Here is a 929897-nt window from a genome sequence, read left to right as displayed (position 1 = left end):
AGTGGAAAGGAGAGCAAAAAATAATAACAGATCTTCATATTAAGACCATCCAAATGGCTAGAAATATATAAATTGAGTTAGTATTGGGAAAATATGATAATGAAAGAAACAGTAAACCTGGTGAGAAGGTGATTTATGAGTATCATCTTTCATAGGTGGAACGTGCCGCATTTAAAAGTGTATGAAATTAAATACTGTGGTAAGGGATTTGTGGTTAGAACATCAATTGGAATATATAGTTTCTAAACAGAATTTGAGGCATAAATAATTATAAAACAGAATAAAAAGAAATAAAAATCGAAATAAAAATTGATATTAAAAAGTTATAAACAGAAACTTAGTTTAAAATAACTTTTCCATACATGTTATAAGAAATGGCATATTTCAAAGTCTGCATTGAGGCCGTTGGGTATGAGGGTGTTGAAATTAAAAATGAATTTCATCTCTTCTTTGCCTAATTTATTAATATAATTACCTCCCCTCCAATCCTTTTTAACTAATTTAATTGCACAAAAGAATAGCCCTGTAGGGTCCTGGTTATGTCGAGTCTTAAAGTGTTGGGAGACAGAGTGCGTTTCCAGACCTTTTTTTATGTTGCGGACATGTTCTGCAATCCGTACATTTAGGGGTCGTATGGTTCTTCCTATATATAGGAGATTGCATGGGCATTTAAGTACATAGATAATTCCCTTTGAATGGCATGTAAGGTGGTCTTTAATTTTATACGGGCGACCTATTATTGCACTTATGTCTATGAAGTGTCTTTTACTGTTTTTGGTGCCTCTACATGGTAGGCACTCTCCACACCCATAAAATCCTATCAGGTCGTTAATAAAGTGCTTAGGTACTGTGGTTTCTAAATTGCTTCTAACCAGCGTATTTCTTAAATTGCTGGTGCCTCTAAAAATCATTTTTGGTTTGGGGGGTAAAATATCCTTAAGTATGGGGTCGTCCTTCAGGATGTGCCAATGTTTATTGATGGCTTTCTGTACTTTTCTAGCATTTCCATTATATTTACTAATAAAAGGGACCCCTTCGTAATTGTGTGTCTTTATTTTGGGTTTGTATTTTAAAAGTTGGTTTCTTTCCAGGAGTCTAACTTCTTCCATGTCTTTCTTTAGGGTGTCCTCATTATACCCTTTCTCTATGAACTGTTGTTTTATGTACTCGGCCTGTTTGGTATACTCCGTTTCCTCTCTACAGTTCCTCCGGATTCTTTTGAACTGTCCTTTGGGGGGCATTTGGGGGAGTGGGATCCCTTCTAATTATCCCACAGGCGTCAGGACTGAGCCATTTCCAATTGGCTCCCTCCTTGTGAGTACTGAGCTATACACTGTATGTTGAAGTTGTATTTTACAGTACAATATTGCACTAGGTATCTGTACGTTTATATCTCCACAGTTACTTCATCGACCTCAATATCACTGTATCTAATCTTGAACCACAACATTCCACCCACTGTATGTATATGATTTGCTGTGATTTTTAGTGTGGATAGAGAGGTTACCACACGGGTGTTTTGAGCGTTGTTGGTTTATATTTGGGTACACGCTGTGTACTTTTATTTGTATATTTTGAGGAACCGTATCAAATGCCTTGGCAAAATCCAAATAGATCACATCCACTGCAACACCCTGATATATACTTCTACTTACTTCTTCGTAGAATGCAATTAGGTTAGTTTGACATGACCTATGTTTTCATAAAACCATGTTGATTATTGCTAATAACAAAGTTCTTCCCAATGAATTCCTGAATATTATCCCTTAATAGCCCTTCCATTATCCCTTTTCCCAGTCACAGAAGTTAAGCTCAAAGGTCTATAATTTCCAGGCAAGGATTTTGAACCCTTTTTAAATATAGGAATGACATCCACCTTCCTCCAGTACAATACCTGAAACAAAAGAATCTTGAAAAATTAAATACAGAGGTTCACTTATTTCCCCACTTAACTCCTTAAGTACTCGTGGGTGAATACTGTCAGGCTCTGGAGCTTTATTTACATTAATTTTCTTTAACTGCTGTAGCACCTTGTCTCCAATCACAAGTTATCTGCACAGTTTTTGCAGCAATAATTTGCATAGCTCTTGCCATAGGATCCTCATTAATATATACTGAAGAAAAATAGTTATTTAAAATGTCTGCCTTTTGCTGGTCTTCATTAGCTAACGGACCCATCTCTGTTTCCAGTTTACCAACATTTTAATTTTTTGTTTTTTTTTAGAATCGATGAACTTAAAAATTGTTTGGGGGGTTGGTTTTGCACTCTTTGGCTATCAGTTTCTAATTTTCTAGTTAAGCCACTTTAATTGCCTTTTTGCAAGCAGTATTGGCTTCCTTATATCCTATATAGGATGCCTCTGATTTGTCCAATTTAAATAATTTAAATTTCCTTTTATTATTTTTAATCTCTTGTTTTACTTCTCTACTAAGCCACATTGATTTCAATTTTTTTTAATATTTATTACCCAATGGTACATACTGAGAAATGTACCTTTCTAATATTGGTTTGTAATGTTTTCATTTATCGTCAGTGGTTTTTTTTCACTAAGTAGTTCATGCCAATCGACATGTTGTAGAGCTGTCCTAATCTTATTTAAATTGGCTTTTTTTAAAATTATACGTTTTAGTATACTCCACATAGTTTTGCTTTTTTGAGTTTATTTAAAAAATTACCATATTGTGATCACTATTTCCCATATGCTCCCCTACTTGAATGTTGGTCAAAAGATCAACATTGTTTGTTATAACGAGATCCAGACAAGCATCCTTTCTAGTTGGTTCTTGTACAAGTTGTGACATGAAGGTGTCATTTAACAAGTTCAAAAACCTGATTCCCCTTGCTGAAGTACTAGTCCCTCTATCCCAATTTATGTCCGGGTAATTAAAATCTCCAATAATTAACGTGTTACCCCGATTTGCAGCTTTCCCAATTTGTTCTAACAGCTGTTCTTCCTCATTAATATTTACATTAGGTGTTTCTTTTAACATATCCCAGCCAATAATTGATTTCCCTTCATTTGCCCCTAGCAGATATCTACCCATAAATCTTCCACATTTTTTGAACTCACTCTTTAGGACCTTCCATTTACCTCTGACTTTGTCATTGGTACCAATATGGACCGTGACATCTGGGTCATCCCCAGCCCCTCCCAGTAATTCCTCCACTCTGTCGGCAACATGCCAGACCCGAGCACCCAGGAGACAGCAAACTGTCTAGTTGAGACGATCAGAGCGGCAGATTACCCTATCTAATCTCTTAATAATAGAGTCCCCTACCACCACAACCTGTCTAGCCTTCTTTACCCTCTCAACCCCATCCGTAGTAGAGGGGTTGTTAGAAGGAACAGCTTCCTGCAGTACAGCTACTCCTGAGATGATGCTCCCAACATCTTCACTCAAACGGGCAAATCTGTTAGGCTGCACAAGATCAGGACTAGCTAAACCTTTCCTCTTCCCTCCCCCCCCTGCTTCCTCGCCCCACTGTTACCCAGCTATGTGCCTGCTCACCAATGGTCTCATGTCCTCCCACTCCACTACCTGCACTCTGCTCAATGAGCAGCAGACTCCTCTCAAGATTGTCAATCTGCCTCAGTGTTGCAATTTGCCTCTTTCAGATCTCCAATCTGACATTCCAGTCTGCTGCTGCCGACTCTGCCCCTGATCTGCCTGCTTGGCTGACATAATCAGAAGTGAATCTCTCAGCCATTCACAATGCTTTCACATAGTAAAGAATTGGATTGGCTGAGACTGTCAAGGATGCAGATCAGAGGCAGAGCCAGCAAAAGCCAAACACAGCCCTGGTCAATCAGCATCTCCTGACGTCAGTGGGAATTGTACCGCTGTTTGCTGTTATACTCAGAGCTGGTCTATAGCTCTATAAAATGTGAGTGTAAGTACATATATCCTTGGTGTGTGTCCTACACCTAATACTATACCATCTGCACGATTATTGATTATTTTCGGTTTTATTACATATTTCTATCACTAATGAAGCCTGGAAGATTTCCAGCCAGAAATTTCCCAAGAACCCTTTTTACGTATTGGACTTATTATACTCTGTATTTGCTGCAACCTTTTTTCTTTGTATTTTGTATTGTGCTGTTAGATCTGTCTGGTTAGTTGGCTTACAGTGTACAATCAGACCCCTAGCCACCTTGGTGGATTGGGACCAGGAATGTACAGACCAATCTCCCCCCTTTTATTGTATTTTTTTGTGTTATTTATTATTCCTTCTCTGGACAGATCATTATATAATCATTTTTTATGGGGATGGAGGGGTGGGGGGAAGGCGGGGGAGGATTGACGCTGCCATACCCTTGGCCCATGGGTGGCCCATGCTTGTGGACAGTGATCTGTCCACTCCTCATTATTTAATTATTGTAAATTTCCACACCTAATATGTTTAAATTATATGATTATATTATACAAATGTATTCAGGGGCAATACAAAACATTGTCTAGAAACCTATTCATAAATAGGGCTGTACATAAGACACAAGGTCACCCATTCAGACTGGCAGAAATGAGATTTTGTTTAAGACAAAGAACAAAGTTTACAGAAAGAACAATAAGGATGTGGAATTATCTGCCCAAAGAGGTGGTTTTATCAGAATCTGTTCAGATTTTGAACAGCAACTGGATGATTTCTTGCAAAAGCATAATATTCATGGATATAATATTTATTATGTGAGTTATCAGCTTCTTGATTCAAGAGGAGATCTGACTGCCATTCTGGGGTCAAGAAGGGATTTTGTTATAGTCCAGTTGCACAATTAGAAAGCACTTAAAAACGTGTTTTTGCCTTCTTTTGGATCAACCGCAGAAACAGATGTGAGTCTTTTTTCAGCTTATGTAACTGAATGCCTATGGGTATGGCTTTGTGTGTGTGTGTGTGTGTATATATATATATACCCCACATTGCTCTGACCACCCTCACCACTTTGGGGGCAACGTAGGTGGGCTGGTGCTCAGTTGCTAAGTTGCTAGTTTTTTTTTAACTAAACAGAGCAGCCAATGCCTGCTTGCTATTTAGCAGAAATGCCCCCACTCATGGCATGAAGGAGGTATAAATAGTTGTATTATTTCCCCTGTGCCCCAGCTAGCCAAGTGGGGACATGCTTGCCAGAATGACCAAATGAATTTCATCTGTGAGCCATTCTGTTAACGGTGGCTATGTATTCTTTTTCTGTTTAATTGACTCAATATCACATTTTCTGTCATTTTGTCATTCTTAAAGGGACATTATAGCAAGCAGAACAACTACAGCTTATTGTATTTGTTCTGGTGAGTATAGTCATTCCCTTCTGGAATTTTGCAGTAAGAACTGGCTTATCACAGAAAATGCAGTGTTTACATTACAGCCTAGGGATACCTCCACTAGCTGCTAGAGGTGCTTCCTGGGGCAGTGATGCTCAGTGTGTATCACTGACATTCAGTATCTCCATCCTCTGCATGGAGACACTGAACTTTCCTCATGCATTGATTTAATACATTTCTATGATGAGATGCTCGTTGGCCAGGGCTGTGTTTGGCTTGATCTGGCTCTGCCCCTTTTCTGCCTCATTGACAGTCTCAGAAATTCCAATACTGTGTAACACTATGTGAAAGCATTGTGATTGGCTTTGAAAAACACTTCTGATGATGTTAGCCAAGCAGGCAGATCAGGGACAGAGCCAGCGGCAGACTGGATCAAAAGTAAGATATTACTATATTTAGGGAGGGCAAGGGGGGCTAGATGGTTTGTTTTTCTGACTAAAGGGTCAGAAATACATGTTTGTGTTCCTGACCCAATAGTGTTCCTTTAAGAATACTAATGCATATGTCTACTGTACTCACAGTATGGCTTTCTGTCTGTTTGACATGTAGCATTATGTGTGTCATGCTTCTTCCTTGTAGCCATTCTTTGAATTTTCTCAACTTCTCTTTCTGAAGCTATGATCTTCAGTACCGAGTTACTCTAGATGAGACCATTCAAATAACATATACAATTACACTGGTTCCGCTGCACAAATGGTTTGGTTGTGCTTGTATTCACTTGTACAAGCAAAATCTGTTTGGGTGACAAAGTTCATAACACACCAGCAATATTAAGAAATAGTTTAATCAGTAAATTTGCTTTTTTTATGAATAATTAATCTTCCCCAATTAGAGATAGCCATGTGCTCTGAGGATATGACCAAATTAAACCCAATCCTATTTATTTTCTTGCCCACCACTGGATTTTTCAGCTTGTGCTGGTATTTTTCTTAAGAGATTAGTAATACACTACAATACCACCGGCCAGTAGGTGGCGCTGTATGTGGAGAAAGGCAGGGATAGGAAACTACATCTTATTCCTGCTTCTCTCTCCTGACTGAATCCGAGGGGGAGCAGCACATCAGCAGCCAGCAACTCCCAGACTGCAGAGGCAGCCTATAAATCAGGTAAGTGAGGATTGGGGGGAGGTGGGAGCCTACAGATCAGGTAAGTGAGGGATGGGGGTGCAGCCTACAGATCAGGTAAGGGAGGGATGAGTGGATGCAGCCTACAGATCAGGTAAGGGAGGGATGGGGTTGGCAGCCTACAGATCAGGTAAGGAAGGGATGGGAGGGGGGCAGCCTACAGACCAGGTAAGTGAGGCATGTTGGGGCAGCATACAGATCGGTTAAGTGAGGGATGGGGAGACAGCCTACAGATCAGGTAAGTGAGGGATGGGGGGCAGCATACAGATCAGGTAAGTGAGTGATGGGGGCAGCATACAGATCAGGTAAGTGAGGGATGGATGGGGGCAGCATACAGATCAGGTAAGTGAGGGATGGGGGCAGCATACAGATCAGGTAAGTGAGGCATGGGGGGCAGAATACAGATCAGGTAAGGGAGGCATGGGGGGGTGCAGCCTACAGATTAGGTAAGTGAGGCATGGGGGCGACAGCCTACAGATAAGGGATGTGAGGGATGGGGGGCAGCATATAGGAAAGGTCAGCAAGGAGCAGGAAGGTAAAGTAGGAGAAGGAGCAGAAAGGAGAAGGAACAGAAATGAGCAGGAAGGGGCAGCAAGAAACAGGAAGGGTCTGCAAGGAGCAGGAAGGGGCAGTAAGTATTTCTAAGAAGAAGTAAGGGCAGGAAGAGGCAAAAAGGAGCACAAATGTAAAGGAGCAGAAAGAATCAGAAGGAGCACAAAGGGCCAGCAAGGAGCTGGAAAGGGCAGCATGGAGTAGAAAGGGGTAGGAAGGAGCTGGAAGGGGCAGAACGAGCGCAAAGATAAAGTAGGAGAAGGAGCAGAAAGGAATAGAAATGAACAGGGAGGGGCAGCAAGGATCAAGAAGGGGCAGCAAGAAGCAGGAATGGTCTACAAGGAGCAGGAAGGGGCAGCAAGAAGCAAGAATGGGCGGTAAGGAGCAGGAAGGTTCAGCAAGCAGCAGGAAGGGTCTGCAATGAGAAGAAATGGTCAGGAAGGAACAGAAGGAGCACAAAGATAAAGGAGCAGAAAGAATCAGAAGGAGCAAAAAAGGTAATATAGAAGAAGGAGCAGAAAGGGCCAGCAAGGAGCTGGAAGGGGCAGATGGAGCGCAAAGGTAAAGTAGAAAAAGGAGCAGAAAGGAACAGAAATGAGCAGAAAGGGACAGAAGGAGCAGGGGAAGTAAAGGAGCAGAAAGAATCAGAAGGAGCACAAAGGTAAAGTAGGAGAAGGAGCAGAAAGGAACAGCAAGAAGCAGGAAGGTAAAGTAGGAGAAGGAGCAGAAAGGGACAGCAATCAGCTGGAAGGGGAAGAAGGAGCAGAAAGGTAAAGTAGGAGAAGGAGCAGAATGGGTCTGCAAGGAGCAGAAAGGGATCAGAAAGAAAAAGGAGCAGAAGGGCGCAAAATAAGCAGAAAGTAGCAGAAAGGTAAGGAGCAATAGAAGCCAAGGAAGAGAGAACACAGTGTCAGAAGAATAAGAAGACTGTGTCAAATATAGAAGAAAAGGAGATTTGAGCAAGAAGGACAAGTGAAATGATCCCTCCACTTTATTCTGGACACCACATCACAAGGCTTTGGAGCCTGGCAGGAAAACCTTGGACCTTCTCATCTTCCCAGGTAAAACAAAATATCAGTGTTAATGTGTCTTTTATTTACTGAGTGTCAGGAAGCACAGAGTGCCGTTGGGTAGGGGTGTCGCTGATTGGCTAGAGCGGTCAGCTGGCAATCTAAGCCAATCATTAGCTCCCCATTCACAAAAAGTTAAACATTTTTATGAACCGGGAACTAGCAATTGACTTAGAGCGTCAGCTGACTCTAGCCAATCAGTGGCACCCATGCCTGAAGTCAATCTGCACATCCTGACACTCTGTTTCAGAAGCTGAATACTACTGAGTAACCTTGAGATCTGGAACTGGAGGAAGTCTTTGGGGTTAAACCATTTGAAAGAGGTTTAACCCCTTAAAGGAAAGAGAGCACCCAGGGGCCTCCTGGCATCATATAATTTTCATTTAGATGAAGTTGATATGGTGACCAGAATGTTCCTTTAATTTGATTAAAGGAACACTATAGTGTCAGGAAGGGGGGACAGGGAAGGGGGTGAAGAACACTATGGGACAGGGAAGGGGGGTGAAGAACACTATGGGACAGGGAAGGGGGGTGAAGAACACTATGGGACAGGGAAGGGGGGTGAAGAACACTATGGGACAGGGAAGGGGGGTGAAGAACACTATGGGACAGGGAAGGGGGGTGAAGAACACTATGGGACAGGGAAGGGGGGGTTGAAGAACACTATGGGACAGGGAAGGGGGGGTTGAAGAACACTATGGGACAGGGAAGGGGGGGTTGAAGAACACTATGGGACAGGGAAGGGGGGGTTGAAGAACACTATGGGACAGGGAAGGGGGGTGAAGAACACTATGGGACAGGGAAGGGGGGTGAAGAACACTATGGGACAGGGAAGGGGGGGTTGAAGAACACTATGGGACAGGGAAGGGGGGGTGAAGAACACTATGGGACAGGGAAGGGGGGTGAAGAACACTATGGGACAGGGAAGGGGGGTGAAGAACACTATGGGACAGGGAAGGGGGGTGAAGAACACCATGGGACAGGGAAGGGGGGTGAAGAACACTATGGGACAGGGAAAGGGGGTGAAGAACACTATGGGACAGGGAAGGGGGGTGAAGAACACTATGGGACAGGGAAGGGGGGTGAAGAACACTATGGGACAGGGAAGGGGGAGGTGAAGAACACTATGCGACAGAGAAGGGGTGAAGAACACTATGGGACAGAGAAGGGGTGAAGAACACTATGGGACAGGAAAGGTGGGGTGAAGAATACTATGGGACAGAGAAAGGGGGTGAAGAACACTAGGCGGGTAGAGAGGAACATTAAGGGAGGACACTGAGGTGCAGGGGAGGGAAGGGAAAAGGAACACTGGGGTAGGTGGGGGGGACCACTAAAAGAGAAGGGAGAGGAACAGGGGAATTGGGGGGGAGGGGCACAGGTAAGGGGTGAGGAGGAGACACGTAAGGGGTGAGGAGGAGGAGAGCTCCTAACGCACATATTTACACACAAACACACTGCATTCACTACACAAACACACACTGAATCCACTACCCACACTGCATCCACTACGCAAACAAACACACACATACACACACACACACTGCATCCACTACCCACACTGCAGCCACTACACAAACACACACACACACACACACACTGCATCCACTACACAAACACACTGCATCCACTACACAAAAATACACACACACACACTACATTTATTAATCAAACACTCTCACTGCATCCACTACACACATATACATATTCTTGAAAACATAAAAAAAATCTGACTGGCATGTATATTTTGTGCATTTACCACTTAATAAAATAAAGATTTGCAAAAAAAAAATAAAAAAAATACGGTAAATGTACAGAATATCGGTAAGCTATCGGCCTGAAAGTTCACAGATTATCAGTATCGGCTCTAAAAAAATCAATATCGGTCGATCCCTAATTTGGTGTTTGAAGTGTTTATGGTGCTTAGATACGTCCTTGAGCTCGTTCGTTTTGACTTTTTACTTGTAGCTCTTGGCTTCCCCAGAAGCTGGAGCTTGTAGATTCACAGACTGCCCCTGTCTATGTGATGATTGGTGCTGGTGCACATAGGACTTGTCATTTCATATCAACAGTACCATATCAACTCATTGTTGGTAGGAGTCATTGCCTGGCCTCTGACAGGGCTTGTTGGTGGAGCTCTGAACTCCTCTATCACGTTCTACTTTGTCATTTTGATAAACCAATAAAAACAAAAAGATGTGATAACCTTAGGGGTGGTAACATTTACCATAACCCCTTCAATAAATTGGATTGGCTATGATGCCTCAATTGTTCCTTTAAATACAGCAGGAACTCTGGGATTGTTGTAATCTATGTGGCCACATTCTCCTGGCAGTAGGTCACAGAATTTAGCATATATCCAGATGCTGTGACAAAATACCAGGCTGACGTGGGCCAAATATACTAACTACGAGCTAATTGTTTTTGCTACTTTAAACCATTGATCTCCCAACCCATTCCTCATGGACCAACAGTACAGTATTTTTTATTTTTATTTTTTTATTTATATGGAGATACTGACAAAACCTGGAATGCTGTTGGTCCATGAGGACTGGGTTGGGGGGACCACTGGTTTAAACTATTGTGCTTATGATAATTGAACTAAACCTTATCAAAACTGATACCATTAGATCACTTGAGAAACTCAAAGCTACTGCAGAAAATACCAAGTGGTTCCTCATCCACAAAGCCAACATATCTCTTATATCCTGCAATGTAGACTATAATCTTTCATGTTATTTCCAAACGACACAATATCTTCCTGCTTTAGGGAATTGGTCCCCATGGCACATGCATATTAGTATTTTAGAATGTGTTGGCTTCAAATCAGGGAGCTTTTCTCCTAGTTACAATACACTAAGCTCAATGCATACAGAAGAAATATATAACAAGTATTAGAAGATCGAGAACTGGCAAAAAGCAGTGGAGGGGGGGGGGGAGATGAGAGGGGGGGAAGTAGGAGGTGGTGAAGGACATGCTTCATATAGCTGTCCATCAAGGCATGCTATTCAGGCTGTGATGGAATAGACACTAGAGATGATGGAGGTAAAGGGTGCAGCCAAACAATGCAATGAAGAGATAAGATGTGAAAGTTTTACAGCTCAGGGAGCTGTTACCTGCTGCAGCCTTTCCATCATTTTTAATTCCGTTTTTTATGGCCATCATCTCTCTGACAGTTTGATGCAGTCATGGCAGAGTTGTAATGCTCATAAAATGGTTGTAACCCTCTTAGGAGGAAGATTAAGCCTCTAGGGAAGTGCTCCAAATTTATCGGTGAGACTGAAGGTGTGCTCCACGTACCGGATCCCACATTGAATATACATCAGTATATGAACGCCTGCTCCATTGGTGCAGTGTATGCATTTATATGTGTGTTATTACAACGGCAGATTCTGTGTAATTATTGTGGTGACGTTATCTGCGTAATTATTCCATATAAACAAGTTATAATGCACGGATCATCTCCATATACCTGGGCTTCCAGGTTCCAGTCTGCTCGAGATTAGTGAGAGGTACACTCCTGAGCAGGAATAGCCAACATTTTAATGTCTGCAGTGAAATAGCGGACGCTTAGGACTGTGCCTCCCACTAATGCTGTCCTTATAGTAAAACCTCCTCTAACCCTAAACATAAACTTATACACTAAATATCATTCCATACGCTACATTTATATTATTATGGCTCTGTACTACACTATTAATATACATTAACCCCTGCACTATATATAATTATACACCAATAATCTTAAGGCCTTCAATAGTTAAATTGGTCAGTGCTGTAGTACCATAGTATTTATTATATCGCTCATGATATATCTTAAAATCCCCTAAGTGGGTAACATCATTTGTGTATTATTCACCACAGTACATAGTTTGCCTCCATTGGACGATGCAGGGTTCCATAATCTAAAGGTAGTTCTCCAGACACAAGCACCTTATTAAAACATTAAGATACAAGATACTAGGAGAGGTCTGAAAAGTAGCGAATGGTACATCTGCTCTTCCTGGTGCCCAACTCTGATATGTCAGTTGTCAGAAGCAAATGGCTAGCGTTGTTCAAGCTGACACAAAGTAGTCAAATAACCATCTATAATATGAAGAAGATGGTCTGCTGTAAATGAAAACCGGTTTCAACTTTTAGTTAAGAATAGGCAGAACATGGGGGGAAATCTTACATATCTAAACTAAATTTCTACTGACGAACAGAGTAATTAATTTGGAATTTGGTGTAAACTGCTTAAATGCATGGATCAATATTTCTGTAAATCTAAAGTTGACCCGTATCGTGGTGACTTCTTTTTTTTTTTTTTTTAGCACATTTGCACCAATAATACAAATCACACATGGTTTATATTCCACAGAGATCTTACCATATCATTAGTTTATGTCCTCAGTCTGCACATACCTTCAGCAAGGTTCAACAAGCTTGTTCACTGATGACAGGGATATTTTCAACACCTGGTTTATCCATGTCGTTAAGATTTCAGCCTGTTCTGGAGGTAAATAGGACTCTACTTGCTAATTGATGGGTATACCTAGTAAATATGTTTCTTTTTTCTGTAGAAGCTATATACACTTATTGTGTATAAAGTTCAAAAATCTATAAGTTATGGACTGGCAGCTAAAGCAGAAATATAACACAACAGAGAAACAAGCACTCTGTAGATGTTACAAAGATTTGCACAAAATACATACAATTAAAAGGTACACTATAGGCACCACAACCACTTTCTCTCTATGTTACTGTGCCTAGCCATTATTCATCATTAAACCGTTTTTGAATAGTTTAACACTGAATAAGGGTCCCTGACTGCCCACAGCCCAGTATCGCTCGGCTTCTTGGGCTGATGCTTACATATTAGCTTGAGCAGCAATGATTGGCTGAGAGCATAATTGGCAAGGAATTCCATAGTGGGTATGGTGCCAAGAGTGTCCTGGCGCCCCCTACAGTAAGTATTTAAACTGTTTTAGAATGTTTTTTTTTTACGTGGGATCAACTGGGCCCAGCTCCCGGTCTTCTCTACAGGATAGCTATAAGTCTAGTGATGTGGGGCCCAGACCATTGTCCGAGTGCAATCAGCTGATCATCTCAGCCAATGAGCTAACCCTACATGTTATTCTTTAGCTCTGGAGGCTCCTAAGCTAGCCCTGAATGTCATTTCTTCGCTCTGGAGTCTCATGTCATTGCTTAGCACAGAAGCTCTTAAGGGGCAACCAGCAGACTCCAATTAAGAAGAGAAATTGTTCTAAAACATTTTTACTACTTAAAATGGGGAAGAAGCCAGGGCAGACTTGGCACCATACTCAGTACAATATGATTTGGTGCGTATGGTCCTTGGAATGTTCCTTTAAAAATAAGACATCTAGTCCTCAAATACTGTGTGGTTCCCAAAGTTACATCTGAAAAGCATCGTGTGTCTTTCATCATATTTCTCATCCACAGTTTTTGCTTTGGAGCCAAAGGCAAGTGTCCATTATTAATTGCACAATGCAAAGACATTTAAAACTTGGGCTTGCGGGATAATTGCAGCAAGACCGTGGAGATTTTTGTAGCTGCGTCAAGGCTCAGTGGGGACCTTGTCTGACATATTGGTAAGTAGATCCATGTAGGAGTATAAATTGCATACAGACTGTCCATCCTATGAAAATGGGTAAACATTGTTTAAATACAATCTACTCTGTACTCATGATAAATCCAATGATGTATTACACAAAGTTCCATTCTGATATGGTACTTTTCTGTTTGAGAACAGTGTCATTCCCGTGTATCTTCAAGTAGATATGACCTGGTTAAGGGAAAACAATGTTTGAAGAGTAAAATCTACAACAGCATTCTGAATTTATATAAACATGATTATAAAAAGTTTAATGGCTTCTTTAATAACCCACTGTACATTTTGCTTCATATTTCATCGTCGTAGGTAATTATTGTAACTCTTCTGGTTGATGTCTTGCTGGAACGTTGGTAGGTCCAAGAGGCATCTTATAAGCACATAAGAATTAAGGTCTGAAGGGGTTTGAAGTAGGATCTCTCATAACACTTTAACAACAATTTCACGGCTTTCAATATCCTTATAGGTATCTTTTGTTAAAGTCATCCAAACAACCCAATACAATAGATCTCTGATTTATAATTTTTCTTTTTTTTTAATTTTGGAATAAAGTTTCCGGTTTTAATTCCCTTAAGGTGAAAATTGCCTACATCCCCCACGATTCCATTGCTAGTGTCCAATAAGGTTAAAGTGCCATTTTGTAGTTTTGTTTTGTTTTTCATTTCATGTTTCCCAAAGAATATTTAAGCTGACAGACCACAATCTTGGAAACAATTGGTAATTTTATTATTAAAATTAATATTAGAAACAATAGAATTATTGATTAATGGTCTTGGGTCTAGCTGGACCAAAGATTGACATTGAAGATAAGCTTATTTTTGCAAACAATGATGTTTGGGATATTCAAAAAGTGGTTCAGACAATAAAAAATACTGTGAAAAGATTACTTTTACTACATGTTTATTTATTTCTCCCTCTGCTCTCTAGACGTTACAGTGGATGGACTCTCGAAGAATAAGAAATGGAGAAATACCTTGGATCTTATAGATTAGAAGATGATTATCACATCTGAACAACTGGCAATTACTGGTGAGTACTCCCTGTTTGTACCTTCCCGAATGGGTGGCTGATAAAATCATTCACTCTCGGCAGAGCAGCTGACCGAATTTGTTATTTTCTAGCACATTTCATATTTACTTTTTTTTAGGCACTCACAAGTGTTTTAGAATTTGTGAATTGTGTTTGCTTTTACAATCTCCATCCATGCAAGGCTATCCTTAGTACATATTGCACTCGATGTAATACAGTATTTTCTCAATCTCTCAATCCAGATATAATATTATATTCTATTATTGTAGTGCCCCAAACATTAAATTCAGGCTGAACTGATCAGTGGAAACCCATTTACATAAAGTTGTACGCAGGGCATGTGTGTATTGTCAACAGCAACTGCAACAAAGACAAAGTTGCAGGTGCCCTCTAGGTAGATTGAACATATTTGCCGTTATTTTAGCGATATTATGAATAATATATAGAAGATGTAGGTAAACCCATTACTGCACTTTCATAAACACCTCGAAAGTGTAGCATGAGGACCATACTACTCTAGTTAGTAGACATTAAAAACTATAACTTATTCTTGGGGTTTTGACGCTTGGATAACCTGGCTTATGCCGAACTTGTTTCCCAAGCAGTTTGACAACACTGGAGGATTTCCAGGCACGCACAGTCCACACTTCCAGATTGCAATGCCATAATAAGAACATTTTACTTACTCATTATCTGAACAAGTATTTGTAGTGTGTGAACATGCATTACAATGAGGGACTGTAGTCACTGGAGTAAAAGACTAATTTTGAGGACTGGCTAAATGAGTGTTCTAGTGAATCTTCTGGGTTTTGCTAAACAAAAAAAGATAGTGTACCTTTAATGTCTGCACTAATGTATACTGTAGAAACAGTCTTTGGTGTAATGGCCTCATACAATTCTATATACCATGAATTATGATATAAACACGAATAATCTATGAAGATGCTCCACATGTGTTATGTATCTAGAATAATGTGTCAGTTGAGAAAGACAAGTGATTTAAAGCACGAATAAGATGTTAATTATAATTTCCAATTCTAATACTGAGCTCTGACAGACATTGACCATAGAGGTAGACAATCCTATTAACCTTATACGTTGTGTAATCATCCCTGACTCATAACCCATAACTTTATATCCTGACAGTGAGTTAGTTTGCTTTAAACAGGTTGCTCTGCGTAATACTATATAGTGTGTATCTCTGAGCAGAACATGCTAAACAAAGAATGGCTCTAATTTACAAGGTACTTTAGGATCTTTGGAATTCAAAATGTTTCTATTGGAAGTAAAATGACGTCCGCTAGGAATATTTATATATTGGTCATCAGCAACACTCATACGCTCATAAAAGTCAAAACCACTTATTTAAATACACGTTGGTGTTGTAGAAAACTGTACGTGCTTGAATATGTCAGTCAATACCCTGGTATTCTCACTTGTAGCTCTTGTAATCCTAAATAAATATAAATAATGTGAAGGGTATTCCAATTCTAAGCTTTTTCTAATCAAGGCAGATCCTTCAGCCACAAAAGACAAATGAAGATTGTGTGTGACAGTTGATTGCCAAGTCTTTGTGTATTTAGTTACTGCCATTGCTAAAGGAAACCCAATAGAAAATCCTTGCCCTGTTTTATTTCAGGCTGTAGTTTCACCTATGCTTGGGTCCAAATTGCAGATTTTATTTATACAAAGAATCAAAATTATCAAAAAAAAATAGAGATTGGCTTAAATTTGACTTTAGGTGAATATTTCATTCCAATTCGTGACTAATCCAGTCCGGTATTCGATATTCCCTTATATAGCCATTTTGAGATTTGTCTGAATTTTTGTCGAAACTGTTGTAAATCTATTGACTCTCTATGCAATAATCTTCCTATGTCATAGTTGATGTGGGGTTGTTATGAATATTACAATCTAACCAGCATAGTTCCTGCAAGGCACAATCTTGGCGTCCATTTTTACCTTACTGGTTGGCATCATGTCAGATGCATCATTGACATTAGATGAAGTGTCTTGGCCTTGGTTTTGCATTGCCCCATGCCCTTTTGTGTTTACAGAGCACTTAAGTGGGCTAACTACTTTATTGACACTCTTATTTTTTGTTCCAATTCCTGTGATTAGCCCTGGCAACTATTTGACCACAAATTATTTTATTCTTGAATAGTGTACAAGAAGACCTGGCCTGTTCCTGACTTTAAATTATCCCACTATACAACCCAGTTAGCTTTCTGCTATAGTTTTTACTAATATATTCAGACCAGGAGAAGAATCAAAATATCTTTCTTATTCTCATTAGTTAATTCTTAGCGTTAAGCTCAACCACTCTGAGGTCCAGTAATATTTGCCTTTCTATCACTCTACTCTATCTTTGGTGGAGTTCTTTCCTTATATCTTGCTGAGGGTCCTCACATATCGGAAGTGAAGCTTTGATGGCCTAGGCCGCCATGTACAAAGTTCAATCGAAGAAGTAATTGTGTGTTCCACTCCATATATAACCAGTTAAGTTTGCAGTTTAGGGATATCTCTTATAAGGAAGGTGGTTTAATATCCTAGGAGAGCATAGGACAAGTTGAGTTTAAGCTTAAAATAACAACTATATGATGGAGGCAGAGCTTTAGTTACATGCATGCAGATCAGATCGGTGGTCAGGCACTGCCCTATTTAAAATAAATATATATCATTTTTGTGATATATTGGAGTTAACCATTTCTCCCCAGTACTAATACAGTACCAATAACAGCTTTTTGTAATAATTGCCTCTATATCATTTGAAATACTGCTGACCCAAATTTGCATGCACACAGCTGCCAATTATGTTTTAGTTATCACTGTTTAAATGGGTATTTCCACTATTTGAATCTGGATTTTAAATGTTTGGTCACATCTGGACAGGCTGAAATCTGGTCTTTACTCAGTCTTATTTGGAGGGTGTACTGCAAAATCCAGACATCCAAGGATAAATCCCAGATGGATCGATTTGTTCAGGCATAGAGTAAAAGGAATTTTGTTTGTTCAACCCACCTGAAACACATTTATACACAAGTATAGTAGGCATTAGCCTGAGGGTGAATAAATAATGGTCATGGAATGTAGGGACACCATTGTCATCTTATGTCCTGGTCTTTAAAATGTAAAAGGTGGAAGCAATAGTGCTTAAAGAGACACCCTGGGCACCAATACTACTTTAATGATTTTGATAGATGTTGGCCTCATTAATATGCTGTATTTTTATTTTTTTTGCATGCTCAAATCTTTATAGTTTTTGCATAAAACAAATACATATTTTGCATAAGTCTGCCTTTTCAGCCACACCCCCTCACTCCAGAAAAAGACTTCCTTAGGAAAAATGAACGCACACTGCTCAGCCACTGACACTACTGATTGATCTGAACTATAAAACAACCTGCATTAGAATGAGAGAACACCCATGGAGACATATAGTAAGGATCGCAATGCCTGTTTATTGTTTCTCTGACTGTCTGAAGCCAAGTTGTGAATTAAAAGCAGCTCACTCAGTGTTGCTGGTGCTGATACTGCGTGCATACCTTTGATAAAGAAGTCTTTCTGAAATGCGGAGGCGTGAGTAAGGAGGCAGGCTTATGGTGCAGCATTCTGCAATAATTGCAAAATCTATAGATAACAAGACTAAAGCATACTAAAAATACAGCACAATAATGTGGTCAAATCCTATCAAATGCACGTTGTATTGGTGCCCGGAGTGTCCCTTTAAACCTCTATGTAGACAACATATATTTTACCTATCCAATAGGACTGTTCTTTAGATCTCATCACCATATTAAAGAAACATTCTAACTACACTGTCACTTTCAATTCAGAGAAACCACTGGGTGTGTGGACAGCAAAAGTTGTATGCATTTTTTTTTGTTTGTTAATCTTAATGACAAAGCTAGAGCTGTAGGTTTTCAGTTTGTGACTTTGTGCATCCTTAAGTCTGGTTTTATACATATAATATATTCCAAGTTCCCCTTTTTCAGTTTATATTTGATAAATATATATTTACTAATGTGTGCTACTTTGTTTTATCTAAAATGAATAGCACAGATTATGTATTACCTGTGAAAATTCCATTCTCAGACTTAATAATATTGTAGTTTTGGTTGTTAAAGGCAGACATATATACATCTTTCAGATCTATAGAAGGAGATCCGGGTACCTGAAAATGTTCCAGGGTCCCCTCAGAAGAATTGAGAAATGTACTGTATAATGTTTCCATAATTGTCCTAAAGATTACGCTGATGTGATAAGATGAATGCTTGTTGTTTGTTTTTTTTTTTTTTTTTGGTAGTCCTATATAAAACGGTGGTGAATGCTGAGAGACAGTAGGCAGGCCGTTTCTAGCAGTTAGCCATTGCCTAAAGGCATGCAAAGTATCATGGGAGTTGTAACGGGGCAAACCATTTTCTTACAATTCTTCTCTTACCTGGGACCTGTTGGGTGCCAAGCCTTCTTTTATGATGAAATGGTTGCATCCAGTTTCTGCAGAGAGTCATTCATTGACTGAGAGCGTCCGCTCAGCGATCTCAGCTAATGAATGAACGTCTGTGCAAAGAATAAACATAGAAGTGACATATAACTGTCATTCAAGGCTGGCTAATGATGCTTCTATGGGTGGATTACCTAAACACTGCACATACGGGATCATGCTTTCAGTGACCCTTTAAAGGGAAACTATAGTGCCAGCAAACAAAGTTGTTTCCTGGCACTATAGCTCCCTATAATGCCCCGCTCCCAACTCCCCCCCACCCCGTGGTGCAGAAGGGGTTAAAAGCCCCTTCTCTCACTTACCTGTATCCAGGACCGATGTTCCTTCTTTGCTGGCTTGGGGTCCACCATCGCTCTTCTCCCGCCGACAGCCAAAGAGGGATACCTAATGCGCATGAGCGGCAATGTCCATGCTCCCTTTAGAACAGCCCCATAAGAAAGCATTATACAATGCTTTCCAATGGGGGTTCTGGTAACGCTGGACATCCTCATGTATAGCGTGAGGACGTCCAGTGTTAGGCTACCAAAAGTCTCGTAATGACCCGGATGTTCCACCAACTGTCCCACCTACCAGGCAGCCACTAGAGGTGGAGTTAACCCATGAAGGTAATTATTGCAGTTAATGAATAAAAAAAATGCAATAATTACCTTTCCAGGATTAAGGGGCCAGGGACACTGCACCCAGACCACTTTAATGAGCTGAAGTTGTCTGGGTGCTTAGTGTCCCTTTAAGGACTGCACTTTCAAGTAGGGATAACCTCAGATGTATCCCAATGTTAACAATAGAGAGATCTTTTATACACCATACTAAACAAGCTAAGGCTACGGCTTACAGACCAACACATTTGAACAAATTGTTTTAAACAGCCCTTCAGCAGTGTTCCTAATCAATAACAGCCTCTCCTCTTCCTCCACTATCTCCCCCACAGCATGTTTCCTTTTCTACATATTTATGCCTGATATAAATTCACAGATCGCACGTTCTGCGCGTTCACCTCAACACTACACAGATTCATGTTTAATACCCAGTTACTTTACCACACTTTCAAATCATGACCTTGGAGTGTTGGAGTGTCTTGAGATCAATATATGTAGAAGGTTATGTTAATTAGAAGTCATAAAGATTTCATTCACCAAAGTTTGTCTTTTCCAAGTTTCTTTGTTCAGAGTTTTAGGATTACTTCAATGATGTGCAGTAAATAAAACAAACTGGTCCCAAATTGACTAATGCTATAAATATCATGAATAACTGTTGGGGTGAATAGACTGTGCTGATAGGATTTGGGTGATGGAATAGCCCTGCTTGGATGGTGTACAACCTGTTCTGAGCAATGCATCCCATCACATGAATCCGTTCTAGATTTTTGCATTATAAATTCTGGACAGAAGGTCCCCAACTAGTTATCGAAAGGCCACCTGACAGCTGTTAAAGTCAACATGAGCATCATAATGAAAAACACAAGGAAACGTCTCTGCAGTTAAACCCTCACATCATTAAACTCTTTTTGTAAGTTTGATAGGACAGAAGGGATATGGATTGTATTGCTGGCCATTCTGTGCGATATTCACCTATGTGTATACATTATAGCTGCTCTAGAGAGACCTTATTCATAAAGTTTGTTTGACGCTAAACACATAAGGCAAACAATGCAAAATAAAAGAAACAATTTCAATAAAGATTATCCAGATCTCTTACAATACTCTGTGGCAGAAGCATTAAACAGAATTCAAGACAATCATGTTCTCTATCCAACCATTCCACCACTAGTGAGGCCTGCAGTGCAGTGAATGTTTGAAGTCCTGGGGGAGAAAAGTCATTTTTTATAGCTATTAACAGTTTGACACAAAAGCAAATTCATTCATTTATAACTCTCCCATAACAATGGCTGTTTTTTTTTTTTCTGTTTTCATCCTTGTTTTTTGGGCAAAGACTTGACAAAAAATATATATTTATATATATTTTTCTTCTTTCTAATGAATAAAAATAATTTAAAACACTAGAGGCTATACATGACTATATAGATGTTGTTCATTTATAAATTAAATATTATACACATTCTCTTTGCAGTCTTTGCTTGCCAGTTGAAAATATAAAACAATGTCTTGGGACAGGCAGGCCTATTCAGTGACGACATCGTTCCAATCTCCATTGCGTTTGCAGTATATATATGCGTTTGGTTTTTGTCCTGTGTTGTTATCCTCATTACGCAACTCTGGGTTCTGTGAGTATGTGGTTTGTTTTTTTTCTTCTTGTTTTATATTTTCTTTCCATAAAAAAAAGTTTCTTTTTTTTTGTTTTTAAATCAACATTCATCTTCAACCTCTCGGATTGGCGGTATCAAGCTGCTCGTCGATTTGTACTGATTAATCTGATTAGCCATGTGTGTACTCATTGGCTTAATCTGAATGTTTCTAGGATATGGGTTATCCATTTCATCTGTATACCATCTCTTTTCTGCTGTGAGACAAAATTTAAGGATAGACGGGATGGGGGCAGTGCGTGGGTAATAGGGAGAAGCATGCAGACACGGACAGCCAGTAGGAATTGAGTATGTAGGTACAGTAAGAACAGAAGGAGAAAGCAAAGCGTGGGGAGATTTAGAAACAAATGTTTGGTGGTAAGAGTGAGGTCGGAGATGCACAGAGTATGTGGTTTGTTTTAAAAGAATATGTGTGATAACAGCAGAAATGGGTGCAATTTGAAGATGGCGGGATGTATTAGAAAATAAAGCAAAGTAAAAACATAAATAATAGAAATTATGGATAATTATTGATTGTGGGTTTTATGAGTGGATCAACAAGTTGATAAAGGAATTAGCAACCGCAGGGTAGTTAGGATACAACAAAGAATGAAGGGGTAGGAGTCAAGGTAAGACAAAATGGGAAAGAGGGAGATAGAGGCATAGTTAGTGCTGAAAGCCAAAGAATTTGATGCTCATCAACAAAATAAACCAAAACATGAGCAGAAATAAAAAAGAAAAAAAAAAAAACTGTGAGGAAGAGAAGGCAGCCGTGATGGAAACCAAAGAGGTGGGGGAATGGGAAAAAAAAAATCTAGGCAATGTAGTCAGATTGATAGAGATTATAGCTCTATCCATAGATATTTCCATTGGGGATGGATGAAATATTGCTGTTTGTGATAAAGGGCAGCCTTTATTGCTAACATTTCTTTTTTTACGACCGTCATAAGGTGAAGGCAATAATACTCAAAGCATCTACTTGGAAAATAAATAGTAAACAAATAAAATCAACTGGAATTGTACTTTTAGAGTCTTATGCTTGATTAGAAGGTCGGGAGTTAACTATTCAGCAGTGTATTAAGCTTCCGAATTGGGCTCGTTGTTTACAATGTTTTTATTTGCATTAACATTTTTCTGCGTCTAACTGGCCTCAATTGCATTAAGCATCAAATTAACTTTTTTGTTGTTGTTCTTAAGGAGTCTAGCGACCTAGCGCAGCGTTATCGACACATCAAATGTAGAACTTTTATTCCCGATGAAGAATTATGTATTCTGAACAAATAATTTATTGTGAAATAATTCTTCATAATAGGCTAATCATAGTCATTAATATGGGTAAAAATAAAAACACAGCTCACTGTTTTTATTTAACTCTGGAAATCCTTTTCAATCTAGCTTAGTACTGTAGAGGTTAACTGTCACAGCCATAAAAGTGGAATATTTCAGTTTAATCCTTTTCTTTTTAGAGCTCCCCAGATCTCTTAAAACACATCACAGTATCTGAATTATGAATGAGGTTTTAAAGAGACGGGTCTGGATGCTTCATTTTAACAGTGGGTTGTATTAAAACTCCAAGATGTGTACACATCAAAATAATTTCAGCTCCATTTAAAAAGCCATTTAGTCGGCATCTGACACATAGTGGGACATATTTCATTCGGGAACAGCCAATTGTGCCTCAAAGCAACCTCTCAATGATACAGTGTTAAAAGCCTAACTCTGATCAGATGAACACACTTCATATATAATGTTTAAGATTATTATTTTTTAATACAGTTTTTATCTACTTTTCCCCAACCCCCTCCTGTCTTATTTTATGCTGCTGCACCTGATTAGTGTCTACGGTTTTGTTTCCGTTTTAAAAATGGGTAAAAAAGTTTTTATTTTTTTTAAAATTTATTTGTGTTCCTGTCGAAGCTTAATACTGCTGAAGAGATAACATTCTGTATTACAAAATACCCCCTCCCACACATGGCTTTTAAAGGGAAGCATCGAAATCTGAAATACATTTATTGCCTCATCTCCATCTCATAAAAGCAAAGCACACTTCCTTCACTGGATTTAACACTTTTGCTACCAGAGGGGGCACTGGCAGTAAAAGGGACCACACTAATGAAATATGGTGTGCCCGTACAGACTGGCAGATTTTAGTCTCTCTAGCATAAAGTGACCTGAACCCTCCATTGACTTGAGCCATATCTAAAATAATACAGCAATGATAATTTTAACATTGCCCTTTTTTTTAATTTATTTTTTATTTACTTATTATTTTTTTTACTTTGATGAGAGGGGAAATCTTGTCACACCAATATAAGACCACTGAAATCCTAACACATAATACAAATACTATTCAGTGTTTATTATCATCGGAAATTCGATGTTCTGATCGATTTTTAAAATTGCATATTCTGTATGGTAACCATTTTTATTCACAGTGATCTTTGAGACCCTAATGAGCAGGGGATGTATCTAAGGTCTGAGCCATTGAGGAAATCTGTTACCCCAACTTCTGAAAACCAGATGCAATTTTAAATATCAAAAGCTACACTGCTGGAATATGGAAACTTTGCATACATATATTTATGCAATGTTCTATTAACTCTGGAAATATAGGAGATGCTGTGTGTTAGTCATTGTCCATTTAAACCATCTCTTTTTAAACAGGATTGGTAGATGCAATACTAGGGATTGAGTCACTAAGCACCAGGCTGGGATAAGTCTTAACCCAAGAATTTAAGTCTTTAGGTATTTACAAGCCCAACTCTCTTGAGTTGTCCAACAACAGGTACCAGCCTAGCAATCCTAGGCAAAATCCACTGGACTCCTGTATAATTAATTCAACTCCTGACAACCTTTTACCCAGTTAGAATACATTGGGCGCCTTGAGTTTCTCCCACATTTAGATGGTGAGTCAAGTTCTCATTGAAGTCAAGATTTACCTGACTTTCGCCTGGACATAGTCTTTACCTTAGTCCCTCTCTCTCAGAAGCTTTTATCATTCTCTAGCAAAAACCTTTTAGCTTACCAGAATCACCCTTTGATACTTGAGGTTCTACTGTACGCCATTATAGAACTAATGCATCAGACAAAGCAGTGGCTGGTTGTATGTAGTTGTTTCTGTATAAAATACATCCCAAGCATTGCAATGGCTTTTGATAGTTATAAGCTTTTAAACAGAAGAAGAGATATAGAGGGCTAGTAACATCAACATTGACAGCTGTTGTTTTGTGTTTAATATATACCAAATTAAACATTTAAAGCAGAGTGTTTTTGGCACCCACTTATTCATCAATTGTTTTTAAAAGATTTAGAGAGGAGGCCGCTGTAGGCAAACATTACAAAAAAAAGTGAACACCTACGATATAGTGTATCTAGAACCATATAATCGCCCACGGAGAGCGCTCTGCATACTACATTTCATCTGGTAAATACACAGACACATAGAACATGTACAACATGGCAATGATGAGGGGGAAAGAGAAGGTTTTGGAATGGGGGACAACAAACAAAACGCACAATCAGGCTACATGCGAGAAAGCGAGCAAGCTGGCAGTGAGGAGCCACATAGACGCAGGAGAGCAACAGTGCAGCCATTTCAGATAAGGACTCTAGAATCAAACCCAAACAACATTACACAGAACACAGTAAGAGAAACAGGAAAATACCAAACAATGGGAAACCTTTTTTGTAGCTGGAATGGCCTGCAATGTGCTGCGGTACTAACCATGACACATTCCTGTCATATACAGAGAGGGACACATTTATTGCATAGTCAAGCCGTGTAATATGCAGTAAAAATGCATAGCTTTCCAGCCGTAAAAGAGGCTTGGAGTTGTGACCTGTGCCATCTTAAATCTCCTCTATCTGCATGTCACTCATTGTTTCACAAAAGGTTTCACAAGGACAGAGTTGTAGAAGGAGGAGGAAACCCACAGAAGCCTCTAGTGCATGCAGAACTGGGAAGATCCATACCTTGGCCCATTCTATTCGTCCTTGTTGCAATTTAGAGAGAGAAGTAAGCTAGGTGAGTTATTCCAAAGCTTCCGTACAATTCACAACCCTACAAAACTCCTGGGTATGTGGTGGTGATAGTTATAGGTACCTGCCTCCAATTTTAATTGTGCACTCTCTGCGTATTACCTTCCTGTTATGTTATTGCAATTTATTATCTATCAAACTGACCCATTTTCTAGATAACTGCTATGAAATAAGGTGGATAAGTAAATTCTATTGTAGCTAGAGCATTGTGTGAGTATATTTCATCTATCTAGGTTCATATTGAAGGGAGTAATCATTTCAAGATTTTATCCCACATATTAGATTGTAGAACTTGAACATATGTGAGTCAGTTTGAAGAAGTATCTGCTTGTGTGTTACAGTGACCAATGTTCCCCTGCCAGAATGTTGGAAGAACATTTTGTATTCTACTCTGGAATTCCTGACATTCTGTTGTGGTCTACAATGGCATACTTTTCCTCCAGCAATGAAACAGGTACAATATATAGAAATGAAGCAAATCTTTAATTAGTTATACACATTCACTTAATAACAAGTTGAAATTGCGATGTTATTACAATGTCCACACTGCTCTCTGGCCACTGCTGAATGTGAACATTTAAAATCAAGTAGTACATTCAACATTCACACCAAATTATGGACTGGTCTTGACAGGCCTTCATATAAACATGTGGCTGTGTTTACAGATCACATGCATTGGTTAGGGGTATTACATATTTCATTGTGATGTCTCAAAACCATCTTAAGGGGAAGTTCTACATAAATCTATGTTTATTTAGATATACATACTATCTGTATAAAAAATACAGCTTTTTTTTTTTTTTTTTAAATATTAGAGCTCTAAACAAAATGTGATCCCTTGTATAACTGCATTTTTGGTTTGAGTCGGAGACATTTATTGATGAACCTTTATTAACAGTTCAGTAATGTTAAATACCACCATGTAATAAAACACAGCAGCAAATTCTAAACTCTGCAGCTATTAGCTGAGTTTACACTGCAGATTGCAAAACCAGAGTTTCTTTTTGTCATTTTTATAATGTCATCTAGAGCGGTTTGGTCAGTCTTCTGTTATCATTTATATATTTACATTATTATATGTTAATACTTTAATTTGCTTATTGCAAATACATTGCATTATGTCATTTAGTTTATTTATTTGGAACTTCCCCTTTAACTTAAGTGATGCGTATTTAGCTAAACATATTTTTGTCAACGAACAAACAGCATTGTCCAAACAAAATAAAAAAGTAGTTATACTACATGTCTACAACGTGAAGTGCTTTAAATCATACATTCGTAGCTTCCATGCAGCTACATCTCTGGTGCACACACCTGTTATGTGTTGCGTAACAGCTTTATAGGATGAGGGACATTTGTTTAGTTATAACAATTTACAGTGGACAAGACAAAGGGAAGTGACATTTTTAATGAATTACAACGTTTAATGTGACAGATAATCCTCTGTAATATCGTGCATACCAAACCAGCACTGTAAGCATAACTTCCAACATGTAACCCTTTTAGTTTGCTACTAGAAAGTCCTGTTGTATATTCCCTTCACTTCAAATGAGTGGTCAAACTAACAGCATTCCAGCCTTAGACATTACAATCTATATAAACATGGGCAGTCCCCTGAGTGGGCTGATACGGATCACTGTAAGTCAAAAATACATAATGCTACTATAGGAGTGAATGTGTTCTTTAATAAAAGCCTTTAAATGCTACCATGAAATATGGAGACGTTATGTCCTAGAGAGGCAAAGCCATAATGTGCTTTATTACAAAGCTTCCGGCTCCCCATTCTGGATTTACATTACTCTGCACAGGTAACAATTATAGTTCTTCTCGGGACTGTGTGGGGATGATCTCTGTATTCTTTTTTTCCCCTTTAGTAGACGTGCATCATGCAATAAACACTTCTGTGCTGAGTTTACAGAGAAACTAAGCAAAAGTTTATCTGAGATGTGGTAAAGACGGATCCACAAGGGAAAAAAAAGTGAAAACAAATTCAGGATTCTCGTTTCCAAGGTATTTGCGGAATAAGGCACTGTGTGGCTTGCTTTCAGGGAGAACCTCTGAAATTTGACTACTATGCTGCTTAGCTTTATTGCCTCCTGGCGTTTTGTTTTACAAATAATCTAAGTGTATTGCAAAGATGGATCTTGTTAGTGAGGTGGTGCACTTATTTTAGAGTATCAAAGTAAATAAATTATCTTCATGCAATTGTAAAACATGATAAAACTACATACCTTCCTTGGAAACAATAAAGCTATTAACAATTTGCCTCCATTCAGAACAGCACTCCCAATTCCCTGTACTGAAATTCAATTCATTTAGTCTTATCTCTAAGACTTGGAATTTCAGAATAGTGACTTGAGGAAATACTTGGGACATTGTTCCCCAGTTGGCTTACATACCCAAGTAATGGTACATGAGTGAGAGTTTAGAAAAGGTCTGTTTACTGTCCCCTGAGGTTTGTATTTGTTAAATGTAAGATTGAATATCTGGTTCAACCCATTTGGGCTTACAACTTTATGCTAGTGAACTGTGCACTGGGGGAACTAACGCCAGTGCGGCAGCACCGGGGACTCAGTTTATCCATGCAGTGCGCCCTGTCTGCCATTGGAAATGTTTCCTCACCAGCATTATCTAATTGAAGTCCAAAGTGAATTAAAAAGACCAAGGCTCGCCGGGCCGCAAATATGTTCATTGTGGGTCGCATGCAGCCCGTCGGCTGCGAGTTTGACATGCTTGGTCTAGACCAGGGGTAGGCAACCTTTTAGCAGCACTGTGCCGATATAGAATTGTGATGTCCCGTAGCATGCCGGTCCTATTTTTTAAAATTGAGGTGTGTATGCTGCCGTATTCTGCTTGTGTTATTTATACTGTAATTGCTTTGTATCGTTGTATTTGTGCGTATATGAGCTATTATATTGTATATGTTCATTAGTAGTTTATGGCATCGTGTATGATACATATGAATGTGGGCTGTGTATGAGGGCTGCTTGTGGACTTGTGTGTGGATGGATTTGTCACATTGTGTATTGGGTAGTGTGTGCATGTGTGAGGCTGTTTGGGGTATTGCATGGGAGAGGCTGCATGTGGGGTTGTGTGCATGTATGTGGATTGTTAGTGTTGTTGTGTTTGTGGGGATTGTGTGTTGTGTGTGTGTGTGTGGGCTGTTCATATTATTTGTATGAGGGGAGGGCTATTCTGCAGCTCCGTGTATATCTAGCAGTGTGGGTGGGTTCCCTGGGTTCCAGTGGGGACCAGGCTGGCCAGGTACAGGTCAAGGACAGGAGCTGCTATAGCTGTCGAGGGCTGCTCTACTACAGTGTGGATTCCCATTCACAAGTGCTGGGAGGAAGTGATCTCAGATGTGCTGCAATGCATAAATTGAGGATTGTCCTTCACCACCTCTTCGTATTAGCAGATATCTGAAGTTTTACTGGGACCCCTGATAGGCCAGAGTGCGTTTGGCTCTAGCAGCCTTGAGTGCCGTGCAAAGACACCTCGAGTGCCGTGCACGGCACTAGTGCCGTAGGTTGCCTACCCCTGGTCTAGACCATGGGTTCCCAACCTATTTCTCAAGTACCCCCTACCAGTCCAGGATTTAGGGATTACCCAGATGTGTCTAAGGTGTTTTTTTTTTTTTTAAACACTTTTGACACAACAGGGTAATACCTAAATCCTGGACTGGTAGGGAGTACTTGAGGACTGTATTGGGAACCCATGGTCTAGACCAAGCATGTCAAACTCGCGGCCCACGGGCTGCATGCGGCCCACAATGAACATATTTGCGGCCCGGCGAGCCGCGAGTTTGAGACATGCTTATTGTTAAAGCAGAGTAGGCACCTGCTCGCAGGTGCCTACTCTGCTAAAATGTACCCGTCCAGGACTCGGAGAGATCGTTAGAGAAGCTCAGTCTTTCTTCTACTCACTGCTCCCTTGACCGTGCTGTCTGTGTGATGCCGGGTGCCGGAATATGATGTCACCCGGCATCACTAAACTGCGCGCATGAGGAGCAGGAAGACTGAGATCTCCAGATAGAAGATCCCAACAGCTCCCAAAGGTAGGGAGCAATAAATAAAATTATGTGAGTGTGTGCAAGAATGTGGAAATGTGTGTGTGTCTGTCAGTGAGTGTGTCTGTCTGTGTGTAAGTGAGTGTGTGTCTGTCTGTCAGTGAGTATGCGTGTGTCTGTCAGTGTGTGTCTGTGTGTCAGTGAGTGTCTCTGTGTGTGTATGTGAGTCGGTCAGTGTTGCAATGGCCGCGGCTGGACGGTGGAGAACCTGGAGGTGCACAGAAGCACGCAACGCCACGTCACATTCCGACATGACGTCAACGTGCTCCACCTTCACAGGGTTTCAAGAAGTAGTGGCAGGATCCGCTTTGGCACAGGGTGCGGACGGCGCAATTTGGGGTATATCAGAGGCCGGACTCCGGAGTCGCATACTGGCAGCGGCAATATAAGTGGAATCTGCTTGTTGGCTAGAGGGGGTGCTGGGATTTAGTAGAGGTGGGGGACTGCAATTTAGTAAAGGGGGATGCTGGAGTTTTTTTTATCCTGTACTTTTCAAAATAAACCTAAGTTTCTATGAAAATTCAAGGTTTTTTTTTTTGCAGCCCACATAAACAATTAACCGTGTTTATTTAACCCGTGCTAGACTTTGAGTTTGACATGCTTGGTCTAGATAGACTATGATCACATTAATAAATCACATCACTAGCTTCTTCTAGAGGTCTATGTGATATATACATTTGTTATCTAAAAGCCTTATGTAAGGTAATACAGCTATTGTAAATGAATACAATGATGTCAGAAGAAACTTATTCCTAATCACCAAATCATTTAAAGGGAATCTCCAGTGCCAGGAAAACAATCTGTTTTCCCTGCACTGGAGGGTTTCTCTCCCTTCCACCCCCCAATCCCCAGTTACTGAAGGGGTGAAAACCCCTTCAATCACTTACCTGAGGCAGCGACGATGTCCCTCGTCGCTGTCTCCTCCTCCTTGCCGCTCCTACTCTGCATTGCGTCGGCCGGTGGGCGAGACTGATCCCGCCCACCGGCCGAGGAGACCTAATGCGCATGCGCGGCAATGCCGTGCATGCGCATTAGCGCTCACCATAGGAAAGCATTGAAAAATAATTTCAATGCTTTCCTATGGGGAAATGAGCGACGCTGGAGGTCCTCACACAGCGTGAGGACGTCCAGCGACGCTCTAGCACAGGTTTCCTGTGCTATGAAGGAGGAAGTGACCTCTAGTGGCTGTCTAGTAGAGGCGGAGTTAACCCTGCAAGGTAATTATTGCATTTTATAGAAAACTGCAATAATTACACTTGCAGGGTTAGGAGTAGTGGGAGTTGGCACCCAGACCACTCCAATGGGCAGAAGTGGTCTGGGTGCCTGGAGTGTCCCTTTAAGGGTCAATGCTTACACCCCTTGATAATTACTAGAATATCTTTGTCCACATTGTATCTAATCACAAACATATCTAATGGAATATCATATTGTCCTGTTAACATATCTTTGGTATAAAATACAACTACAAGACAAAAAATGTATATACATAGACGTGTTTTCTTGAACATGAAATTAAGAATATATCCAGGTTTAACGGAAGTAGAATTTTAGGATTCCAATACTCACTATAAAGTGTATTTTCACAGCTAATATGTGGTACTCTTGGTACACATTAGCATAAGTCAATGGCTTCAGTTATCAGTGCGTTTAGAGAACTGTTCAATACTCCATGAGTGGACTGATACAATGGCAGAATCAGACAGATATGTGTTTGTACATGTGTGTGTGCAATATATATTACACACAGACTTCAGTAGGAGCTTAAGGTTAAACAGAAAGCTACATTTGAGTAATTATTGCCATGTGATTCTCAGATTTATTTAGTTTATTCATAGTTACATAGCTGAATAATTCACTTGAATGTTTTTAGGTTTATGTATGTGCTATATACCTGCCAATACTGTCAACTCCACTTGTGATCATTAGCAGCTAACAAGGCCAGCCATTTGATTTGAATAGCCATATACATCTGACTACTTGTGATGCAGTTTAATTGATTCATTCAGCATTCGTAGAGTATTATATGACTATAGAATTGCAATCCATTGCCGTTTTATTTAATTGATTTCAGAATTGGGTTTACAGCAGTGTGTCATAATGAATAAGGACAGCAAATAATATGGCTTGCTGGACACATTTCAAAGACAGAGTGTTTTACTGATTATAGAGTGCATTAGCTTGATATATATCACATACACACAAAAATAACTGAAATGTACATGTACTTGTATACTTGTTATAACAGCTGACATTTTGTTAATGCAACCTGTCAGAGGATAATTCTTAATTTTATTTTTTTTTGTCATTTGCGGATAAGCTTTTCAAATGATTTAATATTTTTCAATAAACTACAAAAAATTCTGTAGATTTTAATGGTGACTTCTGCAGAGAACTCTGTTAAAAACCTTATCCACAAACATTTAATCCAGGCCAAAATTGGGTAAACTACTACTGCACCTCCTTTTTTTTTTTTGTTTAGCAGATATTACATAAAATGTATAAAGTCGACTAAAAACTGCTTACAAAAGGGAATGGCCTCTCAGTTAAGGTAACATGGTAACAGCAGAGTGTATGGATTAAACATATTGAAACATATGGGGTTCGGGGGCTCAGAAATCTAGCCAACTTGAATTTAGGAAGCATAAAAAAGCCCTTAATTTGATGAATTTTTCTGAATTATTCTAGCTAAACTCTATCCATACCAGGGACTTGGTTCAAATCCCATCTACTCTGTTGATAATAAATATACATATATACATCATTATATAGTTACACATGCAATTGCCGATGCACAGCAGTGTACAAATTGTTGTTTGAAAAGCATTAGAACAGATAATTTGGCACAAATCTTAGAAAATACTTATGGCACACAAATGCATATATGCATGCTGGTTTCTGGACGGATTGAGTGGAATCAATCATTAGAAATATTCTTACTTTAAGATTCTAAGTAGATCAGTGTGTATAATAATAGATTTTGCATAATATTTGTTTGTGATTGCCACCACTTGGAGACACCCACCGAAATGAACAACTACTCATTTATTTTTCTACATTCCTCCGTTAGTCTCTCTCCTGTGAAATAGCATTGAGCTTTCGACATTACAAATGTCTTATTGCAGAAATTGTTAGTTACAGATGGGTCATAAAATAACTCTTGGATGCATGTTGAGATAGTCCTGCCATAGTGTGTCAGAGAGATCTCTAGTAGGTAAAGGAGGGATGTAAAAAGCTACACACCTAATGTTCTTTTCCTCGCCCTACATACACGATAATAATCAAATACAATAACATTTAATAAAGCTGAGCTTTCTGCTCGTGGATGTGAAAACTGCAAGCTTTAAGAGAAGCTTTACCCTCCATGTTCTGCTGCTCTACTTATCCAAATCGGACAAACATATACTGAGTCCCCTTTGGCTGCATGATGACAATTTTGCCAACATAAATCCACAAGTGTGGGCTCACTAGCATGGATATCTATTATTTGTCTTTCAAAGCTAGATGGATTTTGCTGATTTTATTTCTCTCTCAGAATGAGATGCTGTAAAAACTGTATATTTGTTTTAATTTTTTTTTATACATGACACTATTCTATTATGTAAAAATATTTAACCTGTTTTTTTTCACGTTGGTGCTAACAGCAAATTAGTAGGGTCAACAGGCAGCCTTCTGCTAGGATTACTTGTAGGTTGGCTTCCGATGATATCACACACTGATGCTACTCATTATTTAATTGCAGCAGAATCCTGAACAACGAGCAAACAGTAGTTGGTGATGCTCTATGTAACTACTTAAAGAAAAATGTTTAGGATTTGTGTTCTATTGTTAATGGTCTCTAAAGTGAGTTTAAAGCTTAAGTGCTGGTAGTGTCCCTTTTAAAGCAAAAACAAAGTCTTGCTATTGTATGTAAAACTAGGATATGTAATTATATTAACATACTTTAACGATGTGTGTGTGTGTATATATATATTTAAACACTAACCATTATTGGATTGCAAAAATGTATCGATCATAAATGACAAAGCTTACTTAAATACAATTTCTTAACTAATGCAGCACTAGCCTCATAAGAAACTATCAATGAACATTCTTTGGAAGTAGTTTTAGGCAACAATTTAGTGTTGTTTTGACATTTTATTCTGTGTTTTATTGCGTTAGTGATTTTTTTTTGTTAGTGAGTAACTTAAAGGAACACTCTAATATAAATCAATACATGCTTGATTGTTGTAGAGTTTCTTGTGCCCTCTTTGTCCAGTCCCTTGTAAAAAAAAAAAGTTAACCAAATGCTGAGACAGTCCTTCTCTACAACTTCACTTTGCCCGCCAGAAAATCACCAGGACTGATGACATCTTGGCACCTTGTAGAGAAGTATTGGGAGGCAAGGTGCATGTGAAGCAGTCTCTCAACTTCATCTGCAATTGACATCCTCCTTGTGCTATGACATAAAGTAATTCAAAGAGAACCAGACCAGCTATTTTATATGCAGTCAGATGAAGTAACCATGTCACTTTCAATAGAAGCCATGTCACTTTTATAAAGAGACACCTTTATATAGTGTGAAAAAGAGGGCACTTTTAGCCTAGAAGCACTTACAACAAGCCGTAATGATTTAGGAGATTGGAGTGTTCCTTTAATGCAATCATTGGCACAGGGCCATACTTGCTTTAGTGGGTATTTTGGCAAGAGTGCCATGAGGGTTTTGGGTTAAGTAAAAAAGTGCTTTCAGAAGAACTGACCAAAAGCCATTTGGTGGCATATTTAAACTAAGACATATGTTTCCCATACTCCTTAGCATAAACAAGGTGCCATCTGCTACATCTCCTAGTAATGAGACCTCTTTGCTTGTTTGGTTTTTGGCAGGACGGGACTATGTACAACATCCTCTTCTTGGCTCCTTATAGTGTTGCTCTGACTAAAAGCATATATATCTACAATAAATCGTTCTCATAAGCAGAATTGGGAAGATTAATAAAACTCCATGATCTGAAATGTGCTAAAAAAAAACCAAAAAAAAAACCTGGAGTAATCTCTAGAGGAATGTACCTGCCTATCATCATTGCTTTGATACTTTCCATGGTGATTTCCCTCCCGTTTAGAGGAGATAAATCTATCCCAGTGTATCTATAAAATAGCATTCAAACCTACTGTAGTAAGGCACTGGATCAGATATTTGAAATGGTTTTGATGCAGAAAAATTATATTTTGGGCCTTGGTCGCCAAAATGCATTGACATTTATAAGTATAACTTGCTATACTGTCTGTGGCACCAAATATTATGGTTTCTTATTGGAGGTTATGTTCTATATAGAATTACGGTTTAAACGTTCTACATGCCAGACTACAAACTATGAACATAGTCCAAAATAAAACTATAGGTGCATATATATAGCCATATCATAGGGTTATTATTGTAATAGACTACAAAATATGTAACTTAGCATTTCACAAATCTCCTACAAATGTTGTCTGTTTCAATTAAAATGTGCTCTGATTAATTTCAATTCCAGGTTGTCTTTTACTTGGGGCAGGAAGAGCAGTTGTTTGGTAGAAAAATGGTAGAAACTCTGGGACAAAACATTTTCAAAGTGAATGCTTGGTGTTAGTGAACAGGAAGACTTTACAGGAAAAAAAAAAAACAACCCCAAAACAGAAGCTCTGTGTGTTACTATCATTATGTCCACTTATTACCAGTTGTTTTTCTAACTTAATACTAATTATTTAGTGAAGGATTCATTATATTTGTTTCAGCTTAACGACATCCTAACAATACCATACCTTGTTGCCCACAGCTTTCCCTCCGCATGATCCTGAAATTGTGTTTGTAGAACATTCAAAAGCAGAAGACTTGTTTGGAATTTACTCTGTTACAGTTTAACCTATTTGGAGACTATATATATATAACCTTTGTGATTATACTTTATATAGAATATGCTAAAAGAAATACCATAGGGAACCATTTTGTAGTCCTGAGGTCAACTAGATATTAATTTAATAAACATTGAGTTACATTATGTCTCAAAGTATCTGAGATGGGGGGAAAAAATCTGCAGTTTATTTATTTTAGCCTAGGTGTTGCTATTTAGTTGTCAACTCAGCACAATTCAACATGAAAAGACACTATCTGCACTCTAGGAAACTGTCTAGAGAGATACGTGCTAGAATGGAATATAACCTGTTCTTTTACGCAAGTCCTTGGTCAAATATCTCTCCGAAGAGTTTTGATGCTGGTGATAAACAGCTAATTTGTCACAATGCTGATGTAATCTTCGACACTACATTAGGTAAAACGTCAAAGTAAGTGTTGAGGGTTGTAATTTTTTTTCCACTTGTGAGCATCCTTGATTAAGCCATGAATATGGCCGGACTCTATATAGCTTTACCCACACAGTTGTCTCTGATTTGGCCAACGTGTTAGGAAGATGCTATGATTGTAGATTATACAATCAGGATTACCACCCTACCCCAGGTGCCAAGAGTTAGTGTGTAGAACTATATGTGTGTAGCTAAATATACTATTTAGACATATATAATCTTCATTAAGGGGCTGCAAGCTTGGTTTTATGACCATCATCTTTGGTTACAGATTCCTTTTAAGAACACTCATGCTTAGATGGAAGAAGTATACATAAATTCAATATATAGCATATGTTACCTGCTTATGGGAGATACAGTAAACTTCTGGCAAAGGAAAGCCTTCACAGAATAAGCAACCATGAACATCATCTCACGGAGTTGCAAAGACTGATGCTTACTCTGGACCTCTTTTTTTTTTTTTTTTTTACCTCAACTTCCAGCAGACTAACTCTAGATCCTAGTCCAACTGGATGTGAGGCCTGCTGGACTTGTCAAGGCAACTCACTTCATGCCATTGGTCTTTTAAAGGTTAGTAGACAACAAATGCCATGCACCCATGACCAAAGTAAAAGGAGGAAGGACAAAAGGAGTACATGAATCAGGGAATGAAAAAGACACCACTGTCAGGGTGGATAAAGGGTAATGGATGTATATATGGGAGACAAGGTCACACATTAAGGGCCTGTGTTTGACTGGTTTGCTTCCAGATAAACATGTCCTATCTGCAGACTATTTAAGTACCCTGTGAACAATGAACATTCTATTGCTCAACACTCTTTTAATAAGACCTTCATTGCTTTCACTGGAGAATTATGGCTCTACCCTTTTCTACACCTATGCCTTGTTGACAACAGCTCACTACCATACCCTCAGCAATGCTTTGGTTACCATTAAACCCCTTGCTACATATAAGGAGACAGCCTTTACTCATAATCAGTAACTTTATCAAACACTTGGGAAGTCGGTGACCTAGTTAGTTAAAGCCTCCAAAAACCTGAAGGGATTAGCAATGCACAGGGTCTGGCTGTAGTTATTGGAAGTAAATCAGTAACCCATTCGTTATCATAGTGATTTTGCAAAGTATTGCTTCACAAAAGGGTTAATGAGCTCCACTCTAAAGTTCCTTCTGTTTTTCGCATCCCTCTCCCACCCACAAGTAGTCCCTGGTCACAGTCTGTCTTCCAACACGTACTTCTGTTTGTCGCGGGCATCACGAGCCTTGGAACGGTTCTGACGGTTGGCCGAGGCTGGGATGGAGTGAACGGACGAGCTTTTTTTGCTAGAGGAGTGCGAGGAGTGTGAAGAGTGAGACAGGCTGGCACGAGACTGGCTAGCGTTGTGGTCGAACTGCATCAAGCAGAAGATGAGGTCCGTGGGCACCATCTCAAACTCATAGGGAGGGTTAGTGATAACGTACCTGAGAGGTAGGAGAACATACAGTTATTTACCGATTATATTGGTTTAAAAGAAAAAAAAAGGAACCATTAACGCTGCTCTTACTGTAAGTAGTTTCCTAAGAACCAATGTAAATTATACTGAAAATAAAATTTCACAACATTATCACTATGTGACAGACATAGTGTCCGCATTATGCCCACAAGGAGTACGTCACTATTTAATCAGAGCAGTTTTGTAATTTCTTGCTTTATTTGCCAGAATAGACACACATGCATAGCATATACAATAAACAGAAGAGATGATGTCATTATGGCAAGGTTGAAAATTTATTTAGTTGTAAAATTGCCAGAAAAGTACATACAGGTACATAGGAAATACTAGAAGTATACGTCCATTGAAATCTGCAGGTAAACATTCTTTAACCCCTTAAGGGCAGAGGTAACTGTCCAAGTTCTCAACCAAAACAAAACCCTGAATTTGAGCTATAGAGGTTTGTTTCACCATAATTTAAGGGTTGAAAGGACAGAAGGTGCTTTCATTTAACATCCTATATGTATACCTAACCCAACATTATATGTGAATAAAATGTTAAAAATGGGGGGGAAATTGAAAAGAAATATTTTTTTCACATTTTTGCTTATAATAATCTTTACACATCCAGTGCAAGTAATTAACAATAACTCAAAATGTATGCATATATCAGTCTGGATTGTTAAAGGTCTAATATGTCTATGATTTAAATACATTTTTAATAGTTAATGCTAACCCTATACCAACCCTCACACTAACACTGTACAAACCATATCCTTTACCCAATGCTTACATTAACTCTAACCGCATGCCTACCCTAATTTTTAAGCCTACACTATTCATATACCCTAAAACCACATTAACATGTACTTAACTCCTACACTATCCTTACCCCTACATCTAATACTAACCATAATCTTACCCTCGCCCTACAATTAGTGTAATTCTGTATGATCCTAAATCATTCTAACAGTAGAAATACAGGTTTTTATTTTACTGTTAGCTTGTTCATTTAAAGGAAAACTCCAGCATGCTATAATGGTTATGGTGCCAGAGGTACCTTGGCGCTCCCCTAGGCAATCCACTTGCTAATGGTTTGTCTTCTTACCCGAGGTTTGCCGTGCTCCTGTCTCTGCCTCTTTGCACCTAGAAGATATATGTCTGAGCTATACCCAATGCTGCATTTCTTAGCTCATTGGCCGAGAGTGCTCTGCTGATGCTTTCAGCCAATGAGCTGGACTTACACTGCAGTGCTTAGCTCAGGAGAGCTACCAGAACAATTAGATTATTGGTTATGAGCAAAGCTTTCTAGGGGCTTGGGGCAAGGTCAACTTCAAGAGCTACACCAAGTTCCTTGAATATGCGTTCTCAAAGTGTGAAGGTAGGAACCTTTAGCTCCATAACCTCAAAAACTAAAGAGAGAATGAAATGAATGTATCTGCTGTAACCTTGTAGGCCACAAATACCATTTGGACAAATGTTTATAGCAGGTTTCTCCCAGAGTGCATTCACAGTTCATTTTGGAACTGTCGTCAAAAATATTGGTCCAGTCTTCCTAAACTGTCTCCCATTTAAGACAGTTAGAAAGGTGGTCAGGGGTAGGGTGTCAAGGGGATGGGTGCAAATTAAAGATATGAGGCTAGAGGACCTGGCTGCAAAATGTTTCAGAAGATATCAGATTATCAATAGGCAAAAAGTGTATATGAGAGTGGACAAAATGTAAGAGTTGATTGGAATGGAAAATTTCTGGTTCAGACATCTCGTGTGTGTCCTTAAGAACTGAATAAGGAATAGGCTCATTTCATGAGTGTCCTTAACAAGACACTCCAATGCCACAATGATAAAATAACTGTTTAGTAGATATGCCCTGAATGAAAACATGCTTTTTTTTTCATTGGCGCTGTATATCTACAAACAGCTTGTAAAAGGTGCAGCTCTCTTGTCTGAAGTCTCTGCAAGCCCTCCTCTTCTAACTGACTGTCCAGCTTTGCAGGGCTGGAGCTCTGGCCAACTGCCTGCCTATTGAATGTAGCTCCACTGAGCTAAACAGCTAGGAAGTAACAGGGCTGGTTGACTGATTGACAGCAGGGAGAGTGCAACAAGGTATATTTTGAAATCTGAACTTTTTGCAAAATTAAAAATGAGGATACACTCTGCATACATAAAGCACTTGAGCACTGAAGTGCTTAAGGGGTTTGGAGTGTCCCTTTAAGAACCGAATAATGAATAGGCTACCATCCTAGGGCTTTTGATAACCACATATTTGTGTAATAAAACTACACTGTCTTACTTGACAGTATTTTTATTTTTGAGCTAAAAGTCAGTTTGTCCATTGTTTTACAGCGATGGTTTGTATATGATCTTTAAAGGAGCACTCTAATATTAGAAATACAAACATGTGTTCTGTTGCTTAATAAGATTACAGATCCCCCTGAAAAGGTTAAATAGAGTATTTTTACTCACCTTTCTTCCCACACCATGGCGGTCTCGCTGCAGCCACTGCTCCTCAGCTGAGATCATCAGTGACCATCTCAGCCAATCCATTGCTTCCTAATAAGGGCATGCACAACAATTGCTCTGCTGTACCAATCCACATCTCCTTTTAGAGATACATTAGCTCAATGCATCTTTATGGGGAACATGTTATGGTTTTGAGGACACTGACCATCGACCCTGCAAAGACTGCAGAACTGCAAAAGTAAGCACCTATTTGCACCAGAACCACTATATTATGATATAGTGGTGATGGCGCTTAAAGGACCACTCTAGGCACCCAGACCACTTCAGCTTAATGAAGTGGTCTGGGTGCCAGGTCCAGCTAGGGTTAACCCATTTTTTTTTTATAAACATAGCAGTTTCAGAGAAACTGCTATGTTTATAAATGGGTTAATCCAGCCCTCTAGTGGCTGTCTCACTGAGAGAGGAGGAGAGCTCCCTGCCCAGCGCTGGAAAAAGGTAAGTTTTACCCCCTTTCCCTTTTCCAGAGCTGGGCGGGAGGGGGACCCTGAGGGTGGGGGCACCCTCAGGGCACTAGAGTGGTCCTTTAAAGTGTTCCTTTAAAGTTTGTAGCTTTTGTCAAAATAGTAAAAGTTTCTGTACAAAATAGTATATGACATCCGAAGATTGCTTATCATTGCTTAGAAGTTATGTAGTATTCAAGGTTAAACAAAGATGTATAGAAATATCAGAATATGACAGATAAATTGGTATGTTTAACTCACCTTTTGGTACACTGGCTAGGTGTGCTAAGGTGGGCATCCCGTAGCCGATATATGCCAAAGCACAGCATGTTGTATGTCTTCAGTGCTTTGCAATACAAGTCCCCATAACATCCACCATCCTGTGATACAGAGAAAAATGCAGTATAGAATATTGAGTGACCTCATGGCCCCTTAGAGCAAAGTGACATGATAATGACAGAAATGAACAGCCTGTGTGCTGCAAATCTATCTCTATTCACTGTGACATTTCCAAATCTGCCATTTAGGCCTAATAAGAATGATCTGCCTGTAGGATGATGCTATGCAGCACACTCCCAGCTTTCTAAAAAGCTCCATCATATTGTGACATGAATTGCTAACTCTTAGAGAGAGAAAACTGGCCTAATGGTGGCTTCAAGTCATTAAAGACTAGGGAGGAGATGATGCATTAAGTTCAAAACATTTTGCAAACATGGTAAAATTGACATGTCAGGTGCATCCTCCTCCCCCCCCCAAAAAAAACAAACAAAAAAAAAACAGGGAGGGGTGTGGGGGAATTCATATAAAGTAAGCTTCATACATTTGTTAATGGGAGATTAAATACATAAAAACATCGAAATTTATGTTTGATAATTGCATATGTGTGTGCATATTTCTGCTCGCAATGTATTGTATATTGTGAATCTGTGAGTATATAGCGAGTGTTCCTGCATGCATGTACACAGCTGGATACAACGATAATGTTAGAAGTGTTTAGTGTAAGGGGTTAAAAGGACACTATAGTCTACAGCTTATTGTATTTGTTCTGGTGAGTAGAAGCATTCACTTCAAGCTTTTTGCAGTAAACACTGCTGGCTGCTAGATGGCTGCTAGAGAAGCTTCCTGGGGCAGTGCTGCACAGTGTGCAACACTGCCATTCAGTGTCTCCACCCTCTGCATGAAGACACTTAACTTTCCTCATAGAGATGCATTGATTCAATGTACCTCTGTGAGGGGATGCTGATTGGCCAGGGATGTTTATCTTGTGCTGGATCTGCCCCTGATCTGCCTCCTTGACAAGCTCAGCCAATCGGATGCGTTTCTTTGTGAAAACATTGTGATTGGATCAGAACACCACTGATGATTATGTCTGGCAGATGAGGGGCAGAGCCAGCAGCAGCAGACTGCAATAAAGATACGATTTGACTACCTTTAGGGAGGCAGCAAGATCCAGTAGGGCTAGATGGTGGCTTTAACACTATAGAGTCAGGAATACATGTTTGTGTTTCTGACCCTATATTGTTTCTTTAATGTCAGAGTTAGATTACATAGGGTGCTAAGAGGATTAAACGATTGAGAGGGGTCACAGTTGTGGCATAATGGGTGTTAGGATTAGGGTTAGAGTTGGGTTACATTTATTTACTACTAGGTTTTTTTATAATTTTTCTAATATAATTAATATAATTGTATCTCTCTCCTATCCTTTATTATGTTATTCCTTTGATTTAAACTAAATGTGTGCAACTGGTACTGTTTGTTTCACCTTGCTACCTGCACTGTCTACATTGCTCGATTCATAAATATAGAAATGAAAAAAAAATAGTAGTAGGGTTCAAGGGGTGTTTAAAATTAAGAATAAGAAAAAGATTTGTTTAGTTTTTTTTTAAATTATTTTGGGGGAGGAGATTACATTTAGGCATACTTTTTAAGTACTTACTTTCCTATGACTTTTGTCAGCTTACTATGATTTATTGTTGAGTTGCACTAGTTGTAATACTGTGTGAATCACTTTTGCTTCTATTCATGCAGCCTCAGCCACACACCTCCTAGTTGTGACTCTCACAGCTTGCATGAAAAAAAAAATGAAAAATGGTTTCATTTTTAATCACATGCAACTTACTTTAAAAGTAAATGTCCTGAGCTGTAACTTGAACTTTAATCACATACAAGATACTCCTACAGGGTCTAGCAAGCTATTAGCAGAGCAGGAGATAAGACATTCTAAGTTAAACATAATTTGTAATGAAGGAAGTGTAAACATTAGATAACTCTTTACAGGAAGTGTTTAGGGAGACTGTGCAAGTCACATGCAGGTGTGACTAGGGCTTCATAAACAACGTGATTTAACTCATAAATGGCAGATAATTAACCAGTGAGACTGCAGTGTCTGTTACTGGTCTGTATAGCAAACCTGCTGCATTAAGGTAAAGTTGTTTTGGTGATTATAGTGTCCCTTTAACAAACAAAAAGCATTATTAATGCTGCCTACACTAAGAGCTAGATTAGTTTCTTGTGTAATTACTGAATTACTGCAGTATCCTTTCTGACTTAAGCAGTGTTATATAAATTAAAACATGTACACAACCTCAATGTGCTTTTGCCAGCATAGGAAGACATGTCCAAGTGTCACTACTATTCCCGTTTATTATAGAGTAGGAAATCCAGATCTCTTAAAAATGCACCACATGCAAAATTGTCTTTATGTATGCATTTCTGTTTATATTTTTTTATATTAGTCCAGCTCTATATGTCAACAGTGGGGAAAAAAAAATTATTAAAAGTATTCACTGTGCATTGCAATGGATATTAAAGCAGTTTTATCGCCTTCTGGGACCTTTGCATAATTTGGAAAGACCCCCATGGTGACTTTGCTGCTTGTAGTGTGGAGGCCACGTGGTGCAGTGAAAGCTTAGTTTTACTTACATGAAATTCCCTCGTGTCTACCACCATCTTCTTCCGTGAGGTTCTCTTTAACTCCTTTTGTCTGCCAGGTGCTGTCAGTGCTGTACTCTTGTACGTGCGTGAGAGTACAATAGTGTTATTTATGGAGCCCTTTTCCCATAGAGATTTTTGATAAGCTTTGTCAAGCAGAGGGGAAATGCATCAGGCAATGTAGTCCTTTACTTTGTCTTGTTATATATTTTATTTCTGAGCATTTCATCATTTTGGGGAGTAGGAGTGAGACGTTTTAAGCAACCAATGTTTTTCTCTTTAAAACTCATCATAGCTCACACATATTGTATAAAATATGAATAATAAGGCAACTTTAGCATATATTCTACCCACAGAAATACCAGGTTGCATGCTGCTATCTGCTAAGTCAAGATAAGTACTTCTTACAACAATCTAAGGTTACGTTTTTAATTGCCACTCATATATCTTGTCTGTCCTGGGCATTTCTTGGTTTCCCTCCTCTCTCTTCTTTTTTGAGGGCAACAGACTGTCATTATATAAATCAGGGGTGGGGAACCTTTGGCCCTCCAGATGTTTTGAACTACATCTGCCATAATGCTCTTACAGCCATAATGCTGGCAAAGCATCAATGGAGATGTAGTCCAAACCATCTGGAGGGCCGAAGGTTCCCCACCCCTGATATAAATAGATGGGGAAGAGGCTACCAAATAAGTTGCAACCCCAGCAAGGCAGTGGAAATTGGGTGACGGTCTAATAGTTATTTAATGATGGTCATAGTGCAAATCATATTATAACTGTTAGCTACAGATTTATAATCTCTATGTCCAGGCAGCAATGCTTCTGAGAGTAAATGTACTGGATGTCTTGGTTGCTAATGCTAACTCTTATCATTCTTGGCCATGTTACAGCCCACAGCATACTGGATAATGGTACCTCCTTAATATTAAGTCTAATGTTTCCTCAAGCAGTACATTTAAAACTGGAGTCATTGTGAATGACTGTCTTCCTAGAATGCTGTGCTATTGTGTGCCTCTAAAACTATGCTGTAGCATTTTAAATGTGGCATTTATATAAAGACATTAAATGGATTGCAACCAGTACTGATTTTTCTAGATAATACATAACGCCAATCTACTTTTTTATGCCCGGAGTCAAATTTCATATAACAATGCAGCTTGCTTTATCTCCAACACTTATCCAAGTAGGCTGCTCCTTTCAATAAAGATGATAATAATATGGCGATAATAATAATGATCACTCTGACTTCATTTCTGGTGCGTTAGTATTGGAACGGAGTAACATCTGTACCCCAGTCATGTAATCAGAGTAACTACAGCACATACACTTTAGTTGGTGAGACTGAAAGCCAAACTCCCTGTTTGAGGGCTCTCCCTTCACGTTATTGTCTGCACAGACTTGCTGTGACGTGACTGTGAGAGTGTTTGACTCTCTAACTTCTCAAAAATCTGTCAAAGCCGTTTTCTTGGAACTATGGAATCCTACAGTGCCCCCCCACCTGGGTGCGGGGGTCAGGCTCCACCCATGCTCCTTCCCCGCCTGAGCTAATGGATGTGGCAGGCGCACTCTACTTAAGCGTGCCTGCTTCCCCCACAGACTTCAGATCAGACATTCATGCACCTGTGCCGACGCCTGAACTCACAGACTTAAAGGGACACTGTAGGCACCCAGACCACTTCAGCCCATTGAAGTGGTCTGGGTGCCAACTCCCATCATTCTTAACCCTGAGCATGTAATTATTGCAGTTTTTATAAACTGCAATAATTACCTTGCAGGGTTAAGTCCTCCTGTTGTTGCTGTTTACCAGACAGCCACTAGAGGTACTTCTGGGTTCTTAGACGACTTTTGGTCATCCAAACGACGCTGGGTGTCCTCATCCTCTGCATAAGGACCTCCAGCATCGCCAGAATTCCCATAGGAAAGCTGGCGTGGGTGGAGCTGAGCCAGCACCGAGGGACATCGGCGCTGGACCCAGGTAAGTGACTGAAGGGTTATTAACCCCTTCAGTGCCACGGGAGTGGGCCTTGACAGAAGGGGAAGCAACAGTGCCAAGAAAATGAGTTTGTTTTCCTGGCACTATAGTTTCCCTTTAAAGGTTTCTCAATTAGACTGTTAGTCTTTTTCATGAGGCTTGCAAAGGCTGCAGTTCATAATATGTACCCCGAATGAACACATGCATGAAAAACGTATGCATGGATTAATTTGGGGGTATATCTACTGATTTAAAAAAAATACAACACAAACCTGATCAGTGTGGGGTGATTCCTGAAGTCTTACTAATAACAATTTGTACAACTGAAATGTAATTTAGAACAAAAATAATGTTTAAATAGTTTTCTAAACACACATTACTTGTAATATTATTGCTGTAGAGCTCTGTTACATGGAGCTCCTAGAAAAAGGCAGCCATTAGGATAGAAATCAGGATCAGAGAGATATTGATCCAAAATGCAGACTGTTCATAATAAAAAAAAGGCATACTTGTGCAAATGCACACATTTTTGAAAAAGCCTCATCCACTAACAATAATAATATTTCCTGTAAAAAAACAAAACAAAGTTGCCACTTTTCCTCTCTCCTACTGGGATCATCAACTGATGCAGAGATGAATCTAGATGACACAATCACTTCACCTCTAGCTATCAGTACTATGATTTCAGGACACTTAGTGATTCCCAAATGCAATGATCAAAAACAATTCACCTTCTATCAGTCCTCTTCTCTCTATGTCTTCTTCCCCACTTTCTAACAACCATCTAACAACATATTCCAAAATGTCGTTCCTCCCTCACACTCATCATTTTCTGAAGTGAACCTGTCATGAAATAACTGCAAACTACTTATAGACAGTGATTACAAACTTTTTTGCATAGAATGAAATGTTATCTTTGATTGGTAATTCCGATAAAAGCTTATCTGGTATCCGGGGTCACCACCTTTGCCGATTCCGAAAGTGTTTGACAAATGTAACTCCCACCCTCTGTTTGAGACCACTTTCCCCATGACTCCAATAAGCCAGCTTCATTGCCAGCACATTGGCATCTGAGAGGTGACGTCATTCACACTGTCTTTATACAACTCTAGCAAGCACAAAACAAGGTAATTTAAATAAAATGATCTCAAAATAAATAAATCTGCTAGCACTATGTAAAACCGAATGTGTCTCTCTTTTTTATGCTCACACAATAGAGCGTAAGTCAGTGTACCTATGACAGGTGCACATTGATACTAAGTGCATAGGAGCTGACAGATCTCATTTTACTCCTTTATTTGTCACTAAGAGAGAAATTTAGCAAAAATGCTAAAAAATGCTAGATGTGGAGCAATCAACAGGAAACATTGCAGTTCTTTTGTTTGAACATTTTGTTTTCCCTGTGTTAATAATAGCGCAATAACAAAGCTTCAAAATTACTTTCATTCTGGTTTCACAAAGAACATCAACCTTCATCCCATGTTAAGTTAAACACAAATGCCATCCTCTTCCTTATACCTACTTTGCTGAACATATTTGGAGACAGTCTCTTGTGGACTTCTTTCATTACATTTCTCCTATTCTTAAACACTGGTCCCTCTTCGTGTAAGCCAATAGTCCAATATATTGCTTATTAGATATTTCTTCTAGATTAACACTTGACCAATAATACCGCAAAATAACTGGAGTACTATTCCAATTTAATATTACCATTTTCTATTGCTCTAACTATAAATATATAAAAATTCAGTGTATATTTATTTCTTATTTGTGCAGAATTATGTGATTTTAATAATTATATGTTGGGGGATCTGCATGACCACCCAGGCAGTCCACCTGCAGGCAATCTGTCAATCACGCCGATGCAAGTCATCACGATCACATGACCGGGATTTGTTGCTGGGGGATATTTTCTGATGTCAGGCAGTCCTCCCGATAGGATCCGGCAGGAGGGTAGTTGTACTGCAGGGAGGGCCCAATCGTTAAAGAATGGATTCCCTTTTCATTTGGAGGACGGCATAGTAAGCCCTAACATTGGGAAAGGGTTAATAAAATTTTAATAAGCCTTCTGTTCTTACCCCAAGGTCTGCGAATGGTCCGTCATAGAGGGCCAACTGGGCTACTCGACATCTGTCCCTGTTGGCAAGTGTCTGCGGGGTGCTATATCCTCCACGAAGTGCGTTCTCCTCTGCAATAAGGGACTCCAGTTCCGGCGTTGCTCCACCTGTCACCAGAGTCCTGATCAGAGTCAGGATGTTATCATTGAAGTAAGTCTGAGAAAAATAAATATCCAATTAAGGTCACAATACATATAAACATATCTATAGCAAGGCAATGATCACATAATTACTATTTTATGGTCATTTACATACAACTTCACTTTTATATGGAGTTACTAAATCCGGTGTCCATAGTTAAAAAGGAACTCACCGATAAACAACATATATTGTCATTGGGCTCAGCTCTAAAATTGCAATATATCATGGGACTCAAGGCTGGTCAAAGTAATGAGATTACCCTCCCTATCTTTCATCTGTTTATAGGAAGTATAAAGCAATACTGGGTACTCTTTAAAAAGGACAACTGTCACCTTAAAACTATTTTTAATATAAGGATTCTCTCACCATGCTTTAAAAGGAACTATACTTTAAAAAGAAAAATGAAGTATATGTAAAAAAACGAGAAAAATGCATCCATCGTATATAACTTCAGCCATATACATACACCTTAGGTCAGTCAGTGTTTGAATTCCAAAAGTTAGTCTTCATGATCTTCCCTACTTCACTCCCGGCAGAGAAGCTGGGAAGACTATACACCCTGTTCCAAATTATTATGCAAATTCTATTTAAGTGTCACAAAGATTAAATATTTTGTTTTTCAGTTTCTCTCATGGATGGCATTGTGTCTCAGGGCTCTTTTGATCACTGAAAACAATCTGACACCTGTGATAATTAGATTGCCAGGTGAGCCCAATTTAAGGAAAAACTAATAAAAGAAGGGTGTTCCACATTATTAAGCAGAGCACCATTTTCATGCAATACGGGGAAGAAAAAGGATCATTCGATATTTCACGAAAACTTAAGCGTGATCATCGCACTATTAAGAGATTTGTGGCTGATTCTGAGCACAGACGGGTTCGGGCAGATAAAGGCACATTGAGAAAGATTTCTGCCAGATCCATGCATCGGATTAAGAGAGCAGCTGCTAAAATACCATTACATAGCAGCAAACAGATATTTGAAGCTGCTGGTGCCTCTGGAGTCCCATGGACATCAAGGTGTAGAGTCCTCCAGAGTCTTGCAACTGTGCATAAACCTTCTATTCGGCCACCACAAATGCTCATAAGCAGAAACGGCTGCATTGGGCAGAAAAATACATGAAGACTAATTTTCCAACAGTCCTGTTCACTGATGAGTGCCGTGCAACCCTGGATGGTCCAGATGGATGGAGTAGTGGATGGTTGGTGGACGGCCACCCTGTTCCAACAAGGCTGCAACTTCAGCAAGGCGGTGGTGGAGTAATGTTTTGGGCCGGAATCATGGGAAGAGAGCTGGTCGGCCCCTTTTAGGGTCCGCCAAGGTGTAAAGATGACCTCTGCAAAGTATGTGGAGTTTCTGACTGACCACTTTCTTCCCTGGTACAGAAGGAAGAACTATGCTTTCCATAATAAAATCATCTTCATGCATGACAATGCACCATCTCATGCTGCAAAGAATACCTCTGCATCAATGGCTTCTATGGGAATAAAAGGAGAGAAAGTCATGGTGTGGCCTCCATCCTCCCCTGACCTCAATCCTATTGAGAACCTTTGGAGCATGCTCAAGCAAAAAATCTATGAGTGTGGGAGGCAGTTTACATCCAAACAGCAGCTCTAGGAGGCTATTCTGATATCTTGCAAACAGATTCAAGAAGAAACTGTCCAGAAACTCAGAAGTTCGGAGGGGGAGGAGGGGTGGCTAGCGGAGCAACAGGCAAGACGCGTTTGAGAGGAGCTCCGCAACAGAGACTAAAATTCAAAAGATAAACTTACCTAATCCAGCTTCCACAAGCACCGACAGACTCACCCCCCAACAGCTTACAATATGGGGCGGAAAAATAAAAAATAAAAAATACCGGAGGCCCGACATCAGCCTGATATCAGGTGTTCCTTCGACGGACCAATCAGGCGGGAAACCCCCTAGATGGGGCCTGCAGTGCAGAGTGAGGACGAGCCCTCAGAAATATCGCACGAGGCAGAGCGAGCTGCAGAGAATCACAAGCGGCACTGACAGCGAATACGAATCTGGGGATGACTCATCTCCAGCTACAAAAAGAGACATTAAAAGCCTCCTGATGGAAATGAGGAAGGTATGGAAGGCAGATCTGTGGGCGACAGAGGCGGAGATGAGCACCCTGGGAAAAAGACTCACAGCAGTGGAGTCCAGGAACGAAGAGAGAGACACACAGCTACTGACGACTCAGCAGGAAATGCAAAACCTTGCCCAATAGGTCCAAAAGCTTACTAAGACCGTAACAGTGCTGGAGTCCAGACACAGGAGGAAAAATATCCGTCTCAGAGGGATACCGTAACGGATAGTAGAGGATGACCTCCTGCCCTTCCTGCACCGCTTGCTGACTCACATGGGAGCCAAAACCGGAGTGACCTCGGAGATGGTGACGTCCGCCTTCAGGATTCGAAAAGCAGCCTCTGCCCCAGCGGAGGTGCCCAGAGACATTATTGCTGTCACTAAGAACATTGCAGCCAGATCCGCTATTATGTCCCGATCAAGAGAACTAAAAATAGTGCAATTTGAGGGCTGCAAGGTAGCCATTTATGGGGATCTTCCGTTCGCTGTGCTAGCGGCGAAATGGCAGCTAGGCCCAGTTGCGGGAAAGCTACGGGAAGTAGAGATCAGGTACAGGTGGGGAGCGGACGGGTCACTGGTGGTGCAGAGGGGGGAGGACACAATCACACTGACCCCAGAGAGCGACCAAGAGGAATTCCTCCAACACCTACAGGTGACAGACACCACACTGGAACCGAACCTGACCCATAAAGTCAGGGCCAAGGCCAACACTCACCGCTGACTCGCAACACTTCACACACAAATAGCAAAGACACACACTACCAAACTACCTACCTGGTGACTGACGCATAAGACAAGTACATTACATGAACCAGCACCACTAGACACACAAGAAGAGCTAAACACACAATTCTATGTTGAGGCGCCTCTAACTGATAACCCAGAGCCACCGGTAGACAAAAGGACAATGCCCCCTGACAGACCACACAGCATGCGGGGAGAATGACCAAGAGTCCCCATGCGCAACATATCCCTATAGGGTGCATAAAAGTGACAAAAAGAGTACCCCGCATGAAATATGTTGTTGTATAAAATATGTTGTTGTTGCCAATACAATATAGACAGACAATTGCTAATATCTTTAGTCTCAGTTTTGTTTTTGTGTTTTATACTAGTACAGCTCAGAATGAACTGGTATGTAAAGCTCAGCAAAGACAATACATCAAATACAAAATTACCGAAAATGTAGCAAAGCAATATTTCCAGTTGCCATACAATTGTAAAGGTGAACCCCTTGTTTAAAGGAACACTATAGTCACCTAAATTACTTTAGCTAAATAAAGCAGTTTTAGTGTATAGATCATTCCCCTGCAATTTCACTGCTCAATTTCACTGTGATTTAAGAGTTAAATCACAACAGAAAAGTTTCTGTTTATGCAGCCCTAGCCACACCTCCCCTGGCTATGATTGACAGAGCATGAAACAAAAACTGGTTTCACTTTCAAACATGTAATTTACCTTAAATAATTGTATCTCAATCTCTAAATTGAACTTTAATCACATACAGGAGGCTCTTGCAGGGTCTAGCAAGCTATTAACATAGCAGGGGATAAGACAATCTTAATTAAACAGAACTTGCAATAAAGAAAGCCTAAATAGGGCTCTCTTTACAGGAAGTGTTTATGGAAGGCTGTGCAAGTCACATGCAGGGAGGTGTGACTAGGGTTCATAAACAAGGGGATTTAACTCCTAAATGGCAGAGGATTGAGCAGTGAGGCTGCAGGGGCATGTTCTATACAGCAAAACTGCTTCATTAAGCTAAAGTTGTTCAGGTGACTATAGTGTCCCTTTAACCCCTTAAGGACCAAACTTCTGGAATAAAAGGGAATCATGACATGTCACACATGTCATGTGTCCTTAAGGGGTTAAACTCTCTGAGCTGGGAAATGTAGCAATTATATCAGTTCTATCTTAATCAAATTATATGTACAAAATACATGTTACCATATTCATAACCGTAAAGTCATTACCTGCACTTATAGTATATATATGTTATGGTGTGTAAATACTGCATTGATCATCTGGTATCAGAGGAGACTTAACAGCAAACGTTCCATACATTCTAGCCCTCAATCTCAGGAAATCACTCCTGGAGCTATGCCCACGGCCCATGCTGTACAGTGTGAGCACAATATGCACTGAAATCTGGCTCTCCCTCCATAAAGGGAGAGATAAAGGATGTTCTAATGCAGTAACTAATAAAGGGGCATTAGAACATGTAATTGGGTACATTGAAAGACTGATTGCCTTCTCAGGCGTGACACCGATCAGTTTTGGAGTCTGCCATTGTGTTGCAAATGTCACAGCTGATTATCCCTTTCTGGACTCAGGTCTTTGGTGCTTTTGAACTCTCTTTCAGCTGCTCTGACAGCAACACATATCAATTAAACATTCAGTTAAATTGTAGACAGGCTGATGTCCTTTTAAAAAAACTCTAGGGTATATGGTAAGCAGGGTCTATGCTTAAAATAACCTGTCCGCGCTGACATTCTGACAGCATTTACACAGCCGGGCCCACAATGGGCACTTTAAATATTAATGTCATAGCATGATGATGACTGCTTTATTAGATGTGTGGCTCGGTTTACAATAAAGGGACTAAGGTTTAATACTTAGCAGCCAAGGGAATCTTCCAGGGGGTGTAAGAGACATCCTAAAATGGGAACAATGAGTATGAGTGCAGATTGTGAGATAAACCCATTAACAACCACTGCATATCATTGTTAGACTGAAAAATAATAAACTTAAAAATATTTGTAAATGTGCTAAATAAAAAAAAAAAGGAGATACATAAATCCTGAAGAAAAAAAAATAATCTAAATGCACATAACTATTACTAGCTGCACTCTATACCGGTTCAAAATAATAAGCAAAAGTTCAATAAATGTCACTTGTAACTATAACTACACCAGAAGCGAAAAAATATGTGGTCCTTAAATCATATATGTAAATGTATGGGAGGTAAATGAATGGCAAGGTTTAGATTGTATCACACTATAGGAAAGAAATTGTACATTGTTTATTGGCCCCATCAAGCCGGTCACGATTACTAGAAGTTAGGTGGCCCTGCTTTTTTTTTTTTTTTTTAGGAGAGGAGAAATTATGTATTCAGCTTTTGTTTAATAAAGTCTCTTACCGCGCTCATGAGAGAGTCCAGCACACTGACAGCAAAGGCGGTGCCACAGGCAAAAGGTTGCGTCAGATACAGCTCGGTGTCTGGATCGTCATCATCATCCTGGTCCAAGAACTGAACGTTGGAGTCGTTCACTATAAATCACACAGATCAAATAAGCAGCAGTAACATGCCAGTGACATTATATTATTTCCCAATAAGCACAACAACCTCTTCTGCACTCCCCTTCTAACAAAATATATGACTTAATTTAAAAACAAAAAAAGCCCTTATACAGTGTACAAATGAAAGCCTACATCTCAGAATGGCTACCTATAAAATACCCTTCCTTACATAAACCTGTGTGTTGAGTTTAGATAAGCTATGTGGCATGAAGCTCATCAAAGTTTGTGAGGATTCATGTTACTTTATTAAAACATGCATCTTTACACAATACAGTTCTAACCCTGCAATGCTTTATTTGTTACTTGGGGCTTTATAAACACTGTCAATGCTGTTATATACAAGCTAGTTTAGCTTCTAGCTCACCAGGTCATTGGTGAGACTAAGAGTACTAACAAAAGCAAAATAAAACAGAAACTCCATATAAAGTTTTTAGGAGGTTTGTCATCCTAAAAAAATAAAATAAAATGACCGTTTCAAACAGATTTATTGCTTTCTGCTAAATTAAAGGGTCAGAGAAAAATCAACACCGCTAAGCTGACCTACACGTTAAGACACGAGAAAAGGCATATTTCATAATCTAAACTCTCAGAGCCTGCGGTATCTCCCAAGCCGTCACCACATTAACACTCTTAGCGCTGTGGCAAAGGGCACTAGGAGTAAACAAAACAAACAAAACCTAGTAAAAGTGTAACTGAGGTGGCTATGTGAGCCACATCTCCATAAAATAAAAGTAGCGAAATTCCAATTGAGAGGGGGGGTTAATTAAATTGATGTATCTTGTGTATTTACTATATTATTCTATCCAAATTTAAAAAAAAAAATGGTTTGGCACACCTCCATGCGGGTGTATCAGTATATGAGCCCAAAAAGAAAGGAACTGCACTCTTCCTAGAGTATAGCCACTAGTGCTCATCCAAACAGGAGCAAATCATAATAAATCTGAATATGTCTAGACACGCAATTTCTCAAAGATTGGCAGTAATTATTGAAACAACGTGAAGAACCAACTATTCACCCTCGCCATTAGGTCTTTGTCAAACACCACATGGTGAGGTTGGAACTTTGTTTCAATAAATACTGCCATTCTTTGAGCAACTGTGTGACCGGACAAAATTGGATTCATTATCAGTCTATTAGAAACTGATCACAGGTGAGCAATATTTTGATCTCATGCAAAACTCTTTATTTATTAGGCTTATTTAAGCATTTTGTATAAGGTTGAGATGTTACTCACCTGTGACGGGTTCCTAATAGGTTTTGAGCTATAAATACATCAAGGAGGAGTGTATTGACTGTTGTACTGGACTGTGGGAACTCTGTGCACCCTCAGGGAAAGGAGTGAAAAAATATTATGTATGCTGGGTGTTTCTAACTCCATTTATTACATTAGGTTCAAGCCAAAATAGGAAAAAGAAGCTCTGCCCACACCACAGCCACCTGCCAACTAATATGATTTTTTTAGTGCTACAGTCTTTCTGGTGTTTTAGTGCTGTGGTCTTTCTGGTAATGGAATCCTTGGGATATTCACACATACATTACATCCCCCTCTCGTCTGCTTCCCACCATTGCAGCTTTTAGGGTCTACACCAGTGTTCTCCAACCCAGTCCTCAACTACCCCCTACAAGTCCAGGATTTAGGGATTACCCAGCTCTGTACTTTTAAGTCTTAGATGAAGTAATAGGTTTTAGCACAAGTGGCCCATTCAGTGATTCCTAGCTTGGTTAGATTGTAAGCTGTTGTGGAAAGTAATCATGCAGTTATGATTGTATTGTTGTATGCATTTTAATTTAGTTAAAGCATTATTTTATGTACTTTCTCATTGGTTAACAAATGTGTGGCACCTAAAGTAGAGAGAAAGAAGATAGTTTACCCAATCTTGAATTACTTATTGAAGCTCCAGGCATATCACATCCTGTAGCTTACTCAATTCCTGAGTACTTTACATCTGAACTTTTTGCAAATCAAATACATTGTTTTGCTGAAGCTGTCTGCGGTAGGCCCCAAAGCATTCTGCGCATTAAAAAAAACAAAAATCTAATGGGGAGTGAGTCTTTAGAAGCTGTTTGGAGAACCAGCAGACTAGGTGGGACTCGCATGGTTATTTATCAGCTTTCAATATCAGTGGTTCTGTTTCTTTACAGCACAAATGTTTCTGAACCTCTCACTGCCCTCAAGAAAACCAGAATCTATCTGGTCTCCAGTAACCCATGAGCTTGATCACTCCAGAGAAGTAAAAAATGAGAAGCAAACACGAGGAAAAGGCTGGAAGGCATGTGGAGTCTTGGGTTTTGCTTTTTGAATCATGTCTCTCTTGTCTGAACAGCCCATCATACTGACAGACAAACTGGGGCTCAGGGCAGATAACTATCAGTTTTCTTATAAGAAAATATTCTGTATCAGAGGTCAGTATGATCAAAGTCATACTGATGTCGGTGTAAGAACCAAGAACAGAAAATCGTTATTGAAGCTGTAAACCAGTTTCACTTGAAAACCAGAGCGACATACACACACACAAACAGGAGTTACAGAACAGAGGCAACCGCAACAAAAACAACCAGAACCAAAGCACTGTGGGGAGATTCTGAGAGGCGGAGTGTCTCTCTGAGCCAAAAAAATAAAAATAATAATATACAAAAGCACTTTGAAAACTGTATGAAAAACAAAATATAGAAATATATAGAAATCAGTGGTGCAACCAGAGCAATATAAGTAGATGAATATATATCTTAGATTTTGGGACATATTTCCCAAAGCAAAAGGTGCACATTCTAAGATCTACCATCAAATGAACCTATTACCAACCTACCCAAATAGGCTACAATCAAAGTTGTCAGTCCCAATATGAAGCAATGATGTTAAAAACAACCAAAATATATTGATGTGCTAATGCGGCTTTCTAAAGAAACAGGTCATTAGAGCAACTGATCCACTTAAACGGTTTGTGATAACATTTATTAAAACAAAATGTTTACAAAACAAAAAACATTTTAACTTTTTTTTATTTTAACTGTAACTTTAAAGCAAGACGGACACATTTGAGTTTTCCATAGAGAATCTTTAGAAGAACTCAAAGACTGCATTGAAAATGTAATGCAGTGATAAGATGTAGGAATCTTTATCTCATGTAGGAGAGATTAAAAACCTATTTCTTTAACCAACTGTTCATACTTTTCCTCCCAAGTGCCTTCTTCCTTTCAGGTAGTTGCTACACTATTGATGTGGTCAGTTGCACATTGCTGTCATAGCGGTGTAAACTAGGCTGAAGCAAGATTACACTGAATTGTACTGCTAATCAGAGGCGGCTCTCTAATTAGGCGGTTTAGGCGGCCGCCTAAGGCCTCGCGCTGGCTGGGGCCTCGCGGCCGCCTAAACCGCCTGTGGGCAGAGTGTGTCAGGTCCTCGGTCAGTGACCGAGGACCTGACACCAGGAGGGGGCCCGGCGGCTTGCCCGGTATGCCGCCGGGTGCAAGGCCCCTCCTGGCTGCCAGGCCGGCCACCGCAGACACTGGTCTGCAGCTCTGCAGCTCCGCAGTGCGCAGAGCTGCAGACCACGTGACTCGCGAGAATTGGCCAATCAGAGCGTTGCCGCGGGTTACCACGGCAACGCCCTGAAATCTCGCGAGATTACACGGTCTGCAGCTCTGCGGAGCTGCAGACCGGAAGTAATGGCCACCGGACCACCAGGGAGCCCACTGGACCACCAGGGAAAGGTAGGCTCTCCCTCCCCATCACCCCCCACCACCATCACCACCCCCAGCCGTACCCCCCACAGCTTCACCACCCCATCACCCTCAGACTCACTCACCATCACCCCCCACCAGCCTCACCACCATCACCCCCCACCACCCTCAGCCTCACCCCCCCTACCCTCACCATCACCCCCCCACCCTCAGCCTCACCCCCCCACCCTCAGCCTCAGCCCCCACCCTCACCCCCACCACCCTCAGCCTCACTCACCATCACCCCCCACCACCCTCAGCCTCACCCCCCCATACCATCACCCCCACCACCCTCAGCCTCACCCACCACCCTCAGCCCCACCACCCTCAGCCTCACCCCCCCACCCTCACCATCACCCCCCACCACCCTCAGCCTCACCCCCCCTCACCATCACCACCCTCAGCCTCACTCACCATCACCCCCCACCAGCCTCACCATCACCCCCACCACCCTCAGCCTCACTCACCATCACCCTCAGCCTCACCCCCCACCACCCTCAGCCTCTCCTACCACACTCACCCTCACCCCCCACCACCATCACCCCCACCACCCTCAGCCTCACCCACCACCCTCAGCCTCACCCCCCACCACCCTCAGCCTCACCCCCACCACCCTCAGCCTCACCCCCCACCACCCTCAGCCTCACCCCCCCACCCTCACCATCACCACCCTCAGCCTCCACCACCCTCAGCCTCACCCCCCCCTCACCATCACCACCCTCAGCCTCACTCACCATCACCCCCCACCAGCCTCACCATCACCCCCACCACCCTCAGCCTCACTCACCATCACCCCCCCACCCTCAGCCTCACCCCCCCACCCTCAGCCTCACCCCCACCACCCTCAGCCTCACCCCCACCACCCTCAGCCTCACCCCCACCACCCTCACCCTCACCCCCCATTACCCTCACCATCACCCCCACCACCCTCAGCCTCACCCACCACCCTCAGCCTCACCCCCCACCACCCTCAGCCTCACCCCCCACCACCCTCAGCCTCACCCCCCCACCCTCACCATCACCCCCCACCACCCTCAGCCTCCACCACCCTCAGCCTCACCCCCCCTCACCATCACCACCCTCAGCCTCACTCACCATCACCCCCCACCAGCCTCACCATCACCCCCACCACCCTCAGCCTCACTCACCATCACCCCCCACCCTCAGCCTCACCCCCCACCACCCTCAGCCTCACTCACCAACCCCCACCACCCTCAGCCTCACCCCCACCACCCTCAGCCTCACCCCCACCACCCTCACCCCTCACCATCACCCCCACCACCCTCAGCCTGACCCACCACCCTCAGCCTCACCCCCCACCACCCTCAGCCTCACCCCCCACCACCCTCAGCCTCACCCCTCACCACCCTCAGCCTCACCCCCCACCACCCTCAGCCTCACCCCCCACCACCCTCAGCCTCACCCCCCCACCCTCACCATCACCCCCCACCACCCTCAGCCTCACCCCCCCTCACCATCACCACCCTCAGCCTCACTCACCATCACCATCACCCCCACCACCCTCAGCCTCACTCACCATCACCCACAACCCTCAGCCTCACCCCCCACCACCCTCAGCCTCACCCCCCACCACCCTCAGCCTCACCCCCCACCACCCACAGCCTCATCACCCCTCACCACCCTCAGCATCACCACCCCCACCACCCTCACCCCCCACCACCCTCAGCCTCATCCCTCCTACCCTCACCATCACCCCCCACCACCCTCAGCCTCACCCCTCCTACCCTCACCATCACCCCCCACCACCCTCAGCATCACTCCCCCCGCCACCCTCAGCATCACCCCCCCGCCACCCTCAGCATCACCCCCCCGCCACCCTCAGCATCACCCCCCCGCCACCCTCAGCATCACCCCCCCGCCACCCTCAGCATCACCCCCCCGCCACCCTCAGCATCACCCCCCCCGCCACCCTCAGCATCACCCCCCCGCCACCCTCAGCCTCACCCACCACCCTCAGCCTCACCCCCCACCACCCTCAGCCTCACCCCCCACCACCCTCAGCCTCACCCCCCCACCCTCACCATCACCCCCCACCACCCTCAGCCTCACTCACCATCACACCCACCACCCTCAGCCTCACTCACCATCACCCCCACCACCCTCAGCCTCACTCACCATCACCCACCACCCTCAGCCTCACCCCCCACCACCCTCAGCCTCAACCCCCACCACCCTCATCACCCCTCACCACCCTCAGCATCACCACCCCCACCACCCTCACCATCACCCCCCACCACCCTCAGCCTCACCCCTCCTACCCTCACCATCACCCCCCACCACCCTGAGCCTCACCACCCCCACCACCCTCAGCATCACTCCCCCCGCCACCCTCAGTATCACCCCCCCCGCCACCCTCAGCATCACCCCCCGCCACCCTCAGCATCACCCCCCGCCACCCTCAGCATCACCCCCCCGCCACCCTCAGCATCACCCCCCCGCCACCCTCAGCATCACCCCCCCGCCACCCTCAGCATCAGCCCCCCGCCACCCTCAGCATCACCCCCCCACCACCCTCAGCATCACCACCCTCAGCATCACCCCCCACCACCCTCAGCATAACCCTCCGTCACCACCCTCAGCCTCACCCCACTCACCATCACCCCCTCCTTCTCACATCACCCCCTCTCACATTACCACCTCTCACTCTCACATTACCCCCTCTCACATTACCCCCTCTCACTCTCACTTTACCCCCTCTCACTCTCACTTTACCCCCTCTCACTCTCACTTTACCCCCCTCACTCTCACTTTACCCCCCTCACTCTCACTTTACCCCCCTCACTCTCACATTACCCCCCTCACTCTCACATTACCCCCTCTCACATTACCATCACCCCCCTCCTCTCACATTACCATCACCCCCCGCTCCCTCTCACCATCGCACCCCCGCACCCCCGCTCCCTCTCACCCCCTCTCCCTCTCACCATCGCACCCCTTCTCCCTCTCACCATCACCCCCCCCCCCCCATACACACAACACACTTCAAGCAGCTACCCCATACACATAGGGTCTCAGACAAAAACGCAAACATGCTCACAGAGACATACATTCAGACACACAAGGATACTCTCTGTCAGACACACTCTCAGGCACATACACAGGTAGACAGCGCATCAATGTGTATATGTGACACTTTTTTGTTAGTTGGGCCTCATGTTTGCGTTTCGCCTAAGGCCTCATAAAGTCTAGAGCCGCCTCTGCTGCTAATGAAAGTTATTTTGGAACTTCTAGATATACTGATTACATCCTGCATCTGAATGCCCTGTTTCCTGGACCATCCATGGCAGCATCAACAAAGGGTTAGCTCCCCCCACTTGGCTGATAATGACAGGAAATAAAACCTTTAAATACACCCCCTAGACCAAATACCCTCTGTCTTTTCCCTGTCCATTGGCTGTTGGGACTCTGTTAAGAGAACAATTTATCGTTTTATATTAGGTTTACCTTAGCCAATTTTAATTTGGCTATCCTAAGAAAATTCAACCTCTCTCTCTTAGTAGCCACCAGTATGAAGCCCCAGCTCTTGGATTACTTTGTTGGTGTCTTCCTTAATCAGAAACCACAGGGACTATGTTTGATAGCAGTATTCAGGGCATGGCAGCTTAAACAAGACTTTTATGTATTATTTTAATTATCCTATGTTACTTCTGGTGTTCTTCCTGGTCTTTTTTTTTTCTCTCCAGTCTGGAGCATTTTCTCTCGTTGTTACTCCGGCATTCTCACGATATATAGCTGCCGAAGGCCTTCTTCTGGTTTAGGCCAGAGTCTTAAATGCTTTCACGAATGGCCACATTCGGACTGTCTGAATTTCAGCATTCACATCTCTTAGTTTTTGACTGCATGCGTCTTTCACTTCCAGGTTAGTCCAGAGCCTTATTCATTTGTGTGAAAGGCTGCTTTCTGTCTGGTCTAATTTCAGCATTCGTATCTATTGGGCACCAAGTTTAAATCGCCTGTCTTTCTTTCAGGTTTTTCTTTTTCCTCCGACAGCGTTTTGTGAATATCACAGATTTCTTCGCTTCAGGAAAATACCCGTTAGCCGCAGATTACTGCAGGTTTAATCTTTTTTTGTTGCTGTATTCTAAATAATGTTTTCCTCATTTCTAGATCTTTATTTCAAGCCGCTCTGAATTTCAATCCTTAAGTGAATTCATCAGGCTTTAGACCAGGCCATTGAAGAAAAATAGAAACTGTAAAATACCTAAAGCCTCAGTCTAGATCTTCAGAGGTTTTGGACATGTCTCCTTATCTGACTCTCCAGATCCTAGAGGAAGAATCTGAATTAATCTCCTCTGAAGATAAACAAGACACTTTAGAAGGAAAGATGGACTATCAAGTAGTTAGTAAACTTATCAGAGCCATTAAACATTCTTCATCTGGATGATACTGCCACTGAAGGTTCTTCTAACCTTTTTCTAGAACTTAAGAGAAAGAAACAGACTTTTCCTGTTTTTAAAGACCCTTACCATACAGAATGGAAAAAGCCAGAGAAGAAAAAGTCTCCATTCAAGGGAAACTACGTTATATCCCTTTGGGGAAGAGGACTCCTCTAATTGTGGTCTCCCTTTTCAGGGTAATCTTCTCTTCGAAAAAGGACTTGACAATGACATTTAAAAGGCTTCAGAGGGCAGAAAAGTGTTTTTGCCACAAGATAGAAGAGCTTGTAGACCTCCACAAGCCTGGAATGACAGGCATACTTTTCAGGAAATGGGTTTATGTTGGGACACTAGATTTTACAGGCTTGGGAAAGAATTAAACAGATCTACCTGTCAGAAAGTGGGCCAGTTCTCCAGGAGAAAAAGTCTCCTGGTCCCTTTAAGGGACAAGGTAAATCTTTCTAAAAGTTTCTTTCTCAAGACCCAGAAAGTAGGAGGCTGCCGTCTCAAGTTATGGAGAATCTGGGCAGATATATATATATATATATATATATATATACAGACAGACAAGTGGGCTATGTCTAATCTACAAGAAAATCCAGAAGTTACTTTGTAAGCTCAAAAACACAATAAAATCTTGTCAAAGAGAATAACTTTATGCAGATACAGCAAAACTCTTTTAGCCACAAAGATCATTGTAAGAGTACCTGTCTACAAAAAAATTCAAGGAATTTATTCACTTTTTTTTTAGTCCCTAAGCCGTCAGGAGACTGTCGACCAATACTGGACCTTCATGCTATAAATGGCGTCCTTCATGTCCAAAAGTTTTGTATGGGATCCATTTTTGCTGTTGTGCATCAAAGGGACTGTCTGGCTTCTATAGACCTTAAAAGATGCCTACTTTCACATTCCAATCTCTCCAGCTCATCAAAGATTCCTAAGGTTTGCGATTCCAGGAGACCATTTTCAATTCAGGGCAATTCCCTTTGGCCTAAGCACAGCTCCTCGTACATTAACAAACGTTCAGGTAACATTAGTGGCAGATCTTTGAAGGGAATAAATATATACCACTATTTGGACAACATTCTCCTGGTTGCCTCATGCTCTCTAGAACACCAGACTAAAGTAAGAATTACTCTTACGTCTCTGAAAGTTGCTAAGTCAATCAAAGGTTTGCAAGAGCTAAATCCTTCCAACTCAATGGATAATTTTTCTAGGAGCCTTTTTCAACACATAGGCAGGCATACAATTTCTATCAAAGGAAAGATAAGTCTGACTTTTACTGAAGATTCTAGAAGTCTCAAAGGTGATCATGATTTCACAAAAGAATTTGCTAGGTTCAATGTGTTCAACTATTGCTCTTGACAAATGGGCCTAATGGTACATGAGAATTCCTCAGATAGTCTTTCTTTCCCAATTTTCCCCAGGAATAGACTTTTGGGAGAAAAATAGTAGTGGATATGGACACTGGAGCTTCAATCTGGCATATATATTTCCTAAGGTTCCTCTGATATGGAGGGTGCTGAAGAAAGTCCTCATGGATAAGGTAGGGGTGATAGTGATCATTCCCTTTTGGTCCAGGTAGCCATAGTTTCCTCTACTTTACAGACTGTGAGTTGTCCCTCCTTGGAACTTGTCAGTCCTTCAAGATCCACTGATGCAAGGTCCAGTTCTGTTTCAGCTCCAGAAACTCTGCATTTGACTGGATGGAGATTGAGCAAGAAATGTTAGCAGCTTCAGCTGTCATCTCCACTCGTTTAACGTCCAGAAGACATTCTACTAATTTGACTTACCAGGATTTGCAAATTGCTGTTCCTCATATCAGGTGGTCATGTCTCCTTTTTCAGTCTATGAGGTTTTGGAGTTTTTGGTCTGTTTGTCCTCCATGGGACATTCCTTTGGTCCTCAGAGCCTTATCCAAGGCCCCTTTTGAACCTCTTTAAGATACTTCTCTCTGTTTTTGAAATGTGTTTTTGTGGTCGCTATCACATCTTGTAGATGGGCCTGCAAAATTTTGATTACCTTCTTTCTTGACAGAGTTGTCCTTTGTACTAGAACTGATTTCCATCCTAATGCAATTTATCAATTTCACCTCTATGAAAATATGAGCATTCCTACCTTTTTTCATTCACCCTCCTCTCCGAAGGAGCAAGATTGGCACATGATGGATGTCTTGAGATGTTTATTTGGGCAGATCGAAGGACTGGAGACTATCTTTCCTACCTTCTGAATTACGTAAGGGTCAAGCTGCTTCTATTGCAATGATTTGTCGTTGGATTTATTGCTTGAGTTTATGAGACACAGTATTCTCTACACTAGTTCTGAAAGAATTAATCACCATTCCACTAGATTAGTGTGGGCTTCTTGGGTAGCTGCACCAAAGACATCCTTGGAGAACATCTGTAAACAGGCTACTTGGACATCGGTCAATACTTTGATTAAGCATTATGCTTTATATGTCAGAACCTCAAGCATAACTTAAGTAATGTGCTTTCTTCCATCTCTTTGCAACACAATGAATCTGTATTTTTGAAGCATTTTCTGTCCCCCCTTTTCCACCGTTTGTTTTGTAGCATGGCTATTACTCTTCGGTAATGCTGCCATGGATTGTTCCGAAATAGTGAACATTTTTTCATACTTCCTTGTCTGGATTTATCCATGGCAGCATGGGTCTCCCAACCTTTTTTTATTTTGCCTTTGATTTTAAGGAGCTTGGAACTGGACTGAGGATATTTGGTATAAGACTTCTATTTCCAGTCCTTATCAGCCAAGTTGGTGGAGCTGACCCTTTGGTGATGCTGCCATGGATATATCCAGGAAATAAAAATTACTATAAGTAATTATCACTATTATTTTTTTAATCTATGTGAATGCAATAGAAGTGTGTTAATGGAGGGACTCCCCAAGCATACAGCCATCACTGCTTATTATTGTTGTGGTTATAGTGCCATCCATGTTATTGTTTTTATTTTAGATTAAATAATAATACAATATGGCAGACTGCTCAGTGGGAGAGGTGGTGAGTTTGTATATTGTGGAGTTCTGCTTTTGTGTTTTTTTGTTACTGTTTTTTGTGTGTTTTTGGTAATATAGTTTAGGATTTTCAAATTTGCATGTTCTGTGATAAGTAAATTGTGATATCTTTACACAAATGGTGCTGTGTTAGCAGTATTTTCTTACAGAGCATTTAAAACGAGCCTGTGTAGTACTGTAGCCAGTAGTAAAAAAAAGAAGTAGACTTTTGAACCAAATTAACAAAAGAAAGAAGAAAACAAAAAGTGTTTTTTTTTCCTCACTAAACATTAAATGTAGTCCAAAAACCAAACGTTAGTATTCCAGTGTAAATATTTAGCCTTACCAGTTGCTATCTGGATTTCAGTTCAAAACTAACGAAGCAGTCTAGACACCATAACGACTACATTCTCTTTGCTCAGCATATTGTAATGTTACTCATTGCCTTTGTGTGAACAAGCTAAATTCTAATGACACGATAACCACTAAATCAGCATGTGATGGTTATGGTGCCTAGACTGCCCCTTTGAAAGAATAAAAAGCAAATCATGTAATTTATATTAAGTTGTTTAATAAATTCCTACCCAGAACTACCCAGGTTCAGGAGATGGTAGACTCTAGAGTGTTTTATTTAGAGCTTTAGTAATTAGCAATATAAAATAGACCCGCTAGCTACACACATTTGTATAAACCATATGTGTATCTGATTTACTCACACAAGTGAGTGCAAGCGCTCTCAGCGTTCATTCATTTTACTTAATGTCTTCTCTTTCATATTGTATTTGTTAACGAATGAGCAGCATCTAGCAGGTGTGTGCATGCATTTAAAATACGAGATAAGCTCAGGTCTGGTGTGTACACGTTTTCACATCAGCTTCTCCAAAGGCTGCTAGAACCAAAATCATGCAAATGATGTAACAAATAGTTAAAATGTCTGCTCTTACTGTTAATTTGTCATAAAAATGATGTGAATTTCTAATACATACAAATTGCTTATTTTAACCTGTAAACATCATTGTACAGGTATAGTATGTATAATGAACTCTAAAAGCTCAGATTTAGGAATGTGACAGGTCCACTATAAAGAGGAAAGTGATTCAAAATGTATACTGCTAAGTAGTAATTTAACCAGTGCCTTCCCTTTCTATTAGCCAATTACAGAAGCCCTAGATAATTAAGGAAATGTTCTGCAGCCAATTGCGATGGTGTCCTTTTAATTTGGGCACACTTTGCGTTTCCTGGTTGCGCCTCTCTTTTGGGGGGCAGCCAAAAATTCACAGCAACAAAAGAAAATAAAAATAGGTAAAGAAAGAAGAGGAACTTCTTCTTACCCAGCTCGGTAATAATTGGTATGTGAGTTCCACTGTTTTTTTCCTGACTGAGTGAAATCAAAGGCAGCAGTTTGCCAGGTTTAGCTACGCGGGAAGTGTTAAAAAGGGAAAAAGAGGAGAGGATCGGAGAGAAAAGAGAGAGTGAGGCAATGTGGTAGCTCTAGCAGAGGGAGACATATGGAGAGGAAAGGGGACCCAGGTTGCTTATGGAACATAAACACACACAGATGAGTTAACCAAACTGCGATATGAACCCCATGTGATATGTAAACGCAGCATTCTGTGCGTGTTAGTTATGAGTTAATAAGGCATTGTCAAGACTGCTTCACACTGAATAATAAATGGATTTTGGAATACATAAAGACTGCTTAATAAACATATATAGATATTGCACAATTTCTTTGCACTTCATGTGAGGCCTCCAATAACCAAAATGAGAGGTGTAATTTTGAGAGTTGTAAAAATACCCTGTATAATCAGAGCAGACCATCACATGAGAAAACAATCAATTACATAAGAGCAAGCATCTTCCATGTTCACAAGGAGCTATTTAAACTGTCGATTCGGACAAAGCAGTTTGCTGCTAGACTGTTGAAGTCAATAAGCATCACAATTATGTCATTTTTAAACCTACTGCATCATTAATTTTCACAGTTATGGCAGCTACTATCTCCAAAGCCCTGGTCTTTAACAGTAGAGCCATGCTACATTTTGATATAATATTGTTTATTCCCACAAACCCTCCAAACAAACAAACGTTCCTTACCTAGTTCAGTAATGATGGGAATGTTGGCCCCTGTGGTTATTGATTGTTGCCTTGCCAGACCATGCACTGGGCTATTGTCAGGAGAAGACTTGTCCATCCCAGGAGGTGTGAACCCTAAAACGAAATACCAACACAGACATGTTTAAAAAAAACAACAAACAATGTTACACTCCCTTTCATGCTATTCTGACATTATATCAAGACTAGGGTAGTTCCTTCACTAACCTTAATATCACCCTTGGAATACAAGAAGGATGATATGTATGAAATTAGTAAAGTGACTGTTGGATCATGTGGATGTCCAAAATGTAACCCTATGGAACTAGCACAGCTTAGTGGAATAGGGGCTTGACAGAGCTAGGAGGCGGACATAGGGGAAGGCCCCAAGTGGGAGTGGAGTTAGAGTGTTAAAGGGGTTAGCCCAGTATAAATAGGTAGCCATTTTAGAAACAAGCACTTTTAATCTGGAGGGCGTCAGGAGGAAGGCCTTAGGAGTATGGCTGGTTCGGCACAGCGTGGACATCGCTTGACGGCATTGCAGCCTGGTGGCGCTGGGCTAGGGCAGCGCACGGGGGGGGGGGGGGGAAGGGTTGGTGCTAGTAACGGGGGGGTTTGGTGCTAGTAACGGGGGGGGGTTGGCGCTAGTAACAGGGGGCGCAGGAACAGGGCCACCCCTAGTATCGACTGGGCCCCCTCCAGGCATCTCAGTTAGCGCAGAGGCGCAGCCCTCCGGGGCCTTTGGCTACGGTCGAGACGGGTCCAGTCGGCAGGTGCGCACAGCAGGCCATGCTTCGGAGGTACAGGGTGACAACGAAGGGTTCCTGGCAAGGCAGGTAGGCCGGGCTGGAACAAGGGGGTACAGAGCAGGAGATATGAACAGCGTGGTGGATTCCAGTCTTAGAGGAAGGCGGGCTTGCCACGGGAAGTGAGGCCCCCCAGCAGATTCAGGAGAGAGAGGGAGAGCCCTGCGAGCTCTGAGCCCGGGGTCGGTTGGCAGCGATGCCCCATGTGATTCCCGCGAGGTCTGGACATCTTACACGTTTGGTAAGTTCAGGGTCGGAGTCCTGCAGGAGTTTCCATAGTGATCCAGTCCAAAGACGTAGCCCCAGGGGTGGAGTCGGCGGGGCCTCAGGTGTCCACAGCGGCCGGGGTGGCCAGGAGAGAGGGCAGGATGCCACGCGGCCCGGCAGGCAATCCCAAGGTTACGGCAGGGGGGTCTCTGGTGAACGGTACACCCTGCCCAGGAATGTCTCTTCTAATTGCAGGTCACAGAGCCGATCTTCTTTGCGGCGATCAAGGCATCGGGTGGATTCCCTGGTTGGCGGAGTGTATGCACGGGTGGTCAACCCTGGACCTGTTGGATCCCGTCACGCAGCCCAGGGCCAGCATCTGCTACGGGCTTGGTTGGTGAGTTGGACACTACACAGCACTCACGCGGTTTTATTGAATCACTACAATCTGTAATTGATTCCTGGGGCCAGTGTGGGTCTACTAAGGGGGATGCAGCTAAGGTGTGGGCTCCGGGTTCGGGTGCTGGGGCGACGGCGGCAGCAAAGGGTAGAGGCAGCGGCTGAGACGACTGTGTTAACCTTGGAATTGGGTACTGAGAGGGCGGAACTGTCCAGCGGGCATTCCTGATGCCGCGCGGCATCCTTTGCGGGCCCGTTGGGGGTGCATTTGAAGCTGGAGGTGAAGGAAAAAAATATGGAAGTGTGAGTTCTGCGAAATCTTCTCACTCTTGCCGCTGGAGGACTACTTGGACCTCAAGAAGAAGGACGCAAAGAAGGAGGAGGAGGAGAAACGTAAGCGGTATCGGAAGATACCTAAAACCTTTGGGAACTGGCTGCGTGCTTTCTGCATCTTAGCCAGTGTTATTGGGGAGAAGTCGGCGGGTCTGTGTTCCTCGTTATTCTGCAATCTGGATGGGGTGTGGGAGGTCTACCGTACGTAAGGCGGCCTGACGTGGTGGAAATACGACAAGCAATTACGGCAGTGACTTGCGGTGAACCCTGGGATGCTACGGGATCAGATGGACCTGCCGTTATGGGTGAAGCTTATGATGGCGCAGAAATTGACACCCTTTCAGTCGGTGGCTGGTGCTGGAAGTCAGTCCTCTTCATCGGCTGCATTCAAGCAAGGTATTTGCTGGCTCTTCAATGAAGGCCAGTGCAAGTGGGGCACTGGGTGCAGGTTTAAGCATGAGTGCTCGGGCAGTGGAGGAGCCCATGGCCTCAATAGATGCTTTAAGTAAGGTAAGTCCGGGGCGTCCTTCGGTGTGGGTTCCGGCGGGGCTGTTCCCGTTGCCATGGGGAACAACGCCGGTGAGGCTCGACGTGCTGCTACTGTGGCTAAGCCAATATGGTAGCAAGGCTGATGCAGCATTGTTGGGTTGTGGCGTTGGGTTTTATATACCTTTTCAAGAAGGGGGGGTCGGGTAGTGTGCATAACAAAGTCGGTTTTTGAATTCCCAGAGTTGGTGTGGGAGAAACTGGGTAAGGAAGTGGAGCTGGGCAGGATGGCGGGCCCGTTCACGGCCCTCCCCTTGCCCAATTTGTGGGTTTCCATGCTGGGGGTCATCCTTAAGAAGGAAGCAGGGAAGTTTTGTTTGATTCACAACCTCTCCTATATGAAGGGGAGTCGGTGAATGACGACATCGATGGGGACCTGTGCTCCGTCTCCTATGCATCATTCTACCAAGCGTTGAGCTGGTTCGGGAGGCGGGGCCCGGGGCCCTCATGGCAAAGGTGGATGTGGAGGCGGCGTTTTGGCGCACCCGGACTGTCATCACCTTTTGGGTTGTGCCTTCATTGGCTCGTATTTCATCGACTTGTGCTTCCCGATGGGTTGCTCGATTTCGTGCGCGTACTTTGCGAAGTTTAGCACGTTCTTAGTGTGGGTGTTGAAGACGAAGGTGGGGTGTCAGTCAGTGGTCCATTATTTGGACGATTTTTTGTGTGTTGGATCCACTGTTTCTACCTGCTGCGGACCATCGAGTGGGTGGCCAACAGGTTCGGGGTCCCCCTAGCGGAGTCCAAGACGGAAAGGTCCAACCAACTGCCTGAGTTTCCTGGGTATTGAGATAGACTTTCGGAAAGGGAAATGTTGTCTTCCCCTTTCCGAAAGTCTATCTCGGGCAGTGGTGGTAGAAGTGCAGCAGGCGTCTAAGGTAACGCTGTGGCAACTCCAATCGCTTATGGGCAAGTTGCTTGCAGGGTGGTGCTGATGGAGGGGGGAGGGTTCAGCAGAAGTCTGGCCAGGGCCATGGTCGGAATCCGTTCACCTCATCACTTTGTTAGGGTTACCTCCACTATGAAGGCTGACTTGGAGGTCTGGGATGTGTTCCTAACGGGACGGTGATTTTCCGGGAGGCGGGGGTTACGCCTGGACAAGATGTGGCAGCTCAGAACGGACTGTTTGGGGGACTTGTGAAGGCTTGTTTGCTACCTGGCACGTGGACGGCATACTGTAAGATTTGGGAGTTATGGGAGGCCTCATCGGCCAGGCTGGAGCTGGAGATGTCCGGGGAGGCGCACCTTGATACCCTATTGTGGTTCACGTTTGAGCTCATGGCTAGGGGCGCTTACCCGGCGGTAGTGGACAGGAACATGTTGGCGCTCACATTTTGGTTCAAGCTGCGCGGTTGGGGGACTTGACGAAGCATTTTGTGTTACGGCAAGCGTTAAAGGGTCTCCGGAGGGGGTTCAAAGTTCCTGAGGCGTGGCAATCGGTATCCATCAATGTTCTAGAGAGCCTGGTACTTGTGCTGCCTGAGAGTTGCTTCTCTGGCTTCAAGGTTGGCCTGTTTGGCACGGCATTTGTTTTGGCCTTTTTCAGGGCTTTTCGTATTTGGGAACATGTCAGTGCGAACAAGCAAGGTCAAGGCGGCATTCAGGCGTCGGATGTCACTACAGGGGTGGATTGAGTGGTGACCCACTTATCTAGGCCGAAGACAGATGTGTGGGGGAAAGGGACTGATGTGGTGTTGCACGCTCTCCCAGTATCATGGTTGTGCCCGGTTACCATTCTTGCATGGTATCGGGCGATGCGACCAGCGGGTTAGGGCACTTTTTCTTATATGAGGATGGCACTGTCACGCTTTCAGTCGCGCTTTCAGTTTGCTCTGTTTTTTTGCTTGGGGCTTCGGAGGTTGAGGCCAGAACAATTCGGGACGTACTCCTTCCGGATTGGTGCAGCTACGGAGGCAACGCGCCTGGGCTCGGCGACGAGCTGGTGAAGAAATTAGGGAGGTGGGAATCGGTGCAGTTTTGCTCCTACATGCGACTGGGAATACTGGTGTGATTCAAGTAAGGGGTTTGGGGATTCTCCGCTGGTGCCTCTCGGCTGATGGTTCTGTTTTGTTTCCGCAGGTCGAGTTGCGTGGATCATGGGACATTCGTTCGTGTTCTGGGCTAAGAGGAGGGCTGCAGCTCATATACAAGGACAGCAGCTGGTCTTTCCGGTCAACCAGATTGCAATTAAGTGGTTCGGTTACTGTGGAGCTAGTTGGGGCGATGTTATTGGGGCAGTGTTTAAGCTCATGGAGAAGGGGAAGGTCCCCTGATTTCCTGCTATTACATGCTGGGGGCAATGATTGGTATAGTGGATGAAACAGGATATTAACCGGCTACGGGACTTGGTCCCTGGGGTTTTGGTCGTCTGGTCCGAAATGGTCCCTCAACTTCAGTGATGTCATGCTAGAGATATAGCCGCTATTGAGCGCTGCCGGGGTAAAGTGAATAGCCTGGTGGGGGTGATTCGGCACAGACAGCTTGAGGACAGGTTGCCTGGGTATTTTAGGCAGGACGGGGTCCACCTCACGGACGTGGTGTGGGATCTCTTGAATCTGGGGTTCCAGGAAGGATTGAGCAGGGCCTTGTTTCTTAGGGGTGGCGGAGCTCAGACGGCTTAATTGATCAAGGTCTGAGCTTGTGGCAGGGCTAGAGAGAAAAAAGTTAGGGCAAAAACAGGCTCTGTGGTAGTGTAAATAGAATAGGGCTGTTAGGCTGCTGGTGAAGAGTTTGGTTAAGCGGTTTGTTATGAACCTTGGTAGGTTTCAAGCTCGGTGGTGGCTCAGAACCTGGTGTGTGGTAGCGGTATCCGGGTATGCCCCTACCGTGGTTATTTAACAAAGTTTGGCACTTATATTATGTTTTTAAAAGGGCCATTGCCTTTTGTGTTGGGGACATATGGTGTTATATAGAGGATAAGGGGGTTGGGCAATGACTTTAATTTATTGTTAATCAGCAGCTGCTTATACTTCCTGATTGCTTAGCTCAGTAGAAAAAAAATGCATAATTAAATGCATGCATGTTTTCATAAAGCTTGTATCTACTAAACTGTGTTTTTTGTTTTTATTGTATTTGGACAGTGAGGTGTCCCTTTAACAGGAAAAACATAGATAACTGCATAACCCCCAGTTACCACAACTCAAGGCAACAGAAACCCCCCCCCCCCCACAAAAACCAAAACTACCAAAAGGTTATGTCCCTCTATTTAGTGGCAGAACTACTGCTGGTGCAGCTGGTATGCCTACACAAGGGCCCTCACGGTCAGGGGTCACACCGGGTAGCCCATGCACTTAGGGCCACCCAAGGGGTGTAATTGCTGAACAGGGGCCGGTCAGGCATCGCAGCCCTTTCAGAGCGGCCTGGGATCCTGTAATACGGCCGATGCTGGGAGGAAGTGACAGACAATCACTTCCTCCCAGCTTCTTACACAAAGCACCGCACAGGAGGGAGGAGCTAGGGGAAGAGAGGCAGAAGTTAACTCCTGCTGCAAACTCTCACTCCTAGCAGCCTTATCGAGGAGCAGCAGGACCCCAAGCAAGCCACCCAAATATAAAAAATACATATATGCATCTATGTCAGAATTTGTGTTTGTATGTATATGTCAAGGTCTGTGTATGTATCAGTATGTGCATCTGCATGTCAAGGTGTGTATATGCCAGTGTGTGCATCCCTGTGTCAGGATGTGCAAGTGTGTGTGTATGTGTCAGTGTGAATATTTCTGTGTCAGTGTGTATATTAATTGTATGTATGTGTTAGTGTGTTTATATGTGTGTGTCTGTGTGTTAATGTGTATGTATATTTTGTAAGTATGTATGTGCTAGTGTATGTGAGTAGATCCAAGCATATATAGAAACACCAACACTACACACAACAGTGCAGCTGCATTTAAAAGCCAACACTACATACAGACACACCCGTGCATTTAAACACAAACTCTACACAAAAGTACACCATTGCTTTCCAGTGGCAACCGTACATACAAATGCATGCATACATTCAAACACACAGGCACTGCTCACAAATACAACCCTGCAAGGAGGGGCAAATAGTAGATCCCCAGCTGGCATAGCATCATTGGAATTATACGACAGATGGCGAACTACCTTTTGGCCACTTTAGCACTAGAGGGGGTGCCCAAAAAACTCTTGCACCAGGTTTCCACTCTACATTAGTTCTGCCACTGCCTCCATCCTTCCAGTTCTATACACAAATAAGAACAGGCCAGAGAAAAGCCTGTTTTCACAGCTCACCTAAAACCATGGTTGACAACTGTGCAAGAGCAGCATGGAGTGTGAGAACAACTGATTTCCTGAGACGTGACAAGCCTGATCCTTTCAGGAGTGATGGCACATGTATAATGCAGAGCCTTGCTCTGACACATCCATCAAGAAACGCTGACTGCTACAAAATACAGCTCTCTTACGGAGGACCAAGGAGGGGAAATTCAGGGCCATTCCACACTTAGCACGATGGCTCCTCTGGTGCATAGGGAAATTATTTAAAGATGCAGTTGGTCCTCAGCAATGCCATTTAGAGTTTAGGGAGCTGTAAATCACTGGGGAATGTATTTATTAAACAGTGAACTGTGGTGTATCAGAAACCAAAATTGCAATTTTTAGCAGACTGGGGAAAAAAATCTCAAATTCAGCTTTTTTAGGCAACTGTTTTGCAATGGAGTTTTCACTCCATCTTTATTATTTTTACTGAACAATAAATAGAGCCTTTATAGCTGGCCTTGATAGTTTGGCAGAGGGCAGTTATGAATGTTTATATATAATATGTTTAAAGTAATTAAGCTTCATAATCTTTATCCCACACACATAAAGCAACTTCTTGGTGAGATAAAGTACACATTGCTAGCTAACAAAAACTCATTTTGGACCAAGGAATACAATTCTTTGGCAGACCATATTTTAGCAATACACTTTAAGATTAGCAATTAACTTCACATCTGTAAAACAAGATTGACAATTCACTATTTTAGCAAAGTGGAGACTTCAATCACATCGCCCCTCTTTTGACTAATTTACTCCACAGGTTTTATAGTTCCTGGAATGTCCTAATTCTCCTAGAATTCTATTTTTGTGTTTTTACAAAGTTATATGGCTTATCCAAGGTTGAAATTCTCTGAGACTGGAGAATTCAACCCAAATGACAAGTATCTGCATTTTTAAAATGCAGACATTATTGTTATTATAAGAAAATTTGAATGTGAACTCTGACGGCTACAAGGCTTGCAAAGCTTTTGTGTCAAGGCAAATTGTTCTATATCTTATACCCTTTTAAAACCTGCGCTATTCACAAGTCTCTGAATAAATATGAAATGCTATTATAAAATAAGCAAACTGTAGTAAATTTAAAAAAAAAATTATTTTGTATTTTGAAGTAGCTAAGATAGGACTATAGCCATGTTGGAAAATTTGTTTTCCAAATCTGCTAGCTTTTGTGTAGATTTTAAAATTTGTATATTCATTTGATATTTTGTCAATAACCCTGTAACACACAAATGTCAACTCTTTTGTAACAAGACTTCCACCTAGTGATTGATTGAATTGTTGGAGCTCATGGGTTAAAATGTGATGCACGTTTCTACTGTGTAGTATGTATTTATGGTATATATTACAATACACTTATTAAAGGTGTATTCTGCAGTGGACAGATTTAATTAACATTTAGCGGTGTGAGTTCTACACTCGATGCTGAAAATCCCAACAGTAGTAGCAAGGACCTATGTTCCAAATTGCAAAAAACGTTAATCTAAACACATCTAATAGATACAAAATGTTCACATTTGCATATCTTTTGTGCCATTCTAGTTTTATACTTACTAAGCTATAATCTCCATCATCAATAGAAAATAATAAAATTACAATGAGGGATCACACTATATAGTGATTATATAACACAGAGGCTTCACTACATAGTGCAGAAAGCTTGTATGTACAAATGTACAACACAGGGGATTCACACTAAATAGTACAGGTAGCTGGTAATGTATAACACACAGGTTTCACACTACACGCTGATCAACGACAGCATTAAAACCACCTGCGTAATATTGTGTAGGGCCACCTCATACTGCTAAAACAGCTCTGATGTATCGAGGCATGGCCTTCACAAGATCTCTAAACGTTTACTGTGGTATCTGGCACCAACGCATTAGCAGCAGATTCTTTAAGTACTGCAGGTTGCAAAGTGGGGCCTCCATGGATTGGATTTGTTGTTCCAACACATCTCACAGATGATCAATTTGATTGAGATCTGGGGAATTTGGAGTCCAAGCCAACTCTTTGTCATAAAAACAGGAGAGAGAGTAAGCGCTTAATAACAAAATGAGAGGGCAACCTTAAAAGGGAATCCCTCAAAAAAACCTTTAAATACAACAAGGAAAAAACAGAAATAAAGGCTGCGTCAAATTAGACCAATACCATATATATAATAAAATAAGAGAATAGTCCAAATACTAAAGTCTTAGCTGAATAGATCTTCCTTAGATCAAATAGTCTGTAAAGTGCTTGGTCAGGAACAATGTCTTCGCTGTCCTTCCCCAGGGGGATCCAATAGGATGAAAAGATAAAACAAAATAGAAAACCAAATAGTGTGTTATGTTCAATAGGGTACAACAGATGATGAAAGAAGATAGTAACGCACTCACATGTATTAGAGCTATAGCTAGCTCTAGTGTGGAAAGCGTACAGCGGTATGATCCCCGCTCATGGGATATAATGCAGTCTTCTTCCTTCACAGGTATGTAGACCACTCAAAGAGAATAAAAGAGACGACCAATAGTGCTCTCTGAATAAAACGATAATGAAATAAAATATATAAAAAATGGTACTCACAAGAATGGAGCAAGCAGACTGCTCCTTGATGGTAGCGTTGGTGGTATGATCCCCACCGAGGATTACTTGGAGTCCAGAATAGTAAAAATGCCAGGTAAGTAACAAAGCATAAAGTGTATTAAAAGATGATTGGCACAATAAAAGGTGACCAAAAAATCTTTAATGAAAATCTTTTCCTACATACCTGTGATGGAAGAAGACTGCATTCAACTCTTTGTCATGTTCCTCAAACCATTCCTGAACAAGTGTTGCAGTGTGGCAGGGTGCATTATCATGCTGAAAGAGGCCACTGCCATCAGGGAACAACATTGCCATGAAGAGGTGTAAGTGGTCTGCACCAATCTCTAGGTAGCTGACACATGTCAAAGGAACATCCACATTAATGTCAGGACCCAAGTTTTCTCAACAGAGCATAACGCTGTCTCCACCGTCCTGCTGCCATCTCTTCCCATAGTGTACCTGCCCATTTATCTGATCTAAAAGAAAATGTGATTCATCCGACCAGGCAACCTTCTTCTATTGCTCCATGATCCACTTCCTATGTTTATGTCCCCATTGAAGGTGCTTTTTGGCAGGGGACGGGTCATCATGAGAACTATGACTGGTCTGTGGCAATGCAGCATATTGCGATGCACTGTGTGTTCTGTCACCTTTCCATCATAATTTGAGCTACAGTAGCTCTGCAGTGTGATCAGACAAGATGGACAAGCCTTCTCTCCCCCACACGCATCAATGAGCCTTGGGCGCCCATGATCCTGACACTCGTTCACGGTTGTCAATTCTTGCGCCAATTTTGGTAGGTTCTAAACCCTGCATACCGAGACATACCACACAAGGCTTGCCATTTTGGAGATGCTTTGACTAGTCGCCTAGCCATCACTATTTGGTTCTTGTCAAAGTCACTCATCATTTAGCTTGCACATTATTCCTACATCAAACACATGAAATTGAAGAACTGACTGTTCACTTGCTGCCTAATACATCCCACCCCATTTGATAATAAATATTATTCACTTCACTTGCCAGGGGTTTTAAGGTTGTGGCTGATCAGTGTATAGTGCATATACCTCATGTTGTATAACAGAGAGAATTCAAACTACATTCTACAGCGAATGCTGTATCACACAGAGTAGGCTTGCACTATACAGTTTATCTACTGTACTGTAGAAAGCATTGGAGGTCTACACTGTATAGCTCTATAATCTATGCGTAGTCTTTGCTATACAGTGAGAGTAAAGTACCCGACTGTATAATGTCCGTCTGGATTTCCACACTGCAGGACAATAAGTGAGGGAAATCCTGGTCAAATAAGTGTATCAAAAGCAAAACATTTCCACTCAGCATCCTGTAAACTGGCTATTATATACCAGCAAAAGAATGCAGACATTGGGCAGAAAAAGGGTTAATCACAAGTCTTTGTCACTAATGAGAAATATGAGTTCTTGCAATTCCCTGTCGATGCTTATTTGAAAATTATGCAGATTAGAACTTGATTAGGGTGATTTTGTGAGACTCAATTTGGACTTTTAATCTATTAAACTCCTATAAACGAGCTTCTGGAATCGCTCCCTTGGCGCTGCTGTAATAACTGCCACTGCAAGTTTTTACAAGGAGTGCTGTTTAACCGAGAATGATTGGATCACTTTAGCAGGGCCTGTGTGACGTACGTGGAGGAACGCAGAGCGTAAAAGAGGTCAGGCGCTGTGCAGATCGTACACCCTGCAAAAGTGCAATGCTACTTCAATCTGCTGGCTCAACACATGACTCCTAATTTTGGGGCAGCATGTCCCTCTTTGGTTATGTAAAAATGTAATAAAAATATGCAAACACTGATCCTAGTTTTCATTTCAGGGGCAATTATAGAGCAATAAAAAGATACATCAGTCAATTAAGATAGTGCTTACCAACATGCTAATGACTATACCTTAATGATAATATCCATAGCCTATCCTCTGTAGAGTCTAGAAGGATAGGGTCTCACTCTGTCATAGGGTAGCTCTGCTACGGTTTCTTTCGTATTAGCATCAGGGTTTGTATACAAGAAACCTTATTAGCACAATGGGTAAAACACTGCCGATGTTCTATGTACATTCGGTGTGTATAATTAGAACATTAAGATGGCATGACACTCCCGGGGGGAATACACTGGTATACACAAAGTTTAGCTGCGGTTACTTCATGTAGAAAGCAGGTCTGAACAGCATCAATTACAAGCAATATTAACACTGCATTTTGTGTCTTAATTCTGCCTACACAGATATTTTAAAAACAGTATTTTTTCAAGTGTGGTCTAGGTATAATCTGTATTATAGTGAGATTTCATGCATCTGTAGACAAAGGAAATACAATCATCTCTTCATATGCCTCGGTAAACTGGACTCTCCCAGAAAATCATGGAATAAAATATATTTAGATTTTTGGAATCCCTGACTAAAAATGTAAATATTTAAAACATTTTGAAATGTGAAACACAAACGATATGTCATTTGGAAGATGGTTAATCTGTGCCTGAAGCAGTAGTGGTGTATTCGTACAGTGTAAGTACAACCATCCAAACAGCTTGTGTCACCTTCACTGCAAATAATTTAAAACCCCCGAATATGCTGATATAATGGTTTCAGGGGTCCCAACAAATCAAGAATAGCCTGTATCACAATAACTTGTAGCCTGCATACATATAGCTCAGCATACATGAATAGCTACTTATATTTGAAATTGGCTGTCACTATAAAATATGAACCACAAGGTTGGAGTCTAGTAATAGTGGCTACTAGTATCTGTTCATCAATACCAATGTTGAATAAGTGAGAGGCAGCCAGAAAGTATGGTTCTAAGATCAAATTTAAAAATGGAGGTGTTTGGCCCAGTATTATCTAAATATAATAATGGTAACCATCATTTAGTTTACAAGAAGAAAGCAATTGTCATTGAGAGCTGTCCAGTTAAAATAGCACATACTGTAACAGGAAATGTCAGCCAAAGACTCTGCATGTACTGTTTTTTTCTGGGTGACCGATTCAGAGATGCTAAAATTCTAGAGATGCCAAAAAAAGTGAAGATGCAAGTTCTAAAACCATGAAGTAAAGCTTCTATAAAGATTTAAACTTTTACCGAAAGGAAGAGATAATAATAAGACAGATTCTGCAGGTAAGATGTAATAGTTGAGGCGGGGAGAGAAGGCAGTGATTCCTGAAGAAATATTCTTGGCCCTCCATCACAGTCTAAATGTCTGCTGTATTCAGTTAATAATGTTCATTATGCATAATTGGGCACCTCTGTGTCTATTGCTAAATTGTATCTGTAAGATCGCACGGGAGGGCATCTTGGCTGTGGCTTACCAAAAGGTTACAATTACATTGTCAATTTCTGTTCTATCTAGAATCCATCCCACTATCTGGTTTTCTATGGATTTACTGCCCAGAGAAATGTTGAAGAAACACACAACAAATCATTCTTGGACTGGTAAGTGATGCGTCGCACATGCAATTGTGGCATACGATAATTCATCAGAGTGAAAACAAAATGAAATACAAATACATTTACATGTCTAAGCTTTTTTTTGTGCCTATGAAGCACAGACATGCATCAGCTGACTTACAGCAGAAATAGTAAAGGGTCGGTTCCAGGAAGTACAGAGCTACAAATCAATAAGATGCTGTAACTTGTCAAAACTCCTGCCAAAGTTGACTTCAGCTGATGCAACAGAAAATGACACTTCTAAAATTATGAGCTGAAGAATTTTGGTTGTTCTTTGACATCTGGTAAAGCCTGATGGCTCAGCACGTAAAGGCTGAAAGAGCTGTGTTTAAATGTGCTGCTTTAACCCACAACTTCTTCACAGCACTGGCATAACAAGCCAAATTTCCAGGTGACATAATTTATATACCATGAAAGATCAGTTCCCAAAAACAGGAAGCCAATCTACTGAAAATAACACATTATTATGCCATTTATATAGCGCCAATAGATTCTGTAGCGTTTTGCAGGCAATATAACAAAAACGAGGGTTCCGTTGCCATCATATCTCAGTAAGCAAGTAAAGGCTAGTGTGAGCCTTCATAATCAGAGAATATAATACGTTGGAGTAATTCTGATTGCCACAAAAAAAGAAAAAAAAAAGAAAACAAATGTGGCCAAAAATCCCAATCACATTTTCCACGTATATTACCCTTTATAGAAATGGCAGCAAACAATTCAGGAATTTCAGCAGAAATGTATTTACAAACCCAACATTGAGCTAGAAAAATTACAAGCACATGCATGAAACAGGTGGGAGGGTTTAAATTACTCCCATCATTCCCACATATGTAAATGATGGTGCTTCTTCAGCAGTTATTTTGCATAGTTGGTTGCACATTACTTTAGTGTGAATGGAACTCTTAGCGCAGAGGTAGGCAACCTTTTGCATTCCAGGTGTTGTGGACTACATCCCTCCTGATGCTTTGCCAGTTTGATGGCTGTAAGAGCATTGTGGGAGATGTAGTCTGTAGTGCCAGAGGTTGCCTACCCCCTGTGTGTGAGTGGTATGTGGCCCTCCAAAACAAGGTTGGACAGCACTGAACTACACATTTGCTTGCAAGGGGACTATTAAAATCTACAGCCATTTAACCTGCATAAAATGTGTCATATGGCTTTAATGGGCACAGTGTTTTGGCACCTGGCTATTCCTGGCAACTAAAGACATGGCTATTAATGTCTCACAGTCATGCTAACACGCATGATTCATTCTTGGTTCAATATTATAAAATTAAAGGGACACTGTAGGCACCCAGACCACTTCAATAAGTTGAAGTGGTCTGGGTGCCAACTCCCATCACCCTTAACCCTAGAGTGGTAATTATTGCAGTTTAATAAACTGCTATAATTACATGCTATGGTTAACTCCTCCTCTAGTGGCTACCAGACAGCCACTAGAGGGACTTCCGGCTTCTTAGATGGCCTTTGGTCGTCTAAACGACGCTGAAATGTCCTCGCGCTATGCATGTGGACTTCCAGCGTCGCCGGAATCCCCATAGGATAGTACTGAAGAATGCTTTCCTATGGGAAGATACTAATGCGAGCAAGGCCATTGCCTCTCCCGTTGGCGGACATCAGCGGGAGAGGAGTGTGGGCGGAGCGGAGCCAGCGCCGAAGGACATCCGTGCTGGACCCAGGTAAGTGACTGAAGGGGTTATAAACCCCTTCAGTACCGTGGGAGGGGGCCTAGACGAGTTTGCTTTCCTGGCACTATAGTTTACCTTTAACATTAAGTAAAATTGGTCACAAAGAACTGCTATATTGTTCACCATACAGAAAAAACCCAAGACATTGTGAAAGGGTTAATTTTGTAACACAGTACAGAGGCAGCGAGTAAAAAAACAAACAAAAAAAAAAACCCACATATACTCAAGTGAAAAAAAGAAGAGAAAAAAAGAGAAAACAGAACACGCATAACTACCTGTCTAAAGCGGCCATAAATTCACTTTGCGGCCATCTTGACTCATGAAATGTACTACTGGAAATAAACTGGAAATAATTCTAGTTCTCTCGGTAACAGATAGAAGACACCAAGAGGCACTATACTGCTTTCTTCAAACAACCAATAGGGAAATAGCAGAGCTAAAGTTCACACAATAGCCTTACTTCCTTTGTATAATTGAAGCAGCATTTCATTAAAACAGCCTTCTACGACTAACCCAGCCTCCCACTCCTGCCACAATGACAACCAATGTCTTATCTTTAAATGGGACACCAATGCAGTTTCCAATAAAACTTGAAGCCAAAAATTATGTATTCATTAATGTGCCAGGATAACAGGGTGGAGAAGATGGTCCCATACAATATTTACAAGCAGGGCCTGTTTTGTGTGTGTGTTAATGTAAAATATGTTTTAATATCTGAAGGCACGTAAGCTGGGCTTAAATATTTATAAAATGGTTGAAAATGAAGCCTTGGGATTTTATACCTCTACAGCACGAGGAAAGACAATCAAGCTTAATATGGTTAAAGAGTGATCCATCATAGTGAGGATGCGTCTAAGCTCGCGGTCCCAAGCGTACAATATAAACACGTTATGTTGTCTACCTAAGTAAGCATAGAAAATTTTGCTTTTGTAACCCCTTCATCGACGGAACGAACAGACCCCTCGGAGATGAAAGAGAGTGCATTGACCAAAGAGGAGGGCGAACAGAGGAGAGATATGAAGACAGCAATAAATTTATGTGAAAAACTGTTGGAAACAGGGCTTTAAATATGGTTTATATTTCTCCAGGGCATCTGGTAGAATGAAAGATACTGATTTAATATTTCATAGCAGTAATGCAATGCTTGCTTTGCTGCTGTATAATTAACTCTCTTTAAAAACTTGCTCGCCTGTGTCATTTTTCTCCATTTAAATGGAGGAGAGCAGTCAGAGAAAGCTATTCACAAAGAAGCAGGTTGTGATAATTGTGCGCAGGAGACGATTAACATGGAGGTTTGTCATCTGGATTCTGGTGAAAAGGGGGAACCTTTAATCAAATCCTGTATTTATGAGGGGTCTTAATCACATTGTGTGGGCTTGGAGTACATACCTATTCAAGACAAATGCAGTGAATAATGGGGGGGGGGGAGAGTATATTTTATATATATATATATTTATACATATATATATATATATATATATAGTAATAATGTCTGGTACTCTTCCCTTTTTGATTGAAAACCTCAATACAATACCAGGGTCCTTTCCGGCGCATTAAATATATCCAAAAAGTAAAGAAGAGCACTCAATGGTTTTGAAAGTGAAAAATAACTTTCTTGATAAAGGCCGGTTTGTCGGCCAAAACGTTGATCTGTATATGTGATCGAGAATACACATTTATTTTTTTCACTTTCAAAACCATTGAGTGCTCTTGTTTACTTTTTGGATATATATATAATGCCAAAATACCAGAGTATTGCAGTATGCAATGATACCTTTTTTTTTTTACAAGACTAACATAATATTTCAAAGACAAGCTTTCGAGAGTTTCCTCTCTTCCTCAGGTCTGAAGCAACACTGATCAATCTGAAAGAGTTTAACACTTAAAACAACTGATGAGGTATCTGTTGCAAACTGCAATACTCTGGTATTTTGGCATCTTGTCTACTGGACTAATACGGCTAATCCAATTTACACTATATATATATAGTTAATACAATGTTAAAATTTTTTTTTAAAAATAAAATAAATATATATATTGCAATAGAAGTGGGATGGAGCAGAACAGATAAATCTGATGATTCAAAAAAGCCCAGAAACATGTGTGATTCGGAAGAACAAATCAATACCAAATGGTATTTACCCATGAGAGTATTTGATTCCTCCTGGCATAAATTAGCCAACATGCCTGATAATGAGTAAAAAATCCAATTAAATACCACAAATTCCCCTAAGAATAACTCTGCGAGACAAAATCATACAAGCTGCTAGAAACCTAGCGGCTTCACAAATATAAATGCCAAAAAGAGCAGTGAGGAAAGCCTTAACAAAAACAAGAGATTGTCATTAGTTTCTTTATTTCTACCAAAATCTTAAGTGCTATTAGTTGCCTTAATACAGGGGAAGCAATACAGGGGCCAGGTTTTGATTCACTTGTTTCCCCTGATATCCCAAGCTTTGGGATGGAGGGTAATAAAACATATAGGGACCGGTGATGTATAATTCCTGCCATCCCCACGTACACCCCAGAAAAGAATAATGCCTAAATAAACCTACAGAAGAAAATTGGTTGGTGGCATTTACTAGCAGCACAAAGGAGTAAACCCATGAAGATAAAGTTATGTACTTCTAGGATGCAGCAACTAGTATGGCAAACCTTGCTTAACTTTCCAGTGCAAATGTTTCCTACCAAAGCCATAACCAACATCATAAGAGTTCTGACACTCCCCTGCAATTAAGAGACCATAAACTAGTGCACCATGCATCTAGCCAAGATGGTGACTGTGTCGGAGCACATTCTACTTTATCGGATACCGAGATTCTAAGATTCTAACCTGGCTCTCTGAGATATAGCCAGCATCTGAGCAGAATATTAATCAAATGGTATAGGACTCTTTTACAGATCACATCTTGCATATATCATTAGACTCCTCAGAGTTTATGGTATTTTTGGTATTACAAAAACATTGTTGCAAAACTGCAGGTTCTACCTCTTCACCTACCTGCATCCTCCTTTATAAACTTGTAATCCACTTTGATTGGAGGCAGGGGTGTATTAGCCGCGAGGCAAACAAGGCCTGAGTCTTGTTCTGCCTAGGGCAGCACAAAACCAGGATACACCACTGATTGGAGGACTACTTTAATTTCTTACGTAAGAGTTAAAATCAGAGCCACTAAAGCCTCCATTATTAAAGAAAACCATATATTAGACCTATGGAAGAAATTAAAGATCTTGTGACTAGGACGCATTAATGAAGATTAATGTTTTACCACTAATCCCATATGTGTTTCAAGCACTGCCCATTACTCTACTTATACAACTGCTCTGCAAATTTCAGTTGTTAATCTACTCGTACATGTGGAAAAACTAGCCACCCAGACTATCCAACAAAGTGATGCATATACCTTCCGGTAAAGGAGGTCCCAACGTAAGCCTTTATTACTATGCACCATTCTTGGCTCAGACCCGTAGGTAAGTCAAGTTGGAGACTTCCCCATTATAGTTGTAACTATAACTCCTTTGGTCATCCCTCACGGCCTCCACTTCCTCAGCCACTATCTATAATATTGCATTCTCTAAACATGTGGAACATCTGGAGCCTGATAATTGATCATCTCAATGTTTCCCTACCACCTCCATGCTTATATTGAGGTCACCAGACCTCCTGTTCCCTAGAGTGGAACTCAGTGGGCCTGTTTAAGAGCCAACAATTCCCCTGTAATGCCTGTTTATAGAGCTCCAACAAATATTTCTGTTAAGTCATGCAGGTATTTTCTCATGCCTTAGAATCAAACATATTCTCCACAGAACGTTTCCTCACAACCACCTATATACTCCACTCAGTGGGAATCTGAACATCAACAAACATCACCACCTGCAGATTGATTTACTGTGGCAATTCATTTTTTGGGAGTTACTAAATGTCGCTTATATTGGCAGTGATCAGAAAACTACTCTTTCTTGGATATTTGGCTCCATATGGATGTTGACATGTCCTGTCATTATGCATATCCTGGTTGCTGCCAAGAACAATCTACAGTAGATAAGCATTAGAAATCTAGCGGGACTCCCCAGTACCTTTTCTCATAGAATCTTTACAAACTGTATGCAATTATGAAGAACTATCACACATGATTCTAGGTTAATTGCACACATTCCTGGATACCTGTAGTGCTGAAGTACCTTCTATTCTTGTTGTGAGACTCCTCAATGATCTGAAATGCAGTTACCCACTCCTACTAGAGATGCTTCTCCCAAACTACCTTATTGCATACATTCTTTTGGAAGGGAACACATTTGCACATGCATCTTTAAAAAACATGCATTTAAAAGGACACTTTAAAGACCACAATCACTAAAGCTTAACATAGTGGTAATGATACAAGTTCCCCATGCGTCTGAGAGTTTTGACAAGAAACGTGGGGGCCTTACACAACTCAAAGTCGCCATTTGAACAGATAATGTGGAAGTGAACTAACATACCATCCTGGCTGAGCAGCTGGCTGAGTGCTCGAAGAGCCATTTTATATGTCAAACTGCTCAAAGAAGCTTTGTAAAAATAGATTCCAAACCAAGTCCAACACATAGACTTCACTTTTAGGTCAAACGTTGCTGCTTCCTGGAGGACCTCAATCAAATCAGGAGTGTTTTTATACTACTATAGTATGCTGGACTGGTTGTTTTGCAATCTTTACTGAAATTAGACTGCATGCAACAGGCGCTATGCTTCACCCATGTGAAAGTGGTTACTGCAATACTGAGAGTGCTGGCTGCTTAGGAACTCAAAGACTCTTTGCCCCATAATCTAAATCATCTGTAATGGTTATGGTATTTTGAGTGTCCTTTAAGCTTACTGGACCAATAGGTTTTGCACCATCAATATAAAGGGACACTAAACACCATAATCACTAAAACACATAATAGTGGTTGCAGTGCCAGAGGTTCTATGGCTCTGTCTGACAGTGTACTGTCAAAACATTAAAATACCTGTCTCTGTCAGGCCTTTCAGTCTGAGCTTAAAGTGAAAGTACTGCATTATCATACTAACTCATACTAACTGAATTGGCTGAAAGTATCAGCTACTGGCTTGGTATCATAATGAAGAATAGTATATACTGCTTTACCATTTAGACCATGGGAAATGCAAGTGCCAGACATAGACCAGTAAGCCTCACTATCCTTTGGCGGTCTTTACTTTACCTATAACCCAAGACAGGCTGACAGTAAACGTGGCGGTGTAGGATTTCTGCTTTCACTCCACTGCTCTTTTAAACCTTTGCCAACCCACCCTTTCCTATCTTTCTCCACCTTTGAAATTCACTCAATTTGTCTATTCAAATCCATCTCTACTAACATCGCTATTTATCTATCGTCCCCCTGGTTCCCCTCGCCTGTTACTTGACCCTTTTTCTGCTTGGCTTCCCTACTTCCTTTCAAGTAATATCCCTTCCCTAATTCTCGGGGATTTCAACATTCCCATTAACCCACCCTTGACCTCAGTAGCTTCCAAACTCCTCTCTATTACATCCTCCCTTGGCCTATCATAGTAGGTTTAGACCCCACACATGTAGCTGGCAATACCCTGGATCTCTAAGATCCACAACACTAAATTTCCTACTAGATCACAACCTCTTATCATTTGTTCTTGAGAGACTACTCACCCAACAGCCTCACCCTGACCCCCCTCAACTCAGAAGGGATCTGGATTATCTTGACCTCCAGCAGTTCTCAGCTGATCTCCATTCCAAACTCTCACCCATCCCTACCTTCTACTGTCCGTCTCTGGCTATCTCCTCATATAATGCTACCCTCACCTCTGCCCTGGACGCGGCAGCCCCGCTCGAAACATGCACCTCAAGGAAGACGCACCTCCCACCTTGGCACACTAAGTCGACCTGCTACCTGCAGAGATGCTCCCGTTCAGCTGAACGCTGTTGGATGAAGTCCAACACCTTGTCAGACTTCCTCCATTATACATTCATATTGTGTTCATACAGCACAGCCCTCACCCTTGCTAAACACTCCTACTTTTCCTCTCTCGTTAGTTTGTGCTCACGCAATCCCAGGTGTCTCTTTAATACCTTCAACTCTCTCCTTCCAACAAGATTGAATAGCTAAGGAAAGAATTCTCCCCCTTTGCTCCTGCCTCTCGCAAACACACCTGGACCATACCTTCCCTACTCTACAGGCCTTCTCCCCAGATACAGAACAGATCCCACCACCTGCCAGCTTGATCCAGTACCATCCCATCTTATCAGATCTCGCTTCCCTTGTCTTTTACCATCCTTAACACACATCCTAAACTGCTCTCTCTCATCTGGTGGTGTCCTAGCTCCCCTTAAGCATGCTACTGTTGTACTCATCCTGTCACGTATTCATCCGCACATAAAAATGTGGTTAATGGCATTTACCGTCCTGACAGGAAAAGTTGTGCCGAGCAACATTACCGTGCTGACAGGAAAAGTTGTGCCGATCAACATTACCGTCCTGACAGGAAATGTTGTGCCGAGCAGCAATCATGCACATGGAAACCTGGTAATTTATTTTGGGGTCAAAGGCCGGTTATGGACAGTCAAATCCACAGGAGGGTTTGTGCTGAGCAGCAATCATGCACATGGAAACCTAGTAATTGCTTTTGGGGTCAAAGGCCGGTTACGGACAATCGGATCCACAGGAGGAGTATTTAAACCCAATTTTCCTTTTGCTCATTGCCCTGTCGTGGTTTCATCCTGATGGTAATCCGAGCGTGTGTTCCTGATCTTGATTTTCTGGTAATTGACTTTTGCTTCATTTTGACTTCCCTGAATCCTGGTATCCTTGACTTTTGGCTTTCCCTCATCGTTGTCTCTGATTCTGTGTTCCTGATCTCGGCAAGTATTTTGACTATTCTTGGAGATGTCCGGCCATTCTAAGGTCCAGTTATACGTTATCCTTAGTCCTAGGTGTGACACAGTTCTGCATGCTGGATCAACTTGTAATCCTGACACTTCCTAAAAAAGCCATCCCTAGACCCGTATTCCACTTCCAACTATCATCCCATATCCCTGCTTCATTTTTCCTCAAAGCTTCTAGAAAGACTTGTTTTCACTCGTATGACTCACTTCTTAAATTCCAACTCCCTCCTCGATACTCTTCAATTTGGATTTCGCCCCCTCCACTCTACTGAGATTGCTCTTATTAAAGTTACAAATTACCTAATAACAGCTCAATCCAAAGGCCACTACTGCATACTAATTCTTCTTGACTTCTCTGCAGCCTTTAAAACTGTTGATCATATCCTCCTTCTCCAAACTTTTCAATCCTTCAGTCTCTGTGACACTGTCCTCTTGTGGTTCTCCTCCCATCTCTCCCAACGTTCGTTCAGTGTCTCCTTTTGCAATGACACCTCCTCCTCTCACCCTGCTTTGGTTGGAGTCCCCCGATGATCTGTTCTTGGTCTCCTCCTGTTCTCTCTTTATATGGCAAACTCAATAACTCCTTTGGATTCTGCTACCATCGGTATGCTGACAACACCCAGATATTTCTCTCCTCCCCTGATCTCTCTCCCGCGGTCCTTCAACGTGTCAGTGCTTGTCTTTCTTCAATCTCTGATTGGATGTCCTCTCACTCATAATGCTAATCATGTTCCTTCGCTTTCCCTGCAAGTTGATGGTACTTGCATCAGTCCATCCTTGCAAGCTCGTATGCAGAATGTTGCTAAAACCTGTTGACTCAACCTTAAAAACATTGCCCTTTCTCAACGCAAGATGGTGCCAAGGAGCTTGTTCATGCTCTAGTAATCTCTCGCATGGATTATTGTAATTCTCTCCTAGTTGGTCTCCCCAGAAGCTGAACTGCCCAGCTACAATCAGTAATGAATGCTGCTGTCAGGCTGATCTTTCTCACCTGTCGCTCCTCCTATACCTCGCCCCTCTGTCAATCCTTACACTGGCTTCCTGTATCCTACAGGTGTCAATTCAAAATACTAACCTTTCCCTTTAAAGCTCTAACCAACTCTAGCCCTTTTTACATTTATTCTCTGATTCATAGATATGCCCCTTCTCAGTCTATCAGCTTTTACGGTGACCTTCTCCTGTCCGCTGAGGGGTGAGGTATGAAAGGACCGACTAGAGAGAAAAATCAGTCTGGCGGCAGCATTCATTACAGACTGTAGCGGGGGTGATACGGCTTTTGGGAAGACCAATTAGGAGAGGGTTACAATAATCCATGCGGGAAATTACTAGAGCATGGGCAAGCGCCTTGGTAGCATCTTGTGTAAGAAAGGGGCGGGTGCGGGCTGTGTTTTTAAGTTGGAATCTACAGGATTTGGCAACAAACTTGAACAGCCTGCCTACCCCCATCAGACTCTCCCCTAGTCAATTGTTTAAAAAGTCCCTTAAAATACATTTATTCAGAGATGCTTATGGACTATGGACTCCCAGAGTAACTGATCTATACCTATCCATATATGTCTCTTTCTCTCCTAAAGAGCGCACTCCACTCTCATCTCCAGCTATGCTACTTTTCCACCTTGTTTGGTGGCTATCACCTTTGCTGCTCTGTTGTGTATTCGTACCCCACCTCCTCTAGACTGTAAGCTCATTTTTAGCAGGGCCATTATCTACCTATTGTTCATGTGTCACTGTGTAATTGTCTGATTTATTGTAAATCCCCCTCCCTTTTTCATAATATTGTAAAACACTGCGGGATTAGTTGGCGCTATATAAATGCCAATAATAATAATAATAAGTGTCATACTGTTCCTAAACTGTGTGACAGTGTACTGTAGGTCTGCAGTGATTAGACAATCCATCTAACAACCTTAGGTGATATAAATTACTGCTATATTAATTACTGTATGTGCAAAATGGCTCAGGTGCGTGGAAGTTCTAGAGCCCCTGCTGCAACATGTGTAATGGAATATGTCATAGTAGTATAGCAGATGTAGCAAAGGTCGGCTGAATGATATTTAAGAAAAGCACCAAAGAAGACATATCAGTGCTGATACAATTCCATTAACCTCTGGAGAGCTGCCACACGTGCTGAACAATATGCTCTTAAATACCTATAACCTCTGGTCTACCATTCTGGGGTCAAGAAGGAATTTACTTCCTAGTTTGTTGCAAAATTGGAAGTGCTTCAAACTGGGGTTTTGTTTTTTGCCTTCTTTTGGATCTACAGCAGAAACCAGTTGTGAGGAAGGCTGAACTTGATGGACGCCAGTCTCGTTTCAGCTATGTAACTATGTAATGTACCACTTTAAATCCTACACTGCCAAGTGGAAGGGGAGCAAAATGATACTTACTAATGTTCCCTAACCATCCTGAAAAATCCTGAAAATCAGTATGAAGTCTATGAAAACATCTGCCCTGCTGCACCTTTAATCAAAATGAATCTAGTATCTGCATTTACAGTTAATCTATAATGTATGTAATACAACGTAAATCTCCCATGTTAAACACATTATACGCTCTCCAAGGCATACTACAAAATGTCATTATTATTGGTAAAACGGTTAACGACATACACTGATACAAATATATGAAATATAAACCTTTGCAGTTTCTTCTGCCCTCTTGCAAATGTTATATAAGTTCTTTTAAGAGAAACCGAGCTGAACTGGCAATCAACTCTTTGTAAGAATTAAAGTCTTGGATGCTCTGTCAACACACCGCTATCATTCAGTGCTCCACTGCAAATAAATGGTTAATGTGCCACTTGCTGTGCCCATTGTATCCTGTATTTAATTACCAAGAGACCCATCAAAGACATCAGTGTGTTAAGTGATGTCTCCAGCACAGGGCTGATCTGTGAGCAGCTGAATGAAGGATATCACTTGTGCCAGCTTTGTGCCTGTGGGGCTGTGCTGAGAAGTGAGAGAGGGCCTGGCTTACCTTGAGAGTTAGCTTGCAAGACCCCAATGCTGTCATCAAACTGCATGGATTTGATGTTGAGGGATGCCAAGATACATTCCTTGTCCTGCAGTGAAGTATCATCAATGTTATTCTGATTGGCTGACAAGATAACGCACATGTCACACAGGTTAATGTTGACAGCCCTTAGATCAGCTCGGCTTAATGGCGTACCCTAAAGGGAAGAAAGAGAGAGAGAGAGAGAGAGTAGGAAAAGAAGATAGAATAAAGAAAAACAGAAGCTGCATTAAGGAAACTGAATTAAAGAACTATTTGATTATAACAACAGAATGCAAACGTAGCAATTCAGTTTTTGATTTACTGCAACCACTTTATGACAGTCAATGGATAATGTATTTTACCTCAACCACCAACATAATCATATGATTCACCTCTTTTTCATGTTTTTTTTTCCTTAAAAATAGTAAATTGTCCCCATGGACCTTCAAATTCGAAAAATAGCTAATTGTTAAAAAGCACTTTTTTTTCTTAAAATAAAACTGCTACACACTGTGCACTCTACCAAATACACAAATGTGTTAAAAACAAACATCAACCAGTTTATTTCCTATTCATGTTCCTTCTCCTACATGCTCTATACCCTTGAAGTCTGAGGACAGAAGAAGTTAATTTGGTCACACAAGAATCCAATCCCAACTCCCCAATGTACAAATAAGGCCTGGCCACATAGACTCACGGGCAGGATTGATACTTTGGGGAAGTTATGCAACGTCTCCCACTCTCTTCTGAGATATTCAAGAGAGCCCACAAAGACAATAGGCTTAAGTTCATGGTAGTGGAAGTTGCTAGCCCTCAACGGCATCACCAAATTCCGCAGCCCAATGAGTGCTGACGTCACATCTCCAAAAATGCAGACAACGACATGGCCACTTAGAACGGTCATGGCAGCTTCACTACGAGTCTAGACAAGTAAAGAAAATGACACATATTGTATAAAGATAATTGTACATTCAAAGAAAACCAGTATGCTTTATAGAATGTTTTGATTGAAATTGGATTTGGCTTATAATTGTGCGTCTATAGCTACCGTGTAATAATGTGATTATTTTTGAATTGATGCTTCAGGGAATTAAATTAAGCTCTCACTTTTAATGTCATATGAACACAAAGTCTGGTGTTAACCCCTCAACTTACATTATTAACATTTTGCAACAAACTCCTTTTATCAAACACTGGAATTGATGATTGATGTTACCACAGTAAGAGTTGGTAAGACAAAAAAGAGATGGCTGCTCTCTGCTACATTACTTTTGAACAAGTCAAAATGATGGTTAATTGCAAAATGTTGGGAGAAAAGGACTACCTTTTGCAGGTAGACACCAAGACACATTAAATCATTTATATTTAAAAAGCAATTTAGGGCTAATCAAAAACAATGATGTTGACATATATGGGTAAAATGACAAACTACATAAATCGAATGTTTGAAATGCCACTTTCATTAAACCTATAATCTTGGGTGTGAATAATATTATGTCATTTGTGTTTGTTATGCATTCATTTCACCAATTACCAGAAGCACTCTCTCCATCTCCTTGGCTGGACACCAGTGGAACATCCCTGTAGAGTCATATCTTTTTACACTGCTTGAGTCCATATTGTCTATCTGATCATTCGCAGACATGAGCAAGGGATCGTGTCTGCAAAAAATAAAAAATAAAGTTACAGGCATTCCAGAGTTATTGGAAACTCAAGACAAATCACAAGGTAAGAATGATACAACAAGCTATAGCAATTTCATCAATTGTGGTAGCGTTAAATTGTCCCTGTTATTGAGAAAATGTCTATATAGGGATTTAGTGATGATTTTATTAATTTGCTTTAAAGTACTAGTTCCAAGGGTGCCCACTGGGGCAAGATGTGTGTTATCCATACTGAAACATGATTGAGCTCACCCAAATTGTTACAAATACAAGTTAGGGATGTGCATGGGCAAAATATTTGGTTCGGTTCGGCATTCCGAAATTCAGGACTTCGTAACTTCTGTTCAGTTCGGGACTTCGGCACTTTGACACTTCAGAACTTTGGATATGTTCTCTTGCAGCTGCTTGGTAGATAACTCCCTAATTCCCACGGTATTAGGGAGCTATCTACCAAAAGGCTGAAATAATTTTTACTTAGTATTAGTAAATTTGGCTGAAAGACCAATTTAGTTATTTCAGCCTTTTGGATAGCTCCCTAATACCATGGGAATTAAGGAGTTATCTACTTACTCATTCCCATCCAGTGACTGGCTAAGTGACTTACATTTTATATGAATGTGTTACTTGATTGTTGTAAGTGTTGCAAATGCTTACAGCTGAATACTGGCTACATTTGCATACTTTTTATTTAAACTGGTATACAGTGTAACATTCTTCATTCTTCCACTGGGTATATTAGTGCTTCGGCAATTCAGCTATTTGGCAAATCTGAAATTCGGCACTTCAGCTTTTCGGACATTCGGGAGTTCGGTTCGGAAATTCAGCACTTCAGAAATTCGACAATTCAGCTATTCGGACATTCGGAAGTATCCGAATTGCCCGAAATTCGTCCGAATTGACATTCGAAACAAAACGAATTAAATTATTACACAAAATCCCCCAATTTGTGGTATATGTAAACACGTTCCATCATGTTTCTATTTTATGTTTGTCTTTACTTTGTATTTACAGAGGTAGTAAGATTATTATCATAAGATAGACTAAGTTGGCTTGTAGGAACAAACTTACTTGTACTGCGGTGCCTAGACAGACTCCTCACAGCAGCCTGATCTGCTCTCATTAAAGTCATAAAGCATGATTTCAGAATCATTGCAGAGATATGGTGCATACATGGCTATTTCAGCGAACCACCAATACAAGGCTCCTTTATCTAGCTTCCAGGGTCAATATAATTTACATGCTGATGTAATATTGATTCATTTATTAAACCTATTTTAGTCCGAAGCTCCTAGAGGCTGTCATTTGGTGGGAATTGCAAATTTGAAAACAGAGTTTATCAGAATTGGCACTGTTTTCAAAGATGGGGATTCAGGTGTAGTACCTAGACCTTAGACTCCTTTATCAAGCTTCCAGGGTCAATACAATTTACTTGCTGATGTAATATTGATTCATTTATTAAACCTATTTTAGTCTGAAGCTCCTAGAGGCTGTCATTTGGTGAGAATTACAAATTTGAAAACAGTGTTTCTCAGAATTGCCACTGTTTTCAAAGATGGGGATTCAGGTGTAGCACCTAGATGTAACAGCCTGCAAATCTATTGAGTAAACTTCATGAAAAGTGCATTTCACAAATTGAAGATGCTAATGGATTGAATAGCTAAGCTCTGTTTTGAGTGGAAACCAACGCATACAGGTCTTTATAAAATTATCACCTCAGTCCATTCTAAAGTTGACTTTCCAAAAGATGGGAGCTTTCAAGGTCATGAAAGCTACTGCAAGAAATTGCTCCTGGACTATAAAACAGTCATTCTTCATATAAATGGAAGAGGAGAGTTCTAACCAAGTTCAGTGGGTACTCAACACGTGAACTGGGCAGAGCTGTGAGCAAGAGGATGTTAAGTGGATTCCCCAACACTTACACGTGTAGTGAGACATTTGCTCCAAAACTTGAGCTAAATCTCACAAGTTAAATATCAGGATTTAGTAACTATATTGTAAGTCACAACTGTATGGAAAAAAATGAAAATTCATATGACGTGATTACATTACGGACCAGCAATAGGACTGTAAGATCTCATGGGATGTAGCTGTATCAATGACCTGAAATTTAAGATACTTTACATTATCTTCTTTTTTTAACATGGTCCAGGATTGGTGGTACTAAGGAAGGAGTAGGATAGTGTACTTAGCACCCTGTAAATACACTAAAACATTGTGTTTAGCAAGTTCTCTATATAAGAAAAGAGGACACAAGAAAGAGATGTATGTGCTAATATAAGCACAAATTAGTTGCTTCTGAATCCCTAGAGAACAGATATGGCAATCCTCAGACCTCTCCCCCAAAGGTTTGCAATTGTGGAGGCAATTAAAAAAAAAACAAAAAGTACTTAAAACCCACCAACACTTGGTTACAGTGCTTTCATGGACAATAGTAATGGACAAGAAAACCAAAATAAACCAATACACACTCTGTATTACTTAATTTAGCAAATAGGAGAAGATGCTACCACCAGCATTTAGCATCACAATGGCCTACTTATTGCCTGATGTCTTTGAATGTTGAATATATAAAGTGATACGCAACAAAATAAAGGCAATTTAACACATTTAGATATTGATTTCTCGTCTGTTGCAATGTGGTTAGCAGCAGCTCTTCATTCAGGTACAATATACAGGCTTATTTCCTAAAGGAGGAATTTGGGGGAATTTAAAGTAAATTTCACATTTAAAGCTAATATTGCTAAACTGGAAGCATAGCTACTATGGAGATTGTATTTTTCCAGTTCGGGTAGTTTAAATGTAAATTTGAAATGATCACTTTAGTAAATAACCCTGATGGTGTTTGTAACATTTCAATCCTAATGTTAGGGGTGTGAGCGGAGTGTGGCCAGAGGCAGGGCTGTTCTGAGAAGTATTATGTGACTACTAATAAAAATGTATGCACCTAAAACATAATTTAGAACAAGAACACTCAGACACACCAACAATATGAAGCTCTCAGAAAAGAGGGACAGAGGGATTTGGGCCCAAAATAGGGACTGTCTATGCTAAATAGAGACACTTGGGAGGTATGCCCTTTGGAATCTCAAGGAAAAATGATGTGCATTAAATGAGATGGCCCTGTATCAATGTCTGCACAAGTAATCCCTCTTTACAACTATGTTAATCCACTTTCCAGTTATATGAAGTGCTGCATTTCTTACTGCTCTAGGATAATCAACAGGTAGTGCTTTAGCTAAGAACTACAAGTCTCATGATGTTGATCAATCATGTTAAATGATATAATGTGTGCCTTGAATTATAACTCCCATGATTCTTTGAATGGATTTGATTGCCAGAGAATCATGAAAGTTATAGCTCAGCAACATCTAGATGGCCAGAGTTTGGAGAACCCTGCCCTAAAGCAAAACTTTACAGTTTGCACAAGTGCTTTAGGAGTTAAAGGGACACTATATTAACCAGCAACATGTCTTCACCCACTGCATGAAGACACTAAACTTTTCAGAGCATCTCTATGAGGAGATGCTGATTGGCCAGGACTGTGTTTAGCTTGCGCTGGCTCTGCACCTGATCTACCTCCTTGAGAAGCTCAGCCAATCCAATGCTCTCCTATGGGAAAGCATTGTGATTGGTTCAGAACAATATTTCTGATGATGTCAGCCAAGCAGGCAGATCATGGGCAGAGCCAGAACTAGCAGACTGGAATAAACGTAAGATTTTACCATACTAAGAAGTAACACCTGCAGGCTGTGAAGCAGACAGCTGGGAGGGTTTCCTGCATCACTCACTTGGAACAGTAGTTCAAAGCAGAAGTGAGTATCTTTCATAGACAAGCATTTGTTTCATTGCTTCTCTACTGGGTGACTGCAGCATATGTGTAGTGTGTCCCAATGCTTCCTTGTGAGAACTGGATAAAAATCATCAGCACTTATGACTTCACAGGAAGCAGATTGGAACTGCATAGCACAGAATTTCTGGGCACTGAAAAAAAGATGAGTATAATTGATTTGAGCTATTGCAATGCCACAATTTAGTAGTTTGTCTAAACACAAACAGGAAAGCATGTGCCCACCTATTTTAATTTGAGTGTTCCTTTATGGCACCTCGAAATGCAACCAGTTAGATCATCATACAAAATAAATTGGTGAATAATGTCTCTCTGCTGTTATATTGTTAAACAATTCACACACAGACTTTCCTGAGGGTTATGTGTTCTGCAACAGAAATAATGTGGAACGTGTTTGACCACTTTGTTGGGCGTGCCTCTTACTGTACTTTAGATTTGCATTATATTCACTATTTTGGGTTTCTAGAAATGTGCTAGTTTAATGTGACATAAGAAACATAACTTTAAACATGTCGTATATTGAATACCACCTAGGATTTAACATATAACTTGTGGTTTTCAGCCCTGTATTCTCATGCAGTAAGGATGCAGTTTGTAAAGCTAGGGGTGCTAAGCTACCCCTTTAAGGATTTGCCTCGTCTGTCCCTCAGTATCAAAGAGCTGCTATTAGGATCTGCAGTGAAGTAGAAGATATGTGAATTCAGTCTCCGGTGCTGTGTTTGGCAAAGGGATAGAAAGTCAATTATTGCTTTTACAGCGGACACTTTCTGACGTGCTGCCCTGCACAGTAAAAGCTTTAACAGGCTGGGCTTTTAATATTTTAGCAAATTGCCCAATCGGGTTTGGTTTTTCGCAACTGACGGCCTTTAAAGATTCAACAAGGTGTCACTTCAGCATAGGATGTCTGGTCTCTCCCCCACCTCTGCCCATCACACAGAACACAAGACATTAATGCTAGACAACACTGAGCGGCTTCTGATGACAATCCCATTCGCGCAGATAAAAAATAAATAAATGAACACAGAAAAACACACGAGCTTGCCTTTCACGCCTATGAAAGAGATCAAATGACGTGCCCCTGTTAAATATGTAACCCTTTCTCAGCCAGACATTCCCCCTAGTGATAATATTTGCTGATCTAGAACTGCTTGTATGTATACTAAGCAGTCTTGTAAGTCATTAAATCGTACATTGAGACAATGTATCCTTATTAGAATCCCTATTAGGCAGACTTCTGTAATTCTGCTAAACCAAAGTCATTGGATACTCCTATCCAACAAGATCATTTGGGGTGTTGTAATTTAAAAGCAGAAATTTGGTCTATAGGGAATGCATAACTCTTACTTGGCCTGATGTTGGTCCCTTCTCCCTTTTGATGCATTCCATGCCAGCCCCTGCGGGATCTTGTGCTTTTAATTCTGCTGGATAGGTCTGTACATAGAATATGTCTTTATTTTCCTTACTTAACAGTATGTTCCTAGTTGAATTGTAGTCAAAAGCATGTGGATGTTTGTTAATGCTTAGGCAGCCCTTGGTCAGAGAATGCTCTCCATGTTGCATGTTAATTACTTACTTTATTTGAAGGATACCAAGTATCACAGAAAACCATTTTTGCTAGTTATTTCCACTGTTACTTTGATATTACAAGGGATGTGTGGGGGTCAAATGTTATGCTAAACTTTCTTTGTACCCCAATTTAAAGAAGGGTACAATTAACTGTTAAAAATTTAATATATAACTGGGCACGCTGAAACGACCATATTTCTATTAGGGTATTTTTTATCTTAACATTGTTCATGTGCTTAAGTAAACAGTGACAATGTTGATATAAATTGATACATGACTTTTGACTTGGGAAAAAATAATACAAGGCCTAAAGATTGCATCACAGAATAGAAAGTTGAGTTTAATTCAGCAATTACCGGTAACTGCTAAACTGGTATCCAAACAGCAAAGTTAGAAATATCTCAAATTGAGCCATGTTAGAGGCATTGTAAGTTTCCCCGAGTTTTCTCTCAAGTACTAAATTCCTACAGTGATATCCACTGCCATTTTAGAATTCATAAATGGAATATGGAAGATTCTTGGCAGCCTAGTTTCAGCTGAGCTTGTTGTTGAATCTGTAATAGAACTCTGTACACGCTTGTGGGTACAAAAAACTGGACTAACCATTGTGGCCAACACAATAATAAGAGGGAGTTGGTGCTATTTGGTCAACAGTCAACTACAGATGATGCCATGGACGAGTCCTGGCCAAACTGGAGATAAATGGAGCCAAGAAATGGATATCTAGCTTTGAAGCTATATACCCAGATAAGGCACTAAAGTGATGATGCAGAACAATGTAATATAATGGACAAAGTTCGGGCTTACTAGAAAATCTTCTTCAAGTGACACCATTTCTACTATTTTGTGGACCCAGGACATACTTGAAAAAAGAGAGAAATCTCAATGTATCTTTCCTGGTAAAATATTTTATAAATAAATAAAATAAACTTAATAAAGCAAAGGACACCCAGAGACAAACAACAAAAGAAGGCTTTCTACCTAATAATAAAAACACTTTTATACACCAACTTCTGAGTTATTGGTAATTCTAAGTGGATTTAGAAAAAAATAAATCACTTTGAGTACCTGACACATCACAATTATTTTTTGTAATTAAAGTTTGATACATTTTTAAAAGCTGTACAATAGGATTTCAGACACAGCAATGGTTACAAAGTGAACGGTATTATGATCCAATAAACTATGAGAAGTAATTCTGCTAAAAAAAAAAAAACTTTATATGGAGCTTCTTGGACTATATTTATTATTTCTATATCACTGGTGCAATAGTTTGAGGTACAAATGGGCTGGGCGCAGAGCTATACAAAATATATTTTAGAAATAATTTAGCTTAAGATCTGAATAGCTGTAATTTTTCACAGCTTGCAAATCTATTGAGTAAACTTCATGAAAAGTGCATTTTACAAGTTGAAGATGCTAATGGACTGAATAGCTAAGCTCTCTGGAGAGGATCAGATCCGGCATAGACCGCTTGAAACTAAGACCCCATAGTGTTAACTAAATTTAGATGAAACCTGTAATGTTGCTTTCAACTCAAAGAGCAAAGCAAAGGGATAGAAGTGCCAGAAGGCAACCCAAAAAGCTTGCCTAAAGGACAGAGAGCCTGCAGCGAAACCACAAACCTCACTTGGAAGAGAGAAGCACACAGGGACCTGCATAATAGACGAGCGATCTGTGTAATATCAAAACACATCCTGTCTCTGACATTGCAGCTCTGCACTTCACTTCTGTTCTGTACGGAGGATTTCAAACATTCATAACAAAGCATTGACTGCCAAACCTGATCCTCCTTGCTACACCGTTTCCCTGCTTTAGATTGATACCAGGCCCACTTGACAGTTAGAAGGAATCCATTGCATGCTTGTGTTGGGTATTCCAATCTAATCGGTAATATAATGGAAATCTGACATTCATTTTTTTGTTTCTTATTTGAGACACAAATAATGAAGGGTGAGAAGACGAAGAGTGGAAACGATAATGGGAATCCTCACAGCCTGGCTCCATGTTGAAGCATTCACTATCCAATATAGTCCTTTGTCTTGAGTGTCAGCCTTTCTCCAGCTCCCAATAATTTTACCACTCGGGGCTAAAGTGCTGGAGGGGATTGTGGCATAAAAAGACAGTTCCCATATAGTCAAAGAGATTGCCTGAAACAAAGTTACTACTGTATATATTACTGTTACATTTTAATCTAATCTGTCGGAATCCTTTCTGTACATTATGTGTTCTATTTTAATGTCCAAGTTGAGGGATGAGTTGGGATTGGCCAGGTGACACAGTGGGACAGCCTGTGTGAGCTCCTGTTAATTTAGGTTGCCACACACAAATTGGCTGAGTTTGCCTGTGGGAAGCTGCCAGCCCTAACGTTTTGTCTGATTCCCTCTACGTTTACTGGCTATTTTCAGATTGAACCTGAAATATGTACAAAAAATGAGAATTTAAACAAGTACTTTGTTCTTATAGCACTTTATTCTACAGAGACTTGTGCTTTGTGTTAAAGATTTCACATAAGCAGATACACAAAGCAAGTCATTCAAACTCTCAACCAGAGGACAAACTAAACCACAATTAACAAAATATAGAACATGGAAATTTGTGCTAATCTTACAAAAAATATGTTTAAAAACATTGCTCCTACCATAAACAGCAAAATCTTGCAGAACCGGTTTCTACAGAATGCACATTCTCACAAGGAACACGTGGCCCTATTTGGTGTACAAAAAACTGTGGAAGTAAGTGTGCTGCAAGTATGAAAAATGACTCATTGAGACTGTGCCATTTCAATCTTCCGTCACAGACCGGGATGGCTCTCTGAAGCAGAGGCGGGAGACAGTTCTCTTTCACAGCTGTCAGCCGAGATGGTTTGTCATTGGATACACTAATGATTTGTGATGGCAGTGACATGTTTGGCATCATCTGCTGGGACAAATTATCCCTTCAGGAACCATGCAAGAGCTTCGGTACCAGGGAGCTTAGGTGATCCAAGAGAAGATTCAATGTGTATGACCCATGGGACCTTGAGAATACAATACTACAAAATAAATAGTTTGAATATTTTTATTTTTTGTGTGAAATGTATGTGGAGAGAAACTTACAGAAAACCCCTACTGATTAAGTTTTTAGATCCATAACACTACAAGCGTTTGTCAATAGCACCATGGTAGTCAACTTTTACCGTATGCAAGAGACTAATATTGATCATGTGGGTGTATGAAGGTTACATGCTCCTTAATTGCCCTCTGAGTTCTGTGTTATGAAATCTCAATTCCCAGTTCTATCCCTGAAATCTCTAGAAATGGATGGAAGAATTTGATCTTAAAGACCATGCTTATGCAACTACCGCAATTATATTCAGTGCAACTTGAGAAACAGTAGTCCTAAATTAATTAAAGAGACACTATAGTCACCCAGACCACTTCAGCTCAATGAAGCGGTCTGGGTGCCAGGTCCCTCAGGTTTTAACCCTTTACATGTAAACATAGCAGTTTCAGAGAATCTGCTATGTTTACATAACAGGCTTAATCCAACCTCCAGTGGCTGTCTTCCTGACAGCCGCTAGAGAGGCTTCTGCGATGCTGGATGCGAAATTTGCATCCAGCGTGCAGAACGTCCATAGGAAAGCATTCAGAAATGCTTTCCTATGGACTGTTAGAATGCGCAGCGGCTCTTGCCGCGCATGCGCATTCTGCTCCACTCGGGAGCTGACGTCGGCGGGTGAGGAGAGGTCACAAGCGCCGAGGGAGCCCGGCGCTGGATTAAGGTAAGCTTCTGAAGGGATTTCAACCCCTTCAGTGCCACGGGAGGGGGACCCTGAGGGTAAGGGTCCCCCCAAGGATGACAGTGTCAGGAAAACGAGTTTGTTTTCCTGACACTGTAGTGATCCTTTAATGCAGCAATTTAGGTGAAATATAATACTAAAAAATAGATTGTAGTCGGAGAACATTTTAGTGCACCTTCTGATTTGTCAAATGTGACTATCCTTAACCCCTTAAGGACACATGACATGTGTGACATGTCATGATTCCCTTTTATTCCAGAAGTTTGGTCCTTAAGGGGTTAAACAGGGAGCAGAGGAAGCAGAGGAAGCAGGGAGCAGTGGTTAAGTGGTGTTCGTCTGGACGCGTCACTTCCGTGGTTGGCGGAAGTGACGTTGCGGACTATGCCATTCGTCACTTCTGCCCTCCACCTGCAGAAGGTATGCAATCCCCAGCCCAACTTATCCATCCCTTATTTCATTGGTGGTCAGGGGTGTCTCTAACTGACCGGGGAACATGTGTCAGGCTGAGCTGGGGGGTGGCCGTGATGAGGTTACAATTGTAACATGTTTTTACTCAATCCCTAAATGGAGCAATTTTCTCCCATCAGTGATATTATTTGAATTCCCAATAAACGTTTTTGGCCGGGGATTGCATACCTTCTGCAGGTGGAAGGCAGAAGTCACAAGCGGCATAGTCCGCAACGTCACTTCCGCCAACCACGGGCCCGAAGTGACGCGTCCAGACGGTCACCACTAAACCACCAATGAAAAAACTAAAATAAAAGCGGCAAATTCAATTATCCAATAGAGATTTACAACATAAAAGTGCACTAAATTGCCTAAAGTGACTTCACACAATTCAGACTTGGGATTGGCCAACATAATAACATGTGATCCCAAGGGAGAGGATGCAAAGGACCCACAGGACACTACAGCTGACTGAGAAAGCTCATGGATGAGTGAAATGTTTTTCAGCAATTTGGACTTTAATTCCATTTTTACTTTTATTTTTACAATATATACTACTTGTTTTTATTTATCATTAAATTTTAATGAAAAATGGCACTCTGCTAATTACCCTGAAAATGGTGAGGAGATTTATCTGAATTTGTACAATATCACACATTGGTCACTTCTCTTTTTTTTTTGTATTTCTTTTGGAAGAAACGTCATAGAGTGAGTGGTGTGTTGCTGCCCTAAAGGCAAAAGGTCCATTTCACGGAGCCAATATTATATAGGCTCCGTACCATGTGAGTGGTTCTAGTTATTTATTATTGCTTCCTATTCTCAAGACCATCTACACTATATATTTTTTTCTTTTACTTCACATATAAACCTTTAAGTTTGCTATTATAAAATATTTATGGGGTAAGTCAACCCCTGCACAAGTTGTGTTTTTTATTAACTTATTTATTTATTAGCGCTCCACTAATTGGTATCTAGTTTTATACCATATATTGTGTTTTTGCTTAAGATTGATTGTGGAGATAGAAGTATTCCACTTTATGTGTTGAGCGGCTCATTGTATAGGCCAGTGGTAGTCAACCTTTTTCTTCCTACCGCCCACTAATGCATCTTTCTTGATGCAAAAATGTCCTTACCGACCACCAATTTTCGCGCAAGTGCAGAATTTTTTTTAGAAAGGAGGGCGTTTAAAAAAAAAAAATGTACGTACATTTATCTTTTTATTTCTACTTAATGCATGTTTATAATGTTTTTAACTTTATAAAGTTTAATGAGAAAACAATAAAGTAAATTGAAATTACCTTTACTAGTGATTAACCCCTTAACGACCGAGGACGGTTCAGGACCTTCATCGGCATTTTTGCCTTGCCAACCAATGAAGGTCCTGAACCATCCCAACGGTAAGATGTACTTACCCGATCGCCGTCGTTCCCCCGGCGGCGATCGGCGTTGGTCCCGGTGTGGGGAGACTGCCTGCAGCCCAGACAGTTTCCCCATGGAGGATTAGGACCCCTGGGGCCATGTGATTGCTCAATAGAGCGATCACATGGCCACAATAGGTGTCCATGTGTCTGCCTGCAGGGGGACTGTCCCTGCTAGTGTAAAATATTTTTTTTTTTTTAAAGTTAATGTTAATTTAATTTTTTTTTATTATATATGTGTGTATATATATGACATATAGACATATATTATATATATATATAATATGTCTATATATCATATATATAATGTCATACTAAGTGTATTTTTATATTAATATATTCATATAAAAACACACTTATAATTAAATTACACACGTATATATATATAATATATATATAATAACTATATATACTGTGTATATATATATATATATATATATATATATTATAAAATACAAATAATAAGTAGATTAAATTAAATAAAAAAATTAAAAATAATAATAGAATGTTAAAAAAAATGATATATCTATATGAAATTTTATTCTAACTGTATTTTGATATTAAAATATATATATTTATATCAAAATACACTTAAAATGAAATTGTATATATATCTATGTATATATAAATAAATAAAAATAATACGAAATGTACATATGTCCATATACAAAATTACATAAATAATTATATAATATAATAATTATATAATATATAAATGCATATATATTTAAATTCTACATGCATATTTATGTAATATTTTTACATAATTAAGTAATTTTATTAATTGCAATTTGAGGGACCTGTCTGCCAACCCAGGCCGAAAGTCCAGAGAATTTAATTTGCTAGCACTGTATTTTACCCTGTAACTTTCTATGACACCCTAAAACCTGTACATGGGGGGTACCGTTTTACTAGGGAGACTTCGCTGAACACAAATATTAGTGATTCAAAACAGTAAAACATATCACAGCGATGATATTGTCAGTGAAAAAGACTTTTTTTCGTATTTTTCACACACAAACAGCACTTTTACTGATGATATAATTGTTGTGATACGTTTTCCTGTTTTGAAACACTAATATTTGTGTTCAGCAAAGTCTCCCGAGTATAACAGTACCCCCCATGTACAGATTTTATAGCGTTTTTGAAAGTTACAGGGTCAAATATATGGGTCAAATATTTTTACATTGAAAATGGCCAGGTTGGTTACGTTGCATTTGAGAGCGTATGGTAGCCCAGGAATGAGAATTACCCCCATGATGGCATACCATTTGCAAAAGAAGACAACCCAAGGTATTGCAAATGGGGTATGTCCAGTCTTTTTTAGTAGTCACTTAGTCACAAACACTGGCCAAAATTAGCACTCAATTTAGTTTTTTACTTTTTTCACACACAAACAAATATGAACGCTAACTTTGGCCAGTGTTTGCGACTAGGTGGCTACTAGAAAAAACTGGACATACCCCATATTGAATACCCTGGGGTGTCTACTTTAAAAAAAAATATGTACATGTGGGCTGTTATTCAGAGATTTATGACAGATAATAGTGTTACAATGTCACTATTGATAAATTTGAAAAAATGTATGTTTTGAAACCGCAATATCCTACTTGTACCTATAGCCCTATAACTTGCAAAAAAAAGCATGTAAACACTGGGTATTTTAAAACTGAGGACAAAATTTTGAATCTATTTAGCAGGTTTTTTTATTCGCTTTTGTAGGTGAGTAAAAGATTTTTCATGTAAAAGTCAAAAAACATTTTTAAATTTTTCAATTTTTCATCATATTTTTTTTTATTAAATTACATGAGATTATATAAATAATGGTATGTAAAGAAAGCCTTTTTGTCCTGAAAAAAACAATATATACATTTGTATAGGAACAGTAAATAAGAGCGCGGAAAATAGTCCAGTCCTTAAGGGGTTAATGAGATCCTTGAGGTTGATGCTGCGAGACTAAATATTTGATATCTGGTTCGATTTTCGTAAGGAACAAACGAAGGTCTCCTCTTTCGGTGATAATCAGACGACTTCTCTGTTTGCGCATAATATGATTTCTCATCTGTGTGTCAGCTCCACTCCTCTCCCTCCTCAATTCCCCTCCCCACCTTTTTTTTCCCTTTTTTCTATTTTTTAACCTTACTTATAGCAATGCCCAGTAGGAAGGCTGAGCTAGGTAGCCCACTATAACCGACAGGCACACATACATACAGACACACATACAGACACACACAAGACACACATACAAAGACACATACATACAAACAGACAGGCCCACACATACATACAGACACAGAGACAGGCACACATACACACACACGACACATACATACAAACATACAGGCACACATACAGACACACACACACACACATAAGACATACATACAAAGACAAGACACACACAACACATACATACAAAGACAAGACACACATACATACACACAAGACATACATACAAAGACACATACATAAGACACACATACATACAAAGACACATACACACACATACACACACTTCCTCCCAGCTCTGTGATGTAATCACAGGGGGCCCGGTCGCGCTGTTAAAGCACCCAGCGCTGACCGGGCCCCCTCACAATCCACATCCATCAGGTAGCCCTGACAGCATGGGCCACCTGATGGACCCCTTGGACGGCGGCCCCTGGCGGTTTGCTGCCCGGGCCTGAGCCTCAAATGGTGATGGCGGTACCCGGGCCCAGGGGTACTGCCGGCTCGCACCCGCCCACCCACCCAATTTCTCCAAATGAGGAAATCCCTACCGCCCACCTGGAATCCTGAAACGCTATCTAGTGGGCATAGGGACCAGGTTGACGACCCATGGTATAGGCACTATACTGTAACAAGCACTACCTCCAAGTAGAGGTAGATTTTGTTTGTTTGTTTGTTTTTAGATATACCCCAAACAAAAAAAAAATGCATAATTAAATGCATGGTTTCATTGGGGTATATCTACTAAACAGTGATTTTGAAAAATGTATTGGAGTATGCCTTGAAAGAGCACCCTGTAAACTTCACAGTTGTTAGTTTATTCAGAACAGCGGCATGTGTGCCAATAAATCTAAATTAAACCGGAATACCAAATAATGCATTTGCAATCAGTTTGGAAAACTATAATGTTGGTGGGGAGAGGGGTGACTGCCAACTGAGCAGGACAAAAGTTGCAAGAGCTCTTCAAGTAATTCTTCAGATGAAGCTAAAAATGCAATAGTCATAGCGATTTATCGGCACCCACTCAACAGTGATTTGAAGTGGTCATGATAGAAACATAGAAACATAGAATGTGACGGCAGATAAGAACCATTCGGCCCATTCAGTCTGCCAAATTTTCTAAATACTTTCATTAGTCCATGGCCTTGTCTTATAGTTAGGATAGCATTAGTCCTATCCCACGCATGCTAAACTCCTTTACTGTGTTAACCTCTACCACTTCAGATCACTTCATGATGGTAGCATTTCTGCTTGAAACGCACATACTGAGTAATTAACACTTGTGTGCCGTGGGCTAGTTACAACCCCGGCACATATTACTTAGCCCAGAACTCTGTCCCAGGCTGCCTAATTTTAATTCTGTGCATATTGTCCGTCTGTTGTCAGCGCCCAATGATAGGTTTTTTTGCATGCTTAAATCTTTATAGTTTTGAATGCTGCACCATAAGCCTACCTCTTTAGCCACACATCCTCACTCCACAAAAATACTTATTTTTATTAAAAAATGTATGCACACAGCTCAACCGCTGACAGTACTGAATGATCTGAACAATTAACCTACATTAGAAGGAGAAACACAGAGGGAGACATACAGACAATATATCGCTACCTGTTTAAATTTTCTGTCTGCAGCCAGGCTGTGAATTAAAAGCCGCTCACTCAGAGACAGTGTGCATACTTTTCATAAGGGAGTATTTCTTGATTGAGGGGCCTGGCTAACTAGGAAGGCTCATGGTGCAAAATTCAGCAAGATATTTTATTTGTACAAAATCTAAAAAAATGTAAGCAAACAGAAAAAGTGTGTGTATATATATTTATTTATTTAGTGGGCTCTAGAAACATTAAAGGGACACTGTAGGCATTGTATCTGCTTTATCTCATTGAAGTGGTTATAATGTCTAAATTCCTCTGGAACCATCTTTCCCTTCAGCATTAAACTATTTTTAATGTTTTAAAGCTAAACAAGAGTGCTCACTGGCCTATTCCCTCTGTGCTGTGTGAGCTAATGAGGAAGCAGTAAAGGGCAGATGTGATTGGCTGAGAGTGTCAGCTGACCACTTTCAGCTTATCACAGCGCCCACTGCTGGTATGAATTGATATAGCTAGAAAGAAGTGTGTAATCTCTGCCTTAGCCTTAGTCAGATACCTTCATTTAGTGTTACACTGCTCGGAAATGGCTTAACACTGAATAGGCACCATAACCAATTAAATAAGATGAAACTGGTAAACGCCCTTTAAAATATGGGCTAAAACCAAAAGATGTGAAATGAAGAGCCACGCATTCAATTAATAATAAGATAAAAAAAAATAACAAAAGAGCCATTGCTTACTTTCGCGAAACCTACCAATTTAAGATAAAATTATTTAGAATGGGTTTTAGCTGGCCACATGCTTCTTATTTTGCCTTACTAAGTGCCTTACTAAGTTCCTTTTGATTCTGCAAAAAAAAAAAAAAGGCTAAGCTGTAGTTGAATATAATTATGCTGACCATTTGGTGACAAGGAAATTTGTCCAGGGGCCAATGTCACAGAAATGCAGCATCTCACGGTGGAAAGAGACGACCCCAACAGCATGGTCCTTGGGCTCCAAAACTTTCTATGTCAAACAAGGAGACGCAGATCAGGAAATAGTCTCTATGTTCATACTGCATACATCAAAGTATGTTCACAAACGGGAACACATCACTAATGTAATCTAAGGTGGCCTTAACCTGAACAAAGCAAACTGAGCTCTTATCAAATTATTTCAAAGTTACTAAATATCCAGAAAATATGTGGCATATGTGTCAACAGTACATACCTATAGCAACAAACCCGTCACAGTAAAACATCCCTACTTTCTTTGCTGCCCTACCCCAGTCATACCATATCTCACTATATCTCTTCTCCTTTTCTTCTTTACCACCTTTTCCCAGCATTATCTCTTATTCACTTGACTAGAATGTCCACACCTTTTCCCTTACTCTCTCTCCCTTTTCAAAACTGTCGGCCTTCATTCCGTTCACTCTCTCTCCTTTGCCCGCAGTTCTCTCTATGACAAGCCCTGAAAAGCCGGCTACTACTTTGAACATCCCACCTCATCATACAAACTGACAAAGCCATGCTTTTCAAAAACCCGCAGCCAATCTGTTAATCATTACTTATTTACAAATGCCTCCGGGGCTGGAGGGGTCTGTAAGAAGCGTGCACGATACCCCAGCCAGCCGCCTCGCTTTCTCCCTGCTAGTGAAATAAGTAAATAAATAAATAAGTGTGGGGAATGAAATAAATAAATAAATAAATAAGAAAAATGGAGGGAAAAAAAATAGAAAGAAAGAAACACTCGCCCTAAGGCAACCTAAAACCATCACTTTCTATTGCACATAAAATGCACAGGATAACACTAAAGTATTTAATATATATATGGTATAATATACCTACAGGAATGGCCTTTTGTGCAGAGCTTGGCTGTCTGGTATCTGGTAATTTGATGTTTTGCTACAGGCAACAGCATAAGAAGAAAAAAATAAAAAAAGCACCTAGTGTACTGAACTGTCAGTCGAATTCTCCAGGGCCTGTAGGGTAAAGATGTACCCTAAAGCCTCAGTATCTTGACATGGCTTTGAAGCACATGAAAACTGTGTAAATAACTCCCTGGAATTTTTATCACTCAAGATCAAAGGAAGGAGAGAGATTTAACAGAGCTAGAAAAAGGGGGTGAGGCGTTTCTGCTCTGTAAGGCCAGCTAGTGTTTGCAGAGTTTTTTCTTCTCTCATTTTATTTTATTATATATATATATATATATATAATTAAAAAACATTTTTAAGTAATTTGAACACTACACATATAGATAGACAGAAGAATAGAAAACCCCAAGGTGCTGCATTATTTGTCATGCCAGGTATTAGAAGAAGATTATCTATAATTACCACGGTGAGTTAAATGCTGTAACTCTTTAACTGCCTGACTTTTTTTAGTTTTTTTTAATCACTTTCTTCACCAAATAATGAATAATTTTGTATATGCTCATTTAAAGGGAAAATATAGTGTTAGGAATAGAAATCTGTATTCCTAATACTGTAGTGTCTCCCTGCCCACCCTGGGGCCGGTAAAGGGATAAAAAAATATTTTCTCACTGACTAACCTATGTCACCGCCAAGGAGCAACCTAATCCACACACGTCCGCATTCATTGGGTCTTCACCATAGGAAAGCACTGAGTCCATGCTTTCCTATGAAGAATGTGAAGACACTGGGCATCCTCGTGCACAGGTAGAGGACGTCCAACGTCGTTTCACTGACTTAAACTCTGTGAAACAGCAGGAAGTGCCTTTAGCGGCTGTCTCGTAGACTGCCATCAAAGGTAGTTTTCTCTGAAACGGCTATGTTTTACATTTAAGGACTCACGGAGACTGGGACACTGCACAAGTTGAAGAGATAAAGTGGTCTGGGTGCCAATAGTGTCCCTTTAAGTGGATTCTGATTAGGGCGGGCCTGGCAGCCAAGATGGCGAGACGTGTTTCAGCCCTGCTCCTGCACAATTGGGCTGAAAAAAAGCTAACAAGCTACAAATAGCCTTGCCTGAGCACCAACCTACAGTGACACCGACCAGCAGCTCCAGCAATCGTCATACACGCTGCACAGCCGCGCCATAGCGCCGTCTGGTCAGGGAGTGATGGCCTGGCAGTCGGGAGTGTGAGGGAATATATCTTGATTCCAATGTTCAACGTAATTAAATTAAGGCCTACATCTGATGCTCTTTATATGTAATGAACTTGTTCTCTGTAAAGTGCTGTATACGTGTCAGCATAAGTTGCGTTCTCTGTGTATTCTAGCCCTCACCGGAGCACTTATTGGAAACTGTACATTGTGTGACTGTTTGCTAGCTAATTTTATCTGCGACCTTCCTATCCTATGAAATATGTAACCACATATTGTTTTGTAAACTAATTTTATATTTTATGAAATATGTAGCCACATTAACTAATTTTATTTTTTGACATTCCTATCTAACTACATTATTTTTAAACCTTCAAGTGAAGCTGCAACAATATTGTGTATAAATATACCCTACTTTGAATAAACGAACAGAAGTAATTCTGGACTCACAACCATCTGTGTTGTGTGTTAATTGCTTCTCCAGGTGCCTGATATAATTTGGGTTAACCTGAATATAAGTATTGGATCCTTTGTCCATGTATGGGGAGGCGGCTGATCTCCCGGTGCCGGGTGCGCAGCAGCAGCCCTGGTGCCCCGCAACCTCCTTCTCTCTGGACCGGTAAGGGATATCCCGGTCCCCACTGGGGAATCCCACCTCTCTGCATCCTCCGACTCTCCCACGTGGTGAGCCCAAAATGGCCACCGACCCGTAGATCCTACAGGCCCAGAAAGACTCAGCCTGAAATGGAGGGAAGGCTTTGAGTCCCGATTTGACCAACTCTGCCAGGAGTTAGGAGTTCTGGGGGTGCATCTCTAACAGATCTCTCACCCCCATCACAAAACCGCTGGAACATCAACCATGCCCTGAGCTGAGGGTCCAAGAGGTGACGCAGCAACCCAGCCACCCAAGCGCCTGTAAATCTCCCAAGCATCCTGAGCAACTCTGGACCTATGCCTCCACTAATCTGCGACGGAGAACCCCTGGGAAAGCGATGCGAAAAGGAGCTCAGGTAGAAAGAAAGAAGAGGCACAGTCTCTCCCCGGTAACCTGCAAGCATGAAGTCCAGCCCGGCATAGCGATCTGCCTGAGAGGGAAAGAGGACACTGAGTTTACAGGGAAGGGAGTCGGTCTAAGGTGACCTCTCTGTGGCATAGGCTGAAATGAGACTGTACAGCTATTCATGAGACCATAGTGCAGCTAAGCCTGTCCTTTCTCTGTGCCCTTAAACAAAGGCAGTACCCAGCGGCAACTAAGCTACTGAATAGATTAAGAATTAACATTTTACCCTATTATATTTACTCACACAGTGTCAGGCTACAAAGCATGTCTCCATTAACCATTATGCATACTCATTTACTGACACGTCTTGATTTAACCTGTTTAACTTAAAAAAAAAAAAAGAATGTGCAGTTCAATTACATGCCATAATATCATGTCTCTTGAAATGTTTATGGCATAGCATGCATGATTGTCAGTCTTTTGCACAACAAAAAATGAAAGAGTTTAAAATACTCTATCCATCCGAGATCCAGAAAATTTAGACTAAGTTGCTTATGGAGAGTCTACGTTGGGTGCATGTTGAGTCCCTGTTATTACTTTATCTTTGCAGATTTATCCCTGCTTCTGTCGAATATTAGTGTTTGGTAAATTTCTATATTAGAAAAACTTTTTTTCCCCCTTTCTCTCTCTAACGAGCCTTCATTCTATTCCCTTTAACAAACTCTGGCTAGGTTTTATGAGTTTAGAATTCCTATGGTCTGTCTCCTAGACAGCTAGTAAACTTTTAAATGTCCTAATTACTGCACTGTCACGTCACAGCCGCATTGTGTAACTTTGCCGAACAGCAAGATGAGCAGCCTGCCTGTTAATCGTCCCTTTTTCCCTTCTTTTTTTTCCCTTCACCGTCCAAATCAATTAATGAAGATTTGATTTCAATCGACAGCATAAAAGGGAAGGTAATTCTCAGGTTCAGCTCAGATTGTAGTAATACATTCAACATAGCCCCCGTGAACAGATAGCTGTACTCACAGGCACCGCTTCAAAGGGAGACTAGCCTGAGGCTAGCATATCACGGGAGCTGGCTGATTGGTTCGTGCTATCATTAGTGCCACTGCTCGTTTGCAGCTACACAAGCAGAGGACGAGGGGAGACTGCTCCCACTTTGCAGCCGACGTATTTTTCAAACGCCTTTTCAAATTGTTTTCTATGACAGAAATTGTTTTTTCAGTGCTGTCATTACCTGCTGATACGCTGACAGAATAAATACTCATTCTTTAAAAAGCCATCTAACAACCCTGCAGGTTTTTTTTTCTTTTCTCTCTACCCGTCCTCATATATATATTTTTTTTCTTCTTCTTTAGTTGCACCATTTATTTTGAAACAGTAAAATAGAGATGAGGGTTTAAACACATACTGACACATTGCCTGCTGTTCAGTAGAAAAGAGAAAAAAAACACACACATATAAACCACACAAAAAACTTTATCCAAGAGAAAAGTCAGACCTTTATTCCGATTCATCTCTGCATAAAGAGTTAAGGTCTCAATGCATCAAGCCTGAGCTTAATTCTGCAGCACCTTGGACAGCTGTCAGGGTCTATCTCACCAACTATATGCAGTACCTTGGACAGCTCATTCACTCTACTGTGGAAATAAGTGAAGGCTTTGCTGCACAGCACAGGCCTTGATATTAATGCTTCCTTTCATCCTAAGCCAATCACGCTACGATGGAATGGCTATTCCTGTGGTTAAGAGTGCACGTTCAATGTGAGCAGAGTATATTACTTCTCTAATGCTATAAATTTAGTGTTTTACCTAAAATGCATTTTCCACCTCATATTTTTGAAATACCATACCCATTTACGTCCTCTCGCAATAGTGTTTTATATAGCTCAGCTGAAAATAGTATCCTTACCCACAAAATATTGTGACAGCGATAGCTATGTGGGGTATCTATAGATTCAAGTAATGTGCCAACTCGGTTCTCCATGCCATCTTTTGTAGCATTGATGTAACGCCTGCTCCTTCTTCGGAACTTACGGTAAACAGAAAATCTAATTTCGCTAGCACCCATTGGAGACAACAAGCTACTGCTGCTCACTCACAATCTGGGACAACCTTGGCCCATGAATCTTCCCCCTTTAAATAAAAAGGGGCGGCACAAACGTGAGCGGGTTTTTGATCACTGTGTTATAGTACTATACTTTTTGTATAAACATATTATCATATGTCATTTTGCTGCATAAATAGATACATGTAAATCAACAAAGATGATCCAGGCACTGAACATTGAATAACTGGCAGATTTAATGAAGATCAAAGTATCACAGCAATGTTTCGACCTCCATAGGAGGTCTTTATCAAAAACGTGATAAAGATCTTATTTGGATGTCAAAACATTGCTGTGATACTTTGATATTCATTAAATCTGCCAGTTATTCAATGTTCAGTGCCTGGATCATCTTTGTTGATTTAATTGCATGTATTGTAAAGTACAGTAAATGGCTACATTATTTTGCACATGAATCTCAAGTGATGGCTGATGGAAAATTGCAAGATACGGCATAATCTGACCCCTACATAAGACAAAGTAGAGCTTTGTGACTACGATAGATTTCAATGACATTCCAGTGCAATATTTTACATGTTTTCCCCCAGATTTATAAAGAACTCACATGTAACAGTTCTGCATTAAATTACAAAATATTTAGCACAGAGATGACCATATACCCAACTTTGAGATTCATGACGATAAGAGCTTATAAGAGCTTTTCCCATTAACCCCTTAAGGACCAAACTTCTGGAATAAAAGGGAATTATGACATGTCAGACATGTCATGTGTCCTTAAGGGGTTAAACAAGTTCAGTATGCGCAGAGCCCTTTATGGCCCAACTTGGGTCAAAACTCACTGGGGGGTGGGTTTTAAATCAAGGTGTTCAACAGGAGGGTGGACAATAGAATGTACACCCCCCATGTATACTATTAGTCACACCTGCTACCAATGGGTGGGTGCTGGGAGGGACATTCAGTTCTTCTCTGGTTAATTTAATAGCCCAACTCACCTAGGGGGGACAAAGGTCCCCTTTGTGTTTATCATATTATAATTATAGGCCCCACTCTGCTGCTTATAGGTGGAGGCTGAGTGGCCACTAGGTGCCCCATTAATTTTATTTAATATTCCACCTACTGGCAGCAGTTGGAGGCATGGGGGGACACTATGTCCCAGAGCCTTGCTTTATTATTTATTTGTAGCATTTATTGTATTAGCAACTGGGCAGCAACTGACAGCTCGCTGTTTAGTAAACATGTCCCTACCCTCCATGCTCTTACATTAATATAGGTCAGATTTTATTTTATCTGTTAATTTAACCCTCTGGAGATTTTTCAGCCCTTACTCGTGGCAATGAGTGACTGGTTAAAGATGAATGTGGTTTCGTGATTCTGTTCGGATAGCTTTTTATTTTCTTACAATCTTTTTGGACAAACCACATTTTCCGTCCGTGCACAAGTCTGGCAAAAATGTTTATTTTCAGTAACACTGCAGATGAATACTGGAAACGAATATTGGTTATTTCAGAATTAATACTCAAAGATAGCTTAATTCTATTTTTGTTTTGATTTTGTTTTCACAACCCCAAGATGCCAACCCAGAACGCAAACATAAACATTAAGCACATACATACATTGTGCTATCATACAAAATCTATAACACAACGCATAACGGAATGTGGAATCAGCTTTTCTCAAAATGAAGGGAACAATGTGAGAGACAAAAAGCCATACAACTTCTTTGATAACGATTGTGATAGCTGCTCTCACTGACTTATGATGTTTAAATTACCTGACCAATATATACATACATGCCCCACTACACTTTACAACCAGGAACTTATTTATTTTAAGAATACATCTAAAGCAGTGAAGATATGGCATGTACTTTTTATGGTACATACCATTTCCCCCTATTTTTGAACATGACGCAAAGAGATGTAAATAGTTAGTGATTCATAGAGTGAGACACTCATTTTTACACTAAACCATTTTTTTCTTAACTATTTGTACTAGCAGCCAGCAGGCAAATAGTTAAAAAAGCAAAGAATAATTTTTCAATAGCTTTAAGCTCTTAAATCCGATAGGCCCACATAGGCTTAATGGGCCCACATTGAATTGAATCACCAAAGCCTATATTTTCAATGGAAAATATAGGCTTAAAATTCAATATGTGAGCTGATATTTTCCGGCTCTCCATAAGCCTTTAACTGCTGTAAAAACAAACTGTATTGTTATAAGGCTTATAGGGAGCCAAACAAAAACTGCCAATAAACGTGATTGGCTTCAATTACATTAAGACCATAGTTGGTAGATCAACTATATCTGAAATCAAAAGTCTCCTGTTGCAGGTAATGTACCCTGGTTTCGGCTGATTTTTTGGAGGCGTACACTAGTACCTCATCCATCCAAGCAGCAGTGAGAATAGTATGTAACAAAGTACATTCACCCCTCAGGTTTCATTAAAATTTTGAAAAAGTCAGTAAATGAGCTCATACTATATCTAATTGTTGGACCAAGAACATCCACACAAAGCTATTTTAGGAAGGAAAACCAAATAATTGAAATTGGATAAACATTAGTAGTAAACACTAGTAATACAATAACCATGTTAAGAATGTTTCAAATGTATCAAGTGAATAGGTTACTCCATCAGCAGGCAAGCATATATCATCATACATTGTAGCCAGTTGCCACCCTAGAGAACCAGGTCTGTACATTTCCCTCCTGCTCCCTTACCCTTTCTTACCTCATGTTGGGTGAAGAATTTGGAGAGTGCCTCATTCCTCCATTCCGTTGCTTTTTTTTAGGTGACAAGGCAGATGGATGCTCATCTTCAACTGCAAACACAGGCAAAGCGGTCAGGCAGGGGAGAGTGAGGAGGACTGCAGACAGAACACAACAAGAAACTAACAGAGGAGGAAGAACAACAGTAAAGGAGAACAGAAGACACAAAACAAGTCAGTTGCTCACAGCTCTCCCAACACTAGTCTACAACAAATAGGATGAAAGCTGTTAGGTGTGAGGACAAAGGGCACAAAGAGGAGCAGAAGCTGGTACAGATTTAGTCCAAGATGCATGGTTATTGTAAGTTGTCATAATTAACAATTCACAAGTCAACACAACTTCCCTCTCGAGCTAATGAATTTCTAGAAGCTTAAGGAACCATAATCTATGACCTTGTTAAGATGCCCATTATTACGGTTAGATGTAAGGAATCCAAGCATTGAGTGCAATGGACCTGTGAATTACGGGTTACTAACACATCAGATCCTTACTTTCTTACGAGGAATCCACAAAGTGGCTCAAACATTCCTCTCTACATCTGAGCTAAAGGATGCTAATAATGCATTATCATTAATATCACAAATTACTTTTCTGCAGGCTCTGTGGACATTTAGTGATTAGGCCTACCCCATGATGCATTTGTGGGACGCTATCCAGAACTGAAAAAGTGATATGATGCACGCGGAAGGTGAATATGGCATCATTAATTATTTAATGTGTATCTTATATTATCATCTTGACACTACAATTAATACATAAATGCTTTAACTGTTGGTAATTATTGGTATGGAGTGTATAAATCATAGAATACATGTTCCAGACTTCTAAATCTATATCTGTATATACATATAGAGAGAGAGATGTAATGATTTGTAGACACTGCCAGTAATCAGGAAGCAATATTTACTTATTATAATAGGGAGGCCTGGGTAATGTTTTTGTGTGTTATCATATTGCATAAGCAATACTTCATTTGAGGTAAAAAGAGGTCGTTACAAAACAAAAACCGCATGGAATATAGCAGAAAAACCACCAATGTGATCATGTAAGCCTGGTGAATGATAACAAGATATATCCTCATTGTTCTGCTGTTCCTTATCATCCATCACAGGAGAGAATACATGTTGCACGAGTAATAAATGGTGCATTTTATGTAATCAGCCTAATTACTTTTTGAGGTTAAGAGGATTAAGGCACCATTTAGCAAAACGAACACTGTATGTCCATATTGTAGATAAACTTAACCAACTCTACAAATCCCAGTGAGAAATATTTATCCTTCAAAGTTCTACTTATTTTTATTGGGCAAAACAATGTCATATCTTAGATACCCTTTTATATGTAGCACTCTTTCCACAGAAATTAGACATTGTTAGTGCTCAAACTCCCATGCACTACAACAAAAGGCAAGTATTAGGTTTATCAACAATTTCAAAATAAATATACCACAAAGGAGATGGAAATAGTTAAGCTCCTTCTCTGAGGTGAGAAGTAGCCCAAGTGCTCGGTGCAGGAGGTAATGCCGAGGAATTCACCATTGTACACAGAATACCAGGGTCCTGTTTTAATTCTATTTTTTGGCCGAGTACTGCTGGTAAGTTTAGAACTTCACAAGTGTTCTACAGCTCCAGTGATATGTGGGTTATCTGCCAAACAATGTGGTTAAAACTGCTAGTTTCAACATCTGAAAAATGGCACACGTGGTGAGTAACACAATTATCACACATACCGCAACCTCTTTACTCCTGTGGAAATGGCGCAAACTTTATTGTGACTATGGCAAAAAGAATCGGGGTTCCAATATATAGCTATATATATACAAATTGTGTAGCTGAAGGATTGGTACTAGCAAAACAAAATAATGAGAAACTATAAGCCAGAGAGGAAATGTGGGTCAAACTTCCTCAGTCTAAAGTAACTACCGATGGAATCACAAAATAAGTGATGTGTAAAACCCTCCCATACTAAATATAATTTTACAAAAATGCAATCCGCCACCAGACAATGTGACCAGGATTGCATTTTTTGGGTTTAGGATCAAGATTGTTTGATTTTATTTTATTTTTCAGACAGACCATTCCTGAATTAAATAGATAAATTATAGACAACAATAGCTGTTAATAGGATTAACAAAGTATTTTTCCTATTCAGGCATTCATGCTTAAGGACAATTTATTCAGTTTATTTTTATTTTTTATTTATTTATTCATATGGGAGGAAAATCGTACCAAGGATTCTACTACAGTTAATAGGTAACATAACATGCAGTTATTCAGTGGGAAGCAATCAAGTACTTTTAATATTACATATGTTCAAACCATTTACTTTCAGCTGCAAATAAAATCTGGTTCAGCACTTGCTAAAAGCAAGGGTGCCAATATCTGGTTTTGCCAAAACCAATAACTTGCGAAAGTAGAAAAACATTGCCCAACGCAACTAATACAGCATGCAGTTATTAGTGCTAAATTGACATGTCGATCTACATCTTGTCTTTTTCAAGTCCCTTTCTTTGCTTTCCGCTAAGAAAACCATTTATCTTTGTATAATCCCCCCACCCTCCCCCCACAGATGGTATCTGCATCATTTTATCTGTATAAGTGCATGATCAGTGGTCCAATGTGTGAGTGTATTCTAGAATTAAACCACAAATGTTTTTTAAATAAAGAACTGATTTATATAAAATCAATTTACTAACTAATTACTGTTAACTATTCAACAGTGAACAGAATTGCTGTATGTATGTTTTTATCATCTTAACATTTTTGTTTGTCATGGATAAAATATATTTTCAAAAATGTTATCATTCAGTGCAGAGATTGTTGTATTAATTTATGACCCGTATGAAGGATTAATATATTTTTAGAAACAAGATTGTATGTTTTAAAAGACTGAATTGTGATGTAAGCAATTCAATGCACAAATGGTGGGTGTATCGTGGAACATGAATTTTAATGGAATAGAATGAATGGTTATGTGTCTGATGTTAAGTGGTAAACAAAAAGCTCACATGAATATTTAGTCTGAACACACATACATACATTAATAATATGCACTGAATGTATCCCTTCCAACAAATAGTAAGTAACCACAGTAACCATATGGAGCAATATGGATAAATCCAACAAATATGCACGGTCCTGACCATCACAGTGTGTTCATTTATAGCAAATTTCACATTCTTTTTTTCTTTATAAAAATGTACACACTACCATTCTAACATTATCTAATTTATAGAGACTTAGTACTTTTTTTGCTAACTCAATTTCTGAGAACATCAACATGACTGTACTAGATTTGGGTTGGCAGAACCCCCGGTCTTGTGGCGCCTGTTGGTGATTTGCAGCAATGAAGTGCACTAAACCACTCAAAATACAATTTCCTTTACGGCCTGTGCAAGAATTATTCCACGCTCTCAAATGACCTTTTCTGAACAAGTTGGACTGTAGGTTGGGGTGGGTGCCTCACATTGTCTACCAACCTAACACCGACAGATAGCGCCTTCCAAATAAAATGTGTTCTACCACATGTTACTAAAGTAATTCTGCAGCATAGCTCAATTTGACAGTTTGACTATAAAATAATTTTAAGGAAAAGCCATCAAGTGTTTAAAAACAGGCATACAAAGACATATGACCCTTTAAGAAAAAGCAGGAAGCAACAAGTTAACTAGCCTTCTAGAGCCAAATAACTATTATATCAGTTTGGAAAAATGTAAATACACATCAAACAATGAATCTTGAAAAAAATGGTGTTACCTCTAGCAAAAGATGACACCCAAGGGAGACTATCAATCATTTCTCAAGGTTGAAGCCTATGGTATTGTTATTTCAAAGTAAAAGAAAAATATAAATAATGAGATACCAAAGCTCACTGCTTTTCTAATTCAACATTTTTTTTCTTTTCTCAAAAGAGCGAGTACAAAAAAAATTGTTCAAAAAAATTCTAAAATAAAGAAATCTAAGTTACAAGCCATCACATCCTTTATAGACCTCAAACAACATGGTAAACGGCTAAGTAAAAAAATTAGTAAGTCCTTAAGGCAAAATGTACTTTTTTCTCCACCTTTGTGGCCAATCATATCTCACATTCTGAGAAAGAAAGAAAAAAGCCTTCAACTCTGTTTAAACAGAAATGTCTTATACGTGACAGTGAAGAAAAGATCTATGTCTGAATGGTATTATTTTAATGAAAATATACTTAATTTCAAGGGATGGAAAGCCTTGTTAGATAAAAACTCACAGCAGGAATGACTAAATAACAGAATTTCACATATGTTTAGTAGCGTCATAGATAGACTTTTGCATATTGGTTTTAGTTACTGATAACTGGGGTGAGCCAAGGGTTACCCCTAGGTGCATGTCATTTCAGTACCACATATGATTGCAGTTAAATTGTTAACTTGTTCCCTGTCCTTTATACATCTGTTCCCTGTATGCACTCCATCACATTTACATTACTGGGCATTATAGGAAATGTGACTGTGTTAGTAAATATTTGTAATTTAGTGGTTAGGTGAATGTGATTGGCTGTATGTGACCATATGGAGTGTGTAGCTGGGTGTATGTAACTGGGTGACAATATATAACAGGTTGGAAGTATGTGACATGGCAGATGACAGGTTAATGGGGGTTGGTGAGCTAGACATGGTGAGTTCACAACACAGCCATGCACGCTGCTAAGTTAGTTAGGTAGGCGATTAAAGAGAAAGTTGGAGATAGATTCAATATCTTTCAAAAGTGAGGTGCTAGGTAGACATGTGCAATTCGTTTCATTCCGAATGTGAATTCAGACGAATTTCAGGCAATTCGGACATTTGGATACTTCTGAATGTCCGAATAGCTGAATTGTTGAATTGCCGAAGTACAGAATTGCTGAAGTTCCGAAGCACAGTATTGGCGAAGCTATCTACCAAAAGGCTGAAAGACCTAAATTGGTCTTTCAGCTAAAATTACTAATACTGAGTAAAGATTACTTAATGTAAATTATGCCCATACTCGCTATACCGCGAGTAGGGGCATGTCTAGTAAACAGTGAGCAGCCTGTGGCTGCTCACTGTAAAAAAAAAAAAGATAGATTAAATATCTTTCAAAAGTGAGGTGCTAGGTAGACATGTGCAATTCGTTTCATTCCGAATGTGAATTCAGACGAATTTCAGGCAATTCGGACATTTGGATACTTCTGAATGTCCGAATAGCTGAATTGTTGAATTGCCGAAGTACAGAATTGCTGAAGTTCCGAAGCACAGTATTGGCGAAGCTATCTACCAAAAGGCTGAAAGACCTAAATTGGTCTTTCAGCTAAAATTACTAATACTGAGTAAAGATTACTTAATGTAAATTATGCCCATACTCGCTATACCGCGAGTAGGGGCATGTCTAGTAAACAGTGAGCAGCCTGTGGCTGCTCACTGTAAAAAAAAAAAAAAAAAAAAGACCTTTTTTGGGGGGCTGAAAAAATAAGATTTTAGAAAAAAGTAGACATCAAATGGTAAGTGCTATAATTTTTTTTACAGGTACCTAGTTATTGGTCCCCCTCACTATTTTTAGGGTGAGGGGGGTAGGTAGGGGTTAATTAATTATGTTGGGAGGGGGGTGACTAGGGGACCCATAGTCACCGGGGGGGTGTTACATTTTTATTTAGAGCCCTCACCCACCGCTCAAGGGTAGGGACCATGGGGGAGGACAATAGGTCCCCAACCCCCTTGGTATTTAGGACCCCCACCCACTGCTCAGTGGTGGGGGCCAGGGGGGAGGACAATAGGTTTAATAGACATGCCCCTACTTGCAGTATAGCGAGTAGGGGCAGAATTTACTAATACTAAGTAATTTTTACTTAGTATTAGTAAATTTGGCTGAAAGACCAATTCAGATCTTTCAGCCTTTTGGTAGATAGCTCCCTAATACCGTGGGAATTAGGGAGTTATCTACTAAGCGGCGGCAAGAGAAGTCCCGAAATGCCGAAGTTCCGAGCCGGAATCCCTAGTGCTAGGTCCCTGACACCCCTTTTCGCATGCTTAGCTCACCCCAGACTGATTTAAGTTAGTAGTTTTAGAAAGAAATATTTTTTAAAAGTGATAAACATTGTCACTTTTTACTGGTTTGCTTGTGATAAAGATAGTTTACAAAAGCCATAAAATGTCCTAACCTAATAGCGAACCCAATAGAGCTAGCCATCTGAGCTACAATTAAAAAATACTAATTTAAGAAAGCTAAAAAAAACTATAAAGGTCACCATGCCAAAAAGTAAGAGTAAAAGTGGTTGTGAAAGCGAAACAGTACTATTTGTTCTGTGACTGCAAAATGCATTTGTTGCTTCAAACATCCAGTGTATATATTTTAAACTACATATATAGAGCTAAAAATAAAAATGCAAAAGTATACAGAAACTCCAAGAATATACTGTTAGGAGTATATCAGAAATGAATTAATTTAAAATATATACACTGGATGTTTGAAGCAACAAATGCATTTTGCAGTCACAGAACAAATAGTACTTAAATCTGTTGTAATGACTTATTTTTTCCACTACTGACTAGTGGAACATTGGACATTAAATATTTATAGCAAAGTTGTAAACTCCCAGCCACCATGCACATGCTTTTGTCACTACGTAAGGGCGCAATGATGATGTCATGACGCTCCGCCGAAGATGAATGGCGGGAACATCAGCTTTTATAACAGAACATTCTGTTTGTTACACCAGGGCTATTTGAAGGGATTAACTCCTGAGCGTGCAGCCCTGGATTTACCTGCCTCTATCCAGCTGACCCAGAGGGACCTTCCAAGGACGCTCATACCCCGGACTTACCGGTCTCTACCCTGCTGGTTCAAAGAAGATTTTCCAAGGATACATACACTGAGCAAATGAATTGGAATATTTGGGTCCTTTTTCATGTGCTTTAAGGAATCTACAATGCATCTACAACTCACCAGGAGGCCTTCCAGACTATATTTGGGTGTGATCAAACCATGACTTTATTCCAGAACTTTTTATTTATTATATAGATTTTTTTTTTTACTTTTTCCCTTTTTTTTTCTTTTTACATATTTTGCCTTTTTTATTTTTTATTTTGTTATTTTCTCATGGGATCTACACCTTTATACTCTGGATAAGGATATACCTATAGATTTCCAGAAAATATTTCAGGGATTTATTTCCCCATATAATTACCTATATACCTTCTATTGTCTCAGAGTATCTTATGCTTAATAGAGGATAATTGGCAGGCAGTATTATATATGTTGTATATATTTTGTTTTGTGTGGCACCTCAGACTGATTGTATAGGCATATCAAACACTGTACCCTTTCTCTTGTACTTTAGCGGTGTATAGGTAGACAGCACTTGTTGGTATCTTACATTCAGTGTTTTATACTTTGTCTCTACACTCTCATAGTGGTGGGCAAACCATCGGTGTCTTCACACAGGATATATGAGAACTATTCCAATTTTATTAAGTTGTGGAAATAAATTTATATTCATATATACTTTCTTTCTTGAGTGCGGTATCATTTGGTGGTTTTGTATTTTGTGATTTAGGGTCTTCAGAGGTGACCCAGATACCTGCACCTTTTGTGTTGACAGAGTGCAAGTACTATTCAGATCTTTTGATCTTATTGACAAACAACAGAAGAAGAAACTATAATTTATCTTTTGCCAGTTATGTATGTGTAAAGTTTAAGCACATTAAATAAGTCTGACCTAACCAAAAAGGCTGCTACACAGCTTACTGTGAAGAACCTTAGGCAGTGGTAGCATCAGGGCCGGATTAACAAATGGGCTGATGGAGCTGAAGCTCCAGGCACATGTCTATGGAAGAGGCCCATTGATTTTTTATTTTTTTACTACTCTTGACATGCTCTTGCTTTGTTAAGGGAATTAAGTATATAAATGTAGAAGGGATGTAGGGGAACAAAACTAAGAACTAAGTTAAGGTAAAGCTGACTTTGCAAACTGTGCTTTGGTTTCTCTAAAAATGTGGTATGACCTGTCTTTAAACCTCACTACATCCACCTTTTCTCTGTCAAAGACTGCATACCAGGTACATCTGCCTACTAGTAAGAAGGGAAGGAGAGGAGTGGACGTGAGAGTCCTGGGGACACCAGGGAACTAGAAAGATTAGAGACAGTGCATCATTACACACATTTGCGCTAAGCAAGGGTGCTGTCTGCATAATATGCCCTTAGTTGTCCAACCAGGCTAACTTTCCAATAAACTGGGCTTACCCACCCCCTTTCTAGGCATATCCGCTCCTTTGAGCGGTACCAATTAGCTGATCTGCTTAAGTGGCCCACCCTGTTACCCCACCCACTGATGTCCTGGTTCACCAGATGCTGCTGTTAGGGGGTATGGACTTTCTTGAGAGATGAAAGTGAGAAATTAGTATAGGGTATGTGTTCTCTTATAGATGAGTTTCCCTCCAGCACCACCTCCATCAGATACACGACACTTAGGAGGTATAACTGTTTTAGTGTTTCCTGTCGATAAGATTCTGTTATTAGGCCTATTGTACTTGTCAGCTTTTAATATGGCCCTTGGTAGCATGATCATGTTAATCAGCTCATTTCACAAAACTATAAATGTTTTACCTGCTCAGCAAGTTGAGAGCAGGTATGGTGGTGCTGCTATAATCTTCCATTAGTTCCATTAATGTTTTCTGATACTTGATGGTTTCCATGAGCTTTTTGGGGGTATGATCAGATCTCACTGAAAATAATGGGAGCATTTGGATTGGTTTGTCCACTTCCTGCTCTGGGCAAAGCTCACCACTGCATTAGGTGCAAATCTTGAGGATTTGCACAAACAATGGGCGAACTTCAAAAGTATCATTGACTGGTTTGCCTTCAATGTAGACCTGTTACCAAAAAATAAAATATAATAAAATAATAAAAAGAACATATGATTTAAAATAAAATATATGGTTTAAATTGTAATGTTTTTAAAATATATTTAGTAATAGATATGCACTAATTTGCCTTTTCTATTTGTTCTCCCTCTTAATTTATACACACTAGTAATGAGAGCAGTGCATAACAATTTATAAACATAAATACGGTAAGTAAACAATCAGAATAAAAAGGTTAGATGCATGCTCGGAAAGATAGTAAGTAGCCACCATGCCATGTATATATTGATTTATTCTTTGTTGAGCCTTGATTAATACAAATATTTTTTGGTTAATCTGATGTGGCCTTTGTGGTCCTCTCCTTTTAGTGGCTTGTTGTTTTGATATTTTAATAGTTTATAGTGTGTATATTATTTAATCTACTTCCACTGAAGTGTGAACTTTACTCACAGAGTGGGCACTTTTCACTGATTGGGTTTTATTAGACAAAGGCTATTTGGCAACACAATTGTTTTAGAAATTGTGCAGATAGAAAAAAAAAGATTAACATTCCAACAGGAGTAAAAAGTGCATGTAACACTCCATTAGGTATTCCGGGATCTACCTACATAGCTCGTGGTTGAACATGGGTTGCTTGGGCTGGTAGCAATATTTGACTGGCAAGCTCAATGCCCGTTGCAACCTAAGAGTTTCATTTTTCCCCAGGTCACTAGTGCTCAGTGATGAAAGGTGCAGAAGGGGTGGATCACAAGGCAAAAACAGGCTTCCTTTGCGGTTATTAACAAGAGGTACCGGCTCCTGCAGCTTGGTGCTGAGTTTGGAGCTGGGAAGAGAATTAGCTGTGGCATTCTGGGGATGAAGGGACAGCCTGCGGACACTTAATTTAGCTTCTTTCTTTGTGGCTGAAGAAGTGGAAAAACAAAAACAATGTGAACAACAAGAAGGACAAAAAAAAAGAGAAAGAAAAGAAAAATGGTGAAAAACTGAAAAAACAACTTTTCTTTATTAAATCCTGAATGGTAGATAACGCCAAGGTAACTGCAAAGTTTCTGCCAAAATAGCTTAAATTGGAAAAAAGATTGCAATTTCCTTGTTTGTTGTCCACAATTCCAAGCATAGCGAATAAAACGTGATGCCTTTGGCCCTGAACAGAATTGCAGAATTGCAATAATTAGCAATGTGTCAATACAAATTATTACAAGAAGTAGGGAAAATGTATAATAGTCTGTACTCTAAAAGTGCAACAAAATAATTAGATACAGAGTTTTTTTTGTTTTGTTTTGTTTTTAGCTACTTTAATCCTCAACATTATTACTAGAGTAGATGACATCAAGTGAGGTAAAATATATTAAGTAAAACATTAATTTCATTACTCTGGCCAGCAGGGAGTAACGAATCAAGGGAACAACTGTGAGAAAGGACAAGTTTCATCTCTGCTTCCCTAGAGGATTTTAGTAGGATACTGATTATTCTCACTTAATAAATATGGGTTTTTTTTTTCTACCTTCGTCAAACTGTAATTAAAGCAGCTGGAATTACAAAGTATTTCCCATTATTAAGCTGTTCTCAATTTGCACCAATTAATTTTTATATGATTCTGATCCACATTTTCTATATAGGTCATTTTCTATATAGGCAAACTGATTTTCATTAACAGACTAGAATTGGTAGAGCCAAAAAGAAATCTGCACAGGCAAACCAGTACTGAAGGAAACACCATAGCTAAAACCATTTGAGAACATCAGCTATCCCTTTCCATAGCTTAACCAAATGTACAAAACTGTATTCCTAACACTATAGTCTCTCTCTGCCCTAAAATTATTATTCATGCTCATGGATAAATGGTTAAAAAACTATTTTAACACTTATCTCTTACCAGTGCCGAGGTCCATTGGCACTAGCTCAATCTCTGCCTCCTCTGATGTCAGAAATGGGGGGAACCTAATTGAATCAATGCTTTTCTATGGGGGATTTGAAGATGCTTTATGCAAAAAAACTGAGTGAAACTGCGGCATTGCAGTTTCTCTGAAGCTGCAATGTTTTACAGTGAAGGGCTAAGGGGACATGTACACTGGACCAAGACCACGTCAATGAGATTAAGTGGTCCTGGTGCTTGTAGTGTCCCTTTAAACTGGGATCTTAAATAGGGATTTGTGATATCATGAATATGTCTATTTTAATTTTCTTTTAAATCCGTTATTTTGGATTTCAGTCACTCAAAGATCATACAGTTTGAAAATTTTGAACCATAATACAGTACTATGGGCATACACAATATCATTCAAACATGTTCATAATTGTATTGAATTGGTTAACTGCGTGGGATAAAAAAACAGTCCCAGTCAAAAGGTGGAGTGCTCAAGATCAAAATAACTCCCCCCCCTCCCCCCCCCCCGGATCTCTTGGTAACCTAAGGGGGGGATAGAGAATAATAGTGTGGTATATTACAATCAATAGTAATGGACAACAGCCGCGATTAATATGGAGAGCGGCAATCATCAATCAACCAACGGGGACTCCACACATCATTTAAAAGAAGACCGGGAACTTGAACACACACACCATTAAAATAAAGTATCCTCATACATTGTCATTCTTAGTGTAAAACAAATATGTAAAATATAAAGTGTTTTAAGCATATTGCTTGTCATCTTAAAATATGCTTAATTTTGTTAAAATTGTTATACCGGATTTCAAATCAAAATCCTTGGATAATGTAAATATAATAGCACTGTTTGGCTTAAGGTGAGCCTCCAGCTTGTTAAGAGGAAAGCTTCTAAAGTCTATAGAAAATGCATTTAGCAAAAATAAATGAAATACTAGATATATTTCAAAATGCATGCTTTCTTCTTTAGGGGGACTAGAAGACACACCTTGGCTCATGTCAATAAAACCACTTCTGGAAAACCGCCCATATTCATGTTATTCCATTAAAAGGCATCATTCTGTTGGACGTCTGCACAGATTAGCTAGCAGCCCAGACATTCAGGTATATGTGTATGAAGGCAACAATAGAGCAAGTCTAAAAAAATATAGTAAATGCACAACCACCACCAGGGATAATGGGATATTCTCTACCCGCTGTACTAAGAGGGGCTATGGCAGTGAAAAATAAAATCTTGTGGGGTATCCAATATTTAAAACTGATTATGCATTCAAATTGTGGATTGAAATTGTTTTTTTTTTCTCAATTTGTTTTACCTGTTACCAGGTGAAAAGCCAAATTATGCATCACAGTCAGCAGGATCAGAGATTGAATTATAATGCAGGAAAATGGATTGTAGATTGTTGGATAATCAAAGATCTACTGTAGCAGAGATAGTGAGAGAGATACATATGGATAGATTGTTTCTAATTGTCTTGGGAGGATAGAGGTAGAGGAGGATAGAGGTACTATACTAGGCTGTGATATTAACTTGCAGTTTAAGAGGGATGATCTTTACGTTACAACTGCCACACATTTTTATATGCTAGAAATTAGTCTGCAATTTATAAGTATATATTAGCTTTTTGCTTAGAAGGAGTTCATTCTCAACCAATGATAATGTGAAGGAATTGGTTCTCTGAACTAAGCAAATTCTGAAGCCAATAGAATGTTCAAGATAGCCTTCACATGTCATGGGAAGATATATGAGTGAAAATTGCCTGGAATATAAAATGAATTTCACATTTTTACATTTAAGTCACAATTTAAGCTGGAAAAAGACTCTAAGTCTGCTACGGTTCCAGTTTGGCTAATTTAGCCTTATATTTGAAGTTCACTTTGAATTCTCACTTTAGCAAATAACCCTGTAAGATAGTTTGGCCAATAGTGATAGAATACGTAACGTGGGTTATGAGTACTATAATTAGGAAACTAAAGAGCGACAGGTGGTGGAAATCGAGCACGTTCAATGTGTGTTAAATCGTGTGAAAGATTACTTTTATTTAAGGTAACAGCTTTTTTAAAAAAATATATATCCGTGAGTATTTGGTTAAAATCTCCACAAAAGTTTTTTTCTTGAATTATAAAAAATAATACAAAAAAAAAAGTTTAAGCAGGTAGGGAGCATAAGGTCCGTAAGAGATAGGTCAGGCTGGTCTTATTGTGTTATTAAACGATATATCACGGTCAATAGAATCCATCTTAATTAAAAGTTATAAACAAATGGTAGACTTCATTTGGCACCAAAAGGGTTAACGTTAAAAAAAATAAAAAAAATTTGCTGAGAAGATGCAGCTTCAACCTTTGTTCTGATTGCTCTGAGCCATCCACGGATGCTTATTGCAGCCGTCAGCTGCCGCATAGACTTAAACCCCGGCACGATAACTCCTAGTCTCATCTGCCCCTTGTCAAACCCAGGAAACTGGTTTGGGAGGAGACGCAGTGTGGCAGCTTCACTGTGGAACTGGAAGAGCCCAGACGGCCCCTGTCTCTCCGTTCTCAGGCAGAGCTAGTGATGGCTCCTTAATGCATTCCTTATCAAAGGTAATATTTCCCCTCCCTTCCTGTAGAATCCCTTATCAGGTCAAGTAAGCCCAGGAGAGAAAGCTATTAAAGCTACAGTCCTTCCGTATATATATTATGACAATGGGATATTCTAATTCCAATATAAAACTGCAGCAGTTCAGAGAACCTTAAAAACATATTATTAAATATTTGTTTATCACAGTGATCCGTATGATTGCCAAAACATGCATGCTATATATACAAGCTGGTACATACACCTACATTAACTAATTGCACATGTACCTATCATTCAATCTCAAACAATCAATTCCATAGAGTACTTCATGTTAAATTTAAATTACAGCATCCCTGTATACCTTAAGTCATATGTTTGGGTTTGGTTGCTAGGGTAAAGGGAAAATAGAAATGAGACCCATAACCAATTAAAGGGCTAGACTAGGTCTTGGTAGAATCATTTTCACTGTTATTCTTTGTCCATCAAAAATCTAACCCCCAAAAAATAAATAAATAAATAATTTAAGGGTTAAACAAAGTCGAAGTTTTGTCAGCAACATGACAGGAAAATAATTAAGAAATGCCTAAATCCTGTGGGTGTGCCTTGAGGAATGGATTGGTCTAGATAATTTAGTATTACTTCCTAATGAATTAAACATATATCTAATTTTAAATAAATGTAATTTTTAATACTCTACTAAAATGCTTAAAGGGACACTATAGTCACCAGAACCACTACAGTTGTTCTGGTGTCTATAGCATGTCCATGCAGACTTTTCAAAGAAAAGGCAGTGTTTACATTGCTGCCTAGTAACACCTCTAGTGGCAGTCACTAACATGGCCACTAGAGGTGCATCTGGTGTCAGTGTTGCACAGTGTGCAACACTGGCGTTCAGCATCTCCCCATTCTGCATGGAGATGCTTAACGTTCCCCATAGACATGCATTAATTCAATGCATCTCTTTGAGCAGATGCTGATTGGCCAGGCTGGTGTTTTGCAACGCAAGTGCAATAGCCTCCCAATGCTTTCCTGTAGGAAAGCATTGGATTGGCTGAGATCATCAAGTTTGATGATCTCAGCCACAGTGGTGGAAAAGGCAGTGAATGGGGAAAAAATGATCAGAATTGATGACCTAAACAGCCACACCAGCACTACAGCGTCAGGTATACGTATGTATTCCTGATACTATAATGTTCCTTTAAAGGACCACTATAGGCACCCAGACCACTTCAGCTCAATGCTCCTCTAGTTTTAACCCTGCAGCTGAAAACATAGCATTTTCAGAGAAACTGCTATGTTTCACTGAGGGCTAATCCTGCCTCTAGTGGCTGTCTCCCTGACAGCCACTAGAGGCGCTTCCGTGATTCTCACTGTGAGAAGACGCTGGACATCCATAGAAAAGCATTGAGTAATGCTTTCCTAAGGGCAGTTTGAATGTGCATTCGGATCTGATGTCGGCAGAGGGACGAGAGTTCCCCAGCACAGAGGGAGCCCGGCGCTGGAGAAAGGTAAATGGCTGAAGGGGTTTTAGGTAATGACCATCTAGTGCCAGGAAAAAAAGGTTTGTTTTCCTGGCACTATAGTGACTATAGTGCTCCTTTAAGTCCACCTTTAGTGCTTAAATTCCTAAAGTTACCTAAAAAAACTATAAGCAGCTTATTTATCAAATGAGATCTATATTAATATTTTTACATTTCATATATTTAATGTAATATGGCATGCTGCTAGGATTCCATATATTGCTAGTTCTGTCACCAATACATCTCAATGATCAGAGGAATGCTGGGGGCATCTAGACTATATAAAAAGTAAAGGGTAAGCAAAGGAGCTTCCAACTATAAACTTGTGAGGTATTTATGCAAAGCATCGGAAGGCTCATTTCCCATAGACTGAATAATTTCAGACTTAAGCGGCAACATCAGAATATAGGGGGATGAAGCATCATAAAATAATTTAACAAAGAATAAAATAAAACAAAGTAAAAATAAATAAATATGGACTGTGGGAACACATAATTTGTTCTTTGTAACACAGGTTTCTAAAAAAAAAAAAAACTAGAAGGGATACTGTGTTACTGCAGGAGATAATCTCCTCATTAAAATCTAGATAAAACCTAAAAGTGAAGGCCCTCTACCACTTACCAAAACCTTTTGCAATAGATGGTCTGCCATTCCAGCCGCTAAAGGGTTTTATTCCCAAGCAGGTTATATGTACACGCTACCTGTACTGCTACTGCCTAAGTGGCTTTGCTTTCTCAGCATATCCATCTATCTTTGTCTGTCAAAACTTTCCCATTTTACTCTATCTCATCTAATCCATACGTCTCAGCTCCTCCTGTCCGATAGATTAAGATCAACAACTGCTGCTGAGTTCTTCCTCTCTCTAATTAGCCTTGTGTATGTATCAGTGGGTAATTCTCTACCTATCACTAGTAATCTCTATCAACCTTTCAATATGCATCCATCTAGCACTGTGCATACGTCTCCCTCGATCCCTTACGTCCACCGTGCCTGATATTTGAGCTTGTTGTCTAACTAGGTGGCTGCTTTTGTTTCGAGACGGTGTACCTATCTCCTGTCTGTCAGACCAGTTTTCCCCATTTCCATTTAACTTCCAGGCACTGCACCTACCTATTAGTCTGCGTTGGACTAGCTATCAATCTCCAGCTTGCTTTTCTTTGTTTTTATCCTCATGAGATGTTTCCTACAGGGATTATAGGACCTGGAGCTGAGTTCTGTATACCCGTGTCCTGCCAGTCTCATTCAATCTCCCACCAAGAGCCATGCTAGATGCATAATGGTGTAGGGTTGGTACAGGACATCAGTTATTTTTATGCTCTGCAACCTAAATGTTCTGTGATATATACTTTGATATGCAGGGCCTCACGGAATTGTAAAAGGGAAAGTTCTAAAAAGAATTCAAATAATGTATTAAAAGGAAGATATGTTAGATTATTGACATTCTGATGTGTTTGCTAATATTTTTGGTCCAGTATTATTTGCACCTTTAAATCATCAATCATCCCCGTTTGTTGTGCCGGTGGCCTACGTAAGATCCGTTTAGCCAAAATGAGCACAAGAACATAACCAAAGGGTTAACCTGCTGCTCTGTAAATAAACACGAAAATATGAGATGAAAAAATGAGCAGAAAAAATATTTTTAAAGTGTAAGCTAAAAAAACAAACAAATGTTTTTCAGCAGCCATCTCTAAATTCTTTGCACAAGGTTTTTGCCGAAAACAACAGATACAATTATTAAAGAGGGAGCATTCTAACTGCCTCTAACCCACGGATGCTGTTGCACATCAGATCACAATACAATTCTGAATGCCTCACCGGCAGAAAATACACAACTTCTCGGAGACTGTTTTTAAGCAGAGGCTTTATCCTTGGATGTAAACACACAGTGAACCGCATTATTTTTTTTGTTCTAACCATCGCCTTTGGGGGACAGACTCTCTTGTCCTGCCTATCTACATTCCTTACAGCACACCAAAATAATTATGGAAATTCCTACTGAAATATACATGCAGCATATGCAGATGGAAGAGCCCGCAGAGCAGATGCTGTGCACCAACTTCCATAAATATAATCAGATCAAATCTAATGATGTGAAGGGCAAATTACCGGCCTAGGCCAGGAGAGGAAATTGGACTGTTGTCAAAAACAAGTACAATCCTATCTAGAACCTGCCAAGCGATGTTTGTTCGCATAGCAGGAAGTGAGCGGCTCAGAAATGGCCAATGCTGCATAGAAGATTGCAAAGTCTACACAACTGGCCTAGATCAGAGAAAGCTTAACCTTGGCAGCTCAGGGGTTTGTGAACTACACTTCCCAAGATGCTTGACCAGTCTTTAGTCATATATATATATATATATATATGTGTGTGTTTTGAAAAGAAGCCCTCATTCTTCTGCGACATGCTGTCTAGGGACCTATAAGGAAAGTTGCTGCACACACATATACTATATATATATACATATAAAATCTAAAAAAACTGAATGCCAAAAGACACAACAAGGCACAGGGAACATTGCTGTGAGTATTATTACTGTGGAGCTCTGGTATAAATTCAGATATACCAAGAACACCCAGCTCCTACAAAAGAGGGACATTAGGACAAAAAAGAGTGACAGAGAGACTAGGCCCAAAATAAGGTTGATTCCTCCTAAGTAGGGATACTTGGGAGGTATGTACATGTACGGACAATGTAAGTATTTGTGTACAAAATCTAAAGTCCAGATGATATAAACTATCACCTGGTTTAATTAATTTTTATAAAATTTGTTTTTACAAACTACTCACTGCGACACGTCTAAAACATGCGGTTTATTATAAATTGCTGCTTAGATCTAATGTTTTTAAACAGTATGATTGTGCTACCCCCAAAAAAATTACTAATATAAGATAAAGGGGACAAGCTATTTTTCTATGAATAGCTCTACACTTGTAAAGCCTTGTCTCAACAGTAAAACTGATGGAATTAATTGAATTATGGTCATACATGTGTACGTGTGTCTTAATTGCACTTGAACTACAAAATGATTAAAGGTATTGTTTAAACAAAAATACTTTTAATACAGTTTCTGGACTTACATTATTTTCAGCATTCACAGACTGTATTCTGTACACACAATGTGGTTTTACACACACACATTTTAAGAAAACTATAGGGGATTTTGTGCTATTTCAACACAATGTTATTCTAAAATCAATATAAAAATGGAATTCTTGCCCTGCAAAGTTTGAAAGTTTAATTCTATATCTAGAAACCAGCAAGTGCTAAGGTAGGTGATCTGTGCTCCGGCTCCTTTGGCTATTTAATTGTATAATACATTATATGGAATAGTCTTGCCCCCCATGCCTGGAGACACTAGGCTTACATTGTATTTTTAGTTTAACACAGTGCTTGCGCAATGACTGTACATGATGTGACCCAGGAACATCTATCTCAAGAGTTAAATGGAAACCATAGGTACCCAGATCACATCATCTCATTGAAGTGGTTTGGGTGCAGTGTCCCTGTCCCCCTAACCCTGCAAGTGAACATGATACAGTTTCAGAAAAACTGCAATGTTTATATTGCAGAGTTAAGACAATCCCTAGTGGCTTCCTACATGAGAACATCCATAGTCTTCAAAATCCACATAGAAAATCATTGATTCAATGATTTCCTACGGGGAAGCCCAAATGTGAATGCGCCGCTCAGCTTGGTGTTCCATCGGCGTGAGGTCATGGAAGGATGAGACCGAGAGAGCACCGAGGATTTAAGGTGAGAGAAAACATTTTTTTTTAACACAGTTTTGTATTACTAATGCTAAAGTAGTGTTCTTTTAAGTACACCTGACTCAACCCTGACATAAAGGATATAGAGTCTAATGCTTATCATTACATTCTGTAGTTCACATATACCAATGATAATGAGGCTAAGTACTGAACAGGTTAGAGATTAGTAATTTACATTACACTTAGCTCTCCACTGCCAAGGTACTGATTTAAAGAATAAATAAATAATCCAGAATACCACAATTCTTGTTTATTTGCATCACTAATCCAACATTATTCATGCTGCTGAGTTACCCTGGTGCCTTTTGCTTTGTTTACCAAGACCTGATTTAGTTCACAAATTTACAACGGAGTGCCAATAAACCCTGAATTAATCTAAAGCTTGCAATGAGCAAGGCACGTAGCACCTTCTGCAACACGTACAGTAAGCCACATGCTGCCCTTCCAAAATCAGTTTATTTAAACGTGCTAACAATGTTCCATTGTAAACTTATGGACAGGATTCTATAAATTGTTTGCTTCTGTATGCCTTAAAAAATATTGTTGCACTAATTGTTCAATGCTGCAGGATTTGTGGGTAATTAAATATATTTAATATTATTTGCAATTTAGATTGATGTACTTTGTGGGGTGGAAAAGCTTATCCATCCATTTTTGTCACAGTATATAGAACACATCTAGTTAAAAATGTGATCAGGCTACAATCTACCAGCACTTATTTAAGGAGAAATAGCTCCATCTAGTGGTTATGTTTATATTTGCAGAGTACTGCACAGTGCACACTATAGCTATATGTTTGCTACTGCCATACTGATTATTATGTTTATATCCTACAAAGCTCTTTGGCATTTTGGCTTTAGGGGAAACATGTGAACAAGGTGTGAGACCTTCAGGAAATCAAGCCCATTAGGACAATATTATTTTCTAAGATTTCCATGGCTCTTGAATGTTTTGCGAAGATTAATTGATCAGTAAGTAGCTCATGCCTGACCAAGTCTATAGGCAAACTAGTCTTCCAAGTCTTTATGACTAGAAATTGAAAGACAGTGCTTCTCCATACCATCCACACCTGAATGCAAGCATCTGGCATATTATCAGCATGGGGAAAATCACTGCCATTGTCCATGACACATGGTACTCGTTACTTTGGTCTTTTGGATACATCGTTCCTCTTCTGGCTGCTTCTTCGTTTGTTCTGATCACCTAACTACCTCTTTCTTTTCCTCAGACTTTTTGTCACTATTGATAACTACATTTAAGTGTTAATATTTATTTTTAGTAAATGTGATTTCAAATATACAGCTTTTAGTGTGCAGCTCTATTACCATTTGACTTGGTTATTAAAGGACCGCTATAGTGCCAGGAAAACACACACGTTTTCCTGGCACTATAGGGTCTCTAGGTCCCCCCCCACCCTCTGGGTCCCCCTCCCGCCGGGCTCTAGGGGTTGGAAGGGGTTAAATCTTACCTGTTTTTCCCCGCCGAGCTCCCTCGGCGCGGGGAACTCTCCTCCTTTATTTCGCCATCATCGTGCCGCATGCGCATTCAGTCAGTCCATAGGAAAGCATTCTCAATGCATTCTCGTCTTCTCACTGTGAAAATCTTAGTGAGAAGCGCGGAAGCGCCTCTAGCGGCTGTCAATGAGACAGCCACTAGAGGCTGGATTAACCCATAGGTAAACATAGCAGTTTCTCTGAAACTGCTATGTTAACAGCAAAAAGAGTTAAACCTAGATGGACCTGGCACACAGACCACTTCATTAAGCTGAAGTGGTCTTGGTGCCTATAGTGGTCCTTTAAGGCGGCAGTATAGGGTAAGGAACACAAATGTGTATTCCTATAATTATAGTTATAAATCCACCATTTAGGTAGTTGGCTCCCCTTACCTCAGGTTAGAAAGGTGATTTACTCAATTTTTCTAGAGCCGCTCAGGGTTCCTCGCGTCTGGCCCCGCTCTCGATTTAACTACTTGACTGACATTATCAGAATTGATGATCTCAGCCAATCACAATGCTTTCCCATAGGCGAGGCAAGGAGACGGGCTGAGGAGCAAAGCCAAATGCCGTCCTGACCAATCAGCATCTCCTCATAGAGATTCATTGAATCAATTTCTATGTGGAAAGTTCAGTGTCTCTATGCAGAGCTGAGTGACTGCATTACCATCTGATTGACTGCCACTGGAGGTGTTCCTAGGCTGCAATGTAAACACTGCCTTTTCTCAGAAAAGGCAGTGTTTACAGCAAACAGCCTGCAAGGACTGACTTTACTCACCATCAGAAATACAATAAGCATTGGTTTATTTTACTGATTTGCTTTAATTTTTTTCTGCTTATCTGTATATGTTTCTTGGTTGTTATCTTTACTCACAATAGGGTAAATTTGAGAATGCAGCTGAGTTTGAGAATTTTACCAGCTCAGGTAAAGTGTCCTAGATTTAGTAATGCCACTTTTCAATGCCGCAAAATGAACCAAATAGTCATAGGTTCATGGATGAATCATAATTTTAAATAATATTCAGCGGTGCCATTTGACTTTATACTAAAAGACAAGTCGCTGCGGTTATTAAAACATAAAGAGCAGGGGGCAGAGCCTAGCTGCAGAGGAGAGACGTTGCATGGCACTGAAGCTCCTGCGATTTAAACTAACTATCACCCTAATTGGGCTGACAAAAATTGTCCAAAATAGCTGCAAACACTGGGCAGAGGTTGGTGAGTCAGCATGGGTCAGAAGACCAAAAATGCAGAAGCCCGACTAGCCGAGACAGAGCCTCGATATCGGAGCCATGTGGATACAAGCTCACAGAGCTACTAGGCCCAAGATGGCTGACTACCCGGAGACATACTCCGAACTATCGGATGACTTCTCCCTGGGGGAGGACACACCCGGCTCACCCGGTTTAACGATGGCTGCAGCCAAACCTCTGGACCCTGATACTGCACCGGTCACTACGTCGGTGCTCAAAGCACTGTTGGCGGACCTCCAATCCACGATCCAGGCGGACATGACTAACCTCCGCACAGACATCCAAGGAATAATAGGTAGGCTGGGCGCCTTGGAGGACAGGGTCAGGGTTTGCAGAGCAAAAATGAAGAATTCGAATGGCGGCTCGCCTCCCTGGAGGACGCACGTCGGGCGTCCAACCTAAAAGTACGGGGAGTACCTGATAATATGCCAGTAGATGAACTACTACACTTCGTGCGAAGGCTCCTGACAGAGCTGCTATCGCCGCGGCAGGCCAAGGCCATATGCTTAGACGGCATCTTCAGAGTCCCAAGCGGTGGCCCCCCGTGATCTCATAATTCATTTCCAATAAAGGAAAGCAAAAGCTGCAACTTTGGCAGTGGTCAAAGACTGTGCCCAACACACATTTGAAGCAATGTCTCTTTTTGCGGACTTAGCTGGCGGCACTCTGACCTGAAAGAGGTCATTAAAACCGGTCACCACGGCTTCTTAGGCAACAGGGCACACCGTACAGTTGGCGCCTCAACCTCTGCCTACTCGTCCTGAAGGGTGAGGACCTGTAGGGTGCACAGGACTTGTTACTTACACTGGGACTGCCTCAGGATGCTATGCGCCACACGGCGCCTTCAGAAACCACCGGACCACAGCACAGAGGGGACCCGGAGAAGGTGAAAGCATTTGTGCTACGACAGCCCAGACACAGCTCCTCCACTACAGCCCCCCCACCCCCTCCCCGTCTGCTCTAAGTGTTTACGGGACGACACACAAAACGTAAAAGATGGACGGGTAACACTTCACACCTAACAACTAGGTACATGCCGTGCCAGCTAACTAGCTACACCAACTCTTAGTACAGCTCGTTAAACTTATAGTCAAGTCCACTCTATAGCTCTCGCTCTAGACGCGCGGACTAAGCCACTAAGCGTAACACACATCAGTTTCTATGCGCTTATTTTGAAGTCTACGTTTTACTCATTTCTATCTCTTTATACATAAAAATGTGCAATGTCTTTGATGCCATGTACACACATGTGACTACAATTATGTTCGCACCAGCTGTTGTGGCAGTGCAAACTCCATGTTTATTATCTTCACAAATAAAATGAAGAATTAAATAGAATAAATAAAGAGCAACTTCTACTGGACTTACAGTTAGCTCTTGTAATGTGCCATTACTATGAAAGTAAATGGGAAGGGGAATAAAGTATTTATTCATATAACTAATGATTACAAATTGTCATAGCAGTGTAAACATGCTTTAATATGACTATTCTTGTCATTAAATATTCTGAGTATCTAAATATGGATTCCAAAGATAGAATATCCTAAAGAAGGGCACTTGGAAAGTATGGGTGAGTGAATGAAGCTTGAAAAAAATAACAAAAGAAGAAAAATAAACATACTCTTTGAAGGTAAATCTAATGAGACAATAAAAGCTGTCAGCAGTTACTGATGCTGTTACATTTCTGACATTACACCTACATTTCTGACATTTTAATATCACACGATATTTTAGTTTGGAGAATAGATTTCATAACTGAGACTAGAAGTATTAGTAGATAATAACACTTCTTTGGGTATCTGGGGAACATCTATTGTCTGAAATTATTATTTAAGTCATGAAACATGTCAGCTACGTGTTTTCTTCCGACTACAGAAAACTAAACACGTGTTAATAGCACATGAATATATTTTTAAATATATACATTCTACAAGTAACTTTCTTCATCTGGAGATATATGCCAGCACACAGAATATTGCTGTACTATCTCCAAATAAGTGAGATATGCCAGATCTAGCCACTAATAACCTTCAGCAGTTGATTAAGGAATTCAGAGGAAGAATAACTATCTGTTCTGAATGTTTTCCTCCATATATCAGCATAGGTCAGAAAATAGGTCAGTGACACAAGCCCTAAAAATGACAATTTCCTTTTGGTGGCATGTGATGTCTAGAGAGCACTGAGAGAGGGGGTGCCTTGCATACCCTCCACTGGAGACTGGGGAGAGGACACAGAGCCTGCTGGGGACAAAGTGTCAGGCAGGGTAAAACCAGCCAAGCTCAGAAACAGACATAAAGCAAACAGAATCTACAAGTCGCCTCGGATAAGGACCTATCACTAGAATACAGCATTCATGCTCTTTTCCTGCAGGCACATATTCAATGTGGAGAGAGTCGGGGTATACGTTAGTGAAATCCCAGAAGACTTTGCAGGCTGTATGCTGCATGGTTAAAATGCCTGCACATAGATAGACTGTAAGCTCGTTTGAGCAGGGTCCTCATCAAGCTATCGTTCCTGTAAGTGTTCTTGTTATCCTATTTGTAGCTAAATCCCCCCCCCCCTCTCATAATTTTCTAAAGCGCTACAGAATCTGTTGGCGCTATATAAATGGCAATAATAATAATAATAATAGATATATTTTTATTTTTAAATGTGAGGTAATGGTTGGCATGAGGTTTGCCAACGCACAGACATTGTGTGTGAATATACATAGTTAAATATTATTGTTCCTGTATTTCACACAATACAATTAGAGATGGTTATTGAGACTAGGGCATTTAACATGGTGCTGTTTTGCTCATAGTTTAGATAAACAGAGACTGACTGGCAAACAGAAACAAACAGAAACCTAGACAGATACGTAAAATAATGGCCTAGATCAGGAGTTTAAACAAACAATAATTATTAAATTCTGTAAGCTTTGAAGTTGCTGTTTCGGGAATGAGTGAGTGTGCTGGAGTGTGCACAACATATATATTTATCATTATTCCCCCAGAACGCTTTAGCATGAGTTTTTATTCTAGATGAAGACAAATGAAATAAATATAACTATGAATTATGTAATTTAAAGCACTCATTGTATCCCCACCAGAAGGATTACAGAGAGTAAACTGTAACAGGAAGCAAATCTGAGGTATGAGAGGGCTGTGAAAGAAGCACATAAATTGATTATTCATAAAACTGTGGCTGTTCATTGCAATCACGTATCAGCCATATACTAATTTCTCGAATTAGTGCGTAACTGTCTGTGCTCTATTTATTTCACAATACATGTTTATGTTTGTTATGTATCAAAAACAAGGACCTCGAGATGTAAGCACACTAAGACACCTACTGGAAATCAGAATTGATTTATTCATAATAATATATTATTTTGTTTTACAAAAATAAATTAATTCAATAATTAATCCCGGTTGATCGCGTATATTTTACAAATGGTGATTTGAATGTATTTCTAATACCTGACCATCATAAAGATTAGACTTTAAATAATTAAATTATAAGCATCACAAGCTGATTCTCACTCATTCTATTTTTTTTATATGTTGCAAATGTGAAGAAATGTGAAGAAATGTAGAATGCAGTGTATTGATGCAAAGACTCTGCTCCTATACTGCCTTCTTGTGTCTGCAGGTGGAAGTGTCTGCGGGTGGAACTCAAGAATCATATTCTGGACAGCATTTTATTTCATTCTTACGAATCAGGTGGGTTGATTCAACTGCAGCTCATGTGTTACAAAACTCAATCTGACCTGAAACAGCTGTAAAATGTGGTATTTGCAATAAACTAGTGTTAAGGAGGGCTAGTTGGTTTAATTATCACTTATTATCTTAGCAGTCCGAATAAAAGATATACAGCTCTTTTCTAAACATGACTTTAGAGCAACTAATCTTGTATTATATGGCTTGCCATCATTAAGCTTTTTGTTTAGCTTGCATTAAGACTAATGGTTCCATGAAACATTCTATCTTGTCAACTGCGCTGCTAAAGGCATCATATACCTAGGAACATTAATAGCAAGTCCAGTTAATTGACACAGAGTTTAAACCTCAGAACAAGGGTGTTTGGTTTGTGAAATCATTATGTTTAGTTGAGATAGTGAAAGAGATGAGATTCTCGGCCACAGACTTTCAGGTCATTACAAGTGGTTGTTTGTGTGTGTGATTTTTATTAGTTTTCTTGCTTTAATTAATGATCTCTTTGGGATTTGAAACCAGGCAAGACCTTGTAATGATCTAATGGCCGTTAACGAGCATCATTGGCCTTAACATCAGGAGGCAATAAACACAGAAAGTCACTATGCTTTCTCCTGGATGCTAATTAACCAGGACTGGAGAGATGTCTAGAGGATGAAACAGGAAGAAACATGATCTGGGGGAAAACTCAACTGGTTCCTTGAGGACCCCAGATGCTGCCATATTTAATCAGAGACCAGCTCCACCTTTCATGTCTGGTCAGGTTTAATGAGAGGTTTACACGGCACCTTCAGTTTGTATTGAGTCAGACCTGTCAAGACAGGCTTTCTCTCCCCACCAAAAAAACACTTCTCGTTAATCCCACTGCTGGAATCTAACAATGCAAATGTATTAGATTGTTTGCTAATTGGTTAACAAGCTTCCAGACATTGCTGTGATTCCCAGAGAAAAACAGCATGTATTGGTTATTGACTACTGCACTCATGACATGTATTTATCTACGTAAAAAGGAATGCCTTTTAATTTAATTTAAGCACTGCAAAAATTGAGGAGGGGAGGGTGTGAGCTAAAAGTAGATTCCCAATTTTTGTCCCATGATGCTTTTCCAAGGGGAAGTATTTTATTGGACAGCTCTAGTATAGAGCAGTGATGTCATTCCATTAGAAGGTGCCAGGGATTATGCACTTATCTATGGACCAAAAGGTGACCAAGCTTCATCCAAATGGACAACAAAAGTTCAAGTGACCTGTGATTCACTGTGACCCCTTAGCTGAGCATCGCAATCTGCAACGAATCACTAAACATGAAACTAGAATTGTAGTAAAGATAGGTTGCTGTTGTTTTAATATCACTGGTTACAGACATATTGCAAACCACTAAATCAAATTTATCAGCATAAAAACAAACTGGACAACAGATCAAGAACCGCACACGCCTTATAACAATAGATCAAGAACCGCACACGCCTTATAACAATAGATCAAGAACCGCACACGCCTTATAGTCTGTTCTTTTAACCCACATTTTCAAAAACATTAACTCTCCTCTGGTCCTTTACTTTCCAAACCTTTCCAAGAAAACCTAAGTTTATCACACTGTTTCCTTGTGTTAACCTCTCTCCTGACCTACTCCAATTTGGTATATTGGTTATTGCCAAGAGACTCGGAACGCCATCCTGTGGTTCTATGTCAAGCCTATCTCCATTGATAATGTGGAATTAATACTTCCACATTACTACTGTCATGTCTGTCCAAACTGGATGGCTATAATTGGCTAAAAATGTCTAGATGCTGTTTATACCTTTTAGGTCTAGAATGATAGGAAGGAATTATCCAAAATCCATGGATTTTAATTTACAAGTGCATGCTATTATTCCATGTATGTTTTTACTTTAAATGATTATTAGACCCAAGTAAAATGTTTGCTGCCCTCTCAGAATTCTATGGGGAGAAAACCTTACAGTACTTTACTATTTTGATGAAAGCATTACAGGTACAATATGTTGATGTGTACATTTACTTCTTTTCTCCAGTTCTCTCTTAGAGAAGACAACATACAAAACCTTTTTCAGCCCGGATGTAATTCTGTTCATTTAGAGAAGCGAACAAAAGTTTCAAATAATTTCAAATTAAGAAAGACATCAACCCTTAACCAATATCACAGAAACACATATTACGACACAAGACATGGCCAATGTCACATTTACACACACTAGCACGCACACACAAACACGATACACGGAACGGCATGGTTCAGGAACTTACAGCCACGTAAACTGGTGGAGGAATCATTAACAGACACAGGAGAGTGGGTGAAGGCTTTTTCAAGGGTCCCCATGTTACTACGCATAGTGCCTGACATGCATGAGCAGTCTATTTCACAGCACCCCAAACAACATGCCTGTATCAGCCTCTTGCGGATGGACATCTTTGCTAAAAATCATGGTAATGATGAGAGGGAAAGTAAGAGTGGTAGATTAATGCAGGGTACATAGAAAGAGACAGACACTTATATATAATCATATATATAGTTAGACACAGATGCAGCTTAATGCAGTAATGAACAGCAGGACATTTTGTCTAAGCCCACTAGGGAAAGATGATATGCAAAGGGAAGAATTCTTTAGAGAGTCTTAAAGGGATGTAAAGTGCAGAAAATATTTTATTCTATATTCAATGAGGGGTTGTATGGAAAGGATTGGTAATAAGTCTTTGAAAGGCTTGCCACCAGATTTGAACAAAGATTTAATATAAAGTAAAAACAGACTTGTACACCTACGGCTTGGAACCCTAGTGCTTTAACACTTTAAAACCTTACAGATTCAGTAATAAGAAGATTAAATTGTTCTATTATTCTTAATTTGGTTTACTTACATTTTTTATGTCAACTTTTATTTTATTTTTTTGTGGCCCGGTGACCATTTGCCACACAAAATGGTTTAAAGGGACATAATATATATTTTAAAAGTGTGGTAACACACAAAGAAAGTCAATAGTACGGTTAATATTAGACTGTCAGGTGATTGTGTTTATCGTTAAATAAGTGTAGTCTCTGTGCATAGTTTTTATACCAGAAGGAATGTATGCAGGGCTGCCATCATGGAGTGTACAATCCCGACACATGTAAATGGCCGGGCCCCACCAAAAAGTTCTTACTATACAGTAAGAACTAGTTGGTCTCTGTCTGTCTTCTTGCAGGATTTCCATCAGGGGGTGACAGTCAGTACTCTGTTAAGGAGCCTGGTCGATAATTGGGGCCTGCATGGAGTGAGCTCCTTTCAGCTGCAAAACTGTAATAAAAAACATGGCTGAAACAGCTTAAAGGTGTATATGCATATGTATTTTGTGTGTTTTAGCAATGTATATGCATGTAGTTGGACGTGTTTAATAGTTTATGTGGGTATAGCTGTGTGTGCACTTGTTTTTGTGGGTAGTTGTGGCTGTAGTGTGTAGGTAGCATTATATGTGTATGTAGCTAAAGGCATGTTTAGGAAAGCATGTGTGTGTTTATCAGTGTGATTGCGTGCATATTTAACAGAGTGTGTGTTTTTGTGTGTGTATTGAAGTGTATGTGTGTATCTGTAGCTGTCCCGTGAGAGTGCCTGGAATCCATACGTGTGTGTGTGTGTGTGTGTGTGTGTGTGTGTCTATGAGTGTTTGCCAGAATATCTTGGTGGGTGTGTATCTATGTCTGGCAGCCTAAGTGTATGTCGGGAGCCTAACCTTTAGCTTTATAAGGGGCTCCACAATTCTGATGGTGCACCTGAATATATCAATGCAAAAAAATAGTTACTAGCATGACCACCATCTGGGGGGTACAGACAGTACCCTGCTAAGGGCCCTGTAGCACTTGTTGGTCCGGTTGAGGAGATGTGCTATCAGACACAGGACAGTGTGTGGAAGAGCGGGGACATGGTGCTTCATATCGCCGCTCTTAGAATCTCACACTACACTGCCATGCTCGAGATCGCTAGCTGTGATAAATGGCACCTGAGGTAAAACTGCCTGGGGAAGAGAAGGTCAAAGGGGGTACGTATGGCTGTGGAAGGAAGTGGTTGTGGATCTGTGTGCATCTTTGGCTGTATGCCAGTTTGAACGTTTGTTTGCCTATCTATACGTATGTAAATGTATATGTCTGACTCTCAAAATAGGAAGCAGTTCCTTATACTGCATTCCTATATTACATATGGTTTACATCTTTTTACTATAAAGTATATCATAGAGGTGTACACTTCACTCTGTCTGTATATAACAGATTAGAAGACGTACACACCTTATATGGTTGTATTTTTCACAAAATCAGGTGACTTAAATTCCATCACATTATAGAGAATAGTTCTACATACTATATCTCTATTTTATATGGTTTACAACTTCACCTATGAAGTATAACATTTGGTGTGTACTCCAATCATTCTGCCTGTAGCAGATTTAAAGGTGTACACACCACACATTACTGCTGTACTGTTTTTCCCTGAAATATTGAATTACGCCTTGGTCTATTTCTAACTATTAATTTCCTATTGGTGATACATCAAAAGCCATTTTAGGTGGATTAGCTCCTGGAATACATACACCAATTCAGGTTGTCAGTTTTACTACTGACTCTATGTGTGTTTGACAGGGTATAAGTGTATGAATCTGCCAAAGAATTTGTAGTGTAAAAGAGTGCATTTGACATCTGGGCATGTGTGTCTGACAGTGGGAGTCTGTTGTGTGGCTAACAGAATGTAGGTTTAACATTGTAGACATTGTGTATGTGTGAATGACTCTGTTGTGCATGACATTGTTGACATTGTGTACGTATGTCTGTCAATGTGTATGTGTGTATTCTGGAAGTGTGTGTGTATGACAGATTATGTGTGTGTATCTGTGTATAGCAAGAAGTGTGTACCTTGGTGGTAGTAGTGGGGGGTTTAGGAAGGGGAGCCCAGCCATTTTTAAATGGGTTATGATATATTTGATGGCAGCCCCTCAGTGTTAATCTGCATATGAAAGTTTAACCCTAAAGTGACTGAGTGCCCAATATCAGCACCAAAGAAAAGCCTCAATTTATGGTTTGTTTGGAGTATTTGTGTTAAGTAATTTGAAAACATAATGCAAAACAAATAGGATAGAGTCTGTGTACAGAAACCGTGTGGCTGGCATTTCCAAGAGGCCTGCAGAGAGCAAGGTCTGAGTGGGCATGGAATGGTGATGGCATTCATTTACATGCAGCAATTCAGTTTAAATATATATATTTTTTTTTCTCTAAAATGATAAGTAATCAGAAAGTCCGACGATGAAGAGAATAAAGTCAGTTAGTGAATGAACAATAACAAGTCCTATGTTATGGATTCCATGCAACAAGTAGGTTTTCATGCATCACATGCTTTACTAAATACAATCGCTGCTGCAAACTCTTTAGCAGTGGAAAGGAAGTACGCAGTCAGGATTCAGAGCTGTGCAAAGTGTCTCCAACCTCTTCACAATCATTAACCTAAGTTTCATTATTGTATCCAGAATAATTGAGCGACACCAAGCTAAGGTGGTGGTGTTTACTTATTAAATAATCAACGCCTATGCATTATCTGACTTGTCTGTGCTAAAGAGCACAGTGCGGGGATGTAGCCTGACCCAACATGGTACTGATGTACATTGGAGCAACAACAACAACAAAAAAACACTCACTCGTCACAGATTCTGATTCTAGAACTAAATGATGGCTTTAAAAATCTGTCTGTTGCTGTGGAAATCCTAAAAAAAAAAAAATCTTGTTCATATGCATTCAGTGCTTTTAAGACTTTAAAACAACGGGCCACCCACTGCCTTAAAACAACTTTAAGATATATATTATAAATATATATACTATTTATATACGGCATATATATATATATACACACACACACACACATACACTCATATACACACATGTATATTTCCACAGTAACCCTGCATACAGTACACAACTTTGTTATGCTTTCAAGCCGTTTCCTTGTCTATGTTATATTTGTTCTCCTCTCTTCTTTTGTTAGCATTACCCATATAATAGTAACTGTGGTGATGTTATGTGATTAGATGGTGTGTGATTATTGTACTGATTTCTACAAATCAACGTCATATCAAAGCCTATCATTTGTTAACCTCATACAAATGTATACAGAGCCAGTACAAACAGCTCTCTGCTAACCAGTAATTTAAAAGTACTGTATAATGTGAATATAAATGGTGCTAAAAGTTGTTACTATTATTTTCATTAAATTTCCTTTTAAATTCAGTGTAGGGAGAAAGCCTAGCCCAACTGGATCAGTAATGCACAGTACTACGAGCAGTGCTCAGCAGCAGCAAGCAACCGTGGGACTCGTTTTCCTGTAGGTTGCATAGAATGGACAGGGAGGGATGTCCTGTCTAAGGTTGCATGCCTGATGGGGAAACCTACTCTGTCTGTTAAAATGTGTACCTCCTGCCCAGTGTTTGTTGAAGGGAACAGAGTCTGTGGATCTCTGGGAATGTTGTATTCAAATCTTACAGTGCATGATCTTGCCACCTCAGACTGGGGCCAGAAGGGGCAACTCATAAATAATACACACACACACACAGCTGCATACATGCTAGCCACACTACTACACTTATTGCAACAGAACACTGTCCATGCACACACTATTATACACAATGCTTCCCACACACTTCACACAAACTACTAGCCACACTGTACACACACTGCTACACACACTGCTGCCAACACTACACAAATCCACTACCACACATACTGCTACCCACACTACTATAGAACACTGTCCATAAACACACTACTACACATACTGCTAGCCACACATACTGCAACCAACACTGTGCACACTCACTACCATTCATACTGCTACACACACACACTAGAAAACATGCTGCTGCCCACACCGTTACACACACTCTACACAAAACATACACTTACACACATATATACACCGACAGAACACACACCAGTACACACTGCTACACACGCACACACATATACATACAAACACTCTATAGGTGTGTGTGTGTGTGTATATATCTATATATATATATATATATATATAGTGTTCAAGTAGAGATTGTAGCCGTATTAGTCCAGCGATGTAGATGTAAAAAACAGATACAATTCGTATCTTGTAATACCTTTTTTATTGAACTAACAGCATTTTTTAATGACAAGCTTTCGAGAGAACCTCCCTTTCTCAAGTCTGAAGCATTTCTGAGCAAAACGACACATAGAATTCAAAGTTGAGTTGTGATACAGGGGTTAAAGCGACATGAGTGTAGATAAGACACAGGTTTGGTAGAAAATAGACACCATTCTTGCAGAGGGTCCTAAATATCTTTCTGAAGAGCAGAGTGAGGGGGGAGAGAAGGAAAAGAAAAACAAACAAGCAGACAGTGCAGAGGGTGGTACACTGGTGCATGTATAAAGTGTACCACCCTCTGCACTGTCTGCTTGTTTGTTTTTCTTTTCCTTCTCTCCCCCCTCACTCTGCTCTACAGAAAGATATTTATGACCCTCTGCAAGAATGGTGTCTATTTTCTACCAAACCTGTGTCTTATCTACACTCATGTCGCTTTAACCTCTGTATCACAACTCAACTTTGGATTCTATGTGTCGCCTTGCTCAGAAATGCTTCAGACTTGAGAAAGGGAGGTTATCCCGAAAGCTTGTCATTAAAAAATTCTGTTAGTCCAATAAAAAAAGGTATTACAAGATACGAATTGTATCTGTTTTTTACATACCGTACATATATATATTTAAAACAATTTTAGCATTTTCAAAGGGAGCATTTGGGGGTGTTTGAGAGTTTTGCTTGTGATGTAAAGCTGGCCTAGATCATGGAGCGTGTTAGATATGACTAGAACATTAAGCTACCACATGCAGTGGTCCTATACAAGTGATTATATTAAAAGTTCAATTTTGATGATCATTTTGAGTTTTCTCAAATGTCATACTTTACATACAAGTAAAAAAAAAAAAGTGAATTCATATTGAAAAGATCTTTGGTTATGTCAGTATATGGATATCTTACATTAGTAGTTATTAAAGTTACAAAAATATTAATCAAAAAGAGCAATGTTTATATTAAATCAATATAATTCAGCATTTACATAACTGGGCCATTCAAAAATGCATCGCAGTTTGTCATCAGCGCAGGTAAAGTGACAGACTGCAGTAAAATATAACAAAATGTTCCCTTCAGCCTAATAAAAACAGTAATATAATTTCAAATATATTAAGCTTTAGAAACTTCTATTTGTGGACGTTAATGGTAATTAGGCACAAAGCCATAGTAAGAATTGCATTTGGTGAAATGTTCCCCTCCTGCAAAATTAAAATTTCAACGCTCTGCAAATTGTGGAGTGTTTTGTGTTATCACATTGATTTTAATAGTGTTTGGTGCATTGGTACTTGTCGTTTCACTGTGTATGTAAAGCTTTGGTGTCATGAGCTGGAAACCTGTGCTTCTAAAATATACCACTAGTTTGTGTGACAAAAAAAAAAAAAATACAAAATCAAAATAATGGATGAAACAAAACCATTACTAATTGTCATTATACAGGTCTGGATTTCAAATTGTCTGATAAGCTTTCCAAACGATGTAATATTTTTTGAATAAACTTTTAAAATTATTTAATATTATGGCAGATATTTAACTTTTGTAATATTTTGATTATTTTCTTCATATATTGTTTTTTTTTTTTATAAAGATGTAATATATTATTGATATTTTAGTATGCTGGAAAAAATCATTTAAAAAACGTTTATCCACAAATATTAAATCATTTGGAAAGCTTATTCAACAATATTACATCTAGGCCACGATGTGCTGTGTTCACATGATATTGCTCAATGCAACAATCAATGATAACTTACTCCTTTATATTTATTTTCTCTTAACTGTTAATTGTCTAAGTATAAAATCTAATAAGCAGCAGGGATATGCGAGAGGATGGAGACACTTTCTTTTTGCTCTGCTTAAAAATGGTAACCAAATTTAACAAAGCCAGGCCATCTCTGGTAGCAAAAATGCGTTAAGAACATCAGCAATTTGCAACAAAAAAACTTTAATTACTTGTACTGTTGTAAATTGAGCCTTGGATGTTCTAGCTAGCCCGTATGATACCAGGGAATGACCACCCAACCCTTTTTAGGCGAGACACTCTATCAGAGAAATGTCTCAATATGTTGCACAATTCTATTATACAAATAGAATCCACTCAGTTCTGGGGAGATCGTTCTAAGAGAAAACAAGCACACGTTCATTGGGGTTCTTAGTTTGAGACTTGCATACCTCACTCCGCACATGGATCAAACAACAAATTATTACAAAAAAATACGTAACAAAACATATATCACACAAAAATAGCTTGTATGGTACCAGTCACAGATGTCTGTGTCGCTGCTGGCTTCAGAAATGCAGGGTTTTTTTTGTTTTGCTTTTTAAGTTTTGAGCTCTGTTATAATAATCAAAGCTTAATGCCCAGTGTAAAATGCATAGGCTATATTATTTCCCCCTATTAGAATATTCACTTTGGAATCACAAGCTTGTAAAATACTAGCAAAGGTGGTCAATGTACTAAAAAATTGACAGTAAATGTAAGATTACTTTGTTTGATAGCTCGACTAACATTTTTAGTGAAGTAACACTTCCATGTTATTAAAATAAAAGGTAGAGTGACGTTCAAAGTAGACTTGCCACCTTCCTAGAGATTCTTACTTTAGTGGATATCTCCTGCTTAGCCAGGTTTTCAATCCTACCAATTAAAGGGAATCTTCCACCAATAAATATATATATTTATATTTATGTTGCTTAACCCCTTAAGGACCAAACTTCCGGAATAAAAGGGGATCATGACATGTCACACATGTCATGTGTCCTTAAGGGGTTAAAGGAATGCACAGGGCACCAACACAACTTAAATGAACATGTGTTTTTCTCAACATTCAAATCTCCTTTGGTTTTAGAAAATAAAAAAAGACAAAAAATGAAAAACACTAAATAAAAGTGTTGATATTTTGATGTGTCCTCCTTTTCAGAAATGACTTCCTGACTGGAAGGTACACCGTGTAGCTCAGCCAATGAACGATCAGTATGAGCTGAGCTGTTGACTTGGCTCTGCCCTCAGCCACTCACTATTCTTTTATTATATGTATAGTAGTTTAACACTGTGCTAAGAGGAAATTTAATACGAGGACAGTGTTTGGTTTTAAGGAGAAGTATGTCAGAGCTGAGTATGAACCCTGAGTATTTGATCTGGAACATGTCTTGTAAATAGACAAGGTGTTACTTGGAGATGAGGTTATACAGAAGAAACCGTGAAGAAAAATTTTTTTTCAATCAAAATAAAAGAGAATTGAACGTGGGGATAAACACAGAATGAACATGAGGCCCAAACCCACCAAATGCATTTAGGCTGTGCTGGTATCCAGAGTATCCTTTAGTAACATTCAATAATGCAACAGTTGCAAACAGAAAATGATACTTTGTATTTAAAGATGAGAGAAAAGAGAAACAAAAAATTAGAGGGGGCTTTGCTTGCTATTTATCGGTCACGTTATCTGTCTTTTTATAAGCAGATTGACAATGCATGGAAAGTGCTATGTAAAATTCAAATGGCGGAATTAAATAAATACATTTTTTTGAGGGGAAAATCATACAGAAACAAATTTGTCTAATTTTGATGTTTGGAACGCTACAAACCGCGTGAAGTTTTGGTATGTGCACAAGATTGATGTTTGCCTATGGGCAGGTCTTTGTAATTTCACATATAATTTTGCTTTATGTAATTTTACAGCAGGCATTACCACCTAGAGGGCTGAGTTACAGCACACTTTGTCTAGACAGTGAGTTCTGAATTTAAGAAGGTCTAAATAGGGATTTGTCCTCTGTCTCTTACGGGTATGTAAGTGCACCCTCCTGCTATGGTGTACAAGGTAATATTAGGCATTCATATGTTTTCAAGAGCATGTAGATCGATTGGCTGTCCTCACCCCCCTGGTGTACTGATTTTACACGTATTCAGTCATATTAGATGATCTTGTTTTGTTACCATTTGCCCTTACAATAATTTTTTTGTGACCCAGCCTGGGAAATCTGACCAAATAGGAGCACAATAAGCTTTTTTTTGTTGTTGTTGTTTTATCAACATAGTTATTTATTACAGCAATGGTGTGCTCACCACTGCTGGCTGGCAAAGCATCTTGGGAAATGTAGTTTCCAAACACATGCCTAGTCAAAGTTAGCCATCAATGCTATGCGAATGTTGAGCATCTTGGGACGTGAGGATCAATCTGTACTACTTTGCCAATGTATGTGTGTATGTTTACATGAGTGAGCAAACATTTGTAGAAGGGGGCATTATAAATATATTGTGTTTATAAAAAAAAGAAGTGTGGTCATTGATAAGCCTAGTTGTTATATACAGAAATCCCCCTGCTTGCTTACCAATTCCCCACTATCTGTAAGAAAGATAGAATCAGACTAGATTTATGTGAACTTTTTTTCTGTCCACAACTTTTGCATTTATAAGTGAAAGAAAGGTAATGAACATAATAAACTTTCTTTTTTTGTGTGTGGAAGATTGCCTTTAAGTAATTTCACCATATTATATTATGTCCTGACTTTTTAAAAAGATGAGTAACTCTTGTTACTGTTTGTATAACTGTTTGTAATAAATTCTCTCTATTAAGCTTTCCTGCTATTTCTTTTTGACTAATAAAAAAATAAAGTTTATTTTCTTGTTACAAAAATGCATCATTTGCATGAAAACTTGCATTATATATCACAGAGTTATGGAGTGCGATCATATGTATATTGTGTATATGCTGAAGAATGCTTTATCTTTTGTATGTGCATTATCTTTTATATCGTTCAATAAAAAGATTTTACAACATAAAAAAAAAGTGAGACAGGGGAGTCTAGTTGACAACTAACAAGCATGTTGGAACAAGGGTTGGACAACCATTGACACTCAAGATGTTATGGGTACGTCTCCCTTGATACTTTGACAGCACAATGGCTGTAAAAGCATTTTGGGAGATATAGTCCACAGCATCTAGAATGCCCAAGGTTGCCTCCTCCTGATGTAGGAAAACTGGCACCAAATAAGGTTTCTAAAGGAAGACAAATCTACTTTTTGACCAGATTTCTTTTATGTCTAATTATACGACTAAACATGTGATTAAATGTAGATTTAAAAACCTCAAATTCAAGGTCTGGTTCCAACATGAATATAATAATATAATGCATAATCTTTGTAATGTTTTGTGTGTTTTTTAATCCTTGTTTTATGATTGTTTCCATTACACTTAAGTACTGGATAAGCGCTGAGCTGAATAGGACTGTTACCAATGTAGAACGCTATCTCTGAGATTTTTAAGAGGCAGATGAATCTAATTTGTAGTTTTATTTGTTAACACGTTATAGAGTAAATTTCCTCACGTCAGTTGTTGGAATGGTACAGAATATTGTGGTCTCTTTTTAGAGAGTGGACTGAGATTTCAGTAATCCATCCCTCAGTCAGTATTACACTGTACGGAGAGCTTGTGCTAGTGGTTTACAAGATATGTACTATAGCTACATGAAACCCCTTAAAATGTATGTTCCCATATAATGGGCATGTTCCCTTATAAACCACATATTTTAAACAGTTTTAACATTACAACAAGGTCAAGGGGATGTACAAAGGATCTTGTTCCCCTGGCTTTCTGGACAAAGCCAATTACTCTCCATCAAAGATCTCTCTCTTTGGGACATCAGCTAAGCTGTACCATCTGTTTTTACGAATGTATTGCGGTTTGCATTGGGAATAGTATAAGTAGTATATTTATTCATTTAAGAACATCAGATTATGTATTGATATTTTTGGGTGATATAGAAGTATATTACGATGAGCTATAAATACAAGAAGATATTTACATAAAAGACTTATTCCAATCACCATATACATATTTATTCCAGGGGATTTTGTAGAAAATATAGGAGAACGTTTGGAGTCACATTCACATGATTTTAATATATGGATGTATAAACTACATATCTTTGCTAGAGCCTTGCAGGGTTCAATAACAGTGCTTTATACAACATAGCCTGGGTGGTTAAATTCCAAATAGCTGAGATATATATCAGATTGTCAAATTCTCGTACAGTGAAAAAGGTAGGGTGGCTCATAATAACAAGACCCCCATGCCACACAGCACTTTAAAGCAGCACTTTAAAGCCAAATTAAATTCATATCATTAACATGTATTACCACTCCATCCTACAAATTATGAAGGAGGTTTGGGCAATTCTAAGTTAACACAAAACACGAACAGGAATACATACAGACCTACACACAAACACACACATTTAAACACAACATTTCATACAGTTTAAAGAAATATGATTATGCATCATGAATAACACATGTAAACACAACAGGACACATACGTACACACCCATCTATGGGTAGGGTTATATATATTTATATATACTATCAATATATTAATATATAAAAAACATATGAATGCAACAGCTAGATAATTCTCGCAAAATGACTTTTCTTGACTTAAATACAGCAGCATATTTTATAGGACGTATGCTAGTTAATAGATATGCATCAGGGTCATCAAATTTCAGCTCTGGTGAGCTACTTCCAAAATTTGGGAGCCGTGCATGATTCATTTGCTAACACATGTCATCCTTCGAGCAGAACTGCTATAGAAATATTTTGTTACTAGTTTTTGTTTAGAGCTGATCACCTGTCCTCTTTCCTCTTTATGAGATAGATAGATAGATAGATAGATAGATAGATAGATAATATGGCCAGGTAATATAGATAGACAGACAGACAGACAGATAGATAATATGGCTAGGTAAGATAGAGAGATAGAGAGATAGTATGGCCTGGTAAGATAGATAGATAGATAGATAGATAGAGAGGCCAGGTAAAATAGATAGATAGATAGCTAGATAGATAGATAGTATGGCCTGGTAAGATAGATAGATAGATAGATAGATAGCTAGATAGATAGATAGATAGATATATGCAATCTCTTATTGTGGTTATGGTGTTTGAAGTGTTCCTTTTATCAATACATTGGATGGTGTTTCCATACTAGTTACCTTGATGGAAGCTAGTATGGAAGCACAATGAAAATGATGGAAAGAAATCGCCCAAAGTAGAGACTGTTCCGCCAGATCCATTGTGTACGTTTAAGAAAGCAAGTATGGTTTCACTGCCACAATGCTTTATTAAACCTACCAACAGCAAATCTTCAGCAGCACAGGTTACTATGGGCAGTCATGTAAGAGCATGTGTAAAATGTAAAAGCACCCCTCATTAAAACAGCAGGTCGGAAGAGGCCAGCCAACAACAGTAAGGTGAAAGTGCATCACGGTAGGGATGGAAATCAATCAACTGCTCACCTACTGTTGAGAGGCTGGACTGCTAGAAATTGCTGCTGAACAAACATACTGTGTATTACAGTTGTATGTAAACTTCCTATATGGGGTGGGATGTGTTCTATTGTATTCCCTGGATTTGCTAAATGTATACAATCTTCAGCTCAGACTATAAATACCAATTCTATTTAAGAGAAAAAAAGCTCAGATTATAAATACCAAATCTATTAAAGAGGAAAAAAAAAAAAAGCTAAAAAAAAATATTAAAAAACTCGACTCAAAAAAACAAAAACAAAGCAAAACTATCTGCTTGATATCCTGCTGTAGTAAAGGAGTAAAAACTGCTGTATTTTCACCATAGTCACTTGGACACACTGGAACAGGTAAAATACAGAAAGATGGCGTGACATGCAGTGTGATTTTGGTGATACAACACAGACACTGTCTCCCATTGGAAGGGGCTGCTTCGGCCCCTCCGGCAGAACAGAGGGTGAACACATTGAGTGATGTGGTCATTGTCTCACTACAGTTAATGCTGTTTGTACTCACAATACATAACTATTAAGCCAGAGTTATCCAAACGCAGCAAATTGGAAATAGCGTAAAGAAAAAAAGGACATGCGAAAAAAAAAAAAAAGAAGAATTATTAATATGTGTATTTATATTTCTATGTTTATGTGGTTGTTCTTCTATAATCAAGCCTGTAGGTCTTATTACTCAAGATCCTTAGGCTAGGAGGGGGGCACTAGCTTAATCTGCATGGGACCAGTCCTCGAACTGTTAAGTTAAGATAGCATCAAATATAAGAACATCCATCAGATTTTTTGTCGTGGCCAAACATATGAAAATCTAATATTTAGAATCAACAATTCTGTAACGGAGATCTAAAAAAAAAAATCAAAACATTATTTTGCAGATGATCTGATACTACGGGTACCTCTTAACTTGCTTCAATCTAAATCATTTTCTTTTTTTTGAAGTTTGGGTCTGCACAGAATATGCCACATAAAAGTGGGTACAGTGCATGAAAAGATGATCAGTAAAGAAACAGATCAGCTCTAGACTAAGATATTACAGACACATCATGAACACCGAGTAGGTTTACTAAACAGTAATCTGGATTTTAGTATATTTTTGGATTCAACTGTGCACAAAAGTATAGGAAGTAACCTAAAGACCTAAAGAAGAATGCGAGTTACCCATAACGGAGGAATCTAATAATAGGGGTACAGAAATAGGTAAATGCAATTGTGTTATCATGAGGTTCCTGAAAAACATCTAAATCAGTTAGAGTAAATCTTATTTACTTAGTCGGAAGCTGCAAGAGGAGTAAACGATAACACCATTACCATTGGTAATGTACTCTATGTCCATAAGACCCACAGTTTTGAATTTCATCTAACTGGCATACATTTAGAATGCCCTTCTTTACATGTATTTCCTTAGCCTCTGGCTAGTCTTTTAAAAGGTTAGGTACATGAAAAGTTTGCAACAATTGTACTCACGTCGTTTGCAGGCACATTTCTTGATCCTTTTGGGGTCAGTGATATCATCGTGACATGCTTTGCAGTAAAAATATGCCCTAAGAAAGAGAGCAATATGATTAGATCAGATATGTAATTACAAAATTATTTCTACCTGCAGTGGTGATGTCTACCTGTAAGAATTATTAATATTACAAACAAAAATATCTAAACTAGAAAAACAGTGTCATGATTTCAGTTTTAATTTTTATGGGTTAAAATTTGAAATTCACTTTGAAATTCTGAGAATTAAAGGGACACTCCATACCACTAAAATGCTTTATGTGTGAAGAATGTGTCCTCTTTTTTTTTTTTTTTTTTACTGTACAAAAAGTGCAGATTTCAAAAGAGATTGGCAATTATATAAATTAACTTTGTTACACCCTCCTGCCTGTCAATCAGACAAAAGGTCCTGTTACTTCCTGGTTTTGTTAGGTCAGTGGAGCTAAACTGAAGAGGTAGCAATTGCCCAGAGCACCTGCCTAGCAAAGACTTCTCATTGAGCTGCATTGGGAAGTTTGTGATTGGACAAACAGCTTTTACAAGTGGTTTTTAGATATAGCTTCAATGAAGAAAGGTTTGTTCTGTTTATGTGTTCTTGTTCTCTATTGTACTCTATTTTTGTTTACGCATGATGTAGCTAGATAAAAAAAATATATTGTTATTTCTAACTTGCCCCATGTATTGGATTTAAACATACATACTAAAAATGGGTGGGCATATTAAAAAACACAAATATCTATAAATCCCATTTCATATTGTGGATTTTGCAGAAATTTGAATATGTCTGTGGTTTGGATTTCTAATAAACCAGGAGAAATGAAGATAACTGGATTTGTAATTCCCCACAAGAGAAATGTTTCTACAGTCTGATATATTTTTGCTATGTTTATTGAACCTACAAGAAACATTCTGCATTATGGGCACAAAACATGCATAAATTATTAATCCATTTCTACCAACTCTTCCTTATAAGTTTTTCATCAATGTGGGGAAACAACTTACTGTGGAGACAGTCTTGCAAACCTTGTGACAAATAGTTTAAAATACATACTAGGGGCTAAACTGTAAAAAAAAAAGATATTCTAATATCAACAAACTGTGTCAATATACCCTCTCAGACTTTTATATCCGATAGGGAACATAAATAGAACTTGTAGAAAACGCACTAAAATACCTCTTTAAAACACACATATATGTTTCCCATACAAATGAATGAGGCCTGTGTCCAGGACCGCCATCAATTAGGAATGATCATTACCACTGTAAGTGGTCTGGCACCAACAGGACCCACAGAATGACCCGTCCTCAGATCCCATAGCATGATGTTCCAGCCATATATAAATTAGCAAACTTCTGCACAGTCAGAATGGAAAAAAAACTATAACTTGCATTTAATGATTAAATGAGACGTATGTACCTTTTAACCTCTTTGGCGTCGCTTGCAATAAAAAATCCCAGGGTGCCTTCCTTTATTTTGACATGGTTGCTTGGATTGATTATAATCCTAGTGGGAAATATAGGAAGAACGATAAGGTTTGTGATACTGTAAGTGACAAAATAGCTTTCAGGTCCCACCGATAGAAAGCAGGGTGCACAACATTACCCCCTCCATCTCAGAACCTTTGCAACATATTCAAGAATTTCGGTTTAAGATTTATGGTTAATGTGAGATGACTGGCTGACAGCTTGAGACTTTGGCATGCTGAATATATATATATTAGGTATGGCTATGCAAATTTAAAAATATATTGGCGAAAGATTACAAATTACAATCGCTAAACATATTACATGAAAATAAATCAAAAGAAAAATAATGGTGGGGAAAAAAGCCAGATAGCGGTAACTGATTTTCCTTTGATTACATGGAAGCGGATATACGCAATTGTTATTCATTTTAGAAGTGTTGTTATTAATAAAGAAATGTCTTTGTCCTACCATCGGTCAGCTAACAATGACTAATCCTTCGCACACTATGAAAAGAGGCAGTGGTGATCTTTAAGCAAAACACACTTTTTGTATAGGTCAGAGTGGTAAGTTGAAACCCTCTGATACAAGGGGTACCATCATTGCCTGCTTTCAAGTGACAACATAAAAAAGGTGGCTCGTTTTACTGCAGACATCTCTCTACGGGGCCAGCTCTTAGGAAGGAGGGGTTAATGGAGAATGTAGAAAATTATAGAATTTATCAACAGATTAAAAACAAGACCAGCAGTGATGCCTGTATTCGGGGGTTTAATAACTTGCACCTCATTGATAGGTCTGGCATACCAAAAAGCACTACATACCCTGATCTTGAAATTGCTATCAACTACTGCTGCCTGTTTGCATTATGTTGAACCACTATATAGAGAAGTCATCTGTCTGGTGTTGTATGCAGTGTGAGATCCCATGCAAACATGATAGCATGGAAGAATGGACAACAGTTCAAACATATTGGTTCAGCACTGCCACCCAATGGATTGCTTTGGAATAATACTTTGTCATTGTCATTCTCTACATCCTACAAGGTTTCCAAATGAGTAATGTGTCTTGGTTCTCATTCTCAACACAACTGCAGTCCATTCTTGTGTTCATGATGTTATGGGAAAGGATAGGGTTCTGGAGTGTCATAGATTGATATATGCCGACTACTTGGCCTTTCACTGTTCTCTGACTGTGCTAAGTAAGGTATTTCCTGTGGTGTAACTCGTTAACAAGCCACTGCTGCCTTGTTTTCCACATCCATGACTGTATGAGCTTCTTCAATTAAAAAAAGTCTATTGCTCCACACGCCAGCACACACTTTGGTGAAGAAGTTCGATTGTAACATGTTTTAGTAGAAATAAAGTTTGTATATATTAATTTGATTGTCACCAGTGCTATAGACAGATATTCATAACCTTTTTGAGGTTGATTCTTCTATATAAAGCAATTCTAAAAAAAAAAAATGTACTTTTTTTTTATTATTTATTACCGAATGAGTTCAGAATGTGCTTTTATAAAAGAGCTGTTGGTTAATGTCTTGGCATAAGCAGGACTCGTGTCTGTTTCTGCTAGGGGAAGTGGTACAGGATAGCTAGTCTGCAGCCGCATTAAATTAAAGTATAATCAGCATAGATTTAATTAAGCTCCCATTGGGCAGTTGTCCAGAAGGGCAATGCATCAGAAGTCGTGAGATATAGCATTTCCTGGGTTTTTCTGGAACAGGTTACGGTTGTGGATAGTAATCAGCTGTATTGCTGTAATTCTCTGTGACAAAAACATATACATCACGCAGACTGATGTGATAAACTACAGTACGCATGATAGTCAGACAAAATATCACAGCAGCTCCTTCCGCTGTTAGCATTTTCCAGTGATATGTGTGGATGCTCCAGTCACTGTGCAAACAGTTCTCTATCATCCATTTTAAAAAGATTTCCACAAGGGAAAACAGATTCTGCATGATACATGTCCTCCAGGCCCTAGTTTTGAGTTACGCCGAACAAGGCGCTGTCTGTCTGCGTGTCACATCTATTTGACGAAGGGCTACGAGAGACCTCAGCCGATGATAAATGGCCCTTCTCATTTCTTGAAGTTTGATAGATCTCTCGAGTCTCTGCGGAGAGCCAGCTATTTAAATCACAGTTCATCACTGAGCTTAAAGATAAATGGGCCTGCCAATTTTTCACTGCGGCAAGGTAATCCTGCATTCTTCCCGGGGTACTCATTAAGATGGTACAGAGCAATTTACAAAGTGCCAGCGCTCTCGGAATAAATGCACAAGCTTTATTTACATTCTGTACACCTGACAAGGACAATTCCATTGAAAAATAAAAGTTAGTTTAATGGATTACGGTCATAATACACTTTCTTCTAAAGGGTCTGGCTATATTCTGCAGGGCATTTGTCTGATGACTGATATTAAAAGCCTGAAAACAATATAAATACAAAGAATTTTCGGCTGCAGTTCAGTACCCAATATTGGCAAATTCTTATATGTCTTAACACAAGTGTATTAATATAAATCTCTTGCACCCAATAAAGGAGAGAGAGGCAGTGCATTGCTATCCTTGTAAAGGGACGCACGCAAGACTGTATCTGTTGTACTCTAGCAAAACGATATTTATTTTCTACTTTCTACTATTTACTTTACATCTATTTAAGTGATTTATGTTTAAGAAGAGTATTCTGGTGTACCAATGGCTTGTCTATGTCACATTAATTGCCCCCCATGCATTAATAAAAATACAACTTTACGAAGTCCAAATTTCGTTTTATTATATGGCCATCTATAACCAATACATGCACAGGCATTTCTGAGCTCAGAGCTACTCAAGCATTACAAACTACTTCTCTGAAATCCAATGACGTAGGTGAAGGATGGGGGAGGGACGTGGAGAGATTGTGTTTGTATCATCATGCAAGCATAAGAGGTTGGCAAACATATTAAAATGCATATGCTGTGATTTAGATATTCTGTACCATTGCCCCATGCAGTTACAGCTAGTTCATTCTCTTACGCGCAACCAGCAGCAGGCCATTAGAGGTGATGTGATAGCAAACATTAAATGCACGGTGCAATGCTAAAATCTAATCAGATAACTGCCCCAGCCCAAAGTCCATGCTGGTCACCAAAGGAAGATGCTGAAAAAAAAAATCCAAAACAAAATCAATATACTCTTTTCAAAACAGCAGACAAACATCATGCACTTATATCATGCTTTGGAACAATGTTGCATTCTGAAAGCAGGACTGGGTAATGAGCTGTACAAGATTTGGAGATTTTCAATACGGCAAAGTATTGGTGCTTGGAGTTATTCTTGAGTTGTAGCTTTTAAGAGCAATGTGAGAAGCACGATAGACAATACCAAGTCCACCCATGCCCCAACTCCTGTCTCACTGGTATGTAAAACCAGCTAAGGATCTTGGCACACAATTTAAAGAATTTATATCTCAAACATACTATGTTTAAAATGTAGAAGATAGCATGTTTACAAGGTAAAAGATACACATTATATGAAGACAATATATATTTATAAAAAGCAGAAGATAATATGGTGCAAACATTCTATGCTCGCTGGATGAAGGCAGGACATTTATTTTAAGTTCAATGATTTGAACTTTAGGTTAGGTTCATTAATACTATTTCAGAAGTCAATGAGATCAGTATTATCCTGATTTAAACAAATAATGTCTCCAGTTTTATTAAAGTACAAATGAAACCTACTGGTGTAGCCATAATAGTTTCTAGCAGAATAAAGTTGGGTTCTAAAGCAAGGACTAAACAACAATTTGGTGAAAGCACTGCTTGCAAAATATAATATAAACATGTAGCTAAATCAAAACTATAAAAAACAAAGTTTAAACATTTCTTTAAAAAGATCTTTATATATATTATATTATATAATATACTAATTATATTCTATATTACTAAGTATATACTAGCTATACAAGTTCATGACAATGATAATAGAGTATCAAAGATGTAGCAAGCAAAAAGGAGATGACTTTTATAAATCTATAATACATTTTTGCCATGAAAATGGCATTATAGATCAGGTTAAAAGGTTATCATTTATTTATTTATTTATTGAATTAATTAAAGAACGTTTGTTTTTGACCCAAGCCCTTCTCACTTTCAGAGTGCAAACAATGGTCATTGTTGTATTCATTCTGAAATATAAAACATCAGCCAATGTCAAATACTTAATCAAACACAGAATGATGGCAGCAATGAAGGAGCCCATGCCCTGCTCCAATCAAGACACACTCAGTTAAATTCCACATGTAGCAATATTTTAAGACTGACTTCTGAGAGCAAACACCGGCCTGCCAAACCTTAAAAACCAGAGCATGCAATCAATAACAAGGAGCAAAAACTGCAGTACATCAAAACCACCCACAATGCAACTCCCTGTGTTGCAATAACTTCTCTGCAGTTACCAAACTTGCAGGAAGTTTCTGGTAAACACACACAAACACACATCAATGACCCAATAAACACCCAGGTGGAAAGGAAAAAAGAGGACAAGGGTAGGGCACGGATGCCAGGTGAATGGAGATCAGTAAAACACTTCACACAAGACAAGACAAAACCGAAGAGAGTGGTGGGAAAAGACGCTCATCTTCTCTTCAAGTCTCAAAGCCAAGAAGATGAAGGAACAGCTCAAAGCAAGAACAGCAAATATCGAAATCAATGAGGGGATGAAACACAGTGGATAGGAAAATCGAGTATGTGCATCTGATATTCAGGTCAAAAGGTTAGATTTCATACTCTTTAGAAAAAAAACATCAAGGGGAAAGGAAGATACCATCCAAGCTTCTACAAGAGGAAAATAGGATAAAAACATATACAGCCACTTGATAAATTATAGGGTTAGATGCACAGCTCTTTTAGCACCGTGATCTACCTCATATAATTTTATGGAATAAAAATCCCCTTTGTTGGTTGCTGCACTTGGACAGTCTTTTATATATATATATATATATATATATATATATATATATATATATATATATATATAAATTAACTGCATAAAATAGTAGTATTTATTTTGATACAGAATTCTATGAGATCTTAGCAACAATAGGAAGGGCCAAGATATATATATATATATATATATAAAAAAGATATGATTGAATTCTAACAATATGGTTCTGGTATGGTTCTGGCTCTGTCACTTCTGAGTATTTCATCAAGATCTAATCATTATGAAATACTAATGCTAACTAATGCTAATCCAAATATACTATAAGAGAAAGTATGGACTACTTTGTGTCATGGGCAAGCACCAGGTTGAAAAAAGTTGACAAAAGTTCCACTGTCAACTTTGTCCAATCCCAATAGTCATTACAAGTAACAGCTGTGGGATTAAGGCATCTCTCATTCATCGCGAGATATGACCTACGAAGGCTCCTGTAGCCTTGTGGGATGACCCATAGATATCGGTGTTGTATTCTTGGCATGATTGAGAGTACAGCACTGACATGCTTCCGGGCAGATGATGCTACAGGAGCTAAAAAAGGGCTGCAGAAATATGGTGATGGCACAAGAGACAGCTTCAGGTAAGCGTAGCTACCTTTCACTACACGTAGTGGCCACTGGAAGGTAACTAAAGATGTCCCCTTTGGAGGTCTTTGCAAAATACACCCTTAAGTGACAGATCTGTAGTGAGAATTGTGTAGTATTTTTCATTAGTTAAGTGGAAATACATAATTGAATGCATTTGAACCTTTCAATAGGGCGAGTAGTAAATTAATTGGAAGTAAGTATACAACCCATTTACGTCCATTGCACTTTTGTGTTGAGGGAGATGTCATCCTCCCAATGTAGGTTTGGTCGTGCTCATTCACACAAGCATCTCATGAGAAATGCTGCAGTTCACATTCTTCATCCACAATAGTATATAAGACAAAACAATATAGACTGACACCTATAAGAAATAGTGTGTAAGTCAGAAAATTACTTAATAAATATAGGGCAGCTTCCTCTCAGGATATTCCAGACTGTGTCCCATATAAGATATATCGCCAAACAAAAATGTAGAGGATATAGCTGCCCATCTACAGAAAAAAAATAAAAATAATACCATAGTGTAATACAGTTAATATAAAATAATTTGCGCCAAATACGACTGCACTCACAAGATTGAGAAGTAAAAGTCGCCTTAGGGGGCCTCCCCTTGGAAAATTGGGGAGTATAACCAGGATTCCTTCTCCCTTTATGATGTCATCACCACGGAATGGAAGACTGGACTCAGGTTATTTCAAGAGCTATATTTTGCTTTATTGTGCAAGTAAAATAGTGAAATAAAATGCAAATTGAGTTTAAAAAATTGAGGTTAAAAAAAAAAAAAAAAATAACGTCCCCCCTCCCAAGCCCCCATCCGTGCCACATGAGTGGGGCTTCTAATCTGAAGGGGGAACCTATTGCCCCCCCCCCCGGCCCCACCCCTGAACGGCGGGTGGGGGCCCTAAATCAGAATAAGGGGGGGACCTATTGCCCCCCCCCCCGGCCCCACCCCTGAACGGCGGGTGGGGGCCCTAAATCAGAATAAGGGGGGGACCTAATGTCCTCCCCCCTGGCCCCCACCCCTGAGCGGTGGGTGGGGGCCCTAAATTAGAATGAGGGGGGACCTAATGTCCTCCCCCCTAGCCCCCACCCATGAGCAGTGGGTGGGGGCCCTAAATACTAATTGGGGGCGACCTACTGTCTTTCACCCTGGCCCCCTCCCCTGAGCGGTGGGTGGGGGCCCTAAATTAGAATGGGGTGGACCTAATGTCCTCCCCCTGGCCCCCACCCCTGAGCGGTGGGTGGGGGCCCTAAATACTAATGGGGGGGACCTAATGTCTTCCCCCCCTGGCCCCCACCGCTGAGCGGCGGGTGAGGGCCCTAAATAAAAAAATAACCCCCCCTCCCCCAGGTGACTAGGGGTCTCCAAACCCCTAGTCACCCCCCTCCCCAAAACAATTAACCCCTACCTACCCCCCTCACGCTAAAAATAATGATTTTATCATTGAGTGTGTTTACAAGGATTCTATAGTGCCAGGAAAACAAAGCCCTTTTCCTGGCACTATAGGTTTATACAGTGGCGCTGAAAGGGTTAAAACCTTCACTCGCTTACCTGAATCCAGCGCCGATGGTACAAGCTCCGCCCAGGCTCGGCAGGGGATACCTAATGCGCATGCGCTGCAATGGCCGCGCTCGCATTAGTATTCCCCCATTGGAAAGCATTAATCAATGCTTTCCTATGGGGATACCATTGACGCTGAAAGTCCCCATTCATAGCATGAGGACGTCCAGCGTTGTTTAGACTACCAAAAGTTGTCTAAGCATCCGGAAGTACCTCTAGTGGCTGTCTGTCAGAGTTAATGCCTGTCAGAGTTAATCTTGCAAGGAAATTATTGCAGTTTCACAGAAACTGCAATACTTACCACTGTAGGGTTAAGGGACATAAGACATTGCACCCAGACCACTTCAATAAGCTGAAGTGGACTGGGTGCCTATAGTGTCCCTTTATGTCTTTCACATAATTACTTGGCATATATAATACCTATACACTGATCAGCCACATTGAAACCACTGACAAGTGAAGTGTATAACATTGATTACATCATTACAATGGCACCTGTCAATGAGTGGGTTATATTAAGCAGCAAGTGAACAGTCAGTTCTTCAATTTCATGTGTTGGATGCAGGAATGCAGGAGTGACTTCGACAAGTGCCAAATAGTGATGACGAGACGACTGGTTCAGAGTATCTACAATGGCAAGTCTTGTGGGGTGTTCCCGGTATGCAGTAGTTAGTACTTACCTAACGTGGTACAAGAAAGGACCACCGGTGTTAGGGTCATGGGCACCAAAGAATCATTGATGCACATGGAAGCGAAGGCTAGCCTATCTGGTCCAATCGCTAGTTCAAATTGCTGAAAAACTTGATGCTGGCCATGATTGAAAGGCGTCAGAACACACAGTACAGTTTGTTGCATATCGGCCGCAGACCAGTCAGAGTACCCATGATAACCTCTGTCCACCATCGAAAGCACCTTCCTTGGGGATGTGAGCATCAGAACTGGACCATGGAGCAATGAAAGAAGACAGCCTGGTTGGATGAATCACATTTTCTTTTAGATGAGGTGGATGACCGGGTGTTCGTGTGCAGAAGGATGCACAATGGGAAGAAGGCAGGCGCAGTGTTATGCTCTGGGCAATGTTCTGCAGAGAAACCTTGGGTTCTGGCATTCATGTGGATGCTACTTTAGAATTTACCACCTACCTAAAGATTGTTGCAGACCATGTGCACCCCTTCATGGCATTATTGTTTTCTGATGGCAATAGCCAGCAGGATAATGCACCCTGCCACACTGCAAAAAGTGTTCAGGAATGGCTTGAGGAACATGACAAAGAGTTTAGGGGGGTTGCCTTGGTCTAAAATTTCTTCAGATATTAATACGATTGCGCATCTGTGGGGTGTGCTGGAACAACAAATTCAATCTAGGGAGGCCCCCCCACCTTACAGCTTGTAGGACTTAAAGTACCTGCTGCTTATGTCTTGGTGCCAGATACCACAGGACATGTTAGATTTTGTGGAATCTATGCCTCGACCCATCAGAGCTGTTTTGGCAGCATTATGCATAAGGGGGATCTACACACTATTAGGCAAGTGGTTTTAATTTTGTCGCTGATCAGTGTATATTATAATATCTATCATTTTATTATCATCATATCACTTGTTGTTCGTGTTATCCACTTAATAACATATTATTTGATTCAATATTAGCATCTACAATTGCCAAAAAAAGGTTTCAATTCACATCAATTTTGCTTTAAAAGAGACTCTCCCAGAACCCCGCAAAATCTATGCTGCAAGGAGATGCCCAGTCCCTGTCTCCCAACACAGTTGCACAAATCGTTGCAGTTATACACTTGTCATTAACTCTGATGCAAAAAGTAAAATCTCTTCCTTTGCCATGTAAAAATACATATACCCCTAATGAAAAAAATGCATAATAAATGCATGGTTTAATTGGGAATATATATAATGCACTTTTTTTTCCATTTGGGCAGTGGGGTGCCTTTTTAAGGTATAGTATGCATATATGACATTTTCTTCTCTGTAAATGGACCGCAGGTACTTATTCCACTAAACAGCATAAAAATAACTTCAGATACAAATATGACTTTATGCGTACATTTGCCTGCAATTAGGGTAGTTCAAAGTAAACATGAAATGGTTTTCCTCCTTAAAATGAACCATTTTTCATGTACTTAATTTTAACAAGTGTGAAGTGTTTATATCTACTAAGGTTTGTACTGCATTAACTTTTATAACAAACTGTGTTAAGGTGTTAAGAGAGAACATTTAGCTACATTAGGTCTAGCAACCAGGGCTCGAGTCCTGCAGGAACGCGTGGGAACGGCGTTCCTGCACTTTTTCCACAGCAGGAACGCCTGGGGACTCGGATTTTTAAACTCACCTCTCCCCCTGCAGTCAGTGGAGTCGTCCAGCCTCTCCTGATGATGTCAGTAGGAGGGGGCGTGACTTCCTCTGCTCCCCAGCGGTCCTGATAGAAGAGCAGAGATTGTCACGCCCCCTCCTACTGACATCATCAGGAGAGGCCGGCTTACTCCACTGACTGCAGGCTGCAGGTTCCAGATCCTGTCCCACCCCTCCTGGCCCAAGGTAAGCCTCAGGGAGGGGGAAGGCACTTTAGTTTTTTGTTTGTTTGTTTTTTGTCCCTGTCCCCCTCCTCAGTCCCTGTCCCCCTATTTAAGGCCCTGTCCCCCCTCCTCAGTCCCTGTCCCCCTATTTAAGGCCCTGTCCCCCCTCCTCAGTCCCTGTCCCCCTATTTAAGGCCCTGTCCCCCCTCCTCAGTCCCTGTCCCCCTATTTAAGGCCCTGTCCCCCCTCCTCAGTCCCTGTCCCCCTATTTAAGGCCCTGTCCCCCCTCCTCAGTCCCTGTCCCCCTATTTAAGGCCCTGTCCCCCCTCCTCAGTCCCTGTCCCCCTATTTAAGGCCCTGTCCCCCCTCCTCAGGCCCTGTCCCCCCTCCTCAGGCCCTGTCCCCCTCCTCAGTCCCTGTCCCCCTATTTAAGGCCCTGTCTCCCCTCCTCAGTCCCTGCCCCCCTATTTAAGGCCCTGTCCCCCCTCCTCAGTCCCTGCCCCCCTATTTAAGGCCCTGTCCCCCTCCTCAGTCCCTGTCCCCCTATTTAAGGCCCTGTCTCCCCTCCTCAGTTCCTGCCCCCTCCTCAGTTCCTGCCCCCTCCTCAGTCCCTGTCTCCCTCCTTAGTCCCTGTCCCCCTATTTAAGGCCCTGTCCCCCCTCCTTATTTCCTGCCCCCCTCCTCAGTCCCTGTCTCCCTCCTTAGTCCCTTTCCCCAGTCCCTATCCCCCTCCTCAGTCCCTGTCCCCCTCCTCAGTCCCTGTCTCCCTCCTTAGTCCCTTTCCCCAGTCCCTGTCCCCCTATTTAAGGCCCTGTCCCCCCTCCTCAGTGCCTGCCCCCCTCCTCAGTGCCTGCCCCCCTCCTCAGTCCCTGCCCCCCTCCTCAGTCCCTGTCTCCCTATTTAAGGCCCTGTCCCCCCTCCTCAGTGCCTGCCCCCCTCCTCAGCCCCTGCCCCCTTCGTCAGCCCCTGTCCCCCTCCTCAGCCCCTCAGTTCCTGTCCCTTTCCTCAGTTCCTGTCCCTTTCCTCAGTTCCTGTCCCTTTCCTCAGTTCCTGTCCCTTTCCTCAGCCCCTCAGTTCCTGTCCCTTTCCTCAGTTCCTGTCCCCTTCCTCAGCCCTGGCATACAAGCGTATCATTTTTTTGGGGGACAGAGGGGGCGGGGAGTGGATCTTGGGTGAGTTCCTGCACTTTTTTACCCAGGACTTGACCCCTGCTAGCAACTAACTTGACAATGTATTTTTTTTTTTTTTTTTTTTTTTTTTTAAGGCTGGGGGAAATATGAAGGGAACGAAATGCTAATATCATTGGGTGATCGTTTGTGACATGGTGACAATGAATACATTAAGAATTAATAATGGAATCAACTTTTGGAGAGAGAAACATTAGGGAGAATTGGGGAGCAGTGAGAAAGACAAAATTGTGACAAAGACGCAGACAAAACATCACTAGACAGACAGTGATACCTGGGGAACAAACATCTCAATGTGACGATTTGACTTCTTTACAAAACAACATAAGCACAAGTTTGTCTCTTAGCCCCTTAACTGACAGCCAGGATTTGTAAAGTCTATCCTCTTGGCAGCAAAGGAGCTAAAAAAAAAAATCCCTGCAAGGAAGTTAGAGCGACAGTGGGAGACTATTAAGAAACCAATAGCAATGAAATATTTCAATAAATATAGAATATGTGGCTGTGTATAGGTATTAATGTATAAGTGCATATACACAATACGTATACACGGCATTTAAAGATCTATATAGGCACATCCAGATATAGGTGTATGAATAGCTTTTGCTTGTACATGTATATGTACGCTATTCATACACTTATACCGAAATATATATATACACACAATACATATGAGAGAGAGGGGTCAAACATTTCATCTTAGATTATTTTTAAACTGTAATTTTGTCATGCCCAAGTCAATAGAATTTAAAAACTATCCATAGGAAAATAAATGTATATCTAGAATCTGGTCAGATCTTTACATTTTAATATGGAAAGTTTGCAACTGTATAGACAAGAGATGGCTAGAACATCACAACGTCCTATGAACCTCTCATATATAGAGGTGTATATAAACATATCCACATATACGTATATATACATATGTACTTTCATATATAGGATGGGTATATTTGCACATATCTATATATACATATGCATGTATGTGTATGTATACGGATGAGGAGATAGAAGGACAGCCAGAGTTTTTTTTCTCTTCGGAGGGAGCTCTTGATAATGAGTCCAGAGGTGAGGAGGAGAGGTTAGGGTGAAGTTTGGTGAAGGAGGGTTAGGCACAGTTAATGTTGAAAGCCATACCGCTTTCTGCTTCTGCAAACAACAAGAAAAAAAATATAGATTTCCAATCAAATACTTTGATAAGAAATGCATGGACACCAAGACATCATCCCCCCTCCAAAAAAAAAAAAAAAGTAAAATAAAATAAATAAAAATCATAAATTAATAAATTTGAAAATCTTAACACAAATACCATGAATAAAATCTGAATGGAAAAAAAAAGTAAAAACTATTCATTGGCACAAACCTCTCCACCTGATATCCCTGTTTAGGTCATATAGATTATTTAAAATTCACTGTGCTCTTTAAATATTATACCACACATTGCTTTCAAAACAGCTCAAGGCAAAAATAAGGCACTAAGATAATGTAATGTATTGAAATATCGAAACTAGGAAACAAATTAAATAGGCTTGAAACCAATAATTATCAACTATTAAATTAAACAAGATAGAATGTGCCTAAATTATGCAAAAGATCAACAACAACAAATTAAAGGAAATTCTAGGAAATTTCAATAACCCTCTTCTGAACATTTTAAACTAGTAACATACAAGGCATGGACAAAACGTTATAAAACTTTAAAAATAAACAGTTAAATACATAATAAAATTAAGCTAATACTGAAAAAGAGACTTTTCTATGTCGGTAAAACATAAACATTAAAATCTCAGAAATCAAGCTTGCATATTAATGTAAAAATGCCAAATAAATTTGCCAGACCTCTCACCACTAACAAAATAGTAATTCCATGCAATAAAATAAGTAGTATGTGATGTGTCCGATAAGTCTTTCTCATCTAATCTGCTTATTGATATGTGAAACAATATAGGGTGTAATCTTAATTATTTACTAAGCAGAAGGTATTCACATACAAACTTGCTTTTCACAGCAATAATGAGAAATCCAGTTTGTCAAACATAACACCATTTTTTTTTTTATTACTAACATGTCAAACTCCAGAAAGGATCTACTTTTTAAACAGACCATTTTAAGTAGTCATTATGATAAAAAGCTCAATAGTTTATGATCTCTGACAATACTAGCGTGCTTCGCGTTCTCTCTTTAACAAAGTGAATTTCTGAACTTCAAAGCCATTTCAATTTTCAAGAACATACAAAAAGCTAGTTGTGGTATAACATCTTCAAGGGCAACCAGTGATAACTGAAAAAGGTACACCCACTGAATGCCCAAAACTCAGATTTGTGATGCAATAGAAAATGAACGTGGGTAAATCCTTAACAATCATCAATATCTTGTAAAGAAAGGCAAGGAAGCCTGTATGAGTGTTATAACATAATTCACTGAGGAACGGTTGAGAGGTATGTATAGGCACATAGTTTTTGAGAAAGCAGAAAAACAGCCCCATGTAGGGTTAAGACAACATAAAAGGAATAAAAAAGAGAGAAATTAACAAAGGAACAAAACATAAGGGTGGGGAGGAATTAGTTGCAAGAAAATGGCAAATAAATTATTGGGTGGATCGATATCAAGTTAGATATGGTCATCGGTAGATGTAAAGGGAAGAGGATTTGTGCTCAGGCTGTAGGGACTGAAGACACAATTGCGGCATTCATACATTTTAAGGTGCAAATATCATATAACTAAGCCACACATTAAATGTAGTCAATGCAATGCTTTGGCAAGTCCATCTTCACTTTTCAGCTCAAACTTGTTTCCTGGGTTGACAGTGTGCAGATAGTGCTATGTATTAAATGTTATTTGAAACAAACATGTTGAGTGACATAAGCCCCAACATTATAAGAGTAAGCATATTGAATAAATGAGGAGTTGACAGATCATTCACTTTATCTAAGGTTACAACGCTAAAGAACAATCTGCCCTAGAGTTTATTTGCAGAGTGTGAAGTGGAACATCCATCTATAGATGATCAGTTATTAAAAGATATATTTTAAAGTGCAACTTAGGCGTCTTTACTTTTTCACGACAAGAGATACAAATAATCGCGCAGCTTGGGAATCATTCAGGTTCAATTTAGATGGATATATATGATGGTATTATGTTGCATGTATGATTGAGACAAGTGCTTTGAGAAAGACTGATCTAAGAAGTGATAATCCACATTGTACCCTGGTATGTTACTTTGTCTAGCATGACACCAGCCCACAAATAAAAGTGATTTTCTAGGTTTTCTAGGGCACCTAGGTGTGAATTTGCTGTACCGCGGGTGATTCAACATAGACAAGCAGCTCTGTGTAAAAAGACAACTAGAGCGACCTTTCTGAAGACACTGGTGCTTAATGAGTAGTAATCTTGTGCTCACCCATGAACTCTGAAGAGACAGAGAATGTTTTTTGTCACTACATTTTTCATAGTATGCAGCAACCCAAGTCAACTTACCGGCTCTCTCCTTTCTCCGATTTGTATTCAATGGCTATCATCAACAACTTCAACTTCACGAAACATAACCTAAAATCACCAAGTAGAAAATAAAGGGCGGATGAAAAGGTGAGAATATAAAGATTGGAACAGAAGGTAGAGTAGGAACAATTAAAGGATGGATTTTCCAGCAGTGTCCCTTCAAAATGATAGGTCCATGTATTTTTTATGTCGTATTGCCCCATTAACACAACAAAATGTCAGTGTCAATCCATCCAGACAAACATTTCAAGTACGACAAATATTGCACAATTTTAATTGTTATTTTCATACTTACTCACACACCGCTGGGAAAGAAAGCCCCACAAATGCAGCGGACAGGTACTCTGTGTACATTTCATTTGCCACACCTTCCAAGTAATATTTCTGCCACGTGTCCTCTTCAATCTATCAGGAACAGAGCTCACAGGTAAAGGTTATGCATGAAATATCACCTGTTCATTTCACCTTCGTCTTGGAGATATCCAGACACACCAGATGTTAGATGTCCACCGTTCGGTAAGGATGATTTGAATGTCCTCTGCGTTTTACACTGGCTAATTACCAACACATTTTAATTCATCAATTCACATCCATCTGTTTCAAGACACGTATAAGTGTACTTGTCGTATGACACTGGTCGAATTCTTAGCATGGGCAGTCTACGAATATGTTTAGGAATGAGAAGTTTATAAGTTGCTCTTACCTTGATGAATGAGCGCATTGAGAATAGGTTTGCTAACATTGTGGACAAGCCTTGAGCTAGACAACTCTGCGCAATAAAACCCAGCTTCAGTTCTGCTAGACAGATTGCATCATCCCCCTCCTTCCAATTCCAGCTCGGTATATTGAGCAAGTGAGCCTGAGGAAAACAAAACCAACACTAGATGTGTATTTTAGGAGGGCGGCAGATTAGGTAATGTTCCTTAAAACGAACAATTTAACTACAGGGTTTATAGAACCAAGAGATTTGCATGAATGAGACAAATTGTTAGAAAAACACTAATATTAGTAGTGATAATGCATTTTGTACTCAGGTGTCATCCTTAATTTAGAAGGGCATGGGTCCACATAATAAAGGTCATGTTTTTTTGGGTGGCATATGGGTGTGCATAATGTAAAAGGACCTACAATTTAAATGGAACACTAAAGAGATCTATGGTCAAAAAAGAAGCAGCAGGGCCAAGTTATTCACAACTGAACTCAATTCAATCCCTACAGTGGCACCACTAGAATTTGTTATAGTAAAGTGTGCGGTGAACATGTTTAACACAATTTCACTCATTTCAATTAACTTCTTACCTTGTTGTGATACTGCAGCATTTGGGTTATGATCCGAATCTTCGGGTGATAATTTTTGATGGAAATAACTCTGAAGAGCAGAATGTTATAGATGTTAAACAGGATACTATATCAACTGGTCTTCTAAAGTAGAGTGACCATTTGAAGATTTATATTTAAACCAATTTGTATATAGGGGAAATATGTAGACTCTCAGCTTTCTCACCCAATTCAATCTATGTAGTCTCCTCCTCTCTTCTTATTGCATACTACCATAATCAAAACATACAGCCGTATGTTTGAGACATGCATTTCATTTTACAGGAACCTGTCTCTTTAAATAACCAGTAACATATAAACACCGAGACCCTATCAGTTTTCTGCAAATAGTGTATCTTTATGTATAGCTACTAGAAAGTGACTGGCAATCACCATGAACCTGCTTTTCTGTTAGCAATATTTAGGAACTATAAAAATAAGTGGCACGAGAGAGAGCAATTATCTCATGAAATTTAAGTAGAGAAACTATTGTGTCTTTTAAAGTCACCTGTTGAGTACCCTGCTGAGTACGTTTCTTGGTAAATTCTATAAGCCCTCTCTTTAAAACAAGGAATTATGGTATAGAATGCTTAGTTCCATCACACATTTTCAGGTGTAGGCAAAGTGAGAAACAAAGGAAAATGATGGTTCTCACCTACAAACTATATTAATAGGTGGACGTACACATAAAGTGTATTGAGAGCAAACAATGTTTAATAAATATAACTGTTGCTATAACTCAACAGGGGAAGCTATGAGCATTGTGTTACTGTCACATAGAAACATACTAAGTCTGGGTTTCTCAAGGCCAAACAAAGACAGATCAAACTGCAAAACTTTTTTTCTTTCTTTCTTTTAAATTCCATGTAGTGATTGACAGCTGCCTGGCTGGCAGAAATACAGAAACACAGACCATATCATTTGTTTTCAATTGCCTAGGGTGCTTCAGGAGCAAGAGAGTTCTTTCCATCTTTGTGGGTATTTTGTAGATTTTCTGTCATGTCTCCATGCCTAAATCTTCTACACAAAATATTATACAAAACAGTACAATCCAGGACTGTATGGGTGTATGGGCTACTATGCTAGTTAGGATTAAAATATTATTACGGGTACATTTTCTTTATATGGATGGAAATATATACATTTAAATTGCAGAAAGGAATAGCTGCTCGAATGAGAACATTTTAATTTTTGCTATGTAGAATGTGGTTGCTTGAGATTTTCTAAAACCCTAGGCATTAAAGTTCAGTTACATTTATGATTATGTAACTGTCCAATCAAATTTGGCTTTTACAGTTATATTATCTGAAAATTAATATATTGCATAGGAATAGTTTACCTCATAATATTAGATGCATCTTCAGCATCAGGGTCTGCGCAGTACTTGTTAGCGAGGATTAAACACGCATCTGCCGACTCGATCTAGAAGCAAAGTAAACAGTTGTTCTAGTACCTATTAGCCTATTTTTTTCTTCACTCAAGAATTTAGCTTTTTAAACATAAGTAAAAAAAATTCACCCAACAATATAAAAACATTCTCTACTTTTTTTTTACATGGGTATTCTTAAAGGGACACTATAGTCACCAGAATAACCTTAGGTTACTGAAGCGGTTTTGGTGTATAGATTATGCTCTTGCAGTTTCACTGCTCAATTCTCTGCCATTTAGGAGTCAAATTGTTTATATAGCTCTAGTCACACCTCCTTGCAAGTGACTTACACAGCCTTGCTAAACACTTCCTGTAAGGAGTCATCTAATGTTTACACTTCCTTTTTTTGTAAATTCTGTTAAATTTAGAATTTATAATCTCATGCAGCTTGCTAGACGCTGTAGTAGCCTCTAGTTCAATTTACAGAGAACGAGATAAACACTTTTTAAAGATATATCTGATTGAAACTAAAACAATATTTTTTTTCATGCAGGCTGTGTCAGTCACAGTCAGGTTAGGTGTGGCAAGGGCTGCATAAACAGAAACAAAAGTGATTTGACAGAAAATTAAGCAGTGAGACTGCAGGGGCATGATCTATACACAAAAACTGCTTCATTAAGCTAAAGTTGTTTTTGTGACTATAATGTCCTTTTAAACACAAAATTACAATACAAGACAATTTTCTGCTGCACTTTGCCACTGTCCCATTTCCTAGTCACACTTATCTTTAAGTCACAGGTCTACCAGTTCTGTGCAAAAGAGGATTTTGACAAGGTTTATTTTCAGGAAAAAAAAATCTACTTCCAGTCATCCTGAATGTGCTATGTACCTTAACTCTTGCAAGGTCGTGAGGATTCAGGACGGATCCTTGGTAAAATTCTACCTGAGTAAAGTGTCTCTTGAACAGAGCTTCAAGCTCCAGATTTGGAGAAATGCTGTAAAAATAAGTATCACAAATGAATAAATAAATGTAAACTCAGAACAAGACAAAATATAGCATTCCTACAATAAACCGAACTCACCCAACTACTGCTCTTCTATCTAATATTTATAATATGTCTATTTAGTTATGCCTTTTTTTTTTTTAGCTAAAGTGATTTGTCAACCTTTTTTTAATAAAATAAACCGCTTTACAGATTGAAAGGTTGATGATTACGGTATATGATTTCTTTCTTTGGTGACATATGCCCTTTTAGTTCCAGATCAAGATGGTATTGATATAGTTAACCTGGTATAATATAAATAGTTCTCCAAAATAAAGAGAAAATGAGTGTACAATTTAGTTTAGAAACACCGTACTAACGCTAAGGTGCTAGGCAATAAGGAACTGTCGTTGGCAGGTGGGCATTCCTTCCAATGGCCATTGGAGTAACTAAATGTCCTCCATTTGTTTTTTCCTTTTGTATTTGTATCCATTTTTTGTATCACACAGCCTGGTTACAGCCTGCCGCCCATCCCATGTGTTCCCTATTAAGGGTTAATAAGTATATAAAAAATACCCATTTCTGTCTCATTAGAGATATCTTGCCAGAAGCTCAAGGAAGCAAGGTGAAGGGTCAGAGTAGAACCCATCTAGAGGGGTCTGCCTTGACGTTGCCAGGCGGGCATTCCCTCCAGTGGCCATTGGAGTAACTAAATGACCTCCATTTGTTTACATATATATAGGGATTAAGAAGAGAGCGCGGGCAACTCTTTTTCTTTAGTTTTTACTATATGTATTGGAGCTGATGTGTACTGTGGTCGTTGCTGCCGCCCAGGAGTGATGGGAGTGAGCGCAGGACTTTTCTTTTTGTATTAATAAGGAACTGTCGCTTGTGTGGCTGGCGGGCGCGTTTACGCCCCCGCCAATCCCTCACTTACGGGTCTCCCCATTGGGGGTGGAGCCTAAGAAGGAGCTGGATAAATTTTGGCTGATTCACTATTTGTCCTACCCGTTTGGAGGTTCGGTGAATAGTGACATTGATGAGGAGTTGTGTAGGGTGTCGTACGTGTCCTGCCATCACCTGTTGGGTTGTTTCTTCCAGGGCAGTTACTATGTTGACCTGTGTTTGCCCAGGGGTTGTTTGATTTCCTGCTTCTATTTTGAATGTTTCAGTACATACCTGGAGTGGGTAATGCGGAAAGAGGCGGCGTGTAACTCGCTGCTGCATTTAGATGACTTTTGTGTGTGGTTTCTGTGGGTTCAAATGTGTGTTCACATCTTCTCCGAAGCCTGGTTCAGACTATCAGTTCTTTGGGGTCTTGCTCGCCCCTGACAAGACGGTGGGTCCTTGTACCTGCTTAAGCTTCTTGGGGATTGAGATTGATTAGGTGGTTGGAGAATGTTGTTTGCCTGAAGATTAAGTGCTGGAACTGCGCAGCCTGGTCTCTGCCGTCAGGTCACTTAAGAAAATTCAGTTGCGACTCCCGTAGTCGCTCTTGGGCAAGCTACAATTTGCGTGCCGGATTACACCTATGGGGAGGGTGTTTAATCAACGCTTGTCACATCTACTGTGGGGGTGACTTGCCCTAATCACTATGTGCATATCACTCGCCCATTGCGCGAGGATTTGGGGGTTTTGGTTGGTCTTCTTGGACAGGTTTAATGGTCGGTCGTATTGGCAGGTGCCTGAGGTGTCCAATGCAGAGCTCAATTTTTTCACTGATGCAGCAGACGCAGTGGTTTTGGGGCCATCTTTGGGGCCCACTGGAGTGCCAAGCCTTGGCCGGACTCTTGGCATTCGGCGGGGTTGACTAAGAACTTGGATTTATTCGAGCTCTTTCCTATTGTGGTGGATGTGGAGATCTGTCCGAAGCAGGCTCAGGGATCTTAGGGTGGTCTTCCACTGTGATAATACGGGGGTTATGCAGGCCATCAATGATTTGTCTGCATCATCCCCACCTGTGCTTTGTCTTCTGCGGGGCCTGGTGCTGCGCGGTCTGCTTTTGAATGTATATTGTAGGACTGCGCATGTGCCCAGGGTTGCTAATATCACAGTGAATGCTCTTTCTCTTTTTCAGTGGCGGGAATTCAGGGTGGCGGCACCTGAGGCGGATGAGATGGGTTTCCCATTTCCAGTGGACCTGTGGGTCCTTGGGTTGAGTCATTTTGTGGATCCGGGGTTCAGTCTCAGAGTCTACTTGGAAGCGTTATGGTAAGGCATAGAGCGAGTGGCTAGCATTCGAAAGGCAGCTTGGTGGTTTTCGGTCAGATAGTGAGCGAGTGCAGGGTTTATTACAACTGATTTGGCTCTGGGACGCCTCGGGCTGTTCTTCCTCGGCTGTGTCTGGGAAATTATCTGGGCTGAGCTTTTGGTTTAAACTCACCAGGGTGTCGGGCATTACTAAAGATGTCCTAGTTTAGTTAGTTATGAGGGGCTGGCGGAAAGGGCCTAAGCGATCTGAAACTCGGAGGCCGGTTTCCGCCGCTCTTATGGTGGGCATATTCTTGGTTCTGCTGCAGGTTTGTTCCTCCCCATTCGAAGTGGCATTGTTTCGGTTGGCATTCTCCTTCCCCTTTTTTGGGGCCATGCGGGTGGGCGAGCTGGGTCACTTTATGGAGCATCCCTGGCTCTATGGTTTGTCCTGTGGCATGTCTTCATGCATTTTGTGAGATTCGCCCAGCGGGCGATGGTCCTTTGTTGGTTCACGAGGATGCCAGTTTCCTGTCATGGTTTCAATTTATCAGGGTTTTCCGCATGGTTTTGGGGCTGCCTAATGCAGAGTTTGGGGGCCACTCCATTCACGTAAGGGCTGCTACTGAGGTATCACGCCTAGGGTTGGTTGAGGAGGTTATCCAAAGCATTGGGAGATGGGAATCTGGGAGGTTCCGATCATATGTTCATCCAGCTGGACTGATTCAGTTTCCCCTTTTGTCGTTATAGGTGTTGAAAAGCGAGTATGGGTCATCGGTTATTTATTCATCCATTGGACACAGCTGGGACTACAATTGGGCCAGTCGCCAGTGGTGTCGATACCCGGGGGATGCAGTGGGAGCAGCTGTTGCCCGAAGTGGTCCGTTTATCCGGCCTGCTCTGTGTTCCTGATGTCATTTTAATACATGCTGGGGGTAAAGATCTTGGCACTGTTTCGGTGTGGGATCTGGGGAAGAAGATCCAAAAGGATTTGGGGAAGCACTGGCTCCGATTTCCGAGGGTGTTTTTAATATGGTCCAAGGTGCTCTCTCTGAATTTCTGGTGTGGGGCTAGGGACCTCAGGGCTTTTGAACGGGGCAGAATTAAGCTCAATAAGAGGGTCTCACGTTTTGTGAAGGGAATGGGGGGGCTCACGGTGCATCATCACATCTTTGAGTGTAATGCTTCTATTTATTTTCTGAGTGATGGGGTCCACCTGACGGATGTTGGGCTGGATTTATTTAATTTGGTTTTGCAGGAGGCTTTGGAGGAGACCATGGCTGTGGTGTTGGGGCGGCCCTGCTGATTGGGACGGCCCCGGGGGTTGGACAAGCGGTAAGTGGATGGGTCCCTCCCCTAACCTCAGGTACAGTGATGAATAACGGACGTTCCCACTGAGCCAACTAACCGGCTAGTGGTTAGCATTACGCAATGGGAGGCCAAGAAAAGGCCTTGTGCAGGTTGGAACAAGGGGGTAGGGGTCAGCAGCCCTTAAGTTATGGTTGGTTGGCAAGGTGGTACTTAGTGACGTATCTATTTACTGAGTAATTATGTATATAGTGTTTTATGTTATAAAGTTGAAGTTTAAGATTTATATATTTAAATTTTAATAAAGATGTGGCCTATTTTAATTCAAAACAAGTCTGGGGTGTTTTCATTGGAAGCAAAGGTTGGGGTTTATCAAGGGTCAGGTTTATGCCCACAGTTACCCTCTACCTATTCACATGTCTGCAGACAGTCATAGAAAGTCTGGACTGGGTTAGAAGAGTAGGGTTTACAAAGGCTGCAAACATGAGATCTGCAGCTTTTGTAAGTTAAGGAGAAAGCGCAGGTAACATTTTCTTTTCTTTGGTTTTTACTATATATTGGGGCTGATGTGTATTGTAGTCGTTGCTGCTGGCCCAGTAGTAATGGGACTAAGCGCAGGACTTCTCTTTTTGTATTTGTATTTACTTTGTATCACACAGCCTGGTTACAATGCTGCTGCCCATCCCATGTGTTCCCTATTAAGGGTTAATAAGTATAGGGGTGTATATAAAAAATACCCCTTTCTGTCTCATTAGAGATATCTTTGCCAGAAGCTCAAGGAAGCAGGCTGAAGGGTCAGTGTTAGGACCAGCTTAGGGGGGTCTGCCTTGACGTTGGCAGGCGGGCATTCCCTCCAATGGCCATTGGAGCAACTAAATGACCTCCATTTGTCTAAATATACATAGGTATTAAGGAGAAAGCGCAGGTAACATTTTCTTTTCTTTGGTTTTTACTATATATTGGGGCTGATGTGTATTGTAGTCGTTGCTGCTGGCCCAGTAGTAATGGGACTAAGCGCAGGACTTCTCTTTTTGTATTTGTATTAGCTTTTGCAAGTTGTTTATAGATTTATCCAAATAGAAAAATGCATAATTAAATGTATGTATGTATGTATGTATGTTTTCATTGGGGTGTATCTACTAAATAGTGATTTATTTTTTATGTTTGCCGGTGGAGTTTCCCTTTAATTGATTTGAGATTTATTTATTTTTTTGCTTATATTTCGAGCATGCAAAGCATAGCTATGGAATGTTAGCTACTACTAGCAAGTCCTGAGTTTTAATTTTTGCAATAGTTATTCAAGGCAGGGTGCAAAAGCTAGTACCACTGCCAAGAAATAAATCAATGTCTAGCACAACCTCAGAGCAGGTGTTGCATTATTCAGGTGTCCAAACAAAGACAGTAAAGTTTAAGCTTTCATACGGGTCTTTATTAAACTTGACGTGATTTGTTACCAGTTACATAGACCTGTAACAAGCTCAGAACATTATCCGTCTTTCTGTACCTGAATACAAGGGAAACCTTGCTGGTAGCTTGTGATGGACATTTGGATTCATTCTCATTCACATTCTTGACCTATGTTATGTCTCCTGTAGGTAGGAGTGGGATATAAGCCAATGTTTCACTGACGTGTGTTTTAGTCTAAGTATTTCACATTTTTACATAAGGCATCTATGCTCAGAATATAATTTGTTATTACTAACACACATTCTGTGGCTGTGGGTACGTTCTGTACCTAGACAATATTTAGACCTTCAGCACATAACACAAAATGTCACTTTGTGCAAGAAGTGCATCCAAAAGACGACTTGGTACAAGATAGTCGAGACTGAATAAGCAGCAAAATGTTACAAATTAAAATTACGATTTGTTTTATACAGCCTTATTTCTCAGCTGGTGAACAACTCCTAGAACATTTTCTTACTAGTGGCTTTTCAAACGTATTGTGCTAACCAGGCACTATTACAGCATGTGTGCATTGTCAATATATACAATTCTAACACCAATACTATTAACATATACGTGAAACGTTTAATGTTTTAATATTCATAATAAAAGAATTATGAAGTATTTATTAAAACACCTAGTTTATCAACATGAACCTAGTTTATGGTTTGTGGCACTTAATGATGCCCATTGTAAATGATTAGAGTCCTACGGATAATAAACCTTGCACTGCCGTGTCAGCAGCTACCCACTTGTGCAGAAATACGATCTCCACATTTACATCATCCCGGTCTTTGTGCAGGAAGTCCTTCAGGAAGTTGGATACGCTTTCTAAAGTGATGTGACCACAGACCACAATGTGCCTGAAATACAAAGCAGTCATTTAGAGTGGGGTATATCGAAGGGACTGAGAAAGGGGGAAGTCCTGGACATATCGTTGAAATATTGAAGATCTGGAACTTGATCAAGTCTTGGCCCCTAAGGAAGGAAATCATTGGTCAAGAACTTTGAGAAACAAAGCTATGGTGACCTTGTAAACGGATAAATTAACATCTAAAGAAGTCAGATTAATATCAAACAATATAACTTTATAATTTTAAAAACCACAAAATGTAAATGCAAAAGTTAACAGCACCTTATATTTAGGCACCGCTAACATGCATTTAGGAGAAGACAGTAAAGAGCTTGTTACCAATACATTTTTAACACAAATCCTTTTTCATTCATTAAAATGGTAAAAGGCACAAATAAAAAAATAAATAAAAAACATTTTAGATTACATCAAATCTTGTAGACTTCTTACCTATTGGGAAAAAAAAGAAGCTTAGGTAAAATACCACATATTGTAGTAGATTATGTGCAAAGAACTGTAATCATATACAGAAGCATGCAGTGTGACAATATTACACAAAGACACAGAAGTGAATGAAGCACACGTGCCAATTTAAGCTTGTGAAGCTACCCAATAATTATTGAAAATGCATATAGTTTCATGCTTTTATTACCAGACTGGTCAGCAAAGATCTTCTGGCACAAGAAGATTTAGAGGATGTATTCACTGAAACTATGATCATATACCCTCATCTACTGGTGACACAATGTCACTGCAATTGTAAAGTTGTATACTCTACCAGAAACTAAAAAAAATATGCCATTTTATTTTACACAACAATCGATCTATGCATTGCAGTGGCAATACAAAAACACTAATTGTATTTGACCACAGTTTCACTTATAATATATCCTTTAAAAATAGTTTCTCCAGTTTAGCTATTTTACACAAACTCTGATCTAAGTCCCTTTATTTTCTGGTGACTGATGAATCATGGACCATAATTGGGTACAAATGAGAAAACAAAACAAACAGAATTTTGCTGGCGCTATATAAATAATAAAATAATAATAATAATAATAATAATAATAACAACAACAAGATATTCACAGGCAAGAGATATATAAAAAAAGAACATGTAGTTTGTCAATTTGTTTTTATCAATGAGGAGTCAGGTTTAAATTGAAATTCTAATTTCAGTTAAATATTGATAGGCAAAGGTGTGTTGATGGCAATTACATGGAAAAATACAATTTTGTTCCCCAGCAATTAATTACACAAAATGGCTAATTAATGCCATCCCTATGTTGTTGGACAACATCTCCCTCAATGCTCTTCTTGCTCCCACTGGAAAACACTTTTGCAAGTTACAGTTCACCAAAATGTGGCACTGTCAAACACTCCTACATTAAGTAGAAGAAGTGGACAACTTCTTGTCATTGTGGTATGTTGGCTGGGGCATTCATCTAACAGAAAATAAACATAGCAAGGAGAATTACACTAATGTGACTGCATTCACCAGACAGACATATTGTCACCGCATGAAAATGTTAAAATATTTAATAAAATATTCCATGTTGCAAACAGTTTGTATATCACACAAGTTCAACCCAAGGGTACAATAATCGCATTAACAGTTTATCGAAGGTCAAGTTATAACATAATCACATTTTTTAGCACAGTAGGATTTTTTTTTTTGTTATTTGAGGCTGGATGTTAGTTTTTTTTTTTTTTATGAGTTTTCCTCTTAAACCTAGATCAGTATGTCTAAACATGAGGTTATCTCAAAAAAACAGTGAGATCTAGTCACACTCCACCAGCCATTATTGTCGTTTAAAAGGGAATCTATCATGAAAATCTGTTTTTGTACATTTGTTTGTTATGATTACTCAATTATCTTATGTGTTGGCACTTTACAAATCATAAATCACGTCAATTTGTTTTTAAAAAAAAAGTTAAAATGATCTGGTATCCCTTATTTGATTTGCTGTAGCTTCATGATATCACTTGCTCATGTGTGTCTCTGGGGAATAATTTTCAGACATTAAATGAACTACAGATGTAACCATTCTCAACAGTACCAGACTCACACCTGTGGTTTTGCTACTTAGTGAAAATATGTTTACAGAGAAACTTAATGAATAGGTCCGACTCCGGCCAACCAACGATTGAGATACATGGAGCGCTAGATCCCAAAACTACAACAGTGAGCAACTTTGAATCCGGCTCAGCTGGCAAGATGCAAAAATAAGCAATGCAAAGGAGCATGTTTTAAATGTAAATATAATTATACAAATTTTTGATGATAGATTCCCTATGACTAAAGATCGGTGGCCACAAATCGGTGATTGACTTTCCCTTTGATAAATTTATTCCAAGATCACATGGGAGAATGTCCCGAGTTTACTGCTCTATTCCATCAATTGTTTGCTATCCCAAAAAGCTACTCTGGCATAAGAAAAAGTAATTTTGAAAATGGTTTGCCAATTCAAATGCAGCCCTACTCTTTCCTGGTGCTTTTAATGTACTGGCCTCTTCATTGCATTAATGAGTCTGCACAAACAATAGCAGTTTTTCTTTATCTGGATGGACCTTGAGTCTTCTTAGTAGGTCAATTTTTTGTAATATTGATGGGAAATCATGGGATTAGGGTAAGTGACAAAGCCAGTATTTGTGAATCTCAGGCACCGTTATGGCTGGAAAACATTGACTTTTAGGGGTACTCAATTTAGATGAAAGAAATGTTGAAATACAAAGGTACAAAGTCTATAAATAAAGCTAACTTTGGGCTACAGATGCAATCCCATGTAGCTTAACCAAAACCACTTGCTTGCAAAGACTTATTTATTCATTAATGTTATCTTTAAAATACCACTGCGTTAATCCTTATTGAATATGAAGGGAAAAAAGACCCCCTATATTAAATATGGCTATAATAAAAAACATTTCTGGTAAATTCTACATAGTGCTGACATGATTAAGAGGGCGCTAAGATTTTTGAAACTCAATGTATTTATTTAACCTTTGTCAAAGAACACACTGGACTACACTGGAATACGTAACAGATAACATTAGACAATCTATCATATTCATATTATGCAGAGGAGTAACACAAGTCACAAGGATCCCCTCCGATATATCATTGAACATGCACAACGGATGAAAATAAAACACTAGCAAAACTGTGTATAATTCATTTTGAGTCATGTTTATATGCGCTCTGCTTTACCTGTCTACTGCCCAGAGCCAACAAAATGCACCGAGCCACTGTTAATCTACAATTACACTTCCCCAAATTACATTCTATAATCATATACAAATCTTCAGCATTACAGCGGAATTATGATTGTGACAATCAAGACAAACATAGGCCAAAAAAAAAAGATATCTGTTATGAGGTGGGAGATATAAGTAATATAATGTAGTCCCATACAGTAATATATGGGACAACATTAAATTACATATGTTTGAAAATTTTAAATTGGCAAAATACTTTATTTATTTTTTTTACTATATTTTGTTATATATTACCTAGTAAAAATTAATCATATGAATAAAATATATAGAGAGAATTTGTATCTAGGAGTTCCCTGTATGTTAAATTCAGCAAGCATTTTTTTTTTTTTACGATTTCTGTTTTTGACATCAGAAAAATGTGTCATTTTAATAATGTATATATTTATCAAACACAGCATCTATTTCTTTGATGTATGTAACTAGTTATTATATTAACACTAGAGCTATTTTGAAAGTCGATAGCTATTTTATAGATTTCCTAGCCGAAAGCAAAGATGTGCATCCGATCCGAGTTACATTATTTAGCTTATATGTATAATATAAATTGTGGAGTGATATACAAGTTACATATACACATAATTAAAAGGTGTAGTGTACACACACGTACACACTCTCTCTCTCTTTCGAAAAATATCTCTGTGCATTATTGCATAATCACGTACAGACTGGTGAATCAACGTTTCCAGCCAAAGACTTTTATCAAGGCACTGTGTACATATAATATACCTTATATCCCTTAATAAATACCTACAACATTTTGACAAAAGCATTAAACAAGTCGTATAAAAAAAATTAACCAAACACAAGCTGTGGACTGTGCTAAGGTAGAAAAAAAAGAACAGGGCTATGTTTGTCCATACTTACAATAATGCCTCTAGGACAGTCCATAATATATTCTGTGAAAGCCAGTTGGCCATTTTTGGACTCTGACTGGACCCTACTTCTATTACATAGATGACTGTGATTTCTTTTTAAAGTGTTCCATTATCCTCACACAGAGAAGCAACTTTTAATACTGGATGTATATGAATATTGGGATGGATGTCTTCTATGATTTTAGTGTCGATATTTTAACAAGCCCTGAAAAGTCCTTGCTAGACCATTGTGGCATTGACTAGTTGAGGGTTGAAATAACAACCGAAAAAAAGAGAAACAAATAATAATAACCTGCACAACTGATTTTGTTATGTATTGTATCACTTGTCCATGTGGAATTATTCACTGACAACTAGTTACATGAAAGGATTCAAGCACTTTGCTTGTTAAACCATATTGTATATAGAGATGGTGCATGATTTTTTGCAAAATAAATGCTCATTGCCCTCTATGAGATGCATTGATAGTGACATACTTCCCCTTTAAATAGAGGGGGTGATAGGGCTAATTTGCTCGCACGGCGAACATATACTTTATATACATTGGTACCCAGCAGGCTAAATGAGGTAAATCATTTGCAATATTTTTTGAAGTTAAGGTAATTATATTGTTAGTTATGACTGGAAACATAGAATTGGAGTAGTAGAAATAATTGTAAAAAAAAAAAAAAAGCACTAGGAGTTAATAATAATATGATTGAAAAATTATAAAATAGAAACACAAACTGAAAAAAATCTACAATAAAGGGGAATGTGTAAATAGTTTCCTGATTTGGTTCTATTTTTTTTTTATCTTTTGGGTGGTGATGTATTTTACAGTGGCTTTGATTTCTTGGGGAATGTTATGGCAATTTTGTATTTATATAAGTAAGTAAGTAAAAGGTCAATGATAAAACATTATTGATGATGATACAATGTGTATACTGTAAGCATTGGTTACGGTTTATTTGAATTCATTGGTCCTCAGTCACAGTCTGTGATTTACCATGTGAAGTATAGCTTTAGGATTGAAATGTTAAAAAAACTATATTTTTTTTATGATGCCTCGCTTTATTCTTCTTAAAGAACTACTATAATGAAGTGGTCTGGGTGCCAGGTCCAGCTAGCATTAACCCTTTTTTCTATAAACATAGCAGTTTGAGAGAAAATCCTATGTTTATAAATGGGTTAATCCAGCCTCTAGTGGCTGTCTCATTGACAGCCGCTAGAAGCGCTTGCGTGCTTCTCACTGTGAAAATCACAGTGAGAATACGCCAGCGTCCATAGGAAAGCTCTTGCCGCGCATGCGCATCTCCTCCGAAGAGGAGGAGAGGAGGCGGAGAGCTCCCCGCCCGGCGCTGGAGAAAGAGGTAAGTTTAACCCCTTCCTCTCCATCCAGCCCGGTGGGAGGGGGACCCTGAGGGTGGGGGCACCCTCAGGGCACTATAGTGCCAGGAAAACGCGTATGTTTTCCTGGCACTATAGTGGTCCTTTAAGATGTTTTGACCTTAAGGGTAATTAAAAAAGGGATAACATGTACACAGTGTCTTGATAAAACTCTTCAGACTGAAACGTTGATTCACCTGCCTGTACGTGATCATACAATTATGGACAGAAGAGATTTTTTATTATTAACACCCGTGAGTGCTGCCATCCATTTGTTGTTTCTAGTTGTGACCTGGATAAGGACCTGGACAAAAGAGAAATATTAATGATGTCGAGCACAAGGTTTCTACCATACACACACAGTGCACTCAGAAAGTATTCAAACCCCTTTGTTTTTTTAAGTGCAGTTTTATGCTAAATTGTTTAAATTACACATAATGACAAAGCGAAAATCGTCTGTAGATGTTTCTACACTTTGGCTAGACTCAAATTCAATTCATTGGACATGATCTGAAAAGACACACACCTGTCTAGAAAGGGCTGCATTGAAGGTCCCCAAGAGCACCGCTTGGAACAAGCAGGCCACTTCCTACAGCTGTCTGCCTGAACAAACAAAGCAATTATAAGACAAGGGAGTTGGTAAGAGGATAAAAGAGGTGACAAAAAAGTCACTCTGCTTGAGCTGCAGAGATCATGTGCGAACATGGAAGAAACTTGTAAAAGGACAACATTCCACCGATTTGGCCTTTGTGGTGGACTAGGCAGACTCTCAGACTGTGAGAAACAACATTTCCTGGTCTTATTAAATAAAGATTGAACTGCCTGGCCTTAATTCAAAGCATCATGTCTGGAGGAAACTAGGCACCTCGCATCACCTGTGCAATATCCACCCAACGGTGAAGTATGGAGGTGGTAGCATCATGCTCTAGGGGCGTTTTTCACCCACAGGAACTCAGAGACTGGTCATGGTGAAAAGAAAGCTGGACAGAGCAAAATATAGATATATCCTTAATGAAAACTGGTTGAAAGCACTTTGAAACAGACAGGGCCGAAGTTTCACCTTACGATAGGACAATGACCTTAAGCATTCAACCAAAACAATGCAAGAGTGACTCTGTGAACGTCCTAGAGAGGTCCAGCCAGAGCCTGGACTTGAACCCAGTCAAACAAATCGGAGTGGTCTGAAAATGGCTGGCCAATAATGGTTCCCATCCAACCTCACAGAGCTTGAGAGGATCTGCAGCGATGAAAGGCAGTAACAACCCAAATCCAGGTGTGCAAAGCTTGTCATATCATACTCAAAATGAAAAAGGTTTGAGACCGTAATCGCTGCCACAGTTGCTTCAACTAGGTAATGAGTTAAGGATCTGAAAACTTATATCAATGTGATATTTCCTTTTTTTCTGTTTATTATATATGGTGTCACAAATATGCCTTTTGCTTTGTTAATATGCAGTGTTAAGTGTAGACTAATGTGAAAATAAAATAATTCAAACAATTAGAGAATTAAAAATGTGAAAGGGCTCTAAATACTTTCTGAACACACACACACACACACTAGAATTCAAAGTTAATTTCAAATCTAAGGTGCAAATAGCAGAATTGTAAACTGCTTCCAAGCCAGCTATGCTTTCTATTCAGCTACCGTTGCCTTAAATCTGAAATTCACTTTCAATACACTTTGTGTTTTGACACTTTATATGACGTGATTTAAAAAGGGAAACTATGGAAAATACCACTTTGTTAATATTAGGGCAATTGTAGATGGCGACTGGATGTCACGTGTCTGTGAATTTGACTAGTGATGTCTGGAATTACCCATAGACTTCAATGAGGAAGGGATATCATGGATATTAAATAAACAATATAATTCTCTAACAGTGGAGATTCCAGATGAGTAAACCAGTTGAAAAGATGAAACACTTTTTTTAAAGGTTGTCTGTGACTACCAGTAATAAAACACAAAAACATACTTTTCATGATAGTTTCACATCCAGTTTTACACAGTGAAAGTCAACCCAAATAACATGTCCTACAATCTGCACTGCCCATAGCTATATGAAGGCTTCCTTTGGAGTTCCACCTGGCTGTGACACGGTAAAGACATACAAACGATCTAGGACAATTTAGTATCACACAGTGCAGCACTGACCCAGGAAGTACCTCTAGTGGCCGTCTGAGGAGTGGTCACTAGAGGTGTTCCTAGGCTGCAATGTAAATACTGCCTTTTCTCTGAAAATGCAGTGTTTACGCCAAAAAGCCTACAGGGACAAGCTATAGACACCAGAATAACTACATTATGCTGTAGTTGTTCTGGTAACTATAGTGTCCCTTTAACGGCTGTAATTAATGTTTTACAGGTGTTGTATCATTTTAGAATGTCAGCCTTCATAGTGTTATACATTAAGTCTAATACAGAAGTTTCAATATCAGAACCACTTGAAAAGGTATTTGGCAAACTCAAAAAAAGAATCTGTAAAATTCTTGCCTTTCTTGGCAACATTTTAGATATCATAAACCCAAATCCCATGAGATTCCTTTAAAGGAAATGTATTTATTCAAAACGACTACTTTAACTAATGTACATTTAAAAACTGCTTAAAAAAAGTATTTTAAATTAGTGTAAAATCATATTTTTGCCAGCCTTCCTTAAAGGGACACTTTAGTCACCGGAACAACTACAGCTTCAAGGTGTTATTCTGGTGTCTATAGGCTGACCCTACAGGCTTTTTAATGTAAACACTGCTTTTTCAGCTTTTACGTTACTGCCAAGTAAAACTTCTAGTAGCAGTCACTTATGGCTACTTGAGGTCCTTCCTGTGTCAGTGCTTAACAGTGTTCAGCATTGATGTTCAGCGTCTCCACGCTCTGCGTGGAGATGCTGAACGTTCCCCATAGAGATGCATTGATTCAATGCATCTCTTTGAGGAGATGCTAATTGGCGCTGAGTGGTATTTTGCCATGCATTTATAATAGTTTTTTTTCTATGGGAAAGAATTAGATTGGCTGAGATCAGCAAGTTTGATTATCTCAGCCATGGAGTCAGAGCGAGGCAGGGCCAGCTGTGCCGAGACCAGCACAGTGCTGAATAAAGATGATTAAACTCACCTTTTTACGGCAAGGAGAGGGCGCCAGGGACATAAATAGTTATTATACTACTCTAGTGCCAGGAATATATGTTTATGTTCCTGACACTATAGTGTTCCTTTAAGCTTGTCATCAACTGATATATCTCGTTTTATCTTTTAAGAGAAGGAAAATACTTCTTGTTTAGCATTTGCTTAATCAACGGTTTCTTAATGTTATTTATCCGAAGTTCACATTTTCTGTCAGAGCAGAATTTCTGATACTTTTTATATCAGTTAAAACATTATAAGATCAATTCGGTCACTCAAAAACGAGATATCTCGAATTTCCTCTGGAAATTACACCATTTGATAAAATGTTGAAAAACAACTGCAAAGTTTGTTAAAAGGTTACTCCACACATCATGGCCACATTGGTGATCTGAATTGGAGTCTGCGTGTGCAGTGTTTTACTATGAAGTGCTGCATATGGCGATACGGTGTAACTTCACCTCCGCTGGCATATTTTATGTTGCCTGGAATGTGAGTTCCCAGCTGACTAATACAAATTCTGTGCAAAATTGGCATCTGGCACTGGAATAGGAATGGGAAAAGTCTCATACTGTTGGTGTACCTTGAGGTCTGGGTTAAAGATCATGGGGTTAGAGTAGTATCACTGATCCTTGTACGCAGTAATGTCATCAAAAGACACTGAACAAATTAAAACCAAATATCTTCTCAACTAAAGCATTACAGGCCTTACGATATTGTAGCACATATACAATTCTATAAAAATTCTATATTCCATTCTATAAAAAGTAAATTTTCAGTTTAAGGTTTTGTGAGAAACTTTAAAGCGGAACAGTCAATTCTCTGGGATTACACCACTAGATAAACCACCGAAAATCATGTATAACTTGTGTTAATCATTTTTCACAATGCAAATGTGGAGAAGAACATGAACATTTTGGTTTCTCCTCTATGGGAATGGCAGAAAAGGACAATGATTGATAAGGAGACAAGACAGAGGTGCATGGATAAATGTACTTACAGCAGTATGGAGAAGTACATTTCATTTTAAAACGTAAACTAGATTTTTTTTTAAAATATCTGTGAAATATAGGTGATACATAAACATAATATTAAAAATCCTATGAATTGACAGTTCCGCTTTAGGAATGTGCATCCGAGCTAAATAAATATAAATAATTTGATTTAATGTTGCCTATGTATAATGAAAAACCTTTATAACATCATGATTGTTTAGGCATATACATATCTGTACAGATACACACACTTAATTTATTTTATAAAACTAAAAAGCAGAAAATAGTTGTGCTCACAATTTCTACTTGAAGTACAGAACACATACCTTAATGATATTTAAAGCTTTGCAGTGGTTACTACATGGGACTGCACCTACAGACATTATTTTGTGTACCTCTCATGCAAAGTGCTCATTCTGAACAATGAGACCCATTGAGATTGCTTTTCTTCAGGGGGGAGGCATTAGCTCGGACTCCAGGGAGCACAGACACATGAAGAGGCCATGACATCCTAGCTCAGACTCAAGGAGAACATTTAAAGGTATTCCAGTCTGTCTAACTAGGTAACCTAGCTAAGGACTTACGGAAAAAGACAACTAGAGAATTTAATATAAACCTGCAACTACAATAATTAAGTAGGGCTGTAAATTAAAAGCAAAAAAAGTGCACACATCTGTACCCTCTTTGCAACACGGTTACAGATCACATCTTTGTTAAATCCTGAGTACAACCTTGCTAGTCTGTTAGCCGCTGTATTTGCTAACAGTCGTATTTGTAGACAGAGAGCGATAGCGTTCATGCTTTAATGTTTGCTCATTAGACAGGTATACATTCCTGCACAGTGTTATGGAATATTAGTCTGCAATATAAACTGAAAACTTTCAATCACATTTGTAGTCTGTGCGTGTGCTCTAAAGCTCTGGATGCTGAATGATTGTTATTGTTAAATCTTGCTGGACCTTTGTTACAGTAGTAGTTACTTTTAGTTTGTAGGCTTCTGACCAGGACTCCTAAAGTCTACTGCTCCAGTCTCAGACAGACTAGGTTTTTGGTATTATATCCCTTATTCAATTTAGGGGAGGTGTGGCTAAGGTTGCATAAATAGAAACAAAAGCGATTTAACTCTTAAACGGCAGCAAATTGAGCAGTGAGACTGCAGGGGCATCATCTGTACATTAAAACTGCTTCATTAAGTTAAAGTTGTTTTAATGTCTATAGTGTCCCTTTAAGTAAACATTTGAAAAGAAAAATGGCCTGGTTTAGGAAAAGTAACAAAGTATGTCCATTCATACTGACTCTAATAATGTGTTTTCAACCTGAGAACTCCATTCACTTTGATATACATAATTCATGGCACTGATTTACTAAATTCATAGACTGTTCTGTTTATGAATTAACTATACTTAAGTGGTATTTGACCATGCTGACTGTGGAGAACCAGAACTGGGTTCCGGCGAGTACGATTCTATCTTCCCTACAGATACTCATTGTGAAAGAGAAACATTTTTCTTTTTGCTACAACCTACTCGGGCCCGAGCACTCTCTTTAATGTTCAGAGTCTAAGTATTTATCTTAAACTGAAGTAGATTTATTACGTCTCATATAAATGGAATACCTTTAAAGTATCTCACTCTAGTCTTGTAAAAAAATATAATAGAAAAAAACAAAAAGTGTAAAAAAAACTTACTTTCTCCCTCGAGTTGCGTTAAATGTCCCGCCATATTTCTTCCGGTTAAGGATAAGAGCAGCAATTTCAGGGACGTAGCGGGCAAACATTGCCTGATTGCGTGGAACGAGAAACAGGGAAGAAAAACAAACAAACAAAGGACAAATAGCATGCAGAGAGGTTCGCCCTGCAGCATTGAGACCAAACCTTGGTCAATACTTACTTCCGTCCACTAACTGCACTATATGAACCACCATATTTCTTTCGGTTTCCTATTAACTCTATGATTTCGGGGACGTAGCTGGCAAACATGGCCTAGGAAGGAAGACAGGAGACAGAAGAGAAGACTAAAAAGAAAGAAAGGACGTCTTTTGTAAAGATGGACACAGCTGGCGTGGGGCGGTATTGGTGGGTGACAGCTCCAAACTGGAAGAGGGGCAGAAGCAGATCAGGTTTGGTGGACATGTCAATTCCACTGAATCAGAGTTTTGTCCCAATAAGCTCTCTTTTACACCAGGTTTAGAGGTGAACTACTCTTTTGAGAAAGATATTTTCTACACCTAAAAAAGGAACAATATAACAATTGTTGTCTCTCTAGGTGTAGGGTTTTTGGGTTTATTTTCCTAGTGGAAAGTCAAATATCAAAATTGTACTAATTTTTCTACCAGGCTTAGAACTTAAAACCTATGCATTCATATAACATAATGATACAATATATGCATTCCCCCATCACCTCCACCCTCCGACGTTTGTGGTGCTACTGGATTACAACTCCTAATGTTCTCCACAATGGTCACAGTCTACTACAGTATTAGGAGGGATGTCATTTGTTAACAGTTGAGGGATCCCTGAATCAGTGTGTGTATTACCCTAATCCAAGTTTTTCTACGTTTAACGGACCCATGAAAGAGGAGTCAATGAAAGTAAAGATTGTGATTGACTTAACTGTCTTCAAGCATTGTATGGTATATCATTAAGGTCTAGTGTGTAGTGAAGAAATAAGTTGAATTGCAGCAAAGCAGTGACAAAACCTATTGTAATCAAGAGCATCCCAACTGTCAACGTGTTACAATGCCCATCATTCATAGCTGGAGGGCTCCTCAAGCAGATAACGTAGCACTAGAGGGAAACGGAGTGGCTGCATTACAAAGAGCAATGCCAACACGGGATGTGTTCAGATCATGATACTTCTGAAAGAATGGTTTAAAAATCTAGTCTTGGCTGAAATGTAATGCCATTTAAAAGTTCATAAGTGTATTTGCAAATGATTACCAAAAAATGCTATTTTATATATGTACACACACACATACAGTGTCAATGTGATTAAATGTGCAAAAATTCAAAACTGTGCATATATACACTCAAAAAGTGTTGCCTAGTAGATTGGAATTTCTCCAAATTACAATAGAGTGCAAATACCAAACAAAAAGATGTCTCTGGTGCAATGTATATTAAACAATTTTTTATCACCTAAAACAGTGATAAAAACCAGGGTATAATGAACTTACCAGAACTGGCAAAAGTATGTATTGTGATATCTCGCCAAGGAAGCTCCCCATCCTGGTATATGTCACCTTTTAATGCCAGGAACAGCTGTGAGTCCTCAAAATATAGTTGGTGAATTCAATGAGGAAACAGACTTGTACAGATATAAAGTTCCATGGAACTTTATATCTGTACAAGCCTGACATGTTTCGTCTTTCTGACTTTCTCAATAGCTTCTCCACCTTCTTCTGAATATATCGTTACTCCGATATCCCCTGATCACTCTCACCTGGATCGTCACTGATAACAACATGTTGCAATGTTACTGAACTCTGCATCATATTGTCAAATTTAAAGATGATGCCACCACACTGAGATGTATCACTCCAAACACGATGACGGCAAACCAGGAGAGAGCGATTGGTGGATATTGGAGGACTCCATCTCGAGGACTTACAGCTCTTCCTGGTATTTAAGGGTGACATATACCAGGAGCGCAGTTACCTTGGAAAATATGGAGAGGTTTGCAGCCCTTGGAGCACCTGCATGTTTTGCACAATATTATTGCACTTTTCACTTGTGAGTGTATAAATTTAGATGTTTTTAAATTGATGTTAATTTAAATACTACACTATTTATTTCTCAGTTTTTTTGGCCTTGGTTGTATACCAGTTCCAGTAAGGTAATATACTTTTTTTTTTTTAATCACAGTTTTAGGTAATATTAAATAATTGTTTAATACATATTGCACCAGAGACATCCTTTTGTTTGGTGTCTTATTAGTTTATTTAATAGATTTGTACCTTGACTGTAAATTTTTTTTTTGTCAATTCTTTATTTTCAGTCGTTTTGCAGAGAGTTATGGGATACAGAATGAAAAAGTAGGGAGGGGCCATAGTTACATCAGATTCATGATGTACATTTCTATTGTGGGTTACAGTAAGGTAAAATTCGTCAGTACTGTGGTCTGAGTTTCTTTTAGTTTTGTCACGCTTGGTGGAGTGTAAATTGTTTTATATCAGCAGAATTCACATTATGTGCAATGTATGTTGAGTGTGTAACACATCATTACATTACATACCTTACATAAACTGAAAATGATTTACTTTTTGTAAAAGTATATTTTAGGAAAGCAGTAGGAAACTAGCATTTGGAATTGCAGCTCACTAAGATTTGCATTTTTAAAAGGGGCTTTCTAAGCATCGTAGCTTCTTCAGCACAGTGTAGTGGTTGTGGGGTTACACGGAAATGGATGCCATTGGACTTTTTTCTGTGAAATAATTTAATAGTGAATTGCCAAAAATCAGGATTCTTCCTGGCATTGATATGCTGGCTGCTGTAGCATAGTATTGTAATGGTGGTTATGGTGCTTTGAGTACCCCTTTATCTTTAGAGGAACACAACAAGCACAACAACCACTACAGCCTGTTGTAGCAGTTATGGTGCCAGAAGTGCCTTGATGGCGTCTTACGGTAAGCAGCCAAACTCTTTCAGTGTGATATGATGACTTCCCTGGGCCCCAGAAGCTGCAACCTCTTTTTTTTAGGAGAATTTGTTAAGAAGTGCCAAGAAGGTCCATGCAGGATCACTTCATTTGTTTGAAGCATCACCTGAGCATTCTCAGTCAGTGAGCGCGGTCCTGCTTTGGCCAATCTTTACATTGAGTGACATCCTATACCGGATGTGTTACAGGCACCAGGGGGACCCAGTGAAGGTTATGAAAGCATACTTATATTGTTTGACTTCTTCCCATGGGAGCTAGGGCATTTCTGGCAATGTAAACACTACTACAAGCTGTAGTGGTTTTGCTGCTTGGAGTTTTCCTTTAATGTATTCAGTAGGATGGTTGCAGATCATTGTGTTTTTTTTTTCCTTCTCAAATAATATTTCAACTTTTAAATAAGTAAAATATATTTGATACGCCTCATCTTCAATCCCATTGTTGGATTACAACAATGAGACACATGCTTATTTTTTTTTTGTTTTATTTTTGTTTCTTGCATGACTTTACATTGCATGTAATATTTATCATAAAATGTGCTTGGTAATTATTAACTCAAAATCCCCAACTCAAAGGTAGAGTTCTGAATATTGTAAATCCCACACATGAAAGATAGCTATCCGTCAATAGTCATTCATGTAAAGGTCATACATACTGCAATATCTTGGCAATGTCAGTTGCAAGAACAGGGAGAAGAAGGTTTATTATCAATAATACACTTTAAAACAAACATTTTTAGCATGGGAGGACTAATCCATGTGCAATACAATTGCTAAATACAGCCAATGAAAACCTGGCAAATAGGTTGTAGCTCTAAATCTGCTTGCAAAATAAAATCCCCCTTTAGAATTATTTTTCCCTATTATAAAGTGTATGCATTGTTTGTAAATCCTGGTGTTCATAAAGAACATGGCAAGCTCAGTATAAACTCTGTTAGGAATTCCACATGCCTTCCAATACTTAGACCTGGTTCTGACCCAATTCCACCAGGAGCTGATCACCCTGTGCCAAGCGTGTCTGAAAGACCAAAAATGTGGATTTACCAGAATTATACCCCAAAAAATAATAACAAAATAAAAAGGGATATGTCACAAAAAAAAAAAAGAAATCCACAAAAAAAGATGGATAGTTAAAAAAAATATATATTTTTTTTTTTTTATTGAGAACCAGAAGATGTATTTGGGAATTACAAATGAAAGGCCTGTAACATATTGCAAAGATGGTGTTTTGGGATAGTCTCTCTCTATACTTATGGATACACTTACACAAACGCATCCTTCCCATCACCACAACTATAGTTCTATTTATACCATACCTAGAATACTAAACAAATCTCAGGAATCACGTTTCCTAGATATCACCATCTAACAGATTTTCTTAGAGGTTCTAGCATATAAAGAACGCATATTTTTACTATTTTGCATTGTATGTTTACACTGGTTCAAGTATTCTGGAAAGGCACTTATCTTGACAGCTATTTAAATCGCCTAGTTCGTTCTTGCAATTCAGATGTTTGTGCAGTTTCGTAAATTTACAGGGAGAAAAGAAACTAATCCACCAAGTTTTAAAAATAAAATACCATGCCAAAGGAAGCTACATTTTAAAGGAATGCATTGTGTAGAAATGTTTTGCAAATCTGTAAATGTATGTTGTTGTGCCTTAGAGTTGGGCAGTAAAAAGGGGCCACCGTTATTCTTCGTTTTGCAGTCCCTGTATTTGCTGTATTATATTCTGCTGCCTTTCAAAATGCTTTATCAGTTATGTTGTGCTGACCATATATGGGATTTTTTTTTAATGGTCTCTAAAAGGTGATCTACATACTAATACTCAGGTTGGCTGAGTACATTTTGAATACTGATCATAAAGGAGTAAATTTAATTGATGGAGCTGCCGATTTAACTTGCTCAGATTTTTCAGCACCCCAAACTCTGCTAAGTTTGATGTTAGTTTAAAGGATACCATAAAGGTCAGTTACGAATGTATCAAGTTGAAAAGAGTGGACCAAAAATGTTGTCTACATTGATAGGGTGTTGGGGAAAAGACATGTATTGAGCCAACATTACCAGCTAATTAGAACATGTTGGTGTTTCTTTTATCTCCTATACTAAAGGGTGGTGAGGAGATGGGTAATCAAATTTAGTGGATAACGTATCCAGTATATATGATGATAGGTTAATTTTTAATGCTGAATGTCTTTAAAAACACAAACAGTGCATGCAAGAATGTTAATAAAATCCTTCAGATTCCCTCTCTTTATTTATAACCTTTTGGAGGATTCTGGAAGTTCGTATCAAAATAATTCTTGTTGATGCCTGGGGAAGCCATTTAAATCTCTGATACGGGTAAACAAAAGTTTTTTTCTGCTCACAAACTTTCATTAACTAAAACAAGTGTCAGTGTGTGTGCAGATCAATACAGGAACACAAACACAAAGAATGCTACTTGGTATTTAAAATACTGATGATATACTCAGGATAGCCATATCTTAAAACTATGGAGAACAAGACAATACAAGGAGTTCCCTGCACTGTTTATTATTAATATTATTATTATGCAATGGGTCTTATATGTTCTGTATAGAAACTGTATCACAGAGTTTACCATGATAGTCTTTGGGGTTAGGACATCTTTCTAAGGTAATCAGCAAAGTCTGGGAGTGTGGCCGAAGAGTCCCCTTTAGAGACATTTTAAGTTATTTAACAACAGTGAGATTTCCCTGTGTAAATTATCAGCCTGGGGTTTAACAGGGAATCCTTAAAGACTGACAGGGGAAAAAAACATATTTATTCCTTTGCAATATATTTCAGGCCCTCCTTTAATTAACATGATTGAATGCAGGTGTTTCTCTTCACTCCTAGGTCTATTTTTACAATGAGAAGCATATTGCATCTTATCACACATCTCTGGTTCTTCATTTTAAGGGAAAAATACATTTAAGGAGACCAAGTTCACTGTGTTGCCAATTAAATAAACGTATTTAAAAGGCAGAAAATTGATCCTTAGTGTCAATTGTTGATATGGATATATCATGTTTAAAGTTTTATAGCCAAAATTGGGCAAAAATAAAAGAAAAAATATAATTCTAAGGAGGAAATGTCACCTTTGACTGCAGGGCTGGAGACACCCCTTAAATGTTTCAATTTAGAGAATAGTGTGAGGGTGGCTGGAACATTTACAGTAAAACTAAAAAAACAAGTAGACAAAAAAGTTTGCGGAAAAAAAGGGTGATGCTGTCTGGAGGGTCACACAATAGGATGAGGAGGGCAGGGGAGGGTTTTTAATACTACTTCTAAAAAAAAAATATTGACATAAACACAGAGCCATGTTTTGTCCAACAAACACCTATGTTCTAAGCTGCTGTTTCCAAAGGCTGCTCTTGGAACATGTTACCACGGGCATAGGAGTGGCAGGGAGAAGTGACATTGCAGCATGCAGCAGTGTATAAACAGAATAGAATGGAACGGTGTTATAGATGACGTTGGAGATACGTGAAATGCAGAACAACATCTTGGGAGAGTTTGAAAGTTAAGTTGGTTTTGAAACTACAAAATGGACTGTAACCCAAGGGGAGAAGAGCGGTGTTTGGGAAAAGTGGTGTATATCTCTCTAAGGGGCAATATAATTTAGGGCAGGACGAATATGGAGATAACACAGCAATAGGCACGTGGCGTTAGAAGAATGTGGCTGTATAGCGACAAAATGTTACATTCGAGTTGCTGAATGAGAAAAAATGATCGGAGCTGTGTTATGATATTCAGTCTAGTAGAATAGGAGTGTGGGGAGTTGGATGGATGTAAGGGTTTATGATGGTTGGCAAACTTTACGCAGATCGCAAGAGACCAGGATTTGTCCATGGCAAAAATAAAAAGCATTGGTGTAAAAAGCAACAAAGCATTGATGTCCAGGTAAGTACTATAAATGTTAAGCGTTAAGCTGGGCGACATTTATGGAAGTTGTAATCAAACAACAACTATCAGAAAACACTTAGGACATTCGTAAGCTAAAGATATATTTTATAATACGATCAAAATCTCCCATAAAATGCATAAAGTCTGTTTTTGCTTGTACAAGAGTGTATTAGTAGTATGTATTATGTATTAGTGCTCAGAAAGGTAATGTTTTAAGATGAATGAAGCATTCTGTGACATGAGGGTTTAAATGAAAGTGGAGAGCCTCGTGCAGCACTTTGGAACAACACTAGTTCATATTGTTTGTTGGAATAATTAGGGACAAGGGGGTAACAAAAAGGGGAAAAAAGTAAAGAGGGGGGAGTTCGAAACCGCAATAAAACATCTTCCATACATTCATTCTAGAACAGTCAATCTGGAGTTGAATTCATTGTTTACTGGAGTTCTTTCCATACGTCTCCAGGAAAGAATGAGCTCAATATCAATACGTATCCCTCTCACGCCTCTTAAAGTAACCATAGCAGTCATTTAAATTTCACTTTACTGTTCTTAACCCCCTTCCATGATGCACACACAAAATTAATATAATTAGGATTTCCTCCCACAGTGAAGAAGTTAAACACATTTTCTCCAGTGACCCAATGTCAGTGTGCAGAAGTGTGGAGTACCATCACTAGGTCTCCTTTGTCAGTTCTCTGGGACAGAAAACTAGAGCGCATTATTTTGGAAAGCTGGTAGTGTCCCCACAAAGTGGACCAGCCAAGCGTGGAAACAGATAAAGGAGGCCTGTGCCCCGACATTTATTTACTAAGTAGTGAGTAGAGGAGTTTATACAGAGTTGCTACATTTGGAAAAAAAAAGTTTTACAACTCTACTATATGATCGTCAACTCATTGCTTGGTGAATAACATGCTTCTCTGCAAACTGCAAAATTGGTATTTTACAGTAAAGGCTTTCTTAACTGTTTCGGTGCTGGGCTGCTAGCCTGTTTGCAGTAACAATGCAATTAGAAGTAATCAATGATACTCAGCACTTCTGCAAACGTCAGCATACTCATTCAAGAAGGTGGGATCTATCACACCCACCTCCTTTATAATGTAATAAAAGGAACAAAATAAAATGAGCTGAGGCATTAACACTGTTTTGCTGCCAGCAGTATTGGCGAATACTCGCAGACGCTGTTGGCTTTAGATATTATTATTTTTTGGTTAAACACAAAGAAAACTCGCAGAGCAATTCTCGATCCCAAGCCATGGTTGAAGTTCTTCTACAAAGCAGGTGTTCTCTTGGGTCTCACAATTCTAATTAGGCATTAAGAACTAGAATGTACAAGGTGTTTAGATGGAGTCATTTATTATATGAGGACATGAATATTGTGCATATTTAAAAGATTCCCGTTCTTGTGTTATTCTAACGTTATTAGAAGGATGATGCGTATCTATCAGTAATGCATGTTTTAAAAGGCATATAATCCTTTTAAAGTACTGCAAGTGTCAACAAACAGGATAGGAAGTAGGTAGCAACATTTCTTCAGGCAAAGTAAAAGGGTAATTTGTTATGACTTGCCTACATAATCTGTTTCAATTATAAAGCAAATCTGCTTTCCATTTATATGTGTTTTAATGTCATGTGGATTGTAGTTTCTAATTTTATAGGGCGGGTGTGATTTAGTTAGCGGTCACTCTGAGACTAATATCCAGAAAGTGGAGTACTGAATGTCTATTCCACCTATACCATGTGATAGCCGCATAGATACAAATGTGACACCAAGATGGCAGTCAAACCAGTGTGCTCAATGCCTTACACAGTGTAATGGAAAGGCATGATTGGACAATTATCTAGTTCTTATAGCAACGTGGATACAAATTTGTATAAAAACATATAATAAATACCATTTAAAAAAAATGTTAAAAATATAGAAAATATTTGATTATTGAATTAGGTTTAACATTTTCTTTCCAAACAGGAATCTTTATATTTTGGCCTGATTTTATGAGCCCAAATGCGTATCAATAAAACGTGCTTTACATATACATCTATTAGCTGATATCACCATATTATTAGTGGACATCTTTCAAAGTAATAGATGTCAAAATGAGTTTGCAGGAAGGAGATCTTCACTTTGAAACAAAATAAGGATTTGTCCCACTCAGTACAGTGAAGATATAATATAATAATGAAAAATGACCCAGCCTGATTATATTTAAAATGTATATCGAACACTTTGTAAACAATTAGATTAACACCCAAAATTATATTATACAAAAATAATGACCTTTAGAGTAAAGTTTTCAGAACAGCCAAAGAGGCTGCCTAAATCCTCTTAACCATAAATAGAATTTTTAAAGATCTGTAAAGATAAAAATAAATAAATCAAAATAAAGTGAACAATGACAGATAAATAAATTATTAATAGATTGTAAATAAATATAATAAGATAAATGAGGGTTACAAACCTGTGCCTTCGAGGGCACCTGAGCTAAACTCCCCCTTCTCCCTATGATAACTAAACGCTAATACTGCTAACCAGCAAAATGAAAAATACAACAATAAATAATAGGGGAAAAAAACGGTAATCAAATACTATTTACGGGGTAAATGGGTGAATATTGAAAGAAAAATCTCTGTGTGGGATTGTAATATACCATTGTATTATCATCATTAAAAAATGGTGTACCAAACTTGAATCTCGGTAATAATAAAACCCCTTCCGAGGGTTTGAAAGGGGTTGCATACTTTTTAGGAAAATCTGCATTCTGTGAAAAAGAACAAAGGTTTATTCTGACATTATTGGAATTCATTTTGACTCAGAATTTTTCACCTATAATGGAAAATACTATCTACAAGTGATTGGTACTGCTATGGGTTTCGGCCTGTGCACCTAGTTATGCCAACTTATTTTCTGGGCTGGTGGGAGGAGACATTGGTGATGACATCCATCCACGCCATTACACATCTCAGGTTTTAAGTTGGCATTGATATATAAATGATATTCTAATCTTTTGGATCGTCCCCATAGACCTCTTTGAAGAGTTTGTGACAGTCTTGAACGATAACCCTATTGAATTGCGATTAACACATGTCATAGATGAGTTTGAACTTGAGTTTTTGGACCTTAAGATCAAAATTTTGGAAAATGGGGAAGTGATTACATCCCTGCTACATTGGGACAGTCATCATGCCCAAAATTACAAAAAAAAAAAAACGGTAATCAAATACTATTTACAGGGTGACTATTATTAAAAGAAATCTTAAGACCGATCACACACACAGAAACAGGCAAGTCCTGACGCGCGTTTAGCCGCAACCGGGCTCTTCAAGGGGAAATGATCAAATGCAGCAGAGATGTTTAAGCAGAGGGAACCGTTCACTCAATTGCGAGTTCCTACGGCTACCAATTAGGAGGTTCCACGTCATAGTCTGGGCGGAAATTAGCACGGTCAAAATTATGACGAAACTAACCCCTCCCATTAGTGGGTTTGTACAATTTCACTAGAAAGTAGTCTGTCGTTCGAGAGAAAAGGACAGATTCACTAAGCAGTGACTTGTACAAAGCCTGCTATTTTGATTGCCAGATTACATAAAACCTCTCCATGTTACTATGAAATATTAATATGAAATAGAGATTCTCTGAAATTATAATTTAGTCCTATAGGAGTCCAATATTTATGTAGCTACAAATCAAAACAATGTTTAAATATATCTCATTCTTGAGACTTGAGACTTCTAGCTATTAAGGTTTTACAGCTCAGTGCAAAAAGATACATTGTTGGATCCCTAGATGGAAAACAAAACTATATATAACATATTTATCCCCTTAAGCCATTTTTGCATTTTTTGCTATTTGTGTTCAAACACAATTTGCATCCCTGTCATTTATTGCACCAATACATATTATATATTGTTTTTTAGAGGGCAAACAGGGCTTTAATTTGATGTCACATAGACATAGATACATTCTCATTAATTATACAAATATGCCAAAAAATTAAAACAAAAAACAAAAAAAAAAACTTCACAGTTTTGGCAATAATAGCGTGTACATAATATGTCCAGCTTAGAAAAAGTTATTCAAAATAAATTAATTTATGTGTCTTGATTTATAAGGTACATCATATGTATAGGAGTTCAGCTTATTTTGAAAGTTACAGGTCACAAAATACAAGGACTAAAATAAAATTTCAATTTGCAACCATTTTAGAAGTTGGTATGTTTGTCTTGTAGGTTTAGTAGCCATCAAAAAAAAAAAAAAATAATGCCACACAAAAGTATATATTTATATAAAGTAGACATCACAGGCTATTTACCTAAGGTTAGTTTGACACTTTTTACATAGCCATTTCATCGCCAATCTCTGCTAAATATTAGAGTAAAATTGTGTTTTTTCTTTATTTTGGCATATACACATATAACAAGGTTTTTGTATTCGTAAAGCTGGTGTGTGATATTCCTGCACAGAACCCCATATTGTGTTCAGCTACATCTGCTGAGTATACTGATACCCCCATTGTATGCCTTTGGCACTTTTCTGTAAAGCTACAGTGCCATATAAGAGAAAAGGCTATTTCAGTTTCTATAGTTAGAATTTTCGTAGATGGATTTGACGGGTCTATGTCTCATTTTATGGTATTATAGCAGTGTGAATGTTCAAATAACCCCACAAAGGGCTTTCATTTGATAGAGCAGACACCCTAGGGTATCCTATATGGTGTATCTTGTGCCTTAACTTGTCACCATTTGTTTCACCAATTTATGTCAATGTTTGTGGTGAGGGGGGAAAAAAGTAGCATTTCTTACACTTGATATGTACCACTGTCATAAAAATCCCCAAATTATGCTCAGTTACATCTTCTGAGTAAAATAATATGCCCAATGTATGACCTAGACACTATTTTCTGAAGTTACAGTGCTGTAAAAGAGACGTGACAAGTTCAGGTTTTTAAGTGTGAATTTTCATGGAGGGCTTTGATGCGTCCGTGTCCACTTTGGAACACTTGAGCAGGCTACATATTACAACTACACCATAAAAGCATACCATTTCTTAAAAAAGACATCCCAGGGTATTTCAAAAGGCATATTTTGAACCTTAGCGTGGGATAATTTTTCCGCTAGCTTGTACCAAGTGAAGTAGTTATAAGCATTATTTATGCCTTTTTGACACACAAAGTGAGTTTGCACAGTATATTTTGCAAACCTGCTACGACTGTATAATACTTCATATGTTTCTCAGCTATGTCGGTTGAGTACAACAATACCCCTGTATGTACCTTTGCCAGGTATATGTGGACATTGGAGGGGCACATTTGAGACACAGTAATTCCAGTTTTTTTTTAAACTTTTAAGTTTGACGCTGTATTCATGTTCCATTTTGGATTCGTTTAGCTGGTTGGTTATGCAAACTTCCCCACAAACACAAACTATCTATTAAAGAATACACCCTGGGGTAATTCAAAAGGCATATTTTGAACCTTGGTGTGGGATCATGTTTTCTCTAGTTTGTTCCAGGTGTAGTGGTAATGAACATTTTTAAATGTATTATTTACTTTTTAAAACTTTTTTTTACTTTTTAAAGCTACTTTTGAAACTTTTTTTTGCTTATTAAATTTTTTAAACTTTCCTAAACTTTCTTAAAACTTTTTTTTTACAGATTTACATTTTTTTTATAAACTTTTTTCCTTTTACCGTTAACCCCTAACAAACAGTAAGCAGCACTAACAGTAAATTCCCCAATTTTCTATTTGAAACTCCCACCCACCCCAGCTAGCAAAATATATCATTTTAAAATATTTTAATTAATTAATTAATTAATTAAATAAATTAAAACCTCTGAGGGTTTAAAAAAAAAAAAAAGTTAACCCTAAAGGGTTAAAAAAAATTGGATCACAGTATAATACTGTGATCTGTATTTTGATCCCTGTGGGTAGTAATCAAATGGCAGGGAAGGGGTTCATTTTTATTAGGACTGGGTAAAGGGGGGTGGGATTTTTAAAACTTTTTTTTAAACATTATTAAAACTAATTTTAAACTAATTATTATTATTTATTTTTTTAACAGGGAGAAGATCATCACTGAGCCGTCTCCCTGCACTTCACACAGAACGCGGAAGAGCAGGGAGGCAGATCAGAAGTCCCTGTCAGAACGATCACTGCTGCAGGGACAGCGCGATCGGGTGCTCCCGGCTCCCGGTCTGCCTCAAATAGCGCATGACGGATCCGGTCCATCATCCAGCGGTAACTGCTTCCCCGGCATGACGGACCGGGTCTGCCATTCGTCACAAAGGGGTTATTCATAGCACTATTAGATTAGGGAATGATTACATCTGATATGCATTCCACAGACAGTGCATCTCTACTAAAAGCCTCAGCTGAGTGAATATAAAAATAAATGGTGAAAAATGTATTAACAGAACTTTAATAACAAAGTGAAAATTTAACTTTTAATAAGACTGAATATATGGTATATGTATATAACTTATAGACCGACTTTTTTTATTTATAATTTTCTACATAAGTACTTAGTTTGTGAAATGAGGGTATGGTTCTTCGTATAACATATGCCTCAATTTGGGCACAATTGGGATACCTTTAATGATCGTAATAGTGTTTATAGTGAAGTATAATTGTGAGACCAAAAACTTTCTTAATTTTAATGTATGTACGGAGTAAAATTAAACTCCTCATTTAGACCATTTGGAGCCGTGGTTTTAAAATGATGAATCCATCGTGACTCTGCCTTCAGTAATAACTGGTTTATATTTCCTTTACGTAAATTGAATTGTAGCTTATGTATGGCTTCAAACTTTAAAACCTCAGGATCCGCATTATGATCGAATTTTACATGTCTTGACACAGGTGTGGAGACATTTGGGTTGGAAATTGAATTTATATGTTGTAAAATTCTTCTTCTCCACTGTTGGAAAGTTTTCCCTATGTATTGTGCTCCACATTGGCAAGAAATCAGATAAACACTATTTGTGAAACTATAATTTACAAAACTGTTTGTTGTGTATATGTGTTTTGTTTTGGATGGATGAATATACTCACAGGCTTTACAATGCCCACACCTATACGTTCCCTGTGTGTTTGACAACCAAGTGGATGGTGACCTCGTAGGTTCCAGATGGAGGTGAACCAGAAGATCTTTAGGATTTTGGGATTTTTTTAAAGGTCATCGAAGGAAAGGGCAAGATGGCTTTATTGAGAGTATCATCACTCTGGAAAATTGGCCAGTTTCTTTTAAAAATGTATTTTACTGGATTCCAATCTCGATCAAAAGTGCCAATAAATCTGATGTTATAGTCTATAACTGTCAGTTATAGATGATTTAGAAGGTTAATGTAAACTTTCAGATCTATTTATCATTTGTACACAAAGATATGCCCTTTTGAGGACTCGGTTGGGATAACCTAATTCACTGAACTTTGATCTTAAAACTGTAGCCTCTTTTTCAAAGTCATCATCTGTAGCACAATTCCTTGTGGCTCTCAGGTATTTACCATACGGAATGTCTTTCTTAAAATTTTGGGGATGATAACTGTCCCAATGTAGCAGGCTATTGGATGCAGTGGGTTTTTTGAATTAGGATATAATCACTTAAGGTCCAAAAACTCAAGTTCAAACTCATCTATGACATGTGTTAAACGCATTTCAATACAGTTATCGTTCAAGACTGTCACAAACTCTTCAAAGAGGTCTATGGGGCCGGTCCAAAAGATTAGAATATAATATATATATCTATGCCAACTTAAAACTTGAGATGTGTAACGGCGTGGATGGATGTCATCACCAATGTCTCCTCCCACCATCCCAGAAATAAGTTGGCATAATTAGGTGCACAGGCCGACTCCATAGTACCCCTCACTTGTAGATAGTATTTTCCATTATAGGTGAAAAACTATGAGTCAAAATGAATTCCAATAATGTCAGAATAAACCTTTGTTCTTTCTCAGAGAATGCAGATTTTTCTAAAAAAAAGTATGCAACCCCTTTCAAACCTTTGGAAGGGGTTTTATTAGTACCGACATTCAAGTTTGATACACCATTTTTTTAATTATGATAATACAATGGTATATTACGGTCATACACAGACATTTTTCTTTTAATATTCACTCATTTACCCCGTAAATAGTATTTAATTATTGTTTTCGTTTCTATTATTACTTGTTGTATTTTTCATTTGGCTGGTTAGCCATATTAGAGTTTAGTTACCATAAGGAGGGGGGAGGGTTTGGGGGGGATTTAGCACAGGTTTGTAGCCCTCATTATCATTATATTTATTTACAATCTATTATTTATCTGTCATTGTTCACTTTATTTTGATTTATTTCTTTTTATTTGAATTTCATTTTTATTCTATTTTTTGTTTATCATTGAGGTACATTATGACTCCTTCCCCCTGCCTGTATCAGTATATTTCCTCATATACCTATCTCTATACAACTCTGCTATATTTGGAGATTAATGCAATCTTTACAAATTCTATTTATGGTTAAGAGGATTTAGGCAGCCTATTTGGCTGTTCTGAAAACTTGACTCTAAAGGTCATTATGTTTGTATAATATAATTTTGGATGTTAATCTAATTGTTTACAAGTTGTTCGATATACATTTTAACACTCAAAAGTTAAATTTTAGATATAATCAGGCTGGATCATTTTGCATTGTTATATTATTTATTCCATTATTGGGGGTTCATGCCCTTTTTCCAGCCTCCTCTACATATCGGTTCTCCCCTTCCAAATCACCCTTTTTCTTTTTTCCAGTGAAGATATAATGTTTACTAAAAAGGACAAACGGCGTTACTATATCTTGCATGTCTACTTAACCCCTTAAGGAGCAAACTTCTGGAATAAAAGGGAATCATGACATGTCACACATGTCATGTGTCCTTAAGGGGTTAAAAGAATGATGGGAGCTACATTTCAATGTTACAGTCATGAATTTTCTATAGTTTAGCATTGATTGATTTCTTAATTAGGAATTCCACCCTTATATTATGGAAAAGCAGATAGGCCCTACATTTTCTTTTGTTTGTTTAATGTGCCATCGTGCAAAACACAATTATCCTTAGTCACCATACTTCAACCACTGTGGAATGCTATACATTAGACTGGAGGCTGGTCTTGAAATGCTCTGCAGCTTTTAGTGTAAACCAAGATATTAAATATTATAAATGTTTTTACCAAACCGCCAAGGATGAAGAAGACCATGAAGAGACGCCCAAGAGTGGTTTTTGCATAAACATCTCCGTATCCCACAGTGGACATGGTCACCATGAGCAGGTATACACATTCCCAATATGTTAGAGCTTGGGAGTTTCGGAAATCATCCCAAGGGTCTCCTGAGTTCTCCACCTGAATGGAAGACAAAATGTTTAACCAAAACAGCCAAATTATCCGCTAATTTATAACGGTCTCGAAAAAAATGTTCCCTTGTTAGACAAGGACGACCCACAATATTTACTAGTTTTTGTACAAACTTGTTCAAGTTATTGACGATTATGATTGTACCAACAAGTCATGACATGCAAGCTTGAGTTGGACAGCAAAGTCATTAGGTGGGAGAGTTTAACATGAAATGTTCAATATGATCTGATTTAATTCATAATCTATTAATCTTACTCTTTTCATTTTTAACATCCAGCACATAAGGTGCTGCTTACTAGAAATGCACATATATAAAGCACAATGATGCATTTTGATTTATTCTTAAAATTATTCATTGTTTGCCACGAGCTCCTGGAGGAGCCTGCTAGCCAGCCTCCTGCCCAAGGACTATGGGCCATGTAAAAGACAATGCCAGGTTACTGCGGTGGAGCCAGGCCCTACAACCATAGAACTTTTCCATTCATTATAGACCCAGTAAGCAAAATGGGAATGCCGGCGGGTTATCACGACAGACAGATCTGGAAAAGTGATCTGTGAGTACTCCCCCCGAAATTCCCAAGTCAATCCGTTGGGATCAGACTGTGTTGCCCGGCTTGTGGTTAAGGGGGAGCTGTGTGGCAGAACTACTACTCATTCGTATGTTTTTTCCCCTTTTTCGCAAATCATGTTTGGGCTTCAGTGGAAGATTGTGCTTGTCCCATTCTGAATGTAATAGAAATGAGGATTGGTTATTAATCTGTGGGTAAGTGTTAGTGTCTCTTTTGGATAGGATACTGGAGCACAGGGGGTTTTCTTGAGGGCTGATGACTATTCATATCAAAGGACACTTTATCTAGGAGGAAATCAGGACATATGGCAAGTGAGAAAGTTGGTTTGTACTGAAGCCAGACGTCCAGGCCACTTTTGTGTGACTTCTCACACCTTGCAGAGTGGCTGAGTTAAGGTCTGAGTTTTCTGCTTGCATTCTTACAGAAGATGAAATGGTAATAGTCATACTAGATCAGCACTACAACTTGTGGTAAGTGATCACATAGACATAAAACTGTTCTCAAACAACTCACCAAATGAATGAAGCCAGCAGCTGTCAACCAGGTACTGATGAATATGGAGCAGAGATTCACAAGCTTTATGGAATTACTGCAAGAAGAGAATAGGACAAACTGTATTAGGTGGCTTGTAGAATGTATCTGTGCAATGTGGCTGACGTGTCATGGACAATTCGAACATTAATAGTTGCCTACAGGATGAAGCAAAAAAAGGTTATTTGTTTTATCCGTCTACAACCTTTTCACTGCAGTGAAATTTGTACCTTGAAATCTTTGCATACTTTGTAAGGACTTCCTATAAGTTGTGATTTTAAGGTTCTCTCTTTAATGCATGACTCAAATTAGGCACTCAAAGAGTTAATACATTTTCCAAAAATGGTAGATGATGTGTTTTTAAAACCTTAAGCAAACTCCAATTTTCCTATTGCTCTATAAAGTAGGTTTCACATATTAAAATGGTACAGTTTCCCTGTTAACAGAGCTCGAAATATTATCTCTTCAAAACAGAAAAAGCTCTGGTAATCTGTGGCTCTCAATAAACAGTGAAGGGACATGGTAAGACGCTATAAGCAAAAAAGCACAGCAGGTGGAGCCAAAGTGTACAGCTTCATGATATTTGACCAACAATGAGAACACAAAAGCAAAAACTGCTCCAAAAACATAAACACAGGTGATATTGAGAGCAGTTCCATTCTCTTGGCAACTGCAGGTCTAATGAAAGTAGCATGTATAATTCGATATAAATTATATATCGAAGTGGTTTGTCAGACATTATAGGCATAAACTGATAGTGTGTGTTCTGCAACTATTTATGATATTTTGAAGGTGTTATCTGCTTTATACTGAGGATTTTCAGTTTAATCAAGAACAAGCTGATTGTGAGTACTTCTAGGCTTCTTCTAAGCTTTTGAGCACTCACCAGCCTTGTGTTCTCGAAGTGTTCCAGCAGCCTAACTCTGAGGACTAGTTGGCTATCCTGATCCTGATTTACAGATGTGTCAACCAAGGACATGGTCTGCTGAAAGCAACCTGACCTGGGCACCACTAGCAGCCGTTTATGGATGGCAACTTTATCTCACTTTTCTCATCTGCCGGCCTACCAGAGGCATCCCACCCAACACTGCCCTCTACTCCAATAACCTGCTTTCAAGGCATGCCATTTGATCTGGTCGACATATTGTGCTGGTGTCTATTGGTTGTAAGGTGTGTGCACACCATGACTTTTAACTTCACAGAAATTTTCTCCTAGTGTGTGTGTGCGCTAAGGTGGCCTAGAGTATTTTCCCTAGCCATATGTTGGGTTTCAGGACACTTGTTTTATTTATTTGGCGACTATTTTGCGCTTGTATAGATCACTATATTCTACTTAGGATTCTATTCAGTACCTTCTTTACAGTCTCTCTTATGTGCATCAGTAGAGGCTTTTCACTTTTTTTTTTTTCTTGGTTTGTTTATGCCTTTTATCTCTTTATGCTCTAAAAATTAGGTACTGATATCTTGTGTGCCATTGAGAAATGTCTACTATTGCTCTAATGTTTCTCAACTTTATTTGCTCTCTGTGCTGTACATCTATTAAAAAAAGGATACATAATTAGATATACAAAAGACTATTCATATAGCATGTGAAATTGCAAACAAAAAAAACCAAAAAACAAAAAAAATGATTAAAATATACATTTATTTCAGTAGTGGAACAAGATATATTAAACAAAAAGTCTGGCTTGCAAGTTAAATATATGTTGAACAAACCACTATTTCAGGCAGCAGATTCTAAAGCAGTTAATTTTTAACAGGAATGTTTTTAAAACTGTCAACTGACACCAATATCGTGCTGACGTATAAATATACAGCTCCCAGGGTAAGGGCACCATAAAATTCAAATGTTTCATAAAAAGTATTGATTGGTTCTACGCACTGGTGGACATCACTCTAGTGAACAGAGTAGTGAAGACATTAATGAAGATGCTACTTTGTAACAGGCATATTACGAGACATTCTATGCCATACCATTCTACAGACACACTCAATTTTATTATAACCATTGCTCTAAGCCACCAGAAACCTTCAAGTTCCGATTGTTATTTATTTAATTTGCGTGTTCTATATTTAGACCAGATTAGTATAAAAAAAAATTTGCTCTGAGCTGCTGGCAACATCTGGGGAAAATCCGGATTCATGGTCTCACACTAAGCACGCACACTGCTGCAAACACCCTTTGAATGTCAGAGAGCAGCCGAGGAAACAGGAATATCCAGTGATAGCCTATTCTAGAGGACACAGAAGGTGGGGGTTTAAAGTTGATGGCATTCTACAGATAAATAAATAAATTGTTTTCTCTTATCAGTTGTGCTGAGGAAAATGGCATTTACCTCCAAGACGTGCTATTTTTTTTTATCATACCACAAATTGCTTCTTCTTACTACATACCACTAATGGCAATGTGTTTATTGTTTTTGTATATATTTTCATACATAATCTTTATAATGCATTTAAAAAAGGATGAGTCAACTCCAATCCTTTGAAAGCAGGGCTTGAAAAAACGGCAGGGTTATTTACTAAACACAGAAGTGTCAGGAATTGACATTGGATTTCAACATCTTACGCCAAAAGAACCAAAACTCTGTAACGTGGCTCTTTCGGTCTTAAATCGAAGATTCTCTCTTAAATTCCGCATAATAAGTGAATACGTTTGAGTGATTTGCATTTGAGCAAACATAATAGCATGCCATTGTTTTGGTTTAAAGGCACTAAATTTGCTGAATTTGTTGGACACAATGAAAAGCTTGATCACAAAAATGGATAGTTTTGACCATATTCTGTCATTCAGTTACTCTCAAAGAGAGTAATAAAACGCCAATAAATACATTGACCGTGTAGCTATACAATGATCAGCTGAGCTCCACATCTTGGAGTTAAGTTTAGACAATGCTGTAATTTACTAAACCTCCATCCTCCTAAAAAGGATTAACCAATTAACCTTTCATCACTTGCAGTAACTGTGAAATAAATTGCTGGGGTGACTGCAGACCCAACCCCCTCATCCAAAGGTCCCCACTTCTTAAAAAAAAGTTTTACTCCCCTTGTTAAACAGTTTTGTTGAGTGACCAATGGTGACTCCATGTCACCCCTCACTCACCCCATCTGTAGGAAAAGGGTGGCCTGGAGATAAATTTAGTCACTGTCCCCATTCTATCTACTAACCTTTAATCTCCAAAAGTTAAAAATAAAATATGTGACCCCTTTAAAAAGCAATGAAGGCATCCAAATCGAAGTGATGTTCACAGTGAGCCCTCCTAATGTTGCAAAGATTGTAAGAAAAAAAGCCTCATCCCTTTATCCTCTCTAAAAATCGTATGTGCTATATCAATTTCAAACTGTGGCCTTCTCCACCACTAAGCATCCAAAACCCGAGTGTTCGAACTAAAATGGTCATACATGGGGGCCCTAGAATTTCACATTAGTAAACGGTCAAAGGTTCTATTTCAGTAATCAGGAGACCAAGCCAAACACAGATTAGGGGTTTTTACTGCATTAAAATACAAAATGCCACAAATGTCAATATATAAATGGAATGCTTTGAGTGTATGTTACCAGAAATGTTATCTGACACTTCTGCTAAAATGAATATAGGAATGTGTTACGAGACTACAGGTAAATACCACTGGAAGTCATCTTTTTAGAAAGAATTACTTTTGTGTAGCAATTTTGGATTTTGTGGCAGCTATTAAACTAAAAGGTCAGGAAAACACATTTTAAAGCTTTTACCTTTGCAACAGTAAGTACAACTTGAGGAAATTGTATGTTATAGATATAATAGGTCTATAAAAATGAATCTCAGATATATGAAAACAGCCAAATACAAATAAATAATAAAATATGAAATAAAAAGCATAAATCAAAAGTCCATAAGGAGAAAATCCAACGCGTTTCGTCCAGTAAAATATGGGACTTCCTCAGGGATATCCCTGAGGAAGTCCCATATTTTACTGGACGAAACGCGTTGGATTACCCTGCGGAAGTCCCATATTTTACTGGACGAAACGCGTTGGATTTTCTCCTTATGGACTTTTGAGTTATGTTTTTTATTTCATATTTTATTATTTATTTGTATTTGGCTGCTTTCATATATCTGCTCCTGGATTTCCTTCTGGATTTCTGACCACGCTGTATAGGAGTTCCATGTTATATGGAGACACGCTCTTCTTAATACTCTTATGTGTAAGTGCGACCAATAAATGTGATTTTGTATTTTTATAACAAACTTCACTATATCTGATTTCCTTTTTTTACTTATATTCCATCGGATGATAATTCAAGCTCATATTCATCATACATCACATTACCCCTGAGAGGATCAAAAGCCTGATTTCACGTTTGTTTGTGAGTGTATTCATTACCACATCTATTACACACTCCATTTAATACTGTATTACGCTATGTCAGCTTTTTGAATCTTTTATACAGATCATATCCACGGATACTTTACCTGATTTCAGGTTGTTTAATTTGTTTTACATATATTTTAACGTAATCTGGGTGTTTTCCACTTTATGATTGGTTGTATATTTTTTAGGTGTTTATGAGGTACACCTGGGATCACTTCCAGTTATACGTTTTTTTACCCTATATATTTTTAGTGTGTGTACTTTTCTCTGTTTGTATCTTATACTCACCTGGCCATTTTTAAAAAGGCCTTATTTTAGTTGGCAGGAAAAAGCAAAAATCCATGGACTGACTGTGAACATGGGATCAGTGTTTTTTGATGAGGGGGATGTGCGCAGAGCCCTGGCTGTACTGCTCCTCATGTGGACTGAGCCACACAGGTCAACCACTAAGTGGGAACATATTGAGTAACAACAAGGGAGACACAGCCACCAGGTGATACTGATCTACGCCCTGGGTATACCCAAGCATAGACTCACAGAGCAGTCAATCAGCGAAGCGGGTGCTTTTTTAGTTCGTTTAACCCCTTAAGGACATAGACATGTGTGACATGTCATAATTCCATTGTTTTCCAGAAGTTTGGTCCTTAAGGGGTTAATTACTAGTTAAGGATAGAGATAGGAAACCTATATAGTTTCCTCACAAGGAGCAGTGCTGGGATGATGTGCCATAAAACCATATCCTCCACGTTACGTGGGTTGAAAACAACACACAATTTGCTATTTTAGCAAATGTAATACTGATTTCATTAACTAGAAACACAACAGAAATTCTGATTAAAACTTGTGTATGGAGAGAGTGGGTTGCTGGTTAAACTGGAAAAAGTACTGGGGCGTCAAAAATCCTTCCACTGGTCCTGCCAATGTTATATCAAGGAAAGAACACCATCCTCTGTTAACTATGATAATAATCATTATGTATAACACACACTGATGTTTCCCCCCAAGGCACTCTTGTAGATGCCAATGCTTAACATTTTTGCAAGTAATACACTTTTCAAACTCTTCCCCAATGTATCATGCTAATTGACAACACACACGTGAATGGGAAATGGTAAAACAAGTGAAAATCATTGATCCTGCATGCTCTGCTATCACCTTGTTTTCCTATCAGCTTGCTCCAGCTGAGTATTAATCTGTATTTTAGTAAGTTAGGATAAATGCTTAATACAGCTGAAGCCTTTCTAATCGGGCCGTGTCAGTGGAGGGGTTAAGCTTCTTGCTGTATTCTCTCTGTGTTATGAATGGCCAGACACCGATTTCATGAATGAGATTTCATTGTAATCCTAATGCCTCACAGCCCACCCACTGCCATCTGTTAGAACAATTCACATCATTTCGTAAAGGAGGTTCACACCATTTCACCCCCAGTGGTATTTAGCCAAATACATGTAATGGGGGTGGCATATGTCTATTTTACGTATGCTTATCTACTTGGCATGTACCAAACTGTGGGGTTCTCACACGGGAATTCAGCAGTTTAATTTAGAACACTATGAGCAGCCAATGGAATGAGAGCATTTAAAAAATTGCCTCTTCAGTTGGCTGCTCTCGTTAATAGTATAGCCAGCATTCTATTCACTTTGCATGTGCTTGAGCTCTAACGTTGTTTCTGTAAGACATTGTCATAATCAAGTATGAGTTCTTTTTCAAGTATTAATTAGAATAACTGGATAGACTGGCTAGATTGTTTCAGGCTTGCTCAGTGGATGCTATAGTTTCCGATATTGATGGTGCCCTAGACAAATACACCTGTGAAAAAAGAGAACATTGAGCATTGGACATGAATGCAGCTTAATTTCTTACCTTGTTTTTAAAATGTTTAAAAATTGCAGGATTTCTGAAAACTGGATAAGCCGCAAAGCTCGAAGAAACCTCAAGCCTGCAAAACAAGAGGGATCAAACATTGATCAGAATAAGACAGGACGCTTCTACACAAAAGATCCAATACAAGCAATGGTTTTAAAGCACAAGGATAACACAACAATATAGTTAGGCTTTAATTTATTGCAAGAAAGGTTAAAAGGAAGCTATATGTGGCATCATTAAATAAGTATCTAGCTTCACTTTTGATCACTCATTAAACCATTCTAGTAGTGTGAAATCACATGATTTTAATTATCTGTACTACAATCTGTCATTCAATTAAAATTTTTCATCACTCCTGCTTTCCTTAAAAAGCACAACAACCTGAATGTAATGTAAGATATTCAACTGTAGAGGTTACATTTCAGGATTTCAAAATTGCTAATAGAAACGAGCAACTGACACCATGGAAACAATTACAATGTTCCTAATGATATCATGTATTTCCTTGGTGATTGCCCCAACATAGATGGCTCTAACGGAGTTAAAACTTTAAATGTAAGATTTCCAAATCAGTAAAACATTAAAGGGACACTATAGTAATGAAGCTTAAAGGGACACTATAGTCACCTGAACAACTTTAGCTTAATGAAGCAGTTTTGGTGTATAGAACATGCCCCTGCAGCCTCACTGCTCAATCCTCTGCCATTTAGGAGTTAAATCCCTTTGTTTGTGAACCCTAGTCACACCTCCCTGCATGTGACTTGCACAGCCTTCCATAAACACTTCCTGTAAAGAGAGCCCTATTTAGGCTTTCTTTATTTCAAGTTCTGTTTAATTAAGATTTTTTTATCACCTGCTATGTTAATAGCTTGCTAGACCCTGCAAGAGCCTCCTGTATGTGATTAAAGTTCAATTTAGAGATTGAGATACAATTATTTAAGGTAAATTACATCTGTTTGAAAGTGAAACCAGTTTTTTTTCCATTCAGGCTCTGTCAATCATAGCCAGGGGAGGTGTGGCTAGGGCTGCATAAACAGAAACAAAGTGATTTAACTCCTAATTGACAGTGAATTGGGCAGTAAAATTGCAGGGGAATGATCTATACACTAAAACTGCTTTATTTAGCTAAAGTAATTTAGGTGACTATAGTGTTCCTTTAACAAAGCAGTTTTAGTGTAGATCATGCCCCTGCAGTTTTACTACTCGATTCTTTGCCATTTAGGAGTTAAATAACTTTTGTTTCTGTTTATGCAGTCCTAGCCATGGGCGTAGGAAGCAGGGGGGACGGATCGCCCCCAGGAAATAATGCGGGGGGGCACAGGTATGGTGAAATCCCCCCCAGGTTAGGACTAGGAGGAGTCCGAGGAGTGCACTAGGAGACGGAGTGCTGACACGCTGGTAACATTTCGGTGCATTTGAATTCGGCTTCCGAATGCACCAGTGTAGCTGTTAGTTACACGGACACGTGATCGGCACTCCGGGGTCTCCTTCCGGTTTCAGTGTGGCACGGGCGGAATGTGCTGCAAACTGCAGGAGGACGCACATGTCTGGACTCCAGTGGCAGCCTGTCAGGGAGGAACCTTCAAGCAAAGCTGCTGGCTGGTGTGTGCACTGCTGGGACCACAGAGACACAGCCTGGGTAAGTAATGTTTATAATGTTGCTGTGTTAATTAAATAATGTGTAAATATTAGCAATAATTGTGTTAATTAAATAATATGTAAATATTAGCAATAATTGTGTTAAATAATGTGTAAATATTAGCAATAATTGTGTTAATTAATAATGTGTAAATATTAGCAATAATTGTGTTAATTAAATAATGTGTAAATATTAGCAATAATTGTGTTAAATCATGTGTAAATATTAGCAATAATTGTGTTCATTAATAATGTGTAAATATTAGCAATAATTGTGTTAATTAAATAATGTGTAAATATTAGCAATAATTGTGTTAATTAATAATGTGTAAATATTAGCAATACTTGTGTTAATTAATAATGTGTAAATATTAGCAATAATTGTATTAAATAGTGTGTAAATATTAGCAATAATTGTGTTAATTAAATAATGTGTAAATATTAGCAATAATTGTGTTAAATAATTTGTAAATATTAGCAATAATTGTGCTCATTAATAATGTGTAAATATTAGCAATAATTGTGTTAATTAAATAATGTGTAAATATTAGCAATAATTGTGTTAATTAATAATGTGTAAATATTAGCAATAATATACTGTTTTATGTAGCATTAGCAATAATATACTGTTTTATGTAGCATGGTAATTCCTGTTGCTTCTCAAGACTAGTGGCCCCTATTCTAACACAGTGATGATCATGTCATTAAGTCACAAAATCCATAAATATTAATGACATGAAATATAAAAAAAAACATTATATAGCATTTTTCTCCCCTGTGACTGTAAAACACAATGCAGTTTAGCCCATACTTTGTTTTCTTAGTAATGCTATACCACTTTATTTTTACTGCTGCTATACCGGTTAATTTTTACTGATGCCATGTGGGTTTATTTTTACTGCTGCTATACCAGTTTTTTTTTTACTGCTGCTATACCGGTTTATTTTTACTAATGCCATGTGGGTTTATTTTTACTAATACTATATGTCGGTTTATTTTTACTGCTGCTATACTGATTAATTTTTACTACTGCTATACCAGTTTATTTTTACTGCTGCTATACCGGTTAATTTTTACTGATGCCATGTGGGTTTATTTTTACTAATGCTATATGTCGGTTTATTTTTACTAATGCTATATGTCGGTTTATTTTTACTGCTGCTATATCGGTTAATTTTTACTGATGCCATGTGGGTTAATTTTTACTGCTGCTATACCAGTTTATTTTTACTGCTGCTATACCGGTTTATTTTTACTGATGCCATGTGGGTTTATTTTTACTAATACTATATGTCGGTTTATTTTTACTAATGCTATATGTCGGTTTATTTTTACTAATGCTATATGTCGGTTTATTTTTACTGCTGCTATACCGGTTAATTTTTACTGCTGCCATGTGGGTTTATTTTTACTGCTGCTATACCAGTTTATTTTTACTGGTGCCATGTGGGTTTATTTTTACTAATGCTATATGTCGGTTTATTTTTACTGCTGCTATACCGGTTTATTTTTACTAATACTATATGTCGGTTTATTTTTACTGCTGCTAAACCGGTTAATTTTTATTGATGCTATATGTCGGTTTATTTTTATTAATGCTATATGTCGGTTTATTTTTACTAATGCTATACCGGTTAATTTTTATTGATGCCATGTGGATTTATTTTTACTAATGCTATATGTCGGTTAATTTTTACTAATGCTATATGTCGGTGCTGATATGCTATCAGAGCATCAGTAAAAATCAACAAACATTTCAGCATAGCATTGCTTGATTTGTTGATTTTTACTAATGCTATGTGGGTTGATGTTTACTGATGCTATGTGGGTTGATTTTTACTGCTGGATAGTGCTCTTCAGATTACCCTCTCTGGATTGCTTTAATAGTTTGATTTATTGGCTTGAGATACGGATTTGCATAAGTGAGGTGGGAAGGAGGGGAAAGCTAGGCTTTCCTATGCAGGCAGCACTGGGAGCGCTACCTGCAAGGGAGAATGTCATTACATCTGTCACCAGTGCGCTGTGTGCTAAGATGACAGATGTATTTTATGCCTAGAACAGTCCCAGACTGCCTAAGTCACGTATGCCGGCTGCCGGGGGGGGGGGGGGGGGCAACTAGCAGTAATTCTGGAACACGCACTAGGTTAAAGATGCTATGTCAGAAAATGGGCTAGATATAATAAACAAATTATTGTAGAGAAATTAAAAAGTTCCCGTTATTCTTAAATCTTTTGTTATCATTCAGTATTTTCATTCTTCTTTATATTTTCTCTTTTCTAGAACCTTAGCTTTATGCTTAAAAGTCAGTTTGAGTGAAGAAAGTCAGAATGGATATCCGCAAGTTTTTTACAAAGCCTAGTAAAGCAAATACATCCTCATCAAGCTCAGAAGCATGTCAACAAAAAGAGATCACTGAATCACCAGTCAGGCATCATTTTGTTGAGCCAGAAAAGGAATATGCTGAGACAGTGTCTTTAGAAGCAGTTGGCCTCATGAGTGACTCAAGTAGTGATGGTGAGGAAGACCATGTTTGTGGTCCTGCAATCAAAACTGTAGAAGATGTTCATAGTAAATCTAAAACCTACACGAAAGGAAAATGCATTTCTCTTCCAGCTGATGATGAGAAAACATTTACGAACGGCAGTGGTACCAAATCAACCAGACTACAAAACAATTCCAGCTCAGACCATTGTAACGCAAAAGGCAAAGAAGCGTGTTCTACATTTTCAAGAGTGCTGGTTCCAAAGCTTTCCATGGCTGCACTATAGTTTTACTCTTGAAGGAGTACTATGTTTCTACTGTGCTAAAGCAGCTGTCCTGAATCCGACTCAACTCGAAAAGAACACTGAGCCAGCATTTGTGTGTGTAGGCTTTAAAAAATTGGAAAAAAGCTATTGAAAAGTTTAAAAAACATCAGAGTTGTTCTGCTCATACATATTCTATGAAGCAACTATTGCATCATAAAGATTCGCAACCCATTAATGCTCAGCTTTCACTACAAATTCAACAGCAACAGAATGATGCATGGCTGTGTCTCATCAAGATAGTACAAACAATAGCCCTGTTGGCAAAACAAGGTCTCTCTCTTCGTGGCCATGAAGACAATGATGGCAATTCTAAACAGTTTCTGCTTGCATGAGCAGATGATGTGTCTTATCTAAATAAATTGGATATCACACAAAGCAGAATACATGAGTCCCGACATTAAAAAAAATTTGAAGTTATTGTCTCACACCGTATTACACCTTATTCGGAAACAGATTGGGAATAATGCCTTTGCAATTATTGTTGATGGCACACAAGATATATCTGGTCAAGAACAAGAAAGTTTCTGTATCCGCTATGTTGATGAAGACTTGTACCCACATGAGGATTTCATAGGCTTATATCAAGTTGATGAAACAAGTGGATCTGCAATCGCACAGATTGTCAAGGATGCTTTATGCCGTAATGGGCTTTGTATGTCAATGTTGCGAGGGCAAACATATGATGGAGCTTCAAATATGGCTGGTAAATATCATGGTGCCCAGGCATTAATCAAGCAGGAACAACCACTTGCCATTTATGTCCATTGCGGTGCACATTGCACAAATTTAGTTATGAAGGCCGCAGCACATCAATGTCCAATAATGGAAGATGCACTTATGTGTGTGCAAGATCTTGGCAAACTCTTTGGGCAATCTATGAAATGCAGAAACACATTTTCAGAAATTGTGCATCGTGAAGCTGAAGGGCCTATTAAAGTCTTGCATATTAAACCATTGTGCCCAACACGCTGGACTGTTAGAGTGAAGCCTGTGAAAAAAATTCTGGATAATTACCAGCTGATTTTGGAAACACTTGAAGAAATTGCAAATACCAGAAGTAGTGGAGATATAAATCCACGTGGTCTACTACAACAGTTTAGGCAAGGGAAAACTCTACTAGGTCTTCAAATCTCTCTTAGCATCATGGAGATCTTAGAATGCCTGAATGTAGCCTTGCAAGGCAGAGAACAAACCATATCAAGACTTTTAGCAAGTGTACAACTAACCCATGATGCTATACAAAAGTTACGATGTGACACGTCCTTTGAAAGAGTTCTTGCTACCACTATTAATTTAGTGGAAAAATACCAGCTAAAAGAGGTTACTGTACCAAGACAACCTAATATTCCTAAACGTCTTCAACATGGGCCAACTGAACAATTTCATGCAAAGACTGTGAAGGAATACTATTGTCCTCAGTATTTCCAAATAATGGATATTATATTGACACAGTTAATGCAGCGCTTTGACCAAGAGGGCTTACTTGTATATGAAAAACTGGAACATTATCTGTTAACAGGACAAGCTAGTGATGTTCTTCCCCAGTATCCAGAGATTTAATATCATCTTCTCTCTGCCCAGATAACCACCTTATCAAGTGTTTACAAGTACACTTCAGTCTCTGAGGTTGTAGATATTTTGCGAAAGATGCCTGCCAGAGAAAGATGCTTTTTCTCTCAAGTAGAAAAAATTGTCAGAATCCTAATAACTATTCCTGCTTCTTCCTGTGAAGCTGAGAGAAGTTTTAGTGCACTGCGTAGATTAAAAACCTGGTTGAGGTCCACAATGACCCAGAAACATTTGAACCATGCTGCTATATGCAACATCCATAGAGACATGATGGATAAACTAGACATTGAAGCCATAGCAAAGGAATTTGCAATGTGTTGTGATCGCCGCAAAAAAGTTTTTGGATTTTAAAAACTTGCGTTCTTTAGTGTGTGAGCTGGCAGTGGCAGGCACACATTTACAGGAACAGCTACCTTGCACATAGTTAGCTGAAGTATGCTGCAGCGGTTGTGGTGCTTGGAGGGTCTCACTCTGTCTGCAGTTAGAAAATTGTTTCTATTTATATAGTTATAGTATTTAATTGTATTTATACAAGATCTTTTGAGCATTTTGGTTCTATTTATATAGTTATAGTATTTAATTGTATTTATACAATATCTTTTGAGCATTTTGGTTCTATTTATATAGTTATAGTATTGTATTTATACAAGATCTTTTGAGCATATTGGTTCTATTTTTATAGTTATAGTATTTAATTGTATTTATACAAGATCTTTTGTTTTGTTAAAATCAGGCAATAGTGCATTACTTAAAGTATTATTACCACTAGTTTTAAGTGGAATAACTGAAATATATGCCAAACGTTTGGTTAATTTCTGTGTCCTGATAAATAAAGATCTGTTCCTTTTGCATATTTTTTTGTTGTGAGATTTTTCTCACACACACACACACTTAAAATTTAACGTTATAAACAACTCCCAGTTTACTGAATAAGAATATACCCGGCGAGCAAAAATGCTGTCCCCCCAGATTTTTGGGGGTTCCTACACCCATGGTCCTAGCCACACTTCCCTGGCTGCGACAGACACAGCCTGCATGGATACAACATGGTTTCATTTTCAATCAGATGTAACTTTAAAAGTTTGTATCTCATGCTCTGTAAATTGAGCTTTAATCACATAAAAGAGACCCTCTAGCAAGCTATTAGCAGAGCAGGATATAAAAAAGTCTAAATTAAGCAGAATTTGCAATAAAAGAAGTATAAACATTAGATGACTCTTTACAGGAAGTCTATGTAAGTCACATGCACGGAGTTGTGACTAGGACTGCATAAACAAAGTGATTTAACTCCTAAATCAAGAGAATTGAGCAGCGAGACTGCAAGAGGATAATATATACACCAGAAAGGATTTACTACGCTAAAGCTGTTTTTGTGACTATACTGTCTCTTTAATCAAAAATACACAAGACACTCAAATTCATCTAAGCAGACTAAACAAGCATAAAACGTTTAAAGATACAAAAACACATGAAAAGAATATTTCAAAGAAGTCTTGTAGTTTGCTGTCTGGCAAAGGAAACCTTGTACCTCTCCAGAAGAAGGAAATTACATTATGTTCTGCTTGTAAACCAGCAGATGCAACATGCTTTCTTTAGGCGATTCTATACACATGTCCATGTCAGACTAGACCCCACGTGGACATACACTGTTAATACAATGAGCATGCAGAGTATTTAATTTGATCGGACTAAGATGTGGACCTCAAAAAACAGCCAAGTGCATAGAAAAAGCTGAATCTGAATAAGTGGTAATATTTTCAATAATTTTTTTTTTTTTTTTGTTTACAATATTACTAGTTTCGTAACATCTTCAAGCCATTTATCTGAAATGGGACTGGTAAGATATGGAAGAGGTTTAACACATGTATCTGTCACCTTCCAAAATGCATATTTTACAAGAGTCATCCATTTTTAGCACATTTGCAAGATTATTCCTCCCCTTTCATGTATTTACCCCCTTCATATTATCAACAGAATATAGAGCATGAAGGTCAATATGACAACTGAGTGAACAAGTATTCATTGTTTGAAAAAAAAGACACAAATGATATAAAGCCTAGTACTTTCCAAAATTAGTTATTTACCTATAATTGTAATATTTCTCTTTTTTTTTTACAGTTAAAGTTATCAAAAAGCCACTAAACTTTTTATTTCAATAACCCTTATTTTTTTTATTCCGCAGAGTTTACAATATTTTTAAAGTAAGCTCGTAAGCTTCCCGTGATGCTGGAAGTAATCTACTGCCGCTCAGAGTGACTCTATTTCTACATTTAAAGTGTAAATGAGATATAACTAGGATCCCTACATTCAATTCATATGAGGACATGAGCCTATCACCTGTTTTCAAGACTAGCACAGTGCCTCAGGTACACTTAACTCCAGATCCTTGGTGGCCTTACTAAGCAGCAAATATCAGCAGGGAACGTCAGAAAACTATAGCCACAAGCCTATTTCCCAGGTTTGCAAAGCATTATACATGTGATGTGCCTAGTGAGGACATGGTGGCTTAGTTTGACCATGTTAATTATTATTCAGGATGGAGAAATTAATGGCAATAAACAAAACCACAGACCATATCTTGAAAATCTGATTGGAGGCATCTCCCTCCCAGGTTGAGGACTCATTATTTAGTGGTTATGATTTATTTTGGACTTTTTTTAAATAGGGAGGCCTGGTGCAGCCAGATCACAATCATTTGTCAAATCTGTTGAAAAGGGCCCTCTTTCTCTTTTTTCTTCCTTCTCTTTCTTTCTCTCTCTCTTCCCTGGCCCGTACTGATTTAAGAGACGAGGAACACAAACGTAGAAGAATAAATGACTGTACACAAAGGAATCTTGATTAAATTTAGTAAAAGCAAAATGTTTAAGAAAGCATTAACAGAAAACTAATGATATCATTACACTTGACTTGAACAATATTATCTTTCTTTCTTTTTTTTTTTTTTTTTTTTTTTACAATTCCTTACTTTAATGTTAAAATGCACCATAACAAACATGAGTGAACGCAATCAAACCAAGAACCTACAATATTTTGATATGGGAGAAGAGTGATCAGCAGTGACATATCACTGAAATTCTTAAATATTTTATCATTTCTACAGTCTTCTTGAAAACTTAAAAGCATATTAAGTGGTCTTGATAAAGCACAATGTAAAACAGTGTAATAACTACTGGCGACAAGTATAAAGTGCAATTGCATCATGCAATGTGATTATGTGCAGCTTTTTACCCCCAGTTTCACAATTAAAATGTAGACACGGTAGAAGAGTGAACAGCGCACTAAAAAAAGCTTTGTGACAGTGTATCACAAGGTGATTTGCAGTGATATAAAATAATGCATATATACCCTTTAGAGAATCCTGGGTAGTCACTGAAAGATAAAATACATAATCTCATAGGGCAATACAGCAAGTAATATGGATAAATAATAAGATGAAAAAGCACTGATAGGTATCACACTCACATTTATTAGAAATTCGCTCAGGTATATATAGAAAGTATTTGAAAGGTTCTCAAGTGGTAATATTCAGGAATTCATTGAGAAGAGCGTGGTTATCAGCAAAAAGCAGCATGGTTTTATGAAACACAGGTCATGTCAAACTAACTCATTCGCATTCTACGAAGACGTAAGTATAAGTATAGATCAGGGTGTTGCAGTGGATATGATCTACTTGGATTTTGCCAAGGCATTTGATACGGTTCCATACAATAGATTAGTGTTCAAAATAAAATAAATCGGTCTAGATTAAAATTATTGTTCTTGGGTAGACTATTGGCTTAAAAATAGAGCACAGAGAGTTGTCATTAAGGGTAAATTACCAAGCTGGACAGAAGTGGTAAGTGGTGTCCCTCAGGGTTCTGTTTTGGGACTGCTTCTATTCAACATATTTATAAATGATCTAGAAATAAGCATTGAAAGTCATGTTTCAGTGTTTGCAGATATCTGTAAAGTAATACAATGTGAGCAGGATATTAATTTGCTTCAGAAGGATTTAGACTGGGTGACTGGGGACTCAAATAGCAGATACAATTTAATGTAGAATAATGAAGTTATGCACTTTGGGGTAAATATTGCAGAAGCAACTTCTACCCAAAATGATAGTGAATTAGGGATAACAACACTCGAGAAGGATTTGGGAATTGTTATAGACAACAAACTATGCAACAATGTGCAATGTCATTCAGCAGTGGCTAAGGATAGTAAGGTTTTGTCATGTATAAAAAAGGGCATTCATTCTCGGGATAAGAATATAATTTTGCCTCTTTATAAATCACTGGTAAGACCACATCTGGAATATGCCGTACAATTTTGGGCACCTGTTCTAAAGAAGGACATTATGGCACTAGAAAAAGTGCAGAGGCGGGCTACAAAATTAATAAAAGGAATGGAACATTTTAGCTATGAAGAAAGGTTAACAAATTGAAACCTCTTTAGTTAAGAGAAATGTCACCTCAGAGTGGAAATGATAACATTATACAAATATATCCGGGGCCAATACAAACCATTGTCTGGAAATCTATTCACAAACAGAACTATACATAGGACACGAGGTCATGAGTTTAGACTGGAAGAAAGAAGATTTAGTCTAAGGCAAAGGAAAGTTTTTTTTACCGTAAGAACTATAAGGATGTGGAATTCTTGCCTGAAGAAGTGGTTTTATCAGAGTCTGTACAGAAGTTTAAACAGCAACTAGATGCATATTTGCAAAAACATAATATTCAATTACATAATTTTTCAACTGTAGAACAATAGCTTCTTGGTCCAAGGATAAATCTGACTGCTATTTTGGGGTCAAGAAATATTTTTTTTCCAAACAGTCTTTTTTGCCTTCTTTGGGATCAACAGCAAAACAAAACAGATGTGAAGAAGGCTGAAATTGATGGACACATATCTCTTTTCAGCCTATGTAACTATATACACTTGAGAGTGATATCCACCAAATGTAATATCATGTATCAAGATTTATTACACATCAAAAAACATAAAAACCGTAAATTTCAATTTGCTGGGTGCCATAAAATAAGTCCACAGTAATAGCACGTTTCAAATCAAGCTGCATCTTCCTCAGGTGATGGATACTTGATATTGTAAAATCCCCCCTTTTAAACTGTTGAAATGGGCGCCAAAACAACTGGTTCCGTTGCCACTGTTACTTCCAGTTCCCCTGGCCGATCGTATTAACTGAGTGGCCACATTGGTACACCTGAAGGTGTACTGCATCATTTATGGCTTCTGTCAGAAAAGCTAAATCAGCCATCTTGTGGCTGTTGAGCTTACCTCATCATGGCCAGACCTCCTTTTGGCTTTCTTAGCTAATAACCTCAATCCTAAATGGCCACATTGGTACTCGAAAAAGGTATGGAGTGGATAAGCCCTGGAGAGGGGGAGACCATTTGAAACTATTGTGTTAAAAAGAAATGAAGTGGATCTTCGAATTGGACACCTTCTCTCCAGAATACTTAAACATTGATTTTGAAATGTATAATTACATTTGAATATATAAATATGATTTATACTTTTTTCAGCACATTTTAGTTTTTTAGATAGTGGTTTTAGTAATTGTATAGGTTCATAATCTTTCATCATTTTTTTATCTACTAATATATGATATAATATATGCTTTTATATAAATATATATTGTCATATTTTCCATATATTTCTTTCCCTTAACTTTTCCCTGCCTCCTCTCTCTTCTTTTATATATGTTATGGACATATGAGGTATGATTTTCTGAGTTATTCCTGCATTTATAATATATGGACAAAGAAAGAGAAAAATCCTTTTGGAGTCCCAATATGGCCATTTAGAATTGAAGTAATTAACTAATGAAGCCAAAAGGAGGTCCAAGATGAGCACCACAACATTTGTGGTGGAAGCTACGGATGCCATGACGAGGTAAGTTCAACAGCTGCAAAATTGCTGATTTAGCTTCTCCAGCAGAAACCGGAAATGACATGGTACACCTTTGGGTGTACCAATATGGCCACTCAATTGATATGATTGGCATCAGAACTGGAGGTTTTGGCATCAATTTCGGCAGCTTAAAAAGGGGGATTTTACAATATCAAGTATCCAGGAAAATGCAGATTGTGTTGAAACGTGTTGTGCTATTACTGTTGACTTATTTTGTCGCACCCAGCAAATTGGAATGTAAGGTTTTTATGTTTTTTGATGTAAATCTTAATACATGATGTTACATTTGGTGCCTTTCTCTTTTGAAGGAGTAAAGCTGCTATCAATATACTCTGATGGAACATCCTGCATTTCACACTCAAGTGTATATACCTGAGTTAGTTTTATATAGAGTCTCTAAGAAATGTGAGTGTGATACCCTTCAGTGCTTTCCCTCTTATTAATTATCCATATTGCTGTATTGCCCTATGAGATTATGTATTTTATCATTCAGTGACCGCCCAGGAATCGCTAAAGGGTATATATGCATTTGAATGTAAATTAGGCTGTACTGGGTGGAAAGGGCCCTAAATGATCACAGTCCAGCTTCGGCAACTGGGTGTGCAGCACTCTAGGGTCCCTGACAGTGGCAAGAAAGCAGACTTGGCAGTACTCGGTTGAAGTATAGGAGGTCCGTCACTATATATATAAATAAAAAATAACCAACAGAAGATTGGACAAAGTTAATTTATGGACAAAACCAATTCAACATGCAAACAGCAAGGTCAGAATGTGGTGTAAATCCATAAATTTATCCTGCTTTATGCTAACAATACAAGCTGGTATTGTGGCAATGTGGCAAATATTTTTATGACCAATGACCATGCTCCAGTGGTTCTCTATGGCTGCAATCACAATGAACATGCATCCATCATAGGGTGCTGCTGGAGCCAATTTATACAACATACAAAATACAGAAGAATTTCCCAAGTAAGTGGATTGATCTCATAAGAGCAGGCATTAGCTAGCTGGGATAGGACCTGCCAAGTTGGCAGGGAAGGGGTTAGCAGCGGGATGGGCAGATAACAAGAACTGGCAGGGAAAGGGTTTACTGTGGGTAGTGCGATAGGCTGACAGGGGCTGGAGGAGAAGGGGTTAACAGTGAGTAAAGAGGTTGTCTGACAGGGGCTGGAGGGGTATTTATTACATGTATTACAGGGAAGGAGAGATAGCAGTACATATGGCATGGTTGGGAAAAGCAAGGAAAGGAGGGAGGGAATGAGAACTGAATACGCTATGAAATAAGAAAAACCTAAAGAAAACCGGGAAGTAAAGGCAAAAGAGTAATAAACTATATTACACATACTGTGCTTAGCTCTATCCTTGTCTTTGCAGTGATCATTCCTTTCACTAGATAAGACATACCTCTTTTTTATTGGCTGAAAAAGTTAAGTTTCTTTCCAAGACTGGAAATCAAGTTGAACATGCTGAAATTTGTGAGAGAGGCGGCTAAGGAGGCTGGGTTACACGGCTGAAATCAGCAAAACATTTTACAGCACTGCAGGAAAACTACATAGAATTAAAAGGAAAGAAACTAACCACAGATATTTGGGCTTATTAGCTTTCATTTAAACTTAACTTGTTTGGCTGCCTGGAGTGTCCTTTTAAGGTGACTTCATTTTACACCAAATCTGAATCCAAAGAGTACTTTTGGAATGAGAATGGACGTCATGTTTCCAGGAATGCAGGAACCGCATTTCATTACATAATAAGCAAGGGCCAGAATTCCTAAGGAATGCTTTGTAGGACCTTGTTAAAGCCAAGAAAATTCAAGCTATCCTTGCTATACTTGAGCATGACTTCAAGTTGTCCATACTATGCTCATGTTAATGTGTGTTGTCTGTCATCACTGTGCAAATTTTGTACAGGCTAGCTGCACATTAAATAAGCCCTGGCTGTCACAAGATGACAAGAGCTCAATCTGTTGGTGACAGCTGTTTTTAAAAGCCACATTTGTGTGTATCTCCACATTGATGTCTTCAAGTTCTTTGAAATATTCTGTGCCAACCAACCCAAATAATATATATATATTTATCTGGCACCAAGGACAGCGACAAGGACACAGAGTTCAGGTCAAAATAAAGCCTATTGTCTATCTATCACTCAGGGGTGAAGCTAAGGGATTATCTGGAGGTAAAGCTGATCAACAGAATGAAAAAGCAAAGATCAAATGTACTAGTCTCATTGAAATTTGCAAAGGAGAAAGCACTCTGTTAAATAGCATAGCCCGGTTGCACTGAGCATCTGCTTAATATTTGTAAGGAAAGTCTAAAGCAGTGATGACAAAGCTATGCAACCGATATATATTTATCAACTTTATTACCGATAATGCCTAACCTAAAAGTTAGCAATTCCTCATGTAGAGCATTCTGGAAAAAGTTAAATAGATTGTACAAGCGGATTATGTTCATTATGCGATGAAATTAAAAGATTGCCCTCAATTTAATATTTATGGATACACTTTTTAAATGGTTTACTATGTTTGTATGCATTTAAAAAAAAAAATATATATATATATATATATATATATATATATATATATACACACATATATATATTTCAAAATATAAAAATACATTATACAAACAAAATATAAAAATATTTTTTAAAGTATTAAACCATAAAAGCTTGTTTAAAATTGTAAATAATTTGAAAATTGAATCCAAAAATATTAAAATGAGGCCATTGTTAGCAATGTGATTTTGACACAGAAGTATAAAAAAAATTTGTTAATTTACTGTGCAGGAAATTTGCACCAAAACAATTTAAAACAGAAATAAAATATATTTACTGCTAATATCAACAGGTTGGGGAGAATTTTGGCAATTTCACTTAATAGGTGGCACTCTTAAAATATGTTATCTAATACAAAAAAAAAAAAAAACTAAAAAACTTTGCATCATACTATATTCTTGCCACAATTTTACATTTAAAAGGCATAAATAATAAACTTACTGTAAAAGTTTTGTTTCTGCCTTATTGAAGACAGCCATGTCTCACAGTTTACAGGCAAGCCATGTGGGACATTTTAAGTGTTAGCTTGAAGGACACAGCTAATATCCCTTAATTTTAGAGGTAGAATATTCACCTAAAAATATCTGAATGGAGAAAAAGAATGGAGGAAACAGGAATGAATAAAACCCGTGGGTGCCAAGCCTTTTGGGCTAATTTGCATTCCTCTAATCTGTGTCTTCAGTGTTTTTATGTTTTCTTTATAACGGAGCAAGGAGAATAAAGAATCTGAAAGCCCCAGAGAATTTGATGCAAATTGTTGAGCGTCAGAGTTGATTAATATACCACTCTGGGAAAATACCTAGCTTACAATATCAAAAGGGCATGAATGTCAGCAGAGGGACTCACATTTTCATTCACTCGTCCAACTGGAAGATAAAGCACATACGCATCTACACTTACTTCAGCTTCAAAGTAATGTAATAAATTCACTGCCAGACAGACAGGGAATCTGCACATATATTTGATAGCACGTGAATTAGTTGAGCTGTGCAACAATGACATGTCTAAACTTTTCTCTCTTCATCTCCATATCAGTGCTTGTCTTTGTCCTGTAAATGTCTTATTAATGTGACTGCTGCTTTTCATTGCTGATACCCTTTGTCCTACTGTCCCCGTGTACAGATTCCTCTACCCCTGCTATGATGACATTTTGCAGTGTCAAACTCTTGCTTTGACAAAGCTCTCCTCATTCAGCTGTGAAACAACAAATAAGTAATTCTCTTTCTTTATCTAGATCAAGCAGTGAAAAGGTGAAACTCATAAAAATAGTCATTACGACAGATTAGCCATCACAGCTCATATTCAATTTATGCCAAAGGACATGCGTCACATGATGAGTGAATAGGATAAAAAAAAATAAAGAATGAATAAAGAATGAATCATGTATGGGATGGCGATGATAACAGCCTAGTCTTACCCCAATAACATGCAACTCGGTAGCAAGACGCTATAGAGTGGCGCCATCCACTCTGTTCTCCCTTATCCCCTTTGCCAGCAATATTCCCAGCTTTCACTCTGTAGCCATTTTGATACAAGTCTCCCAAGGACTTCTTCCGTCTACGTGTGGTCCTATAGACCTCAGTTCTTGTAGCTCCTTCGGGAGCACGGCACACTAATATCTTGCTGGGGATCATGCTTCAAATTTGATGTAAGGAAGGAAATAAAAATGTAAAAGCACGTTCAATTCAGGTTGTAAGAATGAAAAAGAAAGTCCTCAGATCGAACAACACAGTTACATGGCAGCTTTGGATCAGCTAGACGAATAGTGAATCAATGGCATCCTAGACATTATCCGGAGAACACTTCACACAGAGTGCAAGAGAAAAATGTAACCCAGTTTACAGCTTGAGATAGTTCGTGAATGAAGAAGAAACCATATGGATATCCAGATAGAGTAACAGTAACAGTTAAGGAACGACAAGCTACACGCAGATGAGAGATGCTGGTCTGAACAGATCTGTCCTGAGCAGTGCTTTAAACCCCCCTATTTGCCATCAGGATATTAAAGCCTAAGCCTCTTTCGGACACTCTAGGGATGCGCATTCTGGCCATATCACCCCCTCCCACAGCTACACGTGCCAATGCACTGCACTGCTGCAGGCAGAAACATGGGTATAGAATGAGGGTGACGACAGAGGATTAAATCCAATGTTTTATTGAAAACAGAAGTCTCGAGATAGATAGATAAGCTCTGTTAAGATGACAAAAATGCTGGGTTTTGTTAAATAATGGGGAATCAGAAGACTAGTAAAGCGTCTTCATTGCACAATAAAATAAAGCAATAAAAGCAATAAAGGTACTGTGAACAAAACATCATCCATAACAGAGACCGAACAACCACAGAAACTCTAAGGTTAGAGGTTAACACAGTAAAGGAGTTTAAGCTTGCATGGGATAGGCATAAGGCTATCCTAACTATAAGATAAGGCCAGGGACTAATGAAAGTATTTAGAAAACTGGGCAGACTAGATGGGCCGAATGGTTCTTATCTGCCGTCACATTCTACGTTTCTATGTTTCTACTAACAGTTTTTTAGAAACTGGTTTCCAACGCTGGTACTACTTTTTAATGGCTGCCGCTAACCATCCACACTTAACACCATGTCTAGTACATAGAAGTTAACAACAGCTAACTCAGTATGCATCCTAAAGGAAAAATACATGTTTGCTGTATGGCATTACATAGAAACTCTAAAGGACATTTCAAAGCAGATTAAACCACATCAAAAAGCAGTAAAAGACATATAAAATAAACCTAAGGGTATTCTTTATACAAGTAAAGTGCACGTAATTTAAAGGAACAATTCTCACAGCAGTAATTCAGCACAAATATTACATAGATTTTAATAAAGCACAGCGCAACATCACAGTTTAACATACGGTGCACGCTGTTGCTATCTCCAGCCTCCAGCTAAGGCCAATGACAGGGTGAAGGTATGGTTGATGTGGTGACAATTTACCCAACATGTGTTTTTCTGTGCTTTACCACCAAGTGGGTAATCTGTGAGTGATCGGTATCATTGAGAGCAGATATTTTTGGCTCTCAACTAGTAAAAAAAAAAAAAAAGCAACAAGGTGGAAACTACGGTAGTTGGTAAGTAGTAGCTGCTGATAATATGGCACATATTTAGCGACAAGTTTGATAACACATGTTAGAGCAAAACTACTTAAATAATATTTAGCATATGTGCTAAATATTATTGTAATATGCATATGTAATATTCAGGATATGTGCTATTTAGGCCAAATACTCTGCATGATTTTTGTGTGTTATGCCGCATTGCTAAATAGAACAGACTGAAGAAGGTTTTCAAGGTCAGGTCATTAAATTCAATTTCAGCACCAAATTTAAAGTATGTTGTGTTTCGCAACATATTTGATTTTTCGATTCCAAACCCAATTTTATGGAGACTAATTTCAGCTTGAGTGGTAATGTAACAGTATAGCAATAAAAGGAAATAAAACGATAACATTACCATGAATTAGGTCTGAAAACAGTCTAAGCAAATCATATTTTCAGACTGGGAATTCTGGCATGACTGAATTAAATGGCTATAACAGGAAACGACGACCAGCACATGCATAAGGCTGAATTCACTCTCAATGCTAGGTCTACAATGTCTGGATTCAGTCCCAATTTTAAGCGTGTAAAGACTGGATTCACTCCCAATGCTAGCCCTATAAAGGGTGGATTCACTCTCCATGTTAACCCTATAAATGCTGGTTTCACTCTCCATATTTTCCCTTTAAATGCTGTATTCACTCCCAATGATAGACCTATACTGGCTGTATTCACTCTGAATGCTAGGTGTATAAAGACTGAATTCACTCCCTGTGCTAGCCATATAAAGGCTTTATTCACTCCTTATGCTAGGCCAATAATGGTTGGATTCACTCCAAATGTTAGCTTCATAAAAGGAGTATTTACTCCCAATGTAAGCTTTATAAATGAAGTATTCACTTCTAATGTTAGCATTATAAATGTAGTATTTACTCTCAATGCCAGCCCTATAAATGCTAGATTTACTCTAAATGCTAGGCCCATAATAGTTGATTCACCCCAATGCAAGCCTTAGAAAGACTTGATTTATTACAAACACTAAGCCTATAATAGTTGGGTTCACCCCCAATGCTAGGCCTATACTGGTTGGATTCACTCTCAGTGCTAGCCTTATAAAGGATGGATTTACTCCCGATGCTAGTCTTAAAAAGACTGGATTTACTACCAAGGCTAGGCCTATAACGGTTGGATTTACACACAATGATTGGTCTATAATGGTTAGATCCACCCCAAAGCTAGGCCTACAATGGTTGGATTTACCTCCAATGCTAGGCATTTAATGATTGAATCCACCCCCAATGCTAGCCTTATAATGATTGGATCCACCCCCAATGCTAGGCCTATAATAGTTGGATTCATCCACAATGCTAGGCCTACAATGGTTGGATTTACCTCCAATGCTAGGCATTTAATGATTGAATCCACCCCCAATGCTAGCCTTATAATGATTGGATCCACCCCCAATGCTAGGCCTATAATAGTTGGATTCATCCACAATGCTAGGCCTACAATGGATGGATTAATCCCAAATGCTAGGCCTATTATGGTTAGATTTACCCCAATGCTAGGGCTAGAATTGTCAGCCCTCTCTCACTTACCTTGTTGGTCTGCCGTTCTACAGATGCCAGGATCGTGCGGCCCACCGTTCCCAAGCTGAGAGAGGCTTCCCTTAGCCTCAGGTACGCCGGCTGGTATTCCCCGCCCCTTTTAATGACGCAGTGCATGCGTGCCGGCGTCATTAAGTTAGGAGAGCTCTATGCAGCAGAGTTCAGTGCACACGTACCTTTTGGGGGCATAGTTACGCTAACCACGCCCCCAATCATCTAAAAGTCCAGTCTGCCCTAAACACAGTGCCCTGTTGTGGTTCCTACTGTGCCTTGTGTCCCTTTAGTGCATGCTTTTTTAGTGCATCCTTTTTTTGTGCATCCTTTGTGATAGTTCTTTGGTTTTGACCCGGCTTGCTCTCAACTATTCTGATTTCTGCTTTCCCTGACTTGGCTTCGTTCCTCGTTATTGTGTATTTGTTTTTGACGTTTCTTGTAGTTTTCTCTTTTACCCGGCCACTCTAAGGACTGGCTTACTTTCTTTCTGTCTCTGTTTCTACTGGTTGGTTTTTACTTTGCGTGTTGGGATATAATGGTAGTCATCTAAATAAAGTACGATAATGATAGGAGTACTTCAGCGGAGTTGGAATCTTGGTTAAAGTGAAATACACCAACAGAAAGCAAATAAATAACAACCTGGTAAGGTAAGTTTATATGCCTGCAACAATGTATCAGATCAAAATGAAACTATCCAGATAGGGTAAAAATAAATAGATAAAAAGAGCTTTATTGAATTGTCTCACAGAATATAAGCTCTACTGGATCCCTATTAAAATAGAGTCTGTTACAGACAAGACAGCAGGTTGTCCCGTAGGGGGATATAGCCTATATGGTAAAATGTATAAGTCTCTGCCCTGTTAAATAAGTCCCAAGGTATAGACAATATAATTCAAACTTGTTATGGTTCTAAGGTATACACAGAGATTCAAATAAACGTATATACTTATATCCTTGAAATAAAGGAAATATATAGATATACCAGATCTCTTTAGAGTAGACCTAAGGGACAGGTGCTAGCAAGGTATAAAGTGTGGAGGAGGATAGTAGTAAGAAGTCTAATGCCAGGTAAAAATGAACTGGCAATGATTAATTAAGAAGCCCCTCTCTTTAAAGCTAGCTAAATAGGCATAGAAGCAATGAATACTGAGAGAAATGACTACATCAAAACGTGCTTGAAAGTAAAACGTGCCGTGCCGTGCCCAGTGCCCATAACCCACGGAGAAAAATGCCAGACGCGCGTTTCAGTGCAATGCTAAGTGCACCATATCCGGCTTTGAAATGGACCCCAAAAAAGTAGATGCCAACCGCAAATGGCCCTTACCGACATGGTTGACAGCCATCAAACGTTTCATAGTGTTTTCGAACTACTATAGAGGGTTTATTAAAGGGTTTTCCTCCATAATGTCGCCTATCTCAGACGTGACTAAAAAGGGCAAATCTAATCAGGTGTGAACTCTGGAAGCGCTAGATGCCTTTGACACCCTGAAGGCTGCATTTGCTTCAGCACCTATCTTAGTCCATCCGGATCCATCACTCCCTTTTCTTTTGGCGGTAGATGAATCCGATACAGGCGTAAGGGCTATTCTCTCCCAGCGTTTGTCTCCTGATCAACGTCTACATCCGTGTGGATTCTTTTCAAAGAAACTTTCTAAAACAGAGAAGAACTATGAGATAGGAGATAGGGAACTCTTAGCCATTGTACTGGCCCTTCGGGAATGGCGTCACTTGCTAAAGGGTACGTCCATCCCTGTTACGATCCTGGCGGAGCATAAAACCCTATCATGCATGAGTGAGGCCAAAAGACTAACAGCTAGACAAGCACGGTGGTCTTTGCTTTACTCACATTTTAACTTTGTGCTTACTTATTGACCAGGTACCAACAATACTAAAGCAGACGCATTATTCCGTCAATTCGAACCAACTTTTCCAACAGTTGATGAAGTAGCACATATTATCCCTGAAAACACAATAATAGCAGGTACACAACTCAACATTGGTTCTGACCTCATTAGGTCTTTAAATGAAGTACACATCAAAGCACCTAGTCAGACTCCACAGGATAGGTTATTTGTCCCTTTGGCATTCCGTAAAGAGGTCCTAGCTTTATGCCACGATAACAAGACTGCTGGCCATCCTGGAACTAAGAAGACTAGTGATCTCCTTGCTGCTCAATTTTGGTGGCCTTCTTTTAGGCAGGATGTGAAGGAGTACATACAAGCATATCACGTATGTGCTCAATCTAAAACTCCTCATGTTTTACCTTGTGGTCTGTTGCAACCTTTGGACATACCTAAAACACCCTGGTCCATTTTATAGTGAATTTACCGAAATCGGAGGGCCATAACGTTATCTTAACTGTTACTGATAGATTTTCTAAGATGGTCCATTTTGTGTCCTTATCCAAACTACCTTCATCTATAAAATTAGCGGATATATTTGCTAGAGAGGTTACATAGTTACACAGTTACATAGCTGAAAAGAGACTTGCGCCCATCAAGTTCAGCCTTCCTCACATTAGTTTTTTTGCTGTTGATCCAAAAGAAGGCAAAAAACCCAGTTTGAAGCACAATTTTGCAACAAGCTAGGAAAAAAAATCCTTCTTGACCCCAGAATGGCAGTCAGATTTATCCTTGGATCAAGCAGTTATTACCCTACATTGAAAGATTATATCCTTGAATATTCTGTTTTTGCAAGTATGCATCTAGTAGCTGTTTGAACATCTGTATGGACTCTGATAAAACCACTTCTTCAGGCAGAGAATTCCACATCCTGATTGTTCTTACAGTAAAAAAACCTTCACTTTGCCTTAGACGAAATCTTCTTTCTTCCAGTCTAAACGCATGGCCTCGTGTCCTATGTAAAGTCCGGTTTGTGAATAGATTTCCACTTACATGGCATACCTGAAGAGATAGTATCCAATAGGGGTCCTCAATTTGTCTCCCAATTCTGGAAGGCATTCACTTACCAACTAGGTATAACGTTATGGCATTCATCAGCCTATCATCCTCAATCTAATGGCACTGCTGAGAGAACTAACCAATCCTTGGAACAGTATCTACAGTGTTTTATCTTGGACAACCAGGATAACTGGGCGAAACTGCTTCCCTCGGCTGAGTTTGCTCACAATTGTACTCAACAAGAGTCCACGAGCCACAGTAATTTTTACCTCAGTTATGGCTTCCATCCGTCTATTCTTCCAGCTGTCTTTCCTCCATTGGAGATGCAAGCTGTAGAGGAGTATTTGGGTAACCTGAGGACTACATGGGAGCAGGTTCAGCACATCCTAATTCATAAAGCCGCCTTGCAGAAGAAATACACCGACAGACACAGACGAGCAGCTCCTACTTATCAAGTGGGTGATAGGGTTTGGCTCAGTACCAAGAATATCAACCTGAAAGTGCCTTCCAAAAAGTTGGCTCCTCGTTTCATAGGCCCCTATCGGATGCTAAGACGTGTGAACCCCATTTCATACAGGTTACAATTACCCTCTGCTTTGCGTATTCCTAATACCTTTCACGTTTTGTTATTAAAACCCCTTACTTGTAATAAAATCACAAGACCCTTTATTGCTCCTACACCTGTTGGGGTGGAAGTGCAGGATGAATACGAGGTCCAGTCTATTGTGGAATCCGTCTCTCTAGGGGAGCCCTTCAATACCTTATACATTGGAAAGGTTTCTGTCCTGAAGAGAGATCCTGGGTGGGAGTTGATGATGTCCATGCTCCTTGTCTACTCTGGGCTTTCCATTCTTGCTCTCCGATCGTCCTGGTGGTTCCTGCCCAGTGGGCAGGTCTAAGAGTGGGTGTAATGTCAGCCCTCTCTCACTTACCTTGTCGGTCCGCTGATCTGTCGGCGCCAGGATCAGGACCACCGCTCCCACGCTGAGAGAGGCTCCAATCAGCCTCAGGGATTCCGCCTGCTATGTGCCCACCACTTTTGATGACGCCGCACATGCGTGCCGGCGTCATGAAATCAGGAGAGCTCTATACAGCAGAGCTCAGTGCGCACATACCTTTTGGGGGCGTGGCTATGCAAACCATGCCCCCAATCATACAAAAGTCCAGTCGGCCCTAAACACAGTGCCCTGTTGTGGTTCCTAGTGTGCCTTGTGCCATTAGTGTCCCTTTAGTGCATCCTTTTTTAGTGCATCCTTTGTGATAGTTCTTTGGTTTTGACCCAGCTCGCTCTTGACTATTCTGATTTCTGTTTTCCCTGACTCTGCTTCATTCCTCGTTATTGTGTATTTCTGGCTACCATTGATCTTGGCTTGTTTTTTACCTTTTTTGTAGCTTTCTCTTTTATCCGGCCATAATGGTAGGCTTATTATGGTTAGTTTCACCCCCAATGTTAGGCCTATAATTATTGGATCAACCCCCAATGCTAGGCCTATAATAGTTGGATTCACCCACAATGCAAGGTCTAAAATAGTTGGATTCACCAACAATGATAGGCCAATAATGGTTGTATTAACCCACAATGCTAGGCCTGCAATGGATGGATCAATCTCAAATTGTAGGCTTATTATGGTTAGTTTCACCCCCAATGTTAGGCCTATAATGGTTGGATTTACCCCCAATGCAAGGCCTAAAATAGTTGGATTCACCCTCAATGCTTGGCATATAATGATTGGATCCACTCCTATTGCTAGGCCTATAATTATTGGATCCACCCGCAATGCTAGGCCTATAACGGTTGGATTCACCCACAATGCTAGGCCTAAAATAGTTGGATTCACCAACAATGCTAGGCCTATAATGGTTGGATTAACCCACAATGCTAGGCCTGTAATGGATGGATTAATCTAAAATGCTAGGCCTATTATCGTTAGTTTCACCCCCAATGCTAGGCCTATAATGTTTGGATTCACCCCCAATGCTAGGCCTATAATGGTTGGATTTACCCCTAATGCAAGGCCTATACTGGTTGGATTCACCCCCAATGCTAGGCCTATAATGGTTGGATTCACCCCCAATGCTAGGCCTATAATGTTTGGATTCACCCCCAATGCTAGGCATATAATGGTTGGATTTACCCCTAATGCAAGGCCTTTAATGGTTGGATTCACCCCCAATGCTAGGCCTATAATGGTTGGATTCACCCCCAATGCTAGGCCTATAATGGTTGGATTTACCCCTAATGCAAGGCCTATAATGGTTTAACTCATCCCCAATGCTAGGCCTTGAATTCACTCTCAATGCCAGCCTTATAAAGGCTTGATTTATTCCCAATTCTAGCCTTATAAAGGTTGGATTTGCTCCCAATGCAAGGTCTATCATCGTTGTATTCACTTCCTTATAGAGGGAGCATTCACTCAGCATTCAAACCCTATAAAAGATGAATTTCCTCCCTATGTTAGGCTGGATTCACTCCCAATGTCAACACTATACAGGCTGAATTCACACTCACTATACAGGCTGAATTCACACTCACTAGCCATAGAAAGGCTGAATTCACTCTCAATGTTACATCTATAATGGTTGTATATACTCTCAGTTAGCCCTCTAAAGGCTGAGATGATAGCTTTAAGAAGGCTGCATTCTCTCTCAATGTTGTCCTTATAAATGCTGGATTCATTCCAATATGGATTCATATAACATATTAAAAACTAGCCTACACTGAATAAATAAAAGGCCAGAGTCCAGTATTACACCGGATTTCTCTCAGAGCAATATAAGTATGAGCTTACTGTAGCCTAGTTATAACAATAAACATAAATATCATAATGCTTTCTCCATATTAAATTGGTTGCATTGGATGTTAGCAACTTTAATACCAATCCAAGTGAAAAACAACTCACTAATGCATACTAATAGTTTTCCCCTAGAGGGCAGTGTTTGCATATAAATGTTATAAAAACAATTGCACTGCGCAAAAAAAACCAAACATGGGCATTCCACAGAACCTATCGACAGTGATTCACTCACATAGAGAACCGCCGTGTTCCCCCACATGTCTACAAAGCTTGATTTATATAGGTCATGTCACCTAATGCTGACAGACAAGCACACTGTCCCTTGCTAATTTCCAAATCTATTGTAAGCAACGAGGTTGTATAGTCCTAGTTTGACTCGTTATGTCAAAATGTGGCCAGTGCATCACAGTGCTTTTTAGTAGAATAAACAGTAAAACAATCAAAACCACTGTGCCACAAAAAGGGTTAATTGGCTGCAGCTCTCTATCTTGCAAATGTAGATGTATGCAAGAGGCAGCACAGATAAGAATCCAATAAAGTCAAGAATTAAACATTCATAATTAAACATTTCTATTAGCAAACCAAGTTAAAACTGGTTTACCACTCCAGGCCACAAAACAACTTCATATCAGTGAAGCTATTATGGGGTCTGGGCGCTGTCTTACGTTATTGGGTTAAACTGTTTTTGAATGGTTTCACCCCAAACTTCTCTCAACGACACCTGTCCTTTTAGGCCCCTTGCCTCAGGGGTATGGTTGCGGTCACCAGAAGCTGCTGAACATAGAGCTGTAAGACAGCTGCAGACAGTTTAACAGTGACGAGCAGGTACACTGCAGTACCAGTGACGTGGTGAAATGGCTAGCGTGGCAGCAAAGAGGCCTCTGTGTGCCCATTGTGGTTTGCTGTTGCAGCCCTATAACCTTATAAGTCAGTTCCATCTGTCTTTAACAGATGCTCGCTGTGCCAACCCTATCTGCTCGTATAATCACATTCTATATTTCCTCCCAGGCCGATACTTATATCTTCTCCACCATTAGCTTAGAAAAATAATATTGCACAATACTTTCTTTCATCGCTTCCTTGTAGCTCCATGTGATATTCAGGGTCAATCATGAAGAGTATGGAAATACACTGTTCACTAAAATGCTTACCCAGCCAGCTCCTGTTTAAATATACGGACACAAACACTGGAGGCACTGTGAAGAAGTCAACCACGGAATTCACCTCTAGCCAAAACCACAGCTTGTCATTGGCAGCAATGAACTGTGGGGGGAAAAAGAGAGTCATGGTGAGTAAACCAGCATGGACACAAAATATGCTTTTGATATTTAAACACAATCCTATCAGCTGGACATCATTGATTACACCACTGACGTGATAGACAGCCTATTATTTTTCCATCAGTTGGGGAAACACAAAGGCAATACATCATAGGTCAACTTGCAAGGACTTTAATCATTAAAAACCAGAGGTATTGTAAAGGACATGTAATGCTTTACACTCTGTTTGCAATTCTTTGCAAGGAACACACCTACCATACAACATGGATTTCAATGCTTGCACCTAATAAACTGGTAAATATATTCATTGATAAATTTAAAAAAAAAATACTATTAAACTGAACAGATGACTGCAAAGCATGGAAGAAGAATGAACATGGTTCATAAATATGTTTTGGAGCATTGACTGCTGCATGTTTTAAATTAAATGTTAAATATTGTACAGGTCAGTAATCATATAGAACTTCAACACTGTAATTAACATTCCAAGGATTGGGGAGAGCAAAACGGCACACAGAAGGGCTGCAAGCACACAGAGACACACAGTAGGGCTAAGAGGCACAAAGAATGGTTGGGGACATGAAAAGGCACACAAAAAGGACTGGGGGGGTATAGAGACACACATAAGGGCTGGGTGGGGGGGGCAAAAAGATACACAGAGGGGCTGGTGGGACAAAGACGCTGAGAGGCCTGGGGTACAAAGAAACAGGTAGAGAGGCTGGGGTTTGACACAGAGACACAAATTACTGGGAGTGGACAAGGAGACACAGGGGACAAAGATACACAGAGAGAGCTTCAGGGCGTGGCAAAGAGACACACAGAGGAGCTTGGGGGACAAAGAGACACACCAAGGGCCTAGGTGAAAAAGAGGCACACAATAGGTCTGGGTGGAGAAAAAGACCCACAAATGTGAAAGGGGAAAGCGACACAGAGAAGCTGGGGAATAAGAAAAAAAAAAAGAGACACACATAGGGGCTGGGGGAGAAAGAGACACCCAAAGCGGCTGCAGGGGGGGGGGGGGGTGAAAGGGAGAAAGAGAAATTAAAAGGGGCTAGGGAAAAGAAAAACAGAAAGGGGCTAGGGGGAGAAAGACACACAAAGGGGCTGGGGGAAGTGACACACAGAAGAGCTTGGGGTTACTTGGGGTTATCAGTATCATACACTTACCCGCAGACCAAAGTATAGCAAGAAGAAGATGTTGAATGCCATGTCTATCTGAAGAGTGACATCTTTGTAGAAGTGTTGGCAGGTTTCAATATCACTGGGAATAAAGAAGAAGATGTGTATGATGCGTAAAAAAAAATGTGTAATTAGGAAACACCTAAATTATTGGGAAAACATAAGGCTATACCTGCAGTGACACAATTTAAAAAGATGATGTAACGTTCACATAAACCTTAGCACAGTTTAAGCAGGGTTCTCTAAACTCTGGCCCTCCAGATGTTGCTGAACTACAATGTCCATGATTCTGTGAATAAAATAGATAGCCAGAGACATATGGGAGTTATAATTCAGCAACAAGTGGAGGGCCATAGTTTGAAGAGCCCTGGTTTAGAGCAGTGGTTCCTAAACCAGTATTCAAGACATAAAACAGTGCAATATTTAGCCAAACCTGGGCTATTGCTTTGCCTTGAGAATGTGGGAACTGCAGAGTCCTGGCTTGAGTCCTTTGGTCCTTGAATGCTCTTTTAGTGTGCTCAAACCCACCTCTGTCTGTTTCCACTTCCACTCTCTTGGCTTTGTTCTTTAGAATCGCTGTGATTCTTCATTCATTATTCTAACAAATCTTATACCATTTAAATCAGTATTTATTCTATTAATTGTATTAAACTACAAATTAAAATATTAATCAGAGATCAGTCCACTAATATATTGTTCAATGTCTCTTTTTGAGGCAGAATTTTTATATCTTGTTGGAAAGCCTACATGAACGTAGATTCACCTTTATACAAGAAGATTTATTAAAGAAAAAAGTATCTTCCACTGATATTTAGTTCTACGTTTAAGCAGCCTATATATTTAACAAACACATGCTAAGAAATAGAATTAAAGCTGGAATTGAATGCTTCATCTCGCTCACTGTTAATCATGGTTATAAAACAAACACCATAAAGGAAATGGTGCAATGCATGAACTGGGCTTGTTAAAAATAAAGTGCTGATTTTAAAGAGCATATAGTAAAGTGCATTTCAAGGCACACTGTGGCGTTAAGAATACAAACCTGTATTCCGAACCCTATAGTTTCCCTATCCCTGACTCTACATAGTTCTCCTGTAGCCATAAAAAAAATATTTTTAAAATAAAGATTTACTAACCTTTTTCCAGCGCCGAGGCTCTTTCTGTGCTTTTCACCTCCCTGCCTCTTGAAACATCACAGAGGAAGCATTGATTCTTCCGTGATGGCCCAATCCAATGCTCCCCATATAGGAACATTCAGCACCTACCTAATGCACAAATATGACAAATGCCGCACACACTTTCAAACTTCTCCATAGTAAACTATTGAATCAGTTTTACTCAGTCAGTGCAGTGGATGCACCTCTAGTGGCAGGGACACTGCACCCACCCCACTTCAATGTGATGAAGTGGTCTAAATAAGTAGAGTGTCCCTTTAAGATATTCAAAGTATAGATTATCATAGAATATCTATGATAATTATAGATGCTCATAGATTATCAGTAAATTCGCTATTCACAGTTATTAGCAAGCAATGAGACCAAATATTAAAACGCAACAAAAGAAAAAAAAACAAATAGCCCAATGTACTTTTGAACTGCCGATGTGTGAACTACCTACTATCCAAATTTGAGAACCCTAATTAGTTTTACTCAATGTGCACTAACATTTCTCATCTGGCAGTTTAATATAATCCTCTTGAACTAAAAACTGATCTCAACCTTGCCCTATTTATTGTCACGGAATGGATTTACCAATTTATCTGTTTATATCTATTACAGCACACATTCCAATTTTCATCAGCATAAAATGCATTCATGCAAACAGTTGTTCATATCACAACTGTCTACCTGGTTATGAGAATATTCTAACAGCCACGTTTTGGGGGGGATTCTCAAAGCAGAACAGAAAGAAAGAATATTCAAACTATATCTGGGAGTGTGTAACGTGTTATCTTTACTCCCCCAGACCATTCCATCTCTATGTAGTAGTGTAAGTGCAGTTACCCTGTTGTTTTGGTGCTGTAATATTAAACATAATTGTTTTGTAGATATGGCAATGTTTACACCTTAGGACTAAACATACCTCTAGTGTCTTTCTAAATGACAACCACTAGAGGGTGCTTCCGCTCCTATAACGGAGTCAGACTTGGTTCTGTGATGTTCTACATTCTCATGCATTGAATGAGGATGTTGAATGTCATCTGATGATTATTATAGGAAAGCGCTGGATTTATGGGAAGCATATTAACCCTGAATAAGAAAATCATGGGGTGGGCAGTAGGATTAATGAGTGTGTAGGGGATGAGAAAAATACCAACTCTTTGTCTTAGAGATCAGAGAATCAAGGTGCATTGTCAGAATAGGACACAGTGGCGGATCCAGGGGGGAGTAATGGGGCAATGAATCCGCCATGCTGTGCCCCTCAAGGCCAGGGGATAGCCATCCAGTGCCTGCTAAGACAGCCAGCTGCCTGGTGCCCACTCAGGCCAGCCATACTGCACCTGCTGAGATCTGGACCTGGCACCCACCAAAACTGGAACAGCCCCCTGGACCTGGGACCAGCCGTCTGGCGCCCTCAAAAACCATGGGCCAGGCCTAGATCTCAGCAGGTGTAGTATCAGCACCTAAAGACAACAAAGATCAGTGGGAATGCCCCTTTACTTTTAAATATAATTAGAGGAACACTCCAAGCATCATAACCACTAATGTTCTGGTGCTAGGAGTGCCATGCTTTGCCAGTGTCATTTGTATTTGGGTCCTGCTGGATGCTTACAGCTCCAGATCCTGTTTTCAGATTCTCCTTGAGAATCCGGTTAGCTCCAGTAAGCTAAGCAGCGCTATGCAGGACTGTTTTTTTTTTTCAGCCAAAGGGCAAGGTCATGCAAAATGGTCTCACAGATTACTCCGGGACTGATAATCTGATGAATGAATGGTTCCCTACAGTGCCTCTCACCAATCCTCCACGTTAGAGGATGAGGAGGGCGATGCATCAGCGGCATAACTGCTGCCGGTGCGGTTGCACTGGGGCCCACATGCCAAGGGAGCCCATTAGGTGGCCCATTCAGTAAGAACTACCTGATGGCATAATATCTTCAGTGGCCCGTTCAGCGCCGCGGCCCTTAAATAACAGGCCCCTGTGATTATGTCAGTGCTGGGAGGAAGTATGTGTGCCTGTGTATTAATCTGGGTGTCTGTGTGTGTGTATCAGTGTGTCTGTATGTGTCATTCTGTGTCTCACCCTGTGTGTGTGTGCGTATTTGCATGGGCGTCAGGTACGATAAGGAGGGACGTAAATAATTCTTGCACCAGGGCCCTGTCTTCTTAAGTTCCACCACTGCAAAGCATTGAATATAATTGATAAAATTAAATTAGCCCCTCTCTCTAAATGAAAACAGTTGTATATTTATAATGTTGAGTGTAGTGTGGGTTTTTTTTCTTAAAAACTCCAAAGTGTTTTACAGTGTATACAATATGGCAATGGCTGCATGACATAAAAGGAAGTTTCAGTGCATGGTTACTATAAAAACGTTCAAGGTTGTAGTGCATTAAGCCAATTGCTTGGAAAAAGTGTTAAAAGTGCAGCATTTTACGGTTTCCATGACCGCTATAGTCACCCAAATAATGAGGTGTTCTGGGTGCAGTGGTCCTGTCACCTGAACCCTGCAATGTAAAATATTGCTTTTTATTTTTTGAACCTGCAATGTTTATATTGCTGGGTTGAATCTACATCTAGTGTCTGTCTTCCTAATAGCCACTAAATGCACTCCAGCTGCACTGACCGCTGACCACGTAATGTGGAAGCTTATAGGAAAGCATTGAAGAGGTGAACAGCACCGAGGGAGTGTTAGAGCTCTAAGGTAAGTAAAAAGTGTTATTTTATTGCATTTAGTGGAAAAGGGGAGGGGGGATGTATATATACCCAGGAACAGGGGCACTATGTTGTTAGGAATACAGGTTTGTATAGCCAAAGCTATAGTCTTCTTTTAAAATACATGGGCTGCTAAACTTGCTAGTTATGAATTTTATGTAAATCTTAATTTACAAAGACCATTTTTATGAGGTTTATTGTTCTCATCTGTTCTTTGAATTAAACCAAGGGTCTTTAATTGTAAGCTGGCTGTTCTTTAAGCAACACAACATCTTTTTGATTATCTCATGTTAACCAAACCTGGCAGAGTGCCCCTTCCGAGATTGGACTCTGGATCCGTTCCTGATAGAACTCACCTAAGATGTTTTGCTTTGACGTGGCAGGTAAGCTTTTAACGACCATTGAGTGATATTAAAAGACCTCCAGTAATTTAAATGTGCATAGGGATTTGGGATAGTGTGCAGGTAACTTTTTCTTTGGCTTTAATTGTATGTATTTGGGCTGATGTCTACTATAGTCATTGCTGCTGCCCAGGAGTCATGGGAGTTTTGAGTGCTTAAAGTAGCACTGTCATGGCCGAATCCCATTTTTTTTAAACCCCCCCTCCCAACTCCACTACATCTAATTGACCCCTTAGTCACCCCCAAATGTCCCTAATCCCCCCATATTACCTATTTTTAATCTTTATTTTTGGCCCCAATCTATATTCAGGGCGCCGCCATCTTTGTGTGGGTAGAGGAAGTCCCTGTGGGATACGTCATCTGCCCACACTAGATAGCGCTGTGAGATACCCGCACATGCCCAGTTTAACATTTGGGCATGCGAACGGGAATTTCATCTATTCATTCGTCAGAAAGATGAATGAATGAATAGCATTGTCAGACGAACAAACAAACACTGAATATCAGTATTTGTTCATTTGTTTAATTTATTACAAGGAGGGCGCTACCGGCACGCAGCTCCCTCCTTGTAATATGTAAAGATAGAAGCGTCAGGGAGCTGTGCTCCCCTCCACTTCCTAAGCCCCCCCATGTTCTCTAACTTAAATCTTTTTAACAAAGAATTCTTGTGACAAATGTATTTGATTATGATTTAAATATTTATCATTCTGCTTCGATTGTTCTTCTGCCAAGGTATCAGTAGTTCTGATATGCTATTCTTTATTATAGTGTCTATTATGCACATTGCTTATAGACATTTTTTTGTATATTCTTGTATATTTGCATATACCTATTTGTATATAGTCCACATTTTTTGACACTTTCTTCACGTTACACATTATATTTTATTTTCCTTTTATTCACTTATCATTCTCACTTCACTTTTACTCATTATTTTTTATTGCATCACACTTTTCTGTGATATTCTATTCCTATGTTTGCCCTTTACTTTTTTCTCTGTCTCTTGATCAATTATTTGGTCCTTGCCCTCTTTTCACTTCATTTTGCTTTTCACTTATTCTATTCTTTGCATGTCACTCACATTCTATTCACTCCTCCCTCACTCATTTATCTGTCTTTTTATAATATGGGCTACATGTTATTCTTTTAGTATATTTCTATAGGTGTATTTACTGTCAACTATATATGAATTCTATATACATCCTCCTAGTTGGTTTTACTTTATTATTCACGCACTGCACGATTCACGATCACTCATACTATTGAAATTTAGCGTCACCATAGTAACCAGACGCTTTTTCACGACCTTTTCCGGTCGCATTAATATGACGTCATTACGTCCTCACAAATTTCATACACTATCACCTGATCACTTCACTGCGTCCACACACGGATCTGGGGCTGCACACCTGCACTGGGTAAGTGATTACCTCTTAATTATTTTTGTGCTATATAAGCAATTGCTTCACTTATAATTATATCTTGACAAAGACCTCTTGGGTCGAAACGTTGATCCTCTTCATCACATATAAAATTTGATTGAAAATATCCTCTGGAGTGCTCTCTTCATCATTTTTCATATATATATAGTAAAAAGTGTAATGGCACTCACCCTTGCTGGTAATATAATGTTGAGTTTTATGCCCTGGTGCACTTCCACGCTGGTTATTTACAATGTAAATAGAAAAAAAGGTTGCACTCTTGGGTCTTTCAAATAGTAAACAAAGTGTTTAATCCATCAAAGGTCCACCTTGAGGAAGACCCGAACGGGTCGAAACGTCGGTCATTTTTTTGTATACCCTTTGATGGATTAAACACTTTGTTTACTATTTGAAAGACCCAAGAGTGCAACCTTTTTTTTCTATTTACATTATATATATATATACATATATATACATAAACAATACACAAGATCCAGCGCACTCTCCTATCTACTAAACAGCAACTTCAATGTTGACAGATTTTATTAGTTTGTAAAAGTTTTTTTAAAAACACCTAATCTAGGCAAAAACATAATGGGGATTTAGTTACATTATATGATCATACATTGCATAAGCCTGCCACAACGTCAATGTACCCCATCTTTGGCAGGTCCTACTCTCACAGTCTAATGTCTGCTCTTATGAGATTAACCACTTACTTGGGAACAAATTCCATCTGAGGCTCTCTGCAGTACAAGGCTAAATAGGGACCTGAGATGAGGCACCTGTAACAGGGAGGGGTGCAAAACCAAGGAGTTGGCTAGACTCCCAAATATATATAGGGAATATTGACATTGTGGCAGGCTTATGCAATGTATGATCATATAATGTAACTAAATCCCCATTATGTTTTTGCCTAGATTAGGTGTTTTTAAAAAAACTTTTACAAACTAATAAAATCTGTCAACATTGAAGTTGCTGTTTAGTAGATAGGAGAGTGCGCTGGATCTTGTGTATTGTTTATTGTATAATATGGCCCCCAGCAGCACCCCATTTAAGCATGTTTAGGTGAGTGCAACCATCCCCCCATGTTCCCTATACATATATATACATATATACACACACACACATAGACAAACACACTCACTCACAATACACAATAACACAGCATATGCTTGGCTGTCTAATTCAATATAAATTATTCACCAATCTGACATCACAAGCACAAAATATGGATGCATAACCTTCAAAAATCACTCGTGCAGCATTAAAAAAAATTAATTAACATGAAAATAAAACATAATGTAGAATAAAAATGGGCAGGTATTCCCTCCCCCACACAAATAAAACAAATGAGAAATAGCTCAACACATGGATAGGATGTCAAAATTAATAAATAGAATAATTATTATTATATAAACCGGAAGTAATATCACTTTGATTTGATTATAACATATATACATATATTGCTAATTCCTACAGGTGTAGCTCATGAATTTAATTTGCTGCAAGACAGGCCATAATCCATATTGAATGAAATAATCCAATAAAGGCATTTAAAACAATTGCTCAAAGGAAAACCATATGAAAGAGTATGGTGAAAGATACATAATGAACTAATTGATGCAATGCAGCAGGTTCTGGACTCTTTTATGGGGAAGAGCATTCCCTTGGTAGAGCATTGGAATCTTGAAAATCCATTGCTGCAGCTCAGGAAATTAGATATTACAAACTCTCATTATAAATGTCACAATATTCTGCAACATTTGTCTCATCTACCCACAACTGTCCAGAAATATTGGAAACACCAGCGCTCTCAAGACCTGTATTTACATATCTGGCGTGTCTGTCTTTTCTGAGACTTTACACCCTGTTCCAAATTATTATGCAAATTATATTTTTTCTCATTTACCTAAATAATTGATGTAAAGAACAGTCAGCATAATTCTCATTTATCAACTTTTAAGAGTACAATTCAAATTTTATTGAACAAACCTCCTAATGATAACAGTATTTTTTTTTAAACATAAAAAACTTACAATGCACTGTTCCAAATTATTACGCACATTAAGTTTCAAAACACTTTATAGGTTGTAAAAAACTGGAGACTGTCATTTGTTGTGTTTGCAGCATATTTACTGAAGTCAAAAGCTATTTCAATCAAACTTATAACAACATTTTAACTTTTTAAACATTTTAACAGGTCACGTTACATTTTAACATAGGACCCCTTATTTGATAGTAGCTTCACAAGTCTTGCATCCATTGAACTTGTGAGTTTTTGGACAGTTTCTGCTTGAATTTGTTTGCAAGATGTCAGAATAACCTCCCAAGCTGCTGTTTGGATGTAAACTGCCTCCCACCCTCATAGATCTTTTGCTTGAGGATGCTCCAAAGGTTCTCAATAGGATTGAGGTCAGGGGAGGATGGAGGCCACACCATGACTTTCTCTCCTTTTATCCCCATAGCAGCCATTGATGCAGAGGTATTCTTTGCAGCATGAGATGGTGCATTGTCATGCATGAAGATGATTTTATTACGGAAAGCATAGTTCTTCCTTCTGTACCAGGGAAGAAAGTGGTCAGTCAGAAACTCCACATACTTTGCAGAGCTCATCTTTACACCTTCGTGGATCCTAAAGGGGCCGACCAGCTCTCTTCCCATGATTCCGGCCCAAAACACGACTCCACCACCGCCTTGCTGACGTTGCAGCCTTGTTGGAACAGGGTGGCCGTCCACCAACCATCCACTACTCCATCCATCTGGACCATCCAGGGTTGCACGGCACTCTTCAGTGAACAGGACTGTTTGAAAATTAGTCTTCATGTATTTTTCTGCCCAATGCAGCCGTTTCTGCTTGTGAGCATTGGTTAGTGGTAGCCGAATAGAAGGTTTATGCACAGTTGCAAGACTCTGGAGGACTCTACACCTTGATGTCTGTGGGACTCCAGATGCACCATCAGCTTCAAATATCTGTTTGCTGCTGTGTAATGCTATTTTAGCAGCTGCTCTCTTGATCCGATGCATTGATCTGGCAGAAATCTTCCTCAATGTGCCTTTATCTGCACAAACCCATCTGTGAATCGTCACAAATCTCTTAGTGCGATGATCACGCTTAAGATTTAGTGAAATATCTAATGTTTTCATACCTCGTCCAAGGCATTGAATTATTTCACTCTTTTCGGCAGCAGAGAGATCCTTTTTCTTCCCCATATTGCATGAAAATGGTGCTCTGCTTAATAATGTGGAACACCCTCCTTTAGTAGTTTTTCCTTAAATTGGGCTCACCTGGCAATCTAATTATCACAGGTGTCCGAGATTGTTTTCAGTGATCAAAAGAGCCCTGAGACACAATGCCATCCATGAGTTAAACTGAAAAACAAAATATTTAATCTTTGTGACACTTAAATAGAATTTGCATAATAATTTGGAACGGGGTGTATATAGCAAGCTTCAAAATACATAAGACATAGGCCAAGTCTCAGTAAAAGCTTAGCCCCTTCCTTTAACAAAAACTTTTTTTTCTGGTCACCTAGGCACAATAAAATCTGATAGAATAATCTTGTCATATTGATTTTCATCTGCTGGGTGCCTGAGCAGACTTCAGTATTGTTCATTACCTGAAGCACCCATGTCAGCTGGAAATGAGTGGCCCCATATTGACCAACTAGCTGTGTGCAGCTGAGCCATAACACCACCAACTCGATTTTGTTGGTGCACATGAAGTCAGCATACGCAAGAAAATAATTTCAGATTGTACATATATTAAAAGATCTATGAGACTTACTAGTTTACCTCACCGTATCGGAAAGTAGTAGTGTAAGTGTACAGCTCCTTCAATATAGTGGCAATATGAATAAAATAATGGGAGCAGGTAATGGCTGGCTTTTAAGCAGTGGCAACTGTTAACAACCTGTCAATAATTGTGACAAGGACAGACGTGAACATGTAAAGGTTTGGCTGGTAAAAAGTTGGCAGAGGCGTTTGGAGACACCACACCACTCCTCTTCTGTTACTTCATTAAACACGGGCAATGTGGATTATATTACAGAGTATAAATTAATTACTATCATTTTATTGTGAGGTTTTGGGAGAGAGAGCCGATACAAATTAGGTTGTGCGATGAAACACTGTATTCTCTGATATGTGACACAAAAAGACGCCTTACTGTTAATGGAATCTCACAAAGCATTCATGATATATTGAATCCTTTCGAGATAATGCTATATTCATTACATAAACAAAAGAGTGAATTTAACACAGGGTTGCTGGCTTTCCCTTTTTTCATCCTTCTCCCTCACAATATGAGAACAGGGAAGGGACAGAGCTTTTTTCCAAGAAGCCATCAAGGAAATGGATTACCCTGTCCCTCCATGAATAGCTGCAGTATAATTAAATGTATCTCTAGTCCAGCACAAGTGCATCAAGCGCTCATCTCTCAAGACCCGATCTTCCCCCGAGACAGGAATGCTTTACAGTAAACACTGCCATAGATCTCGTGGATTAATTCAAAGAATGTATTAAATGTGTTCTCCTACCCAGGTGTATGAGCTGGGATAGCCAAAATTGTTTTTCTTAAAAGCAGATGGGGATACTCTAAACCTTATACATCATATGAGAGTGTGGACATAATGGTTAACAAACATCACAGAAAAAGCTTGCTGCTACTGACTGCAAAGGGAAGAGAGTGATACAAGGTGATAACTGTCATCTGAGATATTTGGAAACATTCGGAACACAACCGGTGAGGTTTAGACTTTCCTTGAATTGAAGATCCCGACAAAAAAAAAATACATATACTGCGTATATAAAAGGCAAGCTTGGAGTGGCCAATGAGGGCAAAAGCCTGGTGTTTTGCAGGTCAATTCCACCAAAAGATTATATTAAACACATGCATTGAACAATTAGATAAACATTATATATTACAGTTTCTACACAGGTGCAATTGCTGTATTGAAAAAGATATAAGGAATGACAGAAGCCCTCGGTCAGGGCAAGCATCCAAAATAACAGACTAGAAAGTTGCAAAGTAGGCCAACATTCACGGGGGGAAATCTTCAGCACGCGACACAAAGGTGGTAGTTTATTGTTAGCTGTCCTTTTTCTATCAGAGGCCCACAAAGAAAGACTTTTAAGACTTAAAAAAAATATGAATCACGGTGTGGGAATGAGGCCTTTGGGGAGTAAATGAGGTATCACACTTTGCAGGCTAGGAAATTAGATCACAACAATAACATATTGTGAAATAACAGTAACATGGCAACTATGTTTAAAACAATGCAGCTAAAACAAGGGTTCATAATACAAAGTCAAAAAGTAGCTAAATTAAGACACATGACTAAAGAAAGGTTAATAAATATATAGCAAGCACCAAAGGCATTTACAAAGATGCTTGCATATATCACTGATGCATAGAAGATCAAAACGATAAAGACTGAATATGCACATACCCATCAACCTACAGTTGTGCTCAAACGTTTGCATACCCTTGGAGAATTGGTAACATATGTACCATTTTTAAAGAAAACATGAGTGAGCAGGCAAAACACATGTATTTTATTTCTTATGAGATTCATATTCAACTGTAGGTTATTACAGAAGGGCACAATCATAAAACAAAACATGGCAACAAAGAAATACAAATGAAATGACCCCAGTTCAAAAATCTGCATACTCTTAGTTCTTAATACTGTGTATTGCCCCCTTTAGTATCAATGACCCATGTGCAGTAATTTTGTAATAGTTGTCTATAAGGGCCGCTAATTCTTGCAGGTGGTATAGCTGACCATTCATCTTGGCATCTTGCCTGCAGGTCATACAAAGTCTTTGGTTGTCTGGCATGAACCATACATTTGAGATCTTCCCAGAGTGGCTTGATATTGATAAGGTCAGGAGATTGTGATGGTTACTCCAGAACCTTCACATTTTTCTGCTGTAATCACTGGAGGGTCAACCTTAGGGTCATTGCCATTCTGAAATGTCCAGGAGCGTCCCATTCACAGCCTTCTTGCAGAAGAATGCAAATTGTCTGCCAGTATTTTCTGATAGCATGCTGCATTCATCTTGCCATCAACTTTCACAAGATTTCCCGTGCCTTTAGAGTTCACAGACCATTAAAACATCAGTGATTCACCACCATGCTTCATAGTGGGGATTGTATTTTTTTCACTATGAGTCTTGTTGACCCCTCTCCAAGAGACCTTTTAGTCTCGTCACTCCAAATTACAGTGTGCCAGAAGCGTGTCAAGGTTTTGTCGGGCATATTGAAACTGGGCTTTTTTATTTTTTTTTTGAGTCCGAATTTTTTTTTTTATTGCATTTAGTTCACAGTGCAATAACAAGACATGCATGACCTTAGAAGGAGCCATACATACATTCATAAAACAGCAATGGCTAGCCCCAGATGTAGGCGCACTGAGTTGCGCCGAAACGCGCGTCGGGCGTTTTGAACGCTTTTTCTTTATTTTATTTGGTGTAGTGTGGGGTGATTTTAGGTAGCACTGGTGTAGGTTTAGTTATCTTCAGTGAGAGGCATTTAGACGTTAGTGGCTACGGATTGAGGATCTTTAGTCTACATTAGGTTTTTCCAGTCACATGGGTACGAAGTCTCCGTTGCATCATTGTGTGTACGGTGCACCGACCAAACCAAGCAGCTTTCGTAACTAGCTGGGTTAAGGTGCCTTTACCTGATAAGTAACATAATGAGACATATGTGCTTTGTGCATGATTATTCTTTATAACTTTGATTATGCTTTAATTTATATCTCTAATATCTCTGCAATCGAAGCAGTCTTTGTAATCAGCTGGGTTTAAGTACCTTTACCTACTACGCAACATAAGGAGATATATGTGCTGTGTGCATGATTACTCTGCATACTGTTTGATTATGTTTTAATCTATATCTCTAAGAATTCTGCTATATTAATAAGAGATGTTACTATTATTTATAACATCTTTTGGTTTATAGTGGACTTAAGGTAGATTCATCTGATCCACTCTTGATATATAGATAAGTCTGCCCCAACTGTGAGATATTTAGGGGACACCTTATATATACCTAGCAATTATTAAAGGATTTTTCCCAGCGTTGGTTATAGGTGGAGGCTTGGCCCTTTAGTTTATTTATAATTTTTTGGGGTCTTTCTTTTTCCTTTTGCCTAATATTTTCTTTAAGCTCTGTGATTAAAAGACTATCCAACAGCTTGGGTTCCCTCTTCTGGGAACTTTTTTTTCTGTTATAAAACAGCAATAGTAGCATTTTTCCATTAGTAGATACATGTAAACCTTCTTTGGTTGGGTATCAACAGTTCAAATGCGTATAACATATAACATATACCGTTGCATTACAAACAATTTCTGAGTATGTGTAATAATTAGAAGTAGGATTAGGGATGTGCATGGGCAAAAAAAATTGGTTCGTTATGGCACTTAAGAAATTCAGGGCTTCGGCAACTACCGAACCCCTAACCACCACAACCACTTACACATCTAGGGTTAGGGTCAGGGTTAGGATTAGATTCCTGTCAATATTCACATAATGTTCCCTCCCTCTCTTGTTTTGCCACTTTTCAGAAATCTGAAGCACTTAGACACTTCCAAAATTCGGCACTTTGGCAATTCGGTTCGGGACTTCGGAAATTCGGAAGTGGAATCTATAGATGTGTTTTAGTCACCACCCATCAGTAGGATACCCTCCTAAAATGACTCAATAGTTCTGAGGCTGTTGCGGAGGGCCTAACCTTGCTTCCTGTTTGGTAAGTAGAGGTTGGCTACCTTAAATCAGTCTCCCTTCCTTGTCTGATTTATGGGATGTATAAGTGAAAGGTACCTGGGAGGATATTAATATGGCCATCCCTCGAGGTTTGGCTCCTGAGAAGTTTCTAAAGTAGCTTGACGTGTACTTGTGGTTGTGGAGAGTGGGTGCATTGTCACATCTGAAATGCATCGCCTGCACAAAGACTATATCTGCCTTTAATTTTTCAAATTCTCGAAGTGCTAGCGTGCGTTTTTCAGGAGTGTTGAGAACATTGAGAGAGACCACTCGAAGGGTAGCCATACTGTGGTTGATAGGGGAGTGTGGCAGACAGCAGTGCCTAAACAAAAAAAAAAAAGTCAACAACTATTTACAATGCAGTCACTAAAACAAATGTAAAACAAGATATAAACTGGGTACAATTTAATTAACTGTGGGTAAGACAGTGGTTTGATAGTAAATCCACCGGTGTATAACCCATGTTGGCAAAACCGTGGCAACTGTGAATTATTTAAGCACCGCAAATGTGGAGGAGGAGGGGCAACCCGTCATGGTGGTATATCAGTATTGCGAGCTCAAGGGGGTGCTGTAGAGGGGGTAAGAGAGCAGGGTGTATGCTTTTTTTTTTTTACTCCCTTCCTCCCCGTCCCCTATTTGTGTCAGCAATCCCATGGAGATGTATATACGTATGGTAGTAATCAGGATAAGTGATTCACATCTGAACAACAACATTATTGTGGAGTTAATAACCATTACTTGACCAGTAAACTCTGTGCATATCTAAATCGACATAGTTTGAATTGGTAGAGACATAAGCTGTAGGTAACCTTAGGTGACAGGTAAGAATGAAAGGAAAGGGAAACGAAGGGAGGGCGTAGCTGTAGACAGGTTAGCTGATATGAAGGTTCATATCAGTTTGGTATGGTCTTACTGCTCGATGAGGTGTCTGACTCTCACTTGACAAGGTGTCCCATCAGGAGAGAAAGAGTAACTTGGTAATATTCCAGTGGTGACAATGGGAATTGGAATCCTCGAAATCCCCGGTCTTTGATATCCATGTCTACCTGCGGTGAAGTAGAGAGGTCAGTGAGTATGCACAGTTCTTTTCATACTCTGCGAGAGATCAGCATCGTTCGTGGTGTACTGTCCATTCAGTATGCAGAGTGGCATGTTTTGTAATCTGCATGGTTAGTCACGTAGAATTCTCTGTCGTGTCTCATAGTCCGTAATAGAACACGTTTGGGATTCATGAGGGTGACAGCTCCAGTTTGCTCATTACTGTGTCTTGGTGGTGCTTGGTGATGGTCTTGGTCCCTTGGAGCTTGTTCGTTTCTCCTCCTTTTGGATGGTGTTTGCCAGCACTGGCGTTAAGGCATCTGCCCCATATGTAGTTGTGTTTGAGGGCCGTACCAGTCTGTAATCAGTACCCCCTGCAGGTCGAGTGCCTGTGTGAAAGTGGCAACATCCAGAGCTGAGGACAGGGTGTGAGTGGCGCCCCTGTACGAGACAATTAGCGTGAACGGAAATCCCCATCGATATTTTCTATTTCGTGCCCGCAGCTGGTCGGTGATAGGTCTCAGGGACTGTCTAACTTGTAAAGTGGACCAAGATAGGTCTGGGTAGAGTTATTCTGTGTAACCTAACTGTTAAAAGTGTTTTCTGGAGGTCTTCTCTATCCTGTTCAGGCATGCCTTTTATGCGCAGGTTGTTACGCCTCCCGCGGTTATCTAAGTCATCCATGGATCTATGTAGGGAGGACAGGAATGTATTGTGTGAGTTAATTGTGGCCTGTAGCTGCTGAATTTGGGTATGTAACAGGTCTCTATCATTTTCGAGAGTTACAACTCTGTCTCCTACCTGTCATATGTCTGCTCCAAGGGCCTCCATTTTGGATTGGAATGACATCTCCAGTTTGCCCAGCATAGTGGCCAGATCAGCTTTTGAGGGCAGATTCCGGATAGCTTCCCTGAGGTCCAGGTTGGGGGTGTAGAGAGAGTCCCTTGAATTTTCTAGGCTGGATGGTGCCGAGCCCTCTTGAGAGGATTTCGGCCCCATATTGGGGCCTAGCGTGCCGTTTTGCAAGTCCGCATTATCACGCAAAAACTTTGTTAAAGCACCGGATGTTATACCATTTTCTAGCAGTATAACACTAAATAAGAGTCCCTATCCCACCCCATAACCCAGCCCCTACTGAAGGCATGGCTAAGACAGACATTACACACTTACTTATAACTATACAAATTCATACTTGCTATTTGTGTGCTGATCAGTTAGCTACCACTCTCAATCAATCACAGCCACTAAATGCTTCCTCTTAAGTCCAAGTAGCACAGAATGGGTGGTAAGCAAGAGAAACAGTTTAATGCGGACTGCAAGGAGAGAACGGGGTACTCCAGAAACTATAACCACTTCAATGGGATCATACAGTCAATGTGCCTACAGTATCTGATTAATAAAATAAAAAGACTCCTGCGGTAATATAGTGACAGATAGGTAGAACAGGGGCATTAAAGGGCAGACAGCATTTCACTATTTCTCCACACACAGTTCAGAATAATCTTTTCCATCAATCTGGTGTGATATACAGGCCCACTGGAGCTGACCAGAGGTTGCTTTCCAATTATGGTTATAGGGCACAGAGAAATAAAAGAGAAAATGTATTAGTTAGGCACCAAAATGGTTGAAACAAATAATACACATAGACAACACACCCTCGCACAAGCACACAAATTTATGTTATTGATGTACAGCAGTGTACTCTGTACATGCATTCCCTGTACTCAGAATAAGGTGGCACAGTATTGTATCCTCTAGCCCAGGGGTGCCCAAAAGGTAGATCCCCATATGTTTTTAAACTACAGCTTCTATGATACTTTGTCATTCTTTGTCTACATCATGGGAGTTGTAGTTCAACAACATCTGGGGATCTACCTTTTGAGCACCCCTGCTCTTGCCTATTAGGGAAACAGAGAGGCTATAGACTCAGCCCACCACTCAAATAAGTTTTGTTAGGCAGTCGACAACATCTTTGATAAGGTACCCCCAACAAAACCACGTGCAAACACACAGTAAGGCCAAGAAACGCATGGACAGCTTCTAAAAAAATTGGATTTTAAACATGTAATTTATGAACATCGGCTGTGGAATGGCACTTTCAATGCATGTCACTTTTCTAAAAAGTAAATTTATTAAGTTTATGCACAGCTGGAGCAAAGCCAGTGTACTCAATATGCTGATAGTTTTAAGTAGAAACATCTAGAAGCACACAAGCAGGGCTGCCATCAAAATGTTTTCTAAAACAAATACAACAAAAACAGTTTGCATGGGCCCTCTGGCCGTGCACACAAAGACATATTTCCAGATGTAGAGAAGTTCTCTCAGACACACGCACAGCCAAATACAAACAGATATACACTGCTATCACAACCATTCCCACATATACACTGATACATATGCAGACAGATACACATTACAACAGACATTCAGATACACACCTCACTCCACACACACAGAAATTAATGAATTTTCGTATAACGCTAGCTTCCTCTTATTTCCATATCTTCAAGAAGGACCGCCATCATGGGGTGACAACCATCACCTGCTCAGCGGTTGTGGTCAGCCAGGACACCCGGGCCACCCATTCCCAATGTACACACATATACAGTATCTCACAAAAGTGAGTACACCCCTCACATTTTTGTAAATATTTTATTATATCTTTTCATGTGACAACACTGAAGAAATTACACTCTGCTACAATGTAAAATAGTAAGTGTACAACCTGTATAACAGTGTAAATTTGCTGTCCCTTCATAATAACACCCAGCCATTAATGTCTAAACCATTGGCAACAAACGTGAGTACACCTCTAAGTGGAAATGTCCAAATTGGGCCCAATTAGCCATTTCCCCTCCCCAGTGTCATGTGACTCAGTGTTACAAGGTCTCATGTGTGAATGGGGAGCAAGTGTTAAATTTGGTGTTATCGCTCTCACACTCTCTCATACTGGTCATTGGAAGTTCAACATGGCACCTCGTGGCAAAGAACTCTCTGGAGGATCTGAAAAAAAGAATTGTTCCTCTACATAAAGGTGGCCTAGGCTATCATAAGATTGCCAAGAGCCTGAGCTGCAGCACGGTGGGCAAGACCATACAGCGGTTTCACAAGACAGGTTCCACTCAGAACAGGTCTTGCCATGGTCGACCAAAGAAGTTGAGTGCATGTGCATGTTGTCTTTGGGAAATATACGTAGGAGTGCTGCCAGCATTGTTGCAGAGGTCAAAGGGGTGGGGGGTCAGCCTGTCAGTGCTCACACCATACGCCTCACACTGCATCAAATTGGTCTGCATGGCTGTCATTCCAGAAGGAATCCTCTTCTAAAGATGAGGCACAAGAAAGCCCGTTTGCTGAAGACAAGCAGACTAAGGACATGGATTACTGGAACCGATGAGACCAAGATAAACTAATTTGGTTCAGATGGTGTCAAGCGTGTGTGGCGGCAACCAGGTGAGGAGTACAACGACAAGTGTGTCTTGCCTACAGTCAAGCATGGTGGTGGAGTATCATGGTCTGGGCCTGCATGAGTGCTGCCGGCACTGGGGAGCTACAGTTCATTGAGGGAACCATGAATGCCAACATGTACTGTGACATACTGAAGAAAAGCATGATCCCCTCCCTTCGGAGACTGGACCAACATGATAACGACCCCAAACACACCTCCAAGACAACCACTGCCTTGTTAAAGAAGCTGAAGGTAAAGGTGACGAAGTGCCCTTCGCCACTTGTGCCTGGAGGGGACTACTGGCTAGCCTCCTGCCTTCCGACTATGGCCCCTGAGCTGATAGCTTTATTTTCCCCTGCAGAAAGGTTTATTTGTGTATTTCTGCATATTTCTGACTTTCAGTATGTGAGTAGTGCTACCCCAGATAGCTATGCCATGGAGCCTATTCGTGTAACGAAAGACTATGGAAAAGACTTTGGCTCCAATGGCGATTGAATTGTATGTATGTGATCTGAGCGCCATTCAATAATAATGTGCACTCAGATCTAAGCTATCTGGGGATATGTTGCATGTATATGTTTTATGTAGTAATTGTAACATTGTGTAATTTTATGTCTTTTTGTAACCATGTGGTTAATGGAGTCTTGCCTCTGTCCTGGGAGATAATTTGATTACTTCCCAATTATCTCCAGGATAGAGAGGAGGGATTGTGATGTCACTGTGGGAGTGTTTTGTTTGTATTGTCTGTGATTGGTTGTACTGTGTCCCACCCTGTGGGATGTCCCCTTGCATGGGGACTTGCATAAAAGCCAGTGTGTGGTCATTAAAATCAGATCATCTTGAACCTTTCTTGAAGCCCTGGCTCATGTTTGGGGGAAGGGATACCTACACTCTGGGGATTGCTATAATCACTTACTCCCCAGAGTAAGCTCTTGCAATAGCTTGATTTGTTCCTGCTACGCTCTCTGGATTTAGGAGAGTTTCACCCACTGGGAGCTGGATCCTGGTCGTGGATCCAGGGTGGGTGGAGACGGTAAGACCCCGGCGCAGCTGTATCACTGGAAGTGGGGTCTGCAGTGCTGATGGTGTCGGTTTGAGTGCTTGGAGTCCTCAGCGAGCACTAGGCGCATCGATTGGCGGAGGTACTCAGTCGGAGTGCCAGCGTTCCGTCACAGTAAACCCTATTGAGCATCTGTGGGGCATCCTCAAACGGAAGGTGGGGGAGCGCAAGGTCTCTAACATCCACCACCACCTCCTTGATGTCGTCATGGAAGAGATCTCCAGTGGCAACCTGTGAAACTCTGGTGAACTCCATGCCCATGAGGGTTAAGGCAGTGCTGAAAATAATGGTGGCCACATAAAATATTGACACTTTAAGCCCAATTTGGACATTTCCATATAGGGGTGTACTCACTTTTGTTGCCAACGATTTAGACAGTAATGGCTGTGTGTTGAGTTATTTTGAGAAGACAGCATATGTATACTGTTATACAGGCTGTACACTTAGTACTTTACATTGTAGCAGAGTGTAATTTCTTCAGTGTTGTCACATGAAAAGATATAATAAAATATTTACAAAAATGTGAGAGATGTACTCACTTTTGTGAGATTCTGTATATAGTGATTATCTTTCTATATATGTGTGCCCTGGCAGTGGTGGAAGGAATATGTTCTGTCAGTGGTCTGAGTTGATGCAAGTGGTAGATGCAGTCTGGTTTGTGGAGATATTTCAATGTACCAAAATAGACCACATAATATAAAAGATCCCAAGCGAGACCCAGTGCTCAACTGTACCACTGAAATTTTATTTCCTGATGATGGCCCTGCACACAGGCTCAAAGAATGAGACCACCAAGAGATGGTAAGCTCCTCACTTGCCTAACCTTAGTTACAACACTCGTTATTGAGTTCCAGACTGGCTTTAAAAATCAATATCAACACAAAAGCTGCATGTGGGTTTTCATTGTCAGGTAGCTGCCCACAAGTCAAAGACCAGGGTGAAAACGCCAAGGGTCATTTGGAGGATTGTAACGATCCCCAACTTGTGGACTCTGGAGTAGTGAAAACATCCTTATTCATGACTTTTGCCATCTAGCAGCCTGAAAAATGATGTAGGAATTGTTAGATGCAAAAAAAAAATTTATTAACTGACTGCATGATAAGGAATGGTATGTGGCTCTTTAATACTGACATAAACATTCTGGATAATTCTTTTTGTTCAACTTTGTGACAAATGTCTGGGCAACATCATTTTTTTCCCAGAGCACTACAATACCACTGTAGACCCAACCCATCATTTTTGTGTTATGTATAGTGTTTGAAAGCACATACTGATGTGTTATGATGGATAGCAAGAGCAGTGATGCCCATTGTTGTACGCTGGTATTTATTTAGTTAACATACAATCAGAAGACTGTAAGAATGTCGAAACAGGCTGCTTTATGTTTTCTTAGGTTAGTAAGCTCAATTTATATGCATTTTATTAATTCCCTTAATTCATCTGAAAATTTATAAACAGATACAGGTTTCTGAAGCATTAGACACGAAAGCACGTGTGCAGAATTTAAATAAAGGAAAATGTTTCTCAGAAGGTCACATCACCTCTGCTTACCAACCCAGAAATAACACCTTGTGTTTCTGTGTGTTTTTGTGTGTTCTTGGCATCTCTGGCAGAACATAGTCAAAGTCTGGATGGCCCTTTATTAAATGCGCAGGACAGCATATTATGAATTGCTGTTACTGTCTGCTTCCATGTATGTCCTGGAAAATCAGAGCTGTCCACATTTGTTTAAACAGCACACAGACAGTGAATAAATTCATATGAAAAAATAGCCTCATGATTTAGAAATGCTACGTTTGAATCTCACACAGCCCACACAAATGGAAGAAAAAGAAATCGGATAACCTCCAGGGACAGGCTCAGACAGTGCTGGGTGACGGTATGGATTAAAGTGAACCCCTTAAGTCTACATTATCAGGAGAACCTCCATGAATGCAGGATTTAGATCTAATGAAAGGTGAACTGCTGTCAACATATTAAAAGGACAAGCTCAGACAGTACTTGGTTTTGTTTTGGATGTAGGGTAATTTTCCGAATGCTGATTATTAGAGTAGGATAAAATAGAGATGACAGAAAAAGAAGTGGGATTTACCCAACAGTACAGAGTTTCTATATAAAGTAAGGTGACCCCCAGCTTCAAATTCTGAGAACAGGTTCAGGTGTTGGGTTTATATCTACTGTAAGGTCATTTGACTGTAGGTCACCAGGGCACATGAAATCAATGCTGGTTTTCAAACTCAACTAACTTGACCTACATGAACAGACAGAAATAGGATCACATTTAATACAAAGTGATCTACTGACTGTGGTTTATCAGTGCAGGCTCAGACATTTAGGGTTTATGTTAAAGGTTTAGTTTAAGCTCCAAAATCACAAGCTTAATGAGCAGGTTTTGGTGTAAAGATTGCTCATTGCTTGATTCTCTGCAATTCTCAGCCTCTTTATGGAGCCCTAGTCATACCTCCTCTAGCTGTGACTCCTATGTACTTCATACATGCAATCGTGTTATACTTTAGGAGTTCTTATGTCTTGTTTTGTCATCTGCTAGTGCAAAGATTAGATGAAGTTAGATAAAGAAAGAAGAAATTGAAACTTCACAGGAAGAAACAATAATTCTCCCCTGATCAATCGACTGCCTCCCAGGAATGTCTCTAACTGGATGTCTTCAATTTATCTAAAACATTATATTTCTAAAACTGAACTCATGTTTTTCACTGAAATAGTCTTCCTCCATCTATCTCCCTACACTTTAAATGGGTCACATGTTACCCCAGCTTACTGCCTTGGAGTTACTTTTGACTCAAGTCTTACCTTCCCCCCTAACATCCAGTAGGTCTCTAAATCCTATAAGTTTTACTTTTAAAATGTTTCACATTCAACCTTTTCTCACTCAGGATACAGCTTTGGTACTTGTTCATGTACTCGTCATTTCCCTTGCCTACTTCAACTCAATACTCAGTCTTCCAAGTACCCGCATTGTCCCTCTGTAATGAGTGCTACTGCCAGACTCATCTTCCTGACTGACTGCTACTCTGACATCTCACCCATTTGCTAATCATTAGGCATGTGCATGGGGAAAATTTTTGGTTCGGTACAACATTCCCAAAATCGGGACTTCCGCAATTTGGGACTTCAAAACTTCGGCACTCTGGAATTTCGGGACTTCGGGACTTCTCTTGCAGCCGCTTAGTAGATAACTCCCTAATTCCCACGGTATTAGGGAGTTATCTACCAAAAGGCTGAAAGACCTAAATTGGTCTTTCAGCCAAATTTACTAATACTAAGTAACAATTACTTAGTATTAGTCAATTTTGCCCTTACTCGCTATACCTAATGTCCTCCCCCCTGGCCCCCACCCCTGAGCGGTCGGTGGGGGCCCTAAATACCAATTAGGGGGGGAACCTAATGTCCTCCCCCCTGGCCCCCACCCCTGAGCGGTGGTTGGGGGCACTAAATTAGAATAAGGGGGGGACCTAATGTCCTCACCCCTGGCCCCCACCCCTGAGGGGCAGGTAGGGGCTCTAAAGGAAAGTAATGGGGGGGACCTATTGTCCTCCCCCCTTGCCCCCACCCCTCAGCGGTGCGTGGGGGCCCTAAATACTAATAAAGGGGGACCTAATGTCCTCCCCCCTGGCCCCAACCCCTGAGCAGTGGGTGGGGGTCCTAAATACCAATAGTACCCCATCAGAGTGCTCTGAGCCTAATTGCAGGGCAGGGCAAGGCTTTATAAGTTACTTTACAGTTACTTTATAAGCCTTGCCCCGCCCTGCAGAGCTCAGTCTGTGTGGTCCCTCCATGGGTGAAGAGGGATTTTTTTTATTTTTTTTTAAGTGAGTCGGTTATTATGGATTTTTATTTGGCCTTTTTTGGTAAGTTTTATTTTTTTTACAGGTACTTAGTTAATGGCCCCCCTCATTATTTTGAAAGTGAGGGGGGTAGGTAGGGGTTATTTTTTTGGGGAAGGGGGTGACAAGGGGTTTGGGGACCCCTAGTCACCTGGGGGGGTTACATTTTTATTTAGGGCCCCCACCCACCACTCAGGGGTGGAGGCCAGGGGGGAGGAAATTAGGTCCCCCCCTTATTAGTAGTTAGGGCCCCCACCCACTGTTCAGGGTTGGGGGCCAGAGGGGAGGACATTAGGTCCCCTCCTTATTCTAATTTAGGGCTCCCACCCGCCGCCCAGGGGTGGAGGCCAGGCGGAAGGACATTAGGTCCCCCCCTTATTCTAATTTAGGGCCCTCACCTGCCGCTCAGGGGTGGGGGCCAGCGGGGGGGGACATTAGGTCCCCCCACCTTATTCTAATTTAGGGCCCCCACCTGCCGCTCAGGGGTGGGGGCCAGGGGGAGGACATTAGGTCCCCCTATTGGTATTTAGGGCCCCCACCCGCCGCTCAGGGGTGGGGGCTAGGGGGGGGGACATTAGGTCCCCCCTTATTCTAATTTAGGGCCCCCACTTGCCGCTCTGGGGTGGGGGTCAAGGGGTAGGACATTAGGTCCCCCCCTCATTCTAAGTTAGGGCCCCCAACCGCCACTCAGGGGTGGGGGCCAGGGGGGAAGACATTAGGTCTCCCCTTATTCTAATTTAGGGCCTGTCAGGGTTTCTTTGCTGTTTTAAACAGCAACCCTTTTCTGTTTCAGTGATTGAGTTTCAGTTGCAATTACTATCAGCTCCTTCTGCTTGTTGCCACGGTTACTCACCTGTGAGTAGTAATCAACCCTGCTGCTAATCAGTTCTGCCTATTTAAGCAGCTAAGCCCAGAACCTCCTTGCCCTTGCGTGGTTTCCTGTTTCCCAGAAGTCTCTTTGTTCCTGTGTTTCCTGTTTGCTCCTGGTTCCTGACTCCGGCCTTGTTCCTGACTCCGCTGCTCTCCGTGCTCCTGATCCTGGCTTGTCTGACTACCCGCTCTGGTGACTGACCCCTGCTTGATTCCTGGACTTTGCTTTTGTTTATTATTTGTTATTTATTAATAAAGGTGTGTTTGCATCTACTTCTGTCTCTGTCTGGTTCCTGGTCTCTGACATTACGCAAGGGCCATGAATACAGATGGTACAGGCAAGACACCTATACCTAACCTGCTTACCCAGTGGGACCAGCAGAACCACCATTTGGACCAGTATGCCCATCTGGATCCAGTACCCGGCCAGCCTGCGATTGCGGCCGCCTTTGCCTCACTTCCTGTTGTAGCCTCCAAACCTGTAGCGGCTAGAGAAATGACTGGGTCTGTCCCGCTCCCTCAGTATTTTGGGGGCAACCCAGCTCAGTGCAGAGAATTTATAAATCAAGTTAAAGGATACCTTAAAATCCTGCCCCAGGCATTTCCTACAGACAGTGACAAAGTTCACTTCATGATTTCTTTGCTGTCGGGAAAGGCCCTAGCTTGGGCAAAACCTCTCTGGGAGGCAGAGAGGCCTATTATTTACAATTACCCTGAATTTGTTGCGTCCTTTAAAAGGGTTTTTGATATTCCAGCTCGCTCCACCCCTACTGCCGAACTACTCATGCCTAATGCTCAGGGCACAAAAACTATTGTCGAGTATGCCAGTGAATTCCGTACCATGGCAGCAGAGGGTGACTGGAACAACGAGACTCTCGTGGCTGCCTTTGCACAGGGTCTCTCCGATGTGTTTAAAAATGAGATTTCAGCCAGAGAGTTACCTAAAGATCTCGAGGAACTGATCTCATTTGTCACCCTCATTGACATCAGACTCCGAGAGAGATCCTCATCCAGGGAGCGCCTGCGGAGGCCTCCTGTATATTTGGCACCAAGCTTTTCTTGCCCACCCAAACCTCTCTCACCTCCTATGCCTCCTGGGCCTGAGTCCTCTGTCTGTGTGGAGCCAAGGCGGTTAGGCTTCTCACGCCTCTCGGTCGAGGAGAGAGCCTTTAGGAGGAGGGAGGGCCTGTGCCTATACTGCGGACACCACGGTCACATGTTAAAGTTTTGCCCGATCCGTCCGGCAAAGGGTCCGCACCCAAGATACTGTCAGGGGCAGATCTTGGGTGGTCTTTCTGCAGACCCAGAGATATGTGTGGGCAAACCCTTGGTGCCTATTATCCTCTCCTGGCCTGATTCATCCATTGAGACCCGGGCATTTCTTGATTCTGGGGCCGCAGGCTTGTTTATAGATTGCAAAACAAAACAACTACGTTGTTGAGTGTTAAATATCGATTACTTAACTTCAATTAGTCTGTAGCCTCCCAAGATCGTTATCCACCACAAAACGATCATATATATGTATAGAACCACAAACAGAAGTGGGATACGGCTGTACAGTCTATATAGGGAACATACAAGGAAAAAAACAATAGTGTGATACAGTATATACAGTGAAAATGTGCGCTTAAATGGATGCACTCACGAGATAGTAAAGGTAAAACAGCATTCAAGGTGCCTCCCCGGGAAATATGGGGGGATGCTGGTATCCTTCGGTAGTGTCTAGCAGCCAAATGGGACACAGGACTCCAGGTGGGTAATGGTAGAAAATATTTGTAGTTTTATTTTCTTTAAAAGGTGATACAACACCAAGCAGATAAAATATAAAAGTGCAGCAGTAGGTCCAACGCGTTTCGTTCAACACAGGAACTTCATCAGGGACGGCACAGTAAAAGAAATCAACAGCAATATTGCAGATTGTAAAAAAAAAATACACATCCTACTCACCCTAACAATAATCACTATAAATAGGGCTAATCCCAATGTCCCATTGGTCCTAAGTGTGGGGGGTGTCCTCCGGGCTGCTCTCCATTGGTCAAGGGATAGTATCATCCAGCTGATTCCATTTTCGGCATTTCAATGCCCAGAAAACGAGCGCGTTTTTTTCATACGCCGGAACCGGAAGTAGACGTTTTCTTTCACTTCCGCGTTCCACATGCGTTCCACGTGCGTTCCACATGCGTTCCAAGAGTAGTCCGCACATGCTCAGTGGGTATTACACAACTATCTTAATCGGAAACATCCTAATGCATTTAACAAAGCCCTTAAAAGCTCAAAACATAACTAAAGGTGCAATTAATCTCTAGAAAGAGAAAAAATAAATTAATATATGATATACAAACATAATTAGTTACTTTAGTGAACTTGAACTTGTCATGTGACAAAATTAAACATTAAACATTATACTTCTGGTGTCTGTAGTTCTATGGAAATAGCAAACACCTTCTCTACAAATCTATTTAAAGTGACAGACTCTTCATAAATTTCTATAAACCTCTTCTTTATTGAGGATATTGTCATAATAAACCCCTCTATAGGTTTATTTTAAAGTGACAAGCACCTTATCTCCAAAAACCTGTTTAAAGTTATAGATTCCTCCGTGAATCAGTAAAGGTGACAAGCACCTATTACAAAATTATCCAAGTGACTCATACCTGATAAGCTAAAAAAATAATAAAAAACTAAAAATCATAACCTATAAATTTTACAAATGTTCCCTGAATATTATTAGTTGTTTATAGATTGTGCATTTGCAGCAAAGCACTCTATACCCTTACAGTCTCGCAACTTCCCACTAGCCTTCGAAGCCATCGATGGCAGACCAATACAGCCAACCCACGTGACCCAAGAAACCGTGCCCATATCTCTGGCTGTAGGGGCTCTACATCATGAGACGATCCAATTCCAGGTCATTTCCTCTCCATATTACCAAGTTGTTTTGGGATACCCTTGGTTACAGAAGCATAACCCCACAACTGATTGGCGCAAAGCTGAGATATTATCATGGTCCCAGCAATGCACATTGTCCTGTCTCCAGAAACCGGTCAAAGTTTTGGGCGCATGTTCTTCCTCTTCCTTACCCGCTGAGTACCAAGAATTCCAAGATGTATTTGACAAGGGTCAAGCCAGCGTTCTGCCACCACACCGTCCGTATGACTGTGGTATCGAACTCCAACCGGGTACCAATCCTCCCCGGGGCCGGATTTACCCACTGTCTGTAGCAGAGAATCGAGCCATGGAGGAGTATGTTACCGATGCACTGTCTAAGGGTTTTATTCGGAAGTCATCTTCTCCTGCCGGGGCCGGCTTTTTCTTTGTAAAGAAAAAAGATGGCGAGTTGAGACCCTGTATCGACTATAGGGGTCTCAATCGCATTACTATTAAGAATGCCTTCCCCATTCCTGGCAAACTATGGGTTTCAACCGTCCATGTTGCCTGATACGTTCTTGCCACAGGAGATACCGGCATTGGAGGAACATCTCAGGGAACTCCGTTCCACTTGGGTGCAGGTTCAGAGTTCTTTGCAACGCGCAATGCAGAACTACAAACTCCAGGCCGACCGCAGACGCCTTCCTGCACCTACCTATCAGGTCGGAGAGAGGGTCTGGCTGTCTTCCCGCAACCTACGCCTCCGTGTTCCCTCACAAAAACTGGCACCCCGATACGTTGGACCATTTCGTATACTTCGAAGGGTTAACCCTGTAGCTTACGCACTTGACCTTCCTGCTAACATGCGCATCTCAAATGTTTTCCATGTTTCCCTCTTGAAACCGTTGGTTTGTAATCGCTACACCACCTCAGTGCCACGTCCACGTCCTGTTCTGATTGACAATCATGAGGAATATGAAATACGCAGCATCATTGACTCACGGGTCTTCAGAGGACAGATCCAATACTTGGTGCACTGGAAAGGATACGGTCCAGAGGAACGCTCCTGGGTTCCTGCCTCTGATGTCCATGCACCATCCCTCCTTCGTTCATATCACGCCCGCTTCCCCATGAAGCCCGGACCCACCAACAGAGATGGGGGGAGTCGTTGAGGGGGAGGTACTGTCAGGGTTTCTTTGCTGTTTTAAACAGCAACCCTTTTCTGTTTCAGTGATTGAGTTTCAGTTGCAATTACTATCAGCTCCTTCTGCTTGTTGCCACGGTTACTCACCTGTGAGTAGTAATCAACCCTGCTGCTAATCAGTTCTGCCTATTTAAGCAGCTAAGCCCAGAACCTCCTTGCCCTTGCGTGGTTTCCTGTTTCCCAGAAGTCTCTTTGTTCCTGTGTTTCCTGTTTGCTCCTGGTTCCTGACTCCGGCCTTGTTCCTGACTCCGCTGCTCTCCGTGCTCCTGATCCTGGCTTGTCTGACTACCCGCTCTGGTGACTGACCCCTGCTTGATTCCTGGACTTTGCTTTTGTTTATTATGTTATTTATTAATAAAGGTGTGTTTGCATCTACTTCTGTCTCTGTCTGGTTCCTGGTCTCTGACAGGGCCCCCACCTGCCGCTCAGGGGTGGGGGCTGGGGGGGAAGGACAATAGGTCCCCCCATTATTTTACTTTAGGGCCCCCACCCGCGGCTCAGGGCTCGGGAGGTGGGGACATTTTTTTTTTTTAAGTGTTTACTAAACATGCCCCTACACGCGGTATAGCGAGTAGGGGTATAATTTACTAATACTAAGTAATCTTAGTGCCAATTTAGGTCTTTCAGCCGTTTAGTAGATAGCTCCCTGATACCGTGGGAATTAGGGAGTTATCTACTTATTCATTCCTGTTATTCCATTGACTGGCTAAGTAACTTACATTTTATATGAATGGGTTACTTGATTGTGTTAAATGTTGCAAATGCTTACAGCTGAGTCCTGGCTATGTTTGTATACTTTTTATTTAAAATTGTATACAGTGTAACATTCTTCATTCTTCCACTGGGTAAGTATATTAGTTCTTAGGCAATACTGTGCTCCGGCACTTCGGAAATTCAGTAATTTCGTAACTTCGGGACTTCGGCAATTCGGCAATTCATCTATTCGGACATTCGGAAGTACCCGAATGTCTGTATTGCCCGAAATAAATCATTATATTGTCTTCTTCTACCTGACCTACCAAGCCCTCAATAACTCCACTCATACCTATATTTCCTCTTTACTTAACAAGTACACCCTTTCTCGTTCCCTTCACTCTGTGAGTGACATTCTTTTGACATCTGCTTGCTACCAATCCCAAAAAAAGAATCCATCTACAGGATTTTTCAAGGACTGCCCTGTTCTTATGGAATTCCATACCCTGTGTCATCAGAAGTTACACAGTTACTGTGTCATGAGCTACTAAAAACACACCATTTTCATGGGTGACGCTCCTCTCATTACAATTAGTAGGTATGTGCATGGGCAAAAAATTTGGTTTGTTTTGGAAATTTGGGTAAGTAAAATAATTTGTCTGCTTCACCAATTCGGACCAATGGCATTCGGTTCGGTTTAGCACTTTGGAACTTCGGTAATTCGGACCCTAACCCCAAACCCAAACCACTTGTTTTTCCACGTTTCAGAAATCTGAAGCACTTTGGAACTTTGGCAATTCGGTTTGGTTCGGCATTTCGGAAATTCGTCTGTTCAGCAATTCGAAAATTCCAACTTCGGACATTCGTAAGCATCTGAATGTCCGAATTGTATGAAATTTGTCCGAATGTACATTCGGAACGAAACGAACAGCACATGCCTAACAATTACCTGCTCAGTTGCTTCATCTCTGTACCCAAGCTAACTCTCCCCTCCTTCCACTGTTTTTCCACACACTACTTTAACTTGCTTATTTTGATTTAGGCATCTTCATAGATATAAGCTTGTTTGAGCAGGTCCTTCTTCACCTCTTGTCTCTGTGAAAATTTGTATGTTAACTACTTGTTGTCAATTATCCAAATTCTATGATTGTAACACTGCGGAATATGAAGCACATATTGTAATCTAGTCAATTAGTACTTTGTTTACAAATGAATTGATTTATTTCCTGATTTACAGAGTACATCAGAATACATGTCTAGAATTTCAGTTTATTTTTGGTAATTACAAGTCACAAAACGCTAGGAATAAAATAGTATTTCAGTGTGGGGCGATTTTGAATTTGGCATGTTTGTTTTGTAAGTATAAAACACAGAAATAAAAATTGCCACACAAAAGTATATATTTATATAAAGTAGAAATCACAGGCTATTTACCCAAGGTTATTCTGACAATTATTATGTAGTCATTTAACTGCCAATTTCTGCTAAATAGTGTAGTAAAAAATTATTTTGCAGATTTTTAAATATGTATTTCATAAACCTGATGTGTGCTACTACTGTACAAAACCCCATAATTTGTTCAGCTACATTTCCTGAGTACATCTATAGCCCAATGTATGCTTTTGCCAATATCCTGTGATGTTGCAGTGTCATATAAGTGACTTCACCATTTCAGTTTTTGCAGTTAGAATTTTTATAGATGTGTTTGATCAACCTATGACTCATTTTAGAACTATTGAAATTACTCCACAAAGGCCTACCATTTATGAAAGTAGACATTTCAGGGTATCTCATGTGTATGTATACTTTTCCAAAATAACAATCTTAATCTCAATCCCAAATCTGAATCCTTAAACCAAACCCTAATTCTAAACCAAATCCTAACACCAAATCTAGCCTAAATCCAACACTAAATCTCATAATAGACCCAAGCTTAAGCCTGACCCATACCCTAATTCTATGCCTAACCCTAATTTTAACCTTAAAGGAACACTATAGTCACCTAAATTACTTAAGCTAAATAAAGCAGTTTTAGTATAGATCATTCCCCTGCAATTTCACTGCTCAATTCACCGTCATTTAGGAGTTAAATCCCTTTGTTTCTGTTTATGTAGCCCTAGCCACACCTCCCCTGGTTATGATTGACAGAGCCTGCATGAAATAAAAACTGGTTTCCCTTTCAAACAGATGTAATTTACCTTAAATAATTGTATCTCAATCTCTAAATTGAACTTTAATCACATACAGGAGGTTCTTGCAAGGTCTAGCAAGCTATTAACATAGCAGGGGATAAGAAAATCTCAATTAAACAGAACTTGCAATAAAGAAAGCCTAAATAGGGCTCTCTTTACAGGAAGTGTTTATGGAAGGCTGTGCAAGTCACATGCAGGGAGGTGTGACTAGGGTTCATAAACAAAGGGATTTAACTCCTAAATGGCAGAGGATTGAGCAGTGAGGCTGCAGGGGCATGTTCTATACACCAAAACTGCTTCATTAAGCTAAAGTTGTTCAGGTGACTATAGTGTCCCTTTAATCCTAATCTCAATTCTAACTGTATGAATAGTGTTAGAATTATTCTGAAACTCTCAATCCTAAAGTTAATTATAAACCAATTTTAATTATAAACCTAATATATAAACCTAAACTGTAACAATGCAATGATTTGTGGACCCAGGACATACTTGAAAACGAGAGAAATCTCAATGTATCTTTCCTGGTAAAATATTTTATAAATAAATAAATAAATAATAATAATAAACCAAATGCTAAACCTAATATTTATGTTCCCTTAATCAATTAATCCCTAATCACAATCCCAAAGGTTTCCCTCTGCTAATATCAGTACTGATATTAGCGAATGGAATTTTAAGCAAATACAGAGTGGTAGTTGCTCCCATCTACTGGTTATTCTTAGTATGACAGCTTTATATCTTTTACATTGAATATAGCATGCCTAATGAATTGTGATAAATGCTGGGCAACTGACAAAGCCTAGCACTGATGAAAATGCACATGGTGCATGGAGGAATACCCTGGGGTCTACCAATCATCAGATCCAGTGAGAGATCACTGTTGCTGAGCTTGATCACTCAACTGTAGTTGGCTATATGCAGTGCTGAATTTCAGCACTGCATGCAGCTCATCAAAATGTCTGGGGACATTTTTTATATCCACAGACATTTTGATAAGCTGCAGACAGTGCTGACAAAGGGGAGCCCTGGGCTGCTATTGAAACCTGGGTTTTCTGAATTGAGGAATATTTAACCCTGCTCACACTACATAGTTACAATCTGACAGAGTGGCCCCAGGTATCTACTGATATCGGGGTTTCCTGGTGTAAGCAGGGATTAACCCTGCTCACATCGCATTGTAATAATTGGGATTTAAATCCCTGATTGTAGCACTCAGTTTGAGCTCTAAAGAGTATTATTCAGTCTGAGGCCACTAATTCTGTATCCAACTCACAGAGGGGACACGATCAATAGATACCTGGGGTTCTTGGTACCAGCAGTAATTTAACCGCTGCTGGTACATTTACTACTTGACAGTCTATGCTGTCAGTGGGTAGTAAAGCTCTACACTGCATGACGACATAGACTGTCATGTGGTCCTTAAGTGGTTAATGGTTTTTGGTGGTTTCCTTTTTTTTTCTTTTGTGTTTTTGCTTTGTTTCTCTCCCTGCCCCTCTCCCCCAACCACTCCCCCATTGGTGAAGAAATAAGGCTGGCATAGGAATTAGTTTAGGAAATAGGAATCATGCTGTCATTTTAAATTAAATCAATCTAGGATAGGAAATACTAAAGACATGGGTCTTGGGTAAAATTGGGGGAGATTTCAAAGTAAAAAATAAATAAAACAGATGACAGCAAGAGGACCCAACAATATGGTTTTATTGATTTGCACTTACAGAAGTTCAGGTGTAATGCAGCGTATCAATCACTAAAAGGGATTATGGTGTCGACATCCTTCCTCCCATAGCTGATAGAAAATCACCGAATTCAGAACACATATAGTAGTAAAAAGTAGTAAAAATAAAAATAAACTTAAAACATAAAATGAAAATAAAAATCAAATACAAATGCAAATAAAGTCCAAAGGTGCTTTTGTGGAACGCAAATACCGGAAGTATACACATCTAATGCTAACATGAAAGAGAGGCTTGAATGGCGAGAATGGAACGCAAATGACATTTCCTAATACGGCACGATGGGATTGGCTGTACAGATGGCGGGATTTTGAATCCAGGATTTAAAAGACGTAGGGCGCGTAGGGCGGAGGGACCACAACAGCACCTTTGGACTTTATTTGTATTTGATTTTTATTTTCATTTTATGTTTTAAGTTTATTTTTATTTTTACTACTTTTTACTACTATATGTGTTCTGAATTCGGCGATTTTCTATCAGCTATGGGAGGAAGGATGTCGACACCATAATCCCTTTTAGTGATTGATACGCTGCATTACACCTGAACTTCTGTAAGTGCAAATCAATAAAACCATATTGTTATATATTATATCGGTGCACTATGGTTTGTGTGTCTCTCCTTCTCCAATAAGGTCTTAAAGAAGATTACAGAGACTCCGTCAAGTTCTCAAAAGATTGTTATACGCCTACATTGCGCTTTTATTCTGTGAGTGCAATCTAATTAGCGCACTATATGGTGTTTAAAACAAACCACACTATGTTCTTTTATGTTTATTTTTATTTGTAGATTGTATTTTTTTGCATATATATCAAGAAGAGTAGAAGGTTCTTCTTACATTTCTACATTTTGGTAAATTAATTTTATATTTCTTACCACTGGGGAGCACGTGTGTTATATATATATATATATTTTTTTTTTCCTAGTTCTTTTTGTGGATTCTAGTTACCTTGATCCATGACTGTGTCCCAAGGTAAGAAACAAAAGCAAAATAAATTATGGTCTGCCTGTGCAGCCTATTTGACTGTCAATATGTTTGCAGCAAGTGTATCAATACTTCTTTGTCTGAGCACGTGTGCTGTGATCAGACATTTTCTGCACAAAACAGAACATGTGATGGTCAGTCTGTCAGCACAGTATGGTTTATGTCAAGGGCAGTAAATCTGTGTGGGAGGCCTAGACTGGTGTCTGCAAAGAAAGAACATCTGTAAAGGAGTGAGAGGTAATTATGCCTATTGTGTGTGGGTGAGTAGAGTGAATCTCCTCTGCCTGTGAGAGGAATGGGATTCCGTAATATGTATGGAAAGAAAATATGAGTCGTTAGTAAAGCTGTTGTGCCCGGATGAGGATTTCATTTGTGGTGTCTGGAAAGAGAGGCAAACTGTACATTTGGCCAGGGCCGGACTGGCCCACCGGGATACCGGGAAATTTCCCGGTGGGCCGTCGGCACCTGGGGCCGGGGAGACATGTGGATGTCCTGCGGCCGCATGGAGAGCTTGGATGGCGGCCGCAGGGGAAGCTCTCCTTGCGGCCGCAGGGGAAGCTCTTCTTGCGGCCGCAGGGGAAGCTCTTCTGGCGGCCGCTGGGGGAGCAGGCTGTTCTGTCTCTGCTCCCCCTCCCTCGCGTGCTAGAAAGAGACCGGCGCCGGAATATGACGTCATATTCCGGCCCCGGTCTCATTAAGCTGCGCGCGAGGGAGGGGGAGCAGAGACAGAACAGCCTGCTCCCCCAGCGGCCGCCAGAAGAGCTTCCCCTGCGGCCGCAAGAAGAGCTTCAGGAAGGCTGGCTGGGCTGGAAGGTGAGCACAGGAGGAAAGGGGAGGGGAGGGAGGGAGGGGCGGGGAGTAACAAAGGTCACAGGAAGGGGAGGGTGGGGGTAACAAAGGGCACAGGAGGGGAGGGGGGGTAACAAAGGGCACAGGAAGGGGAGGGTGGGGGTAACAAAGGGCACAGGAGGGGAGGGGGGGTAACAAAGGGCACAGGAAGGGGAGGGTGGGGGTAAAAAAGGGCACAGGAGGGGAGGGGGGGTAACAAAGGGCACAGGAAGGGGAGGGTGGGGGTAAAAAAGGGCACAGGAGGGGAGGGGGGTAACAAAGGGCACAGGAAGGGGAGGGTGGGGGTAACAAAGGACACAGGAAGGGGAGGGTGGGGGTAACAAAGGGCACAGGAGGGGAGGGGGGGTAACTAAGGGCACAGGAGGGGAGGGGGGGTAACAAAGGGCACAGGAGGGGAGGGGGGGTAACAAAGGGCACAGGAGGGGAGGGGGCTAAGAGGTCACAGGAAGGGGAGGGGGGTAACAAAGGGCACAGGAGGGGAGGGGGCTAAGAGGTCACAGGAAGGGGAGGGGGGTAACAAATGGCACAGGAGGGGAGGGGGCTAAGAGGTCACAGGAAGGGGAGGGGGGTAACAAAGGGCACAGGAGGGGGGGGGCTAAGAGGTCACAGGAAGGGGAGGGGGGGTAACAAAGGGCACAGGAGGGGAGGGGGGTAACAAAGGGCACAGGAGGGGAGGGGGCTAAGAGGTCACAGGAAGGGGAGAGGGGCCAAAAGATGAGCACAAAAGGGGCTGAAGAGGGTACAAGTCGGAAGGGGGGCTAAAGAGGGCACGGGATGGGGCTTAAGAGGGCAAGGGAAGGGAGGTGGCTAAAGAGGGCACGGGAGGGGGCTAAAGAGGGCACAGGAAGGGAGGGTGCTACATAAGGGCACATGAGGGGAAGGGGCTAAAAAGCACACAGGAGGACAGGGGGCAAAAGAGGGCACAGAAGGGGAGGGGCACCTATCAGTCTGCCCACCCACCCACACAGGTAGCAACAAGTATGTATGTCAGTGGGAGTGTGTCTGTCTGTGTCATGCTGTGTGTGTGTCTGTCTGTGTCACGCTGTGTGTGTTTCTGTGTCATGCTGTGTGTGTGTCTGTGTCATGCTGTGTGTGTGTGTGTGTCTGTCTGTGTCATGGTGTGTGTGTCTGTGTCGTGTGTGTGTGTGTGTGTGTCTCTGTGTCACTGTGTGTCTGTATCATGGTGTGTGTGTGTCTGTCATGGTGTGTGTGTGTCAGTCGTAGTGTCTGTGTGTGTTTGTAAAAATAGTGTTTTACTCACTTTTTTTTTCTTTTCCAACGTCATGCTGGCCTCTGCCTCTATGACTGAGATCATCAAGCTTGATGATCTCAGCCAAGCCGCACTGACACAGGAAGCGCCTCTAGTGACCGTCTGAGTGTCTGTCACTAGAGGTGTCACTAGGAAGCAATGTAAACACTGCCTTTTCTCTGAAAAGTCAGTGTTTACATTCAAAAGCCTGCAGGGACAGGCTATAGACACCAGAACCACTACATTAAGCTGTGTGTGTGTGTGTGTGTGTGTGTGTGCGCCTGCTAGTGAGTTTGCTTGCTTGCATGTGTGTGTGTGTCTGCTAGTGAGTGAGCTTGTGTTTTTATGTCAATGAGCTTATGTATATTAGTGAAATTGTTTGTCTATGAGGCTGTGTATCAATGAGCTTGTGTGTGTCAGTGAGATTGTCTGTGTCTGCATGTGAGTATGCTTACTGTATAATTAAATGTTTTACTCTGAAAGGACCAATATATTATATTAGAAAAAAGATATATATATATATATATATATATATATATATATATACATATACACACACATATATATGTATATATAATTACTCAATCATCTGGGGTGGCAAGACATAGCCTTACATATTACATGCGACAATATATGGCGCAATGACTTATGGGGCTGGCATAGATTTTTTTTCCCAGGGCTGCTTTGTATCCCCAGTCCGGCCCTGCATTTGGCGTAAGGAGAATAAACCAAAGCAGAGCTGAATTACCTGTTGGGCAACCATGGCGTGACCATTGGGCAACTGTCTTAGCTGGGAGCTTAGACTCTGAGCGCTTCCCCCTTTGAGCTGGTAAGGAGATCAGAAGATATCTGTGCATGGCCCTGTGATCCCTCACTTCACAGAGAGAGCTTTGTATTTTATACCAATACCAGGTACAGACCACTTTAAGGGCGCCCTTGCTGTTGACCAGCACTTGATGACTCAGAGCACTAGACCTGCAAAGGCACTCAAAGTGATCTACATCTGATACTAGCACAGATCAATGTGCTCCCTGTATGATTATTAATCTATAAGTATCTGGTAATTCTTGTGATATTTTCCAAGTAGGAGAAAAATTACATAGTTATGCATTTGATATGCTAGTCTTTTTAGCCCTGCACCATCCCCATGTTGGTCCAACAAGATCCAGCCCTTCACTCCACAGATAGTTGCAAGTTTTTATGTGGATTAGGAAGCGTCAGGGTAAAGTGCTGGTGTGTTTTTAACTGCTACTAGAATACACCAGAGAAACCAGTTCTTGTTTCTTAGTCTTGTTTAAAGGAACACTATAGTCACCCAGACCACTTCATCTCAATGAAGTGGTCCTGTCATTACCCTGTTAACCCTGCAATGTAAAATATATATTTTTTAATATAAACTACAATGTTTACATTGCAGGGTTAAGTCCACCTCTAGTGGCTGTATTACTCACAGCTACTAGAAGCGTTTACTCCTATAGACAGAGTTTTTCTCTGTCTATGAATCAAATGCTGCTGATAGAAGCTGCATAGTTCCAAACCATTGGTTTTCTATGAGATGGAATGAATTGGACAAGACTTGGATGCTGACGTCACCGAAGGAGGCACTGAAGGCTGTAGCAGAGATGTCCTGGTACTGGAAACAAAGTGTGAACTTTATTTTACTTAATTTTACACAGCAAAGCATGGAGGTGGACACAAGGGAACCCATAGTCCTGAACTAACAATTGCTATTTTCAGGACTATAGGTTCCCTTTAAGATAATTCTCTGAGCATCTGCTATCAATATAACCAAGGTCAAACAGTGTTGGGCTTGTGTAAGTTCACATTGTGGTCTGAGTGGTCTCTTTAAGGGAGAGGTTCTGTGGCAAACATTTCTTGTGATTCTGAGGTCTGCAAATAATGTTTAAAAGTGTGAATAGTTAACAAAACCGGCACCCACTGCCAGCCCAAGACTGCAACGCAGAACACTGGCTCAGCAATCCCTCAGCACTGCCTGCTCTATTCAATTAGCCTGAAAGCTTTTTCTGTTCATCATTTTAATCACATTTACCACTCGTTTCCAATCATACATTATGCACAGAAACAACTTCTGTCGTTACTTACGCTATATCACTTCACCTTCCACCACAGGTAGTCTGGTTCAAGCTCCAACTAGAGGTTTCTCTGTTCGGGGTTAATGGACAATCTTGTCCCAACCCACTATATCAAAGTTTAACAGAAAATATCAATAAAAAAACACACAAAAAAACAGCAATAATCATGATATGTGCCATGACAATAAGACCTTATCTAAAATGAAAGAAAATATGTTTTTTGTTTTGTTCTTATATAGCACATTCAATTAAAAGCAAACCTTTTCCCTTCTAAATCATTACAATGAAGATAACACCTACGGTAACTATTATTTACAATTTTGTGCGCCGTATACATTTTTCTTTTCATCAAGTAACACTGTTGGAAATTTAGGATTATGTCTGACGCCATCATTATATTTCGCAATGATGTCACTAATCACTGCCAGGATTTGAACCTGCACATTACAGAAAGATGGAGCCATGGCTAATATAATGATAACTAAACACCCTTCATAACTGTAAAATCCCTAAAGTGGTTTACTCCTCAAACTTAAACAGATTGTAGAAGACAATAGCACAGCTGGGCAGATTTTTTTTGGAGACTGGAGAAGTTTGTCATATTTTATTTTTTGGCCTAAACCTTGCAATTCCCTAACCATTTCTCCATCTTTCCCTGTTTGGTGAATACTTATTCACCACAATTTGAAAGGTTGAAAAGTGGCAAAATATTTCTATTTTCTTTGGAGCAAAACAATTGAATTTGAACTTTTAAATTCAGCAAATCTGGTATAAAATTGTAAATTCCTGTGTTAGTTTTTAATTAACTCCATCTCTAGCAATTTATCCCTAACCATTAACACCAACGTCAACCCCCATTCTCTATCCTTAACCCTAAACATTCACAAACCCATACTACCAATCGTATTCCCAAATATCTACTAGCTTCAACACTAATGCCCTTTATGTAACCTTAAAATCCCCTGACACTAAATTACTAGAACTCTAATCCTAAACACCTAATCTTAACTCTAAATCCCCTAACCCATACACAACCATACATTCTAAACCTATATTTTTTACCCAAATTCCTTTAATACCAAACACCCAATAACTTTACTGATCTAATCTTAATCCTAAATCCCTTTATCCTAAACCTCACAAACGCTTGTTCTCGCCCACTAAATACCACTCCAATCCTAAACTCCTAACTGTAATCCTAAATCTCTTTAACCCTAAACTTCCCAAAAAGTTTTACTTTACACTAAATACCTACAAACATTGAGCCAGACAGACAGGAAGCGCTGTGAGTGTCTGTGTGAGAATGACATGGGCTTTGCACCTCTTTTTGCAACATCAAACTTTATCATTTCAACTTGCTTATTTGTATTGCCGGTATTACTGCAATATTGTCACTGGCCAGGCAGCCTCAAATAAATACCGGCCAGGTGGCAACCCTAAGAGTAGTGTGTAAAATATATATATATATATATATATCCAACATGAGAAATAGAGTTGTACCTGGTGCTCTGGTGGCTCAATTGTAGAAAAAAGAAAGGACCGGCACTCAAGGAATTTTCAAAGTTTTACTACTCAAATATCAAGAAATCAACGTTTCAGCTCCTCTAGGGAGCTTTTATGAGGACAATCCTGATGAAAGCTACCTAGAGGAGCTGAAACGTCGATTTCTTGATATTGGAGTAGTAAAACTTTGAAAATTCCTTGAGTGCCGGTCCTTTCTTTTTTTTATATATATATATATATATATATATTTATTTTTTCAATCAATGGTCCTATTCCATGAGCATGGGCCTTTAGCTGCAGCTCCATCAGCCCCTATGTTAATCCGGCCCTGGAGGTGATGATGGAGGAGACTTGTTTCGCATCAGCTTTTTTTAGTCTAAAATGGAGGTTCCCTGGCTAATACTTTCCAGATCTGTGAAGAAACCCCTGTAGAGGGCATTTGCAGTCTACTAGCGATTTAAACCTTCTGGCTACATAAACATGTTTGTACATTTGCTAAATATATTTTTTTACTGTCAAAGCAATAATACATTCATTCCGTACATTACTCAAGCTACAATAAGGCGTTCCTAATTAAGATGGGACCATCATTAGCCACCAAATGGAAAGATCGTTAACAGACAATAACGTATGTCAGTATTAAAAGAAGATATATGTCCCTACTGTGTTCTTTTTAATAGTACAACTGAAAACTCTAAAACTGGAACTAAAGTCAACACTGTTTATAATTTTTTTTTTTTTTTAAAGTGTGTTGGCTCAGTTTAATATGTGCCTTTCTCTGTGATTAATCAGACTTTGATAATGCATTATCAATTTTAGTTGGGATCAGTTTGTTTTGCATCAAAGCTTCTTTAGCCTGTCCCCAGCTTCATCGGAGCTGTCAATCTCCTCGCAGCTGCTGTCTGCTCTGGTTACAGTAAAGTAACTTAATAGGAGACATGGTCACGAAGCTTTGTATTCCTGACATAAGACAACACAGCCACAGTCTCTGATTATTGCCAGAACAGCAGTGTCTCGGTTCCTGCAGGGATCACCATGTAGTGTTTGCAATGAAGACACCTGCACTTGTGATACTATATAGACTCTGTGTTTAATGGATCACAGTAATAGTGCATTGTTTGTATACAGATATTCAGGTTTCAGATATGAAGATGAAGTATCTATTATATTAACAGCCCCAGTTTCTGAGGAGGCAGCATTGTATCAGGTATCCACCAGACGAACAGCATGATATACACAATAGTTACCGATCTCTTAATCAATTCATTTTCCTGTTGCAGTGCAAATATTGGTGCCAGTAAATTAATGTTTATTGGATTCCAAATTCTGAACCGACTTTCTGCCAGTCCGATGCAGCACGTTTTGTGATTTAATATATACTACATGTATAAGAAAAACAAACAAAAAAAAAGCACATACATTTAGAAGGAGACCTTTGTTTCTGGATCACTGCATGGCATTTCTCAAACACCATCCTGGGAGACAGTTTACTGTTTGTGAGTTGTTACTTATTGTCTGTCCATGATCAAAGAACTCTGCTTATCATGCATTGGAGATGTTGTTTCCCAGCAGCTTTGAAGAATATAAAATACAGCCCTCGCCATCAATGCGGAAAATTTATGTGGAGCAGAAATGTTCTGCAAATGTTAATGTATATCACACCTGGTGTGAAATGGGCAAATAGCTGCAGGTCTTTAACCCCTTAAGGACTGACAGGGCCGCCATCAGGGCATGACAACCATAACGGTTGTCATGGGCCCGGACCGCTCAGGGAGTCCCGGGCCCCACATTCTATTTGTGCTCATATAGATAGCGATTATCGCTATCTATATGTTCACCTCGGGCCCCGGCTACCTGTAGAATGTAGACGGGGGACCAGCCAACACATCCTTACTCTCCAGCTGCTCCTGCCTGTAAGTCTCGCGAGCTCCGCGGCCGGCAGAGCGTTGTCACGGGTTACCATGGCAACGCTCCGCACGGCAAACAGGCACAGCTTGCGAGACTTACAGGCAGGAGCTGCTGGAGAGTAAGGATGTGCTGGCTGGTCCCCGTCTGCATTCTACAGCGGCTGGCTCCCTCCACTATACCACCGGACCACCAGGTATGCAATCTCCCCCCTCCCTGGCCAGTTAAGAAGCAGGGAGGGGGGAATAAAATGTCAAATTTCCCAAATGGCTCCCCTCCCAACCCCCCCCCCCCCCCTCCCTCTCCCCCCTCCCCATGCAGCCCCCTATTTTACATACACTAAAACCACAACACACTAAAACCACAACACACACACACTGCATACACACACTAAAACCACAACACACACACTAAAACCACAACACACACACTGCATACACACACTAAAACCACAACACACACTGCATACACACACTAAAACCACAACACACACACTGCATACACACACTAAACCACAACACACACACTGCATACACACACTAAACCACAACACACACACTGCATACACACACTAAAACCACAACACACACTGCATACACACACTAAAACCACAACACACACACTGCATACACACACTAACACCACAACACACACACTGCATACACACACTAAAACCACAACACACACACACTGCATACACACACTAAAACCACAACACACACACACTGCATACACACACTAAAACCACATCACACACACACTAACACCACAACACACACACACACTAACACCACAACACACACACACACTGCATACACACACTAAAACCACAACACACACACTGCATACACACACTAAAACCACAACACACACTAAAACCACAACACACACACTGCATACACACACTAAAACCACAACACACACACTGCATACACACACTAAAACCAAAACACAAACACACACTGCATACACCATACACACACTAAAACCACAACACAAACACACACTTAATTCACCATACACACACTAAAACTACAACACAAACACGCACTGCATTCACCATACACACACTAAAACTACAACACACACACTGTATTCACCATACACACACACACGCACTGCATTCACCATACGCACACTAAAACTACAATACAAACATACACTGCATTCACTATACACACACTAAAACCACAACACACACTCTGCATTCACCATACGCACACTAAAACCACAACACAAACACACTGCATTCACCTTACACACACTAAAGCCACAACAAAAACAAACACTGCATTCACCATACACACACTAAAACCACAACACAAACACACACTGCATTCACCATACACACACTAAAACTACAACACACACACTGCATTCACCATACAAACACTAAAAACACAACACAAACACTGCATTCACCACACAAACACTAAAACCACAACACAAACACACACTGCATTCACCATACACACACTAAAACTACAACACACACTGCATTCACCATACAAACACTAAAACCACAACACAAACACACACTGCATTCACCATACACACACTTAAACCACAACACAAACACACACAGCATTCACCATACACACACTAAAACCACAACACAAACACTCTGCATTCACTACACAAACACACACTTTATCTAAAACACACAAAACTACATTCATTATACAAATGTGCAATCTGTATCCATTTTACACACCACACAGGCCATCCTTGTGGGTGGACTCAGAATGGGCCCCCAGGGGCAGACTCGGGGGCGGGCCCAGGGGGCCCACACTTTGAACTGTGTCAGGGGCCCCAAGATTTTTGATGGCAGCCCTGAGGACTGAGCCAAATGTACATGTTGGGATCAAAACAAAACCTTGAATTTGCACTATATGTCTGTTCAGGCGTAATTCACCTCTATCATATTATGTGCACCCACACTTATTATATATCATTTTATTCAGGGGAAACCGGGCTTTCATTTAACATCAAATATTTGGGTAAGAAACATAATTTAAGATGAATAAAATATAAAAAACAAAATGGGCGAAAATAAGAATTGATTTATTTTTTTTAGTTCTTCGTGACTGTGACTGTCAGAATACTGTTTGCTTTTACTGCAATAAAATACACATATTTGTATTCAGCGATGTTCACAGTACAATTGTTCTTGTGCTCCAATGTCAATAATACAGATTTTGTAAAAGTGATTCCTGAGTTTTGTTCATGGCTTGTTGTTTTTTGGTTCCTAATCTCTGGCTTGTGATCTCTGCTAGGATCCTCTTCTAGGCCAATCCACATATTAGGTTTTCTTCTTGGCTACAAAAATATTCACTTGAGTTTCAATTTGGTGCAACGTTCATGATCAATCCCAGTGTTATTCTACACTGGCTCGTAAACCCTGCCGTCATTCACGCTCCATGGCAGTTTGCTTTTTTCTTTAATTGTTAACAACACCTACATGCTGAATCCGACTCTTAAACAAAATGTTGGAAACCTGTTGTCCTACTGAAATGGAGAAAACTCACCTCTGCTTCAGTAAGGATATTATTTGCATTGCTATACCACTGACATCGCTTCCAATTTCAATCTGCCACACTTCAGTAGGTTAATTTTTGGAGCATTTGATTTAACGTATGTAGAGAGGAATTGAAAAACCAAACAGTGGTGAAAAGCAACTGAAAAAATATAGCTGAACTGATGTCGACTGGAGAGCTACAACAACTACACATTCCTCAAAGACCATTAGCTGCTTCTCCTTGGCTTTACAAAGATGTTGACACATTGTGCTGTGCAACAAAACACTGGGAAAATAATAAAAAAAGAGTGAAGGAGAGAGAGAGAGTGATTTGGATGTCCACAGACAAGGCAAGTAGGCAAAGAATGAAGCTCTCTACAGGCGGCTGTCTACTAAGGATACCGGACTACAATTTTTTTAATTTATTTTTTTACTTTCTTTATATATTTTAATATAATTTTCACATTTGTAATTTTTTTTTGTAATTGCAGAGATAGGCAGTGCTGGATGTACTCTTTGTGTCTTCTGTGTGCAGGGCCTTATTAACATGTCAGGTGCATGTAGGCACATAATTCTAACACAAGTTAAATAAATGTATTAACCAACCTTAAAAAGTTTTTTTTTTAATTACAATAATGCCAAAAATATTAAGAGTGAAATTGTGCATTTGTAAGTGAGAAAGTGAGATAGGCAAGTTAATCAAGGAGGATCAGCATGAGTGAGAAATTTTAAATAATTATTTATCTTCAGTATATAGGAAAAAATAATCTATGGCTGCAGATTTGCAAATCCCTGCTACAAAAGCCTTGCAGCAAACTGGTGATTGTCTAACAAAGCCCTGGGGACAGATGGTATTCACCCACACATGCTTAGGGAGCTTAGTATGGAAAGATCCATACTACTGTTTTTAGTTTTTAACGATTATTTTCATTCAGATATTGTACCAGAGGATTGGAGAAAAGGAGAAGTGGTGTCTGTTTTTAAAAAGGGTTCAAAACCTCAACCCAGAAACTGCAGTCCTGTAAGCTTAACATCTATGGTTGGGAAATTATTTGAAGGGCTGTTAACGGATAATGTCATGCCAATAATAATAATGGTCATGCCAAACCAGGGGAGGGCTGGCAGTCTTAGGCCTGGGGGGCAAAACCAGTCAAGTGGCCCATTGCACCACAAAATCAGTTCACCGTCCATGCCCACCTTTTCACAGAAACATAGAATGTGACGGCAGATAAGAACCATTCGGCCCATCTAGTCTGCCCAATTTTCCTGGTTTTATAACGGATATTGATGTTATGCTAATCAGTAGCTCTTTGCCATACCCGCTCCTTCACGGCTCTGACTTCCAATGTTGTCAGAGCGCAGGCTGAGAATCTCTGAGCCTGTGCTCTGACTCACTAACTGAGCGCTGAAACCACGAGGGAGAGGATATGATCTGACTGCACCTACTGCTGGTGCGCACCAGTGGACCACCAGCGAATCGTTTAAATTGAATATGCTGCTGTCCCCAACTTGTGAGCTGTGTTGGCCGCCGCTGTTGTAATGGCACCCTGCGTGACCGCACAGCGTGCACACCCCAATGGCTGGCCCTGCTGACACACACTGATGTTACTACTTAGAAACACCAATAAACTGTGGAAACAGAGCTGAAGGTCCCCCCCTCCCCCCAAATTTATAAAGATTTGCTTAGTGGATTTGTTGTAAGATTAAATCATGCATCATCCGTTCTCTCTCCCATGCGCTGCTCTGTAGGCTGGGAGGAAGTGAAGAGTAATCACATTCTCCCAGCACAGCGCCACCTGTGGCTGCATGGGGAACAGCTATTTAATGTAATGCTTGCAGGACGGCCAGCTGCCGCAGAACCTCTTTGTTCCTGTCTCTGCAAAGGGCTCCAGGCACTGCTTGTTGTGAGTGTGAGCCACTGTAAATTAGGGGCAGAGGGCACTTGCACTGCGATAAAGACGGGTCTGGGCAGGAGGAGAGTGCAGTGCAATCAGTGACCCCCTTCTTACCCCTTCTTACCCCCTCTTCTTCTTACTCCCCACTCTTCTTCTTCTTACTCCCCCCTCTTTTTCTTACTCCCCCCTTCTTCTTACCCCCTCTTTTTCTTACTCCCCCTTCTTCTTACTCCCCCTTCTTCTTACTCCCCCTTCTTCTTACCCCCCCTTCTTCTTACCCCCCCTTCTTCTTCTTACCCCCCTCTTTTTCTTATCTCCCCTCCTTCTTACTCCCCCTATTCTTACTCCCTCCTCCCCCTCTTCTTATCCCCCCTCCCCCTCTTCTTACTCCCCCCTCTCCTTCTTCTTACACCCCCCCTCCTTCTTCTTACTCCCCCCTTCTTACCCCCCTCCTTCTTACTTCCCCCTCCTTCTTCTTACTCCCCCCCTCCCCTCCCCTGTAGCGTGGCCGAGATCCTCTCCGTTCCGCAGTACCCGGCCGGAGTGATAGGAAGGTGCACACTGAGTGTGCACCTTCCTATCACCCCGGCCGGGCACCGCGGACCAGAGAGGAGCTCGTCCACGCTACAGGGGAGGGGAGAAGCAGCGCTGCAGCCGCCTGAGGCTCTTAACAGAGCGCTCAGACGGCTGCAGCATTAGGACTGGCCCTGCAGGGGCCGGTCTTAAAAGAATTTGGGGCGGCCTGGGGGGCAATTGCCTCCCTGCCCCCCGGCCCAGCCCGCCCCTGTGCCAAACTAACTTAATTGCATTTTATGAAGACGTTCAAAGAAATATAGATCAAGGTGATCTAGTAGATGTGATCTACTTGGATTTGCCAACACTGTTAGCAGTTCCCCACAAAAGATTATTAGTAAAACTGAAGTCAGTTGATTTAGACAAAAAAAAATGTGTTTTTGGATAGAACACTGGCTTAAGATAGAGTGCAGAGAGTAGTTGTAAATGGAAAATGTTCAAATTGGACAAATGTGATAGGTGGAGTGCCTCAGGGTTCTGTCCTGGGTCCACTTCTCTTTAATCTATTTATAAATGAGTAGACATGTGCAATTCGTTTTAGGGCAATTCGGACATTCGGGTACTTCTGAATGTCTGAATAGATGAATTGCTGAATGGTTGAAGTCCCGAATTTCCGAAATTACCGAATTTCCGAAGTGTCGAAGTGCCGAAGTTCCGAAGTTGCCTAAGTTCCGAAGCACAGTATTAAATACTAATAAGGGGGGGACCTAATGTCCTCCCACCTGGCCCCCACCCCTGAGCGGTGGTTGGGGGCCCTACAGTAAAATAAGGGGGGACCTAATGTCCTCCCCCCTGGCCCCCACCCTTGAGCGGTGGGTGGGGGCCCTACATTAAAATAAGGGGGGGGACCTAATGTCCTCCCCCCTGGCCCCCACCCCTGAGCGGTGGGTGGGGCCCTAAATACTAATAAGGGGGGACCTAATGTCCTCCCCTTTGGACCCCACCCCTGAGTGGTGGGTGGGGGCCCTAAATACTAATAAGGGGGGGACCTAATGTCCTCCCCCACCCTCAGTATTTAGGGCCCCCATCCAACCTATTTTTTTTTTACAGTGACACTGTTTAATAGACATGCCCCTACTCGTGGTATAGTGAGTAGGGGCAACATTTACTAATACTAAGTAAATTTTATTTAGTATTAGTAAATTTGGCTGAAAGACCAATTTAGGCGGGTGGGGGCCCTAAATACTAATAAGGGGGGGGACCTAATGTCCTCCCCCTTGGACCCCACCCCTGAGTGGTGGGTGGGGGCCCTAAATACTTGTTTTTGTGTTTAAACAAGGGTTTTGATTCACAAAATCCAAACATAATTTTGCCTCTTTACAAATCAATGGTAAGACCCCACCTTAAAATTCTAGTGCCATTTTGGGCACCAGTTTTACAAAAGTATATTGCAGAACTAGAAGAAGTGCAGAGGCGAGCTACAAAACTAGTAAGGAGAATGGCTAGAAAAACTGGAATAGTTTTCTTTTGAAAGAAAGGCATCTCACAGGAGATATGATAAAACTATACAAATATACACAGTATATATACTCACAGAGTCAGTAAAAAAAAATGCTATGTGCTATCCTGTTCATTAGCTAAAATATATAACAGCCAAGAGGTCACCCATGAGACTGGACATAAGGTGGTTTAGCATACTGCAGAGGAAAGGGTTCTTTACAGTAAGAACAATAGAGATGTGGAATTATGCGCCTAAAGAGGTTGTGTAGTAAAATTTGAAAAAGGGCTCGGATGTTTTTTGTTTTTTTGCATAGACAGAATATTAATAAGGATGTAAAACAGTTTTTTTTCTAAAAATTTTAGTCTAAAATTGGGGGTCATCTTATGCACAGAATGTCACTGCATGGGTTAAAAAAAACACTTGTGTGCAGGGCCTAAGCCGAGTTCAGGCCCACGACCCACACACATACCTGACATCCATCCCACCAATCTACTTCTGAATGCTGTGGCAAGGCAGAACAGGTCCCTATATGCATAGTAGCTGCAGCATATGTCAGCACTTACCACCAACGGAGCTCCAGAGAAATGCCACACCATAAAAGGAGCAGCCATATTAAGGTGAGCTCCACCTCAGCTAGTTCTTGCTTTCTGATTTATATTTATAGGGGAGGAAATGGGGATCATGGAGCAGAGCGAATACTGCTGTGATGTCCCAGCATGCCCTCACACCATTTGCTGTATTGTGGGAGCTGTAGTCTCCCAGCATGCACTATAGCGCCATTAACTTCACAGAGTACCGTAGCACAGGGGAGGCATGAGAATCAGAAGTTTGTTGTTATCCTCAGAAGTCACCTCTAAAATTTCAAAGTTGTAATATTTGATGTTTAAAATATATATTTCTTAAAGAGCACTATAGGGTCAGGAACACAAACATGTATTCCTGACCCTATAGGGTTAAAACCACCATCTAGCCCCCCTGAGCCCCTCATGCCTGATCCAATCACAGTGCTTCCCGATAGGATTGGCTAAGACTGACAAGGAGGCAGATCAGGGGCAGAGCCAGCATGATTCAAACACAGCCCTGGCCAATCAGCATCTCCTCATAGAGATGAATTGAATCAATGAATCTCTATGAGGAAAGTTCAGTGTCTGCATGCAGAGGGAGGAGATACTGAATGTTTGGATGCATTTTTGGCAGCCATGACCTAGGAAGGAGCTCTAACAGCCATCTGAGGAGTGGCCAGTGAAGTTATCACTAGGCTGTAATGTAAACACTGCATTTTCTCTGAAAAGACAGTGTTTACAGCCAAAAGCCTGAAGGTAATGATTCTACTCGCCAGAACAAATTCAATAAGCTGTAGTTGTTCTGGTGACTGTAGTGTCCCTTTAATTTTGGGCTAAAAAAATAGAGGTTGTCTTATACAAGGGGGCATTTTAAACACAGAAAAATATGGTAATTGATATGTAATTAAACATGTTGCTGATCAAGAAGTCAAGAAGGATTATTTTCCCTTTCTATGGGATAATTGGAAATTGTTACAAATGTGTTATTAATTATAATTTTTTGGTCAATGTCTTTTTGGTCAACAGTATAAAAAATGGGCTTCATGACTGAACTTATCTTTTTTTCAACCTAGACAACTATACTATATGTAACATTGCATTATTAATTTACTCAACAACTACATCTCACACACACATATGTGTGTGTGTGTGTGTGTGTGTGTGTGTGTGTGTGTATATATATATATATATATATATATATATATATATATATATATATATATATATATATATATAGTAGAGAAGTAGAGCACTGCACTCACGGTCTTTAGATTCAAAATTGAAAAATAGGTTTTATTCCATGTGTCACAATCAACGTTTCGGTCCACACAGGGACCTACTTCTCTACTACTGTATACAACTTCTTAATCCCTATAGGGACAGGCACCCGGCAATTTAACCCACTGGATACCAGTAAGGGATTCTACAAGCGTGAGTACAAGGAAATTGTTTAATGTGTATATATATATATATATATATTTGAAAAAAAAATTCTGTTTGTAATGCATGGTGTTTGAATATGTGAGTATAGTAAGTGTATGCATGCAGGAATTAAAAATAATGTTAGAAGAAGTTAGTGTAAATTACGGTTAGAGAGGGATTAGTAATGTCAGAGTTAGATTACTTATGACAAGGGGAACACCATGGCAACAACCAATAATTGATAGCAGAGCTGCAGAAGCTATTATACAGTGTGTATCAGTCACTGCTGACCCTGCTCTTCTTGCAATTAATTTCCTGTATGACAGGCTTTTAGAGGGCAGATGTGAAATGATCCCTCCAACTCCTGTACAACCTCACACACAGACACTGGGGGACCTGGGACAACAATAAGATTTACATGCCCTATAACTGTTCCTGCAGCTCTGCTATCAAAATATCCTGGCCGATGCTCCTGGTACTTATCTCTGCCCACCAGCCCACTTAAGCGCATTAGAAGTTCTGAAAACACGTGCCCCCTGCAGGAGATGCCTATAAGGAAATCCAGCCCTGCTTGTGTGTCCTCCAAATCAAGTAACACAGAACTAGAGGAGGAAGGGACACATGAGTATGCTAAGCCACACACACAGACAGACATTTCACAACCTGCAATAATTAATTTTAAATACAATGACATGTGCAGCTAGCAAGTAACTTAATTTGCAATAGTAACAGGGAAAAAAATATAGAAAAAAAAGATTCTGACAGTGGGAACAATATCAGCAACCAATGCATATTTCTACATGCAATGCATGTACAGCAGCACATTTCTTTAGGCCGTATATAAGCCACAATGTAGTGTCATCACACCCATTTTAATCAACTTCTAGGGCTAGACGTGGCCAATTAACTAATGTTTGCAAGCAGCACAATATTTTACCAAAGACTGAAGTTTTTTTTTAATTGCTATGTGTCAAATTAAAACGGTAAGACAAAACATAATTGCATTGTGTATAACATAGTGAAACATCTTTCACTTTTGTCCAAAAATATTGAAAGTTCTTTCAAGTTGTCTGAAGCTTGTGCACAGGTCTGTTTGGTTCATCCAAAATTCAGTAAAAATATTAGCTTTTTTTTTGTGTGCAAATTTTAGACAACTGTTATGTTCCATAAAAGCAAAACAAAAAGTAAAAGGAAATGTTATATGTAATAGCTTTCATTTTCAGTAAACAAAAATAATACATTCATTAAAGGGACACTATAGTCACCAGAACAACTACAGCTTATTGAATTTGTTCTGGTGAGTATAATCATTCCCTTAAGGCATTTTGCTGTAAACACTGTCTTTTCAGAGAAAATGCAGTGTTTACATTACAGCCTAGTGATAACTTCACTGGCCACTCCTCAGATGGCTGCTGGAGGTGCTTCCTGGGGCAGTGCTGCCTAAAATGCATCCAAACATTCAGTATCTCCTCCCTCTGCATGCAGACACTGAACTTTCCTCAGAGATTAATTGATTCATCTCTATGAGGAGATGTTGATTGGCCAGGGCTGTGTTTGAATCATGCTGGCTCTGCCCCTGATCTGCCTCTTTGTCAGTCTCAGCCAATCCTATGGGGAAGCATTGTGATTGGCTCAGGCCACCACTTCTGATGATGTCAGCAGGCAGTGGGCAGGTCTAAAGGAAACATGGACAAACTATGCAGCCGCAAGCTTGAAATCAAGTAAGATTTTACTTTATTTTTAGAGGCATGAGGGAACCAGGGTGGCTAGATGGTGGTTTTAACCCTATAGGGTCAGGAATACATGTTTGTGTTTCTGACCCTACAATGCTCCTTTACATATAAGCCTATGGGGGACAATATGACCACCACAAAAGTACAAGAGGGGTTCTAACCTCCCCCATGCCCTCATTCACAAGACCACAATTGGGGTATGGGGGTTGGGGGGTGACGCTAAATCACCCTGTGTTATTAATTAAAGTCCCCACCCACCACCCAGGACTTTAAGTCTGCCATTATTTAATAGCCCCCACTCGCCACCCATGTCCACCTGTTATTAATACATTTGCCCCCATTTGTTGCCTTAGGAGGGGAGATATGTCTCCCAATTCTGATAATTAATTAGCACCCACCTGCCATTCATGGGTGAAGACTGGTGAGCATTAAAAGACCCAGTTTTATTAATTACATGTGGTCCCCACTTTATGACCTACCTGTATTACGACAGCTCGCACTCACAACCAGCTCTCTAGCTTGAAGATTCAAGGGATTCCCCACTTTAGAGAGCTGGTCTATGTTCGGGGAATTTTCCCCGAACACAGATTAGAGGGATTCCCTGCTGTGATGCACTTGTCTATGTTCATGGAAGTTTCCCCGAACATGGACCTGCACTGGTGCACATGCTCTGTAGCGCATCATCACTTACCGACCAATTCATTTTACGACCAGGTCGTAAGAACAGAACCAGGTCAGTAAGTGAGGAATGTCTGTATAACCCCCATCTGCTGACCACAATTGGAAGGTATGGGGGTCATTATGTTACCCTGCATTATTTATAGGAACCCACCATAGGGGCATGGGAGTTCAGCCCCTGTTCTTTCATTTGAAGCCCCCTCTTGGGTCAGGGCACTGGGAGGATCTGTTCCAGGTCCTCCCTGTATGTTACAAGCAACTGGGCACCATTAGCTGCCCTGTCACAAGTGTTTTACTACAGTGAGCAGCCACTAGCTGTTCACTGTTTATCAGACAGACAAGCCCCCACTGTGGGCATATGGGAACAGGGGGGAGTTTTAAAACTTGCTTTATGTAGCCCTAATACAAATAAATGAATGAGACTGAACTAAAATTTAGTGACCCATGAATTCTCATGTTTGTCGAAAAACAAATGCACAAGTCTAATTGATATACTTCAAAGAAAGACTGAAACTGGAAACGTACTGTGTTTTACTAGGACAGTTTATAACTGGACAAGCATATATTCTCATATACTCACTTGGACGAATCAATGAAATATATCACCAATGCTCCGATACTCAGGGCAAACACAGTCACCACCTGAAAGAGGGAACATGAGAGTCAGTTAGGAATAACACTGTGAGAACAGAGAAAAGGTAATCAAAATAAATAATATGTTGGTTCCACAAATACAAAAAATATTCTTTGGAATGGTGATTCATTAACGAGTTCTACACAAATTCGAGAAACCAGACAGCCACAAATCGTAATTCTACTGTTGGTCAGTACTTTATATACATGACCATGATGTATCTACATATCAGTATTCAATATGATGCTGGCACAATCTATGTGATTGCCACTTTCAAAACTTTAAATTGCTCCATTAACAATCAGAGATTATATGTTAGTGTGGGGGTTTAAAATATATAATTTTTTAAATGAAAGAAACAATGTAAAATATAAAATCTTCTTTCTTCCAGGCTAAACGCATGACCTCGTGTCCTATGTAAAGTCCGGTTTGTGACTCTTCCTAGTCTTAGATCCAATTACTTATCAGTCAGATTGGCAGGAAATCAAGCATGGCATGTTCTATTTACTAGGCACAGGTGGGTTTACCTAGAACTGTCCAAGGGTTTACTCCAACGAGGGGTAGCTACACAATTTATACTTTTGATTATCTATTTACCTTTTTATTTTGCACTTTGCCCCAGGCTGTTGTATACATGGCATGTTTATGTATTATGTTGCCAAATCCTGTAGATTCCATCTTAAAAACATAGACCGCATCCACCCCTTTCTTACGCAAGATGCTGCCTAGGAGCTTGTCCATACTCTAGAAATTTCCTGCATGGATTATTGTAACCCTCTCCTAATTGGTCTTCCCAAAAGCCGTATAGCCCTGCTACAGTCTGTAATGAATGCTGCCGCCAGACTGATTTTCCTCTCTAGTCAGTCCTCTCACACCTCACCCCTCTGTCAGTCCTTACATTGGCTTCCATTATCCTATAGGAGTCAATTCAAAGTGCTAACCCATACCTATAAAGCATTGGCCAATTATAGCCCCTCCTATATCTCTTCACAGATCCATAGGTATGCCCCTTCTCGGTCTCTTGGGAATTTGCACTCCACATACCCCATTTGTTATCACGTGTGTGTTGCCACCCATGTGTTTGACCAACGTGGAAGGCCGAATAACTATACAGGAGCCTTTTTTGGAGATTATTTAAAGCTTGACAAAGACCTTTGGGGTCGAAATGTTGCTGTTGTGTTTCCTAATAAAATGCCTGTCTTGAACCAAAGAGTGCCTGGGCCTCTATTACTTTATACATATTGGTAACCATCTGCTCCTTGGAACTTTACTGTGCCTTAGGGCTGTTTGAGTCATATCTATTGACGAGTGACGACTCTTCATACATGTGGGTGATTTGGTCTATACATGTGAGTGTCCGCTATTGATTCCATTGTATGGTCTTTTATGAGATGTTTTTTCCCCCCAATTGACAGATTATTATCTATTTATTAATTAAATAATTTGTCTATTTTATGCGCCCTCCACACTACTTTTATTTGTTGAAATCCACACCTCTTTATACTGCACCTGGGGACCTCCATCTTAGTTCTCTGACAATTATTATTACAAATTCAGCCCTTTGCACCTGGCAGTCAGCATCGAGAAAGCTTACGCACACGATGAAAGACCAAACAGTGTTTCCATTTCTCATCTGCAAGGTTTGCCTTATCTAAACTGGATTATGATATAATTTGCTAAATCATTAATTTATATGTAAAAGGAGAAAAAGCATCACATGAAAAGAGGTCAAGTTCCATAGGTATCACATACTTCATATTAGAAAAAATATGGTATGTTTCTAAATGGCTAAAGTCTGTTCATACTTTCACCTCTAGTGGGCAGAAATACACCAAATGTATCACTGAATAGATGAAACCTACAAATCCAATCCACAGATCCAGAAATGGCCAAAATGGTTTGAATGACCCCCCCCCTCCCCCCTCCCTCCCTCCCCCCCTCCCACCTCAAAATCTCATGTGAATCCTCATTAGTGGAAGGACCACGGATGTTTTTCTTCACCACTCGGAAATAATGGTGAATGTTCTAACTTGTGTTTATGCTTATGATACAGGAAGAGAACTGGATTCTGGAGTCAGAATTCTTGAGTTGCAATGAACACCTACAGGTGTTTAATCTAGAGAAATACATGAATCTTCTCATCAGAGGTACCATCAGATAGCACTTCAGAAAAATGACTACAGCTCATGTTTTAAATCAGTTTATTTATTTATTTTAAAGAAAAGAAACAGAATATAGCATGTGTAACTAACCTGGCTTTTAAGTGGGCATTATATTTCATCAAAAAGTTCTAACACTACATTCATGTCTTAGCTCTCTGACAATCATTCTTACACATTTTTCCCCTACACATTAAAATGCTGAGAGACAATTCACTTATCTATCAGAATCCTTTTTTTTATTTATTTATTTTTTTATTCAATTACTGTCTCTGAAGATTAAAATCTATAAATAAATAACATTGTAGAATGGTCTCAATCTATTTGTCCGATGTATGCTTAGGGCTTGGACCATCACAATTACAAGAGAAAGTCCTCTGCCAGGAAATCTTGATCCAGCAATGCATCCCTTTAATCAATTCAACACAAACATCCATCACATACAAAAATTTCTCAATAGGCAATCTCAGATGATGAATCATAACTGTGTCCTGAGAGATTAATATATAACAAAAGCCTATAGAAGACATTTGACATAAGAAAAATTACTGGAACCTGTTGACTATTTTAAATTCTACTTTCTGAACAAATATTGCTACTGCTGTTATCCACAAAGTATCTTCATAATCATATGGTTTGATATTTATCACCTTTTGTTGACATTCTTAATGCCATAACAACAAATCTATCTGGAATACGTAATGGTGCAAGGGGATCTCCTGTCCCTGTTTCTTGCTCACACAGATTCTTCTAACTGCAGCAATTTTCAAACATTTCTGCAGCAGTAAGCTTATCCCTTCTCTTAAAAACCCCACTTAAGGGGCGGGGCCTGACAGCCAAGATGGTCGGTCGCACACTCTAAGAGCTCCTGCAGTAAAGAGCACAAACATGCTACCACAGATCGAGCCCTTAACGCTAGCAATTAATGGTGACCAGAGATCTACTCACGACGACATGCGTAACAGAATGATACCGATCCGGCACTGAAGCGAGGCGGAATGACTCACTCCGACCATGCGGCCTACAATGGAGCAGAGCCTGAGGACTAGGGGAGACAGCCGATCCCCTGGCACGGGAGCTGCTCACAAGCGTGAACTCAACACAACCCCGCTGCCCCCCCCCCTATGGACCGGCGGGGGATATCCCGGTCCTCGCTGGGGACGATCACCCCCAAGCCACCGTCTGACCAAACAACAACACCCAAAGCAACATGGGCATGCACAGTCCCACACAGGATGGCGGCACTAACACAGCCTACCACAAAACGCACTTTAATCAAGCCTCCCAGGAACAAACAAGACTTCTACGACCAGATGTGCGCCAGCCTGTGGATGAGGCTCCAGGCCCAGAGACGGTCCTACAAGATGGCGATCACAGAGGTGGCGGTGTGGATCCGCCCGGCACTCCGGCGCCAATTAGGCGGGAACCCCCCTCGGATCTCCAGAGAGGCCCCCCGGCAGAGCAGGAGACCAACACAGAGGGAAACGAAGCCAGGTACCCGGAGGAGACATCGCCAACATGAAAGACCCACCCGTACATCAGCGGCCCTAACGGCCATTACCCAGCAGGGCGCAACTCCACGCTTGAACACTCACAGTTCCGGCCGCGCTGCAGATCAAGAGACAGGGAAGCTGGATACCAGAAAGAGCAACGGGCAGAACGTCCCACAGCGATCCACGAGGAGGAGAACCTCGACCCAAAAGTACACCGAGCAGAGCCTACCTGACCGCAACTCGCCAGGACCCTCTGAACAGCTGCATCGACCAACACGAGGGGCACACACTCAGTCACGAAGAGGCATCGGCTGACTTGACGGGGACTTGGACTTAATATCAGGCATATTAACCACTGGCACTCAGCCCTTTATGCCCCCAAACGAACTCCCATGATACTTAATCACTGCTAATGTGCCTAAACTGCTCTATAACGGTGTACTAGCTAAGACTGCACATAGCTAAGAATGTTGTACTCACACTCTGTCTAGCATGCACTATAACTTCTGAGGGCATACTTGCCTATTTAAAAGACACCCTCTTTACTGCAGCAGATGTACCCCAGCAATGATGGGCATAATAGTGCAACCATTAGTTCATACCCTGTTAGCCCCCCTCGCGCCCACACCGAACACAGGACCCAGTGGCTGCTTTGCTGAAATATTGATCACAGTTTAGCGTGTTGCTTATTTATTTTTATTTGTTTATTTTATTTTGTACCTCTATAATCCACTAAGTTAAGGTCAAAGCATACAGATTGTCTTAGCCAGCCCTAAGGTTTTTCTTGTTAAGCAACAATATATGCATTGGCGTGGATTAATACATTTTTCATATTATTTATTGTGGGGAACCCAAAGCAACGCAAGTTTAAGCCAGTTTAACTCTCAACTTACTCTCAAAATGTCTAAGCCTGTCCAAACATTAACTACCGGTAGTTGTCAAATCTGAGGGTCAACATTCTAACAATGTTATGTCATATGCTGACAATACCTAAACAACGTAAAACCATACTGTTTATAACCCAAAAATGTGCTTGTTCTACTATGTACCTCTATGTTTAACTGTTTTAATGCGCTGGAAGATTACATTTGGGGTACCTCACAAGCGAATGTTATAAACAAAAATAAAGAATTAAAAAAAAAAAACCCACTTAATTCTATCATTACTCCCATAGTTGGGAGGTATGTAAAGTAGATGAGGGAGTCTAAAGGGGGCAGAACAGTAATGCAACTTCCAAAGCTGCTCGAGAAAGGGTGGAATATCGGCTTGGTATGAATGCATGCCAGACTAACTTTTAAGCAAGTTGGCCAACCCCAAAAGGGCCAGACCATGGGCAGTGAGCAGTTAAAGTGCTCTGCTCATGATCGTAGTTACTTTATAGTAGAGTAACTATGTCTAATGATGCAGTAGCACTACGCTTTCAGGGGTAGTGCAGGGAACCATCTAAGATGGCGGGAGATAACTATCCCGGCGGATTTGGGATAGCTGGGAGGCCTGCACAGGAGATGCATGTATTGCATTTTATCGCTGCACTTGTGAAAATTATTTTGCGATCAGTGAGCTAATAAAAATATCTGCAGCTTCTGTTGGATGGGACAGGATCCCGAAAATGTGGCTAATGTGTCACATCACATACACAGCCTTTCTACATACTCCCTGTAAAGAGATATCTAATGTTTAAACTTCCTTTATTGCACAATGTGTTTACTTATGACTTTTGTATCACCTGTTCTATTAATAGTATGCTATAGCATGTAGGAGTCTCATGTACCTGCTTAACGTTTTATTATCATAGCAGTATATATATAAAAAAAAAAAATACAAAAACCTAAGGTAAACACGTTGTACTGTATGAAACAAAACCATTTTTTTCATGCAGGCTGTGCCACTCATAGTCAGAGGCAGTGTGGCGATGGCTGCATAAACAAAAAACAAATGTGATTTAACTTTTTAATGGCAAAGAACTGAGCAGTAACAGTGCAAGGGTGTGATCTATACACCAAAATTGATTCATTACCTATAGCTGTTTTGGTGTTTAGAGTGTCCCTTTAACACACAGAAACATTGTTTTTATTCATATGTCGACATGTTTCTTTTTAATATATATATATTTGCATGCAATGATACATTCACAGATACCGGGTTATTTGCAGAATGTCAGACAATAATAATAATTGATATACATGTCAGAAAAAATGCAATGTTTTTTAGATTGTGATAAACTCAGCTTTTCATAACATGGAAACTAGGCTAATGCTACAGATGTGACATACACAATTAATCTAGATGATAAAGCTATTCTGCAAGTGGCTTTGATGGAAATCCACCAGGAAGACCTAACATTGACATTAACAATTACTAGGCTTGCAAATCAGACTAATTTAAAGCAAACACAATGTAAAACAAACAAATAATAATTAAAACAGCATTTAAAAAGATTATGATGGGGGCGGGGCCTGACCGCCATGCTGGCAGGTCGCGAGTAACAACAGCTCCTGAAATATTTTAAACTATTCCGTTTAAAAACGGGACTCTTGGCCCAGCCAGAGGACCAAAAGCATGCACCAACCCAAGAGGAAGCACCAGAACCGAGGTGAGGCTTGCGACCAGGTTCGTTTTAGTCCCTCGGAGAGACAACCGTCGTCCTCAACGGATGTGGCCTACTCAGGCGGTGAGTGGGGCGGACGGCCGCTGCCCCACTATCCTGCCCGACGGTGTCCAGACGGACCTCCTCAGAAGACCGAACCGGGCCCCATCTCCCCCCCCCCCCCCGCGGGCCGGTGGGGGTGATCCCGGCCCACACCCTGCTGCACACATCCCAACAGAGGTCTCAAGGCCCCAACTCACTGCCACGACGCAGCCCAAGCCACATCTAAAATGGTGGCAACTACGAACCGGGCAGAGCGCACGGGGGAGACTGCTGCCTCCCGCTACCTGGGGAATGCAACTCACACGAACCCAAGTGATGACAGCCCGCAGGTACCAAGACCCCCGCACTCACACATGGCAAAGAGGTCGAAAAAGCGGCAAACAAGTATAAGCAGCATAGAACCAGCTCACCAGACCCAGCAGCCCACCCCTCGATCTGGTCCAGACAGATGGCATGCGCACACATCGCCCCATCTCACAGCACCCTCACAGCAACACCTACCAGTGGAACTACAGCGGCTGGAGGACACAGAATCACCACACATGCTTCAATCACTGCATGTTGATATATGCACACTGCACACGAGCATGCTAACACCGTTTCACCTAGGGACTGTGCCTGCCTGGATTACTCTGTCAGCTACTTGCCCAGCTGGACAATTGCCACACAGCCCACGCAGAAAGATACAGGGGTGAGGAGACCAACGCTTACGAGCAACGGATAGACACATAGCGATGACCCAGCGGACAATTAATCTTAAACATTCAGCGTAAATAATAGCGTCTCTCCAGCAAAATCTGTATGCCTTTACTTTCCATGACCTGCTGTCACTCTTCTCATATATCACCCTGTCTGTCACTGACATAGGTTCAGACTTACTGCAGCACCATTCTACACTTAACTGTTTAATGCTACATAGGACTCTCGAATGCTCTCTCTCACACACTGAACATGGGCTAATGAGATAAGCTACATATACAACCACATAGCGACTACAAAAAACGAATCCACTAGCATGTAACTCAGCATGTAAACACAATTATAAATACTAGACCACTGTTTTCTTTTTATGTGCAACGCTGGGGCCCAACGCAGATATAATCGTCTGTCAAATAGATTGCCTAGATTAACATGTTCAACAAAAACAAAATTTGTGCAAGTTTCTCATGCCACTGTTTAACTCATATGTAACTTTATGTAAATGAACGCTGTTGTGGCGTATGACAATGCCCTGTAATCACCCGCACAACAAAAATAAAGAATTGAAAAAAAAAAAAAGATTATGATGACTGAAAATCTTCACTCAGGCAGGAAATAGTGACATTTCAACCTATACCCAAGACAAGGGAAGGTGTATTAGTAGTAGCAAAAAAAAATGGCAGACATGACTAAGCCTAGTTAAGTTGAGCATTTTGCACCCCCAGCTCCCCAATCCCAAGCCCCTAGAATATCCAGGGGTTTAAACACCATGTCCAATTACCCCTCCACGTCACGTGCACAGGGCAAAAGTCCATAGACAGTCCCTTGTTCTGAGCTCCTCCAGGTTGTTGACCACTTTCCAGGGTATGTCCCCCTTTGACTCTACTACGAGTAGCCAGCTTGATACCAGATAAGGGGAGTGTAGGGCATCAAGCATCCTCCAAAAAATTAGCACAGATGATGTTGTACACCTTTAGAAAGGCCTCTTCCAGCCTCTCCTGTGTCTCCACTGCCAGTATCTGTAGAGAGGCATAAACAGCCGGCATCTGGGGAAATTTAGATTGTTGCCGATCTGCAGCCAGATGCTGTCCAGAGAGGTCAGGACAGTGGATGGCTGTGCTGGTGGGGACCGGGATATACTTCAGTGGTCCAAAAGGGGTGGGGGTAGCAGAGCTCTGCTAAACAATCTACTGGAGAGTGGGGAATTAGCTGCATCCCCTGCAAGAGCAGGCCTCATTCACAAAGTCTGTGGGACAGCCGTAGCAATCACATCGGCAATATAGAGAAGAAGGCCTCGGTAGATAGTAATTTGGGCATAATTTTTACGTAATCCATGAATTTCATAGAGGAACTCTTGTGATGTGTCCTACTCAGTCGTCAGTCAGGGCCCTGTCCTCTTATGTCAACATATTTTATCCAAATAATGTGTAAGATCAGAGTTAAAGGGACACTATAGTCACTACAGGTGCTTCCTGGGTCAGTGCTGCACCAATCAGCATCTCCTCATAGAGATGCACTGAATCAATACACCTCTATGAGGAACGTTCAGCTCTTACCTTTTGGCCATCCTTGAGATAGAGGGAGCCCAAAACAATTCTTGTACTATGGTTCTCTCTCCTCTAGTTCCACCACTGCCACAATGCCAACTATCACAATATCATACAATAATGATCATTTGAGGGAAAGGAAAGAAATGTATACAATTCCTACCTCTTTAAATGGAATATCTGATTAAAAACTAAATTGCTCGAATATTTTTTTTAAATGTTGTTGGGCATCCATTTAACAAGCTGTCATCCATCCACTATCATCCTCCTGCAATGTGTTCATCATGTATCAGTCAAGAAACAATGTACTCACATCGGCTGGATGTCACATGAAGTTAGGTGCCAACTGTGCACTGCTAATAATTCATCAGATGTCAAAGTCTTTGTGGTTCAGTAACCAGTGAGAAGGATTGTGTTTTGAAGTATGTTTGCCAACATCTAGCATGCTTAATTGGTTATGGAAGAAGCTCAACTGAAACTAATATTGGAATACTTTAAATACAGATATGAGCCCTGGGTAATCCAGCTGGATATTAATTAATTATACACCCACGTAAACAATAAGATTCTTGGTACAATTAAAATAAATATGATTATATATTTATAGAAGAAAATTTAATATCAACATTTGTGTGTGTATGGTTATATAATGGATGTAAGAAGGTGGCTGCACTCTCTGTCCTTAATAAAATCCAAACTTAATTTCAATGTCATTAAAAAGAAGATCGACGTTTCAATCCCTTTAAGGGACTTTCATCAGGTTCATAATTGCGGGACTTTCATCACAATTCACAAAAGATCACAAATCTTTTTAATGATATTGAAATAAAGTTTGGATTTTATTAATGACAGAGAGTGCAGCCACCTTCTTACAAACGTCGGATAAACTGGAGCCTTGGTAATTTTGCACCCGGCCATGGTGCAAAGATCTATAGCTATATATATATAGAATGGAGGGTAAGGCTTGTTATCAAGCTGTGGATTTGTTGAATTGCTATATGTGTGCTTCAAGATTAATAAAAGTATTTATGGCGTGGCTTTATGAGAAAAGTAAATTTGTGTAATCTTGCAGGAAGTGGGTTTGCCTTGGCAGAAATGCTTAAACAATCCAAAAAAGGATAGATCCTAAAAGGCTACAGTTTCAGTGAAGCTTGATTGAGCAAAACTAAGTATCTGTATTAAACAAAAATACTGACACTTCACTAAAGGTGATTTTAAGGTACCATGAATGTATGATTCGGAAAGACTTTGAAGATCAGCACTTTCCAACTCAGCAAAAAGAGATGGGAGCATGCAAGGGGGAAACGGCTTCCTAAAAACTGAGGATGGGTGGCCAACGATTTACCTTTGATCAAAACCCTGTCCCAAATGCAAAATAGAGGGTCAAAGTACAGTTACAAAGAAAAGGGCATTTGAATTCTGGATAGCTAGAGAAAAAAGGAGACAGGTCAAGTGAGCAAAAATGTCAGACACTAGATCAACCCACTTGTGCATACCAGTTGGATCATGCCAGACTTGAATCTGTGCCAACTTGACTGATAAGTAAAATGATTTAAGACTAAAAAAAACCTTGATGACCCAATATTTGTCTATGTACCACACCTCTGACAGTCACTGTTCTCCTTAGTTAGAGGCTTAGCCAAACAGCAAGCATCATGCCCGTTGGAGGCACTCTTTTTTAGATGGTTCCAGTTCAATGAACAAATCCTAGAGAAGGGGTCAGCAACCTATGGCACAGATGCCATGCATTGCACACAAGGCTGCCAAATATAAATTTCCAAGACAAGGAGATCAGAGAGCTGATAGATGTCCAGAGTGATTCAGGGCATTGCCATGGGCTACCATGCCAACACTCTGACTCACTGGTAATGAGCTAGTCTACAGTCAGAGGCAGAAGAGATCTGAATTCCCGAAAGTTGCAGACCACAAGATCTATCACAGGACCACCAGGAATTAATGAGGCTTCATGATCCCCCTCCCTGGCCAAAGCTAGCAAGAGGTAGGCATTTACAACAAGTTTAATTCTGTAACAACCCTGAAAGCACCCCCACACACGAAGTACACACAGCACTACAGACATTTCACACATACACAACCCCACAAACAGAATCACACACACAAACAGCACCACAGGAAGCCCACATATACAAACACAACAGATAGCCCCCTATCACAAACACACACAAAACATCAAAGACTGCCTTTACCACTTACTCACTCAATCCACATGAACACACTTAACATCACACCCTCAATCCACATGAACACACTTAACATCACAATACCTTAAATAGACCACAACACACAGCTAGTCCCCCAGCACACACACATATACTATAAGTATACACACCACACGCAAAACCTCAGACAGCCCACATGTATACATAACACAAAAGGAAGGGCACATACATACACACACAGCATGACAAACAGCCAACATTGACATGCAACACCACAGACAAATACTAAAATCAACTCACATAGACACACTTATCAGAGACAGCACGTACACAAAACACATTATTCTCACATCAGACTTCAGACGGCCAATACACACACACACACACACACAAACACAACTACTATGAACAGTCCATATGCATGCGCATAATACCGCAGACATACCACAAACAAGACACACACATACTTAGCACAACAGACAGCACCAAAACACAATACCACAAACAGCTCCTGCCACACACACTTGCAGACAAAAATCACAAACCCTTACAAGCCAACCCCTTCACACACAAACAGTATCACACGCAACAATATTTAACCTTACACACAGTCCATATAAATACTCACATATCACCACGTAAATCCCCAAACATACATACCTACCCTCGCCCTACTTAATAAATAACGGTTCAGGCACTTTGGGATAACAAAAATAGCAGCTTTATTGGGGCAAAAGCAGCATCATTTCGACACTACCGGGTCTTTATCAAGCGGTATCGAGTACGCCTCTACTAGTGTATTTAATGGCATGGATGACTGGAAAAAGAAACAACAGAATAGAAGGATGACTACGCTTAGCTTTACAAATACTTGGTCAGAGTAAGAGTGAAATTCTGTTATCACAACCCGCCATGCCTTTTTGCTATGTATTTTATGTCTGTATGCTGCATGCCCCAATTCTTTATTGTTACTACTTTACTATACAGTGGCTGTCCCAAAAAGAAAATAGAATCCTGTGATGCAATCAAGCTTCAGTAAATAATGCGCATGCTGTGGTCCCAAAAATAAAATGAAGCATGACATGGAAAAGGTGGTTATGGGAAATAAGGATATCATTTTGGACTCAATCTTTTTGCCTTAAGCATTTTGCACTTTTTACAAGCTCTTAGTCAGAAGAATTGCCTGCTTTTGACCTTTTTTTTTCTTGGATGATTTAATTTGGCAGACAAAACAGACATTATAAATAATTCTAGGTAGTGAAGAATGTGATGGATGCATATACGGTTGAATTGAGGATACAAAGCTAAAGAAAAAGTCTAAGAGAGTAGAATTAAAGGGATTATCCAGGTATCATAGCGTCACAGCTTATTAGAGGGTTTATGGTGCAAGGATTCCATGGGTGTAGTAAGAGCCACAACTAGAAACCACGGGGCCCCGGTGCGAAAATTGCCCTGGGGTCCCCCTATTCGTCTACCCCCGCCAACCCCCCACTGGAGTTGCCCCCCACACATGCAGACACACACACATTTACAGAGACACACACATATATAAACACACACATATGCATACATACACACACACACACATACATACAGACACACACACTGATACACACACATATACATACAGACAGACACACACATACATACATACATACAAACACACACACACATATACAAACATTTTAGTCACCCTCCTGTTTCCTACCTTTTAGATGCAGGAGGGGGACTTTCCTGGGGTTCAGTGGTGGCTCAGCCTGATGGGAGTCAGAGTTCCTGCTCTGACTCCCTCCTCTCCTTCCTCCCACGCGGCTCCTGGTGGTTGCTGGGAGGAAGTGACGGGGGCTGTCACTTCCTCCCAGCCTCTGACCTCACCACAGGGGGCCTAGTCGCGCTGTTAAAGCGCCACAGCGCTGACCGGGCCCCAGGAAATCTAAAGCCATCCGATAGGCCCTTTAACGTGTGGCCCCTGCGGTTATACCGATCCGCAGGGCGGTCGGGCCCCCTGTGGTGACGGGCCCAGTCCCAGCTGCGACCCCTGCGACTGCGGTAGTTCCGCCACTGGGTGTAGTAACTTTTGCATGCATCAAACCAGCATCAACATATTGTTTTGGAGGTGGAATACCGATAGTGATATGAGGTCACAATTGCTTATTATTCAAATCCTCTGTTCCACATGGAGGGTGCCCTTTCATAGTTCATCCTGGTCCTATATCATGGCCATCTATGGTATGGTTTTCCTTTTTTTGTTGAATTGAGTAGTGTATAAACAATCAAAAATTCTGTTCTCCTCTGTGACCATAGTTACCATCACTGGGGGCTGAAGACGGACATTTATGTAGGTCCCAAGATTGTTCTTATGTTTTAGTCACCCTGCACCCATTATAGGCACATGGTGTCTGGTTTCCTCCCCTCTTTCCCTGTTGTTTTCCCAGAAGGGCATTGTCCCATTGTTCCAGAGACACTTTGCGGCTAGTTTAAACTGGCTGTTCTGTCACGCCCTTAAATCTCCCATGTGATCCTCAGCCCTTGTTATTGTCCGTCCCCACCCTGCCTTGTAAACACAGTAATGCATTTACACTAATGTAGAACCGAATGGAAGTTAATTGAGTTATTGTGTGAATGTGAAACTGGTATTGTGCAACACTTCTTGGTGTCCAGTAGGTAATTAAATAATGGTTATAGAAAACGGTACATGCAGTGATAACACCACAAATAAATCAATAAATGAATAAAAAAGAAGAGTAGCAGCTACACACCCACTCTAGCGACTTAATGAGTTATATACTCAGAAATGGAAAATAGGGTGTGTGCGCTTAAGAATATAAAACTAGATAAATAGTATAAAAATTATCAAAAATAATTTATTAATTAAGTATAAAATAAATAAGCAAAGGACTAATTCCGATCACCACTGTTATACCTTAACCGGACAATTAAATACAAAAATATCATAAAACAAAGTAACAAAAAAAATTAAATGACACCAAATGTATCCACAAACTAACTGCACTGAATGGCCGAAAAGATGGAATAACTTCAATATAAAGAATATATGTATATAGAGGTCCGATCACTAAGTGAAGGTAGGGTGGATACAAAAAAGCAAAAAAATTATATACCAATAAACACAATAGTAATAATAAGTGGGAAAAAATATATATCTGTCCTCGGTGTGGGCCCCCACCTGAGGTAGATATAACCAGAAGATGAATAAATGAAATATATAAAAATAAAAGACAAAAGACAAGAAACAATAATACTAAGTGAAATTAAATAAAATGAAAAAACAGTAATTGTCCGGAAGTCCTCCCTGGGTAGGCAGAATAAAGGTGATGTCGGGCGGATCAAAGAGCAACCAGATAAACCCTCGTTATGGGAACTCCAACTCTCTCACACTGCGGTCGGGATCTTCAAAAAAGACCACAGTGGAGGTGAAGCCGTGAAGATGAACAAAGTAGGTGTGAGTGAGTTGGAGTTCCCATAACGAGGGATACAGCAACCGCCCAGACAGCAACCAGCAGATAGAAACCGCGGTCGGTATTTTCAAAAAAGACCGCGGTATTCAGCCAAAGATGAAGACAGAACATCAAACCCAGGGGAAATGGAAAGAAAGGAACAGCCAGCAGCCCACAGATCCAATTAAATAATGGTGACTTAATCTAATTATGTCTTGGACACCAAGACTTTAGGCAGGGACTTACATTGTTTTAACTGATGACGTCTTGTGTGGAAGGTGCCTATAAATACCTGTGTTGTGTTCAATAAAGTTAGTTCTACTTCACCTTTCACTAAGTCTCAGCTAGTGTTTGGGTGAGATTGCTATACAGCTATATCACAGTATACTGATCCAGGGTGGAAAAGCTCCCGAAACACACCAGTCAAGCTGCGGTGACTAGGGCAGAAGTGTTTTCCCCTGTGGCTGCTAGGAAGCAAGCTTTGCGGAGGTACCCAGCTAGGGTACAAGGAGCTCTGCTACATCTTCATTTACCATTGTTATATCATGGTTGTGTGCTTCTGGCATTACATTGTCTAGTTTACTTGCCTCTCTGGAGGTTGTTTTTATTAAGCTAGAGGATATTAAGGCTTTGTTATTTTCATCTTGCTTGTTAGGGATTTACTCTTACTTTGCATGTAGGATCAGACAGGGGTCAAGTCCTGGGGAAAAAGTGTGGGTACTCACCCAACGTGCCCCTCCCCTTCACTTCCCCCCCAAAAAACAACAACTATGCACTAGACTTGCTTTGTCATAACTCACATAACTCGGCCTGGTCTGTGAGTGACCGACTGTGAGCTGTGTCGGCCACCCGGCACTCCTGTTGCCATGGCGCTCTGTGCGGCTGCACAGCTCGCACACCCCAAAGGCTGGCACCAAAGGGCAGGTCCTGCAGGACTACTACTGGAAACAGTGTTCCTGCTGTGGAAAAAATGCAAAAGCAGGCAAAAAACCTAGTCTGAAGCGCTTTCGATTTTGCAACAAACTAGGAAATAAATCCTTCTTGACCCCAGAATAGGAGTCAGATGTATCCTTGGATCAAGCAGCTATTACCCCACTAATTAGAAATTATATCCCTGTATGTTATGTTTTTGCAAGTATTTATCCAATTGCTGTTTCAACATCTGTATGGAGTCTGACAAAAACACCTCTTCAGGCAAAGAATTCCATATCCTTATTGCTCTTACTGTAAAAAAAACCTTTTCTTTGCCTTAGATGAAATCTCGTTTCTTCCAGCCTCAATGTGTGACCTTGTGTCCTATGTATAGCCCTGTTTATGAATAGGTTTCCAGATAAAGGTTTGTACTGGCCCCGAATATATTTGGTGCTCCATTCCTCCATTAAGCCTTGATTAGCTTCCCTCGAACATAGTGTGCAGCTTGGAACGTCCAGGATTCTCAAACAGAATTTTAAAACACTAATTAAAAATATGCAAGCATTGGAGAGACATTTTAAGCATTCAAATTTTTTTTCATGATTTTAAAAACCCCTTAGGGTTTCCAGATAGATCCATAATTTTTACATGTTGATTGGCAGCAGATGAAAAATGCAGAATATAGAATTTACAAGCTCTGTGGAAAAAAAAGTAATCTTATGAAACAATAGCCCCCAAGGCAGGTCCTGCAGGACTACTAACAGGAACGGCTTTCCTGCTGTGGAAAAAGTGCAGGAATGACGTTCCAACGCGTTCCAGCAGGGCTCTAGCACTGGGATCAGATCTTTTCTGACACTGTGCCAATTGAGCACATCTGAAATGACTAACAACTAGCACAGAAAAAATACTATTATCTATATATGATGTCACAAGCAGGGGGGTGAGAGGGGAGCTGCGCATTGGATGCCATAGCATCTTCCATTTTTGGTCAAAATTCTTGGAAACTATTTGAAAAAGCCAAGAATGACTTTTCTCGTAAAGTCCTTGACTTATGCCCTCTGTAGTAAGTTGGAGTGATTATGGCTCTTGGAGTGTTCCTCTTAAGGAACCATTATCTGGTAAAGACAAGACAATCTTCAAAAAAGGAATTGTATGCAACAATAGTCTGAAATTTCCAAATGGACAGATAATCATAGGTAATAGAAAAACAAAGTTAGGCTTTGCAAGCAGAAGTGGGTTTTGTTTCATTGTTAGTCATCTAGTAAACTGATGCGTGGTAAAACCAATTAAACTGCCATGTGAAATATCAACTCATCATATTCCCTCATAAAAGTGCCAGACGCTGAACATACTGTACAAACGAAATGATCGTAAAATACTGTACCTTGTTAAATATCGGATATTACAGCCAACATTAGAGAATTGTATTTTTTTTTAGAACACAGAATATACACATATAAACTGTACATATGATAGTGAGAAAAGGTTTGTGATATCTCTTAAAAATTACCTCTATTCTTGAAAATTGACAGAAAATTTACCAAATATCTTTAAGAATGTTCCCTGAATACCTTTCAAAGTTAAAAGGAATGTAGTCCCTAAATGTGAGTTGCAAGTGCTTTAAAATTAACATTATGGACAATCTATTTACCCACAAGGGGGGACTGGAGAGGGTTTTGGGGAGTCAACAGCATTTAGGGCTGGAGGTATTACTAGGGGGAATTTACACTTCAACAACTTTTCAACAAGGTCATAGAAAAGAGAAACAGAAAAGAAGAGAGGCACTATCCCAACTATAACATATGGTCATGAGATCTGTTGTACATATTTGACCACTATCATACATCCTACGTGAAATTGGAAGGGTCTGGCAATGATGTCAGTCGCACCATTGGTAACAACCTAATGGACGTTCCCTCTTAAAAGAGGCAGGGGCTGGGGCCATCCACAGATGTACGCCACACTAACAGTCTCAGAGCAGACAATGCATAGAGCATTTTGTTCAGCGGCGTTAATTTATTTTGATTTAAACTAAATCTAGAAAAATTCTAGGAAACTCAAACAAAATTAAAAAAAACTATTCTAAAAATTTTTTTTTTCCACTTTAAATAACATAAAAATGATCTGCATTATGAAAATTAAAACGATTTATACAGTCATTCTTTAATAACTAAAATATATGTGGAACAGAAAGAAATATTATATATTTAATATTTAATGTTTATATCTATAAGTCACTTTCAAGACCTGCTTTTAATGCAGTCCCACTAAATATCTTCTGAGTTAATTAGAAAATTCCCCTCTATTTATAATGTATGTAGGTTATAGACACAATCTAATATTATCTCTTCCAAAATATCCATTACTCTATAGATCAGGGGTTCTCAACCCAGTCCTCAAGGACCCCCTACAAGTCCAGGATTTAGGGATTACCTGGGTGTGTCTAAGGTGTTTTTTTTTTCTTTTTCTAAACACACCCAAGTAATCCCTAAATCCTGGACTGGTAGGGGGTCCTCGAGGACTGGGTTGAGAACCCCTGCTATAGATGGATAGGCTGTCTGTGAATCACGAGAAGTACATTTTATGTGCAATAAATGAGGATTTGTTCTTTAGTGCATAGATATTCAGTCCTCCTTGATCATCCTAGAGTATTTCAGCACTAGAAGGATTAAACACCAGACCATCTTTCTTGAATCTCACTGCTCAATTTTTGGCAATATAGTAGTTAAAATATTTTTTTTTTTGCAGCCCTAGTCACACCTCCCTGCAAGAGAGTCCCTGGACTGCTGCCCAGGGATGGGCAAAGTTTATTGTTGTCTCTGTTTTGTTTTGTCACAGTAGGATACCTGGCCAGCGAATGTGAAGGCAAGTGCCAATTCGGATTGGGGAGTCGCAGCCTGCTTGGGCTGAAGGCGGAAGGCAGGCTGCTTTGGACTCTGCGAACAGAAAGTGATATCTGTCTGGTGGAAAAATCACCCCCATCAGCTGACAGTTGGAAGTTAATGCTGGCTCATAAAGATAAATAAAGCTGTGGCCGCCCTTATCCACTATACAGGTGTTGTGTATTTATTTCGTAACGGGAGGTTTACATGGGTCAGCAGTCATGTTACTTACACATCTGCAGGGGCATGATCTATACACTAAAGTGGCTTCATTCAGCTAAAGTTGTTTTGATGCCTATAGTGTTGATGCCTTGAACTGTTAGAATCACCACTGCAGTATTTTACTCTTAACACAGAAATGAGTGCCTCCATCTTGGCTACCACTTAAGGGGCACTGTAGGCACTGTGAAGTGGTTGAAGTGGTTATAGTATTTGAAGTTTCCTGGCATTACCCTTCACTTAAAGGAACACTATAGGGTCTGGAACACAAACGTGTATTCCTGACCCTATAGTGTTAAAAACACTATTGTGACTGAGTGACTGACACTGGAGGTGATCCTAGACAGCATTGTAAACACAGCTTTTCTTTGAAAAGACAGTGTTTACAGAAAAAAGCCTGCTTGGACATACTATACTCACCAGAACAACTACATTATGCTATAGTTGTTCTGGGGGCTATAGTTTCCCTTTAAGCATTAAACCATGTTTAATGTTTTAAAGGGACACTAAAATAACCAAAACAACTCTAGCGTAAAGGAGCAGTTTTGGCGTATAGATTATGCTTCTGAACTATCACTGCTCATTCCTCTGCCAATTAGAGTTCCTTTAATGTTAAAAAAAAGAATCCCCAGCATCACGTCCCTTCTGCTGCTCGGTTAACGAGGAAGCATTTAGCATGAGCAGAAAGGGGTCTGTGATTGGCTAAGATTGTTTTCAGCCAATCACAGCAATTATTGCTGCTATGAATTGGTATGAAAAGACGGAAGTGTCTACCTCCAGTAGAGACCGATCTACGGGTGGCCAGGTCCATTATTTAGTGCTAAACAGCTTAAAAATGGACAACACCGGGGGACTCCAGGCACCATAATGAATTCAATAACATGACACAGTTATAGTTCCTAAAGTGTCACTTGTTGTAAGTTCTGCCTGTTGCTCCTGTCAGTAAGCGTACAGGGATCAAAGAGAGAAGAGGAAAAGCGAAGATATTTTTTTTTTGTTTCTCCTCCTCAATGCAATGTGTGTAAATGTCAAGTTGCTAAATCTTTAATATACCTTTAAACGAAAACAGAGGGTCATATGAAAAGGTTACAGGTTATTTTACTGGCATAGATTCCAGAGACGTGTTAGTTCTACCTTAAAGCCCTTTAGACGTTTGTTCATTACAGTCTTTACTGCACAGAGCGTTGTCCCTCCACAGTGGTTTTTCCTCCACAGTGGTTTTTCGACATGAGATGTAATTTACATCTGGCCAATGTCCTATTATAATCCTCCCTGACAGCAATAGAAATTAAAAGGCGACAAGCTCCAGGTCTCCTTTTCACTTCTTTAAAAACTGATTTTTTTTTTTTTTTTTTAAAGCTAGAGCCATTATTTTGCAAAACAACAATGCAGATTAATATTCTTCTGCCTTGATAAAGATGGGGTCTGTATCTGGTCATTAGAAATGGCAGAAGGTATGATGAATGGGTTATTCATCATACCTGGGTGGGTTATCCATCATTCACTTAGTTACACTGATGTATCTTGCTGTGCAAACTCTTACGCTGTTTATTATTACAGTTTTTTTGCTGAGTTTGATTAATTAATTTGAAGAGCTTCGATATGAAAATATTTACCTCAGATGTCATAATCCACTCTGAGATTCTCAGTTACACAACCCACAGAAGCAGCGTTTCAGGGAAACTTGTGTGATGGGATTTCTGTGACTGTGTTAGATGTTTAATTTTCAGCATGTGTCATTCTATGTGCCAACTGCATTAGCCTGTGTTTATACTCAATAGCACGGCATATCCCTCACCACAGACTAAGAAATTATATATGCAATGAGTATATACGTGCCGTGATTTGCTGGTTATTTGAACTGGCAGAAAAGGTCTGCAGATACTATTCGTCACCTGGATGACATCAGCATCTGAATTATTTGCCATAATTTATCCTCGCAAACAATGGGAGCTTTCCGAGATGTACCGCATTTACATATCCTGTGTGTCTAACAGTGACCGGAATTAGAAATACATCTTAACATACCCACTCCCAATTTCACTATTCCTGAAATATTATATATACAAAATTATTAAAGGGACACTACAGTGCCAGGAACACAAACGTGTATTCCTGACACTATAGTTCTAAAACCACTGTTTAGGTGGTGAGCCCCTGTCACCGAGGGTTAGAAGGGTGATTTACTCACCTTTATCCAGCACCACACGGGGCTTTTTTTTCTAATTTTCTCTGAAAAGGCAGTGTTTATATAAAAAGAAAGGTCTGCAGGGACATGCTAAAATCAGCAGAACAACTACCGCTGTAGTTGTTCTGGTGACTATAGTGTCCCTTTAACCCCTTAAGGACACATGACATGTGGGACATGTCATGATTCCCTTTTATTTCAGAAGTTTGGTCCTTAAGGGGTTAAAGGGTTACTCCAGACTTCAGCTTGTGAAAGTGCTTTAAGAGGTTAACTGCATGTCCCGCTTATCAAACCTCATAAAAGTGAAGACTTCAAGTGACCATTGCCACTCATGGCCCATTCTTCATCTGGAAAAAAAGACTGTTGCCACTGACTGGTCCCAGGAGGCAGAGAGGAGTAAGACGGGAGGTGAGTAATCTATACTTTTTACACAAGGCGAGAAAGCTTATAAATGTTTTCAATGGGAAGGGTGCATCTGGCATATATGGGTTAAACAAGCACTCCAAAAATTAAGACCCCCCCCTTTTTTTTTTTTTATGTTAGTGTTCCTTTATGTTGATTTTGCTTACTCATTTTCATAGGAGATAAGAGGCATTAACAGACACAACAAGAGGCTAGTGGAGACAAACCTTCACTTGGTCCTGGTCTAACTCATATCCATTTGCAAAGTAGGGGATGTCAGTTCTATGCCCCTCTAAGGCAGCATATTTAATGAGCCCTGTTGAAAATGCATTGTGGTTAAAGTAGTGCAAGTGATTCTAATGATATGCTTGTTCTTGATTTGGTGTTGACTTCTCTTGGTTTCCCCATTAGTGGGACACCAGACGGCAAAAGAGTGACAGCAACATTCTGATCCACGTTCGGGAGTATTTTATTGCAAGCTCCCTTGAGTCTGCTGGCATTACAGATGTCTGGAGATCAAAGATCACTCCACCAGCCTAGACTTCCTCTGTGGTCCAGTGCCCAGGTAACCGCCCACAAAGATCCTTTGATTTCCTTGGTGGTCGTGGAGCATTGCTACTGTGGCCCACAGTGCATTTGGCCAGTAGCTAGTCTGCTCTTATCACAGATATGCAACACCAATGCCTTATCACAGCCTGTCAGTTTAGGAAAGTATTGAATTCAAATGTTTGAGTATGAATCTGTGTGAATAGATAACTGTATATGAATGTGTTTAACTGTACTTCACTGTGCATGTGTGTTAACAATGTGACTGTGTGCACTGTATTCATATGTAACTGCTTGCATAACTGTAACTGTGTAAGTGTATGTTCTTATATAACGTTTCTATATACAGCCAAAGGCATAATGTTAAGTAAAAATTTAATTAACTTTACATAAAAAGATACAAAATAATGAACTGTGTGTAGTCATGGCAGTATGTACCGCAAGGCTAACAAGGCATTTGCCTTGGGCGGGCCTTTCCAGTGGGCGTCAAAAACCACCAAGCTATAGCCTTGTTAGCCTCGTTTTATGGGGGCCCAAGAGCTGGTCACCACCCTGGGGGAGGCATCCATTTGTTTTCTGAGCCTGCAGCGAGGGAGCACTTTCCCCTGAGCTCTCCCTGCTCAGATCCATCATGCCGGGAGCCGGAATATGACATCAGTCCGGCTCCCGGCATCACTTTGCAGCGCACGAGGGAGCTGAGCAGGGAGATCACAGCTCCCTCGCCGCCAAATTTGGTTGCCCTCCTGCCTTCCTGCAAGCCTGCCAGCCCACACGCCCAGCAGCCCCACTGGACCTCAGGTAAATAATCCACCCAGCTCTCCCAAAAGTAGGGAGCCTGGGTGGAGTTAAATTTAAAAAAATGGTAATTATGCATGTGTTTTTATCTGTCAGTGTGTCTGTCAGTGAATGTGTGTGTCTGTCATTGTGTGAGTGTGTATGTCTGTGAGTGTGTGTGTTTCGTTCGGTGAATGTGTGTCTGTCAGTGAATGTGTGTGTCTGAGTGAGTGTGCGTGTCTGCCAGTGCCTGTGTGCATCTGTCATTGTGTGTATGTGTCTGTCAGTGTGTGTCTGAATGATTGTATGTGTCTGTCAGATTGTGTCAAATCAGTGAGTGTGTGTATGTCAGTGTATCTTAGAGTGTGTCTGTCAAAATGTGTGTTAGTTATTAGGAAGAGGTGTGGCCTTGGCAGGAAGGGGAGGGTAACTTTAAATTAGTGGGTGCCCGAGTTCCGTCAAGACTAGGGCAGCACCAATCCAAAAGACACCACTGTGTGTAGTGGAAAAACAATGTCATCTCAGTTCTGGAAGAATTTGGAAAGGGGTTTTGACACAGTTTGTCATCGAACTGAAAGTAAGCTACAGGTTGTGCCTTTCTGTCTTTCTTTTTCGCTCTCTCGTTAATTTTAATTGTGTTTACTGTGTCCCTGGATGTCCTGAAATGAACAGAGCACACCATGTATATATATTTAAAGGACCACTCCACATCCATAAAGCACTTCAGATTGATGTAGTGCTTTATGCGTGACGAGTAGCCTATCTTAACTATATTTTAGAAACGTGCTTATTTCAAACAGGTTCTCTTTCTTCTTTCGTTAGCTACTCTGAGCTAATGACAGTGGCAAGCACGCTCTGCTAGAGCATGCCTGTTACTATTTCCCACAGGCATAGTGAGCTGAGGCTCCAGTGGCTCCTCTTGCTCTGTCCTTCTCCTCTGTCACCGCATACACTTGTGGATGAGATTGCCAATTTCCACAGAACTGACTGAATGTCAGTGCTGGGAGGGGGAGGGGAGGAGATTGTTTGCAATAGCTGTATGGCTGCATGTACTTCAGCTTCTGCAAGCTCTTTTTTAGATATACTCTCAATGCTAAAATGCATACTTAAATGTATGCATGCTTTCGATGTAGTTTATCAATTAAATTGTGTTTTTTTAAGTGGAGTGTTCCTTTAATTATTTCAGTAAACAGGACATTTCATAGAGGCTTGTTATAACATCATGTAGACCTGGTTACAGGGTATCCTACTATCAGTTTCCAAAGACTGATACACTTATTTGCAGTAAAAACTAAATTTGACGCCTTAATAGGGAATACAGGGAACCCAATCTCACCCGGGTAGCGGGCAAGCTTACCTTTAGGCTGTGCACAGCGTTGTGGCACTGCCTGGCCAAGACTTGGAAGGTGGCCCTGCCCTTTAGTAGAGAGGATACCCACAGGTCAGGGTTTAAGAGAGGGAGAGCAGCAGGCTCACCTCAAAAGACCGATAACCGAGGGTGTGCCCATATATCATAGTATATAATACATGTCCCTGATATGAATCCCTTAGAGTAACGGGATAAAAAACAATAAATCTTTAATAAAGCAATATATAAAAAGTCAGTGGTGACTAAGCAAAAAAATAATAATACATACACCTTAAATAAAATGAAAAAGACCGTGCAAAAAAACTGTGTAACAAAAGTGCTATTTACACTGGGTATGAGTCTTGAGCTAAAGTCTAGTTTGTAAAACTAGATAGGTTTAATTATGGTATTATAGGTCAGTAAGACCAGTATTGAGTGTCTAAAAAAAAGGTTATAGACAGGTAGGCGTAGGGAAGGTATAGGTGAGTAGTGTCTGCAAAAGTGAATCAAGACTACTATAATGGGAAAAAAAACACTAAGTGAACCCAGTGTTCTCCCTGTAGTCTGAGACAGGACTCAAACCTATATAGGTAAATGTATAAACACGGAACCAGCTGCTCTTAGCAGTATAAAAGTAGGTGAGCACAGTGATGAAAGGGTTAAATGGGGAGATGGATCCCTAAAAGTGGATCTGATATCCTCCCTATGTATAAACTTCTTAAGTGCCACAACCTACAGAGTAGCTTTGAAGCAGTGCAGGTCCTGTATAGCGAGTATAAAGAGGAAAGAACACAGGAAGAAAAAATATATATATATATATATATATATATATATATATATATATATATATATATAAATATGTATCTTTCCCCTTAAGAAAACTCCTTACGAAATCTCTCTATGAAATCCTCTGAGTGTGGATACATAGTGTCCCCTGTCAAGGACCATGGAGATATCTAGAGGACCTGTAACATAGTTGCTTGTTCGTGTTAGCTTTCAACCCTGACAGTAAAATCAATGAGTTACACAAGTCTGTCTATACGCCTAGTATAATGGTCTGTAGAGCCTATAATCAACCTTGAACTGTAGTACACATCACCAACAGCTAGATATACGGAAAAAGACTACCCATAACGGTATACAGATAGTTAATGTAGAGCAACTCCTTGGAAGTCTGCTCATTGCCTGTCCACTAGTATGATGGTGTCAATCGCCATAAGATTATTAAACTAAAGTCCCAAGATACACGATACCCATAGTGTTTAAAAATTAAAGCCTAAGCCTTGCGTCCTACTCGACGCGCGTTTCGGCGCTATGTGGCGCCTTTATCAAGAGTGGAGAAGGGGCTCTGAAACCGCCCGGACTTTTGAAGGGTAGAGAGCCCGCCCCCTAAGTGGCGTGTGGCCAATCCCGTATCGTCGCGTCACGTCTCGCATCTGAGACGTCACGCGACCAATCACGTGTCGCCGCGTCACAGGGGGAGGGGCTAGGCACTTGCTCCACCGAGCGAAAATATGCCAACCGGGGGGGAGAGAAAAAGAGAAAAAGGGGAGAAACCTGTATAGAGTATAGGTATCCAAAGTGCATTAAAAGGCATTCATAATCCGCCTATGTTTTTGTCAATGTCAAACCAGGTAAAGGCTAGATAAACGGTAATAAGTCAGTAATACCAAATGATCAATACAGATAAAGAATATAAGCCTTTGGTTGCTGTGACTATACATCAGAGAATACAGGTATGTCCACAAATAGGGTGACAGTACTTAGGTAAGTATGGTTATAAATAAAAGAAGTTCAAAACTGCTAAAGGCAGTAGGGAGTCTAGGTAAATCAGAGAATACCAAATGTAGAAAAATAAATAAATTAAATTAAATTAAATTAAAGACGTCTATATGTACATACACAGGAGATAAGAATCTTACTGTATGGGTGCATAGTGTGTTCTGATCTCTATGGACAGACCTTGAAGATAGGCAACTTGCTATTGAAGTCCATAGTGTATTCAGGTCAGGGGTAATCATAGAAAGGGGGAGAAGGAGAATCCTTCGTTAAGACCATTTGGACTCAAAGTTTTGAGTCGATAAATCCAAAAACATTCTCTTTGTCTAAGGAACTTATCGTAGTCACCCCGTCTCGGGTCCCTTTTGACCAGTTCCAGGCCACAGAAACGTAGCCCTTTAGGGTCACTATTATGGCAGTCACGGACGTGTCTGGAGATCGGGGTCTCAGTCGAATATTTGACTGACCTGATGTGTTCCTGTATGCGTTTCTTAAAGGGGCGGAACGTTTTGCCCACATATTTTTTATTGCATACACAGGTCAGTAGATAGACAACCCCTGCTGTATTGCAGTTAAAAAAGGAGGTTATGGCAAAATCCTCCTTTTCAAAACTGTCCTTTATTACTTTAGAATCTCTTTTGATGAATTTACATGAGATGCATCTCCCACATCCATATGTGCCCCCTACAGGCGACTGTAGCCAAGTTGTGGGGGGAGATCTGCATTTCAAATGACTAGGGGCAAGGAGGTCTCGTAGATTTTTACCTCTACGAGCTGTAATTGAGACATTTGGGGATAGTACTCCCTGGAGGTGAGAATCACCCGTTAACAGTGGCCAAAACCGTCTGAGAGAACCTTTAACATTCTCCCATCCTGCATCATAGGTGGCGATTAGGCGTATGTTGTTCATGGTGTTGTCAGATGATGTTTGAGTATCACCACTGATCAAACTGGTGCGATCAGAGTCGAGTGCTTGCTTATATGCTCGTTTAAGGCATCTATTGGGATACCCTTTTGCCTTAAAAAAATGGGAACCTCCGAATTCGTTGGTAAATTTTAGGTTTTCATTATTAATGTTTAGGATTTGGACGAACTCATTGAACTCTTCGAGGCTACCTAGCCATACTATGAGGACGTCGTCTATGTAGCGACGCCACAAATAGATAAGAGGAAGGTATTGTGAAATCCCTGTATCTTTGGAAAGTTTTTCCTCCCACCACCCTAAATGGAGGTTGGCATATGATGGGGCACAAGCTGTCCCCATCGCAGTCCCCCTGATCTGGTGGTAGTATCTGTTTCTGAATGTGAAATAATTATGTTTAAGTATATATTCAAGAAGTTCCAGACAAAAGGTGGTGTGTGTCATAGCCGACTCACCTCGTTGTTCTAAAAAATGGCCTATGTGATTCAAGCCGTTTGAATGGGGGATTGACGAACAGAGCCTCTATGTCTAGGCTGCAAAGTTTGGCTAGGGGTGGTACCTCGAGATTGTCTAGAAGGGCCAGGGTCTGCTTTGTATCCTGGAGGTAAGTCTTTCGACTTCGACTTGAATCACATAGGCCATTTTTTAGAACAACGAGGTGAGTCGGCTATGACACACACCACCTTTTGTCTGGAACTTCTTGAATATATACTTAACCATAATTATTTCACATTCAGAAACAGATACTACCACCAGATCAGGGGGACTGCGATGGGGACAGCTTGTGCCCCATCGTATGCCAACCTCCATTTAGGGTGGTGGGAGGAAAAACTTTCCAAAGATACGGGGATTTCACAATACCTTCCTCTTATCTATTTGTGGCGTTGCTACATAGACGACGTCCTCATAGTATGGCTAGGTAGCCTCAAAGAGTTCAATGAGTTCGTCCAAATCCTAAACATTAATAATGAAAACCTAAAATTTACCAACGAATTCGGAGGTTCCCATTTTTTTTAAGGCAAAAGGGTATCCCAATAGATGCCTTAAACGAGCATATAAGCGAGCACTCGACTCTGATCGCACCAGTTTGATCAGTGATGATACTCAAACATCATCTGACAACACCATGAACAACATACGCCTAATCGCCACCTATGATGCAGGATGGGAGAATGTTAAAGGTTCTCTCAGACGGTTTTGGCCACTGTTAACGGGTGATTCTCACCTCCAGGGAGTACTATCCCCAAATGTCTCAATTACAGCTCGTAGAGGTAAAAATCTACGAGACCTCCTTGCCCCTAGTCATTTGAAATGCAGATCTCCCCCCACAACTTGGCTACAGTCGCCTGTAGTGGGCACATATGGATGTGGGAGATGCATCTCATGTAAATTCATCAAAAGAGATTCTAAAGTAATAAAGGACAGTTTTGAAAAGGAGGATTTTGCCATAACCTCCTTTTTTAACTGCAATACAGCAGGGGTTGTCTATCTACTGACCTGTGTATGCAATAAAAAATATGTGGGCAAAACGTTCCGCCCCTTTAAGAAACGCATACAGGAACACATCAGGTCAGTCAAATATTCGACTGAGACCCCGATCTCCAGACACGTCCGTGAATGCCATAATAGTGACCCTAAAGGGCTACGTTTCTGTGGCCTGGAACTGGTCAAAAGGGACCCGAGACGGGGTGACTACAATAAGTTCCTTAGACAAAGAGAATGTTTTTGGATTTATCGACTCAAAACTTTGAGTCCAAATGGTCTTAACGAAGGATTTTCCTTCTCCCACTTTCTATGATTACCCTTGACCTGAATACACTATGGACTTCAATAGCAAGTTGCCTATCTTCAAGGTCTGTCCATAGAGATCAGAACACACTATGCACCCATACAGTAAGATTCTTATCTCCTGTGTATGTACATATAGACGTCTTTAATTTAATTTAATTTATTTATTTTTCTACATTTGGTATTCTCTGATTTACCTAGACTCCCTACTGCCTTTAGCAGTTTTGAACTTCTTTTATTTATAACCATACTTACCTAAGTACTGTCACCATATTTGTGGACATACCTGTATTCTCTGATGTATAGTCACAGCAACCAAAGGCTTATATTCTTTATCTGTATTGATCATTTGGTATTACTGACTTATTACCGTTTATCTAGCCTTTACCTGGTTTGACATTGACAAAAACATAGGCGGATTATGAATGCCTTTTAATGCACTTTGGATACCTATACTCTATACAGGTTTCTCCCCTTTTTCTCTTTTTCTCTCCCCCCGGTTGGCATATTTTCGCTCGGTGGAGCAAGTGCCTAGCCCCTCCCCCTGTGACGCGGCGACACGTGATTGGTCGCGTGACGTCTCAGATGCGAGACGTGACGATACGGGATTGGCCACACGCCACTTAGGGGGCGGGCTCTCTACCCTTCAAAAGTCCGGGCGGTTTCAGAGCCCCTTCTCCACTCTTGATAAAGGCGCCACATAGCGCCGAAACGCGCGTCGAGTAGGACGCAAGGCTTAGGCTTTAATTTGTAAACACTATGGGTATCGTGTATCTTGGGACTTTAGTTTAATAATCTTATGGCGATTGACACCATCAGACTAGTGGACAGGCAATGAGCAGACTTCCAAGGAGTTGCTCTACATTAACTATCTGTATATCGTTATGGGTAGTCTTTTTCCGTATATCTAGCTGTTGGTGATGTGTACTACAGTTCAAGGTTTATTATAGGCTCTACAGACCATTATACTAGGCGTATAGACAGACTTGTGTAACTCATTGATTTTACTATCAGGGTTGAAAGCTAACACGAACAAGCAACTATGTTACAGGTCCTCTAGATATCTCCATGGTCCTTGACAGGTGACACTATGTATCCACACTCAGAGGATTTCATAGAGAGATTTCGTAAGGAGTTTTCTTAAGGGGAAAGATACATATTTATATATATATATATATATATATTTTCTTCCTGTGTTCTTTCCTCTTTATACTCGCTATACAGGACCTGTACTGCTTCAAAGCTACTCTGTAGGTTGTGGCACTTAAGAAGTTTATACATAGGGAGGATATCAGATCCACTTTTAGGGATCCATCTCCCCATTTAACCCTTTCATCACTGTGCTCACCTACTTTTATACTGCTTAGAGCAGCTGGTTCCGTGTTTATACATTTACCTATATAGGTTTGAGTCCTTTCTCAGACTACAGGGAGAACACTGGGTTCACTTAGTGTTTTTTTCCCATTATAGTAGTCTTGATTCACTTTTGCAGACACTACTCACCTATACCTTCCCTACGCCTACCTGTCTATAACCTTTTTTCTAGACACTCAATACTGGTCTTACTGACCTATAATACCATTATTAAACCTATCTAGTTTTACAAACTAGACTTTAGCTCAAGACTCATACCCAGTGTAAATAGCACTTTTGTTACACAGTTTTTTTGCACGGTCTTTTTCATTTTATTTAAGGTGTATGTATTATTATTTTTTTGGTTAGTCACCACTGACTTTTTATATATTGCTTTATTAAAGATTTATTGTTTTTTATCCCATTACTCTAAGGGATTCATATCAGGGACATGTATTATATACTATGATATATGGGCACACCCTCGGTTATCGGTCTTTTGAGGTGAGCATGCTGCTCTCCCTCTCTTAAACCCTGACCTGTGGGTATCCTCTCTACTAATTCATTTATCTGGGTTATCCCCATTGCTTGTTGCCCATTTAGTCCTCCCCCCTTTTGGCTTGTGGGTTAGGTTGTTCTAACCATATAGCCAACCTTTTTCTGTATATGGCCCTGCCCTTTACACACCCAAAGCCGTGGCTAGGATTTAGTACATAATTAAAATGGAAAAACTGACAGGCGCCATCCACGAAACCACTGATAACTTCCTACATATGTGAAGCCCTTGGATAGAGGCAAATGCACCTCAGGCCCCTATCTACAACATCTTCATCCTTGGGGAAATACGGGTTTGATTGTCCTCTTGCTGAGCCAGCCGGGAATGACGACCCTCATTACCTCTCTACATTCCGCCTTCTTTTCCTAATATCCTGGTTGGCTTACCTGCTTGACGAGTTATGGTGGATGTTCTGTTTCCGTCATATGATAACACACTATGCTAGGTTACTGGTTCTTTAACAGTGTTCAAGATGTTACTTTGTTGCAGCCTGCTGTTCAGGCTTCTATTAGAAAACATAGCTCTACTGTTATATCATTTTCTCTTGTGCTACCATGCAGAACTTCAGTAAAACATGTTAATTACACAAAAATAAAATACAAGAACAGAACAAAATATGATGAAATAGATTAAGTACATGGTACAAACAAAGAACAAGTAAAAAAAAAAAAAAAATACACGTTAACTTGAAATGGGCCAGAGGGTATTTTGTTCCGTTACACCCCCTCGACACAAAAACTAATTTTTTATTAACGGATTTCTTTCTGCAGGTGGAAATTCAATCAACAGCAAGGAGATGTTTATCAGACAGATAGATGGTATCTTAACCTTATCACATTCTGCCATCTGCAGGAAGATGGTGACAGAGCAATGTAACCCAATCATTACCTTAGGCAACAACAAAAACAACACAACATGTCACGTTTTCACTGCTGATAGAGAAATGGGCTAATAAAGGAATTGGTTGTATATGTATATATATATATATATACACACACACACACACACACACACAAAAACCCACAAACAAGTGCATATATTTAGACAACCATGCCATAGGTAATATATTTATTGTAATTAAACAATTCTAAAGTATTCAGTGTACACTGTACACAGTTCAAGCTGTGCTTCTTGGAGTGTACCTTTAAAGAATCTCTAACTAGATATTTCAGGCATTGTGCAGATTTGTAATTATTGTATCATTAATTTTGCTGTGTTATATTGTTGTTACAGTATCTAGCCTTTAATAATTCTAACTGATTAAAAAGGAATCAATTGTTAATGTTGCTTGTGCACCTCATCACGTAAGGGAGGTGTTTGTTCTGCTTAGGTGCCAACACTTTCATGGTTATTTACTAAGGACTAAATTCAGTCCCGATCAGCAAAAAGACCAAATTATGACACACTGTGCAATTCACATAGTGAAATTTGGTTATTCTAACTGAATGAGAACATTTTATAAAGGGCCATGCAGGGTCTGCTTTAAAAAAAATAGTAATTCTTACATGCAAATCCTAAGTAAAATATAAGATTTGCATATTTATCAAATGCTGAAATTCAGACGGATTCACCCAGAACAAATCCATTAGAATGCAAATTCTTAAAATAAATTTACCTGCTTTTTGCAGGCTAACCTACAGAAATAAGCAACATTTGCCCACAGGGCAATCATACATTTAATAATATATCAGTTTTATCAATAATACAAATTAAAGGGACACTATAGTCATCAAAACATGTTTAGCTTAATGAAGCAGTTTTGGTGCTCTGTTAAAAGCTTTGTGGACCCTGCAGGAGACCATGCATGTAATTAAAGTTTATTTTTACAGAGAAGAAGATACAACATTTTAAAGTAATGGTTGAAAATGAAACCATATTTTTCCCATGCAGGCTGTGTCAGTCACAGACAGGGGAGGTGTGGCTAAGGCTGCATGGACATAATCAAAATAATTTAACTCCTAAATGGCAGAGAATTGAGCAGTGAGACATCAGAGTCATGATCTATACACATAAACTGCTCCATTAAGCTAGAGTGCAGGGGCGGGCTGGGAAGGGGGGCAGGGGGGCAATTTCCCCCCAGGCCGCCCTAAACCCAGGGCCGCCCACACCCAGCAAAAAAACGAAAAATCTGAATCCCCTGCTTCTGGCTGAGGAGTCAGATTTTTCACCTTACCTCACTCTTCCTGCAGTCTGCAGTCAGTGGAGTCGGCCGGCCTCTCCTGATGATGTCAGGAGGAGGGGGCGTGACTTCCACTGCTCTTCTCACAGGACCGCTGGGGAGTCTGGGAGAAGAGCAGAGGAAGTCACGGCCCCTCCTCATGACATCATCAGGAGAGGACGACTTCACTGACTGCTCCTGGTTGCTGCTCCTGTTGGCTGCTGCTCCCTGGCCTAAGGTAAGACTCAGGGAGGGGGGAAATACACTTTAAAAAAAAAAAAAAAAATTATTCCCCTCCTCAGCCCTGTCCCCATAGTCAGCTCTTGCCCCCTCCTCAGCCCCTGTCCCCTCCTCAGCCCCTGTCCCCATCTCAGCCCCTGTCCCCATCTCAGCCCCTGTCCCCATCTCAGCCCCTGTCCCCATCTCAGCCCCTGTCCCCACCTCAGCCTTAGTCAGGCCCTGTCCCCTTAGTCAGCTCCTACCTCAGCTCCTGTCCCCTCCTCAGCCCCTGGCCCCCTAGTCAGCCCCTGTCCCCCTATTCAGCCCCTGTCCCCTTAGTCAGCTCTTGCCCCCTCCTCAGCCCCTGTCCTCTCCTCAGCCCCTGTCCTCTCCTCAGCCCCTGTCCTCTCCTCAGCCCCTGTCCTCTCCTCAGCCCCTGTCCTCTCCTCAGCCCCTGTCCCCTCCTCAGCCCATGTCCCCTCCTCAGCCCATGTCCCCTCCTCAGCCCCTGTCCCCTCCTCAGCCCCTGTCCCCTCCTCAGCCCCTGTCCCCTCCTCAGCCCCTGTCCCCACCTCAGCCCCTGTCCCCACCTCAGCCCCTGTCCCCACCTCAGCCTTAGTCAGGCCCTGTCCCCTTAGTCAGCTCCTACCTCAGCCCCTGTCCCCTACCTCAGCTCCTGTCCCCTACCTCAGCCCCTGGCCCCCTAGTCAGCCCCTGGCCCCCTAGTCAGCCCCTGGCCCCCTAGTCAGCCCCTGGCCCCCTAGTCAGCCCCTGGCCTCCTAGTCTGCCCCTGTCCCCTTAGTCAGCCCCTGTCCCCTTAGTCAGCCCCTGTCCCCTCCTCAGCCCCTGTCCCCTCCTCAGCCCCTGTCCCCTCCTCAGCCCCTGTCCCCTCCTCAGCCCCTGTCCCCTCCTCAGCCCCTGTCCCCTCCTCAGCCCCTGTCCCCATCTCAGCCTTAGTCAGGCCCTGTCCCCTTAGTCAGCTCCTACCTCAGCCCCTGTCCCCTACCTCAGCCCCTGTCCCCTACCTCAGCTCCTGTCCCCTACCTCAGCTCCTGTCCCCTACCTCAGCTCCTGTCCCCTACCTCAGCTCCTGTCCCCTACCTCAGCTCCTGTCCCCTACCTCAGCTCCTGTCCCCTACCTCAGCTCCTGTCCCCTACCTCAGCTCCTGGCCCCCTAGTCAGCCCCTGGCCCCCTTGGTCAGCCCCTGTCCCCTTGGTCAGCCCCTGTCCCCTTGGTCAGCCCCTGTCCCCTTGGTCAGCCCCTGTCCCACCCTTTCCCTGCTCCTTTTCCCACTCTCAGCTCCTGCCCCCTTCCTCAGCCCCATGCCCCCCACCACAGCCCATGCCCCCCACCACAGCCCCATAACATCCCCACTACAGCTCCTCTCCCCCAATTGCAACCCATATTACCCACACCACAGCCCCTTTCCCAAATTGTAGCCATCAACTTGCTTCAGCCCCTATCCCCCCGTACATTTCCTAAACCCCCAATTACAGCTTATACCCTCCACTACCACCCCTGTCCCCCACTACAGCCCCTGTCCACTGGTTTTGAAAGTGTAAAGTTTGGGTGTGTGTGGATGAGTATGTCTGTGTGTGTCAGTATGTCTGTGTCAGTCAGTATGTCTGTGTGTGCGTTAGTATGTCAGTATGTCTGTGTGTGTGCCCATCAGTATGTCTGTCTGTGTGTGTGCCAGTATGTCTGTCTGTGTGTGTGCCAGTATGTCTGTCTGTGTGTGTGCCAGTATGTCTGTCTGTGTGTGTGTCAGTATGTCTGACTGTGTGTGTGTCAGTATGTCTGACTGTGTGTGTGTCAGTATGTCTGTCTATGTGTGTGTCAGTATGTCTGTCTATGTGTGTGCAAGTATGTCTGTGTGTGTGCCAGTTTGTCTGTGTGTGTGTCAGCCAGTATGCCTGTGTGTGTGTGTCAGTATGTCTGTCTGTCTGAGTCAGTATGCCTGTAACAGTGTGTCTTTCTGTGTGTGTCTGTGTGAGTACCAGCATGTATCTCTGTGTGTGTGTCAGTATGTCTGTGTGCAAGTATGTCTCTGTGTGTGTGTCAGTATGTCTGTGTCAGCCAGTATGCCTGTGTGTGTCAGTATGTCTGTCTGTCTGAGTCAGTATGCCTGTAACAATGTGTCTTTCTGTGTGTGTCTGTGTGCCTGTCAGTGAGTGTGTGCGTGTGCCTGTCAGTGAGTGTGTGTTTTTTAGTGTGTGCCAAATCAGCAAGTGTGCCTGTCATTGATTGTCTGTTTAGGTGACTGCTCTCCTCCCCCCCCCCCCCCCCCCCCCCACACACACTTTCAATCACATGGGCCACTTGACTGGATTTGCCCCCCAGGCCTAAGGCTGCCAGCCCTCCCCTGCTAGAGTGGTTTGGGTGACTAAAGTGTCCCTTTAATCATATCATGGAAACTTAAAAACCTACATGAGTATATTTTAAATATTGGGGTATATGTTGCCCTCTATGGCGTTAACCCCTTTTTCCTTAGAGTTATCTATCAAATTTGTTCTAATGAAAGCTTCTATTAGAATTGGCAGCTCACTTCCTGCTAATCCAGTGCAATTGAATTGTGGAAATTCAGTTGAACCAAAATTGTAGACAAACAGCTGCCAATTCTGTCTAATTATTGTATTTAAGCTTTCCATTATAAGTTTCCAGATTTCAATGGTTCCTTTGCATCTGGACACATTTAAACCTAAGTAATTCAGAAGCTTTATTGCACATGGATTATTTTACAATTCTGAGCTGGGGGCACTTGGACATTAGTAAATATCCCTGTTAGAAATAGTTTGGGGTTTAAGTTATTTGTTAGAAAAGTATTTTCCTTTGAACAGCTGAATTTGCTAAGTAAATGTACTAAATTTCTGATGGACCTCTTGTCGATAATACCTTTTCATCAATATTGTGATCACTGAACCTTGAGTACTTAATAAAGGTATAAGGCCTTAATACCAATCCAATAGTGATAAAAGTAGTGTCAAAATCCATCAGATGTCAAAAAATATCAGATATGAGATTATAATTTCCCCACAGATCTCTAAAATGTCAGGCTTAAGACACACATTAAATAAACCAAGTTACAGGCAGTGTCATATAAGGTGCAAATTTGTGCAGGCTAGCCACTGAAAACAAGGACACTCCAAAAACAAGTGCAAAGATAGTTGTATAAAAAAAACAAAGTTTAAAATACAGTTACAGGGCGCCACAATCACAAATGGTGAGAAGGATATATTTACCAAAATGATGAGGAGTACATGGAACTCGCATAAAAGAGAGAAAAATATAAAAGACCATATTGCAAACTTTAATAGACATAAATGATCAAAAGGAAAAAAAGGAAACACTCACAAACATAATGGCACAATTGAAATAATCAATATGTGCAACTGCGCTTTGTGCCTACAATAGGCTAAGTCCCCAGGAATGCCAGTCTCTTAAGCACACCCCATTAAATTTCAGAAGGGCTCCCTCCTACGACTATTGTTGTTTGGAAGTCAGAAGTCAGGTACTAAAATCGCCGCTGGGCTAAAGTCCTTTCGGGGGGTATAATGCTGCTCAACGCGTTTGCATACGCCGTATGGCGTCCTTCAAATATGTTTGCGCATGTGCCGAGATATATAGATGGGACTAATTACATTTTATTCAATTAAACGTAATTAAAATGTATTTCTGATTTATGAATCTCTGCGGTGAATTTTAAATATATATAATTTAAAATTCACCGCAGAGATTCATAAAACAGAAATTCATTTTTTAGATTTGACCTTTTTTATAAAAAATGGGCAAGTACAGAGTAAAACTTTTTTAAGCCCACTGATGGCAATTGCTTTATTGAATTTTTCAGCTCTCACCACCCTAACTGGCTTAAAAATATTCCTAAATGCCAACAGACGCGGCTCTTTAGAAATTGAACTGAGATAAATGATTTTAAAAATCAAGTACAGATTCTTAACAGAAAACTTCAGAATAGACATTATTCAACAGATCTTGTCGAGGCATCACAAAAACAAGTTCATATTTTAATAGGAAAAATGTTTTTAATAAAAAAAGAGAAGCTAAATCAGGGAATAGTGATTTTAATACAGTTTTTATAAAAAAAAAAATATAACAGGAAGGCCGACCTAACTGAAAATGCAATTAGGAGACATTGGCCTATTTTAAATCAAGATGAGTTTTTAAAAGACATTCTACCTAAAAAAATCGCGTGTAATCTACAAAAGAACTGAGAACTTAAAGTCAATTTTGGCCCCACGTGTTCTGCCAGAGATTAAAACTAAGAAAGACGCCACGAATAACAGCAACAGTTGGGTTTTTATAAATGTGGCAGATGCAGCACTTGCAAATTTCAAGCCTATAAAACACTAGACTTTAAGAGCACTACTACTGGAGACATTTTTAGAATTAAGCAGTTTATCAACTGTCAAAGCAAGAATGTAGTGTATCTGCTACAATGTAAATGTGGCACACAATATGTGGGGTGCACCATTCGTAAACTCCATGTAAGGCTTTTAGAGCATTTTAATGGAATCAATAGAAAAAATCTTAAACACAGCGTACCGAGACATTGTATTAATTTTAAAGACTTTAAATTTGAGAATTTTACTTGTATCGGTATTGAAGTAGACATAGAAAAAACATTAGCAATGAAAGAAAAGGAATGGATTTTTAAACGTAAAACTTCAATGCCATATAGCCTGAACACTGATTTGGACATTCTGGTCTTTATGGATTGATTACATTAGGATTTAGCTCCCACTTGTATAAGTTTTATATTTGTTATAGACTGTTTTTATTGTTTCATGTTGACTTATTATTATTTGTTATTTTAATATCGATTTCAATAATTTTTTCCCATTTTTTAACTTCTCCTCTCGAGATTATTTATATTTATTTATCATTATGTCTTTACCACCTCTTAAGATCATTTAGGATTATTTGACTGATGTGTACTGTTTTCCTCATCGTGGTTTTGATGCACTTTTTTAATGTATTTTTACAGATTTGTTTCAACTTATTTTTAGTATCTTTAGTATTCTGAGTATCAAGATCATACTGTCTCTTTCAGATTATACTGTTTCTGTATGTTTTAGTATGGAATCTGGTTTATGCTATATCCACCAATCAATTTCAGCATGCATTACATTTTAACATTTTTATTAATTTTACTATTTCACACATACTATTGGGTTACTAGATATTTAGATGTGTTTTTAGAATTGTGTGTGATATGTCCAGGTTTTAGATACTAGCCTGTGATTGACCGCCTATGCTTAGATCAATTAAGTTTGTTTGCATTCCAAAGTGGAACGCGCGTGCACGTGCGGCGTTGACTGGGAGTAATTAAGTCCTGTCTATACATCTCGGGACATGCACAAACATATTTGAAGGACGCTACCCGTCATATTTAAACGCTGAGGATTGAAGAATTTAATACACACTCCTGAAGAAGTCATGAATAGGACGAAACGCGTTGAGAAGCATTATACCCCCGAAAGGATTTTAGTCCAGCTGTGATTTTAGTACCTGACTCCTGACTTCCAAACAACAATAGTCGGTGCAGGAAGCCCTTCTGATATTCAGGGGTGTGCACAAGAAGACTGGCATTCCTGGGGGCTTCGAATATTATAGGCACAAAGCACAGTTGCACATGTTGATTATTTCAATTGTGCCATTATGTTTGTGAGTGTTTCCTCTTTTTTTTTTTGATCATATATGTCTATTAACGTTTGCACTATGATCTTTTATATTTTTCTCTCTTTTATGCGAGTTCCATGTACTCCTCATCATTTTGGTAAATATATCCTTTTCACCATTTGTGATTGTGGCGCCCTGTCACTGTATTTTAAACTTTGTTTTTTATGCTGCCATCTTTGCACTTAAGACACACATTGCCACTTAACTGTTGGAACCCTGCTGTTCCATGTTCTGACACTAGAGGGAACTTTTCACAAATTAGAAATATTGTGGCTATACGCATGTACATTGACCAAAGGATCATCATTTAATTTATAGTTAATATAGTACTTTATATAACAGTCAGATGCACTTTACCTTAATGAGATAGTTACTTAAATCAACCTCGAGCTGTTTTCATGACATATGGAAATTAGTTTCTATTCTTCCTACGCTCCCAGATCTTCTTTGCTCAGCAGACTGATCAATAAATACGTGTTTATTTTGCTGTGGAGGTATAAACTAAGGGGAGAAAATTCTCCTGTGGATGGTCTCTATGTATTCATTTAATTTAACTCTTCATATGACTTAGAGAGACTATGAGAGCCGTAATCCACTGAAGTGATGAAGGGAGCATTACCAATGCTCTTAGAACTGGTCGATTTTAAATAACAAGACAGATGGAAGGCAAAGAGAGGATTTTATTGGAAAAGTTGATTTTGGCCTGGGGCGCATTCATAATCTTGTCAATTTAAAATATGCGACACAGTGCACTGCCTATTGCCTTCACATCACATATTGTAATGACTGTAATTCAGCTACCAAATGACAAAATCCAGAGCTTCAAAGTATTATGTCAGGTTAGTATTTAAGTGTTTTTCTAGCTTTGAACTGTTAAGTGTGTGCTTGGGCCTCACTAATGATTCTTAGTGGGCAGATTAGGCTTCTACATAAAGTGATATTAACTTTTCTTACCTCCCGTGTAGGCTATTGGAAACACTGAAATGGGGCCTTATCTAATTCTGAAGGTCAATAAAATGTCACTGGGATGTGCTCTCCTGTACTCTGACTGAATACCACTGCCTGGTCAGCTTTCTGCTACCAAAGACTCTGTTGTGCCTCAGACTCAATTGCTGAAGCTTGACTGGGATCTCTGAGGACCTCTTCCAATGGAACAGGCTGCAGAGACATTCTCTCATGTAAAGCAGAGATTATAGCTCCCCACTCATTAGGAGAGTCTGAATGCAGGGGGTAGAATGACCTTTACTGCACAGCACACATTTATATATACACAGCATATATGTGTGTATGTAGGAGAGCCTCCACACAGTGCAGTGTTACAGTACAATTGTCTGACCCAAGTGCCACTCTGCCTGGGGACTTAATTACGTAATACCCAGTCAACACAATCAGCTCCCTACTGTGCCCTCACAGTCCTAAAAGGAAAACACAAAAAATGTCCCCCAGAACCCCCTTTTCCCTAGACTGAACTCTTACACAATATATCCCTGAAAAGCCTTTGCTGTCCAAATAGCACCCTAATCAGAGAATCCATGCTCAAGTTACAGAGTGTTAACCCCTTCAGGACGGAGTCAATAGTGCACGTTCTGATCAAAACAAAACGTAAACAAAAACTGGAATTTGCGCTATATGTCTGTTCAACCGTAATTCACCTCTTTCATATTAAATGCAACCACACTTATTATATATCATTTTGTTCAGGAGAAACAGGGCTTTCATTTCATATAAAATATTTATATATGAAACAATTTATTATGAATAAAATAAAAAAAAACTAAGAAATTAGAATTTTTTTTTTAATTTGTAGTTCCGCCTCACATTTTAGCTGTAAATGCCATAATACTGTTAGGTTTTACTGCAACAAAATGCACATATTTGTAATCAGCGATGTCTCACGAGTACAACAGTACCCCCCATTAACAGGTTTTATGGTGTTTTGGAAAGTTACAGGGTCAAATATAGAACGTTCCATTTTCAAATTGAAATTTGCCAGATTAGTAATGTTACCTTTGAGACGGTGTGGTAGCCCAGGAATGAGAATTACCCCCATAATGGCATACCATTTGAAAAAGTAGACAACCCAAGGTATTGAACGTGGGGTATGTTTAGTCTTTTTTAGTAGCCACTTAGTCACAAACACTGGCCAAAGTTAGCGTTCATATTTGTTTCTCTGTGAAAAAAGCAAAAAACTAATATTTGGCCAGTATTTGTGACTAAGTGGCTACTAAAAATGACTGGACATACCCCATTTGCAATACCTTGGGTTGTCTACTTTTGCAAATGGTATGCCATCATGGGGGTAATTCTTATTCCTGGGCTACCATACGGTCTCAAAGGCAACATAACCAATCTGGCAAATTTCAATGTCAAAAAAATGAAATGCGAGCCTTATATGTGACTCTCTAACTTTCCAAAACACAATAAAACCTGTACATGGGGGGTACTGTTATTCTTGGGAGACTTCACTAAACACAAATATTAGTGTTTTAAAACAGTAAAACATATTACAACAATAATATAGTCCATAAAAGTGCCGTTTGTTTGTAAAAAATGCAAAAAACTTCACTTTTACTTAAAATATCATCGTTGTAATACAATTTACCAGTTTGAAACACTAATATTTGAGTTCAGCGAAGTCTCCCGAGTAAAACAGTACCCCCTATATACAGGTTTTATGGTGTCTTGGAGAGTTACAGGGTCAAATATAGTGCTTGCCAATTAAATTCTCTGCACTTTCTCCCTGTGTTGTCAGGCATGTCAATCAAATTTTAATTAATTAAATTACATAATTATGTTAAAAAATTACTTAAATATACACGTAGAATTTTAATATATATGCATTTATAGGTATTTAAATTCTACGTGTATACTAATGTAATCTTTCATGTAATTATATGTATTTATCTATCTATATATATTTGCGGTTATTTGTATTTTATATATAGATAGATAGATATAGAATGTCATTCTAAGTGTATTCTGTTTCCAATATATATATATTAATAACAAAATACAGTTAGAATGAAATTACATATGAATATATAATTTATTTTAAATTTTCTTTCAATATTTTATTTATTTATTTTATTATTTTATTTATTTATTATTGTAATTATACGTATATATATATAATATATATATGTAGATCTATTATATATATAATATATATATACATATTATATATGTAACGTCATTCTAAGTGTATTTTAATACTAATATATATACTAATATTAATATTAAAATACATTACGTATGACGTTACATATATATATAATATGTATATATATTATATATATATAATATATATACATATATTATATATATATAAATACTTGTATTTTATTTTAACATGTGTATTTAATTTTTTTTTTACACTACCTACCAGCAGGGGGACTCTCTAATATTTTAGACAGTCCCCCTGCTGGCAGATCCATAGCCAGCTATAGGGGGCCATGTGATCGCTCTTTGAGAGCGATCACATGGCCCCCGGGGGCCTCATTTGCCGGAGGGGGGCTGCCTGGGCTCTCAGGCAGACCCCCAGAAGAGGATCGCGGCGGAGGTAAGTATAGCTTACCTCCTGGGGGCTTCAGCCGTTACGGCGTTCTATGCCGCCGCAACGGCTTTAAAGCCCATTTAATGCGGGATGGCATAGAACGCCGTAACGGCGTTAAGGGGTTAAAGTATTACCTGGTTTTGTGTATTCTCCAGTTTGGGGAGGAGTTCCAGGAGTGCAGCAGTTTAGTCCCGATCTCATAAAAGGGGTTCCCAGACTTTTGAGAAGTAGGTATTCTCCAATGCTCCTTGCCTCCGCAACCTCTATTTCAAATAGAGTTCTATTTTGAGGTTGGGGAACCGAGCAATACCTGCTTAAAGATTGACCAGACATCGGCACACTCCTGATCTAAGGAACAGTTTGTTTCAGGGTGTCTCCCGGTTAGGCGTTCCATATGTTAAATAAGCAAGAGGTCTTCAAGTCCGGCTAGGAAGCATAGTAAGCATCCAGGGTCCCATAGTGACAATAGCCCTTTTTGGGCTCTTGAAATAGGGCTCACTCTGTGGGTAGGAGGCTGGCTTTCAGTCCTCTTTAAAAGTCTGTGGCACGGCAGTTTCCTTTACAATCTCTAGGAGCCTACATGCATAAATTATACTCTTCCTTATCCATACAAATTCATACCAGCAATTGACCGCTACGATAGGCTGAAAGTAGTCAACTGACATTCAGTCAATCACCACCAGACGTTGCTGCACGGGTTAATGTTTCCTTATTAACGCATTAAAAACTGCTTAACAATAAACAAAATAACCATGCCAGGTGACTTAGACACGAAAACCACTTCAATGAGATTAAGTGGTTCTAGTGCCTCCAGTATCCCTTTAAGAGCAGCATGCTAATCTTACCCAATCCAACAGCTCTTCTGATTCAATTAAACCCTTCTCCCCCGAAAAAAACTCTGTCAATGGTGCAACCATAGTTTCCATTCTAAAACATGAATTCTTTGGCACCAGTGAAGCCTAATATAAACCTGTTTATTGCAGATATTGATAAAAAGGAAATTTAAACATTAACCTCTTATCCACTGATGATAAGAAGACGTACTAGTACGTACGGTCCCTGAACTGTATAACCAGTCCTGAACAGGTCCAGTTATCAATATTATATATAATAAATATTTAAAATAAACACTCCAATTAAACTATGGAGGAAATATATATTTTAAAAAGTTAGAAACAATGAAAAAGTAAAGCTATAAAGGAAATGGAATGAGCTGTGCTGAAATGAAGTACGAGTTAAAATGCTTCATTAAAGCAACATTCAAATTGTAAATAGGATAATATATAATACATGCCTTCATAAATTCCCTTTCATCATATTAAAATGTTGTGACCTTTTCTGATAATTTGATTTTGCTCTTTGCCATATAACTTTGATTGCTATTGATTTAATTTGTTATATTGACATGTCATCAGTCTATTGGCCCACGAATGGATGACTATGTACATTGCTTATGTGCCAGGTTATTCCTTGTCCTTCTCCAATAAAAGGATTTAATTAAAAAAAAAAAAAAAAAATTAAATAACTCCAAACTACATATTGGTATAATTTTCAATTCAAACCCATGTTGCGTTTAACATACTGAAATATATCAGATTTTCTTCAAATTATTCTCTGTTTGTTTTATTATGAATGTAATGTTTTACATCTCTGTAAAAACAGAAACAAAATAACTAAAACTGCAAAAATGTGAGAAGATCAAAACTTTCTCCAAAGTGGTCATTTTTTCCATCAACACTAATATTGAAGTAAACATGCAAAGAGGTTGATAAAATGAAACGCTTCTGTACAAGCAATATTGAAGAAATGGTGAAAAAAAGAAATACAGTGAAAAATTCCATAAATATCTGTGTATGAACACATATTTCCTCACCCAATGGCAAACTTAAATTGTTCAAAATTAGCCACGAGTTTTTTTTTTTATTTATTTATTTGTTACATTTGTATTGGACGCATTACTTTTTTGCTTCAGTCTGACATTCAAAGCATGGCCTCCTATCCAGAGGACTACTCTGACTTATCTGATGATCTGTCCCTTGGGGCTGAAGGATACAACCTACTTGACACACTATCTCCTCCGCCAGCACCTTCAGGTCCAGACACCTCCCCGGTGACAACAACAATTCTCAAGGAACTTTTGGTGGAGCTCCAACAAAAATATTTTAACCAATGTGGTGACACTTTGCACGGATTTCCAAGGCTTGACAGGCCAACTGGGAATTTTGGAAACTACCTCCCGTGACTTTACACACCAACACGCCTCACTTCAACAGGTGGTACAGGGGCTACAGCAGCAACACAAAGCTTATGAGAGACTTTGCCAAGGAAGGTATGAGCTGAAGAAATAACTGAAAGATACAGGGCAGCTCAGAGGATATTCCAGTGGCAGACCTGCAGCTTCTATTAAGACGTCTCCTAGTTGCCATGCTATCTCCAAGTCAAGCTACAGCTATGGGGCTGGTTGGATTCTTCCAACTCCCTAAATAACCCAGAGCTCTAACCACAGAGCCACAGGACTTGGTGGTTCATTTTTAAAATGGCAGAGATAACACCCCAGTCTGGGTGGGCATCAAGGAGCAAATGCCCTATAACTTTGAATCAATGTCACTTAACTTCTATGCAGACCTCTCTGGAGGTACACTAGCATGGTGAAGGTCACTTCTACCATTCACATTCCTCCTCAGAAAACATAATATTGCTGGTGAGTGTCTTGCACAATTCTGGTCCTTAAGGGTGACACCTAGGCATTCAGTTTAAGATTTTCAAGGGGCAATAGAACAATTAGCAACACTGGGTATACTTCAGGATGCCCTTAGCTATAAGGAGTCCCTAGCAGCAGCGAATATTGCCACGTTCACTCTAAGACAGTTCATACCAGACTCATAAGCTGCACTTACAACATGACTATAATGTGACACCATGTCCTAGCGTAATGTGGCCTTAATAAATGTGTTTATCTTTTCTTCCGTTTTATATTTTTATTTGGTTTACTGTTCTGATTCATCCTTAGCCCTCAGATTAATTGGTTTAAATACCAACTTTATTCACCCTCCACCTCGAAATATTAGTAATAGCTAGACTACTAGACAATTGCTATAGCAATTTACATAAGGTAAAAGTTACGTGTTCCTCAATACATTCTCTATCATCTAGTGTTTAATATAGTGCTCTTTTCAGGACAATATGACAAGCTTTATTGAATTTATTTTAGAGTTTTCCAAATGTATAATGTACTGTTTAAATTCACACATAATAAAACTAAAACTTAAATTCATAGATTGACATTAATTGGCATGACTTTGTATGCGCATACAATATTGTATACACATTATATTATTGCTTGTACGTACTGGCACAACCCGCCTGAAGAAAAAAATAACAATTCTAACGTAAGTCCATGCTCCAAATAAGATGTGGTTCGGATGCTTCTACAATGCTTCACAATTTATATCTCAATATACATGTTGTGGAATGCAATCTCTTCTGCATATTCTCTCTAAGTATGTTTTCTGGAACACCACATATTAGCAAGCTAGTTCTGGGCTTACTGTCGTGCGGTCTAGCTGGTTGTGTTGCAGAAATCATTCTTACGGAAAGATAAAAAGCGAAATAAATATTAGATGCCAAAAAAAAACATGAAAGAATGCATTAGTAAAGCCGCACAAAATACTGACCTGTTTTAAGGAAAGCATGTTTTAGTTTTTTTTTCCATTGTGCCTACTGTACTTTTTGGATTTCTTTTCCGAATTAATCTTTAATTTAAGATATACTTTCAAATTTTCAGAATGACCTATGACTTTTACACAATGCAGTATCTGTTTATTTAGATTATTAAGTAACATGTGGCAAGATAGTCCTGTGGTTCATTTTTCACTGGAAGTACTAACAATTTTACTTTATCAGATAAGAAGGTTGTCTGCTTAAACAAATTAATATACTTGTATTTTTTATATGATATAGTGGTGAAACCATAGCAACCTAGTGGTCCACATCAGTGCTCCTCAACGAAGACCTTAAAAAACCCACTCCAGCTATAACATAACATAAGTGTATTTGATAGATTTTGGCCTCATATTAATGTTGTTTTGACACTTTCAAATCCTAATAGTTTTGCTATAAAAAAAGAAAAAGTGTTTTGCAAATGGCTGCAGCATAAGCCTGTACATTTTTGCCATGTTCAGACGTTGACATCACTCAACACCTTAGTTCAATCACTTTACTCTTATTATTCGTGCCCCTTTGAAAATACTATACAGATAATATGAGGACAGTGATTGGCTGTATGAGCAAAGTCAAGTATGCAGGGCAGCTCTCACTGATCTCGGATTGGCTGAGCCGAGTATGTACTGGTAGCAAACCTAATAATGAAGGAGCTTTAGGAAGAGAAGAAGCATTAATGCACTAAAGCCATGTTGGTGCCCAGAGTGTTTGTTTAATGCCTAGTTTCTCAACCCAGAGTACGAGTACTCCAGGGGGTACGCTCATAAATGGCAGGGAGTATGCCAAGAGCTGACCACCTTAGTGTCCCCTCCAAAGCTGATCGGCTAGAATTAAGGCAGAGTAGGCAAATGCTTACCTGGACAGCAGGTGACTATTCTGCCGAAATTCAGGGTCTGGAGGGAGAATAGAGGCAGCAGAGGGCGAGGGAGCTGTAATCTGATGTAAATGATCTTCCAGCACTGCTACTTTGCGAGGCCTCCTGGAAGCCGGGTTATGAAATCACTGCAGCCCTGGCATTACTAAATAGTATGCAAAGAACAAGTGCTGGAAGAGCATGAAGATTATGCAAGTCCCACATTGGACCTCAGGGAAAGGATCTGCACTGGACCCCCCCAGAGAAAGGTGTCACTCCTGCTCTCCAAAAGGTAAGGGGGCAGGGTGGACTTAAATATAAAACTGAGAATACAAAAAAATATTAATTTGTGAGTGTGTGTCTGTCAGTGAATGTGTGTCAGTAAGTGTGTGTGTGATTAGTGTCTATCAATGTGTGTCAAATCGGTGAGAGTGTGTGTGAGTTAGTGTGGCTGTCAGTGTCAGTGTAAATGTGTGTTTCAGTGTCCTCTGTGTGCAACTGTGTGTGTCAGTGTCCTCTATAACTGTGTTTCTGTGTGTCAGTAATTGTGTCTGTGAGTGAGTGTGTGTGTCTGTCAGTGAGTATGGGTGTGTCAATGTGTGTCCAATCAGTCAGAGTGTGTTTGTTGGTATCCTCTGTGTTTAAATTTGCCCTTTAAGGTTCTACACAGTCTAATATTTACGTATTTCCCAGTTCTGTTTTACTAGGGATACTAACAAAATTGGTGTGGTTTGAGGACTGATTTTGGGAACCACTTATCTAGGCTGGTTCTGTTGATTCTTTTAGTCTCCCAATGTAGAATGGAACTTTGCCGATTGTCAAGGTTTGGCCTTATTTACCTCTACCATCCCCTGGAACACATTCAGTGAGCAAATGAAATCTCAACAAACTACACATTTTTGCATCTGTCACTCTTATGTCTGGTACATTGGTTTTCAAGTAAATTATCCGCATACAAGTTAAGGTATTACATAGGAAATACAATCTACAAGAACAAGAATACCCAAATTTCCTTTGAATTCTAAAGAGTTATACATGTCTGCTTTGCACTTCTATCTTGTGAGTGCAATTTTTATTAACGTACTAGTGGTGTTTTAATTCACTACACCATTTGGATTTTTTGTTTGTTCTTGTAGATTGTATTTCCTATGTACTATTTTAAGAAGAGTTAAGGGATCTTCTTACAATCTCACAAGGGTAAATTCATTTTATATAATTTATTCTACCCACTGGGGAGCACGTGTGTTATAATACTTTTCAGTATAAAGTTAAGGTATTAATATGTTCGGAAAATGAACATGAGCTAAGTCCAGACTAGGCTCTACAGGTAAGTGAAAACACGGCAAATTGATTATGAACCCATCAAAATCCAATGCAAACTGGTGGATTTGCGGATGACTTACTAAAACCTGGAGTGGGTTGCTTGTGTGTTTGAAGTATTTGCAAAGCATAGAAATATGGCAGGTACTTGGCAAGCTCTTCTCGATGATTTTTATAATTTTAGCACACCCTCCTTCTCTTGTCTGATTGCTATTGATTCTGGCTCTGCCATCATGCTGATCTCTGCGTTTTGTGGAACTTCATTTTATCAAATCTAGTGGCCCCTGGGTGCCAACAGTCCCAGCCAACAGTACTATCAATCACGCAATGAGGCATATACGCTAACCCATTGATACCCATGACAGCTTGAAATTCTTGTCGTTAAGAAAAGAAGCCCTTCCTTATGCAGCTTTATTGATCACGTTCATTAGTATTTAATAAAATGTACCATTACATCTTCCAGCACCATTCAGCTGCGAAGCAATAATTCTAATATGACAGACACATACAAATATTGTTGAGGAGTACAGTCCTCACAAATAATACTAAACAAGCAAAACAAAAAGCAGCATTACATCATATTAAACATCCTGCTTTTTTGGCATTTACACTGCTTCCCACAAAGCTGAGAAATAGAAGCTTTACAGCAAAACATTTGCTTAAATACAAACTAAGTAAAAAACAAAACACTTTAGTACGTTTTCTAAAATTGAGAAATAATAAATTGGGATAGAAGGGGCAGGAAGGAATGGTGAGATGGAACGCTGACGCATGGCAACATGTGGTAACTGGAAAAGGAAGGGGGGTTCGATCCTGGCATACACATGCTCTGAGATGGCTAGATTTACTGAAACTTACACAACTAGGGCTGCCTGGTGCACAAAGAGACACTGGAGTTCTCTTGGCTGGGAACAAATCCCCTACATTACCCAAGGCTATTTATAGACATGCTTGCACTTAGTGACAATGGGATAGGGATCTCAGTAAGGGGCAACTTCATTGTATTTGGGACAGTTATAAGGTATATATTTAAATCTAAAGTAACCAAAGATGTCTGGGAATCCTGAGCAAACGTTTTAAGAATACAGCCCACTAATTATTTACCTTCCTAGCATGTGTCAAATTAAAATCTAGTTATATTTATAGTTATATAAACACAGGAGTACACACAGGCATAGGTGGGTAAAACTCAAGTTAACTAACCCTATTTGTTGCAGGGAATAAAATCTCTTTGTCTTATTTTATCATGCACCACACTGGACGATGGTCCCCTTAAAGCAACTGTGATACGATATGATATATACCAAAAGGATGAAAATCCTACATTATTATTTATCAGAATGTTAATGCAGCTATTCATTAAAATGGAATTGCACGTTTTTGGACAAGTATTCGAACTAGGAGATAGGCTAAGGAAAAGATTCTGCAATTTTGGCCGGGCAGCAATTTTGAATTCCCTTGTAAATTGTCCACAATTCCATTGTTTTGCCATTGCCAGCATCTTCAAGATGCCAGCGTGATCCAGCACCCCGAACATAGGAGAAAAATACCGTAAAAAAAGTGGGATCTGAGCTATATTATATACATAGGGGAGGCACTGAGGACTGGTAGAGTCGGAAGAGCTGGAGGGAGGGGGGACTGCTACTGCTGACTACTTTAAGTTAGCAAACCATAACTTATAATTGTGAAAAATGAACAGCTTAGCAATCCTATTGGCTGATGTCTGTTCCCATTTCACATTTGAGTCATCATTTAGGTAGCAAACAAGCTAAATATACAAATAGAGCTGAATTTAATCTTACATTCATCTTTTTTATCCCCACCCACCCCCACCCCACAAAGATGCTGATTTAGCAAAAGCCTATACTTTGCTTTTAGACATCTATGTAGATGTTTGCTTTTGTATCAGTTTGTTCTACAAATGGCTTGCTTCTAGAATTCTAGTTATACCAACCTACATAGCCCATGGGCTCTACCATATGTGAATTATCTTCAGTTAGTTACATCCTGCAAGCAATGTCTATAAAACTGTAGGTACTGAAAAGCCCATTTTCTTTCAGCGCTTCCATTGTGTCCATCACTCACTCGTTGTATTATTAAACAATGGCCCAGACTCTTAATCTTCACTCAGAAAGAGCCTGCGGCTTGCTTTTCCTGATGTGATTCTAACTTGTGATACATATTTAATGGATTTGATTGTCTTCTCATGAATGGAAGACTGGAGTTACAAAGAGGTTGGAGGCTAGGTCAAAGACATTTAAATGGAACAACGAAAGCATTTGCAAAGTACACTAGCAGTTGATCAGAACATGCAATAGGACAGTGCAAAAATGAAGTTTGTAAATGTGTATTAACTTGACCTGATCCACTTCTAACGGGATCTTTTAAAAGAAATAAAATTTACAATGTTATTTACTAAAATGAGAATTACTGGGAAGTTACAATTAATTTCATATGTAATACCAATCACAGGTTACCTCTTTTTACGGAGGAATGTGTGTAACAAAGTGCTTAGAAAGTGAGAAATGATTTACAGACAGCTCTATACACTTGTGTGGAGATATCCTCAATTCCACCAAACAGATATGTAAACTATAGTGTGGTGTAAGTGACAAAGACCTACACCTATAAGTGGAGCGCTCAAACACATTCTCTTTTATGTATTTGAGAATCATCCCAAGCCGGAGTAGAAGGGTGGTGCTACCATAATAAGCACACAAGCTTCAATACGGAGGCAATGTTTCTATATACAGACTCCTTAAAATGTGAGTGTCCAAATTCACTACGACATCACTGTTATTATTGCACTGCCACTTTATATACCGTCTGCACTATCTTGTATTTTTTTGACATGTACTGTATATTGCATCATTGAACGGAATAACGTTTGGTAAGCCATATATGTGTTTGAGCACTTATAGGTGTAGGTCTTTGTCACTTACACCGCACTATAGTTTAAAATTTCATATGTAAGGCTAAAATGGGAATGTCTGTGTTTTTGTGTGTGCTAGTGGTGGGGGAGTGGTATTGTGTGTATGTGGACTGCCTGCAGTGTTATGTATGTGTGTGGACTTTACAATAAAGCTTGTGTGTATGCTGTCTGTGATGTTAAGTGTGTATATGTAGGTTGCTTGGAATTTTGTCATGTGTGGTGTCAGCTGTCTGTTTTATGTATGTGTGGGGCTGTCTATCTTGATCAGTGTGTGGATATGGGTTGTTTATAGCATTTGTGTTTGGTTGGGATTGTCTGTGGTGTTGTGTGCGTGTTTGTGGTCTTTTTGTGCTGTTGAGGGCTAATTATGGGTGTTGTGTATATGTAGGCTATCTGTAGTGTTTAATGGTGTGTGTGTTTGTGTGTGTGTTTGCAAGAGAGTTACTATACTACTTACTATAAACATGTCCACCTTTGGCCAGGAAGGGGGGCATGATTCCTCATTAAAGCGGCACTGTCATGGCCGTATCCTGTTTATTTTTTAACCCCCCTCACAACTCCACTACATCTAATTGTCCCCCTAGTCACCTCCAAATGCCCCTAAGCCTCCCATATTACCTGTTTTTTAATCTTTATTTTCTGTCCTGGGTGCTGCCATCTTTGTGTGTGTAGATGAAGTCCCTGTGGGACACGTCATCTGCCCACACTAGATAGCGCTGTGAAATACACGCACATGCCCAGTTAAAGAAAGACGTCAGAAAGACGAATAAATTAATAGAAATGTCAGACAAACAAACAAACACCGAATATCGTTTGTTCGTTCATTTAATTTATTACAAGGAGGGAGCGACCGGCGTGCTGCTCCCTCCTTGTAAAATGTAAAAATAGAAGCGGAAGGGAGCAGTGCTCCCCGCCACTTCATAAGCCCCCCATGTCCTCCCTCACTCTATGGGGGTCAATATGACCACCATAATAGCATAAGAGAGATTGAAATCTCCTGAATGCCCCTACTCGCTATGCCATGAGTAGGGTCATTTCTACTAATCAGTGAGCAGCCAGTGGCAGTGGGGGCCCTATTGTCTGCCCCCTAGCCCCCACACATGAGCGGCGAGTGGGGGCCTTAAATTACAATAAGGGGGTGGGGAACCTATGTCTCCCCTGTCTGTGTATGGCTGTCTGTGTATGGCTGTCTGTGTATGGCTGTCTGTGTATGGCTGTCTGTGTGTATGGCTGTCTCTGTGTATGGGTGTATGGCTGTCTGCATGTCTGCGTGACTGGCTGTCTGCGTGTCTGCGTGCATGGCTGTCTGTGTGCATGGCTGTGTGTGTGGGTGTGTTTGGCTGTCTGTGTGTCTGTCTGTCAGTGTGTGTGTGTGTGTGTGTCTGTCAGTGAGTCTGTGTGTGTGTGTCTGTGAGGGAGCCTGTGTGCCTGTCAGTGAATGTGTGTTGGAGTGATTCTGTGTGTCTGTCAGTGTGTGTATATGTCTGTCAGTGAGTGTGTCTCAAAGAGTGTGTATGAGGGTTTCAAGGAGTAACAGGAGGATCCGCTTTTTTAAGGTGCAGATGGGGCCATCAGGGGTTTGCCAGAGGCCGGACTCCGTCCACTGCTTGTTGGCTGTTTTTATTTATTTATTAAATTTTTTAAACAGGGGCAGGAGTTTAATAGACAGGGGCACTGGGATATAGTAGGCGAGGGGGGGCTAGGATTTAGTAGACAAGGGGGGAACTGGAATTTAGTAGACGGAGGGGGGCTGGAGTTTAGTAGACGAGGAGGAGCTGGAGTTTAGTAGACGAGAGGGGGCTGGAGTTTAGTAGACGAGGGGGGGGCGAAAATTTACATGCTTTTTATACGGCCCAAATAAACTTGAACCTTGTTTATTTGGCCCTTGCTAGCCTTTGAGTTTCACATGAATGATGTAAGTTTGTCTTTAAGCACGCCCACACATATTATATATTGTTTTTTTTGTTTCAATATTTTTATTGTCATGAAGCAGTTTATCACATTTTGTACAATGTAGACAAAAGTTTTAAGAAAGGTGGGTTAGATGTTATATATGTAGCTTCCTGCATGACATTTAGTTTTTGAGAGATATAAAAAGAAAAGAAAATGAAATACAATAATTTAAACTAAAACTAATCTTAAAGTGGCACTGTCATGCCGAACTTACCTTTCCTCAATCTCTTCCTCTTCTCCCCCTCTCTCGGGATCTGTTATTCTTTTCTTCCTGTCTTCTTTAGTTTTCTTTAAAATCATAAGACAAAGTAGGGACTCTTTGTCTTATGGAGGATCTCTCCGCTTGACCAGCTCAGACCAGCGGAGGAGCAAAGTGTGCTTCATTTCCGCTGGTCAGAGCAATTTTCCCATGATCCCTAGCTTTCCTCCCTGTTCCCACAATGCTTCCTGTCAGTATTGGCGAACGTCCTGTCACTTAGACAGAACGCCGGCAAAACTGCCGAATTGTCGCTAACAGAATGAGAAGAGTTTCTCCATTGGTGTTAGGATGCAATTCGGTACTTTGTTTGTATCGGGATTTCATGACTGCTGTCTAGATGACTGTACCACCCACCCGGTGCCCCCCTTTCCCAATGACACACAGAGACCGTATAAAGTTGGGTAAGGGCATCGGCCACAGCTTTATTTAATTTTTCCATGCCAGCAACATAAATACTGTCAGCTGTTGGGGTGATTGCCCAACAGACAGGTCTATCCCCACAAACCATGAGTCCATGAGCAGCCTGCCTCCGCCATCAGCTCCCAACAGGCTGCGACTCCCCAAGCCTCCTCGGCAACTCCATCAGTTCTGCCTGCGCTGGCCAGGACTCCCGCCACCGCGATGACGACTTCCCCTCACGCCTCCTGCCGTCATCGCGCCCCCGCAGACAGCGCAGCCTCAATCCCACTCTGCAAACCCGTGTTCAGGATGTCCAACCCTATCTCATTTAAGTGGACCCCATCCCTCCTCATTAAGTTCTGGTTCTCTCCTTCCAGCTCCACGTGTCGGACGACCACCCCACCTAGCCGCCGGACAAATTTCCCCACTGCAAAATTCAGCTTGCGCCGGCTCTTCTCCAAACCGCGCGAGTGCGGCAGCGCGCGCCAGCACGGCCTGGAAACCACCTCCGACCAAACCAAGGTCATGTCCGGAAACAGCGCCATGCACCTCGCCAAGTCGTGCCGAATCGCGTGGAGAAGGTCCACAGTCCTGGATACCCCCAAGTCGTTTCCGCCCGCATGGACCACCACCACCACCGGCCCTGACACAAACTTACGGAGCTCCACGAACTCAGGATATACTTGCTGCCATCGGAGGCCCCTAATGCCCTTCCACCTGACCCGGGCCAAGTCCACTGAGAACCCCAAATTTCGTCCGTAGGCCCGGTCTTCAGCTCGCCTAGCTGCCCAGTACACATAGGAATGCCCTAGTATCCACACGTACCGGGGCCGCCCACCTACAACGAGAAGAGGGTTACAGCATATGAGGTCGGACATAAGACTTAAAACGCCCCGACTCCCATCTTCCAATGCGTTGAATGCCCGCAGCCAAGTAACCCAAAACACTTGCCTGGGTAGCCGCCCCAATCCGAAAGGAATGGGCCGAAAACCCTTGACTTTCCATACCACCCGCGGCCAATGCTCTCTTCAGCATTGCCGAGAACTGATAGCGTGTTAGGGGAGACCCATCCGCGTGAGCCAACAAAGGGCCTCCCCGCTCCGGGCGCACCTCCAGAAAATCGTGAAAAGCCCCGACAGGACAGACGACATCCCTCGTGACCCCTAAACGAACCCAGGCACCCCGGGCCGCCTGGTCCGTCTTAGAGCGCCGCACAAAAATGTCAACGGAGGAAGTAGACCACCGCACATCCGACAATGCCAAAGGCGAGGCCTTCCCCTTGCTCGGGGCTACCAACTCGCCGATGCGAAAGGCTCCAAAAAAGCAGACCGAGAAGGCTACGCGAAACAACTTCGATACATAATCCGAGCCACAGACCCGCGGCAAGACTAAAAGAATCCGCCGCAACATCTCCACCGAAATCGGCCGACGACGATCCGGGCGACGCCGCAGTCGCCACCCCTTCACCACCCTCTGGATCCCAAATTCCTTAGTAACATCCTGCCAGCCCATAAATCGAAACAAGAAAGACAGGGCAGCCAGCGCCTTCTCCGCTACTGCGCAAGACCTACCCTCTCCTGACCAAGTCATCCAGCAACACAAGAGTCGCCTCCGTACGTCCCGTTTCCGTGGATACATCCCCGTCCTGTGCTGCCGACAGCCACTGTTTCCACACTGCCCGGTATGCCCTCCAGGAAGCCTCCGCCAAGGAGTCCGATACCAAGCCCATCAGGCCTCGAAATCGAGCTTCCATAAGGAGTCCGGACACTGCAAACCGGTCGGCCGCGCCTCCGGCGCTGCCTCGCGAAACCGCTCCCACTGCAAGCGAGACAATGCATCAGCCACCACATTTTGCACACCCGGGACATGTTGCGCCCGCACCCAAACATTAAACTGAAGACTAAGGAGCACGAGGTGACGGAGAAGAGCCAAAACTGGTGGGGACGAGGAGGACGATCGGGCAATCACATGAACCACACTCATGTTGTCCGTGTGAAAGACCACCGTGTGATTTCTCAGCTCCTCACCCCACAGTTCCAGCGCGACCACTATCGGAAACAGTTCCAAAAAGGTCAAATTCCTTCGAAATGGGGAAGACTGCCATTCCTCCGGCCACTCCCCCGCGCACCACTGACCCCGAAAATACGCTCCAAAACCAACGGACCCCGAGGCATCGGTAAAAAGATCCAATGCAGCATTGGTGGTGGCCTCCCTCAACCAGCAAGAGTGCCCGTTGTAACGTCGGAGGAAGGAGCTCCACACTGCCAGATCCGCCCGAAGGCGCCTCGTGATCCGAATGTAATGGAAAGGTTCCCTCACCCCCACCGTGGACAAGGACAATCTACGACAAAATGCCCGACCCATCGGTAACACCCGACATGCAAAAACCAAGTGCCCCAAAAGGCCCTGCATCTGTCGCAACTGAACCTTCTTGGAACCTTTGACCAAGTCCACCAGCCGAAGCAACCCCTCCAACTTCTCTTCCGGAAGCCGGAAAACCATACTCTCGGTATCAATTTCGATACCCAAGAAGGAAAGGACCAACACCGGGCCAACCGTTTTTTGTTCAGACACAGGAACTCCGAACTCTGACGCCACCCGCCGGAATGCCTGAAGCAACGCTGTACAATCCTGGGAACCCGACGGACCAACAAACAAAAAATCATCCAGGTAATGTGTCAACGAACACAAACCCGCAACTCTGGACGTGACCCACTCCAAAAAAGAAGAAAACAGTTCGAAATGATAACAAGAGATAGCGCAGCCCATGGGCATACACATATCATAATAGAAGCAACCGTTAGCGAAACACCCCAACAAGTGAAAGCAATCCGGATGAACCGGCAACAAACGAAAGGCCGATTCAATGTCCGATTTTGCTAATAACACCCCACGACCGGCCCGCCGCAGGAGGAGCAATGCCGAGTCGAAGGACGCATAACGTACCCTGCACGCATCCCTGTCGATGTCATCATTGACCGACGCCCCCGAAGGGTACGAGAGATGGTGAATCAATCGAAAAGCTCCCGGGTCCTTTTTGGGTACCAGACCCAGCGGAGACACCCTCAGGTTGTGGAATGGGGGGAATCAAAGGGGCCGGCCATGCGGCCCCGTTGAATCTCCGCCTCCAACTTTTCCTGTAACAAACCCTCTTTTCCCCGCGTGGACCGAAGATTGTCCGCGAACTGGCCCTCGTCCGACAGCACAAAGGGAATCCAGAAACCCGTTGTGAAACCGTCGAACAAAAGGCTAGCAACGTCCCTCTTAGGATACTGGACGAGCCATGGACGCATCTTTTCCACGCTCACTGGAGTCCTCTCTGCGAGGAACGTCGTCCCTACCAGAGCCCTTGGAGGCAGATGGTCTGCCCTTCTTGAAACATCAGAGAGCCGGGTGGGCTCCACCACAGTGGGCACACTCGTGTCGGAATCTGCAGGAGCTAAACCACTTACAGTGGCTCTCGTTGAAGAGCCAACAGACTCCCTTCCTCTGACCTGCCAACGTACCCGTGGGGACGCCGGCCGCCCCCGAAAAAGGGGAGGGTCTACACGGGGTCATAAGTAGCAGCCACAGGCTGCCGTCCTGCACCCCAAAACCCATACCCGGACACGCCGCAATCTTCTGGCGGAATTGCTGGTCGAATTTAAACCAGCATTGCCCTCCATAAACCTTGTAGGCGCCCCAAATTAAGTCCAAATAACCAAATAAAGAGGGGGACCTCTCAGGGAAACGGCGCACTAGCACGCTGGCAAAGATATTAAATCCTTGCAGCCAATTACCGAACGTACGCGGGATAGCCTTACCCTTTTCTCCCTCCAATTGTTCGCCACGTCGCGGTCTGTCCACGGACTCCTTGTCTGGCGGAACGAGAGAAAGGAGATCCACGTACTCACCACGAATAATCTTCTCTTGCACCTCCGCTGGCACATGTAAACCTAGGGGAGCCAGTTCACACCCTGGGAGAAAGGAACCAACCCCAACCCCATGACCCCTCAAACTATCCGCACTACCTGGACCCTGAGCCCCTAGACCAGTACCCCTGGCTTGCCCCTCCACTAACATCCTCAGCAGGCGCAACACCTCGCTATCCTGACCTGAACCCCCTGCAGCACCCCAGGCGCCTGCGCATGCTGACTCACCAAATGAGGGGAGGCGCAGGGGCCGTCCTCCATCACCTTCTCGCTCCTCCTCAGACTCCTCCTCCTCACCGGACTCCCCCTGGAGCCTCCCAGCTCCCAGAGGGGCTGCAGCCGACACGGCCTCCCGACCGCCGGCATCCTGGCAGTACTGCAACCTTGGGGCTGCCGCCTGATCTGCGGCACCCCATGAACCGGCCGGTCCTGGGAACTCCCATCTCCTTGGGGCTGCTGTCCGGCTCACAGCACCCCTATTGCTGCCTTCTTCCGCCGGCGCTTGTGGTCTCCGGGCGCCCGGCATCCTATTTCTGGCGCGGGCACCCACTTCCGGGTTCTGCCCGTCGCCGGCTGCTGTCGTCATATCCGGCGCGCCGGCCGTGCGCGACCAGCGTCGTGTCGTCACTTCCGGCCGCGCCAGAAGAGAAGGTGGAGGGCTCCTGGATCTTCCCGCCGAATCGCCATCTTGGAAATGGCTGCCGGACGCAGCCGCAGCCCTCACCTGGGACCGGATCGCTCGGGGGGACGACACCAGGCTCGGCTCCACATTCCCAGCCACTCCAGCTCGCCGGCTTCTGCGGCCTTCACGACCTCCTCTCACCGGGCTGGGAGACAGTCGCGACGGCGGCCTTGAACGCCTGGCCTGCCGCCCACCTTCCACTGGTCGTGCCTCTTCACCGGGGATGCCATCCATGCCGGCCAACACCTCTGCTAACGAGCCTGCACCATGTGCAGCCCGGTAAGCCTGCAACAGGGCCACCAACGATTCCTGGGAAACGTCCATCACTCTCAAAATTCAGGAACAGGTAAGTATAAAATTCTGAAGAATAATATCTATATATTTTTTTTTTTTTTTAAAGGGGTCAGCCAAAGAAAGACAGATGAAAATCTGAAAGTCTGAAAGTCAGGATCCCCTCACTGTCCTTATAACTGTCTTCCATCTTAGCAACTATGTATCCCTATATCCCCCTCCCATCTCCTCTTCCTTTAAGACTTCTTATCCTTAGCCTGTGGCTGCTCACTGTAAAAAGAAAAAAAAAAAAACCTAATAAACACTTCCCCCCCGTGGGGGTTAAAGATGGGGGGGACCTACTGTCCCCCCTGGCCCCCACCCCTGCGCGGTGGGTGGGGGCCCTAATAAAACAATAAGGGGGGGCGGGACCTACTGTCCTCCCCCCCTGGCCCCCACCCCTGCACGGTGGGTGGGGGCCCTAATAAAACAATAAGGGGGGGGACCTACTGTCCTCCCCCCCCGGCCCCCACCCCTGAGTGGTGGGTGGGGGCCCTAATAAAACATTAAGGGGGGGGACCTATTGTCCTCCCCCCCTGGCCCCCACCCCTGCGCAGTGGGTGGGGGCCCTAATAAAACAATAAGGGGGGGGACCTACTGTCCTCCCCCCCTGGCCCCCACCCCTGAGTGGTGGGTGGGGGCCCTAATAAAACATTAAGGGGGGGGGGCTATTGTCCTTCCCCCCCCTGGCCCCCACCCCTGAGCGGTGGGTGGGGGCCCTAATAAAACAATAAGGGGGGAGACCTATTGTCCTCCATCCCCCCTGGCCCCCACCCCTGCGCGGTGGGTGGGGGCCCTAATAAAACAATAAGGGGGGGGGATCTATTGTCCTCCCCCCCGGCCCCCACCCCTGAGCGCTGGGTGGGGGCCCTAATAAAACAATAAGGGGGGGAGGACCTATTGTCCTCCCCCGGCCCCCATCCCTGCGCGGTGGGTGGGGGCCCTAATAAAACAATTTGGGGGGGGACCTATTGTCCTCCCCCCGGCCCCCACCCCTGCGCGGTGGGTGGGGGCCCTAATAAAACAATTAGGGGGGGGACCTATTGTCCTCCCCCCGGCCCCCACCCCTGCGCGGTGGGTGGGGGCCCTAAATGAACCCCCCCATCAAGGTGACTATGGGTCCCAAGCCCCTAGTCACCCCCCCCAACCCAAAACATTCTATCCCCTACCTACCCCCCTCACCCTAAAAATAGTGAGGGGGGAATAAAATAACTAACCTGTAAAAAAAAAATTAAACTTACCATTTGACGTCTTCTTTTTTCTAAATTCTTCTTTCTTCAGCCCCCCAAAAGGCCAAATAAAAATCCATCATACCCGTCGCACTTAAAAAAAAAACAAAAAAAAAAAACGAGCGCAAACAAAAATGAATCCATCTTCACCCATGGAGGGCACGCCGCGTACTGAGCTCCGCAGGGCGGGTCAAGGCTTATAAAGCCTTGCCCCGCCCTGCAATTAGGCTTAGGACACACTGATTGGTTGGTTTAAGCCAATCAGAGTGCTCTGTGTCATTTTACACAGCGTGGGAAAATTCAAAAGAACTTTCCCACGCTGTGTAAAATCACAGATCACTGTGATTGGATGGTTTTCAAGCCATCCAATCACAGTGCTCTGTGTCATTTTACAAGCGTGGGAAAATTCCAAAGAACTTTCCCACGCTTGTAAAATGACACAGAGCACTGTGATTGGATGGCTTGAAAACCATCCAATCACAGTGATCTGTCATTTTACACAGCGTGGGAAAGTTCTTTTGAATTTTCCCACGCTGTGTAAAATGACACAGAACACTCTGATTGGCTTAAACCAACCAATCAGTGTGTCCTAAGCCTAATTACAGGGCGGGGCAAGGCTTTATAAGCCTTGACCCGCCCTGCGGAGCTCAGTACGCGGCGTGCCCTCCATGGGTGAAGATGGATTAATTTTTGTTTGCGCTCGGTTTTTTTTAATTTATTTTTTTAAGTGTGACGGGTATGATGGATTTTTATTTGGCCTTTTGGGGGGCTGAAGAAAGAAGAATTTAGAAAAAAGAAGACGTCAAATGGTAAGTTTAATTATTTTTTTTTACAGGTTAGTTATTTTATTCCCCCCTCACTATTTTTAGGGTGAGGGGGGTAGGTAGGGGATAGAATGTTTTGGGTGGGGGGGTGACTAGGGGCTTGGGACCCCTAGTCACCTTGATGGGGGGGGTTCATTTAGGGCCCCCACCCACCGCGCAGGGGTGGGGGCCGGGGGGAGGACAATAGGTCCCCCCCCTAATTGTTTTATTAGGGCCCCCACCCACCGCGCAGGGTGGGGGCCGGGGGGGGGAGGACAATAGGTCCCCCCCCTAATTGTTTTATTAGGGCCCCCACCCACCGCGCAGGGGTGGGGGCCGGGGGGGTGAGGACAATAGGTCCCCCCCTAATTGTTTTATTAGGGCCCCCACCCACCGCGCAGGGGTGGGGGCCGGGGGGGAGGACAATAGGTCCCCCCCTTATTGTTTTATTAGGGCCCCCACCCACCGCGCAGGGGTGGGGGCCGGGGGGGAGGACAATAGGCCCCCCCCCTTATTGTTTTATTAGGGCCCCCACCCACCGCGCAGGGGTGGGGGCCGGGGGGAGGACAATAGGTCCCCCCCCTTATTGTTTTATTAGGGCCCCCACCCACCGCTCAGGGGTGGGGGCCAGGGGGGGAGGACAGTAGGTCCCCCCCCTTATTGTTTTATTAGGGCCCCCACCCACTGCGCAGGGGTGGGGGCCAGGGGGGAGGACAATAGGTCCCCCCCCTTATTGTTTTATTAGGGCCCCCACCCACCGTTCAGGGGTGGGGGCCAGGGGGGGGAGGACAGTAGGTCACCCCCCCTTATTGTTTTATTAGGGCCCCCACCCACCCCTCAGGGGTGGGGGCCGGGGGGGAGGACATTGGCTCCCCCCCCACACTTATTACCATTTTATTTTACAGTGAGCAAATACAGAGCGCAAAAAAAAAAACAGCCGGCAAAAAACAAACCCAACTCTAAAAATGAATCTATCTTCACTCGGCGAGGGCACGGCGCAGAGTGAGCTCCGATGGCAGGGGGGAGTACAATAGGTTCCCCACCCCCTTATTGTAATTTAAGGCCCCCACTCGCCGCTCATGTGTGGGGGCTAGGGGGCAGACAATAGGGCCTCCACTGCCACAGGCTGCTCACTGTTTAGTGGACATGCCCCTACTCACGGTATAGCGAGTAGGGGCATTGGGGAGATTTTAATCTCCCTTGTGCTATTATGGGGGTCATATTGACCCCCATAGAGTGAGGGGGGGACCTGGGGGGCTTATGAAGTGGTGGGGAGCTCTGCTCCCTGCCGCTTCTATAGTTACATATTACAAGGAGGGAGCTGCACGCCGGTAGCTCCCTCCTTGTAATAAACTGAACGAACAAACTAACACTCATACACAGTGTTAGTTTGTTCGTCTGATTTTTTCTATTCATTCATTCGTCTGTCTGATGAATGAATGAATAGGTGAAATTCCCGTTCGCATGTCCAGGTGTTTCACTGGGCATGTGCGGGAATCTCACAGTCTGTGTAGTGTGGGTAGATGACGTGTCCCATAGGGACTTCACCTACCCACACAAAGATGGCGGCACCCTGAATATAGATCGGGGCAGAAGATAAAGAATTAAAAAGAGGTAATCTGGGGGGCTTAGGGGCATTTGGGGGTGACTAGGGGGTCGATTGGATGTAGTGGGGGCGGGAGGGGGGTTAAAAAAAAACGGGATTCGGCATGACAGTGCCGCTTTAACACGCTCTCTTCTTTATGTCCTAGGTATTTAGGCTCAGAGTTTATTTGGTATTGCAAACAGTTAGCTTGAGGTGTTTTGTTTCTGAAAGTTGATTGTTACTGGGCTATGGGAGGTTGGCCTGCCACTGCTCTGGACAAGTAGCAGTCTAGAAATTAGAAAGTAGATTTAAATTTTTAATGTGTATTTCTGTCCAATAAGTCGATGTATGGTTGCCAGGTAAGGAAAAATTTCTTTTTTTTTTTTTTTAAAGGACAGAAGTGGTTTTCTTTTAAAATTCTAAATGTAGACCTAACAAAATATTATGCATGAATAAAATGTTTTAACAAATGTTTTAGAAAATACAAATACAATTGCACACCATAATTCAGTCAGGCATTTAATTAGAAACAATGTTGCCCTTGAGAGTATATGTGATATGAATGATCCCATATATAAAGCATTCAAGGATGTGTAACTGCTTAAAGTGGAATTGTCACCTGAAGGAAAAAATAAAGGCTTTAAAATAGATCTGTCATGGCTTAGCTTTTTGTTTTCCCTTTTAACTTGATGATTTTTTTAGTGTAACATAAGATCAGCCCACAGCAATGTTACATGTCGTGGAGGGGCCTTAAAGTCATGTGTCATCCAAAAAAGGATGGATGGTCAGTGTCACATTTAAACTACTTGGTAAATACACTGTGCTGTTGAGATTGAAGCAAATGTATAGTTTAAAATAAATCGCTTTCACCTGCTCCAAGATGGCAGTCACACATGATTCAGACAACTGTGTGAGCAGCCACCCACGTTCCCAAATTATGTGCTTAGCATTAAATAATGCCAAGTGTGCATGTTGCCCATTGTTGCATGAAAACTCTGAAAAAAACTATTTAGCATATATCTGATTCTGCACAACCAAACACTTGCAGGACAGAACTTCCATTGTGCAGACAGAGAACAAAGTCATACTTTCTTACCATACCTGTTGGAATTTTCGGGAGGGGAGCCGAATGTGGAAACATTAGAGTGTATTAGCTGCATGCGAATAGGACACCGACTAGTCTGGTACCCAAGTGTCATAGGCATAGATAAGCCAAGGATCACTGAGTCCAAGAGAACTCTGAAACTTTTTTACAGGGGTCCTCAAACTGCAGCCCTCCAGATGTTGCTGAACTACAACTCCCATGATTCTTTGAATTACATAGATAGCCAGAGACTCATGGGGGTTGTAGTTCAGCAACATCTGGGGGGCCAGAGTTTGAGGACCCCTGCTTGATTAGGACAATGTATGTGCTAAAAGATATCATACATTGAATGTCCCTATAGAAAATGACTGCAATTATTACCATTCATTAAACACTAAAATAAAGTAGCAATACAATTACTTTGAATATGTTCAGACTAAGAACTAACAAGACATGCCAAGGCATTGACTGACCAGGGTAAGCAGAAGAGACTCCCAAGCCGGCGTCTCTAGCACTCCGTTGTGATGCCAGCAACAAAGCCAGCGTGCTGACATCACTGAGGAGATTTGCCCTACTTGGACATGTGTCCAAAGCAGGGCAAATCAAAGAAAACTACAGGCAGAACAAAGGAGGAGCGGAGGGCCCTCTGGAGGGTGATGTTACATGAAGAGTAATATCCACAAACCGGAACTGGGACAGAGCAAAAGTGAGTAAATCTTTATATTTTACTTTGAATATGTAACATTCACTAGGGAACCCTAACACACAGACAGGACAGAGTAGAGAGAATTGCAATACCGATCCTTAGAATGGTCGGGTTATGCAAAAAGGGATAGTCAAAACACGAGCAGAGGTAAAGGGAAATAGAGAGACGGAACAATGAGAGACAAAGCCAAATATCAGTAACCAGGAAATCCCAATAAGTGCAACGCTCAATGGTAAACCAAAGACCAAAATAGGGCATTGAGGCAAGGTAGAGGTTAGCGTATATACACACAGGGTGTGTCTGATTGGCTAACCTCCAATTAGTGTTAACCACAACACGTGGGAGGAGTTTCTTCCCTCCCTTGTGGTCTTTAAAGTCATCACTGTGTGTCGGGTCACATGACCGGGTGCAGCACACAAATAAGGAAGCTGCTCTGGAGCGTGCAGCGTCAGACGCACTGCCAGTCTGGAGACAGAGACCAGATGACGCCACTCCCTGTGATAAGGTAAGCAAGGTCGCCGCGAGCGGCGCGGGGGCAGGTGACCTGACAGAATACACCGTGTATCTTTGATATCTAGTGTTTTCAATGTATTTGGAAGCAATTTCATGTAAGTGAATTTTTCCGTAACATGTTCACTTTAATACCAAAAATACATTACAGGTATGGATCGGAGAGGAGCGTTGGTATAGGGCAGGGATGGGCAACCTTCGGCTCTCCAGATGTTGTGGACTACATCCCCCATAATGCTCTTACACACATAATGCTGGCAAAGCATCATGGGAGGTGTAGTCCAAAACATCTGCAGAGCCGAAGGTTGCCTATCCCTGGTATAGGGTATTCCAGTTGCGTGGCTTTATGGATTTTCTAAAACCGAATGAGTGCATCAAACAAAGGCGCATATTTGCCTCTTGTGAAAGCATCCCAAACTGACTGCCCATTGTGCTATGTTTTACAAAGATGTGTGACACCAGGGAGCAAATCCAGGACTCTGAAACTGAGGCTCATGGGAGGAATGAGCTTATAATGCTATAGCCCTGATGTGACGCAAGATATGATCAGTGTTTTTTAGCCTTAATGGTGTGGAGTGTTCTCCCTTGTAGGTGCAACATAGGGAATTGCCAAATTAATATAAATCACTGCATGTGTTCATCACACAGATGTTGGTGTTAAGTCATGAAGCTAATCAAAACAGATGCCTATTTTAGTGGAATATATAGACATTTTGAAGTAGACATACATACTATATATATTTACGTAAAACAAATGAGCATGACAGAATCTTTTTACAGGTCCATGGAAGCGAACAGGTTATAAGCTCGACCCAACACAGTGTGCGACAGCAGCAGAGCAATAAAGAGGAAAGGGATGTCTGAATCATTAATAGCAGAACTACAGCTTCAGAGGAGTGTGTTCATTAAGTAAAGAGCACCAATTATGCTAATTGTTTTGCTGAGGAAGGGGAGTGGGGTGACTGGTGGTGGAGGAAGTGAGGAAGGAATATACTTTTAGAATCTGATTCCATTAATATCTCAGGACTAATGGAATGGCATTAACTCATTAAGAACAACAGGAGGTCTTTGTGGAACAAAAAGGTCAAAAATGACCCTGGTAAGAACAGCTGCTCATTTACAAATCACACCAATGTAATGGTGGCTGTGAGTATTTTTAACACTAATGGAGATGAAGCCAAGAATGATTTAGTAAATATGAAGTGGATTTAAAAAGTTTGAGCAAGTTTCTCTCAGTAATTCCATAACTGTGCATAGGATTCCTGGTTTCAAAATGCAGGTGGTATAATTAGGTTTGACAAATCCAGAAGTTTTTAATTAATAAAGTTAATTTTATATTTTTGGACACGTAGTATATGCCTTTATGATGATGACCAGCATATGAAATGTGTAGGCCAGTTGAATGTAGCATTCATGTGTTTCAAGATGGAAAATTGACCAATCAAGAAACTTTTCTCTTGAATAAGGAATAGATTTGCACTCATGCACCATATGCAGTGGTGTATCCTGGTTTTGTGCTGCCCTAGGCAGGACAAAACTCGAGCACCCCCCCCCCCCCCCCCACCCTCTCCGCACCACCCCACCCTTCCTCCCTGCCCCGCCTTCTAAATACACACACACTCAGTAACAGACACATGCAGTCACTAGCAGACACACACATTCACTAACAGACACGCATACACTCTCACTAACAGACACACACATAGTAACACACACTCACTAACAGATACGCACACTAACACATTTACTCACTAACACACACACTAACACACACTCACTCACTAACACACACACTCACTAACAGACACACACACTAACAGACACACACACTAACAGACACACACTCACTAACAGACACACACTCACTAACACACACACTACCACACACACACTCACTAACAGACACACACTAACACACACACTCACTCACTAACACACACTAACACACATGCTGGGAGGGGGGGTTCTTCCTCTGCCTGGTGGTCCAGTGGCTGCTGGGCGGTCGGTCAGCGCTGGCGAGGGAGCACTTCCCCCTGAGCGCTCTGCTCAGCTCCCTTGCGCGCCGCCCGCAGAGTGAGGCTGGGAGGCGGAGCCGGAATATGACGTCATATTCCGGCTCCCAGCCTCACTCTGCGGGCGGCGTGCGAGGGAGCTGAGCAGAGCGCTCAGGGGGAAGTGCTCCCTCGCCAGCGCCGCCCGCACGTATTTTCACATAGCCGCCCGCCTGGCTGGACTGTTAGCCACAAGGCTAACAAGGCATTTGCCCATTTGCTTTTTTTGCCGCCCCCTGGAAAATGCCACCCAAGGCAAATGCCTTGTTTGCCTCGCGGCTAAAACGTCCCTGACCACATGAATACCTTTACATTGCAGGACACTTTTTCATGCACAGATCATCAGCATATAGAATGGATATGTGTGCAGGTTATGCTAGTATCTGTTATATTTGTAATGTATGTAGGCTAGTGTTTCCCAAACCAGTCCCCAAGACCTACCAACAGTCCAGGTTTTGTCAGTATCTCCATTGGAATAAAACAGGGAAATACATAAATCCTTGAGCATTGATTTAGGGTATTTGATGGGCATTAGAACAGGCATACTTTGCTAAAAAAACAAACAAAAAAAAAACAGTGTATACAAGAACATTAGCACAGTTTGGGTTAAAATAATCTAGATACTCGTGAAAAGAACAGTCATATATTGTATAATTCATAATATCACTTCTTTTTTTTTTTTTTTCATCTTGACAAGGATAGTTTTATAACATAGGCAACATGGCTTATGCAAAAGCCTGAAAATTTGCAACATGTTTAAACACTGTGAAACAATTGACAACTCATAACATATGCAACTTAGCAGTAGTAGTAGGCTTGTCTAGTTACCTGTCAAGGTTTTTTCCATTTATTAGTCTGAATAAAAGATATAACAACAGAGTATATGCTAAACTATAGTATGCCTCACGTCCCCAGTTTCACCGAGGGTCGGAGGATGGTTCGTTGGAGAGGTCACTATTCTGCCAGGGTTCCCACAGTTTGTCGAAGTTGGTCATGGTCCCTTTTAGTCGGGTGGTCAAGTCGTCCATTAAATATACCTCTTTTATGTTGGATATGACCCTCCAAGTCGGTGGCATTTGTGTTTGTAGCCAGGTCTGCGCTATCGCTCTCCTGGCGGCTAGAGTGATCTTATGGAACAGCTTCTGTTCCCTCCTTGTCCAATCGTCTATAGATCTGCTAAGCAAATATATCCAGGGGTTTAAGTCGGGCGCTCTATGAGACATTATTTTAAATCATATTGTATATCCTTGTCCAAAAGGATTGTGATAGGGTGCATTCCCACCACATGTGAATGTATGTGCCTCTATGGCCGCATCCCCTCCAACAGGTGTCGGTAGGTGTTTGTTTCATGCAGTGCAGTTTAGCCGGCGTGGTGTCATAATATCACTTCTTTGCATACCAAATGAAGCATAATATGAATGTGGTCAATAAGAGAAAAACTCATTATCCATCTGTAGGTGATTAAACACAACGAGTTCAATGAAATATTTTTATTATAACTACATGCTATGCAGTTCTCATAAAAATAGAAAATGGAGCTGACAATGCGCTTCCCCCAGGGTAGTCTGTGTGGTTTATAGATGCATTGATTTTGCACTTTTCTCCCATACATTGCTGCAACCTCAAAATTAAAATCCAGCCATGGATAAAATATTTGTTTGACACCTGGACTGCAATCACACAGCCAGTTAAACTTGTTTCCATGGCTATACAAAGCCACAGGAAAGGTAATTGCAAACAGCCACATTAACAATTAACCTCTCCTATACCATGTGGAGGTGGCACAAGCTCTGCATTCAATAGAGGAAAGATAAGAAAAAAGAAAAAAACAGGACTACCAGAACACATTTATTTTCCTGAGGCTAATAGAGGTACAGTAATTTTTCACTGAAACCTAAGCTGGTTCCACCCATTCCAAAAGAATTTATCTCACAGACAATCATTGAGCCAGAACATGAAGGGAATATTTGAGATGCAGTGCTGATGCAAAGTGTTTATGGACGGGATTGATAACATGTGGAACTTGAACCACATGAATTTGAGAGATCTTATGTTAGCATACTAATCCAGCTCTGAGGAGTGTTAAATTAATTTTGGAATATGTCTGATCAAGCCTCAACCTTCAAAAAATATAACTTTTCAATAGCTAACCATGAAGATTCCAACTGTTTGGTTATACGATATGTTTTTATACCACTATAAGGTATGTTTAAGGGTACACTGTAACACCAAAACAACTTACTGGAGTGGCTTTGGTATATAGATTATGCCCCTGCAGCCTCACTGCGCCATTCTCTTTCAGGCTTCTAAATGGCAGAGAGTGGAAAATATTCTTCTGCTCCCATTAGGGACCTTTACATGACACACTTGTTCTAAGGTTTTTTTCCATGAACTGTAGCAAAATTAAATCAAAATGGGAAAAATAAAGCTAAAATACTCACAATGCAGTTTTTGAAAGACTTATTGGCAATGGCAATAAACTAGGGTTGAAGATAGCTTATTCTTTATCGCAGTGGCCATACTTCTATATGCCTAGTCAAAAATATCTCTCAAGTATCAATCATTACAGGAATCCTAAAGGGACATTCTAAGCACCAAACAATTATTATTACAATTATCTAAATGTGGCTGTTTGTTGCGGTCACCGGCCCGCCGAGCCTCACGGTCGTGCCCGACCGGCACGACCGCTCCGACTACACGAGCTTACCTGCTCGTCGGCGAGCCGGGAACCGCGCACGTAGTTCTTCCGGGCATCACGCCCAGATCCAAGATGGCGCCGACCGCGTGGTCGCGTCTATTGCTAGCCCCGCCCCCGAGAATTATACCAACGTGTGCGTGACGTCACGACGTCAACACACACGCACGTTTTGGGGTCAGAGGTCGACTCTGACCAATCATAACCTAGAGAGGGGTATTTAAACCCCTAGCTTTCCCCATTACTTTGCCATGTCGTGGTTTCAGTTTCCTGGTTTCCTGAAAGTGCTATTCTCGTGTTTCTGATTTCCTGGTATCCTGATCCTTGGCGTTTCCCTGGTTATTCTGATCTCTGGTTTCCCTGACTTGGCTTGTTTAATCGGTATTGAGTATTTTCTGGCTTCCTTGACCTCGGCTTTCCCTTTGACCATTCTCTGTCTCTAGCGTATTAGTCCGGCCATTCTAAGGTCCGGTTTACGCTCTATCCTATTATTTTCCTTTTCTTACTTATGTATATGTTTACATAGTTTCTGCGTGCTGGACCACATTACTAGTCGTGACATTACGACATGGCCATGGATCCTGCAGAACTATGCAAGCATATGATCGCATGTGAGAGTAGGGTGGAGGATATGGACCACAGGTTAGACCAATTTGCCCAGGCATTTCAGACCTTGCTCCAGAGGACTGCCTATTTAGAGGTCCCTCCGGTACCACCTGTGGTTCCGCCACCTGTAGTGGTTCCCGTACCACATAAACCACCGTCCATAACCTTGTCACCGCCCCCTCGCTATGGAGGTGATTCTAAGGAATTCAGAGGTTTTTTAAACCAAATTGAATACCACTTTGAGGCCTCCCCAGGTTCATTCCCAACAGATAGATCAAAAATAGGCTATCTGATGAACCAATTAACTGGAAAAGCTTTGACCTGGGCTAACCCCTTATGGGAAAGTGGTGACGCAGTAGCCCGTGATTACAATACTTTTCTTACGGCCTTTAAAGCTACATTTGAACCTAAAGGCAGGGAGAAGAACGCTGCCAAAGCCCTTATGCGAATCAAGCAAGGCAGTCGTTCTGTAGCCGATTATGCTATAGAGTTCAGGACATTAGCGTCTGAGGTTGATTGGACCAATAGCGGTCTGGTGGCTGCTTTCTCTGAAGGTTTAGCTGAGAATATACAAGATGAGACTGCAGCTAGAGACCTTCCGGTTAATCTTAACGAGTTTATTGCCTACATGATAGACATTGACAACCGGCTCAGAGAGAGAGAGAAAAACAAACAACGTAACAGACGCTCTAATTTGTCCATAGCTCCTCGTTTCTCTAACCCAGTGGTGAGTAGCCAAACGCCTCTTCCAGAACCTGAACCCATGCAATTGGGTAGTGCTAAACTCACTGAGGCAGAGAGACAACACAGACGTAACGAGGGGTTATGTATGTATTGTGGCAAGAAGGGGCATCTAAGGTCATCATGCCCGGTTCGGCCGGAAAACTTGCACACCTAAGGCACGTACGGGGACCGACCTTAGGTGTGATGTATATGTCCCCTAAATTGACTAAGAACCGTTTCCTTGTCAAAGTAACCTTATCTTTCGAGAACACTACTGTTCAGTGTAAGGCTATGACTGTCTCTGGGGCAGCGGAGAATTTCCTAGACAAAGAATTCTCTGCAAAACATCTCCTGCCCTTAAGACATAAAGAGAAACCTATAGCAGTCGAGGCCATTGATGGAAGGCCTCTTACCCAGCCTTTCATCACACACGAAACTCTGCCAATCACTGTTTCAGTGGGTATTCTCCATTCTGAAGAAATGACCTTTCAAATTATATCTTCACCTACAGTTCCGATAATACTCGGTTTCCCTTGGCTCCTTAAACACAATCCACGTTTGGATTGGATTGAAGGAGAGATTGTGAGTTGGGGTGAGAGATGCAAAGGTGTCTGCTTTAAGCAAATCCCACAACCTATTGGCACCATTAATGTTCCTGTTACACCTCCCTTGACCACACAAATTCCACAGCAGTATATGGATTTGAAAGAGGTATTTAACAAGGTCCAGTCAGAAGGGTTACCTCCTCATAGACCTTATGACTGTACTATAAACTTATTACCAGGGACTATGCCTCCCAAGGGAGGAATCTATGCCTTGTCCCCCCAGGAAAATCTTTGTTTAGAGGAATACATTAAGGAGGCTCTCAGAAAGGGTCATATCCGTAGGTCCTCCTCACCAGCCGGGGCTGGATTCTTCTTTGTCTCTAAAAAAGAAGGAGACCTACGCCCTTGTATTGATTATAGGGGTTTGAATAGGATTACCATTAAAAACGCCTACCCTATTCCCCTTATATCAGAGCTATTTGACAGATTGAAGGGAGCTCGAGTCTTTACCAAGCTCGATCTCCGAAGTGCATACAATCTAGTCAGGATTAAGGACGGTCACGAATGGAAGACCGCATTTAACACCAGAATGGGACATTACGAATACCTGGTTATGCCGTTTGGATTATGTAACGCTCCAGCGGTATTCCAGGATTTTATTAACGATGTCCTAAGAGAGTACCTTCACATGTTCGTTCTAGTGTATTTGGACGACATTCTCATCTATTCCCCAGACCTAGAGACACATCACGAACATGTGAGAATTGTACTGAAAACCCTGTTACAAAACGGCCTTTACTGTAAACTGGAGAAATGCCAGTTTGACCAAACGGAGATACAATTCCTTGGATACGTTATATCTCCGTATGGTTTCCAGATGGATCCTCGCAAACTGGAGGCAGTCTTACAGTGGCCATTACCCAAGGGCCTTAAAGCTACTCAACGCTTTATAGGTTTTGCAAATTACTACCGCAAATTCATAAGGGGATTTTCCTCCGTGATTTCCCCTATAACCAATTTAACAAAAAAGGAACAAATTGTATATCTTGGCCCAAAGAAGCAAGAGAGGCATTTGAACAATTAAAATTTTTATTTTCCTCAGCACCTGTCCTGACCCATCCTGATCCATCCAAACCATTTATCCTAGAGGTGGATGCATCAGAGACAGGAGTTGGAGCCATTCTGTCTCAAAGAGAAAGTCCTGATACACCTTTACATCCCTGTGGATTTTACTCTCGCAAACTCACACCTGCAGAGAGGAATTACGACATAGGGAATAGGGAACTTTTGGCCATTGTACTTGCCCTTAAGGAATGGAGGCATCTCTTGGAAGGTTCCAAAGAGCCACTTTTGATCTTTACTGATCATAAGAATTTGGCTTATATTGGGGACGCTAAGAGACTGTCCTCTCGTCAGGCTAGGTGGTCATTGTTCCTCTCCCGATTCAATTTCGTAATTACGTACAGGCCTGGTACTAAAAACACCAAGGCAGATGCACTTTCTCGGCAGTTTGAGACAGATGAAGTACCAGAACAGGAGATATATCCTATTGTACCTCCTGAATGCCTCATTGCCACTACTGTTTCCGAAGTGTCTTCTCCACTCTTCTGTGCCATAATAGCAGATCAAACTCAGGCACCTGTGGGAAAACCTCCGGACAAACTGTATGTGTCACCTCAGTTTCGAAAGAAGGTACTAGATTTGTTCCATGACAACCTCACAGCGGGCCATCCTGGAGTCCATAAAACTCTCTCAGCCGTCTCCAGGAGATTTTGGTGGCCTGCTCTTAGAAACGATATCAAAGATTATGTTGGGGCATGTCAAATATGTGCAGTTTCTAAAGTTCCTCCTAGGTCACCTCCTGGACTGTTACAACCACTGCCCATACCTAGTGCTCCATGGACCCACTTGGCCATGGATTTCATTGTGGATCTACCCAGTTCAAACGGGTTTAATACAGTCCTTATGGTTATTGATAGATTCACGAAGATGGCACATTTCGTCCCACTTAAAAAATTACCATCTGCTCAAGATCTTGTTCAAATATTCTTGAGAGAGATCTTTCGGTTGCACGGTGTACCCAAAAACATAGTATCTGACAGAGGTACCCAGTTTGTTTCTAGGTTTTGGCGTTCCTTTTGCAAACAATTGGGCGTCGAACTCTCCTTTTCGTCAGCATATCACCCTCAAACAAATGGAGCAGCAGAGAGGGCGAATCAGTCTTTAGAAGCCTATTTACGTTGCTTTATAAATGCCAATCAATCTAACTGGTATGAGCTCTTACCCATGGCTGAGTTCGCCAGAAACAACGCCACTCATGAATCTTCTAATCACAGTCCATTCTTTGTTAATCAGGGTTATCACCCCGCTGTTTTACCTTCTGCATTCTCAGACACAGAAATCCCCGCTTTGAACACCCGTTTAGAATCGATTCATGATACCTGGGATTCCGTCCATTCAGCTCTGCAAAAAGCCTCATTCCGAGCAAAGGTCCAAGCTGACAAGAAACGGGGCGCTAATCCTGTCTATCTTCCAGGTGACAGGGTGTGGCTCTCCACAAGACATATCAAGCTTAAGGTCCCATCCATGAAATTTGCCCCTCGGTACATTGGTCCCTTTCGAGTTACCCAACGTATTAATCCAGTGACCTATTCTTTGGCACTACCGGCTCATATGAGAATAGCGAATACTTTCCATGTGTCTCTGCTCAAGCCCCTTACTTGCAATCGCTACACCAGGGTATCCACTCCTCCTCCGCCCTTGGTAGTGGGTGATCAAGAAGAATACGAAGTCCATTCTATCATGGACTCCAAATTATCCAGAGGTGTCTTGTCCTATCTCGTTGACTGGAAGGGTTATGGTCCCGAGGAACGTTGTTGGGTTCCTGCTGACCGGGTCCATGCGCCCCGTCTTATCCGGTCATTTCACAACCGCTTTCCTCTTAAGCCGGGTCCTTCCCGCCCGGTGCGCGGTCTTCGAGTGGGGGGTACTGTTGCGGTCACCGGCCCGCCGAGCCTCACGGTCGTGCCCGACCGGCACGACCGCTCCGACTACACGAGCTTACCTGCTCGTCGGCGAGCCGGGAACCGCGCACGTAGTTCTTCCGGGCATCGCGCCCAGATCCAAGATGGCGCCGACCGCGTGGTCGCGTCTATTGCTAGCCCCGCCCCCGAGAATTATACCAACGTGTGCGTGACGTCACGACGTCAACACACACGCACGTTTTGGGGTCAGAGGTCGCCCTCTGACCAATCATAACCTAGAGAGGGGTATTTAAACCCCTAGCTTTCCCCATTACTTTGCCATATCGTGGTTTCAGTTTCCTGGTTTCCTGAAAGTGCTATTCTCGTGTTTCTGATTTCCTGGTATCCTGATCCTTGGCGTTTCCCTGGTTATTCTGATCTCTGGTTTCCCTGACTTGGCTTGTTTAATCGGTATTGAGTATTTTCTGGCTTCCTTGACCTCGGCTTTCCCTTTGACCATTCTCTGTCTCTAGCGTATTAGTCCGGCCATTCTAAGGTCCGGTTTACGCTCTATCCTATTATTTTCCTTTTCTTACTTATGTATATGTTTACATAGTTTCTGCGTGCTGGACCACATTACTAGTCGTGACACTGTTACAGTTGCATACATGATGTCCCATTTGTTGGACAGTGTAAAAGGTTGCGGTTTCTGAAATGGCAACGTATATATTTGGCTGAAAACATGCCCTTAGTGGCTGTCAGACAGAAAGCCACTTGAGGCACTTCGTCCTTAAAGGAGAACCGTAACTGCTTTATCTCATTCAGCGTTAAACTGTTTAATATTTTAATCTTAAACAAGAGTCTCCAGCAGTCCATTCCCTCTGTGCTGCTTGGACTGATGAGGAAGCATTAGATTGAGCAGCAATGGGTGAGTGTGATTGGCTAAGAGTGTCAGCTGACCACTTTGAGCCTGTTACAGCACTCATTGCTGGTATAAATTGGTATGGCTAGAAGAAGGCGTGCAATCTCTGCCTTTGCCATAAATTCAGTAGGGGCTGGACTTCTGATGGCCAAGGACTGTTATTTTTTGTTAAACTGTGCAAAAATAATTACCTTAAATTTGAATTTCACTGTGAATTCTCATTTTAGTGAATAAACCTGGTAAAGCTTTTATTTTGTTTGCAAGCTTATAACTTCTGTAAAAGTAAATATTTTTCCCCTCCTAATGTAACTTATTTGCCTTCATATTTTCTGCTGCTTTGTCAGAGACTTTGGAAATAAGAAAATCTTCCAGCACAAATCTTACACAAAACAGGTGCTCCAATAGTGAAGTACCAAATAAAGTGGGTGGTATTTAGACCCTAAAAAACGTTTAACAATGTTTTATGTTTTGCATAAGGTTTGTGCTGGAGGATTTTCTTATTTCCCTGGATTGAATTGGCTATTGGTGGAGCCGTGGTCCGTTCACCCTGGGCCTTTATTGGGTTTTCATCCCTTGCTACACATTGTCAAAGACTCTGTATAGGGCAACAAACTGTATCAATCAGACTGCCTGTAGGCATTTCCCCATTGTAGCTAAAGCAGTTTACGTTTGCACGCACAGTACACCGACAATTTGCGTCTATTCACTTAGATCCAAGCCACTGCAAGTGTAATGTGCGTTTGAGAGGCTGACATTCTTACGCTAGGCAATACATTAGTGAGTTGTCACCCAAACAGGCCTACTTGAGGCAGTATAACACTGCATGGTTTGGTTAAGAAGATTGACATAATTGGATTATTCACAAATATCTGCCACAGAATGGGCCTCCAACAAAACTGCATGGATTACACTCTTGTCAGTCCAGCAACACTGGGAGGATGTGCTGTCATTTCACTTTCCCCTGACACTTGTAGGATCCCACACAGAAATGTAAGGGGTTTTGCCTTGAATCCCTGCAGTCAGTTCCTCCTAAACACTGTAGGATTCGGTATCAAACAGATCTGACTAGGTCAGAATACATGAAATGGAAACATTGATTTGGCATAATACCAATCCTTACAATGGGCAGACGACTTAATGCATAATATAAAATGTGTAAGAATAAGCATGAATAAGCGTCACAGAAATCAGGGTCAACATATATCAAGGTCAGGCCAAACACAATAAATCATTATTCATTTTAAATAATGAGCTACAAGGCAATAAACCACGAGAGGACACAGTACATTCGACAAAACTTTTCTAGTGAGGAAACTGTCTCAGAGCTGGTCATCATTTGGTTGTGCTTGTGTGTTTAAGCATTGACTGGCATTCAACTCGACTGTTATACATTGCTAGTTTGGGATAGAGAGCCAGAATCCACATGAGCAGGCAACATTCAGATCACTAACAGAGGGAAGTACAACGCAGATCCTGACAAACACTAAGGAAGCCTACCACGTGCACTAAAAAGTTAGACAAACAGGTGGATAGCTAAAATAATGTGGATATATTGATGACGATGATAAAAGACTATGCATCAGTCAAGACTTCTTTTCTCTCCTATTGAGGACACGGCCACTCTAAGGATAGTTAATTCACATACGATTACATACCCCTAATTTTCTCTCCCTATGATAGGGAACTGCCCTATACTAGCATGTATGGTTTTACCGACTCCTGACCCAGACCCAGCACATTTATCCAAGGTGTTCTAATTTGGAACCAAACTAACTGGATTCCTCTATTCCCAGAGCTCAGCATTAGCGATGCCTGGAAGCCTCTAGTAAAATAAACTGTGTACTGTGTCTTTAGTGTGTTCTCTACAGATTAAGGAACAGCAGGTAGAAACAAAATACAGTTTTACATTTTACAAGGCTACTTAAAATCACCTATCTTAGCAAATACATATGGGGAATCTGTTACACCATATGGCCAAATTGTGAAATGCAATGTTGTGTGTGCCCCTAATTTCCTTTTTTACTGTGTACGGTGTCTTTAACATTTAGAATAAAGTCACAAAAAAAAATCTGGAATAGCCTGGTATTCTGGGCATTCACAGTGTTTGCATTTTTCGTCCTTTTTCATATTGTCAAAAATGTAGCAATATATCTGAACGCAGATTACTTTGACCTTGCTTGGTAGTAAAGCAGGTGTTAGAGAGGCAACCGGCTAGGACAAATTGGAAATCTTCCATTAAACTATGTACTCTTTAAGGATAAAGAACTGGAGACATTTTTGCAGTGTGTTATCAACTCACTTTCCCCTTCTTGTCCTGCTTAAGTTACATACCAAAATACAAGTTAACCCCTCCCTCAGCTCCAGTGACTTAAACCATCCCCAGAATTACTGCCATATCTACTGAGCAAAGTCACAAGGTAGTATATAAGCACTGGCTGATATAATAATAGTTATTATTATTGTTTTGTTGTGTCATTACTGTGATACTATTCAATTAGTTTTATTGATTTTGTATCAATTTTTTTTATACTCCTCTTTCGGCTACTAACATTTAGTGTATTTTTTTTTACTATTATCCATTGAATACTGCCAGTTCTCTTTTTTCAGACATCTCTTCTACACTATGGATTCCTCTGGCATTGCTGCACCTTCCTCATCCACTTACATCCCAGGTGGGGATTGTACCACCCAAGTCGATTCCATAAAGCATGTATTTGCTCTGGAAAATTATTTTTTTTTTTACTATACATACATCTTGATACAGAGAGCACTATATATTTTTTTATCCTTATTGTGGATTTTGCAAAGGAAACTTCCAGCTATTTCAATGAGCAGGGATTATACAGTTTCAAGCTGTTTACTAACAGCTGATTCGGAAGCTCTTGGTTTGTGAGTGTGATTTTATTTCTATCATTGTCACCAATTATTTGCCTTAACTCTATTACACTATTGGCATCCCTTGTTTTTTCGCTTGTGTTTCTGTATACCATTTGTGAAACACCCCTATCATGTTGTGACTGGTTGCACAGCCTGTAGCGGAGAGCTGGTATTTCACAGGTTATCTCCACTAAAGATCCCAGTGAGGCTCAGGAACAAGTAATACAATCCCACAGAACAATAGTCACAGCAAACAAGGTAATCCACGAATATCCCAATACAGATCCCAATGACTGGACGACACACAGCATCAGGAGCAGAACTGAACTTTTAATCACACAAACTCCTTTTAAAGGTTTCTCCCATGCAAGGGAGGGATTCACATTAATTTGTACAGTAGCCAATAGTGTAATGGTTACCTCCCACACATCTCCTCCCCTCAGTGTGACACATAATCCTCTTATACATACTACAGTTTTACCCGATTTCTGGATGTACCCCAAAACAGTCAGATACAATTATATAAGGGGTACCCCCTGGTAGCCCTGATCTGGGTGACCAACATATTAAAAATTCACCCAGATCGGACCAGGGGTTCGGGAGTTAGGTGGAAGAGGCAATTTGACCGACCGCACACGAGGTAGTATCCGAAGAAGACTCCATGTGTTTTGGCCTTGCGGTCGGTCTCTGTTAGGTAGATAAAACATACATAATTACTTGCCATCCAACGTTAAATCGGTATTGGTATGAATACCCTTGTTCGGTACATTTAGTTCACCGAACGAAGGGCTGGTTGGCCCCTCCGCTCGGGAGTTAAGGAGCTCTGGAGGTCTCAGCGGTGTTCGGGTGATTGAGTGTCTGATTTGAGTTCCAGACACTCGACGACCAAACACTGCTGAGTTTTTCTTGCGTAAGATGGCCGCCGCCGCCACGCGGTTCGTATGCCGAACAGCGGCCACCCAGATATGTATACAAAGTACCGATTGCATCAATTAGCTTGCGGTTAGAGAAGTGTGAAAGCCTAACACTTCTCTCTGGGGTGGTCTGATGGTTCAGTAGTTTTCATTCGTATGGAATACGGACTGAAACTACCGAACAATCAGTCGAATGCTACATACAATATATCTATAAAGGGGAATAATCACACGAAATACATTTTTAAAGCAACCTTTGAGGACAGCCCCATGCCATCCGCTACACAGCCATTTATGTAGAAGGCCCTGCATGACCACCCACCACATATCCTTGATAAGGTTTATATTGTCATGCGCTGCTGCATGTGAGCTCTAGAAGACACCACTTTCCAAACAAAATCGCACTATCAGATTTTCTTGTGTTTATTGTCATTTCATATCTTGTCTGCCTTTCTATCCATTGAGAACACCAGACTGTTTTGTTTTTTTTAATTATCCACTTTACTAAGGCCTCTACGCCATAAGGATTTATTTCGGACTATTTAAACACTATATAAATTATTTCAGCTTCTTTACAATTTAGCATTTCTTTTGACTACCACTAGGCGGAACTTGTTTAGTTTTTTTTGTGTGTATTTTCTAATATTATTCAACAGGCTGTTTTGTATCCCTGACAAAAAGTACAGAAAATAACGTCTTCTTCTTTTACTAATTTATAAGAAAAGCAGCAGTTCTTCGGCGGTATAGAATTAGCAACCAAGCTGGCATGTTTGTTGTTCAATAAACAAATAAAAGTATGAGAAAAGAAATCACAAGAGGTATAGCGATAAAGAAGAACAAATTAATTTGTCACTACCAATTCATACTGGCTTTGCCAGGCTGAGCTGAAGCTATTAAGACATCTGGGCGTGTGATTAAAATATTATTATTGGATGTGTATGAATAATACAGAGGCCCACTCTATTTCAGCAGCATGTCACTTTTAAGTTCACCCGACTCAAACCCATTGACAAATTATATGAATGAGAAGCTGCATCAGCATTCATCATCTGGCCACAGAGCTGGGCTGAACTGCTCTGATTCATATTTTTCCACGTACGAGGACATCCGCGCCTACCGTTATTAACTAAACCTAACAGGATGGCAAAGAACTAAAGCGCATACCAAGGAAATAAATATATACTTTTTAGTTAAAAGAATACACCTTTAATCTAAAAAAAATAAAATAAAGATTTAAAAAATAGATACTGAATCTGCTGTGCCAACATGCATAGCGTCATCATTGCACCAAACTAAAAAATGGGTTGATGTTTTTTTCCAACAGACACATCTTAAGACTTGCAACAGCATTACACAATAACAAGTCCCTCCACACCCAGCCATACAGGGATATTCACTTAAAGGGACACTATAGTCACCTGAACAACTTTAGCTTAATGAAGCAGTTTTGGTGTATAGAACATGCCCCTGCAGCCTCACTGCTCAATCCTCTGCCATTTAGGAGTTAAATCCCTTTGTTTATGAACCCTAGTCACACCTCCCTGCATGTGACTTGCACAGCCTTCCATAAACACTTCCTGTAAAGAGAGCCCTATTTAGGCTTTCTTTATTGCAAGTTCTGTTTAATTAAGATTTTCTTATCCCCTGCTATGTTAATAGCTTGCTAGACCCTGCAAGAGCCTCCTGTATGTGATTAAAGTTCAATTTAGAGATTGAGATACAATTATTTAAGGTAAATTACATCTGTTTGAAAGTGAAACCAGTTTTCTTTTCATGCAGGCTCTGTCAATCATAGCCAGGGGAGGTGTGGCTAGGGCTGCATAAACAGAAACAAAGTGATTTAACTCCTAAATGACAGTGAATTGAGCAGTGAAATTGCAGGGGAATGATCTATACACTAAAACGGCTTTATTTAGCTAAAGTAATTTAGGTGACTATAGTGTTCCTTTAAGTGTGAATTCAAAGTAAAAATCAAAGTGATTTTCAAAATGGTCAAAATATCCAAACTTGAAACATTCTATCAATCAGCTGTGATTTCACTTTGCTACTATGGCCTTAAATTTGAAATGTATTTTGAATTCACTTTCCATTCTCACTTTTGTAAATAACCTTAAAGGTTATAATGGTTGTTTTATTATGTGTCGAAATAATTCTGTTTTCTATTTCAAAAGTCCAGACAGCATATAGAGAAGCTACAACGCGTTCATATTCTCTGATTATTGTCATCTACAACATTTCTTCAGGCCATTAATTTTAAAATCGACTTGTAATGCAAAATACCAATGTGCAGGTCCTAATAAAATGCAACTAATAAACTTCACTATGAAAGTGTATATTTCAAGAGGAAGGGGCAACAAAAAAGGACATCTAATCAATAATTGTTTAAATGGTTTTGCAGGATAACCGGCTGGCGTTTGTTCATAAAAGGACTACCTGTGAGCTGTGCAATGATCTGCAAAGTTGTATATCCAACATTGCAATATTCTCATCAGCCACATTAGGCTGTGATGCTCTGCAGCTCTGTGTAACCCAGGAGCAGGCAGGCCATTCTCTCTTGCTGCGTTTTGCTTCCCTGTAATTGGTGCCCATTATGTCTGAAGCTCTGTTGACATTTAGAAGCAAAGGGTTCCGTTCTGTGTGTGTGTTCGCTGCTTTGTGAATAAATGCAAGCATGTAGGGGGGTGGGGGGAGAGTAGAGTGTCAAGGACCAGCAGGGCTCCGGATTTTATTCAAACGCAGGCTGTTGTGCGCATGAACAGCGGGATCCCGAAGCTCTGTTTTTGAAGCAACCGAGCCCCTTTTCAAATCTCCGCTCCCCTCCTCCTGTGTCAGACTAATTCCTAAAGGTTCAGCCTTTTAGCATCCAATTAAACAAAGTAATTTCTATAGTTCTGAACCAGATCTATATCATCCCCTCTAACTGTATTTATTTATTTTACTTCATTCAGATGATGTTTGTTAACACAATTTTAGTATAAGTTAAACTGCAGTTCTGCTATTGTCTCTTATCTTCACTGGGGAACATATTGATTTATTTTATCCTTGGCTCTTTCTTTTTTGCCTGTTCTGAAATTAACTGTGGCATACAAATAAATACACTTCAAGAACATAGTGTAGGTTTTACATAACAGTAAAATCAATTGCGTGCAATGTATATAAATGTATACTGAAGCACTAGCTTGCTGCTGCTGACATTGAGCTGACATTTACAATGGTCAGAGGTCAATAATACAGTGTTTAAAAATGCATATGAGTAGGCAGGAAATGTAAAGACTGGTAACTTCAAATGCTACAGGATTAACATGTATTTATTTGCACACTCATAGAATGTATTTATTTTAAATGCACATATATACACTGATCAGCCACAACAATCATAGCACTGACAAGTGAAGTGAATAACATTGGTTATATCATTATAATGGCAGCCGTCAAGAGGTGGGATATATTAGGCAGCAAGTGAACAACCAGTTCTTAAATTTCATGTGTTGTGAACAGGGAAGATTGTTAAAGGGACACTATAGTCACCTGGACAACTTTAGCTTAATGAAGCAGTTTTGGTGTATAGAACATGCCCCTGCAGCCTCACTGCTCAATCCTCTGCCATTTAGGAGTTAAATCCCTTTGTTTATGAACCCTAGTCACACCTCCCTGCATGTGACTTGCACAGCCTTCCATAAACACTTCCTGTAAAGAGAGCCCTATTTAGTCTTTCTTTATTGCAAGTTCTGTTTAATTAAGATTTTCTTATCCCCTGCTATGTTAATAGCTTGCTAGACCCTGCAAGAGCCTCCTGTATGTGATTGGAGTTCAATTTAGAGATTGAGATCCAATTATTTAAGGTAAATTACATCTGTTTGAAAGTGAAACCAGTTTTTTTTTTCATGCAGGCTCTGTCAATCATAGCCAGGGGAGGTGTGGCTAGGGCTGCATAAACAGAAACAAAGTGATTTAACTCCTAAATGACAGTGAATTGAGCAGTGAAATTGCAGGGGAATGATCTATACACTAACACTGCTTTATTTAGCTAAAGTAATTTAGGTGACTATAGTGTTCCTTTAAGTGAAAAAATCTGAGTGACTTTGACAAGGCTAAATAATGATGGCTACATGACTGAGCATCTCCAAAATTGAAAGTCTAGTAGGATGTTCCCAGGATGCAGTGGTTGGTACCTAGCAAAAGTGGTGCAAGGAAAGTCAACCAGTGACCAGTGTCATGGGAGCCCAAGGCTCAATGATGCATGTGAGGGAAGGCTAGCAGATCACACCGAAATGCAAATGTAGCTCACATTGCTTGATAGAAAGGTGCCAGAACACACAAATGCATTATAGTTTGCGGCAGGATGTACTATGGAAAGAAAGCAGGCCAGCTGAGGCATTGTTATGCTCTGAGAAATGTTCTGCTTATGATTCACGGAGGCCCCACCTCACAACTTGCAGGACTTAAAGGATCTTGGTGCCAGATAGGACAGGTTCAGAGGTGTTGTGGAGTCTATGCCTCAATGCATCAGAGCTGTTTTGGCAGCACGAGAGGAGGCTACATGATATTAGGCAGGTGGGCTTGAATGTGATGTGGCTGATCAGTGTAATTAAAAATGATATAATAATATTATAATATCCTCTGGAGTGCTCTTTTCAACATCTCGTATTATAATATATATATACATATATATCTCAAATTCAGCTTGGCACTCCCCTGGTCTCTTTGTTATAGTTGAAATCGCCTAGGTGCTACCTTGTGAAAAGTAAATAGTGATTTTAATAGCAAAAAGAATTAGATCTGTAATATGATACATTTTGACCCCTATGGGTCTTTTTCAAGATCTACTTTTACAAGACCTGCACCCCTGATATTATTTTGATATATATACAATGCAGGTAGCACCTAGGCGATTTCAATATATATATATATATATGTAAGGTATATGTAAGGAATAATTGACGACAGGCTGAGGTGGTAATACGGCTACGACGCAAAGCGGAGTGGCCTTACACCTCGGGTGTGCATTATTTTTTCCTAATAATTCAACGGCCTGGAGTCAATTATTCTGCTTATACTACAGTTACCACACCTCGAAACATTGTTCAGATGATGTATTTCAAGACGTTTGTCAAGTTTGTGTCATTAAAACGTACGTAGGACTAATTTCCTATGCAACTGTAATGCGGTCAAGACCTGTCTGGAACTACTTTAGCCGTGTGTCTCCCTGAAAATAATGCACACCTTAGAACGGTCGTCAACCAATCAGATTGAAGCATTCAATGGCCCTGTAGTATAAATATATAGAACACATTTGTATATCAACACTCACAAACCTCAATTTTTCCAAGTGTTAAAAAGAGTGGTGTCAACCTTTCAGTTCCAGCTCGGTACTGAAACATTGATATTGTTTGTTTTAACACTAGCTATGGTGCTTATGTTGCTTAGAGTGCCCTGGTCCAATCACCAATGGTTTACTATAAATCAGGGCGTATTGGCCAAACAGAAGGTTCTCCTCACTCAAAAAAAAAAAGAAAAAATACCTAAAGGACTCTCAGACTGAGAGAAACACGATTTTCTGGTCTGTTGAAAAGAATATTGAACTGTTTGGCCTGAATTTAAAGTGTCTTATTTGGTGGAAACCAGGCACCACTTATCAACTCTTGCAATACCATCTCAACAGTAAAGTTTAGCATCATGCTTTGTGGGTGTTTTTTATCAGCATGGAAAGACAGGGTTGAGGGAAAGATATTAAACTAGGGGACAGTAGTTATGTTGCCTCGTGGCAACATAACTACTAACAAGTGACAACACGACACCAATCGTTGCACATATAAAACTAATCTTTTAGTCCAATGTGCATCATGAAATCCACTGAAACGGATGAAACTGCATACAAGGCACTAGGCGAACAAAGGGTTTGCATTTTTGGAAAGGGTGCACTTAGTCTCATACAAGTATAGGTTAGGGGAATTTGTAACACACTCTAAAATCTATTTTGGTCGGTACAAATCTTCCACAGTAGCTAAATTTTAATGGAATTTTATAGTTTAACAAAAGCTGTTACATCCCATTTTATCACATCTAGTTTAGAGGGTGAGGTATTGCTAACAGATGGTATTGGGTGGTAGACCTGAGGCTTTTCTTTGACACAGAGGCAATAATCTTGTAAGGGGCAGTTTAGGTGCAAAATGTTCATGTTATTTAGCATCTGTTTTTTGAGATGCTAAAGGGTTATCATTGGTAACTTAAGGCATGCCAACTCAATTTCTTTTGACATGATCTCAGGGAATTTGACATTCTGTTAATATTGTGTCCGTGAACCTTGCCACTGGTGAAAATGAACATAGATTTCTTAATGTTAGTCCTCTTTTTGGGAAGAAATTTAAAATAAACACAATTTGTAATAGCTTGATTCTGTCCCAGAATAAACCTGGTTACATTTATTTAATAATATAGAGAATAACTAAGGAGTTGGCAATATGTTTAGGTTGTTAAATAGCTATAAGACTTTTGGCTACCACCCCGAGATTGATTTCCCAATTTAACTCACATAGAGCAGCACATTTGCTACAATTCTTTCATCCACCCTTTTCTCTATCCACTCTCTTTTCGTCTCTCTTCCTATATGCTTTTCTCTGCATGTTCATGGAAGACTATTCACTTGTTTTTTTATCACCTTGTTGTTGTTGTTGTGTGTTTATTTTATTTTAGATATCTCTAGCTTACTGCTTAGATTGGAATTTTATATTTTGTTCTCACTAAAATCTATTTGATATGAGAAAGATGTTAACAAAAATGTATATTAAAAAAAATCATATATTTGTAACACACAAATGCCAGACCTACGTGACTCATGTGGCATAACTGTGGCATATGATGATTGAAGGACTTGGGTGGAAAATTAAGAAAAGCAGTACACAATAATTATTCCAAATGAGAAAAATAACAAGAAAACCTCAATGACTCAAGAGATTAGTAGTTTTTATTATGGTTTATGGGTGCCCCAAATAGACTAAGAGAATTATGCCTGTTTCTTATTTTAGCAAGCTGTTAAGCAAAAATTGGTCAAAAATACTACAGGCATGGTAAGACCATTGCTTGAGGTTAGCAAAGTAACTGGGGCAATCTAACAAACTTATCAAACATATTGTATTGTGGACTATGGAGAAAGGGACAGAGTCAGACCAAATTATTTACTTTTATCAACATTTTTAAGTTGTTTCCCCAAACTTTTCCTCTTTCTGCCGGTAAAGAGAAACCCATGAGATATAGTTAGATATAGGTTTATCTTTCTTCTGTTTGCAGTTATGAGCTCCAGGTTGCAAAGTCTAGGGTTGGTTAATAACACATCTAACTGTAATATGTGGGTCTGGAAGTGGACCCACCATGAAATCTTAAATGAAATCACTGGATGAAAGTAAAATGTATATTTAGAAAAGGAGACGAGGGTGAGAAACGGGAGGATAAGTTGGTTAATCGAGTAATCAAGGCAGGTAGGAGGATTCTGAAAGAGTTATATATGTAATTTCTTCCAACATATTTAGGGTAAACAGATATTTTATATATCACCTACTCTCTCACAGACACGACCTACTGGATACTTCTTACAGAAGTCCAAAAGAATGTTTTGCCTTTTGATGACATGGAAAGCAACTGTTGCCTATAATAACTTTCCAATGAAAAATATTACTAAACAGGCCAGGATTTTCTCCAGTCTAACTAAGCAAAACATTACGGATATTGTTCACATTTCTATATTTTGCTTCTGTAACCATGTGTCCAGAGAATGCCATTGGAAATAATAATGTTTCGCTTAGGCCAATTAGAAGGCTAATACTCTACGTCCAGCATATATTGGCATTTGTTTTTCATGATTTTGGTGCTTAGCAGATTTTAATAGTGTTACATTTAACATTTACCCTTATTTGCCGTTTTTGGGTTCTAAAGTAGACTTCTGCCAGTGTCACCACAAGGGTACTTTTATATACTGTAAAATAAACCATAATTTTGATAATTTATCAACAGTAAGCAATTGCTCTTTATGTTTTGAGACCACCTTTAGAAATGTGACTAATGCTTTTCCCCCTAGCAATGCCTGTAAACATACATGTTTTGTTCAACTCAAAAAATGAAAAGAGTGAAAGCAAATAGAAACATACCAGCACCCGACCAGTTAATGTCTGGGCTGAAATCATCACACCGGCCCAGTCTTTTACCGATGTCATCCATCCCACCTCCGCCACCGGACTTTCTTCTTTCTCGTCGGTTGGCTTGTAGTCTCCATCAGCCCCTTGTGTGGTGGCTACATTTGTGACTTTCTGTACTTCCTATAAAGTGAGGTGGAAAAAGAGAGAGTTAGGTGTGCTAAAAACATAACATAAATACATTTTAAGGATTAATTAGTATGAAGGTAAAACTATTGTATTTCTCCATTTCAATCAAACAGCAGATCCTAACATTCTTATTTTAGAACACACCATAAACTGTCACGGATACAAACACATATCTTACTGCTTTTCTACTAATTGAATAACTCCATCAAGAAGAGAAATGAATATAGTATGAGAGTACCAACTGTAAGGGGAGATCTAGAGAAAATAGATTCTTGTTTTTCATGAAAACGGCTTACGTTTAATAAGCTTTCCAAATGATTCATTACGGTTAGAAAAATGTTCGAAACGATGTATCTACAAAAATCCCCATAGACTCTAACAGTGACTTCTGTAAATAAAACATTTGGACAGTTTGTCTAACAGTATTGGATAACTTGTAAACTTATGAAATTGAGGTCATAGGTGTGAAGGTCAAAACAGTACAACAAAACACATATAATTACAATATGGTTCTGTAGTTATTCAGAATATAAAAATAAATGTCAAGGACCAAAAGCTGTTGCTTTGCAGACAATTCATAGTAACTATTAAAATGATTCTTAATTTGATATCAATGTTCATGTTACATACCCCAAGTTTTAAAAAAAAAATTATTATGAGATTTGCATATAATTGCACTGTATAATATGCAAAGAATCTCTGTCCACCCAATTACATTATTTACCCAATGTTGGCTATTTCATGGGGCTAGCTAATTGTCTTGGTTTGCGTGATCAATCTTAAATGAATTGCAATTTGTCTGAATTTTGGGGCAATAAGCAGGTCGTCAGAATTCCTGAACTTAAATCAATGTATGAACAGTTAAGCTTGTTTTGTGGGGGCAGTCACTAAATGCTGATTTCAATCAACAGAGCAAAAACAGGACAAGCAGTAAAAAATAAAATAATAATAATAAAAAATATATGTATATATTTATATCTTAGATATTTAATACATCTATAACATATCAATATATAAATATAGATTGTTCACTTCTCCCCCCACCCACCTCCCCCATTTTTAGTTACTTTTCACTTAATATGTGAAACATATGGCTTATCAGTGTGGTGCAAAATATATACATAATATTTACATTGTGTATATATATTTATTTATTTGCAGTGCGCTGATTGACCCATTTTGATACCTTCTTTTGGTGCATCAGAATTGTTTTCCAAAATCTATTAAATGTGTGAAACGTGTGTAAGCTGAAACGCCACATGGACAAAATTTTGGTCCACCAAAAACGTCTTTTGTATGGGGGGGGGGGGGGGGGGGGGGGAGGGGAGAGGACTGATTCATCTGAACCTCATTTTCCTGCCCTGCTCAAGTCTATAACCTGCTTAGTTCCTTCTCTTACTGCTATGGTACATGATATATCCCTCCATTTGCTAATTTTCCTGTACTTTAAAGCCTCAAAAACCCCCAGTAGGTAGTCGGACTTTAAATTGGCCAGGAAAATGTACTCTGATAGAATTCTACACGCAATGCTTAAAACATATCCACACCTGCAGTTTTATTTTTAGCACAGTTCGATTTGTGGTTTCTCTAGATTTGTCAGGTTTTAAAATGTGGTAGTTGCTAAACTCATAACATACAATGTTATTGAGAAAACAATTGTTAAAAATGATGGAGAAGGTGTTGCATGGCCAAGTGATTGCATGTCACTGAAGCATTGAAATATTTTACTAAGTGATCCTGCAGGGCCTGTAATGAATGATGTTTCTAACAGTCCAGTGAGTCTGTGTCATTACATCTTTCATTTCTACAAAAAAAAAAAAGGGTTCTAAAAGCTTCATGAATTAAGCAAAGACTAATTTTACCCAGCTAATTTGTCTACCATGCTGAAACATATCGCTAGTGATAGATGAATACAGAAAATACATTACCCCCACATTTTAATGCATTCTCAATCTTAGCTGACTTTTCCATCTTCTTAAACCACCTCGAAGGTCAAACTGGAGCAAACTAAATTTAAACATAGCAATTTTCTAAATTACAGTATGTTTCACCTGCTCACCCTAATCCATTATACTGTGAAAATGCCTTCTGATATTTACTTTTTCTTCACATTCATAGTATAGCCGTTGTTATTCACATGTTTATTGTCTTAAAAGGGGTGCTACAAAGACCAGTGGTGATATTTAATGAGAAGTAATGTAATAACATCCTTTCCATTCACTCAGACCTACATTTCCAGTACCTGTAACATAAAAATACAGTACACACAAATGTTCACTATTTACCTACAAAGAGAAAGCCTTGATCAGAGCTGGTATTTTACATGAAAAAAATAATAATTATGATGACAAAAATCAAATAAAATATCAGAGGAAGAACAACCAATCTAAATACCTTTAAAACCTTAAAATCACTTTTTCATATTCCTATCAATTAGTTAATTTCACTGTCACTTCTCCATCTACCTTTTCATCTCAGATGATCAATATTTGTCTCACCACTACTCCAAAACAATCCTACTACTTGTATCTCATTGCCTTTTTAACAAATCTATGTCCTCTTTCAGCTTCTGTACTTGCAACTCAGGACCTTTCACTCTTACTTTAATTCTCCTTCTTCCATACTCTATCTCATCTCCGACGTTACCCTGTAACTAATACACTAGGTTTCAACCTATTTGCCAGCAGATGGTTTAGCTGCCTTTCTAGTCTATCATACAACATATCTGGATTATCTAGCAAATTGACTGACAAACTGTAGCGTACCCTGGGTAACCCGACCAGTTACCTCCACTAATACCTTCCTTCAGCCATTTAGGGACCATTGCAACAAGCAGGCATCCATATCACCCACAGTAACTGGACAAGACACAGCTCTGGGAGTACAATGCAATTTTATTATTTCACACACGGCTTTTATGCATGACCCCTTGCACGGGGTCTTCCACACAGACACACAGGGGTTTCTATCCCAGGATCCCCTAAACCTGGAAGCCCGGGCACAGGAAAAGGGACCTAGTCTCTTTGTCTCCCAGGTACAGAAAGCCAGCCCAACATACAAGGGTCTTCCACACTAAACGACAGGGGTAGATCCTCTGTGCCTGGGAGCTGCGGCTCGGGAAAAGGGACTTAGTCTCTTTGTCTCCCAGGCACAGAAAGCCATCAAACTAGTCAGTGCCCCAAAACCTTATGAACCCCCACACCGTACATTTCCCTGACTGGTTTCCGTTCGCGCGGATCTTGTGCGAACCCCAGGCAAGCGAAGCATCTCCTTTCAGGATACGAATGCTCCCCCTGATTAGCTTTGGAATACATTAAAATACACAGCATGAAAATTAGACCAAAACCAGATGCACCGTTCCTTTACCTCCCACATTACACTATAACTTATTAACCTCTACACTACCGCAATATTTCCACTTATACTAACTCTAACCTAAAAATGTCATAATGTCGCCAGAACCCATTATTTTCCCATAATACAAGCTTCACTATTATATATCCTCTGTATATACATCATATCACAGATATATAGTAACTAGCTCGAAATACCAACCTGAACATATATGCCAAGTATAAATGCTGAATATTCCACTGAAATCAAGTTTCTTTCTACAATGTTTTATTTATGCTTATAATACATACAATATAACACAACCCACCCCTCCCAAAGTCTCACCTCAAGGCCCAAAGCTTCACCTGCAACAGCGGGGGCGAGGTACTGTCACACTGCGACAAACCGCCCGACTACTCACTCACTTACCAGAAGCCTCTACCATAGGCCGTCTACAACGCCTTCCCAGGCTGAGGACCGCATGGAGTCCGACTCCAAGACACCAACCACACCGCCGGAGGCTCGCCCGCCGCAGGCGGCGGCAGAACACCCGAGCCCAGCATGGCGCCCGACGAAGGGACGACCCGGCCTCTCTGAGTAACCGTGTCGGTGGGAAACTGGTGAAGGCCTTCATAACGACCTGGGGCCGGCCGACGGCCGACGCCAACTCGCACCATGCCGTACCCCGGTGGCTCATTCTTCACAACGGTGCCAACTTCCCCACCGTGCCCAGCAGAGGTATTGGCTGAACAGACCCCACTAACTGGCGGCCCCACCATCACGACTCTTAGCTGATAGCCGCAGGGCTCTAGCCTGAATGACCCCCATGGACTCTCCTTACTGGACTCCCACTCGTGCATATGCCTCCCATTTTGCCTACTCGTTTGACTTTATGTTGTTATTATTATTTTATTTTAAGCTCTGATACTACCAAAAAGTTTGACGTTAATGCGACGAATGTTAAAGCGACAAAAGTTAGAGCGACAAAGCGACAACTGTTAGAGCGACAACTATTAGAGCGACAAATGTTAGAGCGACAAATGTTAAAGCTACACGGGTTACAGCGACCCATGTTACAGCGACACATGTTAAAGCGACTAAGGACAAAGCGACGAATGTTAAAGAGACAAATGTAAAAGCGACAAATGTAAAAGCGACAAATGTATAAGCGACAGATGTAAAAGCGACAAATGTAAAAGCGACAAATGTTAAAGCGACAAATGTTAAAGCGACAAATGTAAAAGCGACAAATGTAAAAGCGACAAATGTAAAAGCGACAAATATTAAAGCGACAAATGTTAGAGCGACAAAAGTTAAAGCGACACAAGTTAAAGCGACAAATGTTAAAGCGACAAATGATATCTGATCTCAACAAATACACATACTCTTTGCTATGGTAATTAGTCTGCATGCTACCATTCGGATCATATGATCCATATCTTGTACTCTCAGCACTAGGCCAACGACAAAATATTAAATAACAAATAACCTGTTTAGCTTGTATAATACTACTGTTGTACCGTTATAAAATGAGGCTGCTATTCCAGGGAATACATGTAACCATTGTACAATCAGTTATACATGTCTTGCGTCATTCATGCATTAACCCCTTGTTTTTCTTTCTGTACTGAACCATCTTATGCCTCAATAAAAACAAAGATTGACAAAAAAAAAAAAAAACATTGATGCTACATTCAGAAGAGACTGTGTGCAGAGCTCATGGAGAGAGATGGAAAGAGCAGAGAGATAGAAATAAGCCACTGTGTCTAGAAGAAAGCAGGGAGTACCCACAGCCCCCTTTTCCAAAGAACAACGTCACGGAGAAGGCTGGCACCTCCATGCCCTTGCTGGATGACAAGGCTTGTTGGGATTCAGAAAGCAGCTTTCGTGCAGCAGAAATTAGTCATTGGGTCTGTGGAACATCTGAACAGAAGACTGAAAAATCAAGCAAACACTAACGTCCGTTTTTTGTTTTTTGTTTTTAAACGGGCTATTTACGTAGTTAACCCCTTCAGGACGGAGTCAATAGTACACGTTCCGATCAAAACAAAACGTAAACAAAAACTGGAATTTGCGCTATATGTCTGTTCAACCGTAATTCACCTCTTTCAAATTATATGCACCCACACTTATTATATATCGTTTTGTTCAGGAGAAACAGGGCTTTAATCTATCAATAACTATTCATATATGGAACATCATTTATTATGAATAAAAGTAAAAAAAATGTGAGAAAATAAGATTTTTTTTTAAATTTGCATTTCCGTCTGACATTTTAACTGTGAATGTCATAATACTGTTAGGTTTTACTGCAAAAAAATGCACATATTTGTAATCAGCGATGTCTCACGAGTACAACAGTACCCCCCATTAACAAGTTTTATGTTGTTTTGGAAAGTTACAGGGTCAAATATAGAACATTACATTTTCAAATAGAAATTTGCCAGATTAGTAATGTTACCTTTGAGATGGTGTGGTAGCCCAGGAATGATAATTACCCCCATAATGGCATACCATTTGAAAAAGTAGACAAGCCAAGGTATTGAAAGTGGGGTATGTTTAGTCTTTTTTAGTAGCCACTTAGTCACAAACACTGGCCAAATTTAGCGTTCATATTTGTTTTTGTGTGAAAAAAGCAAAAAACGAATATTTGGCCAGTGTGTGAGACTAAGTGGCTACTAAGAAAGACTGGACATACCCCACTTGCAATACCTCGGGTTGTCTACTTTTGCAAATGGTATGCCATCATGGGGGTAATTCTCATTCCTGGGCTACCATACGCTCTCAAAGGCAACATAACCAATCTGGCAAATTTCAATGTGAAAAAAATTAAATGCAAGCCTCATATGTGACTCTCTAACTTTCCAAAACACCATAAAACCTGTACATGGGGGTACTGTTATTCTCGGGAGACTTCACTAAACACAAATATTAGTGTTTTAAAACAGTAAAACATATTACAACAATAATATAGACCATAAAAGTGCAGTTCGCTTGTAAAAAATGCAAAAAACGTCACTTTTACTTAAAATATCATCGTTGTAATACAATTTACCAGTTTGAAACACGAATATTTGAGTTCAGCGAAGTCTCCCGAGTAAAACAGTACCCCCTATGTACAAGTTTTATGGTGTCTTGGAGAGTTACAGGGTCAAATATAGTGCTTGCGAATTAAATTCTCTGCACTTTCTCCCTGTGTTGTCAGGCATGTCAATCAAATTTTAATTAATCAAATCACATAATTACGTTAAAAGATTATTTAAATATACATGTAGAATTTTAATATATATGCATTTATAGGTATTTAAATTCTACGTGTATACCAATGTAATCTTTTATGTAATTATATGTATTTATCTATATATATATATTTGCGGTTATTTGTATTTTATATATATATATAGATATATATAGAATGTCATTCTAAGTGTATTTTGTTACCGATATATATATATTAATAACAAAATACAGTTAGAATGAAATTACATATGCATATATAATTTATATTAAATTTTGTTTCAATATTTTATTTATTTATTTTATTTATTTATTTATTATTTTAATTATACGTATTTATATATAATATATATGTACATCTATTATATATATAATATATATACATATTATATATATGTAACGTCATTCTAAGTGTATTTTAATATTAATATATATACTTATATTAATATTAAAATACACTTTGTATGACGTTACATATATATAATATGTATATATATTATATATATAATATATATACATATTATATATATAAAAATATATTTAATTTATTTTTACACTTGTCTTTTATTTATTTTTTATACTTCCCACCAGCAGGGGGACTGTCTGATATTTCAAACAGTCCCCCTGCTGGCAGATCCACAGCCAGCTATAGAGGACCATGTGATCGCTCTTTGAGAGCGATCACATGGCCCCCGGGGGCCTGATTTGCCGTGGGAGGGCTGCCTGGGCTGTGAGGCAGTCCTCCCGAAGCGGATCGCGGTGGAGGTAAGTACATCTTACCTCCTGGGGCTGCAAGCCGTTACGGCGTGCTATGCCGTCATAACGGCTTTAAAGCCCACTTAACCCGTGACGGCATAGCACGCCGTAACGGCGTTAAGGGGTTAATTATAATGTAGTGATGACCTTGGGATACACAGTGGACTCCTACAGCCAAAGCATATCTTATAAACACCACAAGTTGATTGTTCTCTAATAAACTAAATATGGGAAACACACTTAATCTTAACTAACCCTCAGTCCTTATAAATGAAAGTTACAGGCCATCCCAACAGTTCTAGTTTTGCCTCCCCAATTTAGTTCCCTGATGTTCTGTATCTGTGAGCATCAAGTATATATACTTGGGTCGTGTAGTACAGCTTCAGCAGCGCTTTCTGCAGTGTGCTGTAGATTGGGGGCCAGTCAGCCAGAGCACTTCCATATGCGAGCCAGTCCCTGTTGCAGGCGGGCCCGCCCATTATGGTCATCACTAGTGGCACAAGTCACATCCAAGAACTAGGAGAGATTATAAACACTTTCATAAAGGGACACTAGAGTAACCAAAACAACTTTCACTTAATGAAGTAGTTCTTGTGCATAGATCAGGGCTCTGAAGTTTCATTGCTCAGTTATCTGCCATTTAGGAGTTAAATCACTTTTGTGTATGTTAATGCAGCCCTAGTCACACCTCCCACTGGCTGTGACTGACACAGCCTGCATGAACAAAACATGGTTTCGTTTTCAATTACATGTTCAATTATTTTAAAAGTTTTTATTTCCTGCTGTATATATTGAACTTTTTTTTACACACAGGAGGCTCCTGCAAGATCTATCAAACTATTAACAGAGTAGGAGATAAGACATACTAAATTAAACATAATTCCCCACAAAGGAAGTATGAACATTAGATGACTCTTTACAGGAAGTGTTTAGGAAGGCTATGTAAGTCACATGCAAAGGACACAGCACCCAGGCTGCTTCAAGAGATGCCTTCATTGATCCTTTAAGCTTTTTAAGGAAATCATAATGCTATAAAAATAACTAATTAAATATGTAAACGGTGGGCTTATACAATTAGATAACTTGAAGAGAGCGAAAGAAACATAATACTTTCGATGGGTTAATGAAATTATACCATCTAACCTTTATTATGATCTATTGGTGGCATAATCCAATTAAAGGACCACCATACAAATATACAGGGAATATGTAGGGAATAATAAATCACATCAAATAAATCAAATAATGTTTTGGTTAATATTCTTTAAAGAAATGAATAAATGAATATTGTATTTAACGATGCAATTAACAGTTTCCTATGCAATCACTTGAGACTTTATTAAGGAGGACTCAGGATTTTACGTAGGTGGCATGTAAGCATACTTGGTCTTGCTTTGGGAACACAGTCTCTCTTCACTCAGTCTCTGTGACGCTGTCCTCTCTTGGTTTCCTCCTATCTCTCCCAACGCTCATTCAGTGTCTCCTTTTCTAATGATACATCCTCCCTTCCTTCTGTCTCTGTTGGAGTCCCCCAAGGCTCTGTCCTTGGTCCCCTTCTATTTTCTCTTTATACTGCCTCTCTTGGCAAACCTATTACCTAATTTGGATTCCAATACCACCTGTACGCTGATGACACTCAGATATATCTCTCCTCCCCGGACCTCTCCCCTGCTGTCCTGCAACGTGTCACTGCTTGCCTTTCTTCCATCTCTGATTGGATGTCCTCCCGCTTTTTGAAACTCAATCTCTGAAGCAGTTTTAGTGCCTAGATCATGCCTTGCAGTTTCACTGCTTAATTATCTGCAGTTAGGGGTTAAATCACCTTGTCCTGTTAATGTAGCCCTAACTATGCCTCCACTGGCTGTGGCTCACACAGCTGGCATGAAAACACATCAGACCTGACAACACAGTGTGTTTATTTTAGAGGTTTATCCCCTCCTCTGTTAATTTAACTTTAATCACACACAGAATGGTCCTGTAGGCTAATAACAGAGGAGGATATAAGTTCTAAAATTAACATATTATGCAAAAAAAAAGTTTAAACATTTCTTTACATGAAATGTTGGTCACATGCAGGGGGTGTGTAAGTAGGGGTGCATAAACAAAGTGATTTAACTCCTAAATACAGTGAATTTTTGCATTAAGAATGCAGGGGCATGATCTGTACACCTAAATTTGAAATTTGAAAACATGAAATTTGTTTTGGTGCCCATAGTGCCTTTTTAATTGTATAACGTGGGTTAAGCAAGTTCGTTAAAAACCTGTAAACACATATCGGCCAGGTTCACGTTAAGCCTGTAGTATAATGTGTGATTTTGAAAAATATCAGTCTTTACTTCTTAGGCCACAATACAAATACTAAGTAATGTAAGACTGTACTGTAATTAAACCACACATATTCTTCTCAATATAACATATTCTTTAATCATGAACTGTGACATCTCTCTCTTTAGGTGTATTTTCATTGGCTGATTAATCAGATAAAAAAACTTTCAATATCATTTTTCTGTATATTTAAAATATAAGACAACTGTTCAATTTTAAGCAGAAGAACTAATTTTTATAATTAAGCAATACCAAACCATGAACTGCTTGAAAAAAGAGGCAGAACTAGAAAGACCGACCAGGGGAGTCAAATTTGTTCTGAGGCGGTGTTTTACCCCACTAGATCCGACGCTTAGCATTGTACTTGGTAAAGTAAGTCTTACACGCTGCTGCTCGCCAATTGAAATCCATTCCATACAGCTAATGCCACACAGTTTTTGTGCCGATATTAATTAACTCTTCAGCTATGTAATCATCTGAGCATTGGCGACTTTTATGCACCATGCACCTCAGCACTTGAATGAAAGTCACAGGTTACGTGGGGTTCTGCTTTGTGGCTGAGTTGCTGCTGTTCTTAAACACTTCCACTTTCCTATAATACCACTTATGGTTGATTGTGGAATAGTTAGCAGGGATTAAATTCCGTGAACTGAAATTATAAAGGTGACATCCTATCACAGTACCAAGCTTGAATTCACTAAACTCTCCGGAACTACCTATTTTTTTCACGAATGTGTGTAAATTCAGACTGCATGGCTAGGTGCTTGATTTTATACACCCGTGGCAATGGGTTTGATTGAAACAACTGAATTCAATAATTAAGAGGTGTCCATAAAGTGCACATACAGGTACACATACACAAATATGCACACAGACATAGGTACACATACATAATGACACACACAGACACTCAGATACAAAAACACAAATCCCTGATCTAATAGTCCTCCAACACGCCAATAATGTTAACATGTCCACATGCTTATGGCTGAGACTGGCTCTCTTTTTACAAGCTTTATTGCCTTCAGCAAAGAAGAGGTGTTCAGATGGTGTTGAGGTGCCTAGGATACACAACTAGTAATTTGCCAATTTTGCCATGGTGGAATATTGATCTTATTTCACTTTACCATCAAAGCAGAGGGTTTTCCTCTTTGTCAAGGGGATTCTCAACAAGGAAACCTGGACTTAATTTCTAATTTGGCTATTGATGTCCCCTTGAAGATGCCCTTCATTCTTCTCTTCCTCACTGCTGTCTCCAGACTCGAAGAGTGAGTCAAGCAAAGAGACAGACATTGAAGATAGCAGATGTAGTTACAGCCGAGGTGGTCGTTTTCTGCTGCTGTTTCATCATTTCCCTCCTCACTGCGAGTTCCTCTGTTTGCACTTTTGCACACACAGTTATAATTATCGTTATGTCAGGCTGCTCTGTTGCAGTGACTTGGAATGACTTCAGTGGAGATTACTCAAGCCCAACACACTCAGTGGACCTCAACAGCTTATTCACAAGTGCAGACACGGAAGAGATTGTGGCATATTCTTGTCTGCTCATCAACACAGTGGCACATTTAAAAAGAGAGTGGCAGAAAGCACTTGAAGCAGACTCCACTGGTCTGGTTTTAGGTCCAGATTGTGTTTGGCCCTTTGCATGATGGATGGCTCAGACAGTGTTGCACATATACTTTTTTCAATCGGTTGGTTGATCATGTAGTATGTACTGTTCCATCTTGTACTTATGTCCTGAACAAGTTTGTGCTCAGACGTTCCCATTCGTTTCTGTTTCTCTTTCAGCTTGCTGATGGCTAGCTCATTTTTATTTTATTTTAAATGTTCAACAAGACATCTTGCAGCCACAACAGCTCTTTCAATGGATTTTTTTAATTCAGCATGGATAGCGCAGTGGAAACTAGTCCACCCATGCTTCTCCTCCAGTAACTTTGAAGCAGCCAAAATATTAACAGAATTGTCCCGTACAATGACAATGATTTCCCCAGGGGGTATTTCAAACTTTGCAGCTACTTCCTCCAAGCATTCTGCGATGTTTGTTGCTGTATGTCTTTGAGTTGTTAGTGAGGCAGATAGACATCATCTTAAACAGGTCCATCGATTATTAGGAAGACGGACTAATCGATAATGACATATGCTGACAACTAGCGGATGCAACTCTAGACTCGTTTCTTTTGAAATGGTGAATTCAAAAGCAATAGTATACCAGAAAAAAAAAATCACAAACAATAATCCTCTATCTCTGTTCCTCACTAAACCCATACATGCAGGTAATTAATTGTTTCTGAAAATTATAGGCTCGCTCGTTTAACTAATAACACACATGTGGACATTAACAATATTGTAAATAAATATGCAATAACCAGGAAAGACATGGATAGATAATGTGTTCTCATTAACACGTTGTGAGCTGGGACTATCAACTGTTCTAGTTAGTGCAGCAGGAAAGATAAATCCCGATTTCCAGCATATTTGTCCCTGGCTGGGTGTTAAAATGAATATGGGATTTAGAACAATTAGTGCAATACAAGGCATTAAAGAGGCAGTTAATGATAAGTTAACCTTTATGAAATCTTGTAATAAGTCCCACTTTGACTCCAGCAAACTGCCCATAGAACTGAGCTAACCATACTTTCAAACAGTTCTGGATCCAGCAAAACTGTCCAGACTTTAGGCTACTGCCCCATCTTGGTTCCCTAGTGTCACCAATCGGGGACACCAGGGAACTGTCCCCAGCAATCACAATGCAAAGGCATCATTATGCACACTCACATTGTTCTGAATGCTGTAAGGGCACAAGGAGTGCACGAGGACCATGCAGACAGAACCTCAGCAGTGTTATTTGTACGTAGACAAAGAAGGAAAAAATCTGTCCTAGTTATTTACTAAAGTATGTTTGAAACTTAACTTTTATGATAGAGACAATATTTAAAAGACAAAATTAAACTAAATAAACCAAACAAGGGATAACAAAACACACAAGAATAAAATCTAAATATGCGATATATCTAATTTGCTTTATTAGTATAATCCAAAAGAGGATTAATATGATACCAAAAAAGGGTGGGGAGGGGGTATATATCAATATCAAGGTGGATGTATAGAAGACAGTGTGGTTAACTCTACAAACAGTAGCCAATTGCTAAACTAAACAACGTTGGCCGAGTGAAAAATGAAGCCCTGAAACAAGAGCATGTGAACATAAATAATAGTACTAGCCTGATATGTTGTTGTAATATACACTCTGCAAAAGAACGTGTTGAGATGAAAAAAGTAGCGGTTATAGTCATATGGCAAAAAAGTTTAGAGGTAAAAATAGAGAATGTTCCACTTTAATTAGTGGGACTATTCTCCATCATTCAATTCAACTACTTTCCCACCATGTCACTTTGTTACTATGGCTCACTTTTCTATTGTGTTTTTACGCACCACCTCTTCTATACTGTAAACTTGTGGGTCCTCATCAACCTATCATTCCTGTCCAAATGTGTAACAGTTATTCTCATTTGTTGTTAACGTCTTCTTTTATAAATCATAAAGTGCTGTAGAATAAGTCAGTGCTGTATAAATAATAATAATAATAATAATAATAATAATAATAATAAGTGATCATGTCATGTATATCTATATTATTACAGCTGATTAGGAAACCCTGCAGATAGGGTGCAAAAAGTCAGTGTCACTTTAAAAATGTAAAAACAAAATAAAGGGGGCGGAACCAGACCTACAAGTGGCTCAGACGCATGGTGCCCAAGTTTCCGACCATTTGGCAAAATTGGGGGTGCCAATCCTTGCCAACAAGCCACTATACACATAAATGCATCATCTATGTCAGAGAATTCTGGATGAGCATTTGGAGTCATTACTCACCTCTTAACCCGACCAGGAACCCGGAAAGCTCTGTTGCGGCCTGCTGGGAACAGAGCAGGGGAGAGGTCAACTAGCGGGTTTTGCTACACCTGTCCAGTGCTCAGCTTGTAACCCTCATTGCAGCACTCGATCTTCTCTGATCAACAAGACTGCGTCTCAGCCCACCTCTTAGGGCCTAGACCCATCATGGCAGCCGACTCACAGCGCAGTTGAGTGCACCATGCAACGCCTGGATGAGATTTTCCAGTTATTCAGGGTGCGACTACAGGAACATGTACGAGCACAGCTGGCCAAAACCAAGGGTGGAAAAGCTGATCTCATCTCTACATATTGGCAGGGATCTCTCGTATTGGCAGGGAAAAGGGAACTCCCTTGGGGGGGACGCGAACCCACAAGTATCACACTTACCTACTATAAACCTACCTGGGCCGAGAGCACCACGAGGTATTGCCTCATCACATGCATGCCAGTCGAAGACCACCCGCAGACAGCAGAGGAAACCACCTGGTTCTACCGACTACCCCAGAAGGGGGATAGACTTTCCACCGAAGAGGCTCCAAGTCTCTATACTCCAGATGCCGCCTCTCATACAAGCTCGGGGCTGGAGGGGGTTCCAGATCTGGCGAAGTGACGCATCCCTCATGCTTATGCCCTGCTGTGTACTGGCCCTACCACCCGTTGGGATAGGCTGAACAATGTTAAACGATATTAGATTTACATGCCTCTCTGATAACAGTTACATATGACTTCAACAAAGCTACCTAGGCAACACGTTTTCTTATTATTTCCACTGCTACTCTGTTACCTCATTCCATGCAGTGAGCATTACAGTTTCAGTGGTTCCCATATAGGCAATTTTAGCAACTTGAAGCCAACTTAATATTTAATTTCTGCCTACTTTTGTATCTTATATGTCATGTCTAGTTAAAATGTTCAGCCCAGACTTTACTTATGAGTATAGTCTTAGACATGATTGTTTATTGCTTATTTTATAAATAAAAATAAAAAAAAAGTGCTAGATTTTCACAATGTCACATGCTGCAACTTTTTCTGCTATGCCTGGTATGTGTTTTGCTATATGTTTGGTTGCACCTTGTTAGTTCTATTGTGGCATTGCAAGATTCTATGTATTCTCCCAGCACAACCAAAATAAAGAAATATAAAAAAATTAAAATTAAAAATAAAGGCACAAACCCCCCCAGACTAAAACAGTTAGTGTTAACGGCTGTCCATATGGTCTGGAGTACAAATTTAAAGCAGGCACGAGGACAGGAGTAACAGTCACAAATGGGATTTGTCCCCCTTCCTTGAGAACTTGCTGTTACATATGATGCCATAATGATGCAACAAACTGATAAATAAATAAAAATCTTCAAGAGAGAGTAATTATTTTCTCCACATTGTCTTTGTGCTCCAACTGTAATTAGAAGGTCAGTGATCACAATCGGAGCTGTGACTGGCATAGCTGGAGGACAGCTTGAATTCTGAAACAGTGCAAAGCTGTAACTGTGCCACTGGCTGCTTCCCAAATTCTGGAGAAGAGCAGGCAACTTGAGCTGCGATGTAGGTAAAAGCAATTAATACCTAGCCAAATTACTCCCGGCACTGAGGGACATGAAAAGATGACCGTGTATCACAGAGTCTGTAACCTGCTCCAATCTACAATCTGCTAACCTGACAATTAGTCTTTGCCACTGTAATGAAGAAATGATGTACTTCTATGTACCCATGGCCCAAACCTTCTGCACTGCCCTCTTCAATGCCAACAATATTACTGTATCAAGGGTGTCTTCCAGCAGTATCATGTATAACATTAGCATTGTGGTTTATTTAATAAACTGGATTTTGTAGGAAATTGAGAAGAAAATCATATATTATAGTGAAAAACAGCAGAATTAGAAAAAGATTCCTTAAATTAGTCACCATGAATTATCCTCAAATTAAACTAAAAAGTGAATATATTTGTATCATTTTGACATTTTCATTCAATGGGGTTAATTTATTTAAAGGGCATTCTAGACTAACTGACATGTTTTTAATGCACAGTATATACATGCCAATACACACACAAAAAAATAATAATAAAACATTAAGAAAAATAACCACTTTCTATTGTGAGCAAATATACAAACATTATATCAACAGAATAAAAAATTGCAGGAAGAAATTTAGCCTATCATGAGCATCTAAAGCTGGTCTGTGTAGTATGAACTTTTAGATTGGCTTAAAGCAGTACTCCAACCAATGACCATGTCTCCTAACTAACATATGCAGAATAAAAAACGGTTCAGGCACTGCGGGAATACAGAAATAGCAGCTTTATTGGGGCAGAAGCAGCAACGTTTCGACCCTACCGGGTCTTTATTTTATTCTGCATATCTTGAAGGGAGGCCTGGTCAGCCCTGGTTTCAGAGCACCTGGGTTATTTGCTGAGTGAAGTATCCAGTAAGTCTCTAAATTTCTCCCAACAGTCCTGCTTTAGGCAGTACAGTCACGATTTTAGGGTGTCGCCACCCGCTTTAGTTACCTGGTTCTGTCCCACCTTCCCACTTTAGTTCCCTGGACATCAGGGAACTGCCCCAGTCATCAGGTGCATGGTCCTGATAGCTGGTGGCCGGCTGCCAGTCAGGAGGCCACTCTGCCCCTTTTAGGTTGACAAGACCCCTTTTGGACAAGATCACCCTTTTTTCAGATGGCCCTGCCCATTGTGGGCATCAACAGTGACATGACTCACATCACTGGCGACTAAGGACTCCACCGACCCTTCCTGACTTCCAGTGGGCAAATGTTGGGAGTAAGTGATTATGGAGCAAGCAATCTGTATGTGCAGTTTTTCTGCTTGAAAGGCTGCCAATGCAGATCAATCTGCACTTTTGTGCTGGGGTCTAGTTGCGCCCCAGCACATGTGAATTAGGCGGCACGGAACCTGTTCCAGGTTTGCAAATATCAATACTGAGCAAAAATGATGTCTGTCATCAGCATGCACTGCATCCTGAGATCCCGCCTAGCCCCCCTGCCTCCATACATTGTCTAGCATGCATCTTTATTTTTATCCCCACCACGTCATACTCCCTCCCTCCATTGTATGCCCTGTGCCTGTGATATCAATCCAATCAAATGCCTTTCTATGAAAAACATTGTATTGAACCTGGAGAGATTTTAGGTTGTGAAATGCACTCACCTAGTGACCAGAATCCAAGAGGACATTATAAAAAGGATAATGAAAACATTGGAGTAGCTAGTTACACATATATGTGTATTTAGGTTGGAAAGGGGTATACAAATTCCAATTAAATTTTGCTTTGCTTCCTGATAACATGTGCAACAGTATCTCACAAAAGTGAGTACACCCCTCACATTTTTGTAAATATTTTGTGACAACACTGAAGAAATTACACTCTGCTACAATGTAAAGTAGTAAGTGTACAGCCTGTATAACAGTGTAAATTTGCTGTCCCCTCAAAATAACAACACATAGCCATTAATATCTAAACTGTTGATAACAAAAGTGAGTACACCCCTAAGTGGAAATGTCCAGATTGGGCCCAAAGTGTCAATATTTTGTATGGTCACAATTATTTTCCAGCACTGCCTTAACCCTCATGGGCATGGAGTTCACCAGAGCTTCCACTCCTCCATGACAAAATCACGGAGCTGGTGGATGTTAGAGACCTTGCGCTCCACCACCTTCCATTTGAGAATGCCCAACATATGCTCAATAGGGTTTAGGTCATGCTTGGCCAGTCCATCACATTTACCTTCAGCTATTTAAGCAAGGCAGTGATCGTCTTGCAGGTGTGTAAGGGGTCGTTATCATGGGGTCGTTATCATGTTGGAATACTGCCCTGCGGCCCAGTCTCCAAAGGGAGGCGATCATGCTCTGCTTCAGTATGTCACAGTACATGTTGGCATTCCCTCAATGAACTGTAGCTCCCCAGTGCTGACAGCACTCATGCAGGCCCAGACCAAGACACTCCCACCACCATGCTTGACTGTAGGCAAGACGCACTTGTCTTTGTACTCCTCACCTGGTTGCCGCCACACACACTTGACACCATCTGAACCAAATACACTCATCTTGGTCTCATCGGACCACAGGACATGGTTCCAGTAATCCATGTCCTTAGTCTGCTTGTCTTCAGCAAACGGTTTGTGGTCTTTCTTGTGCATCATCTTTAGAAGAGGCTTCCTACTGGGACGACAGCCATGCAGACCAATTTGATGCAGTGTATGGTCTGAGCACTGACAGGCTGACCCCCCACACCTTCAACCTCTGCAGCAATGCTGACAGCACTCATACATCTATTTCCCAAACATAACCTCTGGATATGATGCTGAGCACATGCACTCAACTTCTTTGGGCGACCATGGCGAGGCCTGTTCTGAGTGGAACCTGTCCTGGGAAACCGCTGTATGGTCTTGCCCGCGGTGCTGCAGCTCAGTTCCAGGGTCTTGGCAATCTTCTTATGAGTTCTTTGCCATGAGGTGCCATGTTGAACTTCCAGTGACCAGTATGAGAGAGTGTGAGAGCGATAACACAAAATTTAACACACCTGCTCCCCATTCACACCTGAGACCTTGTAACACTAACGAGTCACATGACACCGGGGAGGGAAAATGGCTAATTGGGCCCAATTTGAACATTTCAATTTAGGGGTTTACTCAATTTTGTTGCCAACGGTTTAGACATTAATGCCTGTGTGTTGAGTTATTTTAAGGGGACAACAAATTTACACTGTTATACAGGCTGTACACTGACTACTTTACATTGTAGCAGAGTATTTCTTTCTTCAGTGTTGTCACATGAAAAGATATTAAAACATTTTTACAAAAATGTGAGGGGTGTATGCTTCCCAAACATCCCGATTTCTGCGGGACAGTCCCAGTTTTCGTGTGCACAAAGCAAGCAAAGAAGAAGCTCCCCTCACGAGAGTCTATGAAAAACTTGTAAACTACAAAAATGTCTACCTTTGTGAACAGTCTAAGAATAACATTACAAAAGCACTTACTGTGAAGAGTGTGCCAAGAGTGAGTGTATAAAAGAAAATATAAAAGATGCTTAGCCAATCTACATTAGGAAGTGATAAAGTATGTAGTACATATACAGAAACTCTATAACAAGATGTATTAAGTGATCAATTTTTGCAACTGAGAAAACAATCTATAAAATGGATTAACCACCCTTTCACAGTAACTGCGAATATGGGTGGGATTCAGACAGAAAGAGAATGAGGTGCTGGACAAATGGTGTTTGTGTTTGTTGCTGTGGAAAGTGCAAAGAAAAGGGAGGGGACTAGAGGGTGACGGGGCTGAGCTTTTATAAAATGTAATGGATACATAGTAATAAAGGAATTTAAGCTGTAAAATTATGACTTTGTAAAATATGGACAGTTTTGACAGTCAGGATACTCAACAATAAATTCTAACTCTAGAGGTATGTTTACTAAGGATTAGGTGTGGTTCATGATTGCTCTGTTCTTCATGACCAAGAAGGTATTGGAGTGGTTCTAAACCCAGTTCCTCAAGACAGATCAGTGCGACTGTAACCCCTAAATTATGGACTGTTTTTTTTTTTTTTTATGTTTTGAGGAATTTTGAGGAGTTGGGAACCACTGTTATAAACAAAACTTTGTCTTTTTCACCTAATGTTGCCACTACCAACATGGTTGCAATGAAGACTCCATTTAAAAAAAAATTAAAAAAAATTCAAGAGTACTTACCGTAAGTACAATGTATTTTCTATTGATAACAACGGATTCAAAGGCCAAATGTCCCAGAGCCTCCAGTGTAAAACTGGACTCCATTATGATAATCTTCCAGGATCATCTGTGCTCATCTTTAGCATAAGACCTTTTAGTGTGAGGCTTCACTGTTCCTACAAGCAGCATTGTTTTTATAAGCAGCATTAAGCTTGTGAGGTTACTCAGCCTTTTGCAATGCTAAGCAACCATTCATATCAATAACAGTATTGATGCCTTTATCCCGCATGATAACTGGAATCTATTCTCAGCAGTTTGTATAATAATATTTAAGTTGATCGCAGTAACACATGGTAGTATTACTCTATGATATACAGGAGACACGCATAATACATAACTTCTCACGGGTGGAGCCCAGAGTTCTTTTTACTTTACAAACTGTTCACGGCTTGTCAGCTAGTTCTTAAGCCTATGGAATGTTTCTGTAGTATACATATTTAGAAAAAGAAAAGAAAAAAAAAGACGTAATTGTATCTATAAATCTTAAATTAGAAGTTCTCAAATTGACCCTCAAAAGAACCAAAATGCAAGGATTTCCCAATTATGTGCCAAACCTAATTTTTGGTTTCTGAGAAATGGCTAGAGAAGAATTATTTTTAACCATTTCAATGAGTATTTTAGTTTGTAATTCCAGTAATTTCAGCCTATCAAAAGAAGGATTTCTGAGAAAAGACAGTATTTACAGTAGAAAGCCACTAGAGGGGAATCCTGCATGCAGTCCTGTAAACATTGCAAGACCGACACTCAGCTTCTCTATGAGGAGATGCAAATTGGAAGATCATGGCAATTGGCACAGTGCCGTGACTGCAACATTCGTGCACTTATCTCACTGTGCTTCCCTATGGGGAAGCATTGGATTTGATGAGATCAATACTGATGATCTTAGTCAGCTGAGCAATGGCAGCCCCGGCAAGACTATCATTCCGGGGAAATAAGTTAAGTAATTAGCTTTACCTTGATTAATTAAGGGGGTCCAATAATCGAAGGGGGGCCCAATAATCGAAGGGGGGCCCGATAATCGAAATACTAACACTCTAGCTTTAGGAATAAATTTTGTATTCCTACTATTTCTCTAACATTGCATATCTCTAAGAAATTGACTTATATCACTCTGGAAATCCAACTTCTCTCTGCCCTGATCTAGGCAAGCCTAAACACGGACTGCAAGAGGCATGTGAAAAAGAAAAAAGTCCAGTGATAAAGTTTCTTAACAGTGTTAACAGGGAAGAATATCGTCAAGATACATTATTTTTGAAAAAGCTAATCTAACATACCAAAACACGTCTGGCAGATATTCTCATTAGAAACTACAGCTTTATAAATCTAGATTTAGATTTCTACAAAATATTTTACAAACATTTACAAAAAAATTTATTATTTTATCTTTAGAGGATAATAGGAATGGTGAATATATAATCCCAGCAACTAGTTGATATTTTTAGTAACCTAATTTAAAAAAAAAAAAAAGAGCAATGGTTGATTTATTTCTTAAATTTTATTTTAACCTACATAAAATGAGGACTGTTGCCCCTTGTGGCATCGGATCAAATTAAAGAAGACACTGAAATAAATAGAAGCAATTAAACTGGTTACTGATGAGAAGCTATGGGGAATTTTCCTACTATGTTTGGATAGATAAAGCCATTACTTCTACAGTTGCAGTTCTTGACTCATCTTAAGTTACAAAACATTCAAGTTAAGCCCTTACAACCACTGGTATTTATCTTTAACTCTTTCTGTGCTGACAACCTTATCCATGCGTGATTACCCTTGACAAAGACTTTAATGTACAACCCTAGTTGGAATCTCACACTGTATGTGTCCATTCTATAGCAAATATCTGTGCTCTGATCTTGTTCATATGGTGTACTTCAGTACGTACTTATCAACCAGGCAGAAGAGATATCACAGACAAGTCTAGTCAGATGTTTATTTCAATGAGTAGCAAACTACTTATGAAGTCACATGTGCAGTGATCCCCACAGAAATCACTTATTGCTCTACTAAATAAGGGGAACGGCCAGAAAGAAATACTACAGTTTCTCTGAAACAAATTAAATAATCCATTCAGGGAGAAGTATACATGTGTTTAATTCATTTCTCCAGCATTTAAACATTTCCCAACATGCAAACCAATCTTGAAATATTAATTTCAAGATTCCGATAGCATGTGCCATAACTCACACATCTTACATATAACTAAAGAGTTTAGTTACATTCATTGATATAAAAGACTAATGTACTGTGTATGTAATGTACTTCTCTGACGCAAACTGGTATTCAATGCAAATGATTTGGGACAATGCTTCAATGTATGCATGCACAGGTCAAAATGCTGATAGTTTATCCTTGATTGGTGACCATGCCTAAAAGGTATACTATAAAAGTGTTCATATTTTACTCCAGAGGAGATCAATTTAATGAGTTTTTTTTTTTTCAGATATGTCACTGTACCACTTCTCTTTATATGCACAAATTGTGCAGATTGTAATGTCATTTTATATATATAATATGCCGTCTTGGTTTAGGCGGAGACGGTCCTGATTTTTTAGTTCTGTGCCACAGTCTTGACTTTGTTCTGTTGTGTTCTGTTTTTGGGGACTCCAGGGAACTGTCCTCAAAAAGCATATTGCGAGCATGTCATTAGGTTGCACTACGCTAAGGGCACTTAAACCTGCATAGAGCATTGAAACAGTGCTCCCTGCATGTTCCGCTCTCAGTTGGCTGGCCTGTGGGATTGATAGACAGCTTGGCACGCATTCACGCCCTGCTCCCCTACAAATTCTTTGGGAAAACCTGCCCCCTTTCTGGTTGGGTCTGCCCTCTTTTTCAATTGTGTCAGTTATGCATTTCACACCACTAACCTGCCCCCTTCTGCACTCGCACACTGATGTCTCATGAAGTAGTATATTGCTATCATAATGGAGGGGAGGGGAAGGGGAAAAGGCAATTAACAGAACAAGACAGGCAGACAATTATAATCCTCACAAGTGTAGGTCTTTCAATTGGTCCTAAGGTCCAAATCCCACCACGTAGGGGTAAAGATCTAAGAGACCTTTTGGTCCCCAGCCATTTTCAACCCCATCGTACCATAACCCACACTTGGCTGACCACCCCTCTTGTGGGTTCTTTCAAATGTGGACGATACGTCGCCTGTAAATTTATTAAACGTAACTCCAAACAAGTAACTGATAGTAAAGACAAAGAATCATTCAAAAATACCTCATTCTTTAACTGTAACACTGCAGGTTTGGTTTATCTCCTAACCTGTGAATGTGACTTAAAATATGTGGGTAAAACCTTTCGTCCTTTTAAAGAAAGGATAAAAGTACATGTTAGGTCCCCCAAGCTCACTATAGAGAGCCCTATCGCTAGACATTGGAGTGAACATCACCCAAGTGACTCTTAAGAGCTTCCCTTTGTGGGTTGGCACTGGTGAAACGTGACAAGAGAAGAGGTGACTATGATAGATTCCTCAAACAGCGTGAAAGCTTCTGGATCTATCGGCTGAAGACCCTTCAACCCAAGGGTTTGAATGAGGGCTTCTCTTTTGCACCGTTCATCTAATTGTCTGTTTCCCATCTAAATGAACCACATATCTTTGGGACATACTCTCTGTGACATAATATGCATATTAATTTGGAATCCCACAATGATGACAAACTAATTTCATCTGGCACTGGAGGAGTTAATTTCATCTGGCACTGAAGGAGTTAATTTGTTTCTCCTTACTTTATCCATTCAAGCCAATTGAAAAAAGAACCACCCCCTCTGATGTGATTTATGGTTAACACTGACATCACTAATGGGGCGGGATCTCATGACCATACAAAATAGTGGCCAGTTCAGTCTCACTCCAACTCTTAACAAAGTAAGCTCCGAAACGTGCGTTGAGTTAGAGACCACACTTGTGGATCTTACTTTCTAAGACCTCTTTTGATGTCTTGACAATCTTATACTTAGGAATACTTGTTTGTAGGTAGATCTCTATACCAGAGTTTTGCAGCCTAGTCAGTTAGAATAGGGGTTGCCTTGAAGCAACAAGCAGATTAGTATCAGGCTTTACTCGTAGTATCTGGTATGTGTACCAACATATTTTCAGATTTAACTCCAGCTACAATTATTGATAGTAGTCTCTCTGCTTTTTTAGCTTAGACAGATTAGACAGTCTGCTCTCCTTATATATAGCACTTTGATGGGATTTCTCTCGCTTGGAATTCAAAATAGCACAGCGATAAGGTGATTTTGCCTATATTTATCATACTTTTATCATCTTTCGATTTTTGCTGCTATATTTAACCAAGTGCTACATCACCCACGGCTCTCTAAATTAGCATAGTAGAGTGCTGTCAGGATCTGCAGTTCTACTAAACCGCTACCTAGCACATTCATGATAGGTTAAGATATACTAATTGGGGCTCTTCTCTTGTAATGCTAGCGGCCTGTTTGTTAGTGTAACAATTTGGAATATGCTGCATTTCACTTACCCCATACATCTGTCATACCTAGTATCAGAGACTCAATATATTCACCTTGCTGTTGTCTAGTCCGGGAGCTATACGTACAAAGTGCAATATCGGACCCAAGACTCCATACTAGCACAGTCCGGTCAGGTTTCACAGCTCTTTACAGCATTTCGTTCAGGATTGGCTGAGATATATCAATAGGGGTTTTTACTTTCTTTATCGCTAGTGTCCCAATCGCCCCATATATCGGTTATTGCCATTACTAGAGACTCTATGCACCCTCCTACTTACAAAAGCCCTTTTGAGAAACAAGACTAAGAGATAGATTTCTAAATTGTATGTACTTACTATACCACAGATTAAATTGATATCTCTTATTACACTGCCCTTCATGGATAACCATTCCAATTCACCCTCCTAATGAAACACAGCTCAGTACCCTTGATTATTGCAACACTGTATTGGGTCTATTAGCTAGTGTATCTCGATTTCAAGTGGGTGTGTAATTTTGGAATAACCATTAAAGGTTCTGACAGTTGGTTCTATTTTAAATAAGTATATTTACTTTACTTTTTTGTTTTTTAAAGGGACACTCCAGGCACCCAGACCACTTCTGCTCATTGGAGTGGTCTAGGTGCCAACTCCCACTACCCTTAACCCTGCAAGTGTAATTATTGCAGTTTTTCATAAACTGCAATAATTACATTGCAGGGTTAACTCCACCTCTAGTGGCTGTCTACTAGACAGCCACTAGAGGTCACTTCCTGGGTTCTAGCACAGGAAACCTGTGCTAGAGCGTCGCTGGACGTCCTCACGCTGTGTGAGGACCTCCAGTGTAGCTCAAAACCCCATAGGAAAGCATTGAAATGATTTTTCAATGCTTTCCTATGGGGAGACGTAATGCGCATGCGTGGCATTTCCGCGCATGCGCATTAGGTCTCCTCGGCCGGTGGGCGAGATCAGTCTCGCCCACCGGCCGACGCAATCACAAGGAGGAGTGTCGCGGAGGCGGAGACAGCGGCGAGGGACATCGCCGCTGCCTCAGGTAAGTCACTGAAGGGGTTTTCACCCCTTCATTAACCAGGGATTGGGGGGTGGGAGGGAGAGGGACCCTCCAGTGCCAGAAAAACGGATCGTTTTTCTGGCACTGGAGTTTCCCTTTAAGCACATTGTTTTGACACTTCCACTACATTTATTATCTTTTTGCGTGTGGTTTCTTTACCCGTATAGGGATTCAATAGAGTTTGTGTTTTTAATCAGGGCACCTAGCCGAATACCTGTTTTGTTAATTCAAACAAGGGTAATAGGATTAGTATTGGTCTTGTTTTTTGCAAGCCTAGTCTAATCTTTCTCTCTGTCTTTCCATTAGTTAATAGTAAGTTATATGAATGGTGTCCTATACCAAAATAAGGTACTTGGAAGCTATATATGGAATATACAGATATCTAAATATATACACACACAAAATAAAAAAGAAATTAAAAGTGTAAAGATTAAGAGCAATACGCATTTATATTTCCCCCCATGCATCATTTTTAAAACCACTCTATTAATGTAGGCATACATTCATTAGGCACACTGCTGTTCCTTTTACACAATATTAGTGCTTAATCAGCAGGTTCTAAAACTGGCACAATATGCTAATTATGGTAAAATGCTTCTCTTAGATTTGTTTGAAGTGCAGGGCCCAAAAGTGATAAAAATATTGAGGAAAATAAAATAATTTCTAAGTTATGTTAAAGGACTACTAAGGGCACCCAGACCACTGCATCTCAATGCTGTAGTCCTGTAGTTTAAATGGATAATGTAGTGCCAGGAATGCAAAGCTGTATTCCTGGCACCACCGCTCCCCCTGCCTCCCCCCTTCCATTGCGCCACCCCCACTGGTAAAAAAAAAAGGGTTAAAAACCCGTTATTTACTCAACGCTCCGCCCCTCCTTCCTTCCTACAGCGAGCGGGGTCTAATGCACATGCGCAGCAAATGCTGCGTGCGCATTAGACCTCCCCATAGAAAAGCATTGAATCAATGCTTTCCTATGGGGACAAATCGGATGCTGGGGGTCCAGCATCAGATATCGGACCAAAGGTCCGTTTCAATCCACAAAGCCCTCTAATGCGGTCTGGTAGTTTTTCTGGAACTGCAAGGTTTTACAATGCAGCACTAAGTACAAAAGGGACACTGCACCCAGACCACTTCAATTAGGTGAAGTGGTCTGAGTGCCTACAGTGTCCCTTTAACATTGCATAGGCAGCAAGACCACTTAATCTTATTGAAATGCTCTGGATGCTGTGTCCCTGTCCCCTTAACCCTGCAATATAAAAGCACTGCAGTTTTAGATAAACTGCAATGTTTATATTGCAGGGTTAAGACTACCTCTAAGAAAGGGTTAAGGTGGGGGCACAGGGGGGGTAGTATGTGTGGAGGGGGCAGAAGGACACTAAAGGTTTGTACTCCTAAAACTATAGTGTTCCTTTAACACTCCTCTAGTGGTTGTGGTACGTAAAACTTACCACAGGGGTGGAGGGGTAGGGGTGGGGCTAAATATGTATATTAAAAATATTGTATGCGTTGTAGACATTGTAATGTCAAAGTTAAATTATGGTATTGAAATGCAAGAGGAAAACAACTATAATGTCAATAAAAAATATAAATGACTCTAGCATACAGTATAGTCGCACATCTCATGAACTCCAGCCTCTAGCAAACAGAGTTAGGTATGATATAGCCACTTACGTTAAAATGAAAGCTGATTAGAGCCCATTCGATTTTCCCAAATTTACTCCCCAACTAGACAATGTGCAAGAAAAAATAAATGCTTAAAAAAATAAATAAATATTAAGCCAACAATAAAGCCCAAATATCCACAGAAAAATCATACATTTGTAAGAAATCAACATTCATTTAGCTAATGGCAAGTATTCAGTTGTCTACTGATCAAAAGAATATTGGGCAATATTACAGGTATTTACCAACCTAAAAAAAATTATGAATACTGCACAAAATATCAGAATAAAAGAACTGGAATACAAGTTCTGTTCAGAAAAAGTCCAGCCATTGTTAATATAACAAGAACGGTTTACACAGTGGTGTATCGTGGTTTTGTGCTGCCCAAGGCAGGACAAAACTCAGACGCCCCCTCCCCCTGCGCCACCCCCACCCAACCTTTCAAATACACACACACACACACACATTCACTGACAGATACGCATACACTAACTAACAGAAACACACAAACACACTAACAGACACACTCACACTCACTAACAGACAAACACACACTAACAGACACACACTCACTAACTATCAGACACACACACACTCACAGGCAAACACACTCACACTAACAGACACACACACACAGTCAGACACACACACTAAGACACACACACTAAGAGACACACTCACACTCACTAACAGACACACACTCACTAACAGACACACACACACTCACTAACAGACACACACACACTCACTAACAGACACACACACACACACACACTCCCTAACAGACACACACACACACACACACACTAACAGACACACACACACTCGCAGACACACACACACACACACTCACATTAACACATTTTTTTTTATTTAGCCCCCCCCCCCCAGCTTCCTTACCTTTGGGGGAGTTCTCTTTCTCCCTGGGGGTCCAGTGGCTGCTGGGCATGCGGCGCTGGCGAGGGAGCACTTCCTCTGAGCACTTCCACTATGCTCAGCTCGCTCGCGCGCCGCAGAGTGATGCCGGGAACCGGAATAGGACGTCATATTCCGGCTCCCAGCCTCACTTTGCGGCGCGCGAGGGAGCTGAGCAAACAGCTCAGAGGAAGTGCTCCCTCGCCAGCCGCCCGGCCGGCTTGTCAGTTAGCCGCAAGGCTAACAAGACATTTGCCCTGGGCATTTGGGGGCAGCTTTTTTTGCCGCCCCCTGGAAAGTGCCGCCCAAGGCAAATGCCTTGTTTGCCTCGCGGCTAAAACGTCCCTGGGTTTACGCGTCACCGATGTAACCTGGCAGCCAAGGAGAGTAGACTGGAATGTGCATGCTTGAACAATGACGACTTCACTGTACTAGTCAGTGGGGGCGCTAGAGTGAGTATGTGTACTATATGGCCATCACATTCAAAATGACTGAGCAAGTAGAGCAACAAATCTACATCAAACCGCTGATTTTGTTCTCACGCTTATGTTATATGTGTATATTAAGCATGATTAGACCTGCAAGTCTTACTATTCAGCTTTTGTTGACTATGCTTACAATTATTTCAATAAACAGATTTACAAAAAAAAAGAATCTACATCAAACATTTGCCTTAAACTTAAACATTCCACCGTGGAAACTATTTGGATGATTCAGAAGGCTTTCGGGGATGATGCAATGTCTGCAGCGCAATTAAAAGTGTGGCACAAACGCTTCAAAGATGGTTGAGAATCTGTTGAAAGATTTAGAGCTGTCAGGATCGTGACAGGGATCCAACACGCAGAATGCAAACAGGAGTAGATACGTTTACCGGACATTAGGATGGCCGGACTAACGTATGGAGTAGACAAAGAATGGTCAGAGACAAGCCGAGGTCGAGGGAACGAGAGAACAGGTAAGCGAGAGACAAGTCGAGTCAAAAGGATGGGAGAAGTAAGCAGGGTCGAAATACAAAGCCGAATCAATAACTAGATACACAAGAGAAGTAAGAGCACTGAGTGACCAGACTAGCTAGAACCATGACAGGGCAATGAATCATTGCAAATACATCTATTTTATACCTTGGTTCTTTAATTGTTGACCACGCCCCCAAAATGTCCTGATTTGCGGTTTCTGGCGGGTCGTGACCTGATTGATGTCATGACGTCGGCTATTGGAGTCGGGGCTATCGCGGCCGGCGTGTAAACGGCCGGAAAGGCTGAAGCTATCGGGTGTACCAGCCCCCTTCCGAGGAACCACGTCTAGGTGTCTAACCTCCTCTGAGGTAGACACCACAGGTACCATGAAAGGAGCCCTGTGATTTATAGCTTTGCTCAAAACTGAACTTACCTTTATAAGGGAAGAGATTTCAGAACGTCACAGAGATTCAGGTAAATACATTGAGGCAGCTGATGGAGATTCCAACAAAGGATTTTGCAGAGTGTTTTAACCGTGGTAGATAGTAGGGAAACAGAGATGGTATCTATAACATGCTGTGGCATCTGACAGCGTTGTAAGATTTAGTAATTTAGATTTAAGTAAATATAATAACATGCTTGGTCTATAAACGAGAACCTGGACGAGGCCAGTACAGGTATGTCGTGATTCAGGGTTTGTCACCCTTAAAGTCACTTTACAGGCAGCTTTAGGCGGGAGCTCATGAGATGTGCGACTATCCTGAATGGCGTCCCTTGTATCTATTTTTCTATCCAGTCACCTAATTTTTATATTAGGTGACTGGATACTTTCCTGCCAGACCTTGTATAAGGTTATCAGTATGTATCAAAAGTAATTTGGCTATGACTTTTCATACTGTTAAACTAATAAGTCCACTCTTGACATTTGTTTAAAAACATTTAAAGAGACACACTAGGCTTGTAACAGATTAATTATTAAGGCATTATAGACAATTCATTAAATTCTCCTCTCCCCCCCCATGTACACCAACCTTGACAGATAACATATGTGATAACCAGAACAATATTTTAATAACAAGGCTTGAAATATCAACTTCCTCACTTTGATGGATTCAGGCCACATTTTTTGTGCTGAAAAACCCCAACTCGGCTTATACTCGAGTCAATGTATGTATTATGGCAATTTACATTGCTATAATACAGACTGGGGGCTGGCAGGAAGCACTTACCTCTTCTGCAGCTCCTGTCAGCTCCCTTCTCCTCCGCGCCGGTCCGGTCAGCACCTCTGTCAGCTCCCAGTGTAAATCTTGCGAGAGCCGCGGGGTCATAGTGCGGCTCTCGCGAGACTTACAGTGTGAGCTGGCAGAGGTGCTGACCGGACCGGCGCGGAGGAGAAGGGAGCTGACAGGAGCTGCAGGAGAGGTAAGTGCTTCCTGCCAGCCCCCTCCACTGAACTGCCAATGCCACTGGACCACCAGGGAGTGAGAGCCCCCTCCCTGCCATGTATCAATCAGGGAGGGGGAGGAAAATAAATAAATATATACATAATAATAAAATAATAATTAATAAAATAAATAATAATATAACAAAACAAATGATTAAAATAATAATAAAAAAGCAATAATCAAAATGCCCACCCCCCACCAACACATACACAAACACACACTGCATCACACACACTGCACTCATACGCACACACTGCACTCATACACACACACTGCATTCACACACTCACTGCATTCATTCACACACTCACTGCATTCATACACACACACACACACACTGCATTCATACACACACACACTGCATTCATACGCACACACACTGCACTCATACGCACACACTGCACTCATACGCACACACTGCACTCATACGCACACACTGCATTCATTATATACACACACTGTAAATAAATATTCAATTAATATAATTTTTTTAGGATCTAATTTTATTTAGAAATTTACCAGTAGCTGCTGCATTACCCACCCTAGTCTTATACTTGAGTCAATAAGTTTTCCCAGTTTTGGGGGGTAAAATTAGGGGCCACGGCTTATATTCGGGTCGGCTTATACTCGAGTATATACGGTATTTCCCCCTGTTGAGAGTAACGTGTATTCTCCAATATTGCACTTGCAGGTTGGTTTTAGGTCTGTTAGAAGAGTAGGACTTTTGAGCCCTGTTGGTAAAAAAACTAAAAGAAGATGTCACGTTCATAAATGCTAAATGCAGGCTCAGGAGAAAAAGAAAAACAAACAAAAAAAAAACAGCATAATTCATTAAAAAGGATGAAAATTTCATGAAATAAGACGTACAAAGGAGGTGTTTTAAATGCTACTAAAATAGGGAAATATGTTTTTTGGGGGAAAAAAGGCGATTAAAAATCAACTATAGTTCTATTGTTCATTAAAAGTAGAAGGAATGGGTTGGAATGGTCATGAAGACCTTTGCTGCTGTCAAATACTATTGGCAGTGCATGTTCTCATAAGTCTAACAATTATAAGGAACAGCAAGAAACTAAATAAATTTTAGCGTTTGATAGCTTTGCTGTCATCTTTTAATTTTAAGCTTTGCATCACACTTGAGAAATTTGTTTTATGTCCATACATGGAACTGCAGTACCACGGCAAATTCTACATTAAAGGCTCTTTCCTTCAAAAGGAATGTTTAACAGTAAGATTATCTGGAGACACCATGCACATGAGCCACAATGCTATAAAATATTTTTATTAACTGGCAACTAAGCCTCTCCAATTCTGGAAACATCTCAATCCTCCCAAGTATCCCTATTTTGGCCCAAATCCCTATTTTCAACCCTTGTGTCATTACTGTGAGCTATAGAGCTCTCAAAAAAGGTGTCTTTAATCTACAGTATATGGGTTTAGAAATCAGTCTGTGTACATTGGTATTGTTCTAAATATTTTTTTATGCTTACATTTGTATTAGAAAGTCATCTGAAGTTGAGGAAGTTCCATATAATGCTCACTGGAAACCTTCTCTAATAGGTTTCTTATTGTCCTATTATACATGAAATATTTGCTACAACTTTTAGAGCTGATGTAGGAAACAGACATTCTGAAGTGGTTTAGAATAGTCCTAGTGCCCTTTTTGTGTTCACGCTACACTTCCTGGCAACTATTTCCTAGTGTCCCAAAATATAATGGACAACCCAGAGATTCAGTATGAAGTAGTTCTCTCGGGGTTCCTTTGCATCTTCTAGGACATTTAATAACAGAAGCCTGCAGTTAGGCAGAGCCAGTAGTAGGTTGCGGAACACTGTGAGGTAGACTTCAAAGTAGGCCATAGTCTTGCCATTTTAACACTGGCAGTTTGTGACATAGCTTTAGCCAGAAAGTAGCACACAACTTGTCCAGCCAAGCTAAACTTTGATCCGGTAGGTCTTCAGGAATTTAGGCGTACCCCTAAAGATAATTTTTGGTTCAACTGGAAGCATGTTTTCCAATATTTGTCATCTTTTAGGATTTCCCAACAATAAGTTTTTTTTTTTAAGTTTTATAATTTTATTGTTTTTATTAGTGTAGTCTGATATAATGGGTATTGTGATGTTTTTGGTTTTTTTTTAGGACTGTGATATCAGATAAGTTCATCTCTGTCTAACAATGCAGTATTTTCTATTAGAGTGTCAATTTTGTTTAGTCAATCTTTTTTCACCAAGTCTATTTTTCAAGGAGATGGCTTGTTCTGCAAAAACATCTGGGTTGGTGCAATTTATTATTAATTCGATTAGCTGGATTTTTGAGATACTGTTTAGCCATGGGGAATAATGGCAACTGGTGGAGTCAATGAAATGGTTAGTGTGTATTTTGTTGAAAAAAAGTTTTGGTGTGTAATGTATTGTTATCAATATATAATTATAGGTCTAAAAATAAATATTAATTTTCCTGAAATATGGACAAAGTTTTATTCTGCTACAACTGTTATTTAAACAAGTTAAAAAGTCAGTAAGATTGGTGTCTAATCCATTCCAGATAAAAAAATCAATTGTTTATATATCAACGATAAAGGACCAGGTTCGCTGTCCATCAGTGATCTGTACAGATGGTGGACTTTTCCCAAACCGCCATGAATAAATTGGTGTAATTCGGAGTGCCCATAACATTCCTTTGTTTTTGTAGATAAAAGGAATTATAAAAACCAAAATAATGGTGTTTTAATATTATAGCTATACCATCTAAAAGAAAATCAATTTGAGTCAGGAGAACCCTTTTCAAAGATTTTTCTGACTGACGCACATCCAATAAGAGGGATGATTGTGTATACAGATTGACAATCACTAGTGACTAGAATGTAACTAGGTTCCTATTTAAAATGCTTTACAAATTTGTAGTAAACTCATACTTAAGTATGATTTCACATTATGGATATATGATTGAAGCAGAATATCAGTATATTCAGATACATTTGATAAAAATAGAGTTTATACTTAAAACGATCTGACAACTTAGATATATTTTTTTTCAATTTTTTTGGCAAAAAAAAAAAAAATAACTAGAATGGATGGATATCAAATATTTTTGTATGCATATTCTTGTTTATTTATCTTTTTTGAATTTTTTTTTATATTTTGTTAAATTTCTATTTTGTTAACTCTCTGTCAATATATCCAATCAATATTATACACACAGCATTATATACCCTATAACTGTTCCTTTCTTTTGTTATAAATTTCTATACCGAAGGATTTTGTGTCAAGGTGTTACTACCTCCTTAACGTGTACACATTGAAGTTAAATGCTCTTTGTAAACGGCATCTGTTTTAAAAGTGACATACTCTATGTAAACCATGCCAGTCGCAGAGGTGATAGGATCTGTATAAACTATGCAACATTATGTGAATAATGGCATATATAAGTTCCATTCTAACAAAATATGTTTGACATACAGGAACATGGGTTTGCTAATGACAAATGAGGATAAGTTCATACTTTAATTAGATGATTATAAGGGGGTGGACACCTAATTTATAATGCCCTGTTTGGCATTGTACACGTGAAAAGAAAATGATTTTATATAAAAGATTAGAGTAACCCTTTAATAAAAAATGGATAACACAAAACAACAAAGTGGATATGAGTAAATTCAACTATTTCTGCAAACAGTGAATTTTCATAATGCCACTCCAAGTACTTAATAATACATTACCAGGCGAACACACCTTGCAAATTGCTTATCAATATATTTGCTTTTAAGAGCAGATACCGATTAAAAGTACCAAAGCCAATAAACCTTTGTGTCTTTGTTATTCTTCAGGAACCTTGGAGTGCAGTTTTGTCTTCAAGAAGTTGGACAGAAACAGGGTCTCTCTCTGCAACGATGCCAGTGCAGATGTTTTAATTTTGTAAATTGGATTTTTATTCGCATTTTCAACAGAAAGAAATATCAGAAAGAGACACACAGGTCCCGAGAAATCACTGAACACGTATAGTAAAGAACAAAACAATAAGGAAAATGGGCATAGTACAAGAACAAGGTGTATGGTCCAACAAGGCTACGAAGAGTGTGTGTCCAACATCTGTACTTCGTAAAATAAGTATATATTTAAGTTGAGTTATGTACGACCTGTAGGAAACTTCAGGGCAATGCATAGGAAAGCCCAAAATGGTGAACCATCCAGAACGGATGGTCAATAACCAACTGCACACTATAGGCAGGTCAACGTGAGGGACGTGATAACCATCAGTGACCCAACCCGGGGAGGGAGACCAGAAAAAACAGCAATCCATAGACTCATACTTTAAAAGGGGATGTTTTACCCCATCATGATCTATACAAACCCTCCCAAATGTGTATTGCAATGATATCTGGGCTAAGCAACATTAAGTGCTTGTGACCCTTGATTTTTGCCCAACTTGGCCAGATATGTAAGCATAAGTCTGAAGTACAACACTTGCATTGCCAACCTCTTGAACATAATCACTACAATATACAGAAGATATGATTGTGCTTAGAGTGTCACTTTAAATAACAAGGAAATTATTATCATACAATTATTTTACATACAAGCATTTTAACAGACTAATTCGCCTTTTCCTGCAGACCATGTGTACATTATCACATTTTTGTGGTTATATATTTTATATATTTTTATTTTAGTTTTGTTAAGTTAATAGTATTGAATTGTGTGTAGCTCTATTGATTGCAAATTGGGGTATACTTTACTGCAGAATTATGGTTAGTAAATAAGAATACTCTGCTGCCTACACTAGAATGCTTTATAGCTGTTGCTGGGTCCCCTGTCAAAGGCTTAGGTTTTGTGTACAGGGATCAATACATCATAGCAAGAGAAGGTGGGTGGAAAACTGAAGGAAAAAAGTAAGCAAGCTCTAGATGGCTGGATCAATTGATTTACTTTCAATCATCTACTGCAAATGGGAATTTGATGACTAACACTGAAGATGAAGATATTTATTTAAATCTATTAAAATATGTTCAACTCTGCCACTAGTGTGTTAAACCACACATGAAATGCAGCGTTTGGTCCTCAAATTATTTTTGCGGGTATGCGAGATTGTTTAGGTTTGTGAATGTTCTGTGAATATTAGGATTGGGGCTAGTCCTGTTATTACTTAGTGATGAAAAGGAGCAACGGACATTAATGCTGCTTTATGTAAACAGAGAGAAAGAAAAAGCGTGTGACACACATTTCACAGCTTCCTTTTGTTATTAGTATAATATTTATTATTATTGTGTTTATTTTGCGTTATCGGTTGATCTTTATGCCACCATATTTTGTCTATCTGTCTATCTGTCTATTTTTAGGTTTACCTAGCAAGGGGTCGTCAACCTTCAACACACCAGTTGTTGTGGACTACATCTCCCATGATGCTTTGCCAGCATCATAGCTAAGAACATTTTGGGAGATGAAGACTTAGTCAAGGGCATATTTATATTTATCTCTATCCATCTCTACATCTATGTCTACAGGATCTGTTTGTTTGTCTGTTTATCTACAGTATCTATCTATCTTTAAATGGCAAGTTACTGAAATCCCAAGTAGCTCAGTGGTACCCAAACTTTTTAGGTTCCAGGTGTCCTTAATATTTCAGTATTTTTCCAAGGCACCCCAAGTTGTATATCTGTACAGCGCTGCTGCCTTTACTGGCGCTATAGTGTAACGTACAGTGTTGGTATTTGAAGTGGTGCTTGTATACATTTATTGTGTTTTAATACAGTGGTGTGTTTATATGTGATGTTTGCGTTTGATTGCAGGGGTGTGTCTGAATGTAATGTTCCCTTTTAAATGTGGATGTACATTTGTGTATGTATATATTTGTTTGAGTTTGAATGCAGGGGTGTGTTTGTATGTAATATTAGTGTTAGATTGCAGGAATGTGCTTGTATGTTGTGCTAAAGTTTGATTGCTTGGATGTATGCACATACACTACCACATACATACACACACACAGATATTCATGCACATTAACACACAAATTCATATAGACACCGACACATTCACACACATATATACACATGCACCCTGATACACACTGATACATGCCCACACCATAATACAGATACACACTGACATAAAACCACACACCCTGACACAGATGCACATACACAGATGTGTGCGCACACACAGACACAGAAGCACACTGACATATATATATATATATATATATATATATATATATATATATATATATATATATATACAAAAAAATACTATAAGCCCCTGCACTCCAACTTGAAAAACAAAATTGTACCTGGTGCTCTGGTAGCTCAAATGTAGAAAACAGAAAAAGACCGGCACTCAAGGAATTTTTTCAAAGTTGTACTACTCCAAAATAAATCGATGTTTTAGCTCCTCTAGGGAGCTTTCATCAGGACATACAATCTCATAAAATAAAAACACACTTATATAGGAAATGAATAAATTAGGTACTTACATTCAGCTGTTAATCAGAGATTGCTCGTTGCCGATTGCCGCCATAGACGCCGAAATCGACGTCATTTCCGGGTCGATCATCTGACTGGAACTCCCATATTGATTGGTCAGAAGGCGCATGAGCTAGGCAACCCAGAACGCTATTATCGGATCACTCACATACAACAACATAAACCAGAAAATAACGTGTGCTGTGTCTTTAAGACAATGAATACATACCTTATAATAAAAGTGTAAATTGTTTAAAACTATTAGTGCAGATATATGTTATACCCAAAGTGGCAATGTGCAGTGTGCAAAAACACACTATGTGTATAAATGTGCAAAAATATGTAGAAAAAAAACAAAAAAACAATAATAATAAAAACTCCTTTTCACTCACTTAGGAGTATCCCACTCTTCTTGTTTCAAGGTTCCAATGTGAAATCTCAAAAAGAGAAGAAGAAAAAAGGACAAACATTTAGGGCAATATGTATGTTTATAAAAATAGGTCAAATAAACTGAAACACAAAAGTAGAGCAGTATAGTCTGCTCTGAACTGTGATGGCATCTTTTGCAAATATGGAGACTTAAAGCTGTGGTGAAGACAAACAATACTTTACAAACAAACAGTATTTATTTATTGTCTTAAAGACACAGCACACTTTATTTTCTGGTTTAGAGTATGATGTGGTGTTTTGTGTAAATTGGTCGGTTTCAGTTGTGATGTATTTGTGGTGTAATATCAGGGCTCGAGTCCTGCAGGAACATGTGGGATCGGCGTTCCTGCACTTTTTTCACAGTAGGAACGCCATTCCCATTGCTCCTGCAGGCACTAAATCTGCCCCTAAATGCCTCCTGTATCCCCATGTCATGGGAGCGGGCTAAGAGGTGGCCTGCTGGCCACCTGATGGACCACCTCGGCGGGCGGCTGTCTACCTGTCAGACGCGGCAAGGGAGCTGTGTGTGTGAGAGAGAGAAGGGTGTGTGAAGGGTGCACTGTGTGTGTCTGTGGTACAGTGTGTGTGTGTGGTGCAGCATGTGTGAAGGGTACACTGTGTGTGGTGCAGTGTGTGTGCGTAGGTGGTGCAGTGTGTGTATGTGAGGGTGCAGATATAGGCAAAATATATATTTATTTATATTAATAAATAAACCATGTACTCAATTTCCTTTTTTGCTATATTCCCCCCTCCCTTCTTACCTTTGCCCAGGGAGCGGGAGATTTCAGTCTTGGTGGTCCGGTGGAGAAGCCCTGGTGGTCCGGTGGTGAGATCATTCTCACTAGATCCCGAACATTGCCACAGTAACCGTAGCAACGCTCCGACCTCACGACAAGAAGGGCCTGGTGGTGCTGCTAGATAGAGCTCCCGGGTCCTCTCTTTCCTCCTTTCTACCTAGCGGCTGCCCAGTAAAGTGCCTTCTGGACGGTGAGGGAGATCTTTGATCTCCCGGCCGTCCCATGAAGGTACACCACAGGGTCGGCGCTCGGTTAGTGCTGGCCCTGCAGGGGCTGGCAGAGGAGCAGTATAGATCCCGTGATCTCCCCTGGCGGCCTTGGCCCATGGCCATACAAAATTGTATTCCAAGCACTATAGTACCCTATCTGGTAGAGAGCCACTAGAGTGGAAGGTAATTACTGCAGTTTCTCAATAACTGAAATAATTACAATGGCTGGGTTAAACGGACAGGGTCACTGCACTCCAATTCAGTGAGCTTAAGAGGCCCATATTGTCCAGTTAACCCAATATCCTATGGGCCATTTTTTTCTAGTTGTTTGTAGAAAAAACAACAACAAAAAAACAGGGAAATTGGTAAGGAGCTGGAAAGTTTCCAGGGCTTTGCAATGCATATCTGAGCTGCTATTAAAAGTGGTAGCATAGTTTCAGAAATGTCCAAACTAAGAAAATGATTATAGGACCAATATGCAGATAAGAGGAGAGAAATAGGGTAGATGCATGCCAGTCTTACAGGTACCAAAAGCGAAAAGTTTAACCTCCCATTGTAGAGCACAAGAGGGTTTTGTTGAAGATGCTAATTGCACAATTGCTTTTTAACCAATGGAAAAGGGTTTATCAGTTGTTTTAACTCAACAAAATTCATAGAAAAGAAATGCAGTGGTGGCAATTATGGATGATAATTTCTACAAATATACTCTATGTAAACTGAACATAAAACAGTACTGTACGTTTCCAATAATTTCCCCAGTGATTTACATTGTTATGTAAGATTACAGTAGTAGGCTTTATGCTAACAAAAGGCTGCCTTTGTTTGTTTATAATGTGATGAACAGTAATAATAACAGTCTAATATGTTTAGCCCCTTCTACTTGAAAATTACAGTGTGGCTTAATTAGAAATGTTTGAAGATGAAAACACTTATTTTGCTTTTTAATATCAGCCACAATAAGGCGAAGCAGAGATTTGTATATGCAGTTGAGCTGCCATCCAATCTAAATATGCAGAAAATCCCAGGACTGGCCCAATACATTATGCTGCCTGGCTCCATGAACACAACGTTGCCACTATCGCACTGGCGAAAACTTTACCCAAATACCTCCATGTCGCAATCCCTGATTCTTCTCTCCATTTCCTCAGCACATGTCCACATATTCCCAAACATATTTCCACATATTCCCAAGTACATCTTCCCATGTGCTTCATCCCCAGTTCATTTCCCCACTCATACACAGATACACAAGGCCACACACTGACACACATGCAGACACACATACAGATACAAAGATACACATGCAGACACTCAGATACATACGCAGACACACATATACACACACACATATACATATGCAGACATACAGATAACAAAGATACACATGGAGACATACAGATACACAGAAACACATACACACAGAAATGCAAAATTTCATTTTTTTACCCACCCTCCTGTTTCCTTTCTCCCTTGTTGTCCAGTGGTCTTAAGTGCGGCCTCCAGTGCACAGTGTGCGGCCTCCAGTGCAGCCCGGTGGCAGTCCTGCCGCTCGATTCACAAACAATGTTTCTGATACCTACTTACCTATTGAACTCCAGTGTAAGAGGGAGAAGTCGCCATAGAGGTCCAAAACCCAGTCTGGTAAAGACAGCAGGGCACAGATCGGCTCCTGTTGTTCAATCAGTGATAGAGGACCTAAAAAAAAGACACTCCAGTTCCTAAAGCATTTCAGCATGCTAAGTGTTTTGGAGGTTAAAAGAACACTATAGGGTCAGGAACACAAACATGTATTCCTGACCCTATGGTGCTAAACATCATTTAGGTGGCTTGCCCACCCTTACCCCCCTTAAAAGGAATTAAAACTCACCTTATTTTCAGCGCCGCGTGGGTCTGCTGGAGCTGACCCCGCCCCCTTGGTGACATCAGAAATGCAGATTTTTAGCCAATCCAATGTTTTTCAATGGGGAAAGCAGTGGATTGGTTAAAATCGGAAAGGGGAGGGGGCAAATGCCGCTTTGGCCAATCAGTACCTCCTCATAGAGATGCATTAAATCAATGTATCTCTGTGAGGAAAATTCAGCGTCCCGATGAAGAGCGTGGAGACACTAAACGGTAGTGCTGCTTACTATGCAGCACTGAGCCAGGAAGCACCTCCAGTGGCCATCTAAGGAGTGGCCACTTGGAGGTGTCCCTAGGGGCAATGTAAACACTACCTTTTCTCTGAAAATGCCTGCATATAATAATTATACTCACCAGAACAACTACATTAAGCTATAGTTGTTCTAGTGACTATAGTGTCCCTTTAAGTGCAAGTTCTTATAGCCTTATTTTATAAAAACTGTTGATTGCAAGAGAAATTGTCACTTTTATAAATTACCTTACGAACACCTCTGTGAAAAAAATAATAATAATGTTGTGCCATTGTGCAACTGAAGCGAGTAGCAGTTGATTAAATCTACAATAAGAATCTGATCATTATTTTAAAATAACCTTTTTATAATTGAAATATACGTTCTACATTAGTTGGGGTTTACATGTTGGCCATGCCCACTTTAATTCATGCTTAGACACATAAGGAATATTAGCAATCATCTTCATCCTTTCTCACAGTGCCCGTCATTAATAAAGTCACTCTCCAGGCCGCAGCTCCATCGCTACCCGAAAGTGGTTTAAACGTCCTCAGACAGTCGCTTAAATTGTAATTCCATTCCCATATTTCATCTTAGACTGATATGTTATAGAAGAAGGAAAAAAAAACTATTTCCATTTCAGAGGGGGAAAAAAAAGAAAAAGAAGGCCTATGAAGAATCTTTGCAGAAAAGCCACAGATTGCTGCATTTTTACCCTATCATAGCCAGTGGGCAGTAACACCTCCTGGGAGAGCCTGCTAAGACATTGGCCAGGGGTGCATGAAATCTCTTGGATCGCTTGGAACACAAGCAGTATATCATTATGTATCTCTCTATTCTAAGAATCTGCTACTGGGGGCTAACCTCTTCACTGCCAGAGAGGACTGACAGAAGCTGCAGTAAATGCACTGAATGCATATAGGTGGCGCTATGATTGTTCTCGAGTCTGGGACATAATGTTTTTTTGTTTGTTTTTTATCTCTGAGTTTATTTCCGGGGGAGCAAAGTCTACAAAATTATTCTTATGTTCAATGTCTGCACAGATCATGTAAATGCAGGAAATGGGCGACCCAGCAGTTGGGATGTAATGGCTAGTAAAATAACATCCTCCCCTTGCAATCTGTGCGTGACGGTCTGAAATGCATGTAGCATTTGATAGGGCACTTAGCAGTAACAAACATATGTGTCTATGACCGAGCCAGACAAGAGGCAAAAGACAAACATTTTATTTGGGTGTATTTTTCGCATCCTATAGGCTGGTAAGAGAAAAATGGATATGGAATTTTTCAAGCTATAAAAAATACAAATAAAATTGACCACATACGAGACATAAAGAATGACTAATATATCATACAGTAAGAGTTAATTTATTGGAAGGGAATTTTTTTTTAGCCGGTCTAAGAATGAAAAAATGTGACTGCTAAAAGATTAATACAGATGAATGACAATTAAACTGAGGGTCATTGAATATGCTGCATAATTAAGTAACCTATCAATATGCGTAGAATAGAATAATGGCAGCACACGTATGTGATACGGTCGACCAACTTCTGTTGCTTACAAAGGACAAATGATTATAAGCAACAAGCTCACTCAGCTCCAATCACTAAAGCGAAGGGTAAGGAGAAGGACAGAGGATTTCCTTAGCAGAGTGGCATTTCCTTGAAACCAGTTAGCTAGAAATCGAACAAATGTAAATTGCAAAACAGGTTTTAGTGCCTTACACATCCCCCTCTAAACACATAATTCTAGACTTGTTTATCTAAATAAACAACAGAGATGCATGTGCGCATTTATGATGTAACATTTTTGTCGCTCAAGAAATAATAAGAATAACTGGATTTCATTAGATTATCATTGGGTATAGTTCAGTGGTGTTAAAATGTGCAATGCCCTTGAAAAAGGAGATTGAAATTGTACTGTGATACTTCTAATAAGATTAACCCAGGCACAATAATGAAACGGCAAAATGAATGAAGGATAAATGAACATTCTAGGTTAAAGTTCACCTTCCCCTTTATAATACATTATGAAGATTAAAAAAAAGGTGTCTAATATTTCTCAGCAATACCAGGTAGTCCCATTGTTTTTAGTTTTTAACAATAGCACTGTCCCATTCCATAATCCCCTGACAAAGCAAGAGTTTATGGGATATATATATTTGACAGGTCAACTGTCAAAATATCCACGTTTAAGCCACAAGTTGCTGCTGTACAGAATCTCTCACAGAATGCTAAGAACTTACGACGTGTTAAATGGCGAACATGTGCGTCAAGGACGTACCACAAGGGGCACGTCCTTTTAAGTCATCTCAGCTATAATGAATAGGATGAATAGAGACGGGGAAAGGTAACTACTTGCACAATAATGCATGCAAGAAGATGTAAGTGTTTAGACATTCCCTTAAAATGATCACGTGCATTACTATCGCCCTGAAAGGGCAAACACTACAAGAATAGTGGTGACACATTTACCGCACTACAGAAGATACATATAGCTGAATTAAACGTGATAATACTAGAACTACAATTATTGCATTCTACTATATCAACTGCTTGTAATGGCTAACATTCTTGTGCCTGGTTATCATTTCTGGCGCTCTACCCAAAGTGCTACTGAATTGTGTCATCCCATAAAATCTACATTTGGCACTCCACCATGTGAAGCATCATTTGCTGTTCCACCTTGTCAATCCCTTCTTCGGCAAATCCACCATTTGATGTTCTACATTGTGAACCACTCATTTTTCACACCACCTTGTGAAATCAGCCACCACTGGCTGCCCAATTCCTTTACAATACATTTTCTGACATTTGTTCATGACATCAGATTTGTGGTTCATGCACAGGGGTCAGCAACCTACGGCATGTGTGCCATGCATGGCACTCGAGGTGCATTTGCAAAACACTCATGGCTGCCAGAGCCAAAAGGGGGACTTCAGATAACTGCTAGTGCAACCAAGCGGTAATTGCAGGTGGTGAGGGACAATCCTCAATTTACGCATTGCAGCACCAAGATGAAGTGATCTCAGATCACTTCCTCCCCGCACTTGTGAATGGGAATTCACACTGGAGTAGAGCAGTCTGCAGCAGCTATTGCTACTTCTGTCCTTAACCTGGTCAGCCCAGTGTCCCCACTGGACGCCACAGTAGCCACCCACACTGTTAAATATACACTGCAGACGCTGCAAAATAAGTCTTCCCTAAAATAAAAGCCCACACACAGACCCATGAGCAAAACACCACTAACAATCCGCACACGCACAACCCCACAAGAAGCCTATCACATGCAATACCACAAGTAGCCCCCATACACAGCCACATTCATAGGTATCATACACAATACCAGAAACGACTTGTGAAAATATACAGTATAATAGCTTAAATACACACAAATACAACATTACAAAGCAATTGCAGAACTTATAAGTAACACAAGCACAATACGACACCATACACACCTTAATTTAAAAAATAGGACAGCATGCTAAGGACTTCAAGATCTCATTTTGGCAGAGTACTAGCAAAAGGTTGCCTACCCCTGTTCTAGCAGGTACTGCAAAAAACACTTGACACCTAGTTAAATGGACTATACTACTGGGATTAGTGTTCAATAAATAAATTAATTTAAAAATATGAATGAGAAACATGAGTGAGTAACATTTAATATCACTACTTATTTATGCAAAATTGCATCTTTATGAAGTTGCCCAGTAATAACATATACAGTTTGAAGTAATTACTGTAAACACAGATATAAATAACAGCGAGCTATATTAGATGCTTTTTAATTAATTTATTTTTAACTGCTGTGTTGTGTTTGTAAACCTGTTTTAGTTGCACACACTGGTACATGGAAGGAAGATTTAGCAAGATAGGAGAGATTAATATTATATTTTAATTAGGAGTGTAATAAGGCTAACGTGGCCCTCTAGAGAGGAAATCCTTTGAAGTATCTTTAAGGGAGCAGGAGGGGGACGCGCAGCAAGACGTCAAAGAATCACATGGAGAAAAATGGCAGCTGTGAGCAGTACTGTGGGGGGTGAGCTAACATTTCAGGGAGATCTATGAAAACCACGGTAAATGTTACCCCCACCACCTGCAATAAATTGATTATTGTCAATTTATATTATTTATTTATACAGTGTCAACTTTTCTGCAGTGAAAAGCCATATCACCCCAGGGGGCTTACAGTCCATTATTAGCGGGTATTCTACTAATTATTTAATCTACTCTACAAATGTGTTTACATTATAATAAATTGAATTACGGTGCATTCAGAAAGTATTCAAACCCCTTCATGTTTTTCACATTTTTTACAGCCAACACTCAATACCTTATAATGACAAAGCAATCCCCCCCCCCTTTTTTTTTTTTTACAACATTTCAAATATGTAAACAGAGAAAAAATGAAAAATCACTTTGACATAAGTACCATATTTGCTTGATTTTAAGATGACCCTGATTATAAGACAACCCCCCTCCTAATATTTGGATCTTGTTGGAAAAACAAAACAAAAAAAAAATCTAAATTACTATACACAAGCTCACACTGACACACAGACAAGCTCACACTGACACACAGACAAGCTCACCATAGACCAACTCACAGTGACACGCAGACAAGCTCACTATAGACAAACTCACACTGACACAGACAAGTTCACCATGCACAAGCTTACAGTGACACACAGACAAGTTCACTATAGACAGGCTCACACTGACACACTCAAACTTACTATACAGAATTTCACACTGACAAACAGGCAAGCGCACTGGCATGCATTCATAAAAAAAGTTTTTAAAAAATGAAAAGGCCTGAATATAAGACTACCCTATGGGAAACAACAAATCTAAATCACTATACACAAGCTCACACTGACACATAGTTAAGCTCACTATAGACAAACTCACACTGACACACAGACAAGCTCACTATGCACAAGGTCACACTGACACACAGCCAAGCTCACTATAGACAAGCTCACACTGACACACAGACAAACTCACTATGCACAAGCTCTGACTGACACACAGACAAGCTCACTGGCATGCATACATTCACTGACACTCATTGTAAGCTTTTTAGAGAATGATCCACAGCTTGGTATTGACTAGATTATTGTGTATATAGAGACAGAATAGAGACTGCAGCTGGCGTCCAACGTGCTCCAGTGGAGGGCCTATTGGGAGAGATCCTCTAGGTTATCCGGTCTGCCGCCCTGCTCCATTTCCTTCCTTGGTCCCTCCCTCTCACATCCTCCCACACACAGGGCAGGGGGCAGCAGAGCTCATGAACGCTGTGCCCACACACTGCCCAATGGAATGAGATCAGATGCAGTCAATGTGAGTGCACCAGGCGCCAGTGACCAAAAGATCTACTTCGCACTGTGTGAGCAATGTATGCCAGGCAATTGGAACACCTCTCTAACAAATATCTTGGCTAATTCTACTGACTAGGCATGCGGTATGCAATAGGCCATCTTGCAGACTAGGAATGTGTGTTAGAACCTTTCTTAGTCATATTACTAATAGGTTTAATTATAGAGGAGTAACCTAATACATCTTCTATAATAATTGACAACGCCTATGAAGTGCTGGGTTGACTTAAATCCCCTAGGTCAAGTATTGCTGACAACTACTTTGGATTCATAGCAAAGCCAGAAAAATAGATATAATGTAAATAAGGAAATAAACCTGAATCTGGTGAGACAAAACCCAAAAAGCTGAAAGGGCTATATGTATATGGTTAGGCACCTTGTAACTGGTTTGCGCTATTTCTGCGACCCCAAAGGTGTGGGACAAATGTTGCATGAATGACATACAGGGGCGTGCGCTGGGAATGATGGAAGGCATCCTGATGTCCTGATGTCATGCTGCCCGCATGCAAGCAGGCAGCATTCAAAACAGCAGGAGTATACAAACGTGAATGGGACCATCGCTGTCAACAAGAACACCAGAATGCAGCATGGATTAAGTAGGTACCATGACAGGGGCTGGGCCATTGCCATATGCTCTTAGATACGACCACTTCACAACAGTATTACTTCAAAGCACTTACAATTACACAGGACAGAAATTTCACAAAGTGACTTTAGGCATGCTATGACAATGCCTCATTTAAAATCAATAAACTATTTAGCATGACAGTCTGTGCGGTCAATGTTTGTCTACAGAGATTTCAAGGCTTGACAGTATACACCTGTTTGCAATGGGTGAGGATGAAACCTAAACACCTAAGGCCGAGATTACGCATAATAATTAGTAGAGGTGTTCACATACTTTTGGTCTTATAGTGTACATTACAATTAGAAATATTCCAATAGTTGTCTAAATGTTTATGTATTACACAATTCAAATGTAACGGGATACTAAAGACATTAAAACAGCTTTAGGTTAACGAAGCAGTTTTTAGTGTGTAGATCATGCCCTTGCAGTCTCACTCAATTCTCTGCGATTTAGGAGTTAAATCACTTTTGTTTCTGTTTATGGAGCCCTAGTCAGACCTCCCCAGGTTGTGACTGACACAGCCTTCATGTAAAAAAATGGGTCAATTTTCAATTAGATGTTAACTTGCTTAAGAATTTTGTATCTCCTGCCTTATATCTTGAACTTTAATCACACACAAGAAGCTACTGCGGGGTCTAGAATGTTATTTACAGAGCAGGAGATAAGAAACTCTAAATTAAACAGAATATGCAATAAAGGGAGTTTAAACATTACATCTCTCTTAACAGGAAGTGTTTAGGAAGGCTGTGCAAGACACATGCTGGCGTGTGTTTGTGCTTTAGGGTGCACACCCTAATGCAATAGGCTGTGCACGCCTATGACTAGCAGCCTGAGCCAACTAGAGCTAAACCCACCTTTTCCATTAAAATAGGAAATTAATGGAGCTGCAATCTTAATGCCACTAATTTTACGATATATATAAAAATACTTGAACATACTTGTACTTGTACAGGGGCACCTACATCTGAACATGAAAACAATGAGTTCAGAGGTTTAAAAATAAAAGCTTCAATCCATTAATTGCAATGCCTATTTGGAATGCAACACACAATAACGATCCATAGCTACTTGACACACCATAAAGGGACACACAGGCAGGTCGTCAAATTGTACACATCCATATAACAAAGAATTACAGAACATTCATGTTTTGTTTGTTGTTGCAAGTTATTTTATTTTGTAAAAAAAAAAAACACAACAAATACAAGAGTTGAATGTTGTTCTATTATGCGCTCCAAACAGAAAGTAATGGGATAATCAGCAGAAACTCTTTAAAGAATGAATGTGTTCTGGTGAGTATAATCATTCCCTTCAGGCATTTTGCAGTAAACACTGCAGTGTTTACATTACAGCCTAGGGATACTAGAGGTGCTTCCTGTGTGCAACACTGACATTCGGTGTATCCACCCTCTGCATGGAGACACTGAAATTTCCTCATAGATTGATTCAATGCATCTCTATGAGGAGATCCTGATAGGCCAGGTATTCCTTGACAGTCTCAGCCAATCCTATGGGAAAGCATTGTGATTGGCTTAGAGAATCACTTCTGATTATGTCAGCCAAGCAGGCAGATCAGGGGCAGAGCCAGCAGCAGCAGACTTAATAAAAGAAAGATTTTACTTTATTTATGTAAGGGGGACAAGATGGTGTTTTTAACACTATAGGGTCAGGAATACATGTGTGTGTTCCTGACTCTACATTGTTCCTTTAAACTGCAAATGTATCAGACCTGCCAATTTACTAAATTATCATGCTTACTCACTGGCCCAGCAATGTCATCCAATTTCAGAAGGACTGTGAAAAAGCTGCACTGTGTCTACTTAGAGTTAATTTCACAGAGCTTTACGCCAATACATGAGTGCTACAGCAGATGGGCAGCCTGGTATCCAGGAGCACGTTTCAGTAGTATGATGCACCCCTCTGTGATTGTGAACATTGTCCATGATGATAACGGTGTCATGGCCATACCCAATGCCAGCTCCACTTCTGCCCACCCACTCCCTCACCCCATATAAGACTTGCCAAAAGAGTCAGGTTTGTGTGCATCATTTCCTAATACACCTGTATGTGTGCTCCTTGAACAGGTTGCTGTTGCTTTGTGGAATATTAAAGAATAGGGTTAAGATAACAGTAGTGAATGCCAGAGGTATGGAATAGTGGCCTTTATAAATAAACGCATAGACCCTTTGATATTGACGTGTCCGAGCTTGTTCAGAAAACATTGCTAAAAAACAAAACAGTTTATGTATAATAAATGAAATAAGTAATGCTTCTATTTGCATGTATAATCTGGTAAGAGACTAGTTTATTAGACCAGACCAAACATTTGGTGTGGTGGTTTTACACATAAATCTTACTTACAGGAGAGAAGCCACACATTGATCTACTATTATCTAATTACATAGTAACCTTCCTCACCTCATGAGGTTATCCAGTATCATTAGAAACAAGTAAAGATAAATAATTTATAGTTTTGCTCTCATTGCATATTATTAGTTATATAATTTATGAGACCAAACGAACATTTAAATTCTCTGCCTTTGAAATATCCCTGCTGCTATTTAAAGGCTACATGATGACTAAAGGAAGAGGTAAAAAAAATAGAAAAGGACAGTTTTAAGAAACCATTCTTTATCAAGTTAGATTTCCATAAATGCAGAAGAATAAGGGACAGTCCAAGCACCACGAATATTACACGTTATGAGCAGAATTTAGAGTTACCATTTAAAGGACGAGGCCAGGCCACGGGTGCCTCAGGGAACCCAGATTTTGATCAAATAACGGTTTGATCCAGAACCTTGGGGATAGAATCTAATAGCACCACAATCACTACATTAATAATGGTGCTTATAAAAACTATAAAAATAACTAGTATTTATATAGCGCCTTTATCCCAGTGGGACTCAAAGCACTTTTCAGCACACTCTCTCGGAATAACCAAATCGGCAGCTGAATAGTAATAGATGTTATTATTACCCAATTGATGGTACTCATTTTATCGAACTCGGAAGGATGAAGGGCTGAGTTGACCCTGTGGGGATTTGACCTTGCATTTTGAAACAGGCTTTGTAGTCAGGGACTTTAACAACCGAGCTACCTCACTGACTTAGATGATGCAAAATCAAGGGACATTTGCTTTATCTTTTAAAGTAAACAAGTACAACCTTAGCTTATGAGCAAGCATCAGGCTTGAATCGAGGCAGAGAAAGAGATACAAAATAAATCAGATGGACAAGTGCTCTTGTGGGCAAGACACTCAGTACCTCCTGGCCACCGCTTGTACCTTCACTCATTTATTGTACCCTCTTGTGATTGCACTATGTAACATGATGGCATCTCATATATACATATAAGATGAAGAAATAAAAATTCCCTGTACACTGAGAACAGAGAAAAACAACAAAACACAAGAAGGGATTTTCCAGTGTCCTGGAAACATGTAACTAGCAAATGATCTCCGGAGATTAAGAAATGGAAAACGCAGAAACCTCGGCAGTCAGGGAATAGACCAGCATGGCCAATTTCAAAGTCTTGAGACTATTTTTGGCTCTTGTGACAATGAAATCCAATTAGCAGTAAATTAGTGCTGTGTGTTGGGCATGGGGGCATTCTTCTTTCAGGCCTCCTTGAAGTTCTGATAAATGAATGTGCTAGTTAATTTGGCGGGTGTGGGGAAAGTCAGAGGATGCTCAAGGCAACAGTTTCACCTTAACTGTAGCAAGCCAGCAAATCCACCACATCGCTAAAAATCTCATATTAACCTGCTGGTTCTATAATAAAACCGATGAATACCAACTACTACTTGCATCATCTCCAAAAGCCAAACATAAACAAGAAAATGCATGAATGAAGGTTGTGCATTCAAAATGATTCACAAACACTGTTTATTGTGACTGCATGCTATGATAATCCACTGTGCGCATACAAGAAGAGCAAAGTATGCCTTTAGAACTTCACAAAGCATCACAGGTTTCAAACTACAATGACAACAGTGAAAAACATTATTTGTGCATTCTGAATTTGTTATTGGAAACTTTTTTTACTTTAAAGTGACACTCCAACACTATAATTAGTAGTAATAGTGGTTATGGTGTTGGGGGTGCCCTGATGTCCCTCAAAAGTACGAAGTCAATCCATTTTAGTATGAATGTTTACCAGGGTTCTGCTATGAATTTCTCCCTGCCTCTAGTACATCATACAGAGAGACAGAAATTCCTGGACCCCAAGTGAGACGTCAAACTGAATTGAAAAGAGCTGCAAAGTAAAGATATAGACAAACATGGAAGAGACTGGATATACCAACGCACATGCAACATTATAAGGAGTAACTATGACATTTTGTATTGAAGAAATCATTGAAATAAAAATGCATGGAAGGGGGGGTGGGGCCGACCGCTGAGCAGACTGGTCGCACTAAACCGGAGCTCAATGAGAAAAACCTGCAAACAAACGACCAGCGGGAAAATATTGCAACGCTCAAGACCCCGATCACCCCCCCGTCGCCGGTGAGGGATATCCCGGCACAAGCAAGCGATCAAGCGACAAACAAACTAGCAGACCCTGCATGGGGATGAATAAGCTTTCAACCAAAAGAGACCTACTGGGCCCAGCCAAGATGGCGGCATGGACGCAGCCCAGGACCATGCACACACTAATTAAACCGCCCAAGCACGCACTGGAGTACATAAACTGACTAAGTACGTGTAGTAGTAAGTGTGGGCAAGACTCAAGACCCAGAGACAGCTATACAGGATAGCTATGAGAGAGGTGACGGCATGGATCCGCCCGGCCACTCGGCGCAGCCTGCAGGGGAACCCACACCGCGACTCCAGAGCGGCCCTCAGATTGCAACGGAGCCGAAACTCAAAAGGGCGGGCACAAGCACCGGGTCCCCCACACGAAGCAACAAATGATCTCATGCCACTAAACAGGACCCAACCTGCCCATCACTCAGCGGCCCCAGCAACAAACGACCAGCACCTAGCGGCGTAACAGCCATACACTCCTGCAGAAAGCAGATCGCAGCAAGAACCTCAGGTGCCGAGACGGGGGGTAGGATGATCTATTATCAACATACTGCAAGGGCATTTCCGCCGCCATGCCTGTCTCCTGCAGACTAATCTGTGGTTACCCTTACTTGGACTTTACGCGCCACCAGGACGTGCAGGCAAGTCGGACGCCGAGTATATCAGCCCCATACACGCTTACACTGGAACTCTCTCCTGCAGCTAGAGTTAACGACTGCCTGCACAAGTTATAACGCCATCTGTTTCATGCATGTTAATTTGCTAGCCCTGTATAAATCTTAGCCCAACTAACACTGCTTTATGTATATATAGCCGAGCATAAGGTATCGTACAAGACAGATGTCAAGCAGATTATTTCACATCTTCCTTTCTATTATGTTTTGTTTGACTTATTCATTTCTAGTGTGCTACACAGGCATACACCCAAACAACTAACCTGCCTCATAGAGGGCACAGTTATCTCTGCTAATCATACATCTAGTTCACTTAACCACAGCGCCCTAAATGCCTATGTGCAACAATACACTCAAACTACATACCTATATCCCCAAGCGCAACTAGTCCAGATCTATGCACAACTAGTCTAGAATGTTAAACCACAAACTTGATGCCTACTCGTTTGATATTTTCAGGTAAAAAAAAAAAGTGCCATCTAAACTGTCACAATCTGTAATGTTATGGAAAAGCTTGTTGATGCTATTATGACTCTTCACGCTTAATGTCAATCTATGCACAAGAAAAAGAAAGAATTTATGAAAAAAAAATGCATGGAAGGTAGTTTCAGGGTAAAACAAAGGGGAAATGAGCAGAGGAAGAGATGGGAGGGAATTGAGAAATTCCATAGGGAAGCATTGGGAGGCTATTGCGTTTGCATGGCAAAATGCCACGCTGCGCCAATCAGCATATCTTTGTAGAGATGCATTGATTCAATACATCTCTATGGGAAAAGTTCAGTGCCCCCATGCAGAGCGTGCAGCACTGACCCAGGAAGCATCTCTAGTGGCCATCTAAGTGATGGTCACTGGAGGTGTTCCGAAGCAGTAATGTAAACACTGCCATTTCTTTAAATTGCAGTGTTTACATTAATAAAAATCCTGCAGGGACAACTACATTAAACTGTAGTTGTTCTGGTAACTATAGTATTCCTATAAGTAAAATGTACTCTTTAGTTGTATGAGTATTTTTTAAAACATATCATATGAACAAAAAGGTACACTTTAATTTTAGGGGTGTGAGTGAGGGCGTGGCCAGGGGTGTGGTTGTTCTGAGATATTTTAGGTGTCTTGAAATGTAAAACGTCTAAATCTGCCAACGGGAAGGGACGTCAGACACCGGAATGAAGTGACGTCTAAATCCACTGACCGCAAAGGACAAACAGACACCGGAATCAGCCAAAACACATCGGTTTGAGGGAGTGCGCAGATGAGCTATTAAAACAGCAACAACCAAGAGTTACAGTTCATGACTGCTGACCCAACCAGTCCCCGACCAAAACCCGTTGCCCCCCAATAATACACGTGACACCTCATTCTTGTGGGTAAGGGCAACGGCCACAGCTTTATTTAATATAACAATTTCAACTTAGTCCAACTCTGCCAGCTGTTGGGTGTTTCCCAACAGGCAGTTCTCCCAAATTCTGTAACATGAGCCTCGACAGCCGGCTCCTCGCCATCAGCTCCGTGCAGGCTGTCGTCTCCCCAAAGTTCCTTTTTTCTTCTGCGCTGTCCAGGGAAACCCACCAAGCTGTGACAACACAAAGAACAAAACAAGACACAAGCCACAACACCAGAAACAGGGTGGGGGGGTGGGAAAAACAGTCAGGAGCCCTCACTTATCCTGCTGACTGGTGAGTCCCCTCCCTCTCCCTTTCCTTAAGAACCACAAATGTATCCATTTTAACCCAGCCTCCAATCTTGGGCAGCAGTCATGCTCCCCCTTCCTTACTGTTCCAGGGGGAAACTTGACTGCTGACCCAACCAGTCCCCGACCAAAACCCGTTGCCCCCCAATAATACACGTGACACCTCATTCTTGTGGGTAAGGGCAACGGCCACAGCTTTATTTAATATAACAATTTTTAACTTAGTCCAACTCTGCCAGCTGTTGGGTGTTTCCCAACAGGCAGTTCTCCCAAATTCTGTAACATGAGCCTCGACAGCCGGCTCCTCGCCATCAGCTCCGTGCAGGCTGTCGTCTCCCCAAAGTTCCTTTTTTCTTCTGCGCTGTCCAGGGAAACCCGCCACCGCGATGCCCACCTCGCGCACTACGCTGCGCGGGCATCGCGCCCCCCCGCCGACAGCGCTGCCTCAATTCCAGTTTGCAGACCCAGATTGAAGATATCTAACCCAATGGGGGACAAATGAACACCATCCCGTCTCATTACATCATCATTAGCCCCTTCTAACTCGAAATGCCGGACTACTATACCCCCCAGTTGACGCACAAACCGGGCCATGGACATATTAACCTTGCGCCTATAGCGCTCTAACGCCTTACCATGCCCACCGGTTCGCCAGACCGGGCGCGGAACGATCTGGGACCAGACGAGGGTCAGGTCCCGAAACAACGCAAAACAGCGGGCCACGTCATGCCGCATTGCCCGAACCAGATCCACCGACCGTCGCCGTCCGACATCGTTCCCGCCCGCGTGAACCACCAAGGTAACCGGTCCTGATACGCAGCCCCGGAGCTGCACCAATTCAGCGTATAACCCGTCCCAGGACAAACCCCGAATCCCCCTCCAACGTACCCGTGCTACCTCGTATGATAAACCGAGGTTACGGCCATAGGGTCTATTCTCCGCTCGCCTAGCAGCCCAATAAACAAAGGAATGTCCCACGATCCAGACAAATCGAGGAGAAGGACCTACAACGAAAATAACAAACAACCATAACTGTTGCCACTTGTTTACAGCAAATGGGGGCGCACATAAAGCCGGTACCGACCCGACTGCCAGCGCCCCAAACGCTTGACCGCCTCTGCGGGGAAGCCCAGCTGACTAGCCTGCGTGGCAGCCCCGATTCGAAATGAGTGCGTGGTGTACAAACCTGGAGACAGCCCAATACTAACCACACCTGCCCGGAGGACCCTGGCGAATTGAAACCGGCTGAGTGATGACCCATCCCGGTGTCGCAACAGGGACCCCGCCTCCGATCCACGCACCTCCAAGAATTCCCTCACCAACCGAACCGGACAAAACCGCTCACCAGTAGCCTGAATTCGCACCGATGCGCCCTCGCCTGCCTGATCGGTCTTAGACTTTCGAACGAGCAACGTCACGTCGCCCGTCGATACCCTGAGATCAGTGATTTGCATGGCACCTGGCGCTCGTGTACTTGGAGCCACCAGCTCGCCTATCCGAAGGGCCGCAAAGAAGCAGAGAGCAAAAGCGGCCCGGAACAGGAGAACCTCGTAGGCCGAGACACAAATCTGGGGCAGACACTCCAGGAGTCTGCCCAAGATCTCGTAGGAGATTGGACGCCGAGAGTCCCGCTTACGGCCCTTCTTCCAGCCCTTCATAACCCGCGAGATGCAGAATGCCTTGGTAGCATCCTGCCACCCACACCACTGGAACAGAAAAGACAGTGCCGCTAACGACCTATCGGCCGCTGCTGCCGACTTACCCTCCTCGCAGAGTAACTCCAAGAAGGCCAGAGTCGCTCCCAACCTACCTTCGTCCGAAGACGCCTCACTGCCCTTGCAGACATCCCTCCATTTCCGCCATACCGCAGAATACGACCTCCACGTTGACTCAGATAACGACTCCCTCACCAACCGGCTCAAATGGTGGAAACCAGGTCCCATATGCCCGCCGGGCACGAGGTGCCAGTCCGCGCAGCCTCGGGAGCCGCCACTCGAAACCGGTCCCACTGAAACCGAGAGAGAGAGTCGGCTATAATGTTCTGCTCCCCAGGCACATGGCGCGCAACCAACCACAAATTATGTGCTAAGCTAAGCAGTACCAGGCGCCTAAGGAGCGACAACACTGGAGGCGACGAAGACGAAGATCGGTTGATCACATGGACCACACTCATGTTGTCCGTGTGCACCACCACCTTACGGTTCGACAGCTCAACACCCCAGAGCTCCACCGCCACCACAATTGGAAAGAGCTCCAGAAACGTTAAGTTACTCACCAATTCAGTCTCTAGCCATTGGCGGGGCCAGGCTTCCGCACACCACCGCCCTTGAAAGTAGGCCCCGAAACCCACGGACCCAGACGCGTCAGTGTACAATTCCAAATCCGTGTTGGACACCGCCGGGCGCAGCCAGCAGGATTGCCCGTTGTACCTACCCAGAAATGAACTCCAAACTTGCAGGTCCTCTCGATGCCGTTGAGTAATCCGAATAAAGTGAAACGGCTGCCTGACTCCGACCGTCGACAACGACAAGCGACGGCAAAAGGCCCTGCCCATCGGCAATACCCGACAGGCAAAGTTCAGATGCCCTAACAAGGCCTGTAACCGCCGCAGCTGTACCTTTTTTGGCCCCTTTCACCGAATCCACCAGCCGAAGCAGGTGATTTAGTTTCTCGTCCGGCAAACGGAAAACCATACTCCCCGTGTCCACCTCAATACCCAAGTAGGACAGGACTCCCACTGGCCCTAACGTCTTCCCGGCCGCTATTGGCACGCCAAAATCCGCCGCAACGGCTCGAAAGGAATCTAAGAGCACCACGCAGTCATCCGACTCCCGTGGGCCCACAAACAGAAAATCGTCTAGGTAATGCGTTATCGACTCTATCCCTGCATCCCGAGCGACCACCCATTCCAAAAAAGACGCAAACATTTCAAAGTAGGAACAAGAGATAGCGCAGCCCATTGGCAAACACATATCATAGTAAAATGAACCTTGGAACCGACAACCCAACAGATGAAAACAGTCCGGGTGGACCGGGAGCAGTCGAAAAGCAGACTCGATGTCCGACTTAGCCAACAGCGCTCCCTGCCCTGCCTCCCGTACCAACTCTAAAGCTCGATCAAACGAGGCGTATCGAACGTGTGACTCTTCCTTGCCAATGTCATCATTCACCGACCCACCCGATGGGTAGGACAGGTGGTGAATGAGACGAAAGGATCCCGGCTCTTTCTTAGGAACCAACCCCAGCGGGGACACCCGCAAATTGGGAAATGGAGGCGTGTCAAACGGACCCGCCATCCTACCCAAACAAATTTCCTTCCCCAACTTATCCCCCAGAATAGCCTCTTTTCCTACAACCGAACGCAGGTTATCCGCCAGCGAAGGGGAATCCGAATAAACAAACGGAATCCAAAACCCTGTCGAAAACCCCTCCAGCAGAACCCCTGCATCCTTACGCCTAGGGTACCGGTCGAGCCAAGGGCGCATCCTTAGCACGCTCACTGGCGTCCTCAGCTCTAGGGAGATCCTCCCTACTGGGTCTCCCCCCGTGCTTGCCCTTCTTGAAGCAGCGCAGCGCTGGGTGGGCCCCTCCACAATGAGAGCACTCGTGCTTGAAGCGGCAGGATCCAAACCACTTGCACTGACTCTCATTGTAGAGCCAGCAGACCCCCCTGCGCTGCCCAGCCGGCGCACTGGACGGCGCGCCGGCTGCTCCCGGAAAGGGGGACGGATGACTGGGGGTCATCAGCAAGAGCCACAGGCTCCCGTCCTGGACCCCAAAGTCCATACCTGAACACACCGCCATCTTCTGGCGAAATTGTTGGTCATAACGAAACCAACATTGACCCCCATAAACTTTGTACGCCCCCCATATTAGGTCTAAATACCCAAATAACGCTGGTGCCTTCTCAGGGAAGGCCCGCGTCAGCACACTCGCGAAAATGGAGAACCCTTGAAGCCAGTTCCCAAACGTACGCGGCAGATGCTTACCTCTATCGCCGTCCGCCGAATCCCCCCGCCGCGGTCGATCCACTGACTCCCGGTCCGGGGGGACCAGGGACAGTAAATCCACGTACTCACCTTTAACAATTTTTTCCTTAACCTCCAGAGACACATGCATCCCTAGTGGGGACAACTCACAACCTGTCAAGCACCCCTGTGCCCTACCTACCCGGGCATGCAACTGACCCCTATCCTGGTCATGGGCCTGGGTGGGAAGAGGAACAGAAACTGGGGACACCAAGGAGCCCACCCCTGGAAGCCTATCTAAAACAGCTCTAAGTAACCCCAGTACTTCCTGACCCCTGAACTCACTACCCACACTATCCCCAGCTAGCGCATTCCAAGCGCTGGCGCAACACTCACCGCTGGCCGGCTGAGGATGCTGGGCATCACCTTCCTCCGAACAGGAACTGGATCCTGATGACTGAGGTGATCCACGGCCGGCCTCCTGGCCCGACCGCAATCTACTCTCCAGGGTGCTGATGCTTGCACTGTCGCCTCTCCTCCCTCCGGCTGCCCTCCTGGGCGCTGTTCGCGTGGTTCCCGACTCACTTCCTGCCGGAACCACGCTGGAACGCAAGGCCTGTGACGGCCGCGCTCTCCTGCGCGGTGCCGTCACGTACGCGCCTTGCGTGCGGACGTTGCTTCCGGCCGCGTCCACGTCACGCACCGAACGTGCTGACGCGACTTCCGGGCGGGCCGGAAGAGAAGCGCGCGGGGAGCGCGATCTTCCCGCCCTTTCTTCACCCTGGATTCCGCCGCCATCTTGGGCCTGCACACCAACGCCATCACTCGCACGGATCCTCCTTCTCCCGGGTACCGGACACCGAATCCGTTGCGCGGCCGAGCCGCCACTTCTCTCCCTCCTCTGGCACCGAACAGGACTTGGAGAAAGACGCGACGGAGGCCTCGATCTCCTGGCCCTCCGTCCGTCTCGGGATGCAGATTGACCGGCCATCTCATCCTGGGGGACACTCCTCACGCCCGACACCAGCTCCTCCATGGCCCCTTGTCCGTGGGTCTCCAGGTAAGATTGCAGGAGTCTCTGCAATGCAGCTCCAGTGTCAGCCATGACAGCCGCAATCTAACTGTTAATGTCTGTATAAATTCACCGTTTAGGTGATAATCAATTTTTTTTTTTTTTTTTTTTTTATTATCCTAAATGTTTCTTCTTCGAATTGCAGGGCCAGTCAGGTGAGAAAAAACAGTCAGGAGCCCTCACTTATCCTGCTGACTGGTGAGTCCCCTCCCTCTCCCTTTCCTTAAGAACCACAAATGTATCCATTTTAACCCAGCCTCCAATCTTGGGCAGCAGTCATGCTCCCCCTTCCTTACTGTTCCAGGGGGAAACTAACATTGAGGAAGAGTCAGAAGAGAGTCGAAACACATCTGTGTATTACTATAAGACTCTGTGGTTATACATATTGCATATTGTCTATTATCACAACCTTTTGCTTATTAGAAGTTTTTATGTTAAAATAGACCTGTCATTTTTTACATCATACTGCTGCTTAATTAACTCCTTTTGGAGTAAAATGTATCCATCCCACATAGTGGTACCAGCTTCATGTTTCTGCCTAGAAGGCGCAATACACAGAGACTAGGACAGCTCTGTGATTTGCGAATGTTATTACCTACCTTATTTATTATTACTATGTGAACATTATACACTGTATTACATGTTTCTATTTTTGTAGACTCCACATGGGAATACTTATTCTGTTGAATCTTCATAAAGTTTGCTCATAAGTATATTTACCTTTGCTTGCACTAAGTAAGGTCTATAAAACATTGTGTGTGAGCAAGCAGTGTTTATTTTATTCACTATTATAGGTTTTGGGCAAGCACCATTGCACACCATACTGTGCAATCTGTATGTACTAGAAGCACCTACTCACTTGAGTTATTATTTAAAAATGTAACTTAGAACACAATATATTTTATCTACTTTCTAGACACATTTAAGGTGCTTTTAAGACACATTACTGTGAGTACTACTACTGTGGAGCTCTGTTATGTATTCAGCCACACCAACAATATGGAGCTCCTAAAAAAGAGGCACATTGGGTAGAAAAAAGAGACAGAGAGATATGGGTCTGAAATGGAGACTGTCTCTCTTAAATAGAGATATTTGGGAGGTACGTTTTAAAATGACAAACACAATTAAAGCTTACTATTTCAATATATATTTGTGATTCCTTGCAATGAGAACAAAAGCATGTTAACGACTTTGCCAGGGGACAGGAAGCTGAATTGTTTTTATTATATAGTGTATAATAAGGCATAAAGCATGACAACCGTCAAGTTATTTCCTAAAACCATAAATAAAGCAAATTTTAATTTGTATTTAGTGATTTGTCTACAGGCATATATCTATCTATCTATCTCCAGATGTATCACCTATGCAGCTTTGGCTTTATAATATGTCAATCATTTGTCATTACCTGTGGCTTAACATCCACCTAGTTTTCATTCAGCCTTAATATACAGGAAGACACCTGGTGTCTTCCTGTATATTAAGGCTGAATGAAAACTAGGTGGATGTTTACTTTTCTTTTGTGTTTGAATAATTTAGTAATATATGATTTAAAATGTAATTTAAAAAAAAAACAACTCAGATATACATAGATAAACTATGCTTATTAGCTAAATACACGGATTTGTATTGGGGAGATAAAACACAATGTGGAATTAAAGGGAAAGAGATATTAAAAAAATGATTGAGGGCTTAATTAAATTATCACAGAGAAAACACAATACTATAATGTTAAGGAATGCATAGCACGTTGTTCACTTTGGTGGTTTTCTCTTGTACTTCCCCGGGAGTTGGGACATAGGATAGCATGTCAGAGGTATAGCTTCATATGTAACCATTTAAGCTCCCAAAGGGACACTATAGTCACCCAGACCACTTCAGCTCAATGAAGTGGTCTGGGTACCAGGTCCCTCAGGTTTTAACCCTTCAGATGCAAACATAGCAGTTTCAGAGAAACTGCTATGTTTACATTTGGAGTTAATCCAGCCCCTAGCAGCTGTCTTCCGGACAGTCACTAGAGGGCATCTGCGACGCTGGAGGCATATTTCACCTCCATAACGCAGAGCATTCATAGGAAAGCATTGAGAAATGCTTTCCTATGGACACTTTGAATGTAGGCGCGGCACTTGCGGCACATGCACATTTGGCTCCAGTGACGTCGGACAGGGGAGCTGATGTCGGACTGGGAGGAGAGGTCACCAGTGCCGAGGGATCCCGGCACTGGATTAAAGTAAGTAACTGAAGGGTTTTTAACCCCTTCAGCGCCACGGGAGGGGGACCCTGAGGGTGGAGGGGACCCTCAGGTCACTATAGTGTCAGGAAAACTGCTTTGTTTTCCTGACACTATAGTGATCCTTTAAGGACTCAGTTTCAGAAGCCTGTCTTGCACTTAAACACAAGCCATGTTTTTCTGTTTGTGTTCAACTACAATTTGCATTTTTCTTATTTGTTGCACCAACACATATAATACATATAATACTGTTTTTTTAAGGGGAAAAAATGCTTTCATTAGATATGACATAGAGACATATATTTTCATGTATTCTAAAAACAAAACAAACAAAAAAAATGGAAATAAAATGGAATATCTTTAGAAGTTGGTATGTATATTTAGTAAGCTTAATAGTCATCACAGATTCATCACAGATCACACAAAAATATATATTTATATAAAGTAGACATCATAGGCTGTTTACCAAAGGTTTTTAGGCTACGTAGGCATTTCACCGCCAATCTCTGCTAAATATTATAGTAAAATTGTGTTTTTACTGTTTTTTGACATGTGCATTTAGTAAAGCTGATGTGTGCTATTCCTGTACAAAACCTCATATTATGTTAAGCTGCATCTGCTGTACAATGATACCCCCATTGTATGCCTTTGCCTGTATCCTGGGAAACAATAATGCCATATCAGAGACCAGGCTATTTTAGTTTCTACGATTAGAATGTTCATAGATGGATTTGATGGGCATTACAGCAGGTTTGGGCATTGTTTTAATAGTTAAAATTACACCACATTTGTGAAAGTAGACACTTCAGGGCATCTCATATATTGTGTATTGTGCCTTAGCACTCTGCCATTTTTGCGCCAGTTTATGTCAAAGTTTGCAATAGAATTCATTTTTTTACACTTTTTTTTAACATACTCATTACAATTTAACTGACATTTAAAAAAAAAAATATGATACATACCACTATGATCAAACCCCCATAGTGAAAGAAAATATTGTGCAAAATCTTATCACATTTTTTTAGGAAAATTTAATTGTCCAATCCAAAACGACGTTATTCTTAATTACATGGGAATTAAACCCTCTTTGGGATAACTCTCCAAGAATGCAATTTCCCATCATTTTCTCATTCTACTATTTAACAACACTTTTCTTTGGATCTAAGATATTATTCTAAACCCTTAATTGGTTGAGGTTCCTCCCAATCACTGAACATGGCTTCACATTTTTGCTTTCCAGCTTTTTGTATATTTGACAAATAATTAATAGAATTTTCCATAAAACTTCAAATATATTAATGAAATAATCAAAGACAATAACTTGGAATGCAATATTGCAAATATATCGCACACCCTCATCATATACATGCCAGGTGTAGTAACATAGACAACTTATCTTTTAAAGATACAGTGTTCTACCATTAAAATAAACTAGTAGGGGTATTTCCAATTTAACAGATAAGCCCCTTTCTGATTTAGAAATCCAATTATTGGAGAAAGGCATGCCCCCAATCAAAAAGCAAATGAGTTTGAACTCTTTATTGATCTAAATAAATGTATACGAACATTAATGATTCAACGACATTTATTAACATGGCCAACCAACCTGAAGATGAGATAAGAGTGAGAAAAAATAGTCATGAACAGTTTGAAAAAATATCACATCTAGAAATATTTGGAGATATGGTAGAATCAATTATTTAGAAATTTAAATATTTAATAGGGAAAACATAGTCATAAAAGAAGCAGACGGGGGCGGGGCCAAGCCAGCAAGCTGGGAAGCCGCATATGCGCTGGGCTCCCGCTATATTTAACAAACTTCGCCAAAAAACAGCGGAAAGTGAGACAAAACACACGCTGGGACCCGACACCTACATCAGGGGTGACCAGGTGATAAGCCCTATACCCGAATCGAGAGTCTGTAGGTCCGGGGACCCATGGCGGACGGCCGCGGCCTGTGGATGGTGGAAGCGGGGAGAGGCGGCCGCTCTCCTCGCCCATACACTGGAGGTGCAGTCTCAACAATGCCCTGCTCCCCCCCCCAGGACTGGCGGGGGTTATCCCAGTCCAACCCGGAGAGGCAATCTTCCCGCAAGTGCCCCAGGGGCAAACACATGTGTGAAGCAGGAAACGACGAAGCCGGGCAACATGGCCGCTGCCACGTGCGCCCACAACATACAGAAGCCTGATCTTGAGGCCAAGCTCGATGAGATATTTACCAGGTTCTGGGCGAGAGTAACAGCCAGGGAGCAACACACAGAGGTGAAGGACAAACCTGCAGAACTACCGACAAGCTCCCAACAAAGGGGGACACCCCCACAAGCACCCAAAACCCACAACTCGAGCCGCAGACGGCAGAGAAAAACAGCACAGAAGCTCAAGCGTCCGAACATGCTGACAGCGGCGAGAAGACACAGATATCACCAGGCGAAATTGAATCAACCTAACCGGCAATGCACAGCGACCTCACGGCGCCATAATGATCCGCACTGGATACAGCTGAGTGGGCCGGGACAGACCGCACCAAATCCTGCATGCCGGCACCATACAGAGGCAGACCCCCACTCAGATATGTCCCGGAGAGCTCTCCAGATATCACCTCGAGACTCTGGGGCCCCCCCACGGGGCATTGGCTGATGTTGACATGGAGTCAAGATGCTCCCCACTCCTGGCTGGGACAGACCCCCTTGAAAATCAGGGACTCTGCAGGTTAGGGGGGCAAAAATGTATAGGCCTGTATATGAGGACTTCCACCTACAAACCGAGGTTAGCTCCTTGTGTAAGCTTATATGACTACCTAGCAATCTCAATATGTTTACTGCATAACTGTTCAGCTACGACTTACCCTTACCTTCACTAAGCAAGTTTGAGCATTACCTCTTGGACACCCGGTTCAGCATGTTGCGATCCGACCTCGCTTACCATTTTAAAAGTTTTAATTGCGTTTTTGTTTGTATGCAAGCTCAGCATCTGGTCGACTTACACCTGAACATGCAGTTTCTCCTGGGGGTACAGCACATGTATGTACTCTTACTCTATATCTTGAACGTACCTCTCCCTTATACATTAGCTCTGGAGACACTAACCTGTTAATTAACTATACTGAGTAAGACTATCACTAACTCTAGGTCTCTTACGATGACATGCTCCTATATATAAACTAGACACGATGGTTAAGCCTGTGACTACACTAATTACACTAACTAACATAATAAAATTGTGCTTGTTAATTGTATGTCCCGCATGTTAAGCGTGGAAATGCTTGAGGACTGCTTTCGGGGCACCTCATGCCTGCCTGAAATATTATTATGCACTGAAAAAATAAAGAATTAAAAAAAAAAAAAAAAGAAGCAGACAAGGGAGGAGAAATTCTTATAAGGTCCAAGGATTACTATTTATAGGAATCGTCTTACATCTTAGGTGACATTAATACTTATGAGGAATTAACCAACAATCCAACAAAGTCTGTTAATTACAAGCTATTTTACATAATATGCTTTCTCAAAATAACTATGATTTTCTTCTAAATATGAATCCAGTGATCCCTATATTTTGTATTACCAAAGATGCATAAATGTCTTAATTTCCCACCTGGATGACCAATTATAAGTGGAATTAATTCCATCACGGCCATCTCCCAGCTTTCATTGATTTATAACTTCAACAATACGTGCAGGATGTAATGTCTTATATTAAAGACACCAAATCAATATTAAAGGAATTGACAAATATTAGGTGGTGGGAGAAGTATAGTTTTGCTACATTAGACATCACATCCCTGTATACAGTGTTCCAACAAGATTTGGGAGTTGAAGCAGTAGCTTATTATAAAAATAAATAAATAAATAAATAAAATAAAAAAAAATAGATTGAAATATATTGAACAGTTTGAAAGAGTTAATTTTAGGCTCAATCTATTTTATACTGGAAAATATATATATTTTTTCTTTATAGATTAATGTTATTTACAGATTATCGGTAACGCCATGGGCACCAAGTTTGCCCCCAGCTATGCTAACATCTTTATGACTATGGGAAGATTTCACCATATGGTAAAATCATGGCGTGCTATGGCAGAGATTTATTGACGCTATTGTTTGGAGTGGTTCTGAAGTATTGTTTAGGGATTTTGTTGGCTATCTAAATTCCAATGATTTTACAAGACACACGCAGAGATGGAAATACGCTGAGTTTCACACATTTTAAATGCAGGCTGAGGGGCCAGACACCAAAGTGCTGTTTTTAAAACTATAGTGCCAGGAATACACGTTTGTATTCCTGATAATATTGTGTTCCTTCAAGGGTATTCACAGCATATGTGTATTCATAAATATATGCATTATTGTCAATCTACCTGGCCTACATCGGACACATATGGAGAGGGTGTGGGATATATATATATATATGCCAATATCCCTTACTTACCAAAATAAAGGAACAACCCATTTTATTATAGGTCTGTTACAATTAACACCAATTCACTACTTTTGACTGGCAAATGGTCTTGGTTCAAAGCACCAAGAATGAGAAGAGCATTGTGTTGCTTAACAGAAAATATGCTTTTCTGCAAAAATGAATTCAGAGTAAAACATAGAAATATCAGTACAACAGAAAAATAATAAAACTTGCTCGCTAAAGTTATTTAAAAGTGTGTTTAGAATGAATGACAAGGTTAGAATTTTAAAATATGACCCAACAATTGTTCCCAATTAAATTCAATTCTTCCTGTAAATTCAGCTTTAATAATAGGCATTTATCTTTAAACTTTTAAAACATTTGCCTTTTTGTATATAAAAGGGTAGGTTGGCGTCAATGAAAATGGCAGATTAGAATTTATGTTTTAGGGCCTGTGCTTTTAAAGTGCTATAAAACAAAATGTGGAGAAACGTCACTGTATGAAGGATGGCAGTTCTCTGCTGTTTTAGTTAGATCTGCAGAACAGGGAAAAAATTTTATACTTTAAAGGGAACCTACAACCCCTTGATCCCTCCTCTATTACTCATGCTTTTTTAAAGTGCATTACAAATCTATACACTGTGCTAGCAGCTGCTTGTGCAGGCTAGGGAATATAGGAATGGGAGTCACTTGTTCAGATGCTGACAAAGAAGCCAGCGTCTTGGCATCATGGAGGAGATTTTCCCTACTTGGGGAAGCTTTCCCAAGCAGGGCAAATTAGAAAAGACTTCAGGAGGAGTATGGGTAGACAGGGCAGTCAGGTACGTGCCAGACAGGATCCCTTTAACTGTCAGATATGGCTAGAGGTGGAATGAGTTCCCTAACTTTAAAAGGGCCTTTGATCTGATCTAGCATTGACTAATTAGAAATAGTAACGTAATTTGCATTGTAAATAAAAGGTAACTGAGGGCACACCTGGAACATGCATTTCTAAGCTATGGTGCTGTCGTAGAGACCAGAATTTATATAAAAACAGATTAAAGGAACAGTGCACACACAAAAACAGTTTTAAATGTTACAAGGCTACTTAAAATCTCCTATCTCAGAAAACAAATATGTGGATTCAGTTACATCATATGACCATATTGTGTTAAGCCCACCACTTCACCACAGTGCCCCAATATCTATGGTCCTAAACTAATTCCAACATGGGAGCCAAATTAAATAGTGCTAAATGAACTAGCGTGTATTTTATTAAAACTGTTGTAAGAGCATTTTGAATACATAGAATGCATAATTAAAGAGATTAAAAAACAACCACAAAGGGGCATCTGAAGCTAAGTAAGGCAGGGTGCTCAACCCAAAAAGAATCTGCTTTGGAATTCCTCCATATATTTTTTTGTATAAATGTTGGTCTCTATGGCAGCACCATTGCTGTAAAATTTATGTTTTGGGTGTGCCCTTAATCCCCTTCTTTTTTTTTTTTACTATGCATGTTTCGAGTCCAGACCACATTCCTTCCGGGTTCAACACATGCGCTAGAGTACAGCGTTGAGGTCTATGGGAGATCTTGTGAGACTGCAGGGTCCTACATAGAAAGAGCTAATGTTCCTGCAGCTGTCACTGGTGATGGCTGGGGGGAATAACACAGCTTGATGGTGGTAGTTCCACCTAGTGTCAAACCTTGTCAAGCAGAGGAAAAATACTGACACCAAGTACAGGTAATACTCGAAAAATTAGAATATCGTGCAAAAGTTCATTTATTTCAGTAATGCAACGTAAAAGGGGAAACTAATATATGAGATAGACGCATTACATAAAAAGCAAGATAGTTCAAGCCGTGATTTGTCATAAGTGTGATGATTATGGCGTACAGCTCATGAAAACCCCAAATCCACAATCTCACATACATACAGACACACACAAACATACACACAGACAGACACATACATCCCTCGACACACACATACATATATACACACAGACACACACACATACAGAGACACAGGCACACACACACACATAGACACAGACACACATACAGAGACACAGACACACACACAGAGACACACACCCATACATACGGGTCCCCATGGATTGTGTGTACGCCACTGCATACATAGACACACACACATACAGAGACACACACACACACATACAGAGACACACAAACACAGAGACACAGGCACACACACATACAGAGACACATACACACAGAGACACAGACACACATACACACAGAGACACACACACACACACACACAGAGACACACACACAGACACATACAGAGACACACACACACATACATACAGAGACACATACAGAGAAACACACACATACAAAAAATTTTTCCTACCTTGATACTTTCCCTGGGGTCCAGTGGGGGCTCAGCCTGATGGGAGTCAGAGTTCCCACTCTGACTCTCTCCTCCTTCCTCCTGCACGGGCTCTGATAGCTTGGAGGAGTGACCGGGGAGTCACTTCCTCCCATCGATGATGTAATCACAGGGGGCCCGGTCGCGCTCTTAAAGTGCCCAGCACAGACCGGGCCCCCTCACAATCCATGTCCATCGGGTGGCCCTGACAGCATGGGCCAACCGATGGACCCCTCCATATGCGGCCCCGGCGGTTTGCCGCATGGGCCGGGGCCGCAAAATGTGGCAGCAGGCCTGGTACCCGGTCGCAGGGGTCCGCAGGGCGGCCGGGCCCCCTGGAGTGCCGGGCCCGATAGCAGCTTCGACCCCTGTGGCCGCGGTATATAAGCCGCTGGCTTGAACTATCTTGCTTTGCATGTAATGAGTCTATCTCGTATATTAGTTTCCCCTTTTACGTTGCATTACTGAAATAAATGAACTTTTGCACGATATTCAAATTTTTCGAGTATCACCTGTAGTTCCTACTTTGTCTCAGCATATCTTTTGAACTGGGTTTGGATTTCACTGAAATTCCAAAACAGTCAACAGTCAATATGAGTATTTCGTAAAGATTTTAACTTTATAAAATACTCATTTTGGGTGAGAGGGGGGGGGGGGGGGGGGGGGGGCAGTGCCACATTAACCATTTCCTAACCATGTCATAAGGCCCTAGATATGTTGATTTTGGTAATAACGTTTTCTCCTTGAGTCTGCAAAACCCAAGGCCCATCTGAAGCGGATAGGAGTTAAAAGTTTTTGAAAAATGGGAGTGCTAGTGGTTATTGATAACATCTTTAGGACACCCAGGGAAACATGCAGCATGTTTCTTTAACACATAGTAAGCATTTACAGGCATGGAAGATACAGGAAAGGTCCTTATGTGCAAAGAATACTTCATATGACTTTATTCAAATTAATTGGGAAGGAAGGCCTTCTTCCAAGATCAGACAAAACACACCTTGGTAGCAGTTTGTATCTAAGTAACCAACATGAGATTTGCCACGCACTTTAACAGTGGTTCTAATCTGTCTGTTCATTTGTGTAGAAGCTTGAATGGTGTGAAAAATGGCTAGAATCCTTAGCCAAATAAAGAGACCAGTCAGATCCAGCTGTTCAGTGTTGCCAAGTAGTGACTGTTGAGAGGTTCACTGATAATGGACGCAATGTGACAACAGAATAGAGTGGGTCTAAAATAGGGCTATCTGCTGAATAAATATGCCTGTTTTTACAATCCATGGAATCCTACATTTCTTATGTGCATATACACCAGTAACCAAACTATGCAGATTCTACCCATCAGCCTCAGCCAGAACACAGTTTAAATAGCCTATAATGCATTAGTAAAAATTCTGAAAATGCCTGCTGCCAATATTAGGTTTACCAATATGTAACCCCCTTCTCTAACAAGGCACAACTGCTTCAGTTTACACTACTTCCTCATTTGGGAGGTCCCTTCCTGAGATATCTGCAACCAACAGAGATAAGTCTGGAGACCACTGTCATCAGATCAGTGATGAAGAGGTCAGCAGCTGTCTCCATTCAAAGCTGCAAAATAGGTGTTTCCCAAAGCCATACGATTTCAGAGATTCCCTGGCACAGCAAAAGCACTGCATTCATATCGGATGTCTTGGCATATTTGTATTCACACTGTGACATCTTGAACAAACTATTGATTCAGAGGCATTTCTGACCTCTTATAATCGCTACAGGTTTTGATCTACGGTCAGATCTTCAATATGTCTTGCACCATCTTTGGTGGCAATTTAAAAACACACACACACACACACACACACTCCCCCCCCCCCCTAACACCCCCACAAAATTGTATGTTTGTGTTACCAAGATGAATACACATCCTCGAGCATTACTAGTAAGGTAGAATATTTACTGTAAAGAGATACTGTGGGTTTATTAAATTCTGAATTGTGGCAAATGTAGGAATCCAAACTACACAATTCTAGCTAAAATTGTTATTTTGGACACAGTATCTAACCACCTTTAGTTCAATTGTTTGTTTTATTCTAAATTATGCCATCTGGATTTCAATGCAGTAGAAGTTGATTTTATTGAGTAAATCACTATGTGTTGAAATGTGTTCCTCTCCACACATCTAGTCCATTTATATGTTAAAAATATATATTAAGGGGACACTCCAAGCACCAGAACCACTAGAGCTTAATGTAGAGGATTTGGTGTAAAGAGAATGTTCTGTGAAAAGGCAGTGTTTACATTGTCCCCTAAGGACACCATTAGTGACTGTCAGGTCTGACGTTCAGCATCTTCGCACTCTGCATGAAGATCCCCACAGAGATGCATTGGTATAATATCTCTATACTGGGGAGATACTGATTGGCGCAACATAGCGATTGTCACTCATGTGCAGTAAGTCTCTAAATACATAGTAAGAATGGAGCAGCGTGGAATAGTTGGCAAGTTAAGAGAGATTACAGTAAGTCCTTAAATCTGAATTGGTAAAGATTAAAAGGGTTAGTAACTAAATTCCGAATTCACACTATTAAAACTAAGTCTGGAACTTGCAATTCACTCCCTGAATAGGACTGAACTAGTTCCTCATTTCAGAAGGACCGAACATTGCCAGAATGCTGAAAACCAAACCTAAACGCATCTTTTTTTTTTTTTTTTTTAAATGCAAATAGTTTTGCCTGCTCGTCCCGGTGGAACTTTCGCTTTTCGGATCTGGACTGATCAGTGTGATATGAAATGGCAAGTTAAAATATAAATAAATAGAAATTCTATGGGGGCCAATAAAACCCTCAGATTACTATGAAGCACATTTAAAACCTATCTGCTACATGTTTAAAAGCAGCGACGGAGCAACCATTGCTGCCCAGTTGCTAGAAAGGACCCATAGGGGAATCATCCTAACAACGTAGTGGGCTAAATCCTCTCTGTGCCACACCCATCGGCCTCGAGTGATGGATTTTAAAATGAATAATGCGGGGTGGACAAATCCCTGTCCATCTCCCTGCCCCACCCATGGCCAGCAGGTGGGTGCTATTCAGAAAAAAATGGTTGTGACATCCTAATGGCTATTATAATATATGGGAGCAACCTAATATTGCACCCTCTGCACTTCCCCCCTCCGTCTTCCCGCTGGATAAATTTGGTTCCAAATGCTATTAATATTGATGCTCTGTGAATCTTCTGAATCCTATACTTTGTATAAGATTCGGATGCAAAAAATAATTTTTTTTAATCCGGACACTGAAGATTTACTCAGGCCGACTGCATTTGTTTTTCGTAAAAACATATGAGAATTGCCATTGTGGTCGGAATCCAGTCATTTTCACAGTAGTTTGCCCATCTGGACAATATTTTGGTGTTTAGTGAGTAACCCTAAAATATGTGCAAACTTAAACAAAAAACCCTCTTTACAGAGGTGATGGGTGAAACTATTCAGTGACTAAAATACAAAGCAGCTCAAACACATACAGTGGAATACCCTTATTTCCACAATAAATTAACAACACTCATTTTCACCCAAACCATCTCTACACTATATGTTTTTTATCTCTCTGTTCCCGTCATTGTATGTTTAAAAGCATATTCCTGAATTTACGACAGCACAAAATTGTTGGGGTAAGTGAACCCCTCTATCACTTATATTTGTATTAGCGCTCCACTAGGTGGTGTATTTTACACTACATTTCTATAACCCTAAAATATGTGTCTGTAAATAACATTAGTGCTCCTTTAATGTATTTATTCAAATTTACCAAACCAAAGCTTCTGCAAAGATCCTCCAATTAACGCACTTTGCGTCAAAAGCTCGTTGACTTATGGATGCCCATAACTCTATGGGGAAATACATTATAAATTACATTTAGAATATTGATATTAGACAATGACGTGGACTTAAATGGGGATATTCACTAGAGTGAGAATTCAAAGTGAAATTTATATTTAAGACCAAAGTGGCAGAACAGGAAGCATATATTTTCCCATTTCAGCTGTGGCTTTAAATTTGGATTTCTCGCTTTAACGAACAACCCTGAACATATTCTGGAATGAATCTAGTTCCTGCTCAGGTCTCCCACCACATGCTATACTAGTGATCGCTAACCGTGACACCATACATTTTTTCTGTACTACATTTCCCATTATGCTCAGCTAGCTGCTAAAGTCTAAAAGCTAGATGAGCATCATGGGAAATGTAGTCCACAAACAATTTATAGTGTCATGGTTAGCCATCACTGTGCTATACAGAAAGAAAGTCCCTCACTGGCCAACTAATATGTGCAGTATTTAAACAAACCATCCACAACGTATTAATTTTGCTCAAAAGGCTATGATAAATAGAGCACTGATTTGCAATCTCTGTAGGTTCATGCAAAGAATAAATATTGATAAAAAATATTCCTCAATATATTTTGAAATTTTCTGACCAGTGGGCAAAAACTGCACTGCAGATAAATGCATCTGAGACATGTCCTACTTCTGACATTACTGCATGATTCATATAATGAGAACTGGCTGATGGTTATTTTTAGTGTTTGTGGGGCAGCCAATTTGCAGGTAAGGGAAGGGGAACCACAAAATTATATTATTAGGCGGATGCAACAGGTTTCTATACCAATGAGCAAGTTGCTATGTAATTATTTTTCCCAGCAACATTAGGGATATGTCAGGAAAGTAAAGAAACATTATATAAACCTGCAGTCTTAACACTTTTGTGCCCCTGTCCCATTTGCCAAAACATTAAAGGGACACTATAGTCAACAAAACAACTTTGGTTTAAGAAGCAGTTTTAGTGTATATCATGCCCCAAGTCCCACTGCTCAATTCTCTGACATTTAGGGGTTAAATCACTTTGTTTATGAAGCCATGGCCACACCTCCTTGCATGTGACTTGCACAGCCTTCGTAAACACTTCCTGTAAAGAGTCATCTAATGTTTACACATCCTTTATTGCAAATTCTGTCTAAGTTAGAATTTCTTATCTACTGCTCTTTTAATAGCTTGCTAGACCCTGCAGGAGCCTCCTGTATGTAATTAAAGTTCAATTTACAGAGCAGGAGATAAAAAACGTTTAAAGTAAGTTTCATCTAATTAAAAATTAAACCATTTTGCTTTAATGCAAGCTGTATCAATCACACCCAGGGGAGGTGTGAATAAGCTACATAAACAGAAACAAAAGTGATTTAACTCCTAAATGAGCAGTGATACTTCAGAGGCATGCTCTATACACAAAAACTGCTTCATTAGGCTAAAGTTGTATTGGTGACTATAGTATCCCTTTGATAAATCAAAGTTTTACTTCCCATTTTCCAGCAGCATTGAAGAAGCATGGCCTTCTATTCAATAGTCCAATCCAAAGCTCCTAACAGAGGAGTATTATGGAGCTGCTGTCCATTGTAGTCAATGCTTTCCTATATGCTTCTGGGTCATGTGACCGCGTTTTACTCAGTCAGTACATTAGAAGCGCCTTTAATGGCTGACTAGAAGACAGAAGCTAGTGCTGGGTTTTTCTCTGCAACGTCAACACATTGCTGTTTAAAAAACTAAATACAAAAAAAAAACTAGAAACCCTGCAATGGTTTTACATTGCTGTGTGAAAAGGACAGGACAGCTGCACCAAAACCACTTCATTGAGATGAAGTGGTCTGGGATGAAAAGACAGTGTTCCTCAAGCCCACTACTGTCTTTTCATATTTTTATATTTACACTGTGTGAAAGGACTATTGAATCTTCAATTATTATTGTTTACAAGAACATTCCCCTACAGCACAGGCAGTCAAAAAGCAGATTTACAATTGTTATCGAACTACAAATCCCATCATGTGCATCCAGCTTAAAGCTTAGTTTAATATCCCAGAACATAAATTTCTATATCAAATAGAGATATAGATTTTTTCCACCTCTTCCCTTTAGCATATACCTCAGCATATAAGTGTAAGTCAGATACTTATTATATAAACATGAATACACTCAGGTTGACTGTTACGGCCATGTTTTGACTATGAGGGCAGTATGTGACTAGCATGGCTCTGGCATACCAATGGCATGTGGTGTGTGATTAGCATGCTTCTGTCAGATAAGCAATATGTGGTTAGCATGCGTCAAGAATATGAGCAGTGTGTTAGTAGCACCCATTATTTAGAAGAGTGAAGTGTTTCTAGCAAGAGTTTAACACTCAGGTAGATGAGCTCTGCATTAGCGGCTTGCTTCACACAAGTGAACTCGGGATTACCTCTAGCTTCAGGCAGGTGAATATTCTAATATGAGGAATATGAGAACTCTAAAAATGGACAAAAGCTTAGAGAAACCCAATAGCTTGCCCTTCGGTAAATCCCCGCTCAGGTCTCAAAATAGTTTCTGCTCACTTGTGCCATTGGAGGGAGAACATATTGAAGCAGATCAGACTGGTTCCACCCATAAGGGCAGTCAAGAACAAAAATGCCAGCAAGTTCTCTCTACACGAGAAATACAGCAACCCCAAACGATTATTTGGCCTGCTCAGTGAGGTGTAGCTGAAATTACTGTAGGCACAGGGTCCACGTCTGGATTACCCTTTTAACTTGGGGAGAGCCAAGCTAATTCATTGCAACAAAAACAGAGAATATAAAATATAAAAGCATTATGTCAATTGAGCAATAAAATAACACAAGCTTGGCATGCTACTAGTGTTATATGGAAGACATGCATATGTGAGTTACTTGACCTTATATGCATATACTGGGTATTTGAGGTGCATGTTATATGCACAGATTGGCTATGTTGGCTACTTGTTTTTCTATGCATACACTGGACATGTGAGGTGGATACCATATGCATATAGCTCTGGGTTTTATATTGGTACCCTGCAGCTCACCAGTCTGAAGCAAGTCAGTAATTCACAGCTTACATGTCTTAAAGGAGCACTATAGTGCCAGGAAAACAAACTTGTTTTCCTGGCACTATAGGGTCATTAGGTCCCTTCAGCCACTTACCTTTCTCCAGCGCCGGGCTCCCTCGGCGCTGGGGAGCTCTCCTCCTCCTGCCGACATCAGCGCTGAATGCGCATGTGCGGCAAGAGCCGCACGCGCATTCAAACAGCCCATAGGAAAGCATTACTCTATGCTTTCCTATGGATGTCCAGCGTCTTCTCACTGTGATTTTAATAGTGAGAATCACAGAAGCGGCCTCTAGTGGCTGTCAGTGAGACTGGATTAGAGGCTGCATTAACCCTCAGTGAAACATAGCAGTTTCTCTGAAACTGCTATGTTTTTAGCTGCAGGGTTAAAACGAGAGGGACCTGGCACCCAGACCACTTCATTGAGCTGAAATGGTCTGGGTGCCTATAGTGGTCCTTTAAGTAAAAGGTAGTGCACAGCTCACGTGCTTTAAAGCAAGTCAGTAATGCACAGCTTACCTGCCTGAAGTAAGTCAATAATACACAACAGTGACTGTTCTCATATAGAGAGGACCCGGGTGCAAGACATTCTTTTGGCCCTCCCTACCACAAGATAGGCGTTTGGTCGCAGGGATGTGTTTACATGTAGGTACATCAGAAGTTCTCATTACATACTGGCAATGGTATCTGCATGCACACACTGGGGATGTGAGCTGCCTATTGTATGCATGAACTGGGAATGTGAGTTGCATGTTGTTTGCACACAATGTCAATACAAGCTGTATCTTGTATCCAAACATTGGGAACATGAGCTTCATTTTGTATACACACATTAGGAATGTGAGTCCCATGTTGTATAAACACACTGTGAATATGAGATGTGAGCTGTGGGTTTTATATACATTTTGGGAATGTAAGATAAATGTTGTATACACACAATGAAATGTGAGCTGCATCTTGTATGCACACAATGGAAACGTGCGCTGCATCTTGTATACACACAATAGAAACGTGAGCTGCATCTTGTATACACACAATAGAAACGTGAGCTGCATCTTGTATACACACAATGGAAACGTGCGCTGCATCTTGTATACACACAATGGAAACAGAGGCGGCTCTAGACTTTATGAGGCCTTAGGCGAAACACAAACATGAGGCCCCACTAACAAAAAAAGTGTCACATATACACATTGATGCACTGTCTACCTGTGTATGTGCCTGAGAGTGTGTCTGACAGAGAGTATCCTTGTGTGTGCGAATGTATGTCTCTGTGAGCATGTTTGCGTTTTTGTCTGAGACCCTATGTGTATGGGGTAGCTGATGGTGAGAGGGAGCGGGGGGTGTGATGGTGAGAGGGAGCGGGGGGTGATGGTGAAAGGGAGCAGGGGGGTGATGGTAATGTGAGAGGGAGCGGGGGGTGATGGTAATGTGAGAGGGAGTAATGTGAGAGTGAGAGGGGGTAATGCGAGAGTGAGAGGGGGTAATGCGAGAGTGAGAGGGGGTAATGCGAGAGTGAGAGGGGGTAATGCGAGAGTGAGAGGGGGTAATGCGAGAGTGAGAGGGGGTAATGCGAGAGTGGGGGGCTAATGTGAGAGTGGGGGGCTAATGTGAGAGTGGGGGGACTAATGTGAGAGTGGGGGGACTAATGTGAGAGTGGGGGGGCTAATGTGAGAGTGGGGGGGTAATGTGAGAGTGGGGGGGTAATGTGAGAGTGGGGGGTAATGTGAGTGGGGGAGGCTGAGGGTGGTGATGCTGAGGGTGGTGGGGGGTGAGGCTGAGGGGGGTGAGGGGGGTGATGTTGAGGGTGGTGGTGGGTGGTGAGGGGTGATGCTGAGGGTGGTGGGAGGTGAGGCTGAGGGTGGCGGGGGTTTATGGGGGATGGTGAGGCTGAGGGTGGTGGGGGTGAGGGTGAAGGGGTAATGGTGAGGGTGGTGGGGGTGAGGCTGAGGGTGGGGTGATGGTGGTGGGGGTGAAGCTGAGGGTGGTGGGGGGTGATGGTGGTGAGGCTGAGGGTGGTGATGGTGGGTGATGGTGGTGGGGGGTGAGGCTGAGGGTGGTGGGGGGTGATGGTGAGGGTGGTGGGGGGTGATGGTGAGGGTGGGGAGGGGTGATGGTGGTGGGGGTGAGGCTGAGGAGGGGTGATGGTGGTGGGGGTGAGGCTGAGGGTGGTGGGGGGTGATGGTGGTGGGGGTGAAGCGGAGGGTGGTGAGGCTGAGGGTGGTGGGGGTGATGGTGGTGGGGGGTGAGGCTGAGGGTGGTGGGGGTGATGGTGGTGGGGAGTGAGGCTGAGGGTGGTGATGGTGGTGGTGGGTGGTGAGGCTGAGGGTGGTGGGGTGATGGTGGTGGTGGGGGGTGAGGCTGAGGGTGGTGGGGGTGATGGTGGTGGGGGTGAAGCTGAGGGTGGTGGGGGTGATGGTGGTGGTGGGGGGTGAGGCTGAGGGTGGTGGGGGTGATGGTGAGGAGGGGTGGTGGGGGTGATGGTGGTGGGGGGTGAAGCTGAGGGTGGTGGGGGTGATGGTGGTGGTGGGGGGTGAGCCTGAGGGTGGTGGGGGTGATGGTGAGGGTGGGGAGGGGTGGTGGGGGTGAGGCTGAGGGTGGTGGGGGTGATGGTGGTGGGGGGTGATGGTGGTAGTGGGGGTGAGCCTGAGGGGGGTGGGGGGTGATGGGGAGGGAGAGCCTACCTTTCCCTGGTGGTCCAGTGGGCTCCCTGGTGGTCCGATGGCCACTGCTCACGGTCTGCAGCTCCTCAGAGCTGCAGACTGTGTAATCTCGCAAGATTTCAGAGCGTTGCCGTGGTAACCCGCGGCAACGCTCTGATTGGCCAATTCTCGCGAATCACATGGTCTGCAGCTCTGCACACTGCGGAGCTGCAGACCAGTGTCTGCGGTGGCTGGCCGGGCAGCCAGGAGGGGCCTCGCACCCGGCGGCATACCGGGCAAGCCGCCGGGCCCCCTCCTGGTGTCAGGTCCTCGGTCACTGACCGAGGACCTGACACACTCTGCCAACAGGCGGTTTAGGCGGCCGCGAGGCCCACGCCAGCGCGAGGCCTTAGGCGGCCGCCTAAACCGCCTAATTAGAGAGCCGCCTCTGAATGGAACCGTACGCTGCATCTTGTATACACACAATGGAAACGTGCGCTGCATCTTGTATACACACAATGCAAACGTGCGCTGCATCTTATATACACACAATAGAAACGTGAGCTGCATCTTGTATACACACAATGGAAACGTGCGCTGCATCTTATATACACACAATAGAAATGTGAGCTGCACCTTGTATACACACAATAGAAATGTGAGCTGCATCTTGTATACACACAATGGAAACGTGCGCTGCATCTTATATACACACAATAGAAATGTGAGCTGCATCTTGTATACACACAATGGAAACGTGCGCTGCATCTTGTATACACACAATGGAAACGTGCGCTGCATCTTGTATACACACAATAGAAATGTGAGCTGCATCTTGTATGCACACAATCAGGGGCGTATTAGCCGCGAGGCAAACAAGGCATTTGCCTTGGGCGGCATTTTCCAGGGGGCGTCAAAAAACGCAGCCCCCAAATGCCCATGGCAAATGTCTTGTTAGCCTTGCGGCTACCTGACATGCCGTCTGGGCGGGCGGTCGGTCTGCTGGGCGGCGCTGGCGGGCAGGCGGCTGGCGAGGGAGCACTTCCTCTGAGCTGTCTGCTCAGCTCCCTCGCGCGCCGCAGAGTGAGGCTGGGAGCCGGAATATGACGTCATATTCCGGCTCCCAGCCTCACTCTGCGGCGCGCGAGGGAGCTGAGCAGACAGCTCAGAGGAAGTGCTCCCTCGCCAGCGCCGCCCAGCAGCCACTGGACCACCAGGGAGAAATTGGAACCCCCCCAGCATTCCCAAAGGGGGGGGTTAAATATGTGAGTGAGTATGTGTGTGTGTGAATGTCTGTGTGTGTGTCTGTTAGTGTGTCTGTGTGTGTGTATGTATGTTAGTGTGTTTGTGTGTGTATGTCTGTTAGTGTGTGTGAATGTCTGTGTATGTCAGTGTATGTCAGTGTGTGTGTCTGTTAGTGTGTGTGTGAATGTCTGTTAGTGTGTCTGTTAGTGTGTGTGAATGTCTGTTAGTGTGTCTGTTAGTGTGTGTGTATGTCTGTTAGTGTGTGTGTATGTATGTCTGTTAGTTCGTGTGTGTGTGTCTGTTAGTGCGTGTGTATGTATGTCTGTTAGTTCGTGTGTGTGTGTCTGTTAGTGCGTGTGTGTGTCTGTTAGTGTGAGTGTGTGTGTGTCTGTTAGTGTGTTTCTGCAAGTGTGTGTGTGTTTCTGTTAGCGAGTGTGTGTTTCTGTTAGCTAGTGTATGCGTATCTGTAAGTGAATGTGTGTGTGTGTATTTAGAAGGCGGGGGAAGGGTGGGGGTGGTGCAGGCGGGGGGAAGGGTTGGATGGGGGTGGCGCGGGCGGGAGGGGGGCGCCTGAGTTTTGTCCTGCCTAGGGCAGCACAAAACCAGGATACACCACTGCACACAATGGAAATGTGAGCTGCACCTTGTATACACACAATGGAAATGTGAGCTGCACCTTGTATACACACAATGGAAATGTGAGCTGCATCTTGTATAGCATACACACATTAGGATATACATGCTGGGAATACAAGCCGCATGTTGCATATGTATACTGGGAATGTAAGATGAATGTTGTATGCGCACATACTGGGAATACAAGCTGCATATTGTATACAAACATTGAGAATGTGAGCTGCATATTGTAATGGCATACTCAGGATGTGAGCTGCATGATATAGAGTTCTGTATGTGAACAGAATACTAGGAGTATATATGATGCATATGAGATTTTTTTACCACAATGGTTGGAAAGCCATTTTCTATATTGCTGCTCTCCCCGTGGATAAGACAGTCTCTGAGTGAAGGGATGATGCTGGTTACTCTCAAGCAGAGACATCAGATTTCCTCTTTCGTAGAGCTAATGGCATACCTCCCATGGGCAGAGGGACACTTTTTAGGGATGTGAGTGGAGGTGTGCTGAGAAATTTTAAGTGACTTACTAATAATTTATGTATTTAAAATGTAATTTTAAACACGAACCGTTTATCTTATTTACACAGACTGATTTCTAAACACATTTATTTTCAAGTTCAACCCGGACGGTGGGTGTGCAAAAGGTGGGCTTCAACGTGGCATATATAATTTCATTCAAGTGTATTTTGATATTAATATCAAAATACACTTAGAATAAAATAATATCACACACACAAACACACACTTGATTCTAGATGTATTTTAATTATTTATATATAATTGTATTATTTTATTAATTATATTTCGGGGAACCTGTTTGGCAAGCCATGCAGAAATACCAAAATGTTAAACTTGCCCACATACTGAGTTATTGGCAGTTATGTGCCAGGGGCAAGATGCACCTTCAACACACGTGACTTAGGCAGCCCTGAACTCTATTCCAGGCTGCCTAATGTCAATTCTGTGCAGAAATGACATCTTGTCAGCGCACACTGCACAACAGACGTTAAAATCTTCTCCTTGCAGGAAAGTGGGGAAGCCACCCTTGCTCCTACTCTGGGCTCCCTCCCCCCTCCCATCATGCATATATGTCTTTTTTTTTTTTTTTTTTGAAAGCCTTCCTCTCTCACGGCCTGGAGCATGTGCTCAGAGCCGGCAATTGGTCCAGTAACAACCTTAGTGATGTTAGAGGGGGTGCGGATAATTAGTGCTGTGAGCTTTGTAGGTGCTGGATTTAAGGTTTACTGCACATTGAGAGGGGGACTTTCACCACAGTTCCCAGTAGGGCATATGATGCCAAAAACGTCCCCCCTCTCAATAGGGTTACAGTAACCCATTATGTAAGTCACAGGTTAATAAGGTGAGACCGCTCCACCCTCCCCCTCTCTCCCCAAATATAGAGAAACAAAATACTTAATGAGACTATAGAAGTTGTTTTGTAGGTCGGCGTCTCTATTCCATGAGTTCATTGACAGAAATAAAAGCACGCAAATAAGTGGGTGCTTTCTTTCCTGATAGCATTTAGTTATTCCATTACAACTTAAAAGGCAACGCAAGTTCAGAGTCTAATTGACCTTAGGTCTACACACAAATCATATGCTTGGAACTCAAGGGTTAATACATACATGGTCAACTCACTGACCTAGATTTGTCAGGGAGACTGCGAGGATTGGGGATTCCTGTAAATCCCATGAAGATAGACATAGTGTCAGCAGGATGCTGCGCGTGGCACTGTCGCTTCCCAATTATTAACCTGTCAGAAATCCACTGACCTTATTGTGTCCATCTCCATTAATATCTCACAGCATCCTGCTAAGATCTAATTTGGAAGGTCACAGAGGAGTGACAGTGAGCTCTGTATATAAACCAAGATAGTACTCCCTTCCTTCTTCACAAAAATGTTTCTCAAGCTCAGGAGTTAAAATACACACACTCCGTACTGTACTTTCTAATCAGCTGAATAAAGCAACATTTCAAAGCATTTTCTCATCTATGGACCTCTTATTAGTCATCTATTAATATTGAAAATAATCCATTCAGAAGACCAAAATCCCTCTGCCCCATCTCGTTTATTCTCTTCTCCATCTTTTCTAAGAGTTAAGACTGTTTGTGTGCGTGAGTGTAAAAAAGGCTACACAGCAATATTCAGAGAACTGTAGTTGTAAGTGTTTTTTTAAGTTTGTTGTATAATTATATTATTCACTTTGCACAAAATAATATGTTGTTTTTATTTAACAAGGGATGGGACTGGTTACATCAAGATACTTTTCTCATGATAAAATGTGCACATTATGGAATATTTCTGAGAGTCTGCACTTCAGCAGAACATTCATCGTAAAGGAACACATAGGTCACACAAGGCACTTCATTTCAGTGAAGTGGTGTGGACGCACTGGTCCTGTTCTTCTAAATCTGCAATAAATAAAAAAAACCACTGTAGCTTTTTTTTTCTTTTTTTAAACTGCAATGTTTTCATTGTAGGGTTAAACCCACCTGTAGTGTCTGTCTTCCCGACAGCCACTAGAGTCACTTCCGCAGCACTTAACGATTCAATAATATACACATGAGAAATGTTGATATCAGAAATACATGTTAAATGAATGATTTATGATATCAGCACTTAACTGGAAAAAAATACATTTTTGAGTGGTAGTCTGTACAAATTGTTTGAGAAACGATATCTATATGAAATGGTGTTTTAAACTTACAATGTCTTTACTTGGCCACAGAAGGCCAGATATATTTATTTTGATGACAGAACTATTTATTTCAAACCAGGGCTGCATTATATATCATGCAAACATATAACAAAACAGAAATTGTGTGTATAGATTGCTTATCAGATAAATGCAAAAATTAAAAGTATACACATTTACAAAATGTTTATTTTGTGTTAATGTGTCCATCCTTTATAGAAGTTTGTGTTGAATGACAGGCTTTAATGTCAAGCAGCCTGTTTCTAGGTCTTTATAAGCACATTACTTATTAAGAAGGCATTACTAGCAGCACATCCTAATAGAAATGCAACAACATGTAAAATTAATGTCTGCGTTTGAGCATAATGCCTACCAGTAAAATCATATATTTCCAAAATAAAGTCATTTAAAAAGTTGTATAGTTATCTTTATCACTCTCTGGAATGCTAATTATTGCTGTTCAACCGTACAGCCCGTTCACTTCTCCCCCTGCTTGTTGGAATTGTAATACCCATTGAAACTTCCTTTAATATCAGTAGTGAGCTGACATTTGCATCACATATGCAGGCATCAAGAAATCCGTTCCCCTATGGGCTGTTAATCATTCATAGAATATACATGAAAGCCAGGTCCCTCAGGTTTTAACCCTTCACATGTAAACAAAACAGTTTCAGAGAAACTGCTATGTTTACATTTGGGGTTAATCCAGCCTCTAGTGGCTGTCTTCCGGACAGCAACTAGAGGCGCATCTGCGACGCTGGAGGCACATTTCGCCTCCATCGCGCAGAGCTTCCATTCGGCTCCGCTGACGTCGGACGGGGGAGCTGACGTCGGCGGGGGAGGAGAGGTCACCAGCGCCGAGGGAGCCCGGCGCTGGATTAAGGGAAGTGGCTGAAGGGGTTTTAACGTCGCCTGAGAGGGGATATGATAACATTATACAAATATATTCGGGGCCAATACAAACCATTGTGTGGAAATCTATTCACAAACCGTCTTTACATAGGACACGAGGTCATGCGTTTAGACTAGAAGAAAGAAGATTTCGTCTAAGGCAAAGGAAAGGTTTTTTTACTGTAAGAACAATCAGGATATGGAATTCTCTGCCTGAAGAAGTGGTTTTATCAGAGTCCATACAGATGTTCAAACAGCTACTAGATGCATACTTGCAAAATCAGAATATTCAAGGATATAATCTTTCAATGTAGGCAGGGCCGGTGCTAGGATTTTTAGTTACACAGGCGAAGATGCATTTTGGCGCCCCCAACCCTCATTAAAAAAAAAAAATGCATCTTCACCTGTGTGTCTTTCCTCCCAAGCCACAGGCACACAGGCATCATTTTTCAGTCACACAGTCAAAGTCATACAGGTACACTGTCGATACAAAGACAGCAATAATCATACAGAGACATACAGACACATACAGTCAGAGACATACAAGCAGAGATATACATGCATACAGAGACATGCAGGCATATAAAGACATACATGCATACAGAGGCATACCGGCATACAGACACATACATATAGACAGGCATACAGACACATACATACATACAGAGGCATACCGTCATACAGACACATACATACATACAGAGGCATACCGTCATACAGACACATACATACATACAGAAACATGTATACAAAGACATACATGCATACAGAGACACACAGACACACATACGTACATACAGAGACATAAAGGCATACAGTTACATACATGCATACAGAGACATATATACAGACATTCAGAGACAAACATACATCCAGTTACATACATGCATACAGAGACATACAGAAACATACCGACACATACATACATACAGAGGCATACCGTCATACAGATACATACATACAGACAGGCATACAGAAAAATACATACTCACACACACACACACACAAACTCACAGACACATACTCGAACACACACACACTGACAGACACACATACTCACATGCGCACACACACACCGACAGACACACTCACTCACACACAAACTCATAGACACACTTACACATACACTGACAGACACACATACTGACAGACACACACACACACTGACAGACAAACACAAACTCACAGACACACATACACACACACACTCACACACACCGACAGACACACTCACTCACACACAAACTCATAGACACACTTACACACACACTGTCAGACACACACACTGACAGACACACACACACTCACTCACACACATACACACTGACATACACACTCACACTCACATGCACACACAGTAATTAATAATCTAAATTAAATTTAAATGTCCCACCCAGCCTCCCTACCTGGAGTGCTGGCGTGGGTCTCTCATTGGTGGTCCAGTGGAGCTGCTGGGAGGCGTGCAGCTGAAGTGGATTAGGAGGCGGCGAGGGAGCTCTCTGATCTCTCTGACCAGCTTCCTCGCAGGCTGTTTTCTGATGCCGCGGGAGCCGGAATATGACGTCATATTCCGGCTCCCGCGGCATCAGCAAAAGGCGCGCGGGGGAGCCGGTCAGAGAGATCAGAGAGCTCCCTCGCTGCCGCCTCCTAATTCAGTTCAGCCGAACGCCGCGCAGCTCCGGGGATCCAGGAGGTGACCAGGCAGGAGGGAGCACTTCCCTCTTGCCGGTCACTGGAATTTTGCGCCCGCAGAGCCGGTGCGCCCTAGGCGGCCGCCTGTGCCGCCTTATGGACGCGCCGGCCCTGAATGTAGGGTAATAACTGCTTGATCCAAGGATAAATCTGACTGCCAAGGGTTCAAGAAGGATTTTTTTTCCTAGCTTGTTGCAAAATTGGAAGTGCTTCAAACTGGTTTTTTTTTGGCCTTCTTTTGGATCAACAGCAAAAAACATATGTGAGGAAGGCTGAACTTGATGGATGCAAGTCTCTTTTCAGCTATGTAACTATGTAACTATGTAACTATGTAACATGTTGAATTCTCTGCCTGGAGAAGTGGTTTTATCAGAGTCCATACAGATGTTCAAACAGCTACTGGATGCATACTTGCAAAAACAGAATATTCAAGGATATAATGTTGTAGGGTGTGTAGGGTAATGTAGGGTAATAACTGCTTGATCCAAGGATAAATCTGACCGCCATTCTGGGGTCAAGAAGGATTTTATTTCCTAGCTTGTTGCAAAATTGTGCTTCAAACTGTTTTGTTTTTTTTGCCTTCTTTTGGATCAACAGCAAAAAAACAAATGTGAGGAAGGCTGAACTTGATGGACGCAAGTCTCTTTTCAGCTATGTAACTATGTAAGAAACAAATCTTCAGATTCCAAAGATTAGTTAAGCTTAAGCAGTGGTGGATGGATAAAAAAATGGGGGAGATGTACTTTTGTCCATCTTGCCCCCACTCATGGTCAGCAGGATGTGACCTATTGACCCAAGTCCCCACCCATTGGCACCGGGTGGGGACTATTAGAATATAACAAGCGGGCCTAATAAAGCCACACCAACCCCAACCTAGTGGGGGCCCTAATTATAATATTCAAGGGGGGACCTAGTGTAATCCCTAAGCCTCTAACCATGGGCTGTGGGGGTGGACTAATTATATAATACAATGGGGGGAACTAGTATCCTCCCCTAGCACCCACCCATAGCTGGTGGTTGGGAGAACTAAATAATTCTTCAAAGAGGAAAAGGCAATAAAACTAATAACTCTAATAAAATAAAATAATAATACTTACCATCAGAAGTCTTATTGCTTGCAAATCTTTCTTCAGGTTCAAAAGGCTAAATCACAATTCATAATACAGAACTATTGAATGAAAAAAGTCTCCTGATCTGCAAATAATCTGCTGAAAAAATTAAAAACCATGATGCAAAAATATAAAAAAGTCCAACCTTACACCATGAGGGCTCAGCGTAGAATGTGATTCAAGGTGAGAAAAGGCCTTTATAAAGGTTTTCGTGTGCTTTGAAATCTCATTAGAGAGCTCTGCTTGGTTGACTTTTAAGATTAATAAAATTATTGTTGATGCTATCCATTGCAGTATGTCTTACTTTGTGATCCACCGAACCCTTTCAGTGGCGGCTGCCGAAGTTTAAAGATGGTGGTATAAATGCAACGCACGGTTTAACACCATAAACCTACACATATACATTTGGGAAACAACCAGCACTTTAAAGGGAGACTCCAGGCACCCAGACCACTTCTGCCCATTGGAGTGGTCTGGGTGCCAACTCCCACTACTCTTAACCCTGCAAGTGTAATTATTGCAGTTTTTTATAAACTGCAATAATTACCTTGCAGGGTTAACTCCACCTCTAGTGGCTGTCTACTTGACATATGCACTGTCGTTATTCGGCAGGTGCTACCTTAACTTTAACTTAAATAAACACTGACACCGTTTATCCTGTTGGAGTATAACGTCCACAGCTTTATTAATTATCAAATATAAATAAATTAACATTTAGGGTCATTGTCCAACTGACATTATATTACTATCCCCCCATACAATACCCTTGACAATGACCCTATCGTTTGAACAATAATTAACATTCAAATACCATGTAACTTGTAACACACGGCCTACCAGAGAGGCCCCATAACCATATTCTTAACTGTAGGGGTGTACCCAGACACCCCTACCCCCTAGGTTCGTAGCCACCGAAGAGCTTGAACCTACCAACACTCACTTCCATCTGGCCTACTCCAGCCTAGGCCTTGGCCTGTCCATTTCCAATTCCAGCCAAATCCTTACTTTAACACGCCCTGTTCCCGCCACTGTGACCAGACGGGAACCGACCTGATCACCATAGGGAGGGTGGGAGGGACAAGTAACAGGTTAGTGAAATTCTGGTTAAACTGGCCACTCTATAAAATGGCCGCTATTTAACTGCCCTTACTCCTCCCCCACTTCGTCCTGCCCTAAACCCACCCCTAAATCCTTTGAACCTGCCCACTCCCTGGCCTTGTCAAGGCCCACTCCCCTGCTTCACTGTTCCGTGGGCTCCAAGACAGCCACTAGAGGGAACTTCCTGCTGTATAGCACAGATTATCTGTGCTAGAGCGTCGCTGGACGTCCTCACGCTATGTGAGGACCTCCAGCGTTGCTCAAATCCCCATAGGAAAGCATTGAAATTCATTGCCGCGCATGCGCATTAGGTCTCCTCGGCCGGTGGGCGGGATCAGTCTCGCCAACCGGCCGACGGAGTAAGAAGGAGGAGTGGCGCGGAGGAGGAGACAGCGACGAAGGACATCGTCGCTGCCTCAGGTAAGTGGCTGAAGGGGTTTTCACCCCTTCAGTAACTGGGGATTGGGGGGTGGGAGGGAGAGGGAACCTCCAGTGCCAGGAAAACGGATTGTATTCCTGACACTGGAGATTCCCTTTAACCAAATCTGACTCCATCCACAATAACAACACAAAAGACAGAATAATACACAGGTCTGTCTTTCTGGTAATTCAGAATGGCAAACCAAAAAGTGAAGTTAGAAATTTTATTAGTGTAGACTAATTATGTCTGAGGGTTCTGTACCCAGAAAATCTTGACATTATTAGCTCCTAATCACGGCAGACACGAGATGTTGTTTTCCTAACACTTATCATAGTCCTTGATAATAACAGATTTATTTTTTTTACACTGCAAGAAAAACTGTCTTCTGTAGACAAGAATCTACTAACTCCTTTCGACCAGACATTTGCTGCAATAAAAGTGCACAAGTACATGCAAAACATACTTCAGGAATGAAAATCAAAATGACTCTACAGCACCTGTTTATTTTTTCAATTATAGCACTAGTATAGATCTGATAACAAAACCCTCTCCTTGGCTTCAGTCAATTTCTATTTGCTATCGAGGACATTCTTATTGTTCACCCATGAACACAGAGATGGTGATTGAAATTCTTCGTAAAACTCGACCAAAGTCATCTCGATCTAAAAATAATGTTGAGATTGGGATCTCCACTGATAAAGGGTTTAGTGCATTGTAGAAGATGTTAGTGACGTTTTAATAAAAAACAAGAATCTTTTGTCTTCCTAAAGGTGTTATCACCGCTGGATATTTTTAGCCTTGACCCTCTTAAACCCCTATTTTTTCACTGTTTTTATTTTATTGTTACAACTTGATTCCATAAACTTCAAATTAACACTGTTTCCTTGCCATTTCTAATTAGACCCCTAGACAGTTTTTCAATACATTTGCAGGCATATTGCAGAAAGTGAAGCAACACAATAACTGTCAAGGTGACATTACATCTGGAAATAATGCACAAATGGTAAATGGTTATGTGCTAAAAAATAGTGATGTACAGTAAGTGGACACTGCAGCTCACAGTGAGGATGTCTGATATATGAAATTGGGCAAAATCAGTGACAATTTTTTTAACGGAAAGCTAACCCATATGTGCTTTACAGATACAGTATATCCATTTTTAATAAAGACTTAGTAATTTCTGTATGCCTTTAGAACAGTTTATTTTCTAACATTCTGCTAACATTGTAATCAGTTTGTTGGGTGAGCACATGCTTATAAAAGATAGAACACTTGTGTGGTTTCTTTCAGCGTTTTCTGTAAACAACAAAACATACAAATGGCGTTTTCTGTAAAGTGGAAACCTATAACAAGTTTACAGGCAGCATGAAATTCTGATGGCTTTCTAACTAGTTTACCTCTGCGGCAACCACACGTACATAGACCTTCTCACTTGTTCAGAGTAACAATTAAGGTGTTTGGGCCTGTGGCAGGAACATTTTTAAAGCCCATCCATCCTTTTTTGTTTTAATCATTACCGTCATTATTGGGTTGACAGAACAGGTTTTCTCTCCACCTGCTACCCTGTAATGTTCTGCAAAGCTCTGCAATGGATGTGGTGCCCACCAACTGATTTTACAGTGAGTGAGATTAGGGTCAAAATGTATTACTCAAAGAAAGGAATGACACAGGGTACAAAACCTCTGGGCCCCTTTAGTCTAAGAAGCTGGTTAAAGCTGCATCTCTACACAACCATTTTTGATAATGTTTTCTCCTTGCTATTGACCATGTATGTATTTTTACATACATTTTTCTTGCTTAAAATATACGCAAAACAACTCGACATGAAAAGTAAATTGATATTTCTTTTTCATTTGTATACAGGGCCGGCACTACTGTAAAGCGTCACTGGTGGCCTTACAGGGTTTGGCATGGGGCAGGTTTTTGAGAGAGACAATTTCATTTCCCCCTAGGTTGAAGCCCCTGTCCCAACCAGCAGTCAGGATAATATGACATGAAAGGTGAAAAGACTATAATACTCTATCCTAAAACAAGGTCCTTTTAATGCCTTCGTTTTTATTAAAGAAGCAAATCATACAGGAATTACTAAGTCTTTAATAAATGACCAATTCTTTATATTCATACAGACTATACACCTACACCTTTTGGTTTTATGGGCTTTTATGTTCGATAAATAAGGAGAGTCTGCACCTCATTCGTTCTGTTTTATAACAATTTAATTAATATTCGTGTTATCACTCTCTTTTCTGTATTATATCAAAGCCCAGACAATTAATGTACCCATCCAATGCTTCAGACAATTTTTTTTATCGGAAAAAATAAACTACTTTCTCTAGTTTAATCTTATAGATTCTAGAGAGTTTTAGACAAAACTAAATTTCATGACTCTTCCACAAAGTACTAGAAATGTCCTTTTTCGATCTTTACCCTTTTATGCATGAAAGCTCCGCCTCTTCATCTCTAACTCAAAGTCAATTGGCCTCTACTTAGACTCACTTATCTTCCTTTCCTAGACATATGATCCCAATAGGAAAATAAACTAACTCCATGATTACTATGGCCAAGCCATATTCTTTCCCCATTTTATTCATTATGTTTGTCATCTAATAGACCATCAATGTATCCTATGTCATGTTGTATTCCATCCTAAACATTGCTCATGCCTTGTTCTCCATTATTCTGTATACTATACCATCTAGCAGTGTGTGAATGTATGCATCGATGAACATGTGACATGTATGTTATAACTGAAGAGAACAATCACTTTGTGATCAACAGAACCCCCAAACTGGACTCTCTAGTGTACCTACAATGGGATACAGTATAGACTCCCAACTAATCATCCACCTACCGACGCAAACAATATGATTAGTCAATCTGTGTATTTATTCAGGCTGAGCTGCAAATGTTGAACAATTAATGAGGCCATAAGAAATTGAAAACGTACATTTGTTAGAAGAGGCTTAGGAAGAATGGGAGTGAGCAAGTGTCTTGCTGAGGCACAGGGGGAAGTTGACATGTGGTGGAAATGGAAAGTGGTATAATTGAGGAAGGGGCCAGATGCATGGGAAGGATAACAAAATGAATTGGGCGGGGGGCGGGCTATAGTGAAATAGGAGGAACTAATTAAATATTGTGGAAGGGGAAAAGCTTGACATTTGAAGAAGGAGTTTATTGTCAAGAGAAGGGAGATTGCAAGTAGCATGGATTGAAAAGGGACACGTGACATGGGGGGGGGGGGGTATGGCTAGTAATATGGGAAAGGATGCATGTTATTTCTGCATTCACATATACTGACGCATCAGACGCAAAACACCCCTGCATACAAACATTAGCACAGATCCTCCACGCCTTCACCTTTTATTCATAGACACAAACCTATCCACAAATACATGTAGCACTTCATTCAAACTGATGTACTGCATTCAGTATGAATGATCTCCCGGCTAATCTGATGCTTCGACACTTGTACGACATGTACGACACTTACAGAGCAGCACTAGCAATGAGTCTTATAGGGAAGCATTGAATCCAGCCTGGCTGAGCAACAGAGGAAATGTGCTCTAGAAATATCTGAGATAAAGCGGCAAAAGGCAATAAAAAGCCAATACTATATATTCCTAAGGAATAACAATAGCAAAGGCAGAAATCCTACCTGTGCAGTATAGATGTGGAGCTCTCTCAGCTGGTAGGAGTCAGAACTGGATCCCTGGAGGCTGGAACCTGTCTCTGGGCTCTGAATATCCAACAACCAGCTGTCATGTTGAAAGGGGAAGCACAGCTTGTGTAGGGTGGGGAGGCCTGTTCAGAGCAGTAATATTGCAGATAGCCAGATACTTAGTGTATGACACACAACAAGGATATGTTTTTTTTTTGTGTTTTGTGTTGTTTTGCTTCTTTTCAGTAAGGTGTTTTGGGTACTCCTTACGTTCAGTGTTTGCAGCTTAACATACTGTTTATATTAATTGACCCCTTAGCGCTTATCATACCAGTCATCACTCAAGTTACAAAACTTTAGTGATAACTATAAACAAAGCTTCCTCCCCTGCTAGCTGGGCAACATGGGACTCGAGGATGGCAATGCAACCATGGCGAATTCAGACCTGAGGATTGTTCTACAGCACACTTAGAACCATTGCCTGGGCCAGAACCCAGCACCTCCCCTGCATATAGCTACACAAGTAAGATCGAGTGCAAACATTGCGTCAACCTGATGTTTATCTCAAAGGGCTAAATGGAAAATAATAAAATGTTCATCTTAAAGCAACACATCAGCATTAGAAATACATTTATTCCTAATACTGGGGCGATCTACAGATTACTGGGCCCCCTCTACAATAAAATGATTACCAATCGACAGGTGAGAGGGTCTCAGGTCCATCCAACGCCTCTCATAGAGAAGGCCATCCTGTGCATGAGCAGCAATCACTGCTCTGTACCAGCAGTTTACCGCTCATAGAGAAGCACTGAATTTAATTCCTCTCTATAAGAACTATTTTATTTCGCATTGAGCGAAGGATCAAAGTGAGAGAGGAAAAGTACCCTCCCAGAACTCCCTGGAGACTGCAGCTTAGCTCAATTATAAAAGTGCCAATTTCTCTTGAAATCTGGACTTTTATAAAATAAGCCAAAGGGGGCACCCTATCAACCCCTAAAGCACTTCAGCAAGCTAACAATACTCGTGCCTTTTCATAAAAGAGCACTCAGATGACTATGCATAATGTTATAGGAACATTGAAATCCCCTAAAACACTGTAGCTTGCTGAGGTGCCTAAGGGTTTTGGTTTGTTCATTTAACACAAGGCATGGTCATCTGGGTGCTCCTTATGAACATGCTCATTAGCACTATGCTTGCCATCCAGAAGGCTGCAGATACAGTGGATTTGTTTTGAAATGAGTGGACCTAATCCACTCATGACGATAAGGACATTTTGAGAAGACCTTGTAGAAGGTGCACTGGTAAAATAAGGACATTTAAGTATAAGGATTTAAAGGCTGCCTTCGAATCTACACATAACCGCTTAAGCAAACAGAAAATCAATATCCTTTGATTGGCTTTCTCAATCTCCAGACAGAAATCTAATAGAATCAAATGGAACATTTATGGTTGTTGGAAGTTTAAAAAAAAAAAAAAAAAAAAAAAAAAAGCAGTTAAACAGAAACTGTAAGAAATCTAAAAAATAACTTCTATCTCCCTTGATGAAAGGTCAAATTTTGTAGCGCCAAAATAATTTAAATATGTTGTTTTGTTTTTGTTTTTTAAATAGAAGAGACTAATATTGAAAAAATATTTAAAAAAAAATTAAAAGTCATATTTGAGATTTATTGAATAAATGGAAGTCTATATTTTCCATACTGTGTAGAAATCTAAACAGCTATCATTCATGAGTTTAGAACAACTAAGAGGAAAAATTTAGGCATTACCAGCACTTTTATAGATTTTTTTTTTTTTTAAGTAGTGCATATCCCTGAACATTGGCAGATACAAGATTGGGACGCTGGTGGCAGGCCCTGGGGGGCATTGTCATTGATGCAACTTGGGTCACTGGTGACAACCCCAACGGATGGGCCATATAAATATATTGTCACTAATCAGTGACCCGCCTGCGGGGAGGTTGGTGTTAACAGAAGGAAGACATTACTAAAAACCTAATAAAGCATAAGATGATATGCTAAAGTTGTGTAAAACCGGCAAAATTATAGAAAAGAATTGTGAAAAAAAAAACAGTCATGGAAAATAAAATAAACCCAACCTCTAGGAAACTTCAAACCAAACCTTGCAAGTCTCAGTGAGTACCATAAGTCCATGTCCTCAAAACTTTGGGGGACAAAGATTGGAACATTGGCCACCATCCTAGACGTGGCTGGCAGAATTTACTGTCAATCCAGTTAATGCAGTAGGTGAGAGAGGGATTCACAGGGTTGCAAAAAATGTTGCTGGCTCAGAAGCATGATAAATGTATTTAAAATCATACTGTATTTGTCACAACATTTAGACTATAAATCGATGATGTTATATTGTAATTTTTGTTTAGTTAACATACAAAAATATTAAATTATTATCTAATACACCGATAGAAATACTCCACTATGCTATGTCAGATATGAATATTAAAATCTGGATACATCTTGGAATAAAAAAAAATTGGAGATTTATATGAAGGATCTAAATTGGTGACATTTACACAACTACAATCTAAATATAATCTTTTATCTAAGGAAATATTCCAATACTTAAGGATCAAGAATTTTCTGTTAACTAAAACGTTAATTAAAGATCATTATCTTAACTCTCATATCATTTGTAGTCAAAAAAAGGGAGGAATTCCAGATATAATAAATTGTTTGATACACTAGATAACGTTTCCCATGTTCCTTCATTTGGTAAATGGGAAAGGGATATAGGAAAATCCTCCCCCCTGACAGATTGGACAAATGCTACTTTGCTAGTAAAACAAAGCATACATAATATATCCTTGCTAGAAATACATCTAAAGATTATTTACAGGTGGTATATGGTCCCGCCTAGACTCCATAAAATATTCCCAATATATCCAAAAGAATGTTGGAGACGTAGAAGAGAAGAGGGTACCATGTTTCATATATGGTGGGCTTGTACGGGTCTGAATAATATTAAGATGCAAATGTTAGGTCTAATGAAAAGTATTTTTAAGGAGGTTGAAGTAATTAGTCCCGAAATGTTTTTGTTTAATATGGATTATAAATCAATTGATAAACAACAAAAATATATTATGACACACATATTCCTTGCAATAAAAATCAATATTGCTAGAGCATGGAAATCATCTAATCCACCACTTTGGCAAGACATAATGGAACAGATAAGGTTCCAATATAAGATGGAATTCAAACCTATATACAATTCCTCAACTAGAAACCTAAGAGAACTCTGGTTACCTTGGACTTCCAAGTTTCCTATATAATAATGAACTATTAGCTTAAGGTCCGACCCACACCGAGTCTCATATATGTTCTAATTGTTTAATGACATATATAAATATATATATTTTTTTCTTTTTTCTTTTTTTTCTTTCTTGTTTCTGTGAAATTTATGTAAGGCTATAAATGATTAATATGGCTAATATGATATTAATCTAATGTAAAATAGATAAGGTTCTAATATAAGATCCAATCCTATATATAATTTCCTATTTGAGAGATTTGTGGTCTATTGGACTTTCAGATGTCTTATATAATAGTGAATTGGACCTGCACCGATTCTCATAATTGCAACTTAATGTTTTGTTTTTTTTCTCTTCTTCTTTCTTTTTGGATTGTGATATATAGCTAATGCTATAGATAATCAATATGAATGTATATTAATGCTGTATTAATGTAAATTTTGTATAACTATTGTGATTACGATATACATGTATTAAGAAAATGTATAAATAAAATAAATATTTTAAAAAAAAACATATAAAACTATATATACACTGCAAGTTTAAAGGGAATTCTAAGCTATCTAATTAACAGCTTCTGGTGCAAGGAGTCTTTGGCTGATACTGCCTGTTTTGTTAAAACGTTTTTGAGTAAACAAAAAACGGGTTCTTCAGGCACCCAAAGCCTGGTCTCTGTACAACTACCAAGATAATAAAATGTTTCACCCATAGGCAAAGCCATGTGGGCTGAGTGTGGGTCTTAGCCCTGCGCCTTACAACTTTGCACAAACAGGCATCAAGCGCAATGTATCATTGGGTAATTATCTGCACGTTATTAGCAACCGATGAGCTCTTATTGATTAAAATGATACTATTCCAATATATTTCTACATTTCTGGTTTTTACTTTATTGGTTCAGAAAAAAAAGACCCTATTCCTTTACATTAAACAGTGAAGCTTAAAGTACCACTCCAGGCACCAAAACAACTTAATCTAAATTAAGTTGTTATGGTGCCAGCAGGCCCCTGGATGCACTCTTACCTCAAAGGGTTAAACCATTATTGAACGCAGTAACCCCTAAAATGCCTCCAGGCCCGGTCTATACTTCCCTTCTGGCAGCTTCCATCTTCAGAATTTTCACATTCAGGAAGCGTGGAGTGCCGACCGTGCAGGGGCACAGCTAATTGGTCTCAGCCAATCAGTGAGTCCCCATTCATTAAACTTGCTTGCATAAGGTACATTTTTTTGCACTCAGTCAATCAGTGGTTTGAGAGTGCATCCAGGGACCTTCTGGCACCATAACAACTTAATTTCTTTAACTGCTGTAATGGTTATGCTATCAGGAGTAGCCTGGACCAGTTCCCCAGTAATGGGGTAAACTGTTTGAGAACGGTATGTCCCTTTCCCGGGGTCCCCGCCAGACTCAGAGGCTCCCCTGTGATCCAGTGACGCGTTTCCAGTTTCCGCAGAACTGCAGAAGTCAGAAGTCATGCATGTCACTACTTCACAGCGAAACGCTGCACAAACAGACTCCAGACACCATAACCACTTCAAATAATTGAGTGGTAATGATGCTTGGAGTTACCATTTAAGTGGTTCTAAACTCTCTGAAAAATATATTTTCATGCTATAACAGAAACATTTTACCCATATCAAATTCAACAGCCAAGAATTCTTGAGAAATCACTGAAAACTCATTTCAACTAATTAACCAATACTTTAAAAAAATAGTTAAATGCTTTTATGATTGAGCAGAGCATTCAATACAAACTTCATTGATGAGCTGATATCCAGAAACCATGTCATCACACTTTTACAAACAATTGTGAGCACTGTTACAATAATAGAATATAGAAAAAGTGATAACATAACAATTACACACTACACCCTAAATGATACCTATTATAAACACTTCTGCTGTCAATAACCTTCAACCGTGTATTTATTTTGTTGTCTAATGAATCTTGTGATCTGTAGAGCTTGCAATTTGTCAAGGTGAACGGCAGTGAGGACGGTCGCTGGTCTTGTTCACCCTGACAGGGCTTACCACTGCATTGTTGTCTTGTGTCTGTGGTCTCGGTGATGACGACAGTGGGAATTTAGTGGGATTGCAGAGCTTCAGTGGTGGCATGGTTAGAATGCACGCACGTGAGGAGCTGTGTTTTAACTCCAGGCATACCCAATGGCAGAATGATGCCGACGATGCCCTGGTGGACATGGCATCCCCGACTCCCCTAATCCTAGGCCTCTCAGTTCTTGTTCATATACATTGTAAGTTGCACAATCTGTGTTACTCTTCATACTGTCTAGACCAGGGGTAGTCTTTGCACGGCACTCAAGGCTGCTAGAGCCAAACGCACTCTGGCCTATCAGGAGTCCCAGTAAAACTTCAGATATCTGCTAATACGAACAGGTGGTGAAGGACAATCCTCAATTTATGCATTGCAGCACTTCCTCCTAGCACTTGTGAATGGGAATCCACACTGTAGTAGAGCAGCCCTCGACAGCTATCGCAGCTGTCCTTGACCTGTACCTGGCCAGCCTGGTCCCTTGACCTGTACCTGGCCAGCCTGGTCCCCACTGGAACCCAGGGAACCCACCCAACTGATCGATATACACAGAAATGCAGAATAACCCTCCCCTCATACAAAGAAAATGAACAGCCCACACACACACACACAACACACAATCCCCACTAACAATCCACATACATGCACACAATCCCACATGCAGCCTCTCACATGCAATACCCCAAACAGCCCCCACACACTACCAAACACATAATGTGACATATCCACACACACACACAATTCCACAAGCAACCCTCACACACAGCCCACATTCATATGTATCATACACAATACCATAAACTACTAATAAGCATATACAATATAATAGCTCATATACGCACAAATACAACGATACAAAGCAATTACAGTAAAAATAACACGCAGAATACGGCAGCATACACACCTCAATTTAAAAAAATAGGATCGGCACGCTACGGGACATCACAATCCTATATCGGCACAGTGCTGCTAAAAGGTTGCCTACCCCTGGTCTAGACTCTAGGGTTTGTGCCTATAGTCTGAGCATGTGTGTTACTAACACTTTGGCTTGTTATGTGGACTTGAACCTTTGCTACCTGGACAGACCTCTGGATACTCCATTTACCAGTTACATATTGCGTTCTTAGAGCAAAATGCTCTGAAATATCTCTAAGTGTTATTAAGGAATCCGAAAATTTCAACTCAACTCGACTCCACTTTATATATTATCAGTTAGCAAACACTACAACTCTTTCTGGCATAAAAAGTGGTTAAAGACTTGTAGACAATAGTGATTTGGAGCCAGCTCTGCAAACAAGCGAATGCCAACCAGTCCTCCACACAAATATGCGAATGGTGCTGGGAACACACAAAATCATGTACGTGTCCTAATCACTTCCTTATCCGCTATTGGCTTACGGTCCACGTGCTGGCTCTGTCCCACCAAACCTGTATTCTGAGAGTATTAAACAGGATTTTATTTGCGTAACAGGTTAAATAACTTTATTAAACAAGCAGGTATTGGGCAATAAAGCCATTCTATTTTAACACAAAAGCTCCTAAGGGTGTCTTCCACTCTAATGCCACCCCTCCTGTGTCTTTGGAATCCCTATTTGTTAACAGGAGAGGCAGAAGCACTTATAAGAAATCTTTTTATGAGTATTTATTCTCAGCCGAAAAGAATGTAGCCTATGTAGGCAACATATAAAACATTGGAATTTTAACCCTTTCACTGCTTGCTAAATGCTGGAAGTGAAGAGGTTACACTACCTGACCTTTTTGGTGCTGCCCTTGGCATCAGTGCAGAAATGTTTGGAAAGTCAATGTAACAGCTGAGGGAAAATCCTTGTTTGTTCAGCATGTGAGGGACAAAGGCAAAGCCTCCAGCCATGCAGGGAAATACAGGAGGGGGAGAGGGAAGACAGAGAAGCAGCGGGCGGAGAATTTTAAAAAAAATAAAAAGGTGAACAGAAAGCAAGAGTATTGAAGGATAATTAGAGTAAACAGACCGGAAAAAAGATGCAGAGAGAGATTGTCAGAGGGAGCACAGGAGTGTGAGAAGAGACAGAGAGAGGTTGATTGAAGAAGTGTCAGAGAGCATCCCTGGTCTAAATATGGAACGAGCACAAAACCCGCACAGCTGAAGGATTCCATGTACAAAAAATCTGTATACAGCACTAATACACACCTCAATACTAACCTATACAAAGCCCGACACAAACACTTTAATAATAGCCTATACACAATTTCTGCCACGCACCTCTCTCCTAACCTATTCATAGAACTGCTGTGCACATCACTAGATAACTATACACAGCTCTCATAGCACTACTCTTCGACCTATACACAACACTGCTATGCAAACCACGATTAACCTATACACAACACTGCCTGCATATCACCTGTAACATATACACAGCACTGCCATTCACATCACCAGTAACATATACACAGCACTGCCATTCACATCACCAGTAACATATACACAGCACTGCCATTCACATCACCAGTAACATATACACAGCACTGCCATTCACATCACCAGTAACATATACACAGCACTCCCATTCACATCACCAGTAACATATACACAGCACTGCCATCCACATCACCAGTAACATATACACAGCACTGCCATTCACATCACCAGTAACATATACACAGCACTGCCATTCACATCACCAGTAACATTTACACAGCACTGCCATTCACATCACCAGTAACATATACACAGCACTGCCATTCACATCACCAGTAACATATACACAGCACTGCCATCAATCACCAGTAACATATACACAGCACTGCCATTCACATCACCAGTAACATATACACAGCACTGCCATTCACATCACCAGTAACATATACACAGCACTGCCATCAATCACCAGTAACATATAAACAGCACTACCAATTACATCACCAGTAACATATACACAGCACTGCAATTCACATCACCATTAACATATACACAGCACTGCCATTCACATCACCAGTAACATATACACAGCACTGCCATTCACATCACCAGTAATATATACACAGCACTGCCATTCACATCACCAGTAACATATACACAGCACTGCCATTCACATCACCAGTAACATATACACAGCACTGCCATTCACATCACCAGTAACATATACACAGCACTGCCATCAATCACCAGTAACATATACACAGCACTACCATTCACATCACCAGTAACATATACACAGCACTGCCATTCACATCACCAGTAACATATACACAGCACTGCCATTCACATCACCAGTAACATATACACAGCACTGCCATTCACATCACCAGTAACATATACACAACACTGCCATCAATCACCAGTAACATATACACAGCACTCCCATTCACATCACCAGTAACCTATACACAGCACTGCCATCAATCACCAGTAACATATACACAACACTACCATTCACATCACCAGTAACATATACACAGCACTGCCATCAATCACCAGTAACATATACACAGCACTGCCATTCACATCACCAGTAACATATACACAGCACTGCCATCAATCACCAGTAACATATACACAGCACTCCCATTCACATCACCAGTAACCTATACACAGCACTGCTACTCACATCACCATTAACATATACACAGCACTCCCATTCACATCACCAGTAACATATACACAGCACTGCTACTCACATCACCAGTAACATATAGACAGCACTCCCATTCACATCACCAGTAACCTATACACAACACTCCCATTCACATCACCAGTAACATATTTTCAGAGCAGCCATGGATATCACCAGTAACATATACACAGCAATGCCATTCACATCACCAGTAACATATACACAGCACTGCCATCAATCACCAGTAACATATACACAGCACTACCATTCACATCACCAGTAACATATACACAGCACTGCCATTCACATCACCAGTAACATATACACAGCACTGCCATTCACATCACCATTAATATATACACAGCACTGCCATTCACATCACCAGTAACATATACACAGCACTGCCATTCACATCACCAGTAACATATACACAGCACTGCCATTCACATCACCAGTAACATATACACAGCACTGCCATTCACATCACCAGCAACATATACACAGCACTGCCATTCACATCACCAGTAACATATACACAGCACTGCCATCAATCACCAGTAACATATAAACAGCACTACCAATTACATCACCAGTAACATATACACAGCACTGCCATCCACATCACCATTAATATATACACAGCACTGCCATTCACATCACCAGTAACATATACACAGCACTGCCATTCACATCACCAGCAACATATACACAGCACTGCCATTCACATCACCAGTAACATATACACAGCACTGCCATCAATCACCAGTAACATATACACAGCACTGCCATTCACATCACCAGTAACATATACACAGCACTGCCATTCACATCACCAGTAACATATACACAGCACTGCCATCAATCACCAGTAACATATAAACAGCACTACCAATTACATCACCAGTAACATATACACAGCACTGCAATTCACATCACCATTAACATATACACAGCACTGCCATTCACATCACCAGTAACATATACACAGCACTGCCATTCACATCACCAGTAACATATACACAGCACTGCCATTCACATCACCAGTAATATATACACAGCACTGCCATTCACATCACCAGTAACATATACACAGCACTGCCATTCACATCACCAGTAACATATACACAGCACTGCCATTCACATCACCAGTAACATATACACAGCACTGCCATCAATCACCAGTAACATATACACAGCACTGCCATTCACATCACCAGTAACATATACACAGCACTGCCATTCACATCACCAGTAACATATACACAGCACTGCCATTCACATCACCAGTAACATATACACAGCACTGCCATTCACATCACCAGTAACATATACACAACACTGCCATTCACATCACCAGTAACATATACACAGCACTGCCATCAATCACCAGTAACATATACACAACACTACCATTCACATCACCAGTAACATATACACAGCACTGCCATTCACATCACCAGTAACATATACACAGCACTGCCATTCACATCACCAGTAACATATACACAGCACTGCCATCAATCACCAGTAACATATACACAGCACTCCCATTCACATCACCAGTAACCTATACACAGCACTGCTACTCACATCACCATTAACATATACACAGCACTCCCATTCACATCACCAGTAACATATACACAGCACTGCTACTCACATCACCAGTAACATATAGACCGCACTCCCATTCACATCACCAGTAACCTATACACAACACTCCCATTCACATCACCAGTAACATATTTTCAGAGCAGCCATGGATATCACCAGTAACATATACACAGCAATGCCATTCACATCACCAGTAACATATACACAGCACTGCCATCAATCACCAGTAACATATACACAGCACTACCATTCACATCACCAGTAACATATACACAGCACTGCCATTCACATCACCAGTAACATATACACAGCACTGCCATTCACATCACCATTAATATATACACAGCACTGCCATTCACATCACCAGTAACATATACACAGCACTGCCATTCACATCACCAGTAACATATACACAGCACTGCCATTCACATCACCAGTAACATATACACAGCACTGCCATTCACATCACCAGTAACATATACACAGCAATGCCATTCACATCACCAGTAACATATACACAGCACTGCCATCAATCACCAGTAACATATACACAGCACTACCATTCACATCACCAGTAACATATACATAGCACTGCCATTCACATCACCAGTAACATATACACAGCACTCCCATCAATCACCAGTAACCTATACACAACACTCCCATTCACATCACCAGTAACATATTTTCAGAGCAGCCATTGATATCACCAGTAACATATACACAGCACTACCATTCACATCACCAGTAACATATACATAGCACTGCCATTCACATCACCAGTAACATATACACAGCACTCCCATCAATCACCAGTAACCTATACACAACACTCCCATTCACATCACCAGTAACATATTTTCAGAGCAGCCATTGATATCACCAGTAACATATACACAGCACTGCCATATGTATGACTAGTAAGCTATACATAGTTCTACCACACTCCTTACTACCGCACATCTATGTACAATTTTGCCACTCACTTTACTTACAACTTACAAACTATTATTGCCAATGCAATTTATGGGAACAGAGACAGACATACCCCCAAAAATAATAATCTAACTTTGCTTTTATTTAGTTTTTTTTAACCTGATTTTAAAAAATAAATAATAAGATTGGTTGTCTTTCATGTCAAAACATTATGTCTTGGTGACTTGTAATCATATGCATACCACTGTAAGAAAACCAAATGCCTACTAAATACACAGGACTACCAACATACCTTAGCCCTGACCTTGCATTAATATTGATCTTCTCAGTGCTATATACAGGAGATTAAACCCCAATTACTTTCATGGGATCTGTACCGGCTGGGTTTTCCCAGAAGCGAAATGTAAGAAGAGTCACATTTTGTGTTCAAGCTATCAATTCTAAATTAGCTTCTTAATCACTACATACATATCTAAGGTTACAGAGAAAGTGTAAAATTAAGGCATGGTATGCAATCAAACATTCCTTTGTACTTTGCATACAATGCCAACTATCTCATAAATATAGTATAAAACAGAGTGGACTATAAAAGTACTTAAGTCAACTATTCAGAACAGAACACTTTGAAAAAATCGCCCACAGCATTTCAGTTCAAAGCAGTATTGCAAATCCTTTTCTTTCACATAAACACAAAGTTACTACTACCTTATTAATGAAGTAGTAGTTAGACTTGTGAATAAAAACATGAAATAAAGATTTGCTCTACAAATTTTACTTTCAAGGCAGTATATCTAAGAAACATTGTTCAGGCACCTGCCAAAATATTATGTTCAGTGAACAGAAAATATAAAATTACAAACTATGTTGAATATGCCATAAAACCTGTAAATAAGTCTGTTACAATGCTAGTAGTATATTTTGAGCTATCTGAGACAAGGAAGGTCAAGCCACAGGGCATGACTCCTTTGCATCTCATTGAAGTGGAATGGGTGCACTGTCCCAGTCCCATTAACCCTACAATCTAAAACACTGCCGTTTCAGATACTGAAATGTTTAGATTGCAGGGTTAATACTACCTCTAGTTACTGTCTCTCGGCATCTTTAAATCTCTCATTGCAAAGCATTGATATTGGATATGCCTGGGAATGAAGGCATCACCACTTTGATAATTACACGCGTGGTCTTCCCCTTACTGAATATCTCATTCCCAGTTAGTTAATTTCACCTTCTGGCTCACTCAGCATCCTTCGTAACCCTTATTGAAGTCCCTTTAACCAACTGATAATTTTCTATTTTCAAGGCTGGGGACAATAGGGTTCACATGAATATATATTTATTGGGATTGCCCTCTAGTTAAGCCAATTTGACATCAAGTTTTGCTTGACTCAGCAAGAATCTAGAAATTGAGATATGAAAAACATGGGAAACTTTAGTGAAAAGGATAGTCCAGCTCCCCAGAATGGCTAACAAATTGGTCTTCTGGATTTCTACTGTGACCAGATTGGAAATAGCTAAACACTGGAGAGCAGCTGTCTCCCCCCATGTAGTAATGGAAAGCTAAATGTGTCATTTAGCCATGGAAACGATTACTGCTATGCTGTGTGATACTTCTAAAGTATTCCAAAGGATGTGGACACAATGGCTGAAAACATTTACTCTAATACCGAACAACTAGCCTCCTTGGTCACTCACTGAATTTGTTAGTTGTGTTTCTCGATCTCCCTCTGATTCCCTAATTGCAATACCAGACTTTCCATTTATCCTGATCCCTATATTCCTGTCCCTTGTAATCTGTTTCTTTACCTTTTTATTACATTTTTGCTGAAAGCATGATGGACCTCTACTGCATTTCTGCCAGAGTTTAATCCTGTTCCTGGACCCTGTAAGAATTACATTATATCTAAATTATCATGTCACCTGTCATTGCTAGTGCTCCTTCTCAAATTGTATTGTACAAATTGTACAATTTCATATCCAATATTTATGGATTATGTCTGATCCATTAATAATATGCAAAATAGAAACTGCACATAGTGCAACAAGTAGCCATCGGTGCTACAGCGACCCTTAGCATTACAGAAATCAAAGCAATGAAAAGTAGTGGATATGGGCACTTAAACAGGTAAGGTTAATGGATCCGACATAATATTGGATATTAAATTGTACAATTTGTACAATACATATATAACGTATTGGCCATGCAATGTGGTCTTTTGTCAAATCTGAAACCACTATCTCACAAAGCAAGTCTGTGATTGGACGCCTAGTGGTGTGATGGCATCCATTCTATGGTGGTCAGAATCCTGGACCAATCACATTTCCATGGACATGGGCACCACCATTAATCATGTCAGTTGTGCTCGTATATAAAGATCACTATATATAGAGGTGTAGGTTTGACGAAAGCCATATAGTGTGGATGAATAATATATGTAAATCTTATTATAAATTAAAGCATGTATTTTTTACCCTCATTGAGTGGTTGGATCCACTTCTTGTCATTGCTTTGAGCCATTAACAAAGGTCACAATTCCTCCACTTCTATACTTTCTGACAACCTTTTTTTATTTTATGTTAAATAATCAATGGCAAACACAATCCTGACAAAGAGGAGTACAAACTTTAACAAGATCAATAAAAGTTTGTAAATTCCATACTTCAGCAGAACAGACACCACAACCACCTTCCCTATCTTAACGACACATACAAGCAATGCTAACTAAATGATTCCTCAAGGATTGCTAAAATAAGCAATGTAGCTAAAATAGAATATAGAAATGTCAATACCAGAAAAAAAAAACACATGTGCACTACACATGAAAGGTTTGTTAGAATACATAATGAGTTGAATACACATATTCAACCTGTGGTATAATTGAAAACCGCACAAAAATATATATATTTTTTTAAGTCTCAGTATGGGCTTTCGGACCTCCACCACACAAGATTAAAGGAACACTAAAAGCATCTCAGTTCAATGGCCCTGTCTTTTAAAGCCCTGTAATGTAACACATTGCATTTTGTACAAGCCACTAGAGGTATCTACCGTCTTTTCCCGAAAATAAGACTGGGTCTTATATAAATTTGCCCCCCGAAAAACGTTCTACAGCTTATTTTCGGGGGAGGTTTTAGTTCGGGGAGAAACATGTGCTAGAAAGCAGGTCTACATTCGGGGGAATTCTCCCGAACATAGACCAGTTCACCCCTGGGGGCTCCTGTCACCATAATCACTTCATTTAGATTACGTTTGTTATGGTGCCTAAACTAGTTTCAAATGTAAATTGTCAATCATATGGTTAAAGCTTGCTGAACACTCCATTGCAAAAAAAATCTGTACATTTTTCTATGTTTTTCATTTATCAATGTAATTACTGGAATTTAATTCTAAGTGAGAAAGAAAAAAATAAAGAAATAAAAGAGTTAGGCCTGGCAAAAAATTGCTTGTGAAATCTCAATTGCCATTACTTTGATAACTGTCACACTATATAAAGAACACTATCAATCAGTTATCAATTCAGAATTGTAATATACCCCTAAGATATTTGTTCTTCTGCATCCCTGTCGAGACAGAGTAAGCTATAGACAATCAATTGATCCCTGAAATATAATCTATTCACAAATTATATAGAGTTCCAAAATAGAATGAACCTCTGAGACACCTGTGTTATCTAGGAAAGACACCCTGAACATCTGAGTTGTTAGATAGGCATTTCATAAATTCACAGATCTTGTTCAACATTCCTCTTGCTGTTTTTTTTTAATTTATTTTTAGAGTACACATTAAATAAAGAGATACACAGAATGTAGTTGCACTTAAAGTTATACATCGTGTCTACTTACAATCTATGAAATCAATGTATCAGTTATAAAGGTAATGCAGCAGAGAGTGGATTAATTGAGGAGAAGAAGAACCATGGAAGGGGAGGGGGGTTATCACACATCTGTATAGTGTACATGTATGGGACATGACTAATAAGTATAGTAAAGAACTCCATGTAACTCTATTAATGCACTAAGTGATGGATTTAAGCATTGTTTATGTATTATGTGGAGACATGGTTCCCTAATGTAGTGGTCAGGTGTTAAGTCTGGTTGAGAGCGTTTTAATACTTGGAAATAATTCAGCAGGTGTTTCCAAAAATGTTTTGACCAGCAGGTACGTGTGCAGGCAGTCTAATAAATCTGCAGAAGGTGCAGCAATAACAATTGTCAGAGGACTTAAAGGGACAATATATGGTTAGGAATACAAATCTATATATCGAGCGCTAAAGTGCCCCGTCGCTCGTTGTATTCACGGCCCCACTGCCCCCTTTTTTCCCAATAAAAGTTAATGAAAGTTTTAATTATCTTTTTTCCAGAGCTGGGACTTCCTTCAACACTGCTCACTTCTCCATCTCCTGCAATGTAATTGAGGAGGCATGGCCTCCTCTGGTAAATGCAAATTCAATGCTCTTCACTAGGAAGCTGATGCGCATGCGTGGCAAGCATTTCCCCTTAAGAAAGCATTATACTCAATGCTTTACTATGAGCTTCCAAATCCCATGACCACATTTTATTTGGTCAGTGCTGCAGAAGCACCTCTAATGGCTGTCAGTATGTCGGCCTCTTAAGATGGATTTCTAAAAAAAAAAGCAATGTTTTACATTGCAGTGTTAAGAGGACTGGGCCACTGCACGCATACAACTACATTGAGACTTCTATATGATCTAGGTGGCTAGTGTCCCTTTAATTCCCATTAGGAATGCTGGCATTGTGGGGAATTTTTATGGACATTTCTTGATATGATGCTGGAGAAGGTGGCAGCATGTTGCCTCATATGACATGATGCCTGATATGACTATTCTAAAGGGATAACAAATTGAATAACCAAATATTATTCGGGTACAGAGTAGATATGTGGTGTCCACGACAGTATAAAGTGTGTCTAGTGGATTTATCTGTGAAGGTAGTGACCACAGATTTTAGTTTGACGTCATTGTGGTTGTATTTTTATTTAGTGAGGCAATTCCCTGTCTGCAAGATGTGGTTCTGTTTTTTTTTTAACCTGGAAATGTAAGGGCTGGTTTATATTTTCATTGTGAAATTACATGTGACCAAAATAGTGGATAACAAGAGAATGAAGGTAGTGGAAACCTACACATAAATTCATAAATTTATAAATTAAAAAGTAGGGGCTTGAAGAGGGGGAGGAGAACCTGAACTATCCTCTTGGAGGCACCATCATAGGAACCTGCACTTCCTCCATGCAATGACGACACTCAGGGCTTAACCCGCGATGCACCCCTACCTCCTTTGGGCTCCCTCTGCCCCCTATATTGTGTAATTGTAACTCCTCTTACCTCCTTTCCCTATATAATCCCTTACCCTTGACATTAGGAGAATCACCACAGCCACAATGCCTCTTTGTACCTGACTCCATATGTAACATTGGCATACCTGGCTCCTATGCTGTATGTGGTACTTACTAGTGATACCCTTTTCCTTTTTGATATCCATAAGAATGTACTTTTCTCGATGTGTACCCACCTCCCTTTCTTTATTCTGTAATGCCGATTGTCGACGCAACAAACATTTGAAAATCTACGAATAAAGAATTTATTTTAAAAAAAAGTAGGGGCTTATGTTTAACCCCTTAAGGACCAAACTTCTGGAATAAAAGGGAATCATGACGTGTCACACGTCATGTGTCCTTAAGTGGTTAACAGACTTTGGGAGAGCGTGTTTAGGTATTTGGAGGATTAATTAAGGGGATGACTAAGTAAGTGTCAGTGTCACAATCACTATAAAAAGTCTGATTGTAAACTAGTCAGTGGGTGATAGATGCTGTTGTAGTCTTCAGTACTCTGCATATTGATATTTAACTATGTTAACGCACCCATCACTCCTAAGCAAAAGGCACCAAAATGTGACTTGAAGATGAAGGTATTTTAGGTAACGAATATAATCAGTATGATGGTCTCCTTCAGATTTAAATAGGATTTGGAAAAATATTTTCAATTCCTTAGTAATGTCAGCAGTATGTGTTAGATGTTTACCTTTGTGTGAATTGAAACAAGTTCACATTTTCGGTGTTGTATTGACCTAAGGGCCCCCCACCCCCAAATGTAAAATGTGTTTAAACTCTTAGAGATGCCTGTAACTGGACTGTTTCGCTGGCTGAGAGTGCATGCAATCAGTCTGAGCCAGGTAAGGGGGGGGAGGGGGGGGGGGAGATCTTCTATTAAAAAAAAGAAACATGTCTAATAACTAGTGGAGGAAAAGCACAGAGGGTAGGGGTGGTGAGTGAGTTTCCCCTTCCAGGTGTTTATTATTATTATTTTATTATTTATATAGTGCCAGCAAACTCCGTAGTGCTGTACAATGGGTGGACTAACAGACACGTAATTGTGAACAGACAAATGGATGCACAGGAACAGAGGGGTTGAGGGCCCTGCTCAATGAGCTTACATTCTAGAGTGTATCTAATTATATGTCCCTCTGTGTCTAAGAATACCTACAATAACTTGCTAACATTCTGTAAAGTGGTCTGGATAAAAACACTTATAAATACTAAAATAAATGCAGAGTAAATATAAATAGATATCTAATTATAGATACTTAATATTGTAGAAATACGAGTTCGCATGAAAGAAATAACTAAATGAATTCAATTAGATGTTTGTACAATAGACCCCTGCTTCATATAATGCGTGTGGACAATTCACTTCACATCTACACCCTGACCTATTTATGTCTTGTTTGTGGGGCTATGGTGCTATGATTTACAACAGGTTAGTAAAATTAATTAGAAGGTTTTACCATTTTGCATTGGGGCATTGAATTGCAGACTTTAATGTTCTGTTGGTACACAACTAGCATAATTATCTGCTATCCTACGGTATCCTACGGTAAAGAATTATGGGAACATAGTCTTAGTTTTAGTCTCCTGGTTTAGCCATCTAGAGTTACAATTTACAAATCCAGTGCAGTGTTAGTGTTTTCAGATATCTGCCAGTGATGACACTAAAAAATAGATTGTATAGAGTCTAATTGAATGACAGAATGTAGGCTAAAATATTATATTAGGATTAATATTTTATATTTTAATTTAGAAAAATTAGCCAATTTATCTACAGTTATAGCTAGACTCTTCTAGTTTCAGTTTTGCCTTTCAGATTTGAATTTGTTATATAATCTGATTTTAATGAGCTATTATAACCCCATTGGATAGTCTATAGTTATGTAACATTTCTGCCAGTATGCTTGAATCCTCCCTCTTAAATGAAAATTTGATAAGGGTAAGATGCAAAATAAAAGCTTAGTAAATATTCTTATTAGGAAAATCTTCCTCATTAATGGTCTTTCTACTCTTATCCTATGTATTTATTGTAACGAATGTGTTTCAGGGATCTTTCGTTACACTGGTTGAAAGCCACTGATCCAGTATAACAGTGGAAACACACCAGTGTTGGAACTGAATGCAAAAACATTAAACACATCTTTATTGTAGTAAACTAAAAGTTGTTTTTGTAAAATTACAGCAATATCACCATGGCTACACTATATTTCTAGCCTGGTTGTTTTGTGCTAAACATGATAATCTGAATGTCAATTCAGCACAATTGGTGAATAAACCAACACTCATGTGCATTCTGCTTCTCCATAGGGTATATATACACACACACACATTATATTTTATTTATTATTATTATTTTCGTTATATTCTTTAATTCTTTATTTTTAGGTTTACAAAAATATTTTTTATTTTCACTTTTCATTTTTTTCTAAGTAGATGTCTTTTAATTTAAATGGGAGTTCTCTAAGTGGGAAATCCTCCCTTTCTGATGCCGTCAGTAAGAGAAACAGAGATATGACATTGTGGATTTGGATTTGTCTCACTGGATTATCCACTGTGATGTAGATGGAAGTGTTTTATAATGTTATAGGAAACCTGGATCCTAATGGAAGTCAGCTTACTGTACCAGTCATATACAACATATGCAAACAAGTGAATTGATCATGGTTGGGTAAATGCATACTCTTAAATGTTCATCTGTCAGGAGAAAATGTAAAGTTAATTCTACAAATGCCTATTCTTTTGTGTGCAAAGGAGCCTGTGCCAGGGGTAAGCGTATACAATATGCAATTAAAAAAAAATTTTAAACAAATTAATTGCTGCACAGTCTGAAACTGAAAGAGCATGCAGTACAGCAAAGATATTCTATATAAAATATGTACAAAACTGAAATACAGGTAGTAACAGGTTTTAAACAGCCCCGTGGCTATTTATGTTTTTATGTTTTTAATTTTAATAACAAAAACAAACAACTTAAATACATTAAAAATCACATCCAGAGATAATCCTTATGTCAGCTGATGGTGTGAATATGACAAATAAATTTTTCCAAGAGGTTAAAGTATAGACTTCTTTTGCCGCTGCCCATCTTTAAACATCATTCTGCTCAATAGGCCAAGCACAGTTCTTGTCATAGGTATCTAACATAAACAGCAGGTGCAGGCTTTGCTCGTTCCAATGAGCACGACATGCATCTCCATTACAGGAATCTAGTGCAGGTAACAGAGCCTCACACACTGGAAAAGGCTGGGAAACACTGCTGAATAATTTACCTGCTGTAGCATCTTGTATGTCAATGCTGTGTACAGGATCGATTCACCGCAGATACGAGGACACTAACAGACAGACTCAAATTCTCACGAGGAGACGTGGGTCTATTTTATGGTCTAAATTTCCACAAGTGTGGAAAGTAATGAGGATAGAAAGGAAAGTGTTTTTTATTATTATTATTATTATTATTATTATTATTTTAGCTAGTCTAAGGATTTTAGGAAAAATATATATATTGTTTTATATTAGTCAATTCAAAAAGCAAATCATGACATTTATCAAAATATGTAGGGAAAAACTGGTAAGAAAACAAACAAGCTTTGCCCCTTCCCTGTACTTTCACAACTCTTCCTAGGTTAATTTTTGTAAAGTACATAGGCTTGAAGTAAATCCTCATTTGATAAAATTAGGAACAAAACCAGAGTATCTGGGGGGGCGGAACTAGCAGCGCTCGGGAGAAGATGCAATTTCCCGGTTAGACGTGGTTTGTAATTTAATAATGCCAGGTGGCACTCATGCCTTATGTGGGCGTAATCATTAATCATAACCTTACAATCCATTACCCGCATCATACCCCATAGCTTAGGGGTGTATGTATCCATTTATTACTCTCTTCTTAGCGGTTTGGTCCCTATATCTACTGCTTGCTCCATGCCACTAACAGAAGTATTACTGCAATCTACCGTGGTCAACCCAAACCACTCTATGTGGACTATCCCCATAGGGGTTTCTCAAACCTCATATAAATTGTCTAACTCCCCATAAGAGAGCGGTCTATTATATTTTCTTCATCCATTTATTCTCTATTGTTTATTGTTTGTGGGACCAGTCTGATATGCTTCAGATATGTTCTCTCTGTAATGGCACAAGATGAGCTAAAACCAGCTTGAGATCTAAGCGGGGACCCACTGAAGGGCAGGCTATTTCAGCTGCTGTCCGTTATAAGTATACTCTTGCACTCCATTTTTTTGCTCTCCATAAGTTTAAAGGGTAATCCAGACGTGGACCCCTTGCTCACGGTGCCTAGAGAGATATCAGCTATGCCTCACTGATGATACCTTACAAGGCTGAAACGTTCGTCTGGGGTTGCTGCGTCTCTCGTGCAGAGGGAACTTGCTGGCATTTCGGATCTGGACTGCCCGTATGGGTGGGACTAGTCTGATATGTTCTCTCTGTAATGGCACAAAGTGAGCTAAAACCAGCTTGAGATCTGAGCGGGCACCCACCGAAGGGCAGACTATTTCAGCTGCTGTCTGTTCTCAGTATACTGTTGCGCTCCATTTTTTGCTCTCCATTGTTTATAAGCCTGACACTTTTAATAATGCAAATGTATACACTTTATATTAAGTTATCTGTGAAATTGTGTAACTCCTTAAGACGTATATTATTGTCCTATATTTTATCGCTATGCAAACTTGTGACAATTACGTATAAACTATATGTCTTTACTGCTGTGTGTATTTTAAACTGCACTACAAAAAAAAAGAATTAAAAAAATAATCTAGAGTATCTTTTCAGGTAAAACAGAAAGACAAGGGTGAAATCTCAGCATGACATAGATTACAACAAACATTGCAAACAAACATTTTGTTTTCATTACCATCTTTCCTTAAAACTGGATGTATATGAATATTGGGATAGATGTCTTCTATGATTTTAGTGTCGATATTTTAACAAGCCCTGAAAAGTCCTTGCTAGACCATTGTGGCATTGACTAGTTGAGGGTTGAAATAACAACCGAAAAAAAAGAGAAATTGTACTATTCTCTCTATTCGTAGAAAACTACCTATGCAGTTGCATTCTCCTACAGGGAACACACTGGCAGAATTCCATAACTAATTATTTGTGCTAGGTATGATCAACAAAGGAATGAGGATTTGGATTCCTATAAACTCTTAAAGAGAATGGGTTTAATGGGAATAGGATATTCTTACTGCCAAGGAAATGAATATTTTAGAGGAAATCCTCATTTTGCACAGCTGTCAAAATCACATGAGCAGGGATAGCCTTAAAACCTGCCCTGTCTCAATCTATTAGTAACGACGTTTGGAAATCAGAAGCTATGACTATGCTGTATGCAATACAGCATATTGCGTATGAAGCAAAGAGTGAAAGGTTAGGTTTGATTATACAGCAAAATCTACCCCAGTTTTACAGACTATGGAAGAATCATCCAAAGTGCATTATATTAATCCCAGTTTCTAGTTCATACACCCTGACAACACCCATAAAAATATATAGCCCAATTCCATCTAAAAGCACAACATATCAAATAACTAGGATCTTTCAACTCAGTGTATCATACTGATGCTTCTCACCTTGTAAATACACACACATTTTTGGATATGCATTTCCATCACTATATAACACACAGTCATTAGGGACAACTATTACTTGTGGTTTCTTGGAATTCTTTATTTTTGTTGCGCAGGTGGGTACAGAATTATTGACGAACGCCACAACAGCGTATATGAGCATATTAACAAATTAAACAGTGGCAGCGATACATGCGCATTTTTAGATTTTTAGGTACAGGCTTATCCTTACGCCATAGATACGTCCCTATATGCATATACATGTTTAATAGTGGCGTGAGTGTATGTATAGATTAAAATATAACTGATTAGACATTTTCGCGTTAAACAATACTAGTGGGTTGTTACGTTGCTATATAGTACGGTCGCATAATAGTAATAACAGTAAAGCTTTGCAAATAGACAAAAAACAAAAAACATAATGGAGCAGGAACACATCGCTAGTTATAGTGACAGGCTAGTGCTTCTAATGCATAACGCTATATTCAGGCTATGTCTAGGTCACTTCACTTCAGGGCATGACAGGGTGTACAGTGCTGGCTACTGATAAAGATGTAGTTATATGCAGGTTCCCCGCTTAACTATGTGTATGTGTCATATTCAAGTAAACCATATATGTCAGACTCCTGTGAGTGGATTATAACATGCTTTAGCCTTTAGTTAGCTTATGGTTGGTACCTATAGTAGCACTGAATTGTGAGTAGAGACTGTGCGGACTTATGGGAGGCCCCCAATGCGATTTATAATACACAGGTTTGAGTCCTATAAAAACAAGAAGAGAGAAACAGACATTAAGTCCCCTTCTTGAGTTGACACATCCAATGCTTTTTTGGGGGTAGTTGTGTGCTTCTCGCAATTCAGAGTCCACTTCTGATGGAAAGTCTCTGTTCAAGAGGTGCCACTTGGAGCCTTTGGTGAGTAGATCTCTGTCAGCCATCGGTTTGGCGTACCAGGGTGCCCGGTCTGCTTCCAGTCGCTGGGTGCCGTTCTCTATACCGGTAGTCTGCTGTGATACACTCCTTGGCAGCAGGGGTTTGGATGATTGCCTGACTGCTGCTTCACCACGTGTCGGTAGGCCCCGTGGCGTGGTAGCGATTGCGGGCAGCCGGCGGATCAGTAAGTCTTCCTGTATTTTGCCCAGAGGAAGAAGAAGAAGGCCACCGAGTTTCCAGCCTTTGCGGAGGTGAGTAGCATGTTTGGGTTCGCTGGTGTATGCAGGTGGTTTCGGCCTGCTTGTGTTCTTTGTGCCATCGCATGTGGCCTCTGCCATTTTGCTTGGGTTGCGGATCTTGACGGCCCAGTTACTGCGCATCGTGTTGCTCGGGTCCTGAGGGTGAGGACCGGGATCACCCCCCCGGTCCAGGGGGGGGGGTTAGGGGCCAGTTCCCCGCAGGTCCGACTCCCGGCTAAGCGCTGTTCGGCGGGCAGTGGGGCAGCGGCCGTCCACCCCTCGCACCGCCTGAGTAGGCCGTAAGGTGCCGATGAGGAACCCTCCTCCTGGGGACTGAAGCCCGTTTGGCCAGCCTCTCCCTAGATCCAGGGCTCTCAACCCGCTGAGGGCCACCAGTGCTGGACGTTGTTTTTTGCCTAAAGTTGCAGTTTTGGTGCCTTTTCGGGCCTAGTGTGCAGGAGCTGGTGTCGAGTGCGACCGTCCAGCTCGGCGGTCCGGCCCCGCCCCCCTACTTGTGGTTTCTTACCGAGTACACTCATACCATGTGTACCTATCCCTCAGTAGTACAAACTATAGCCACTCAGTTGGTGATGAGGACTAGGACTTGTAGTCTAGAGCAGCTTCTCGAATGAAAGAGGTTGCCAACCAGATCCATCACGTCAGTATCCTTTATGTGTCTGGAGTTTGTCATATTTGTGACAGTTTACAAAAGTGCAGATTTCAACAGATAAGTGGCACCTATACAACTAGGGGTAGAAACATCTCCCTGGCTGTCAGACAGCCAGGGAGTTTTTCTTCCACTTCTGGTAGCTCCTCAGAGCCAATGGAAGCCGCAGTTGCGCTGGGCTTGAGCGTGCCTGCTTCCCGCCCCTTCTCAAAGAGCTGTATTACAGCTCACTGAGAAGTATAGGAAAGCCACAATCGCGAGCGCCATCACACTCGCAGCTCCAGCACAGAGGCTTCTCAATTAGAAGCTTCAGATTGCTGTATTGCCCAGCAATGAAAATCTGTGCTGGTTAAAGAGAGGAAGGCTTGCAAAGGCTACAGACATTATATCTGCAACGTTTACACGTGTTTTTTGCTCTTTATGCCTCAAATTTTTTTTTATTTTTTTTATAATACATGGGTTTTTTTTTGGAGGGAGGGGGGTGAAAAAAATATAAAATTTTTAGTGCAGTGTTTTTTCAGTAGTCAGGCAGATACATACATCCTTCACCCAGTATGCCGCTATCAATGCACTATTTTTTTTTTTTTTTTAATTCTTTATTTTTGTTGTGCGTCAGCTTATAACATTCGCATGTGAGGTACCCCAAAGGCAATCCTCCAGCGTATTTAAACAGTTATACACAGAGGTACATGTTAGATCAAGCACATTTTTTGGTTAGGTTATTAACAGTATGGATTCACGTTTCTAAGGTATTGTCATAATAAAACATAAACTTGTTAACGAGAGAACGTTGACTTCAAGGTGAGTTGCTTTGTACGCAGAGTTGGTTAGTGCGTGTGGTAGTCAGGTATCGATTTATGTAATGCATGTATTCAATGCTATGTAAGAAAGCAGGCTAGTGTGGTTACGCTGTGCATTAGTCATATTTAGTGGAGGCACATAGGCGTCTCTCCTAGGTTTGTCAGGTGTTTGTACCCTAGTATTGTTAAGTGGGACTATACTTAGGTATCTGTGCGTTATATACATGCTAAACCATTGCGTTTGTGTGTAAGACACTATTAACTACACAGGCTTGATAGGGTAGAATAGTCTCCAGCATATGTTAAACCTTCCGCTAGTAATCGCCTATTATCTATCGGTTGGGCCAGAAGCTATGTACAGTTAGTCATGTATGCAGTCTACGTTGCTGGCTAATCACAGATAAGTTGCTGTTATACGGTTATTCCTTACGAGCAAATAGCTGTATACGTAAGTGGAACGTTATAGGTTTAACAGTAAGGTGTGTGATTAGCGTTACATTAAACGCTGTAAAAACTAAATCAACATTTCTAACATTCGCTTGTCACAAGAAGGTCAAGGCATGGAAAAAATAAAAAATAAAAATTAAAGAGTTCGAGGGACATAGTCCGCAAGGGCTGCGTATATGTGGTAGCATGTCGGCAGGCCAGGCCGCCGTGCGGCAGCGAGAGTCAGTGGGTGTCAGCCTACACCTGTGGTCGGCTCTGGCAGATCACATACCGATAAGTCCCATGAGGCCTTGGCGTCGTCGATCATGGTTGCTGCTCTCTTGTGTGCATCTGTGCCGTGGAAGGGAAGCTGGAAGCCTGGTTGGACGCCGGTTTTTAGAGCTTGTGAGTAGCTTGTGTGGGGTGTCGGCTCAGTCGTCTTGTTCTCTCGGGTGCAGAGATCTGGGAGTTCGGCCATGTGGTATGGCGCCGCTTTGCAGGTTGCTGATGTCCCTGGGTGAGAGGTGGTTCTGGCATGAAGGGTGGTCTCCCCCTGGTGATGCATTGCATGTCCCTGCCGTTTGGGTGCCCGGCGTAGCCACCGTCGGGTAGCCTTCCTGGGAGCCGCTGGCGGGTGTCTGTTTAAGCGGTGGCGGTTGCAATATCATTTTGTAGGCCTGGCCTTTAATGTGGAGTTCAGACCAGAGGCTCGCACCAAGCCGGTCAAAGAACTCCAGAGTATGTACAGGCGGTTTGATACGGGTTCTCCCTTTCGCGGGCCGTGTCTGAGCCGCCATCTTGGGTGGGCCCATGCGGTGTTGCCTGTCTGCTGAGTTTGTCGCTTGGTTGGGGGTGACCGTCCCCAGCGGGGACCGGGATAACCCCCGCCGGTCCATGGGGGGGGATAGCAGGGCTGCGTGTGTATCTCGAGTGGGAGCGGGTCCCTTGCCGGGTGATCGGCCGCCTCTCCCATGCTGCAGGCACCGCTCCATTTTAGGCCGCGTGGCCGGTTCAGGCTTTCCCAGGTCGGATCGGAGCCAAACTGGTATCGCTGTAATCCCTGCAAGGTGCTGCGTCTTGCCCCAGACACCTGAAGTTGCCAGCCCCTGTGCTTTGGGCAGGATTGGCGGATTCGTGTCTGCCGGTGCAGGAGGATTCAGAATGCGTGTCCGGCCATCTTGGCTGTCAGGCCCCGCCCCATCAATGCACTATTATTCACATTATCAAGAACCCTCAAAGATTCACGTTAGTCTTCATATAATATATGACTGCTTTTGTAAAAATCCATTTCTGTAGAAGCTCATTTCTTAGTGTATTAGCTGCAAGGCTGTCCTGTAATATATTGATCCTCTAACAGAGATACTTTTTATTTACATTTCCTGACTAGTAGTTATAAAGCCTGGCTATAATCTACGGTGCGATTGTGCGGAAAATGTCTACCCAAATCAAGATACCTTGGCTTCCCACTGTAAAACCTGATGAAGATCAGCAGTCTTAGAGCGAGATCTACAGACAAGGTCTGACAGTAATCAGGATTTGGCAGAGAGAAATCCTATTAGACAGTGTACCTTTTAGTCCTGATAGAAAGACACATTAAATTACTCCATGCAATTGGTTAATGCAGGAACCATAATGACATCTAGAGAGTTATTTGCTGGAAGCTGCTTTTGAGAAAGACCGTTTTAGAGAGGCAATAATGGGGAGAGAAAAAAATAAATAAATTATAATGATAATTTATGATTCAGAAACAATTCAGAATGCAGTCTTTTCTTGAAAATAAAGAATATAAAAACAAACCACATTACACTGGGAATGAGACTTCGTGTTGATTTTAGACAGAAATAAAAAAAATAGACATAATTGTGATGAAGCAATTGAGAGACGAGTTAGGGATGCCGTGATTAACAGTAAATTTAGGTACATCTGTTTAAACATCAAAACAAACACTTCTGTATCACAAGCATTGATTACTGCGCTGTAATGGCAGAACAGGTCATAAAACTGGGATTTCCAGATTATTCTTTGGCTTTGAAAGTGTAATGAGGAGATATTTAAACAAACAGTGCGCCAAGTTCTGTTCTTTATTTGGCTGGGACAGTGGAATGTATGTTCTTCTGGCTTTCTGCCCCATGCAATGGCCAACATGTCAACCATTGCAATGCACTACAGTTTAGTAGAGCTGCCTGTCAGAATTCTTTTTTTTTTTTTTAATTCTTTATTTTGGTTTGTGCATTGCAAAACTGGTGAGCCACCACGGCTCATACAAGTGTAACCTGTAGCATGTAACAAAATACAACATTAAACGTATGACAGGCATCGCGTATGAGCACATATCAGTTTTGTTGGATATAGACAGTAAAAACATTTGCGTTTGTCAGCTCTGTTCACCCGCAACACATTAGCTACAGTAGGACTATTTTGCATTCTCCATATCCCAACGCTTGGTTTGCTGTACCCGCTTACTTTCCTTCCCACCTTAACTAAGGTGCTCTCATTATGTTTGTGGCATATGGCAGTATTGCCCTTCAGGGGATCTAAGACCCATCCCTTGCGAGTTAGTCGGATCCCTGGGTACCTTACCAGGCTCATTGCTTGCTGTTATTGGTTTGAGATCTTTTTAGCTAGATTGTCCTGCTTGTAACCCTGCAGGTGACCGGGCTGTGTTTTTTATAAAAAGGCCTTCGTGTGTAAGAGAAGGAGAAGGAGTTATAGGATGGGGTTTCACGAAGGTGAAACCTGGAATGTGTAAGTAGATAGAGAAATAGAAGGAGAGGACTTATAGAGAAAGATCAGTAAGGATAGAAAGAGCAGAAAGAAGAGAGGAAAAAAAGAAGATTCAAAGTATTCGGCGGGGCGCCCGGGGGCGAGACGAGGGAGGGATGCGGGGGACCACGGGGCACGCAGCCTAGGGGGTGGGAGAGGGGGGGACCGCAGCGACACCCCAGAGTCCCCCAAGCCTCTAAGAACTCAGTGGGCTGTCTTCCCATGGCTGTCAGGGTTTTATTTTTACCAGTTTGCAGCAAATGCTTAAATACATATATGATATAAAATATATATCTTATCTTACTAAATTTATAAAAGTGCTGGACTCTATCTGCCATGTAACTGTTTATTATGCACACATTGCGCCTGTATCTGTTGTTGTGGCGGTACAGGCCGTCTTGTTATATGCTGCACGCAAAAAGAAAGAATATAAAAAATAAAAAAAAACTAGTCATGCTCCTCATCCATGCACAGCACGGTGGCAATGTTTGGGCACCATTACTTAGAGTAAACAGCAAACATAACTGAAAGGTTCCATGTTCTATCAGTACTTGCTAAAGGTAAATTGTCTTCTTTACATGGGGAGAATTCTCTTCTGAAAAATAATGTATTCATTTTGAATGAAAACATATACATTAAGGTATAATGTCAAACGGTAAAAGGTATTATTTGAAAAGAATATTAGATAGATTCACTACACATTCATAATTTGGAAAGCTTTGACACTCTACATAACGCAACTATTTAGGTGGAGAAACAATTAATAGGTGACATAATTCCAAAGGACATAATTTTCTTATAGCAGGAGAGAGGGAGAGATCCCAAGCTTGCCAGCGCAGTTAAATATTTCAGATTATGACTACCACCAATTCGGCTAATGCTGAGCAAATAAATTACCCATGACGGCTGTATACTATTCTCAATACCCCATAGTAAAATAAAAAATAGTCTCTTACAGAGTTCTGTAGCGTTTGTTACCTTTTATTCCCCTAAACCATAATATAATATAATAAATATAAGCTCAATAATAAAAGTGTTATGTGCTAATCCAGCTCTGTTCTATTTTGCAAGTCTCCTTTTCACAGTACTTTACACATTTTTATCTGTGGCCATATTAAGAAAAAAAAGAAAAAGGTGCATGCTGTGACTCATTCTAAAGTTGAAGAAGATATGTCGGCAATTATCTGTAATGATTTAGTGACAGGAAGCCCAAGGATTCCAATACCAAGGGTTGCCAGAGTTTTGTAGAAACAGAATTTATTTACTGATTATATAGTATTACTTAGCACTTTTCACTACACTAAACCACAGTACAAAAACTGTTCCATTATGAACAAAAATATGAAGTATGGCTTTTCATTTGTAAAATGTGATCTTCATGCAAGCAGTAAGGATCCTAATCCAGGGATATCATAGCCTCTGTCCATGGTCCTGAAAATGTTTACCTACTGCCAAGCCAGCACATCCCATAACACAATTCTACCTAGTTCTCTTGCATCTTTAGTAGCGATGTATGATCCTTGAATATAGTCCTGTATGGTAGCTGTAATAGTGTTGGACATATTATGACACAGTGCAACTAGCTCTGAAGTCTATCAGGCAAGCATGCAGTGACAGGTTTGATATTAGTTCCCTGTTAATGGATCCTGTAACTAATTCACTGGGGGCTCAAACTCTTGATTCTGTTCCGTAATATTCTGTCTTCCCTTTGCCATTACGAGTTAGAACATCTCACACACATGTCAGTATGTATGTGTATCAGACACTTCTAGTTCCATGATTATGAACCAGCATCCTGAAAAACACTATGACCTAACTCAAGCAGAATCGCAGGGGTTACCCCCGCAACAACAACAGCAGTGAGACAGAAACACATCAAGATTAATCCTCATATAAATCTATCAGTAACTGTATGGCTGTTAGTGACTAACTGTACCCAGTGGACATTTTGTTTAACTCCACCTTCGGTTTCATAGGTTATTGAAATTAAATATCCCCATGTTTCTCAGGTGCTGGCATTCAACAACCAAAGATGACACCTCCACTCTATTTTAAGAAGTTTGCTTAATCATTTGCTTGCTGCAAAGATTCTAAGCACCCACTGAAGATTGTAATTTTCTAATGGTGTAGAAAATAATGTTTTCAGAATGTCAACATTTCGAGAGTACACAAAGATATTCAAATGGACAACTTAATAAAACCTGATAGCATTTGATTCTTAGTAACTGGTTAAAACTCAATAGTCTAACAATAGTTTGCAATCACATTTCCAGCGTACTACTAAAGGGAGATGAATCAGAAGGAACTTGATTTGAGGTTGGTATGTTAATTAGCTTGGCCTGCCAATTTGCAGCCTTATTTTAATATAGCCATTGACATTTCAGGCATGTGGGATATTTGTAGGTGTAGATGTGTTGGTATGTACGGAGCTGTCTTGTTTTGACACATACAGTTAAGTAGATGGCTACAAAGTATCTGAAGCCACAAACAGATACAAAGTGGTTAAATGCAAGACTGGCACCCAAATCGTTGATATATTTAATTGACGTCTAAAGCTGTATCTCTTTGTTGTGCCTAAAGACTTGTCTTTACCCGTATATCTCACTTCCTCAATTCCAACTCTCTCCTTGACCCTCTACAATCTGGCTTCCGCCCCCTCCACTCTACTGAGACTGCTCTTATCAAAGTTACTAATGACCTAATCGCAGCTAAATCCAAAGACCACTACTCCATACTATCAATTCTTGACCTTTCTGCTGCCTTTGACACCGTTGATCATGCTCCCCTTCTTCAAATTTTTCAATCACTTGATCTCTATGACAATGTCCTCTCTTGGTTTTTCTCTCTCTCCCAATGCTCATTCAGTGTCTCCTTTTCTAATGATACCTACTCTATTCATCCTGTCTGTGTTGTAGACCCCCAAGGCTCTGTCCTTGGTCCCCTTCTATTTTCTCTTTATACTGCCTCTCTTGCAAACGTATTGCCTCATTTGGATTCCACTACCACCTGAATGCTGATGACACCCAGCTATATCTCTCCTCCCAAGATCTCCCCTGCCGTCCTGCAACGTGTCACTGCTTGCCTTTCCTCCATCTCTGACTGGATGTCCTCCCGCTTTCTAAAACTAAATCTCTCAAAAACGTAACTCCTTGTCTTTCCTTCCCCTATTACTAATCCTCTTCTTTCGCTCTCCCTTCAAGTCAGTCGTATCCACATCATCCACCCCTTTCTTACACAAGATGGTACCAAAGAGCTTGTCCATGTTCTAGTAATTTCCCGCATGGATTATTGTAACCCCCTCCTAATTGGTCTTCCCAAAAACCATATTGCCCCGCTACAGTCTGTAATGAATGCTGCCGCCAGACTGATTTTCCTCTCACACTTCACCCCTTTGTCAGTCCTTACATTGACTTCCTATATCCTATAGGAGTCAATTCAAAATGCTAACCCATACCTATAAAGCATTGACCAATTCTAGCCCCTCTTTTATCTCTTCACAGATCCATAGGTGACCTTCTCCTGTCTGCTGCTCGGACCAGTACGGCCAACTCACGCTTGAAGGACTTCTCGCGGGCGGCTCCCTTCCTATGGGACAGCCTGCCTACCGCCATCAGACTCTCCCCTAGTCTTCAATCGTTTAAGAAGTGCCTTAAAACCCATTGTTTTAGGAAAGCTTATGGCCTCCCAGAGAAACCTCTACCTCACATACCTGTCTCTTGCTCTCTCCTGAAGAGCAGCACTCTACTCTCTCCTCCAGCTCTGCTTCACTCCCATCTATTTTGATTGCTATTCCCTATCCTATTGTGTTTTACACCCCACCTCCTATAGACTGTAAGCTCATTTGAGCAGGGTCCTCTTCAACCTACCGTTCCTTTAAGTTTTCTCGTAATTGTCCTATTTACAGATAAATCCCCCCTCTTATAATATTCTAAAGCACTACAAAATCTGTTGGTGCTATATAAATGGTAATAATAATAATAAAAAAAGGTATCTTCTATATTGCTATATAATCCCCTTCTCACAATATGTGTCATCCATACTGCTTCCTCAATCCCTACCCAGGAATAATAAGACCTACCTCTCTATCCACAACCAATTTTCCTTTAACTCTTAGACTCCCTAGCCAAAAGATCATTTTCTCTCTCACCTTCCTCCTTGCCCCCCCCCCCTAATAAAACCTCTTGTTCTACCTGCCTCTCCAATAAGAACTCTGCTTTTGTTTTTGCTGTGTTTCCACTAACATTATCCCAGACTAATTAGCTAATGGCAAATTGGATAAGAAAAACAACAATTGAATGTTCATTTCTTTTTAATGACAAGAAAAACTGCATTGAGACAAAAAGCGTGTGAATATGAGTTTTCTTTCTCTGTATAACGTATTCACATTACAAACAAAATATTTATGGAATCCATTTGAAAATCCAGTAGAACAGCAAAAAATTTAATAAATAAAAATGACAAATCAGCCCCCATGACTTGCATTACACTGGATACATACAATGAACTTCTAGCTGGTATTTTAAAATGCAGCAAGATTGCAAGTTAGACATGTCCTAGGCAGAGAGCAATGATAGCGTACATGTGTCACAATGCCTAATATAGGCCACATAATGAACAGTGGAAGGATGGAAACCTCCAGTAAGGCCAGTCAGCTTCTCTCATACACAGACTGAATGAAAATATTGCCTCCCTTGGGGCTTCTGTGCATTCAACGAGCTAGTCATCATCTTTCTGCTTCACAAGCTCTCAGTAGAGTCAGAGGTTGTATACAGCTACGAGCAGAAAAAGTATATATAGATATTTCACAGTGAGGTCAGCTGCTGTGCAACTGGCAATCATAAATGTAAGATTTAAAGCCATTCAAACATCTTTACACATGCACAGCTTTGCTTCATACAGACTCTTACCTCTATATATAACTCTATAGAAATAAAGCACAAAAATGAATGCACCGATATTAAACTTCATAGCTTGCTTAGGGTGCTCAATTTCTACACAGCAGAGTCAATATAGGGTTATCACTGTCTATGCTGTACAATCTTCCTGGAGTGATCTTTCTTTTTAGTCTGCCCGGAGACCCTATCTACAGTGTATAGTCTGCCTGGAGACCCTATCTACAGTGTATAGTCTGCCTGGAGACCCTATCTACAGTGTATAGGCTTCCTGGAGACCCTATCTACAGTGTATAGTCTGCCTGGAGACCCTATCTACAGTGTATAGTCTGCCTGGAGACCCTATCTACAGTGTATAGTCTGCCTGGAGACCCTATATACAGTGTATAGTCTGCCTGGAGACCCTATCTACAGTGTATAGTCTGCCTGGAGACCCTATCTACAGTGTATAGTCTGCCTGGTGACCCTATCTACAGTATATAGTCTGCCTGGAGACCCTATCTACAGTGTATAGTCTGCCTGGAGACCCTATCTACAGTGTATAGTCTGCTTGGAGACCCTATATACAGTGTATAGTCTGCCTGGAGACCCTATCTACAGTGTATAGTCTGCCTGGAGACCCTATATACAGTGTATAGTCTGCCTGGAGACCCTATCTACAGTGTATAGTCTGCCTGGAGACCCTATCTACTTTGCATAAACGTTGATCATGCTCCCCTCATAAGGTCCCCCCCCCCTTTATTCTAGTTTAGGGCCCCCATCCACCGCTCAGGGGTGGGGGCCAGGGGGAGGACATTAGGACCCCCATCCACCGCTCAGGGGTGGGTGCCAGGGGGGAGGACATTAGGTCCCCCCCCATCATTTTACTTTAGGGCCCCCACCCGCCACTCAGGGGTGGGGGCTGGGGGGGGGGGCACTATTTATTTATTTTTTTAAACAGTGAGCAGTCACAGGCTGCTCACTGTTTACTAGACATGCCCCTACTCGTGGTATAGTGAGTAGGTGCAAAATTTACTAATACTAAGTAATTTTTACTTAGTATTAGTAAATTTGGCTGAAAGACCAATTTAGGTCTTTCAGCCTTTTGGTATATAACTCCCTAATACCATGGGAATTAGGGAGTTATCTACCAAGCGGCTGCAAGAGAAGTCCCGAGGTGCCAAAGTCCCGAAATTCCGAAGTTCCGAAATTCCAAAGTGTGGAAGTGTCGAAGTGCTGAAGTTGCCGAATTTCCAAAGTGCTGAAGTGCGTAAATCCTGAATTTCGGATTGCCGAACCGAACCGAAAATTTTCTCCATGCACATGCCTAATTACAAATGCAAATATATACAAAATAAACATTTAAAAACATGAAAGCATCGGGGCGGGGCCTGACCGCCATGCTGACCGGTCGCAGGCCAGAGAGGCTCCTGACGACTTTGGTCCCCAATGGCACAAAATTTTACCATTAAAGCAATCTGAGTGACCAGAGGCCGTCTTAAGCACCCAGGCAGAAGCCGGAGCCACCGCAGTCCCTGAGTTCCAGAGCCCCCAGTGAGCAATATGGGACTTTGGGGCCTGCGGCCTATGAGGGTGGAGAGCGGGACGGCCGGCCGCCGTCCTGCTTGTGAACCTGGCCACCCTGCGACAGCCTTGGGATGCACTTTGCAGGCCTTGCTTTCCCCCATGGACCATCGGAGGGAAACACCACCCTACAACAAGCGTTATGCGCTACGAGCCAGGGCACTAAAATGGCGGCGCCACGATCCGCAATGGTCGACGCAACCTCGCCTGCCTGCAGATGGAACCACCTTGCTGAGCATCACCTCTACCCAAACAAGCCCGCACACGAACCCGCCTTCCGACTACATGGCGAGCGGGCTGGGGATGGAGAAGGAGGGAAGTGTTGGCGTGAGGGGCCCACGGAAGCTCCACTCACTCTGTCCCTGAGGTCGGGTCTGAAAAAGACTGATCGAAGAGGCCCACCAGCGGCACTAGCGGTAACCCTGCTACACTACTGACCCAAGCCGATACCACAGCAACAACGCCCATCGACTAAAGCACTTGCAGCGGACCCACAGCAGCCCGCAACCACAGCCAAAAGTAAGACCCACGACCGGGACTGTGACATAACCGAGTGAACCAGACCTCTTTACTGGAGAAGCGCTCCTCTACACCCCCGGATTACTGAGAGCAAGGCAACAAGCGAGCCATCACGCCAGCTACACCCTCAATGCAGCAGGAGTGGGGTGAACGACCCGGACTGGCCACTAAGAACCGTGAGCGCCATGTTGAGCAGTATATGGCCTCACGTAATGTAACGCTAAGCACACATCAGCGGTTATTAACCCTTACTGTTTAAGCCTATACCGTTTCATTTACTCATACCGTCATTTGCATGTAAAGCATAACCATGATAAAGCAACCTTATCCATAGTTAGCCAGACACACAGGCTGTATCGATCACATTCTTGGGTGGTTTTATTCTATCTGTATGAGCGCCTTGGTGAGATGGTTAGGGCCATAAAAGCAACTTTACCTAAGTTTTTGTATTACACAGCAACGTTTTAATGAAGCAGAAATGTTTAGATAAGAAAGCGCTGACATTTGACATAAAGATTTATATTAACTTTAAACTACTGTTACTACTCACTTAAGCATTTTATTATGACAGATGTAGTTATAGCATGTACCTAGCCTGTAATGTTAAGTAAAAAATTGTGCGACTACTCTGAATGCTGTACAGCAATGAACGAGAATATTCTTTCAAAATGTGTGTAAATGCTGTTGCGGCATTGGACATACACATGTTATTTCATGCACAGCAAAGAATGTAAAAAAAAAAAAAAAAAAATGTGCAGCTTAACCATGTCATGACGATGTTTCCGCTGATGTACCTGTGACTGCTGTCGTGGCATAACAGACATGTTTGTAACCCATATTGCACAACAAAAATAAAGAATATAAAAAAACAAAACAAAAACATGAAAGCTTAACAAATATTCCAAAGTAAATGAAGCACAGAAAAGTAATACAAAGGGATATATGTAATAGACATATCACAACACAATGATTTATACCAGCATTGGCACAGAACTCTAAATAAGCAACTCTGAACAGGAATTTCATTCCAGACATGGATGCCATGGACATTCTTGGGTTTACCCTTAACGCTGTGTGTTTCAGAACTCATAACAAAATCTCTAAAACAATGTGGGATTTGCAAGAAAAGGGGGAGTATTTTTCTTTTGCCCTTGTCCACTTCCCTTCTCGCCGAACTTGCACCCATTTATTTATTTTATTTTTTTTTTCATTCTTTATTTTTGCAGTGCTTAGAGTTACAAACAAGCTTGTGTTGCCGCAACAGCAGGTACAAGCTAATTCAAAAAATACAGAGTGAACAATATCATGGCATTTGATAGCACAATTTTTAGTTATGTAAACATGCTAAAACTAAGTATAACTAGATGAGTTATGCAAAGAAACAAAAGAAATTCAAATATATAAAATAAGTATCTAGCAAGTTAGTTTAGTAGGTAGACAGAATCATAGCTGTGGCAGACTTATCTTATGGAGTATTGATTACATGAAAGGCATTGGTATAAAACATATCCAGTTTAGTAGTAAGGCTTCTCAGCCAGTGTCCACCAATATAAAAGCCTAAAATGAAAATTCCACTGTGACTGGGCATCCTAGCAATAATGCCTCGTATGAAGGAACGAACATAAAATAACACAGCATGTCGAAAATAATAACAGTGGGCCCAGAGGTAACAAGAGTTACTATCACCCGATTTTCATTGCTGGATGGTAACTGGAACCTTCATGGACATGGAGGTAATGTAGAGGTGTCACGATTTGAAGGAGTTCCATGGGTAAACCCAAGAAAGCACAGCTGGTCAGGGCTCTTCATCAGTCCCAGGCCTGTGTGGAATTCGGCAGCACAGAAGCATGTGCCTGGATGTTCCCCGGGTCTGAGTTCCTCCCCTTTCTGGGACAAGTAGAGGATCGAAGTGAGGGAATGACGTTTGCGGCGGGTGATCCTCCGTCTGTGTGGCTGATACATTGGGGCACTACCGCAGGAGCCTCTCAGCTTAGGCATGCGGACAAAAGGGTGAGTATGTCCCTTCCCGGTACAGGCATCCATAGAGGCCCCACTCTCTCCCTCAGTCTTGCTTTCCACAGTTCCTTCCAGCCACTGATATGGAATGGCTTGTGCATGATTTTGAAGCTTCAGCCAGAACTCTTGGAGCACCTCATCTAGTTTCAGCAAGATGCGATCCAAGGAGTTCCGATGAGGCCTATGGGGCAAATGCAGGCCCTGCGTTTCAAGTGAGGAGGCGGCCACCATCTTGAGTGCCTGTCATGAGTTATGTGCCACAGACCGCGGGATCGAGAGACTCCTTTAGTTATATGCGACAGTCAAGTGGGGACTGGGATATCCCCCACCGGTCCGGGGGGGGGGGGGGGGGGAGAGGGGGTAAAGATATCACACAGCTAGCAAGAGAGCAGCCACCACTCCCCATCTTCAATGCTTGTAGGCTCACAGCACTGTACCCAGAGCTCCCGGTCGTTTGGAAATTCAAGTGAGTGCTCATTCGATTCGGCAGGGCACTCCTGACATGGGTAGTGCACTGTGGCCTTTGTGGCGGCTTGATGTCCGGGAGTATTCACAGTATATCGGCAAGAGTTGTAGGAGCCTCTGTGACACGTATCTAGCTGGCTTGAAGGTCAGGCTCCGCTCTTGCACCCATTTTTTAGCCCAACCAATTTAATTTCCTCCTGCTCCTCTTGGATCAGGAGGGGAGAGATGTCTGGGGCAAGTGGCATCCAATATTTCACATATAGTTCCAATGTATTAAAGAGGTTGTGTGGATCGCTCCATTTAAGTCTAACACAAAACAATCTTGTTTATTCATATTGTTATTACAAGGTCTATCATAGATCTGCATTAAATGCTTTAACCTCTTCAGGACAAATGTTAAAAATTCCTATGCCATTATGACTTATGTCAAAAGGGCTAAACAACTTTTTAGGAATCCATTTTAGAGTTATCACTGTTAGTAATATGAAACTTTGTAACTTTTTTCAAATATTGTCAGGGTGAAGACCTGTACTTGTACAATTCACCACAAAACTATCCTGTGTTAGGGAAAGTTAAGGAGTTAAAGGAAACTAGCATAGAACCAATTGTTCAAAACTACACACCTGGAAGACAGGAAGAGTCAGCCAGTGGTCATGAATGCCAATAAGGAGGTTCTAAATAAGACGTTTCACAAGTTTATTACGGATTAACGCACAGGATCTATGAAAGGACAAAATTATATTCTCCGCTCTGACTGTCCCATCAACCTCTAGGGGTTGTCGCCCATTGATTTCTAGCTAAATAGATTTTTACTGTTGAGTGTTTAATGTTCCCCAGGGGGGTATAATTGGAACATATAAACACAATTAATACTAATTAATTTGTGGAATCTAATTGAATGCAATGAATAATTTGGAGAGAGAGGAAGCAAATGCAAAAGAGGAAAAAAAAAAAAACTCATGTTGATGTACCTTAATGTAAGAATAATATTATTTTAACCTGCTTTAATATAACAGAAATTCTGTTTACATAGAATGTATGTATTATGAAGGCTGTTGTATGAATATTTGCTCCTGTACGTCCATTTAAAATAATTAACTATCTTTCATTATCTTGCAACTTTGTTGCCATTTGTGTACTTGAAAATTCAGATTCTAGAAACAGAATACATTGCAAGTAAATTGGAACCTTAAAGAAGCCTCTTGGTAAACTAGCCAACTTTCTAGCTGCCAAAAGAAGGATGCTCGGTCACTCAGGAGTAATTAGGCACTGAGCTGACAGACAGCTTCCCAGTCAACATTGCACTAGTGCATGTCATCATACAGTAGCTCTTTAACCCCTTAAGGACAGAGACAATTATGTGTTTGTTCCATCATAATTGTTGCACTAATACATATTATATATTGTTTTAAAGGCCCAAAAAAATTTCTTCTAATATTTTATATGTATACCGAACACAACATTAATTACCAATAAATAATTATAATAAATATTAAAAATGGGTAAATTATTAAGAAAAAAATAAATCATAGATTTGCTTATAATGAACTTTACACATCAAGAGAAACTAGAGAAAAAGAACCTCAAAATAGAGTTACTTCTCATTCTTTGTAAAAAATTAAACATTTTTAAAAATGGCTCTGGGAATAGTGGTATCAGTGACTATATTAGTAGTACCTGTTCTACTCAGTAATCTACACAACTGACCTAAAATATAGCATATTTATTTAACCATAGAATACATGTACATGAGTGTTAGGAGAGTTGTCTGACATTCAAGGCTATTTCAACCTATATACCCTATTCTTGTAGTTGTATTTGCACATAGTAAGAATGTTGGTTTCCTGGTTGTCTTGATGTTATCCAGTCTTCTTAAGTGGTTTCATCTACAACACTTTGTGATATTGATTCCCGTTGGTAGGCAACTTGGTAGAGAAAATCCCAGGATGTGCACCAGCTACCTGCAGGCTACAAAATTGTCCACAGAATGACAAATCACAACTCGTCTGCCAAAGCCTGACTTCGGCAGGCTCTCACCTAGCATCACAGAGGGAGCCTATGATGTAAATATATCAGCTGGAATTATCAAGGTCATTCAATAAAGTAAGAATTCAAAGTGAAATTCAATTTTACGTTTAAAATAGTCGAACTAGAAAAATAAGCTAAGTAATTCATGCTACTTGGCCTTAAATAGTTACTTCAAACAAAAACAGTGTTTTAATAAAACATGTCTGTAGTAAGCATGTATGTGTGCGTCAGTGAGCATGTCTGTAGTGAGCATGTATGTGTGTGTCAGTGAGCATGTTTGCAGTGAGCATGTATGTGTGTCAGTGAGCATATCTGTAGTAAGCATGTATGTGTGTGTCATTGAGCTTGTCTGTAGTAAGCATATTTGTGTACACCAGTGAGTTTGTCTGTAGTAAGCTTGTGTGTGTGTCAGAGAGTTTGTCTGTACTAAGTTTGCGTGTACCTGTAAGCTTGTCTGTGTTTGTCAGTCATATTGCCTGTCTGTGAGCCTGTGTACTAGTGAACTTGTGTGCTTGTATCAATGAGATTGGCTGTGCCTGCATGTGAGTATGCTCACTGTATAATTACATTTTTTATCCTGAATTACTAATATTTATAATTAAAAAAAGTACATAGCAATATATATATATATATATATATAATTATATACAGAATCTGGCACTCTACCTTAAAGTTATAGTCCAAAAATAGCCTCGGTGCTGCAGAGCGTAAATAAACAGAAAAATGATGAGAAGAGCACTCCAGAGGACTTGTTAGTAAATTTTATCGGTGTTTACCGGTATCTTGATAAAGACCTGAGGGTCGAAACGTCTGTTCAACACCGATAAAATTTACTAACAAGTCCTCTGGAGTGCTCTTCTCATCATTTTTCTATATATAGATAGATAGATAGATAGATATCCTTTATTGATAATGTTAAACATTCCTTTAAAACATTTAAAATATGGCTACGTCTTGCTATCCCAGATTGAGTAATTCTAATTCATAAACAGATATATATGGGGGAAAATGTGTGACACCCTATAAGTCATTGTGCCATATACATGCACACACAAACACACAAACACTACCGTGGCACAACTACTTTTTGGGCTGGCATACATTTTTTCCAGGGCTACTTTGCATTCCCAGTCCGGCCCTGCATACAGTGTAGCATGAGGCATAAGCTTATAGGCTGCACTAGAACTAGAGAAATTGAAAACATTTAAAAATAAATCTAAAAAAATCATAAAAGTCTTAAGTAATGTATTGTGATGAGGACTGTTAACCAATTTCATTGTCAAGTTGAATTACACTGTAAATCCTACAAAGCTCCTTGGAAGTCAAGTGGTTAAGAAAGCTGTGCCTTGCTAGGTTTCAGCTTCCTGACTGGCACATCCTGGTGTGCGACTCTCTCAAGTCCTTCCTGTGGCTTTCACAGCTGCTCTGTCCTTCCCCTCTCCTAGGCTGCCGTCTTACACATCCTTCACCTCTCCTTTCATGATCTGACAGACAACTGTCACATTGCAAAAGATCTCATACCAAGCGATTCCCTTTAAAGACCTCTTAACTAGCAAGTCAAGGGGGTTTATTAAGGGAGTTACATGTAGAACCAACACAAATTAAAAATATAAATGCACTAATAAAAAAAAAATTATATTTGATAATATAAGTGATAATTCAACCATTTTGAGCAGGTCTGTTTTTGTAAATTTTCTATTATTTAAAGTTAAATTATCAGAAAATTAAAAAAACAGCCCTGTTCAAAATGGTTTCCTGCAAAAAACAAACAAAAAAAAAAAAACACACACGCGCACACGCGCACACGCGCACACGCGCACACACACTCTAATTTACTTAATTATCACTTGTGGAATATACTGGGGCAATAAAAATGCTAGTATGTAGACAATCATACGTTAGATAATTATTCTTATTATGTGGCACTTTACTGCAATATTTTTGATGCCCATTATCTGATTAAATACCATGTTTGATAGATAGATAGATAGATAGATAGATAGATAGATAGATAGCTAGATAGATAGGCAGACAGACACTCTTTCACACACTGGCTCCAAGTTATGAATCATCAGTTGAATTCCTCGGGAATACAATAAACACATTCCCTCTCCTTCTTGAATTAGATACTGTTAACTACAGAACAGCACCAGGGAACCATCCCCTATTTATATCCTTAACTGTGTGCTGTTCAGGGGTATAATAGGTTGTGCTAGTAAGCTATTCCCAAGAGTAATCCTAAAATAAACAGAGGAGCTTAGGGTAAAGGGCTAACATTGTATTTATGGCCTGCCTGGAACCTGTGCTGTTTACAAAGATATATCCAGAATAAAATGTTCTTTAATAAAACACATACACATAACCTCTGAAAGTCAGGCTGCCACTATGGAGTAAATGACCAGGACTGTCACACAGCCAGATACGAAAGAGCACCTGACACAAATCCTAATGCACGCCATCATGACATGTTAAATCTCTGGCGCTGTTCTCATCTATCTCAGCTACGTGATTTCATCATATGAAGTATTGAAAACCCTGTAACTATTGGATGGTTAAAGGAACACTCCAAGTACCATAACCACTACAGCCCACTGTAGCGATAATGGTACCTGGAGTGCAATAGCACCATTCCATGGTAGGAAGTCAAACCTTTTTAATACAGTTTAACAAATACTTGGGTCCCGCAAAGTGCCTATGCATTCGCTGAGCTAACCAGATATTTTAACCCCTTAAGGACCAAACTTCTGGAATAAAAGGGAATCATGACATGTCACACATGTCATGTGTCCTTGAGGGGTTAAAGGCGAAAACTAAAATCAGAGCCTGGGGTCTGGTGCCCCCACAGGACCCAGGTAAGTTGTCAAACTGTACTAAAACAGTTTAACTACTTACCATTGGATGGTGCTGGGGCACTCCTGCCATTATTTATAGCACTTCAGAGTGCTGTAGTGCTTATGGTGATTGGAGTGTTCCTTTAAGAAAAGCCTATATTGCTAGCACGATAAAAAACAAAACGAAAAACAAACAGATGACCTAGGCATGGCATTATTTTCATGGATATTTTTTCCTGCAAACCAGTAAATATGTAAAGGAGCACTACAAGCACTGTAACTACCCAGCTCAGTGGGAAGTATTATGGTGTCACTAATCTACGTAGGTTAGATCAGCATGTTCAGCCAACCATTGTCATTCAGGATGGATAGAATTCCATTTTGGAAGTGTTTCCACATTAGCCTTGCAACTGAAGGAGGTCGGTTTTTTATTGAACAGCTAGAAAATTGGTTTGACAAGAACAAACAAACAAACAAACAAAAACAAACAAACAAACAAACTGAGGACAGCGCCCATAGCTTAAGAAGCACTATAACCACTACAAAAAGTTGTAGTGGGTATAGTGTCTACAGTGGACATTAGCAGTTTGCAAATGTTCCTGGTCTGAGGCCAACTTCAGAAAGAGGTTGGACCATGATGAACACCTTACCCGACTGTGCATCAGGTTACTGGAAAACCTAAGCAAAAAACCCAAATACATAGTAATGCCTAAGTGTTGTTGCACATTTTTACTCACCAGCTGCTGCCACTACTTAAAACAAGTTGCCCATCATTCTCTATGGGAGCTGCTAATCATTACTTAGCAATTGGTTTAGAACCCTGTCCCTAATGTTTAACCCCTTGAGGACACAGCCTCGGAAGTAAAAGGCCAGCGTGATGCAAAAATTCCCATCATGTGTCCTTAAGGGGTTAACAGCTGCCACTAACCCTAAAGACTTAACACTAGCCTCTGGCCTGGTGCATCCTATTGGAAAAATACTAATTTGTTATATGACAACACATTAAAATCCCAAAGATCAAAGCATATTAAAGTCATATCAACATAAATTGAACGTTGAATACAAATAGGTTATTCCTTGCCAAGTCTAATCAAAGGGAGAATGCATACCTAGTACTCAGAGTTTGACTGGCAGAGTGTGGTTGCTATGGTTACAACTTACACTGTGTGTATGTTTGCAACTGTACCACTTTCAGTATCATAGTCCCTATCCTGCCAACTGAGGATGGCTCCCCTTCTCTGGAGTTGGAACTGGCAGCATAATGCAAGGCATCCACTGAGGTCACTACGACTATGTAGAGGGCAAGTCATCTGCACTCTCTGAATAGTCTTGTGTATGTGCGTACAGGCAGAAGGCTGTAATTTAGTGAGACGTACTTTAATGCCCGGTTGGAACGTTCCTTTAGATTAGAAGGTCTGTCCCATTTCTGTATGTGTAATTTTTTTTTTTTTGAGTCAACGGTGGCAGAAATTGTATCACTTTCATGCCCCTTCCTGGGCCCACTAACCCCGTCCTGACCACATACCTCCCAATATTGGGAGATGTGCTTCTGTGTTGTGCCAGTAAGTGGCAATCTGTTAGTGGTGTGTATCTCTGTGAGCAGATATTATTGTGTAAAAAGTGACAAGTTTGGAAACCAAGTATATAGTAGCTGCTACTAACTATTGTTAATATGACCGTTATTATGTGACAAGGCTGGAAACTATCCGGATTGTGTTATCAAATGTAAGCCCAAATTAGCTAAATGGAAAATGTATCCAACTCATCAACAATTTATTATTTAAAAATGTCAGTATCCTTGCAAATTTTCCACAGTAAGACAGTAAGTAGTATAGTGACATTAAAACATTCTTTACAGGGTGTCCGCTTTGTCTACAACCTTCTCATTCCTCCAATGAGTCCTAGTTCTGGTGTGACCATCCTGAATATGACTTCTGTCTTATAAACATCTGCATCCCACATCTGGGGACACTAGGGGAATGTTCCCAACCAGCAATTGTAACGATTACATGCTTCAGCAGCCCTGATTGGGGTCAACAAGAAGAAGAAGCAAGCATGCTAGACACCCTCTCCCCTGCCCCCCCATTCTGAGCCCACCCCACTAAGTCCCTGTTTTGGGTGCATCTGCCCCCTCTTCAAACCACATTTTCTGTGTTTCTCACCTAAAATCCCAGATCCATAGCTCCCACCCACAAATATGTATTCCTGACACTATAGTTTTAAGATTACTATTTAGGTCCCCCTTTCCTGCCTTTAATAGGTGAGATTACTAACATATGTTTTCAGGGATGTGTGGGTCTCCTCGCAGCTGGTCCGGCCACCGCTCTGCTTTCATGGCTGAAATCAAACTTAATGATCTTAGCCAATCCTTTCCCAAAGGAAAGCATTGGGGGGCTATTTTGCATGCGTGGCAATACACCACACTGCACCAGTCAGTATCTCCTCATAGAGATGCAATTCTATGGGGAGCGTTCAGCGTCTTCATGCTCTTCAGAACTGACCCAGGAAGCACTTCTAGTAGTTAAGTGAGTGAATGCCACTAGAGGTGTTCCTAGGCAGTAATGTAAACACTGCCTTTTCTCTGGAAAGGCAGGACTTACATTATAGAGCCAGCAGGAACATATTATACACACCAGAACAACTAGATTAAGCTGCAGTTGTTCTGGTGACTACAGTGTCCCTTTAAGAGGTATGACTTCCTAAACTGGCATCCATTCTCCTCTCTTAACCAAGAATTAAAATGAAACACGGAGATAAATAGTTACCCATCTCTGTTATGCAATTAGTAGTGTCTGTACTGCAGTAAGGAATAATCAAGTATAGAATATATAAAGCACTTCATCTTTTTAGAGAGTGCTAATCAGATTTCTTCAAATTAATGTTTGTTTGTTTTTTTAAATCAACTGGCAATAAAAATATCAAATATATAAAAATAAGTCAAACAAAAACAATACAAGCCAAAAATTGTATAATTGTATAATACAAACTGTATTTTAAGACCACTTTCATTTAAACTCTACGGTCTTTAAGTTATTAGATTATTGCAATAATATATTCGAGGCTCCTGGCCTTGGCACTTATGTGGCATCTTGCTGCAAATCGAATTACCTCTCCTACTCACGTGTACTCCAATATAAAACAAACTCGGTGTTAGAATATAGTAAAGGAGCAAAGCAAATCAAAGGTGCATTTTGGGACCCTTCCTATGATGAGACTGCTTGTCTGAAAATACCAAAATTCATTCAATCTGTAAAATGATTTGTGCCACTTAGAGACAAAATCTTCTGTTTATTCCTCTGCTAACCAAGTAAAAATCCCAAGCCTGCTAAAACTTGAGGATCTGGTTACTGGTAAGTCATTTGTAACTTTTTTATAAGCCACTTCGTTAGCATGGAAATTACAAATTCACATTTTTTGTAATGTTTCACGAAGCAGCAATAAAGTAATCCCTTAGAAAAGGAATACAAACAAGAACAACGTAAATCTCGAGGTTTCAACTTAGACCCAAAAAAAAAAATTAAAAAAAAAAACACAACGTGGTTATTTATAAACATTAAGCAAATAAATTTGATCCAGTAAACAAAACTCTTCCGTCACCACAAACATCTTATATAGTTCCCTCGCAACCCCCTCACACCACTATGCCCTCCATCAATCCTCTCTGCCCTGTAAGACTTAATAAACCCTTACTGTACTTACAATCTCCTTCTGCCCTAGGTCGGCGCTCCACGTCCACCAACATCACCTGATGGGGGGTGCTAAAGCGCATTCACGGCGAGCTTAAATGCTTTCCTATGGGGATTTTACCAACGCTGGATGTCCTCATGCAGAGTTTTTCTAATTCCGAACTCCTTACAGGTGGGCCCACCCATGCTCTGTCTACTTATCTGACATCATCAATCTTGATCACAGCCATTCCAATGCTTTCCCATAGTTGAGCATTTGGGAGGCTAATGTGCATTCCTAGCAAAATGCTGCTCTGGCCAATAAGCATATCCTCATAGAGATGCACTGGATCAATGCATCTCTGTGAGGAACGTTCAGCACCTCCATGCAGTGTGTCGAGACTGTGCAGCACTGACCCAGAAAGCACCTCTAGTGCCCATCTGAGTGACTGCAGCAATGTAAACACTACGTTTGATCGGAAAAGGCAGTGTTTACATTATAGTAAACACTGCCTTTTCAGTAAACGGGCTGTAGACACCAGAAAACAGTATACAGGCAATAGACACCAAAACAAATACATTAAGCTGTAGTTGTTCTGGTGACAATAGTGTCCCTTTAAGATAAAATGTGCCCAGAGACTCCTGCTTCCAAAACAACTTCTTTGAGATTAAGTTGTTTTGAAGGTGAGCATCCATTTTGTACCGCTGTGGATCATAATTTTTCAAGGCATACGGTAGTGTAAGGACATGGTTATGATGGAGAGACTAATAAGAACACAAACTTTTATCACAATAAAAATTATTTTCCAGTTCGTGGAAAAGTTTAGCAAACTCAACAACTAACATTGGAAAATAAACTGTGAACTTGAAATCTGTTTCACTAGGATTCAATTAAAATAATTTTATCAAACTGTATAAAGAAGGTTATGTACTAACCAGAAGTCCAGCATTACACATTAGAAAAATAAATCAAGAGGTACTAAGAAACAAAAAATGAATGTTATAAGCAGGTATTCCTGGAGAACTATAAATAATCTAAAACAATACAAAGCACATTCTTAAATAAACAAGGAGACTAAGGAACATATTTTTATAAACTGTCAGAGCATTGTTTTAAAGTTTTTAAACATGTGATGTCTTTAAATACACCCAGGATTATTTTTAATTGAAATTTTAAAATAATAACTCTTTTATCCTGTTTTACCCTAGTTTCTTGGAAACGGTTACAGGGAAGTCTACCATAAAAATGAGCTTTTGTATAACATGCTTCTCACTGTATCATAATCTTATGTAGTCCAGATGCAGCAATTATAAATGTTATTGATCTGGTGGTGCTATATGATTGACTGCCACTTAATAACAGAGTCTAGTGGTTCTAGTAAAGAAACCCCAAGTTTGCAGACAGTGTCCATAATTTGCATTAATTTATTTCCAGTGCACTACATGGCATCCATTTCATTAAACAATGACCCTCATAATGTGTTATAATATGTGTGGTTTTAGCCTTTCTAAATGGACATCATGCCTCAGGAGGAGGGGCTTGTGTGGGTTCACCACACAAGGCATTCAACATAGGGTATTAGTTTTAAAGGAACACTATAGGTTAACATTGTATTCCTGACCTTATAGTGTTAAAAATGCCATTTAGGCCACTGCACCCCCTCCCTTTTTACAAATTGTAAAAACTCACCTTTATTCCAGTGCCGCGCAAATCTGCTGGTGCTGGCCCTAACCCCGGTCCACCTCTTTGGCTGACATAATCAGAATTGATGATCTCAGCCAATCCAATGCTCATACCTATACACTGCATAAAATACACACAGTCACTGCACAAATGGACACCATGCATTCACTATACACAGACACAATGCATTCGCTACACACACTGCACACAATACACACAGCTAATGCACAGATACACAATGCATTCACTACACACACTGCACACAATATACACACTGCATCCACTATAATTTAAGTTAACTGTCATGTGTCTCATCCCACCATATTTCTGTTATGCCTATTATGCAGGGCCGCCATCAGGGGGTGACAACCATGACGGTTGTCACGGGCCCGGCGGTCCTGGGGGCCCGGACTGCTTTGGCAGTCCAGGGCCCCACAATTACTTTCTGCACCTATATATAGCGATGATCGCCATGGCAACGCTCCGCGCGGCGCGCACACCACATGTCGCAGGAGTGAGAGAGAGAGGGAAATGCTGTATAGTACAGCTGCAGTCCGCTGGGCCCCCTCTGCAAGTATAGGGAGCCGGGGGGGCCCCACAATGGCACCGGACCACCAGGGATCAAAGAATCTTCCCCCCTCCCTGAACCAGGTAAGAAACAGGGAGGGGGGAATCACTTTTATTACATTTACATGCATACACTACTAAACACACACACACTGCATCCACAACACTAACACACACACTGCATCCACAACACTAACACACACACTGCATCCACAACACTAACACACACAATGCATCCACAACACTAACACACACACTGCATCCACAACACTAACACACACACTGCATCCACAGCACTAACACACACTCTGCATTCACTACACTGACACCCACTCTGCATTCACTACACTGACACCCACTCTGCATTCACTACACTGACACCCACTCTGCATTCACTACACTGACACCCACTCTGCATTCACTACACTGACACACACACTGCATCCACAACACTAACACACACTCCACATTCATTACACTGACACACACACTGCACCCACAACACTAACACACACACTGCATCCACAACACTAACACACACTCTGCATTCACTACACTAACACACACTCTGCATTCACTACACTAACACACACTCTGCATTCACTACACTAACACACACACTGCATTCACTACACTAACACACACTCTGCATTCGCTACACTAACACACACTCTGCATCCGCTACACTGACACACACACTGCATCCACTGCACTGACACTCACACTGCATCCACTGCACTGACACACACACTGCATCCACTACACTGACACACACACTGCATCCACTACACTGACACACACACTGCATCCACTACACTGACACACACACTGCATCCACTACACTGACACCCACTCTGCATTCATTACACTAACACACACACACTGCATTCATTGCACTGACACACACTCTGCATTCACTACACTAACACACACACTGCAGCCACTACACTAACACACACTCTGCATCCACAACACTAACACACACTCTGCATCCACAACACTAACACACACTCTGCATCCACAACACTAACACACACTCTGCATCCACAACACTAACACACACTCTGCATCCACAACACTAACACACACTCTGCATTCATTAAACTAACACACACACTGCATTCACTACACTGACACACACACTGCATTCACTACACTGACACACACACTGCATCCACTACACTGACACACACACTGCATCCACTACACTGACACACACACTGCATCCACTACACTGACACACACACTGCATCCACTACACTAACACACACTCTGCATTCATTGCACTGACACACACTCTGCATTCATTGCGCTGACACATACTCTGCATTCATTGCGCTGACACATACTCTGCATTCATTGCGCTGACACACACACTGCATTCATTGCACTGACACACACTGCATTCATTGCACTGACACACACACTTCATTCATTACACTAACACACACTGCATTCATTGCGGGGGGGAGGCCGGCCGGGCGGGGGGTGGGACGTGGGGGGCCCAGACTTTGTGCTTTGTCAGGGGCCCCAAAATTTCTGGTGGCGGCCCTGCTATTATGTCATATTGTTTAGTGTATGCTATTGCCTCTGGTTCCCCCATTTTGTTATTTATGCTCCTTACATGGGTAAGCATACATTTAATATTATCACAAGTCAGTTGTACTGTACGCAAATTTGTATTTCTATTACATACCTCTTCTGTTCTGACACACACACTGCATCCACTACACTGACACACACTCTGCATTCATTACACTGACACACACACTGCATCCACTACACTGACACACACACTGCATCCACTACACTGACACACACACTGCATCCACTACACTGACACACACACTGCATCCACTACACTGACACACACACTGCATCCACTACACTGACACACACTCTGCATTCATTACACTAACACACACACTGCATTCATTGCACTGACACACACTCTGCATTCATTGCGCTGACACATACTCTGCATTCATTGCGCTGACACACACACTGCATTCATTGCACTGACACACACACTGCATTCATTACACTAACACACACTGCATTCATTGCGGGGGGGAGGCCGGCCGGGCGGGGGGTGGGACGTGGGGGGCCCAGACTTTGTGCTTTGTCAGGGGCCCCAAAATTTCTGGTGGCGGCCCTGCTATTATGTCATATTGTTTAGTGTATGCTATTGCCTCTGGTTCCCCCATTTTGTTATTTATGCTCCTTACATGGGTAAGCATACATTTAATATTATCACAAGTCAGTTGTACTGTACGCAAATTTGTATTTCTATTACATACCTCTTCTGTTCTGATCTTGTCTTTCCCCCATCACCACCCCCATTGTGTTGAGTTAAAGCCCATCTCCTTTCTGTCCTATCTACATTAGGTAGATTTCTGTATCTCATCCCTTTCCTCCCTCCCTCCCCCCACACCATGACTTTAGCAATGTTTTACCTTTCCTAATCTCCCGCTGCCTTTCTACTATAGCACGTGGCACAGGTAATATCTCTGCACATACTACCATCATCAAAGTCTACTTTCCAAACCCAAACTGCAAGTGATAATTGAATTACTTAGAACAGGTTACAACACTTTACAGTGTGGCTTATAAGAGGCAGCTTCAAAACCAATATTAACTTTCTGGTTATAATCTTGGTTTATTATCTACAGGTCCCATTCCGAGCAGTGTCAATGCAACCTTCCTCTTTCGGAGGTTGATAAAATGCGTAGAATAAATTTGGTTATTGATAAATCCTTAGTACATATTTAAACTAGCAACAGCTAAATATAACCTCCATGATTTGATATAATTATAATAACTAAGTTGAAGGATAAACACGTTTAGCTATTTCTCCTGTTTGAAAAAACCATTTCCTGGTAGGTATTATATAGTTATTCCATCAGTCAGATTTACTGGTTTGCATTATCAACACAGTTTTGCAATCTCTACCCTTCACTTCTCCTTAGGTTTGCATATTCTGTGATGTGTGTCATTTTCCTTTCTCTCCACTATTTCCATATGTTACAGTTTATTTATAGTATATATCATCTCATCACATTCTTCAGCCTGAAACTATATAGTGGTGACAAAATGTCCCGAAAACCCGGTGTTATTTTATGTCGGTCTGTATTTATGAAACCACTTCACGGACCGACAACACCTTTGTGTCCTTGAGGAGTTGGTGGAATATATTTTATGGAGGACAAACGGTGCTCGAAACATTTGTTATTGTATGTAGTCGTATCATAAATCTGAACCAAAATAAAATAACACAAAGTTTGGGACATTTTGGCAGACCTCTTACGGTTCTAGGATGCAAAATGTAATGATATGGTATGCCTTCTACTACAAATGAGCAATGACAAATAGAGATAATAGAGTGATACATATTGTATGTGGATATATGTATTGCCAACAGAACACTTCTTGTACAAACTTTAAAAATAAAACAATTTTTTTTAACCCCTTAAGGACTGAGCCAAATGTACACGTTTTGATCAAAATAAAACATAAACAAAACTTGGAATTTGACTATATGTCTGTTCAACCGTAATTCACCTCTTTCATATTAAATGCAACCACACTTATTATATATCATTTTTTTCAGGAGAAATAGGGCTTTCATTTGACATCAAATATTTAGCTATAAAACATAATTTAATATAAATAAAATATAAAAACAATGTGAGAAATTAAGAAATTGTAATTATTTTTAGTTCTACGTGATATTTTAACTGTGAATGTCATAATACTAATTGCTTTTACTGCAATAAAATACACATATTTGTATTCAGCGGTGTGTCAAGTGTAAAACAGTACCTACTATGTACAGGTTTTATGGTGTTTTGGGAAGTTACAGGGTTAAATATAGTGCTAGCAAATTAAATTTTCTGGACTTTCTGCCTGGGTTATCAGGCAGGTCCCGCAAATTGTAATTAGTAAAATATTATGTAAATATATTACATAAATATATATGTAGAATTAATATAATTTTTAAAATATTATTTTTATTTATATATAGGTATATATATATATATATATATATAAATATATATAGTGATATATACATATATATTTATGTATATAGATATATATTATTTTGTTCTAAGTGTATTGTGATATCAATATATATATATTAATATCAAAATACAGTTAGAATGAAATTACACACACATATATATATATATATATATATATATATATACACACACACACACATATATATATACACACACAGTGGTTCGAGGTCTAAGTGGCTCTGTCAAGGCGACTGCTTCGCAGAGTTCTGTTCATCCCCTGGGTAGGTGACCGTTGTTGGTGCCACAGAGTTATGTATACAAGGAAACTGGGATGGGGTATGAAGGGGGTCGGTGTTCTGGCCGTTTGTGGTTCGCTATGGTTTCTGGGCCGATATTCGGCTGCTAGGTGTGTAGGCCTGACCCTGGTTACAGGGTATTGGGAATGTAGGGAGAGGTCAAGAACTATGTAAAGTTAGTAGGTGTTGTGTGAGTGGCATTTGGTATTGAGGTTATTGGAATGTGCCATGGGTGGAGTGGAAGAATGTGAGAAGGATTGAGTACCGGGGCCTTCCGGTTGGGTTGAGGGGGGAAGGGTGCAGGTTAGAAGGGAAGGGGGGAGTGGGTGATTGGGTGGAAGTTAGGCAGAAAGTAGCGATTATCTTTATGTTACTGTGAAACAGGTATTTCACATTCCACTGTCAACCCACGGGTCCCACAAACTTTGGAATACTTTGGGTGTGTCATGGATTTGTGCTGTTAATCTATCCATTTCTAGTGCTTCATTGATTTTATGTTTCACGGTGGTGAGTGTAGGTGTACGTTTGTCGGCCCATACTTCCCCGATTGCCCTGCACGTTGCCAAGACAATACGTGCTGCTAATTTGTTTTCGTGTCTAGTCATAGTGTTGATTGGTTTGGATAGTAGTAGGGCCCAGGGGTCCAGTGGGAATGGTTTCACTAAGACCAGTTTGATTAGTTATTGAATCTCTAGCCAGTATGGCCTCAGCTTGGGCAGGACCCCCAGCAATGGAGGTATGAGCCCTGCTCACCGCAGAGTTTCCAGCAGTCTGTCATCGGGAATCATCGCATTTTGTGAGGTGAGGTGAGTGGGGGTAGAGCCCGCAGGGCTCTGGGGATCCACATATGTTGGGAGGGATGTTCCCATCCTAGAAGGTATGTTCGATATGTACCCAGTGTTTCCTCCCTGGCGCTGTATGCCATTGCTGTATCTGGGCTAGTTGGGCTGCATGGTAATAATGCAGGAAGTTGGGTATAACCAGTCCTCTGTGCGTTTTAGGCACATATAATGTGGCCCTCCGCATTTGTGGTCTCCCGCCTCTCCATACAAAGCTGTCAATTGCGGATTGTAGCCTTTTAAAGTCAGGGAGTTTGAGCGGAATGAGGAGTGTCTGGAACTGATAGAGGAATCTTGGTAATAGGTTCATCTCGATGGTTGTGACTCTCCCTAGCCATGATATGCCTATCGAGTTCTAGCATAGTAAGTTCTTGTGGCTCGTCTGGAGAAGTGATGTGCAATTAAGTGTGTAGAGGTCAGTTAGATTGGGTGGTATACGTAGGCCTAGGTAGGTGAGCGAAGTCAGTACAGTGTGGAAGGGTAACACTTGCCGCATGTCACGCTGTTGTTGGGTATCAAACGCTATAGGTAGTAATATATATATATATATAAATTTATTTTTTTTTAAACATATTTTATATATATTTTTTCATCCACCCAACGTTTCATCCCTGGCGCTGTATGCCATTGCTGTATCTGGGCTAGTTGGGCTGCATGGCAATAATGCAAGAAGTTGGGTTTTAGGCACATATAATGTGGCCCTCCGCACCCGCGGTATCCCGCCTCTCCATACAAAGCTGTCTATTGCCGATGTGTGGATGTGCTATGCCGCCCGCCTGCGTTTAGAGCCAGGTCTCCAAAGACGGCATAGCACGCCTGCCGTCCTCAAGGGTTTAAAGAGAAACTACAGTGTCAGGAAAATAATTTTTTCCTGGAACTATAGCTCTTTATAGCGCCCCCCTCCCTTAACCACCCCCCCCCCCCCCCCCACTCCCTGAAGTGGTCTGGGTGCCTATATAGTGTCTCTTTAACTAATGATTGTATAAATATATATATATATCAATTCAAAAGAGAAATGTAGTGAGGGAGTTAAAGCAGAACGGTCACATCCCAGATTTTTACTTTTACTTATCCATATATTTAACAGTTCTCTATTTGTGAGGTATGAAAAACTAAAATGTAATGTAGAAATCCACATCACTTTATAAGGGAACTGAGTGCCTCTTTGGCAGTCTGGGGATTAGCTCATTGGCTATGAGTGATCAGTTAACTTTCTTAGCCAAAAGGCTGGCCCTGCACAGCAGGGTTTAGCTCACAAGATCTGGCAGAAGCTCTCTGAGCAGGAAGTGACCAGAGCCTGGTGGAGCCTAGCCAAGTTGTCAAATGGTTAGCAAATTGTTTGACTACTCTTACTGGTGGTGTGCTATGGCACTCCTGGCACCTTAACTATAATAGTGCACAGCAGTGGTTATGGTGCTTTGAGTGTTCCTTTAATCTTGTGAAAGTAAAGCACGGAGGCAGAATTGCTAATTCAATTAACACACACACACTATATATGCCAGGAGAGAGTATTTACCCGTGCCCACTTACTTTCATCATCCCAGCCCTAAATTGCCAGTATTCCCAATTTAAGGAGCGCAAAAAAGAGACACCGTCTTGTTTAACAAGATAATTGAAACCCACACCATTTCTATATCAACATATATTCAGTGCTAATCTTATCTTTTCTTCTCACCTTTCAAATTACCCTTTGAACTTTGGTTCTGAGGTATTTATGAACCAATTTTCTTGTAGATGGATGTTTTGGTGCATTTTAAGTTACAAAGTCCACGTTAGGATGTTTTGATCTGTTTTGGGGAGGTTTTGGGCCATAAGTTTATAGTATGTGGTCCGGAGTTGCAAACACCTTCATGTGTGAACAATGCATGTTTAAGGAAATAAATGCATGCGTCTTTTCATATATAGGGTGTACTGTGAAAGATATTTTTGCCTGTGAAAGGAAAAATCTCTGATATCCAGAACCTAGACAGAAAAGTCACACTTTCACTAATTTATTCTAAAAACACCTGAAACTCCTTCACACTTGGAGAATTTAGAAATGATTATTGAAAGAACTTCCATCCTGTTTTATACCATATTTTTGCAGGAAGAGATTCACAGAGTGATGACAGATTGAAGAGAGCCTTCTCGAGTTAGAACTTGTTTGTTATTCTAAGGGCCACTTTAAAAGTATTCCTATCAGAGAATATATAAGTATACTATACACTAGACATACATGCCTTGGAGTAATGTGGACGATTTTCATTTTGTGTTTACAAGCAGTAGATATGGCTGACGTTATCAAAGCATTGTGACCCTTTAATACAAATTACAAATTGTGCATGTAAATCACAATCGGCTGTCTAAATCATGGATATTGTAATAAAAGTATAAAAAAAAAAAGAAGCAAAAAAAGAAAAATATATATGTACTAGAAATGGATAAACAGCGACTAGAAGACGGTAAAGTTGTTATTAAACTGTATAGTTAATAACTAAAAGTTTAATAACAATTATGCTATCTAAAATGTAGGGAAAAAATATGAGGACTAGGACTGTGAACTGAGCACTTCAGCTTCATGCCATGCATGGTCTGCCATGCGGGGGCAGGCTGTCAGTCAACCTAGCCATCTTCCTTAAGGTCGGATCCACCTTTCACAGGTAGGAACATTTCTTCCGTGGGTGGACCCATCCCTTTCTCAGCTAGGCCCTGCCCCTTCGTCAGCATGCTTACATGCCTGACCACCTCCATCCAAAAAGATGTGCATGGACGATTGTCATGTATGTATTATGTATGTTACTCTTTCCTGAATATTGCACAGATTGTATGATCTAAAAGGACACTAGGTACCATTTCATCGCAGTGATTGTGGTACCTGGATGCCATCCAAATGTTCACTGCTTTCAAAGCTCATAGCCCTGCTGTTCAAGCTAATGCCCAAGCAGCTGTAGGCAGTAGTGATAGGTAGCATCAGCGGAGCACTTCCAGCTGTCACTGTCACCCATCACTGGTATTGATTGATATGACTGGTTACATTATCTGCTTTTGCCATACCTCCAGTGGATAGCTAAATTCACAGGCAAGTGTTATGGCACCAGGGGCCTCCCCACCCAAAAAAATAAAAAAAATTATAAAGATAAAATCTGTATGAAATATTCTCAAGGATGTAAAAAATCTGGTGGGAGGAGGTGAGAATTATCTTATCTATATTGCACAGACAAATAGGTCTTTATCCCTGGGCATACCGATTATCGAGACTAATGGAGTTTGAGCCCTAGTGAATAAAAATTTGTAACTGGATAGCATTGATGACTAGAAGGGTTTTGGCTCAGTCCTGGCTGCAAACTAATGTCTGTGCTAGATAGATAGTTAAAATAAAAGACATTCCTGATAATGAAGAAATTCACTGCTTAAGTAAAGCACACCTTAAATAAATAATGAAAGAAAATTAAACATAATAAAAACAGAAATGATGAGCAATGCAAAATTATCCTACATACCACCAAGGTGTATGTATATAACACTAGATAAACTCCATCTATCATGATTTATATTGCTATTGGCCTACATTCTTGGCCTGCTATCCATACTTCCATTTCAATAGTTCAACTTCTCTACAACAGATGAACACTTTTAAAGCCCTGAGTTATATTTTTGATTAAACTAAAACTAAATAGTGTCTCGTTAACCAACAAAAACATTTGCCTTATTGCACAGCTCAAGGAGCAGAAAATAGTCAGCACATGTTCCCAGTTGTGAGAGTTGCATACATTGACAACAATTTTTGAAAAATCACTACAGCAATAAAACAGCCATCGAGAAGGGTTAATCAACCAGTAGGCATGCAATGTTCTGGGCTATTTGTGTTAATTAGACCCAATTTGTGCATCAATATGTAATAATCTGCAACTGCCCCTATTGCTACAAACGGTATAACTCTGGCTTTTAAATATAGGTAAATACTACAAATATGCATGTTAAGAGAGCATCTGCACCACCTTCTGGTGATGATACATCATCCTGCAACCCCAAAAGGGCACCCAGTGCTAGAGGCAGTAGGATGCCTCTTGTGTCATTTTTGGTCACTGTCTTACAGGAGGAGAAAGCAATCTTCAGGTAAGAATATCTTGTCAAATGACATTTCATGGCAGAGGGAACTTGCAAGTCCATTATTGTTTCATGGCTGATTTATTATTTTTATTGTTTTCCTAGTTTATATTTAGCTCTTTATTAATTAACACCCAATCACACTTGCTGGGACCCAGTGCGTTTATTTCATTATTACCAGCATTTTTAAGGCACCAACATATTACACAGCACTGTACAATGGGGGTATAACATACAATATGCACAGACCAATACAAAAGTTAAAGAAGGCCCCTGAGATCTAGCGATCAAAGCTCTTTTCTACAAAGTGCTTAGATAGACAGCCCCTGAGCTTAAAATCTAAAGGAGATAATGGGGATTTGAGACAAGAGCTACCACTGGGAATTTAGAAGGGATGGCCCGATGAATGTAGTTGTTCTGGTTAGCATAATAGATCCCTTTAGGCTTTTTTCATGCAAACACTGCATTTTCAGAGAAAAGGCAGTGTTTACATTGCCTCTAGGGACACCTCCAAGTGGCCACTCCTTAGATGGCCCTGGAGGTGCTTCCTGGGTCAGCGCTGCTGAAAAAGCAGCCCTAACGTTCAGCGTACCCACGCTCTGCATGGAGACACTGGATTTTCCTCATAGAGATGCAGTGATTAAATGCATCTCAATGAGGAGGTCCTGATTGACCAAAAGAGCATTTGGTCCTGCCCTGTGCTGATTTTAGCCAATCCCCTATGGGAAAGCATTGGATTGGCTACAAAATCGGACATTTTTGATGATACCACAAAGGGGGCAAAGCCAGTGCCGGCGGATCCACACAGCGCTGGAAATAAGGTGAGTTTGAAACTTTTATAGGGGGGCTAAGGGGAGGCAAGCCACCTAAATGGTGGGTTAAGCACTATAAGTCAGGAATACATGTTTGTGTTCCTGATCCTATAGTGTTCCTTTAACAGAGGGTTGAAACTACTGGTAAAATGTAAAGGGAATAAAGGTGTCATTGAATAAGTTCTATTTAAAAGTTACTCCAATCACCATGACCACTTCAGTGTTTTGAATGCTGCACATACTATATTTAAATTGTTGACTGCCAGATGTTTAACTCACCTTTGCTAGTGTCATGGGATGTCATCAGCCAACTTATTGTCAATTATGCATTTAAAAAAAAAAAAAAAGAAAAGAAATACATGTCAGTGTACCATTCACTGCCCGGGAGCGGTCAGCTGACACTCTCAGCCAATAAATGGCAACCGGCTTGGCTTCCTGCTGCTCTGCAAACGTCTGAAGCACATTACCTGTCTATCCAAGAGACTCGGAGCCCAGCATGGATCCAGGTAAAATGGCAAAACTTTAAAACTGCTGCATTAGGGAACCAGTCCAAGGTAATCCTGGTATCGTAACCACTGTATTTATGGTTATGATGCTTGGAGTAACCCTTTTAATATTTCTGACCATACAGAAGCAGCTTGCGTACATGTGTGAAAAACAGTATTTTGAGAATTTATTTTGTTTTGTGTTTGCAATATCCATCAAAAGTGAGACTGCAGTTATATTTTGCAAAAGACACCGATTCTTCACAAAAAGCATGGATGTCCTTCCACATACTTTTGAAACTAGTGTAAAGCTCGGTGCAATCTCCTACATCTCACAGCTGTCACATACGTTAAGTATCATTTGCCAGTACAACCCATGTTGTTTACAATTGTACAATGATTTACAAATCATACAGACATGTCCATTCTCACTGCAGCAATCGTCATGACTATTTGTTTGTCAGAGAAACCAATTTTTACATGATAAAGCCCAGCAAAGTTACCACAGCTCACAATTAATAAAACACTACATAGCTACCCCACATACTATGCAGCCTAGCTCTTGGTTACTTCATTTGCCAGAGAACAGATTGTGCCCAGAAGGTTTACCGCTGCTTGCATTCATTGCAACATGTAACTTCTTGATCCAAGGATATATCTGACTGCCATTTTGAGGTAAAGAAGGAATTTTTTTCTTAGTTTGTTGCAAAATTGGAAAGTGCTTTAAACTGTGGTTTTTGCCTTTTTTTTTGGATCAACAGCAAAACTGATATGGAAAAGGTTAAACTTTTTGAACATTTTTACTGCTTCCTACCATATGCAGTGTATGTAGAATCTATAGTTACCACAGTAGAAATGTGTATCATTCTCAAATCATGAGCAAAGAGGAGAGATTCTTCATGGAGATGGAACAGAAAGGCTAAAGATACTGGCCTCCGTTTAATACGCTTTCCAAATTATTTAGTACTGTTAGAAAAACATTTCAAATTATTTATCTGCCAGATCTATTTCCATAGATCTTAATGGAGACTTCTCTTTTGAATCATTTGGTGAGCTTAATACAATCAAAGCCATTGTGTGACATTAGAAATATTTTTAAACCACTTGTAAAATCCATGAGGACTTTACTAATTTACAAATAAATTGCATGTTAAAGGATCACTATAGTGTCGGGAAAACAAAGCTCTATGGTACCCCCGCCCTCATGATCCCCCTCCCGTGGCGCTGAAGGGGTTAAATCTCCTTCAGCCACTTACCTTAATCCAGCGCCGGACTCCCTCGGCACTGGTGACCTCTCCTCCCCGTCTGACGTCAGCTCCCCCGTCCGTCACTGGAGTCGAATGCGCATGCGCGGCAAGTGTACACGCACGCATTCAAAGTGTCCATAGGAAAGCATTTCTCAATGCTTTCCTATAGACGCTCTGCGCGATGGAGGCGAAATTCGCCTCCAGCGTCGCAGATGCGCCTCTAGTGGCTGCCCGGAAGACAGCCACAAGAGGCTGGATTAACCCCAAATGTAAACATAGCAGTTTCTCTGAAACTGTTATGTTTACATGTGAAGGGTTAAAACCTGAGGGACCTGGCACCCAGACCACGTCATTGAGCTGAAGTGGTCTGGGTGACTATAGAGTTCCTTTAACGCCATGCCACATTCTAAGACGTGCTGTTCTAATTCAAAGTATTAGTGGCAGTTTGTTTTTGTTTTGTTTTTTAAATGAGGCATTGATTATTTTGTGCTGTGTTTCCAAAACTTAGTTGGACACTTACTAAGGATGCTTGGATCCCATAGTTCCATCAAAACAGATACCAGCTCAAAAACAGTAGACAAATATACAGGTTCAGGACTCCTTAAAGTGATAAAGTCCACATTTGTTAGTTTTCAACTGGCAACATTTTAATCTGCATCTATTTTTTTTTCCAAAGCATGCAAGAAAGCTTTGCTGTTAGTGTTTCTGACCCACACCACATTCTGTTATCTGAAATCATAGCAGAGGATGTATGATACATGAAGTCTTAGAGATTTCAATCATATAGCTGCAGCATTGCAGAGCCCTTCCAAGCCAATTTGTTAAAATTACATGTGAAAACTGAAATAGGCAGACCCCTCATTTGGTATTCTAAAACCCTGGCAAACCTATGTACTGAAGTAATTAGGGGGGGGGATTTATTTAAAAAAAAAAAAAACTTCATCACGGTTGCTGACAATATCTGATATATCATAGTACATTCCATATATTGTAAGGTTTTATTGAATACTAGGAAAATGACAGAGCCTCAGTTTAACATTTGAACTTCTTCAATAACACCGAACCCTTCCCCCCAAAAAACTCTCATATGGTATAGGCCGTAAATTGTTCATACAATAGGCGATATTGCACTACAATACTCTATGGAGATACCAAATGTTTTTTTCAAATAGCTTTTTCAGTGTTTTTTCTTGTGATCATGTCGAGTGGAGCTCCAGAAACGATCAAATTATGTAGAATTAATTAACTAGTGGTGGCCAGGATTATGTGTGTAAAGTTAGTGTGGGATTTAACCCCTTAAGGACCAAACTTCTGGAATAAAAGGGAATCATGACATGTCACACATGTCATGTGTCCTTAAGGGGTTAAACAAAAAAGGGAAAATGCCCAGAATCGCCATCTGGTTACGTAGCTGAAAAAAGACAAGTGACGTTCAGCCTCTCTCCTATTTGTTTTTGCTGTTGATCCAAAAGAAGGCAAAAAACCCAGTTTGAAGCACTTCCAATTTTGCAATAAACTTACAAATAATTCCTTCTTGACCCCAGAATGGCAGTCCGATATCTCCTTGGATCAAGAAGCTATTACCCTACTAATAAAAAAATTATATGCCCAAATTTTATGTTTTTGCAAATACTTATTGAATTGCTGTTTAAACATCCTTATAGTCTCTGATAAAACCATCTCTTCAGGCAGACAATTCCACATCCTTATTGTTCTCAAGGTTAAAAAAAAATCAATTTGCCTTTGACTAAATCTCCTTTCATCCAGTCTAAATGTGTGAACTCGTGTCCTATGTATAGTTCTGCTATTAATAGATTTCCAGACAGTGGTTTGCATTAGCCCTGAATAAAGGCGTATAATGCCATCATATCCCCTATAAGGTGCATTTATTTCCAAACTAAAGAGGTTTAAATTTGCTAATCTTACTTCATAACCAGATAGCTCTGTTCCTTTTAATAATTTTGTAGCACTTTTTCTAACACCATAATATCGTTCTTTAGAACAGATGCCCAAAACTGCACAGCGTATTCAAGGTGTTGTCTTACCAGTGTTTTATAAATATGCAAAATGTTATTTTCATCCTATCCTGAGAGTGAATGCCCCTATTTATACATGTCAATATCTTACTGGCCTTAGTAACTTCCTATTAACATTGCACATTGCTGCCTAGCATGTGGTCTATAACAAGTCCAAAATCCTTCTCATGTGTTGTTATCCCTAATTCATTACTATATAGGGTGTAAGTTGCTGTTGCATTCTCTAACCCAAAGTGAATAATTTTGCCTTTTTATACATTAAATTTAATCTGCCATTTGAGTGCCCAGTCCCTCAATCTATCTAAATCCCTCTGCAGCAAAACAATATTCTGTAAAGAAATTATAGATTGGGGTATTATGGGAGTGTAAGTGTCCAATGGCAGAGCTGAGGACTTCTATAAGCAGATCTAAGGATAAATTGAGAGAAGAAAGTGGACAGCACCAGACATTGTCACCTCCCTCAAGTCCATCCTGTAAATACCCAGTCTCTAAAATGTGCTCTCACTAGGATACCAAGAAGTGGATGAAACCTTTAGTAGGTTCTGTGGAAGTGTTTATGTGCATATTACATAAATCTGAGTTGTAGCTCAACTTCATTCGTGAAAAATGTAGCTAAACACGAAAATTATCAGTTAAATGTTGTGATGGCATGTATGTATGAGTCAACACTCCAAAAACAAAATAGCAGTATACACTTTGGAGGAGAATGTGATAAAATGAATGCATAAATATCCTTGTGTTTTGGTTGTGGTATTGTTGCCAGCTATTATTTACAGAGTGAGGATCTTATTTCAGATTACTTAAATGTGAACTGATTTTAGTCCTTAATTATGTAGCAGATTGATCAAGTCTGTGAGAACAAGTCAGTGATTACATTGCCTTAGCTGATAGCTAAGGTATGTCATCTCTTATTGGCTACTAAGGTGCTCAATTAGCAGGTTTGCAAAATATTGTTTAACAAAAATAAAAGTTTTCTTGCATGGGTTTGAGATAAAAACAAGACAGAGGTATAGATACTCAGTAAATACCCAGGACGTGACAAGCATCACTACCAGATATAAACAAAGTACCGGTAAGCATTTACATGAGAAAGGGTCAAACCGTGAAATAAAGATGTTTCAGTATCATGACAGCACTATTTCCAAAGTGTCATGAAAGTTGCAGGTGTAAAGGTTCCCTGGGTTTATAATTTATAAGATTAATACAATATATATATATATATATATATATATGGAAAGGATAAGGAAAAGCAAGAGGGAGACCCCAAGTCTAGGTAGGAAGAAACAATAGTCAATGGACAGCTAATCCTGGCATGCACTGCTACAACCAGTCATCAGCTGTCAACCACGAAATAAGATAGCTACAACCGATTGTCACAGTAGTCCTTTGGTGTGTGGGACCCATTTAAGGTATTAATGGATTGCCGAATGTCTGAGGATGTCCAATAATAGCAAATAGCTTCTGAGCTGGCCTCCAATGCTCTTTCCAAGCCCTGCACTCAATATTCCAAAGTATCCATAATTTAATCATGGGGAGGGAAGGGGGATTAAAATATGCATGACTTCTACTTATTCATTGTGTTATCAAATTTGAATTAAGGTTTGGTATGGAAGCACAACCCATAAGTGTCCTTTTGGAAGAATAGCCCCCCTTTGTTACCCGAATTCTGATCTCCATCCTTTCTACCATGGAGTCATTTATCTTGAAGGAGCTCAAAATATTTGGTGTGTATTTGGTGTTTCACATCACTCCACAAGACATAAAATGTGGGGTTGAATCACCTGTTTAAAAATATGGTTGGGAAAACTAAATACTTTGTTGTTGCTCTTAATGACTTGCCAGTATTATCACTACGCATCAGAACATGATTAGATCACCTTAAAAATATATCAGGTTTTATGTTATTTGGACAGCTAACCAAAATACAACCATTTTTAAAGTTTCAGTATACGACAAAAGTATAATGTTATATTTATTACACCAATGTAAGCATTTATTGCATAACATAATATTGCAGGGAATGGCTACACATCCAATTAACTTCCAAATCCAACGGGAAGTTTAATTTTTGCTAGGAAAATACATTTTAAAACCACTGACCCTACCTGCAGTTTGCAGAGGCAGCTTGCATTCTTTACCCAGACACAATACGTGGATATGTCCATAATTCACACTATCTTAGAGACATGCGCATCTCACTACGTTAACTCCTACATAATTTACTTATATGTTCATGTTATTGTTTAGCTGTTCTACCTTCATACTTCTATATAAGAAGAGGCAGACAACGCAAGGAGATCCTTGCTCACAGCTCCTTTCTCTTGACATGTAGCTAAGGTGAAATGTTGGAATGCTGTCTTAATATCTTGTAATCTCAAGTCTCGATTTTTACTGATGAACCTACAATGTTGTCTCAATAAACAGATTGACAAATACATTTAAAACAAAAAAAATAGACGAAAAGAGCAAAACACATAAAAAACAAGGTTATGCATTGTTTTCACGTCATGGGCTAACTTGGAATATAATTTTGCAAACTCAGCATTTTTTAAGTGTCCTCGTTGAATATATAGGGTTTTAAACATATGACTCAGAAACTGACAACACAATTAGGGCATAGAATGAAATATTTATTTTTATAAGAGGTTGTCCAAACTAGTTCTGTTTACATTGGAAAATGCCACCAAAATATTCCCTTATGGTTCATTATCAAGACCGTACATAGGACACAGAGTTATCACTTGAGAATTAGAGAAGTAAGTTTTCAGGTTTAGCAAAGGAAATGGATCTTGAACAACAACATAATAAAAACCATATGGAATATACTATCTGGAGAATTGTTGTTGGAAGACATATTAGACACATTTGAAACATAAATAGCAAAGCAAAATGTTATACACGTTGATATGCAACACATAATTAAAAGGGACCTGTCACCAAACAATTCAAACTCTTTATAAAGAGTAGGACATTTCATCTATACACTGGGCTAACACTTTTAATAGCAAATGTACAGATTGGGAGAAAAAAAACTATGTAAAAATAGTTTTTTCTCCCACCTGTCGATCAATTTATCAGCATAGACTCTCTGAATAAGAATTTATTGACAGGGAGAGCAGAAGAAACCTCCCAAAGGTGTTACTTTTGCACACCAGTCATACCAACCACATTGTTATTGTAACTCCATATGGGAGTACAGTGGTACCTCGGTTTACAAATTCCTCGGTTAACATAATTTTCGGTTTACAAATGAAAATCCATTGAAAATAATGCCTCGGTTTATGGATTTTTTTTCGCAATACAAAGCAAGTTTCCCCTGGATGCATTGCGCCTGGGAGGTTTATAGCGTCGCCCCCGTGCATGCTGGAATCTGTGGGTAGCATGTGGCGTCAAGTGTGGAGGTGTTGAAGTGGTTTTTGCATCGAGTTTTGGAGCCATTCTGGAAATTTTTGCTTTGGGACTTTTTGGAACTTTTTGGGGGCATTTCTCAAGCGGTGAAAAGGTAGGGAGCTGAGCTTTGTTGTTTGCATGCCTTTTACTGTGTGTTCTGCATTGTGGGTTGGTTTCCATGCCAGCTCATTTTTACTTTTTTCTGACTTTTGGAAAAGATTAATTGGTTTTCAATGCATTCCTATGGGAAACCACGTTTTGGTTTACAAATATTTCGCAAAAAGAAACGTCCCAAAGAACGCATTAAATGCGTAAACCTAGGTACCACTGTATAGGAATGGAGTGACTAACGTCCGCATGTCAGTGTCATGGAGGAAGCTTGCCCTACTTTGAGAAGCGTCCCCAAGCAGGGCAAATCAGTGAAGAATACAGGAGGACCACATGGGAATAGGAAAGGGGTTTTACATAAAAGGAGATTGCAGCGGGGGAGCTGAACGTCTGGTAAGGGCCCGACATATTACCTTTAAATGTATGAATAATATTAGAACCACCCAGAAAAAAAATGACAAGATCTGGGCTTATTATTCTCCCCTTATTGAGAGCTCGGTCTCTTTTTATCACTGATAAAGGCAATGGTAACATCACAAACTCGGGTTTTGCCTCATAACCAGGAAATCCAGTTTCAAATTTTGTTGTGACCACCTCACCAGTAAATCTCCTTGGGCAAGATACCGAACAGTATATATTGGTCTACCTCACAATCCTCATCGTCTTTAAGCTAGTTTGAGCAGGATCTTCTTCACCTCTAAATACCCTATTTCTATAATTGTAAAGTGTGGTCATTAAAAAGAAAACATGAATTTAAAGGGGCACCCTAAGCATTAAAACTAATACATCTCAGTGTAGTGATTTTGGTGCATAAACCACATCCTTGCAGTCTTATAAATTACATCTGTCCGTCAGAATGCCATGGCAATGACAATCAGACAGCATTAGTGGTACTTCCTAGTGAAGATTTTCAATAATTGAAAGCCATCACATCCAACATAGCCTAAATCTTCTCATTAAAAAAAAAAAACATTGGATACAAAAGTTAGAGATCAAGGGGGGACCATTACACCAGGAGACCCTCAAATGTCTCAGATGAAGTGCAAAAAGCATGGAACATGTAAGACAGCGATCCAGGTTCTCCAGTTTGGTGCTCCCTCCAGCCTATATATTTTTTTTAAATCTTATTGCACTTTTATTCATCTGGAAGAGTGACTATGATCATTTGGCGTTCCCCTCTTATCTGATTGATAAGCAAGTTTGTGCTAAGCACCGTTTTTCTCTGCCATCAGGTCCCTAGTAGGTCTCCATCAATAATGGATTGTATCTATATTTTGGTGACGGAGGAGAGGTGTTGTCTCTAAGCCAGGACTCCAATACACAGATCTTTTAGGGAAGAGAGTTGGAAACATAAAATTTTTAAAAAGGCCAATTTCTACAAGTTAAGGGCAGCTTTACAATATATTGACTGGCATAAACTCTTTAGTGAAAAGACCACTGGAACATCTTCCAACAAATATTAGAAAGGTACATTTCTCAGTATGTACCATGGGGTAATAAATATAAAACAAACAAATTAAAACCAATGTGGCTTAGTAGAGAAGTAAAACAAGAGATTAAAAAGAAGAAAAGGGCATTTAAATCTGACAAATTAGAGGTATCCTATAAAAGATATAAGGAAGCCAATAATGTGTGCAAAATGGCGATTAGATTTGCTAAACTTCAAAATGAAAAAATGATAGCCAAATGGAGCAAAACAAACCCCAAATCAATTTTTAAATACAACAATTTAAAAAAAACAAAAAAGTGTAGGTACACAAAAAACTGGGACCGGGGTGTTAGTTAATGAAGACCAGGAAAAAGCAGACATTTTAAATAACTATTTCTCCTCCGTATATTTTAAGGAAGAACCCATGGCAATAGATGTGATTGCTGCTAAAAAAATGTAATTGGTTAACTCAAGACTAGGTGCTGCAGCAACTAAAGAAAGTTAATATAAACAAAGCTCCAGGGCCTGACGGTATCCATCCACGTGTACTTAAGGAACTAAGTGTAGACATAAGTAAACCTCTGTTTTTAATCTTTCAAGATTCTTTTCTTTCAGGAAGTGTTCCGGAGGATTGGAGGAAGGCAGATGTGGTTCCTATATTCAAAAAGGGTTCAAAATCCTTGCCTGGATATTATAGACCTGTGAGCTTAACTTCTGTGGCTGGAAAAGTATTTGAAAGGTTATTAAGGGATTATATTCAAGAATTCCTTGAGAAGAACATGTTATCAGCAAGAATCAGCATGGTTTTATGAAGCACAGGTCATGTCAAACTAACCTGATTGCATTCTATGAAGAAGTTAGTAGAAGTATAGATAGGGGTGTTGCAGTGGATGTGATCAATTTGGATTTTTCCAGGGCATTTGATACAGTTCCACACAATAGATTAGTGTTCAAACTCAAAGAAATCGGTCTAGATAAAAATTATTGTTTTTTGGTAGATCATTGGTTTAAAAATAGAGTACAAAGAGTTGTCATTAATTGTAAATTTTCAAGCTGGACAGAGGTGGCAAGTGGTGTCCTTTAGGGTTCTGTTCTGGAACTCCTATTTAACATGATCTTGAGAAAAGCATTGAAAGTCATGTTTCAGTATTTGCAGATGACACAAAACTCTGTAAAGTAATACAACCTTAGCAAGATAATAATTTACTGCAGAGGGATTTAGTTAGACTGGGGGACTGGGTACTCAAGTGGCAGATGAAATTTAACATTGAAAAATGCAAAGTTATGCACTTCAGCGTAAAGAATGCACAAGCAACGTATACCCTTAATGGAAGCGAATTAGAGATAACACACGAAAAGGACTTGGGAATTGTTATAGACAATAAACTATTCAACAATGTGCAATGTCAATCAGCAGTGCTAAGGCCAGTAAGGTATTGTAATGCATGAAAATGGGCATTCAATCTCAGAATGAGAATATCATTTTGCCCCTTTATAAATTACTGGTTAGACCACATCTTGAATATGCTGTGCAATTTTGGGCACCTGTTCTAAAGAAGGATATTATGGCACTAAAAAAGTGCAGAGGTGGGCTGCAAAATTAATTAAAGGAATGGAACATATCAGCTATGAAGAAAGGTTAACAAAGTTAAACCTCTGTAGTTTAGAAAAACATCGCCTCAGAGGGGATATGATAACATTATACAAATATATCCAGGGCCAATACAAACCACTGTGTGGAAATCTATTCACAAACCAGACTTTACATAGGACACAAGGTCATGCGTTTAGACTGGAAGAAAGGAGATTTTGTCTCAGGCAAATAAAAGGTTTCTTTACTGTAAGAACAATAAGGATGTGGAATTCTCTGTCTGAAGAAGTGGTTTTATCAGAGTCCATACAGATGTGCAAACCGCAACTAGATGCATACTTGCAAAAACCGAATATTCAAGGATATAATTTTTCAATGTAGGGTAATAGCTTCTTGATCCACGGATTAATCTGACTGCCATTCTGGGGTCAAGAAGTAATTTTTTCCTAGTTTGTTGCAAAATTGGAAGTGCTTCAAACTGAGTTTTTTTTTTCCTTCTTTTGGATCAACAGCAAAAAACAAATGTGAGGAAGGCTGAACTTGATGGACGCAAGTCTCTTTTCAGCTATGTAACTATGTAACATTTTGACCGCTACAACGGTCTTTGTCAAGCATGCTTGGGCACATGAAGTGGTATCCATAAGCAAACTTTATTTTAGAACAAGGTTATTCAGATCACTAAAGCAAATACACAGGATTAGCTCCTCATCTGCCCAACTTAAATGCTCGCATCGAAAAACCCCAAATGCAGATACAAGATGCATCTAACGCTTTACAGGATTCCCCGTGGCCAAATTCATCACTGGTTTCTGGCAGGATATCCTCGGACATTCTAATTTGGTGACAAAACACCCCCTCATTTTCAATCTCACAAAATTGTTGAGCCATGTTAAAATAGAAACAATCCCTTGCATAACTCAATGAGATACTTATGGAAGCTCATATCCCGTAGCATTAATGCAATCCCTGCCCCTTTCATCTGGACAAGAATGGTCACATTTGCAGACTAACATCTAATTTTGAGGCATCTGCTTTTCTTCTGGTTTTGGGTCTTCCCATAATCAATATGATAACCCTGGGTCCCTCTTCCGCTCATGCTTGGTATGTGGCAACCGTGAATTGATTTGTACCGGGATGATTACCAGGTTTGGGATTAATATATTTTGAGTTACTCTCTTTCATTACTTCTTACAGTGGTCATTACTTATTCCTGCAGCAATATTTCCTATATTATTCCTGAATTATTATTATTTCTTTATTTTTGCTATGCTTATTAAAGTTACAAAATGTTCTCTATTCCCAAGTACTAATGAAAATGACAATAGGCTTCACAGCCTTTTGCCTATTTGTTCAACCCCCCCCCTCCCCCCCCCCCAAATGTCCCCAATGGTTAGCTAGCAGCTAGTCTAATAAACTTAAAGACTAAATTTATTAGTATAACTTAGCATTTACAGCTTCCTACTGTCTGAACTAAAATCTTACGCTCCAAGATACTTTCATACATTCTCATGATCCATTATAAGCTTAGCATCTTTACTATAGAAGATTTTCACATTAGAAATTAGATTGTTTTCATTTTAGTTCATGTTTGCATGCAGGGCCGGACTGGGACAAAAATTCAGCCCGGGCAATTAAAGGCAGAGCAGCCCACTATTAGGGGCGGGGCCAGAAAGGGGGCATGTCATGTCACCACCATTGACACGCACACCCCCTTCCCCCCCCACCAAATGAGTATGTTAATGTGACTGCTCCAGAGCATCCAGTGCTCCTGGCTAAAATAAATGCCAGGATTTTTTTGGGGGGGGAAGGTGGGGGTTGAGTTTGTGCTGTGTTTGCTGGCGATTTGTCTCTGGTGTCCTCAATAGTGGGATACCAGAGATCAAAACAGGAACCGGACTGTTAAAGAGTGTTGTGCATGTGTGGGGATGTTCCTTGTGTTGTTGTAAATGTTTGGACGTTGCATGTGTGTAGAGCAATTGTGTGTGTGAAGAGGTCTGTTTGTGGCGTACTACATGTGGCTAGTGGCTGTAGTGTGTGTGTCTCTGGGTTGTAAAGTATGTGTGTTTGTGTGTGTGTATTTATATAGGCCTGTGGAGTGTGTGCATGTAAGGAGCTGTACTGTGTGTTTGTGAGTGTATCTAGGGGCTCTAGTGTGTGTATGCATATGGGAGCTGTAGAGCACATGTGTATAGGGGGGATAATGTATGCATAGGTGGTGTAGTGTGTACAAGGGGTGCAGAATATGTATTTATAGGGGATATAAGGGGTATAGAGTGTGTGTAGTGTGTTTGTGTGTAAGTGCAGGAGGTGCAGTGTGGATATAGGGGTATAGAGTGTGTATTGTGTGTTAATGCAGGGGCTGTAGTGTGTATGTAGGGGTATAGAGTGTATGCAGTGTGTTAATGCAGGGGGTGTAGTGTGTTTGTGTGTTAGTGCAGGGGGTGCTGTGTGTGTAGTGTGTTAGTGCAGGGGGTGCTGTGTGTGTAGTGTGTTAGTGCAGGGGAGCAGTATGTTTGTGTGTTAGTGTGTTAGTGCAGTGTGTGTTAGTGCAGTGTGTGTTAGTGCAGTGCGTGTTAGTGCAGTGTGTGTTTGTGTGTTACTGCATTGTGTGTTAGTGCAGTGTGTGTTAGTGCAGGGGAGCAGTATGTTTGTGAGTTAGTGCAGTGTGTTTTAGTGCAGTGTGTGTTTGTGTGTTACTGCAGTGTGTGTTTGTGTGTTACTGCAGTGCGTGTTACTGCAGTGCGTGTTAGTGAAGTGTGTGTTAGTGCAGTGTGTGTTAGTGCAGTGTGTGTTAGTGCAGTGTGTATTAGTGCAGTGTGTGTTTGTGTGTTACTGCAGTGTGTGTTAGTGCAGTGTGTGTTAGTGCAGGGGAGCAGAATGTGTGTGTGTGTTAGTGGTGCAGTGAGTGTTACTGCAGAGTGTGTTTGTGTTTTACTGCAGTGTGTGTATTAGTGCAGTGTGTGTTTGTGTGTTACTGCAGTGAGCGTTAGTGCAGTGTGTGTTAGTGCAGTGTGTGTTAATGCAGGGGAGCAGAATGTGTGTGTGTTAGTGGTGCAGTGAGTGTTAGTGCAGTGTGTGTTTGTGTGTTAGTGCAGTGTGTGTTTGTGTGTTAATGCAGGGGAGCAGAATGTGTGTGTGTTAGTGGTGCAGTGAGTGTTAGTGCAGGGGTGCAGTGTGTGTAGTGTGTTTGTATGTGTGTAATGTGAACATTCACATACCTGGTGGTCCAGTGAGGGGGGGGGACTACGCCACACACACATCCCTGGCGGTCCAGCGGCAGGTAATTCAGTCTGTACCCCGCAGGGTACAGACCATCTTTCTCTCTCCCTCTCACGAGCGCCGTTTTTTCAGAGCGTTGCCGCCGGTTACCATGGCAACGCTCTGATAATCTCGGAGCTCGCGAGAAGAAGAGAACGGAAGCTGCTCGCCGTGCGCGGAGGGAGACCGGCTCACTTCCCGATCTCCCCATCGGCCCATGATGGGATAGAACTCCATCTTGGGGCCGGTGCTGCTGCGCATGGGCCGGCAGGGGAGATCTCTTGATCTTTCCTGCCGGCCTCGGCCCATGGCCATCGCGGCCCACCGGGCATTTGCCCGGTTTGCCCGATGGCCAGTCCGGGCCTGTTTGCATGGCATAACTGTGTACTTTGTGCAATAAAAAAAAAGAATTGTGTTAAAAGTCTTCTCCCTTATTGCAGAAATGACTGCTGTCCCATCCCTGAAGGTTGCAAACACAGCTGAACATCATGGGGTGTAGAATTGGGTGCTTTAGGTGATTTTCGAGCTTGGTTATACCGTCAAGGTATGGTTATACTGGCTTGGTTATACTGTCAAGGCTCTTTACTGGCTAACTAAGGGCATACTATGCAGACAGCACCCGAGCTTGGCATAAATGCATCTAATGATGCGCTCGCTCAACGCTTTCTAGGGACTGTCCCCTAGCACTCGCTGGTCCACTTGTCTCCTTACCTTCTTACTAGCAGGTAGAAGCTCCTGGTATATAGTCTGGGACAGAGAAAAGCTGTATGTAGTGAAAGGGAACATGCCACAGTGTTAGAGAGACCAACGTCTGCATTACCTTAAAGGATCACTATAGGGTCAGGAACACAAACATGAATTCATGACCCTATAGTGTTAACACCACCATCTAGCCCCCCTGAGCCCCTCATGCCTCCATTAATATAGCAAAATCTTACTGTATTCAAGCCTGAAGCGGTAACTCTGCAAAACAAGCAGTCTGCTGACATCATTAGAAGTGGTGGCCTGAAGGATTGGCTGAGACTGACAAAGAGGCAGATCAGGGGCAGAGCCAGCATGATTCAAACACAGCCCTGGCCAATCAGCATCTTCTCATAGAGATGAATTGAATCAATGAATCTCTATGAGGAAAGTTCAGTGTCTGCATGCAGAGGGAGGAGATACTGAATGTTTGGATGCATTTTAGGCAGCCATGACCCAGGAAGGATCTCTAACAGCCATCTAAGGAGTGGCCAGTGAAGTTATCACTAGGCTGTAATGTAAACACTGCATTTTCTCTGAAAAGACAGTGTTTACAGCAAAAAGCCTGACGGTAATGATTCTACTCAACAGAACAAATTCAATAAATTGTAGTTGTTCTGGTGACTATAGTGTCCCTTTAACTATATTCATTGTCAGCCAGTCCACACAAGTTTTGTTCCCATGCATCCCTCTTAAGTTTCCATACTTAAGTAAGAGTATGTGAAAAGTAGTTAGGGTTGCCACCTTTCTTGGAAAAACATATCGGCCTTGCTAATTTGCATAATTAAATATGTATGGGTGACATCACATGATGTAAATCACAAGGAGTGACATATGAGAAAATGCTGTAAAATCACCAAAAAAACTACTTAGTTTGATTCTGCTGTATAGATGCATACCTCCCAGTGCCCCTATGTCTCCCAGTGCCCCCATGTGTCGATTACTCCAGATCTCAGTGTTCCTATGTATCAGTGTCTCAGTGCCCCATGTCTCCCAGTGTCCCTAGTGTCGTGTCCCCAGGTCTCCCAGTGATCCTATGTATCACAGTGTTTCAATGCCCCATGTATCCCAGGGTCCCCATGTCACTAGGACACTAGGAAGACGGGGAGACCTGGGGACACGGGGGGACCTAGGGACACTGAGACACCAGTGACACTGGGAGACTAGGGGACTCTGGCTGGGACACATGGGGACACTGGGAAAATAGGGGATACTTGAAGACATGGGGACACAGACACTAGAGACACTGGCTGGGGGACATGGGGACATTGAGACATGGGGGCACTGGGAGACATGGGGACACTAAGACACGAGGGCCACAGACACTAGGGACACTAGCTTGGAGACATGGGGACATTGAGACACTTGAGGCACTGGGAGACATAGAAACATAGAAACATAGAATGTGACGGCAGATAAGAACCATTCAGCCCATCTAGTCTGCCCAGTTTTCTAAATACTTTCATTAGTCCCTGGCCTTATCTTATAGTTAGGATAGCCTTATGCCTATCCCACGCATGCTTAAACTCCTTTACTGTGTTAACCTCTACCACTTCTGCTGGAAGGCTATTCCATGCATCCACTACCCTCTCAGTAAAGTAATACTTCCTGATATTATTTTTAAACCTTTGTCCCTCTAATTTAAGACTATGTCCTCTTGTTGTGGTAGTTTTTCTTCTTTTAAATATAGTCTCCTCCTTTACTGTGTTGATTCCCTTTATGTATTTAAATGTTTCTATCATATCCCCCCTGTCTCGTCTTTCCTCCATGCTATACATGTTAAGATCCTTTAACCTTTCCTGGTAAGTTTTATCCTGCAATCCATGAACCAGTTTAGTAGCCCTTCTTTGAACTCTCTCTAAGGTATCAATATCCTTCTGAAGATAGGGTCTCCAGTACTGTGTACAGTACTCCAAGTGAGGTCTCACCAGTGTTCTGTACAATGGCATGAGCACTTCCCTCTTTCTACTGCTAATACCTCTCCCTATACAACCAAGAATTCTGCTAGCATTTCCTGCTGCTCTATTACATTGTCCGCCTACCTTTAAGTCATCAGAAATAATCACCCCTAAATCCCTTTCCTCAGATGTTGAGGTTAGGACTCTATCAAATATTCTGTACTCTGCCCTTGGGTTTTTACGTCCAAGATGCATTATCTTGCACTTATCCACATTAAATGTCAGTTGCCACAACTCTGACCATTTTTCTAGTTTACCTAAATCATTTTCCATTTGGCTTATCCCTCCTGGAACATCAACCCTGTTACATATCTTAGTATCATCCGCAAAAAGACACACCTTACCATCAAGACCTTCTGCAATATCACTAATATTGGAGGCACTAGGAGACATGGGGACAGTGAGACACTGGCAGACTGGGGGCACTGGGAGACTAGGGGTCACTGAGACGCCAGGGACACTGGCTGGGAGACATGGGGACACTGAAAGACATGGGGACTCTGTGTCCCCATCTATCTCTGTGTCATAATGTCTCCCAATGTCCCTTAGTGTCTCAGTGTATGTCTCCTTGCAGCCTTTCCCGCCATCCCTTACTTCCCTGAGCTGTAGGCTGTCTCTGCAGGGTGGGAGCTGCTGTCTGGACTCTCTGTAGCTGCTCCCCTGCGGATCAGTGATTAGAGATAGGCAGGGAGGGATATGCTGGAACTTCCTATCACTGCCTCTCTCCATACACATACGACCCCTACTGGACAGTGCTGGTATTGCATAGTAATTTCTTGTTTATACTGAGAAAAATACCAGCATTTGTATTACCAGTATCACTGTAATATTGGAACCAGCCAGGCAGCCTCAAATACTGGCTGTGCCAATAAAATAAAAGCCAGGTGGAATCCCTAAGAGTAGTGTGTGCAAAAAAAAAAATAAAAAAAAATGTAAATTTTTTTTTTTTTTTAAATCAATGGGCCTATTCCATGGGCCTGGGCCTGGATCTGCAGCTCCATCAGCCCCTATGTTAATCCGGCCCTGTGCTCATACTAGAGTACTAGAGTACTAGAGTTAAATAAAATAATTCATGAATTGCACAGCTGAGCATTAGTCTTTTTGTTTTTAGACTCATGCTTTCTTATTATTTATTTTCCATTTTGTTAAGAGACTTTTTTTTTTTTCAGTTTCTGAAAGTCTGAGCAGGTTCACCATTTTATTTACCTTAACGGTGACCTTTGACCACCCATCAAAAAGTCTGACTTGACGTGAGCTGGATAAGAGACCTCATTTTTATAAAATTGGAAATGATAACACCTAATTCTACCTGCATATCCTGATTAATTCATAACTAGCAAACACATCTATAATTTACACCCTCACTCTACCGAGCAACTCTGCTGCTGAATAAATTATTAAAGCATGCGGGCGTTTTAATGTTTTCAATACTGAGAAAACCAGAAGATCAGGTCAGCAGTTCATTACTGGGATAACACCTATACATATACGTACGTACATCATCAAGATAAAACGGTCATTGATTATATGGGGATTCCTCAGCTATGTGTATTGTCCTTATTCATTCCTCATTTGATATAATAATAATATATATACTTAGTTATAATTCTAAGTATTTACAATGATATTAGACAGACATTAAAGTATTTTTTTCTTTTTTTAAGGTATCAGTGAAGCAATCCAGGCTTCAAACTGTTTTTTTGGGTTTTTTTTGCCTTCTTTTGGATCAACAGTAAAAACAGATGTGAGAAAGGCTGAACTCGATGAATACATGTCTCTTTTCAATTATGTAACTTATGGCACCTTATCCATGCCAACATATTGTAATTCACAATAACACTGGCTAGGGACACACATATATATATATATATATATATATATATATATCTCCATATCCTTTCACAAAATATTTGTAGATTTGAAATCCATAATCTGTTACCATAAATATGCCTATAAAGTAACCCAAGAAGCAATTAAAATATTGGGTAAAATGGAGGCCTCTTCTTGGGTTCCTCTGCTATGACATATGTATTGTAATTTCCCAACAACATTGTATACTTTTTTTTTTTTTTTTTTTTTTTTTTTTACATTTGTTACTTTGTAACTTAAGTCAGTTTTTACATCTGGTGTACCCAAATACAAACAAAACTTCTGGTTAATTATTCATCGAAACTGCATTGTAAATATGAAATTGTATAATGATCAAAGAAAATTGTAAAAGATATCTGTTCAGAGATGCATACCTCAGTGCAAGCTAAAGTCACATTTCATATACATATACAATTAACTTTTCAGCTTCTTTGTGTGTACAGCTGTGTCCGGATACCTTGGTTTTGGCCTTACAATAAGACTGCCAGGGGTCCAAGCATTCCCTTTCCATTCTGTGTCTAGCCCTACCTAGTACATTCAATGAAAATTAGCATGATTCTTTATTGCTGCTGTACTCATACTGCTTATGTTTATATTCAGAGAAAATATACTAGTACTGATTATTAACTGACTCTGCAAGATCAAGTTTTCCTGGGCCCAGACCGCCATTAGGAAGAGGTTGTGCAGCTCAAACGCATGTGTTTCCAGCTATAGTTAAAGGAACACTATAGGGTGAAGAACACAAACATGTAATCCTGACCCTATAGTGTTAAATCAACAATTTAGGTGGCTTGCCCTAACTTAGCACCCTTAAAAGGTCACTCATTATTTCCGGCACCGCACAGGTCTGCCGGCACTAGCCACACCCCCGATCCGCCTCCTTGCTGACATAATCAGAATTTATGATTTTTAGCCAATCTAATGCTTTCCAATTGAAAGAGCATTTGATCGGCCAACCAGCACCTACTTATAGAGATACATTGAATCAATGCATCTCCATGAGGAAAATTCAGCGTCTCCATGCTGAACGGTAGTGCTGCCCATTTCTCTGAAAAGGCAGTGTTTACATGTAAAAGCCTGCAGGGAATGATTATACTAACCAGAACAACTCCATTAAGCTGTCATTGTTCTGGTGACTATAGTGTCCATTTAAGATCCTTTTTTGGAGCATTTAAAATATGTATCACAAGCACTGTAACAATGTAGGTAGAGTTCTATGACTATGCATGAAGTTTATAGGTGTGAGATAATGCAAATGGGATATCAATTCTACTGAAACGTTGCCTTATTAAGAGAATAAAAGTTGTGTATTCTGTATTCATGCATCTGCAGAGTATCAGAAGCATTACCATATATCACATTCGCATTTGACAGACCCTAGAGGTAAACATGAAGACTGGGAATTCCACTCAGTCCAACAATCATCTAAAGAACAGCGGCCAACATTTCCATAGTGCTTGACCGTAAAGTGCGCCTTAAATCCAGAAAATGAAACAATAAAATTGTGTTACCATTATTGCCACAATTAGCACTAAACTGTTCCTTTTGACCTACAAACGTGTAAACAGCCATCAACGTTTCTCTTGGCTATGTTATGACTATGTCTACCAGTCTGCACATTTAACAAACATTTCTAGAACATTGAATTCACCGCTAACCTCCATGGCAGTGATAGGGTTAGCACTAAGCACTTCTTTGCTGTGAGCTTTATCTGACAAACCCAGGTAACCCTTTCCAGCAAGGTGATGCCCTACACAGTGTAAACAGAGCAGTGAGAGCTGATTGGCCAAGCAGCCTGCTGGCAGATGGAGTATATAATCATCCTAATTATCTGCTAGTATTATCTAAGTGACTAGCAATCTACAGTTCCGTCTCAGAATTCACTGATGACAAAGCAACATTCTGCATTCTCACTATCCTGTTATTCAAAATAAATGCTCAAAGAATTGTAGGTTGTGATGCCTTATAATGAAGTAATCATAAACAACTAACTTGCATTCTATCAACCTACACTTTGGTTTGCCACAGAGAGAGTGAGTATACCATAAGGTGATATAACCTACAGATGGTCAACCTATTGGATTTATAGCAGTGGTAAAACTTACAGTAAAAAAATATGCAAATCATAATCTACCTCACTGTCCATTTGTTAAGGCTCTGGCTCTAGGGCAGGATGATCAAGTATCCCAGTTTAGAGTAGCACTTACAATGTATACTCATGTCTACAGTTAAATCATTATTCACCTTGTATGATTAAATATTCTTTTGTTTCTAATATAGGATTCATGTCAGGTTTGTGCAATTCCTGGTTCTTTTGAACATCACAGACTCAGTAAATTAACCCATCAATCCAGGAGATGAGAGCACAAATACACAATAGAAAAGAAATTGGGCCTGCCAAGACTTCCACCAGCGATCAGATGCCATGCTACACAACAACCTGGATACACTAAGGAATCTGTAAACATAAATTTACAACTTTAAATACACCTCTACTTTAAAAAAAAAAAAAAAATTTAGATACACATCTTCCTATTTCTTAAGCATAATACATTTACTTTTATTTTCACGCATCCACGCTGTCATCATTTTTTTAAACTTACTTTATAATAGCTCAATATGCGTTAATATCATTAAAGATTTACACATTAACTTTTTTTTTTTTTTTTTTTTACCTGGTTGTTTCAGCTACCTTTAGCTTTTTCTTATCACAGATGTGTGTACAGTGTATGTACATTGGGCAAAGAAAAATCAATATTTAAATTCTGGTTTATTTTCATTATTATTATTATTATTGTTGCCATTTATATAGCGCCAACAGATTCCGTAGCGCTTTACAATATTTTGAGAGGGGGGGATGTAACAATAAAAATTACGAGAAAACTTACAGGAACAATAGGTTGAAGAGGTCCCTGCTCAAACGAGCTTACCACATTGTATTATGTTTTAAAAAAAAAAAAAAAAAATCGATCTAGTGTTTTCTGAAAAACTATAATAAAAAAAAAATGGAATAATAATGGTTTATAACGAACACAATTTATAATTTCAGATGAATGCTTTACTGCAACAGAAAACAAAGATCTGCATGCCTCTAGTATTCCACAGGCTTGGAATTCGAAAGCAACAGGTAACACCACTACAGGAATCTTTTTCAGTTTGCTTGGTCCCGCTCCTAAAATACAATTTGAGCATTTGATCTAATTTACAAGTGATTACCTATGTTCTCTATGTCACAAGGTGTGTGTGCTGCCACAAAACCCTGGCATCTCATTGGCCATTGACGAAATGAGAACATAATTTGTTCTATGTGAAATATCTGTTCTATTGTCTGTTAAACACAGTCTATCCTAGCACAAGGTTGAATGCTGTTGATTTAGAAGCCAAAATAAATCAAGGTTTAAAAATAGTTGGATTGAAGAATATTTACATATCATATGCAATGTCCTTGCCTATTGATATTTTCTGGCAAAAGAGAAAGTATCATAGCCCTATGCAAGAATATGGACAACTGATAGATTATATATATATATATATATATATATATATATATATATATATATATATATATATATATATATACATACATACATACATACATACATACATACATATATACACAGATAGATAGATAGATTTCTTATTATAGTATATATATATGGCTCAGAATTGGTCATTGCTGAGTGAAAAATGAGCCATGGGATATATATATATATTACAAAACTAATACCCAATTGTAAGTTAGGCATTAACTTAAGATGCGTCCATTAGTGAGTGGCATAAAGATATGTAGGATTTATTTAAAATAACGAGGAATAAATGTAAATAATACAATCAGTAAATTAGTACTACTGATATCTAAGGGTTTCTTGAATTCAAAACTTGCGTGATAAACACATCAGGAGAAAATACAAGAGAAAAAAAATAAAAAATACAGAAAAATTAAACAGCCACCAAGTTCAAGGTAACGTTTCAGTACATTTTGCATGAACTACCTATCCATTAACTGTCATCAACTGTTGCTTGAAGTTAGAATTATCTACACACAATGTATATCACAGTCATTCTAAAGTCTGCCTTCTGTGCTCTATTTTGAGTTCAAGTTCACCCCTTAAAAATTACATATTAAAATAAAACATCACTGCCTGCTTATAGCATGAAGGTTTGGTTCTCCAGAAGACTATATTTCTATATATATGTTGCTAAACTTCTTGTTTCTATAGATGTACGGACAACAGAACACACAACAATTATTTATCTGGTATCGTATCATACTGTGTATGTATGCATGTTTGAATATATGTATGGAGTGTAGGCCTGCCTGTTTCTCTTTTCTGGGCACCGTCGGCTTTTTCTTTTTCCCAATTCTGCAGAGCTATGACACAACAGGGCTACCTAGCAACAGTTTCCATGAAGGTTGGCTAGTTATGGTAAGTTACAGGGTTGGGAGGGAGAAGCAGTTTGTTCAAGATGAAGAACCACTAGTGCCTAAGGAGAGTAATAACAGAATGAGCTGTTTGGAATGGCCTGCAGGATAGAGACAGGTCTGATTTGCTGCAATGATTTGAGAACACACACACCCATCCCCGGTCTGATAATAAACCCCCTTATTTTAGATGCAATCATGAGTCTGATATTCATTTAATGTGAGTAAGAAATCCAGCAATCATGATTTGTTTTAATCATACTTGACATATTCATCTGTGTCTTTGAATTAAGAATTATATTACTTGTTTATTAGAAGAAGTAGAAAAAATAAATATGGAATGGGGGTCGCCATTTTTTATTTACAGCTAAATAAATGTGCATAATGTGGTTCCAGGAAGCAGTGGTAATTGTATTCAGGAAATGATGGCAGATGTAGTGATACTATCACATGTCAGCAGACAACAAATAAACTCCATTTCTTTACTGTTGTTTGCAAACGGTTATACACAAAAGATCTCACAAATAATAAGATAATTTCAAGAAATGTTATCAAAACCACCATCAATGGCGATCCTTTAAGATCTTGCTTTGGTATAGATCATAAAGTGAGATTCTTCCCAGTTTACATTGTAAAGGATGAGTGCTTAATAAAATATACTTTTATGTTAGAGTGCATCCTATTAGGATAGTTCTAGAATAATAATAATAATAATAATAACAATATTTATAGAAAACGACGTTGTTTAAGTAATACTATTATAAGGAACACTATTTATTGGTCATAAAAATCTCTATTTGGTTTGATATCAGACCATCTCTCTGGCAATTCTAAATAAACAGAACCTATACTCACTAATATAATTACTAGCTTGTCGAGGAGTTACTTTTCTATATTACTTGTTGAATTCTCTTGCTAAAATGTTCAACTATGCATCCAGTGACTAAATAAACTCACTCAACCCTGCACAATTAAATTCTACATTGTCTTTAAAAACATTGTATTTCATTTTTACTTTTGTTTTTATTCACTAATCTCAAATTTATGTTCAATAATTTACATTGCTCAGTTCTTCTCTTTAAATAAACTCCAGCTATAAATTCCCTCAGCCTCTCTACACAAGAGACTACTTATGCAATTATGGCCTAGACCAATCAATGGATGTCCAGTCTTTCCATTAATGGACATAACAGAGACAATCAGAAAACTCAAGTGTCAACAGGTCTTGGAAAAATGACCATTTCTTCATACGTCTACAGACAAATATCACATTGATCATCTTTGTGAATCGTGAAAAGACAATATTCAAATGGGAATATCATTTATGAGAGATGGGGATTCACAAATATTATGCATCATGAATGCCGATGAAATAAACAACGGATTGGATGGCAGAACATGTTGAATATATTTCAGCCTTAAACATGTATTCTGTGCACAACACACACCATAGATGAAATATATATATAATTGAAAGAAACCATTTGCTTAGTGCAACAGGCCTGAGTGTGTGACTATGAGGAAAATAATCAATAATCTGCATTTTTCAGTTGTCCTGTTGACCAAGTGTGTGAAACGTATCATTGTTTGATAACACTTTGTATGGGGATGTTGACTACATGTTATGACAGTGAAAACCTCGACATATTACAGATATAGATCTGCGGATGTTGGGTTATAATTAGATACTTCTCTGCATTCTGACCTGATGTTTTATGTAATTGTGCTGCAGTGGCCATGTGTGATGTCAGAGCCAAGTAATGGTAACTGTATCTATGTGTAAAGAAAGACACACAAAACAATTTATGAATGGAGTTAAATTATTCAGAAGCTTGTGTAATGGAATAATTATTTTATTTTCGTTATTTACAGCCCCTTAAGTAGCTAGTAGCCATAAAGCCATGACACCCACTTCAAAACAAAATGTTCATTTACCTTTATTTACGGACAATATATTTTGCTTGTTGAAAGAAAATATGAGTAAAAATATCTGCACATTTAGCTAAAATATTCGCTGGATAACCAATGTAAGGTATGGCCTGAGGCAAACATGGATTAACATATGGTATGTGTGCTTCTAAGTTTTTTTTATAATTTACTATTTATTAAATAGAAAAGCAAAATAAAAGTAAATTTGACCAGATGAATCTAAAAATGTAAGTAGCATGTTTTAGCAAGCTGACAATAATGCAGACGATTAACCACAAGGACCAATATGGTCCTCTAGTTAGTGAATAGTCACTTAACCCCTGCTCTAGACAGATAAACATGAAAATGGAGGAGTACCCAAAGCTGTCCTAGTTTTTCAACTCGTATTAGAGCTTGGCACTGTGTTGACTGAACATTATCCACTTTCTTGCAACATTCTGTGTCAGTATATTGCCTGCCACTAATACACATACAAAAGCTAGACCAATCCGGGCCAAATCCTCATGCAAATTGACCTGCAACCCCCTCAAGTAACAGAAACATGCATGAGATTGACCAAACACAAGTTCACACGCTGATCACGTTACCTTATTCTTGCCACCACAGTGACAGCAGACTGTCCACAGATATTTAAGGGTTCTCCACACCAAGATAATGAAAAGACCCCCAAAAAACGTCACCATGGATGAGGCCAGAAATGCCCACCACATTCGCTGCCCCTTAACATCACAAGGCACGTCCGGGGGCACAGGGATAATGAGGGCTTCACCTTTGTGTGCCAGAATGGAGGAAGAGTCTGCATGTTGGTGGTTGCTAGTCATGTTGAAGCTGGAACTACTGAAGATGTTTTGGAATTTGCCACTTGCCATTGCTAACAAGAAGACTCAGGGAACCCTGAAAGCCATTGACCTCTTAGCCCCCAAATTCCAGCACCAGCCATATTGCAATGGGATGGTAGCAGATCAGTGAGATTGTCAGGGCCTTCTTTAACTGCCCCCTCCCTTATGGAATAAAATAAATGACAAAAAAATAAATAAAAAAAAATTGGCTCCCAGTCTTTTCTCTTAAGTATCTTGTCTTAAGTCTTCATTCCATAAGTGAGTCAAAAATACCAACAACAAAAAAAGTCCTGGGTAGAAATTAAGTCTTAACACCTTCAGACAGCTGTAACACCTTCCATGAAATGCAAGCATTAAAAATAAAAAGGCAGTCTTTTTCCTTCAGCTGCTTGCTATTTTTTGTTTTAATTATTTAGCAAGTGCTTATATTTATCCCTCTATGTACATATACTGCGATGTAAAAAAAAATCATATATATATAAAAAACATGGTCTTCACGCCCAGCATCAATTACATACTCATCATTGTGTTTGTTTGCGTCTTCGTGCTGAGAGAATAATACAAACAATAACAAAAATATATTAAAAGCATCTAATCACCGCCACAAATGATCAGCACCTGTTTTCTTGTTTTCCCTTTTGATAGGGGTGAGTTGCTAATAGCAGATAGATTATTATAAGGCTGCCCTCCTTCCTGTGTGTGTGTGTGTGGAGCCTGCTCAGTTGCCTTGCAGCTGTGCTTTGCCTTGGAACTCTCGTGTATGGAGGGCGATCTATCAAGCTGATACAACGTTCCTTTTTGTATCAATCATTTTTCAAAGGTTCGATCAGTAAGATTCCGACCCCTGCGTCTCCTCCAACGGTGACCTGCTGGATAGTGCGGTGCTAGTGTTGAATATAAGGGCTTTTTTGTGCCTCCGCTCCACGCCGATTGCCAGCCTGCTGGCTATTCTCTCCTCCTACCCTCCCGACTGTTCAGGGCTGTAATCCTCCCAGCTGATCGCTTCTGTCCCTCCTCCTCCTCTGCCAGCGCTGTTGCCTCTGTCACATCCCTGTGCTAGGCATGGATAGAGAGGACACTAAGGGAAATGGGTGGGTGGAGAGGAGGGGGGTGGGGGTATAGAAGAATCCGTTTTACAGGTAGCAAGGAGGCGATTCTAAAGATCCATTCCTGGAACCTTTCCATTCCAACAAGTCCACCTTTTGGAAATCATCTTCTAGGTAGCTGCTACCCATATGAACCGTTAGGGATCACCCTACATGGAGGGGGGGTGGGGGGTGCAAGGTGTAGATCAGGGATGTGCAGAAAGCGGTCTGTGATCTTCCAGGTTTTCCTATGCTTGATGACGCAATAACCTAGGCAGGGGGCTGTCATTATTGTACCAGCCTTCATGGATGTTGTGTGTGGGTCTGCCCACAGCCTCTTGATGGTTGATGCGATTTATTCCTAAGCAGAGCCGCTTTCCATCATCCCCCTGCCTCACTCACCATTGTGTAACGCTCATGCACATCGACAAAGTAAATACAGAAAATACCTGGTAATTGTTGTTCCAAATGGAAAGAGATGTACTGCTTGGAGTAAGGGGGGCAAGCTCATCAGGTGCACACTGTAATCAGGGTTGGAAATATTAGTCAGGTACTTGGTGTTAAAAGCTTTGAAAGGTAGGCATTATTTTAGTGGCACTTCCTAATGCATCAGGGGCAGCTGTTAATATTTTACATGTTACAAGCTGTAAGCAAACAGCAGCTATTGCCTTCCAGAGAAGGGCTGTCAGCACCCTCTCCTTCTCAGAAAGAAGCCCAGTATGCAGTCGTGCTGGTTTTTGAGGATGGGCCAGGTGCCCTGACCTGTCTGAATCATTCCCTCTCATTCAAGACTCTAAAGCCTTACTACAGATGGAATCAATAGGTCGGATGCATAAAATGTCTAGGAGGACATCTACATTTCATTTATAGCTTCAGTGCTTTGAGCAATATGCCATGTGGGAACTGCAATGCTATTAAATGGAGCCCCATATTTCTGCTGATGGATTGCCTGCAATGAAATCTCCAATGATATTGTCTTGAGTTTTCTTCCCTTCAGGGCTCTTGTCACTCCATTCTAGCTCCAGATATTTTAATTATCCAATGACAACCCAACAATATAAAAATTGCGCATACACCAAAGTAAAACTGGCTGTAATTATTTGGCCACTTGCAGGGTTATTGTTTAAACTAATAAATTATGGATAATTGCAAAAGTTATGCCAAAGCAGCAGAGCTGGATAAAATAAACAGTTGTAGATTTTTTTTTACAATTAAGCTATAGTGTTTTTTTAATTAACTCTCCTTGTAATTATCATTAATTTTTTTTTTTTTTTTTTACAAATTACTAATTTAGTTAATAACTCTGTTGGTTTTGACTCATCAGGGTCTGTCAACAAAAATCCTGTATAGCTCTGCAAACCACACAGTTCGCCAGTTCCATGACAGTGAAAGTAAAACTGAATTGTGTCCATATCAAATAGCTTTATATGTGACAGTGATAGCATGACCGAGTAAATATGTCAAAAGTGCTGGATAAAACCAACATAAACTTGCAAAAAAAATATAATAGATATCAAAATATACTTCTGTCCCTGCAAAAATCAGTAAAAAAATAAAAATAAAAAACTGGATTGCCAGGTCTCTTCCATATAGAAGAAAAAACACCTCGAGTGATAAAGATATATAAATACCTTTATTTCAAGTAAAGTAAACATACAGACTGGACACGCAAGGAGGAGTATTAAGATAACCACTAATGCATTTCATGCCTCACAGGCGATTCATCAGAGACTGGTGACCCATGCAATACATCCAATAAATAGTAATAGTTGTCCAAAAAGAAAAGTGTTGTTAATGTTATTTTAGGTCCACCATAAGTGAAATTAATTCTGGCACTTTAAACATTTTACATCTGGCTTTTGTGCACTCTTGTCTTCTCTATACGCATTGAATTGGACAAGAAGACAAAGAGAGAGACACAATGTAGGAAGAGGACTCTGGAGATGGAGTAAGCGTCTTAGCAAGTTCATACAACTTTTTAACAGGTTATGCATTAACTGGCATTGGAGTTGTAATGAAGTTGTGTTCTTTCTCACATCATCTCCCAATTTCTTGTAGTTGGCATTGCAGCAAATTTAAGTATTCCTTTCCCTGTCAATCTTCCTCTGTCATCCACAATACTAGAGCCCTTTCAACCAGCTCGAACTGATTAAAATCTTCTTCTAGAAGTTCATTTGACACAAATGGCCACAAGTGGAGTACAGACAGAGCAGCAGAGTGTGTTGCATATCTGACATGTAACTGCCTGCCCCTCATGGGGTAGTCCTCAAATTCTGCTTTTTGCTATTTCAGAAAATGCCCATGATTCCAATTCGGCAAAACCTTTGCTTTTGTGGATGAACACCACTCTTGGTTCCCCATATGTGGCAAACAGATTCTTAAATTCTTCCTTGGTAATGCCAGCTAATAGATTACCAACAAATAGCTAGAATCGTGGGTGTAGGTCTTCTCCCTAGGTCTCCTGAGGGACAGAGATGTTTGAATGCCCTCCTCTGTGTGCTTTTCCTAGACCTGGGACAATTGGGATTGGCCAGAATATTCTATATTGAAATAATATTCTGGCCAGCTTGTTTGGGTCCAAAAAGAAGACTTTGTTGCTGGCCTTATGGCAGCTTGCCAGGCAAGGAGGTTACTTTCGGCTGAGGGATATTGTTGAGGAGACTGGGCCGGTTTTGCCAGAAAAGAGATGGCAGGAGGGTTTGAGTCTTTACAACATTTACATTTATTAAAAGTTCATTAAATTCCAATCATTTTGTGTTTATTTACCACATTGCCTCTTCATTGCTTCTTTTATGTACAGGGAGTGCAGAATTATTAGGCAAATTAGTATTTTGACCACATCATCCTCTTTATGCATGCTGTCTTACTCCAAGCTGTATAGGCTTGAAAGCCTACTACCAATTAAGCATATTAGGTGATGTGCATCTCTGTAATGAGAAGGGGTGTGGTCTAATGACATCAACACCCTATATCAGGTGTGCATAATTATTAGGCAACTTCCTTTCCTTTGGCAAAATGGGTCAAAAGAAGGACTTGACAGGCGCAGAAAAGTAAAAAATAGTGAGATATCTTGCAGAGGGATGCAGCACTCTTAAAATTGCAAAGCTTCTGAAGCGTGATCATCGAACAATCAAGCGTTTCATTCAAAATAGTCAACAGGGTCGCAAGAAGCGTGTGGAGAAACCAAGGCGCAAAATAACTGCCCATGAACTGAGAAAAGTCAAGCGTGCAGCTGCCAAGATGCCACTTGCCACCAGTTTGTCCATATTTCAGAGCTGCAACATCACTGGAGTGCCCAAAAGCACAAGGTGTGCAATACTCAGAGACATGGCCAAGGTAAGAAAGGCTGAAAGACGACCACCACTGAACAAGACACACAAGCTGAAACGTCAAGACTGGGCCAAGAAATATCTCAAGACTGATTTTTCTAAGGTTTTATGGACTGATGAAATGAGAGTGAGTCTTGATGGGCCAGATGGATGGGCCCGTGGCTGGATTGGTAAAGGGCAGAGAGCTCCAGTCCGACTCAGATGCCAGGAAGGTGGAGGTGGAGTACTGGTTTGGGCTGGTATCATCAAAGATGAGCTTGTGGGGCCTTTTCGGGTTGAGGATGGAGTCAAGCTCAACTCCCAGTCCTACTGCCAGTTTCTGGAAGACACCTTCTTCAAGCAGTGGTACAGGAATAAGTCTGCATCCTTCAAGAAAAACATGATTTTCATGCAGGACAATGCTCCATCACACGCGTCCAAGTACTCCACAGCGTGGCTGGCAAGAAAGGGTATAAAAGAAGAAAATCTAATGACATGGCCTCCTTGTTCACCTGATCTGAACCCCATTGAGAACCTGTGGTCCATCATCAAATGTGAGATTTACAAGGAGGGAAAACAGTACACCTCTCTGAACAGTGTCTGGGAGGCTGTGGTTGCTGCTGCACGCAATGTTGATGGTGAACAGATCAAAACACTGACAGAATCCATGGATGGCAGGCTTTTGAGTGTCCTTGCAAAGAAAGGTGGCTATATTGGTCACTGATTTGTTTTTGTTCTGTTTTTGAATGTCAGAAATGTATATTTGTGAATGTTGAGATGGTATATTGGTTTCACTGGTAAAAATAAATAATTGAAATGGGTATATATTTGTTTTTTGTTAAGTTGCCTAATAATTATGCACAGTAATAGTCACCTGCACACACAGATATCCCCCTAAAATAGCTATAACTAAAAACAAACTAAAAACTACTTCCAAAAATATTCAGCTTTGATATTAATGAGTTTTTTGGGTTCATTGAGAACATGGTTGTTGTTCAATAATAAAATTAATCCTCAAAAATACAACTTGCCTAATAATTCTGCACTCCCTGTATATTCATGTGTGAAATTACAATTTCTTCAATCCAACCATGTGCCATTGTCCATGGTTTAATTACAATTCAAAATCAATGTAAAATAACTTTTGCTCCTGGCCCCACAGGCCTGAACATGGTTGTGCAGGAAAGCTCCATCATTTAAGAGGACAGAAAGGCAAGTGGACCTGCTAATGTCAGTAACAGTGGCACATCACTGCGAGGATGTGACTTACTTTATCTTCCCTATTCAAACCACAGACGTTCTTTTCCTCTTTAAAGTGCTAGCCACTATAGCAAACTGTTGTTTTGCGGATTCCTATTGTACTGCACTCAGATTGTAACCCCCAACATGACCCTGTGCAACATGGACCGACTCCCATTCTTCAATACAACACCACCATTGCCTCATCTCATTCTAATAAAGATAGTACCTCTACTTAGCTGTCTGGTGACCCTGTCTCCTATCAGGCCTCCCAGTGGTGTGCTAGATTACCCAGGCAGAGCTTCCATCACTAAACAATGGCCTCTATTTAATAATCTTTTCAAATGATTCAATACTTTTAGAAAAACTTTCTAAATTACTTTTCTACAGAAATCACCATGAAACTGTACGATAATTTTTGAAGATAAATCATTTGGAAAGCTTTGGTAAGGTTTTACTTTAGCTGTGGCTCATAGCAGGAGGCTAATGGTAAGCCTTTCAAACACAAAATGAACTGTTGTACCTAGTGGGAGCAACAAGTACCTTTCTGTAAGAGTGGGTAGAGGATAAAGAAGATTCGCAAAAGCAATCCGCATGGCCACTCTACCTGGAGTTAAGCAGACACACCAGCAGGGGAGAGGGTTATAAGAGACCTCGGTGGGGAAAAAAGATAAACACAAAAGGGGCTGAAGGGAGAAAGTTACACACAGAGGTGCTTTGAGGGGGGAGACACATAGAGGCCTGGAAAGACAAGAAAGATATACAAAAAAAGAGCTGGGGTGAAAGACACACAACCACAAAGAAGAGAAAAAACACAGAAGGGGCTGGAGGAGACAAAGAGACACATGGAGAAGAGGAGAAAGACACACAAAAGGGGCTGGGGAAAGAGACATATAGGGGTGGCACGCACCGATAGCTTCTCTGGCGGTTTGTGGTTTGACACCTTGTTGTTAAGTGTGAATGTTCTAATCGACGTTCTAAGTGGTTCATTGAGGTGGTCTCTGTTCGGGAGGCAAATGAATTCCCTTTGTGGAAGCACTCCTGAACAGGGAGCAGGCACAGCACACAAATGTACAGGCAACATACATACTAAAGAAGGGCAAAAACCACGAATAGTGGCAATCCCGCCACACAGCTCCACCTTAACCACAAGCCAGCATACACAGTCAGATCCCAATGGATCGGCTTAGGGATGTCCGGGGGAGTGCTCACGATCACTTCTCTAGGGCAGTCTGCCTGGACAACCCGTCGGCATTTGTATTTTGCTTACCGGGTCTGTAGTGGATAGTGAAGTCATAGGGCTGTAGGACCAGGCTCCAGCACAGCAGCTGGGCATTGTCTCGCGAGAACCGGTTAAGCCACACCAATGGGTTGTAATCCGTGAGCAAGGTAAATTGCTGTTCATAAAGGTAGGGGATTCAGCTTCTCGAGTGCCCACACCACCGCCAGTCATTCCTTTTCAATGGCAGAGTAGCTCACCTCCAGGGGTAATAGCTTCCTGCTGAGGTAAGCTACGGGGTGTTCTCCGCCATCATCCCTGACCTGGCTCAGCACTGCTCTTAATCTAAACATGGAGGCATCTGTGTGAACCAGAAAACGTTTTTTCGGATTAGGAGCAGCCAGGACAGGGGCTTTTACAAAGGTGTCCTTAAGGGCTTGGAACACCTGCTCACACTTTGGGGTCCAGTCTACCTGTCTGGACAAGTTTTTCCGGGTCAGGTCTGTGAGGGTCTTGGCTAGAGTGCTGTAATTGGGGACAAACTTTCTATAATAGCCCGTCCCTAGGAAAGCCAGTACCTGGGTCTTAGTGCGGCGATGGGGCCAACTTGCTACTGCCTCAACCTTAGCTGGCTCAGACTTTTGTTTCCCACACCCCACCCGGTATCCCAGGTACTGTACCTCTGCCATCCCTATGTGGATTTGCTGGGTTTGAGGGTCAACCTAGTCCTGTCTAGTACAGCTCCTACATGTTCCAGATGCTCTTCCTAAGTGTCGCTGTATATGGTAATGTCATCCAGGTATGCACAGGCATAGTCCTGGAGACCCTCCAACAGCCGATCCACCATCTGTTGGAAGGTGGCTGGGGCATTCTTCATCCCAAATGGCATTACCTTAAACTTTTACAGGCCAAATGGGGTGACGAAGGCCGAATTGGGAACAGCCTCGGCCGCTAGGGGTATCTGCCAGTATCCCTTACATAGCTCTATCGTGGTGAGGTACCGGCCCTTATCCATCCTATCCAGCAATTCGTATATATGAGGCATGGGGTAGGCATCGGATACCATCTGGTCATTGAGCCTCCGGTAGTCTATACAGAACCTCGTGGCCCCGTTCCGTTTTGGGACCAGTACTACCGGGGAAGCCCAAGGACTTTTGGATGGCTCGATGACCCCTAGCCAGAGCATTTCCTGGATCTCTCGGCTCACCTCCCACTCCACCTCTGGTACCCTGTGTGGGGTTTGCCGTAGAGGGATTTGGTCGGAGGTCTCCACCCGGTGGGTGGCAGGTGTGGTATATCCGGGCAGATTGGAGAATGTCTCCCTCTTTGCAGACAGCATTTGCTGTGCCGGGCTGCATTCCTCCTCAGTTAGGCGATCCCCTAGGTGGACCTCGTCTATGGACCCGGCCTGAACACCATCCTCCAGGAGGTCAGGCCGGGGAATATGATCAAAATCTTCAGAGGTTGGCACGCATGTAGCTGCTACATCCTCTGTATGCTTGTGGTAGGGCTTCAGCATGTTCACATGCAACAGGTGTCGGACTCCGGAAGCCGAGCACGGGCCGATCACATAGGTAGTGTCACACTTTCATTCCACTAACTGGTATGGGCCCAGCCAGGCAGCCTGTAGCCTATAATGTCAGATGGGTTTCAAAACCAAAACCTTCTGCTGAACTTGAAAGCTATGGCTCCAGGCTCCCCTGGTGCCAGGTGTGCTGGCACCGCTGAGCCACCTGGAAGTTCCCAGTTAGTTCCTCCAGCCATTCCCTAAACTCCAGCACATATGGGATGACGGGGGTCCCTTCCTGTTCCCCTGTGCCCTCCCAGTGTTCCTGAACAAGGTCTAGGGGCCTTCTAACCCTCCGTCCAAACATCAGTTCAAACGGGGATAATCCTCTGGATTCCTGTGGCACCTCCCAATATGTGAACAGGAGATGTGGCAGGAACCTCTTCAAGTCTCTGCGAGTCTCTACAAAGGTACGGAGCATTTGCTTCAATGAGCCAGTGAAGCGCTCGCACAGACCGTTAGATTGGGGGTGGTATGGGGAGCTTAAGATTGGTTTAATGCTGCATAACTTCCACAGCTGGTTGGTCATCTCGGCAGTAAACTGGGTGCTTCAATCCGAGATGATCTCCCGGGGAAAACCTATCCGGGAGAACAATCGCATCAGGGGCGACTGCATCGGGTAATGAGTTGCGTAGTCCATAATGGTCAGAATGAACTACTTCCTAGAGGGGCTAGGCTTAGCCAGGGTGCCTATGATATTGACAGCTACTCTGTTGAAAGGTTCTTTGATGATGGGGAGATGCTGGAGCTTGGTCTTGTGCCGATCACCCCGCTTCCCCACTCGCTGGCAGACCTCACAGGTCTGGTAATACTGCTTCAGATTCTTCAAGATGTCCGGCAAGAAAAAGCTTTGGGTGAGCTGATGCTCAATACGGCTCCTTCCCAAATGCCCTGCCAGGGGAATATCCTGAGCTATCTTCAGCAGCTCATGCCAATATTTCTTGGTTGCCACCAACTGTTTGGTGGTAGTAGGAGCTGTCCCTGACTTTCCCTTTTCCACTATGTGATATAGTAAGTCTCCCTTCCAGATAAACTTTTCCCCGTCCTTCCCTACCTGGCCAGTGGTGGCCCTATCTCTGTACACCTGGAGGGTCGGGTCAAAGGCTACCTTCCTCTCAAACTCAGCAGAGTTATCCCATGGCAAGGGGACCGGGGAAAGGGGAAGGTCACTGGGCACAGGGGTTGAGGAGCTAGTCCAACCTCCACCTTCTGGTCTCCATTGTCCCAATCGAGGTGGACATGGGCCGTGGCAGGTAGTAGCCTTGTCACCATACTACCTGGACGGCGATGGTTCCACCTTTCCTTTTGGCCTCTGCGATGAGCCGGCTTTGTACCAGAACCAGGGTGGCTCCAGAGTCCTGTAGCCACTGAACGGTGTGCCCGTTCAGCCGGACTAGCTTCCTGTGGTGAGCCCTATTGTCATTGGCAGCTTGAAGGGGGTCTGCCTTGTGCAAGATGAGCCAGGTGTCTTCACTAGGGATCGGTGGGTATGAGGGAGCAGCCTCATAACAGCGGGCTGCGGCTCGTGGGGCACTCAAACTGGGGTCGGCTTCTGAGCACTCCCTCTTGAAGTGGCCAGGTTGGTGGCAGTGATGATGTGGCCCCGGGGCCGGTGGGTTTCTGGGTGGAGGGAAGGTCGGGGCTGCAAGGCACAGGGGAGGGTCGGTAGCTGGGGAAGGTGCAGGGCCGTTGGGACCGTCGGGTGTTGCCATACTCATACTCATACTGGGCTGCATCTGTTAGAGTCTTGGGCTGCCTGTCTCGCACCCATTCCTGTATCTTGGTAGGGAGCCCATTATAAAAAAAGTGTTCCAGCATCTCTCTAAAACGGAGCTCATTGTCTTTCCTCCTCCTAATACTGATCCTCCTCTTTTGCTCTCCCTTCAAGTTAGTGGTATCCACATAAGTCCATCCTTGCAAGCACGCTGTTTTGGCATCATACTTTATTCTGGCCTCACATCTAGTATGTTGCCAAATCCTGTAGATTCCATCTTAAAAACATAGCCCGCATCTGCCCCTTTCGTACGCAAGATGCTACTTAAGGAGCTTGTCCATGCTCTAGTAATTTCCTGCATGGATTATTGTAACCCTCTCCTAATTGGTCTTCCAAAAAGCTGTGTTGCCCTGCTACAGTCTGTAATGAATGCTGCTGCCAGACTAATTTTCCTCTCTAGTCGGTCCTCTCACACTTCACCCCTTTGTCAGTCCTTACATTGGTTTCCTGTATCCATTAGGAATCAATTCAAAGTGCTAACCCATACCTAAAAGCACTGAACCATTCTAGCCCCTCTTATATGTCTTCAGAGATCCATGGGTATGCCCCTTATCGGTCTAACCGCTCTGCCCGTGACCTTCTCCGGTCTACTGCTCGCACCCGTACGGCCAACCCGTACGGCTATGGAATAGCCTGCCTACTGCCATCAGACTCTCCCCTAGTCTTCAATCATTTAAGAAGTGCCTTAAAACCCATCTTTTTAGGAAAGCTTATGGCCTCCCAGAGTAACCTCTACCTCACATATTGGTTTCTTGCTCTCTCCTAAAGGGCAGGACTCTACTCTCTCCTCCAGCTCTGCTTCACTCCCACCTTATTTGATTGCTATTTCCTGTCCTAATGGGTTTTATACCCCACCTCTTATAGAATGTAAGCTCGCTTGAGCAGGCTCCTCTTCAACCTATCGTTCCTGTAAGTTTTCTTGTAATTGCCCTTTTTATAGTTAAATCCCCCCTCTCATAATATTGTAAAGCGCTATGGAATCAGTTGAATTTCAAATTTAAGGCCATAGTAGCTGAACTGTAAGCACAGAAAACTAAGATTTTTTGAGTTCTACTATTTTGGCCTTACATTCAAAATTCTCTCTGAATTCACTTTGAATTATCTCTTTAGTAAATAACCCTGCATAGGTTTTATTTTTGTATTTTATTCTGACCGCCACATACAAAGTACAGTACAGTAAGCTTGTAACAATGACGATTGGCAGGAAGTTAAAATGGATGTGCCTAGTTGCAAGATAAAGATCAATGGATTTATTTTTCAGATTCCAAAACCGCATATTTGTAAAATATATTATACAGGTAAAAGCAATAGTAAACATTCTAGTAAGTGACAATTCCCTCTGATGAAATGGCCAGTCTAATAGCAGAGCAGACAATAGCCAGGAAACTTTGTTTAATGAAATTAAGGATGTATTTGTTTTGGTTATATAATACAAGAATATGTAAGGCAATCAAGAAGAAAAAAACCCAAAAAATAAAATAAAAACTTTGGTTGAAGCTCAGACATCTCAAAATTAAAAAAACTACTTTAGGCACCATAAAAACTTGAAAAAAGGTACAAATCTTTTTCACTCACAACACCCAGTTCGAGGATTTCCAACTAAAGCCTAGGACATGCGTGAGAAAATGTTATACTGATAGCCAGCGGTTTGAACCTTTGTATCGTAATAACTCATTGCAATGACGTTGTTATGGTGTCCACTTTATGTGTGCAGGAGGTCACTGACCAGCAACTTCGAAACAAGAGATCAGTTGTGAGAGCAGAATATATGTCAGTTTGTTTTGGTCTTTATAGTATAAAAAATTGTATGCATTGTCATAGAAATATTTAGTATATCGTTAAAGGACCACTATAGGCACCCAGACCACTTCAGCTTAATGAAGTGGTCTGGGTGCCAGGTCCATCTAGGAATAACCCTTTCTTCTATAAACATAGCAGTTTCAGAGAAACTGCTATATTTACAAATGGGTTAATCCAGTCTCTAGTGGCTGTCTCATTGACAGCTGCTAGAGGCGCTTCCGCGCTTCTCACTGTGATTTTCACAGTGAGAAGATGCCAGCGTCCATAGGAAAGCATTGAGAATGCTTTCCTATGGACTGGTTAAATGCGTGCACGGCTCCTGCCACGCATGCACATTCAGCCGATGACGGCGATATGGAGGAGGAGAGTTCCCCGCCCGGCGCTGGAAAAAGAGGTAAATTTAACCCCTTCCATCCCCTAGAGCCCGGCAGGAGGGGACCTAGAGACCCTATAGAGCCAGGAAATGTACTCACTATAGTGGTCCTTTAAGGTTTTTATCCGCATTGTCCTACTTTGACAATTAATACTGTACCTTCTTGACTGCACAGAACCCCGGAACCAAAATCCAGGAAATACAAAGAAATAAAATAATGATTGTCCAGAACTCCTTACACTCTTTTTGTTTAACTCAACAACATATGAACAGCATTTTGGCCTAATAGCCTTCATCAATTTATTTTATTCTACTTTCAATATTATGCTGTCAATTTTTCTTTCTTAAATATTGATTTAAAAGATTTCAAACATTTTACAAAAACACAACTCTGCTGCCAAAGAAATAAGAAAGTCTATAACAAGCGAAAACTGCAAAACAAACTAAAACTTCTGTAAACAAAAATCTAAATGTTCTCACGCATACTGAGCCATTGGCATGATATAGAACCACTGAAAATCTTTCAATAGAGTCTAATAAAATAATTCCACATCATAAACCAAAGGATCACACACAAATCATGGACGTAAATACATATAATCCCCAGGCACACAAGTGATTTGAATTTCACACAGAATATTTGGTAATGTTTGATCACATCCTTACCACACAAAACAAAATACAGCCTCCACCAAGAAAAAAAATCAGTACTTAAATATATTTAAAATTAAAGCTGGCTTAAACTATATAGCGGAAGAAGGCTTTGAGCATTAAAGGGCTGTTCAACCTGGTCGCGATTGTATGATTCTTGGAAGAAGTTGAAATAATCTCTCTCTCAAGGTGGGCAATGCATTTAAAAAGACCCACTTTGAATGCTTAGTCTGAGCAGAACACTCTGACCAGTCAGGCTGGAAGGTTAAGATGGGGTTTCTTTTCAGCTGCATTTGTGCTGTTTGGGAAGTTGTTTTAAAAATAATTATTATATTTAGTTGTGTAAGATATAATGGATATTTTTGTTTGATGATTGGAATGGATTTGGTTTACAATTGTATATATATTTGAGCTTCCCTTGCTACTAAAATGTTGTTGTTTTTTGTTTGTTTTTGACAATCTCATTTTTATTAAAAGATTTTATCAAGATAAATACAGAAAAAAAAAAAAAAGTGGTGAGGTGAAGGAAAAATGCACACTCCCCACACTCCTGAGTTGACGGTCTTACGTCCCCTCATACCACGTCCCCCATGGAATCTGGGTGCCGATGCCAGAACAACATGTACGCTGTGGGAGAGACTTATCACACTGAACAAAATTATAAATGCAACACTTTTGTTTTAGCCCCCATTTTTTAGCTGAGCTGAACTCAAAGATCTAAGACTTTTTCTATGTACACAAAAGGCCTATTTCTCTCAAATATTGTTCACAAATCTGTCTAAATCTGTGTTGGTGATCACTTCTCCTTTGCCGAGATAATCCATCCACCTCACAGGTGTGGCATATCAAGATGCTGATTAGACAGCATGATTATTGCACAGGTGTGCCTTAGGCTGGCCACAATAAAAGGCCACTCTAAAATGTGCCAATAAATATTGGTGCTAAGAGATTGAACATGTCCTGCCTCCACCTTGCCAATGTATGGTTTAATTAATAAGGGAAAATGTTTGCAGCCAGGAGACCGGGCATCTCTTTGCCTCATTTGGGGGTAAGGCGATAGGCCATCCCCTGATTTCACATAACTACAATTACAATTATTGATGTAGTTTCAAAATATTCCACAGTGCAGTACAAAAGGAAAGACAACAAACATTTATGAAAGAAGTATGACAAAGAAGTATGACAAATGGGAATAGTAGGTGCCCAAACAAGCTCACAATCTAAAGGGATGAGGGACAAATACACAAAATGAAGTCAGGGAATCAAATGATTTAAATATACTCGAAGATAGGAGGGGTTTTGGGATTAGGGAGCACAGTAAGCTGGATATTACAGAGGTGTTTAGAGATTTTAAAAAGGATTGCAGAAATGGGGAGAGTCTGATGTCCAGAGCCCAGAGGAAGGGCATTCCATAAAAGAAAGGGGGCAACCCTGTAGAAGCCAGGTTGGAATTTTAATTTCCAATGTGCTGTATAAAAAGGCAGTCATTGGGAAACAATACCCATTTCCTGATTTTATGTTTTGTCTGATATGTTATTTTCCCAGTCCCCTATCCTCCCTCTTTGGACAATCAGAAGATGGCCAAAGACTTTGTATCAAGCACTTTCCTTCCCCCCTTGTAAAAAGTCACCCCAAAGCAAGTATTTTTTAAAAGAAAGGAGTTTGAAAGGACTCCCATTATTCCTGCGATTCCTGACCATCTCTACAACACTCTATTTCAGAGTCTACCATACAGAGCTGAACTATTGAGTCACTCTGTAAATAACTGTTTTCCGGATTATGAAATTTCCTATGGAATTCATGTGTATGTAAAAAAAATACAAAAGAAAATATTACGGGGGCGTGGCCTGACTGCCGATGGAGTGAGACGCATCTCTGCACAGCTCCTAGGCCCCAACCTGTTAAACCCAGCACAATAGCGCTACAAAACGATTAAAATGGGGGAGAACAAGGAAATCCCACGATGCTGACACCTCCGGGATGACACCGGCGAAACACAATCCTGGCCCGATGGACGGATTTTTACTGGCCTCTCAGGGCCCGCGGGGCCTAGACGGCACTGCCACGCCGGCACCGTCTTCCCCGGCCTCCAGCATGGCACTCTCGGGCAGGACCTCGCCGACGGCCCCCACGCTGTCCCAGATATCAGCCGAGCTTGCTAATATCACCGCTAACATGCTTACCCGTAGAGACAAAGCCGACATGGTCGCGGAGCTGAAAGCAGTCATCCGGGAAGAGATCACGGCAGTCCGAAGGGACCTTACGGCCCTGGAGCAGCGTGTGGACAACTTGGAGGTAGATCGCCTGCAAAGCAACCAAACGATGCAGGCTGCAGAGCTGGCGACCGGGAGACAGGGAAACATCCTCCTGGACATCCGCCGCCAAGTTGAGGATCTGGACAATAGGGGACGCCGCAAGAACATCAGGATTAGAGGCCTCCCGGAAGCTGAGGGAGAAAATCCGCACGAGGTTCTAACAGGCCTCTTCACCTACCTTATGGGAGAATCGGCCCCTAATGATTTTGGCATAGAAAGGGCACATAGGGCCTTGCGGGCCCCTAGAAGAGATGGCCTCCCGCGAGATATAATTTGCTCCCTTGACTCCTTCCATTAAAAGAGGCAATAATGCAGGCCGCAAGGGCGCAACAACGGATAAACTACCTGGACTCACAGGTCTCCCTCTACCAAGACCTATCCACGATAACTCTGGATGCCCATGGAGCGCTCCGACCATTAACCAGGCTTTTGCAGGAGCGGAGGATAACCTACAAGTGGGGGTTCCCCTTTAGCCTCCAGGCGAGAGTAGGCAATGTATGGCACATCATCCGCTGGCCGAATGACGTTCCCCGCTTTCTTCAGGCGGCGGGCCTGCCAGCAACACAGATTCCGAATTGGATCCTGGAGGGACCCCCAGCCAGGGCCTCGGGCCCTTTGGAAGTGGCGCACAACCTCAGGGCGGGCAACGACACAACGCAGAGGAGGCCCGGAGTCTCCAGAAGAATAATCGGATACAGACCCCTGCAGATGGCCTGGATACCCATTCCGAATGTCCCAGCTGACTGACATCTTGCCCCGGATGCCTTCCACGGGGTCCCCTTGCACCAGCCCCCACCGCACGCCGCCTTACCAGGGGTATGTACTTTCTTTATGCTCTGCACACTAGTATTAGCTTGGGATAAAAGGGGGGGAACTACTTAGGTGGGGAGGGGGGACAGCCCGGGGAATTGAATATTGAGGCAAAAGTACTCCCAGGTAACCTCCGATGCAGTTTTCTGACATGGGGAATCCCAGCCAGGTTGGGGGGGTTAGGCCCTTTCTGGGGGTATGAAGGGAAGCAGTGGATGGACTCATCTAATGGTAATCGGACACATTACGAATGGTGGTCCCCTGTACACGAACACTATCCATGGACACCCGATGGACCACAGCCTGTTTCAGGGGGGGGCGGTGTGGGCGGTATCGGGGGGGCATGGGAGGATGGGGGCTTAAAGGAGGGAGGTTACTGGGCTGTATGTTGGGATATGGATCTGATTCGGGGGGATACTGTGCAGCACAATGTTTTTTCCTCGTTTAGACATGTTAAAGTTGATCGTTATGTTTATGGGCCCGCATGTTTGTTACGAAGCCACATTGTAAACACGTTAGGGGTAGTTATGTTCGCACGGATGCCAATCTGCACACACGTGCCAACGGTTAAAGTCGCACCTTACTGCACACATGGCTGCCGTACACACGCACTATGCAACTGATGCGATAACGCACCTCCCCAATCTAATACACAAGCCGGAGAAACCCGCGTGGGCATGCTAATAGAAAGGCCCCTTAGCCATGACGCGTAGGACCCGCCTGTGACACCTTACAACATCCCACGGGATACTCACTAAGGGGGCACAGGGATTACGAATTGCGCTGACATAATGAACAACTCACAACCCCACAGATAACACACGAAGGGGGTGATCTTGACATAAGGGAAGAGGGGAATATCCCCCACACACACACAGGGCAGGGCTCACGGAGGACTTCGTGGCTACACGGGAGACTGGAGGGTCACGAACTTGCCCCGCACCCCAGTTCAAACACTTCACTACGCTACGCGCATAGAAGCCTACATCAGGTTGGGAGCCGTGGGAGACGGTAGATGTAGAAGGACATATAGACCGAATCACTCCATTGGTTACGACGGACTCGACCTCACTGAGACTGACCCATTGACAAGAGTACCTCAACTTGCTGATCGGTGCTGACATAGACATCATGGACCACTCGGACCATGCGCCGGTGCAGATTCGCACACGCTCGCCTCTCTTTAAACCGCGAGAGAGGCAGTGGAAGCTGAATGAATCTTTGCTGGAAGACCTGGAGTTCACCACCGCGATGACCCAAACTTTGACCGATTATTTTGAGACGAACGAAAGCCCAGACATGCAACCTCTGACACTATGGGAAGCCCATAAGTGCGTGATACGGGGACACCTCATAACTGCGAGCACTAGACGAAAGCGGCAGAGGATGGCGCAAATTGCCGATCTAACGAACAGAATTGCCGATCTGGAACAGACCCATAAGGTCTCCCTGGACGATTGCATCTACCTCCGCCTCACGGAGGCCCGTAGAGAGCTCAGGGATATCTTATCGCAGGGCCTGATTCACACGGCAAGGAAATCGTCAAGGTATTTCTACGAGCACTCGAATAAAAGTGGGAGACTACTAGCGAAGATGCTACAAGAAAAACGGAGATCTCGGCACGTCCACAAGATACACACAAAAACGGGGGACGTTACACAGCTCCCTGAGGGCATTCTATCGACCTTCCGCGAATACTACGCGGCATTATATGCCCAAACGCAGGCTAAAAAGGGGCATGGGGAAAAACTCCAGCAGGTACGGATCGCGGCATACTTAGAGGAACATGTCACACGCAAACTGACCCCAGAACAAACGGCCGTCCTGGAGCAGCCCATGTCAGTTGAGGAACTGGCGGGAGCACTGAAGACGACCAAACCGCACAAAGCCCCTGGACCCGATGGTCTTCCAGTTGCCTACCTTCGAACGTTTAAAGACATCCTCTTGCCCAGACTCCTATTGGGACTCAATTCCATTCAAGAAGGGGGATGCTTTCCTAAAGACTCCCTGAGGGCAACGATCGCGATCCTGCCGAAGGAGGGTAAAGACCCGACCAACTGTTCCAGCTACCGGCCAATTTCGTTGCTTAACGCGGACGTAAAACTTTTCGCCAAGGCCATGGCTGCCAGGGTGGCACAGACGCTCCCGGACTTGGTCCACGCGGATCAAGTAGGGTTCATACCCGGGAGAGAAGCAAGGGACAATACCATCCGGGCCCTTAACATCATACACAACGCGGCAGCAGGCAAACGAGACATGGTGCTCCTCTCTACCGACGCCGAAAAGGCGTTCGATAGAGTGGACTGGCATTATATGGCCGCTACCCTGGACCACATGGGATTCGGGCCGCGCCTGCGAACTTGGGTGGCGGCGCTATACACCGCACCCTCAGCACGCATAAGGGTCAACGGAGTGTTGACAGACTCATTTGACATCAGCAACGGCACGAGACAGGGATGCCCCCTGTCCCCTCTACTGTTCGCCCTTACACTCGAACCCTTTCTGGAAGCAGTCCGGCAACATGGAGGGATCACGGGACACCACATAGGGGGGAAGGAGCATAGAGTGGCGGCGTACGCCGACGATATGCTCTTCTTCCTAGAACAGCCGAGAATCTCGACACCGAATCTCCTGGAAGCATTTCGTATTTATGGTGAAATATCCAATTTGAAGCTCAACCTGGACAAATCTGAGGCTATGCCTCTCACCAGGGACCAGGCGCTCAGACATCACCTCCAAACGCAATTCCCATTCAAAATATGCACCACCAAACTGCGCTACCTCGGCATCTGGCTGCCAGAGGACACAAAGGACATATACCAACTTAACTTCGCGCCCCTTTTAGCAACCATACAGCAAGATATCAAAAGGTGGACGGCCCTCTACGTCTCGTGGTTTGGGAGGATAAATGCCGTAAAAATGAATGTCTTGCCTCGCATTCTGTACCTCTTCCAGACATTGCCAACAGCAATCCCAAGGAGCTTTTTTCAATCGGTGTCGACCACCATACGGCAGTTTGTCTGGAACCACAAACCTTCACGTGTGAAAAGGTCCACACTGGAACGCCCAAAGACCGAGGGGGGAGCGGGACTGCCGTCCATCGTTATGTACCATCAGGCTACCCACCTCCATAGATTGGTCGACTGGCATGCCAGCCCGTGCACAAAGCAATGGGTTCACATTGAAATACAGCAGGCCCGAGGCAAGATCCCTGCACAGTTATGGCTTGGCGACGCTTCACTTGGGGAACTGCGCACAGGTAACCCAATGATAGATGCGACGCTGCGGGTCTGGTGCAGTGTGCGCTATAACAGAAACCTCACGACATCCCCCAACCCGCTCACGCCCATCACCAACAACCCGAAACTGGCAGGGGGGCTTAACCCGTCCGACCTGCGGAACCTAGGTGCACAAGACTGGGTATATATTAACCAGTGGTGTGTTGGACCGACTCTGAAACCGATAGCGGAATTGCTAAATGACCGTAGACCTAGCGGACTGGATGAATTCCGATACCATCAGGTTAAACACTATGTTACTTCAGTGGCGGGCAAAAACCACCTACATCGCCCACTGTTCCACCTGGAGAAACTTTGTGCGGCAAGGCACCACTGTCAGGGTACCTGAGGCCTCTACCTCTGAGAGAGGTAGAGACTTAGTCGTTTATCCATCTAGACGAGCCGTTTCCTCCGTTCCTCGCGGTCCATCCAGTCACTTAAACGCTGGCCGCGAGGGATCCGCTTCCTTTTCTAACATGACGCTCAGTACGTGACGTCATGACGCCATCCGAGTGACCTGTCACTCTATTGTCCGATATCAAATCAGGACTTGTCGGAGGCGTGTCTACTCTCCGGAGTCAGGGTATTTAAGCTTACTTCTCTCTTCAGCTCATTGCCCTGTCGTGGTTCTAGCTTGTCTAGTCACTCAGTGCTCTGGTATTCTAGTATTCTCTTTGGTTCTGACCCGGCTTGTTGTACTATTCTGCTTATCTCTGTTATCCCTCTGACCCGGCTTGTCCCTCGCTTACCTGTCTTCTCGTTCCCTCGACCTCGGCTTGTCTCTGACCATTCTCTGTTATTCTCTGTACGTTAGTCCGGCCATTCTAAGGCCCGGTACACGTACCTTTCTACTGTTTGGACCCTGCGTGTTGGATCCCTGTCCCGATCCTGACATTACGACAGGGCCAATGGATCCTGCAGGTACAAACAGTCAGCTTGGTTCTTCCGACCCCAGGTTTGACGCCATGGAACACAGGATGGATCAGATGGCCCTAGCACTACAGGCGCTATTGTCTCGTGCTAGTAACCCACCAGAGGAGACACGTACTCCTTCGATCTCTCCTGTAAGTTCAGGTCTAGAAGTAGCTACTGTAGGTGCTTCTTCTCGTATTACTCCACCAGTACGTTATGGCGGTTCTCCTGAGAAGTGTCGTGGCTTTTTGAACCAGATCAGCATCCATTTCGAATTACAACCCCGCTCCTATCCTACAGATAGAGCGAAGGTTGGATTTATTGTTACGTTACTCATTGAGAAGGCTCTGAGATGGGCTAATCCTTTATGGGAGAATGATAACCCGTTAGTGTATAACTATAATGCCTTTGTAGCTGCTTTTAAAAGAACTTTTGACCCCCCTGGTAGGAAGGTCAATGCAGCTAGATTACTGTTGCGCCTTAGACAGGAAAATCGAACACTTGTGGATTATGCACTAGAGTTCAGATCCTTGGCGGCAGAAGTTAAGTGGAACGAACAGGCTTATATAGACGTATTTTTAAATGGGTTATCAGATGTAATCCTTGACGAGGTCGCTACTAGAGAGCTCCCTGAGAATTTGGAGGATTTAATTTCTTTTGTCTCTCGCATTGATGAACGCTTAAGAGAGAGGCAGAATACTCGAGATAGGACTCGTAGACCCTCCTTTAAACTAGCTCCTGCATTTCAAAATTCTGAGATCAAGACCTCACGTTTCCCAGAGCCTATGCAGATAGGTAATACTCACCTCACAGAGGAGGAGAGACAGTACAGGAGAAGGGAGGGTTTATGTATGTACTGTGGTGTCAGAGGTCATTTACGCCTAAATTGTCCCAATCGTTCGGGAAACGCTCGCACCTAAGTTTCTCTAGAGGACAGGCCTTGGGTGTATCTATTTTGTCCTCTGTTCACAATTACAAAGATCACAGGCTTCTGTTACCCGTTTCTTTGACTTGGGAGAAGGGAGTAGTAAAAACCATGGCTTTGATCGATTCTGGAGCCGCTGAGAGCTTTATCGATCAAGTTTTTGCTAACAAGCATACTATCCCATCCCAGTTAAGGGAGACACCCCTGGCCGTTGAGGCCATAGATGGTAGACCTTTACTTGAGCCTGTTATTTTCCGTGAGACCATACCTGTTAATTTAACTGTTGGTATCTTGCATGAGGAAGACCTATCCCTGTTGATCATTTCCTCTCCTTCTATTCCCATAGTCCTGGGGTACTCCTGGTTAAAGAGACATAACCCTATCTTTAATTGGGAGCTAGGGGAGATAGTTTCATGGGGTAAGAATTGTCAAGAGAAATGTTTGCGGAGGGTCTCGCCTCTTTGCCTGGCTAACACGTCGGCTAACTCCTCTAATCCTACAGAGACACAAATACCGCCTCAGTACCTGGATTTAAAGGCAGTATTTGATAAAATGAGAGCCGATACCTTACCTCCACACAGATCCTTTGATTGCAAGATTAACCTACTTCCTGGTACTATGCCTCCCAGGGGTCATGTATACCCGTTATCTACTAAAGAGAATTCAGTTCTAGAGGAGTATATTCACGAGAATTTAGACAAGGGATTCATTAGGAGATCCTCCTCCCCTGCCGGGGCTGGATTCTTTTTTGTTAAAAAGAAGGATGGTACACTTAGGCCTTGTATTGATTATCGAGGTTTGAACAAGATAACCATTAGGAATGCTTATCCCATTCCTTTGATTACCGAACTCTTTGATCGTTTAAAGGGTTCTAACATTTTCACCAAGTTAGATCTCAGAGGGGCATATAACTTGGTGAGAGTCCAGCAGGGACACGAGTGGATGACGGCGTTCAATACTCGATACGGTCACTATGAATATACAGTTATGCCTTTTGGGTTATGTAATGCACCGGCTGTATTCCAGGATCTGATAAATGAGGTTCTTAGGGAATTTCAGCATGAGTGTGTTATTGTATACCTGGACGATATACTCATACATTCTAGAGAGATTGAGACTCACCACGAACAAGTCAGAAGGGTTTTGCACAAACTTCTTCAACATGGTCTGTACTGCAAATTGGAGAAATGTAGTTTCGATCAATCCCAAGTAAACTTCCTCGGTTATGTGATCTCTGGGGAGGGATTTAAGATGGACCCGGATAAACTCCAGTCCATTCTAGATTGGCCTCTACCCAAGGGTCTTAAGGCCGTTCAGAGATTTATTGGGTTCTCCAATTATTATAGGCGCTTTATTAAGGGTTATTCTTCTATTATTGCGCCCATTACCAATATGACCAAACAGGGGGCTGATACTAAGAATTGGTCTCAGGAAGCTCTCCTTGCTTTCAAAACTCTCAAGGAGCTTTTTGCTTCCGCCCCAATTTTAGTTCACCCTAATACCACTCTTCCTTTCCTACTTGAGGTTGACGCCTCGGAGACTGGCATAGGTGCTATCCTATCCCAAAGGCTAGGTGTGGATAAACCGTTACACCCATGTGGATTTTTTTCTAAAAAATTGTCTGGTGCTGAGAGCAGATATGACATTGGTGACAGAGAACTACTAGCTGTTATCAAGGCTTTAAAAGAATGGAGACATTTATTGGAAGGGACATTACATCCTGTTACTATTTTAACGGATCACAAGAACTTGTCATATATTGGAGAGGCCAAGCGATTGTCCTCCAGGCAAGCTCGTTGGTCATTATTCCTCACCCATTTCAATTACGTTCTCACTTATAGGCCTGGTTCGAAAAATTCTAAAGCCGATGCCCTATCTCGCCAATATGAACCTTCTGCTTCTTCTGAACCGGTTCTGTCCTCTATTGTACCTAAATGCAATATTATTGCTAACACAAGTCTCAAAATCCATTCTCCGTTGCTTGCCCAGATCATGAAGTCACAACATCTGGCACCTCGACAGACTCCTGAGGGAAGAAACTTTGTTCCTCCTGAACTTCAATTGGAGCTCTTACAGTGTTTCCACGAAAGTAGGGTGGCTGGTCATCCTGGCATTCGCAAGACTTATTCCCTGATCTCCAAGGATTTCTGGTGGCCTTCCTTACGAAAGGATATTAAGGAGTTCATCGGAGCTTGTGAGATTTATACCAAGACTAAACAGCCTCACACATCGCCATGTGGTCTATTACACCCTTTGGACATTCCTGAGAAACCATGGTCCTGCTTGGCCATGGACTTTATTGTGGATTTACCTGCTTCCAAGAGACAGACTGTTATTCTCACGGTGGTTGATAGATTTACTAAGATGGCTCATTTTGTGCCGTTACCTAAACTCCCGACTTCTCCTGAATTGGCGGAGATTTTCGCGAGAGAGGTTTTTCGCTTACATGGGATACCTTCTGAAATTGTTTCTGATAGAGGTTCTCAATTTGTCTCACGATTCTGGAGATCCTTCTGTTCTCAATTAGGCATCAAATTGAACTTTTCCTCTGCCTATCACCCCCAGTCTAACGGGGCTGCTGAACGTACCAATCAAAAGATTGAACAATATCTGCGCTGCTTTGTTTCCGAACACCAGGATGATTGGGTCGGTTTGATTCCTTGGGCGGAGTTCGCACACAATAATCTTGTTTGTGATTCTACTCGTTCTAGCCCCTTCTTCATGAACTATGGCTTTCATCCTTCCATTTTTCCTTCGGTCTCTTCTTCCCAAGGAGTACCGTCGGTTGATGATCATGTCGCCAATCTGAAGAAGTTGTGGGATCAGACTCGTCAAATTCTCCTGCATAATTCTATGTTGTTCAAAAAACACGCTGATAAGCACAGAAGGGCGGCTCCAGTTTTTGTTCCTGGGGATAGAGTATGGCTGAGTACTAAGAACATTCGTTTAAAAGTCCCCTCTATGAAGTTTGCTCCTCGTTACATAGGTCCTTACAGGGTTCTGACTCGTATCAACCCGGTTGCGTATCGCCTAGCTCTGCCATCTGCCTTACGCATCCCCAACTCCTTCCATGTGTCTTTGCTTAAACCGCTAATTTGCAACAGATTTTCCTCTACGGTTTCCTCACCTCGTTCTGTTCAGGTGGAGGGTCAGGAGGAGTACGAGGTCAACTCCATTATCGATTCCCGAGTCTCCCGGGGGAAGCTACAATATCTAGTCAACTGGAAGGGATATGGTCCTGAGGAGAGGAGTTGGGTACCTCAGGAGGATGTTCATGCCCCTCGCCTCCGCAGGGCGTTTCACTCCCGCTTTCCATCTCGTCCCGGTTCCTTCCGCCCGGTGGGCGTATCTGAGAGGGGGGGTACTGTCAGGGTACCTGAGGCCTCTACCTCTGAGAGAGGTAGAGACTTAGTCGTTTATCCATCTAGACGAGCCGTTTCCTCCGTTCCTCGCGGTCCATCCAGTCACTTAAACGCTGGCCGCGAGGGATCCGCTTCCTTTTCTAACATGACGCTCAGTACGTGACGTCATGACGCCATCCGAGTGACCTGTCACTCTATTGTCCGATATCAAATCAGGACTTGTCGGAGGCGTGTCTACTCTCCGGAGTCAGGGTATTTAAGCTTACTTCTCTCTTCAGCTCATTGCCCTGTCGTGGTTCTAGCTTGTCTAGTCACTCAGTGCTCTGGTATTCTAGTATTCTCTTTGGTTCTGACCCGGCTTGTTGTACTATTCTGCTTATCTCTGTTATCCCTCTGACCCGGCTTGTCCCTCGCTTACCTGTCTTCTCGTTCCCTCGACCTCGGCTTGTCTCTGACCATTCTCTGTACGTTAGTCCGGCCATTCTAAGGCCCGGTACACGTACCTTTCTACTGTTTGGACCCTGCGTGTTGGATCCCTGTCCCGATCCTGACAACCACCTTTCCCATGGGGTCTCGACCTTATACACATTGCTCCAAAACAATGGTGGCAAAACACCCCTAGGATTCACGGAAAAGTGGGAAAGGGATGCGGAGGTAGAACTTAAGGAAGAAGACTGGGGAAAATTTTTTCCAACTAACGCACAAAGGGACTATCTGCACCAAATACCAAGAATGTAACTACAAAATCTTGACGCATTGGTACAGAACACCGGACGTTCTTCGCCATGTACATGATTCGATCTCAGGTGTATGTTGGAGATGCGGCACAGAGGAAGGGACAGGGATACACATATGGTGGAAGTGCACGCACATCATACCATACTGGCGAATGGTGCAAAGGACAATCAAAGACATCACGGGAACGGAGGTCCCCTTTCAGCCGTTACCTATGCTGCTAAATCACACGACCACGCCGACAAAAATATACAAGAAAGGTCTTGTTATACACCTGCTGACGGCGGCGAAAACGCTTATACCAACGATGTGGAAGAGCCCGGCAGTGCCCACGTACCAACAATGGATAGCCAGAGTGGAATCTATATATGATATGGAAATGATGACGGCATCCCTGCAAGGCCGCTCGGACAATTGCGCCCGGACGTGGTTCCCGTGGATGGATTATATTTCTAGGAGAGCAGCGGAGGCCAACACGGAAGGGGACGGGGACACCAGTGCTGCCGCACGGGAGAACCCGACGGGCTGACTTGCACCCACTGACTCTATTACACCCGACTGACCTCTCCTGTGACAGGACTCCCCCACGCTTCTCCTTATTCCTTTTTCCCTACTCAGGACGGTTTGACGTCAGACGGACCATGACTACGGCCAGGTGCTCGACAGGTGAAAAGAGGAACGGACACTGTATAGACATCACAAAGCGACTTCAACGACTAGTGAGGCTAGACGGGATACATAGGACACCCTTAGATAACACGACCACGCACTGGCGCAAGCGGGGGCCCCTGACGAAGGGACTGCCCTGGTTCGACTACAACTAACGGAGACTGGCAAGGGCTACTAGCACCCACACCATGATAGGAAAACGGACACTGGCAGAACAATGAGACATAGGCAAATGTCAGACACACACTCGCATTCGCTGCATGATACTGCCACACACCACCAAACACGCCCCTCCCCACCATAACCCAGACACCTGCTAGCAAGCATACACGGACCTACACCGCTCATGCCAACCCGACAGACCCCTCACGGAACAGGACGGGAGCTGGCAACCACCTGACTTAAAACTGAATGAGATTAGGTAGAAGAAAACACGAACGTAGACCGCAATGACAACCCACCTAACCCTTGATCCTAACTTCTCTCATAAATTCAAATAGTCAACCACACTCACACTGCCATCGCCCTTAGCATTTAAAGACACGGAAGGGGATAGAAGGAGGATTAGTAATAAACACCTAACGCTAGCGAACGCTAAGACAGTACAGCAGGGGAACAATCGTGAACAGTCATAACATGAAATACGCCCGACAAGGGAAGCAGACATTGAGGTTATTTGATACACCACATGAAAGTTGAGATCAGTAGTAAATACGCCCACGCGGGTTGGGGGACACAATGACACCCACCCAGGTATGACACTCCCCGCTGTCTCCGCCCGCAAACTAAACTTGCGAGTACGGGGACAGGCCAAATTAGACAAAACCCGCCTGCTTACCGAAGTACCTGTTATTGTCTCCGCCTAGAGTTTTAACAAGCACCCACACATAGCGTGTAGTGATGTTTAATCGGGCTGTTGGGTAATGAAACTCTTACAATGCGAAACGTTGCCTAACTTAACTAAACAGTAACAGTCAGGATACTGTATATCCGCCTAAGAACCAGGCCGCCGGCCCTTGGGCTAGGAGGTCCCTACGTGAGCCTATCCATGTCACGATATTTTATTACTGTCATACGTGTGTATCTCACTGCGGTAACTGTTAACCTTAACTGAACCAATGTCCCTGTATGCGATTGTTATTAACTAATGTCGTGAATATGTACGCCTGTTTGGAGACTGGAGTGAAGTATTACTGTATTATCCACTATATTAATGATGTTCACTTTACCAATATACTTGTGTACTGAAAAACTACAAATAAAGAATGTAAAAAAAAAAAAAAAAAAAAAATATTACAACTAAATGGGGCCAGCATTTGCTAGACCAAACAACTCAAATTATACCATTTGGAATGTCATGTGTTGAATACTTTTAAAAATTATATGCCATCATGGGCGTAATTTTCTTTCCTGGGAAATGTTATTATACAGGTTGCCATGCTCTCTCAAAAGCGACATAGGCCCATAAAATCAAATTTCCAGGTATGAAGACTGAAATGGTCATGCCCTATATTTGATATTTGTAACTTTCCAAAACCCCATAAAACCTGTACATGGCTGGGTAGTGTTGTACTTGTGATACATCGTCAAACACAAATATGAGTGTTTTAGAGCAGTTAAATGTATAGTGATGATGATAACATCAGTGAAAAACAGCAAAGACCAAATATGAAAACTAACTTTGGCCAGGGTTTATGACTAAGTAGCTACTAAAAACACTGGGCACAGTGGCGTACTAAGGAGGGGGGGGGGGGGGCGGCCCGCCCCGGGTGCCACGACTTCAAGTGTCATGTGTCACCCCCCCATCATTACGCTGCGCACAGCCGCAGCACCTTTGCGGCCAAACACCGGCGGGAGTTCCTTCTTTATGAGGAGGAGAGGGAGGAGCGTTGCGGGCCGCGGCGTCGCGCAACGTGATGACGACGTGCGCAGCGCCGTCAGTCCGCCTTCACGGATCTTCAGCGGAAGGATCCATTTCCGGGCGGTGAGGCACCCAGTGGTCGGACTCGGTGGGCAAGCAAGGCATAATCAAAATGAAAGTAGAAAGTAGTTATTTTATGTCTGGGGTTGAATTAATTAAAGGGGGGGTGGATTAATTAGAGGGGGGGTGGATTAATTAGAGGGGGTGGATTAATTAGAGGGAGGGTGAATTAATTAGAGGGGGTGGATTAATTAAAGGGGGTGGATTAATTAGAGGGAGGGTGGATTAATTAGAGGGAGGGTGGATTAATTAGACGGGGTGGATTAATTAGAGGGGGTGGATTAATTAGAGGGGGTGGATTAATTAGAGGGAGATGGATTTCATTAAGTAAAGAGGGGGGTGGATTAATTAAAGGGGGTGGATTAATTAGAGGGGGTCGATTAATTAAAGGGGGGTCGATTAATTAGAGGGAGGGTGGATTAATTAGAGGTGGGTGGATTAATTAGAGGGGGTGGATTAATTAGAGGGGGTGGATTAATTAGAGGGGATGGGTTAATTCGAGGGGGTGGATTAATTCGAGGGGGTGGATTAATTAGAGGGGGGTGGATTAATTAGAGGGGGTCGATTAATTAAAGGGGTGTCGATTAATTAGAGGGAGGGTGGATTAATTAGAGGGATGGTGGATTAATTAGAGGGAGGGTGGATTAATTAGAGGGATGGTGGATTAATTAGAGGGATGGTGGATTAATTAGAGGGGGTGGATTAATTAGAGGGGGTGGATTAATTAGAGGGGGTGGATTAATTAGAGGGGAGTGGATTAATTAGAGGGGAGTGGATTAATTAGAGGGGGTGGATTAATTAGAGGGGGTGGATTAATTAGAGGGGGTAGATTAATTTTAGGGGGTGGATTAATTAAAGAGGGGGTGGATTAATTAGAGGGGGTGGATTAATTAGAGGGGGTGGATTAATTAGAGGGGGTGGATTAATTAAAGAGGGGTTGTGGATTAATTAAAGAGGGGTGTGGTTTAATTAAAGAGGGGTGTGGTTTAATTAAAGGGGGTGCAGCATGGGGGAAGTTTATTTAGAGGGGGTATGTTTAATTAAAGGGGGGTGCAGGTTTTTTTTTTAATTAAGGGGGTTGCAGTATTTTATTTATTAAGGGAGGATGTGCACTGCAGATTTTTGTTTTTTATTAAGGGGGTGTGCAGGGTTTTTATTAAGGCTTTGCAGGATTTTTTTTAATTAAGGGGGGTTGTGCAGGTTTTTATTTTTTTAAGGGGGTGTGCAGCTTTTTTTTTTTTAATTAAGGGGGATGTGCAGGGTTTTTTGTGTGTAGGGAGTGTATGAAATTTATGTGATCGGGGTGCAGGGTTTTTATGTGTACGGCAGGCCCGGACTGGCCATCGGGCACACCGGGCAAATGCCCGGTGGGCCGCGGTGGCCGTGGGCCGAGGCCGGCAGGGAGATCACAGGATCTCCCCGGCCGGCCCCTGCAGGGCCGGCACTATCCTAGCGCCGGCCCCGCTGTATTCCATGGAGGGCCGGTGGGGAGATCAAAGATCTCCCTCACCGGCCCACATGCTGTCAAAGGCGGCCGCCGGCGGGGAGAGAGGGTGGGAGCCAGCCTGCCAGCAGAGGAACCCGGCGGAGCTCTATCTTGCAGCTCCGCCGGGTTCCTCTCGCGAGATCCGGAGCGTTGCCATGGCAACGACCGGATCTCGCGAGAGTGAACTCTAGCCCGCAGGCTAGAGTTCACTCACCACTGGACCACCAGGGATGGTGTCGGAGTGTCGGTCCCCCCCACCCACTCACCAGCATGCCGGTCCCCCCCTCCCAGGCTAAAAGGTAAGAAGGGAGGGGGGGACATACATTACTTATTTTTGTTTGTTTTTATTTACCCCCCAAAACACATTTTATATTATCCCTTCTCACACACATCATCCACAGCACTCACACACATCATCCCCAGCACTTCACACTCAGCACTAACACATCATCCACAGCACTATCACACTCAGCACTCTCACACACATCATCCACAGCACTATCACACTCAGCACTATCAAACACATCATCCACAGCACTATCACACTCAGCACTCTCACACACATCATCCACAGCACTCACACACATCATCCCCAGCACTATCACACTCAGCACTCTCACACACATCATCCACAGCACTCACACACATCATCCCCAGCACTATCACACTCAGCACTCTCACACACATCATCCACAGCACTATCACATTCAGCACTCTCACACACATCATCCACAGCACTCACACACATCATCCACAGCACTATCACACACATCACACTCAGCACTATCACACACATCACACTCAGCACTCTCACACACATCACACTCAGCACTCTCACACACAGCACTCCAACACACATCACACACAGCACTCTCACACACGTCACACTCAGCACTCTCACACACGTCACACTCAGCACTCTCACACTCAGCACTCTCTCACACACTTTACACTCTCACACATCACACACAGCACTCTCACACACACACATCACACACAGCACTCTCACACACACACATCACACACAGCACTCTCACACACACACATCACACACAGCACTCACACACACACATCACACACAGCACTCACACACACACATCACACACAGCACTCACACACACACACATCACACACAGCACTCACACACACACACATCACACACAGCACTCACACACACACACATCACACACAGCACTCACACACACATCATCCACAGCACCCACACACACATCATCCACAGCACCCACACACACAAATCACCCACAGCACCCACACACACAGCACCCTCACACAAATCAATCACACACAGCACCCTGACACACACACACATACTGCACCCCTCACATACACACAGAATCCCCCCGACACATTGCACCACACACATACACAATACTTCCAAACATATATATATATATATATACACACACACACTAGATTCCTTGTAAGCAAACACATACTACACTCCTAAACACACACTCTCTACAAACACTACATCACTTATACACACACACACCATAGCCTGCATGCACACTCTTGCTACATCCCCATATACACACACATTCTCTACAGCCCATAGCCACATATGCATTACATTACACCACAAACACAACACGCCTAAAACCAACCTTATAACACAATACCACACCACAATCAGCTCACTCTGCACACACACACTACCACAAGCAGGCTCCAAACACATGCACAATACTCTTTCCTGGCATTTTTGTCTCCTGGTCTCCATTTATAGAGACACCAGAGACAAGTTGCAAGGAAACACAGTGCAAGCATGTTATTAAAATTGCTTGCGCTGTGCAGAACAAATACAGGGCTTTTTTCTCATGCTAGAGCTCTTCAGCAGAGCTCTGCGCATGGTCTGTCCTGGAAGAGCATTGAACCAACATGCTCACTTTGAGAGGGGGCGTGTTTGTCATTAGTGATGACAAAACACACCCTCTCTGCCCCGCCCCCTTCTTAGTGGGCCGCTGGGGTAAAAAAATGCCCGGGCCGAATTTTTTTCCCAGTCCGGCCCTGGTGTACGGAGTGTATGACATTTATGTGATCAGTGTGCAGGGTTTTTATATGAAGAACGAAGGGCAGGGGTTTTCTAGAAGGGGCGAGTCCAGGGGCTTTGTAGAAAGGGGCAGGGGAGGAGTTTTCTAGAAGTTTCTCACCAGCCCCTTTCTACAAAAGCACTGGTCTTCCCCCTTCTACAAAAATGGCGCATTTATACAAAACCCCTGCCCTGGCCCCCTTCTACAAAACCTCTGCCCTAGCCGCTACATCTTTTGAACCCAAATCCCTTTCCTATGCTATTTCTAAGGATCAGCTCAATAAAGTGGTATGGGTGCCAGGTCCCTCTAGTTTTAACCCTGCAGCTGAAAACATATGTTTCACTGAGGGTTAATCCAGCCTCTAGTGGCTGTCTCACTGACAGCCGCTAGAGGCGCTTCCGCAATTCTCACTGTAAAACTCACCGTGAGAAGACGCTGGATGTCCATAGGAAAGCATTGAGTAATGCTTTCCTATGGGCAGTTTGAATGCGCATGCGGCTCTTGCCGCGCATGCGCATTCGGATCTAACGTCGGCAGGGGGAGGAGAGGTCACCAGCGCCGAGGGAGCCAGACGCTGGAGAAAGGTAAGTGGCTGAATGGGTTTTAAGGGGTGACCTCTTCTCCCCCGCCGACGTCAGCTCCCGAGTGGAGCCGAATGCACATGCGCGGCAAGTGCTGCGTGCACATTCAAACAGTACATAGGAAAGCAAAAAATTGTGGGTGTTTTCTTAAATTTTTATTATGGGAAGGGGGTGCCACACTCAGGGTCCGCCCCGGGTGCCAAATGCTCTAGGTACACCCCTGACTGGGCATACTCAATTTTTGAATACTCTGGGTTGTTTACTTTTGCAAATTGTAGGTCATGATGGGGGACATTTTAATTCCTGGGTTGCCATATCACCTCAAAGGCAACATTCGCCCAGCAAATCAATCTGGAAAAATTCAATGTGTTAATCCCTTCAGGACGGAGTCAATAGTACATGTTCTGATCAAAACAAAACGTAAACAAAAACTGGAATTTGCGCTATATGTCTGTTCAACCGTAATTCACCTCTTTCATATTAAATGCACCCACACTTATTAGATATAATTTTATTCAGGGGAAACAGGGCTTTCATTTAACATCAAATATTTAGGTATGGAACATAATTTAATATAAAAAATATATAAAATAATGGGAGAAAATAAGAATTTTTAAATTTTTTTAGTTCTACGTGACATTTTAACTGTGGATGTCAAAATACTGTTTGCTTTTACTGCAATACAATACACATATTTGTATTCAGCAAAGTCTCACGTGTAAAACAGTACCCCCTATGTACAGGTTTTATGGTGTTTTGGGAAGTTACAGGGTCAAATATAGCGTGTTACATTTGAAATTGAAATTCGCCAGATTGGTTACGTTGCCTTTGAGACTGTATAGTAGCCCAGGAATGAAATTTACACCCATAATGGCATACCATTTGCAATAGTAGACAACCCCAGGTATTGCAAATGGGGTATGTCCAGTCTTTTTTAGTAGCCATTTGGTCACAAACACTGGCCAAAGTTAGCGTTAGTATTTGTTTTGTGTGTGAAAAATGCAAAAAACGCCAGTGTTTGTGACTAAGTGGCTACTAAAAAAGACTGGACATACCCCATTTGCAATACCTTGGGTTGTCTACTATTGCAAATAGTATGCCATCATAGGGGTAATTTTCATTCTTGGGCTACCATAGGGTCATAAAGGCAACGTAAGCAATCTGGTGAATTTTAATGTGAAAAAAATGAAACACAAGCCTTATATTTGACGCTGTAATTTTTGAAAACACCATAAAGCCTGTACATGAGGGGTACTGTTGTACTCGGGAGACTTCGCTGAACACAAATATTTGTGTTTCAAAACAGTAAAAAGTATTGCAGCAATAATATCGTCCGTGTAAGTGCTGTTTGTGCGTGAAAAATGCAAAAAACTTACTGGCGATATCATCGTTGTAATACATTTTACTGTTCTGAAACACTAATATTTGTGTTCAGCGAAGTCTCCCGAGTAAAACAGTACCCCCCATGTACAGGTTTTATGGTGTCTTGGAAAGTTATAGGGTTAAATATGGTGTTAGCAAATTAAATTCCTTATACTTTCGGCATGGGTTGTCAGGCAGGTCCCGCTAATTGTAATTAATTAGGATACCTAATTATGTAAAATTATTACATAAATATATGTGTAGAATTAATATATGTATATATACACACATGTATATATATATATATATATATCTATATATATATAATTTTTTACAAATATTTTTATTTATATATTGTTATATGTATAGTGATATATATATATATATATATATATTATTTCGTTCTACATGTATTTTGATATAAATATATATATTAATATCACAATACAGTTAGAACGAAATAAAACACATCTATATATTTTTTATATTTTATTTTTAATTATTTTTTTATTTAATTTTTTTACGTATTTACATATTTTTTATATTATATATAAATATATATATAACAATAATTATATATATATTTAATCAGTATCAGTCTACGTGTAATTTGATATGAATATATATAATTATATATATATTAATATTAAAATACACCTAGACAGTGTATGTGTGTGTATGTATATGTGTATATATATATATATATATACTTAGATCATATATATATATATATATAAAATATATATATATATATATGATCTTAGTATATATATATATATTTTTACACTTTTAACATTATTTTATTTTATTTTCAGCCAGCAGGGGGACCAACTGTCATTACAGTTAGTCCCCCTGCTGACAATACAGAAGCCAGCTATACCGGTCACGTGATTGTGAGGTCCTCGCAAGGACCTCACTCTCACATGACCAGGGGGACCGGAGGAGGAAGATCTGCCGCGGGGGGGCTCCTTGGGAGTCCCCCCAACCGCGATCGCCGGCGTGGGACGCGATCGCCGGCGACCGGGTAAGTAAGGATAAACCGGAGGGCGTACTATTACGCCCTGCGGCGTTTAGAGCCGCTTTAAAAAGGACGTAATAGTACGCCCTCCGGTCTTAAAGGGTTAATAACAAAATACACAGGTATATAATTTTTTTCATTTTTTTTTTTTATTGATTATTTTATTTATTTGTTTATTTATTATTCGTCTGCATACTCCAGATATCCCTCAAACAGAAAGGGAACTGAGGCAGGCATTTAAAGTACTGGTTATGTAATGTCAACACGTATTAAGTATTAAACTGTTAAACTTTTTGCCCTCTTTTACAGGCCTACCCAAACGTCGGTTTCGGGACACACCAACACCGACTTGTACCACCACTACTATAACTTGGCTTATTGTCCCCGACTACAAATGAAAATGCGGAGCCTGTAGTTGTGGGAGGAGTTTGTCCGGCCTATAAATTCACAGGCCTCCCCTTTCACTGGGCCGGGACACCCACCGCTCCCTTTATTAAAGCATTCACTTAGTGAGCCCTCTTTTACAGGCCTACCCAAACGTCAGTTTTGGCACACCACAACCGACTTGTACCACCACTTCTATAACTCGGCTTATTGTCCCCGACTACAAATATATTTTATATATATATATATATATATATATATATATATATATATATATATATAAATTAAAATATACTTTTAATAATGATGTATGTATGTGTATATAAAAATACTTAGATCATATATATATACTAAATAAAAAGTACTTAAACAGTTTTAAAACTTTATTTTAACTTTTAAAAGTTTTTTGCAGGCATGAGGGGGACAGCTTGGGAGTTCAGGCAGTCCCCCTGCAGGCACTGCATAAGCCAGCTATTCCGGCCATGTGATCACATGGCCTGGGAGGGCCGGATCGGGCAGACCCCAGGATCGCGACCGCCAGTGTGGGATCGGCAGGGATCCGGTAAGTTCCCTGTGTGGCAGGGACTTTCTATGCCGCCCTCCGGCGTTTAGAACCACTCTAAAATGGGCAGCATCAAAATGCCTGGCGTCCTTATGGGGTTAAATATGAATAACATTAAAAACTAAAAAAAAAAAAAAAAGTTGCATTGTTTTTGGTTAGAGTAACCAAAGCTGTGCTGTTTGCCACCCCACCCAACTCAAATAAAAAATAAGTGCTGAGTTCTCCCTGCAGCTTGTCCCCCCTCTACTGACATCACTCCCCCTTGCTGGAGGAGAAGGGATGTAGGGGAAGGACAGGCTAAGAGGAAGACATGGGTTGCATGGGGGAGTGGGGAGAGCCATGCTACCACTGGATGCTTGTTGCCAGTATGCTGTACGTGCGGACATCAGATATCCAATATACAAAGAATCCACATTAACCATATGGACTCTTGTTCCAGACTCGCAAATGATGCCCCAAAGGATGTTAAACCTCCAGAAGATTTGGGAAATTACTTTGTGTACTCAGGTGCTCTTCTATTTAACAGTTCTGAGATTCGCCCTCCATTCCAGGAGCACCATTGTGGGGACCTTCAAATTTACAATGTGTGCACTTTCCTCTGGTTTAAACATTGGTGCTATATCTAACCCAAACCCAACCCCTACCTCTAGCCCAAACACAATTCCTACTCCTATTCATTACACCAACCCTAACCCTATGCCTTACTAACACCAACCCTACTCCTGGCCCTAACACTATCTCAGTGGAATTCTCTTTTCTGATGTCAGTACTGACACCAGAAGAGGGATTTCCCAGCTTATAAAGCACAGAGCACTATGTGAGAGCTAAGTACTGTGTGATTGCAGCATGATAGTGCTACACACAGTTTTTCAGCCAGTCTGAGGCCACTAAATGTGCCTTTGTCTGATACAGTGTAGCCTCTGTTATTTAAGAATACCTGCAACTCCTCGATAGAAGTTAAAGCCCTGCACTGTGTAACTGCAGAGACCATCATGCGATCCTGAGGGGTAAAGTGGATTCCTATGTTATAAATCTAGTTTGTTGATAACTGCGAGGCACTGTTCCAACAGCAAGGAAGAATGCAAACTAAGTACTTTTTCCATTGTTTAGTCCGAGAAAAAACACTAAACGTTGTTCATTCGGACATGTTCTGTTCATTAACACAATCTTTTCAAACAATAAGTGGCATGACAGCTTTAGAGAAACATTACTGTTTACACAAGAAAGGCAGGAGTACATTACACAGTAACCCAGTGCCAGTATGATACCATAACTATAACTTGCTTCAATGCGGACATCTCTGAATGTTAGTACTGGAGTGCAACTTAAGAGGAATGAAATAAAGTGAACTCTGCACCTCTGACAGCCAATATGCTATTCAAAGGTGGGTATAGTGCACCCACCTTGGAATTATCCTGTATTGTTTAACTCCTTAAGGACCAGGCTTAATTTATTTGTTTTTAGTTAAGGACCAAAGCAATTTCTGCATTTTTGCTCAACTGCAATTACCATCTCTCTCATTTACTGCATCAACACATATTATATACCATTTTTAAATGGCTTTATTTGATGTGACACATACACCTATAAATTCTGTTCAGACCCTGGGGGCCTCCCAATCACCAGATTCAGCGAACGAATTACTTAGCTGCAGTGTTTTCTATGGATATATGCAGTGCTGACTTCCAGCACTGCATGCAGCTCATCAAAACAATCTAGGGCCCCAGCTGACAGAGGGGGGGGGGGGGGGGGGGAGGGGGACCCTAGGTCAAGGACCTAGAGCATAGTGATGAGTCTAGTAAATCAATGATGATTGACTTTATATAGTAATAAACATATTTATTTAGTTATGCAAGCATGCTCCCCAGGGGTCCTGTGTTCAGAAGCATAGTGCTGATTTCGGGGTCGTGTCCCACTGTCCTGGATATGTTCCCTGGTATCCTGCATTAGCGCATCAGCATGAGCGTATCATTATAAAATTAAAGTATGCATACTGCACTCAGGGCACTCAGCGCATAGGCAGTGTGCTTTAATAGCCCTGGTCTTAACCCTCTGGCCACAGGGGGAAATACCTCATGCAAACTTGTTAGAGGCAGCTGTGATTGTGGACTGTTTAGTTTTCTTCCAGGAAGAAGAGCCCCAAGTTTGGCAGAGTCCGAAAACTGAGAGGAAGTAGCAGGAGAGGAGGTTTTATTTTCTTAAAAACAGGAAGTTGCTACCTCCACATGTGGTGGGAATGCCCCAGGGTACAAAACTTCTGTAGGGACACCAAATCTCTGCTATCACGACTACTCCCAGATGCGCCAGCCCTGAACCCATGGACATACCTCCTCAACAGGCCCCTAGACAACTGGACAAAACGTGAGCAAAAGTTTTTACACAAGATAACACTAGCGGCGAGGAGAGCATTAGCTCTCACGTGGCTAAAGACAGAAACACCCACCCAGAGTGCAGTCATAGCAAACATAAAAGACGTGTACCTCATGGACAGCCTGACAGCCAAAGTCCGTGGCACCACGTCAAAATTTGAAAAGATGTGGGAACCTTGGACCTCTAGCGACCTGGCCTAACGAGAGCAATACCAGAATAGATTCAACACGACACCCCGCCCCCTCCCTCACCCCAACAGACCCCGGATATGACCGCTGGAGACAAAAACAGAGACACATGGATTGACGGATACCAAAGCTAAAAGTCCTGATGAACTTACTCCACTACCTGTACTTCCACTCTACTCTATCCTTTACTTTCCTCTCTACCTCTCTTCAAATCTGGGGACTGAGACCAGTCCCGCAGACGATATCCTTGTTATACCTCTGTTAGATTAAATGACAAAATAAGGAAAACGTGTTGATAACCTCAAACGCAGACCTAAGGCGAAGGCGACAACAGCAAATATATGTGATGTATATTGACCAACTGTACACATCCTCGGCAATATTTACCGTAAGCTATTTGTATACAATGTCACACGCTTTTCCTAAAATAAAGTTTTCAAAAAAAACAAAAAACAGGAAGTTGCCTTTACCACGCGTGCCTCAAAATTGGTCCTTTACAAAAAAAAAAAAAAAAAACAACTGAAAAACCACTAATGAAAACCTATTCCTGTGTGTACTGCAGTATTCGGGTTTTGCAAAAATTGTTGGAAGGAATTGCACCAATTTGAAGCATGTATTTGATCGCCAAAGGTGAGCATCAGTGGGAAAAGACTGAGGACCTGTACTGTCTTACAATGAGTAAGCGAGTACATGAGTATAGCTCAATGAAAATAATGTATATTTTCTATTTATTTCATGAAAATAATGTATATACTTTGACTTACCTTGTTATTGTCACGGCACTTACCCGCTTGGCGCCACTGGTCTGGAAATCATTGCATGGCTTGCTTCCATTCTGTCTCAACTGTTTGGTTTACCTAAGTTCTGCATATTAGGGCGTATTCACTGTGACAATTACCTAGCTATACAGAGGCAATTTTGTTCCTTCATTATTTTCCTTTATTTATTAATAGAATCTGAGCAAGTTACCTAGAAATATATTTCTCATATAATGGGCTCTGCTTGTTTTTAAAAGGTTGTTTTAACAGTTACAATGGCAGGTAAGTGGAAGTACATTAGTTATATAAAGACAATCTTTATGATGCCCGTACCAATTGTCCATGTACATACTACCCACATTGATTTCGGCTTGCAGTAGTTTTATGGTTAATAATATTTAATAATATTTTTGAAGTCAGCTGGCACCAGTTGTATGGTTAATACTATTTAAAAATCAGAAACCTTCATGTTCTTTTATTAATGGCTGTATACACTGTTTGCTAAATGATGAAAAACAAAATTTACTGAGAATATACTTATGAACGGGTAACTATATCCAAACAAGCTGGGTAATCTCAAAGGAGAAAAAAATATATGTACTTGCTGGAAAGGAATATGATATCTCCCCCTAATGGTTTAGTTAGAAATTACACTTTTCATTTCTTCTGTAGATACTATGCAGGGTTATTTATTAAGATGAAAATACAATATGAATTCAAGATCAATGTAATATTTAAGGTAAAAATAGCCGAGTTAAAAAATAGTCAGCTATGCTTTTGCAGTTTGGCTACTCTGGAGTTCATGTTTAATTAACTCTGAATTCTCATATTGTAGTTTTTTCCCAAATCCTGCCTTCTTTAGTTTCTTTCATATAAATAAATCTAAAAATTCAGATACCTTTTATTAATTGTCTGACAAACAGCATGCTAACGTAAATATAGGAAAAAGTTCAACGGAATGAAAAGAAATAGCAATTTATCTGCGCCGTTTAACAGTATTGAGACTGAAAATGAGGAGTAATTTCTATAGTGAAACCAAAGGAATTTTTCTCGATTTTTTCAATTTTTATTCATAAAAAAGAAAATTGCGGTGGCATAAGCTAAAATACACAGTTTTGGGGTTGCCATGTCATGTTTAAATCAGCTTATAATTATAAATTTTTTTTTGTTCTCTCACCGAGCCTGCATAAAGGGACACTCCAGGCACCCAGACCACTTCTGCCAATTGGAGTGGTCTGGGTGCCAACTCTCTCTACCCTTAACCCTGCAAGTGTAATTATTGCAATTTTTATAAACTACAATAATTAACTTGCAGGGTTAAGTCCGCCTCTAGTGGCTGTCTATCAAACAGCCACTAGAAGGACTTCCGTGTTCTTAGAAAAGTGTTTTAAGCGATGCTGGACATGCCGGACGCTATGTGAGGACCTCCAGCGTCGCCGAAATCCCCATAGGAAAGCATTGCCGCGCATGCGCATTAGGTCTCCCCCGTCGGCTGATGGTGGCGGGGGAGGAGAGTAGGCAGAGCCTGACCCAGCGCTGAGGGACATCGGCGGTGGACTCCGGTAAGTCACTGAAGGGAGAGGGAGAAGTGCACTGTAGGGTCCTGCAGTTCCAGGAAAACTAATATGTTTTCCTGGCACTGGAGAGTCCCTTTAAACCTTTTCCGTGCTTGTAAGTGATAACATGGGGAGAATGAAATTGGAACCAGAACCCGGAAAACTATCTAGATATATTGCAGGGTAAACTGGCAACGAGATATGAATTTCATTCCGCCGCTTCAGATGAAGCCTTGATACTTTGGACAACACCCTTGTTAATGTAGTTTCTTATATCAACCCAATGATGACTTTGGTTCCTGAGTTACAAAAGGAGATATTTTGGATCATCTTAAGAATATTCAGTCTCTAATGATGAGATAGCTGTAGAGAGAGAGAGGAGATGGCTATAAGCACTGGAAGAGTCAAGGCAAAAGCATCTCCACTGCTATCCAAATGCAGGCAAATACAGTCCACAACTCGTGTGGCATATTTACAGAATCTGGTGCACAAGAATGAAGTTGTAAATAATGCAAAATTGGCAACAATCTTGTCTGTGCTCTCCTATGACTTCACCCAATCCATATAAAGACACTGGTATTTAAATCACGTTCTAGTCCCAATCACCTTCTTGTGGTTCTTCTGTGCTCTGTATTCCTGAATTCTGGCTTGTCTAACGTCGTTTACTTTGAAATCTTACCCTTGACCTTGGGTATCTCTCTGACCATTCTTATGTTAAGCCGCCAGGCTTTCTTGAAGATCTAGTAATATGGATTACAGTGATCTCTATTGTAGATTAGGGTCTGTGCGTTTGGGGTCCCTTACGTATATTGTGACAGTACAACAGGGCCATTATGGACTCTACAGATCTTTCTCCACAAATGGCAGTATAGAAAGCTAGAATGGATGTGTTGGATCCCCAGAAGGATCAATTCACCCAGACCCTCCAGACTATTTTGTCCTGTACTCCTCATTTGCAACCTGAGACACAATCAGCAACAGGTGTGTCATATATTACTGTCTCTGAGGCTAGTCATTCTACCCCTAAGGCTCACATGACCCCTCCTCAATGTTATAGTGGAGATCCTATGTATTTCCATGGTTTTTAGCATACATTTTGAGATAAACCCTTGTTTTTTCCTACAGATAGGGCCAAGATAGGCTTTCTGATAAAACACTTAGCAACAAGGCTCTTGCTTCGGTTAATCTCCTTTGGGAATCCGATTTGCCCATTTTACATAACTACACTGAATTTCATTTAAGCCTCATTTAAAGGACCTTTGATTGAACTGGTAGTGCCCACTGTGCTGGGAAAGCTCTTTTAAAGATTAGGCATACTATGCAATGGCATAGAGAACTTTAGCGACTGAGGAGGTGTGGACTAATAGCACATCAGTGACAGCCTTTCAAGAAGGATAAGCAGACAGTATTCTTGACAAAATGTTTCACTTTTAAACTATACAAATCATAGATGAACAATCATCAACCCCATATACAATCAAGAGTAAACATCTAGCACCAGTGGTGTATTTTAGTTTTGTGTTGCCCTAGGCATGACTAAACCTGGGCACCCCCCTAATCTAAATTTGACCCACCTCTTCCTCTTTAAACTACACCTTTTCCTACTCCATTTAGAGGGAAACTATAGTGCCTGGGAAGCAATGCTGTTTTCCTGGCACTATTGTGCCCCCCTCAGCACTGAAGGGTTTAAAACACATTTGGTCACTTACCTGAATCTAGTGCCGATGTCCCTCGGCGCTGGGTCAAGCTCCTCCTCTTCGCTTGCATTAGGCTTCCCCAAAGGAAAGCATTGTATCAATTCTTTCCTATGGGGATTTAGCAGATGCCTGATGTCCTCATGCACAGCGTGAGGACGTCCAGCATCAGTTAGGCAACGTTTGGTCGCCTAACCACCCTGAAGTCCCTCTGGTGGCTGTCTGGTAGACAGTCACTAGAGGAGGAGTTAACCCCTCTAGGTAATTATTGCAGTTTCTCAAAACTGCAATAATTACACTTGCAGGGTTAAAAAGATTGGGACACTGCACCCAGAACACTTCAATGAGCTTTAGTGGTCTGGGCTCCTATAGTGTCCCTTTAAGCACACACTCTGACACACACATTCACTGACAGACACACATTGAGTCACACACACAGACACACTGATTTGACACACATTTATTGACAGACACATTGGCAGATATACTCCTACAGTCATACACATACACTCAATAACAAACACATACTCACTGATTTGACACAGACACACACACACACATTCAATTACAGACACACACACACACACTGACAGATACACACTGACAATCATTGTCAGACACACAATCAGAGACTCTCACTGATTTGACACACACACACACACTCACATTAACAGACACACGCATGCACTAACAGACACTCACAGACAGACACACACACACACACACACAACTTAATAATGTAATTAAGAATTTTCCACAGTGGGTGTTTGGGGGCAGCATAGTGCCACTCAAGGCAAATGCCTAGTTTGTCTTGGGCTAAATACATCCCTGCCTAGCACCAAGTTATGATAAAATGTCCAGTTCAAATAGATCTAACAACTGCTCTTCCTGATTGCTAGAATATGAAGTAGGTCAGGGAATTTAAAGAAATATATAATGGTAAAACAGAAAGGGAACATTCTTACAGTTACTTCTTAACACATTATCACTGCAATCAGACTTACTTCTTCACCACTGTTAGAAAAGATCCAATGTTATCAATAACAGGCACCTCCAGAGATTACCCCTGAAAAAAATGTTTGTAGCAGAAAGAGATAGAAAGGAAATGGTTACACTCAGAGGCGTAACTAGAAACGACGGGGCCCTGGTGTCTGAAAATTGCCCTGGGGCACCCCGTACATCTACCTCCTACCCCACACGTCCCTGCTCCCCCCACCCCACACATGCAGACAAACAGATACACACGCAGACAGACACACACACACATACAGACACACACACACACATCTACTTAGAGACACACACACACACACATTTACAGAAACACTAATTATTAATATTAAATGTCCACCCAGCCTCCCTACCTGGAGAGCTGGGGTGCATCTGTCCCTGGGGTCCAGTGAGCTTCAGTGCGGCGGGCAGCAGAGATCCTGTCAGAAGTGGCGAGGGAGCTGTGATCTCTCTGCTCCCTCGCGGGTTGTCTACTCATGCCGGGAGCCGGAACATGACGTCATATTCCGGCTCCCACGGCATCAGCAAACGGCGCGCAATGGAGCAGAGCAGAGAGAACACAGCTCCTTTGCCGCCTCTGACAGGAACTCTGCCACCCTCCTGGGTGGTCCATTAGGTGGCCAGCGGGCCACCTCTTCAGCCCCCCTATGACAGGAGGAACACGGGAAGGGGCGGCATCTAGTTGTCCCACAGTCGCAGTGTTCGTGGCTGCGGCCGGGCCTCCTGCAGTGAGGAGCCTGCTCGCAGCTGCGACCCCTGCAACTGTGGTATACAATATATCAGGGATAGGCAATCTTTGGCACTCCAGATGTTGTGGCCTACATCCTGTCAGGATCTTACCTGATGTGGAGTCCGACATGCAGAGTTATACGCTCACCCTTGCAAATAAACACAGACCAAGGTGACCAGGTAAGAAGCCACCAGGGCTGTGAGTCTGTGCATGGGGGCTGTGCAGGAATATAGCTCCAAGTTGCAGTACAGGCAAGGACAAGCAGAAGAGTAGTTGTGGAAAGCCAAAGTCAAGGGAAGACAGAGGTCAGAGTAAACGATGAGATAAGTCAAGGTCAGGAGGCATCTGGAGAACACTATATCAAGACATACAAATACAGGAACCAGAGTCAATGAACTGACACTGCCCTCAGAGAGAGGCAGTGTTATATACCTGGCTAATTAGCAATATGCTTCAGGTGGACCAAGATAGACAGGCGTAGCCACAGGAAAAGTCCAGCCCCCAGTACAAGGGGAAAAAAAAAATCAGGCTGAAACAAGAACTGAATGATGGCTCAGAGGAAAAACAGCAAGCCCCTTTAAGAATGCCCTCTGGGTGTGAACTGGTTCTTTATAATTGCAGTACTCCTCATTGGAGGAGTTTCACTATCCAAGAAAGTCCCCAGAGCTTCTGGTACAGCTGGAGAGCAGTAAAGGTCTTTGATGCTGCTGGTAAGTTCTTCTCGTACCTTAGCAGGAGCAGAGTTCGCGGCTCGCAATGCCTTCTCGAACTGTAGTAAATCTTTTGTACTGACTATAGTACCATTAGAAGCAAAGGCACAATCTAAAAGTAGGTCTTCTTTGGGCTGGCAGGAAGTAGTGATGGTGTCAATAGAAGTATTTACAGGATGAGATGCGGATGTCTCAGGAACAGAAGGTGGAGACGTCTTAGGGATACTGGTTATGTTATTTACCATAGTCTGGATACCCTTTTGTAGGGCCGCCATCAGGGGGTGACAACCATAATGGTTGTCACGGGCCCGTATGTCAGTATGAATGTATGTCTGCATATCATTATGAACGTGTGTATGTGTGTATGGATGTCTGTATGCATGTATGTCTGTCAGTATGTCTGTATATATGCATGTATGTCAGTCTGTATGTCTGTATGCCATTATGAATGTATGTCTGTGTATGTCTGTATGCCATTATGAATGTATGTGTGTATGGATGTCAGTGTCTGTATGTCTGTCAGTATGTATGTATGTATGTATGTCGGTGTCTGTATGTATGTGTCTTTATGTCCTCATGCATGTGTGTCTGTATGAATGTTAGTATGTGTCTGTCTGTCACTATGTATGCCTGTGTGTATGTCTCAGTATGTGTGTGTCAGTATGTATGCCTGTATGCGTGTAGGTCTGTTTCAGTATGTGTGTCTGTTGGTACGTATCTGTGTCCTTTTGTATCAGTGTGTGTGTTTGTGTCTGTGTGTGTATTCCTGTGGGCGGTATTTGGAGGCGGACTCTAGGGGGCCCAGACCCTAAGCTGAGTTAGGGGCCCCAAAATTTCTGGTGGCAGCCCTGCCCTTTTGTGTCATAGAACGTGGACAGGACTGGCAGCAACGTTGGCAGTTTCCTGGCTGTGTTGCCGGGTTGACATGACGCGTCCGTAAGGTACCCATTAGAAGAGTTTTTGGCCTAGGTGGATGAGTTGGGCAGAGAGAGATGATGTGCCCTCATCAGGAGGCAACCTAGTTCGGATGAATCCGATCTCCATGGATTCCTCCCTGTCCACTGGAGTTTCACGGCTTACTTGGGTATAGTCAGGGTGACAAGGCCGGTCGCTGAAGGTGGGCTTGAACTGTACCAGAATGGAGTCATCTTTTTCTCTGGGTACCCGAGATCTGCGGGAACCTGGAGCAGGCTTGGGAGTAACTTTCTTTGAGGTAAGGAACTGAGAGTCCATCGCGGTTATAAATGTCTTCCAGTTGTCCAAGAGAGCACTTTTCTCCTGCAGCTTCTGGTATGCCCATGCCTTCAGCCGTCCGGAAAACAGATTAACAGCGGAGCAGACTTTGACAGTCGGTGGCGTACGTCCTTGGTTTTAAAGCAAACAGGAGCACTCAATCCATCTTGAACGTAGTGAATGTGGAACAAGAACAGTTGAACCTGTCAGCAGGCATTATTTCAAAGGATTCTGGATATGCAAGTTCCAGGGTTGGGTGTACTGTTCCTTTAAATGCCAATACATCCATCTGCATCTCCTGAACAGTCAGGATCTTACTTGATATGGAGTCCGACGTGCAGAGTTATACACTCACCCTTGCAGACCAAGGTGACCAGGTAAGAAGCCACCTGGGCTGTGAGTCTGTGCAGGAATATAGCTCGAAGTCACAGTACAGGCAAGGACAAACAGAAGAGTAGTCATGGAAAGCTGAAGTCAGGGGAAGCCAGAGGTCAGAGTAAAAGATAAGTCAAGGTCAGGAGCTGTCTGGAGAACACTATATCAAGACATACAATAACAGGAACCAGAGTGTCAATGAACTGACACTGCCCTCAGAGAGACGCAGAGTTATATATCTGGCTAATTAGCGATATGCTTCAGGTGGACCGAGATAGACAGGAGTAGTCACAGGAAAAGTCCAGCCCCCAGTGCTGGAGACAAGGCAAGAAAAAACATCAGGCTGGAACAAGAACTAAAGTGTGGCTCAGAGGCAAAACAGCAGGCCCAGGACACAGAAGGATCCAGGTTCATATCTCCTGTTGGGCACTTCTAGGGAGACCATGTCTGGCCGTCTGGATGTCACTTTGAGAACAAACATCTTGAGTTCCAAAGGTTGCTTATGCCTGCACTATATAATTCCACCAAAATAGCAATACTTCTATTTGGTGGCTTGAACATGAAACTAGATGTTATCATCCTATTTATGTGCAATCTAAGTCCTCTACTCAAAAACCTGACAGTCTCCTATTGCCATTGCCTGTGCACACAAAACCCTGGATATTTTTGTCTGTAGATTTTATTCAAAAGTAGAAAAAGAAATGTTAAGTGCTGGAAGTTCTAGTGCAGGCAGACCGAAAGCAGCAAATTTGAAAATGGGGACCTCTCTAAGACTCAAAAAGAAATAAAAAATAGTTCAAATAACAGGTTATGCCACTATAGAAAAACTAATAAAAAAATTACTGGATAAAAAAAAGGAACAAAAACTATACCAAAGAATATATAAAATAAAAAAGTAAAATACAATAAAATAAGGATGGGGCAGAGCTTGATCATCAAGCTGAATGGATAGATGGATGTTTTATTATTGAATTTTAGGGGATATTACCGGATACTAAGCAGTTGCTACTGCCTCAGGGTGTTACCCACGTACGGGGTGCCTCGTTGTGTAGCTGGGCAGAGATGGCTGCTTTCCTTGAGGACCTAGAACACTATTACCCTCCCCCTCTAGACCAGTGGGGGTTTCCCGGTCTCTGCTGGGCTGCCCACATAGCCTCTCTTGAATACTGTCTGGGCACAATGAAGCTACCTAAGATGGCCAACAAATACTTGCAGTGCAGAGCCTGGCACTTGCCTCAGGAGAACAGTGTGACTATGAGGAGGTCCCTGATGATGCTGGAGGCAATTTTTCAGTAGCTTCACCTTTTCTGCCTCCAGAGAAACACAGAAGGAGAGAAAATCAGATATCAGATGGGCTCCCCGTGGATGAAGCGCACAAGCAGACACTTGACCCTCCCATCATCAACCTTCGTGGGTTGCGGGCCACTCGAGGCTTGAACCTGCTTCATTATCCACACAAGAGGAGGACCACCAGCCGAACATGGCGAAACAACAGAGCCTACTATTATTTCCTAAGTGTGAAGGATGTATTATTTGCCCTAATATCTTTAGTTTTAGGATACCTGAAGAAATAGAAAGGAGGGAGGAAACTGTTACTTAAGCAGAAAAAATGTAAGGAACACATTGTTTTTATTAATGATTACAATAAAGTCTAAAAAAAATCCACCAATACTGAACATAAATTATGTGCATTTAACGGATTTCCAAGTTCAAATCGTCACAGCTAATGGAGTAATTGTAGTTAATGTTAAATACTAGATATAAAGTATCATTTCCAACAGGAAAGTCTGTTTAAAATAAAGGTTTGTATCGGTTTTAAATGTAATTGTCAAGGTGTCAGATACTTAGATATAGAGTAGCATTTAACCTCCATCTAAGATTTTAAAGTCAAAAGAGCAACAATGTTGCAATATCAAGTGAAAATAAATTAGTAAGGAGCCTAATATATCCAAACTATATGTGCTAAAGGCTAGTTTTCTCAATCCTCAAGCCTGGAAAGGACCGTGATACCCTGTCAAATTATGGACCCATTTCTCTGATGAATCTTGATATAAAAATATTTTCAAAAATATTGGCAGTAAGATTAAAAACGGTAACCCCAGAAATCCTTTTGTGTCAGGTAGGGATATTGCTGACAATACTCGCAAAATCTTAAATGTAATGAATCATCTAAAAATACAAAAAATACAATCAGTTTTTATAGCGTTTGATGCAGAGAAAGCATTCGACAGGGTTAACTGGAAATTTCTCGGCTTGGTGATGGAAAAATTTGGACTGACAGGCTTTTTTAAGGAGAGTACAATGTCACTATACAGGGAGTGCAGAATTATTAGGCAAGTTGTATTTTTGAGGATTAATTTTATTATTGAACAACAACCATGTTCTCAATGAACCCAAAAAACTCAATATCAAAGCTGAATATTTTTGGAAGTAGTTTTTAGTTATAGCTATTTTAGGGGGATATCTGTGTGTGCAGGTGACTATTACTGTGCATAATTATTAGGCAACTTAACAAAAAACAAATACATACCCATTTCAATTATTTATTTTTACCAGTGAAACCAATATAACATCTCAACATTCACAAATATACATTTCTGACATTCAAAAACATAACAAAAACAAATCAGTGACCAATATAGCCACCTTTCTTTGCAAGGACACTCAAAAGCCTGCCATCCATGGATTCTGTCAGTGTTTTGATCTGTTCACCATCAACATTGCGTGCAGCAGCAACCACAGCCTCCCAGACACTGTTCAGAGGTGTACTGTTTTCCCTCCTTGTAAATCTCACATTTGATGATGGACCACAGGTTCTCAATGGGGTTCAGATCAGGTGAACAAGGAGGCCATGTCATTAGATTTTCTTCTTTTATACCCTTTCTTGCCAGCCACGCTGTGGAGTACTTGGACGCGTGTGATGGAGCATTGTCCTGCATGAAAATCATGTTTTTCTTGAAGGATGCAGACTTATTCCTGTACCACTGCTTGAAGAAGGTGTCTTCCAGAAACTGGCAGTAGGACTGGGAGTTGAGCTTGACTCCATCCTCAACCCGAAAAGGCCCCACAAGCTCATCTTTGATGATACCAGCCCAAACCAGTACTCCACCTCCACCTTGCTGGCGTCTGAGTCGGACTGGAGCTCTCTGCCCTTTACCAATCCAGCCACGGGCCCATCCATCTGGCCCATCAAGACTCACTCTCATTTCATCAGTCCATAAAACCTTAGAAAAATCAGTCTTGAGATATTTCTTGGCCCAGTCTTGACGTTTCAGCTTGTGTGTCTTGTTCAGTGGTGGTCATCTTTCAGCCTCTTACCTTGGCCATGTCTCTGAGTATTGCACACCTTGTGCTTTTGGGCACTCCAGTGATGTTGCAGCTCTGAAATATGGCCAAACTGGTGGCAAGTGGCATCTTGGCAGCTGCACGCTTGACTTTTCTCAGTTCATGGGCAGTTATTTTGCGCCTTGGTTTCTCCACACGCTTCTTGCGACCCTGTTGACTATTTTGAATGAAACGCTTGATTGTTCGATGATCACGCTTCAGAAGCTTTGCAATTTTAGGAGTGCTGCATCCCTCTGCAAGATATGTCATTATTTTTGACTTTTCTGAGCCTGTCAAGTCCTTCTTTTGACCCATTTTGCCAAAGGAAAGGAAGTTGCCTAATAATTATGCACACCTGATATAGGGTGTTGATGTCATTAGACCACACCCCTTCTCATTACAGAGATGCACATCACCTAATATGCTTAATTGGTAGTAGGCTTTCGAGCCTATACAGCTTGGAGTAAGATAACATGCATAAAGAGGATGATGTGGTCAAAATACTAATTTGCCTAATAATTCTGCACTCCCTGTATATAAACCCGCAAGCTAGAGAGTCATATGTCCTGGTATGGTAACAGATTGGTTCGATATTTGGAATGGCGCCAGACAAGGTTGCCCTCTGGCGCCACTCCTTTATGTAATAGCTATGGAGCCTTTAGCAGTGGCAATTAGACAAAATGATAAAATCGAAGGGCTGCTGATCCATTCAGAACATCATAGAATCACTCTATATGCGGATGATGTTATTTTAACTCTCTCTAATCCAATAGATTCAATTACAAATTTATTAAAATTAATTTCAGATTTTGGCAACTATTCTGGCTTTAAATTGAATATGAATAAAACACAAACGTTAACTTTCAATATAAACTCTGAAAATGAAAGGTATTTAAAAGAAAAGTTTAAATGGAACTTTTATAATCACAAGATAGATTATCTTGGAATTCTAATCATATCAAATATAGATAAAATTGTAGAAGAGACTTTTAAGAAACTCTTATTAATATTTAAAGAAAAATTTCAAAGTTGGAAAGGATTAGAAATCTCCTGGATGGGTTGTATGAATACGGTCTCAGAATATGTAATACCAAAACTAATCTATATGTTCCAAACGATACCAATAAGAATACCACACTCAACACTACATCAATTCAAAAAATGTTTATGAAATTCATTTAGGGGAATAAAATACCCAGAGTCTCATACAACACACTAATTAAAAGAAAGAATAAATGCGGAACAAATCTTCCAGATATAAAAGAAGGGGCGTGTCCGACGGCCGACGAAGATGGCTGTGTGAACGAGCTGCTCCTCGTGGCCCCAGCATATACCGCTTCAACTAAGCGCACCCCACACGCACTCACCTCAACATGGGGCGCACTAAAAGGCAGTCAGAGCCCCAGGGTACCCCGAGACCAACGGGATCCGGGGCAGAGCCCTCTATCCGCTCCTTCCTCGTCACTCCACGAGACTTTGCGTCCCAGCCGGAAATGGAGGCCGCAACTGAGACCGCGACTCCCGCCGGATTTTCCCCGGCTTCATCAGCCTCCCCAGAGACACAGGGCACGCTAGACGGGGACCTGCGCGCCCTCCTGCCCAATTTACTAACCAAGGCAGACCTGGACGCCCTCTCCGACCGCCTCAGCAGAGTCATAAGGGAGGAACTGGCCCAGGTAAGGGCAGATGTAGCCTCACTAGACACACGCCTTACTGTCACAGAGACTGAAACTGGCACCCTCCGGTCTGATGCAGACCTCGCCCGCACCTCCATTACCAACTGTGAATCCAGCTTGGCCCACCTGACCACCTGGGTAGATGATCTGGACAATAGGGGCCGCAGACTCAATCTAAGAGTGCGGGGGGTGAAGGAGGGGGGCCCGACAGAGAACCTGCCAGAGCTCCTACGCACAGTGTTTAGCCATGCCCTGGGGGGACAACAAATTCACAGACTGGGCCTGGTCAGAGCCCACCGCGCTCTGCGCGCACCTCCTGCGCCCGGTGAACAGCCACGGGACATTGTCTGCTGCCTTGACAACTTTGCCATGAAGGAAGATATACTGCGCGGCGCACGCCGCATGAACACAATCCGCATAGATAACCAGCATATATCCATATACCAGGATCTCTCCCGCTACACCCTGCAGGCAAGAAAGGCTCTCAGACCAATCACCACGGCGCTTCAAGCAGCAGGTGTTCCCTACAGATGGGGATACCCCTTCTCGCTATCCGCACGCAGAGGATCAGACCTCCACGTCATAAGGTCCCCGACAGATGTCCCGGGATTCCAGCGCTCCCTTGGGCTCCCGCAGGTGCAGGTTCCGAACTGGCTGACCCACCAATTCATACGCCAAGCTACAGGCCCTCCACCACCACCACCGAGCAGAGATCAAGGCAGGAACAGGCCCCAACGTGACCGCCCATGGCACCCGGACCCAACAGGGCCCGAGGAATAAACACCGCAGCAGCCCTATCACGACAAGAGGTGACGAAGCACCAACGCGACCATCCATCACTCCATGAACTTGTGAGTACTTTCCATTGACTGGGGACATTGTCCAGACACACGCTACACCACAGGGGGGGAAATGGCATGCACCTTGGGAGGGGGGCACGTGGGGGACCGGGACACAGTCACACATGGAAGCTAAACCTACACAGGGACACAAACGCCACTACGGGCGGAAAAAAGACTTCAGGCCTTCAGAAACAGTGAACATTGCAAGAGGCCTAGAAAAACTGACCTCAAAGGCACCAAGGGCCATCCAGGACGCTTCACAAATATGAGACACAACTGCTATAATTTGGCGGGAAGAGGGGGGTGAAGGGGATGTTATTCACTGCACAGACACGCGACCCCAACAGACATACGACCCTAAGGGAGGGACGGGGGGGGGGGAGGGGGGAAAAAACAAGGGGGAAAAAAAATGGGGGGGGGGAAGGGAAAAAAAAAAAAAAGAGGGGCAAAATGATACGACAATAAAGATAACGACACGTAAAGGGGGGAAGAGGGGGGAGGAGAAAGAGGGGTAAAAAAAAAAGGGGGGGGGGGAAATAATAATAAAGGAGAAAAAGAAAACAAAAAAACAATAAAAAAAAAAAAAAAAAAAAAAAAAAAAAAGGGGGGGGACAAAACAGGACAACATGGGGAAAAAAGAGAGAAATGGGGGAAAAAAAGGGTGGGGAAGGGGACAAGGGAGAGAGGGAAGGAGAACACATAAGGCGTTCCCCACGCACGAAAGGGGGGAAGGTAAAGGGAGGGGAGGGGGGAGGGACGCACAGGTCGCTAAGGCGAGAGGGTGGGAACGTATAGACAGCTCTGACACATCGGGCGGGGGAAAAATAGGACGAATATGAAGACAGGGGATAGGATCAAAGGGAATACACAACCACAGACACCACAACGCGACCAGGCACCCCGGAGCAGACGTGAGGTGGAAAACACATGACTGGAACAGGCGCAGACACCTCCACCCTTAGGGTTTAATGCACAGGCGTATGACCCGAATGCAACTAACAGCACTGCACGGTGAAGCTCACCAACGCGACACACGCACCGCTCCACCTATAGGACCACCAGACCCACGCCCACAGGCCCCCCCCCACGGAGACATGAACCCAATCCCGCAGCGACCCACGGAATACTCGCACTCACACCCACACCCCGCAACCCACACAATGGAATACGACCAAGGGAAGATCGGAGACATGGAACACACAAAACAGGCTGGACACAGATGACATGGCGCATAACATGCCCCACGACCCACACACATAGGGGTAGCTTACCCAGACAGATAAAAGGGCCTACACGAGCCACACCACCACACTATCAGTCAAACACTGGTCATTGCCTCGGACGGCTAGACAGACGGTTGTACCCTATACCCGACGCTATTCAAGGCCGACGGAGACCATCCCCCCCATCGACCAGAAACCGGTACGGGATACCCGAACCCCCCACAGGGTAAGGACTAGAAGCACTCCCACTTAGGCAGAGTGCCCACTGTCCAGGAGTGGGCCCGGGCCTCAGCTCCACTGAGCCTTTGGTCCTCACTACCAGGACATTAGTCCACTTACCAGATCTAATACTAGGTCACATTAGGACCAACACCGACACGCCACAGTGCATACACACCTACACAACCCTTTTATTTCTTCTTCTCCCTCACCCTCTTCTTTCACTTCCTCCCCCCCTTGCCTACCCCCTCACGCCCCGATCCCTCCCCACCCACCGCTGTGGGTGTCACAGATGGCCGCCCAAGGGACGCAAGCCCCGGGGACTGCCCGCTACATCAAGGAAAATCTGAACGTCATTTCGTACAACGTCCGAGGCCTCAACATACGGGAAAAACGCTCCCGACTCTTACGAGATCTGAAACGATACCACACATCCGTAGCGTTCATCCAAGAGACGCACTTCCAGGAGAACCGTACACCATCCCTAAGAGACCGCAACTACCCACAAGGACTCTTCAGCAACAACCCACTGCGCCGCACACTGGGCGTCGGTATCCTGTTCTCCAGGGGGACCCCATTCGTTGAATCAGACACACTTCGCTGCCCTCATGGCAGATACATCTTTGCGAAGGGGACCATACACGGCCAGACATACACCTTTGCGAATATTTATGCGCCAAATGCTAACCAATACAGATTTCTCCGAACGACGCTGACCACCCTGATGGGATTCACGGAGGGCACAATGATTATAGGCGGAGATTTCAACCTACCGCTCCATCACCAAGACACTTCGGCAAACTCCGCTCAACAGGCACCCAACAGGCACGCGCGAACGATACAGCTCCTACACCACCACCAACTCACGGATTGCTGGAGAGCACTGAACCCCACTGCAAGGGACTACACATTTTATTCCACGACTCACGCCACCTACACCAGGCTGGACTACTTCCTCCTGCCATACCACCATCTACCCCTCCTCGTAGAAGCAGAAATTCTGCCCATGACATGGTCAGACCACAACCCCATTCGGATAGGACTCAAGTCACCCCTGTTTCGACCTCGCCAGGTCTCTTGGCGCCTCAATGAATCGATCCTTGCAGACCCAATCCTGGTCACAACGACAAAACAAACTATCCAAGACTACTTTCGCAACAACGAAACCGAAGACACGACGCCCCTGATGTGCTGGGAGGCACACAAAGCAGTACTCCGTGGACATTTTATTGCGCACTGCTCGACACGGAAAAAGGCACACAACAAACAAATACAAGACCTCAACAAGGACATAGCGGACCTGGAATACCACCACAAACGGACAATGGACCCGTCCACATACCGCGATCTGATTCTCAAGCGAACCCAGCTCACCGAACACCTGAACCGAGCAATTCAACGCTCCTTCCAACAATTCCAACATCTGGTATATGAACACGGAAACAAATGCAGCAGACTCCTAGCAAACCTGCTGAAACAGCGCAGAAATCACCTATATATCCCCAAGATTAAAAACACTGACCAACAAATGTGCCATCTCCCGGACCAGATCGCAGCGGCGTTCACCCAATACTACGAAGACCTCTACAATCTACAAGGTGTCGCACAGGCTAACAGGGAACCCCGCAAGACAGAGGCCATTCATGCATATCTTGAAGCAGCCGGACTGAAACAGTTATCTACCCCAAACCGGGATGACTTGGAGGCCCCTATAACAGTAGAAGAACTGGCGTACGCGATCAAAAAAGCAAAGACAGGGAAAGCACCAGGGCCAGACGGACTGCCGCTGCAATACTATAAAACCTTCCTACCAGACCTCCTGCCGAAACTACATTCAGCTCTGAACTCAATTCTAGACGGCGCTACCCCCTCAGCCCCATTCACGGCAGCAAACATCACCCTCCTCCCGAAAGAGGGTAAAGACCTGACATCCTGCGCAAGCTACCGCCCGATATCGGTCCTGGATGTGGATGTCAAACTCTTGGCGAGCGTGCTGGCCAACCGATTGGCACCACTACTCCCGGACCTGGTCCACCCAGACCAGACTGGGTTCATCCCCGGAAGAGAGGTCCGAGACAACACCATACGGGCACTGAACCTGATCTCCGTAGCAGCGCAATCTGACCAACAGACCCTGATCCTCTCCACGGATGCCGAAAAGGCTTTTGATAGGGTGGACTGGGAATTCCTCTTCGAAACCCTCCGGAGCCTGGGCATCGGCCCCAAATACATACAATGGGTAGAGGCGCTCTACAGTTCACCGACAGCTAGACTCCGCATCAACGGGGCCCTCACAGACCCGTTCTACATCCGCAACGGAACACGCCAAGGGTGCCCCTTATCCCCCCTGCTCTTTGCACTAACCCTGGAGCCATTCCTTAACAACATTAGAGGCAACGAGGCGATCCATGGACTCCGTATAGGCCGATCACACCACAAAGTCCTGGCATACGCGGATGACCTGCTCTTCATTGTACAACAACCGGCCACGACAATCCACACGATCATAAATGAATTCGAAAAATACGGCAAGGTCTCCAACTTACGCATCAACTACAGCAAATCAGAAATCCTAAACATTAATGTTAGACACACCCAAACGCAGACGCTCAGACACCGCTTACCTTCCGCTGGTGCACCACCAAGATGAGATACCTAGGGGTCTGGCTCACACCAGACCCAGCGGATCTCTACCAACACAATTACCTACCACTTCTCAAAACCGCGCAGGCCGAACTTCAGGCCTGGAATACCTACTACATGTCGTGGCTAGGCCGCATCAACGCGGTGAAGATGACCCTACTCCCTAAATTCCTCTTCATCTTCCAGACGATACCAATCGCAGCGCCGAAGAGCTTTTTCACGTCCATCCAAGCGGCAGTCCGTCACTTCATCTGGAAGGGCAGGGCCCCCCGAATAGCCCACTCCCAGTTAACACTCCCTAAAATCAAAGGGGGACTGGCTCTTCCCGACTTCAGGAAGTATTACACTGCGACCCACCTCACCCGAATCATCGGCTGGTCGACAGCACCAAGAGATAAGCTATGGGTTCGACTTGAAGCAGATAGCTCCGACTGCGACCTCCGAGCCCTACCGTGGATCACCCCAGAAGCGAGCCGACGCACCACGCACGCGAACCCATTTGTGAAAGCCACCCTCCGCATTTGGCACCAAAACGGCCCCAAATACTACCTCACAACACACCCGAGCCCTCTACTCCCACTCAGGAGAAACCCAGAGTTCCCGGCGGGAGACATGGGGCCCACCCTGAGACCGCGGACCGACACCACAATACCCCGAATGATGGACGTACTCACGCCCCCTTGCTCTATAAAACCACTTGCGGACCTGTTCCCGGACCAAAGGCATACCTTCCTCCACACTATAGCAAGGGAACAACTGCAGAGATATGCACGCTCGATCCCCCAACGACCGAGCCTCACGCGGGATTGTACAGAGTTTGAGTCCATGTGCCTGTTGGAGGCACCCCCCCTGAGAGCGATCTCCCAGATCTACACCACACTGACGACTGGACGATACCTACTGGCGCCACCGTGCATTAGGCGTTGGGAAGAAGACCTAGACGTAACGCTCACGGACGCAGACTGGGATAAGATCATAACACTCACCCAGAAGACCCCAGGGTCAGCGAGGCTCCAAGAAAATTCGTATAAAGTCTTCACGAGATGGTACATCACCCCAACGAATCTACATGCTAGAGACAGCACGAAACCAAACACATGCTGGCGATGCGGAAAGGAGCCGGGATCGTTCCTCCACCTATGGTGGGACTGCTCCCTCATCCGTCCGTTCTGGGAAGCGGTGGGCCGAGTACTTCACGAAACCACAGACAAAAACATCCCAGTGGCACCGGCACCATTTCTACTACACCATACCACAACACCCACACCGGCATACAAACGATCAGTGATACCAAGGCTCCTCAATGCAGCGAAAGCAACAGTCCCAATCTTCTGGAGACAACCATGCACCCCCTCACTCAAGCGCTGGGTGGAGGAGGTGGAAGACACCCGGAGATTCGAGGACCTAAAGGCAACAACTACAAACGCCAAAGAAAAATACCGTACAAGATGGTTCTACTGGCTAAGACACATCGCCTCGGATGACTTTGTGACGCTCTTGAATACATCTGAACACTGAGAGGAACACATGGGCAACAGGTGGGGGGTGGCCATCTGGGGCACCGGCGGAGTGGAGATGCCCAGAACAGAGATGGGAGACACACAGAGACCGGCTGACTAAGATACCCGCTTGCCGCCAAGCCGCCCCTCCCCCCCCCCCTTTTTTTTTTTTTTTTTTTTTTTTTTTCTCTTCTTCTTCCTCTTCCTCTCTCCTCCTCTTCCCCTCGTCCTCTTCCCCACCCTCCCGTCCTCCCCACACACATACCGGACTCACACCAAACACGACCACAACCCCTAGAGGGAGGCACACAGACATACAAACATAAACCAGATCCCAACTAACAACATAACCTACAATTTTAACCAAAGCACAACCCCATGCACTGCCTACGAGCATACCAAGACTCAGAACAGACGCTACGGACTGAGCCACAAACACGCCCCCACTATCCCAAGCTATATAGAACGGTTGAAACCGCTAACACCGGAACAACAGTCAGCATAGACCGCCTAGACACAAGAAACGATATACTAACATACTGGCCGCACCTGCTGACTAGCCGGGTACAATTTCAAACCAGATACACAACGTGCGATACCTCTGGCAGGCGCCAAACCACTGAAGGCGACATATAGGCCGGGACCACGTAGGGGACAAGCACACATAATCACAACAAACTAACCAACCCAAGATTACTACAAGTATCGTCTAGCACTAAGCCGCTCCGCTAGCTAGCTACCACAAGGCACCCACCCAAACCAGCTAACATGAGGCGATTATCCAAACCAGAGGACAAAAAAAAAAAAAAAACGATATACACAAACCAGTTAACACAAGACAACTGCGCAAACCAACTAACACAAAACAACTACGCAAACCAATTAAAACAGGACAACCACACAGACAAATATTACTTTGGGCTATACCCACCTAGTTAATGTATCTTGAAGTGCGCACCTACTTAATTAAACTAAATACGCATGTTCAATATTCTTGTTTCAAAGTTACCGCCTCTGCGTAGGCGACCGTATGCTTTTACAATACTGCGTTTGAATTCCACAAACAGAATGTGATGACAATAAAACCGATTTAAAACAAAGCCACGTACCGTGAACGAAAATGTTAAGCTAAACTGTCCTCTGCGCAGGCAACCAAATGTCTACACTGTTTTAAACCAATGCTTAAGCCCCTGCGTGGGCAATCACTTGCTACTCTATTTTAAAAGTCAGTTTGATACATGCATTTATATTGTGAAAACAATAAAAAACATTTAAAACATTTAAAACAGATATAAAAGAATTACATGATTGTACCATGTTTACTAATTGCTTAAAATGGGATAATTCTATTAATCCTGATCTTAGTTGGAAAATATGGAAATAAAAAGTCATATTTTATTTAAATTAGCCTGGATTGGTTCTGAACATTATACTTTTTTTTTTTTAAGGAAAATAAAATTGTAAATGAAACAATTACCACTCTTAAACTATTTATATATAAACTATTTAAAAAGAAGATGGGTATTTGCAATGAATTCATCCCCTCAGTACCTATTGAAGTTATTAGATTTTATATTGATGGAAGAGACTTATGAGAATGGATAGAATATAATATCTGAAACATAACTCAAATTTCTCCTTTGGGAAAAATTAAGTCATTTACAGATATTCAAGTTCAATTCGGACTGCCCAAACAAGAATGGTACAACTATGTCAAATTAAGCTACTTCTTAAATACCTTAGATATCAAAGAACACCCAGAATTTGAAAATGTAATTAACATTATAAAAATAGACAAATTTCTAAAATAATACATATCGTTAAAGACATAATGGTCCTGGATACACCCAATTCCATAAAAAAAATGGGAAAGCGATATAAACAAATCATTCACACTGGAAACATGGGGAGATAGATTTATTTAAACCAGGAAGATCAACCATAGCCTTTATATACAAGTTTTTTTTGTTTTGTTTTTAAATCACTCACCAATGGTATATTACTCCATATAGAATTAAAATGTGAAGAATTAGATGAAATAAAAAAAAAAATTGATCTCTAATATATTTTTAAAAATGGGATTACAACAAGTAATACTATTTCCCCAGACATTTTTATTCCATTTAGATTTTCCAAATTGCAATTATGAACAAAATATATTAATTATTCATATTCTTATGGCAATTAAACTCACATTAACCAGAAACTGGAAAAACCCAATGACATCAATATGGTCAGAAATAAACAAACAATCAGATAAAATTCCAACAACAGATGGCGGAAGGGTTCTATAGAAAAATCAAATAAGATAATACATAAAACAGTATTGAAATTGTGGGATGAGATCCTATAAACTAACTGTAAATAAATAACCTGAGCAGAAAACAAAAAAATTAGGCAGGAAAGGTGATACCTTTTCTAAAATGATATATATATATATATATATATATATATATATATATATATCAAACTCTAATCTATACCCAAACAAATAAAATATTATTTTCTTTTTTTTCCTTTAGTAAGTTGTTTTAGCATATTTTACCACAGAACACACTTGTGATTTTGCACATTTTTTCAATATCATTGTACTGGATATTTTTGATATTATATTGTATAGTGCACTGACACTTTCTTTCACTTTGTTGCACTTTAGAATTTTAAAGGCATAGTGCACCTTTTTTATTTTTTAGATTTGATTAATTGGGTGTTTATGGAGCTGTTTCACTGAGAAGGTGCTGCTTTACCTGTCTTAAACGTATAAATTGTTTCACAAAATTAGCGCCTTTTTTGCTTGATTTTTATCTGTATAAAGTGATCGTGTTACGCTTACTAATCTCACAATATATCCAGACACTATTCCCAGATTACAGAAGCCCAGGAAAAAAAACAAAAAACAAAACAGGTGATGTGACACTCAGGTGAGCCTCTCAATTATATTGTAATAATTAAACAAATCTTGAAAGTACACATTATCCAAAGATATTTGTAATCCAACAATAGTTTATGTTTATAAAACTCATTGCCATTGCAGTGGAATGCTTGTGAATAAAATATATAGAATAAATTAGACCCGCAATCACTACTCACACATTTGGAGTATCAGGATCCTGATCAAGCATTGACAAATATGAGACCAGATAGTTTACACCATATTTTAAGGAATTTTTGAGTGTGGATGTTTTCACCCAGGTGACCACTGATTAAATAGAAGCTCTACCACCTCATGGAATGTACAAAACCAATCTTAATTCTATTGAACACAAGGCTTTACAAGAACTAAGCATGCAGTCAGATTTAGTAAGCTCTCTGACTAAGGTGATAATATCGTTCTGCTCAATCGATACATTTACATTGCAATGTGCATGGACCATCTAACTGATTCCTGCTGTTATGATTTGTTACTTCCTGACCCTTATTTATTGTACTTGAATGAAATTATTCTTATTGATACTTATATAGCCCTTAACTTATTCCACAGCACTTTACAATATTATAAAAGGGGTACATTTTACAATAAATGAAACACTTATACACGGTTACAGGAACAATAGGTAGTTTAGGACCCTGCTCAAACAAATTTACAATGAAAATAACTCCTAATCCCGGCAGTTGAAAGTGGCATAGTAGCTAGATAGGAGTATAAATTCATAGTCTAGTCTGACTACAGCCACTTTCTACTGTCTACTGGAAGTTCACAAAAACCCACACAATTCTCTAAGCAGACCACTTGTGTCAAGAAATGGTTCTCTATCTCAAAAAGCTAGCCAGTTTTTGGAAATCATATTGCATCCATGTGTAATTACATTATCATCCAAGACACAAAATAGACCTTATTGGCCTTAGAAAATCTTGTGGTCTCTCTATATACACTCCTGGCAAGTGTTGACATAGTGTCATTATACAGTAATATCCCTCGTGACAAAAGATTACAGGCATGTTCCTACTTTCTAAACAAATCATCAAATCTCAAAAAAGTATAAAAGGAATGTATTCAATCATTGTTATGATTCATTCTAACCCACAAATTGTCTTTAATGATAAATACTACTTAAATTCAAGAGACACCACAATGGACACTGCCTGTGCACCCAGCTATGCTAATTTATACTTAGGTTGGTAGGAGGAAACCCTTTTTGGACAGGTGACCGTGCCCAAATACAATAAATGACCATTAATGGGATAGCCTCATGAGGTGAACATATTTTACAATTTCTGTGTACCCATTAATTACATATACAATATAGGTTTGTGGCACATGCTTTCATATCTCGGATCGTCACTCTAATCTTTCAGTGAATGTTCGCAATAGTTGACAACTCTAATATAGATACAATCATATTATGGTTTCACCTTGCAGGCACTGTCCATTTAAATATTTAGTTGTGACAGTCCCCCAATAACAATATTGCCTACAATGCACAGCACCATTTAGTATACAGGTGCTTAATCAGGCACTGAAGATAAAACTATATTATAGAACTGATGTTGCCAAGTTGGCCACTAACGATGAATACTGGAATATTTGGGGCATCTTTAGCACTACATTAGGAGAATATATATATATATATTTGTGTAAGGGGCAAATAGCCGTATATGGAGTAAGGATCCAGCATAAGCGTAGGATAGTATAAAGGGAGCAAGTCGGTTGTGGTGTGCCGAGACCGACGATACGGTAGGCCTGTAAATAAAGAGGGCCCAACAAGGAGTAAGAAAGTAAAGTAAATGGAAAGAAAAGAGAAAGTGTTGAAATGAGGAGTGGGTGGGAGGGTCATTCTGATGCTGACCTCAAGCGATATGAGTCAGGTAAGGGGTGTCCCTTATATAGGGGAGTGAATTAATTTAAGCCCCTCCCACAAATACAGGCCAAACGGCCTTAATACACACACATATACATATATATATATATATATATATATTACTGCCACTGATTGAGGATTTATTGGTTTTGTCATGTCATATGTACATTATTTTTGCACCATGCAGCCATCAGGCTACTCCTATCTTGCTAACATTGCATAGTATCAGATATCTTGTCCAGTGTCCCCTCTCTATTATTTGTGAGTGAAGCCTTGTACATATTTTACAGTATTTGTTAAATTTTTTCTTTATATTTAGAGTTGTTACTTTGTGTTCTATGTGTAGCAGAGGATGACTGCAGATTGTTCACAGCTTATAATGATACAAAGGGATAAACAGTAGCTCATGTTTTTGAATGCCTATATATATATATATATATATATATATATATATATATATATATATATAAAAATAATTTTGTTTAGCCTTTTAATAATAAAAGTGACGTTTTATTCACAGTTTCAGTATCATCAACAGTACATTTCTTCTATTTAAGACGGCTTTTTTTTTTTATACAGCACAAAGCAATTGAAATTGCAACCTGGCTTAAATCGATTGCAATTTTCTTGTACTGGGTCCTACAGTTCACCACATAATGCTGTATACATTGATCGGCCAAGTCTTCTCCTCCCATATACCCCCTTTCTTACCACTGTTTTTCCTTGATATCACTCTGATATCATTTTTTTACACGACCACAGAGTGTCCGGCGTGGAAGAAGTGCATGCAGAGGGCAGAATTGCAATTTGATTTATTTCTAGGTAGACGACTTCCTGTGTGATAATTTGGAATTTTATGGCAGGACAGGAGGCTTCATATTTGCTTTACCTTCTTTACTGAAACCTCAAGCAGCAAAGAAACAGTTAACAGAACTTTTCAAAACAACCAATCAGAACAAAACAACAGTAGTATAAAACCCCTAAGCAGGCTCTTCCATTTCCTCTTTCTTTGCTGCTGCCTCCAGGTGAGCACTCACCAACTCAGAGTTGTCTCTGCTCTGGGTTGTTTTTTTATCCTACATGCTGCTTGCTTATTGTAATGGTATTTATTAATTAATGACTTTTTGTCATAAAAAAGCATAATAAGTTTAATGCTTTAGACGCACCACTAGATGTCAGTAAAGCATAATGAGCTTAATGCTTTAGAGGCACCACTAGGGGTCAGTGTGCTAACTCATGTGCTTCTGGAAGTGACATCACAGGCCAGCCTACTTACTGGATAAAACCAAATAGTAGAAGGAACTCTTTCTCTTTTTTTGCTTGCATGGATTGAAAATGTAGCTGACTGTATAGCTCCAGCCAAACAGGCTGGAGCCGTGTAAGTAATCTATTATAACAGCTAGCAACTGTTATAGCCTTTTGTAAGTAATGTTTTGTATTGTGTAATTATTGTGGTAAATTGACATTCTGCTAGCATTTGTTTAATTGTTATTATAATTATATTAAATATACATTTAATACTACAATGTTTTGTGTATTTCCTATTATATATTCGACCATAATACCGAACTCTAAAAAATATTAAATTCGTTATTTGTTACTTAATTATTATATATATTAATTATTAAATTAATATTCATATTTAAGTCACGACCATAACACTTATTTAACCCCTTAACTCCGCAGGACGTACTATTACGCCCTGCAGGAGCCTGCTCTAAACGCCGGCGGGCGTAATAGTACGCCCTCGCTATAATGGCCGCCCACGTGGCCGGCGCTAATCGCCCGCTGCAGATCGCGGTCGGGGGGGGATGTCCGGCCTCCCAGGCAACCCCCCCTGTGGCCGGTGACTGCGATCTGCAGTCTCTGATCGCAGTGACAGGCTGTCACTGCAATCAGTATTCAGCGTGTGTCAGCCGATTTCAAATCGTCTGACACACGTGGCCAGCGGCTCTCCCCTTCTGCAGATCGCGGTCGGGGGACTTACCTGGCCCCCCAGGCAGTCCCCCTGGGATCAGTGACCGCGATCGGCACGGTCTGAGATCGCAGTGACAGGCTGTCACTGCGATCTCAGAGCGCTCTGATCACAGTGACAGCCTTTCACTGCGATCAGTGTTGGCTGACACATGTAACTGGCACAATGATCCCCCTGCAGATTGGAAGGGGGGAGTGCTTGTACCACCCAGGCACTCCCCCCTGTGGTCAATTACCCAATCTGCAGGAGGTGATCACAGTGACAGGCAGTCACTGTGATCACTGATCCTGTGTGTCAGCCAGTGATGTGAAATCACTGGCTGACACTGTCTCTGCCCCCTGTCCTGTAATAAAAATAAAAAATTAGTAAAAAAAAAAATATATATATGATCTAAGTATATATATATATATATACACACACACAAAGTGTATTTAAATAATATATATAAATATATATATATATATATATATATATTAATATCAAATTACACGTAGACTAACACTGATTATATATATATATATATATAGTTTTTGTTAAATATATATATATATATATTTATATAGAATATAAAAAATATGTAAATACGTAAAAAAAATTAAATTAAAAAAGTAAATACAAAATAAATAATTAAAAAATATATAGATGTGTGTTATTTCGTTCTAACTGTATTGTGATATTAATATATATATATATATATATATTTATATCAAAATACACGTAGAACGAAATAATATATGTATCTATATACATAAATATATACGTATATATCACTATATATATATATATATATATACACACCTATATATAAATAAAACTATTTAAAACAAATTATATATATATATATATATATACACACACATATATTAATTCTACATATATATTTATGTAATATTTTTACATAATTAGGTATCCTAATTAATTACAATTAGCGGGACCTGCCTGACAACCCATGCCGAAAGTATAGGGAACTTAATTTGCTAGCACTATATTTAACCCTATAACTTTCCAAGACACCATAAAACCTGTACATGAGGGGTACTGTTTTACTCGGGAGACTTCACTGAATACAAATATTAGTGTTTCAAAACAGTAAAATGTATAACAACGATGATATCGCCAGTAAAAGTGACGTTTTGTGCATTTTTCACGCACAAACAGCACTTACACGGACAATATTATTGCTGTGATACTTTTTACTGTTTTTAAATAGTATATTTGTGTTCAGCAAAGTCTCCCGAGTACAACAGTACCCCTCATGTACAGGTGTTATGGTGTTTTCAAAAGTTACAGCGTCAAATATAAGGCTTGTGTTTCATTTTTTTCACATTAAAATTCACCAGATTGCTTACGTTGCCTTTGTGACCCTATGGTAGCCCAAGAATGAAAATTACCCCTATGATGGCATACCATTTGCAATAGTAGACAACCCGAGGTATTGCAAATGGGGTATGTCCAGTCTTTTTTAGTAGCCACTTAGTCACAAACACTGGCCAAAATTGGCGGTTTTTGCATTTTTCACACACAAAACAAATACTAACGCTAACTTTGGCCAGTGTTTGTGACCAAATGGCTACTTAAAAATACTGGACATACCCCATTTGCAATACCTTGGGTTGTCTACTATTGCAAATGGTATGCCTTTATGGGTGTAAATTTAATTCCTGGGCTACTATACAGTCTCAAAGGCAACGTAACCAATCTGGCGAATTTCAATTTCAAATGTAACGTGCTATATTTGACCCTGTAACTTCCCTGTAACAAATTTCTTATTTTCTCCCATTTTTTTCATATTAAATTATGTTTCGTACCTAAATATTTGATATTAAATGAAAGCCCTGTTTCCCCTGAATAAAATGATATATAATAAGGCGGGGTGCATTTAATATGAAAGAGGAGAATTACGGTTGGACAGACATAGCGCAAATGCCAGGTTTTGTTTACGTTTTGTTCTGTTCACAACTTGTACATTTGGCTGCGGTTTTAAGGGGTTAAACAGTCTATTTAATCTGTCTATTTACTAGGTTTGTTTAGGCAGCTTAATTGCTGGATTTATTTAGGCAGGTTTCTTGCTGGATTTGTTTTAACAGTTTGTCTGCTGTGTTTAGCTATGCAGTCTATTGCTGGGTTTATCTAGGCAGTCTATTGCTGGGTTTATCTAGGCAGTCTATTGCTGGGTTTAGCTAGGCACTTTATTCTGTGTTATTTCCTATACCACTTCATGCTATGTAGCTGCTGTATCTCGTTACCATCTGTTGCTGTATTTAGGCTATTTATCTGATAGATTCTGGATACTGCTCATTGATTTATTGTTATTCTGGGTTACTTTATGCAGTTTTTCTCACTCTGCTGTATGGGGAATGGGTGTCCCTGCTATGATGCTTTGGCTCTGCCTGTAATCTGTTTCCCCTGCTGGGCTCTGTTGCCTATACCCTTTCTCCCTTATTCCCCACCTGCTCCCCGCGGCCCCTGGCCGCTTGCTGAGCATCTTTTTCAGCCGCGGCAGTTCCGCGCGATCACCACGCGGTAGGCCGTGCTAGTTTTTTGCGGCCGCAGCGGCCATTTTTTTTGGAGCCGCATGGGCTCCGTGCGTTGCGAACAGCCCGGTCTCACCCACCGAGCTGCCCTGCTGCCTGCTGGCCATGTGGCCAGCCTCCCCTCTCCCTACTTACTGTTCCTGTCTTACATGCTGCATATGTAACAGATCCTGGATAGCAGGATCTGTCTCAGGCACTCTCACAGCTCACACTGCAGCTTACTATGAGGTCTGATGCAATGTGACTATGTTCTCTATCTTAGCAGTAGACTTAGCATGCTTTTTTACTAATTACATGTGAATCTCAGATATAAAGGGGCATGTTACTGCTCAAATAAAAATCATTGTTTAACAAGACTATGCCACATGTGATATATGCTAATCAAGTCTTTCTCTTAAGGTTCAGTAATTTCTCATAAAAATAAATGGCCTGTTTTTCCAGCACCTAGCTCCCCTGCCTAGGATTTGCTGCCCTTCCTGCAAGGGACTTAAATTTTTCCACTATACATACACTTCGAAAGTGTATCCTAATATAATACCTGAGTGGTCTGTAGATGTAAGTCAGCTTCTAGCTGTATGGACCCTTCTACCCCTCAGGGGGGCTAACCAGCCCCACTGTTATTACTGGGGGTGACCCCCCCCCTCTCCATATTTCTGGGGGTCTACCCGCTACTGGACCATAATAATGGACGTGTGACACCATTGTGGGCTGGGTGACCCCCTCCCTCTGGCAACATGGCTACCAATGAGTACCCTCCTGGCTCTACGGTGTCCTGTAGGATTAATGCTGAGGGTGACCCCCTCCTGCTTCCTACACCAATGCTCTGGCAATGTCCTGTTATTATCATACCAAGGGAAAACCCCTCCTACAGTCTGCACTGCTGGACCTGCCGCGTCCGGGTATACCCGTAAAAGAGGGTACCCCTCCCACTGATTGAGCTACTGTTCTTACGGTGCCCTGCTATACGCAGATACTGAGGGTGACCCCCTCCTGTGGACTATTCTGCTGGACCTACAGGGTCCCGTTATAACCATAATGAGGGTGCCCCCCTCTTGCTGACTGCACTACTTGGTGTACAGACCTCTATGATACCACACTGAGGGTGACCCCCTCTTACCTACAGCACTGCTGGATCTGCAATGCCCGGTTATGGTTGTATGAGGGTGACCCCCTCCTGCCATCTGCACTGCTGGACCGGCAATGTCTGGCTACTTTTATCCCATCCTCGTCGCAAACATTTTAATATTGTAAAGCGCTACGGAATCTGTTGGCACTATATAAATGGCAATAATAATAATTATACGGCTAACCACTATGGCACTACTGTAGCTACAGTGTCTGATTATGTTCAGACTGATTGTGACCCCCTCCCCTGCTGGCCTATACTGCATGGTATGCTTGTGCTTGTTGGGTGACCCCCTCTTGCACGCTGGGTGACCCCCCAGCTGACCGCACCAGGTATCACTCCGACAGTGTTACCTCTATGGCAGTTATGCAATCACGACTGAAGGACATATCTCCCGTGGCCAGAAGGTCACTTAGCCTGTCCTCATGCCACCCCTCACTGCCAGAAACCATCGGTACCCTACAGGGGACACTCCACCGGCCATCCTAGACGCTACACCAAGCACCCCTGGTACGCATTGGCTAACGGATGGATTCATCAAGAGGATCAGTCTTCATGACGGAGTCCGGAAAGGACCCTGCAAACACCTGATACAGAGTTTGCACTCTATCTGGGACTAACCACTGGATGTCGACGACACGCGGACACAGATGTTTCCTCGGGACAAATGGCGCGCTGCAGCTTGGAAAGCGAAAAATACTAAATTCCCTTTGGCAATGGACCGATATGATTTATAGGTATCGCCTAGTTGGTTTCTACCCCTGAGAACCGCAAAACGGCCCTTGTCCGAGCTGGACATCAAACTGACGGATTTGGCATCCAAGTGCTGGGTCTGCTCTCCGGAGTTACCCTCACGTACAAATTGAGCTGACACTACTCTATTCATAGGGTTCCCCTTAACTAGCCCCAGAGGTCTCTCGGACCGTGCCCGGACTCAGGATCAAGGTTGCAGAACCTTGGACCGTTCCATGAGCGATACGCATGACCAAAAGAGGCGTCCATTCCGACTAATTCCGAAGTTGCCATGCTGGGCGAAGGGTGCGGCGGAGTGGACTCCCGCCCCATCCCCACGCTACATGCTCCCAATGCATATGTCGCCTGTGGACACTTTGAGACGGAGGGCACTCATCCCGTCAGAGAGCTGCTCAGCGTGGACGATTGGTTCTCTCCCTCAACTGGACATGAGAGAAACCCGCATGGATTTTGCCATCAACATGGACATATTGAATCTGACTCACTCCCAGGCAACCCAGTTTCTGGTCTTTCATAGAATATTCGGTCCAGGCGGTGCTCTGCCTCCCGAGGACCAAGATGTCCGTCTTCAAGGAAAATGCCAGGCATATGCTCCGCAACCCGCAGGTCACACTTAGGGGCCCAACCCGGTCGATTGACCAGTTGTTATTCGCCATCAAGGCCATACCTCCAGGATCTGGTACTATCAGCCGCTCCAACATGATGCTTTCTCGGGTCTTCGGCCTGGTACGACCGAATCATGTGACTTTCGGACGAACCTCATCTAAAACTTAATTGATGATTCCGACATAGGGGGACCTGGCCTACCTAGGAGCTTGGGACCCCAACCAACTTCGGCCTGGACTCTGGAGTCTGAAGGAGGGACCTCTTCACGCCAACTGCATGGAACTACCTGCAGGTTTGTTGAACATTCACAGCTTTCCCAGGGGAAGTAGTACTGCTCACTACCTTCCGGCGTGGACTTATCACTGGTTGACCACTATGGACTACAGTCGGATGTCGTGTTGGCTATCTATAGCGTCTGGACAAGTATTCTTCATCTGTGACAGAATGTCTGCGGGACGAGACACTCATGTGGCGGACGGCTTCACCCGACAATTGAGAGACCCCAATGATTGGTTGCCTCACCCTCTGGGGTCTCGAGTACTGGCATAATTAAATTTGGTGCGAACTGCCATACGGAGCGGTTCTCCAGCTGGCTGCTGGACCCTCAGCAAGGCGAGGGACGCATTTTCCAAGCTTGGTCTCCTTCGGGGCGTACGCATCCCATTTACCTCCAGGATACTTCGGGCTTCGCTTCAGACTGAATTCCTGAGAGTGTCGTTTCGCCTGGCCACACCACTTCGGAGTGTCCTCCGTGCTTTCCCCTTTTGCTGGAGTTTGCCATGGGAAGGCAATCTACGACTCCCTGTCTCTTAATGTCCTGTGTGGGATCCACAGGGGTAACCTGCCATGACTGGTGTCTAGAGAGATGTTTGGGTCCCTATGGTGGTCCTTATCATGGCTGACCCCGTTGTCTGGCTGAATTGCCCTCTCAGGGTAGGATCGTATGGGTCCATTTACGTCCTGTTAGCTAGTGGACGACTCATGCGTTTTCTCAAGATTCTGGCATTGGTAAGGATCTCTTGGTCTGCAGTCTACCAAGAGGAGTATACCTTACGGCAGCCCTATCTCTCGCTATTCCTCAAGTCTAGTGGTATCGTGTGTTCTGTATTTCCTTGAGGAATAACCTGATGACAAGGACTTGCCTTGCGCCAGTTTTTCCGCTTGCGATTTTTCCCCAGTACATCTTGTATTTCATGGCGTTCTGACGTCATGGTATCAACGTAGTGTCTTCTTCCTTCTTGCCGTTCAGTACATCGGTTTCTGCTCCACACATATTTCATTTCTATTCGTCTTCTGTGTTGTACCCCTATTCTCCGTATAGGCCACGGCTCTGTTGACAGGTTGTACATGACCATGTAGATCCAGGATCTGGCTCTTTCGTCCGTCTACTCATGGACAGCTGTTGATTTCTGCGTACGTCCGTTTTGGACTGTTTCTGCATCTTCGCTCGCCCATTGGATTTGGTGGATCCTCTCATTGGCTGACCTTGAGAGTTCCTCTGGGACACTTTTGGTTCAGGGTGCTGTCACCTCAACAAATTTGGAAGCCATTGGGTCCCTTCTGCATTTTCTCTACACTGCTGCTTGGTTTTATTTCAGTCCTCTATGTCATATTGCTTCTGGTTCTACTATTTGGGCGTTAAAATTGCAAATATGAAGCCTCCTGTCCTGCCATAAAATTAGGGATTATTCTAGCCTCGGTGAGGGAATAATCTAAATTTTATTAAAGACAGGAGGCGAACATTTCCACCCCCTTTTTTACATTCCCTCCCTGGATTTGGGTCTTATAATTAATTGGGGATATTGTTATGTTTTGTGAATGCATTGTTTTACATAATAAAGGTTATTTCTATTATTCGGTGATGATTGTCTGTGTGCATTTTATTCATCATGTTTGTGTTGTAATTATGTTTCGTCAATGTCTTTTAGTTAAGGTACATACTAGGTCTTCATAAGATCTGTAGACTTTGTTTATTCATCAGGTATTATGATGTGCAAGTGATATTGTATGAATATGACATCTTGCCATGACAGTTTACTTTCACGATGTTTTCCTTTTTCTTGCAGTGTAATCTGTTTTCTCTCTGGGCTTGATGATTATTTCTCTGGATGTGTCTGCTACAAGGTGGATTCGTTGGTTTCCTTGCTCTCCTGCTCGACCTCATCAAAGAAAGAGGAAGTGAAAGAGCCTGCTTAGGGGTTTTATACTACTGTTGCTTTGTTCTGATTGGTTGTTTTGAAAAGTTCTGTTAACTGTTTCTTTGCTGCTGGAGGTTTCAGTAAAGAAAGTAAAGCAAATATTCGCCTCCTGTCTTTAATAAAATTTATATTAGAATAATCCCTAATTTTGGACCTCTCCTGAACAAGGTATCTGTTCCCCTCAGTGATGACAGAAGTCACGATTGTGACTATGCTATTCCTATTTATATTACACTACTGAAATTAGACTAAAACACTTACGAATAGTAATAATATGAGCAGTAGAGACAACAGTAATGGTTTGAAAATGTTTAAATTGTTCAGGCTGTGCATCAAACACTGAGGTGGCAGACATTTTTATTACAGTACAAAAATTGTTTTAGAGAGATCTGAATATATTGAATGAAGATCTCAGTGAACGTCTAATACCAAGAGATGATGAAATATCCACTTTCAACACTACACAAAAAAAAGAGATAAATGAAGATGTAGCAACTCCATCCAGTGGGACTCCACTCTCGAAAAACTGTTGTAAAAATAGTTGATCAGAGAAATTTTAATAAAAACATATATTTACTAAAATCATCAAGAAAAAACTAAGACTTAGTGTTATCATTGAAGAAACGTCAATCATAACGAATAAACTTGTGATCATCCTAGAGTTAGAAGCAAAGGACGCTGAGACTATCACAGGATGCTGAGACTATACACAAAAAAATTTTATATGGGATATTTCAGAAATAATTTGGTTGATTTGTGTCACGACAGTGACCCCAACACGCAGAAAGTAATACAGAAACGTCTGAGAATAGGCGAGAGTCAGAGAGTACGGAAGACAGATAAACGGAGTTACAAGCCGAAGTCAGGATACCAGAGTGTAGAATAGTCAGAGGAATAGCCAAAAGTCAAAATACCAGAATACAATACAGAATCTCAAGAGCACTAAAGGGAACTAACAAGAACCACAATAGGGTGCGGACTAACTGTAAAAGGCGCCCTTTTATAGTGTAGTGTCTTTCACTTTAAATCCACGCCCCCAAAAGGTCAGGGAGCGTGGTATCATGTGACTTTGTGTGACAGATTTGATCCGACCTCGGCGCGCATGTGCCGCATTATAAAAAGGGGCGTTTTCAGAGCGGACGGCGTCAGAAGGACTGTGCCGCTTCCCAGAAGTGCGAGAAGAGGAAGCCGTGCCGCATGGGTCCGAGTGGAACAGGTAAGGTATCGTCACAATTTGCTCTGATAGAGAAAGTATAGTGTGAAGTTGCAAATCAGGGATGAGCACCAGACTTAAAAAAAATAAAAAATAAAAAAAAGATTTTCCAGGCATCATTTTTTGGCATTGTTTAAATCACCATCTGCAACTTGTCTTAGATGATTTTATCACTCAAGTTAAACAAGTTAACCACTTCAAAATGTATATAGATAAAAATCTGCACTAAACAAAAATCAAATGAAACTTTCCAAACTTCAAAAAAACTTGGACTTAAAATCACAAAGATTGGTCGTGTTTTCGGGCCAAAATAGGCTGCTTGCAGCTTGAGATCAATACTTGCTGAGTAGCATGCTTATCCAGCTTTAACCCCTTAAGGACACATGACATGTGTGACATGTCATGATTCCCTTTTATTCCAGAAGTTTGGTCCTTAAGGGGTTAAACCAATATTAATCTGCACCCAGTAATGGCTTCCAGTCTTCGCAACACATTCTTTAAATTTGATCTAGCAATAACGATAGATTTCCTTACTTTCTATCATCCTTCAAAACAGAAATGTAACATTTTTTAAGAGCTGTGAAAAGTGGGCAGATACAAGTAGTGTGGGTTTTTGGGGTGGGATAACTAGGAAGAAACTGAAGAATGTAGCCCAACAACTGAAGACATGTAGGTTGTAATAGAAGCATTGATTTCCAAACAGCCTGAGCTGCAGCAAAATTAAATTGAAATAAGAAAAAAATAAAACAAAAATATGATTTGTTGAACTCTTGTTTTTTTACTATAACACGCTTTTTTTCGTGGTTGAGATTACAAATCAATAATAATTCTGAACTGTAATCAAAGAAAACCAAAAATATGTATAATGCAAATATACATTAGAAATAAGAAAAACATGCAAAAAGTTGATTTTTTTTCAGTCATACTCCTATTTCCTACCTTTTAGGTGCAGGAGAGTTGCTTCCCTGTGGTCCTGTGGCTGGCTGATTATGTTGGGAGTCAGAGGCACTTCGAGCTCCCTCCTTAGACTACCTCTGTGTGGCTGCAGCCCGACTGTCCATAGTGGCCCAGAATGGGGCAAACAGCTCGTCCAGCCGTTGAAGCGATTGCTCAACGAAGTTGTGCGGAATCTGCCCTGCATACCGAGGCTCCGTTAGCAGTAGCTCGGACATAGCACGTCTGGTTAGTTCACTAGTCAGGCTCGGCCACCGTCATATCTTTTAGGATCGGCGATCCCAAAAGAAATTATTGGGGGCAGAGGGCAAGTGGGGCAGTGACCTTGGGCCCTCCAGGAGTTCCTGGGCCCAGGGCAGCTGCCCCATTTGCCCTACGTTAAAGGCAGACCTGAGCAGCATCATTGTATTTGAGAAAAGTAGCAGAATACGAATAAGAGGGGTTTACAGAAGTGGGACATGCGTGATCTGTGAATTCCACACAATATGCCTATCCCACGCATGCTTAAACTCCCTCACTATGTTAACATCTACCACTTCAGCTGGAAGGCTATTCCATGCATCCTCTACCCTCTCAGTAAAATAATAGTTCCTGATATTATTTTTAAACCTTTGTCCCTCTAATTTAAGACTATGTCCTCTTGTTATGGTAGTTTTTCTTCTTTCAAATATAGTCTCCCCCTTTACCGTGTTGATTCCCTTTATGTATTTAAAATGTTTCTATCATGTCCCCCCTGTCTCATCTTTCCTCCAAGCTATACATGTTAAGATCCTTTAACCTTTCCTGGTAAGTTTTATTCTGCAATCCATGAACCAGTTTTGTAGTCCTTCTCTTAATATCCTTCTGAAGATACGATCTTCAGTATTGTGTACAATACTCCAGGTGAGGTCTCACCAGTGTTCTGTACAATGGTATGAGCACTTCCCTCTTTCTACAGCTAATACCTCTCCCTATACAACCAAGCATTCTGCTAGCATTTCCTGCTGCTCTATTATAGAAAAAGTGCAGAGGAAGACAACAAAATTAACAAGGAAAAAGAAGATTCTGCCTACAGCAAAGTTAAGGGAGAGTTCCTTACAATGAAGATGTTCAAACAATATCTGGCTGCTTTTGTGGAGAGAAAAATACTCAAGGATAAAATTAATTATTATGAGGAGTAGCAGCTTGTTTAATTTTAGGAGAAATCTGACAGCCATTTTGGAGTCAAGAAAATTTTTTTGTTTTCTAAATTGCTTATTTTTTACCTACTTTTAGACCAACCGTAGGAAAAATGTGAGAAAGCCTGCTAGATGCGAGTCTGATCTTAACAGATACTCATTGGTGAACCACTGATATAGCATGGAGCCATAATATTGGGCATTGGCCAGAACAACTGCCCTATGTATCCCTGACAAATTGATACTAGAATGATTTAACAGTTATATAAAAAATAAAAAGTCCTCTCTAAGTGTCACCCTGATAGTCATATTATTACATGTGACCACATATATCCAATAAGTTGCCTGGTGGTCATAAAGGTCCAAATGTCATTTAAATCTTTCGATTGTTTAGTGTCATATGCAATCCTCTCTGGGGAGTAGCATAAAAAAGGTAATATGATTATATACCATACATCTAACAAAGTAAAGATTAACTCACATCTTAAACTAAAAAATCATTAACTCAAAAAGTTTTTAAAGCAGGGGTGTGGTGGCTGACAGATATACCCTCTGTTACAGCAGGACTACAATTCCCAAAATGCTTTATTAGTTTTAATGTTAAAGCATAATGCAAGTTGTAGCTCTAGGACAAGTGGGACTCTTCTCTTTTTGACACCCCCTGGTCTGATGGGTCAGGATAATGTTATTCTGTCTCAGTTCATTCTCTGCTATTGTGTTTCCATATTAGAACATTTTGTATGAGTGCAAGGCAGTCTGTATACATTACAAATAAATTGAAACCTTTTCCTGGTAAGACTTGTAAACATGCTTTTATCTGGGATTTCCAGAGCAGGCAGAGTTACTAGCTGGTTTTGACACTTAGCAGGGAACCAAGGACCTATTATGTGAAAGCTTATGGAAAGAGTATTCAGCATGTGTGTATTAAAATGACTGCAGACTATATGGAAAACCTTAGAACAAATAATAACTAACAGGTAAATTTTATATGTAGGAGCTGATTAGTCAGAGATGTAAACTAAAATACAAAAACCTGCCAAACCTTACAGGCACACTCGAAGCATTAACACAACTTATTCAAATGTACTAAAAATAAAATGTACTAAAGATAAAAAATGCTTTTAACCAAGTTATATAACACAAACAGCAGTGATTTTAATGAAACCTTGTGGGAGCATTTTCTATAAACATTGCCTAGAAATGGATCACATGGTCTGTTCACCTCAGTTCATACTTATTTAACTTTATTTTATTACACTCCTGGTGCCCCTCATGGGTCCTACCTTGCTCAGCATGATGGGAGTTAGTCCATGCATCAGAGTGTGTTTATACTGAGTAACTGGCTGCCATTCAGCACAATAAGACTGGCCTTATAACTTCTGCAATAAAGTCATATGTGATAAAGATAACTAACCTGGCTCTCGGGCGGTATGTACTTCGCTCAGTCATTGAGCATGCGCGTAATGGCCTCTGCGGGGATAGATGACGTCAAGCGTTGGACTTGCATGGAAGCGGTGATTTCCTCTGTCTGCTGAATGAACTCTGTATCCTTGGAGAATGCTCAGGTACACAGAGCGCTGGGAGGGGGGGATCATGGGCCAGCATGGAGGATCATGGGTCAGGGCTGACAGCACTACTTGTCCCAGTAACTTTAATTTATATTGCAGTGCCAGTAACAACTTACCGACCTGTTAATGGTCTAAATAAAGCTAAATAAAGCAGTTTTAGTGTATAGATCATTCCCCTGCAATTTCACTGCTCAATTCACTGTCATTTAGGAGTTAAATCACTTTGTTTCTGTTTATGCAGCCCTAGCCACACCTCCCCTGGCTATGATTGACAGAGCCTGCATGAAAAAAAAAACTGGTTTCACTTTCAAACAGATGTAATTTACCTTAAATAATTGTATCTCAATCTCTAAATTGAACTTTAATCATATACAGGAGGCTCTTGTAGGGTCTAGAAAGCTATTAACATAGCAGGGGATAAGAAAATCTTAATTAAACAGAACTTGCAATCAAGAAAGCCTAAATAGGGCTCTCTTTACAGGAAGTGTTTATGGAAGACTGTGCAAGTCACATGCAGGGAGGTGTGACTAGAGTTCGTAAACAAAGGGATTTAACTCCTAAATGGCAGAGGATTGAGCAGTGAGGCTGCAGGGGCATGTTCTATACACCAAAACTGCTTCATTAAGCTAAAGTTGTTCAGGTGACTATAGTGTCCCTTTAAAGTAGGGTAGCTTGACCCACATAGACACATCTCACACACGTTTGTGGGCAGCACATAAAAGTTTCCATGCAGTATGTAGGATTCATATATAGCAGTGGTTAAAGGAAAACTATTGTGGCAGGAATGGAAACGTGTATCCCTGTAACTATATTGTTAAAAACGCAGTTGAGGCCCCAGCCACTCTTGGCCCTCTTTAAAAAGCTAAATAATATACCTTTATTGCAGCGCAGCACAGTTATGCTGTGGCTTGCTTCTCCCTGTTCCTCCTCCTCCTCACGAAAGCATTGGGAGGATATTGTGCATGCGCGACAAAATACCACAATGTGCCAGTCAGTGCATCTCTATGGGGGAACATTGTGCAGCACTGACCCAGAAAGCACCTCTAGTGGCCGCCTGAGTGACAGCCATTAGGGGCGTTACGAGGCAGTAATGTAAACACTGCATTTTTTTCTGAAAAGAAACATTATCCCCTTAAGGACCAAACTTCTGGAATAAAAGGGAATCATGACATGTCACACATGTCATGTGTCCTTAAGGGGTTAAGGACACATGACATGTGTGACATGTCATGATTCCCTTTTATTCCAGAAGTTTGGTCCTTAAGGGGTTAAAATGCCTTCAGAGAACGGCAGCAGACACCAGAACAATTACATTATGCTATAGTTCTGGTGACTATAGTGTCCCTTTTAAATTTCACAAGCTGTAAAAAACACTTTGGTTATTGTTATATGTCTAGGAAAATATCGCTGAGCTGGTTTAAATACATTATGATGAAGGAAAATGGCAAAAAATAATGCAAAGGTTTCTTTTTTCTTTTTGGTGCGTTCCCTAACTAGGGAATTTTGGTGAACTCACTAGAGATTTACTTCGGTCTAGGCCGGCCCAATCTTGGGGCAACAAGATTTTACAACTGTAAAGATTGTAAATGTTAATAAAAAAATAATATCTGGTGGCTATTGCTCCCACCCTGTTCCCCTGATCCAGGTTTCAGGAAGGAAATTAAACATTTAATGCCAGAAATCCGGTTTAAGTGCTACATGTGCAAAAGTGAGAATATGAAGTGAATTCATAGTGACTTTCACATGCAAGAACAAAACAGACAAAAGTTCTCTTCATCAACTATGCTTTCCATTCAGTTTCTATGGACTTAACTTTGAATTCTCACTTAGCGCCTGGAGCTAGCTTCTTTAACCCCTTAACACGATTACGGCATTTTATGCTGCGGCTTTAAAGCCGTTGCGGTGGCATAAAACGCCGTAACTACTTGAGCCTCCAGATACTGACCTTCCCGACGATCTGCTTCAGGAGGACTGCCTGACACCCAGGCAGCCCTCCCACGGCAAATCAGGCCCCCTATAGCTGGCTGTGGATCTGCCTGCAGGGGGATTGTCTGGGCTGTCAGTCCCCCTGCTGGTCGGTAGTGTAAAAATAAACATTATTCGACATGTATATATAAATTTACTAATAATAAAGTATGTATAATTTTAAATATATATTTCCATTTTATTTTTTTATTTTATTTTCATCACATTCCTGTCATCATTCTCCCTGGTGTATGCTGCATATCCTTGGTGGGGATAATGCCACCAACGCTCACCATACCAGAGCAGGCCATTGTTCTGGATATTGTAAGTAGGATACCGCTTTTTATCTTGTACTTTGTGTACATATGTATTACACCACAAAATCTCTCTCTATTGTATTTTCCCATATATATTGGATGGCAAGAACAACAGAACAGAGCTACATATATCCACAGACTGGAATTGTACCGTCCAGGCGTATAACAGCAGAGCTCAACCAATTGTGAGTTCGCACTCTCTATACCTACCTCAAATAGTCCAAATTACTTCTACATATTGCTCTATTTTTTGTCCATTTCTGCTTTCTTTAAAGGTTATAGCAACCATCCCATTCCTGCGTATATAGACTGAATATATACTGATGTAAATGATATCTCCTGTTATATATTACCAATTTCTGTATTTTATTTTTCTTGGGGCGCGGTTCATCACCTTGTTTGGTATAAAAAGGTGGCTATTTATCTTATGCAAGTAGCAACCCACAATTCATTTTTACTTTTTAAAAAAATGAATCCAGGAAGAACCACATTTTTTCCAATTTCAGCTCAAGCTGATTTCAACAGTAATTTATGAAGATGGTCAAGTTCCAACAACAGTGCTAGAGAAGTCCAGAATTTGGGCTGCACATTTCATTTTCAAGATACTGTCAACTGAAAAAATAGCCAATCCCCAGAAACGTTGCCAAGCCTGTTACAAAAAAAAGGAAAAGGACAGACACCCCCCTTTTACTGTCCCGATTGCCCTTCAAAACTTGGACTGTGTATTGTAACTGGTTTTAAGCTCTACCACGCAGAATATACCTTTTTTTAACACTTGTTCCTCATTTTTTTTTTACTTTGTGTCTTTTGAAAGCGGAAAATTGTGGTTAGTAAGTTTCCCCAAATTTCCAGTTAGATTCTTTTTTGCAGGAGGTAGTTTAGTGATTGCTGCTAATGGTGCATTTAATACCTGCACATTTGTACTTTGCTGGCAATAACATATAACCGGCTGGCCAAAATCTAAAAGCAAACTGTGCATAAAAAACAGAATTCAACACACTTTCTCTGAATTTTTTAATTTTTTTTTGCTAAATGGTTGGGGGAAAGAAGTCAAAACACCCCATCCTCTGTAACCTTGGATGTCTACTTTATAAAAATACTTTCAAACCATAAATTCAGCTTGGGGGATGGAAAAATGCGCCACATTCAACATGTGACTAGCAAAGCAAGCACACTATATTCAACCAAAATGGGCAAGTCCAAAATTTGTTACTGTAAAATCGTGGCAAATCAATGCATGGGGGGCATAGGTGTACTCACGGGACTTTGCAAAAAACACACTGAGGTGTTTTCTGGCAGTAACATATAACCAGCTGGCTAAAAGCTGAAAGCAGAATTCCAAAATTACCACCATGCACTTTCTCTAAATTTTTCTTAGCACAATGGTTGTGGAAAGGAAGTTAAAACACCCCATATACAATAAGAAAAAGAGAGATGGAACAGCGCTAAGTAACTTACTAGGGGGGAGGCAGCCAGGGCTGGACTGGGAGAAAAATTCGGCCCGGGCATTTTTCTATCACAGCGGCCCACTAAGGGGGCGGGGCAGAGAAGGTGTGTTTTGTCATCACCAATGACAAGCACGCCCCCTCTCAAAGTGAGCATGTTGGTTCAATGCTCTTCCAGGGCAGACCATGCACAGAGCTCTGCTGAAGAGCTCTAGCATGAGAAAAAAAGCCCTGTATTTGCACAGTGCAAGCAAATTTAATAACATGCTTGCACTGTGTTTCCTTGCAATTTGTCTCTGGTGTCTCTATAAATGGATACCCGGAGACAAAAATGCCAGGAAAGAGTACTGTGCATGTGTTTGGAGCCTGCTTGTGGTATTGCGTGTGTGTAGAGTGAGCTGATTGTGGTGTAGTATTGTGTAATAAGGTTGGTTTTAGTCATGTTGTGTTTGTGGTGTTATGTGATGCATATGTGGCTAGGGGCTGTAGAGAATGTGTGTGTGTATAGGGGATATAGCAAGTGTGTGCATACAGGCTATAGTGTGTGTGTGTGTGTGTGTGTGTATGTATAGGTGGTGTAGTGTTTGTAGAAAGTGTGTGTTTAGGGGGTGTAGTATGTGTTTGCTTACAAGGAATCTATTTTGTGTATAGGGGATCCAGAGTGTGTGTGTTAAGAGTGTAGTGTGTGTGTATGTGTATGTGTGTGTATATATATATATATATATTTGGAAGTATTGTGCATGTGTGTGGTGCAGTGTGTTGGGGAGGGGTGGGGGGGTTCTGTGTGTATGTAAGGGGTGCAGTATGTGTGTGTGATGGATGCTGTGTGTTACAGTGCTGTGTATGCTGTGTGTGTATGCTGTGTGTGTGTGTGTGAGTGCTGTGTGTGTGTGAGTGCTGTGTGTGTGTGTGAGTGCTGTGTGTGTGTGTGAGTGCTGTGTGTGTGAGTGCTGTGTGGGACTGGTACCTGGGACTGGGAGGCGGGGTGGCTGTGTTCCCTGGTGGTCCTCGTGGTGAGTGAACTCTAGCAAGATCCGGTCATTGCCATGGCAACGCTCCGGATCTCGCGAGAGGAACCCGGCAGAGCTGCAAGTTAGAGCTCCGCCAGGTCCTCTCTCCAGGCAGGCAGGCTGGCTCCCTCCCTCTCTCCCCGCCGGCGGGCGCATTGGACAGCATGTGGGCCGGTGAGGGAGATCTTTGATCTTCCCACCGGCCCGCCATGGAATACAGCGGGGCCGGCGCTCGGATAGTGCCGGCCCTGCATAGACCGGCAGGGGAGATCCTGTGACCTTCCCTGCCGGCCTCGGCCCCTCGCCACCGCGGCCCACTGGGCATTTGCCCGGTGTGCCCGATGGCCAGTCCAGGCCTGGAGGCAGCACACCTAAAGGGTAAATTCTCTCCTTAAACCCCCCCCCCACCCCCCAAATTGTAGAAATACAAAACAATAGGGTGCGCCAAGGGGTAAAGGATCAAATAAGGGTAAATAAGGCAGTAAAAACTGAGCGAAATATACAAAGTCCTATGGTAACAATAAAACATATACTTAATGATAAAACCAAAAGTCCAAGATAAAGTCTTATTGACAATAATACACGTGAACCTGGTAGGGTTTGCTTGTATCTTCAGGTTTGTGTACCATCCAGATGTTAAGAATTCTGGAACATATAGAAAAGAAGAGAGGCTCCAATAGTGTAATACATTTAGAATAAAATACAGCTGTGTAAAAGGAAATCCAAATGGCCTACTCACATGGAATAGAGCTAAAACAAGCTCTTGTATAGTGTGCCTGCAGTAGATTTAATCCCCCACTTCAGGGATATTGATGGGAGGTGTCAGTCAGCAGATATCTTAGCAGCAGGGTATATACGTAAAAATACAGAAGTGCCAAGACCCTCCATAGACGGACAGCAGAGAACTGTTCAGACTACCCACTATGTGGTATTAAACCCATTAACCACAAGTTATAACTGCATAGACACTCGAGAATGTATGTTCACAATATATTAATGCAAAGACGACATAAATGTATATAGTTAGCTAAGTATTTATAGCAATGTTGTTGTGCAATTGGGGGTATTGTTTATATTTCCACCTCTTGCTGGGTACCCAGTCAGAGACGTCGCGTCCTACTATTGCCACGACCCTGAATCAATGGCTACATTCAAGGCAATTAATGTTAAATCCATTCACCCCTTTGCCCCCACACGCCAAAATGACACAGCCTAACACTGGGAAGCCTTTTACATAGATTGAACTGCTAACGATGAGTTATACTGCATGCTTTGGGGGGCATAAAAGTAAAGGCATCCTCCTAACTATGTCCCTGCATATTTGGTCCCTAAGCAAAGTGCAGACACTAAAAGGGACGCTGCAAACTAAACATATTTATTGGCGCTGATACTAAAAAGTGAATAGCAGTATATTCCAACCGCACTAACTCAGAGTCTATAGAAATACCGTGGCACTAGTGCTTAATATACAGAGCTACCCAGTTTAATTGAAGTGGCAAGGGCAGAGTTATCTTATAATAAGAGGTTGTCTACTATATCTTAGAGGTTAACTCTTACATAATTTCTGGCTGACAAAGAAGAAATCAGATTTCAGGGCACCTGAGTTTAATAGCAAGATACCCATAGTCTCTACAATAGCTGACATATGAGCCCTCTGGGATCGTATCTCCTGTTTATTTTCTGTTATTTGGCACCTGCATAGTCCTACAGGCCAAGTTCAGGTTTTTCTCTTTATTTTCTCTTATTTTATTTTCTGTTTTTTGTTTTCTATTTAATCTACTACTACGTGGCACTACAGGCTTGTTTGTAAACCTTATTGCACGAAAAAAAAAAATACAGAAGTGCAACAATAGTTGTTAATTACTCACATTTACCTGAGCAGATCACCCTCTCATTATAATCCGTATAGGTAGTATAATCACCATCTGGGATACTTGGTGAGGTCCTCACTGAAAAGATAAAATCCAGATGCCAGGTAACAAAAGAAAAAAGGTAAATGGCACAATCTATATGTAATAAATGGCCAAAATCTTTATTATAACAAAAAGTAATAGTAAAATTAATCCACAACTCGTTTCACCCATAAAGGGCTTTTTCAAGTGGTAATCAAACAAATACCTGGCATACACAGTCTTTTATAGGGTCAAATAAATTATAAAATCAAAATTGGCAGTTAAATGACATCATGGTCCACATGATCAAGATCATGACAAATGATATTAAATAAAAATAGTAAATAAACCTTATATTTTGTAAAATATGTGAATAAAAAATTTAGAAGTGATAAAATATTATAAAAACAAAGGTTAAAACATGAGTAAAATGGGTAAAAGTGGAATGGGCATGGAGGGGGAGTGGCGAGCTGACGTCACGTACAGGCGTCATGCTTGCAGGAATCCTGGGAAGTGTAGTTAGAAGAACTGAGGGCAGGACAGAGGTTGCGTTAGCCAAGATTATGTGTAGTGTGGGCGGTACTTAGAAGAGTGAATATTGAAGAGACTAGATTGGGCTGATAAAATAATCGGTAGTAAACAGAGGAGTGCGTTTCTGTGAGTGGACAATATTAAAAAGATCTGGAAAAACCATAACCCATACAAGGGACAAAGCAAAAAGTGCTGATAGGGCGCCGGGGGTCATGTGACTTCTCCCGGCTGCCATATTGGTTGGGGAAAGATAAAGGTGAAATAAGAAGATATAGAGATAAAATAATTATTAGTAAACAGAGAAGTGCGTTTCTGTGCACTATAATTAGGATAGGGAAAAAAACATAACACAAACCAAGGGCCAAAACAAAGAGTGCTAACAGGGCCCTTGGTTGTGGGAAAATGAAAATAAAGTAAGTAAAAAATAGAACTTTTTATTATTTTTTTTTAAACGATAAGAAACAAAAAGAGTATACTGAGACAACTTCTAGCAAGGAGTGTATAAGTAACATTTTAAACATATAGCTGCTTAATCAAACAGGGTTAAGGAAGTCCCACAGTGGTAGGATAGCATCTGCAGAAGTCAGGGTGGCTCCCAGTGTAGAGCCGCATAAAGGTACTTGTTTGCGGTCAGTCGATCCCAGTGCTTAAGATCTGTACGGCTCTCACTAGGCGATCGATGGGCAGGGCCGCCACCAGGAATTTTGGGGCCCCTAACTCAGCTCAGGGTCTGGGCCCCCTGGGTCCCGCCTCCAAATACCGCCCACAGGGTCCCGCCTCCAAATACCGCCCACAGGGTCCGCCTCCAAATACCGCCCACAGGAATACAGACACAAACACACACACTGATACAAAAGGACACAGATACATACTAACAGACACACATACTGAAACAGACATACACGCATACAGGCATACATACAGACACACAGAAATATATAGTGACAGACAGACACATAATAACATACATAGAGACACACATGCATGAGGACATAAAGACACATACATACAGACAACGACATACATACTCACACATACAGACATACATACATACATTAATACATACAGACACTGACATCCATACACACATACATTCATATGTACTCACACACACACATACAGACATACATACAGACACTGACATCCATACACACATACATTTATAATGGCATACAGACATACATGCATATATACAGACATACTGACAGACATGCATACAGACATCCATACACACATACGCACAGACATACGTTCATAATGATATGCACACATACATTCATATTGACATACATATATACATACATAATGACATACAGACATACATTCATATACAGACATACATGCATACATACTGACAGACATACATTGATACTGGCATACATACATACTGACATAGCTTGGTTGCTTCATCTAAGTGTTGCTTCTAAGTGTGTGGTTAGTGATATTCTGGAGAGTTTTACAGAAGCTTCAACTGTCTAAGATTTGTGCTAAGTGTTTTCTTTTTTACTGTTGCAGGTAAGATTCATCTGTAGGAAAGGGTTACTGATTGCACAAGGTTTGATTTCCTGTTGGTAATTATAAGGCATTTGATTTGATTAGTTAGCTACTTGCTATTGATTGCTGTTTAATTAGCTATTGTCTGCAAATAAGCAGAGGCCTACCCAGGTGTTAAACATTCCTAGTGGGTGGTGATTTTAGGAGTTGTATAAGGGTTGTTGTCATTAGCTTGGCTAATATAGCTTGGTTGCTTCATCTAAGTGTTGCTTCTAAGTGTGTGGTTGGAGATATTCTGGAGAGAAACTGGAGGTAATCTGAGGTATTCAGGAGGATAAATAAACAGTTAGGATTTGTTTGATTTAAATTATTCACCTCATTAGAATGGCAGACTTAGTTCAGTGTAATAGTTGCTATGAATTTGTTTCACGCTCCACTTTTTGGAGGTTTGGTTGTTGTCTAATCTGTAGACAGTTCTCTATCTTGCGGCAGGAGATTGTATTTTTGAAGTCTGAGATTTGTAAATTATCTGGTAAACAAACTCAGGATGGAACTGCTGCAAAGCCACTGCCGCAGAGACGTATTAGGAATGGCAGATGGATTACTGTAGGATCTGGTAGACTTAGAGTTGTGGATAAAAGGCATATTGCACAGTCTGTTGCTCTACATAATTCATTTTCTCCACTTTCAGAGTGTAATGGTGTTATGGAGAGAGGCACTGAGGGTAGTGGTGTTGTGGAGAGAGGCACTGAGGCTGGTGGTGTTGTGGAGAGAGGCATCGAGCCTAGTGGTGTTGTGGAGAGAGGCATCGAGCCTAGTGGTGTTGTGGAGAGAGGCATCGAGCCTAGTGGTGTTGTGGAGAGAGGCATCGAGCCTAGTGGTGTTGTGGAGAGAGGCATCGAGCCTAGTGGTGTTGTGGAGAGAGGCATCGAGCCTAGTGGTGTTGTGGAGAGAGGCATCGAGCCTAGTGGTGTTGTGGAGAGAGGCATCGAGCCTAGTGGTGTTGTGGAGAGAGGCACTGAGGCTAGTGGCGTTGTGGAGAGAGGCGCTGAGGCTAGTGGTCTTGTGGCGAAAGGGCTTGGAGACTATGGTGAGGCCTAATAGAAAGCAGTTGTTGTTGGGGGATTCCATCATAAGAGGTGTGGAGATGGACAATGGTGGTCTTGTGAGGTGTCTTCCCGGAGCTACTGCTCACAGAGACAGGAGACGTATCTGTAATATTGTTAAGCGAGCAAAGCAGGAAGGGGAATTGGATGTACTTGTCCATCTAGGGACAAATTACTTGGCTTGCAATGAGGTTTCAGAGGTTAAGGAAGTTTTTAGTGCTTTTGCTAATGATATACGGCAGGGTGCTTCCACACTGTCATTCTCTGAAGTTCTGCCTGTGCATAACACTCAGAACGACAGGCGGATGCGTATTAGGGATTTTAACTTGTGGCTTGATAAATGGTGTCGGGAGCAAGGATTTGGCTTTATTTCTCATGGTAGCTCTGTTTGGAATGGAAATAAACGGTACAAAAAAGATGGTTTGCATCTTTCTCAAAAGGGAACAAATGTTCTCAGTGAGCAGTTCAGAGGTTTTGCTAGGATGTATTTAAACTAGGAGGGGGGGGGGGGGCAAAAGGGTGATAAAACAACAATACAATTGTCCCCCAAAACAAGGACAGAAGGTGCCTGTAGCAAGTGTGTTACAAAATGATAAGCTTAGAGTCATGTCTACAAATGCTCGCAGTTTAGGGAATAAGATCCATGAACTTGTGGCAATAATGGCAACTGATAGTGTAGATTTAGTCGCTGTTACTGAGACATGGTATAATGAGAAAAATGACTGGGACATAGCAATACCAGGGTACTCTTTATATAGAAAAGACAGGGAAGGCAGGAAAGGGGAGGGGTGGCCCTGTATGTGAAGGATAGCATAAAATCTAGCCTAATAAAAGTTAGTGAGGCGAACATAGAGTCCATTTGGGTAACGTTAGAATTTGGTAATCACACAGTAACTCGTGTAGGTGTGATTTTATAGGCCCCAGGACAAATTGAAGAGTTAGATAATCTACTAGTTGAGGAAATAGCTAAAATGACAATGAAGGGGGAAGTTATCATCATGGGTGACTTTAATCTTCCTGATGTAAATTGGAAAACAAAAATAGCTGCTTGTGCCAGGAGCACACATATTCTAAACTCCCTACTGGGATTGTCTCTAAAACAAGTCGTTGAGGAGCCAACTCGTAAAGAGGCCATACTAGATTTAGTGTTAACAAATGGAGATTTGGTATCTGATATTACTGTAGGTGAAAGTTTAGGATCCAGTGATCATCAATCAGTGTGGTTTAATATAAGAAGAGTGACTAAGTCACACCACACAAAAACAAAAGTTTTAGACTTTAGAAAAACAGACTTTTCTAAAATTAGAATATGTGTAAAGGAGTCATTATCAGACTGGAGCAATTTAAATGGAGTCCAAGAGAAATTGGATTATTTAAAAGTTGCACTACTGAAGGCAACAGAAAATTGCATTAGGCTTGTCAGTAAAAGCAAAAAATTCAAGAAACCACTGTGGTACTCCGCAGATGTGGCCAAAATAGTAAAAAAAACAGAGTGAGGACAGAATGACCTATAAGATTAGGCAGAAAGAGGCTAAGCAAGTTATAAGAGTTTCCACATCACACACCAAAGAGAAAATAGCACAGTCAGTAAAAAAGGGGGACACAGCTTTTTTTAGATACATACATGAGAAAAGAAAAGTAAAACAAGGATTAGTTAGATTAAAAACAAAAGAAGGAAGGTATGTAGAAGAGGATAAAGGTCTAGCTGACTGCCTCAATTAATATTTTTGTTCGGTATTTACAGATGAAAATGAAGGAAAGGGACCTCAGTCAAGAAAAAGGATAAACGAGTCATTCATTACACAAGAGTTTACAGAGGAAGAGGTTCTATTTCAACTGTCAAAAGTAAAGACAAATAAGTCAATGGGACCTGATGGAATACACCCAAAGCTATTAAAAGAGCTTAGTGATGTACTAGCAAAATCATTAACAGATTTATTTAACCAATCATTGATCCCAGAAGAGTGGAAGTTGGCGAATGTTGTGCCCATTCACAAGAAAAACAACTATAGGCCAGTAAGCCTTACTTCAGTAGTGGGAAAAGTGATGGAAACCATGTTAAAGGATAGGATTGTTGAACATCTGAAAACACATGGATTTCAAGATCAGAGACAACATGGGTTTACTTCAGGGAGATCATGCCAAACTAATCTTATTGATTTTTTTGATTGGGTAACTAAAATTTATAGATCAGGGTGGTGCAGTAGACATTGCTTACCTAGATTTCAGTAAGGCTTTTGACTCTGTTGCACATAGAAGGCTTATCAATAAACTGCAATCTTTGAGTTTGGATTCCAATATTGTTGAATGGGTAAGGCAGTGGGGTACCAGTTGGGTACCTCAGGGATCTGTACTTGGACCCATTCTCTTTAAAACATTTATTAGTGATATTGCAGAAGGTCTTGATGGTAAGGTATGTCTTTTTGCTGATGATACTAAGATATGTAACAGGGTTGATGTTCCAGGAGGGATAAGCCAAATGGCTAATGATTTAGGTAAACTCGAAAAATGGTCAAAGTTGTGGCAACTGACATTTAATGTGGATAAGTGCATCTTGGACATAAAAACCCAAGGGCAGAGTACAGAATATTTGAGAGTCCTAACCTCAACAGCTGAGGAAAGGGATTTAGGGGTGATTATTTCCGATGACTTAAAGGAAGGCAGACAATGTAATAGAGCAGCAGGAGATGCTAGCAGAATGCTTGGTTGTATAGCCCCTTAATGACACAACTTCTGGAATAAAAGGAAATCATGACAGAATATTTCCGTCATGTGTCCTTAAGGGGTTAAGGAGAAGTATTAGCAGTAGAAAGAGGGAAGTGCTCATGCCATTGTACAGAACACTGGTGAGACCTCACTTGGAGTACTGTACACAGTACTGGAGACCCTATCTTCAGAAGGATATTGATATTTTAGAGAGAGTTCAGAGAAGGGCTACTAAACTGGTTCATGGATTGCAGGATAAAACTTACCAGGAAAGGTTAAAGGATCTTAACATGTATAGCTTGGAGGAAAAAAGAGACAGGGGGGATATGATAGAAACATTTAAATACATAAAGGGAATCAACACAGTAAAGGAGGAGACTATATTTAAAATAAGAAAAACTACCACAACAAGAGGACATAGTTTTAAATTAGAGGAACAAAGGTTTAAAATTATGAGGAAGTATTACTTTACTGAGAGGGTAGTGGATGCATGGAATAGTCTTCCAGCTGAAGTGGTAGAGGTTAACACAGTAAAGGAGTTTAAGCATGCGTGGGATAGGCATATGGTTACCCTAACTATGAGATAAGGGCCAGGGACTAATGAAAGTATTTAGAAAATTGGGCAGACTAGATGGGCCGAATGGTTCTTATCTGCCATCTCATTCTATGTTTCTATACTGAAAGACATACATAATGACATACATTGATACAGACATATATTCATAATGACAGACAGACAGACAGACATGCATACATGCATACACATACATACACACACACACAGCTTATTTTCCAGCCACCCTCCTGTCTCTTACCTTTTCTTTGCAGGAGGGTGGCTGGGGCTGATGGGACTGGGAGTCGGCTGGCTCTCCCTTACTGCCGGGCGCGCTCTCCTCCTGCGCGGAGTGAGCTGGAAGGAAGTGACCACTTCCTCCTAGCAGCACTTGCACTACGGCTGCACTTTTTTTTTAAAAGGGGCCTGGTCGCGCTATACCACGGCCACAGCGCTGACTGGGCCCCTGAAGATATAGGGCCCATCGGGTGGCCCTAAGTGCGTGGGCACCTGATGGGCCCCATCAGCGTGCGGGCGCCGGTGCAAGTGCACCGGCGGCAGTTCCGCCGCTACACGTTGGGCCCAGGCGGCCGGCCCCCCAGGGCCGTTGACCCCGTGACAATCATTATGGTTGTCACCCCTTTATGGTGGCCCTGTCGATGGGGGTACCAGAATGGTGGAAGCAAGAGAAATCATTCCTCCAGCCCCGGCCCTTAATAAAGCCTGCATCTTTGAGCCGCATTCCGGCGGCTCCAAAAGTCCCAGACCTTTTCCCATCGGGGGAAACAGGAGGCCATGTTAGTCCTGCGCCACCAGCAGCGGGTTGCCTTCTGTCTGTGCGGACGATATATGGGGGGAAGGTCCCTTCGGGCTTTTGGCCCCAAGTGGGCTTACATTAATGGTGGCATGAGTAGCTTGAGAGGCTGAACCCAAAGGAGGCTTACTCTCTCCCTGTATCTCACACTTCCCATCTCCCTCTTGGGGTTGTGTCGAGGTAGTCATCATGCAAGTCTCTAGTTCTGCCCAGAACTGTGAAAAAGCTTCATCAATTCGCAGCAAGAATCGGTGAACTTGGATAAGGAGAGCCCACTGGAGCTGTTTAGTAGTGCATGGGTGTCCGCCATCTTGGAAGTTCTCTTACTGCTGCAGTGAGCGGGAACCAGCATAGGCAAGTGGCACAGGGGTGTCCAATTTTGTGGGAGCCGGGATAACCCTCACCAGCAGGGGGGGAATGGTATGTCCAAGCGCCGAGAGCATAATTCCAGGTAGGTCAGAGACCACAAGATTGGTCGCTTCTCAGTGTCTTGGCTGCCTGGAAGGTATGCTAGAAGGCAATGCTGCTTCCAAGCTTAGAAAGTGCGGATGGAGAATCTTAAGGTAGGCTTAAAACACGATGCTGCACGTAGCTCCAACTGTATGAGACCGCTCAGCTCGGCAGTCAGGCCCCACCTCTTTATTTTTATTTTTATGTTCTTGTTTCCATTAACATTTATATTTTTGGTTTCAGTTACCTGCTAACTTGGTTATATTTTTTGAGGTTTGTTTTCCATATACTTGCATAAAAAGGCCACTGTTGAATGTCACGTATCTTTATGTTCATGATATACAGTACTAGAAAACACAGAAAATGGTTGTGCCAAATATGGTACTGTTCTAAAGTTTACTTTGAGCTTTAAGTCAATAGAAACTAGCACATAAAACAAGATATTTTACAGATTAATTTTTAAAAAATCATAAAATATAATGGAAAAATTACAATTCTGATTTCTAAAATGGGTGCCGCTTGTAGGGTAGTGGCAAACCGCAACAGTCTATGTGTAGAGAGAGCAGCACAGCAGATTCTTGAAATCCAGATATATAAAAAAGTGATTGAGGTGGGCTTCTCAGCAAGGCGGGGACCATCCAACCCAAAAGAGAAGAGTAAGAGGAAAACAATAGTGGGGTTCGTAAAGAGTTGTATAAAGGGTATAACTCACACCTTATTGAGCACACACACAGCTCTGTGTGTCTGCTCAATAAGGTGTGAGCTATTTTTTTGGATTCTTTGGTACGGTCCAGTTACCAGATGACCACACACAGCAGCAGTTCCAATATACACAATGCAGATGTCCGTGGTGGACTTAGTGTCAGGGTGACGACCAGTGTAACTCAAAAGAAAGGAGAGCAATAAGTGCTTTCTATTATAATATAAATTAGAGCAGGAAATATGAAGAAAATTACTTGTGCTCTTTGAAGCAGCCGGACCTCTCTATGATTCAGGCATAGATGTTTTAATCCCCACCAAGGATAGAAATGACTGTAAAGATGTCAGAGCTTTTAACTAAAACTCAGAGCATATAAGGACATATAGGAAGACCCTCAATCCTCTCATTATACACCCACATTTCAGACTTCTCATGGTACATCATAGCAAATAACCATCTACTCTTTTTAACCCATAAGACATCCATACCCAATATAAATAAAAACATAGAAAAAGTAATATTCTACAGGGACCGTTATCGATCAGGATACACCAGGTAAAGTGAGAAAATAAAAAAAGTTAATGGCTGAAAACCATGGCTTAAATCGGCAGATGGGTAGTTGCTGCATGGCAATATAAAGCTGAAGAGCAGATGAGCTATCAGAGCAATTTCCTGGTTGGAAGAGCAAAATTTGAGAGGCTAAGGATATGCACTGATTGCTATGAGTGGGAGATGCCCTGTGAAAGCATGCATTTCAAAGGACATAGAAGAAAACTGTAGAGATGATGCTTAACAGGATCACGGAGCAAGTGGGAATATGACGAAGGAATGAAAGCCCAATGTGTCATGTTGATAAGAGGTGGAAGAACATTAATCCCTAGGGGCCTAAATGCGGAGATGGAATTTTGTAATCTTTTGCAATTCATTTTTAGATTTGATCATTTTACGTCGGTCTTTATCTATGTTTTAGTATTTTTTACTATTAGCATTTATAGTGTCAACATATTCTGCAGTGCTTTACAATTATAGAAAGGGTATATTTGAAGACCCTGCTTAAACGAGTTTACAATCTGAGGACATAAGTGTTAGGTGTTTATATATATATATATATATATATATATATATATATATATATATATAAAATTATTTTTTTTAAATAGAAACTATAGTATTATAATATAATCAATTCTCTCACTGCTAAGATGTTTATTATGTGATATATTTTTTTAATTTTTGTTGTGCAGGTAGGTACATAGCTTTGTCAAAACGACACAACAGCGTGTATATATATATATATATATATATATATATATATATATATATATATACATACACAGTTGCAAGAAAAATTATGTTAACCCTTGATGATATGGATTTCTGCACAAATTGGTCAGAAAATGTGATCTGATTATCATCTAAGTCACAACAATAGACAATCACAGTCTGCTTAAACTAATAACACACAAAGAATGAAATGTTGCCATGTTTTTATTGAACACACCATGTAAACATTCACAGTGCAGGTGGAAAAAGTATGTGAACCCTTGGATTTAATAACTGGTTGAACTTCCTTTGGCAGCAATAACTTTAACCAAACGTTTCCTGTAGTTGCAGATCAGACGTGCACAACGGTCAGGAGTAATTCTTGACCATTCCTCTTTACAGAACTGTTTCAGTTCAGCAATATTCTTGGGATGTCTGGTGTGAATCGCTTTCTTGAGGTCATGCCACAGCATCTCAATCGGGTTGAGGTCAGGACTCTGACTTGGCCACTTCAGAAGGCGTATTTTCTTCTGTTTAAGCCATCCTGTTGTTGATTTACTTCTATGCTTTGGGTCATTGTCCTGTTGCAACACCCATCTTCTGTTGAGCTTCAGCTGGTAGACAGATGGCCTTAAGTTCTCCTGCAAAATGTCTTGATAAACTTGGGAATTCATTTTTCCTTTGATGATAGCAACCCGTCCAGGCCCTGACGCAGCAAAGCAGCCCCAAACCATGTTGCCCCCACCACCATACTTCACAGTTGGGATGATGTTTTGATGTTGGTGTGCTGTGCCTCTTTTTCGCCACACATAGTGTTGTGTGTTTCTTCCAAACAACTCAACTTTGGTTTCATCTGTCCACAGAATATTTTGCCAGTACTGCGGTGGAATATCCAGGTGCTATTGTGCAAACTGTAAACGTGCAGCAATGTTTTGTTTGGACAGCAGTGGCTTCCACTGTGGTATCCTCCCATGAAATCCATTCTTGTTTAGTGTTTTACATATTGTAGATTCGCTAACAGGGATGTTAGCATTTGCCAGTGACTTTTGTAAGTCTTTAGCTTACACTCTAGGATTCTTCTTCACCTCATTGAGCAGTCTGCGCTGTGCTCTTGCAGTCATCTTTACAGGACGGCCACTCCTAGGGAGAGTAGCAGCAGTGCTGAACTTTCTCCATTTATAGATAATTTGTCTTACCGTGGACTGATGAACAGAAAGGCTTTTGGAGATACTTTTATAACCCTTTCCAGCTTTATGCAAGTCAACAATTCTTAATTGTAGGTCTTCTGAGAGCTCTTTTGTGCGAGGCATCATTCACATCAGGCAATGCTTCTTGTGAAAAGCAAACCCAGAACTGGTGTGCATTTTTTATAGGGCAGGGCAGCTGTAACCAACACCTCCAATCTCCTCTCATTGATTGGACTCCAGTTGGCTGACATCTCACTCCAATTAGCCAATTAGCTCTTGGAGATGTCATTGGAGATGTCATTAGTCTAGGGGTTCACATACTTTTTCCACCTGCACTGTGAATGTTTACATGGTGTGTTCAATAAAAACATGGCAACATTTCATTCTTTGTGTGTTATTAGTTTTAGCAGACTGTGATTGTCTATTGTAAGCCATAACACCTGCAAAGGGTTTCTGAGCCTTTAAATGGTCTCTCAGTCTGGTTCAGTAGGAATCACAATCATGGGGAAGACTGCTGACCTGACAGTTGGGCAGAAAACCATAATTGACACCCTCCATAAGGAGGGAAAGCCTTAAAAAGTTAATTGCGAAGGAAGTTGGATGTTCCCAAAGTGCTGTATCAAAGCACATTAATAGAAAGTTATGTGGAAGGGAAAAGTGTGGAAGAAAAAGGTGCACTATCTTGCTTTGCATGTAATGCGTCTATCTCATATATTTGTTTCCCCTTTTAATGGCAAAACTTTCAATGGCTCGCATAGCTCAAAGGAACTGGAAGTTCAGTTTTAGAAATGTGGGGAAGAAAATGGAAGCTTAGGGAAACACTCAAATAAGTGGGGGTAACCCACAATAAACTACCAGGGTAGTAACAAAAAGAGGAGAAGACAGTGAGTGCCCTATTTAGGAAAAAATAATAAAATGTAACTTTTAATAATCCAAGAATAAAAGTGACAATTATATCAAATAAATAGATAGAGTATAAGATGTACTCCAACGCTGGTCATGTCCACCTAGTATGACATGTCAATTAGAAGGACCAACCAGGTATTAAACCGTCCTTGCTAAAAGAAAGGGAGAAAAAATGAGAGAAATAAAAAATAAAAAACACCCATGCAGAGGACCTGTTTATGATTTTTCAGGATGCCTCTGGAGTGTTTGTTGCAACAAAACAAAGTTGCAAGTATGGATACAGTATGGATAACTGTGTAGCAATTTAGGCACAGTGTTACTGGGTTCAAGTATGGCACTGTTAACTATAGACGATACAGAAGTAACTAGTGCCCATGAATATGGTATTCATAACTGTGTAGCAATCAAGGCATTATGTATAGTGTTAACGGTTTGAAGTATGGCACTGCTAAAAAAAGTAACTAGTGCCCCAACAGGAAACCTAATACAGCACAAATACAGAGGACCTGTTCTAAAGTTTTCAGGGTACCTCTGGGATGCCTATTGCAACAAAGCAAAGTTGCAAATTAGACACAGTATGAATAACTGTATTGCAATGTCGGCATAGTGATTAACAGCTTAAAGAATAGCACTATAAACTCTAGATGATACAATGTAACATAGCACTTACGGCATAGTGATTGACAAAATTGAGTAGTGCCCCAGCAATAAGCTGAAAAAAGTTTCAAGTTTAGACACAGTATGAATAACTGTATTGCAGGTCCCACCAGAATGAATGCTCGGGATTCTTGTGGGAGCACGGTGTAAGTGATCTCTAGACCGCGCTGTGTGCTATTACACTGAATCTACCGAATCCCCTTAGCAATCAAGGCATTATGTTAGCCGCTAAAGAGTGCCCCTGTTAACTGAGAAAAAATGTAACTGGTGCCTCAACAGGTTAATAAGACACCAATACAGAGGACCTGTTCAACAGAGGACCTGTTCTAAAGTTTTCAGGGTACCTCTGGAATGTCTATTGCAACAAAGCAAAGTTGCAAGTTTAGACACAGTATGCCTAACTGTATTGTGATGTCGGCATAGTGATTACCAGCTTAGAGTATGGCACTATAAACTCTAGATGATACAATGTAACATAAAAATTACGGCATAGTGATTAACAAAATTGAGAAGTGCCCCAACAGTAAACTGAAAAAAAGTTGCCAGTTTAGACACAGTATGAATAACTGTATTGCAGGTCCCACCAGAATGAATGCTCGGGATTCTTGTGGGAGCACGGTGTAAGTGATCTCTAGACCGCGCTGTGTGCTGTTACACTGAATCTACCGAGTCCCCTGACGCGCGCGTTTCGCCACACCTCATCAGAGGGGAACCGATGTGTGGTGAGTATCAGCTATTTAAAAGTAGAAGTTGAAGCTGATTGGAGGGTTCAAAAAAACCGCTGAATTCAAAGGGCCTATCATATTGGCTTAGGATTGCCGATGGCCAATAGGATGCCTGCCCTCGTTAACCCTGTCGGGTGAAAAATCAAAACCCTGAACATGAAGATCGGCATAAAGAAGTGTCCGATCAGCATGTTCAAGTATTGTGCCGATACAAATATGGGGTAATCAGCCCATAATACATAGTCCTGTAAAGACAATGTAGAGATTGACATGTATTCTGGAAGGAGAAAAATAATTAAATATTTAATTGTAGAGAGAGACCGGAGATTATTCTAATCTGCTGACAGACATACAGAGTGAAAATGCAGTCATTGGTGACTGTCCATTAGTTCCAATGAGGATGTGGGTACATCGATACTCTTGGAAAGGAATTCTTGAGTACAGCTAAGGAACCAGAGGGTATACGGGGAGGTTTTTAGGTCCCTATCGATGACCTGTTAAGTGCCGATGATCATTAACCCTGTCTGGTAAAATTCCAGAGATGAGCTGGAACGTCCGCATAGAGATATCCGATCAACAAGTATGGTTAGTGATGGCATTAGAGATGTGGAATAATTGGTGCTAATATCGAGAGTGCCGATATCCTCATGCCAATATCGAGTGTGTACGGGAAGGGAGAATAATTGGTTCCAATGGACAGTCCGGTGGTTCACCTGAACAGCAATAAAGTTCATAGAGGCTTGAAGCCATTGAGTGATCAGAATTTACTTTTAGTGCTGGCGACTACACTCAGTACTAAACCATAGAGTAACTTTTGTGATTGCCTCTGTAATCTAGACCGAATGGATTTTGGTAGTAAGAGGGATGTAAAAACAATCTACATACAAAGTACAGTTACGGAGTATTGAATGGTTCAGAGAGAAGATCAGTGTGTTAAAATCAGTACTGAGAGAGTGCCTGGAAAATGACTTGATTAAGGTCCCTAGCTGCATAAGAAAAAGTTGTTGTGAGAGATTCTTCCGAAAATAAAGAAAGTTCGTAGTGTAGAGTCAGGGACCGATTAGAGGTTGAAACCAAATACCAGTCCAAAAGTATGCTGTGGAGTATAGGTAGTAAGCAGATAGCTGCGAACTGTTAGGATTCGGATATGGTAACCTATCGTTGCAAGAAAACGTGGATGGTTCTCACTGGGTTGAGAGAAAGGGGCAGTAGATCTAAATCTAGGGGTCTGGAAACAATAACTAATGCACCCATGGCAGGATTTAGATCTACTGCCCCTTTCTCTCAACCCAGTGAGAACCATCCACGTTTTCTTGCAACGATAGGTTACCATATCCGAATCCTAACAGTTCGCAGCTATCTGCTTACTACCTATACTCCACAGCATACTTTTGGACTGGTATTTGGTTTCAACCTCTAATCGGTCCCTGACTCTACACTATGAACTTTCTTTATTTTCGGAAGAATCTCTCACAACAACTTTTTCTTATGCAGCTAGGGACCTTAATCAAGTCATTTTCCAGGCACTCTCTCAGTACTGATTTTAACACACTGATCTTCTCTCTGAACCATTCAATACTCCGTAACTGTACTTTGCATGTAGATTGTTTTTACATCCCTCTTACTACCAAAATCCATTCGGTCTAGATTACAGAGGCAATCACAAAAGTTACTCTATGGTTTAGTACTGAGTGTAGTCGCCAGCACTAAAAGTAAATTCTGATCACTCAATGGCTTCAAGCCTCTATGAACTTTATTGCTGTTCAGGTGAACCACCGGACTGTCCATTGGAACCAATTATTCTCCCTTCCCGTACACACTCGATATTGGCATGAGGATATCGGCACTCTCGATATTAGCACCAATTATTCCACATCTCTAATGCCATCACTAACCATACTTGTTGATCGGATATCTCTATGCGGACGTTCCAGCTCATCTCTGGAATTTTACCAGACAGGGTTAATGATCATCGGCACTTAACAGGTCATCGATAGGGACCTAAAAACCTCCCCGTATACCCTCTGGTTCCTTAGCTGTACTCAAGAATTCCTTTCCAAGAGTATCGATGTACCCACATCCTCATTGGAACTAATGGACAGTCACCAATGACTGCATTTTCACTCTGTATGTCTGTCAGCAGATTAGAATAATCTCCGGCCTCTCTCTACAATTAAATATTTAATTATTTTTCTCCTTACAGAATACATGTCAATCTCTACATTGTCTTTACAGGACTATGTATTATGGGCTGATTACCCCATATTTGTATCGGCACAATAATTGAACATGCTGATCGGACACTTCTTTATGCCGATCTTCATGTTCAGGGTTTTGATTTTTCACCCGACAGGGTTAATGAGGGCAGGCATCCTATTGGCCATCGGCAATCCTAAGCCAATATGATAGGCCCTTTGAATTCAGCGGTTTTTTTGAACCCTCCAATCAGCTTCAACTTCTACTTTTAAATAGCTGATACTCACCACACATCGGTTCCCCTCTGATGAGGTGTGGCGAAACGCGCGCGTCAGGGGACTCGGTAGATTCAGTGTAACAGCACACAGCGCGGTCTAGAGATCACTTACACCGTGCTCCCACAAGAATCCCGAGCATTCATTCTGGTGGGACCTGCAATACAGTTATTCATACTGTGTCTAAACTGGCAACTTTTTTTCAGTTTACTGTTGGGGCACTTCTCAATTTTGTTAATCACTATGCCGTAATTTTTATGTTACATTGTATCATCTAGAGTTTATAGTGCCATACTCTAAGCTGGTAATCACTATGCCGACATCACAATACAGTTAGGCATACTGTGTCTAAACTTGCAACTTTGCTTTGTTGCAATAGACATTCCAGAGGTACCCTGAAAACTTTAGAACAGGTCCTCTGTTGAACAGGTCCTCTGTATTGGTGTCTTATTAACCTGTTGAGGCACCAGTTACATTTTTTCTCAGTTAACAGGGGCACTCTTTAGCGGCTAACATAATGCCTTGATTGCTAAGGGGATTCGGTAGATTCAGTGTAATAGCACACAGCGCGGTCTAGAGATCACTTACACCGTGCTCCCACAAGAATCCCGAGCATTCATTCTGGTGGGACCTGCAATACAGTTATTCATACTGTGTCTAAACTTGAAACTTTTTTCAGCTTATTGCTGGGGCACTACTCAATTTTGTCAATCACTATGCCGTAAGTGCTATGTTACATTGTATCATCTAGAGTTTAGAGTGCTATTCTTTAAGCTGTTAATCACTATGCCGACATTGCAATACAGTTATTCATACTGTGTCTAATTTGCAACTTTGCTTTGTTGCAATAGGCATCCCAGAGGTACCCTGAAAACTTTAGAACAGGTCCTCTGTATTTGTGCTGTATTAGGTTTCCTGTTGGGGCTCTAGTTACTTTGTTTAGCAGTGCCATACTTCAAACCGTTAACACTATACATAATGCCTTGATTGCTACACAGTTATGAATACCATATTCATGGGCACTAGTTACTTCTGTATCGTCTATAGTTAACAGTGCCATACTTGAACCCAGTAACACTGTGCCTAAATTGCTACACAGTTATCCATACTGTATCCATACTTGCAACTTTGTTTTGTTGCAACAAACACTCCAGAGGCATCCTGAAAAATCATAAACAGGTCCTCTGCATGGGTGTTTTTTATTTTTTATTTCTCTCATTTTTTCTCCCTTTCTTTTAGCAAGGACGGTTTAATACCTGGTTGGTCCTTCCAATTGACATGTCATACTAGGTGGACATGACCAGCGTTGGAGTTTTAGAAATGTAGTCGAGACAATGGGTGCTCTCTGCCCCAAACTCACATGTCCATGCTGCAGTACAGAGGGTAGGAAGGGGTCAGGAAATTGAAATGGGAGTGCGTAAATGCACAAATTGGGAGTGGTAGGGGAGAGACCTACTCAAATGGAGGGGGGGAAGGTCTGTGCAGAGACATAAAATCGGGGTTGTGAAAGAGTAAGACACACACACAGAACTTTGCAAAGACGCAGAATTACTGGGATAGGTTAATAAATGAGACATTTGGTTGTCACGTCACACATTGGTGCCACTTATCGACATTTCTTGCTTCATAAAATAATGGAATATTATATATAATACTCTCTCCCTCTCACTACAGCATTTTCGCTCAAACTTGCATATTGATATACTCAAATCTTCCCTGTAGAGTTCTGATAACATGATTGGGCTCAAAGCATCTTTACACACCCCGAACAAAGCCAGGAGGTAAACAGGTCGATGGTAATATGGTGGGTTTTTTTTGCCACATGAAGATGATTTACACCTGGTTACGTGATCAGAAAATTGCTGTGAAGATTGAACAATATCAATGTAATACATATTCTCTTATTTTACAAACTGTCTGAATTGGAAGTGCTGATTGGTGGTTCTTATGTATGACATCACATGTGCGAGGACTTCCTCTTTCTGCACAGAAATGTAGTCATAGGCTAAGAGAGTGCTGTATTAAACTGAACATGCTTTTTCAATGTGACTTTGAACCTTGGGGCCAGGCACAGGCAACCTTCGACACGCCGGGTGTTGTGGAATACATCTCTCTTATAACCATAATACTCCACAATACTGGCAGAGTATCATGTGAGATGTATTTCACAATATCTGGAGTTGCCAACTGTTTCCTACCCCTGACTTGGGTTCTTCTGTGTGTTGCTTCCACCACTTTAAAGCGTTTCTATTTAATATTTTTTATGCATATTATATATTTCTAAAGGACTGATAGGACTTACTTCTGATGTTCTATATGTGTACATAGCACAACATTTAGTTACTTTAACATTTATTGAATGTTTTCCCAGCACCAAGTAATGGTTATAGTGCCAGCAGTGCCCTGGCACCATTCCATAGTAAGTAGTCAAACATACCTGGATCCAGCTAGGTACCTGATGCTGCAACCCCTGCATCTAGTCTTCTCATGGATGAGCTTCTAGTTAGTTCTACATAGCTTAGCAGGACTGCATTCATTGGCTGATGGTATCAGCTGAGCATGTTCAGCAAGTGAGTAGAGTTCTGAATCATATATGCTTTATTCTATAGAGATATTTAGTTGTCAATAGACTTATTCACCTAACTGAGTTATCAATACACTTGTTAAAAAAAATTATTTTGAGTCGGTTCGTCTGACTCCGATTCATTGAATAAGACTCCACAGGTAAATCCTGGAAGGATCAATTTTGTTCGGATGTGGAATAAAAAATATTTTATTTGCATGTACCAGCTCTGATAGTTCTAAAACAGTTTGACTACTTTCTGTAAGGTGTTACCAGGGCACTCCAGGCACTATAACCACTACAGCAGACTCTTCTTGAAATAACGATAGGAGAGAAAATATGATTTATTTATTTTTCAGTTTGACTTATTATAAGGAATTTTCCTTTTGTTCTCCCTCAGGACTGAAATCCTTTATCTCTGAAAATTGTATATTCTGCGTAAACAGGTAACCGTTGCGAAAGAGGTACCCCAAAGGCAATCCTCCCGTGTTGCAAAGTTATACAGTACATTAGGGTAAATGTAAAACAAGCACATTTTAGTCAGCATTTGTTTGTAAATAAAGTATACAATACTATTTCATTACTTCCTGCATATTGTCAAGTAGTATGAGTAATTCTATGAAATGACCTGTAGGGAGGTCAGAGTAGAGAGGAAGAGTAAGAGTAGGAAAATTGTATATTCTAATTGTTTAGTATTACCCCAACTCTTGCCCTTTAGGGACTAAACTAGTGAATTAACCACTTAAGATTAATTCTTTGGGGAATGTGAACAAATAAAAAACACACAGGCAAGTGTGTGTAAAATAAATATCTACCTACATACCCACCTATATATCGAAAAGACCTTGACTTGATGATTCCAGTATAACCTTAATTCCCCCGGGGCATTAGTATACCATCCATGAAAAAGCATGCTTTGGACTTTTAATCACTTTTAAATTGCTGCGTTTATTTTATATACACGGCATTATAAGAACCGTCAATGTTTCAGTCCCATAGACTGAGAAAGGTGCCTCAACTTCTTCAGAACCTTGTTCTTAAGTGGAACACATGCTAAGATCATGCCTTCCCTAATTTTCTGCAGGGCTCTGGAACAAAAGGAGGAGCTGACTATGAGCTGGGAGGGCTGTTCAAATTGGAATTTATGCCCTGGTGGCATTGTGTTCTAGTACAATATAGTTAAAAATTTCAACTCGCTTACATTTTTCCTTCTCTTGTGTTAGTCCTTTGAGGACTCTAGGCTGTTCCATGCAGTTTTCCATAGAGCGGGTGTTAATGCCGCTAAGAAAACGTGGAACGTCCTAACATTTTGGTGTCAGCAGAGTTAAATCCCTAGACAAAAGAAGGGTAAGTTACCATTGTGAAGACAGGTGAAACAGCCTTAGGTGAATGAACAACCTTCAGCCTTTCCGAGTGTATGTTTAAAAATAGAATATTAACTTAACTTCATCGTGGGGTGTGTGTAGATAGATTAAATCTTTTACTGGAAAGTATACATAAAGAGAAAAAAAAAGAGAGATATGGTGTGTATTGTTAAGCACTCTTATGAGTAAGATGTAGTAGTGGTCACACTAACATGGAATTGAGCCGGTGAGAGAGGCTCAAATCATAACAGCAGGTGTGTACTCCGTTGACTCATTCCCCTTTTCATATAGTCCAGTGATGGTAACTATAAGGGAACACAAAGGAAACAAGCGAACAGTCCCTAGTGCAATATATCAATAACACCGTGCAGAATGATATCAATAATGGTGCTGCTCACCTTGCTCAGTGCCCTAGATAACTGGCTCTGGTTTGTAGTGCTTGTGTGCTTTTTTAGGGGGCACTACCCTTCTTTAGAAGCAGGCAAATGGGATGCACAGAGGACTTGGATAACAACATTTATTAAACAAAATTTTTAAAAAACATATAATATAATCTATTTGTTTAAATAAAATACTTGAACTAATAAAAAAATGGTAGTCCAAAGTCTCCCCTCCGTCCAAGACGAGTTTCATCACTCCAATGGGCTTTTAAAGTTACCGACGTGTCTGACCCTACCTGGTAAAAACTTCCCTTTTTTTCCCCAGCAAATAATTGTATATTATATCCCTATAAGAGTGAAAAATAGGTTACAATTATCCTATCCATTAAGAGTGGTAATGATGTCTCAATGTATTACACAGTTGTGGTGCACTCTGAGGCTTTAATATTGTGATGCATATGTGGACCCAGTGGCGTACACATGACCTATGGGGCCCCGGTGCGAAAATTGATCCGTGCCCCCCCCCCCCCCCCTCCGCACGCTTACTCTGCGCGGGCCGGGGCCGCAACACATGGCGGTGGGCACCTGGTCGCAGGGGTTGCAGGGCTGCGACCCCTGCGACCGCGGTATGTACACCAGTGCATGCAGATGCACACACACTTAAAGGACCACTACAGACACCCAGATCACATCAGCTCAATGAAGTGGTCTGGGTGTCAGGTCCCTCTAGTTTTAACCCTGCAGCTGAAAGCATAGCAGTTTCAGAGAAACTGAGGGTTAATCCAGCCTCTAGTGGCTGTCTCACTGACAGCCGCTAGAGGAGCTTCCGCGATTCTCAGACACTGAACGTCCATAGAAAAGCATTGAGCAATGCTTTCCTATGGGCGGTTTGAATGCGCGCATGACTCTTGCTGTGCATGCGCATTCGGAGCCGAGAGGCGGAGGGATCCCCAGCGCCAAGGGAGTCCGGCGCTGGAGAAAGGTAAGTGCTGAAGACACGCACATACACACTCTCACGAACAGACGCATACACACTAGCTAACACACGCATACACACTAGCTAACAGACACACACATTTACTGACAGAGACACCCTCAGCGACAGACATACATACACACTCACTTACAAAACATACACTCACTAACAGACATCAAACAGACTCACTAATACAAACACACTCAGTAACAGACACACACAGTAACACACTCACTGACACTCACTAGCAGACACACTCAACAGACACACTCAACAGACACACTCACTGACACTCACACTGACACTCACTAGCAGACACACTCAACAGACACACTCACTGACACTCACACTAACACACAGTAACACACACACTAACACTAACACACACACTAACACTCACAGTAACAGTAACACACACGCTAACACTCACAGTAAAACACACACTAACACTAACACACACACTAACACTCACAGTAACACTAACACACACACTAACACTCACAGTAAAACACACACTAACACACACAGTAACACTAACACTCACAGTAAAACTAACACACACACACACTAACACTCACAGTAACACTAACACACACACACACACACACACACTAACACTCACAGTAACACACAGTAACACACACACTAACACACACACACTAACATTCACAGTAACACTAACACACTGAGTGTTAGTGTTACTGTGAGTGTTACTTTTCCTCCCTCTCCCAGGAAAGCCTGTTTTTTGTACTGTGGTGTTTTTTTGTTTTTCTTTTTCAGTGTTTTAAACCTTATTGCTATGAGGAAGTGGTTGTAATTTTATTAGATATTGCAGACCTCAGATCAGTTTCCTGAATGCTCTGTACGTATTCACCATGATGACTCAACCGCCAGCTTCTACAATGTGTACAGAATAATTGTAGCTCTCGCGTGTTGCAGTAGTGTCAGGGCCGGATTAAGAGCACACTGGGCCTGGTGCTGACAATTATGATGGGCCTAATTACGGAATCATATTGACCAAAAACACTAAAACAGTCATTCCTCCCAAGCGTCATGTATCTGATAGAGATGGCGCTGGAGGCAAACTCATAGGATGCGGCTATAAGAAAACACATACTCTATTCTAATCTCTCTCTTTTTGCTTTCATCTTTCAAGTAAATCCATAACCCCTAACAGCAGTGTCCAGTGAAGCAGTCAATGGGCGGGGTAAAAGGTGGGCCACTGGTGCGAATCACGTGACCAGACCTGCCAAAAGGGGAGAACATGCCCAAAATGGGGCATGTCTGTCCAAAGAATTTGAAGGACAGCCTGGCATGAATGCATGTCAGGCTGCCCGCCAATCCTGCAGGCTGTCCAACTAAGGGCATACTATACAGGCAGCACCCTAAGCTTGACATAAATGCGTCTAATGTTGCGCTCACTCCATGCTTTCTAAGGACTGTCCCCTAGCACTCACATGTCCACTTTTCTCATTATTGTGTTATTAGCAGGCAGAAGTCCCTGGTATATAGTCTGAGACAGAGAAAAGGTGTATGTAGTGAGTGTAGAAGAAAGGGGACATGCCACAGTGTTAGAGAGACTAACGTCTGCAGTACCTAAACCAATTTTATTGTCAGCCAGTATTGTCAGTTTTGTTCCCATACATCCCTCTTAAGCTTTCAAACTTAAAGGAACACTATAGTCACCATAACAAGTACAGCTTATTGTATTTGTTCTGGTAAATAGAATCATTCCATTCAGGCCTTTTGCAGTAAACACTGTATTTTCAGAGAAAATAACTCCACTGGCCACTCCTTAGATGGCTGCTAAAGGTGCTTCCTGGGGCAGTACTGCCTAGTTTGCAGCACTGCCATTCAGTGTCTCCACCCTCTGCATACAGACACTGAACTTTCCTCATACAGATGCATTGATTCCATTTATCTTTATGAGGAGATGCTGATTGGAATTGTGCTGGCTCTGCCCCTGATCTGCCTAGTTGACAGTCTCAGCCAATCCTATCGGGAAGTATTGTAATTTGCTCAGACCACCACTTCTGATGATGTCAGCAGACAGTCAGTTCAGAGGCAGAGCCAGCAGCTGCAGACTTAAATACAAGTTATATTTTACTATACTTAGGGAGGCAAGAAGGGACCAACGTGGTGGTTTTAACATAATAGGGTCAGAAATACATGATTGTGTTCCTGACCCTATAGTGCTCCTTTAAGCAAGAGTATGTGAAGAGTAGTTAGGGTTGCCACCTTTCTTGGAAAAAAATACCAGTCTTAATCATTTGTTTAATCACAAGGAGTGACATCAGAGAAAATTCTGTAAAATCACCAACAAACTACTCACAGTTTGATTCTGCTGTATAGATGGATTGCTCCCAGTGTCTCAGTCTCGCAAGTCACCCAGTGTCTCAGTGTCCCTATGTATAACAGTGTCAGTGTCCCCATGTCGCCCAGTCCCCTAGTGTCTCAGTGTCCCCATTTCTCCCAGTGTCCCAATGTCTCAGTGTGTCCCCATGTCACTAGGATACTGGGGACACTGAGAGACATGGGGACACTGAGAGACCCGGGGACACAGAGACATGGGGACACTGAAACATTTAGGGAAACTGGGAGAAATGGGGACACTGAGACACTAGGGACACAGACACTGGGAGACATGGGGACACTGAAACAATTGGGTACACTAAGATACTAGGGACACAGAGACATGGGAACACAGACACTGGGAGACTAGGGGACACTGGGAGACATGGGGACACTGGGCACATTGAGACACTAGGAACACAGACACTGGGAGACATGGGGACACTGAAACATTTAGGGACACTAAGACACTAGGGACAAAGTGACATAGGGACACTGGGAGACTATGGGACACTGGGAGACTAGGGGGACACTGGCTGGGAGACAGACACTTGGGGACACTGGGAGACATGGGGACAGTTGTGGACATAGACATGGGGACACTGAGACATAAAGGGACACTGGGACACATGGGGACACTAGGCACACTGAGAGACATGGGACACTGGATGGGAGACATGGGGACACTGGGAGAAATGGGGACATAGTGTCTCCGTGTCCCAATGTGTCAGTGTCTCCCAATGTCCCTATGCATCCCCATGTGTCCCCTAGTGTCTCAGAGTCCCCATGTTTTCCAGTGTCCCCAAGTGTCTCAGTGTTTCCAGGTCTCCCAGTGTCTGTGTCCCCATGTGTCCTAGTGTCAGTGTCCCCTAGTGTCTGTGTCCCCATTTGTCCCCTAGTGTCAGTGTCCCCTAGTGTCTGTGTCCCCATTTGTCCCCTAGTGTCTGTGTCCCTTAGTGTCTCAGTGTCCATATATGTCCCCTAGTGTCTTAGTGTCCCATAGTGTCTCAGTGTCCCCATGTGTTCCTGCTGCCTTTCCCCCCATCCCTCACTTACCTGAGCTGTAGAGCTGCTGTCTGGACTCTGCTGTGTTGCTGCTCCCTCACAGATCAGTAAGTAGTAGAGAGAGGCAGGGATATGCTGTAACTTCCTATTCCTGCCTCTCTCCACACACAGTGACCCCTACTGGCCGGTGCTGGTATTGCAGAGTAATCTCCATTTATTCTGAGAAAAATACCTGCATTTGTATTGCAGGTATTACTGCAATACTGGCACGGCCAGGCAGCCTCAAATACCAGTCAGGTGGCAAACCAGTAAAATACCAGTCAGGTGGAGGTGGCAAACCTAAGAGTAGTGTGTGTAAAAAAAATAAAAAATAATTTTTTTTTTTTTTTTTTTTTTTTTTAAATGGGCCTGGGCCTGGGCCTGGAGCTGCAGCTCCATCAGCCCCTATGTTAATCCGGCCCTGAGTAGTGTATGGTTTGTTAAAAATGGACAGTGATCGTTTTGATGGAAACATTTACTTCCTCTCCAGTCCTGTTGTTAAGTATATTAGATTGCACACTGTGTTAATACATATAGCTTTCAATTAGGTAATTATGTTTAATACATGTCTATTTCTTACTTTAAAACCTGCTTTGATGAAGCTTGTTAATAGTCATCTTTGATGAAGCTTGTTAATAGTCATCAAACACACTGAAGACATTTCACATGGCAGCATTTTTATTTTTATTTTAACAGCCTCTAATTTGTCAACTGTTTTGTCTTCGGTGTAAGTGGCACACACTGGTTTTCGACAAGAGGTTATCCTCATAATATCTTAAGGAGACCTATGAATATAGTAATCTCTGCTGAGGCCCAGTACTGGTATGTACAAAGTCTGACACTTAGTTTAGGCAGACAGCATAACTTGTTCTACAAGCCTGTATCATTATCATACAGATATGTTTAATATGTCGTGTCTCGGGGTGAGAGCCTGTGATGACATATAACGAGATAACCACTTATATTAATTAGCCAGACATGCAGCAGCTGCCTTTTGTAGAGGTTGCTGAGCCAGAGCTTGCCATGAGTATGACTATAAAGATCAGCCGCAGAGAGGACAAGCTGACATTTTAACTCTATTTTGAAGTTTAGTATGGGTCATTATGCCTTTTAGTTTAGGTGAAGAATTAAAAGAAGTTAAAGGCTTTAAAAACTTGGTGTCAATGTATGGTTGTATTTGAGTTGTTTCTAAACAAACTCGCATGTATAAATATCGCACATTATTTATTAGCCTTTTGCACTTGTGGCCTGTGGGAATTTATGAAGTGGTGATTGTTGGTGCTGATTCAAAACCTTGAAATTAAGGGTATATGGCTAATGACTGTTTTTGAGGGTACTCTGTTAAATCATGATATTCTAAATATCAATACAATTTAAACCATCTGGCAAGTCACTCTAACTTTTTACATTTTTTATTTATATTCAAAGGAACACTAGCATTAGTGTAACGAATATATACCCCAACACGCAGGATTCAACTTAACAAAGGACAACACAGAGGAGAGATACATCTACCGGACTTTAGAATGGCCGGACTCGACGTATATGAGAGGAGACAGAGTCAGGAACGATCCGAGGTCAAGGGAGACAGCGTAAACTAGGACTAGCCGGGGTCTGGTACACAGAAAACAGAAAGCCGGCAAACGGAACAGATAAGGATAAAGAGATAACGTAGTCAGAAACAAAGCCAAGGTCAATACGAAGGAACACAACTGAACACAACAAGCGCTAAAGGGAACTGAAACAGAAACCACGATAGGGCAGGGAGTAAAGGGAGAGGTAAGTTTAAATAGCTTCTAAACTAATTTGATTGGCTCCTGTCATATCCATACCCCCAAAAGGTAAGTGTATGGGGAGTGTGGCATGACAGGGGCCAATGGGAGCCTTTTGACAATTTAGGCTCCCACTGTCTCTTTAAGAGCGCGCCCGAGACCCGCAGCGCGCTCTTAGATTCAGGCGGGACACGTGACCGCTTCTCGCGGTCACTGCCCGTCTTCCTAGTGAAGCCGTCGGATGAGCCGTGCGCGGCTTGTGCAGCAGGACCGCGCACGGCTCGAAGAGAAGACCACGACCGGCCCCTGGATAAAGTAAGTAACGCTACAGTACCCCCCCCCCCCGAGGACATGCCCTCCGGGCGGGTAGGGCCAGGCCTGGTAGGAAAACGAGAATGGTAAGAACACACAAGGTGGGGAGCGTGAACAGCATCAGCTGAAATCCAACTGCGCTCCTCAGGCCCATAGCCTTTCCAATGCACCAAGTACTGAAGCCGACTCCTAAGGAAAGGAGAGTCAAGAACAGCAGAAACCTTGAATTCCTCATGACCCTCCACCGAGACAGGAGGGGGAGTATGCCGGGTATAGCGGGTTGCGTACGTAAGGCTTCAACAACGAGGTGTGAAAGACATTAGGAATACGCAAATTCTTAGGCAGACCCAAGGCATACGAAACAGGATTAACTTTATGTAGAATACGATAAGGACCAATGAAGCGGGGAGCCAATTTCATAGAAGGCACCCGGAGGCGAATATTCCGCGTGGAAAGCAAAACCCTGTCCCCCACAACATAAGAAGGAGCCGCTCTGCGATGCTTGTCAGCCTGAGCCTTCTGGCGAGCAGCGGAGTCCACCAAAGAACGCTGAACCTGCTCCCAAGTATCACGCAAACCAGCCAAATGCTCATCTAGAACTGGCATGCCCTGTGAGGAGAATGCAGCCGGAAGAACAACGGGATGCTGGCCATAGACAACGTACAAAGGGCTTTTGCCGGAAGAATCATGAGTGGCGTTATTCCGAGCAAACTCAGACCAAGGAAGCAGGTCAGACCAATTGTCCTGATGGTGAGATACAAAACAACGAAGGTACTGCTCTAGAGACTGGTTGGCACGTTCAGCAGCTCCATTAGACTGGGGATGGTAAGCGGAAGAAAATGAGAGAGAAATACCCATTTCCGAACAAAAGGCTTTCCAGAACCTGGAAATAAATTGGCTACCCCTATCGGACACAATAGATACGGGAATACCATGTAACCGAAATACTTCTCTAGCGAAGCCAGTTCCTTGGATGTGGGCAACTTGTGAAGAGACACAAAGTGAGCCATTTTGGAAAACCGATCTACTATCATCAGGATGACTGTGTTACCATTCGAAGGGGGTAATTCAACAATAAAATCCATGGATAGGTTAGACCAAGGTCTCTCGGGAACGGGTAACGGGTGCAAAAGCCCACAAGGAACTCTACGAGAAGATTTCATACATGCACAAGTAGTACAAGCACCTATATAGTCAGTGACATCCTTGCGTAAGGAACCCCACCAAAAATATCGAGAAACAGCTGACATCGTTTTGGTAATACCAGCAGTCTTAGTATCATGATATAATGACAGAATCTCCCGTCTCTCGGGAACGTCAACAAACAACTTATTAATAGGCCTCTCGCTAGGTGCCATGCTTTGTTTCGCCTGTATGGTCTGCAAGAGGGATGAAGAAATAGACAACATAGTAGTAGCTATTATCCTGTCTGGGGGAATGACAGGAGTAACATCAACCTCCTGTTTGTCAGCAGTTTCAAACTGTCTGGACAGAGCGTCTGCTTTAACGTTGAGATCACCTGGCCTATAGGTGAAAATATAATTGAAACAGGACAAAAATAGTGACCACCTAGCCTGCCTAGAAGATAATCTTTCAGCTTCACCAAGGTAGGATAGATTCTTGTGATCCGTAAAAATGAGGATAGGATCCTTAGTTCCCTCTAACAAGTGTCTCCATTCTTTAAGAGCTAAGATAATAGCAAGGAGTTCACGATTACCCACATCATAATTCTTTTGAGCTTTGGACATTTGTCTAGAAAAGAAGCCACAAGGATGCAATGGCTTTTCGGGCGATTCTCTTTGGGACAAAACAGCACCTACTCCGATATCAGAAGCATCAACTTCAAGAATATAAGGCAGTGAGGGGATAGGATGCTGTAAAATAGGTGCAGAGGCAAATGTAGTTTTAAGAATGTCGAAAGCCTGAAGTGCCTCGGGAGACCAGACACGAGTATTACCACCCTTTTTTGTCATACGGGTGATAGGCGCTACAATAGAAGAAAAACCCTTAATAAAGCGTCTGTAATAGTTAGAGAAACCAACTATTGCTTTCAAACCTTGTGGTAGGGGCCACTCTATGACAGCAGAAAGCTTCTGGGGATCCATACGAAAACCTTTGGCGGAAATCAAATACCCCAAAAACTGGACTTCGGATCGGTCAAATAAACATTTTTCCTTTTTTTTTTTTTTTTCTTTTTTTTTATTCTTTATTTTTGTTGTGCGGGGGGTTACAGACATATCAACATACGCCACAACAGCGTGTCACAGTTTGTACACAGAGTAAACAATGGCTTGATGTTTCGCACATTTTTGTAGAGTTGGTATGTTAGACTAAACAGTTATTTCAACATAGTGAAAAGTAGACATAGAAGGTAGCGTAGGAAGGGCAACCTATTGAAGTATAATTACGAAAATAACATAAGTAAACGTGGTTCATATGAAACATCATATGAGAACATATCTAAATTTGCTCTAGGTGTTGTCCTGATACAATGCACCTTGTGTGTCTTCTGAACCTAAAGTTAAGTGCGGCTGGTCTTTAAGTGGCTTTAAACTATATACAGTAAGTTGGTCGGTAAGAGATAGGCTTGTATGGTATAGTGGAGCAGCCCCTCTCAGGGCATCTGTATTTGCCGCCGCTGTGTGTTGTTAGTATAGTGGTTACATCGCGTGTGTATGCCTGTCTTAGTGTGTGGAACTATAGTTGCCTCACAAGCTGTTAGTCGCATAGGGTGTAATAAACAAGCATTCGGTAGCTTATGAGTAAACGCTAAGTTTAAACAAAAGAAAGATCGTGAAGCTTGCAAAAAGCTAGTACATTCAAGCTATATATGCCCCCCAGAGGGTGACCTGTGGAAAATTGGGTTAGCAACTTGGTCTAAACATGTCAGCTATTTGGTAATGGGCTGTGTTCCTGGAGCATTTAGGTGAAAGCTGGTTATTAAGCATTTAGTGGCTATTAAAACAATAATAAATTCGAAATCAAAACAAAACAGTAACAGTGTCCGCATGGTACCAGTGGGCCGGGCCACGACTGCAAGTCCGTGCCCGAGGATGTGCGATGTTGGCAGTCTATGCCTCGGTGTGGTAAGTCATTCAATGGCAATGTGAGATGTGGGTAGCGTCCGGTTGTATTCTTGTCATTGGCTGCGCTTGAGGGTGGTTTTGTTGTACCCTGGGTCACTGGTGTCGTCAGAGGGCTTGGGTTCTTCCGTAGATGGGGTCATATTAAAGTATCCAGGCAAAATTGTAGAGCCAGTCTCTTGGGTGGTATAAGAAAGTGTTTTGGGTGTAACGTAAGTTAAAATAGGCTAATGGCCCTGTGGGGTACGGTCAGTTGCTGCTCCATTCAGGTAGTTGCTGCTGCGTAGGTATCTGCGGTACTCCGTCGGGGGACAAAAGGTGGGATGTTAGCAGGGTCCCAGGAGTGAGAGGGCTGTTCAGGTTGAGTAGCTCGAGTGAGTGCATCCCGGGGGAGCCCCAGGGCTGGTAGTATTGCGGCAGCCTCTTGGAGGGTGGTCACTGTGTGCGGTGTTGCTCCCTGGTGCACCAGCAGTGTGCGGGAGAGTCTCCACTGGTAGCGGATGTTATGCTGCTGGAGAAGTGTCGTGAATGGCCGGAGTGTCTTTCTCCATGCAAGGGTGCTCCCCGAAAGGTCGGCCAGCATTGTAAGCTGCATGTTTTCAAAGCGATACGGTGTTTGTCCCCTCAGGGCTGTAAGGAGTGCATTCTTGTCTGACCCGCTATTAAAACGGACCACCAGGTCCCTGGAGGCGGTTTTCGGGGCTCTGGCGGGTTTGGGGATACGGAATTGGCCTTCAACTGTCACTGCTTTAGCCTGTCTAGGTTGTAATAAGGCCCCTATCAGGCGTCTCACAAAGTGCGGGAGTTCAGCGTCCGGTATCTCCTCCGAGACCCCTCTCACCTTTATGTTATTTTGGCGCCGGGAGTCCTCCTGGGCAGCAAGTCGGCGTTCATGCAGCTGGTTTAGATGCTGCAGTTCTTGTACTGTGTGCTGGAGCGCGGTTAACTGCTCTGTGGTGGTGGGAGTGCTCTGTGGTGGTGTGCTCGATTTTACCAATGCGGCCTGTGAGGCCCTGTAGGTCCCCGCGGATCGTGGCAATGTCCGCTGAAATGTGGTCTTGTAGTGCGGCCAGCATCTCCTTCAGGTCTGATTTGGTGACCGGGGACGCCTCTGGGCCTTGTGGTCTTTGTGTGGGCCTCTCCGGTGCCTGTGGATAATCTATGTCGGCTCCCAGTGAGTCCTCCTCCGAGAAATCGGAGCATCCTCCTGTGATCGCGGCCATCTTGGGCCCGATAGTGCCATGCGCCTGCCGCCAGAGATCACCGATTGTGAGCCCAGGACTGGCCTTGTCGGGTCTGGGCTTTTTCGTTTTCCGACCCATCTTGTTGTAGTCGGCAGGGACAGTCTCCCGGAACACCGTGGGTGCAGGTAGGGCGATTCTTTTACCCGTTTTTAGCTATCTCGGCGGGGAGCTCTAGAAAGGTGCGACTAGTCGCTGCGGCTGTCGTTCCCAATTTTCAAATAAACATTTTTCTAGTTTACAATAAAGACCATTAGCAAGAAGGGTCTTCAGGACCGTAGTAACATGTTTGTGATGAGTATGTAAATCTGTAGAATAAATTAATATGTCGTCCAAATATACGATTACAAATGTGTGAATAAAGTTTCTTAAGACGTCATTAATGAAATATAGCTGGGGCATTGCAAAGACCAAATGGCATAACAGTATATTCGTAATGACCGGATTTAGTGTTGAATGCAGTTTTCCATTCGTGACCTTTCTTAATACGTATTAAATTGTATGCACCTCTAAGGTCCAATTTGGTTAATACAGTAGCATGTTTCAGCCTGTCAAACAATTCTGTAATTAAAGGTAGGGTATGCATTTTTGATAGTGATTTTGTTTAGACCTCTGTAGTCGATACACTGTCTTAAATCACCCTCTTTCTTAGAGACAAAGAAAAACCCTGCTCCAGCCGGAGAAGAGGATCTCCTAATGAACCCCTTTTCTAGTGACTCCTTAACATACTCCTCCATGATACAGTTTTCTTGAATAGATAAAGGGTACACCCTGCCCTTTGAAGGTATAGTGCCAGGCAATAAATCGATAGCACAATCATAGGGTCTGTGAGGCGGTAATTTATCAGCCTCCCTTTTATCGAATACAGTCTTGAGAAACAAGTACTGAGGAGGTATAACAGTAGACAAAGGAGGAGTAGTAGGAATATTAATAGAATTTAAAGGGGTGACTTTAATCATACAAGATACGTGGCAGGTTTTGCTCCATGATTTTAATTGTCCCAACTCCCAGTCGAAAATGGGTTTGTGAGAACATAACCATGGGTACCCTAACACGATATGAGAAGAGGGAGAGGTGATAACCTGGAACTGAATGGTCTCAAAGTGTAAAACCCCTGTGTACATGAATAATGGTACAGTTTCATGGGTAACGACTGGAGTACTTAATGGTCTACCATCTATGGCCTCAATGGCCAAGGGTATCTCCCTCTCCCTGATGGGAATGTTGTATTTCGTAACAAACCCAGAGTCTATGAAGTTCTCAGCAGCCCCGGAATCAACCAAGGCTAGTATGCTTTCAGCTATACAACTCTCTCCCGTATGAAGAGAAACAGGGAGAAGAAAACGGTTAGGAGGCATTTTAGGAGACTTCGATATCACACCCAAGGCCAGTCCCCTATAAGGTCTTAGGTGCGGGAGTTTTCCGGAAGCAAAGGACATTCCTTTACCATATGGTCTCTCCTACCACAGTATAGGCAGAGTCCGTCCCTTCTTCTATGTAATTTTTCAGTATCTGAGAGTTTGGCAACCCCTAATTGTATCGGTTCCTCCTCAGATACTTTAACACTCTCAGGTTTATCAACTCTGGGATTAATAGGCGTAACCAAACGTCTATTCCTATTTTTAGTATAGAGCCTGTCACGAATCCTATTATCTATATCAATAAGAGAGTCAACAAGGTCCTCTAATGGTATAGGAAGCTCCCTTGCCGCTACCTCATCCAATATGTTGTCAGATAACCCTTCCATGAATGCAGTAGTTAACCCATTATTGGTCCAATCTACCTGTGAAGCAAGGGTACGAAACTGAATAGCATAATCAGCCACAGACCTAAAACCCTGTTTAATTCTCATCAATGCTCTTGCGGCATTCTTTGACCTTTTCGTTGTGTCAAAAGTTCTACGAAAAGCCGTAAGAAAACTATTGAAATCATGCACCATAGGTCCATTGGCCTCCCAAATAGGATTTGCCCACTCAAGTGCTTTGTCAGTTAGTTGATGCATCAAAAACCCCACTTTAGACCTATCAGTGGGAAAGGAACGTGGATACATCTCAAAGTGAAATTCTATTTGATTAATGAAACCTCTGCATGTCTTAGCTTCCCCTCCATACCTTGGAGGGGGTGTTAAATGAGGTGATGTATTAGGTAAATTAGATACTTCGGGAATAAGAGGTGTAGGAGGGTTAGGTGCGGTTGCAGGAATAGTTCTAGATAAGAGCGTCTAGAGAGCCTGAGCTATCTGATCCATACGGTGATCCTGCTCTACAAACCTTGCCTCATGAGAAGCCATTTGCTGAGCCAAAACTGCGGGGTCCATGGCCCTATCGTAATGTAACGAATATATACCCCAACACGCAGGATTCAACTTAACAAAGGACAACACAGAGGAGAGATACGTCTACCGGACCTTAGAATGGCCGGACTCTACGTATATGAGAGGAGACAGAGTCAGGAAGGATCCGAGGTCAAGGGCACAGAAAGACAGCGTAAACTAGGACTAGCCGGGGTCTGGCACACAGAAAACAGAAAGCCGGCAAACTGAACAGATAAGGATAAAGAGATAACGTAGTCAGAAACAAAGCCAAGGTCAATACGAAGGAACACAACTGAACACAACAAGCGCTAAAGGGAACTGAAACAGAAACCACGATAGGGCAGGGAGTAAAGGGAGAGGTAAGTTTAAATAGCTTCTAAACTAATTTGATTGGCTCCTGTCATATCCACACCCCCAAAAGGTAAGTGTATTCCTGACACACACATTGTGTCTGTGAAGGGATGGGGGTGTAGACTTTCTTTGGGGGAGATAGGTGTGTGTAGTGTGCCTGTGGGGTGTAGTGTGTCTGTGAGGGGTGATATGGGGTGCAGTGTGTCTGTGAGGTGTGATAGGGGGTGTAGTGTGCCTGTGGGGTGTGATAGGGGGTGTAGTGTGTCTGTGAGGGGTGATATCGGGTGTAGTGTGTCTGTGAGGGGTGATATGGGGTATAGCGTGTCTGTGAGGGGTGATATGGGGTGTAGTGTGTCTTTGAGGGGTGATAGAGGGTGTAGTGTCTCTGTGAGGGGGAATAGGGAGTGTCGTGTCTGTGAGAGGCGGTAAGGGATGGTGTGTCTGTGAGGGGAGGCTAGGGGATGAAGAGTTTCTATGTGTGAGACATGTGTTGTAGTTTGTCTGTGAGGAGGACTGTTAACACCTTTAATTTTAATAAAAATGTTTATGCCCTCCTTTTTGTAACTCACCTTGGTGCAGGAAGCAGGGAATGCAGATCACTGATGGTCTGGTACTTCTCTTTCCAGTAAGTGCCACTGGAAAAGTATCAGAGCTTTGCCATGGTAAACTGATACACCATCAGCAACCTTTGTCTGTTGGAAAATCTGCATTTGATCTCCCTATAGGCCATCTAACTCCCTCTCAGGGCCGGCCAGGAAAATCCTTTGATCTCGCTTTGCCTGTGCCCATTGTGGCCCACTGGGTGTTTACCTGGTGGCCAGTCTGGGCCTGATTGTATCCAATGAAACTAAAGCACACTAAGCATTAGCCAAGCAAATATAAACCCTATGGATCTCAACTACAACAAAAAAATCCAAAATCCAAAATTTACCCAAGCCATTCCATAAACACATTCTGTAGGAGACATAGAAAGCAAGAGAAAGTGTGCACATACTTTTTTTTTTTTTTTAATATTTCTTTATTCAAAAAAGTTTTCACATTTTATATTACAATACAATTCGAAACATACATTATACACATACATATTGCATATTGCCCCAAATGCTGTAAATAGATCCTACTATATAAAAAGAATGCATTCATTAAGGAGCAACAAGCCATCCCCCACATAGACACAAAAAAAAAAAAAAACAAAAAACAAACCAATAAAGGAAAAAAAAAAAAAAAAAAAAAAAATTAACTGAGGAAGTCGTTATTATGTTATATACCCAAAGTCTGTGGAAATATGATAGGGAGTATATCCCTAGAAGATGACCACAGACTAAAAAAGCTATTGTCCATACAAGTATATCTACTGAGTGATTTGGGCAACTCCTTCAGACCCCCGTCCCCTCCCCCAGCACATGAAAAATTTATAAGTTGCCATATAGTAGGGAACAGGTGTTTAACCAAGATGAATACCAGTCTCTTTTTTTTGAGGCCAGTGACCAGGTATTAAGAATATCATTTTCCATTGTTAATTGAAGTTTAACTTGTTTAATTAGAGAGGCCTTCTGGAAAGGCTCGGAAGATTTCCATTGTCTTGCAATGGTAACTTTGGCTGCAATAAAGCAGTGAGTAGCTAAACATCTGTATTTACTTGATTTGAAAGGCCAATTCAAATGCAGGAGGGCCGAGGCTGGATTTTTGTTTATATCATTAAACGAAGCCTCATTCATTGATATTTCCGAAAAGATATTGAAGGTCCAGGCCCATAATGGCTTAAGTGCTGGGCAATACCACCAAATATGAATATATGTGCCTGAATAGGTGCCACATCTCCAGCAAGTTGAGTCTTGAGAAGTGTACATTTTAGCCAACCTTGTTGGAGTATAATACCACCTATATAAAAGCTTAAAGTGGCACTCAGTCAGGTTCAATCCATGAACAAATTTGTTTACCCAAATTAAGGAGGAAAACCAGTCGTTTGGGGAGATCGCTAGATTAAGTTCCTTTTCCCATATTTTAACCAGTCTATGCGGGAAGGGATCTAAGCCTTTAAGTAGCGAGTTGGCAACCGAGATAATCTTGGGTACAGTTTGAAAAGAGAATAGAGTTTGCAGCTCTTTAACACATGGGAATGTAGATTGAACAACATGTTTCTGGATATAGTGTTTGATACGAAAGTAAGTAAATATTTCTTTAGGTGGAATATGCAGATTATCTACCAACTGTTGAAAGGGTAAAATATTATCACCCTGCATAATATCCGCTATGGTTAAAGTGTCCTTATTAGGCCAGTGTCTCAATGATAAATCTTCTACATTAGCTTCTAATATATTTAGTTTGCAGGTTCTAAGGATTCGGTTGGTTAAACCCAAGATTTTCTTGATTTCTGTCCATATTTCCAAAGTGTGGGCCAGCGATATTGGGGAGTACGGTAGCACTCTCGAGAGCTTACCAGTATCTGACCAGATATAGGAATAAAGACTAGAAGCGTGTATAGCTTCGGATTCCATTTTATACCAGGGTTAAGTAAAAAATTGTGGTTCTTGTAAAATGTAAATGTGTCGTATAATGTTCGCATGATAAAGATTTATGATATTTGGGAAGTTTAGCCCTCTCTGGGACAGTTTTCTTGAAATATTTTTTTGACTTATTCTAGGCTTTTTATTGTTCCAGATGAATTTATTAATAGCCGATTGGATCATTAAAAGCCAACTTTTAGGGATTTTGAGAGGGACCATTGAAAACAGATACAGCCATTTCGGTAAAATATAGGAGTTAATAATATTGATTCTACCTGTCCATAAGGTCTCGAGGTTTTTCCATTTTTTTAAATTTTGATTCATATCTTTCATTAAGTACATTACATTCCTCTCCATTATGTGCGAGGCATTTGCTGGAAAACTAAGACCCAGATAATTAATTTCTGTGTCAGTCCAAATAAACTGGTATTTTTGGGATAGTGTTTCAACCTGTGTCGAAGATAAATTGATGGTTAAAGCTGTGGATTTAGATACATTTAACTTGAAATTAGAAATATTAGAAAATGTATCTATTTCTTTCATGAGTGCGGCTAATGATTCCTCCGGAGATATAAGAATAACCAGGGCGTCGTCCGCGTATAGTGCAATCTTTATCTCCTGAGTTTTAGTGGGGACCCCCTTAATTAAATGGTTGTTTCTAATGTTAACCGCAAAAGGTTCGAGAGAAAGAATATATAAAATCGGTGACAGGGGACACCCCTGTCTTGTACCGTTTTTAAGATCGAACCAGGACGAAGTAATATTGGGACCTACAGTTCTGGCCGAGGGGGAAGAGTACAGTACCATAATTGCAGTATATATCCAGCCTTTAAAGCCGTATGCCTTAAGGAGTTCTCTAAGGTAGTCCCACCCGACCCTGTCAAACGCTTTTTCTGCATCCAGAGACAGGGCCAGGAGGGGCTCCTTATGGTCTTTTGCTGAACCGATAACATCTATAAGCTTTCGAGTATTATTTGATGCCCATCTTCCGGGGATAAACCCTATTTGATCTGGGTGGATCAGTTTTGTAATGACCGATTTCAATCTCTCAGCAATAATGGCGGAATATATTTTCATATCTACATTGATTAATGCGATCGGTCTGTAGTTTCTTGGGTCCCTACTATCTTTACCAGATTTTAAAATTGGGACGATATTTGATTGTAATAATTCCTTAGGTATGGCCTCATTTTCTGCAAGTTGATTAAACATTTCCATAAGAGGTTTTAAAAGATAGGATTTCATATATTTGTAATATAAGTTTGAAAAACCATCAGGGCCTGGGGTTTTATTTGTAGCTAATCTCTCAATTTGAAATTGTACTTCTTCGGTTGAAATCTTTCTATTTAAATTGGTCAAATCCTGGGAAGAAATTCTCGGCAATTGGGAATTTAATAAATATTCCTTGATGTCTTTGGTTTCTGGGGATAGCCTTAGATTGTAAAGGTCTTGGTAAAACTGGTTAAACTTTTGTCCAATCTCAGATGGAGTGGAGTATACAATGTGGTCAACCACCAGCTTTTCTACCCTGTTTTTTGCTTGTTGGTTGCGTAATCTCCTAGTTAGACCTTTACTCGCTCTGTTACCCGAGACGTAATGATTTAATTTTAGTTTATATATATTTTGCTTAATTTTTTCCTCTTCTTTTAAGTTAATTTGAGTTTGTAAAATTTTTAATTGGGTTCTCAACTCCGGAGAAGATTTTAATTTATTCTTTTTAGAGCATGAGTAGAATTCAATATATAAGTCAGGCAGTATTGTGCCGTTCTTTTTCTTAAGGAAGTGGTCTATTTTAATTAGATAGCCCCTCATTACCGATTTATGCGTGCACCAATTTATTAACGGAGAGGTATCTCCCGGGTTGTTTTCTGCCCAAAAATATTTCAATAATTTGGTGAGGTCCTCCCTATTACTAGGGTCTTTTAAAATGTTATCATTTAGTCTCCAAGTATTACGATGTAGAGGGGGAGAATCCCCGAGATCAAATAGGACGAAACTATGGTCTGACCAAGTGTTTTCCCTTAGATTAATATGGTTAAAGAGCGGGATGGTGTTGGCATTTGTTAAGCAAAAATCTATCCGGGAGTAAGTACCATACACCCCGGATAGATGGGAAAAATCTTTTTCAGAAGGGTGTAATAGTCTCCACATATCGTATAGATTATATTGTTTACAAATATTATTCAATTTTTTTGCTTGTTTGATAGCTCCTTTGTTGTTTGATAAGGGAGATAAAAGAGTTCTATCCATAGCTGGATCACTAACACAGTTAAAGTCCCCGGCAATGATCAAATGTCCCCTGCAGATTTTATCAACTTTGTCCATTATCAGGGAAAATTTGGTCATTGGGTCGACATTAGGTAAATAGACATTAACCAGAGTAAAAACTCTATCATCAATCTTACATAATAGAATAATGAACCTCGCTTCTAAATCCAATTCAATATGGAGAATATCCAAGTTAATATCTTTTCTGAATATAATTGCCACACCTCTTTTTTTTTTTTCTGTTAGTGAGGCCTGAATCACCGTTGCAAAATTTTCTCCACCCCAAGTTTGTTTAGTGTCTTTAAGCCAGTGCGTTTCTTGTAGAAACGCTACCTGTATGTTTAGTTTCATCAGCGAATCATACAGTCTGTGCCTTTTCTTATTTGTATTAAGCCCCTGGACATTCAGGGATAAAAAGTTCAACATAGAAATACATATAGACAATATTTTTTAACTTCCTGAAAAAAACAAAACCAAAAATAACTTGTCACACTATCATTAAAATAAAAAAAGGAAATACGACACCCAACATGTATACCATCAGATGGAGGGCACTGAATAAGCCCCCCATCTACATTCAACCGTTTAGGTAAAAACCTAATGCTATTGTAGTCATTGAAAGCCATATAGGTACAATGAAAATCGAGTAGCATAGCTACACAAGAGGGGAACCCTGAACCATGCCTGAGTTAGAAACCAGCCCCTGAATTGCCCTCCCTTTGTTGTGTTGCTTCTCTCCCATTATATAGCAGGGGGAGGGAGACAATGAGAGGGAAAGAGAGAGAGAAAAAAAAATAAAATAAAAAAAAAAAAAATATCCCCAAATTTTTATTTAATTTATAAATATCTTAATTAGTCTATCATTATTTATACATAGTGCACACAATAAGAATATTTTGTGTGTAAACGTTAATTGCTAGTGACTTAAGCTTGTGGAGAAATTAGTGAATTTGTGGTGAATTATCTCACTTGGGACAACTCCCTAGTGTTAGCTTTTAAAGTGTTAATTGTTTAGCAGCAGTTTTACATAAGACCTATAGAGTGATAGTGAGTTTAGTTAGACATGGGTATCCTTCTACTAATACAACACCTATAGGATACCTATGGTGACTAATTTATATTTTTAATACATTAATACATTATGCAATATGTGAGCACAAAAAGTGATATCCTATGTTATTTCCCCCTTTTCTTTCCCTTTTTCTTCCCCTTCTCTCTTCCTTCCCCCTTCCGGGTGGTTTTGCCCACGAATATAGAATAAGGGCAAATAAAAAAAAAAAAAAAAAAGGCAGAGCATTCTTTTATCTATCAATACCTTAATCTCAATGCCTATAATATATGTCTAATTTGTTCTTGCAATTGCTATATAATGTGTTACATTTGTATATACATTCACAAATATGTAACATATACCACCGCCTAGGGCATTGAGAACAGCATTACCTGTCCCTTTCTCTTTTTTTTTCTTTTTTTTTTTTTTTTGCCTTTTGTTACCCCCTTTTTTGACATATTAATTAAATCAAATAAGATTTACTTTAGTACATGTAAAATAATATTGGAGTTATTTACACATGGATATCCATCTAGTGGGGGACGCCCAGGCAGTGTCTACATTTTCAAAGAGTAAGATAATTAGTATATTTATAGAGGCCCAATGAAAACAAGTGAATGTTGCTTTTTCATATGTTAACTTGTAAAAAAAAAAAAAAAAAAAAAAATTACCATAATTAATATAATTAATATAATTTTCAAATACCCTCCCTTCCCTCTCTCTCTCTCATCCCATTTCTCTTAATCCACTTTCTAACCACCCAAGGGCGTTTATCCCCCTATATTATACGATTATAAATCTACAGCAATAATTTATTGTTTTTGAGCCAATCTATTAGAGATGCATTGGTCTCAAATATTTCTCTCTTGCCTTCAAAGGAAAGGCTGAGTTTTAAAGGGAAAAGCCACTTGTATTTTATATTGTGGCTTCTCAGAGATCGAGTGGCAAAGCTGAATGTTTTTCGTTTTGTTCTAGTTTCGAAGGATAAGTCCTGAAATACTTTGACTTTCTGAAAAGGACCTTCAGAGACTGGGTTGGTTCTTGCAAGTTTCAGGATGGTTTCTTTGAAGTCAAATGAAAAAAAACATGCTATAATGTCTCGAGGAGAATCATTTTGAATAACTTGTGGTTTGAATGTCCTATGGCATCTTTCTATTATCAAATCTGAAGATTTAAAGGGGACACCCAATATAATTAAGTACTCCGTCACGGATTGCTTAACATCCTCTTGACTGCCTTTTTCTGGGATATCTCTAAAGCGTAGATTTTTCCGTCTAGAGCGATCTTCTAATTCAGATAATTTGTTTTGAAGATTTAGAATGACCCGCTGAGTTTTATCGTGATCTTCTGTTAAATTTTTTACTTGGGAGTCTAGTTGTTTAAGATGGTCTTCAAAAGTTTCCATTTTTGCTACGAGAACTTTTATTTCAGTTTTAATATCCAGTTTGATTTCTGCGGCAGTTGAAGCCAATTCCGTTTTGAACTCATCCAGGTTGGTCTTTAAACTAGTTTGGAGCAAGGAAATGGTTATTAACTCTTTATCAGGATTACTTATTGGTCCTGGATCCAAAGTTTCCAAGGTCACATCCATCTCATTTAATCTATGTTTGGAGTTCTTATGTTGCTGGGGGGAAAAATATGTTGTGAGTGATTTATCCTGAGATTTATCTTGGGAGAGGTCTTTTTTGTCTTTCCTAGAAGAGAGTTTGGTTTCATGTGTTTTTTTCGTAGCCATGTTATAGCAATTCACAGCTTATGGAGCGAACAAGCCCACCAATCAATCTTTATTCAGTCTTTGGTCCGACTTGCTTAGATCTTCCTTAAGTCTTTTCCGTTTTCTTTTAGTTTTTCTTTTGCTTGTCTTTTACTTTCTCTTACTTTCTCTTCCTCCCTGCTACGTGCAGCCTTCTGTGAAGTTTTTTTTTTTTTTTTTTTTTCCCCCCCTTCCAGCACTGCTCTCCTCCTCTCGTCCTTTCTTTAAGAGTCTTTTAAAATAAATTGTCGAATTTGCCTGATATCTATACTGTGGTCAGGGTTGTTTCAGCCTTTGCCTCTTATTGCACGGTAATTGGTGCCTCAGCCACAGCCAGAAAGAGAAAAAAAAAATAAAAAACAAATACAAAACCTGTGTGCTTATAGCGATATCGTGTCTCTCTTGTTTTTTATTTATATATTTTTTTTTTTTTTATTATATATATTTTTTCCTTTTTTTTTTTCTATTTTTTATATATTTTTCCTTTTTTTTTTTGTTTTTTCCCGTATTTTTCCTTTTGCCTTTTTTACTTATTGAGCTGGATTAAGCTCAGAATGTAGAGAGCTCAAGGTATAACTGTCAGCATTTTTGGGTTTACACTCAATATCAGGCAATTAAAGTATGCGTTTGTACTCGCTGCGACCGAGTGCAGAAACAGTTTAAAGGTTTCAAGTATATAAAGTTCTACTTCACCGTATTATTCCAGCGTATGTACAATAGGGATACATAGTTTACTTCCAGCAAGACTTCAGAACGCCAACCAAGTGGACACAAAACGAAGTATGTTTTAGAGAGACAGCACTCCGGGTCTAGAGCTGAGGCTGATGACACACAGTTTTCGGCGGTTACCGTTGGCGCTATTGTTCGGTTCTGCTTCCGTTCCGACACCAAAGGCCAGCGTAGGGACACTCCTTGAGGGGAAAATATACAGGTTGTTTGATCGATCTCTTGCACAGCGCGGGAGAGTTTTCAGGCGCGGCTACCTCGGCGAGGCATAGCGGGCTCCCCTCCTACTCCGTCATCACGGCGAACGCACGCACTCACGCCCACACGTCATGACCCGTGTGCACATACTTTTAAAAGAATACTTTTTTAAAATGTATTTATTAATTAGAGAGCTCCTATTTGTGTTTAGATTACTAGGCTCCCCTAATTCAACACTGAAAGGTTTAAATGGCAAGTTAGCTCACCTTTATTCAAGTGCCAGAGGGGACATGGAGTTAATTCCTTAAGTGCTTCAAGTAACACTAGAGGGATAGGGATATAAATGCAGTAGTTTCTCATTAACTATATTAATATCCTGCCCCCGCCTTGAGAGGGCTTGAAGTTTTACTTGCCTTTCAACCCTTGACACACAGGTTTCAAAGGGGAGGCTCTGTATCCTTGGCTGATATTACGAACAATGTTTTCAGCCAATTCAATGCTTTCACAAAGGAAAGCATTGAGAGGCTAGTGTGCATGCATGGCAAAATATCACACTGCAACAATCAGATTGTGTCTTTTAGACTGTCACAGGTTCCCTATGCTATTATCCCTGTTCCTACAATCCTCCACTAGTCCTAGTTCAAGGTGTGCCGAATAGTGTGATAGCTCTCTCGATCAATGTAGAGTTTTCCCAATATAATTGATGCAACCAGTCGTATTGGTTGGAAGATAAACTGTTTTATTAGGGCCAAGTTGCCTGCTTATATACATGACCCCCAGCATGGGGTCTCAATACAATGCAACTCTAAACCCGCCCAGGCGTCTTTGTGTCTGGGAGATAAGTGAGTTTGCCTTTGCTTAAACCAATTACCTCCCAGGCACTATACAATCAATTAAAACAAAACAAAAAATACATATAAGACAGATAGGAACCCCCACAAGTGTTATATCCCCAGGTAGACTGGATCTGAGCGCCCATGTCCAAATAGCACTCAGATCCATGTAGTATTGCCAAATCGCCACCGGGGTAAAGTTTTGACTGACTGCCTACTGTTCCCCTCCCCCCCCCAAAAAAGAGGTAGCAGCTGGTCAACTTTTGGGAGTTCCTAGACGCATGTAGCGGAAAGCTACCCCTGGCTTGTAGGGAGCGAATGGTCTCTCCGTTCTGGAGGCGCTCTCCTGCCTTGTCTGGGGGCAAAGCAGGCAACGGTATGAGTTTCTCGGGGTTCGTGAGGCAAAGCATCTGAATTATAGTTCCGCGCACGCGACTACAGAGTTCCTCTGCCTGCGTTCTGTGTTTTTGGTTATACGAATGGTGGCCACCCAGAGAGAGTGGGTGTTTCTGTAAAGTTAACAAGCCGGGGGGTTGGTCTGTGTTTGGTAGTTTGAAAAGTACCAAACTAAAGGGGAAACAGGTAGAGTTCGGTAATTTAGGAAAAATTGAAATAGGGGAGTATATAAGATAAGTCAGGGCTTCCGTGACAGAGACCATCTGAGTTAAACAGCTAAGTTCTAATTGGCTGTTTCATCAGAAGTGCCTCTAGTGGGTGTCATAGGCATTAAAATCTGGCAATGATTTCACTTGCAGGGATAAAACTAGAGCGACATGGCACCCAGGCCACTTCATTGAGATTAAGTGGTCCAAGTGTCTATAGCGGGGTGCCCAAAAAGGTTGATCCCTAGATTGGGTTTTTTTTTGTTTTGTTTTTTATCATTCTTTATTTTTATAGTGCTTAGCTTGACAAACACGAATACGGTGACATTTCAAAACAGTACTATCCACATTTCATAGTTAGATTACCAACATGAAATGTCTAAATACTGCACTTTTTGTTATTAAAGAAAAGCAAGAGATGGAACAAGTCAGTAGACAAGTAAATAGGGAACATATATACCGCTGGCTACACACACTGACATTCTGATTAACATTTAATGCCACCGAGTTAAAAAAATAATAATAGTAAGAAAGAATAGCATGAGGCATAAACAAATATGGTAAGCAGGACTCTGGATGTTGACATCAAGCATGTGTCACTCTGTGTGCCTAGACGCTTCCAATTCAGGTCACCCTATGCCGCAAATTCAGGATCAGAGTTCCTCGCCAGGACCGTTATTCATCCCCTCCGTCACCGGACTGCGCTGATTCTGCTGAGGGTTGCACTACATAACAAGACTTGGTATGCTTTGACATGGTTCCCTGTTGCTGTTGCTCCAGACCTGTAAGGGGGCTAGTGCCCTATGTCCATCGATCTGCCGTTGCCAGATGTCAATATCATGTGCACTTAGGGATCCCAGAACTCGATCGCCCCCGTGGGTGTATGTCCAGCTCTTTCTTTAGACAGGCCCCCGGCCCAGAAGAGGAAAGTGAGGTGTGGCTTGCTGCTTCAAACCTCGGAGAATTAGGAGGGGTAAGTACCTTGTTTTGGGTGCTGAGTTGCTGCCAGAATTTCTGGCAGAGTGCTTGAAATCTTGCATTGAACAATACTCTCCAATCTTGATCCATAAGGCCTATTTTTAAGGAAAGTTGTGCAATTTTAGCTCGATTTTTATTCCCAGATGCCGGAGCTACTCAGCAACAAGTCTGGCCAGACTCTGCCCCCGATCCCTAGATTTATTTTTTTAAACTACAGCATCCATAATGCTTTGCCATTCTGAAGGCATGCTAAAGGGATATCAGGACCCAGGAGCTACTCTTAGGAATAGAGGATTCCTTTCAAAATCTAGCACCCAGAGATTGTACACCAGCCAGAAGAAAGGATGTTGTGGCAGAATGTTGAGATCACATACCTGGATAAAACCGAGCATCTACAAGTACATCACAAAGATGAAATGCTTTGAGCATGTCTAAGACAACTGTAGATGCAGGTGAGGAGAAGGTTTCATGGCAAGACAAATCACTCCGTGAGATGTACCATCGTGCCAAGAACCTCAATAAAGATTGTGTACTGGATTGCGCAGGGTTAAATTCACCTCTATTGGCCGTCTTCCTGACAGCCACTAGAGGCACTTACTCTTCCAGATGAATAAAACTCTGTGTGGGAATCAAATTCTGCTAATAATTTGTGAAGTGCTGCATTTGGCTGTGCATGCCTAGTTCCAATCCATTGCTTCTCGAGATTGGAGGAGATGAAAATTTGTCAGCAGGCATCCACCTTCAAAGATGCCTGGTGACGTATTTGAAATCTCTTCCAATCTCAAGAAGCTAAAAGCTTGATGTCGCAGGAGTCCGGTAACTGGAAATGAGGTGAGGTAATGTTTATATAACTTACATTTTTAAACTCAAAGAGGGTGGATGCAAGGAAACCTATAGTCTCAAAATTATTATTTTATTTATATATTATTTTTTAAAACACTAAAGTGTATTTCCCCCCCTTCCTGAGTCTTACCTTAGGCCAGGGAGGGGTGGGCAGCAGCCAGCAGGAGCAGCAACCAGCAGCAGCCAGTGAAGTCAGCCTCTCCTGATGTCAGGAGGAAGGGGAGTGACTTCCTCTGCTCTTCTCCCAGACTCCCCAGTGGTCCTGTGAGAAGAGCAGTGGAAGTCATGCCCCCTCCTCCTGACATCATCAGGAGAGGCCGGCCGACTCAACTGACTGCAGACTGCAGGAAGAGTGAGGTAAGTTGAAAAATCTGACTCCTCAGCCAGAAGCAGGGGATTCAGATTTTTCCTTTTTTTTACTGGGTGTGGGCGGCCCTGGGTTTAGGGGGGCCTGGGGGGAAATTGCCCCCCTGCCCCCCTTCCCAGCCCACCCCTGGCTGTCACCCAATCTTTCTGATTATGTTGACAGAACGCAAGTAGACCAATTTTGTTTTTGATAGCACTTAGCCTGCTCACTCTGTGTATTACACCTGGTTTATAATATGGCATGTACAAAAGGTAGGATAAGCGCTAAGGGGTCAATTAATATAAACCGTAAATTAAGCTGCAAACACTGAAAGTAAGGAATACCCCAAGCACCTTACTGGTTATTTTTTGTTTTATTACATATACTTCCCACCAACTGAAACCTGGACGAATCCAAGCCAGGGTCTTCCAAAGAATTGGACTTAGTATACAGTATTCAGCGCAACCTGGTTTTTGTGTTTTATAATATGCCATGCAGCACTGCCACATAGTGTCAAAGTTCATCTGAACTGTTGCATGCTTTGCAATTTTAAGAATGTAGCTTCTGTCAGGCATCTTCTTCCAGAACTGCTAGATTTAATTGCAACTGAAGACTTGCTTTGTATGGTATTCTTTATCCTTCAACTCTGTCGGAATTATGGAAGCAGCTTACTTATTGGTAGAAGCACCTTCTTCAGTACATTATTTTTCTCAGTCCAAAACTATTCCTCAAAATCTTTGTAACCATCCCCTGCATTAGTAAGCAGCACATTACTGTCAATTGGAAATCACTTTCTGTTCATGTTTCCACCCACAACTTTTATGCTTTTGCCATCTTAACTAAACACTGGTCATGAACTATGGCTGTAACTTTTGCAGTTTGAGGTACCACAGCAATAGTACCCTTTTTCTTTTCTTTTTTCCCAATTTCATGGATAGAAGATTAATTCTTGCCAGATTTGACATGTTCAATAGAAACATAGAATGTGACGGCAGATAAGAACCATTCGGCCCATCTAGTCTGCCCAATTTTCCAAATACATTCATCAGTCCCTAGCCTTATCTTAAAGATAGGATAACCTTATGCCTATCCCACGCATGCTTAAACTCCTTTACTGTGTTAACCTCTACCACTTCAGCTGGAAGTCTATTCCATGCATCCACTACCCTCTCAGTAAAGTAATACTTCCTGATATTATTTTTAAACCTTTTCCCCTCTAATTTAAGACTATGTCCTCTTGTTGTGGTAGTTTTGTTTTTCTTCTTTTAAATATGGTCTCCTTCTTTACGGTGTTGATTCCCTTTGTGGCGAAACCGACCTCGCCACGTGTCCTTGGAGGGGGCTGCTTGCCCGCCTCTTGCCTTTGGACTATGGACCAGACCTTATGTGAATGTGTTAACCCAGATAGTTATGCCATGGAGCCCATTCGTGTAGTTAAAGACTTCGGCTCCGTGGCGAGTGAACTGTGTGAGTAGGATCTGCACGCTATTCGGTAGTTTTGTGCGCGCAGGTCCCAGCTATCTGGGGATAGGTGAAATGTCTGCGTGTTATGTGTAAAAGGTGAATTTATGTATTTTAAAGTGTTTTACTGTCTTTGTGCTCCCATGTGCTCAATGGAGTCTGTCTCTGTGCTGGAGATAATTGAATTACTTCTCCAGCACAGAGAAGGCTCTGTAAAAACCCATCTGAGCTGGAAAGCTAGGGGTTTTAAAAGATACTTTACTAACTTTTGAACCCCTGGTCTGATCCATTCCATTTTTTAATATGTTGTTCCCCTGAATGGATTGATTGTGGATATGTAATTTTGTGTGAATGTGATGTATGGTTTTGAAGTTATACATATTGTGTAAAAAGTATATTTTAAACTGTATGAATAATGGGATTATGTGTCACACTAAGGGGAGGGGATGTGTGGGAGGTAACATCTATGTCATTGGTTATTTTATGCCTCCCCCTGGGTGTGGCCTGTATGTGTACTCTTGTAATAAAAGCCAGGCTGGATGTGCCAGTCCAGAGTTCCTGTTTTACCCTCAAAGTGAAGTGTCGTCTCATTATTGGGGGAAGGATTGATTGCATTCTGTTCCAGTTGACTGCTAGGAGTGTAAGCCTATTCGTATGGTTCCTATTCAACGGTCTATAGCATTCATATGCTGCATCGGTTCGGTGATTGTGGTGTCTGCCAGAGTGCGTGGAGGCCTCAGGAAGCGCTAGGAGCATCCATTAACGGAGGTACCAAGTCGGGGTGCCAGGTGATCCGTTACACCCTTTATGTATTAAAATCTTTCTATCATATCGACCCTGTCTCGTCTTTCCTCCAAGCTATACATATTAAGAGCCTTTACCTTTCCTGGTAAGTATTATCCTGCAATCCATTAACCAGTTTAGTAGCCCTTCTCTGAACTCTCTCTAAAGTATCAATATCCTTCTGAAGATACGGTCTCCAGTACTGTGTACAATACTCCAAGTGAGGTCTCACCAGTTTTCTGTACAATGGCATGAGCACTTCCCTCTTTCTACTGCTAATACCTCTCCCTATACAACCGAGCATTCTGCTAGCATTTCCTGCTGCTCTATTACATTGTCTGCCTACCTTTAAGTCATCAGAAATAATCACCCCTAAATCCCTTTCCTCAGATGTTGAGGTTATAAGGAATGGTGAGTGCGCGTACAATAAATAAAATACAGTGTTAATCACACTTAAAAAATCTGAAGGGCATATAACACATTTGATTAAAATGCAATAATACCAAAGTGCTATAATGCTTTAAGAGATTTACAAAATATGTGAAGTGCCAAAGTGCATATATGTGCAGACAAGGGATATCCAAAATAAAAAAAGGACTGATATACTTGCAGAGCTTCTGGAACAAAAAATACACGGCTCTGTAATACAAATAATACAACACCTAGTGCAATATGTTTGTACAGTGCAGAATTAACAATAAATAAATAAGTATCTCACTCACAATGGTGGAGTGGTTAAAGTACCACCCCAAACTATCAGGCTCCAGGGAGGATCAGCCCCCAGTGATCGTGGGATCCACTCAGTGTAGAAAGAACGTGGGACAGTCCGGATATGTGTAAACCAAGAATTTCTTTATTACCAATGCATAAAAATATAAAACACCAGTCTCCTGCAACCTGCTACCGATAGTCCGAGAAAGAGAGAGAAGGTCTATAATCAGAGTGTCCTCCTCGCAGCTCAATCCTCATGGATACACGGATACACGGTGTAGGTGCAAAAACTTCCGGATTGTTCAGATGTTGAGGTTAGGACTCTATCAAATATTCTGTACTCTGCCCTTGGGTTTTTATGTCCATGATGCATTATCTTGCACTTATCCTCATTAAATGTCAGTTGCCACAACTCTGACCATTTTTCTAGTTTACCTAAATCATTTGCCATTTGGCTTATCCCTCCTGGAACATCAACCCTGTTACATATCTTAGTATCATCAGCAAAAAGACATACCTTACCATCAAGACCTTCTGCAATATCACCAATAAAAATATTAATGAGAATGGGTCCAAGTACAGATCCCTGAGGTACCCCACTGGCGACAAGCCCAAGCTTCGAATATACTCCATTGACTACAACCCTCTGTTGCCTGTCACTCAGCCACTGCCTTACCCATTCAAAAATATTGGGATCCAAACTTAAAAATTGCAGTTTATTGGTAAGCCTTCTATGTGCAACAGAGTCAAAAGCCTTACTGACATCTTGGTAAGCAATGTCTACTGCACCACCCTGATCTATAATTTTGGTTACCCAATCAACAAAAATCAATAAGATTAGTTTGGCATGATCTCCCTGAAGTAAACCCATGTTGTCTCTGATCTTGAAATCCATGTGTTTTTAGATGTTCAACAATCCTATCCTTTAACATGGTTTCCATTACTTACCCCACTACTGAAGTAAGGCTTACTGGCCTATAGTTGCCCGACTCCTCCCTACTACCTTTCTTGTGAATTGGCACAACATTCACTAACTTCCAATCTTCTGGGACTACTCCTGTTAACAATGATTGCTTAAATAAATCTGTTAATGGTTTTGCTAGTACACCACTAAGCTCTTTTAATAACTTTAGGTGCATTCCATCAGGTCCCATTGACTTATTTGTCTTTACTTTTGACAGTTGAAATAGAACCTTTTCCTCTGTAAACTCACATGTAATAAATGACTACCGTATATACTCGAGTATAAGCCGACCCGAATATAAGCCGAGGCCCCTAATTTTACCCAAAAAAACTGGGAAAACTTATTGACTCGATTATAAGACTAGGGTGGAAAATGCAGCAGCTGCTGGTAAATTTCTAAATAAAATTAGATCCTATAACAATTATATTAATTGAATATTTATTTACAGTGTGTGTATATAATGAATGCAGTGTGTGTGTGTATATGAATGCTGTGTGTGTATGCAGTGTGTGTATGAATGCAGTGTGTATATAATGAATGGAGTGCAGTGTGTGTATATGAGTGCAGTGTGTGTATATGAGTGCAGTGTGTGTATAATGAATGCAGTGCAGTGTGTGTATGAGTGCAGTGTGTATGCAGTGTGTATATAATGAATGCAGTGCAGTGTGTATGTATGAGTGCAGTGTGTATGTATGAATGCAGTGTGTGTATGCAGTGTGTGTATGAATGCAGTGTGTGTATATGAGTGCAGTGTGTGTGTATGAGTGCAGTGTGTATATAATGAGTGCAGTGTGTGTATATGAGTGCAGTGTTTGAGTGCAGTGTGTATATAATGAATGCAGTGCAGTGTGTGTATGAGTGCAGTGTGAATGCAGTGTGTATGTATGAGTGCAGTGTGTATGTATGAGTGCAGTGTGTATGTATGAATGCAGTGTGTATGCAGTGTGTGTATGAATGCAGTGTGTATATAATGAATGCAGTGCAGTGTGTGTATGAGTGTGTGTATGAATGCAGTGTGTGAGTGCAGTGTGTGTGTGTGTGAGTGCAGAGCATTGGTGGGGGTGGGCATTTTATTAATTATTATTATTTAATTATTATTGTAATATATATATATTTTTTATGTTATTATTTTTTTATTATTATTTTTTTATTTTATTATTATTTTTTTTATTTATTTTTTCGTCCCCCCCTCCCTGCTTGTTAGCTGGCCAGGGAGGGGGGCTCTCACTCCCTGGTGGTCCAGTGGATGGGCTGTAGGAGGGGGCTGTCAGGAAGCTGTAACTTACCTTCACCGCAGCTCCTGTCAGCTCCCTTCTCTCTCCTCCGTCCGTGCAGCTCCCAGGTCAGCTCCCTCTGCAAGTCTCGCGGCCGCGCGGAGCGTTGCCACGGTAACCCGTGGCAACGCTCTGACCCCGCGGCTCTCGCGAGAGTTGCAGAGGGAGCTGACCTGGGAGCTGCACGGACGGAGGAGAGAGAAGGGAGCTGACAGGAGCTGCGGTGAAGGTAAGTTACAGCTTCCTGACAGCCCCCGGTCCTTGTCTGTATTATGGCAATGTAAATTGCCATAATACAGAAAACTGACTCGAGTATAAGACGAGTGAGTGTTTTTCAGCACAAAAAATGTGCTGAAAAACTCGTCTTATACTCGAGTATATACGGTAATTTGTCCTTTTTCCTAACTGAGGTCCCTTTCCTTCATTTTCATCTGTAAATACTGAACAAAAATATTCATTGAGGCAGTCCGCTAAACCTTTATCCTCTTCTACATACTTCCCTTCTTTTGTTTTTAATCTAACTAATCCTTGTTTTACTTTCCTTTTCTCATTTATGTATCTAAAAAAAGTTGTGTCCCCTTTTTTTATTGACTTTGCTATTTTCTCTTCTGTGTGTGATTTGGAAGCGCTTATTACTTGCTAGCCTCTTTCTGCCTAATTTTATAGATTATTCTGTCTTCCTCACTCTGTTTTTTTTTTTTATAATTACTAAATGCTAACTTTTTGTTTTTCACTATTTTGGCCACATCTGCGGAGTACCACAGTGCTTTCTTGAATTTTTTGCTTTTACTGACAAGCCTAATGCAATTTTCTGTTGCCTTCAGCAGTACAACTTTTAAAATGGCAGCTAGAAAGTAATTAAGATGGCAAAACAAGACAAAGCTTTTCTAGGAATTGAGGCACTGCCAGTGGGCTAGTAAGACTAGAAGGTCTTATGGACCAATGAATCAAAATGTTAAATCTTATGGTCATCATGCAGGGTTTTTGAATGGAGCCAAGTTCATTGTGTGACACAAACTTGTAAACACAGAAGAGCAAGCCTGGTTTTCTGGGGGTTATATATATATATATATATATATATATATATATATATATATATATATACGCTACTGCCCTGCCTTCGCTCTTATTTGGGAAGATCTGGCATATGTTTTGTGTGTCAAAGTCCGTAGTAATCCTGACACTCACACATATATCACATACTGCTTCTTATGTCATTTGTCTTGGATGACCTCTGGTACTTGTTAGAGATGCATTAGAGAACTACTTGTCATGTGTGGTTGTAGTCATGCTTCGACAATTGGATGCTTCAAAGCGATGCATTGGATACAGTGTGTCTAAGATCATTAAAAGCACATTTATACTCTGGGCATTCTTTCTAAATAGATATAAAATATTGCTCAGAAAATCCTTCCCAAACTAGCTCAAATGGGACTTAAATCAAAATACTTTGGTAACGCTGGTGCAGGCCTTTACAGCACACGAGGACCGGAGAGCGGCTTCTCAACAGAGACACCATAACGCCCGCTGGGGGAGGTCCCAACTACGAGGTTCCTTCGCACTCCGCACGGGCATCGGCTGACAGGGGACACATCGACCTGCAGGACCAGCTCACGGATGCTTTTGACCGTGAGACATAACGTACCCAGATCACCGACCGTACTACTCACGTTGCAGACGAACCCTGCATGTCCGCTACGGCACTATGATGGACTAGAGACTGCCATGACACACTTGAGGGCCTATTAAAACCCACTGTACAGTATTACTAATAGTATACAGCAGGCCTGACGTTTTTGAATGGATCTACTTAGACCCGCAAATCACAGCTTAGGAATCCTCACTCACGCATGATACACGTGACTACATAGCCTATTTGATTCCTATACTGTCATAATGTACACAGGGTCTGACTTGGGGATGCTAAACACTTAACTTGTCTAGGGCTATTGCCCCACCTCCGGCTAACCCACACACTACCGCCATATATTTCATACCTTCTAACACATCAAGCTTGTTGACCATCATCCTTTTATTTACACAACCTAAGCTGTGCTGACACTGCCCTCTAATGGTTACACATTGTTACATAGCATAGCAATTTATCAGCTTGCCTAGCATGTTTAGTACATACAAAAATGAGACAGATCTCCAGGAATTTAGAAACGGAATATATGTTTCCTATTTTAGCATATGCGCTAATTCCCTTGCTTCACGACTGAAATGTTTAGATCTGTATTAAGCCTGTAGTTACGATGCTTTGTTACTTTTACTATTGATCGCTTGTTAGTATAACTGTGCTACACTCTATCAATATAAAATGAGGCTGACACTCATAGGAGATGCTTTCTTGCGTTATCTTGTTCCCACTCTGTACAAATTATGCATTTCCTACTCTTTATTCTGTACCCCGTATTATAAATGCCTCAATAAAAGAAAGATTGACAAAAAAAAAAAAAATACTTTGGTAGTCCTCTTTGGGTTAGTGTGCCCTTAAATCTGTGCAACCTGGCGACTTTTTGTGTGTGTGACAGGTCTAGTCCATATTCTGTACAGATGTTTTGGTACACAATCCCAGCAAAACTGCTTCTATTGATCTGGTGCTGAGTGATATAAATATCTATATATATATTGATCTGCTGCACCAGATCAATAGAAGCAGCCAAGTTGCTGGAATTGTTGCACAGATTTAATGGCATTCTAACCCAAGACTGCCAAAGCATTTTGACTTAAGTCCCATTGAGCTGGATTGGGAAGAATTTTCTGAGCAATATTTTATATCCATTATAGAAAAAATGCCCAGAGTATAAAAGGTGCTTTTAATGATCTTAGACACATTATATACGCACACTCCTGTGGCACAATTATTTATAGGGCTGGCATACATTCCCAGTCCGGCCCTGCTAACTTCTTCATAGAAAGCAAATTTGTAAGTAATGGTTCCTCAGTAAACTCCTTTTAAAGCACTTACTGGGTTGAGGAGTTCAGCAAAGGTAAATATAAAACACACTTGCCTCTCCAGCAGGCAACACCAACATTCCATCATTCTCAAGGCCTGCTCTTACCAACTCAGCATCAGATTGGAATGTATGTTATACAGGCGTATGCACACTCAGACATTCTTTCCATAGGTCCTGTGCAAGAACATGAACCCCTATGGGGCCCATCCATGCACTTCAGGATGTACAAGTGTATTCACTTCCACTGTGCCCATTTCAATACGTTCAATACTTTGGATTGCGTGGCCTAGATGTGCCATGTAAACCTGGCACACAGTGCAAATAAAAAACCCACAAACGTTTTATAAAACAAAAACTACAACTCACTAGTTTACTCGCTATTGAATTATGCAAAAAGATGAAACATTGATAGGTTTAATGCAAATTAATTGAATTGGTTTTCAAAACGTATTTCCACTTCTGCTCCTATAGTGCCATTAAATTCCTCCTAAGCGGATGTGTTTTTCGAATTTCAGTAAGAATCATGATGTGAGGTTTGATCCAATGCATATCACACATCTTTTAAACTGAATATAATGCAGTGTTTAGTGACACCGACACAATTCTTTAATCAAATCATTACAGATCGTTTAAAATCCATATCAATATCTCGTAGTCTTTGCAGTCCTGTCTGATGCAGCACATTCCCTTTGACAGCTGTGTATTTAAAACTGTCACTGAATACCAAGAAATATTACACTAAAGTGTATTCTCTTCTGTGTGCTTCTATTCACAAACCATTTAAATTTCTCCAGTTTTGAGTTTCATGGGCTCCATAACACGCACTGAGATGTCACATGCTCAATGGCTTAGCACTGCTCAGCAGCCAACATTAAAATATATGTAAGTGACTAGGCAATATCACTTAAACAAGCAGCTGCCTCCACTAAGGCAGCTGGGATCCCTACTGCGTCACGTAATAGCTGAGCCGTCTGCTCTCCTTACTTCAGTGTTCTGTGACCTTCACTACAAACAATTGGGACATATGTTTCTTTGGTTTTTTTTTCACAAAGTTTTATAAAACTGCAAATGCAAAATTAGATACCTTATCAAAACTATGAAACCCGTGAAGGAAAATGGGCAAAGTGATTGCCTTTGTTTTGGGCCCAGCTTAGACATCTGTTGGAGTGTGACCTTGAAGTTAAATCTCATAGTTGGGACATGGCATGCATGCCTGTTTGAATTCTGATTAAAGTGGATCTGTAACCTAAGATCACGCACAGTTGTATGTATATTGTTTTAACATTTTTCAAAAATGTACAGCATTTTAAACACTTTTTCATTAATGGATTTCTACCTGGAGAGGCGTGTAATAGCAGATGTCCTATATAACCTCCATATACCCAGAATTGTAATTTGTGTATTTGGTTCACACCATTTGCAACTAAATCAGGAAATAGCAAACTTGCAATGACAGTTTAAAAGGATTTGGGGTCTGACAAAATAAATGTCCTCTCTTCCTTATTCTGAAGCTGCCGCAATGACACTTCAAGGGGCACTGTAGGTGCCAAAACAACTTTAGCTTAATGAAGCAGTGTTAGTGTGTAGACCATGCATCTGCAGTCTCATTGCTCAATTCTCTGCCACGTAGGAGTTAAATCACTTTTATGTTTTATGTTTATTCAACCATAGTCACACCTCCCTGCATGTAACTTGCACAGCTTTCCTAAACCCTTCCTTCCTGTGATTTTCTAGGTTCCTTTATTGCACATTCTGTTTAATCTAGAATTTCGTATCTTCTGCTTTGTTAATAACCTGCTAGAGCATACAGGAGCCTCCTGTGTGTGATTAAAGTTCTGTTTACAGAGCAGGAGATAAAAACTAATAAACTAAGTTACCCATTGATTTTAAAATTGTACATTATGCGAACGTAGTCCACTTATAATCTTAATTTTAGTAATGACAGGAGGCGAGTATTTTGCATTGACGTTCTTTACTTTAAACTCCAGCAGCAAACAGGTCAATCAAAAAACGTTAACCAATCAAAAAAAAAAAACAGTCATCACATATATAAGTAAGAACAGCCCCCAACTCTTTCTCTTTCTTTGATGTGAGCGTAAATAATAAATTTAACAGGAACAGAAACCGTAGAACTTAAATTTTTTGATAACTTCAAATAATCCCATAGTGGTAAAGTAAAGATACCCCAACTGAATTCGGTGATGATATTCATGCTAAAATCAACAAGAAACTAGTGAAAGGTACTTGTAGTGACCGTAATTCTATGTCTTATTGTATTGTATTATTTTAAATATCGAATATATAGCAGTCATAATGTTCTAATAAAATGGTCTATACAAACTCTAATATATAACCGAGTAAGCCAAGTACTAGCTACATAACCTTCATTAGAAAATATATAAAACTCCTTGTTCTACTTCTAAACAATACAATTGTAGAAAACATATATAGAAACATATAAAGACAAATAGAACAAAATATGAGAGATTTAAAAAAGGGGGGGGGACAGAAAACGGGGAGGGAAAATACTCTCCTCCTGTCATTACTAAAATTAAGATAAGTACACTACGTTAGCATAATCTACAATTTTACCACATGACAGGAGGCTTCATATTTAGTATTTCTAACGCTATTCAATAAGAGAAAAAGAAGCGTGAGAAGGTCTAAAATAAAAAAAGAAAATGTGTCCTCTTGCAACCAGTCGAGCGCATGAAATCTGTTAGAGATGCACCTGCCGAAAAAGCATGCGTTGCCGCTACACTTCGTAAGGAATGAGCACCGAAACAAGATTTGATACCCGCCAAAGTAAGAATCCAACGTACCCATCGAGCGAGGGTAGTAGTAGAAACTGGTTTGTGTGGTTTTGTGTATGACACTAGAAGTTGGCCCTTCGGAGCACCCCGTAAAGGAGCTGTGGTTTCCATGTAATGTAGTAATGTCTTAAACACACAAAGCTTAGGTTCAGCAGGAAAAAAAATGGATAAAAAAACCTTGGAGGAATCGTTTTTTTTTTCTCCGCCTCATCACCGAGAAGAACCCATCGACATTGAAGGCCTGAATGTCTGCTACTCGACGAAAAGATATTAGGCAAAGTAACATCGTAAGTTTAGCTGAAAGCTGTCGAAGGGACAGTGAAATGTTGTCCGGCCTACCCCAAAAAAAGTACCACATCAACGTCCCAAAGCCTTGAATATTTCGGAGATGGAGACAGTCGAATACCTCTCAGGAATCTGCAAATAAGAGGATTTTGACCCACTGGGAGACCCTGTACTGGAATGTGAACCGCCGACATCGCCAATCGTGTGACATTAATGGACCAATAGGAATGTCCCGACTCGAATAAGTAAGAGAGAAAAGTTTTAATCGTTGAAGTAGGTGCTGTAAAGGGATCAGAGTCCCTCTCCAAGCACCAGCTAGACCATTTGTTCCAGAAAGCGAGGAAGCTTCGTCCAGTTCCGAGTGCCCATGAGTCCCATAGTAGGTCCTTGGTGATATGCGATAGTCCGTCCATGGATCAGGCTCCCCTGAAATCATCCAAGCCACTAGGACCAGACTGTCTTCAAACGGTACTGGGATACGTTATCGAATTCCACTCACCACCATGGCAATGGCAACCCTCGCCTCCACTAAAAAACGCAAAGGACCAAGAGTCCTTAATCAACTACAAAATCTGAAGTCTTTGCTCCAAGGGCACAGTGCAATACGCTCAAGGCGACAAAGGTTTTTACAGCAACATATTCCTGGTGCAGAAGAAGACCGCAAGTTTTTGCCCAGTCATAAACCTACGACAACTGACCGCCTTCGTAGTGTACCACCACTTCAAAATGGAAAGGATCCACTTACTTCCGATCTGGTCCTCAAAAAAGCGATCCATCAAGTATGAACCCAGAAGACTTCTCTACTCCTCAGCGCAATAGGGGGTAGCCTGGTATGTGGGTAGATATCCCTTTAAATCCCCACCAATATATTGATGTTAGTGGTCAAATCTAACGCTGTTCATTAGAGCGGCTGGTACATAAGGGAGCGAAACCCTTGTAAATAGGGGGAGGTGGTAAGAACCTCCAATAGCCAGAGGGATAACCCCTAAATCCCCACTCCATTGGAGAGGTACAGTTTGAACGTGGGTTTGATTTTATTGTGACCTCACATAGCGAATCCTTAGGTTAGTAGTATCGGTATATCGGGTGCACTCCCTAATCTGTTGTGCAGATCCTCTAACAATTTTATTTATATATAAAACAAAGTATAGCTGCACTCACGGTTGGAGATAAAATCTTCAATGCTTTATTTAATTCATTAAAATAGGATCGACGTTTCAGTCCAGCTTGTGGACTTTCCTCAGGATCAAGACACTCAGGATCTTTTTGTGTCTTGATCCTGAGGAAAGTCCACAACCTGGACTGAAACGTCGATCCTATTTTAATGAATTAAAGCATTAAAGATCTCCAACCGTGAGTGCAGCTATACTTATTGTTTTTTTTGGATTCGTTGAACCCTGGCTGGCACCCGGCAAAGAAATTTTGTATTTATATAGCTTGTGTGCAAGGACTCTTACTGTATGTATATATATATATATATATATATATATATATATATATATAATGGGAAGGCGAAGCCTGGAGTTGTGGGAGGGGATGATCTGGCCTATTTAAACTCAGACTTACCTGTATACCAGGCCGATGACGATAGGTCACATCCGCTTCCGGTTTCCTAAGGGCAGTCTCCCTCGTGTTCTACTTCCCTTGTGCAAACCAGGCTTCCAGCGGGTCCTCGACCCAGTCAAATGCCACCGCCAGTCCGCAGCCGCTCGGACACCTTTACCGCCACGTTCCCGGTACTGCTGCCGTACTTCCGGGTCAGCTGTCAAACACCCGGAAACAGTGAGTAAAAATTTACGAAACACTTTCAAACACACGAACGGCTCTACTTACATGAACGGCTCTACTTACATGAACGGCTCTACTTACATGAACGGCTCTACTTACATGAACGGCTATACTTACATGAACGGCTATACTTACATGAACGGCTATACTTAAGTGAACGACTAGTTCATATGGACGACCAAACTACACAAACTGCTAAAAAAACCTCACGAAACGCATTATCACACAAAATGACTTAAACTTCACGAAACGGCTACACCCAGGGGCGGACTGAGAACCCTCAGGGCCCCCGGGCAAAATAAATCAAGGGCCCCCTTACAGGCCCCACCCATACTCCGCAGCAAGCGCCACCCATGTCCCGCCTCCATGCACCGCCTCCAGCCACACCCTACACAATCTTTAGACACAAGGAACAAAAGTGCAATAATCCCTTCAAGGCCCCAGTAGAGACTACAATTGAGGGCTAATGGGCCATGGAGGGGGTTCTTTCTAGCAGAGGCTATCTCAGTGTCCTTTAGAGAGTGTGTTAGAAAGAATCCCCTCCAGGCCCTATTAGAGACTACAATGGAGTCTAATAGGCTTGGAAGGGGGTCTTTCTAACAGAGGCCATCTCAGTGTCCCTGCTGGAAACAGTCGCCTCCAGGCCCCAGTAGAGACTACAATTGAGGGCTAATGGGCCATGGAGGGGGGGAGCATTCTAGCAGAGGCTATCTCAGTGTCCTTTAGAGAGTGTGTTAGAAATAATTTCCTCCAGGTCCCATTAGAGACTACAATGGAGTCTAATGGGGCCTGGAGGGGGGTCTCTCCAACACTCTGGTTCCTATTCACAATATAGCAACACAACATAGCTGATACCTAGGCCAAGTTGGCTCCTCTTACCTTAATTACTGTTGCTGGCTGGCAGTCTGTGGGCTTGCTGGAAGGCTGTGGGCTTACTGGCTGCGGCTGGCAGGCTGTGGGCTTGCTGGCAGGCTGTGGGCTTGCTGGCTACTGCCGGCAAGCTGTGGGCTTGCTGGCTGCGGCTGGCAGGCTGTGGGCTTGCTGGAAGGCTGTGGGCTTACTGGCTGCGGCTGGCAGGCTGTGGGCTTGCTGGCAGGCTGTGGGCTTGCTGGCTACTGCCGGCAGGCTGTGGGCTTGCTGGCTGCGGCTGGCAGGCTGTGGGCTTGCTGGCTGCGGCTGGCAGGCTGTGGCTTGCTGGCTGTGGCTTGCTGGCTGGCAGGCTGTGGCTTGCTGGCTGCGGTTGGCAGGCTGTGGGTTTGCTGGCTTTAAGCCTAACTGGTGGCCTGTAGGCTGGCTGGCTGTCTACTGGCCAGCCTGTGGGTTGGCTGGCTTGCTGGCTACTGGGGCACTCGTAGATTATTTAAAGATATAATTCATGCACAATAACCACTACTACTCTGTGTAGTCGTTATGGTGCCAGGAGGACCGGGCCCCCCTCCCAGAGTAAGTAGTCAAACCGTTTAAGAACAGTTTGACAACTTACCTGGGGTCTGCTGGGATATGAGGCTGTAGTAGGGTATAGGAGCAGTGGTGCAATGTGTAAGGGGTGCAGTGTGTGTGAAAGGTTCAGTGTGTGTGAGGGGGTGTAGTGTGTGAATGTGTAGGGTGTGTGGGGCAATGTGTGTACGAGGGGGCTGTGTATGTGTGTGGCAATGTTAGTATGGGGGGCTGTGTGTGTATGGGTGGGCAGTGTATGTGTGTGTGTGTGTGTGTGTGAGGCAATGTGTGTAAATGTGTATGGTGTGTGTGGGGGCAGTGTGTTTATGGGGCTAAAGTTCACTCTCACCACTGCGACCACCAGGAATACCTGGTGGTCACAGTGTTGAGAGTGAACTCTAGCCCGTAGCTCCAGGGCTAGAGTTTACTCTCGCAAGAGCCGTAACGTTGCCGTGGTAACCGCGGCAACGATCTGTGCTCGCGCAAGAAGGACCCAGAGGAGCTGCAGGCTGAGCTCCCGGGTCCTCTCTTCCTCCCTCCCCTGCTGGCTGCCCGCACGGTGCCTGCGGACAGGGGAGGGGGCAATTGCCCTCCTCTTACTCCCCCCTCCCCCTCTTCTTACCCCCCTCCCCCTCTTCTTACCCCCTTCTTACTCCCACTCTCTTCTTACCCCCCTTCTTACTCTCCCCCTCTTCTTACTCCCCCCTCCCCCTCTTCTTACTCCCACCTCTTCTTACTCCTCCCTCTTCTTACTCCCCCCTCTTCTTACCCCCTCCCCCCTCTTCTTACTCCCTCTTCCTCTTTTTACTCCCCCCTCCCCTCTTCTTACCCCCTTTACTCCCACTCTCTTCTTACCCCCTTCTTACTCGCCCCCTCTTCTTACTCCCCCCTCCCCCTCTCCTTACTCCCCCTTCTTACTCTCCCCCTCTTCTTACTCCCCCCTCCCCCTCTTCTTACTCCCCCCTCTTCTTACTCCTCCCTCTTCTTACCCCCTCCCCCCTCTTCTTACCCCCTCCCCGCTCTTCTTACCGCCCTCCCCCCTCTTCTTACTCCCTCTTCCTCTTTTTACTCCCCCCTCCCCTCTTCTTACCCCCTTTACTCCCCCCCTCTCTTCTTACTCTCCCCTCTTCTTACCCCCCTCCCCCCTCTTCTTACTCCCCCCTTCCTCTTTTACTCCCCCCTCCCCCTCTTCTTACCCCCTTCTTACTCCCCCTCCCTTCTTACCCCCCTCCCTCTTCTTACCCCCTCCCTCTTCTTACCCCCCTCTCTTCTTACCCCCCTCCCTCCTCTTACCCCCTCCCTCTCTCTTCTTACCCCCTCCCTCTCTCTTTTACCCCCCTACTCCCCTCTCTCTTTTTACCCCCCTCCCTCTCTCTTTTAACCCCCCCTCCCTCTCTCTTTTAACAACCCCTCCCTCTCTCTTTTAACAACCCCCTCTCTCTTTTACCCCCCCTCTCTTTTAACCCCCCTCCCTCTTTTAACCCCCCCCTCTCTCTTAACCCCCCTCCCTCTCTCTTTTAACCCCCCCCTCTCTCTCTTTTAACTCCCCCCCTCCCCCCCCTCTCTCTTTTTACCCCCTCCCCGTAGCGTGGCCGAGCTGCTCTGCGTCCGCGGTGCCGGCCCGATTGATAGGAAGGTGCACACACTGAGTGTGCACCTTCCTGTCAGTCCGGCCGGGTACAGGAAACAGAAACTCCTGTTCCGCGCGGAACAGGAGTTTCTGTTTCCTGTACCCGGCCGGACTGACAGGAAGGTGCACACTCAGTGTGTGTGCACCTTCCTATCACTCCGGCCGGCACCGCGGACGCAGAGCAGCTCGGCCACGCTACGGGGAGGGGAGGTGAGAAGCTGCAGCCGCCTGAGCGCTCTTAAGAGAGCGCTCAGGCGGCTGCAGCATTTAAAGGGGCGGCCGGGCCCCCTGATGGCGGGCCCCCCTCCCGGCCGGGCCCTCGGACCATGTCCGAAGTGCCCGACCGGTCAGTCCGCCCCTGGCTACACCACATATAACGGCTAGTACACTAACGGTTTACTCGCATAATAAGCTAACTCACACGAACGGTTAGCTCACACGGTCGTTTATATGACACAAACAAAACCACATGAAAATTTCCCTCAAACTAACGAAGTCCCGAACCCACACTGCCATCGACTGGCAAAAATCATTCATGAGAACCACATATATGTGTATTACAACGACTACATAGGCAAACTAAATTACTTCCTATATATGTTTTGTTTAAATGGTCCTGTCAGGTTGAAATATCATGCTTCTTTAAACAGTGTCTGTTTAGCGGAAACTTTTCTAATCATTCCAGCAGTTGTATTTCACGTTTACCCACACACGTTGCGCATGTTATTTTATGTCCTTCCATATTTTGACTAATACTCTCTGTTCAGGCAAAGTTTCAAATTTCAATTCAGTAAAACACGGTACATTATTAAAAACAATATGCTGGGAAATTACGGGGTCCAAACAGATATAAAGAGGGGGTACCATAAAACTTAGTAACTGCTATTGGAAATACTCGGTCATTAGGTTATAAATTTAGGTATGTCCCTATACGGTGTCATTTCAGTTCGAACTTCTATCAACATAACTATTCCCACCCAGACGGGTACGCTAAACTTCAACATACGCTTTTAATTCTACAACCAAACCCATAAGTCACAGTGAATGCATCACGGATATGACCAATAATATAGAAACACCATAAAATTTCTACCATCATACGTTACTACCCTCTCCTAAAACTCACATCATAAAACATTAAGATAAATGCGCCAACGGCTTATTAGGTCAAATAGTTAACTCTCACTTCAATCCCTCAATCTGCTAGGTCCAAGACACTACCCCTCAAGTGAAGGAGATAAATATGAAGGTAGGTATAATAATAATATTTTATTTATTTTTTAAAGTATATTTCCTTTACATTTTATAAAAAATACAATTCACTTTTAGGTTTCTGCAGGCAATCGTGTTTATCCAGTCACATACTCTGTCACCGAATAAGACCCCTCATTAACTTTCAGGTGCGCATGCCCTCCTGTTACTTCACTTGAAACCTGATTAACTCACAGGTTACCCCAAGCTCAGGCTAAAAATACTGCCACAGTTAGAACAGCACTTTCCCCTCTTCTCTGTCTTCAGTTACTACCAAGAGGCCAACACCCTGCCATCGATTCATGGCACAGTGCAGGACCAAATCATAGTTAGAGCCTCAACCAGCCACTTGGCAATTAGCAGGGCCTAACCACCCCAAACGTAGTTAAAGGACCACTATAGGCACCCACACCACTTCAGCTTAATGAAGTGGTCTGGGTGCCAGGTCCATCTAGGATTAACCCTGCCTGCTGTAAACATAGCAGTTTCAGAGAAACTGCTATGTTTACATATGGGTTAATCCAGCCTCTAGTGGCTGTCTCATTGACAGCCGCTAGAGGTGCTTCCGCGCTTCTTACTGTGATTTTTCACAGTGAGAAGACGCAGGCGTCCATAGCAAAGCAATGAGAATGCTTTCCTATGGACTGGCTGAATGCGCGCATGCACATTCAGCCGATGACCGAAGGAAGAGAAAGAGTCCCCAGCGCCGAGGGAGCCCGGGGAGAAAGGTGAGTGTTTGACCCCCTTCAGCCTGCGGGAGTGAGACCCAGAGGGTGGGGGCACCCTCAGGGCACTATAGTGCCAGGAAAAAGAGTTTGTTTTCCTGGCACTATAGTGGTCCTTTAAGTTCTTTGACACCCGGCATTTATAAAAGGAGCCAGTTAAAGGCATATACATGCTATGTTACTACAATTCTTTAGGAAGGGCTGAGACAGGATCTGCAGAAATGAACACCTGATATCAGTGCTATTACCCTGGTAACAATGACTGTATTGAAATAATTGGCATAAAGTGCCTTATTCTTATAAAGCACGAAAATATTCAAAAATAAATAAAAAAAACCAGGATAAAATGAAAATACTTTATTGCCCTAAGCGGGGTACATACATCTAAATATAACTAGACACCAAAAAAGTGAAAAAAAGAAAAAGTATTAAAATAGGACCAACTACTGGAGCTAATAAGTACAAGTTGTACTTGTTACAAAATAGCCAACGAACCTCAAACTCCAGCCCTCCAGATGTTGCTAAACTACAACTCCCATGATTCTATGAATGAAATAGATAGGCTGAGAATCATAGGAGTTGTAGTTCAGCAACATCTGGAGGGCCGGAGTTTGGGGAACCCTGAGATAGAACATAGAAATAGTATCCTTGGAGAGATATACAATGTATATAATGAGTAGATATAATTAGGTAACCCTATAAATAATTGCCAAGTGGCATAAGAATAATGGTTATATCCTAAAATATAGCTCAAAACAATATTGCCTGTATAGCTCTAAATTCGAGTAGAAATATAGGTGTATAAATCGTCAGAGAATACTTGGGGAAGTCCAGAGCATACCCCAGAAATTAAAGACACGGAGGCTCCTATTATGCAGGTTCAAAGCTGAGCCACCACTTGAGATGCAATGTACTCAATTGGTCTGAAGTAGAAATCACAGAAAGTCGATTCTCGCGACCAATCAGCAGCAAATATCCTCTAGACGACAACCAACCACTGAAGCCTTAGATGCCATGGCTCCCTGCACCGAATGTGGCATAAAAATCAACGTGTCAATTCCAGCAAAAGATAACCAACTAACCCAATGCGCCAATATAGGAGTCGACACCGGGAGATGAGTGCAGAAGGAAATGAATAGAGGGTGAAGATCCGATCTCAGGCACCGAGTAGCATCCAGATTTGTCTTCAGACATTCTACCAGACATAGTGCCGGGATGCACTGAAACCTAGGATAAACAAAGAATTTTGAGGCTGACCTCCTCTTCCTGGAAATATTAAAGGAAATACCCTGTGGGGTAAATGTAATGGCATCCCAATCAAGTGCCCTGACATCTGACACTTGCTTGCAGGAAGTCAGACAGAACAAAATCACCAACTTAGCGGACAGTTGCTTTAGCGTCGAATCCCAATTCGGATACCAAGATGTCAAGTAATGCCAGTGAGAAACTCCAATATCATATGTAAAGGGGCAGATACAGGACCCAGTACTCGTCCCATGCACCAATCCGACAACAATCACCATGATGAGCGATAGGCATATCAAGTACCTGGCGCCCATGCGTTGTCAAGGAGAAGGAGAGATGTCTGCAGAACGCCTAGGAGAGTCCAAGGTCCCCGGAAAGGAGCCACGCCATCAGGTGTAGAAGGTGCTGATCCACTAATCCGTGCAAGTTCCCATCTTGCTATAGAAGGAGATTCTGGAAGTTCGGAATCAAGAGCGGGCAATCTATCGCCATTTCCGAGGGAACCACGGTTGTGATCTCCACAGAGGAGTGATCAACACCATCATACAGTCGTGACGGGCCAATTTCGAGAGCATCCACGCTAACAGGTTGAACGGAGGGAAGGCATACAGCCGAGCGTCCAGCCAAGCCTGAATGAAAGTATCCGTTGCCACAGGCGCTGGATCCGGCTTCTAGCTGTAAAACGTTGGTAACTGGGCATTCAGCCGGGACGCAAAACTACTTCGAACGGTCCCCATAATCGCTCTATACCTTGAAACGCGGAAGAGTGTAAGCACCAATCCCCAGAGTCTTTCAAATATCTTGAATTTCAATTGGCCCACGAATTGTCCAGGCCTGGGATGTGCCCTGCCGTCACCCAAACGTTGTTGTGAAGACAGAATTGCCAGAAATCTTTCACCATGATCGCTAGCATCCTTGACTTCGTGCCCCCCAGGTGGTTGATGTAAGTTACCGGCGACACGTTGTCCATCTTGAGCACAACGCAGCAGTTTGCACAACCGGGGGGTAAGGCTGCAAATAGCAAAAGCCCCTCCCAAGAGCTCCAGACAGTTGATGTGCAACGAATTCTCAATCTCGGACCACCTGCCACTAGTGGAAATGTTGCCACAGCTTGCACCCCATCCGTTCAAACTGGCGTCGGATTCGATCACCTCATCCAAAACTGACCTGAAGATTGCCCTGCCATTCAATACCTCCATGTGAGCGAGCCACCAGATCAGCTTGTCCCTGATCTTGTCGTCAGACCTCATAAGAGTGCCCCAATCGGAGGTAGGAGCCTTTGAGACGCTGAAGGGCACGATAGTGAAGTGGCCCCGGAAAAGTAGCTTGGATGTAAGCTGCGAGCAAGCCTATGATCCTCACCAACTGTCTGATCAACAGGTCACTTTTGAATGCTGGCGGTGCTTTCACTCTTGTGGTAGCATGAGATGGAGTCTACAACCCACACAAGTGGCTCAGGTAGGGCAGCTCATCCAGGATGGCACATCAATGCAAACTGGAAGGTTTGCTGTGTCTCTCAGCATAGTGTCCAGAGCATGGAGGTGCTACCAGGAGACAGGCCAGTACATCAGTAGACATGGAGGAGGCCGTAGGAGGGCAACAACCCAGCAGCAGGACCGCTACCTACGCCTTTGTGCAAGGAGGAACAGGAGGAGCACTGCCAGAGCCCTGCAAAATGTCCTCCAGCAGGCCACAAATGTGCATGTGTCTGCTCAAACGGTCAGAAACAGACTCCATGAGGGTGGTATGAGGGCCCTACGTCCACAGGTGGGGGTTGTGCTTGCAGCCCAACACTGTGCAGGACGTTTGGCATTTGCCAGAGAACACCAAGATTGGCAAATTCGCCACTGGCGCCTTGTGCTCTTCATAGATGAAAGCAGGTTCACACTGAGCACATGTGACAGACGTGACCGAGTCTGGAGACACCGTGGAAAACGTTCTGCTGCCTGCAACATCCTCCAGCATGACCGGTTTGGCAGTGGGTCAGTAATGGTGTGGGGTGGCATTTCTTTGGGGGGCCGCACAGCCCTCCATTTGGTCACCCGAGGTAGCCTGACTGCTATTAGGTACCGAGATGAGATCCTCAGACCCCTTGTGAGACCATATGCTGTTGCGGTTGGCCCTGGGTTCCTCCTAATGCAAGACAATGCTAGACCTCATGTGGCTGGAGTGTGTCAGCAATTCCTGCAAGACGAAGGCATTGATGCTATGGACTGGCCCGCCCGTTCCCCAGACCTGAATCCAATTGAGCACATCTGGGACATCATGTCTCGCTCCATCCACCAATGACACGTTGCACCACAGGCTGTCCAGGAGTTGGCAGATGCTTTAGTCCAGGTCTGGGAGGAGATCCCTGAGGAAACCATCCGCCACCTCATCAGGAGCATGCACAGGTGTTGTAGGGAGATCATACAGGCACGTGGAGGCCACACACACTACTGAGCCTCAATTTGGCTTGTTTTAAGGATATTACATCAAAGTTGGATCAGTCTGTAGTGTGTTTTTCCACTTTAATTTTGATTGTGACTCCAAATCCAGACCTCCATGGGTTGAAAAATTTGATTTCCATTTTTTTATTTTTGTGTGATTTTGTTGTCCGCACATTCAACTATGTAAAGAACAAAGTATTTCAGAATAATATTTAATTCATTCAGATCTAGGATGTGTTATTTTTGTGTTCCCTTTATTTTTTTGAGCAGTGTAGTTTAATAGAGCACAGTAACCTGCAGGGATAGAGACCACAAAAAAGGGGGTAGATAACAAAGGGAGAGTTGGCAACATAACCATCAGGCAAGCGCAGTGCAAAGAGGGGCCCATTAGGGCCCAATTATGTAGGAGAGAGTGTGAGAGCTGTGCGGCCCAATAAAATGGCTCCACGGTCTAACTCGTTGTGCACCCTTCATAAAGGTGCGGCCGGCGGGAGCAAACGGAGAAGTGGTGAAAGTAAGGGTGCTTGCGGAAAGCCAGGTGCAAGTAGAAAGGCAGATAATTTTATCTTGATGAAATTCTCATTTTGAAAGTGGAGAGGGGTGCCAGTGCCTCCTAAATGACAGAGAATTGAGTAGTGAGACTGCATGGGCATGTTCTATACACTTTTACTGTTTCTCTCTCTTGCACGGTTACACACACACACTCACACTCTCTCCTTCTCGCCATATCCCTTGCTTTCTCTCACACATTATTACACATTTTCTCTGACAATGACATACAATGTACTCTGTACAGGGGTCTAATTTCAGAAATACCCTGAGCTGTATAGTGTGCTGCACTTTTTGTGACTGCCCATTTTGGCTGTCATTAGTGATGCCATTGACATTTAGCTTCACAGACCCTGTGTCCCTATTTCTTATTTTCCAATGTTGGGAGGTATGCTCTCCACCTTCCAACTACTACTACTTTCTTAGTGCACCTATTGTGCAACACTGTAAAATATGTTGGTGCAAGCATTAGTACGAATAGAATAACAATAACATTGTATATAGTTTCAGAATCTCTACTGTGAAAATATGTATAACAATCACTACAGTAACTAATGTTTAAAATAATATGCAATACATTTTTTTCTTAATCCCTCCATATAGTCAACGATAAAATTAAAAAAAATAAAAAGGCAATTACATTAAAACCCCTCACTATCGTTGCTCAGCGGTCTGGGTATATATCTTTTCTGAATTAATTACATATGGCCGTATAATAATGATTTCAGTCTTTCTTTGTATAATATATAATAAAGCGATGGATCTTCGATTCAAATATTTAAATATAATATATTCCATTTAAAGTGCATCTGAAATAGGGAATACTAAAATGGATATTGCTACATATATAGCAAATTAAAGTGCAATATTCCAAATATGCAGATTGTCCCTGCTCTGCAGCTTGACCATACATCTTTTTCCCCAGTGTATATTGTATGGTTTCCCATTAATAACTCTAGTTTCACTTTGCATTAGATATGAACTCTATGGTAATTCATTTTAAAATCAAACAATTATTTATAGTGTATGTTGTTACAAGTGTAACTGCAAAAGAAGTGGTTTTATATAGCAGATATATTGATGTTAATTAAATGTACAAGAGCTATTGCTTAGCTACTTCGCATATACACAATTTTTATTTTCAAGAAAATGCATGCATGTGCGTTATATAGTAATCAATTTTACCTTGGATTTCATGTGAACATTGTCTGCATGCAGTAAAATATGCTGCATATAGATGGCTTTTAATGTTTGTCTGATTTATAGTTGACATTTGTATTAAAGGAGTAACGGTCTAGGGGGCGGGGCCTGGGCTTCATGGCGGCTAGACACATCTCAAGAGTGCTCCTCAGCTACAGACCTTTTTCTGCATGATTACTGCTTACAGACACTCTAAGATACCTATCTGCCCTATGTAACCTGTGGAGTGTCCTGCAGGACTCCATGAATCCCTGACCATTCATTATTCCTGAATCCCCAAGTGAGGCCTAGTGAAGGCATCGGGCAGGAGAGGCGGCCGCTGGACCCGTGCAGCACAGCCCCTCTTATCGCCTCATTCCCCCCCTCTGGGCCGGTGGGGGTTATCCCCGTCCCCACTGGGCCCATACACATTCGGCACAACGTTGTTCCAGCCAAGATGGCGGACGCAATCGCTCCTGACATAAACATCATGTCACCACATCCAATTGACATTGTCGCCAGATCCCTGCTGAAGCTCGACCAAATCCTTGAGCGCTTCTTGGCAGCTGTAGAAGATCGAGCACATGCATAACGTAGGACAAGGGGACTTATCCCCACTCATGTAGACAGAGTTGTGACTCCCAGGGTCCCTCCTGATGACCGCCAAAGCATGCGTTGGTCTCCCCTACGTGTTTCAGGCTGGGTAATGCACAAGAAAAGGCGCAGGAAGCTGATACAATGGCTGGCACCCCATCACTTAAGACCACAAGCCTGTTACAACCCACCCCAACAAAGGGCTAATGAGCATGCTCCCACCCGACACAAACTCCATATCTCTGAACCCTATCACCCCTGCCTGATGGTGGAGATGTCAGCCTGAAAAAAACACTCGTAAACGGTCTATGTAAGCGTGCACGTGTCAGGATTATATTGATCTAGCACGCGGAATAGTATCACACCCTAGAACTCAGGGTAATGTCTTAGTAGGCCTTAGAATGGCTGGACTTAATTTACCCGAGAATAGTCAGAAAACTAGCCGAGGTCAGGGACACAGAACGAGACACAATGATAAGGAAAAGCCAAATGTCAAGGGTACCAGAAATCAGGGAAGTCAAAACAAAGCCAAAGTCAAAAACCAGAAAAACACGATCAGGAACACACACTCGGATAACCATCTAAGGAAAACCTAAGGAAAACCACGAAAGGGCAATGAGCTACGGAATAAGTGAGTTTAAATAACCCTCTTGCAGATCTGATTGGCTGTACCTAGCCCTTGACCCCAAAACGTGTGTGTGCGAATTTTGCGTGACGTCACCTGCAAATCGACGTCGTCTTTACATTAGACGGACGTGAGGCTATATAATTACATGGATCTGCAGTGGCTGACATGCCGCACAAGCCAGGCATCATGGCAGAAGACCGCCGAGCAGCACTCCCCTTGATCTTCGGAAGGTAATTATCTCTGTTTTTGCCACATGGATACGAAGGATACATGACAGCACAGTAGAGGGACCACATCGAAAAGATTAGCGATGGCGGGGAGCGGGACTCTCCCTTGGTAGGAATTGGCTGACTGCAAAAAACTCCTACCTGCAGCTGAGTTGGAACTATCCTGACCACACTCTGCAAGTTACCTGCATTATAGTTTATGTTCTTGGCCGGCATTCGAATATCTGTTACTGCTTAAATCTGAGATCACAGTGGTTTATATCTGTCTCGATGCATACTTATGGTTCTATGTCTCACCATGTTTCCCTATCTTAACCTTCCTTCCCCGCATTGAACACTGTTCCTGTTATCTTTATCTATAAAACAAGTGCATCATCCTAGGAATTTTATGTTATCTTCTATACAGTGGCGTACACATGACCAATGGGGCCCGGTGCGAAAATTGATCCAGGGCCCCCCCCCCCCGCACGCTTACTCTGCGCAGTCCGGGGCCGCAACACATGGTGGCGGGCACCTGGTCGCAGGGGTTGCAGGGCTGCGACCGCAGTATGTACACCAGTGCATGCAGATGCGCACACACACTTAAAGGACCACTAAAGACACCCAGATCACGTCAGCTCAATGAAGTGGTCTGGGTGTCAGGTCCCTCTAGTTTTAACCCTGCAGCTGAAACCATAGCAGTTTCAGAGAAACTGCTATGTTTCACTGAGGGTTAATCCAGCCTCTAGTGGCTGTCTCACTAACAGCTGCTAGAGGAGCTTCCGCGATTCTAAGACACTGAACGTCCATAGGAAAGCATTGAGTAATGCTTTCCTATGGGTGGTTTGAATGCGCGCACGGCTCTTGCCGTGCATGCGCATTCGGAGCCGAGCGGCGGAGGGATCCCCAGCGCCAAGGGAGTCCGGCGCTGGAGAAAGGTAAGTGCTGAAGACACACACACACTCTCACGAACAGATCCATACACACTAGCTAACAGACACACACATTTACTGACAGAGACACACTCAGCGACAGACATACATACACACTCACTTACAAAACATACACTCTCACTGACAAACACACACTCACTAACAGACATCAAACAGACTCACTAAAACAAACACACTCAGTAACAGACACACACAGTAACACACTCACTGACACTCACTAGCAGACACACACTCAACAGACACACTCACACTAACACACACACTAACACACACACTAACACTCACAGTAACTCTAACACACACAGTAACACACACACTAACACTCACAGTAACACTAACACACACACTAACACTCACAGTAACACTAACACACACACTAACACTCACAGTAACACTAACACACACACTAACACTCACAGTAACACTAACACACACACTAACACTCACAGTAACACTAACACACACACTAACACTCACAGTAACACTAACACTCACAGTAACACTAACACACACACACACACACACACTAACTCATTTTTTTTTATTTAATCCCCCCAGCCTCCTTACCTTTTGGAGTGCTGATGGGATTCCCTGGGGTCCAGTGGTGCTGCTGGGCTCCTGGGGGGCCGGTCACCCGGCGGGCTGTCAGGCTGGCCGGTGCCCGAGGGAGCACTCTCCCCTGAGTGCTTCCTCTTCAGCTCCCTCGCGCGCCGCGTACTGATACCGGCGCCGGAAGATGACGTCATCTTTTAAAACCATATTTGGTACTTAACTACTTTACGGTACTTTCCCTCATAATTGCTGTCTTCTTAATACACTTATACAATATACTTTGATCTGTCCTTACTTGTCTGTAAAAGCATTTTTACAAATAATTAATTGTTTAGTATTTATTATCATGGGGTACATGTTAATCTGCTCCAAATCTAATAATTTGACGGGTCATTTGTTTTTTGGGGGTAGACTGAAGGCCATTCCTATTTAAGAGCCATGGTGGTGGAAGCCACTAGTAGGACATACATTTCTTTGCCCCACAGTTACGGTGGTCTTCAATCACTCTTGTGTTTTAGAAATAGTCCACATGCTTGTTATTTAACCACCCAGAATAACTTTAAGGGCTAATTGTGGCAAACCTTAACTTAAATTGCTTGAGAACTTGTGTAATTTTGAACCACACAGTATGGTTATTTTCTATAACAGAGGAGCTTACAGTTAAGGGACTTTTGTAAACCAAATTAATTGTTTAATTGATTCCACAACCACATAATGCATACGTGAACAGTGAGTATAGGAAGACCCTGTCATACCCGATCCGTCTATTATGAAGCACTGACTGAGCATTGCATCTCTCCTTTTAAAGTCATAGATCCAAGCAGACAGCTTGATCCTGTGCCAGCTTCTATTGTGAAGACTCTATTTTGCGTGTTTAGATGGAAGGCTATAAAAGGATGAGAAGAACTCACCCTTTCCATTAGAAGTGAAGATTTCTCATGATAAACAACCCATAATTGAACTGCGTGAGTACAGATCAGGCCACAGCGACCTCCATGAAACAATCACCCAACCTATTAAACAAAGGGAGTAAGTGCAGGTGGTGATGCTTATCAGAGGATTGCTATTAATAATCTTTAAAGATGTCCTGGATGCAGCTCTCCATGTAGAAAGTGGCTGCGTCATCAGTGTATTTACACTCCAAGGATACAGTCATCCCTTTCGAATGAAGGTTTAATTTGCAGCCATGAAAAGCACCAAAAACACACAGAACAACTGTCTTTCAACTAGGCTTGGTTCAAAACAGCCCTTTTGGAGAAAACTGTACAAGCTGTGGCTAGATGATTTGGATTATTTTGTGGTTTTCAAAAGGTTAATGAATAATTTGAAAATGTGTGAAGGTTATACATACTTATTATATTCTTAATACTTATTATTAATTATGAGCAGGTAGTGGAGTGCTGCACAATAGTATCTTGATACACCAGAGCTCTGTGAGGGAGGACCGCTCTCCCCCCAATATAAAAAATCCAGAAATATAGAGCCACAGGCTACACGGTGCAGGGTAAATAATAAAGTATATTTAATTATGGTCCAGGAGACAAAATAAAGATACGCTGTTTCGGCCGTGCGGCCTTAATCATTACTGATTTATGCACTCTGAGCATAATACCTGTTTATACTTGTTGAGGCTATTATGTATAGATGTATGAACTGTATGTGCAAAACGTAGACTGTGGTGGACCGCCTGGCACCCTGAATGGGTGCCTCTGCCAATCGCTGCTTCCTAGTACCTCCGAGTACTCCTGAGCACTCCACCAGACACCATCCGCACCATAGTCCCCACTTCCAGCGTTACAGCTTGGTTGGGGTCTCGCTGTCCTCCACCCACCCTGGACCCAAGACCAGGATCCAGCTTCCAGTGGGTAGACATCTCCTAAACCAGAGAGCAGAGCAGAGTGCTCTTAAAAGAGCAAGTGATTATAACCCAAGGGGAGTATAGTGATATAGCAATCCCCAGAGCAGATACAGCTGTTCCCCCTCACACATGAGATGAGACTCTTTGTTGAGGGTAGCTAGGAACTCATTTATTGGCAGTCACAACTGGCCTTATATGCAAGTCCCCATGCAAGGGGGGAGCCCATTGGCTCTCAGGTCCAGGACACACCCACATAAAACAGGGTAATCCCTCCCCTGTGCCTGAGAGATAATTACTTGAGTGCACAAATATATAATTAAATAATCTCTCAGTACAAGAAACATGCATTACGACAACACCCCAAAAGTACCCCTAAAACACATGGAACCCCCCAAAAAGTCATATCCCCTGATAGAAGCCCCAATCTTGGGGACCATCATATCCAAAAATCACCCAGATCGGTTCAGGGATTCGGGATTTCCATGGAAGTCATGATTTTGACCAACCGTGCACATGGTCCTATGCCCAAAACAGTTCCAGGAAATCAGGGGTAGCAGTTGGTCTCTCTTTTTGGAATACAAAAGTACATAAATCACATACTGTTTTAAAGGGCCCATAGTCTTTTGGCAGGAGGCTGGCAACCAGGCCCCTCCAAGAACACGTGGCATTTTAATATGTCAGGATATAACTCCACCTTTGACAGCTGACAGCCCAACCCCCCAAATGAAAATAATAAAGTGGGGTAAAAAGACTTTTTCTTGCCTTTCTCCCGGCACTGCGACTCACTCAGTGTGCGATTGATTTAAAAATGTAAATGTTCCATGTCTGAAACTCAGTGTTAACATGGAGCTCTACTACATAAATTACCGTATTATTTTGACAAAAACAAATTCTTTTTTTTTTTTTTTTTTTATTGCCCTATCAGTCCTTTAATCGCATCACTGCAAAACCAGGAAGTGCTTGACCACTTTAACATTGATGCACTTACCTCCAACAGAATGGTTTGGAAAAACTCTGCATTATACTGGAAACCTGGAAAGAGATTTATGATATACTTAGTTTATGGTTTTCTAGACCAGTAAAATAAAAAGAGAGAAACTAGAGAGTCCAAGAAGTAACTATAACTGTGTGTAGTGGACTCATCAATTGACAGTGGTTTTTTTAAGTTTTCCTAAAATTGGTTGGTTGGTTGCAGTATACCTGAATAAGAAGCCTGCTTGCGCCCATCTGTGAAACAAAATTGCAATCTGGGGCTTGCTAATTAATGACTTCTAAAAATACTTTAATTAGGAGATGGGATTCTGTCAGCTTAGCTGTGATCCCATAAGGATGACTTCAGCCAGCTATGCCTTATATTTCCTGTGTTGTAAATAGAGCAGCTGGCTTGACCCAGGCATGAATGATCAGGCTTGTGTCCATGGATGTTTTATAGTGCCACTTGCCCTTCTTGTTATTTATTAGGCATGCCACTTTCTCGTGATTTTATGGGAAATAATGATAAAGACAAATAATCAGTAAAACGGGAAATACTGTGAGTGAAGTTATTTAACCTAGGTTAACCCCTTAAGGATGGAGATAATTGTCCACCAAAACAAACCAAAACAAAACCTTAAAATTGAGCTAGAGGTTTGTTTCTCTTCAAGTGACCCCATATATATTATATTTTGTTTGTTAAAGGAAAGAACGGCTTTTAACCCCTTAATGACACAGGGCATTATATGCCATCCTGCAGAAGCTGAGTTTAATGCCGCAGGGGGGCATATAATGCCTGGCATTTTGGCGGCCCCCTGCGGCATGTGTACTTGCCTGTTGTCGCGATCCCATCGAAAGGGACTGCCTGACAGCCCAGACAGTCCCTCTGCAGCTTATCAGGCCCTGCAGGCCATGTTGTCGCCACTCTCACAGACACCTGGGCCTGCAATACGCTGGTATTTTGACATACATATATATATACTTATATATATATATATATATATATATATATATATATATATATATTGGAAGGCATGGCCTGAAGTTGTGGGAGGGGCTATAGACCTACAAAAGGGACTCCCCCCTTTCCCTACTTACCTTTGTGGGTCAGACGAATAGCACTTCCAGGTCATACAAGACCCCATTTTGATTTCACCTTTGCTCCATGAGGTCTCATACTCCAAACTGTGTCCAGGAATCCTGCTGCAGGTCTTTCCGTTAATCCAGTGGCTTTCTTTCCGGTCAGCATCACATTTGGTGCCTCAGGGAATCTCAAACCGTAAGTTGACCCACCTGTCGCGCCAGGATTAGTTCCCACGGCGTTCAGCACAGCACGGGTCCTCACTTTACGGTTTCTTTTCGTTTTGCATGGTTATTTCATTACCTAATACTCACCTAGCTGTTCATGTGAAATCTGTTGGGTTAAAATCATCTGTGCGGTTAAAACTACAAACAAAATAAAATTTTTCGCCTACACACTGTCCCCTACCGGTCTTTGGGTGTACTACAGACTTTTTAGACATTATCGCATTTCATGTACAAACCAACGAACCACTGCATTTTCGCCTACACACTGACCCCTACTGGTCATTCGGTATACTACAGGCTTCTCAGACATTATTGCATTTCATGTACAAACCAACGAACCACCGCATTTTCACCTACACACTGACCCCTATCGGTCATTCGGTGTACTACAGGCTTCTTAGACGTTTTTCATTTTCATGTACAAACCAACTAACCACTGCATTTTCGCCTACACACTGACCCCTATTGGTCATTTCGGTGTACTACAGGCTTCTTAGATGTTGTTTGAATTTTCATGTACAAACCAATAAACCACTGCATTTTCACCTACACACTGATCCCTACCATTCATTCGGTGTACTACAGGCTTCTCAGACATTATTGCATTTCAGGTACAAACCAACGAACCACTGCATTTGCGCCTACACACTGATCCCTACCGGTCATTCGGTGTACCACAGGCTTCTCAGACATTATTGCATTTCATGTACAAACCAACAAACTACTGCATTTTCGCCTACACACTGACCCCTGCCAGTCATTTCGGTGTATTACAGGCTTCTTAGACGTTGTTTGCATTTTCATGTATAAACCACAAAATTTTCACCTACACACTGACCCCTACCGGTCATTCGGTGTACTACAGGCTTCTCAGACATTATTGCATTTCATGTACAAACCAACGAACCACTGCATTCGTGCCTACACACTGACCCCTACCGGTCATTCGGTGTACTACAGGCTTCTCAGACATCATTGCATTTCATGTACAAACCAACGAACCACTAAATTTTCGCCTACACACTGACCCCTATCAGTCATTCGATGTACTACAGGGTCCTTAGACGTTTAAATAGTGTTAAAATTATTCCCTTGGCTGATGTTACCAGAGGAATTTTCTTGTGGATTTCAGCATAGGCAGTGGCAACTCTAGGAATAATACATAGGGCACAAAAATACAACATTCAAAACTTGGGGGGCACTAATACTTTGCACCATTAAATCATATCAGTAGTGATTGCTGGACTGTAGAGGAATATTAAAGTCTCTAGTGGGTGCAGAGTGATAGTCTGTAGTGCATGCAGGGGGTAATAGGCCCTTAGGTGTACGAGGTAATCGGTGCTTTAGTGGGTCTGTAGTGTGTGCACGGGGTCTGTAGTGTGTGCACGGGGATAGAGGCTGTAGTGGTAATAGGGGCTCTAGTGGATGCAGTGGAGATAGGGGCTGTAGCGGTGGTAGGCTTCTGCTAGTGTGTACATAGAGAGAGGGAGGGATGTGATGTCACTTATGTCTCTCATTCCACACACGGCGCCCCCTCTGGAGGCGGTGCTCTCCCCTCAACTGGCCCCCCTCTTTGATTAAGATCAATGATCTCAACCAATCAAATGCCTTTCTATAGGAAAACATTAGGAGGCTACTGAACATGCATAGCAAAATGGCACGCTACTCCGTTTAGATGGTCTTTATGAGACCATTTGAGTGAAATAGCAGTTTTACTCTATTTCGTCAGAAGTGCCTCTAGTGGCTGTCTGAGTTATAGCTTACAAGTACAGCAGTACCCTCCATGCACAGGTTTTATGGGGTTTTGGAACGTTACAGGGTTAAATATAGGACTTTCCCTGTTTTCAGATTTTACACGTTAAAAATTTGACAGATTGGTTGTGTTGCCTGTGAGAACGTATGGCCGCCCAGGAATGAAAATTACCCCCATTATGGCATAACATTTGCAAAAGTTAACAACCCAGGACATTTTTTCAAATAATTTTTTTTTTTTTTTTTTTTATTCTTTATTTTTGGGTGCATAAGAAAACAAAGCAGCTCACTCTGCCACAATAGCAGTCGTGAGTTTCAACATGATACAATAACATTACAATGACGGAGTTTTGGCAATGCACAGTTTTGTGTGTACAAATAGAGATGTGCCATGCGTCAACCTTGATTGTTGTGTGCAGTTATGGTGATTGGCTTTGACAGCGTTACAATAGCAGCTTGGCCATACCTGAGGAGCAAGTGGCGACGCCCTGCTTTGTGGGGCTTGTTGCCTAGGTTGTGCTAGGGCATTGTGTCGTATGGCCTTAGCTGGCTTGTGTATGAGGTGTATGCAGTGTGTCGTTCTTGTAGGGGCCGCCTGGAGGCTGTGCTCTGTGTAGGATTTTTGTTGTTCCTGGTTGGCTGGTGAGATGGCGTGGTGTCGCCTTAGAGGCTTTAACAGAAGCCGTATACTAATAAATGTCTGTGCGCGTCAATACGCTAACGACAGGGGAGTAGGGAAGACATTTTGTTAAATAGCGTTCCATACATTATTGTCGTTTTCTATGTACAACCGCCAAGGGATTATTACAAGTATCATTAACTGAACAAGAGTTAACTGAAAATAACAGGTCTAAAGTAATTTCTACTAGCCAGTACGTCCAGTGTAATCTAGTTGTAGTCTGTTTCACATTGTGTGTTTTGTGTATTGCCCGTAGTTCGTGTGGTCCTCGTATCCGAGGTGTATGTTCTTGTCGTGAGTGTCGTGTTCTTTTTTTATTTGTAAAACTGATATGTAGTTTCGAGGGGTTTCCGAGGGGGTCCCATAGGGAGCATGAAATGGATATCCCATGTGATAGTGCCCTTTGTCTGTAATATGTAGAATTGGTGTTCTAGTTGTCTTGTGGTGTTTGTCAGTCTTCAGTAGTGTGTAGGGTGTTCGTTTCTGTTTTATCATGTGGTCCGTTATGTTGCATAATTGTTTGAGTTCCCGTTGGTTGCTTTCGATGGTAGTGTCGTCCTGGTCGCGTTAGTGATGCGTATGTGGTGTCTGTCGCGTCTTGGTCTGTTGGTTGGGGGGTGGTTAGCGTGTCCTCTGTCTTCTTGGGTTCTACGGGGTTTTCAGTGGGTATATTTATTTTCGAGTTTATCATGGGAAGTTTCTGTGTGGGGGGTATGGTGTCGCAAGGGGAGGGGGTTGGTGGAAGGGAGTCTTGGAGCGGCCGTGCGCCCCGGCCCGAGATCTATACCCCTACTAGGTGTCTCATAATCCAGGGGTCCCAGATTTTGTGGAAGTGTTTTGTCGTGTCGTGTAGTATTGCTGAGAGTTTGTCCATTTCCATGGTTTCTTCAGTTTTTTGGATCATCTTTGTCAGTGTAGGCGTGTTTTGGTTGCCCCATTGCTCTGCTATGGTGCGTCTGGTGGCGAGAGCTATTTTCGCCACTAGTTTGTTTTGTGCTCTCGGTAGTTAAGGTTGGGGTTTTGAGTAGCCATGTCCAGGGGTCCATGGGTATGGTCTCGTGCAATATTCTGGAGGTGAGGTTGGCACCGCCGTCCAGAGGTGCGAGCTGTGTGGGCATTGCCACCACATGTGGAAGTAGGTGCCTTGTTGGCCGCATTTTTTCCAGCACGTGTCTGTGTGGACTATTCCCATTTGTTTGAGTTTTAGCGGTGTCAGGTACCATCTGAGCATGGTTTTGTACGCCTGTTCCTTATGATTTATGCATATGGAGGCGGTTGCTTCCCACATGCTAGCCCAGACTGTTGGGTTTTCTGGTGGGCCTATGTCTCTTTCCCAGGCCTTCGTGTAGGTGAGTGTGTCTGTTGGGGAATTGGCGTTTAGTTGGGAGTATATCGAGGAAATTTGTCCTTTGTGTGTGGGGGCTTGTAGGCAATTTGTCTCGAATCGTGTGAGTTTTGTGTTTGCTGTTTTCGTATTCTGGGGTTCTATTAGGAAGCTGCGTAGTTGTAGATATCGAAAGTGGTCGAATGTGTTCAGTGGTGTGGTACACGGGAGTTCTGGGAATGGTATCAGTTGTTGGTTTCTGTAGAAGTCTCTAAGTCTGGTTAGTCCGTTGTCCTCATAATGTGCGTAGTCTCGTGGAGTCATGCCTGTGGGGAAACGTTTGTTTCTGAGGATCGGGGTGAGTGGTGACGGGGAGTTTATGAGGGGGTGTCACGCGTTGGTCCTGTCCCAGACTTGTAGGGATGTGGTTAGAAGAGCAGGCGTTGTCGGGGGGAGGTCTGGTCTGTCATTTTTGGGGAGCCAAAAGATGAGGGAGGGATGGTCTCTGCCTAGAAGGTCGTGTTCCAGATCTACCCAGAGTTTTGTTCCCAGGGGGGAGTGGAGGTGCTGCACTTGGGCTAGCTGGGCCGCTTGGTAGCCCAGCTAGTCCAAGTGCAGCATGAGGTTGGGGGAGACCTAGGCCCCCGGTTTTCACTGTTTTGTACATTGTTATCCATTTAATCCGTGGTATTTTGTCCGCCCAGATGAATTTGTCTATTTTTGATTGGAGGGCTTTAAAGTCCAGTCTGGAGATGGGGATGGGTAGGGTCTGGAACAAGTATAAGAATTTGGGCAGGAGATTCATTTTTATGGATGCAATTCTGCCCAGCCAGGATATGTGCATGGGTTGCCATCTTTGTAGGTCTGACAAGGCTTGTTCGATCAGTGGGGTGTAGTTTAGTGAATATGTTTTGGATAGATCTGCTGGAATGTGTGTGCCTAGGTAGTGTATGCTTTGTTGTTTGTATCGGAATGGGTGTGAGTGCATTATTTGGGTTAGGAGTGGTTGTGGTACGTTGAGGGGGAGGGCTTCTGTTTTCTCCAGGTTCAGTTTGTATCCTGAGAGGTGGGCGTACTCTTGAAGGAGTATGAGAAGGGGGGGGGGTAGGGAGTTGGTAGGGTCCGTGAGAGTTAGGAGGATATCATCTGCGTATGCTGCCATCTTATATTTGTCCTGTCGAACCTTGAGGCCCTGGATTTCGGGGGTGGTGCGGATGAGTTGGAGAAGGGGTTCTAGGGAGAGGGCAAATAGGAGTGGGGAGAGCGGGCAGCCTTGCCTGGTCCCGTTTTTTATTATGAACTCATGTGGGTTGGTATTGGTAAGTAGGAGAGCCGCCATGGGGTTGGAGTATAGGGTTGTGAGGGCCTTGATGAGAGTGTCGGGGATGTGGAATTTTTGTAGAGTGCTGAATAGGAAGGGCCAGAGCAAGCGATCAAATGCTTTTTCTGCGTCCATTGAGAGTGTTCTTGTGTTGGGCTCTCCATATTAAGGCTATTGTGTTTCTGGTATTGTCACAGGCTTGGTGGTTGGGGATAAATCCTACCTGGTCTGGGTGTACGAGTTTTGGGAGGAGTCGTTGTATTCTGTTGGCCAGTGTTTTCGTGAGGATCTTAATGTCCGTGTTGAGGAGGGATATTGGGCGGTAGTGTCCAGGGTCTAGATGTGTTTTGTGCGGTTTGGTGATTAGGCAGATGTTGGCTTTGAGCATTTCCGGTGGTACCTGTTTGCCTTCCATTATTGAGTTGCAAAGTGTGGTCAGATGGGGAATCAGTATGGTGCTAAATGTTTTGTAGTAGAGGCCTGTGAAGCCATCGGGACCTGGGCTTTTGGTGGGTTTTGTGCGTTTTATCGTGAGGGCTATTTCTTCTTCGGTGATTGGGGACGCGAGAGTGCCGTTCCTGGTTTGTAAGCGCTGGGAGGGGGATTTTTGAAAGGAAGTTATGTATTTCTTGTCTTAATGTCGGGTGTGCTAGGGTATGGTTGGGGCTGTGGTTGTATAATTTGGTGAAGTACTCGGCGAATATGGAGGCTATTTAGTCAGGGTCGTTGTGGGTTCAGCCCCCAGGTGAGGTGATTTTGTCGATGCGTTTGTGAAGTGATTTTTGTCGAAGTCTGTGTCCTAGGAGGGTGTCCGACTTGTTGGATTTCTCATAATATAGTTGTTTAGTCCATTGTAGTGCTTTATGAGCCTCTTTAGTCATGTAGGTTTTTATTGCTTATTGGTGGTATTTAATTTGGTCTAGTAATGATTGGGAGGGGGTATGTTTGTGTTTGACTTCGAGCATCCGTAGGGAGGTCAGGTGGTGTTCTAGTTCATGGAGTACTTGTTTTCTGTGAGTGCTGGCCGCTTTGATTATCGTTCCTCTTATTGTTGCCTTATGGGCTGCCCACAGTGTGTTCGTGGATGGGACTGATCCAATGTTGGCCACGAAGTAGTTCGTGAGCTCTTGTTGGATGGTTTGTCTGATTTGCGGATTGTGTAGGAGTGTGGGGTTCAGTCTCCAGGTCCATGCTTTGGCCGTGTGGGGTTTGTCTATATGGAGGTAGATTTCGGCATGGTCGGACCATGTGATTGAGCCAATCGAGGTGGATCGTGTGTGGGGCACCAGTGAGGGGGATATTAAGAATAGGTCAATTCTGGAGTAAGAGGAGTGTGGGTGTGAGAAGAAGGTAAAGTCTGGGGTTGCGTGGTGCTGGAGTCTCCATATGTCTTGTAATCCTGTTTGGGTGGCGAACTCCATAAGGAGTGTGTCATTCTTCCTAGTCGGGGGTGTGTGTGTTACTCCTTGTGTTTTTCCTGTCTATAGATGGGGCGAGGACTACATTGAGGTCTCCACCCAGAATGGTGTGGTGGGAAGGGAACAGTTTTAATTGTGTGCGTAGCGCCGTCCAAAAGGTTGGGTCGGGTGTGTTCGGGGCGTAGACTGTGGTGATCGCGTATTTGTGGTTGGCGAGGTGTCCCGTGGCGGTCAGGTATCTCCCTTGGGGGTCTGGGAGGCTGTTTGAGATTGTGATCGGGCAGTTTTTGTGGATCATGATAGCTACCCCATTCTGTTTGCCTTGGGGTGAATTTGCTAGGTAGCATTGTTTGTAGTTTTTGTTGGTAAGCAGGAAGGGCTTTTTTGTTTCAAAATGTGTTTCCTGGAGGAGAATTATATCTGCCTTCGTTCTGGTAGCCCAGCGTAATGTTTTATGTCTCTTAGCTGGGTTGTTTAGTCCCTTGCAGTTGATGGAGATGCAGGAGATTGGCTCTGGCCTGGGTGTGTGTCGTTGTTGTGGTGTTGTGTCAGTGAGGGTGTCCCTGGTGTGGCATGAGCTCTGGGGCGAGGGGGACCTCGGGGCGCTCGATCGCTGGAAGGACTCCGAGGTGGGGTTGTGGGTGATAGGTCAGGTGATTAGGGGGGGTTACAGAGATCGGGGGTTGGATTACGGGGTGTCTATCCTGGTCTTATGTGGCGGGTGGCGGTGTTTTACACCTTGGGTTTGTCGTGTGGCTGGTGTCTCCCGGGGATTTGGGGGTGGGGGAGAGGAGGAAGAGTTTTCACGTCCCTGTTGCTCCTCCCCCCCCCCATGCGCTGGGTGTGGTATCGCACTCACGGTCCGGTGATGCTGTGTTGTCTGTCTGGAGTGTAAGGTGCCGCCCGTGGTCCCTCTGTCAGTGTTCGAGTTTGTTCTTGTGTTGTCTTCGTCTGTGTTCCTGTGGGTGTTTCATGCCATGGAACGTGCTCTCGGCTTCTAGTAGAGGTAGTAGATAACATTAGATAATAACATATTAAATACAACAAGTAAAACATTTCGGCCCGATGTGTGGTCACATTTCCCATTATTACATTTGCATATCTTTTGTGTGGATCATGAACAGTAAAGTATAATAAACATTTCAATACAGGTAGCCGTTTCATTCTGGGGGGGTTCACCTGTCCGTCTTGCATGGGTCGTGTAGGTGTTTGGGGGTGTCTTGACCTGGTCAGTGGGGGTCTATATTGGCGTACCTGTGGCTCTGTTTTTACGTTTGGGGGGCTACAGGGGTGTAGGAATAGGGAGTATCATCCGGTTCAGTCTTGGGGTGTTTTACGTGACGCCGTTGTAGGTGTCTGTCACTAGGGATTCAGTCTTCCGTGTCGGGTGGGGATCTGTGGGTGCGCACGGTAGTGGGGGGGGGGGGGGTTGTCCTGTTGGGTCAGTTCTTTGAGTCAGTCTGGGGTTGGGGGAAGGTGTGGGGGTGTATGTACCAGAGTGTTGCTGAAGGGTCCGTCTTGTGAGGTAGGGGAGGGGTTGGGCGACCCGTCATGGGTTTTGTAGAGAGGGTACCTGCAAAGTTAAAATTGGTTAGGTTAAGGCCTAAGTTATTGGGCGAGGGTGTTCTGTTCAGTTCATAGGTAGTTCTTGGGGAGTTGTTAGGCGTGGTAGAGGAGGGGGTAGGTGGGGACAACGGGGCAAGGGGAGTAGCGTTGCCAACAGCACCTCCTCTTCCTGTGGAGGAGGAGTAAGGGGGCGGCATGGGGATCTCGGATTCAGGGGGCGTGTCCAAAATGGTCGTAATTACGGCCTTAGTGGACAAGCGAGTTCTGGCCATCATGAGGCGACATTGTTCCTCGTGGCATACCCGGATCCATTTTGGCAAGTCATTTATGGCCTGCTTCCAACAGTCAATATACGGAAACTGGGTGTAAAGTTCAGGCCACCTGATACAGCCACGTGTACACGCTGTACCAGATTAGGATCCAAACTGCCACGTGGTGGCCATGCAGCCACCAAAGTAGGCCATTCCCTACTACATAAAGTAGTCAGGCGTGTTGGAGACATTTTTACCCCAAAATCATACACAGTGTATCCCTTTTTAAAGTTTTTCAACATACAACCTAAGGGATCCATAACCGTTGAATCTGACGCACCCATACTAACAATGAAGCGTCGTCTCCAACAGAAACTAAACAAACACATTTACAACGGTCACACCCGTTCCCTTGGCAACAGCACCACGTGGTACAGTTACTAAGCGAAACGCACACAACAAAACACTCAGGGAATTCCCGTACACACACAGCTGTTACACCAGTCACTAAGTAACTACTACTGTGCCTTTTGGCGAAACTATACTGTCACCCACGCTATAATTCCCTATATCTGAATTACCCGTCTATAACACACCCCAGTAACATCGTCTTTACAAACAGTAGTTATAGTACGGTTAGCATTGGTTAGAGTACAATTTAAAGTCACAGTTCAATTAGTAGTGGTTATGGTGTTAAACATACAACATAGACGACAGTTATTAGTAGTTATTTACAGTATCAGTAATTATACATGGTTATGGTACCGTGCGCTATAATACAGTTACACACTATTCACACTCTCACTAGACGGCAGAGCTCACGCTATCTAGCAAGATATACACGCTACTACAACAATCTTTAACACATTTACAATTCCCAACTAATCTATTGGCCAGTACCTTGATGGACTACCTAAAACTATCTACATACGTTTTGGTTAGCCACACTGCCCAAGCACCACATATAGCGAACTAGAGGGCGGAATTTACACAGAACCCTCTTAGTCTAAATACTCTATAAAAAATCTAGTGGGTTCCAAATTTACACGCCTTCCCACTTAGCCAAGATAGGTTGAGATCTAGTGGACCGAATTTACACAGACGCCGCTTAGTCTCCCGGTCCCTCCGACCTAGCGAACGTAATATACACCCTAGAACGCTAGTCTAGACAAGACACCGGTGTCCGGCTTGGGCTATTTACACAGAACCCAGCCTGACTCCAAACCAAAATTAAACGGGCTGACTACAGGGCGTTTAATTGAGCGGTGCGCCTTCGCTCCTTCCCTCCACTGGAGGGGGCAGATTCCATACACAAATAACCCCTTATGGGCCTACCGCACAATCGGTATCCAATACCCCTAGTGGGTCCACCGTCTAAAACAGTAGTCGTCTTACCTCCTCGTTCCTGAACCTGGGTTCACACTCATCGACGGGGGCACCCCAGCACTTACTACGTAGAGGCTGATGATCTCCTGGACAACAGACCAGTGGCGCCGAGACGAAGGGAGGTCCACGCAGAAGTTCAGGGGTGCAGCCGTAGAGAGCGTGGGCAAAGATAGACCGTCTCACGCCTCTGCTTCTCAGCTACCGTTGAACGATGAGCTTCCCGGCCAATTGCACCAAATGATACCGGAGAAACTGACGGAAGCCAAGCACAGAGAGATGGACACAGGTTTCTTCAGGAAGGAAGAGATTCTTTATTTGATTCACCGACCGGGACTCAGAGGGACTAATGTCACCAAAATACAACAAAGTCTGAGTCCTGATCATACAGTGTAGGTCCCTTATATAGGCATGTAGCTCCTCCCATAATCAGTTCAACCTACACATACTCTTATCCATCAACCGAATAGAGACTAAATTCCTGTTCCTACATATGCTCCTTACACTACTGATTGTATCGTTGCCACGTGCAGCCAACCGACCGATACATCAACATATGCAAGTGCTCATACCACATGGCAATCTTGTCCTAGTAAATTTATTTTTACTGAGATTCCACCACAATCTGCCCGTATCTTGCTATTCGGGTGTGGTGGTGCCATGGGCCTTTATTTGGAATCAAGTGGGGGGGTCCAGAGCAGGCTAGTGGTGCGTTGTTCAGGTCTCATTCCGGTCTTTTTGCGTGCATCTTCTTGTGGCTGAATGTGACAGTTGCCTGTAACCGGTGATTAGAGGGCTGGGGTTTGAGCCAGTTCGTGGACCGTAATTCCTAGTCTTGGGATTGCGGATGAGTTCGGGGGGGGGGGGGGTGTAAGGGGAGGTGTGGGTTGCCCGGTCGGCATAGGGGGAGCCTCTTACCACTCCTAATTGTCCCTTGGTAACTTATGGTGTGAATCCAAGTGGTAAGTGATCAGCCCTGCGAGGGTTACTGGCGGCATTCTCGGCGGTGTGGAGGGGGCTCCTCCGGGTGAGCGGGCAGCCTCAGCTTCTTGGGTGGTCTGAGGGGGTCAGGGTCATCGTGTGGTCGACCTTCTTCTCTGTTCTTGTGGAAGGGGGCAATTTGCAGCAGCTGTATCCCCAGTGATTCTGCGAAGGGTGTCATGTCCAATACTGAAGTGAGGATGTGCATTTGATCATTTTTCTTGATCATAAGTTTGAAGGGGTGTCCCCAAGTATATTTGATGCCTTGTTGCTGCAGGGCGAGTGTCAGAGGTTTGAGGTCTCTCCTTTTTTTGAGCGTGGAGGGAGCCAGGTCTTGGAAGAAAGTAAGATGGGTTTCATGATAGCGTGGGGGTTTGTCTCGCGCCAGGGTTAGTAGCTTTTCTTTGGTTCTGAAGAAATGTATGCGGGTGATCACGTCTCTTGGGGTGGATCCGCCTAAATTTTGTGGGCGGAGGGCTCTATAGGCCCTGTCCATTTCCAGTTCCTGAGGTGTGAGTTCAGGGGCCAGTGCCTTAAAAATGTTTTTAAGTGTTGGTACAAGTTGTTCCATGGTGACAGTTTTAGGTAGGCCACGGATTCTAATGTTATTCCGTCTGGACCTATTGTTTAGGTCTTCCAGACCATCTTCCAGGGCTGACATGTGGCCGTATAGATATGCTATATCCTGGGTGTGATTTGTGGTGGTGGCTTGGAGTGATGTGAGCCGGGTTTCTACCTGATCTGTGCGGGCGTTGAGGCCTACTATATCTGCCTTTAGGCCTGCTACATGCCGTCCTATCTCGGAGGCTACGTGGGCCTTGATGTCTGTGGTCGCCTGGTGTAGCATGTCCCGCAGTACCCCGATGGTTATGGGGGCCGCCGGGGTTGTCGTCATGTCCAGGCTTTTGGTGTCTGAGCCTGATTCTTCTCCTACCTGCGAGGAGGTTGCTCTCCGGTGTTCCGACGGCGTGCGGAATATGGAGGCCACGGATGGGTTCGTGTCCCTCTGTTTTTGTTGCCCCCCATTACCTCCGTGTAGATTCGGGTGCAGGCTGTTTTGGGGCTTCGGCCGGTGTGGTGACAGACTGTTTTGCGGTTTGAGGGATGCAGATGGCAGTGGATTTAGCGCATGGGGGGGATCGGAGCTCTAGAATCAAGCGTCCCTCTTCATCCGAGGTTAGGCCACGCCCCCCATTATTTTTATTTTTTACATGTTTTTCATTTGCCTAGAAAACAGACATTCACTAAATGAAATGAGTAAGTAGTACATGCAGGGCCGGCTTTAGGGGTGTGCGAGCTGTGCAGCCGCACAGGGCGCCATGGAGCAGGGGGTGCCATGCGACCGGCACAGCTCGCACATGGCCGGCTACTGGGTGGAGGATTTCATTATTCTCCACCCGGGATTAGAAAAAAAAACTTTCAGCATGGCGGGGTTTACCTTGCGGCATGGGCTGGGCTTAATGATGGTGGGTGGTGCTACATGATGGTGGGGGCGGAGCTACAAGTGCCGGCTGCATGGGAAGCAGGAAAGAGTCCCTGCTTCCCCAACAACCAGACCCCAGGAGCTGCACTGCCTTCACTCCTCCCAGACCATAAAGGATAGAGGTAATCATGTATGACTGTCTGTGAGTGTGTGTGAGTATGTGCAACGGTCTGCCTCTGTATATGTGAATACCTGTGTGTGTGTGTGTGTGGCTTTCTGCCTCTGTGTGTGAGAGTACCTGTGTGTGTGTGTGTTTGACTGTCTGCCTGTTTGTGTGGCTGTCTGCCTGTGTGCATGACTGTCTGCCTGTGTGTGTGTGTGTGTGTGTGTGTGTGTGTGTGGCTGTCTGTATCTGTGTATGTGACTGTCTGCATGTAACTGTGTGTGTGAGAGAGACTATGTGTGGCTGCATGTATGTGACTGTCTTCCTGTACTTGTGTGTGTTTGTCATTGTCTGCCTGTAACTGTGTGTGTCTCTGCCTGTAACTTTGTGTATGTGTGTTGCTGTCTGATTGTAATTGTGTGTGTGTGTGTGAGTGAATGTAACTGTGTGTTACTGTCTGACCTTAACTGTGTGAGTTTGTTTATCTGCCTGTAACTGTTTATGTGTGTAACTGCCTGTACCTGTGTGTTTCTGTCTGATCCTGTGTATTTGACAGTGTATATGTATAACTGTGTGCATGTGACTCTGCAGTCTGACACATCTGGCACTTCTGTTGGCTGCAGACCATAAGTAGCTGTCTTCCTAGCTCAGGCCAATCAGAGCACTGCCACAGATTACCACAGGACACTGCAAGTCCATGAGCTTGCGAGACAGTTACACATGGTATGCACCCAGTGGAAGGGCAGACCAGATTCAGATCAGCATGCCCCTCTCCTAACTAGGTAGCAACAGGAAAGGAGGAATTAATATTTGTTTTTATTTTTTATATTTTTTTATTTTTGCAGTGCATATAACTGATACATACAGGCTTGAGGTGCCCCGAAAGCAGTCCTCAGGCTTTACATGCGGGACATGTGAATGGCGTGCACAATTTTATATTATAGGCAAGCTTAAAGGTAGTCAGGTGTACTGACATACTGATGAGACGGTGACATGGAAAACGTTATATATCAGTGGTTCAGGAACAGGTTTAAACTTCCAATATGTCACATAGAGAAGAAATTAAATCACAGGATTAGGAAACATGCGTGTGTGTAGGTTTAAATGATAATGATTATGATTAATGAACCTCCGTGGGTATTACTTGAGTGTGTTTGCTTGCTTTTACTTAGGGATCAGGCAAGGGTGGTATGTAGAGCTGGTATAAGCTGCAGCTCAGTTGATGTGGTGGTGAAGAACCTGATGGCTTATGTATGTGGGGGGTTGGGAGGGAGGGAGAAAGCATAGATATAGTCACCAACATACATGGTAGAGAAATTATGTCCTGCAGAGTCGGTGGCTGTAGGTGGCCGGGCAGCATTCAGTAATGAGCATGGAGCTGGCTGCCTGCTTGCTGTGTAGTCACCCCTTTCCTTGGGGTGGGAACCGTGTCTGTGGCATTGGTGGTTCCCGTTGGCAGTCGGTCCGCCGGGAGTTGTCTGGTTGCGCCCTCCAGCTCCGGGCCGGTAGCACGGCCGGCATCCTGTGTCCACGGACTCGGGTACCTCTAGGGTCCGGATCCTTCCCTATCGGGACAGGTCTGGAGGCCTTGGTGTTGGTGTTGCGTCGCCTTTGGCGGGCCGGTCACCGCCTGTGTGGTTGATGCACTGGGGTTGTTCCCTTAGTGGCCGTTGGCCCAGATGGGCTAGCATCACGTTTTGTAGGCTGCTTTACTAAGGCTTTGCCTGAGGGTGGCCCAGTCCCTCTCCGGTCGGCGCTGTCTTGTTGGCCCCCCATGCTCCTGCTCTCCTGCTTCTGCTGCTGCTCCGTCCCTTGCCGGGCCATAATTCGTGCCCAGAAGGCTGTGAACAGGTCGTTCAGATGGATGGTGAGTGAGTCGCTTGTGCTGGGGCTGCATTCCGCTGGCCTTTCTCCTCCACCAGGCTGCACGTCCGCCATTTTTGTGTGGTGGGCTACCTGCAGGCATGGTGTGTGGTTGGAGCTGGTTTCTGCGTGGGAGGTCCACAGAGGTATGCTGGTTGAGGCTGTTTGGACCGGGATAACCCCCACCTGTCCTAAGGGGGGGAGCAGCCTTGCGTTGCGGGTGCTGCATGTGTTTGCGGGCCGGGAGAGCGGCCGTCTCTCCCCTGCCCTGCTTGGTGCAGGCCTCAGGTCGGTCATTCCGGCAGGTATTCTAGGCGTGTGGGGTATCCCCCAGGTCGCCAGCTTCTGCAGAGCAATTTGTGGTAGATTAGGGTTCAGGATTGCACAGATTGCCCCTGATTCCAGCCGGTATTCAGGCCCAGGCCCAGGAGCCCATAACATGTGCAACTGTACAGCTTCACAGTCAGGCCACGCCCCCAATATTTGTTTTTAAATTATTTTTCGCACAGGGCGCCTACGGGCCTAAGGCCGGCCCTGAGTACGTTACATATATCGTGATGAACGTTATCACATACTATAGGTACAACCCATGGTGGGTATTACGTTTTGAAAACCGTTTGCTGTGCGCAGATAGGCTGTAGAGTAGCATCACGTTACATTGGGTTGTATACTTCTAACACTAAGATGACAACTAAACATAGTTATGTACCTTTGTAATAAACATTTACCCGTATCGGGGGATATTGGCAGGTCATCAATATCTTTAGGGTGCGTTGCAAATGATGATTAGGAATATTTTGTAATCAGTGAGGTAACGAGAAAGAAAAATAAATATTTAAATATAGAAAGATGGATCTTGGGTCTACAGGCACTTCATGAGACCATACAGTCTGAGAGGTTATTAATGTGCCCAACTTATTGTGCCTGCAGAGTCGGATCAGGTGTGTGTATTTGGATAGCAAAGGTTGCGTGGTATCTTAATTGTGAAAGCTGTTGAGACGCCTTATTGGGCTTAGTCAACTGATTGTGTTTTCATATACTGCAGCCAGGGTTTCCACATTGTGAGATAGTGAGTGTATCTGTTCGTGGTGGAGTAGTTGATTTCCTCCAAATAATCGTATGGATTCACCTTGCCGATCCATCCCTCATGGTGGGGGCAGAAACACTTTTCCAATGTTTAGGTATGAGCAGGTTTGCTGCTGTCAGCATATGGTTTATGAGCGTTAGTTTCCCCTTTGATAGTGGGTTCGGGAAAAGGGAAAAAAGTGTGGCTTCTGGTGTAGAGGGTATTCATATGAGTGGGATAAGCTGTATCATTGTTAAAATTATCTTCCAATATTCCTGTATTATCGGTCAGGACCACCAGTGTGCCTCTGGCGTTTGTGCACTGCCAGCAAGTCTCTGGGGCGCTTGGGAAATATCGATGTATTTGAGCTGGGGCATAGTGCAATCTAGAGATTCTCTTGTAATTTGCCTTCTGTATATAAGTACTAATGGATGTTTAATGTATGTTAGCTAAAATTCGTTTCCAATCAGAGACCAAAAGTGTTAGGTTCAGGTCTTTTTGCCAGGTCTGGGTATATTTGGGTAGGGTCAATGAATCAGTGCATTGGAACATCTTATAAAAGGTCGAGAGTAGTTTAGATTTAAGTTTGTTAGGGACACAATATTGTTCAAATTCCATTACGATTCTATTGCCTTTGAGCAGGACTGGATTTGAGGAGATAAAATTAGAAATTTGGGAGTAACCAAATCTCTGCAGTGTTGTGGGTGTGCGATTAGGAAACAACTAATTTAGCGTTTTGATACCTGTTCCTTCCAGTATTGAGTGTAGGGTGATGTAGCTAGAGTGTGAGAATCCTTCAAATGTTTTGGCCTGGATGGAACTGTGGGTTGCGGGTCACTGGGTATAGGGGGGAAGGATATGGGGCAATGTTTGGCTTGATGTTGATTTTGGACCACGCCTTCAGGGTTGGGACTATTTTTGGGTGAGACTTGTGTATAGGTATTTTATGATCCCTTCCGTTTTATGCCATGGTATTGTGTATAGCGGTATTTGTCAAAAATCCACTTCTAATTATACCCAGTGTTTCTGGTTGTGTACTTGCATCCATTCATAAATTCTAGTAAGCATGATAGCTTTGAGTACTATGTTTCTATGTTGGGTAGTCCTAGTCCTCCCTCTTGTTTGTGCCTAGCTAGAAGTTTAAATGGTATTCTATGGTGTTTATGGGACCATATGAAAAGAGGCTTTTTATTTCAGAGAAAAATTATCTAGGCAACGTGACAGGGTCTGCAGTAGATAGAGCAGTTTGGGCAACGTGTTCATTTTCAAAATGTGAATTCTGCAAAGCCAACTAAATTGAGGTTTGTGCCATGTTGTGAGATCTTTGAATATAGATTGAAGAAGGTGTAGAAAGTTTATTATGTAGGTTTTACTTACCGTATATACTCGTGTATAAGTCGATCTCATGTATAAGTCGAGTGCAGTTTTGTGACCAACAATTGTGAAATATGCTATGCCTCGTGGATAAGTTGAGGGTAAAACTTGGGGCTATGAAATTCTGTGATTTTTATAATTATATACACACACACTCATACAAACACACACACTGCATTATATACACACACACACTCATACAAACACACACTCTGCATTACACACACACTCATACAAACACACACTCTGCATTATATTCACACACTCATACAAACACACACTTTGCATTATATACGTACACTCTGTGTGTATATAATGCAGAGTGTGTGTGTGTGTGTGTTTGTATGAGTGTGTGTGTGTGTTTGTATGAGTGTGTGTATATAATGCAGAGTGAGTGTTTGTATGAGTGAGTGTTTGTATGAGTGAGTGTTTGTATGAGTGAGTGTTTGTATGAGTGAGTGTTTGTATGAGTGAGTGTTTGTATGAGTGAGTGTTTGTATGAGTGAGTGTTTGTATGAGTGAGTGTGTGTGTGTATAATGCAGTGTTTGTTTGTATGAGTGAGTGTTTGTTTGTATGAGTGAGTGTGTGTGTGTATAATGCAGTGTTTGTTTGTATGAGTGTGTGTGTTTCCATGAGTGTGTGTGTGTGTGTGTGTGTGTGTGTGAACTGGGTGGGGGGAGGGCATTTTTATTATTTTAAATTTTGTTATTTTAATATTTATTTAAAAAAAAATATTTAAGTATTTTTTTTATTTTATAATTTAATTTTTATTTTATTTTAATGTAATTTTTTTTATTGTAATATTTTTTTTATTTTCGTCCCCCCTCCCTGCTTGATACATGGCCAGGGAGGGGGTCTCTCATTCCCTGGTGGTCCAGTGGAATGGCTGTTTAGGAGGGGGCTGGCAGAGAGCAGTAACTTACCTTTCCTGCAGCTCCTGTCAGCTCCCTTCTCTCACCTCCGGTCCGGCCAGCTCCTCTGTCAGCTCCCACTGTAAGTCTCGCGGCTCTCGCGAGACATACAGTGGGAGCTGACAGAGGAGCTGGCCGGACCGGAGGTGAGAGAAGGGAGCTGACAGGAGCTGCAGGAAAGGTAAGTTACTGCTCTCTGCCAGCCCCCAACAGGACCGCCGGGCTTGTAATGAGCCCGGCGGTCCTGGTCTGTATTATGGCAATGTAAGTTGCCATAATACAGACATTAACTCGAGTATAAGTCGAGTTGGGGTTTTTCAGCACAAAAAATGTGCTGAAAAACTCGACTTATACTCGAGTATATACGGTAGATCGTGTGGAAGGTGCACCACTAACTATTTGATTGTAGTATTTTCCCATTGGAAAGGCAACTTAGATTGGAGCGATTGTTTAGTTTGTATATCTGCATGTGAGGGGAGGATTTTGCTTTTTGAGAAATTTACTTTGAAATTCGAGAGGCAGTGGTAGACACCAATTTCATCTAATAGAGGTTGTAAGGTTGGGTAATAGTGAAGAGAAGATCATCAGCGAACACTGCAATCTTTGTATTCATGCATGCACGTGGTGACTTCATGTATGTGCACATTATCTCTAATATCCTGAAAGAAAGGTTTCATAACGAGGATAAAAAGTAGGGGGTGTAGGGGGCACCCCTGACTTGTGCCATTTTGTATAATTAACGGTTCAGAGAGTTGCCCATTAATTCTTATTTTCGCACTAGGAGTGGAATATATGGAGTGCAGCCAATGAGCCAGTTTGGTCCAAAGCCTATGGCCTCCATGTTCGCAAATAACAGGGACCACACCTTACCAAATGCTTTTTCCAAGTCAATTGCCAGTAGGAGGCTTGGTGTATTGTTCTGTTTGCAAAGATGGATTAGGTTTAGTATTTTAGTGGTGTTTTTTTAGCCTCTCAACCAGGTACAAAACCTGCCTGGTCAGGGCGGACCAGCCCCTGTAGGAGGGGTCTTAAGCCATTGGCTAAGATCTTGGTGAAAATATTTTGATCATTGATAAGTGAAATTAGGCGAGAACTTCCACAATTGGTTGGGTCTTTATTCGGTTTGGGTATTAAGATTGTGTGTTCCCAGAGCGGATTTTGGAAGTGCAGCTGATTGTGTCAGAGAATTAAAGGCTGTGATAAAGGGCTCTGAAAGAGAGTGCAGGGATGTTTTAAAGTATTTGGCGGTAAAGCCATCAGGGCCTTGGCTCTTGCCAAGAGGCAGGTTCTTGACCACTGTCTCAAATTCTGCTTTAACTATAGGGGTCAAAATCATGTAATGTGTTTTGTGGTATGGTTTGTTGGATTCTAGTGGATAGGAATTGTTGTATTTCAGCTCGTGAGTGGGGTTTCTCCCAGAGCTTATGTAAACCAGTATATTAGTCATGAAAGGCCGTCAATATATCTAGTTATTTGTTATGTCTCCGTTTGTGGTTTTATTTTGGAGATGAAAGTAGTTTGTCTGGCTTTTTGCAGTGATTGAGCCAACAAGCGACCATATTTACCCCCTCGGTAGTAGTATTAGTGTTAGTATCAGTAGTAGTAGTAGTGTGTTGCGTTAGGAGCATCTTACGTTTAGTTTGTGCACTAAGGATTTGTTGCAGTTAAGTTCTTTTTTGGGTTAATTGATTTTAATGGTCAATAGTAAGATCTCTTTTGTGCATCAATTCTAGGTTTCTATTCGGGTTGGAGTTCGGTGTTCGGCAATTTAATGGCGCATTTTGAAAGGCTGCAGGGCAGCCAATCAACAAGCGTTTGACTTGTGTGCCCTTAGAAGCCATCACAGCCATGCCTACTAATGGCATGGCTGGGATTGGCCAGTGCAGCATGTAAACATTCTTATTTTCTGGGTGCTAATCTACTAAATAGTACATTTTGGGGCCTGCTCTTCATATCTGAGAGTCAAATAGAAGTGTCTAATAGTGTGCTTACAGCGCAGTGGTAAACATTCTAATTGTTTTGCTGCTAATCTGCTAAATAGTACATTTTGGGGCGTGCACTTCATATCTGAGAGTAAAATAGAGGTGTCTTATAGTGTGCTTACAGCGCAGTGGTAAACATTATAATTGTTTTGCTACTAATCTGCTAAATAGTACATTTTGGGGCTTGCACTTGATATCTGAGAGTCAAATAGAAGCGTCTAATAGTGTGCTTACAGCGCAGTGGTAAACATTCTAATTGTTTTGCTGCTAATCTGCTAAATAGTACACTTTGGGGCCTGCTCTTCATATCTGAGAGTCAAATAGAAGCGTTAAATCGTGCGCTTACTGCGCAGTGGTAAACATTCTAATTGTTTTGCTGCTAATCTGCTAAATAGTACATTTGCGGCCTGCGATGCACTTCATATCTGAGAGTCAAATAGAAGCGTCTAATAGTGTGCTTACAGCGCAGTTGTAAAAATTCTAATTTTCTGGGTGCTAATCTGCTAAATAGTACGTTTTGGGGTGTGTACTTCATATCTGAGAGTCAAATAAAAGCGTCTAATAGTGTGCTTGCAGCGCAATGGTAAACATTCTAATTGTTTTGCTGCTAATCTGCTAAATAGTACATTTTGGGCGTGCACTTCATATCTGAGAGTCAAATAGAAGCGTCAAATAGTGCACTTACTGCGCAGTTGTAAACATTCTAATTGTTTTGCTGCTAATCTGCTAAATAGTACATTTGCGGCCTGAGGTGCACTTCATATCTGAGAGTCAAATAGAAGCGTCTAATAGTGTGCTTACAGCGCAGTGGTAAACATTCTAATTGTTTTGCTGCTAATCTGCTGCTTACATTGGAGTTTTAAAAGGTCAATTTTTTTATTTATTTTTTGTGCTAAATAGTATATTTGGGGTGTGCACTTCATATCTGAGAGGCAAATCGAAGCATAACTTTGATTCGAATTTACTACATCGGTCACTAGTAATATTGTCTCACATCTACAACACTTGTTACACAAATCTAAGTGATAGAAAACAGAGATATTTTCTACACTAGAAACTACCAGATAACAAGCTGCTATATTTAAACCAGTTATCAATAGCTAAGAGGTACTTAAACAATATTGTAATTCTGGGGCAATACTCTCACAAGTCAAACTGAGAGGTCAGTTTATAGGGAAAACTGTTGGATACAATTCTAAAACAATTTCCATATGTCCTTTGCAGACTTTACATGCTGGAAAACACAGGTGGCAAAGAGGGCAGGGTTGAGGAGTAGGTGGAAAATGATGTGGAGGATGATGAGGTCCTAGACCCCACATGGAATCAAGGTCATGCGAGTGAAGTGTGCAGTTTGGAGGAAGAGGCGCTGGTCGCACAGAGGCACCAGCAAAGCATAGGAGGGAGCAGGGTGCAAAAGCGGAGCGGCTGTCCCCTAGCGCTCGTCGGCATGTATTATCTTTAGAACTCCCACAGTTATCCAAATAACAGATGGAGCGATAAAAGGAACCGTAACAGATTTAACGAGCCATTCGCAGTTTTGCAGTCAGGAGGGCAGTCCAGTGACCGGGACCCAGTATGCCTGATGTTTAAGTTAGGAGTTACAATGGGGAATGGATTAGCAGGGTCTGATGCAGCTTCAGTAAAAAGAGTACTGGATACCAGAAGCCATCACCAGACTGATCTGCAACTTTCACTGTAGCAGCTGTGCGCGCTTTTGGAGTTCTCACCCTGCTGCTGCTCGCCTGTCTGCGCTGCAGTGTAACTTCGGCCTTCCCGCTCACCGCCTCATGAGACTGTGCGAGCAGCAGCAGCAGGCAATAGTGGAGTTTCAGCTGTAGCACGCACGGGTCAGTGGCTCTGCACCAGACTTCCCTCCAATTGATCAGAGTTAAAGGATTTCAAGTGGACTCATTACAACTACAGGGCCTCTAAAGAGTCTTATATTGTTATTTGTCATCACTACCTTCCCACGTCGGGAGTGGGTAATTTGTGCGCCTGCTGCCTTCCTTGCATGTGGTAGCTGTTTCTCGGGGTCCCTGTACGGAATGGAACCCTGATTCCCCTTTACCTGTGGTCGCCATAGTAGGCACAGAAATTGGCATCGAAAGTTGATATGGATGACATCTGAATGCAAAGTCGACGTCACGGGGATGTGTGATTGGCCCGAGGTTCTCTAGAGTCAACAAAGTGCCTGCGCAACTATAATGTCAACAGCTACTCTGCGGAACAGAGTTGTCTTTTTTTATATGGCCCAATATTTTGGGGGCTACCCCAATTAAAAAATATATACACATATAAAAAACGGTGTTGGCTACCTCCTCCACCACCGCTGCCACCTACACCGCCATGGTCACCGCCTCCTCAACCTATGGGTCACTTAGTATGAACTATGTACACAATAGCAGATGCTTGTGAAGGCCTTTTCTCCATGAATCAGGAGTTGAGCTCAGTTTGAACAATAAAAGAGAATACCCTGCACTCCAATCCTCTCTCAAATGGATAATTCTGGTGATCCTCCTGACAGCCATGCTTTAGATTTTGATTTATGTTCTTCCAAAGCTAAAATCAAAGATTCCGTCTAGTGCTATTTTATGGCTCAGCTGTATTTTTTAATTTTTATGTTATTTTAAGTGATTTCCCTATCCACATTTGTTTGCGGGGCACTTGTCCTACTCATTTTACTTTCTTTTGCAGCTCTCTAGCCCTTTCCAGGAGTTTTTTAGAGGCATTTTTGTGGCCAAAAGTTCAGGATCCCATTGATTTCAATGGGGTTCGGGTTTGGGGTCAAGTTTGATCCTGAACCCAGTCTTTTTTTCAAAGTTCGTCCAAACCCGAACATCCAGTTCGCTCAACTCTATTTCTAATGTCTTCTAAAAGCGAGGTTGTTTATCTCTTTTTTTTTGTTATGTACAGCAGCTATGGCTATGAGTTGGCCCCTGAGAACGCATTTGTGTGCTTCCAGGTAGTAATAGGGGAAATAGATGGGTGTGAGTTTTCACTGAAGTAGTGTCGGTCGTTTATCTGGGAGGCCGTTTCCGGGTTGTTGAGTAACCTATCAAGTTTCCATTGGAAGGATTTGAGCGGGAGGGAGGGAATTTTAAATGGCAAGAGACAGGGGCGCATGGTCTGACCAAGTGATAGGTCAAGGATGTGACTAGGTGTAGGAATGTGTGTGGAAGGAATAGCATGTCCAGTCTGGAGTATGATTTAGACACTGTTGAGTAAAAAGAGTAGTGTTTCATGGGGGGATTAACAATCCGCCAGGTGTCAAATAAGTAAGCTGTATCTAAGAGGGATGTAATCCTCTTTCGTGCAGAGGATTGGTTCCTTGAAGTGCCTGATGTAGTGTCCATGTCTGAGTTTAAGGATATGTTGTGGTCACCACCTATGAGGAGAATACCTTCCGAGAAGTTGTCTATATTGCGGAGACACTTTCTAAAAGTTTTCCCTTGTTTCCTGTTAGGAAGTTACAGGTTAGCAAAGGTGAACATTGTATGGCCTATTTGGCCTTTAACCACAAGTAGTCTGCCACTATCATCGGTTTTATGGGCTTTATATATAAACGGGACCTGTGCTGCAATCAATATGGCTGCTCCTCGAGCTTTGGCCTCAGTATAGTTACTAAAGTAACCAGTCGGAAAGCAGCGATTGCGCAGAGAGGGTGCAGCATCTGCGCAAAAATGTGTTTCCTGAAGGAAAGCAATGTCGGCTTGTAGTTTATGCAGTTCTGTTAGGGCCAACGTGCGTCTCTCTGGTAGATTAAGACCCCTGGTATTTAGGGTGACCACACGGAGGGTAGCCATATCAATTTGGTGTAAGGGAAATGCTCTGTTCTGACCCTAGTGTGACCTGATTGTGGATCTAAGTGTAGAATGAAACAAAAAGTTAAGATTAAAAGTAAAAACATAGTAACTATATACATATAAAGCAATACAAACATTTGAGTGTATGAGGCTTATGTCTTCAATTGAAAGTTAATGTCCAGCACCGACAGTGACAGTCTCCGTGAGGAGTGGCTCCACCGGAGAGCAGTTTAGTCACTGCTATTTTAGCGGACATGAATGACCAGATTGTGTTAGTCAGTTTAGCAAAGTCAAAAAGTGGTAGGTGGGTAGAGGAGGGGGTGCGTATAAGGGGTATAGAGATAGTGATGGGGTAGGTGTGAGAATGTGTAGGTCAAAGAGTGTTGGTCGTTCCGAACTGTGGGGAGGGGGAGGTGAGATGCACCTGCCACAGGCAGGAAACCGCTTGCTGTGCATGGTAGCGTAGTGGGCTTTGTAGTATGAATTTGTGTTAATTGCCAAAGGAGACAAAGTTGCTTTGAGTAGTTGTAGTGAAGTTAGGGGGGGTGTACGTTTTGGATTAGACAGACTAGTGAGCCAGTTAGGTTCTCTGACCAGTAGGAGACGTAAGCGTGGAGTCATATGGTGGGTGGGAAACAGAGGATGAGTTTAGTACACCTGTAAACATGTTATAATACCCGGTGAGATTACCTTGACATTTCCAGCTAGTTTAAACCTTGTGCGTTGCGATAATTGTAAAAACATAATTCCTCATTAAGGAGGGATGAGGTTTTTTTGTTGTTGTTTTTTGTGGGAAATTAAACATCGTCTTATGTAGTGTATTTTATTAAGCCTATGGTCGGGTATGAGGGGATAGAAGGAATATATCCTCCAAAGGGGTATGCAACTGCACGCGTATCTGAGGTATAGGGCATGTCGGCGTGTCTCCCGGATTGTTTCTTCTTTTTCCAGTTGAGTTTTGCCATCATTGGCGTTGTGGCAATTGTGATGGTAATGAGGGCTGTTGTGGGCCATACCAGTCTGGGACGTGTAAGTCCGGCAGTTCCAAGGCGCTGGTGAAAGTAGCTACATCCAGAACCATCGATAAAGAGTGGGTTTTGCCTCTGTGGTTGGCAATGAGGGCAAAAGGAAATCCCCATCTATATCGGATGTTTCGGGATTGGAGAAGATCAGTGAGCGGGCATAGTGTGCGCCTGTCTTTATTCCAAATGATTCCATAAAATCATCACACCAACGTTGGTTGTCAGTTCATCCTGAAGAAAGCCCCGGACAAGGGCTGAAACGTTGGTGTGACGATTTTATGGAATAATTTGGAATAAAGAATACTACATTTTATATTACAAGAGTGTGTGTGTGTGTGTGTGTCCGTCCGTGTGTCCAGACAGTCCACCTGCAGGCAGATCCTAAGCCTGCTATACCAGCCATGTGATCACTCTGTCAGAGGGATCACATGGCTCGGGAGGGCCTGTTTTGCCAGAGGGAGACAGCCTGGGTTGTCAGGCAGTCCCCCAGAAGTGGATCGCCAGGTAAGTGAGTATATCCGAGGCTCTGGGCTGAAAACTATTACGGCCTTAAAGCCCATTAAAATGCGGATATCAAAGAAGGAGTTAAACCCTGCAATGTAAACATTGCTGTTCTAAACAATGACAGTGCTTTACATTGCAGGGACATTGCACCTAGATCACTTTATTAAAATGAAGTTGTCTGGGTGACTATAGTGTGCCTTTAACTCAGTGTGCATTTACACTGCAGCATACACTCACTATACTATAGATTCAAGCACTATACATTAGAAGCAACAATATAAGCCCTTATACTACAGGGCTGTTGAATGCTTCAATCTGATTGGTTGATGAACGTTCTAAGGTGTGCATTATTTTCAGGGAGACGCACGGCTAAAGTAGTTCCAGACAGGTCTTGACCGCATTACAGTTCCATATCACTTCACATAGTCAACTGTAATAACGGAAAATAGGTTACAATTAAAATTGATGCGTAAGAAATTAGTCCTACATAAAAGAGCGTTTTAATGACAAAAACCTGACAAACGTCTTGAAATACATCATCTGAACAATGTTTCGAGGTGTGGTAACTGTAGTATAAGTGGAATAATTGACACCAGGCAATTGAATTATTAGACAAAGAATGCACACCCGAGGTGTAACGGCCTCTAGGCTTCGCGTCGTGACCGTATTACCACCTCGGGTGTGCATTATTTTTCTAATAATTCAGCGGCCTGTCGTCAATTATTCCTTACATGCAGATCAGCCACAAGATTAAAAGCAGGTCCCATTTATGCTGTGAAAACAGCTCTTATGCATTGATCAATTGGTAATGTTTATAAATCAGACTGGATGTGTAGGTTACTTAGTCCTTTTTTTTAATTTTTTTTATCAAATTTTAATTTACAATTTTGTACTGCAGAAGGTTTTGTAAAACATGCGACAAGATAGAAACACTTATACCAGTTTAGACACAAAGTAATCACTCTACAGCAGTGTACAAACATAAAAATAAATAAAATGTAAAAACAAATCAGGGCTGGTTATCAAAATCAGTGTTGGAAAGTAACACAGCATGAGGAGGTCAGCACAGGGTTGGCGTATTGGGACAGGAGAGCTAAAAAGAAAATAAAAAAATTAAGGGCAAGTTATGGAACAGGCAAGCTTTTCCAGTACTCCTCCAATCTTCGTCTTCATTGTAACTGTCAAGGGTATAATAATTGTGGATCTTACGGTCACTGGGGATATACAGGCCATTATTTTCTTGTTAGCTAGCTTCTTGTCTTAAAAACAACCCATCATTAGCCTCACCAAGGCGTTGTGAGAATTGACTGAGCTCACTGTATGACAGCTGTCACACACTGAAGATTTTAATTACATTTTTGTTTCCACCTGCTCACTTTTTAAAGCGGTCTACAAGCCACCACCCTAACATTCATCATCACTATAACCTGACAGCAAGGCTTGCTCTGTCTGCTAATTTCTGGTTAACACAATATTATTTACAGTTTACGATCTGTAGAGCACATAATATTGATTTCAGGTAGCTATGTGACTGTGCTCAAATTATAAATGAAATAAGGGATGTCCCAATAGAGTTGTCCAATCCTAGTACTATGGTGAAAGTAGGAATGGCTTCCTCTAGAGATGTATCTGAAAGCACGACATGCAATGGTTTAAAACAATTTGGAGTTATTGAATTTGGTTAGAACCAGAGATAACGATAATGGCAGATGACTCTACAGCCATTTAGTAAGTCGAGCTGGAGAGGGTAAGAGAGGTGAATGTGTTTTACCATCTTTCAATTTGAAGAGAAATAGGAGGCAGCCAAAAACCTAAAATTTTATAGACCGGTTTGGCAAAGATGACGTGGTAGGCATATTTTTTTAGTGTCTGCCAATTCAATAGTTTGTAAAAGGTTCTTTTTATTTCATTTTTCAGCAGTTTAAAAAAAAATCCAAGAACTGTGTGAGCAGAAGAAAAAAAAAACACGTTTTATTAAAATATATCAGTTTTTTTAAAATAAAAAAGGTGTATGTGTATATATGTACATTAAGGCACTACGGAGAAAAATATTCAAGAAATTACAACACTTGTAGTTTATTATTAATGGTATTATTACAGCGTACCTGGTTATTTTTCCCTCAACCTTTTTCTATCTCTCTCTTCACCTGATCCCCTCTTTCCCATTTCTTATCCAGGTAGCCCACATATGGACTCTTCTCTTCGCTTGAGCATCAATCTTTCCTAGTGCTCTTGGGTTCTTTTGTAAGGTACTCCTCAGGTATTTTAAACTTTGCATACTGTTGATCTGGGCCTCGAGAGGGCAGGAATTGGGTTTATCCACCACACTCTTTAATATGATTCAACGCCATACCTAGACTTGGTAAAGATTTAGTTGAACCATGCAAGCTTTTCTGGGTTTTTTTGGGATTGGATTTTTCATTTTTTTTTTTTTTTTTGTATTCTCTTTTCAAGAGCTTGACCAAATATATTGGTCTGTTACCATTAGGTTGTCTGTATCTAATGTGTTGCATCTAGCTAGTTCTGCAATCTTTATATGTACCAAACTTGTTTAGTAATATTTTGCTGATGTTATTTCAACATTGTGTGTCATTTTATTGTGATATAGCTTAATCTGACAATACTCTTTTAATAAAACTATATTGACTACAAACTAAAGACCTCAACACTTCAGCTCTCTTATTTTAAATTTTACCTGGTTGGTTTGCAAGACCTACCGGTATATCTTATTTGGGGCACATAATCAGTTAAAATAATCAATAAATTAAAATGTTCTTTACTTTATAACCATGGATTGTGGTTTTGTTTTGTAATGTATAATATATATATATATATATATATATATATATATATATATATATATATATATATATATATATATATAATTTTATTTTTATTATTATTTTTTTATGCAGGGACTCTATAGTGTTGGGAATAGGGAATAAAGATTCACATTAACCTTGAATTCTCAGTTTAGTAAATAACCCTGAGAGTGATGTAATTTTGAGTGCTAACCAGACATAGCCACAGCTGATTTTATTTAGTTTGTTCCTACCCCCACCCCTAGCCAGCTGCTTATAGACAGTAGATATTATTACATCACAAGTCTTTAAGGACTTTTATTTTTTTGTAAGTCATGTAATGGTACATTCAAATGACTTAAGTAATTAATTGGTTCATGAGAGGTGATGTATCAGGAATGAATTGAGTAATTCCTAGTTATGGTTGCGTTAAAGTCGATATCCATGCAATGGCTAGATATCTACATCAATAGATGTTCAACAGTACTCTTGGGTATTAAAGTTTTTACTTATTAATCCTTACATTAAAACAGTGCTGTTGGGTATTAACAAAGTTTAATTATTAATCTGTGTCATAAATCAGAACTTTAAATGTATATCCAAGCTACAGATTTTTTTTTTTTTTTGCATTATCCACTGTTCATACTTGATTAATTTCAATACGACATTGTCCCTTTTTTGCATAGTTTGTACAGTTATTACTTTTAGTATATGTAAATTCTTTACCTTCCGACAGTCTGAGCATGTCCAACACGGTAGCTAATATAGTTGTAGCTTCAAGATTATTCCATGTTCCTGCACTATGATGTTGTGTTGCTGAATGAGAAGGTGGGGCTTATGATGGATACAGGTGAGCAAGCCTATATTGACCTCTCCTGGCCAAAAAATCCTTACACCAGCCCATACTTATTTGATATGTTTGTCTTCCTTACCTTATTTTAAAAGTTATGCAATTGGTAATTATTAGTGTTGTACCGAACTGTCCGCCGGCAAACAGTTCCCAGCGAAATTAGCATGTCCGCGTTCGCCGCGGCGGGCGGACACATGGGCAGTTCGATCCGCCCCCTATTCGTCATCATTGGGCAAACTTTGACCCTGTGCCTCTCGGTCAGCAGACACATTCCAGCCAATCAGCAGCACTCCCTCCCTTCCACACCCTCCAACCTCCCTCCCAGCATCCATTTTCGATTCATTCGGAAGATGCATGCTTAGTGAGAGGAGGGAAAGTTTAGCTGCTGCTGATTAGATAGGGAAATTGATAGCTAGGCTAGGGTATTCAGTGTCCACTACAATCCTGAAGGACTCATCTGATCTCTGCTGTAAGGACAGCACCCCAAAAAGCCCTTTTTAGGGCTATAACATCAGGCTGCTTTTTTTTTTTTTCCTGTGTAATGTAATTGCAGGTGCCTGCCTGCCAGCTTCTGTGTGAGGTTCACATTGGATACTGTGCCTACTTGCCCAGTGCCACCACTCATATCTGTTTTAACAATTGGTTAAGCTTTACATTTAAAATAAATCCTTTTGTTTTCACTGTAATAGAAGAGCAGTTGCCTGCCTGCCAGCTTCTGTGTCAGGTTGGATGCCTTGCCCATTTGCACAGTCAGTGCCACCACTCATATCTGTTTTAACAATAGCTTAAGCTTTAGATTTTAAAGAAATCATTTTTTTTCACTGTAATAGAAGATCAGTTAGTTGTCTGCAAGCGTCTGGGTGTCAGGCCTACTTCAGCGTGTGCTCTGTAGACCTGTTCCAGCGTGCTTTGACAGTTGCCAATCATATTTGGTGTCTCTATAGCGTGCTTTTAAAACCAAAATTTGTTTTTCACTGTTATAGATTGAATAGCAGTTACTTGTCTTCAAGCAGGTGTCTCAGGCCTACAGTGTGTGCTCTGCAGAACTGTTCCAGTGCACATTGCCAATCATATCTGGTGTCTCTATAGTGTGCTTTTAAAACCAAAATTAATTTTTCACTGTTATAGATTGAATAGCAGTTACTTGTCTTCAAGCGGGTGTCTCAGGCCTACAGTGTGTGCTCTGCAGAACTGTTACAGTTCACATTGCCAATCATATCTGGTCTCACAGTAGCTTGCACGCATAGTACCACTAATCCCAAAAAAAATGACAGGCAGAGGCAGGCCACCCCGCAGGGGCCGTCGTGGTCGTGGTGCTGTGATTCCCTTTTGCCCTAGAATAATGCCCAGTTTTCAGAAGCCACGTACCCTGAACTTGAAAAGTTCTGAGGACTTAGTTGACTGGCTAACACAGGACACCCAATCTTGTACAGCCTCCGCTCGGAACCTTGACGCACCATCCTCCTCCAGCTTAGCTTCAGGCACCTCTCAAGATAGCACTCACCCGCCTGCCGCCACCACCAAAACTAGCACCACAGCCGCTTTACTTGGTATGTCGGAGTTATTCACACACCCGTTTGAAGAAATGAGTGATGCGCAACCATTATTGCTAGAGGATGTAGATAACAGGGATATGTCTCAGGCAGGCAGCATTAAACACATGGAGGTACGGTGTGATGATGATGATGATGATGTTGTACCCGCTGCTGCTTCCTTTTCTGAGTTGTCAGATACAAGTGAAGCGGTTGATGATGACGATGCGTCCATGGATGTCACGTGGGTGCCCGCTCGGCAAGAAGAAGAACAGGGCGAAAGTTCAGATGGGGAGGCAGAGAGGAGGAGGAGGAGGAGACGAGTTGGAAGCAGGGGGGGGGGTCGTCGCAAGGAGCTAGTGGCACAGTCAGACAGCATGCATCGGCACCCGGGGTCAGCCCGACAGCACGCCAATCAACGCATGCTGTGTCCACCACCAGAATGCCGTCATTGCAGAGCTCAGCAGTGTGGCATTTTTTTTGTGTGTCTGCCTCTGACAACAGCGATGCCATTTGCAACCTGTGCCAAAAGAAACTGAGTCGTGGGAGGTCCAACACCCACCTAGGTACAACTGCTTTGCGTAGGCACATGATCTCACATCACAAACGCCTATGGGATCAACACATGAGTACAAGCAGCACGCCTACTCTAAGCCGCCATCCTCCTCCTGGTCCAGCATCTTCAGCCACGTCAACCACTGCTGTCCTTCTTGCCCCCTCTCAACCATCCGCCACTCCGTCTCCCGCCTTGAGCAGTTCCCGCTAATCTGCCCACAGTCATGTGTTTCTGTCAAGGACATGTTTGAGCGTAAGAAGCCAATGTCACCAAGTCACCCCCTTGCCCAGCGTCTGACAGCTGGCTTGTCCGAACTATTAGCCCACCAGCTTTTACCATACAATCTGGTTGAGTCTGAGGCGTTCAAAAAATTTGTAGCTATTGGGACACCGCAGTGGAAGGTACCCGGCCGGAATTTCTTTTCACAAAAGGCAATCCCCAACTTGTACTCGATTGTGCAAAAGGAAGTCATGGCATGTCTGGCACACAGTGTTGGGGCAAGGGTCCATCTGACCACTGATACCTGGTCTGCAAAGCATGGTCAGGGCAGGTATATCACCTACACTGCGCATGGGGTAAACCTGCTGACGGCTGCCAAGCATGGAATGCATGGCTCTGCAGAGGAGTTGGTGACACCGCCACGAATTGCAGGCAGTCCTGCTGCCACCTCCTCTACTCCTCCTACTCCATCCTCTTCCATAACCTCCTCGGCTGAGTCCTCTTGTGCCGCTGCTTCTTGCTCCACATCAATGGCACCCCCCCAGCTCCCCAGGTACTATTCCACATCCCGGATACGGCAGTGTCACGCCGTCTTGGGTTTGACTTGCTTGAAAGCAGAGAGTCACACCGGACAAGCACTCCTGAACGCACAGGTGGAAAAGTGGCTGACTCCGCAGCAACTGGATATCGGCAAAGTGGTGTGTGACAACGGAAAAAATTTGATAGCGGCATTGAAGTTGGGCAAGCTGACACATGTGCCGTGCATGGCACATGTGTGTAATCTGATCGTACAACGCTTTGTGCATAAGTACACAGGCTTACAGGACGTCCTGAAGCAGGCCAGGAAGGTGTGTGGCCATTTCAGGCGTTCCTACACGGCCATGGCTCACTTTGCCGATATCCAGCGGCGAAACAACATGCCAGTGAGGCGCTTGATTTGCGACAGCCCTACACGTTGGAATTCAACACTCCTAATGTTCGACCGCCTGCTCCAACAAGAAAAAGCTGTTAATGAATATTTGTATGACCGGGGTGCTAGGACAGCCTCTGGGGAGCTGGGAATTTTTTTGCCACGTTACTGGACGCTCATGCGCAATGCCTGTAGGCTCATGCGTCCTTTTGAGGAGGTGACAAACCTAGTCAGTCGCAACGAAGGCACCATCAGCGACATCATACCATTTGTTTTCTTCCTGGAGCGTGCCCTGCGAAGAGTGCTGGATCAGGCTGTAGATGAGCGTGAAGAGGAAGAGGAAGAGTTGTGGTCACCATCACCACCAGAAACAGCCTTATCAGCATCGCTTGCTGGACCTGCGGCAACGCTGGAAGAGGATTGTGAGGAAGAGGAGTCAGAGGAGGATTGTAGCTTTGAGGAGGAGGAGGAGCAAGACCAAACACAACAGGCATCCCAGGGTGCTCGTTGTCACCTATCTGGTACCCGTGGTGTTGTACGTGGCTGGGGGGAAGAACATACCTTCAATGACATCAGTGAGGAGGAGGAACGGGAAATGAGTAGCTCGGCATCCAACCTTGTGCAAATGGGGTCTTTCATGCTGTCCTGCCTGTTGAGGGACCCTCTTATAAAAAGGCTGAAGGAGAACGACCTGTACTGGGTGTCCACGCTACTAGACCCCCGGTATAAGCAGAAAGTGTCGGAAATGTTACCGAATTACAACAAGTCGGAAAGGATGCAGCATTTGCAAAATAAATTAAAAAGTATGCTTTACACAGCGTATAAGGGTGATGTCACAGCACAACGGGAATCTAACAGGGGGAGAGGTGGAAGTCATCCTCCTCCTCCTCCCACGACCACGCCGGCAAGGACAGGACGCTTTAAAGACGTGTTGTTGATGGAGGACATGCGGACCTTTTTAAGTCCTATGCATCGCCACAGCCCTTCGGGATCCTCCCTCAGAGAGCGACTCGACCGACAGGTAGCAGACTACCTCGCCTTAACTGCAGATATCGACACTCTGAGGAGCGATGAACCCCTTGACTACTGGGTGTGCAGGCTTGACCTGTGGCCTGAGCTATCCCAATTTGCGATAGAACTTCTGGCCTGCCCCGCTTCAAGTGTCCTGTCAGAAAGGACCTTCAGTGCAGCAGGAGGTATTGTCACTGAGAAGAGAAGTCGTCTAGGTAAAAAAAGTCTAGATTACCTCACCTTTATTAAGATGAATGAGGGATGGATCCCGAAGGGACTGATACTGGGCGATACATCCGCTTAAAAAAGGCCTGATGAGATGAGCTGCCTTGGGCTAAAAATGGTCCACACGCTGCTGTATTTTAGCTCTGAATGACGTTTGACTTGCGTGACTTATCCGCCACCAACTAGGGTTCAAGCCGCCATGTTTTAGGGCACTTTCTGCCTGTGAAACAAACATCAATTTTTCTGCCCGCTGCTACAGCAGCGGCTGCAACAATACCAAATTTTTCAGGCATGTGTACATGCCTAATTTTTAGGCCCACTGGTGCAGCACTGTGGCTTCAAAAACCAAACCAAAAATAAAAATCCTCCAAGATGGCACCAATATACCAGTGGTCTAAGCATCTTCCCACCTTGGCCTAAAAAGGGTAGGTGATTCAACAATTAAAAATCTCTGCCATTTACACGTCCACTGATAGGAGACGCGGAAGGTATTAAACTGATATGAACAATACTCCACTCCTATCAGTAGGTCCGTCCCATTGTGATTTATGCCCCCCACCCACCGCGCAGGGATGGGGGCCGGGGGGGAGGAAAGTAGGCCCCCCCATTGTGATTTATGCCCCCCACCCACCGCGCAGGGGTGGGGGCCGAGGGGGGGAGGACAGTAGGTCCCCCCATTGTGATTTATGGCCCCCACCCACCGCGCAGGGGTTGGGGAGGACAGTAGCTCCCCCCAGTGTGTATCAGGGGCTTTGAGGACAGGTGTCAAACCATACCTGCCAAGTGACCCTATGTAGGGGGAACAGTCTCTATTCTGCTCTGTGTCAGTGTGTATCATGGACTCTGTGGACAGGGAACAGTCCCTATTCTGCTCTGTGTCAGTGTGTATCAGGGGTTTTGAGGACAGGTGTCAATCCATATCTGCCAAGTGACCCTATGTAGGGGGAACAGTCCCTATTCTGCTCTGTGTCAGTGTGTATCAGGGCTGGGCTTTGAGGACAGGTGTCAATGTTAGGTGATTTCTGCCCTTTATGGATTAAAAGCAGACTCTGCATCAACTGTGCAATTTTCCATGGGAGTTTTGCCATGGATCCCCCTCTGGCATGCCACAGTCCAGGTGTTAGTTCCCTTGAAACAACTTTTCCATCACTATTGTGGCCAGAGAGTCCCTGTTGTTTTTAAAATTCGCCTGCCCGTTGAAGTCAATGGCGGTTCGCCGGTTCGCGAACATTTGCGGAAGTTCGCGTTCGCCGTTCGCGAACCGAAAATTTCGGGTTCGCGACAACACTAGTAATTATCATTAAACTATTTTTTAAACTATTTTTCTACTAAGAAAGTATATAGTGTAGAAGGATTACTAAGGAAATTCTATACAGGCCAAAGAGTGGTGGGAGTGTTGGCCTCCCCTTTAATAGTGTGTTAAAGGACCACTCTAGGCACCCAGACCACTTCAGCTTAATGTAGTGATCTGGGTGCCAGGTCCCTCTAGGATTAACCCTTTTTTTTTATAAACATAGTTTCAGAGAAACTGCTATGTTTATAATAGGGTTAATCCAGCCTCCAAATCCTCTTGTGGCTGTCTCACTGACAGCCGCTAGAGGCGCTTGCGTGATTCTCACTGTGAAAATCACAGTAAGAGCACGCAAGCGTCCATAGGAAAGCATTATAAATGCTTTCCTATGAGACCGGCTGAATGCGCGCACAGCTCTTGCCGAGCATGCGCATTCAGCCGAAAGGGAGGATCGGAGGCGGAGAGGAGGAGGAGAGGAATAAAGGTAAGTTTTAACCCTTTACTCTCCCCAGAGCCTGAGGGTGGGGGCACCCTCAGGGCACTATAGTGCCAGGAAAACGAGTATGTTTTCCTGGCACTATAGTGGTCCTTTAATTGCATTGGGGTGCATTGTAATACAGTAATAACTCTTGCAAATGCTTTATTCTTTACAATGCCAGCAAAGATGGGTCAGTTTGAAATAGTTTATGTGTTTAATTACCCTGTTTTATTTTTGGCTACACAAATTCAGTGCCCTTTACTCATCCCTACATACATGTCATAAATGAAAATATCTCAGGCACTCACTGTGATATGTTCAAGGCAGTTTTATTGGATCTGCCATGTTTCGACCTGTACCTAGGTCTTTATCAAGCTAGCACAACAGTAACAAGAGAACATTTATATACACACGTAATCAGTTAATGTGACATTACAAAATTAATTAGCATAAACAGTGATTAAAAAAAACAGTAATAGATGGGGGCCGAGCCGGCGCCCAAACAAGCTGGACGTGTCTAGGAGCTGCTCCGCACCGACCAACAGCTGAAATACCCGCGATCCAGACTCACGCAGGTGGCTGCCCGCACCCCGACACTATGGGGAAAAAGAACAAAAAGCTGCGACCAGACCCGGGATCGGGGTCTCAAGATATAGGCGCTTATATGCGCACAGCCGCGCGGCCCGCACCCGCCAAGATGGCGCCCGCATCTGAATACACGCTGTCCTCAGAGGAAGACAGCAGCACAGCCAACCTCTCCCCTATACCGAGGCAGTGATCGGGGCAAGCAGCGACGACAGCACTGGAAGACTCGACCCTAGCCACAAAGGCAGACATCAAAGCCCTGGTGGCAGAGATCCAAGCCATGTTCAAGGCAGATCTGGTGCCAATTAAAGAGGCAGTCTCCACCATTACCACACGCATGGACACAGTGGAAGAGAATATGACAGGCCACAAGCTGGCACAGTCAGCCACAGATGCAGCTTACCACGGCAACGCTCCAAATCTCGCGAGAGTGAACTCTAGCCCTGGAGCTATGGGCTAGAGTTCACTCTCCCCACTGGGCCACCAGGGAATACCACTGGGACCACCAGGGATCCAGAAATGTCCCCCCTCCTCCTCGATAAAGGTAAGAAGGGAGAGGGGACATCAATATTTATTTTAATTAAATAAAAATATATATTATTTTTTTAAAAAGCTCCCCTAACCGTATCACACACTCTACACACATACACTGCACCCATACACACATACTGCCCCCCATACACACACATACTGCCCCCCCCCATACACACACATACTGGCCCCCCCATACACACACATACTGGCCCCCCCATACACACACATACTGGCCCCCCCATACACACACATACTGGCCCCCCCATACACACACATACTGGCCCCCCCATACACACACATACTGGCCCCCCCATACACACACATACTGGCCCCCCCATACACACACATACTGGCCCCCCCATACACACACATACTGGCCCCCCCATACGCACACATACTGGCCCCCCCATACGCACACATACTGCCCCCCCCATACGCACACATACTGCCCCCCCATACGCACACATACTGCCCCCCCATACGCACACATACTGCCCCCCCATACGCACACATACTGCCCCCCCATACGCACACATACTGCCCCCCCATACGCACACATACTGCCCCCCCATACGCACACATACTGCCCCCCCATACGCACACATACTGCCCCCCCATACGCACACATACTGCCCCCCATACGCACACATACTGCCCCCCATACGCACACATACTGCCCCCCATACGCACACATACTGCCCCCCATACGCACACATACTGCCCCCCATACGCACACATACTGCCCCCCATACGCACACATACTGCCCCCCATACGCACACATACTGCCCCCCATACGCACACATACTGCCCCCCATACGCACACATACTGCCCCCCATACGCACACATACTGCCCCCCATACGCACACATACTGCCCCCCATACGCACACATACTGCCCCCCATACGCACACATACTGCCCCCCTACGCACATACTGCCCCCCCTACGCACACACTGCCCCCCCCTACGCACACACTGCCCCCCCTACGCACACACTGCCCCCCCCTACGCACACACTGCCCCCCCCTACGCACACACTGCCCCCCCCTACGCACACACTGCCCCCCCTACGCACACACTGCCCCCCCTACGCACACACTGCCCCCCCTACGCACACACTGCCCCCCCTACGCACACACTGCCCCCCCTACGCACACACTGCCCCCCCTACGCACACACTGCCCCCCCCTACGCACACACTGCCCCCCCCTACGCACACACTGCCCCCCCCTACGCACACACTGCCCCCCCCTACGCACACACTGCCCCCCCCTACGCACACACTGCCCCCCCCCTACGCACACATACTGCCCCCCCATACGCACACATACTGCCCCCCCATACGCACACATACTGCCCCCCCATACGCACACATACTGCCCCCCCATACGCACACATACTGCCCCCCCATACGCACACATACTGCCCCCCCATACGCACACATACTGCCCCCCCATACGCACACATACTGCCCCCCATACGCACACATACTGCCCCCCATACGCACACATACTGCCCCCCATACGCACACATACTGCCCCCCATACGCACACATACTGCCCCCCATACGCACACATACTGCCCCCCATACGCACACATACTGCCCCCCATACGCACACATACTGCCCCCCATACGCACACATACTGCCCCCCATACGCACACATACTGCCCCCCATACGCACACATACTGCCCCCCATACCACATACTGCCCCCCCTACGCACACACTGCCCCCCCTACGCACACACTGCCCCCCCCTACGCACACACTGCCCCCCCCTACGCACACACTGCCCCCCCCTACGCACACACTGCCCCCCCCTACGCACACACTGCCCCCCCCTACGCACACACTGCCCCCCCCTACGCACACACTGCCCCCCCTACGCACACACTGCCCCCCCTACGCACACACTGCCCCCCCTACGCACACACTGCCCCCCCTACGCACACACTGCCCCCCCCTACGCACACACTGCCCCCCCCTACGCACACACTGCCCCCCCCTACGCACACACTGCCCCCCCCTACGCACACACTGCCCCCCCCTACGCACACACTGCCCCCCCCTACGCACATACTGCCCCCCCTACGCACACACTTCCCCCCATACACCCAGAGGGGAAGCACCTATGGCAGTGGAACTGCCACCTTGATCTTGGGGACTGAACTTACCTATACATCATCTCATACAAGATGTTCTTTACACAGTTCTATAACTGTCGTTTTTTATTAATGTTGAATAATAATGTTTATATATATATATATTATAATACCAATGTTGTTCTGTTACCAACTCCGTAAGCCCTAGATCTAGCTGTAACTTCCAGATACCAAGTGTTCTCTTCTCCCCCCCCCCCCCCCCCCCGCAGCACACGGTTATTAAGCGAAACCACTGCGCAAAATCAGCAGACCCCAGACTACACAGCGCATGACCCAAATTTCCTGGACCAGCACTACTGAGCGAACACACAGACCCAGATTAGAGAAGCTCAACACCCATGCACACCATAAATAAGCGCCCTACTAAAGCTCACATGTCAAGGCACAAAGCAAATTGGCCATAAGGCGCATGCAGTCCGACTCCAGCAACCCCCAAACCACACGTCCTAGGACCACCCATTGGGGAGCCTGGGTGCATAAACCCCTAAAAAAAAAAAAAAGAGTAGACCCAGCTTGGTGACGACTGTATGCAAGTAATGTTCTAATCTTTAACCTGTTGCTCACCAAAATATGGAATATCATATGCAAAAACTCGCAAAAATAAAGAATTGGAAAAAAAACAGTAATAGAAAACAGATGATCGGTTAATTTGGTTAATGCACTCATTAATTCAGTATACAAGTTCCTTAGAAGACATGGAAAAAAGACCAAGTACATGGCATATATCAGAAACCAAAAATAAGGAATAAATAGAATCCATATATTAAAGCAGACATAAATAATAACTACTAACCTTTACAGTATTGAATCTCCTTTAGTGATTATTTATTATAGATCAGTTTATTGACCCATTAGTTTGTGTTCTCCTATCACAAGAAAGGTGTGTTCATTTTGTAGTGACCCTTTTGTCTGCTTTAATATGTGGAACCCCTGAATCATTTCAGGGGGCAAGTTACATTTCCTCAACACACTGCACGTATATGCCCAGTTCAGTCTGTCAAAAGCCTTTTCCACATCTAATGCTAGGAAAAGGCCTCTGACTTTCTCCCTCTTCATTGCTGCCATGACATTAAAGGGACACTCCAGGCACCCAGACCACTTCTGCTCATTGTAATGGTCTGGGTGCCAACTCCCACTACCCTTAACCCTGCAAGTGTAATTATTGCAGTTTTTTTTTAAACTGCAATAATTACCTTGCAGGGTTAAGTCCTCCCCTAGTGGCTGTCTATTAGACAGCCACTAGAGGACTCTTCCTGCTTCATAGCACAGGTTTTCTGTGCTAGAGCGTCGCTGGACGTCCTCACGCTGTGTGAGGACCTCCAGCGTCGCTCTATTCCCCATAGGGAAGCATTGAAATTAATTTTCAATGCTTTCCTATGGGGTGCGCTAATGCGCATGCGCGGCATTGCCGCACATGCGCATTAGGTCTCCTCGGCCGGCGGGCGAGATCAGTCCCGCCCACCGGCCGACGTAAGCAGAAGGAGGAGCGGCGGGGGAGGAGGAAGCAGCGACGTGGGACCTGTCGCTACCTCTGGTAAGTTACTGAAGGGATTTTCACCCCTTCAGCAATTGGGGATTGGGGGGTGGGAGGGAGAGGGACCCTCCAGTGCCAGGAAAACGGATTGTTTTCCTGGCACTGGAGTTTCCCTTTAAGAATTTTCCTGGAATTATCTGAGCCTTGTCATCCCTTTATAATTTCAGAAAAGTCGTTATGGACCAGTTTAGATAACAGAGGAGCTATTCTATTACTGAGTTGCTTGACATACATTTTTGCATCACAATTTAATAAGGAAATGGGTCTAAAGTTCTTACATTGTATGGCTGATTTACCCGGTTTGCGCAAGGTAGAGATATGGGCCATTAATGTTTCGACTGGCAGGGCTCCCCTCTTAAAACAATGGTTAAGGAATGAATGTAGCTGTGAGGTAAGAGAGTCTGAAAATAGTTGGTAATCTGGACCTGGAGGTTTATGGGATGGCAAGTTAGAAAGTACCATCGTGATCTCGTCAAGAGTAAAAGGTTATTTAAGTAAGGTTGTGTTGTCAACAGTCAGAGATGGGAGATCCAGTGTGTGTAGAAACTTCTATATCTCCTCCGGTAAAGGAGGTGTGGTCTGTTGATCAGTTCCTAAATTAAATAATTGGCTATAAAATGTTGGGAATTCGTTAACCATGTCTTGGAGGTTCATTATTTTCTTATTCCCCAGGCCTGTCAGGTAGGCGATCCTGGAGCGACCATTTTAGTTTTGAGCTGGGAAGCGAGAATGACTCCCAAATTTTTTTCTGTAGCAAAAAATTTATGTTTAAATCGTCTAAGTAGGAACGTAGTTTTGGACAACTCCATATCTCGAAGTTGAGATTGCAGTTGTAAAAGTTTAGAATGGGTAGATGGAGTCTGGTGGTGTTTATTAGCGTGCATTAGAGCACTTAGTTTGGTTATTATCTCTGCATAACTAGTGTGCTTAATAAAGATGCCCCGAATTAACCCTTTATGTGCTAACCAGATATGTTTGATCGGGGATACCTGTATTTTGTTAGTTTCAAAATAGTGCACTAATTTTTGGCGGACTTTGGAAACCACCTCAGGGTTCGAGAGAAGTTGTTAATTAAGTAGCCAACTACCATGGCCTTTGGTGGGAAATTGCTCCGTGAGGGACCATGTAAGAGGGGCGGGGACTACGCCCAAGTGATCAGACCTATAGACACCTCTTCAACCTTGGACAGAGAGGTGGAATAGATTTAAAAAATCTGTCAATTCCCGAGTAGCAGTTGTGGACTGAAGAGTGATATGTACAATCAATTTTGGTAGGGTGGGTCACCCTCCATGGGTCCACACAATTGTTTGCTAGTAAAATATGGAATATTACGTCCTCCCTCTTATTCTCAGGGGTGGGGGCCAGGGGGGAGGACATTAGGTCCCCCCCCCCCAATTTTTATTTAGGGCCCCCACACACCACTCAGGGGTGGGGGCCGGGGGAGGACATCAGGTCTCCCCACTTAATTGGTATTTAGGGTCCCCACCCACCGTTCAGGGGTAGGGGCCAGGGGGAGGACATTAGGTCCCCCCCTTATTCTAATTTAGGGCCCCCACCCACCGCTCCGTGGTGGGGGCCAGGGGAGAGGACATTAGGCCCCCCCCCCCCAATTTTTATTTAGGGCCCCCACCCACCACTCAGGGGTGGGGGCCAGGGGGAGGACATTAGGTCTCCCCCACCTAATTGGTATTTAGGGCCCCCACCCACCACTCAGGGGTGGGGGCCAGGGGGAGGACATTAGGTCTCCCCCACCTAATTGGTATTTAGGGCCCCCACCCACCATTCAGGGGTGGGGGCCAGAGGGGAGGACATTAGGTCCCCCCCCAATTTTTATTTAGGGCCCCCACCCACCGCTCCGGTGGTGGGGGCCAGGGGAGAGGACAGTAGGTCCCCCTCTAATTGGTATTTAGGGCCCCCACCCACCGCTCAGGGGAGGGGGCCATGGGGGAGGACATTAGGTCCCCCCTTATTCTAATTTAGGGCCCCCATCCACTGCTCAGGGGGGAGGACAATAGGTCCCCCCCCATTATTGGTATTTAGGGCCCCCACTAGCCTCTCAGGGGTGGGGGCCAGGGGAGAGGACAATAGGTCCCCCCCATTATTGGTATTTAGGGCCCCCACCAGCCTCTTAGGGGTGGGGGCCGTGGGGGAGGACAATAGGTCCTCCCTCTTTTTTTACTTTAGGGCCCCCACCCGCCGCTCAGGGGTGGGGGCCGGGGGGGGAAATAGGTCCCCTCTTTAGATTAAATCCACACTCGCACGTCATGAGTAGGGGCTTGGGAGGGGGGCTATAGGATGCTCACTGTTTAATAGACATGTCCCTACTAGCTTATATAGAGGCTGGGTCACATGCTGCACTGGCCAATCATAGCCATGACATTAGTAGGCATGGCTGTGATGGCTTCTAAGGGCACACGAGTCAAACGCTTGTTGATTGGCTGCCCTGCAGCTTTTCAAAACGCGCCATTAAATTGCCGAACACCGAACTCCAACCCGAATAGAAACCTAGAATTGATGCACAAAAGAGATCTTACTCTTGACCATTAAAATCAATTAACCCAAAAAAGAACTTAACTGCAACAAATCCTTAGTGCACAAACTAAACGTAAGAAGCTCCTAACGCAACACACTACTACTACTACTGATACTAACACTAATACTACTACCGAGGGGGTAAATATGGTCGCTTGTTGGCTCAATCACTGCAAAAAGCCAGACAAACTACTTTCATCTCCAAAATAAAACCACAAACGGAGACATAACAAATAACCAGATATATTGACGGCCTTTCATGACTAATATACTGGTTTATATAAGCTCGAACCCGAACTGTTACTGAAATGTCAGGGCTCGGGTTCGGGGTCAAAAATATAATTAAGACCCTTCTTTTCTTCTTAGAGAAACGAGTGAAAGTCATTGGGGAACCAGGGCGATGAGAAACACGGTTTCTTGAGAGAATGCTACATGCTCTCCATTTTTATGAGCTTCTGTCAAGGCTAATCTACGTTTATTGGGTGTATTAGGTCCTTTAAAGTTTAGGTAGAATATTTTTAGGCCCATAATATAGTGAGTTAAATGATGCTGAGTGATTGACATGCGTGGGATGTCCAATCCCTCCCTTCTCCCTGGTTCGCACCAGACATTAGTTCCCCCTGTATCACTTTAAGTATAGTCCTAAGGCAATACCCCAAGAGCAGGGTATCTGCATTTTGGCCTAGCCGACTCAACCACGTCTCCCACACCAACACTGAAATTTCTTCCTTTACAATACAATTGTGTTGCTCGTGCACAGCCCACTTGATACACTGAGCATGCTTGGAAGCAAGGTTTACCATTATACAAGTTAGAAATAAAAAGAAAAACAAGAAAAGTAAACTGATTGAACTATGTACATAATACCGTTTGCCAAGGACTTTTGGTATGAAAGTTAAAGTAACGGTGGGTCTAGCAGCTTGACCTCAAATAGCTGCATAGGGGTATAGATTATAATCTATCTTGCAAGTTATGTGTCACTTGCACCTCTAGGGCGTAATGTAACAGAAATTACTGAGAATATGGCATCTCACAGTAGCGATATAAGAAAGAAAGAGAAACTTTTCATGATAGCATACACAGCTATTGTCTATTGTAAAGTATGAGGACAGGGAAAGGCAAGAAGGGCAAATATAGGCAAGTAAACCTGTTCTTGAGATTCAGTCCCATAGTGGTGATATAGTTTGTTAGTGTTCTCATTTGACCACTGCGGCCACTTCTTTGGAGAGCTGGTTTCGCTTCTCGCATAGGTTTCCTCTGGTTCCAACGGAATCCTCCACTCCTGCAGCAGTTTTTTGCCTTCTTCAGGTTAAAAAAAAGTGTTTTTTGCAGGGAATCCCCACTTATATTGAATGTGGGCTGCTCTCAAGGCTTTAGTGATCCCTAGGAAAGTGCGCAGTTTCTGCATAGTGGCGGAGGAGAGGTCTGTGAATAGTTGAATACCCTCGTCAGGGTAGATGTTTGTCTCAAAGCTTGCATAATGATGTATTTCGCCTTGTAGTAATGCACTCTAGTAATGGTGTCTAGGCTTTGGTAGCCTATGAGTACGGTCTAGCAATAGGTCAGTCTCTTGTAGGGTAGGGACCTGCTGTTTAAACAGGTCTTCTACAAATCTTTCCAAATCGTGCTGTTTGACATTTTCCGCTATGCCTCTAATGTGTACATTATTTCTTCTGTCTCTGTCTTTGTGGTCAGCAATTTTATCTTCTAGTTGTTTTAATTTTAGAAGGCAAATTAAAATTTAATTCAATGTATTAACCCTCACCGGCGGAGTGGGAAAACATTTTAACCAGTGCCATAAAAGGAAGTGAGACCTTGTGGTGGTTTAGTATAATATTTAGTGAAAGATAGGTCTCTTTAGGGGGAAGTGCAAGTGAACACTTCTACAAGACATTTAATATGCTTCAAGTGATAAGTGCCAAGAGTAGAATAGTGTTTTAAAACAAATAGGATCCATTTGAGGGAGCAGAGCAAGAAGAGCACCTAGATCACAGCTCCTTCACCGCCGGCCTTCTTTCTCCCTCAAATGGCTGATGCTGCAGCTGTTGAACAGGCTGGGAATCACCCAGGTGCCAGGATAAAATTCCCAGTCCCTGGTGGCATAGGATTTGTCAAGTCCTGAAATAGATGTATTTGGCTTGGCTGCTATTGACTTCATGTAGATTATTTGTTTTTCAAACAACTGTTTAGTGAAACCTCCATATGTTTTTTACAGCGGCTCGGTCACCTCTTGTCAATTTGAAAATGTCGTAGTCATTTTAACTGTGTTGGAATATTATTGATTCTAACACCATCAAAATATATCTTAACACTAATGTTACTATGTGTAACGGGCAAACTCTCGGTTGACAAGTGGGGGATCTCCTGCCATCGGCTTTTGTCAGTTCCCAAAAATGTTTCTTGCAATGGCTGTTGGAAACATAGTCTCACCTATTTCACTTGTTGGTCTTTATAGAATCCCACTAAATTATCCATTGGCCTCTTTATTGTACTCTTTAGCATGTATGAAAGTAACAGAGTAAAATCAGTGCCAGGAGCACATGCAAGGTAGAGCTTCAGCTAAGTATATCTACCTTCACCTTTGTGAAGTGTCAATGGCTAATTGTTGCGTGTGGCTTGGTCCATATATTGAATATATTACGTATATTAATAAAATGGTACTAAAAATACAGGTACATCCTTTAAAAATAAAGGTACATCCTTTGTGAGTTCAGTGCATCTCTACTGCAGTTTTGCAACTCGCTCAGAGTATTTTTAGTACCATTTTATTAATATACGTAATTAAAACCGGTACAGCAGCTGGATTGTAAATAAACATAGATTGCGAATTTTCTTTCTTCTCAAACTCCTATAATTGATTCAATACCATCAGGATGGTTGTAGGTCTTCTTCTACCTTCTCACACTTATAATTGAGTTCTAGATTGACAAACTCTTTAAAAAATAATTAATTTTCACCTATTTTTTTTAGTCAAATCATCACCTTCGGCGATACTTATTTTATTTTTAAGACCTCTTCAGTAAATGTCCGTGGACTTTATAGACATTAAATGCAGGCAAATTAAAGTATAGTACCAGTTTCTTTTTCCCACTGTCGATGGCAGTACTTGATATGTAGCATGTTCCCAATAACTAACACATTTGTTTGAAACTAAAGGATCCAAAACAATCAATAACTCGTTATTTAGGATAGAAATTCCAAACCCCTGAGGGCTTGACTGGAAGCAGATGTTTTCGAAGACTAAAAAAGGTTGTGAAATTCTCTATTTAAATTTGTGATAGTGAGAACTTTGGTGGTATGTAAACATCAAATGGGATGATTTATAAATTGGTCTGGTGTTGTGTTCCATTGGTTCTCTGTAGAGTTCAGTTACATGATCTCTTTGGAATCCACTAGGTTTCTGAGCTGCTTGTCAAGACTCTTGCTGCGTAGTAAGTAAAGTTAGGAGTTTAGGTTTAGGGAGCCGGGTATAACACCACTGGTTAGAATATTTCAGGTCAGGGTTTAAATTTCTTTAAAGATGCATGAGAAAGATTTCCATAGAGAACGAGGTTATGTCTTAGGGTTGCTGGCTGAGAGAAGCCCACAACTTCCTAGCTTCATGAACCCACAGTCCTGTTTAATCTCTGTTGTCCTACTCCTACCCAGGCCATTCAGCGGTACTCCAGCCCTAAGAGCCTTTAATAGAAAGTCAAGATGGCTGCCATTTCCAAGATTTAGGTTGTTTCAGAACTAGCAGACATTTTTGAGGTTATTAAAGACTTAACAATTGCCATGGAATAGGCTAGTTTCAATTGCTTTAACAAAAATTTACTCAAGACCCAAGATGACCACATTCAGGCACCTCCTTTTGACTGGAAAGCTGGTGACAGTTCTAAGTAGAGAAAAAATATGGCAGAAGCACTTGCAAAAGATGTAGCTTAATAAAAATACATAAAGCCTATTGTGGGGGCCGAGCCAGTGCCTGAACGAAAAAGTCGCAGCTTACCACAGCTCTGACAGCCGACCCGATAATACGGCTAAAACGGAGGCTAAATCCACAATGGGGCCCCAAAGGCCCCTGTATGCCCTGGACCATGGGTAAAAAAGTAAAAAAGCACAGAGCAGAACCGAGCTCTGGATCCAGAGATATAGGCGCTTTCATTCACCCGACACAGCGCCACGAGCCCGCCAAGATGGCACCGACAGAGGCCTTTACCTTGCAGTCCTCAGACGACAACAGCTTACCGGACTCCCTGTCTGCAAAGGTACAAACTAAGCCCCAGCAGCCACCAGACCTAGGCGACCTAGTACCATCCACGAAAGCTGATATAAAGGCTATGATGCTGGAAATCAGGGCGATGTTTGACGCCGATATGGCACTTGTTCGATGGGATGTAAACACGCTTACAGGCCGCGTGGCCTCAGCGGAGGAGACACTCAGGAGCACTAGGGTGGCGCAAACGGCCACAGACGCAACTTTAGGATCCCTACAGAAGCAGTGTACTACACTGGCAGCCCAGCTGGCAGGCATGGAAGATAAAGCAAAAGCACAAAATTTGCGTATTAGAGGGGTACCTGAAACGATCGATACTGCGGAATTGCCACACTACTGCAGAAGGCTGATAGCCACTTTGTTACTCCCAAAACAGGCTAAACAGGTTGGAATTGACTCCTGCTTCTGACTCCCTAAGGCCACAAAGGCACCACTGGATGCCCCAAGGGATGTATTCCTTAAATTGGTTCGGGACTCTGACAGGGGGGCCCTTATGGGAGCAGCACGGGGTTCCCCCCACAATTACTTTTGAAGGAGCAAGCCTGACACTGTACAGAGACCTATCGAGACACACCCTCACATGGCGCAGAACCTTCCGCCACATTACGCAGCACCTACGAGAGAACTCTATCCCTTACAAATGGGGTGCCCATGACGGAAAGACACACCTCCTAATGAGCGCTTCAGAGGCACCAACTTTCTTCCAGTCAATAGGCATCTCAACGCCAGCGGTGAACACAGGTGCCCGTCTACCGTGGAATCTTGCAGAAGTCACCCCCTTTGTGCCCAGGGGAACGGTACCAAGGGCAACGGACGACCCACTTGAGCTGAGCGGACGCTCACCCCTACAACATTCCATGATGTACTTTGTAGTGGGGACACTGGGGACTCCCAGTTGAAGGCCTCTTAGGCCCATTATATATACCAGTTTTATACGCATGTATGCATGACTTCTCGTTACGTTTTACATTTACTCCAGCGTTAATGTTTACTTTACTTTACTTTAGCTCAACATTCACAGTTCAGATTAGGAGATACTATCTCCACCCTGGCTCCGTAAGCGGACGGCCAATGACACAACCTACATAAATCCCTCACCCCCTCCCCTACCCTCTCCCTTATTCAGACAGAGAGGGTCTCAACCAACTAGTTTACACCTCCACACCACGAGGTAGGCGAACCACCTGAAAAACTCGGACCGACCACAAGGCCCACACAAGGCCATGGGCAACCACAGGCCATACTGTCTAAACTCCCCCAACCTCCCAACACAATTACCCTAGGCAAAGCATGACACCCAACATCGTTCAGCAGGGCACACTGAGCTTATTACCCAAGCCCTCCCAGACATATCACTGTACTTCTTCCATACAGATAAGAGGAGGATTAGCCTGACTAACAAAACAAAAACGGGTAGACACAGCACCTGTGCGACTCTATAACACACAATGATGGTCTAGTATGTCATATGTTACATGATATACCTTTGAGCACATGTTGTAATTGATTTTCTTGACTTCCAAACCCACAAAAATTAAAGATTTTTTTTTAAAAAAGCCTATTGTGTATCTCCCAGGGATAAACTTTGCACAATCATTGGTCAAATTCTAGTGAGAACTATCCATGTTTCTAAATATTGCCGTGTGTATTTAGACTCAAATCGTTGTATATGAGTGTGTGTGTGTGTGTGTACAATTTTGTGTCTGTATGTATTTACAAGATGGTTATTCAATGTTGTGATTTTTGAGTATGTATGTCATGAGTATGTATAGGGATTTTCAAGGCACTTTATTTTTATTATTGAGTGGGAAATATAAATATTGATGAATAGAATGTAGAATATTATTAGATTACAAAGCTAGGATGTACTGAACTGTAGAGATCCAAGGGACCAACAAAGGGTTCTCTAATTGTGGTACTAGGTGCCAACAGCAACGATCTTATTTGGCCAAGTTGGCTATACAAAGAAATTACATTTGAACTAACAGATCTGCCAATACTAAAATAAAAAAGAGGGAACAGTATAAACAATGAAAGTGATTTTTTTTTTCCACTAAAAGTTGGCCCAGAATACTGTTTGCGCGTGTTAAAAGGTCTCAGAAACACCTATCTCAGAAACAAATATCGGGACTAAGTTTCACCATATGGCCATATTGTGTTTAGCCCACCACTACTAATGCATGTTTTGGGTGTGCCCAAAATTTATTTATGTATTTACTATGTTAGTTTGGAATCCAGACCAGATACCATTTGGGGTTAAGTATCCCGCCCAGCCTCCCAGTTTCAGAGGCCCCTTTGGAGGTGACCACAGGTATATATTTGAGGAGGTTTTGGATAGTAATGTAACAATAATTTTCATAGAGTAGATATATGATCTATGCATTGTGAGTATATACATCAAAGCACTATCCTTTCAATTGTTTAGTTTTGACACTACATTCTTTTTATTTATGTTTATCATATTTATTGCATTATATAAATTCACAATGCTCTTACAACATATTATTGTAACACACTTTTGCTTATTTAGCACTAGCACCGTTTAACTTGTCCCCCATTTTTGAATTAGTGTACGATCCACCAATATTGGTATACTGTGAAGTAGTGGTGGGCTTAACAAAATATGGCCATATGGTGGAACTGAATCCACATGCTTGTTTGCTGAGAGGTGATTTTAAGTAGCCTTATTACCAGGGGCGGGCTGGGCCGGGGGGCAGGGAGGCAATTGCCCCCCAGGCCGCCCGAAAATATTTTAGGACCGGCCGCGGCGGGCCGGCCCTTTAAATGCTGCAGCCGCCGAGCGCTCTGTAAAGAGCGCTCAGACGGCTGCAGCTGCTTTTCCCTCCCTCCCCTCCCCTGTAGGTGGCCGAGCTGCACTCCGGTCCGCGGTCCCGGCCGGAGTGATGGGAAGTGCACACTGAGCACTTTCCTATCACTCCGGCCGGGACCGCGGACTGGAGTGCAGCTCGGCCACCTACAGGGGAGGGGGTAAGAAGAAGGGGGGGAGAGAGTAAGAAGAGGGGAAGGGGGTGGAGAGTAAAAAGAGGGGGGGGGGGGAGAGAGTAAAAAGAGGGGAAGGGGGTGGAGAGTAAAAAGAGGGGAAGGGGGTGGAGAGTAAAAAGAGGGGAAGGGGGTGGAGAGTAAAAAGAGGGGAAGGGGGTGGAGAGTAAAAAGAGGGGAAGGGGGTGGAGAGTAAAAAGAGGGGAAGGGGGTGGAGAGTAAAAAGAGGGGAAGGGGGTGGAGAGTAAAAAGAGGGGAAGGGGGTGGAGAGTAAAAAGAGGGGAAGGGGGTGGAGAGTAAAAAGAGGGGAAGGGGGTGGAGAGTAAAAAGAGGGGAAGGGGGTGGAGAGTAAAAAGAGGGGAAGGGGGTGGAGAGTAAAAAGAGGGGAAGGGGGTGGAGAGTAAAAAGAGGGGAAGGGGGTGGAGAGTAAAAAGAGGGGAAGGGGTGGAGAGTAAAAAGAGGGGAGGGGGAAGAGTAAAAAGAGGGGGGAGTAAAAAGAGGGGAGGGGGAAGAGTAAAAAGAGGGGGGGGAGTAAAAAGAGGGGGGGGGAGAGTAAAAAGAGGGGGGGGAGAGTAAAAAGAGGGGGAGAGTAAGAAGAGGGGAGGGGGGAGAGTAAGAAGAGGGGAGGGGGGAGAGTAAGAAGAGGGGAGGGGGGAGAGTAAGAAGAGGGGAGGGGGGAGAGTAAGAAGAGGGGAGGGGGGAGAGTAAGAAGAGGGGAGGGGGGAGAGTAAGAAGAGGGGAGGGGGGAGAGTAAGAAGAGGGGAGGGGGGAGAGTAAGAAGAGGGGAGGGGGGAGAGTAAGAAGAGGGGAGGGGGGAGAGTAAGAAGAGGGGAGGGGGGAGAGTAAGAAGAGGGGAGGGGGGAGAGTAAGAAGAGGGGAGGGGGGAGAGTAAGAAGAGGGGAGGGGGGAGAGTAAGAAGAGGGGAGGGGGGAGAGTAAGAAGAGGGGAGGGGGGAGAGTAAGAAGAGGGGAGGGGGGAGAGTAAGAAGAGGGGAGGGGGGAGAGTAAGAAGAGGGGAGGGGGGAGAGTAAGAAGAGGGGAGGGGGGAGAGTAAGAAGAGGGGAGGGGGGAGAGTAAGAAGGGGAGAGTAAGAAGAGGGGAGGGGGGAGAGTAAGAAGAGGGGAGGGGGGAGAGTAAGAAGGGGGGAGTAAGAAGAGGGGAGGGGGGAGTAAGAAGAAGGGGGTAAGAAGAACAAGGGGGGGAGTAAGAAGAACACAGGGAGGAGGGGGGGTAAGAAGAACACATGGGGGGGTGAGAACACACAGAGGGAGGAGTGAGAAGAACACAGGGAGGGTGGAGGGGGGATGAGAAGAGCACAGGGAGGGTGGAGGGGGGATGAGAAGAGACCGCTAGGGGAGGGTGGGGGAGAGGAGAGACCACTAAGGGGCAGGGGAGAGCTCTAAGGGACAGAAGGGACAGCTCTATAGGACAGGGGGCAAGACAGGGAGCTCTTTAACACTACGCACACACACACACACACACAATGCATCCCTATACATACACAGAAACACACAAGCACCCCTATACATACACAGAAACACACAAGCACCCCTATACATACACAGAAACACACAATGCATCCCTATACATACACAGAAACACACAATGCATCCCTATACATACACAGAAACTGAACATGCTTCCCTTACACACAGAGAAACACACAATGCATCCATTACACACACACACAATGCAACCCTTACACACAAAGACAATGCATCATTTGCACACATACACAGAAACATACAATGCAAACCCTTACACACACACTGTTTTTCTTACATACACACAGAAACACAATGCATCTCTTACACTCAATGCACACACATACAGACACACACCTTGCATCCCTTATGCATACAAACACAGATTCACACAATGCATCCCTCACACACAAACAGAAACACATAATACATCCCTTATACACAAATACACACTGCTTCCACTACACACAAACACACTGCATCACCTGCACAAACTGGTATCCCTATACACTACATACCATAAGCACACATATTAGATAACACATAACACATCCCCTACACACTCCACTCCCTGTGAGCGAGCTCATGGGTGGGTGGAACATATAAGTGGACTTATGAGTGGGCCTTATGGGCATACTCACCGTCAGGCACTGGGGCCCAGACCTTGAGCTGTGTAAGAGGCCCCCAAAAAATGGAGCTGCTTCCAATTCTCCCAGAACGTTGAATTTTGTGACCACCGTTGCAAACAGCCTCCAGAGGTCCTGTTCTACACCAGACCAGTGGAACCTAACTGCAGCCCATCATCATCCTCATCTAATTGTAAGTAGGCAATCTAGTATATTATTAGTGACACTAATCTATAATTTACCTCACATTAAAGGGACACTATAGCTTAATGAAGTGGTTCTGGTGTCTATAGCTGGTCCCTGCAGGCTTTTTAATGTAAACACACACTGTGTGCAGCACTGGCGTTAGTTCATATGGCAGATCATATGGGTGGGGCATTGTGATGTCACATGGGGGGGGGGGGCAAATTTATATTTTGTCTAGGGCGGCAAAAATCATTGCACCGGCTCTGACCCACAGGAGGGGAGTTCACTGATTGCACTGCACTCTCCTCCTGCCCAGACCCGTCTTGACCGCAGTGCAAGTGCCCTCTGCCCTCTGCCCCTAATTTACAGTGGCTCACACTCACAACAAGCAGTGCCTGGAGCCCTTTGCAGAGACGGAAACAAAGAGGTTCTGCGGCAGATGGCCGTCCTGCAAGCCTTACATTAAACAGCTGTTCCCCATGCAGCCACAGGTGGCGTTGTGCTGGGAGACTGTGATTACTCTTCACTTCCTCCCAGCCTACAGAGCAGCGCATGGGGGAGAGTGAAGGAGGCATGATTTAATCTTGAATAAATCCTCTAAGCAAACCTTTATAAATTTGGGGGGATCAGCTCTGTTTCCACAGTTTATTGGTGTTTACGCTCATCTCTGTATTAATATTGAGGGATGTCTAAGTAGTAACATCAGTGTGTGTCAGCAGGGCCAGCCGTTGGGGTGGGCAAGCTGTGCGGTCACGCAGGGTGCCATGACAACAGAGGCGCCCGGCGGCCAACACAGCTCACAAGTTGGGTACACCAGCATATTTAATTTAAACGATTCGCTGGTGGTCCACTGGTGCGCACCAGCAGTAGGTGCAGTCAGATCATATCCTCTCCCTCGTGGTTCCGGCGCTCAGTTAGTGAGTCAGAGCACAGGCTCAGAGATTCTCTGCTCTGACAACATTGAAAGTCAGAGCCGTGAAGGAGCGGGTATGGCAAAGAGCTACTGGTTAGCATAACATCAATATCCGTTATAAAACCAGAAAAAGGTGGGCATGGATGGTGAACTGATTTGGTGGCGCAATGGGCCACTTGACTGGTTTTGCCCCCCAGGCCTAAGGCTGCCAGCCCTCCCCTGCTTATACCGTATACATTTTGGTCACTACAGCAGCACCATTACTGCACAATGCATGTATTGGGTATTCTCTCTCTCTCTCAGCCTTTGGCCTCGTCAGGATCTGATACTACACCCTAGGTTTACATGAGTTTCGTATATACGTAATAATTAGTGATCAGAATGACATAAAATATGCAGTTGGCATCTGAATGGGGAGTGTTTGAAATAGATATAAGAAACGTGGTAAGAGATTGATTTTAGTAACTGCAAAGTGCCCTATCCAGGATATATAGGACATTGTCCACTCGTCCAAATTCTTTCAGAATGTATTCGGCATGGGAGTAAAGTTTGATGCAGCTGGGATAGACAGATTCCAAGGTACTTGATTGCCATATCTGACCATTGTAACTGAAAGTTCCACTGTAGCATGTCCGCTATCTTGGTTGACACTGTAATAATCAGCATATTTGATTTAATAATTGTTCATTTTGAAATTAGATAGTTCTCTGTATTGATTGAACTCTTTCATTATGTTGGGGAGTGTCGTTTCAGGCAAGGATATAAATAATATCAAGTCATCTTCATAGGCAGCCACCTTATGCATCATATGCCCAAGCTGGATTCCCTGGACATCCAGGTTTTGACTAACTGCTTGGAGGAATGGCTCGAGAACAAAGACAAAGAGCAGCAAAGTGGACAGCCCTGCCTGGTCCCATTTTGTATCTTGAATGGTTTAGTAAAAGCACCATTTATGTATACCCTAGCTGTGGGGTCTGTCATGCAGTGCAGTTATCCATGTATACATATTCACCCCATTGCCATGACCTAAAGCGTATGGAAGAGGAAATCCCATCTCACCCTATCAAAGGCCTTTTCTGCATCAGTAGATAACAAAAGAAGATCCACTTGTTCATCTGGGCTTGATGTACCAGGGAAAGTACCCTAGTAGTATTGTTCCTAGCTTCCTTAAGAGGGATGAAGCCCACTTGGTCCGACTTTACAAGGTTAGGTAAGTGAGGCAACATTCTGGTGGCTGTGATTTTTGTGAACAGTTTCAAGTTGTAGTTTAAGAGGGAAATAGGTTGAAAACTGATGCACTGCTCCATGTCCTTGGCCTAATTTAGGTATTAGATTGACGTTAGCCACCAAAGTCTGATTGGGAATTTTTTGTCCCTGAGTGAGTGAGTTATACGCTACCAAGAGGTGTGGATATAAAATGTCTGCAATGTGTATAGTATAGTAGCATATTGTAAGCCCATGTTTTTGTGGCCTTAACAGCTTCTGCCAATTCTTCCATTGTCAGGGGAGCCTCTAGGGCTTCTATCACCTCAGATGTCAGTTTCAAATGGACATTGGCTTCAAGATACGCCTCAATGGTCTCTTGCATCTGCATTTGCTGGGAGGACATGGAAAGCACCCGTGTCAAATACAAGTTCCCATAATAGGCACGCTCCACTTTAGCTATGTCATCTGGCATATGTTGTACTCGTCCTTGTAGGTCACGCAAGTGAGAAATAGTAGATTTCGTCCTCTTTTTTTTTTTTTTTTGATAATGCAAGCAGACTACCACATTTGTCGCAGTTTACATAAAAATTTGATGAAGTGTGTTGAAGGGACCGTTGGCGATTGTGAGAGAGAGTAGACCGCCTACTCTCAGTTCAGTGAGTTCTTGTAATGTTTGCCAAAGTTTGAGTCAATTCATGTGTTGTTTTTAACTCTTAAATTTCATCAATGAGCTTACGTATGCCTGTCTCCCTGCTGTTTTTCATCAGTGCACCCCTGACAATGGAAAAAAAACAACCTAATGGTACACTTATAAGCCTCCCAAGCCACCAGGATTTGTTATCTTTTTATTGAAGTTTTTTTTTTTTTAAAGATATATTTTATTTTAATGTATTGAAAAATTAATTTTAAACGTTTATCCTAAAATATTAAAACATTAAAAAAACGTGCGTCCATAGGAAAGCATTCTCAATGTTTTCCTATGGACGCTGGCGTCTTCTCACTGTGAAAATCAGTCAATGAGACAGCCACTAGAGGCTGGATTAACCCATAGGTAAACATAGCAGTTTCTTTGAAACTGCTATGTTTACAGCAAAAAGGGTTAAACCTAGCTGGACCTGGCACCCAGACCACTTCATTAAGCTGAAGTGGTCTGGGTGCCTACAGTGGTCCTTTAATGTTAATGCAGACTTGTATACATGTACTATCCATACCATCCTCAAATAGGAAGTTTAGTAACCCCGACTGTGACAGATTGGCTCTCATTTGCAGAGCTGAAAAGAAACCGGAATCTAGGGCAGAACTTAAAGGGACACTCCAGGCACCCAGACCACTTCTGCCCATTGGGGTGGTCTGGGTGCCAACTCCCACTACCCTTAACCCTGCAACTGTAATTATTGCAGTTTTTTATAATTACCTTGCAGGGTTAACTCCTCCTACTAGACAGCCACTAGAGGGCACTTCCGTGTCTATAGCACAGAAAAATTGTGCTATAGCGTCGCTGGACGTCCTCACGCTGTGTGAGGACCTCCAGCGACGCTCAATTCCCCATAGGAAAGCATTGAAAAGCATTTTCAATGCTTTCCTATGGAGAGCTCTAATGCGCGTGCGCGGCATTGCCGCGCATGACCATTAGGTCTCCTCAGCTGGCGGACGGGATCAGTCTCGCCCACCGGCTGATGTAAGGAAGGGGAGGACTGGCGGCAACCCAAAACCACCACCGAGTGACATCGGCGGGGGTCTCAGGTAAGTGACTGAAGGGGTTTTCACCCCTTCAGCAACCGGGGATGGGTGGTGGGAGGGAGAGGGGTCCTGCAGTGCCAGGAAAACTGATTGTTTTCCTGGCACTGGAGAGTCCCTTTAAATTTGGGGGCTAGCAATGGTCCTCACCCCACACATAGTTACATAATACCAGACATACAAAGACACAATCCCACCCATGATATGCTGCCAAGAACACACCTGTTTTTCTAGAAAGAGCACACACAAAATTAGGAGCTTCACACTTTACGTCTTACAGAATTTCTGGACAAAAATGTATACAATAGGAATAACAGCACTCAGAGGTCTTATTTGCGAAAGATTCTTAGCTGTTTTATTGACACAGCAGTGCACATGGTTGCATAGAAAATCACATCAACATTCCAGTCCATTACCTCGACCAATTCAGAAAACTATCAGAATGTTTATAAAGGCGTTTGAATGGCGCGAGGGCAATATGTAGCAATATGTACATATTAACAACTCTACAGATCTGTAACCGCAGAATCATCAATACTGTAGGTGAAAATTGTGGGACACTGTAGACACTACACCCTGTTCCAAATTATTATGCAAATTATATTTTTCTCATTTACCTAAATAATTGATGTAAATAACAGTCAGCATAATTCTCATGTTATCAACTATTAAGAGTACAATTCAAATTTTATTGAACAAACGTCATAATGATAACAGTATTTTTTTAAACATAAACTTATAATGCACTGTTCCAAATTATTACGCACAGTAAGTTTCAAAACACTTTATAGGTTGTAAATAACTGAAAATTGGCATTTGTTGTGTTTGCAGCATATTTACTGAAATCAAAAGATATTTCAATCAAACTCATAACAACATTTTAACTTTTTAAACATTATAACAGGTCACGTTACATTTTAACATAGGACCCCTTATTTGATAGCAGCTTTACAAGTCTTGCATCCATTGAACTTGTGAGTTTTTGGACAGTTTCTGCGTGAATTTGTTTGCAAGATGTCAGAATAGCCTCCCAGAGCTGCTGTTTGGATGTAAACTGCCTCCCACCCTCATAGATCTTTTGCTTGAGGATGCTCCAAAGGTTCTCAATAGGATTGAGGTCAGGGGAGGATGGAGGCCACACCATGACTTTCTCTCCTTTTATCCCCATAGCAGCCATTGATTCAGAGGTATTCTTTGCAGCATGAGATGGTGCATTGTCATGTATGAAGATGATTTTATTACGGAAAGCATAGTTCTTCCTTCTGTACCAGGGAAGAAAGTGGTCAGTCAGAAACTCCACATACTTTGCTGAGGTCATCTTTACACCTTCGGGGACCCTAAAGGGGCCGACCAGCTCTCTTTCCATGATTCCGGCCCAAAACATGACTCCACCACCGCCTTGCTGACGTCGCAGCCTTGTTGGAACAGGGTGGCCGTCCACCAACCATCTACTACTCCATCCACCTGGACCATCCAGGGTTGCACAGCACTCATCAGTGAACAGGACTGTTTGAAAATTAGTCTTCATGTATTTTTCTGTCTAATGCAGCCGTTTCTGCTTGTGAGCATTGGTTAGTGGTGGCCGAATAGAAGGTTTATGAACAGTTGCAAGACTCTGGAGGACTCTACACCTTGATGTCCGTGGGACTCCAGAGGCACCAGCAGCTTCAAATATCTGTTTGCAGCTATGTAATGGTATTTTAGCAGCTGCTCTCTTGATCCGATGCATGGATCTGGCAGAAATCTTCCTCAATGTGCCTTTATCTGCACAAACCCGTCTGTGCTCTGAATCAGTCACAAATCTCTTAATAGTGCGATGATCACGCTTAGGTTTTCGTGAAATATTTAATGTTTTCATACCTCGTCCAAGGCATTGAACTATTTATCTCTTTTCGACAGCAGAGAGATCCTTTTTCTTCCCCATATTGCATGAAAATGGTGCTCTGCTTAATAATGTGGAACACTTTCCTTTAGTAGTTTTTCCATAAATTGGGCTCACCTGGCAATCTAATTATCACAGGTGTCCGAGATTGTTTTCAGTGATCAAAAGAGCCCTGAGACACTGCCATCCATGAGTTAAACTGAAAAACACAATATTTAATCTTTGACACTTAAATAGAATTTGCATAATAATTTGGAACAGGCTGTATAACCAGAGTAAAAAATGGGTCGCAAGAGAATACTGAGAACGGGCAGCAACTGAAATAGCCTGCCCTTCGGTCGGTCACCGCTCAGTTCTCAAGCTGTTTTTTGCTCATCTTGTGCCATTACAGAGAGAACTTCTCTGAAACATATCAGACTGGTCCCACCCATACGGGCAGTCCAGATCCGAAATGCCAGCAAGTTCCCTCTGCACGAGAGACACAGCAACCCCAGACGATCGTTTCAGCCTTGTAAGGCATCATCAGTGAGGCATAGCTGATATCTCCCTAGGCACCGTGAGCAAGGGGTCCACGTCTGGATTATCCCTTAAACTTGTGGAGAGTAAAAAATGGGTCGCAAGAGAATACTGAGAACGGGCAGCAACTGAAATAGCCTGCCCTTCGGTCGGTCACCGCTCAGTTCTCAAGCTGTTTTTTGCTCATCTTGTGCCATTACAGAGAGAACTTCTCTGAAACATATCAGACTGGTCCCACCCATACGGGCAGTCCAGATCCGAAATGCCAGCAAGTTCCCTCTGCACGAGAGACACAGCAACCCCAGACGATCGTTTCAGCCTTGTAAGGCATCATCAGTGAGGCATAGCTGATATCTCCCTAGGCACCGTGAGCAAGGGGTCCACGTCTGGATTATCCCTTAAACTTGTGGAGAGTAAAAAATGGGTCGCAAGAGAATACTGAGAACGGGCAGCAACTGAAATAGCCTGCCCTTCGGTCGGTCACCGCTCAGTTCTCAAGCTGTTTTTTGCTCATCTTGTGCCATTACAGAGAGAACTTCTCTGAAACATATCAGACTGGTCCCACCCATACGGGCAGTCCAGATCCGAAATGCCAGCAAGTTCCCTCTGCACGAGAGACACAGCAACCCCAGACGATCGTTTCAGCCTTGTAAGGCATCATCAGTGAGGCATAGCTGATATCTCCCTAGGCACCGTGAGCAAGGGGTCCACGTCTGGATTATCCCTTAAACTTGTGGAGAGTAAAAAATGGGTCGCAAGAGAATACTGAGAACGGGCAGCAACTGAAATAGCCTGCCCTTCGGTCGGTCACCGCTCAGTTCTCAAGCTGTTTTTTGCTCATCTTGTGCCATTACAGAGAGAACTTCTCTGAAACATATCAGACTGGTCCCACCCATACGGGCAGTCCAGATCCGAAATGCCAGCAAGTTCCCTCTGCACGAGAGACACAGCAACCCCAGACGATCGTTTCAGCCTTGTAAGGCATCATCAGTGAGGCATAGCTGATATCTCCCTAGGCACCGTGAGCAAGGGGTCCACGTCTGGATTATCCCTTAAACTTGTGGAGAGTAAAAAATGGGTCGCAAGAGAATACTGAGAAAGGGCAGCAACTGAAATAGCCCTCTCCACAAGTTTAAGGGATAATCCAGACGTGGACCCCTTGCTCACGGTGCCTAGGGAGATATCAGCTATGCCTCACTGATGATGCCTTACAAGGCTGAAACGATCGTCTGGGGTTGCTGTGTCTCTCGTGCAGAGGGAACTTGCTGGCATTTCGGATCTGGACTGCCCGTATGGGTGGGACCAGTCTGATATGTTTCAGAGCAGTTCTCTCTGTAATGGCACAAGATGAGCAAAAAACAGCTTGAGAACTGAGCGGTGACCGACCGAAGGGCAGACTATTTCAGTTGCTGCCCGTTCTCAGCATTCTCTTGCGACCCATTTTTTACTCTCCACAAGTTTAAGGGATAATCCAGACGTGGACCCCTTGCTCACGGTGCCTAGGGAGATATCAGCTATGCCTCACTGATGATGCCTTACAAGGCTGAAACGATCGTCTGGGGTTGCTGTGTCTCTCGTGCAGAGGGAACTTGCTGGCATTTCGGATCTGGACTGCCCGTATGGGTGGGACCAGTCTGATATGTTTCAGAGAAGTTCTCTCTGTAATGGCACAAGATGAGCAAAAAACAGCTTGAGAACTGAGCGGTGACCGACCGAAGGGCAGGCTATTTCAGTTGCTGCCCGTTCTCAGCATTCTCTTGCGACCCATTTTTTACTCTCCACAAGTTTAAGGGATAATCCAGACGTGGACCCCTTGCTCACGGTGCCTAGGGAGATATCAGCTTTGCCTCACTGATGATGCCTTACAAGGCTGAAACGATCGTCTGGGGTTGCTGTGTCTCTCGTGCAGAGGGAACTTGCTGGCATTTCGGATCTGGACTGCCCGTATGGGTGGGACCAGTCTGATATGTTTCAGAGAAGTTCTCTCTGTAATGGCACAAGATGAGCAAAAAACAGCTTGAGAACTGAGCGGTGACCGACCGAAGGGCAGGCTATTTCAGTTGCTGCCCGTTCTCAGCATTCTCTTGCGACCCATTTTTTACTCTCCAGGCTGTATAACCATTTCATCATGAATAAGTTCACTGACACTGCCCCTCCATTCAATGTTAAATCATTTCCAAGCAGTTTAACAATAAATAAGGGTCCCTGACCACCCACAGTCCTCCTGCCCCCAATCATGGAATGACTAAGGCACATTTTACACACTTCCTTCTACGTATATCAGCACTATAATGCTGTCAGCTGACACTCCTTATCCCAAGCAGCACAGAGGGGATGGGCTGCTATTGTTTAGCTTTAAAACATGAAAAATTGTTTAACCCTTTAAGGACCGCTGACGGTTCAGGACCGTCAGCGGTAAAACATGCGTTTGGACCGCTGACGGTCCTGAACCGTCATAACGGTTTTGGGCAACTTACCTGATCGCCGTTGGTCCCACGGCGGCGATCAGCTCTCCTCCCGGTCCAGGGGGACTGCCTGTCTGCCCGGGCAGTCCCCCCTCGGCAGATCAGGACCCCACGGCCATGTGATCACTCGATCACATGACCGCAATAGGTGTCTGTGTATCTGCCTGCAGGGGGACTGTCTGTGCTGACAGGCAGTCTCCCTGCAAGTGAAAAATCATAAAATAAAGTAAAAAAAAAAAAAAACAATCAGTGTAAAAAAAAAATATAATATGTATATATATATATATGATATATATACATGTATTATATCTATATATACCTATATATAATATATGTATATATATCATATATATAATGTCATACTAAGTGTATTTTTATATTTATATATACGTATATTAATATAAAAATACACTTATATTTAAATTACACACGAATATATACAATATATATAATAACTATATATATGGTATATATATATTATTATAAAATACAAATAATATGTTAATAAAAATAAATAACAAAAAATAAAAATAATTTTTAATAATTAAAAAATATATATATATATATATATATATGCAATTTTATTCTAACAGTATTTTGTTATTGATATATATATATTTATAGCAAAATACACTTAGAATGTAATGATATATATATCTATGTATAAATAAATAAATAAAAATAATACGAAATATACATATGTCCACATACATAATTACATAAATAATTTCATAAATATACACGTAGACGTCAAATATATAAATATGTATATATATTAAAATTATACGTGCATATTTATGTAATATTTTTACCTAATTAAGTAATTTTAATGATTGCAATTCGAGGGACCTGCCTGCCAACCCAGGCCGAAAGTCCAGATAATTTAATTTGCTAGCACTGTGTTTAACCCTGTAACTTTCTATGACACCCTAAATCCTGTACATGGGGGTACTGTTTTACTCGGGAGACTTCGCTGAACACAAATATTAGTGTTTCAAAACAGTAAAACATATCACAGCGATGATATTGTCAGTGAAAGTGAAGTTTTTTGCATTTTTCACACACAAACAGCTCTTTCACTGAGGATATTATTGCTGTGATATATTTTACTGTTCTGATACACTCATATTTGTGTTCAACGAAGTCTCCTGAGTATAACAGTACCCCACATGTAGATGTTTTATAGTGTTTGTGAAAGTTACAGGGTCAAATATAAGGCTTGATTTTACTTTTTTTTTTTTTATTGAAATTTGTCAGATTGGTTAGGTTGCCTTTGAGAGCGTATGGTAGCCAAGGAATGAGAATTAGCCCCATGATGGTATACCATTTGCAAAAGAAGACAACCCAAGGTATTGCAAATGGGGTATGTTCAGCCTTTTTTAGTAGCCACCTAGTCACAAACACTGGCCAAAGTTAGCGTTTTTTGCATTTTTAACACACAAACAAATATAAATGCTAGCTTTGGCCAGTGTTTGTGACTAGGTGGCTACTAAAAAAGACTGGACATACCTCATTTTGAATACCCTGGGTTGCCTACTTTAAAAAAATATGTACATGTTAGGTGTGTTTCGGGCATTTATGACAGATAACGGTGTTACAATGTCACTATTGATACATTTAAAATATATATATATTGAAACAGATTTCCTACTTGTATTTATAGGCCTATAACTTGCAAAAAAAAGCAATAAAGCATGTAAACACTGGGTGTTTTTAAACTCGGGACAAAATTTTGAATCAATTTAGCAGTTTTTTTCATTAGCTTTTGTAGATAAGTAAAAGATTTTTCAAGTAAAAGTCCAAAAACATGTTTTTTTTTTTTTAAATTTTTCACCATATTTTTTTATTTTTTTTTTAATACAATATATGACATAATACAAATAATGGTATGTAAAGAAAGCCCTTCTCGTCGTGAAAAAAACAATATATAACTTGTATGGGAACCGTAAATGAGAGAGCGGAAAATTACAGCTAAACACAAACACCACAAAAGTGTTAAAACTGCTCTGGTCCTTAACGTACAAACATCGCAAAAACAGGCCGGTCCTTAAGGGGTTAATGTTAAATGTAAGGCCTGGAGACTCCAGATTATGTAACCACTTCAATGAGATGAAGTAGTCACAGTGCAAACAGTGTCTCTTTTAAGCTAGAAATATTGGAGATTCCACAGACAAAGTCTGGCATTGTTCCAAGAAACAACATAAAGTTGTTTTTTTTGTTTTTTTTTTTATTCCATTGTATCCTTTAGGAGCACCAGTGTCCAATGTAAAAATTCAAAAGCTCATATTTTAATTCCCTGCAATATCATCTGCCTCTTGCAGATTCACTGTGATCAGTTGCCATAAATCATAGAGGTGGTAGGGGATGTCCCGTATTAAGATACTGCCGTGCCACTGGTTCATCCTGGTCCATGGTACAGATTGAAGAAAGGTGTCCTCTGATTTTCTCTTGTAGTTCTGTGCAAGTGTTGCCAATTTAGGACAATCCAAAGCGACACTGCAGCTTATAGATCATAAAGGAAGTGGTGCAGGTGATCCTGCTTTTAATGTGGAAAACCTTACCCAAGTGTAAATCATTGTGTTATTGGGCATCACATGTCTGCAAGTAATACAATCAAGACACAAGAAACAATCTGTGTTGGTGGCCATATTAGGTGAAAGCATAAGTGGAGTGTAAACCAGGCTGTCATGAAGATTAGGCCCCTCCTGTAGCTTATCAAGGGGGACGTTGAAACTCAGTGGGTAGGGAGGAGTCCTTGGACAAAGAACTAAAATTTGTGACGAGTGCATTGTGCAGTGGGCCAGAGATAGAAGTAAAGAAAATTAACTGGCCCAAGAAGTGAATCAAGATGGGTAAACATAGTCTGCAGTTCTACATCAGTCCCCTGCCACTCTATGAACACATCATACAAATCAGGGTATTTTTGCCAAATTGTTCCAATATCTGAAGACCTTCCATACCGGTTTATGTACTCATTTGCTTATATGGGTGGTATTGCTGCACCCATGGCAGTCCCAGTCAGCTGAGCATAACCGGCGTTCTCAAATGTGAAATAGTTGAGCGTTAAAGCATAGTGCACAATTTGCACTAAAAAGTCCAGTGTGGCTCTGTGGTAGAGCAGAGAGTTAACCATAAGTTCTCATACTACAATCACACCAACCCTATGAGGGATAACCGCTCAAAGACTTTTAACGTCCAGGGTGACAAGCCAGATGTCCACCTCTGGTATGAGAGAATCCTTGATTCAGGTGGTGACAGGCTTATTTCAGGTTTATTTTCTACTCATGTCTCAAATGCCTGGATAGAAGCTTTTAAAATAGTCAGTCTATTTTCCAGTTGGTTCAAGGAGCCCACCCTTAGCTGAAAGAGGCCTCTTGGGCAGTTTTAAGAGGCCTTTATGCTCTTTTGGCAGGGAACACAAAGAACTTACTATGTTGGCTTTGACTGTAGAGGAAACCGATATTTCAATCAATTTCTGGTAGAACCTGCTGAAATTATGTTGTGTCCTAGCTGAGAGAATATCAGCACAGTGTTCTGTATAGTCCATAATAACAATACTCCCTCCCTTATCACCATGCTGGATTTATGCTTCCATAAGCTTTGAAGAAATCTCTATCCATAAAAATTATTTTTTTCCAGTTTGACATTTGTTTGTGCTTGCAGTGCATACCATCAGCATTTGGAAATAGTAAGATACAATGGAAATAATAAGGTACAATGGAACATGTGACACTTGTCTTCACATCACAATGTAACAATGGTGTATAGTGTAAAAGTGGTGTACAGGTACATTCCGTTTACAGTGCTATTCAGAGCAATGTTACACCGCTGTTACAGGGCAAGGTGTCGCTAATAGGTATGTAGAAAGAAAATTTTATATGCACATAGTCACAACAAAAAACAAAAATTTAACTGATATAAACAAAAGTTAACCAGTTTTGGGGGTTATAGGATAATGGTCTACCAACTCAGTAAGAACAGAAAGAGCATGCTACCTGTGAATGGAGTTGTGGTCAATAGGCGCACAACTGCGTCTTTCCTCTCAGCGAGAGGGGTAGTCTCATTAACTAAAGAGCCCATTTTTTTGCTGTATACATATTTATGTTGTCAGGAAGAGTTGCTAACGATTGTTGTGTCCCAACCAACTAGTGATATGTAGACATAAGCGTCACGGGTGTCTTCGCTTCTCTAGTGGCCTTTTTGGGGAGATATGATTGTGTGCCATGAGTTTATATTCCCAATTGGTAGTTTTGTGCAGCAAGGGCTTGCATGCTGAGTGCTTGGGGGGATTTCTTTACTCTCGCTATGAGGGAGTTTGAGGCTATATATGGAAAGTTAATCATGCGTGGAGCTAATTTAGTAGTTTCCGGTCTGTGAACAGGAGACCCTGTTCAGGCTTTACAGAGTGTGGTATGTGCGAAAGTGTTAACCATCGCCCAGTAAGGCATGATCACCACACATGGAGCATTGTGCCTTTTCCGTCTTTGCATTTCCAACATCTGTTGGATGTTTTGGGAAACATGCGAAAAAGTCTGACTGAGACATAATAACATCAGTACTGAAGTTTCCTAATAAGTTCTAAATGAGTGGAACAGGATGTGTTATGCTTGTGTGCTAGGAATGCCATTTCTAATTGCTCATTTGTACGCTGGTAGCATAATTCACTCTGCCAGGCTTTAATGAAGTCTTATGTCCCAACTCTAGGAGCATTCTGAAGTAAATAATTTGTAATGGATATTTTCTTCTCTGTGAGGGGGGGGATAGACAAAATTGCTCAAATTTGCATGCGCTGGGTATCCATATGTGTCTCTCTCTGGAGGTATGGGAATAGCAATCTGCTTGGGAAATAAATTTAGTTTGCAATTCTGGGAAAGGGAAGAAATGTTTACCATGATATGGTTGGTGTACATGGGTTATAAGCAAATATTAGAATTTAGGAAGCAGTACCATCTTAAGTACCATATTAATTGCAGCCATTCTACCTAACCACAATAAGTATTTACCATCCCATTGTTGCAATGTGGTAGTGAAAGGTGATAAGCTGTTCATAGTTATGTTTGTAAAGTTGGGAGAGATTTTTGGTCAATTTGATTCTTAGGAACGTAATGTGATCTAGTCTCCAGTCGAATATGAAGAATGTCTTTAACGCGTCCATTTGGTAAGGTATCTCCTACCCATTGCCTATGTTTTGGAAAGGTTCTCAAACTTTTTTTATGGTAGCATTGGAAGGTGGTAAACCATCAGTCAAAGTTCCTCACTGGAGGTGCTTTGCTGATATTTTTATTATTTTTATATAGACACAACAAGTTTCATAGCGCTTTACAATGGGTGGACTAACAAACATGTAGTTGTAACCAGACAAGTTTGACGCACAGGAACAGAGGGGTTGAGGGCCCTGCTCAATTAACTTATATGCTAGAGGGAGTGGGGTAAAGTGAGGTAAGGATAAAAGGTAAAGGTAAAAGGATAAAAGGTAAGGATAGTATTCGGGAAGTAAATTGGTAGAATATTATGCAATCAACAGTTTTTTTTTTTTTTTCTGTTTTTTTTTTAAATGACAGCTGCAGGAGAGGAATCAGTTGGGAGCCATTAACAGTGAAAAAGTGAGTTTTTATTGGGAGCCATTAACAGTGAAAAAGTGAGTTTTTAATGATTGTTTGAAGGAGTGAAGACTAGGGGGGCGTCTAACAGAAAAGGGAAGAGAGTTCCACCGGAATGGTGCAGCCCTAGAGAAATCTTGAAGACGAGCATCAGAGGTGGGAGTACGAACAGACTTAGGTCTTCGGCAGAGCGCAGGGAGCTAGACGGGACATATTTGTGTATTAGTGAGGATAGATAGATGGGAGAAACATTATGTAGATATTTGAAAGCAAGAACCTTTTAACTTAAGCCCTATAGCTTTCAGGAAGCCAATGCAGGAACTGACAGAGGGGCGAGGGGTGGGAGGAGGGTAAACACTCTTTATCTTGCCTTCACTAACCTCTGTTCTGCCTGTAATCTTTCCAGCATTCCTTTTCCTTTATCCGACCACCATCTGCTGACTTTTGACATCAGTATACCCAGGACCCAACTGACACCACCCTTGGCACATCAATCTCACACAAACCTCCAATGTCTTGACTTAGAGCAAGTCTACACTAAACTCCAAACTCTCCTTTTACCCATCTCAAACCTCACCTGCCCGAGCTCTACAACCTCCTTCTACAATTCCACCCTCTCCTCTCAACTAGACATCATGGCACCTCCTACACTTAAACGCAGCAAGTGCTCCCAACTACAACCTTGGCACACCAAGCTGACTCAATACCTCCAAAAATGCTCTAGAACTGCTAAACGCTGTTGGAGAAAGTCTCACTCTGCATCTGACTTTCTCCACCATCATTGCGTGAGGACAAAGGAGGAGGTTACAGAGAGCAGACGAGTGGCATCAGTACAGTTGGGGTTGTTGATTGGGATATTGAAATCACCAAGGGAAGATGGGGGGCTGGTAGATACTAGGTCGAACGTTACAAATATAGGTGCAAGGCTAAACATCTTGTCATACATTATTCCATACAGTTTTCCCCTGTTGCAGTAGTGTGCAATAATTACAAACCTATACACATTACTTTAGAGATTTATGCGGTAAAGGTTAGGGTGGGGGATACACTCTCCCCCTTCTGTGTAAGTTAGCTGCGAGGCCTTCCTTGTGCTCTCCTCTGTGGGGGGCAAGTAGGGAGGGGGTAGATGGCTAGAAGGGCGTGTGATATATATCAAGTAGCATGAGTGGTATTTTGGCAGATGAACGCAGTTGATACCGGTTCGTGGTAAATACAATCATCAAAAATCAAGTAGAAAGAATAATAAACAAACATTAACATTCAGAGATCCAAACAAGAGAATGCTGGTAATGACCTGTCAAAGATATTGATGTTGTGTGTAGTAGTGAGGTCGTGGACCCGAGTCAAAAAAACAAGAATTGGCACCCTGCGTACCCCCAAGTATTTAGGTTACGGCTTGCAATTCTTTTTTTTGTTTGTTTTGTTTCCTCCATCTCACCTGTCCCGGGTGGTGAAGGATACAGGGCCTCCCATGGTTCCCAGATTTGTCTTGTTTTAGAATTAGCGCTTAGTGAGAGGATAGCCATATGCTCATATGCGTAGTTAAGTTTTATCTTATCTATGAACATTGTTTCTGTAGGACATAGGCCAGATTTCCAATTAAGAGCTATAAGCGCTCTAGCCGCCAGGGCGATGTGTGCCACCGAGGCCCTTTCATGGAACGTCATGCCAGGTGGGAACTCTAGCCAGAGATATACCTTGCGTTCTAATGGAACCTTTAGGCTGAGTTTTTCCACTGTGCCCCACAGTGGTTGAATTACCATACAGTCCCACCAAACATGTAACATGGTGCCCTTTTCTAAACCACATCTCCAGCATGTTGCCGTTGTTGTTTTGTATATGTGACTGAGTGTATCCGGTGTGAGATACCAATGATATAGGAGCTTACGATGAGCTTCTATATGTGAGTAGCATCTAGTAATGCCCCGCAACACATTTAATCTTGTGATCCACCTCTCCTGTGGGACTACTTTCCCTTTTTCTTTTTCCCATTGTGACATAAGGCCCTGGGGGTCTTGAACCTAGGGGCCATAAGGGCTCCATAGCAACCAGAGAGGAATTTAGGGTTCAACTGTGTTGTCCAGCACGAGGCTAATAAGAATTGTAGGCAGGGGCGGCGTCATTCACTAGTTTTAGTAGTACACTCTTAAGTTGAAGGTATAAAAAGGTACATTTTTATGGTAAATGGTAAGTTTCCTGCAGTGTCGGGAAAGGGTCAGTGTACCCCCCGATATCAGTTGGGATATCCGTTTTACTCCCTGATTCTCCCATTGGCGTATAGGTATCCACTGTCCACTGGGAGACCGCCCTCAGTGCAGCCAATGGCGCCAGTCTGTGGTACTTGGTGGGTGAGTCTTATGTTGTGAAATGTGTTCCAAGCGGCTATAGATGCTGCTGTGGTTGGGTATGGAGGGGGGGGGGTGTCTTTTGCCTCAGGAGTGGAGGAGTCCACATGTGCGACAGCAGTGCATCTCCTGGCATTTGCTGCCTCTCCATATCCACCCAGCTCAACAATCCACAGGGTATCTGGATAGGAAGCATCATAAAAATATTTAACAATTTGGGCAAGGACATCATCTTAAGGGCATTTATTTGGCCCGACCAGGAGATTCGTACCTCCCTCCATTTGTCGAATTCATGTGCGGTCCGCATTTGTAAATGGTTGTTTCATTAGTGTTGCTATGGATTTAGTTATTCTCACTCCCAGATAAACTACGTATTCTTCCCTCAAGTCAAACTGAAAGAGTCTCAAGAGGGTCTCCTGTGTGTGATGGGGTATGTTGATCGGTAGTGCTTGTGTTTTGCGAGTGTTGAGCAATCTCCTATTATAAACGTAACAGTTCCAGTAGTTTGGGAAGGGATGTTTCGGGGCTAGATAGCGTTAAAATGATATCAGCGAATAGTGATAGTTTGTGGGTCTGTTCTCCTATTGAGATGCCTTTTATGTCTGGAGTCACGGATGTGCTGGGCCAGAGGCTCCAGGCACAATATGAACAAGAGGGGGGACACGGGGCACCCCTGCCTGGTTCCATTGGTTATATCAAATGGAGGCGAAATAAAACCTGCGTTGGAGACGCTAGCTGTCGGGCAGGTACAGAGTGCCATTATTGCAGTAATGCATGCTGGAGGGAACCCAAATCTCCTCATCACCTCTGACATGTATGACTAATTTAGTCTGTCAAAGGCCTTCTCCACGTCCAGCGCTAAGAGAAGACCTTTGCTCGACTTCACATGGATATGATGGAGTACATTTAAGAGATGTCTGGAGTTGTCTGAGCCCTGTCTCCCCTTAATAAAGCCGGACTGATTGGTGGATGAGTTTTGGCAGGAGCAAGCTGAGTATGTCCGCAATGACATTGGCATATAGTTTCATGTCCGTGTTCAAAAGTGAGATATTTTGAACAGTCTAACGATCTAAAATTCGCACACATGGTTGGTTTTTAACCCGGTTTAGGTAAGGTAACTATATGGGCTAGGAGTATCTCCTTGGGGAGGGAACCTTTTTGGAAGCAATTATTGAATACCACCATTAAGTGAGAGTCTTATTGCCTTTGGAAAGAATTTTGTCGCCGTGTGTATGAACTCTATCTTCGTAGCCAGGGCCCTCCTTTTTCAATTGAGATGCTAGAAGAGCTCCGGCCCTGTTGCCATGTTCAAAGTAGCGCTGCTTAAATCTGCGAAGCAGAAAGTTGGTTTTGGCTAATTCTAATTCCGAGAGCTGGCGTTGTAGGTTTCATTTAATTCTAGTGCTTTTTGAGGTGAGGGAGCTGTTTTGTTAAGGGAGGAGATTTGTCAGCTTATTAGTAAGGTCTAAGTGTTTAATTAAGATCCCTCGTATGTAGGCTTTATGTGCTAACCACAGTGATTCCGGCTTAGTGCCTGACAACTTATTGGTGTCAAAGTACAAGTTCAGTTCACTATGAATATCTGCAAGTATGCATGGATTGGTGAGCAAGTGCTCGTTCATGCACCAAGAACCTCTACCTTTAGTGGGGAACTGCCCTAACTGTATCATTACTGGTGCGTGGTCAGACCACGTAATGAGGCCCACCTTGGTCACCCGCACCCTCAGTACCATCAAGCTATGGATAAGGAATCTGTCTATCGGGAGTAAGAATTGTGGACTAGAGAGTGGAATGTGTAATCCTCTCCATGGGGTGTCATCCTCCACGGATCTATGTAGCCGGGTGTCAGTAGGATCTGGTTCAATTTTCGTGTTGTGAAGGCCCTGTGAAGGGCCATGGTGTGGGCCACCTCCCCCGAGGATGTAACATCCATCTGATCGTCTAGAATAAAATCCGTGTCTCCTCCTATGATCCCCTCCCCCAATCTCCACTTATCTATCTTTTGGAATACACTTTCTAAAAAGACTGGCTGGTCGTGTCAGTATGTGGACCATATATAGGTATATATTAACCAACGTGTATTGCGAGTTATTGATATTGCATTGTACTATCAAGTACCGTCCATGTTTATCTGCATGCTTTGCCACTAAGGTAAAAGCTACTTCTTTACTAATGAGGATTGAGACACCTCTTTTCTTTGTTGCATAACAACCATGGAAATCTACCGGGAACTGTGGGGAGTTAAACCTGGGACGGTGACCCCATTTAAAATGGGTTTCCTCGTAAAAACTATGTGCGCTTTTGCCTTTTTCACCTCTTGTAGAGCTAGGTGTCTTTTGTGTGGGGAGTTCAGCCCTTTTGCGTTGAGCGAGAGGACATTAACCCCTTAAGGACCAAACTTCTGGAATAAAAGGCAATCATGACATGTCACACATGTCATGTGTCCTTAAGGGGTTAAACACCATTGTGTAGACAAATCCCATGTGCTGTGACTAGGGGCCCAAAGGGCTTAAAAGCAAGATATTGTAACCATCTACTCATTTCTTTAGCCATATACACTAACATTGTACCCCAGTATTTAGTTATCTTGACAGTGAGTAAAAAGAAAGACCGTAAACCAAACAAACTATATACAAGTCTCCCCAGACTCCAGATATCCTCCACAGAGAGGCGTCCGAGTAAGAACACAGGAGAAGGGGAACAATTACAGTGCGAAAGAGTCATACTGCAATGGCTCTGTGGCGAGCCTGGTGGGAGCGTGAGTAATTTAATATAAGAGAAAGTATTGAGAGCTAAGGCCTCAATCTCGAGCCACACCGACAATGGTCTCCATTAGGGTCGGTGAGATAGTAACATTCTGATCATTAAAAAAAAAAAAAGTTTTTGTGTAGTTTTTTTAAGATTGTTTGTTTTGTTTCGATTTGAATTTATATATTTTTTTGATTCTAATGTGATAAAGTGAAGGCAGAGAAGCCATTTAACCCCAGGGGGAGTATATGTAGTTTGTGTTTTGTACAACACAAAGCGTTGTTTAGTTATGGGCCCCTGGGGTGGAGTATTTGGAGAGAAGGGAGGGCCAATGCTCCACTCCACAGTTTAGTGGTTTTCATGGGAGACATAGATCCAGGCCAGGGTTTTTTGGACTGTCTCCAACACACTGCTCAGCTGCTGATAATCAGCTGTAGTAGTGGGAATAAACCACTCCCTGCTAGGCAGGTAGAGGGGGATTGCTGGCTTCCTCTCAGGAAGCAGGTAGGAGAGAGGGTGTTCTCTCCAGTAAGAGAATCAAGGAGACTAGGCACTGGGAGTGCTGGCTTGAGGCACTGGGAGTGCTGGCTTGGAGCACTAGGAGTGCGGAAGGAAGCAGTCAATGCTGGCTTAGAGCACTGGAGGGCTGAGAGTGGACAAAGACTGTAAGTTGGTGAATCCAATATTGTTTTGTTTAGTGTAACCCCTGAGAGATAGGGAATCTGATGTGAGTTAGTGCTCAGACGAGCTAGGCTTTTTGTTATAGGGATTTGTGTTACATTATTTCATTTATGGTTACATTTGCTGCTGCCTCATGTGTGGATTTACGAATAAAGTTGCCAGGATTAAAATAAAATTAAAGGACTGTGCATGTTTTTGCCCTAGAGGACCGTGCTATCTACAAACAAGGATCACACTAAGTATGAGGAGAGTAAAGGTGTAATAAAAGAGTTATGCATTTGCATGTACGGAGGTAATACTGCACCCAGTCCGTGGACAGCTTGCGGTTCCGTAGCGCATGCAGGGATGGTGTCCTGGCGTCCTGTAGTGTTGATTCACTTGGCTGCCACAACTCCCTGCCTGTTCCCTGTGATGAAGGTTGCTGCCGGCTCCAAGCCTTTGGTGGACGAAGAATACGTCTGTAGCGGTATGTTCCACTGCCCCAGCAGTTTGTGCCCCTCCTCAGGTGATGAGACAACCCTGTTGGAGCCATTTTTGTGTATGATAAGTCGGGTGGGAAATTCCCACTTGTAAGGGATCTTCGCTTCTCTCCGAAAAAATCTGTAGGCCTGCATACTTGCCAGTCATCTTTGCCGGGTCTCGATTGATGATGGCTGCCTTCATCAATCGCTCTTTAGTAGCGTAGAGATGAACCCTGACAAGTAGTGCAGCAGGGACATTTCTGGGTTTTAGCAGCCTATTGACCCTATCCAGCTCCAATTCCTGGGCCAAGGCATCAGGTAGCAAGGTTTGAAATAAGTGGCATATGTATGCCTTTATATCTTGCGCTTTGATCTCCTCAGATATGCCACGCAGGGGGATATTGTTCCTGCGGGCTCTATCCTCCAGGTCTGTGACTTTTGTATGTAGCGTTTGTAATTGTGTGGAGAAGTCTGGATAGGCATCAGCTAGTGTGTTATGTGCACTATTATCTCCTCAGTTTTGTCTTCTAAGTGTGCTGTACGTTCCCCTATAGCTTGCACTTCCCACCTAATTTCAGCCGCCAATTTTTGGAAGTCTGACCTGATGAAGGACTTTAGGTCATCCAGCAGCTTGTGCAGGGTGTTGTCCGCAGCTGGGACCGCTGTGGTCAGTGAGATCGAGGTCAGATCACTCCTACCTGACTCGCTGCGGTCTGATTCAGAGATAGGAGAGCGTGCTTCCCTGGCACCATCTTCGGTGCACTTGCTCGGCAAGAACAGGGCCGAGATCTGCATCAAGGGGGTCTTGTTTTTCGTTTAACTTGCCTATTTGCTTGCAATTTCCCCGGGAGAGCGAAGTGAGGTGGTAAGTGATAGTTTCTCTCATCTGTTTGGAGTCACGCTGTTTTTTTTAGCCGTTATCGGCAGAACTCTCGAGCCGTGCGACAGTCTACGTGAGTCCTGGTCACGCCCCCCTCGGACAGCCATTTTGTAAATGGGGAGCTACAGATAAGCGGAGTGTCAGTTGTAGCCCCAGCTTATCAGCGGCTCCTAGTCAAAAGCTTCCTTATTTAAGCCTATGATGTAGTGTATGTTTGTGGGCAGATTAAACACTTTAGGTTTCAACTGTTTGTTAATGGTTTAACTCCTTGAGGTAAGCTGGCAGACGAGGTCCTCCTCACACCATAACAACTTCATTCTGATCAAGTTGTTATGGTGCCCAGAGTGTTCTTTTAATGGCTTTTCTGACCCGCAAACTAATGATTCATTCGGAAGTAACATTAGCTTCCTCTCTGTATAGTGATTTTTATTTCTCTCTCTCTCTCTCTCAAAACAATTTAGCCTTTAAAACACAATGTTTGTCTTTTCCACAACTTACACAAATGTAAAACAAGGAAAAACACTCAAGCAATATGTTTGTTATGAAAATTGGTCTTTATTAATTATGTCAACTCTAGGATTTAATTTTTATGTTTTTGCACATTTTTAGTAAAAGGCAACTTCTGCTACTTTAACACTCACAGGTTTGTACCGTAAATAGAGAACTTCGATCCCACTGTAGGGTCTAAAAAGAATCAAACATATATTATTGCTTTTTCACCATGTAAATGATTTTCCAAATTGACTACAATTTTCAATGTACATTGCACTAAGACAAGAGATGAGCCATATCACAGTTGGGTAAAATGACAGGCCAAATATAGTTTGTTGGGAGTAGTGCAAAATAATCCCTTTTTAAAGAAAACCATTCTGAATACGTTATAGTTACTAGTGTGTAGTGATTCCGATCTGAGACACTGCATATAACCTGATAGACTATGTGCAGATTGACATACTGTGTACAAGCCCTCCACTATCTCTAGTCTTTCTTGTTAAAATGCAAGCAAGGGACTATATTCATCAAATCCCAAGTTGTGTGACCCAAATATTTAGTACTAGAGTGTGTAAAAGTGATTTTATTAAAAATAGTCACAGAGCAGCTTTAGGGTAGGAAGAATATGGCCAATGTTAAATCTATTGTCAATCAGGGTTATTAACTAAAGTCAGAATTGCCAATGAATTTCAAATTTAAGACCAAAGTAACCAATCTGGAAGTATTGTTTATATGGATAATTTTTCCACATCAGCTTTAAATTTGAATTCCCAACTTTAGTTCTTACGTTAGTTAGCAAACCTGAATGAGTGGTCTACTTAGCTCATCAATCTAGTGGCATGCGCCCCTATGCAGAGCATTTTTGAGGAACACATACAAAGTTTGCATTATGCTCTCCTTATGCTTGATAGATTTGGACTGTAGGCGTTCGGGTATATATCTGAACTATATCAATTTTAGTACACTCAATCCTACATTACCAAGATGACCGGCTCTGTCTAACCCATTCACAATTTATCATAGCAGCAGGTAACAAAAAGGTGTTGACAATTTTTAGAAGTGCATTCATTTCTGATTATTGCTGCACAAAATCTATATTTAATAGAAACATAATTAACTTCTGCTCTTTATTATTATTCTTTTCCCTGCTTATTTATTTATACACAGAAAGGCTTTATTCAGTAAATACCGAGTGGTAGTAAATTAAAATCTAAAAAAAATGAGGATAAAATGGGAAAAGTGTACACAGTTACCCTATTGCTTTTTAATTCACTACCATTTGGAGTCTGGTAAACCATAGCAAGGAACAAGCCCGGCTGTGCTTTCAAGTGAATACAGAGGTCATTCAATGACTTGTCAACATGTTGTAACTTCACAGACGGCCCTGGTTGATATATTACCTTGTCCTGTTTTTAATTTCCAATTCTTCTATAGAATATTATATTATTTGCAAGTTTAATCATGTATGAATTCCCTCCTTACCATGAGTTTTACTGAGTTTTCCTTGTAAAAAAGCAAACGTGCATCTGAAATAAAGTGTAGCTTGTTTTTAGTTTGTTGAAATTTTGTATGTCCATAGGCACCCAGATAGTCAGCCTGAACTGGATATACGTTTTCTTTGCCACCATTACTCAAAATCCGATGTTAGCAGCCTAAAACTTCCAGAAATGTTTGAATGCAATCAGTACGTCTCAGGAAATCATGGGAGTTGTAGTTCAGGCACGTTTGGGGGGAGGGGGGGCAGAGTAAGAGAAGTCTGCTTTAGACAGTAGTGGTTTACTCAGATAACCAGCGAGTCTCGGTCACACCTGGGTTGCTGTTTGGTCTACATTCAGCCTTGTATGCTTGGATAGCATAATTCATCCACATACCCAAGCAAAGAATTACTATGGAAATGTAAAATTGTTTTTATTATTAAAACCACATATTCTGTGTTCATTGGACCACTTAATATCCCCAATGCTTAGGTTAATGTGGACTCCTTTTACAGCCAATGCAAGTGGACAGATTTTCCATGAGCACAAGGCTGACATGGAACATAGCAGAAATGGCAATAAGGAATCATGTGAGTTGTGCAATAAAACAGTTACTCGTGTATATAGTAATGTGACCGGTGGAAAAACATCTTGGGACTCATGTCACTCTTCCCCTCACCTACTCAATTAAATTACGTAAAATTGGTAACTGAATGCAGCTTAGTGTCTGTAAACCAAGTTTGATTGCATTAATGAGGAGAAGCAGATACTCTTCATTTGTGAATTAAAGTAATTCTATTTAGGCAAAAAACAACAACTAGTAAATGAATACAGAAGCTGCTCAACACAAATATATATGTATGTAAAAAAACAAAAAACAAAACACTTCCTTTTCAATTACAGATTCCCTTTTATTAGAGATTCCATAGTTTTGTTATGAGAAAAAAAATTGTATTGTGTGGGTTGATAAATTGCTGACACCCCATTTGCATTAAGTGGTTTGGGACTATTAACTTAGTGTATCAATTAAACATAATAATTATATAAAAATAAAGATTACCATTCTTCCAGGCACTGGTCACTACATATGAGGCTACAAATATTAAAGTCCAGGGAATTGAATGTATTCATTCTGTTGTACCCTATTGTAATGGGCATATTCACTATGCACTGATGTTCAACATCTTTCTTGCAAAATTTGGAATATAATAAAATAGATGGAAAAAAAAAAAAAAAAGTCAAAATCAGAAGATCTGAACTTTTTTTTTGCTTAATTGGGCCATGCTATTTTGAACTATGTTTTGCAAGAAGACTACTCACCGATTAGTGAATAAATCCCTAGATCTATTTACTGGTCCATTTTCAGAAAAAAACTAAAATAAAAGTAAAGGATACCTCTTTAGTGTATCATTTACTTTGCAATGTATTATCATTGTTAGCCTCCTGTGAAGAAGCAGAACTTGCATCCTATGAAGTATTATTGTATTTAATTAAAACACACAAGCTAAAAAAAAAAAAAAAGTCAGGCTTTCATATAAATGACAGAATATCTTAACCCTTTCACAGCTGGGTGTACACAGTTATTTCTCCATGCCTGGGTGTGCAAACATTTCTAGAATTAGTGTATAATTAAGCATGGAGTCTCTCCTGTAATGTGCAATTGAATACAGGCTGAATTAAGCCTTATTTTAATTGTTGACTATAAAATACCTTATTTTGTATTCCCCCTTCTACCCAAAACGTGGTAGATGGGTATCCATTAGTACTGTAGGAGTTTGAACCACAAAATAAAGGGGGCTCCTTTAAAAGTGCAATGAGAATTTTAGGGCAAGACCACCATTTTAGGATTAAAATATTTAGCCAGCAACAATGGTCCCTCCTTCAAGTCTATAAATGGAATTGACGTAATGCTGGCCATCCCCAGCAGTGAAGGGGTTAATGTTGTGTGAACCGGTTGGTGTTGAAGTAAGGGTGAAATATCAGAGAGGAGCAGTTCTTTGCATTATAAACCCGTTACAACTAGTACCTTTAATTAAATGTTAGGTTAGATGAATCTAGGAGACTGTCTCCCGCTTCTCAAAGTTCCTAACCAAAACAGGTTTTCATTGGCCCACCCATAATCTTCTGTAGTGCTCTGGACCCATCACATCATGTCAATCATGTGTTAGGTCTTCATCTTCAATTGTTTTTACTTTACTCCAAGCAAACGTCTTCAGGCAATCATGTACACGAGGTGATAGCTTCCATAGGTCCATTATTAATTAGAGGAAGTCTCTTCTGTTTCTCCTTCATGTTGACCAACTTTCCAGGCAACTGGTTTTCTATGGAATAGAACACTTTGCAGAGCTTCTATTGACTGGATGATGTATTCAGTGGCTTATCCATCGACTTCATCTCCTGTGAGATATAGATTGTCTTATTGGTGACTATTTTCTCAGGCAATGATGATTTCTATAGCTAGGAACCGCAGCTGTCCATTGGCAAAGAGACGTGCAATTGGTGCTCTCACATAGCTCCTGCTGGAATCCATAGGGCTTTGTTTTGTTCTTGATCAACAGCTGCAATAATCTGCGTGCAAATATTAAACAGGGCACCTCCCTGGATCACAGCTGGAACACAAGAAAATAGCAATGAATACAGGAAGATGATGTATGTACCACAACAAAGTCACATCAGAAATGCCTCGCTTTGCCAAATGCCTGTATGGACTACTTCACCAGCTGCTTGTTGGGATAGGGATTAGTTTACCTGAGCTTTTTTTATTGGTTTTATTAAAATACTGTGTATTTTACACAAATTCAGCTCTATTTTCAAGCATGTACTTGTTTCATCATACTTATACACCTGCTGTTTTTATGTGAGATTAAACTATTACAAGGACACTATAGTCACCAGAACCATTACAGCTTAATGTAGTAATTCTGGTGGCTATAGCCTGTCCCTGCAGGCATTTAGAGAAAAGGCAGGATTTACAGTGCTGCTTAGCAATACCTCTAGTGGCAGTCACTCAGACGGCCACTAGTGGTGCCTCCTGTGTCTGTGCCACACTCTGAATGGAGGCACTTGAATGTTCCTTCCATAGAGAAGCATCAATTCAATGCAGCTCTATGAGGAGATGTTGGTTGGCGCAGTGCAGCGTTTTACCGGGCATGATCAATAGCCACCCAATCATAGGGGAAAGCACTGGATTGGCTGAGTTCATAAAGATTGATTATCTCCGTCATGGAGGTGGAGCCTGATGGGGACAACTGCAGCTGGTCATCTAAATAGCAACACCAGCACTATAGGGTCAGGAATACAAACATTTATTCCTGACCCTATAATGCTGGTGTTGCTATTTAGTGTTCCTTTTAATTAGCATTGCAAACAATTCCATATTCACCTACCTGTGAAATATTTGCTGTATTCCTGCTCAATCTTTTGTGCGGTTTCAAACTGCTCTTTGGAATGTTTCTGCGTCACTTTGTCCCTTAGAAAAATTGGGTCCTTTTGTTCCCTGAATGGGGGAGAAGGACACAAAATGGGACAAGTAAATAAAAACAGTTAGTTTGAGTGCTGACAGCAAAAGGATATTATATTATTTACTTTAGTATTTTTGCAGGACTACCCAATCACAGCTCCCACACTTACAGGACCCCCTCAAAGTGCTGCACAAATATATGTGTGATACAGTTATGAGTGTTCGTTTGTGTCTGTGTATGCTAGTATGTGTCTATATATGTCTTAATGTGTCTATGACTGCATGCATGTTAGTGTGTGTGAGCAAGTTGCTTGTTAGGTTGTGCAGTATGTTTAGAAATAAATACAGAGTTGTCCATTCACATCCATGTAACTAACCACTTGCATATTATCCAACTATATATTTACTGGTGTGAGCAAGGGTGGTCCTGTTTTTTTTTTACTATATATCCATTACTGAACCTGCAAAATGAAGTTGGCAAAATACAGAGAATGTGCACACTTTACAACCCGATAACTGCATGTTTACCCCTTGAGAACCATCCTTGTAAGGGGTCACATGTTTAATCAAAGCGGGCTTTAAAGATTAAACACCTGCCACTTGCATGGTGTGCTTTGCAGGGCTCTTGTCACCTTCCCTGCCATCATACCATGGATCGGGTGGAAATATCTTCACCCTGACAGTCTGTTCTAACAAGCAGAACTGTCAGATTTCAAATAGCACAGTCACATAATTAGTTACACAGCTATTTAACATGATATCTGCCAACTACAGCAAGCTGGTACAATCAGAGACCAATGTCCTCTAGCATTTGGCGATCACTATACAAAATTAAAGCTGAAAAAAGTTTTGAAGTTGGCACCTTACGATCACTAGCTGTTACTGTGGTAAAAGCGCCCTGATCTCAGTATATTACTAAAGAGAACAGTAGTCTGATCTGAGCAATAATAAAACTGCTACTTTGATAAAACTCCATGATCTCAATACATTACTGGATAGGATAGCAGTGTGTGATATTAAATATCACGGGCTGCAATGTGAGAGAATTGCTATTAAAGGGTACCTGCCTTGCCATTTATAACTTATGCTCTTTTTAAAAAGCATATAATTTTAGTTTTATCTATGCATTGTGCTAAAAGATTTGCTAACAAATATATAGATAGTGAAGAAAAAAAAAATTAAATTAATAATTCATTCTTCACTCTAAATGACAGACCACAAGAAACCTTCCACATGTGGTCTGTCTGCTGTACAAGAAGAGCGCATGCACACTGGTTGCCATGGTAACTCCCTAGCCTACAATGTTAGCGCTGACTCGGGAGTATAGGAATAGAGTGACGGACGTCATTCCTTTTAGATGCTGGTAATGAAGGCAGCGTGTCGGTATTACAGAAAAGATTTGCCCTGCATGGGGGGAAAGGGTCCCCAAGCATGGAAAATGAATGAAGATAGCAAACAGAGGGTGGATTAGAGGGTGAGGAGAGTAGTTACAGGTTACTTTTGCGTCACCTTTGGTATTCAAACTTTTAAAATGGAAATTAAAAATTATGGGCTGTTAAAATCTAGATATGTACACCATAAAGTTATAAGGCACATGTCCCAAAACTGGCCCTGTGACATCCATTTAAGAGTAGAAACCCATGTTTGTGAGGCTTACTACAAGATTTGGCAGTAATTTATGATAAATAAACAAGTATGTACTTGTATAGCTCCCTAGTCTACTTCTTAAATATATACGTGTGCTTGTTTAGTGTTTTCTAAATCAATGACTGCTATTGCATTTATACCACAGAATACCACATTTTAAAGACTCCGGATTTTAAAGAAACTCTCCCAGCACTATAACAACCACAAAGTGCTGTATTAGTTATGATGCCAGAAGTATCCCCCACCCATCTCCCATTGTAAGTAGTCAAACAGTTTTTGAGAGTGATCAGCCAATAAGCTGAGCCCTGCACTGGACAGCTAGTTGACGTTCTTGCTAAGTTGAGTCAGGCTCTTCGTCGGTAGTTAAAATTAGATGCAGAGCTAGGCAGACCCCAGATAAGAAATCAAACCATTCAAAAATGCTCTGGCTACTTACAAATCTGGGGGCTCAAGGGCACTCGTGCTACCATAACCAGTGCAGTGAGCTGTAGTGGTTATGGTGCTTGAATTATACATTTAAAATAAGAAAACACTCTTATAATATGTAACCTGTACTCATCAAAATATTTTTTTACAAAAATCTAAGGCATATGAAACATTTTCTAAATCAGAAAAAAAAAAGTCTATTTGTTGGTGTGTTTATTCATTGGGTCATTAGTATGTTATTTAATTATGTCTTCATAAATATATGGTTACTTTTGTATGATGTCTGTGCCAGGGGTATTCTTAAATCTGGTGTAATGTCTTACAAATATAATAAAATACTGACATCTTGTGGTAGATATGTGAAATTGCAAACTTAAAGGGGCACTAAACACCTAAAGCACATTCATTTGCTGAAGTCTGTGTGAAGAGTGTCTTTTTTCCCCCCCTTTCTTCATTGTGTAAAAAAGTACAGATTTAAATAGAAATTGGCCCTTTTTCTTTCTATAAATTAACCTTGTTACATGCCATAGGCTGGCAATCAAACAACTGGTTCTGTTAATCCTGGTTGTTTAGCAGAGCTTAACCAAAGAGGCAGGTAATTACCCAAAGCATCTGCCTTGCAAAGACTTCTCAATTAGCTGCATTGAGACAGTCACATAAAGTCTGGGCTGGGGAAGAAGAGGGGAGGCTTGCAAAGGCTGCAGAGGAGAGCTGCAGCTTTTTGTTTTTAGATATAGCCCCAATAAGTGGAAATCAAAGTACCTTTCAGAAGGACAGTTGAGCAGATTTATCTGAGGAGCTAACAACTGAAATAGTAGAGAACATAACAGAACTTGCATGACATTCCAAGATCACTTAATTTTAAATATGTATATTTTATGCCCTAGGCCAGGGATAGGCAACCTTCGGCACTCCAGATGTTGTGGACTACATCCCCCATAATGCTCTTACACCCATAATGCTGGTAAAGCATCATGGGAGGTGTAGTCCAAAACATCTGGAGTACCGAAGGATGCCTATGGCTGCCCTAGGCGCTCCCCCATCGTTAGGAGACAAACCGTTTTTGATCTTGGCAAGACATTACTTCTCCTGAGCTAAGCTCTACAAACCATGGACTTCGGTCTCTCCAGTGTTAGTAGTGGAGGCAGATAGTGGCATCTGGAAGACTCCAGGTAAAAATGGTTTGACTGCTAACAATGGGATGGTAGGTGTGCCAGATATGCAGTGGTTATGATGTTTTGAGTGTTATTCTAATATCCAAAGAGACAAATCATTAAAGGAGCACTATAGGGTCAGAAACACAAACATATTTCTGACCACAGTGTTAAAACCACCCTCTTGCCACCCTAAATATAGTAAAATCTTACTTGTATTTAAGTCTGCAGCTGCTACCTCTGCCACTGTCTGCTGACATCATAGGATTGGCTGAGACTGTGAAGGAGGCAGATCAGGGGCAGAACCAACACAAGCCAAACATAGCCCTCTCCAATCAGCATCTCCTCAAATGCAGTGAATCAATGCATCTCTATGAGAAGTTCAGTGTCTGCATGCAGAGGGTGGAGACACTGAATGGCAGTGCTGCTTACTCTGCAGCACTGCCCAAAGAAACTGTTCTAGTAGCCATCTGAGGAGTGGCCAGTGAAGTTACCAGTAGGCTGTAATGTAAACACTGCATTTTCTCTGAAAAGACACTGTTTACATCAAAAAGCCTGACTTCACGTTTTCGGACAAAATAGTCAAATCAGCTATATTTACATTGCAGGTAATTTGGCCTAAAATCTAAGATTCACTTTTCCAATACGTCACACTTTTGTGAATAACTTGTGTGATTTTTAAAAAGTTCTCAGATATTACCATAACGAACGTTAAGTTGTCACAATAAAATTTATTTTTATGCCTTTATTTGATTTTAAAAAAAAAAAAAATTAAAAACTTAATTCATTGCCAACTTCTTTTTTTTTCCCCCCCATTTTTGGATTTATAGAAAATTAATGTAGAAAACTTACTTTATCTGCTTAGTGCTTTTGTACCGGATAAACAGTACTATGGGATAGATATGGACACTGTGCAGTCGCTCAATAGCATGAGGTGCTATGTCCAGGAGACAGTGGCAGTCCTAGGAAATAAACACAGGGCCAATGGTAATTACATGCAGTTACTTTCACCAGAGCTGTGCAGTCGGTACACAAAACCTTCTCCTCAATTTATATTGCCTCGGGCTCATTATATGATGTGAAACCTCATTCCATTGTAATCTTGATTTGCATATGATAATCTACATTGATTGATCTAACCCCTCCCCCCCCCCTTTTTTTGCCTTCTGTATCCCCTCCCCATACTTCTATCCTACAAAATAAAAATTGTCAAATCAAAAAAAAAATTGTGGAAACCTCTTGGAACCCATTGGAAAATGTACATTTCTAAAGTTTAATGGCTCAGTCTTTTTTTTTTTTTTTTTTTTGGATATCATAAAATTCTATATCATTAGAAAAGAGAATGTACTATAACAAATGTGTTGAATCAACTTTGTTCTATCAAACGTTATAGCTGAATACCTAGAAAAATAATACACTCCTGCCTTATATAACACAAATAATGTATAATTACATTACAATTTACCAAATATGCTGGCGTATAGTTCGACATTTTAAATATATATATTTTTAAATTAACAGTCGACTAATACGAAGAACAGAAAGGAGTTTATGGTTACAAGGCAAAGACGTAAATAAGGCCTTGGTCTAATTCTTTTATCCTTCTCACTTAAATTTTTTTTTTAAAGAAATAGATTTTCTGGAGTGCACACCATCACTCTTGGCACTTGGCTGAGCATGCTTAGGAGCTATTAAACAAATTTCGGGAGTGACATTACTGCTTGTGGTATGATATCATTCATATGAAAAAAACTACATACTCGCTGGAGAGAGTTGTGCAGGTACACATTATCTATCAGCAAAAAGGAAACCAAAAAAGCTACACGATAATGATTTATTTACCGTATTTTTCGCTCCATAAGACGCACTTTTTTTCCCCTCAAAAGTGAGGGGAAATGTCTGTGCGTCTTATGGAGCGAATATGAAGCTTTACTTACCTGTCTTGCAGCGTTGGCCGGCAGCACAGGGAAAGGAAGACTGAAAGGAAGTGTGCACAAGCTGAGTGCGCACTTCCTTTCAGTCCCACCGGAAACCGGAACATGAAATTCAAGTTCCACTACCGCGGTGCGCCCTGTGCTGCCGGCCAACGCTGCAAGACAGGTAAGTAATTATGGGACAAGGGGAGGGGGACAGTATGGGAGAGAAGAATATGGGGAGGGGGATGAAGTCTATGGGGAGGGGGGGGGAATGAAGTCTATGGGGAGGGGGGGGGAATGAAGTCTATGGGGAGGGGGGGGGGAATGAAGTCTATGGGGAGGGGGGGGGAATGAAGTCTATGGGGAGGGGGGGGGGAATGAAGTCTATGGGGAGGGGGGGGGGAATGAAGTCTATGGGGAGGGGGGGGGGAATGAAGTCTATGGGGAGGGGGGGGGGAATGAAGTCTATGGGGAGGGGGGGGGAATGAAGTCTATGGGGAGGGGGGGGGAATGAAGTCTATGGGGAGGGGGGGGGATGAAGTCTATGGGGAGGGGGGGATGAAGTCTATGGGGAGGGATGAAGTCTATGGGGAGGGGGGGGGATGAAGTCTATGGGGAGGGATGAAGTCTATGGGGAGGGGGGGGGGATGAAGTCTATGGGGAGGGGGGGGATGAAGTCTATGGGGAGGGGGGGGATGAAGTCTATGGGGAGGGGGGGGATGAAGTCTATGGGGAGGGGGGGGATGACGTCTATGGGGAGGGGGCGGATGAAGTCTATGGGGAGGGGGGGGATGAAGTCTATGGGGAGGGGGGGGAATGAAGTCTATGGGGAGGGGGGGGAATGAAGTCTATGGGGAGGGGGGGGAATGAAGTCTATGGGGAGGGGGGGGAATGAAGTCTATGGGGAGGGGGGGGAATGAAGTCTATGGGGAGGGGGGGGAATGAAGTCTATGGGGAGGGGGGGGAATGAAGTCTATGGGGAGGGGGGGGGGGATGAAGTCTATGGGGGGGGGAATGAAGTCTATGGGGAGGGGGGATGAAGTCTATGGGGAGGGGGGGGAATGAAGTCTATGGGGGGGGGGAATGAAGTCTATGGGGAGGGGGGGGGGAATGAAGTCTATGGGGAGGGGGGGGGAATGAAGTCTATGGGGAGGGGGGGGAATGAAGTCTATGGGGAGGGGGGGGAATGAAGTCTATGGGGAGGGGGGGGGAAATGAAGTCTATGGGGAGGGGGGGAATGAAGTCTATGGGGAGGGGGGGGAATGAAGTCTATGGGGAGGGGGGGGAATGAAGTCTATGGGGAGGGGGGGAATGAAGTCTATGGGGAGGGGGGGAATGAAGTCTATAGGGGGGGGATGAAGTCTATGGGGAGGGGGGGAATGAAGTCTATGGGGGGGGGGGGGAATGAAGTCTATGGGGAGGGGGGAATGAAGTCTATGGGGAGGGGGGGGGAATGAAGTCTATGGGGGGGGGGGGAATGAAGTCTATGGGGAGGGGGGGGGAATGAAGTCTATGGGGAGGGGGGGGGAATGAAGTCTATGGGGAGGGGGGGGGGGATGAAGTCTATGGGGAGGGGGGGGGAATGAAGTCTATGGGGAGGGGGGGGGAATGAAGTCTATGGGGAGGGGGGGGGGAATGAAGTCTATGGGGAGGGGGGGGATGAAGTCTATGGGGAGGGGGGGGATGAAGTCTATGGGGAGGGGGGGGATGAAGTCTATGGGGAGGGGGGGGATGAAGTCTATGGGGAGGGGGGGGATGAAGTCTATGGGGAGGGATGAAGTCTATGGGGAGGGATGAAGTCTATGGGGAGGGATGAAGTCTATGGGGAGGGGGGGGATGAAGTCTATGGGGAGGGGGGGGGATGAAGTCTATGGAGAGGGGGGGGGATGAAGTCTATGGGGAGGGGGGGGATGAAGTCTATGGGGAGGGGGGGGGATGAAGTCTATGGGGAGGGGGGGGATGAAGTCTATGGGGAGGGGGGGATGAAGTCTATGGGGAGGGGGGGGATGAAGTCTATGGGGAGGGGGGGATGAAGTCTATGGGGAGGGGGGGGAATGAAGTCTATGGGGAGGGGGGGGAATGAAGTCTATGGGGAGGGGGGGGAATGAAGTCTATGGGGAGGGGGGGAATGAAGTCTATGGGGAGGGGGGGGGGAATGAAGTCTATGGGGGGGGGGGGAATGAAGTCTATGGGGAGGGGGGGGATGAAGTCTATGGGGGGGATGAAGTCTATGGGGGGGATGAAGTCTATGGGGAGGGATGAAGTCTATGGGGAGGGGGGGGATGAAGTCTATGGGGAGGGGGGGGGATGAAGTCTATGGGGAGGGGGGGGGGATGAAGTCTATGGGGAGGGGGGGGGGGATGAAGTCTATGGGGAGGGGGGGGGATGAAGTCTATGGGGAGGGGGGGGGATGAAGTCTATGGGGAGGGGGGGGGATGAAGTCTATGGGGAGGGGGGGGGATGAAGTCTATGGGGAGGGGGGGGGATGAAGTCTATGGGGAGGGGGGGGATGAAGTCTATGGGGAGGGGGGGGGATGAAGTCTATGGGGAGGGGGGGGATGAAGTCTATGGGGAGGGGGGGGATGAAGTCTATGGGGAGGGATGGGATGAAGTCTATGGGGAGGGATGAAGTCTATGGGGAGGGATGAAGTCTATGGGGAGGGATGAAGTCTATGGGGAGGGATGAAGTCTATGGGGAGGGGGGGGGATGAAGTCTATGGGGAGGGGGGGGGATGAAGTCTATGGGGAGGGGGGGGATGAAGTCTATGGGGAGGGGGGGGATGAAGTCTATGGGGAGGGGGGGGGATGAAGTCTATGGGGAGGGGGTGGGATGAAGTCTATGGGGAGGGGGGGATGAAGTCTATGGGGAGGGGGGGATGAAGTCTATGGGGAGGGGGGGATGAAGTCTATGGGGAGGGGGGGATGAAGTCTATGGGGAGGGGGGGGATGAAGTCTATGGGGAGGGGGGGGATGAAGTCTATGGGGAGGGGGGGGGATGAAGTCTATGGGGAGGGGGGGGATGAAGTCTATGGGGAGGGGGGGGATGAAGTCTATGGGGAGGGGATGAAGTCTATGGGGAGGGGAGGGGATGAAGTCTATGGGGAGGGGAGGGGATGAAGTCTATGGGGAGGGGAGGGGAGGGGATGAAGTCTATGGGGAGGGGAGGGGAGGGGATGAAGTCTATGGGGAGGGGGGGGATGAAGTCTATGGGGAGGGGGGGATGAAGTCTATGGGGAGGGGAGGGGATGAAGTCTATGGGGAGGGGAGGGGAGGGGATGAAGTCTATGGGGAGGGGAGGGGATGAAGTCTATGGGGAGGGGGTGGATGAAGACTATGGGGAGGGGGTGGATGAAGACTATGGGGAGGGGGGGAGATGAAGTCTATGGGGAGGGGGTGGATGAAGTCTATGGGGAGGGGGTGGGTGAAGTCTATGGGGAGGGGGTGGGTGAAGTCTATGGGGAGGGGGTGGGTGAAGTCTATGGGGAGGGGGTGGGTGAAGTCTATGGGGAGGGGGTGGGTGAAGACTATGGGAGAGAGGAGAAGACTATGGGAGGGGGGGACACTATGGGACAGGGGAGAAAAAAAATATTCTGTACAAACTGTCCCATAGTAAGAAACACTAAGGGACAGTTTGTTCAGAATATTTTTTTTTCCTGGGTTTCTTCCTCTAAAAACTAGGTGCGTCTTATGGTGAGGTGCGTCTTATGGAGCGAAAAATACGGTATGTTTAAACCCTGACCATCGTATTAATTGTATAATAAAATAACAGTCTCAGTAAGTAAAACAACATTCATATTTTTTTTATCAAAAGGGAATATTTGTTAAATTATCCAGCCTACCCTAGGTCCAAATCATAAGTGTACTAGTCCAAAGGCAAATGTTTCACATTATTTTGGCGGTGGTTTATCTGGTGAACAGGGACGCCACCAGAAATTTTGGGGCCCCTAACTCAGCTCAGGGTCTGGGCCCCCTGGGGCCCGCCTCCAATCCCGCCCACAGGGTCCGCCTCCAAATCCCACCCACAGGAATACACACAGACACAAAAACACACACTGATACAAAAAGGACACAGACACACACAAAAATACATACTAACAGACACACATACTGAAACAGAAATACACGCATATAGGCATACGTACTGACACACACATACTGAGACAGACACACAGGCATACATAGTGACAGACACATACTAACATACATACAGACACACATGCATGAGGACTTACACATACATACACCGACATTACATACATACATTAATTCATACTGGCATACATACATACATACAGACAGACAGACATACTGACATACACACACACACACAGACAGTCACAGACATTCTAACATACACACAGACATACTGACATACACACAGACATACTGACATACACACAGACATACTGACATACACACAGACATACATACACACACACGGCTAATTTTTCTTACCTTTTTTTGCAGGTGGAAGGCTGTGGCTGATGGGAGTCGGCGTGGCTCCTGCGGGCTGCGGCCTGTCTTTCTTGCCTCCCGCGCGGCGCTGAGGGGACGGCCACTTCCTCCCAGCAGTACTTTGCGGTTGGGATCTTTTTTTAAAGGGGTCTGGACGCGCTATTGCACGGCCGCAGCGCTGGCCGGGCCCCTGAAGATACAGGGCCCATGGGGTGGCCCTAAGTGAGTGGGCCACCCGATGGGCCCCATCAGCATGCGCTACACGTGGGGCCCGGGCGGCCGGGCCCGTGACAACCGTTATGGTTGTCACCCCCTGATGGCGGCCCTGCTGGTGAATATAGGCTTAAACCTACAGAATACCTCTCGTTATTGGGGAGGTACATATACGGAACATTTAGTCTAAGTCTAACCCAAAATTGTTTCCAACAAACAGCTCTGCTTTTGCCCAGAAAAAAAACACAATCACAGTAAACCGACTGATTATAGTTTAATAAATACCTTTTCAGTTATCTCCTTTATCGAAGCTACAGTGGTGACATCAAAATGCCCACTACGCCGCTTGTAGTCTATGAACAGACAATCCTTCACCCCACGTTCTATAGCCTGTTGTGATGCTTTCATTACCTCTGCAAAATAAATATTGTGTGACCAGAGATATTTAGCCTCTACATTGATTTTGTCTTTTAGGGTAAAAGTACAGTAGTCAAAAGATTCCAGAAATAAAGAATTTAATTATTCAAACAATTTCCCCATATAGTTGTACTTTTCTAAAATAAAAAATAAAAAAAATCATGGTGGAACATCATAGTAGACCTACATTTTGTAACGTACAATTCAGTGTTTAGTGCATAAATTCCAGTGATTCGTCTTCTCCTCACTGTGTAGCAGCTTACGCCATTACAGTTTTACAAAGTGTTGTTATACTAAACATTTTTTTTTCTTCTAAGAGTGGCATGGTCTATATCATATTGTCATTGTTCTAGCTATTAATATTTTAAATGTTCAAGTGAAAAACTCAAACATACCAAGAGGACATCTGCAGAATTTTCCAGGAGACTCTTTTACCAACATATCCTTAACAGCATCAACCAAGGGTCCCAAGATAAGCACAGGACGAGGGGAGGTGCAGTCAACCCTCTGGACCTTCTGATATGCCAAACTCACAGAATCTGTGTAAAAGAGGAGAATGTAATTATAGACAGACACAGAAGACAAAGAACAACCAGCTATGATAAGAAACATACAAGAAATGGTGTTAGAAACACCTAAAATCTGATTAGGCTTCACAGACCTTTAATTAAAAGGACTGTCACTTTTGTGGAAATTAAAACAAACAAAAAAATCCTCTTACCATTTCTCAAACCGGAGACACTACTGAGCAAGACCACCAAATGTGGCATCCATTTTACAAGTACTCTACATCAAGCCCCCACCTCCCTCTGATATCACCCCACAAGACTCCATCAACCCCACCCCTGACTGGTCCCAATATCAAGGGCACACGGCCAAAGTAGAGGTGAGGTAAGGATTATTATACTTCCTCAAAAGTAAGATAGCCAAAACAGTTCCTATGGTGTAGCAGGCACCCACCTCTGCAGCTCCAAGCAGGGATAGACAATTGGCACAAAAAAAAATGAGGACAGCACTACAAAATGCAGCGTGCACACCAAGGACATGCATTGAGAAAGGGGAGAACCCAAAATGTTTGTAACCTTTGTCCTTCAAATAAATCTGGCTATAGCACACTGCATTTGGTATCGCTGCCCTCAGGAACAGAGAAAGCATTTTCAGTGGTGCTAATGCTTCAGACCTATAGTTATTTAAAGCAGTGGGATCCCTTCCCTCTTTTACAACACGGCCAACGTTGGTAAGAGTCTTTCCAGAAGACAAGCAAGCACCCGCCATAGCTGTTAATGAGTGCAGTCAACTGATGAGGCTAGGTAATCTTAAAAAACCTTGTAATGAGTACTACTAACACTATCAGGTTTTTGTTTTTCTTACTGCCTCCTGATTTTCCTCTACCTACAGAATGTTCTTAAAAGTAGAGGGAACAGGTGGAATGGGCAGACTCTTTATGGGTCTGCTTAGACAATAAGTGATCTGGACTGTGATTATAAAATGTAATACTCCTGAAAAGCAGAATGGATAGCTTCTAAAGTGATCACCAAATTCCCGGAAGAATCCCTGACCACCGTAGTCTGTTCAGGGCTGGCTCGGGGACGCAAGGTCCTAGCCAACAAAGTATACATCCTGCATGCCTTTACATAGTAAACGTGGAAAGACCATGTAATTTAACACGCTACACCAATGTTTGAGTTGGAGTCTAATAATCCTTACCTACTCCAAAGCATGTAAGGTTGGGATTGGCCTTATATATAGATTCTACCTGGGATTGGAAATTGAATAATGCCTGGGATTTAAATTTCCTTTTGCAGGTAGCCAAGTTAATCAAATAACCCCAGACTACTGTCTTGTGATAAGACCAAACTGTAGAACTTGCAACTTCATTACAATGATAGCTCTGAATGGCAACATTATCAACTGGCTCCTGGTACATTACTATATTACTGTATCTTGGAATACATGTGGAGGCTTTCACCGCTATGAAGCCTCAGAACCCCTGCACTTTTTATTTTTAACAATTATCTCCTTAGTGGTGAAATGGACAATCATGTTCCTGGGAGGGTCACACTACCTGCCCAAGGTGCACATTGAGCTCTGTCCACATGTCTGGTTTGTCTGGCAATAGAGGTCTAAATATGTCTGAATCAATTGGAATAGAGAGCTATCCCCAGTCATTTTAAGCAACTCTAAATTCTAATATTATATAGTGGTAGGTCCTGTGGGAGAAATGCTCCAGAAGGTTTTTGACTTCATATAATTGGCTGTGGGCATTGTTTGTGCTGTCCACCATCTCCTTAGGAGACAGGACCACCATCTCTACTTTGTTATCCAGGTCTGTGGTGTCACCACCCAAGGCCTGAATCTTGGCCTTTACTTCAGCGGTGCTTTTCACGGTTTCATGGGCCAAGTAGGCTCTGTCAATTTATATTTGATGGAAGATGAGGGCAGTATTGTCAGAGTATGAAAATAAGGAATCTGAGGCTGCGTCATAATGCTCTTTAACAGAGCCTCACAGATTTAAGCGGGTGCCATCCTGTGTGATGAGTGGAAGAAAATAGGGATGCCACATACAAACCATTTTGTTTTGATTATTTGTGTGAAGATTTCATGTTTGGAAAATGGGAGATCATGAAAAATTGGGCATCCAACCGGGTAACCAAACGTCCATTTAAAAATAAAATACAAATAAAATGAGACGGACTTCAGCTGATGCTTTAGTGGGTCTTTTCCTTCAGGCTTTATAACAACGCAATTTATATAGGGTAAAATGTTGATGTTTTTAGATCTTTGTCTCTTAATTTGGTCATAAATAGAAATGTAATGCATCTTAAGTGTTTAAGTACAGTGATGCAAACAGCAGGAAGCTGGGGTCTAATGAGTACAAGATCCCAATACAGATTTTACAGATACAATTCTACACCTCTGAGAAAAGCATTGGGGAAAACAAAAAGGCATAAAAATGAGTTGCAGCTTTTAGCAACGAAAATGCAGATCACTTTATTAAAACTAAATTACACCTTGCATTTATTATAAGCTAAAGTACCGTATATACTCAAGTATAAGTCGACCCGAATATAAGTCGAGATCCCTAATTCTACCCAAAAAAACTGGGAAAACTTATTGACTCAAGTATAAGACTAGGGTGGGAAATGCAGCAGCTACTGGTAAATTTCTAAATAAAATTAAATCCCCCAAAAATTACATTAATTTAATATTTATTTTGTGTATATAATGCAGAGTGTGTGTGTGTGTTTGCGTATGTGATGCAGAGTGTGTGTGTGTGTTTGCGTATGTGATGCAGAGTGTGTGTGTGTGTTTGCGTATGTGATGCAGAGTGCGTGTGTGTGTTTGCGTATGTGATGCAGAGTGCGTGTGTGTGTTTGCGTATGTGATGCAGAGTGCGTGTGTGTGTTTGCGTATGTGATGCAGAGTGTGTGTGTGTGTTTGCGTATGTGATGCAGAGTGTGTGTGTGTGTTTGCGTATGTGATGCAGAGTGTGTGTGTGTGTTTGCGTATGTGATGCAGAGTGTGTGTGTGTGTTTGCGTATGTGATGCAGAGTGTGTGTGTGTGTGTTTGCGTATGTGATGCAGAGTGTGTGTGTGTGTGTTTGCGTATGTGATGCAGAGTGTGTGTGTGTGTGTTTGCGTATGTGATGCAGAGTGTGTGTGTGTGCGTATGTGATGCAGAGTGTGTGTGTGTGCGTATGTGATGCAGAGTGTGTGTGTGTGCGTATGTGATGCAGAGTGTGTTTGCGTATGTGATGCAGAGTGTGTTTGCGTATGTGATGCAGAGTGTGTTTGCGTATGTGATGCAGAGTGTGTTTGCGTATGTGATGCAGAGTGTGTTTGCGTATGTGATGCAGAGTGTGTTTGCGTATGTGATGCAGAGTGTGTTTGCGTATGTGATGCAGAGTGTGTTTGCGTATGTGATGCAGAGTGTGTTTGCGTATGTGATGCAGAGTGTGTTTGCGTATGTGATGCAGAGTGTGTTTGCGTATGTGATGCAGAGTGTGTTTGCGTATGTGATGCAGAGTGTGTTTGCGTATGTGATGCAGAGTGTGTTTGCGTATGTGATGCAGAGTGTGTTTGCGTATGTGATGCAGAGTGTGTTTGCGTATGTGATGCAGAGTGTGTTTGCGTATGTGATGCAGAGTGTGTAACTTTGGAGGGGGGTGGGCATTTTTATTATTTTTTTAAAATTATTATTTTAATATAAAAAAATTTTTATTATATTATTTACATTTTGATTTATTTATTTTCTTCCCCCTGGCCAGGGAGGGGGCTCTCATTCCCTAGTGGTCCAGTGGATGGGCTGTGTAGGAGGGGGGCTGGCAGCGAGCTGTAACTTACCTTTCCTGCAGCTCCTGTCAGCTCCCTTCTCCTCCGTGCCGGTCAGCTCCACTGTAAGTCTCGTGGTCTGAGTGCCGCGCAGAGCGAGACTTACAGTGGAGCTGACCAGAACGCAGGAGAAGCAGGAGCTGCAGGAAAGGCAAGTTACAGCTCGCTGCCAGCCCCCAACAGGACCGACGGGCTTGTAATGAGCACGGCGGTCCTGGTCTGTATTATGGCAATGTAAATTGCCGTAATACAGACATTGACTCGAGTATAAGACGAGTGGGGGTTTTTCAGTACAAAAATTGTGCCAAAAAACTTGTCTTATACTTGAGTATTTACGGTAAATCAAAACTGTGGGTAACCAATGTGAATTTTTTTTTGTATTCTTGATACCACACACATTATGATTGGTTCTCCCCAATTTTAGGATTTCGTTGTGCCAATAAAAATGCTCTAATGTTTTATATCTCACCATCCATAAAAGGGATAGAATCGGTGCTAATTGTATCCAGGCCTTGCAGATCTTTGCCATCTCGAGACCCACTGCGCTTGTGTTTGTGTTTCCTGCGGAAAAAGGAACGTCTGGCCGCAGCAGATAGTGTCTTTCCTGCCGCCCCTTCATCCCGTACCTCCGATACGCTGAGTCTCCTGGAGAATTCCTGCTCCATCCTGAGAAGAAATAGAAACATGGTTTCAGGCCAGTGTTTAAAATGATTTTATTTTTGCACAAGCATTTTGAAATCTAATCACAATGTAACAGTTTCAAATATTATCATGATTACTGGCAATATCTGTATATTTACAGGAAGGCTTTCAATATAGAGGCAGGTGGTCCCCTACATGGCTTATGATCACCACTATAAGATGATAATTCCTACATTAAGTATTGAAGGCGACATGAGATTAACATTTTCCAGCTTTGATATTTCATTTAAATTATGCAAATCCTAAAACACTGTTTCAAGAAATTCGTGATTACTCTCTCCAGGACCCATTTCCCAAGGTTTTTGAGTTTACAGTAGTTGGGCTATGAGATGGAGGTCCCAACTGATGCTTTTGGGGAAGGGAAAAAATTGCCTACCTGTCCCGGCCTACTGTTGGTTGTGGTCATGTTGCATTATGAATAACAAATAGAAAAGGTATTGGATTTCTTTAAAAAGGAATCAACACTTCCTTAATTTTACCATAACAGTCAATTAACAGTTGGCTATAGAATATGCTACAATCATTTCAAAATCCTCTATAGCTTATTTTATTTTACATACTTTGCAGGACTGTATAAAAATGCCAGCTGTGCATGTGCACATACTACACGCAGCATTTTAGGATTCATGATACAATGAACGAGTTAGTGAGATCATGTACTTAACTTCTTCTTATGTAAATATGCAGAGCAAACTCACCAACCTAGAACAGTGTGTGTTTGTTTTTGTTTTTTAAGTTTTGTTTAAGGATATGTTACAGCCGCCAGGATGGAAGGAACACTAAAAGGTAAGATAGGTACAAAGTGGGCCCAAGGATACTAAAGTGTATTGAGCAATAAGTCTCTGTGGCGTCTTTCACGAGGAAACCTAAAATCACCTGCATTGATAATCTGCTGCATATGTTAAAGGGAACATAAGCATGCTTGATAACACAGACTGTATTTCTTCCTAATTACTTCAACAATGGCACAGACAAGAATTTTGCTTCCAAGTGTTTGGCAGAAGAATACGCTATGGCTTTGTTTGTCTTTTTTTGCTCTTACATGTATTTGCTGGGGATCTGCCCTTTCTCCAACTTCTGTGCATTCTCATCCAGCTGCCACCCGTTCCACGTGCCAAAGACCCCCTGTGGCAGAGTATCATCCACGAACAGTATGTCATCCTTCTTAAAACTCAACTCCTGTGGGAGCTCTGCTTGTCGTTCATAAAGTGCTCTGAAATCAAGCATACATAGAAATTCCATTGGACCCTTGCTGAACCTCATTGATGTGTGCATATTTTACGGAGATGAAACGCTGTCAAATTGCTGGCCATAATAAACAAATCTCCGGGGTAATAAGAATATATACAAGAGACAGAAATCAATAGGGCAGGTTGTGTCCGAAAGAGAAATCAACTCGATACCTGGAAGTCAATATGTAGATATGAAAGAAAGAAAAAAATAAAATAGAGATATATATCAAACTATTTTTGACACCATGCTAAATAAAGATTTGCATAAATCTAGATTTTAATCTGCATTACACATTAATTGCTTCTAAAAATGTCTAGAATGCTTTAATGTAGAATAGAAACGCATAACTATGTTCCTTTGGAATATTGCACATGTCCAACAATTTATGGAATTGGTGCTCAATAAAATATGTAATCAAAAACACAACATGGCTTGTGTGGCTCTTACTTGAAATTGGGGATTTCACGTCTGCTGAACACTGACCTTACATAGAATCCATCTCCGGGCTGGTCTTTAATTTTGTTGAATTCTTCTATTTTCTGTTGCACTTTTAGTTTGACATTTTCAACAGGTTTCAGCATTTCCAGGTATACTTCTTCTGCTGTTCTGTTCCTCATATCCACGCAGCCATACTGAGGCGGACACACCAAAAAAAAAAAATTATATATATACCTATACACACACACACACACACACACTATGAAAATTTCATGGCTAACCGTATAAATCATTTCCAGTGTTTCTTGTTAATGAACAAACTTACCTCCAGAATCATGTCTCCAGGCATCAGACCCTCAGGTCCACTGGCCACACTGTCATCCTCAAATTCTAGAACAAATATCCCATGCAGGTTCCCACCACAAATCTGCAATCCTAGTTCCACAGGAGACTTTGGCAGGGTAACTGTGCGAAGCTCTGTGTGTCTTTTAATCCCATCAGGGGCCCTGGGCAAAATATGTAAGTAGAGAATATATATAAAAAAAAAAGTTTTTTTTTTTTTTTAAAAATGATGAAAATAAGGTTACTCTCATAATAGAATTCACAATATTTATTTTAAGCTAGACTCACAACCAGCAATGTAAATTTAAAGGACCACGCTGTACTGATTTAATTAAACAAAAATACTGGTTAGTAGATATATCCCCAATCAGTGGCAGCTGGGACGTTTTAAAGGTGGTGGGGTGCCAGACTCCTCTCCCAGAATTTTACTTCTCCCTATATATCACAGAGATACTCATACAATACAGGGAGGTGAGCATCATAGAGAGATGCTAATGCAATAAAACAAGCTGGGCACAACATGAAGAGATCTATAAAATACATAGAGCGGAGTACAATACAGAGATAACCATATAAACAGAGCTGAGAAAAAAAATATAGGGAGATAATACACAGAGCTTGGCACAACACAAAGATACCTATACAGGCCGAGTAAAATACAGAGATACAACAGAGTTGGTTACAAATGTGAGATACCCATAACTACTAGACACAGCCAGGATCACTGTGATGGATTAGAGAGAGTTGCAATACAGAGATATCCACACAGTACATGTCTCTGTATAATGCTCCAGCTCTCTCTCTCTGCCTACCTTCCTAGCCTCATCTTGCCTCTTCCTCTCGTGATCTCATCGTCCGTAGTGCTTCGCTATAACTTCCACCTTCTATTAAATGTTGCTGCTGTTATAAAACATGTCAGCTACTCCATTAGCTCTCAGCACATAGTGTGCACATGGATAAAGCATCAAGATACTGATAGACTCTCTATTATCTTGTAGCTGGCAATATCTGCAGTGGTAATATGGAGCCAAAAACATGGTTAACAGAAGCAACAATCATTACAGCTGGAAACAGACAAATCAAATTCAATTCAGTCCTCAGAGTCATAGCCCCAGTCCTGCAGTTGGAAGCTTCACAACGTTTCAACTAGCCACAGCATGAGTGTCTAATCTCTCAGCTGTAGACTGACTGGTCACTTTAACACCTTAAGGACACATGACGTGTGACATGTCATGATTCCCTTTTATTCCAGAAGTTTGGTCCTTAATGGGTTAAAGCGGCACTGTCACTCCCACCTTGCAAAAGGAATATTTCATAAAGATTAAATCTTTATGAATTACTCATACTGACTGTGTTGGAATTAGACAAACTCCAACACAGTCAAAATATATTTTGAGATAAAGTAGGTAATTTTTCCTACGGCTGATAGTAATCGACATTGGGCAGAGCTATCCCTGTCTAGAAATGTCAATCTCCCGCAGGATTCACCATATTCTGTACTTTTGCTGAAGAGCTCTGGTTGGCTATGGAAGGAGAAAGCCAACCTGAATGCAGTGGTTGTGGTGCCAGGAGTGCCTCAGCGCCCCTCATGGACTGATATGTGGGCATATCCATAAGTGTAGGAACTTTTCTTATCTTTTAGTATTTTGGATTTGTTGTTTTTGAATAGTTTTAATGTATTATCAATACAATGCATAAGAAGTGGCTCAATGTAAGTTTACATAATGAGCAAATAGTCACCTGAGTGAACTGCGGGGACTTGTGCTGGGTGTAGTCTCCTTTGAAGGTGGCGTCATGGTCCCTTCATCCTGCTCACTCACAGTATCAATGACGGAATGATTATCAGGAGTTGCTGCACCACTGCTGTGCGACGTGGAATGAGACATGCTTGTGTCAAGCCGGGAACTGAAAGGAAATCACAAAAGCCGTGTCATACCTGACAAATTACTTTTATTCAGGATGGTGAGAGTCATGACAGTACCTCGGAACTGGAGGAGGTAGAAACACCCATAATGCAATGCTTTAGAATGTACCTCCTTCTCTTACCAATCATTGACAATACTCCTTTCTACAGGAAAAGCAGGAAGAAACCTCAAAGTGAGCAGGACAGTTGAAGCAAAAGCCAAGGTAACCACTGATGGGCAGAGCCTCTTGAGCTCTCACTATTTGAAAGGATCAAAATGATCAAATCTGGAAAACATGCCAAGATCCAAATGTAGGAGTTATGAGAGACCTTTGGAAATATCCCACTAGCAGACAAAGAATTCTCGGAGAGGGTGCAAGTGGAACCATGTCTAAGGACACCATGAAGCACAAAAACTCCATCAAGCCATCCACCATGAAGTTATTGGAAGAGCCTGAAGCCAAGAACAAGTGTAGTGAAATATTGGGGTGCTTCCACGGGTTTAAATAACTGAACAAGCACATCAACACTAAGACTGCACAGCACATCTAAAACAAGAAAAAGCCTCGACCTTAAAGATGTATCAGAGTGTACAGAGTGAATTCAAAGTGAATTTTAAATTTAAGGTCAAAATAGCTGAACTGCAAAATTCTCCCAGTCAGCTATGCTTCCAGTTCAGCCACTTTGGCTTTCAATTTAAAATTTACTGTGAATCCCCATGTCAGACATATCCCCCTTTATAAAATCCTGAAGAATGCATGAGAACTCAGAAGTGGAGTCTGAATGACAACTGATCAAGCTGCTCAAGGCTAAGCAGAATGAGAAACCATCCTCTGTGAAAAAGGAAAAAATACGAGAAGCTAGGAACATCACTATAGTGTTCAGCAGGACTCCGCCACAATCACTTCAGCACAGGGGACATAGTGCTAACTTGGTTAGCAATCACAGCTTTAAAATAAGCATGAAGAGTCTACAACTTAACTACTTCTACTTCTACTTCCTGCACACATCATTGTTTAACGGAATTGCACGTAAAGTTCCTGCACACGCAACTCAAAGGTTTTTTGTTACCATAAGAAAAACATTGGGAACAATTTTGACTTGCACTGTAAATGTTTTGAACCCCCCCACCTAACCCCACTTCTTTTATGTACCCCTACCCCCACCCCAACATGGAAAACAAACATGGATATAAATAAAGAATTTATAAAAAATAAAAAATAATAAGCATGAAGAGTCAAGGGAAATTTACTAATGCTCAGAAGCCCTACCCACTTTTTATCCCCCCTCCTATTGACCACACTAGTGCACACTGGTCAATAGTCTTCTGCACATTGGCTCTAGATTAATTTTAAATAAGGAGAAACCTCTTTCCAACTGATGGTATGTGAAACCCACAAGTAGGAGAGCAGCAGTGTCAATGCTAAGGTGCCCTCCAGACTCATTTATGAGAGAGAGGATACACCCTGCCTGGAGCTCAAGCCCTGGTGTCCTCAGTGGTCTTCACCCTTCAAGAGGCCTCATCCTGGACAAACCAGAAAAGCAGTAGACTCTGCATGTTGCTCAGAAGGCTTCTGGTCAACAATTCCAGCCCCATGTACAACTCTGTCAACTTCTGAGCCATCTAGTATTTACCAGTGGAACAAGGTATCCCTCATTAAGGGAATATATCTCCACCTTCAGGCTTGTAAAATAAATTCTAAAATTTACCTTCAGTCAGATCTTCAGCCAGTCCACTTTCCTCCTGAGAAACAAAACTAAGGATTCTAGAAGGGAGGCTAGAGTGGTAGAAGCAGGCTGAAGCAGTGCATTGTGGATGCTTTTGCCTCCTCCAGTAGGGAGTGACTTTATGTCATAAGTCATGACCTCTGGAATCTCAACATCCAATGAGAGGAAAAAAGTGATTGCAAAAGAATGAAATAAGGAGAAAAAAAAAAAAAAAGCTCAAGTATCAGTATATAGATACATCTATTTATGGTATCACAATCTGCACATACGATAGAAAAATATCAGGAAAGCGTGGGTAGAATTTGTTGGAACAGGTGCCCCTACCTGGAACGAGAATGGATGTGCTGACACATATGTGGGTTGTATTGTGCCAGGATGGTGATTGTATCGCACTGCTGTCCAATTATCAGGCGTGCCTGTTGCTCTGTGGCATTCCTCAGGTTTATGCCATTGAACTGCAGATAAGGGAAAATGAATTGACATGGATATAATGATAAGCAATCTCCAAGACATATCCTTTGAATTATAGGAATGGAAAACACCATTCACTACCACACAAATAATACATTCAGCAAACAGCAAAAGTGTGGTATAGTAGGAGTGGCATTATTTACAAAGTTTCTTGAGTTTCAGAGAGAGGGAGAGTTCCTAGTGAGGGGAAAGTAATAAAATAGTGAGAATTGCAAGAGTGGGACAGAAAGTGTAGAATAAAAGAACCCCAGAGAAATCAACGTGTTACATTCACAAACAGTGGAGGTCTATTCAGCCATCCTGTGTGAAAACAGAATCACTAGCTCATAGCACAGATCTACTCAATGTATCTGAACATATTTCTGAAAATGATGGAACCAATTGTAACCATCTGAGGATGAGATTGGGGGAGGGGAATGGGGTATTTAACCTGACCTTTCCTCTAGTAGCCACTGTAATTCAGTGATTAGAACAACACGACTAAACAGTTGAAGGAAAGTATTAAAGGGACACTATAGTTACCAGAACAACTACAGCTTATTGTAGTTGTTCTAATGAGTATAGTCCATCCCTGCAGGCTATTTGCAGTAAACCCTGTGCTTTCAGAGAAAAGGCAGTGTTTACATTACAGCCGAGTAACACCTCTAGCGTCCACTCCTCAGATGGCTACTAGAGGAGTTTCCTGGGTCAGTGCTGCAGAGTGTGCAGTGGGGGTCAGTGCAGCACTGATGCTCAGCATGTCCGAACGTTTCCCTTAGATATGCATATGGTTTGGTCCGGACGGAGTTTAGCTCTGCCCCCAATCACTCCTCATATATGCGCCGGAAATAAGGACCTTTTCTAGTTATTTAAGGGGGAGTGGGAGGACGGGCCGAGAAAGGCTAGCATGCCTTTTAACACTAAGGGCCTAGGAATACACAGTTGTGTTCCAGACCCTACAGCATGAAAAGAAACTATAAGCCATGTTTTAGTCAAGTAGGTTTGGAGTAACCTTTTACTAAGTGTACAGTTTTTTTAATCAGTAATGACGGACTTGGTAACCCGGCTCACAAGTTAAAACATTGCCCATAGACAGAGTTATTCACTAAAGTGAGAATTCAAAGTGGATTTCAGATTTAAGGTTAAAATAGACAAACTGGAAACATTTTCTAACCTTAAATCTGAAATTCACTTTGAATTCTCACTTCGTGAATAACCCTGAGAGACTCCTAAAAGCAGAAGAAGTGGTCATGGGGGTTGTAACTCTTGTAGAAGTCACTGGAGGATATTTTTTAATAGAAAATGCATTAACATAATAAAAATAATGAACAAATAAATAAATAAAATATGAATTCCTTCGAAGTTTATGCCAATAACTGCAAGCTGGAGCGACAGGCAGAGAGATTCATTTCAGCCCAAGAAGAGTCCCAATCAATCTTAATCTAATTATAGACCAGTTTGGTTTCGTTTTTTCTCACCCCAAACTTTTAGCAGCACTGGGCCAAAAATAATATATATATATTTTTTTTTTTTAAACAGATATTCATTTAATAACCTCCCTCCCTAGGATTAGGGTGAGGTAGGGTGGGTCAGGTTCATTTTACCTAAGGGGCAGTGGCTATGGGCTTGGAATCCCCTAGCCACCCGGGGAGGGGTGGACCATGCCACTAATTAGGGGGGGGGGGGGGGCAATGGCATATCCACCCCACTTATATAATTATTTAGAGTCCCCACCTGCTGTCAGTGAATGGCGGCTGGAATGGACACAGCCCCTCCTCCCCCCACCTGCTGCCAATGGGTGGGAGAAACACAAAAGTGACTGTTAAATAAGTAGCCCCCACCCGTTGACCACAGTTAGCAGAAGAGGGGTGGACAGTGATATGTCCAACCCCAATAATAAAAGTACATCACCTGATGCCCACATGTGGGAGCATGGGTGAAGCTTTGCCCACCCCCTATAATTTTACTGGCCTCAAATTTAGTAAATATGCCACATGTGGACTTTAGTGAATAATCTTTTGAGTCTCACACTTGGATCAATGCCAAAATGCCTGCCAATCTTTTATCTCCCACTCAAAGCCGTATCAAGTGCTTCTGTCAGTAGCTTCTAGCCAAATACAGGAGAAGGCTAAACCTAACCGTATCTATAATAATCAAACTGGGCAGAATACATCACAGTTTCACAGTATAAATAAAATAAATAGACAACGGTGCAAAAAAAAAAAAAAAAAAATCAGAAAAACATACAAAATATGCAATAAATTAATCTAGAAATTTACTTAATTTGGTAGGATCAGTTTTCAGTCCATATAAGCTAGTGGCCCTTAATTTATGTCGGTAGAAGGTCACATGACAAGTGGTCCCTAAATAAGTTGAAGTATCGAGATCCAAACCTGAAATTTGCCTTGCAAACTAATGTTAGTCTGCAATAGGCATCAAAATGAAAACACACATGTGCATAAACCTCTTTATCAATTGCAAATGAAGATAGTTGTTGCCCCTACTTAAAAGTATGTAACAACGCTGCCAAACGCCCCTCTTGCAATATTTTAACTTCCACACTCCAGATTTCCCAGTATCTCCACTTTGAAACTTGCCTTGCGGATAAAGATTAATCGCATTGTGCATATCAATAAGAGATACTTGCCACGTGTAAAATCCTCAATACAATTTTATTAAGAGCTAAAATTATGCGTACACTTAAACAGGTAAAATTTCGCCAAATACTGCGGTCACGGTCTCTGAGCAACACTTTTCACACTATGGCAACCAGGCACTTTTCGTCTTGTTCCTAAGACTTGGTCAATGACTCGCCGAAAAGTCTACATATCCATGCTTATATAGCCGAGTAATGTGATGCTAAAATGGATGTCTGTACAGTATAATGAAACCACTTTTCATGTGACCTTTTACTGGAATAAATTAAGGGCCTTTTCTTTATATGGACTGAAAATGGATCTTGCCAATTTAAGTACATTTCTTGATTAACTTTTTAAAATATTTAGCATGTGTTTTTTTCTGATTTTTGTACAACTGTCTACTTTATTTATTAATTGCTTTATTTATACGCAGCTTGGTTATTAGAAATATTGTTTGGTTAGCCGGGTTTTTTCACCAGCATTGACAGGTAGTGTTTGTTTCCTGGTGCCAGTAATGGCACTCTGAACCAAATAGAACCTGTTTGTACTTGCACGAGTCTGTTCCCCCAGAGATTCTGCAATGTGGCAGCTCAAAAATCATCACCCAATCGGCCCAAATTAGAGTTCAGCACAAAAAACAAAGTCCACCCACGGTCATTGAATACACACAGATACACTGTCAGGCATGCACCCTAATGCACAGCTAAGCATACACATATTTACATAATGCTGCATAGAAATGCACACAAAAATCACATTGCTACAAGCACACAAACACACTGCTGGACACACATTCACAATAATGATATCTTAGCCACCCTTCTTTTTTCTTAACAATTTGCAACAGAATGGGTGGCTTCCCTTGGGTCCAATGGGGACCAGGCAGGCCAATCACAGGGTTGCTGCTGTAGGCGACTTTGTTGCCATATGGATTCCTCTTTAAAACGGCTAGGAGGAAGTGCTTTAAAATTACTTCCTCTCAACACGGATAGCTTGGTCAAGACTAGAATAAATTTGCAGGGAAATATTGCAAGCTCTGATCTCCCCAGACAGCCTGTGTTTCATACATTGCACACATGCCATATGATGTAGACCCCTGGTCATAAATTCATGTCCAGGAGGTGCTTATGTCATTCTACACCCAGCCATTGGATATGCAGTCATATAGCAGCTAAAAGTACAGCTGAAATTGTGTGTCTATGCACAACATGGACAGAGATTAGACAGCAAGCAGAAAGTAAATCTCCTTTGCCATCCACATCAGATGAAGCAGTCTTCAAGTTGCAATAATGTGCAAGACAAGGACCAGAGAAAACCTTGTAATATAACCTACGCAATGAGCATACCCTGTTCTGGTGCTTGCAGCGTCTTTATAAGAATGTCTCTTTACTCCTTTATGGGTGCAGCTATTATTTTTGTTTCACTTATGTAGAACTACTTCAATTATGTGTTTCCAAAGATAGTGCAATAAATTCAGTGAAGAAGTTTAAGCATGCATGTAATAAGCATAAGGCTATCCTAGCTATAAGATAAGGCTGGGGACTAATGAAAGTATTTAGAACATTGGGCAGACTAGATGGGCCGAATGGTTCTTATCTGCCGTCACATTCTATGTTTTGATGTTTTTATGTTTCTAATAAATACCTCTAGCAGCTGATCTCCATACTCCAGCCCAGCTTGTTGAGCGATGCTTCCAGGTGTCACCTTAGAAACAAAGATGCCCCCGCTCTCCCCTCCACCAATGGAAATTCCGAGGGGCTCTGCTCCTTTCTGCACCTTCACGTGCCGCGGCTCCTCCACTAGTGGTCTGTGAAATGCAGTAGATGTAGTTAATGTGCCGCTTATAATTTAATTTGCCTTGTCTGCAATTGAATTCATTAATGTGGATCTGTCCTTATTGTGCATGTTAAAGTTCCATTTCTTTTTTTTTATTTTTTTTTTATTTAGTAATTTACATACATGTAGGTCTAATTCACCTCTTGGCCATTTTGTTTTGAAGGTAATGTTAGGCTTAGTCAAAATGTTAACTGGCCTTTAAGATTAACATTATATAGTTAACGCATTACAGAATAGATGCAAAATGAAAAAATGAGAAATTATAACAGGTACATTTTAAGTTCCTTAGCCTAAACTCTGTAGATTCTGTCATGAGCCATCCCCCAGGCAGGATGTGACTCAGCCATTCATGATGCTAGTTTAGATTTTCTACAACACTACTGTACTTATCCCTTTATTGCTTCATAGTTAAATTGTCACCCTTCACCTTTTGTATTGTAGGGATGACAACATATATAGCAATATTATTGGAGCAAATTGGGTAATACTGGAGGTTGGGAGGGTTACAAGGGTTTACAGATCAAACTAATTATAGTAATAAAAAAATAAAAAACAGCATTACTGTAAATCTTCAAGACATACTCCTATTTACACTGCACCAGTTTAACTAGAATGTTTGCTATTTTTAGCCATTAGCCATCATCAAGTTACACTATAGGGCGAGCCAGTTAACATTATCATACTGCCACGGGAAGACATCATCATGATTTTAAATGGTAAGCTGTACATTTATACAATGATCATTTGAAAACAGGGCACAGAAAAGAAAAACTAAATATATAAAGAAATTTTAAATAATACTATCAACTTTGTGGAAACAAACTAACATTTGAAACACATTGCACCTCCTAACGTTGGAACATAAAAAACAAAGTTAACAAATATGTGTATCCAGCCAATGTATTAACATGCCACCGCAAATTTCCTGCCCAAAGCCCACTAATGTGCAAGTAAAGCCATACCAAGGTTCCCCTGATGTAAAAAATGATAAACCACAAGCATAGGCTAGGCAAATAAAGTTATGTGTGGATATGAAACTGAAAAACTAGTTTGGAAAACTTGGTGAACTATTTAGTGTATATGCTGGTCATCTAGTGATGTGACATGGACAACTTGAGGAGATGTCTACTGACAATACAAAAAAAAATAAAAAATGATGTTATGTGAACTTCCCATAAAATCCAGCATAAATGATCATGGTGTATTTCTGACTTTAGGATTTCAATTTACTACAAGTTTAGTTTAACAAATCATTTTTATTTCCCCTCCCTTACGTGTAGTAAAAATGAAGAAAAGTAAGGCGTTTACTTGCTTATTTCCTGGTTGCTGCCATTGCAATGCTCCTCAAAGAGGAACGGTCAGTGCAATGGAAGCACCACTAGTGGCGGTCAGGAAGAAATCCACCAGAGGGTAACTTAACCCTTTAATTCAAACATTGCATTTTTTTTTAAAAAATGGCAAATATTTACATTGCAGGGTTAAAAGAACATGCCACTGCACTCAGCCATATTCAATGAGATGGAGTGACCTGGGTAACCTCAGTGGTCATTTTAAGAACAAACATGCACAGGGGTTTCAACTGGAAGGATACAGGATACTATCCTGTAATCTAGTGTATACAGAAATAATATTAAAAGGTAATGAAGGATAATATTTTAAATAATTATTAACAAACATCTGAACAGCATAAGTAATGTCAGAATATTTTGCTATAGAGAAGAGATTTGTCAATTTCACCCACCCTGTAAATACATTCAGAAAGACAAGCACTTTATACCTATATTATAAATTTGTGCATATAGGTTAAAAAGGCAGGGGTATAACAATATTGTACCCTGAATCCACCATTTGTTTAATCAATGTGTTTTATCACTTCGTTAAAGCACAGGAATGGTGATACGACAGCAATAGGAATTGTACGTCCTCACTGTAATTCATAAAAATTGAATACAAAATAAAAATCTTCAGAGGATTGTATACATTCTAACATTATTAAAAATGTACCCAGAAAATACTTGGAGCCATTGCATGCACACACATGCGACATAACAGTAGGGAGCAGCATTTAATAATATACAGCAGGAGAGGCCAGCAATGCAATGCACTTGAGGCCTTCAAGCGGACTTTCCTCCGCAACATGAAGCCATATTTCATTTTATGGAAGCAGTCCGAGTACATTTTAAACATGCAGCATGACGGGAGTGGACAGAAGCGAGGTGGACAGCACAGGCTCAGTTAAGTGGAATTATGAATCAGGATAAAAGGAGTGAGAATTATAATAAATGGAGGCCAACCTCAAGCATCTTACAGAGGAAAACCTGGGCCTAGGATGGGCTTGGAGCCGCAGTAAAGACCTAGTGCGGAAAACGTATCTGGAAGGTGTGGGGTGAGAGAAAAGATAGTAATGGCTGGGGGAAGAAGTGGGGAGGTTAACATGGAACAGGTGACACAAAACAAAATTATATTGGACACGGTGATGTGTGTGAAAAGTGACCGTGATGAGGAGGAGAAAAAAAAGGAAACGGACACCAGTGAGAAGAAAAGAAAGAAAATTAAGAAATACATTAATATAAGAATATATTTAAGAAACACACACAAAACAATTACAAATCATGGTCAGAAAAACAAAAGTCATAAATATTTCTAATACTTTATAATTTTTATTCCCGTGGCTGATATCCTGACAGCTAGGCCAAAACTAACACATGCAGCCTGGTTGCAGATTACTATTATGTGCATCACATGCCCCTGGATAGAACTGGTCAGATGACCTACTGCTGTGTTCCTGAGACAATGTTGTGTATGCAGTATGTGTCAACCTGTAGCCAGGCTGCATCCATCACCCTGCTGCATTTACACAAAGAAAGATGGTGCCGGCAGCAAAAAATTCCACCCTGAATTTTAGACCAAAATAGTCAAACTAGAAACTTGGAGAATTTTCCAGTTTTTTTTTTGCCATATTGCTATTAAAATTGAAATGTATTTGAATTCGCGACAATTCTGGAGTGTGGATTGTCCCTTTAAGTGAATAACTTTGTCAGATGGAAGCTCTAGAATAAGACAATCGGTAAGAATAAAGGGAGAGAGGGCTGACTGAAAATAAAGGAACGTGTGTTTTGCGTTTAATTGATGGGGTGATAAAGGAGTACAAAAGGACATGACATAAAGGTGAGAAGCAGGACTGAGAAGTGACAAGGGGAACATTGAAAGAAACCAAGAAGTGACATGTCCATTAACCAGACTTGTTCTTGTGATAGGCATGAGATGGGTGGATCAAATTCTGCTCACCTGTCCTTTCTCCGTTCCCCCATGGGGACAGTACTGATGGAGATCTTGGGTAAACTTGCAACAGAATTCTGTGACTGGCTACTGGCAAATGACGAAGTCTCCAAGTTGAGGGGTGAGTGAGGTGGGCTGGCCAAACTGGGACTACTGCACTCAGAGTGTGACAAGGACCCTGTAGATACATTGTAAAAACATATAAAAGCTGCCCATAGCATGTAGTTCCTCCCCACCCACTTTTCTATATACAGTTTACTTAATTTAACATACTTGCCAATAAAACAGACAAGAAAAGTTGGAGTTAAAATATGAACATGCAAACTTTATCAAAAATAAAACAGGCACTGCATATTTTCCACAACTTCTAAATATGACAAACCTGAAACAACAATAGTAAACTAAATAAAGTTAGATCTATAAAAAGGTTATTAAAATGTATTAACACAAGAGCCAAACAATGTGACAGAAGAAGCAAAAAACGAATGCTCACAGGTGATACATCTATTAGCACCACATTGATCATTTCCAGGGACATTGGTAGCTGCCTGCAACCCACTATCCAAATTCTTACATTTTGTAGGAGCTAAAAGTTTTTTGTTTTAGTTTTATGTTGACTTACATGAAGATTAGCTGAGAGGTTAAAACATAGCCAGATCTAAATCTTTAATATCTGGGAATATTAATCCAAAATATAAAGTTCATTGTAAGCCATATTGAAGTTTGTAACAAATATACTGCCTAACTGAATTCATAATTTCTCCATTCGCTGAAGACCTTTTATTTGTAGTCTTGAAATTCCAAGATGCAAGTACATCTTCCTCTATCAAAATCAGTTTAAAAAATAAATAAAATAAAAAAATAGATGTCTTAGATGCAGAAATTGGCCATATGGAACATTATCCACCCATTGAGGGTGACATGCACAACTAGCATGGAGATATCTGCCAATGTCTACTGTTTTTTTTTAAATGTTTTGGTTACCGTCAACTACTCTGTATCCCTGACCTTGGCTAGTTTATTGATTTTGTGTATATCTATTGCCCTTGACCGTGGCCTGTTATTTGACATTTTTATCGCTTGTTCTCTGCCTGTTCGGACCGGCCACTCTAAGGTTCGGTAATACGCAAGGTTATCTATGGTTTTTCCTTTACTTGTGTGACTTGTTTCTGCATGTTGGGTTTTCTATCCATTTTAAATTATATTGGTTTTAAACATCTGTTATGTAAATTACATTTGTATTCCATGTGGACTTTGTATGTTTCCACTTGTAGATAATTAAAGCTGGCTCTTCCTTGGAAGCACTATGCATGTCAGTCTTGAAAAGGTCTGGTCAAAAAGAAATGCATAGACACGACTCGAATGCTGTTGGCAAGTTTTTTCCTGCCCGGTTTCCTAGATTGTTTACCTGCATTTCTTTTATTTTATGGCTAAAATATTTTTTCTATTCCCTTTATGGAATACATGTGCACTACAAGGACTACAAGCGCTGAGCAATTTCGGTGCTTTGCCCCAAGCTGCTATGGGCCTTTTGGGGATCTTTTGACCATTCTACTGCCTGTAAATGGAGGCACTTGTGAAAGACTGACTAAGAGGAGGCATGGACATTTCCTTTGGTTTTATCTCAGGACTAGAATGTTTGCTTGAGCTGGACAACTCCACTCTGTATATTATCTGGCAGCATTATTTCTCTCTTTAGTCCTGTTGTGCTCTCCGGTTTTGCGCCTTATCTTGCACTGCTTATATTGCTAATTTCTAGGAAATGTTATTATTTAAAAAGTACAGTGGGTGTTTATGGTTTTGCTTTTAGTCAACGTGCTGGTCCTTATATATGTTGACTTTTTATAGTTGCAATAAATTTGAATAACTTTATATAGCGCTACCTCTAGTTCGTTTACGAATTGTATTGTGGATAGACACCTATTTATGGTTAGCTATTTTCCATGATATTCTTGTACAGTAGCTTATTTATTTCTCTAATAGTAGATATTTGCCTTATATAGAACCAGCTTATATTTGTTCTACGTAGACCTGAAATACGTTGTCTTACCTCTGTCTGAGCTCACTGTACACCTTGGGTAGCGTGGGGTTGATGGTATTTTAATGCGCTCAATCTTGGAACCTGGGAATTAGAAAAGCTTTTTATACCAATTCATATATCAGATTACCAGTAGATCTTCACAACGTACAGATGTCCAGTGAAAATGACTAATATTAACGCATGCAGCCAACATACACTTTAGATTCACATACACTACGCACAAACATATGTATTCCCAGAAGACCTTTATACAAAAAACAAACAAACATTTCTATGTGTTACAACAGCATCTAATCCACACAAAAAAAAGCTATTAAGTATGCCTTACCCAGACGAGCACTAGAGGGGAGAGAGTTGGAGCCATGAGGGACCCTAGGTCGTGAGTTATCGCAGTAATCAATTGGGTGTTTGTGACTCAGATCCAGGCTAAGCCGGCCATGATGTGCACTGCAAATACAGAGATATGAAGAAAACATGCACACTTTGCATTATGCCAGATGCATTGGACTATATTCATAATACTTTTTACAGAAACTTCATGTTGAGCATGAAATAGGTTCTGATAAAAATACATTTTCTTGTTTGGTAGTACATATACTAAAACTACCAAATCCTAAGCAGAACATAAAGACCTGTGTGGCAGTTCAATTTACAAAAACAAAAAAAAAACCACCATGATAAAACAGACTTTTAAAACATGCAATGATAATGATATACTTTATGTATGTGATCACCAATACTAGGTCCCAATGCTCTATGCATCGGATAAAGTCACTAGCACTGACCAAGTAAGAGGTTTACCCAGAATAGAAATCAACCAGAAAGTAATAAAAGAAAAAACTAAACAAAAAGGAAAAAAAAACTCTAGTAAAGTTTCTCTATGCTACTGTGAAAATGATTAGTGTGTATTTTTAGCAGGCAGTTGAATCAAAAGCAAATTAGAATTAAAAAAGGAAACACAGTATATACAGTAATTAGCATGTGTCACTACATGTAGCCAAAATGTCTCAATTTTACGGTTTATAATATTCCATCAGTGATACCCTTCCTAGGCGTTATTAAGTATTGCCACGTTGGGTAATAAATCTCATTTATTCAGGATAAAAAAATAAAAAAAATTCAAACAGTATTCAATTTCAGTTTCTAGGAGTCTTGTGATGTTTATACTATACACAGAAATCCAACAAACCTCTCCCATAACTTTAACTAGATATTGTTTAACCAAGTGATTTGAGCCTGGAGCACAATATACCATCTAAGCTAAAGTTAAAGCCAGCAGATCTTTTTGGATATTACATCTCAAATCTTTCCCAACCAACACTATGCACGTCAGCCTATTTAGTTTAGGAAATCTGAAGGTATTAATATAAAGGGTACATAAGATATATCAATTACTCAAGGGCATTTGATTAGCAGCACCTGTCTGACCTGTCTGACACTGTGTAATACGTCATGTGTTGTTGTTCATCTGAGGTTGTATTTACCCAATTCTAAGACCTGCTAAGGGATAAATGATGGTTATTAAGTCTATTCATATAAAACCATAGAATTCAAAGCGGATGTACTTTTTTCCCCATGACTGTATATACATTTTATGTAGGAGACTAATTTTACCCTCACACTACCAAACCCATTTATACAGGTGGGAGGAGTGCACTACTATATAACAGCCCCTTGTATACATTGGCTGGATAAGTTACTGTATCCCAACCACTTGAATACACGTTTAACAACAGAATTTCACGATGTATACATCATTTTGTTCTCCTGTTCACTTTGCTTGCAATATGGTATTCAGATGGCAATGACTGCTATGTTTCTGGGAAATTACTTTCTGAATCTGTCTAGTAGCCACGAACAGATAACTTTAAATTGTTATTTTAAACAATAAATGGATGCTGCACTGCAGCAAAACCAACACATTGGAGGGATTTGATTTTAATTTACCGTATGTTTTGAAATCACTCGTATTCCATACTAATTGTTTTAGATGCATATCATAATGCAGTGTTCTCTTTTTGTGTGTAGGCTATACATGTGTATTAGCACAAAAGAAGAGACGGGATTAACATAATTCATGTTCCCAATCCTGTGAACAAGTCCATCCAGTTCACTATTTATCACTATTTAGCACTTTTATCTTGCATGTCACATGTGTCTTGTTTAACTAGATAGTAGGGAGATGATCTTGATAAACCTACAAGGTCGTACCTGGGATGTATGTGCTGTTTGCAGGGTTGACCAGTGGATGAGGGGCAGTTGTTTGAAGGGACCCGGTGACTCCAGGCTGTGTAGATTGGATTCCTCAAAACCGCTGTCACTGCAGGACATGGAGCTAGGCTCCGTGGTACAGTACCTGAAACATGAAAGTAGTGTTACCAGGCAAGAACATAAGAATGTTAAACAAAGTGTATTAATAAAGATTTTTTTCCTTTTTATAAAATGCATACGTAGCAAATTACACTTGAGAATATACATGCAATAAGAAACAAAAGTACTGTTACAAAAGGTTGCATGGAAAAAAAAAAAGTTATTTTATAGATCTAAAAGCACAAACTAACCTGACATTCCTGGGGCACAGAGTGAAGCAGAGAACATGTCACTGTGTCTCGGGAAGCGCGTAGGAGAAAACCGAACCCACTCATGTGCAAGGTCTGGAGACAGTCTGTCCTCGGCAGTCTGGGGAAACTTTTGGGCCTGCTGGAGGGGACAATAGGAATGTTGAGACCGGTGACAATTTGTGCATGCACACAGTACTTATATTTATATAGTGAATCATCATAAAGCTCCAATACGGTTTGAGTGTATTTGTACTGGTGGTAAGGAGTAGTTGTTCACACCTGCAGTATTGTAAGTTCAAGCAGGAGTAAGAGGCCGAAAATAGGTAAGGATCATCTTAAAAACAACTTACTAGTCATACAGACAAGTAGGAATGGGATTACCTGTAGACTGTAAGCTCGTTTGAGCAGGGTCCATTTCAACCTATTGTTCCTGTAAGTTTTTGTAATTGTCTCATTTATGGTTAAATCTCCCCTTTCATAATATTGTAAAGCGCTACTGAATTTGTTGGCACTATATAATAATAAGAGTTACAACTTTTCTTTTAAGTTACATCTTGCCACTGATCAAGTTCTAGAGGCCTTCTAGACCTGAACGTACCAATCTGACTTGTAAATTACACACAATGTTATTTATGGTCTCACGGATGTCCATTTATGTCACGGATGTATTTAGCAGATTGTTTAAAGAGGAGCTGGCACTTCTCTGGAAATCACACCATTAAATAAAACATTGCAAGTCACCGATAACTTGTATTAAAGTGACACTATAGGTTACCAATAGAACATGTATAAAACACAAAGTAAAATGGCTCAGGAGTAGCAGTGAACATTAAGGTAGTGAGCCAGATCTTGATAAAACTAGCATTACAGAGTGAAAAGCTCACAAGTATTTAAAGGCTAAGAGGGAGCTCCGATAAGAGTGAAATGCCTTGATTTAAGACAACATAGACACAACAGTTATATATTCTGTCTTGATTGCCGACTGGCAACCCTGATTGGAACACACAGTCTATTGACAGTTATTCGCGGATTACAGAAGATACACAGATAGTTAATCAATCGAAAGGTTTTCTACTATGTTCAATGAAGAGCTTAGGAGAAAAGGCAAACTATCAATATGCATTGCCATTAAACATTTTATAAACAACATGATGAAATTCAATTAAAATAAGTTACAACATAAATAGTTAATAGGCATCAGATATCTTAGCTTGGAGTTGGTATAGATCGAGATCCATGTCTATAAAACGTTTAAAAACCAATGTGCTGGAGAATATATGGGTACTTGATAATAAAATAAATAAATAAAGCATAGAATCTGGCCTCCCTAACAGGTCGTGTTCAATATCTAATGTTCTGAACTGCAAATACATTTCTTTTGGCATTATTTAATAAAACACAGGTACACAAAACAGTATGTCCTAAGCACATATGCCCAGATGATATTGCCATGATACCGATTGCTAAAGGGAAATTCTCACATTATGTGCGCTGTATGGAAAAAAGCATGTATTTCACAGTCACTGTACATTGTATGGTAGCAGGATTGGTGCAAAATTGTATTTTTAAAGTGTGTGTTTAGCTATTTGTTGACACAATTTATGAGCTGCTAACCAGACCAAACCCTGCAGCTGGAATCAGAAGTGGCCAAAAATGTCTAGAAGTCCCCATTATCGCTGGTATATCATATTTTTATTATAATGACATGGGGGTCAGAATTTCATTGGGTGAGCTGGCCCAATGAGAACATAATGGGCACAAATACAAAGAGCTGCACAAAAGCAGAGGTTTCCATGTTTCATTTCAATCACACTCGCATTACACATGCAGTAGTTGGTGCGAGTCATGCCAAAAGCGATTTCTTGGTGGCTAAGAGCCCTATTATCAAGTTTCTATGCTACTATGCATTAATTTTGACACCCCTCCTCTGGCTATCCCCATCAATACAGAGGATCTCAGCCAATCCAGTGCTTCCGTGTAAGGAAGCATTCGGGGGCTAGTACATATGGCCAGCAACCACAGTGCTGCGCCAATCAGCATCATTAGTTCAATGCATTTCAATTGAAAGTGTCTTTTAAGGACTGCAACCAGGAAGTCCCTCTAGTGACAGCCACTAACAGTTGGGTTATACAGCTATGTGAACAATGCCTTTTTCTCAGAAAAGGCACTGTTTACACTGCTCAGCCAGCAGGGACAGTCGCTGTGCCCCAGAACAACTACATCAAAATGTAGCGGATTTGATGCCTAAAATGTCTCTAAGTTCAAAAGCTTTGATCTAAGCCATCTAATCTCAAGTAACATATCTTGTATTATATTGTTTGATATGGAAGTTAGTACCAAACACAGTGGGAAAGATTTATGAAAGGGTTTGGTTCTAAAAGGTGGTACAAAAACAGAAACGGCGAGTCACCAATAGACTGTGTGGCTAATTCCACAGGTTTCTCTGTCTACCGTTCCGATATGTACGATTTAATCCATCAAGCTCTGACAAAGTGATAACAGGGGAAAAGGGCACTGACTGGAGGAGAGGGGTGCAAATATAGTCTGTATTTACGCACTGGTCCACCAAGCAAATATACCCTAGTAGTTTCTCACAGTTCACACAAATTATACAAAATGCTGAACACGTGTTTATATGTTAAATACATTTTAGGACTGGCTAACAATTTAGTACTTGACATTTTGAGTCTATACGCCAAACTTAACCATTAAAATTGCAAAGAAAAAATATTCCCTTTAAAACAACGTAATCAAACAAAATAAGGAAACCAAAATGGATAATCTCGCAGAGATACAATGGATGCAATTAAACATGGAACCATTTCCTCCTACTGGCAAAACGATTTAGAAGTGGGAGTGGTAGACAGTGATGATGTAGGTAGGAGGTAGGAAGGTGGAAATGTAGGAAATGTAAACGTTTAGGCAAAAAAATTACTTCTCAGTTCTCAACAAAATCCAATATAGTGCATAACCTCATATGTCATTTGTAGATAGTACATCTAGGTGTATATCTGCAACTTAACACCACTCACCTGTAATGTTGCATGAGGAATAGCTACAGGTGCAAGTCGATGCCTTAGTGCTGGTGCAGACAGAGGCCTGGGCCTCTTCACTTCTGGTTCTTCTGCCCTCTGTAAACAGCTTTCAACTTCCCCAGGTCCCCTACACCCAGGCAAGGCACAATCTTTCCCATCCTCACGGCAGCATTTGCCAACACCCCTATTGTGGTGAGACTTGTGTGAGGCCTCCTGATTGGCAGGTAGTAAAGGAACAGGTGAGGGACTAGTAGGTGGTGACCCAGCTGTAACTGTGGAGTCTGAAGCAGAACTTGACTGGTGCCTATGTTTAAACTTAATAGAGTCACTTCGTTTAGGTGGAGTGGGTGGAGTTGGTGGCCTCTCTGGCTTTGTATTTTGAGAAGAAAGAGCTAGAACAGGACCAGGAGGAAGAAAAGGCATTTTTGGAGGGGTTTGAGGTCTTTTGAAAGTATCTGGATCAAAGATAGACTTCCTCTGTCTAGGTCTCTTGAAGACCGTGAATTCACTTGTGGGATGTCCTGGACTGACCATGACTTTGGGCCATGTACCACTGCTTCGTTTGCCAGTGGATGCCTCAATCAATGCATCCTCAATAGTGTCAGCGTACCCTAATGGGCTTCCATGTCCTTCCAATAATTCATAGCCCATGAAGTCTTCACCACCCAGGGAACCCAAACTGTGCTCAGAATGGCTATGGCAACTACGTTGAAGAGCCCTTTCAGATCCACTTCCATCTCCCATCTCTTTCTTATGATCAAGAATGTCTGGACGGAAGATGTCTGTCTGTGTTGAACTATTGTTCTTCAAGTTCCTTTTATTCTGAGCTTGGATATTGGCAGGGAGTACCCGACAAGACTCCTTAAGGTTCTCAAAGAGGTTTTGCCCGCTCCATGATGTATTGGGTGGAAACACCTATAAGAACAGAAACAAATGTAGCTCAACACTGGACTATTCATACTAGGGTAATAGACAGACAATTATTTCATATATAAAATTGCAATAATTAAAAAAAACTTTATATAATCAATCATTCTTCAATACACGAGTTTCTCATCCAACTGTCAAAAGTAGCCTGTTTTTTTCTATTTGATCCGGTTACATCATGGAAAAATAATAGGTGCAAATGGGGATTGTTAAAATACATACTCCTACACTAGCATCAAATGAAATTAGGATAATTTGGAATTGTCCACAATGTTAAGACCCTCTGAAAAACTGATTTCTTCATTAATGACCAAAATTACCTTCAACAACGAGAGATTCAGTGATTCCCGGCAGTTTCGTAGCAGAGCTTCACACTCTGTGAGAGACTTGTTATCCAGAGTTATACCATTAATCTACAGGCAAACAGAATAAAATCACTACACATGGTAACCCTTCTACAAAACTGCAAAAATTACAATATAAAGAGAAAACGGAAGAAAGGATTCAGTACAATGTCTTTATTGGTGACTGTCACTATGACTAGTAACCCGCTTTATCACAATGACTAGTAACCCGCTTTATCACTATGACTAGTAACCCGCTCAGAATTAGAGCAACAGGTATCTCAATAGACACAGAAACCAGAAATGTAAATGTGGTTAAAAAAAAATATATGATATGTTTTAAGGCCGTAAGGCCTGTATTTGTGGGAGGAGTTAAGCGTTCCATATAAACGCTACTCCCCCCTTCCTACCTGCCGTACGCACGCTGTTCACTCAGTGACAGCCAAACTTCCGGTCCTCGCTCAGGCTCTTCCGGTCCGGCTTCCTCTCTGTTCCCCCTGCTCCTCCTTTCGGGCAACAAACATGTGAAACGCCAAGGTAATCGGCAAATAGCCGTGCTCCGGCTATTTGCTGTTCGGCAGATCTCCAGCCATACTATCGGCGGTCCGGCTTGCCTGCTAACCGTGAGTCGTCTCATTCCGGTCCCCTCCACATCGCTGTGGTCGCAGGGGGGACCGGAACACACATGTCGGGGATATGAGTGCTGGGCAATGCTATTCTAGCAGCATGTAGTATGTACTATAGTCACAATTTATTTCTGTTATGCCTGATTGTGGCAGCATTCCGGGTCAATAGCAACTGGTGCAAATGTGCAGTCACTTCTAACATAGAAATACCATTTGGTTGCATATGCTCAGTAGCATTTTTTACCCATGTAGTGGCTGAGGTATTATTAACCCTCAGGAAGCCTATTCTCGAATAGTAGACCGTGTCCCATTGTATTTAATGAGTTTGCATGTCACTGTTTTCATTGTCTTGCACCAACCACAGCTGTTCCTTACTCAAGGCTGACTATGTTTGCTGTTAGGATGTCACTTTCAATGAAGAACATTTATTTTTCAGAGCCAGACACACAGTTGGCACATTTGTGGCTCTTTGTGTAACAGGAATCTGTGGAATTTCTCAGATATGACGCTTTCTCTTACACTCTTAGGACACTGGCAGCCTGGGTGCCCCTGGAATACTCTGACCCCAGGTCATTCACTAGTTAAATAGGTTCTTGATCTCTGTGATGTGGTGCTATTTGCCCTTGGTTAAAAGTGACTAGGGAATTAAATACGAATCAGTAACGGTTGGGGGTATGAATCAATTGGCTTGCAATCCATTTTATACGATATACGTCAATTTAAGGGCAGCATTAATAACTCATCTCTGTAAATGTACACTAAGCAACTCTGTTTTACGTTAGTCATGCAAGTCTTGACTTTACCTTTCATATTACTAATTTGGAGATTTGGGCATACTTTCCATTATGTTTTCATGTATCAGTGCACAGACCTAGGTTATTCGGCTGGTATCTCCACCTAGTGGTTTGATGGTATTTGCCTGTTTTATTCTGTACAATATGTAGCTTCTCTACCGTCCTGTTTTCAGGTTGTAAATGGTGTTCTGCTATTGGTGCATCCCATGTAATACCACTCAATGCCTGACGCATGTACTGTTTTATTGGGTCAAGTTAATCTAACTAACTAAACACTGTGTATGTTGGATTATTTTGTCTCCCAGATTACGCTGCCGCTTGTGCAACTCCTGTTATACATGTATCGCATTACCTCAGGTTCAGGCGTTACCGCCATTTGACATTCCCCGCTAATTTCTATTTATGTTGCTTTCTGTCATTTGTTACCATTAGACAATCACTAGTTCGCTATTGTCGCCTATTTCTATCAGGTACCATTTGGTTTCGTCCACATTTCAAACAACTGCCTCGACAGGGCCACGTTGTTACACGATGGGGTATCGAACCATCAAACACAATTACTATTTGTTTCATTTTGTCATCTGCTAGCAGTAGACAATTACTGGTTCGCTATTGCCGCCTGTTTCTATCTGGTATAAATGTGTTTTCGTTCACATTTCCTACAATTGTTACACAATTGGCCTTTGTTATACGTTTTCACCTGTTTCTATCAGGTTTTGGTTTCATTGTGTTTCCAAACAACTGCCTCTACTAGGCCACGTTGTTTCATGTTTGGGGTACGGGGGCTTGATTCCTGCCTTGCCTCGTCAGGCCACGGCTCCACTCCACAACTCTTCATTCGTACTCATTACCCGTAACAATCGTTTTGTCACTCACTACCTTGCTAATTTCACCCTCCTCTCTCCGTCAGCTGCTACGACGTTTTATTGGCACAACGCCTTCATTCATCTCCTTTCAGGCTTCTATTGTAACCATCACGAGAATCTTCAGCACCCTCAGGGTCTATCGATACTGCACTATCAGCTATATCTCCATAGTACTTCACTATACTGCACATTAATTTTCTTCCCTCGACTTCAGTTCCTTCTTCTTTCTTCCTCCTTTCTCTCCCTTCTTTTCCGCTGTCTCTATCTGGGAATATCCGGGTACCTATCATTTACTACAACTTGGGTTTCCAAGCACGTTACGTTGCCCCCTTATCAAGCCCCCATCTAGGGTCAGAGAACTGGCTATCTAGGGTTAGGAGCTGGCCTTAGCTGTACAACGTAGCTGGTCCCGCGAGGCCAACTCCCCAATCTCAACACGGAGATTTTCGCCCCTCGGCCCAAATCATAGTTAGTGCCTCGCATTCACCCACCTATCGGGTTTATAGTTAGGGCCTCACCTGACACGGCCACACGTTTTGGATCTTTACTGTCACCGAGAGGCCACCACCCCGCCACCACGCTAGTGGCTCGAGCCCCACGCCCAAATCATAGGTAGAGCCTCTCACCAGCCGCTTGGCTACTAGCAGGGCCTCACTTGTCACGGGGTAGTGAGCTTTTTCGCTTCGGCACTAGTTAGCCAGCCAGTTCTATTTTACTTAACCATATTGTTGTTGTTTGAGTTCATTGTTGTTGTCATGTTCTTTTTCAGGATGTCCTACATACGCAGCGTCAGACGAGGGATTGCAGCATTTTCGTGTCTATTAGGGCCGACTATCCATGAGTCGCTCAGTCTCGTACCTCACCCAACTCACATCTCTCAGGCATAATCTGCATTTTGGCATCCCCTTCCGGTCACTCGGCTGTTGGGGCTCGACACAAGTTATCACCTAGAACATTATTCGTTTGCTCTAAGATACATATAACAGAATAGTGACATTCTTCCAAGAAGCAGTGGAGCAGGACTTCCACAGACATACTGATCACCCTGTAGTCTTTTCTACATTTTTGCCACCTTTTATTCAAACCTTCATACGTACATGATCGCACTATTCCGAACTGACATACACGTTTCTGACAAGCCTTTCAACCATACCCCATTTTTTTTACACAAGATATCAAAGATAATTGGTTTATCGCTTCACAGTAACGTACGTACACAGATGGGAATACCGGGCAGTATCAGACTCCCAAAAAAACAGCATTCGCGCCACACAACCAGGTCTTAAATCTATGTGCCTGCAACCATACAAGGGTTCGGGAACCCTACAACTCCACGATCACAACTAATCAGACAGGTAAGTCATGTCTCCCCAAGGAAATTTAAGAAGGTACAAACACTACACCGCGTCAAATCAACGTTCGAACCAGACAATCGAGACACTTAACCTACTAATCACTCCCTATCTACTTCTAAATACGATTCTACATTCACATTCCGTCATTAGAGTAAGTAGGACCACTAGCTGCTATTTTCACATCCATTCTATAAGAACGACATCCAGTAGCAGTACGCCGGAACAAACATTAGAGGCACTAGGATTCGGCTATATATTATACAGGAACATTCCCAACGCAGGAGTAGCAAGACATGGATTTTATATAGTGCTATAAGTGTGTTTTTCTGGCATTTCCTTTTGCCCTCTTTTTCAGGCCTACCCTCTACGTCGGTTCCGGCACACCACACCGACTTAATTCCAATCACAAGGTACTTCACTATACGATATTAACCGACCACAAGTTTTAAGGCCGTAAGGCCTGTATTTGTGGGAGGAGTTAAGCGTTCCATATAAACGCTACTCCCCCCTTCCTACCTGCCGTACGCACGCTGTTCACCCCACCCACCTCTCCCTCTTATACAATTCATTCAGGGGGGCCCTCTTTTTCAGGCCTACCCTCTACGTCGGTTCCGGCACACCACACCGACTTAATTCCAATCACAAGGTACTTCACTATACGATATTAACCGACCACAAATGTATATTTATTATTATTTTAGTAGATGCACCAAATAAAAGGTATACATGAAGTATTAACCCACTTTTTTCTTACTCTTTTTGAACTTGTTACGGTTTCTTCCATATTAATATATATTTAAATTAGAAGACTCAAATGCTGCATTGGCTAATCAGAACTTGCTTTTCCAAAGAAAAGTAAATTAGCTCCCTCATTATACTGTGCATCAGATGAGGAAATAAATATTAAAAAAAAAAAAAAAAAAAAATTACATCTCTAGGTACTATATACATTAAAAGATGAATGTGACGAGTTAAAATAAATGTCTTCCTCTACATATCCAGTATCTAGGAGGAAGAAAAACAAAATGGAAAATGTATATATAGCTTTGATTTACTTACAGCGACTACTCTGTCACCGGGTACAAGGGATCCTTCCTTAGCAGCAGGGCTCCCAGGAACCACTGCGGCCACTATAAATCCACTCTCTAAAGATATCCCACTGTCTGTGAAATAGAGAAAAACAGATAAACCATAAATTGACCGTAACGGAATATGTAATGCAATACGCAAATAGAATGCAAATTTAAACTAACATTCTAATTAAAAATATCTACACACAATATATAAATGTTATATGGATCTAACATTAAACACAGAAAAAAATAAAACCAGCCTTAAAAAAAAAAAAAAAAGTGTTAATTTTGCGGTCTACAAACTGAACAAACAGATTCAATTGAATTTCTTTTTAGAGATAAAGAAAAATAAATCAGATAATGGTGTTGTTAATTAATTTTCCCTTACTTCTAGGATTCTACAAAGAGCAAGAAAAAAAACAATGAGACACTAATTACACCTCTGTTTTTGAAATCAGTACCCAAGCCAGTTGGACAGGTTTCTTTGAATCTAGCAGTCCAGGGGATTGCAGTACAAGTTTAGGTGTAGACTTGGAACGCACACTTTTCTCTTTATTATACAATTTTCATTGTTACATCTTGGTGCCACATTAGTTATTTTTAGCTTTATCAAACGTATCAAGCTAAAGGGAAGACTGCCATAAAAAGGAAAATTACCATTTTTTTTTTAGATTGGATCAGTGTAATATGATCTTTCTTTGAACACAATCTTATAAGACATGCCTGCAGAGCAATGCTCTTCAAAAATATACTTGCTGCTAACTCATCAAAGAGATTCTAAAGAAGCTAAAGTGCTTATTTTTTTTTTTTTTTTTTAAACAAACAAAAAAAATCCCTGGTGATTTTTCAGCATCTCACAATAATTTGGCTATTTGAAGAATATTAAATACATTTACAGGGATTTGGAGCAGTATAATTTCTACATACAAATTAACTCCATATTAAATTTGTGATTAAGTTAAAAAAAAATGTAAAATAAAAAAAGCTTCCCTTCTCAACTCTTCACCAATTATTTCAGATACCCATCTGTCTACAAATCTATATTTACATATATTTAGACAAGTCTCTTGGACTGTGCAATCTTTTACAGTGAAATACTCTGGTACACTCCGGTCTTATTAATTACTGTAGCGTTTACCAGACTCCAGACCTTTCTGGCTCCCCAGATTGATGTGCAGAGGGGTTATAACACGACTCCCCAAGGATTTCCTTCTCCGAATAACCATATTGATAACGTCTCCTCCACTCAGCACAGCTTTAATCAACTGCTTGCGATCCTTGTTAGTGAGGTCCACGTCATTAATCTTCAACAGACAGTCATTTACTCTGCAAAGTGGGACAGCCAAAACTCCCACCAGTTAACATTAGAGCAGAATAGGCATTAAGAGAGAAAGGATGTAAATATACATGCATCAGGGCAGAACTGGATTAAGATGACATGAAATATCTATCTCTTCAATGAAACTGTTTTCTACAGGATGGACAACTTTAAAACACAAGAGGTAGAGTCATAGAAAGCTGCAGGTACTGTTCTGAGCTAAAAACCATAGCAAAACTGGCAGACTGGATAACTCAAATGGTTTTTATCTGGTGTCAAAATCCATGTTTCTACCTTAGTCGACCATCAGCGACGCTGCCTTTGTCCACCTTCGTCACAAATATACCACTGTCCCCAGGAAAGAAGGCCTCGTTTACACCATCAGCCACGTCAAAGCCCAAAGCTTTAAGATCCATATCCTCCTGTGACAGAGTAACAAGTGAAACATTGCAAACTATTCCCATCTCACCTCTTCGTCAGATTTTATTTCAATACTCGGAGAAAACTCAAAACACAAACTAATATTACACATTTATATAGCGCCAACATATTGCACTGCGCTTTACAGTTATAGAAATGGGATATTTGATAAGTATTTGACATATAAAAATCACCAGAGTCAACAGGTGAAAAAGACTCAGCTCAAACAAGCTTACACTCTATGAAGATATATCAAGATACTTTTATTATTACAGATATACTCCTTGAGAAAATTACTGTGTGATGTCAAGACCAATACAAATACATAAAGAGTCATTCTGGACAAGTCCCAAGTTTACTGTACAGACTCTTTTACAGCTTTCAATAGAACAACGTGTAGAGCAGTTGTACTGCACAGTGGTTTCTGGGTAATGAAAGACACTTCAAACATGGAAACATGAGATTGTCTTTGAGATTGTCACTTCTTGGACCTTCCAGTGGGGTATATATTGTTTATGATTTTTTTCAAGGATTATTTGGAAGCCTGAAGTGTTCCTTAAGTTGTATTAAATATGATGTCACTCACCCTTTCCCTCTCAAACTCTACAACTTCTGTCTCCCACTCGAGAGAGTCTGTGTCAATGGCAGAGTCATGTGAGCTGTGGGCCATGAGCTGCCGGAACCGTGCTTCTTTCTCAATCCGATTGTCCATCTTCTCCCTATCAGGCGATTAAACAGAAGATAGAGACAGGCACATAAAACTTTTCAAACAGGCAAGAGCAGATCCTACATATTATTGGATTCTCTCATTAAATCAGTTCATTTGCAAGCTCTGTTGCCAAGCATATTTCAATTTACGCTGCACACCAAGACTAAAACACAGGATAGAATTAAAGTGCATCTGCCAAGTCTAATATTATTATACGTATTCACAGGCAAAAGTATAGTAATATTTTGATATCCATGGTCTACATCTATTGGGGAGAAGAAAGTCTGGGTGCAGTATGTGAGGGAAGCAAACTTAAAGTGATATATATACACACATCTGCTAGAAATGTTCCCAGCAGGATATATACACACTGGAAAAAACGTGGATGAGAGGATCACTTTACAATGAATTTCATCAGTGGGAGAATTTAAAATTTGTCACTTTATATGTACATATGCAAGAATAAAAAAAATAATTATTTATTTAAAAAAAAAAAAAATTAATTTAATCGAGTTTGTGCTCTCTGGTACACCCATAGAGGATCAGTCATTTGTTTATTACTTAGCGTACGCCTCGCTCATACCAATTTTATTACCCTCTACTCAGTGCTCTCTCAAGCTGTTGGAAAGTACAACTCGCATTTGCCTAAACTTATACCAGTTTACTGCTAACACACCCACAACCTATCCCTACGTTCCTTTCAAGAATTACAACATGATTAAGATCTCCCTTCCCAAGACTTTTTTATATATCTTCAAATCAGACACTACCTAGCCAACAATACGATAAATTTAGAATCTTATACCCTACATCAGGGGTGCCCAAACTGGTAGATCTGATGTTTTAAAATTACAACTTCCATGATGCTTTGTCATTTTAAAGGCATGCAAGGCATCAAAGGAGTTGTAGTTCTACAACACCTGGGTATCAACCTTTTGGGCACCCGTGCCCTCCATGCACTACTTTAATAACCACAACAGCTATTTATGGCAGGAAAGGCATCAATTAATATAACCAAATGTTTGGGAACGCTCAGTGGGGTATTTCTCATTACAGAATTCGCGGGGAAAAGGGAATCATAAATCATGTTTACAGATTAAGTGTGGGGCCGTTCACCCTAATGCCTCAGAGGCCTGACATAGAATTCATCCCGTTTGGAGCTACTATACAAAATTTGGCTCACATTCACACTAGCCAATCACCTCTATGTTGGCGTGAGTGTGGTCTGGTTGGCTCTTATAAGCATATTTGGTGGAGCTGTCCTAAACTCCAGTCTCTGTGAACCACAGTCTTCACCCTTTCTTCTAAAGGAACACAGATTGACACATCCCTATGCCTTGAGGAATACCTTTTACACATTTTCACAATGAGCTACCAAGAGTAAAGAAAATCTTTAACCGTCACATTTTCCTAGCAACCAAACAAGCCTTAATCTGTTTTTTGGAGGGACCTTAAAGTCCCCACTGCTGCCAACATCCTCAATAACTCATGGGAACGCATGGCACAGTCAGCAGCAGATACTATGAAATCATTAGATAAACATTGGGGAATGTGGGAGGAATTCTACAATAACCTAAAGAATATTCAGGCATTGTTGAATCCTAGCGGCAAAGGAACCCGTTCACAGTTGATTGTGTGGGGGATGGGAGAGGGCATTGGGACAAAATTGGTTTGCGTTTGTTCTTCAGTAGGTCTCTCTTTTGCTTACGCTTTTCTGAGTTTTTTCCTCCATTCTGCTCAGCAGATCTTAGTGTTGTCTAATTCTCATTTTTTTGTTTTTTTAACATAAATTTTATTAGATTTTAATGTAAAATAACATGGGGTAGCACAGGAAGACAACTGCATAAAGCACATCAGTATAAAGTTTTTAATACGCATTAGTGATTCAATAATCACACAAAGCTATCTCTACAACTCACAACATGGTCTATGTTATACATTATTGAATTGGTTGGTCACGTGTTTTAATGGCCATTGGAAATTTACATCATCATCTTGCCTAACAAACTCCTGATGTTTTACATATATGTGTATCTCTCTATTTCTGTCATGTTAAAAATCTCAAACTTTTATTGAAAAATAAGAAAAATAAAAGTAAAGAAAATTTGTGAACACTTTGGAATTAACTGAATCTCTGCATTTATTACTCAGGCAATGTGTAATGAGCATCATCCAAGTCGTAATTATAGGCAAACACAACCTGACTATGCTAATAAAAGACATATAGACGTACTTTTTATACTTTTATTGAACACATAGAGTCCACTTCATTTGTAATCAACACAAAAATCCTGGTAAATCCCAAAGGGTTCACAGCAAAGTTTTTCTAACTGCTTTTCTCAATGCTCCATATTATCAAGCTAGGATGTGCGTAACACCTACTCGTTTCAAAGGATGGTTCCAAATGTTTGTGAAGTCATCATAACTATTTACAACACATCAAGGAAATAGAGCTTACTTTAGTTCCTTCAGCTCTCGCGTAGCATCATTTTTCTGCTTGCGCATGTCGTCCAGGTTCCTCAAGGCCTCAGCCAGTTCACTGACGGCTCGATCCCGCTCTCGTCGTAAGTTGTCACATAGGGTCCTGCCGAGAATAAAAGTTAGAACAAAAAGCAGGGTGACATAGGACTACCCTACTGTCACATACAAATTCCTCATATCACCGAGGTGTGCAGAGTATTACATTCTGGCCCCATCTATCCAATGAGAAATTCTGTGTCAATAGGAATGCTTGCTTATAAGGTCAGGCCAATGATGCCAAATTCAAGACTAGGACAGTGGAATCTTGAAGCCGATTGTATTGAGTATTAAAGAGTGAGGCATAAATATTATAATAGAAGGTCATGGTTTAAGCTGGAGCATATAACACGCAAGTAGGAATAGAAAATATGCATTTAAAAAGGTATTATGTGATATATAATTTGTCCCGAAAAAACAAATGATAGCAACATGCCATTGGCTAAAAATCAAATCAGTAATTTAGTAGATGTATCTCCAATGAGAGCATGCATGCATTTATTTCTGTATTTTCTGCCTTTGCAAGTCCTCCCCTTTTTTAAAGGAACAAACTTTCAGTGTCTTTGAAAAATTTCTTATGAAAATGTGTATATAAAAGCAACAAATTTAATTAACATTGTTCAGAAACTCATGCATTGCTTATATAACTTACAAAACAATGTGACAGTGAATATAAAAAAAGGTTGGAGCTTCTCTAAATGATTACTGTAACGGTAGTGGTCTATCTCATGTAATTAAGTCTATATCTACTGGTCATCTCTTTTACTCAAAGTCAATAGTTATACAAGTATATTAGGCTCCCAATGAGGCTCACAATGACTGGTCTAGTGGAAAAGTGGTAAAAAACTTCTTCCTCAAGGAGTTCAAGACCGTTACAAATCAACTTTGAAGCAAGATTGATCCTCTACATTTGCTGCCACACTCCCTTTGTACAAACCAAAGTAAACTGATCAATATGCGGTCATGTTTTGGGGTGATTGCCAAGTCTCATGACATTTCATTCAGTAAGCCAGAGACTACATCAAGGAAACACAGGATTTGGAAGTTTGTCCACTTACCTAATGCTTTCTCTTTCTGCTACAATCTTGTCCCTCTCCTGGAAAGCCCAGTCTCTCCGACATTTGGCAACCTCAGCCTCCTGGGTGGCCTCCTTGAGTTCATGACTCATTGCCTCATACTGCTTTCTTAGGACCTCTATCTCCTTGTTGGCTCTCTCCATGTCAAGAGTGGCAGAATCTTGAATCTAAGAGGTTAGGGGAAAAAAAGTATATATCAGTGTTGAGAAGTATTTACTTAAAAATGTCTGTTGTGTTTTTCCCTTCTTCTTAAGAAACAGTTCTAACTATAATTTTTATCCTCTGAAAATTACTAACTCACAAAATGCCACATATGTACTCCCTCTAAGTTATATTTAAAAAATACCTGTCTGGCTTGGTAGTACTCTCTCAGAAGATGGTCCCTCTGTATAATGGCTTCTGTCCTCTCTTTCCTTGCCACATCGCGCTCTTCCTTCACAGTCTCTATGTCTTTACACGCCTGGTCCAATTCCTTTTGGGCCTCTGCCTTGTCCTTCACTTCATGGCAATACTTCTCTAATAGCTCGTTCCTCTCAAAGATCGCTCTGTCACGCTCTACTAGGGCAGAGTTAAGCTCCTGGAGGTACAACAGAAAGGTGGCAGATATTATCTGTTAACATCTTTCCATTCAGCCTCACCCTTTTAATCCACAAATGTGTACATATATTAAACATCCACACATGGCGAGTTCTCTTCAACCAAATGTGAACTGAATAACAATATATACAGTCACAAAGTATACATAAAACACACACAATGAAATATCTTCATTTCATTGTAACATGCATTTCACATTGCCTTTCCAATGCCACTGGGAACAAACTAACTTCCATTGCTTATACCATCTTAGATTTAACAACCAAACCCTAGGGAGGTCCTATTGGCTTCTTTCCCATATCGTATTTACTCTACTCTTGTTGATTTGTTAAAAACCAGATAAACAGAACCATATCTTGGCTTTCATTCTACCCCTATTGTCATTAGATAATTCTGGGTCTGGATTTAAGAATAACCATCACTTTGTGTAACAATAGTAAAACATTTCTAAAATCCCAAATCCTAATTAAAATGTACAATTTTTTTTTTTTTTTTTTTTAAAACACTATCTTTGACAACCAATCTATTACTTCACATCATCTGAAAACGGCTACATCGCTAAATGTACAAGTTAGGAGAATGGAATAAAAACACATCTTTTATACATTTACACCAGGTCTCCAACCTACAGTTTCATTTATTCTTAATTCAAACCATTCTATATTTGTTGCCTATTCTTTTACGAATAGATGAATCAATCCACTCAAGGATGAAGAAACCAAGATCGAGGTGACATTTCTATCAGAGATCCCTACCTATTTTCTCCGGATACCCTTTTCAATGCCCACTACTAATTACCTGTCTAAGAGCTTCCATCTCCTCACTCGCCACTCTGTTCTCACTAGAAGTATTTTTTAATCTCCCTTGCGCCAGCTCCAGTTCTGTTTGCATCTTGTCCACTTCCTTGATAACCTGGTCTCGTTCGCTCATTATTAGACGGTACTCATTGAACACAGAGTCTCTTTCTTCCTTGTACTTCTCAGCTTCCTTGGCAGCTTTCAGCTGCATGGTCTTAAATCGTGTAGCTTCGGCCTGCAACCTTTCCATCTCCCTTTGCAACTCTTTGTTCTGCAAGGTGGCCTTGTTCAGTTCCTGCTGAATGGAATCATACCTATGGGGAGGCATACCATGGTCATTTACGGTTCAAAATAAACATAAGATTATTTAAAGTTCATAATCTTTTCATTTAAAGGTCAATATTTTTTCCCTGAATAGACTGTCATGGTTATTCACTAAACTGAGAATTCAAAGTGAATTTCAAATTTAAAAGGTCAAATTAGCCAAACTGGAAAACACTATCTATGTCCCCTATGCTTTCCAATCAGCTACTCTGGTCTTAAATTTGAAATTCACTTTCAATTCTCATTGCGTCCTACTGTAATTACCACTAGAGCAGGGGTAGGCAACCTTCATCTTACAGCTATAATGCTGCCAAAGTATCATGGGAGATGTAGTCCAAATGTCCACTTTTCCAATTACCAGTTATATTCAGTAGTGTTTACTGAGCAGTTACTCCATCCTAGTGCATTCTGATCATAGGTGGACCCTCCTCACCTATTCAAACTAGCCACCTCGCACATGGCATTTACCTTCTCATAGAAGAAGAGAATTGATGCTGAAGATGCATGGCGTTCTCTCTCTGTTTCAGTAGCCCCTCTAGTTGTTTTTGCAGGCTCCGCTTTTCTTCCTCGCTCTGCTCCAGCCTGCCCAAGTCCAAGTTATGACTAGATACTTTCTCATTGTACTGTCTACGTAGAGAATCGTAATCTTGCTTCACACCTTCCAGCTTGTCCAAAGCCGTATCATACAACTTGTTGATTACTTCAGAGGAACCATTCTGATTCACAACCTGTCAGGGACAATAAATATATTATATATAAAAAAAAAAAAAAAAAAAGTCCCATACACCCCAACATTATATATAATATGATTGGAATTTGCAGGAGTTCGACGACAGTGGACTTTTTTCTCTCCTTCCCAACTTATCTCTTTCCCCACGTGCCTATGGCCATAATCAGCTAAAATCCTCCACTTCTAACTAAACTCCATTGTACATTTATTGATCAACATTTAATTTGGGAGCTTTCCAATATTGAGTATTTTGCCTGTTGCATCCAAACATTACTAGCCAACTATTTTACACAAACAATAATGCCTGGGGGGTCTTATCACTTAATTGATGGCATATATTTAGTTTTAAGTTTTTTTTCTGCTCCCTTATGGTCTAATACTGCTAATTGAAATGGACATTATTAAATAATGCAGGCATTAAATATGATAATGGAGCTAGCCCTACTTACTAGCCATTTGAAAACACATGGGCCTGAAAGACTACATGAAAAAAATCTGGATACCCACTCATTCACAAGTTTATGCACATACACACATTAATTAATTGAGTTCTTACATAGAAATGTATATTTATTTTATTATGCATTAGCCCCATATCTTGCTACATATATCCTTAAGGCACATATTAAAATGTACCCATAAGCTTTCTTTATAACCAGAAAAAAAAAAAAAAAAAAAAAACGGACATCCTGAATTTATGGATTATTACAAACCTATTTTGCAAGAAGGAAATTTGTTAACCTAGTTACTAGTAATCCACTCAAGTAAGAGAGACACAGAGACTGTCCTTGTTTATGTTCTCCCTCTTACTAATACCTCCGTGGATGGCATGCCCATTTACGTCAAAAAGCTATTAGAAACATTAGCCAACATCATTGCTACTGTGAAGCCACATTTTTATGTCAGATGGAAAAAACCTGCACAGTGCTCATTAAAACTTGCATATGGTTACACCTGTACATTGTGAAGATTTTTTTTTTTTTTGTTTCATGACTTTATTTGCCAAAATGAATGTTTCCATGTGTTATGTTGTTATTAAGTAGAGTAACCTGGTTCAATTTGTCTTAGCAGGACTCTCACTGGTGAATGATTAGAAAGACTTCTAGGACTTGAGGAAGCTATAAAAAAAAGAAGAAAAAAAAAAAAAAAAAGGTATAATTACCAGTTGCTGTTGCCGGCGTAGTTCCGAGATTTCCTTTTGATCAGCTTCATGCATCCTCTTGAGGTCTTGACAGGACTGTTGCAAATGTGTGAACTCTCGTTGAAGCTGGGAGTGTTTCCTGCGGAGACCCTCGCTATCCTCCTGCAGTTGAGTCTGATCACCAAGGACACGGCTGTGCAGGGTGCTTGAGAAGATATAAAAGTATCAAAACTATAAAGGTTTTGTCCACTTCAATTGAATAATACAATTCCAACAATGAAGCATAGTGGAAGTAGCATCATGCTTTGGAGGTGGTTTTCAGTGGCAGGGACTGGGAGACTGGCAAGGGTTGACTGAACTTATCTGAGCTGAATGCATCGAAATACATTGAGATTCTTAATGAAAAGCTGTTCCAAAGCACTCAGGACCTCAGACTGGGCCAAAGGATTACCCTTCAACCATACAATAACACTAAGCACATAGCCAAGACATTGCAAGAGTGTCTTAGGGACAACTAAGTGAACGTCCTTGGATGGCCCAGAAAGTGCCTGGAATTGTACCCAATCACAGATCTCTGGAGAGACACAAAAATGGCTGTCTACTGACCGTCCCCATCCAATCTGGCAAAGCTTGAGATGCAAAGATGAATAGCAGAAAAGACCTAAATCCAAAAAGACTTGAGAATGTAATCACTGCGAAAGATGCTTCAAATAATAGTGAGTAAAGGGTCTGAATACTTACGTCAATATGACATTTCAGTTTTTTTTTGGTTTTTTTAAAACAAATTATATATTATAAATGTATTAATGTATTTTCAATGGTGTAAAAAACATTTTTTTGTATTGTCATTATGGGGTATTGAGTAGAAAAAAAAATTGCAGCACAAGGCTTTAACAATTTAAAATAAATAAATAAATTATGAAACTACAATGTGGACAGAATACTTTATGTAGCAATCAAAAACATGTTGTGGTTGACAAAGAAAAAACATAATTATTACAACCAGTAAAACTGCATTAAGTTAATTCATTTCTCAAGAAGTTTTTCACCTTGTCCATTAAAGGGACACTCTAGGCACAAAAAAAACCACTTAATCTCATTAAAGTGGTTAAGGTGCCCGGAGTCTGCAGCACTCTAAAAATGATTTTAGAGAAGTTTAGTACTAAACTGCCTGCAGCCCGGCTCCCATTGGAGGTTTGCCTACAGTAGAGGCTACACTCTGCCTTTACCACACCATCAATGGTGAGAGGTCAGCTCACTCTTTTAGTGAATCATTGGCACCCATCGCTGCTCGGACTAAAGTAGAAACATTAGACCAAGAAGCAACGAGGGGCCAAGGCTGGGCGCTTTGGGGACACTCAGTCTTAAACCATTCAAGAATGATTCAACACTGAACTAAGGGGCATACCAGCGGCTGCAGATACAATGGCTTTAATGAGATGAAGTGGTTATAGTGCTTAGAGTCTGCCTCCAGAGAACAGACAATCTGGACTTACTGATAGAAGTCTGCTTCCTTTGCAGCCTCTTCACACTTCTTTAGGGCCTTGGAGTGCTGACTCTGCAATGCCTCCAGCTCAGCCATCGCTTTCATACATTGGATCTTCAGCCGTTCATAATCTGGAGTGAGTTTGGGACTCGGCCTTTTGACAAAAGGAGAGAGAAGAGGAAGTCTTGATGTACTTAAAAAGAGCAGTGTTAATTATTAAAAAGAAAGAGACTGGTATAACTTGAGAACACAATCCCCACACAATAACATCAACCCTGACCTGAATATAAACAGTGCACAATGGATGACTAACATTTCAGGTTCAGTAATATCGTTATAGATTCTTAAAGAATTAAGGCTTTAAGTCTTGAAATTTCAATTGTGAGTGTTCTCAAAATAGATTGCCATTTACAGCTTACACGTTTCACATTTGAATTCACAATCGTACATTTAAAATTACTGACCACACAGTAAATAAAATGTTGCCAGTAGCAAAGAATTTGTACTTTTAAGGATTTGCACTTAAAAAATAAATAAATAGTAAAACAGGTCTGTGAGCTGGGGAGTGTTTGTCATGAGAATATGGATGTCACCTGTGTAGATTTAACATTAAAGGACCACTATAGGCACCCAGACCACTTCAGCTCAATGAAGTGGTCTGGGTGCCAGGTCCATCTAGGGTTAACCCTGCAGCTGTATGTTTACATTAGGGTTAGTTTTTAGGCATTTCTGTTAAACATTTAAACAGTTTATTTAAATAAAGCTGCGTTCAGGGTCAGGTCAGGAAAAATACCCAATTACTTCACGGTCTTCACTGCCTGATTTCGTTTTACTCCCCCTGCTAAAGCAGTGACAACCAATCAGCTTCCAAAGGGGCGGAGTTAGTCAACACGCACATCTTCTGCAAAGTTGTTAAGATGACTGCTCAAACAAACTTTTGTTATATTATTTTAAGCATTGGGCCTGAAGTGTACAATAGTCATAGTTGCCGCCCAGGAGTAGTGGGAGTTTGAGCACAGAGCTTATTTTTGTATGTTTTTATTTGCTTTTGTATTACACAGCCATGTTACAGTGCTGCTGCCCAGCCCATGTGTTCCTTATTAAGGGTTAATAATTATGTAGAGGTTTAGAAAAATGCCCATCTCTGTCTCGTTGGAGACTTTTACCTGTTGGCTGAAGACAGCAAGGTGACTTGTTAGATTAGGACTCACCTAAAGAGCCTTGACGTGGCCAGTGATCTTACTCTCAAATAGCCATTGGAGTGATACTAAAAGTTATTTAACCCCTCAAGGACAGACGACGGATATATTCCCATTTATTCCAGAAGTTGTGTCATTAAGGGGTTAATTGTGCATAGGGATTTGGTATAATGTGCAATTCAAATTAAAGATTATATGTATTGTAATTATAGCTTTTGTATGTATTATTTTGTACTTCCATACCTTCATGGAAGTAGCTCTTTGTTTAGTAAACGTTCTACATTTTCTTTCGTCAAACTATAGCATTTGAAAAGGTGCTAAAGCAGACTGACCATTTCCTTTTTCAGTATATAATCAATAAAGAGAAAGCCAAGACAATCAGTAGAACTGCAGCAGATTTAGCTTACATGCAGCAAATCCAGAATCCACCACTAGGTGGCTCAATTTTTATCAAAGACAACAATATAGCCATTTACAATATAGCCCATTACAGAACAGTCAGCCGGTTACTTACAACCAAACATACATAATGATAACAGAAGGGACACAATGTGTTTGTATCACACTTCAAGTCACACGTCTTTGTAATATGTCCTACAGTTTTAAGGCAATTAGTAGAAAGACGCGAAAGACCAAGATATCGAAAATTCCACTTTTCTCTTAGTAGGCCAATATTGAACACATGTAACATGATAATAAGTGCGTAATAATTGACAATTGAAAGGTATACTACAATTAAGCAGATTTAACAAATATAAAATTTTACAAAAGCAAATTAATATAGGACTTTCATATGTTTCTTTTAGAAAATTCCTGGTTTGGGAGGGTTCCTACATATTGCGTCCCTTTAAAGCACACACGCACAAACAACAATATAAATATAGAAAGTTTGTCCCTTTTCAGATAAAAACTTAATGCTTTTCAGGCAGCTAAAGTACTTTAGGAGACTGGAGGTTTCCTTCAACTGAATCAGAAGCTGATAAAATATAAGGTTACCATAACCCAAACTTTGGGATATTCATTTTTTAGTCGTGTGCAACAGTAACACTTAAAGGAACACTCCAGACACAAAACACTTCAGTTTGCTAAAGTGCTTTATGTGTTTGGAGTCTGTTTGTTACAGTTCATATAAATTGCAGATTCTAATAGACACCAGTACTATTAGAATTGGGGGCAGAAATACCTCCCAGACTGTTCACAGAGCCAACAGAAGCAGAAGGTGCGCTGGGCTAGTTAGTGTGCGCCTGTCTTCCCACTTTTTCCAATGAGCTATACTTCAGCACATTGAGTAGCATTGAAAAGCCCCACTTGCAGCTTCTCAATGAGAAACCTCTGATTGGCGTATTCTCTGTCAGACTTAAATTGAGTTTTTTTGCAAGCTGTCTTCACATATACCCTCAAAGTAAAACATGCAGGGAAAGAAATACATTTGGGATATATCTTCTAAATTGTCAATAAAATCTAATGTTCAACTAAGTGCTGCTTTAAGGTGTCTCAACCTATGTGTACTAAGTAAAAATCAGACACATATCACAATTATTGTTGTGTGTGTGTTTTACACAGAAAGGTATATATGCACACTTTTTTAATATGGAAACTGGTTTTGACATATCAACTTGGTACCATCATTAGACACCTGAAGTCCTACAAAATTACCAGGACATGGATAAACCAAGATCACAAAATGTAGCTCCAGAGTTTGAGATCTCTCTTCTTACCTGCAGTCATCAAATGTTGATCCCGGGGAGGACAGTGCGAGCCTCTTGCGGAGCTCATCCCTTTCTCTTGTCACCTGGCGCAACTGCGACAATATAGTGTCCAACTTTTCACTCATGTGACGGCTATCAGCAGCAGAAGGTGGAGGAGAAGAGGGCTTATTGGTCGTACCTGGAAATGAAAGAGGCAGCAGGATCGAGCAGTTATACAAGAAGAGTTTTCGCATGCATTAAACTATAGTAATTTACTAGCTAGTTGAAAATCTGTCTACTTGTATGTATCCCAAACCCACCTGTGGAGCCTACAGTCAAAAGACATCAGGAGATAACAGAATGGTGATATAAAATAAACACTCCATGTTGATGAGAGTGTCCAGGTCCTGTGCACAATGAAAGACTTTCTACATTCCAACCGTCGACTTTAAGCATACACGTAGGATTCCCTCTTTTCTGTGGGCCCTCTTTCCGATATTCTTTGACAGTGTTAAGCAGACTGAAGGAGTTTTGCCCAACACAAACTGCACCCAATATCCTGCTTATTGACATTGTTATGGCAAACTATTTTAACTTTGTCCTAATTAATATTATTTTTTAAATTTACTATACACATTTGTTGGAATTCTCTTTTTCTGACTTTTTAGGAATTTTAATTTAGGAGCTCTGGTATTGGTTTACTTTATATTTCTCTATATTAACAAAATGTATCTAAACTTATTCAGCAACAGCAACTTACATACTCAGCAACCCCAAATAGTTTTTTCTTCCACCTGTATACCCTTTAACAGACTTTTACAATTTGTGATCCCAAAAGACTCTTCTGCTAAAGATTATTGTTCTGATGAACCTTGACAAAGACCCCTTGGGGTTGAAAAGTTGCTGTACACTTTCCCAGTAAATCTGCTTATTCCTTGAAACTTGTATTTCCATGTTCTGTCTTTCATCTGTCATTTAAGGTCTGGCCTACCTTGAGTCAGGGAGTGCGGTGTCCCTCTGTTTCATTTACTAAAGATTACTGTTCTAGTGACAAAATGTGTACATTTATGCTTTAAGAATTTCAATTAACAGGAAAAAAATAATAATTTTATAGTCCCGTATTCATACATATGCGGAAACATAGACATATGCTTAAAGGATCACTATAGGCACCCAGACCACTTCAGCTTAATGAAGTGGTCTGGGTGCCAGGTCCACCTAGGATTAACCCTTTCTGCTGTAAACATAGCAGTTTCAGAGAAACTGCTATGTTTACCTATAGGTTAATCCAGCCTCTAGTGGCTGTCACATTGACAGCCGCTAGAGGCGCTTCTCACTGTGATTTTCATAGTGAGAAGACGCCAGCGTCCATAGGAGAGCATTGAGAATGTTTTCCTATGAGACTGGCTGAATGCGTGCGCGGCTCTTGCCGCGCATGCGCATTCAGCAATTAACGGGGAAACTAGGAGGAGAGTCTCCAGCACTGAGGGAGCCCGGCGCTGGAGAAAGGTAGGTGTTTAACCCCTTCCTCTACATCCAGTCCGGTGGGAGTGGGACCCTGAGGGTGGGGGCAACCTCATGGCACTATATTGCCAGGAAAACGAGTTTTCCTGGCACTATAGTCTCCTTTAAGTAAGCAAATATATAGACACATATACACATCTGTTTGTCCACCCATTGTACAGCATGTAACGGTTCCCAGTTCTCCAGCATCTCCCAAATCCCAAGCTCCGTAGTGATTAGAAGTGTGAATATAGCTTCCAATCCCCCAAACATGGGCCTAGACTTTAGGAAGGGGTAAGATGATATGTTTAATCCAGGCTCAATTGCTTGCTTTTATACATTTCAGAGTGACAGCAAACATGCCCAGGACACACACACACAAAACAGGGTAATTCGTCCCCTGTGCCTGAGAGATAATTGAGTCTGGAACTGTACAAACTCAATTATCTATAGGCACAGAAAACACAATGTATAAAACACCCCAAAATACACATAAAAAACACGAAAACCCCACAAAAGTTACATCCCCTGATAGCCCAAATCTGGGTGACCAACATATCCAAAAATCACCCAGATCGGTTTAGGGTTTAGAGATTTCCATGCAAGTCAATTATTTGACCGACCGTGCACATGGTCAGCACATGGTCAGCTTTGGTAACATTAAAACAAAGTTTATACAGATTCCCGAACTGGGGAAGAGAATGGTTCCTGGGAAGGCAAAATAGGGTTTCCACCCCCCCTACCTGCCCCCAGAATTTTCAGCCCATCTCCCTGTTAAACACAGATGCCAAACTTTACGCCAAAATATATGCCCAACGGCTCGGACGATTGTTACCACAAGTGATTCACACGGACCAGGTGGGCTTCATAAAGGGTCTCCAATGGGGGGGGACAATACCAGGAAAATTATTTACAGTGCCCAGCGCCTAGGAAAGGGAACCATAGCGGTGGCGTTGGACGCCGAGAAGGCCTTTGACCGGCTGGGGTGGGAGTTCCTGGAGGCGGTCCTTGCTAAGTTCAGGACTCCGGAGGGCTTCATCTCAACGGTCAGGGCCCTATACAATAACCCCTCAGCCCAGGTCCTCAATGCAGGGTTTGTGTCAGACACCTTCCGTATCTCCAACGGCTCCCGCCAGGGTTGCCCATTATCTCCACTACTATATGTCATGGCCCTAGAGCCCTTGGCGGCTGCCATACGACAGCATCCCTCGATCCATGGAGTGCAGGTGGGAGACAGAGTATAAAGTGAACCTGTTTGCTGACGATATAATGTTGACTTTAACTCAACCACACGTCTCACTTCCTAACTTAGTAGCCACCATAACGGAATATGGGAAACACTTGTATTATAAGCTTAACATAGCCAAGACCCAAGCCATGAGACTTGGGATCCCTAAAGACAACCTGGCCAGACTCACCTCAGCCTTCCCCTTTGACTGGAGGTCCGACCACCTCACATTCCTGGGAATCAAAATCCCAGCCCAACTAGCCAAATTATTTAAGGACAACTACGCCACACTCCAAAGAAAATTCACGTCCACATTGGAGGGGTGGGAGGGTAAATATCTTTCCTGGGTAGGCAGAATAGCAGCCCTAAAAATGATGCTACTCCCTAAATTCCAATACCTCCTGCGAACCCTACCGATACCCCTGCCGAGGTCCTTCCTCAAGTCCATGCAAAGCCTACTGGCAAGATTCATATGGGAAAAAAAGAGGCACAGGCTGGCAATAACACTCATTCAACAGCCCGTTAGAACTGGGGGCCTGGGGGTACCTAACCTACACGCATACTATAGAGCAGCACAACTAATGGCAGTCAAAGTCGCCACGGCTGACGGGGACACTCCACAGTGGACCCGTCTGGAAGCCCACTGGGAGGGGAAACAAAAACTACGTAACCTGTTCTGGCTCCCCAAACACCTACGCCCACCACACATGGACCCCCTCCCGACCACGACCCCAACACTGAAAATATGGGATGAGGTCAAAGAAAAAGGGGGGACCCCAGAGGCTATCCCCAGGAACGCCCCAATATCTCTCCTGGCAGCCGGAATACCGACTTTTGACCCTGCGCCATGGAGGGAGGTTGCATCACAATTGACCATTTGTATCAGGCAGGGGAGTTGATGCCCTTCACGGCCCTCCAAACAAGATACCACTTACCAACCAGAGCCATATTCCAGTACCTACAACTGAAATCCTTCCTCATGGAGGCGCACACGCAGACCGCAGCAACCCCCCAGGACCGAGCGATAGAACACACGTGCCTAACCCTCAAACCCCCCACGAAAATACTCACGCATATACAACGCATTTCACAAAAACTAACCAAAAGAAAATGTGACACACCAAGAGGAATGGCACAAGGAACTAGGGCACATGTTCTCACTGGACCAATGGACAAGGGCTTACAATATACACAAGGGCAATACACTGTGCACCACACACTTTGAGACCATCAGAAAACTCCAATACAGGTGGTACCTAGTCCCGGAGAGGCAAGCACTGATATTCCCGGGCTCACCTAATGTATGCTGGAGATGTGGTACACACAGGGGGTCTATGACCCACGTATGGTGGTCATGCAGCGCCCTGCGACCATTCTGGGACGGGGCCCAAGCCCTGATACAGAGGTTGTTCGGAAGGGCATGGACCTTGCAGGTGGAGCAGTGTGTCCTTTTTATGTTACCCACGTCCTTAGACAAAATAGAAGAGCGACTGTTATTCCACCTGCTAATCTCATCAGTAACACTAATAGCCAGAGCCTGGAAATCCCAGGTGGCACCCACACTTGGGAATCTGATTATGCAAATTTCCCTGAACTGGAAATACGAACTCATGGCCAACAAACATCTCATTCCACGAAAACACACTAGCCAAGCCGGAGAGAGGTGAGAAAAATTTAGAGAGCAAGAGGCGGGTGGTGACACAGAGGGGTGATGTTGGGAGGTTCTAACCCAAAATTGAGCACTGATAGGGACAACTAACAGCGGAAAGGGACACATGGTAGTAATAGCCAGGTCGCATATTGGTGTTGGAAACACCGCAGCCAACAGATAGTAGGTAGCGTGGTGATGGGGATAGGATAGCCAACAATGCAGATCACCAGAGTTCCCTAGCAGACAACCACCGGAGATGTTTATGGTGAACTGTACAAATGGTATCTAGATGTTAAGCATGTGCAATACCCTAATATGTAATCATTGTACCTGCAATTTCCTCCCTTTCTCTTCTGTAGGCGCCAACCAATTGATATGGCAAAGAAAAATAAAACACTTTAAAAAAAAAAAAAAAAGGGTTTTTTGTCACTTAGCTGCCCCCCCAGTTCCATGGTACAGCATACCCGGGTATGACGGGTTGGCTTGGGGATGTCCGGTCAAGTTGGTTATTTTTAGCTCCGGAAAGTGACGAACCAGGGACGCCCAGGGGAAACCATTAATGGCGATTGGGGAGGTTTAACGCCCGAACAGGGTCTTTGCATATGGCCCATAGTCCGTGGGCAGGAGGCTAGCATCCACACTCCTCCAAGAGCCCGTGGCGAACGTCCAGGCAGAGGAGTGTTCGTCACACAGTGCTACGGAATTTGCTGGTGCTATATAAATAATAAAATATATACGCACCATATAATACATACATGTGGGCTATTGTTATGCTCCTGGATTCAGAAGTATACAGTACATTTTGTCATATGTATAGTTACTAAAATATACCTATGATACAGAGTTCAGATTAACATATTGACTGACGTGTTTGACAGATTACTGGTTACTACACTTGGGCATTTGTTTTCATAAAACATTTTTCCGAAAGACGAATGGATGAATACAAATTGAACGAATGAAATGAACTAATTTCTTTGGAAGAAATTTCGCCTATACAATTTGTTCATTTGTTACATTTGCAAGGAGGGAGCTACTGGCTTAGGGATCCCTCCTTGCAATATTTAAATATATAATTCCTTAATCCCAATTGGGATGGTAGTCAATATGACCCCCAGAGGAGAATAATACATTCTCCCTCCTAGTCACTAATCAAATAAAAGATGGCCATGGGTGGGGGCTTTTAGATAAAATTAACAGGGGGATAAAGTGTCCCACCAGCCACTACCAATGGTGGCAGGTAAGTCCTACCCCAGCCCACCCCATTGGTGGCAGGTGGGGGCCTTAAATAACAGGAGAGGCTCCTATTGTCCCCCCAGCCCTTACCCTTTGGTGGCAGTTGGGGGCCCTAAATAATAAGGGGGTAGATATTGCCCTAGCCAGTGACTAAGAGTCCCCAAGCCTCTAGTCAACCCCTCATTAAAACATTTTTTAATTTTTTTTTAAAGCAACCTACCTACTCCCGTCACGTTAGTAGTAGTAAGGAGTGCAATAAACATTATAAAGTGTGTGTCAAAACGCTCTGATTGATTGGATAAGCCAACAAATTAGAATGCTCAGACTTAAATTTCACGGTGTGGGAAAGCTTTATAAGGTCAGTCTGCATAGAGCACTTACAGATTGTTTTTATGCCTGTTTTTATTTTCTTGACGTGTTTTTTTTTTTTTTATTGGGTCCTTTCTTTATTTTAACAGTCGCTTGCGACCTTATAGAGTTTTTGTTTGGAAATTTTGGGGGTGAAGAAAAGCTGATGGAACACGAAATAACACATCTAATGGCAAATACAATTTATTTTTAATTTTACAGGTATTTTGTTTATTGCCCCCACTTACTATTATTCGGTGAGGGTGGTAGGTAGAGAATTTTTTATGTGGGGGGAGACTAAAAGCTTCGAAAAATTTTATGGTGTGGCAAAACGTCCACCCCCCTTATTATATAGAGCCCCCACTACCTGCCAATGGGTAGAGGCTGGGGGACGACGACAATAGGGGAATACCCCTTGTTATTTAGTGCCCCCGCTCTCTGCCAATGTGTGGAGACTGTGGGCACTATGTCCCACCTTACTGGATTAGTGACTGGACAGTCATTTGTTATAACAGCGTGCAGCCACTGTGGCAATCCCACAATGTTACAAATTTAGGAAATTATCTAATGCAAGATGCAGCCGCAGCACGCATTGGAATACTGAAATGAAAATAATGTTCACATTTTGGCCAAAAAAGAATGAGCAAATGGATGAAACTTTTCATCGAAATGTGTTTGGAGGAAATAAATGTTGGCACCAGCCAAGTCTACTGGATACTGCAGCTGTGATTTCGGTGGTGACTGTATGACCTTTGACTTCACATTTTTATTTTTGCTACAGTACGTTTTTCGTTCACAATAATGCTTAGGTTTTGGTAGATTTTCAATTGCAGTGACATTGTTCACACTTTGAACCTTCATACCTTATCCACCACCATGTTTTTATCATGCTGTGTACAGAGATTTTGTTGACATATCCAACGTAACACAAAAAGGAATAAGCATGATTCAGGTCATATCATTAAAAGGGAAAACCGAAATAATATATTGTATTTTAAAAAACGTGTTTAAGCACATTATCAGTGAAGACTTTGAACCTAACCCCATCCTACATGACAGTCAGTGCCTAAACAGAGTAATTACTTAAAGAACATCAGGTCTACTCACCTACACTGCTGAGTGAGCCACTGCTCTCAGAGTCCGACGGCATGGTGGTAAGAACACTGTAGGTGGAGCCTGTCAGGGGAAAGAGAAGAAAAGCCATTAAAGAACTACAACAGTTATCAGAGAAATCACAGAAGGTAGCACTCAATGACTCCATGAATCTAGGAGTTCAAGTAAGATTTGAGAAGATTCGGAAGGTTAATCACCCATTTGTGTCAATTGTTGGGAATTCAAAGTAAATTTAAAGGTTTAGGCCAAAAAACTGAATTTGAATAAAAAGAATCTCCAAGTCAGCTATTTTTATAGTTCAGCAATTTAAGAAGTTTGAATTTCACTTAGAATTCCCCAAAACTCATAATTTAGTTAATAAATCTTCAGGTTTTCAAGTGAATATGATGTACAAGACATAAACTTGGGAAATGGTGACAATGAATATGAATAAACCAGGGGACAGCTGGCTTCTTTTTTATCTGTAGGTCATTAATAAAAAAAAAAAAGAAAAGGATTGCCTTATTTGAAACCAAACTAATATTTTGCCCCACCAACCTTTATCAATTTTATATTAAAATGTGTTGTGCGAATACTCAAGGACAATAAAAAAAAAATAATAAAATAGATGTATTTAATAATGTTGTTGTTCGAGCTTTAAATTTAAACCCTACAACACCCTCCATACTGGTGACTGTGAGGGCGAAATTTCCCACTGCAATAAAAGTTAACTTGTTTTTGCTTAGTTATTTTTAAAAAACAATATGGAATATATGCATAGGATCAGTTTAAATATTTTCCAAAATCATTTTCTAAATATACTCAAACAGAAAACTTAATTGTTCACACTACACAGCGATAACGAGCAACTGTCACCTCAAAACAATTTTATTCATTTTTTTTTTTTTTTAGAATCCCTTCCCCCCCCCCCCCCCATCTAGTTTATTTTTAAAAAGTAATTCCTACCTTTAATAGCAACCAGGATTATGTCACATACAAAAAGGTATCTAATTTTTTTTTAAGTAAAAATAAATAAATTCCTTCCAAAAAGCGATGAAAGGATTATTCTATTAAAAATAGTTTTGAGGTGACAGTTATCATTTAAGTCACAAAGAGCCATGAACATTAAAGGGTCTCTCCAGTGCCAGGAAAACATATCCTGCAGTGCCCCTCTCCCTCCCACCCCCCATCCCATGTTGCTGAAGAGGTTAAAACCCCTTCAGTGACATACCTGAATCCAGTGCCGATGTCCCTCGGCGCTGCGTCAGGCTCCGCCCATGCTCCTCCGCCGACAGGGGAGACCTAATGCGCACCTAATGCGCATGCACAGCAATAGCCGCGAGTGCATTAGACCTCCCCATTATTGAATGCATAGCGTGAGGATGTCCCTGCGTCGTTTAAAACACTTCATGTTTTAAGAACCCGGAAGTCCCTCTAGTGGCTGTCTGATAGAGGAGGAGTTAACCCTGCAAGGTAATTATTGCAGTTTATAAAAACTGCAATAAATTACACTTGCAGGGTTAAGGGTGATAGGAGTTGGCACCCAGACCACTCCAATTGGCAGAAGTGGTCTGGGTGCCTGGAGTGTCCCTTTAAGCGGTGGATCCCTTCTCTACAAATAGGGTTATCCTCTCTACTCAAATTGCACTCAAATAGTGAGTTTCCTGCATTTAAACGATATGCTTGCACAGTGCAGAATTACTCATACACAATCTCCACATTTTGTACAAAAAGGCAGTCTGAAGTAGATTTAAAATGAACCATCAGTCCAGGTCAAATGTAGTTGATAAACAGTCAGGTTTTGAAATATCACTAAGCCTGATAGTTCAGTAGGTCGTTAGGTGGAATACAGACTTTACTGAGTTTTAGCAGAGGTGAAAGACTTCTTACAGAACTCATTTTATGATCATGGATATACAGATTATTACATTCTAGTTTTAACCCTGTATATGACAGAGTAAAGAGATACATTATCGCACAGGTCACTGGCAACAATTATGGTTATTCAAAACCCAACCACTTCCAGTGTGCGCTCCTGAATAGACGTCATGTTCTTTAGTCACTTTTATTATGTCTATAATGCTCATTAAGGTTTGCACACCCAGAGGTGAAAGGGTTACAGACAGCAGTACAATGACAGCGCACTTTGGACACAACAAAACAAAAGCATTGTTGTTAATCTGTGGTGAAACCTGTCAGCCCAGGTGTGCTGTATTGTAGTGTGTGACGTCAGAGGTGTAATGTTACAGGGCCTTTGCTAATATAGTCCGGGAAAAGGCTAGGTTTATGTGAGCGGAGATTTAATAGGGAGGGAGGCAACTAGAGTGAAAGGCAAAGGTAGGGTAGAAACAGAGGAGCCCAGATGAAAATAGAAAAAAAAATACAGGAAAAGAAACAGATTTGCAAGTGAAATTAGAAGAGAAAATCTAGTATATAGAGACAAGTCATGGAGGGTAAAGGGGAGCAATATATACAATAAAAGGAGGAGCATAAGAAACACATTTAAGAAATATAGTTGGGGACACCGGTGTTAAATGGAGACAGATAGAATGGATTAAAGAAAAATACGAAATTAAAAGCCGGGATTGTGGGTTTTGTAAAAAAAGATATAAAATGAAGGATGAGTAACAAGAAAAGGTGAAAAACATTTTGAAATAGCTTAAAGGATTCAGATTACAAGGGCCATAGAACTGGGGTTCAGAAAGGCAAGGCAGAGGTACAGACAATAGAATGAATAGGGTTAGGGTGGAGAAAGATAGGGGGCCCAGTTAAGGACAGAGGAAAATTAAAGTTAGTAAGTGAAGTGAACTAGGGCAACAAGTGTCAGGCAGAAAACATGGGTTTTGTGGAAGTAAAGTTAAGTCATCTGGGGCGATAAGTAAATAATATTTTAAATAAAAGTAAACAGGAGATAGATATTGGTTGAAAGAGAGCACAGAACAGGATACCAGACACGTCAGTGGAGTGTTTCCAGCAGGAAACATACAGACTATAAAGAACTTAAAGAGACACTGTAGTCATTTGAACCACCAAAATATAGTCAGGCCCTGCAGGCTTTTTAACCCCTTAAGACCGCAGCCAAATGTACAAGTTGTGATCCAAAAAAAACGTAAACAAAACCTGGCATTTGCGCTACATGTCTGTCCAACCGTAATTCACTTCTTTCATATTAAATGCACCCACACTACTTATATATCATTTTATTCAGGGGAAACAGGGCTTTCGTTTAACATCAAATATTTAGGTATGGAACATAATTTAATATGAAAAAAATATTACAAAAATGGGAGAAAAGATTTTTTTAAATTTTTTTAGTTCTACGTGACATTCTAACTGTGAATGTCATAATACTGTTTGCTTTTACTGCAATACAATACACATATTTGTATTCAGCGATGTCTCACGTGTAAAACAGTAACCCCTATGTACAGGTTTTATGGTGTTTTGGGAAGTTACAGGGTCAAATATAGCATGTTACATAATTCATTTTTTTCACATTGAAATTCGCCAGATTGGTTACGTTGCCTTTGAGACCATATGGTAGCCCAGAAATAAGAATTACCCCCATGATGGCATACCATTTGCAAAAGTAGACAACCCAAGGTATTGCAAAGGTCTTTTTTAGTAGCCACTTGGTCACAAACACTGGCCAAAGTTAGTGTTAATATTTGAAAATGCAAAAAACTAATTTGAACGCAAATTTTGGCCAGTGTTTGTGACTAAGTGGCTACTAAAAAAAAAAAACATACCCTATTTGCAATACCCTGGGTTGTCTACTATTGCAAATGGTATGCCATCATGGGGATAATTTTCATTCCTGGGCTACCATACGGTCTCAAAGGCAACCTGGCGAATTTTAATGTGAAAAAACTGAAACGCAAACCTTATATTTGACTCTGTAACTTTTGAAAACACCATAAAACCTGTACATGAGGGGTACTGTTATACTCAGGAGACTTCGCTGAACACAAATATTAGTGTTTCAAAACAGTAAAACGTATCACAACAATTATATCGTCAGTGTAAGTGCCATTTTTGTGTGAAAAATGCAAAAAATTTCACTGTCACTGACGATATCGTCGTTGTAATATATTTTACTGTTTTGAAACACTAATATTTGTGTTCAGCGAAGTCTTCCGAGTAAAACAGTACCCCCCATGTACAGGTTTTATGGTGTCTTGGAAAGTTACAGGGTTAAATATAGTGCTAGCAAATTAAATTCCCTATAGTTTCAGCATGGGTTGTCAGGCAGGTCCCGCTAATTGTAATTAATAAAATGACCTAATTATGTAAAATTATTACATAAATATATGCGTAGAATTATTATATATATATATAGGTGTGTATATATATATATATGTGTGTGCATATATATGTATATAATTTTTTTATTATTTTTATTTATATATAGGTATATATTTAGTGATATATATGTATATACTTATGTATATAGATATATATATTATTTCGTTCTACATGTATTTTGATATCAATATATATATTAATTTTAAAATACAGTTAGAACAAAATTACGCATGTTTATATATTTTTTATCTATTTATTTTGTATTATTTTTTTTATTTTATTTTTTAACGTATTTATATATTTATTTATTTTTTATTATATATAAATATATATATATAATAAAAATTATATATATATTTAATCAATATCATTGTACGTGTATTTTGATATTAATATATATATATATAATTATGTATATATTAATATTAAAATACATGTAGACAGTGTATGTATATTTATGTGTATATGTGTATATATATATATACTTAGATCATATATATAATAAATATATATATGATCTAAGTATATATAATCTTATTTTTACACTGTTTTAACGGATTTTATTTGAATTTCAGACAGCAGGGGGAGTACCTGTCATTCCAGGCACTCCCCCTGCTGGCACTGCCTTGGACGGCTATGCCGTCCATGTGATCGCGGGGTCCTCGCAAGGACCTCGCGATCACATGGCCCTGGGGGGCCGAAGAGGACGGAGGGGGACTCCCTGGGCTCCCAGGTAAGTCCCCCATACCGCGATCGCCGGCGTGGGATCGCCAGCGACCGGGTAAGTACATAAGATCGCAGGACGTTCTATGCCGCCCTGCGGATTTTAGAGCCATCTAAATAAGGACGGCATAGAACGTCCTGCGGTCTTAAGGGGTTAATGTAAACACTGCCTTATCAGAGAAACGTCAGGGTTTACATTACTGTCTATGGACACCTCCAGTGCCCATGGAGATGCATTAAGTCAATGCATCTCTATGAGGAGATGTTGATTGGCGCAGAGCTGTGTTTTGCTGCGCATGCACACTAGCCTCCCACTGCTTTCCTATGGGAAAGCATTTGATTGGCTGAGATTATCAAGTCTGATGATCTCAGCCAAGACGGCGGGACGGAGCCAGCCCCGACCGGACCCGGGCCACGCTGGGGTGGGTAAATCACCTTTTAAACTTGAGGTTATTTAGACCCATAGTGTCAGAAATACACATTAGTATAGTGTTCCTTTAAGTGTTAATAAATCTGTGAAGCTGGGTCCAACCAAGGGGGGTCTGCAGTTAAACTTTTCCTGCAGCAAAGGACCTGAAGTTTGCATCACATTATTCCTGAAACCCCACTCAATATTCTGCTTTCAAAAAATCAGGGATTAGCATAGATCCACTGACCTGTGAGTGAAACCCCCTAGTGTAATGTCTGCATAAATAATGCCACTTACACTACCTCCCCTGTACTGTAATGTTACCTGCAAAAGGCCAAGTGCACCTATAAATGCTGAATATGTAAACTATAATTCATATAGAATGAGCTGATCAATAATATACTTTACACAGGCAAGCAAGATTGCAAATTCAGCTATTTATAGAAGATACGTAGAGATGTGAACCGAATCAATATACCCAAATTGTACTCTTGTTAGCAAATATATAAAACATAACATTAATTTAATAAACCATGCCACGTTCAGGTATGGTTCCAGTTGTATGTTGCATAGAAGCTTGGTGTGCACACCATGTAAGCTCATTCATGATACACATGTATTCTGAGAAATACTGAAAGCATACTGGGTTAGGCACACAGCCATATTGACGCATGCTCTAAATATGCTAATGTGTTAGCTTTTCTATTTTTACATATTATGTAACATCATTGACACGGATCTAGGTAATTTACAAATCATTTCTTAAAGGGAAATGTACTAGGTTTACTTGCGCCTTACATATAACATATGTATCTGTGAACTGTAAAATATAAAATTAAAGGGACACAATAGTCACCCAGACCACTTCAGCTCAATGAAGTGGTCTGGGTGTCAGGTCCCTCTAGGGTTAACCCTGCCTGATGTAAACATAGCAGTTTCTGAGAAACTGCTATGTTTACATCTGGGGTTAAGCCAGCCTCTAAAGGCTGTCTTGAATACGCGCGCGGCAGTGCCGCGCATGCGCATTTGGCGCCGGTGACGTCAGACAAGGATGGTGACGTCAGCGGTGGAGGAGAGGTAAGGGAGCCTGGCGGGGAAAAAGCTGAGGGGGACCCCGCAGGAGGGGGACCCTGAGGGTGGGGGCACCCTCAGGGTACTATAGTGTCAGAAAAACCAAGCGGTTTTCCTGACACTATAGTGTCCCTTTAAATTTTAAATCAAGCATCTTTATCTTACAACTGGCGGCCTCCACTCAAGATCCATGTCAATCATTGTTATCAGCCATGTCCTTTAACATGGTAGCCAGCATTAAAGGAACACTATAGTCACCAGAACAACTACAGCATATTGAATTTGTTCTGGTGAGTAGAATCATTATCTTCAGGCTTTTTGATTTAAACAGTGTCTTTTCAGAGAAAATGCAGTGTTTACATTACAGCCTTGGAATAGCTCCACTGGCCACTCCTCAGACGGCTGTTAGAGATCCTTCCTGGGTCATGGCTGCCTAAAATGCATCCAAATATTCAGTATCTCCTCACTCTGCATGCAGACACTGAACTTTCCTCATAGAAATGCATTGATTCAATTCATCTCTATGGGGAGATGCTGATTGGCCAGGGCTGTGTTCGAATTGTGCTGGCTCTGCCCCTGATCTGCCTCTTTGTCAGTCTCAGCCAATCCTATGGGGAAGCATTGTGATTGGATCAGGCTACCACTTCTGCTGATGTCAGCAGGCAGTGGGCTGGTCAAAAGGAAACAGGGACAGAGCCAGCAGCTTCAGGCTTGAATACAAGCAGATTTACCATATTTAGGGAGGCATGAGGGGACCAGGGTGGCTAGATGGTAGTTTTAACCCTATAGGGTCAGAAATACATGTTTGTGTTCCTGACCCTATAGTGCTTCACAATGATGCATGCTCTAAATATGCTAATGTGTTAGCATTCCTATTTTTAGGGAAATGTAGTATGTTGCGCCTTTCATATAACAAATATGTATCTGTGAAAAATAAAATTTTATATTAAAATCAAGCATCTTTATCTTACAGATGCTGTAAGATCCATGTCAATCATGGTTATCAGCCATGTCTTTTAACAAGGCAGCCAGCATTAAGAAAGCATACAGAGGATAGGATTAATGAAACCTTTACAATTTCTCTCCTCCTCATTTACATTGTGTGCCTTGACCGAGTTGGATTATTGTGTTAATTGCTAAACCTTTAATATAAACTTAAAAAGTAAACAAAGTATCACAAGGTAAAGGGGTTAACATATGTCACAGGTGATTTTTAATGTTTTAGTTTATGGTGTAATATTTAAAGATGTGAGGGTTAATCTTTGAAGTTTTTTTTTGTTTGTTTGTTTGTTTGTTTTTTAATTGGATCCACAATTTATTATTCCAGCCAATATATCACGAATCCTTCATCAATGAAAAACTGAATAAAAAGGAACTCCTGAATACTGCCTATTCTAGAGCAGAGCATATTTTTGAGCCTCGCATTTATTAATACTTGCTACAACCAAGCAACATATATCCTCCAAGGAGCTGGACTGATCAGTACATTCACTGCTCAGTACATTGAATATCTCCAGTGTCCAGTGATTAGTGGGGGTTCCAAGGAACCAACTTTGGTGAAACTCACCTGACAATTACAGGTGTCTTCAGGGAGCTGAGCATATTTAGGGTTATGGTTTTAGTCCATTTAACAACTTTGGACAATTGCAAGGAAATGACCCAGTATCATGTTAATCAAATACAAGGATATGGACATTATTGATAGTTTTAATCTCAGACCAAGGTATAAGTTACAACCTATTGTATGATAATTGACATGATAAATGGTTGCTGGTGAGCTACTGAAATGGTCAAGGTGATCCCAACATCAATGTTCTGATACAGGTGCCATTATCAATTTGTTGTAGGCCCTATTTCATACATTAAGCAGTCAAATTTGGCAATCAAAATCCTTCTGAAGAGAAGTCTCTTAAACATTAACTGCACCATTAGATACTTTGTAAATTAAATTAACACCAAAAATAACTTCATATTCCACTGAAAACACTAACAATTAACCAATACCCTGAAAAATATAAATGATAAATAAAATAAAATGCTTGAAGTGTTTGGACATAAGAAGAACACCTAAACCACAGAGGTTTATGATGTCTACAAGAAACAAATGTATTCAAAAGGATCTCTCATAAATTAATTCAAGCAAATAAAGTATATACAATGTAACAAAGTAGCATAGTAAAATGGATATCAAAAAATGCAAATGTACATTATAAATAAAATCTGAACACATTTAAAGCATTAGTGATGATTTAAAAGACAACAAATTAATGGCACATGTCACCCGTTACATACCCTTCTCCCAAAATCGGCATCCCATGTATCTGGCCGGTGGAAAGGGTATAAAGGGAGAAAGGTCAGAGTATGGGAGAGATTACACGCAGAACGCCTGCCAATCACAACAAGCCAGCCCACTGAGAGTAGACCATCCAATGAACACTAACAGGACTCTAAAATCAAGGATGTTACGCCGAAATGAGAATAATTGGAAGGCCTGCTATTATCTTTACTGCACAATCTATGAATATCAATTCTGAGGTCGAGTGGTTTATTTTGTGACATTTTTGGAATGTGATAGTGTTAAAATACCGGGCAATATTCTGAAACCATTCTCGATCGAAGAGGCTAGAATGTAATTTACTTCCAATTTGCAAATGGCAACTGTTGGCATAGTTCTTTCAGAATATTGTGGGGTTGTTTTGTTTAAATCCCTTAAAGGCAATCATCCCATGAAAAGCTATCATGAAAGTAATCAATTAGCTCCTGGTACAGAATTACGATGAAAAAATTCAATAGAACTAAAGTGTCAAAGGTATAACCATCCCAAATTGAGAAAGTGCTACATCAAACAACAAAGCACATATTTGCATTCACTGCTGCTGATTATAAATGGTAAAGTAAGCTATTTAGCCACTGGATATGCAGTACGGCCAAAAAAACAACAGGTTAGACACGTAAAACTGTACCTATTTTTACTAAATACACAAGCAATGGCATAATAACACATGCCATATACAGTTAACACCATCACTATAAATCAGTACTGTAACATTGAGTAATATAATTGTGTTAGATGACAGGTTTATGTTAAACATGCAATATTTTAGTAAGCAATCTGAATTTCACAATATTTTTCAACACCTCTCTTGGCAGATATTACAATTCTACCATAATGGTGTTAAGGTCTTGTTAACTGATTTTTAGAAGGGACAGTGGTTTGCATACAAGTTTACTTGACTTTCAAAATAATAAAGGGCATGGCTTTCTTTTCACTTATCCTTCTTTTATCACAGATTCAAGAAGCACAAAAGGAGTGGAACAACTCCTGGTGCAGTTCATCTGGGTTCGATAGTACTGAAGGACCTCGAAATCAAGCAACTCTTAGGTGTTCTCTACTCTTGTTGATATTTTCCTCTAATTTGAATTTCATTGCTTTTTGTTTTTTTTTAGATTGCTTAACGTTTGAGCAGGATCCTTATCAACCTATTGTTCCTGTAAGATTTTGTAATAGTCTAATTTTTTGTTAAATATCTCCTTTATAATATCGTAAAGCGCTGTGGAGTAAGTTGGCACTACCTAGATGCCAATAATAATAATAATAATAATAATAATAATAATAATAATAATAATAAGATGATCCCAAGTCCCACCTGGTCATCATTAATCCAGAGGTTTAACCAGTTGATCAAGGTAATTGTTGAAGTCAACAAAACAACTGGTATTACATGCACACTGAGCAGTTAAGGGAAGGGAACATATATAAATAATGCAGGTTATAAGGAGGCTGGAAGGGTTTTTAGGCAAGAGGGATGGAGGAAAAATAAACGCTTCCCATTGCAGGTGCTACAAGGGTAGAAACTCAATAAGTCTGTCGCCAGCACGTTGACAACAGCAATATTTTTTGCACAGAATTGACATTAGGCAGGCTGGAACAGAGGCCTTAACAAGGCCGGAACAATCATCTGGGGTTCCTATATCTCTTGCGCAGAGAGAGTCAGCCTGCATTTCAGTGAGCAAAAACCAGCTTTAGATCTGAGTGGGGACCCACCGAAGGGCCGGCTACTTGAGCTGTTGTCCATTTTTAGTATGCTCCTGCACCTTAGATTTTTTTGCTCTCCCCAGGCTGCCTAAATCACCTGTGTTGAGTGTGTAACTAGCCGCCGGCACACAAGTGCAAATATGTCTGGATGTTTCAAAGACAAGCGCTGCACATACAGACTCCTACAATCATGATCACTTCTAAAAGCATAAGTGGTCCTGGTGGTTGAATGAACTATTTAAACTAGTTTGCTGTGTCACTGATAATGTTCCAGCACTACTGTGAAACCTAACACTAGCTAGATATGGGTACTGATGGGGTTAAAGCGTGTTGATCCTACCAACAAAAAAATAAATTTGGCTTTCTACTACAGTTGATAAACCTGAAAAGTGCCATGTTTATACATCCTTTTTTTTTTGTCAGACAGATTGAAGAAGGAACATCTGCTACATGCTTGGATCGATTACTGTTGACTAAATAATAATATTACAATATCAGTTATATTTGTCCATAAGTATGAACACGGTGAGCATTAGAGAGCAAATTTTTGTTTTCCTTTTCAAAAGTATATCTAGATCATCTTTTTAGCTCTCGCAGCTATACCAACGTAGACTTGGCAGAAATGGTATAAGGAGCGCAATATGAGGTTGAACATAATGGTAATAGGTTAGTCTGGTGTGGGATTACCATCTAAACAAAACCAATTGGTTGAAAGGGTCACTCTAAACACCATCATACCTATGGTGCATATGACATCTTAGATCTACTCTCATTTCTGGGAATGGCTTAAAAATTGCATAATTTTCTTTTAAAAATGGCTGCAGACGAATCTTAATAGGAGCTAGGGAACCAGAGGTTTAATATGAATTGATATCAAGACAACCGATCCATGGACATAGGCACAAAGACTAGAAAGAGTTCGGAACAAAAGCAAGACTAACTTGTCCAGTATGGCAATTGAAGAAAGACACAAACAATTCTAGTCCCACCCTGGAGCAGAAACCACATTCATATGACATAGAACCAACATGGAAAAATGGACAGAGAAGTTAAATAAATACATTTAAAAAAAACCTAGACGACAATGCAGGTAAGGGACTAGTAAAAAAAAAAGGGGCAAAATTGAAACAGGATAAGCAGACTAGTTACGCACATGACAAACAACCAAGCATTGGGCAAAATGTTCTTATACAGGTAAATTGGGTTCAAGAGAATAAAAACAAACAAAAACACACACTCACAAAGTACAAAACTCACAGTCACCGGTAAAGTGGTGTGGCCATTTGTACGTGTGAAGAAATCAAGCAGCCAAAGGGGCAGGACACACACACACAAAGGCAGAGCAGAAATGGAGCATGCACACTGATGTAGAAAGCAACCATTAAAAGAAACAAATGGCAAAAAAAGAATAGAGGTCAAGGATTCACTCCTGGCCCCAGCCATCATCGTGAAATAAAGAGCCAGGCTGCCTGCTACAAAGAGAAAGAACAGAGTGCGCACACATGTGCCAAACACAGGACTAAAATACAAATTAATCATATTCTCATACACCAATGCAGCCATGTACCATGACTATACACACACATACACACACACACAGACTAAACTAGGAATGAAAACAGATTGACAGCACACAGAATCTCCACGACGGGACAGTAACATTAACCTGATTTGTATAAAAATTAGACCATTCAATACCCATTTTGAAAAAAACAAAATGGTTAAATGGATCTGATCATTGATCTGCTTAATGTGTCTGCTTTCTCCCAATGTAAAGACTGTCAGAGAGGCACTTTACTAGGAGCCATTAGGGTTAACCACAAATTCACGGTTACCAATATAATGAAATAAATATGTTATCTAATGCCCGGTATAGACTTAACAAGTCTTTGTTTCACCTGCAAACAAAGGTCAGAAATGTTATCTTCAGAGTAACCACCTGCCTTATTGCTGCACATATCAAAATAGAATTTAAAAAGGGAGGCTGTGCGTACTTTAACCATTATATCTCATTAAATTGGTTATAGTGCCTAGAGTCTCCTGCCATTTCCCTGCACCCAGTGTTAAACCATTTGAAAAGTTTTAACACTGAATGAAGATCCCTGGCTATCCATAGCGCCATCCCATCTCGATGTGTGGCTAAGAGAGATTTCACACTTCCTGGAAGCCATACAGATTCATACCTGCAAAAGCTTATAACTACAGAGGGAGTGACTCATCTGCCTAAGATGTTCCATGGTGATATCACAAAGAGAGTAATTAAGGGGATATTATAGGCTGCAAAATAACTTTAGCTTAATTTAGAGGTTTTGGTTTATAGATCATTCCCCTGCAATGTTACTGTTCCATTCTCTGCCAGTTAGGAGTTAAATTACTTCATTTATAAAGCCCTAGTTTAATTTAGAATTTCAAATCTCCTGCTTGGTTATTAGTCTTTTAGACCTGACACTAAAGTTCTATTTACAGAGCAGGCGATACAAACTCCTAAAGTAAGTTAACATCTTATTGAAAAAGAAATCAGTTTGGTTTTATGTAGGCTGTGCGAGTGACAGCTAGAGGAGATTAATGATATTTTTTTATCCAAAATAAATGACAAAGGGATCTGTTAGAGAATGATATTACTTACAGCCTTATTTTGTCAGAATAAATAGTATGAATTGCAGGAAAGTAATGGCATTGATGGATTCTGGAGAGATTATAATAAAACCACAAAACTAAAGGTTGGTTTAGGATTGTCTCCCAATTCCCAAGATTACATTATGTTCCCCATAAAAGATATCATCATCACGTAGATTATACTACATGATTTAATTTATTTTAGAACACTTCTTGGGATTGGTGTGTGTTACACGCCCAGCCAGCAACGTTTAACTTTAAAAGGTTAATGTACCATAAGCACTTTGCATTAATGCAAACAACATTGTGCTCAGAGCACCTAGAGCCCAACCTTGTTAATGAGAGTGGAATACAGCTGCAGCAATTTGAAGTAAAAAAAAAAAATAAATAATAAAAAAATAATGATATATATATAGATATATAGATATATAGATATATATATATAACAAACAATGTGTATAAACAGACAGCAGCCGTGGTAAGGGTTATTGAGCAGTTCCAATCATCTATGGAACTGCTCTTCGGGGATAAGCTTTTTTTCCTAATCCCCTCATGGACAGGGAATTATGGGACAATATTAGTAAACAAGACACTCCTGATTGCAGAGTCTCATCCTTGTTGTTGGGGGTCTGTCTGCAGCTACAGGCAGACCCACTAAGCAATGCACTGAGTGACACTTTAGAAAAATGTAGATGAAAATGAAAACTTAAAAACAAAAAAATCCATATCTATCCATGGGCAAATGTATCTCTCCCTTAAACGATACGCTGAAAAGAAAAAAAAAAAAAAGAATTGCACTCTCCTAGTTTCCTTCATCCCCTTTCCTGTTTTATCAGTGATGTACTAATGGTCACAGCCAAGGAGTGCAACGCATGTAATATTAATCACTAGAATGTGAATTGTCGTGAATTTAAAATTTTAGGCCGAATTGGCAGAACTGAAATGATTTGTTTGGAAAACATTTCAAGGGTGGCAAATTTTGGCCTACAATGTGAAATTCATTTTCCATTCCTGACAAATCATACCTTACTGACAGTAATCTAGACAGTCCAAGATAGCTTTACAGGAGTGCTCCATGAAGACTAGCAAACTTGCACCACACCGTGTGAGTCACACTGTGCACTCCTGTTTGTGAAGAACAGTGTGATGTAACATGATCTACCTAACAGAAACACATTTACTGCTTTCTAAGCACCCAAAGGGTGATTTAAATGTGCAAAGGTATACTATAGTGTAAGTAACGCAAAGGTGTATTTCCTCAGCCCTTTAAGAGTTAAAAAAATATTTTATTTACTCATCCACATCCAGTGCCAATCGCCCTCGGCACAGAGTCGTCACCCGACGGGGGTCTAATGCGCTTTTGCGGTGAGCGCATTAACCCCCTTCCTATAGGAGAGCATTGCTGCAATGATTTCCTTTGGGGATTTTACAAATGATAGAGGTCCACATGCAGAGTATGAGGACGTCCAGCATCAGTTAGGGAACCAAAAGTCACTTAACCAACAGAAAGTGCCTCTAGTGGCTGTGTGACAGCAAATAGAGGCAGTCTTTGTTCTGCAATGCAATTATTGCAGTTTCTCATGCATGCAGAGTACAATACTGATATGGGCTCCAAGCAGATGAAGCACCAGGAACTGAAGTAGACCGACTGGATGACAATGACAGGTAAATACACCTTTCCCTGCACCCAGCAGCCACCAAAACATGCAAAGATGGTCAGATGCTTTAAAAAAAATGTAAATAAATACAACAGAGCATCACAAGAAAAAGTTCAAAAGAAGCTATTGGTAATTTTCAAAGTTTTATTTAATGGTATAATTTATAAAGAAGTAACAAAGTAACATTTACTCTTGAAAACACCTACCACATAGCTCTGTCTTGATTCCTGGTCCAGAGACAAAATTACCCATTAGGCGACCAAGGCGGTGGGCCCTGTCTGTGCTTGGAGTTCCGGCTCTGAGCAGGCACCCCTCGAGTCAGCAGGGGATTCAAAAGATGAAAATGATTCCCTGGTGGTCCGTGGTTTACCAGTACTTCCAGTACTCTGTGAGGGAGTCAGAGAGTAGCTGCAGGGATTCCCTTCCTTCACGGACTATGTATATGATTAATATGGTCTGCTACATGCACCTCACTGGACCACCAGTATTGCCCCCTTATTGCCCGGGATGTAAGCAGCAGGGGGGGGAATATGTATGTATATATATGTTTAACACAGCCTTCCTCATATGGTCATCCCTCACTCACCCTGTTACAGGACACCCCCACCCTGTCAAACTCACCCTGTCACAGACAACTCCTAAACGATTCATCATACATAGTCACCTCATACATGAAACACATCCAAACAATAAACAACACACAAGTACCACAAGCAGGCCTCTTACACAACACAAGCAATTATCCCATTCACATACGCTCCCAGACACACATGCTCACAGATAGAGAGACACACATTTACACACAAGGATAGTCAGGCACATAGAGACATACTCAAATCAGAAATGCACACAAACTCTCTCAAACACATACACAGGTACACAATGCCAGAGACTCACTCAGCAGCCTCCGTGCCACACACACACACACACACACAATACACATACACCAATACAGAAATAGAGCCCTCTAGGATTGGCCCCAATCTGGCATCCTGCCTAAGGCCCTAGGCAACCTTCAATCGGCTCTGCCGTGGACACAGAATAGAAGAGGTTCTGCTTTTTTTCTATCTTTACAAATAAATCCTCATATACCTACATTGCTTTGTCTTTTTTGCCATCTTTATAAAGAGAGACTACCTAAAAACACTAGTTCAGAAAAAAAAAAAGCTAACCTACTCCTTATCTTTCTCTTGGATATGCCACATGCATTTAATACAGTGTGTCATAGCGTTCCTTCCAAGAGCTATCCATCTCTTGGCACCTCTGGTTTGGCACACTCTGGATAGACAGCCTCACTGCATTATTCCTCCGCATACTTCAAAAAGCCAAACTACTGTTCCTTTTCAGAATACCCAAGTCATTGGTCTAGGGTTATTCCTTCCACTACAATTTAACAACGGGGTAACTCATGATCTTAGACGATCTAAGAAGAGTCTCCATGTACCAACACATGTTCTACGTTTTGTGCTTCATGAACAAGGTATTGTTCCTGTCTTCAGTTTTATCTTTACTTCTTTTGCTGCTCCACAGCTGTGGAACTCCTAGAAAGCATATTACAATCTTTGATCTTCTTTGAACACAAAAATAAAAGATACATTAATCAAACGAGACTGGCCTTACTTACACTTGTACTTCTTACCTCCATGCAAGTCACAGATTCCGAACATAACCCCATTGTATCAATGCATCTATACGAGGAAAGTTCAGGGTCTCTATGCAGAGGGTGGATATAGTGAATGGCAGTTTTGCATACTGTGCAGCACTGCCCCAGGAAGCACCTCTAACAGCCATCTGAGGAGTGGCCAGTGGAGTTATCCCGAGGCTGTAATATAAACACTGCATTTTCTCTGAAAAGACGGTGTTTACTGCAAAAAACCTAAAAGGAATGATTCTACTCACCAGAACAAATTTAATAAGCTGTGGTTGTTCTGGTGACTATAGTGTCCCTTTAACCATGCAATCTGAAAACATTGCAGTTTTTTAAACTGTAGGAATCACCTGGAAAGAAAACTAAGTGATTTTGGACAGTTATGGTTAGAATGACATAATATGGCAACAGTAAAATTCCATATGCAGGATCAGCAATAGAAATAGAGAAAATCTGGAAGAGCCCCTTTAACACAACACTAAATTAATAATCCTTCCATAATCCATCTTTCCCAACCTATTTGGTTTATGTAATAATTTAAATATATCCCTACAACGATTAGCATTATTTTAGCATTCACTTCTCCTCAAGGGAGTTCTTACGTAGTGAAATCTTTGGAATCATTCAGTGTAGCAGACGCCAAACAAAGCAGTTTTGAGCCCAGGACTATATACACTGATCGGCCACAACATTAAAACCATTGGGAGACCATTGTGCATTTGCGGCAAAACACCATGCTGCGCCAATCAACTTTTCCTCACAGAGATGCATTAAATTAACTATGGAGAGTTTCAATGTAGGTGCTGCACACTACAGAAATGGCCCAGGAAGCACTTCTAGTGGTCATCTGAGTGGCTGTCTCTAAAAGCGACACTGCCTTTTATATGAAAAGGCAGTTTTTACATTGAAAAACATGCAGGGACAGGATATATACACCAGAATAACTACATTAAACTGTAGTTGTTCTGATGACTATAGTGCCCCTTTAGGAATTGTATTTGTGACTTTGAAAATCCTGACTTCTAGATTCAAAGCACATTTGTCAATGCCTGCATTAAAGGACCACTATAGTGCCAGGAAAACAAACTTGTTTTCCTGGCACTAGAGTGCCCTGAGGGTGCCCACACCCTCATGGCCCTCCTCCCGCCGGGCTCTAGAATGAGGAAGGGGTTAAACACTCACCTTTCTCCAGCGCCGGGCTCCCTCGGCGCTGGGGACTCTCCTCCTCCTTTCGATGTCACCGGCTAAATGCGCATGCGCGGCAAGAGCCGTACACGCAGTCAGTCCATAGGAAAGCATTCTCAATGCTTTCCTATGGACGCTGGCGTCTTCTCACTGTGAAAATCACAGTGAGAAGCGCGGAAGCGCCTCTAGCGGCTGTCAATGAGAAAGCCACTAGAGGCTGGATTAATCCATATGTAAACATAGTTGTAAGGAAACCAAGTTTAACCAAACCGAGTTCGGTAGTTTCCTCCCGGACGGTCAGAGCCTAAGGTAGCGAGAGTCCGGTTCGGTAGTTACAGGAACGAAATCCCTACGGAATATAACAGCTGCATAAGATAATTCCCTTGTTACAGCATACGAATTCCAAAATAACAGTCAGAGTCCAGATTCAGGATACAAGCAGAACTAACGTTTATTCACACACATGGCTTTTTATGCAGGTCCCCATGCAAGGGGACATCCCACAGGGAGGAGTAACATTTATCCAATCCTGGACAGTAAAAATATAAAACACACCCAATACAAACAGGCAGTTCCCTCCCCTAGTCCTGGAGATAATCAGGTCTGATATAGTGACAACCTAATTATCTCCAGGCTGAAAATTCACCACTTTCCCCAATTTCTGGAACACCCCTTTATACCTGGGGTATCCCCACAAATACTATATCCCCTGATAGCCCCGATCCGGGTGACCAACATATCCAAATTTCACCCGGATCGGTTCAGGGGTTCGCAAAAAGTATGGAAGTCCTTTGTGACCGGTCCACTGGGGGCGGACTGCCCAAAATAGTTCCAGAGGTTCGTGTGGTTTTGCCGGTCACTTCAGAAAAAGGGAAGAAATGCATAAAAGTACCGAATGAATTCCCCTGGCTCCTAGCAGCGATTGTTCCACTCATTCGTGTGCATATTTGTACCGAATAGCGCTCTCCTAGCTAATCGGTATCACTAGTTCCAGCGTTCGCATGATGGAGACCGGTGTTTGGGAAGTCGAGTGTCCGATTTTAGTTCCAGACACTCGACGACCAAGTCCCGCTGCCTTTGTTTGGCGAAAAAAAGATGGCCGCGGTTTTCTCTGCCACGTGGCGTTCGACAGTACGAACGCTGACCGCACACATAGAGGGTGAAAGTGATGCCGGCTTTGAAGTTAAGTGAGCCAGGGGTGGTCTCGGTTCGGCAGTCCCATCTGCCGAATGAAACGTACACAAAAAAAACAAGAACTATGCAACAAAATATCGAATAATATAGTCATTTCTTCACACTGCTCCCCTATAAGTCCATAGGTCGGCATACCCGCCTAGACCCTGTCGGGTTGGCTTGGGGATGTCCGAGAAAAGTAGCGGTTTAGGAGTCCAGTTCGGTCTGGCGTGACAGGCCATCCGCATTACCATTTTGTTTTCCGGGCCGGTACTGCATAGTAAAATTATAAGGTTGAAGGGCTAGACTCCACCGTAATAGCCTGGGATTGTCTCCAGCTACCCGGTTAAGCCATACCAGGGGGTTGTGGTCCGTCATAAGGGTAAATGCCCGCCCATACAAATAGGGCTGTAGCTTCTTGAGTGCCCACACGAGGGCCAAGCATTCTTTTTCTACGGTGGCATAGCTGACCTCTCGGGGTAACAGTTTACGGCTGAGGTATGCCACCGGGTGGTCCATGCCGTCTGTGCCCACTTGGCTTAGCACGGCTCCCAGTCCGAACATGGAGGCATCTGTGTGTACAAGAAATTGTTTAGTGTAGTCGGGTGCTGCCAACACAGGAGCCTCACTCAATGCCGCTTTAAGCTTCTGGAAAGCGTCCGTGCACTCTGGGGTCCAGGAAACCTGTTTGGGGAGGGCCTTTTTGGTAAGGTCGGTGAGGGGTTTGGCCAGGGCGCTGTACTCTGGGACAAACTTTCTATAATAACCGGCCGTCCCTAAGAAAGCTAGTACCTGGGTTTTGGTCCTAGGTTGGGGCCAGTTCGCTATGGCCTCTACCTTCGCTGGCTCTGGACGCTGTCTACCGGAGCCCACCCTGTGGCCGAGATACTGTACCTCGGCCAGACCTACGTGACATTTGTCGGGTTTTAACGTGAGCCCGGCGAGGTGGATTCGTTGGAGTACCCTGGACACATGGCCCAGATGGTCTCCCCATGTGCGGCTGTAGACGGCAATATCGTCTAGATACGCGCATGCGAAGTCCTGAAACCCCTCCAGGAGCCTATCGGCCATCCTCTGAAAGGTAGCCGGGGCATTCTTCATCCCAAAGGGCATAACCTTGAATTGGTATAGCCCGAAAGGGGTGACGAATGCCGACTTGGGGATGGCCGCAGGCTCCAAGGGGATCTGCCAATAACCTTTGCACAGGTCCAGGGTAGTCAAGTAGTTCCCCCCCGCCATACGGTCTAAGAGCTCATCTATTCTGGGCATGGGGTAGGCGTCTGTTATGGTACGATCGTTAAGCCTCCGATAGTCTACACAGAAGCGTGTGGTACCGTCGCGCTTCGGTACTAGGACTACCGGGGAGGCCCAAGGACTTTGCGAGGGTTCTATTACCCCTAACTGTAACATATCCCTTAACTCGGTGAGCATACTCTCACGCACTGCTTCCGGGATCCGATATGGTTGTTGCCGCAGTGGCGTCTCTCCCTGGGTTTCCACGCGGTGTACCGCAGCGGAGGTATAGCCTGGGGTGGCTGAAAACATCTCTTGATATCTCTGCAGCAGTTGCGTGGCCTCACCTTTCTCCAGGGGGTTTAAATTTTGACCCAAGCTTACTTGGTCAATAGTACAGGGAGCGGTGTCTAGTAAATCGGGAAGGGGTAGTCCCTCACTATCTTCTGTGGCGGGCGCACACACGGCGCCCACATCCTCTGTTCTCTCAAAGTATGGTTTGAGCATATTCACATGGAAGGCTTTGGTCAGCCTTTCATCTGAGCATTTGCTCACGATGTAGGTGGTCTCGCTAACCCGTTCTACTACCTTAAATGGTCCCTGCCATGCGGCTTGTAGCTTATCCTTTTTAACTGGCCTCAAAGCTAACACCTTCTGCCCTAATTCTAGTACTCTATCTTGGGCTCCCCTATCGTACCATTTCCTCTGGTCCTCCTGGGCCGTCTGCAGGTTCTCCCGAACCGATGCGGTGAGCGCCCGCAGACGGTCCCGGAACTCCAGAACATACTGGACGACAGGGACTCCCCCCTCGTCTGTATTGCCCTCCCAGTGCTCCCGTACGAGCTCCAGTGGGCCCCGAACTTTTCTCCCATACAGGAGTTCGAAGGGGGAAAACCCAGTGGAGGCCTGGGGCACCTCACGGTAGGCAAACAGAAGGTGGGGGAGGAATTTTTCCCAGTTCTTGTGGGACTCCGTAAAGGTTTTTAGCATCTGTTTTAGAGTGCCATTGAAACGTTCACAGAGCCCGTTAGTCTGGGGATGGTACGGGGCGCTGAACAGGGGTTTCACTCCACAGCTCTGCCACAATTGTTGTGTCAGGGTAGCCGTGAACTGAGTTCCCCGATCGGATAGGATCTCTTGTGGGAAACCTACTCGGGTGAAAATCTGAATAAGGGCTTCGGCCACGGTCTCGGCCTCTATATTGGTGAGGGCGACTGCCTCCGGGTACCTAGTGGCGTAGTCGACCACGGTTAGTATGAACTTTTTGCCCGACGGGCTGGGTCGGCTGAGGGGTCCTATTAAATCTACCGCTACTCGGTGAAAGGGCTGTTCTATAATGGGCAATGGGTGAAGTTTGGCCTTCCGAAGATCTCCCCTTTTTCCCACCCTTTGGCAGACGTCACACGTCCTGCAGTAATACTTGAGGTCCTGGGTGACCCTGGGCCAGAAGAAGGTTTGGGTTAACCTGTCTCTTGTCTTTTTAACCCCTAAATGTCCTGCTAGGGGGATGTCATGACTGAGTTTTAACAACTCAGCCCGGAATTTACGGGGTACAATTAATTGTCTTTTGATGACCTGGGTGGCCCCCTGTCCCACCCCCTCGGTCACTCTATACAGTAACCCCTTATACCACTCAAACTTTTCGTGCGGGTTGTTCCCTGGGGTAACGGCCGCTGCCTTCCTATAACCCTCTAATGTGGGGTCGGTACGCTGCTCTTGTTCAAACCCCTGGGGGGTATCCCAGAAAGGAAAGGTAGGATCGGGTAAGGGGGGTATTTCGACTCTTACCTGGTTTTCCTCAGAGTGCAGCGGAGCCTCCAGTCTGGCTTGAGCTCGGGTGGTAACTGGGTATGCCTCAGCAGGGGGGTCTCGGGCCAGTTGGGAGGTCAAGCATCCTACATCATTCCCCAACAAAACCTCGGCGGGTAGTTCTTGCATAATCCCCACCTCCAGTTGTTTGGACCCGGAACCCCAATCAACAAGGATATTAGCGGTGGGCAGTTTGTGAATAGCGCCCCCAGCCACCCTCACAGCGACTGTGCGTCCGGTGCGAGCTTGCGCTCTGATCGTGTGAGGTTGCACCACAGTCAAAGTAGCCCCAGAGTCTCTCAGAGCCCGGGCCCCCACGCCATCTACGGTAATCCATTGGCGGTGGTGGTCCCGGTTGTCACCCCCAGCTTGAACTGGGTTGACCTCGTGTAATACACTCCACTGTTCTTCTTGGTTAGGAACACCGGTTGTGCCTTCCTGTTGCACACAATGAGCAGCTGCCCTGGGTTGTTGTGGGGGTTGCCTTTCCCAGCTTCCCCGGTTTAAGCGAGGGCACTGATTCTTGTAATGCCCTGGTTGTTTGCAATAATGACACACTGCAGGGGGACGTGGTGTGTTTGCTGGGTTCGGTGAAGGGTTACTCATGGCGGGTCTAGGAGGGGTAGGGGTTGTTGGAGCCTGGTAGTTAGGCTTAAAAGGTGGTCTGCTCACCCCATGCTCCTTCCTCCTATTATCCTGATACTCATCCGCTAACCTGGCGGCTTCCTCCACAGTTTTTGGTTTTCTATCTTTAACCCAGTCTTTTATGTCCTCTGCAGAGTGATTAAAAAATTGCTCCAGTAACATAAGTTGCAAAGCATCCTCCAGGGTGGTTGCTTGGCAGCCCTTCATCCAATTGCGGGCCGCCCGTTGTAGCCGAAACGCCCATTCCGTATGGGAATCTCTCCCAGTCTTTCTCAGATCTCTAAACTTTTTCCGGTATGCCTCCGGAGTTACAGCATATCTGGCCAACAAAATGTCTTTTATTTTTTCATAATTATGTATGTCCCCCTCAGGTACTGCTCGCAGCGCCTCGGCTGCTCTACCTGACAATTTACTGCTAATGACTGCAGCCCATTTCGTGGAGTCTAATCCCTCCAGTGCACATTGGCGTTCAAAGTCTTGCAAGTAACTGTCAATTTCCATCTCATTGTCATTGAAAGATTTAAAGGCTGCATAGTTTACCTTCTTTGGTATTTCCCCAGTACTTCCCGGGGAGTGTAGTAAATCCCCCTGTGACGGTCTGTCCCGGTCCTCTCACTCTTTTTGCGATTGTCTGGCTTGTGCCATGACCTGCAGAACCGCCTCTGTAGCTGGGTTGGGTCCCAACAGACTGAGCATCCATCGGATGTCCTTTTGCATCGCATTTTCTTCCTCTTGATCCATTTCTGTGTTGCTGGTATTATCGCTCTGTATTAATTCTGCAATTAACGTGGCTTTTGTCTTGTTACTTGCCACTCTGCCTCGAGCTTCCAGTAAATCCTTTAGTGTGGTTCTTTTAAGTAGCTGGTACTGCTGAGCCATTCATTCCCTTGCTTGGTTTGCAATGTCCATTCGGGATTCGAATCCCTCCGCTTGCCACCAGTTGTAAGGAAACCAAGTTTAACCAAACCGAGTTCGGTAGTTTCCTCCCGGACGGTCAGAGCCTAAGGTAGCGAGAGTCCGGTTCGGTAGTTACAGGAACGAAATCCCTACGGAATATAACAGCTGCATAAGATAATTCCCTTGTTACAGCATACGAATTCCAAAATAACAGTCAGAGTCCAGATTCAGGATACAAGCAGAACTAACGTTTATTCACACACATGGCTTTTTATGCAGGTCCCCATGCAAGGGGACATCCCACAGGGAGGAGTAACATTTATCCAATCCTGGACAGTAAAAATATAAAACACACCCAATACAAACAGGCAGTTCCCTCCCCTAGTCCTGGAGATAATCAGGTCTGATATAGTGACAACCTAATTATCTCCAGGCTGAAAATTCACCACTTTCCCCAATTTCTGGAACACCCCTTTATACCTGGGGTATCCCCACAAATACTATATCCCCTGATAGCCCCGATCCGGGTGACCAACATATCCAAATTTCACCCGGATCGGTTCAGGGGTTCGCAAAAAGTATGGAAGTCCTTTGTGACCGGTCCACTGGGGGCGGACTGCCCAAAATAGTTCCAGAGGTTCGTGTGGTTTTGCCGGTCACTTCAGAAAAAGGGAAGAAATGCATAAAAGTACCGAATGAATTCCCCTGGCTCCTAGCAGCGATTGTTCCCCTCATTCGTGTGCATATTTGTACCGAATAGCGCTCTCCTAGCTAATCGGTATCACTAGTTCCAGCGTTCGCATGATGGAGACCGGTGTTTGGGAAGTCGAGTGTCCGATTTTAGTTCCAGACACTCGACGACCAAGTCCCGCTGCCTTTGTTTGGCGAAAAAAAGATGGCCGCGGTTTTCTCTGCCACGTGGCGTTCGACAGTACGAACGCTGACCGCACACATAGAGGGTGAAAGTGATGCCGGCTTTGAAGTTAAGTGAGCCAGGGGTGGTCTCGGTTCGGCAGTCCCATCTGCCGAATGAAACGTACACAAAAAAAACAAGAACTATGCAACAAAATATCGAATAATATAGTCATTTCTTCACAATAGTGTTTACAGCAGGTAGGGTTAACCCTTCATTAAGCTGAAGTGGTCTGGGTGCCTATAGTGGTCCTTTAATGAACCTTGGGAGGCCATGATCCTGATGCCAGTTCACTGGTTGTCCTTGCTTGCACCACTTTTGGTAGGTACTAACCACTGTAAACCGAGAACACTCAACAAGACTTGTCATTTTGAAAATGCCCTGATCCAGTCGCCAAGGCATTTTGTGCCCTTGTAAAGTTATAATCAATGTTATTCACTTCAACGGTCAGTGGTTTTAATGTTATGGTTGATTAGTGAATTTCACACACAGCACACCTGAGTTGACTTATTACTGATCCAGACCAGACCAACTTTCTCATTCTTAAAATCATACTTTAAAAAAAGCCATACATTCAACCCAAAATGTGTAGTTTTTTTTTTTCGTGATAGATCTTATTTGTTGTTTATACAACATCATAAGAGTCTTGGACCATCCTGAAAAATGCAACTTAAAGTGACATTCCCTAAGGACCCGGTGCAAGATTGCCAATTTAATTTTTTTTTGCGCATGACAAGTTTAGAAACTTACAGCAAGATATCAAGATTTCATTTTACATGTCATTGCTTACTACAAAACGAATTGTATAGAATGTGTGGGCTTGCATAGCAGACGCAATAGTGAGTAGTTATAGTCATGAAAGAAAAAATGAATGAAACTACCACCATTAAAATTCTATTCTGACAATACCAGGTTACAGTCATGACATAGTCAGTGCATCCCCTACAACTGGGGATGAGGGGTAATCGTAAAGATAGCAAGGGTTTTAATGTCATATACAAAATCCTACCAAAAGGTCAGCTACTAAATAAAAATATCTGTTTCATAAATGTGTCTCTATTTAACTCTGCTCTTGCAATACTGGATCCAAAAATAGTGAAATTATACAAATGTGAAAAAAAAACAAAACAAAAAAAACCTTACATTACTTAATTTGGGAATTTTCCTAATTTCAAAACAATTCTTTTTTAAAATCTGATACTAAGAAGCAGTTCTCGTATTGTTGGCTGTACATAACTTACACACAAAATGACAGTTATATTTGCACACACAAAATATGCACATGACAAAGCATGTTTTACACAAGAGGTCAGGCATCCATTGTTGTACATATGATGATGATCATAAGCCTGGCCTTAAGATATGTAATCTGAGTAATTCTGGCATAGTGACTAGGTGGGAACCCATAAATTAATAAACATAATACCCAGAGAATGGATGGGTTCTTATGGTCAATACAAAGTTTTATTACAGCCACCTACTATCCCACCCTAACCAAGATAGTTTGTATAACTGTAAGTCAGCTGCTGCAGAACCTCTTGTAAAAAAAAAAAAAACTTGCTGTCAGTCTAAATTGTTTCTTTCACAAAACCTGTAAGTAGCCACTTACTCCACTAGCAATTGTAATGGCATTTGGCAAGTGAGACCCTGTAACTAAAAAAAAAAACACATTCAACATTGCCTGTGTTGTCAAACTGCCACTACTTGCACGTAAATGGTCAGGGGAAGAACTAGACTTATACTTAATTAAATCCCCCTACATTTTGGAGCATCGCAATCACAGTAAACTGGAGAATAAGCTTTCTCAGACCAGAACCAAGGGATCTGGTAACGCCATTCAAAAGAACAGATTTATAGGGGGCATGAATCACACCCATACCTGTAAGAAGAGTACAGTGATAAAAATCTAAATACAATATATGTTTTGTGGGGTTTCCCCATGCCTCACCTGCAGTGTCTCCAGTCCCTAAACCATTCAAATACAGGATGGACAACAAGTGGGGTTCGGTCTTCTCCAAGGCCACCCTCAGATCTTGGAAGTGGTCCCTCTCTTTGACCAGAAGCATCTTCAGTAAGAGGTCCACTTTGTCCTGTCCGGTGGAGCAGCTGCTGTCCAGTTCCTGCCTGTCCCTAAGAGTGAGGGTCCCAGCCTCCTCTAGAACGTTGAGAAGTCTGTCTGCATCACTGATGGATTCCACCAGGTTCTGGTGGCACTGTTGCAGCAACTCTTTGTGTTTAGGCTCCATCCTGGACAGGAGGAAGCAGACTGTTCCTAACTCTTGCTGTTCCCTCCTCTTCCACCGAAAGTCTGTGGCTTTGCGTGGAGTCCTCCTGAGTTACAGGCCCAGCAGGAGTCTCCAGCTTGCAGCCTGAGCTAAACACAAGCCTGCCCTGCTGCACCCTCCGCCTGTACACAGCCCAGCCAGCTTGCAAGCCGCAGCCATATTGCTCAGCTGGGGAGGGCTGCAGGGCTGCATGCTGTACCTCACCCCAAAAAACCTTCTCCTTGTCCCCCTTTCTGCCTCCAAAGTCTTTCTAGTTATCAAACGGCAAAAAGGAAAAAAAAATGCTCCCCCCTTCCCTCCTCCCAGTATGTACTTAGGATCTGTTTCCTGCTACATGACTGCTGAGCTTAGCTTCTCTGCTGTCTGCCCTAAAGGCTTTCCTTCCCTTATTCCAGTTTACTGCTCCTAAACTCTCTGATCTCTGCTTTTCCCACTGCCAGTAACAATGTGTCTCTTTAAGAGTCGGATTTTTTCTCTCCTTCCTCTCTTGTCTCCTCCTCTCTGTGTCTACACTTTCCTCCCTCCTATTTCTCTCCCATCCCATCCCCTCTCTCTATCACTGTGGATATTTACTCACTCACTCTCTCTTTGTCTCTCTCTCTCTATGGATGTATTTCTTTTTTCTTTTTGTAGCCGAAGTACACACATTGTAATAAAACCTTAAGTAAATAAAGACAGCTATACCAGCTTGTAACCATTGCCACTTTAAATGTCGCTTTATAAGCAATGCTGAGATACTAAAATAAACTTTCTAAACAATGTACATCGATAGAAAAGCAAATCCTTTTTTCTTTTTTTTTTTTTTGTCTTGTTTTATTTTTAGTAGAGCGTCAGATTCATGGGCCAGATTGCCAGATTTGGCAGTGGTTGTTGCCAATAGGAAAATAAAGACGATCAGACTTTACATAGATGTTCGTTGAATATTATTTGAAATATTAAAATTATAAATATTTTTTCAATTTTTTAAAAAAATCTTACTTTTGCCCTTTATCTAATTGATATACATTTATAAACAACATTGTATCATATGGGTTTACTCAGCTGAACTCGAAATATATTTTATGGGAAAATATTGTTGGTTACAGTTTGCTATTTGTGGGCCTGAAGTGTGACTACAACAAATCGGAGTTTAGTGAACACACATCATAATGAATTTCACATTTTAGGAATTTGGAGATTTTTTTTTCCCCCAGTTTGGCTATTTTAATTTTAGTTGATCTTTAATGGTCTGAAATTTGAAAATTCCCTCTGAATTCCCAACAATTTATACTTTTGCAAATAACCCTGTGAGGGATTTATTAACTAAACAGTGAATTGAAAATAAAATTGCAAAATTCAGGACAAAGAAGGGGGGTTGGAAATATCCTTCAATTCATATCTTTTTTATTCCAACTTGGCTACTTTGGCCTTAAATTTTAAATTCCAATGTAAATTTCTTGACTATTTGAAATTTCATGATTAATTCCAGACAATTTAACTATTTCTACAGATCAGCAGTTGATTTACAGACTACGTAATGTAAGAGGGAAAGCATTCGCCCCGGTGTGGAGATACAGACTACTGAAGCTTTCTGAAGAGGTAAATATAATGGGAGGTAACACACACCCAGGGGAGGGCTGGGAACATTTGGCTTGGGGCAAGTGCAAAAAAAAGCTATTTTTTTATAAGCATGAAACTTAACAGATCTCAATATTGATGATCCTACTCAAATTGAGAATGAAACAGACATATTTCTAAACATTGTGCCCTGTGAATCAGGACCCTGGGAGAAAGGGGATGGGGCCATTGGCGTGACTGCATCACTGGCCTCACCCATGAGAGTAGTCCTGGTCAGAAATGGGAAGTGTTCATCCTAAGGATTTGCAGTCCACCCGGGGCCGACAAGCTGTATGTCAATCATCCAGGCCGGCCCACTGAGGGCAGACCATGCAGACAGCACTGTTTCAGTCCTAGTACTTTAAATGTGGCACTCACACATCTAATGATGGGCTTGTGACAAATGCTATTTTCTACTGATGTTTACCACAAACTCCTGGAGGAGTGTGAAAGCTGGCCTCCTGACTATGGTCCAGGTCTGAGACCCTGTTCGTGAGTTAGCCTGCCCAGCCGCCATTAGCAGTTTTCCATCTGTGCCCCTGGTTTGGGAATTTGAGTTAATTCAAATGGAACTGAACGCTAGATCCCTAGTGGCCGTTCGCATGAACAAACCCATGAATGGTCCTCAGTGATACTTAGCTGCGACCACTATGGAACTAATTTCGGCATGAGGACTTCATGGTTCCCGGTCACCTCAGTGGTACTTAGCCGTGAATGTTATGGAACTGTTTTCGGCATGAGGTGACCTTGTGATTCCCGGACAACTTGGTCCAGGGGTTTGGACCACTTTGTGACCCACCAGGAGAGCGCTTTTTGGAGAGAAGGTGCCTGTGACTAAGAGAAACAAACGCTCCCTGAGAGTCAGGCAGAGCACCCAGTATTTCAGACGCAGGAGCTCCTGAAAGTTGATCAGCAAAAACACCAAATGCCCTGGAACTATTTTGGGCTAGGACCACATGCGCGGCTGTTCATAACTGCCCCGGTGGCGTTTCCCCTACACTGCATGGATTTAAGCACTATTTGGACAACTTCTGCGCTCAGCTGTTTGGGGGATGTATGACATGTGGGGTTATTAGGCTTTTATGATGTTTTGGGATACTTTTATGTTTTATGTTTTGTGTTGAGCTCTCTGTTCCTGGGAGATAATTAGCTTACTTGTCTTTAACTCAATTATCTCCCAGGCCCAGAGATTCCTGGGAGGGGCTTGCATTGTATTGTTTGGAGACCACCTGTTGGGGTCTGTGCATAAAAGACCGAGTTTAGCCCATTAAAGTCAGTTGTACTCCAAGCAGTGGCGGATCTAGAACCTGATCTCGGGAGGGGCACTTGTAGATTATTTAAAGAAATAATCCAGGCACACTACAACTCAGTGTAGTAGTTATGGTGCCAGTAGTGCCAGGATCCCATCCCAGAGTAAGTAGTCAAACCGTTGACAACTTACCTGGGGTCTGCTGGGATATTGGGCATAGGAGCAGTGGTATGTGTTAGGGGTGAAGTGTGTGTGAAAGGTGCAGTGTGTGTGTGAGTGGTGAAGTGTGAGGGCGGCAGTGTATGTCAGGGTTGCAGTGTGTGTGTGTGTTAGGGGGCAGTGTATGTGTGGGGCAGTGTGTGTGTGTGTGTGTGTGACCGGTGCAGTGTGTATGTGAGGGTGGCAGTGTGTGTGAGAGTTGCAGTGTGTGTGTGTTTGGGGAGGTGTGTGTATGGGGGGCAGTGTGTGTAGCGTATGTATGGGGGCAGTGTTTGTGGGGCAGTGTGTGTATGGGGGCAGTGTTTGTGGGACAGTGTGTGTAGTGTGTGTATGGGGGCAGTGTTTGTGGGGCAGTGTGTGTAGTGTGTGTATGGGGGCAATGTTTGTGGTGCAGTGTGTGCAGTGTGTGTATGGGGGCAGTGTTTGTGGGGCAGTGTGTGTAGTGTGTGTATGGGGGCAGTGTTTGTGGGGCAATGTGTGTAGTGTGTGCATGGGGGCAGTGTTTGTGGGGCAGTGTGTGTAGTGTGTGCATGGGGGCAGTGTTTGTGGGGCAATGTGTGTAGTGTGTGCATAGGGCAGTGTTTGTGGGGCAGTGTGTGTAGTGTGTGTATGGGGCAGTGTGTGTAGTGTGTGCATGGGGCAGTGTGTGTAGTGTGTTTATGGGGGCAGTGTTTGTTGGGCAATGTGTGTAGTGTGTGCATGGGGCAGTGTTTGTGGGGCAGTGTGTGTATGGGGGCAGTGTTTGTGGGGCAGTGTGTGTATGTGTGCATGGGGCAGTGTTTGTGGGGCAGTGTGTGTAGTGTGTGTATGGGGGCAGTGTTTGTGGGGCAATGTGTGCATGGGGGCAGTGTTTGTGGGGCAGTGTGTGTAGTGTGTAGTGTGTGCATGGGGGCAGTTTTTGTGGGGCAGTGTGTGTAGAGTGTGTATGGGGGCAGTGTTTATTGGGCAATGTGTGTAGTGTGTGCATGGGGGCAGTGTTTGTGGGGCAGTGTGTGTATGGGGCAGTGTGTGTAGTGTGTGTATGGGGGCAGTGTTTGTGGGGCAGTGTGTGTATCGTGTGCATGGGGGCAGTGTTTTTGGGGCAGTGTGTGTAGTGTGTGTATGGGGGCAGTGTTTGAGGGGCAAAGTGTGTAGTGTGTGCTTGGGGGCAGTGTTTGTGGGGCAGTGTGTGTATGGGGGCAGTGTGTGTAGTGTGTGTATGGGGGCAGTGTGTGTATGGAGGGTAGGGAGTCTTTTTTATTTTTTTTTATAAAAATTAATATATTCATGTCCCCCCTCCCTTCTTACCTTTACTGGGAGGAGGCGGGACATTTCTTAGTCCCTGGTGGTCCCAGTGGTGGTGAGATGAACTCTAGCCCAGCTACAGGGCTAGAGTTCACTCTTGCGAGATTTGGAGCGTTGCCGTGGTTACTGCGGTAATGCTCCAAATCTCACGAGAGGAGGACCCGGAGGAGCTGCAGGTAAGAGCTCCGGGGTCCTCTCTCACTCCCTCCCTCCCCTGCCGGCTGTCAGCACAGTGCCTGCGGACCTGGGAGGGAGATCTATGATCTCCCCTCCGGTCCGCAGGCACATTGCAGGGCTGGCACTTGGGCAATGCCAGCCCTGCATTAGCCAGCAGGGGAGAATCTCGGGGGGGGCAATTGCCCCGTTGCCCCCCCTATATCCGCCACTGACTCCAAGAACGAGGAAAGGGCTAATCGCTGCTCAGCACCTTGTTCCAGCTCGTGGAGGATTCATCGGGAAAAGTCCTTGTAAGGACTACAGCTCCCAGGACTGTGTGTCGTCCAGTCCTTGGTAGGGAATAGAGTTAGTCCCCTATCCTGTTCCAGGACGGAGAGGCTCTAGGAGGACCCCAGTCAAGCCATGACGACTGGGACAAAAGCGTTGAGGTTTTCCTGGTTCCAGCTAGGAAGTGATCCTTAGCGGAGGTACCCAGCTGGGGTACAGGGAGCTCCACTACAGGACAGTTCTCAAGTGTCCCCAAAAGCAGAACATCATGAAACAAAATCGGAATGGTGGGACAGGACCCGAAATCAGAACTCTCCTGCCAATATCAGGTATGCTGGGAGGCATGAATAGAGAGTGAATGAGAGATAGAGAGAGCGTGATTTGACATATGAAGACTGCTCCCTGCAACCTCCATCCAATATATCCTGCAGAATAAGTAGGAGCATTTATATAGATCTGAGCACGCCTAAGCTAACTCTGCTTCCTGTGACTCAGTTGGCATCAACAATCACCAGCATGTTATGAATATCATGATCACAGTGTTATCTTACCATGTGGTCACCTGCAAACACCTCTAGAAGTGGTACATACTGGTAAATTGACAGTCAGGTCAGCCTTAGAAATAACCCAATGGGTCAGTCCTCAAGGAAATAACCCAGTGGGTCAGTCCAGGTGTAGAGAACATTGAGAGCACAGGCCACTAGCCCATGCACAAACTCACAGAATTTCTGGCTAGCACAAACCTGCCCAATTACTGCCTGCTGCTTCGCTCCTGCAGAATAGTGTAAAAATACATCCCAACAAAACTCCTGCCATTTTGGATGTTTGTTGGAAGCAAGCAGGATTTTTAAATGGCCTTTACTAGCACAGCACTGTGTGAGTTTGTGTATAGGATGGTGACCTGCAATCTCAATGCAACCTAGAGAGAGAGAGAGAGAGTGTGTGTGTGTGTGTGTGTGTGTGTGTCTGTGGGTAGGAGGATGGAGAGAGCTGTATGTGGGGGAGGTTTAGAGTTTATGTGCGTGGTACTTAATTGCATGTGTGTGTGTAGGAACGTATGAGTATTGTGTGAATATGTTTTGCCCTCCCTCCTGCTTACCTTCCCTGGTGCTCAATCATTTGCACCAATATCAAGTACAGACCACTTTAAGAGCACCCATTTTCAGTGCACAGTCAGTGACTCAGAGCACTGGCTGAGGCACTCTGAGTCGTCAAGGAGCACCATGAGGGTGCTCTTAAAGTAACCTGTTCCTAATTCTGGTTCAGACCATAATCTTTTAAACTCCCTGCCTATTGAGGAAGGCACCCTCTGTGAGGAACTGACTCTGCTGGGTCATTACACCCTCACACCCATATATATATACACACACTCAGAAATACACACACGCAGGTACACATACACTTTGACACACAAGTACACATACACAGGCATGCATTCATACAGATACACATACACACAGATGTACATACACAGACACACAGACACATATAGCCAGATACACACACACACAGCTAAATACACACACACACAGACAGATATACACACACACAGCCAGGCACACACACACACACATACAGCCAGATGCACACACACATCCAAATACACACACTTACATACACACAGTCAGATACACACAGCCATAGCCAGATACACACACACACACACACACACAGATACACACATTGACATACACACAGCCAGATAGCCAGATGCACTGACTAAGACCCAGGTACACACACATATATCAATTTACATCATATTTTAGCCACCCGTTTTTCTCCTTCCCTTTTGGGTACAGAAGGTTGACTTCCCTTGGGTCCAGTGTGAGCTGGATGGCCAAGGCTGATGGGAGTCTGACTTCCTCAGTCCCTTTCCTCCTCCGGTGTATACCTCCTCCACCTCCCCAGTGGCACTCTGTTACTTGTTATATCACCTCACTTCCTCCCAGCAGGCAACATGAAAGGTGCAGTCCACAGGGTTTGGATGCCGGCAGGGGTCCCACTGGGCAACTACTCTGGGCCCCCCAGGAGTAACTGGGCCCAGGGCAGCTACCCCTTTTGCCTCCCTTAAAGACGGCCCTGGTTGTGGTTATGGTGCCAAGAGAACCCTGGCACACTTCTCCCCATCCATGTAAATGGGCCAACTATTTTTGCTAATGATTTAACTTCTTACCTGGGGTCCACCTAAAAATATCTGGTTTTCCCAGCTGAGTATGGTTGGATCATAATATCCAACTCCGGTTGTACCTCCAATTTCGTTTAAGTTTTAAGGCATTTCTTCTTGTATGTCTTATATAATCTATGGGAATGGGATGTTCTGGAATTATTAGTGGTACTTGAAAGGAAGCAGTGGGATTCCTCTGACATAAATCTTTCTTTCTCTACCCCCTTACAAATCCCAGACTGGGAACGTACGGAAATTATTTTATATTTCTGCCCTCCTCATTGCTGCATTCCTGTAAATATATACAGCGAGATTTATTCAGTAAACATTTGTCATGGTACCTGCCCGTTGCTACTTTGCCTCTCTGTAACTTTAGTGCCCACCACCTGGTCCAACGCCATTCTGGTTTAAGTTCTAAAGTTCTAATGCCAGATGCTATGTCTCTATGTCAATTGATGATGCAATGTCCATGGGTTGAAATAATGATGCAGGCTACATAGTGATACATCCTTATGAATGTTCTCATATGTTCTGGGCACACAAGAATGACACAAATGGTATCATGCCCCCAATTTCTCTACAATTTTGACAAGTAGCCTATGCACTGTTGAGATCTGAGTAGTACCTAATAGCTCCTCATTTATTGTGTTTTCTTTGTTCTGACCCAGCTTGTCTTGACTATCCTGCTCTCTGGTACTCTCTGACTTGGCTCTGTCTAACCTATATGTGTAGCTGTACTGTCCTTAGTTTAGCTATACCCTGACTATTCTTTTGCCTGTTTTTGTGTTAAACCCAGCAACCCCGTCCTATCCTTTATATATTAATTACAGATTAAGTGACAACATGGAATGGTGAAGAACTGACTCAAGAATTGTAAGTTATAGGGGGCGGGGCCTGACTACTGAGAGGAGCAGACGCATGTCGCTGCTGCTCCCGCATCTAAACTCACCTAATGCCAATTCTCGATGAACAGAGGCTGTGACCCGACATCTTGTTGCTCCCAAGCGATAGGGGACATCGAGACATGATGACACCACGCAAGTGGATCTTTGCACCGGATCCGACCCACCAACCCAGGATTACGGCCTACAAGCATGGCGGCAGTGGGGGAGACGGCCGCTCTCCCACTGCTGATACACACGGCAAGGCAAAGTTGGAATCCCCGTTCCCCCCCCTATGGACCGGTGGGGGTTATCCCGGTCCCCACCAAAACGACACACATGGCTGCATGGACTGCACCTGCCCACTCAGGCCCGGATGCTCCGGGCCCAGCAGTATGGCAGAAGCCCCGTACTTTATGGAACCTGTACCCACACAACCCACAAGTCTGGATTTGATATTCCAGCAATTTATGGAAAAGCTGGACCGACTCTTCGCAAAACCCCCTATGAAACACGGAGGTACAGCACGGGGGCCGGGGAAGCAGAGGCGGAACGGGCCTGCTACGGGCAATACATACCCTTCTGCGCCAATGTCGAGCACCGACCGCCCACCCGGGCCGAGGGTCACCAGAAGGCTAACTCCTCAGCATCGGCCACATAGCGGGAAGCCAAACCGCCGCTGGCGGCGATGGAACACCGGGGCTCTCCGAAGCGCCCTTGCAGGGAAAAACTTGGCCTCTAGAGGCACCCGAGTTTGTGGCGCCAAGATGCAGACCCCACACAGAGCCTGGGACCAAGGGGGGACCCTGCCGCCCTCGCACTTCTCCCGTATTCAACGGACTCTCCAAGTACCGACACCCACAATGTTAACACGGCTTCCCACCTGCAGCAGACATTGACGAGGAGCCCCCTCAGGGCCTACTGGAGAAGACGTCTTACCGAGGCATCAAACCTGCCACTATACATGGCCCACCTGTCAAGTGCTCAGAGCTGGCATAGGCTGAACAAAACGGACTGAAACTAAGAATGACTATAACCCTGCAGACCTAACTGTGGAGAAACAACAGGTTTCCATCATGCAATTTATTATTTAACGCTTCGTATAGCATGTTTAAGCATTCTGTTTTACGTTATTCTAACCTAGACTAGAAGGGGATATGAAGGAAGCGAGCGCAAGCTATGTGAGTGTAAACCGATTGATGTGGCTGTTAGACAGTTATGTCGGAACATGTTTAAATGCCTACTGTAGACTCTACTTACTACGTGCCTCCAATTGCAGACCTTACTTAGCTAATGCCTATCTTACTAGTAATATACACCATACTGCTGGGCTTGCTAAATCTACTTAACTTGTTTTTATCTAGTTCACATATGCCAGCCTAGGCTGGTGTGGCTCAGCCTCTAGGCTTTTGAAAAATAGGGAGGCTCGCATGGGCTATATACACTAGCTGGATTAAACAACCAGTACACTACTCCTACGCTAATGCTGCTGCCACGAGAATAGCAGACGCAACGCATCGACAAACCCACGCTGCAGTTATGTACAGGTCACGAGTTTACTTAACAATATTCTCACTAGGCTATGCTACCCTTGTTAACTTACAACTACTGTGGTATCACTTTTGTTAAACAACAAAAATTAAAAAAATGAGGCATCACTACCGTGGAAATGTGTTGTATTAATGCTACCGATGTTTTAACCCCATGTTGTAACTATGCATACATTTCCCCTGTCTTTCTTCTGTACCCCATCCTATATGCCTTAAATAAAAGAAAGATTAAAAAAAAAAAATTTTAATTGTAAGTTATAGGCCAAATGAGAGAGCTTAATGTGCAGTGTTTCATAGTGAAATGCTGCAAATTCAGACTCCAGGCACCATGACTCCAGGCACTACTTCAAATCACTGAAGTGGTTATTGTGCTTCAAGTAACCATTTAACTCTCTAAATGGTAATTCATTGTAAATGGCAGCGGTTGTGAAAAAATGATTCCTATCGTGTACATGGATTGAAAATAAAAGATCTACCAGTAATATTTGTAAAAGTTTGAGAAGCATTTCTTTAAATGACCTAGATATAGTTGGAGGACTGCTAGACACATGTTACCTCTGGGCTCAATAACAACTATGCATCATTGATGTGATTGATGTTGTCATGCCCCATCAAGGCCACTTCCTATTGGATTATGACAATAATTTAGAATGAAACAACAGTATGCTATTCACACCAATTAAATGAATACCTGGTTTAATTGTACCCAAACACTACTAGTGATTACTCACTGTGAAATGGAAACTGAATTACAAAATTTAGGCTTTAATAGCCAAGCTATGACAACAACTGAAGTGTTGAAAATGTTTTCAAATAATTAATTTTAGCCTAATTTTCCATTGCTTTTTTCAATTCATTACAGATCTGTGTTTAGTGAATTAAATATCAAAATATATCAATAGAAAGTGACAGAATCCCAGTGAGTAGTATGAATAACAGTTGAACCTCTAACACCTTATTGAGTTTCCCTTAAATCTCACAATAAACATAAATATACATACATATAAGGTGGAGTTTCTTTCTTAGAGATGGTTTGACAATTTGGGGCAAATATCGTCCTAGTAAGAAAATACAAAATAGGAAAACAATATTGTCATTTTACATATGAGAGTGTAATTAATAAGTGAAAATACACTCACAAGGTTGGAGCCAATCAGTATAGGCTCAAATTTCCAGCTTGGTGGGGTATAAAGGTCCCCACTCCCTTCTTTAGGTAAATGGAATGGTTTCCAAAGAATTGAGTATCCTCTCAATAGTAGATATAAATATAAAGTGCTTTATTGTGAAGTGCACAAGTGGTAAAGATGTTAAAATAAAATATAAAAACATATTACTAGGATGATATTTGCCCAAAATTGTCAAGCCATCTATAAGAAAGAAACTCCACCTTATATGTATGTATAAATATCAAAATATGTCTATCAAGTCATGGCAAGTGAGGCACGTACACATAAAAGGCCTTATTTTTGCACACAAAATACACAGATCTCCATGTAGATGGTCCTCCATAGATACATTGATCTGACAGATAAAAGTTGCAAGGTGCAGGCGACCAGCAGAAGGCATTACTCAAGTAAGGGGCCCACCCAAGCCAGAAGGCCCTCACTTTCCCACTTACCATCCCTTATTCTTTAGGAGGTCCTCAAGGGTCCAGTTGGCTAGAAAGAACTTTGTCCCCAACTTGACTGTGTTAAAGATATCCTGTAGAGCGTGTCCTTGACTTGGGAGGACTGCTGAGTCCCTCTTACTGACAGTGCTAGGAGAACAAGTTGTCAGAGCACTTACTTTCAGCACACAACAAATTGCTGAGGAGACCTGGTAACTTGCACCAGGGATCTGCTGCCACTGATACCCTGGTAGCTAACCTCCCTGAATCATATCTGTGTAAATATTTCAGTGTGTTTGTACTGGAATTTGCGTGCATCTGGCAGTGTGTCTCCTTGTGTGTGACAGTGTTGGTGTGCATATAAATGCAGTGTGCATCTGTGTGTGTGGCAGTGCCTATCTGTGTGCTTGTATGTCTGTGCATATCTGTGTGTAGGTTGGTGGGTATATGTGTGTAAGGCAATGTTTGTATATATGTAGGTCTGGGATCAGGGCCGGCCTTAGGCCATTAGGCGCTCTGTGCGGAAAGTCTTCACGGGGCCTCCTCTCCCCCCCCCCACCAAGTTGCCTGTATACAGTCACACAAACAGTTACAAGCATACTGTGGCCAAGGGTAGAGAATAGAAGCCCTTGCCAGACCTCCTTCACCAGCACTCTACCTGATATGCTTGGGACTACCCCCATTTACTTTTTTGTTTTTTTATTTTGCTACAAGGTTCTTTCACATTTATTTGCATCTTTGATTTTGGCATTGTGTGTGTTTTTCTTTATTTCAGGGAACAATAAAACAAATAGAATAGAAAAACCTCAAGATAAAACAAAACAAAAAAATATATAATAAAAGGTGATACTGGGGAAGACAAATCAAGGACTCTGAATCACTAAAACTCAAAACAATTTACTAAAACGAAACATGGAAACAAATAGAAGACTCTAGTTTAACAAACAAAAAGGACCATCGGACAAAACTAGAGGTAAAGTAAACATGGACATAAAGAGACAAGCTAGACATCGTCTTGGTTAGGCAATTGACCGTGGTTGGTTATCAGGACCTTTCTATATTCAACAACTCTTAGACTTGCCCTGAAGATTTTGCAGGAAATGGACTTTGCTTTGGAACTGTTTTATTGAGTATTCTATAGTTTCAAGCAAAAAGAAAAACAATACCAAAACCTTTACAGAAAGAATACCTGGGACAAAGTGCCATACGATGGGGAGCAATAAACAGTGCTGACATTCCCTTGTACAGTTCTGGAATCTGTGTATCCTGGCTTTCATCAGAATTGTGACCCTCCTTTCCCATGGCATTGGGACTCACACTGCTAGCCTCTCATCGATGTGTACTACTCATTTTCCTGTCTCAGGTCCCTTATGGTTTTTTGAATTCTGTAACTGTTCCTAGTCTAACTAAGGATTTTCCTTGACTTCTTGACTTTTATGTCACTCCGTTTCAAGTGTTCACCATGGTACAACCTTTATGCTACATTGGTTTTCATTTATTTTCTTTCCATATAACTGCAACATTTAGCTCGTAATTTCTTTTTTTTCTAACTATTGTTAATTGAATTTGAATATGCTGTGCTGTTTTCATTTGTATTTTTATTGGTGATGGCTTGATGTGGAGGAATGAATCAACTGTTTTTTGTCCGTTTGTCCTTGACCCCATTCTTTTCTGGTAGTCCAATCAAGCTGAGATTAACGGATGTCATTTACCGCTTTTGATGGCAATATGTACTTTTTGTATTATAGTTATGCTACTTTTGTTCTATGTTCTTTTTGTCTTTCTTTCCCTTTCTTTTTTCCTCTTTACCTTCTTCTCCTTTTCTTTCTCCCTTCCCTTTATTTGCTAATCCTTTTTGTGATGGCGGTGGGTTTACATGAGGTGCGAACTGTTATATATGTCTATTTTTTTTTTGCTATGCTGCTTTTATGTCCCTTGACCTAAAACTCTCCCTAACACAATTGCGTAACACCCTGATTGAGTCCCTACCAGCCCCAATTACAAGAAGGAGGCTCTGGCTCTCTCTTCTATGAAGCCCCACATGGACCCTAGTCAGGATAGATTTACAATGTGATATTATAAGATTTTTTCTCAGGGGTTGGTTCCTCGCCTTCTCACTCTGTTTCAATTTGTGTGGGAGGGCAGCTCTTTTTTATGATGACTCATTCTTGGCCAATATTACAAAATGCTAAATATTTGTGAAATGATTCTCTCTGAGGCTTAATGAAGTTGCCATCCTTGGTTCATCTGGATCAGGAGCATCCTATTCCGGAGACAGACTTATTGAAATTAAAAATTATTTGGCTTGGCATCATAGGCGTGCGCAGCCTATTGCATAAGGGTGTGAACCCTAAATCACAAACACAAACGCCGCATATATATATATATATATATATATATATATATATATACACACACACACACACACACTGCTGTGTGTGTGTGTGTGTGTTTGTAAGGGTGCTGTGTGTGGGAGGGTGCTGTGTGTGTACAAGGGTTCTCTGTGTGTGTGAGGGTGCTGTTAGTGTGTGTGTGTGTGTGATGTGTGTGTGAGGGTGCTGTGTATGTGTGTGCTGTTAGTGTGTGTGTGCTGTGTGTGTGAGGATGCTGCTGGTATGTGTGTGCTGTGTGTGTGTAAGGATGCTGTGTGTGTAAGTGAGGGTGCTGTCTGTGTGTGTGTGTGTGTGTGTGTGTGTGTGTATGTGTAAGGGTGCTGTGTGTGTGTAAGGGTGATGTATGTGTGAGGGTGCTGTTAGTGTGTGTGTGTGAGGGGGCTGTGTGTGTGAGGGTGCTGTTTGTGTGTATTTGTTTAGAAGGACTGTGGGGGTGAGGAACCCCCTCCTGTCTCAGTAATTTGCAATATAAAATCGATATATAAAATATAAAACATACCTGAATATGCAAATTAACCAGCCTTGCTATTCAAATAGTGCATATTGTTGTTGCTACAGAGGGCGTTACACAGGCTCCATAGCCAAATCCACCCAGTTGGTAGCAATCCTCAGCAGGACAGGAGAGCCGACAAAACATTTAACACTAAACACTAAATATTTTACATGTACCCTGCACCTATAATGGGCACAGAGTGACTAAATATTATTATTATTATTATTGCCATTTATATAGCGCCAACAGATTCCGTAGCGCTTTACAATATTATGAGAGGGGGTATTTAACTATAAATAGGACAATTACAAGAAAACTTACAGAAACGATAGGTTTAAGAGGGCCCTGGTCAAACGAGCTTACAGTCTATAGGAGGTGGGGTATAAAACACATTAGGACAGGAAATAGCAGTCAAATTAGGTGGGCGTGAAGCAAAGCTGGAGGAGAGAGTAGAGTGATGCCCTTTTGGAGAGAGCAAGAGACAAGTATGTGAGGTATAGGTTAGTCTGGGAGGCCATAGGCTTTCCTAAAGAAATGGGTTTTAAGGCACTTCTTAAATGATTGAAGACTAGGGGTGTCAGGGTACCTGCGGTCTCTACCTCCGAAAGAGGTAGAGACTTAGCTGTTCCTCCATCCAGACGGCCTGATGGCTTCCTTCCCCACGGTCTATCCGGTCATGCAAGGCCGGCCGCGAGGGAGTGACTGCCTTTTACAGCATCTAGGCAGGAAGTTGTCATCAGGAAACTCCTCCGGAACGACCTGTCACTCAATTACTGCAGGACCAATCAGGACGCCTCGGAGGCGTGGTTACTGCTCTGAACAGGGTATTTAACAGAGCTTCGTTCATTAGCTCATTGCCCTGTCGTGGTTCTAGCTTGTTCTAGTCACTCAGTGCTTGTGTATTATCCCTTTTGGTTTTGACCCGGCTTGTTTACCTTACTCTGCTTATCTCTGTTACCCTTGATTCGGCTTGTCTCTCGCTTACCTGTCTTCTGTTACCCTCGACCTCGGCTTGTCTTTGACCATTCTATACTGTACTACTTACGTTAGTCCGGCCATTCTAAGGTCCGGTATACGTATCTGGCTACTGTTTGTACTCTGCGTGTTGGATCCCTGTCCCGATCCTGACATTACGACAGGGCCAATGGATCCTGCAAGTACAAACAGTCAGCTTGCTTCTCCTGATCCTAGGTTTGAAGCCATGGATCACAGAATGGATCAGATGGCGCTTGCGCTACAGGCTCTATTATCTCGTGCCAATAACCCACCAGAGGAGAGACGTAATACCCCTGTTTCTCCTGTCGGTTCAGGTCTAGAGGTAGCCACAGTGGGTGCTTCTTCTCGCATTACCCCCCCAGTACGCTATGGTGGGGCTCCTGAGAAGTGTCGTGGTTTCTTAAACCAAATTAGTATCCATTTTGAATTGCAACCTCGCTCTTATCCTACAGATAGGGCAAAGGTAGGATTTATTATCACCCTACTTATTGAGAAAGCTCTGAGATGGGCCAACCCATTATGGGAGAACGATAACCCATTAGTTTATAACTATAACGCCTTTGTAGCTGCTTTTAGAAGAACATTTGACCCCCCAGGTAGATAGGTTAATGCAGCCAGATTACTGTTGCGTCTGAAACAGGAGAACCGAACACTGGTGGATTATGCACTAGAGTTCAGGTCTCTGGCGTCAGAGGTCAAGTGGAATGAGCAGGCGTATATGGATGTATTTTTGAATGGCTTATCTGAAGTAATCCTTGATGAGGTTGCTACCAGAGAACTCCCTGAGAATTTAGAGGATTTAATTTCGTTCATCTCTCGTATAGATGAACGTTTAAGAGAGAGACAGAACACTCGAGAGAGGAACCGGAGACCTTCTTTTAGGTTAGCCCCCGCTTTTCCAAGTCCTGACTCCACGGTATCTTTGCTTCCTGAACCTATGCAGATAGGGTATACCCGCCTCTCTGAGGAGGAAAGACAGTACAGGAGAAGAGAGGGTTTGTGTATGTATTGTGGAGCTAAGGGTCATTTACTCTCAAACTGTTCTAACCGCCCGGGAAACGCTCGCACCTAAGTCTCTCTAGAGGACAGGCCTTGGGTGTTTCTATTTTGTCCTCTACTCCTAATTATAAAGATCACAGGCTTCTGCTACCAGTTTCCTTAACTTGCGGGAGGGAAGTAGTAAGGGCTATGGCTTTGATAGATTCCGGTGCTGCTGAGAATTTTATCGACCAAGCCTTTGCTAGTAAAAACAATTTCCCATCCCAGCTAAGGGAGACACCCTTGGCCGTTGAGGCCATAGATGGTAGACCACTACTAGACCCTGTTATCTTTCGTGAGACCATACCCATTGAGTTAAATGTTGGTATCCTACACGTGGAGAATTTATCTCTTCTGCTCATTTCGTCTCCTTCCGTTCCCATAGTTCTGGGGTACCCATGGTTGAAAGAACATAACCCTATTATTGATTGGGAGTTAGGGGAGATACTCTCGTGGGGCCAGGGCTGCCAGGATCGGTGTTTGTGCAAGGTTTCTCCATTAGCTAATATTAACATACAGGAGAATCCTACTCAGTCCACAGAAAGACAAATACCAGACCTTTACCTAGACTTAAGGGCAGTGTTTGACAAGAAGAATGCCGATTCTTTGCCGCCACACAGGTCATTTGACTGTAAAATTAAGCTTCTACCCGGGACTATGCCTCCGAGGGGCCATGTATATCCTTTGTCTGTTCAGGAAAACTCGGTTCTAGAGGAGTATATTCAGGAGAATTTAGAAAAGGGATTCATCAGGAGGTCTTCTTCTCCGGCCGGGGCGGGGTTCTTTTTCATTAAGAAGAAAGATGGCACGCTGAGACCTTGTATCGATTACCGAGGCTTGAATAAAATAACTGTCAGAAATGCCTATCCCATCCCACTGATTACCGAGTTATTTGATCGTCTTAAGGGCTCCAAAATCTTCACCAAGTTAGATCTCAGAGGGGCTTACAATTTGGTGAGAATCCAGCAAGGTCACGAGTGGATGACGGCATTCAATACCCGGTATGGCCATTACGAATACACTGTTATGCCATTTGGACTATGCAATGCTCCTGCAGTATTTCAAGAGTTGATTAATGAGGTACTTAGAGAGTTTCAGCATGATTGTGTTATTGTTTACCTGGACGACATACTAATACACTCTAAGGAGATTGAGACTCACCATAGACAGGTCAGAAAGGTGTTACACAAACTTCTGCAACATGGTCTATACTGCAAATTGGAGAAGTGCAGTTTTGATCAGTCTCAGGTAGACTTTCTTGGGTACGTGATTTCTGGGGAAGGTTTTAAAATGGATCCTGGTAAACTCCAATCTATTTTAGACTGGCCTTTGCCCAAAGGACTCAAGGCTATCCAAAGGTTTATTGGTTTTTCCAACTACTATAGGCGCTTCATTAAGGGTTACTCCTCTATCATTGCGCCTATTACCAATATGACGAAACAAGGGGCTGATACTAAGTTCTGGTCTGAGGAAGCTCTTGGTGCTTTTAAGACTCTCAAGGAACTTTTTGCCTCAGCTCCCATTCTAGTTCATCCTGATACGACTCTGCCTTTCTTGCTCGAGGTCGATGCTTCTGAGACAGGAGTTGGGGCTGTTCTGTCTCAAAGGTTAGGGGTGGATAAAACGTTACACCCTTGTGGTTTCTTCTCTAAAAAAATTTCTGTGCCTGAGAGCAGATATGACATCGGGGAGAGGGAACTGTTAGCGGTCATTAAGGCTTTAAAGGAGTGGAGACATTTACTGGAAGGGACACTACACCCTGTTACTATCCTAACGGATCATAAGAACTTGTCTTATATTGGGGAGGCTAAGCGCTTGTCCGCCAGGCAGGCTCGCTGGGCTTTGTTCCTCACTCACTTTAATTATGTACTTACGTATAGACCTGGTTCTAAGAACTCTAAAGCCGATGCTTTGTCTCGTCAATATGAACCATCCACTATAACTGAACCACTTCTGTCCTCCATAGTTCCTAAGGGGAATATCATTGCGAACACGAATCTCAGGATTCACTCTCCATTGCTTTCTGAGATCATGAAGTTTCAGCATTTGGCACCCAAACAGACTCCTGGGGATCGACACTTCGTTCCTGCCGCTCTCCAACTGGAGGTGCTACGCTGTCTCCATAACAGCAAGGTGGCTGGGCATCCTGGCATCCGCAAGACTTATGCGCTGGTCTCTAAAGATTTTTGGTGGCCTGACTTACGCAAGGATATTAAAGAATTCATCGGGGCATGTGAAGTTTGTACCAAGACCAAGCTACCCCATTCGCTTCCATGCGGATTTCTGCACCCTTTAGAGGTTCCTGAAAAGCCTTGGTCCTGTCTGGCAATGGACTTCATTGTTGATTTGCCTATCTCTAAAAAGCAGACTGTCATCCTCACTGTGGTAGACAGATTTACTAAAATGGCTCACTTCATTCCCTTACCTAAACTCCCATCTTCGCCCGAATTAGCGGAGATATTCGCCAGGGAGATTTTCCGTTTGCATGGGATACCTTCCCAAATTGTCTCTGACAGAGGCTCCCAATTTGTTTCCCGTTTTTGGAGATCATTCTGCTCCCAACTAGGCATCAAATTGAATTTCTCCTCTGCCTATTATCCTCAGTCCAATGGAGCTGCTGAACGCACTAACCAAAAAGTTGAACAATATTTACGTTGTTTCGTTTCAGAACACCAGGACGATTGGGTCGGTTTGATTCCTTGGGCGGAGTTTGCACATAACAATCTCATTTGTGATTCTACGCATTCTAGCCCTTTTTTCTTGAATTATGGATTTCATCCTTCCATCCTTCCTTCGGAGTCTTCTTCTCAAGGGATACCGTCGGTGGATGTTCATGTTGCCAATTTAAGAGAGTTGTGGGATCAAACTCGACAAATCCTTCTGCACAATTCTACGCTGGTTAAAAAACACGCTGACAAACGTAGAAGGGCAGCACCGGTGTTTGTTCCAGGCGATAGAGTATGGTTAAGTACTAGAAACATTTAGTTAAAAGTGCCGTCCATGAAGTTTTCTCCTCGATATATTGGACCTTACAGGGTACTGTCTCAAATTAACCCAGTTGCGTATCATTTAGCGTTGCCTAATGCCTTACGCATTCCTAATTCATTTCATGTTTCCTTGCTAAAACCATTAATATGTAACAGGTTCTCCTCCAAGATCGCCCCTCCCCGCTCAGTTCAGGTGGAGGGTCAGGAGGAGTATGAGGCCAATTCCATCGTTGATTCTCGAATCTCCCGGGGGAAACTGCAATATCTGGTCGATTGGAAGGGTTATGGTCCTGAGGAGAGAAGTTGGGTACCTCAGGAGGAGGTGCATGCTCCCCGTCTCCGCAGGGCGTTTCACTCTCGATTCCCTTCTCGCCCTGGTGTATTCCGCCCGGTGGGCGTATCTGAGAGGGGGGGTACTGTCAGGGTACCTGCGGTCTCTACCTCCGAAAGAGGTAGAGACTTAGCTGTTCCTCCATCCAGACGGCCTGATGGCTTCCTTCCCCACGGTCTATCCGGTCATGCAAGGCCGGCCGCGAGGGAGTGACTGCCTTTTACAGCATCTAGGCAGGAAGTTATCATCAGGAAACTCCTCCGGAACGACCTGTCACTCAATTACTGCAGGACCAATCAGGACGCCTCGGAGGCGTGGTTACTGCTCTGAACAGGGTATTTAACAGAGCTTCGTTCATTAGCTCATTGCCCTGTCGTGGTTCTAGCTTGTTCTAGTCACTCAGTGCTTGTGTATTCTATTATCCCTTTTGGTTTTGACCCGGCTTGTTTACCTTACTCTGCTTATCTCTGTTACCCTTGATTCGGCTTGTCTCTCGCTTACCTGTCTTCTGTTACCCTCGACCTCGGCTTGTCTTTGACCATTCTATACTGTACTACTTACGTTAGTCCGGCCATTCTAAGGTCCGGTATACGTATCTGGCTACTGTTTGTACTCTGCGTGTTGGATCTCTGTCCCGATCCTGACAAGGGGAGAGTCTATGGTGGTAGGCAGGCAATTCCATTGGCCGTACGGGTGCGAGCAGCAGACAGAAGAAGGTCAAGGGCAGAGCGGAGAGTCCGAGAAGGGGCGGCAGCATTCATTACAGACTGTAGCGGGGCAATACGGCTATTGGGAAGACCAATTAGGAGAGAGTTACAATAGTCCATGCGCGAGATTACTAGAGCATGGACAAGCTCTTTAGTAGCCTCTTGTGTAAGAAATGGGCGGATGCGGGCGATGTTTTTGAGGTGGAATTGGCATGATTTGACAACAGACCGGATGTGAGGCTCAAAGGTGAGGCCAGAATCAAAAGTAACACCAAGACAACGTGCTTATAAGGATTGGCTGATATGGGTACCACCAATCTGAAGGGAGAGCGAGAGAGAGGGATTAATATTAGGAGGAGGAAAGACAAGAAGTTCTGTTTTGGAAAGATTCAGTTTCAGAAAGCGGGAGGACCTCCAATCAGAGATAGAAGAAAGGCAAGAGGTGACATGTTGCAGGACATAAGGGGAGAGGTCTGGGGAGGAGAAATATATCTGGGTGTCATCAGCGTACAGGTGATATTGGAATCCAAAAGAGGTAATAAGTTTGCCAAGAGAGGCAGTGTAAAGGGAAAATAGAAGGGGACCAAGGACAGAGCCTTGGGGGACTCCAACTGAGACAGGACGAATGGTGGCGGTATCATTAGAAAAGGAGACACTGAATGAGCATTGGGAGAGATAAGCGGAAAACCACGAGAGGACAGAGCCACAGAGACCGAGTGATTGAAGAGTTTGGAGAAGGAGAACATGATCAACGGAGTCAAAAGCAGCAGAGAGGTCAAGAAGAATTAGTATGGAGTAGTGACATTTGGATTTAGCTGTGATAATGTCGTTAGTGACTTTGATAAGGGCAGTCTCAGTAGAGTGGAGGTGGCGGAAGCCGGACTGAAGAGGGTCAAAGAGAGAGTTGGAGTTGAGGAAGCAGGCCAGATGGGTGAAGACTAGTCTTTCAAGAAGCTTTGAGGAAAAAGGGAGCAGGGATATAGGACAATAGTTAGAGGGGGAGGATGGGTTGAGACATGTTGTTTTTTTTTTTAAGATGGGTACTACAGTAGCATGTTTAAGGACAGCAGGAACAGTGCCAAAAGAAAGAGAGCAGTTAAAGATGGGTGTTAAGGAGGGCACAAGACAAGAGGAGAGAGATCTAATAAGGTGAGACGGGACAGTATCAAGCGGGCAAGTGGTGGGGCGGTTGGAAGGGTTGGAGAGGCATGATCCAGGTGAGGTTGAGAAAGTGAGGGGCAAGGTGGTGAGAATTCTTTCCTTAGCTGTTCAATCTTGTCAGTAAAGTAGCATGCAAAACTATCGGCTGTAAGGTTAGTTTAGGGGGTGGCCGCAGCGGGGAAAAAAAGAGAGTTAAAGGTATCAAAGAGATGCCAGGGATTGTGAGAGCATGAGCGAATAAGAAAAGAAAAATATGACTGTTTGGCAAGGGCAAGGCCTGTGCTGTATAAACGCAATATGAACTTGTAGTGTAGAAAGTTTGACTCGGTGTCAGACTTCCTCCAGCAGCGTTCAGCAGAACGAAAACATCTTTGCAGGTAGCGTGTTGATTTAGTGTGCCACGGTTGGGGCCGTATTCTCCTCAAGGTGCGTATTTGGAGAGGGGCTGCAGCGTCTAGGGCTGAGGTGAGGGTAGAGTTATATGAGGAGATAGCCAGTGAGGGACATGAGTGAGCAGGAATGGATAAATAGTGTGTCTGATGCTCCTGGTGATGGTGACTACCATCACACGGACTTGGCCTTATCCCAGCCTGAATCAAAATTAGCTATACATCGTATTTTAGTATTCTGTAGGGTATCCGCCATGATGTCATTCAAGAGTAAGTCTCTATTCATATCCGATGCTCTTTTAAAAGCTGTTTTCAAACAATGGTTGGCATAAACTCATTCTTTAAATTCGGAATTCGGAATTCTTTGAGTTCGGAATTGAAAGGCTTCCATCTTGAAGTCCTCAATGGAGGAAAAATTCCTCCATAACCTCAGATATAAGCCTACAGGAACACCCTTTTTCATCCTCAGTATGCCAATGCCAGGGTGCCAGGCTACAATTAATATGCATGTTATGCTTGGAGTGGTTTAACAGTGACTATTACCAACAATCCCCTTCTTGCATTACTCAAACCTACTGAGCATTCAAGTATAGTTTCTAAAAAAATGGCAAGGGTTTTGCCAAATGTCAGCTATCAGCTCTGATGATAGGACAGTTATCAATAAGTAAAAGCATTAATCCAAAAGATTGGAGAGAGCACCTCTGAGTGAGGTCTGAGGTGGAACGCACTGTGGAACGCATGACCTCACCGGCGACCAGGACACAGGATGGTTTACAGCTCCCATACATCCCATCCACAGGGTCGGAACAACAGGTTACTCTACAAACCATTGAGCTTAAATCTCTTGCTGTTTGCTTTTTGCTCACATTATTTCTATGAGTGCTTTTTCATATTTTTGAAATAAAACACTTATTTTTTTTTACTTGGATAACATTTTGATGCTATTAAAGGACCACTATAGGCACCCAGACCACTTCAGCTTAATGAAGTGGTCTGGGTGCCAGGTCCAGCTAGGTTTAACCCTTTTTTCTATAAACATAGCAGTTTCAAAGAAACTGCTATGTTTATAATAGGCTTAATCCAGCCTCTAGTGGCTGTCTCATTGACAGCCGCTAGAGGCGCTTCCGCGCTTCTCACTGTGAAAATCACAGTGAGAAGACGCCAGCGTCCATAGGAAAGCATTGTGAATGCTTTCCTATGGACTGGCTGAATGCGCGCGCGTCTTGTGCTGCGCATGCGCATTCAGCCGAGGAGGAGGAGGAGAGTCCCCCGCCCGGCGCTGAAGAAAGAGGTAAATTTAACCCCTTCCACCCCCTGGAGCCCAGCGGGAGGGGGGCCCTGAGGGTGGGGGCACCCTCAGGGCACTATAGTGCCAGGAAAATTAGTATGTTTTCCTGGCACTATAGTGGTCCTTTAAGCCACCAGTGTTCTCTGTACTGATTTGCTTCATTTTTTACCTTGTAGGGATTCGTTGTATCTTTCTATGGAAAGTATATTAGTTGCCATTTGTGTCACTATGCTCTGTGTTGTCTTCACAAGCAGGGGGAGTGACACTTATGCTATTCTATTGTGAATTTGCTGGATACATTTTTTGACCTTTTTATCAAGACTTTTTCCTTTTTATTTATTATATTTATTGATACCGTATTACCAACTGTATTTCTTGTGTGGACTTTATTTGAGGTTTACTAGCTCCTGGATATTTTTAATTATAGTATTATAGTGATATGCTTTTACTTATTCTATATAAGGACTGGTTATCCTTTTGTTTCCAGTATTAGAGCTGTCTTCCCCATTCCTATTTTTCTTATTCCCTCTTTATTTTAGTCTGGATATCCTCTATTTTTGAGACTCCAGACTATCCCTTTCTTTTACACAGTTATCAATAGTCCTTACAATCAGGGCCATCTTTAACGCGGGGCAAACAGGGCAGCTGCCCCGGGCCTAGTTACTCATGGGGGGCCCAAAGCAGTTGCCCCGTGGGCCCTGCTGCCCTCAAATTTTCCCCCATGGGCCTGCTGACACAACCGGCAGCCCACACACTACGGAGGCAGACCGGGTGGCCCATCCACTAAGGGCCACCCAGTCGGCATTTGTAAGCAGGGGCTCGGTCACCCCGCTGTGGCACTTTAACAGCACAATTGTCCCTTTGCTTTTCAGCAGCACTGGGAGGAAGTGACGGCCGCAAGTAACTTCCTCCCACTAAGAAAAGTAGCCGCGCGGGAGATGGAGGAGGCAGGGAGGAAGGGGGCTGGGCCAGGAGATGCAGACCCCAACTCCCAACAGCTTCAGCCTTCAGACTGGACACCGGGGAAGCCACCCTCCAAGGTAGGAAACTGGAGGGTGGGTTTAAAAGTGTAAATTTATGTCAGTATGTCTGTGTGTGTGTGTATGGCAGTTTGTTGATCAGTGTATGTGTCTGTCTGTGTCAGTATGTGTGTCAGTGTATGTATCTGTGTCTGTCTGTGTCAGTGTGTATGTCAGTATGTCTGTCAGTGTATGTGTCTCTCTGTATCAGTGTGTATGTCAGTATGTCTGTGTATGTCAGTATGTCTTTCAGTGCATGTATATGTCAGCATGTCTGTCAGGGTGTGTCAGTATGTCTGTCAGTGTGTATTTCTATGTGTATCAGTATGTCTGTCAGTGTATGTGTATGTCTATGTTTGTTAGTGTATGTGTCTGTCTGTGTCATTATGTCTGTCAGTGTATGTCTCTCTGTATGTGTGTTAGTATGTCTGGCAGGAGGCAGGGTCCAGGGGGCCCAAGCAAATAGTTGTCCAGGGTCCAGTCAATATTAACCCCTTAACGCCGTTACGGTGTTCTATGCCGTCCCGCATTTAAAGGGCTTTAAAGCCGTTGTGGCGGCATAGAACGCCGTAACGGCTTTGAGCCCCTGGAGGTGAGATTTACTTACCTCCGCCGCAATCCTCTTCTGGAGGGCTGCCTCACAACCCAGGCAGCCCTCCCACGGCAAATGAGGCCCCCGGGGGCCACGTTATCGCTCTCAAAGTGCGATCACATGGCCCCCTATAGCTGGCTGTGGATCTGCCAGCAGGGGGACTGTCTGAAATGTCAGACAGTCCCCCTGCTGGTGGGTAGTGTAAAAAAAAAAAAAAAATTAAACATGTGTAAAATTAATTAAAAGTATTTTTATATATATAATATATGTATATCTATTATATATAATAGATATACATATTATATATATATGTAACGTCATACATAGTGTATTTTAATATTAATATTAGTATATATATTAATATTAAAATACACTTAGAATGACGTTACATATCAACGGCGCTACTATCACCTCTACCTCGCAGGCTCGCTGCCTAGGGGTTCTTTTCGATTCTGACCTCTCTTTTACTCCCCATGTCCAATCGATAGTCAAATCCTGTCGCTTCCAACTCAAGAACATAGCGCGCATCCGCCCATATCTAACGCCGGACGCGGCTAAGATATTGGTTCATGCTGTTGTTCTCTCTCGCCTCGACTACTGCAATCCCCTTCTGACCGGTCTTACATGTTCCCAGCTTGCACCGCTGCAATCTGTAATGAACGCAGCTGCGAGGCTTATTTTCCTGTCCGGTCGCACCTCCCACGCCTCCACGCTCTGTCAGTCCCTGCATTGGCTTCCAGTTAGATATAGGGCCCAATTCAAAATTCTGTCACTTGCTTACAAATCCCTACATAATGCTGCTCCAACATACCTATCCTCCCTCATACACAAGTATGTCCCATCGAGACCCCTGCGCTCATCCCAAGACCTACGCCTATCCTCTGCCCGGATCCCCACCTCTGACGCTCGCCTTCAAGACTTCTCTAGGGCTGCACCTATTCTGTGGAACTCCCTTCCCTCCTCAATCAGACTTTCACCCAGCCTCCACTCCTTCAAAAAATCTTTGAAAACTCACTTCTTCGTTAAAGCGTATCAATTAAACTGTCAGCAGGCTTCTCATCCCCCACCCCATGACTCCTTTCCTGCAACTGTCAAAAATGACCTACCAAGCACTCAATAAACCCTTCTCTAACAAACTATTTAATTCCCCTACTTTAACCCGTTTGTGTCACTATACCCCACTCCCTCTAGCATGTAAGCTCATTGAGCAGGGCCCTCAACCCCCTCTGTTCCTGTACGTCCAGTGGTCTGATCTCAATTATGTGTCTGTTAGTCCACCCATTGTACAGCGCTATGGAATTTGTTGGCGCTATATAAATAATAAAATAATAATAATAATAATAATATATACACATATATTATATATATACGTATGATTACAATAATAAATAAAATAAATAAATAAAATATTGAAACAAAATGTAATATAAATTATACATTCATATGAAATCTCATTCTAACTGTATTTTGTTATTAATATATATATATATATATTGGTAACAAAATACACTTAGAATGACATTCTATATATATATATCTATAAATACAAATAACCGCAAATATATATATATATATATATAGATAAATACATATAATTACATAAAAGATCACATTAGTATACACGTAGAATTTAAATACCTATAAATGCATATATATTAAAATTCTACATGTATATTTAAATAATCTTTTAACATAATTATGTGATTTGATTAATTAAAATTTGATTGACATGCCTGACAACACAGGGAGAAAGTGCAGAGAATTTAATTTGCAAGCACTATATTTGACCCTGTAACTCTCCAAGACACCATAAAACCTTTACATAGGGGGTACTGTTTTACTTGGGAGACTTCGCTGAACTCAAATATTAGTGTTTCAAACTGGTAAATTGTATTACAACGATGATATTTTAAGTAAAAGTTAAGTTTTTTGCATTTTTTTTTTACAAACGAACGGCACTTTTATGGACTATATTATTGTTGTAATATGTTTTACTGTTTTACAACACTAATATTTGTGTTTAGTGAAGTCTCCCGAGAATAACAGTACCCCCCATGTACAGGTTTTATGGTGTTTTGGAAAGTTAGAGAGTCACATATAAGGCTTGCATTTCATTTTTTTGACATTGAAATTTGCCAGATTGGTTATGTTGCCTTTGAGAGCGTATGGTAGCCCAGGAATGAGAATTACCTCATAATGGCATACCATTTGCAAAAGTAGACAACCCGAGGTATTGCAAGTGGGGTATGTCCAGTCTTTCTTAGTAGCCACTTAGTCACAAACACTGGCCAAATATTCGTTTTTTGCTTTTTTCACACAAAAACAAATATGAACGCTAACTTTGGTCAGTGTTTGTGACTAAGTGGCTACTAAAAAAGACTAAACATGCCCCACTTTCAATACCTTTGGTTGTCTACTTTTTCAAATGCTATGCCATTATGGGGGTAATTCTCATTCCTGGGCTACCACACCGTCTCAAAGGTAACATTACTAATCTGGCAAATTTCAATTTGAAAATGGAACGTTCTATATTAGACCCTGTAACTTTCCAAACCACCATAAAACCTGTTAATAGGGGGTACTGTTGTACTTGTGAGACATCGCTGATTACAAATATGTGCATTTTTTTGCAGTAAAACCTAACAGTATTATGACATTCACAGCTAAAATGGCAGACGGAAATACAAATTTAAAAAAAACAAAACTTATTTTCTCACATTTTTTTTACATTTTATTCATAATAAATTATGTTCCATATATGGATAGTTAATTATACATTAAAGCCCTGTTTCTCCTGAACAAACTGATATATAATAAGTGTGGGTGCACTTTATGTGACAGCGGTGAATTACGGTTGAACAGACATATAGCGCAAATTCCAGTTTTTGTTTATGTTTTGTTTTGATCAGAACGTGCACTATTGACTCCGTCCTGAAGGAGTTAAAGACAGCTCTGCTTACAATGGCAATATATTTATTTGGTTTTTTTTATAAGGAAAAACTTGCCTCTGTGGGCCAGCCTCCATTGCTGTTGTCCTCATTTCCCCTTGTCATCTTTTACCAGTACTATTGTCTTTCACTGCACAAGATCATTTCAACTCCATCATTTCATCTTTTATCTAGTAGAGAAGTACATTTTCCATTTCTGTGTCAGTTAAATAAACATGCATCTCCTTTACACTGAATTCAATTTTATTCTATGAGCATTTAAATGATGTCCTATTCCACAAACTTTCAGCTTGTTTGAGTCAATATATTCTTCCACAATGTAAAGTTCTTCATCTATTTTACCATCCAAGAGAATTGCTTTACATGAAGCCGTTTAGATGCTGCAATAGTTCAATGTTCTTAACTTGACTATAGGTGCAAGTGTCTTATTCTTGCTTCCTTCCACTTCTGGCTACTGTAATAGGAGGTTTATCAGTAACACTCCAAGATGAGGGCTCATGTTGATGTAGATGTTGCGAGGTATGATAGGCTAGAAACTGGAACACCCTTACACTTTCTGGTTGAGCATCAAGGAGTTGGTTCTAGAATTTCTTCAGCTTGATCAGCAGTAGTTGACTCAGCAAAGCTCATTCTGCGTTCTGAACTTCCATACCAGATAATTTGGAGATATGAGAACAGGCACAGCAACCCCTATTACATTCACAACTCAAGTGCATGTGGCCATCACTGTAAGCTTCTGCTCTGGGCTCAAAAACCAAATGTTGAACTTTATCAGAGTTGTGTTAGCACTGCAGCAGCATATAGAAGTCAGGGCTGGGCACACATATAGACATCTCAAAAGAAAAAGGGGCTGCATAGCAAGTGAGAGACAGGAAGTGAGCAGGGCTGGTGCATATATTTTTGCTGCCCTAGGCAAACCAAAATTTGCCCCCCCATATGCTCTGCTTACCATGTGACCACTGGCGTACATACCGCGGTCCGCCCTGTGGACCCCTGCGACCGGGTACCCGCCATAATCTTTTGCAGCCCTGGCCCACGCGGCACACCGCCGGGGCCGCCGTCCAAGGGGTCCATCGGATGGCCCATGCTGTCAGCGCCACCTGATGGATATGGATTGACAGGGGGCCCGGTCAGCGCTGGGCGCTTGAAACAGCATGACCGGGCCCCCTTTGAAGAGATCACTGCTGGGAGGAAGTGACTGCACGTCACTCCTCCCAGCATACACCGAGCCCGCACGGGAGGAGGAACAGGGAGTCAGAGTGGGAACTCTGACTTCCATCCACCTGAGCCACCAGTGGACTAAAGGGAAAGTCACTCTCCTGCACCTAAAAGGTAGGAAACAGGAGGGTGACTTAAACATTTTGTGTGTTTGTGCCTGTCTGTCTCTCTGTATGTATGTATGTGTGTGTCTGTCTGTATGTGTGTGTGTGTCTGCCTGTATGTGTGTCTCTGTGTGTCTGTATGTGTGTGTCTGTATGTGTGCCTGTCTGTGTATGTATGTATGTATGTGCGTCTTGTGTGTGTATGTGTCTGTCTGTGTGTATGAGTCTGTATGTGTGTCTGTCTATATGTATGTGTCTGTATTTGTGCCTGTGTGTGTGCCTGTCTGTGTCTGTGTGTGTCGGTCTGTATGTTTATATGTGTGTGTGTGTGTCTGTCTGTCAGAGGGGGGCCCACGGATCAGTTTCACACAGGGGCCCCATGGATTGTGTGTATGCCACTGCATGTGACATCACAATAACCCCACCCATATGCTCTGCCATATGAGCCCACGCCAGTGCTTCAGAGTGTCTTTTCTCTGAAACAGCAGTGTGTTTACATTAAAAAGCCTGCAGGGACAGACTATAGACACCAGAACCACTACATTAAGCTCTAGTGATTCTGGTGACTATAGTGTCCCTTTAATGTGAGGTAAATTAGAGATTAGTGCCACTAATAATATACTGGATAGCCTACTTACCACCAGATGAGGACAAGAGGATGATGATGGGCTCAGGCTGCAGTCTGGCTCCACTGGTCTGGTGTTAAAACAGGCTCTCTGGAGGCAGTGCTCACAAAAATCAACGAACAGGAAGCAGCTCCATTTATTGGGATCCCTTACACAGATCATGGTCCGGGTCCCCAGGGCCTGACTGTGAGTATCCCTACATGGCCCACCCACGAGTTCACTAACCGGGAGTGTGTAGGGGATGTGTTATGTGTTATTGTAGAGGATGTAATGTGTGTGTGTTCTTATGGAATGTAGTGTATAGGGATACCAGTTTGTTCAAGGCTTGTATTCTGTGTGTATAGGGAATGCAGTGTGTGTCTGTGTGTAAGGGATGCATTGTGTGAATCTGTGCTTGTATATGTAAGGGATGCACGGTGTGTTTCTGTGTATGTAATGTAATGCAATGTGTGTGTCTGTAATGGGTGCATGGGTGTGTAAGAGATGCATTAAGAGAAGCAGTGTGTGTGTGTGTGTGTGTGTGTGTGTAATGAATGCATGTGTAAGGGAAGCATTGTGTTTCTGTGTGAGTGTAGGATGCACTGTATGCTTTGGTGTGTCTGTATGTGAGTAGGGATGCATTGTATGTTTCTGTGCATGTGTGTGTAGGCATGCATTGTGTTTGTGTGTAGTGTGAAAGAGAGTGTTTGTGTGGTAGGATATTGGCTATCCCTTAGTGCTCTCCCATCCCTTAGTGATCTTCCCTACCCCTTAGTGATCTCACCTGCCATCCTGTCCCTTAGTGCTGTTCTGTTAGTGCTCTCCCCAGCCCCTCCCCCCTGTCCCCTATAGTCTACCCCATCTTTCACTTAATGGTCTCTCCTGTCGTCCCCCCCCCATCTTTCCCTTAGTGGTCTCTCTGCTCCCCCCCATCTTTACATTAGTTGTATCTTCTACCCGCCCCCTCCCCCCATCTTTCCCTTAGTGGTCTCTCTCCCCCCCCCCCCCGCCCCCCATCTTTCCCTTAGTGGTCTCTCCTCTCTCCCATCATTCCCTTAGTGGTCTCTCCCTCCCACCCCATCTTTCCCTTACTGATCTCCCCCCCCATCTTTCCTTTAGTGGTCTCTCCCCCCTTCTCGCCATCTCCCCTCCCTTCCCTGTTGTGCCTCCTATCTCTTTGTAGCATGGCCAGGCGGCACTGAGAGAGCACTTCCTTTCAGTCCGACCAGGTACAGGAATCAGAACTCCTGTACCGCAGTTCGCACCAACCGGCCACGCTGTGCGCTTCCCCCCTACCGGGTCACATAAATCTGGCGCCCCCCCTGGCCGGTGCACCGAAGGCGACTGCCTAAGTCGCCTATAGGACGCGCCAGCCATGGAAGTAAGGGCAAGACAAGCAGCCAACATACTTTCTTCCCATCACCACACAGACCGTTATGGACAGAGAGCAATAGTAAGTCCGACAACACATTCAGATCAGCCACCAGTGACTATGTTTTCTATAGGTCCCTCACCAACTTTCAAGGAACAGGTCATACAAGTGATCTCCTTTCCAGAAAGTCTCTATTAAATTTTTCAGTTCTGTTTCAAGAATTCTGCCTTGTAAGAGAATTAGTCCTCTACCACCCCCTTTGGGACTTACGTTTGATGTTCTCTTTATTAAAATCCAATTTCAGCCTCCTCAATCTTTATTTCTCAAGATGTCCAATCTTAAGTCTGTTCTGCTTGTAGCTTTTACATCAGCCACGAGACTTGGAAAACTCCACTTTTGTCCTGAATAACTCCTCACACAATTTCTCACCTGGATAAAGTAATTCTTGGCCGAGAGTCCTCTTTAATTTAATTTAATAAAATAATTTATCCTTAATATGAGAAATGTCCCTCCCTTTTTTTTTTTTTTAAATAACATTTTCTATATTGTTATATATCTGTGGACTATATCCACAAAATGATGCTGTCATTGTCATGAACCAGCGGGAAAGGGGTCCTCCATGCGATAAACAATCTTTTGCTTAGATCAAAAAGTTACATTTGAACTCATTAGACTATCATCCACACGCTTGTGTCTCCCATATATACAGGATTTGAGGTCAACTAGAGGCAGGTCATATTACATTTGCTCGTGTAACTTGCTAGTGCCAAGAGATCTAGGCCAGCTCATCCTTTCCATGACAGGAACGGACTGTCACAAGATCTAATTAAGTCCTAACTTAAAAATTAAATTGAAATTACGAGGCAAGTTGGCATGGAGACATGTCTGCAATTTTCTTGCAATAGAGGTTGCACAAAATCGAAACCTCATTATAAATCAAAAAGACATAATTAGCATTCTAAAATATTGAACAAAACTCAATAACACATTCTACCATAGGTTTATTACATTGTCTAAAAGAAATCCACGCCAGACACGATCTAGAATTCAGTTTTGAAGTATAGAAAAATCTTAAAAACAAACCAATGATCGCACAAGCAAAGCAATGCTTTAAATGTTAAATATTTAAAACTCAGTGGCTATTTACCTTTACTAGCACAATTTATGGCCATTTTATCCTTGCTATAGAAATATATTCAGTATTTTCACTCTTTGCATATGTGACGGCATGAAATACTACAGGACTAGAAAACATGATTACAAATGACAAGCATATTTCTGGCAGTTTTAGCACACTGTTTAATCACACCCTTCTTGATTCCCAGAGTCTTGTGTTGTTTATCTGCTCTTTCAGTATCTATGTGACAGATTTTCAGAAGACCTGCGGGGCTGCAGAAGAACTCTGTCCTCTACAGAGGCCCCAAAACATTTCCTGGTTGAGTGGCATGCTGGTGACGCGAGAGCAGCTTGCAACAGGTGTCACTTTAAATAAGTGTCAAATATTCAATCCTCTGGCACTAAACTTGCCCAGCTGAGGATCAGTACACAGAGCAATGGTCAAAGTACACTGCAGAGAAAGTGGTAGCATTATACTTAAGTATAAACTCTGCTTCAAAGAGAGTCTGATTTATTACACCAGTCACACAAGGAGGTTAATAATCTGAAAAGGGGTTCCAACGGGGGGAAGGGAGGAGCAATGCTACACTGATGTTTTTCCTTGGCCACTGAGACATTTAATTTGATTTGTCCTCTCTAGATATTTATTGCAAACCAATAAATTTTATGAGTGTCATTGCAGTTAAAGGGACACTATAGTCACCAGAACTACTACAGCTTATTATATTTTGTTCTGGTGACTATAATCATTCCCTTCAAGCATTTTGCAGTAAACACTGTTTTTTCAGAGAAAAGGCAGTGTTTACATTACAGTGTAGGGATACTTCCACTGGCCACTCCTCAGATGGCTACTAGGTCAGCACTGTAAAATGTGCATCACTTCCATTCAATGCCTCCACCCTCTGCATGGAGACACTAAACTTTTCTCTGTGATTTTCATTGTGATTGAGCGGCCAACTCGCGCTTGCAGGACTTCTCGCGGGCGGCTCCCTTCCTATGGAATAGCCTGCCTACCGCCATCAGACTCGCCCCTAGTCTTGCATCTTTTAAGAAGTTCCTTAAAACTAGTGATGTCGCGAACACAAAATTTTCGTTTCGCGAACGGCGGACGCGAACTTCCGCAAACGTTCGCGAACCGGCGAACCGGGCGAACCGCCATTGACTTCAATGGGCAGGCGAATTTTAAAACCCACAGGGACTCTTTCTGGCCACAAAAGTGATGGAAAAGTTGTTTCAAGGGGACTAACACCTGGACTGTGGCATGCCGGAGGGGGATCCATGGCAAAACTCCCATGGAAAATTGCACAGTTGATGCAGAGTCTGGTTTTAATCCATAAAGGGCATAAATCACCTAACATTCCTAAATCACAATGGATATGGATTGACACCTGACATATTGACACCTCGACATATGGATTGACACCTGTCCTCAGAGACCCTGATACACACTGACACAGAGCAGAAAAGAGACTGTTCCTCCTACATAGGGTCACTTGGCAGATATGGATTGACACCTATCCTAAGGATCCCTGATACAAACTGACACAGAGCAGAATAGGGACTGTTCCTCCTACATAGGGTCACTTGGCAGATATGGATTGACACCTGTCCTCAGGGACCCTGATACACACTGACACAGAGTAGAATAGGGACTGTTCCCCCTACATAGGGTCACTTGGCAGATATGGATTGAGACCTGTCCTCAGGGACCCTGATACACACTGACACAGAGCAGAATAGGGACTGTTCCTCCTACATAGGGTCACTTGGCAGATATGGATTGACACCTATCCTAAGGATCCCTGATACAAACTGACACAGAGCAGAATAGGGACTGTTCCTCCTACATAGGGTCACTTGGCAGATATGGATTGACACCTGTCCTCAGGGACCCTGATACACACTGACACAGAGCAGAATAGGGACTGTTCCTCCTACATAGGGTCACTTGGCAGATATGGATTGACACCTATCCTAAGGATCCCTGATACAAACTGACACAGAGCAGAATAGGGACTGTTCCCCCTACATAGAGTCACTTGGCAGATATGGATTGACACTGTCCACAAGGACAAGCTACAGGCTTCCTGGCAGGGTCCATACAAGGTGGTAGAGCAGGTTTGTGATACCACCTTTGTGATCGGTGCGGTCAAAGGCACGGGAGGCAAGCGCATGCTCCATGTGAACATGCTCAAGCCATACCACGAGCGCACGGAAGAGGTAACCGCAATCTGTGCACCTGCCACTGAAGATTATGATAATTTGCCACTCCCAGATCTCCTAGACTAAGAGGGCCAGAGCGGAGACCTGGGAGAAGTACAGTTAGGGAAACGGTTAGACCCCCAGGAGCGAACCCAGGTCCAAAGACTAATCCAGGACAAGGGGGCCACGTTTTCCAACCTACCTGGGTACACTCCGTTAACCACTCACAAAGTTGAAACCCTAGACCAGACCCCCCTTCGCCAAACCGCCTATCGCATACCCGAAGCAGTTAAAGAAAATATGCGGAAAGAAATTGAGGAAATGATGCAGTTAGGGGTGATAGAACACTCTGACAGCCCCTGGGCCTCCCCGGTAGTACTAGTACCGAAACGGGACGGCACGACCCGTTTCTGTGTAGACTACCGGAGGCTAAACGATAAAACAACCTCAGACGCCTACCCTATGCCCCGGATAGACAAGCTCCTAGACAAAATGGCCAAGGGCAGTATCTCACCACAATAGATCTGTGCAAGGGGTACTGGCAAATTCCATTAGCCGAGGACGCCATCCACAAGTGGGCATTTGTCACCCCGTTTGGCCTGTATCAGTTTAAGGTCATGCCATTCGGGATGAAGAATGCCCCAGCTAACTTTCAGAGGATGGTAGATCGGCTACTGGATGGGTTTCAGGATTTCAGGCCTTCCAACAGCTCAAGACGGCGCTCATTAAATCACCTGTACTTTCTGCTCCTGATCCAACTAAACGCTTTCTCGTCCATACAGACGCTTCTATGTTTGGATTGGGAGCAGTACTGAGCCAAGTCGGAGCAGATGGCGGCGAGCAACCCGGGGCTTATCTAAGCCGGAAACTTTTGCCCAGGGAAGTAGATACACTGCCATTGAAAAGGAGTGCCTGGCGGTGGTGTGGGCTCTCAAAAAGCTGCAACCTTACTTGTATGGACAACCGTTTACCTTACTCACAGATCAAAACCCGTTGGTGTGGCTGAACAGGGTGTCAGGAGACAATGCCAGGCTGTTGCGCTGGAGTTTGGCGCTACAGCCTTTTGACTTTACAATTCACTATCGCCCTGGGAAGCAAAATGGCAATGCTGACGGGTTATCCAGACAAACAGACCTTGAACAGTGATCTGTGAGTACTCCTCCGGACATCCCCAAGTCGATCCTGGCCTGCTTCAGGACGTCCTGTAAGCCTGGGTACTTATGCACAAAGCATTGTACGATCAGATTACACACATGTGCCATGCACGGCACATGTGTCAACTTGCCCAAATTCAATGCCGCCAACAAATTTCTTACGTTGTCATAAACCACTTTGCCGATCTCCAGTTGGTGCGGAGTCAGCCACTTTTCCACCTGTGCGTTCAGGGCGGACAGGAGTGCTGGTCCGGTGTGACTCTCTGCTTTCAAGCAAGTCAAGCCCAAGACGGCGTGACACTGCCGTATCAGGGATGTGGAATAGTACCTGGGGAGCTGGGGGGGTGCCGTTGATGTGGAGCAAGACGCAGCAGCAGAAGAGGACTCAGCCGAGGAGGTTATGGAAGAGGATGGAGTAGGAGGAGTAGAGGAGGTGGCAGCAGGCCTGCCTGCAAGTCGTGGGGGTGTCACCAACTCCTCTGCAGAGCCACGCATTCCATGCTTGGCAGCCGTCAGCAGGTTTACCCAATGCGCAGTGTAGGTGAAATACCTGCCCTGTCAATGCTTTGCAGACCAGGTATCAGTGGTCAGATGGACCCTTGCCCCAACACTGTGTGCCAGACATGCCATTACTTCCTTTTGCACAGGTTGGGGATTGCCTTTTGTGCAAAGAAATTTCGTCCGGGTACCTTCCACTGCGGTGTCCCAATAGCTAAAAATGTTTTGAACGCTCCAGACTCCACCAGCTTGTATGGTAAAAGCTGTCGGGCTAATAGTTCAGTAGTTCAGACAAGCCAGCTGTCAGACGCTGGGCAAGGGGGTGACTTTCTGACATTGGCTTCTTACGCTCAAACATGTCCTTGACAGACACCTGACTGTGGGCTGATAAGCGGGAACTGCTCAAGGCGAGAGACGGAGTGACGGATGGTTGAGAGGGGGCAAGGAGGACAGCAGTGGTTGACGTGGCTGAAGATGCTGGACCAGGAGGAGGATGGCGGCTTTGAGTTTGTGTGCTGCTTGTACTCATGTGTTGATCCCATAGGCGTTTGTGATGTGCGATCATGTGCCTACGCAAAGCAGTTGTACCTAGGTGGGTGTTGGACTTCCCACGACTCAGTTTCTTTTGGCACAGGTTGCAAATGGCATCGCTGTTGTCAGAGGCAGACACACAAAAAAAATGCCACACTGCTGAGCTCTGCAATGACGGCATTCTGGTGGTGTACACAGCATGCGTTGATTGGCGTGCTGTCGGGCTGACCCCGGGTGCCGATGCATGCTGTCTGACTGTGCCACTAGCTCCTTGCGACGACCTCCCCCTGCTTCCAACTCGTCTCCTCCTCCTCCTCTCTGTCTCCCCATCTGAACTTTCGCCCTGTTCTTCTTCTTGCCGAGCGGGCACCCACGTGACATCCATGGACGCATCGTCATCATCAACCGCTTCACTTGTATCTGACAACTCAGCAAAGGAAGCAGCAGCGGGTACAACATCATCATCATCACACCGTACGTCCATGTGTGTAATGCTGCCTGCCTGAGACATATCCCTGTTATCTACATCCTCTGGCAATAATGTTTGCGCATCACTAATTTCTTCAAACGGATGTGTAAATAACTCCTCTGACATACCAAGTGAAGCGGCTGTGGTGCTAGTGTTGGTGGTGGCGGCAGGCGGGTGAGTGGTATCTTGACAGGTGCCCGAAGCTAAGCTGGAGGAGGATGGTGCGTCAAGGTTCCGAGCGGAAGCTGTAGAAGATTGGGTGTCCTGTGTTAGCCAGTCAACTATGTCATCAGAACTTTTCAAGTTCAGGGTACGTGGCCTCTGAAAACTGGGCATTATTCTAGGGCAAAAGGGAATCACAGCACCACGACCACGATGGCCCCTGCGGGGTGGCCTGCCTCTGCCTGTCATTTTTTTTTGGATTAGTGGTACTATGCGTGCAAGCTACTGTGCGACCAGATATGAGTGGCACTGTGCAGTGGCAGAGGTTGGCAGAGTACACGCTGTAGGCCTGACACACACGCTTGAAGACAACTAACTGCTATTCAATCTATAACAGTGAAAACATTTTTTTTCTTTTTAAAGGCACGCTATAGAGACACCAGATATGAGTGGCAAAGTGCACTTGCAGAGGTTGGCAGAGTACGCGCTGAAGGCCTGACACCCGCTTTTAGGACACTGACTGCTATTAGCTTACAGTGAAAAACTTTTTTCTTTTTAAAGGCACGCTATAGAGACACCAGATATGAGTGGCAAAGTACACTGGCAGAGGTTGGCAGAGTACACGCTGAAGGCCTGACACCCAGACGCTTGCAGACAACTAACTGCTATTAGCTTACAGTGAAAAACTTTTTTTTGTTTTAAAGGCACGCTATAGAGACACCAGATATGAGTGGCAAAGTACACTGGCAGAGGTTGGCAGAGTACACGCTGAAGGCCTGACACCCAGACGCTTGCAGACAACTAACTGCTATTAGCTTACAGTGAAAAACTTTTTTTCTTTTTAAAGGCACGCTATTGTGACACCAGATATGAGTGGCAAAGTACACTGGCAGAGGTTGGCAGAGTACACGCTGAAGGCCTGACACCCGCTTTAAGGATACTGACTGCTATTAGCTTACAGTGAAAAACTTTTTTTCTTTTTAAAGGCACGCTATTGTGACACCAGATATGAGTGGCAAAGTACACTGGCAGAGGTTGGCAGAGTACACGCTGAAGACCTGACACCCAGACGCTTGCAGACAACTAACTGCTATTAGCTTACAGTGAAAAACTTTTTTTCTTTTTAAAGGCACACTATTGTGACACCGGATATGAGTGGCAAAGTACATTGGCAGAGGTTGGCAGAGTACACGCTGAAGGCCTGACACCCGCTTTAAGGACACTGACTGCTATTAGCTTACAGTGAAAAACTTTTTTATTTTTAAAGGCATGCTATAGAGACACCAGATATGAGTGGCAAAGTACACTGGCAGAGGTTGGCAGAGTACACGCTGAAGGCCTGCCACCCAGACGCTTGCAGACAACTAACTGCTATTAGCTTACAGTGAAAAACTTTTTTTCTTTTTATAGGCACGCTATAGAGACACCAGATATGAGTGGCAAAGTACACTGGCAGAGGTTGGCAGAGTACACGCTGAAGGCCTGACACCCAGACGCTTGCAGACAACTAACTGCTATTAGCTTACAGTGAAAAATTTAAAATTTCTTTTTAAAGGCACGCTATAGTGACACCAGATATGAGTGGCAAAGTGCACTTGCAGAGGTTGGCAGAGTACACGCTGAAGGCCTAACATCCGCTTTTAGGACACTGACTGCTATTAGCTTACCGTGAAAAAATTTTTTTCTTTTTAAAGGCACGCTATAGAGACACCAGATATGAGTTGCAAAGTACACTGGCAGAGGTTGGCAGAGTACACGCTAAAGGCCTGACACCCAGACGCTTGCAGACAACTAACTGCTATTAGCTTACAGTGAAAATTTTTTTTCTTTTTAAAGGCACGCTATAGAGACACCAGATATGAGTGGCAAAGTACATTGGCAGAGGTTGGCAGAGTACACGCTGAAGGCCTGACACCCGCTTTAAGGACACTGACTGCTATTAGCTTACAGTGAAAAACTTTTTTTCTTTTTAAAGGCACGCTATAGAGATACCAGATATGAGTGGCAAAGTACACTGGCAGAGGTTGGCAGAGTACACGCTGAAGGCCTGACACCCAGACGCTTGCAGACAACTAACTGCTATTAGCTTACAGTGAAAAACTTTTTTTCTTTTTAAAGGCACGCTATAGAGACACCAGATATGAGTTGCAAAGTACACTGGCAGAGGTTGGCAGAGGTTGGCAGAGTACACGCTGAAGGCCTGACACCCAGACGCTTGCAGACAACTAACTGCTATTAGCTTACAGTGAAATTTTTTTTTCTTTTTAAAGGCACGATATTGTGACACCAGATATGAGTGGCAAAGTACATTGGCAGAGGTTGGCAGAGTACACGCTGAAGGCCTGACACCCGCTTTAAGGACACTGACTGCTATTAGCTTACAGTGAAAAACTTTTTTATTTTTAAAGGCATGCTATAGAGACACCAGATATGAGTGGCAAAGTACACTGGCAGAGTACACGCTGAAGGCCTGACACCCAGACGCTTGCAGACAACTAACTGCTATTAGCTTACAGTGAAAAACTTTTTTCTTTTTAAAGGCATGCTATAGAGACACCAGATATGAGTGGCAAAGTACACTGGCAGAGGTTGGCAGAGTACACGCTGAAGGCCTGACACCCAGACGCTTGCAGACAACTAACTGCTATTAGCTTACAGTGAAAAACTTTTTTTCTTTTTAAAGGCACGCTATAGAGATACCAGATATGAGTGGCAAAGTACACTGGCAGAGGTTGGCAGAGTACACGCTGAAGGCCTGACACCCAGACGCTTGCAGACAACTAACTGCTATTAGCTTACAGTGAAAAACTTTTTTTCTTTTTAAAGGCACGCTATTGTGACACCAGATATGAGTGGCAAAGTACATTGGCAGAGGTTGGCAGAGTACACGCTGAAGGCCTGACACCCGCTTTAAGGACACTGACTGCTATTAGCTTACAGTGAAAAACGTTTTTCTTTTTAAAGGCATGGTATAGAGACACCAGATATGAGTGGCAAAGTACACTGGCAGAGGTTGGCAGAGTACACCCTGAAGGCCTGACACCCAGACGCTTGCAGACAACTAACTGCTATTAGCTTACAGTGAAAAACTTTTTTCTTTTTAAAGGCACGCTATTGTGACACCAGATATAAATGGCAAAGTACACTGGCAGAGGTTGGCAGAGTACACGCTGAAGGCCTGACACCCGCTTTAAGGACACTGACTGCTATTAGCTTACAGTGAAAACCTTTTTTTCTTTTTAAAGGCATGCTATAGAGACACCAGATATGAGTGGCAAAGTACACTGGCAGAGGTTGGCAGAGTACACGCTGAAGGCCTGACACCCAGACGCTTGCAGACAACTAACTGCTATTCAATCTATTACAGTGAAAAACATTTTTTTGTTTTTAAACGCAAGCTTAAGCTATTGTGACACCAGATATGTGTGGTGGCACTGGACAAGTGGGCACAGTATCCACTGTGAGCCTGACACAGAAGCTGGCAGGCAGGCAGGCAACTGCAATTACATTACACACAAAAAAAACAAAAAAAAAAAAACTGACTGATGTTCTAGCCCTAAAAAGGGCTTTTTGGGGTGCTGTCCTTACAGCAGAGATCAGATGAGTCCTTCAGGACTGTAGTGGACACTGAATGCCCTAGCCTAGCTATCAATTTCCCTATCAAATGAGCAGCAGCTACACTTTCCATCCTCTATCTAAGAATGCAGCTTCAGAATGAATCTAAAATGGATGCTGTACAGGAGGTGGGAGGGTCTGCTGCTAATTTGCTGGAATGTGTCTGCTGACCGTGAGGCAGAGGGTCAAAGTTTACTCAATGATGACGAATAGGGGGCGGATCGAACCGCGCATGTGTTCGCCCGCCGTGGCGAACGCGAACACGCTATGTTCGCCGGGAACTATTCGCTGGCGAACAGTTCGGTACATCACTACTTAAAACCCATCTCTTTAGGAAAGCTTATGGCCTCCAATACTAACCCCTACCTCACATACCTGTCTCTTGCCTTCTCCTAAAGGGCAGTCCACCTTATTTGATTGCAAATTCCTGTCCTAATGTGTTCTACACCCTACCTCCTATAGATTTGATTGCAAATTCCTGTCCTAATGTGTTCTACACCCTACCTCCTATAGATTGAGCTTGATTGAGCTCAACCTATTGTTCCTGTAAGTTTATTTGTAATTGTCCTATTTATAGTTAAATCCCCTCTCATAATATTGTAAAGCGCTACGGAATCTGTTGGCGCTATATAAATGGCAATAATAATAATAATGATGTCAGCCAAGCAGGCAGGGCAGAGCCAACAGCTGCAGACTTGACATATTTGAAGGAACAAGTAAGCACATACATAAAGGTGTGGATGCAACTCCATGCTTGGCTGTTGGAGAGGTGTCAGGAAGTGAGACATGTTAAACCCCGGCTGGAAATGTTGGAAGGTACAGGCTTTCTGGGAAAAAAAAGTGTAACAAGCCATTTAATGCTTATCAGATGACCTTCCTTTCATGATCTCTGTGGTTATGTTTCTCAATCCTTACTGGTGCACTTAAGCATATTAAATGTTCCATTATCCTAAAGCTCTTGATGGTATCTAAAACTATTAACCTGAGAACATGTAAGTCGCCAACAACTCCATCATTTCACTCTTGGGTAGAGGCGGTTGAGGAGGTCAGACGGCCAGAAGACCTATTTGCCCAGGACCTTAAACAATGTTAGCTGGATAGTTTCATTGGTTGGACTTCCTCTCTTCCTGTAAGTTTGTACAGCTAGACAGAATAGTGGTGGATTGTGAGTCTCTTCCCCTCAGATGCCATTAGCCAGGTGGCTTGGTGAAGGGTTGGAAATGGGCAGTAACTATCTCCTTGGTGAGCAAGTATGTATGTTGGTCTGTATACATGGGTTTAACCATGTATCATTTTCTTCTCTAACCCCCCTAAAGTGTGTGTCCTTAACCTCCAGCCTCTTAACCCTTCAACATCTTTTCCAACCAAGTTAAGGTAGAGGCCTAGAACAACTTGTACAGGCGTTTAGCGATTTCCTCCAATTTGAGAGCCTACTTAGGGCTGATAATTCATTCTAAATATGTTCATTTTCTAGCTTAGCTGATTTTAGCACCATCCATTGCTTCCAAACCTCTAATCATTTCAACACTAGTACATTTTCAAGTTGAATAAAGTTTATAGAAACATAGAATTAATACAAGTTGATGGGCTGGGTCCCAGGTGTATATTGTTTTTGAACTTTTTAGTGTCAATCGGGTTTTATATTTTGGTTAATTTGTCTATAGTCAATACACAATCAAAAAGGTCAGATGGGTGGGCAGGTTGGGGACTATTCAATATCCTCCTGAGACCCAGCCCATTAACTTGTGTCCTCTGTACTGGACATTTTGTTCACATACATCTCCTTTTATTATTTTGAGCTACTCTATTAATCCCTGCTGTATTGTAAAGAGGACATGCTGGCCTTTCCAATGATATGTCACGTGACATGTCTTCCTTTTTATCAAAAATAGAAAATAATTGGAAGACAATCTTTTTCCTCGATTCCCAGGAGAATATAGGGATATGGACTCATTTTCTTAAAATACCCTCATTAATAGGTATTGCTGCTGATATAGAACAAATGTAACTTTGTGAACTTCCCAGGGTTGTTTTGCATTGTTTTATCGCACTGTCTTTCCTTATCCCCTTCAGGACGGAGTCAATAGTGCACGTTCTGATCAAAACAAAACGTAAACAAAAACTGGAATTTGCGCTATATGTCTGTTCACCCGTAGTTCCCCTCTTTCATATTATATGCACCCACACTTAATATATATCATTTTGTTCAGGAGAAACAGGGCTTTAATTTATCTTTAACTATTCATATATGGAACATAATTCGTTATGAATAACATTTTAAAAAAATGTGAGAAAATAAGATTTTTAAAAAAAAATTGTATTTCCGTCTGACATTTTTGCTGTGAATGTCATAATACTGTTAGGTTTTACTGCACAAAAATGCACATTTGTAATCAGCGATGTCGCACGAGTACAACAGTACCCCCCATTAACAGGTTTTATGGTGTTTTATGGTTCCATTTTCAAATAGAAATTTGCCAGATTAGTAATGTTACCTTTGAGACTGTGGTAGCCCAGGAATGAGAATTACCCCCATAATGGCATACCATTTGAAAAAGTAGACAAGCCAAGGTATTGAAAGTGGGGCATGTTTAGTCTTTTTTAGTAGCCACTTAGTCACAAACACTGGCCAAAGTTAGCGTTCATATTTGTTTTTGTGTGAAAAAAGCAAAAAACTAATATTTGGCCAGTGTTTGTGACTAAGTGGCTACTAAGAAAGACTGGACATACCCCACTTGCAATACCTCGGGTTGTCTACTTTTGCAAATGGTATGCCATCATGGGGGTAATTCTCATTCCTGGGCTACCATACGCTCTCAAAGGCAACATAACTAATCTGGCAAATTTCAATGTGGGAAAAAATGAAATGCAAGCCTTATATGTGACTCTCTAACTTTACAAAACACCATAAAACCTGTACATGGGGGGTACTGTTATTCTCGGGAGACTTCACTAAACACAAATATTAGTGTTTTAAAACAGTAAAACATATTACAACAATAATATAGTCCATAAAAGTGCCGTTCGCTTGTAAAAAAATGCAAAAAACGTCACTTTTACTTAAAATATCATCGTTGTAATACAATTTACCAGTTTGAAACACGAATATTTGAGTTCAGCGAAGTCTCCCGAGTAAAACAGTACCCCCTATATACAGGTTTTATGGTGTCTTGGAGTATTACAGGGTCAAATATAGTGCTTGCAAATTAAATTCTCTGCACTTTCTCCCTGTGTTGTCAGGCATGTCAATCAAATTTTAATTAATCAAATCACATAATTACGTTAAAAGATTATTTAAATATACACGTAGAATTTTAATATATATGCATTTATAGGTATTTAAATTCTACGTGTATACTAATGTAATTATATGTATTTATCTATATATATATATATTTGCGGTTATTTGCATTTTATATATAGATAGATATATAAATAAAATGTCATTCTAAGTGTAGTTTGTTACCTATATATATATATATATATATATATATATATATATATATATATATATATATATATATATTTATATATTAATGACAAAATACAGTTAGAATGAAATTACATATGTATATATAATTTATTTTAAATTTTGTTTCAATATTTTATTTATTAATTGTATTATTTTATTTATTATTGTAATTATACGTATATATATATATGTAGATCTATTATATAGAATATATATACATATTAGTATTAGTATTAAAATACACTATGTATGACGTTAAATATATATAATATGTATATATATTATATATATATATATATATATAAATATATTTATTTTATAACCTGTCTAATATTTTTTTTTTTACACTACCTACCAGCAGGGGGACTGTCTAATATTTTAGACAGTCCCCCTGCTGGCAGATCCACAGCCAGCTATAGGGGGCCATGTGATCGCTCTTTGAGAGCGATCACATGGCCCCCGGGGGCCTGATTTGCCGTGGGGGGGCTGCCTGGGCTGTGAGGCAGTCCTCCCGAAGTGGAGCGCTGGGTAGGTGAGTATCCCAGGCGCTCCAAGGCTCAAAGCCGTTACGGCGTTCCATGCCGCCGCAACGGCTTTAAAGCCCACTAAATGCGGGACGGCATGGAACGCCGTAACGGCGTTAACGGGTTAATAGAGATATTTACAAAAAATTTAGAGGGTCACTGTAAGTACAGCTGCATTTACCCTAATCAGCCATATCATAAAAAAGAAACGCACTGCAGGTGAAGTCAATAACATTAATTACATTGTTACAATGGCACCTGTGGGATATATTCGGCAGCGGATGGTCAGTTCTTGAATTTCATGAAAAATTAGCAAGTGAAAAGATCTGCGTGACTTTGACAAGGGTCAAATAGTAATGACTAAATGACTGGGTCAGAGCATCGCCAAAATGGCAACTCTTGTAGGGTGTTCCTGGTATGCAGGGGTTAGTACATACCAAAAGTGATGCAAGGAAGGACAACCGGTGAACTGGCTTCAGGATCATGTGTGCCCAAAGCTCATTGATGCACGTGGGGAGTGAAGACTAGCCTGGCTGGTCCGATCACACCGAAGAGCTACTGTAGCTCAAAATGCTGAAAAACGTAATGCTAGCCATGTTAGAAATGTAACAGAACACACAGTACATTGCAGGTTGCTGCACAGCCGCAGACCGTCCAGAGTGCCTATGATGAACCCTGTCCCATGCTGAAAGCTCCTTCAGTGGGGACGTGAGCATCAGAAGTGGACCATAGAGCAATAGAAGAAGGTTGCTTGGTCTGATAAATCACGTTTGCTTTTAAATCAGGTAGACGTTCGGGTGCGTGTCTTGTGTACCTGGGGAAGAGTTGGCAACAGGATGCAATATTGTTAGATGGCAGGCCAGCGGAGGCAGTGATATGCTTTGAGCAAGGTTTTACTGGGAAACCTTGCTGTGTAGTAGAACGCATATGGATGTAACTTTCCCACATGCCACCTACCTAGAGATTGTTGCAGACCACACACCCCTTCATGGCAATGTTACCTGCTGGCAGTGCCCTTTTTCAGCAGGATAATGCACCCTGCCACACTGCAAAAATTGTTCAGGAATGGTTTGAGGAGATAAAGTATTCAAGGTGTTGCCTTGGCCTTAAAAATCATCCGCTCTCAATCCGATTGAGCATCTTTGGAATGTGCTGGAACAACAAATCCAAGCCACGGAGACCTCACCTTGCAACTTGCAAGACTTAAAGGACCTGCAAATGTCTTGGTACCAGATGCCACAGGACACGTTCAGAGGTCTTGTTGAATCTATGCCTTGACGAATCAGAGCTGTTTTTGCAGCACAAGAGATACCCATATGATTAAGCAGGTGCTATTAAGCTCAGTGCGTAGTGTAAAGCAGCATTGTGTTT

The 929897-nt window shown here is 41.6% G+C and overlaps 2 protein-coding genes across 12 annotated transcripts; both read right to left on the bottom strand.

Moving 5' to 3' along the window:
• Positions 1 to 19983: 19983 nt before the first annotated feature.
• Positions 19984 to 556788, bottom strand: KCNMA1 (potassium calcium-activated channel subfamily M alpha 1). Of its 8 annotated transcripts, none has more exons than XM_063434220.1 (31): positions 556097 to 556788; positions 382667 to 382834; positions 296417 to 296478; positions 244012 to 244105; positions 242716 to 242827; positions 216726 to 216801; positions 210493 to 210568; positions 209228 to 209398; positions 193377 to 193468; positions 181760 to 181870; positions 175970 to 176075; positions 175051 to 175133; positions 173694 to 173763; positions 173098 to 173253; positions 172690 to 172799; positions 172374 to 172442; positions 158009 to 158095; positions 156571 to 156647; positions 125121 to 125414; positions 115630 to 115720; positions 91781 to 91907; positions 90944 to 91168; positions 90229 to 90421; positions 66065 to 66178; positions 65299 to 65382; positions 52677 to 52807; positions 47273 to 47467; positions 40553 to 40671; positions 37096 to 37320; positions 25418 to 25437; positions 19984 to 21663 (listed from the first exon to the last, which is right to left on the bottom strand). In XM_063434220.1, exons 1-31 carry the CDS (start codon positions 556376 to 556378, stop codon positions 21509 to 21511), a joined length of 3975 nt encoding a protein of 1324 aa, XP_063290290.1. In that variant the 5' UTR covers positions 556379 to 556788; the 3' UTR covers positions 19984 to 21508. The 8 variants fall into 8 exon arrangements, with proteins under 8 accessions (XP_063290290.1, XP_063290291.1, XP_063290293.1 ...); XM_063434221.1 differs by lacking the exon at positions 125121 to 125414 and adding an exon at positions 142944 to 143111 and having other exon boundaries at positions 19985 to 21663; XM_063434223.1 differs by lacking the exon at positions 125121 to 125414 and having other exon boundaries at positions 19986 to 21663.
• A 232071-nt stretch (positions 556789 to 788859) lies between these two features.
• DLG5 (discs large MAGUK scaffold protein 5) lies at positions 788860 to 884613 on the bottom strand. Of its 4 annotated transcripts, none has more exons than XM_063434200.1 (33): positions 883813 to 884613; positions 857559 to 857627; positions 850516 to 850684; positions 847609 to 847752; positions 846134 to 846317; positions 844710 to 844969; positions 843919 to 844231; positions 842870 to 843100; positions 842506 to 842690; positions 841389 to 841514; positions 838808 to 838940; positions 838096 to 838223; positions 837622 to 837809; positions 836470 to 836573; positions 831746 to 831838; positions 830496 to 831413; positions 827464 to 827602; positions 827114 to 827258; positions 825231 to 825349; positions 824912 to 824983; positions 822871 to 823039; positions 819391 to 819553; positions 814982 to 815112; positions 812767 to 812931; positions 811010 to 811190; positions 810730 to 810878; positions 810056 to 810226; positions 808781 to 808977; positions 804375 to 804518; positions 803848 to 803975; positions 797831 to 797940; positions 793678 to 793787; positions 788860 to 792900 (listed from the first exon to the last, which is right to left on the bottom strand). In XM_063434200.1, exons 1-33 carry the CDS (start codon positions 884108 to 884110, stop codon positions 792797 to 792799), a joined length of 5940 nt encoding a protein of 1979 aa, XP_063290270.1. In that variant the 5' UTR covers positions 884111 to 884613; the 3' UTR covers positions 788860 to 792796. The 4 variants fall into 4 exon arrangements, with proteins under 4 accessions (XP_063290270.1, XP_063290271.1, XP_063290272.1 ...); XM_063434201.1 differs by having other exon boundaries at positions 827464 to 827599; XM_063434202.1 differs by having other exon boundaries at positions 837634 to 837809.
• Between the last annotated feature and the right edge of the window lie 45284 nt (positions 884614 to 929897).

This window comes from Pelobates fuscus, chromosome 10 (assembly GCF_036172605.1).
Source record: "Pelobates fuscus isolate aPelFus1 chromosome 10, aPelFus1.pri, whole genome shotgun sequence".
Lineage (NCBI taxonomy): Eukaryota > Metazoa > Chordata > Amphibia > Anura > Pelobatidae > Pelobates > Pelobates fuscus.
Note: the sequence above shows the minus strand (reverse complement) of the source record. Positions and strands in the feature narration are given on the sequence as shown.

Coding starts and splice junctions, on each gene's coding strand:
- KCNMA1 (XM_063434220.1), bottom strand. CDS start 556,378: ATGGCAAGTGGCAAATTCCAAAACATCTTCAGTAGTTCCAGCTTCAAC. Junction 193,469..209,227: donor TCTTCATCCTTGGCGGTTTG/GTAAAAACATTT, acceptor CTTCCTTCCTAG/GCCATGTTTGCCAGCTACGT. Junction 52,808..65,298: donor ACCAATTATTACCGAGCTGG/GTAAGAAGAAGT, acceptor TGTGATTTATAG/TGAACGACTCCAACGTTCAG.
- DLG5 (XM_063434200.1), bottom strand. CDS start 884,110: ATGGAGCCTAAACACAAAGAGTTGCTGCAACAGTGCCACCAGAACCTG. Junction 827,603..830,495: donor TTCCTCATGCAACATTACAG/GTGAGTGGTGTT, acceptor TGTCCCCTCCAG/CAGGCCCAAAAGTTTCCCCA. Junction 804,519..808,780: donor TTCTATCCCTTTTATGGATG/GTGAGATATAAA, acceptor TCTTTTACACAG/ATTCTGTGAGTTTGGCATAT.